The 1,153,433-nt window shown below is 40.1% G+C and overlaps 2 protein-coding genes across 7 annotated transcripts; one reads left to right on the plus strand and one right to left on the minus strand.

Moving 5' to 3' along the window:
* The first annotated feature begins 182,188 nt into the window (after positions 1–182,188).
* On the plus strand, positions 182,189–727,421 carry LOC136887089 (band 7 protein AAEL010189). Of its 6 annotated transcripts, XM_068231058.1 has the most exons (12): positions 182,189–182,230; positions 223,325–223,395; positions 346,867–346,960; positions 407,732–407,752; positions 634,344–634,450; positions 652,309–652,381; positions 685,588–685,670; positions 709,544–709,747; positions 714,936–714,991; positions 715,087–715,165; positions 716,234–716,335; positions 722,782–727,421. In XM_068231058.1, the coding sequence occupies exons 2-12, from the start codon at positions 223,390–223,392 to the stop codon at positions 722,887–722,889; spliced, it is 933 nt and encodes a 310-aa protein (XP_068087159.1). In that variant the 5' UTR covers positions 182,189–182,230; positions 223,325–223,389; the 3' UTR covers positions 722,890–727,421. The 6 variants fall into 6 exon arrangements, with proteins under 6 accessions (XP_068087159.1, XP_068087161.1, XP_068087162.1 ...); XM_068231060.1 differs by lacking the exons at positions 182,189–182,230; positions 223,325–223,395 and adding an exon at positions 330,179–330,268; XM_068231061.1 differs by lacking the exons at positions 182,189–182,230; positions 223,325–223,395; positions 407,732–407,752 and adding an exon at positions 330,179–330,268.
* A 27,895-nt stretch (positions 727,422–755,316) lies between these two features.
* Positions 755,317–857,944, minus strand: LOC136863903 (uncharacterized). Its single transcript, XM_068226069.1, has 11 exons — positions 857,582–857,944; positions 856,865–857,032; positions 794,328–794,465; positions 793,588–793,720; positions 787,131–787,283; positions 784,614–784,749; positions 784,398–784,525; positions 776,740–776,865; positions 767,704–767,868; positions 763,790–764,014; positions 755,317–755,435 (listed from the first exon to the last, which is right to left on the minus strand). The coding sequence occupies exons 1-11, from the start codon at positions 857,942–857,944 to the stop codon at positions 755,317–755,319; spliced, it is 1,854 nt and encodes a 617-aa protein (XP_068082170.1).
* Between the last annotated feature and the right edge of the window lie 295,489 nt (positions 857,945–1,153,433).

Genomic DNA, 1,153,433 nt, shown 5'->3' on the forward strand with positions numbered 1-1,153,433 from the left:
ATTTATCTAGAATTTTAATAGTTCATCTTTACACCAGAGGGCACAATATAAGCTTATAGTAGCGACATCTGTTGAGAAATGTTCAAACTTCTTGTACTAGTTGTTGCAAGGTTTATATTTCAGATGTCATTCTCCAGGCGCTTAATTTAAATGCGCGGGTTGGGTGTATCATCCGGTACAATAATAATATTAATAATAATAATAATAATAATAATAATAATAATAATAATAATAATAATAATAATAATAATAATAATAATAATAATAATAATAATAATAAACGTTCATCAGCCAGTTGCCAATCAGGTGATGTAACCACCGAGAGGTTGATGGTATAAGAACCTACTGGTTGAGGAGTGCTTTTACAAACCTCAGGGACTAATAAACATTTTTATAAGGCATCAACACTGCTTAAATCATTACCGGGATAGTAAGAGATTGGAGCTTGAATAGAACGGTAATAAATAAATAAATAAATAAATAAATAAATAAATAAAATACGCTTAGGAACGAGTGAAGTAGAGATCTCTCATTTAAAAGTTGTATAGGAAGAGAGAGAGTGAGTGATGTTTGGCACTGGCTAACTGAAGGAGTCTGACAAAGAAATGCTCCAATTATAGCACTCATCTAATGGCATGGCACTAATCAATTCTGTCGGTCAAATAAACACATCCTTCCCTCGGAGTTATGTACAAAGATGTCAAAAAAGAATTAAAAGCAATCAAATTTTACAAAAGTAGCCGAGAGCATGATTGAAGGGATACCTAACTACTGTAACTTCTCATACTGTTGACGCAGGGTCGAATACTGTCAGCACCACCAAGTTAAGACTAGCTAGAAGCCCTGGAATGGGGAGCACTCAGCTCTGTGACAGAACTATTAAGAGAAGTAGGTACGAATCCCACTACTATCCATTCTACAAATAATTTTTCATGGTTTCCCTTCATCCTCAGATGAAGACAGTGATTGCATCTAACAGAATAAAGGCCATAACTGCTTCTTCCAACTTGTTTTTGTTTGTTTGTTTGTTTGTTTGTTTGTTTGTTTGAGATTGAACGTTGCAGTAATTGCAATAAGTTCATATCCCCAATTTATTATGCGACCAGCACATACACCATGCCCAAATTATCAGAAAAAATCCATGAATTTTCTGGCCACAGTGACTCCGACCCTAAAAGAAGTCAATAATAAGAACAACATATTCAACAAACATTTACAACAGTAACAATAACATTTTACATTAGTAAACTCACCAACACATCGATAAGCAGGAGAACAACAAACAAACAATACACAAGAACTAAATATCAGCAAGCAACAAACCGAGTGAGTTTGCTATTTGATACGTTTCTGGTTGAATTCCGATTAATAATAATAATAATAATAATAATAATAATAATAATAATAATAATAATAATAATAATAATAATAATAATAATAATAATTGTACCGGAGGTACACCAACTCCGTGCATTTAAACTAAGCACCTTTCAAAAGGCCATCTGTGATACGAACGGTGAAACTCATTTCGGAAGAAGTTTGAACGTTTACCTCCAGATGTCTCTACTGCCGATTTATGTGCTCCCTCTGGTGAGAGCATGGACAATTAATTTTCAAGAGAAATTTTGTAGTCATAGTTGATAAAAGTGAATTGTTTGTAGATTGTTCTTGGTGTTCAAAGGTTATCAACACTTCTATATTTTCCCACCGGCGTAAAACGTTAATCAATAAGAAATTTTTAAAATTTATTTAATCAACCAATCAAATTTGTGGGTGTGTTCAGGGCTTCGGTCCAGGGAATTCTGGAAACTTCCTCTCCGCTATAAAAGCTGAGACCTTTCGGGCCATGTCTTTTCGATCCCTCCAGTCCAGCAGTAGAGTGTGTTCATAGAGGAGGCAGGGGACGCGCCTGACCCATCTCCGAAAGGCCCACCAGCTCAAGGTAATGGCAAACATATTTAATCATCTAATAGAATGCCTTTGCTGGCGATATGTATTGTTTACAGTGCACTATGTCTTCTGGTATGGGCTATATCAAATTGTTACTTTCATTGACCTGTCCCAGTCTCATCCTTGGCTTTGACAATATGAAAGTGGCTGAGGTAAGAGTGACGCTAGTAATGCCATTCCTTATGCAGCCAGTTCCTGTTATGAATGGTGTGAAAATGTCGCTCATAGGGTCGGTTGGTGCAGGCATTTCAGTGGGCTTGGCAAATTGATGTGCAGTAGCAACTTCTGGCTTGGTAAGGAAAGCAACGGGAAACTACCTCACTCCTCATTTCCCTAGTACGCCTCTTCAGTGACGCCTAGGCTATTTATGACAGCTGTTGGCGGAGCTGCAGAGGATCAAACCAGCCTTCGGACTGAATACGCAACATACAACATAATAGCTCAGAAATCTAACTCAAGGGGAAGGTTTCAAATTTCTTTCGTAATATAATCTGGTAATGTAAATTTTCAACCTGGTTTAAGAACTTAATCGAACTAAGGGAATAAAGAGGGAAACCCTCTTTTTTTCCCCTTCAACTTGGCATTGAGGTGACTATGATTTTGTAAACCTTAACATTTTCCTCTTGTCATTTAATATTTTTCTCCATCTAGTCGCCTCCGAAAGCTTAGCCTCTGTAACTTCAGGTCATAAGCCCACATAGGGTCTTAAGTACTTTCAGGTGTGTTTCAAGGAGTGCAAGTGTCCGCCCCCTAACATTTTGATTTCCGGCCAGTAACTTTAACCTTTTCTTTTTACTAAGGCCAGGTAGAATGGGTACTTATTGCCCCTGTTAACTATTCTTATTCTATTTCCTATTTAATGCAATGTAGACGGTCGAGCGAGTAGACAGTGGAAACGGGTGGTTCTAATGTGAAAGTTGAATTGCGCCATTGAAAGGCTGGTAGCTTGTACATTTTGGACAGTAGTTTCCTAGATAAATATGTGGGACTAAGACGCTCTTTCAGAGCCTCCGTGGCTCAGACGGCAGCGCGTCGGCCTCTCACCACTGGATACCGTGGTTCAAATCCCGGTGACTCCATGTGAGATTTGTGCTGGACAAAGCGGAAGCGGGACAGGTTTTTCTCCGGGTACTCCGGTTTTCACTGTCATCTTTCATTCCAGCAACACTCTCCATTATCATTTCATAGCATTTATCATACGTTAACAAATCACCTTGGGAGTGGCGACCCCATTGTAATAACAGCCTATATATATGTTTCATTCATTTCATCCCTGACCCGGTCAATGACTGGAAAACAGGTTGCAGGTTTTCATTTTCAAGACGCTCTTTGCTAATGTTGTAAATTTTTGAGCGCAGTCTCCCGACTGGTAATTGAGTGGAGCAATATTGCTCTTGGTAATTTTGTCATGTTTGACCTATCTAACTCATCTACGTATTGTACCTGATTTCAAATCATTAATGTTTCTAGAGCTGTAGAGCTCCCATTATGTATTTCCAACTGAAAATGAAAACCTACAACCTGTTTTTCAGTCATTGACCGGGTCAGGGATGTAATGAATGAAGCAGATATAGGCTGTTAGTACGATGGGGTCGCCACTCCCAAAGTGATTTATTAATGACTGATAGATGCTATGAAATGAGAATGGAGAGTGTTGCTGGAATGAAAGATGACAGGGAATACCGGAGTACCCGGAGAAAAACCTGTCCCGCCTCCGCTTTGTCCAGCACAAATCTCACATGGAGTGACCGGGATTTGAACCATGGTATCCAGCGGTGAGAGGCCGACGCGCTGTCGTCTGAGCCACGGAGGCTCCCCGTATTTCCAACTATTATGTGTTATTATTTAACAATTCCTTTTGCTATTTGTTTTACATCGCACCGACACAGATAGGTCTTATGGCGACGATGGGATAGTAAAGGCCTAGGAATGGGAAGGAAGCGGCCGTGGCCTTAATTAAGGTACAGCCCCAGCATTTGCCTGGTGCGAAAATGGGAAACCACGGAAAAACATCTTCAAGGCTGCCGACAGTGTGATTCGAACCTACCCTCCCCCGAATGCAAGCCAGCGAGGGAGATGTTCAATAAATTTCCAACATTTTTGAAATCATTCAAGAAAAGAGTAGGTAAAAGACTGATAGAGAATCAGCCACTTGGGTAGGGCAGCCCTAAATGCAGATCAGTGGTGACGATTAGTTAAGCGGGTTATTTTTTCAACCATCTGTCAATCACCGACAGGAAAAATATCAAGCTTACAACTTCGAACAGTACTCATTAAAAAAAAAAAAAAAAAAAAAAAAAAAGAAATACAGCAAAACTACAAAATAAGTGAATGAAACCACGGTTCATGGACAGATGGTTTCCCTTCCATTTACAAAGTGACACACCTGACAATACGAATCCTTCGTCTTTTTCCTCCTTCTTTATATGCTGTGTTTCGCCCCCCATAGTTTGGTGGTCACTACGGCGTACACTCTTCAGTCTTGTGCCACGTAAAAAACCTGCCGGGCACTGCGGATGTCATATTGTGTTTTAGCCAAGACTTCCTCCTGCGTCCAACTCCACGACGACCCCCGATATTCCCTGTAATACAAGCTATAAATATAATAACAACAACAACCTAAAATTATTACAGCCTCGAATAGAACTCATCAAAACCCGAAAAAACAAAGAACATACGACAAAAATACAAAATATGTATATGAACAAAAGAATGAATGAATGAATGAATGAATGAACAGAATACTCTTCATTTCCAGTCACGGATGACCACAAACTTGGGAGAGAGTATTCGTTTATTACAATCATAATATGTCCGCCTCTGTGGTGTAGTGGTTAGTGTGATTAGCTGCCACCCCCGGAGGCCAGGGTTCGATTCCCGGCTCTGCCACGAAATTTGAAAAGTGGTACGAGCGCTGGAACGGGGTCCACTCAGCCTCCTGAGGTCAACTGAGTAGAGGGGCTTTTGATTCCCTTATCAGCCATCCTCGAAGTGGTTTTCCGTGGTTTCCCACTTCTCCTCCATGCAAACGCCTGGATGGTACCTAACTTAAGTTCACGGCCGCTTCCTTTCCACTTCCTTTTCTATCCCTCCCCAGTTGTATACCCCAACCCAAAGTCTCAAGCTCCAGGACACTGCCCTTGAGGTGGCAGAGGTGGGATCCCTCGCTGAGCCCGAGGGAAAAACCGACCTTGGAGGGTAAAAGGATTAAGAAGAAGAAGAAGAAGATAATCATAATACAATACATGCAGTTAGTTCTTTTTGATAATATATAATGTTTAAAAAAATATTACAACCTTGTTACAATCTTGGCCTTCTGAGGCATTTGCTAGACCTTAAGCATGTTATAGAGTCGAGGATACCTCATCTTGTACATTCCTACTACACATGAATGAACATTTCCCCCTCTCCCTTAGTTATGGATGATCACTAACTGTGGGAGAGAGCACCCACCCATTGCAAACATTGCAATTACATGCCAGTAGTATTGTTAGTTAAAACATACCAAACAGAAATCTGTATATGAGATCAAGGGTTTTTGGATAGATATCTTATCTTTACAATCTGGTTGTAATGCATGATTTCCGTAAATTACGTACTCTTGTTTGTGATGAGTTCGGGCTGGACAACCCTCAAATCCGTTCGGTGACAGCGAGAGCCAGATGTCATGAACACAACTTTAAATGACGTGGAGTTGTTCGTTGTTCTATGTAATTAAATGAGAATGTATTTGGCTGTCATATCTGGCGCCATGTCAGTGTGACACTCGTATAAAATTAACTGCTAGGTCCCAAATTTATGAACATTGACCGTCCTGTTTACGGTCAGGTGTAATTTAAGGACGCCGTCAGTGCCAGACGAGACCAACACGAGCCTTGTGCCAGTAAATCAGAGCTCAACATTGTGACTGGCTTGAGCTGTTCTCATTTGTTGCCATCAGAGAATTGCAATTCAACTTCAATTACTTTCGTGGATAATGGTCTGTATGCTCCAGCCATTTACTCCGCCTGTTTTTGTCAGCGAGACCTAATTGTTGGCTCTCACATGGCCAGCGACTTTCTGCTGGTCGCTCGTTTGTCTGGGAATTCCAAGTTTATTACAGTAGCTGCTTAATCAGTGGGATCATGAGTTCAGTACGAAACAACATAGCTCTGTGAGGTGATTTGGAGTAGTGACAATTCCCATTCAAATCTAATAATAATAATAATAATAATAATGTTACTGGTTTTTACGTCACACTTTTAGGGTTTTCGGAGACGCCGAGGTGCCGGAATTTAGTCCCGAAAGAGTTCTTTTACGTGGCAGTAAATCTACCGACACGAGGCTGACGTATTTGAGGACTTTCAAATACCATCAGACTTAGCCAGGACCGAACCTGCGAAGTTGGGTTCAGAAGACCAGAGCTTCAAACGTCTGAGCCACTCGGCCCAGCCCACTCAAATGTAGTGTCCAGCTAGACGATTTTCCGTCTGCAGCCAGGCTGGGTGGTTCAGATGGTATAGTGGTGATCTTCTGGGCCAAATTTGATGGGTTCAATCCGGGTTTAGTTTAGTGGTATTTGAAGGCACTCAAGTACGTATATTTACTGTCACGTAGAAGACCTCCTGTTGGACAATTTATCGGAACTTCGCCGTTTCCTAAAACTGTTATAATAGTCACCAGAATAGTGTCCTTGGCGAGGAGAGAAACTTTCCTCACTTTCATCTTCAAAAAATAGAAACGCGACGGGAAATGGGAAGTGTACAGTAACCGGTAATTTCAAAATCTGACAAACGTTAAAACGGCTCGAATGTTGCTAGGTTACGTAAGATTTGAAAGTAATGAGATTGAACATGACGATAAGAATAAATACACTTAACGCTCAACTAAAATATGTATCTGGCTTGGCCAGCGCGGTTTTCCAAGAAGGGATTACGCATGACGCAGGAAGCATGACTCCGATGTCTTGAAGGTCACTCATACTGAACTGCTTAAACGTTTAGGCGGGAAAAATCTCGTTACTCGCTTATGGCACCCTATGGCAGGACGTAAATACGATAACATTATTATTATTATTATTATTATTATTATTATTATTATTATTATTATTATTATTATTATTAGCTTTCGTGACGTAACAGTTAGCGCTATTAGCTGCTGTCCTCAGAGTCCTGGGTTCAATTTTCAGTATTGCTGGAGATTGAAAATTATCGAAGCTACGCGCTGCTCATATGTACTGGGGGTGTACCTAGAAAGAACAGCGCCATTTTAATGAATGCGAGGGCACGAGTGTTCTTATTATTATCAGTTTCTGTAAGTCATCAATCTGACTGGATCCCAAGAACGCATCACTGGAATACGATCAAAAAATTCGAATGGGGCTACCAGGAGTATGCATAAGTTTTTGCCGGTTTTTGTGGTAAATAAAGTAATTTTCAAGGAAAATTCATGTGTTATTTGTTCAAAATATTGGACATCGGCTTCTACACACTTCGCCCACCTTTCAGGTAAGTTATAAATACAATGCCAGAAAAACTTCCTGGTTTTTGCGACAAACAATTCGTCGAGAAAATTTCCAACCTCCTCGAAATTGCTGGAGTGCTGTCCTGCTGTTGCGAAGAGGTGATAGGTGGTGCCAGGTCGGGGCAGTACGGCGGGTGCGGAAGGATGTCCCATCCAAGTGATTTTTAAGTGTCTTTCACTGGTTTTGCTGTGTGAGATGGCGCATTGTCGTGTAACAAAATCACTTTGCCATGTCTTCTGGCCTATTCCGGTGATTTAAATCAATCATTTGTTGGCGACAGCGTTGAGTTTGAGTTGAGACATTATCCATTAACGCCTGCAGTTGTTCGTCTTCGAACTTTTGTGATCTACCAGAGCGCACTCTGTCTTTCACATTGAAATAACCACGTTTTAAATAGTCGAAACCATGTCTCTTACTGAACCCTTGAACTTACCATTCCATCGTTGGTCGGCCACAGCTGCTGCAGCAGAGCAATATCGAACTCTTGAATCTTGGGTCGTAGCGAGAATACTTCGGTCACGATCTTAACCAAACGATGGGGTTCAGAAGAGAGCGTAACTACTTGAAATAAGGAGCAAATATGTGCTTACTAACTTTTATTGAAATAATTAAATGCAGAAATTTATTTTTATAGAATCATTCATCAAAGAAATTAATTATTTAATGTTTCAAACGCCTTCACATTGCATTGCGTGAGTTTTATTAGTTACATTTATCGAAGAACTATCTTCGGAGAAATGTAGAAATATCACAGATTAGCGGACAGCGAAAACTAGAAAAATGAAAAGAAAACCTGAAAATCGGGCACCTATTGATCCAAACGATAAGTGAGAAATAATCCACACGATCCGTGGAAAATCTGACCTTCAACAAATAGAGTTCCAGAATTACTTTTAATCAAGGTTATCCACCAGTCAAATACCGTGCCGGATATGGGAACACCCGCCGAATGGACCCTTAATCGAACCTAAATGACTATCAGTTGCTTTCGACAGGTTGCGAAATACTACTGGAAAGTTAACAGCAGCAGTCATAATGAAAAAAAAAAAATCCACCATGTATTGTCATCTCGTGATACCCTTAAGTTATAGAATAAAACCGATGCTGAAACGTGCATCACCCAAACAGCTGTTCAGAAGGAACCAACAACAACTCGATCCGAGAGGATCTTACGTTACGTCGTTCTGAAGGAACAAAACAGGGAAATGCAGGAAATACTTATTCATCATGCATTTAGAAGTAATGCCAAACACTGAAGTTAAAGAAAAAGTGGTAAATCACTTGAAAAATATTCTTATAAAACCAACTTTCAGGTTATAAACGGTTACGTTAAGTTTTAATAAAATTACAGGTCCACATGGTAAAATAAAATCAAAATTACCAAATCAATCTAGGAAATTCTTTCCTTTACAACAGCGACTACCATTACAGATCCATCTAATTGTTTGTCCCAACAAACTAACTACAAAGTTATTGATCGATCACAATCAAACCAAACCAAACCAAACCAAACCCCATGGCACTACAGCCCTTGAAGGGCCTTGGCCTACCAAGCGACCGCTGCTCAGCCCGAAGGCCTGCAGATTACGAGGTGTCGTGTGGTCAGCACGACGAATCCTCTCGGCCGATATTCTTGGCTTTCTAGACCGGGGCCGCCATCTCACCGTCAGATAGCTCCTCAATTCTAATCACGTAGGCTGAGTGGACCTCGAAACAGCCCTCAGGTCTAGGTAAAAATCCCTGACCTGGCCGGGAATCGAACCCGGGGCCTCCGGGTAAGAGGCAGGCACGCTACCCCTACACCACGGGGCCGGCCTAAACTCGTATCCTCATCCCGAGGTGGTGCAGCTCTTTTCAGGCACACCCCCATTGGAGGTGAGCTGCATGTACCATTTCAACCACATACCAGCCCTCCTGCCATTCATAAATTTCTGGCAGTACCGGGAATCGAACCCAGGCCCCCGAGGACGGCAGCTAATAACACTAACCGTTACGCTACGGAGGCGGACTCGATCACAATCAACTATTATAAAAATGAAAGGACGAAAAATTGAAAATAAAATCTATTCCCAACTGAAGAATCGAACCCGCATTCGTAACTCAAGTCTCACATAAATAAGCCAAGTGTCAACACGCACACTAACAAAGCAATCGGACGTCTGAACGACAAAGTAATTAAGTCCGTAAATAAATTAAAATACTAAAATTCAATGAACTGAAACGCGCGTGGCAAACAGCAGTAAATACTCAATCACCATTAGCTTAGTATCCAATGTTGGACAACCCTCACGTTCAGGCCACTAGTGGTTCTATAATCTTATGTAAACACCTTCCAGTTGGTAAGGGTTATGCCGGAACGTGGCATCAATATTACTTTGCTAACACTCTTCGCGTTGCATACACTACTGCAGACACTACCATCGTTCAAGTCACTTCGCATAAACACCTAATCTAAGACTTGAATATATACAGACGATACCCTAAACCTATCGTCGGGCCTACCTAATGTCCACACACCCCAACACTAACATCTATGTACACACAATTTCCTAAAGCTATCGTTGAGCGTAAGATGGGGATGTCTACTCTTCCATATACTCCTATGGTACGCGGAACGTCCTAAATCTATCGTCGAGCGGAAACTGGGTTGTCTATGCATCCACTAGAATGTCAGGCAAACTCGTAACTTCAAACACACTCTTTGATATTTAGCTGGAAATCTTGTCGAAACTATAGCACACAATGAAACGAATCTTGCCACAGAATGAACGCAAGTCTGGAAATGCAACTAAGTCCCTATCTTGTCAATTAAACGTGAAATTGAAAATAAATAACGCGTGGCAAGCAATCCACAACTCAAACACGATATCACATACGCAATGAAGTTTAGAAAAAATAATAATGAATTTCAGCACACGTCTAACATTACGTGAATATCGCCAAAACAGTAAACATCACCACCGCAAAAATCCACACTGGAATTCTAGGGTGAGGCCCAAAATCGCCTACCATCTCACTATTCCAAATATTCATATCCATAAACTGTACAGTGAAGCGAAATTCAATGAATCTACACAGCCAAACTATCGCTTTAATAACGTCCAATATCTCATCCCACAATGTTCGTCTCGTAATTCATGAAATTTACTGAGTGGAAATTTGTTATAACAGTCAAATAACACCAACCGTGTATTCAGAATGCTCTTCTAGCCTTGAGGTTGCATACTGTAATATTCACAATGCTGACTTTACATAAATCGTCATTTGGACTTAACTGCTAAGAGCTACAATCTACAGAAATTGTCTTTTTCACTGGGAGATCTTAACTTGAAATCATAATGTGCGTCTCAAAGCACTCACTTCGAACCAACCTTCACACGGTCAGCTGTTCCAGATTGCTAACGGTATCTCACTACAGCCTGCCTCAGAAATATCACATTTAATATACAGCCTGTCTCAAAAATTATTCGCCATCAACAAATATAACCTGTCTCAAAAGTTCACCTCAATCGCCTATCACGGCCGCATTACTCATGATATACAGGCTCTCTATGCCTTCAACATCTACACAACTATTCTCTCTCAACATACCATTCCGACACAATACATTTCTTCCTGTTTCAAAACTTTTCACCTCAATACTCCCGTGAAGAACAATTTTATAAAAATCCTTTTCATTCATTTCTACTACAACTTTCGGACCTCAAGAATACAATAACACACCGTGATTTCCTATATCACCGACATACATGATGTCACAAAAATTACCTTCCCACGAATAAATATAACTTTATCAGACTTCACGGGATTTCGAGACGAATGCAAATCTTACTCAACATATCTGTTAAACACACTTTTAACATTGAAAAATTGTATCCTGCTGTAAATATTATTATTATTATTATTATTATTATTTTTATTATTATTATTATTATTTCGACAAACAATTCTGAACTCATACGATATTCGAAATTAAGGCATTCACCACGAATACATGATCGTTATCACCTTCATAACTTTACTCAGTTTGAACAATATCTCAAAGAACTTTAACACATCATTTAATCTTCGCATTTCACAGTTTCTAGACGTGAATTTTTCTGCCCTGAAAAGTTTCACACGACGACCAGAAATATAGCACATTCACCTGATCATTTTTAAATATTAATTCGACACACGCACTGAAAAATTTTAATGGGAAAAGCAAATTCTATACTATAACATTAATACAAAATATAGACACAGACCTGTAATAGTAGTCATCCTGGAGATTCCGGCTACATTTAGCCAGCTGCCATCTTATTTAGCCATTCATGCCTACAATAGACATCATCTTCTTATATATATATATTGTACGAGGAAAGCCTAGGTCCTGGCCCATATCAATCGAAAGAAACGTTATTCCAGCATAAAGTATCCGTCCGACGTACGAACAACTGAGCAAAGGAATGTTCCAGCATGTACCAGACTCCACGAGTGCACTAGGCGAAGTCAAGTGACGTCACCTGTCGCTCGAAGCTCACCTCCCGTAGAGATATTTCTCGAAAAGAATTTTTCTTTTCGCAAGCTTTTCAACGCCTTAACCAATTTCAACGGGACAAACGCTGAATTGTAGCGGACGTCATAAAAGTTCATCCCTGTGAATTTCGAAGTAATCCATCCCATGGTTGTTGAGTTATAATAATTTAAATTCTAAGAAGATTATGCACTCACGGTCACATCACCAAGAGAACCACCCCTCCCAGAGCCGGTATATATGTCAAGGCTAACAAGCAGAGCAGAGCAGTACAAGAACGAGTAAACAGATGTGTGTGTGAGTGAGACAGAGGGGAGACCGACCCTCGTACAGTATGTCCGCGCAGTCACGGTGAAAGTACTTGCCGTCGCGTCTCCAGAATACGAAGTTATATCGCCGACAAAATTATAAAAGACGTCGCACTGTATTTAGTATATCGCGTTGCGACTACGGTCTAATTCTAAAGACATTTGAGAATATACAGTAATACGAGTGGACTTATTGAAGTGCAAATACCAAATATTTAACGTTCACAGAGTATATAATTACGTGTAGACTTAGTTTACTTCACATAATATTGAACTTCTACAATGAACAGAAACTAATGTGTAGAATTACCAGGACTCATTTCTTTTCGAGTATTGAACTGTGTTTCTTTATTCATGTAGTGTTCATGCCATATTAGTATACGACTTACAGTAGTAAACTTTTTCTGAGGTAATATGACGTTATAATAACCAGATACTCAGAAAATAATCCTTAGTGACTTAATGACCGTGTTCAAAGACTGTGATTATAGACTGTGATTTGCCTTTATCAAGTGTGAACTGTGTAATTATGGACATTCTCAGTAACGACTTTAAATAGTAATTCATACAGAAAGGACTGTGATTATTTAATTAACGTCTTAAAGTTCAATTACGCCATAAACTGTGTACGACAGTAAATGACAGTGTCAGTGATAACTACTCGGACTAAGTGATTTTTCCGTGTGCGAAAAATCACCTTAACGAGCTGCAATTCTACACGATTCAGTTCCAGCAATCATCACCTCATCGAGGGACGTCAACATGGTGTGTTAATGGAACATCGCCGATCCTGATTCTCCACAGAATATTCCAGACATCCGTCCTTCAACATTCGTAGCAACATTTCTTTCAGTAAGTGAGTAGTAACAAACTGACTAAAATTTTCTCATTAATTTTGAACAGTGGAAACTTCAGTGCCGCGTGTGAACAAATATTTCAGAGTTCTCATAATTTCTCAGAAGTTCATCTTTTGTGATTAATTTAAATTTCAAATTTAATTTTCATATCTCATAGAATAACTTTAGGCTTTTCAAGTGTGCTATACATCAAGGTTTACAAACTGAAAAACTGGAAAACTTTCAACAGAAATTTAAATTCCTACGTTAATTTGCAATTACAAGTGTGTGCTCATATTTAGAAAGACTTTAGGTGGAAATCGAATACCTCGTATTTTCACGTATGAAAGACTTTGGAATCAGTAATATTCATTTAATTTTCATGAACAGAATTCAAGAAGATTACGTTTAAACTTTTAATTTCAATGCCAGATTTGAGTCCAATAATCATATTGCAGGGTGAATAATCAATAAATTGTTTTTTTTAGAAAAATTAAAACCATCTATTATTCGCTCTACGAGTCTATCCTACTCTGTATCGGCTCCAAAACCAAGTTCCACTCCCTGAGGTCCTACTCATGCCCCTTACCCAAGAACTTTTCCTGGTACAATATATAACTTAAAATACACAGATTTTACACTCGCTATCAATTAATACCGCAGATGACGCACTTTCTTCGCGTATTAACATGCGACCAATCCCCTTCTCTACTAGCAACTGCGACTGTTTTCCCAGCACTCTGCTGTAGTCCACCCCAAACTGGCCAGGTGTTTCAATAGATAACAAAAAGCAGACCTCACTGGCTAGCCTCCAGACTCCCTTTGACAATATCAAACACACACAATTGTAATACGGAGAGAAAATCAGCTACGTATTTTAAAAGCCTTCAGAGTTTTCATCGGCGGAAGCTCAGGAAAATTTCTATCACCTTCCATTCAATACTCTACTTGAACCATTGACACGAATATATCACAAGTTATTTTGAGAACTAAACGCCGCACTTTATTGCAGACGAGCGAGGTGGGTTTCACCATCCAGACCTTCAGATAGAATGATAAAAGTAGGTGGAGGGGATTTCTTTTACACCTTCTGAGAGGACGCCAACCTCACTCTGAAGCTCGGTGGTCCAATCTGCTAATTCCACATCCACTGGACCAATTTTCTTGAAATTTATGCCATACATTCAGACAGACTTATAATTCATTATGGTGTTAATTTTATATTTTTCCCGTATTTGCGACGGGCGTAATGAATTTATTTCTGACATGTGATATGTGGGTTTGATTTAATTCAGGAAAATACATATGCATATGAGTGTGGCTGGTTGTATTCAAAATTAACCCATTTGGAATGCCGTAATGCCTTGTCAAGCACTGAAGAAAATATAGGTGATTTAAGAAATGTACATATTTTGTTGCAACAATGTAATGATATAAATTTGCTTTACCCTAATATAATGGCAAGTATTGCTTCTAGGGAAAGTTTGAAAGTATTTGAGGCTAAATTTATAGATTTTCTTTCTGTTAGTAGGCTTCAAGTTAAAAGGAAAATTGTCCAACTCTTAAATGTAAATTCATTGAATCATATGTGTACGCGACGTGCCGATATTGTTGTTGACAAGTGTTTTTATATGATGATACAATGCTTTTAAATAAGAAAAAGGAAAAATCTAGCCGTGAATGTTCAGGCAGGAATTCTAAAGCTAAAAAAGTAATGCATAAATGAAAGATCAAGCCCTTTCACAGCAGCCCATTTCATATCTTGATTATATGTCTAATTTCAGTCTTTAAATAATAACCTGTTAAATAATTCTTCATTCATTTATCCAGGATTGCTTTAGCAACTTTAAAGTTAATATCTTAGTAACACTTTCTTTCTAGACGTTATTTATCCATTTCCGTATATACATTTGAACTGATATTTGAATTTAGCGCGAATTTTCAGGTCAAGCCACTAGGAGCGCCACTTGAGACATGTCTCCCATTTTAACAAGGCTAAATTTGGAAGTGTCGCGTATTGTCTCTACTGTATTTGGGTAGAGTGAGAGAGATTGACAGAATGAGTGAGAACTACAGGCCGAGTTGAAGAACACATTCAGCTGACTATACGAAGGCGAACATAGCCGAAGTGGACTTTCTTTTATTTCACCAAAATGTTTGATTGTACGCTACTCTTTCCTATTTAAGATGAGGTATTGAGCACTGTCGCCACACGCATTTTATAGCAGTAATTTTCGTGTTATTGTACCGCTCACTGACTCGAGGACTGTCCCGAAACTATGGACGAATTCTTCGTCAAAATGTAAGGCAGCTGAATGATAAGGCATGTTAGGTATAACAAAGAGCATTGTAAAGTGTTTTGTCGTTACGGTGTCTCCGTGTTATTACAGTACTACTGTCCCTGCCTACCCCAGTGGCGGAGTCTGTCAGTCAAGCTCCTTCTGTTCCTAAAGGCAAGCTCGAACCCAGCTGAGGTCCGTGGCATTTGAGGATGTTTAAAATTTACAAATTTGTGTAGCTTGTACTGGTACGCCAATGAACTCCAGTGGGATAACATTCTGATACTGCAGTATTGAGGGGCGTTGAGCAAATGACATGATTTACTACTGTCACCATCAAAGAGAACACAGACCTTAATAGTGCCCTGAATTACATTACTTAGCAATGACCTACATCAGCAGTTATTATAAGGCGCTCCACCAAAACGAAAACGAATCTGGTTGGTTTCAGAGACCACAAAAATAACGCGGATAAGCTGAATAAAGTTGTTGAGAAATGCAAGCTGCTTCGTTCCAGAAAAGCACAGGTCTCTCCGTTAGACTTAAAGGTACGCGCGATTTTTCATGAGTTCTAACTTGCAATCAATTTTTCAAGTAGGAATGCGTCGAAAATATTGAACATTCACTGGATTCGAAACAAACGTGAAAGTCTTTCCAACCACTTCTAAAAACAAGGAAAAATAGAGCGTATTGCCTTGGATAAATAATTCTGAATAACTAATTGTCATCCATTTAAATTCTTCGGAACTCGTTTGCAGATACGGACTTTGGTGCTTAAGGGATAATTTTGGAGAATTTTTCAAACTGTGACGAACGTCATGAGAGAACTCTAAGGTCTCTGTTTGGTTTACGAGGCTGAATAATTCTCGTAGTCTAAACTACATATACCGTCTTTATCCTTCACAGCAATATTCATAAAACGAGGTTTTAACACCTGATAATGATCTCCCATTTAGGTGAGAAATATAATGAACGTCTCACGACCAAGATTTCTGAAACATTTTATCAGAAAAATACGTCCCATTGGAAGACGTTATTGGGTCATAATTGCCATATTGACTACAATCGTTATGAGTTAGGACTACACATTCCCTGATTTCTGTCGCCTTCCACAGCGATGCTGAGAAAACTGATATTAGCACCAGATATTGATTACGACAATACAACAATGAGTGCCATATTTGAAGTATTTGGAGAAAAATATTCTACGGTGAAGTGAATGAATCATCTTCACCATCTATAACCGTAACACTTCTTGGGGAGTGACATCTAACAAATTTTGATCGTGAATATTTCGCTGAAGATGTTTCCATAGAAAAGCTGCGAGTGGAGCGAGTTTCCCATAATTGGTTCACTCACAATGAAACGCTTCTCACTTAGCGATATGAGCTTGTCTCACCCCTCTTTTTTTTGCTCGTAGCAGCATTAAATTCATGTACTGTTAAAAGACTGAACTAAGTCCTAAGTCCTACAGCTTGGTTTAAAGTTCGGGCCTCACATTAACACACTCATTTCAGGGCTCCAATTCTTCTTAATCTGCTTACCCTCCAGGGTTGGTTTTTCCATCGGACTCGGCGAGGAATCCACGTCTAACGCTTCAAGGGCAGTGTTCTAGAGCGTGAGACATTGGGTCGGGGATACAACTGGGGAGGATGACCAGTATCTCGCCCAGGCAGCCTCATCTGCTATGGTGAACAGGGGCCTTGGTGGGGGATAGGAAGATTGGAAGGGACAGACGAGGAAGAGGGAAGGAAGCGGTCGTGGCCTTAAGTTACGTACCATCCCGGCATTTGCCTGGAGGAGATGTGGGAAACCACGAAAAACCACTTCCAGGATGGCTGAGATGGGACTGCGTTCGTAGTCAGCCAACGCATGTTTGGAGTGTTGACATTGCAGGTCTTTTGGAGCCTCACAGTCGAGTTATGCCGTGAATATCGTAATGCTTGTGATTATTGATTTCAGTGATATTACGTAATATCAAACGAGATTTGAGTTTACTTCTATTCAGCGAACTTCACCGCACGTGTTTAAACGTAATTATAATAGACTAAATTATTCAAACCCGTTATTTAATTTCGATTTCACGCTTTATCGAAGTAAGTAGACATGGTAATCTTTCCATATTCGAGTTCATTTCTGTAGCGAATTTTACTTCATAAGTTAGTATTTCAACGATAATCTGATTTAAATATCCGGACATTGTGTAAAAATTTTGATTTCGCCCGGCAGTATGAGTGATGTGTAGATACCGTAACGTTGGCTCAATGATAGATTTAGGGTGCCGCGTGTATTATAATTATCGGTAGAGGTGAGTAGACACTGTAACGTTGACTCAACGACAGGATTAGGACACCATTTGTACATAGACAATTCCCAGGTTAAACATTTTTTGCGAATCGACTTGAACGATGTTAGTGTCTGCAGTAGTGGATACAGATACGGAAGATATTAGCCGGTACTCTTTAGGCTATGTTTCGGCATAATCTTCACTAGTTGGAAGGTGCTCCCATAACAGCGTTGTATCAGTAGCGGCATGAATGTAAGGGTTGTCTAACGTAGAAACCTGGCTAATGGAGACTGATCCCTACTAGTCCTACTTAGCCGCGTGTGTTCAAGTTCGATGAACTTCCGTTTCTGTTTGTTTCTTTTCCTTTACTTTAAGATTCATTGTTCGGTTGTACGGTATGTTTTGATAGTACCGTGTGTTGACACTAATTTTTGTAGGATTTATACAACGAATGAGGTTTCAATTCGTCAGCTGTTATTAATATTTAATTTACGTTATTCACATCATTTAGGTGAGACGTTGATCTACCGATCACTTGTAGCTTAGTTTAAGGGGACAAATATAGGTAGACATATTTTTAGTTTATAGTCGTAGTTACGCAGAACTGGAAAATTTCACATTGTTTGTGTTACATGTGGACTTGTATTTTAACTAATTTAATGACGTAACTGTTTTATAAGCAGAAAGCTGGTTTAGTAAGAACATTTTTTTAGTGATTTATCACTGTTATTAAACTTCAGCGTTTGGCGTTTCTTGTATACGCATAATGAATTAATATTTCTCTCCACTTCGCAGATTTGTTCTTCCAGAACGATGTCACGTAAGATCCCCTCGGATCAAGTGTTATTGGTTAATTCTGAACATCTTTTTGGTGTGATGAATATTTCTGCATCGGGATTCCTCTGTGCCTTAAGAGCGTCGCGAAATGACAATGCATGTTGGAATTTTAATTTTGATTGTTTTAATTGCTTGTAACTTGCAATAAACCATGCTTTCAAGTAAAATTTCGCAACCTACCCAAAGCAACTGATAATCAATTTGGTTCGACTAAGGATCCATTCGGGTGATGTTCCAATATCCGATAGGATAGTCGACTGGTGGATAACCTTAATTAAATGTAAATCTGCAATTCTATTTGTTGGATTTTCCACGGATCGTGTGGGTTAACTCTCAGTTATCGTTAGGATCAATGTTGCCCGCTTTTCAGGTTTTCTGTTCTTCTTCTGGTTTTGCTGTCCACAAATCTTACATTTTCACTGAATGGGATTGGAAGGTAAATTTATATTAGTTTGAATATTATGTAATAAACAGAACTAACTGGCGGATTAAAACTGATAATTTTTTCCAAGTAGGCCTAATACTTTAACAGAAGACTGTGTCTGTATGAGTATTTCCTGTCTTGATTTCCCTCAGGTTCATCTTCTGTCCCAACTGCTTCCCACGCCATTTTTATAATCATACCTACAACTTTAAACTCACTACCATTGCATTCGTCAACATATTAATCTAATTTGTAACAAATATTCTCTTCACTCAACTGGTTATGTGCAGCGTTGTTTCTGCAGTGTGTTTACATTCAGTCAGCTATCTGTTCTATCTAAGAAAACGTATAAAAGCACTATTTTAGCATTCCGTGCTTGTCAGTTGTATATCGACAGCGTAGGGAATTCACTGGTTCCAAAAATTTATATGTTTAACAGACACATGGCAGAGTAATTCGGTTTGAAAGTCGCGTACGCTCTTCTACGTAACCCGCGGGAGACAATGTGCGACTCCAGTACGCTTTACTACGCAACCCGCGTCAAAGGTAACTGGCTAGCCCACCCCTTACAAGTTCTGTAATAGGCAACCCAACGAACTCGTGTGTATGCCACGGCTCCCCGCAGTTAAGGTGGCTAAATCACCCATCGCTGCTGTTTCGGAGCCAAGCTTTTAAAAAACAGGTTCAGTTCACAGACTGGAACACTTGTTCTCATTTAATGCCCTTTAAATGAGCGGGAGGTTTCACGTCCAAATCATTCTGGTCGCATTCTTCATTGTTAAACACCTTCCAGATTCTTCTGAAGAGCTTTGTTATCTACAAGCCTAAGCAATTCAACAGCGGTATTGTTTTGCTCGCTGCTGGCCCGCACAAATTCGTCTTTCACCGCATTGTAGACTTAATCCCTCGAATTTCATTGCCGCAATAGCAATTATAGCTATCGAAGGCAGGTTACGCACTACTTTATTATAAAATCCATGAATTTATTGTTGTACGACCTAGAAATTTTATACTCGGGAATCTTCTTTAAAATTGCGTTTGAACTTGAAGGTCGACTGAGTTAACACTTAAGAACCATAAAAAATCTTATAGTCTCCAGTAGTAAACGTACGATGAGCTGTTATCACAATTCAAAAACGCATCTTTCATGAGACACTCATTCAATAACAGGCTTACTTAGCGTGCAAGAACAGGACAGATGCCCACGAAACTTCCATGCATTTACCTCGCATCACCGATGGGAAGAACATCGCGTGGCTATTACTGTCCAATGCAAATCGTTATTTCTATATCTTCGACTCATATCTCATATATGTATTTTAGGTATTCAGCCCGAAGGGTGGTTTGATCCTCCACAGATCCGGCAACAGCTGTCATTCATAGCCTAGGCGTCACTGAGGAGGCGTACTAGGGAAATAACGAGTAGGGTTGTTTTCCATTGCTTTCCTCACGGAGCCGGAAGTTGCTATTACATGTCTGCTAAGCCCACTGAAATGTATGCACCAGCCGACCCTATGAGACATATTTTAATACAAATTATAACAGTGAGTGGCTGCATAAGGAATTGTATTACTAGCATACCTCTGTCACGTTCACGTTATCAAAGTCAAGGATGAGACTGAGAAAGATCAATGAAAGTAACAAATTTTTTCTAGTCCATACCAGAAGACATAGTGCACTGTAAACACTACATCTCGCCAGAGAAGGCATTGACCGTAGTTATCTGAGTAGAAATATTTATAAAACAAGAAATTCCCAAATGTACCCATATAATATCTACAACGATCAAATCGAATGTACAAATTCATGTAAAACCAAGTCCATGTGTACTGGCTGAGAATTGTAACCAATGAACAATATTGAAAAATATGATTCAGTACTCCTCGGATATAACTTAATTGCAAGCATTAATATAATTATTTATATTTGAAATTGATAATTTGGTTAAAATTTTTTTTTTTTTTTTTGCTAGTGGCTTTACGTCGCACCGACACAGATAGGTCTTATGGCGACGATGGTTAAAATTTGTATACCTTGATAAATAGTTTGAAATAAATAAAATTGCACTAGTTTCACTGATAATTAGGCGCTTCCTATTGTGTGGTGAATCAGACTACAGTGGAAATCTTCGGAGAGTTCATACAGGGTGTATCAAAACTACACCGACAAAAAATCAGGGATGCCCTTCGTATTATGTTAAGAACGATGGTGCAGTCGGACTGGAGTTCCTTTCCGCTCCTCCATTCCCCTACCCTTACCAACAGCATGGCAACCCACCCAAATCTTGACCACGCCCAATGTTGCTTAACTTCGGAGATCTCATGGGATTCGGTGTTTCAACACGGCTACGGCCGTGGGAGCTCTATTCGATGAGGATATATTTTTACTGTCGGGCATACGATTCAAATTGACGAACTCGCTATATTTGCTATGCGACAGCACAAGCCACTGCCGTGCTTCAGGAAAGAGAAGCGGAAGGAGGAGAAGTGGTGTGCATGATGGAGACAGAGATAATGCTCCGCGCGTATGCACGAGTTTCCTCGTTCGACACAGTACAAGAACACACTGTAATTAACACACACACTTGTCACCCAAGGAATACACCAGATCGTTTCTCCTCTCCTCTGCTGGTCGCAGTAACGTTCTTTATTATTTAACATGCTTGAAGGTGCTACGATTCCGCCCCACCTTCACTCACACTATTGTAAATGGAATGACATATTAAGGAAACAATACGCTCAATGGTTTGATTACAGTACATGTTCAATATGCTCCCTTCTACTTCAATGCAAAGTTCACAAGGGTGTAGTAGTGACCTTTGGAATCTTTTCAGAATGCGCGGTGTGTCGCACAGCCACAGGCAGTGGCCATAACAAATACGACAAGTTCGTCAATTTGAACCGCGCGCCTGGAAGTAACATAGTAACCTCATTTTCTCGAAAAGAAAAAAAAAATTCCCCGCCAATCCGATCTTAACCTTTTGCATTCCTATGTCGAGTGCGGTTCGACATTAAAATATTAGTCTTGCGCTCCGATGTCGAGCTCCACTCGACATGACAATTTCTCGTACTTTAAGCGCTCGTATGATGACTGTGCCGTGTTCTGGTATTGTAGAGCCATCTAACGGTCTCTGAGAGAACACGTTTTCCTATTTGCAATAGTTCGCGGGAATTGTGGTAACTCTTTTAAGCTCCGTTATTCTCGAATGTTTATTGTGCAAGCTCACAGATGTTGTTTGAATGTAAACGTGGCTTCTGCTTCGTCTTCACTTACGTAACTGGATATTTTAGAACAGTTAGTGGACCGTGATAGTGACGATGATGAACCAACAACTGACTTGGATGATTTATTAGTGAATAATATAAGTGAAAGTGAACAAAGTGATAATGATAACGAAACCGGAGGTGGTGATGCTCCTCCATAAACATGGCGCGAGTGGAAAGCTGGCGATCCTGATTTACCTGCATTAGCATTCAATGAAACAATTTGTGGATACAAAGCATCAGGTAGGAACAATCCCTCAACACCTTACGGATTTTTTCAACTTATTTTTAGTGGCGATTTATTCAAGTAAATTGCCGACGAGACCAACAGATATGCTAAAGTCAAAATTCAGAAAGTGAGGAAACCGGGTCTCCACCCAGAAAATTGTTTTGAAAACTACCACACAATGAAAACATACAAGGATTAATGTATTTTCTGTACCTAATTGTAAATATATTCATATAACATATAATTTGTGTTAGATTATTTTGCATTGTTCACATCCTACAGCTGTTCATAGTGCACAAATTAACTAGGAGTGGAGCAGAAATCATACGCTAAGGCCAATGGAGTTCAAAAGGTTAACATAACGCGAAGAGCATCCCCGATTGTTTTATCGGTATAGTTCTGATACATCCTGTATATAGAATCTGATAGTCTTTGGCAGATAAGATAATGGAAGGATACTTCAAAATTGCAGAAATATAAGCTAATGAGATTCCTAATTATTGGGATAAAGTCTCATTTTTAAAATAAAGACGTGTTTAAGATGATCTAATGTACACCTACACGATAGTCAACACTTCGGACGTTGTTTGAAAGAGTGTTACTTTAATCCAAGGGGGCTAAAGTATTATATTAAATATGCGACACTGAGGTGAACTCAATTAGTTTTTTCAACATATTTAAGATTACTTCTCTTAAACACTTCGTCATTTCCATGATCGATATTCGTGACATAATTTTCTTGTTATACAGTTTATAATGTATGAGTGCAGATATATTTTGTAGCAATCGAGAACGATGTGATGAACCAATATATACATCAACCTTTTAGTAATCCGTTGAAGTTACTCTCGTGAATAAAGGCACACGATATTTTTAGAATAGGTAATACACGTTGTTGTAAATTGTTAGCTTTGCTTTGATAACAGCCATGCTACACACCATTCTTGCAATGTTTACGTTCAGGGCATCTGAACAACGATAACAGCTGAAAACTGTGGTTACTAGGGCACGCCGTGGTTAACATTCTTGCCAAACTGTTTTTGTTTATGTTCAGGACATCTGAAGTACGATGACAGCTGAATGCTATTGCTCCTAGGGCACGTCATGTTATGTGACCTTCTTGCGAAACTGGTTTTGTGTTTGTTGATAAATTGTTAGTAGTTTGTTTCAGTTTTCGAGGCTTCAGACACCCTTGATCATCGGCCTCGTGAAATATGCTGCTATCCCCGTTTAGTATTGCATAAAGGGAGAAGGGAAAATGGTGTTGACGTGTATGTAAAATAAGTTCCTTACGCCAACGAAAAAATGCATGGGGTAGGATATCCAAATGAACAGTATCGGAAGTGAATTGTCGAACGGTTTCAAACGAATAATTAGCCTATTATAAAACTAAAAAAAAATAAACGTACCTATAAGTCGCGCTTCCAAACAAAAATACAGTAGCATGTGTTACCATAAAATAATCCATTATAACTTATTGCTGCTTTTGCAGTGATTATTATGTATTGTCCCCGACGTAGTCAGTCAGCGAACACGAGACACCCCAGGGGTGCTCAGTTCGATGGCTGTAGGCTTATAAAATAAATGATGTGGCAGGATTAACATAGGGTTCATCGAATAAGCATGTTCAAGGTATAGAACAGATATGACACTTTTATTTAATTAAATGAAATTTTAGCCATCCTGAAGTCTGTGGTTATGACTATGATCACTACTTTATGTAATTTAATATGGCTCTTGATGTAACAAACCTAAATGCAAACAAATGGGATGGTACACGGCAGTTGTTTTCCCTAATATTCTAACAGAGTATTTCACATTGTTAATTTTCTTTATCGTCTTTAAAATCATTAAATTATTTATTTTAAGTTGAATCAAAAATTGTTATTCAGAAAAATGAGGTCTGGGCCAAGCCTTCATCGACAATCTGGAAAAAATGCAGTAATTGTAAGAACGAGTATAATAAAGAAACATCCAAGATTCAATAAGTTACAGTTATAGCAAAAATAAAATTTACATTCGTTATATTAACAATTTTGTAGTTATAAAATGAAAAGTTGAATTTGCCTTGGTTTTCTCTAAGTTAATCCGAGACGTCGGATATACCTGTTCACGTCGTCTCACATCTCTTTTCGTGAGAATTAATACTGAACTTTAAGCATCTGATCAATAATTAAACAAAATAAAACGCCTTCTGAGCTTACGAACATAAGTAAATGGGGAGAATATCATCCATGTGGAAATCCCATCCACTATCCATCGATAATATCAAAGTGTCACACATTATCAGAACAAAACACTTAGAAAATTCTCTAACTACTAGCAAATTACTACATCTACAGCTAACTACGGAAATTATCAAGAAGACTGTGATTACCAAGAGGAAAATATCTACACTATTTACATGTCGACGAGTGTCGATCAACTATATTACTCTCCTGTTAACAGATTTATTACGTTCCAACAAGATCGAATTACCTCATGAGAGCGAAAAATTGCATCAACGAATGAACTTGCATAGTCACGAATCAAATATTATTGAGATATTTCATCGAAGATCTGTTCTTCAGACCTAAGGCCTTCGCGAACATTCACCTGTACCTCCAACTTGAAATCATTGAATTACTTGAGAAAAATTGGGATATTCCCACGAATTAAGAAGTACATCGATTAACATGGACTTTCATTTTCTTCATCTGAAGACACTAATAATTGACTACACTTCACTCGACTCGAATAATCCATATTCACCTTACAACCTAATCAACATCAGGCTTAATAATATTACGACATTAACATGTGAAAAACTCAGTTTCACGAAGATTCGTATCATGCGCAATTATTCCATATACTTTACACGTTCAGTATACCACAATGACGACTCTAACTTGTCGCATCCTAATCTCAGATATGTGTAGCCACGAAATATCAGGACCTACCATCGTCCGACAAATACATAATATCCACTTAAATGTGTCTCGATGATTAATTACTCCAATTAATTATCACATGCCCCAATGCACATAATCTCATAGAATTCAGACTTAATATCCCGATGACACGTTATCTCAGACACGAGGTACAAGTAGAAGTTCCATTACAAGGAAAATATTGAAAATACTGACAAAATATCCTATCATTAAATCCATCGGACATAAATCAACTCATATTCGTGACGAAATTCACTCAATAAGCAAAGATGGTGTCGATAACACATGGATAACTCTATCAGAACCCTCGCTGTCAAATTCATGGCCACATGGTCATTAAGCAATCGCATGTGTTAATTTTACGACATATCCGAGCACATATACAACCATAAAATGTGTCAAAATAGATTACGAAGAAGAAAGAAAGAATAGAACAAAACTACATAGAACAGATGTAAATGAGACGTAATCGACTTAACTTAAGGAGAAATCTTCACGTCTGGAAGTCTGGATTCTCAATCAGCCATGCTAGGATGAAAGAATCTGCATCCCGACGCCGCCGACGGTGGTCGATGGTTTAGAACTTCATGGTGAAGCGCTGGTAATCCATAATGCGAAGTTCCGTCCTCTTCTGGAAATGATCACGTTCTGGTCTTCCACGTTCACTCGTGAGAAAGCTGAAACTTACACAAAGTGCTTTAGAATAAACTCCAAACACACACGTAATTGTATTTTGGAAATGACACGTACTTAAGGGATTAATATCTGCACATTCGACGTCTGATCACAGCACTGTTCTAAGTTGTATACAATTATCAGAAGTGTAGAGCACAGGAGTGAAGCCACTGTTCCTGACGACAGTATTCACGATGTTCTACGTTGAAAATCTTGCTGTCAAGGGCTCTGAGCGACTGAAGGTGATAGTTCGGGAACACGTCAGTATGTGAGAGTGAGTACTCTTATCACATGACTTAAATATCGTGTCTGGTACACATGCACGGAAGTAAAGTCAATTTAGATACTAAATTCTTCTACCGTATGAATATATAAATTCATCACCATTTTAGCCAAAGGGTCGTGTAAATTAGTTCAAAAATTTTAGTTTTTAATTTATATCCTCTAAATGTGCTATTATTTATCCAGTTTATTTTAATTTAATCCTTGAGCATTCCGTAATTATGCATGTCACGCCACCAAAGATATTATAAATATTTCATTCATATCGTTCCTCGCAATTACAAGTGACACGCGCTAGCATCTTTTTTCTTTCGCCAACCTTCATTTTTATTTTTATTTTTATTTTGTTAGTCAACCGGCCGCCCTCTTCACGTAAAAAACTTGTTCTCGTCCTCTCCAAGGTCGCGCACACCCCATCTCGCCAACAAGCGAACACAAGCCACACACCAACACCTGTCCAGCGTAGCTGTGACCAACTCACGGTCACAGTATATCAAAATAAAAGTTGCCGAGCTGAGTGGCCCAGGCGGTTAAGGTACTGGTTTCCTAGCCCCAACGTGGCAGGCTCCATCCTGACTCAGTCCAGTGGTATTTGATGGTGCTCAAACACGTCAGCTTCCTATCGGTAGATTTGCTGAAATAATCCATTATAACTTATTGCTGCTTTTGCAGTGATTATTATGTATATCAAAATAAAAGTTGCCGAGCTGAGTGGCCCAGGCGGTTAAGGTACTGGTTTCCTAGCCCCAACGTGGCAGGCTCCATCCTGACTCAGTCCAGTGGTATTTGATGGTGCTCAAACACGTCAGCTTCCTATCGGTAGATTTGCTGAAATCTATATATATAAAATAAGAGTTTTGTCTGTACATTGCTCAGAATTTGAAAAAAAAAAAAGGATTTTTGTATCGGCCATGTCCACAGTAACAAGGAAATGCAATTTTTACTTTTCCGTAATTTCTGTCTGTCTGTCTGTCTGTCTGTCTGTCTGTCTGTCTGTCTGTCTGTCTGTCTGTCTGTCTGTCTGTCTGTCTGTCTGTCTGTCTGTCTATCTGTCTGTCTGTCTGTCTGTACACTCATCACTAGAAAACGGCTAAAGAGAATTTAATAAAAATTGGTATGCAAAGTCGGAGAATAAGTCGCTACAATCTAAGCCGTAAATAATATTATTCACGCTGATAGAAATGGTAGTTTAGGGGAAGTCCTAAAATTCAATTTTCAAATATTTATGTTATTAGTAGTCCTATAGTAATAAAAACTGGTATGCAAAGTCGGAGAACAAGTCACTACAATCTAGGATATAAATAAATTTATTCACGCTGAGTGAAATGGTAGCTTAGGGGAAAGCCTGAAATTTAATTCTTAAATATTTACGCCATTAGTGGCCCTATCTCATTGAAAACTGGTATACAAAGTCTGAGAATAAGCCTCTACAATATAGGCTATAAATCATTTTATTCACCCTGAATGAAATGGCACTTTAGGGGAAGGCCTAAAATTTAATTCTCAAATATTTATATTATTCGTGGTCGTATCGATAAATACTACATAACCGAAGTTATATAGAATTAAATTTCCGACCATTTATGTCTTATACATTTTTACCGTTCCGGCTATAATAACACAGATATTCATGAATTTGTAGTTTTGTTACTAAGTCCATGTCGACGCCGAGCCACGAGAAAATGGGTTTACAGAATTTAATGAAAATCGGCATATAGAGTTGGGGAATAAGAAACTACAGTCTAAGCTATAGATAATTTTATTCACCCTGGATGAAACTGTAGTTTAGGGGAAGGCGCCTAAATTTTTTTAAAATATCTATGATTTTGGTCCTTTCGAAAAGTACTACATAACAAAAGTTACAGAGAATACAATTTCCGATCATTTATGTTTTATTCAGTTTTACCGTACGACTATGATGAGTGGTATTTCAGAGTCGGAAGAAAACTAAATGTGAAGGTTTACAGTATCGAAAGCGCATAACATTGATCAACAATAACGTTACATTGACCATTGTTTGTTGTGATGCTATTTGTCTCTTATGCTGCCTCACAACTCCGATAGATGGGATTACTGCTGCGTACCGAGTATAATAGCCTGACTGAATATTGGCGGTAAATAGCCGGGGAGTTAGAAAACTTTCTTCTTTAGCATGCCATTGCTCTGGTTCATAAATTTTCTGATACAGCTGGTACATAGCACACTGATTCTTCATAGTATTCCAGTTATTCGATCCCTACTCTGACGCGCTGTTTTGAATGAGCAGTGTCTATACTTAAGACACAGGCTTAGTAGTAGTAGTAGTAGTAGTAGTAGTATGGCCTGGTCTAGAATAACAATTTATGCCTATTCTAAATTATAGCACCACAATTCACTAAATAACTCCAAATTCAACTCTGAAAATAGCTGTTTCTTAAGAAAGGCTTCTTCCTCTTCACTTTTATTAAATTCTACATTCATTTTATTCCAAATTATCAGTGAAGAGGGGGTTTCTCCTCTGGCTTGGAGGAGAAATTTGCCTCCAAGTCAGATAGATTTTTCCGCCACCAATGTAGAGAACTGATATTTTCCGACTCATCGGGTACTCATAGGAAGCAGATTAGTAAAAGGACATGGTTTTTGCCCTGGGAGTCTCCACTATTCGTCCCTCTCCTCGCCGAAAAAGGACGAAGAGTGTTCACGAAATACGGCTGTCTGCGGCTTGGTCATTCCAGCTCTGGAACTTTGGACTGTTAGATCGGCAGTGTAGTCCTGTTCGTGAAAAGTGAGAAAATGTGTGGTGTTTGATTTGATCGAGTATTTCATGTGAAAGCATTGCTTTAAATCGCGCCGATCCTACTAATATCATTGTAATGTATGTTCATGTCAGTTGGGAAAACCACTAAGGCGGTCTTTCTGAGGATGTAAAAAGGCAAGTGGAGAGTGAGTGTCTACCATTATAATGAAAACTCCCAACCTGATTGTGACCGATGGTATGCAAGCGGTTCTACCATTATAGTGAAAATTACCTAACTCAGTCTTCATATGAGAAAAGATGTTTGGTGACTTCCCCGTCGTGTTTCTAGGGTAACATTAAGGGCTATGCAATTTAATACAATCTTGCTCACAACGTGTACATTAGAATTCCGTATACAATGTAGAATTTCGTAGCGAAGCACGGGTACATCAGCTAGTGTTAAAGAAAATCAGAGGGACAAAACTCCGCCACATAAGCGTCTCTGTTAAAAGAAGTTAAGTGGTCGTATACGATTATTATTATTATTATTATTATTATTATTATTATTATTATTATTATTATTATTATTATTATTAAAATAAAACAACGTCACACTCAAACTTTCCAGGTGCTGGTCTCTCACAATACACGAAAAAGAAAATAGCGAACTGTCTACGAGTCCGAATTATTTATCTTAAAACTCTGGATATATATTCGAAATTACTGGAACATGTACTTTAACATCCAAAGTAGCTGTTCTATTTCTTCATAAGAATTGCTCTTGATGTCGTACGTTAGCTTGACGACCAACTTCCTTGCCGGGACACTACGAAGCCTTCATCCGCCTCCACGTCAGCTACCACAGTTGCGATGCCATCCTAGATACGTTGTCGCAGAGTCACTTCACCGACATTTTTCATCTGGTATGCCACCAGAAATAAACGTCTGGTGGATTTAAATCGGAGGACCTCTATGGACACCTCATGGGGCCATACCGACCAACTCACTGATCCGGCAAACGGCGATCTAGAAATCGAGATATCTAGAGCCAATTAGACACGTAGGCAGCTCCAATGGTCCAAGAAGCTGATTTCCCAAGATCCCTGCCCTTTGTAGTATTTGGAGACGCCGAGGTGCTAGAAATTTTTTCCACAGGAATTCTTTTACGTGTCAGTAAATCTATCGAACGAGGCTGACGTAGTTGGGCACATTCAAATACCATTCGACAGAGCCTGGATTGAACGTGCGAAGTCGCGTTCATAAGGCCAGCGCCTCAACCATCTAAGCCAGTCAGCCCGGCACGTAATGATTTGTAAGGATGATTTAAGGAAAATATGAAGATATTAATAGGGAATTAAGATCATCAAAATCTATATATATATATATATATATATATATATATATATATATAAAATAAGAGTTTTGTCTGTACATTGCTCATAATTTGAAAAAAATGGTATTTCTGTATCGGCCATGTACACAGTAACAAGAAAATGCACTTTTTACTTTTCCGTAACGTCTGTCTGTATGTATGTATTGTACCCGTAAAAATGTGTTCATATCTTTAAGGCGCTTGATATTAAAGTAACTAGCATGATTCTTAACCTAGGGAGTGGCTTTATCATTGGAGCTGGTACAGAGAGAGGTATAGTTATCAATTTTAGAGATTCTTTTGATAAATTGAGTTTATTGATCATCAAAAGCAAGTTCATATCACCTTCGTACAGCAGCGTGGAAGTGTCGTGGCTGGTTGGTACCTCCAAGTCCTGGGATGGTGCTGTACATTGACTGGGCAGGGACCACACCTGCTCGGATGAGGAGTTCTGGAATATCTCGAGGTTCTGGAAATGTCTCGACGTTCTGGAACTCTCGACGTTCTGGAATGTCTCGAAGATTGGCACACGTCCCTGGGTTCGATTCGAGACGTAATTCACACTTGAATTTCCTGCACGGCACTCCACACATTCATGGCTCTGTCTGAACAGATATGACGTTTTAATTATGGTTACTGCACTCTAACAACAACAGGTCTCAAAACGTTCTGGAATAATCACTCGAAGAACAAGTACTGGTAGAAATGCAAGTTCATAATGCAAGCTCACTGTAAGTCAGAATGTTTTAGAGGATTACTGTCACTGCAGTCCTAAACGCATAGTTCTGAAGATTTAAAACATATTGGCAATGAACTGAATAAGTAGCACTCGGAAACTGTCCTGTTCCATCAATAGGCGAAGTGAATAGCCATTAAAGAAAATAATATTTGAAAGAAAAAGTCTGACTTCATAAATTATGAATCACTCAAAATACTGGAAAGTTCTAGGCTTTCTGGGAACGCGATATGCGTATTCTGAATTGTCACAGTCTTTAAGAATCAAAACATAAGTCCCTGTGCAGCACTTGGAAAGTATTGCATATTTCACAATTAAACGTAATGTTGAACGTCTCTTAAGTTTCATAGTCTTTACAAGGCGTAAATTCAATGAGGCACTTGAGAAAACAAGTCATATCGTTCACACGAAAGTTTATGTTGGTAGGGCACAAGTTCATCCTACACGCTCGGAAAATTTCAATGTTCCAGAAATTGATTCAAAAAATACAAGTTCGAATAAGTTCGAAACGTAAGTTCAATGCGGTACACAACACTCGTGAAAATTCAAAGTCCTTTCAATCGTCGTCGAATAAGTAAGCCCCTATGTGGCACTTCAAAAAAATAACAAAGTTCCAATGTGTAGAAATAACAAAGTTCCGATATGTCAAAAATATTAAAGTCCCAACACGACACTCGAAGAAAATAAAGTTCCGTAGTGTCAAAATATTAAAGTCCTAATACGACACTCGAAGAAAATAAAGTTCCAACGTGTCGAAATATTAAAGTCCCAACACGACGCTCGAAGAAAATAAAGTTCCGATATGTCAAAATATTAAAGTCCCAACACAACACTCGAAGAAAATAAAGTTCCGATGACAATGTTCCAATATGTCACCTTAAGAAAATAATAAAGTCTTACCGCGACACTTGGCGAAAATAACAAAGTTCCAATGAAACGCTTCAAAATAACAAAGTTTCTATATGTCACTTCAGGAGAATGATAAAGTCCCGATACAACACTTGGAGAAAATACCGAAGTTCCAATACTTGGATTTCACAGACTGTCAACTAGAAGTTCGACACACACAATACTTCTCCTGTCACCCGTGTCACAGAGACGGCGGAGTGACAAACACTGAATTCGTAGGTCGGGTGGTCCTCCTTTTATACACGTTCGTATGGAAGTGTCTAGAACTCGGGTACTATCTACCCTTATAACTTCTATAATACTCAGTGGATTTTCTTGAAATCTTGACAGATGACGTCCATTGTAAAGGTTTTTTTAAGATGGCAATGTCAAAATAGCGATAAAGTAGCTCAAAATGTACTTTTGAGGGTGAGCTGGAACATTACCATATATGGCACGAATAGCTGGCTTACGACGGCCACATCACTCGCTGGGTACGTCACTGCGTTCGGCGGGCTGCCTACCTTCCTCCTCGCGCGAAGTTCAACAAACATACTTCGGACTTCTCTCGTAGCGGCGTTCCGGTACAGTATGTTTGTATGTATGTATGTATGTATGTATGTATGCATGTATGTATGTATGTATGTATGTATGTATGTATGTATGTATGTATGTATGTATGTATGTATGTATGTATGTATGTATGTATGTATGTATGTATGTATGTATGTTTGTATGCATGTATATATGTATGAGTGTACACGCATTACGACAAAACGGATGAAGAGAATTTCATGAAAATCGGTATGTAAAGTGTTGGGTTGAGCCATTACAATCTAGACTATAAATCATTTTATTCACGCTGAGTAAAATGGTAGTTTAGGGGAAGGCCTAAAATTAAATTCTCAAATATTTATATTATCATTGGTCCTATCGATAAATACTGCATAACTAAAGTTACATAGAATTACATTTCCGATCATTTGTCTTATGCAATTTTACCGTACCTGCTATGACAACACAGATATTCATGAATTTCCATTTTTGTTGCTAAGTCCATATCAACGCCGAGCCACGAGAATATGGGTGAACAAAATTTGATGAAAATCGGTATATAGAGTCGGGGAAGAAAAAAGTATAGTCTAAGCTATAGTTTAGGGAAAAGCACCTAAAATTTACTTTTTTAATACCTATGTTATTGGTCCTATAGCAAAGTACTACATAACAGAAGTTATAGAGAATAAAATTTCCGATCATTTATGTTCTGTAGTTTTACCGTACCGACTATGATAATACACTGACTGACAGAGCAAATGCAACACCAAGAAGGAGTGGTCAGAACTTTATGCCAATTGCAGGGTAGACTGACGTCACTGAGGTATGCTCATGATGTGAAATGCGCCGCTGTGCTGCGCACGTAGCGAACGATAAATGGGACACGGCGTTGGCGAATGGCCCACTTCGTACCGTGATTTCTCAGCCGAGAGTCAATGTAGAACGTGTTGTCGTGTGCCACAGGACACGTGTATAGATAAGAATGCCAGGCCGCCGTCAACGGAGGCATTTCCAGCAGACAGACGACTTTACGAGGGGTATGGTGATCGGGCTGAGAAGGGCAGGTTGGTCGCTTCGTCAAATCGCAGCCGATACCCATAGGGATGTGTCCACGCTGCAGCGCCTGTGGCGAAGATGGTTGGCGCAGGGACATGTGGCACGTGCGAGGGGTCCAGGCGCAGCCCGAGTGACGTCAGCACGCGAGGATCGGCGCATCCGCCGCCAAGCGGTGGCAGCCCCGCACGCCACGTCAACCGCCATTCTTCAGCATGTGCAAGACACCCTGGCTGTTCCAATATCGACCAGAACAATTTCCCGTCGATTGGTTGAAGGAGGCCTGCACTCCCGGCGTCCGCTCAGAAGACTACCATTGACTCCACAGCATAGACGTGCACGCCTGGCATGGTGCCGGGCTAGAGCGACTTGGATGAGGGAATGGCGGAACGTCGTGTTCTCCGATGAGCCACGCTTCTGTTCTGTCAGTGATAGTCACCGGAGACGAGTGTGGCGTCGGCGTGGAGAAAGGTCAAATCCGGCAGTAACTGTGGAGCGCCCTACCGCTAGACAACGCGGCATCATGGTTTGGGGCGCTATTGCGTATGATTCCACGTCACCTCTAGTGCGTATTCAAGGCACGTTAAATGCCCACCGCTACGTGCAGCATGTGCTGCGGCCGGTGGCACTCCCGTACCTTCAGGGGCTGCCCAATGCTCTGTTTCAGCAGGATAATGCCCGCCCACACACTGCTCGCATCTCCCAACAGGCTCTACGAGGTGTACAAATGCTTCCGTGGCCAGCGTACTCTCCGGATCTCTCACCAATCGAACACGTGTGGGATCTCATTGGACGCCGTTTGCAAACTCTGCCCCAGCCTCGTACGGACGACCAACTGCGGCAAATGGTTGACAGAGAATGGAGAACCATCCCTCAGGACACCATCCGCACTCTTATTGACTCTGTACCTCGACGTGTTTCAGCGTGCATCGCCGCTCGCGGTGGTCCTACATCCTACTGAGTCGATGCCGTGCGCATTGTGTAACCTGCATATCGGTTTGAAATAAACATCAATTATTCGTCCGTGCCGTCTCTGTTTTTTCCCCAACTTTCATCCCTTTCGAACCACTCCTTCTTGGTGTTGCATTTGCTCTGTCAGTCAGTGTATTAGTATTTCAGAGTCGGAAGAAAAATAAATGTGAAAGCCTACAATATCGAAAGCGCATAACCTTGATCAACAACAACATTACATTGACCATTGTTTGTTGTGATGTTCTTTGCCTCTTATGGTGCCCTCAACTCGATAGATGGGATTACTATTGCGTACCGAGTATAACAGCCTGACTGAATATTGGTGCATGCCATTCTTTCCGTTCATACATTGTCTGATACTGCTGGTACGTAACACGTTCATCGTAGTGTTCCAGCTATTCGAACCCTACTCTGACGCGCTGTTTTGAATGAGCAGTGTGCACATTTGGCAGAGGCATACTTAGTAATATTAGTATGACCTGGTCTAGAATTACAATTTAGGACTATTCCAAATTATAGCACCACAATTCACTAACTAATTAAAAATTCAACCCTGAAAAGAGTCATTTCATAAGAAAAGAGTCTTTCTCTTCACTTTTATTAAATTCTACATTCATTTTATTCCAAATTAGCGGTGAAGAGAGGTTTTCTCCTCTGCCTTGGAGGAAAAATTTGCCTCCAAGTCAGATAGATTTTTCCGCCGCCAGTGTAGTGAAATTAGATTTTCCGACTCATCGGGTAGAAAACAGATTAGTAAAAGTGCATAGATTTGCACTGGGTTGTCTGCGGCTTGGTCATTCCAGCTCTGGAACTTTGGACTGTTAGATCGGCAGCGTAGTACTGTTCATTAAAAGTAAGAAAATGTGTGGTTTTTCATTTGATCGAGTATTTCATATTACTTTTAATCACGCCAATCGTACTGACGTCGTTGTAATGACTTATGTTCATTTCACTTGGGAAAACCACTAAGACAGTCATTCTGAGGATGTAAAAGATCATGTGGAGAGTGAGTGTCTGCCATTATAATGAAAACTCCCCAATCTGATCGTAAGTGATGGTAGGCAAGCGGGCCTACCATTGCAATAAAAATTCGTTAACTCAGTCTTCATATGAGAAAAGACGTTTGGTGACTTCCCCGTTGCGTTTCTAGGGTAACGTTAAGGGCTATGCGATATAAGACAATCTTGCTCACAACGTGTACACTACCTGACCTAGAATTCTGTATACAATGTAGAATTCCGTAGCAAAGCGCGGGCACATCAGGTAATTAATTATATATTAAGCAGTTAATTCTGAGGTAGTATTTCGTTATATTTGAGTAATGTAGTTAGAAAATTGTCCATGATAGTATTTTCTTTTTCATCATATTGGTTGTATACGTATATCGGTAGCGAGTACCTTCATGACGGATTCTTTACTTGAGATTGATTTATTTTAGCAGTATTAACGGTTGTTATGCAATGTATTGACTTCATGTTTGATACTTTTCTTCTAAATATCGTCATGCCAATTGTGTTAACTTTAATCAATATTATTTGTTTTCAAGTTGAAGATAGAATTTATGGAATTTTAGAAGTAGGGATTCTTGAGCAGAGGAAATGATAGGCTAATATTTGAAGAGAAAGGGAATTACGAACTGAGGCACGGAAGTACGAACATGCAAAATAATGTAATACTGATGCCTGTTGTGTAAAGGGGCCTAACATCTAGGTCATCGGCGCAATATAATGAAATATAAAGTAATGTAATTAATAATTACGGTAGTTCAACTTTTGGTTTTCCGAGAGTTCAGTGAAAATAATCTATGTTCTTTACTGATTTGGAGAAAAGTCATAAGATATGTATTGCACAATATACCATTTTTAACATAATTTAATGTAATACAACCAATTAATTGAAAAATACCAGACTTTGACAAAAATTATTAATTTGATTCACCGCAATCTTGGATAAAGTAACATTAATTAATTTCACGTTATCTTTTCATTGTGTCTCCTGTATGTAAATGTTTTTTATTTAGTTGTTTCTTATATACGAAAATGAAATCATTTAAATATTTTTCTAGAAAGTAGTTATTTTCATTCAAGTAGTTTACTTCGATGCCATTCATGGTTACAATCGACGTTATACCTCATATATGATGAATACGAAAGAAATTAGGAAAACTTCGTATTGGCAAGATTCTCATGTAGACTCCGACGTTAGTTAATTAGGACATACAAATAGGTACAACAGTATATTGCATTCTTCGTTTATCTATTTGTGTATTTTACACACTGTTACGGAAAACAATACTTGCATGTTAGAATAAAATAATAGTAGTCTAATAATAGTAATAAATATATCAAATTACTTTGTTCTACTGCCGTTCAAAAGTCAACTACCACAGATGGGATCAAACCAAGGTAGTTTGGGTTATAACTCCGGCATTCTACCATGGAGGTAAGTCTTTTAAATTCTCTTTTTAAATGTTTTCTGTATTCCCCGCACCCAGTGTTGTGTTTATGGAATTCGCTGTGAAATAATGTGGCACGCTGGCACTTCATTACGTAAATGCATGTCCCACTGAAAGCTTGGAATGAGCTGAATAATGTATGCTGTTTACACTCACATGTCTTGTGCAGAACTGACTGTCATTCCATCACGTGACACTCTAACAATACTGGGGTACCTGAGGGGGGAAAGAGCTGCTTGATTTATTGCTGGTAAATAATTAGGATTACACTAATGAAATGTAACGAGAGGGAGAAAGTGCAAAGATCAAAAGGGTCGTCAGCTCTTTCAACAAACCGTGTTATTGATTGCACGTCCCTCTAACTATTTTTACGGTTTTCCAAAGACGCCACGGGGCCGGTAGTTTATTCCGTGAGATTTCTTTTACGTGCGAGGCTGCTTTACTACCAGTACCACCTGACTAAGCCGGGACCGATCGCGGCAGCTTGGGATCAGGAAGTCAGCACTCTGTAGACTGAGTCACTAAGCCCAGCCGTCACATACTACTACTACTACTACTATTACTACCACTACTACTACTACTGCTATTGTTTTCTATCTCCCAGAAGCTAATTTTGACGGTTTTTGGGGAGGTCAGTGTGCCAAAATTTTGTCCCTCAGGAGTTCCTTTACGTGCCAGTAAATCTATCGACACGGGGCTGACGAACTTGAGCACCTTCATATACCACTGGACTGAGCCAGGATCGAACTTGACAAGTTGGGGTCAGAAGGCCAGCGCCTCGATGGTCTGAGCCTCTCAGCACTACAACTACTATACTGAGTCAGCTCAAGACCTAAGCGGTCCCTCTGATGTTAGCCAGACTTCTGGTCAGTGAAGAGGCTTCCGCAGCGATAAATAATTCCTATGTTTGTGACTTGAGGCGTCCAGATGCAAAATGCAGTAAATTCACTTTTGCTCGAAAAAAAGTTGTTGCCACCATTTTATTCTCTATGCTGTCGTCTGTTGATTAGACCCTTAAAACTCAAGCAAAACTGCTTCCGTCTGCTTTAAATTGCACCCCGAAAACAGCCTACAGATGCAAATGTGTGTGTATCCACATCTGTTTGTAAAGCAAAACTGAGTGAATCCATTTTCACCATAAAGAAGCAAAACTTGGTGTATCCTTAGCAAGCAGCATTACTTTGCAGGTGCAAAATTAGCTTAATACACACTGTGTCCTGCGTTTGAATAATGCTATTTTACAAGCTTTTTTCTCCATGGATGTTAGTTCCATAGTGCCATATCTGAAGTACTTATTTGATTATTGTTTGGCCGAAGGAGCTATACCAGATGAATGGAGAGTTGCTATAGTAGCCCCTGTGTATAAAGGAAAGGGTGATAGACATAAAGCTGAAAATTATAGGCTAGTAAGTTTGACATGCATTGTATGTAAGCTTTGGGAAGGCATTCTTTCTGATTATATTAGACATGTTTGTGAAATTAATAACTGGTTCGATAGAAGGCAATTCGGTTTTAGGAAAGGTTATTTCACTGAAGCTCAACTTGTAGGATTCCAGCAAGATATAGCAGATATCTTGGATTCTGGAGGTCAAATGGACTGTATCGCGATTGACCTGTCTAAAACATTTGATAGGGTGGATCATGGGAGACTACTGGCAAAAATGAGTGAAATTGGACTAGACAAAAGAGTGACTGAATGGGTTGCTATATTTCTAGAAAATAGATCTCAGAGAGTTAGAGTAGGTGAAGCTTTGCCTAACCCTGTAATAGTTGAGAGGGGAGTTCCTCAGGGCAGTGTTATCGGACCTTTATGTTTTCTTATGTATATAAATGATATGAGTAAAGGAGCGGAATCGGAAGTAAGGCTTTTTGCGGATGATGTTATTCTCTATAGAGTGATAAATAAGTTACAAGATTGTGAGCAACTGCAACGTGACCTCGAAAATGTTGTGAGATGGACAGCAGGCAATGGTATGTTGATAAACGGGGCTAAAAGTCAGGTTGTGAGTTTCACAAATAGGAAAAGTCCTCTCAGTTTTAATTACTGCGTTGATGTGGTGAAAGTTCCTTTTGGGGATCATTGTAAGTATCTAGGTGTTAATATAAGGAAAGATCTTCATTGGGGTAATCACATAAATGGGATTGTAAATAAAGGGTACCGATCTCTGCACATGGTTATGAGGGTGTTTAGGGGTTGTAGTAAGGATGTAAAGGAGAGTGCATATAAGTCTCTGGTAAGACCCCAACTAGAGTATGGTTCCAGTGTATGGGACCCTCACCAGGATTACCTGATTCAAGAACTGGAAAAAATCCAAAGAAAAGCAGCTCGATTTGTTCTGGGTGATTTCCGACAAAAGAGTAGCGTTACAAAAATGTTGCAATGTTTGGGTTGGGAAGAATTGAGAGAAAGAAGAAGAGCTGCTCGACTAAGTGGTATGTTCCGAGCTGTCAGCGGAGAGATGACGTGGAATGACATTAGTAGACGAATAGGTTTGAATGGTGTTTATAAAAGTAGGAAAGATCACAATATGAAGATAAAGTTGGAATTCAAGAGGACAAACTGGGGCAAATATTCATTTATAGGAAGGGGAGTTAGGGATTGGAATAACTTACCAAGGGAGATGTTCAATGAACTTCCAATTTCTTTGAAATCATTTCGGAAAAGGCTAGGAAAGCAACAGATAGGTAATCTGCCACCTGGGCGAATGCCCTAAATGCAGATCAGTATTGATTGATTGAAGTTCCGAGCTTGTGTACAAAGCTAAGGCAAAAGCTTTTTATGATGAACTGAAAGTTGAGGACAATGGTGAAATAACCTTCACATTTGATTGCCAGAAAATCCTTACATTGCCTAAGTTGCATGATCAAAGTGCTTATTATACACGCCAAATGTATGTGTACAATTTTAGGATCTGCCAAGGCCCATCAGGTGTGTGGAAAAACCAGGGAAATGCATTTATTTACACTTGGAAAGAAAGAAACCGATTTTCCAAAGGGATCTAATGAAATTGTGTCCTGTGTGCATCACAGGTTAACATCAACAGATTTGAATGGCATCCACACCATCCACCTAATGTCGGACAGCTGTGTAGGGCAAAACAAGAACCAGACAATGCTGGCTATGCTGTTCTTTTGGCTAACACAAGAGGCTCCTGTCAGTTTGAAACGGGTGAATATGTTCTCTCCAATGGTTGGACATTCTTTTCTACAACCCGATAGAATTTTTGGTCGAATAGAAAAAGTTCCCAGGTCGAAAGTTACTGTCATATTACCGAGTGAGTACCATGAAGTATTCAAGGATCACGGAATAGTTTTACAGCTGGGAGCAGATGTCGTCAATCGGTGTTGGAAAGATGCAGTTGCTGATGTCGTCAAGCCCTGTGGTCAGTGTAACTTCAAATTTGCTCCTGTAAAAAGGGTTGTGATCACTAGGAGTAAACACGGAAACGCACTAGTAAGAGGTAAAGTGGCCTACAGAATGGACGCTGGCGAATGGAGAGGGATGCAGACGTGGCAAAGCTTACTCGTCTATGAAGCCTAATATTATCCAGATTGGAAGAGCTTTAAAGGAAGTGAAAGTTAGGGACATTGATTTTCTGCTTAGAAAGCATTTCGGGGAGACTTGTTGAAGAAAACGAAGATCTTGTTTTATATAAGAATCTGATGGATTCTCAAACAACTGTGAACAATGCAGATGAGGACTCAGAGTTTGAAATTCATCCAGAAGACAATTAGTTGCCTGTGCAATTTCGATGGAACAGGACAGAACTTGCAAGGTTGCGGCCTTTTTACTTCTTGCAGACTATCATTTAATGTCATATACTATGTAATCACACTTACTTGTAGTCAATAAATAATTTATTTTGTCATTTGAACCAGCATTAAGGCATCTTCTTTCCAATTACGTTGAGATAATATCTCTACAGAAGCAAACCTACCTAGATCCATGAAAACAGGAGCAAAACTCGGTGAACGTTATAACTAAAAAAATGAAACCCCAATATTTTAAAGATTGTCATAAAAATAGTCCTTAAGTGAATATAAATCTACAATGAAAAGGAATTTTGCATATATGCGAGCCAAAGGAAGTAAGACGTTTTTCGTGTTTCCTGAAAAAAATGTTCTGGTGCACTCACAGCGCTTTGCTTCTGGACGCCTCGCTTGTTTCTGCAGTCAAGAGCTTACCTCAGTTTGGTTAGATATTCTGGTGAACTGACTTGATCAATTAAAAACATTTGCCTTAAAAAATATGGAAAATATTTCACAAGTTGTATGTTATTGGGGGTCGTTACCGACTCTTAGATGGCTGTGAATAGTTATTGTTCTCGGTGGTGTATGTAGCAAAATAAATAGTTATTTAACATGAGCTTGATATGTTATTGCATTGTGTACTTTTACATAAGCATTGTTCGAGTTCATTCCATTGCTGTTTAGTTCGCATAATTTTTACAACGTTGAAGACGGATCCAAGAAAACTGTTGGCAATACTGGCTGCAATAGCATGCTCAGTATTCATAATGGCAACCACCTGTGAACGACATGTGGGTGATGCTGTGACGCTTGAGTCAACAGTGAAATACTTTAAGCTAATAAAAGTATGGGGGGGGGGGGGGAATTGAGTAAGAAGTCTAAACAAATTGTTCTGAACTTTTACAGTAGCCTACGAGATGATAATCCACTGTGGTTTGTGAGGGAAGTGAAGCTGACCGGCATTTCTACGTTCAGTGTTTAGACGGCTCACGCGGAATTTAAGATAATTCGTATGTTTGCTTGCTGTACCATATCGTATATGTCGTGAGGGTTTCTGACGACAACGTCTCCCTAAACTCTCTGAATATTCAGTTTTAGGGAAGAGTCTGAATTAGGTGAACAATGTAATATTCTCTCTACTACTATGCAAGTTTCAGCGTAATTCTACATTCCTACCTTTTTCTGCCGCTTCTCTTTTTGACCGCTGTGCCAGTGCCGTCGCTACTTACTGCCTTGCTTGCCCCATTTCCACCCATGGACAGGTGACTGTGATGTCATTGTTATGGAAAACGCTGGCTTTCTCTTACCTATGCTTCAAGATTCTTCCATTGTGCTATATAACTCGGGCTCCGCCCTTCACAAGTCAGCCTCGCATCGTTACGGAGTGGTGGAGCACCGAGGACCTCTGTGCCGTCTTATTATTTGGACATTACCATCTTGGCTGTTTTACATCGTGAAAGCAAGAAAATCATAATGTCATTCTGACTTTAGACCTTTACTTGGCCCGTCTGGCCTTATTTCCTTTTCCTAGACGTGTCTTCTAATGAACTTTTCCATTCAGCCAGCTAGTGTCAGTGTTTACATTCGAGATGTAAGATTTATCTTTTCCAACTTAACTTTACTGCTGGAACTGTACTCTGCACAGTTGAACATTCATTGGAATCACCTATTTACGTGCTTTTGATACCTACTGATTGTTCAACACCCGTAAATTCTCAAACAAATATAGCTACCCGGCGAAGAATCTCTTCCTCACAGAATCCATCTTTACGCACTCCCCCCTTTTCCTCGTATTTCTATCATATCACTTCGCTTCTTTCATTTTACCTGTTTTTGGAGTTCCTTCATCATGTATCTATCACATGTACTTCTACAATCTGTACGCCATTGTAAATGTGGCATATTCTAACATCGTAATTGTTCATCTCAGAGCTGTTCCTACTGTTTTCGTTGCTCACTTTATTATGTCGGTATCCTAATCTTAACAAAACTTATATCTCTTGTTGATGATTTTATATTGATTTGTTGTGTTAATATTCTGATTCTACCTATTCGAAGGCTGCTGTTTGTCACCCTCCACTTTTTCAGTGTTTATGTAGAACAGGCGATAAAGGAAATCAAAGAGGAATTTGGAAAGTGAATCACAATCCAAGGAGAGGAAATCAAGACGCTGAGATGTGCCGATGATATTTTATCTGAGACTGCAGGTGACCTGCAGAAACTGGTGAATGGTATGTATAGAATCTTGGTTAAATTGTATAAGATGAAAAGAAGTACAAAACAAAAGTAATGAAGTGCATTCTAACGAAGTCAGGGGCTGCAGGGAATATTGAATTAGGAAATGAAGCCTTAAAGGAAGTAGATGTATATTGTTACTTCGGTAGTAAAATAACTAACGATGGCGGAAGTAATGAGGACATAAAATGCAGACTAGCACAAACAAAGAAGGCTTGAGGAAAGAAATTTGCTCACTTCGAACATTGATATAGGAATTAGAAAGATATTTTTGAAGACTTTCTTCTGGAGCGTGGCATTGAATGGAAGTGAAACATGGACGATAACTACCTCAGAGAGAAAGAGGATAGAAGCTTATGAAATGTGGTGTTACAGAAGAATGCTGATGATGAGATGTATAGATCAAATCACGAGTAAAGAGGTACTGAAACGAGTTGGTGAGAGGAGTTCGATTTGAGTAAATTTGACCACAAGAAGAGATGGTATGTTAGGACACATAATCAGTTAGTAGGCACTCAAAACGTTAGAGGTAGAGTAAGGTATGAATATGACAAACAGATTAGAGAAGATTGAGGATGCAGCAGTTACGTAGAAATGAAAAGGATGGGGTGGCATGAAGATCTTCATCAATCCAGTCTGTGGACTGATGACTTAGACAACAACAATTATTGTAATGCCTGCCTGAGTGGTTCAGAGGGAGAAAGTTGACTTTCTGAGTTCAAGTTGGCGGTTTCTTTCCCAGCTCATATCGGTAGTATTTGAAAGTTCTGAAATACGCTAGCCTCGAGTCTTTAGATCTCCCGGTACGAAAAGGATCTCCTGCGGGAACAATTTGTAGCAACTCAGCGTCTCCAAAAACTAAGAAGTTTGTTAGTTATTATTAGTGAAAGAGACAGTAGAAAGGAGAAAGGTTCAGCATGCTTTGCGGGGTACACCAAACCAAACCCCATGGCACAACAGCCTCGAACGGCCATGGCCTACCAAGCGAACGCTGCTCAACTCGAAGGCCTACAGATTACGAGGTATCGTGTGATCAATACGGCGGATCCTCTTAGCCGTTATTTTTGGTTTTCTAGACTGGGGCCGCTATCTCACCGTCAGGTAGCTCCTCAAGTGTAATCACGTAAGCTGAGTGGACCTCAACTAGCCCGCACATGCAGGTAAAAATCCCTGACCTGGCCGGGAATAGAACCCGGGGCCTCCGGGTAAGAGGCAGGGATGCTACCCCTACACCGCGGGACCGGCCTTTGCCGGGTATAGCAGTTTATTGTTAACTTACGAATTTTATTACCTCGCGCTTGCACAAGTATTGCATGAGGTAGAGGTGTGGAGTATTCTATTCAGAAAGCAATTCATGGTCACGAATACGGGTGTAATCACAAGCCAACGTTTGCCCACCTCTGGTTTAGTGTGTCTGACTACCATGCAGACAGTCCTGCATTCAATCCGTAGAATAGCCGCAGTTTCTTTCTTCGAATGTGTATCAGGAAAAGAACAGGTTAATCATGACGAGTACAAATCAATATTTTCTTACGATGTACTTCATTCTAAGGAAGAATATTGACATTATTTTCCTGATTTAACTTTAAACAGACATTGACAGAGAAGTCATTATGTAGATGACTGAAGATGAGGATATTATACTAATCTCGAAGAATGATTATACGATATACCTCTGTGAAAATCTGTGCTTATTTCTTCTTCTTAATCTGTTTACCCTCCAGGGTTGGTTTTTCCCTCGGACGCAGCGAGGCATCCCACCTCTACTGCCTCAAGGGCAGTGTCCTGGAGCGTGAGACATTCGGTCGGGGGATACAACTGGGGAGAATGACCAGTACCTCGCCCAGGCGGCTTCACCTGCTATGCTGAACAGGGGCCTTGTTGGGGGGGGATGGGGAGATTAGAAGGGACATGCAAGATATAAGGAAGGAAGCGGCCGTAGCCTTAAGTTAGGTACCATTCCGGCATTTGCCTGTAGGAGAAGTGGGAAACCACGGAAAACCACTGCCAGGATGGCTGAGCTGGGAATCGAACCCACCTCTACTCAGTTGACCTCCTGAGGCTGAGTGGTTCGCGTTCCAGCCCTCGTGCCACTTTTCAAATTTTCGTGGCAGAGCCGGGAATCGAACCCGGACCTTCGGGGGTGGCAGCTAATAACACTAACCACTACACCACATAGGCGGACCTGTGTTTGTTTGATTGATAAAATTAAAGAATTAAGAAAACAAGAGTAGTTAACCGGCGAAGATTCGACGGGAAGAGTGGAGACACACGAGGATTGTAAGTAGAAGTTATTTGAGAATAAGGTGGAGCCATCGAGCCGTCATGCGCGTCGCACTGGCTGTGGACTCCTGAGGTGATCGAGTATATATTTACTTGTTAGCACTGGTATAGCGGTGGTTCGCCGCACGTGCTTACGCTTAAAACGTAGCTTACAAGTTAGTAAAAGGAACAGAAACAATCAACTACAAAACAAAGGACAAATTGAAGAATACATAATGCCGTCTAACAAAAATTGGTAAAATTATCTTAAAGCCATTAGTTTATGAGAAAAATCAACATGGTGACGTTCTTTAGTCACATATTTTGTTATTTGTTGGACGTCCCACTAACTAGCTTTTGCGGTTTAGAGAGACGAGTTGGAATTTTATATCGCAGAGATTCTCGTACCTACCGGCATATCTATTGACACGAGGCTGACGTATTTGAGCCTTTTCAAATACCGTTGGGCTAAGATGAGATCAAACCCTCCAATTTGGGCTCAGAAAATCAGCTTTATACCGTCTGAGCTATTCACCACTGGCTCTTCAATGAATATCCGTAGCAAAGACGATACCAGAAATTTTTAATAGACCCAAGACTGAGAGAATAATGAGCAAGCAATTCCAAATGGGAGCGCGCTAGCAAAATCTTGTTCCGAAGACTAATGACCTCTTCATCACACTCCGTGGATCTAATTATCATTGTGGTGAAAAACACTGATCTGTTGATGGATCGCATGTTGGGCGTTAAGAATGTGTTTGACGTCGAGCATCAATTAGCAACGTCAAGCGAAGGTTGGCCTTAGAGTTTGAAATTCGTTTAACTACGGTAAGTCTTTATTTATTTCCCGCAGACCGAGATATCGTATTCTATAGAAAGTAACTTCCATCCTGCTGTTGTGCAATAATCATAGTCGGAGCTTTCAAAAACTTCATAGTAAGGAGAGCACTGGGACAAATTATTAGAATTGGTGACAGGGACCTCTTGATAGTACTAGGGATAGAAGAACAATGAGTGGAGTTATTATGGGGACATTTTAACGATGAAGACATATGAGTAGTCTTGATAAAGGGGATCAGGAGATCAGCTGCTATCTTACGATGTTCTATCTATGTACATTAACTTAACTACGTAGGCGCACAAAATTTAAAATCCACGTGCTTTTGACAAGTTCTAACCACGTGGGCGTAGATTTTAAACCTCGCGTGCTGACGCAGCATACCACGTGATCGTGACGTCACGACCACGTGCTCTTGTTTGTAAACAAAGCCATGTGATTGGCAACGTGCTTTTTTGACAGCTGTCAAGGTGACAACTGTCATCTTGGCGGGCCCTAACCTCACTTTTAAGGACAATAGAGCATCGCAACCCTCACTGCTGCCATCTTCACGGCGCTAAACCTCATTGCTGCCACCTTATGCACGTCGTAGCGCTGAATTTATAATCCACATGCTTTTTTGACCCCTGTCAAGATAACAGCTGCAATCTTTAACGACGTGGGCGCGGAATTTTAAACAACAGAACGTCACTAACCTCACTGCTGCTTTCTGGATGGGGCTAAACCTCACTGTTGCCACCTTGGTTATAGTTTTTTGTGTTAGTTTACTGTTAATCGTTAAGCTGTTCGCATCATCGAAGTAGAGAGTAATAAGTGTGTAGTAGATTTAACTTGTTTTTTAAGGAAGAATCTGTTAGCAGAAGATAAAGTCCGTCATGGGAAAACCTATTTCTAGCTATATTTGCAAAGAGTGTGGAATAATATTTTCCCGAGGCTATCACAAGAGACGAAATGAGATATCGTGTAGGACAATTTTTCAATGCAAACATTGTAGAAGAGAGCCGCGTGTAATGTAGCTTCATCGAGAAGAAAATACATAGAGCTCAACCGTAGTCAAGCAAACACTGATCTTTTCTTAATACACCTCTGTGAGAGTTTTCTAATTCTCCCTTGTTGTCTAGGCCTGCTACAAGTTCTGTTACTAAGCACACATTTCGAGATAGAGAGAGGCAATATCATGATTATGTTAATAAGGATAACGATGCTGATAATAACAGTAATAAAGGAAAATGAGAAGGAGAAGGAAAAGAAGATCTCAGTATTTCATTGCCATTAAAGCATTATGATTTTACTTCATTTTCTAAACCTACTATACGTTCTCTCGCCGTCCAAACATCTCAAGAAGAGATGCAAGATGAAGTAGAAGAAAATTTCAACGCTTCATTTCTATCGAAACAAGTAAAGTTTGTACCTGGAAATTGTACTGCTGAAGCACGTATTACATCAAAACAAGTCCCAACACACCAACTGTCTGCATATAAGCTCAAAGTTCACAACAAGCCTCTGTTACTCTGTGTAGACGCCTACGTACTCGTAAAACGTTTGCAACTGCTAAGGGCCTATCAAGATGCTGGTTACTCAGAGTATAAAGCAGATATTTTTGAAATAGAGCAAGAATTACGTCGTGTGGGTATTATTGAGTAATAGCTCTTTCTCGACTGTACAACAGTCTAAACACCTTCCTACATTCTCAGCGCTTACCCTCACCTAAGTCATCCTTCTGTAGTATGTACAGTAGTCGATCGAGTAGCTATATTAGTATAGATAATTTTCCAACAATCTCCCTTCCTAGGGGTGTTAACTCCACCTGTAGATATACAGCCGGTCTCAAGCCCGAATAAAGAGAGGAGAGGCACCCTAGCCCATTAGCCCTTTGTCCCTAGGAAGAGCGCACGGTGAGGAGGAGGAGGAGGAAGAGTCCTTTCGTCCTTTTGCCCTTTTCTAGTCTTGTAAACATTACAGTAGACCATCAAATAACTCTAGTGTTTAAATCTATATTCATAACATTTTTCAATGAGTCAGTTAGTGTTCTAAACACACAAAAAAAGTTGTGTCAGCATTCCGTCCTACTATGTGGTAGTTTATAAGGCTGAGGGTTCGATTCGTAGAAGTAAATCTTTCGAGGTCACATCAATTTAAAACACCTGTCGACTTAAAAAGAGTGTCACGTAAGTAGTCGTCCCTAAAATCAAGGGAAGTTAACAATATAAATTTCCGATCCCTCTTACAGCTCATTTTATCTGCATAATAGTAGTGATTATTGATTTAATAGGAAGTACACTTTTATTCCTCTCCCCTGTAAACAAAGTTTCAATCCTATGATTTTTTATTGTGTTATTGTGTTAACTTCCCTTGATTTTAGGGACGACTACATACGTGACACTCTTTTTAAGTCGACAGGTGTTTTAAATTGATGTGACCTCGAAAGATTTACTTCTACGAATCGAACCCTCAGCCTTATAAACTACCACATTTTTCTCTTTAACACAATATGATGTAGGACAAAGGTATCCCCTGCTAAGTAGTAAAATCGTTTTATGTGTATAGTAGTATGATTTTTATTTTGTTACGGCAACTATACAGATTTTTCCTGTTGCATGTGTTCGAATCCCGCAGAATCCATCTCCTTAGGACAAAGGTATCCTCTAATAAGTAGTAACTAAAATCGTTTTATCTGCAGTGATTAAGACGAAGTATGTAGGATAAAGATAAAAAACATTTGCAATTCTATATGCGCGCGTTGATTGCATACGAGTGCGATTGTATCAACAGTGAGATTAATCTTATAATATTTTGCGTTCTAAGTTTTCTGTTCTAAACACTAACGGCCAACATGTTTTGTCTTGTTCTACAATCAATGCTAGTGTGTGCTAATTGTAACTTGTCGTGACGAATAGAAACATACATTAGCGATGCAAGTTTTCTGTTTAATAGTCAACATGTTTTGTCATGTCGGATAAAGACATACAGCATGTCAATTCCATATTTTTGCAATTGCATTCTGTAACTAGATTGAACCTGTTTTGTATTGTCGGATACAGCATTTGCTCATCCTTCAATATTTTTGCATGCTGAAAAAAGTATTACCTTCTCCTTACCGCCTCCTCCTCCTACCGCTCCCTCCTCAATCGAAAAACTTATGCGACGATGAAAAGATACATAACGTAAGTATATTTGTTTTTGTAATGTGACGTTCAATTCAGGAAGGCGTCTGTCCGTAGGAGGAGGGGTTGAGCTAACCTCAGTAACTGTAACGAGGAGTCCATTTGCCCTTTTACCGCGAGGAGCCCTTTTGCCAGGAGGAGGAGGAGCCGTTTTGTCAGGAAGAGGAGCCCTTTTGCCCTTTTGTCGGGAAGAAGAGCCTTTTTGCTATACAGATAAGGAGGAGTCCTTTTGGCCTTTTGTCCTTTTGCCCGGAAGGGAAACCCTTTAGCTAGGAGGAGGTGCCCTTTTGCCAAACGGATAAGGATGACCCCTTTTGCTATTTTGCCAGGAAGAAGAGCCCTTTTTCCCTTTTGCCGTAGAGGAGGTGTCCTTTTTGCTCAATTGCCCTTTTGCCAGGAAGAGGAGCCCTATTTCCCTTTTGCTATATGGATGAGGAGGAGGAGGAAGAGGGCGGTTGTGTCCCGTCAGAAGAGAAGGAGGCCATACGAGCCTATGTATAGCCACCATCTTGCGCACTAGGCCCCTGAGCCAGCTTTCTCCATAAGAGCCTTGTATAGCCACCATCTTGTGCAGTAGCCTCTAGGCTAGCTTTCTCCATAAGAGCCTGTGTATAGCCGCCATCTTGCGCAGTAGGCCCCTGGGCCAGGTTTCTCCATGAGAGCATGTGTATAGCCGCCATCTTGCGCAAGCGCCCTTAAGCCGTCTCATAAGAGCAGCAGCCATCTTGGATAGCCTCTAAGATTGCTTTCTCCATATAAGCCTGTGTATAGCCGCCATCTTGCGTAAGCCCCCCTAGGCCGTCTCATAAGAGCAGCCCCCATCTTTCGCAAGCACCCCTGGGTCGTCTCATAAGAGCAGCCGCCATCTTGCGCAAGCGCTCTTAGGCCGTCTCATAAGAGCCTATATATAGCCGCCATCTTGCGCCCATGGCCGTCATCTTTCTCCATAAGAGCCCATGTATAGCCGCATCTTGCGCAATCGCCCATAGCCGTCATATTTCTCTATAAGAGTCCATGTATAGCCGCCATCTTGTGCAATCGACCATGGCCAGCATCTTTCTCCATAAGAAGCCGCGTATAGGCGCCATCTTGCGTAATCGCCCCTAGTCAGTCTCATAAGAGCAGCCGCCATCTTGCTCAAGCACCCCTGGGTCGTCTCATAAGAGCAGCCGCCATCTTGCGCAAGCGCTCTTAGGCCGTCTCATAAGAGCCTATATATAGACGCCATCTTGCGCAAGCGCCCCTAGGCCCTCATAAGGAGCTATGTATAGTCGCCATCTTATGCAATTTGCGTCGGGAAAGGCATCTTGTCGTAATACTAAGGATAGCACCTTCAAGATGGCTGATGTGAGGTTAGGTTTGCTCTCTTGGGCGTCGAGAAGTGCAACTAGCCGTTAAAGTGAGGTTAGGCCCCTCAACATGGCGTCTGTGTGGTTAGGCTCGCTCTCTTATGCAAAATCCGCAAATCTTTATTGCCCTACTACTATACTAGGAGTCAATGACCTCGGGTCAATGATCTCGGAGTCGGAACCGGCTTAGGTACACTACTAGGGTTCAATGAACTTACGTAGAATTCAAATTTCGCGCGCTGCTGACTCAGCAGTCAAGTGACCTGCTCCGCGGCCTCTGATGAACTCGGGGTTTGGTACCGCTTTGCTCCCCTACTAATATGGGGAACTTAACAAATAAAACGTTTCAAACGTTTTGTGTCCTACCTGCTTGTTATACTCAACAAATAAATAGATTACTCCAGGCTATTTTCCTACATGCAAACACAGCACATTACTGAACTGATACTTGTGAGCTAATAGACAGCCCCCATGACCTCTTCACCAAATTTATTCATGATTTACTATACCACATTATATTTCGACCCTTTCATTATTTACAAGATTCATGGTAATTTAGATGAAGTTAATATATTACATACATGGGTGGGTTACTGTAGTCACGTCCTAGTTTATAGACCATGAACATCGCTGAGTGACGTAGTAAGTGGTCCCGAGAGTCAAGTTACCAATTGCTATGGAATAGGATTGGGCGTCTCAGACATATTCTGATTCATGACCCACTTTGCGCTCAGATGGCTATAGCTATTCAATCCACCAGTGGCCCCTAACCCGTTAGAGGGAGAGTTTCTCACTGGGACTATGTGTAAGTAAGGTAGCAGCCTGCTTCACAGAATTTTCATCGATCACGCTCAGAAAGTTTAAAGCAAGACTCGGATCTATCGCAGTAATTAAGACCCATTTCTATATGATATAGGAGGGACCTCTTGGAAATAACTGGGGAATGAAATGGAATTCGATGGGGAACTGTCAATATTAATAGGTATAAGGAAGGAAGAAAGGAAGGAAGGAAGGAAGGAAGGAAGGAAGGAAGGAAGGAAGGAAGGAAGGAAGAAGTAAATAAATAAAGTAGAACTGACTGAGTCATCAAACGGGATGAGTCTAGAGGTGGTAGTAAGATTACAAAAGAGTCCTTAACAGGTGTTCAAAAGGGAAGGGCAGAGTGTGGGGTAGGACTGCTCGTCAGGAATACTAATGCGTGAAAGTTTCTGTTAGGTACTTAAATGAGCTAATGATGCGGGTAGATTTATCAGTTGGAGGAACAAGGACGAGAATTGTCTTAGCCCATTCATCATGTGAAGGTACAAACGAGAATGGAGTTGACACATTTCATGAAACGCAGAGTGACATCGTAGTCAGGGTCAACAGCAAGGATAGAATAGTGATCATGGGCGATTTGAGTGTGAGAGTTGGAAATATAACTGAATGGTATGAGCAGGTGATGGGTAAATATGGGGAAGATATGGAAGCAAATAGGAATGGGAAGGGTTTGCTGGACTTCTGTGCTAGTATGTGATTAGCAGTAACGAGTATATTCTTCAGGCATAGGGCTATTCACGGCTACAAATGGGAAAGGCGGGGAAAAACCTACCTCTTGGTGGTATGATGAAGTGAGTGCAACTTGTAAAAATAAAAAGACGGCATATGAGGAATGGCTTCAAACAAGGACTGGTGGAAATGAAAGAAACAGAGAAAAACAAATAATAGTCGAATCCAAGAAGAAGTGCTGGGATAGTTTTGGTAATAACCTGGAAAGGTTAAATCAAGTGGCAGAGAAACCTTTCAGGCCAGAAATAAGGAAAGAATGGGGAGGAAAAGGGAAATGAATAGATTTGGGTAAATCAGTTGAACTCATAATAGATCCCAATGAATCACTGGTCAGGTGAAAGGAATATTTCGAAAATCTTCCCAACGTGAAAGAAAATCTTTACGTTGACGTCGCGTACAACCGAGCTCATGTGGAGGATGACAATGGCATCAGTGAAATTAAGCTTGAGGTATCGGAAATGATGGAAAATTAAGTTATTTGTCATTAAGCAGCAGGAATAGATGAAATTATACTAAAATATCAATGGAAGGCAGGGATGAAACAGCTTCAAAGAGTAATAAAAAGAGCACGGAATATTAGCAAAGTACCTTCGAATTTGACGAAATCCGTAATTGCACCTAACAATAAGCAAGGGAACAGCAAGGATTGCAACAGCTATCGAGGTATATCAGTGATCAGTACACCAGGCGAGGTTTTCACTGGCATTTTGGAAGGGATGGTGCTATTAGGGGTTGAGAGTAAGTTGGATGAAAATCAGTGTGGTTTCAGACAACAGTATTTCAGTATTTATTTATTTATTTATTTATTTATTTATTTATTTATTTATTTATTTATTTATTTATTTATTTAGCGTATGGCAACACATTGGAATATACAAAAATTTATAAATGAGCAACAATAATTCACTGACAGCCAAACTATCAACAGTTGTTGATTTCCTGGCCATAATGCACATTTCAAATTTTCAGGTAATAGAAGAATGCAATGAGAAGAATAAAGAGTTATGTTTCGAAGGTTTACAGAAGACATACGACAGAGTACCGTGGGAAAAGATGTTAGCCGTATTGGAGGATTACGGGATTAGGGGGTTTATGTCAAAAAGCAGTCAGATACATTCATTTTGGCAATTTGGCTCAGTGAGAATTGATGGTAGAATTAATTCTTGGTTCAAGTCACTAAAAGTGTTTGGATAAGTCTGAAATATTTAATATTTGTTGTTCATAGTTTACATGCATCATCTATTAAAATATATAGAGTGCCAGTGTAGGAATTATGTTAGGTTGGAATCTGAAACGGAGCTTGGCAAGTGCCGACGGCTTGGTGTTAATTGCAGACTGTGCTGATAGCCTGAAATCTAATATCATGGAACTTGAAAAGAGGTGCAATGTGTATGATACGAAAATTAGCCTTTCCAAAATGAAGTGATGTCCGTAGGGTAGGAAGGTGAAAGAAGTGAATGTCAAACTGGGAATATGAAACTGGAAAAGGTAGAAATTTTCAAGCATTTGGACATGAAAATAACGAGAAGGATCACTGGTACAAACAGGTAGGAGCAATGGCAGGAGGGTACTCAGAATGAAAGATAATGTCTAATATAAAACGAATTCGATGGATGACGAGTTACACATACATCTGCGTCAGTGGTAGGTCATGTGAGGCAAATGGACGAGGATAGAATACCTAGGACATGGAGGGAAGGATAAGAAGAGTAGGAAGAACACGGCGATGTTTAGAGTTAGATTTTGATGATATAAAGGGATGGAACTAAACGTGGCCAAAGTGCTAGTTACAAATAGAGGATTGTGGAAGCGTTTAGTAAATTCACAGTGGCTATAACGCCGAAATGCATTATGAATGAATGTTTGAAAATAATCGAGATGGTGGAAGTGATTATTGTTTGATGAGGATGTACCTACAACTAGTTAATCACCCCCCTCGTAACACTAATCAGAAGGGAAAGGGCATGAGGTACGACCCTTCGAAGAATTAACAAAGGAAAGAGAACCACCATGGAGGGCGTAAAAATGAAGAACTCCCCAGGCCTCGGGATCGACAAAGAACAAAACTTGACCAAGGGATGTCGGAGAGGAAACCCACTGTCTTTCCTTTCTTCCTTTACTTGTTCCTACGGCGATATTAAAAATGTTAAATCGCACCGTTAATCTTAGTTTATTTATAACCTCATTGGAACGAATACCTGGCTGCCAGATAAGGCGAAGGAACTCAGTATGTCAGTAGCTCATGTTTCATTCGTAGCAAGTCTTCTGACCATCTGGTTTGTGATTCAGTCGAACAGGATTTGGTGGACAGTGACGTCGTAATAGTTGAAGTCGAATATATGGTTAAGGAGATTTGTTCTTGGCGAACAGTAGTACCATCGTTTGAATGTTAGACTCCACAATATCCGTCAAAACACCAGCCGCTCACCTGCGTCTACCTCGGTCCTGTCTGGGATGGTGAGGCCATCCTGCAGCTTTACCTGTCACAAACCAATGCCTTCCCACACCGACCGTATAGCGATTTCTTCATCACCATACCGCAGCGTATTATAGTTCATGCCAAGGGTGATTTTTTGCTCATTCAGGAAGTCAATTCCGATCATTATCTCTTCCACTATGTTTGTCACAAGAACCCGGTGCTTCGCTGTCCTCCATCACATGTAGTATTGCGTGACTGTTTCGGTGTGGATAGGTGACGTCTTTCCAGTGGCAGTCGCCAGATTAATGTACAACTACAAGTGCTGAATTCTCCACTGCCGTGCAACCATTGGTTGACGATGGTCCTCATTGATCCGTTTTCGATCAATATACTCCGCACCAGACTGTCAGCGACTCCGTATACCATGAAGCTGCTACTGTCCGATGGAAGTTTCGTTACACAGGTCTAGGCAGCTGGCGCTTGACAAATTTCATGAGCCAGCTTTCACCGTGTAAAGCTGGCTAATTATCATTTTCCTGACCGGTGTATTGCTTGGCCATCCTGATGTCAGTTAGAGGCTCTCGTCTTTGAATTCTTCGCAGTTCCGGTGTATATGGGTCCTGTTTCCATAATTCTAGCTGTTAGCAGATCTTCGGGCCATCCACTGCTTTGACAGTCATTCCGCTACCTCGTACCCTCGGTTGCGCTTAGTTTCATAGAACCTTCTTACGACTTCAAGGAAGTCAGTCACGGAGTTACCTTCCCGTGGACGTGGGGTTTCATCCACCTTCGGGCGACGAACATCAGTCTGTAGTAATGATCCCAAAGCGTGGCAGAGAGTATATCCGAGGGTCTTGGTGCAGGCGAAGGTAGTAGGGTAGCATAGTCCATCAATGAAGGTCTGTCTATTTCAGCTGTTCGAGGAACTCTTCTGGTGCTGACGGGTAGGTCACGCGGACGAGACGGACGACCTTTGTCTCGACTTCTAGGAACGTCTCCGTACACCTCTCAGTCCTAGTCCGAACTTGTGTCTGGTAGGTCTGTTTATGGTGGAGAACTCAATATCGGGCGTCCATGTGGACTAGTAGCTTTTCCATTATTGTGTCATGGCGTCTGTTTGTTAGGTCAAGAGTCAAGTCGGAAGTAATTTGTCGAATGTTGATAGTTTTGTATCGCAAAATAATTATTTGGAATATTGTATAGAGTGTATGGTACTCCCAAGATGTGATCAAAAATTGTTCATAGAGCGCCTGGAACAAAATATTTTCCTTTATATAAGAGCAAGTCGGTCTGGAGCGATCTATATACGTATAAAGGTATAAAAATGAAAATAGACGTGAATTAATGAGGTGCATCCAGGCATCTATGAAACTTACAACTTGGTACCAGAGAAGCTCAGGATCCCTATAAAAATCGAAAATTCTCAAAATTCCTTGAGGGAGCACGGTGGGGATTCACATTTTAGACTCAGCATAAGAACGCAGTCGTATATATTTATCCTATAGGTTTCGTGGGCTTAAAAACTTTCAGGAAAATCCTCGCCCTCAGATCAAGATGGTGCCACAATCTGCCAGACGAGCTAGAAAATCGATTGAAAAATTCCAAGATGTTTAAATGTTTCACTTTTGACCACCGAAAAACATCGAAGTATGGAGGCAATTTTAATGACGGTGCAGACCTTCCTTTCGAGGTATTTGGTGGCTAAACGGTAAGTAGTATCATAAAACGGATGGCACAGTCTTTCTTCAACTTGGAGTGCTGTACAACTTTGCTTACTGTGCATCTCATAACATTATCGAGGTCATTTTTCAGTTGCGCACAATCTTGTAACTTATTTATTGCTCTGTACAGAATAACATCATCTTCAAAAAGCCTTATCTCTGATTCCACTTCCTTACTCATATCATTGATAGGCCTATATATAAGAAAACATAAAGGCCCATTAATACAATCTTGAGGAATTCCCCTCCGAATTATTACAGGGTCAGATACAGTTTCGAGTTCATTCAAAAATGTATAAACGCTAAAAAAATATGCTGTATTTAGACTTCAAAATGCAAACATATTACCAAACCTTCATATAACATTTTATTTAGTCGTGAATAGTTGTAGGTCTACCAGCAAAAGCATGAAACAAAGAAGTAACGATGTTTACTTTCATATTCTTGTTGTTTTAAGAGGAAGTACAACTCTGGCAGCTATCTTCTATATAACACTAACAAGAGAGGAAAAAGGGAAGGGATCCGACATGTCGAAATATGAAGGTTTCGGCCAGAAATACAAGGGCCACGAAGGTCGTGAAAATGAAAGACTCCATAGGCCTTGGGAACCTAATACCGGGGAGGTTGGAAGTGACCAAGAGTTGATCAAAGGAGGTCGAATAGGATAGATGAAAGCGAGGAGCCTGGCACAAGTATGTGGAAACAATGCGAGGACACAAATGATCCTCGTGGTCGCCAGCCCACGCTCCCAAATTAAGAGCCCCTGGAGCTTTCATGTTCTTACATAACAATGGTATTCAAAGGCTATAACAGAAAAGAATGGATTAATTTACGGCTACTGAATGATTATTGAAATTAAACATATTAACCCTGACAGTAACACCATACGTTTTTCTGACTGTTGTGCGAATGAATGTCATCTATTCCTCTTAAGGAGGGGAGAGTTATCCCCTCCACCACCTCTATTCTTTGTTCATTCCATCTGGTAACTTTAATGTAACTTTAAATAATAGGCTTTGAGTGACACGTCTTCGAAACGTGTGGTGTAACTAAAGCGATATTTATAGACGTGTTACTGTCAGGCGAGAATTCACGCCTGTACATATTATGTTAAAATTACGTTAAACTGGACATGTTATTTATGATTGCTTCTGATAAAAGATGAGAGAACATTTTATGTAGCTATTTAAGGGAGTATTCAGATTTTATGTGACATGCATGTGGGCTCTCTGGTAGATGAAAGCCTCGATACAGCTTGTATATCACGAAGGAAGTGATCTGAATAACTGTAAATAATATTACGGTTCAATTTCTGGAAACTTGATATGTCGGCCTTGTTTCTCAGGAAACGTACAAACCTATTATTGCCACTAAAACGTATTATTGTATGAAGAAATGTCAGCTTGTAATACATGCGATACACAGTAATCACTGTTCATTGGGCGTGATGCACCACGTACAGGATTGCGGCAGTAATACTACCACAGTATCTGATATCCTTAAAGGAATATGTGTCCAGAATAGAATGCGAGAGCAGGAGTTTCACAGCCCAATTTAACAATCCTCCGGTAGGAAACAATATAATATACGAGAAAAAATTACATCCCTTTTCTTAGTGTAACATAACTTTGAGATCTGGTATGAAATATTGGGATTAGAAGAAGCCTTCATTCTGCTTTATAGTCACGACACATTCGGTGCAGTGAACACCAAGACACGACAGAGGCGTACTATTGTTGAACAGGTCGTTTACTGTGCAGTCCGCATTCAGTTAATATAAGGAGGGTAAAAAAGATTTTCGCTATTTCCCGTTTACCCAGCACGCGTCCGTAAGGAATCCGGGGGCGATCAAGCGTGCTGACTCTCAGGATGGTTGCCACGGGTGATGGCGGGGAGGGGCCATCACTACGGGGAAGCCTCCTGCGATTGCAGCTGGTACTCCCTCACTGTACTTGTTAATATCGTCGGGGTGACAGCCGAACTCGACACGAGGTCACTGCTCCTCAGAACAGGGTTTTTCTCTGTTTGGGGATTCAGTCCCGAGTGTCGGAAACGACTGAAACTTCGGGGATGTCAGCAAATATGTGGGATGAGGTGCGCGTCCGAAAGGATTCCGGGGGCGACAAAGCGCATCGACTTACTGGATGGTCGCCACGGGTGATGGCGGGGAGGGGCCATCACCTCTTCGAAAGCTTCCTGCGTTAGGTCAAGGAAGCAAGACACCCTCACCGTATTTGGTGATGTTTCCGGGGTGACAGACGAAGTCCAGACGACGTTAAGGACTGTTGATCTGTTTTGAGGATCAGTCTGCAACCGAGTTGCGGGGACGAAGGAAGCCTCGGAGGCATCAGCAAATAAGTGTTGGGTACAGTGCGTGTCCGAAAGGAGACAAAGCGCAACTCCACTCTCTGAATGGTAACCACCACTGCAACTTGCTGCATTAGACCGTTAGGTCTAGACTGAACGAATTCTCGTTGGTTGATTTCTTGTGTAAACCATGTTAGCGGAATGGTTATGCTCTCATTACCTACTTCCTTTGACTGTGAGACCGCTGGTGTCTTCCAGCTTCTTCCTAACTTCCAAATTGGCGTCCGAAGAACGTAGACCACCATGACAATGAAGACAGATATCAGAGTATCAGAAAATCTGTTGAAGGATGTTGTGTAAAATGTTTCCTCAGTGCTTTTCTCTGCTCTAATTGTTGCTGCTGTTCTTCGTGGAAGTATCACATACTACAGATGTGACAAATGAACCTAGGAGAAGTTCTACCCAATATATGACAAGAGAGAGGAAACGTGCAATGAATCGACAAAATGATACATGTTCAGTTGCTGTGAAGAGCTCCAATTGTACATTATGGTATCACTGGATGATCATAAGATCTATGTATGGATAATTTGGTCTGTTCCTATGATACTCGCTAAATAAAATCCAGCTAAATATACGTACGATATCTGTACTACCTCATGGTTCATACAAAAGCTCGCAACCATAGGGTTAGCAGGAGATTTAAGGTAAGATAATACCCGTCTTCCATGATCACGGAAAACATAGATACAGGAGAGGGCATTGAATACTTTAATCTTAATTTCCGATACATGCAGTTTACAAAACTGAATATAGCATAACTGAGAAACATGCAGTAAAAACACAAAGAATAAGGTGTGCGGAAAATATCATGAATCAAAATTTAACATTTGTAAGTGATTTAGAAACTGAACAGAGGAAGAATGGCCTTTAAAGTGTGATAGAAACATTACTGTAGAAAATATAACTTCTCTGACATACTATCGAGGTTCATCAGATACCCCAGAAACATGACTCCGCAAAGAGGTTACCACAGTAGTCATCCTCAATCCCTCCATGTCATGTCGACTCGTGAAATGAGTATTAATATTGACAATAGAAAGAAAAACAAAAAAGCATGCAGAATAATAGAAATGCGATGATAAATTAATTATATGCTATAACTACCGTATAATATACGTGCCTAACTGCTCTAGACTTCAACGGAGTTATAATTTCTAGGTTGCCCTAGGCAAAATTTTGTTACTAGCAAGATGTATCACTTCTTTTCCTTCCACCAGTTTAATACTCCAAATTCCCGTAATAACGATTAATAATTTTGGATCCACTTTCTGTTCAATAATTTTACAATCGTGTACAGCTGATTTTTATCGATTCTTCCTCATTTATACATTTCTCTCTTATTTCCCTTGTCTCTAAACTATATTTTATAAGGTGTCCCATCCCATTTCTTCAGAACATAGTAAATATTTATTTTCATCTCTATTTTGTCTGTATGCTTTACGGTTGTGTTAAGTACTTTAATGAATATAAACTTACCAGATATTGTAATAGGAGTTGAATCATGGCTGAGAAATGATATAATGGATGCAACAATAAAGGAAACTGGAGTGTGTATCGTAGAGATAGGATAGGACTGGTGGGAGGGGGAGTATTCAATCTGGTGACGAAATAATTTGTAAGCTACAAAAAAGTTAAAGATGACAAACATGAAATTCTATCTGTAAGGCTCATTTCTGAATATAATAGGCAACTTGATGTCTTTGGAGTGTACAGACCAGGAAACGGTAGCGCTGACACTGATCCATAATTATTTGATAAGATTATAAACTATTTGGGAAACGACATGAAAAGGAATGTGATTGTAGCCGAAGATCTGAAATTACCAAATGTCAATTTGGAAGGTAATACGAACGACAGGAAGCATGACCAACAAATGGAAAATAAGTTAATATGGGAAAGACATGTGATTCAGAAAGTGATGTAACCAAGTAGAGGGAAGAACATTCTGGATGTGGTGCTAGTAAAACCTGATGAGCTGTATAGAGAAACCAAATTAATAAATGGTATTAGTGTTCATGAAGCAGTCTATGTAGTAGTTAAAATAAATTGTGATAGGAAGGAAGGTCTTATAAGTAGGACTATTAGGCAGTACCAAATGTCTGATAAAGCGGGAATGAGATAGATCTTAAAAAATAATTATGAACAGTGGAAAACGGTAAATAAAAATGTAAACGGATCTGGGGTCGGTTTAAATCAACTGTTGAGGAATGTAAAAACAGGTTTGTACCTTTAAAGGTGGAAAGGAATGGTAAAGACCCACTATATTATAACAGAAAAATAAAGAGACTGCCAGACACAATCGGGTAGAGGAGTTTTGAACTAAATGCATGCTCCATTACCCTCGGCTAGTCATACTGAGAAGTGAATTATTCATTAAAATGGTAGGCCCTCCTTACTAATGCCAGTTACACAATAGATGGAGAAGGACCCCATTCCTACTGCAGGTCAAAGTAGACGTGGGGAGAAATAGAGTTAGAAATGACTGTGGAAGTAAGGAGAAATTGAAGAAACTTACTAGGAAATTGAATCTAGCAAATAATTCAGCTAAGGATAACATAACAAACATAATTGGCAGTCATACAAATTTTAGTGAAAAATGGATGGGTATGTATAGGTAATTTAAGGTAGAAACAGGTTCCAAGAAGGACATTCCAGGAATCATTAATGAACAAGGGGAGTGTGTATGTATCTACAAAAGGCAGAAGTATTAAGTCAGCAGTATGTCAATATTGTTGGTTACAAGGATAATGTCCAGATAGAGGAGGTGACTAGTGCTAAAGAAGTATAAACATTTACATATGATAATAATGATATTTACAATAAGACACAAAATTTGAAAACTTGCAAAGCGGCTGGAATTGATAAGATTTCTGGGGATATACTAAAGACAATGGGTTGGGATATAATAAGATATCTGAAGTACTTATTTTATAATTTTTTGCATGAAGGAGCTATACCAAATGAAAGGAGAGTTTCTATAGTAGCCCCCGTGTATAAAGAAAAGGGTGATATACATAAAGTTGAACATTATAGGCCAATAAGTTTTACATGCGTTGCATGTAAGCTTTGGGAAAGCATTCTTTCTGACTACATTAGACGTGTTTTTGAAATTAATAACTGGTTCGATAGAAGACATTTCGGGTGTAGGAGTGGTTTTTCCACTGAAAAGCAGCTCGATTTGTTCTGGAAGGTTTCCGACGAAAGATTAGCGTTACAGAAATGTTGCAAAGTTTTGGCTGGGAAGACTTGGAAGAAAGACGTGTTGCTCTTCTAAGTTGTATGTTCCGATCTGCCAATGGAGAGATGGCGTGGACTTACATTAGTAGACGAATAAGTTTGTGCGGTGTCTTTAAAAATAGTAAAGATCACAATATGAAGATAAACTTGGAATTCAAGAGGACAAATTGGGGCAAATATTCGTTTATAGGAAGGGGAGTTAGGGATGGGAATAACTTACCAATGGAGAGGTTCAAAAATGTCCAATTTCTTTGAAATCATTTAAGAAAAGGCTAGAAAAACAAAAAATAGGGAATCTGCCACGTAGGCGATTGCCCTAAATGCAGATTAGTATTGATTGGTTGATTGATTGATTGATGGAAAATTGTATACGCATTTCTACGTAAATTACTCTACACGTAGTGATTGAGATTTTAATAAATTACATGTCTCTTAGCGTTATCGATGAAACGCCACTGGGAGGTCCCGATACAATCTTTCCCGTGTAAGGTACAAGTTGTGGAGTTGTGACGATAACGACAAGCTAATTTACTAACTGTCGTTCATAATCGAGTTGGAAAGTTTATTTATAGTGCCACACTTTCCTATTGCCGGTGACAATCGATTTCGGCACTTTTCATTACTTCCTACTTCCAGATACATTCCCGTTGAGGAGCTTTCATTGTAATGGAAGGCACCTTCCCTACCGCCAATCAATATTGAGTTACACTGTTATCATTATAATGACAGGCTCCTTTTGTTAATTCTAGTCGGCTTACTCCCAGCCACAATAGAGTTGATGATTTTCGATTATAATAGCAGGCCACTTTTCCTAACGCCAGTCATAAATGGGCATTTTTTTCATAATGGCCTGTAACCTTGCGTACTGCCAGACACAATAGGGTAGGGGAATTTTGAACAAAATTGCATGCTCCATTGCCTTCTGCTAGTCATACCTAGAAGGGAATTATTCATTAAAATGGCAGGCCCCCCTTACCAATGCCAATTACACAGGAGATCTAGAAGGACCCCAGTCCTACTGCCAGTCAAAGTAGATGTGGGGAGATTGGATTACAACAGGAGACGCCTCCCTGCTGAGTCACTATCAATTTGTATTTTTATAATAATAACAAGCACACCCTTTCTAGATCGCTACAAATCGACTTCAATGAATACAGATGCATACACGAAGGTAAATGCACGGTTATAATATAGCAGACATTCATTTACAGATTAACTTCTGCATAACGGTTCGCACCATAAGACGCCCCTGTTATTGTTTTATATGTATGGTCTTAAAACATTTTGTCGTATCTCCCATATTTATGGGTGAGACTGAAATTTAAATAGGTTGAAATATGGATACATTTCTAACACTTTACATTATTTTTTGACACTTATGTATAATCTAGGGTCATGAAATTTGGTTCACATATGGCCATCGGTCGTTTTAATGTGCGCACCAAATTTGATGATCCTGTCCTTCCTATAAGTGTGTCAAACAATGAAGTATGCGTGCAAAAATCACAAAATTTACGAAAAATCGAGAAATACAGCCAAATCTAACGGATAAGGGAGAGAGAAACGACAAAATGTCATACGACCAAAGTTGTAGAACACTCCAAATTGAATAAAGGTGGTGCCATCCGTTTTTTGATACGACTTACCGTTTATCCACCAAATACCTCGAAAGGTTGAACAGTCATAAAAATTGCCCCCATATTTCGATATTTTTCGAGGGTAAAAGGTGAAAAAATTAAACATATTGGAATTTTTCCGTCCATTGCTGGCTAAAATCTATAATTTCGCCGAATTTAAATGTTCTAGCTCGTCTAGCAGATTCTGCCACCATCATGATTTGGGGTTTAGGGTGGGGGGATGAGGAATTTCCTGAAACTTTATGAGCCTAGGAAAGTGTAGGTTGTCGTTTAGGATACATTATATAACTGCGTTCTAATGCTGAGATCCAAATTTGAAGCCCCACAGCGTGCCACTCATGGAATTATGAATTTTCTCTTCTTATAGGGATCCTGAGGTCATCAGCTTCCCTGGCACCAAGTTTCAATTTTCTGAGATTTCTGAAAGTGCCTCATTAATTCACGTTTATATCTTTATATATATATATATATATTATAACCTTCCAATGTATGTCAGGATGAGGTTGGTGAACACATTGGAAGTTTATGTTGAGAAATAATGTCAATTAAATCTTATGTCCGGTCATCACACCTCCAGAAGAATTTGAATTCACTTGACTTGTCTAATTATGTGAACAGCATCGCTGAATTGAAGATATCGGCGGATTGATAACAAGCTCTAAACCCCGTGGTGCCTCGGAAATATTGGTAGACAATAAAACATCGTGAAACATAGGGCAGGATTAAATGAATAATACACATTCCTCAAGTAAAGTTACTGAAATGCGTATGAATGGCAGAAAATGTCAATGACAGAATATTACTGAGGGCCATGAAATGTGTGAATAATTGGGAATAAGCAAAGTTTATATGAGAGGGCCATACCTTGTGCATCTAGTCTCGCACGATTAGACGATCGAGATGGAGAATGAAACTGTCGATTACTAACCTAAATACGAGGCAGCAATTATTAAAAAAGTTCCTTTGCCGGTACAGCTGATTTATACGAGATCATTACGCATTATGTGTCAAATGTTTTCAATTGTCAAGAACACATGGGAGCTGGAAGCTCAGAAGAATTCTGAAAAGCAAACCGTCTGCGATTATTATGTTGATGTAGAATTTGTTTTTTGTCTCTGAGGAAGTTAACTCTCAATCTGTGTGTCTTAGAAGGATCGGAATTGTAAAATTCGTGGGGAGAAATATTGTGTTGAAGAGATATATTAACGTGATATTGGCATATTATAAACACATATTATATTGTAAAACAAGATATCTTGTTATCGAAAACGTAAAGGCAAGTGTGTTGATTGAACTGTGAAATTGTATCAAGGTGTATGACCCTGTCCTAATAGACATTTCTGAGTTTCAGGTAACATGGAACCGACGTTTATTGAGTATAGACATGAGATGACAACACGTATTAACATGAACAACTAAAATAGAGGGACCTCGAAGGATCTGGCCAGGAATGTGATGAACAATGATGGATAATATTAATAATGGAGAGCTGAACATGGAAGGTGACACCGTCGTGGAGCAACAACCCAGATGAGTACTTAAATATCGTCTATATATTCCGCCATGTAGTTGCGTATTTTAGATGTAGAGTAGTATTCATTTTAAATGTCGATTTATGACATGTATAATTTTCAACTTGAAGGCGACCGTTATTTATTAATCATTGCGTTGTATTGATTATGATCGTTGCGTCTAGTGCGGTGATTCAATCTATGTTGCGATAATATGCGATGGGTCGTGTGAGTTTTCTTTTAATGTCTTCCAGCAAGGTTTTACGGAATGATTTTTGGCATCGATGGTACTAGTGCCGTAATAGTGTTTTTGTGATGAACGTTAACCTAACTCGTGGCTCAAAATACCTCGGAGGAGCTCAGTATTTGCGACGTGCGAGTCTATGGTCTTCAGATATTATGTGCTTGTGCAGAATACGGTGTTTGATAATGAAACTGCGATATTATTGTGGTGATATGGTGTTAATGCGGCAACATATTTAGTAGTCTTTGACGTGAAGTGCCTGAATAGGTTGTTTTCCTAGGTATTGTGAATTCGCCGTGCATGACGTTTTTGTGTGACGTGATAAGGTGTTTGATACGGTAGGATCTTTAAAAATATGTATACGGATAATGAAATATGGATGGTTATAGACGTGTCATTAGGATTGCGTATTTTGAGATGATGCAATGTGAAGGTCCTGATGAAGGTCTTGGCGTTAGGAATTGTGTTGGCCATGCGTGAATTTTAATGTCGTTATGATGAATGATTTATTTAGGCACGAGGCCGTATTTAGGATAATGTTATAGGATTTTCGTACTCGTGAATACTGATAGATGGTCGTCACATTTATCCTATTTAAATACAACATAGACCAGAGCGCACGGTATTAAGGGGATGTTTAGGATCTTCACAAAATGAACAATAACATAAAATATTGGGTCATGTCGTAAAGGGAATACGATCTCCTACGGTAAGTAAATCATTTCTTTGCTAGTTGGATATTTTTTGTAGATCGTTTGAGTTGATGCCTAGTGCTGATGTAGTTATTTCAGGCCAAACTTCGCAGTGGAATCCGGTGGCGCAGAATCAACGTAGTTAGAGAAGGTTATTGTAGATGCTGCAGTGTCTATTGATGTCCTTTATCTAGGTGCAGTCTTCGATGAATGTCCGAGAGGATCGAGTCTGTCTTTTAAGTGCATGATATTGATGGATGATATATTATGCTCCAATCCTGTGTCTTTCAAACATTTCTCTTGCATGTGCGATGATTTATGAACTTCGAATAACGGTGTTTTCAAGTTGCTAGGTAGACAGTTTACCGATAAATAATGCGATGATTTAAATGAGAATGACGGAATACTATGACATATTTGAGTAGGAACAGCGTTTGACGTGGATGATTCAACAATTCCCAGTTATTTATTTTCAAAAATGAGTGATGAATAATAGATCTTTCACTGTAAGCCTTCAGCAGTGAGACACTTTGTCTCTTTTTTTTTGATTTATCTTGATTGTCGATGTTGTAATTCCTTTTGTAACAAGAGCAAGAAGTTAGGCGTTTATTTCGAATTAACGTAACATTCATTTTCCTCCTATATCCGTTTGTGTTGCTATTAATTTGCTAATTGTGTAGCTGTTATTCGAAGTTCATTTTGTAGTCATTAAACGGAAAATCCTTCCATAAATGAAACATTTCACAGAGTTCTCATTTGATGTAGTGTAGGAATACTAGGATAGTTATTTAATTTAGGATGAAATGAAATAATGATCAATGAATCTTGATGAATATGCCAATATCCTAGATCTCTTGACATTCTGTTGCGGAATATTTACGTACTTTTGGGTAGGAAATGATGATTACTTTCTACGTTCAAACTATACTGATACCAGTCCACTATATAAGCCTGTGACCCGACTCGTCGGACTTGCACGTCCCTAGAGTGGAGGCTTCATGGATCACCGACTGTTTTGCTTTGCCGTGGCGTAATTCAACACCGAGATTCAGAATTGAGATGTGCAAAATGGTCACAGGGAGTGCTGTCAGGGCACAATATATAGATCGCTCCAGAAAGATTTGCTTTTATATATATACTAGCAGTTACCCACGGATTCTCTCGCGTGGATTTCGTAATTTGATAAAAGTAATCGTTCCTCGGCATTGCAGTAAGACATTATCTGAAAATCCTTAACGTATGAAAACTCACCGAAAAATTGAGCTTAATTTACCCCAGAAAGTCTTTGTAAACTACATTTGTGGTACTGCCCTTTGGGGCTAAGGTGACCTGCGACATAGAACTGTACACGTGAGAACGTCTTCTCTCAAGTAAAAAAGAAAGTTTCTTTATATTTAAAGGAGATTCCAAATATCTATTTCCACATCTGTAATATCTTCAGGTTTTGAGATATAAGTATCCCCATGAAAAAAATTCAACCCCTTTATCAGCCCTCCCTCCACCCCCACATAAGCGGATTTTCCGAAAACAAAGAAAAGACATGTTTCGTTATTTTTAAGGACTTTCCACGTTCAAGTTTCATGTCTGTAACATGTTAAGTTTTTGACATACATTGTAGATATTCCGGTACCCATTTTAAAAATTCACCTGCTTTTTCAATTTTTTTTAGCCCCTTGAGTGGTTTAGCGAAAAAAAGAAAATACGTGTTCCTTTATTTTTAAAGGAGATTTCCTATTTCACGTCTGTAACATCTTCAGTTTTTGAGATATAAGACTGCTCATAAAAAGTTTAAGTTCTTCGTCACTTCTATCCACTCCACTTCCTACTTAAGTAAATATTCCGAAAATAAAAATATACGGGTTTATTTATGAAGAAGCTTCCAAATACCAATTATCACTACTGTTACATCTTTGTATACTCGTGAAAATAATTCAGCACCTATTTCTCAACCCCCCAAGTAGATTCGCCCCCCCCCCCCAAATGCGTGTTTTTTATTTTAAAGGAAATTCCAAATACCAATTTTCACGTCTGTAACATCATTAGTTTTTTATATATGTATCCTCACACAAATAATTCATGTAATGTTACAATACTTTCATCCCCCCTAAGTGGATTTTTCCGAAAGAAAGGAATGGGTATTCCTTTCTTTTTAAAGGAGACTCACCAATTTCTACGTCTGTAACATCTCCAGTTTTTGAGATATCAGTGAAAAGAAAACCTGCAACCTGTTGTTCAGTCATTGACCGTGTCAGGGATGGAATGAATGAAGCAGATATACGCTATTAGTACGATGGGGTCGCCACTCCCAAAGTGATTTATTAATGACAGATAGATGCTATGAAATGAGAATAGAGAGTGTTGCTGGAATTAAAGATGACAGGGAAAACCGGAGTACCCGGAGAAAAACCTGTCCCGCCTCCACTTTGTCCAGCACAAATCTCACATGGAGTGACCGGGATTTGAACCACGGTATCGAGCGGTGAGAGGCCGACGCGCTGCCGTCTGAGCCACGGAGGCTCCTTGAGATATCAGTATCCTAATAAAAATGATTCAACCCCCTTTTCAGTCCCTTTTACCCCCACGTAGTGTGGTTTTTCTAAAACCAAGCAATACCTTATTTTATTAGTAAAATATTTAACATTTCAATTTTTTTTCTTCTTCTTTATCTGTTTACCCTCCAGAGTCGGTCTCTCCCTCGGACTCAGCGAGGGATCCCACCTCTACCGCCTCAAGGGCAGTGTCCTGGAGCTTCAGACTCCGGGTCGGGGATACAACTGGGGAGGATGACCAGTACCTCGCCCAGGCGGCCTCACCTGCTATGCTGAACAGGGGCCTTGCGGGGGGATAGGAAGACTGGAAGGGACAGACAAGGAAGAGGGAAGGAAGCGGCCGTGGCCCTAAGTGAGGCACCATCCCGGCATTTGCCTGGAGGAGAAGTGGGAAACTACGGAAAACCCCGTTCCAGCCCTCGTACCACTTTTTAAATTACGTGTTAGAGCCGGGAATCGAACCCGGGCCTTCGGGGGTGGCAGCTAATCAGACTAACTACTACACCACAGAGGCGGACAATTTCAATTTTCACATCTGTAAAATATTATGTTTTGTGATATACTGCTGATATGCTCATCTTACAAATTCACGCCAATCCATTTTTCAGTCCTTTTTACCCCCACCCCAAGTGTTTTCCCGGAAACGAAATAACACACGTTTCTTCATTTCTAAAAGAGATTATAAATACTACTTCACGTCTGTAACATGTTAAATTTTTGTGGCATACTGTAGATATGCTCAGGGATTAAGTGCACCAATTTTGGTTGGCAGCTATGCCCGAACATACCCGCATAATCTCGCTGCTGTAAATTCCTGAAACTGGCGTTGCCATGGTTATGGCAGTTAATTTATTAATCCTATTCCTAAATCAGGGTAGTGTGGTGCCAATATATCCATAACGGTTGGTTTTAGGGCCTTAAAACATGGCCACTATCTCCCGTATGCAAACTCACAGCTGCACGACCCTAACCGCACGTACACTTGCTCAGTGGCAATAGTTTGCCCTGCATTTTGTTGAGGGTATTGACATGAAGGATTGTATTCTACTCGACTTTCTGCAATACAAGTCTAGACCTAAGCCAGTAATTTAATTTCGTTTGGCGAAAAAACTGTCATCGGTGTCCCGAGCACGCTCGAGGTAAATCAGCGAACTGGACTGCGGGGAAGTTATTACGTCTAATGTTTGCGTAAAATCTTAAAGATATATCTGTGTGATAGCTCTCTCTTCAATATCCAATTTTCTGATTGACTTGAGGACTAGAGGTTTATTTATGTGAAGAGTTAAGATTGCTCTGGCTTCCACTGACGGACGCTGAGGAAACTTCTGTAGGAATATTTAATTTATTGTATCAACATCAGAAATTGCTTTGTTGTACAGTGCATGTACTCGAAAATATTGAAGCCAGATGTACTATAGATTATAAGTTTTGCATAACGGAGCATGCAATCTTGTGGTCTAACTTGAATGTAAATATAGCCTATAGGCCACGTTACTGTGCCATGATATATTTTTAATCAGCTTTGGGTATTTGTGTCACATTTGCGACACTGAATTAAATAGTAGCCTACGCGATAATAAAGTACAATGGATGTCTATGTTTTAAGAAGATATGTCTACATTTAAAATATATTTATGTATTATTATTATTATTATTATTATTATTATTATTATTATTATTATTATTATTATTATTATTATTATTGTCAAATAATACCTGTTCCCAATGTTCTACGTTCGTTTGCCTTTTTTTGGTACTCTTATTTGTCCTTCACAACGAGGTTATTAGCTTACCTTTTACGTTTGTATTTGGTACAACCCTATAAAGTAATTTCTGTGGCGTGCTTATTGTGACGGATATTTTATTCCTAGTTTTTGAAACTAGCATATCGGCAGTGGTACTCTAAGTAGCTCATATGTTAGAGCACTGGTCTTATGAGAGAGAATACAAAGTTACAATGTTCGAATCTCAACGCCTAAAGTAGCTGCGTGGAATTACAGTACAGTATATAGGCGGGATAGTGGACTTCTTACAACAGCGGGCGGTCATATCCTTGTTCATCATTTGCAATGTTCTGTTCATTTTGTACTCTAGTAGGCTTTATATATGAATATTTGACTTTCCTGATGCCTCAGATGTCCTTACAACAAAGTTGTAATAAATAAAGTAGAGATAATAAATACCGGCACATTAAAGCCGACTGCGAACAAACGCATTGTGTGTGCCATTGTCAGCCTCCTGTCAGGAGATTTACTGGCATGTAATTGTAATGACTATTGAGGCTCACATGGGATTGCAATAAATGAATAAAAATATATCGCCAGCACGGAGCTTGAACATCCAAACACAAAACACCGTGTTGGCCGTTAAGCATCGCTGCCTATCCTTATATCGTAACGTCTTATATGTACCCATTTTCTGATCAACACGGAGTGTTCCTTTGATACGCGTAGGAAGGTTCTGTAAATTTAATCGGCTTATTGCACCTCCTTATTGCTGATTTGTCAGCAGGGAATACTGGTATTTCAAGCCATGTTTCAACACAGGAACTTATCACCGGACGACAGCGGAGATGTTTTCTTTCACATTAAGCTATGAACTGCGGGTTGCATAATAGCGAGGAAATAGAGCAGGCTGATTCACCCGGTAGAAGAAAATCACAAGAGTGTTAAATTTTCAATACGTACTTTATTTCAAGCTGGGGTTTGTCGGAGTGAAGGTTTTCTATGTGTAGCCTGGTACGTTTTGTTTTATGGCCCATAGGTAGCAAGAATACTGTTTTCAGATTTATACTAATAACTCTCAAAACGAGGGAACCCTTTACCGAGCTGAGTGGCCAGGCTACGGATATGGAGCTCTGCATTCGGGAGACGCGTGGGTTCGAACCGCACCGTCTTCTGTCTTGAAAATGGATTTTCTGTGGTTTCCCGTTTTCACATCCAGGCACATGCCTCAGTGGAGTCCTTCCACCTCCTTACCCAATTTCGTTCACCATCATTTATTCCATCTCCATTAGCTCGTCAAATGAAACAGGCGTCTGGAAGGGCATCCGGGAATTAATTCATCTCACCGTATCCCACCTCCGTATCAAGAAACAGGAGTAAGGGGGAGACAAATAACATAACAACTAGAGAAACAGATATGTATATTGTCATTTTTCTCCACCCCATACAGAACTTGGAATACGAATTTCTTCACCCATAATTTATTTTGAATAAGAAAGCGGCTAGGACGAATGCTGTTACTGTGGAAACACATCAGCCCCGGTGACAAAAATATAACATTTTAGCAAAACTTGTTGTTATTTGCAAATGGTTCACTCCGCCATCGACGGGTCTTTCACTTACCGTATACGATAGTATAATTGGTTAGTGGATATGTTAGCCAGGCCTATATATACAATCTTTGAAAAATCTATTGAAATTGCTTCCCAATAACATTCCTTCCGAGAAACAAGCTTTGAAACTCGTTACGTGAATAAAACACTGGACGACTTTGAAGTGCAATGTACTATCAGAACGGTATCTAAGTTATGCAGTTCAAGTTCAATTTGCTTGTGATTTGCACACTCGGTATTAAGAGCCTCTAAAATATTTCTCTATAACTTTCATATAACGCCGAAATGTTGATATGTTTTGTCACGCGCACTTCCTAAAGCGTTGGGCTCAGAGCCAAGTACTGTATGTCATCGTTGCACCTCTATATACCGTTAAGGGAAGAAATACTGACCCGCAGAACATGCATAGCTTAGAACGGAAATTCGTTTTTAAAGTTCGTGCAATACTGAACCTTAGGTGACAGAACATTTCTGGTCAGAGTTCTAAGCTGAACTATTATCATATAGCGGTTTTTCTAGGCGCAACGACGATATTTTGTACGACTCGTGGGGACTGAAACGGCTCTGTCTACCCCTAAAACCCTTTAAAGCATCTTCAAAAGATCGAGAAGGTGACTGTAAATGCTTTCTGAGATTAAATTTTTTCAAAGGGTGGCGTATTATATTGATAGCTTAAAATTTCTTTGTAATGTCCCTAACATTTCAAAGTTAATCTTTGTAACCTACATATTCGTATATTTCGGTGAAAATGATATCTACTGCTACTAAAACCTGATATCAAAAACTCTGATTATGAAACACTGCTCTGATTCTTCTTTCAGTTCTTCGAGCAACTTGTCCTATCTCTGTCAGACCAGATAAGTAACCCATTTGTTTATTTCTAGAAGCAAACCTATTTTATCTAAAATGTTCTATTAACATTTTAGCTTAAAATGTCAGTCTTCTCCTGCTTCATGAGAATGTACCTTAAATTCCTTGCTACCTCCGTCATTCAACAGAAATTTTGTCTCCACTATTGATGATGTATTTGGAACGCAATTCTCTCCTTCTTCATACAAATACTCTAAACGACAGCAATACAGCTGTATGGAAGTCAATAGGAAATCAATAGCCTCCTATATATTTAGCTAGATATCAACTGAGCAAGGCGGAACACCGTATTTTCGCAACCTGCAGGTTCTGCAATACGGACATGTTGGTTTATCTGCTCATTTAGATTCCTTTTACTAAGAATACGTGCTCTCTCTCTCTTTCTTAGATTTGGTGGCGCCATTTTAGTGGGTAAACATTGTTTGGGAGGTCAGAGGAAGCGATTGAAGGTTGCAATTAAGTCTGACATGCAGATGTGGTACATTGATGTTGACACCCGGGAGACCTTAACCCCCAACCGTTCATCCTGGAGATGAATAGTTCATCGCGGCATGCTAGATTTTGAAGAACACCGTGGGCGAATAGCGAACGATAAGAGGCAATGTAGAAAAGAAGAAGAGCGAAATAGAGAACAGTGGCTGCTCTACATGGGACAATCTGCTATCTCTGCGGCAAATTGTATGCCTCCCGTATTGGGCTGTACAGTCGCCTACGGACTCACAGACGATCAACCTAGTGGTTGCTTTGTGTTGTATATTCAAAATATTTACGTGGGTCAGCAAAATTAGGAATACCAAACGAGAAATCCTAGTAGAATCATTAACCTTTAGAACAGGATAATTATAATTTCGTTGACAAGTTTTGAGTGCTGGCCCCTGGTGTCAGGGTACTGTATTTATCTCTTACCCGGAGACCCGGGTTCAATTTCCGCCCAGGTCAGGATTTTTTACCTGTATCTGAGGACTAGTTTGAGGTCCAATCAGCGCACGTGATTACAATTGTGTAGCTGCCTGACGGTGAGATGGCTGTCCCGGTCTAGGAAGCCAAGAATAACGGCTGAGAGGATTCTTCGTGCTGACGTCATAATCGGTAGGCCTTCGGGCTGAGCAGCGGTCGCTTTGCAGAGAATGATCCTTCGGGGCTGTTGAGCCATGGGGTTTTGGTTTTGACAAGTTTTGAGTTGTAGGAGGAAATTAAAATATCAAAGTTCAATTTGATACCTACCAGCGGCTGAGCCACCGAATGTCATTGATACGGAATATCGCCCCCTTTTTTGTCGGCATAAAGAATTTGAACGAGATGTGGTTTAACCTTTGATTTCTAATATGCCTAAAGATGACTGCTTTGCAACATCCTAAGTGTCACGGTACTTTTACTGATAATACTTGTGCCTCACAGGCTTTTTGGTGTACAAATCAGTGTATCGGATAGTCTCTCGATTCCCATTTAGTTCTTAGGGACACTAAATAATGTATTAATTACGTCAGTCAAGGTGCCTGCTGGTCTACAGTGCACAGTCCACAAATTCACTACAGGAACACTGTACCTGCGCACACCTTTGTCCATTGTTCTAGACAGAAGATTCAACTACTTTATGATTCCATTCAGGATTGTTTGCGATATCCACTCACGGGTGGATTCATTCATTCACACATTTCACTCCTCAGATTGGTTGGCAACAATTCTCCTTGCATCTCCATTCTGGGTTTTCTTCTTGATTTTCAAAGAGGTGTTGCACCCATAACATATAACTGTGTCGTGGTCATCCCCTGTACTTCTTTACCTTCAACATTTCTTCCACACCCATCGTGTCTTAAAATGTGCCTTATCAGTTCCGTCCTTCTTTTCACAAGGCTTCCCAGAGGTTTTCCTTTCTTTTAATACGCTGAAGGTTCGCCTCATTTTTATTCTTATTTACCCAAACTTCCTTTAGTATGTGTCTTTAGCACCGCCTCTCTAGCGCCTCTAATAACATTCTTTATGTTGCTCCTATTGTCCAGGACTCGTAGCTATACCGAACGATGCTCCATAAAAAAAATAAAGCTTTTTTCCTCTCTAATCTCAAAGCTAATGCTTTTGTGAGCAGAATAAGGCTTTCATTTTCTAGAAGGCTACTTTTTTCCTTTTTTCTCTTTCCTTCCATCAGATCTACTACGGCACCGAAAATTGAGAACTAGGAGCCGGGTCAAATAAGACCGTGTTTCGGCCGTAAGTAGGAGATCCTGTACACCGGAAGGAATCTAAGGTTGACCAAGGGACGTCAAATACGAAAGATGACAGCAAATAGCCGGGTAGAAATAAGCTAAATACCAGATTAAGCTAGGAGCCTAGTAGTGACCTCTCCACTCTCACAAGTTGGGAGCCCCTGTTGAAGAGGGAAGACAAATATTCGATCTCGGGAATCGACAACGTGTTCCGAGAGAAATGTGGAATAGATATCATGGTAACAGGATGGTAAATGAATCATGGTTGCATGTCGCTCTTAGTATTAACAACTGTGGATTAGGAATCTAGTGCAATAGCGTGCTCGGAATCTCTAATGCGACTCGTCGTTTGCGTCTCTTATCTGAACGGTGTGAGCTGAAAGTCTGTGACCTGCCACTCGTATTTATGTTACATGAATTGCTATAAACATAATATACTGTATGCCGCAGCTTCTTCTCTTCACTATTTTCGAAGTTACTAGAGAAACACAGTCTCCTCGGCTGTCAGTATTCTAGTGCTTTGTGTTGAAGTTATTACAAACACATCGAATATATCGGCAATCACATATATGATACAGGTCTAATCACTCAATCATAATAGTATCAACGTTTTCGGCTACTGGTTTAACGTCGCACTAACACACCGAAGGTTATAATCATAATTATAATTACCAATAATCACCACAAGGCAACGAGGAAAATATCAGACAACTGACCACATCGATAGCATCTCATGAAACTACAGTTGAATTTTCACCCCAAAACGAGCATTATAAAAAGTGACAATCAAGTTAATGAAGATTTTATAGGTTTCACAACACGTTGGACATAATAGACTGATCAATTTATGCCAGCCCAACGCCATTATAAGCAACGTATTTTAGTAAACACAAACATTGGATTGAACTAGTAAACAACTAGAAATTTTAAATTTTGACAATCATGTTTTTACAAGATGTACAGTATGTAAAATCACAACTTTTTAGACAGGGCAACTCAAGTTAGCATAACTATTTTAAGAATTTCTATTGTAAATAAAGCCTAGGATCTTAGTAATTTCTCTTTTTTTTTTTCTAGTTGCTTTACGTCGCACCGACACAGATATGTCTTATGGCGACGATGGGACAGAAAAGGGCTAGGAGTGGGAAGGAAGCGGCCGTGGCTTTAATTAAGGTACAGCCCCAGCATTTGCCTGGTGTGAAAATGGGAAACCACGGAAAAACATCTTCAGGGCTGTCGACAGTGGGGTTCGAACCCACTATCTCCCGAATACTGGATACTGACCGCACTTAAGCGACTGCAGCTATCGAGCTCGGTGGATCTTAGTAATGAATTTTTATCTTAGATATTGTGAAGGAGGCTGAAGATGCCTAAAAATTAGGCGAAACATGTCCCTCTTAAGACATAGCCATGATCTAACATTATTTATGTATACCAATAAAAGCATATAATGTATTGAAAAGGTGAACCTTCAAGAAAAATTATTTCAGAAAGGTATATGTTGCTCAATACGGACCCAAGAATGAGTTTTATAACTTGCAATAAAATATCACCAGGTATGGAATTTCGGCTTGCATACACAGCAAGAAGCCAGTTATGCAATAGGGGCACAAACATGAACACTAACGCATGATTTGAGAGTTTATTTTTCCCGTGTTCTTGGTGTGTTCTCTTAAATTTACGAATCCATCAACGTTTAATGAACTGGTATTAAACTGAACCTCTTCTCTTGGTTTTATTTAGTCAAATGTGAGAATTCCCGTGCAATTTTTTCACTCTTCTCATGGTAGAAACATTTATCTTCTTCTTATCATTAATCTGCTTACCCTCCAGGGTTCGTTTTTCCCTCGGACTCAGCGAGGGATCCCACCTCTCCCACCTCAAGGGCAGTGTCTTGGATACAACTGAGGAGGAAGACCAGTACCACGCCCAGGCGACCTCACCTGCAATGCTGAACAGGGGCCTTGTCGGGGGATGGGAAGATTGGAAGGGATAGACAAGGAAGAGGAAGAGGCTTTAAGTTAGGTACCATCCCGTCATTTGCCTGGAGGAGAAATGGGAAACCACGGAAAAACACTTTCAGGATGGCTGAGGTGGGAATCGAACCCACCTCTACTTAGTTGACCTCCAGAAGCTGAGTGGACACCGTTCCAGCCCTCATACCACTTTCTAAATTTTGTGACAAAGCCGGGAATCGAACCCGGGCCTCCGGGGGGTGGCAGCTAATCACACTAAGCACTACACTACAGAGGTGGACAGAAATAGTTCTTAAAAGCACTAATGTCACGTGTGTTCACCCCGTAAGGGCACTTAAGACATTTAACTAATTTTCACAGATGAGTCTCCGAAGGAAGAGGAAGCATTTCATGCCTTAAACAGTGTCTATAGCCCTTAGGTGTCTTAATTTTAAATAAGAGACTATACAAAATTAAATAATTATCATATCTCATGCTTTCCTTATTTCATAGCTGACATTTTTAGCATGGTGTCAATAATCACCTTTTGTTTTCTGCTTAATATCGGCTCATTTACTGCACAGTATATAATTTGACTGTAATTTGGAATCTTTTAGTTGTTTTTCTAGCAACAAAAGCTTAGCAATAGCTATTTTCAATTTATTACGGATAGTCATTATGTTGCGAACGACGAATCCACATATCGGCCGCCCATAACAAAGTTCAGTTCCATAGGCGCACAAATACAATTTTAAAGTCAGATGGAGGACCAGACTGCCCCAAACGAGCAGACACAAACACATCACTCAGAAGGTGATACAAACATTTATTACACATGAATAAACACTGCATATTTACACAGAATGTACACCAAGGTTAAGAGGCACACCAAATCTGTATACTGCTGCCGGTCGCCATGTTCAGTGTCTGTCTGTATAAAACAAATCTCAGCAGCACGGTGCCAATTGTAACAAATGAAATGCAGCAGGTGAGTACCAACACAAAAGCCTCAGCATACTCCCCCTTTGAGGGATCTCAACACCCAAAATCAAAGTCAAGTTTTTATGTTCATCATAGACAAATGAATAAAAAAGAGAAAACTCAGATACAACATACACAAATATACAGTAATACAACATCCTTGGGCAATGGACACAATTTAACTATGGCACGGCGCAAAAGACCAGTTTTATTCTTTACACTGACCACACGAGTAATATTGTCAAAACCAGGATGGAGCTCCTGGATTATACCAGTCTTCCAAACCAGAGGAGGAAGGTTATCCTCCCTTAGAAGCATCAAATCTCCCACAGTTGGAGTCCACTTCCCTACGGAAGACCATTTACGTCTTTGTTGAAGTGATTGTATGTATTCCTTTGACCACCTCTTCCAAAAATCGTGATACAGCTGTTGCACCAAATTCCATTTAGTTAGACAGGAGCGGGAGCTGTTGGATATGTCTGAAGAGGGGATAGAGGTCAATCGTTTCCCTACTATAAAATGTCCAGGTGTCAAATAGCATTGATAATTGGGGTCGTCAGTCTTTGAATAGAGAGGTTTTGAGTTCAACACAGACTCAATTTGATACAAAATAGTACTCAGCTCTTCAAAATTAAGAATGCATTTTCCTAGGGTCCGCTTTAAAAGTAATTTTGTGGACTTTACTCCAGCCTCCCAAAGCCCATCAAAATGAGGACTGGAGGGTGGAATAAACTTCCAGGTCACATTCAAATTAGATGAATATTCTTCTATTTCAGTAGAGCTATTAATAAAGCTTAATAACTCATTATTGGCTCCAACAAAATTTGTGCCATTATCACTCAAGATGAGATATGGAAATCCTCTACGCGCTGTGAATCTCCTAAATGCGGCAAGGAAGTCCTGAGTCGTTGGACTCTTCACCGTTTCAAGATGTATTGCCTTAGTGACAAGACAAACAAAGAGAGCAATGTACGCTTTAAACTTTATCTTACTCATCGGGTTATCACCTTTTATGATAACTGGACCACCATAATCAAGACCAACCTTAACAAAGGGTAACGATGGTTCAACTCTATACGAGGGTAACTGACCCATTATGTGAGTGGTGAGTGGAGCTTTGCTCCTGAAGCACTTGTAACATGAATGGATCACACCACGAACAACTGTCTTCCCACGTTGAATCCAAAATATGTTACGCAAGGAGAACAATACAGCCTGAGGGCCAGAATGCAATACCATCTCATGTTCATGTTTAACCATCAATTTAATAACAAAGTGTTTGGGAGGAAGAATGATGGGGTGTTTTTCATTGTATTCCAACTGAGAATTTATGAGTCGACCACCGACTCTCAATAACCCGTAATCATCCAGGAACGGATTCAAAGTTTTCAATGAGTTCGAAGAGGCAACTACATTATTAGACCTCAAGTCATGCAGTTCCTTCCCATACTCACTAGCTTGCATTAGACTTATTATTTTCATTTCACTAATCCTAAATTCTTCAGGGGTGAGTGGACCAATGACACGAGCATCCTTAGTGGAGCGAACATTGATAAGAAATCTCAGAACATAGCTATAAACTCGCTTAAGTTTGAAAAAGGACGAAAACTTCTCTAACTCAGGTGGGTGCACGTTAACTAGCAGGACTCTCAAGGAGAGTATCGATTCTCCATTCACAGCAGATGGTGTATTACTGGCAACAAAATCAGGGTACACTGGGGACAATTCGTGCAACCAGGAGGGACCATGCCATCATACATCAAGAGAAAACATTTGTGAGGGTAAAACACCTCGAGACAAGTGGTCAGATGGATTGCTGTGGGTAGGTACGTGTCTCCAATCTGAGACTGGAGTGAGGGATTGGATTTCAGCAACTCTATTAGCGACAAAGGTTTTCCAACAATTGGCGGGTTTCTGTAACCAATACAGAACTATTGTGCTGTCAGTCCAGCAGTATGTGAAGAAAGGAATGTGCAATTTTAGCGATTCAGTGACCTTACTCATTAGGCGAGAAAGCAATAGAGCAGCACAAAGCTCTAAGCGGGCAATAGATTGCTGTTTTAATGGAGCAACTCTCGATTTAGAAGTTAACAGGATCACTGATACCTCATCATTATCAGATACTGTCCTAATATACACACAAGCACCATAGGCAGCTTCTGAAGCATCAGAAAAGCCATGGATTTCAATAACCACATTCTTAGCAAAGGGCATTACATTTCTTTTCACTCTGAGTTCATTAAGCAAGGGGAGCTCACTGTAGATAGCATTCCAGATTTCAATAATTTCGGATGAAGTTTCTAACGCATCATCCCAATCAATTTTCAACTTCCAAAGAGACTGCAGGATACGATTGCACTTAACCATGGCACATCCTAACAATCCAAGGGGATCAAATATGGAAGCAATGACAGTGAGAATGCTCCTCTTAGTGACTTCCTTAGGTGCTTTCTTCAAATTTATTTGAAACTGAAACTCGTCACATTTAGGATGCCACACAATGCCTAATGTTTTAATAGCTTCATCCTAGTGAGGTTATAAGGTGACATTTCTCTATCCTCTACAGGGACATTGGCAAGAGCTTCTGGACAATTTGACGTCCACTTTCTAAGATGAAAATGTAAACTATCAAGCACAGAAGAGATTTCTGATTGAAGCTCCTTAGCTTCTTCAACTGAACTAGTGCATCTCAGCAGGTCGTCAACATAAAAGCAAGAGCGAATGATCTCTGATGCAGTGGGGTGAGATTCCTTGTGTTCATCAGCAAGTTGAACTAGACATCTCGTAGCAAGAAAAGGGGCGGAACTTGTACCGTATGTGACAGTAGTAAAACGGTGGTCCTTGATTTCTTTATCAGTAGATTCACGCCAAGCAATTTTCTGAACATTTCTGTGGTCAGGATGAATTAGCACACATCTGTACATCTTAGCAATGTCAGCCGTAAGAGCAAGAAAATAGGTTCTGAACCTTAAAACAATGGACAGCTAGTCAGGCTGAATAGTAGGATCAAACATTAACATAGAATTCAATGCTATTCCATTTGATGATTCACAACTCCCAGCTTGGTTGTAGTGCTAGAGTCCTTGAGCACACAATGATGGGGCACGTAAAAGCTTAAAGAGTTAGAGGTCTCTGGAGGTGCAATTTTCATGTGACCCATTTCACTGTATTCACGCATGAAATCTACATACTTCCTTTTCAAGTCTGGAAGCTAAGCAAATTTATTTTCCATCTGTTTGAGCCTTCTAACAGCATTATTCCTTGACTCAGCTACGGGTGGCACTTCAGCACGAATAGGAAGTTTGATAACAAATTCTACCAGAATCATCTCTTTGAACACTATTCACAAAGTGTTATTCACAAGCCCTTTCTTCAGGAGTAAGAACTGGTTGATGAAGTTCTTCGAGCTCCCAAAACCTTTGGAGTTTAGTGTAATAGAATCAAGTTTTACAAGATTGGCACGACGAGCCTTGGCATTTTTAATGCACGACTCAGGAAAAGTGCCAGATATCACCCAACCAAATTCGGTATCTAATAAGGTGGGATAACCCTTCGTATGCAAAATATTAGAAGACACAATTTCCTAGTAGACATCAGCACCTAGCAAAATATCAATAGTAGAGGGCTGATTAAATGTCCTATCACTCAAAATAATATCATGAGGAATAACCCAATTATAACAATCAATTTCCTGCGAAAGAAGTGGACTTGTGATGTGTTCACGACTGCACAGTTCAACTTCAATGTATAATCTGATACATTGGAGAATAAATCAAGGTTACATGTGGAACTTACAGGAGACACATTCGCATTGCCTATACCAACAATAGGTAGAGGACAAGCCCTTGTACGGATACCAAGCTTCTTGACAATATCAGAAGTCACAAAGGATAATTGACTCGCAGAGTCTAACAAAGCTTTAACTATTACAATCTCTTCTGAGCTATCTTTTACTCCTACACACGCTGTTATCAGCAAAACATTAGAACCTAGTCCTGAAACAACCTTCATAGCAGTGAGTCAAACAATTTCAGAACTTGTAGCATTCATATTTTTTTTGTTATTATTGGGACTTGTTTCTTCCTTGTGAACCAATAAGTTGTGGGGCCCATTACACTGGGGGCACTTGTTTTGCTTACACTGTTTAGAAACATGGGAAGCGGAAAAACAAATATAACAAATTTTATTTTTCCTCACAAACTTGCGACGATGATCAATGTTTGCTTGTTTGAACTTTCTACAATCAGAAATGCTGTGAATATCAAGTTTGCAAAACCTACAATTCAAGGAAGTGCTATTGTTTGTAATGTGAAGGGATTTTAGGTTGGATTTTAAGTCTCATTTTTGCTCAATAACAGGTTTCTTGCATTCTGTTAGCTCTAGTGTTTGACATTTTCTTTCCAAGAAATCAATTCAATTATTTAGTGTGGGAATATCAGTGGAGGCAAATTTGTTTTCCCATTCAATTCTATGGTTGGGCTTGATCTTATTTAGAATCAATTCCTGTAGCGAAATTTCATGTAGTGGAACTTGACACTCCAAATTGTCAACAGCACTAAGGTTAGATTTTACTTGGTTTATCAATTTGAGATATTCAACGGAAGATCCACTAGTACAATTATGAAGATTGAGCAAATGTTTTACGTGCTACGAACAATCAAGCGTTTATTATTGTACCTTTCATCAATTAAATTCCAAGCAACAGTGAAATTATCAGCAAATATGGATAGGTTATCTACATATCCTTAGATTCGTCTTGAATAGACGACAAGAGGTATGTAGTCTTTGCATATTGTCAATGTGGGTATTGTTAATAACTAAGCTTTGAAAGGTGTTCCTGAAACTCAAGTATTTTGTCAAATCTCCTTTAAAAACAGGCAGTTCAGTGGGAGGGAGCGTCAAGCTACAGTTGGACCTAGTAGAGTTATCAGAAATAATGGATGCATTGCTTGGTCTTGTGGGCCTCTCAAATGAGCAAAGGAATTCTTGAATCCTACCAACTATTGCATGATATCTGTTTTCAAATTCGTCATTCTCCCCAAAGTGAGTTTCGCTAGATTTTGAATCTAATTCACATTCTAGATGCTCCCTAACAATGCTGAATTCCTTCCAAATTTTTGGCAGTCTATTTTGCCTGGAAATTATTTCGTGATGGTTGATGTTATCTTGCTTCAAGTAATTTTCAAGATGAGTTAATGACCTTTTAAGTAGACCACGTTTCTGAACAGCCTTTGCTTCGGATTCAAACACCATGATGAATAGTTCGGGTAATCACTTACTGACAAGATAATAATAGAAATCTATCTTACAACTATGGTGACTATACAAACAATAAGCTCTATAATCAGTGCACTGTATTCATTTAGCATTGTTAGAATGAGTGACAGTCTTTGAATGGAACAAACAATGTAGGTAGATGTACAAAAGCATGAAATAACGTATAATAAACCACGTACGTTCTAAACTATGCAAAATACACAAAGCGGCCCAACAAATTATTAGCACGAGATCTTATAATGCCCATGAGAAATCAAGACAAATCTGTTAATTCTATACGTGGAAAGGGCTAGCAGTAAGGTTAGGATATTACGCAGGATGTCCACCCCAGACAAGATAGGAACAATAAAGACAAATGGAAGAGACTTACAGTACATAGCAGTGCTGTATCATTAATCATCGCTAGGTACCACTGGAACCACTCCTTGACTGGAACCACATGCCCAAAGTGACTGGAAAGTCCAAAGGATGATGTCTGCGATGTCATGTTCGCTGGAGTCCAAATTCCAGGTAGCATTTAACATCTCGAACATCAGGGTATCAGATACAAGCTGGCGTAAACAGCTCACAAGAACAAATGCGTTACCACGTGGTAAATTCCACAGATTGTTAACGTGCGATATCAAAATAGTTCCAAAACAATGCAGACTTCATTGAAATCTCAATATGACGAATTACAACATTCGTAGTAATTAGTCTTAAGAACGACATCCTGGTGCTTTTATGCAATAACTGTTCACGATGCTCTTCGCGCCAAGCTCATTGCTATGTTCAAATGGCGGTTGCAGGCAGCAATTCATGACTATAACAATTTTATGGTGACTAGCACAATTTTCAAAGTTCACAATGATTCTCATCGCGGCCCGGAAGGACCAAAATTTCATGTTGCGAACGACAAATCAACATATCGGCCGCACATAACAAAGTTCATTTCCATAGGCGCACAAGTACAATTTTAAAACAAATCAGATGGAGGACCAGACTGCCCCAAACACATCACTCAGAAGGTGACACAAACATTTATTACACACGAATAAACACTGCATATTTACTACACAGTATGTACACCAAGATTAAGAGGCACACCAAATCCGTGTACTGCTGCCGGTCGCCATGTTCAGTGTCTGTCTGTATAAAACAAAACGCGACAGCACGGTGCCAACTGTAACAAATGAAATGCGGCAGGCGAGTACCAACACAAAAGCCTCGACACATTATATTACATCCCTGTCTCTTTAGTTTGTTTGTAAATGAATTTACTCTCTGTTTAGCTGTGTCTGAACCTATTTCATTTCTTTAGTACTCTCAGGAAAAGCACTGGAATTCAATTCGCAATGAGGCCTGTATGATTTGTTTATGAACTTTCCTCTGTCATCGGAGGCTATCTTTTACAGGCCGAATTTCGGTTGTTGAATTATATCGTGAAATATTATGATAAATTGGGAATATACAAGGGACAGTGCCAGTTTTCAGTTTCTATCTGTCTCTAAGAACTTCTACCAGTTCATCTTGTATTACAAATGAATCTGATTTAACTATAAATTAATCAGAAAAATGTGAATTGCACGCATAGCACTTATCAGAAAACTTTTTATCTTTTCTGGGAATCGCCTTTTCCCATTTTGAAAATTCTGCTTCATTTTTAGGCGGTTTGAAGAAGTGTTTACCTTTCGTAGTTTTATAGCCAGACTTACAGCCTGGAACGAAGCAAATAGGCATTTCTTCCTCTTCGGCATGTTTGTAAGTTTTATAAGGTCAGCTCTATGTTTACAATAAATTAAATATCATCACCAAATCACATGCTCTCCACTTTCAATTAACAATAATGCAGGAAACTTAAGCTTTTGCCTTCACAGAACAACATTACCGAGCGCAGGGCTAAACATTTTACAACCACAGGTACCAACACTCAGATAGTAACGGTGCTGCCCCTAGTGGATGATTCATCAAAGTTCCTATACTAGCCAACAGGGAACAACTTCAGAGCTCACACTTTATCTTCAACTAGTTACAATAATACTTTGAAATCGTTTATGGATGTACTGTATGAAGATGATGCATAAACAATTGAGGTAGCAAAAAAATTATTAAGTGTTGTTTAAAAAATGAAGTGGCCAATATGTCTGCTAGTTTGTTTATCTCACCGGGAGAGTTAGCCGTAAGGTTAAGGGCGCGCAGCTGTGACCTTGCATCCGGGAAATAGTGGGTCCGAATCCCACTGTCGGCAGCCCTGAGGATAGTTGTACCTTAATTAAGGCCACGGCCACTTCCTGCCCACTCCTAGCCCTTTCCTATCCCATCGTCGCCATAAGATCTATCTGTGTCGGTGCGACTTAAAGCCGCTAGCAGAAAAAAAGTTTGTATATCTTGTGCAATTCTATTGAAAAATTAGAATAAACAACAAACCGCTTGACATAAGGACTAGTTAAAAGAAATGTATATTTAAGAAAGCACGTTATATTTGAAATCATGAGCAACGTTGCCCGCTTCTGGAAGGTGAACAAGTACTGTAACCTACCAAGAACCTAAGTGTTAGTGACGCTCGAACGGTCGCTGTCCTAATACCGCGCGTTTATTGTACACAGTAACTGAAAATAAGTTTCGACAGGAATCTGACGATCCAGAGTTCGTGAGTGCCGTACTACCGCACGTTTCGTTATTGCAACATTTCTGATTATGTGAAATGGTAATATATTATTTTTAGCTTTTAGCAAATATACCTCCATATTTTAAGGCATAACAATAAATAATTTTCTATTTCTTCAGCCTAATACCAGTATTGTATTTGAGGTGCAGTTTAATGGTCGTCACTGATCAACAAAAATAGACTTTCGGCGGACATTTTGGTATCCAAGACGCGGAGTTCTAAGACAACTGACGTATGTTGATTTAAAATATGCAAATCATTTGCCTCAATCATCTACCGTTCTTGGGATACGGCATTAACCATTTATATAATATGTTTAAAATTGCATCAAGTAAAACAATTCACAGACAGAAGTTTCACTAGAGTACTGATTAATACATGGAGTGTTATTGAACATGGCTTTGATTAGTGCGAATGCAACACATTGCACACAGGGCCTATGGGATTTATTTGTTACAAAGTCAAACACGTGAATTTATACAACCTCTGGACCCCATAACGTCCACTGCCACTCACAATACAGAAGAAGTAAATGAAAATGTTCGGCTTTGTATGGAGAATAACTAAAAACAATTAAACTAATTATCGACGAACGTTGTTCTATGAAAAATAAAACTTCGTTAACATCTTCAAAATCTAATGTGATAGAGCAAAACGTTTTCATATTTGAAATGAGCATGAAACACTGGACTAGAAACAGCACATATCCTTTTTTAAGTTGCTTTACGCCGCGCTGACACAGGTGTGTCTTATTGCGACGATGGGACGGGAAAGGGCTAGGAGTGGGCAGGAAGTGGCCGTGGCCGTTCAGCAAACATCATGTCACTTATCTACCCCTTCTAATTGATATACACTTTCTCTTGTCTTCCTTAGCCACGGACATCGGATTTTCGTACGATTTTCCTGAAGCTAAGTTCAGGGATTAAGAAAAGAGAGGAATACAGAAAAGGAGGGAATCCAAAACTACGCTGTTAGCTGCAGATCGCGGCGGTTTTAACCCCTCAAATTAGCAGCACTGTTGCATCACCTGATGACCGAGATCAGACATTTGTTGTTACATACTTCGGCCTTTTTTTCTGCAAAATGAGATACTGTACACCGTCACCGCACCTGTTGTACAGAACCATTTCGGGTTTTTTAACTTTTCATGTTTTTGTAACGTGCACCGGTCCAAATACGGATCCGAAACTATAGATGTATTCTGCGTCAACATACACATTAAAGAGTAAGAAAAGAAATATATTGTGAAATAGCACAGCATGCGACAAGTTATCCAAAGTTAGACACTGATTTGAATCCGGCCAGATTTAGTATCGGGAGAGAAAGTCAGTAAACCTTAGCCTAAATTAATGAAACACAAATTATCAGGTAGATTTCAATCCTTTTCAAAGTGCTAATGACCGTTTCTATTCGAGAAATAGGAATTAATGTGTGAAGTATAGGTTAGGAGAATAGCTTTTATTAGTCCTTAAATTAAAAATATTCGACATCCATGGAAACAGGACCCGGTTTCCTGACTCTCCAGTTGCTGTCTACGGGATGCACCGGATGATTTATTCACAATTAGCTTCCGTTACCTTACTATAGAGTGTCATCTTGGAGTAAATTTGTGGTAGAGTGGAACAGCATGTCGGTATCAGTACGTTGAAATTCGAGCAATAGGATGGTAAGAGAAGTATTCAGAATAGTATAAATCAACTCCATCCCACATCAGTGCATCCCGATGAAACAAAGCGCAGTAAAATCTCGCGGAACTAGGGACTAGAACTGGTTTCCGTTATTTTCAGGTTTACTTTAAAACATATATTCTGTTGCTATTTCAATCAGCTTATTACACATATATAACTTTTAGAACTATCCTTCATAAACGAACATAAATTGCGTCATGTTCAAGCTGCCTCAGTGGACGAGTAGTAGAGTATCCGCCTCATGATCCCTATTCTATGGGTTCGATCATAGCTGACGTAGTCAAATTTTCAAGCGCGGTCAAACATCTTGGCACTCTTGTCATTTCTGACGGTGTGTTAGTCTGTAACTGGTTAGCTGAGACTGAACGGAATTCACTCTTCTTCTTCTTCTTCTTCTTCTTATTCTTCTTCTTCTTCTTCTTATTATTATTATTATTATTTACAACTGGTCAAAGTAGACAAGAAACGAAGTGTTGATATAAAACTGGTATGTTTTAATAGTCTCATTTCTGTTTGGTAATAGCTACAAACATAATAAGTTTCAAAATAAACAGTGTCTGTCGGAACATCGTTTACCTTCACAGTAGAGAATGACCTTCTTCTACCCGTAAACCAATCCGTATCCGTTGTTGCATGTTTCAGGCAGTTCGTTGCTGTTTATCTCGATCAATATTGTTGATTTCATTGACAATATTCTTCCTCATGTCATCAATTGTTTTTGGCCGGTTGTGAAAAACTGGATCTTTAAGATTACATCACAACAATAATAATGGTGGGAGTGAGGTCGGGTGATTTGGGAGGCCATAATGTCTGTGAAATTATATGGTCATCAAAGACTCTTTCGATTATGGCGAGAGACTCATTTGACGTATAGTGTAGAAGTACGTGAACTAACCCCTTAAATTAAACAACAACAACAACAACAACATCACATACATAGATGTCTCTTGAGATAAACGACGTAATTATTTATGAGGAAACTGCTCTAGACGTCTACACAGGCATCTTCCACAGGGTGTTCCAAACGAGATGTTCGATGGTTGCCAGTATCGGGTATCAAAGAAACTGTTGTTTCTAACTAAGGACAGGATTGTGTCTCTCTTCGGGGGAATGTATGCACCATATTCTCTTCGGAATACCCTCTGTGTAGCAAATAGAAAGAAGTGTACTGTAACTTAAGGACTATGGCGACATCACTCGGACACTTCACAGAACTGAACTCCTATAGTTCCAACGTCGTTTAAAATAAAGATCTCCATAATCTGTGCAGTATGAACAGAGATATTTATTTTTAAAACTATCCTTCCTATACGTACCACTCTGTAGAAGGGAGACGAGCATATGAGCAGAGAGTATGTCGTTAGTCTGACATTCAAGAAACCACGTCTATGATGCAGGAAACACAAAGCAGGAAAATTTACTGCATGATAGTCTCCAACCTTCCGTGAGATGGCGAGATAAAATTATTATTATTATTATTATTATTATTATTATTATTATTATTATTATTATGATTATTATTATTATTATTATTATTATTATTATTATTATTATTATTATTATTATTATTATTATTATTATTATTATTATTATTCCCAACTAAGGAGCGCGCTTGAACCTATTAGCACTTTTTTATTTTTTATTCCCAATATATATTCATCCTCTCGTGCTCCTTTTCACGTTGTTCAGTCCATCCTGTATTTCTTCGGATGGACTTTATAGGAAATTTTTGTTTATGAATTAAGGTTCTGTATTTTTTCTACCCTCAATGGTTTTTTCCTTAAAGCCAATTTCATGTAAGTCTTCACTGATTTCTTTTAGCCAAACTACTGTGGTTTTTTTATTTTTTCAGTGATACGGCTAAGTTTAAGATTTCCTTTGTTGCCTGTTATTATCCATTAGTGACCATAAAATTGTAATCGCCGTTCTCTGATGGTATCGGTGATTTTTTCTTAACTTGATACATTTCACGTGATTTCTTTTTCATCCGAATTCCATTTTCGCAATTTGGTCCTAAGATTTTTTAAAAGATTTTCCTTTCATTTTTTCGATGATCTTTTTTCGAGATTTGCTTTCAATTATGATAGTTGTATGCCTTTGAAGTTTTGCAGTTCTTCCTTCTTCGTCTTCTTCTTCCTCTTCTTTCGTCGGCTTCTTCTTGTTATTATTATTACGATGTGAAGATATCTGTCGTACTGCATTTAATGAAAATGTCAAGGTGTTGCACTGCAGAAATACTACACGAATATCTCACAATAGCATTAGCAGTTGTCAGACAGCGTCTAGTACTAGACGGTGACCAAACCTGGTCTAACCTCTTAAATTAAACAACAAAAACACATACATATATGTAGTCACGGCTACATTTCCTTGGGTGATAATTCTATTTTTTAAATACTAATGCATTATTTCTGTTTTATTTAATAATATTTCATTCCGAGACTGGAAATGCAACCCTTTCTTTCAGTCGAGCAGGTTTCATTTTCGACTGTACAGTGACCAGAGCAGAAATCTGTTACAGTCAGGTTTCACATTTGGATATATTTTACGTTGTTTATAAATTACGTTACTTAAACACTGACAACATGCGCCCTGTTTGTAATGTTTGCGTGTTTGAAGTGTGTGTTGGTGAGGGTTGAGCTGAGAAGTTACGCACGTAGCATACACTGAACTTTCCTTTCATTAGAAAATTGCTTCCTTTGATGAGCAATTAAAAATGTATTTGATGCCAAGTTTTAGCAGGGAAGTTAACGATCAGCGTGATGTGTAGGCGTCGAGCCTCTGCAGCAAGGCTTCAATAATAGAGTGCGGAATTAATAGCTTTAGGTGGGGTTGTGAAAGCCTCGAGCACGAGATCGGGAGCTGCCTTGTCTAACGGCATGTTTCGTCACTCTGGAGCCCTTTCCAGAGTGTGATAGGGATATTGAGGTCACTACCTCCCAGCACATCCCTGCGCCTTCATGTTGTGGGGTCAAGACTTCCCCGTCAGGAGGTTACACACTGTGATTTCTAAGGATTGAATGTTAGGGAAAAGTCATATTAATTATTTCCTGAGCTCATTTTACTCGAAATATCAAAAATAACTCTGAATGATGGGTCCCTTCCCCGCTTAAAGCTATTTTATGTTGCATATAAATGTATATCCCAGCCATCGTAGTGATAGTGATAAAAAGTCATATTTTGTTATATATTCAGCATTTTTGTTTAAAACTTTTTTGCAATGGTTTTGCGTCGCACCGACACAAATAGGTCTTATGGCGACGACGGGATAGAAAGGGGCTAGGAGTGAGAAGGAAGTGACGATGGCCTTATCTAAGGTACCGCCCCAGCAATTACCTGCTGTGAAAATAGGAAACCACGGAAAACCATCTTCTGGGTTGCCGACAGTGGGGTTCGAACCCACTATCTCCCGGATGCAAGGTCACAGCTGCGAGATCCTAACCGCACAGCGAAATCGCTCGGTGCATTGTTTTAACAAGGAACATGTTGTTTTCGTCGAGTTTCAAACAAGGCATTTCAAAATCCTGTAGTAGATGTATTTTTCCTTCTTTTCCTGAAACAGATAGGGTTGGAAGACGTGATGCCGAGAACGTAATGCCGTACGAACGTACGCCGACAGATACCAAAAAAATGCTAATACTTCACTTTTTGGTCCCTCTTTAGGAGAACAGAGTGAAAACTGTGCTATGCTACTGAATGAACGTATAAAGTTTTTAAGTAGGCCTACCTACAGTAGCTCTGTCACTTTGTATGTAAATGTGTCTGCTGTATTACGGCTAATAACCTCTGTGGCACCTTCAATATTAATAATACTCTAAAACTTGCTACCTATCACTAAAATACTTAAGTCATAATTTAATTTTTTAGGTCATATTTAGCTAGTTTTTAGGCCATATTTGCTTGCATATTTTATACTTCCTTAAGTCATAAACTTCCGAAACCTAGTGTATACAGATCCTGGTATTACATACAATTGCTTGAGTCAGACTTCTTATAACTGACAGACCTTCCTTCGTCAATTCTTGCTCCTTTCAGATCCTGAAGGAACTGAGTTTGCTGGGTTGAGTGGCTCGGATGGCAGACAGCTGGCTGTCTGAGCTCAAGGTGGGCGTTTTGATTCCAGCTAATTATCATAGGTAATTGATGGTGCTTAGATATGCCATCCGTGTCTCGGTAGAATTTACAACATGTAAAACACCTCCTGGACAAAATTTCCCACATCTCGGCGTCCCACAAAACTGTAAAAGCCACTGGTGGGATGTAAGCTAATGACATTAGTTTAGGTATTAGGTTTGCGAGAGACATGCACAGCCTTTTCTTTTTCTCCTTCCTTTTTCTACCGCTTTTTACGGCCGAATGCCCTTCCTGACGCCATCCCTATATGAAGGGATGTAATCACTATTGCGACTTTCTGTGGTGGTTGTTAGTGTAGTGTGTTGTGTGAATATGAAAAGGAAAGTGTTGGGACAAACACAAACACCCGGTCCCCGAGCCAGAAGAATTAATCAGAGGCGATTAAAATCCCCGACCCGGCCGGGAATCGAACCAGGGACCCTATAAACCGAAGGCCTCAACACTGACCATTCAGCCAATGAGTCCGACAGACATACACAGTCTTTTATTTTTCCCATTTACAAGGACAGTAGTGATTATTGCCTTCGGGCAAAGTGTAAGAGAAAAATATAGATTGTCGACCCTTCGAAGAGTGACCATATTGCAAAAAGACACGAAAGTATAATTACGGATGCACCTCCTCCTCCGCAAAATCCCAACATTGGTTAATACTTTCACTGTAGATGTTTAATCCCTTAGATCTTCCTTCTTTAATTAATGTTAACAAGTTCCGGCAGACACCTCAAAATAATGATCACGATTAACGGTATCATAAACATATTATTATTATTATTATTATTATGATTATTATTATTATTATTATTATTATTATTATTATTATTATTATTATTATTATTATTATTATTATTATTATTATTATTGTTCAAGTTTGTGGGTTACTGTAGTTACGTCCTAGTTCGTGAACCATGGGCAACGGCTGAGTGGCCTAGTAAGTGGTCCTGAGAGTCGGGATACCAGTTGCTATGGAATGGGAGTGGGCATCTCGGACATATTCTGAGTCGTGGCCCTCCTTGTGCTTAGGCGGCTAGGACTATACAATTCACCGGTGGTCCATAACCCGTTAGAGGAGAGATCCTCACTTGGACTATGTGCAAGTAGGGTAGCATCCTGCTTCATGAATTTACCGAGCTCAGAACACTTTAAGCAAGCCTCGGACCTATGGGAGTAATGGAGTCCCACTCCCCTTTGACAGGCGAGGGACTCCTTGGAAACAACTTGGCGAACGAAATGGAATTCGATGGGGAGCTATCAATATTAATGGGGCTTATGGAAGAAAGAAGGTAGAACTGGCTGAGTCAGCAAAGAGGATGCATTTGGATGTGCTAGGAGTAAGTGATATTCGGGTAAGGGGAGATAATGCGGAAGAGATAGGAGATTATAAAGTGTACTTGACGGGTGTTAGAAAGGGAAGGGCAGAGTCTGGGGTAGGGCTCTTTATCAGGAATACAATTGCACATAGTTTCTGTTAGGCACGTAAATGAGCGAATGATGTGGGTAGATTTGTTAGTTGGAGGAATTAGGACAAGAATTGTGTCCGTGTATTCACCATGTGAGGGTGCAGATGAGGATGAAGTTGACAAGTTTTATGAAGCATTGAGTGACATCGTGGTCAGAGTCAACAGCAAGGATAGAATAGTGCTAAAGGGCGATTTCAATGCGAGAGTTGGGAATAGAACTGAAGGATACGAAAGGGTGATTGGTAAATGTGGGGAAGATATGGAAGCTAATGGGAATGGGAAGCGTTTGCTCGACTTCTGTGCTAGTATGGGTTTAGCTGTTACGAATACATTCTTCAAGCATAAGGCTATTCACCGCTACACATGGTAGGCTATGGGTACCAGATCCATAATAGACTATATCTTAACAGACTTTGAATTCAGGAAATCTGTTAGGAATGTACGAGTTTTTCGCGGATTTTTCGATGATACAGACCACTATCTGATCTGTAGTGAACTAAGTATCTCTAGGCCTAGAGTAGAGAAAGTGAAATCTGTCTGCAAACGAATAAGGGTAGAAAATCTCCAGGACGAGGAAATTAGACAGAAGTACATGGATATGATTAGTGAGAAGTTTCGAACAGTAGACAGTAAGCAGGTTCAGGATATAGAAAGTGAATGGGTGGCATACAGGGATGCTGTAGTAGAAACAGCAAGGGAATGCCTAGGAACAACTGTGTGTAAAGATGGGAAAAGGCGAACATCTTGGTGGAATGATGAAGTGAGAGCAGCCTGTAAACGTAAAAAGAAGGCTTATCAGAAATGGCTCCAAACAAGGGCCGAGGCAGACAGGGATTGGTACGTAGATGAAAGAAACAGAGCGAAACAAATAATTGTTGAATCCAAAAAGAAGTCATGGGAAGATTTTGGTAATAACCTGGAAAGGCTAGGTTAAGCAGCAGGGAAACCTTTCTGGAGAGTAATAAAGAATCTTAGGAAGGGAGGAAAAAAGGAAATGAACAGTGTTTTGAGTAATTCAGGTGAACTCATAATAGATCCCAGGGAATCACTAGATAGATGGAGGGAATATTTTGAACATCTTCTCAATGTAAAAGGAAATCATCCTGGTGGTGTTGCAAACAGCCAAGCTCATGGGGAGGAGGAAAATGATGTTGGTGAAATTATGCTTGAGGAAGTGGAAAGGATAGTAAATAAACTCCATTGTCATAAGGCAGCAGGAATAGATGAAATTAGACCTGAAATGGTAAAGTATAGTGGGAAGGCAGTGATGAAATGGCTTCATAGAGTAGTAAAATTAGCGTGGAGTGTTGGTAAGGTACCTTCAGATTGGACAAAAGCAGTAATTGCACCTATCTATAAGCAAGGGAACAGGAAGGACTGCAACAACTATCGAGGTATCTCATTGATTAGTATACCAGGCAAGGTATTCACTGGCATCTTGGAAGGGAGGATGCGATCAATCGTTGAGAGGAACTTGGATGAAAACCGTCGTCAGCATAGATGTGATGTTTACAATGTGTGAGCTGTTTAGCTAGGTCGTTGATATAGACAGAAAATAGCAAAGGAGCAAGGGTTGACCCTTGTGGGACACCTCTTTTTACATATTGCCACGAAGAAAACGCACCTTGATTGGTGACACGTTGTTGACGTTCGTGTAAATAAGCTCCCAACCATCTCAGAGTACTGTAGGAGAACCCTAGGTGATAAAGTTTGGATAGGAGCAACTCATGGTCTACAGAGTCAAATGCTTTGCTGAAGTCCAATAATACTAGGATAGTCAGTTTTTGCTCATCAATAGCCTGCCTTATATCGTCAGTCACGCTTAGTAAGGCAGTACATGTACTGTGATTGCGTCGGAAACCTGACTGGTGTGGGTCTAATATGTCGTGGTCGTTGAGATAGTTGGTGATTTGATTATGCACAATGTGTTCGAGTCCCTTGGCTACTATTGACAGTATATTTATAGGTCTGTAGTCACTGTTTAGTCTAGGAGATTTTATCTTTGGTAAAGGATGCACCAGGGCCATTTTCCAGACAGTTGGAAATACACTATTTTGAAGGGAGAAATTGTATATGAATGTCAATACTGGAATAATAGCGTCGATAATTTTCTTTAGCATTATAATACATATATTGTCCACCCCTGTGGATTTGGTTTTGATTCGCATGATAGCCGCTTTCACTTGAAGGGGTGAGACATAACTAAAATAAAATTTGTCTCTGCCTACGGGTGGTGTGTTGTAATTTGCACACAAGAGGTTTTCTTTTGCTTCTTCGTTTAATTGTACATGGGAGGATACGAAGTGATTATTCAATTCATCAAGAGAAACTTCCAAATCGTCTACCTTGTCCGGTTTGTTTAGTCCAAAATGGCGGATTGACTTCCATAAAGTAGCGGGTCTTACGTCAGGTTTTATGAGGTCATGGGCGTACCGTAGTCGAGCGTTTCTTACTGTCTGAGTCGTTTTATTACGTAGTCGTTTGTAATAGATAAAGTTTTCCTCTGTCGGGTAATGTTTATATTTCCTATGAGCTGCATCACGCTTAGCCATCATTGCTCTAATATCATCATTTAGCCACGGGGAGAGTCTTTTACAGACGCGTGCTGTTCGTATAGGGGCATGTTTGTCAAAAATATGTATTATCATGTTATTGAAAGTGGTGACCATGTCGTCAATATTAGTTTTATGAGTTATCTCCTGCCACGGCATCGAAAAAGCGCCTTCCAATAATTTTTCGTTGTTAATACGGCTATAGTCTCGGTAAGTCACGTACTTAGGTTTATGTTTAGGGCATTGCAGTGCGTAAGACATAAAGATGATGTCATGGGCTGACAGTCCGGGAGCAGATGTCTGGCCGTGATGTAATACTCTGTCAGGGTTGTTCGTTACTATTAGGTCCAGTAGTGTGTGTGAAGTTTTAGTGTGGTGAGTGGGAGAAAGTGGGAGGACCGCCAAGCTGCATGCCTGAAACGTATTCAATAGATGGGTGGCTTCGGAAGAATCTGGATTTAGAAGGTTTGTATTAAAATCTCCCATCATTATAAAATGTTCGTACATAGGTAACAGTCTGTTAATATCAGTCTCTAAGTCATTCATACGGCGAGCTTTAGGCGGTTTGTATACTACACCTACCAAGCATTTAACAGTAGCGACCTGTATCTCTATGAACATGTACTCAGGTTTACGCTCGTACTGTTGAAGCGACTGACAGATAATTTGAGGTTTCAAGCGCGAAGAGACAAAAGCACAGACCCCACCTCCCCCTTTGCCAAGTCTGTCATTCCTCAGAAGGCAGTAGCCAGGTAATTCAAGATTCTTAGCTTGATGTTTGACTTTCAACCAACTTTCACTGCATAAGATGATATCAAAGGACAGGGGAATGAAAATCGCTTTGAGTTCATCTATACGAGTTTGAGAAACTAAACTCTGGGCATTAAGGTGACATATGTGAAGTGCGCTTTTATGTCTATTTAGGGCTGACTGGAGAATGTGTGTTGTAGCTTCAAGGGGTGGGGTTCGGGTCAATGGACTAGCAGGTAGACAGGTTGAAGGGATGGGTGGGGAAGGGGAAGTGTGACAAGGAAAAGTATTGCTATGGTCAGAGGGATTACTGCTGTTAGTGGTATGCATTGCCAATTGCTAAAATGAAAACTAACTAGAAGTAGAACACAGCATGCGAATACATCCAATGAATAATCAGCAATTTACGTATTTTAGCTAAATTGTCTATAATAATAATAATGATAATAATAATAATAATAATAATAATAATAATAATAATAATAATAATAATAACGTGCAACAGCAGATTACGCGTACAGAATAACTCGAGTAGGAGCTTATTCTCCGTAGTGTAGATGTTAGATCTATGTAGACGTAAATACGGGGACCTGATTTAAATTAGAACCAGTTAGGAAAGTGATTAAAGAGTAAGTCAATCGACAGATGGTAGGATAAGAAGACAGATAAGCTAATCGATATTTAGATCAATTAATACGGTAAATGGATAGATAGATAGATAGACAGATAAATAGATAGATAGATTTTCTTAAACTAAATTGAAAGATAGCTTCTCGGCTGTGACTTACGGTAAAGGATGGGAAGTAGACTCACATTATCAAGTGATAAAGCAGCACTGCAACAGAACCTTATGCCATAGGAAGTTCCTTTAACTGGCAAACTCTTAATTTCATCCCGTCCGCCTTCTTGATTATGATGTCTCCTGAATCAGTCCAAGTGTTTGTAAGCCCAAAACGCTGGATTGCTGTCTTCAAGATGGACATTCTGACAGCCGTAAGGTCTTCACGGATTGTTGTAGATGATCCTTTCAGTTTCCTTTTCTTCGTGAAGACGTCCTGCCGTGAGCGATATGACACAAATTTCACTAGGATAGGTCGTGTTTTTCCTGGAGATCGAGGTCCTACTCTGTGAGGTTATCTAGCAGAATAATGGACTCTGTTATGGAGGATAAGAGAAGTAGAGGGAGACTGAGACGACGATTGTTAGACTCGCTTTCTAACGATTTAAAGATAAGAGGTATAAAACTAAATGAGGCCACAACACTAGTTGCAAATCGAGGATTGTGGCGACGTTTAGCAAATTTTCAGAGGCTTGCAGACTGAACGCTGAAAGGCATAACAGTTTATAATGGTAATGTATGTATTATTATTATTATTATTATTATTATTATTATTATTATTATTATTATTATGTTATAATATAAGGCTATCTATATTATTGTTAACACAGTATTGTCTATCATCTTGGTTAACGTAGAGGAGTTAATGGACACGAGTTTGTGAAAATGGCTAAGCTTGCGATAGCTGAGGCAATCTTAATCTTTTATATTTTATGCGTAGATAAATTCTATTTATTGCAGTAAGACAGACATTTATGTTGGATATAATTTTATTTTATTTCTTTTTTTGTTAATCTTAATGGATGAGGTGGAAATTGAACCCACCTCTACTCAGTTGACCTCCCGAGGCTGAGTGGACCCCGTTCCAGCCCTCGTACCACTTTTCAAATTTCGTGGCAGAGCCGGGAATCGAACCCGGGCCTCCGGGGGTGGCAGCTAATCACACTAACCAATCCATCACAGAGGCGGACATATAATTTTTTTCTGTACAATATGTAGTCTTTAGTAATTAAGGGTAGTCATTAGGACAGTTTAGTACAAATTTTATGTGGACATGAACAACAAAAACATGTTTAATGAAACATTGCATTTTGGTGGTTGGTTTTCATTCTGTGTCGCTCCAGGAGGTCAAGTTTTAGAAAAATATATACCTCAACCTCTCCGAAAATCCCTAGGTCTGGGTGGATTAAAATAACTGATGACTGATATTGATATTATTGGAGGCGTAAAACACCTTACCTCTCCTTCAACTTATGTCCCATAAAAACCAAAATCTTTATCATGATCACTGGCATCATAATCAAGATGATGACATTACTATATTATTATTATTATTATTATTATTATTATTATTATTATTATTATTATTATTATTATTATTATTATTATTATTATATAATTCCCTGGGACCATCAAGGACCACGTTAAGTCTTGTTGCATTTGACACTGAACTTGGCCTTCTTCAGAGCCCAAATTTCCCTCATTCTTTGTGAGTGGGCCTGCTTACGCTCCTCTGTCCAAGGGGCACCGTGTCTTCTCTTCGTCTGCCCGTCTCGGTTTAGCCCGTTCGTCAATATTTTCTTGCGGAAGAGATCTCTGTTAAGGGCGTCTTCAGCTGAGATATGTAGCATTTGTAGGTCTTCTTTGGTATTTCTAAACCAGGCAATTGTGGTTTTGGGGTTTGAATAAAAAAAGTGAAAGATTTCTTTAGATAACTTTCTTCCGACCATTCTTTTCAGATGACCGTAAAATCGTGCCCGTCTTTTTCTGATTGTTTCGGTAATTTTCTCTATTTTGCTGTAGACTTCCTTGTTGGATCTCTTTTGATGGATTCCATTTCTGTACTTCGATCCCAAGATTCCTCTCACAATTTTGCGTTCTCTTTTCTCCAGTTCTTCAAGGAGTAATTTGTTGGCATTTAGAGACACGGTTTCGGCTGCATATAGAACTACTGGCTTCAGAACTGTTTCATAGTGACGTATCTTGGTGTTTTGGGAAAGGCATTTTTTGTTGTAGATTGTGCGGGATGTTCGGTAGGCTATTGCCAGTTTGCGTACTCGCTCCTGAAGTGCTTCTTTGTCCAGTCCATTTTTCATGATGATCTCACCCAGGTATTTGAATTTGTCTACTCGGGTGATGTCCCCGTATTTTGTATGGAGTTTTCGTGGTGCCTCTTTGATGTTAGTCATTACTTCTGTTTTATCAAACGATATCTGCAAACCAGTTTGTTCGGCAATTTCCTTTAAAATTTCAACTTGAGCTCAAGAGGTTTCTATGTCGGTTGAGAGAACAGCAGTATCATCGGCAAATGCTAAGCAGTCTGAAGCGATCCCCTTGGATTTGGTTCCTATTCTCAATGGACTGTAGTTGGTTTCCTGTAATCTCACCCGCCAGGTTCTGATGATCTTTTCAAGAACACAGTTGAAGAGTATCGGGGACAGCCCATCACTTTGTCGGACTCCTGTTTTGATGTCAAAGGAATGCGAGAGACATCCGTGGAACTTCACCTTGGATTTTGTATCGCTTAGGGTGGCTCTAATTAATGCCAGCAGTTTCAAATCAACTCCAAATTCATTTAAGATGTTTAGCAGGACTTCCCGGTCAATGGAGTCGTACCCTTTCTTAAAGTCCACAAAGACAGACACATAATGCTTGGACCTTAGTGTACAATATCTGATGATCGTTTTGAGATTTTGGATCTGTTCAGCTGTTGAGCGACCTTTTCTGAACCCTCCTTGGTATTCACCTATTTGATGTTCGACTTGTGCTTCCAAACGCTCCAGGATGGCAAGTGATAGAATTTTGTAAGTCACGGGTGGCAGTTGTTGTAGATGTACTTCATGCTGCCTTTTTTGTGTAATGGATGGATCAAAGCTATTTTCTAATCTTCGGGTAGGGTCTCCTTGTTCCAAATTTCTTCTATTTGCTTTTGCAAGATATCAAGTGATTCTTCTGGGGCATATTTCCATAGTTCTGCTACTACTGAGTCTTCCCCCGGCGCTTTGTTATTTTTGAGACGGGTAATGTGGCGCTTGATTTCATCTCTGTCGGGTGGTCTGGAATCTGGGTACCTGAGTAAGGGTTCCTTGGTCTCAATGGCGCTTTGCGGTTTAGAGCAATTAAGTAAATTCTTGAATTAATCTGCCAGAATGCTGCAATTTTCTTCATTTGACGTCGCCAGTGTGCCGTCTGTTCGCTCAAAGCATAGAGATGGTGGTTTATAGCCAGTGAGTTTGCGTTTGAAGGCTCTGTAGTACTCTCTGCTTTCATTCTTCCTAAAGTTTTGTTCTATCTTTTCAATGAGAGATTTTTCGTATTTACGTTTCTCAGTTATGAACACCCTAGCTGCTTGGGCACGTTGGGTTTTGTAGGTTTCCCTATCATTTTCTGATTTCGTAGAGTTGTACTGTTTCCACGCATTGAGTCTTTCTTGGAGGACTGATTCGCAGGTACTATTCTACCAGGCATGCTTTTTGCTTCTCTTGATTTCTGCAACGTCTTTGGCGGCCTCAACAAGGAGACTTTTGGAGTTGTTAAAGTCACAGTCATTTGGTCTAGCCTTCTCCTGGAACTCCTCGACCCTTTGCAGAAGTTTATCATTGTCGAAGCGTGTGATCTGTTTGGTTGTCTTCCTTGTGTTTGCGGGAATTGGTTTGAATTTGATAAGAGACATATAATGATCTGAGGCCACATTGATGCCTTTCTTTACTTTGACATTCATAATCTCAGGGCTGTTTCTCCTGGAGATCGCAACATGATCAATTTGGAACTCTCCGAGAGCTTGGACGGGAGAACGCCAAGTCATTTGCTTTCTGGGTAGATGGCGAAAGTGGGTCGACATGATTTTCGCAAATGGTCACCAGTCTTTTGCCGTTGGGATTGGTTCTTTTGTGAGCAGGGTAATTTCCTATAACTTTCTTGTACTTCTGCTCACGACCTAGTTGGGCATTGAAGTCACCCAAAAGAAGCTTGACATGGTGTTTGGGGATTTTGTTCAATTTTTCATCCAGTAGGTCCCAGAAATTATCAACTTCGTCTGGATCAGACTTGTTCTTATCGTTTGTAGGAGCATGTGCGTTAACTAGGGCGTAGGTTTTGTTCGCGCATTTAATTGTGAGTATAGACAATCTGTCATTCACAGGTTCGAAATTTGCAACCGATTTAAGGATCTTGGTTCTAACAGCAAACGCGGTTCCAAGCATCACAGCTCCATTGAGGATTCCTCTTTGCGCTTTGCTCTTGAAAAATCGGTAGCCTTCAGATTCAAAAATCTCTTCATCTGGGTACCTTGTTTCCTGTAGGGCCACTATGGATATCTGATTTTCGTGAAGAGCTTCGGTGAGGGTTTTCAGCTTGCCAGTTCGTGTAAGTGAATTTATGTTGAAAGTTGCTAGAAAGGTTTTAGATTTTGGCCTGAGTTTTTGACTCTTCGGGGTACACCGAGACGCTCCGACTCGTCTCTTGCATGATGTCGAGTCTCCCCCAGAATCCGAACGAGACTCGTGCGCCGTGGCGTTCACGACGAGGGATTTATCCGAAGATTTACCCCCTGGGGTATGTTTCTTGAAATGTTGTGCCATCATGCTTTTTGACTTGACTTTGCTTTGGACGGGTACCCATCCTTTTACAACTAGGGTTGTTAGACCTAGAGGTTGCCTCAAGATGTTTTCTGGCTTCTGGTCATTTACCAGTCTTCGCCGTAACCCTGGCAAGGCACCAGTTTTTTTCACGATGGTATTTTATTTCCCTACTACCCTCTGACTCTGCTGGCGGCAGAGCCATCGAGCTTCCCCAATTCCAATGGGACGCGCCCGATGGAGGTAACCGGTAAATCCCCACACGGGTATTATTATTATTATTATTATTATTATTATTATTATTATTATTATTATTATTATTATTATTATTATTATTATTATTATTATTATTATTTGTACTGAAGAGAAGTTCGATTCGTTGTATATATTTTGGAATTGTAAATTAAGACACAATTCACATTTTTAGAGACAGGATTGACTTCCGGTAGCTAGACTCAATTAAATATTCACACTCTCATCCGGCTGGAGTAGTACTACATTTTAAACCCTCAGCCCCTGATTCGGTACTCGACTGGGTCTGGTATTTTAACTTTGACTGATTTAATTCCTCTTGCTCGTGAAGGGGGCGGTATGGTGTATAGCTGTTTATTTTATTCTTAATATGCATCTTCAACTTCAGATATGGATGATAATTTTACTGGAAAAATCTGCTACCGTGTCACGCGAATGGAAACTCATTCACAATGAGAGAGCTGAGGATGACTTTTGCAAAGAAATTTGCAGAATAAATTAAATATATATATTAAAACACTTTGAGCGTCCGTGGCTCAGACGGCAGCACGCCGGCCTCTCACTGCTGGGTTTCGTGGTTCAACTCCCGGTCACTCCATGTAAGAGGTTTTTCTCCGGGTATTCCGGTTTTCACTGTCACATTCCATTCCAGCAACACTCTCCAATATCATTTCATCTGTCATTCTTTAATCATCGCCCCAGAGGAGTGCGACAGGCTTCGACAGCCGGCACAATTCCTATCCTCGCCGCTAGATGGCGCATCATTCAACCCATCCCTGACCCGGTCCAATGACTGGAAACAGGCTGTGGATTATCGTTATCATTAAAACACTTTATCGATATGGACATTCCATAACACTTATACTATTGACATGCAAAATTTGACAACCATGTTATAATCCGCTTTCGAGAGAAAAGATTGTAACACTATTGATGCCACCAAAAGATTACAACAAATACCAAAGAGTTTCGCTAATACTCAACTCAAGACAACTCAATATTTCTGTCCGTCCCCATGACCTCGGCAAATATAAATCCTAATTGCACTTACTATACTCCTATGGTGTATAGGGCGTGTTCTTGTTTAAATTAATATTCTGTAAGCGCGTATTCAAGACGTAATAATAATAATAATAATAATAATAATAATAATAATCGTATGGCCTCAGCTACCGTGTGCAGACATTTCATTTTGACGCCATCTGGCTGTCTGCTCGTCAATTTCGACGTTCCGTTTTACTCTAGGCCCCCACTAGATGGCAGGCCGAGTAAACCGAAACTCTCTTGGGCGTCTATGGCTGAGATTTAATGAATTTTGTCGGGTAAACACCAAATGTGTCACCGGAGATCTTTTACATGCCGACATCGTACGACATGGAGTGTCGAATGGACTTTTTTCCGCCCTTCAAAAATCCGACTACCTCTGCCGGATTTGAACCCGCTATCTTGGGATCCGGAGGCCAACACTCTACCGCTGATCCACAGAGGCAGCTATTTAAGACGTAATGAACCCGGAATACTTCTCATTCTTTCAAGTGGTACGGGTTGTCCTGTGCTAAATATTTTGAAGTCCGTAGCTGATACTCCGCCGGTAGTCAGTGGCACATAATTCCGGTGGTAGAGAATGCCCCTGGTGTGATTTGTCAAAATTTCTTAAAATTATTGGAGTTTATCGGTTCTCTGACATTTCTGTTTCATCCTAGACTGATCATAACATTTTATGTGGATAAGAACTCGCACATGTCTTTCATCATACTATTACTATCCATAATGGTAGACATCTCATGGCATATTGTGTTTAATTATATTATAAACGAGATAAACTTCTTATATTCATAACTAATTGCTTGGAATATCCTTGTAAATATTGTACACATTCTTAATTCATTTTGCCCGATCCTTCAAGTAGTAGCACATACATTAATTTTGTATTTATGATCTACCCATCTTACAACATGCATTTCTTTCCCTTCTTATCCTTCACCCAGATATCATTTGCATTTCACTTCCATACGATCTCATTCCACATACAAAGATTTTTCTAAACTACTTTCTTGTCCACATATCTGTGGTTAATTTTGGGAGATTCATTTTCTTTCCACGTGATTCCATTGCATTGTATTTTGTTTTACAGTAGTCTGTCTTTCTCGCTTACAGGTATCATATTTCACCCAATTCATTAGAGATGCAGAATTATTGAAATGTGAACCTCCTTACATTATTTCTTATAATCACTAGTCGATTTAGAATAGTTGAATTCATTTCCTTTCATATCAACAATCGATTTAGATTTATTGACGTCCATTCTATTTTTACATCACAAACCCATTTAGAATTGATATATTCCATTATTTTTTACTTCCATTACTTTGACATAATCAATATACTTTGAATTATTAACTTAGTTTTTAATTTTAATTTTTTAAACTAATTATTAATTTTAGTAGCTGACTTCCATTATATTTTCATCTCAAGCCCATTTATAGTGGGTGATTTTCATTGTATTTGCATCAGTCAATTTAGAATTATTATTATTATTATTATTATTATTATTATTATTAATCCATTTATTTTTAAATTACCAGTCGATGTACAGTTGCCGTTCTTCATTATCTTTTACGTCACATATCAATTCATAATTGCTGAATTCCATAATTTTTTACATCACAAATCAGTTTAGAACTACTGAAATATTACCTTCGAATATATATCCTAGGCATAGTCTTATTCTAGAGCAGATCTCTTCATAGTCTGAACAAAGCTTGACAATTGTGAAATAAGTTCCATTAACTCTCCTTTCGTTTTACTTGGCGAAATTAAAATGAAATGCTTTAGCGAGTAATTAACTTGGAATGCTTCGCTCCTTCTGTTCCCAAGATTGCTTTGTGATTACATTTGCATATTTATTTTCATCCATCGCTGACATCTTATTCTTCATTCAATAACTAAACCCCGCTGTTGCTTTCACGAAGATTATTCCATGAGAAGACGAGGTGTGCATTTAAGAGGATTGCAAACAATCGCTTCGACATGGTAATGAATTGTGAACAATTCTAAATTCAGTTATTAGGAATTTTAAAGTTTGTGTTTGTTTAAAACTCTTCCCGAGATCATTTCTCTGACCTTTCAGGGCTTTTTAAAAATTACAGTTCACTTAGTGGTATATTTTGCAATATGTATACTGCATACATTTCTAAATTTCCACATATTTCATCATTAACCGTAGGTAGTGGGTGCTTTTGAAGGACATTATGATGTCTTTCCGGCACTTCTTGAAGTACAATTTCCGCATGTAAATCTTTTTTGATAACACATTCGTTATTTACTCGACAAATGAATTAGAAATCAGAAATAATAATAATAATAATAATAATAATAATAATAATAATAATAATAATAATAATAATAATAATAATAATAATATTAATCCTATGGCCTAAACTACCATGTGATACAATGCCATGTAGGATGCCTCTTTGTCAGTTTCGACTCTCCTGTACCAGATGGAAGAGAAATCAGTCGCTGTTGGGCTATCTACGACTGAGTTTTAAGAACGTTTTTTCAGGTAAATACCATTTCACCAGCAGTCTTTAACACGTCGACATTGCACGACGTTGGATGGACTTCGCCATTACTTCTGTTGGGTTTGAATCGAGGTTGAATTCCCAGTCATTACATCTGATCATTCAATCATTATGCTAGAACAGCCCTGGGGAGCACGTGATCATGTGCCGAGTCACTGTGTACGAGGATGTGCAATGTGCGTAACTCCTCTCTAGAGAAAAGGGATCCTGAAGAGCAAGTAAGGCAACAGTATGACGTCGAACACAAGTGGAAACGAGGTCCACTGCTAGCCGAAGAGGGGAGGGGTGTTGGAAGCAACAGACGGGCACAGCGAGACGAAATGTAATCGAAAGTCATATTTACGTCACGGGTGTGCAAGAGTATTATCTAGTGGACTACAACAGTTCTAAAAATCACAATCTTTCAGTATATGTCAAGTGCTTTGTTAAGGTTGATGCTAGCAAGTGCAGCTTCGGGTTTATCACCAATGGAGTATTGCAGGATGGAATCACGGATCGACTGGAGGTTAGATAATACATTTCTACCGGGAATTTGACTGGTTTTTCCAGTGCCAGTTGACGAGGAGAGAATATGCATAATTCTGTTGGCTAACACCTTGGCTAGTTTGTAATGGGTATTTAAATGAGTAAAGTTATATAAATACTCTTCGATTTTTTAGAGAATAGGATAATAATGCTGGGTGTAAACTGTCGCTAAATACACGATTAAGGATTTTTAGAAGTTCATCACCGACAATGTTACAAAAGTGCTTATACCAGTCATACGGGTTACCTTCAATCTCCAGGCTATTATTGAATGCAATTTGGTCCAGAGTTTGCTTTATCTCTTCCTGGGTGATAGTCCTCACTCTCTATGTCTGATTAACAATTCGTTCCTATACAAGAATTTCTTGAATGTTGGCCATTGGTGTTAAAAGGTGTATCCTGTTCATCGAGCCATTCATTTCCAAACTGACAATTCTATGAATGACTTACTTTTGGTATGTGAAACAAAACCATTCAGTTTCTAAATATCTTTTACGTGGTGGAGCAGACGTTGGAGACTTTGTTCCTTAGTTCCTATAATGGCCTTCTTGATGGAATTTAATTGGGAAGAGAACTTTTAACCTAGTATTTCATTACTATGCAGTTCAAGCATAACTCGATAATACCCAATTTAAGACCTAACTATGAATCTTTGCTACAGATCTAATGGTAGGTTTCGGTTTCTTTATGCATCAGTCTATAATGTTTCTGTTTCGAGTTTGTGACTTAGTGATTTGGTGATAAGCTGTCACGAAGCGTTGATCATCATCATTGTTGATGAAAGGAGTCATATTCATTTTCAAGTTACCCCTTCTAATATAACACCTGTCTATCGGTTGCGATTTAAGAGTAAATATTGCACTGTGATGATCACTAAAGGTTACGGGTGCTACTTTACAACTATTGAAATATATACCTGAGAATTTGAAATGTGCGCACAGTCAATACAAGATTTTGAATCGTCACGACTCTAAGTAATTTTCAGGAATGAACCATATAAACTCTGCCATACATTCCCCCAACTGCCTTGGATCTGTCTCAATACGCAGGGACATAATTTGAATTAAATAGTTTGATCCAGTGGATCCGTACTGGCCAAGATATTGTACATGATTTGGCGAGCATGTCACAAATATCATACCTGGAAGATGTGGAAATTGACAGTGATGGAAACAGGGAGGATCAGAAAAGAATAGCAGTGACTCTAAGGACACTACAGGTAATGACCCTAACATATCGCGTGAGACCTCGACACAAATATCCACTTCTTATACAACTGGCATTGCTAGTAAGGATCCAACCCGCCTCATACAACACCCGTGTTCCGAGTCTGTAAGAAGTACCGAAAGGGAATGCAACAATGACCTCAGATAAGTTATGAACAATATCGCGGAATAATTAGAGAAGAAATGTTCCCTGCGTTAGTAGTTATTTTAATTCTTCTGCTCCATAATATGATTGGTGTCCTCCGGACGTACTCCCTTCTTAATATTGGCGGAGTAAGGAATGTCACAACTCCAGCTCTACTGAGTAAATATCTGAAAGACTATAATGTTGATATTTTATTTCTCCAAGAAGTAAATTTTGGTTTCATGTACAATAATGATTATATAATGAACGTGGGAAAACAGTTATGTTCAGACTGAACGTTGGGCTCGATTGTTGGTTGTCATGATGAAGTCTCCACACATCTCGATGAACCTGGATGAAGATATAGTCGTTTCTTCACAGTATGCTTTCTCAATTTCGCCAGTACTAATGTGTAGTTTGCTCCTGTAATATATTGCTCCACTTGCATTACCTCTATTTTGTGGTATTGGAAATAGATGTACATTGGTATCTGGTATCACAATACCTTAGTTAGGCAAAAACTGAGTTGCAGTATGTGGAAGATTCCTTGTGCTGCAGTTTGTTTGAGAGGGGTGTGCTGTGGGGAGGGAAGCAGCGTTCACTTCGCTAGTTGCTACGAAAGTGTTCACGTCGGCTCCTCATAATTTTAACTGTATTGAGCGTTAAAATCTCACGTGAGCAGCACAGCAATAGTTAACCCCTCCGCTACCTTCCTTCCTCTCCTTACTCCTCCAACCTCATGAGCCATAGCTGCATACAGGTTTGTGTCAGAAGGTACAAGCAGGGTCGATCACTGAGCATTACTACCCACCGACGGGTACGATACTGGTGCAGCCTATGTACATCACGCATAAAACCCATCTCTTTTCAAGTACTCAAGGTTTAATCATGTAACTATCAAGGAAACTACAGGAAAAATAGTCTTGGTCTTTACATCAGCATGACTTCGTCCATGGATAACCAAGGTCTCTGTAGCTGGTAATCAATGGAGTCTATTGTTAAAGTCGTTTAAATCTTAATGGCTGTGTATTATCTGAGGCAATATTATACACTTTAGATTATTTTATGATTTCACAGATAAGGAATAAAATGATAAATATTATGGCTAGGTAATATCTCTACATAGAGTATATGTGGAAAAATGTTCCTTATTTGTTATTTAAATCCTCTTAATCCTACAGCTCAATATCTTGAGATAATTTGAATGTAGTCTATTAGAGAAATAATTCCATTATCTTCATTTTATCAATATTCTAAAGTATTCTAAAATCCAAAGCAGAAAACAGGCTCTAAGTATATCGTTGCTCTTCATTTTGCGTCATAGCTACGTGATTTCCAGTTTTAAGTGAGATCTGAACCACTGGAGTGCTATAACCTTTTCAAATATCCTGTATTATGCATTGGTTGAAAGTCATCATTCCGCTATGATGCCCGCTAAAGGTAAATCAATGAGTCGATATAGATTCACGGCAATGTATAAAGTTCAGAAACTATAAAGTTAACTTCCACGTAAAATATATGAGCTCCTTGTCCTCCAAAATCAATTATAACTCATCGATCTAAGACGTAGTTACTTCTGAATAAAAGCAGGAAGTGGAAAAAAGTTATGGTTCACTACTCTTTAGTACTATTCCACCATTCGGCACTGCTTTTCATACATAAATGCTGGAAAGACAGAATCGATAGATATGCTCCTCATTTTTTTTTTAAATTTTACTCTTTGTAAAGCATGTTGCAAAGGAAATACCTCGATGAAGATTTCGTTTAATTGACAACATTTTGGAGAAAATCTATTTATTTTCGTTTTCCTTGTTTATATCTGTTACTACACCACTCAGTACAGTCCGCTGTAACCTCCTGAGTGTGTGAATATATAAAGTGTGTATTTTTTACTGTTTTTTTACAGGAGGAATGTAATTCCAAAATCATAATTTGGGGATCATTGTAAATACCTAGGTATTAATATAAGGAAAGACCTTCTTTGGGGTAATCACATAAGTATGATTGTAAATAAAGGGTACAGATATCTGCACATGGTTATGAGAGTATTTAGGGGTTGTAGTAAGGATGTAAAGGAGAGGGCATATTTGTCTCTGGCGAGACCCCAACTAGAGTATGGTTCCAGTGTATGGGACCCTTACCAGCATTAGTTGATTCAGGAACTGGAGAAAAAAAAGCAGCTCGATTTGTTCTGGGCGATTTCCGACAAAAGAGTAGCGTTACAAAAATGTTGCAAAGTTTCGGCTGGGAAGACTTGGGAGAAAGGAGACGAGCTGCTCTACTAAGTGGTATGTTCCGAGCTGTCAGTGGAGAGATGGCGTGGGAGGACATCAATAGACGAATAAGTTTGGATGGTGTCTTTAAAAGTAGGAAAGATCACAATATGAAGATAAAGTTGGAATTCAAGAGGACAAATTGGGGCAAATATTCGTTTATAGGAAGGGGAGTTAGGGATTGGAATAACTTGCCAAGGGAGATGTTCAATAAATTTCCAATTTCTTTGCAATCATTTAAGAAAAGGCTAGGAAAACAACAGATAGGGAATCTGCCACCTGGGCGACTGCCCTAAATGCAGATCAGTATTGATTGATACTTTATTGGTGTGATATCGCTGAAGAATTGCTAAACCTTAATTGCTTCAGTTAACACGTACTATTCTTGGAATGTAACGAATATATGAGGGCAAAGGGTTACCTATCCGAACATGAAAACCTTATCTTGTAATCCTCCATCGTATTCCACTTTAAAGGTGGTAAAACTGTGGTACGTATGAACTTATCTTGATGAGATCTGAGGGAAAAAAATCAGATGATATTTAGGGCATTTCATAGGAGGGAGAAGAGAGTACAAAGACTTTTACGTATTACTAGTTATCATTGGTTAAATAAATTGTTAGTCCTAATCAAATATTTGGAGTAGCTCACTTTCAAAGACAGACAACGATATAGAGAGTGTACACTCTGCAGGGGTAAGTAGAGGACGGTGAATCAAGAGAAGGGTCTTAATAAACATAGGTCGGGAAACTGGATTTTGCTGACGTATGACATAATCACATTAGAACGTGGTTCATGCTTTAAGTTAGACATGAACAGCGTCTAATATTTGCTGCGGCTTTTGAAGCAGTTGTCGTGGTAGGTCAGACGTTGGCACTTACATTCATGTCGGCCATCTCTTCGTTAGAAAACGTGTGAGGTACCATGATAACTGCCTCGAAGGTCGCTATAAATGCAACACCCTGTTGACTTTCAGTATGTATCCTGTTTCATGAAACATAAAGTAAGGGAAGCGATGTGATGCAACTACTTTACACCTCGGAAACTGTTGATTTCCGGACGTACATCTTTCTTGCTTTCATTGCTTTTTTATCTATAATTTTGAGATGCCTTGTATTTTATTTTATCGCATTTATATCTCTTAAAATCAAAGCACACCGTTGCCAGTAGCAGGAAAGTTAAAATAACTTCAAGTGTAAATTTTTTACTCAGATGTCCATCTTTGATCATAAGCAACTCCACTCAAATTAAATTTTTGAATTCAGTTAATTATCCTTGGCAACCTCCGACAGGAGTTCGACATCCACGATACGTAGATCCTGATACGAAAAACACAAAACTGGAACATTTAACCTATGCGGGTCACCAAACTTCTGTGAGTAGAGGGTATCGCCAGAACAAGAACAAGATTTTAATATGAGACCTGGTATATTCTCGATTCTGCCCATTACTCGTGACGACATTTTCGTTAGTTGCCTTATATCTGGCGCAGATTCATACCAGCAAAGATTTGGCTTTAGAAAGTTCGAAGAATATACTTCAATGTTCTCATTGCTGGGGATTCTTCACTCATGCTATTATTATTTTGCAATTGGTCATTTTTAAATCGAAAAGAATTTTGAAAATTTTACTTCATACTGAATAAACATTCACTGTTCTCTAATCCAAGGATACAACTATTTCTACTAATTAAAATGTAAGGTATAATATATTACAAGATGATTTATAATGTCAGTCGATCAAGAGTGGAGGTTAATATACAATCCGGTAAGAGCATGATATCGATGGACATTACCGATATATTACGAGCTGTGGTAAATGCTGGGACCAAGACTTGGGCTAACACTACACTTAGGCAATCCTCTTCCCTTTTCGATAGTTGGTTCAGCGAACGTCAAGCCTTAAGCCTTTTTGAGTTGCACACAATAACAGTAACATTAATATTGTATGGTCTCCGGAAAGGCTTGGTGGTAACCTAATGAGGATGAAATGAATGGCGAGAACGTCATAAACACCCAGTCCCCAAGCCAGGGGAATTAAGAGTACGAGCAGATTGATTTTAAAGCATGAGCAGTTTATCTGCATACTTCAGTTGCCAGAATGGTTTATCCAGTTACCGTTAAATTGCACATGGTTCAACCATTTCACAAAAGTAATTCTACGCGGTCAGTCACGTTATACACTGTAACTTCAAATAAACTAAAATTGTTCTGAGAACAATAATACTACTGAAATACACAAATAATATTCTCAACTATAAACAGTCGGTAAGATGTCATGCACATGCAGCAACAACACGTGACACCGTAGTACATGAGTTAATCGTGTCAGTTCGGAGTTTTCCGGAGAACTTCGTGTCTGTGAGTTCTTTCTCCCTCATTAGCAGTGGCGAACTGACAGACCGAAGCCTATCCCCTCTGCCTTCACATCTGCCGGACATGAAGCAGCAAGCCGCGCGAGGTGAGTCGAGGGGAGATGGACGAAGCGCCTCATCTACAAGATGTCTTGCACTCAGAAATACGAGCGACCTTTTCCCTCTTTCCTTTCAAGTTTTGTAAATGAAACAATGTGTCAGGTGCTTACATTATAATGTGCTTTAGATTTCCTTCGTTCTCATTGGAGATTTGGGCTTCACCGATAGACTTGGTAGCCCTCAGTATACGCCACTGTACAAGACGTGCTTAATGATACAGACATCGGATAGTTTATATTAGATATCGTTTAGAGAAGTAAATTAAGTTACTTAAATAATAATAATAATAATAATAATAATAATAATAATAATAATAATAATAATAATAATAATAATAATAATAATAATAATTGTACCGGGCGGTACACCTCCACGCCGCTAATTTAAAAGGTGCGCCAGTTGAAAATCCTCTGCTGGAGGAAGTCTGAACTTTATTGACGGTATTAATTTTCTACCTTCTCAGAAGATGTCACTACCTGTAAATTTTGGAGTTTTAGAACTGTGTCATTTTTGATGTGTTTTTGTTTTGCTTGAAGTAAGAAGTGTGAACTTTCTCTTCTAGAGGACACTACTGAAGAACTACAATAGTGCACCCTAGTGCGAAGAAAAATAACTGTTCCTTGGAGAAAATTTTATTTCAAAAGTTTGTTCTTTGTTAAATTTCTTTCAGTCATTGGTTAAGTTGGCAATATTACCCCTTTCTTTCCCCTTGTTTTAAATCTAGCCAATCCCGAATTTCTGAAATTAATTTTCCACCAATAATGTGTTTCTTCTTCATCTTGTGTAGGGGTTTCTCTTTATTCTCCAATAAAGTGATTGTGGGCGGGTGTTCTCATTCCCCTAACGCCTAGAACCTTCCGCGAGAGTATATAAACTGCTGATTTTAGGGTCTCTGCGCCACTTCTGTTCCATCTTTCAGTGTGTAAAGTACATAGCAGGGGGCGGGAAGCGCCTCTTTCTTCGGCAGCGGTCAACAACAAGGTAATGGCCAATTAATAACTTCTTTCTTTGCTAGCTCAGCAGTTTAACTCTCGGGGCGGGTCCGAAGCTTTTTCCGTTATGTAACCTTTCTTAAAATGTAAAGAAACTTATATCTATTTCATCTTTTAAACTGCATATCGGGATAGAGAGTGCTTAACCCTCTCGAGCTCCCAATCATATTGTTTTGAGGTGAACTTATTTTTCTCAACCTATTCTGTAAATTGTTCTTTTCTGAAGTCACCTCTGTAGTATGGGATTAGCCCTTGCATTAACGGCCTAGTGCCAAGTAGGTTTTAAATAAAGTGTATTAGGAGTGCGGAGAGCCTCCTTTCAAGTTGGTATTTTAGAGGCCATATAATTAACCTTTTCTCACTTAATAGGCCTCAGTAGATTGGGTATTTTACCCCTGTGTTTATGTCCGTTGAGGACAGCTTGAAGGTGGAGTTTGGTGTGGCCTGGGAGAGGCTTAAAGTTGAGAGCGAGTGGCTCTTTTGAAAATTGAGTGTTGTATGCCTCGTGGAGGCTTTTCAGTGTAATTTGGAGCAGGGGCTCCTAGGCATGAATGGGGTTTTCTGCCCCTCTGTTGAAACTTGTGTTTGGGGTAAAACTGAGCTGATTGCCCAAGCATTGTGAAGTCAGGGCGCGAAGCCCAAATCCTGTAAATATTGTAACTACCCTTTGGACTTGCTACTTTGTACCTGCCATGCTTGTTATTACTTTGTTTTTGAAAAGGAAATATAACTTTGTTAAATTTTAAATTAATTTTACTTTCGTAGCTTGAGACCCGTTCACACCCGCACCTTCTTTCACCTCTACCTACCGCTAAAACACGGTAACAAGTGGTAGCAGAGCGTGGTTGAATGGGTCTCAATTTAGCCCTTTTTGACGGCTAAACATTGTTTTGTTCCGAACTCTAACAATTTTCTCAGTTGCTGGAATTTTTTTTGAGTTTTTCAAAATTGTTCTGTCATCATGCCCGGACCTCGCGATGTTCTTCATCTTAACTATTTGCGCAAAGAGGAGTTGATATATGAGTTAACTATTAGAAATGTGCAATCTGGAGGCACGGTTGCAGTAGACACAAACAAGCTTAGAGAGTCCCTTGAATTGCCCATTTCAATCCCCACCTTGGGAGAGAAAGAAGTTGACGACTCTCTTTCCACGATCGTCGAGAATATTACTGGGCTAGCATCTGTAGTTAGTTTTTTTGATGAAAATGATCCTTCTCCTAATCAAATTAAGCGTGTGCAAGCCAGGCTATATCACTTTTCAAATAGAGTTAACGATCTGTTGTCTCTGAAGTTGAATGACGTTCAGAGGAAGGAAGCTAGTACGCTGCTTGAAAATATTTCTGAATTATCTAGCAAGGTCACTCAATTGTTAACTGGGGAGGTTCCTCCCAAAACTGATCAACCCGTCACGGTGAATGTAGGTAGCGAGGAAGAGCCTCATAAGGGAGAAGTCAATAGGAAAACCATTGCTGCTCAAACAACCTCTGCCCCATTGGACGAGTCTGAACGCCGTAACTCATTAAATAATGTACGTTCTGAATTAACCACCTTGCCATTGAAACCTTTACCTACTATGTCACCCGGGTTTAGTAGCTTGCCTCATCCATTGGCAATGTTGCTCAGAGGTATCTCTAAGTTTTCCGTTAATACCACCAGTGACGTAATTTCATTTTTAAGATTTCTAGTTGAATTTCAGGATCATGCCCTTGTTTTTTCTCTTTCTCCATGTCAAATTTTGCAAATTATCTATCCGTATGCTATTGGTATTCTCTCTGATAAAATCGTAAGAGCCATTGCCGAGCAATCATCTATTGAGGATTTCCATGCCCACTTGCTAGCTAACTTCATCCCTGCTAGGGCCAGGTCCTCCCTTATTCAGAAGTACTATTATCGGGTACAGCGCTTGGATGAAAACTTGGCAGACTTCATCCAAGATATTAAGTTTTATACTAGGGTGTTTGCTCTTCATTTCCCTGAGGATCAGATTGTACAAGCTATTGTGGAAGGGATCTCACCACCCTACAGGTCATATTTGTGTTTCGCGGCGTGCCCGCAAACTTTCTCGGAACTTGAAGCATTGGCCGTCTCAGCGGAAGGAGTTAGATACGCCGATTCTTTGCGTGTAGCGAAAGAACCCCCGCCTTCCTTTAGTAATACTCGGCCTCCACCTCGCCGATCAGTCACCCCTCGTAAATGTTATGCTTGTGGGTCGCCTGACCACCTGCGCAATAAGTGTCCACTGATCAAGTCGAGTGGGACAAGTAATGGGGCTGGTTCATCACAAGGCTGTTTTAAATGTGGGGCTTTCTCACATATTGCCAAGAATTGCCCAAATTCGAATAGCACCCCCTCCTGCTCAACTTCTGGTGCAAATTCCACCTATGCCAATAATAAAAGGTGACTAGTGGCTTCGGCTGAGTCGACTAATCCATCTTCCCGAGACTCAGCCCCTAGTAAACAGGTTGTAAATTCAGGGAACGAGCAATTTTCAAATGCATCTTTTGAATGCCCCAAAGAGTGTCTTAGGATTGCGGCGGATTCCCCCGCACCTATTCCTTTTCTTAAGATTGAGTTAAATAATGAGCCTATAACCGCTCTATTAGATTCAGGCAGTGTCTGTTCGATTATTTCGGCTGAATGGTATTCTAAATTGAAATCTGTTTGTAAACTACCTGACTATGTCTCATCTCCTGTTCTATATGTTTCGGCTAATTCATCTCCATTAGAAATTCTAGGTTCCTTACTGGTCAAAATTCGTATTTTTAAATTTACATGGAAAACCAAACTGTTTGTGGCTAAGCACTTGTCTTGCCCCATCATACTGGGAGCGGACTTCATTTCTCACACTGGTCTTGTGCTCGATCTTCAGAGTAAGTCGTGCACATTCAAATTTGCGTCCAATTGTAACATTCCCTTGTTAAAGTGTAATTCTGTATCATGTTCATCTATTTCGCCTACCCAGGATGAGATGTTGTTAGACCTTAGACATCTACCTGAGGAGCAGGCTGATAGTATTCGCAAATTGTGTCAGTCCTTTCCAGAGGTGTTCTCTGATACTCTTGGTGTTACTGACCTTATTGAATACAAAATTGAGGTCACGGATTCGATTCCTGTCCGTTTTCCACCTTATAGGCTATCTCCACCTAAAATGAAGGCTCTGAAAGAAATTATCGATCAGATGTTGAAGGATGGTATTATTAGGCCCTCTAAGTCAGCGTATTCTTCGCCTATTTTTCTAGTCCCGAAACCCCAAGGGGGCTTCAGGCCTGTCATTGATTACAGGGCTCTCAATCGGAAGGTGGTGTTACAATCTGTGCCCCTTCCCGACCTTCATTCTTGTTTTTCATGGTTTCGTAAGGCCAAGTTCTTTACTATCTTGGACTTGAATCAGGCCTATAATCAAATTCCCCTTGCCGAAGAGTCTAAACACCTTACAGCGTTTGCCACGGACTGGAATTTATATGAATACAACCGCGTGCCTTTCGGGCTCCCCACGGGAGCAGCTGTACTCACTAGGCTGCTAGATAGGGTCTTCTCCGACATCAAATTTGAATACTTGTACCACTACTTGGATGATGTCGTCGTATTTTCGGAAACCTTCGAAGAACATCTAGATCATCTGCGAGAAGTTCTCAATCGCCTTCGTAAGGCTGGGTTAACTGTCAAGTTGTCCAAGGTTGCCTTTGCTAAGCCCTCTATGTCATTCCTAGGGCATATTGTGTCACCTGATGGTGTAGCAGTCGATCATTCTAGAACACAGGCCATCCGTGATTTTAAACCTCCCAAGGACATTAAAGGTATCGCCAGGTTCATTGGTATGGTGAATTTCTTCAGGAAGTTTATTCCTAACTTCGCTAATAGAGCGGCACCCTTGAACCTTCTTCGTAGGAAAGGCATCAAATTCGAGTGGGGTCCTTCTCAACAAGCCGCTTTTGAAGATCTGAAATTAGCTCTCTGTAATGCCCCTGTCCTTGCTATGCCTGATTTCTCAAAGAAATTCACCGTCCAAACTGACGCGTCGTCGTCAACAGTAGCGGCAGTCCTTCTTCAAGAGACTGAACTAGGGAGGCGACCCATCGCCTATGCATCTAGGACTCTATCGGCTCAAGAAGCCAAGTATTCCATCTATGAGCTCAAAGGTTTGGCAGTCTTATTCGCCTTAGAAAAGTTCCGTCTCTATCTGGAACACGTCAAATTCGACCTGGAGACAGATAATCAAGCTTTAAGCTGGGTCTTAGGTAGGCCGCGTCGTACTGGTCGTATAGCCCGTTGGGCCATCCGTATTTCTGCCTTCCAATTCGATGTCAGGCATATCAGAGGTACTGAAAATGTTGTTGCTGATGGACTCAGCCGTATGTTTTCCAACGACGTCGAGACCCACGAACCGGTCGACAGTTCATCACCTCCCGAGTCCATACTATCTGGTGTTAATGCCATCTTAACTGATGCTCCCATGCTTTTTAGGGATATCGAGAAATACCAACGTGAAGATCCGACGCTGGCTCCGATAATGGAAACCCTTTCTTCTGGGGAACATGTCGTCCCTTATGTTCTGAGGAATGGTGTTTTATGTTGCCCTTCGAGGCATGACAAGATGATGAAGGTTGTCGTTCCTGCTGTTCTTGTACCTATGATCTTCAAGTATTATCATGAGACCCCATTAGGAGGGCATCTTGGTATCTTTAAAACTCGTGAGAAGATTCGTGAAATGTTCATCTGGAAAGGTATGGACGGTGAAATCCGTGAACTAGTGAAGGCTTGCAAACCCTGTTTGCTTAGTAAACCAACCATGTCCACCAAGGTAGGCCTTTTGTCTTCTCATCAAGCGTCGCGCCCCATGGAACGTCTGTATATTGATTATGTAGGACCCTTCCCCCAGTCAAAGGGAAATGCCAACAAGTTCATCTTTGTATGCGTAGATGGTTTTACAAGATTTTCCTGGTTATTTCCGACTAAGCTGGCTACCGCTCAGTCCACCATTACTTGCCTAAATTCTATTTTTGCTTCTTTTGGTCCGTGCCAATATATTGTATCTGATAATGCTAAGGCTTTTACATCTAATTTATTTCGTAAATTCTGTTTTGACTTGTCCATCTCTCATGTAACTACTTCTGCTTTATACCCTCAACCATCTCTGGCTGAACGAGTTAACCGTAATCTCAGGTCCGCGCTTATTGCCTATCATCATGAAGATCATTCCAGGTGGGACACGTCCTTGCATTGGTTAGCTTTTGCTTTGAATTCGGCGGTTCATGAATCACATAAGTTTACTCCAGCCTCTTTGATGTTCAAGTTTGTTCCCAACACGCCGCTCTCTAACCTCTGGTCTCTGAGTGACATTCTACCCGAGACAATAGATCCGGACAACATTAAAGATCTTTGGAAGAAGGCTAAAGCCAATCTTAAAGTGTCTCATGAAAAGGTTAGGGAAAGGTATGATCGTGGACGGAGACCCACCCCTTTGAAGGTAGGTGACCAAGTTATGGTCAAGAACTTTGTTCCCGCGGGCAAGCTTGCCCCCAGATTCCAGGGGCCGTGTGTCATTCTTGATTTCCTTACGCCGGTTACGTTGTTATTAAGTAATCCAGCCACCGAGAGGATATTTAGGGTTCACCTGTCCCAGGTGAAACCGGTGTAAATTTTGTGTCAACTTGCTTCATATAATTTGATAGGAATATGAAGGTTATATTTTTTTTTTAGTTTCCACTCTTAAGGCATTCTGCTCCTCCTATAATATTTTGTTTTATATGTAAGCTTTTTGTAAAACCTTCCCCGATCCGTTAAACTGCCATTTTGTCCTTACCATGGCCATTACCACGCTCCCGTCTCCTGCTATACACACTGTGGCTTGCTTATATTAAATGCCATGGATTTCTGCACGCCGCTGGCCCCTCAACCTCTCCAACAAGCCTGCGCCCTCAAAAAATGATGATGGTCCAACAATTCTGCCGCCTAGTTTTAATGTTTCAGTGTCCCCGCAGCCGCGTGGCGCCGTGCCGCGACTGGGCTAGAGGAAGGGCCCCCTCGACCCCAGCGAGGACGACATGTGCACGGCGAGCCGGAGCTCTCCTCCCGGCCAAGGCTGATGTGCGGCGCACGACCTGCTACTTGCCCGCAGCCTGTATATGTTCACCGCGGGCGCGGCGTGCTTCAACACCACTGCTCCCCTCATAGTGCGGGCGAGCGGTATCTCAGGGTACTTGAGGGGTCTGAGCGCCCTCTCCTGGACGCAAGCGGCAACGGCCGATCTGGCCATTCAACTTAGTCTACATCAACTACATGGACATTCCAGTTCGACATTACTACCTTCTCTTGGATTTTTCTGCAATACCTGGTGGACTTAGAAATTTTTTTTTCTCAACTTTAAAAACTAAAGTTTATCTTCTGAATTCAACTTCTACAAGCATAAAGACTTTACTTCACCTGCAACAACAAAATTTTGAAACTGAATCAAACCATATTAAGAAAATCTTAAAAATACTTCTGCAATTAATCTCCATATCTACATCAAAACTTGGACCTAGTTTTCAAACAAATTTCATGTGTCACCCCTGGAGGAACTTTTGGGGGGGGGAGGTCTGTACCGGCGGTACACCTCCACGCCGCTAATTTAAAAGGTGCGCCAGTTGAAAATCCTCTGCTGGAGGAAGTCTGAACTTTATTGACGGTATTAATTTTCTACCTTCTCAGAAGATGTCACTACCTGTAAATTTTGGAGTTTTAGAACTGTGTCATTTTTGATGTGTTTTTGTTTTGCTTGAAGTAAGAAGTGTGAACTTTCTCTTCTAGAGGACACTACTGAAGAACTACAATAGTGCACCCTAGTGCGAAGAAAAATAACTGTTCCTTGGAGAAAATTTTATTTCAAAAGTTTGTTCTTTGTTAAATTTCTTTCAGTCATTGGTTAAGTTGGCAATATTACCCCTTTCTTTCCCCTTGTTTTAAATCTAGCCAATCCCGAATTTCTGAAATTAATTTTCCACCAATAATGTGTTTCTTCTTCATCTTGTGTAGGGGTTTCTCTTTATTCTCCAATAAAGTGATTGTGGGCGGGTGTTCTCATTCCCCTAACGCCTAGAACCTTCCGCGAGAGTATATAAACTGCTGATTTTAGGGTCTCTGCGCCACTTCTGTTCCATCTTTCAGTGTGTAAAGTACATAGCAGGGGGCGGGAAGCGCCTCTTTCTTCGGCAGCGGTCAACAACAAGGTAATGGCCAATTAATAACTTCTTTCTTTGCTAGCTCAGCAGTTTAACTCTCGGGGCGGGTCCGAAGCTTTTTCCGTTATGTAACCTTTCTTAAAATGTAAAGAAACTTATATCTATTTCATCTTTTAAACTGCATATCGGGATAGAGAGTGCTTAACCCTCTCGAGCTCCCAATCATATTGTTTTGAGGTGAACTTATTTTTCTCAACCTATTCTGTAAATTGTTCTTTTCTGAAGTCACCTCTGTAGTATGGGATTAGCCCTTGCATTAACGGCCTAGTGCCAAGTAGGTTTTAAATAAAGTGTATTAGGAGTGCGGAGAGCCTCCTTTCAAGTTGGTATTTTAGAGGCCATATAATTAACCTTTTCTCACTTAATAGGCCTCAGTAGATTGGGTATTTTACCCCTGTGTTTATGTCCGTTGAGGACAGCTTGAAGGTGGAGTTTGGTGTGGCCTGGGAGAGGCTTAAAGTTGAGAGCGAGTGGCTCTTTTGAAAATTGAGTGTTGTATGCCTTGTGGAGGCTTTTCAGTGTAATTTGGAGCAGGGGCTCCTAGGCATGAATGGGGTTTTCTGCCCCTCTGTTGAAACTTGTGTTTGGGGTAAAACTGAGCTGATTGCCCAAGCATTGTGAAGTCAGGGCGCGAAGCCCAAATCCTGTAAATATTGTAACTACCCTTTGGACTTGCTACTTTGTACCTGCCATGCTTGTTATTACTTTGTTTTTGAAAAGGAAATATAACTTTGTTAAATTTTAAATTAATTTTACTTTCGTAGCTTGAGACCCGTTCACACCCGCACCTTCTTTCACCTCTACCTACCGCTAAAACACGGTAACAATAATAATAATAATAATAATAATAATAATAATAATAATAATAATAATAATAATAATAATAATTTCGTGTGGCTATTTCTAGCCGGGTGAAGCCCTTGTAAGGCAAACCCTCCGATGAGGGTGGGTGGCATCTGCCATGTGTAGATAACTGATTGTTATTGTGGTGGAGGATAGTGTTATTTATGGTGTGTGAGTTGCAGGGATGTTGCGGACAGCACAAACACCCAGCCTCCGGGCCATTGGAATTAACCAATGAAGGTTAAAATCCCCGACCCGGCCGGGAATCGAACCCGGGGCCCTGTGAACCGAAGGCCAGTACGCTGACCATTCATCCAACGAGTCGGACAGTTACTTAAATTTTGAACATGTAAACAGGTTATGGGAAATTATAAATTATAACATCAATGCAAACAGTAAGTCGTCATAAGTGGTATAACTAATCGTAATTTATCTAATGTTGGAGCAAATGAACGCTGGGAACAAAATCCAACTGTCGCTTCTCAAATTTTCTAGCCGCTGCTATGAAGGATTTGGCTATGAAAAAGAGTATCTTAAGCATCCTGCGTTCAGACTGGCCTACAGAACGGATTTTATTTATCTGGTTTTGAATATGAATCCTGGAATAATATTAAGAATGCGTGATCACTTACCTGTATAGCGCTAGTCAAGGTCTAAAAGTAGGCCGAGAATATCACGCTGTTAATATCATTGTGTTAAATTCAGATCGACTGAGTACTAATCTCATTGAATTCCTCAAATAAATACCTCACAGCAGAGTACGCTGACAATCTTTAATGAAAAGTGACAGCCATGAGAAACTTTGCAGTTCCACTACTTAATCAATAAAAGTACATTAAACCTAGACGAAAAGGAAGAGATAGAATGAGTAAAACCACAGACTCCATAGGTATTTTGATTTTAAACTCTCATAAAACCATACATGACGCTGAAATATTTTAGCGTATTTACGCACACGGTAATGCATATCGTCGGTGAAGAAACAATACCTTGTAAGTCACAGTGCTCTTCGTACCCATTGTTTTCCTTAGGACTGGTCACGCCTCCCTGCCACATATGATATGAAGTCTATCAGAACAACGTTCGCTGTGTTCATTTTCCCATGCAAAGGTGTAAAAAAAATATGAACCTTACATACAATATACTGAAAGAGAGAATAAATACGTCACGCAAACATACTGTATATTCCTGCCCAGATGACAGGTTCCCTATAGCTTATATTCCTAATATTTTTCGAATACCACCCTTGGTAAATTATTCTAATACCTAATTCCCCTTCATCTAACCGAATATTTGCCCCAGTTTGTCCTCCCGTTGCGCTTTTAATATGGTGTACATGATTCCAACTGCCATTAAGTCCGTCACCATTGAGCCTTATGAACCCAAAATCTGTGGATTCAGCACTAATCTCGGTCAATTTATACTACAATATTTACTTTTCCCCCCATTTTAGCTCCCGTCCCAATGGAGGCTGAACGTGGATTTAAACGTTAACCAGAGGGTCATAATTCATCTCAGTGAGGCAAAAATAATGTATTCGACTTTAATATCGATTATTTTCTATTATTGTACTCGCTTTTGAAATGCCTCATTCTAAGTATGTACACATATAGAAGGCAGACACATTTGTATGTACACATATAGAAGGCAGACACATTTGTATGTACACATATAGAAGAGAGACACATTTGTATGTACACATATAGAAGGCAGACACATTTGTATGTACACATATAGAAGGCAGACACATTTGTATGTACACATATAGAAGACAGACACATTTGTATGTACACATATAGAAGAGAGACACATTTGTATGTAGACATATAGATGGCAGACACATTTGTATGTACACATATAGAAGGCAGACACATTTGTATGTACACATATAGAAGGCAGACACATTTGTATGTACACATATAGAAGGCAGACACATTTGTATGTACACATATAGAAGACAGACACATTTGTATGTACACATATAGAAGGCAGACACATTTGTATGTACACATATAGAAGACAGACACATTTGTATGTACACATATAGAAGACAGACACATTTGTATGTACACATATAGAAGGCAGACACATTTGTATGTACACATATAGAAGACAGACACATTTGTATGTACACATATAGAAGACAGACACATTTGTATGTACACATATAGAAGGCAGACACATTTGTATGTACACATATAGAAGACATACACATTTGTATGTACACATATAGAAGGCAGACACATTTGTATGTACACATATAGAAGACATACACATTTGTATGTACACATATAGAAGGCAGACACATTTGTATGTACACATATAGAAGACAGACACATTTGTATGTACACATATAGAAGACAGACACATTTGTATGTACACATATAGAAGACATACACATTTGTATGTACACATATAGAAGGCAGACACATTTGTATGTACACATATAGAAGACAGACACATTTGTATGTACACATATAGAAGACAGACACATTTGTATGTACACATATAGAAGACATACACATTTGTATGTACACATATAGAAGGCAGACACATTTGTATGTACACATATAGAAGACATACACATTTGTATGTACACATATAGAAGGCAGACACATTTGTATGTACACATATAGAAGACAGACACATTTGTATGTACACATATAGAAGACAGACACATTTGTATGTACACATATAGAAGACATACACATTTGTATGTACACATATAGAAGGCAGACACATTTGTATGTACACATATAGAAGGCAGACACATTTGTATGTACAAAATAAGTGAAAGACAATGATATTTTGTGCATTAAGTCTAATTTGAAAAAGTTTACTCGAGTGCTGTGGGATACACAGTATTTTTAGTCTTTCCATCTTCTTCAAAAGCAAAATAAATTTTCCGGCAGTCCCACTCGTGAGCATACACCATTCTAAGTGACTATATGAAAAGCATGGATTTTCGAAATTTAATCCACACACTTGAAGCGATTAACCTTGTGTCTTGTTGATGGTCATTCAGAATGCAAAGCGAACATGGAACTGCAGTCTTTTAAAATGAAATAGTATATCAGTGGGAATCATGGGAATACGTGGCTCGTAATGGCTTTTTCTTTACCACTCCGCTGGTAGATCTATTTGTACCAATTGATGCGCTTTATGGAACATGATTATTTTGACGGAGAAACAACATCAACTGCAAGTAAATTAGTATAGCAGAGTTTAAAATCTACATACAAATTAATTAACATTAATAGTGAACCCATGACCTTTGTGCCCTAAGAACATTATGCATAATGTAACAATTAAATTAAAAGTTGGATTCTTGATAGCATGGATTTGACACGTGACGAGGGGGTGATTACCTTCGAACCCACGCTCTGGGGTATGTGACGTCAACCACACGTGTCGACGGCGGAAGAATCTCAAGTCATTTTTATGAACTATTTCAAAGCGCGTGTACATGGCGTGACCACGCCAAGTCAAAAAAATATAGTGCCTATCAAAGGAGGTCAATCATCTCACAAATCGAACCCGTAAAAATTTTTAAATGTCCATGAACACTACCGCCAGAAATGTAGCAAGCATGTAGTCACTTTCAAAACTCTTGAAATTACAGTTTAGGTAAGTCAGAAAATTTATAAAAAAAATTTTGGCGGCAAAGGGAGAGATCGGGTAACTGCTATAAATATGAAGGGACGCCATGACGAAGCTTCCTTCTCCGGCATTTGTGATACAAAGCGGACGAAAAATTGTTGAGCTGCTCCGCGAAATCAAACCAACGAAAGTAGACTGAGTTCAACTGCAGATTTTAGCCATTGCGGCTAAGTCTTGACTCCATGAGGAGATAGTTTTCTTGAGTGAAATAACTGTACCAGATAGGACGGTCAAAGTACTGAAATATTCTAATGTGATTAAGTAATTCGTGTGCGGGAATAATTATAATCCATCGTGTGCGCTCCGCAAACAAGTGAAGGGTATTTCTTTTTTTTATGCTTTATTCCAGGAAACCTGAAGAAACATAATGAGATGTACAGCCATGAATGTAAAGATGGCTAAATAAAATGCCAGGGTCGCAGGTGAGCCCTAAGACGAATACTGGCATGAAGACATGAGGTAGGTGATTTTCCATCTTACTACCTCTTATATCCTGTCTCGTGATTTCTTAAAGTGTATTTGTAAATGGGGATATACGACGCAGTGGTCACCCTACTAAGTTTTGTAAATGTGAGAGTACGACTAAAAGAGTCATTTGTTTTATTTCCACTTGGATAAATTTTGAAGTTTTGCGAGGGCCGTATAATGTTGCAAAAAGTTATTGAATAGGATTCCGAAGTGATATCACGTCCAATGTAGATCGTCATCCGTGTGAGTGTACTGCCTATATTTTGGGATGTCAAATTAAGATGTTCATTCGACGTAAAATTCTTCTGTCTGCAATTTGACGTTAATAATAATAATCCATGGTCACTCATTTTCAATCGAGTGGAAGCGCGCTGTCGGGTGAGAGCCTAGGGTGATGAATTTGGTCACGGAGAGAAACGTTCTTTTTTTAATGCCCATTTTAAACTGTGTCTGACTGACAATAAAAAGGATCTAGTAGAATGTTTCAGTCATTTCTCGTAAAAATCAAGTTATTAAATACGATATCATTTATGCGAAGTTATTCGTGAGTAATGCATTGTGCGATATCAGACGTCGGGATTTCTAGTGAGGATTTTATTCCAGTTCTTTGTCGATGATAATTGTGGAGCTGGGAAACAGAGGTTAGTTTTGTGAATCAGGTTGGACCTGTCATTGAAGCCGGGACACGGAAGCCCGAGGAATGTTTTATATGAGTTGAGATGAGATGTGCGAATCAGGTTAGAGTCCTGTCATTGAAGCCGGGATATGATAGCCCGAGGAATATTTTATAATGTTGGGAATGGAAAGAAATTCATAGAAATCCATAGCGGTATCAATTGCCGACGCGTATAATTAGTGTGGGCATCTTGAAGCATATCTGTGCATTTTGTTGGTTAGAATATCGTATTTGTTTAATCATGTCGGCAGAGTTTAAAGGGAGCATTTTGAGAAGTCAGTCAGATAGAACGAACCGGGTGGTTTATGTAACTGCCAAGCGAGCATGGGGTGAGAGACCTCAGCTATGATAGCGGGAAAGGAGTGGACTTGAGATTGTACTGTAATTATCGGCCAGGGGATACGTTAAAATGCTGGATTTAGTTGAAAATTCATAGCCGATAATGATCTAAGTATTGTGAAATACTGTAAATGGGGACGTAGTGAACATTTGAAATCACGAACTTTGAGTATAAGGAACAGAGTAACCCAATTTCAGGGTTGTCCAAAATATAGAGCGATGGTCGTGACGATCGGTTTGTCAGTGAGGGGTGTGCAAAATTCATAATGGTAATGACGAGATATGACATCGTAATGATATGGCGAGTTGTTTTTTTTGTACGTAGATTATTAGGATATCCAAGTGTTAATAACGGTTAGGACTAGATTAGAATTTTAAAGTGTGATATCACGAGACGAGATATATAGCTGGACATGAATGATGTAACAAATTCTTTTCCAGCCAGATAAACATCGCAATATTGAATTCACATCACAGCTGCGTAGAAAGTTGTGAAGAAACCAGAGTCCGCGGAAATAAAATTTACTGTTCTTTAACATTTCGATAAATCATTTAAATTTATTAAATTATTAAATTCAGTGAAACCGCATTTGAAATAACTTCAATCAAGCGAATAACTTGGAGATGCATTCTGGAAAATTTAGTTTGTTTTCTGGGGAATGTTAACATGTAAAGTAACGATTAAAGGGACATATCCGAAAGAAAATGGATTTTTCTGCCACTAAGTTTGTGAGCATTGCTATTGTTGTAATTATTGAATTTTGATTGATTGAGCAGTGAATGTGCTGGGGATAGTAAAGTGGAACTTTGGTCATAAACCGATGTAACTTAATTGTGTTTAGCCTTCAGCCTAGAAACTTGGATGGTCAGGGGGTCATCAACCTCAGTGACTTAGCTTAGGGCCATATGCCATTGTAGCATCATTTCCTTGCGGTCATAATCCACAATGACTTTAAAGTAACTTAGAAGAGTAGATGTCGGTCCATGACATAGACGCAGGTCACATCGATTCAATTAAGGGTCCATGCCGTAGAACCACTGTGTGGCACACACCGATTGGACGGCCTTAATTATTCCCAGAGTCCAGAGTTCGTGTTACGAGGGCTGGACCATAACGAATCACTATGATGGTACATGTGGTCTCACATGGAAGCCGAATTTAAGGATTTCCAGACTTTCCTTTCTTAAATGATTAATAATTGAGATAATGGTTTCTAGTAAGAATGCCCATCAGGCAGTTACGTTAAAGTCTCACACCAGTGTTCTGACGTTTATGTAAAAATGATTGTGGTGTCCAGTGGACACAATTGACTATGACCCCGTTGACATAGTAAATTACTTCAGAATTTTCCTGAATAAATAGGAATCTTTTAAACAGACCTTTCATTCCAGTAGATAGATTAGAATTAATGAACCCTACCTTTACCTCAGCAAGTGACGAAGAACCCGAAACGACCCAAGAGACAGATCTCATGAACTTTGCTGATAGGTAAGGAAGGTAGGTACCCCTCAATATGGACCTAAAGGGTTCATTAAAATGGCTTCCAAGGTGGTGGCTTCAGTCACTTAAGAGAGGGCCTAAGTACATCGAGAGAAGAACTACAAGTTAGGTTGGTTGACATCAGTGAAACGATGACCAATTGTAGGAGTGGTATACGTTGGTCGATCAGTAAAATGTCGCACCAACGATGGGGCATAAGTCACGATAACGATGAGGGAACCTAAGTCACGATAACGATAAGGATATTTTGAAAAAATCGTGTACTAGGGGAAAAGAGAAATAATGTTGAGGCTATGCCACATTATGGATGATAAAATCGTGCGCCAGAGTTGAGAGTGAACTTAAAGAAATAGATAAACGCCCGATGAGTAAGGCTAGGAGATACCACTATGAGAATAATTTATCTACTGAATGAAAGGTATAATTTAAGTGTGTTAATGTAATTTCCCAAATTTTTGAATACTGGTTTGAGTGTTTTGGCTGATCACTTTGATCGAGTGAACATTGCATTTCACGTTTTATTAAATAAAAATTTTAGAGAATGTTGCATTAACAGTGTGATGTGTTGGTTAGGAGGATGTTGTGATGTTTATCGTTGTAGTCTTATTATACGCCGTTGAAGTCTCGGACTCACCGATGACCTATCGTTTTCTGTTAAATACAGTATGTTTATGCAGGAGGGAGAATTGGCCCAAGGGCAGGTGGTCCAAATGATGAAGGACTTTATGGAGAGAATGGAGGCCGATAGAAAGGACTTAAATGAGAATATTAAATCTATGAATGTAAGGTTGGAAACAGTGGACAATAAATTAGATAGTGCAGATGTAGAATTAAAAGGTATGAAGGAAGTCGTTCAAAATGTTGACATTAAAGTGCAGGACACTCAGGATAGTTGTAAGGAAGCTAGCGTTGATATTAGGAAGGACATTGGTGACTTTAAACATGAAATAAATCAGCAGTTTATAGAAACTCGCGAGCTACATCGTGTTCTTAGTGAAAATCAGGACATAATTAGAGGAGACCTCGATAGGCACGTCAACGAAAGTAGGGAACTACATCAGCAGTTGATGTCAGATCAAGCTGAGCTTAAGGCCGATCTGAAGACAGAGGTAGAGAAGTTCAACATCATGCGTGAAGACGATAAGTCAAAGGTCTTCACAGCAATGAATGAACATAAGGAAATGTTGTGTAAAGAGATAGCCGTCGTAAATGACAAAGTAGACCAGGTAGCCGAAGACGTCAAGGCAACTGTAGACCAGCGTATTGAGGCCATTGACTTTAAATTAATCCAGACGAATAAAGAGGATATAAGAAATTTAGGTATGACTCGGGAAGAAACGCCTAGGAGTATTGAGGAGGTACATGCAGACTTGAAGGAACCAAGTGAAAATATAAAGGCGGATGCGAAAGACTCGAACAAGAAGTTAGAAATAGTAAATGTTAAACCGGACACTACACTGGGACAGCTAGATGACATGCAGTCTCTCAAATCAGCGTCAGAAGTAACTACGCATGTGGAAAACCAAGTGAATGTTGTAAACCATATCCAAGAGAGTGGACCGGATAGGGATGTTTCGCTGGCAGACATACAAGAGAATAATGAGCAACGGTTTGAAACCATACTAAACCAGGATAGTAAGAACGTGGAACAGCCTAGCTACCTGTACGGAAAGTGGAATAGACGCCGTGATCCATGTAGGAGGAACCAGGGTCGATGTCGGGAAAATTCTTACCAAAGACGCAGACGCCGTTGTGGAAATGAAGCCGATAGAAGGTGGAATAATTACAAATCCAGACATTCTGATCTATGGCATGGGTCTGAAGAGGAAAAAGCAAAAGCTAAAAGATTTAGTGCCAATGAGAAGAGGCCTAAGGAAAGCAGCAGTGATGAGAGGGACGAAAATTCAGACGACGATGCCAGCGATGACGATTATAGTCCGTCAAGAAAGGATAAAGCAAATGCGAAGAAGTGTAAGCCAGCTGCTAAAATGAAGAAGATGAGGATGATGATGAAGAAGATGTGTAAATCAGCTGCTAAAATGAAGAACCTGGGGATGATGATGAAGAAGAAGAGTAAGCCAGCTGCTAAAATGAAGATGAGGATGATGATGAAGAAGAAGGGTCAGCCAGCTGCTAAAATGAAGAAGATGAGGAGAATGATGAAGAAGAAGAACGGTAAACCACCTGCAAAAATGAAGAAAGTCAGTGACAACGATAGTAATGAGGACAGGGATTTGAACCCAGAAACTTCGCATTTTGATGTGAATGCAAGTTCGTCGAGAAGTTGGAAGGACAAACCACCTAACTTCCAATAAGTCAACTACAATTCACTGGAGATCTATCCCGCAACCCCGAACTCTCCAAGCTACCAAGAACTACCAGGAAGCTGAAAGCATCAACCAACATCCGTACACCAGAAGATGACCAACTGCATAAGAGAGAAGAAAGGAATTTATGTTCAAAGGTCATGTTTCATCAGACGTCAAAATTAGAAATTTCGCCATCTGGAGTATTTAAAGGAAATTCCTTGTCACTGCGCGAAAGGAATTCGTGTCTTGGGGGAAATATGAACCCATGACCTTTGTGCCCTAAGAACATTATGCATAATGTAACAATTAAATTAAAAGTTGGATTCTTGATAGCATGGATTTGACACGTGACGAGGGGGTGATTACCTTCGGTCCCACGCTCTGGGGTATGTGACGTCAACCACACGTGTCGACGGCGGAAGAATCTCAAGTCATTTTTATGAACTATTTCAAAGCGCGTGTACATGGCGTGACCACGCCAAGTCAAAAAAATATAGTGCCTATCAAAGGAGGTCAATCATCTCACAAATCGAACCCGTAAAAATTTTTAAATGTCCATGAACACTACCGCCAGAAATGTAGCAAGCATGTAGTCACTTTCAAAACTCTTGAAATTACAGTTTAGGTAAGTCAGAAAATTTATAAAATTTTTCTTGGCGGCAAAGGGAGAGATCCGAAGAGAGGGGGTAACTGCTATAAATATGAAGGGACGCCATGACGAAGCTTCCTTCTCCGGCATTTGTGATACAAAGCGGACGAAAAATTGTTGAGCTGCTCTGCGAAATCAAACCAACGAAAGTAGACTGAGTTCAACTGCAGATTTTAGCCATTGCGGCTATGTCTTGACTCCATGAGGAGATAGTTTTCTTGAGTGAAATAACTGTACCAGATAGGACGGTCAAAGTACTGAAATATTCTAATGTGATTAAGTAATTCGTGTGCGGGAATAATTATAATCCATCGTGTGCGCTCCGCAAACAAGTGAAGGGTATTTCTTTTTTTTATGCTTTATTCCAGGAAACCTGAAGAAACATAATGAGATGTACAGCCATGAATGTAAAGATGGCTAAATAAAATGCCAGGGTCGCAGGTGAGCCCTAAGACGAATACTGGCATGAAGACATGAGGTAGGTGATTTTCCATCTTACTACCTCTTATATCCTGTCTCGTGATTTCTTAAAGTGTATTTGTAAATGGGGATATACGACGCAGTGGTCACCCTACTAAGTTTTGTAAATGTGAGAGTACGACTAAAAGAGTCATTTGTTTTATTTCCACTTGGATAAATTTTGAAGTTTTGCGAGGGCCGTATAATGTTGTAAAAAGTTATTGAATAGGATTCCGAAGTGATATCACGTCCAATGTAGATCGTCATCCGTGTGAGTGTACTGCCTATATTTTGGGATGTCAAATTAAGATGTTCATTCGACGTAAAATTCTTCTGTCTGCAATTTGACGTTAATAATAATAATCCATGGTCACTCATTTTCAATCGAGTGGAAGCGCGCTGTCGGGTGAGAGCCTAGGGTGATGAATTTGGTCACGGAGAGAAACGTTCTTTTTTAATGCCCATTTTAAACTGTGTCTGACTGACAATAAAAAGGATCTAGTAGAATGTTTCAGTCATTTCTCGTAAAAATCAAGTTATTAAATACGATATCATTTATGCGAAGTTATTCATGAGTAATGCATTGTGCGATATCAGACGTCGGGATTTCTAGTGAGGATTTTATTCCAGTTCTTTGTCGATGATAATTGTGGAGCTGGGAAACAGAGGTTAGTTTTGTGAATCAGGTTGGACCTGTCATTGAAGCCGGGACACGGAAGCCCGAGGAATGTTTTATATGAGTTGAGATGAGATGTGCGAATCAGGTTAGAGTCCTGTCATTGAAGCCGGGATATGATGGCCCGAGGAATATTTTATAATGTTGGGAATGGAAAGAAATTCATAGAAATCCATAGCGGTATCAATTGCCGACGCGTATAATTAGTGTGGGCATCTTGAAGCATATCTGTGCATTTTGTTGGTTAGAATATCGTATTTGTTTAATCATGTCGGCAGAGTTTAAAGGGAGCATTTTGAGAAGTCAGTCAGATAGAACGAACCGGGTGGTTTATGTAACTGCCAAGCGAGCATGGGGTGAGAGACCTCAGCTATGATAGCGGGAAAGGAGTGGACTTGAGATTGTACTGTAATTATCGGCCAGGGGATACGTTAAAATGCTGGATTTAGTTGAAAATTCATAGCCGATAATGATCTAAGTATTGTGAAATACTGTAAATGGGGACGTAGTGAACATTTGAAATCACGAACTTTGAGTATAAGGAACAGAGTAACCCAATTTCAGGGTTGTCCAAAATATAGAGCGATGGTCGTGACGATCGGTTTGTCAGTGAGGGGTGTGCAAAATTCATAATGGTAATGACGAGATATGACATCGTAATGATATGGCGAGTTGTTTTTTTTGTACGTAGATTATTAGGATATCCAAGTGTTAATAACGGTTAGGACTAGATTAGAATTTTAAAGTGTGATATCACGAGACGAGATATATAGCTGGACATGAATGATGTAACAAATTCTTTTCCAGCCAGATAAACATCGCAATATTGAATTCACATCACAGCTGCGTAGAAAGTTGTGAAGAAACCAGAGTCCGCGGAAATAAAATTTACTGTTCTTTAACATTTCGATAAATCATTTAAATTTATTAAATTATTAAATTCAGTGAAACCGCATTTGAAATAACTTCAATCAAGCGAATAACTTGGAGATGCATTCTGGAAAATTTAGTTTGTTTTCTGGGGAATGTTAACATGTAAAGTAACGATTAAAGGGACATATCCGAAAGAAAATGGATTTTTCTGCCACTAAGTTTGTGAGCATTGCTATTGTTGTAATTATTGAATTTTGATTGATTGAGCAGTGAATGTGCTGGGGATAGTAAAGTGGAACTTTGGTCATAAACCGATGTAACTTAATTGTGTTTAGCCTTCAGCCTAGAAACTTGGATGGTCAGGGGGTCATCAACCTCAGTGACTTAGCTTAGGGCCATATGCCATTGTAGCATCATTTCCTTGCGGTCATAATCCACAATGACTTTAAAGTAACTTAGAAGAGTAGATGTCGGTCCATGACATAGACGCAGGTCACATCGATTCAATTAAGGGTCCATGCCGTAGAACCACTGTGTGGCACACACCGATTGGACGGCCTTAATTATTCCCAGAGTCCAGAGTTCGTGTTACGAGGGCTGGACCATAACGAATCACTATGATGGTACATGTGGTCTCACATGGAAGCCGAATTTAAGGATTTCCAGACTTTCCTTTCTTAAATGATTAATAATTGAGATAATGGTTTCTAGTAAGAATGCCCATCAGGCAGTTACGTTAAAGTCTCACACCAGTGTTCTGACGTTTATGTAAAAATGATTGTGGTGTCCAGTGGACACAATTGACTATGACCCCGTTGACATAGTAAATTACTTCAGAATTTTCCTGAATAAATAGGAATCTTTTAAACAGACCTTTCATTCCAGTAGATAGATTAGAATTAATGAACCCTACCTTTACCTCAGCAAGTGACGAAGAACCCGAAACGACCCAAGAGACAGATCTCATGAACTTTGCTGATAGGTAAGGAAGGTAGGTACCCCTCAATATGGACCTAAAGGGTTCATTAAAATGGCTTCCAAGGTGGTGGCTTCAGTCACTTAAGAGAGGGCCTAAGTACATCGAGAGAAGAACTACAAGTTAGGTTGGTTGACATCAGTGAAACGATGACCAATTGTAGGAGTGGTATACGTTGGTCGATCAGTAAAATGTCGCACCAACGATGGGGCATAAGTCACGATAACGATGAGGGAACCTAAGTCACGATAACGATGAGGATATTTTGAAAAAATCGTGTACTAGGGGAAAAGAGAAATAATGTTGAGGCTATGCCACATTATGGATGATAAAATCGTGCGCCAGAGTTGAGAGTGAACTTAAAGAAATAGATAAACGCCCGATGAGTAAGGCTAGGAGATACCACTATGAGAATAATTTATCTACTGAATGAAAGGTATAATTTAAGTGTGTTAATGTAATTTCCCAAATTTTTGAATACTGGTTTGAGTGTTTTGGCTGATCACTTTGATCGAGTGAACATTGCATTTCACGTTTTATTAAATAAAAATTTTAGAGAATGTTGCATTAACAGTGTGATGTGTTGGTTAGGAGGATGTTGTGATGTTTATCGTTGTAGTCTTATTATACGCCGTTGAAGTCTCGGACTCACCGATGACCTATCGTTTTCTGTTAAATACAGTATGTTTATGCAGGAGGGAGAATTGGCCCAAGGGCAGGTGGTCCAAATGATGAAGGACTTTATGGAGAGAATGGAGGCCGATAGAAAGGACTTAAATGAGAATATTAAATCTATGAATGTAAGGTTGGAAACAGTGGACAATAAATTAGATAGTGCAGATGTAGAATTAAAAGGTATGAAGGAAGTCGTTCAAAATGTTGACATTAAAGTGCAGGACACTCAGGATAGTTGTAAGGAAGCTAGCGTTGATATTAGGAAGGACATTGGTGACTTTAAACATGAAATAAATCAGCAGTTTATAGAAACTCGCGAGCTACATCGTGTTCTTAGTGAAAATCAGGACATAATTAGAGGAGACCTCGATAGGCACGTCAACGAAAGTAGGGAACTACATCAGCAGTTGATGTCAGATCAAGCTGAGCTTAAGGCCGATCTGAAGACAGAGGTAGAGAAGTTCAACATCATGCGTGAAGACGATAAGTCAAAGGTCTTCACAGCAATGAATGAACATAAGGAAATGTTGTGTAAAGAGATAGCCGTCGTAAATGACAAAGTAGACCAGGTAGCCGAAGACGTCAAGGCAACTGTAGACCAGCGTATTGAGGCCATTGACTTTAAATTAATCCAGACGAATAAAGAGGATATAAGAAATTTAGGTATGACTCGGGAAGAAACGCCTAGGAGTATTGAGGAGGTACATGCAGACTTGAAGGAACCAAGTGAAAATATAAAGGCGGATGCGAAAGACTCGAACAAGAAGTTAGAAATAGTAAATGTTAAACCGGACACTACACTGGGACAGCTAGATGACATGCAGTCTCTCAAATCAGCGTCAGAAGTAACTACGCATGTGGAAAACCAAGTGAATGTTGTAAACCATATCCAAGAGAGTGGACCGGATAGGGATGTTTCGCTGGCAGACATACAAGAGAATAATGAGCAACGGTTTGAAACCATACTAAACCAGGATAGTAAGAACGTGGAACAGCCTAGCTACCTGTACGGAAAGTGGAATAGACGCCGTGATCCATGTAGGAGGAACCAGGGTCGATGTCGGGAAAATTCTTACCAAAGACGCAGACGCCGTTGTGGAAATGAAGCCGATAGAAGGTGGAATAATTACAAATCCAGACATTCTGATCTATGGCATGGGTCTGAAGAGGAAAAAGCAAAAGCTAAAAGATTTAGTGCCAATGAGAAGAGGCCTAAGGAAAGCAGCAGTGATGAGAGGGACGAAAATTCAGACGACGATGCCAGCGATGACGATTATAGTCCGTCAAGAAAGGATAAAGCAAATGCGAAGAAGTGTAAGCCAGCTGCTAAAATGAAGAAGATGAGGATGATGATGAAGAAGATGTGTAAATCAGCTGCTAAAATGAAGAACCTGGGGATGATGATGAAGAAGAAGAGTAAGCCAGCTGCTAAAATGAAGATGAGGATGATGATGAAGAAGAAGGGTCAGCCAGCTGCTAAAATGAAGAAGATGAGGAGAATGATGAAGAAGAAGAACGGTAAACCACCTGCAAAAATGAAGAAAGTCAGTGACAACGATAGTAATGAGGACAGGGATTTGAACCCAGAAACTTCGCATTTTGATGTGAATGCAAGTTCGTCGAGAAGTTGGAAGGACAAACCACCTAACTTCCAATAAGTCAACTACAATTCACTGGAGATCTATCCCGCAACCCCGAACTCTCCAAGCTACCAAGAACTACCAGGAAGCTGAAAGCATCAACCAACATCCGTACACCAGAAGATGACCAACTGCATAAGAGAGAAGAAAGGAATTTATGTTCAAAGGTCATGTTTCATCAGACGTCAAAATTAGAAATTTCGCCATCTGGAGTATTTAAAGGAAATTCCTTGTCACTGCGCGAAAGGAATTCGTGTCTTGGGGGAAATATGAACCCATGACCTTTGTGCCCTAAGAACATTATGCATAATGTAACAATTAAATTAAAAGTTGGATTCTTGATAGCATGGATTTGACACGTGACGAGGGGGTGATTACCTTCGGTCCCACGCTCTGGGGTATGTGACGTCAACCACACGTGTCGACGGCGGAAGAATCTCAAGTCATTTTTATGAACTATTTCAAAGCGCGTGTACATGGCGTGACCACGCCAAGTCAAAAAAATATAGTGCCTATCAAAGGAGGTCAATCATCTCACAAATCGAACCCGTAAAAATTTTTAAATGTCCATGAACACTACCGCCAGAAATGTAGCAAGCATGTAGTCACTTTCAAAACTCTTGAAATTACAGTTTAGGTAAGTCAGAAAATTTATAAAATTTTTCTTGGCGGCAAAGGGAGAGATCCGAAGAGAGGGGGTAACTGCTATAAATATGAAGGGACGCCATGACGAAGCTTCCTTCTCCGGCATTTGTGATACAAAGCGGACGAAAAATTGTTGAGCTGCTCTGCGAAATCAAACCAACGAAAGTAGACTGAGTTCAACTGCAGATTTTAGCCATTGCGGCTATGTCTTGACTCCATGAGGAGATAGTTTTCTTGAGTGAAATAACTGTACCAGATAGGACGGTCAAAGTACTGAAATATTCTAATGTGATTAAGTAATTCGTGTGCGGGAATAATTATAATCCATCGTGTGCGCTCCGCAAACAAGTGAAGGGTATTTCTTTTTTTTATGCTTTATTCCAGGAAACCTGAAGAAACATAATGAGATGTACAGCCATGAATGTAAAGATGGCTAAATAAAATGCCAGGGTCGCAGGTGAGCCCTAAGACGAATACTGGCATGAAGACATGAGGTAGGTGATTTTCCATCTTACTACCTCTTATATCCTGTCTCGTGATTTCTTAAAGTGTATTTGTAAATGGGGATATACGACGCAGTGGTCACCCTACTAAGTTTTGTAAATGTGAGAGTACGACTAAAAGAGTCATTTGTTTTATTTCCACTTGGATAAATTTTGAAGTTTTGCGAGGGCCGTATAATGTTGTAAAAAGTTATTGAATAGGATTCCGAAGTGATATCACGTCCAATGTAGATCGTCATCCGTGTGAGTGTACTGCCTATATTTTGGGATGTCAAATTAAGATGTTCATTCGACGTAAAATTCTTCTGTCTGCAATTTGACGTTAATAATAATAATCCATGGTCACTCATTTTCAATCGAGTGGAAGCGCGCTGTCGGGTGAGAGCCTAGGGTGATGAATTTGGTCACGGAGAGAAACGTTCTTTTTTAATGCCCATTTTAAACTGTGTCTGACTGACAATAAAAAGGATCTAGTAGAATGTTTCAGTCATTTCTCGTAAAAATCAAGTTATTAAATACGATATCATTTATGCGAAGTTATTCATGAGTAATGCATTGTGCGATATCAGACGTCGGGATTTCTAGTGAGGATTTTATTCCAGTTCTTTGTCGATGATAATTGTGGAGCTGGGAAACAGAGGTTAGTTTTGTGAATCAGGTTGGACCTGTCATTGAAGCCGGGACACGGAAGCCCGAGGAATGTTTTATATGAGTTGAGATGAGATGTGCGAATCAGGTTAGAGTCCTGTCATTGAAGCCGGGATATGATAGCCCGAGGAATATTTTATAATGTTGGGAATGGAAAGAAATTCATAGAAATCCATAGCGGTATCAATTGCCGACGCGTATAATTAGTGTGGGCATCTTGAAGCATATCTGTGCATTTTGTTGGTTAGAATATCGTATTTGTTTAATCATGTCGGCAGAGTTTAAAGGGAGCATTTTGAGAAGTCAGTCAGATAGAACGAACCGGGTGGTTTATGTAACTGCCAAGCGAGCATGGGGTGAGAGACCTCAGCTATGATAGCGGGAAAGGAGTGGACTTGAGATTGTACTGTAATTATCGGTCAGGGGATACGTTAAAATGCTGGATTTAGTTGAAAATTCATAGCCGATAATGATCTAAGTATTGTGAAATACTGTAAATGGGGACGTAGTGAACATTTGAAATCACGAACTTTGAGTATAAGGAACAGAGTAACCCAATTTCAGGGTTGTCCAAAATATAGAGCGATGGTCGTGACGATCGGTTTGTCAGTGAGGGGTGTGCAAAATTCATAATGGTAATGACGAGATATGACATCGTAATGATATGGCGAGTTGTTTTTTTTGTACGTAGATTATTAGGATATCCAAGTGTTAATAACGGTTAGGACTAGATTAGAATTTTAAAGTGTGATATCACGAGACGAGATATATAGCTGGACATGAATGATGTAACAAATTCTTTTCCAGCCAGATAAACATCGCAATATTGAATTCACATCACAGCTGCGTAGAAAGTTGTGAAGAAACCAGAGTCCGCGGAAATAAAATTTACTGTTCTTTAACATTTCGATAAATCATTTAAATTTATTAAATTATTAAATTCAGTGAAACCGCATTTGAAATAACTTCAATCAAGCGAATAACTTGGAGATGCATTCTGGAAAATTTAGTTTGTTTTCTGGGGAATGTTAACATGTAAAGTAACGATTAAAGGGACATATCCGAAAGAAAATGGATTTTTCTGCCACTAAGTTTGTGAGCATTGCTATTGTTGTAATTATTGAATTTTGATTGATTGAGCAGTGAATGTGCTGGGGATAGTAAAGTGGAACTTTGGTCATAAACCGATGTAACTTAATTGTGTTTAGCCTTCAGCCTAGAAACTTGGATGGTCAGGGGGTCATCAACCTCAGTGACTTAGCTTAGGGCCATATGCCATTGTAGCATCATTTCCTTGCGGTCATAATCCACAATGACTTTAAAGTAACTTAGAAGAGTAGATGTCGGTCCATGACATAGACGCAGGTCACATCGATTCAATTAAGGGTCCATGCCGTAGAACCACTGTGTGGCACACACCGATTGGACGGCCTTAATTATTCCCAGAGTCCAGAGTTCGTGTTACGAGGGCTGGACCATAACGAATCACTATGATGGTACATGTGGTCTCACATGGAAGCCGAATTTAAGGATTTCCAGACTTTCCTTTCTTAAATGATTAATAATTGAGATAATGGTTTCTAGTAAGAATGCCCATCAGGCAGTTACGTTAAAGTCTCACACCAGTGTTCTGACGTTTATGTAAAAATGATTGTGGTGTCCAGTGGACACAATTGACTATGACCCCGTTGACATAGTAAATTACTTCAGAATTTTCCTGAATAAATAGGAATCTTTTAAACAGACCTTTCATTCCAGTAGATAGATTAGAATTAATGAACCCTACCTTTACCTCAGCAAGTGACGAAGAACCCGAAACGACCCAAGAGACAGATCTCATGAACTTTGCTGATAGGTAAGGAAGGTAGGTACCCCTCAATATGGACCTAAAGGGTTCAATAGTTTTTAATTAGTTCTCCGCTGGTAGATATACCAATTGCACCCATTTTGTTTCTTTTACTACCAGTACCATGGAAACCACGACCATGATGTGCTCTATACTTTATATTCATGGCGATAAGTCACAGGAACTGCCTATACTATCAGCCATCAATATTTGCACGGTTATGAACCACCCAGCAAGAAACATACTTTATTAAATATGGTGGCGTGTTCCTAACCTCCTATATCGTAGTATCATAATACAGTCCAAATTGCTGTCATCTAGCGACAGTGTCCACAAGTCGACCCAATCTTGGTGCGGCATTGAAATTAAGTTAATTACATAAAATCACTCATAATGGAAATGATACCCATCGTATTTCATTCAAACTACTTCCCAAACCATCTCAGAAGTAATAAGAACAAATTGTGAAATTTTCTACGAAACCGGTCCGATAGTTTTTGACTCCAGTCGAGATGAACAAACAAATATTCATTTACGTATATTAGAAGATTATCGTGTTGCACATTCAGTGTGCAGTGACTTATTTTATAATGACTCCCATGCCTGAGAACGAAAGGGTTACGACTCAAAAATAGAGTATATTCATGCCAGGAAGCACTTGTAACGGTTTTCAATGTTCTCACTGTAGTCGCTTTGCTTAATTCCACAGGGCAATTTAGAGTTGTAATTCTTTTCCAGTTTGTAATAAATTATATAACTACTACGTAAACACCACTCATAGAAATTGTGTAACAAGGATATTTTTGTAAACTGCCAAAATCATTTAAAACTTCTCTTGAAAAATAATGTATTTTGAAATGGAACCGTTTCGTTCTCGGCTATCGATTTCTATTATTTCTTTCTTTCTTAATCTGTTTATCCTCCAGGGTTGGTTTTTCCCTCGGACTCAGCGAGGGATCCCACCTCTATCGCCTCAAGGGTAGTGCCCTGTAGCTTCAGACTCTGGGTCTGGCGATAAAACTGGGGAGGATGACCAGTACCTCGCCCAGGGGGCCTCACCTGCTATGCTGAACAGGGGCCTTGCGGACGGGATGGCAAGATCGGAAGGGATAGACAAGGAAGAGGGAAAGAAGTGGCCGTGGCCTTACGTTAGGTACCATCACGGCATTTGCCTGGAGAAGTGTAAAACCACGAAAAAACACTCCCAGGATGGCTGAGGTGGGATTCGAACCCACCTCCACTCAGTTAACCTACCGAGGCTGAGTGGACCCCGTTCCAGCCCTCGTAGCACTTTCCAAATTTCGTGGCAGAGCCGGGAATCGAACCCGGGCCTCCGGGGGTGGCAGCTAATCACAGAGGCGGACGATGTATATTACTACCGTTGTATTTTCTTCTATTTTCCAACAGTTTCTAGTAATTGTTTTATTCCTGTAATGCTATTGTATAATTTTAATATTGCACATTGTACATGTATTGCTTAAGTGTAAGAGAGGGTCCAAAGCTAGAACTCCACCACGAAGGACGTTATCTATCTATCTATCTATCTATCTATCTATCTATCTATCTATCTATCTATCTATCTATCTATCTATCTATCTATCTATCTGTTGTTGTTGTTGTTGTTGTTGTTTGAGTCAACAGTCCATAAACTGGTTTGACGCAGCTCTACATGCCACCCTATCCTGTGCTAAGCTTTCATTTCTACGTAACTACTGCATCCTACATCTGCTGTAATCTGCTTGTCATATTCATACCTTGGTCTACCCCTACCGTTCTTACCAGCTACACTTCCTTCAAAAACCAGCTGAACAAGTCCTGGGCGTCTTAAGATGTGTCCTATCATTCTATCTCTTCTTCTCGTCAAATTTAGCCAAATCGATCTCTTCTCACCAATTCGGTTCAGTATTTCTACATTTGTGATTCGATCTATCCATCTCACCTTCAGCATTCTTCTGTAACACCCTATTTCAAAAACTTCTATTCTCTGTCTTTCTGAGCTAGTTATCGTCCATGTTTCACTTCCATACAATGCCACGCTCCACACGAAAGTCTTCAGAAACATCTTTCTAATTCCTATATCAGTGTTTGAAGTGAGCAAATTTCTTTTCTTAAGAAATCACTTCCTTGCTTGTGCTGGTCTGCATTTTATATCCTCCTTACTTCTGCCATCGTTAGTTATTTTACTACCCAAGTAACAATATTAATCTACTTCCTTTAAGACTTCATCTCCCAATTTCGTATTTCCTGCATAACCTGCCTTCGTTTGACTGCATTCCATTACTTTTGTTTTGGACTTATTTATTTTCATCTTGTACTCCTTACCCAAGACTTCGCCCATACCACTCAGGAGCTTCTCGAGATATTCTGCAGTCTCAGATAAAATAACAATATCATCGGCAAATCTCAAGGTTTTGATTTCCTCTCCTTGGATTGTGATTCCCTTTCCAAATTTTTCTTTGATTTCCTTTACTGCCTGTTCTATGTAAACAATGAAAAGGAGGGGGAACAAACTGCAGCCTTGCCTCACTCCTCTCTGGATTGCTGCTTCTTTTTCAAAGCCCTCAATTCTTATCACTCCAGACTGATTTTTATACAGATTAGATAATTCTTCGTTCTCGGTATCTGATCCCAATCACATTCAGAATCTTAAATAGCTTGGGTCCAATCAACATTATTGAATGCCTTTTCTAGATCTATGAATGCCATGTACGTGGGCTTGTCCTTCTTGATTCGATCCTCTAAGATCAGACGTAAAGTCAGGATTGCTTCACGTGTTCCTAAATTTCTTCTGAACCCAAACTGATCTTCTCCCCACTCAGCTTCAACTAGTTTTTCCATTCTTCTGTAAATAATGCGTGTTAAAAATTTTCAGGCATGCGATACTAAACTAATGGTGCGATAGTTCCCACACCTGTCACCACCGGCTTTCTTGGGAATAGTTATAACAACATTCTTCCGAAAATCGGATGGGACTTCTCCTGTCTCATACATCTTACACACTAAATGGAATAGCCTTGCCATGCTGGTTTATCCTAAGGCAGTCAGTAATTCAGAGGGAATGTCATCAATTCCAGGTGCCTTGTTCTTATTTAGGTCTATCACAGCTCTGTCAAACTCTGACCTCAAAATTGGGTCTCCCATTTCATCAGCATCAATAGCCTCTTCTTGTTTCAGAACCAAATTATTTACATCTTCACCTTGATACAACTGTTGGATATGTTCCTGCCATCTTTCTGCTTTGCCTTCTTTCCCTAGAAGTGGCTTTCTATCTGAGCTCTTAATATTCATACACCTAGATTTCCTTTCTCCAAAGGTTGCCTTGATTTTCCTGTATGCAGCATCTACCTTTCCTAGGACCATACAACCTTCGACATCTTTGCACTTCTCCTTCAGCCAGTCTTCCTTAGCTACCTTGCACTTTCTATCCACTTCGTTCTTTAATCACCTGTATTCTTTTCTACCCTCTTCATTTCTAGCATTCTTGTATTTTCGTCGTTCATCAATCAGGCGTATTATCTTCTGAGTTACCTACTGATTCTTAGTTGATCTCTTCTTCCTTCCTAACATTTCTTCAGCAGCCCTACTGACTTCATTTTTCATGACTCTCCACTCTTCCTCTATAGTGTTTCCTTCAGCCTTTTCATTTAGTCCTTTTGCAACATGTTCCTTGAAACAATCCCTCACACTCTTTTCTTTCAACTTGTCTAGATCCCATCTTTTTGCATTCTTTCCTTCTTCAATTTCTTCAGCTTCAGGTGGCATTTCATGACTAGCAAGTTGTGGTCAGCTCCTGGGAAAATTTTGCAATCCAACACCTGGTTTCTGAATCTCTGCTTAATCATAAGGAAGTCTATTTGATACCTTCCAGTGTCTCCAGGTCCCGTCCACGTATAAAGTCGTCGTTTGTGGTGTTTGAACCAAGTATTGGCGAGGACAAAATTATTATCCGTGCAGAATTCGACCAACCGACTTCCTCTTCCATTCCTTTGTCCCAATCTGAATTCTCCTACTGTATTACCTTCTCTTCCTTGGCCTACCACTGCATTCCAGTCTCCCATCACAATTATATTCTCGTCACCTTTTACATATTGTATTAAATCTTATATCTCTTCATATGTTCTTTCGATTTCTTCATCATCTGCTGAGCTAGTAGGCATATAGACCTGCACTATTGTGGTGGGCGTTGGTTTGGTGTCTATCTTGACGACAATAATTCTTTCACTATGCTGGTCGTAGTAGCTTACTCGCTGCCCTATTTTCTTGGTAAGCCAACTCCTGCATTTCCTGTGTTTGATTTTGTGTTGATAATTCGGTAGTCGCCTGACCAAAAATCCTGTTCTTCCTGCCAACGTACTTCACTTATACCAACTACATCTAACTTTAGCCTATCCATCTCCCATTTCAGATTCTCTAACCTACCACAACGATTCAGACTTCTAACATTCCACGCTCCGACTCGCAGAATGTTAGTATCCATCTTCCTGATGATCGCCCCCTCTCGTGAAGTCCCCACCCGGAGATCCGAATGAGGGACTAGTTTACCTGCGGAATATTTTACCCTAGAGGAAGCCATCATCATGACATCATTCATACAGAGAGAGCTGCATGTCCTCGGGAGTTATTTACGGCTATATTTTCCCGTTGCTTTCAGCCTGTAGCAGTATCAACACAGCTAAGCCATGTTGAGTATTATTACAAGGCCATATCAGTCAATCATCTAGACTGCCGCCCTTGCAACTTCCGACAGGCTGCTACCCCCATTTCATGTATCTATTTATCTATCTGGAAAATCAGGGGCAATATAGACAGATTATATTTCGCTGTGCAGCCATTAGATGGTAATAATTAGTACAATGCCCTCCGCCAAAAATAAAATCAGGACGACGATAATGAAACCATCAGTAACAGCACCAGCAGCGGGAACAACAACAACAACAATTTTATTATTTTTTTTGCTAGGGGCTTTACATCGCACCGACACAGATAGGTCTTACGGCGACGATCGAACAACAACAATACAATCATTAAAAAAATGCCTTGCATTCCAGTGGTCTGCTCGTGCCTGGAATGGCTAAAGCCTAGTATCTAGGCTACTCGCATTGCATGGTAGTTAAGCGGGATTATCTACTTGTAAAGAGTAGTTTACAGTGCTTGTGCCGACAGAGGTGACGTTATATAAAATGCATGTTATAGGATTCTTCAAAGTAGAAGGTAGAAGACATTAGTGGAAGAAAATGATGCTATGGAGTGTAGCAGCTGGCAGTGCAAATACTCGAGGCAAGGTTACTACAATGTTGAAGTTATCATCTGCCTGTCTCTTAATGTTCATCTTTTTTCATTTTTCTTCTATTGAATACGTAGTGTAAACATCATAATCCATTTTGAATTAAAAGTCAAGATTTAGCAAAGGGAAATACATAAATTTAAAATAAAAGTGAAGGCAAATGTATCTCATTTCAACCTAACTTGTCTTCCATACAAGAAATAACATAATTCACTTTGGGAGAAAGAAATCACATATGCACAAGCTAAAACAAAAAACCAACAACAACGTAGATTTGAAGGAAATTGGTCTATGGTTAAGCAATTTCACTATCTAATATCAACACTTGCGAAGTCCCCATTCTCATAATAGGAATGCCTTATACAATTTTTCAAATTGTGTTAAATGGTTCAAACTTAATTTGGTATCCCCAAAGGCATTTTCAATTAATTCAAGAGAAATGGTTCAACCGCAATTTAGTTTCCCTTAATGTACTTTAAATGAATTCAAGAGAAGCAAACAATATCTTAGAATAATTTCAGATATTACACCAGTGTGTTATTGCAAATAAGATAAATTATAGGTATTTCAAGATGGATTTAATATCTGATAGATGGATAGACAGATAGGTAATTTATTTTACGTGGAAAAGTTAGACACACTTGTCTCTATTTTACACTTAATCAGTACTGTAAATACGCAAGTAACATGAAATCCGAACTTTATTCTTACTCTAATAAACTGAACTAATTGTATAATAATAAAATATCTAATATACTATATAATATTCAAAATAGAAGGACATAGAGCTACCTGAAAGTAATGATACAATATATGTAGAAGCTTACAGAAAATATAATATTAATAACAACGATAATGTATTATAATTAATCATTTAATGATACAAATTTTGGATAGGGATTATTTAACTGGGTAATCACAGCAGAGTACTAATGCTACAATTTACTTTAAATAATAATAATAATAATAATAATAATAATAATAATAATAATAATAATAATAATAATAATAATAATAATAATAATAATAACAATTGTACCGGGAGGTACACCCCAAAGCCGCGCATTCAAATTCAGCGCCTAAATGAACTCCTCTATTGGTAAAACAGTAAAACTGAAACTACAGTACAACAACTTAAAACTTTACTCAGAAGACGTCACCACAGAAATATGATGTAATTTTGTTATTGTGCAGTTGCCTAAACTGAGTGAATTTATCCTTGTTTTGTTTGCCATTCATCAAGAAGTTTGGATATTTTCCCACAGATGACACCACTAAAAACTATGATCATGCACCCTGTTGAAAAGGGAAAGAACTTATAATTTAAAGAAGTTATGTATTTCTAGGTTTTTGTAAGTGAATGTTCATTTATTTTTGGGTTGGCAATATTTCCTTTTTCTTTCCGCCAGTTTTGAATCTAGCCAATACCTAATTTCTGTATTTAATTTTCAACTTATCACAGGCTTCTTGTTCGATTCTGAGTGTTACTTTGAATTCCACCAATAAAATTGAGAGGGTGTGGCCAGTTTAATTTTGAATGATCTCGGACCTTCCCTGAGGGTTTATAAACTCCGGCTTTTCACGTCTCTTGGCCAATTGATCGTCATCTTACTGAGTGTGTGTGTGTGTCAAAGCAGGAGGCGGGCGGCCTCTTTCATCGGTCAACAGAACATCTACAAGGTAATGGCAACATAACTTCTTTCTTTCTTGCTACCTCCGCAGTTTAACCCGAGGGAAATGTCCGACTCTTTTGTTATGTAACAAACTTTTCTAAAATGTAAATCTTTTTCGGCTATGTAAAAATTTCATAAAGCTTTGACTTTAAACCGGGAATAGAGAGTGATGTACCCTCTCGAGCTCCCCTTCATCTTGGTTTCAGGTGACCACGTTTCATAACTGTTTTTCATTCTGTAATGTGGTAATGTAATTTCTATTCGAGTCACCTCAGTAGTTTGGGAATAGCCCCTGTTTCATCGGCCTAGAGCCCTTTAGGTTTGTAGGAGTTCATTATATTAGAGCGCAATGTGCCTCCGTTCACCTTGTGTTTGGGCCAGTTATCTAACCTGTTCTTTTCCATGAAGGCCCTGTAGGTTGGGTATTAAATACCCCTCTATAAATTATTTTCAAGTTGTAAGTTGTGCCTTTAGAGGCCAGTAATTATAAGTAGATGTTGCCTTGAGTAGGCTTGAGAAAACGAGAGCCTGTTAGCTCTTTTCCAAAATGTTGTAAGAATAGCGAATACCTCTAGAAGGCTAGAAATTTTATTTTGGGGAGCAAGTGCTCTTGAATTAGGGGATTTCAGCCCCTCAGTAAATAATCCCTCTTTTTTAAAACTAGGGGCATAATGCCCAAAGTGTTAAGGTTATGAATCTTAGATTTTCCCAATCTTGTTTAATAATTGCTACTTGTACCTGTAACATGGTCATGAAAAAAATATTGTTAAGTTTGTTTTCGGAAAAGAAATATAACATTTGTTAAAGTTTTAAATTCGATTCTTGACATTGTAGTTAGATCCATTCACCCCGGCACCTTCTTTAACCTCTTTATGCTCCACGGGTAACCCCGTAGCAGTAATAAAGAAGAAGAAGGAGCGGAGAACGAAGAAAAAGATTAAGGCAACCTGTTGTCGTTCTACGAGTTCAGCCCATGCAGGTATTTTGAGCACACTCGTTTAAAACTTCCTTAATTTGCATCACTCTGGAGTATAGCGGAAGGAAGTTCCATTCACGGCTGGCCATAACCGTGAAGGAGTAGCTGTAGGATGAAAATTTGTGTTTAGGAATAGCGATTAGAATTATGTTCAGCGCCCTGGTATATTTATAATGGTGTTCACAAAGGCTATGAAAACGTTTATATAGTTAGGTTGGGCATTATAAAGCAAGGATTTGGTTGCAATGTTACCAACTTGCATCTGTCTTCAAAGTGTAGCCATCCGAGGTTAATGTAAGATTGGGTAACGGGATCAGAAAATGACGAACTACACGTGAATCGCACGCAAGCATTCCGTGCCTGTTATAGTTCTTCTCGGAGTTCTACTTTTGATTCTTCGCCAACCACGTCACAGTATTCGAATATTGGAATAATGAGGGGTTTCAACTAGTTTTTTTCTTTCGATTGAACGGAAGAGTACATTTGAAATTATGTAATGTATGTAACGTGGATAAAATTCGTCTACATACATATATTGTCTGGTTCGATCAAGAGAGGTGCTAGCCAATGCTTATTTCCAGATTTTTACGTTCTGACAAAATGACAAAACTTGAATTTGAAGTGTACCCATGGAAGCCATTTGTCTTTATATATTGTCATGATGAAAAGGTACCTTGATTAAAACACGTTGTTTACGTGTCTGTAAATAGGACCTCGTTTATCTCAGAGAAATTTTGGGGAAATCTACGCAATAAAGTTTGTTTAGGTGCAACTCATGGTCTACAGAGTCCAATAATACTAGTACTGTAACTTGTCGCTCATCAATAGCTTGTATTATGTCCTCTGTATCGCTTAGTAAGGCAGTAGAAAACATGTACTGTGAAAGTAAGGTACATCAACTCTGTAATTACTGTTTAGTCTAAAAGATTTAGTCTTCCGTACGGGGAGTACCAGACCATTTTCCATACAGCAGGAAATACGAGTATATTAATTTTAAGGGGGAAGTTATGTATGAATATCAGTCCTGGAATGATAGCGTCAGTTGTATTTTCATTGAAATTAATTTACCTATTTAACCTATCCCTGTATCTTTAGTCACAATTCACAAGTTGGCCTTTCACTTGCATAGTTGAAGTAAAAATGTCTCTACCCACAGGTGGTGTACTGTCATTTGCACTGAAAATACTTTCTTTTTATTTCTTCGTTTAATGTTATATGCGAGGATACGAAGTGATCATTCACTCCGTATTACGTTTTATACGCACGAGGGAGCTGATGTTATCTGTACTACCATAGTATATTATATAATAATTATCATTCAGGCACTTAAATAGCCAGAGTATTGTAATACTTCGATAATAAACGATTAGTATGTTGCTTAATTTTCATATCTCAAAACCTTTCAGTATCAACTTACTACATTAATTGAGTTTTAAATCTTTTAGAGTTTATACAGCTCCTTAAGATCGGTGACATACCAAAATGGCAGATTCCAAGCACGTTAGGCTCCTCTCTTTATCGACTCCACTGGAATGGAATCTTAGGCATCTCCTCAGATGAATTCACGAGGTTGAGTGAAGTTTCTTGCAGATCTCAGTCCAGTTTTAAACCCTTAGCAATCCTGGGTAATCCAGATAAGGCATAATATCCCTGCATTACGAACCTCGATTCCATTCCATGTCATTCATTATGCCATATACAATTCTGTTAATGTGAATAAAAACGACAGAAATACTGAAAGCAGGAGATCAAGAATGCCTCATAGATTTTAGTAGTATCCCTCAGAAATATGCAATATCGCGGACCTCTTCGGATTAATTTGCACTTCGGTCAACGAACCAACTTATTCCCTATTAGTCTAGTCACTAAAAGAATTATTTCAAGATAGACTGGGGCTTAGATCAACATGTCTTAAATTTCTTCACAAGTTTACGCTTTATCACGACTATGGTACATGAATATTCATTCCTTCATTAATTATGTAAGTGTATTATTTTGCATCTGTAAGGGAATTTATCTACGATCGAGTTATCAGAATAGTGTATTGCAACATGAGTTAGTCAATTATTCAAAATATTAATTTCGGATTTTATTTCGGACATTATACCGTTAAACTCTGTGTAGGAACATTTTCTTTTAATCGCTGTTTCGGTAAAGCTTTTCTTGAATGAGCAGGTAGTGCAGAGGAAGTGCAGAGCCGCACTTTTTGCAGGCCCTAACTCGGCACAGATAGCGGTTATCCTGAATATAGTTCCCCTAGGATTCCCCTGACATTCCTTTCAGTTATAGTGTTTATTCTGTACCTAGCGGCATGTATTGCATTAATAATACAATAATTAAACTGAATATTTTTGCAGTAAGTTTAATGTGTGTTCTTCTCAGAGGCAGCAGGGTGCCGACATTTTTCCCTTCAAAAGTATTCCGTAAAGTGCCAAGTAAATATACTGGTTTCTTGTCCTTAAGGTCCATTAAAAACCAAACGACTGCGCTGGGATTGGATTATTCCGTTATTAAGTCCAATTAATTGAGTGTTTTAGTGGAAAAGAGACACGTACTATAGAACAAAATGTCCTCTTCATGATCTTCGGATATCTGTAATGGTAAATGAGATCTACATCGCTATCCTTATGAGTCAGCGTTTCTTATTGGCCAATCAAAACGAGCTGATTAAGCGTTTTACATGGTTTCTGAGGAGGATAGTGAGTCTCGTGAACAAATACAACACAAAACTGTAAGAAAAAGATACAACAGGAGGATAGTGAGTCTCGTGAATAAAATACAACACAGAACTGAAAGAAAAAGATACAACAGGAGGATAGTGAGTCTCGTAAATAAAATACAACACAGAACTGAAAGAAAAAGATACAACAGGAGGATAGTGAGTCTCGTGAATAAAATACAACACAGAACTGAAAGAAAAGGATTCTTAACGAAATTAAGTGGAAATATAATTCAGAAGAAAGTCTGTGAAACATTAGAAAACGTTATGTAAATTTCCAAGCATCTTGATGTTATGATGCATCCCTTAAGGATTGTGTACTGCCTGTGCATATGCCATTGGATGAGAAATAAGAACTGAAAACTTCAGGGATTTGTAAAATTTACTGGAGGTTGTATCTTCCTTTCTTGGAGTCACTGAAAGTAACAGTACATAAATATTTGCACTGAAAAGCATAGTCGAGGAATAGGACATACTGCAGACCATTCCCTGATCACACAGTAGTATTATTAATCTCAATTCGTCACTTAATCAATCCCTTGCTTAAAATGACACTGTATTCTCGAAATATTTCCATTTTAACGATTATTATGTGCCGATGGGCACATGTTGCAAATTCATTGCTCATCTTTTCAGTAAAATTGGTTGATTAGTATGTGTTTATGTGATAGCTAATATTTAAGAATCTGTATGTAAAGTGACCCATTTTGACAACAAGTTTCAATAATTTCAGTTCTAATCGTAATTTTTACACAGTAGAGACAAGCTTAGGAACCTTATTCCTTTGAACTTACGGTTTTGTGTCATGTGCCTGTTTACGAATAAGCCCCTCAGTCGAAATATCACTCTCCATTACAGAATCTCACTGTTAAATGAAGTTTATACGCATGTCGGAGAGTAGAAATGATAGAAAAATAAAGATCCTATAATGATACAATAAATCAAAGAGACAATCTACAGTCGTATTCGAAAAATCGAGGTATGTTAGACATGTATAACTTACTACTTCGGATAGCGTTGTTAACTTCCTGACTTCTGTAACCAATGCCACTACTTTTTCTACAATTAAAATTTTAATAGTAATAGGTATCATATTAGCCAACTCGGTAAGTTCGATCCTGGCTCAGTCCGGTGGTATTTGTAAATGCTCAAATATGTCAGCCTCGTGTCGGTAGATTTACTGCCACGTAAGAACTCCTGCGGGACAAACTTCCGGCACCTCGATGTCTCCGAAAAAACCGTCAGTTTCTTGAACTGTATTCTCTGTAACACTGCGATGAGGATTACGAAGTGGCTTAAAGTAAGTTGTTCTAGAATATGGCTGCCCAAGGTTGCGTAGTAGATTGCCGTTAAGATGCTATAGCATACACCTAATGAAATCATACACTCTCACCACAATGTAGGAAAAGAACAACTTAAGTCCAAGTTCTTTCCACAGGAAGTAGTTTTATGTAGGGATAATCGAGTACGCACATGAATAATGTTCTGCAAAACATCGAGTTTCAGAAAAATATTTTGCATCTGGGCTTGAAAAATTCCAGTACTTGAACTTCGAGTTATAGGAAATATGTAACATGTCAAGTATACAAGATTTCGTCAAGAGACGAAAATTCCTTTGAGATATTAAACATTATATTTATAGACGTTCGTGTTGTAGAAGTTTGATCATACCTGAAATCTAAGAACAATCTGTGTTCCCTAACGATAGAAGAATACAATAATTCTTAGAATTGGAAAGGGATCTAAGAGTTGTATCATTACAAACCATGAATTTATATATGATGTAAATTGTTTAGATGCTGGATATAAGTACTTTTCCCATGCAACTGTGCAGGAAGATACAAATGAAAACCTCCACTATATATATAAGAAGTTTTAGAAGTACTAAAGTAGATATCCATTCCTCTGCTGGCAACCGGTCAAGAACATCTCGTACCAATGGAATTTTTGTTTTATAAAGATTAGGGGAAAGAGAAGAAAATTTAGCGAATTAAATGTTATTTATGGGTTTAAAGGAATTACATTTCTGAATAATGGTAAAATAATGTCAATAATTGAGTCCAAAACAGTAAATGGAGGTACCGGTGTAAATAATTTTATGGAATTTTTGTTTTATAAAGATTAGGAGAAAGAGAAGAAAATTTAGCGAATTAAATGTTATTTATGAGTTTAAAAGAAATACATTTCTGAATAATGGTAAAATAATGTCAATCATTGAGTCCAAAACAGTAAATGGAGGTACCGGTGTAAATAATTTTATTTATTATTTATTTATTTATTTATTTATTTATTTATTTATTTATTTATTTATTTATTTATTTATTTATTTATTTATCTGCTTACCCTCCAGGTTTGGTTTTTCCCTCGGACTTAGCGAGGGATCCCACCTCTACAGCCTCCAGGGCAGTGTTCTGGAGCGTGAGACATTGGGTCGGGGGGTACAACTGGGGAGGATGACCAGTACGTCGCCCAGGCGGCCTCACCTGCTATGCTGAACAGGGGCCTTGGTGGGGGATGGGAAGATTGGAAGGGACAGACAAGGAAGAGAAAAGGAAGCGACCGTGGCCTTAAGTTAGGTACCATCCCGGCATTTGCCTGGAGGAGATGTGGGAAACCACGAAAAACCACTTCGAGGATGGTTGATGTGGGAATCGAACCCACCTCTACTCAGTTGACCTCCAGAGGCTGAGTGGACCCCGTTCCAGCCCTCGTACCACTTTTCAAATTTCGTGGCAGAGCCGGGAATCGAACCCGGGCCTCCTGGGGTGGTAGCTAATCACACTAACCACTACGCCACAGAGGCGGACCATTTAATTAATTAATTAATTAATTAATTAATTTATTTATTTATTTATTTATTTATTTATTTATTTATTTATTTATTTATTTATTTATTTATTTATTTATTTATTTATTTATTTATTTATTTATTTTACTTTAGCAGTTTCGAAGTTTGGGCTCGTGGCCCTCTCTTACACTTAGCATATTCTTACTTGGAATATATTCTTTATTCTTCACATCTGCTTAAAACGCTTAAATGAGTTTTAAATACTGCTATATTATACCTTATTTACCCTCCACGGCGATATTTGTGTATTATGTGGACAATTTAGTTATTTTGTGGGAACATTTGGTAACGTTTGTCGATAAACATATGAATCAGAGGGATGTTGTAAATTAAAGGTTGGTTGTGCTGCTGCAGACAGGAAGACAATTGAGTAACATATAGTTCATCGCCATCTCTGAAGTATATTTTTGCAGTACATGAGGCTAGGTAAATGAGTATGGATTATAACTGAAAAATCTACTTTAGTAGAGAAGACAACCTTGAAGTGTATTTTCCCAGTTCTTAAGAGCTTTAACAGCCTGTGTACATCACGAGGGCAGTTATAATATACGTTCTACCAAGCTAGTTCATCTCCGTCGAGATGTCAGCACCGGTCTTAGCGAAGCGCACGTTGTTAGTTTCAATTTACGCCACGAGATAACACCAGCCTTCAGTGCAGAAAATTTGATTGTTTAGACTTTCATGAAATCTAAGTAATAGTACAGATACTTTTGTTTATAGACCTTCTCATAAAATTATGTGTTCTATTGCGTCTAGTGTAAATCGTTATATGCATGTGTTATATATAATAAGTTTACAATTAGTGGCAGCAGGAGAACCACTCCGACATCTATGTGCAATACTTTGAGTTAGAGCGATTTAGGCGCTGAAGACGGGGAGTGGCGAAACTATTTACGTCAATACGGAGCGTAAAAGACTGTGTAGCGTTACCTGTAGCTTTGGCGGGTTGCATAGCCAGATCCAGCCGCGGCAGAGACCAGAAACAGCGAAAGATCAACTCGGCCCGGGTAAGTGACACGTGATGTTTTGATTGCATCAATTTTGGTCACCATTATTTCGTTCAGTTGCATGGTGGACTTAACGTGGATAACGACACAGGAACGATGTAATGCTCAATAGTAAATAGGAGTACACACCTTTATTATATCACTATGAGTGGAAAATCATCTTCTGGTACATATTACAAGTATAGATCCGTGAAATGCTGCGCACCATTTTCGAATAAAATGATCACATATTAGTACCTAGGGTTTTCAATATATATTTCAAAGAACGTATAATTACTGAAGTAAAAGTTTGCTCTTCCTTGCACACATATATAATATATAAATATTAATGAATATTTAAAATGTAAGGTGCATGAACATTGATTGAAGCTTGCGTAGAAAAAGGATAGTTTTCTCAGAAAATGATGAGACCTCTTAAGTATCGGTACTAATAGACTACATTCATTTTAAACTATATCTTAATAGAAAATCAATCAATTTGTATTACAGTATATAATTTAATAAATGTATGAGGCTCCGAAAACCGTTAAAGTAGTTAGTGGCACGTAAGAATAATAAATGTATCAAGATTTCTTGGCCATAACGTCAGTGATAAATACAAACAATTCTGAGCACTGTTCGTACCCGAAATTTGCGAATAGGAAGAAGCATCTACAATAATAATAATAATAATAATAATAATAATAATAATAATAATAATAATAATAATAATAATAATAAGAATAAGAATAAGAATAATAATAATAATAATAATAATATGTGACGTGGCAACTGAGGAGTATAGTCACTTGCTTCTCACCAAGAACTCCAGGATTCCTATCACGACCAATGTACGAGGGAGTTTGGAAATTAAAATCACGTCCTTGTGGTTCAGATTGCTCATCAAAGTGGACGTCCCATGGCTATGATCAAGATAATAATAGGCAACAAAAACTACAAGCTTGCTTGATTTTTGATGTTATTATGAGTTTAACCCCTCATTAATTGATGCCCGTAAGAAGCACTAACATTCTGGATTTGTATTCTAAAATAGGTTCCTTAACGCACAAGTCAATCTGTTGGCATGGTCACTGCTTTTACACACGATCTTTACTACAAGGCTGGTCACAATTGTGCCGTTTAATAGTGTGAATGTGTGTATTTCTCTTCTGTATTAACATTTCAGTTCTGGAATCGGTACGAAGGTGCTGTTAATGAACAGGTAGGGGCGGCAGTAGCGTTGTGATCATGCAGATCTATTACATCATTCTCGTTATCAGTGGAGTTCAAGTAGATCATAGTGCATATTATAATTATGCTTCAGTACCATCAAAACTCACCGGATATCATGTTGTTTGACATGGCACCAGTACCACCTAGTGAGTCCAAATTGTCTTTAACAGTAGTGAACATCAGAGGTTAAGTGCAGGACACAGGCAGCTGTATGACACACTCCGAAGAGTAGAGTATTTATCTTGCAATGAATTCTAACATAAATTACCCCAGATAATAGTTAATTAAAGTGAGAGTATTAGAAGTATCACTTTATTTCAATAATCAAGTTGTGGAGAATCTAGAGAGCAAATAAAATAATTTCTCTTCAAGTTCAAAACTCTCGCATGCAGTCCAGAATATCAATAACTTATAATTAATGTTTATTCCCGGACATTTTCCGAGTCGTCAATTCATGCATGTTTTTAAGACTGGATGCCCTTTTGGACGAGGAGATATATTCACTATTACGTGTTCTGTGTTTTCTCTCTCTCCGTCAAACACACACACACACACAGAGAGAGAGAGAGTGTGTGTGTGTGTGTGTGTGTGTTTGCAAAGAGGAGTGTATAAAGACGAATACAAGCTACCAGTCCCAGAGACGGAAGAATTAACCATCCGCAGTTGAAATACTCGACCCTGCAGGGAATGAACTTCGGGATGAATTAAAGATATAATTAATTGTACTACTAATATATGATTAGTTCTTTAATTTAAAATGCTACAACTGTTTTTACTCAGATTATTATTATTATTATTATTATTATTATTATTATTATTATTATTATTATTATTATTATTATTATTATTATTATTATTATTATTATTATTATTATTATTTAATTTCAGATTTTATTATTCGTGGCATTAATTCAATTATAGACCGAGCTCGATAGCTGCAGTCCCTTAAGTGCGGCCAGTATCCAGTATTCGGGAGATAGTGGGTTCGAAACCCACTGTCGGCAGCCCTGAAGATGGTTTTCTATGGTTTCCCATTTTCACACCAGGAAAATTATGGGGCTGTACCTTAATTAAGGTCACGGCCGCTTCCTTCCCACTCCTAGCCCTTCCCTGTCCCATCGTCACTATAAAACCTATATGTGTCGATGCGACGTAAAGCAACTAGCCAATTCAACTATATAGGTTCCGTGGTACTCAAATAATTAATTTTAAGCGAACTGAATAATAATAATAATAATAATAATAATAATAATAATAATAATAATAATAATAATAATAATAATAATAATAATAATAATAATAATAATCATCATCATCATCATCATCGTCATCATCATCAGGTGTCGAACCCTTGTCCTGTTTGTTGTCGGATATGAAGTGGGATGTATATTAGTAGCGGGCTTTTAAAACCAAATGCCCTTCGTGAGTTAATGAGATGACATGAATGACATGATATATGATCAAAGGAGGGGAGTGGGTGAAATCTGGTGCCAGCACATAGCCTACTCCTGTCGAATAGCACCAAGGGCTCTGCTCAGGGCTTTACGTCCCCATCCGACGGATGAATCACCATCAACTGTACCATGTGCCCTGACTCGATATGAGCACTGTGGAGAGGTCTGGTATTGATTCCAGCCTTTTGGCACGCAATCTAGTGCGTATAACATCCTGATGGTGAAATTTTTCGACCAACGGGACTCGAACCGGCTATCCACGGTGTCAAATCATATAGACTTCACGCGTTAACGATAACGGCCACCAGGCGGAGTAAATAACCATCATCATCTTCTTCCTCCACCATTTTCTCCCACACCTGTAGGGTCGCAGATGTAACTCTGTCACACATGTTGATTTGGCCCAGTTTTTACGACTGGATTCCCTTCCTGACGCCAAAATTATGTGGAGGGATAACTTATAATTACTATTGCGTATTTCTGTAGGGGGGGGGGTTCTGTGGTGTGTTATCTGAATATGCACAGTAGAGTGTTAGAACAAACCCAAACAGCCAGGCCCTGAGCCAGAAGAATTAATCAGGTGGGATTAAAATCCCTGACTCGGCCTGGAATCCAACTCGGCACCCTCCTAACTGAAGGCCTTTACGCTGGCCATTACTAATAATAATAATAATAATAATAATAATAATAATAATAATAATAATAATAATAATAATAATAATAATAATAATAATAATAATAATAATAATAATGATAATACAGAGTGTATTTTGTGCAGCGGGTTAACTGTTAGTTTCCCACTGGACGGCTGATATTCGAATCTTGGTGAATATGCACCTGAAAATTACGTAGGGAAGAAAAAACATTCGGCTAAAACGTATACGGTGCTGGATGATAGCAGCGACCTCGGAAATAACTGGAGTAAGCTAAAGAAAGTCATTACTTATTATTATTATTATTATTATTATTATTATTATTATTATTATTATTATTATTAAACTTGTTTAAATAATAATTTGAGAATGGACGCATTAGGTAGTACGTATGGATTGATGCGAGAGGAAAGATGCAATGCGGGTGGAGGAACGGGTCGAGTAAGGAGTCGCATGAAACAACCGCAGACTTATAGTCTGGACGTTGAAAAATTATCTACCAGCTCGCTTTGTTTTGTGAGTGGCACATAAACAAACTGATCAGACCAAGCCGCTGTCGCACACTAGCAGGGACGATGTCACATTTATGCTAGTATGTTCGTTCTTTCGAACATTTCCCGTGGTTCCTGGTACAGCTACAATGTTGTCTTCAAGAACATCGTTCATATTTATTTCATGCCTTGAGAGGCCAGTGATTGTAAGTTGATGTTGCCTTGAGTAGGCTTAGAGACCTGAGAGCCTGTTAGCTCTTTTTCAAGTTTTGTAATTGTAATAGCATTTATTTCTGGCTGACATATTAATGACTACACAAAAGCAATATTTCCTTGCAAATATTTTGTACAAGAATGTTTTCGATTATTGAATAGAGTATAAGCCCGCCTCTGTCGTTTAGTGGCTAGTGTGGTTGGAGGACCAGGTTCGATTCCCCGCTCTGCCATGAAATTCGAAACGTGGTACGGCGACTGGAACGGGTTTCACTCATCCTCGGGAAGTCCACTGAGTAAAGGGTATTTGATTCCCATCTCAGCCATCCTCGAAGTGGTTTTCCGTGGCTTCCTACATCTTCTCCAGGCAAATGCCCGGATGGTACTTAACTTATGACCACGGCCACTTCCTTACCTCTTCCTTTCCTATCCCTTCCAATCTTTTAATCCCCCACAAGGCGCCTATTCAACACAGCAACGTACTGGTTGTATCTCAGTTGTATTCCCTACCAAATATCTTACATTCAAGAACGCTGCCCTTAAGATGGTAGAGGTGTGATCCCTCACTGAGTCCTCGGGAAAATCCAAACTTAGACGTTAAAATATGATGAAATGAATGGAATACACATAGAGTTAAAAACAGTACAGTTCTGACAAATTGTAATTAAAATTTAACGAAGTATTGAAAGATTCATAATAATAATAATAATAATAATAATAATAATAATAATAATAATAATAATAATAATAATAATAATAATAATAATAATAATAATAATAATAATAATAATAATAATAATAATAATTCAACTTCTGACCAGTATTCCTGGTCCTTCAAGTAAATCTGCTCCAGAAGTGCTGACATAGTTGTTTCCAAAGTTAAACTTCGTCCATCACTAGTTATTACCTTGGAGATAAAGAATAGTTAGATAAAAGCAAGAAGCTGATGCTGCGATGTGTCGGTATGTATTTCTTAATTACCTTGGAGCCGAAGGGAAATACTTAATGTGAATTCTGACGGGTTAAGGAAACTTGAGATAACTTTAAAACTTTTCAGTCTGGCCAAAACAGTAATGATAATGCGTAATGAACTATAACACATTTGTAAGAAAATATGCACGTTTGCGGTTATTTTATTCGACTCCTTACTACTTTCAGTTCCTCTACCCGCATCGCATCTTTCCTCTCTACTGTAGTTAATCCATGCATACCACTACACTGAATGTACAGTACTCATTCCCAAATCATGATTTAACAAGTTTCAGGAATGTTATAGTGTTATAATTAGTTTTGAAAACCTCTAAAGTTACAGTACACTAACTAAGCCGACGCTGAAAAAAAAAATAGATTTCTCGCTAATAAATATTCGCTCCTGGACAAAAGTTCGTTAATATTGACAGGATGTTTTCTTTTCCGCAAATACAATTCATTCAGCTAAATATAATAACATGTTTTTAACGCACAGTCGCTCAAAGAAATAATGAGTGCTGGGTATTGAATAACTTCCTCACAGGTACACTATTGTTAGAAACAATTGAGCCTACAGATATAACGTTTGTTGTGGGCATCCGCATGGGAGGTCAATTCTATTTTGATAATAATTAAGCCCGATAAAATATGAAATGCAAGGAAGTTGTAATACCACACGCTAATTTTTAGAGCAACTACACATTCAGTTTCTAGAAAGTACAAGAGACACCAGAGTGCTGGAGTTTATATCTGAAAATGTTTTTTATAACTTGACAGTAAATCTATATTCACCGGTCTTTAGTATTTATGTATTCTTGAACTGAAACTAACTCTACCCAGATTTGTTCCCTCAACATTGCACATTAAATGTCAACGTCTAATCGACTACTCAGACTTGATAGTTAATCCTTGGAGGCGCTTGGCTCTGAGCTTGCATCCGGGAGATAGCAGGTTCGAATCCCACTATCGGCAGCCCTGAAGATGGTTTTCCGTGATTTCCCATTTTTCACACCAGGGGTACCTTAATTAAATAAGGCCACGGCCGCTTCCTTCCAACTCCTAGGCCTTTCCTATCCCATCGTCGCCATAAGACCTATCTGTGTCGGTGTGACGTAAAACCCCTAGCAAAAATAAAAGAAGTTAATCCAGGATTCAATTCGACATTCAGTCAAATCTAGGACGAATAGAAGTGAATTTGATCAATATCGTCAGTTTTTCCTCTAAAAGAATATTTTCAGAAATTTAAACATTTCAGTGTTCGGTCATCAGGTCTCCCGAGTGATTCTACGCTTGATTAACTCGTTAACTCTCCATAATCCAATTCAAAATATGTCTTATTAACTGGAGATTGTGAATGTTAGTGTTTCTTCTTATTTAATAACATCAGTAGCATATTATGACACATACTGCCATCTTCTTATATAGTAAAAGCAAACAATGAACACTGTCATTAACGTTTTATTAATAGCAAATAGATGTTGCTACAGAAATATTTTCCTGTTCATTTTACTGTACAAATTTTCTATTGTAGGAAATTCTACATCTTACAGTACTTACGAGCAGCGAAAAGCTTGTAAACTCAGTTTGCTTTATGATGTAGTGAGTACTTAAGGTGGCACTAAGTAGAGCATTAACAAGTCCTTCAGTGTAACAATCGATATTCAAGCAACTAATCAACATCAGCACAGGGCCGGCATAACGGATCGAACATCCGCTTTGACAAAAACACTTTTTTCAAGTCAAGTGACGAATAGAGAAAGAAACATTTTACGGATTGAGGTACGGCAGAGGATACTAAATCCTCCTAAATTACAGTATTATTGATGTTAAGGAATGCGTAAAGGGCTGCATTCGGCTAGAAATAGCCACACGAAATTATTATTATTATGATTCTCGCCTTCTTATTCTTCCAGAATATATTCATTAACTCACTGTGTTGCCTCTTTCGTTCTTCTGACCACTTTGCACCAGTCCTGCTGCTAATTTTAACCACAAATATGTGTTTATCTACTGAGGTCCTGAAGATTTCGCGTTTTTTCATGATATCTTCCCTGATGTTCAATTCATTCAGGTCCCCTTTTGTTTCCTGTAGCCAAGTTATTCTCCTGTTTTGGGGAATTTTTACATTGAATATCATTTTTGTGAATCTATTATTGTACGGTGTTGGGTATTCAGCCCTAAGGCCGGTTGGATCCTCAACAGCTGTCATAGATGGCCTAGGTATCACTTAAGAGGCATACTAGGGAAATGAGGAGCGAGGTACTTTCCCGTTGCTTTCCTCACTGAGCCAGAAGTTGCTATTACATATCAGTCTGCCAAGCCCAATGAAATGCATGCACCAACTGACCCTATGAGCAATATTTTCACAGCATTCATAGCAGGGACTGGCTGCATAGGGAATGGTATTATTAGCATCGCTCATACCTCAGTCACTTTCATATTGTCAAAGTCAAGGATAAGACAGAGACAGATCTATGAAAGTAACAAAATTGACCTAGCCTATACCAGAAGACATACTCACTGTAAAAACTAGGCCCCACCAGCAAAGGCACAATCTATTATTATCCATCCCAAAAATATGTCAAAAACATTTCAAACATCCCTTCCGTACAGTAGTTATGAAACTATCTGTGTAACTATAGAGGTCTGCAGTTCGCCTTTTGATCCAAATTCCATTTTCTTGTATGGGGCCGAACATTTTTCTAAGAATTTTACGTTCTTGTTTTTCATTATCTAAAATTTTAGAATGATCTCCTAAAGTTAATGTATCTCATGCATATAGAGCTTCCGGTAGAATAACTGTTTTGTAATGTTTGAATTTAGCATTACTTAACGTGATCCCATGTCATTCTAAATACCCTCTGAAGTTTTGAGACCCTTTCTGTGTTGTCCAAACTGTCTAATCCCGAAGGAAGAATTATTTCTCCAAGATATTTTAAAGAGATGCCTGTGAAATTGTTCCATATTCCGTTTCAGTTATTACTATTGTATTGTTTCTCTGCAGTGGAATTCGGAATTACTATGGCAGAGTCGATGTAATCATTCACGAATGTCCTATCACATTGTACATTTAGGTATTTTTAATTTGAACTCTTTTGTATGCTCTAAGCAGTGTATCTTATTTCAGTTCGAGACGGTTTTCGCCTGGATTAAATGTCCCAGTTTTCCCCTTCTCTTAGAAGGCGCCATCAAGAGTCGTTTCCTGTCGAATTGTCTCGGACGTGCCTGTTGGTCGAATTGGCGGATAAGTCATGTGAACTGGGACAAATAAACACGGATGTTCTTTGAACTGTAATGTTCACCCCAACGTCCATATGTAACTATGTTTAGATGACATATTCGAGGGCTTCTCACCAAGGCGGTTCGAAAATCGATTAAGCTTGTACGATGTTTAAAATAAAAAGTCAAATGTCTGTCGTTCGAAACTGGAGGTCCCGTAGCTATGATCATGATATCAACAGTCACAAGAAACTAAAAGCCTGTTTTTCAAGTAAATATGTGAATTAGATTTCCTAAAGTCCGACTTCATAGAGGTGTTCGACACCTCCAGAATGAGAAAATGATGACTATACTGAATTAGGTATGTATAGATGACAAGAATAGCCGCATAATTACAAACCTAGATTGGAAACAGAAGGCCTATGCTTGGATTGGACATCGACTCACTAATGAAGTCACAATCAAGCAAGGTGTGAGCCAAGGTTGTATTCTTACCCCGCTCGAATTCAACCTGTACTCAGAGCCCTACTGCAGAGTAGCTCCGCAAGATACAGATAGTGGGACAAAAGTGAATGGAGTGACAATAAACAATACATGATATTATGGAGGTATTGATCAGGATGTGTAAAGAAAAATACTTCCATAAGACTGCTACACTCAAGAAGTTCTTCTTCTACTTCTGCTTCGTCTTCTACTACTACTACTACTACTACTAGATCTTCTTCTGCCATCACCCTTGTTCCCGGAGCTCTTGGATCGGGCAGTGGATCATTGACCTCCATTCCTGATCCACTTTGAAGCTTTATATAGGCTATTATTATGAAGAGCTTGCCGTACCATAAAGGCTTTTTATAGCTTACTGTTAGGTTTCTATAAGGCCACCCACAACCTGGAGAACAGAGGTATTTTTTGAACACCGCTAACCTGGATAGCTGGATTTTAGTGACACTTCTTCCACCGGAGGACCTATATCCACCTAAAGGGCCTCCTTCGCCCGAAGCTGTTGGTTCGTTTAGAGACAAGTTCGCACGGCCGAGCAGTGGATCAACTCGCTTCAAAACCTGGACAGAATAGGAAAAAGTGGTGCGCGTTCCGACATTAGTCCCACAAAATTCTGTGTAGATGATACTGGTGCATGCTCTCCCAATGCTACAGTGGCATTCCAATCACAAGTCGATATGATACGTGCCGAACAATTTCCGGTAAACAGTGAATCGGAAAGAAACACATTTTTCAGATTATGTTTGTGTGCCCTTTTTAATGTATGGCAGCGATCCTGCCCGATTGTTGATGGGTAGCACTCCAGAAGGTGTGTTTATCGCATTTTTAACCGGTGTAATGAAGTATATGTACTTAAAAATAAAATACGTTTTAACCTGCTTTGCGTACTACCGATATTATCCGAAATCGTTGGCTTCAAAATTTACTCTGCGTGGCTCCACTTTTGTAAATGGCTCTCCTACTACTTTAATAGTATAGATAAAGAGTTCAGATATATTTGCATACGCATATTTGTGCGTCTTTAGTGGACGGTCATTTTTCTACCGTGCGGCAGTGCCACACGTCACTATAATAATAATAATAATAATAATAATAATAATAATAATAATAATAATAATAATAATAATTGTACCGGGCGGTACACCTCTACTCTGTTTATTTAAAAGTTGCGCCAGTTGAAACTCCTCTTCTGGAGGAAGGTTGAACTTTATCTATTCTATTAATTCTCTACTTTCTCAGAAGATGTCACCACGTGGAAAATTTTGAGTTTTTGAACTGTGTCACTTTTGATGTGTTTTTGTTTCGCTTGAAGTAAGAAGTGTGAACTTTCTCTTCTAGAGGACACTACTGAAGAATTACAATAGTGCAACCTAGTGCGAAATCAAAGAACTATTTTGTTGGAGAAATTTTTATTTCAAAAGTTTGTTTCTTGTTAAATTTCTTTCTGTTATTGTTTAAGTTGGCTGTATACCCCTCTTTTTCCCCTTAGTTTGGATCTAGCCAATCCCGAAGTTCTTTAATTAATTTTCCACCAATAATGTGTTTCTTTTTCCTCTATGTAGGGGTTTCTTTTCCCGAACCAATAAAGATTTTGTGGGAGGGTGTTTTATTTCCCCTAACGCCTAGAATCTTCCGCGAGAGGATATAAACTGCTGATTTTGGGGTCTCCGGGCCACTTCTGTTCCATCTTTCAGTGTATTAAGTACATTGCAGGAGGCGGGAAGCGCCTCTTTCCTCGGCAGCGATCTACTACCAGGTAATGGCCTATTAATATCTTCTTTTCTTGCTAGGTCGGCAGTTTAACTCTCGCGGCGGGTTCGAAGCGTTTTCCATCATGTAACCTTTTCCTAAAATGTAACTACTCTTTTCTTCTTTTCTTGTAAAGTTACATATTGGGATAGAGAGTGCTAACCCTCTCGAGCTCCCACTCACATTTGTTTTGAGGTGAACTTATTTTCTCAAACTTTTCTTCGTTTATGTAATGTAAAGTGTTCTTCTCTAAGTCACCTCTGTAGTATGGGATTAGCCCTTGCGTTAGTGGCCCAGAGCCAGATTAGGTTTTAAAAGCAAAGTGTATTAGGAGTGCAAGTTCGCCTTCTCTCAAGTTGTATTTTAGAGGTCATGTATTAATCTTTTCTCACCTAATAGACCTCAGTAGGTTGGGTATTTTACCCCTGTGTATATGTCCTTTGAGGACGACTTGAAAGTTGAGTTTGGTGTGGCCTGGGAGAGGCTTAACTTTAAGAGCGAGTGGCTCTTTTCTAAAACTGAGAGTTGTATGCCTCGAGGAGGCTTTGCTGTGTAATTTGGAGCAAGGGCTCCAGGGTTTGAGTGGGGTCTTCTGCCCCTTTGTTGAAATTGGTATATCGTAAAGTTGAGCTAGTTGCTCAAGAATTGTATTTTCAGGGCTCGAAGCCCAAATTCTTTAATCCCTGTAATTGTACATTTCAAGTTGTATTTCGGCTACTAAGTACCTGTTCTATTTGTTGTTACCTAATTTTGAAAAGAAAATATAACCTTGTTAAATTTTAAAATTTAATTTCTCTTTAGTAGCTTGAGACCTATTCACCACCCAGCACCTTCTTTCATGCTTAACTACCACAAAAACTCGGTAACAAGTGGTAGCAGAGCGTGGTTGAATGGGTCTCAATTTAGCCCCTTTTGACGGCTAAACAGTGCTTTGATTCGAACTCTAACAATTTTCTCAGTTGCTGGAATTTTTTGAGTTTTTCAAAATTGTTCTGTCATCATGCCCGGCCCTCGCGATGTTCTCCTCCTTAACTACTTGCGCAAAGAGGAGTTGATATATGAGTTAACTATCAGAAACGTTCAATCTGGAGGCACGGTTGCAATAGACACTAACAAGCTTAGAGAGTCCCTTGATTTGCCCATTTCCATCCCCAATTTGGGAGAGAAAGAAATTGACGACTCTCTTTCCACGATTGTCGAGAATATTACTGGGCTAGCATCGGTAGTCAGCTTTTTTGATGAAAACGATCCATCTCCTAATCAAATTAAGCGTGTGCAAGGCAGGCTGTATCACTTTGCAAATAGAGTTAATGATCTATTGTCTCTAAAGGTGAATGACGTTCAGAGGAAGCAAGCTAATACGCTCCTTGAAACTATTTCTGAATTGTCTAATAAGGTCACTCAATTGCTAACCGGCGAAGCTCCTCCCAAAACTGATCAACCCGCCACGGTGAATGTAGGTAACGAGGAAGAGCCTCCTCAGGGAGAAGTCAATAGGATAACCGTTGCTGCTCAAACTATCTCTGCCCCATCGAACAACGAATCTGAACGCCGTGCGTCATTGAGTAACATCCGCTCTGAATTAACTTCCTTGCCCTTGAAACCTTTAACGACTATGACACCTGGGTTCAGCAGCTTGCCTCATCCATTGGCAATGTTGCTTAGAGGTATCTCTAAGTTTTCCGTCAACACCACCAGTGACGTAATTTCATTTTTAAGATTTCTAGTGGAATTTCAGGATCATGCCCTTGTGTTTTCTCTTTCCCCATGTCAAATTTTGCAAATTATCTATCCTTATGCTATTGGTGTTCTATCTGACAAAATAGTTAGAGCCATTGCCGAGCAATCTTCTATTGAGGATTTCCACGCCCATTTGCTAGCTAACTTCATCCCGGCTAGGGCCAGGTCCTCCCTTATTCAGAAATACTATTATCGGGTACAGCGCTTGGATGAAAACCTGGCAGACTTCATCCAAGATGTTAAGTTTTATACTAGGGTGTTTGCTCTCCACTTCCCTGAGGATCAGATCGTGCAAGCTATTGTTGAAGGGATTTCACCACCCTACAGGTCATATTTGTGTTTCGCGGCGTGCCCGCAAACCTTCTCTGAACTGGAAGCATTAGCCGTCTCTGCGGAAGGAGTTAGGTATGCCGATTCCTTGCGTGTGGCGAAAGAACCCCCGCCTTCCTTTAGTAACACTCGGCCTCCACCTCGCCGACCAGTCAATCCCCGTAAATGTTATGCTTGTGGGTCGCCTGACCATCTGCGGAATAAGTGTCCTCTGATCAAGTCAAGTGGGACAAGGAATGGAGTAGGGTCATCACAAGGCTGTTTTAAGTGTGGGGCCTTCTCACATATCGCCAAGAATTGCCCAAACTCAAATAGCACCCCCTCCTGCTCAACTTCTGGTGCAAATTCCAGCTATTCCAATAATAAAAAGTGACTAGTGGCGTCGGCTGAGCCGACTAATCCATCTTCCCGAGATTTAGCCCCTAGTAAACAGGTTGTAAATGCAGAGAACGACCAGCCTTCAAATTCATCTTTTGAATGCCCTAAAGAGTGTCTTAGGATTGCGGCGGATACCCCCGCACCTGTTCCTTTTCTTAAGATTGAGTTAAATAACGAGCCTATAACAGCTCTCTTAGATTCAGGCAGTGTTTGTTCCATTATTTCGGCTGATTGGTATTCTAAATTGAAATCTGTTTGTAAACTCCCTGACTATGTCTCTTCTCCTGTTCAATATGTTTCGGCTAATTCATCTCCATTAGAAATTCTAGGTTCCATACATGTCAAAATTCGGGTTTTTAAGTTTACATGGAAGATCAAATTGTTTGTGGCCAAGCGTTTGTCTTGCCCCATCATATTGGGAGCGGACTTCATTTCTCACACTGGTCTTGTGCTCGATCTCCAGTGTAGGTCGTGCATATTCAAATTTGCGTCCAATTGTAGAATTCCCTTGTTAAAGTGTAATTCTGTATCATGTTCATCTATTTCGCCTACCCAGGATGAGATGTTGTTAGACCTTAGACATCTACCTGAGGAGCAGGCTGATAGTATTCGGAAACTGTGTCAGTCGTTTCCCGAGGTGTTCTCTGATACTCTTGGTGTTACTGACCTTATTGAATACAAAATTGAGGTCACGGATTCAATTCCTGTCCGTTTTCCACCGTATAGGCTATCTCCACCTAAAATGAAGGCTCTGAAAGAAATCATCGATCAGATGTTGAAGGATGGTATTATTAGGCCCTCTAAGTCAGCGTATTCTTCGCCTATTTTTCTAGTCCCGAAACCCCAAGGAGGCTTCAGGCCTGTCATTGATTACAGGGCTCTCAATCGGAAGGTGGTGTTGCAATCTGTGCCCCTTCCCGACCTTCATTCTTGCTTTTCATGGTTTCGTAAGGCCAAGTTCTTCACCATCTTGGACTTGAATCAGGCCTATAATCAAATTCCCCTTGCCGAAGAGTCTAAATATCTTACAGCGTTTGCCACGGACTGGAATTTATATGAATATAACCGCGTGCCTTTCGGGCTCCCCACGGGGGCAGCTGTGCTCACTAGGCTACTAGATAGGGTCTTTTCCGACATCAAATTTGAGTACTTATATCACTACTTGGATGATGTCGTCGTATTTTCCGAAACCTTTGAAGAACATCTAGATCATTTGCGAGAAGTTCTCAATCGCCTTCGTAAGGCTGGGTTAACTGTTAAGTTGTCCAAGGTTGCCTTTGCTAAGCCCTCTATGTCATTCCTAGGGCATATTGTGTCACCTGATGGTGTAGCAGTCGATCATTCTAGAACACAGGCCATCCGTGATTTTAAACCTCCTAAGGACATCAAAGGTATCGCTAGATTCATTGGTATGGTGAATTTCTTCAGGAAGTTTATTCCTAACTTCGCTAATAGAGCGGCGCCCTTAAACCTTCTTCGTAGGAAAGGCATCAAATTCGAGTGGGGACCTTCTCAACAAGCCGCTTTCGAAGATCTTAAATTAGCTCTCTGTAATGCCCCTGTACTTGCTATGCCTGATTTCTCGAAGAAATTCATCGTCCAAACGGACGCGTCGTCGTCAGCTGTAGCTGCAGTCCTTCTTCAAGAGACTGAACTAGGGAGGCGTCCCATCGCCTATGCATCTAGGACTCTATCGGTTCAAGAAGCCAAGTATTCCATCTATGAGCTCGAAGGGTTGGCAGTCTTATTCGCCTTAGAAAAGTTCCGTCTCTATCTGGAACATGTCAAATTCGACCTGGAGACAGATAATCAAGCCTTAAGCTGGGTCTTAGGTAGGCCGCGTCGTACTGGTCGTATAGCCCGTTGGGCCATCCGTATTTCTGCCTTCCAATTTGATGTACGACATATCAGAGGTACCGAAAATGTTGTTGCTGATGGACTCAGCCGTATGTTTCATAACGACGTCGAGACCCACGAACCGGTCGATAGTTCATCACCTTCCGAGTCCATACTATCTGGTGTTAATGCCATCTTAACAGGTGCTCCCATGCTTTTTAGGGATATTGAGAAATACCAACGTGAAGATCCGACGCTGGCTCCTATAATGGAAACCCTTTCTTCTGGGGAACATGTTGTCCCTTATGTTCTGAGGAATGGTGTTCTATGTTGCCCTTCGAGGCATGATAAGTTGATGAAAGTTGTTGTTCCAGCGGTTCTTGTACCTATGATCTTCAAATACTATCATGAGACCCCATTGGGGGGGCATCTTGGAATCTTTAAAACTCGTGAAAAGATTCGTGAAATGTTCATATGGAAAGGTATGGACGGTGAAATTCGAGAACTTGTAAAAGCTTGTAAATCTTGTTTGATCAGTAAACCCACCATGTCCACTAAAGTAGGCCTTTTGTCTTCTCATCAAGCGTCGCGCCCCATGGAACGCCTGTATATCGATTATGTGGGACCCTTCCCCCAGTCAAAGGGTAATGCCAACAAGTTCATCTTTGTGTGTGTAGATGGTTTTACAAGATTTTCCTGGTTATTTCCGACTAAGCTGGCTACCGCTCAGTCCACCATTACTTGCCTAAATTCTATTTTTGCTTCTTTTGGTCCGTGCCAATACATTGTATCTGATAATGCTAAAGCTTTTACATCAAATCTGTTTCGTAAATTCTGTTTTGACTTGTCCATCTCTCATGTAACTACATCTGCTTATTACCCTCAACCATCTCTGGCTGAACGGGTTAACCGCAATCTCAGGTCCGCACTTATTGCCTATCATCATGAAGATCATTCTAGGTGGGACACGTCCCTGCATTGGTTAGCTTTTGCTTTGAATTCGGCGGTTCATGAATCTCACAAATTTACTCCAGCTTCTTTGATGTTTAAGTTCGTTCCCAACACGCCGCTCTCTAACCTCTGGTCTCTGAATGACATTCTGCCCGAGACAATAGATCCGGACAACGTTAAAGATCTTTGGAAGAAGGCTAAAGCTAATCTTAAAGTGTCTCATGAAAAGGTTAGGGAAAGGTATGATCGTGGACGGAGACCCACCACTTTGAAGGTAGGTGACCAGGTTATGGTCAAAAATTTTGTTCCCGCGGGCAAGCTTGCCCCCAGATTTCATGGGCCTTGTATCATTCTCGATTTTCTTACGCCGGTTACCTTATTGCTAAGTAATCCAGCCACCGAGAGGATATTTAGAGTTCACCTGTCCCAGGTGAAACCGGTGTAATTTCTGTGTTAACTTGCTCCATATTATTTTGAAAGGATATGAAGGTTATATTTTTTTGAGTTTCACTTTTAAGGCATTCTGCCCCTTCTGTAATATTTTGGTTTTAGATGTAAGCCTTATGTAAAACCTGCCCCGACCCGTTAAACTGCCATCCTGTTCTTGCCACGGCCATTACCACGCTCCCGTCTCCTGCTCCACTCTACACAGTGGCTTAATGAATACCATGAATATCTGCACGCCGCTGGCCCCTCACTCTCTCTACAAGCCTGTACCCTCAAAGAAAATAATTGTCCAACACAATTCTGCCGCCTAGCTTTAATGTTTCAGCGCCCCCGCAGCCGCGCAGCGCCGCGCAGCGACTGGGGAGGGGGATGGGCCCCCTCCTCTCCAGCGAGGACGACATGTGCACGGCGAGCCGGAGCTCACCTCCCGGCCAAGGCTGATGTGCGGCGCACGACCTGCTACATGCCCGCAGCCTGTATCTGTTCACCGCGGGCGCGGCGTACTTCAACACCTCTGCTCCCCTCATAGTGCGGGCGAGCGGTATCTCAGGGTACTTGAGGGGTCCGAGCGGCCTCCGTTGGACGCAAGCTGCAACGGCCGGTCTGGCCATCCGACTCAATCTACATCAACTACATGGACAGTCACCATAAACAATAATTACATTTGGGAATTTAACAACAATATTTGGTGGACATTGCAAAAACTTTTCTTCACCTTTTAAGCATTAAAGGTTTATCTTCAGAAATTCAACTTCTACAAACATAAAAACTTTACTGCACCGGCAACAACAAAATTTTGAAATTGCAACCAACCAAATTACTAAAATCTTATAAATGCTTCCCCAATTAATCTTAATATCAACATCAAAACTTGGACCTTATTTTGGAAACAAAGCTTATGTTCTTCTGTGTTACCCCTTGGAGGAACTTTTGGGGGGGGGAGGTCTGTACCGGGCGGTACACCTCTACTCTGTTTATTTAAAAGTTGCGCCAGTTGAAACTCCTCTTCTGGAGGAAGGTTGAACTTTATCTATTCTATTAATTCTCTACTTTCTCAGAAGATGTCACCACGTGGAAAATTTTGAGTTTTTGAACTGTGTCACTTTTGATGTGTTTTTGTTTCGCTTGAAGTAAGAAGTGTGAACTTTCTCTTCTAGAGGACACTACTGAAGAATTACAATAGTGCAACCTAGTGCGAAATCAAAGAACTATTTTGTTGGAGAAATTTTTATTTCAAAAGTTTGTTTCTTGTTAAATTTCTTTCTGTTACTGTTTAAGTTGGCTGTATACCCCTCTTTTTCCCCTTAGTTTGGATCTAGCCAATCCCGAAGTTCTTTAATTAATTTTCCACCAATAATGTGTTTCTTTTTCCTCTATGTAGGGGTTTCTTTTCCCGAACCAATAAAGATTTTGTGGGAGGGTGTTTTATTTCCCCTAACGCCTAGAATCTTCCGCGAGAGGATATAAACTGCTGATTTTGGGGTCTCCGGGCCACTTCTGTTCCATCTTTCAGTGTATTAAGTACATTGCAGGAGGCGGGAAGCGCCTCTTTCCTCGGCAGCGATCTACTACCAGGTAATGGCCTATTAATATCTTCTTTTCTTGCTAGGTCGGCAGTTTAACTCTCGCGGCGGGTTCGAAGCGTTTTCCATCATGTAACCTTTTCCTAAAATGTAACTACTCTTTTCTTCTTTTCTTGTAAAGTTACATATTGGGATAGAGAGTGCTAACCCTCTCGAGCTCCCACTCACATTTGTTTTGAGGTGAACTTATTTTCTCAAACTTTTCTTCGTTTATGTAATGTAAAGTGTTCTTCTCTAAGTCACCTCTGTAGTATGGGATTAGCCCTTGCGTTAGTGGCCCAGAGCCAGATTAGGTTTTAAAAGCAAAGTGTATTAGGAGTGCAAGTTCGCCTTCTCTCAAGTTGTATTTTAGAGGTCATGTATTAATCTTTTCTCACCTAATAGACCTCAGTAGGTTGGGTATTTTACCCCTGTGTATATGTCCTTTGAGGACGACTTGAAAGTTGAGTTTGGTGTGGCCTGGGAGAGGCTTAACTTTAAGAGCGAGTGGCTCTTTTCTAAAACTGAGAGTTGTATGCCTCGAGGAGGCTTTGCTGTGTAATTTGGAGCAAGGGCTCCAGGGTTTGAGTGGGGTCTTCTGCCCCTTTGTTGAAATTGGTATATCGTAAAGTTGAGCTAGTTGCTCAAGAATTGTATTTTCAGGGCTCGAAGCCCAAATTCTTTAATCCCTGTAATTGTACATTTCAAGTTGTATTTCGGCTACTAAGTACCTGTTCTATTTGTTGTTACCTAATTTTGAAAAGAAAATATAACCTTGTTAAATTTTAAAATTTAATTTCTCTTTAGTAGCTTGAGACCTATTCACCACCCAGCACCTTCTTTCATGCTTAACTACCACAAAAACTCGGTAATAATAATAATAATAATAATAATAATAATAATAATAATAATAATAATAATAATAAATGAGTTAACAATCAATTAAACGATTCCTTAATTAATGGATTGAAAATTAATCGATAAACAACATACTGTGGATAATTTTGTGATGAATATTTTGAACGATTTCTTTTTCAGCATCTATTTTCTATTCAAAAGCCTACACAAGTATCCTACAGTAGATAAATATTTGACTTTGTGCGAGACGTACCGAGAAGATTATTTTTACGCGCGAATGTTGTCGGGAGATAACAATGCATGGCGTATTCCTTCGGCTTCTGGCATCTTCAGATCCAGTTATCTCGAGCTTCCAGCAAATGACAATTGAAGAAGATAAACACATGCCACTTGATGTAAAAGATCTGTTTTCGAACCATCTCCCAGTGGACAAGCCGACAGTGACCCTTCTGATGGCGATAATGATGCAAGCGATGAATGTGACTACGATTCAGATTGAAAAATATAAAATATCGAATAAACCATTTCCATACGACAATCCCGAATTCGTTATCAGCGACACCAGAAATTTTTGATCCGTCATATTGGATCCGCCATTGTGAATTTTGTAATTCTGACATTAGATTCTTAATCGGTGACTCCATAAATCTAAAAATCACAGTTTTTAGGATTTTATATCCATTTTTCTATTACGTACAATCTACTCCATCCCGTAGCCGGTAACTCTGAACAGGCATACGGGGGACCCAGCAGTCCGTTAACATATGAAGAGGCGCCGGGCTGAGTGGCTCAGACGGTTGAAGCGCTGGCCTTCTGACCCCAACATGGCAGGTTCGATCCTGGCTCAGTGCGGTAGTATTTGAAGGTGCTCAAATACGTCAGCCTCGTGTCAGTAGATTTACTGGCACGTAAAAGAACTCCTGCGGGACTAAATTCCGGCACCTCGGCGTCTCCGAAAACCGTAAAAGAGTAGTTAGTGGGACGTAAAGCAAATAGCATATGAAGAGGCAATACTTTACGGAATATTAAGAGGTAGAGAGCTAATAATTGACACACATGACTGATATGACATAGAGTTTTATTGCCATCAAAATAAAGTACAAAAGAAGTCGTAAGTCTACCGCGATCGTCGACCACATTGGGGATACTAAAACATCCGACGGCATTTCCTCAGCATACCTACGGATATGCTGTGCAGTGCTGTTCACACTGTCCCTCGACTAAAGGTATTGTTGATGTATAAAGGCTGACGTGTTTAGCATGTGTTTACTAAACCTCGATTGTCAAGCTAATTATCGCTTTTGTATCGTATGAAGCGCCATCTGTTGGTCATTTTGTGTACTTTAATTTGGTATCAACAAAATCACATGCCATGCCAATTATGTGTGTCGATTATTACCACTCTACCTTTATTATTCAGTGAAGTATTGCCACGTCAAGGGTTGACTAGCTTTTGGGTCACTAGCTCTCCTACTTTGTTCACACTATGAGACACATGGAAAGCTTCAGCCTCTTGAAAATCGTAATGCAAGGGAGTATCGAGGGGAAGAGAGGTCCTGTGAGACCCCACGCCTCTTAGCTGGAGAATCCGTGATGTGGTTCGGGCAAACAACAATTCCGCTATTCCGCGAAGCCACCATCCAAACTGATTAGGTGTATAGGACTGAAAGCAGCGTGGACTCGGGATATCTTACACATATAAAAGTAGTGCAAATTTTTGTGGTACAAACAATTGGGAACAACGGCTGGAATGTATACTGAAGGAAGAAATACAGGATTAGTAATGAGAATGGATGAAGCTGTACGTATAAACTGGCGTCGGAGTAATGAGGTCACATGAAGCGAATAGAGGAGAGTAATAGAGTCGGCTATGGAGAGAAGCAGAGGAAATTAGACTCAGTTTTTAATATTGTAAATATTACAGGAGTAGCACTAAAGGAAGCCACAGAACTTGTTGAAAACACAGGATTGTGGAGGCACGCATGGTAATTCAGAGAGCCTTACAAACTGAGCACTGAAAGATAATATAGTCTATAAAAAGATGCTGTATATGTACGTAATATATATAGTATTCTGTCACCAATGTGCGTCACGTGATTTTCAACACACTGTGCAATTCCATGCAAGCCGCCGTATAAGCTCCCCCTCTTCACTAAGGCAAGCGTCATCTCCTGTCGATTATCTCCAGTACAACCACGACAGCAGTGAGTTTACAGAGTTCAAGTGTGCACATCTGATACGGTTAGCCAATCTGGTACGTGTTTGCTTAGTTCGCCGATCGCCGAGAGGTTTACGCTATGTCGCAAAGGTAACCAAAGACGACATAACAGTAAGGATGACCAACAACGGTTTCCCTAATTTTCCGATCATACTTCCAAACCGCTGATGTACAATTCAAAGAGAATATATAGTGATGATTATTGTTTTAAGAGTAAATACAAATAAAATAAGATATAGTATTGTACTTCATACATTGTACTTCTCCACATTCCTTGCTGCATGTATTTCAGAAGTTCTGTTCTCAATTCTTCTAGAACTACCATGGAATAGTCCCATTTCCGAATATGACTGTATCCCCCATTCTCGAAGCAAAGCCAGCAGTTAACTTCATCTCACGGAAAAACCTTCTGCAGACTGGTCTCTACTGCTTTCCACTACACACCGATACGTGTCAAAGTTTCCTTAGTTCTTTTGATCCTCTCTTGTGAGTTGGATTCCCTCTACTCCAGACCCTTCAGCCAGTCTCGAGAGCCTGGAATAGACCCAAAGCTAGCCGAAGAACATAATTACAAACCTATACATTCAACAGTCCGTTACAAAATTCTCGTTACAGTTGGTTATCTATATAAATAACATCGTAACGACCGTGTGTCTGTACATTTTCTTCTATTTTGGTGAAATTTCCTAACAGTTCACCGTTTGAGGTGGAATAATGACCATCTGCATATTTTTTAGCTTTGGTGTCTGTTTGTCTGTTTGTCTGAGTTTTCATAATGGGAAAACTACTGGATATATTTCTACCAAACTTGATACTTAGAATACACCTGTCCTTGGGTAGGTTTTAGGGCCAATATTATTTCTGAGTACCTGAATTTACTGGGGATGTATCCGAAACCGAAACCATGATTTTGCACTCCCACAAAATATGCACATCCAGAATTAATGGAAATCTACCATCCATAATGGAAATCAATTTCTAAAACGTTTTCCTCATGTGCATAGGAGAATTAATGACGGAGATTCAGTAATGGACTGTTTTTCAGCACATGACCCAATGGACTTAGCTGAGATCAGATACGAGAAATTATCATAGGACCAGCCATTTACAATTTAAAAAACCGTAGCGAATCCGTTTGTCAATATGACATACCATTAGCAGCAGTTAATCTGTAAATGAAGGTTTGCAATATTGTAAAGATGCATATACCTTCGTATGTCGATCTATATATACTCACTAATGTCGATTTGTAGCCATCGGGAAAGGTTGTGCCTGCTATTGTAATCAGTAATCACCCCTCCCCCACATCGACTTTGACTGGAAATAGAAATGGGCTCCTTCTCCAACTCCTGTGTAATTGGCATTAGTAAGGTGTGCCTACCATTGTAACGAAGATTTCCCTTCCCGATTTGACTTGCAAAACGCAAGGGTGCCCGCCAATATAAACAAATGTACCCATCTAAAATATGACTGGCATTAGGCATAGTGGGCTGCTGTTTTAATGGAAACTCACCAATTCTGTGAGACTGACAGTAAGCTGGTTGGCAGTAGGAAAAATGGCCTGTCATTATAATGATAACAGCACAACTCAATTTTGACTGGCAGTAGGGAAATTGCCTGTCATTATATTAAAAGCTCCTCACCTGTAATCTGTCTAGAAGTGGGAAAGGGGGCCTGCCATTGTAACGAAAACTCCCCAAATCGATTGTGACCGCGCAGTAGGCAATGGGGCCTGCCATTATAATGTAAACTTCCCAACTCGATTGGGAATGGCAGTAGGCAAGTGAGCCTTCCGTTATTATCACAACTCCGCAACTCACACTTTACATTGGAAACAACGTATGGGTACCTGCTATGCAGTTTCTCGGATGAAGCTAAGAGACATGCAATTTAAAGAATCTTATTCACTGCATGTACAGCAATTTACTTCGATATCTTTATACAATGTAAAATACCGTAGCGAAGTGCGGTTACATTTGCTAGTCTATAGAATAAAATAGTTTACATCGAAATCGTCCATTAACTCGGCCATCTGTTGACATATCTCTCGATTAATTTGAATTATTAGTGTCTAGTTTAATTCATATATTTTGTTCTTTCCCATGTTAATGTGTTTCTAATGGCCATACGCTCTCTGTTTTATGAAGTGCTATATTTTTAACTGATTTTCTGTATCTTATTTTGTCTATTCTAGTTCACCTGTTTCCTTTTCCATTTTATTTGAAATGTAATGTGCAGTATATAAACTAGCTGCAAAGTGCACAGATTCTGTGTCTTGAAATTGCACCTACCTTTTTATGCGAATAAATAAATAAATAAATAAATATATAAATAAATAAATAAATAAATAAATAAATAAATAAATAAATAAATAAATATAATTTTCTTCAGAATATAAATATGGACGACGATGATGCTTTCCGAGGAACGGAGCAAAATCTTCGTAAAATGTCCTTAAAAGTTGCCTTTAACACGATTTAAAAACCCAAAATATGTCATACCTGAATAAAAGCAAATTAATTTCATAAATAATCTTCAACCAATACTTCATAGTAATATTATTGCTGGTTATTGTGATTATCTGTCACTTCAGTAGGCCTTGGTTCGATTCGCGGCTCTGCCACGAAATTTGAAAAGTGGTACGAGGACTCGAACGGGTTTCACTCAGCCTTGGGAGGTAAACTGAGTAGAGGGTGTTCAGTTCCCACTTCAGCTATCCTCTAAGTAGTCTTCCGTGGTTTCCCATTTCTTCTCCAGGCAAATGCCGAGATGTTGCCTAACTAAAGACTATGACTGCTTCCTTCCCTCTTCCTTGCCTGTCCCTTAAAATCTGCCCATGCCTCACAATGCCCCTGTTCAGTATAGCAAGCGAGGTCATCTGAGCGGGGTACTGGTCTACCTCCCCAGCTGTATCCCCGACCGTAGGTCTTCCACTCGAGGACACTGCACTTGAGGCGGTAGAGGTGGGATCCCTTGCTAAGTCCATGGGAGAAATCAATCCTGAACGGCGAACGGATTAAATAAATAAATAACATCACTGTTGTTGCTTGAAATGTAATATGCTGTATGATGATGATAATAGTAATAATAATTTATGTGTCTCACTAACTAATCGGAGAGGCTGAGTTGCCAGAAACGTTCTTCTGTAGGAATTCTATCACCTACGAATAAATTCCTAACAATAGGCTGTAATCAGTGAGTCTGTCCTACAAGTTAGTTCTCTCGTTGAGTCGTTTATTGGAGACAGGATTTTCAATATTTTGTGCACGAAAGTTAGAATATTAGTTACTTATTTTACTGTATATCTGTTTTTGTTTGTTTTGTTTTTTACATTCACTGGGTTTTAAAAATGAAAACCTACAACCTGTTTTCCAGTCATTGACCGGGTCAGGGATGGAATGAATGATATATAGGCTGTTAGTACGACGGGGTCGCCACTCCCAAACTGATTTATTAATGACTGATAGATGCTATGAAATGATAACGGAGAGTGTTGCTGGAATGAAAGATGACAGGGAAAACCGGAGAACCCGGAGAAAAACCTGTCTCGCCTCCGCTTTGTCCAGCACAAATCTCACACGGAGTGACCGGGATTTGAACCACGGTATCCAGCGGTGAGAGGCCGACGCGCTGCCGTCTGAGCCACGGAGGCTCTTACTGGGTTTTAATTCACTGAAAATTTGTTCATTATTCAAACTGACCAGCAGATACACCGGGTAAATCTATGTTCATGTTTTCGTAACTAGAATGCCTGTATACTAGGCAGAAATCAACTGTGTTAATATTAACTTACTTATTATGGAGTCACATTTGTTACCTCAAATCGATGACGTGAAACATGATAATTAGCACGGTTCTGCTTCTCCCCTCCGATAAACGTGTGGGCCTAATTATTTCTGATGTAGAAGGACGGACATTATCAACTCCTGATGTGCCAGAAAATATCCTTTGCTTAGGGTTGGTGTCATGAAGAGCATCTGACCGCAAAACTAAACCAAATCCACATATGTTGTTCAGATCGCATCCTCGACCCCTCTGGAGTATGGGAAAAGTAGCAGGAGAGGAGGAGGAAAAAGTAGTTGACGTGCAGAAGAATATGTCCTAGAAACGAAGTCACCGTTTATAATAAAGATTTCCACGATAAAGGCATTCCTTAAAAACTCTTATTTTAAGATATACTTGTGTTTCATTAATGATAGGATTTCCTACTCAGCTTTCCGTGAATGAAATAAAAGACACTGAGCTCTTTCTTTTGCTTATCTATTAGTAGTATATTTGAACATTAGATGCGATAAATGACTTTTTAAAAATTTTCATCTTTTTTCAATGTACTGGTAAGGCTACTTTCTTTATTTTTCCTCTAATATGATATTTATATGAATAGATTGCCTGCACCTAACATACAGCCGGGCTGCGTGGCTCAAACAGTTGAGGCTGGTCTTCTGACCCAACTTGGCAGGGTTTCGGAGACGCTGAGGTGCCGGAATTTAGTCCTGCTGGAGTTCTTTTACATGCCAGTAAATCTACCGACACGAGGCTGACGTATTTGAGCGCCTTCAAATACCACCGGACTGAGCCAGGATCGAACCTGTCAAGTTGGGGTCAGAAGTCCAGTACCTCAACTGTCTGAGTCACGCAGCCCGGCTATTGTACACCCAGACAGACCCGAAGATGATAAAAAATTGTATTCAAGTCCGCAAAAGAGAACACACGACTTACCTCACTTTGGGTTTGTTGATAGGGAGTGAATGACTTAGGCCCTAGAACAGGGGAAACGTTCAGTCTCACGCTAACATCACTGTGTTGTGATGAGCAAGGGCTGGTGTGTCATTAGTGAGCTCCTTGCAGGCCCATGTCCTTAGCACGTCGTTTTCCCCACTCCAACACGACAAACTTGTGGTGTCCATCCCTGACGACCAGCAATATAGTCTAGTCTAGTGCTCCATGTTATTGTGGTTGGTATGTTGGCTCAGTCAGTGTCACCCGTAAAATATAAATTAAATCCGCCGCGGGAACCGTCAGGTAAAATTACACTTTCTTTGATAGGGGCACAATCGGAATATCGAAATTGGTCGGCAGGCCACCTAGATCGCACCTCTTCAGAAGGTCTGCAATTCGACAGGTGAGGCTAAACGACAGTACTGTAATACACTTTGATTACACATTGATATTCATTTCACCGTTAAGTCAGCATGCATTTGCGAATTTACTAAACGCCTCTATAATCCTCTATCTGTAACTACCTCTGAGGTAACGTTTAGATCCATACATATTATCTTTTTATAATTAGAAAGTGAGTCTAATCATTGTAGTGTTGGTCTCCCACTACTGCTCTTACCCTTCATGACCAAGTCATTCGCTTCACATGACCCCACCACCGACCTTTACATCCTCATTCCATATGCCCCCTTGCCATAGTTCCCACCTATTTCTTGCTTTACGTCGCACCGACACGGATAGGTCTCATGGCGGCGATGAGATAGGAAAGACCCAGGAGTAGGAAGGAAGCGGCCGTGGCCTTAATTAAGGTACAGCAACCTATTTCTATCAGCGATCATTCTCGCTACTTTCATTCTATCAAGAAACACTCGCTGTAGAGTCCGGCTCTGTTCGGGCACCTTCTTAATGCTCATTTTAGTATTTGTATTACCTGTCTGAAGTGATTTTTTTGTAGATTTCTCTATTGTGACGTTGAGTGATAGTTTGCAGATTTCGAAATGTTGTTCTGTGTTTTAATTTGAGATTATTTAGTTTCGAGTTAAAGTATTTCCTTATGTCACACCTGATTGTGCGAGAAGTAGTTGATCCTTTCGAGCAACTAATAAAAGTAAGAAGTTATAACTGTATGTATTTAGGCTTCGGGCTATAGATATGATGTACATGATTCCATCTGCCACTGGCATTGTCACCAATCAGACTAGCTACCCCGAAAACTGTGGAATCAACACTCTTATCTCACTTTGTGCATTTTCTTTTTCACCCCTTCTGAAACCCTATGCCCATGGAGGTTGTACATGGACTTAAACGGAATCCAGAGTGTCAAAGTTCATCTCAGCGATCCTGAAAACTGTGGATTCGACACTAATATTGGTCGTTTTTTGATTATTTTTACATGCCATTCCGTTCCCTAAAGGTGCTAGGAATATCTTATTCCCGTATTAAGTTTTCCAGATAGTAAGCCATGCAGTCTGTGTACCTAGTTTTCTTGAGACCTATGCCGTATACATCCATTATATCGGTCATTTTGTACATTTTCAGTTTCACCCCTTCCCACACCCAATGCTGATGGGAGCTAAACTTGGACTGAAACGACATCCGGAATGTCACTATTCACCTCAGCGACCCCAACAGCTATGGATGTGGATCGTTTTCTATTTTTTTTATAATTCAACCCCTTCTCACCCCCATCCCTAGGGCTGCTAGTGGTGTCTTACCCTCACAGTATTTTTTCCATACAGTTAGTCATACACATACATCCATAATCCCGGTCATTATTCACATTATTCCTTTACGCCTTCTCAACCTCCATTCCGACTGCGGCTGAACTATGACTTAAACGGCATCCAAAGTGTCACCGTTCGTCTTGAAGACCCTGAAAAATATGGATTCGACACTAATATCGGTCGTTTCCAGTTATTTTTTACATTTCACGCTCTCCCCTAGGAGGTTTAGGAGTGTCTTGCCTCCACAGTTGATTTTTCACATAGTAAGTCCTATGTGTACCAAGTTTGGTTGAGAGCTATGCTGAAACATACACACATTCATTCGTAATCTCGGTCATTTTGGACAGTTTCATTTTCAGCCCCTCAGTTTCTAATTATTTAAAGATAAGATGTATGGATCTAAACGTTGCCTCAGAGGTAGTTACAGATAGAGGATTATGGAGGCGTTTTACTAAATTCGCAGAGGTAAGCAGACTTAACGGTGAAAGGAATATCAATTTATAATAAGTTGTATGTGTCTATTACAGTACTATCGTTTGGCCTCAGCTGTCGAATTGCAGACCTACTGAAGAGGTGCGAGAGACGGTAAGTCACACGAGATTTACCTCAGGGCTATGGTAAATCAATCGGGTTATGGATATACCTCCTAACTGAGCTCGGGTTTATAATTATTTAGAGTTTGGAATAAACTTCAGTAGGTATAAAAGGACAGAGCTCAGGGGCTAATGCGCAAGATGGCCGCTATAAATGGACTTTTATGGGACTAACTCCTGGGACCTGGGGAAAGTTGAGTAGGATAGGCGGTATACATAGGACTTAAGGAGATGGCCTAGGGACTAATCAGCAAAATGGAGGCCGCGTGCAACATCCTAGTGCTAGGGCCCCCGAGGCAAGGTGGCCGCTATACATTGGTTATATGAAACTAACTTTGAGGAGATGGGCCAGGAGCTAATGGTGATACATTGTTCTTATAGGCCGTACTCTATAGAGCTACCTCAGGAGCTCACAAATTGTAACTTATGACCTATTAGACTTATTAACCTGACATTGAGAACTGAGACAAGGGCTGCCATGCAAGATGACTGCTATACTCTATTCGTATAGACCTAACTAGAGGGCTGCTTCAGGGCTTACAACTTGTAACTTACGACCTATTAGTTTTACCAGCCTAACTTTTGGGAACTGAAGCAAGGGCTACTATGCAAGATGACTGCTATACTGTATTCTCATGGACTGAACTCTTGAGAGCTACCTCGGGGGCTTACAACATATAACTTATGGCCCATTAGTTTTATCAGCTTGACATTCGAGAACTGAGGCTGGGGCTACTAGGCAAGACAGCTGTTGTACATTGGTTATAATAGAGTAACTTTAAGGAGCTGGGATATCATCCATCCTTCTAACCAGCTGCCCTTCATAACTTCAGTATAGCACAGGAGCTAGTGGTAATACATGGGCTTTTATGGCACTAACTTGCGGAGACCTATGCTAGGGCTTGTCGCGTATAGGGCTAATGCGAGGGTTTGATCCTCCTAACAGGATACCCCTCCTAACTTCATTCTAGCCCAGGGAGCTCTTGCGTATGCATGCGCTCTTATGAGACTAACCCGGGGAGAGCTGCACTAGGGCTCTCGAGGAAAGATAGCCGCTCAAAGCTTGGAGGTATGCAGGTGTTAGGGTTACAAGGCAACTGTGATGTTAGAAGGTAGAAATCGCTATTAACACCACAGCGAGAGTTGTAATCTCGTCTTACTGAGAAGCAGCCAGTACTCTACTCCCTCTGCGAGGGTTCTAACATCAACTAGTCAAAGCTTGGAGGTATGCAAGTGTTAGGATTACAAACGAACCGGGGTGCTAGAAGGTAGAAACCATCATTAACACAGCAGCAGAGCTTGTAAGCCTGTCTTAGAGAAGTGTAGCCAGTACTCTACTCCCTCTGCGAGGGCAAGTTGAAATCACCTGCAAGTATAATATTCGTTCCCCGTGTGAGATGAAAATTGAGGTCTTCTAGAAACAACTCTTCTCGTTCTAGTATGTTTTGCGCTCCTGATGGACTGTACATATTAATAATACAAAGTGTTCATAGCGATCAGAGAGCACTTTACCGTTTGGATGTGCAACGAAGTCATGAATGTCAAGACCAGATCTATATACAATAGCTGTTCCTCGAGTATCCTCTCCTAAATTAACATAGTATTCGTATGGGCTTAACATATCTCAATTGTTACATACTTCTTGGAGAGATAAACTATCAATGTCATTGTCTCTAAGATAGTTCTTAATGAGTGACCACTTCGTTACGCTGAAAGTGCCATTCATGTTTGCCGTAGCAAAAGCACGAAAAACCTTTTGTGAAAAGTAGGCGTCACATGTGCTCTGTACGTGAGTAATATCAAGATGAAATGTCCGACTCGTTGGCTGCGCGGTCAGCGTACTGGCCTTCGGTTCAGAGGGTCCCGGGTTCGATTCCCGGCCAGGTCGGGGATTTTAACCTTAATTGGTTAATTTCAATGACACGGGGGCTAGGTACATGTGTTGTCTTCATCATCATTTCATCCTCATCACGACGCGCAGGTCGCCTACGGGTGTCAATTAGAAAGACCTGCACCTGACGAGCCGAATCCATCCTGGAATATCCCGGCACTAAAAAGCCATACGACATTTCATTTCATCAAGATGAAATGGTAATGCTGAAACACAAGGGCCGGGAGGCTGAAAAGCGTGACCAAATGGCAGATCCAAAACATAGTGCGACCTTGATGAATTGAAAGGAAATTATTCTTAAAATTGTCAAATATTAACTGTATCCAATTCTTCAAGTACCGGTCCTCTTTTTACGCTGCGATCCTTGCGTGTCCTTGGTCGTATGGCTTTTCGAGGAACTAGATTTATTTCGATTCGCTGAAGGTGTGTTTCCCTTATATAACCGCGGGTCTTTAGGACTAACTTGTTGCGATTGGAATTTACGAGTTTTGGTTGTTATAGAGCTATAGGAATCTTCCGATAGGTCAGCTGGTGTATCAACCGTGGGGATGTTAACTTCCTCCGCCAATTTAATTTTCTTGTGTGTGACGTGCTCTTTATTTAACTGGGCAGTATTTTCAATATTCAAAGGATCCTCTTGTATTGTGGAATGATCTGCGTTCATTTGTGCATCTGGATGCTCTGTAACTTCCATGTGTTGGTCTGTAGTTTGTTGTGTGTTTGTCTGATGTGGTGAGGGTATGCATTTCATCTGTTGACACACTATCAGGACTAGCTATTCCGCTCTCAGGTGCGAGTTATTCCCCAGCAAGTACGCTGTTTACTACAGGTTGCGGTTGTAAGTTCAGTGTGGCGAAATCATCTGTGTTAGACTTATTTACGAGTGGAGGAAACGTTCCATTCGTCAGATTAGAGAGTGGTTGCTGTTGTTGTGGGTACATAGGGGCGGAATACTGTGGCAAGAGATGTTGGCTGCCTCAAAACATTGCTGGCACGGCGGGGAAAATCAATGCACAAGTGATCCGGGGCGTTGCATATAGCACAGGTTTTTTCTTGTCCCTCATATGTAACTTGTCCCCTGTACCCCTCTATGGTTACGAAGGATTGAATCTGCTGCTTCAACTGAATTTTATTTGTCGAATACCATTGGGAACTGGTTGACGGTAGAACTGAACCATGATTCGTCATAAATATCTTTTACATGACCATCTTTCATGAAATAATTTCTGATTTTGTCATTGGGCAATTCGTGGGGAATATTAAACAGACGAACTCTAGTCACCCCAATTCCAGCTGCTTCAGTATTCCCCACTTAAAAGTTTGGGTGAGCAACCTGTTTCAAATTTATGTAATATTCTCTTCATAACGGTTCATGAAATTACCTTGATATATACTGCTTTAGCCGGGGCATCCAGTTGGAGAGCTGCTAGCTGGTAGATGTTTACTTGCAGTGTTTCTGAAACCCAGGTGTGTATTTCCGCTGCCGTCGGGCTTGTATAACTGTGCTGGAAACTACATTTCAATGTGTTTTTCCGAATGCTTTGCATGGTTACTTTTAAACTTAACAGTTAACTAAATCAAAATACTAATACGTCAAAGAATATTATCAAGACTCGGTGATAAGTATTCACTGTTCACTGCTGTGTTCTTGCTTAATGTAAACAACACTGAGACGTCTAACTCGCTCCGATCTCTGCGGACGAAATGGGTCATGCCTCCTAACACGAATGAATGTTTTCGAGCTACTATTCTGTTATAATCTTAAAGGTATGTCTAAATAAATAAATAAATAAATAAATGAATAAATATATGATAGTTAAAATTAAAGTTTTTATACTTAAGCCACTTTAGACAGGAAACTATCGTACGTGTCCCAAACTCGGAATGAATAATGTCCAGATTACGGACTACAAAATTTGCATGGTTCACTGTACCTGAAAGGGAAGGTTTATCAGGGGAATTGTTCACACATGTGCTGATCTGAAGAGAACCATTTCAAGAGATAGCAGCCATACGCATGGAGATGCTTCGCGCCGTGCAATATTTCAGGCTGAACTGGACGGTGATGGACACAATTTCGAGTGCACTTTGTAGTCTGACGGATGATACATCCATAACAACCAGTCATATTGCATGATATGGCATCCCATTAAAAAGTGCTTTTTGACGATTAATTATATTACATCTTCACGCAAGACATTCACTGCGAACTTGGTTTGTTTACGCTCGGAGAAGAAAGCCAGCTTGAGGCAGCAACAGCTGCGTGTGAAAGACGTAGCTACAGAAACAAGAGAGGCCACCCGCCTGACGCCACGTGTAGCCTGCCTGACCTGCTATGTTCCGATGTAAACGTCACCCCTTCGCCGAAATTCGATGTGATAGCATTTTTAAACTTCTGTAAGAATAATCGCAGCGACTCCATAGATATGTAATTTTGAAGAGGATCACATAAACGTCTCCAATTGTGAATCTCAAGTAAATCCGTCGAGGGATTCTCGAGATTATCAACTTCAAAAATACCACGCTATCTGATGACGTAGGAGCCCAACCTGAATATAAGGTGAGCTCAGTTGACCCAAATCAGACAGTCACAGCTGGGAGTCCAGTCTGACTCTCCACGCTGCAGCATTACTGTTCGTCGAAGTGCTGACCGAGTCTACCTTCGAATTGTTCAAAGTATTCGTATTGGACTTAAACTCTGACAGTCGAGTTGAACTTAGAATCTGTCCGCATGTAGAAACTTCTCGATGTGACCTACTTTCGTGAATGTGGAATTTAGTTTATTGCCACGTTGGCATTGCAGAACTTAGTCTCTGAACAAATATTATTAATTTCAATGTGACACTACTGCGATATACCATGAACTGTGATATTCCTTTAAAAATCTCAGTCAGCAGAACTTAGTCTCTGAACAAATATTTCTACTGCGATATACTGTGCACTGTGATATTATTTTAAAATCTCAGTCAGCATAATTTCATAATTAAATAAGAGTGTTTATGAAAGTGTTCAAACTTTCCCACTAATGTTAATGCATGTGATTACCTATTATAGAAGTGGTTCATTCTGAATTCAAACTGTGTTAATGTACAACAGTACTTGCCAACTTTCATATTTTCAATTATGAATTGAAGTGAATGTTATTCGATTCAAACAGAACTACCTTCTGAACTGTGTATTATTTCTTCTTCAAATTGTTAGTTATTTTATGCGTTACTGTCAGCAGTGTCTTTTGATAAACTCTTGAGTAGTCGCATATTTTACTTTACATCAAGTGTAACCACGAACGGTGCTTAATCATTTCCAACCTTATTTTTTCGTCAAAGTGTTTATTAATAGTTTATGACTGAAAGCAGTGTCTTTGATAAACTCTACAGCAGTCATACATTTCCTTAAATGTCAAGTGCAACCTTATTTAGGGGAAAGCCACCACGAACTGTGCCTAGTGCGTGAATAATTTAAATTTATTATTTATATTCATGAACTGTGCTTTATCTATTTCCAAACTCGATGCTATCCGCATCTTCATCTTTAATGGACTTATATATTTTGTCTACAAGGGATGAAGAGAATTCGACTGCACATCACTACAATATTAAAATAAACAGTGCTGTTAAACAAATGTGTCGGGAGACTGTGAAATTGTGGACACACGTGTGAGTTAATTGACGAGTGAATACCCCTAAACATCGTCGGAGATCGTCGGAGAACATCGGAGACCGTCCAGAGCATCAAAGATTCGAGCTCAATCCCATGTCGAGCCGACCTGGGTGTTCCAGCCTCATCTCATCGTAACGTCAGCAGCCTGCAGGACGAGTTCCAGTCCAGTTCAGCACGGTGATCTGGGAGCACGGGTCATCCGAAAGGTGATATTGAAGACAGCAAATATATACAGTAAGGTGATGTGCTCATAAACATGCATTTTTCTGAATAAACTCTATTCTTCAATATATTTTAAAGTTTCTTATAGATAGGACCCTTCCTCCTGTACCAAACTCTAGCTGTAAATTACCAGGTATTGCCCTGAGAGATACTTCATGCCAACTTAAAAAATTGATAAAGTCGGGCTATAGTTACTGGTACAGTACATAATAAAGCAAACTCTCCCATGCAGGCCTGTACCACACGGGTTGGACGAACGTGTAGCTGATTTGCATTACGCTTGTTGACTTTTCTGAACCAGTGAGTATTGTTTTAATTTCAGTTGCTACAAGCTCGTTCCAAAATTGTACTTTTACAGTACATCCATAACGAAGAGCTGAGACTCTGTTTTTACCTTCACTCATACTTTCTGTACGTTCTTTCACTGTGCTTCTTTGTTTGAGCAAACAAGGTCAAAGTTGAAATTTAAATATTACTAAGATTCTGCGAACTATCAGAGAAGCTAAAAAATATTTTGTTGAGATACATACGGAAGTTCCCCATGTTATGTGAGTTGAAGTCGGTAAATAATATGATAGGCTTACGCAGTTCGGCGCAATATAGCGACATGCATCAAAGTTTTAAACACGTACGCCCAAACGGTACATTTTTGCTCTACCTCCTGTAAGTATCCTCATGCATTTCTGAAGAAACATTTTTGAGGCGCAGTTGATAGAGGTATTGTGATTACCACGGAATGTGATGAATTTTGTTGCGACTTCAGTTGTGCACTATCTTAAAGAACACCGTGATTGCGATAAAATTTGATTTACCCAGTATACACATTATATTGCAATACCATTTTTCGAAACACAACCGAAGTTTAATTTTCCTTCTACTTCTTTTCTTTACCTCCCCTCATTTGTCACGCTTAGTGTCTTCGTATGTGGTTTGTTAGAAGGCTGGCTCACGAGAATCGATGTCGAACTGCTCCTTTATATTGTATTCCCTTCATCGTACCAGAAACAGCGTCCATTATATCTGAAGTGCCCTCATTTTTTTCATGAAACTTTAGATTTCTTCTCTTCTGTATTATAGAAGTATTTTCTCCACAGTCTCCTCCAGATTTGTGACAAAATATAATACCAAGCACTATAAATGAATGTTTAAAGTATTGTAAATATGAATATTGAAGCCATCATGATAATAAACACATAACTTGTACACATATACAGTACGTGACATAATGAATGTTTTTCACTTTTCCTCTAATTATCTGTATGTATGGGCGTATAGCCGGTTAAATTAGGTCCAAATCTCCAATCTCCAATGAAAAGGAAACGCATTTTGTGGCCTAAAATTTGTTTCTCTGGAGACAATTGCGTGAAACAAAAAAATTAAAGCCATCTCTCAGTAGATAATCACCAGATTGTAATTTACCCTTTAAGTCTATTATTGAGGGGTTCGTACATGACGTCATCGAAGGGAAGATCAAAGGAACTGCAGGAACGGTCTAGCTCAGTTTTGTACTGCCCTAAGGGTACCACGCCATGAGCACAAACCATGACACTATGTATGATTCAACGTTGTCGAAAAGTCGGCTACTAGTGATTTTAGCTCTCGTTTGTCCGCATTCTGTATTCATAGTTTCTCGTGTCCTCTTGCCACGCCATCTGTAAGATGGCAGTGTGAGGAGGTTGACACTGCGTCAATAAAGAGAATATGATTTGATTTCTATTATTGTTTCTGTTTTGTGCAGTCCGACTCGTCGGCTGAATGGTCAACGTACTGCCTTTCGGTTCAGAGTGTCCCGGGTTCGATTCCCGAAAGGGTCAGGGATTTTAATCGTTGCTGATTAATTCTTTTGGCTCGGGGACTGGGTGTTTGTGTCCGTCCGAACACCCTCCTCTTCATATTCGCACAAAATCCTACACAAACAACCACCACAGAAACACGCAATAGTGATTACATCCCTCCATATAGGGTCGGCGGCAGGAAGGGCATCCGGCCGTAAAACAGGGCCAAATCTAATTGTGCAACGCAGTTTGCACCCACGACCTCACACGTGTGGGAAAAGCGGTAGGAAAAGAAGATAAAGTTTCTATTTTGTGCACAGCAGAGGATGGGGTTTATAATGATAAGAATGTTATTGGTTTTACCTCCCATCAACAACATTTTTATGGTTTTTAGAGATGCCGAAGTTCCGAGATTGTTTTCCCGTAAGATAGCATTTGCCAAGTCGGACTCTGAATGCTAGCGCAGTTCCACCTGAACTATTCAGACCGGCATGTGGTTTATGTTTATTTTATTTATTTATTTATTTATTTATTTACTTATTTATTTATTTATTTATTTATTTATTTATTTATTTATTTATTTATTTATTTTCATTGAAGTCGTTTCTGCCAACTAAGGGGTACGTCATTTCACTGTCTCTTTCCCCGCACTGTAACATTTTGTTCAGTATTCTCGCATTCGTTGCAGGTGTTGTTTCTTTCTTTCTTTCTTTCTTTCTTTCTTCGTTCGGTCTACGCCTTCCCTGTTGTTCAGCTTCGGCTTTTCTTGGAAACTCTTGTGGTCTTGAAAGTGCGTTATGCTCCAGGATACCGGGCGAGTTGGCCGTGCGCGTAGAGGCGTGCGGCTGTGAGCTTGCATCCGGGAGATAGTAGGTTCGACTCCCACTATCGGCAGCCCTGAAAATGGTTTTCCGTGGTTTCCCATTTTCACACCAGGCACATGCTGGGGCTGTACCTTAATTAAGGCCACGGCCGCTTCCTTCCAACTCCTAGGCCTTTCCTATCCCATCGTCGCCATAAGACCTGTCTGTGTCGGTGCGACGTAAAGCCCCTAGCAAAAAAAATGCTCCAGGATATCATCATGTGTGATACCCACCTCTTGTAGATCTTTTTCTACCTCGATGAACCGGGCCCCTTTTGTCTTCTTATGTTGGAAATAGGAGAAGATCCGCTTGGTTGACCTTGCAGGGCTCATTCTTGTCAGTTGACGATAGAAATAAATCTTCTCTTCCTCATCATATCGCTTATCTTTCCTTCATGGAAATACAGCACGTGGATGTGCCATCTTATATATTCACTTTTGTCTTTGATGAGGCCCAAGATATTCCTCAAAATCTATATTTGTTCTGAAGTTTCTCAATAACGCCTCTTTTGTTCATTGTAAGGCACTCCACTTAATGGAGGGCCTCCGGACGAATGACTGTGCAGTAGTGTCTGAACTTGGTGTTCAAGGATATTGATGTTCTGTTGTATTCATCTTTAGTTAGATGCGTGACATGAATGAAGGCTTCTTTCACAGACATGTTGGGTTCTATCCTCTCACCTAAATATTTAAACTTTCCTACCCGCTTGATTCTTCCCTGTTCCACATTTAGCTATTATTATTATTATTATTATTATTATTATTATTATTATTATTATTATTATTATTATTATTATTATTATTATTATTATTATTATTATTAATGTTATTTGCTTTACGTCCCACTAACTACTTTTACGGTCTTCGGAGACGCCGAGGTAGCGGAATTTAGTCCCGCAGGAGTTCTTTTACGTGCCAGTAAATCTACCGACACGAGGCTGTCGTATTTGAGCACCTTCAGATACCACCGGACTGAGCCAGGATCGAACCTGCCAAGTTGGGGTTAGAAGGCCAACGCCTTAACCGTCTGAGCCCGGCATTATTATTATTATTATTATTATTATTATTATTAGTAGTAGTAGTAGTAGTAGTAGTAGTAGTAGTAGTAGTAGTAGTAGTACACAATATAAACGCCCTTCAGTCACGCAGACTAATGACTTTCACTTTGCGTACTCGTCAAAGATCCGTAAGTCTTTGGCTTGTCCTTTCTCGTTCTTCCGTCGAGATATTTCGGGGTTTGACGCTGATTCTTCCCAATAAGGGTTGGTTTCCTTTGCCAATTGCGTTACGAGAGTGTGAAATCCCTCTCTCTGATTTATCTGTGTCTTTGCTGAAGTACATATTTTACCAGATATGTATGGATAGAACAATTCTTAGCTTTACATATAAGTGATTTTCATGTTGTTTTGTTCGCATTACATAGGCTATATCTGGAAAAGACAGGCTGGAGCGTTTGCATACAGAGCGATGGCAGTAGCAGTTTTAGCATCTTGTAGGAGGAGGCCAAGTTATTTAAACTCCAGCACCTGTTTGTGTTTGCGCACGAGTTGTGGAATTAGTCAGTGGCTTTTTGCCACAATTAAGGGGTGGTAAATACTGGAGAAAAGTTTAACTTAGGCATCCGCACATGTAGTTTACACATAAAATAGAACAATGTGTATTGTACAAGTTGTGTGCAAAGTACGGGAAAGAATAATGTGGCCTGATGAAAGCTTCGGTATATAATGGCAGAGTAGGCAGACGGTTTTATTTTCTGATGGTTTGGTCATGTAAGTTTTATTTATGTACTAGTTTTATGTATATACAGATTTATATACGAGGAGTTAGCCTTAATTACAGAGCTTGTTTCTACAGAAACTTTTGAAACAAGAAACATCACATACCTTAATCTAATTAAAATAATACGAGTAATATTATTAGTATTACCAGCAGTAGTAATAGTATTGTCCTGATCCTTAGCTGCATGGTCAACATAATGGATTTCAGCCCAAAGTGTACCAAGTTCGCTTGTCGGCCGAATCTGGGACTTTCAGCCACCTCTTCTGATTGGAGAACTGGGTGTTCGTACAATTGTGCATACATCCCTCCACAGAGGGTTGGCGTCTGGAAGAGCAACTGGCCATAAAACGGGGCCAGTTTCACATGTGTGAGGCTCGTCACACACACGACCCCACCTGAGTGAGGGAAAAGTGGCGTAGTATATTATTATTATTATTATTATTATTATTATTATTATTATTATTATTATTATTATTATTATTATTATTATTATTATTATTATTATTATTATTATTATTATTATATGCCTTTGCTGGCAGCACCTAGTGTTTACAGTGCACTGTGTCTTCTCTGGTATAGGCTAGAGCAATCTTGTTACTTTCATTGATCTGTCTCAGCTTTATCCTTGGCTTTGACAAAATGAAAGTGACTGACGTATGAGTGATGCTAGTAATGCCATTCCTTCTGCAGCCAGTCCCTGCTATGAATGGTGTAAAAATATTGCTCATAGGGTCGGTTGGTGCATGCATTTCAGTGGCCTTGGCTGACTGATATGTAATAGCAACTTCTGGCTCGGTGAGGGAAGCAACGGGAAACTACCTCACTCCTCATTTCCCTAGTACGCCTCTTCAGTGATGCCTAGGCCATCTATGACAGCTGATGGCGGAGCTGTTGAGGATCCAACCAGCCTTCGGGCTCAGGACTAAACATACATTATTATTATTATTATTATTATTATTATTATTATTATTATTATTATTATTATTCCAAGTATTATAAATCCCAAACAATAAACGTTCAAGTTCAGTACCCGTGTGGCATATGACAGCGAAAGAGTCGTCTAGAATATCCTAGGCCCTTTAAGTCAGGAACGAGTAGAGTTTTTTTTTTTTTTTTTTTGCTAGGGGCTTTACGTCGCACCGACACAGATAGGTCTTATGGCGACGATGGGATAGGAAAGGCCTAGGAGTTGGAAGGAAGCGGCCGTGGCCTTAATTAAGGTACAGCCCCAGCATTTGCCTGGTGTGAAAATGGGAAACCACGGAAAACCATCTTCAGGGCTGCCGATAGTGGGATTCGAACCTACTATCTCCCGGATGCAAGCTCACAGCCGCGCGCCTCTACGCGCACGGCCAACTCGCCCGGTACGAGTATAGTTAATGTCTGACTTGCGAATCCCCTCATTTCATGGAAGATAATGCTGGGGAGGTTGGTGGATAACTGATGTCATCGATGGCATATACAAATTATTACTGAAGTTCACTTTGCCCCCGACTGTTCCTCCACTCGGATCGCACAGTCAACTCTAAGTTTCACATAAAATATAGGTTCAGCACTCACGGAAAAGCACAGTTCATTTATCACTCCTTCATAGTCAACATCGTCACACCCGTGTAATGTTTCAGCATTTTTAGATTATACATTTCTGTCAATTTTTCATTATTACGGACGTGAGAGTGGTTTGGGTAAATTTTATTTTTTATACCGCCGAAGGTTTGAAATGAATTCCAGAGAACCCTCGAGTATAAATGGGGAATATTCTTTGATGTATAAGGATTTAATTCATTTTGTAGGGAGTTATTATTTATACGCTCGCTTTTTTAATGCAATACAGTAGGCCTACACCGTTAACGAATACAACGGGGAGCTTAGATCGTGACAAAAATAATATTGTATTCACACTCTAAGAGTAACTCTCCTGGAAATGAATTTTGTATGTTCAGTAATTGTGTTCGTATAAGAGTAGTGGTTGTAAAAGGACAGGAGAGACTGTTATTGAAACTAATTTGAGAGATAACTTTGAACGATATGTAAATGTGTTTGCGAAATGTCCAGCTTCGTAGCTGAATGGTCAGTGTAGTGGCTTTCTGTTTAGAAGCTCCTGGGTTCAAATCCCAGCTGAGCCCTGGATTTAAGCTTGTGTGGTAAAATGATCTGGTTAAGGGGACAGTGTGCTTAAATACACTTCTCTTCATCTACGTCAGTCCTGAAGAAAATGTGATCGACCGACCTCGATAACTGCAGTTGCTTAAGTGCGGCCAGTATCCAGTATTCGGGAGATAGTGAGCTCGAACCCCACTGTCGGCAGCCCTGAAGATGGTTTTCCGTGGTTTTCCGATTTCACACCGGGCAAATTCACCTTAATTAAGGCCACGGCCGCTTCCTTCACACTCCTAGCCCTTTCCTATCCTATCGTCGCCATAAGACCTATTTGTGTCGATGCGACGTAAAGCAGCTTGCAAAAAAAATGTGATCGGGCGAATCATTGTGAACACAGATCATGCAACATGCGTAGCACTTCTCTAGGAGGGAGGAAACCTGAAGAGGAGGTGAAGCAACAGTCTGACAACTATCAGCATGTCAAACACAAATGGAGACGAGGTTGCTTGTCTCATAGGGACGAGTTGGGGTTTGAAGGGGTCGAAATGTAGTCGCGAGTCACATTCTCACTACAGCTGATGTATAGTACTTACAATACAACACACCACACCACACTACGACCCACTACAAAAACATGCAATGTTCAGTTTCGTCCCTGCACATGGGGTTGGCGTTAGGAAGAGCATCTGGCCGTAAAGCTGGACAAGTTCACATGCAGCGCTGACTCCAAAAAATTGATGGAACAGCCAGGAAGCAGAAGGAGAAGAAGAATAAGAACTACAGTATGTTGCCTAAATGCGCAATTACTTTTCTTATGTTTATTAACGTCACCGTCCGGCTCCGTGGCTAAATGGTTAGCGTGCTGGCCTTTGCTCACAGGGGTCCCGGGTTCGATTCCTGGCAAGATCGAGCATTTTAAGCATCATTGTTTAATTTTGCTGGCACGGGGGCATTCTCATCACGACGTGCAGGTCGCCTACGGGTGTCAAATCAAAAGACCTGCATCTGACGAGCCAAACTTGTCCTCGGACACTCCCGGCACTGAAAGCCATACGCCATTTCATTTACTAACTTCACCCGTTGCTGCCTCTGTGGATCAGTGATAGAGTGACTGACTCATGAATAATCCCAGGTTCACGGGCTCGATTATAAAGGGTGGTCGTTGTCGTCGATATATTATCTCCAGTGGCACACTCCGTGTTACCTGACAAATTAAATGATCTCAGACGTAGGAACCGTCCAATGGAACCTCGCTTTCGTTGCTAGGCAGCGGCACGATCGGAAAATCGAAACTGATAGTCAGGCCGGCCGTCTAGCTGGCACGACTTGAACAGGTTGTCAGCTCGGTAGATGTGACCATATTAGTATTATAACTGTTACCGTGTTTTTGTGGATCACAGAGGTGAAAAAGGGTGCGGGTATGAATGGGTGGATGCACGAAAATCGAAAGATTGATTTAATCCCCCCCCCCCAACCACACTTTTTTCAAATCTTTATACTTTGCCAAGCAATTAACAATTCATTACAAAAGTTACCTCGTAATCTTAAAAACCACTTTTAGAGAGGTCTAAAATAATCAAATAACTTTTTTACAGGGTGAGCTTGAAGTTTCCAATTACAATTATTACCTGAGCGCTACTGCTCCTTTAAATCAATAGCCAAGGGGACGGATCTCCCAATTTCTTTTACATCAACATCAAGAGCATCCTTGCTCTGCAATTTTACACTTAGGAATCTATTTTAAAAATTTCACATCTTCCAGGCCTATCAAAGGCGCAACCTATATTTAGCTAAATTAAACAGTGCTTATTGTCTTAAATGCTCAACAGCCTGGTATTCATAACATGAAAAGAAAGAAATAGAGTTGAACAGGGATAACCAGAACCCCTTTTGCAAGGCCTTTGGTAAAAACAAAATGTTAAATTTACTGGCCCAACCAAAAAAAAATGTTAAAATTTACATCAAATACATAAAACCCTATTTGGGCTTATGACCTGACGTTACAGAGGCTAGATGGAGAAAAATATTTAAGTTACAGAAATTACAAGATAGAAAAGGTTACAAATCCATAGTCACCTCAAAATCAAGTTGAGAGGGAATACGAAAGGCTACCTCACTCTATATTCCCTGATTTCGGTTAAGTTCTTTGAAATCAACATTTAAGGTTTGGAAATTTACATTCTGGAAAATAAAGTTTCATTACTAAAGTTTCGAAACCTTCCCCTTGAGCTAGCTTTGAAAGACTATCACATATTAAACTGGAACTGCCATTACCTTGAGCTGGTGGACCTCCCGAGGATGGATGAGGTGGCCCCCGCCTCCGTTACGAGCACAGTCTAGACTGGAGCGATCACTAAGACAACCTGGACCGAAAATGTGCCAGCTTTTATAGCCGAGGAGAAGGTTCCAGAAAACTCTGGGCTATGACGCTGACACACACCCAATTTTCGTTAGATAATCAAATACATACCAGAAAGTTTTGATTGGCAGAAAAATAAATGTACAAAATTTTTCATTGGCTAATATCTGAAGTTGGCGGAAAGAGACAGAAGTGTTGTAAACATTAACACACCGAAAACAAAGTATAAACAATTCAGTTTAGGAAACCTTAAAATACAAAATTAACCTAGAATTTTAATAGTTTATCTTTACACCAGAGGGCACAACATAAGTTTATAGTAGCGACATCTGTTGGGAAATGTTGAAACTTCTTGTACTTGTTGCAAGGTTTATATTTCAGATGGCATTCTTCAAGGCGCTTAATTTAAAAGTGCGGGGCGGTTGTACCTCCGGTGCAATTATTATTATTATTATTATTATTATTATTATTATTATTATTATTATTATTATTATTATTATTATTATTATTATTTGCTAATTGAAATACGCTCTGCGTCTACAATTATCACTAGTACCTGTCTTTTTATATACAGACAGGTGGTTCATTACAGAATCGTTCATAATATCGTTTTCTTCATCCGAGGATCGAAGTCCCTATGATTTATTATCAAATTTGGAAACAGCACATTGAAAGTCATCTCGAAAAATAGTCGGATTGTCATTCCCTACGTCAACCAAAATTTGCCTAAAGGATCTCCACAATCCATATTCTGTCCACCTTGGTATATGATGCATTCTTTTTTATAATACGAAGGAAATACATGTTAATTTTTAACACTATAATCGATCAATTTAAGGCCTACGTGTCTTCCATCACGAGTTCCATTTTCTCGAAGGCATCGCGTGCAGAACTCTCTTGCTATAACAGGAGCAAGATACGACTGACAGTTCCTTAAAATAAAAACGGTCGACTTAATTATCAATATAACTAGATAATGATGCAATTAGAGCTAATCTATCACGATATGACTCTTTAGATACTAAAAATAAATATCCATAACCTTGTTCCTCTTCTCATTGAACTCCACAGCGCCACCCCCCCCCCCCTCCTTCAAAACATTCAGAAATATCGTCCTTGATTTCCCAGATCCTCCATCAGTTTCATTTTTCTGTGCCATGAACACTTTTGTGGAAGTAGTGCGTACGATATACTTGTTAGTTATCGGGTGAGGTAAGTTTCAATCGTCTGTTTATCTCCTCCTTTCTGATTATAACGGAAAATACATTCTCATGGCAAATAAAATACTGTAGTCCGTAGGGCAACTGTGGTGACAGAATATGAACACCAGACTAAATAGTTGTTAATAATAATAATAATAATAATAATAATAATAATAATAATAATAATAATAATAATAATAATAATAATAATAATAACATTGCGACATTCCTCTACGTCCCACTGACTATTTCACGGTTTTCGAAGACGCTGAGTTGTCGGAATTATGGTCTGAAATATTTTAGTACCTTTAAATACTACCGGATTGAACAGGGACCAAACATGCCAACTTGAGTTCAGAAGGTCAGCACTCTATCTTCTCAGTTACTCACCGCGGCAAAACGGTTAATATCAAGAGCACATAATCATAGTATTTCTATCAGAATATCTTGAAGCTGAGCTGATCTCTTCGTAATCAATTGGATACTAGTGTGGAGTTTATTCAGTAAGCCCTCACACATAACGTTGCTAGTTTCGCTTCAGAAGTACAGTAAGTCCATGTATATTCTCCTGAGACCCGGAATACTTTTTCCTTGCACCAGATTGTATAAAAATATATTTTCCAAGCAGATCATCACTTCGCACGAAAAATTTAAGCCAGATTTGTGTCCGTCTAATTTGACTCATAATACTTTATTTTAAAGCACGATCTTATTCCCCACAATGCACTGATGTTTCCTGAACTGGTACACACACACGGATTTAGGCCAATTTAATTTTTAACCAAAACTTCGAGTCATGATTTCAATTATTCATTTACTAGTGGCTTGTGCAGCAAATGCTGCAAACATAATAAAGTTTTCATGGTACCTCGGAGAAACTGCAGTCGGTTTTTGTGACCTAGTTGTCGTTGAAAGTGTCTGGGCTCAGATGATTCTCTGTAGAATCTCCCGCATATACAGGGACGTTCCCCAGCAGCTATGACAGTAAACTGAATTATATTAAATTGAATACACCAAAAAAGAACTCCGTGAGTTTATATCAGCAAAGCTACAAAACTCCCGCTATCTGCTTCAGACCCTGCCTACACATGTATAAGTCAGAAACCTATTTCTTTCTGGATTCGTATTGATACTGTGTAGGTTTTTCTCTCGCTCTCTTTTACAGCTGATTAGTTCCCCAATAATCAGCCAGTAGCTGCAGCACAAGATTGTAAAATGTTTTTGTGTATCACCAAGGAATGCGAACGGTTTCAGAATGTTTCATGAGGTAAAGTTGAGAAACGCAATATATTTAATTGATTAATAATAATAATAATATTAATAATAATAATAACAATAATCGTATGGCCTCAGCTACCGTGTGCAGACATTTCGATTTGATGCCATCTAGCTGTCTGCTCGTCAATTTCGACGTTCCGTTTTACTCTAGGTCCGCTAGATGGCAGACAGAGTAAACCGGATCTCTCTTGGGCGTCTATGGCTGAGATTTAATTAATTTTGTCGGGTAAATACCAAATGTATCACCAAGAGATATTTTACATGCCGACATCGTACGACATGGAGTGTCGAATAGACTTTTTTCCGCCCTTCAAATATCCGACTACCTCTGCTTAGTCAGGCAGGCAGTGAAGTGGCTCTCCCTTTGCTAGCTGTCAGAGCGCTTCCTTTAATATTACGACTAAACAAAAAGATCTGTTCGGGTATTATCCTTAATGCAGGAGAATGGAAAACAAAGGAAAAACCTTTCTCAGGGCAGAGGATGATGGAGATTAGCCCCTCCGCCTCCTGAATGTAAAGCTGCAAGGCTTAGCAAAACTAGCCGCTGTTAGACCGAAGCCTATTCTACTCGATCACTTAAGATTCCGTATTTTTGTAAACAGGGACTTTTCCGTTCCTTCTTCCCACGTCTATGTGGGTTCATCGGATTACCCAGCATACGACTTGTCCTGGGGGTTTAAAGCCTGATGCTTTCCTGTTATCAATGGCTAGTCCTTTTGAAAATCGTAACCGAAGTCGGCGGAGTTCGAATCCGGGACGCTCAGATTGGTAGCACTGCGTTAAAGCGCTAGCGAAACTTTTTTTTTTTTTTTTTTTTACAAGTTGCTTTACGTCGCACCGATACAGGTAGGTGTTATGGCGACGATGTGACAGGAAAGGGCTACGAGCGGAAAGAAAGCGGCCGTGGCCTTAATTAAGGCACAGCATTTGCCTGGCGTGAAAATGGGAAACCACGGAAAGCCATCTTCAGGGCTGCCGAATACAGGATACTGGCCGCATTGAACCCGTCCTTAATAAAGAAGTTAATCCTGAGTGTTTGAAGCAACATCAAAGCCGTGTTGTGGGTGGAGTAGCATACATGCAACAGAACTGCTTTCTGATGTTGACTGAGATCAAACCGACTGACCTTGTGACATATCACGAACGTCTTCTATAGGCAACCTCAAGTACAAAACGGCACACTTGGTCAAGAAAAGCCGTCTATTTCGTTCTCAGTGTTATATTTAGAACTATAAGTATTCCAGGCACGAAACAGCAGAGAGCGGGGTCAATTTAGTCGGTCCCTGGCAAGACGGCACAAAGTACATCTCTTTCCATCATCCTGTATCGCTCGGACTATCACAATGCTGAACTTGTGAGCCCAGGTTGGTGGGTTCGATCCTGGTTCAATCCAGCGGTACTAGAATGTGCTCAAACACCGACACGTAAAGGAACTCCTACGGGACAATATTCTGGCACCTCGGTGATTCTGAAATCAAAAACATTAGACAGTGGGACGTAAAACCAATAGCATTATTTTTTACTATTAATTGTGTTAATGGTTTTATGTCCGACTAACAACTTTTTCGGATTTCAGAGGTGATAAGATGGTGGGAATTTCCCCGCAGGAGTTTTTTATGTGCTGTTAAATGGACTGGCATGTGACTGGCGTATCACAGCAGTTTCAAATATCACCGAACCGAGCCGGGATCGAACCCAACATGAGTTCAGAAGACCAGTGCTTCTGGCGTCTGGCCCTCTCAACTGGCTATTATTATTAGGCTATTATTATTATTATTATTATTATTATTATTATTATTATTATTTTCTTCGTGTACGTATAGTCTTTGTGATATCTATGTATTTATGGTGCCTGTGTTGATAAACAAGTTTTGAGCAAGGAATTACCGGGCGAGTTGGCCGTGCGGTTAGGAGCGCGCAGCGGTGAGCTTGCATCCGGGAGATAGTGGGTTCGAACCCCACTTTCGGCAGCCCTGTAGATGGTTTTCCATGGTTTCCCATTTTCACACCAGACAATTGCTGGAGCTGCACCTTAATTAAGGCCACGGCCGCTTTCTTCCCATTCCTAGGCCTTTCCTATCCCATCGTCGCCATAAGACCTATCTGTGTCGGTGCGACGTAAAACAAATAGCAAAAAAAAAAAATTAGCAAGGAATTAGCAAATCGTGATGTAGCCTGCGACAGTTCCCTGCATTACGTCACTAATGAGCCTCAGATGGTGGACGATGGTGAATTTCATATACCAGATTTTCTTTTCCAGCACTTAAACGCCGTCTTTTTATGAATTCTAAACAAACAAGCTTAGTTAATTCATTAAAAGATTCCTAAATTAGAGTTACGAAAAGGTGAGTAACAAAAGACTTTCATGAATGAGATCTACTGCTACTCATTAGGAAAGGATATATAACCAGTCAGAGGCCTGACACCAACTAGATAGCTTCTGTATTCTCTCACTAACATATCACCGCAGATGGAACCAACGTGTTGATTTTCTATTGGAAATGAGGTAATAGATGTCACTAAGTGTTTCTTACAGAAGGGAGACGTTCATTTCTGTCCGGATGTCTTTGACATGAAAGGTCTCTTATTGACATGAAGTTGTTGAATCGATGATTGCAAAACGAATCTGAGTCATATTTTTGTTGGCATTCTGAATCCTTGTGATTATTCATCTTTGCGCATAGTAAAAGATTCCAGTTCATGGAGATCTAACGTTGAAAACGTGGGATTTAATTACCGGTCTAGAGCACAAAGATCCGGAGTCTAGGAATGCGGTACTTTCTGTACTCAAAAGTCCGCCATCACTGTTTAAAAAGACTTCCATCTCAGTGGAAACATCTGCTAGTTCTGGTGCAGGTGACCGTAAGATTTCCTTCGGTTTTTGTTTAGGCATTACATCTAACCAGTTTTTCTATGAAAGTCAAAACATAGGGTTAGTTACTGTCTATGAGTATAGTGGAGGCTTGAACTCCAGCACATTTCACCTGTCTCTGAGTGAAAAATAAAATACTGTTTTCTCTGCGCGGCTTGTGTATGCAGAATATCCCATCACTGTGAATAAAATGCTTGATATTAACCCAATCGCCTCAGGTTTAATGGTCCCGCGCACTCGCTTAGAAATCAGATTTGAATCGTAAGCCACCCGGTCAGAACTACTGTGCACCGCTCTGTGCCTTAAATGGAACAGCAACCAGAATTTTCACGCACAGTTTTCAGCGAAGCATTCAAAATAATTTTACTCAACAACAATGATGTTAGAAGGAAGATTTTGTGTGGCTAATTTCGAAACATTTGGCTATATGTAGAGGCTCTTCACACTACTCATTGTCTCTCGAAAAATTGGGGTCTCAATAAATTTGTGTTTGCTCCAATATAATTGGTTGCAAGGCTTACGAATCTGGGAAATCAGAATGCAGAGGGTAAGGTAGGCTTTAACTTACTCCTCATTAGTATCAAACTACGTTTGACCGTCATTTTCCATGTGCGTCCGAAAATTGATCCATAGCGAAAATGTTTGTTTCCCGCGCAATGCGGAAACTACAGGTCCATAACCTCCAAGAATACAGACAACTCAGATAGAGAACTATCTAACTATTTGTCTCTCAGTTCTCCTGATACCCGTGGAGACCTGTAAAGTGATGAATAATTGGTTGGTTATCTCTATTACTATTATTTATAATTTCGTGTGGCTATTTCTAGCCGAGTGCAGCCCTTGTAAGGCAGACCCTCCGATGAGGGTGGGCGGCATCTGCCATGTGTAGGTAACTGCGTGTTATTGTGGTGGAGGATAGTGTTATGTGTTGTGTGTGAGTTGCAGGAATGTTGGGGACAGCACAAACACCCAGCCCCCGGGCCATTGGAATTAACCAATTAAGGTTAAAATCCCCGACCCGGCCGGGAATCGAACCCGGGACCCTCTAAACCGAAGGCCAGTAAGCTGACCATTCAGCCAACGAGTCGGACATCTCTATTACTAACCCACACCCAGTCACTGTTTTGGTTTCACACGAGGGGCTTTAGCTACGATTTCACTGTCACTCGTATCAGATGAAATATTACATTGACTTCAAATCTCTTCTTCAATGTTATCATAATCGCAATCATTGTCCTCCAAATATAAAACACTTTCAATTAAGTCAGCAATAGCATTGCTGTCACTTGCTTATACTACGCACGGAGCCGTGACTAAGAAGAATGACTGACACTTGGTGAAATGTCTGTGCTTTCAGAGGCTACAATTAGACAATAAATAACGGTGCAGCTGTAAACAAGTCACAATCCTGTTCTACCCATAGAAGTTCACAAAGGGCAAACTCTTGCAGGGGTGATCATAGTATAAGCTAGACCATACGACTCATCTGAGACTGAACACCACGTCAAATGAGTCGAGTGGGTTAAGAAATCGTCTAGCTGTGTGTTAGAAGGTTTATGAAATATCTTCTTATTTCCAGGTACGAAATGAAAATAAGAAGATATAAGAAGCTATTACCAAATAGTATATTACATAGAATTTTGTTTTGTTTCGGCCGTTTTTGTAGAAATGTGAAGAATGGTTACAGCAACTTGAAATTTGTGTAGCTTATTTTCAAAGTCTGTCAAGTCATCAGCCTTGAGGCTTGTTGAATCCTCCAAAAGTACCATTAAAAGTCGTGTAGTCATAAAGAAACCACAAAACCGATGAGGGTGCCATAATGAGGCATACTAGGCAAGATGAGGAGTGAGGTAGTTTGCCATTGCTTTCCTCACTGACCCGGACACGCCCGTGTCTGTACGTAGTATATCATTTCTTACAACATTATACATACGGTACTAGTTGTTCTCTGAATATCATCACTCAGCACTGCACATACCTTAGTAGCTTCTACTGTCACAAACCATAAATGAGAACTTGATTTCAGTGAAATCCGCACAATTTGCTATGGTCTTATTTTGTTTCTCCACCACTTTTACCACCGTGAGTGAGAACTGTGTCGCACATGCCCTTCCTGACGCCCATCTTATGTGAAGGGATGTATTCACTAATGCATGTTGCTGTGGTTTCCGGTAGTGTGGTGTGTGATATGTTGGTAGTAGTAGTAGTAGTAGTAGTAGTAGTAGTAGTAGTGTTATGTGTAGGTGGTGTTGTGTCTGGTATTGTGGTGCGTTAAAGAAGAGTGACTCAAGACGAACACAGTCACCCAGTCCCGACCCAGAGGAATTAACCAAATGCAATTCAAATCCCCAGATGGTAATCGAAGCCGAGAGTCTTTGAATTGAAGGCATCGACGCAAACCATTCATTCAAGTAGCCATACATTAATGTAATAATTATATTTTTTTTAACTTTGATATTTCATATTTAAATCAAATACAGTGCTTCCTTTCATGCAGGGGCTGCCTTGCGACGAAGTATACTTTTACATTAACTTTTAGAAGAGAATTTGATACACTTGAGAAATTTAGACGGTAACTTAATCGTAACAGTGATTTCTTAGGCTATGGTGACAATTTTCCCTAACGTTGTAACTGGCAGAGACATCTATTTCCAAAAATTGGTGGCAATAACGGGAATTGTTCCCCTCGCTCCAATCACCAGACCCACTATGTCGATTTGCTCTAGCTGGTAGCAAGGAATTGTTGGTAAGTAAATATTCCTTTTGTCGAGGTTGACATCTAAGGGCTGCGACTTCTGGCTTTCAAAGCCGACCGTAGGATAGATGATGTAACCTCTCTTCTTATTTTTGAGGGCAATGATGTCGATCCTTTTGTGGCTTCCGTTGTTCGCTAAGCCATGAACCTCTTCGAATACCTGAAAACCATGGTCTTTTAGAGTTGTTGCAATTAACAGGCGGATGTTATGATGGTGCGTATTCCTTAAAAGTTTACCATGAGGACAAGATCCCAGAACATGCTGCACGTTACTTGAATTTACCTTCCATACCTTAAAGAATATTCGCTATGATTTGAAGTGATTTATTAGGTCCTAATGTATTTAATCTTATATTCTAATAAATTGCAGAAAGGTCCTGGATCTATCAGTTATAAATTGTAATCACTGTTTTAATTGAAATAGCGAGTGTTAAAAAGGACAGCTTTTAATGTGTCTTTAGTGGTATTGCTTCCAGGAAAATGTAGAGATATTCATATAGTTTTCCTTTTTGTATCTTAAAAATGTGCGGAAAGGACTGAGGATCGTTATTCAAAAATCGATTCGATTGTGTTTATTGATGATGATTATTATTATTGTTTTAAGAGGCCTAATGTCCAGGCCATCGGCACGCGTGTTACTTGCAACATCCATGTTGCAGTTTTCGTTGTGTTCGTAGCCAGTGAAGGAGAAGAAAGTTTTAAAGCATATTATTTTGTTACAATACACCCATTATTGCGTCCTTTTTCAATTATTGTAGTATAATGAAGGAAGGGCATGTTATGAGATCTAATGTTTATCACCACAGGGAGGGGGTCAAAGGTCATTCCACAAGGGAATCGACGAACATCCCCAGGTGGCTGCTAATAACTTATCAGATTTAAGCAAAGTTTTATTATTAACATTAGATTGTAGATTTTCCCCCAAGCACTTGAGTTTATGCATTATGGAAATTATATTTTTGAAATTAGGCTTAGATAAAAAATACACTTTTTAAAGTGTATTTTAAATTAATACAAATTACCACAGTTTAGTCCGCCTCCGTAGCGTAACGGTTAGTGTTGTTAGCTGCCGTCCTCGGAGGCCCGGGTTCGATTCCCGGTACTGCCAGAAATTTAAGAATGGCAGGAGGGCTGGTATGTGGTTGAAATGGTACACGCAGCTCACCTCCAATGGGGGTGTGCCTGAAAAGAGCTGCACCACCTCGGGATGAGGACACGAGTTTACTTTTACTTACCACAGTTTAGATAAGTTTTCTATTAAAAATGTTTATAAAATACAGCAGAAATAATGTACGAGGGCTGTAAATCAAACAGAGACAATGCAGTCTAGACACTCGTAGGAGATCGGGCATGCGCAGATAGGATATGGGAGCGGTCAGATGGCGCTGTTGTCGATGTGTAGCGTGCATTGGACGGGCATCTAGTTGGGGGCGTTTATGTTGTGTGGCGTTGAAGTGAAGAGTGTCGATTTCACAACTCTAAAGCATTTCTTAAGATGATTAGCGTTCGTGGATTAAAATGGAGGTTGCCTGTGACAAAAATGCATCAGAATGTTATCAAAGATTACGCGAAGCCTGTGCCGAGGTTACACGATGAGTCAAAGCGTTTCGTGCGGGTCGAAATGAGACTGCGTATTTGCACCGCACAGGTCGGTCGTCCATTCCTCAAGATCATATCCACGTCATGAGTGGTCTCGTTTCTGTAGACCATCGATGTACAGCCCGGGAATTATCCATACAGTTTGGTCTCAGTCAGCAAACGGTGTGGCACATACTGACGAAATGTCCAATCGGATTCCACATCAACTCACTGATGTACAGAAATGGCACTGGTATGCACTGACTGGCATCCACCTGGACGGATACCGGAACGAAAGAGATGCATTTCCGCAGCGTATTGTCGCCATTGATGAGACATGGGTACGAGCCTACGAGACTGAATTAAAGCGTCAATCGAATGAATGGCGTCACCCAGGTTCGCTACGTCCACAGAAATTTTGACCCTGAAGGACAAACCGTCAGCAGTGACTACTATTGCTGATTTCTGGAGCGGCATCTGCTATGTGGCGCTAACCTCCACGTTTATCGCGAGGCTATCGCCCTGTCGTGTTGCTTAACAACATAAGTTGTAATGTCGCAAACAGTATCAAGCTCTTATTGCAACAGTGGCATTGGGAGGCACCTTCTGTACTCACCAGACATGAGCCCTTGTGACTTCCTGTTTCCGAAGTTGAAGGAACCCCTCCTAGACCACCGATTTCCTGACGTGGCATCTGTACTCCGCACAGCAGGACGCTCCGTCGCTGTTATTAACAGAGAACGCCTTGCCAACTCTCCCCCACGGCTTCCCGACATTTGGCAAAAGGTAATAAATAGACTTTGTGGGTGGCTACATTGAAGGAATGTAAAGCAGTTGTACTTGTTAGTTCATTAAATATTGCAATTTTTTAATATTTCCACTACTTTATTTATAACTCTCGTATATTTCTTTCAAAATGTGTTTTATATTTGTTTGTACCAAATAAATAGGAAGATAATCTCGAACTAAATGGACTAAATAAATAAATAAATACACTCAACTGGGATTCTATGTTTAAAGCCTGAACACAGTACCAACTCTGCAACCCACCGGACCGAAGTAAATAGGAATCTGGGTGAGGCTGGAATAATAGGTAGCAGTAGAAATATGCCCATCGAAAATTAAAATGTAATCTATAGGTAAGGTGGTCAGTCTGTGTTAATTTAATACGCACAGTTACTCAGTTGATTAAACATTTTGGTAATAATGGCATGTGGCCTCCGGAGAGGCCTGGTGACGGTCTTTTGATTTGACGCTCGTAGGCGACCTGCGCGTCGTGATGAGGATGAAATTATGATGGAGACGGCACCTACACCCAGTCCCCGTGCCAGGGGAATTAACCAATTATAGTTGAAATTCCCGATCCTGCCAGGAATCGACACCCAGACCCCTGTGACCAAAGGCCAGCACGCTAATCATTTAGCCATGGAGCCGGACAACATTTTGGTGATAAGACTGATAAGACTAATCCATCCAGCTCCTTTTCTACCTGAATACTATTGTAAGAGAGAACTCTTGCGTTAATTATGAGAAGTGCTCCATATAAATTTCTAAAGTCGTTTAAATGACTTTTTATAAAAACTTTGAAGCGTTCCTGTTTTTTGCCTCTTAATTTATTTTAAAAGTTGGAGGGGCTGCTTTGACCTTTGTTTTTAACAACGTTCTGCTAATGAATATGCATGTCCTTTCTGCTGCATTTACACACCTGGCGCACTTACAAAGCTAACCAATTAATTTCAGCATGTTGTGTTTTAGCTAATGTCATCAACCAGAGTGCCAGGACAATTACAACAGGAACATTCTCTTTAGTCAAGATGTTACTCATTCCAGAAACTATAACATGAATAGAAGTTGTATTATTACGTGTTAAATAAATGTTACATTTTTGAAACCTAATTTTAAATTAATACAAATGACCACAATTTAGAAATACTTTTCTCTTACAAAATGTTGTTAGTAAAATACAGCAAGATAATGGATTTATTTTTGAAAATGTGCTTCTTATTCACATTTATCCAACAACCTGGAAAGCCATTGAAAGGAAAGTTTAATATTTAATTTTTTTACTACGAGGACTTCCTTCTCAAAAGGCGCGGATTAAACTGGTGTGGATTCGACGCATTTCAACTCGTTTATAATTTCAAATCTTCTGTCTATAAAAAGCCCCAATTCTGTCTGTCTTGATATTGAGAAAACGAGGTGTCAACAGCTCAAATTGGTACCACTAAGGCCTATACACTGTTATGTCTTCTTTACAAGGAAAATAAAATGCTCTCACGACCACGATTTTTCTACTTTTAAAAAGAAAAATACGTTCCTATCAGCGAAGTCCTTGTAACATATTCTCCATAATGACGTGATACATAGCTATATCTATCGGCACGATGTCGAACTCCGTGCACCCTGGCTTCTGATGCCATTTACGGGTTACAGGAGGCACAGAAGGTACAAGCCTAATGAAGGCTCTCAACTTATTGCTTTATTATTTCTGTTCACTGCCTAATTCACTGGATTGTCAATAGGAGCGTCTTTACGAGCTACAAACTGCTACAAACTGTTTCGAAGATTGGCCTCGATTTACAAAGATAGGTTACAGCTACTAAATTACCTCTCTTCTTGCCGTGCGGGCAGTATGCGCCGCGGCGATAGAAAGAAGCCCCTCGAAGGGAGTGTGGCCCTGAAGGAGCTACTGTTCTCATGAGAGGTTATCTTTGATTTGCAAAGATAGGTTGGATCCACAAACAGAGCCTTTTCTTGTGTGTGTATTCTGCGCGGGTTGGTAACGGAAGCTATGAGTTATGAATGCTGGGAATGACGTCACGTTGGTCAATGGCAGTGCTAGTAGCTAGACGGCTAATGGACAACAGCGCATGAAATGTTTCATTAGGCTATAAAAGTAAATGAACACTTTTGGTCGGGCTAGACGGGACCCCGCCGTTTATAGTGGATACATCTCTCTTGTAAAAGGAATTTAAGCTAAGATTTCCTCGCGAACTTCTGTGTTATATGCTGGGGTGCCTACACTCGGTTTGTACCATTTTTTCCCATTCTGGGGTATATCTCTATCAATAAGTACGAGATAGAGCAGACCGCGTGGTAGCCATGGTCGTTAACGCGTCAAGTCTATACGGTCAGGCACCGTGGTTAGCCGGCTTGAGTCCCGTTCGTTGAAAATATGTTCACCATCAAAATATTGGTCGGCAGGGTAGGGCAGGTGGTGTTATAGAATTTCTAATCACTAGAATGCGTGCCAAATGCCTGGATTCAATTCCAAATCTCTCCGCAGTGCACATATCGAGAAAAGACATATGACGCGGTTGATGGTGATTCGTTTTGGACAGTTGTGTGTTCCTCTCTCAAGAGTACGCATATCCGTAGATGTCAAAGTACGACGCCAAGCTGCAACTGCACTCAATATTGTTTGTAAAGAAACAATATAATACCTGTTTTGATTCCATTCGAATGCCGCATAAAACCGAAAACTGTAACTTTTATTCATAAGGTACATTAATAGTCCATTTAGAATTTCCAATTACTTCATACATAGTAATTTCGATTGTCGAAGACATGCTTATGTATTAGTTGAAAGTGAAATATATGTGAAAAAAAAGTGTTTAAGTGATTGTTTTATGTGGATCACGAACCACATAGACTCGATTTTCTATTTAAAATATCCGACGTGCATTATTCGGTTTTCAAACCGTGGACGCCTTGGTGAGACACCAGTGAAAATTTCACTCGATGATTACACTCCAGGCTTCAATGCCTTTATCAACCATTCTATAACTAGACTGTCTTGGTTCTTCAGCTCCATGCGTTTAATAATAAGAATATTATTATTGTTTTACGTCCCCCAACTGCGTTTATGGTTAACTGATACGCCGAGTTGCCGAAATTTTCTCCTGCAAAAGATCTTTCACGTGCCAGAGAATCTGCCGGCAGGAGACTACGACAGTAATAAAGACACTTTCTACGACCTTATACTTGTTTGTGTCTCACATAGTACAATACAGTCGTTCGTAGCAGGTAGGCAGTGGAACACAGCCGCATTCTTCTCTGAGTAACATATTACCTGCGAATTCGAAATAAAGCACAGTGAAGAGGGTTGTACATATTCATCGTCAAGAGTTTATCAATATACATATATCGGAAGTTACCAGAACGGGATCGCGGAGACATTACTTAACGCCTTTGTACCAGGAATTCTGCCCATTTAACAGGGCCAATAAGAGAACTCGTTATATTCGTGGAACATTCACGACTTTTAAAAAAAAAATTTACGTCACACCGACTCAAATAGATCTTATGATAACGACGGAATAGGACATGACTAAGACTGATAAAAAAGCGACCGTGACCTTAATTAATGCACAGCCCCAACATTTGTCTGGTATGAAAATGGACTACCACGGAAAAAACATCTTCGCCGCTGCCGGCAGTGGAGTTCAACCCTTTCATCTCTCGAACGTAAGCTCACAGCTGCGTAGAGCGTGTCAAACTACATTTACGACTTATAGAACATATTGATACTTACAATGGCCACTGCGAGAGATCTGCTCCAAATGAACCAAGGCCTATTATACAACTATCCTTTATATCCCATAACGATTTCGTCCTTTCTCAGAGATCTTATGAAGGTCAGATTATGAGCCTTGTTTACTCCTGCTGTGTAAGGGAAAGGTAGAAAATTTCGAAGTCCTTGGTCATTTAGTGGACCACAAGGAAGATGATATTTTTGACATCCTAGCGCACTGCGATCAGCAGAAGCTAAAGGAGACATGTTGCAGTGTATAACAGAATGTGTTTTGACGGTCAAAAACCATGACGATTGTGTACTCATATGCCTATACGCTATTTCTCCACTGACAACTCGGAACATACCACTCAGTAGAGCACATCGTCTCTTTTCTCCAAAGTCTTCCCAGCCCAAACTTTGCAACATTTTTGGAACGCTACTCTTTTGTCAGAAATCATCCAGAACAAATCTAGCTGCTTTTCTTGGATTTTTCCAGTTCTCGAATCAAGAAACATTTGTGAGGGTCCTGTACACTGGTACCATACTCTTGTTGAGATCATACCAGCCCAGAGACTTAAAGCGCCCTCTCCTTTACATCGTTACTGAATGAAAACTTACAACCTGTATTCCAGTCATTGACCGGTTTGGGGATATAAATAATGAACCATATATATATATATATATATATATATAGGCTGTTAGTACGATGGGGTCACCACTCCCGAAGTGATTTATTAATGACTGATAGATGCTGTGAAATGTGAATGGAGAGTGTTTTTGGAATGAAAGATGATAGAGAAAACCAGAGTACTCGGAGAAAAACCTGTCCCGCCTCCGCTTTGTCCAGCACAAATCTCACATGGAGTGTCCGGGTTTGAACCACGGTATCTAGCGGTGAGAGGCCGACGCACTGCCGTCTGAGCCACGGAGGCTCAGCCCCTAAATACCTTCATAACCATGTGCAGAGATCTGTACTCTTTATTTACAATACCGTTTATGTGATTACTCCAACGAATATCTTTCCTTTACAGTGATCGCCATAAGGAACTTTCATCCCATCAACACAGGAATTAAACTTGAGAGGACTTTTCCTATTAGTGAAACTCACAACCTGATTAACTGACGTATTGCAGCAGTGAGCTAGTTCTGGCTGCACAGTTTTGATTATGATATTGTCCACGTGGCTACCACAAAGCTTACAATGATCATTCCCCATACTTATCGGCCACGCGAAATAACAAACTTGTTTAGTTCGATCGCTAAGAGTCTAGAATGGTTGCAGTGATAACTACGAGTGTAATGAAGTGTCTCTATTCATGTACACTCTACTCTTCATTCAGCGGTGTGATGTGGCAGATATTTAAACTGTGAGACATATGGTTACTGTAAAAATTAATTCAGCATCACGAAACCTGCGTCGAAATAAAACCTCCAAATGAGAGTTAATTAGTTATGTCCCTAACCAACGGCATGAATATGTACTTTTCACACGGGTGGAGTGGCATTTAAAATTCATTATCTGTGGAAGGACAGCACGGACCAGTGGAATAAATAATACGTGATTTGTGAATCTATACTAATAATACCACATAAAGAGGGAAAATGTGTATATTTGTTTGTAACGGATAGACTCAAAAAATAATGAACCGATTTTAAAAATTACTTCACCTATAGAAAGCTACATTGCCAGTGAGTAACATGGGCTGTATTTTATTTTCAAAACAATTCGATGGGGGGCCACGGGGGGAGATATAAAAATTTAAAAATAATAGGCCAATATCGGCGAAATCGAATTTGTCGTACAAGGACGAGACAAAGCTCATTTTACCCCTTGATGCAAAGAACAAAACTCGGTAAGCCCTACGGTCCCAAAACCATGTTTAAGGCCCTAAAACCAACAGTTATGGAGATATTGGCACCACACTACCCCTGCTCTAGGAATCGGATAAAAGAAATGAACTGCCGTAACCATGGCAACGGCAGCTCCAGGATTCTAGAGAGCGAGATTGTGCATGTACGTATGCGCATAGCTGCCAACCAAAATTGGCACAAAAATTACTTACTATCTGGGAAAAATATACTGTTGTGTAAGACACTCACAGGACTCATTTGGACGGGGATGGAAAGGGGGTGAAGTATGAAAATAATATGTACAGTATGTCTTTGTTTGTATGTATGTGTTACACTCCTCCTAAACCACTGGAGTGATTTCAACCAAATTTGGCACACGTATCGCTTAGTATCAGAAGACAAACCGTGTGGGGGTAAGACACCCCTAGCACTCTTACGGACAGGGGGAAAGGGGGGTAATGTATAAAAATAATCTAGAATAGTATCGAATCCATACTTTTCGTGGTCGCAGAAATGAATAGCGACACTCAAAAAATTTTTAAAGTTCATGTTCAGCCCCTTTTGGGGTGGGTGCCGGGGGGGGGGCGAGTGAGATATAGAAATAATCGAAAATAGTGTCGAATCTACAGTTTTGGGGTCACTGAGATGAATGGTGACAATCCAAATTTTTTTAACTCTTCAGGGTGGGGGGCGAGAGGGGGAACAGTCTCATTGACAGTTGAAATCCTGTACATCGTATCTATAGTGCGACGGCTAAATACATATTGTAATCAGTTATTCATTTTTGACAGGATCAAATACTTCGTAGTCGATTCAAACTTCCATAAGGACGAAGTTCTACTCGAAAATTAAATAATCTAAATATTGAAATCAAACACATCTAAATAATTCTAAAACTACATAATAGATCGAAACATATCAATCTGCAAGTCAAATAAGAATTCTATGAAAATTCACTTCACACGTAACTAACTGGTAATACAAATCTTAAAGGTAAACATTCAGAAACTATCCGGGCAACGCCAGGTGTTACAGCTAGTAAAGAATAAAATTGTAGTCGGACTATCATAAAAAAAATTCTGGTAATTTCAAAAGTGATGCATATTTTGAAAACTATTCAACACTTCCTCTGCTTCCCCATACGCTGGTGAGATTGAGGATACAAACTGTGTCGCGCGTATTTTACAGCCCTTCATGATGCCAACCCTATTTGGGGGGATGTATTCACTGTTGCGTATTTCTGCGTGTGTGTGTGTGTGTGTGTGTGTGTGTGTGTGTGTGTGTGTGTGTGTGTGTGTGTGTGGTGTGTACGTAAAGAGATATTTAATACCCAGTTTCCGAGACAGTGGAGTTAACTAGCTGCAGTTATAATTCCCGACCCGGTCTGGATTCGAAACCGGAACCCTCTAAACCGAAGGTCATGACGTCGACAGTTCAGCGAAGGAACCGGATTGAAAATAGTTCAACATAAAGGAAATTGAAGTGGTTCGTTGGGCTACTACTTCTCTTACGGCCTTTGATCAGCATATCTTTGTAATTGTAAAATATCCTTAAACAAGCCTTCATTTGTAAACTTGCAATCTATTAATATAATCCAATAAATTATTGAAACGTCGAAAGTATATATGTGACCAAGAAGCTAACTATGCTCACTTATCCTTTCTTAATTACTGCATTTTTGCCGCTATTTTATGAAGTTTTTCATTAAACTAGGTTACTTCTTGTCTGTTTCGTCCCCAAAAGACCTATCTGTGTTGTTACGACGAAAAGCCAATTGTTAAAGAAAATCTGTCAAAGCTAACCAGTCAAGGCGAATTTTGATTTAAAGAAACCTATCAGTATTTATCCCTTTAGTTTCTTTTATTCATTCACGAGTCACTTACACCGAAACTAAATTGAATAATGGTGGGAATAATCCATGTCCTTGTTCAGAGAGCTATATGACATGTAAGTAGCTCTCTTTCTGAACCTTTCTTCTATCTCTTCACTAATTGCGGACACGAGTCAGTTAGGCCTAGGTCACATTTATGGCTTACTCAAAGCTCTTTGTGTATTTGGAGGTACGGACATAACAAATTTCCCTACTTTAAGGACGGTATTTTTAAGAGAAAAGTAAGAATATTTATTGAAATGCAAAAGTATTGTTTTTAAATATTAAGTCAAATTTAATTTGGAAATTAATTGCGAAGGGCGCCATAAAAGGGCACCTCCGGAGCCGCGTTGAACAGGGCTGCCTTAGACCCTTCTTAAAAATCTGATGAGCACGCTCCCCTCCCAAACACACACACACACACACACACACACACACACACACACACACACACACACACACACACACACTCACTGCCCGCCACTATGGAAGCGTCCATGTGGTAAACTTCCACATGTATTTTTATTATTATTATTATTAATATTATTATTATTATTATTATTCCAATCCGAATGGAGATGACACTTAGTAATGTTTCCTCTTCCAATCATTGGAACGGTAATTTTCATTGGATGTTCGAGATTATGGTGGGTTTAGGTTACTTCTGATGCTACTGCAGATCTTACGTCCTATTGTCGCTTTTTCTTTTTGCTGGTGATTTAACGTCGCACTGACACTGATAGATCTTACGGCAATGCAGGGATGAGAAAGGGCTGAGACTGGGAAGGTAGCGGCCGTGGCCTTAATTAAGGTACATCCCCAGCATTTGCCTGGTGTGACAATGGGAAACCACGGAAAGCCATCTTTAGTGTTGCCAACAGCGGTTTTCGAACCCACCATCTCCCGAATGCAGGCTTACAGCTATGTGACCCTAACCGCACGGTGAACGCGCTCGGTATTGTCGTTTTTATTCCTGCTCTTATTTCACATGAGTAACTTCAAATATCATCAGTTCATGATCGTTTTTCAGTAGAATCTACCTTATATAATATATCTTGTTGGTTCGACGTTGGATTGCAATAAATTAATTTGAAGAGTATTTCTCTTTCATCTGTATCCTGGAATAAAAATGTATCACGATGCGATTGGATGGGGAATTAACTTCATTCCCTCATACTACTAGGCCTACTGCTGTAATGTCTGTACTAACTGATAACGGCCTTAACGGACACTCACATTTAAACACTCTCAAATACCATCTATACAGGAAGTACACTTGTCATTCCCAGAAGAGAATATCAACAACTTACCACTCTTTGCTTCAGATTAAATCTCCGATTTCCAAATAGTACTAATGCTGCTACTGATACACCGTATCCACGGGCCCCATAGTGAGTAGCCTATATGGTAACTCTTTAATATTGATCTTTGTCTGCCTTCGGCAGTGAAAGTGAACTTAAATAACTTGGAAAAACATGGGATCGTGAAATTCAGAAACGAGACTCCATCTTCTGGATAGACACCTGGGTTTGTAGGTACACTCAGCCTTAGGAGTAATAGAGCAGTAGGTGGAGTTGCTGTTTCGGAGAGTGGGATCCTTTGCCTTACAATCTTCCAAGAGCCTGCATGGCTTATAATGGAGATGGCATTGGTTTACTTCTTGTCTGACAGTAATCTGTCTTGTTACTGATGATGGAAGAATCCCAGGTTTATAGATAGTGCTCTTTGTGGTTTTCAACGGTTCACTGAGAACAGAGTTCAACATGTCTTCTACTGACGTATTTGATGTAGAATACATCCAGGATATCTCCTTCCAGCAGTAACAGGTGACTAAAAGGGGTAACCCCAGAAGCTATCAATCTGGATACTTGACATTTCGACCACGGGACTTCTCACTGAGCGGAGCATTGCTTCCACTTACTTGTACAATCTCTTTCCCAACTTTCTTCTTTATTTTCCAACCTCTCTTAGTGAACTCTTGTTCTCTTTCAGTTAGGGCAGTATTGTCACCAAGACCATTGTATCTATAGCCGGTCTGTGAGTTATATCGGAACACTTGCTTATATCCCTTAAATCCTCTGAAAGTAATACGCTGCGGTTACAGAACAACTAGCGGTAACCCACGCTACGTTTTATAAAACTGCTCTGTGTTCAAACTTTCGAAATTATCGCCAGCTGGCGCTAGCTATCTAGTAAGCGAGTTGAAGGGACCGCTGTCGGTTTCCTCGCGCCAGTTGAAGCTTGTCAGCAGATTGGTAATCACGGATTGCGAAAAATTAATAAACGAAGACCAATTTGATTTTATTCCACTCCGCCCAGATTTAACACTTTAAAAGAATTATGTATAACATGAAATAAAAAATAGAAAATAAAATAATATTGTATGATATTCCAAAATACTGTAAAGCCATCAATGCCCTTACCTGGGTGTTACTGCAAGTTTCTCTTCTGCTGAAATGAAAGTATTTCTGTGCTTTGTGGTAAGGTCCTTATTCAATATATAGTAAAATGCGACTGTTCTCATTCGATAATATTCGAAATTCTTTCGTCGTTTTCAAGGATTCTATACAATTGATGGCATTCACGGAGCTCACGAAGATTTTTATAAATTGGGTGAACTGAATACTTTCGCCTATGTAAATATCTAGATTTCAGAAAAATATATTTTCGTAATAAAATAATTCTTCACCTGCAGAGAACTCCATCGCTTGTAAAGAATTCGCTCAGACTGCAATCCAGTTAATTATCGCGAACAAGCGCGAAAGTATCTACTTAATAATAGCATTTTAAAGCACTAAAAGCAGCGAGATGTTCAGTAACTGCAGCCATAAACGGCGTGTGCCTGGGCTTAAGATAGCAGAGTGTTGCTAAGCTGGACCTTGACTGTTCACTTCCGCTCAAGATATAGATGCATTAAAAAATCGGGCTTCTACAATAAATTAATCATGCTTTAGTTGCTAGGACAGCCGGCCCCGTGGTGTAGGGGTAGCGTGCCTGCCTCTTACCCGGAGGCCCCGGGTTCGATTCACGGCCAGGTCAGGGATTTTTACCTGGACCTGAGGGCTGGTTCGAGGTCCACTCAGCCTACGTGATTAGAATTGAGGAGCTATCTGACGGTGAAATAGCGGCCCCGGTCTAGAAAGCCAAGAATAGCGGCCGAGAGGATTAGTCGTGCTGACCACACGACACCTCGTAATCTGCAGGCCTTCGGGCTGAGCAGCGGTCGCTTGGTAGGCAAAGGCCCTTCAAGGGCTGTAGTGCCATGGGTTTTTTTTTTTTTTAGTTACTAGGAAAGGTAATTGCGCTCTATGTGATGCCAGCTGGGGGTCCAATGACGTGGCAACCATATGAGATTTGCATGGTATAGGGAGTCTTTCATTTTCACGCCCTAGGGGGCCCTTTTCTTTCTTTCTTTCTTTTCCGATCCGCTCATTTTTCAAACAGTCCAAATTCCTCTATTTTTCTGTTGAGAGAAGTGATTGCCTAGTTTTGTTTCCTCTTAAGGGGAGAGACCTAGCTCAACACGGGGAAAACAGGCCAATATTCATTCGATTGTCATATATGCCACAAACGTTGTTGACAAATGCTGCACATACCCCCAGGATTGGCATGCTTAAGAGCAATCAGAATCAAATTCAAAATTCAAAATTTCCCGCCTTTTTAACAATATATGACGGTTTCCTTCATAACTCTCTTACGGATTCACGGATAATTATGATTTTTTCAGAGTTTCCTCCCATAATGTTGTACTACAATCTGTACCTCATTCAGATCAATAGGATTTAAATTCGATTTTATATAACATTTTTATTTAAAAAGCTATTAATATTTTCTGGTGCTCGGAATAAAACGCGACAAAAAAAATCCAAATCACAGTCTATGTAAATGATTGAGGTTCATTTTGTAGCTGGAGTTTTGATACACACTTTAAAAAAGGACAAGCAAGGGTTATTCTGCCCGAAGGCAGGTCCGAACCTCCGCAGAGGTGTTCCTGAGCCGGAGTTTACGTGCGGTAGGGTGGCCAGTTCCTTTCCGCTCCTCCATTCCCTTACCCCCACCAACAGCGAGTGGCAACCCATCCAACTCCTGACCATGCCCAATGTTGCTTAACTTCGGAGAGTGTTTCAACACGGCTACGGCCGTTGGCTTAAAAAAAAGGAAAATTACGAAAATTCTTATAAACTTGGAATTTATAAGGGAAACAGTGATATACTGTTAAAAGGCGGGAAATTTTGAATATTTTATTTTAAAATATTAAAATTATTAAAATTCTGACATTATTGAAGTTGCTTCTTGTTATCAGGAAGCATGCCAATACTGGGATATGTGCAGCAATTGTCAACAACAATTGTAGCATATTTAACAATCGAATGAATATTAACCTTTTTTTCCTTTGTTAAGCTGGGTCTCCCCCCTTAAAACAATACTCGTCATTACCCTTCTCAACTGTCCACGAAACGCTAAGCTATTGTCTCTCTTCTGATGCTGATTTGGACTCGATGCTCTTAGTTTTACTATTCATTGAACTTGATATGCGGAATGAGAAATGTGCTTATTTTCTGGTTTGATTGTTTAAGGAAATGTTGCACTCAGAGCAATCATTAAATATCGCTGAGTCCTGAACTCGAACCGCATGTAGGGTAAAGAGAGTTATGTTCGTGATGCAGGCAAGTTTGTGATAAATCTTTCAATAAGTGTCATTGTGTCCGCTAAAGCGATGAAAACCAATGCAAGAAGTTAGAGACCTCTGTTGCGAACTCAGGGAACTAGTAGTAATGTTGAAATGCGTGGTGTGCAGTAAGGAAGTTCATGGCACTTATTCAGAGATTTACCACGAACTTACCTGTGTCACGAATATATCTCCCTTTACACCATCAATTGATACGTGCTGGCATGCATAGTTTTGGAGGTAACAGATCCAGAGAATAATGGATAAATTTTATATGCTAAACTACAGTAGTTGTTACATATAATTCCATCTTCTACGAAACACGTTCTCCAGGATGTTTTACTACTTAATATTAAGCATATGAAGCAAGAGGTCACTAACTTACTATTGATGTACTAGTGAACTTTGGAAATTATAAGCTCCGCGGCAACTCTGAACTTAGTTCTTGAAGGATAAGCGGGAAGGCGGGACAAATGACAAGGCGCTGTGCTGTTAAATACTTAATGGAGGCTGCAGCCAGCTTGGCAATACAATATGCACATGTAGCCTGGAGCAGCTTGCGCCTTTGGAAGATACACTTTTAATACTTTCCATTTTTATTGGCCTTGACACACTTGTAGGTATTATCCTTCTTCTTCTTCTTATTATTATTATGACTGACGAGTTGGCCATGCAAGCTGTGAGCTTGCATTCTGGAGATAGTGTGTTCGATCCCCTCTGTCGTCAGCACTGAAGATCGGTTTCCGTGGTTTTCCATTTTCACACTAGCTGTACCTTAATTAAGCCACTTCCTTTCCACTCCTATCCCTTTTTTATCCCACCGTCGCCGACGGTGTGATTCAAATCCACAATCTCCCGAATGCAAGCTGACAGCTACGAGACCCTATCCGCACGGTGAACTCGCTCGGCGGAAACTTATTTCACCTTCTCTACTTAGTTGAGATGGACAACGAGTCAGCGCTAGTACCTGACGTCCTCGTCCAGTAGAGAAGCCCCTAGCAAGTAGGCAGCCCTGAATTAAACTTTTGTACATCTGATCCATATGCCAGTTCTGACGTCATGCACGGAACTCCATAACTAAGGCTCTACCCATAACTGCATAGACTTCGAATTCTACTTACTTCAAAGAGAGTTGATTTTCCTATCAACTGAAACGTACTCATTACCCAGGAAAACTCGTTTCAACCTGAAAGCAGTTGTATCGGTCCAGTTCAAGGAATATGATGAAAATCCAAACAAATCTCAATTGGCACAATAAAAGGCACTACATTTAAACAAGCTTCTTAGGAAGAAGTTATACAGTTCCTAGGCCTGTGATATGAGCCTCCTCCATCGAGCTCGATAGTTGCAGTCGCTTAAGTGCGCCACGTATCCAGTAATCGGGAGATAGTGGGTTCGAATCCCCTTGTCCGCAGCCCTGAAGATGGTTTTCCGTGGTTTCCCATTTTCACGCCTGGCAAATTAAGGCCACGGCCACTTTCTTCCCACTCCTAGCCATTTTATATCTCATCGTCGCCATAAGATCTGTATCGGTACGACGTAAAACCAGTTGTAAAAACAAACGAGCCTCCTCCAGTAGAACACCCGCAGCACTTCCTGTAGTACCTGCCTCGTCTCTGAGCTTACTGGATTATACGAGCATCATCATCATCATCATCGAGTATTCAGCCCACTGACTGGTTTGTTGTCACAAAATGATGCCAAGCTGTAGGGGCACCTCAAAGACTTGGTGTACCAAGAGGGCATTGCTGATGAAGCAACTGCTCAACAAAGTGTTTAGGATGTTGTCAAAATTGTGAGAGCGAACGTGGAGTGTGGAAATGAGTGAGGGTTTCGTAGTGTCACAGCATGGAAGCTAACGAACGACATTTCGAGCATTTCCAATGAAGTACTAGAATAGTAAGTCTGTACGTTCAAGTAAATGTTCCAGTAATTTTGGAGACATGTCCAAATACACGAGATTAATAATTCAGACTTTTGGACAGTTCACTACTTCCTTTTTCGTGCATTCTGACAGAATGCGTATGAGCTACAAAGTTTGAGAGTGTGGCGGTTATCCTTTATTTATATAGCACTAACAACAATAGTATGATGATTATAATAATAATATTATAATAATAATAAAATTCTTTGTTTACGACCCATCAACTTCGTTTACGGTCTTCAGAGACATGTATGTGCCGTATTTTGGTCCCGCAGGTGTTCTTTAAAGTACCTGTAAACCTACCGATAGGAAGCTGACGTATTGGAGGATATTCAAATACCACCGGACTGAGCCAAGTTCGAGCTTGCCAAGTGTCTTGTGTGATTCAGATCGGCAACTTTTATTTTGATACGTTTAATAAGCACTGCAAAAACAGCTGTAAGTTATAATGCTTTATTTTACCATTATACGTGTTCTTTTAATTTGAAAATAAACTGTAGGTATGTTTAATTTTAAAACACGTTCATTATTCGTTTATAACAAGGCGTTCGTTGTGCTTCGATCATTCACTTTCGATACTACTCATTTGGACACCTTATTGCATGCATTTTTTGTTGATGTAAGTAACTTTGTTTAAATACAGGCCAACACGAGTTTGCGTTTTTCCTTTTCCCTGTATGCAATGCAAAATAAAGATAGTAGCATGTTTCACGTCCCGGGGCGCCTATCCCTACCTTACGCTTGAACAGTTATAATACCACACGCTCGTACAGACTTCGCACCGACACAGATTGTCAGACTATTTCCACACTCACTAGAGCATGAGGCCGATGACCACCGATGTAGAAATTCCCTAAAGGTCGTAACAGAGAAACATCTAACATCTCCAATACCCGAAATCGATGACTAAGAGTATAAAAGCCTCTAAAACGGAAACTAAGTACTAACAATTTATCAACAAGCACAGAACCAGTCTGGCGAGCATGTTAGGCAACATGGCGTGCCCTAGTAAAGACAACCTTCATGTGTTATCGTAGAACAGATTCCCTGTACAACTCAAAACCAGTTTGGCAAGAATGTTAAATATGGCGAGCCCTAATAGCTGTTATCGTAGAACAGGTGCCCTAAACAAACATAAAACCAGTTTGGTAGGAATGATGCGTACCATGGCTGTTATCGGAGTAAAGCTATCCATTTACAACAACAAGGATAATTACCTATTTAAAATGACATCGTACCCTTTTGCTCACGAAAGTAACTTCCGAGGGTTACTGAAAGATTGATATACATTGGTTCGTTACGTTATCGATAGCTGCAAGATTTATCTGCCCTCATATCCATAACAAGCTGTATATATTTCTTTCTGTGGACTCTTTTGAGGACGCACCTCAAATAAACTACTCCATACTGCGTATGCACAGAGTTTATGTAATGAATAGATGTTTACCGGGTAACATACCATAAAAATATGTATCCCCAGCCTCTGATGTATCTTTATTGGGGTCCAAAACCTCGTCATATTTCTTGCTACATATTTTCCTTACCTTGAGGCTAAATACTCAATATCTGTTATCTAAAACTGCTTGTGAAGCTTTGAAAGTCATGCGTTTCATTTCCAAATATTTTCATACGCTGCTAGTGTAATCCTCGTTATTTTTCTTCCTGTTTTCTCCTATTGGATCTAAAAGTATTGGCTAACGATCCATCGTCCGTTGCTTAAGACTAACTATGAATGATCCATGGTGCATGGGTTTAATTTCTAATGATTCTTTTCACAAGCTTTTATTATAAACCTCGTCATCCTATTCTCCTTACCTTGAAGCTAAACAGTCGGTATTTAGCATCTAGAAGTATTTGTGAACAATTTAATATGTTTCATGCACTAGTGACGTCATAACTAAATGACGACCTTCTTCTTTATAGAATACCAAGGACGTCATCAAGGAGTCTGCATATCTGCCCTCATTACTAATCATACGCATTCCAAAATGCAGGTAGGATTTATAGTCCATTATGAAATCAATGTGTTTCATTGATTGTTCATTCGCATATGCCTGCTTTTCTCTCAGTTATTGGATTCTTGATCGTAGTTTACCTTCAATGTAGACTAGTTTAAAATAAACTCGCATGAACTGAATCATGGATGTTATGTAGATGATTTCAATTTGATAAAAAATGTACCTGAAAACATGTTTTTAAAAGAAGGAAACTGTTTCTTTTCTCAGTGTCAACTCCGTTAATATAACTTTTAGTTGTTACCATTCTATGAAATACGACCGTTGGAATACTATAACGTACCTGTAAAGAAACCTACTAGTAACAGAATGACATGTTTCGTTCTACAACAACATCCTCAGATTCCATCAAATCTCTTTTGACCATGCGTATGTATGTACAATATTATTTACGTTGCATAAACTTGTCAATGGTTGTTTATTTATGATAATATGAAAAAGTATGACAAAATTATTTGAATCTAGAAATCCTTTATTGGTACTTTAGTAAATACGAGGACATTTTCTGAACTTATCTTAAAACTTTACGGGAGCGAAAGCTGGGTGTACTCAGGATACCTTATTCATAAGTTAGAAGTAACAGACATGAAAGTAGCAAGAATGATTGCTGGGACAAACAGGTGGGAACAGTGGCAGGAGGGTATTCGTAATGAGGAGATAAAGGCTAATTTAGGAATGAACTCGATGGATGAAGCTGTACGCATAAACCGGCTTCGGTGGTGGGGTCATGTGAGGCGAATGGAGGAGGATAGGTTACCTAGGCGAATAATGGACTCTGCTATGGAGGGTAAAAGAAGTAGAGGTAGACCAAGACGACGATGGTTAGACTCGGTTTCTAACGATTTAAAGATGAGAGGTATAGAACTAAATGAGGCCACAACACTAGTTGCTAATCGAGGATTGTGGCGACGTTTAGTATATTCACAGAGGCTTGCATACTGAACGCTGAAAGGCATAACAGTCTATAATGATAATGTATGTATGTATGTATGTATGTATGTATGTATGTATGTATGTACGGATCTTAAAACTAGCTCTGACTTTGGCTTCGCGTCCGCTAACTCCAGCGCGTCAGCTGGACTGACTTCAGGTCACTGACCTCGACTGTGGTTAGCTGTCACAAACATATCCATAGGGGTGGGGGTTGTACAACTCTATTGAGTGGAGAGAAAGAAGAGCAATGTAAACAATAATGTACATGCATACGCCTGGTTACAAGTGATTTGATAGAATCTAAGGATGTCCTTGTAAAATAAAACATGTCATTCTGTCACTAATGGGTTATTTCACAGGTAGGTTGTGGTGTTCTAAGTGTTACATTTTGTGTTTCATGTAACTCAAAGCTTTTCAGTCTGTTGAACACACAAGTTCAATATAAATACTACATACACTACAACATACTGTACCGTACCCAAGGGTAAATACCCTCTAGGACGATGCCTCCATTCCTGTATGAACGTCCGACTAACTCAGGGTTGGGCAGAGTGTGGGTTGGTTGTCGGTTGGGTCAGGTTAAAAAGTCGATGTTCTACTCTAAAATATCAGTCAATGACACTAAATGGATGTATAACACGAATGAGAAACAATCATAGGGGGTAAGATGGATTTATTGATAAATATCCCCGATCATATTACGAGAAAACAATAAATCAATGAAAAAATAATATGTCAAAATGAACTCAAAATATAGAAAATAAATGGAAATTAAAACGTTACTTGAATGATAATACAAAATTTGAAATCAAAATCAAGTTCAACAAAGAACATTATATACATCAAGACTGAGCTTTTTCTTATAGTCCATTGTTTATATTGCATGGCAACAAGTGTACGCAAACACTGGCATGTGGTATTTCCGTATGGAGTTACACACTATCGCATCACAACGAAACGGTTTCCAAAGTTAAGTTAAATCGAGAGTCGCCGCAATGTTACCGTTAAATAAAAGTTACATTATAAAGAAAAGTTACGACGGACAAGAAAATAACTAAGACGCAATGGACGCTATGTAAGTTATGCAAAATACTAGGGGCATATCCTATACTATATTTACAACAATTCAGATAATCAAACAAAACACATCTATATACATCGGATATCGAGTAAAATCTTAAATGCTACACAGATTCTAATGTGAAACCCGGTTCACTGCAAAAGATCTAGACAGAACTAGATAAACCACCAATACTTCAGCACTCGGGCTGTTCCCTTTAAAACAACGAGACAAGGTATACAACCACAAATAACAATTTAAAACATCATCCTGTAAGGGAAAAACATATAAATAACCCTTGATATCATGAAGAAAGCAATGGGAAAAATTGCCTCCTTCTGCTGCATTTGAGCGCTCAACAGCGCGGTCATCCGTCATGTACTTTCGGGTAGATTACGAGCTGAAAAGAAATGTTGAACTCAACACTACGCTAAAGTTTGGATTCTGTCTCCCGAGGCTGTCACAAGGAAATATCGTCTCATTCTCGCCTACAGATAAACACAGGCCAGAAATCAGCTTGCCATGAGATAACGTCTTTCGCCGGCTACACGGAAACTCACGTATATTCATTCCTTCTTAGCATGCTTGTGCCATTTAACAACATCAGACTCAATAGTCTGGAATTAATACTGTCCATTCTGATCACAATATACACTCAGAAGACACTTGGCAGGCACACACATCTGCACAATATTCTTTATCTTGTCAGGCATACAATCAGCCTGCACCAATACATAATAATTCAGCATGCAATCTTTATCTCTTATTTCGCATAAATCCCATTGGCCTTCCACATTATGAGACTCAGATCGTGTCCTTTGCAGACCATCAGGCTAAACAGAGTCCAACTTAACTTCAAAGATCTTAGTCTAACAACGACGTTCTGTAGCTCCTGCAGTCAGCTTCTGTAAAATTATGCATCACGCAGAATAGTTATACCTGTCTCTCTGAATAACCAAAATAAAATGAACTAATAGGTATTTAACGTTGTATTAAGATGAACATGTCAATCTAGCCCTTCTAGCATATATATAAGGAAAACTCGGAATATCCTACACTAAGTAACATGCATAATTAAACAACAACTAATCCTATAAATCCCTCATTTTCCCAATCATCTAATCATAAAGCAAAATGAAAATAAAATAAACATGCATTATTCTCGTATCCGAATCTATCATAGTAACAAAATTAAACAAACACATGCCGTCAGGCTTACTTTACATAAAATTAAAAATCCTATCTACACTGCCCTAGTACCTTAACGTAATTTACATACCATGCCAAAAATAACACATGCGTCTTAACTGAATTCCATCCGACGACTCTCGAGATACCAGGATAGCAGCTTACATCCCCGCTGATTGAGGGATTTACACCATGTTAATCACAGCATTAACATGTGGGAATGCACTTCCTTCTTCTGCATGCATAGCCATCATCTTGCTGGAAAATAATTCACTGGAACACAGAAGACTTTGGTTGACAATATCTTCGCTGCTTAATGCTACGAGCCGAAATACCCTTTCTCTTTACAAGATCAGCTAAACACACTGATACATTTATAATACACACTTCACTTAAAGGGTGAGAATCCAGTTTAAAAAGCAGCACACGGTTCGCTACGGAAGTTCCTCGCGAAACGCGCCCGTCGCGAAGTAGTGAAACAATAGCACGTCTCCACTACACTTGCTACACAGCGGTCACTAAACACCGTCTTTATATATTGAAAGTAAACTCTGCCAAAATACACTGTTCCATTTACTCAAGAACAGTAAAATCTTCCAACTGCACAATTTAAAATAGCATTTAGAACCAGTTACAGTTACTGGAATAACACTACGTTAATCACGATCACCAATTACAGTTTGTGCTTCCGCACTATCCAAGCATTTAACACAGAGTGACGCTCTCCAGAGCTTGGGTTACTGAGCAGGCTTCGGTGACGCCATTTCAATACTGGGGTTCCCAGGTGTCTGAACCAACTACCAATCAGAAAATTCGTCGTATATGATGACACAATATTTATTGTGATATATTTACAAAACACAGCTCAAACACTAGCAAATCTCTTCCACCAATTTTTATATTACATTTCCAAATATATCTGACTTCTGAAACTGTGAAAAACCGATGACCGACAGAAACTGACTTTAGCAACTGAGCACGTTGGTCATTCTGGAATTAAGATTTGGCGCGGTGTAGCCTTCATGTTTGCCAAATCCTGAATTTCCCATTGGTTGGAATATCTTGCTTGGTCAGCATCTAATACACGTGTCGATCCTTGCCAACGCTTGGTTACGCCACCCTTTCTCACGGTCATACGGAAATATGAAGCAATATCCAGCGACTTACTGTCTTGCTCAACATCCAGTATCAACTATCTTGGGATACGATACTTTAACATATTAGGCTGTAACTTGTATGAATAAATTTTACATATTGGTCAAATAATACTCTAATTATTATTATGGGCCGGCAGGATACGGCTCAATACCTATTAATAGTGTTTTTATACAGATATGTTATAGTGTAATAATTATGTTGAATGTGTGTGTTCGACAGAGTCAACATCTTTTAAGTTACATTTAAATGAGTCGACAATGGAAGGTATGACTTCCTTCGTAACAAAAAGAATATCGTGTTTGACAAACTGGAAAAATAAAGTTGCATTAAAGCTTTTTAGTAATTAAAACTCAGAATTTCTTTAATTTATGTGAATTACTCTCCATAAAATATATACCGTAAATCAGGGCCTCTCAAATGCCCAAAATCTCACGAGTGCAAACTGCGGCGCAGGTTTTCTGTGCACAGTGCATCGGTCCCACTCGGCTCGGCTGGGACCAACGCTTCGTCTCGGGGCGACTCGGCTATGCTTGGCTTAACTCGGCTCGGATTCGGAGCGCTACGGAGCAAGTGAGGAAGTGGGAGACAGGCGGAGTGAGCGAGACAGACGTGGGGAAAGAGAGAGACAGCGCTATTGATTCAAATCGAAGAGTGGAGGTCTGCACTCTGGTCAACCATGTGAAGTCGTCTTTTGCACTGTGCACAACGCAATGTACTGGTGTGGTGCATGCACCCTGAGAGACCTTGCAATAAATCAAAGAGCTTTAGTAACTGTACAGCGATAAATAACAGATAAACCCTATATTATCACATTATCCTTGTAGCATGTGCTTCAAAGAACTTCTATTTCATAAAGTGCGGGTGGCGAATGTGGGCCTTTATACTGAGTCTATGATGATAGTTGCCATTTCAAGGCCAAAATTGAGTGACTTGATTCACTGTTCAACAAGAATTTTGGTTCTCAAAAGCAAATAGCTGGTCCAGATGTATTTTTATGCTGAATTCAGATAATATGTAGTCCGTATTTCGCTGTCAGGACATATCGGTTGCTATTGCCAAAAATTCGGTATTAAATATCAGGTGCTTTGTGAGTAGAGGCAGGTTCCTCACTCTGTTCATAAGTTGTCATGCTGTCCATGCTGAATATTGTGCATATTTCGGTGATTATAGTTTAGTACTCTACATTCAAACTGATTTCTACCCTGTGGTACCTGTATAATATATCCATTAATGAACAGATAACCTATAAACATGTCACGTAAGTATACAAATACCCCAAAAAATTTATATTGCAAATGTGGTGAGTTCACTGCAAAGCATCAAAGAGGTGCACTACCTCCTGTACAAAAACAGCTGATCACCTGTATTTTGGGTGCAGTGCTTGTGATGACAATAAGAAATGGGCACCTCTAATTTGATGTTTTATGTACAAACAGGTTGCGTAAATGGCTTAGAGATTCTTGTTCAAGTATACCTTTTGCTGTATCAATGATTTCAAGGTAGCAGCAGGATCATTTAAAAGACTGTTATTTCCGTGTCACGAAAGTAGTAGGTTCATCTCCAATGAGCAATAAATCAATCGTTTATCCCAAATTTTCCTTCTGCTATGCGGCCTCTGCACATGGTCTGGATCTTCCTGTTGCTGTTGCTGCTCCCACTGAGTCGTACGATTTAGAACATGATGACGTAAAAGAAGAAGAGATACATTGTGAATACGAAGATAATAATAATTTCCGTCCCTGTAACGCCAGTGGACCTCATATGTTCTCATAAAAAGAGGTAAACGACGTAGTTAGAGACCGAAAGACTAACTTAGATGCGAAGATTACGATTACAGGAATGGAAAGAACTAAACAGGAAGACAAGGGTTAGCATATTTCGACATGCTGGGCTTACTGGCTCAGATGGTTGAGGCGCTGGCATTCTGACCCCAACATGGCAGGTTCTATCCTGGCTAAGTACGATTTGAGGGTGCTCAAATACGTCAGCCTTGTGCCGGTAGATTTACTGGCGCGTAAAAGAACTCCTTCGGGACTAAATCCCGGTACCTCTCGGTCTCCGAAAACTGTAGAAGAGTAGCTAATGGGACGCAAAGCCAATAACATTAATTATTATATTTCAATATCGTGAAGATATGTACATTCAGTATTTTTCAAACAAAGAATTCCTTACATTTTGCGATGATGTAGACGGTTTAATGCAATCCATGGGAGTAATTCGTAATACGGATGAACGGTGACTCTTCAAAAAAATTCTCCAAAGTAAACCTGAAAACCGTTTTATTGTACACCACTGTATACTGAGGGCTACCAAGGCTATCATTGAAGCCCAAACCTCAAATGCGAACGATGGAAATCTAAAGCACATTATAATGTAAGCATCTGACACATTCTTCTACTTACAAACCTTGAAAGCGATGAGAAAAAACGCCGCACGTATTTCTGAGAACAAGGCTTCGGAGACTGATATCGCAGCCCAGACTGCCGTCCCTTTCCCTCAACTCACCGCACTCGGTTTGCTGCTGTATGTCTGATAGGCGCATGGATCGGGAAGGATAGGTGTTCTAGGCTTCGGTCCGTCAGATCGCCACTGCTTTGAACTATCAACTATGCGTTACTCATCGTATATACCTCCTCACCTCATCCTTCTGACTTAATTATATAGATAACACAGTGCCGGTATTTCACTCCCGTTTACTTCTACATCCTTGTAGGAAGACACTGCAGGGCTGCTGTTATAGGAGCAATATAGTTTTATTTATATAGGTAGATGTGCTAAAATTGAATGCAGTCTTTCAAGTTTAGTGTTTTCTCTTGTTGGTTGAATCGAACCCATAATCATGGTTCGGACACCACCACTGATCTCCTGAGGAAGCCAAATTAACCAGTGAACGATGGGTATGACCGTTGTAAAATTCAACATTTTTATTAAATAATAATAATAATAATAATAATAATAATGGTGCATGACATCTGTATAGGCTTGGTGGTAACCTAGTGAGGATAAAATGAATGGCGAATACGTCAGTCCTCAAGGCAGTAGAATTAAAATTATGAGGGATTGATTCTGAAAATTGAACCGGGGCCATCGGACCAAGGCAAGGATTCTATCCATTTAGCCACAAAGCCTCTAGCTAAACCTTAGGCTACCATGTCCACTGATCAGGTGTTCGGTATTGGCAGTGGCAGAGGCCAGGGCAATAGGTTGTGAAGCAGCTTTGGCAATACAGCGGGCAGCTCCGTTGGCTATTGGCAGCATCACAAAACGCTTAAAAGCCACCACACACATAAAGTTAGGTTAAGCTAAGCTAAGCTACGCGGTGTTATGAAAAATATAGCTCCCAATGCAGTTAAGTACGATGACGCACAGAGGCCGCTATGTTAAGCTATACTATGCCAAGCTAAACTAAGCTAAGCTAGGCAGATCGTTAGGCAGGCGAATTTCTTGGCTTTTCATTTCTGAGCAGTTGGTCTGGCGGGCTGTCGTGTGTGTTTAGGCGTGTCGTGTGAGTCTTTTCTGGTAGTACTTCGTTATTTTAATACAATGGATAACGGGCCAAAAGAAGAACTACTAATTGAGGAGGTGAAAATATATCCCTGGCTTTATGATACGTCATCAAATTACTACAAAGATTTGATAAGAAAAAGGAAAACTGTTCGCAGGAAATAAGTTCAGTACTTCAAATTGATTGTAAGTAGGCTACCATTTATAAATTAGCTATATAATCACAAATGTGACAGTTTGGAAATAATACATTTTTTCACATGGCTTTACGCACACGATTTACAATTTAGCAGATACAGTTGAAGCGCCTGTTCTGTAACTGTAGGCTATATTCTTAAATATATCAACAGTTACTAAGAACGTGAAAGGTAAAATAATAACATATATTGTTTTAGGTAAAGAACTTAGAAACTTATGGAAAAGACCGAGAGACTGTTTTAGGGAAGCACTAAAGAGACAAAAAGAGAGTAAAAGTGAACAGGAAGGAAAAAATGAAAGAGTGGAGATTGTACAATCAAATGGAATTCCTTCTGCCTTATATTTCTACAAGAAAGTGAGCTGTCATTTTAACACACTATGACTAATATTTAAAATATTTTTAAAATATTAAAAATTGATGAAGTTATAAGTGAGTATATTAGTGAAATGTTTATAATGTCTTAGCTGCAAAACAACAAATCGAGACGTTCTCATTTTCTTATAATCTCGAATGAATTACATGCGTTTTAAATTACAATATACTTACTAGTAAAAAGAAACAACATGACTAATTGTGCTTGAAGCACAAGGACTATGACAGTTCAATGTGCTCATTCTCCGTAAACAGATCTCCATGTGTCATTTCTTAATATACGTTTGGATGTGTATTAGTAGCTTAATTTTCCTTACAGCATACATTCAAACATTGACAGGCAGGAACTATACCGAGGTCAAAAGGAAACTGAACTAGCGCCCAGATGACTGAGACTCCACAATGTGATGACCTACATTCTTTATCATATATATCTGATTCATAATCCGTTCCGTCCGCCCCCACACCTACACAATCTCAGTCAGGCGAACCCCTTCGAGAAAAAATCATGCCACCGAGCAGTAGTGCAGAGAGTGCTTTAACGAAGTCATGAAACATTTCTTAGGGAACAGAAAATACGAACATTACAGGGATTACGTGGAACGAATATTGGTGGTCTACCGTGAGATAGAGTGCAACATCTCTTTGAAGCTTAACAGGGAGACAATAAAACTGCTGCCAAGCATAGTTTAGCTCAGCTTTTTATTCGTTTCATATCACACCACAGCTTGGCATTGCTTAGCGTAGCATAGCGTAGCGTAGCTTAGCTTAGCTTTCTGTGTGTGGTGGCCTTAAGACTTGACGTTGACTGAACCAACTAACGAAAAGGGGTAACCTAAGTCTAGTGGTAGCCCACGTCTTGGACTCAGGATACGCCACTGCTGTAACACCACGGTAACACACTCCCTTCGATTCAAGTTGCCCATTAAGGACATTTGAAGAAGTACTATGAAACCATGGAATGCCTGCTAAATAGGATCAGCTACAAGCATTTCAACTGGAAAGTATTCTGGGACCTAAAAGTGGTTGCCATTCTTTTGGGAATGCAACTGGTTATACGAAATACCGCTGCTTTGTTATGAATGGGACAGTAGAGCTAGATCTAAGCATTCCATTGTTCGTGATTGACCAGTAAGACAACTGTCACAAGAAAGATTTGCATAAAGTTCTTGTTGAATCTCACAGTATTTACCTTCCACATTTGTACATCAAGCGTTGTCAACTTTGTCAACAATATGGTGTACATTTGTCAGTCCGCTAATTCTGGATTTGTTAAGAGAGATTTAATGTAATTCATTTCTAGAGTGAAAAGTAAAAACATACCTGGGAATGCTTTAACGAAGTCGCAAAACATTTCTTAGGGAACAGAAAATACGAACATTACAGGGATTACGTGAAAAGAATGTTGGTGGTCTACCGTGAGATGGAGTGCAACATGTCTTTGAAGCTTAACTTTCTGCAATCCCACTTGGACTATTTTCCGGTCAGTTTAGGAGAAGTCAGTGATGAGTACGGAGAGCGTTCCTTTTGGACATTTTGACAATTGAAAAGCGTTACCATGGAAGATGGAACCCAGCCATGTGAGCAGTGAGGGAAACACCAGCAACATCGCGCAAACGGAAGAGAGCCAAGAAGTTGATGCAGTAAGGCAAGTATACTGAGATAATTACTTCACTTTTTACCAAATTTGATAAGTAATAAACTTGCTGATTTCTCAAGAATACACGTTATAGAAAAAATCTGAAAGCATGCGTGAATTCAGCATACATTTCATCCGTTAGAATCACTTTCATCCAGGAGACAGGAAAAAAGTTTAAAATTGTTCAGGTGTGTTATAAGCCACTATGGATAAATTACTTGATACGCAATGGTGGTAGGGGATTTGATTGAAATAAATGAGATATGAATGTTCCCATGTGTCTTACACAAGTGCTCTCTCGCTGAAAGCAGGCTACTCGTTCTAATTAGGAAAGATTCTTGTCTGGGTTAGTTTTCATTTCTTCCACCAATACCGGGTGAGTCATCCGCGCCTGACGTTTTATGCTGTCAGGCATCCCACCGACACGTCACTCGTATCGTTATGATATATTCTCCTTTGCCGTATACCAAGCAACAATCGCCTTTAATCACTCACTGCGCCAGTACCGTTGAAAAAACATGTACCGTATGCGACAGGCATTTACACAATGCATCAAACTGCCATACGATTATGTAAAAAGTACGTGCCAATTATGAGCTTTCAGTAGAGTACGGTATGAAATGAACGCTAAAGGTGATGGCATACTGATAGAAAATGTGTGGTTCGAACCCCACTGTCGCCAGCCCTGAAGATGGTTTCCGTGATTTCCCATTTTCACACCAGGCAAATGCTGGGGCTGTACCTTAATTAAGGCCACGGCCGCTTCCTTCCCACTCCTACCCCTTCCCTGTCCCTTCGTTGCCATAAGACCTATCTGTGTTGGTGCGACGTCAAGCAACTATCAAAAAAAAAAGGAAGAAAAAAGGAAACGTGCGTGGATTTGTGAAGCGGAAGTAGTAGTCCATCTAATAGGCTTTCTGGAAACCTACTCGCTGGAGTCGTCGTGGTGTCATAGGTTAAGTGCGGTACTGTTAATAGAGCTGCGTTTGGTAGGTGGGTTAGAATCCCACTTGAGCCTGTAAGTTTTATTCGCATTTTTTACTTCGAGAATCATCCACAGACCCAATGTATCCGAATGCCCTCACGTCGTGGGTTGTTTAATTTATTTATTTATTTATTTATTTATTTATTTATTTATTTATTTATTTATTTATTTATTTATTTTGGAACTGTTCTAGGCTATTAGGGCTGCTTATGTGGATGTTTTATAATCAGAGCTGGACGAGGATAGAATGGTTGGGGGTTTGAATCCGCTTGACTGAACAACAGTCTGTTGCGCTGTAAGTGTTCGAATAGGTGGACTTCTGCAGTGATGCACGTTTCAGCACGCCGTTGAACTGCCATTAGGGCTCTTTGTAGCATTGTAGGTGTTACGGATTCACAGAGTTCCTTAATAAGGTTTCGAAGGCTTTCAGGATTTTCCGGCTGCTGAGCGTACACTACATCCTTCAAATAGCCTCATAGGAAAAAGTACAGTGGCCTCAAATCGGACGATCTAGCAGGCCAGGTTACAGGTCCTCCCTCTCCTATCCATCGACCGGAATGTGTAACATACAGGTAGTTGCGAACATGTGAGGGGGGAGCTCCGTCGTGTTGATACCACATGGCTACATGCTCATTGCTCTAGCAGCAATGGTAGTTGGTCTTGAAGAAACTGTAGGTACCGGGCTCCTGTCAAATGATCCTCAAAGAAATATAGTCAGTCAGATCACCCAGTATACCACACCAGACATTTACTCCCCATCGTGCCTGAAATACTGCCTGCCTTACCCAGTGGGGATTTTCAACACTCCAGTAGTGCATATATAACTATTCAGAGCCATTATTATGAAATTGTGCCTCGTCCGAAAATAAAATGTGAGATACAAACGCTGGATCATTTGCCACTTGCTTCACTATCCACGTACGGAAATCAACACGAGTTTCGAAATCTTGTCCATGGAGTTCTTGATGTAGTTGCAGGTGATATGGACGAAAAATACTGAAATGCAATATCCTTACAACAGACGACTGGCTGCTGTTGGCCTGTTGTGCTACTGCCCGTGTATTCGTGTGATGATTCTCATGGAAAGTGTCCAAAACCATCTCAGCAGTTTCACCGGACGTAACTGGTGCCTCTCTAACAGGACCTGCTCGGGAAAGTAACGAAGTTTTATGCAAACGTCGCTCCACTCTCCTAAACGTATTTGCGTTTGGTTGTTGTCTGTGTGTGTGTCCGCCTCTGTGGTGTAGTGGTTAGCGTGATTAGCTGCCACCCCCGGAGGTCCGGGTTCGATTCCCGGCTCTGCCACGAAAATTTGAAAAGTGGTACGAGGGCTGGAACGGGGTCCACTCAGCCTCGGGAGGTCAACTGAGTAGAGGCGGGTTCGATTCCCACCTCAGCCATCCTGGAAGTGGTTTTCCGTGGTTTCCCACTTCTCCTCCAGGCGAATGCCGGGATGGTACCTAACTTAAGACCACGGCCGCTTCCTTCCCTCTTCCTTGTCTATCCCTTCCAATCTTCCCATCCCCCCACAAGGCCCCTGTTCAGCATAGCAGGTGAGGCCGCCTGGGCGAGGTACTGGTCATTCTCCCCAGTTGTATCCCCCGACCAAGAGTCTGAAGCTCCAGGACACTGCCCTTGAGGCGGTAGAGGTGGTATCCCTCGCTGAGTCCGAAGGAAAAGCCGAACCTGGAGGGTAAACAGATGATGATGATGATGATGTTGTCTGTGTGTAAATCTTTTCTGGTACAGGCGCTGTGCTACCTGTGTGTTTTGTCTTGCTTAACAGTAGATGAGGAGCATATCAACATACTCATCCGTTGAATACATAGCGAAGAAATGACCAGGACTGCTAGGCTACATCAAGTGTCAGGCCACTACACATTCAATATGCATGCTATTGGTCGAATGTGGCACGAATGGCCTCCTCTTTGATCCTCAAAGTTTAAAATGTGAATTGAAATAATTATCGCTCGTGGGATTCGAACCCATACACTAACGCAACATGCGTAAACACGTCTGTGGTTAGTCCACTACACCACGGGGACTGTTGCCTACAGTTTATCAGAAAGATTACGTGGTGTAAAACTACGTCCAGCTTCGCATACTCATGCACGTACGGCAAAGGAAAATCGACCATCACCCCACTGACGTTCGTTGGGATGCCTAAAAGCAGAAACGTCAGGCGAGGCTGATTCACCCGGTATATCATGTGCTAACCTGCTGTCAAATATTCTACGATATTTTCCGTACTAAATATTGTAATATTTTATTTATCTGTATCGGTCACCCGATATTCTATATTTGTTGGAACACTACTACAAATTATTTTCATTAATAATAGCTTTTCTTCCTATTACCCGAAAGTCTGGCTCGTTCAAGGATCTTTTTAATTGGCTGGCTGGTAGGACAGGGAGAGACTCGTACACAATTTTGAATTATTACTATGTATGATGTAGATTTTTACACATTCAAATAAATAAACCATATTAATGTCTTAAGTAATATCTCATTTTAAGCATTAGTCTAGGAAACTTTTTATATACTTGGGGGGAGAGGGCTCAGCCTATTTTAATATTTCATATTTATGTGGTCAATATTCGGGAAAATAAACAGTACTTATACTGTATTAGCAACCAAACTCAAAATTTGTTTCATAGATTCATTGTGTGTTATCGAATACGTAAGATCAAGACGTTCATAAGAGCTTAGGTACTTTTTTGCTCTTAACCTGGGTAATTAAAGACAGCCATGCGGTGAATACACATTCATGTTCATGGTCATGTGTAGTGGCCTGACACTTGAATACACATATTACACTCGTAAAATACTATAACTCGAATTGTTTATAGAGGAAATATTTACAAGGATGATTTTAAAAATGGTGTAGTTTATTTCTTCAATCAAAATAAATATGACAATCATTACATTTTAGAGTTTTGGTCGTTTTTGAACGTAGATTATTATAGCACTGTGCAACAATCATCTCTTTAAAATTACTTGGGTCCATTGCTATTTGAGTCACGTACTTAAATATTGAAAAACTTACCTCCACTTCATAGACGGCCACGGGACAATATTTTACAAATTGAATCAAATTACACTTAACTTTTGTTACTGAGTGACCACTTCCCAGCAGTTCAGTCAGACTAGCAATATTCTCCAGCATCAGGTCGATTTAATTTTTTTTTATTTCTGTCAGAAACAAAGCACCACTCAGAAATAATTGCTTTCAGGAGGAACTTGTATCTTTTTTCTTTCTCATATGGGATATTCTTTACGTCTCTTACACTATTTGGATAATTCTATTCGCGTTTAAACATAGAAAATAAATGAAAATAGGCAACAGTCTTAGTTTTAAAATGTCTGTTATACTGAAATTCAAGTCAAGAGCTTAGGAAAAGTATCCTTCCGCATATGAGCATGTCCTCTGTTCCCCCTTCCCGTCTCGTCTCGGCTCTCCATCTCCGCCACAACCAGCTTATCATTAACGTCGTGCGTCCATCTGACAAGTACAGTACTTCATTCTGAAATAGTGAAGCATCAAACGAAATCACTTCCTTTCACATAGCTGTACTTTGATTGCATACCATACATATTTATTCCTTTATTTACAATGTAAAACCTACAGATTACTGACAAATACCGAGGCAAGAGAAGCAAGGTTTATTTTTATTTCATAATGCAATTTGTTTGAGGCACATGGAGACTTACAAGATAAGTATATGATTCCGTTCTCGTGCAACGACTGTCAGTGGCAGTTTCTCACAGTTCAAAAAGCTGAAAAAACCACCTGTGAGTGGGATTGAAAAATAAAATGTTTCCAGGAATGTTGTAAATATTGTAGTCTCGTCATTCGGAAGGTTAAAACGAACTAATGATCCTCGCATGACAACATTTCTGCAGGTAGGGTGCGGTTTATGAATATAAAGTAAGTACACATTATTATTATTATTATTATTATTATTATTGTTGTTATTATTATCGAATACGCAAAGGATCCTATTCCCATACCGTGTTAAGGCCCTTCCTGTTTTATTTACGGCGAGTGCTGAGCTGACACATCTTTCTTTCCCTGGAGACTTGGATTTTCCATTCCAAGCGAGCGGCGTAAACACTGTACACAGAAACGCCAATCAGCTGCGCGGTCTTTTTCACGTCTTCCACAGTCCACAGTGGATTCTTATCTCGTAGGCTACTGTAAACGTTTAAAACATTTGGTTTAGATTTTCTACTTTATTTTTCTCCACTTTTGTTAGGTTTAAAGTACTTCACAGGAGACTCAAGCGTCACAGCATCACACGTCTTGCTCACAGCTGGCAGCCATTATGAATACTGAACACGTTGTTGCAGCCAGTATTGCCAACAGTTTTCTTGGATCCATCTTCAACGTCGCACATATTATGCGAACTTATCAGCAGTGGAGTGAACTCGAACAAACTTACTAAGTACACAGTGCAATAAGATATCAATATCATATTAAATAATTATTATTTTGCTACATACACCACTAAAAACAATAACTATTCATAGCCATCTACGTATGAAATATAAGAGGTGGTAACGAACCCGAATAACATACAACCTGTGATATATTTCCCATACTTATACAGGGCAAAAATTGTAATTCATCAAGTCAGTTCACCAGAATATCTAACCAAACTGAAGAAAGCTCCTGACTTTAGGAACAAGTAACAAACCTAGGGAACTATTTGGCGCTGCGGAAGCCTTTTCACCGACCAGAAGTCTGACCAACATCGAAGGGACCGCTAAGGTCTTGAGTTGACTCTCAGTATAGTAGCTCTCACCCGGCCTTTTGAACTATGGTGTTTCCTTTTTCCCTAATGTTTACAGATATGGTTAAAATTTAAGAATACTCTTATCTGTGACCATACTCGGCAAAAAAAAAGGAATTTCTCCATAATATGTAAGACTGAAATCCACTATGATATGAGTATTTTCTTACCTCTTTTTTTTTTTTGGCACTTTGCTCTCATTCCTTGATTGATGTGGTGAATTTGCAAGCATCACAAGGCGACATCCCGAACGACAGTCGTGCGTTCGTTAGGTAATCGAAGGGAGACGGTGGGGCTTAACGAAGTAGAAATTGTGGTACATCTTAATCTCGGCCTGTCAGGACGGCTCTTTTAGTACTTTTAGTAATTTCACAGGTACCTCTGGCCTTCTCTTCCTATGACATTATACAGGATTGGCCAAAATAGGCTTGCTTGATATCCGTTGGGAATAAAATACAAGTACGAATAAAACAGAAAATGCACAAATATCTGATTGTCCCAAATATGCATTTAAGTCTAAATATACTGAAATCAATCAATCAATCAATCAATCAATCAATCAATCAATCAATCAATCAATCAATCAACCAATCAGTCAGTCAATCAATCAATCAATCAATCAATCAATCAATATTCTAAAGGCTAATGCCTTGTCGATGCAACCACTCTTTTCTTTCATTGGCTGTTCCTTTCAATTCCATGTAATTGACACAACCTAATCTCTTCTTGATGTCGTCCAAATACTTCATCCTAGGTCTTCCTCTGCCTTTCTTTCCCAGCACTTTCCCTTCAAGTATGTTAGTGATTAAAGTATTGTGCCTGATGAGATGTCCAAAAAATTTTAATTTTCTGTTTTCCATTTCGTTTAAAAATCTTCTCTTTTCTTTAACTTCCCTTAAGACATCCAGGTTGGTATTTCTTTCCGTCCAGCTCGTTCTGGTCATTTTCCGCCATATCCACATTTCAGCAGCTTGAAGTCGATTCCTTTCTAATTTACCCAGAGTCCAACTCTCACTTCCATACTGAAGTGTATTCCATACAAATGACTTTGCAAAGGATTTTCTGACATCTATCTTCATGTGTGTGCTGGTTAAAATGTTTTTCTTGCTCATAAATGCCTGTTTTGCCAATTCTATTCTTCTCTTTACTTCCAGGAAGCATCTAGTATCCTCTGTTATCATACTACGAAGATAACAGAATTGTTTGACCTGATCAATTCTGACGAGTTCCCACGAGTTTCCACAAACCCTAATATTTGACTGTATTATACGTTTCTAATGTTGGGTGTCATCATAGCTTTCTTTGTTTCGTCTCTAAACGTCTAATTCAAGTCTAATATATTCTCAAGTTGGCCAACGAGGACCTTCTTCTTCTACGTTTAAGTTTACATTCTATTATGACTTGTAGAATCTGGCAATTTTGCTCGTTCTTTATAATGCGACGAAGATATTCAAGCTTCTATTTTAAAATGCATAATCAGTTAAGTTTGAAAGTTCGTTCTATGAAGACAAGATGCTCCTCACTTATGACACGTGGTCAGTCCACGAGATGCTCAAAATCAGCCTATATGCACACATACCAAAGGATTCTTCTCTATAGCAACAAAAAGGGTACGCTTCGACGCCATAGTTTACTTTATACTGAAGTTAGTCAGAACTCATCATTTGTGTTCTCGACTTGGTGATGGAATAAAATAAATGTTAGATGCATGGGAGACTAACTTCCAAACAACCGTTAATTCAAAATGAAATAACAATAGTCACAATTAATAAAGTTAATAGATCTCGGAATCAAGGGAAATGTCTAACGTAGAGTTTATACAAGTCATACTTCACGTCATTTACCTTACTAATCTGTTACTCGGATAAATGAAATTGCGAATGAGCTACTAAGGTGACCTGATATTTTTTACAAGATATTTGTATATATTTAGAGATGAACTGGAAATCTTCATATGAATTGTTGAAGGCTCTTCAGCTCAAAGCTCCAATATCCAATTCGGGATTATAATATTAGGAACTTCAACTGTTTTTCACCACAGTGTTGTCATTTTTGTGTTATCTGTTTCACACATACGTATACTTGGTTTTATATAAATTGATCGCTGTAGCGCACTGAAACATTTCCAATAACACATTTGACCACAGAGCGCGTAATCAACAGGTCATAACTCTGTTATTACGGTGAAGCCAACAGGCGACATATTGGGAGACTGTGGCCCAAAGAGTTTGAATACAAAAATAAAACAAAAGAGTAGAGTATATTTCCATGAAGAAAGTTTTGTTCTCTGTGTAGGTTATGACGAGAGCTCGGAAGTTGAAAACCTATAAATCACCCAAAAAATCTTAAAGGTATCCAAGTAAAGGTCCTAAGATGGCAAAAAGAACGTAAATATTCGATCCAAATTGATTCATTACTTTAGTTTTAATCACCTATTCAAAGAAAGAATATAATGTTTAAAAATGTAAAATTCTGGTGGTATGCAACATACACTGGGAAAATTTATGAGTGAAATAGTTCTTCTATCAGAGAGCACATAGTGGAAAAGAAAGGAATTCCGTGTTTGTTAAAAAATTACTTGCAGAATTTAGAATGAAATATTTTTCCACCTATAATGAATTCAGTGAACCCGAAATGGAATCCTGAACAAAATAAACTGAAATTATAATAACTGGAATCATATTTGGCTTAACCGCACTAGGGTTAGAGAAATTGGAATTCGGAAATCTTACCTCAGTTGTATTTGCAGTATAAACAATAGTCATCTCTTCAAAAACACTCACATTAAAATGGTCTCCTTTCAATATTTCACTTATCTTGGACATACTTTGATACCCTTGTTTTTCCAAGCACTCATTTTTTCATGTCATTATTTATTTTAATTTTATTTTATTTTTCAGATATGGTTCAAATATCTTTATTTACTAGAGAAAAGATGTTTAAGAGTAATGAATGGACTGATGACGATTTGAATTGAGAATGGGCAATACAAATGTATTCGAAATTAGGTGAAGTTGCGAAATAAAGCCGTTAGGACCTACAAAAGCTAAAAGAGGACCAATAAGCCAAAAACACAAAAAAGGCAATAAAGTACAAATAACACTCACCATTTCCTGGCCTACAGTGACCCAGAATGAACATATATTATGTTGGCCATCGTCTTCGGACACTCAAGAAAAAAAAGGGGTGTTCCTAAACTTCCGAGCCCTAGTTATATCGAACTATATATTTGATTCGTTTCATATATTTGTACTTCTATTGTCATTGCTTATTTTTGTAGTTCTTTGCTAAATAAATCAAAAAATAGAACTCGAGCTGCAGATTCTCGTTAGATAAATTCTGGCAGCCTCGTTATATTACAAAGGAAGAGTTCCAGAAGAACTGTCTCACAACTTGGTTGTCGTTCTTCCACTTGACGAGATATGGTCGCCTTGATGATGATGGGTGGTACCTTCAAAGCACCTACTTATTGCACACATACTTGAAAGTGGGAGAACTTGTGCCATTTAATATCACCAAAAAGGAGCAAGAGGCTTCATTAACAACTATGATAGTACGGGAGCTAGTGGGAAGGGTCAGTGGCTTTGGTACCGCGAATGACAGTACGCGTAGGGCCGTATCATTCTCTGTCCCCGTGAGGAAAGCAATGTAAAATTCCTCGCATTGTCAGGTCATTTTTTATCATAGAGCTCCATTTGGATTCAGCGATTTCGAGTTACCTTTGTAGGATCGGAGTAATAGCAACAACAACAAAATAAGAAGAATAAGAATAATATTAATGTTATACCCCTCTAACTACTTTTCTTACGGCTTACATAGACGCCAAGATGCCGGATTTTTATCCCACATGAGTTCTCTTATGTGCCTATCCGACTCCTTGGCTGAATGGTCAGAGTTTAGGCCTTTGATTCAGAGAGTTTTGCGAACGATTCTCGGTCGTGTCGGGGATTTTAATCGCGTATGATTAAATTTTCTGGCTCGGGGACTGGGTACTCATGTTTATCCCAAAATTTTTCTCTTCATATTCAGAAAACATACCACATTAACAAGCACCACAAAAGCACGCATTAGTGATTACATATCTCTGTGTAAGGTTGGCGTCGGGAAGGGCATCCGACCGTAAAACAGGGCTAAATATACATATGTGACACAGTTGGGACTAGCTATCCCGTACGTGTGGGAAAAGCGGTAGTGAAAGAAGAAGTTCTTGTATGTGGCACTTCTTGATATCCGTATTTCAGCGTCTTCAAACACCACCGGTGTGAGTTGGGATCGAACCAACCAGCTTGGGCTGAGCAGGCCAGCGCTTCTAGAATTTGTGCCGCACGGCGCGGAAAAATCGAAGTAACCTCCAGCTGCTGACATTTCAAACAATCCTATTTTATCATTTTATATTCTATCTTCTTCTTCCTCTGCTGCATTTCCACACCCCGGGGTGCGATTGGGGGTGTGCGTTTTTTCTCACACGTCGACTTGTCCCAGTTCTACGACCGGATGATCTTCCCTATGCCAGTTATGTGTGGATAGATATATTCATTTATTACGTGCTTGTCTAATGGTTGTCAGTTCATTGCTTTTGTGTAAATGAAGAGGTACGTTCCAGTCTAAGAGCCAGGGAAATGAAACAGGCATGGCAAAAATCACTTGCCTCGCCAGGAATTGAACTCATGAGTCTCGAATGCAAAGGCCACTACGCTGAACATTCAGCCAAGTGGCCGGATATAATTTTACTTAGTATCATCTGTATTTTTAAAACAAAAAACAATTTCTAAGGACAGTCCTCCTGAGTTTCTATAGAACCGATTTATGTATTTTTTTAAATTAAAGGTTTCTGCCTACAGATGTACCATTACAACTTCTTTGACTGATTACTGATTTTACAGTATGCGGTAAAACGAACAGTACTGAAATTACACACATGCTCTCAACATCAAGGTACGTCATTGTGATATGCAAAATGACGTCGAGACAGTACGTGCTTAAAATTTGCAACCTCGTGTGTTACGAATTGTTCATAACAGTGTTATAGATTGTTGATCATGCTGTTGAACACAGATTTTCGCAAGGGCACAAATATTGACGAACCTTCTTCCGTAATTCGGGACCACTCCTAGGTGTGTCATCTGACCGGATACAGATTCTTTCAGCTTGCCGCATATGTTCAGATCCGGGAAGTGGGAAGGGGGTGGGAAATTAAGCGATCTCCAAAGTGTTGTTGCTGAAGGGCGAGTGATCCCCTCGCGGTATTAGCATTAGCTCCACCTTGTTGCATCCATTGTCGTTACAGTGTCAGGTATTCAGTACTGTTTGATGTTCAGAATATGTTTCGATTTCAGTACCGTTTGTTTTGCCGCAACTGTGCTTATTACCGTTTTTAATATGAATGCATGTTGCTCATGTAGTCCGCAGATAGGTTGAAATGCCACCAGGTGACCGACAACGAGTTCTCAAATTTCTCGTTCATACCTACAAGCACTAAAAACGGGAGATATTGAGCCGTGTTTCCGTTATTGTACATTTCTACATTCTTTGCTTTTCCGAGAATTACTGTATAATCTCCTTCGTGATCGGAAGGTTCTGCTTTTGTATTGCACTTCTTCTGGAACTACCGTGAAATCGCAATGTTTAGGGTTACGTACTCTATGTTAACAATTTTCTCCACTGTGTGAATCAAAACAATCAGTGACAAGCGCTGGGTGTTGCAAATAATTTTTCAGGTTATTAGACTGCCTTTACCTACACATGGACTCTGTTTGTTGCCTTACACTTCCAGGAACTGGTACACAAAATTCAAGGTTGTAGGTTTTAATAAAGGTTTGCTTTGGGCTGTGCATTGAAACAGTCACTAAGAAGCTCCAAGACTGAGATTGTTTTAGACATAGAACGGCATGTTGTTACCATTTCTAGGTGTCGGCAGTTTTTTATTTCTTGGCATTTCCTCAATACCGAGAAGTATCATCGCGAAATTCGATTGCAAGTAGTCGAAATAAAAGAGACTTACAAAGTTACAAAAGTTATTTGGACCTTGTTGTGGGTGTTACCTCTTATAGACTTTCTATTAAGAACTCTACCGAATACGATAATTTACTACCTGTAAACGGTGAGAATGAAATACACTGCATTAGTCAGTTCGTTTATTTAGAATACTGTATACAGAAATGCTAATACAAGTTTTGACTGCGGTACTAAAAATATTATTTTGCAATTTACTTTCCTTTGACAGTGTAATTGTACGTAATTATAAATTCGTAGAATTTCGTGTCTTAACCATTTTTGCAAAATCCCGTTCCTTAATAATATACGTAGTACAAAAAAGCCAGAATCTGATATATACCAATGCCTGATACAAAAAGTGTTTTAATTTACAATTGGAAGTTATACCGGTGACATGGACATACGTTGCTGCTATCCCTTTACCAAATGGTCGTTCAGCACGTAGTAAATTATCGTTCCTTTTTAAACCGTATAAATTTGCTATGTCATCCTTGAAAATTAATAGCAAGGATGCGCTTGATACCAAATCTGTACGGCTGATGGTATTTGATGAGGCTCCCATGGCTACTGTATAGTACATCACTGTGCGTTGGTAGACAACTCAGAGTCCTTATAGAGGAAAAGCAATCGTATTTAAAATACTTTATAGACAGATCTTCCTACTACTTCCACATCCCCCAAAACAAACAATAATTCAAAACTGTATCTTCTCCACATCGATCTGATTTTAAATTCAGTTCTTTAATACATGCAGATTATTATGTCACTTATAATGTAACGTTTCACAACATTTGACACATTGAAGTCACATCCTCCATTTTCTCTCGTTTTTGACAATCTTCAGTAGTTCCTCGTAGGATGATCTTCTCTTTAATATGTAATAAAGGCAAAGCTGCCTATACTATTATAGGTACCTCAAAATTAAATATGTATCATTTATAGCTATTAATGAAGGTTACAAAAGTCGGGCGTGACAGCATGTGTTCATCTTCAATATGTAACTGGCAGTAAGTAGTTTAATGGTTACCGTTTTCCCAGTTTAACAAGCGGAAAAGTGTATGAACTAATATCGTAAAACCCTCAAGATCATAATACGCGTGTTATTAAAATGAACCACACAGTAAAAGAGGAAATGGAATAACGGTATAATATAATACGATGCAATGTTAACAGTATCTGTGATAAATACTATCCATTAAGAAGTGTTTAAGTAAATAACATCCTGCAATCTTCCGCTGCCTCAGCCTATACGGGTAACCTTCACACAACGTCCACGGTGCGCTGATGTCGAAATCGGTAATCATTGTTACATTGGAGTCAATAATTTCTTCCGAAATGTTAATTTCTTCGCCATTGAGAAACAGAGGTCTTAGTCCCTCTGAGTTTATTTTCCTGTGAATGGGGAACAATTCAAGTTTTATGAGAGCATTTACTGCCTGTTTGAAAACAGTTTTATAAAGTGCTTTGATTATTCGTTCCATTAAAACCTATGTGAATTTTCCTTGCTCAAGGATAACAGCATCATCAACATAGCTGGAGACGCCGACATTCAGCAGTCTGTCTACTGCAAAATTCCAGAGCAGAAGAGACAATATCCCTCCCTGCGGACAGCGCAGGTAAATTTAGCCATCAGACAGTTCCCTATAAGGGACACGTATACTACTCTGCTTCGTAACATTGCATCGATCCACCTTCATCTTGTTTTATCCAGACCACACTCCGTAACAGCAGTGAGTGGTCATATATTGAAAGGATGTCTCGCCGAAAACACCTGCTTTACCCAGAAATGCTCCTAACGTCACCCGTCGGTAGATGCAGAGTGAGTCTCTGCCCGTAAGTGGCCACGGCTGGTCCGTGGTCCAACAGCTCTGCACACTGACCGGCCCACCGAGCAGAGGAGAGGTGGCCACGGCTCTACTGTGGCTTTACGCCTCTGCATTCGAGAGACGGACCTCACGGCTGGGCCCAACCGTCGGCTGTCCTGAGAATGGTTTTTCGTGGTTTTCCATTCTCCTGCACTAAGGCGAATACCGGAACAGTTCCTAGTATAGGCCACGGTCTCCACACCCCTCACCTTCTCCAAGCATCTCCTTTACGCAACACATCTCCCGGCCTAAGAGACGGTGTCACCGTCTAAGAGACCCGCCTCCCCCTTCAGGGGAGGAATGAAAACATTTTAGTAGTAGTAGTAACGTCACTTCCTAAAATTCCAAATGTTTCCCCGGTCTCTGTACTACTTTCTTGCTCTGTAGGCGTGCTGGTTCCGATGTAATTGTCTGTTTGCCAGAACACCATTCCTAACAGGCCGATCATGAACCTTCTCAACAGTTTTGAGAATAAATGAGATGATTGTTTTTATTTTCAATTTTTACAATTTTCTTTACGTCACACCGACATAGATAGGTCTTACGGTGACGATGGGAAGCAAAGGGCTAGGAATGGAAAAGAAACGGCTGTGGCCTTAATTAAGGTACATACCCAGTATTTGCCTGGTATGAAAACGGGGAAACACGGAAAATCATCTTCAGAGCTGCCGACAGTGAGGTTCGAACCCACTATCTCCCGAATGCAAGCTCACAGCTGCGCGATCCTAACCACACAGACACTTTCTTTGTTGACACCATTGTGACAGGATTCATGGACTTAACCTGGGTCATAGATTTCCCTGTCATGTCTCCACTTCATTGGTTTTATGTCCTAGAGCTAGAATTGATCAACATCTCTTAATTTACGAAGTATATCCCTCCAAGCAGTCACGAATGTGAAGGATAATGGACATTATACCGTCATACCTAGGGAATTTGTAAAGTTCAAATAAGAATAGAACCGATTTCAACTTTCATTGTTTACAATCTTCTACGTAGTTAATCAACCTCAACTAAATCTTATCCATTTAAGAAACTCCAATTCAAGACTTCCCCAGTTTCTCATTCTAGTAATTTAGTAGGCATATGGCCTTCTTTATATAGAACTTTTTGGAGCTTGGCGCATTCTGGAGCCTTTTCTATCTCCTCGAAGTGTCTCTTTCAAGAATATGTCTTGTAGTAGGCATATGGCCTTCTTTATAGAGGGCTTTTTGGAGCTTGGTACATTCTGGAGCCTTTTCTATCTCCTCGAAGTCTCTCCTTCAAGAATATATCTTGTAATAGGCATATGGCCTTCTTTATAGAGGACTTTTTGGAGCTTGGCACATTCTGGAGCCGTTTCTATCTCCTCGAAGTGTCTCCTCCAAGAATATCTCTTGTATGATCATACAGTTTTGTTATATTCTGTTAACGTTTTCCTGTAGTCAGTCCATTTACTTGACCAAATGGCTGCATCGACCAGCCCTCCAACTTCTTTCCTTCCTTTGGCCAGGTTATTATTCCACCATGAAATATTCTTATGGTAGATTGCATAACGACAAGACAACTTTCATTGAAAGGTGAATTTATCGCGTCTTGCGTCTGTACTGCGGCAATTTCAGTTCTTTCGTTGTATGTTATCGTCAGTTTCATTCGGGAACATCTGACCTCCTGAGATACATGCAGTTGCTAATGATACTACCTATGTATATAAACAGTACTTAGTACTACGGCAATAACATCATTCATATTATTAGGTGCAAAGCAAGATGTATTGCCTACAATCATAATGCGTAAACCACTTCCGATAATGAAATCCAAAAGTGACCCACCTCTTGGGTTGATGTCAGTGCTCCCCCATGCCAAATGGAGGAGTTTGCATATCAACAAATGATGATATGATAGCTGTCCTTCTTGTAGCCGACCACCAGTCATTCCAATTCCTTTCTCTGGTGGTGGGCCTGAATCATTGCATGAAATACAAAGTCGATTTATTATTTAGTTCGTATTTACAAATCTGGCTCTGGTCAGGATTGACATAGTAACATACAATGTAATGCATAATGCTTCAAGGTAAGGAAGATTGCTTCTTCTCAGATTCACATACCGTAAATACCATACAGATGGTTACGTAGGATTGCTACAGAATGTTTCATAACACTCATGATGATTTTACCATGTCCTCTACAGTCAACGACAAATGTTGAGATTTTTCCTCGTGTACCAATAAAGGGATCAGTCGCGCGGATTCTCTGTAAATTGTACTTTTCCTGTACCTTTCTTTCTTATCCTTATCGACCTCGACTGGTTGTGGAGGTAATACTTCATAGCAAAATGTTGGGCCGGTAATTTATGCCACGGAGTTTGATGGGTTGATTGCAATAATGTCAATACGGCGATAACTTTTATTGTCTGCTTAGCAGTGAACTTTCTCGTAAACTTCCTATCCTCTGGCTCGAAGAGCGTTGGCTATCATCTCGCGGATATTGTTGTGTCACATTATTCTCAGAATCTTTCCTCTCGGACACTTTTCCTGTACACGTGGAAGGGTTTCGTACTCACTACAGCAGTGACTGCAGTAGCCTGCACTGGGTGAGTGCCCTGGAAAAGGAGGTACTGGTGGTACATGTCTCGCCATTCAAAACTGGAGAGGCCCTTCTTTCTCACCACCCACTAATTCGCGGCGGTTAACCCTACAACAGTCCCACTCCTTTATAATTTTGTGGGTAAACACGCCAATTTACATATTCTTGAGTGGTTGGTATCTAGAGGTATTTGACCTCTTTGAGAGGTCTTTGGAGTCCATCACATGAAGCTCCACCGCCTCCCAGACAGCTAGTTGTGCCCACAGTTCGATAAAGTCACTGTTTGCTATTCTCATTGTCAGAGGTATTCCGAAGAATTATTTGTGAGAATTTCGACTTGATAAATTTCAGTGACACTTCCTCAGGAGGATTAATATCCACTGTCTCAAGTATTTTAATTCTGATCAGGTCTGCTTGTTCCCGATTCAGTTTGTAGCTTTTACATCTATTACTGATATTTTAATTCCCACTGCAGCATGCTTATAGATAACAATATGCATATAATGGCTTCTGTTTTTCCTAGGATACTTGTAAGTGCTGGTATGCTGGCACATTCTGGAGCCTTTTATATCTCCTCGAAGTGTCTCCTCCAAGAATCTTTTGTGATTTTTCACCGTCCTCTACAGTCAACGAAAAATGTTGAGATTTTTCCTCGTGTACTAATAAAGGGATCAGTGACACGAATTCTCTGTAGATTGTACTTTCCCTGTACCTTTCTTTCTTCTCCTTATCGACCTCTTCTGCTTGAACATGCAATAGCCTCTGGAGATTAGGCCTTCTAGATGGCTCTTCTTCATTCCAGGTTTGCTCTTTTTCCTCTCTTGAATTAGTTTCTTCCTTTAGGCTCCTGAGAGTCTCTTGTGTCTTCAGTTACCCTCAGCCTTTTATCCCCCGTAACCTCTCTGGAAGCAACAACAGTGACCTTCATTTCAGAGCCTTTAGTTGACAAGTCTCTCGATGAAGACACTCCTTTTACAGTAGAGAATTTGCCTGAATTTTCTTGAGGTTCCTTTTGTGGTCCCACGAGTATCGGTGAAAAGTTTAGCCCACTCGAGCACAGTTCCAAGTGCTCGAGTATAACAGCACGCCCTGTTTCCCTGAGACTCAGTTCGAGACACATCTCTCATGAGCCATACATTCCATCGGCACGGATTTAGGCAAGCCGCACTTCACACCTGCCTGGCGTGGAAGTGTTCAGCTTACATCACGCCAGGGCGCCCTGCCGCGGAGGCATGAATGTTAATCATATTAATTTCATTTGTTCAGTCATTTTCCGGCTGAGGTTGGTAGGTACTGAAGGCGGAAAAAACATAGAATGGAAATTACTGCAGTTTGTATTGGCAGGTAAAAATATCTTCATGAGAAACAAGGCTGAATTACTTCTATATTTTAATCTGTCCAAATTTAGTCTTCATTTCTCTACTAGGAACACTGACAGCAGATAAACACAGTGGTATGATCTACTAGCAAGAAAGAAAAGTCGAAATTAACTGATTTCTCCAGATGGCATCATCTAGAAACACCTGCAACAATACGATATTATTATTATTATTATTATTATTATTATTATTATTATTATTATTATTATTATTATTATTATTATTTCAGAAAGTATAAGACTGAATATTTTGGAAGAGTTTGGATACGTCAAGAAATTTGATCAAACAAACCCTCACCAACACAGTGTCGAAAGTAAAATTTATGGGTGAGATCTCAGAACCGTTTACAATCAGAACGGGTGTCAGACAGAGAGATGGACCATCCCCACTTCTCTTCAACTGTGTTTTGGAAAAAATTAATTCGAGAGTGGAGGAAGTTGTTAGACCAAGAAGAAACAAAGGGAGATCAGTTCAGACTTGGTTCTGAGCACAAAGGGGTGTACGTTAACTGCCTGGCCTTTGCGGATGATCTGGCTGATCTGGATGATTTTTGCTATAGATTCAGCAGTAAACAAGATCAATAGGCTGTCAGAAGTAGGACTCCAGATTTCTCTTCCGAATACAAAATATGTGACAAACATCTGTGATGGACCTGAATCGATGATCACTAATCTTGGAAAAATCGGTCGAGTCAAGAACTTCAAATATCTTGGTGAAGTTATCCAGCAGAATGGATTAGAAGAGGAAGCAATCAATGTCAGGATGGGTTAGACCAGGCATACCAAATGAAAAAAGAATATCTATAATAAAGAGTCTATGAGTATAGGGGCCTAGTTCCGACACTATAACACAGTTGTAAAACCTGAGGGGTTATATGCGTCTGAAACTTTGACCATAAGTAGTAAAGGTCAAGCTGAGCGGCTGGAAAAAAGACAGCGCAATGGCAAATGAGACGAAATGAGGATTTGTACAGCAAGACAGAACCTCTCACAGCGTCAATTAAGAAGAGACGGCTATTATTTCACGGTCATCTCTTGAGGATGACTGATGATCGACTAACAAAAATAATATGGAATTTTATTCAATTTAAGGCAACAAGGCCGAGATGGTTCCAGGAATGCGAAAAAGATCTGGCGCAGATTGGTATTTCAGACCAAGAAATTCATGACAGGAACGCATTCAAAAGATTGGTGAACAACTATCAAGGTTTCAAAATGGCATCAACTTCCAGAAGACGGAAAGGACGTTTGCCTGAAGAACATAAACAGGCACTCGTCACTGGGCTCAGAAGATACTGGCAGGAAGTCAAAGCTGGAACAAGAACAAGACCTAGACACTAAAATGAAGTTGGTTGTTACCACGCAGTCCATAGAGGCTCAACTCGATGTATTTAAAAAACTAATATTATTATTATTATTATTATTATTATTATTATTATTATTATTATTATTATTATTATTATTATTATTATTATTATTATTATTATTATTAGGGGAGAGAGGGGCAATTGCACGCATCTAAGGCAAAACGCCTGTGTAAGGTACTACGTTGGATCCAAAATTTCTACAATACTCCAGTATGATAGGAAATATAGTTAGGAATACGGAGTGTGGAATACAAGTACACGAGTAGTAATGTTCCCGAGTATTCTACCAAAATGTGTAAATTGGTTTTGCAATGGCACGCATGTACTTCTTTCACCACAGAAGAGGCAAACATCGTTGGTGGTAGTCCTCTGTGGCAACCCAAACACCACTTGCTCCGTGTAATCATCATCATGTTGACAAAGTTCATCTGACGAACTGTTGTTGTTGTCTTGAAAAAGTACCTTCTTTGTCTTCTTCATTTTCTTGAATGTGGACCTCAACTGTTCTTGACCATTGTGTACTCGTTTCTCTCTCTTCTTTTCTAACTCCTCTAATATTGATTCTCTTGGTGTTGCTGTTAAAATTTCTGAGTGCTGCTTAGGCCTAGACCTTTGTGTTTTCGCACAAAATGTTAATGTTCTGATAGGGACAGGAGAGGAATTGATAAAAAAACAATTCCGTATTCCTTGCGGAAATTAAAGCGAAAGTGATGTGTGACTCGAAAAGATGAGCTGGATTGTTCACTGATGATTGCGTGTATGCTGCGAAATGCTTGAGCCACGTCAGGAACACATCCTCATTCATTTATCCTGACTTGGAGAACACGTAAATACTTCCTAGAGGGCCTCCACGTGTTATAGCAGTGGACATCCTCACACCAGGATATATGTATAAACATGGGTGGTATATAATTACCCGTAGGATTCATGGCGAAACGTACAATATTAAGCTGGTCGCTGTCCCTACTTGCTTTTGACTTTCGCGAGCAATTATTGGAGGTGGATTCTGGACGGTCGAAATGTTGGTTTTGTCAGAGTTATAAATACATGACGTAGACAACTTACGTTTTTCACTGACAGTCAAGGGATTGTGATAAAGTCTATCAACTTCTGCCTTATTAAATGATAAAATTCTGCTTACGCTAGTAGCTTCGTGTTTCCGCAGACTGAGTTCTGGGTTTCTTGTCAAGAAACCTTGCGGCCAGTCCTTGCCGGCCAGCTAATTTAGTAGTGTTGTTAAAATTGTTGGAAGATTATTCCTGTCCGCAAATTCATAGGCAACACGACGTAGTTCAGTCATCGCCATGCCGTAAAATAGCTTAGCCAACTGAAGAAGGCGAGAACAGAATTGTGCGCGCTGAAGGGGTAATGAGACGCAGAGTGCGTACGATTACCCCTCTAGACACCTTCACACCTTCTGTCCTGCCATTTAATAACCGATGAAGGAAACATGGAAATCACGTGTGTATTACAAGATATCGCATTTCACGTTAAGAAAACTGAAGACTTTCGAGGAAAAAAAAGGACAGTTTAGTACGTACCTTAATATACAGTAAATTCACCTCTTCTGATGTAAGATGATGTAACAAAACGAATATTTCTGCACAGCACAAGAAACACATGCAACTCAGGCTGACATTCTGCTCACATCAACGTTATGGTGACTCCTCATTATATTGAAGCAGATTACAGAATGCTTACTACCATGGGCGGGGATTTAGAGGGGTGCGTCCCATTACCCGACGCGTCCCATTGCCCCTCTCTCCCCTATTATTATTATTATTATTATTATTATTATTATTTCCTCGATCGTAAGTTATGCTTATTGTCTTCGAAAATTTCGTAATTCTAAAACCCGTATTGTGAATAGAAATTTACTGATTTGTAGTCTGCAAAGGAATACCACTCCTCTGTCGTCTTGAACTTCTAGAACTTTCCCGCTTCCTAAGGTCATGAGGAAATACATTTAGTAATAGATTGAAGTAACAGTAAATATTCATTTCTCCACAATGAAGTTAATGACACAGGTGGTACCATCCCACTCTAACAAACTTTCCTCGAAGTCTGTATATTTTAACCCAGACTTTAGCTCTTTCAAACAGACTTCGAAACTCTCTGTTAGTCGATGATGATCCTCCTCCTTATCGAGCGGAATGGCGCACTTCGTACGTACCGGATAGCCTTGCGTAACAAGTACGACAAGTGTTGAAACCATCTTCTGCTCGATATTGCTGTGACAACCCTTTGTCTGCTACAAGCTGACCAGTACATTTGTCTCTGACGGACTGAACTGTTGTTTCTTCATTTCATAATTCAAAAGCACTTTCCCTGTGATTTGGAATATTCCTACGATGTTCTCTTCCTACTCTAGGTAGTCACTGAAATGAGTAAGGTGCATGTAAGTCTTCCTCACATACTCCATGAAAATATAATGTAAAAAAAAGTTTTTTTCTTAAACTAACGTACCACTGCCTCTTACATACTTTACTAGGCAGTGCGGCTCAGACGGTTGAGGCGCCAGTGCTTTGACCCCAACTTCGAGCCAGGCTCAGTCCGTGGTGCTCGATTTACGCCAGCCTCGTGCCGGTAGATTTATCGGCATGTGAATTAATCCTGAGGGACCAAAAAACGGGCACCTTGATATATCCAGAAACGGTAAATGTGTTCGGTGGGATGCAAAACCATTAACATTGGTATATACCCTGCGAACAATCCCATTAGTAATGACAGGCATGTGAAATGAAAACCGACAGCCTGTTTCCAGTCATTCGACCGGGTCAGGAATGGAATGAATGAATCCCCCATCTAGCGGCGAGGATAGAAACTGTGCCGGCTGCCGAGCCTGTCGCACTCCTCTGGGGCAATGATTAATGAATGCCAGATGGAATGAAATGATATTGGAGAGTGTTGATGGAATGAATTATGACAGGGAAAACCGGAGTACCCGGAGAAAAACCTCTCCCGCCTCCGCTTTGTCCAGCACAAATCTCACATAGAGTGACCGGGATTTGAACCACAGAACCCAGTGGTGAGAGTCCGGCGCTCTGCCGCCTGAGCCACGGAGGCTCTTACTGACAGGCGTGTATTTGCGTTAATTTGTGCCCACAATTCTTTCATTCTTTTACTGTGGGCTTCATTTCTGTCTTCAGACCAGGTTGTTTCAGTATTCTCCTTTGTCCTTTCCACGTGGTCAACTTGCCATTTGTGAATTTTACCCTGCTTTGTACATCCATTGGTGTAATATCCGATTGTTTCAAATCAGTTTTGATTTCCCCAATCCATTTCATTGTGTCTGTTTTAGCTTTACTCATGTTTTCCTAGAATACAACTATTTTTTGTAAGTCTGTCTGGATACATTATTTTAATATGTCCATACACATAGGAGCTTCACCTGCGTTTTCTAATGTCAATGTGAATATTTGTAAATTGTTTGATTTCCTATCTGCCCCTGAGTCGGTATTGTCCGTGGGCGAGTTTTGAGCCTAGGATTTTTTTATGATTTAGCGTTCCTTTTTCTCAATATTTTCAATGTCTGCTATCCTGTTCAAAGTTAGCGTTTCTGACCCACGAAGGCTCTCCAGTTCAATGACTCTTAGTTTTGTGTGCTTGGAGATACAATTTTTGTTATAGATATTTTGGGTTGGTCGGTATGTAGTTTCTATCTTTTGGCATCTAATTTCATTGGCTTTTGTTTCAATTGCATTTTCCTGAATTGTTTCACCAAGATACGTAAATTGGGATTCTCGTTTAATTTTGCCATATTTTGTCGCCATGAATTTTGGTGCTTCTTTGTTGCAGGTCACTCACTCTGTCTTTTCAAGAAATATATGTAGGTCGAATTTTACTGCAATTTGTTTCAGAAGTTAAATCTGATTTTGGGCTGTTGAAATATCTCAAGTTAAGACTGCTAGGTCGTCTGCAAATGCTAGGCAATCTGTCGCTGCCTTTTCCTCTGCCCGAAGTGATTCATTGGTGAATTTTGCGCCATTCTTGTATGACTTTTTCAAGGACGCAGTTAAAGAGTAAAGGTGAGAGTCCATCTCCTTGTCTTACTCCCGTTTTCATTTCAAAGGGATCTGAGGATTCACCCATGAACTTAACCTTGGACTTCGTGTCTGTCACTGTCTTTTAAGATTGCAAGTGTCTTCATGTCTAAACCTTGTTCTTTCAGTATTTGGAATAGTGATTTGTGATCGACTGAATTAAAGGCTTTTTTCAAATCAGACTGAATTTTTGCTACAAGTTCTCTGATGTCTTAGGATTAGCTTTAGATTTAAGATTTGCTCTAGACACGATCGGCCTGGTCTGAATCCTTCTTGATATTCTCCGATATGTGGTTCTAGTTGTTGTTGTACTCTATCAAAAAGACATTGGAATAGAATTTTGTATGCAACCGATACTAGTGAGATTCGTCTGTAGTTGTTTTCATCTGTTCTGTTTCCCTTCTTGTGCAGTGGGTGAATTAATGCATTTTTCCATTCTTCTGGTATTTGTTCTGTTTGCCAAATATCTTGGAGGATTTTTGTGATTTATTTTATGGTGTTTGGACCGGCTGATTTGAGGACTTCCGCTATGATTCCATCTTCACCCGATGTTTTATTGTTTGTGAGTCTTTTGATCTCTCTTGTGATTTCTTCTTCATCTGGTGGTAAATGAAATGAAATGGCGTATGGCTTTTAGTGCCGGGAGTGTCCGAGGACAAGTTCAGCTCGCCAGTTGCAGGTCTTTAGATTCGACTCCCGTAGGCGACCTGCGCGTCGTGATGAGGATGAAATGATGATGAATACATGCCCCCGTACCAGTGAATTAACCAATTATGGTTAAAATTCCCGATCCAGCCAGGAATCGAACTCTGGACCCTTGTGGCCAGCACGCTAACCATTTAGCCATGGAGCCGGACATCTGGTGGTAATGAATTTAGATGAGTATTTTCAGGTTCTTGTGGTGAAAATCTTTGTGTTGGTTCTGGACAGTTCAGTAGTTGTTTAAAGTACCTGTAAATTTCCTCGCAGTTTTCTTGGTTGTTTAGTGCCAATTGCCCATTTTCTTTCTTGAAGCAAAGACTTTGCTGTTGATATCCTGCAAGCTTAATTTTGAAGTTCTTATAGAACTTTCGTGTGTCGTTTCTCTCAAAGTCTTTCTCGACTTTAACTAGCTGATCCTTTCCAACTTTCCTTTTGGTCTGTCTGATCCATTGAGCAGTCTCCTTCCTCACTGCCAGGAATGTTTTCTGTAGTTATTCTCTGTCCTGTTCCGTTCGAATTGTTGTATGCCTTCTGTCGAGACTGGATTGCTTGTTCATATTCTCCATTCCACCAAGGGTGCCTTTTCCTTTTCTGCAGAGAAATTAGCGAGAAGTTTGTGATGCTTTAATCAGTTTGCTTTTGAGTTGTTGCCAATTTTTTGCCTCCTTATCTCTGATTCTTTTGTGAGAGATGGTTGGATCTTAGTGGTGTCAAATTTTGGGGTTAGTGGCTTCTTTCTTGCGAATCTCTGAGGTTTTAAATGTAGTTTGATTCTTGTCACGTAATGATCTGAGTCTATGTTTGCGCCCCTTCTGACTTGGACGTTCATAATTTTTCTGTGGTTTGGATAAGAGATTGCTACATGATCAATTTGGAATTCGCCGATGAATGTGTTCAGTGATCTTCATGTCATTTGTTTTGGTTTCTTTCTGAGCTGTGTTGACATGATTTTAAGGTTGAATATCCTGCAGAGTTCGACTAATCTTTGTCCATTTTGGTTGGCCCATTTATGTGCTGGGAATTTTCCAATTGTTTTTCTGTGCTTTCGTGCTTTGGTTGATTGTGCATTGAAGTCACCTAAGAGTATTTTGACATGGACTGGAGGAATTTTGTATACTATTTCTTCTAGAGTTTCTACCTTTCCGCAGTCTGTTTTATTGTCCTCATTGAGTGACATGTGTGCTTGAATAATTAGTGTGTATATTTTATTTGCACACTTTAAGGTGATTGTCACTAGTCTACCGTTTACAGTCTGCACATATGTTATTGAGTTGAGTATGTTTTCCTGACTGCAAAAGCGACTCCTAAAAGTGGTGTGTTTTTGAGAATTCGTTTGTCTGTTTTACTTTGGAAGAGTCTGTAGTTCCTGAAATCCATTTTGTTTTCGTCAGTCAGATGTGTTTCTTGGAGTCCCAGTATCTGTATTTCTTGTTCGTTTAAGCTTTTGATCTCATACACTTTCCTGCTCATTTGGGTTTAGCGTTCCGGAAAAGGTTTTCCTATTTGGGCGAAGTTGGCCAGAGGTCTCCGACACCCTCTGTTTGCGTCTCAGTCCATACTCCCCAGAATCCGACAGTCCGGTTTTACTGTTCTTGACAGCAGTGGATTTGTTACCACCTGGGGTAAAGATTTGATTTCTGCCACGTCTCATGGTACTTGATTATCACAAGTTTGGATCAAGGTCCAATTTTTAGGACTGGAGTGGTTAGTTCCAGAACATGAATCTTCGGACTCACCTCTGGTGATCAGATGCTGACCTCATCTGCCTTCTAGGCCATTGACCATTTTTCTCTTGGACCGATTACCTAGCTGTTAGGCCTTTTCAAACAACAAAAACAACATTTTTCCCTTCACGTCAGTTGGTCCGTGGGAGCTAATTCGGCTAGGCCTTATTCACACCTGTTCTGCATATCCACAGGAACTTCCCCTATCAGCCATTTGGACGTACCGTGTCGGGGTTGAGGAACCCTACGACAGTGTCCACGCAGGGTTATGTTTAGCTCTTACTCAGTTCAGAGCTAACCCCACGCAAGCTGACCAGACAGAGCCACTAACATTATTATTATTATTATTATTATTATTATTATTATTATTATTATTATTATTATTATACAATACATTGTTACATATTTTAGGCATATAACGTCACTTTCTACGTAATCTTCTACCCTTTTAACTGCTATACACCACCTCAGAACGAGCACATGACATGACTGCACAGTAAAAGTCTACTCTGGCACGTCTTATTCAACCCCATCAGAATTCTTCACACACTTGCTTCCCCACTCACAGTTGGTGCGTCATTTCATCCAGAATTACAGGTTTGTTGTCCATAACCATGTTATTAACGCGCTGCACATTGTTAGTCTGCGTTTGCGATGAGAATCTTGAAATGCGTATTGCTGATCGACAATCTTTGTCCTCAGCGACCTATTGTACTGTGAAAGAAGGCATCGTCTTCATATACTTGTGTCATCTTCTTGTCAATATTCTCCACTTACTCACACTTAAAACACAGGCCCTCTATAATAACACGGTACAATTAAAATTGCCGTGGCGCAACCCTCCTGGCCAGAGAGTAGGCGTAACCTACTAGGTGGCCCGCACCTCCCCTTCAGGGAGGGGAATAAAAGCTTGTAATGTATGTATGTTGCAGCGAAATCGGTAAACGATCGCTCGGTACCTCTTCTTGTCAGTGTAGGTAAAATATAAATGATACCTTGTGTCTAAATACGTGAGTGTAGATACGATTAATTGACAGAACATCGTCTCGTTGACGCTTACTTGACATTCTGCATCTTTCGTAGTTGGCTAATTTTCGCACTAACATGGCATTCAGTGATGATAATGTTCTTCGATTTGAAGTGGCAGAGCAACCTGTGATGATGATGATGATGATGATGATGATTAACCTGGCGATCATAAATGATGTCTGTCGTTGTTCGCCACTTCACTCAGCCTGCATTAATTTCGCGTTCACCTATTCGATAAGCTGATTATCTCAAACAAGCGCATGTCCAAGTTATATGAAAACGTCATACCGAGCTCGATAGCTGCAGTCGCTAAAGTTCATATTTATATCCTACACTGTATTCATTTTTCTTCAGATGGTATCACGCAAACGAATATATGTACTTTTTAACTAATATTTCTAATCATTATTTCAATCATCTAATGATAATAAAATACTTTTGATTAGCAGAATATTAAACTTACTGAGCGCTTGATATTGAACGATGTGAACTCTGGCGGCTGTGGTTTGGTGGGAGACAGCAAGGTGACATTCCTATCCTAGGTGTCAAGGTAAATACATTTTCCAACACTTTCAAAATATGTACTCAATATTTTCTTTCTACAAGAGATTCGAATCTTCAAATAAAACGTTCTTTTTAATTGGATGCCAGGCCTCGGAAAGTGTCGCTTCTTTGATGCTCAATATGTGTGCTAATAATACAAGGAGTGTAGGTTTGAGTGTTTATGTTCTACAGTCTACAGAACCATTGAGATAATTAGAGTGGTACTTTAGTACGTGACAAGCTGAAGTGTCATATCAACACGCCATCTCATCAGGGAGATGAACGATGCCGAGCTACTAGGAGACGAACCACACCCATGTTGACCTCGCGTGATGGGCAGGCGTGCATGAGTATTTCGTCAAATCCCAAAACTTTTCAATGACAGTGTTGTGGACGAATATTCCAAGTGCTATTTAAAACAGTTTGAAGTTTGATAGATAAATTATCACGTATTTCGAAAATATTCACCACTTCTTAGGAAGGTTCATACTACATGTTAATATATTCACACAAATATATGACGGGAGAATCGAGTAATTCAACTGTGAGATATGTCAACGTTTCTTATATTAAATGAATCTAAAATAAGTTTTAGAACGACACAAACGATGCAGTATTCTTCCATAAACTTTTTCATTCCTAGAGAATAACATGAAGAGAAATGTTGAATGGTATTAAAATTACAGTTACCATAAAGGCTAAAAATATATCATAACCAGGGAACGGATTAATATGTACTAATAATTATTGAAATATGTACATATATATTTAGTTATTTTTATTGAAATATGGAATTATATATTGACTTAAAATTACTCATATAACATTAATTTCTATTTAATATCAAAGTTCGAAGAAGCTAAACAAAGTAGATCGACATGCAACATAATGTTGCATTTCTCATTTTAATATATTTGAAGAACACACAATCCCTTATTCTCAATTACCAAAACAATGGATTACAAAATGTTCTTTTAAGTGCTGGAAAGTGAATCTTCACCTATTATCTCTAAGGACAGATTTATATTGAGTGAAACTGCGTTCAACATTGGAAGAGGTAATGGGGGCATAATTCACTTTCACAATATCTGCTGGGGTTAAATCCAATGTTAATTTTACACTTAAATCTCCACACAGCATTGCAGAAACCTTTGTCATTTCTTCATATCCAGGTTTCTTTGAAAATACAGTGGCCATCTTCATGTTTGCTACATCTGCAACTTTACCTGTACCACGATTTAGTTGTTCCACAGTTTTATTCACAATTTCATAACTTTCAGAAAGTGAGAGATGCGAGTTTTGGAGCCTTTTCAGTGGTTTTTTTTTTATGTATGAAAAATTATGCTGAATGTAACATAAGTCATTTCTCACACTTGTATCGCAGACAACTGTTTTCGCGGCTTCAAGTGAGGCTGCATTTTCAGAGTCCATGGCATGCAGAACGTTCTTAATACAGTCTATATATTCAACATAATATTCAACCACTTGCAACCACGTACCCCACCTAGTTAGAATCGGCTTAGGCGGCAATGGAATCTCTGGGTACATTTCTTTCAAAAGATGAACTCTTCTGTGGGCTTTGAGAAAAACATTTTTCACTGAGTAAATCAATCAATCTACTTTGGGGTAACTGCCTCTTATCACTTCTGCCACACGATGAAAGGCATGTGCTAAACATGTTAAATGAGTCGTCTTAGGATATACAACACATAATGCTTCTCCGGCTTTTATCATATAAGGTGCGGCATCGCTAATAAAAAGTAACACTTTATTATACTTAACGCCCTGTGGCCAGGGGATACCCATAGCCTCATTGAACAGTTTTGCTATAGTTTTGTTATCGATCTTTTCTAGAACATCACAGTGTAAGAGAATCCGTTTACAATAATCTTCGCTTAACAAACCAATTATTACGTTGCGAATTAGCCTGTCTTCTTTGTCTGTTGTCTCATCAATGGAAACCCAAATTGGACCGTCTTTAATCTCTTGCCTTATCTTCCGAACAGTTTCATCGTATATGGCTAAACAGTACGTTTTTCTGAACGTTGACTCATCCGGGATGGATCGTTTAGTACATTTCTCGAGGAATTCCCTGAAGCATTGATTATTCAGTTTGAAGAGAGGTATGTCAGCAGAGATGAGAGCACGGCAGAGATCGGTGTTGAACTCGGACGTTATACTGGAAGTTGCTGGTTGTGTCGGAAACAACTGTTTCTGCTTGGAATCTCGTTGTTTGTTAGCCTGGTGTTTACTGGTTGAAACGTGCTGTTGCACAAGGAATCTTTGAGTAGATGTCACTGTACAATGACAAAAATTACAAAATAATATCTTACTGTCAGTTGATAAACCATCTTCTTTAAATTCTGATACGTAACTTTTCAATTTTAAACTGGTTGAATGAGCTACTTTAGGTATATTGTAACAACGTTAATGTCTTCTATTAATATCACTATACAACTGCACACACTTAACGTACAAGAACACTATGATCCGTCTCACTGCTAATTCAAACTGTGAATGACTGGTAGTGAACTAGATGGAGTTATGAAGCAATCAAAGGGAATGCCAGAATTACGAACTAATCCGGAAACCACTAGCACATCTTCGATAAATGAGATTTCCCTAGTTACAAAATTAGGTCACAGACACAGTCGATGTTATGTAATGCAGCTTATCAGTGCTGTAAGTGTGTTTCAGGTAGTCACGGTACTGACTGGCTGATCTCCGCCACTTCCGGGCTCAACCCCTCTCTTTATTCGCACCGCTTATCAGCTTATTTTATCAGCCCAGACGTAGACAGGCGTGATAATGACCTGCACACCAGTTAAAATATTAATTTTCCGAATATAGATTTTTTATTTATTTCTTCATTATTGAGAGGACTACATTTTAGTCGAAATATGGACTATATTGATTTTAATGACGAAGAATATGGAACATATGTGCTAAACTCCAAAATATGGAAAAATATGGAAAATGAATACTACATTTTTCAACTCCACACGTCATGATTCGTAAAGATAATGCAAAATATAATTAATTTTAGCTTCCTAAAGAGATATGTATTTACATATAAATCCGTTCCCTGATCATAACATTAATCGTGAAATACTTTTCTTCGTGAAGGGATAGCACACTTGCCACATACCCGGAGGCCTCAGGTGCGATTCACGGTCATTCCAAGCAATTTTAATTCTGGAGTGAGGATTAGTTCGTGGAACACTCTACACCACGAGATCCACTTAGGTGCTGTGTAGCACGAGAAACAGTTACAAGTAATACGCCTGAAGATGTCGTTGCGCTGACCACGTTCCACTCCGATCTCCGGTGACCATTTGATGAACAGCAGTCTACTTGGCATTTCAGGTTTCACCGTAGGGTAAAATAATAATAATAATAATAATAATAATAATAATAATAATAATAATAATAATAATAATAATAATAATAATTGTTACGGAGTATAGTGGATGTGCAGAGGTAAAAGAAGGTGCGGGGGTGAACAGGTCTCAAAATACGAAATTAAAGTTAAGATAAAATTTAACAAGGTTATATTTTCTTTTCAAGATTACGAAATAACAAATAGAACAGGTACTCAGTAGCCGAAACACGATTCGAAAATGCACAATTACAATGATTACAGGATTTGGGCTCCGAGAGCCAGACACACAATTCTTGAGCTATAAGCCCAACCTTACGATATACAGAATTCAACAAAGGGGCAGAAGACCCCAATCATGCCTAGGAGCACTTGCTCCTCTTTACACGGTAAAGCCTCCTCGAGGCATACAACAACTCAATTTTCAAAGAAGAGCAACTCGCTCTCAAAATTTAAGCCTATCAAAGGCCACACCAAACTCCACATTCAAGTTGTCCTCCAAGGACATGAAAACAGGGGTAAAAATACCCAACCTACTGAGGCCTATTAAGTAAAGAAACAGGTCAATTACAAGGCGTCTAAAATACCAACTTGAGAGGAGGCGTTCTTGCACTCCTAATACACTTTATATAAAACCTACTTGGCACTAGGCCGTTACTGCAAGGGCTAATCCCATACTAAAGAGGTGACTTTTAGAAGGAAACAATTTACATTACGTTAAGGAAGAAACGGTTGTGAAAATATGTTCACCTCAATGCAAAATGAGTGGGAGCTCGAGAGGGTTAAGCACTCTCTATCCCAATATGTAGTTTAAAAGATAGAATTGATACTAAGTGTCTTTACATTTTAGGGGAAAAGTTACATAGTGGAAAGGCTTCGGACCTGCCCCGAGAGTTAAACTGCTGAGCTGACAAGAAAAGAAGTTATTAAACGGTCATTACCTGGTGGCTGAACTGCTGCCCGAAGAAAGAGGCGCTTCCCGCCCCCTGCTACGTACTTTACGCACTGATAGATGTTACTGAAGTGGCTCGGAGACCCGAAAATCAGCAGTTTATATACCCTCGTGGAAAGTTCGAGGCGTTTCAGGAATGAGAACACCCTCCCACAAAAATTTTATTGGTTAACGACGCAAACCCCTACACTAGATGAGGAAGAAACACCTTATTGGTGGAAAATTAATTACAGAAAATTATGATTGGCCAGTTTCAAAACTGGCAGAAAGGAAGGGTTAATATTGCCAACTTAAAGAATAACTGAAAGAAATTTAACAAAGAACAAACTTATGAATTCAAAATTTCTCCAAAAACATAGTTCTTTCACTTCGCACTAGGGTGCACAATTGCAGTTCTTCAGTAGTGCCATCTGGAATAGAATGTCCACACTTCTTACTACAGGCAAAACAAAAATACATCGAAAACGACCCAGTTCAAAAACTTCAAAATTTCCAAGTATTGACATCTTCTGAGAAACTTGAAAATTAACACAGTAGATAAAGTTCAGACTTCCTCCAGTAGAGGAGTTTCAACTGGCGCACAGTTTGAATTAGCGGCGTGGGGGTGTACCGCCCGGTACAATAATAATAATAATAATAATAATAATAATAATAATAATAATAATAATAATAATAATAATAATAATAATAATAATAATAATAATAATAATAATAATAATTATAAAGTGAAAACCCTGACAACGGTGACGGACTCGGTCACTGAGAAAGTTCGAAAAATGTCAGATCCAAGGAAGTCACAAACGGATCAACTAACTTTCTAGTTGATATCGAACCAGGGACTTGATGAAAATATCAACAACGAGGAAAAGAAGGCTGACATTTTATAGACATATCAAAAGGATGAACAAAGAGGCTGGCCAAAAGGATACTCATGTAAGTAAAATTGAAAACCCAGCCTGGGTAACTTTCACAGGTGCAGGAAAACATAGAAGAACTGGATACTGATGAGGAAAATATACAGGGAACAGCAATGTCTAGGAAAAAATAATGGCTGAAATAAGGGATGCATCCCAGAAACAACTTGCCAAGCTATGGAACATCCCAGCGGGAGAGCGAGAAAGGGGGAGTTAAAGACTTAACGACCTTTAGAGAGGACAGACATTATGATCAGTTGTGTTGTAGAAGGGCAGGTAGGTTGTGTTCACGTGACCCACAGATAGTCGTAGCGATGAATAATAATAATAATAATAATAATAATAATAATAATAATAATAATAATAATAATCCTATAGTCTAGGTTACCGAGCTGTAGACCTTCTGAAATTATGTCATCTTGACGGTCAGCTTTCCAATTTCGACATTCCGCTTGTGCTGCTACCTAGTAACATGAGCGTGTACTACGGCTGAGTTAATTTTTCGTCGGGTGACACTGAGTGGTAACCAGAGATCTTTAGTATGCCAATAAAAATGGAATGTAGTACCGAGATTTTCGATCACCCTTCAAAAATCGACTGCTTCATGCGAGATCGAAGCCGGGAACTTGAGACCAGGACAGCAGCGTACCCATTACATGTGGTTACTTATGTGCCGTCTCATTTCATTTAGTGGTGTTAAATTGATTAGACTTGCCTAATGAAAGTTCCCTCACTAGAAATGTTACAATAATATTTTTCAGTTCAGCTGTTACGTTGTCTTCTCTTGTTTATCTGAACTCACATCACAAGCGGTACACTGATCAATAAGGAGGCTACACACAAATAGAACAAGGAGACGGCCTGCCAAGTCTATTGTCACTCTGTACGTTCCGTGTATAGTTTGGGAGGCTTCTGTTCCTGACGTTACACTACACATTGCAGTTCGACTTGTTCAATTAAAAGTTAAGTTTCTGTTCAAATACTTCACTTTACATCATCCAAACTAATTCAATTACAGAACATTCGTGAAGTGCCTGGTAGGTGTTTATCTCATATTTTGTAAATAGGCATAAATGATCTACTAAAGGCTGGTAAGGCAAGTTTTAGCTGCCCATTCAAAGTCGTTCGCTGCAGATAAGCAGTTCGAGGTAACCCGTCCATGCAGCAGCATACTGTGGCAATGAATTCGAACGCTACTCTGTCTGAATCCAAAGTAGTCTTTTACGATTGTGTAAAGTAGAAAAAACTTATTCTTAAATAATAATAATAATAATAATAATAATAATAATAATAATAATAATAATAAATTTTACCTTAATTAATATAAGGAAAGGATAGAAATAAAAGCTTGAAAGTAGATGTATTAATGTTACACTGATCTATTTAAAGTGTCCTTTTAGGAGATAAAGTATCTCTTTCAACGGGAAAAATTTATGTAACACGGAAGGAAATAATTTGTCTGGTTCTTTCGCTTAATGATTAGCGAAGCGGTCTTCATTTCATAGGTCCTCGGGTTCGATTCCCGGCTGGGTCTGAAAATTCAATTTGTCTGGTTAATTTTCCTGGATACTTGAGTTCGTTTTAATGCAAGTCTTCACTTACATACAACACATTACACTACAAACCGCCACAGAAATAGACAATAGTGAATGCATCTCTCAACAAAGGGTTGTCGTCAAGAAGTAATCCGGCCGTTAATCATGACAAATGCATGCAATGTGCGACTCTAAGTAATTGGTATAATGCAAAGAGGAATAATAATAAGAAGACGTTTGTTTCACTTAATATTTAGTACAGTCCTTGAAACCCGGGGTTCTATAGATCCTTCTTAGGTTGTAACTATTTAATATTTCAATATATCACAAAAAACGGATTTACACTTTAGTTTACATATTTGAGTGTACTGTGATCCGTAGATAACCTACCTTGCAGTTCATTAATTATAACGTACAAGAGTCATGGTATTGACCTATTTTTATGTCAAGTTTCCAACAGGTGAATTGCGACAACGCTGAAGGACCATGGTTTCACGGTATTTGAAGTTCGTAGCTTGGCGGACAACGGAAACCACAGCAGGATCGACATCGTTGCCTTCAAAAATAAAAAGAGAGGTTATATCAACGTATCTGGTTCACGACTGATGAGAGAAGTCATTCCAAGGTATACATGATTACATTGAAGGCAGGGTAATTAAAATTAACGAAAGAGAATTCTCTCTATTGTCTTGTGCTCCGTTTTATTCAGTAAGTGTAATTCTTCCTTTTCCATGTGTTTGGTAATGCTTCCAATAACTTGTCATTTTCCTTTAACTCTTTAATAAATATTTTTTCGTCGAGGTAACACAGGTAGGTTCTCGATGATAGAACATACAAAGAACAGGACTGGAAATGTTGTGAACTTATCTTAATATTAGGTTCCATTTCGGAGTATTCCTAGCTAGAAAATGGGAAATCATGGAGAACTGTCTCTGGTAAAATTCGAGCTCGTCATCTCCTGAATATAAGCTTACAGTTATACGACCCGTACCGCTTTGCCTACTCGCTCGGTCTCCTCCTTTCTTTCATTTATTCTATACAACTTTATGCGATCAACATATATTCCCTTTCAACGCTGACGTTGTTAGGTTATTTGAGGTTGATAGGGAATTATTTCTCCCTCGTCCCGTTCTGTATCCACTTCCGTCATTCTCCATGGGTATCCATTCCTCCTTTAGGTAAAGTTGTGTTGGGCTCTTAAACTCACTACCTTTTTCCTTAACACAATAATCACCACCACCCCATTCCACTTGCCTCTACCTTATAAGAGACATATCTGAGGGCAGCCCATGCCCTTTCTTTGTTTCTCACTCCGCACTATGTTTGGATGTATTGGGTTACTGTCTGCTCACTGTCTCCAAAACCATTCAGCAGGGCTTTCACTTCTTCTGTCATACACCTTTATATCTTGTTGCCTTTTGATGTACCATATTTCATTTCAGACCTTCAGGGATGTTGTCACACCATGCTATCTTCACTTCCGTTAGACTGACTTCATGTCCCATCCCAGCGCTTCCTTTGTGTCCCAGTAGACCTAGAAATAATATTTCACGTCCAAAATAAATCTAATCAGTTCTTCAGTTCCACCTCCAACATTGAACATTCATCTTATAGAAATCTCTTAGGTATGCATTCAATTAAAATGCGTAATAGTTGAATAGCATGATCACTGGCTTCTAACTAAGGGGTTGCGGTCCTAATCCTGACCAATAGATAAGCGCAAGTTGTGAAAATAAACATTCACGTCTTTGTCATTCTACGTGAAAATTCATGTTCGGTTGCTATCACCAATATATCAACAGTCACATCAAGCAATAAGCACCCTTACGAGTTCTTGTAGTTTGATAGGCCTGGGTATAGTAAGTCAACGAATCTACAGTTTTACGTAACGAAGTAAGATATCGCCATTTCAAAAATTCCACATGCATTCGAACTGCGAGAATCTAGGGTTAACCACACTCAGCTATCGCGTCCCAGATATAAATTCAGTTGCAGTAGTATTCGGATCTGGATCACAGTAGCCTCTCTCGCGACCAACCTGTAAGTGGTTCTTCGTGTTTATTTTTCATTTTAGTTTCACTCGAATGCTGAAATGGTTTATCTGTGTTTCTGTCCTGGGTGCTTGCTAAATGCGTCTAAAAGAGTGCAATAATCGCCTTAACTCTTCCTTTCATCGGGCTCAATGCTTGATACTAGTTACTATGCATTTTATTTACTTCAGTTGTGGAGACTTTAGGACTCATTGTCCTCTACTCACTTAACCACATTAAAACAATATGAACATTTTTAAGGAAATTTGAATAATATCACGTCAAAATATACAACTGGTGCAAAGAGGAAATATAATGCAAGAGGAAAAGTAATACAATAAGATGTAGCAACCCAACTGTTGAGCCCACTGCTGCACTGGGGCGAAACGCTGGTAATTTCACGTTTGAAAAGGCTTAAGAACTTACATTTTTTAACATTTGCAATCAATTAAATTAAATTATGGTTAACCTTCTGGGAACTTAATTTTTTATATAAATATAGGCACGTGCTTCTCCTAGTGCATCATCACTGCATTGTTCTATAAAGGAGGTTTGTAGCTGTGTCTCAACGGAGCACTATTTGCTATAGTCTTGGAAAAGTGTAGCTCTTTATTTATTTATTTATTTTTGTTTGCAAGTTGCTTTACACAGATAGGTCTTATGGCGACGCTGGGACAGGAAAGGGCTAGGAATGGGAAGGAATCAGCCGTGGCCTTAATTAAGGCACAGCCCCAGCATTTGCCTGGTGTGAAAATGGGAAACCACGGAAAACCATCTTCAGGATTGCCGACAGTGGGGTCCGAACCCACTATCTCCCGATTACTGGATACTGGCCGCAGTTAAGCGACTGCAGTTATCGAGCTCGGTGAAAAGTGAAGCAATTCAACTGATGAGCTCACTTCTACACTGGGGAGAAACGCTGGTAGTTTCACGATTGAAAAGGTAATTAACTCTTGTAATATAATCAAGCAAGTTTCTATTTTCAAAACTGAACAATTGAGAAATATCGATGTGGTGTTCAGATCTCTGAGAAATCTACCTATGAATTACCTGTACTCTGTAATCGATGACATTGAATGGTTTCCATGTGGGAACTTAATTTTTGAAATATAAGAACTGTTTTATATTAATATATGCAAAATCATGAAGTAAACTACTAATACACTAAAACGGATGAAAAACTAATTATTTAATCAACGTACACAGCATCGTTCACTCTTTGCAGTTCCCACCTCTTGCTTTGTGCATATTAGAAGTACTTTCCATATGAAGACATAAAGGAGACTAAATATTTTTTGTACCGGGCGAGTTGGCCGTGCGCGTAGAGGTGCGCGGCTGTGAGCTTGCATCCGGGAGGTAGTAGGTTCGAATCCCACTATCGGCAGCCCTGAATATGGTTTTCCGTGGTTTCCCATTTTCACACCAGGCAAATGCTGGGGCTGTACCTTAATTAAGGCCACGGCCGCTTCCTTCCAACACCTAGGCCTTTCCTATCCCATCGTCGCCATAAGACCTATCTGTGTCGGTGAGACGTAAAGCCCCTAGCAAAAAAAAATATATTTCTTTTGTTACTAATAGCATTTGGAATTGAGTTACGTAATCTATTTCCCGTCCCGATTAACGGCCAATTATATTCAACTGACGACCTGTTAAAGGGAATGGCAAGGAGAGTACAGGAAGAGGATTTTCTTTCTTTTTCTTTTTTTCTTTTTGCTAATGGCTTTACGTTGCACCGACACAGATAGGTCATATGGCGCCGACGATGGGATAGGAAAGGGCTAGGAGATGGAAGGAAGCGGCCGTGGCCTTAATTAAGACACAGCCCCAGCATTTGCCTGGTGTGAAAATGGGAAACCACGGAAAACCATCTTCAAGGCTGACGACAGTGGGATTCGAACCCACTACCTCCCGGATGCAAGCTCACAGCCGCGCGTCCTTAACCGCACGGGCAACTCACCCGGTACCTAGGTATCTATATAAATAAAATTGTTTCTGTTTGTCTGTTTGTCTGTCTGTTTGTCTGTTCCACCATCACGTCGAAACGGCTGGATAGATCTCAACCAAACTTCATATTTAGAGTATACTGACCCCGGGGAAGGTTTCGATATGCATATCATTTTAAAATCTTTGAAAAGACGGGGGTTTTATAGGAAAAACGGTTTTCCTCCATTTTCTCTTATACTATTATAGGCAAAATATCGAATTTGTCGTATAAGGACGAGACAAAGCTCAATTTAATCCTCTTGACGCAAAGAACAAAACTCGGTAAGCCCTGCGGGCCCGAAAACCATGTTTTAAGGCCCTAAAACCAACCGTTACGGAGATATTGGCACCACACTACCCCTGCTCTAGGAATCGGATAAAGAAATGAACTGCCGTAACCATGGCAACGTCAGCTCCAGGATTCTAGAGCAGTGAGATTATGCATGTACGTTTGGGCATAGCTGTCAACCAAAATAGGTACAAATAAGACTTAATATCTGGGAAAAAAATATACTGTTGTGTAAGGCACTCATAGGACTCCTTTGGGCGGGGATGGAAAGGGGGTGAAGAACGAGTGTAAAAATCTATATAAATAAAATTGTTTCTGTTTGTCTGTCTGTTTGTCTGTTCCACCATCACGTCGAAACGGCTTGATAGATCTCAACCAAACTTCATATTTAGGGTATACTCATCCCGGAGAAGGTTTTGATATGCATATCATTTTAAAATCCTTGAATAGACAGGGGGTTTATAGGAAAACCAGAATGGTTTTTCCACCATCACGTCGAAACGGCTGGATAGATCTCAACCAAACTTCATATTTAGAGGATACTCATCGCGGGGAAGTTTTCCATATGCATATCATTTTAAAATATTTGAATATATGGGGGGTTTATAGGAAAATCAGAATGGTTTTTCCACCATCACGTTGAAACGGCTGGATGGATCTCAACCAAACATTGTATTTAGAGTATACTAATCCCGGGGAAGGTTTAGATATGCATATCATTTTAAAATCCTTGAATAGACGGGGGGTTTATAGGAAAACCAGAGTGGTTTTCCCACCATCACGTCGAAACGGCTGGATAGATCTCAACCAAACTTCATATTTAGAGGATACTCATCGCGGGGAAGTTTTCCATATGCATATCATTTTAAAATATTTGAATATATGGGGGGTTTATAGGAAAATCAGAATGGTTTTTCCACCATCACGTCGAAACGGCTGGATGGATCTCAACCAAACATTGTATTTAGAGTATACTAATCCCGGGGAAGGTTTAGATATGCATATCATTTTAAAATCCTTGAATAGACGGGGGGTTTATAGGAAAACCAGAGTGGTTTTCCCACCATCACGTCGAAACGGATAGATCTCAGCCAAACTTCATATTTAGAGTATACTCATCCCAGGAAAGGTTCCGATATGCATATAATTTTAAAATCTTTGAATAGACGGGGTGTTTATAGGAAAACCACAGTGGTTTTCCTCTATTTTCTCTTATACTATTGATTTTCTGTAAACTTCGTTTACCGTACGTGAAACGTCTCTTCATTATAAACAACTTTCGTTATGTTCATAATTTACCTTACTCTTCACATGACGGAGAAATTTACAATTTTCTGCTGGTATCATGCTCTGCATTTAGTGACCGACAGACCGACAACGAACCTACAGGTTACCATGGCAACGTCTCTGACTGCATGCCAGTAGGGAAGTAACGTATTGCCATTTTCCTCATCATGCTTTTAAATTCGTGGTTGTTCCTTGGGTAGATGGCAAGAGAGGCATCAATCGGCTCATCTGCGGGATATTGGCGGAATATCGTTGGAGGTTATAACCGCCCTCGAATAGATTAAGTAATAACACCATTAGTCATCTTCATATTTGTTTACCTAAGAATCACTGAACCTAAATTTCTCCTCTGTTAGCGCTTTATTATATCCATAACTCACGGCATTTATTTATTTGTCGTTATCCGGCTGTCCTCAGTTATAATCCATTTTCTATTAGTTTCAACATTCTTAACTGTATTATTTTCTTCCTTAATTACGCCGTATGTACGTGAATGCTAGAAACTACTGGATGCATTTCCACCAAGATTCGTATTTAGAATACACCTGTCCTTGATAGGTTTCAGGGCAAATATTGTTTCTAAATCCCTGAACTAACTGGGGGTTTATACGAAACCGAAACAGTGATTTTGCACTTCCAAAAAATATACACAACAAAAGTTTATGGAAGTCTACCTACCTTGGTAGAAATTAATGTCTAAACCTTTTTTTCTCATGTGCATCATTTCGATACGAGGATCAATAAGGGAGATATCATTAAAGGACCGTTTTTCTGTACAAGTCCCATCGGACTTAACTCACGAGCGGGTGCGTGTAAAGCGTATTCCTTACAACTTGAAAACTACTGAAGACATTCGAAACAAAATTTATATTTAGCATCCACCTGTCCAAAGGTAGGTTTTAAACGTAAATAACATTTCATGTTCCGGAATGGACTGGCGGTTTATAAGGAACCGAAATGGTGATTTTACTCTTCCACAATATATACAGAACAAGACCAACCTGACTGGAAATCGACCAAACCTGATGGAATTCCACCTCTAAACCTTTTTTTTCATGTGCATTTTTTCGTCAGGAGGATTAATAAGGGAGATATCATGAATGGTCACTTTTGCAGGTTAAGTCCAGCGGACATAGCCCAAAAGGTGTTTTACATGGAGCAGATTCCTTATCTATATAAATCAAATCGTAACGACTGTGTACCTCTACACTGACTATTTTGGCGAAATTTTCGTACAGCTTTCCGTTTAAGGGGTAATAATAACAATCTCCATAATTTTTGATTTCCTGAAAGTCCTAATTTTTACCCGCCTCGCCCAAAATCCACATTGTGGCATAATCTGCCAGAAGAATAAGAAGATAATTGAAATTTGACAAAATTATACGTTTTAGCCTGTAACGAATGAAAAATCCTATATCATTAAATTTTTCATTTTTTATCCCCGAAGAATATCGAAATATGCAGGCAATTTTAATGATGGTGCAGACCTTCGGAAATTCCTATCACGTAACGGATTGCACAATCTCCGTTCAATTTGGAATGATCTACAACCTTGGTCTTATGACTTTATGCCGTATCTGTATCCCTTTTACGTTTGATTTTTCTCTATTAATCGATGTTAAGTCAATTTGGAATTTTCACATGCATTATTCATACTTTCAATTACTTATATGAAATACAGAATCATCAAACTCTTCACGAAAATTGGCCCACTCAGTAGCCATATGTGAGCCAAATGCTACGTATGTAGCTGTCACATTATTATCCGAAAAGTAATGTAATGTGAGATGATCTTACAAAACCTTTACCCTGTTCCACGTTTCTAAATCTGACCCAAGAATAGATGACATATCATTGGACCAGCCATTTAGGCCACTAAATCCGGCGTGTCTTATGGTATAATCCTTTGTCGATATGACGTACGTTTAGTAGCAGTTAATCTGTAAATGAAGGTCTTCAATATTGTAAACACGCATATACTTTCGTATGTCGATCTATATATATTCACTGATGTCGATTTAGCGATCGAGAAAGGGTCGGTCTGCTATTGTAATCAGTACTCCCCACACCGACTTTGACTGGCAGTAGGAAAGGGTTCCTTCTCCAACTCCTGTGTAACTGTCATTAGTAAGGAAGGCCTACAATTGTAATGAATAGTTCCCTTCTCGATTTGACTTGCAGAAGGTAAGTGAGCATGCAGTTTTGTTTAAAACTCCCCTACCCGATTGTGTTTGGCAGTAGGCAAGGGTGCCCGCCATTATAAAGAAATGTACTCATCTAAAATGTGACTGGCATTAGGCATAGTGGCCTGCTATTTTGATGGAAACTCACCAACTTGGTGTGACTGGCAGTACGCTGGCTGGCAGTAGGAAAAGGGGCCTGTCATTATAATGATAACTGCACAACTCAATTTCGAGTGATAGTAGGGTAATTGCCTGCCATTATAATAAAAACTGTAATCTGTCTGGAGGTAGGAAAGGGGGGCTGCCATTTTAACGAAAACTCCCCAAATCGATTCTGTCCGCATAGTAGGCAATGGGGCCTGCAATTATAATGTAAACTTCCCAACCTGATTGTGAATGCCAGTAGGCAAGTGAGCCTGCCGTTATATCACAAATCCGTAACAAACACTTTACATTGGAAACGTACGGGGACCTCCCCATGCTCTTTCTCGGATAACGCTAAGAGACATGCAATTTTAAAACTATCTTATTTACTGCATGTACACTATTTACTTCGATATTCGAATACAATGTAGAATACCGTAGCGAAGCACGGGTACATTCGCTAGTCTTCTATATAAATAAAATTGTTTCTGTTTGTCTGTTTGTCTGTCTGTTTGTCTGTTCCACCATCACGTCGAAACGGCTGGATAGATCTCAACCAAACTTCATATTTAGAGTATACTGACCCCGGGGAAGGTTTCGATATGCATATCATTTTAAAATCTTTGAAAAGACGGGGGTTTTATAGGAAAAACGGTTTTCCTCCATTTTCTCTTATACTATTATAGGCAAAATATCGAATTTGTCGTATAAGGACGAGACAAAGCTCAATTTAATCCTCTTGACGCAAAGAACAAAACTCGGTAAGCCCTACGGGCCCGAAAACCATGTTTTAAGGCCCTAAAACCAACCGTTACGGAGATATTGGCACCACACTACCCCTGCTCTAGGAATCGGATAAAGAAATGAACTGCCGTAACCATGGCAACGTCAGCTCCACGATTCTAGAGCAGTGAGATTATGCATGTACGTTTGGGCATAGCTGTCAACCAAAATAGGTACAAATAAGACTTAATATCTGGGAAAAAATATACTGTTGTGTAAGGCACTCGTAGGACTCCTTTGGGCGGGGATGGAAAGGGGGTGAAGAACGAGTGTAAAAATCTATATAAATAAAATTGTTTCTGTTTGTCTGTCTGTTTGTCTGTTCCACCATCACGTCGAAACGGCTGGATAGATCTCAACCAAACTTCATATTTAGGGTATACTCATCCCGGAGAAGGTTTTGATATGCATATCATTTTAAAATCCTTGAATAGACAGGGGGTTTATAGGAAAACCAGAATGGTTTTTCCACCATCACGTCGAAACGGCTGAATAGATCTCAACCAAACTTCATATTTAGAGGATACTCATCGCGGGGAAGTTTTCCATATGCATATCATTTTAAAATATTTGAATATATGGGGGGTTTATAGGAAAATCAGAATGGTTTTTCCACCATCACGTCGAAACGGCTGGATGGATCTCAACCAAACATTGTATTTAGAGTATACTAATCCCGGGGAAGGTTTAGATATGCATATCATTTTAAAATCCTTGAATAGACGGGGGGTTTATAGGAAAACCAGAGTGGTTTTCCCACCATCACGTCGAAACGGCTGGATAGATCTCAACCAAACTTCATATTTAGAGGATACTCATCGCGGGGAAGTTTTCCATATGCATATCATTTTAAAATATTTGAATATATGGGGGGTTTATAGGAAAATCAGAATGGTTTTTCCACCATCACGTCGAAACGGCTGGATGGATCTCAACCAAACATTGTATTTAGAGTATACTAATCCCGGGGAAGGTTTAGATATGCATATCATTTTAAAATCCTTGAATAGACGGGGGGTTTATAGGAAAACCAGAGTGGTTTTCCCACCATCACGTCGAAACGGCTGGATAGATCTCAGCCAAACTTCATATTTAGAGTATACTCATCCCAGGAAAGGTTCCGATATGCATATAATTTTAAAATCTTTGAATAGACGGGGTGTTTATAGGAAAACCACAGTGGTTTTCCTCTATTTTCTCTTATACTATTGATTTTCTGTAAACTTCGTTTACCGTACGTGAAACGTCTCTTCATTATAAACAACTTTCGTTATGTTCATAATTTACCTTACTCTTCACATGACGGAGAAATTTACAATTTTCTGCTGGTATCATGCTCTGCATTTAGTGACCGACAGACCGACAACGAACCTACAGGTTACCATGGCAACGTCTCTGACTGCATGCCAGTAGGGAAGTAACATATTGCCATTTTCCTCATCATGCTTTTAAATTCGTGGTTGTTCCTTGGGTAGATGGCAAGAGAGGCATCAATCGGCTCATCTGCGGGATATTGGCGGAATATCGTTGGAGGTTATAACCGCCCTCGAATAGATTAAGTAATAACACCATTAATCATCTTCATATTTGTTTACCTAAGAATCACTGAACCTAAATTTCTCCTCTGTTAGCGCTTTATTATATCCATAACTCACGGCATTTATTTATTTGTCGTTATCCGGCTGTCCTCAGTTATAATCCATTTTCTATTAGTTTCAACATTCTTAACTGTATTATTTTCTTCCTTAATTACGCCGTATGTACGTGAATGCTAGAAACTACTGGATGCATTTCCACCAAGATTCGTATTTAGAATACACCTGTCCTTGATAGGTTTCAGGGCAAATATTGTTTCTAAATCCCTGAACTAACTGGGGGTTTATACGAAACCGAAACAGTGATTTTGCACTTCCAAAAAATATACACAACAAAAGTTTATGGAAGTCTACCTACCTTGGTAGAAATTAATGTCTAAACCTTTTTTTCTCATGTGCATCATTTCGATACGAGGATCAATAAGGGAGATATCATTAAAGGACCGTTTTTCTGTACAAGTCCCATCGGACTTAACTCACGAGCGGGTGCGTGTAAAGCGTATTCCTTACAACTTGAAAACTACTGAAGACATTCGAAACAAAATTTATATTTAGCATCCACCTGTCCAAAGGTAGGTTTTAAACGTAAATAACATTTCATGTTCCGGAATGGACTGGCGGTTTATAAGGAACCGAAATGGTGATTTTACTCTTCCACAATATATACAGAACAAGACCAACCTGACTGGAAATCGACCAAACCTGATGGAATTCCACCTCTAAACCTTTTTTTTTCATGTGCATTTTTTCGTCAGGAGGATTAATAAGGGAGATATCATGAATGGTCACTTTTGCAGGTTAAGTCCAGCGGACATAGCCCAAAAGGTGTTTTACATGGTGCAGATTCCTTATCTATATAAATCAAATCGTAACGACTGTGTACCTCTACACTGACTATTTTGGCGAAATTTTCGTACAGCTTTCCGTTTAAGGGGTAGTAATGACCATCTCCATAATTTTTGGTTTAGCTTCCTGAAAGTCCTAATTTTTACCCGCCTCGCCCAAAATCCACATTGTGGCATAATCTGCCAGAAGAATAAGAAGATAATTGAAATTTGACAAAATTATATGTTTTAGCCCGTAACGAATGAAAAATCCTATATCATTAAATTTTTCATTTTTTATCCCCGAAGAATATCGAAATATGCAGGCAATTTTAATGATGGTGCATACCTTCGGAAATTCCTATCACGTAACGGATTGCACAATCTCCGTTCAATTTGGAATGATCTACAACCTTGGTCTTATGACTTTATGCCGTATCTGTATCCCTTTTACGTTTGATTTTTCTCTATTAATCGATGTTAAGTCAATTTGGAATTTTCACATGCATTATTCATACTTTCAATTACTTATATGAAATACAGAATCATCAAACTCTTCACGAAAATTGGCCCACTCAGTAGCCATATGTGAGCCAAATGCTACGTATGTAGCTGTCACATTATTATCCGAAAAGTAATGTAATGTGAGATGATCTTACAAAACCTTTACCCTGTTCCACGTTTCTAAATCTGACCCAAGAATAGATGACATATCATTGGACCAGCCATTTAGGCCACTAAATCCGGCGTGTCTTATGGTATAATCCTTTGTCGATATGACGTACGTTTAGTAGCAGTTAATCTGTAAATGAAGGTCTTCAATATTGTAAACACGCATATACTTTCGTATGTCGATCTATATATATTCACTGATGTCGATTTAGCGATCGAGAAAGGGTCGGTCTGCTATTGTAATCAGTACTCCCCACACCGACTTTGACTGGCAGTAGGAAAGGGTTCCTTCTCCAACTCCTGTGTAACTGTCATTAGTAAGGAAGGCCTACAATTGTAATGAATAGTTCCCTTCTCGATTTGACTTGCAGAAGGTAAGTGAGCATGCAGTTTTGTTTAAAACTCCCCTACCCGATTGTGTTTGGCAGTAGGCAAGGGTGCCCGCCATTATAAAGAAATGTACTCATCTAAAATGTGACTGGCATTAGGCATAGTGGCCTGCTATTTTGATGGAAACTCACCAACTTGGTGTGACTGGCAGTACGCTGGCTGGCAGTAGGAAAAGGGGCCTGTCATTATAATGATAACTGCACAACTCAATTTCGAGTGATAGTAGGGTAATTGCCTGCCATTATAATAAAAACTGTAATCTGTCTGGAGGTAGGAAATGGGGGCTGCCATTTTAACGAAAACTCCCCAAATCGATTCTGTCCGCATAGTAGGCAATGGGGCCTGCAATTATAATGTAAACTTCCCAACCTGATTGTGAATGCCAGTAGGCAAGTGAGCCTGCCGTTATATCACAAATCCGTAAGAAACACTTTACATTGGAAACGTACGGGGACCTCCCCATGCTCTTTCTCGGATAACGCTAAGAGACATGCAATTTTAAAACTATCTTATTTACTGCATGTACACTATTTACTTCGATATTCGAATACAATGTAGAATACCGTAGCGAAGCACGGGTACATTCGCTAGTATCTATATAAATAAAATTGTTTCTGTTTGTCTGTTTGTCTGTCTGTTTGTCTGTTCCACCATCACGTCGAAACGGCTGGATAGATCTCAACCAAACTTCATATTTAGAGTATACTGACCCCGGGGAAGGTTTCGATATGCATATCATTTTAAAATCTTTGAAAAGACGGGGGTTTTATAGGAAAAACGGTTTTCCTCCATTTTCTCTTATACTATTATAGGCAAAATATCGAATTTGTCGTATAAGGACGAGACAAAGCTCAATTTAATCCTCTTGACGCAAAGAACAAAACTCGGTAAGCCCTACGGGCCCGAAAACCATGTTTTAAGGCCCTAAAACCAACCGTTACGGAGATATTGGCACCACACTACCCCTGCTCTAGGAATCGGATAAAGAAATGAACTGCCGTAACCATGGCAACGTCAGCTCCACGATTCTAGAGCAGTGAGATTATGCATGTACGTTTGGGCATAGCTGTCAACCAAAATAGGTACAAATAAGACTTAATATCTGGGAAAAAAATATACTGTTGTGTAAGGCACTCGTAGGACTCCTTTGGGCGGGGATGGAAAGGGGGTGAAGAACGAGTGTAAAAATCTATATAAATAAAATTGTTTCTGTTTGTCTGTCTGTTTGTCTGTTCCACCATCACGTCGAAACGGCTGGATAGATCTCAACCAAACTTCATATTTAGGGTATACTCATCCCGGAGAAGGTTTTGATATGCATATCATTTTAAAATCCTTGAATAGACAGGGGGTTTATAGGAAAACCAGGATGGTTTTTACACCATCACGTCGAAACGGCTGGATAGATCTCAACCAAACTTCATATTTAGAGGATACTCATCGCGGGGAAGTTTTCCATATGCATATCATTTTAAAATATTTGAATATATGGGGAGAATGGTTTTTCCACCATCACGTCGAAACGGCTGGATGGATCTCAACCAAACATTGTATTTAGAGTATACTAATCCCGGGGAAGGTTTAGATATGCATATCATTTTAAAATCCTTGAATAGACGGGGGTTTATAGGAAAACCAGAGTGGTTTTCCCACCATCACGTCGAAACGGCTGGATAGATCTCAGCCAAACTTCATATTTAGAGTATACTCATCCCAGGAAAGGTTCCGATATGCATATAATTTTAAAATCTTTGAATAGACGGGGTGTTTATAGGAAAACCACAGTGGTTTTCCTCTATTTTCTCTTATACTATTGATTTTCTGTAAACTTCGTTTACCGTACGTGAAACGTCTCTTCATTATAAACAACTTTCGTTATGTTCATAATTTACCTTACTCTTCACATGACGGAGAAATTTACAATTTTCTGCTGGTATCATGCTCTGCATTTAGTGACCGACAGACCGACAACGAACCTACAGGTTACCATGGCAACGTCTCTGACTGCATGCCAGTAGGGAAGTAACGTATTGCCATTTTCCTCATCATGCTTTTAAATTCGTGGTTGTTCCTTGGGTAGATGGCAAGAGAGGCATCAATCGGCTCATCTGCGGGATATTGGCGGAATATCGTTGGAGGTTATAACCGCCCTCGAATAGATTAAGTAATAACACCATTAGTCATCTTCATATTTGTTTACCTAAGAATCACTGAACCTAAATTTCTCCTCTGTTAGCGCTTTATTATATCCATAACTCACGGCATTTATTTATTTGTCGTTATCCGGCTGTCCTCAGTTATAATCCATTTTCTATTAGTTTCAACATTCTTAACTGTATTATTTTCTTCCTTAATTACGCCGTATGTACGTGAATGCTAGAAACTACTGGATGCATTTCCACCAAGATTCGTATTTAGAATACACCTGTCCTTGATAGGTTTCAGGGCAAATATTGTTTCTAAATCCCTGAACTAACTGGGGGTTTATACGAAACCGAAACAGTGATTTTGCACTTCCAAAAAATATACACAACAAAAGTTTATGGAAGTCTACCTACCTTGGTAGAAATTAATGTCTAAACCTTTTTTTCTCATGTGCATCATTTCGATACGAGGATCAATAAGGGAGATATCATTAAAGGACCGTTTTTCTGTACAAGTCCCATCGGACTTAACTCACGAGCGGGTGCGTGTAAAGCGTATTCCTTACAACTTGAAAACTACTGAAGACATTCGAAACAAAATTTATATTTAGCATCCACCTGTCCAAAGGTAGGTTTTAAACGTAAATAACATTTCATGTTCCGGAATGGACTGGCGGTTTATAAGGAACCGAAATGGTGATTTTACTCTTCCACAATATATACAGAACAAGACCAACCTGACTGGAAATCGACCAAACCTGATGGAATTCCACCTCTAAACCTTTTTTTTCATGTGCATTTTTTCGTCAGGAGGATTAATAAGGGAGATATCATGAATGGTCACTTTTGCAGGTTAAGTCCAGCGGACATAGCCCAAAAGGTGTTTTACATGGAGCAGATTCCTTATCTATATAAATCAAATCGTAACGACTGTGTACCTCTACACTGACTATTTTGGCGAAATTTTCGTACAGCTTTCCGTTTAAGGGGTAATAATAACAATCTCCATAATTTTTGATTTCCTGAAAGTCCTAATTTTTACCCGCCTCGCCCAAAATCCACATTGTGGCATAATCTGCCAGAAGAATAAGAAGATAATTGAAATTTGACAAAATTATACGTTTTAGCCTGTAACGAATGAAAAATCCTATATCATTAAATTTTTCATTTTTTATCCCCGAAGAATATCGAAATATGCAGGCAATTTTAATGATGGTGCAGACCTTCGGAAATTCCTATCACGTAACGGATTGCACAATCTCCGTTCAATTTGGAATGATCTACAACCTTGGTCTTATGACTTTATGCCGTATCTGTATCCCTTTTACGTTTGATTTTTCTCTATTAATCGATGTTAAGTCAATTTGCAATTTTCACATGCATTATTCATACTTTCAATTGCTTATATGAAATACAGAATCATCAAACTCTTCACGAAAATTGGCCCACTCAGTAGCCATATGTGAGCCAAATGCTACGTATGTAGCTGTCACATTATTATCCGAAAAGTAATGTAATGTGAGATGATCTTACAAAACCTTTACCCTGTTCCACGTTTCTAAATCTGACCCAAGAATAGATGACATATCATTGGACCAGCCATTTAGGCCACTAAATCCGGCGTGTCTTATGGTATAATCCTTTGTCGATATGACGTACGTTTAGTAGCAGTTAATCTGTAAATGAAGGTCTTCAATATTGTAAACACGCATATACTTTCGTATGTCGATCTATATATATTCACTGATGTCGATTTAGCGATCGAGAAAGGGTCGGTCTGCTATTGTAATCAGTACTCCCCACACCGACTTTGACTGGCAGTAGGAAAGGGTTCCTTCTCCAACTCCTGTGTAACTGTCATTAGTAAGGAAGGCCTACAATTGTAATGAATAGTTCCCTTCTCGATTTGACTTGCAGAAGGTAAGTGAGCATGCAGTTTTGTTTAAAACTCCCCTACCCGATTGTGTTTGGCAGTAGGCAAGGGTGCCCGCCATTATAAAGAAATGTACTCATCTAAAATGTGACTGGCATTAGGCATAGTGGCCTGCTATTTTGATGGAAACTCACCAACTTGGTGTGACTGGCAGTACGCTGGCTGGCAGTAGGAAAAGGGGCCTGTCATTATAATGATAACTGCACAACTCAATTTCGAGTGATAGTAGGGTAATTGCCTGCCATTATAATAAAAACTGTAATCTGTCTGGAGGTAGGAAAGGGGGGCTGCCATTTTAACGAAAACTCCCCAAATCGATTCTGTCCGCATAGTAGGCAATGGGGCCTGCAATTATAATGTAAACTTCCCAACCTGATTGTGAACGCCAGTAGGCAAGTGAGCCTGCCGTTATATCACAAATCCGTAACAAACACTTTACATTGGAAACGTACGGGGACCTCCCCATGCTCTTTCTCGGATAACGCTAAGAGACATGCAATTTTAAAACTATCTTATTTACTGCATGTACACTATTTACTTCGATATTCGAATACAATGTAGAATACCGTAGCGAAGCACGGGTACATTCGCTAGTCTTCTATATAAATAAAATTGTTTCTGTTTGTCTGTTTGTCTGTCTGTTTGTCTGTTCCACCATCACGTCGAAACGGCTGGATAGATCTCAACCAAACTTCATATTTAGAGTATACTGACCCCGGGGAAGGTTTCGATATGCATATCATTTTAAAATCTTTGAAAAGACGGGGGTTTTATAGGAAAAACGGTTTTCCTCCATTTTCTCTTATACTATTATAGGCAAAATATCGAATTTGTCGTATAAGGACGAGACAAAGCTCAATTTAATCCTCTTGACGCAAAGAACAAAACTCGGTAAGCCCTACGGGCCCGAAAACCATGTTTTAAGGCCCTAAAACCAACCGTTACGGAGATATTGGCACCACACTACCCCTGCTCTAGGAATCGGATAAAGAAATGAACTGCCGTAACCATGGCAACGTCAGCTCCAGGATTCTAGAGCAGTGCGATTATGCATGTACGTTTGGGCATAGCTGTCAACCAAAATAGGTACAAATAAGACTTAATATCTGGGAAAAAAATATACTGTTGTGTAAGGCACTCATAGGACTCCTTTGGGCGGGGATGGAAAGGGGGTGAAGAACGAGTGTAAAAATCTATATAAATAAAATTGTTTCTGTTTGTCTGTCTGTTTGTCTGTTCCACCATCACGTCGAAACGGCTGGATAGATCTCAACCAAACTTCATATTTAGGGTATACTCATCCCGGAGAAGGTTTTGATATGCATATCATTTTAAAATCCTTGAATAGACAGGGGGTTTATAGGAAAACCAGAATGGTTTTTCCACCATCACGTCGAAACGGCTGGATAGATCTCAACCAAACTTCATATTTAGAGGATACTCATCGCGGGGAAGTTTTCCATATGCATATCATTTTAAAATATTTGAATATGTGGGGGGTTTATAGGAAAATCAGAATGGTTTTTCCACCATCACGTCGAAACGGCTGGATGGATCTCAACCAAACATTGTATTTAGAGTATACTAATCCCGGGGAAGGTTTAGATATGCATATCATTTTAAAATCCTTGAATAGACGGGGGGTTTATAGGAAAACCAGAGTGGTTTTCCCACCATCACGTCGAAACGGCTGGATAGATCTCAGCCAAACTTCATATTTAGAGTATACTCATCCCAGGAAAGGTTCCGATATGCATATAATTTTAAAATCTTTGAATAGACGGGGTGTTTATAGGAAAACCACAGTGGTTTTCCTCTATTTTCTCTTATACTATTGATTTTCTGTAAACTTCGTTTACCGTACGTGAAACGTCTCTTCATTATAAACAACTTTCGTTATGTTCATAATTTACCTTACTCTTCACATGACGGAGAAATTTACAATTTTCTGCTGGTATCATGCTCTGCATTTAGTGACCGACAGACCGACAACGAACCTACAGGTTACCATGGCAACGTCTCTGACTGCATGCCAGTAGGGAAGTAACGTATTGCCATTTTCCTCATCATGCTTTTAAATTCGTGGTTGTTCCTTGGGTAGATGGCAAGAGAGGCATCAATCGGCTCATCTGCGGGATATTGGCGGAATATCGTTGGAGGTTATAACCGCCCTCGAATAGATTAAGTAATAACACCATTAGTCATCTTCATATTTGTTTACCTAAGAATCACTGAACCTAAATTTCTCCTCTGTTAGCGCTTTATTATATCCATAACTCACGGCATTTATTTATTTGTCGTTATCCGGCTGTCCTCAGTTATAATCCATTTTCTATTAGTTTCAACATTCTTAACTGTATTATTTTCTTCCTTAATTACGCCGTATGTACGTGAATGCTAGAAACTACTGGATGCATTTCCACCAAGATTCGTATTTAGAATACACCTGTCCTTGATAGGTTTCAGGGCAAATATTGTTTCTAAATCCCTGAACTAACTGGGGGTTTATACGAAACCGAAACAGTGATTTTGCACTTCCAAAAAATATACACAACAAAAGTTTATGGAAGTCTACCTACCTTGGTAGAAATTAATGTCTAAACCTTTTTTTCTCATGTGCATCATTTCGATACGAGGATCAATAAGGGAGATATCATTAAAGGACCGTTTTTCTGTACAAGTCCCATCGGACTTAACTCACGAGCGGGTGCGTGTAAAGCGTATTCCTTACAACTTGAAAACTACTGAAGACATTCGAAACAAAATTTATATTTAGCATCCACCTGTCCAAAGGTAGGTTTTAAACGTAAATAACATTTCATGTTCCGGAATGGACTGGCGGTTTATAAGGAACCGAAATGGTGATTTTACTCTTCCACAATATATACAGAACAAGACCAACCTGACTGGAAATCGACCAAACCTGATGGAATTCCACCTCTAAACCTTTTTTTTCATGTGCATTTTTTCGTCAGGAAGATTAATAAGGGAGATATCATGAATGGTCACTTTTGCAGGTTAAGTCCAGCGGACATAGCCCAAAAGGTGTTTTACATGGAGCAGATTCCTTATCTATATAAATCAAATCGTAACGACTGTGTACCTCTACACTGACTATTTTGGCGAAATTTTCGTACAGCTTTCCGTTTAAGGGGTAATAATAACAATCTCCATAATTTTTGATTTCCTGAAAGTCCTAATTTTTACCCGCCTCGCCCAAAATCCACATTGTGGCATAATCTGCCAGAAGAATAAGAAGATAATTGAAATTTGACAAAATTATACGTTTTAGCCTGTAACGAATGAAAAATCCTATATCATTAAATTTTTCATTTTTTATCCCCGAAGAATATCGAAATATGCAGGCAATTTTAATGATGGTGCAGACCTTCGGAAATTCCTATCACGTAACGGATTGCACAATCTCCGTTCAATTTGGAATGATCTACAACCTTGGTCTTATGACTTTATGCCGTATCTGTATCCCTTTTACGTTTGATTTTTCTCTATTAATCGATGTTAAGTCAATTTGGAATTTTCACATGCATTATTCATACTTTCAATTACTTATATGAAATACAGAATCATCAAACTCTTCACGAAAATTGGCCCACTCAGTAGCCATATGTGAGCCAAATGCTACGTATGTAGCTGTCACATTATTATCCGAAAAGTAATGTAATGTGAGATGATCTTACAAAACCTTTACCCTGTTCCACGTTTCTAAATCTGACCCAAGAATAGATGACATATCATTGGACCAGCAATTTAGGCCACTAAATCCGGCGTGTCTTATGGTATAATCCTTTGTCGATATGACGTACGTTTAGTAGCAGTTAATCTGTAAATGAAGGTCTTCAATATTGTAAACACGCATATACTTTCGTATGTCGATCTATATATATTCACTGATGTCGATTTAGCGATCGAGAAAGGGTCGGTCTGCTATTGTAATCAGTACTCCCCACACCGACTTTGACTGGCAGTAGGAAAGGGTTCCTTCTCCAACTCCTGTGTAACTGTCATTAGTAAGGAAGGCCTACAATTGTAATGAATAGTTCCCTTCTCGATTTGACTTGCAGAAGGTAAGTGAGCATGCAGTTTTGTTTAAAACTCCCCTACCCGATTGTGTTTGGCAGTAGGCAAGGGTGCCCGCCATTATAAAGAAATGTACTCATCTAAAATGTGACTGGCATTAGGCATAGTGGCCTGCTATTTTGATGGAAACTCACCAACTTGGTGTGACTGGCAGTACACTGGCTGGCAGTAGGAAAAGGGGCCTGTCATTATAATGATAACTGCACAACTCAATTTCGAGTGATAGTAGGGTAATTGCCTGCCATTATAATAAAAACTGTAATCTGTCTGGAGGTAGGAAAGGGGGGCTGCCATTTTAACGAAAACTCCCCAAATCGATTCTGTCCGCATAGTAGGCAATGGGGCCTGCAATTATAATGTAAACTTCCCAACCTGATTGTGAATGCCAGTAGGCAAGTGAGCCTGCCGTTATATCACAAATCCGTAACAAACACTTTACATTGGAAACGTACGGGGACCTCCCCATGCTCTTTCTAGGATAACGCTAAGAGACATGCAATTTTAAAACTATCTTATTTACTGCATGTACACTATTTACTTCGATATTCGAATACAATGTAGAATACCGTACCATGGCAACGTCAGCTCCAGGATTCCACAGCAGCGAAATTATCTATATAAATAAAATTGTAGGGGGTCCGCTGTCTGTAATTTCTTTTGTTTTGCCAATTTTTCAGATATTTATCCGTTTTAGGTCAACTCAAGACCGAATCGGTGGTTTTTACGTTCCGTGTCTGTTTGTTTGTTTGTCTGTTTGTCTGTCTGTTTGTCTGTTCAACCAAACTTCATATTTACAGTATACTTATCCCGGGGAAGGTTTCGATATGCATATCATTTTAAAATCTTTCAATACACGGGGTGTTTATACGAAAGCCATCACGTCGAAACGGCTAAATAGATCTAAACCAAACTTCATATTTAGAGTATGCTCATCCCGGGGAAGGTTTCTATGTGCATATCATTTTAAAATATTACAATAGATGGGGGGTTTATAGGAAAACCAGAATGGTTTTCCTCCTTTTTCTCTTATACTATTGATTTTCTGTAAACTTCGTTTACCGTACGTGAAACGTCTCTTCATTATAAACAACTTTCGTTATGTTCATAATTTACCTTACTCTTCACATGACGGAGAAATTTACAATTTTCTGCTGGTACCATGCTCTGCATTGAGTGACCGACAGACCGACAACGTCCCCCTGTGGGTGGGGGCGGTAGAATAACAAGAGAGGTGTCAATCGGCCATTCTGCGGGATAATGGCGGAATATCGTTGGAGGTTAGGCCTATAACCGTTCTCGAACAGCTTCAGTAATAACACCATTAGTCATCTTATATGTTTACCTAAGAATCCCTGCGCCTAATTTGCTCCTCTGTTACGGCTTTCTTATATCCATAACTCACACCAGCATAATTTATTGAGGGGCATAAGTAAGAGCAATACATTCACTTGGTATTTACATATTTGTCGTCATCCGGCTCTCCTCAGTTATTATAATCTATTTTCCATTAATGTCAGATTTCTTAACTATTATTTTCTTCCTTAATTACTCTCCGTATGTATGTTGATTGATTGATTGATTGATTGATTGATTGATTGATTGATTGATTGATTGATTGATTTATTGATTGATTGATCGATTGATTGATTGATTGATTGATTGAATCCCAGCAGAAAGGCGTAATTGTTCAATACAATCCTCCACATTCGGTTGGCCTCAGGAACGGCATACGATCTTAAAATTGGGCCAACTCCCGAGATCTCTCAAACATAAGAACACAAGTCGGATGAGAGAAGAGAGTGGTGATGGTGCTGATTTTTGTTTCAAGAGGAACTACAACGGGGCAACCATCCTATATTAACAGTAATCAGTGACAAAAATGGAGGAATCCGACTCTTCCAAAATTAAGTTATCCGCGAAGGGCGTGGAAATGAGGCCTCGAATGTTCTTATGCCGTCGGAGTCTGCAAAGAACAAGAATAGACCACGGAAGTTCGGATAATATAGCTAAAGTGAGGAGCGTGGCATAAGTAAGTGCACCTAAAAGGGTCCGTGGTCGCGAGCCCACCCTGCCAAGTTAAGGACCCCTGGGGCGATTTCAGTCACCTGTTACGACAGGCAGGGAATAACCCGGATGTATTCCCCCCCCCCCCTCCCACCTTCACCACGCAACAGGCGGTTCACAGAAACGAACTACGATGCACACGCTACGCAAAATACAGTAGGTCACTATATACACCAACAGCAATATAAGGAAAGAAATTACGTACAGATGTTACATGGAAATCTTTCCTTTATAAGAGAGACAGCTATAAACAAAGAAATAAGATACACGTGCGGTTGTGTGCTACACAGTCACGGTGCTCCTGTGGGGAAAACCAACATCTACTGTCGTTCTCTATATGCGATTTTCTATTTTACGCAATAAAAATATCACACGAGAACACTTTTACGTATTCTAAAAGCAACTTTATTATCGCTACGAACTTATCCTGTCAGATAGAAGAAAACATTCAGTGCCTCTCTCGGAATACAAAAAAGAAAACAATCGCTCTCTAAAACAATCTACATAGAATTTATACATGTTTTACATCAGAGATCTAATGGTGCTGTTCCTTGACGCCATATTGGAAATCTGTGTGCCGTACGTCCGCACGTTATACGTCCATGGACACGAAACATAAATATAATAACATAATAATTTCGGCTCATCATAAACCTTCAAAATACCAGTATTGAAGGTTTTATCCTAATTAGGATACCTGTCCTACGACACTACTGCGCAACCAATCTGGGCCACCCGTGAGTCACAGGCAACAGCTACTTCGGTCAGCTTCAGCAGTCTATATCATCCATGTCGATAAGCGTAACCGAAATCAATATTGCTCTGAGCAAAAGGAACTTGACTGCTTAATGGTATTCACACTGGTGGCGCTTAGTTCTTCTCTGTATTACATTGTTACTTTCTAACTGAGATTGTTAACATATCTATGTGAGTGTTCATGTCAGTTATTGCGTTTAAAAATATCTGAAATATTGTTTCCTGTTTCAGAAGTGTTGCGACGGTACGTTAATTTATTTCCACTTTAGAAATTTTCGGATACTCTAATTTCATTGGGAACCACTGCATCTGAAATTCTTTTCTGGGCGGGGTTTGTGGTTGTTATTTGGAAGCATTTTGCGGCCTTTCCCTTTCTTTTGCCGATATCTTCATTCTTCGAAGTATCGGGTCTCTTTCAATTTCGTTCTGATTAGTGATAAGGCAGGATTGTTGAGGAGTTGTCCTTCCTTTTGAAACAATCACCAATACGGCCATTTCAATTCTGTTGCTGATTGCGATTTTTAACCCCTTTGTGGACTTTATCTTCCTTTTCCGATATCTTCATTCTTCGAAGTATCGCATCTCTTCATATTTCGTTCTGATTAGTGTTAACAGAAGATTGTTGCGCATTTGTACTACCTCTCGAAACAATAATCACAACTACCTCTATTTTGTTGACTATTACCCCTTAGTACTTCCTGCCTTCCCAGTTTCTGCTCTGGGAGGGGTTTCTGTTTTTGATATTTTCGAGCTCATTGCGGCCCTTCCCTTTATTTTGCCGATAACTTCATTCTTCGAAGTATCGGATCTCTTTCAGTTTTCTTCTGATTAGTGTTAATAGAGGATAGTTGCCCCGTTGTACGTCCTGTTAAAACAATAATCACCAACACCACCGTCACCAACAGAAAATAATCACCACCACATGCACTTTGCTGCCCATTACAGAGTTACTGATTGGGTTTCGACACTTTTGTGACTGTTCCTTTGACCATGCCTGCTAGGAAGCGAATTAACATTGGACGGTCCATATCAAAAGCTAAAAAAGTTAAGATATTGAGGGCTTCCGAGACTGCTTCAGACCGCGAGGCCAGACTCAATGCAGACAGACTGAGGAAGAGCACTCACCGTGATTCGGAGAGTGCTTCTGAGCGCGAGGCCAGGCTTAGCTCACAGAGAGCACGCCAATCCACATCTAGGGCGTCTGAGACTGCTTCAGACCGCGAGGCCAGACTCAGTGCAGACAGACTGAGGAAGAGCACTCACCGTGATTCGGAGAGTGCTTCTGAGCGCGAGGCCAGACTCAATGCAGACAGACTGAGGAAGATCACTCACCGTGATTCGGAGACTGCTTCTGAGCGCGAGGCCAGGCTTAGCTCACAGAGAACACGCCAGTCCAAATCTAGGGCGTCTGAGAGTGCTTCAGACCGCGAGGCCAGACTCAGTGCAGACAGACTGAGGAAGAGCACTCACCGTGATTCGGAGAGTGCTTCTGAGCGCGAGGCCAGGCTTAGCTCACAGAGAACACGCCAGTCCACATCTAGGGCGTCTGAGAGTGCTTCAGACCGCGAGGCCAGACTCAGTGCAGACAGACTGAGGAAGAGCACTCACCGTGATTCGGAGAGTGCTTCTGAGCGCGAGGCCAGGCTTAGCTCACAGAGAACACGCCAATCCACATCTAGGGCGTCTGAGACTGCTTCAGACCGCGAAGCCAGACTCAATGCAGACAGACTGAGGAAGAGCACTGACCGTGATTCGGAGACTGCTTCTGAGCGCGAGGCCAGGCTTCGCTCACAGAGAGCACGCCAGTCCACATCTAGGGCTTCTGAGACTGCTTCAGACCGCGAGGCAATACTCAGATCGCAAAGATTTAGACAGATGCGTTTAAGAGAAACAGAATCAGAGGATCAGCGGATGGCTCGAATGGAGCATGACAGAGAGCACCATTCCCTCACACGCGAAAACCTAGCTGCGGAGGAATATTCTCAGGCGTTAACACAACGACGAAGTACCTACGCATCGTTAAACGAAATGCAAAATGTCCAGCAGGAAGAGAAAAGACTACGTGCAGCAGAAAGACGTTCATCAGAGACCACTGATGAATATCTCAGACGGTTAGATGAAGATAGAGTGAGACATGCCAATGTTAGAGAATTACATTCAACGTCAATTGAATCTAGGTGTCCTAATATGATTCCATGGCATGAAAAGCAGCGAAGTGCATTTGCTTATAACCCTCTTATCGACTACCATCCAAGAGCCCATATAGGGTCTTTGAGTAAAGTGTGCCCTTTCTGTAGGGCTCTCAAATGGAAGCAAGAGCCAGAGGGAATGTGCTGCTCTTCCGGAAAAATTAAATTAAATCATCTAACTCCTCTACCGGAACTTCTTATTTCTCTGTTAAATGGGACGCATACTGACTCTCGCCATTTTCTTCAATTTGTGCGAGCCTACAACAGCGCATTCCAAATGACAAGCTTCGGAGCTACTAAAGTAGTGGAAGGAAATTTTATGCCAACATTCAAAATTCAAGGACAAGTATACCACTTAATAGGTTCACTTCTCCCTGCAAACAATGAAAATTCTAAATATCTTCAAATATATTTCATTGCAGACCACAAAGCACAGGTAGATCAAAGAACAGCAATAATACCAAATTTAAAAACCCATTTAGTTAATGATTTGCAGGGCATGTTACATGATGTGAACCCATATGTCAAGGAACTGAAGACAACTCTAGAGACAATGCCGGACGGTGACACCCACAAGATTGTGATCCACGCCGACCGAGTTCCTGCTGGTGAGCACAGAGGCTGTTATAATCAGCCGACAACAAACGAGATAGCTGTCATATTGGTTGGACACGAATGTGATAAGCGAGACATCGTGCTTCGGACAAGAAACCAGGGCCTGAGACGAATATCTGAAACCCACCGATCATACGACGCTCTTCAATATCCCCTGATGTTCCCTCGTGGAGATGATGGCTACCACTTCCTACTGTACCACGTAGACCCACGAACCGGAGAACTAAATACCCCTCTCAAGAAAACATCTTCTCTTCAGTTTTATTCTTATCGTATAATGATAAGACAAGGCGAGGTAAACTACTTACATTGTTACCGTCAACTGTCCAATCAGTTCTGGGTAGACATGTATGCTAAAATAGAGACTGAAAGGTTAGTCTATATCAGAACACACCAAAGGGAATTAAGGGCTGAGAGCTACATTCACCTTAAAGACGCCCTGAGGAAGGACGAGGGTAACATGGCAGATTTGGGACGGTTAGTCATTTTACCGTCCACTTTCACTGGAGGACCCCGATATATGCACGAGCGATCTCAAGATGCACTCTGTTATGTGCGAAAATACTCATGTCCAGATCTTTTTATTACAGCTACAACTAATCCAAAATGGGAAGAAATTGGTAATGCCGTATATAATGGTCAGTCAGCGAATGATCGTCACGACATTATTACACGTGTATTTCACATGAAATTAAAATCTCTCATGGACTTACTAACCAGAGAACAAATATTTGGGCCAACTCTTTGTTTTATGTACTCTGTTGAATGGCAAAAGCGTGGCTTGCCTCACGCCCACATATTATTATGGCTTGAGGACAAGATACGACCCGTCGATATTGATAAGGTTATTAGTGCTGAATTTCCAGATCCTGATAAAGATCCACAGCTTTTTAACATAGTTAAATGTCACATGGTCCATGGACCATGCGGATCTTTCAACGTAGGCTCACCATGTATGAAAGGTGGACGATGCTCAAAACGATACCCACGAGCATTCGTCAATGAAACTGTCACAGGGAACGATGGGTACCCATCCTACAAGCGCAGGATTCCTTCTATGGGTGGCTTCACTGCACGCCTTATGATAAATGGACAGGATATGGAAGTGGATAATAGATGGATAGTGCCATACTGTCCTGTTTTGTCTAGGGTATTCAAAACACACATCAATGTTGAATACTGTAGCAGTGTTAAGTCCATCAAATACATCTGTAAGTACATCAACAAAGGAAGCGATCAGGCAGTCTTAGGTTTGCAAGACAAAAATGATGAAGTGTGCCAGTATCAGAGCGGAAGGTACATATCCAGCTCAGAAGCAGTTTGGCGAATTTTTCATTTCCTATCCATGAAAGGTATCCTCCAGTAATGCATTTAGATGTTCATCTACAAAATTTTCAAAGAATTGTCTTTACTGCAGAAACGGCTCATGACATAGTAGAAAATCCACGTAACACCACCTTAATGGCATTCTTTAACTTATGTCAGACAGATGATTTTGCTAAGACACTGTTGTATGAAGACGTTCCCTCTTACTATACGTATAACAAACAGCAAGGTACATTTGTAAGAAGAAAGAAAGGAGTACCTGTGGTAGCATTTTCGGGCGTTAGAAAGCAGCACGTAATTAGCCGAGTGTATGCAGTCAATCCTAATAATTCCGAGTGCTTCTATTTACGCATGCTTCTGTTCACTGTCAGGGGACCAACATCCTTCACTGACCTTCGCACCGTCAATGGCATACTTCACCCTACATATCGGAGTGCATGCAAAGCCCATGGATTACTCCTGGATGACTCTCAATGGGAAGAGACACTGAAGGAGGCGATAGTTTCACAAAGCCCAGCAAAACTTCGCCGGCTTTTTGGCATATTGTTAGTCTTTTGCAGTCTCTCTGATCCGTTGGATCTGTGGAACAAATATAAGGAGAGCCTAGCAGAAGATTTCTTACGACAACTTTCCCCCTGTAACGACGGTACTGCTCATGAAATGATCGCCCATGTGGAAGACAGATGTCTTCAAGACCTCGAAGAATACGTTCTATCGATTGGCGGTCAGCCTTTGAACATTTACGGCCTTCCTTCCCCTCAGATCTTACAAACGTTAAATGCTGACTATCTCAGGGAAACAAATTACAATAAAGAAGCGTTAAGGTCTTTTGTTCTATTAAATGAACCAAAACTTACAGATGAACAGACTGTAGTATATCGGGAAATATTAAACTGTGTTAGAAATAAGGAAAGTAGAATGTTTTTCTTAGACGCTCCGGGCGGAATTGGAAAAACATTCCTGATTAACTTACTGTTGTCTAAGATCAGACAGGATAGTAAGATTGCTGTAGCAGTAGCCTCTTCGGGGATCGCAGCCACTCTTTTACCCGGTGGCAAAACTGCTCACTCGATGTTTAAAGTGCCTATAGATCTTGACTGCACAGAGTCACCAATATGTAACATCACAAAACAAAGTAACATATCCAAGGTTCTGCAAGACTGCAGTCTTATAATTTGGGATGAATGCACTATGGCTCACAGAAAGGCGATTGAAGCAGTTGACCGAACGCTGCGGGACATCCGAAACAGTGATAACTTCTTTGGAGGTGTCCCTATCCTCTTTTCTGGTGATTTTCATCAAACGTTACCGGTTGTTCCAAGAGGGAGCAGAGCAGATGAAGTGAACGCTTCATTAAGGAGATCATCACTTTGGCCAAATATCAAAAAACTGTCTCTGACACAGAATATGAGGGTACATCTAGGTGGTGATGAAAACATACATACATTCACTGAAATATTGTTGTCGATTGGGAACGGCTCACTGGGAGACAGTAACGGGATCATTACTCTTTCTGATGAATTTTGTTTGTCGCTTTCTAACCTTGAAGCTCTCATTTCATCGGTGTACCCGGACGTAGAAAATATTAGGAGCAAACCCATCTCATGGCTCTGCTGCAGAGCGATCTTAACTCCAACTAATGAACAAGCGGCGTACATTAATTCGACTATCCTCACAATGTTCCACGGCGAGGAGACAGTTTATACGTCTGTCAATGAAGTAATCAACTCTGACGACGCAGTTCACTATCCTCCTGAGTTCCTGAATTCTATAACGGCTCCGGGGCTTCCATCGCACAAAATTACCTTAAAGATCGGCGCACCAATCATACTCATGCGCAATCTCAGCCCACCTAATTTGTGCAATGGGACAAGACTTCAGGTAAACGCCCTCCACAAACATGTGATAGAGGCAACTATCATGACTGGATGCGGTGAAGGAGAGTCAGTTCTTATCCCGCGGATACCACTAATCCCAACCAACTACCCGTTTGAGTTCAAGCGTCTGCAGTTTCCAGTCAGCCTCTGCTTTGCGATGACTATTAATAAATCCCAAGGCCAGACGTTGAGTATTGCTGGACTTGACCTCAGATCACCCTGCTTTTCCCACGGGCAACTGTACGTCGCATGTTCCCGAGTCAGCAGCAGCAAGTCCCTGTTTATATGTGCACCAGAAAATAAAACACGAAACATTGTTTATCAAGAGGTTCTTCAATGACTCTGTTCTTCCTTCGCTTCAGTACGTGTACTGGTGACAAATTAAATGAAATTGATCCCATAAACGAATAGACTCCTAATTATGGGAAGATCATCAGTGTTACTTAATTTTTCCAAGCACACTGTTGATTATCTGGAAGTAGAAATGGGGGCATGCCAACATAATGAAAACTGGCCAAATCGACACTGACTGGGAATAGGGAAGAAGACCTACGTTAAAATGGGAATTCTCCGAATTGACTGCGATTGGCCCTAGGTAAGGGGGTCTGCCCTTAAAATGAAAACTCTCGAGCTTGATTGACACTGGTGGTAGGCAAGGGGGAGTGCTATTATAATTAAAACTCCTCAACTCGATTGTGAATTGCAGTAGGTAAGGGGCTTGCTATTATAAAAATCCTTCCCAATTCGACTATGACTGGAAATAGGAAAGGAGATCGGCCGTTATAATAGCAACTTCAAACTCGACTGTGACTAGCACTGGTAAACTCTACCAGCATTGATGATGAAAACTCCCCATTTTGAATGTGACTGGTAGTAGGCAAGGGGAACTGCTACTATAATTAAAACTCCTCAACTCGATTGTGACTCGCAGTAGGCAAGCGGGACTACCATTATAACCAAACCTCGCCAATTACACTATGACTGAATATAGGAAAGAGGGCTGTGGCTATCGATAGGCAAGTGGGCCGGCCATTATAATGAAACCTGCGCAAGTCCATTGTGACAGGCAATAAGAGAAAGTATGCCTGACATCATAACTAAAGGGTGTATTCTGCCCGAAGGCAGGTCCGAACCTCCGTAGAGGTGTGCCCGAGCCGGAGTTTACGTACGGTAGGGTGGCCAGTCCCTTTCCGCTCCTCCATTCCCTTAACCCCACCCAACAGCGCGTGGCAACCCATCCAAATCTTGACCACGTCCAGTGTTGCTTAACTTCGGAGATCTCACAGGATCCGGTGCTTCAACACGGCTACGGCCGTTGGCTGTCATCATAACCAAAGCTGCTCAAATCTACTGTCTGTAGCGGTAGGGAACCTTCCACCTCGACTGTGACTGGCAATAGGCAAGAGGATCTGCCACTGTAATGAAAATACCCCACGTCGGTTGTGACTGGCAGAAGGTAAGGGGGCCTGCCAATATAATTTTAACTCCTCAACTCAATGTTTTTCGCAGTAGACAAACTGGAATAATATTACAATGAAAACTGTCCAACTTCGTTGTGACTGCCAATACGCAAGGGGGCCTGGCAATATAATCAAAACACGATAACCGGAAATAGGACAGAAGATCTGCCGTTATCATGGGAACCCCCAAATTGACTGGGTTTGGCAGTAGCAAGGGGACCTACTTTTATAACCCACACGCCCGAACACATTTTTGATTGGTAATAGGCAAGAAGGCTTGACATTGTCATGAAAAGTCGCCAACTTGATACTAACTGGCCATAGGCAAGCGGAAATGCCATTTCAATGAAAACTTCGCAAATCAACAGTGACTGGGGATAGCAAAGACGACCTATAATGATAATGGGAACCTTGAAATTCGATTGTGACCGCCTGCCCACCAGTGGGCCTGCCATTATATTGAAGAACCCTAAATACATTTCGCTAACAGTAGACAAATGGGCCTTCTTTTCTAACCGAAACTTTCCAACTCATCTGACTGGGAATAGCAAAAATGATCTACCGTAATAACGGAAACCCTTCACCTCGACTGTGACCGGCACTAAGTAAGCAACCGAGCTCGATAGCTGCAGTCACTTAGGTGCGGCCAGTATCCAGTAATCGGGGGATAGTGGGTTCGAGCCTCACTGTCGGCAGCCCTGAAGATGGTTTTCCGTGGTTTCCCATTTTCACACCAGGCAAAAGCCGGGGCTGTACCTTAATTAAGGCCACGGCCGCTTCCTTTCACTTCCTAGGCCTTTCCTTTCCCTTCATCGCCATAAGACATATCTGTGTCGGTGCGACCTAAAGCAAATAGCAAAAAAATAAGTAAGCAGAACTGTCATTATAATTAAAACTCCCAACTCGACTCTGACTTCTACTCGAACTCCCCAATTGGACTAATACTGTCGGTAGACAAGTCCGCTTGCCATTATAGTTAAAACTCCCCAACTGATTATCATTGGAAAAAGGAAACAAGATATCCCATTGTAATGGGAACTCTCCAACTCGACAGCGACTGGAAGTACACACGGTGGCCTGGCATTAAAACGGAAAAACTCCATCACGTTTTTGATTGCTAACACCCAAGGCCACCTGCGATTTCATGATACTTCCCCAACTACACTATGACTGGAAATAGGGAAGGTATTTTCATTATAATGGCACGTTCCCTTTACTACTGTCAGTCGCAGTCGAATTCGAGTGCTATCATGATGCCGTGTCATAAGAGGCGACTACAACCAACCTCAGGGGCTGTTAAGTAGGGAGTATGGGTTGGCGATCGCGGGGCCTTAGCTGAGTCCTGACATTGCTTCTGTTTCCTTGTGCTAGGCTTCTCACTTTCATCTATCCTTTTCGACCTCCCTTGGTCAACTTTCGTTCTATTTCAACTCGCACGGTATTACGTGTGGAGGCCTTTCATTTTCACGCCCTTTGTGGCGAGGGGGGGAGTGATATATACAAATAATCGAAAATAGTGTCGAATCCATAGATTTCGGGGTCGCTGACATGAATACTGACACTTCGGATTTTTTAAAGTTCAACTTCAGCCCCCTTTGCGGTGGGGGCGTACAAATATAACCTACTATGTGGAAAAAGTACTGTGGGAGCAAGACGCCCCTAGAACCCCTCGGTAGGGGGGTGAAATATAATATATATATTAATAAATTGAAGTCGCTTTGGAGACTCACCTAAGGGTCCGTGGTCGCGAGCCCACCCTGCCAAGTTACGGGCCTACTCACTGCCTTTACAGTAATTTACGGAGGAATCCGTATACAATGTAGAGTACCGTAGCGAAGCACGGGTACATTTGCTAGTTGTTTTATAAGCTTGATTTTCATATTTATTTGTTTTGATGAGGATCGGGTGAAGATACGTGTGGTATCCTCATTCAAGTTTATATTCTCGATCATAATGACACCTACTTTTTGAAAGAGATTTTGGTGCCTGATGGAGTAAGTAAAGGGATATTAATATATTATTATGTTTATTAATTTCGGTAGTTCAGCTAATAAAAATTTCTACAATCAAATCGCAATTTGAAAATGATTTTCATGGTTCGCCTATTTATAGTGATGTACAGAATTTCTAGTAGGCCTCCTCATCAGCGGAAAAATAAAAATATGATTGATAATGAAAATATCACAGGTTCTCGTTTATTTTTGGCTGAAGCTGCTTTTGTTTCCTAGAAAATCGTCTATCTTCAACTGTTTTTTAAGTACTTCGGACATCATTCTAAATATTATCCTTCCTCGGTATGCTGCATAACTGACGCTACATCACCAAAGTTACCTTGGGATATCCCGGCACTAAAAGCCATACGACATTTCATTTACCAAAGTTACCCAGTCAGTTCTAACTATTCTATACCATTAAATTCTTCCACAGTAGCCATTTGTTGGGTCTTCCTGTGGGAGTCCTATATCTGACGTCTCCAGTTAAAGACGTAGAAATGCAAAGATCTTTTGTATGGATGTTCTCTTATGTACCAAACAGGGATGGATTTCATCAGCATTATTCTCGACGACCGTGCTCTCGTAAAAGGTTATACGTAAGCCGTTGAGAGTGGTAGTTTAATACTTCTACTTTTTATGGAACACTCGTAATAGGGCGGTAACAGAGGTGACCAGTAGGATACTGAGTGGGCTATAAGTGACGTTACCCCTACTTTATTTCAATATATTTTATAAGTGAGCCTACCACAAAAATCAACATTTCATTTATGTCATAGCGTACATTCAACGTGTCCAAAATATCAGTGTGAACGCCATCATTACTGTAACACAACTGAATGCAACTCTATATTTTATGAGAGAACATTTTCCAAATACTTCTCTCGCTGCAGCCCGCAGCTCCTCCATTGTTCAGTAGCACTGTTGTCTGACTTTTTCCTGAACCCTCAAACACACGCGTATGGGGTGGAATCCACCCCAGGTCATTTTATTTCCTAGTGAAATATACAATAACTTTTCTGTGCTCTCCCCTCTCTTGTACATTTCTGGCTGGATCCTCGCAGAAAAAGTTTCTTTTCTATTTGTTTTACGTCGCACCGACACAGATAAGTCTTATGGCGACGATGGTAGAGGAACCTAGGAATGGAAAGGAAGCGGCCGTGGCCTTAATTAAGGTACAGCCCCAGCATTTGCCTGGTGTGAAAATGTGTAACCACGGAAAACCATCTTCAGGGCTGCCGACAGTGGGGTTCGAACCCACTATCTCCCGGATGCGAGCTCACAGCTACGCGCTCCTAACCGCAAGGCCAACTCACCCGGTCGCAGAAAGAGTCACCCTTACGTAATCTATCTTAAAATCCCCAATTAATACAGTAATTCATATTTTACAATACAATGATATGTGGGGTGGAAATCACCCCTACGCGTGTGTCTGCGTCCTAAGACCTGACGCGTGTGCTCGAGGGTTTAATGAAAGCCCACAACGCGTTGCCTGGAGTGGACAAGTCAGGGATCGTTATTGGCCAAGTCAGTTGTGGACCGTGCAGCCTCCGATCCCCGCCCAACCCAACTGTCTGGAAGCAATTCATAAAAGGCATTTTCTAACACCGATAGCAAAATGCGCGGGGGCTCCGTGATGATGTAGTATTATGGCATCTGCTATTCCAGCTTCCGTGAGCTGCAGATACAGCCATGGTCTGAGCATCTCTTCGTATGACTGCCAGTTAAGAAGACCATTACAAAAATATGTAGTCCATGAATGAAATTTATCAAATCACAGAAAAAGTCTCAGATACAATCAGAAAACGGTGACAACTACACAGAATGATAAAAACAGACTGACAAAGAAACTTCTAAATCTATCACTCTCCCTGAAAATCCGCAACAATCGGTTGGTGGAAATAGACGAAGATCTACAAGAAGTTGGTATGTCGGAAGAAACCATTGAAGATGGAACTTAAATTAGAACCTTAGTAAACAAATATTAATTTGTAGAGAAACCTACAAGGAGGTATAGCGTACAGGTTGGCAGAACCACGTAGAGAAAAACTCAGTGAATGAATGAGTGAATGAATGAATGATGAATGAATGAATGAAGAGATAGTGGGAAGAAAAGAAGGAACATTGTATTAAATAAGATCAGACGCGCTCCTTAGTTGGGCATAAAGGATCAATAATAATCATCATGCTTTTTGAACTTATCTACCGTGTGCAGGTCAGTTCGACGCCATCAGGCTCCCTACTCGTCATTTTCGATGTTTTGTTTTACTCTAGGCCTACCGGATGGTAGAGTGAACCTAATCTCTCTTGGACTGACCAGGTCCGGGTCTACCACCTACTGGTAAAGTAGCGCGTAACTTGCCCTCCGCGTAAAAGGATGTTTCCTTTCGACCACTCCCAGGTAGCGCTATCGGCAGCATAAATCGTCGTTACCCGGCGCGTAATTTATCGGCCACTTCGAGGGCCCGATAGGACTTTACCTGACGGGCAAGTTTTGAGAGCTGAACATTTTAAACTGTATTTCTGGTGACATACAACTCAAATTAGCAAAGTATACTGAGAAAAGCATTATACTGTAAAAGTGATCGATATTGTATTGCAGGATTTTGAACATTAATTCTTCCTTTGAGTTGCAAAGGTCACACCAGCCTCTCGCATTGGTAGCGTAGGGAACACATTTTATACGTCAAGCTTTCGCAAAGAAACTCTAAAAGGATATAAAATCACCAAATAAAAGATCTTTCACACGCCCACATCGTACGACATGGGGTGTCGAAAGTCCTTTCACTCATCCTTAAAAAGTCTGTCTGCCTCTGCCGGGTTTGAACCCGTTATCTTGGGATACGGAGACCAACACTCTACCACTGATGCAACAAAGATTTGAAATGAATTACACTTAAATACGTTTGGGAAAACTCATTCACCTTCTGTAACTAATCGAGTTTTGAACTGTTTAACATTGTCATTTGAGCTCATGGTAGTTGGTATTGCAGTAGGTAAGAAACTCAAGAAGTGTGCAATGCCAAATATTTACTTCTTTGAAGAGCCATTCGGGATGGAAGTGGAGTAATTTCTGTTATAACCTCGAGATTTGTATAGCGTTACATATTTATATTTTAACTTTAGCTTTAAATATATTAAATTGTAAAAATTAGTACAGTAATAAATATCACGTATATAATGTTCAGTTATATGAAGACACATTACAGATGTTTTCTGGTCTTATTTAATTCATTTTTATGGGTCAGTCATTTTAACTTAATATCTGGTGACCGATGTTCGAAGTGTTATGGTAATATATCCAGACATTAATTATCATAGAGCACACGCTATACAACTGTGTCGGGCGTGCAATATATTGAAGGTTAAACGTGATTCGTAACAAGATAGTAAAACGTAACCGACCAGGTTGACTATGACTGATTAAAGGTCACAGTACTGAATCCTAACTGCTGATCAATAGTTTCACAGTTCCTTCCAGTTTACGTATAGGAATATTGTGCATCTCTAGAGGTGAATAACATTTTTTGGAATGTGACCGAGCAAGTGGCTGCGAGGATTGAGTCACGTAGCTATCAGCTTGCATTCGGGAGGTAGTGGGTTCGAACCCCACTGTCTTCAGCCCTGTAGATTTTCAGTAATTACACATTTACACACCTTCCCATTCCTTGCGCTCTTCTATCCCACCGTTCCCATAAGACCTATCTCTGTCGGTCTAACTGAAAGCAAATAATTAAAAAAAGAGAAAAAACATGCACAGATGTGAGGATGAGGCTCTACCTAGGATGAATTCTAATGATGAAGACGGCACAAACATCCACTCCTCGAGCCAGAAGTGTTAACTAATGAAAGTTAGAATTCCAAACCCGGGACACCTTGGATCAAATACTAGCATGCTAGCCATTCAGCTAGACATTATACGGATGAAACAAAACAATAGTAAATGTCATCAAAAGTGTATATATAACTCTATTAAGGAGGGAATTTTCTGTTTCAGTTGAGAAGTATGGGGCAAAAGAGAGTGGATCAGAGAGAAAACTACAAAGTTTAGAGATGAGTGTATTTCCTAGATGTAAAGTGTCAAACTTTAGTCATTTACAGAATAATTCTTTTAGTTACTGGTTTAACGTCGCACCAACTCGGAGGACAGATTTTTTGGAGACGTTGTTATGAAAATGGTAAATCATAGAAAAAATCACCTTAGGAGCTGCCGATAGTATGAATCGATCCCACCGTCCCCCAAATGCAAGTTTAGAGCTACAAAGCCAAACGCTTATCCAGATCGCTCTGTAATAACATTATAAGAGGGACACAGAGGTTAAAGAAAAACATTGTCACTAAAACCTTGGCGCAACAGCCCGTTAGGGCTAAGACGACTGCTAACAGGCAGATGATCTCCACGTGCCCAGTGTGATCGGGTCTGCTGTCTCTATTATCAAATCGCTCCTCAGTATATTTCGGGACCCTTACCAGGATTACTTGATTCAAGAACGGAAAATATCCAAAGAAAAGCAGCTCGATTTGTTCTGGGCGATTTCCGACAAAAGAGTATCATTAAAAAGTACTGCAAAGTTTTGGCTGGGAAGACTTGCGAGAAAGGAGACGAGCTGCTCTACTAAGTGGTATGTTCAGAGCTGTCAGTGGTGAGATGGTGTGGAATGACATGAATAGACGAATAAGTTTGAGTGATGTCTTTAAAAGTAAGATAAAGTAAGATAAAGTAGGAATTCAAGAGGAACAATTGAGACAAATATTCGTTTATAGGAAGGGGAGTTATGGATTGGAATAAGTTGCCAAGGGAGATGTTCAATAAATTTCCAATTTCTTTGAAATCATTAAGAAAAGGCTAGGAAAACAACAAATAGGTAATCTGCCACCTGGGCGAGTGCCCTAAATGCAGATCAGTAGTGATTGATACATAAATATGAGTACATTTATATTTTTGAATTTAAAATTAAAAGGAAGAAAATTCGACTCCCAGTTTAGGCTCGTAGGAAAACTCGGTGTCTGCTTAACAAATAAGCAAGTATTTTAACATTCCAGAGAGCAACGTGTAGCGAGAGAGCAGCGGAGGAGCAGAGAAGCAATCTGACGGCTGAGGCGGCGAGGGGTGGGGGGGCGGGGGAATACATCCAAGCGACTTACCATCAGGTACAACAGACACTGTGTGTAACGGTTAAGAGGGTACCCGTTTGTATACAAGGTGATCCACTGTTATATCCCTATTTTTATTTCACTATTATTCTGTCATTAACAATGCTACATGGTTGCTTTCAATTCTATTATGTACTATGGTCCTTACCATTTCATATTTCAACGTAGGCACCAGCATTAGCAGCACACCGTTGCAGTCGGGGCTCAATGTTCCTGACAGACCGTTGCAACATGTCGTTTGTTATCCGCGCACACCCTTCCCTAATGACTGCTTCCAAAGTGTCCAAGTCACGCGGTTTTCTGGCATGCACATTCTCTTTCAAATACCCACAGAGGAAAACTCCAATGGGGTCAAGTCTGGACTTCTCGGTGGCCACTGAACATTGCCGCGACGTCCAATAATGCGGCCCGGAAAACCATTGCCGAGCCATTCTCGCGAACTCAGTGCAAAATGGAGAGGTGTCCCATCGCGCACATTGTCCACTCCGTCCCAGGTTGAAACAATGAGAAACATGTTGCAACGGTCTGTCATGAACATCGGGCCCCGACAGCGACGGTGTGCTGTTATGCTGGTGCCTACATTGAAATATGAAATGGCAAGGACCATAGTATATAATAGATTTGAAAGCAACCATATAACATTGTTAATGACAGAATAATAGTGAAATAAAAATAGGGATATAATACTGGATCACCCTGTATATCCGTATTCATTCATTCAGTTAGTTGATATTATGCCTGTATTTGACTCTGTTTGATGTTAAAGTGAAGAAGCTTGATAGTCTTAGAACAAATGCATAGTATCTTAGATATTAATCTACAAAATGGGCCTTAAAACAGGTAGGCTTCAGGCACAGGTGTCTTTAAACATGGCTTAAATTAAAGCAAGCGGTATAATTCTTACTAAAATCATGCATTGCACCTCGGGTCAGTGAGATTATAAAAATACAGTACTGTAATATTTCAAAGTTTTATCTTCAGAGATCTAGGTGATATTGGGATTTGAATTCAGTAATTTTAACATTGGTGAGGTGGCTATTGGCTGTACGTCGCACCGACACAGATAGCTCTTATGGCGACGATGGGATAGGAAAGGCCTAGGGGTTGGAAAGAAGCGGCCGTGGCCTTAATTGAGGTACAGCCCCAGCATTTGCCTGGTGTGAAAATGGGAAACAATGGAAAACCATCTTCAGGGCTGCCGACAGTGGGATTCGAACCCACTATCTCCCATATGCAACCTCACAGCCGCGCGCCCCTAACCGCACAGCCAACTCACCCAGTTTGGTGAGGTAGGCACGCCATCTCCTCTTAAGGTTAGAACAACATAGTTATGTACTGCTCATTATGCACCTTGTTGAGCGGCCGCTGCTACCAGACTTTGGACACGCGCGCTCCGACCTGCGCTGGCGAGGTCTAGCGAGAGATCCCCGCACGCACTCATTGTTTAATCAGGCTGCGGTCCCGAACAACGACAGTACAAGCAAGAGAACGGTGTTTCTTACTACAGCTGCTTCTGAGTATGCATGTTTGTGTGCCGCAAGTACGTGTTTACAGATATAATATTCTAATATTTTTTTTGCGCCAAGAAAAATGCTCTCGGGTGAAAGATATTATTATTGAAAGTTGACACTTGTCACGTGCTCTGTAAGTCCTAGGCCCACTGGAACACAATTGCACATGCCGTTTGAATTATTGGAGATGATAAAATGTGGCAAGAAAGCTGCGTAAATATTATACTATGTGTTTCAAATCAACTTCAATGAAATCAAAATTATTATGAAATATTTTATTAATTTCTCGTCTCCAAACGTGGAGTTTGTGTCTTACTAACATGCGCCCTCAATTTTCAGAAAATCAGTTTCAGGATTAAGTGGTAAATATTATGTTTCGTCTTTTAGTATATATTATAATTATTACAGTTCGTCTTATATGTTCTGTGCTGTTACTGTTTTATTTTTTACGTTGAAAATTCTTCCATATGTACAAAGTCAGAAAATTTGCACTTATATTTACCAAACATTTGTATTGGCTGCAAACAACATGAACTGTGATTAATATCTTTGTTTAAATGCTACTGAATATATATATTTTTTTTAATATTACTGTCTAATTTTATAGTATAAACGGTTGAAGAAACCAATTTGCTAATTATTCCTGAAATATAAGTACTGCAAACGGAATGGTAAGAAATACATATAGACAATTGTTTGTTACAGTTTGCTTTACGTCGCACCGATACAGATAGGTTTTATGGCAACGAGGGGATGCGAAAGGTCTAGGAGTGGGAAGGAAGTGGCCGTGGCCTTAATTAAGGTACAGCCTTAGAATTTTCCGGGTGTGAAAATGGGAAACCACGGGAAACCATCTTCAGGGCTGCCGACAGTGGGAACCCACTATCTTCCGGACTCAATCTCACAGCTGCGCGCCCCAAATCATACGGCCAACACGCCCGGTTATAATTAATTCTAATGTTTGGGATATTTCGAGTAAAAGTAAGAAGAGACTTCGTCGGTAATTTAGTAACGCTGATGCTCGACTTAATTCCTTTCGAAAATAATGTAGGTTCCTGACTCGATCTGTTGCACTTTGTTGTCAAAGCTGATCCACTGGAGGGACCGAGAACATGGCAGTCAGTATGCACTTACGTGTGAATTCTGTCGGATTATCTGTGGTACAGAGGCATATATTCCTTTTTTGTTATTTGGTATTAATTTAACAAGATTTTCGGACTAACCAGCCGTCTTTATCCCAAAAATACCAGCCCAGTTTCACTCCAGAGCCGAAACCACACGAAATCACACATCCATGGCCGGCGGTTGGATATGCCATCCAAACCACTGGACACTATCCCCACTGGCACGCGTTGAAAGTGATGAGCCTTAACCGTTATGAAATAACACGATGAATTAGATGCTATTTTAAATAACCAAATGTAGTTTTAATATAGACATGATTTGGTCTTTTTTTTTTTGCTAGTGGCTTTACGTCGCACCAACGCAGGTAGGTCTTATGGCGACGATGGGACAGGAAGCGGCCATGGCCTTAATTAAGGTACAGCCCCAGCATTTGCCTGGTGTGAAAATGGGAAACTACGGAAAACCATCTTCAGAGCTACCGTCAGTGTGATTCGAACCCACTATTGCCCGGATGCAAGCTCACAGCCGCGCACCTCTAACCGCATGGTCAGCTCGCCCGGTGATTTGGTCTTTTTGTCATTATATGGCTACGAAGAATCTCTGCACAGATTTCTCGAATACTTCCTTGAATTCTTGCTAAATTTTCGAGGGAAGAGGAAATTACTATTGATAATATTTTGGAAGTAGATTAAAATTCAGACCAGTCTCTTAAGACCGTACCATATTTAACACTTAGATGATCGATAATAATGATAATAATAATAATAATAATAATAATAATAATAATAATAATAATAATAATAATAATAATAATAATAATAATAATAATAATGTTATGGTCACAGCTACAATATTTAGGCTTATTGATTTGATGCCATTCAGGCTGGACGTTCAGTTTTACTCTTTCACATGGCAGAGAAACTGGAACCCTACTGGGCGACTTACGGCTGAGTTTTAATTATTTTGCAGTTAAACATCAAATGTGTCACCAGAGATCTTTCACATAGCGACGTCATTATGTTATGGATTGCCTAATAGATTTTTGTCCACCCTTCAAAAACATGACTATCACTGCTAAGTTCGAACCCACGATCGTGGGATCTGGAGACCGACACTCCTCCGTTGGTCCTCAGAGGAATTTAAATTATTGTTGAAGACTATCAGCAACATAGATTACAATAGTTTTTCAGGACTCTTGGAGGAATTTCGTGAACATAACACAGACTCCCATGGTTTACAAGACGTTTATAGAGTACCGGTACCAGTATATTTGATAAACCAGCCCCGTAGTAGGGGTAACGTTTTTCTTACCTGACAATCCCGAGTTCGATTTTTGACACATCGGAAGATTTTACTTCTGAACTGACAATTACGGCAAGGTTCACTCAGCATCATGGGGATACCTAAAGAGCTACCTGGAATAAGAACCAGTAGACTTGGTCCGGAAATTCATATAATCCATATAATCCAACAACTACCAGGCACTCCAATATCTGGAAGCCATCAGGCTAAAGAACAATCGTCATGTTATTATCTTCATTAATGATAACGCTTATAATAGTATAGTCAAGTTATTTATTCAACGTTTGTTGTACACCTAATGATCTTAACACACGCTGAGTTATCATAATTTTTAACGTGTTCAAAGTAGTCGCATTTAAGCACCCTCAAATGTCACCAGTATCGATAAGAAAATAACTGGCTATATGGGAACAGTAGTATAACGACAAATCAATTATTCCACTCGCGTTTTAGAATTTATTTGCTTGATGGTTGGCTGCACTTTTGTTGGCGAGAAGGGAGAGGTAATATTTGCTGTGACCTGAAGTTCCACATTTATGGTTTAAAAAAAAAAAAAAAAGTTGAGACGAATGGAGGAGGATAGGTTACCTAGCAGAATAATGGACTCTGTTATGGAGGGTAAGAGAAGTAGAGGGAGACCAAGACGACGATGGTTAGACTCGGTTTCTAACGATTTAAAGATAAGAGCTATAGAACTAAATGAGGCCACAACACTAGTGGTAAATCGAGGATTGTGGCGACGTTTAGTAAATTCTCAGAGGCTTGCAGACTGAACGCTGAAAGGCATAACAGTCTATAATGATAATGTATGTATGTATGTATGTATAAAGTTTGCGAAGAAGATACAGTCGTATTCACTTAGCAATAATAATATTGTCCACCTCTGTGGTGTAGTGCTTAGTATGATTATCTGCCATCCCCGCAGGCCCGGATTCGATTCCCGGCTCTGCTACGAAATTTGAAAAGTGGTACGAGGGCTGGAACGCGGTCCACTCAGCCTCAGGAGGTCAAATCAAAAGAGGTGGGTTCGATTCCCACCTCAACCATCCTGGAAGTGGTTTTCCGTGGTTTCCCACTTCTCCTCCAGGCAAATGCCAGGATGGTACCTAACTTAAGGCCACGGCTGCTTCCTTTCCTTTTCCTTGTCTATTCCTTCCAATCATCGCATCCCCCATAACAGCATAACAGGTGAGGCCACCTGGGCGAGATACAGTACTAGTCATTCTCCCCAGTTGTATCCCCAACCCAAAGTCTCACGCTCCAGGACACTGCCCTTGAGGCAGTAGAGGTGGGATCCCTCGCTGAGTCCGAGGGAAAAACTAACCCTGGAGGGTAAACAGATTAAGAAAGAAAGAAAGAAAGAAATAATAATAATAATCGCATTACCTCGGCTATTGTGTGCCATATAGACTAACTACGAGCCAGTTTCGACATTCCATTTTGCACTACCACATGTAAGAGTAAACTGGATATCTGTAGGACTATCTATGGCCTTTTAATCAGTTTTTCGGGTACACATTAAATGTGTTTTATCTGTATCCCTTTTTTCTTGATCCGTTAACACTCCAGGGTTGGATTTCCCCAGGACTCGGGCCTCCAGGGATGTCAGCTAATCATCCTATTATCTCTCCTTTTCACCCCGCCTCAAGGGCAGTGTCCTGGAGCGTGAGACTTTGGGTTGGGATACAACTGGGGAGGAGGACCAATACTTCGCCCAGGCGGCCTCACCTGCTATGCTGAGCAGGGTCCTTGTGGGGGTGATGGAAAGATTGGAATAGACAGACAAGGAAGAGGGAAGGTAGCAGCCGTAGACTTAAGTTAGGTGCATTAGAAGAAGTGAGGAACCACGGATAACAACTTCGAGGATGGCTGAGGTGAGAATCGAACTCCCTCTATTCAGTTGACCTCCCGAGGCTGAGTGGACTTTTCAAATTTTGTGGCAGAGCTGGGAATCGAATCGGGCCTCCAGGGAAGGCAGTTAATCACACTAACCACTACACCACAAAGGTGGATCAGAAACCTTTTACATGCCAAAATGGTACAACTAACTCTGCACTAAGTATGGTACATATTATTAAGAATTTCATATGCGTGTCTATTTAATATGGAGCATATACACAATACACAAAATAATCTGTCCCTTTTGAACTACCAACATTGACTTTTTCATTATCTCTCCTTTTCCTCGAACCTTTCAGTAATGATAACGTTTAAATATTAAAATGATAGGGTTGAGATTTCACTGGCAAAGTCAACAAAATAATGGAAAGTGAACTGCTTTAGCCTGAATATTCCAGATGTCATTTTCTATATCAAATAAATTTAAAATAGAATAATAAATAAAATATTTAGTTATTTAATGAAATCTCAGCCAATGGAATCATACTGACTTAAAACTTCGTATACTTCTGATGAGTTCTAGTTTCAATCCATTAATTATTCCAAGTCGACCTAATATTTATGTTGCAATATTTAGCGTTATTCCCGCTACCCTTCTCTTTAAAATACCACGATGATAATAATTTCGTGTGGCTATTTCTAGCCGGGTGCAGCTCTTGTAAGGCTTACACTCCGATGGGGGTGGACGGCACCTGCCATGTGTAGGCAACTGCGTGTTATTGTGATGGAGGATACTGTTATGTGTGGTGTGTGAGTTTCAGGGATGTTGGGGTCAATGCAAACACCCAGTCCCCGAGCCAAGGGAATTAACCATTTAAGGTTAAAATCTCCGACCCTCTGGACCAAAGGCAGCACGCTAACCATTTAGCCATGGAGCCGGACATTAGGTATGATAAAACAACGATTCAATATGCTCAGTTATTACTAAGCAAATTTCACTTGTGCTATTTTAAAGTAAATGAAAATATCAAATTTAGAGGTTATGAACAACAATCTTTAGTGGAGCGAAGAGAAGAAAGAACATCTTGGTACAAGCTATGAAGGCACCTGAGTAGTGATAGTTACTAACCTCCATAATACACAACCTTGGCACTGAGATAGAGAGGTTAGCTCAATATCCGGCCCTCTTTGTTACCAGAGTTTAGTCTTTTACTCATTTTCGGCGTAGGATGAGCGAACCCCTAGGCCATGTTTTAGTCCAGAAATAAGCTAAGGGGGTTCATTTCTAAATATTTAGACTGCCTGACGAGGAATCGAATCCATATCTTCCCGAGTGAACCGAGTCTATGTGATCCTGGAGGAGCAAAAAATAAATATTTTCACTCTCCGCAACCTTGGCAACAGAGTGAAATAGAGAGGAATAGAGTGATCACGTCTAAGTCTCTAGTATATAACTTTGTTTTCATTTCTGGTGCAGTCTGAGAGATTTCCTGGCTCACGAGCCTGTTCTCAAGTGGAAGTTTTGTTTGTAAGTGTTCCGAGTTCCTGAGAGAAAATCGAATCCATATTGTCCCGCGTAGATAAAACACAAGTCCGCCTCTGTGGTGTAGTGGTTAGCGTGATTAACTGCCACCCCCAGAGGCCCGGGTTCGATTCCCGGCTCTGCCACGAAATTTGAAAAGTGGTATGAGGGCTGGAACGGGGTCCACTCAGCCTCGGGAGGTCAACTGAGTAGAGGTGGGTTCGATTCCCACCTCAGCCATCCTGGAAGTGGTTTTCCGTGGTTTCCCACTTCTCCTCCAGGCGAATGCCGGGATGGTACCTAACATTAGGCCACGGCCGCTTCCTTCCCTCTTCCTTGCCTATCCCTTCCAATCTTCCCATCCCTCCACAAGGCCCCTGTTCAGCATCGCAGGTGAGGCCGCCTGGGCGAGGTACTGGTCATTCTCCCCAGTTGTATCCCCGACCAAGAGTCTGAAGCTCCAGGACACTGCCCTTGAGGCGGTAGAGGTGGGATCCCTCGCTGTGTCCGAGGGAAAAGCCGACCCTGGAGGGTAAACAGATGATGATGATGATGATGATGATGATGATGAGATAAAACACAATCTTACAACCTGTATTAGACGACATCCATAAAGTTTAGCATCCAATATATAAATATGTACAAGTACATGGAGCATAATACCAGTACAATTTGAAATTGTCATATTTCTTCTCATATGATACGTCCGGATGAGAGTGTTGAGATGTATCTGTCGGTATGAATTTTTTACTTAGCATACTTAAAAATGTTGGAGAATATTTGCAATACTCTGAATTTAGTATATGTTGTTGTTTGTTCCGTGTTTTAAAATAATATGTTTAGCCCATGATATCGCTGACAGAATTGCTTCAGTGTCTAGTTATTATGGAGTGACAATTGCTGTTGATAAATTGTTCTGATTCTGAATGTGATTTTGGGTGCAAGACAAAAAGACGTCGTCTTATGTAATCTCTATATACCGTATCATTCAGCCGCCCCTTCTAGTGTAGTTTTATGCAACCCAACTAACGTGCAACATGGTTATAAGGTGGATATTCCCCTGCAGGCGTACTGTACGTGTAGTACTAATGTCCAGTGAGCACATTTTGTACACGATTATGAACCGTGCCGACAGGTTATATATCGTCCGCTCGCAAAACATGTAGCGACGTCCTTTGACCATGTAATTATGTTAATTTGTCGTGCCTTGTGACCGGGTGTAACGAAGAGGGAAATCTTCTTCTTCTTCTTCTTCTTCTTCTTCTTCTGTTTACCTTCCAAGGTCGGCTTTTCCCTCGGACTCAGCATGGGATCCCACCTCTACCGACTCAAGGTCAGTGTCCTGGAGCTTCAGAGTCTGGGACGCGGATACAACTGGGGACGATGACCAGTACCTCGCCTAGGCGGCCTCACCTGCTATGCTGAACAGGGACCTTGCGTGGGGATGGGAAGATTGGAAGGTATAGACAAGGAAGAGGGAAGGAAGCGGCCGTGGCCTTAAGTTAGGTACCATCCCGGCATTTGCCTGGAGGAGAAGTGGGAAACCACGGAAAACCACTTCCAGGATGGCTGAGGTGGGAATCGAACCCACCTCTACTCAGTTGGTCTCCCGAGGCTGAGTGGACCCCCTTCAAGCCCTCGTACCACTTTTCAAATTTCGTGGCAAAGCCGGGAATCGAACCCGGGCCTCTGGGGCTGGCAGCTGATCACACTAACCATTACACCACAGAGGTGGACACGAAGAGGGAAATCATAAAACTAGGTAATAGTGCAGTAATTAATGTCTTAACATCGAACCGGATGGCGAATGTACAGCATGCTCCGAGCAGTGTAGCGTGGCGGATGTGGGTACGCGTTAGCCTAGCACTCGACGAAGTGTCCCAGCGGCGGTTCGGATCTCGCATCGTTCGAATATTTTTGCAACGGTATGGTGTTCTAATTCGTAAACACAGGCCCGCGATTGCCACATTCAAACAGTATAACGACACTGTTATTCATCTTGTGCCCTGCGCATACTCCGCTGGTTAGGGCCTGAATATAATCTCTGCTATCATTCGGCATGTTTTCCACAGATGAATACGTTGACATGCTCCTCATTTATGGGGAAGCAAGACAAAACGCGTGCGAGGCACTACGTCTGTACCAGGAGCGGTATCCCGACAGGCGACACCCAGCTGCTACGACATTCCACCGTATTGAAAGACTCCTAAGGGTATCAGGCGTGAATTCCAAGCAGCCACCAGTCCGCGGTAGGCCCGCTACATTGGATGAAGCAGAATAGACCGTTCTGGAGGTAGCTCGTAATGATCCACACATCAGTACAAGGGCGACTGCACACCAGGTGAACACCAACCAGCCGTTCGTCTGGTACATACTGCAAGAACATAGAGTAAATTTCACCCATATCATCTTTTTTTTTTTTTTGCTAGGGGCTTTACGTCGCACCGACACAGATAGGTCTTATGGCGACGATGGGATAGGAAAGGCCTAGGAATTGGAAGGAAGCGGCCGTGGCCTTAATTAAGGTACAGCCCCAGCATTTGCCTGGTGTGAAAATGGGAAACCACGGAAAACCATCTTCAGGGCTGCCGATAGTGGGATTCGAACCTACTATCTCCCGGATGCAAGCTCACAGCCGCGCGCCTCTACGCGCACGGCCAACTCGCCCGGTCCATATCATCTTAAGCTACACCAAGAGCTTCTTGGGCGGGATTTCGAAGTTCGAATGGAGTTCTGCCGGCGATTATTAGGCAGGTTGGACAATGATGCAGCATTCGTATCACACATCTTGTTCTTGGACGAATCGTGCTTCCACATTAATGGGAACGTCAATCGTCTCAACATGCACTTTTGGTAGACATGCCCTACTCGCATTAATTTATTATCGGTTTCGCGAAAAGGAAAAAAAAAGTTTGCGTTATTTTGTAAAATAGGGTCCACCCCATCGCTTTAATTTCGCTTTAATAATTTCCTAAAATTATTCATAAAAAGTTGAATTCGTGAGATTTATGAACTTATTTATGAGAAGGATAGACAAATAAAGAGACACAATATTGTAATCATTCATTATTCCTTATGTAATTCTGATTATTAAGATTACATAACAAATTACCCTTTCATCCTACATGGCCATAGAATCAAGGGATTTCGTAGAATATTAATACTAATATATTCTTCTGTGGAATTGATAAATAATTATTATGTCATCTGTTTCCCTTCACAGGGCCAATGACCTGCGATGTTAGGCCCCTTAAAACAATAAGCATCATGTTTCCCTTCACACACGTGATAGGCCTATTGGAGTACAATTTCGTTATTTTCCGTGAATTTCGCTCCAGTTTCTCACTTATCGCAAAATAAGTAAACTTCGCTTTAAACTAGCCTTGTCGCTTCAATTCGCTGTAATTCGCGGAAAACGAAATCACTAATATCTTAACCAGAATCATATGATTCGTTAAGATATCTCAAAATCGCTTAAAATTTTTTGTCGCGCTTATTGTTAATGCGAAAAAAATTCATTCCTCTAACTACTGGAGTCCGGACAATCCTCACAGTACGATGGGGAGTCAATGCGTGGTGTGGAATCTTGTGGGATCGCATGACTGGACCTTATTTCCTTGGGGGCCATTGAACGAGCTCACGCCACCTGCACTTTCTGCGTCAGGAAATCCCATAGCTGCTGTAGGATGTGCCCTTGCATGATAGTTTGGCGATGTGGTTGCAACAGGTTGGAGCTCCGCCAGATTCGTCCTTACCCCTTCGTAACCAGCTGAACGAGGAACTGCCAAGGTTGCGTTCACAAAATACTACTCTCCAACTCCGAGTAAACTCAGAGTTCACTCTATCCGTTCACAAAAGCAAAGAGTTAACTCTACTAGATGCTCAGAAAATGTATTGGAGTTACCTCAGAGTATACTGTTTTTACTCCGCGTAAATAGGTATGTAGATTTTATTCGACATGCGCAGTAATGCATTCATTGGTAGTGGTGAAATATCATCATCATCATCATCATCTGTTTACCCTCCAGGTTCGGTTTTTCCCTCGGACTTAGCGAGGGATACCACCTCTACCGCCTCAAGGGCAGTGTCCTGGAGCTTCAGACTCTTGGTCGGGGGATACAACTGGGGAGTATGACCAGTACGTCGCCCAGGCGGCCTCACCTGCTATGCTGAACAGGGGCCTTGTGGAGGGATGGGAAGATTGGAACGGATAAGCAAGGAAGAGGGAAGGAAGCGGCCGTGGCCTTAAGTTAGGTACCATCCCGGCATTCGCCTGGAGGAGAAGTGGGAAGCCACGGAAAACCACTTCCAGCATGGCTGAGGTGGGAATCGAACCCACCTCTACTCAGTTGACCTCCCGAGGCTGAGTGGACCCCGTTCCAGCCCTCGTACCACTTTTCAAATTTCGTGGCAGAGCCGGGAATCGAACCCGGGCCTCCGGGGGTGGCAGCTAATTACGCTAACCACTACACCACAGATGCGGATAGTGGTGAAATATACAGTATTAAAATACAAGCATGAGTATATTGACATGGCAATGAATTCAAATTATTTTCTAGTTGTCGACAAAGGAGGGCGTTATGTATTGAATGAAGGAGATATTTGCGTCCAAAACAGGAAAATTTGGTACCAATTTGATAATCGGCGGAAAAAATATGATTAAATTTTTATAAGAATACCCATGTTATGAATGATCAGCTGATTTATTAACTTCATATTTCTAAGCTTTATTTGTTAAATGTATAATATATAACTTTGTTTATTTTAGATGACCTTCTGAATGAGACCATTTAATTATATTTTCAAAAAAACCACATAATTCGTTTATAACTCTCGCGAAACAGATCTGTATGAATCAGGCGTTGCTGCCGAGCTCGATAGATGCAGTCGGTTAAGTGCGGCCAGTATCCAGTATTCGGGAGATCGTGAGTTCGAGTCCCACTGTCGGCAGCCCTGTGATGATTTTCCGTGGTTTCCCATTTTCACACCAGGAAAATGCTGGGGATGTACCTTAAATAAGGCCACGGCCGCTTCTTTGCCACTTCTAGCCCTTTCCTTTCCCATCGTCGCCATAAGACCTAACTGTGTCGGCGCGACGTAAAGCAACTTGCAAAAAAAAAAAAAAAAAAAAAAGTCAGGCGTTGCTAAGAGCCAAGTTAGAGCCGGAAGTTGCTTTCGTGGCTCTTGCAATGGTCTTCCTCTTTCTCCGATTTTGGATTTAGAAAGTTTAGGGCCAACTGACTCTCAGCAGATGTTCAAATGCTGATCTCTGCAATCGGAAACGTTCCAATCTTCCCATCCCATCGCAAGGCTCCTGTTGAGCATAGCAGGTGAGGATAGACAAGGAAGAGGGAAGGAAGCGGCCGTGTTCTTAAGTTAGGTACCATCCCGGCATTTGCCTGGAGGAGAAGTGAGAAACCACGGAAAACCACTTCCAGGATGGCTGAGGAAGGAATTGACCACCGCCTCTACTCAAGTCTTCTACATTCTTTTTGTTGATTGGAACCTAAAATCAAAAATTGCGTTGTGCAGAACCCATTAAAAGTTTATAAAGTTATTATAGACTACAAAATGTTTTTACTTGCTCAATAATTTTATATCCCTTTATAATACTATTGTAATCAACTTACCTTTCCCAAAGGATAAGCCTTATCGGAAGGCAGCTCAGGTGGGCTGTCAGTTTTCAGTAGAGCGAAAGGAGATGAAAATCCTCCTATAAACGCCTTTGTCAGAACTTGTCCTGAAGTATCTTTATAGTACATAAACTCTTTGTAACTAGAAACATTGAATGGCTTCTTACGTTCCCTTTGTACTTCCCTGCCTGATGTTTCATTAGAGTTTGTTATTCTCCTGTACGATATAGGCCACCAATGTTTAAAACTTAAGACATCGTCCGAGGTAAGATGACAAGCGGTAAAACGTCCTGACACACTTGCCTTGCTCAGCATACTCATCTAGAGTATAAATTCTGACCACCTTCCTCAAGAGCCGTTTAATACTTCCAAAATCCCTGTCACAAGCCAAAAAAGAGTGGCCACGGACAGGGAAGTTATGCGTAATCGTCTCAAACTGACCTCTGTCACAGAGATTCAATAAGAAACGCACAACTGTGTGATTCTGTGTGAGTCACAAAACAGGTTATCCTAACAGGGCCACCAACCGTCATGAGTGGAGGAATGAATTTACCGCAGAAAGTACTTAAGCGACGGCGCTTAGGTTCTTTCTGAAATAAACACAGTATTTACACAGCTGCCTAACAGCATTGCTTGTATGGAATATGGGTTGTTTCTGCTAAAAACAATGTATTTATCTCCGAATAGAACAATCCCGTCAAAAACTCAATTTTGATAAGTGTCACTTAGGTGGTTTCTGAAACGATTCAATTAAGCATGAACCTGGCTGTATAGTGAGGTTATAGAGAAAGGTTCTGTAAATTGTTTTCTCATCTGTACAAGAGCCTCAATAGAGAAGATGATTAAGCAAAAACGAATTCTGAGTATAAACTTTAATGTATACAGTAGATGAGGTAAAAAAATATGAATGTGTAAGTTATTTTATGACTGTTTCTCGAAAATAAATTGTACATAGAGGTTCAATGAATGGAACAATGAATGTAGATTGATTTGGTGAATGTTAATACAATTTGTTCATAGGTAGTAAAAAGGAGTTTAATACTCTTGAGGGCTGGTTTTTGCCCTGCAGAGTATTTTTGCATTAAATTAGAGCTGACATCAGGAATGGAATCTTCCGTGGTTTTGAGAAAGTCAACATCCTGTACTTGCCTTGGGAAAATAATAAAAACCCATTTCAAGGATAGTCGATGACGGTATTACCACTTCATTGTGCCCCGAAATCGTGATTATTCGGTATACAGGCTGTCGCTTTAGTGAGCTGATCAGGTCATAAATTTTGCTATTAGCATGATCCGGAGGAAATGAATCAAAACTGGGTACAGGATCCAGTGTATTGTATCAGTGAAGGAAAGGTTTCACTCACCGTGTAAGGAGAAGAGAAACCGTTGTGTGTCGAGACTAACTGTCATATAATTGCAGTTTCACTTGTGTGTTTTGATAATAATAATAATAATAATAATAATAATAATAATAATAATAATAATAATAATAATAATAATAATAATTCCGTGTGGCTATTTCTAGCCGAGTGCAGCCCTTGTAAGGCAGACCCACCGATGAGGCTGGGCGGCATCTGCCATGTTATTGTGGTGGAGGATAGTGTTATGTGTGGTGTGCGAGTTGCAGGGATGTTGGGGACAGCACAAACACCCAGCCCCCGGGCCGTTGGATTTAACCAGTGAAGATTAAAATCTCCGACCCGGCCGGGAACCAAACCCGTGACCCGCTGAACCGAAGGCCAGAACGCTGACCATTCAGCGAACGAGTCTGACGTGTATTTTGATGTGTTGATGGTGATAAGCTCGATGATGTCAAACATTGGGCTGGAGTGGTCAATTTATTTTCTTATTTTCTTGTACTACCATTGCGATTTCTTCTCCTTCTTCGACTTCTTCTGTTCACCCTCCTCACAATAGACAGGAATATACTCACTATTGTGTGTTTCCGCTGAGGTCGGTAGCGTATCTGTTATATTGAATGAAGATGTGTATCATGGTAAACACCTACGAAAAGCCCCCAAGCCAAAGGAATTAACCACACACAGCTAAATACCCTGCCCTGCTGGGAATCGAACCCGGGGCCTTCTGAACGCGAAGATTCAAACAACACGTTGCATTTTAATGTTTAAAAACGATTGAAATTTGTTTCTTATGTTTCCACATTGGGCCTACATTTTGCAAAATATTCAAGAATGTTTATCTAGTTTTACTTCTTCGTAAAACAATAATCAACACCACCCAGGCCGTTCAAATTTGGGCCTTGCGTTTTATAACGGTACGCATGTATCACCCACCTCCGTGAGCTGTGTCAAATTCACGCTATTAGGACGAGAATTATCAATCTCTCTATTGTTTTACAACAGAACCCGCTGTGTGATAACCATCATTAGCTCACTTGACTCCTATGCCACGACCGTCAATGTATCTGAGATAATGTGAGTCGAGTTCACTTCGGTGACGAAGAAACTGAAGTGCGGTGATCAAATTACGGAAGAATATCCGTAGTTCTGGTGTGGACACGAGAGCGTGACCTTTGTAGGGGATTGAATGGAAGAGAGGGATTGTGTGTGCTATTGATTTTACTCTATTCTTGTCACTGGCTATAATATTACTTTGTTCAGATGCTAACGCAAAGAGATACATCTGTAGCAGCGGAGAAAATCTGAACTGGACCTCGTGGCAAGAAGGTATTTCAACAACGCTGTGTATCTAGTTTAAGATTGTGAAATGAATTTAGTAAGTTGAGATCGAAAATGTTCCTCATCATCAGCCAGAGTCAGAAAGTAACCATATATATTTCTCTTTATTAATAAAACATGTAGCACATTCGGACGACAGTCTTGTGAACTTTTGTGTCCGTTAAGCAAGGGAGTGATTTAATAAAGGCCTAGGTATATTATATTATTCTCATTTACAAGTTACAACAAACAAAGTCAGCTTAGAAAACTATAGCAACGAAATTAATTAAGCCTACATAATAGAAGAATATTACAACAATTCATTCCAGTACATATTACAAGAAATTATAACAAAACAAGAACCTGTATGATAGAACATAAAAATAAACACATGCAAATTAAAATTTCATACGAGAAGTGCAACATAATAAGTGTTTTAGTCTATAAGTTACCATATTTAATGTTTTTCACTGAAGATTACATATTAAAATTATCATCATCAAAATCATCACCTTATTTATTTAATCCAAAATGTGGTTAAGTGTAAGAGAGCTTCTAGAGACTTAACTTTGCCACCTGTAAAGGCATAAATGAATAAATAAATACATAAATAAATATAGTCGCATGAGAATTCACATGAAATGTATGTGTATTCCTTTGCAGGTAACGTCACCAATTAGTTCACACAAAATTTGTAACATATATCTTAGTGATAACTTAGAGGTAGTCAAATATAGTATGATGATTGCAACACAATCGTACACAAATATGAAATACCATCTACAAATAATGTAGCATAATTTCTCCCTTCTCTCCTTCCTTCCTTCTTTGAGTAATGATACTCAGTGCACAGCTAGTGCGTCCGGATGCAGGGAAAGATGCAAATCACTGGATCAGTCATGCAGCAATATTATTCTTTTACCAGTGAGGAAAGCAATGGCTTACTACATCTCTCCTGAGAAAGTTCATCTCAGTATGATGCCGCTATCGGCTTTTGGGGTTTCCTGAAACTCCAGAACCTTGGGTGGTGCCATTTGAGGATTGAACTTGCACCTGTAGTAGTTATTAGTCTTCTTCTCATTCTTCTGACGCTTTTCCAACACCTGTGGGGTCACGGGTGCGAACTGCGTCGCACATGTGGATTTGGCCCTGTTTTATGGCCGGATGCAATATATATCTTAATGTGTTGTGTGAATATGAAGAGGGAAGTGTTGGAACAAACACCCAGTCCCCGAGCCAGAAGAATTAATCCGAGTCTATTAAAATTCCCGACCCGGCCGGGAATCAAACCCGGGACCCTCTGAACCGAAGGCCCCAACGCTGACCAATCAGCCAAGGAGTCGGACCTGTAGTGGTTACTAGTGTGGTTGATTAATTCCATGTGGGTTCCAGAGAGGTTAAATGCTCACTATCAGAATGTTGTTCGGCAGGGTAGGAGAGGTAATTGTGTACAATTTCTAATCACTAGATTGCGTGTCAGAAGGCTGGGTTCTGTTCCAAACCTCTCCACAGTGTTAATATGGAGTGAGGGAATGTTACGCTGTTTATAATGATTCGTCCATCGGGTGGGGGCGTTATGTTTTGATCAGACCCCTTCGTGTCATTCGCCAGGAGTAGGCAATGTGCCGGAACCGGGTTTCAATCACTCTGTATCTCATTACCATCACACAGTCAGACGCGCAAGTCACCCATGGGTGCAGAATAGAACACCCCGTACGAGGCCACTGTGCTGTGTTGTGTGTATCTGAAGATAAATATGTTGTATTGGGACAAATCCCTCGGGTCAGAAGAACTAACCACATGCGGCTAAAATCTCCGAGCTGGCCGGGAATCGAACCCACCTTCGCCACCTGTAAATAAATAAATAAATAAATAAATAAATAAATATAATCACAAGAGAATTAACATCAAATGTATGTGAAATAACTTAAAATTTGTAACATATATCTTAATGATAATCCATTGCGAGTTGTCATGAAATGAATAACTGTATACTTATAATTAACTGACGCTAAATATTAGAACCCAGTCGGTCTCCCGTTTGTCGCTGATTTATTATTAGTTGTGAAGTGTTACATGGTGATTCATGGAATGCATTATACTGGGCACCAGATGGATTAACAATAACCAGGCATCATTGAAGCCTAGGATGACGTTAGTGCTGCGTTGTACGCACTGAACATGTTCTTTATCCAGCTGAGATTAGCAAGTGCTTAAAAGGGGAGATTGTATACCTTAAAAAGATCATAAGAACATGGTACATCTAGGCCATTAAAGCCCTTAGCCTATCAACAACACTGTTGCACAGCCATATGGCCTGCAGATATTGGGGTGCACGTGATCAGCGTAAGTACATCCTCAGCCGTATTCCCTGGCTTCCACTGCCTCTTGTATTAGACAGCTCCTACCACGAAGTTCAGTGAAACCAATTCCAGCCCTACGTCTAAAATTGAAATTCTCGGAATGGTTGGAATCGAACCCGTGGTATCCGAGTAATGATCAAGCAAACTACCTCGACTTTACTGAGCATAATCCGGCATTCTACCGTCTTGTTGGGGCTATAAGAATTAAGAGAACATTAAATAACAAAGAAATACCCGTGGCGCAACAGACCGTTGAGGGCCTTGTCCTGCCAAGACGTCTGTTGCCGAGCTAGATGGCTTGTAGATATTTTAATGTCACGTGGTCAATGTAATGTACCGTCCCCTGTCCTCAAATTTTGCCTAGCCCAACGGAGAATCTGCGTGGAGTGTTCGGGTGAAATAAGTGGGTCGCAAACTCTATCTAAAATATACTCAAAACAATAGGACAGGTTCTAGAACACATATTTCGTAAGTGAGAACTCGCAGAAATAATGAGTGAAACCAATTTATTAACAAAATAGCATGTTAAGAACGATAAATTCCCAAAATTAAATATCAATATCAAATTTGCAAACGTTTACGGTAAAATTCTTCGACATAAATTGTTAAATAGAAACACGGGTCTCGAACTCAAACATCGCGTGTGAAAATACGGTGGTATTATTGTGTTTTACGAAGGAATCGAATAAAACTGCGGGTGGCACGAAGCCTTGATCTTAATCGTCTCTTTACATGAAATATAATTATAGAATCGCACACCTCGGCCTGGTTAAACAAATCCGATCTAGTCGCTAAAAATATTATAAAACACTGACTTATCTCTGATACGTATACCCCAAAAGAACACTGAATTTACTATCACTCGATTCACCCGGAAAAACTGAATAGGAATGGAACCTCACAACCAGAATTTCAGCTTGCGCTGTAACCCATTTATAAAACGTTGCACACAATAAAAACGGACAATGAATACACAGGACAAACACACAAGGTAAAATAACACACATCCTAAAAAAAGAGAGAAAATAACATATACATTTGATGTCGTCTTCTGTGATCCTTGGTCTCAAACCCAAAACCTCTGTGGCTCTGGATGTCACCACCTGTATTCCTCACGGAGTACAGGTAAGATATTTGCCGGCTAAAATTAGCAACACCAGCTGAGCTGTGGAGAGAAAGTAGCTAGCGGAGATATCTTTAAATGCGAACAGACCACACTTCCCCGGTCAGAAATAACGGGATTGTGTGTATACACCAATTCATTCACAGCGGCTCATGCAGCTGATATAGAAGGTCTCTCTCTACCTGCTGCCCTTAATAGACCTTACTCCATTTTGGCTTACGAACCGAAATTCAACTACCATCCCACTGACAAAAAAGCGGCACACTAAGCCCATTTTGCATTCCGTTCTGACACACAAACAAAATGGTGCTACATAATATGCCGCATTCAGGGCTCACGTTAACTTGTACTTGACGCATACATCGCATATATCTTGAAGATAGCCTACACTCATTGGGGCTCCTCGCGCCTCGCATCTAGAATACACAGGTTCGAATCTAGGCTCTCTCTTGGCCTATCATTTAAGCCTCCTTGCGACTAATTCCACTAATATCTCATGTCAGTAATACACACACATATCTGAGCTCTTTCTGGCTTCGCATCTACCCTCTCTGGGTTCTAATCTCACACTCGGCTACAGGTCAGCCTGTCTCATTATGATATAAAAGACCCTTGCTAATTTACAACGGTGAAAATATCCCTATGGTCTCACTGCAAGATTAAAAAACATGCTTCATGCAAATCATTCACATACTAATAGTGTTTCCTATCTGGTATTCGTTACCGGGTTCCCCGTTCGAAACTCTAGACGTGAGCTCATCTCCAAGTCTATCAGAAGACGATGATGTCAATACAAAATGGCACTTAAGGAATCTATATACAAAGCACGTAAAAACTATTAAACAATTATTACCCTCATACCATCTTAAGCAAAGCTAATAAAATACCTGGATGGCGCGTGCCGTCAGCCCCAAAATAAATTAATCAATCTACACTTTAAATAAACATGCTTTAGGCATTAAAACTTGTATAATTAACTATCTACATTGTTGAGATGCCTGTAGTCGAATCTATAACTACAATAATCATGCTAAAATTGCAGTTTAACTCATCTGATACCCTCCACCATTGCCTTAGCATACCATCTGGTGCTACGTTGTAGTGTTAGTACGTCCTAGAGCTGCGGACGTCGGATCTTGAAGCCTGGCACTCGACTCCTGGGAACGACATTACAGTTGCCGTCTTCTTTGTTGATCCCCTGCAAGGCCTGGAAACTGGATGCTGCAATCAAATATTCCTCCTCGCTGCCTTGATTATATACGCGCACAATGCCGCGACCTAGGCGATATTGTTGAACTAAATCTCCTACTTACGATATAAGTTCCCTCAAGAGTAGAGCCTATTATGGGTATGAAACCCGGTCACAACAAGTTTATTTGGTAGGTAACTTTCTGCGAACCGCATTAAATTGACGAACTTGATCTAGTTCAGATTTCTTCTACTGACATTACACGCTCGGGCGAGCTAGTCTATTTCCTATCTAAAACTTTATAAGTGTTTGTTAGTGGCACTTGGAATAGGCCCATTGTCTCGAGATTCGATACGAGCGACATGCACTCCGCACTGGTCTTTCAGTCTCTAGCCTCAAGCTTCCCTATCTTTGTGTACCGCCCGCCTCTTCCCAACGGATGTTGGAATTTGAGTGAGAAAACCATTAACTTGCTTGCTTGTCACCCCGATGGTGTAAATAGTTCTCCATAAATCAATATATTTTAGTGTTCAGCAAATTATGGGACTGGCATTCGTATGGAAATAACTTTCTGCCAGGCCTGAAGTGCTCATATTTGGCTACGTGTAGTTGGCACTACTCGCTTCACGTGACAAATTCAAACTTCTCTGTCACTCTCTCGTGATCTCCTTTCTCTTACTCTCCCTGGCGTGGTAACGCTATCTGCGGGGTCTTCACGAGTAGGTTTCAAATACAGCTTTCTTCCCGTTGGGGTCCCCACAAGTAACCATAAGGACTGCAGCTTGCGCTACGGGGTCGCCTCCTCCTGAAGCACGGAGTCATGGCTCTGCATGGTGCCATATTTGATGTTATTTGGACCGTGATCTAGTGACATACCGTACAGTAACTACATCCTCAGCCGTATTATGAACCCCATCCAGGAAGTAAGTCGCGATGGGTAGTAAAAAAAAACATAATTTCTGTGAATTCGGTAATGTGTTGTTGTTTGAGTCATCAGTCCATAGACTGGTTTGATGAAGCCCTCCATGCCACCCTATCCTGTGCTAACCTTTTCATTTCTACGTAACTATTGCATCCTACATCTGCTCTAATCTGCTTGTCAAATTCATACCTTGGTCTACCCCTACCGTTCTTACCACCTATACTTCCTTCAAAAACCAACTGAACTAGTCCTGGGCGTCTTAAGATGTGTCCTATCATTCTATCTCTTCTTCTCGTCAAATTTAGCCAAATCGATCTCCTCTCACCAATTCGATTCAGTATCTATTCATTCGTGATTCGATCTATCCATCTCACCTTCAGCATTCTTCTGTAACACCACATTTCAAAAGCTTCTATTCTCTTTCTTTCTGAGCTAGTTATCGTCCATGTTTCACTTCCATACAATGCCACGCTCCACAATAAAGTCTTCAAAAACATCTTTTTAATTCCGATATCAATGTTTGAAGTGAGCAAATTTCTTTTCTTAAGAAAGCTCTTCCTTGCTTGTGCTAGTGTGCATTTTATTTCCTCTTTACTTCTGCCATCGTTAGTTATTTTACTACCCAAGGAACAATATTCATCTACTTCCTTTAAGACTTCATTTCCTAATCTAATATTTCCTACATCACCTGCCTTCGTTCGCCTGCAGTCCATTACTTTTGTTTTCGACTTATTTATTTTCATCTTGTACTCCTTGTATTCAGTAATACACTGCATACTTTTCTACACACATTCACCACTCCTCTTTAAAAACATTCGTCGTAGCGTGGCACCAGTATTTGAATGATTGTCATTTGTGTTTATCGCTAAGTCCTGAACCACGATGTAACCGCCATATGAAGCTCAGAATGGCTGTCAAAACGTTTTCCTGCCAAAATTCACTTCAGTTGGAGGAAGCGTTTTAAAGTCGCCGGGTGCGAGAAATCTCACATGAACTTTTGCGTTGTCGTGCAAGGTCTTCAAGTCTCCGCTCAGCTTCCCACGTCTCTTCTTTCCTTTGCAGATTCTGTAGTGTATCGCAATAACCTCGTGTATTTCAAAACCGGAGATAGACTATTATGAGAGTGGCCATGTTTAGCTTCGTACGGCTCTAAGGCAACTTCACCGTAGAACTCCCAACGCCCCAGGCTGTTGCCACATGTTCTTTCTGCGCAAGCGTGTCCCACGCAGACCACCAACGCTGCCTTGCAGCTCTTTGGGAACTTACTTCCTTGGTAAGCTATGTACTTGGCTTTCGCAGCCGAGTCCCCTGCTCTGATTTCAGACAGCTCCTCACTTGGCCTCACGAAGCTGAGGAAATTCCGTTCGAGTCCAGAATTAACTTTCTTGTACTGGCTGGGAATAGAACTCGTAACCTGCGAGTAAGAGACAAGCACGCTTCCCCAATACCACGGGGCTGACAGAACATTAAACACATAACGGTTGATCAATCATTTTTGGCCTTGAATGTCATCAACTTCAAACCAATGATATCGTTACTGAGGAGCGAGTTTCTATGGGCGAAGACAGAAAGCGACCGAAAGTTTTTCACAACGTATTGGAACATGTGGAGTGAGCGACTTCGAGTTACTTATGTAACACGGTAGGTGTTCCGTAGTGTGGATATACTGAACCGCAGGAACTGTCGTAACTTTGTTGTATTTTAACTATGTCCATTTGCTTCTCATAGACTATTGTTATCAGGATTTGTTGTTTGAAAATGTAAGATATTTGACACCCGGTTGAGGATTCGTTCCTTTCAAGAATGTCATGTTCTAGTTTTCAACTTTTGTATCATATTGTAAATGTCATTGTTATCATATGTAAATTTTATTACTTCTTTGGCCTTAGTCTCCTCCTCTATCTCGACATTATCCTTGTAACCAACAATCTTTACATACTGCTGACTGAATACTTCTGCCTTTTGAAGATCCTTACATACACACTCCCCTTGTTCATTAATTATTCCTGGCATGTCCTTCTTGGAACCTGTTTCTGCTTTAAAATACCATTCCATTTTTCACTAAAATTCGTATGACTGCCAATTATGCTCGTCATCATGTTATCCTTAGCTGCCTTCCTTGCTAGATTCACTTTTCTAGTAATTTCCTTCAATTTCTCCTTACTTCCACAGCAATTTCTAACTCTATTTCTTTCCAGTCTGCACCTCCTTCTTAGTCTCTTTATTTCTCTATTAAATAAGGTGGGTCTTTACCATTCCTTACCACCCTTAATGGTACAAACCTGTTTTCGCATTCCTCAACAATTTCTTTAAACCCATCCCAGAGTCTGTTTACATTTTTATTTACCGTTTTCCACCGATCATGGTTACTTTTTAGAAACTGCCTCATGCCTGCTTTATCAGCCATATGGTACTGCCTAACAGTCCTACTTTTAAGACCTTCCTTTCTATCACATTTATTTTGAACTATGACAAAAACAGCTTCATGATCACTAATACCATCTATTACTTCAGTTTTCCTATAGAGCTCATCTGGTTTTATCAGCACCACATCCAGGATATTTTTCCCTCTGGTTGGTTCCATCACTTTCTGAATCAGCTGTCCTTCCCATATTAACTTATTTGCCATTTGTTGGTCATGCTTCCTGTCGTTCGCATTTCCTTCCCAATTGACATCTGGCAATTCAGATCTCCCGCTACAATCACATTTCTTTCCATGTCGTTTCCCACATAGCTGACTATCCTATCAAATAATTCCGAATCCGCATCAGTGCTACCCTTTCCCGATCTGTACACTCCAAATATATCAAGTTGCCTATTATCTTTAGAAATGAGCCTTACACCTAGAATTTCATGTGTCTCATCTTTAACTTTTTCGTAGCTTACAAATTCTTCTTTCACCAGAATGAACATTCCCCCTCCCACCCTTCCTATCCTATCTCTACGATACACACTCCAGTGCCGTGAGAAAATTTCTGCATCCATTATATAATTTCAGCCATGATTCAACTCCTATTACAATATCTGGTAAATATATATCTATTAAATTACTTAATTCTATTCCTTTCCTTACAATACTTCTACAGTTCAACACTAACAATTTTATGTCATCCCTACTTGATTTCCAATTCCCTGCTCCCTTATCACCGCTCCCTAGGCCATCCCCTTTCCCTGGATGTACCTCCCTATTATCCTTCCAAACAAATTTCCTAACTTATACGTACCACTGCGGTTTAAATGAAGGCCATCTGAGCTCAGATCCCTATCTCCTACGAAAAGAACATCCCTTGTTCCTCCTCATCCTCAAAGTGTTCTGAAAGAATATACAAAAATGTATGTGGTCTGGCAAATTAGTATCTTTCAATGCATGTAGCCATGTGATTTCGTATGTGTAGAATTTTAAAACGTTATTTGCGGCCATCCGGATATGAATCGTATGGCAACCCTACTGAGCTGACGTACTAACGCCCGTCGCCTTTCTGCTATAACGTAACTTGTCCTGTCCATATTATTATCTGTAATTTTATAGCGCATATTCTCTTTCTTTCGGTTAACTGAGACAGTCGCGTGAAATAGGTCATTATATACACCCAAACGATAAAATTTCTGTGGATAATACTAACTGTTAAATAAATAAATAAATAAATAAATAAATAAATAAATAAATAAATAAATAAATAAATAAATAAATAAATGAATAAATAAATAAATAAATAAAAGAAACGCTAAAGATGGAAGGAATGGATAAATATATATATCGTTAAATCATATCATCATTAATATATCACTGAACAAGGAAAATAAAGAGAAATTACGAAGAAATAATTTAGTATTGCATAAGCAAATAAATCGAACAACGTTGATTTTCTTAACTATATTTTCTGTGGGAACTTGATGAAACCGAGCAACATTGTACTGACAATCTCTTTGTATCCTGACAGGAAATGGCATTCAGTATTGCAAATACGATGATCTGTGATGAGGTCCATCTCGCTAAGAACGAACAGAACGACCTTACGGCCATGCAGACTGACATGAGGTAATATTGTTTTACGAAGTTAACATTACTGTATTGTTGTTTTCGTCAGTACATAGACTGATATGGTCCAGTTCTCCAACCTATGCTATCCTATGCTAACATTTCCATTTCAGCATAAATGCTATATCTTATATCTACTCTCATCCCTTTGCCATATTCATGCCTTGGTCTTGCCATCTACACTTCCCTCAGAAACAAATGAAGAAGTCTTGTGTATCTTAAGATGGGTCCTGTCATTATATCTTTTCTTCTGGTCAAATTTCGCCGAATCATTCTAATCTCACCAATTCGAGTCAACCTCTCTTCATTTCGTGATTCGATCTACTCATCACACCCTAAGCATTCTTCATTCAAAAGCTTCTATTGTCTTTCCTTCTGAGCTAGTTATTATTCGTGTTTAACTACCATACAATGCCACGCTCCAAATGACACCAAAATACATTAATTTTAAATGTTGTTAGTCGTCACGTCCCACTAACTACTTTTACGGTTTTTGGAGACACCGAGGTGCCGCAATTTTGTCCCACAGGAGTTCTTTTACGTGCCAATAAATCTACCAACATGAGGCTGACGTATTTGAGCACCTTCGCATACCACCGGACTGAGCCGAGATCGAACCTGCTAAGCTGGACTCAGAAGGCCAGCGCTCTAACGTCAGCCTGATATATTAGCTTTAAACTATCCGCTCGGTCGCATAGTACTCTCCAAGAAGTTCGTTCTTTCTCCCACGGGGGGCCCTAAAGTAGTCATGACGCCATTCACTTCAATAAGGCCATATGTAACGTGAGTATGTTCACCCACCATTTTGGTTCTTACGTGGTCTTAAGTGATCAAACTCAAGTTTTTGCTACAAGCGCTCACTTCTCCACATTGATTGTATTATTATTATGTTGTGACTGTGAACGTATATAGGAATTATAGGCGATGTATGAAAAAAAGGTGCAAACTCCCTAATGAAGGAAATTTTAAATGATGAAAGTACATATTCTCCTGTGTGCTGTGATTCAAAAGACACTTCTTAAAAGTTTGATCGTATGTTATAGTGAATTTTAACAGAGATATGCAGAAACGAGGTTAAATATATGGGATTCCATCAGCAAAGAAGATAAAAACATGAATGAGAAGTAAAATGTGGCTTTTTTTTGTGTGCAAATATTGCAGTAAAAGAAAGCTGTAAATTAATTCAACGTTTTTTAAATTGTATATTTCCTTTAAGTCCGCCTCTGTGGTGTAGTGGTTAGCATGATTAGCTGCCACCCCCGGAGGTCCGGGTTCGATTCCCGGCTCTGCCACGAAATTTGAAAAGTGGTACGAGGGCTGGAACGGGGTCCACTCAGCCTCGGGAGGCCAACTGAGTAGAGGTGGGTTCGATTCTCACCTCAGCCATCCTGAAAGTGGTTTTCCGTGGTTTCCCACTTCTCCTCCAGGCGAATGCCGGGATGGTACCTAACTTAAGGCCACGGCCGTTTCCTTCCCTCTTCCTTGCCTATCCCTTCCAATCTTCCAATCCCTCCACAAGGCCCCTGTTCAGCATCGCAGGTGAGGCCGCCTGGGCGAGGTACTGGTCATTCTCCCCAGTTGTATCCCCCGACCAAGAGTCTGAAGCTCCGGGACACTGCCCTTGAGGCGGTAGAGGTGGGATCCCTCGCTGTGGCCGAGGGAAAAGCCGAACCTGGAGGGTAAACAGATGATGATGATGATGATGATGATATTTCCTTTAAAAAATAGACCTGCTGCCTGAGCAACTTTACCAAAGTTGCAGCCTTTTAAATTCAATAGGGTTAGTTTTGTTGATAAATCCTACTACTCCTAAAACTGGAGGAAATCTATTTTTTGAACTGTCGATAACATTGACGAACTGAAAGGTTTTCAATATTCTCCTCAACGCGTGAGTCACTTCACCATCTATTTCATAATCAATCGTAACTCTTCTCCGCACAAAGAAACTCAGCTTCAGTAGTTCTCTAAACCCATTTTCCCCTGAATGTAATTTATGACTATGTAAACATAACAATGGTTTCACAAATGTTCATTGAGATAGGATAAAATGCATTATACATCACGAAAAATTTCATGAGTTGATACAATTTATGACCACACACTAAACGTCTAATTTAGTTTAAGATACACTATAGAATGTCCCTTTAATAAATAAATAAATAAATAAATAAATATATATATATATATATATATATATGGACTAAATTTTGTAAAAATATTTTCATTTAAATGATTAAAAGTAGATGGTTGTGTCGGTATTCGCACAGCACATAGTCTGTCTGAGATGTCTGAGATATTATGTTAAAAGTAAAATATATGTTTCGCATTAATTTGACTACAATAAAAATACTGTCAGGTATCGTGCAGTATCAAAACGGAAACGTTCTAACTTATCACTGGTTATCTTAAGTTTTTTGATGAAACTCCGACCGAGTAGCACTTCAAAACTCACAACTAAGAAATTTTAGAATTCCACGGTGTCTCTCATTTCATTCAGCGGTACTGCGGTGCATGTTTTGGGAGCAGTTATTATTATTATTATTATTATTATTATTATTATTATTATTATTATTATTATTATTATTATTATTATTATTATTATTATTATTATTTATTTATTTATTTATTTATTTATTTATTTTCCACTAATTCATTTTGTAAAATTTAGGTCATTTTTCAATTTATTCATTTATACGTTTAGTGACTGATGAATCTTGACAACCGCCTTAACCAACGGGAGTTAAGAACCATTATGGCAAGTGAGCATACCGAGCCATAAGAGAACCCTTCATTTAAAGCTGACGTCATCCAAGGCCGAAAACGATTGATTACGCTGTATTATTACTATTATTATTATTAGTAGTAGTAGTAGCAGTAGTAGCAGCAGTAGTATAGAAGGTGGAATTGCTGCATTATTACAGATACCAATCCCACCGCCATCAGAGATGCGCACACCGTTACGGATATCAAATTAGCCTATAATTAGAGTCATTACTGTATGTACTGTCTCACGCAATGAACACGCAGTCTATATATCTCATATTGTAAGTTACAGCGAGTATATATTGCTTAATTGGTTAGTGATTATTTTATCAAGCTTTCTTTGTTATACTATTTTCAAGACCCAAAATTCTCATTTCTGTTCAATTAAGGATTTTTATCTCTGGAGCCATACTGATTTCGTCCTCTCTCAAATCTAAATCAAGTCCATTCCTCCTTCCGATATGTTGACGTGATGTAGGGCCTATACATTACACACTGATACCGGCTTTGTACCTCTAAAGGATGAAAATGACAATACTTCGATCTTTCAAAAGTATCCAAGATCACATTAATCGTCTACTTTACCTAGATCACTTCCTTACCTGTTACATTAACGACAATATGACATAAACAGACAATATGACAATACTACGGTTATTTAAAAATCCTCACGATCACAGTAATCGTTCACTTCGCTCAGATCACTTCTTTCCACACTTGTCTGTTAGATTTACGACAAAACCGGCAGTAACGCTTACTGGGGGGTTGTGTTAAAGCTTCTTAACAAATCGATTGATGCTTGTGCGTGACATGTCTCGAGTTCACGGCTATGGGAAGAACAGGCTTGGAATTTATCGACCTCCGTAAGCGTTTCTGTAAGCTCATCTACAGGAGAGGATTGTCAAGCCAGGATCAACTGATTCTGATGAAGTATCCAGAAACTTTCTCAGTCCTATACACAGAATGGGGAGTAGATTCTATCTCACCATAGACTGGTTTAATCAAGATCAATCTTACGTAACTATTGGATCCTACATCTAATCTCATCTTCACGTCTTGGATTCCTCCAAATGTCCTTAATCCCCACATTTTCTATATATGTCTCATGCTTTATTTTATCAAGCGTTCGCTTTTTCTGGTCATTTTTTTCCAAATCGTATTACTCTCACGAACATGATTCAGTATCTCTTCTTTAGTGATCGAGTATACTAACCCTTAACTTCAACATTCTTCTGTAACACTACATTCCGTTCTCCAGTGTTACTTGTTGCCCATATTTCACTTGTATACAGTGCCATGGTCCACACAACTGCCATCTGACACGTCGACCTAATAAGCATGTCTACACTTTTGAATTTACGTTATTTAACGCTTTCCTCTCTTACATTACATTACATTAGAATAGATCTTTCTTGCAATTACCATCACTGTATATTACTATCCACAGAACAATGTTCTTTTACTTTCTTAAAATTCCATTTCCCAGTCAATAATTGAGTTCCTTTCAAATTCATGTTATTTATTTATTTATTTATTTATTGATTTATTTATTTATTTATTTATTTATTTATTTATTTATTTATTTATTTATTTAATAACTTCTACAGACTCAGATAAAATACCAGTAACACTAGCATATTTTAGAATTTAAACAACTTCTTCTTGTATTGAAATCCCTTTGTTTTATACTAATGACATAAATGACTTCTTTCCATGGTCACAAGAGTACGGAAAACGACGCTTTATTGCACTGTACTTAATTTCAGCACTGTTTTCTTAGAAATCGTCTATGATTGGTTGAACTCCGCTTCACAGTAATGTAAACATGGATAGCCAGAGCTATTATGAACTGTTTCACCACCTGACTTCAGCATCGTACCCATCCACACCAAAAATGGCGTTTCTGTATTCCCAGTTCAAGTAATCTGCCGCCATCCCCATGTTGGCTAGTGTATAGGGTAATCCATTTCAGGCAGACAAATATCGCTTATATCATAGCATGTTGTAAAATTCGTATTCTTCTTCTTCTTTACCTGTTTACCCTCCAGGGTCGTTTTTTTTCCTCGGACTGGGCGAGGGATCCCACCTCTACCGCCTCAAGAGCAGTGTCCTGGTGCTTCAGACAGTGGGTCGGGGGATGAATTGGGGAGGATGACCAGTACCTCGTCCAAGCAGCCTCACCTGCTATGCTGAACAGGAGCCTTGCGGCGGGGATGGGAAGATTAGAACGGATAGACAAGGAAGAGGGAAGGAAGCGGCCGTGGCCTTAAGTTAGGTACCATCCTTGCATTTGCCTGGAGGAGAAGTGGGAAACCACGGAAAACCACTTCCAGGATGGCTGAGGTGGGAATCGAACCCACCTCTACTCAGTTGACCTCCCGAGGCTGAGTGGACCCCGTTCCAACCCTCGTACCACTTTTTAAAATTTCGTGGCAGAGCCGCGAATCGAATCCAAGCCTCCGGGGATGGCAGCTAATCACACTAACCACTACACCACAGAGGCGGACTAAAGTTCGTATTACCTTCAGTAATCCAGGACCGGAGGATATGTTTACTACTCTGGTAGCTTATTGGACAGTTCACTGCTTCAAACAATAATGTTGATGTTTCATGATCACATAACTCCATGTACGCTCATCTTATACCTTTCGTTGTAACACACACACACACACACACACACACACACACACACACACACACACATATCCGGCTCCATGGATAAATAGTTAGCGTGCTGGCCTTTGGTCACAGGGGGCCCGGGTTCGATTTCCGGCAGGGTCGGGAATTTTAACCACCATTGATTAATTTATCTAGCAGGGGGCTGGGTGTATATGTCGTCCTCATCATCATTTCACCCTCATCGTGACGTACAGGTCGCCTAAGGGGGTCAAATCGAAAGACCTGCACCTGGCGAGCCGAACATGTCCTCGGACACTCCCGGCACTAAAAGTCATACGCCATTTCATTACCACAAATATGGATGATTTGCATGGCGGCGTATAAAAATTATTTATAATTACGTATTTAATGTAAAAGAAGTTAATCCACCGTAATACGAAATAAAATATCGTATGCAGCAGCCGCTAAAGTAATAAGTTTACATTACGAGTGAGAAGTGGTTTTTCTTTGTTCACACCTTCATTAAGGCCACGGACGCTTCCATTCCAGTCTTTGTGCTATCCAATCGTCTCCAAAGGCCAGTCTCAGTCAGTGTGACATAGAACCGATGTACATTTTGTCTCACTTATCTCTCCTCTTTCACATCCATCTGTTCTTATCATGGCGCAGTCGGTTGACATGTGAGAATACTTAAATGCCGAAGCTCCGAAGTTTTCATTCTTCTCCCTGAGGAGGAGGGGTAGGACACCTAGAAGGTAACGCCATCTCACCTACTTCTCCCTGCATTTCAACTATTTCCATAGGGGGAAAGGAAAACACAACAATCTAAAGACGAAAATTACATTTGTACTTGAAAGAGGAAGCCCTACACATAATTTGAGAAAGGAACTGGTGACCTAGCAGTTACATACTGAGAGGGACGTAGAAATCAACCAAAAACTACTAATCTGCATTTAAAGCGGAGGCCCAGGTGGCAGATTCCATATATGTTGTTTTCCTAGCCTTTTCTTAAATGATTGTAAAATCATTGGAAATTTATTGAACATCTCCCTTGGTAAGTTATTTCAATCCCTCATTCCCCTTCCGATAAACGAATATTTGCTCCGATTTGTCCTCTTAAATTCCAGCTTGATCTTCATATTGTGATCTTTCCTACTTTTAAAGACACCAGTCAACTTATACGTCTACTGACGTCATTCCACGCCATATCTCCACTGACAGCTCGAAACATACCACTCAGCCGAGCAGCTCGTCTCCCTTCCCCCAAGTTTTCCCAGCCCAAACTTTCCAACATTTTTGTAACGCTACTCTTTTGTCGGAAATCACCCAGAAAAAAGGAGCTTTCCTTTGGATTTTTTCCAGTTCTTGAATCAAGTAAACCTGGCGAGGGTCCCGTACACTGGAACCATACTCTAGTTGCGGTCTTGCCAGAGACTTATATGCCCTCTCCTTTACATTCTTACTACAAACCCAAAATACCCTCATAACCATGTGCAGAGATCTGTACCTTTATTTACAATCATATTTATGTAATTACCCTAATGAAGGTCTTTCCTTACATTAACACCTAGGTACTTACAATGTTCCCCAAAAGGGTCTTTCACGCCATCAACGCAGTGATTAAAACTGAGAGGACTTTTCCTATTTGTGAAACTCACAACCTGACTTTTAACCCCGTTTATAGCCATACCATTGCCTTCTGTCCATCTCACGGCATTATCGAGATCATTTTGCAGTTGCTCACAATTTTGTAATTTATTACTTTGTATAGAATAACATCAACCGCAAAAAGCCTTATCTCTGATTCCACTTCTTTACTCATATCATTGATATATATATAAGAAAACATAAAGGTCCAATAATACTGTCTTCAGGAATTCCCCTCTTAATTATTACAGGGTCAGATAAAGATTCGCCTACTCTAATTCTGTGTTCTATTTTCTGGAAATATAGCCACCCATTAAGTCACTCTTTTGTCTAGTCCAATTGCACTCATTTTTGCCAGGAGTCTCCCATGATCTACCCTATCAAATGCCATATATAGGTCACAGCGCGATACAGTCCATTTGACCTCCTGAATCCAGGATGTCTGCTATATCTTACTGGAATCCTACAAGTTGAGCTTCAGTGGAATAACCTTCCTAAAACCCGAACTGCTTTCTATCGTACCAGTTATTATTTTCACAAACATGTCTAATATAATCAGAATAAATGCTTTCCCAAAGCTTACATGCAACGCATGTCAAACTTACTGGCTGTAATTTTCAGCTTTATGTCTATCACCCTTTCTTTTATACACAGGGGCTACTATAGCAACTCTCCATTCATTTGGTATAGCTCCTTCATGCAAACAATCATCAAATTAGTACTTCAGATTTGGTACTATACCCCAACCCATTATCTTTAGTCTATCCCCAGAAATCTTATCAATTCCACCTGCTTTTCTAGTTTTCAAATTTTGTATCTTGCTGTAAATGTCATTGTTATCATAGGTAAATTTTAATATTTCTTTAGTATTAGTCACCTCCTCTATCTGGACATTATCCTTGTAACCATCAATCTTTAGATACTACTGATTGAATACTTCTGCCTTTTGAGGATCATCGCATACACACTTCCCTTGTTCATTAATGATTCCTAGCATTACACATAGTAGTTCACTAATTATGATGCCATGATGCCAAAAACCCCGCATATTTTTCTCCCGAAGGAGATTTCCTCTCAACTTAGTTTTTTTGTAGACAAAGTAAAACTGTCGCAAGATCAAGCAGACTCTTCTCAAAGTTTGCTTCTTATATAGAGGTGAAAACTCTTCTGATGAGATTAAATGAAATTCATATCACAAATTCTGATAGGTGTATTAGCTTGACATCACGCCTCTAGAGGGGTGTATTAAATAAATTGCAGTTTGGGTAACTTCAGATAATTAAAATAAACAATGGAAGATCAAGAGTATGAATAACATCTAAATACAAATATTATCCCTGACAGGTACAACTCTAGATAAGGTAACATTTTATGTCAGAGACATCTAGTCCTTAAATGGGAAAGCTACTATGATTTCATCAAGTTCACAGATTTTCCCAGAGATGGATGCACAGTCGTAGAATACATCGTTTAATATTTACCGGGAGGCCTTACTCATGGCATTATTTTTTTTTTCGATCCGTTATGCCCAATGAAGGAGTGCGTGTGAACTTATTTAGCACAACGTTTCTTCTTGTCCTCCCAAAATCTGTTCATCCTTTCACTGTGCTTCTTGCGTTCTCCGTCGATCCTGTAGCTTGTCTTTTAAGTTGATCTGCAATTTTTTTTTTAATGAGATTTCTGAATTTTTTCTGACTTGGATGATTTCTTCATGCCAATTTCCTGAAGATCTTTGTTTATTTCTGTAAGCCAGTTGTTGTGATATTTTAGAGATACCGAGAGATTTAGTATTTTCTTTGTTAGCCTATTGTTATCCATCATGAATAGGTGACCATAGAATTGTAATCTTCTTTCTGTAATGGTGTCAGTGATTTTTTCTGTTACTTGGTAGATTTCCTGTGATTTCCTTCTCACCCATATGCCATTCTCGCATTTCGGTCCTAGAATTTTCCTGAGAATTTTCCTCTCTTGTTTTTCGATGTTTTTATTTGTGATCTGCCACTAATCATCAGAGTTTCTCTTGCATAAAGAACCTCTGGTTTGACAGCTGTGTTGTAGTGTAGACATTTTGCGTTTTGGGATATAGATTTTTTGTTGTATCTACTCCAGACAATTTTGTATGCTTTTTGTAATTTTGTACCAATTCTTTCATTGTTTGCTTGCTGATTTATCCCGTTTGGTTGTATTATTTCGCCTAGGTATTCGAATTTATCTACTTGGGAGATTTTCCCATCTCTAGTGATTGGAGGATGGTTGTTAATTCCTGATTTTGTAACTTCCATATACTTTTCCTTTTTATATGAAATTTGCAGACCTGTTCTTGCCGCTATTTCATGCAGTTTTTCTACGGACTGGAGTGCTTCTTGTTTGTTGTTGGAGAGGATCTCCAAGTCATCTACGAAGGCGAGGCATCTTGATGAATTTTGTTTTTCAGAAGTCTACCAATACTGATCCGTTTAGTTTCATTTTTCCATTCTCGAACTACTTTTTCCAGGACTAGATTGAAAAGTAGTGGTGATAATCCATCGCCTTGTCTGACCCCTGTTTGTAATTTCGAATGGTTCTGAAATTTCTCCCAAAAATATAACTTTCGCTATTGTGCCTGTTAGAGTTTGCTTGATTAATTTCCTTGTTTTTCTGTCGCCTTGAAACTCCTCGAGTATGTTGAATAGTCTGTGCGGTCTATGGAATCATAAGCATTATTATTATTATTATTATTATTATTATTATTATTATTATTATTATTATTATTATTATTATTATACCGGGAGGTACACTCCAACGCCGCGCATTTAAATCTAGCGCCCAAAAGAACTCCTCTACTGGTGAAACAGTGAAATTTAAACTAGGCCAACTTATAAATTTACTCAAAAGATGTCACCACTAAAATATGATGTAATTTTGTTATTGTGAAGTTTCCTGAACTGACTGTATTTCTACTTGTTTTGTTTGCCATTCATCAAGAAGTTTGGACATTCTTCCATAGATGTCATTACTAAAAACTATGCTCATGCACCCTGTTGTAAAGTGAAAGAACTTTTGATTTAAAGAAGTTTGGTATTCATAAGTTTTTTTCTAATTGATGTTCATTTATTTTTGGGTTGGCAATATTTATCTTTTCCTTCCGCCAGTTTTGAATCCAGCCAATCCCTAATTTCTGTAATTAATTTTCTACCAATCACAGTATTCTTCTTTTTCTTCTTCTTCTTCGATTTTGAGTGTAACTTTGAAAGTACCCAATAAACATGAGAGGGGGTGGCTAGTTTAATCTTGAATGGTCTCGAACTTTCCCCGAGGGTTTTTATACCGCGGATTTTCACGTCTCTTGGCCAATTGATCGTCATTTCACTGAGTGTGTGTGTCAAGCAGAAGGCGGGAGGCCTCTTCGTCAGCTGCTAGAACTTCTACAACGTAATGGCCATATAACATCTTTCTTTCTTTCTAGCTAGCTCCGCAGTTTAACCCGAGAGAAAGGTCCGAATCATCTATTATGTAACCTTCTTTTCTAAAAAATGTAGCTTTCTGCCGGCTAATGTAATAACTCCATTAAATCTTCAACTGTAAATCGGGGATAGAGAGTGATGTACCCTCTCGAGCTCCCCTCCATCTTGGTTTGAGGTGCAACGCTTTTGTTTCTGCAATGTATTAAAGTTATTTCCATGCGAGCAACCTCAGTAGTTTGGGAATAGTCCCTGTTTCGTCGGCCAAGCGCCTTATAGGTTTTGAAATTTGTGGAGTTCAGTCTTCGACTCCATTCAAATTGTACTCGGGCCGTTTATTTAAGGTTCTTTCCAACACAGTCCCTGTACCAGTACATGGTCTCCTTGCGCATGCGCAGTACGAAAAATCCTTTCCAACACAGTCAAAATTGCGTTCATGTATCCGTCCATGTACTGCAGTCAGGCTTTGCAACTAAATTTTCGCATCGATCCCTGGCGGTCGGAACTAGTCCGCAGTCTAAAGCATGTACTGGGCCGTACATTTCTGTGACATGCGCAGAAACACTGTATCGTTGCCTCCTGCTGTACGCTGATTTCTTTGGAGTTCCTTAATCAGCTATTTTTATGCACATTGCGTGCTCTTCTCCAATTAATAAATTAATCAGCTGTTTTATGCACATTGCGCGCTCTTCTCCAATTAATAAATTAATCAGCTGTTGGTTACTGAGGTTAGGGTGGATAGTGACGACGATTTTTTACACTCTTCATCCAGTGAAGAAGAGGAGGTACTATTTTTCGCAGAAATAAAAAGAAATGAAAATGATTTAGGTGACGGTAATTAAACATCTTTCTTTAGTTATTTATGTATTGTGTTACGTTAGGCCTACAGTTTATGAAGGCACAAAAGCTACCAGGTGAAACAAAATATAATTGAAATACGAAGTATTTTTCAGAAGAAACTGTTCCTCAGTATAATGAAAATGGGTTTTTCGAGCATTTCCGCATTAGCCGAGGAGTTGCTCAATATATTACAAATCGATATGAAAGAAGTGAGCATCATAAAAGACATTACGGACAATATGGGAAAATATCGGCATTACACCAAGTTAGTACAGTAATTGCGTTACTCCTACTCCTTGGAGTTCATGAACGAGAATTCATTCCAACACAACCCAATCGTGTATCAATCCCGGAACCGATACGAAGTCAGCGCATGCGTATAGAGCTGTATATGGATGCGTCCATGTACTGACAGCAAACTGCGTGTTGGAAATAACCTTTAATCTGTTCTTTTTCACTAAGTCCCTGTAGGTTGGGTACTAGATACCTCTGTGTAATTAGATTTCTATTTGTAAATAGTGCCTTGTGAGGCCAGTGATTATTAGATTCTCATGCTATGTTGCCTTGAGTATGCTTGGAAAACTGAGAGCACATTAGCTCTTTTTCAAGTGTTGTAAAAGTGCCTCTGGGAGGCTTGATATTGTAAATTACGGAGCAAGTGCTCCATTTATTAGGGGATTTCGGCCCTTGTAAAATTGTGCTCTTTTGTAAATTTGAGCTAGGAGCTCAGGAAGAGTAAAGTGAGGGCTTCAAGCCCACCACCAATTTTGTCGTACAGAGACTTGTTTAATGTTGGCTACTTGTACCTGTAAATTGTGAAATTTTGAATTTTGAAAATATAACCTTCAGTTTAAGTTTCAATTAATTTTGACATTGTAGTTAGACCCATTCACCCCGGCACCTTCTTTTACCTCTGCGATCCACAAATACCCCGAAACATTTATTATTATTATTATTATTATTATTATTATTATTATTATTATTATTATTATTATTATTATTATTATTATTATTATTATTATTATCACATGGAAAAACGTCCTCCCCTGAATGTAGATGACCGCCCTTTCCTTTTCCTTTCACGTCATTTATCGGTGAACCTTTGAATTAAGTAGTGACGTGGTTTACTCTTGTCCTGCTGTCCCGGCTGCCTATAAGCTACCCACCTCGCTTCTTTTGGTGTTCGATCTAGTAGTTAATGGCCCAACCTCATGCTGAAAAATCTCGATTTAGGGGTTGTTTCCTCTTCTTGTATTCCTAAGTTGAAACTAACTATACCTTATCCGCAGTCAGCTCGGTGTCCTTAAAAGGACCGCTCTGTTTTCATGTCGTCGACCACCTGGGTTTTATCCTGGAGTGATTAAGATCTCTAAAGTGTTCGGGCGACTGGTTGTTGAGCAAGGTAGGCACAAGTACCTCAACATGTAAAACCTTCCTATCTTCGCTACTGCTCTGCTGGGGGATGTAGAAATTTTAACTTTTCATGTGTAAAGGTCAGAGTAAGATATTCGCCTACTAAATTCAAACCGTATAGGCAAATATTTTGAGGATATTTAACAAAGTATAGGGTTAGTTCCTTTTACTATTGCCGGCCTAATATAGATGCTGGCTTTTGTTATAAAATTCACAAGGATGTGCAAGTGATTTTCCCTTGGCATCCTCATCAAATTTCTCTACTGAGACTAGTCTTATTCAAATTTAAACTTATTTGAACGTTTTCTAATCGTAGTTTATCCCTCCCCTTGTCGCCGTTCAGGTTGCGCTTATTCCATGCTTCATTGGGAATTTTGTCCCATCAGTATATGTTCTCATGTTATTCTTTGGGGATTGCTGCGATGTTTCGGTATCCCCTTTCTCATTTGTTGGTTTTGGCCGATTAATTTTTTTAGGTCAGTTATATAGCGTGAGAGCTCATGTAGTGGGAGAAATACAGTATTACCGATTTTATGTTTTTCTGGAATCTTGAGTTGCTGCTATGAACAAGGGTTTTAAGGCTATATGCCTGTACCAGGGTTAAATTGGACTGTAAACCCCAATTTCATGCACAAGCATTTTCTTAGTCGTTAGTGCTATTTTTGTGTTTTTTTTACAAGTTGTTTACATCGCACCGACACAGATCTTATGGCGACGATGGGACAGGAAAAGGCTAGGCGTGGGAAGGAAGCAGCTGTCTCCTTAATTAAGGTACAGCCCCAGCATTTGCCTGGTGTGAAAATGGGAAACCACGGAAGAACATCTTCAGGGCTGCCTACAGTGAGGTTCGAACTCACTATCTCCAGAATACTGGATCCTGGCCACACTTAAGCGACTGCAGCTATCGAGCTCGGTAACAGTGTTTTTTTTTTTTGCTAGTGGCTTTACGTCGCACAGACACAGATAGGTCTTACGGCGACGATGGGATAGGAAAGGCCTAGGAGGTGGAAAGAAGCGGCCGTGGCCTTAATTAAGGTACAGCCACAGCATTTGCCTGGAGTGAAAGTGGGAAACCATGGAAAACCATCTTCAGGGCTGTCGACAGTAGGATTCGAACCCACTATCTCCCGGATGCCAGCTCACAGCCGCGCACCTCTAATCACACGGCCATCTCGCCCGTTAACAGTGGGGTTCAAACCCACTATATGTCGGATGCAAGCTCACAGCTGCGCGTCCCTAAACGCACGGCCAACTCGCCTGGGTTCTCTAGTGCTCTGAAAGCACAAATCTTGTTCATTCATTAGATATTTTTTTGTTATCCAAAATGCTTCATGAGCTCTATTTGCTCATAAATCTATTTTTTTTAATGTTAAAGATTACTTATTGTTTCTTAATTTATCATCAGTGATATTCATTTGTCAATAGAATCGACAAAATATCTAAGTTAAAGTTTTGACATACCCATTGAATTACATGTCTGACTCCTTAGCTGAATGATCAGCGTTAAGACCTTCAGGTCAGACGGTCCCGGGGTCGATTCCCTGCCATGCTCATATGCCACGGGGTGATCGGAATTGATATTTTGACGTCAAATCGCCGATTTGGTTCGTGCCCTGCAATGAAAATGTTCATTTTGCTTATACACTTACTATGTGTGTTTCTTTGTTATTGTATTAGTTAGGTTGTTTGGTTACGCACCTACAAACACCAGAATTGTTCCGATCAGCTGAGCCGTTCGCTTGTTGCAGTGGTTCGAGGCGCACTGACTTACTAGAAATTAGTAATTCACTGTGCAACTCCAACCAATCAGTCTTTGGAAGCTATCAATCATGCAACCTTACCACATCCCAGGCAACCAACTGTAAATAAAAAGTACTTGTGTGGTATTCAAACCTTCGAGCACTGTCCACTCTCACAAATCCCACCGCGCTCTTGCCATGTGACCTCCTGCGAGGCTTGACATGTAGCGATCAGTTCCCAGCCTATATAATACCTGCTCCTGGTCTGTGTGTGCAGCTCCTGTTGTAAGGTACGTGTTCTTCGTATCTGTGTTCGTTTTACGGGTTCATTCCGAGTGTGCATAATGAATGGAAGCACTCACGAGTCCTGTTCATTTCTAGCCCGTAAACATACATCCCGTTATAATACCCCAGTTTAGGGAGAGGGACCGATGTATTTCAGAATTATAGTATAAACGACGGGATGCATCAAACTAAATAGCAGGGAGCTGGTGAACTACCAGGCATATCAACGGATGAAGGAAGAAGCACAGAGCGGAGAGACTTGGAGGACGTCCAGTTGATACCTGTCGTAAGAGAGATCTACACAGAAAAAGAAAAAGGAGGTGGTGAGCAAATGAAGACCATAGATCTTGTCTTCAATAGAGAATTGTGGAGGCGCTTAGCTAAACCAAAGAGGCTTGCAGACTACAGATTGAAAGGCATAATAGTCTATAGCAGAGATGGCGAACCTTTTCCAATTAGTGTGCCATTTTAGATCTGGTTTATTATTCTCAACTGTTGACTGTGCCACTTGTTTTCCATTAAGAAATGTCTACAAACACCCACCCCAAGACTACCTTTCTGAATTCCCCATTATGTTTCATAATATATTATTTATTATTCATTTATTTATTACACAGATATCTTGCAAATACATTTGATTGCATGTTCCGTGGGGCTGTACCTCAATTAAGGCCATGGCGATTTCCTTCCCACTCGTATGCCTCTCCTATCCCATCGTCGCCGTAATACCTATCTGTGTTGGTGTGACGTAAAGCAAATTGTGAGAAAAAATTATTAGGTATAAAAATCAAAAGTAGTAATATTGCGAATGGACTTCACTTCCTCCATTAGCTTCATTATCTTTCCATGTTGTCTTAGTTTGTATGCTCAACAATTAAACGAATTTCATCTTCATCACAGCTATCCTTGCTTGTAAAATCACATTCATTCTTTCATCAAAACATACATGTGGGAGTTATCCAAATTAGCTTTCAATTGCTCGGAACTTCTTCACTCATTTTGTTATTATTCTACCCTCGACAGCAGTTCAGCTGTCTGACATTCTTTTAATTCTGTTAATTATTAGTTGCTTGTTAGGGAAGTTTTCAAATAAATTGTCGGACGTCAATAAGAAAGTTTCTTTCAACAACTCACCTTGAGAAATCGGTTCCCCATGCATGCTGTACTATGCCGTGAGACAGATAGAAACAGCCGCACTGATATTATTCCTTGGCCGGAAAGATGATACAAAAGAACTAGTTAGTTTTGTGTAATGCTCGATATTTGTGAAAAGAACTCCCTTCTTTCTTCATTTGAAATAGAACAAACATTTGAATGATTAGTCTCGAAATTGAGCTTTACATTAAATGTGGCGGATACAATTGTTTTCGAACGCAGGCAACACATCTTTCTATCAGTCCGAATTCACTTGTCCAGAGTTCTTGAAAAGTACGGTCACCACCTTTGATAAGTTTCTGTTCTTTTCGGCACCGAAAACATATTTGCGATGTCCGTATACAAAACCACCAAAAAACGACACTATCTCACTTGACTTTCGGACCTATCAGTGCAGCAGTGTTGCCATATTGCACATCCGAATGGAACTAGTATTTAGATTTTCGATATTTATTTCTTACACGTGAAAAACTATAAGATATGTAATGTCTGTAGTACAAGACTTATATAAAAACATTATTATGTTCATATGGCGTGCCACCGAAATCGTGTCATAGGTTCACCATCCCTGGTCTATAGTGAGTGTGTATGTATGTATGTATGTATGTATGTATGTATTATCGAGTATTATTTTACCCTTTGACCACCATTCACTAGACTAAATAGCAAATTTTCACTCTTTTCATTTCTGTTCCAGGTTGCGGAAAATTCAGTGAAACAGCGAAGTGACATTTTCATCCTTCCCAGTATGATGAACCAACGAGATGATTATCGCAAGACCATCATCGGAGGTAGGTAGTAAGTCTGAATGTTGGAAATATATTTGTACCATGCCTTGAATAAGCAGCCTTTCCCCACACGCCCTCTTATTCGAAATATTGCTTTTTAAAAGCTGTTATTCCCTTGATAATTGAACTACATCTCCTTCGTGCTTGTTATTGTCAATGCATTTACAGTGATAGTTTCTGAATATCATTGTATTGCGTAGTTGAGTAAGTACTGTAAGTTAAAGTTCTAAGAAGCTTATACACCCCTTAGTTGAAATCTATGGCATTTTCGTCTTGGAAAATATAGTTTAACTGTGTGAACAGTTCATTAAGCTCTTGATCCAAGAAGATCAGTACTTGATAACGTCAGTCGCCACCTGCTTCCAGTCAGGTGTATATAAATGCCTCACTTCTCACCCCAAGAGGATATTTACATTTTTGCATGTTGGTGTCGACAGACAGGTGACCTGAAGTTCCAATATTGATCTACTATGTTTTTCTTCCTTGCCTGTCATAGTTCTGACTAAAATATCACTTCTGGAATATATATACATACACACTGTACCAGTAAATGATAGACCGTACTAACTTGTTATTTGAAAAGAGCATGAATTAAAGTTCTCAAGGCGCTTCTTAGGTAAAAATACCTAGGGCTTTGTACAAGGGGATAGTTTCTATTTACAATAAGTGAAGATGTACTTTGAACTCTTGGTTTATTCAAAATTTTGGCAAGTTTGAAATTTATATCACCTTGGTACAGTGAACCGCCATCTCCCGAATCGTCTTCCAGAATGGTTCTCCAGGCAACTCGTACTCCAGGGTCCTCTCGTCACCATGGAATTGGACTCGTCTCCAAAATCCACTCGCTACCATGGAATCGAGCCAGTACCTCGTACTTCGGTCCGCGGTGTTGGACGCAAACACGAGAGACTGGAGGATCAGGCACAATCATGAGTTAGAGGAACTGTACCAAGATGCTAGCATAGGAGGAACAACCAGAAGAAAACCACTGTAGTAGGCTGGACATGTTGCTAAGATGATATACCAGGTTGGCCGCTGAACCTCCTGGATTTCATCCCCACAGGAAAGAGACCTTTGGTAGGCCAAGGAAGAGGTGGAGTGATGGTCTCCATGATAACCTGCAACAGTCAGCGATAGGTATAGACGGAGGGCGATTGACAGCGATGGATAGAATACGATGGAAGAGGAAGCTTGTAGCGGTCCGTTGAGCCTGATAAAATGAACAAATAAGTTAATTAATTAAATTAATAGACACTGCATAAGTCCAAAAGCATATATCATGTCTACAAGTATGGGCCGTGAAAGCATCAATGTTAAAAGTCATTAATATGATTACCGAGAAATCCATTTCCGTCAACATTTCTTGGTTTATAATGATAATGCGGAAACAATTAGACAACAAGATTGTCCTTCTTGCTATCAGCCTTTCACCACTCTTATAGATGAAACAACTTCAAATGAAATGCTACATCCTACCATTTGAGTTTGATGTTCTGCCTATAGATACAGGTGTGTTCTATCAAACGACCTATGGGTTGTATTTCCGGTACGAACATCAACATTCAGGATAGTAACACATTGACACAACTTGCAGAGAATATAATGAAACTTCTTTTTATACTTTGCCAGCCTCCCAGCCTCATAGTAAGGTATCTATACTGAGAGATGTTTGACTGACTACAACGATCATGAAGACCTCGCATTGACCATTCGAGAAAAAATAGTGTGTTTACGCGATGAAGAGCTTTGTTTTAGCATACGGTACTTACGAATCATAAAACTACTATCACCGGCATATGTCACTCCTTTAACACTTTATATGAAAGACAACTGGCACGCTGTTTAAATTTCGCTTGATTGTTAACCATAATGGGTAAATAAAAGTATTCAAATTATTTTACATCGTGGAGTGCTTACATGATAAGCCACGAAATTGCTTGAACAGAAGTTCTTGTATAATCACCTGTAAAATAATCTACCAAATGTTAGAAATATTATGAGAGTATTATTAAGCTCTGACCGATCAAAAGTATCCGGACACACCTATGTAATGTGCAAGTGAACCCTAGATGTCACAAGGAGATGGACCCGCGAGTTTAAAAGGAGGCGGGGAGTATTGTGTTATCAGTAGGGAAGCAGTGACAGCAGATCGGGTCGGTCAGGAGAGCTCAGTGACTCGAGCGTAGACTAGTCATTGGATGTCAGCTGAGTAACAAATCCATCAGAGACATTTTAACCCTTCAAAAGCTGCTCAAGTCGACTGTTGTTAATGTTTTATGAAGGGGAAACGCGAATCAATCACTACTGATCTGCATTTAGGGCAGCCGCCCAGGTGCAGATTCCATATCTGTTGTTTTCCTAGCCTTTTCTTAAATTGGAAATTTATTGAACATCTCTCTTGGTAAGTTATTATAATCCCTAACGCCACTTCCTATAAAATATTATTTGCCACAATTTGTTCTCTTGAATTCCAACTTTATCTTCATATTGTGATCTTTCCTACCTTTAATGAAACCACTCAAACGTATTCGCCTACTCATGTCATTCCACGCCATCTCTCCATTGGCAGCTCGGAACATACCACTTAGTTGAGCAGCTCGCCTCCTTTCTCCCAAGTCTTCTTTGAAACATTTTTTAATGCTTCACTATTGTCGGAAATCACCCAGAACAAATCGAGTTGTTTTTCTTTGGATTTGTTTTCCATTTTTTTGAATCAAGTAATCCTGATGACGGTCCCATACACTAGAACCATACTCTAGTTGGGATCTTACCGGAGATTTATGTGCCCTCTCCTTTACATCCTTAATAAAATCCCTAAATACCCTCATGTCCATGTGCAGAGATCTGTACCCTTTATTTACAATACCATTCACGTGATTACTCCAATGAAGACCTTTCCTTGTATTAACACCTAGGTACTTACAATGATCCCCTAAAGAAACGTTCAGCCCATCAACGCAGTGAGCAGTGATTAAAATTGAGAGGAATTTTCCTATTTGTGAAACTCACATCCTGACTCTTAACCCCGTTTATCATCATACCATTGCCTACTGTCCATCTCACAACATTATCGAGGTCATTTTGCAGTTGCTCACAACCATGTGACTTATTTATTACTGTATACAGAATAATATCATCCGCAAAAAACCTTGTCTCTGATTCCATTTATTTACTCATTATATGTATATATATAACAAAGCATAAAGGTCCAATAATACTGCCTTGAGGAATTCCCCTCTTAATTATTACAGGGTCAGATAAACCTTTGCCTACTCGAATTTTCTGGCAAGGGAACATCGGCAATGGTTAAGTCCCCGATCGTGATGAAACTTGGAAAACACATTGAGGAACACGTAAAAAAGTTGTCAGCATCAATTTTGGATGCGAACATTCACTGGGGCGTTAACTAAGGGTCCTAAAAGTTGCGATATTTCAACTTCCGCGCGAACAGAGATGAATACCTCTTTGCACCTCTGCACCTCCTCCCCTCGCCCCTCCTGCTGGTTTCTACCATGCGTTTCCCTTCTCCCCGCGCCTGACCGTTTGCTTAGCTGTTGAAGGGGCCCGGTGTTACACTTTTTGTACTCTATCAGCCATTCCTCGTAGCTCTCCTTTGTATTTCCCACATTATATTTGTCAGTGTCCTTTTTCTGAAATGTTTATGAAAACTTTTGCGACGATTTCTTAGGCGTAATATCATTGAGCGACTCAAAAATTATTTTTCATCTTCAAGCAAAAAACGGAAGTCACGATGAAGAAAGTCCGCTGAACTTTCGGGAGCTGCGGCTTTATGACGCGATTGAGTTCGAGTGTTAAGCAGTCAACTATTTTCAGGTAGGTTTTGACGCTTACAAGGTGATGTTACACTGCGTGACATAGGCCGTAATAATGTAGACTGAAGCGTGGTCTTTTGCGCTGCATTTGGAATTTTAGGTTTTAATTTTCAGCGCTGGATAATTTTTCACACGCTCAACGACATTACGCTTAAGGTATCGTAGCAAACGTTTTCATAAACATTTCAGAAAAATAAACTGACAAATACAATGTGGGAATTACAAAGGAGAGTAATGAGGAAGACTGATAGAGTACGCAAAGTGTAGCACCGTCCCGTTCAGGAGCTAAACAAACGGGGTGGCACGGGGTTAGAAGGGAAACGTGCCGGCGGGGGGGAGGGGAACCAGACGAACAGGAGTAGGGAGGACGTGCAGAGGTGTGGCACGAGGCAGGCTTAGCGTTGGTCAGCATGTATTCATCTCTGTTCGCGCGGAACTTGAAATGCAGCCACTTTTAGGCCCCTTAGTTAACTCCCTAATGGATGTCGGCACCGAAACTTGATGCTGACATCTTTTTTACATGTACCTCAATGTGTTTTCCAAGTTTCATCGCGATCGGAGACTTAACCATTGCCGATGTTCGCTCGTGAGATCGGTTTTCTAGAAATATAACAACCAATTCAGTCACTCTTTTGTGTAGTTGAATTGAACTCATTTTTTCCAATAGTCTGCCATGATTTACCCTATCAAATGCATTAGATAGGTCAATCGCGATACAGTCCATTTGACCCCCTTAATTCAAGATATCTGTTATAAGTTGCTGGAATCCTACAAGTTGAGCTTCAATGGGATAACCGAAAGAACAATCGCAGCTTTGCGGAGGACGGTTATAAAAATTGCAAGAAATCAGGAATCACGCGTGAGTTCCAAAGTGCTACCAGCAGTCCGGCAAGCACAATGACTGTGCGTCGGGAGTATAAAAGAATGGGATAAAATGGTGGAGGTACTGCTTACAAGCCAAACATTCCTGTAATAAATGCCAAGCGACGCTTTAGGTGGTGTAAAGAGTGCCACTACTGGACAGTGGATGACTGGGAACGAGTGAATCACGCTATACTCCGTGGCAATCCGATGGAAGGGTTTGGCTTTGGTGAATGACTGGCGAACGTTACCTGCAATCATGAGTAGCGCCGACAGTGAAGTGCGGGAGAGGTGGTGTTATGGTATGGTCCCCTTATTGCCCTTAAGGAAACGCTAAATTCGCAAGGATCTGGGCAAATTTGAAACCATTGCATACTGCGCACAGTAGAGGACTAGTTCGGAGACGATGATTCTTTGTATCAACATGAAAATGCACCTTGTCATAAAGCTGCATCTGTGAGACAATGGTTTGTGGACAATACGGTAGCATTCCTGAAATGGCCTGTCCTGCGCAGTGTCCCAACCTGAACCCAATGGAACACCTTTGGGATGAGTTAGAAATTCGACTAAGCTTCAGACCCCAGCTTCCAACATCACTTCCTTCTCTGGTTTCGGCTCGAGAGGAAAAATGGACTGCCATTCCTCCACAGACATTCACACACCTCATTGAAAGTGTCCCCAGCAGTGTTAAAGTCGCTATAAAGGCGAAGGGTGAACTCACCCCATATTAATGTCAAGTGACAGAGGAAGTGACACGGGTAAAGTCTGAGTGCAATTTCATATAGGTGTCCGGATATTTTTGATCAGGTAGGTCCATGCATACGTCAATTAATATGTTTTTGTAGTTATTTCTATATAAAGTAAGCATTAATAATTTCGTGTGGCTATTTCTAGTCGGGTGAAGCCCTTGTAAGGCAGACTCTCCAATGAGGGTGGGTGGCATCTTCCATGTGTAGATAATTGTGTGTTATTGTGGTGGAGGATAGTGTTATGTGTTGTGTGTGAGTTGCAGAATGTTGGGGACAGCAGAAACACCCAACCTCCGAGCCACTGGAATTAACCAATGAAGGTTAAAATCTCCGACCCGGCCGGGAATCGAACCCGGGACGCTCTGAACCGAAGGCCAGTACACTGACCACTCAGCCAACGATTCGGACATAAATCAAGCATAATACCATACATTCGTGGAATTGTAGAATATTATGGAGATACACATTTTCAAATCTACCGAATCATCCTTCGTATTGTTATCAATTTACCGAATAATATTTATAAACAAAAAAACAGTAAATAAAGTTGTGAAAATAATAACATACAAGTTTGGGAACGTTTCCTACCACTGACCTATAAAGGGCTGAAGGAGAGAACACTTGATGTAATACCACACTATTTAGGTGCCCTCTGTTGACTGTTCCAGGCTGCATTATGAAGACTGATCGATCATTTTCTAATATGAAAGGTGTGTTATTAAGTTTTCACAAGATCATTACCGTGAGACATTTATCTTAAGCCAACGAATGATTTGTTGTATAACACACAGCCCTAGAACGTTTGCGCTGTACTTCGCGTGGGCAGAAACACTGGTTGTATAGAACACGCTAATATCCGGATCAATGTGATCTCTGTGTGATCTAAAACCAGCTACAAATCCAAAGTGTTTCCCCATGCAATATCCGCACTATAATCGCTTCCAATAGGAGACACTTGTACAGGTCTTGTATTGCATGATAGAAATGGGCCGGTAATTTATGACATGGTCCGCCTCTGTGGTATAGTGGTTAGCGTAATTAGCTACCACCCCCGGAGGCCCGGGTTCAATTCCCGGCTCTGCCATGAAATTTGAAAAAGTGGTATGAGGGCTGGATCGTGGTCCACTGTATATATATATCGATGTTAGACTACTTGTATGCCAGGGCACAGTTTTAACATCGTCAGTGGTGTCACTAATGACTCGGGAGGTCAACTGAGTAGAGGTTGGTTCGATTCACACCTCAGCCATCCTCGAAGTGGTTTTCCGTGGTTTCCCACCTCTCCACCAGGCAAATGCCGCGATTGTACCTAACTTAAGGCCACGGACGCCTCCTTCCCTCTTCCTTGTTTGTCCCTTCCAATCTTCCCATCCCTCAACAAGGCCCCTGTTCAGCATAGCAGGTGAGGCCGCCTGGGCGAGATACTGGTCCTCCTCCTCAGTTGTTTCCCCCTACCCAATGTCTCGAGCTCCAAGACAATGCTCTTGAGGCGGTAGAGGTGGGATCTCCCGCTGAGTCCGAGGGAAAAGCCGGCCCTGTAGAGAAAACAGATTAAAAAAGAAATAAAGAAAGTATTGATGACATGAATTAGGGTACAGTCTACGATTTTATTCATTAAGGTTAGAACTGGTAACGCACTAAATTCTATGTGAAATAGAGAAAATCAAAAAGATCCAAAATAAGATAAACGTTACTAGGCTAAATGATTGCCTTCAACTTCTCCTTGAGACGCCATAGCCTTGTTGTGATAACAATAAAGTACCTCTCCTAAAAGAGATCAGTGTGACTGAGGCAAAATTTCAACTTTCTGTTTTTCATTTCAGATATAATAGATTGCCTAGTAAACATATACTGTATATACATATAAATCGATTTTAGACTACTTGTATGCCAGGGCAGAGTCAGTGGTGTCACTAATGACGCAACAGCCCCGAAGGGCCAAGGCCTACCAAGTAACCGCGACTCAGCCCGAAGGCCTGCAGATTACGAGGTGTCGTGTGGTCGGCATGACGACTCCTCTTGGCCGTTATTCTTGACTTTCTAGATCGGGGCCGCTATCTCAACGTCACATACTGTAGCTCCTCAACTGTAAAAACATAGGCTAAGTGGATCTCGAACCAGCCCTCAAATCCAGGTAAAAATCTCTAACTTGACCGGGAATCAAACCCGAGGCCTTCGGGTAGGAGGCAGGCGCACTACCACTACACCGCGGGACTGGCACCACTGATTGCCATTAAATATTCAGTGTAACAGTCCAGGACTTCTTCCGACTGTACGTGAGGCAGTTCGGAAAAATATTGCATTCATTACCTTACTTATTTTCAAATCTTTGTTTCTCATTTTCTTGTTTTTGATAGTTGATTTACGTCGCACCGACACAGACAGGTCTAGTGGCGACGATGGGATAGGAAAGGGCTAGAAGTGGGAAGGAAGCGGCCGTGGCCTTAATTATGGTAGAGCCTCAGTATTTTCCTGGTGTGAAAATGGTAAAACACGGAAAGCCATCTTCAGGGCTGCCGACATTGGGATTCGAACCCACTATCTCCCGTATGCAAGCTCACAGCTGCGCGGCTCAGACCGCACGGCCATCTCGCCCGGTGTGAAAATTAATAACCAGGATCCGAGAAAGTAAGTGTACAGTTTAAGTATCACTTCTTCGCAATAGTATTTCTAGTCTTGTATGACTTTGATATCAAATAATTGCCCTAGTTCACTACTAGGACATTTTAAGAAGAATTATATTTCAAATTTTAGTTCCTATTCTGTAAGGAAACGCTAAGGCATCGTTCATGGAGTGGGAAAAAGTTTAATTCAAGATATCTCAGTATAGAATCAGACAGAGAGAGAATTATGCCATACACTCACTAGCAACTGAATTCGATGCAGCTGCCGTAGTGCGAAAATGGCGCTGTGCTCGGCCCGGCCGTGCCATATAACAGCGAGGACAGTCTGAATGAATAACAGTTGACTATAGTATGGGTAAGACACGACACCTCAGCACATTTGATCGCAGCCAGATTGTCGATGCCATATGTTGTTTAGGCCACTCCATCTCTGCAGTTGTGCAGGCACTGAGCTTTCCAAGAGCCACCGTATAAAGAGTGATTAAGTGGATTTGGTCAAAACCACCTCTGTCAGTGTCAACTGTCGTGGTGAAAGACGGGTTAATGACAGGGTTCATCGTCGGTTAGCTCGGATCGTAAGAGCGAATAGACGGGCCACAGAGCAGCACATCCCGCGTCAATTCATTGCTGGACAACAACGTGTGAGTAGCCATACCATCCAAAACACCTCCTCGCCATGGGATAAAGAAGCAAGCGTTCTTCGAGTGTACCTCTGCTCAGCACCCGTCGAAAGGCACATGGGCAAAGGAACACCGCCATTGAATACTCGAAGCATGTAAAAATAACGAGAGGGTCGTCAACCACATGAGAAATTGATCCCTCTTGCCAGCAGGTTACAGCTGAGGCCGATGGTGATGGTATTCTCGAATGGGGACCGTTCAGGTTGAACAGGTGGGACCAACTGGTCCATCTGACAACGTCCCTTACCGGCGAACGTTATAGGAACCTTCTGGCAGATCATGTTCCCTCATTCCCCCATCCCCACGTTGTCTGCCACAAGCGCCCTGCAAGCGACCTGTACCCACAGTAAGACATTGCTCCAGCACATCGCTGCCGACTGGTTAGATGAGCAGATGTGAAGATGTTTGCCTGGCTTTCAAGAGCTCCGATCTCATTCCCGTTTGGCACATCTGGGATGCTGTCGAGAGAGACCCTGCTCCGACCAATCTTCGTTAATTATGGGAGGCTGTGTAGCGATCATCTATCAGTATAACTCCCCAACGCTTCCGGTGTCTCGTGGAGTCCATGCCACGCCGCATTGTCACCGTCATTAAGGCGAAAGAGGGTGGAACCGGCTACTAGCCAGTAGCCAGTAACTCAATTGCTTATGAGTATATGTCCGGGTTTATATCCCATAATCTCATTTTTACGTCTCACTCTGCAGACCTGCACGCACGGAGAATTGACGTTACAAAAAGCAAACTGCAGATCACAGGCTGTTTGTGGCAAATGCACTCAGTAGGCCTAAATTTCAGGGCGCCGCAACGGTTTTGTTCACAAATAGACAGACTAACAAAAATAAGTGACTTTATAGGGAATACAAGTACAGTTTATGAATAAGCAACTGTTCATTTGGCAGATTTGCAATACATTATTCTTTCGCAGTTTATATCAGTAAACCATTCAACATTCGCCTATCAAATGATACACCATGAAGGGAACTCCGCAAGTGAAACACAATGGTGCAGTAATCACAAATATACCTCCATCTGGTAAAAGATTATACGACGATAAATTTCGTTGTGGCGCTCCTGTTCGTCAATCTTACGACGTCGTAGCATCATTGCATATCCTCTGTGAGTGGGAGACGCAGACGAAGAATACACCCACGGTATCCCCTGCCTGTGACCAATGGATGATCGAATTAGAACCATGAGACTACTTATAGTTAGTACCATCACGCAGGGAACGCCATGGGTCGCTTTTACTTGCGCGTAGTACCAGCATGTTAGGTACATAATAGGTTTGTGATTAGTAGCGACAGTGTGTGAATTCGAGTGGGTTTTACAGTACCTGTGATTAGTACCACTATATGAGCGTCACCATGGGTCTGCCTTGTCTATGATTAGTACCCACTATGTGAGGAACACCACTGGATAGTACGAGTCCCTCTGACTTGTATACCTATGTGAGGAACACCATAGGATGGCGCCGCAAACTGAGAAACACAATAGGTCTGTGTTATATGTAAGCATTACATTACCTGTGAGTAGTACCATAATGTGTGGAATACCGCGAGTCTACACTACTTTTGATTAGTACCGAAACATGACAAATACCATGGTTGTACTTTCCCAGCGATAAGTACCATCGTGATGGGCAGGTGACCTGGGTTTTGGACCCTTTAGACTACAAGTATCATTGATTCAATATTGTACTTTACAAGATGTCCCTTGGCGATTAATACTATTTAACGCTAGTTTCTAGGAATATGGAACATTGCGGGTTGGATTCACTGATTGTTTTCAATTCATATCCATCCATCCATCCATCCATCCATCCATCCATCCATCCATCCATCCATCCATCCATCCATCCATCCATCCATCCATCCATCCATTTATTCTCCGTCATCGCGTTTTGAATTCTGGTCGGTGGATGGTTTTGAAATTTTAATTGTGACTACTTTTCGTCTTATTGCGTAGCATTAGGGTCCGATGACCTAGATGTTAGGCCCCTTTAAATAACAATCATCATCAGCAGCAGCATTAAACGCCGCGAGACAGGGCCACTGAGGCACAATAACAGTATTTAACGCTCTAGGAGGATGTAGAAGATGTGAAAGGTGATTGTAGGTACACTTACATGCAAAATATCTGGCCCACGCCAGTAGATAACAATAGAGATGTTTCTTCCGTAAGCTTTCTGCATTTAGCTAACACTTGACTCAACTGAGCCATTACTGTTAACTGGCCCGGAGTAAATTCTGAAAAAATGAACCAATGAACGATGTTACGGTGTAAGATAAGGAGTGGATCAGAAATAGCCTTCTTTAATGAAGTTGTGTTTGCTGTGACTGGAGCTAGACCAATGTAATATATTCGGAGACTTGACCTTGTAGAAGGAGAGATGAGTGTTACTAAGCACTTGTCAACTATGTTGTTGGAAGTGCCAGGATCACGATGGTGGGGAGAACGTTGGCACTTAATAGGACAGGGCTCTGAGAAACATGAACCACTGTTTCTATATGGGCGAGATATTTTGCTCGCAAGTTTATATTATCTGTCATGTTCTTTTGGTTACACAAAAACATGCTGTTAAAATTGTAAATAGTTTTGTGAAATATAATTTATTTCATGCTGCGACGTAATTGTCCTCTTCCCGTACTCAAAAGAGTACTGCAATTACTTTCCGCACTGTTCTGTTATCAATCGTCTCTGATTGGTTGAATTCCACCACACAGTAACGTAAACACGGATAGTCAGAGAGAGATCATAAATCAAGGAACACTAAACCTTATTGAATTCTTTCTCTGCCTGACTGCAGCACCATGGTTGCGCACCCATCTACATAAAAAATGGCGTTTTTGCTTTCCCAGTTCAAGTATCTGCTGCCATCACCATGTTGACTAATGTATAGGTTAATCCATTTCCAACAGATATATATAGCATATATCGCAGTATATTAAAAAGTCATCGCGTTTTGAATTCTGGTCGGTGGATAGTTTTGGTCTTTTAAATTGGCATTACATTTCATCTCATTCCGTACCATTGGGGGACGATGACCTAGATGTTAGACCCCTTTTAACAACAAGCATCATTTACAATGAGCAGTACCTTTAGATGTAACAATCCTTTTATGTGTATTTTTTTATTATTTTCTCCGAATAGGTCCATTACGTTTCATAACTGTACAGATCTAGAGAAAATAGAGATTATTCATTCATTCACATCAGTAACCTTTCGAAGCGAGAACTCTCCTCGTGAATACAGAGTTATAAATATTGAACGAAATTGCACACTTGAACTAGCTGCGTGTAATCCTGTGAAGAAAGGATATGACCGCGTAAGCATCTCTTTATTGTATGCATACTGTACCACTTTAACTGTAATAAGTATTGACAGTAAGCAATCTGGGTGCCTTTGCTGGCGAGATGTAGTGTTTACAGTGCACTATGTCTTCTGGTATGGGCTATATCAAATTTGTTACTTTCATTCACCTGTCTCAGTCTCATCCTTGGCTTTGACAATATGAAAGTGACTGAGGTATGAGTGATGCTAGTAATACCATTGCTTATGCAACCAGTCCCTGTTATGAATGGTGTGAAAATATCGCTCATAGGGTCAGTTGGTGCATGTATTTCAGTGGGCTTGGCAGACTGATACGTAATAGCAACTTCTTGCGCGGTGAGGAAAGCAACAGAAAACTACCTCACTCCTCATTTCCCTAGTACGCCTCTTCAGTGACTCCTAGGCTATATATGACAGCTGTTGGCGGAGCTGCAGAGGATCAAACCAGCCTTCGGGCTGAATACCCAACGTACATACAAGCAATCTGGAATCCATAATAACGGGGGGTTTCAGGCTACCAGAATGTGGAACTAGCAATAACTTATTGGTGCAGTATTGATGTATGTTTACGTCTTAGTGTATTGCTCGCCTTCAAATAATATTATTTTTTATGTCTTATTACAGCATAACTCAATGTACACACCTTTGATATCTTTCGTAGCAAGACCCGAACAATAAAACAAGAAAATGTCAAGACATAGATCAAATATGGACGATCTGCGTCGCGACGAATCAAAATAATTTATAATTAAATTCATTTAATGTATAATAAGTAAATTCACCATAATATGAAATAAAATATTGTACACAACAGCAACTAAAGTGATAAGTTTACGTCACTTGTTTCGAAATTCCGTAAACATCTCACTCGTAAAGTAAAAGTTCACTTTCCGTGGCTGTTATATAGATAATTTTAAGTTCACTGTAAGTTACAAAATATACATTGCATTTTAAATTGAGTTTAAGACTTTGGAGAAAGGAGGAGAGCTGTTAGATTAAGTGGTATGTTCCGAGCTCTCAGTGGCGAGATGATATGGAATGACATTAGTCATTTTTAAAAGTAGGAAATATCACAATATGAAGATAAAGTTGGAATTCAAGAGGACAGATAGGGGCAAATATTCATTTATAAGAAGAGGAGTTAAGGATTGGAATATTTACCAAGAGAGATGTTCAATAAATCTCCTAATTGATATTATTTAAGAAAAGACTAGGTAAGAAACAGGTAATCTGCCACCTGGGCGACTGCCCTAAATGAAGATCAGTGCTGACTGATAATGGTCTTTATCAGGCCAAACATACCTGCGGTGTGTAGAGACACAGCTTGTCTGAATTTTTAGAAATGTCTTAGTATTGAACTAGGGCAGAGATTGCGTCGTTTACTGAAGACTGGTGACTATTACAATGCCCTCCATCTTCGCTGTAACGGGCCTGCGGATGTGATTATATTTCACTTTAGAACAAGCTCCGGTCTTGTTATTGGAAATCAATGAGAGTTTAAAATATTACTTCTTCTCGTAAACTGTGCTTGTGATTTGATCCTGTGAAGAAAGGATATTACAGTGTAAGTATCTCTTTATTGTATGCATACTTTACCACTTTGTGTGATGTAACTGTAAGAAATATTGACAGTAAGCAGTATGGAATCCATAATAACGGAGAGCTCCAGGCTACCACAATGTGGAAGTAGCAATAACTTCACAAATTGATTATTGGAGCAGTATTGATCACGTTAATGTGGGACTGTTCCGGTAATGTTGCCAGTATGAACATTTTGAACAGGAGATGTTCCTATCGTAGGAACCTTTGCCAAATCGCCGCACAGGAAGGGCAAAGTGACATGAAGAAGGGAAAATGTCCCTACGTAGCCGTCCCTTCTCTGACTTGACCTCCAGCACACAAGTATGACGTAATCCGATTCGTTCTTACATATGATCACATAGACCCAAATTGGGATATGGTTAAAAGCGCTAGTATTGTGGTCTCCTTAGAGTCTAAACCCAGGAAAAGCCAAGCGTCGATATTGTCAAGAGTCCCAACTGCTCTCTAGTATCATTGTTATAAAATTGACATTTAGTATTTTGCGTTCCCCTTGGAGGCGGATGATCTTCACAACATAAATTGCTGCCATATATTTGAGAGATCTTTTCAATCAATACAATTTATTTCCAATAATATAGTACATAATGTCCTTAACTCGCTGCATTAAAAGTCGTAATTTAATAAAAAATTACAAATTATTACTACACGCAATAATTAAACAGGATTTTTTGTCTGGCACCACAGGGTGTTACATTGCACTTACGGGGTTGAAGACATGATATCCCAACCACGTTACCTCAGAAAAATATAAAAAAATATATCATAATGCTGTAGTTCAACTAAATGCTTGAGAATATACATTTTTAAGTGAAACATCATTATCTTGGTCACACAGGCCCCTTAAAATTGATATATATGTAACCTGAGTTACATCACATCTGTTAGGATTACGAACTCTACTGTTCGTAAAGTTTTTACTAGGCGGTAGCTTAATGTCAGGCAACCATTGACTACAGGATGTAGCTTGACAGACTCTTGTGTATCATGTCACCTTAGACAGAGTTATTTCTATTTCACGTAGCTGGGGGATAAGAGTTTGTAATCGCTTGAGAAACTGAATGTAGAATTTGACGAAGCAGCAATGCTAGTTGTAGGATTTCGGGGCGTTAAATATATTCATAGAGAACTGCGGACTGAACGTTGAAATGGATACCAGTCTATATATTTTTTCTTTTTTATTGTTATTTGCTTTACGTCGTACCGACACAGACAGATCTTATGGCGACGATGGGACAGGAAAATGGGAAAACACGGAAAACCATCTTCAGGTCTGCCGACAGTGAGGTTCGAACCCACTATCTCCCGGATGCGAGCTCACAGTTGCCCCCTAACCGCACATTCAACTCGCCCGGTAATAATAATAATAATAATAATAATAATAATGCTTTTACATCCCATTAACTACTTTTACGGTTTTAGGAGATTCAGAGGTGCCGAATTTTCGTCTCACAGGAATTCTTTGTGCGTGGCAGTCATTCTACCGATACGAGACTGACGTATGGACGGACATGGATTCATTCATTTACACAATATAGACATCACAACTATATATGTTACAGGCACTCCTCATACACGGTAAGTAATAGTTGTTGACCATAATGTCCTAAGTCCTTTACACCCAGCAGTAACAGAAACAATAATACTGATGACGAAGACAGGAGTGTACCACAGATGTTGAAAGGAAGTGCCGTATTGTATGTGATAACAAGCAAAGCAATGTTGCAATCACTAGCATAACTCGTGTGGAAGTAAAGCATTGTTATAAAAGCATCGACGACCCGTCAACCGTGAAATGACCCAATTAGTTCTGATTCTAGGCAGGTGTGTGCCACATATTATTCCATCTGATCATCTCGAATGTAACAGTTCCTATTCGGGGAATCACAGTAATCAGTCACCCTGGTTTATGAATAATTGTTGGAATGATATTGGCTAGAGTGGAGTGTTCTGGCTATCAGACATGAGCGTGATTAACCTCCAGCGAGCGGCACGCCCTCACAGACTAATATTGAGCGATGTACAAGGACAGTCTTCCATTTCGCGTCAAACCTTGTCGGATTCACTAAAACAAACCTAAACTTTGTTATGTTCCATAAATTTCACTCCATGTGTACATAGAAGTCAAGGTTAAAACATCGCGACACAAGGATAAACTACTTTGGAGGCATATTGCGATGTCATTATACAGTCAACTTTGCATTTGATTAACGTTTTCACTCTATAGTTTTATTCAGCCATATGTATGTCCCATCTCAGGTTTATTGAATGTTTTTATAATAATAATAATGTTATTTGTTTTACGTCTCACTAACTACTCTTACGGTTTTCGGAGACGCCGAGGTGCCGGAATTTGGTCCCGCAGGAGTTCTTTTACGTGCCAGTAAATCTACTGACACGAGGCTGTCGTGTATGAGCACCTTCAAATACCACCGGACGGAGGCAGGATCGAACCTGCCAAGTTGGGGTCAGAAGGCCAGCGCCTCAACCGTCTGAGCCACTCAACCCGGCTTGAATGTTTTGAAAATGGCTGCAGTAGCCTAACAAATTGTGTATTGAAGAAACTTGCTGGTTTAAAGTTTAAGGAGTCAAGTTAATTTCGAAGTGCGTTTTCATTACCAAAGGAGTTTTCCAAGGGGAAAATAAGAAGGATGTTGAAGAACCTCGAACCAAACTGTTGGATAACTGCTTTTGTCGAGTAGGCTAAGTGGAACATAAGCGTGAATTATTTTATTAACGATAGTAGCCTCTTGATTCGTTTCCCGAACTTCATTCGCTGCAAACTTTATCTTCATAAAAGTCATACTCATCATCCTCCCCTAAGTATCTAAAAGTATCATACCGGGGAGTTGGCCATGCGGTTAGGGGCGCGCGACTATGAGCTTGCATCCGGGAGATAGTGGGTTCGAATCCCACTGTTGGCAACCCTGAAGATGGTTTTCCGTTGTTTACCATTTACACACCAGGCGAATGCTGAAGTTGTACCTTAATTAAGGCCACGGCCACTTCCTTCTCATTCCCAGGCCTTTCCTACCCCATCGTCGCCATAAGATCTATCTGTGTCGGTGCGACGTAAAGCCACTAGCAAAATAGAAGTATCATCTTCCACCATTCTTTCCATTCACCTGCGTGTAGCCCTGTTGAATATATGGAGTATATTTTCACCTTCGCAGGGCACTACCAAGTGTTGTCGCCTTCTATTGAACATCAGAACTGCAGAGTCAGACTTAATTCGGGACTGAGACGAAGAGCGATATTTGAGGTACGAGTTAACTCGTGATTGGGACAGCGGAAGAGTGCGTTGACTTTCGACTGAACTCGGACGAGGGATGTTAATGAACCTATTATTAAATATGCATCTCTAAAATGAACTGATTTATCTCGTGTTCATACTTAAGGAGCTATATTAGGAATAATTGGAACTGAAACAAGAAAATTTTGCGAGAGAGGAAAATATCGAGTTTGACGTTGTACTTTTTTTTTTTGCTAGGGGCTTTACGTCGCACCGACACAGATAGGTCTTATGGCGACGATGGGATAGGAAAGGACAAGGAGTTGGAAGGAAGCGGCCGTGGCCTTAATTAAGGTACAGCCCCAGCATTTGCCTGGTGTGAAAATGGGAAACCACGGAAAACCATTTTCAGGGCTGCCGATAGTGGGATTCGAACCTACTATCTCCCGAATGCAAGCTCACAGCCGCGCGCCTCTACGCGCACGACCAACTCGCCCGGTGACGTTGTACTAGAGTACCGCAATTTCGTAAGGAAGTGTTTGAACTAAGGGCAGTTTATAAAAAATATTATTATGCCTTGGGATGGTGGTCTATTATGTCAGCTAGTAAATATTTGGTTTCAGCAACTTTTAATTGCTCAAGAGAAACTTACAAATGGCGCTGATCAGCTACAGACGTATAGTATATTAATCATCTGCGTGATCTGTCCCAAGATGGTGTTTCTGGTTATTTTAAGTGGCAAAGCAATAATATTATCAGACATTTGAGCAAATTAAATCGCCAGTAAACTACAGAATTTAGCAGACATGACATTTTTCTTTTTTGTTTCACATCGCACCGACACAGACAGTCTTGTGGCGACGATGGGATGGGAAAGAGCTAGGACTGAACGGGAAGTGGCGGTGTCCTAGCGTAAAAATGGGAAGCCTCGCAAAATCACCTGTAGGCTGCCGATAGCGAGGGTCAAACCCACTATCTTCTGAAAGTAAGCAAAAAGGTATGTGATGCAAACCACGTAACCATTCGCTGAGTGAAGTAGACATTTCAATCTGTACAATTATATACATTATATTGCCTATTGCTGACATGATAATTTGTTACCTGGATTGGTATCTCATAGTAAACGTCCGAGTTAAAGTGTAGCCAACTTTGTAAGTGTCAACCGTAATCTAAGTTCTTCTATTGGCCACTTCGTCATTATTGACGTAACATGAGTTCAGTGTAAGACAAAGTTTCAAATATCTTATTATCGATACCTAGGATCTCGACAAGTATCGAATTAGAAGGATAGATCCCGCGTGATTTGAAGCTGTTCATATCCGTCAGCCTCATGATGGTAGACCTGTAGGCTCGGAATGGACCTCCTACGGGAGAAAATGCCGGCACATTTATGTTTCTGAAAGTAGTTACCGGGTCATAAAAGTCGTTAGTAGTAGTAGTAGTAGTAGTAACCTATCAAGGTTGAAAGGTTGGGAGGTAAGATGATGTTTACAACTTCCGGATATCCTGTAGCAATGCTGATAATTATTTTGCTTGTGATCATCCAATGACGTACCTTTCACGGCATAAATTACTGAACTCCATGTTTCCATTAAAGAAAAAGAATGCGAATTAATCGAAGTAGGTAAAATGAGGACGCGAACTGTTAAAAATAAAGAAAACTACAGTAACTTGATATACCAGGTTATCGTTATAACATTTCCCCTGTAGTCATGTATTGACAAGTTCTGAGTAAAGAGCCCTGAATCGTTTAAAATTTACATGACACTGTAGTTAACTGTCATCGACCGCTCCTGACAAGCGACCATATTCCTTTCACCTTTTCATGAAGGGTCAACCACATCAACTGCATTCCTGAATAGCATCGAGTCAGAGCTTAGTCCTTATACCTAAGAGACAACCAACCTCTGAACAAAACCTCAGTCACACTAAGCGAGATGGCTGCGTGGTGGGGATCACATTACTGCGAGCTTGTATTCGGTAGATGATGGGATCGAACCCCGCCATAGGCATAGTATTCAATGGTTCCCCACTTCCACATCAGGCAAATGCTGCTGTTTCCCTCTCAGTTCTATCCCATTATCTCCGTAAAATTATCTTAGTACAACTTTAAACCACTGAAAGTACAGTAGTTCCATTATGAATTTAAGAATTTGCCTCTAGCGCCTGTGGATAGTATACTCAGCCTCGGTAGCACAACTGACAAGGTTCATGGGATATAAACCCTCTCAGCCATGCTAGAAGTTGTTTTCCACTTCTACAAGCGATGAGAGACCCCTGTCCCAGTCTAACACACGCACCAGTACGAAATACAGGAGCGACACAAAGACTTCGTAAGCATTATTTACGCAAGGCTGATGACTAAAACTCAGACCCTTATAGGATGCAGTAAGAACAACAAAAACATTTCACGAGCAATATTGTTTAGTCTCCAAGAAAACTAAAATGTTGTTTTAATAATAATAATAATAATAATAATAATAATAATAATAATAATAATAATAATAATAATAATAATAATAATACGTCCCACTAACTACTTTTACGGTTTTCGAGGACGCCGAGTTGCCGGAATTTAGTCCCACAGGAGTTCTTTTACGTGCTGGTAAATCTACCGACACAAGGCTGGCGTATTTGAGCATCTTCCAATACCACCGGACTGAACCAGGATCGAACCGGCCAAGTTGGGGTCAGAAGGGCAGCGCCTCAGCCGTCTGAGCCACTCATCCCGGCAGAAGTTGTCTTATCATTAGGTATTTTTAGATATGAAACTTTATTTAACAGAAGAGTCTGGTCAGACCCCAAATAGAGTATGGTTCCAGTGTATGGGACCCTCACCAGGATTACTTGATTCAAAAACTGGAAAAAAATCAAAAGAAAAGCAGCTCGATTTTGTTTTGGGTGATTTCCGACAAAAGAGTAGCGTTACAAAGATGTTGCAAAGTTTGGGCTGGGAAGACTTGGGTTAAAGAAGACGAGCTGATCGACTAAGTGGTATGTTCCGAGCTGTCAGCGGAAAGATGGCGTGGAATGACATTAGTAGACGACTAAGTATGAGTGGCGTCTTTAAAAGTAGGAAAGATCACAATATGAAGAAAAAATTGGAATCAAGAGGACAAATTGGGGAAAATATTCGTTTATAGGAAGGGGAGTTAGGGATAGGAATAACTTCCCAAGGGAGATGTTCAATAAATTTCCTATTTAGTTGAAATCATTTAAGAAAAGGCTCGGAAAACAACAGATAGGGTGTCTGCCACCTGGGCGACTGCTCTAAATGCAGATGGGTAGTAAATGATTGATGACCGATTGATCAAAATTCACCTGAGAATTAAATATTAGGACTTACCCTAAACTATCATTTCACCAATTTACTGTAGGCTATAGCCTAGACTGGAGTGACTTAATCCCGGCTTTACATACCTATTTCCATTAAATTCTGTCGAGCCATTTTCTCGAGCATTGATACGGACTAAGCATCAATGTAAATCATGAATATGTTGTTGCCATTGATGCTTTCTGGATACGGCATAAGCCCAAAAACCTATATCATGTCCATGAATATATTGGTTATTATAGCCGGTACGGCAAAACTGTAGTCTATAAGACATAAATGATCGGAAATTGAATACTATATACATTTAGTTATGTAATATTTATCCATAGGACCACTAATAACATAAATATTTGAGAATTACTTTTTAGGCCTTCCCCTAAACAACCAATTCACTCTGCGTGAATAACATTATTTTTGTCTTAGATTGCAGCGACTTTTTTCCCGACTTCACATACCAGTTTTCATTAAATTCTCTTCAGCTTTTTTGTGATGCACGTACAGACAGACAGACAGACAGACAGACAGACAGACAGACAGACGGAAATGATGGAAAAATAAAAAGTGCATTTCTTTGTTACTGTGGACACGATTGATACAGAAATACCATTCTTTTTAAATTATGAGCAATGTGCAGACAAAACTCGAATTTTATATTTATTGATTATAGTATAGATATTCCTGGTTTGATCTCAGAGAAACGCAAGCTGCTATGGGTAAGTGCAGGAGGAAATTGCTTTCAAAAAGTAAGGGCCCAGCTTCTCAAAAAGTTGTGTCATCGGTCCCCATTATAACTATTAATAAAACTGATTGTCATAAACGTGAATTATATAAAAGAAGATGAAAATGTAAACGATGTAAATACATTAGTTTATTTTACGAAGGATACCAAAAAACAACTACCCAGGAACTGTGCATTGCATTTTTCACGTATAAGCATTTAGAACATTTATAACCACAGAGGAGAGGCACCGTGTTCGAATCTAGTCCAGTCCAAGGATTATAATTCTGGACTGTGGCCTGTAACGAGGTTCGCACAGCCCCTTCAGACAAACTGAGGTGCAATCTCATACGAAAGAGGTAACGGATGCAGTTACGAAAGCCAGGTAACACTACTGAACATGAAGTCAAGCTGACCACGTGATACTCCAATATCTCAAGACCTTATGGCTGCACAGCAGTCGCCTTGGCAAGCTAAGGCCCTTAGAGGGCTGAACATGCCACGTGTTTGTTTTCGTGACCGTTATTGCAGCTTTAAAGGAATAAAATTTCATGAAGTTTAAGTTCTAAATTTGTGTTGCTTTTTCGGTGTAATAATTTTATTGTTTTATGCCCCATTAACTACTTCTAAATGCCAACGTATAGGGATGTGTTCCCGCAGGAGTATTTTTATGTGTCAGTCGTAGGCATTATGTTGCCACAGTTGGAGTATTTGAATTAAGAACCAACCACATGTTCTTTTTTTCTATCTGAGCATTTGTCTTGGATAATTTGGTCCTGAAATTATCCCTAGTTCAGGTGTTCTATATATGAAAGGACTTCAAAGACATTCTTTACAGTCGAATAAAAATATTTCCGTTGTGTGGGTTACTGTTGTCACGTTTTAGTTCGAGAACCATGGGCAACGGCTGAGTGGCCAAGTAAGTGGTACTGAGAATACGGATATCTGTTGCTATGCCATAGGAGTGGGTATATCAGACATTTTCTGAGTCGTGTCCCCCCTTGTGCCCATTTATTTTATTTTATTTTTTTAGTGTTTTCATTCCCCACCCTGAAGGGGTGGGGCGGGCCACCTATAGGGTAACGCCCTCTCTCTGGCCAAGAGATGCGGGCGGGTTGGGGAGATCTGATGGAAGAAGGAGGTGGGTAATGGATGTGAATATATAGGAGATGAGAGAGGAATTGTGCCTATGCCTAAGTACTGAAGGTCGTTGAGTGAGTTTATTAGCATAGGTGGTTACAAAGTAGTACAAAAGATATTATACAAATTTAGAAGTATGTAGGAGGATGATATAACGGCTGTGGGACGAAGGTGGGGTTAGTGCTGGAGGTAAAGATATGAAAGATACAGGAGAAGTTATGCAGGAAAGTGAGTAAGATGTGGAGGGGGTGGGGGTTGTATTGGAGGAGAAAAAACGGGTGGAGGAGGGTAAAAACGGATTTGTGGACTCGGTGGAAGAGAAGCAGGAGCCGGCCGGGGAAGGCGATGGGGTGTATGAGATCGGTTAGCAGGTTGGGGAGGAGAGCGAGATGGTTCAATGTGATGATGGCGGCCTTGGAGATGGATTCCGTTGTTGATGAAATGTTGGGCGATGTCCGGAGTAGGTAGATGAAGGCGAACGAGGTGGGTAGGTCCTGTAGCGTTGAAAATCCGAGTTGTTCTGCGAACTGGTGTTCCTGTCTGGCTGAGGTCTTGAAGTATGGCGTCGTTGCATAAGAGCGGATCCACTCCCCGGATGATGCAGGTGCAATCGGTCGATGGTGGCGGCATTATGTCGGTGGTAGTGTCAGTTGCAAGCGCTGGTTGTTGACTTGATGGGGTAGGGGTGGGAAGCGTGGTAATAGTAGTGGTCAAGATAGGGATAGGATGGGTTGTTACCGTAGTTGTGAGCGAAGTTGTGAGGGAGGTGTGAACTGGCGAGGTTGTGAGGATGGTAGTAGTAGTAGTGGTGGTGGTAGTAGTGGTGGTGGTAATAGTGGTGTATCTGTTGCTATGCCATAGGAGTGGGTATATCAGACATTTTCTGAGTCGTGTCCCCCCTTGTGCCCATTTATTTTATTTTACATTTTTAGTATTTTCATTCCCCACCCTGAAGGGGTGGGGCGGGCCACCTATAGGGTAACGCCCTCTCTCTGGCCAAGAGATGCGGGCGGGGGTGTTTAAGGAGGTGGATCAGGGGAATAGTCTGGGAGTTGCTCTAAAATATTGCTGGGAGTGTCTTCCATGCGATGGAGGCGTTGGCAGATTTGTGCACCAGTGGCGAGAAGATGGTCACGTTCGGTGGATGTGTTGAAGAAGGACGTCGTTTGATGGTACGGAACCTTCATAAAGCCTTGTGGTGCAGTATACTCCAGACTTGCGGAGTTCAGATAGGATTGTTGGACGTCCAGGACTACACAGGTGTACATGTTGGGAGGCCGACATCCGACTTGGTGTCTGACCTATATGCTTTGTTGGGTCGGCTGGGTGCGATGGTAGAGTTGCGGCGTCACCCGGTCGAATCAAAATAATGAGATAAGGGTGTACACAATCCACTGTTGAGGCAGACTGCGAAAAGTGTGTGTTGGTTGATGATGCTTGTGCCCAATCTATCAATTAAAAGTTTTCATTTCCCACCCTGTAGGGATGGGGCGGGCCACCTAGAGGGTTACGCCCTCTCTCTGCCCAAGAGATGCGGGCGGGTTGGGGAGATGTGATGGAAGAAGAAGGTGGGTAAAGGATGTGAAGAAGGAGGAGATGAGAGAGGAATTTTGCCTATGCCTCAGGATGTTACTACTGTATTTATTTATTTATTTCTCTTCTTTTGAACGTACATACAAGCTACAAGTATACGCATAATAAAGTGGAAGGGTTGCGGACAGCTCGCTTTTTTTGTTGGTAGTAACATAATTTACAGCTTTAACAAAACTTGAGGGATTGTCCATTATATCCAACGCCTGGGATACCAAGTATGAAAACAGACAGCGAGCGGTGGAAATATTTAACCATGGGACATTGTTCTTGTAAAACACTTAGAGACCTGGAAGATATACGGGAGAGTACGGGAGGTTAAACCATTGTTTCCAGAGGAGTGAAACTGAAATGAGAATTTAAGCCGGAATGTGTGGTGGAGAAGTGGAGGTTTAAGGTTTGGTTGGCTGCGGCCTGTAGGTGATGGAGGACTAAGGAGCGATTGTAGGGGTGAATGTTGAGTAGGGAGAGAGTGACGAAACGAATGAGATCTTCTACGGTGGGTGGTGAGAACAGAGAGCGATGTGGGCGGGTCTATGGTTCTAATAGGGGCCACCAGGTCTGGGCGATTATGGGGAGGGGAAGGGCGGCTTCTACAACGGCGGGAGTATACGGGGTGAGTGCCTCCACAGGTATGACACTAGGGTGGTTGGTGGATGTTGGGACATCGGAACGTAGCGTGTTGTTGGTTGCAGTGTCCACATGATGGGCGTTGAGCAGAGCAGTGCGTGGTGAGATGATGATTGTAGGTGAGGCACCTCTCACACCTGATGGATTGGGGAGGCGGTGCACGTGAAAGTTCAACTTTATGGTGGTGACGGTGAATCGAGACTCCGCTGGCCAGTACCCGGTCGATGTCTGCTGGTGTGGGGAAAAGAATCCGGACCATGTAAGTTGGACCCGTGGCGTTCCTGATCCGGAATGCCTTTTTCGCCGGGATGCCTTCTGCGTTGAGCTCGGAGATGATGGTGTCTTCAGAAATGGAGGGGTCGACGCCGTGAATAACGCAACTAAGAAGGCTGTAGCGTGGTGGGGGAGGTGGAGTTTTGAGAGGTGACTGTGGGAGGGGTTGAAAGGGGTTGCTGGATCCAAGACGTAGAGCGCCGATGGCCGTGGTGAGAAGATTGGCAGCAGCGTCCCGTTGATCTGGATGATGACTCCATTTGTAGTTTTGCGGATATCCGCTACGTCTTCTCGGCGCATGTTGTAGCGTAATAGGGTGGAGAAAATGGCGTGGGGTGAATGGAATTCAGAGGAAGGACTAGTAAGTAAGAAGGAATGAGTTCCTGCTGGGGCGGGTTGGAGGAAACGGGAGCGAGTGATAGGTCGTCGAGTACCGGAAACAGCGGAGAAAGTAAGCTGGGGAGAAGTGGAGGTGGGGGTGGCAGTAGTGGTTGGAGGAGGAATAGCCTGAACGAAGGGATCCATGTTTAGCGGTGGGTCAGTTGGTGTCACTGCTGATGCGTACTGTCGGACTCGTTCCTCTGCTGCTGGAGAACGTGGCGGCAAACTCGAACAATTAAACTGGAAGTTACGGAGCTGGCGTCGTTGGGATGAATCTGGCCTTGTAATCTGGCGCTGCATAACTCGACATGAGCGCCGAGTGGTAGGCGACTGAGGCTGATGGGCTGAGATCCGTGATGGTGGTAGTGGTGGTGGTTCTAGTAGTAGCCGTTGTAGTAGCCAAACGGTGAGAAGAATATGGAAACATGGTGTTCACGTATGTTCCAGTAGACTGGCAGGACAATGTGGTCACCCTGGGTGGTGTGGTAGTCCCTGGCGATGTGCTCGTCCTGAGGTGAAACCTTCCCGATTTTCGTTGTCCACCTGTTCAGTTCACTTTTTCAATAGGGAATGCCCCACGTGCCTGACTTGTGGTGATTTAAAAACCGTTGGATGGCGAAGGATGCTTGTGCCCAGCCGGCTACGAATATATAATCCACCGGTGGTCGCTAACCCGTTAGAGGAGCGAGTTTCCTTGGGACGCTCTGTAGTTAGGGTAGCATCCCCCTTCACAGAAGTTAGAAGTTACCGAGCTCTGAATATTTTAATCAAGCATTCGGACCTATGGGAGTAACGGAGTCGCACTTCCATTTGACAGGCAAGGGATTCCCTTGGTGAACGAAATGGAATTCAATGGGGAGCTATGAATAGCAATGGTTATTATGGAAGAAGTAGAACTGGCTGAGCCAGTAAAGAAGCTTCGTCTGGGTGTGTTAGCAGTTAATGATATTCGAGTAAGGGGAGATAACGAGTAAGAGAGAGGAAATGATGAAGTGTTCATTAGAGATGTTAAAAAGGGAAGAGTAGAGTGCGCGGTAGGCCTGTTCATTAGCAATACTACTGCACGCAACATAGTTTCTGTTAGGCAAGTAAATGAGTGAATTATGTGTGTATATTTAGCAGTTAGAGGAATTAAGACGAGAAATTTCTCAGTGTATTCACCATGTGAGGGTGAAGAAGAGTATGAACTTGATGAGTTTTATGAAGCTCTGAGTGATATCAAAATCAGGGTCAACAGCAAAATTAGGATAGTGCTTACGGGTGATTTGAATGTTAGAAATGGAAATATAACTGAAAGCTATGAGAAGGTGATGGATGAATGTGGGGAAGATCCTCAGCCTATTTTCCTGTCATTCGACCGGGTCAGGAATGGAGCGGCGAGGATAGGAATTGTGCCAGCTGCCGAAGCCTGTCACACTCCTCTCGGGCATTTATTAATGACTGACAAATGAAAGGAAATGATATTGGAGAGTGTCGCTAGAATGAAAGATGGCTGGAAAAACTGGAGTGCCCGGAGAAAATTCTGCCCCGCCTCCGCTTTGTCCAGCACAAATCTCATATGGAATGACCGGGATTTGAACCATGGAACCCAGCGATGAGAGGCCGCCGTGCTGCCGCCTGAGCCACGGAGTCTCTTGTGGGGAAAATACGGAACAGATAGGAATGGGAAGCGTTAAATGAACTTCTGTGCTGGTATGGGATTAGCAGTTAAGAATACATTCTTCAAACATTAGGCTGTTCACTGCTATACACGTGGGGATCCATAATAGAGTATATCATAACAGACATGATTTCAGTGAAATCTGTTAGGAATGCGTGGGATTTCCGGGGATTTTTCGATGATACACACCACTATGTGATCTGTAGAGAACTATCTCTAAGCTTTAGATAGAATAAGTGACATCTGTCTGCAGAAGAATAAGTGTAAAGAATCTCCAAGACGAGGAAATTAGAGAGAAGTATATAGAAGTCATTAGTAAAAAGTTCCAAAGAATAGTGAGTCAGCAGGTTCAGGGTGCAGAAAGAAATGGGTGGCACACAGAGGTGCTGTAGTGGAAACAGCAAGGGAATGTCTTAGAACAACTGTGTGAAATGGGATGAGAAAAATTGAAGTCAGGGCAGGTTATAAAATTAAAAAGAGAGCATATCAGAAATTGCTCTAAACAAGGACTAATGCAGACATAGAGCAAAACAAATCATTTCAGAATCCATGAAGAAGTAATGGGAAGATTTCGATAATAACCCGGAAAGACTTGGTCAAGCGGCAGAGTAGACTTTCTGGACAATAACTAAAAATCTTAGAAAGGCAGGGAAAAAGGAAACGAACAGTGTTTTGGATAAATCAGGTGGACTCATAGGAGATCCCAGGGAATCATTGGACAGATGGAAGGAATATTTTGAAAATATTCTCATCGTAAAAGGAATTCTTTTAGTTGAAGTCGTGAACAACTGAATTTATGGGGAGAGGAAAATAGTGGCTATGAAATTACGCTCGAGGAAGTGGGAAGAATTACAAATAAACTCTATTGCCATAAAGAAGGAATAATAGATGGAATTAGAACTGAAATGGTGAAATATAGTAGAAAGGTATGGATGAAAAGGTTTTATAAAGTAACAGGATTATGTAGGAATGTTAGAAAGGTATCTTCTGACTGGACGAAAACAATAATTTCACCCATATTTAGAGAATGGAATAAAAAGGATTGCAACAACTATCAAGGTATTTCATTAATCAGAACACCAGGCAAGGTGTTCACTGGCATTTTGGAAGGGAGGGTGAAATCAATGATTGAGAGTACTACAGTACGTTGGATGAAAACCATTCTGTTTGAGACCACAGAGGGACTGTCAGGATCAGAGATTCAGTATGCACTTGGTAATCGGATAAGTGCTGCAAGAGAAATATACAGTTATGTTTATGTTTCGTATATCTAGAGAGGGCACCAAAGACCAATTGAAAATTGAACTACTGTGAGAATTGATGATAGAATTAGACAATGCTCTTAGTTTACATGGATCATCTACTGCAAGGTAATGTACCCATACTGGGTCATTTAAGGGCAATTATTACATAATTTGGTTTCACAAACATATGTATAGATGGAATTGTTGGATGAGAACCTTCAAAAGTCACTTACCAGGTTTGAAGTCTCGTCCTCCCCACTTTCATTGCGTCTCCGACTGAAATCATGAAGCATACGGGCGATGGAATGTTTGAAAAGAAAATAGGCACTACATATAATAAAATGAAAGTAGGATTATCTATAATGTGAGAGGAATACACTACTATTATTAAATGAGAAGAATCTTCGTTCAAATATATTTTTCTAAACATGTTATTATACTGATAAAAACCACACGAGATGATGCCATATTTCAACATATGAGCAAAGAAACAATCAAGACTGATGCAAAAATTATGTACATGGTATGCCTTCATGTCCTTGTAGTTTATTCACAGTCGTAGTTGGTCCTTGGCATACCTCAAGTCATTTGATTAATACACACTGATACGTGATTTTATTTATAACAATGATATTAAATGGCATCTAATATTTTCATAAGCTAATCAAAAATGGATATTAAGTAGCATCCATTTAAATGATTAATTATCATACATCGACATTAATTAATCATATCTTTAATTAATTATTAATCATCATGATTTGGAATGAAATCACCAGTACACATACTTTACACACGAGATTGCATCGCCGCATATCATACATATGGTCCATTTGATCATGACAATTATATATTTACACTGAACACATACGTGTATCCTGGGTTTACCTAACAAATTATATTCGATTAAAAATCAGTCATCGCTGGAAATCGAACCCATCACTGTTGTAAACAAGGTTGGGTTTACAAAAAGCACAACTTCTTTATTTGCTTCACATGTAAAATTACAATATTTACACTAACAAAACTGAAAGTTATCTCGAAGCAAATTGAACTATGAATTTGGAGAAAGAGTCTGTCTCTGTACACTATATACACGTTGGAGTATTCACGTTCACTACTATTCCGGAAAGATAGTCCTTGTGACATGAAAAGTTCTTGATAGTCGAAAACTATCAGAAGCACTGACGTAAATATCTCAGAGTGTCCTTCCTTGTTGAAGTGTCTGAGTTCATTAACGTAAGTTCAATGACTGAAGAGTTCCTACTTAGCGAAACTAAGTCGATAATTGGAGCTGCATTAGCTAGGGAATGATAGTGGCATATAATGGTAAGACTGGGCATGGACAGCGGAATAGGCAAGAGGAGCGGTGACCCGAGGTGAGACCTCTTACTGCCAGAAATTCAGTCCACCTGGCCGAAGCACATTTTCAAGAGAAGTAGCCTCCGTGCTCGACGTAGGGTGTATTCTGGAGCTGTACACCGGGGTCAGTGGGCGTCTGGACAGGCTAGGAGTTCCTTTATATAGCACACACGACGTTCAGGCACGCGCACTGAGGGCTACGCGTCGAGGCTCGAAGAATAACACACTGGCACGCGTGTAGCTGGCTGGCGGATCGAGAAGGGAGCGACGGACATACAACAATCACCATAGAACACATTGGGGAATAATAAAACACATAAACACATTACATAAAAAATATCAAACATATTTCACACAGTACATCTTGAAGATATGGCTTAATCAAGCCATAGTATCACCATAAAATCTTCGTTCCAACATGATTTGAACTCAGGTACTCCTGCTTCCAGGGTAAAAAAATTTTAAACTCCAATTACGAGTTAATTCAATGCATAACATGGGGAGGTATTTATCCTTCGCAAAATCAGAAAATTATCCGCATTACTTAAAACGTATCATTAGAATGGAATTGAGATTGGTCTTGCGAATGAAAAGGGTCTCGCTGGTAAACATTAAGCTTTGCTGGAAAATACACAGTCTCTCTCAGACCCTACCAGTCCTCGTAATAAACCTGTCAATCATGACAACAGCTGTGTGACCAGCTCTGTGGCTATTATACAAACGCATTGGACTCGTCGTCTCTTTCTTTCTTTCTTTCTGTCTTTCTTTCTTTCGCGGCTTATTCTCAAGTACGCATACATTTGAGAGCCGTCACTTATTATTCATTATCTGGCTATATACTCAGCCTAATTCAACATATCACAACAGCTATAATAATTATAATCTTTCGTCGTTCCAACATTTCAAACATGTCACAAACTACACCCTCTCATATTAGACCATAGCATCTCAAATCCGTTCATGTAATTTACAGAAAAGACTCCATTCTTACAGGTTATTTAATTCTTCTCGCATATCTATATAATTTACATAATACCTCGGTTTATGACATCTTCAATGATCATCTGTTATCATACAGGATTTATAAATATCTGAATCACCTTGAAGCGAACATATAGTTTATATACAAACTACTATGAATATCTTTACCAGATAATAACATTACAAAGAAATATAAGTTTAGCTAAATCGCTATTCTTCCCAAATATGTGCTTCATCTACACTAAGAACTTAAGGGGATCTATATAATAATTCATGCAAATATACCTGCTAAATATTAATGATTATTTTTAAATCATTTGAAAATCCTAACTAAAATAATAAATCTTTCCCAATCACACACGTATGGTGTTCCCTACATTAAAAATGATGAATTATAATATTTACAAAATAAAAACTGCTACTGGCATGCAAATCTCGTGGTTTAACATATTCAAATATGTGTACTTATCAAATGATGGGTATGGTTTGCTGTCATCTTGGGGTGCATCTTAGATTTTTACTCAGTCATGATGAGTTGTCTTCTGTTGGATAGTCCTTGGTTCTTCTCTATCCTCACCCGTTCCATGTCTCGAACTGTGGTCTTCTTAATTGAGTCTCTGGACGTTCCCTGTAGAAAATGATCGCAGGCACTCAGGCGCGATTCTTGTAGTCTCCAGATCGATCACTCACAAACATACAGGCAGAATGGGAAATCAGTTAATAAACACTGTTTATGTACTTTTCAAAGGAAACTACTTGTGACAAGATCCACTCTTAATTTTAAATAGATTAATACAAATAGTGGCAAGTTTGTAGAAATCACTGTTCATTTCCCATTAATCACACAGTCTATCACCACGAGTGTCCATGGAGTACGCAAACGCTAATTTTGTCAGGAACAGTTATTTAATTTTATTGAATGTCACTCACTCGTAAAATGCTTTGGATTAGTCATTAGTATTTACCGGATGTAATTAGCTGCCTCACTACCTCTAAGCAACCTGACGCGTTTGCCCTTTCGCTGATGATTGCACCATGAACCGCAACTGACTGTCGTTAATGTTCGAAATATTGAATATTGAAATAAGGCTTCTATCCATAAATACTGTACTTTTTCTTGCACCACACGGCTTATTTCGCGATATTGATCGCACTGATGTGTTTTTCTTCTACGACACAACTCTTCATAAACTGATATCCAATTAGTACCGCAGCTACACAAATGAGAATGAGATACTGTATCTAGGTCCTGACTCTACTTATAGCCTCCGGACAAAATGGTCAGGGGGGAGGTAAATTATGCCCCTGCTGAATTTGAAGGTTCGGTAATCGGAATCTTCCAGCGACGTGATAACAATCAAATTATAGCTTGTGACCTCTACTCTCTACTGAATACATATAAAACTAAAGCGATCAGTGGGTCATTCACAATCTCAAAAGCGTCCTTTTAGTTAGAAAACCACACGTCATGGTTCATCACGCAAGATCTCCCACTTTCTTTCCACACGTTGTCAGATGTCAGTAGTCAACTTTACTCTGCGTACTGCTATATGACAAGCGTCATTACCGATCCACTATTCAAGTATTGCATTTATATGCATCAACAATTAGCATTAAATACATCGGTTCGAATGAGACCTGACCATATTTTTCCAAAAATTATTTCAGGTGAAGGTGTTCTTATTCTTCCTCTTTTTAGTAAATTATAGTGAAGTGGCACCAGTGAATGCGGTGTTGAATTAGTAGAGGGCATTTATTCCTCAGGGGTTAACACACCTTAACTCAGCCCACTCTCCGACAACCTACATTTCCATGCGTAGCGTCATCTCTTCTTCTCGCTTCCTCGGAAAGAGAGCGCGATTTCAAGGTTCAGCGGTACTGCGCTATCCTTTTCTCGTTACAGCGCAGAAAACTGCTCCCTTCGGGCTGGGGTATCGCAAATTACACCCCGGTTCGGCATGTAGACTGCTAATTACTACATTATATGTCACAGAATGTTGCGAAAAACGGCATATATAATTGACTAGACCTTGTAACATGCCTATGGCATGGTGATGAACGGTTGCAGTACAAAGTCGCAGTGAGAAATTCAGGTAGGTGGAAATGTAGTAAGCATTTTGACCTTTACCGACGACTTCATTTGCAACCTAATATCTTGGAACATGAAAATACAGTAGATGCCGTGAGTGTGATAAAGAAATTAGCATTTCCAAGTCTAAAGTGATGTCAGTAGGGAACAAATTTAAGATAATTGAATGTTAGGTCGGGAATATAAAACTGGGGATGGTAGATCATTTCAAGTATATAGGATGTGTATTTTCCCAGGATGGTAGTAAAGTAAGTGGAATTGAATCAAGGTGCAATGAGGCTAATGCAGTGAGCGCGCATTTGTATTCAACAGAATTCTGAGGGCAATAAGTCACCTCCCTAAAGAAACTATCCCTATAGAGGTCTACTTTCAGACCGTCTTGCCTGCGCAGTTGTAAGATGACAGGTACGTAGTAGAATTTTCGTCCCTCGAAGTAAATCCATCGGCTGCTTATTTTTCTGTGCGTGCATAGGTAAGCTGGCGAGCAAGTTGGAGCATGTGAGGTCTTAGCGTCACTTTTAATGAATTACTCTTACTGTGGACTTCGCTCGTAGGACATAATGTCGGATTTGAGAATCATACCTCGAGCGTTTTTAATCGAATTCATCCAGGTATACCATTATAATACGTGCTTGAGAAAATAAGAATTAAAGAGTACAGAAATAAAAATAAAATAAAAATATTGCTTATGAATAGTTACTGCATGCGACAAGTTATCGAAAGTTGATTCCGAGACTACAAAAGAAGCAGAGGTAAAACAAATCATATATTGTACTGTGAGCTTACGTTATATACAGGTTGGAAGGTAACTGATGCACCAGATTAACACAAGTAATAGATATTAAGGAGAGGATCGCAATGTCGTAAGTTTCAGGTCTGTAACTTGCACCGTTCTTGAGGAAAGTGCGGGTCAGCTGATACGGTCCAAACGCGCAATCCATCGCTGCGGATAGGTAGCATTCAGATGCTTTTTTTTTTTTTTTTTTTTTTTTTTGCAAGTTGCTTTACGTCGCACCTACACAGATAGGTCTTATGGCGACGATGGGACAGGAAAGGGCTAGGAGTGGGAAGGAAGCGGCCGTGGCCTTAAGGTACAGCCCCAGCATTTGCCTGGTGTGAAAGTGGGAAACCACGGAAAACCATCTTCAGGGCTGCCGACAGTGGGGTACGAACCAGCGTTCAGATGGCAGCGCACTACGTCGGTAACATGCGGGAGTGCTCCATCATTTTCGTGGAACCACACGTGTCATCGGGTATAGAGTACAACATTTTCTAGTAATGGTAGAGTGCCTCCCAGAGACTGTGGATAAAATACGCCAGTCAGTGTATGAAATAATACCACAGATCCTATCCCATTATAACATTAATGGAAAACCAAACCTGGTGGTGGGAACGTCTCATTGCTAACACATATGCCTGTTGTGAAAATTTACATTGAAGTTGCCACTATTCGTAACCGAGGCCCAGTCCGAAAACAACATTTCATTCAAGAAGTATTCGGTTTGACGACGGACTCATTCACAGAAGGCCACGGGCGATGCTACTGACCTCGTTGCTTCATGAGCCTTGGCGCAAATGTTGGTAATGATCAGTGGAGGCGTGTAGATTTGTAAAACAATCAAACGTACTTTTGATTTTGTAGATATATATATATATATATATTGCAAGCAGCTTTACGTCGCACCGACACAGATAGGTCTTATGGCGACGATGGGGCAGAAAATAGATAGGAGTGGAAAGGAAGCGTCCGTGGCCTTAATTAAGGTACAGCCCCAGCGTTTGGTTGGTATGAAAATGGGAAAAAACGGAAAACCATTTTCAGGGCTGCCGACAGTGGGGTTCGAACCCACTAACTCCCAAATACTGGATACTGGCCGCACATAAGCGACTGCAGCTATCGAGCTCGGTAGATATAGAGTAAAAGGGTGAACTGTAACGTACAACTGAACAAAAGTGAATTATGTACTGCTAAAAGTTGGATGTTTAAATGGCTTATAAGTTGATGGTGAGTGGTTTATGAATGCCATGTTCGTTATTGAAGAGGGAGCACATTTATTGCCTGAAGTACGGTCAAGACATAGTTGTTTACACAATTCAGTTCAAAATTTACTAAGTGAGACTTCGAAAACAATTTTGGAGGTAACATAAAAATACTGTCCTCTCTGGGCACACATTGTTAATCTCCAGTTTTGTAATGAAACCTGTTCATTTCCAAAACCAACTGGCATTCCTGACTTAATTCATATCACGCTCATAGAACTGTTGATCACGGTGACAAACGCAAGTGAATGAACCAGCAACAGCATAATTTGATACCTGGATACCAAGTTCCACACTAATTACTGAAAATTATTCCTGTAAAGGAAAAGTTTCCATTTTCTAATGTAACATCCAATAACGTCTGATCAGTGAACATCAGACGGTGCAGGTAAACTTTACTTGCTTTCCCACTGCCTTAATGTCTGGAAGTTCTACAACTCGATAACTGCCAAGTGAAGTAGGGTAAATATCGTATCCCATTTCAATGGGTATTCATTTTCATCTAGAACTTTTAACAAGTCTAGTTTTATTTCCAGTTCGGAGAGCCTTTCTCCTAGAGAACACTTCAAGTGTGGCTGCACTCCGACTGTTCAGCGAGGCCAGATAACATGAAGTTATGAAGTTGAGCCGTAATAGTGTTAGAAGAAAGAAGGACTCCTAGTTTTGAGAGCTGAGATACTATGCCATTAATTAAGGATGTTTAGGGCTTACTCTTTAATCTTTAACAATGCACAAATATTATATTTTTACTATATTTTTTTCAGATAGGTAGTGTGGGAATGACAGGATAGGAACAGGAAGGAAGCGACCGTGACCTTAATTAAGGTACTGACCCAAAATTTGCCTGGAATGAAAATAAAACCCACCTCAGCCATCTTGGAAGTGGTTTTCCGTGGTTTCCCACTTCTCCTCCAGGCGAATGCCGGGATGGTACCTATCTTAAGGCCACGGCCGCTTCCTTCCTTCTTCCTTGCCTATCCCCTCCAATCTTCCCATCCCTCCACAAGGCCCCTGTTCAGCATAGCAGGTGAGGCCGCCTGGGCGAAGTACTGGTCATACTCCCCAGTTGTATCCCCCGACCAAGAGTCTGAAGCTCCAGGACACTGCCTATGAGGCGGTAGAGGTGGGATCCCTCGCCAAGTCCGAGGGAAAAACCGAACCTGGAGGGTAAACAGATGATGATGATGATGATGATGAAAATAAAAGACCACGGAAAACCATCTTCAGGGCTACCAACAGTGGAGTTCGAACAGCACTATCTCTCGAATCCAAGCTACCAGCTGCAAGCCCCGAAACGCGTATCAATTCTCTCGGTTGCACATTGATTATTATTTGTAAAATTAAGTTGGACACCATTTCACTGCTTAGTGCTATTGTTATCTTTAGGATAAGATGCTATATTAAAAAAGGAGTCAGAGAATTTTTATTCTAAACTCCTCTCTATAAACTATCAGAAATTACACTATCACTTTTCATTTGACAATTAATAGAAATTTTTCTCCGACTCATTAGCGGAATGGTAAGCGTACTGGCATTAATTTCAGATGGTCCCGAGTTTGAATCTCGGCTGGTTCAGGGGCTTTAAATCCGTTCGGTTAATTCCTCTGGTCTGAAGACGGATTCTGTTTGTCCAAATAAACATATTCGTCTACACACAACGCATCGCACTACCCATGACCATAGGAACACGTAATAATTCATACATCCCTCCATATAGGGTTGACGTCTGAAATAACGTACGGTCATAAAATTTGGGACGATCTAAATGAAGTGCCGACCGCAAGAAATTAGGCATAAGGTCAGGAGGAAGAAGAATTAATATAGATATTATCCTTGTACATTCTAATCACTGCAAAATGACGTGTTGAAATTGCAAGATTTGTAAGGAATTGCTTTTTTTTTTTTTTTGTCATTCTAACATGAATGTTAAAATTGTTCATCTGTTGTTATATATGTGTCGATAGAATAACATTATTGTAAGTTTTCAGTCAACATATTAAGATTGTTAGATGTAACTACTACAGGATCGGTCCCTCCTCTGTCTCCTGCTACAAACCAAGGACGTGCAGCCTCTCGGACCGATATATACCGCAACTGTTTTATAATCAGGGCAGTATTTCTGTTATCACGTACTAGGATATAATAATAATGATAATAATATATCTACATATTAAGTTTAAAATATAGTTATACAGTTGCAGATATTCGGTCAGTTTTATTATTTTATACTTAGGGTACTCCTAAGTAGTATTGCAGTGTAGTTATTTTTATTAGAATCTTGCTTGCTTTATTTTCCTGTAGTACGTCCTTCGATTCTCTTTACTTCATAGAATGTTATTTTATTTTTGTTTATTTTTCATAATATTGCATATTTCTGTGAAGAAGTTTGAAGAATGAAGGTGTTACGGCTGTGAGTTTGAGCGGGCATTAAAGAGTATGAGGGAAGTGTTCGATAGTTTGAAGACGATAGGCTTCTAAAGGGGGACAGGAATGAAGGTAGGTCTCCTTCAAACAATGTATAGGATAAGGTAGGTATACAAGAGGGACGGAAAGCAAGAAGAGAAGTTGTGGAAAACAGGTTGGCTGATGTTTTTTTTGTTCCGGGGATTCTGTGGAACGCAGAGCTGAAAGAAGGTACGAACATGAATGGGTGGAAATACAAAAATCGAAAGATTGAATTTAAAATTGGCAGTTTTATTTCTTTCCCCTTTTTCTTTTCTTTTCAAATTTTCTACTTTGCCAATGAAATTACAAAATCAGGTACAGCTAGAAATCAGCTAGAAATACAATCTCAAATAATCACATAACAATTTTACAAGCTGAGCTTGAAACTGCCAATCACAGTTTTTACCTGAGCGCTACTGCTCCTTTAAATCAATAGTCAAGGAGACGGATCTCCCAATTTCTTTTGCTCTATCAATTTACACTTAGGAATCTATTTTCGAAAATTCATACTTCCAGACCTATCAAGGCACAACCTACGTTTAACAAAATGAAACACTATTCACTGTCTTAACTGCTCAACAGTCTGATAACTTTAACATCAAATAAATGAAATGGAGTTAAACAGTGGTAACAAGTACCCATTCTACATGGCATTTGGTAAAAGCAAAAGGTTAAATTACTGGCCCAAAAACCAAAATGGTAAGGTGGCGAACTCTTGCACTCCTAGAAATTTACATTAAGTACATAAAACCCTATTTGGGCTTAAGGCCCGACGTTACAGAGGCTAAGCCTATACTACTGAGGTGACAAGATGGAGAAACAGAAATTAAAAGATAGAAAAGGTTACTAAATCATAGTCAGCCCAAAATCAAGTTGAGAGGGAATACGAGATGGTACCTCACTCTCTATTCCTTGATTCCGGTTAAGTTCTTTTGGCTTGTTTGAAATTTACATTTTAGAAAATGAATTTACATTTCTAAAGATTTGAAACATTCCCCTCAAGATAGCTTTGAAGGACTACCACATCTTAAACTGGATCTGCCATTACCTTGAGCTGGTGGACCTCCCGAAGATAAACGAGGCGCCCCCACGTCTGTTATGAACACACACTAGACTGTAAACTGGAGCGATCACAAAAGACAACCTGGTCCGAAACGAGCCAGCTTTTATAGCAGAGGGGAAGGTTCCAGAAAACTATGGGCCAAGGGCCCGACACACCCCCAATTCTCACTGGATAATCATATAAATACCAGAAAGTTCTGATTGGCCGAAAAATAAATGTACAAAATTTTTCATAGGCCAAATTTTTTTTTCTTTTTCCTTTTTTTTTTTTTTTTTTTTTTTTTTGCAAGTTGCTTTACGTCGCACCGACACAGATAGGTCTTATGGCGACGATGGGAGGGGAAAGGGCTAGGAGTTGGAAGGAAGCGGCCGTGGCCTTAATTAGGGTACAGCCCCAGCATTTGCCTGGTGTGAAAATAGGAAACTACGGAAAACCATTTTCAGCGCTGCCGACAGTGGGGTTCGAACCTACTATCTCCCTAATACTGGATACTGGCCGCGCTTAAGCGACTGCACCTATCGAGCTCGGTGCCAACATCTTAAGTTGGCGGGAAGAGACAGAAGTGTTGTAAACGTTAGCACACCGGAAACAAAGCATAAACTATTCAGTTTAGGGAACCTTAACATACAAAATTACTCTTGTATTTTAATAGTTCATCTTCACACCAGAGGGCACAACATAAGTTTACAGTAACGATATCTGTTGAGAAATGTTCAAACTTCTTGTACTAGTTGTTGCAAGCTCTATATTTTAGACGGCGCTTAATTTAAACGCGCGGGGCGGGTGTACCTCCGGTACAGTTTTAATTTAATGTTATTGTTTTTACGTCCCACTAACTACGACGAGATGCCGGAATTTTGTCCCGCAGGAGTTCGTTTGCATGCCTGTAAATCTACTGACACGAGGCTGACGTATTTGAGTACCTTCAAATACCACCGGACTGAGCCAGGATCGAACCCGCCAAGCTGGAGTCAACCGTCTGAGCCACTCAGCCCGGCTGGTTAATGTTTTAAGGAAGAAAAAAAATTGAGGGTCAAGGAGTCTAGTCAAGGGAGGAGTTCAGGAGAGGTATCCGTGAGGAATTGGTGTAAGTCACCGCACATAAACAGCAGAGAGAAGATGAGGGACAGGGAAGTATTTTAAAAAAAAGAGGATGGTGGGAGGTAAAATATGGAAAGGCAGGAAAGGGAAACGTAGACTAGAGAATAGAAAGAAGAAGGTAAAACAGGGTCAAGAGAGGGAGGAGAGAGAGGCGAGGGAAGAGAAAACAAGTTCTGCAGTTGTCAGGGAATGTGACATTCACTTGAACCGCAAGCTTACGTATAAGTTACATAAGGGAAACGGGATTGAATAGGCCGCGGTGATGTGAAAACAGGAAGCTGGAAGTCAAGTAAGGATGGCATAAAGTCGTTAGTGTTAAACTGTTGTATTGTACACAAAGGAAGAATTGTAAGGAATTTAATAGATAGGCCTATGTATGTATGTATGTATGTATGTATGTATGTATGTATGTATGTATGTATGTTGGGTATTCAGCCCGAAGGCTTGTTTGATCCTCCACAGCTCCACCAGCAGCTGTCATAGATAGCCTAGGCGTCACTGAAGAGGCATACTAGCGAAATGTGGAGTGACGTAGTTTCCCGTTGCTTTCCTCACCGAGCCAGACGTCTGCCAAGCCCACTGAAATACATGCACCAACCGACCTATGAGCGATATTTTCACACCATTCATAACAAGGACTGGCTGCATAAGGAATGGTATTTCTAGCATCGCTCATACCTCGGTCACTTTCATATTGTCAAAGCGAAGGATGAGACTGAGACAGGTCAATGAAAGTAACAAATTTATTCTAGCCTACACCAGAAGACATAGTAGACTGAGAACACTACATCTCACCAGAAAAGGCAAAGATAGACAAATATATTTCCCAAATATTGTAATAGTTGAATCATAACTGAGAACTGATATTATGTATGCCAATATTTTCTCTTGGAACTGGAGTGGTAAACGTAGAGAAACCTTAGATTGTAGAGGACGGGGAGTATTCATACTGGGGAAAGAAAAATGTGTAAGCTATAAAGAACTTAAGGACGAGAAACATGAAATTCTCGGTGTAAGGCTCAAGATAATTGACAACTTGATGTTCTTGAGGTGCACAGACCTGGAAGGTGAACCCCGAAGGTTCATAAGGTAATAAGCTATGTGGGGAACGACACAGAACGTCTCGTGATATTAATCAGTAACTCAATTCACCGAACATAAACGATAATGATTACTGGTAATTCGAATGACATAATGCACAACCAACAAAAGGTAAATAAATGATTATGGGAACTACAGCTGAATCAGATACTGATCGAGCCAATTAGAGAGAAGAATATTCTATATGTGGTGCTTACAAAACTAGAGTGTTTTAGTCGTAGTTAAATGTGATATAAAGGTTGTAAAAGTAGAAATATTAAGTAGTACCATTTGGTTAGTAAGACAGTTAAAAAGAAGTAATAATGATTGGTGGAAAATTATGAATAAAATTGTTCACAGCCTAAGAGTTTAAAGGCCGGCCCCGTGGTGTAGGGGTAGCATGCCTGCCTCTTACCCGGAGGCCCCGGGTTCGTTTCCCGTAGGTCCACTCAGCCTACGTGATTAGAATTGAAGAGCTATCTGAGGGTGAGATAGCGGCTCCGGTCTTGAAAGCCAAGAATAACGGCCGAGAGTATTCGTTGTGCTGACCACACGACACCTCGTAATCTGCAGGCCTTCGGGCTGAGCAGCGGTCGATTGGTAAGCCAAGGCCCTTTAAGGGCTGTAATGCCATGGGGTTTGGTTTGGTTTGGTTTGGTTTGGTTTGGTTTGGTTTGGTTTGGTTTGGTTTGGTTTGGTTTGGTTTGGTTTGGTTTGGTTTGGTTTGGTTTGGTTTGGTTTGGTTTGGTTTGGTTTGGTTTGGTTTGGTTTGGTTTTAATAGTTTACAGCCATTTTTGGGGACTGTGAAAGTAGGTGTGTACCTTTAAAGACGGTAAGGAATGGCAAATACCTACTATATTTTAACAGAGAGAGAAAGAGATCAAGAAGGAGTTTACGTTGGAAAGAAATAAGAGAAGTGCTTGTGGAGGTAAAGAGAAATTAAAAGAACTTACCAGGAAATAGAATATAGCGAAAAATTCGGCCTAAGATAAGAAAATTGCAAGCATAATTGGCAGTCATGTGAATGTTAGTGAAAAATTAAAAAGGTTTGTACCAGGCGGTCCGCCTACGCCGTACTTTCTACTTACAAGTTTCCCGCATGAATGGGATGTGTAATAACTGATATTTCACAGGAGTGTTACTGCAGGTTACACCAGAATACGTGTTTTTGCTACTTGCTTTACGTCGCACCAACACAGATAGGTCTTATGGCGACAATGGGACATGAAAGGCCTAGGAATGGGAAGGATGCGGCCGTAGTCTTAATTAAGATACAGCCCCAGCATTTGTCTGGTGTGAAAATGGGAAAGCACGGAAAACCATCTTCACGGCTGCCGATAGTGGGGTTCGAACCCATTATCTCCCGGATGCGAGCTCACAGCTGCGCGCCCCTAACCGCACGGGCAACGTATTGGTGGGACAACAAGCAAGTAAGGAAGCTTGAAATATGACCGTAATTAGACTATCGTGATCATAGATCTACTTTCCAGCTTCATGTGGAATCTGAACGACAGGGAAACCCTTTTCATTTTAAGTATCCAAAATATCGGAATTCAGACTCGTTGGCTGAACGGTCAGCGTACTGGCCTTCGGTTCAGAGGGTCCCGGGTTCGATTCCCGGCCGGGTCGGGGATTTTAACCTTCATTGGTTAATTCCTACGCCACGGCGGCTGAGTTTATGTGTTGTCTTCATCATCATTTCATCCTCATCACGACGGGCAGGTCGCAACGGGAGTCAAATAGAAAGACCTGCACCTGGCGAGCCGAACCCGTCCTTGGGATATCCCGGCACTAAAAGCCATACATTTCATTTCAATATCGAAATTGAAGAAAGGAAAGAGTGAAAGAATATGGGACCTAGATACGTTGAAAGAAAAGTGTGTGAGGAATTGTTTCAAAGAACACGTTTCACGAGGACTAAGTGAAAAGGCTGGAGGAATCACAATAGATGAAGAGTGGGCAGTCGTGAAGAATGAGATCAGTAAGGCAGCTGAAGAAAAGTCGGAATCAGTGGATAATTCAGAAGATACGAGTATCATTTAAGACAGACAAGTGGCCTTAAGTAAGGCGTAGCCCCAGTTTTTGCATGGTATGAAAAATGGGAAACCATGGAAAACAATCTTCAGGACTGCTCATGAAGGAACTCGAGCCCACGATCTCTTGAATGCAAGCTTACTGCTACACGATCCGCGCCACGCAGCCGACTCGGACGATAGATAATAATTGAATCTTGAGAGTAAAAGTGAACTGTTAATATTGCTATGTGTGGGCAGAGAGCACATTCCTTCTTGGACGAGGCCGCCCGAGCGTATTTCCTGCTTAAAGGGTGCTGCCCTCTGTCCGGAAGCAATAACAACTCGGCCATATCGGTTCGACCACGAACGACTTTCACGGCCATTGTAGGAACTACGTTCACTTCAAACGCTCAATAATTAACGTCTTTTTTGTTGTTGTGGTAAAGCCTTATTGATCGACGCATTCTACCATGCACTCCCTCTCTTCTTTGTGACAGAACGGGTAGCTGTCATACCATACAAGATATTCACTAAACCCGAAACTCGAGCGCACAGCCCGGCTGAATGGCTCCATTTCGGTGGTATTTGAAGGTGTTCAGCCTCGTGGCAGTAAATTTACTAGTACGCAAAAGGTCAGGCAATATTCTGGCACCTCGGCGTCTCTGAAGCCCGTAAAAGTAGTCAGCGGGACGTTAAAGTAATAACTTTGTTTTCACATATCGTTTCAGCTACTTGGGATCACGGTTAATAATTGTCAGATTTTCTCCATTACTCGTTCATCGTATTGAATGCAGTTCTTCGCTCTTCGGACCACTTTTCACCGTTCTTCTCAATCACCTGTCAATCTTTCGTACTTTTAAAAGCTCCAGCCGAAGCTTATTCGTCTACTAACGTCATTGCACGCCATCTGTCCACTGGCATCTCGGAACCACGTCGAGCACCTTTCCTCCCAAGTCTTCCCAGTCTAAGCTTTGCAACATTTTTGCAACACAACTCTTTTGCCGGATATCACCCAGAACAAATCGAGTTGCATCTTTGAATTTTTCCAGTTCTTGAATCAAGTTATACGGCTAAGGGTCGCATACAATGGAACCATACTCTAGTAATTGTGGTCCTGCGGAAGACTTACATGCCCTCCTCTTTACATCCTTACTACAACCCCTAAATACCCTCAAAACTATGTGAAGAGATCTGTAACCATTATTTACAATCCCGCTTATGCGATTACCCCAAAGATGATCTTTCCTTATATCAACACCTAGGTACTTAGAGTGATACATTCACTCATTCGGAAGATCTTTTGTCCCGTGTATCCATGCCCTGAACTTCCATCTTTCTCAGACCAGCGTTTCAGAGGAACCGGTAAGATTCTCCTTCACTGCAATTGCACATGGAGCAGTATGAGCAGATCAGGAACTGGTCGAGAACGATGTCCGTAGAACATGAGATGGCACCTTCTCGTAGAAAATGAGAGCTTTCAAATTTCGAATAGCGTTCTCTGTTTGTCCTCTGGCGATATTTTCTCTCAGAATTTTGAAGTAGGCCAAAGTAAAAGTAGGACTATTAGGCAATACCATATGGCTGATAAGAGTGGAAGCAATTAAAGAGCAGTTATGATCAATGAAGAATGGTAAATAAAAATGTAAACAGTCTTTGAGATGTGTGCCTTTAAAAGGGGTAAGGAATAGTAAGGACCCATTATATTATAACAGGGAAATGAGATCAAGAAGGTAGTGCAGATTGGAAAGATAGAGTTAGGAATAGTTGCGGGAGTAAAGAGAGATTGAAGAAGCTCACTAGAAAATTGATTTCAGCGAAAAAATCAGCTAAGGATTACATGATGGCAAACATAATTGGGAGCCACATGAATTTTCATGAGCAAAGGAAGGACATAATATATAGATTAAGGCAGAAGCGGGTTCCAGGAAGGACATTCCTGGGATCATTAATGAACAAGGGGAGTGTATATGCCAGAGTCAGATATAAGTAAAGGTAGTTGGATATAAAGAGAATGTCCTGATAGAGGAAGCGACTAATAATGGTGAAATACTGAAATTTACCTATGCTAACAAAGACTTTATAAAAAGATACAAAATTTGAAAGCTAGAAAAGCAGCTGGGGTTGATATGATTTTTTGCAGATACATTAAAGGCTATGGGTTGGGATATATTGCCATATCTGAAGTACTTTCATTTCGTTTGCACGAAGGAGCTATACCAAATGAATGGAGAGTTGCAATAGTATATTATTATTATATTATATTTGCCTTTATTTGTAGTGGCGAAGTTAGGACTCATGGTCCTCTCTTACACTTAACCACACTTCATTAACATTGTACATATGAGAGCAATATTCATAATCTTGTCTTAAAACTACCATTACAAACTATGAAACAAAATAACACAAACTCTATAAATATTCTTAGTCATGTCTTAAAACTATCGTTACAAATTAAAAGTTGAATGACACAAAATACCATACGCACAGTAAACGTACATTCATACACACATTCACTCTACCAGATTCATTCAGCCTGGCGGCACACATCGAGGAGATACTCACGGCAAGACAACTTGAAGGAATTTAAGGATTTTATGGCTCTAATGTTGTGGGGGAGAGAACTCCATATTCTAGCTCCATTTGCAACAAAGGAACGGCTAAATGCTGCTGACCTGCTGAGAAGGATAGCAAGTGTACTGCCGGAGCCTGTGTTATGCTGGTGGAAAGAGGATAGGAAATTGAGTTGTGAAGATAAGTAGTATGGGATATTCTCTTTTAATACTCGAAAGATTAATACTGCCACGTGGAGGTTTCTATATTGTTCAAATTTTAGAAGAGAAAGTTGTCGATAATAAGGGGTAACATGAACATCATAGCGTAAGGAAAATATAAATCTAATATATGAGTTCATGGCACGTTGTAATCGGTTTAGTTGTTCTCTCGTGGCATCAATTTGTACTACGTCACAGTAGGAAAATATAGGGAGGATAAGAGTATTTATAAGCCTAATTCTCATGTTTAGTGGCAGCATATTTTGATGATATTTTAGTGGGTGAAGGGACGCATACACTTTTCTACAGATATTTGTAATGTGCTCTCCCCAGTTAAGATTCTCGTTTGTAATTACACCAAGATTTCTTATCGAGTTTTCGTGCGGAATAATTTTACCAGATAAAGTTAGTGGAGGAATGTTTTTGTTTTTTGCCGCACTGATTTGTTTCGTCTGCCCAACAATAATAGCTTTAGATTTTGATGGATTAATTAAAATACAGTTTTCATGAGCGTATGCACAGATAATATTTAAGTCAGAGTTCATACAACCTATTGCTTGATTGATGTCTGAAATTTTGGAATGATAATAGATCTGTAGATCGTCAGCATACAAGTGGTATTTACAGTGTCTTAGCCGTGTCGATATATCGTTAATATAGATAACAAAGAGAAGTGGTCCAAGTACAGAGCCTTGTGGTACTCCTGAATATTTCATTAGCCATTCGGATGACCTATTCTGAAGAATTACGCGTTGTTTTCGTTCCGTAAGATATGAGAGAAAGAATTCTAGAGCTGTCTGTCCAAGGTGAAGCGATTTCAATTTAGCAACCAGTACGTCTATATTTACTGTGTCAAAAGCGCTGCTAAAATCAAGAAGTGTAAGTAACGTCACCTGCCTTTCGTCCATAGCACGTCTCATGTCGTCTGTAACTTTCAGCAGGGCAGTGGCCGTACTGTGTCCATTTTTGAAACCCGATTGTAAAGGGTGAAGTATTTATTTAAATAGTCGGTTAATTGCACGTGTACTATGCGTTCAAGAGTCTTGGAGAGAGATGAAAGTATGCAAACAGGTCGATAATCTGTTATAAGTACAGATGAGGAAGGATTTATAATGGCATTTTTCCACATTTTTGGAAAGAGGCCACTTGTGAGGCACGTGTTGTATATATGAGCAATGGCGGGAACAATAATGTCAATGATGTGTTGTATTATGAGTATGGGTATTTCATCAGGTCCTACAGCAGATGATGTGATTGCTAATACCTCGCGTTTCACGTCAATCTCTGTGACTTCGCGAAATTCAAAGAATGGCCTATTTGGTGGTGGCTGGTTCAGAAGAGATTTTATAGTCTGTGATATTGTGTGTATTTCCGGTTTAATTTTTATTTCAGAAAAAATGAGCATTCAATCTCTCCAGAGAGATGTCTGGATTACATGGCTGGGGCAAAGCTTTTCCAATTCCAATGGAATGAAGTTGATTCCAAGTGTTTGACACATTTAAATTTCCAGCCAGGTGATTATAAAAAGAAAATTTCTTATTTCGAATTATTACTTTAATTCTATTCCAAAGTGTCCGATACTGTTCAAGCGCACTGGAAGAGTGTGTACGTCTGTAGAGCCGGTGTAACGCGTCACGGTGAGACATCATTTGTTTAATGTCATCGGTCAGCCATGGAGAAGGAGGTCGGGAGACGTTGGCAGTACGCTTAGGTGCATGTTTATCAAGGAGACCAAGTATAAGTGAACTTAAAGTTTCAACTTTCTTATCGATATCGTTTATATTTTTACGTCATCCCAAGGACTATTCAAGGCGTCAACTCCCAGATGATCTAAGTTTATATGTTTAATGTCCCTGAATGTGATGTATCTGGACTTATACTTCGGTACTTTGAGCGAGTAAGACAAGTATATTAAGTCATGTGTCGATATGCTAGGGGTAGGAATTTGTCCATGTGATACTATTTTCTGTGGGTTGTTAGTGACCAATAAGTCAATTAGTATATGTGAAGATGAGGTATGATTTGTCGGTTTTAGTGGAAGTATTGTCATGTCACACGTCTGGAAAATACTTAAAAGTTGCCTTGTATCTCCAGCCTGTTCCAGTAAATTAGTATTGAAGTCTCCAAATATTAAAATATGTTCATAAGCAGGTGATAGTCTCTGCAGGATGTCTTCAATGTCTGAGAGGTGACCTGCCCGTGGTGGCCGATAAACAACCCCGGTGTACAAGGGAAAGGGTGAGAAACACAGAGCGGAAAATTACAGGTCAGTCAGCCTGACATGTGTAGTTTGTAAGCGCTGGGAAAGCATTTTCTGATTATATTCGATACGTTCGCGAGATTACTAACTGGTTTGATAGAGGGCAGTTCGGGTTTAGGTAAAGTTAGTCCAGTGAAGCTCAACTTGTAGGATTCCAGCAAGATATAGCAGATATTTTAGATTCAGAATGTCAAATGGACTGTATCGCTATTGACCTATCCAAGGCTTTTGATTCATGGGAGATTACTGACAAAAATGAGGACGAGTGGACTAGACAAAAGAGTGGTTGAATGGGTGGCTACATTTCTAGAAAATAGAACTCAGAGAATTAGAGTAGGTGAAGCGTTATATGATCCTGTAATGATTAAGAGGGGTGTCCCGCAGGACAGTATTATTGGACCTTTATGTTTTTTTACATATATAAATGTCCGGCTCCATGGCTAAATGGTTAGTGTGCTGGCCTTTGGTCACATAGGTTCCGGGATCGATTCCCAGCAGGGTCGGAAATTTCAACCATCACTGGTTAATTCTGCTGGCCCGGGGCCTTGGTGTATATGTCGTCTCCATCATCATTTCATCCTCATCACGACGTGCAGGTCGCCTACGGGAGTCAAATCAAAGGACCTGCACCTGACGAGCGGAAGTCCTAGGACACATCCCGGCTCTAAAAGTCATACGCCATTTCATATACCAGGTGGCTCACGGACGCCGTACTTTCTACTTATAAATGTCCCGCATGCACAAGTGATGTGTAGTAACTGATTTTAACAGCGGAACTACTGGCAGCGGGCAGGTTACGTCAGAATATGAAGAGATAAGAAACAGAGTCACACTCGCAGCATGTCACTCAGCGTTATCGGTCGAATGCATCCCTTGCATTCGTAAACATCGTTTTCGACCGCATAGTTCTAGGCTGGTGTATGGTACAGCCGCACTATATTTGCTGTCTGCATATCGGCAATGGCTAGTGTGATCAGCAGCGGTGAATATTTAGACATTATTTTAAGCTGCACAAACTGGTCGGAATGCAACAGAAGCTCCAAACAGACGTACGGCTTCTACACACGTATTTCGCCGAACAGTATTAGTTTTTGTTCCATGCAATCATCACTTTTATCGAGTTGAATGTCTACACGTGTCTAAATTAATAAGTTATTAGATTTCATTTACTGCATCTTTGGCCTGTCTACAAACAGTAGCGGCGATTAGGGGGTGCGGCGAGGAGGGACAGTCGCTCCCTCCCCCCCACCACTTGTGGAGTACACATTACATTTTCATTCCACTTTAGCCAGCTGGAACTAGGAATTATTTTAAAAAGCTGTTTGTACAAGCCTTGTTATCTTATCTGCTAATTCCTTCGTTTATTTTCTTTAATTATTAACATAATTATTGACGGAAATACGCACAAAATGCTGTTCGTCGCCGCTAACCAATTTGTATAGTACTACGGCAACTAATGGAGACTTTGCCTGTGCTGTGAGGAAGGGGTGTATATTGTTTGCCGAGGTCGTGGCCACTGAGTCATAATTCACCCACTTGTCGCGTGCATTCATCAGTCTGGCAGTCCCTTTAGTGTCTGTTAGTTTCTTAATGAGTATTCAAATACAAAATTATTTTAATTGCATAATCATGCCGTACTTCTATGTAATTATACCGGGCAGGGTGGCGGTGGGGTTACGGGCATGCAGCTCTGAGTTTGCACTCGGGAGATAGTAGTTTCGAATCCCACTGTCAGCAGCCCTGAAGATGGTTGTCCGTGGTTTCCCATTTTCACGCTAGGCAAGTGCTGGGGCTGTACCTTATTTAAGGTCACGGTCGCTTCCTTTCCATGCGTAGCCCTTTTCTGTCTCATCGTCACCATAAATCCTATCTATGTCGGTGCAACGTAAAGCCAATTGTAAAAACAAATCAGTTGTAATCGTATTTCAACGGGAGCTAATACCAACGTTCCTAAGTTATTTCTTTGTGTTATGTTATTTATTAAGTAATGTCCCGTAGTATGTTTGTGAGACCTGGTGAAAATTTTATTATACAGCATTGAATCAAAATCTCAAAAAAACTATTATTACGAATAGGCCTAATCCACGGGGCTGATTAATTACATTTACTTATAAAAAAGCATAATACAAACGAAATAATTTAGTGCGGTGAATGTAAAGTTGGTATTCTCTCGCGTTGAAATTACAATTACAATTAAATATATCTGTTTTTACAATTGATATTATGTCGCACCGACACAGATAGAACTTATGGGAACTTATGGAATTTGGGCTGGGAATACTTGGGAGTAAGGAGACGAGATGTTGGACTATGTGGTTCGTTTCGAGCTATCAGTGGTGAGTTGGCGTGGAATGACATGAGCTTGAGTAGAGCTTTTAAAAGTAGGAAAGATCATAATATGAAGATAACGTTAGAATTTAGGAGGACACATTGGGGCAAATATTCATTTATAGGACGAGGAGTAATGGATTGGAATAAATTATTAAGGGAAATGTTCGATAAATTTATGTTCATTGAAAATATTTAAGAAAATAAGAAAATAAAGTGAAATTCTTAACGTTTCGCAGAGAACTGTGCTCTGCGTCATCAGAAGAAAATCTCGACTGTCCATGATAAAGACTTCTTACACAATGACTTTTGAAATTTAGACGTTATAATAGAAGTGGAAATGGTACGTCATTCGTCACCAGATGGCTCCCCGACGTGTCAAAGCGCTAGCGCTCGAAGCGGAAGCTGACCGAACCATCAGAATCAGTCTAAGAGGATCACATAACATGTGTACGTAACGTATGGCATTGACAGGTGTATGACATTGACACAAGCCTGGAATGAAACATCTGGCGGTGTGGAACGTACGAATTTGGAAAACACCGAGACGAAATAACAATAGTGAAGGGAACTACCTACGTAAATCCTTAATGGCGGACAACCAGGTATTACTTAATTGATAGCGATTGTCCCTCTTGAAATTGTTAGGATTTCTACGTATTTCCACAGCTTCCCGTATAATCCTGGACCTGCAGTGTCTAGTGTGAGTAAGAGCTCGAGCATCCTGCAACATGACATCATGCTCCGACGATAGAGCGTGCTCAGCTATTGCCGATTTGTCTGGCTGGTTAAGACGAATATTACGTTCATGTTCCCCACAAAAAGAATGGATTCGACACTATTTTCGATTATTTCTACATCTCACCCCCACCCCTCCACCCCCACCGAAGGGTGCTAGGGTTGTCATACCTCCACGCAGTTTGTCTCCTGATAGTAAGTTATAAGTGTGCCAAGTTCGATTGAAATCACTCCCGTAGTCCTGAAAAGTATGGATTCAACACTAATATCGTTAGGTTTTATTTATAATTATATTTCGCCCCTTCCCTAGGGCTTCTAGGGTTGTCTTGCCCCCGTAGTATTTTTTCCAGATGGCAGGTAATATTTGTACCAAGTTCAGCTGACAGCTATACTGGAACGTACACACAAACATTCATAATGTCGGTCATTTGGGCATTTTCTTTTCTTCACTCCTTCTCATCCGCCTGCCAATTGGGGTCAACTTGGACTTAAACTATGCGACTGTCGTGTCTAAGGTTTGGGATGTAGGCTTTTATGCTGCTAAGAATTTCCTTGAATTTTCAAGTTGACAAGGAAAGTCCACTTCTGAGATGGCTGAGAGTGGAATTCGTGTCGATTTCCCCCTCTGCTGTGTTCTCGCGGCTAAACTTGCATTGACAGCCAATCTATCTCCAATGCATGAAATTTGCCCGTAAATGAGCGTGTTTTGTACCCGATACTGCTTTTCTCTGATGTGAGCCAGTTCATAAAGTGGTAAAGTTGTGCAGCTTTGCTCAAAGTAGTTTTAAAGTCGTGTATAGCAGAGGAGAAGCTGCAATGCTACTCACTGAGCAAAGGCTGCTGTTTATTTTCTTCTTCCTTTGTCAATAGGCATTTGTCTTGATGTTTACCACTCAGTTATGTTGATATTGAGTAGGTGGATGTGGCATGTTCGTCTTGCTACATAAAGGGAACCGAGCGAGTTGGCCGTGCGGTTAAGGGCGCGCAGCCGTGAGCTTGCATTCGGGACTCGGTGGTTCCGAAACCCACTGTCGACAGCTCTGAAGATGGTTTTCTGAGCTTACCCATTTTCACACCAGGCAAATGCTTGGGCTGTACCTTAACTAAGGCGACGGTCGCTTCCTTACAACTCCTAGCCATTTCCTACCCCATCGTCGCCACAAGACATATCTGTTTGTTTATTTAGCGTGTGCCTTTACAGATACAATACATACGTATGATTTTTCAGTGCAAACTATACCTTTATGTTGTTTATCTAACTAACTGTCTCTGGAAACAAGACCTATCTGTGTCGGTGCGAAAGAAAGTCAGCTGTGGAAAAAAAGGAGGAATGAATTGTGGATCTGGAAAATGAGTTAAAGCTAGGAATATTGGCTCCAACAGAGAACATAAGAGGCTAGCCTAATAAGTCTGCATTAATAATAAATTCGCTGTAAATCCAAATAAAGTTAATTACAAGGTGAAAACTTGAAATAAATACATTACTCACAGTAGAGTTCGGATCTCATGAGGTTAACAGGTTGTTTCTTCGTGTGACAGTACGATACAAATATACCAGAGAATACTAAGGATTTATTTAGTCAGGTTAGAAAGTTTTGGTCAGTTTTTGGGATTTTAATGTGTCGCTTACTTTTTCTTAACACCTCATCGTTGAACTGGAAGCAGGCGACCGCATCGTGGATGAACATGACAACAGGCCTTACCAACAACATTACATGATATGTAGCTAACATATTATTAACATATAATATTATATTCAATCTCTAAAATTGGAGAGCGTGATTAGCTGTTGGCTTACTACCTGGATGATCGAAGTTCGAATCCCGGTCGATCCTGGGTTAGAATTTTACCTGAAAAGTCACGTGGTGTCAGGAAGGGCTTTTAGCCTTAAACCCCCACCAAAACCAAAATGAACCTGGGTGGCTGCAATGACCCCAGAAATACCTAGGATACGCTGAAGAAAGTGTGTTCAATTTATAAAAGTATGATATAGATGCACTGCAATATTCTTTTGGATACCATACGCTTATTTCAGGACGACAACAACAAACAACATCATCATCATCACGCAGCCTAAACAAACGAGTTACAGACCTTGTGACCGAGCTCGATGGCTGCAGTCGCTTAATTGCGGCCAGTATCCAGTATTCTGGAGACAGTGGTTCGAACCCCACTGTCGGCAGCCCCGAAGATGGTTTTCCATGGTTTCCCATTTTCACACCAGGCACGTGCTGGGGCTGTACCTAAATAAGGCCACGGCCGCTTCCTTCCCACTCCTAGCTCCTTCCTCTCCCATCGTCGCCATAAGACCTGTCTGTGTCGGTGCGACGTAAAGCAACTTGTAGACCTTGTGAAGTGTTTCCTTCGAGGTGATCTCTCTATCGAATTTCATCATCTATTATGCCATTGTCCAGCAAGGGAAATGGAATTACACTGTACGTTCCTATGGTTGAGTTAATTCAGATTTGTTGGGTAGAACTGATAGCGCTACCTGAGATATTAAAATACCATGAACAACGACAAGAAGTGCCAAGATTTTCACTGCCCTTCAAACATTGAATAGCTCATCCGGGACCGAAGCCGTAAACTTGTGATATTGAAGCTTCTGCCAGTGATCTACCAAAATGGCTTTCAAGATTTTGACTATTAAATTTACACATAAGTGATACTGATGACGAATTTGTCCAATATGGAGATGATAGAAATAAAAAATTGGTTTGTTCCATCTAAACTGTAAGTAAAGGTTCCTCGTAGAACTCACCGATAAAAAAGTTCTTCATTCAAAGGATTCACAATAAGTATTGTACTTGTAACACTAAACAATATGAAGTTTTATTGTATGAAGAACTCAGAGATGTTTCCGTATATTTACAATGAATAGTACCGTATTAGGTGGCCTTAGTATCTACAATAGCCACTACATATCAATCTTCTGTTGTCCAGCTCCAAGTCTGACCGATCAGTTTCTTGGCCTTCGGGCCTTCGGACCACAGAGTCCCAGATTCTATTCTATGTCAAGTCATGAGATTTAATTGTAAACAATTAATTCCCTTGGATCGAAGACTGGGTGCTTGTGTTGTCTCCATCAGAGCTGCAACTTGGATACAACACTACCTTCAACAATTCTATCGTGCAGTTTTACATATATAACAGACGCCACCCGCCTTCACTGAATGGTCAACCTCATTAGGGCTGCTCTAGGCTATACCAGGCATGAAATTATTTGGTACTGTGGATTTAAACTCATCGTTTCATCATATTATGCTACATTCTGTGTTCATGTTCGAGAACGAGACTTATATTTTTCGTTGGCTCCCATTCGGATTGATGAACTCTAGCTCTGCACTTATCCGAACACTGGAACGAAACCTCAGTCGGGAAGTAAAAGACTTCACACTCCGATATATAGATGACACAATTTTCTGCTCAAACACAATAGAAGAACGTTTCAGGAATATTGATTTACTGTTGGAGGATCTGAATATATGTAATTTTAAATTCAATTAGGAAAAGTCCCACTTCTGCCTAAGAAGCACGTTATTTCTTGGACTTGTTATCCATGGGAAAGGAATTAGGCCTAACCCAGTCAAAATTGCAGCCATACACAATTTTTCTAAACCAACCCGAGTGAAGCACGTCAGGCAGCTCTTAGGTTTATGCCAATTCTTTTGCGGATCACTGTATTGCCAACACAGAGACAGTGGCACCTACAGGATTTATTGAAAGTTAATAGCAGATGGAAATGGACCGATGTACATAAAGAAGCCTCTTCTAGTTACTAGTTTTCTACGACATATCATATCTCCTGGCATCACTTATGTGCTTTATGTAGTAATACTGTATAACAAAAGCTCCAGAGTATACTTAAGGAAATCTGGATCTCGAGTTGTACAATATTTATTTTTAATATTTAGCAAATGACTGTAAAATTTAATTATTGTTAATAAAAGTGCATAAAAATAAAACAAATTAAATACATAGATATTCACAACCTATATAGAGAACACCACTTTCAGTACGGAAATATACTGTGTTGTTTTTGCATTTACACACGATGGGCTCAGGTGTTCCAAAATGTCGGCTTTCGATTTCGTTAGAATAACACAGTTACATCGTGTTGATTGTATGGCCTGTGTTCAGATATACTAATGAAGATGTTTCAATGCACTATTCTGATGAATTCATACCAAAAACTCGGAATTTTCTTATTTGTTTTATGTCGCACCGGCACAAACAGGTCTTTAGCGCCGAAGAGGTAGGATAGGTGTGAGACAGGGAAGGAAGCGACTGTGGCCTTCATTAGGTACAACCTCAGCATTTTCCTGATGTCAAAATGGGAAACCACGGAAAACGAAATTTGAAGTTCCTTATATTCTTATATCGGATTGATCACTGGAGTTAAATAGTCTGTACAGTTTACAAACCCATACCAGATTATACCGTTTTATGTAACTTAAACTTACTGGACTCACATTCTTCATTGCCTCTGTCCGAACAAACAAAATGTCCCAAAAATCCCCCCCCCCAGAATACGTCACGTAAACCCTGGTCATATTATAGAGATGAGAAGACTAGCAGAAAAATTTGACTGTAAGAACAATAATTTAGTAATATTTTATGGGAGTGTTTGTCTAATAAGAGGACTATGGCAGGGAGATGGCCCATAGTTTCTGGTTCTTCAGAAAATTATTAGAGCAATGCATGAGTGTAATTTCAGAAGTGTACAGTTTGGTGTTAAGAATATAATTCCTATCAAGCACCAAAAACAAAAAAGAAAGTTGAAACGTCCAAGTGAAACACTGGAAAAACAAAAATGAAGGTGAGTTTGATTATAAAAGAGTGCAAGGCAGAATACTACTCAAGCAATTTGTAATACCTGTAGAACATTAGACATTCAACAAGTATGACTGTTGTAACATGTACTGTAGGTTCAATGATGACAAGAAAAGGTTCAGTAATAATCTCTCTTCCTGTTAAGAAGCCTCGAAATGAAAAATGAAATGGCATATGGCTTTTAGTACTGGGATTCTCTGAGGACAATTCGGCTCACCAGGTGCAGATCTTTCGATTTGACTCCCATAGGCGACCTGCGCGTCGTGATAGCGATGAAATAATGATGAAGACGACACATACACCCAGCCCCAGTGTCAGTGGAATTAACCAGTTTAAAATTCCCGACCCTTCCGGGAATCAAAGCAGGACCCTTGTGACCAAAGGCCAGCATGCTAACCATTTAGCGGTATACAACTCTGATTCTTCCAGTACTTTTATATTATTGTTAGAGCTACAGTGTTTGAAAACAAGACCTCTAAGCTGTTTGTGTTATGACTTTTCTTCAGCTGTTGTAATTGTAGGATAAGGATGTTTGCGCAGTTTTACTTAACATTAAAACCACAATCACCACGTTTTGGGTGGTCATCTCAGATTTGTATGTCCACGATCAAACCACTCCAGTTTAAATTTCCACGTACCGGTAGTCATCTTACGTGAGTTTTACTGATCAACGCATCTGAGGTGGTGTATGAACAGCTCATTGCTGGGCGCGGTTAATACAAGAAAACTCTTAAATTAAATGCATGGAATTGTCACTGCACATAGCCTCGTAGGTAGAGCACCAAGTGTGTACCTAATTTAAGGCAGAGCATTTGATGAGAGAGAAAAGAAAAATAAAAAACAAGAGGAAGGTCACGTTTTGTATTGTACGTAATTAGCGGCTCTTCAGTTTGGTTCTTGTTCCAGCTCGGTTTAATAAGTGACGTCCTTAGCCTTACAATTGTAATACCATGCTCGTATATTATCATAATTTAATTAAGTTCCATAGGACTTCTTGTTTATTAAATGTAAATTAAATTCCATAGCTTTTGGCCGTGGCATTTCCATGCATCCTCTTGTGTTAATTACCTTCCCGAGTGTGAAGGGTCGTTCAAAAATTAATATATAGCCCTTTTCACGGAATATCTTAAGTTGTATTGCACAAATCACAGAATGCTGAATGTTAACATATCTTGGAAAGTCTAGTAGTTCTATAAGATAATGTCTCGGTTATTCATAACTCTGTATCGTTGAAGTATTTAAGTATAAATTAAAAGTACACCATAATAAGCTGACAAGATGTTAGTTCAGGTACGATACTTCGAGTATACGCCATACTGATGTTTAGACGGAGCTAAAATTTTAGGCCTGAGTTCGAAGTACTCTGACCACTCGACTGTAATTTATAACTGATGAGGACAGCAGTAGATTTATATATTTATGACTGACTTACTGGAGGCTTTATTCAATGGTATAATAATAATAATAATAATAATAATAATAATAATAATAATAATAATAATAATAATAATAATATTCATACATCACCATTATAGTCCGTTATGCCTTTCACCGCTCAGTCTGCAAGCCTCTGTGGATTTACTAAACGTTGCCACAATCCTCTATTTGCAACTAGTGCTGTGGCCTCATTTATTTCCATATATCTTATCATTAAATCGTTAGAAACTGAGTCCAACCATCGTCGTCTTGGTTTCCCTCTACTTCTCTCACTCTCCATAACAGAGTCCATTATTCTCCTAGGTAACCTACCATCCTCCATTCGCCTCACATGACCCCACCACCGAAGCCGGTTTATGCGTTCAGCTTCATCCATAGAGTTCAATAATAATATTAATAATAATAATAATAATAATAATAATAATAATAATAATAATAAAATAATAATAATAATAATAATAATGTTATTGGTATTATATTCCACTAATTATTTTTAGGGTTTCCGCAGATGCCAGTGTCTCTGAATTTCGTCTCGCAGGAATTCTTTATGTGCCAGTAGATTTACCAAAATGAGGCTGTCGTTATTTGAGACAATAGAATTGAACTGAATAAACATAATCAATATAATGAACTCGGAGGGAGGGAGAAAATCCTGGAGGGTTACTTGCCCTTACACTAGGGCCAACTTGAGGTACACCCAATAATTAATTTTTAAAGTTACGGTAGTTCTACATTAAATTTTGTTTTATTATTTATGAATCTTGACTAATGACTCACTAAACAAATGATTTACCGTAGGCCTACTGTTATTTTCAAAATGCAAACTTACGAAATTTTAATCACAATGAAAATTATCATGCTTTATAATAATGGATATTTCTTTCGTGTGCACAAATGAATTGTTACACGCTATCAGGCATGTTCTGTATCAGACCACGAAGTTGTTGCTGTGGTAAAAGATAGTACAGTATTCCTCTAAAGCTACATCAGTGGGTTTCCGAAGGATGGTGTAAAGTTTAAAATTGTTCCATGCATGCTCGATTGTGTTTATATATAGAAACTATGCAGGGTAGTCCACTAGTGTCCTTGAAGATATTGACGCTGTAGTATGATTAGATCTTATTTTGTCGTCTACTAAAAGGAAGTGATCCCCACAAGTCTGTAAAATTAAAATAAAAAATTAGCGTTCAGAAACGCGTGATCGTATCGACGTCCCTCAGGTGTCAAAATGAGAATAAGAGAATTCGACTATCGAACCCATGATCAAGCCCATTCAGTTCTTCCAGCAAAATGATGGAAGCCTTTATGGGGCCGTGTTCATGCTTATGCATCTGAAGAACTTCTGTACGTCTGGTGACCGGTCTTATACCACTCATTGTCTCATCGCTGAACATCACATCCATTCATGTATAGATAATTCAGTGTTGATGGACAAGTGAGTTCCGGTTCTTTAGATGAGCCTGAATCTTTTGGTGTAAAATGCAGTGTCTTTCTCTTTTATAATTTGCCTTACGTCGCACCGACACTGATAGGTCATATGGCAACGATGGGATAGGAAAGGGCTAGAAGTGGGAAAGAAGCGACCGTGGCCTTAATGAAGTTACAGCCACGGCATTTGCCTGGTGTGAAAATGGGAAACCACGGGAAACCATATTCGGGGCTGCCGACAGTGGAGTTTGAACCCACTATCTCCCGAATGCAACCCGATAGCCACGTGACCCAAATCACGCAGATACAAAGTATCTAATAGACCCTCTAAAAGAAACCATCCACATTCAGTCTTCGAAGTACAGTCTGATGTGAGATAGGAACACATGTAGACAGCAAGAAGCCAGGCCTAAGGGACATGGCATTAGATATTAACTGCATACTAGACACAATTTCGAGATATCGCGACGGTCGCTAGAGACTTTATCATTCACTTTGCCCATGTCTCTGTAGCTCTTCCAGACCGTACACACACTGCTTGTGGTGATATAAAGACGTTCGACAACATCGTACTGCGGGTAGTAAAGAAACTATCTGCATTCTGTTGAACTCTTACATTCGTTTACGTAGCACAGTAATTTGCTATGTCTATGGATTAATTAACGTTTATCCGTGTGGCATAGCAGGAGATATGAACATCTGAATAATGTAAACATTTTTTGCACTGCGAGATCCAGTAATGCTGTGAACTGAGTGTACTGTTGAACGTAGCGTGTCACATCTTTTCTCCATGTCACTGCTTGTCTAAACATTCCTTAATGTGTCTATTATATTACAAACAAATATGAAGTGGTGGTTGATGGCATTCAGAATTTTAGGTGGTACATGTCACATAAAGGAAGAAAGCGTTTCTTGGAAATGATCCAGTGAAACATGGGTGTTCTATGAAAGAAACATATACTTCGTTGATTGTTGTAATTATATAATTGACATATAAATACATATTAAAAACGCAATATGTGACAAAACACAGTTGTGGAAATATTTTGTGAAATCGATTCCAAGGAATTTGTGTTGGAGGATAGAGTACCGATATTTCAGACTAAGCTCAATAACTTGATTCCTTCACTTGTACACAAGAAAACTGTAGATTAAATAATATGTATAAACCAAAGGAAAACAAGTCCAATAAATTAATTTCTTCTAATTGGGGTAAAAAGCACAGATCTTTCGTGTGTTGTTCTATTTTTTATTACCAAATGAATAATTGAGTTTCATAACATATGTACTTGGACATCAACAAATCAGTATTAGACAGATCAACGATGAACAGCACATTATGGTTAATGTAATTCATCTCGAAATTCAGTTTGAGGGAACTTCAACAAGAATTAACATTTCGAATTGTACCAAAATTGATTGTTTGGCACACAAGAAAATATCGTTATCTAAATGATCACTTGAATGTAATAATAATACACATATATCCGCCTCTGACGCATGAAATAAGAAAGAAATATTACATCAGGATATAGCTGCTGTTGTTTTGTTGTTCCAGTGGCGGTGGGGGAGCATTAGTCAAAATTTCCCACCAGGTGTTTAATATACTTCACCAGCTAAACCTCAAGAAGAGCATCTACATTAACCGTCAGAAGATAATGATGTTAGAAAGCTGCAGTATTTTGAGGAATTTGTTGAATATCGGTTTAAAATTCCTTAAATGAGGAAAATCTAAAAACTAGTAGAGTTTATCTAGTCTTGGATAGTAGTAAACCCGCGTAATGTAACTCACAAGCGGAGAAATCCTAGATGATAATGATGATGATGATGATGATGATGATGATGACGATAATAATAATAATAATAATAATAATAATAATAATAATAATAATAATAATAATAATAATAATAATAATAATAGAGATTTGTGGCCTCCGGAGAAGCCTGGTGCAGATCTTTCGAGTTGTCACCTTTTGGTCGACCTGCGCTCTGTAAAGATGGAGACCTTTCTGTGATGAATTCTAATAATGAAGATGGCGAACACCCATAACCCCCGAGCCGTCAGAATTAACTAATGACATAGCAGGGTATCGAACCCGGAACCCCTTGAACCAAGGGCCAGCAGCCTAATCATTCATCCATAACCATAATCCGCCTCCTTGGCTGATTGGACAGCGTAGCATCCTTCAATTCAGAATATCCCGGTTTCGATTCCCAGACGAACCGACGATTTAGCCATTCTTGTTAATTACTCTAGCTCGGGGACTGGTGTTTTGTGTTTTCATTAACACTCGCCCCTTCCAATATCCAATAATAATAATAATAATAATAATAATAATAATAATAATAATAATAATAATAATAATAATAATCCTCATCATCATTTCAGAAGCACGTAACAGTGAATAAGCCTACATTCCTCCATATGAGGTGGAGTCAGGAAAGGTATCCAGTTGTAAGTTTGGGCTAAATCCACATGTGAGACATAGGTCACATCTGGAACTCCACCAGTGTGTGGGAAAAGAGACAAAGAAAGAAGGAAAGAAAGGAATAATAATAACAATAATATCAATAATAATAACAATAATATACAACAAAATGACACCGGTAAGGTGTAAAGTAAAGCGCATGCATCTAGTGAGCTGAACGCCTTTAGGCCTACTTTACAGCTGGTAAAACGACTCAACTGTATTAGCATTTTGTCGTAAAGCGATCTCTTTGCAATAGAACTCTCTAGTCTCGTATTCACTTAGACCATTTTCGTCGCTATCCTCGGGGAGAGCTGAGTCCCATTTGTTGAAGAACCCTAGTGAATTCTATGTGCTTTGTGTTTGAAGTGATGTCCCTTGGCGTGCCTCTATCTCACTATTTCTTTGTCTATACACTTGGGAGTTGTGTAATTCACTTTCCACTTCATCTTACAGGATCTCCCAGGAACTCCATATGTGAGTATTATCTTTCAGTCTTTCTCTGTCCTCACTTTTCTTTCTGTTTTGAGCATCAGTGCATGTTAAGTTAAGAAACGACACTATGATGCCACATACGACTGGCATTCAAAGTCATGAAACTTCCGTTTTGCCGGAAACGCACATGTATTTTAGAGTCACTTATTTGACACCTGTTTCAAGTAATTTGACATTATCAACTGAATTTTTGTGTCAGTACCGAGGCCAGTGGTGACGTCCAAGCCTCTTAAACCGGTACCTCAGATTCGATTCTTGACTCGGCCAAAGATTTTAAAGCATGAATCTAAATTTTATTTAAAACATATTACTACACAAGTAAGTTAATATAAACAATTTTGTTAATTAGTTAATTAGTATGGGCCCTCTTCAAATATGTCACTAGACCTCAAGAGGATTTATGTTTAGTGTAAGTAATCGTTTGAGTGCCAGCCATCTTGGATTCTCTTACGTGTACACTAGTGAAAATGGAAATTGTTACACCATGAAGTACCATTCGGATATTTATCAAACTTTGTGGCAATGTTAATCACATAACAGGTGTTAAATGATTAAACTTTCAGTCCATTGAGAACTGTCCATCATCATCATAATCATCAGTATGAGGCATGACCTTCACACTCTTGTATTCGGTGTGTCATGGAAGCAAACAGCCTCCGAATGTCATCTTGAAGGATTTCCTGCCGTGCCTGTAACACATGCTGTGCCAGTTCATGAAGATTGGAGGCTGCTATGTCCGTATATGTCTTCCAATTCCAAACATGCTCTATGGGTGACAACCCAGGGGACCGGCCGGGCCAGTCAAGGATCCGTATATTCCATATATTCCTCATGGCGTTTCTGGTGTGAACTGCAGTGTGGGCTCTTGCATTATCCTGCACCGGGCGAGTTGGCCGTGCGCGTAGAGGCGCGCGGCTGTGAGCTTGCATCCGGGAGATAGTAGGTTCGAATCCCACTATCGGCAGCCCTGAAGATGGTTTTCCGTGGTTTCCCATTTTCACACCAGGCAAATGCTGGGGCTGTACCTTAATTAAGGCCACGGCCGCTTCCTTCCAACTCCTAGCCCTTTCCTGTCCCATCGTCGCCATAAGACCTATCTGTGTCGGTGCGACGTAAAGCCCCTAGCAAAAAAAAAAAAAAGCATTATCCTGCTGGAATATGCCATTTGATACCTTCGCCATGAAGGGCATGACAATAGGGTTGTTTACGACACACAGGCGAGCATTTAGTCTCCCTTCAGCAAATCCGTCCTGTTTTCATATCCAATCGCTCCCCACACCATGATCCATGATTTGGAGAGGTATGTGCCTCGATAATCGTTGCTTCCTGTGACCTTTCACTAGGTCGTCTACGGACATGTTCACGTCGATTAGACCGCCACAAGCCACGAACCTGCTACGCTGGCGTAGCAGGGGGAGAGGTGATACTCCCACGTGGCGCGTCCAAGGTGGCGGATAGAGGGGGGGGGGGGATCCTAACCGGCTTGCCGGCGGACTTGAGGGAAATAAAATACCTCTCGCGGACCAAACACACAATCCCTGTGGGTGGGGGACGCCGACGAAGAATACACCCACGGTATCCCCTGCCTGTCGTAAGAGGCGACTAAAAGGGGCGACCAAGGGATGATTGTCTTGGAACCATGAAACTACTTGTGATTAGTACCACAACGCGGAGAGCATCATGGGTAGCTTTTACTTGCGCGTAGTTCCACTATATTAGGTACCAAATAGGTTTGTGATTAGTAGCACACAGGAGCACCGTGCGGTCGGCTTTTTCAGTACCTGTGATTAGTACCACCATATGAGCAGGACCATGGGATGATAGCTACCATGGTTCTGCCTTGTCTGTGATTAGTACCCACTATATGAGGGGAGGCTCCCTGTGGTTAGTACTCTTATGTGATGGACACCATAGGTTTGCGTTGCTTGTAAATGGCGCCGCAAAGTGAGAAAAACATAGGTCTGTATTATATGTCGAATTTCATAACCTCTGAGTAGTACAATAATGTGTGGAATGCCGCAAGCCTCTGCTACTTTTGATTAGTACCGCAACAGGACAAATACCATGGTTCTACCGTTATGAGGGGCCGATAACTTGGATTTTGGACCCCCTTTAGACTGCAAGCATCATCGTTTCAGTGTTATGCTATAGCAGCAATCCCTTGGTCAGTAATCCTATTCTTTTACGTCAGTTTGTGTGAATGTGAAGCATTGCGGATCGCATCCACATATTGTTTTAAATTCTTGTCCATCCATTCATTCTTCGTTCTCACGCTTTGAATTCTGGTCAGTGGAGAATTTTAGACTTTTAATTTGTCATTTCATTTCGTCTCATTTCGTACCATTAGGGGCCGATGACCTCGATGTTAGACCCCTTTAAACTACAAGCAGCAAGACCGCCACAAGCAGAATCGCTAATCACTCAATGTCCCAGTTGACTCTGGTTCGACACCATGCAGATCTGCGTTGTCTGTAGTTCGGTTACGGCGGTAAATAATGCATGACGACTCGAGATCTCAGCCCAGCTTCCAGTAATCTGTTCCCGACAATTCATGGTGACACTCTGCCTGTAACCTCAGCCCGTATTTCAGATGTTGTCATCCGTCTGTTCGTCAGAGCCAGCCGACAAATCCTACCATCTTCTCGTGGTGTAGTTCTTCTGGAAGGACCCGTGCCTGCTCTTCGTGCCACATTGTTATCCTGAGTCCATCTCGTCACTACTCGTTCTTTATTCATTGCACTACAGCTAACTGTATGCGCAATCTGTCGGTATGATGCTCCCATATCCCTCATGTCAATGATTCGACCTTTCACAAAGTCCGAAAGATGGCGATAAGCTGCACGCGCACGTCCTCTAGGCCTGCTGTGTTGCGATCTTTACCAGAAAGAGGGCAGTAACGTTAGACACACCAAACAGCCATCACGCACACACACCAGCCGACATCTTCAAGAATGACAATTAGGTCGCATGAGGATTGAATTTTAATCAATATATCACACAGGCATGGAAATACTGGGCTTTCAGTTTGGTGGCATTCAGTCAATTTGTTCGTGGTGTAACACTTTCCATTTCCGCTAGTGTATTTTAACTAAAAATGCATAGTCTGTATGTTCTTTATTATCTTTAGAATTATTTGAGATATCTACCTATTCGGTTTCTACTTTAAAGCTGAAGAACTATTTTACATATAAAGTAGGCTTTAGACCAGGGCCTCTCAGGGTGCATGCGCCGTGCAGTGCACGAGCGCAAGGTGCAGGAGACGACTTCACTAGGTTGACTAGAGTGCAAACCCCCACTCCACTTCCCCTACACCTGTCTCACCCGTTCGGCCTGTCTTCGCCTTCTCCACCTTCCCCGCTGATCCTCCCCTCACTGCGAAATGTTTATGTGTAGTGAGCGGTGACACTGTTGTATGGGACAATTTAACCGGTGTTAAAACACTATTCTTTCAATTTGGTTTGAGCAGACAATTTTCTTCTCTAGCTCTTCTTTTCTTTTATCTTTGCAATGATACCAGTGATGCCTGGAACAAGGGACCGGCTGACAGCAATTTGAGAGCCTTCTTTAAACTACAATCACAAATAGGCCTACTCGCACGCAATCTAGTTTTCGTACACGTCAAAACAGGAAAAAGTACCTTTCACATATACATGTGGAACCAAACATAGAAATAATCTTAGCTGCTTCTTGATGCAGCTTCGGAAAATCTTCCTTCGACAAATTCTCGTAGAATTTGAGCATAGCCTTTGTATTGAAAAATATATCTTTTTGATTCAATTTTATGGGTTACTGCAGTCACGTCCTAGTTCGTGAACCAGGGGCAACGGTTGAGTGGCCTAGTAAGTGGTCCTGAGAGTCAGGATACCAGTTGCTATGGAATAGGAGTGGGCATCTCGGACATATTCTGAGTCGTGGCCCTCCTTGTGCTCAGGCGGCTAGGACTATGCAATTCACCGGTGGTCCATAAACCGTTAGAGGAGAGATCCTCACTTGGACTATGTGCAAGTAGGGCAGCATCCTGCTTCATGAATTTACCGAGCTCAGAACACTTTAAGCAAGCCTCGGACCTATGGGAGTAATGGAGTCCCACTCCCATTTGACAGGCGAGGGACTCCTTGGAAACAACTTGGCGAACGAAATGGAATTCGATGGGGAGCTATCAATATTAATGGGGCTTATGGAAGAAAGAAGGTAGAACTGGCTGAGTCAGCAAAGAGGATGCATCTGGATGTGCTAGGAGTAAGTGATATTCGGGTAAGGGGAGATAAGGAGGAAGAGAGAGGAGATTATAAAGTGTACTTGACGGGTGTTAGAAAGGGAAGGGCAGAGTCTGGGGTAGGGCTCTTTATCAGCAATACCATTGCACGCAACATAGTTTCGGTTAGGCACGTAAATGAGCGAATAATGTGGGTAGATTTGTCAGTGGGAGGAATTAGGACAAGGATTGTGTCTGTGTATTCACTATGTGAGGGTGCAGATGAGGATGAAGTTGACAAGTTTTATAGGCATTGAGTGACATTGTGGTCAGGGTCAACAGCAAGGATAGAATAGTGCTAATGGGCGATTTCAATGCGAGAGTTGGGAATAGAACTGAAGGATACGAAAGGGTGATTGGTAAATGTGGGGAAGATATGGAAGCTAATGGGAATGGGAAACGTTTGCTGGACTTCTGTGCTAGTATGGGTTTAGCTGTTACGAATACATTCTTCAAGCATAAGGCTATTCACCGCTACACATGGGAGGCTAGGGGTACCAGATCCATAATAGACTATATCTTAACAGACTTTGAATTCAGGAAATCTTTTAGGAATGTACGAGTTTTTCGGGGATTTTTCGATGATACAGATCACTATCTGATCTGTAGTGAACTAAGTATCTCTAGGCCTAGGGTAGAGAAAGTGAAATCTGTCTGCAAACGAATAAGGGTAGAAAATCTCCAGGACGAGGAAATTAGACAGAAATACATGGATATGATTAGTGAGAAGTTTCGAACAGTAGACAGTAAGCAGGTTCAGGATATAGAAAGTGAATGGGTGGCATACAGGGATGCTGTAGTAGAAACAGCAAGGGAATGCCTAGGAACAACTGTGTGTAAAGATGGGAAAAGGCGAACATCTTGGTGGAATGATGAAGTGAGAGCAGCCTGTAAACGTAAAAAGAAGGTTTATCAGAAATGGCTCCAAACAAGGGGCGAGGCAGATAGGGATTTGTACGTAGATGAATGAAACAGAGCGAAACAAATAGTTGTTGAATCCAAAAAGAAGTCATGGGAAGATTTTGGTAATAACCTGGAAAGGCTAGGTCAAGCAGCAGGGAAACCTTTCTGGACAGTAATAAAGAATCTTAGGAAGGGAGGGAAAAAGGAAATGAACAGTGTTTTGAGTAATTCAGGTGAACTCATAATAGATCCCAGGGAATCACTGGACAGGTGGAGGGAATATTTTGAACATCTTCTCAATGTAAAAGGAAATCATCATGGTGGTGTTGCAAACAAGCCGGCCCCGTGGTGTAGGGGTAGCGTGCCTGCCTCTTACCCGGAGGCCCCGGGTTCGATTCCCGGCCAGGTCAGGGATTTTTACCTGGACCTGAGGGCTGGTTCGAGGTCCACGCAGCCTACGTGATTAGAATTGAGGAGCTAACTGACGGTGAGATAGCGGCCCCGGTGTAGAAAGCCAAGAATAACGGCCGAGAGGATTCGTCGTGCTAACCACACGACACCTCTTAACCTGCAGGCCTTCGGGCTGAGCAGCGGTCGCTTGGTAGGCCAAGGCCCTTCAAGGGCTGTAGTGCCATGGGGTTTGGTTTTTTGGTTTGGTGTTGCAAACAGCCAAGCGCATGGGGAGGAGGAAAATGATGTTGGTGAAATTATGCTTGAGGAAGTGGAAAGGATAGTAAATAAACTCCATTGTCATAAGGCAGCAGGAATAGATGAAATTAGACCTGAAATGGTGAAGTATAGTGGAAAGGCAGGGATGAAATGGCTTCATAGAGTAGTAAAATTAGCGTGGAGTGTTGGTAAGGTACCTTCAGATTGGACAAAAGCAGTAATTGCACCTATCTATAAGCAAGGGAACAGGAAGGATTGCAATAACTATCGAGGTATCTCATTGCTCAGTATACCAGGCAAAGTATTCACTGGCATCTTGGAAGGGAGGGTGCGATCAGTCGTTGAGAGGAAATTGGATGAAAACCAGTGTGGTTTCAGACCACAGAGAGGCTGTCAGAATCAGATTTTCAGTATGCGCCAGGTAATTGAAAAATGCTACGAGAGGAATAGGCAGTTGTGTTTATGTTTCGTAGATCTACAGAAAGCATATGACCGGGTACCGAGGGAAAAGATGTTCGCTATACTGGGGGACTATGGAATTAAAGGTAGATTATTAAAATCAATCAAAGGCATTTATGTTGACATTTAGGCTTCAGTGAGAATTGATGGTAGAATGAGTTCTTGGTTCAGGGTACTTACAGGAGTTAGACAAGGCTGTAATCTTTCACCTTTGCTGTTTGTAGTTTACATGGATCATATGCTGAAAGGTATAAAATGGCAGGGAGGGTTTCAGTTAGGTGGAAATGTAGTAAATAGTTTGGCGTATGTTGACGACTTGGTCTTAATGGCAGACTGTGCCGAAAGCGTGCAGTCTAATGTCTTGGAACTTGAAAATATGTGCAATGAGTATGGTATGAAAATTAGCCTCTCGAAGACTAAATTGATGTCAGTAGGTAAGAAATTCAACAGAATTGAATGTCAGATTGGTGATACAAAGCTAGAACAGGTCGATAATTTGAGGTATTTAGGTTGTGTGTTCTCCCAGGATGGTAATATAATAAGTGAGATTGTATCAAGGTATAGTAAAGCTAATGCAGTGAGCTCGCAGTTGCGATCAGCAGTATTCTGTAAGAAGGAAGTCAGCTCCCAGACGAAACTATTTTTACATCGGTCTGTTTTCAGACCAAATTTGCTTTACGGGAGCGAAAGCTGGGTGGACTCAGGATATCTTATTCATAAGTTAGAAGTAACAGACATGAAAGTAGCAAGAATGATTGCTGGTACAAACAGGTGAGAACAATGGCAGGAGGGTACTCGGAATGAGGAGATAAAGGCTAATTTAGGAATGAACTCGATGGATGAAGCTGTACGCATAAACCGGCTTCGGTGGTGGGGTCATGTGAGGCGAATGGAGGAGGATAGGGACCTAGGAGAATAATGGACTCTGTTATGGAGGGTAAGAGAAGTAGAGGGAGACCAAGACGACGATGGTTAGACTCTGTTTCTAACGATTTAAAGATAAGAGGTATAGAACTAAATGAGGCCACAACACTAGTTGCAAATCGAGGATTGTGGCGACGTTTAGTTAATTCTCAGCGGCTTGCAGACTGAACGCTGAAAGGCATAACAGTCTATAATGATAATGTATGTATGTATGTTGATTCACTTATCACATAATTATTGTCCCACGGATTAAGCATTTGGCTTTATCGTTACGACTGACAAAGAAATACGAAAGTTCCCAGTTCGATTGAAATGGACTTTCGGAAGTCTTTGCTTTCCTTGAAACAGGTTGCTCCATTATTATGTTGTTGTCTTGCGCTTATCTATTTCACTGATAAACAAGCCGTCTATCACCGAACGCTTCGTCGCTCTCACCGCACTACACCATCCGAGTAAAGCCGAGTTGAGTCGAGTCGGAACGATGCACAGTGCACGGAGTCTCTGCGCCTCGATATGCACGCGTGAGATTTTGAGCGTTTCAGAGGCCCTGCTTTAGACAATCTGAAAGTGGAAAATCGTTTTAAAAGAACGAAAATATGCAACGTTTCTAAGTTATAGCTTTCAGCACAGCTAAATTCCAGCTCCTTAATGTAACGGTTACAGCTATTAGCTGCCATTCTCGGAGGTCCGACTTGGATTCCAGGTACTGCCAGAAATTTAAGACTGGCAGGAGCGTTGGTATGTAGGTAGGAAGGTACATGCGTGCACACAAATGGTGTCCCGATATAAACAAAGCATGATAGGGAGACAGTCCACTACAAGACTGTTGTGATTGAAATGAGCACAGTGGTGGATGCATAGAAACACACACACTGTGCCTTCAGCACTACCTCTTCACTCCCTTCCCCTCCTTTTCAGTATTGGAGTGGGGCAGTGTTGATTGTTTATATCGGGACACCAGTTCTGTGTACGCGTGTACATGCAATTCACCTCCATTGTACCTCAAAGGAACTGTACCATCTCAGTACGACAGTAAAATAATGCAGGCTATAAATGTAAATTCGTTACATTCATTATATTCAGTAACATCTCCCCACACTACTTACCAGTGGACGTCATTGCTTGTTTACCTTCATCATAGACAGTGCATCAGAGAATACCAATTTGTCTAATTCCATTGTATACAAAAGCACAGGCACGGTCTAGAAAAGTTAGCTGAAGCATCTAGTTAGTTATGACACAGTTATAACATTTCCCAACTTGTAAAAAGAGAACTTTGTTAAATAAATCAATTATACGAATAGATTTGTTTCTGGCACTTTAAGAATAAAATAAAAATCTGTATGAATTTCTGTAACAGAATGTCTGTTTCGAGAATACAATTACTCATGATGGTCCAAATCATTTTGTGTATGAAACAATGTATATGATTTCTTGAATAAGAAGACTACACAGTATAAGAATTCACTCTATAGTCCGCCATCAACTTTCTACTCCCATTTTTAAAAACATGTTGTTATACCCATGGTATTCCGCGAAATTGACTGATACACGAGAAATTATCCTAAATGTTAAACAAGTATGTTTCCCACAAGATTTATTGAAGAATCCATGCAATTCTGAAAATTCCGCATTTATCTTTTGTACGAGATGCCACGCCCCGTCATGTTTCTCTTGTTCTGACAACAATTTTCACCCTGGATCATGCACAGGCGCTTAAAAAGTACTTGTAAATGAAAGTTACTGTTTTGTTTTAACAGTGAACAATTTATGTTGTTCAAAACTGATTTTGATACTAGAAATAACTAGCGTTATTTTACATATTTTGCAAACTTGACAATTGCCTTTTCGGTCCAAAACATAAAGGAAATCTTTAAAAATAACACTTGTTTTTTTTTGCTAGTTGTTTTACATCGCACCGACACAGATAGGTCTTACGGCGACGACGGGACAGGAAAGGGCTAGGAGTGGGAAGGAAGCGGCCGTGGCCTTAATTAAGGTACAGCCCCAGCATTTGCCTGGTGTGAAAATGGGAAACCATGGAAAAACATTTTCAGGGCTGCCGACAGTGGGTTTCGAACCTACTATCTCCCGAATACTGGATACTGGCCGCACTTAAGCGACTGCAGCTATCGAGCTCGGTAAATAACACTTGTATTGTGACTTCAATTGTTACGCGCCCCCTCGCCTCAAAAAATTATCTGACAGTAGTTTGTTAAATAATTCATTCAATTGCGACTTGCAATAATCAAAATAATATGGCGAAGCATCACGAAACTCATAAAGGGCGAAGAATATAAGGGGGTAAAAAGCTTGTAGCAGCGTGACTCGCACTCGTCATCTTCATAACTGAAGTGGAGAACCTTAACCAATCGACCACCTTGCCACAGTCATTCGTTTGTTGGTACCTGGCATGCTAAACATAATTCAACATGCGAGATCTCCATACCGATCGAACTTACGATGAGCACGTCAGGTTAAATCTCACACAACCGTTACACGACACAACGCGGTCAAGTTAACATGTTTAGCCCCCAGGGTTGGTTTTTCCTTCGGACTCAGGGAGGGATCCCACCTCTACCACGTCAAGGGCAGGGTCCTGGAGCGTGAGACATTGGGTCGGGGGATACAACTGGGGAGAATGACCAGTACCCCGCCCAGGCGGCCTCACCTGCTATGCTGAACAGGGGCCTTGCTGGGGGATGGGAAGATTGGAAGGGATAGACGAGGAAGAGGGAAGGAAGCGGCCGTGGCCTTAAGGTAGGTACCATCCCGGCATGTGCCTGGAGGAGAAATGGGAAACACGGAAAACCACTTCGAGGATGGCTGAGGTGGGAATCGAACCCACCTCTACTCAGTTCACCTCCCAAGGCTGAGTGGACCCCGTTCCAGCCCTCGTACCACTTTTCAAATTTCGTGGCAGAGCCGGGGGTGGCAGCTAATCACACTAACCACTACACCACAGAGGCGGACACAATGACTAACTGCTGCTCTCATTCTCAACACGAGTAAAAAGGGGATCAGGAAATGTCAGGGGAAAAAAGTTGATACGAGCATGACTCGAACTTATAACTGAAGCGGAGAACCTTTAAACACTCAACCACCACGCCACAGTCTCGCACTTGATGGTACCTGGCATATTAAACCTCTCGAATCTTTTTCGACATTTTCAAAATAGCTTTTTTCGAAACATTTTGGGAGTTGCGCGCTACTGCTTTGCCAGTGTATTTTGTGATGTAGTACTACCAACCTACAAAGTCCGAACAAAATCGGTGATACGAACATCGTGACCTTCCCTTGTCAGTCACAATCAAGTTGGGGAGTTTTCATTATGATGGTAGGCCCACTTGCCGACTGCCAGTCTGAATCGAGTAGGGCAGTTTTCATTATAATGATAGACACTCACTCTCCACTTGCCTGTTTTACATCCTCAGAAAGACTGTTTTTGCTCTTTTCCTAACTGAGGTCAACATAGGTCATTTACAATGACGTCAGTAGGAACGTCGCGATTAAAAGCATATAAAATACCGGTACTCGATCAAATGAAAAAAATAGTCCATTTTCTCACTTTCAACGAACACTACCACAGCCGGCTAAGTGGCTCAAATTGTTGAGGAACTAGCCTTCTGACCCCAAGTTGGCAGGTTCGATCCACGCTCATACCGGTAGTACTTGAAGGTGCTCAAATACGTCAGCCTCGTGTCGGTAGATTTACTGGCACGTAAAAGAAATCCTGCGGGACTAGATTCCAGCACCTCGGCGTCTTCAAAAAACGGTTAAAAAGTAGTTAGTGAGACGTAAACCAAATAACATTATTATTAAAGTACTACGGTGGCATTCTAACAGTCCAAAGTTCCAGAGCTGGAATGACCAGTCGTTAATACTCCTCTGCCATTATTCCGTTAAATATGCACACTGCTCATTCCAGTCAGTGTCTCACAGTGTCTCTTCCAATTTTCAGGCAGACTGATGTACTCGGAACGCAGCAGTAATCCCATCTACCGGAGATGAGTGGCAGCAGAAGACACAAAGCACATCACAACAAACAATGGTCAATGAAATGTTATTGTTGATCAATTTTAGGAGCTTTCTATATTGTAGGCCTTCACATTTATTTTTCTTCCTACTCTGTGATATTAGGGAATATAATGTAAAGTGAGTTCTTTCTTTCGTGACTCTCTCTTGTCTTATTCTTCAGGCGATCGTTCCTTTACGATTTTTTATCATTTTTATAATGTTCACTACTTTTTTTTTTTGCTTTACGTCGCACCGACACAGATAGGTCTTATGGCGACGGTGGGACAGGGAAGGGCTGGGAGTGGGAGTGGGAAGGAAGCGGCCGTGGCCTTAATTAAGGTACAGCCCCAGCATTTGCCTGGTGTGAAAGTGGGAAACCACGGAAAACCATATTCAGGGCTGCCGACAGTGGGGTTCGAACCTACTATCTCCCGAATACTGGATACTGGCCGCACTTAAGCGACTGCAGCTATCGAGCTCGGTACTACTTTCCTTATCGATGTGGACCGATGAAATGGTAGTTTAGGGGAAGGCGCCTAAATTTTAATTTTTTAATCACCTGTATTATTAGTCCTGTCCAAAAGTACTACATAACAAAATTTATAGAGGGTACAACTTCCGATCATTTGTGTCTTATTGTGTTTTACCGTACCGACTTTGATAAGAGTGGTGGTGGTGGTGGTGATTATTGTTTAAGAGAAATCATGACAAAAACCATCGTTAGTTAACACCATTGAACAATATTTCCATACCAGTAATGCCCGGCGTTGATATGGACTAAGCGTAAACAGTCTAATTTTTTCTCAATTCATGACTTTTCTTATTATAGTCGTCCCCCTATGGGTGGGAGCCGTAGAATAACACCCAAAGTCTCCCCTGCCTATTGTAAGAGGTGATTGAATGTGTCCCCAAGGGCTCTGAACTTGGGAGAGTGGTTTGGAGACCACGGGGCCCTGAGATTAGTCCTAACATTGCTTCTAATTACTTGTGCAAGGCTCCTCACTTTCATCTAATCTATCCAAGAGTATTGCGTATGGAGGACTAGGGAGTCTTTCATTTTCACTCCTTTCGTGCCCTTCCTTGGCCGAAACCTTCATTTTCCGAAGTGTCGGACCCCTTCCATTTTTTTCTCTCTGAGTTTACATACTAACTTTCATTAAATTCTGTTTATCCATTTTCTCGTGGTTCGGCGTTGCTATGGAATTAGCAACAAAAATTCAAATTCATGAATATCTCTGTTATCATAGTCCGTAGAGTAAAAATCTATAAGACATACATGATCGGAAATTTAATTATAGATAACTTTAATTATGCAGCATTTATCGACTAGGACCACTAATAACATTAATATTTGAGAATTAAATTTTAGGCCTTCCCCCAAACTACCATTTTCACTCTACGTGAATAAAATTATTCATGGCCTAGATTATAGTGACGTATTATCTGACTTTACATACCGATTTTCATTAAATTCTCTTCATCCGCTTTCTGGTTATGCGCGTACTCACATACATACATACATACAGACAGACAGACAGACAGACAGACAGACAGACAGACAGACAGACAGACAGACAGACAGACAGACAGACAGACAGAAATTACGGAAAATTAAGTAGTGCATTTCCTTGTTACTGCGGACACAACTGATACAAAAATACCATTCTTTATAAATTCTGAGCAGTGTACAGACAAAACTTTTATTGTATATATATATATATATATATATATATGTTTGCCTGCTGCCATTTCTTGATGGATACAGTACTTTTGCATCCATCTCTTGGCACAGGCCAGAGCAAAGTGTAGCTTCCACTGAAGTCCCAGTCTCATCCATGGCTGTGACAATATGGAAGTTGCCCGGGTATGGGTGGTGCTGAGCAATGGCATTCAAAGCACAACCAGTGTGTCTGAGTGTCATGAAAGGTGTTGCTCATAGGGTCAGTTGTGCTACAGTAGCACTGTCTGGCCCAGTGAGGAAAGCAATGACAAACTACCTCACTCCTCGTCTTGCCCAGTACGCCTCATTTTGGTGCTGCCATTGGTTTTTGTGGTTTTCCTTCAACTGCATAGCCTTTGGTGGTGCTATTTGATGATCCAACCGGCCTCTGGACCTAACAGACAGACAGACATATATATATGTATGAGCACAATTTCAAATACGTCAGACATTTCTCTTTAATTTTATTTAGATAATAATATTTGATAAATTTATCTGACTATATCAGGCATGCTTGTAATATTCAAAATAGCACTTACTTCCACAGATACACCCACACGGAAGGACATAAAAATCCGTACAAAAATATTCAGTGTGGTGAAACAAACGAAATGACACGTTATACAATATTACACTGCGTCTGAACTACTTGGCTGATAACGACCAACTGCTCCTGTGTATTTTTTGTTCCAGAGTAACAATGTCCCCTTATTCCCACCGGGCTACAACGTCCACCGAAACGGAACAGTTGCCCAACTCACATTTAAAACCTAGGCGGTATTTGAGCCTCCTCTAAATAACCTTCTTAGCGTGTTCCTCTAAGAAGAAGAATGGCCTCCTAAGAGGGCTGGTGCAAGTCATTCGACTTGACACCCATAGGCAACCTGTGACGAAGGAGCTCTACCTAGGAAGAAATATTGTTGCTTGGGTCATCAGTAGCTGTCCATGCTACCTTATCCTGTACTAATCTTTTCATTTCTTCGTAACTACATCATCCTACATCTGCTCTAATCTGCTTGTTATATTCATACCTTGGCCTACCACTACCGTTCTTACTGCCTACACTTCCTTCAAAATCAATCTGAACAAGTTCTGAGTGTTTTAAGGTGTGCCGTATCATTCTATCTCTTCTTCTGGCCTAATTTAGGCTTCTCTCACCAATTCGATTCAGTATCTCTTCATTCGTGATTCGATTCACTCATCTCACCTTCACTATTCTTCTGTAACACCACACTTCGAAAGTTTCTGTTTTCTCTGAGCTCATGTTTTACTTCCATACAATACTACGCTCCAGACGAAATTCTTCAAAAACATCTTTCTAATACCTATATCAATGGTTCGAAGTGGACAAATTTCTCTTCTTAAAAAAAGGCCAACCTTGCTTGTGCTAGTCTGCATTTTATGTCCTCCTTACTTCTGCTTTCGTTAGTTATTTCAGTGCCCAAGTAACAGAATTCATCAACTTCCTCTAAGACTTCATTTCCCAATCTAATATTTTCTGCATCATCCGACCTCGTTCGACTGTACTCCATTACTTTCGTTTTGTACTTATTGGCATCCTACACACCCTGTCCGCGAGCTCGGGGAATTAACCAAAGATGATTAAGATTTTCGACCCGGGACCCCTGGGAATAAACGTCATGTTAACCAGTTGGCCGCAGAGCCGAACGTGGTGGGGAATAAAGCATCACATGCACTCTGCTACCGTACGTTTTATGTAATAACAGCTGGGCTTGCCATTCCTCACTCGCTTCACACGTCTAGCTATTCTTTGTATCCGATATGGCATGACCTATGTGATCAAATCTGACATCAAGGATGACTCTGATGTGGCTAGATGTGAATAATAATGGTCTCTCTCTGGTGGTTTTCGACTGATGCGTAATCTGAGCTATGTTACTGCTACTGCCGGACTGAAAGGGGCGGGCATCTAGTGTATCTGTTCCATTTATGAGTCTATATAGCAATCATCCATTAATAATAATAATAATAATAATAATAATAATAATAATAATAATAATAATAATAATAATAATAATAATAATGAAATGAAATGTCGTATGGCTTTTAGTGCCGGGATATCCCAGGACTGGTTCGGCTCGCCAGGTGCAGGTCTTTCTATTTGACTCCCGTACACGACCTGCGCGTCGTAATGAGGATGAAATGTTGATGAAGACAACAGATATACCCAGCCCCCGTGCCATTGGTATTAACCAATTAAGGTTAAAATCCCCGACCCGGCCGGGAATCGAATCCGGGACCCTCTGAACCGAAGGCCAGTACGCTGACCGTTCAGCCAACGAGTCGGATAGTAATAATAAAAAATAAAGGGTCTCTAAACTACAAAGAGCATACAGACTCACTTGGAGCAGATATAATAAATAAATCTACATCCAGAAATGCAAAATTAAGACGTTATAACATTGTAATAAAGCTTGAAGCACTATACGCATCTGCAGCACTGATCATTGGGGGCAAAAGCAAAGTAAAGTCACCTCCGTACAGGCCATGAAGGCCCTTGGAGGAGTGGAAGGTAAAGGCTTCCACCATTGTTAACCTCGGCAGGTGATGTGGTAGAGTGGTTAGCTCTACGCCCGGCCGCCTTTGCCCCCGGGAATTAACTTGGTACTCAATATTTGGTGTAGGCTGAGTGAACCTCAGGGCCATATGCACCTCCGGAAGTGGAAATCAAGTTTCTTAAATTTTACGACTTACTGACGGGGATTCGAACCCACGTCCTTCCAGACGAACCGAGCACGCCTTTACCGCTTCGGCCAGGCAGCCCCTGATCACTGGAGGCATATCATTGATTAAAGGTGTAGAAGCACAAGAAAGAAAAATCCTAAGAACAATTTTTTGGATCAGTCTGTACAGGGGGAATTTGGATGATAAAGAAATCTCACCAACATGCAGAGAAAATCTCAGACACATTTAGAAAAAGACGTTTGAAATTTTATGGGCATATTCTGAGAATGAGTATTCAGAGCTGAACCGAAAGAATTCTGAACCTTACCCTAGTCAGAAGATCGCAAGAAAAGTCACAGCGAGAAGATGAAGAGATTTAGGTAGAAGGAGAAGGCAGCGACATCAGCTAAATAAGTTCAGTCGCGTTCCTTAGTTGGGCATAACGAAGAAATAATAATAATAATAATAATAATAATAATAATAATAATAATAATGGTTCTACGTCCCACTTAGTAAGTTGTTCCAGAAGGCGTGCGGTGCAAGAATTCGTTTTCCCGCAGGCGTTCCTTTACGTGCCGGTAAATCTACCAAAACGAGGCTGGCGTATGTGAGCCTCTTCAAATACCAGAACACCGCTCGTGATGGCAAAGCGCTAAGAATAAGGGAGAAAGGTTTGTGTTGTATACCGTGAATAACAATATAGTCCGGCCAATTTTACGGGACACCTTCTTCACTCGTAGAAGAAAAAAATATTATTTGGACATGGGTCCAGAAACGCTTTACTTCCATGTTAAAACTCATTTTTTGCAACTATACATTCTATATTATCCACAGGAAACACACAGAAACAAAACATACCAGCATGCCATATGAAACCTCTTTCTCAACGAAATTACGAAATTACTCCCACTGTCGGCAGCCCTAAAAATAGTTTTCCGTGGTTTCCCATTTTCACACTAGGCAAATGCTAGGGCTGTACCTTAATTAAAGCCACGGCCGCTTCCTTCCCACTCCTAACCCTTCCCTGTCCCATCGTCGCCATAAGACCTACCTGTGTCGGTGCGACGTAAAGCAACTAGCAAAAAAGAAAAAAAGAAAAGAAAGAAATTACTCCAGAAATGCTGAAAACACAAAGAGAACATTATAGATCATTGGTCACAACTACATGCAAGTGCGCATGTCAGCTAGGGATTGTGGGAGGCATCAGTTTACGTTGTTGATTTGCGTCATTTGTATAGTAATATACAATATAAATACACTCAAAGTAGAATTATCATAGAGAGACCACCATAATAATTATCGACATCACATCATCATCATCATCATCATCATCCTCACCCCTTTCCCGACATCCTAGGTTCGGCACTGCGTGTACATTTGGCCCCCAATTTGCGTGTGCATGAAGAGATTTATAATGAGACAAACACAAACACCTTGTCCCCGAGATAGAGGAATTAACCAATTGCTGCTAAAATCCTTTACCCGGATGGGAATCAAACGCGAGGACCTCTGAACCGAAGGCCATGTGTCGGGTCAAAGTGGTCTCTCCAATAAAAATCTTCAAAATGTTGGTGGTAATTACTGCAGTACCAGTTGCTTTATAGCTCGGAAACGGCCAGAGCTGAAAAGCATTAAGTCAAAATTCATTTTTTTTTAAATATTCAGTGTTTTGAAGTATTGAACCAAGGGCCTTCGAACGGCATAAGAAATAATTAATTCAGCATTCTCGTTATACCAGAAACCACTGCTACGTGTAGTGTGATCGAACGAGGAAAGCATTAAGTCCATAACTTGCTCTTTCAGTGCCATATGCTTTACTTAATAATCGCCGCACTGCGAAATTCCTGCTTGTCTCATTATTTCGTGACCTTTCAAGGTTCTTCATTGTTTACGTTACAGAACCGGATTATAGACAAGACAATCTTCACAAGAAAAACAGCAATAATAATTTTACTGGTTTTAAGTCCCACAAGCCACTTTTATGGTTTTCGGAGACGCCGAGGTACCGGAATTTTGTCCCGCATCAGGAGGCTGACCACTGTACTGAGCTGGGATCGAACCCGCCAACAAGTTCAGAAGACCAGCTCTCTACCATCTGACCTACACATCCCGGCCAAGAAAAACATCATAAAATACACTATCAAAAAAGAGTTACCTTATACAAGTTAAAGTGGGAGAAACATGAACGAGAAGAAAACAGGCGAAGATTGCAAATCAGAAAAGATAATACATAACTGACCATAAGAAGCCAAATAAGGCAAATCAAAGGAAGTCCTTGTAACGTTCCATGTCATAAGTTGTGTTTAAATAATTATAATTGTACAGGATTTAGGTGGCTGGTTTAGAAAATCAAGAATAACGGACGAGAGGATTCGTCGTCCCGACCACATGGCATCTCGTAATCTGCAGGCCTTCTTTTTTTTTTGCTAGGGGCTTTACGTCGCACCGACACAGATAGGTCTTATGGCGACGATGGGATAGGAAAGGCCTAGGAGTTGGAAGGAAGCGGCCGTGGCCTTAATTAAGGTACAGCCCCAGCATTTGCCTGCTGTGAAAATGGGAAACCACGGAAAACCATCTTCAGGGCTGCCGATAGTGGGATTCGAACCTACTATCTCCCGGATGCAAGCTCACAGCCGCGCGCCTCTACGCGCACGGCCAACTCGCCCGATATGCAGGCCTTCAGCCTGGGCAGCGGACGCCTGGTAGATCATGGCCTTTGAGGGCTGTTGCGTAATGGGGTGGGGTTGCGTGTTGGGGTGAGGTAGGATTTAGGTTTTTTTATGTTACAAATACATTTTTATACAAAATAACATGTGAAATTCATTATGGATGGCGTTACGTCATGTTAAACTGGCCACGGAGCTGAAAGGCATTCAGTCACGTATTTAAAATTGATTTTGAAAATTGTTTATTAAATTAAACATGACCTTCCGCAAACAAAAATATAATATGAATAGCTGCTTCACAATATAGAATATTAATATAGTGTTTATATTATATCGTCGCTGCCGGGACAAAACCTCCTATGTGAAATATTTTAGCTTAGAACTTTGGCCGGTAAGGTTCTGTCATCTAAGGTGCAATATTGTGTGAATAATGTCAAGGCATTCTCGCTCTTCATAAGGTCAGTATATCTCCAAAAATATTATCACATAGGAGGTTTTGTACCGGCAACGACGATATACTGGTTGGGTAATGACGTTTTTCTTCTTATTATTATTATTCTTCTTCTTCTTCTTCTTCTTAATCTGTTTACCCTCCAGGGTCGGTTTTTCCCTCGGACTAAGCGAGGGATTCCACCTCTACCGCCTCAAGGGCAGTGTCCTGGAGTTTCAGACTTTGGGTCGGAGGATACAACTGGGGAGAATGACCAGTACCTCGCCCAGGCGGCCTCACCTGCTATGCTGAACAGGGGCCTTGTGGAGGGATGGGGCGATTGGATGGGACAGGCAAGGAAGAGGGAAGGAAGCGGCCGTGGCCTTAAGTTAGGTACCATCCCGGCATTTGCCTGGAGGAGAAGTGGGAAACCACGGAAAACCACTTCCAGGATGGCTGAGGTGGGAATCGAACCCACCTCTACTCAGTTGACCTCCCGAGGCTGAGTGGACCCCGTTCCAGCCCTCGTACCACTTTTCAAATTTCGTGGCAGAGCCGGGAATCGAATCCGGACCTCCGGGGGTGGCAGCTAATCACGCTAACCACTACACCACAGAGGCGGACGACGTTTTTCTTTCTCCTGAAAAGTAGTGAAAACTGAATGCTTTTCAGTTACGGCCTATTCAGTTAAAGAATTGCAGAATGCTCCAGCTCTTATAGTTCCTCAGGCATGTAAACCTATCTATTAGCAATGTCGAAAGTGTAATGTTAGTTGACAGTTGAAGGGGAGGCAGTAGTGTCACCGCATTTGAATAGCCGTCCAAAATGCACTTTAGTTGCAAGGACATAGACGTATAGTATACTTTCGGATTCAGGGAAACACGGTGTTCAAATAAATGAACAACACGAATGTGCATTATTGATGCCTTAAAAAGCATCGGTGATCCGTGTACTACTATACCGAACAACAATTAATGCCCGGTTTCCGGAACGTGAGATATCGAACCTATAGCGGTATCGAATGGTTAACTTGTGTTTTGGCGTTGCACGAACGTAAGATACATCTATCGGTTCGATAAATCGCTTGCTAACTTAGAGGGCCCTGAGCAGGAGATATCTATTTGTTAACTTGCTGGGCGCGTGCGCAGTACTTCAGTATTAGCAGCTAACATTGTGTTTGTTAAAATTTCTATGGCTTCCTCATCTTCTTCCGACGAACATTGTAGAATGACCACGATTATATCATTGTCGGCCTAATGATCTAATGAAGTATACAGTAGTGAAAATGAATTCAAAGACAGATTGAGGCTAAACAAATTACTGTCATAGGTTTGGTAGCGGTTACAGGCGACAATTTGCGTCCTGTGACAAATAATTTTCCATTGTCCCCTGTTGATCAATTATTAATTATGATACCCTTTAAGATTCAGTACTACTAAGTCTTATCGTATTTGTATCTGTGACTGCACTCGTGTCCATGAAAGCACTGGTACCAGTAACTGAGTATAACCGATAATTGCACGTTTATCGTAGTAGGCCTACTGCAGGCCTACTTGCATTGGCAGTAAGCATGGTAATTTTATCATGTGATTGTTTATAATTAACGATATTACATACAAGGTACTAACAGGTTATATTACCCGATATATATCCTTATGCTGTGATCAAACACTGTCCATATTTTGTAATAACAGGAAAGATATACGGTATACTTATAAGGCTCAGTGCAAACTGGATTGCGCGTGACATGTGTCATTCGTGTGCATATTGCATTAGGAATCCTCAAACAATGTTAAATTCTTCTGACAGTCCTTAAATACCACGAAACTGACACCCACGTCTGCAAGAACTAGTTGAATACCGTACCCATTTCTCGCTGCATGGCAAAGATGGGATAATAGGAGCTGCACAGAAAGCTCAAATGCGATGCATTACTTGTGCGCATGCGCCTGACAATATGGGGAACACACCTAACGCACAAAAACAAAGCAGTACGAGGGGTGGCATCTAGTGGTATTTATGAAACTTGATCAACGAGCCAATAGTTGACAGTTCGATAAGTTAGCTGTCGTTCCGCTGTGCAACGCAGCGAAGATTTATCGAGTCGACAGCTCTAACAAAGCAATAGCTATCGGAAAGATATCTCACCATTCCAGAAACCGGGCATTAGTGTCACAAATACACGAACAAATTACACGAAGTCCACTTATTGACGAATGTCAGCCTGGGTTACGAGAATGTCAGACACCGAGTCAATAACAACAGTACTTTACATGCAAACCCCAACTAGACTAATAGAGGCTATCTCAGCAATAACAAAACCAAACCAAAACACATGGCCCTTGATGATGATGTGATGCTTGTTGTTTAAAGAGGCCTAACATCGAGGTCATCGGCCCAAACACGCCACTTAACGCCCTTGAAAGGGCTTTGGTCTGCCCTGCGACCGCTGCTCAGCCCGAAGGCCTGCAGATTACGAGGAGTCGTGTGGTCAGCACGACGCATCCTCTCGGCCGTTATTCTGGGCTTTCGAGACCGAGGCCGCCATCTCACCGTCAGATAGCTCCTCAATTCTAATCACGTAAGCTGAGTGGACCTCGAAGCAGCCCACAAATCGAGAGAAAAATCCCTGACCCGGCCGGGAATCGAACCCGGGGCCTCCGGGCGAGAGGCAGGCACGCTACCCCTACACCACGGGGCCGGATTATCTCAGCAATACTTCAGTAAAACCAACCAAAGGTCTCTCATAGTACTGAATGAGAGAATGACAAACTAGTAGAGCAAATAATTCCAATGAGTGAATTAACTGAGTGATTAGAATTGGTTAGTAGACTGGCTGACTGAGAGAAGAAAATATGTGTGCATACATTACACATTACACTTATCTATTCATTTACTTACTTAGTATCATCATCATCATCATCATCATCATCTGTTTACCCTCCAGGGTCGGTTTTTCCCACGGACTAAGCGTGGGATCCCACCTCTACCACCTCAAGGGCAGTGTCCTGGAGCTTCAGACTCTTCGGTCGGGGGATACAACTGGGGAGAATGACCAGTACCTCGCCCAGGCGGCCTCACCTGCTATGCTGAACAGGGGCCTTGCGGTGGGATGGGAAGATTGGATGGGACAGGCAAGGAAGAGGGAAGGAAGCGGCCGTGGCCTTAAGTTAGGTACCATCCCGGCATTTGCCTGGAGGAGAAGTGGGAAACCACGGAAAACCACTTCTAGGATGGCTGAGGTGGGAATCGAACCCACCTCTACTCAGGTGACCTCCCGAGGCTGAGTGGACCCCGTTGCAGCCCTCGTACCACTTTTCAAATTTCGTGGCAGAGCCGGGAATCGAACCCGGACCTCCAGGGGTGGCAGCTAATCACGCTAACCACTACACCACGGAGGCGGATACTTACTTAGTATACCATGTAAATATTGTAAATTCTGTAATATATGTATAATTGTAATCCTTGGTTTGGAAACATGTTATACTGTATCTACCATAGGATTCACCAAATTTCTGTTTTCAGAATAGAATTAAATAAATTGTACAATTATCAGTAGCCATTCAGTGTCACCCTGGTCCAAGATCTAAATATTCAATCTGGGTGCCTTGTGGAGTTGGTCGATTATGATATTTAACAATTCATCACAATAGTATGGCCTTTGATATACTGTGTTGAAATACCAGAGAAAGTGTTGTATTTTGAGATATTTATGCTACATCACGACATGGCTCCTCAAGTTTCTACTCAGATCAGTTCCACTTTCCTTTGGTCGCCTCAGTGAAATTCCATATTTTCACTTTGATAATGATGCCGACGAGGAGTCTCCGTGGCTCAGACGGCAGCGCGTCGGTCTCTCACCGCTGGATAACGTGGTTCAAATCCCGGTCACTCCATGAGAGGTTTGTGCTGGACAAAGTGGAGGCAGGACAGGTTTTTTCTCCGGGTACTCCGGTTTTCCCTGCCATCTTTCATTCCAGCAACACTCTCCATTATCATTTTATAGCATTTATCAGTCATTAATAATCACGTTGGGAGTGGCGAACCCATTGTAATAATAGCCTACTGTATATATGGTTCATTCATTACATCCCTGACACTGTCATTGACTGGCAAACAGGTTGTAGGTTTTCAATGATTACGACGAACGAATGGTTACATAAAATAACGATAACTCTCGTGGAAAACTTACCGACAACTATCCTACATTTTTCATTCAAAACAAAACCAAGCAAAACACGAACGCCTTGGTAAGAAGATAGCAATAAATTCATTCGGCTATTATTTCCCTTTCGTATATTGGTGAAACAACCTTTCTTACAGCACAACTGCCTGCGCCATAATTAAAACCATGCTCGTTCATTTAAGGAATACATTACAACTCTACTTTAATGTCGGTTAACTGCACAATTGAGCATTTCTAGACCCATATCGGCAATCCCTAGTTATTTCCCTCATAGTAATCCATTATTGATTGTTTCTCCTATTTAGTTTCCATTCTGTTTCGAAAACAGGCAAAACAGTAACATTTATGACTGTCGAAAAAATGTTGGTTAAACAAGTCAGGGTTATATTATGTTTGGCAATGGAGCAGAAAAACAATAATACACCTCTGTATTCTTGCATAGAAATAGTTGCTCAACATAATTGAAAACAAACAAGAAAATATTTAAAAAATATAAGAACATCCTAGCTGGCCTAGTATGAAGCATGAATGAAGCATCTATCCAAATGAAGTAACGTCCTAGGGATAGCATCAACATTCAGAACTGGTGCTTAGAAATCGGAGAAACTAACAATATGTCGAGTGGTTAGAAGTGTAAAAGCCAACTCTGTATGCAATCAGACTAACGGCCTGGCGCCAATGTATCGACTATAGTTCCCGAGCACCGTAGTTCATACAAACGGTTTTACCAAAATACTTCCGCTTCCGCAAATCGATTTTCTAAGCGAATTGGAACGCGAAATCAGAATTCATTCCCTCACTTTTAGCAACATGGCATTGGATTTCTGAAATTAATATTGAATGATTACCAATACTGTCGCTATTGATACACGCACCTTTCACAAAATACTGTAATTCACAAATAAAACTGATGAAATGTGATTAAGTGTAAGAGAGTGTCAAGCGTCCTACCTTTGCCACTTGAAAGAAGCCAAATAAATGAATAAAATAAATAAATGAAATTATGTAAACATTTTAGAAAAATATTAAAGCGGTAAATCAAGATCTAATTCGAGAAATAAAACAAATAGTTTTCCCTTTCGCAAACCTGTACATTAATTAACAGAAAAAGTCACAACTTTAGTTATCAGCAACATATAATGTGTGTGAGAGAGAGCGCGAACACACAGTTATTAGCCTTCCACAAAAGTGAAGAAAGAGCAAGACCAATTGACGAATGTGAGCATCGTGTGAAGGGAGGGAGCCAAGAAAGACGGAAAAATTAAAGATTCCCTGTAACTCGTAAACATTCTTTAGAATTACATTTAACCGACGGAGAGAGAACAAGAAATATTAAGTGAAATAGTGTCATTTTCTAAGAGGAGTCTCATAGAGACCATACAATTTTCGGAAGTTATCATCACCATCATCATTATCTAGAAATAGACGTTCACTTGCCGATGAGTACAGTGATCTCTTCCGAGAGCATCAAGATCACCGATTGTGAGTTCTTACGTGGCTGAAGTGACCCATTCCGAAATCAGACTCTGTGCCACAATACCGGCAAAACGAAAATGTTCATCATGAATTTGGTCCCTCATTTTCAGATCTTCATTCTTGCTTGGCTGGCATTTAACTCCAAGAAGTTAATTTCGATGGTTGCGACCTCTGGTCTTTCTGGTATTATAGCAAAGTCTTCCGTGAAAGACAGACAGTTGACTTTATTCCCCTCTGGTTTCCTTCCAAGGCAGTTTGCGGTTATCCCTTGAAGTTCACGTTCTGAGTCCCAAATCACAACCTTTTCCAGTACGCAGTTTAATAGGAATGGGGAGAGTTCATCCCCTTCCATCACGCCTGTCTTGATTTCAAACGGTTGCGACAGATGCCCTATGAATTTCACTTTGAATGTTGTGACCGTTAGTGTCTTTTTGATTATAGTTGCCAATTTGGTTTCGAATCCAAATTCTCTAATGAACTTGTCCAATGTCTCTCTGTCCATCAAATCGAAGGGTTTCTGTAGAGCATGATAAAACCACCATTTCCTTGCCGCTCAGAATTCTTTGGCGGAATACTGACTTCAAGTTGCAGATTTGTTCGATACGGGATCTGCCATTCCTAAACCTTCAATGGTATTTCCCCAGTTGTTTGTCCAGAGTCACCTCTATTCAATTCGAAGCAACTATGAGAGGTTTTTATTCGCGATCGCCTCTACGGTTCTTGATGTATTGTTTGTCCTTTGTCTTATGTTGCGGATTGATCAGTGCTGTTTTCCATTCCTTTGGGATTTTCTCCATTTCCAGGATTTCCCTGATGATTTGGTGAAGAAAATTAATATTTCCGTTTTTGCCCATTTCAGAATTTCTGCCGTTAAAGAATTTTCTTTACTTGCCTTGTTGTTTTTAAGGTTCATATGGGCTTCTTTGATTTCTTTCTTTGTTGGCGGTTCGTCATTTTCTTGGGTCTCTGGCCTGCACGGAATTTCTAGCTTGGGGGAGGACAGTTCAGTAATTTTCACTCTCCAATGTCCGTAAAATCAGGCTACACACATTCGAACATCAGCGTAATGATATCATGCGTTCTCATTCTCGATTATAGCTCCGGAACAGAAGATCCGATCCGAATGGCCGAGGTTCCGTAAGAATAGAAATGTAGGACGTGAGAGAAAATGTGACTCTCGATGGCCAGGGTGGGGGAAAGGTTTTTAAAATGACGGTTTTGAAGTACATACTGCCCCATATGCCACCAAAATCTGACGTTGCACCGACTGGCTCGCAATCCCAGGGGTGTCCGTTCCGCACACTACCAGGAGAAGGTCTAACTATAACGCTCACAAGATTTCGAGGAACACACACTTCAACAGACAGGCAATGATATCGGGTCAAGCTATCTACTAAATAACGGACAACACTTGGTTAAATTTAAAATCCTAGTTTATTACATAATGAAAGAAACAAGACTAAACGGAAATTCAAATCACTGAATTCAAATAATACACATGTGTCAACTGACGTCCAATTGCTCTTTATCGCTGATTATTTCTGTATTCGACTCTTCTTGCATTTTATTTCTTTCTGAAACACGAGTAACGTCATTTCCATACGCACTGCAGTGAGATCCTGACAGCCATTTGTGTAAATATTTAGGGGAAAATTAATATCTAAATTTAAATTAACACTAAGCGAATCACAAGTGACTAAATTAACACACAAGCAAAATATGAACTCAAATCATCACCTAAATCCCCCACGTGGATTTCAATTACCACATCCAGCAAATATTTACACTTCAAAAATCAAATAAAAACATACAAATAAATCATGCACACACAACCTGCAAACATAACGTCACTTCTCACAAATGAACCGAAAAATACAATGATACCGTGTACTGTCCTTCATCGTTCATCACCTTTAACCCATACTGACGGTAACTCGACTAGCTTCGACCCTGGACCGAGTCCTAATCTAATTTCCGTCACTAATTAATCAGGCTCACTTCAAAGTTTCTATGTCTGGCAACTTACTTCCTTAATCATATGCAGAGGTTCAAATAAACGCTTACTTTCAGATGGCAAACAATAGGTGTGAATATTAAATACAACATAGGCCCCTAAACATAACACGAATGAAATCAAGTGGCTGTTGAATACGTTTTTTAGGGTTGTAGTTATCTATAACATTTGATTTGCACTTAAAAAGTATTGATCTTCAATCTACCTTAAATAAGAAGCGATATATTGCAATCAGGTAGAGGCCGTGGCCTTAATTATGGTACAGTCCCAGAATTTGCCTAGTGTGAAAATGAGAAACCAGGGTTGCAACAGTGGGATTCGAACCCACCATCTCCCAAATGCAAGTTCACAGCTTCGCGACCCTAACCGAATAGCTAACTTGCTCGGTAAGTATAATATTAACTATGTGCATGCATAGACTAGAATGTTTGTTGTTGCTTGCTGCTGTTTAAAGGGGCCTAACATCTAGGTCGCTGGCCCTGTTTGTTGTTACACAGTGAAAGGGACTTTAAGAATGCCTAGAATGGTTTTCACGGCCGCATAACATAACAGTGTTCCGCGCACAGCGTACCGTTTGGGCTCGTCAGTTGAACTGGTCTATCTTTCTAAGACTTTGCTTAGCAGTGACAGAATGTCTAACAGACTCGCCGATATTGCAATTAAGGATTACTAATTTGGTAAAGGAGAAGCAATTCTCCATTATCAAACAATGTCCTGCATACGCACACAATCTTATAACCCAAAACTGCAATGATTTTTTTGACGTCAAAAATATTTGGATACCCCTTCGACCAGGAAAGTGTAATAATTACTGTGTGCATGCATCCGCTAGTATTTGAACTCCACACTGCATACCTAGTCGCTGGGTGCACTCTGCACACTACTAATGCAGTGGTGTGCGATTTATCTGAAAAATGCTACTTTACCTACTTCAGTGAAGCAATTGTGCACTCTTAGAAATACCTTCATGTATATGTGGTTGCTGTTGTGATACTTTGATAAGGCTGAAAATAAAGGATCCTGTCGCGCTTTCCCAGGCTGTAGATTCCACTGTGCTTCCCATCATAAAACATCTCATACGCTGAATCAGTTTGAGCATCGACAAATGTCAGATCCAGCTCCTTGACTAAATACCTCTGGCATGAGGACTGGGTTCTTGTGCTTGACTAATACACTTCTCTTCATCTGCATACAATATACCATATTACCACTACCACAGAAACACGCAATGTTGAATACATCCCTCCCAATAGCGTTTACGTCAGGAAGGGCATCCGGCGTAAAACCAGGCAGAACCACAAGTAGTGGGCAAAAGGTTAAGACCGCTAATGTCGCAGCCGTTCAAGTCGTGCCAGACAGGTCCCAGGACAATAACCTTTGTCCGCATTGCCACAGCGAGACAGAAACATGTCCTGGAATACTGTCCCTACGCCGAAACCGTGCAACTTAGTAGACACCATGCGATACGAAGCTGTCGGAGAACGGCAGTACCCGTAGGTTTGATGTGATAGCCTTCAAAAATAACAACGGATACATTATTGATCCTACAGTTCCGTTTGAATCATACGCTAACCAACCCAGTGAAGTACACGAGGAAAAGAAAAGCATTTAGGAACCAAGTATCCCCTTCTACCGACGTGAATACGGACTGGATAACATCGAGATTATAGGCCTCATGATCGGTGTAAGGGAAACAATTTCTGGGTTCTTCGAAGAATTCCTCTCAATATTCAAACTACCAGAGTCGTTGAGGAAAAATGTGTTCATAAAGCCTTGAAATGTTCATTATACATGCTTAGAAATCCTTCATATAGTCATAAATGAACTTAGTACACTTTGTCCCCATGGGCAACCTCCCTATGGCGGAAGTGTTTATACTCTGAATAAATGTATTTATAAGATCATGAAATGTCAGTTTCGGTAATTATTTACAGTGTTTGAATTGCCGATTAAGCCAGGCCCAGTGTATTAATTATACGAAATACTGTAACACTGTTTCTCCTTACAAAATGAATACTATCCATTGGAAGCATTCAACTGGCAGTGTTAAAGTTTGCTATCGTGTACAATTAGACAGTGACCTCTTATCTTGAGACAGGGGAAAAGACGAATACCACACGAGAACAGCAGGTCACGCGAACCTCTTCATCAATGAACAACACCTGTTGTGCGGAGCAGGGGTTAAATGGCAATGGCACGAACAAAGTTCAGACTTCTTTCTTTGGTTCTATCAAATTCGTTTACACTGCATCGTTTTGTACTATATCAAATATGGAATTCCATTTCTGGCTTTCATCTCCCTCTACCAAGTCATCGTTTAGCGCAGTAGACAGTGTATCTCTGGACTCTGGCGTGCTAGCACATCGTGTAAGGTGATGCTTTATTTGCATCGGGATGTTCTACAAGTACAGTTACTCCCATAAATATTCGGTCAGTCTGATTTTTCACACACTTTTATTGGGTAGTTATTCTTACACCATAGCGATAAAGTTTAATACAACGAAACATGTATAGCAACATAGTAACACGTTCTACGAACATTGTGATGTAATTCAAAATCTTCTGACAGTCATCAGTACGCCCTCTGTCGTACATTAAATAAAAGCAACAATTCCAGTGCCACCTCAAAAATATTCGGCCACTATACAAAAAGCAACATAAACTCGCATAATTCACAACAATGTTACACATTCAGTACTTTGTATGTCCACCTTGATGTTTTAGGACCTATTCCAGTCGATTCGGTGTACTGGCGATAACTTTCTTGATATAATCAGGGCTTAATGCCGCCCATTATTGTAGCAGTCTCCTCTTCAATTATCTGAAGGAAATTGGCCGCCGCAATTGCAGAGCTACCTTCATTCGACTCCAAACCTTCTCGATGGGGGTCAGGTCGGGTGATTGTGGTGGAGTTTCAAGACCTTCGGGCAGTTGTACAACAGCCACTCCCTGACAAGTTACGACTTGTGCTTGAGGTCGATGTCTTGGTAGAACTTGAAAGTATACTGTATACCAAGTTCTTCCGCAAATTGTCGCAAATTGTTTTTGAGGATAGCCAAATACCCCCTTTTTTTGTCAAAGTATCTTCAATGAAACTCAGTGCACCAACCCCGTTCGATGCTACACATCCCTACACGATTGCTCTTTCTCCACAATGTTTTACCGTTGTTTGTAAATTGCTTGTTCTCAGTTCCTCGTGACGTTTCCGCCACACAAATTGCTTTCCATCGGACCCAAAGACTTTGAACTTTGACTCATCAACAAATAACACATCCTCCCACCAAGCACTGGGTTTGCGTACGAAGGTTTTTGCGAACTCTAGCCGCTTGTTTTTATTTACTGCACTAATGTATGGTTTCCTCCTAGCTCTTCTCCGAAAGAATTCATTCCTTCGCAGTGCTCTTCTCACGGTATCAGTACCCACTTTCTTTCCACACTCCTCTAAAACAGCTGCTGCCAGTTTTGGAGCACTAATTTTCGGATTTCATTTTCCATTCTGAAGCACAACCGCTCCTCTCGTTGTGTCAGCCTTCTTGCTCTGCCTGTCTGGGGAATTGAATCAATTCTGTCTTATTTTTTTCATCGTCTTATTATATCTCCAATTGTTGTTCTGGTTATGTTAAGCATCTGCGATATCTTTCTATGCGATTTACCTCGAGCACGATGGAATATCACGAGCTGGCGTTCTTCAAAAGTGGTATTGTGTTGTCTTTTGCACCCCATTTGATACCATTCCGCAACACTGCAGCAAATGATTTCTGCACGACGTGTCTCGCGGCACCGCACTCCTGAACTGAAGGTTTTGCAACGCTATCTGCCCCGTCTCTGTCAATAAACACAACGGCAATTCCGGCCTTTCCGGGTGACCGAATATATTTGAGGCGTGTTATTTCACCCATGTCCACTATGTCCTTTCTTTTACAGCATACTGTACATCAATGTTCCGTGATCCCTCTTCGGCCTAAGCAACCAAATGTAGTTTCATAACTTGGACACATTTGGTTTCATATTCGGCTCATGGGTGCGTTAGTGTCATCACTTTTTCGCGGATTTTATCAGTGGCCGAATATTTATGGGAGTGACTGTATATGGCAAACACAAATCAAATAGAGAAAATTGTGGCGTGATGAATTGCAAAACATTTCTTTCTTTCACAAAATATCGCTATGTATGGACAATAAATGGCTTAAAAATAAGCACTAATGAATTTGAGAGGACAGGGCAGTCTATTATATTTCCAGAAGGTACAAAATCAACAGTGGCGAGTGTCAGAAGGCTTATTGGAAGAGTCTGAAAGTTAAGGTGGCCGAGGACTGAATGTCGCCACCATTGAAAAGGCAATGGATGCAGCGAGATAAAGTATGTGGCTCTGTTTTTCGTACAGGCTTCAATTTCTAATCAACTCTCGTATATTCACATTAACGATTGAAAAACTGAAATAAAACGCACATTACGGGTAAAAACATGATTTGCCAATGATACCGTTCGTCAAAACTATACTTATCTACATACAGGCAGGAAGATTTTATATGAATGTGCCGGCATCGACAAACGGGTGTACCAGTTGTATTCGTACACGTGGACAGGATGACGCGCAGCACGGAAAAGTCTCAGTGACGGCATACGACTAGTCAAGTGTGTTAGTCTCCTTCCTAGTGTATCTGTGGTGGACATGGGTAGGAGTGCAGAGTTAAGTATGGAACTTAAGAACACTATACATCAGCTGTCACTTCAAGGATTTTCATTGCGAAAATTTGGACAGCTGGTCAATATAATACATTTTACGGTGCAATATGTGGTTCATAAATTTAAATAGAAAGGCACTATTAAAAACACTCCAAAGAAACCCGGGAGAAAGTGTTTAACTGAAAGCAAAGAATTTTTTTTTCGCTAAGGAGCATATAAATAAGCAGAACAAATTCTGGAATGACGTTAACTGGTATTATAAGACAAAAATAAACCTTTTCGGGTCAGATCTCTCTCTCTTAGTCCAACCCTTCGTAAGGGTGTAGTGGCATCACGCGACAATCCTTTTGGTGATCTTCCTCCGGGAGTCTCTGCTTTGAGCATGGTGACTTGCTTGCTGTAAGCTCATCCTGGTTAAGTTCTTGATCTGGTCCATCCATCGTAACGGCGCACGTCCTCTAGGTCTTCGGCCTTCGACTTTTCCCTCTATGATAAGTATTTCCATTGCCTCCTGTCTTCCGGCAATATGACCAAAATATCCGAGTTGTTTTTGGTTGATAAGGGTCGACACTCTTGTTCTGATGCCGAGCTGTTGCAGGATCGATTTATTAGTACGGTGTGCTGTCCATGGTATTCGCGGTAATCTCCTATAGCACCACATTTCTAGAGCATCAATCCTGCGTCGATCCGCCGTCTTCATTGTCCAAGTTTCTGCTGCATAGGTTGCGATAGGGAAGATCAGAGTTCGCATGAGGGTGAGCTTTGTCTTGGAAGTGATGGAGGTGTCTTCCCAGATGCGAGTAAGTTTTGCTGTTGAATTTCTCGCAATTGCAATGTGCTTGCGGATCTCAGGTTCACAGTCTCCAGTATTTGTAACAATAGATCCTAGATACTCGAAGTGACTGACAACCTCATAATCCGCAATTCTTGTTATGGCAGGTCTGTTGTTATTAAAACGGTCTACAATCATCACTTTGGTCTTTTTATTGTTGATTTCAAGACCATATTCTCTGCTTCGCTTGTCTAGCCTCCGCATGATGGTTTCTAATTCATGATCATCTGTTGCAGTAATCACGGTGTCATCTGCATATCTGAGGTTGTTAATTTTCCTGCCACCAACTGTGATGCCGTCACTCCAGTCCTCGAGAATCTCCCTCATAATATACTCACTGTGTACATTAAATAAGAGGGGGGAAAGAATGCAACCTTGTCGCACACCAGCACAAGTAGAAAAGACGTCTGAGAGGTCGCCATTAACTCTTACTGTCGCAGTGTTCGAAGAGTACATTTGTTGGATCAGGTACACTAAATGTCTTGGCGTCCCCATCTCAGTGAGTATAGCCAGATGGCATACGCAAAATATGGAGAAAAATTGGTGCGGACAATGATTTGGCAAAAACACTTTCAACTGTAAAATACGGTGCTGAGTCTGTATTGCACCCTTCTGTCGGTGGCACGAGCGCTCTACACTCAGGGTCTTGGACAGGTTCTTCTTACTAAGGGATGGCTTCCGGAAAATTGAACGCCTCAGCTAGCTATGGTGCCCGAATGATGGTTAAATATGTTAATTTATACTCCCCAAATTGATTGGCGATGAAATGTGACGATAATAACAGGAGGCGTTAGGAATTCTATTGGACGATCGTAATGTCAAATTGAAAATATGGTGTATCAAACTAATTAAATCGAATGTGTGCATTATCCGATTTCAAGTTCATCGATGTACCATTAATATTCGACACAATCGCAGACTATCTGATATTTGCTTTAAGGTTTTTTATATTAATGATGTTGCCATTGTTTTATAAATCAGAACGAACGCAATGTTAAAATGGATTATCAAAGATGATTGATAATATCCATGTTATATTAATAATGACTGAGATATTCTGGATAGGAATAAGTTTATTCAAAGAAAAATCCCTAAATAAACCAAGGTTCGATGCAAATTCCAAGTACGATAATTAAAACGTTGAAATTGCAATCAGTCATCAATTTGAACTTAACACAATGTAATGCAGTGATAATGTTGTAGCATCCATGAAATTCCAATTATTCAAGTTATTTATACGAACACTAGTTCAAATAATTATTAATATTATTATTCCTTCAGTTGTTACGGAAATTATATATGACCCCATCAAATAGAAATGGACCTAAACACGATAACCTAGGTCCTAATGATTTTTACTCAGCTTCAATATCATTCCGTTGCATATGTTGAAATTATAGTTTTATATGTGACAAATTATTTGATGGATTATATTCGCTTCCTGTGCCTGGGCCTACCAATAATGCTCTTTCACGATTAAAAATTCAAAATGAAATGAAATATGAATTAATCTATCCTAAAATAAACTGTCCTGAAGGTGCTCGCACATACATAATACTAAACGCATAATAGCCTCCACACATACCTCCGAGGATCTATTCTAAAAGTAAAATAATGGATGATATGAAGAATAAGGTGACATGAAGCAATAACAACCAACAGATCATATGATATCAAATCTACAAATTAAATTACTGTTCAGTCCATGAACTGCTACTACTAACTTATATTAGATATCATGATTTCTATCCTCGTAGCTATGTGTGTAGTAAATAATAAAGATACCGCACGTATCCCGTCATAAAATCAGTCATCGTATGTAAAAGAAAGTGATACGGATCATCAATATGAAAATTGTAACCTTGCCGGATTATATCTTTATAATATAATCAAAAGTAATTTATGAATAGTAATCACAACCATTACTAAGTCTATGTTCATATATACGTACATAAAATATATAATGAACACACATGTCGTCCTAGGCATGCACAGTACAAACGGAAAGTCTGCGTTTTATGGTGGATTACAGTGTGAAATCTCGCCAAATCCCATACGAATTCGAATGATTTCATACGCACGGCACATCTCATAATTAATATGAATCAGGTACATTTGAACACAGCACACTTCTTTTTTTTTTTTTTTTTTTGCTAGGGGATTTACGTCGTGCCGACACAGATAGGTCTTATGGCGACGATGGGATAGGAAAGGCCTAGGAGTTGGAAGGAAGCGGTCGTGGCCTTAATTAAGGTACAGCCCCAGCATTTTCTTGGTGTGAAAATGGGAAACCACAGAAAACCATTTTCAGGGCTGCCGATAGTGAGATTCGAACCTACTATCTCCCGGATCCAAGCTCACAGCCGCGCGCCTCTACGCGCACGGCCAACTCGCCCGGTGCACACTTCTTCAATGCATATCATAATATAATTCAATACCAACCTACCATTTACCATCACTTGTACTAACATCACAGCCGGTTAATATTCACTTGTCACTCACATATCACTTCGCCTTAAACCCATGAATATAAATTCACGTAACCATTATCATCCATAAATCAACACCAAATACACGACTTACCTGCGTAATATCAATATTTGAGACCATAATATGCAATACCTAACGTAAATATTCTATTATAAGCCATGCCACGAACAACACTTAACCATTAATTCAGTAACCACTTCATAACGTTCACATATGACAACACACATCATAAAACACATCATTATTTTCTTAAATAACTTCGATATAAATGATCTACAAATCATTACACGTCACACGTATTCACAATGCACTGTTCATTCAGGAATAATAATAATATTACCCGATATTGAGACCATCGAGGTCGGTACATCTCAACAAATGATCCCGCACACGCCTGTTAACGTATAAATTTCGACATTCCATACTCGGATATATACTATACACGGATCGCAAAATGTTGAATTACTATAATATTCACCATTACCTAATATGTGTATACTCCATATCAAATCGAAATACTTCAGGACATCTAACACTACGGGGAAATTAGATACTACTACTATAAAAGGAAAGAAAAACCACATGAAAGAACATTGTTTAACTTAAACATATAAAGATTAACTGACTTGTTGACCAGGGCTAAGGTTGCACATGGTCCAGTGTTCCTCCTCGTATCCGCCTTATTACTGCGGTTAGGGCTCACTTTTATATATTAGCCCTCCATCTCGTTATTCTTTCGTGTTTTCCAAACAAACATGTGTTCTTCTCGAGCAGAATATGCCTGTAACAGTCTTGAATAAGATTAACAATCTCATATAATAGTACCGTATATTCTAATGTACAATTCCAATACTTCTGCTTTTCGAGTCTTTTCGTGATATCAACTCGGAAACCTCTTTAATATGTCTCAATACTTATCAGTACGAATCTACTTTATAGTTTTTCATTACGACAGAGACGTGCAACGGAACATTCTAACTTACTACATCTTCTTTTTCTTCTTCATGAAATGTTGTGTTGGGCTCCTTGTGATTTTCGCCCAGTCAATATTCTTAAGGGATTTATATAACACTATATAGATATCTGTATAAATATAAATAAATAAACAAATAGGAGCACTGTATTATACATACGACAGAAAACACAGGGGTCAATTATCATTTCAAGGAATACACTTATTCTAATTACTACCTAGATGTCACCACCACTGTACTTATATAATATCGATATCTTACCATGTGTAACATCTATATATCTGCATTTCCGTTGGTTTCGTTTTGTTAAATAACAAATTACAAAACCTTATAGCACTTAAAATTACCATTGCAGAACTAAAATTGTACAACATTGAGTTTAAAATGTTAACAGAGTCCAGTTCTTCACAATTGTCATTTTTCAATCGCGACATATATGGATAGACACATGTCTCCTCATCACTCCAATCAAAACCCGATCAATTCCTCACATCCTCAGTATACTCCAAAAGGCAGGTATCCCAGCTCCAATCCAAATCAACCTCAAATCCGATAATAATGACCTTCCCCCTCCTACTACTGAAACTACCGACTAGGGATGGCAGTTTAAAAAAAGTACAGATATTTCGTTATATTGAAAACTTATTTTCGATAATCGATATTTATTGCACATAATATATCGGTATATTCAAGCGATATCGATATATCGTAACCCCAGAGTACAAGAGTAACTACAATATCATCACTATCAGACCTCAATGCATATATATATCAATATTGATTTATTCTGCCTGTGCACGCGACTGGTTGGTTGAGTTTATCTTGCTACTGGAATTCGCGGTTTAATTATCCATGGAAATTATCCATCAACGGCTGCTAATTTCAGATGACCACTAGCCTGCACGGTTGCTAGGGTTATGCTATGGCTGGTCCCTGGTCCGACAGCTCTGCACTCCGACCGACCGAGCAGAGGAGTGGCCACAGCTCTGCCATGGCTCTACGCTTAGAGATGGCAAAAAAAAAAAATACCGATATATTGATATTGGATATATTGAAAACTTATTTTCGGTAATCGATGTTTATAACACATAATATATCGGTATATTCAAACGATATCGATATATCGTTAATGATAACCTAAGAGTCCAAGACCAACAACAATATCATCAGACCTCAATGCATATATATCAATATTGGTATTCTGCCTGTGCGTGCGACTGGTTGGTTGAGTTTTTCTTGCTACTGGAATTCGCGGTTTAATTATCCATGGAATATATCCATCAACGGCTGCTAATTTCAGATGAGCACCAGCCTGCACAGTGCTAGGGTTATACTTCCGAAACGCAAATTTTCATTGACCCTCGGCCACAAGATATACTTATGTCAATAGGCGCCAGCAGTCGAGGCATAGACCCTGAATAATTAGCTTTCTGAAAGAACTAAGTACACCTGTGAAAGAGAGTGAAAAAATAGTGTCAGTAATGCTTGATGAAGTCCGTATAAACCTCGTAAATTAGTAGGAATGGCCCAAAATAGTTAAGAATATTATGCAGAATCTACCGTGCAAGTATTTATGGCTTTATCATTGCATTCTGGGAATATAGATATCATTGGTCTTTTTTTCTGGTGAATAACAATAACTCAGACATTTAAAGTATTAGAATTCATGGTTGAATTAGGTTTTGATGTTTTGTACTTTACTGCTGATACCATTTTACACAAAATATTTTGGTCATTATATTTGATTCCCTTAATTATCTTGTTTTTCTTGGAACTGTCGTGGTCCCCGTTTTAAAGAACTTCAATATAATTTCAAATCCTTGTATTATGAAAAAAAATGGATATCGAGATATATCGATATTTTGTTTTGATAGTAGGATAATATCGGCATGTCGATATCGAAGGAAATATGATATTTTAGTACGGTATATCGGAACGTCCCTAGATGTTATCGTTACCTACGAGATAAGTAAAGGCCTCTGCATGCACGGTCTCTTCAAGTACTAAATTGACAGAGTAGCAGCAGTTCAAATAGCGCCGCTGGATGTCAGGTTTTCCCTCTATTCCTCAGCACGATTCCAATTGGCATTACGAAAATAACTTGCAGATAAAAGCACATTACAAACATAAAACATTGCGTTTTGAGTAGGAAAGTGATATTTCTATGACGTTTAATGAAGAAAAATAAATGTACCACCCAGTAATTCAAGATGAGGTAGCATGATTGCAACCGGAAAGTTCACGTCCTAATAAGAATGAAAATACTCCATGGCATATTTTAAAACACTGCAGTATTCACATAGCGTACGTCGATGAATGCAGAGTGGGTCTCGGTCCGCAAGTGGCCACGGCTGGCCCGTGGTCCCACAGTTCTGCACTCCGACCGGCCAACCGAACAGAGGAGGGATGGCCACGGCTCTACCGTGGCTCTTCACCTCTGTATTCGGAAGACGGGACAGGGCTGGACCTCACGGCTGGTCCCCACTGTCGACTGCCCTGAGAATGGTTTTCCGTGGTTTTCCATTCTCCTGCACTAAGGCGAATGCCAGAACAATTCCTAGTATAGGCCACGGCCACTAACCCCCTCACCTTCACCGAGCATCTCCTTCAACGTGACAAATCTCTCGGACTGAGAGACGGCGTCACCGTCTAAGAGGCCCGCCTCCTCCTTCAGGTGAGAAATGAGAACATTTTAATAGTAGTACATAGCCTAGTCTTGCCATGCAAATATGATAGATACCCTGAAGAAAGTGTTGCCATTGATTGCGGCTAGTTTTAGTAGAAATGCTAAAGCATGTGCTTTCAAAATGTTTACTACATAGGCCCTACTACAGACTTCGGGGAAGGTTGCCACATGCTATTCTTCTCGTCACCCCGACATGATATAATTTTGACCCATTTTTCTCGTAGTTCTACATTTGCTCGTGGAAAGAAATGCCACTACCTTTCTGAAGTTTACTGTGGCAGAATGGTACACAGTAATAAACCATTATTTATCACGCGCATTAAACATCCTGTGAATATAATGCTTACAAAAAAACTCTCTCGGCTCTTGCATATTTATCAATATGCACAAAATATTTTCTTAATGTAAATCCTCACCTTGTTTAGTCATTTGACCGGGTCAGGAATGGAACGAATAAGGCTTCATCTAGCGGCGAGGATGGGAACTCTGTCGGCTGCTGAAGCCTGTCGCACTTCTCGGGGCAATGATTAAAGGCTGACAGATGAAATGAAATGATAGTGGAGGGTGTTGCTGGAATGAAAGATGACAGGGAAAACCTGGAATACCTGGAGAATAACCTGTCCTGCCTCCGCTTTGTCCAGCACAAATCTCACATGGAGTGACCGGGATTTGAACCACGAAACCCAGCGGTGAGAGGCCGGCGCGCTGCCACCTGAGTCACGGAGGCTTCTGTTTTCTTAATGTTACGTTTTAATATAAACCATATACTCACTCCAAGCTGAATACACAAATCAACGCCTCTTATAATTAATTTTAAGGCTTATCTCACATAAAAACTCACTGACTTACCTTTTTGCTTCACAGTTTCCTTATACGTCTGTGTTGTTAAACAATGGAGGGCTAACACGAAGTCTAGCGGCGAGTCTGGAACTAGAACGTATTTCACGCTGCGTAAACTGCCATGCGGAGGTCTTACTACTAATCACGTAGGCAACGGTGTTACATATTCCACTGTTTGTATTCGAATTATAATCCAGCCTATCAGAGGCTCAGAGCAATTTATTGATTAAATTGGATATTTCCAGGTTGCAATTCCACTTTCACTAGCACCATCTCTTGAAGAATTATCGGCGTTCTCTAGTGCGGATGTATTTATGAAAATAATAATTCAAAGAAAAACGATACATTTACGGAAAAGCCGATATATTATTCGGTAAATTGAATCAAAATTTCGGTATCGATATACCGATAAATCGGAAGGAAAATATCGGTATTTCGTAAAAACCGATATATCGTTGCCATCCCTACTACCGACTCATGCACCCAAACATTCCCCCCTCTCCCCCCTCCGCCGCAATCCACCAAGATCACACAGACAGACAGGACCGAGGCTGAACTAACCCCAGAAACAGCCTCTAACCCACCCACATGCACTGACACTAACCACAACCCCCCTCACCCCTTAACCTATCTCCGACCCCGGGAATGGGATCCTATCAGTCCCAACACCGAGCACGGATACACTCAGACTAAGAGCAGGAGTAGAAAACCTACTCACAAGTCCAGCAGAACACCAACACACAACACCGCTACAGGAACTCGAAATCGCATCCCCCCCTGACCCACACTCGTAACACAGTGTTTCAACTGTCTAAAACTACATCACTCATGTTATGTTATGTTATGTTATGTTATGTTATGTTATGTTATGTTATGTTATGTTATGTTATGTTATGTTATGTTATGTTATGTTATGTTATGTTATGTTATGTTATGTTATGTTATGTTATGTTATGTTATGTTATGTTATGTTATGTTATGTTATGTTATGTTATGTTATGTTATGTTATGTTATGTTATGTTATGTTATGTTATGTTATGTTATGTTATGTTATGTTATGTTATGTTATGTTATGTTATGTTATGTTATGTTATGTTATGTTATGTTATGTTATGTTATGTTATGTTATGTTATGTTATGTTATGTTATGTTATGTTATGTTATGTTATGTTATGTTATGTTATGTTATGTTATGTTATGTTATGTTATGTTATGTTATGTTATGTTATGTTATGTTATGTTATGTCGGCGATGCCTATCCGAGATTCACCTGAAATGACGTGAGTTCCATTCACCACCGGAATTCTTACTGTCATCCCGCGGTCATGAAACATGGTACTAGCATATAAAGAAGTTCTTTTTTATAGATTTTATGTAATTTTTGAAAATTATTTCATAATTATACTTTTGCATGTTATTAGAAAGGAAAATAAAACGTGGTATACCTATGTTAAATTAACCATGATCACTGAAAGACGTCAAGCTTTAAACTTTACCAGTAGTGGTATCTGGCTCTCGTTGCTCTTATTTTCGCTGCCTACAGTCACACACTAGAGTAAATTTCTCTTTCACTGATGACTCCATACTTGTCATTTTTTGTCATTTCTATACATTAACGATGACAGCTGACATCGCATTACCTCACGCTCCACTATTGGATTAGGAGTCAGGGATCCCACTATCAAATCCCATTGGTGGCACAATCTCTCCTGAATATCATTTATACTGAGAATATCCATATTTATTCCTAGAAAATACTCAGACTACCTTAATTTCAGGTCCTAGCAAACTTTATCTAACCGTGCTCCGTAATGATTACAGTGAAACGCACACACTCGATAGTAGCACGAGCACATTAGAGGTTGATTACCAGAGCCGCGATAGTGAAACGACAACAGAATTCAATTTCTGTATATAAGTACTGTAAGATTTAATGATCAGGTGCATATTCGCTGATGCGAGTTTTTGGGTCAAGTGTTAATAATCTCTGGAGATACGTCAAAGAAAATTAGAAATTTGGCAGAGTTTAACATCATGAAAATAGCTCTCACTCACTTACTCAATCCAAGGCTCTAGAGAGCTTAAAGGGGTTGATGACTTCCGCATATTCCGCTCTGTCCCAGTCTCCGCCAATCTCGGACTTCCAACTGATGTAAATAAGTAGTATGAGTAAAGAAGTGAAATCACTGCGAATTACGTTATACTGTGTAGAGTAGCAAATGAGTTGCAGAACTGTGAACGACCTAGACAATATTGTGAGATGGGCAGCAGACAATGGTACAATGGGAAAATTGCTGAAAAGTCAGGTTGTAAGTTTCACAAAGAGGAAACGTGCTCTCAGTTTTGATGGCGTGATAGTAAACCGTAAGTACATACGTATTAACATAAAATCACATTAACGAAGCCGTAAAGAAAGGTTACAGATTTATTCACTTGGTTATCAGGGTATTTAGGGATAGTAATAAGGATCTCTGTTGTAAGACCACAATTAGAGTATGGTTCCAGTGTATGAGACTCACACCAGGACTTCTCCATACGAGAAACGGAAAAGATCCAAAAGAAAGCGGCACGATTTGTTCTGGTTGATTTCCGACGACAGAGTAGCGTTACTTTGGGCTGGGAAGACTTCGGAGTAAGGAGATGGGTTGCTCGACTAAGTGGTATATTCCGAACTATCAGTGCAGAGATGATGAGGAGTGACATTAGTAGACAAATTATTTTGAGTGGAGCTTTTAAAAGTAGGGAAGATCATAATATGAAGATAAAGCTGGAATTCAGGAGCACAAATAGGGGAAAATATTCATTTACAAGACGAGGAGTAAGGGACTGAAATAATTTATGAAGGTAAATCTATATACCGGTATCTAAAATAACATGTCCTTACTGACTGACTGACTGACTCATCATCGCCGAACCAAAACTACTGGACATAAAGATATGAAATGTTGTGGATACATTTATATTAGAATGTAGGTGCTCACTAAGGGATATTCTGGATATTCTGTCGCTAAGGGGTTGAAAATAGGGGTGAATTGTTTAAATGAGTATATCTATACCTCAAACCTTAAAACTTTACAGATGTAAAAATTGGTATTGGGAATCTCCTTCAAAAATGAACAAACCGTATTTCTGCTTTTGGAAAATCCCCTTATCGGGCATGAAAACAGATGAAAAGGGGTTGAATACCTTTGAAGAGGGTACTTATATCTCAAAAACTGAAGATGTTGCAAACATGGAAATTGGTATTTGGAATCTACTTTAAAAACACGTGTAGATTTCAAATACCAATTTTCACGTCTGTAACATCTTCAGGTTTTGAGATATAAGTATCCTCATATAAAGAATTCCACTCCTTTTTCAGCGACTTCCCCCATTAAGTAGATTTCCCCACCCCGCCAAAAATCCACGAAGGGTGGGAGTGTGAAAGAATTGAAGAATTAGTTGAATTATTTGCATGAGGATACTTCAATAAAAAATAACTAAAGATGTTACAGACGTAAAAATTGGTATTTGGAATCTCCTTTGAAAATAAAGAAACACGCATTTTTGGGAGAAAATCAACTGGGGGGATTAAAAAGGAGTTTAATTCTTTTTATGAAGATACATATACAGCATCTCAAAAACTAAAGATGTTATAGTCGTGACAATTGGTATTGGAAGCTCCTTCATAAATAAAGGAACGCATACTTGTTTATCTTTTTTTGTTTTTGGAAAATTCATTTAAAGAGGGAGGGTGAGAGGAAGTGAAAGAAATGAATTCTTTTTACCTGGATACTTATATTTAAAAATATAAGGATACAGACATGAAAACTGATATTTGGAATATCCTTTAAAAATCAAGAAACACGCATTTTTGGGGGAAATCAACTTCGTGGGGGGTGAAAAAAGAGTTGAATTATTTCTATGAGGATACAAATATCTCAAAAACTGAAGATGTTACAGTCGTGATAATTGGTATTTGGGAGCTCCTTTATAAATAAAGAAACACATTTTTGGCGGGGTGGGGAAATCTACTTAATGGGGGAAGTCGCTGAAAAAGGAGTGGAATTCTTTATATGAGGATACTTATATCTCAAAACCTGAAGATGTTACAGACGTGAAAATTGGTATTTGAAATCTCCTTTTAAAAATAAAGAAACACGCGCTTGTTTGGGGGAGGGAATCAACATAACAGGGGAAGGGTGCGGGAGTGGCTGAAAAACGAGTTGAATTTTTATGAGGATATTTATATATCAAAAACTGAAGATGTTACAGATTTGTAATCCCCTTTAAAAATAAAGAAACATATTTTTTGTTTTTGTAAAATTGAAAAAGCGGGCGAATTTTTAAATGAGTGCTGGTATATCTACAGTAATGTCAAAAACATAACATGTTACAGACGTGAAACTTGGTGTAGGAACATGTATTTTCTTTTTCTTTTCGGGAAAGGCATGTAACGGGGATAATGAAATGGCGTATGGCCTTTAATGCCGGGAGTGTCCGAGGAGATGTTAGGCTCGCTAGATGCAGTTCTTTGTTTTTGACTCCCGTAGGTGACCTGCGCGTCATGATGAGGATGAAATGATGATGAAGACGACACATACACACAGCCCCCGTGCCAGAGAAATTAACCAATGACGGTTAAAATTCCCGACCCTGCCGGGAATCGAACCCGGAACCCCTGAGACCAAAGTCCAGCACCCTAACCATTCAGCCATGGAGCTGGACATAACGCGGTTGAATAGAAGTGAAAAAAGAGTTGAATTATTTCTTACGATGATACCTATATCCCAAAAACGTGAAAATTGGTATTTGTAATCTCCTTTAAAAATAAAGAAACATGTATTTTTTAAATCCTCTTAGGTGGGGGTGGAGGTGGGGGAAGGACTGATAAAGGGGAATTTTATGGGGATACTTATATCTCAGAAACAGAAGATACTACAGATGTGGAAATAGGTATTTGGAATCTCCTTCAAAAATAAAGAAACAAAGACTTTTTGGGGTAAATGAAACTCAGTCTTTCGGTGAGTTTTTATACATTAGGGATTTTCAGATATCTTAGTACAGTACTGAGGAACGATTACATTTAATTACGAAATCCACGAGATCGAAGCTGTGGGTAACTACTAGTGTTCGATAAATGCCCAAGTTTTTAAAAATATATAAAAAAAGCCTGGGTAAACTATTGACGGGGAATTACGTGGGTGATAGCCCTAAATGCAGATGATTTATTTATTTATTTATTTATTTATTTATTTATTTATTTATTTATTTATTTATTTATTTATTTATTTATTTATTTATTTATTTATTTATTTATTTATTTATTTATTTATTTATGTATTTCATGTTTACTAAGCTTGGTAATAAAGAAGAACAAAACGGACAGTTTTACGGAAAATTGCCGGAGATATTCGATGACTTCACTGTTATCGGCGTATCGGAGAGCAACACCTAATACCTTAGCAAAGACAGTTTGCTATCTACAAGTCGAGGGAGTATGACCACGTGAATGACACAACAACAACAAAAAAGGCTACTGTACATCAGGATGTAAAAATAGTCAATCTACACTAAAACTATTTGTTAAATCGGGTTGATACGTAATGTCATGTCATGAATTTTACTTCCAAAATCATGACTCTCTGGTAGAGAATCGAGCCCACAAATCCTTGACGGTGATCCACGTGCTAGGCAGCCGCCTGTAAATAAGCAATGGTTTGCTCTAAACAATACACTGGCGTACTGGGCAGTAAAAACACTTCAACTTCAATATTGAGCGAAAGGTTTGATCCTGCGTCATGTAGCCCGTGTGAACATTATGGACACAGCTGACGGGTGGAGGGAGAGGGCACATCGAGGATTTGTTTTGGAAGTGTGATAGTGATCCCACGCGGGTATCGAACGCGTCATGCGCAGGAGGTCCGATGTCCCCCCGTCCTGAGACACGAACTACTCCCGCTACTGTCAGGTTAAGTGTGGATGGTGGTATCTGTCGTTTTCTTGCTGTATGCCTCGTATTGGTAATGAGGTGGTCAAGATGGACGGAATGTACACCTTACAGCCGATTCATTCCCCACCCACTGACTCCAACTCCATGTACAGCCACGGTAAGTCGTCGCTCTCAATCTTATTAGTTTGTGCACCATGAGCTACACTTTTTTTGTTGTTTTTCTTCTTCTTCCCTCTCCTTCTTACTGCTACATACTTGGATATGGTTTCAGGTAAAAAAGGGTCAATCCTTCTTGATTTGGAAAAGTACTTTCTGTTATCAGATAATCTTGTTCTTCCATTGTCGGATTACCTCATGCTAACTTTCCTCACATATGCCCATTTGAGACCACCATACCACGACGTGATCCCATATCTTCTAATGGTTTAAGAAAATAATCTGTTTTTGTCTCGTAATAAAGACCCTTAAACAGCCATCGCCACAAATGCCATTTTTATTACAAAACATATTATTGATTTAATTAAACTTTACGTTAAGTCATAAATGTGCACGAAATTACAATTTTTAGGCCCTTAACCTGTTTTCAAATTTACTTTCTGCTTCTTCATTTAACATGCAAAGGACATTGTGGTCATCGTTCCCATTATCTTGTTAACTGTGTCAGTTGTATGTCGCATGTTTATTATGACTTGTATATATATTGGCAATTCAGGTAGGAAAGTGTGCAGAGAAGATCAATTTGGAATTGGGATACGATGAACAATAGTTTAAGTATACCTGGCATCGCGATTTAGACACAGACATCTTCTATACAGAAACATACCTTGCACCATGGTCAACGCTTAAGGATACCTTAGTTTCCCCAGTTAGTCACAGTTGCTCTTTTTCAAATATATATATATATATATATATATATATATATATATATGAAATTTTTCTAGTATTCATCCATTTATCCAGATATTTTAACGTAGCCTATTATATGCTATATTTTCACGGCCTTCAGCAAGTCATCGAAGCCCATCTCTCGGCGACAACGCTGACATCTGGTGGAGTACAAGCATATAAAAGGAATTAACTGGTCAGTTGTCACTGAAAACTTATTATATTGAATTTCATATTAGCTGTCTGAACACAGGAAACTTAACAAAAGGTAAGGTTGTATTCTGCCCGAAGGCAGGTTCGACCCTCCGCAGAGGTGTGCCTGAGTGGAGTTCACGAGCGGTAGGGTGACCAGTTCCTTTCCGCTCCTCCATTCTCTTACCCCCCACCAACAGCGCGTGGCAACCCATCCAAATTTTGACCACGCCCAATGTTGCTTAACTTCGGTGATCTCACGGGATCCGGTGTTTCAATACGGCGGCGGCCGTTGGCACTTAATAATGGACAACTAAAAATACATAGGATGTAATTGTCAGACACGGTTGGAGTTTCTTCTGGATGGTTTCCGACAAAAGAATAGGGTTACAAAAATGCTGCAAAGTTTTGGCTGGGAAGAGAATAAGAGAATTTTAAGGCTTCACTCTTAATGGCTATCAAGTTAAATAACACAGGATTAACTAAACTTTAAGAACCATTATTTAAGTGGGAAATATTGTGTTAGATGAAAAATAAGTTTCTTACCACTTCACAAGAAATACAAAATTCAATTCATTCACTACTGATCTACATTTAGGGCAGTCGCCCAGGTGGCAGATACCCTATCTGTTATTTTCCTAGCCTTTTCTTAAATGATTCCAAAGAAATTGGAAGTTTATTGAACACCTCCCTCGGTAAGTAATTCCATTCCCTAACTCCCCTTCCTATAAACGAATATTCACCACAATTTGTCCTTTTGAATTCCAACTTTATCTTCATATTGTGATCTCTCCTACTTTTAAAGACACCACTCAAAATTGTTAGCCTATTAATGTCATTCCATGCCATCTCTCCATTGACAACTCGGAACATACCACTTAGTTGAGCAGCTCGTCTTCTTTCTCCCAAGTCTTCCCAGTCAAAACTTTGCAACATTTTTACAACGCTACTCTTTTGTCGGAAACCATCCAGAACAAATCGAGCTGCTTCTCTTTGGATTTTTCCAGTTCTTGAATCAAGTAATCCTGGTGAGGGTCCCTTACACTGGAACTATTCGCTAGTTGGGATCTTACCAGAGACTTATATGCCTTCTCCTTTAATAATAATAATAATAATAATAATAATAATAATAATAATAATAATAATAATAATAATAATAATAATAATGTTATTTGCTTTACGTCCCACTAACTACTTTTATGGTCTTCGGAGACGCCAAGGTGCCGGAATTTTGTCCCGCAGGAGTTCTTTTACGTGCCAGTAAATCTACCGACACGGAGCTGTCGTATTTGAGCACCTTCAAATACCACCGGACTGAGCCAGGATCGAACCTGCCAAGTTGGGGTTAGAAGGCCAACGCCTTAACCGTCTGAGCCACTCAGCCCGGCACCCTCTCCTTTACATCCTTACTACAACCCCTAAATGCCCTCATAACCATGTGCAGAAATCTGTACCCTTTATTTACAGTCCCATTTATGTGATTACCCCAATGAATATATTTCCTTATATTAACACCTAGGTACTTACAGTGATCCCCACAAGGAACTTTCAGCCCACCAACGCAGTAAGAGTGAGATGAAATTTCCTGTTTTTGAAACTCACAACCTGACTTTTAACCCCCTTCATCATCGTACCATTGACTACTGTCCATCTCACAACGTTACCGAAGTCATTTTGCAGTTGCTCACAATCTTCTAACTTATTCATTACTCTATACAGAATAACATCATCCGCAAAAAACCTTGTCTCTGATTCCACTAATTTACTCAATCACTTATATTAATAAGAAAATATAAAGATCCAATAATACTGCCTTGAGGAATTCCCCTCTTAATTATTACAGGTTCAGATAAAGCTTCGCCTACTCTGATTTTCTAGAAATATAGCAACCCATTCAGTCACTCTTTTGTATAATCCAAATGCACACACTTTTGCTAGTAGTCTCCCATGATCCACCCTGTCAAATGCCTTAGATAGGTCAATCGCTATTCAGTCCATTGTCATCATAGGTAAATTTTAACACTTCTTTAGCATTAGTCACCTCCTCTATCTGAACATTATCCTTGTAACCAACAATCTTTACAAACTGCTGACTGAATACTTCCGATTTTTTAAGATCCTTACATACACACTCCCCTTGTTCATTAATGATTCCTGGAATGTCCTTCTTGGATGCCTTAAAGTACCTATACATACCATTCCATTTTTCACTAAAATTTATATGCCTGCCAGTTATGCTTGCCATCATGTTATCTTTAGCTGACTTCTTTGCTAGATTCAATGTCTTAGTAAGTTCCTTCTATTTCTCCTTAGTTCCATAGTCATTTCTAACTCTATTTCTTTCCAGTCTGCACCTCCTTCTTCCCTACCCCCTTTGATGATGATTATGCTTGTTTAAAGGGGCCTAACATCTAAGGTCATCAGCCCTAACCTTATCACCTTTAAAGATACAAACCAGTTTTCACATTCCTCAACAATTGCTTTTAAATTCTCCCTTAATCCTGCTTTATCAGCCATATGGTACTGCCTAATAAGTCCTACTTTTAAGACTACCATAAAAACATCTTCGTAATCACTAATACAATAACACGCAGTTACCTACACATGGCAGATGCCGCCCACACTCATCGGAGGGTCTGCCTTACAAGGGCTGCACTCGGCTAGAAATAGCCACACGAAATTATATATAATCACTAATACCATCTATTACTTCGGTTCCTCTATAGAGATCATCTGGTTTTACCAGCACCGCGTCGAGAATATTCTTCCCTCTAGCTGCTTCCATCACTTTCGTAATCAACTGTCCTTCCCGTATTAACTAATTTGCCACTTGCTGGTCATGCTTCCTGTCGTTCACATTACCTTCCCAAATGATATTTGGTAAATTGAGATCTCTCGCTACAATCACAATCCTTTCCATGTCATTTCCCACATAGTTGATTTTCTTATCAAATAATTCTGAATCACTGTCAGTGCTACCCTTTCCCGGAACGTCTTCATCTTGAAGGGAAGGTACTGGGGAAGAAAGAAAGAGCCAGAGTTAAGAAACACTACCCGCAAACCATCAGACAACATATGACAAGGTACCTCACGATGAAAAGACAGATAGGAGTGATCACATCGACAGGACATATACTTTACAGTATGAAGAAAGAATAAGAGCGATTAGTCTGTCAACTAGAGATATATTTGGTCCGATAAGACACGTCTGCTGCCTTTATCCTCCTTATAGCTCAACGAAGCCATATACATCATGATCATCTTTTCATTACTTTGGATATTTTGAGGTTTCTACCGATGTATTTTACGAAGTTACTTGGTAGCATTGTAGCAGCTCAACAAGTAATACTGAACCTAGAAGCTTCTTGAGAACGAGGTTCTTTCCTATCAGATGAAGAACATCGTACCTAGCACGGTCTTCCTCTGTTCTTTTTATTTCTTACTAGAAAATGTACCCGTTCTTCGCTACGGTATTCTACATTGTATACGGATAGCTCCGTAAATTACTGTAAAGACAGTAAAGTAAAGTCGTTTCCTCGCCCCGAGGTGGTGCAGCTCTTTTCAGGCACACCCCCAGTGGAGGTGAGCTGCACGTGCCATTTGAACCACATACCAGCCCTCCTGCCATTCTTAAATTTCTGGCAGTACGGGGAATCGAACCCGGGTCCCCGAGGACGGCAGCTAATGACACTACTAATGTTATGAATTAACTAAATTCTTCATCAGAAGTAGGTGTTAATTACTATAAAATGTGATGCTATGTTAATATTAGTAGCATTGTTATTTGATCCATTGTTTAATAATAGATTTAAAAAGTTTTATTCTTGCTTAATTGTTTACTATTTTATGTTTTACATATCTTATAATCGTTATTAACGGATACAATATTCATAAATCAATGTTTTAATTAACCGTTACGCTACGGAGGCGGACAAGTTAAGACAGTGAGTAACATTATATTAAATTGCATGTCTCTTAGCGCTATCCGAAAAACAAAACAGGGAGGACACCATATATTGTTTCCGTTGTAAGGAAGGCGGCATTGGGGAAGTTTAGACAATAATGGCAGGCCACATTCCCTACTGCCATCACCATCGAGTTCGGAATTTTTTCATTCACAGTAGAGATGGAGTTTTCATTCTAAAGACAGACCCTTTTCCTAATGCCAGTCACAATCGAGTTGGAGATATTTGATTATAATCTAGAAATGCAGTGCTATCTAACGTATAAACAATGGAAACACGCAATAAATCATAGAACCATAGCTGTAGATCTCTGCAAATTGAACTGCAATTGTGCTATCAGTTTTGTAATACGATTTACCGTTTAGAAAACAATTACCCCGAAACGAAGGTCTGCACAGTCATTAAAATGCATCCATATTTCGATATTTTCCGGGGCCATAAGTTATACACTTGAACAGCTTGGAATTTTTCCTCAAACACCAGAGTGTCCAGGTTTGGGGTTTAGCAATTGCATGCATACGGATAAATTACGGAAGAAAGTAATACACTTAAGAAAGTTGAAGTTAATAGGAAGTGGGATTATAACTGAGGACAGTCGGATAGGACAGATACGCAAATACCAAGTGGATGTATTGGAAAAGAAAATACGCCTCAATAAATTGTGATAGTATGAGTTACGGATATAAGAAGGCGGCAACAGAGGAGAAATTCAGGCGCATGGAGTCTTAGACAAACAGATAAGAGGATGACTTAAGCCTAAATAGGCAAGGAAGAGGCAAGAAATTAAAGCGGAAAACAGAAGTAGAGTAGAAATACAGTAAAAATGATAGCAAATACCAGCAAACACCTTAGGGTGTGAAATAATGGGCTACACTCCACAGTACTGTTCAAATATTAACAACGCCCCTTAGTGCTATCCGAGGTTGTAACCTCCAACCATGACGAAACGGTATTTCGCCAATATCCCACAAAATGGTCGATTAACGTCTCTCTTGCTTTCTACCCAAGGAACAACCATGAGTTTACAGAAATGATGACGAAAATGGAAATATGTTACTTCCCTGCTGGCAAGCAGTCAGATACGTTGCCATGGTAACCTGTAGGTTCGTTGTCGGTCTATCGGGCACACAATGCAGAGCATTAGACCCGCAGAAAATAGTATGTTTCTGTGTCATTTGAAGAGTAAGCGAAATTATGTACATAAGAAAAGTTAATTATAATGAGAGGAAGTTTCACATATAGTTCACGGATTTTACAGAAAATCTATAGTGTAAGAGAAAATGGAAGAAAACTGTTCTGGTTTTCCTATAAATTCCCCGTCTATTCAGACATTTTAAGTCATATGCATATCAAAACCTTCCCCGGGATGAGTATACATTAAATATGAAGTTTGGTTGAGATATATCCAGCCGTTTCGCCGTGATGGTTGAACAAACAGACAGACAGGCACAAAAATTAAAAACCACTGATACAGAGTTTTGTTGTCCTAAAACGGATAAATATCTGAAAAATTGACAAAACAAACGAAATTACAGACAGCGGACCCCCTAACAACTTTATATAGATGTTTTGCACTGCCATTTGTGTTTTATGAGGGTAATAATTCAATTAGTAATGCAATGAAAGATCTAAACATAAGCAACTTATATCTATACTGTACGTATTATGCACAATATGCACTCAGTACTGATTTTTTTCACTAATTATTTTTAGATATAGCCCACAGAACTTGTGCAAGCGTGGTTCAGTACCTCTCGGTACTCACCTGTGTAATTAACTGGTTGAGGTCTGACATTGTCGTGCAACAATATAATTTTTAGTTTCGATCAGCCTCGTCATTATGGGACAGTCTGAATGGTATGAGTTGGGATCTTACTATATAGAGGGGAAATAATGTTGTTCCGCTCTGGCTTGACGGGAAAGTGAAACAAAATATAGAACAAAACACAAGTGAGACTTGTTATTACCTTACTTGTTGATCCACTATGAAGTATCTTCTTACTCCCTGCGGATATTCATCTCAAATAAAGAAAAAATATTAGTGTACTGAAAATGCTTTATTTATTCGTAGATTTATATATTACAGCAGATATAGTTAAAATGAGCGTTAAATACCTTTTTTAATTCACACAATTGAAGATCATTGAATTCATAATGTTTCAGTGATAAGTAATATCTGCTCTATCTTTCAACGATCGTTCAGACTGCGTTGGTTGTTCTGTAGAAAGGGCATCCGCTTCGCTTAGATTACTATTTTATATTTAAAGCAGTTTCTGTTGTGTAAATTGATTGGAAGGAATCAATTGTTGAAACAGTCTTTTAAAGACAACAATTACTTATAACATAGATATTTGATTGTTGTTTCTTATTATTTATTGTCGAAGTATGGCCGATAAATTATTGTTCTATTTATATATTTTGCTATAATAGACTATTTTAAACCCTAAGAATAAAATTATAAAAACTGCTGCATTACGTGCATTTGATTTCAATTTTAAATGACAAAATAAATACGTACAATAATCCATCTTTTCAACAAACAAGATGTTCAAGATTTAAAAGAAGTGCCAATAATGACAATTTCTACGGTATATTAAATATGCGTAGTTGAATAACAGCTCAGAGTGGTAAAGGTGTTCCTGAGAGGTGTGTGCGCTGGCAAATTTAGAGAATGAGCAATGAGAGCGTCCAACCTTTAATATTATTTCTATTACAAAGAAAACCTATTGATGACTTGCATCTTATTATACGGGCCCTAGCCGTTAGGCCCTTTTAAACAGCACACACCGGGCGAGTTGGTCGTGCGGTTAGAGGCGCGTGGGTGTGAGCTTGCATCCGGGAGATAGTGGGTTCGAATCGCACTGTCGGCAGCCCTGAAGATGGTTTTCTGTGGTTTCCCATTTTCACACCAGGCAAATGCTGGGGCTGTACCTTAATTAAGGCCATGGCCACTTCCTTCCCACTCCTAGCCCTTTCCTATCCCATCGTCGCCATAAGACCTATCTGTGTCGGTGTGACGTACAGCCACTAGCAAGAAGAAAACAACACACATATTATTCCTTAAATACAGGTCTTATTTTTATTATTGTCAAGTAGGCTCAATTTGTGTAGGATATGGAAAATACTGCCATATATTCCTGTACATTTCCTCAAAACTGTTGACAAAAATTCTTTCTAAGCTTTCTAAGGCTCCAAATTTTGAGACAAAACAATGCTCTATAGAGTATTCAGTTATTATAATACGCGTTACTTTCAAAATGAATGTCCTGATTAGTGAGTAATGTGATATTATAACGTTCTTAGTTATAATTCATTTTTATATAAAGCATTTGAGATTATCACAACACATTTTAAGCTTCAGTTTACTAACGAATGAAAGAAAACATGTCTGAAATGATCATTCTTATTGCTGCTCTTCTGTTAACCGTCAAATTAAAGAAAAATGTCCTTGCGTAGAAGGTCGCAATCGAGTGAGATGGCAACGCGGTTTGGATCACGTAGCTATGAGCTTGCATTCCACAGAGAGTGGGTTTGAATTCCAATGTCGGCAAACCCTGAAGGTGGTTTTCAGTGATTTCCCATTTACACATCTGATAAATGCTGAGGCTGGACTTAATTAAGGCCAGGTCGTTTCCTTGACAATCTTAGCTTTGTTCTATCCCATCGTCGCCATGCGATCTGTTTGTGTCGGTGCAACGTAAAACGAATAACCTACATAGCCTAGAAGGTCGCAGGCCCCTGGAACTAAAAGTGCATTCTCCGTTCAGGTAGAACCGTGTCCTTATGTACAGGTCGCCTACGTTCCAAATGACTTTTTCTCCTTCCACCGAGGTGATTGAAATACTCGTACTTGATCCGAGGTAATAAGTTTTATCTGGCAGTCGACTAGTCGATTCTTGGTTAAGAATGATTTCCCAAGCAGTCTACTAGTCGACTGTTTTGGTCGAAATATGAAAATGAAAATCCACAGGTTTCCAGTCATTCGACCGGGTAAGGAATGGAATTAATGAAGCCTCCATCTAGCGGCGAGAATAGGAAATGTGCCGGCTGATAACTGATATGTTAATGGAGAGTGTTGCTGGAATGAAATATGACAGGGAAAACCAGAGTACCCGGAGAAAAACTTACCCCGCCTCCGCTTTGCCCAGCACAAATCTCACATGGAGTGACCGGGATTTGAACCACGGTATCCAGCGGTGACAGACCGGCGCGCTGCAGCCTGAGCCACGGAGGCTTGTATGTACTTACACAATTGTTTTCCACAGAATTTCAGTAACTCGTTGTGAATCATCCTTTTTTTTTTTTTTTTTTTTGCTATTTTGCTTAACGTCGCACCGACACAGATATGTCTTATGGCGACGATGGGATAGGAAAGGTCTAGAAAGTGGAAGGAAGCGGCCGTGGCCTTAATTAAGGTACAGTCCCGGCATTCGCCTGGTGTAAAAATGGGAAACCGCGGAAAGCCATCTTCAGGGTTGCCGACAGTGGGGCTCGAACCCACTATCTCCCGATTACTGGATACTGGCCGCATTTAAGCGAATGCAGCTATCGAGCTCGGTCATTCATTTATTCTAAGGAAGCGTATCATGAAGTTAACGAGAAGAGTACAAAGTTTAGGTTGGCTGTTTAGAGCCCTCACACGGTGAAAAAAGCCTCCATTTATTTTACTTCAAAGAACCGTCTTCTATTACATCAACGCTGCTGAAATAACTGGTTACAGACTTTTTTCATTTTGCTTCCCCTGCTTCTCTTCCTATATCTCACCGACATCTGTATCGGAATAAATTACCTTGTTAGATGCTAATGCGAGCATGCAGTATCAGGCTGTATAAAGAATATGGGGAAAACTCCCTGCTGCTCTTATCAATCTTCCTTCAGTCCGACAAGCCGTAAGAAACTGAGCGTTATCAGGGTAAAAGAGAGCCACCTGAACCATCAATTTACGTTCCTCAAACAGCATTCAAAATTATGTATATAGATATTTGATATCACGTGTACGAGATATCACAGAATCACCGTCGAACGGACAACTTAAGCACGGCGAAAGGGCTGGATGAAACAGCAGTTAATAGAACAAGAGTAAACACCTGCTAATGAGCACGTGCTACGGATAACCCACACATTATATTCTTCCAAATTGGTTTCTTTAATTTTAAAGACACTCATTGGGAAGCTATAACATTTCGGTTTGTTTCATCCCATCATTCTTACTCTTTCGAACGGTATTATTACTCATATTATCTATATAAATAAAAGCATAAGGGTCGCGTGTTTGTACATTTAATATTTCAACAACATTTTCATGATTATTCGTTTCATTAGAAATAATGTTCATCTGAAGTTTCTTTAGCTTAGGTGTCTGTCTATTCGTTTGTGTTCATAAAAATGGAAAACGACATAATATTTTAATCAAACTCCATAATTGGAACCTACCAATTCAGGACTATGTTACTTTAAGGTCATTATATGGAGTAGTGCTTCATAAGATAGATCAAAAGTGTTAACCTTAAATATATCTGCTAATCTTACATGCATCACAAAACAGCATATGACACACGAAGAGTGGTACTGGGTTGGTTTTTAAGTGATTAGTTTCATTTGTTTTTGGTTTCCTGCTTGTGATAAAACCAGAGAAGAAAATTTTGTGGGAGCATTGGTATTTCCAAGAATAATTATATGTGCGTGGCCGATGTTTTCGAGAGGTTTTTAAATGTCTAAGAAAATTAGCCAGAGTTTAAAAAGGCCAGTCGTCCAGGTCGCGGATTCCCTATCTGTTGTTTAGCTAGCCTCTTCTTAAATGATTCCAAAGAAATTGGAAATTGATTGAACATCTCCCTTGATAAATTATTCCAATTCCTAACTCTCCTTCTTATAAACGAATATTTGCCCCTATTTGTTCTCTTGAATTCCAAATTATCTTCATATTGTGATCTTTCCTACTTTTAAAGACACCACTCGAACTTATTCATCTACTAATTCCACGCTCTCTCTACCCTCACAGCTCAGAACATACCATTGTCGACCAGCTTGTCTCCTTTTTCCCAAGTCTTTCCAGCCAAAAATTTGCAACATTTTTAACGCTACTCTTTTGCTGGAAATCACACAGAACAAATCGAGCTGCATTTCATTGGACTTTTTCCAGTTCTTGAATCAAGTAATCCTGGTGAGGATCCCATACATCGGAACCATACTCTAGTTGGGGTCTTACCAGAGAGGTACATGCCCTCTCCTTTACATCTTTACTACAGAGATATGTACCCTTTATTTACAGTTCCGTTTATTTGATTACCTCAGTGAAGATCTTTCCTTATATTAACACCTAGGTACTTACGAATACAATTCCTCCATAAGGAACTTTCACCCCACCAACGCAGTAATTAAAACTGAGAGGACTTTACCTATTTGTGAAACTTACAACCTGACTTTTAACGCCGTTTACCATCACACCATTGTCTACTGTCCATCTCGCAACATTATCGGGGTCATTTTGCAGTTGCTCATAAACTTGTAACTGATTTATTACTCTATACAGAATAACATCATCTGCAAAAGCCTTATCTCTGATTCCACTAATTTACTCATATAATTTACATAAGAAACTATAAAGGTCCGATAATACTGCCTTGGAGAATTCCCCTCTTAATTACTACAGGGTCAGATAAAGCTCCACCTACTCTAATATTCTCAGTTCTATTTTCTAAAAATATAACCACCAAATCAGTCACTCATTTGTATAGTCCAATTGCACTCATCTTTGCCCGTAGTCTCCTATGATCTACTGTATCAAATGCCTTAGATAGGTCAATCGCGATACAGTCCATTTGACCTCCTAAATCCAAGATATCTGCTATATCTTGCTGGAATCCTACAAGTTGAGCTTCAGTGGAATAACCTTTTCTAAAGCTGAACTTCCTTCTATCGAACCAGTTATTAATTTCGCAAACATGTCTAATATAATCAGAAAGAATGATTTCCCAAGCTTACATGCAATGCATGTCAAACCGACTGGCCTGCAATTTTCAGCTTTATGTCTATCACCCTTTCCTGTATTCACAGGGGCTACTATAGCAACTCTCCATGCATTTGGTATAGATCCTTCATGCATACAATAATTAAATAACTACCTTCAGATATGGTACTATACCTCTTTAATATATCCCCAGAAATATTATTAATTCCACTGCTTTTCTAGTTTTCAACTTTTGTATCTTTTTGTAAATGTCGTTGATATCATAGGTAAATTTTAATACTTCTTTAGTATTAGTCACCTCCTCTATCTGGACCTTATCCTTGTAACCAACAACCCCTTTTCATACTGCTGACGGAATACTTCTGTCTTTTGAAGATCTTCGCACACATACTACCCTTGTTCATTTACTTAGCGCGGGGACTGTGTGTTTGTAATGTTATCAACATCCCTGCAACATACGCACCACAAATAACACTATCCTCCGTCACAATAACACGCAGTTCCCGTACACGGCAAATGCCGTCAACCTTCGTCGGTGGGTCTGTCATACGAGGGCTTCACCAAGCTAGAAATAAAACATTAATGATGAAGTGTTTCTATGACCCGAAAATAATTGCAAGGCAGGAATTATTTTTACTACAAATTATTTATTACACCTTTCTCCATCTGCTGGCGCGGCTCACATGTGTGAATATAGAGTTCAACATATCGATGGGTGATTCTTTTGCACTCATATTAAATTTATTTCTACATTATACCTCGTACACCATGACAAATTGTCAAATGAGCCTCACGAAGTGCATGAAATTTAGGCAGAATCTCTGTCCTGAAATTATAAAATACGGGTCCCCTTCTTGAATTGGATAAATTATGTTCTTGCCATTCTCAGCAAACACGTACTGATCAGATCAGCTAATATTACACGAGCGATCAATGTTCAGCTTTAGTCTGGGTAATTATGATACTGACGGTCTTCTCCATAAGCGACCAAAGTCTCTTTTAAATTAAATCCACCCTCCGGGGTGCAGGTCACAACCTGACCAGTGCGATTCCGTTCTTAAAAGTACCACTTCCATAACATCTATGCAGTCTAGTTAGAAACCTTATCGAAAGTTGCACTCAAGGCCCAAAAGGCCGAAGGGCTAAAATTGCTCACGGGATTGGGTCTCGACCCTCTTATCCCACGAGATGTGTGGTCTACTAGCAAACACATCATATCTCTCTAGCAGCCAATAGTCACCAGTTTCCTTCTTCGTGAACGTATTATGCTTTAACACACCTTTCATCAGCTCCTCATAACTTTCATCTCTACGAAGAAAACAGTTTTTTTTTTTTTTTCAGCGTTACTTATAGGCTAATCTGAGACAGAAACTTTATAATTTTGTTGACTTGATCCGATTTTGCAGAGATTCTGACTCAGGTGTAAAAATCACTTGTGGCATGTTCAGCAACACCACGGAAGGTACTGTAATAGTCTCCTTTGTTACGTGACGAACAAGAATGGTTCATAAAAAATGGCAGAGTTTGAATTTAAACGTGGAAGATCGTAAAGCGTAGTGATTTTTTCAACGGGCCGCTTTGATTTCTTCCAAAAGTGTTTAGAAAATCTGAGAAATAATATGCCACCCAGTAATAACAGTAGGATTGAAATGAGGATTGGAATCAACCCTCCAACTTGCAATTTTCATCCACATTCAAATAGTTCAGGTGGAAAACTGGAAAAAGGATTTGCATGAGGAAGGGCTGCGACTCAATATCCAAAAGTCATCAAAATATCCATAGACCTAATGTAGGGCCGAAATCAATGGCACCATTAACATCTTATAAAAAGTCACCCCTTTTAAATATGTTGGATCTTTGATCGCATCAGGCATTGATGTTACCTCCGACACACGGATGAGCGTCAACGCAGCATAGTCGAAGTTGAGGCAGGTAACTAGTATCCTCTGCAAAACAGATGCCCAAATAACTTACCTGAAGACTAAATTTTACATTACGCTGATCAGACCAGTTCATCTCTATGATGTAGAGTGTGACCCTTTGACAAGGAAACATGGACAGACCCTCCATGCTATGGAGAGGAGACTGCTGCGATGGTCGTTGAGACTGACTCTCTTGGACCATGTGAGAAATGAAGACAGTGTGGTCTCAATCGAAGAGAAAGCACGAGAGACTCGACTCCGATGGCATGGCCATGTCATGGGAAGTTACGATAATCGAGTAATAAAAACGGCCCTTCTGCCTGTACCAGGTGGGCGCCGACGACGAGGGAGATGGACAACATAATGGTAGATACGCTGGCGGTTGACCTGAGCCCTCAAAACGTCCTAGACTTGGCCAAATGGCGAAATAAAGAGAGCGGGGATGGGGGGATAGAATAATGTAATGTCGTTTTAGTCGATGTCTATGGTCCAAATACCTCGAAAGGAGTCTCCATGACGTCTTACAGGGCGCCCATACCCGGGGGCAAGGTGGGGCCGCGGCCCCCCTCTAGCTCTCAGGGAAAGGCAACAATCTAGTGTAGTCAGGTGTTTCCCTTTCAAGAAAATGATTCAAAAGTCATTATTACGTAGAAGCGGTAGTACCGTCCCCCACCAACAGGCAGGGGATACCGTGGGTTATTCTACTGCAGAATACAAGTCGCCATTTTTCTTCCAAAATATTAAAAATACTACGTATCCCCAGGTCTGACCCCCCCCCCAACTACAAACTGTAATATATGGGCGCCCATGATGTCTTAAATCACAATTATGTGTTGAAACGTATGTTTTTCGTGTGGTCATTTAATATCAAGGTCCTTCAAAACCCGGATGTCGAATTCTTGTACGAATATACTACTCCTTCACTCACACCGTTTTTAGAAAATAAAAAAAAATGAGCTGAAACCAATCAGAACGACCGGAAACTCGTAACTACTACTACTACCTTACTTTCCTCAGGTTCATTCTGGATAAAATTTGCTCCTTAGAAGGTTGATACCTGTTCTCATTTTAATAATTGGCCTGAACCCCGTTATCAACTCCACTGATTATCGGACGACACATTTCTACACTATGCACACTATAATATTCTCTGTCACTATGTTAACACTGGTTTACTAAGCGAGCTGGCTGCGTAGTACGGGCCGCGTAGCTGTTAGCTTACATTCGGTTGATGGGGGTTTCCCATTTCCACAACAGGCAAATACTGGGGTTGTATCTGAATTAAGACCACCGTTATTTTTTTCTCAGTCCTTGCCCCTTTTCCAATCCAAAGTCGCCTAAAACGTACTGTATGTGCATTAGAGCGACGTTAAAACACTAGCACCGAGCTCGATAGCTGCAGTCGCTTAAGTGCGGCCAGTGTCCAGTATTCGGGAGATAGTAGGTTCGAACCGCACTGTCGGCAGTCCTGAAAATGGTTTTCCGTGGTTTCCCATTTTCACACCAGGCAAATGTTGGGGTTGTACCTTAATTAAGGCCACGGCCGTTTCCTTCCCACCTTTCCTGTCCCATCGTCGCCATAAGACCTATCTGTGTCGGTGTGACGTAAAGCAAGTAGCAAAAAAGAAAAAAAACACTAACAAAACAAACATATTGACTACAGTAAGAGAGCCGTGGCTCCGGGCTAACTGGCTCGGACAGTTGAGGCGCCGGCCTTGTGACCCCAACATGGCAGGTTCGATCCTGGCTCAGTCCGGTGGTATTTGAAGGTGCTCAAATACGTCAGCCTCGTGTCGGTAGATTTACTGGCACATAAAGGAACTCCTGCGGGGCTAAATTCCGGCATCTCGTTGTCTCCGAAAACCGTAAAAGTATTTCATGGGACGTAAAACCAGGAACATTATTATAATAGAACGGTTGTGATAGAGGCCTACTTCCCCTGTGTCCCCATAGCGATGGCTTGTATACACGTGGCATTAAACTACGTATTGACCTAGCTTGATTATACTCCAGTTAATATTTATATCTCACAGAACAGCGGTTATATAACTCATTGCTGGAATCGATATCAGGAGGTATATCTAATATCGCAACAAGAGTTGACACGTACTGCCCTTAATAGCATAGAATGGGATGGTCGTACCTACAGTACCAGGAGAGAATTTTTAATTAGATATCGCCGTTACGCCTACAAAAACCGCTGTGTGAAATATTTTTGCTTTACAACTTTGGCCGGAAGGTTTCTGTCATAAAAGATTCAATATTGTGCGAATATTGTCAATGAATCCTCGCTCTTCATAATATACCGTTGCTGCTTTGCCGAAACCCGAATGTAACAATGCTCTTCGTATCCATTATTTCCCTTAAGAGTGGTCAAGCCTCCCTATAGTCCATCATGTGACCGATGACCTAGATGTTAGGCCCCTTTAAACAACAAGCACCATCATCACAGTCCATCAGAAAACTATGTTCGTTGAGTTCATGTCCCTATGCGCGAGTGTAAAGGAAAATGAACCTTACCGTACCATGCTGTAGGAATGTACGTTCGCATAACATATTTAACCCACTCCCACCGGGCGAGTTGGCCGTGCGGTTATGGGTGCGCAGCTGTGAGCTTGCATCCGGGAGATAGTGCGTTTGAACCCCACTGTCGGCAGCTCTGAAGATGGTTTTCACACCAGGCAAATGCTTGGGCTGTACCTTAATTAAGGCCACGGCCGCTTCCTTCCCATTCCTAAGCCTTTCCTATACCATCGTCGCAATATGACCTATCTGTGTCGGTGCGACGTAAAGCAAATAGCAAAAAAAAAAAAAAAAAAAAAAACATTCCTAGAATATGGTGTATTTAAGGCTCATTGTCAGATACGTGGTATTAGGACTAGACAATCGATATGATAGTTTGACGTATTGCGAATTCATTGTTATGTTCATGTCTGTAATGATTGTTCTGACAACAGAGGAGATGGGCCGAACTTGTTTCACGTTAAAGAACATTTCGAGGAGCGATTTAATAAAGAGGCACCAAGTAACAGAACATTGTTAGCTGTCGTTGAGAAATTCCTTCGTATGGAATCAGTCTTATGTCAACGAAAGGGGGCAAGAGGGCCCCAAGAACCGTCACCACTGACGAGAAACATGGATGACTTCTCCAACAGCCGTTAACAGTCCACGAAGCATAGGCTGCGACGAACATCGTCATCACTTGGTTTGGGCGATAGATCTCTTCGGCGGATACTTAAACTGCTGGGTGGATCTGTATACCGCATTCAAGTTGCTCGACGACTGTTGTTCATGACAATGAATGCAGCAAAATGGAGCTACATCTCTTATTGCAGGGTATTTACTTGCCCTTCTGCAACGACTCTTTGGAGATCGCCTAATTCCTCGTGGAACTCCACTTCGTTACCCTTCCTGCTCCCCGGATCTCAAGGCCTCAGATGTTTACATATGGGACATGTTGCAATAATCAATTTTCAACACCCACCTGCAAATATTCCCGAATTACACGGGAAGATAACGCCACTTTTTGTGTCCTTACAGCAACCATTGTTCATCAACATGTTCAGTGATCCTCAGAAACGTTATGAACTATGTGTGGCACGTGATGATGCACATTTTAAACACATTCTGATCAACGCAATTAAATAACATTTGAGTGTCTTTTTTCCTTCCTTCTTGTCAGATGTGGTAGAACCACAAAACACCGGTGGCGGCGCAACAATGAGGCGAACAAAGCAAGATGAGGAGTGAGGTAGTTTGCCATTGCTTTCCTCTCTGGGTCAGAAAGTGCTTTTGCAACACAACTGGTCCTATGAGCAGCACCGAAATTACATCCAGATGGACTAGTCATACTCCAAACCTATCCTACTGCCATGGGCGCCTGCAGGATCTTTTGCAGGAGGGGGGGCTTAACAATTTTCTTGAATATAAAAACCAATATAACGTCAGCAACATTAAATTGTTTACAGAAATTTCCGGTTATAACAAATGCTAGATGGCTCAGTAAGTTCAGTTTATGAAATAATCTGGTATCATGTAAAACCAATTGAAGATCAACCTTTTTAGAATTCCAGGGAGGGGGGGGGGAGGAAGCGCCCCTCCTCCCCCCTGCATCTATTAAGAAATAATAACAGGCTAGTATTTAAAAAGGGACGTATGTGATTCCAATATCCATTGTGATCCAAACACTTCAACGGACTGCAGTTTCCGAGTTTTATCTGTAACGCATATATAAATCATACGCATAATGCACAGTTATGCTGATAACTTTCGCTTAATCTGAGAACATGTTTATTATTAGAGCCTTCAAAGACAACCCTTGAATACCATGTAATGGGAAGACAGATATAACCAGATTTATTTTAGAGTGACGTAACTTGACCGCTTACGTGCAGATCTTTAACACCTTCCGGAAAAAAGTCGTGTCAACCCTGCATCTCATAGAATCACTTACTATTACGGTGCCCATTTCCGAATATACAAAACTGAGGACTCCAAACTGAATTCATTAACAGCACCATAAAGAGCCACGTCGATGTTATGTTATTCATATCTTCAAATCAGTATTTTTAAAATGAGATTTGAAAACTACGTTTACTACATTGAAAAACAAATTTAAATTATACCTTAATATTTACCCCTAACTTGTGTATGTTCATCCCTTTCTTGCTGCCTCCAGCAATATGTTGGCCTGGAAATCTTAGTACATATAGACCAGCTTACACTCGAAAGTCGAACATCTCATGGTCGCTTTGTTTCCGCATCAACATGTCAGCATCGTACTTTTTGGAAATTATTTTCAAACATGATACAATACATATTCGGAAGTCTGTTGAGGACATTTATGTACTTACGTTACTCAAAGGAGGGTAACATCGGGCGTAAAACCGGACATCTGGCCACAATTGAGAGAGACCATCTCATGTTAGTATTTTGTAACCGGCTTCTCACAAAGGTGGTCTTCGTTCGAGACCTGACCAATGCATGAGGAAATAATAAATCACCTCTCTGTGGATTCCATGTTATCCCCGCTTGTCGCAAGAGGCGACTAAAAGCGGCCCCAGGCCCTCTTAACTTGGGAGCGTGGGTTGGTGACCACGGGCCCTCAGATGAATCCTGGCATTGCTTCCACTTACTTGTGTCACGCTCCTCACTTGCATCTACCCTATCCGACCTCCCGACGGTATTAGAGCATTCGAGGCCTAGACAGTCTTTCATTTTCACTCCCTTCGTGGCTTTTGTCTTTCTTTCGCCGATGCCTTCATTTTTCGAAGTGTCGCATCCCATCCATATTTCCTCTCTGATTATAGTGTTAATAGAGGATGGTCGCTTAGTTGTACTTCCTCTTACAACAATAACCACCACCACGTCACATATCAACAATGATGTAACACTATAAGCCCCATAGCTAAAACCTTAAATGAAGCTGTGGAAATTCACTTTTCAGGTAAAACGAGCTGCTACTTAAACAATATTAATCTAGTCATAAAGTGGCTAATAATCCCGCAGTTAAAATATAGAATACCCCCATCCTCATAAACCAGATAACCTGTGGCTCCCACACATCTGCACAAATTATTATTATTTTCATTATTATTGTTATTATTGTCATTAAAAAGAAATCCATAGTGCAGGAGCCCGTTAAGTGCCTTGCCGTGCCAAAATGCCCAGAGAAATAATCTATTGAAGTGTCATGTGGTCAACCTCTGCCACATTGTTTGGCTTTCGTAACCAGGTCCCCTGCCTCCCATGTCAAACAGTTCTTCAGTTGATTTCACTAAGGCAAGTGGACAAATCTCCAGCTCTAAGCTCAGAATTAAAATTCTTAAACTTTTCCAAAAATATCCAACCGGGGGCTTCTAGAAGAGGCAAGCATGGTACCCCTACACCGAGGGGCCGGCATTTTTAATAATTATTATTATTAATATAAATAATAATATAAATAATAATTATTAAATAAATTATTAATAATAATTATTATTCATTAATAATAATAATTTCTGAGCTAAAACTGGCGGGTTCGATTTCGATACAGTTCGGTTCTATTTGCAGGTGATCACATACCTCAGCCTCATGTCGGGAGATGAATGATGTGTAAAATAAATCCTGCGAGACAAAATTTCTACTGCTGGACTTCTTCGTAAAAGAAGGTAGTGGGACGTACGGCCATTTACAGGATTACCATTATTGCTATTATAATTTTTATCGTCCGGCTTTTTGGTTGAATGGTCAGCGTACTGCTCTTTGGTTCAAAGGGCCCCGGGTTCGATTCCTGGCCGGGTCGGAAAATTCAACCTTAAATGGTTAATTCCCTTGGCTCGGACCTTGGTTGTTTGTGCTGTCCCCAACATCCCTGAAACTTTTACGCCACACACAAAATTATCTTCTGCCTTACAAGGGCTGCATCCTGCTAGAAATAGTCACACGAAATTATTATTATTATTATTATTATTATTATTATTATTATTATTATTATTATTATTATTATTATTATTATTATTATATGCGAATAAACCCATTACGACTACGCAAAGTACTTACGCATTTGGCTTCCTCTGTGTCCATATTTCTTTCATTCTTTTACTGTGGGCTTCCTTTCTGTCTTCAGACCAGGTTGTTCTAGTCTTCTTCTTTGATCTTTCCTCTTGGTCAACTTGCCATTTGTTAATTTTGGATCTTGTAGATTACCCTGTTTTGGAAATCTGATGGTGTAATTCTTACCCGTTTCATATCGGTTTTGATTTCGCCAATCCATTTCATTGTGTCTGTTTTAGCTTTATTCCTATTTTCATATCATTCGACTATTTGTTTGGTAAGTCTGTCTGGATGCATTCTTTTAATATGTTCAAAGCATTTTAGCCTGCGTTTTTTAATGTCACTGTGAATAATATTGTGTATTGTTTGATTTCCTGTCTATCTCTAAGTTGGTATTGTCCGTTGGTGAGTTTTAAGCCCAGAATTATTCTTATGATTTTGCGTTCCTTTTTCTCAATGTTTTCAATGTCTGCATTTCTGTTCAAAATTAGCGTCTATGATCCATCAAGACATTCTGGTTTGATGACTATTGTATTTGTCTTAGTTTTGTATGCTTGGAGACACATTCCTTGTTATAGATTTGGGTTAGTCGATATGCAGTTTCCATCTTTTGGCATCTAATTTCATTGGCTTTTGTTTCGAGTCCATATCGCTGAATTGTTTCGCCAAGCTATTTAAGTTGTGATACTCATTTAATTATGCCATATTTTCTCTCCATGAATTCCGGTGAATATTATTATTATTATTATTATTATTATTATTATTATTATTATTATTATTATTATTATTATTATTATTAGTCTTGTGGGATTTGCAAAAGGAGTTAATCGCCCTGAAATGGCATTTTATGGCCTCCGTACTACAGATCAATAGGTCTAACACAAGTTCAATTATGTAAAAAAAAATAGAAGAATAGTGTGTTATATCGACCATGTTAGACAAGAGCTATTGCATTACATGGTAGAATAAGGTCATAAAAGCTATTTTCTAGTCGTATTATAAGCAACGGGGTTTGCCGCACAAGGGAGGGACAATAACACAAGCTGGAAAACATGATGTCAATTGATGGAATCAACCTACAGTTAATTCAGGACAAGATTATATGGTGTAAAATGTTTTGGAATAGAACTGTATATGCGCAGAGCTTGATGCACGTGGGCGATTGTGTAAGGAAAGTCATCATACTGGGCAATTTTGAACAAATTGCTGCAGTTCAAGAGATCAATAATACGGTTTAGTTGCAGAGTAATAGGCTACTCTTTTCACGTTTGTGATAATATCTGATACAGTTCTTTTAGTAATGAAGAATATTTTTTTTTACGTCGCACCGACAAAGATAGGTTTATGGCAACGATGGGGTAGGAAAGGAGTAAGAGAGGCAAGTAATTGACCGTGGCCTTAATTAAGTTACAGCTTCGGCATTTACCTGGTGCAAAAATGAGAAAACACGGAAAATCATATTGAGGGCTGCCGACGGTGGGATTCGAACCCACTATCCCCTAATGCAAGTTCACAGCTACGTGACGCCAACCAAACGGCCAACTCGCTCGGTACGTGTTTATTTAAACCTCCTCTCACTTTGGATATGAACCTGCAGCTTGATATTGACACTTTGATTAATATGATTATTTTTATATATTTCAGTTTACATCTCGTTTCAGCCACTTTTTGTTTAAATAATTTATTGTTCTATTGTGAATTTTAAAATTCTCTGATTTATTCCACATCATTCTAAAGTTCAACTACTGGCCATGATGGTTAAGGTGTCATTACGTTATGACCAGACACCGTGGGTAGCTGATTCGAGTACTGTTAGTGGACAAAAATATCATCACCAGAATGCTGGTTGCCAGGGCGGTGGTGGTATACAATTTCGAATCACTAGAGTGCGTACCAAGAGCACGGGTTCAATTCGAAACCTTTCCACATTGTCCATATGAAGTGAGGGCATATGATGCTCTTGATGGGGATTCATCCGTCGGATGGAGATATTAAGCCTTGAGCAGAACACTTGGTATTATTCGACGGGAGTAGGCTATGTGCCGACACCGAGTTTCGCCTTCTCCCTGCCTCATTATCATCACACACACACCTGCCGGGCTGAGTGTCTCAGACGGTTGAGCGCTGGCTTTCTTACTCCAACTTGGCTCAGTCCGGTGGTATTTGAAGGTGCTCAGATACGTCAGCCTCGTGTAGGTAGATTTACTGGCACGTAAAAGAACTCGAGTGGGACTAAATTATGGCACCTCGGCGTTTCCGAAAACCGTGAAAGTAATTATTGGGACATAAAAACCAAAAACGTCCTACTTTATGGCGTAGTGGTTAGTGTGATTAGCTGCCACCCCAGGAGGCCCGGGTTCGAAATTTGAAAAGTGGAACGAGGGCTGGAACGGGGTGTACTCAGCCTCGGGAGCTCAACTGAGTAGAGGTGGGTTCGATTCCCACCTCAGCCATCCTGGAAGTGGTTTTCCGTGGTTTCCCACTTCTCCTCCAGGCAACTTACGGCCATCGTGCTTCCTTCCCTCTTCCTTGTCTATCCCTTCCCATCTTCCCATCCCCCCACAAGGCCCCTGTTCAGCATAGCAGGTGAGGCCGCCTGGGCGAGGTACTGGTCATCCTCCCCAGTTGTATCCCCCTACCCAATGTCTCACGTTCGAGGACACTGCCCTTGAGGCGGTAGAGGTGGGATCCCTCTCTGAGTCCGAGGGAAAAGCCAACCCTGGAGAGTAAGCAGATTAAGAAAGAAAGAAAAACCAAAAACATTATTACACATACACACTCCCATAGTCGCAAATCACCCATCGGCATCAGCTAGAAAGACTTTCACTTGGCCTCTCCGGAGGCCATACGACATTACATTATATTCTAAAATATTTATAATAACAAATATTTGTAATAATGATATAGATGTGAGGATTACTCATAAAGATGGAAGTGTAGGTGCTATTTGGAAAGTTCAGAAACCACTGAATTAGCTGTCCCTCTTAAATCAATAATCACCACCGATCTCTGTTGCGATTTAGTAATATATTAAATTGTGATCCATTACAGTATGTTTTGGGTATAGTTCACAACATTCATGAAACTCATTGATCAGTAACAAGTTCTACGTAATTTTGTAGTTGATGGAAATCTATACCGTTATAATAAACCTCCCAATTCTAACACAATTAGGACACTTTATGTACATATCGATTAACCTTTTTGTGTGAGTGTGATGCAGAAAACAACTCAGTCTCAAAGGTGACCTTTTCAAAGTGCTAGGCCATTATAGTCCATGAGTTGAAAATAAATTAGCAGGGATAGTTACTTATAACATGTTTGTAAGCTTTCCTCCGTTGTGCGTTACTGTGGACTGGTAAACATCCTTCACCGCTGTATATATGAGTTTTTTGTTTGTGAATACTTATTTCGTGTCTCAAGCGCGATCAATATTTTCATTCTAAGAGCCATAATATGTAACCGAGTGAAGAATTAAGTTTACAATAATTTGTTTCCAGAACACTGCAAACAAGTAGGCTTTCCTAGTACATGTCTTATCGATCGTACACAACCTGCATTTAAAATTCCATCTTTAAAACTTTTCTTTATTTCTTTAATTGCTCTATCCAGTACACATTTGCTGCGCTACTTTGTCATATTCGTAACTGTCTCCAAAGCGATATTGAGATTCTTGCCATAAGAGTACTGATTTGATCCTAGTCCACGGTCTTTTTTGGCTAATAACCTGAGAGTGATCCATCACCCTCATCTTGTACGCACAATAATTTCATGCACATGCGGGTATTGAACTTTATTATAAGCTCACAACACATATTCAAAGCCTAGATCCAAATAAGTATGGTTATACACAGAACTAAAGATATAATTTGCCGGGAAAGAGAATAAAATGTTGCTTTCCAAACCTTTCCTAGAGGGGTAATCATCGGTCTCGTGCTATCGAATTCTGACGTACTAACACATCCAAGGTTTTCAACAATGCAAGGGTAAGAAGGATATCTGTGGGAAGGTAGCGGTCATGTCCTTAAGGCACAGCCCCAGAATTTGCCTTGTGTGAAAATGAAAAACTATGGAAAACTATCTTCAGCGCTGTCGACGGTGGGATTCGAACCCACCATCCCCCGAATGCAAGCTCACAGCTAAGCGCCCTTTAACCACGCAACCAACTCGCTCGGTATTCGACTTAATTTTCATAATAACTGAGAGTCCGGCTCCATGGCTGAATGGTTAGCCTGCTGGTGGGTTGGATTCCCCGCCGGATCGGAGATTTTAACCTTAAATGGTTAATTCCCTTGGCTCGGAGACTGGGTGTTCGTGCTGTCCCCAATATCCCTGCAACCCACACACCACACTTAACACTATCCTCCACCACAATAACACGCATTTACCTACACATGGCAGATGCCCCCCACCTTACAAGGGCTGCACCCGGCTAGAAATAGCCACACGAAATTATAATAACTGAGAGGAGAATGAGTTATTAATTAGCTTTAGCTCCCAAAACTTTAATTACGTCAAGTAATGACATCTAGGCAGCTGCCATCCAGTACAAGAATGAACGGGAACAACGATAAAATTAGTATACATTGGTAAATCTCTTGGACTTGCATTTTGCTGTAAAATAAAGGGCATGTGTTACTTCAATGAAAGAGTTGATCACATCCTGTAAGTCGTCAAGTTTTAGCACACCGAGGTTTCACTCAATCGAGTCATCAGTCCGAAGGCTAATTGGATCCTCAATAGATCCACTATCAACTGTCATATTTAGCCTGGGTGTCACTCAAGGGACGTACCATGGAAGTGAGTAGTGCAGTAGTTTTCCGTTACCTTCCGTAACAAATCAGAAGGTACTGTTTACGTATAAGCCTGCCAAGCCTTTCGATAAATAATAGGCCTATGATTTTCAAAATACGACAAAATTCCATTTGTAATACTTTCTGGGGAAAAGTCATATCTTGGTAACGAATTAAAATGGCATGAAGATGCTTCTTAATATTTTATTAAGAATGCTTCAACTCAAACTAAATTGGAATTGATATCTTGATCCAGTCTCGAGAACAATGGACATGAATAAAGGAAAATTTTCACGGGCGGGACAGAGTGGATTTCTTCTTCTGCTGCTTCTTCTCCTTTATCTGTTTACCCTCCAGGGTCGGTTTTTTCCTGGGATCCCACCTCTACCGCCTCAAGGGCAGTGTCCTGGAGCTTCAGACTCTGAATCGGGGATACAACTGGGGAGAATGACCAGTACCTTGATCAGGCGGCCTCACCTGCTATGCTGAACAGGGGCCTTGCGGGGGGATGGGAAGATCGGAACGGATAGACAAGGAAGAGGAAAGGAAGCGGCCGTGGCCGTAAGTTAGGTACCAGTACCGTCCCGGCATTTGCCTGGAGGAGAAGTGAAAAAACAACTTCCAGGATGGATGAGGTTGGAATCGAACCCATCTCTACTCAGTTGACCTCCCGAGGCTGAGTGGACCCCGTTCCAGCCCTCGTACCATTTTTCAAATTTCGTGGCAAAGCGGGGAATCGAACCCGGACCTCCGGGGGTGGCAGCTTATCACACTAACTACTACACCACAGAGGCGGGTCAGAGTGGATTTACTTCCCTTAAATACAGAAGTACTTATTCGTGTTGTGTACTACTCTGAAAAAATATTAGCTTGGTTCTGTTTGGATTAGGTCATCAAAAGTCACTTTATTACAACAGAATGAAATAGCATTGTGTAAACATTGTCACCTGTGTTCGACTCATTGGCTGAATAGTCAGCATTGAGGCCTTCGGTTCAGAGGGTGCCGGGTTCGATTCCCGGCCGGGTCGGGGATTTTAATCGTATCTGATTAATTCTTCTGGCCCGGGGACTGGTGGTTGTGTTTGTCCCGACACTTTCCTCTTCATATTCAGACAACACACTACACTATCCACCACCACAGAAACACGGGTAGTGATTGGCATCAGGAAGGGCATCCGACCGTAAAACAGGGCCAAAACCATATGTGCGCCACAGGTCGCACCCGTGACCGCACGGGTGTGGGAAAAGCGGTAGAACAAAAAGAAGAAAAAGATTGTCTCCTGTCCCATTTTTAGTTGCGCTAGAGCTGAATCTCTATCATTTCTCAACTGGTCGTTCGAACATCTGGCGTATCGATTTTTAACGTCAAAAGGAACCAAGTCTGGATAGTTAAGGAATCTGATGTAAAAAAACAACGTCCTAGAAACAGGATAGATGGGTAGAAGTTTTCATTTCGATCCGGGATAGGTTATAAACGGTAAGGCTGCCTTCACACGCACCACTTTGCAACTACACCACAACAGCACAACGACTGCTGGTGTGGACGGTCTCAGGTTTTATGGAAATGCGATATTACTTTCACACGTACCACAGTCTACAGTCAAGTTCAACGACTGTCACAATGTGTGGACGATATCACCCCGAAAAATGCCGCTGGCAGTAGTGGAACGCAATTCACACGGGCAACACGCCAACCACGCACCAGTTTCCAGCCGGTGATACGTAAATCCGCTCCAGTACCCCGGCAAAATGGCAAGCGAACAAGACCCAAGAGCCACAGATAGCTCTATTGATGACTCTTCGCAAGATCAACACGCTCATTCAAACGAAGGCGGGCACTCAAATGACGAAAACAGAGGTATAAAGCAAACAACTGGTTGTCAGAGGAATTCACAGAAAATTGCTAGTGGCTTTAACGTCGCGTCGCACCGACACAGATAGGTCTTATGGCGGCAATGGGATAGGAAAGGTCTAGGAGTTGGAAGGAAGCGGCCGTGGCCGTAATTAACCTACAGCCCCAGCATTAGCCTGGTGTGGAAATGGGAAACTACGGGAAACTATCTTCAGGGCTGCCGACAGTGGGATTCGAACCCACTATCTCCCGGATGCAAGCTCACAGCCGCGGGCTCCTGACCGCACGGCCGACTCACCCGGTGGAAAACAAATTGATCAAGTAATAAGTCACTTTTCTGATCGAATATGTACAAAATAGCAAATTGAAATATAGCCAACCTCGACCCTAAACTTATCATTACGTATCATTTGACTTCCATGGTTATAGAAATAGCACGTCATCATATGAACAAACGTAGCAGCCGATGCTCTGGTACATACGGAGTTCAGCCATGCACGGTACAATCCTGAGTGCAATCTGGACCTCTACAGACTCTTTCACCACCAAGAGTCAGTCTAGCAGAATTCACACTAACGTCAACGCTCAATCAACATTTTCACCGAACAGCATTTGAAGTCAAAATACAGAGGATTCCTTTTGGACAGATATATTTAATTAAGGTTAAACATCATATCTTTCATCAGATATATTTATAAATAAGTAAGTTATTGAAGAAATTGATGTATTTATTGTGATTGCTAGGCGATCTTCTGGCGATATACTTTTCCTTATAGGATCTTGATGGAACCTCGGAGGACGAGGACGTTTAGTTGTTACTCTACGAGATTGTTTCCAAAGAATAGTAAACTGTTTCATTTAAGAGTAGGTGCTATGTGCATGATGGAATTATAATACCTATGCTGGGTCAATTATGTGTATGTGTCCTCTCAGAGATGGTACTGTTGCTGTTAAAGTTTAAATATTCATTTTCAATTTGATAATGGAACATGTATTGTGGGTCTACAATTTCTAAAATATGCAGTATATAAAGTATAAAATATACAAAAATTTTCACCATTTTACTCACGCATTCAAAAGAGATTAAAGAACAGTTTAAAGAGCAAGATACTGGTACAGTGTTTAAAAGTATTAAATACATAATAAATATTAAAGTGTCAAACTCTTCATCTTAAACAACAGTTGTAGAATGTTATGTTCATAGTTGCAGTAGTCGTGAAATTTTTACTTTTTCAATAAAATTCAGCATAAAGAAAAAACATTATTGAAGTGCTATTAATTACTGATTCTATTTCTTTACTACGGATAATTATCAACAAATATTACAGCATCTTGCTTATCTCTTAAAATCTATAGCACTTGAAGGGGAATAAAAATGTCATCATCATCATCATCATCACCTGCGGAAGGCAATGCCTTGTCGCTGTAGCCACATCTGACTGTCTTCTGCTAGCCTCTTCATGTTGCTATATGAACCACGTGTCAGTTCACCGACGCAGTTCCTTATGTGAGCTCGATAGCTACAGTCGCTTAAGTGCGGCCAGTATCCAGTATTCGGGAGATCGTGGGTTCGAGCCCCACTGTCGGCAGCCCTGAAGATGGTTTTCCGTGGTTTCCCATTTTCACACCAGGCAAATGCTGGGGATGTACCTTAATTAAGGCCACGGCCGCTTCCTTCCCACTCCCAGCCCTTCCCTGTCCCATCGTCGCCATAAGACCTAACTGTGTCGGCGCGACGTAAAGCAAGTAGAAAAAAAACATGGTTTGGAGAGGAGAGTCATGTCTCAGTATGTGCCCAAGGAATTTTGTTTTCCTCTTCTTTATCGTATTTAATAAACATCAACCCTCCTTATTGGTTTTTAAAACAAGGTCTTTTATCCATCCAACTTGTTTTTGTAATTCTTCTCCAAAACGACATTTCGGCAGCCTGAAGTTTTGTTTCTTCTCGTTTCCCTGATATCCAGGTTTCGCATCCATACAGTAGCACACTCCAAACAAAGGTTCTGAGAAATGATTTTCTGGTCTCCAAACTGAAATGGTTGTTTCTTATTTTGGAAGGCTTGTTTTGCTACCACTATTCTCGTCTTGATTTCTAAAAGGATCGAGCTCGATAGCTGCAGTCGCTTAAGTGCGGCCAGTATCCAGTAATCGGGAGATAGTGGGTTCGAGCCCCACTGTCGGCAGCCCTGAAGATGGTTTTCCGTGGTTTCCCATTTTCACACCAGGCAAATGCCGGGGCTGTACCTTAATTAAGGCCACGGCCGCTTCCTTCCACTTCCTAGGCCTGTGCTATCCCATCGTCGCCGTAAGACATATCTGTGTCGATGCGAAGTAAAGAAAAAAAAAACAGAGGTAATTACACTACCCAAATAAGCGAATTCTGTGACTTGTTCTATCGGTGTATTATTTAATTTAAAATTCTTTTTCTAGATGTAGGGTTCTTTTTGTCTACTATCATGAATTTTGTTTTCTTTATATTTATTTTTAGTTTATATTTTCCTAAGGATTTGTTGAATATTCTTAGCATCTTACTCATATATTTTTCAGAATTAGCTAAGATAGTAATATCATCTGCGAAGCAGATGCTGTGTACCTGAATACCATTAAAATTAGACCTCTTTAGTATGCTCTTTCATTTCTCTAACTGCATCATAAAAAGTAGCATCACCTAATATCAAAATTTTGTCATGTTTCAATATTTGTTCCAGACTGTTCACAACGGCATAGATCTGGACTCTATATTTATAGATATGTGTATTTTAAAACAGCTAGTAAGTTACAAGTTATCTTCTCCAAACGTTGTAATGTTATCGACATTCCAATGGGAAGTTGCTTTCTTTTCGATCTTAATCGTCTGGATAATAACGGAATTTCTAATAACTTATCAGGAAGGTCGGTGGCACATAGAGCCCATTCCCTATCTTGCCTTGCTAAGAGTAATGCTGCCCATTGCCACATGGTCAGCGCGGATATTTTCAGCCGTATTGCTTGACTTTAGTGACTGGACCGACTGTCCCTCTTATCGGACAGATGGTCAATTGGTCTCACAAGGCTGGGCGAACCTCGTTCCAGCCTTCAGTCGAGAATTATACTGAACTGCCCGGAAATTAAATCAGGAGCTGTCGGGTAAAGGGCAGGCACGCTACCACTACATCACGGGACTGACGAGCAAGGGAAAATATTCTATTCTACCAGTAATCTACAAGAGGGTTAAACATTACTGTAGGACAAAATCTAACACTATTATCCTTCAGAGAGAACTTTAAACAATTAACCAAATTGAACTCTATTAACGCTTGTTTGATTCATGTTGCATAACCTGCTTCCTTGCTGAGAGTCCTAAAACATGAACACAGTGCTGCAAGAAAGGCCTTCATAACAGACGAGTATTGATCACAACTATTGTTGTTATCCTCATACGTATCTTATCGACCATTGTCGTATTACACTTGAATGGGGTAAAAAGAATATCATTTATCATTGATTCTATTGTGAAAAATATCTGTTCGTCGACGCAGAGAAACTTCAATACGTGAATGTGGAACATCATCTGTATGGCAGTCGCTGTCAGTCCCAGTCAACAAGTAAAGAGCTTTATTGGTTCATGTGTGCAGTGAAATGCATATCCATGGTCATGAAACGCGAATGACTGCTAAATATTAGGCTTCATCAGTAGTGTTCCTATAGCTGTCCTTATAATAAAATCACCTTTTTTTTTACAATGAGCTGTCCGCCTCCATAGTGTAACGGTTAGTGTTATTAGCTACCGTACTCGTGGGCCCGGGTTCGATTCCCGGTACTGCCAGAAACTTAAGACTGGCAGTAGGGCTGGTATGTGGTTAAACTGGTACATGCAGCTCACCTCCATTGGAGGGGGTGTCTAAAGAGAGCTGCACCACCTCGGGATGAAAAGTAAGGGTGTATTCTGCCCGAAGGCAGGTCCGAATCTCTGCAGAGGTGTGCCTGAGCCGGAGTTTACGTACGGTAGAGTGGCTAGTTCCTTTCCGCACCTCCATTCCCTTATCCTCCACCAACAGCACGTGGCAACCGACCCAAATCCAGACCACGCCCAATGTTGCTTAACTTCCGAGATCTCACGGGATGCGGTGTTTCAACACGGCTACGGCCATTGGCCCTCGAGGAGACGAGTTTACTTTACTTTTAACAATGAACTACACGAAGCCGGTTCGGTTGTTGAAATTGACCCTTTAATCCTGGTTAAAAGATGTATTTCTAATTCGCACCCTCCGTGAAGAACAATCTTCTGCCTATATTGGCCATGGAGGCAAGGATTCCCATCGCCCCTTTTGTAAACCTGACCTGCCCAAAGTACCTGAAAAGAAAATTCTCGGTGGGCGAGGGCACATAATATACAGTATGTGGCTCTGTTATTCGTACGGGTTTCAATTTCTTATCAAGTCTCGTATATTCACATTAGCGATTGAAAAACAGAAATAAAACGTGCATTACGGGTAAAAACACGGTTTGTCAATGATAATTCATTAGTCAAAACCATACTTACATACAGGCAGGAAGATTTGATATGGATGTGCCGGCATCGACAAACGGGTGTACCACTTGTATTCGTACACATGGACAGGATGATGCGCACCGTTTGTTTGCGATGCACGGAAAAGTCTCGGTGACGGCATACGACTGGTCAAGTGCGTTAGTCTTCTTCCTAGTGTATCAGTAGTGGACATGGGTAGGAGTGAAAAGTTAAATACGGAGCATAAGAACACTATATTTAAACTGCCACTTAAAAGGATTTTCATTACGAAAGATTGGACAGCTGGTCAATAGGACACATTCTATGGTGCAATATGTGGTTGATACATTTAAATACAAAGGCACTGTTGCGAACACGCCAAGAAAACACAGGAGAAAGTGTTAGATTTTATTAGCCGAACAACAAGCCGTTCTTCCCTTTCAGTTCCATTCCAAATTAAGTGCATCAGTATTGAGTCAACTCACGGAGGAACGAACTGGAAAGAAGATCAGCAACTCGACCATCCGTCGGATCCTGTATCGGCATGGGTAGTATGGAAGAATCCCTCGGAAAAGGCCATACGTAAGTAGAAGAAACAGATGGCTTAGACTGACATTCGCTAAGGAGCACATAAATAAGGAGAACGAATTCGGGAATGATGTTTTCTGGTCTGTTGAGACAAAAATAAACATATACGGGTCAGATGGCATCCACAGAATATGGAGAAAAATTGGTACGGACAATGATATGGCATATACACTCACAACTATAAAATACGGTGGTGGGTCTATAATGCTTATGGGCTTTATGTCAGCCAGAGGTGTGGGTAAGATACATTTCACTGACGGAATAATCAACAAGGTAGACTATAATGCAATCCTGAGGACAAACGTGAAGCAGAGTGCCGAAAAACTTGGTATGCCTCCTGTTTATATCTTCCAGCATGATAATGATCCAAAACACACGGCTGACATTAGTAAGACATGGTTGATCTGGAACATTCCTAATCAGCTTAGAACATCTCCCCAGCCTCCGGATTTAAATCCCATCGAACATCGTTGGGCTACGTCGAAGAGGAATATCCGTAGCCAATGTGTGCGTACGAAAGAGGAACTTAAAAGTGTGATTCTTCAGGAATGAGAGAAAATCAGCCTGGACATGTTCAAGAAATTATTGTATTCTATGCGGTGACGATGTCGGGCAGTTATAAAGGCTAGGGGACATTGGACTAGATACTAACATGTTCCATGAACCCTTCACTTTTTGTTTGTTTCAAGTGTTCAGTTTGCTTGTACGAATAGAAAAGATACAAGATTATTGGTACACTTTTCTTTATTAGAAGCTGTATGTTTTGTAAACATGATTGTAAACAGATATAGTAGATATATTTTTTCTGAAGGCTTTGTTTAATATAGTTTCGGTGAATAAAGTCCATTTCAGTTTATTATTTTCTACCAGTGCGTTGAGGTACTAAGTCAATCAGCCCGTACGAATAGAATAGTACATACTGTATCTATAGTATCCCGTGCATGTCGTACGAAGTGACTTTTCGCCTGAACTTCTCAAATTTAGTATTAAAATACATTCGGGTTATCTGTTTTCCGTTAATGCAGACAAATCATTTACGAAGTATAATTTGATTGTCAATGAACGGAAACGACGAATGAAATTAAAGTTCATTTTAGCATGTGATGTGTTATCTTCTACAAAGTAAAGATTGGGCACTATGACGTAATCGTAATTATTGTGCAACGCATTATGTAATCGTAATTCGAATGTTAATAAAGTAATATTGTATGATTATAAGACTATAAGTATTTTAACTAATCTAGTCATTAATTTTCACACAGATATTTTACAAATTATGCTAATGGAGCTTTTATAGAAAAAAATATTGAATCGATCCAGCAAGATCTATTTTGACAAGAAAGATGATAAGTGGTTTTCTTATCGCGAAGCCGTACGTAACGAAATAATCTCCTCTCAGTTAATAAGAAGACTATTTTCTAGTAATCCTGAAAGCATTGTGAACTTACTCTTTCTCTTTTTATGCCGAGAAATCGTGGAAATGAGGAAAATAGAGTGAAATGAAATGGCGTATGGCTTTTAGTGCCGGGAGTGTCCGAGGACTTTGGTTCGCCAGGTGCAGGTCTTTCGATTTGACACCCGCAGGCGACCTGCGCGTCGTGATGAGGATGAAATTATGATGAAGACAACACATACACCCTGCCCCCGTGCCAGCGAAATTAACTAATGATGGTTAAAATTCCCGACCCTGCCGGGAATCGAACTCGGGACCCCTGTGACCAAAGGCCAGCACGCTAACCATTTTGCCATGGAGCCGGACAGGAAAATATAGTGATCTGGAAACACCCAGTAAACTGAATGTCACTGTGTGTTCTTGAGTTCTAGTTAGATGTTATTAACAATTCTAACGGCAAATATTCAAGATATTTCTTTTCGCCAACACACATTTACGAACACTTTTATGTATGCATTGTGATCCGTCCGACTCCTTGGCTGAATGGTCAGCGTATTGCCCTTCGGTTCAGAGGGCCTGGGTTCGATTCCCGGCTGGGTCGGGTATTTTAATCGCTTCTGATGAATTCCTCTGTCCCAACACTCTCCTCTTCATATTCAAAAAACACACCACTCTACCAACCACCACAGAAACACGTAGTAGTGATTACATCCCTGCATTTAAGGCTGGCGTCAGGAAGAGCATCCGGCCGTATAAAATAGGGCCAAATCCACATGTGCACTCACGGCCCCGCAGGTGTGGGAAATGCTGTGGAAGAAGAAACAAAGGAAAAGAAAAAGAAGAAATTGTGATCGCATGTCGTTATTAGAATTCCTGTTGTAGAATACAGAACATCGTACATCAGGAATTTGTGGCACATGATAATTCGCCAGTTACATTTGCATTGATTATACTGAGAGAAAAACTTCTTTCAAATTTTTGTGGGCACATATTGAAAATAAAAGTAATCATTGAGTTTTTATTTTCTGGCCATTAAATTATCTAAACTGTTTGTAATTACCCAAATCATACTTTATGCAACATGATAGCTGAGTTACATCGTCACTGTCCGGCCCCACGGTGTCATCTTAGCTGTTTCACTTCAGGCTGGGAGAAACTAGTTTCCGTTACAAATTCGTAAGAATACTGCCTGATCAATAGTATATGGCAATTGCTCTAGTATATGAAAAACACTGTTCGTTAGCTACATTAGTTGTCCACATATTTAAGGGGATATAATTGTAAATATTATGTATTAGCTGCGCTCTTTTTAGCGATAGATTTGTGTACGGGTTTGAGAAGCAAGGAGGGAGCACTTCCGGTTCCGTTAGTACTGCCAACTGAATGGAAATGAAATCTGAGTTGAATCGATAATATGATCGATCGATATGAATATTCTAAACCTTTGTTATCTTAAGCCAACAACTGTATCACACACACATTATATAACATTTCTCGATGTGAATCTTATTCCTAGAGTGAATTCTATAGTTTGGCTTTGCTGTGTAAATAACAATAGTACTAGTACGTAAAGTGTACGCCAGATGTCGCACACGATGCATAAGCGATTCATAGTTTGTGTTTCAAAGGTTGCCAGTACGAATCTCGAAGATTGCCGAGGTCGACCGATTCAGCACTAGGGTGTAAATCTATCGCTAAAAAGTGCGCAGATAATATAACAGCCGTTTAATTGATGTAGTAGACGCGTGTTGCCCTCGTTAACTCACACAGTTGTGTGTCAATTGATCGCATTGATCAGAACATACAATCTACAGTTGTAGTCACTCTGAGTAGTCAGATATTACAATAGAGTGAAACAGCGAAAAGCAATAAAAATATCCAATGAGACTTTACAGTTAAGGAAGTTTACTCACATTTACAGTCGCTCGCATAAGTAATCGTCCATGTGTACTTTTCATATACTGAACACCAAAACTGCATTACAAGGCTCCGGGTACGTTCAGAAACAAATACGTAGTGAATATGCAATTATATATGTATTATAATACCGGAAGAATATACTTCTTGCACGTCAGTACTCTTTAATAACAAATAATGAATGTGGTTGGGCTAGGAAATGGCAACGCAAAAGTATTCGTCCGCTTTGTGCACTATCTTGTGTAACGAACGTAGCATTGAGGAAGGGGCACACACCACTAAGCTCAGTCCATAAGTGATACGGACAGTGTCGGTGAGACAACATCTAGTGCATGCCCCGAGTACAATGGGCAAGATAAAGAAACGAACTCTTGTTGAACGCCAACGAATTATCCCACTCCACTTACTTGGTAATTCGCAAAGAGTAATTGCTGAAAAAAGCAGGAATACCGCGAACTACGGTCGCAAGTATCATTCAACGATACAAGACCAGTGCAACTTAAATCAACAGAGCAAGAACTGGGCGGTCGAGGAAGCTGACAACACGTGAAGAGCGAAGCATAACACGCACCATCCAGAAAAATCCCCATGTGTCTGGACCTGTGCTTCGAACAGAAGTACAAACCTCCACTGGGAAGAACATCAGCACCTGACACCGTACGACGTGTGTTATAAAGAGCTGGTTTGCAGGGGCGTACAGGCCGGAAGAAGCCCTGGATAAGAGAGGTGAACCATAAGAAGAGGCTGGCGTTCGCCGAAGAGTACGTTATGAAGCCACCAGCATTATGGAAACGCTTGATGTTTACGGAAGGGAGCAAATTCTGTTTATTCAATTGCTCTGGAAAGCGACGTGTATGGAGAAAGAAGAACGCCGAGCTCCAAAGTCAAAATCTGCAACCAACTGCAAAATATAGAGGAGGTTCTATAGTGGTATTCGGGTGTATATCGGTGGCTGGGGTAGCCAACTGCCATATAATACCTGAACGGATAGATAAGATGGTATATTTGAGTATATTAAAGCAACACTTAACAGCCATCGTGGCAAAATAAGGTCTTAGTTGTGGGTTACTTCTTCCAGCAAGATAATGACCCTAAACACACTGCTCGTGTTGTTAGGGAATGGCTACTCTACAATCCACCTCATGCGCTGCAGACACCACCCCACTCCCCAGACTTAAACCCCATACATTATTTTTGGGCGGAATTAAAATGTACAATGACCAAGCAGCGTATTCCAAATAAAAAAAGCTCTGAAGCAATACTTCATGGAAAAATGGCACGAAATAGGCCCGGAAGTGACAGAAAAACTGGGGACACCCATGCTGAAATGCCTTCAAGCCGTGATTGGTTCCAGAGGACGTTCGACACACTACTGATACTTAGGAAACGACTGAACATTCCTGGACTTCTTATTGTGAACGAATACTTTTGCAACGTGACTTTTCTGCAAGCAGTGTGATTGTTTATTATTTGTTCCAAATGCCAGTGCTTAGGGTGCTATAAATTATGTCCTCAGATGTTCAGATGGCAAATAAAACATACGAATACTTTTTTGCAATTAAATTCTTTATTATATTGGTGCTACTGGCTATTGTCCCCACATGACGAGCGCGGACGAATAATTTTTCGAGCGGCTGTATTTACACAGGACTGTAAAAAGCAATACATTTCTTTGACCCCTAGTTCCAGTCTCGGTGACTTCAAGTGAACATAATGTTGGACGAAGTGGAGTCGTGATATTTATTTATTTATTTATTTATTTATTTATTTATTTATTTGATTGATTGATTGATTGATTGATTGATTGATTGATTGATTGATTGATTGATTGATTGATTGATTGATTGATTGATTGATTGATTGATTGATTGATTGATTGATTGATTGATTGATTGATTGATTGATTGATTGATTGATTGATTGATTGATTGATTGATTGATTGATTGATTGATTGATTGATTGATTGATTGATTGATTGATTGATTGATTGATTGATTGATTGATTGATTGATTGATTGATTGATTGATTGATTGATTGATTGATTGATTGATTGATTGATTGATTTAGGGTATGGCTAGTACCACATCAATACAATTAAACAGGAAAAAGACACTATTCATCACAGGGAAAATGTCCGACTCGTTGGCTGAATGGTCAGCGTTCTGACCTTCGGTTCAGAGGGTCCCGGGTTCGATTCCCGGCCGGGTCGGGGATTTTAACCTTAATTGGTTAATTCCAATGGCCCGGGGGCTGGGTATTTGTGCTGTCCCCAACATCCCTGCAACTCACACACCACACATAACACTATCCTACACCACAATAACACGCAGTTACCTACAAATGGCAGATGCCGCCCACCCTCATCGGAGGGTCTGCCTTGCAAGGGCTGCACTCGGCTAGAAACAGCCACACGAAATTATTATTATTATTACAGGGAAAATAAAAGTAAAGAAATTAGTTCTTTAACTAACATTATAGATAAACATTAAAAAATAGACCTTTTGCAGTTCCTAACTAATATTATAGATATTAATTGAAGGGGAAAAATATTTTCTTATCTAATACCAGAGATATTTGTAATGACGTTACATTTTGTACAGAAGGTGGTCACAGGCTAATGTCTAATGTAGTCAGTTGCTGTCGTAGTTACCAACAGCAGTTCAGCTCGGTATCCAGGAAAGTGTCTGAGGGGGCATTCTTCAACTATATCCCGGACTGTTTGTTTTCTCTGCTGTACAATCGCAGCTTGGCGAGGATCTTCTGTTCCATTTATGCAGTGAGTCAGCACAATTGCCACAGTTGGTCCTTATCCTATTGAGAGAAGACCAGGTTCTACGATTTAAATCAAATCATTGTGGTTTGGTCACGATGCAGGTCATTTTTATCTGTTCATGTGTCGCCACACTTGCCTTCGTATTTCCTTCCATCGATCGTTTGTATTGACTCAATGTTCAAGGAGCCCACTTGCCGTTCTGAGTGGAGAGTGACGGGAGCGAAGTCTGTTTCTATTACAAGATATTGAATCATTCCGTATTGACGGTTTTCACTTTACAAAGGTAAAAAATTGAGTGTATCCTCCTAATTCAATCATCATATATTCCATCATTAGATGAAGTAATCAAATTCAAACATGTTTCGGCTCGTTTGAGAATGCTGCTGTTCTAAAGCTTTAAATTTCATCGGTGTTTTTCCTTGTCATAGGCATTTCGCCTGCACGTTATCTCAGGCTTGGTTTCTCAAACTTTTTCGCTCCCGCTCCCCTCCTAGCCATTCGATGCGGTGGGTTTCTACAAAGACAGATTTTCGGCCTGAATTTTCGACACAGTGATTTCAACCTGTTTTGTATTGTTACAAACCAATATTTTGTAAACTAAGAGGTCCGCAACCTCACTATGTGCACCTATTGTTCATTTCCATCTGTATCATTTCTTTTCTTCTTAGGTTAACACAGTTTTTAGTTTCAATTATGTTTTGTATTAACCCCTGTTTCAAAGAATTTTATCGCAGCGAGTTCTTTTTTTTTTGCTCCACATGGTGATGTAAATATTGTATATTGTGCTAGTTTCGTTTCCGTCTAGGCTCTCTTTTGTTTCTTCATTTTCTCCTTGATTATGTTTCTTGACATTTTTGTATCCTGTATTATGTAAATTATTACAATAACTCCCCTTTTTTTCACTGAAGATTGCTCCAACGAGCCGAAACATGTTTGAATTTGATTACTCCATCTAATGGTGGAATATATGATGGATTGAATTAGGAGGATACACTCAAATTTTTACCTTTGTAAAGCCTGTTTCTGTTGACAGAAAGAATGTCATTGTGGATGTGCACATTTGTACATACATGCTTATGCTCCCGAATAAGCATGCTTTGTCGCTGTAGGGATGGGGAAGCTATGTAACTGAGAATAGATAGCTAGAAAGCTGGAGTACGTCTTGTTATAATGCGCATAGTTTGATTCAGGTGAGTGTCAAAAAGTCTTACATGCGCACTGTTCAACCAGACTACAACACAGTACTCACATCCACAGGATGAAGCAAACCACGAGTGGAAGTCCTGAATGTTAAAGATGAGGAAACAAATGTTGCACCGCAGAGTTTCTGCAAAATGTTGTTTCTGGTTCGAATTGTCGAATTTTATCGATTGTGGTCATAACAGATTTTCTCCGACACTGCACGCTTCATTTCAGTCGCATTAAGTTTCCAGTGCTCCTGAAAAATGTGACAGGGTTCAATAACCTCTAAGTTTTTTGCACATCGGTGTTACTGAACTTTTCCGAATTAAGAAATTATTCCAAATATGGAAAAATTATACAGGTTTCCTTTTCTTCACCTGAGCAGTTTAGGAATGTAAGTACGTGGCAGTTATCGATTGCTACCTCGCAGTCCGTGACAAAGTGCTGTACGGGTGTGTTTGGTGCTTTCTGTTCACTGGTAATGACTGGAGTAAAATGAAGCTAATCTGGAACGGCAATAAATCATCCTCACATTGACATTGCATTCATTAGGAAAGTTGTCACTTTCCTCAGATTGTATTACCATTACTCTCACTTGCACATGATGTCCAATCCTTGTGGATCTCGTTTATAATATTGGCTCTTGACGTCAGAGATTCTTAATCTCCCTTAAAGAAGATCCAGCGTCAACTAGGTGATCAACTTTCGCAAACCAAGGGTCTATTTTGAAGTCGCACAGTGACAAAGTAATAACAGTCTATTAATATGTGCACAAATTATTTATTAAGAGTAGAGTAACACCAATACATCATAATCAACTGTGTAGTCGTAATCTTAATATTGGAAAGGCGTTCGTAGTTACATATTCAAGGCCAAAATAATAATAACTTAAAATTCACTCCTTTAAAGAAAACAAAATGTCAAAAATAACATTAACATCAGTTAAGTGCTATCCTTGACTTTACCGGAAATTCTTCAAACCCTGGTCGTGTATATTGTCCCCGTACTAGGTCTGCCGCCGAACAAGAGACACCCTAGGGATGCTCAGTACACAGGACCGCTGACTTAAAAAAAATGCAAGTGGCAGGATTGACATAAGGTTCGGAAAATAATAATGTTTTGAGTATAGAGAACATATCACATTTTAACTCAAAGAAAATAAAATATTTGCCATCCTGACATCTATGATAATGAAAATGATCGCTACATTACGTTAATTGCTATTACTCTTGATATGACAAAAAGATACTAACAAATGGGATGGTACACGTAACTTAGTTTCCCTATCATTCTAACAGAGTGTTGAATATAACATTACTTTTTCATCGTTTGAAAACATTCATTTAGTAATTTAAAGTTTGATTGATTAGAAAAATGAGATCTTGCGTAGAATTCCTCGAATAATCTGGAAAAATGCATTAATTTTAATAAAGTGTATAATAGAAAATATCCAAGATTAGTTAATTTACTACCTTCACAAAATATGAGTGAAATTCTGTTCATCAAAAATTTTGTTAACATTTAAATGAAAATTTGCATTTGCCTTTGTTTTCTAAAAGTTAATTCGAGACGTCGAGTATATCTGTTCACATCTTCCCACGTATCTCCTCGTGAGAACTAATAACAAAACTTATCATCGCTTGGTCATTATATGAACAAAATTAATAAATATAAAAAAATCCTGTGGAACGTGGAAATCCTGTCCACATAATGAATTAACACCATCAAAGTATCACACATCACCACAACACAAATGCACAGAAAATAAATGTCTTAACACTAGAAAATCTCTAAATCTACTACTAGCTACTGGAAAATGCCAAAGAAAGAAATATCTACAATATTTACACATCATCATCGGGTGATAATCAATCTCACCACTCTCCCATTAACTCGTACCAACATGTTAACAGATAAAGTCTCCACGTGAGTACGAAATACTACATCGAAAAGTGAGCATGCCTGGTTCCGAACTGTAACATTATTCGAATGTTCAATTAAGGATCTATTATCCAGACCTAAGGTCCTCCAGTAAGATTTACACGTACCTTAAATTTAGAATTACTGACTTTCATGAACACTATTAGAATATTATCCTGAATTATGGAGTACATCGACCAACATGAACTTTTCCTTATCATCAGAAGACATTCCTGTATTATACACCTCGTAAAATCTCGAAGATTCCGTATTTCTATTATATCATGATCAACATCATGTATAAAAATATTACTACATTAACCCGTGAAAATTCTATTTCACAAAGATTCATATCGTACGTACAACATCATAACGACGACCATAACTCATCGAAACCACTTATCACGCATGTGTAGTCATGAAAATCATAAGTACCTGTCATCGTCCCAAAACAAGTTATATCCTCATTAAATTTGTCTCGATGATTAACTAATCCATTATCATATACCACAATGCATGTACTCTAAATAAATTCATACACTCGATTCGGAATTAATATCCTGATGACATGCTATCGTAAATATGAGGTACGAGTAAAAGTCCAATTACCATGAAAATGTTAAAAATATCGCGAAAATATCACCTCGATAAATTCATCTGACACAGATTAACTCACTATCATAATGAAATTCGTACAATAAGAAAAGGATGGTTCCGATAACACATGGATAACTTCACTGATCCATCATCTTCAAACTCGACAGCAAGTGGTCATGAATCAAGCAAGTATGCAAATTAAGCTACAAGTCCTATCTCACATCTAAGAAATAACCCGTAAAATATCGTGAAAATAAATCAATGAGATATTCTAGAACAAATCTAAGGAAAGATTAAGAGTAGAAATAAAGAGCTACATAGAACAGATATAAATAAGACATTGTCGACTTAACTTATTTAGTTGTCTTCACATCTCGAAGTCCGAGGTCCTCAATCACCCATTCTAAGGCGAAAGTCCCTGCATTTCGCCGCTGCCGACGCTGGTCAATGGGCTTAGAACTTCATGATGAAATGTGTGGAGTCTCTGGCACGAACTTCCATCTTCTGGCGATGATAACGTAGAGGTCCTCTTCCACGTTTACACTCTCGAAAGATTGCTGAAACTTGCACCAAATGTATTAAGAGAAATCCTGAGCACACGTACTTTAAAAATGTATCTGCTATTTCGACGTCTGTTTATTGCACTAATTCAGGTCGTAGATTTGCACAATTCGTAGAAAGCGTCGAACACAGGAATGAGTCCACTATCCCTGATGATAGTATTCCACTGACGTTCTGCGTTGAAGTCCAGCTAGCGAAGTATACGAAATGACTCTAGAGAGTAAACCAGGAACATGTGAGAGCATGTACTCTTACAACTTGCCTTAAATATCGTTGCGTGGCACTCGTTGGAGGAAGTGAAGTCAACTCAAGTACTGAATTCTTCTGCGGTTTGATTAAATAATTTCACCATCATTTCTAGCCGAAATACCAGTGAAATCAAGTAAAAATTCAGTTGTTAATTTTTATAATTCACACGTGACATTATTAACACGGTTCAGTCAAATATGATTTATGTGTACCTTCTAAATTATGCATATCACGCCACCAAAGATATTATAAATATTTTATTTATTACAGATCGATGTGATTGCAGATGAACATATTCTGGCTATTTTTATCTCTCGCCCGCTTTTATTTGTATAATTTTTTCAGTCAGCTACCCCCTTCAAGTCAGAAACAGGTTCTCTATCACCTGGCCAAGGCCACATGCGCCGTTGCCGACAAAGCGAACCGCAGTAACACACTGACCCATATTCAGTCAACCGAGACCTGGATACGGTCACAATATAAAATGCAGCTTCTCAAGTAACGTTCTGTATCGAAGTTTTCACCACACTTAGTGTAGAGAAGCCACATTCACTAAGGTAGTCGAAAACACTTGTATAACTTCGTTTCTAAAATTACTGCAGGGGTTTTTCTTCAGTTTTAAACATTTCTTTTCTCTTGGCTTTACGTTGCACCGACACAGCTAGGTCTTATGGCGACTATGGGATAGGAAAGGCCTAGGAGTTGGAAGGAAGCGGCCATGGCCTTAATTAAGATACAACCTTGTGTGAAAATAAGAAACTACGGAAAACCATCCTCAAGGCTGCTGACAGTGGGATTCGAACCCACTATATCCCGGGTGCGAGTTCACAGCCGCGCGCCGCTAACCACACGGCAAACTCGCCAAGTTTAAACAAAATTAATGTAGTAACTCCGGTTTTTTTTAAATTTTGACTCCGATGTTCTCTCTTTGTACTTCAACGTGCTCTTTCATTTTCTTACTAGTATTTTAAACGTCGCAGTAACACATCGAAGGCTTTCGCGACGTAAGAAAGGAAAAGGTCAAGGATTGGGGAGGTAGCGGCCGTGGCCTTAATTAAGGTACAATCCCAACATTTGCCTGGTATGAAAATGGGAAACGACGGAAAACTGTCTTCAGGGATGCCGACGGTGAGATCCGAAACCATCATCTCCCGAATGCAAGCTCACAGCTGTATGGAACCGCACGGCCAACTCTCTCGGTCGATGTGAAATGCTGAGATAAGCATTCATCATTACTACATATATCCAATTATTATATTTTAACCTCCATCAGAGCAATGTTTTCGTATTCCTGAAGGATGTTTAAAATCGGGAAAGATGACATCTAATTTTCATCAATTTTCTTTTTCCAAGGTTTCAACATTGCTTTGAATGGTGTCAATTTCTCTGTTAATATATTAATATTCTCTTCGAGAAGCTACGCTGACCGGTCTCCAAAGCCTCGGTGACACAAATCTAGTAGATCGTGTCCTATAAGTTGAGAACTCGTGCTACAGCTGAAGTTGAAGTTTGGTTCGTCCACCAATCTGTCAACCACTCCAGTCGTCTCTGCTTTTAGTTTTCTTCCTTCCTCGCCCAATATTTCGTAGGTCTTAACGTCAGTGGCCTATATCGGGGTTTACAAGCATAACACAGGTTTTTATACTTTCACACGGCCCTACAGTGTTGTTATAGATACTCTAAAGAACTCGGTGCATATCAAGATTTTAAAATTATTGTTCATTGTAATTCATTGTAATTTAATGAAAAAATGAAAACCTTCACATTTCCTTTCTCTCAGAAGTAAGATTTTTGAATGTACGTTTTCGTTGTAAACACACCATATAGAGGTAATATGCGTTGTGTAATAATGCTATAGCCTTTGGTCTATCCTTTTTTCCGTAGAGGTTGCAAACTATGTGATAGAACACTTGTATATCCTCCAGTCTATTTGCGTATTTTATCTTGCGTTCTCCTTTAAAGACTAAGGACTAACAAAAATTCTTTCAACACAGAGAGTAATCACACATTTACCACCGTACCTAATACCTAGGAATTAGCGTAATCATTAACAAGTGAATCTCACACCTGGCGTGTGTTATGTCACGCTTAAGTTCGTATTGTCTACATTGTAATTATAGGGTCAACGAGCGGTCTATATTGTAATTAGGGGTAGTAATTTAATGCAAAATCGGTTATAATGCAAACGAGTATCGAATATTTTCTTGTCATCACTAGTGTTTTGTTATGAGATTTTCATAGATATTCGGACTACGACCTGTTCTAACCCCCACTATTTAGGCAACTCTCTTTACTCGACCGTAAAGCAGACATGATGATAGCTGGCATTCTGTCCATTTCCTTATTCCTACACTTGACACCCATTTTACTGCGGTCGGCATTGGATATGGATTTGGCCCTATTTTTCTGACGTGAACCTTGCGTATTTCTGTGGTGGTTATTAGTGTCGTGTGTTGATTATAATGAAAAGAAATGTAATAGGACGAATACAAATGCCCAGTCCCCGAGTTAGAGGAATTAACCATACGTAGTTAAAATCCTCGACCAGGTCGGGATGGAACCTGGGGTCCTCTGAACTGAATGTCATTAGCCGGACGCATTCTAACCTGTTATTAAATGACATTTTTGGCCCTAGTTATAACCCTCACACTCACCAAGAACATAGCAACAGGAAAAGACCTGGATGTAAACTATGATCCTGCAGCGGGAGGCAGAGTAGAATTACCGCATAATGCAAGGGACTGTCGGGGGAACAGATTGCCAGCAACCCATTGCTAGACCCATCGATTATGCTGTAGCAACGCGGACGGATGTTCAGTTCCATTATGGTAGGCCTAAATTATTAATTAAGAGTTATCTCCACCTCTGAGATTTCACGCATCAGCCATCTAATTGCATTCTCCAGGACTTCAAGAGTAAATGGACTATTCATGTACACTTTCTTTTTTAAAGTTCCTCACAAATAAAAATAACAGACAGTTAAATTTGGGCAACGAAGGAGTTGAAGTCCATGACTAATTGCTCACTCATCAAACATCTGTTTTAATGCATGCATTGGGTGATTATCTGCATGGGCAGTGGAGTTATCTCGCTAGAAGTAGGCACTCAACACGTACACATCCTACTACAAGTGTAGGAATGCAACACTAATATTATTAAGGAAAGAGCGGACAAACGTGCATAAAATTAGCATACGATGAGCAAATAGATACAAAATACATTATTACTTGCTATATTCATTCTTTGCACAAATTGTAAAGCGATATCATTCTCACACTTCGTTGCATAGTTTGCATAAGCAATCTTCATTTGGGTTATGGAAGTATGTTTTCATGCACAATTTATAGTAGTCTTGTGATGGCACTTCGCGAAACCTGGTTTGGTCCACTTCATCTTCGGTCTAGCATGGCCTCTGTTGTGAAAAATTCCGGCTATATTTCTTATTTTTGTCTTCTTTTCGTAAGGACTTCTTCTGTTTGTGGCGTAGATGGTAGCTGTAGGATGTACCTCAAATCTTCTATGAAAAAGCGTTCTTTTACAAGCACATATGCTAGTCTTAACGGCGCTGTTTTGGCTATCCCCAGTATTCTTTTCAGGAATCTGGCTTTTGCTCTTTGTAGGGTTTCTAAGTCGGTCATTGTAAAGTGGTCCCAAATGAGCTGAATGCCATAGGTGAGAATAGGGAGAATTTTGCTGCGGAAGAGAACCATTGCTGTTTTTATCGAGATCACTGTGAGGTTTGCTATGTCGCAGATCCCTCGTATAGCTACTTCCATTCTTTATATGACGTGTATTCTGTAAGAGGTTCCATTAGATTGTAGAGTGATGCTGAGGTATCGTAAATTACCAACTCTTTTCAAGGTCTGTCCTGAAAACGTGATTGCGTCTTGTGCCGCAACTCTTCCTCCTTTTCGAAATGCCATGTAAACAGTTTTGTTTTTATTTAACTATGGGTCATTTCCGTCAGCCCAAATCTGTAACTTGTCCATTGCTTCCCGGAGGACCTCTCTGTTTCTGGAGCCTAGTATCATGTCGTCAGCCTAGGCGTATAACACGACTGGAGAGTTCTCTATTATCTTTGTTGCATCTGCTGTGGCGATATTGAATAAGATTGGGCTTATTGGATCACCCTGGAGGACTCCATTTGTCTGTGTGATGGGGGGACGAGATTGTTACACCGTCTTCGATTTCAACGAAGTTGAATGCTAGCAAATTATTTATTGCAATGACCAGAGGGTTATTTTGTCCAGTTATATGTTCTAACTTCTTTATTAACTTGACTCTGTTTAGGAAGTCGAAAGATTTCGCATAATCAAAGAAGACAACGTGGAAATTTCCTCTTCTGAGCCTTAATGCCTTGTGTATATCGTTTAGTACATTTGCGACTGCGTTCAGAGCCCCTTTATGTTTCTTGAATCCAAATTGCTCCTCAGGAAAGTGGGTTTCCCTTTCAAGTCGTCGGGTGAGGATTCTTGTTTAAATCTTGAATGAGTTGCTCTCTAACGCTATTCGTCTGTATGAATTTTCATCATCGGTTTCTCCCTTTCCTTTATAAAGAATTTTCATGCGTGATTGCCTCCAACTATCTGCGATAAAGCCGGTTGTAAGGTATCTATTGAAGAGCTTTGTCCATATGGTGCCTAGTATTTTTAGGGAGTCCTGTAAATGTTCAGTATATATCCCGTCGGGTCCTGTAGCCTTCCGCTTTTTCATGGTAAATACCTTCTCTTTTACTTATGTAAGGTTTATTGCAGATATTGTTGTATTGTTCTATTCTCTGATGTCGATATCCCGGGTTTTGTTTTCTTTGTTTAGAATTGTTGTGAAGTGGTTTTCCCAAGATTCGATGGATACATGATTTGATTGGTTTTGTACTTTTTTCTTTAAGGCTATGTAGGGGTCTTTCAGAGCTTACTTAGCTTGCGTCTTTGCGTGGTCTTCAATATATGCTGATTTCTTGAGAGCTAACAGATGCTTGCGGAGTTTTCTTTGATGACCGTACATTTGAAGATTTGCTCGTTTGTTGTCCGGCTTAGCGAAGTAGTAGAAGTATTTTCCTTCGTTTTTTGTAACACTCATGATCAAACCAAATTTTGGACGTCCGTTCTGTTTTGGGTATAATGGCGTTCCTAATGTAGTGGTTGATAATTTCTAGAGCAGAATCTGTTTGGCCTGCTTCAATGAGCTGTGAGGCTATTTCTACCTTCGTTTGGTTTTCCTGTAATTCATCAACGTCTAGTTTTCTTGATCCTGTTTTTAATTATTTTTATTTGTGTTGGCGGTTCTTTCTTATTATGAAAGTCGCATAGATTGGTAAATGTTTCTTCAGTACTGAGAGGTTTTGTCGTTTTACTACTTGGTGATACTTAAAGGTGATACCTTTGCCTCGGTAGAATATGAGATCGATAGTGCTTGTCCCATTCGGTGCAGTGTATGTAGCTTCCTCTTTTTTATTGATCAGATAGTATCCTTCCGCTGCTATGATTTCCAAGAAGAGCTCCGTTCTGCTATTCGGTTGTTCGATTCTGCAATTCAGGTCACGGGTCATTATAACGTTCTCCTCCTTTTCTACATACGTTATTGCCTTAATGACTTGTTCCGCCGCGTCATACACTGTTTTTGCAGGGCTGATAAATGACTACAAATGATATGTTTGCTGTTTTCACGACAGATTCATTTTCTTCAATGTTGACTTATTTGACTACACCTATTCTATCATAAAAGAACCAGGATGTGCCTCCTTCTGGTCTTTCCCGGCCCTTTGTGGTTGCTAGTGCATGTTTACTGTAGTAGTGAGATAGGCTTATGTGTAGATTTTCTGTGAGCATTTATTTCAAGTAGACTCGTGTTCGTAGCCTTTGCTGGTTCGTCTTCTGCATTGATCGACATGTAAAAGCTCGACCCCAACTCGCTATTCTCGGCGAAAATTTAACCTTCTGACTATTATTCATTTTGGACAGAAACCTGGTGATTTTACTTTGTCAAGTTCTCCCAAGTAGGGAAAAGTTTAAACGACGTATTTATCCCTTTTGTATCCAGCATTTCACATTGAATGTCGCTAGTTATCTCATTTTTCTTCAGAAAGTTTACGGGGGTTTCTTCTTCCGCACTGTGGTAAATGTTTCTTACACTAGTGTCCAAAAGTTAAGCATAATCACTAAACGTGGCCAAACCGCCTGATAGGAGTGTCAGACGGATTGCTGAACAAACGGAAGCTGAATCACACACCATATGTCACACAACTTGTCCAAGAAAACAGTGTCAGAAGAGATCTGATAGCTAAGATACACCTTTGACACCAACTAACAAAACTTGGCAATGTATTCCACAACAAAATATGCTGTTAATAGGGAGTATGGTTACCTCTAACGGCCACACATGCTTCGCAGCGACGTGGCATGATCTCTATGAGATGGTCCAAGAGTTCTTTTGGCAGCATTCCTCCGAAAGAGCAATGCGAAGGTTTTGAAGGGTCCTTGGTGGAGTCTGATGGGATGCAATTCGCCTCCCCAATGAATCCTAGCATGTTCTATAGGATTCAGATCCGCAGACCTCGCTGGCCAGTCCATGCGATGAGTGTCTTCCCCAGCCAGAAATGCATCCACCAGGGCAGCGCGGTGTGATCGGGCATTATCGTCCATTAAGAGGAAGTCTGGACAAACCGCACCTCTGAAGAGTCTAACATGTGGCCTCAGTACCTCATCACTCTATCTCCGAGCGTTTACAGTGTTCCTAGGACCATTCATAAAGATGTGCAGGTCCGTATGGCCATTTAACATGATGCCGGCCCACACCATGACGCCACCACCACCATACTGGTCCCGTTCCACGATGTTCCTGTGGTTGTATCGGCTACCCGGTTCTCTCCAGATTAATGTGCGACGGGAATCGTTCTGAAAACTGAAGCGGGATTCATCTGTGAAGAGCACATGCCTCCATTTATTCAAGGTCCAGTTTCGATATTGACGGCTTCACAGTAAAGGGGCCCGTCTCTGTGCTGGAGTGAACGCGACGCACACCGTTGGACGTCCGTCAAACAGCCCTGTCGTTCTGAGCCTCCGGTACACAGTTTGCCGAGAAACGGCAAACCCTGAGATGGCTGCAAGCTCCGCCGACAATTGTCTAGCAGGTTCACTCCGATTTCATCGGGCTGTTAAGGCCAGATATCGGTCCTGCTATGGGGTGGTTACCCTTGGTCGACTTGGTACTGGCCTGCGACTAGCATCTCCTGTGTCTCGAAATCGTCCCCAAAGCCTGGAAATGACACTTTGTGGCACATTCAGGGATACAGCGACTTCGGTCTGTGTCTGGCCTGCTTCCAGGCGGCCGACTATTCAACCTTGGAAAACGGGGTCCAATTGGCGTCGTTGTGCCATTATTTTGCCACGTTCACCACGAGGCTACACTCCACACACTATAACAGGGCAAACACTACTGAGGTAATATTAGGCGCAGGCGCTGGCTGTGTTTACCTTGCCGTTACGCCGCTAGTCAAAGCAGGGAACACTCCTTTCCTATACAGAGCGAACACGTAAGGTTGGTAGCTGCATACGTCGTGCGATTTGCGGTCTATTTCCTGTTGCCCTGCTTACTCGTAACTTATGCTTAACTTTTGGACACTAGTGTACGTACAGCCATGCTTGTTCTGATTTTAAATTGAAGCCTTCGTCGGTTCTGGTCCCTCTGGTGACTGGTCCATATCTTCGTTGTTCAGTTTCTTCTCTTTGGTGTTTGTCTTTAGATGTTTCAATTCTTTCAGATTCCTTAACTTTTATTGGATTCTGGATGACTGTTGGATGTGTGCTCTTTGTGTCTTCGCTTGTTGTTGAAATTTGAGAGACTGCTCTGGCGTAGTTTAGTTGTTTCCTGTTGCTTTCGAAATAGTCCGCTTGTTGGAGCTGTGCTTCTAGGACGAGTGCCATCTTTGTCATAAGCATATCCCCCATCTCGTCGATCTTTTCCTTCAGCTCCTCACATGACCTTATTTTCCGAGATAGCTTCTTTTATTTCTTCGTTAGTTTCCCTTTCCTGCGGCGAGGTGAGTAATAGTTTACATTTCTCACATAGTCAAAGGAGTTCCTGCAGTTTTTCCGTTTTAAAATTTCACATTCTTCCGTTATCAATCCGGCATAATCCTTGTGGTGCCATCTGTTGCACACACCGTCACATTGAATCGATATTTGATCGTCTCTGACTTCTCGGTCTCAGGCACCGCAGAATAAAGCTTTATTATTCCTCGGTGGTCAGTCATGTTTCGCTTGGCGTCCTTCTTTTGTTTTTTTCAAGATGTCTTCCTCTTATATCTGGAGACGCTACTGGTTTTCTTCAATATAAACCACTCGACGATAAGTTTCCTTGCAGATAATACTTCTACATGGTCTTCGTATGATGTAAGCATCTGTAATAAGTTTCTAAATATTTTACCTGTGTGTTATATCTTCCGTCTGGTCAAAACTTCACAGCTCTCTGAACTTCACTTCTGTGATACAATATTGAAAGCAACACTAATAAAATTCAACAAGAACTCCACTCGCAAACTAAACTTTAATTCCGTACTCTTACCGCTAACCATGCTCGCTGCGCTGCCTGACCGCGCACTCTATCCCCTTCACTCGGAAATAAAACAAGCATTTCTTGATTCATCTGCGCAGCAGTATAGACTGAAGTGCCGGTAACTAATCGCTGCCCCTCCCTATAGCTGGAAACTAGACAATTATTTATCTACTGTGGTATCTTACATTCTTCCTTACAATTCTATTACCGCTAACCATGGTCGCGGCGCTGCCTGACCGCGCATTCTATCCCCGTCGCTCGGGAGTAAAACAAGCAATTCTTAATTTATCTGAGCAGCAGTACAGACTGAAGTGTCTGTAACTTATTGCTGCCCCTCCCTATAGCTGGAAACCAGACAAGTATTTACCTACTTTGGTATATTACTTTCTTTCCTGCAATTCCATTGTGCACCAAACTGGCGTATAGTTACAGCGGACCAAGAGATGAAAGTTTTACTATTAACTCGCCACATCCTTTATATTCCTGAACCTTTTCCTGATATATAAAAATCAAGTTGTAGGAGGCCCGCTCATTTATTTTGCAATTTTTGAGATATTTATCCGTTTTGGGTGTGCTCAAGACCGCATCAGTAGTTTTTAGCTTTCTTATCAGTTTGTCTGCTTTTGCTTGTGTGATTGTCTGTTTGTTCCACCATCACGGGGAAACAGCTCGATAGATCTCGATCAAATTTCACATTCAGAGTCTATTCATCCAGACGCAGATTTGAATATGCATACGATATAAAAGTCACTGGATAGACTAGGGATTTACACGAATACCAAAAATGTTATATAATGTTTTATCGTACACTTTTGTTGACTTTAATAAATCATATGACAGTATCCATCGTGAGTCATTACTTAACATCCTCAGAGAATTACCATAGAGAACACTAAATCAAAAATTCAGAGGGGAGTTGTCTGAATCATTTGAAATCCGGACTAGACTTCGACAGGGTGACGGTCTCTCATCATTACTATTTAACTGCACACTGGAGAAAAACATGCGAGTGAGGACTAAGAAATTCCAACCAAACATCAAGATTGGCAAAAATATCAAACTCAATTGCCTGGTACATGCAGATGACCTTGCACTGCTTGCAGATAGTGTGGAAGAGGCTAAACACCAAATTGAAGAACTCGAAAAAATTGCAGCAAAAGTCGGACTACAAGTCTCCTTCAAGGTTGAAACACCAACTATCACACTAAATAATAACAAACAAATTAAGATTGTAAATCAATTCAAGTATCTTGGGGAGATTATTACTTGGAACTTAACCGAGAAAGTATCAGTAGAAAATAGAACAACTAAACTGAAAGAAGCACAATGTATCACTTGGCCAAACTACAAGAAGAAATCTCTCTCGAAAAATGCAAAATTCAAATACTACAACTCCGTTATTAAACCTGAAGCAACCTATGCTAGTGAAACACTATTCATTTTGAACACCAGATCAACAACAGATAAATTACAGAAGACAGAAAGAAGAATCCTTAGAACAATCATAAACAAAAAGCAAAAGTAGAAGGACAATGGCGATTATTACATAATGAAGTTGTATACCAGGAAACTGAGTCTCTAATAGACACAATGCGGAAAAGAAGGGTTGCATTTTTCTGCCACATATCAAGATTACCAGAAACCAGGGTACTGAAACATCTTTTCAACTACTTTTGGAAAAGTATAACCAAGAATAATGGTTCAAAGAAGTCCAAACTGATTTAGATGAGTTAGGCTTGACAATGCAGCAAATTGAAGACCTATAAGAGAAGAAGATCCTGAGAAACAGAGACTTGAGACATAAAATAAAAACTTTTACGCCATAACTGACGAAGAAAGGGCAGCCAGATCGGAAATAATGAAAACGTTCTGGGAGTGGAAGAAGCATAGGCCAAATTTGTAGCTAATACTCTTGACTTAAATGTATATGGATTGATTAAAGCGCTCCAATGTGGCCGTAAAATAATTTTTTAAAACATTAATGATTTTCTGTAAAATCTCTAGACTATGCTTGAATCGTCCCTTTATAATAATTTTTTGTTCTCTACATAATTTCGCTTACCGGTACTCCTCAAATGACTTAGAAAATTACTTTCATCTACGGGTCTTATCTTCTGCCGCAAGTGACTGACACCCTAGCAGACCGGCAATGTCTACCGCTTTCCATGTCACCTTCTCGGTCTTCTTGCAGCAGGTAAATAACGTAATGCCTTTTTCGTCGTCATTCACGTACAATCATGCTTATTCAGTGAATAGAAGGTAAGAGAGGCATCAAGCTGCCATTCTACGGGATATTTCCAGATTACCGTTGGAGATTACAGTCGTCTTTAGATAGTGCTAAACATGGTTGTTAATGTTTGAACAGTACCGTTGAATGTACTGTAGGGTGTTTTCTGGCATTGTTACTGTATTGCTCCACTACTTCCGTTTTCTGCTTTAATTTCTTGCCTCTGCCTTGCATTTTTAGACTTAGGTGATAACACCATCGGTCACCTTGTTATCTGAATACTTAACAAGCCCTGCACCTATGTTTCTCTTCTGTAACCGCTTTCAAAAGTCCGTAACTCATATGATCAGTATTTAGTGAAGGGCGTTTAATTTTTCCAATACATTCACGTGGTATTTGCATATCTGTCCTATCCGACTGTTCTAAGATACCTTCAATTATTTTCAACATTCCAATTACCCGTTTTATTCTCCTTATGTATGGGAGTGCTAATCCCGAAACCTGGACTCTCCTTTCGTGTATTTACCGAGCAAGTGGCTGCGCGGTTTTCATCAGGTAGTTATCAGTTTGCATTCGGGAGATGATGGGTTCGAACCCCATTTTTGACAGCCCTGAATATGGTTTTCCGTGGTTTCCCATTTTCCCACCAGACGAATGCTGGGACTACACCTTAATACAGGCCATGATCGCTTCCATGCCACTTCTAGCCTTTTCCTATCCATCATCGCCGTAAGACGTAGGCCTATTTGTATCGGTGCGACGTAAAACAAAACAAACAGTCGTGTATGTTTTTCTTCCTTCGCAGTCTATGATTTCGCTGATTAAGTGGCATAACGTAACGTTAACGGGAACTCATTTGGAGTCAGTGGGTAGGTTGTGATACTTTTGAGAGTAGGTGAATGCAGGCCATCCTGTGTCTTCCCCCCTTACATTTATATGTTAAGGAGATGGTGGGAGTGAGTGCCTACTGCCTCTGGTCACTCGGAGGATGGTCCTTCAAGTATCCGAATAGAGGTCATGCATCTATTCTTACAAGGCTTCATCAGATAAGGCCCACTACAATGATGATCGGAGACCTGATTTCATAGTTTTAATCTGAACTACAATTTCACAGTGGTGATACCCACGCGGGGGAAGTGGGTCACGGATGCTGGGCCCGTCTTAAGTCTGTGGGCTGTACATGGTACACAGATGACTCGAGGACGGAGAATGGCACCGGCGCCGGGATCTGGGGGCCTAAGACAAGGCTCTCCCTTCCCATGGGTAAATATGCTAGTCTTCCAGGCTGAAGTATATGCAGTACTGGCCTGTGCTGTAAATGTATGGAGCATGCCGGGGCGCACAAGATACATCGCCATTTGCAGCGACAGCCAGGCAGCGTTAAAAGCACTATGTGCAGTTAGAACTACATCCAAAATGGTATGGGAGAGCCAAAGGATGCTAGATAAGCTGTGTGAACTTAGCTCAGTTACTCTGTTATGGGTTCCCGGGCATACAGGAATCAGTGGAAATGAAGAAGCTGACAAACTAGCGAAACAAGGCTCAAAAGGTTCCTACATAGGACCAAAGCCCTTCCTGGGAGTATCACTCCAAAGTGTGAAAATGGTAATATCCCAGTGGACAAACCAGTCTCACTTAGACTCTTGGAGGAGGTTAACTACGGCAAGGCAGGCACGCGAACTTATCGAAGGGCCTAGCCAAAGATACAAAAAGGTCCTAATAAACTTGAATAGGACCAGAATACGAATGGTAGTTGGACTGTTGACAGGCCACAAGACCTTACAGAGACACCTGCACATCATGAAAATCAGCCAAGATCCGATGTGTAGAAGATGCAGCAGAGGGGAAGAAACCTCCGCGCATGTGCTATATCAGTGCGGGGCTCTTGCACGCACTAGATATCGTTATCTTGGTTCACATTTCGTGAACCTGGAAGACATCAGGAATGCCAACATCCGGACACTGGTATCCTTTATATGAGCACTAGGGCTGGACTAGGCAAACCTGTTTAAGGGACACAAAGGGTCTTCATAGACCTATGTGTGGAGCCCCGCGAAGGCAAGACTCACCCATTCTTTATACGTATATCTATCTATCTATCTATCTATCTATCTATCTATCTATCTATCTATCTATCTATCTATCTATCTATCTATCTATCTGTCTATCTATCTATCTACCTATCTATCTATCTATCTATCTATCTATCTATCTATCTATCTATATATGTATCTATCTATCTGTCTATCTATCTATCTATCTGAGAGTTGGTGGTTTTTACTATGCCCACTAAGAAACGAGCTACCTTTAGAAAACCATCGTTCAAAGTTTTAAAATACCAGTCCACATGCAGGGCGTTTGAGAATGCTTCTGAACGTGCGGCCGGTTTAAATGCGGTCAGATTTATGAAGACTGTGGAGAGCGACGTTGATTGCAGACCAAATCCAGCTCTTAGAGAAAACGTCATTTTAAGACTACGGCGTCTGAGACTGCTTTTAATAATGTTATTTTACGTCCCACTAACTACTATATGCTTTCCGAAGCCGCCGAAGACCCGAACATTTTGTGTTGCAAGAGTCTATTTATGTGCATGTAGATCTACTGACAGGAGGTTGGCCTACGAAATCCCGCCGTATATGAAAGCGAACTAATGTTCCAAACAAACTAAATACTCATTGGGGCCATGTGTTGTCTTCTGCCCGACGTTAGGAGTCCATCCTTAGGCGGTCTTCATTGAGCCTGATGTTTCTCCCACTTGAGCATCTACAGGACATGCTCTAAATGAATATCGATTTCAGCTATATTGTGTGGGAATCAGTGCCTCACCATCAATGATGAGTAGCTTAGCTGGTAACTGTTGAAATAGAGGGAAAATGATGTGTGATTAAGATTTTTTGCCCCAATCTTAAGTTGTCCAACACTTTTAAAACTTGCCTTGATGATGATTCACAGCGATTCCTTCCAATTGGTGATTATTTTGAAAATATGAACATAGGTAGAAAAGGAATAAGGGGAAGCCAACAAACAACTCCTCCTTGATAACCACTAGAATGACAGAACGAATATGATGCAGTACATCAGTGACTTTCGAGAAATAATAACCTTTCCGAGGAGTAGTATAATCGCCTACAAACGGCTGTGGATGCCGTCATTGAAGTCTTGCAGAACTACAGAAAGAACACGCAAACAATGAAACAACAAACCTACTATAAGTTGGAGAAACAGTGATTAAATTGCGATGCACCGTCAAGAAATTACAGAGTCGTATATTTTAATCATTGTTCCCCAAATTTCCACAATACGGCAATGTGTACTTAAAATCTATTTGAAATATTATAACATGTATTGAATTTGGAACTAGCGTGTATGAAAATGTTTTACTAGGGAATCCACATTTGTTGGAGACAACAATTTATGGAAATGAATTTGTAGGGAAAATTTTATTAGGTATTGTGTCTGTTGATCACAGATATCCTGCCATTAAAATAGTCGAGCGAGAACTAGAACAACTTCCCCGCCAGCTCGTTATGCATTCCATCATGTAAACCTCAAATACAACATCAACATTGAACTGCAGAAGATACGGTAGTGGTTTTGGAAAACGATAAACTGTGACGAAGGTGCTGAATAGTGTTTTCAATCACAAGATGCATAGTATTTCACTCAGCTTGGATATTAAACCTAGGGCCTGCCTGACCAAGGCGGTAAAGGCGTGCTCGGTTCGCCCGGAAGGACGTGGGTTCGAATCTCCGTCAGGAAGTCCTAAAATTTAAGAAACGAGATTTCCACTGCCGGAGGTGCATATGGCCCTGAGGTTTACTCAACCTACACCAAAAATGAGTACTAGGTTAATTCCTGGGGGCAAAGGCGGCTGGACGTAGAGCTAACCACTCTATCCCATCACGTGCCGAGGTTAACAATGGTGGAATACCTTCCACTCCTTCAAGGGCCTTCATGGCCTGTACGGAGGTGGCTTTGCTTTGGTATTAATCCTGCATAAAGTAACGGAACGCCGAGGAAACCTGACAATACCTGGATGGTGATGTTGCCGATGATGATATTAATAATAATAATATACATAAAATCGCAAGGCTCGCGTGGCTGTACTTCATTATATGACAAGATTTCCTTACACTGCAATTATTTGTTTCATACGTGATACAGATCATCTGAAGGATTATTCCTTCCTGTCTGTTTATTTATGTGTTAACGGGCGAGTTGGTCTTGTTGTTAGGGCCGCGTAGCTGTGAATTTGCATCCGGGAGATAGTGGATTCGAATCCCAGTCTGGGCAGTTCTGAAGATGGTTTTCCGTGGTTTCCCATTTTTTCACCAGGCACCTCATTTAAGGCCACGGCCACTTCCTTCCCACTCCTAGATCTTTCCTATCCCATCGTCACCATTACATCTATCTATGTCGGCGCGATCTAAAGGAAATTGTACCTAAGTGTTTGTTTTCCTAAAATTGCTGGATATACTTCAACCAAATAACAGAGTGGTCTTTATCCCCACCTCGGGCAATAGTGGATATTAATAACCCATCCACAAAACTGGCAGGCTTCGATCTGCCACGCTGCACCTGGAGTAGACTAAACCGCATGAGATGTGGAGTAGGTAGAACAGCATCTACTTTACACATCTGGGGCTGGTCAGTTTCTCCATACTGTGATTGTGGGGAGGTTCGACAAACAATGAAACATGTAGTGCAGGAATGTCCACTCCGTGCTTTTACTGGCACCATGGAAGATCTCAACTCAGCAACACCTGAAGCAGTGAAGTGGGTGGTGGGTTTGGACATTCACATTTAGTGAGATGTACATCACTCGCACTCAATGTGTATATACGAACTGTCAGAGTTGATAGGTGGATAGTGATGTAAATATATTGTGTTTTCTTCTTAACTTTGTAAATTGTTTTCTTTGACTGTATAGATATGATAATTTGTATTTACTTTGCAATCATCTTCCACTGTTTGTGTAAATAGTTTATAAGTTGTCATTATACATCATACGCCAAATAAAATAAATAAACCAAATAACGTGTTTGGAATATACCCATTCAGAATTGTGTTATCAGGTGGATGTGACATCAAAGTCATAACATGGAGATGGGGTTTATAGGAAGATTATTCTTCAATATTGCATTTAACAAACCTTTAGGAATATGTAATTTCTGTTCGTGTGTGCCATATACGTATTTATCTGCGATGCATAATAACGGAGACGCTTACGAAATTAGTCCAAGCCCCGTGAGTCACTTGTTGCATGTCACATCAAGGGAGGGTTTACAGGGATAACAATAGAGTCATATTACTCTTTTCGACAGAGCAGATAATAAGGGAGGTATCATCAACGATGGCTTTCACAAATCTCTATTCACACCGCCAGCAGTGAGAGAAACAACAATATTTAACTGAGAAGCAGGAAGAATTTCGCACAACTTCGGACCAGGAACTGTACCTTACTACGAGTATAAATTCGGAAATCGTCCTCATTCCGTCTCGACTTTGTTCACCTTGGCCGTACTTCATGTTACTGCCAGGTGCTTTCGAAGAAACATATCAGTTTAACGTACCGTATTAAACGTGTGAATGGAGCCATGTAACTTGACATAAATTCATGAAGGAAACAATCCATTGCAAGTTCTCGTTCGAAGAACGGGTACAAATGCTAGTTTGAAATATAGCATAAAGCACCAGGCTTAAAAAGAGCGAACTGCTAATTATTCCTACTGGCCACTGTAGCCACAATCAGGTGGATATTTGCATACCATAGGCCAACACGTCCTCACTTATTCTACAAGGTAAACTATCTGCGTACCTAAAGGCGATCTGTAATTGTAACCTTCCAACAGCAATTCTGAGTAGCGGAAATAAATTACTGCAAAAGAAGCAAGGGTAATCCTAGCTAATAACAAATAGTAAGTGGAATACCAGTGTTAAACAGTTTTAAATCATTAGGGTATTATAGGCTGTAGCTCCCCTGTCAAATAGTGTCTGATAACATGTGTTATTGTGCTTTCTTTAACGTATAGTACTGTGACTGAAATTACTAGGGCTAAGATTTGGGTAACTCGGAATTTGGAATTAGCTACTATCCCAGAATTTTCTGGAGAGTTTGTAATACCCTGCGAGAAAATCTCGATTCTTCTTCTTTTATTTTCTTCCGGTTTTCCGGCGCCCTGATGATCTGTGTCGAGCATGTGCAGTTGGCACAGTCACAGTCGGATGGCCTGCCTAACTCGAGTACTATTTGGATATTTATAATCACCTATTAAATGAATTGTTTCTGTAGAATCTGGGAGTGAGGCGTATGATAATGACGACAAACACCCAGCCCCCGACACGGCCCGGTTACAAATCTAAAAGAACGGCTCTACGCTGACTACTGAGGTAAACCGCTTCAATATAACCATGTCATTAAGAATATTTATTTATATTTGTTAATATAAAAATATCGGAAAAGGCCCTTTGCAGTTATGTCGTGAGTGGTTCATGGTTCCAGAAAATGATTTGGATAAAAGTAACTCAGCATATTCTTTCCTACAAATTTTGTTATTTTAAATTTCCAAAAACATTTTCAAGGCGAGAGACCTCCGAAGAGGCCTGGTGCAGGTCTTTCGAGTTAACGCCGTATAGGCGACCTGCGTATGTATGAGGATGGGCCCTACTTACGATGAATTCTAATGATGCAGGCGGCACACACACCCAGCCCCCGAACCATCGGAATTAACCAATAAAGGTAAACATCCTCGGCCCGGCCGGGAATCGAACCCGGGCCCTCTGAACCAAACGCCAGGGCGCTAACCATTTAACCACGGAGCCGGACTCTAAAGGACTTAGGAATATTCAGTACCATACATATAGATACATACTGTATATTTCCAAGTTCTAGAGCGGCCGGGTGTGTTAGCGCGTTACAGCTATGGAGTCAAGCTCTGCATTCGGAAGACGCGTGGGTTCGAACTCCGCCGTCGGCTGTCATGAGAATGTGTTTTTGTGGTTTCCCATTTTCCCTTCCGAACAATTACCCTGTCAGTTCCAATTCATAGTCCACAGCTAATTCCTTCCACCTCTTTACCCAATTTCATTCACAATCACTTATTTCAGATTAGCTTTCTCAATTGAGTTTGACATCAGGGAGGGTATCTGGCCGTAAAAACATGCCATAGAAAATTCATCTCACCTCATGCCCGACCCGTATCAAGAAACGAGACTAAGGGGTGGACAAACAACAAAATATACTTTCAAGCACTACTATACAGTAAGATATCAATCTAAAAAACCTAAAACAAGTAACTCAAGCCGCTTCAGGTTACTAATTCTCCCCTATATTTTATGTGGCATGTGACCCTCTAGTCCAAACTGAACGTGACATAGTTTCCGCATGGTCAATTCTTATCAATTTCTGACCCTGAAGGTATCGGAGTCCTTCATCTTCCTTTTTTTTTTTTTTTTTTTTTACGACCCTCCCCCTTCTTCAGTCGATACACATATTCTTCTCGGACGGATATAGTCCTCTTTCACTGCTATAATTAACATTAACATAGGCTGACAATCCCATTATTCTTTAAAAATGGCAGTTACCACCGTCATCATCAATCACGCCAGGGTTATTGTTTGCTTAGTAACAATAAAGAGGCAAGCAAGCTGAAAATAATTACAGAGCCCGTCTTGATATTGTAAAGTAACATTTTTAGTAAATACGAAAGTGGATTTTGCTAAGTGGCATAGTCACTGGTTTCTCGTCAAGGTGACCGGGGTTCGAACCCTGACCTATGCATGTAGGATTTGTAAAATTAAAGTCGGATCGCAGTGGTTTGGAAACCACGCAAAACTGGAGGTCTCGTTTCCATGATCACGATCTCAACAGTTACATAAACTAAAATTATTCCCTTCGAATTTTACGTTCAAGAATACCCTGTGCATGACCAAATTGTTATAAGTGTTACTAATAATAATAATAATAATAATAATAATAATAATAATAATAATAATAATCGTATTGCCTCAGCTACCGTGTGTAGACATTCTAATTTGACGCTGTCTGGCTGTCTACTGGTCAATTTCGACATTCCGTTTTACTCCAGGCCTACGGTACTAGATGGCAGACAGAGTAAGCCGAATGTCTCTTGGGCATCTGTGGCTAAGATCTTTTACATGCCGACATCGTACGACACTGAGTGTCGAATGGACTTTTTCCCGCCCTTCAAAATTCCGACTATATATGCCGGGTTTTAACCCGCTATCTTGGGATCCGGAGGCAGACACTCTACCACTGATCCACTGAGGCACCTACTTATGATTATGATAATACTCTATTATTATTATTATTATTATTATTATTATTATTATTATTATTATTATTATTATTATTATTATTATTATTATTATTATTATTATTATTATTATTATTACTAAATTATCAATGCATTGGTCGATGTTAATTAATTGGAAGTAGGCTTAACAGACATGAAGTCAGCGAGAATGATTACAGATGCGAAAATGGCAGGAGGATACACGAAATGAGAAGATATAGGCTACGCTGACTTAGGAATTAACTCAATGAAATATCTGTGCGTATAAACCGTCATCAGTGCTTCAGTGGTTGAGACAGAAGAAGGATGATAGGTTACCTATGAGAATACTAGACTTCGTGATGGAGGGTGAGAGAAGCAAAGGGAGACCAAGGCAACTATCGTTAGACTCAGTTTTTAATGATTTAAAGCAAAGGTATGGATCTAAATGAGGTAACAGAGCTAGGCAAATCGAAGATATATTATTTGACAGAGGCTTGCATAATGAACACTGAAAGATGTGACAGTCTGTAATGTAATGTATATACTACGAGTATATTATTATTATTATTATTATTATTATTATTATTATTATTATTATTATTATTATTATTATTATTATTATTATTATTATTATTATTATTATTACACTTACATACATCATTATAGGACGTTTTGCCTTTCAGCGTTCAATCTGCAAACCTCTGTGAACTTACTAAATGTCGCCACAATCCTCTATTTGCAACTAGTGCTGTGGCCTCATTTAGTTCTGTACCTCTTATCTTTAAATCGTTATAAACTAAGTCTAACTATCGTCGTCTTTGTCTCCCTCTACTTCTCTTACCCTCCATAACAGAGTCCATTATTCTCCTAGGTAACCTATCCTCCTCCGTTCGCCTCACAAGACCCCACCACCAAAGCCGGTTTATGCGTACAGCTTCATCCATCGAGTTCATTCCTAACTTAGCCTTTATCTCCTCATTCCGAGTACCCTCCTGCCATGTTCCCACCTGTTTGTACCAGCAATCATTCTCGCTACTTTCATGTCTGTTACTTCTAACTTATCCTCAGTCCACACAGCTTTCGCTCCCGTAAAGCAAAGCTGGTCTGAAAACAGACCGATGTAAAGATAATATATTCCGAGAGCTGACTTCCTTCTTACAGAATACTGTTGATCGCAACTGCGAGCTCACTGCATTAGCTTTACTACACCTTGATTCAATCTGACTATATTATCATCCTGGGAGAACACATATCCTAAATACTTGAAATTATCTACCTGTTCCAGCTTTGTATCACCAATCTGACATTCAGTTCTGTTGAATTTCGTACCTACTGACATCAGTTTAGTCTTCGAAAGGTTAATTTTCATACCATACTCATTCCACCTATTTTCAAGTTCCAAGCTTTCGGCTGCAGGCTTTTGGCACAATCTCCCATTAAGACCAAGTCGTCAGCATAGGCCAGACTGCTTACTATATTTCCACCTAACTGAATCCCTCCCTGCCATTTTATACCTTTCAGCAGATGATCCATGTAAACTACGAGCAACAAAGATGAAATATTACAGCCTTGTCTAACCCCTGTAAAGTACCCTGAACCAAGAACTCATTCTACTATCAATTCTCACTGCAGCCCAATCGTCAACATAAACGCCTTTGATTTATTTTAATAATCTACCCTTGATCCCTCAGTCCCCCACGAAACATAAACACAACTGCCTATTCCTCTCATAGCATTTTTCAGTTACCTGGCACATACTGAAAATATGATCCTGACAACCCCACTGTGGTCTGTGTGGTCAAATTCGGAATGTGTTGAAAGAGCTCAACATCCGTGATGTGTTGTCTTAATATGAAGAGGAAAGTGCTGGGACAAACACAAACACCCAGTCCACAACACGGCCGAGAATCGAACCCGGGACCCTCTGAACCGAAGGCCTCAACGCTGACAATTCAGCCAGTGAATCGGACAAAATCAGTTATTCTATTAGGCCCATTTATCTCTATTTCTGCATTCTAACATTCCAGATAGCTCTCCTAACTACTTTGCTTTCTACTCATCCAGAAATTTTATATTTTGGCTCCCTGTTCCAAATGAAATCCCCCCATCCCCATCATCGGATATTTCTAAAAGCCTAAAATTCAGCACCCCAGTATCCTTCGGATCGAAGTAAAACTTAATAAATAGCATTGCTTTACTTCTAAAAGAGTTTTCTATAGTCCTTAATTACACAAGGGTTCCGAGTTCGATAGCCGTAGTCGCTTAAGTGCGACCAGTATCCAGTAATCGGGAGATAGTAGGTTCGAACCCCACTTTCGGCAGCCCTGAAGATGGTTTTCCGTGGTTTCCCATTTTCACACCAGGCAAATACTGGGGCTGTACCTTAATGAAGGCCACGGCTGCTTCCTTCGCATTCCTAGGCCTTTCCTATCCCATCGTCGCCAAAGACCTATCTGTGTCGGTGCGACGTAAAGCAAATAGCAATAAAAAAAACTACACAAGGCCCGCTTACTTCCAAAGATTCTTTTCAGGAAAGCCATGCTGAATGGCTTAAACGGTAGAAGCACTGGCTTTCTGAGCCCAAGTTGCTGGATTCGATTCCAGCTCAGTCGATGATGTCTGAAGGTGGTCAAGTAGGCCTACACAAACCTCGTGTCGGCAGATTTACCAGTACGTAAAGGAACTCCAACGGTACAAAATTCTGGCACCTCAGCGACGTTGATAACCACAAAAGTAGTTAGACCTAGTCGGACAAGAAGACAATAACATTATCGTGCGAAGTGACCGTATGGTTAGGATCGCACACCTGTGAGCTTGCGTTCGGGAAATAGTTGGTTCAAATCCTACCGTCGGCAACCCTGAAGATTGTTTTCTGTAGCGGTCTATCTTCGGAGACACGGGAGAGAAGGCTGGGAGGGCTCAGGGATTCATATTCATAAATTAAAAGCAATGGACATGAAAGTAGTAAGAAAAAATACAGAGACAGTTAGGTGGAAACAATGGCAGGAGTGTACTCGGAATGAGGATATAGGCCTAAAGGCTAAGTTAGGAATAAACACGATGGATAGAGCTGTACGCTTAAACCGTTTTCGGTGGTGGGGTCGTGTGAGGTGAACGGAGGAGGATAGGTTACCGAAGATAATGATGGACTCGGCCATGGAGGGTAAGAGAAGTAGAGGGAGACCTAGACGGTAACGTTAAACTTCGTTCTTAATAATTTGATGGTAATAGGTGTGGGATTAAACGAGGACCCTGAGCTACTTTCAAATAGAGATTTCTGGAGGCACTTAGTTAATTCATGAAGGTTTGCTGACTGAACGATCAAAGGCATAACAGTTTATAGTGAAGATGTAGTCTTATTAGTAATCATTTCAGGAAAAACTCAGAAATACATGCTTGAAGAATGTTATGATATCACCGGAATATCGCTGAAGGCATTAACGTGGATTACAGTTTCTTTTTCATTTCCCAAATTTCTCTTCATAGAAGTAGAGAAGAAGCTTCGCTCCTTAGAGTTCAATAATTTCAGGCTACCAGAAAATCGCTTATTCCTAAACATTTGTCTATACGACCATTTTCTTATTTGTGCATACGGCTAGAGTAATCGTGCCGGGGCATGATCCCTCAACCTTGTTCATTTGAAGTCAATGCGTGACCATCTACACTATGCAGACGGTCAACATACACATAGAATAAATTGATAATCTGGGTTCAAATACTACACCAACAAAAGCGGATAATTAATCTACATATGTTAAACAAAAAACAAACAGTATTGAATCCAATTAGGATAGTCTGTGGTTAGTTTGAGAATAATATGCTCGTTCCTGTCACTGTTTACATAGGCAAATATTCCAATTACAGTCGGAAGGTTACCACACGTGCCTCGAAATTCTATTTTATTTGTTGCTAGATGCGATGCCCGTTCACCATATACATATTATGATCTGCAGAAGCGAACTCCTGTGGCATGACAAAGTGGCTTCGTTTACAGTAGGTATTACGTATCAACGTAAAAACGAATGTAATTGGTTTAACGTGAAACTAATTCTAGTGATACTAATACATTCTGAATTCGTGTTGAAATATGGACTATACATGTATTGAACTGAGCGAAGGTTTACGAGGAAATAACAAAATTACAATAGGGTTCACCTCCGGAAGAGTTTCCTGAACGATACTGTTATGAGTAAAACGCTGTTTTATCGATCTAATTTAATGTACGATGGCCAAATTAGTACACACACACAATTATACTTGAGAATCAATTACATTAGTTACCTAATTAGTCTCTTGACCTCCTCACAGCAGGTGTCCATTTCTGGTACATATGTGGAACGTAAATCCTGCGCAGTCACTTCGTTTTAACACCCACGTAACGTATTCTACACCCAAGAGAAATATTTCTTCTCTGAATCCTGCTACTGAATTGTATCAATAGTTATCAATTGAACAATTCATTCTTTTTCTTAAGGAATCTGTTCATTTCGAACATTGATATAGGAATCAGAACGATGTTTTTGAAGACCTTGGTCGGGAGCGTGGTATTGTATGGAATTCAAACGTGGACGATAACTAGCTCAGAAAGAAAGAGAATAGAAGCTTTTGAAATGTGGTGTTACAGAAGAATGCTGAAAGTGAGATGGGTAGATCGAATCACGAATGAAGAGATACTGAATCGAATTGTTTAGAGCGGATCGATTTGGCTAAATTTGACCAGAAGAAGTGATAGAATGACAGGACACATCTTAAGACTCCCAGGACTTGTTCAGTTGGTGTTTCACGGAAGTGTAAAAAGTAAGAACGATAGGGCTAGACCGAGTATGAATATGACAAGCAGATTATAGCTGATGTAGTACAATAGTTATGCAGAAACGAAAAGAGATAGCGCAGCATGAAGAGATGCACCAAACCAGTCTATGGACTGATGACTCAAAACACAACAACAACAAAAACAAATTTTACACCCCATTTCCTGAAATATTCAGCAGTTTTCTTGATAGTGTTTTGCATACCGACTGATGTCAATGACAGCAGAAATATGTCGTCTACGAATACCAGGTCATGAATTTCAGATAAGGGCTTGTCAATTTGACTGAGACGTTTCCGTGCAAGGGTTCCCTATCTCAAACTGATGCATGCTGTACACCCTTCTTCAGAACCCCTCAAAGTAGGTATCTTCATCACGGAAACACTCTGTATATTACAAGTTTCGTTTTTCTATGAACGCTTTTAAATTACGTTAGGGAAAGTGATAACTGTCTATTAGAATAAATCTAGGTAAGACCCGCCAAAGCCTAACGGGTGGTGGGTAAAGTATTGTTAAAGGACACTCCGTACATGAATACTTATGGGTACTATTGTAACTTTAAAAGCACTGAAACGTTGTACTTTCGATAGGCTATTGCAACACGTAAGTAGCTGTGGATTATCACAAGGGTACTGGTAAATACAAGATGACACATTTGTTGTCTCACCTTTAACTTTACTGATTATAATACAGAACATCAAAGGGATTGAAAAACGGTTTCTCTTGAGGGTGAAAATATCTTATCAATTGAGACGTTGAGTTTACAATGGGGATTGGAACTCTCTCTCCACCTTTATTTCAAGTTCCTACAGTTTTCCAATGCAAAGATCTGGTGTGTATATCGTTTTTCTTTGTTGAATTGCATGAATACGTTTCCTCCGGAATGTGTGCCTACTGAGACCTAAGTTGCTAGATCTTAGTGCGCAAGCACCGTGTTGATTACCACACTGTTCCTCATCTTTGAGAGGTGGGTGGTTCAGGCTATAGACTGAAATCGGGTTTCTTACTAATCTTCTATTTTCTACGGACGCTTTTAAATGTACACAAAACACTGAATGCGTAAAACGCCTGTGATTCCTCGCCTTGAAGGGCCTCTATATAGTATATACCCACAATTTTGAGTTCTGTTACAAATTAAGTAGAATTTCCACTTTCAAGTTTTGCATTATCCGCAGTACAGCTTGGGGGCAAATAAATACCAGCGCGATCTAAAGTTTGGCATTGTGCCTTCTTTATAGTCTTAAAAAATTCAGATGATTGGGGAACTATAGTCATGTAAAAGGAAAAGGAAGAGTGCTATCTGATGGTATCGATTCTCGGTATCAAATTTGTTTCCCTATTCTGGCATGTGTAAGGATTTCTAGATCCAAACAGTTGTTATTAAAATTCCGAAAAATTAATTTTGTACTGTTTAAGAAACCTTGGGAAATATTTATCTTTCTTTATAATATGAAAATAGCGCCTACTTTTGAAGTGGAAACATGAGGTGGCAAACCATTTAATTCGAAACAATCTAAGAATTACTTTGGAAATTGAAGTATTCCATTTTATCCTTTTCTAATTAAAATATTAATGCTAATATAAAACCTTTGTGTTCCAGAAAGAAAGTCTAAGACTTCAGAATTAATTTAATTGCAATATTCATATTTTGAAACAAGAATAGCAAACTTCGAGAAGTTTAAAACATGATCTGATGACGCGAACCTACCTCATTCAGAGATCGGTTTCATTTCTGTGGATTCTCTAATATCCTCATTTCTTTCTGTAGTAATGCACGATTTGTGATTTTCTTCAGGACATTCATATCTGGAGCTTCCAGCCAGAACGAGGAGGAAAACTAGTTTTATCACTATTTGAGTTTAAGCGCACCACTACTACACGGCGCTAATGCAGGATAGAGCGATTTAATCATACCACACCCTACTTCAGTAGTTATTGTACTTGAATACAGGTTGGAGTAAATTAATACCAAAGCGATATAAAGTCTGTCATTGTGTCTTGTATATAGTCTGAATTTCTTGATCAAGAAGGCATAATCAGCTTTTCCCATTACCCCTGATTTTCATTGAAAACCTTAAAAAATGAATACACTAGAAATTGGAAATTACGAACAATGATAGTTTCAGAACTTTTCTGAACATATTGGAATATATATCCTACTTCAAAATACTGTATATTACGACAATATGTTCTGTTTTAACAGTATTGGTAGCCAGGGTAACAAAACATTGGGAATGGCACTGCTTAGTCATTATAATTTGGTCTTGGAACAGTTTCATGTACTGAACAAATTTTATAGATGTCCTCAGAACGCCTCGAAGATTTTGAGTTAGCAACGTGAAGAGCGGGTCACTTTGTTATCTCTACACGATGGTGTGATATTTATCTGCTTACCTATGCATACTCCTTGGCCGTAAGCAAGTGGTTGTGCCTCTTTACCCAGTACGTCACAACAAACCCCCCTCCCTTTCCTATCCCATCACTATGCATCGCCTCGGAAAAATGTCCAACAAGCTGTCAATGAACTTCAGATGGACTCCTAGTTAGATTTGTTCTCTATATTACTACGATATAGGTCGTCATTAAACTGGAGAACACGTTTAAAAAAGCTTCTTCACTTTAAATTCAAAATACGTGGAGAACTGAATTAAAATAAAGTACTCACCATCAGCAGGTCTCCATAAAGTTTACGAGGATACTTAGCAGATTTTCAAGCTTGGAAACTCTCCAGATGTCGTCTTCCCGGAAGAAAAATGCAAATTTAGGGATGCTATCCATAGTATTTTCAATGCAACAGCCAGCACCTGTTGGATTAACTGAAATTCTGTCAATCGAATCTAGACGGTCGTATCTCCCTACATTGAAGTTGATGAACCGAGATTTTCTGAAATTGCCATTCCAGTTTGAAAAATAATGAAAAACAATTTTGGAGAGACGGTTAGGAAACTGATCTTACTACTTGATTTTTAATCCTTGTTTACTGTAATTATTGAGTCACGATTGTTACACTCCTGCGATAAGGAACGAGTACCTAACGAAGACCTAATAAATGTATAGGAATGCTTAACAACATACCCAGCCACTTGGAAAACCAAATAACTCTCAGTCGAAGCAGAACGGCGTAATTATTTAACAAACACTTACAGAACACTCACTGCTTGTTACCACGCACAAGGAACGTTTCTTACACTATATTACTCTTTCGATACTGATAGGTTGAATGTACTTTTACGCACTACATCTTGTGTGCTGACTTATCTGTCGGAGAATGCAAACATATGTTTGACAATCGCTAGTATCGCTCGCAGCAGTAACTGGCAGCTGACACACTAACCACCACGGATAACGGAACAAGTGATGACACTAATTTTTTAACTCGTTCTGTTTCATCTGTTGTTGAGTGAGCTTTGTGTCAGTTTTTGTTTCTCTTGCGTTTGTCAAAATGGGCTTTATCACTGATTTGTACATTCTTACTTTTGAATATTTCTTCAGGTGTTTACTGTAACACGCTGAGTAGTTGACGCAATCAGCCATTCCCGCAGCAACCTATTGCACTTATTTTATTTTATTTATTTATTATTTTTTCTTTTATTTATCATCATCGTCATCATCATAAAGACAAGATATTGTAATTTCAGCCATAGATTTACATCTCGATCAACAGTAGTTTATTTTTAACAGATATGAGCTTTGCACTTCATCCTCTTCAATATGTTGTTAAAGTGAGACTAACTTGGTCGTCCTCTTCAAAGGTATTACAAAGTAAATCAATGTGCCTCACAATTTCAATAGGTATTCACAACACCCGCTCCAAGTAAAAATAAGTTGCAGAGAAGGCACCAGTACCGGACGGATCACAAGGTAGTAGACGACCGGCTAATTACGAGGAAAAACTATTTCGGATCTCAAAAACCCCTCACATTGCTGCTTGTAATGTCAGATCAGGAGGAAATACAGATAATATTGTATAAATGTAGCACCTATACCAAACTTGCGTTAGGAAGTGAAATCTGGGTGAAAACGAAAAGGGATGGGAGAAGAACTGAATTAAAAGAAATGAAGTTTGTGAAAGTTGTTAAAAGTTGTTCTCTCCTAGACAGGATCTGTCGTGAAAACGTTAGACAATATCAGGCACCCAGGAAATCCGATCCATTAATAAATAGAAAGGAACACCACACATGGAGAGAATGAAAACTAGTTGCTCAAAATGAAAATATGTTTTTTAGAATTAACTCGGAGGAAAGACAGCTTGTGGCGTTCCCCGTAAACGGTGGTTAGATAAGACGTCGGAGCATATTGTATTACCTAATTTTGTGGAGAATAGTATAATGATGAATGAATCAATGAATCAATGAATAAATTAATAGGATAGAATACTCTTCGGTCCCAATCATGGACAACTGGGGAGAGACTATTATTTTATTGTAATCATAATGAATACAGGGAGTTAGTTTTTACAACCTACAATATTGAAGATAATCCGACAAATAAAATGTTACTAAAATTACATAATTCACTATATGTCCCATAAATACTTCTTGCTTGTGTGTTTAATGAATGGTTAAAAAAAGTTGGCCTTTGAGGGACTTCCTAGACTTTATCTACGAGTAAGTCATAGATTCTAGTATACCACCACATGCATATCCTTACTGCTAGCTACATGGGTGATGATGATGATGATGATGATGATGATGATGATGATATCGACAACACTGATATTTGATCATTCTAGGATTAACTTCCTTGGCAGATCGTAGAATGAGCATCGACGATATGCTCAAAATATTACTAGTTTAGTGAGTTAAGAAGCAAGCTTGTAGTTTTGCATGGCTCTTGATATCGTGATCATAACCTTGGAACCTCCAGTTTTACATTGAATCCAAACCACAGAGCTATAACTTTCCATTTTCAAAACTTTCACATGCCTTGCAGGGGTTCGAAAATCAGCTCCTTGTTGAGAAACTGGTGAGTATGTCACCCCATGTGAGTATGAGTATATTTTGTTTGTCGATATGTAGACCTCCAAAACCGGCATGGAAGTGCGTTTGAAGGTGAAATGGAACGAATTATTATGTCTTAATAGTGCATACATTTCAAATTTCGAATTTATTGTGCATGTTTTCGAGTTTTATTACGCAACAATACCTCCGTGGGGAGAGCACTGATGCCAGAAAATTCATGCTTCTACATGTCATGCATATTTTCACTTAAATAGTCCTGCTGGTTCTTTCAGTGACAATTCGTCAGCAATAGTTGATAACACTCTAGGACTTCTCAGCTTAGCCGCTCAATGCTGGAACAGAACTTGGCGAGCTTCCATTTTGATTCATTAACACTTTCCGTGTTCAATAGAATAAGACAGCCACGCCGTCACAATCTTGACAACAATAACGCAATAACAGAGTGGACTGTCATCTGCAGTTGAAAGCTCTTGCTAAAGCGATGACGCTAACCACACTCTTAGAGATACTGCGAAAGGTGATTAGTAGTCATCGGATATTATGCAAATGCATATTTTGTTTGTCGATATGTAGACCTCCAAAACCGGCAAGGAAGTGCGTTTGAAGGTGAAATAGAAAGAATTATTAAGTCTAATAGTGCATACATTTCAAATTTCGAATTTATTGTGCGTGTTTTCAAGTTTTATTACGCAACAATCAGCCCGAATCGTTGGCTGAATGGTCAGCGTACTGGCCTTCGGTTCAGAGGGTCCCGGGTTCGATTCCCGACCGGGTCGGGGATTCTAATCGCTTCTGATTAATTCTTCTGGCTCGGGGACTGGGTTTATGTGTCCGTCCCAACACTCTTCTCATCATATTCACACAACATAGCACATTACGAACCACCACAGAAACACGCAATAGTGATGACATCCCTCCATATAGGGTTGGCGTCAGGAAGGACATCCGGCCGGAAAACAGGGTCAAATCCACATGTGCTACACAGTTCGCACCCGCGACCCCACAGATATGGGAAAAAGCGATAGCAAAAGAAGAAGAAGATTATGCTACAATCAGTTTCAAGAAAATGTAAAGTAATTAATGCTGAATTAACATTACAGCTGTCGTAAGATTTCAAGGAAAAATCAAGACAAGAACACATCGTGCGCTTCCGAATTCAAGCACTGCCCTGTCACATCCGTGGATGTAGAGAGACCATTCTCCGCATTGAAGCTAATTTTAACAGACAGACGCCGCAAATTTAAAGAAGAAAACAGAGAATATTGCTGTAATGTAACGCAAAGCAAATTGTGAACAGGAAAAGTAGGGTGAGCAGTGTAAAAGGAAAAAAAAATTAAAATTAAATGAAAATTAATTAAAATTTAAAAAAATTATGAAAACTAAAGTCAGTCAGTCCAGCCTTTCTAACCGGTCGATTTCCTTCATTTTTTTAATTGAAAGGTATCCATGCACATGTTTGTCATCAGGTACCATAAATCACTTAACTTCCGCCTTCCTCAAATTATTTGATTTTTTACATTTTTCTCTCATTGAAGCAATCATATATTTTGTTCTAATTAAGGTACGCAGTTTATTTTGGTCTAAAAACACTCAGTGGATCAAGCGCTTTCTTTTGAGGTAATAACTACTTAAACTGGTAGACTCTTAGAAAAGTTATGAGTACATTTGTCTCCATGACGAAGATCTTTGAAGGTCTTGTTAACAGTTCGGCGCGTAGTGTTGTTCCAAGGAACGTTTAATTCAATTTCTTTGTGTGATGTATTTTCAAGTGTTATGTTGACATAATATTACATTGTATTACCACAGCAGATCATGTGCTTTATTTCATTAAATCGAAACTTTGCAAATACATCCTTGAGGATGGTAACGAACAACACCATACTTTGTACATTGCGGGCGGAGCCAGCGGGAAACTGCTAGTGTATATTTAAGTGTGTTCCTTCACGTATGTGTTTTCTTACAGCCTTACTAATTATGATTCATGCCATGCATATTTTCATGTAAAATAGTTTACCACACTATCTCTTATCTAGGAGACGTGTGCATATGTTTTAACAGTGAACACTGGTACGTCTCACAAACTATGCACGGATTACTTGTGGTAGTGGGACAGCCGCAGCTGTAACTAGTGTATGATTTTTGTTTCAGTTGTTTATTCACTATTATGATTTTATACATTGGTGCGGGTGAATCGCGTGAGTCTAGTAAACTGGTGTTAGGTTTGCACTTCATAAAAGTGTTTTAAGCATGAAAATAAGTACATATTTAAGTGCATATTTCACCACATTTTGTAGCATAGTTACATGCTTATATTGGTGATTTATACAGCAAATAAAGATCACTAATTACACTTCTTTGAATCTTTAAATATAGGACTTTGATGATCATCGGAGAAAATAAGACTCATCAAATTTACGGCATTGGTAGTGACAATACTGCCGTTGGGTTGAACATACAATTTCATTTCTTCAGTTCTCATCATTAGTCTTACCTAGAGTATATTGAAGGTCATTCTACCTACTTTCCTTATATCTAGAAGGAAAGGCCGGGCTGAGTGGCTCAGACGGTTGAGGCTCTGGCCTTCTGACCCCAACATGGCAGATTCGATCCTGGCTCAGTCCGGTGGTATTTCAAGGTGCTCAAATACGTCAGCCTCGTGTCGGTAGATTTACTGGCATGTAAAAGAACTCCCGCGGGACTAAATTCCGGCACCTCGGCGTCTCCGAAAACCGAAATAGTAGTTAGTGGGACGTAAAGCAAATAACATTATTATATTATTCTAGAAGAAAGGGGCCGATGACCTCGATGTTAGGCCCCTTTAAACAACAAGCATCATCATCATAGAAGAAAAGGAGTATTAGTAGAGGGAGACAGGGAAGCTGGAAAGAGGTCATCACTAGTGGAGGTCATGGAGTGATATCCCTCCCTCAGGGCACCACAGTCCTGACGGGCCTTGGCCTTCCAAGGTACCGATGATCAGCCCGAAAGCCTGTAAATTACGAGGTTAGTTCGTTTTTATAATTAGCTTTACGTAGCACAACACAGACAGGTCTTATGGTGAAGATGGGATAGAAGAGGCCTAGGAGTGGGAAGGAATCGGCCGTGGCCTTAATTAACGTACAGCTCTAGCATTCCCCTGGTGTGAAAATGGGAAAGCACGGAAAAAATATCTTCAGGGCTGCCGACAGTGGGGTTCGAACCCACTATCCACTATCTCCCGGTTTCAAGCTTACAGCTGCGCGCCCGTAACCGCACAGCCAACTCTCCCGGTCATGTGGTTAGCGTGATGCTCTCAGCCGTTATTCTTGGCTTTCTAGTCCGGGGCCACTACCTCACCATCAGATAGCACCTCAGTTGTTCTCGCGTACACTGAGTGGATCTCGAACCAGCCCTCATATCCATGTAAAAAATCCCTGACCTGGTCGGGAATCGAACCCGGAAATTCCGCAGGCTCGCTAACTCTAGACCGCGGGAGCGGCACTGGTGTGGTACGAAAACCGACACTAAAACACGTCAGGTAGTAGGCACATGATGCTTCATTAAATACAATACCAGAACTTAGTAGCATGAATAGTATCATGTGAAAAACACTTGGTCAAGGAGGAGAATCAGTTTAAATAGGCAAATGCACTATGCTACTCCTAAATTATTGGTGCGTCGTGGTCAGACGACACTCAAGAGTACGGTTGTGACTCATTTTTCTCAACCTTCAGCCACAAACTACCGCACGGGGTGTCTCCACGCGTATCTGCAACATTCTCAACGTTAAGAAACGTTGTGCATTATTATCCTGGACACTTTCATTTTTGGACTATACTCTAGCTCAGCTATTAGCATCCAAAATTTGAGTAAAATCAGAGTGTAACACCTCGAATACTTGCCTTGTTTGTGTTTCATGGTGGAGTGGCCTGCGGGTACAGCGATCTCTCTCGAGGTGCACCGAGGGTAAGCCTTGTCGCTGCAACCAAAGAGTTCTCTATTTTGAGCAATTCTTTTGAGTTCCGTCTAAGATGTGCAGATCACTTTAAAATATGAGTGTCATGATCATCCCGTTCCCTTTTCTCCAATAAATATCTCTTCCATCTTATTTATGAGATTTCCTTTTTAGCTATTTTCTGTATAACCCCATTCTACTTATATGCTCCGAATCCCTTTCTTCTAGTTTTCAATTTCACATTGATGCATGCGTACAGTCCAGACAAAGCCCTTTACGAATGCGAAAAAGGAAGTAATCATCATGTAGTTTTACGCGAATGTTAATATCGTGATCGTAGCCGTGGAATCTCTATTTTTACATTCAATCTCAACCATACAGATTTGATTTCCATTTCAAGAATCCCACATTCGTTGTCCAGGTTTGGAACCACTGCCACCTTGGTGAGAAGCTAATGACTTTTCCATTCGACTATAACGCCCTTTCCATAAAATCCTTCCTTATTTCGAAGCCCATGTACTCATTTCACATGTTCAAGTTTGGAGATGTTCCCATACCTCAACTACTGCTATTACTACTAGTAGGCCTAATAATATAATAATTTTCTGTAAAGCCCACCCGACTAAATACAAGATGGACTGAACCACGTAAAAAGGAACACAGTGAGAGGATGAGGAGATATTGGGAGGAGAAGAAGAAAAACCAATAAAAGTGCTAATAAGTTCAAGCGCGCTCCTTACTTGGGCATAACGAATCGCAAATAATAATAATAAGAAGAAGAAGAATACCGAGCTCGATAGCTGCAGTCGCTTAAGTGCGGCCAGTATCCAGTAATCGGGAGTTAGTGGGTTCGAACCCCACTGTCGGCAGCCCTGAAGATGGTTTTCCGTGGTTTCCCATTTTCACACCAGGCAAATGCTGGGGCTGTACCTTAATCAAGGCCACGGCCGCTTCCTTCCCACTCCTAGCCTCTTCTGTCCCATCGTCGCCATAAGACATATCTGTGTCGGTGCGACGTAAAGCAAATAGCAAAAAAAAAAAAAAAAAAAGGAGAATACATGAATTTGGTGCAGATTCACTCGAGGATAGACTACGCTTCTCATGGAATTTCTCTCTGAAATGTTAATAACACCGACGGAAGAACAAGCTACATTCTTTTCAGGTCTCCCACTCATGGGTAATAAATATAACTTACAAGTTCTGATTGCTTATTTACTGGAGAACTTCATTAATATAAAATAATCCAAATGTTTTGCGATAACATTATCTGATCTGCGCATCGACTATAGCTGTGGTTTAATATCAGTTAAATATTTTGGTGACCCACTGTGATGTTGTGGAAAGAGAAAAACAGCAATCTTCTGAGCTCATTGAATACGTGGAACTTGGATAAGCCGAATCACTCTTACTCGAAGTTTCGGTAACTCACAGTAACTTGCTGTTCATTACATGTATTTCTGTCTGGGAGTAGAATTTTCATCATTCGTATTTTTCGATATCTCGAAGCATAAAATATGACCTCTATTTTAAAATTAATTATATAAATCGAATGCAGTGTTTAATTCTATACAGATCAATATTATTCACGGCTAAATCATGTCAGGAAAGTTAGTAGCTGTGTAGCCTGTGTTAGTTCGCCATTACCAGGCTCACTGACGCAACTTCATTGTTTATGCAGACAAACATTGCAGCACACTTTGTTCGACAGAGCGCCAGCTTCTTTCGTTCCCAACTGTTGTCCATAATGACGGTCAGTAATGTGAGGTAAAGTGAAAATAATTAGTGAAGTAGAGGAAAGAATTAAAATTCCCTTCAGAGGGCCCCATGTTCGATTCCCAGCCGGGCTGGGGGTTTTAACTGCATATGGTTAATTCCTATGGTTCAGGAACTGGTCATTTGTGTTCATATTATTACACTTAAAACACACAACACAGCACACTACCAACCATCACGAAAGTGAATACATCCGTCCACATAGAGTTAGAGTCAAGAAGGGTATCCAGTCGTAAAATTGGGCCAAATCCACTTCCAATTATAACCCCAATATATGAAAATGATAGGAAAATGAAGAAGGGATGAGGGAAGTATGCCATAAAAGTGTAAATAATTCCTACGTTCTTCAAAGACAAGGACAAACTTTTCAAGATAGTCCATGATACCGTGAGATCGCAGAAACGAAAGAGACTAAAGTCACCTTGTTTTCCACTCTTCGAGCATGGCATGGTGCAGTGGTTGCGGAACGTCCAGAACAGAACTATGCATGTGTCATGAGAAGTAATTCGGAAACACGACGAAGAATTCGCCAGACGGAACATACAGCAGGCCTACATTATGTAAGCATACATATCTGGCTGATGCCCGGGGCATATGAGGGTGTTCATATGCAAACAACCCCTACGGATACCTTCTGACACCTAGGCACCTCTAAATATCTACAGCATGTTTTATAAATAACAAGAATTTAAAAGACTAAGCTAGTATCGCCAGTGTGATATAATTACTTATCGCCGGGCTGTGTGGCTCAGACGGTTGAGGCGCTGGCCTTCTGATCCCAACTTGGTAGGTTTGATCCTGGCTCAGTTCGGTGTATTTGGAGTTGCTCAAATACGTCAGCCTCGCGTCGGTAGATTTACTGACACGTAAATGATCTCTTGCGGGACTAAATTCCGGCACCTCGGCGTCTCCGAAAACCGTAAAATTAGTTAGTGAGACGTAAAGTCAATATTATTATTATTATTATTATTATTATTATTATTATTATTATTATTAATTACATATCAAACGTAGAATCCCAACAGTACTTTTAAGAACGAGCCTGTTCGCTGCGTCGCACGACCGTGTTATTGTGTGTAATCTTGCATTCGGATAATGCTGGGTTCGATCCCAACAATCAACAACCCTAAAGATGTTTTTCCATAGTTTCCCATTTTCACACCAGGCCGTTTTCCTTCCTAGCCCTAGCCGAAGACCTATCTGAGTTAGTGCGATGTTATGTCACAATCAAAATAAATATCTTAAGATAGCTGCACCTTAATTTAGTAGTCTTCATGAAAAATCTGTTAGTTTAAATGAGTCGTTTTTTGTAAAAAAAAAAAATACCTATGATGAGTATTGATATAAAGCTGCTTGGGAAACACAGGAGAGTGTCGGCACGGTATACATCGCCACCCTACTGTTTGGGATGAGTCAGTGGGTTAATGTTGATTGTAGTTCAAATATATACATGTACAGTATAAGAATATATCTGATATACTATTTTGCCACTAGACCTTTCGGTGTTCACGGTCACGTGATATCGTATGAACTCCCCAGGTCTTTCTAGTTGATATCCACCGGGCGAGTTGGCCGTGCGTGTAGAGGCGCGCGGCTGTGAGCTTGCATCCGGGAGATAGTAGGTTCGAATCCCACTATCGGCAGCCCTGAAAATGGTTTTCCGTGGTTTCCCATTTTCACACCAGGCAAATGCTCGGGCTGTACCTTAATTAAGGCCACGGCCGCTTCCTTCCCACTCCTAGGCCTTTCCTATCCCATCGTCGCCATAAGACCTATCTGTGTCGGTGCGACGTAAAGCCCCTTGCAAAAAAAAAAAAAAAAGTTGATATCCATGGGCGACCTGTGCGTCTGGGTGTTTTGTTATGGTGATAATAATAATAATAATAATAATAATAATAATAATATGATAATGAGGTAGGGGGAGGGTGGAAACCTGTGTCTGCACACATCCTAATCCTGTTGAACAACACCAAGGGGTCTGCTCCTGAGTTAACGTTTCCATCCCACGGACGAATCACTATCAACAGCATCATGTGTCGTAACTCCATACTATGAACCTGCGAAGAAGTTTTGGAATTGAACCGAGGCTTTTGGCACTTAATTATTTAGAAATCAGACATTGTATACCACGTCCGACTCCTTGGCCGAATGGTCAGCGTTGAGGCCTTCGGTTGAGAGGGTACCGGGCTCGATTCGCGACCGGGTCGGGGATTTTAATCGCATCTCATTAATTATTCTGGCTCAGGATTGGGTGGTCGTGTTTTTCGCTACACTTTCCTCGTCGTGTTCAGACAACAACACACCACACTACCAACCACCACAGAAACAAGCAATAGTGATTAGATCCCCCCATATAGGGTTGGCGTCAGGAAGGGCATCCGGCCTCAAAACAGGGCCAAATCCACACGTGCCACAAGGTTCATACCTGCAACCCCACGTGTGTGGGAAAAGCGGAAGAAGTAGAAGAAGAAGAAGAAGAAGAAGAAGAAGTTGTCTACTATCACCTCTCCTACCATGCCGGCCAATATTCCGATGATGAAATGTATTTCAAGCCACGGGACTCACTATGGCCAGCCACGTTGTCGAGCATAAAAAGCTTACAGCCACAAAGCGGGCTGCGTGTTCACGCTGAAATATATGAATGAACATTACGTCTGTACGTCCTAATTTTAAGTCTAAGTGGCGATTTCAGTGTTCTGACTGACTGCATCATATTTTAATACGCTATGACTGTTTGGCGCATTACAGCCGTCAGCTGCTTGTTATCGGCTTCGTCACAGAAGCTGTCACTTCAAACTCCGCGCATTCCTCTGGAGCGATAGTCGTAAGTGGTTGCGGCGCGCCATTGCCATTGCATTCACTCTGCTCGTGACGTATGGAGCTCCCCACCAAGATCGATAGCCTGGAACCAAGAATCTCCCTCCACGATATTATTATTATTGCAAATTAAACAACCTTAGACCAAATATTTACGTATAGCAACCTGTACCTTGTTAGAAATTTAGTTAATTTGCTGAAACATTCATGTCGTTAATTATTATTCTTTCCGCCGCTGTAAATTGAGAACTGTTTGACAAGTCTCCAGAAGATATGGTTGTTATGGAACGCAGAAAATGTTATACCAGTTTGTATTTGACATTTTTCAATGTGCTATTTCCGATGCCCCCGGTGTAGAACGCCAAGAATAACGCCCGAGAGGATTCGTCGTGCTGACCACACGACACCTCGTAATCTGCAGGCCTTCGGGCTGAGCAGCAGTCGCATGGTAGGCCAAGGCCCTTCAGGACTGTAGAGCCATGGGGTTAGTTTTTTAAATTTCCCATCTCACCATACCCAGCTCAACGTGGATATTAAAATACCATGAAGAATGGGGCCGCGGGGGGGGGGGGGGGGCGGCGTGGAGCGACTGAAAGGCTCCAATAGAGCACCAAGAAGGGGATAGGAGGGTGATAACACTTTTCGGCTCCTCGTGTTCACATTTTGACAAACGGAATGTGGCCACTGCAAGCTACAGTCGATAAGGCTGTGGATCAGTTCCTGCTAAATTGTGACCGTTTCTTGCTGCGCCACGAAGGCCAGTCGCTCTACAAATTGGATGTTTGTAGACAGTTATTCAGTTGTCTACCGATCTCGAGACATGCAAGTTATAAATCTCATTCCGTATTGACGGTTATCACTTTACAAATAAAAATATTTATAATATCCTCCTTATCAATACAAATCATCTGTTAGATGGAGCAAAGTCTATACATGTTTCAGCCTATTCTCAAGGCCATAACTTGCAATGGTAACGCCATCCAGGCTAGTAAGAAAACAAACCTATGTTGTAATTTGAAGATAAAGGTTCTGCTACTGAAAATGGCCTTGAAAATAGGCTGAAACATGTATAGACTTTGTTCCATCTAACAGATGGTTTGATTTGTATTGATAAGGAGGATTTTATAAAAAAAAATATTTTTATTTGTAAAGCATCTCGAGACTTGTTCAATTGGGCATCAGTCTGGGAATCTGCCGGTCCATTGTAAAGTAGATGGTTGCGATGTTAGCTTCGATATTGTCCTGTTGAAGCTCCCCCGTTTGCAACGTTTGGCATCAGAGGGAAAACCGCTGAGCTGGATAACCAGTCTGCATTTCGAGCAGTCATATCACTCTCACGATTCACCCACTGCGATTTGAAAGTAAATAAAATAGCTTCCCAGACCATAAGGTGGGATGATGATACCGTGAACCTCTCGACGACAAGCTCGGGAAGGTTCCTGTCCTTGGCAAGTCGTCAGTCACGACTATCGCCACCATTGCAAACAAGACAAAACTGTGCCAGTTTGATCTTTCCCGTTACTAGACCAGCCTTCCATGTTAATTTGTGAGGGATCAGTGGAACACTTGCTGTAGGAACACGTGTCCATAAGGCGCCCCACAGTACCAGTGACGTTGTTCAACGCCTCTCCAGGGTCCACTACGGATATTATCTTGGTCCCGGCGAAACTTGCGGCATTATATTGTTTTTACTTTTGTGTAGTGTGGAATCTCATCGACGCGGAAACGAAAAGGAATAATGTAATATTAAAAAAAAAAATCATTGGGAAATGTAACGTACTTATGTAGTCCTTCTGCACAATATTTGTGTATTGCTGCTGCTGGTGTGAACAGTGTCATTCTATGGACATAGTGAAGCACGTGTTTGGACATCCCTGCCATCGGAGCACCTGCCTTTCTATTTGTTCACTGGGACACTTCACAAATTTCAGTGAAGGAAAGGCCAGTAATCCGTCTTCTAAGACAAACAGGTACAGTGAGAGAGATGATGAAAACGCTTGAAAACGTATCGGTGATATGCGATCTGTGTCAAGAAAGAAACGTTCCCTGCGAATCAAGGAACTGTATTAGAAGTGATGAACAACTTACGATACATCACAATTTCGAATTAGCTACAGCCCTTCTAGCAGTGAGAAAGGCCGAGGAAGAGGAGCAGATGAAAGAAGGAGACGAGCAAGGAGATTAAGATCAAATCAACATTCGAATCTACGAACAGGCCCTGCAGTGCATTTGTGACATAAAGCAATTTGCCATTAAATCTAACTCTTCCACGCATCTTGAACTAATGCAGTCAGTTCTGGACAGCATTCAAAAAGATTTGATTAGAAAGAAGAGGAAACAAGCTTCTTTGTTTGATCTGTGGAAGAAAGCTTAGTGTTGTGAAGTACAGCATAGAGTGTTGTGGTGGAAACAAGTTTAAGGATCGTATATCCAGTGTTGTCAAATAGTGTAATATACTGTTTTGATAGTGTCGAAATTATACACTGTGCATCGTACCTTATGTACTGCAACAATAAAGCAATAATAAAGCGCAGTAATAATAATTAACATATCCTTGTACTACTGTACAGTGCTCCGTACATCAATCTGGATAGCCGAACGTCATATGTAGGTAGATACAACAAAGCTCTAAATAATAAGTAAAATTCATGTATACTGCATCATGTTTTCTGTAGCGGTGGTGATTGGTGTTTTAAGGCAAAAGACGACGTTTTGTGTGATGTGGAAACTTGTCTAATTCGGTAAAGCATTGTGCTTCCTTGAGATTCCTTTTCAAGTAAGTTTCACTGTAGCACAGAGATTTCTTGACTATTTAATACAGCGTGCAGGTCTGGGCTTTTAAGACGGGGTCAAGTGATAATATTCGTTACATATTGTCCTAAACGCAGTCTGTAACTTTTCTAACATAATAGAGCAATGAATGTTTATTGACGAAGTGACGTTTGTTAAATATAAGGCTAGAAACTTTTATTACTGAGTGGCTCAGCCGCTGCCCTTCTGACCCCAACTTGGCAGGTTCAACCCTGGCTCAGTCCGGTGGTATTTGAAAGTGCTGAAATACGTCAGCCTCGTGTCGGTAGATTTACTGGCACATAATAGAACTCCTGTAGGACTAAATTCCGGCACCTCGGCGTTTACGAAAACCGTAAAAATGTAGTTAGTGGGACGTAAAACATATAACATTATGAAGTTTCTCTTCCTTACAATGACAACAGAAAAGGCTATTGTGCTTTTAAGTGGTTAAAGTTGGAGGTCTTATTCATCTCTTGAGTGATGTAAATTTAACAAAAATAAAATGTATTAAATTTCCCGGAAGGTTTCCATTTTCTTTAATTGCTATAAAACAGACCCCATACGTTTCAGGTGGCCCCACGGTCTAAGGATAACATACCTGACTCTTACCCGGAGGCCCCGGGTTCGATTCTTTCCAGACCTTGGAATTTTTACCTGGACCGGAGGCGTGGTTCGAGGTCCACTCAGCCTACATGATTACAACTGACGGTGAGATAGTGACCCCAGACTAGAAACCAAGAATAAAGAGCGAGAGGATTCGTCACACTGACCATGCAACAACACCTTTCGGCATGAGCAGTGGCCGCTTGGTAAGCCAAGGACCATCAGAGCTGTAGCGTGATAGTGCGAGGAAGTAAGTGAAAAGTATTTATTCATTGAAGTACTCCTACTCCTTATTTATTTCCATGGTTTTGGTTCTTATTTCCGACATTTGCATCACTCTCTCTGCATAAAACGTCTTTAAAACAAAGAAAATTTATATTTGCATATGTCAATAACTTAATCAAGTGGAATTCGGGTGATGTACTTGTATGCTCCATTGTTCCCGAGCATGCTAATCAATCTTTAATGATGCTCTGTAGATGATCAAGAGCGTTTTAAGGCCTAGCATTGTCTTAGCAGAAAACAACACTCTCTCTATTCTCTATTCTTTACCTTTTATGGAATTTATTCATGTAATTCCTTCAATGGCTTCAGTCCAGCAATTTTGATAACGTGATTAACTGAGAGTAGCTCATGGTAAAGAATTCCTTGTAAATCACACCATATGGAGGATGTATCTCTACACATCTAAATATTTCACGAACAACCCCTGAAACGTTGACTGACCAGCAGCACATCCCCCACTCAGTTTTAAACGCGTTTATACTTGTGCACAGTGGTATACTTCTTTCAATAGAAGCGTTACATCATAAATAGGAAACACAGCATTTGTTCAGTCGTGAGGTACCTGGAACAAAGATCAGAATATAAGGATAATAAATAACTTAGATTGCCTTATATCGAATTATGTAAAAAATTTGCGCTACAGCGATAAATTACTAGCTTACCAATTTAAGAGTAAACCTATGGTGACATCAATTATTTTATTTAGACGCCGTCTTGTTTCTAGTTATCATTTACAAACACAAACGAGAATTGTGTCATCTCGTGGACATAAAAGCAACTAAGCCACTTAATCCAGTTACGGAACAATGGACGATGGTCTGTCACGGGCTTACATGAGTTTACCGTCGGCACAATACGCTGTGGAAAATGCAACACTAAACTTTCCATGTTATCGTTTCCTTTTGTCTGCTGCTGTATTACATCCTCGGAACATCATTTGATGTTCATATAGAATAAATGGAATAGTAAAGTCCCATTGAGCATAGTTGTTACGGAGACCATTTCTAAGTTTAAACGAACGTCTAGAACTATAGAGCTCACTTCACTTCACTTTAATTCAATAAAAATGGTTATTCTACAAGTGCCTACCTTCCTCTACAAGAAATGCTTATTAGAAGCAGCCGTAGGTATTTCTGCTCACAACGGACTACGCTGAGAGTTGATCGCAGTTACATTTGTAATCATTCATCATTATTATTTATACACGTGAACTTCAGTGAAAGGAATAAAACAGGTTGAAATGTGATAAGCAGCATGCAGCATGCTAAAATTAGACTGGGTAACACGTACAGTACAACACTTTACAAATTGAATATTATTTTCACTGCTTTTTTCCCCTGAAGTTTTTAAGTTGTGCTTACACGTATTGGTTTTCGGCGACGCTGTGACGGGAGATGACTAATACTGGAAAGATAGAGGCCTTCACCTTAATTAAAACACATATTTGGGCATAGACTTAGTACAGTGAATTAGAGGTGGATTCACTGTAGACAACGTTATTCTCAGACGATTTTTTTTTACTTTTCACTTTGTCTTACCATTTATTGTAGCCATAATGATAATAATAATAATAATAATAATAATAATAATAATAATAATAATAATAATAATTCACCTCCTTGAAATTTGTCTGGCGTGAAAATGGAGAAACACTGAATACCATCTTCAGAGTTGTTGACAGCGGGGTTTCACCTTCTCCTGAATGCAAGCTAATATCTATATTATCTGTAGTAACAAATGCTATCGATTTTATGCCCATTAATCAACAATAACCATCATCATAGCATTACTCGTGCCGTGTAGCCAGTTCTATTGCGAGGTTATGGTAAAATAAAAGTCATTGTTTAAAAGACCGAAGAAATGTTGGAGAAAATTGGAGCACGGAAATCATAATTATTAGGTGCCTGGATTTTATTTTCTCCCAGAGTAATCTAAAGGAATTGAAACTCTGGTAATTCATTGAATTCTTCCTACTATATAATCCTATGAGAAATAAGTTAATTCCAAAGTAGAGTTTCTTTAGTCTTTATTAGCGTACATAAGAGCTGCAGATCGAGCTCGATATCTGCAGTCGCTTAAATGCGGCCAGTATCCAGTATCCACGAGATAGTGGGTTCGAACCTCAATGTCGGCAGCCCTGATGATAGTTTTCTGTGATTTCCCTTTTTCACACCAGGCAAATTCTGAGGCTGTACCTGAATTACGGCCACAGCCGCTTCCTTCCCACTCGTAGCCCTTTCCTTTCCCATCGTTGCCATAAGACCTATCTGAGTCGGTGTGACGTGAAGCAACTTGTTAAAAAAAAGCTTCAGAAATGAGAGAATAGTGTCAGCCTGACGACAACCAATGATCCTTATTTACCTTACCTCCACATCTGTGACACAGAGTGCTCCTGCTTTCACCCACAAAGTCTCAAATCTCAGCCTGCTGCGATTACTGATTCACAAGAAGAAGGTTTTAATAACCACTATGAATACTAGTTAAACATATACCTAACTAAAGTTTGGTTCAGATTCCTGAAAATCGTAATTAAAGACCAAGTTACTTGTGAGATCCAGCGTCTTGTGCTGTATATGGTGTCCTCGTATTCAGGCGTAAACTTTTCATCTCAGTGCTCTCGAGAGGAGTCTTGACTGAAGCACAGCCGTGTCAATTTTGTGCCACTTCTCCTGACAGTCTATCCATAACGCACTCCAACTTACAAGTGCTCTTTTCAATAGGCTAAAAGCACAGAAATCCATGCATGAAGCATCTGGTGACTTCTCTCACCGAACGTGTTTCCACTTTCTGGCAGAATTTTGCTTAAATCGCTCCCTAGAACGGTAGAACGCACTACAGAGATCGTTACTGACATGCAAACAGATGCGAGCTTTATAACCTATAAGTGTGACCATATGTTTACAAAACCACTATATATTGCACCCGCCCCCTACCTAACTGGCACCGGCATGAGATCTACAGGGTCGCTGACAGGTCAAGAAGAAAGAAATAAATAGGCGCTGAACTAAAGTAAGCTTAGAGGCGTACAAGGGAGGAGAAGCGGGGCATATAACTAAAAATGAGAACACATTCGAATTAAAATATTTTACTCACAAACCGGTTTATTGAACCTTAATGATAATGGGAAATGATGCATTAAATAACACTAATGAATTACATTAAAATTTACAAATGCTGGTTGTAGGTTGTTTGTGGACCTCTGTCCGTTATACGTGATAGAAACGAGTACGTTATCGCGAAGCGATGTATCGTGACATATAGCGAACGGAAATTTTATCATAACACTGAGGCTATATTATCGCTAACACGTAAAACTAACATGCGTCCGACAACACGTCTGAGCAATCCCTATTCTAATAAAGACCTAGATTTCCCAATGAAATGACAAAAAAAAATGAAAATACACACATATGATACAACACCTGGGATCGAACCGACCCTCGCTATTCTAGGCATCGTCGAGCTGATGGACAGAACCACCACTGACCTTATGTACAACCACACATGACATAAAACACATACATGGTACATGATATGCCAGAAAAATACGTAAAAGGCACTTGATCTTCCTTCTGACACTGTAGGCCTCCAATGCCTACATTGAGCATCGAACTGACAACCTCTTGCGATGAAGGCAGGGTCCTGTAATCCCTATCTAATTATACTCGTACAATTAACAACGATTCATTGGCAAACATTACCATTATCGGCCGGGTCGCTTGCTAATTATTACACAGCTCTGCCGTGTTAGGTAAATCACATTATTTCGCCGTTGAAAGAAACCAAGTTCATTTCCACAGCCAAGTCCCTCCTTCCTCGCTTACGGGACATTCAAACAAAAAAAAGAAACACACTGGGCCAAGGCCAGACGGCGGTTGACCACCCTCACGGGGTCACCACCCACACAACCTTCCCTTTCTAAAGGGAACCGTAACATTTCACTCGGAAGTACATCTCCAATATCCTGCGGCCTTACCAGACTCGCGCAAATCACTTCGAATTAAACACATATCTACCCAACAGTATCATATCATTTTTTTACAACACGACTCCCGTATCATAATGGTAATCTTTGCCTGATTGTTATTATTATTATTATTATTATTATTATTATTATTATTATTATTATTATTATTATTATTATTGCCGTACTACATAGCTTACCCGCTACCTTACTTATGCATGGTCATCGTGCGGAATCTATTCAGCAACTACAACACACTTAAGCACTCGCGCAGCAATTAACATCTGATTACTGACTGCTAATTAATCGATTTTCGGCACATGGCTACATTATCATCACACGGCAATACATGCATTAATTAGTTAATTTTCACACGAATCGATGTTTAACACACTTATTATGATCACTTCCTGGTATATTCAATCGCAGAATCAATTTAAACTTATCACTCCCTATCTAAATATTTCAAAGGGTGGAGTTGTTGTTGTGGCTGTCAGTCCGGCCATTGAATCTCGCAGCTGCGTGCCTTACGTACTATATCACTTACCGTTTCACATACCATACACTTATCAAATTAATGAATACTCTAATAACTACTCTCACTGCACTCCCATAAACTAATTATTACTGGTCTTCTGACGCAAATAAACAGAATCTCCCAAGAAAAAAAGAAAGAAAGAAATGAATGAATCTATATTAATGCAAAGCTAAAGTATTATATTCCCTTAATTATTTACACTCGATTACTCAGACCTGTAGTCGGTTTCCTAAGCTAAGACATAATTACTACGCGCCCATTCCGGCGCTCTATTTCAACAGGACTACATCTTTAAATCTCTTATAGCGTCAGTTTACAATAAATATTCCCATCCCTTCTATGCATGCCAGATATTAGAACTTTGTACTCATCTCTATCACATGATGATGCCTTCGTCAACTCGGGAAGTCCATTCTGAGTTTACTCCTCCTCCATGGGCACCACGGTGATGACTTCCATTACCATTCCATCTTGAAGTTGATGAGCCATTGTTTGATGATGTTGGAGCCGCTACCACTTAATCCTGTACAGACACAACGTCACTGTTTAAGTCACACTCCGGTTAACAGCGTTCAATGTGAACGTCCGGTCACGATCTCCTATGCGACTACGTAAGATTATTATATTATAGTAACCATAATAATATGACTATTCACGTCACGGTTTTCCAAAAAGTTAACACTGGCGTCACAGAGATCAAACTAAACACTGTTTATGCAAATTGTATTATTTCACTTAAAATAGGAATTAATTTCACTTGAACAAAGACCTAACGAGGGCTTAACGGAGCATAGCTTCGCCGTCGATAAGCCGCAAACCCCGACTGAACGCTTGTCCCTTCCGGCAGTAGTTTTTACTAGGGAGCGATACCCCTTCCACTAATTTGCGTAGCGCCTATTCCCGGCGTACTCGAGGTAGGATAGTACGGGTGATCGGTGACCAATATCTAGTTGGTGCGATTGAGACATAACCACTCAATTATCCTTCGGTGAATCTCTTTAAATTAATTAAAATATGTTCTGCTTCCCCTACCACACGGGGTGAAGTCCCGATCTCGAGGAGCTGTCGTGAGACTAAACAGATGGCCCCAGTACCTTTCCACGCAGAAACAACACAGTATTCTTTCTTCGGCTGAAAGTTATCACGGAAGAGGACATTAAACACTCTACATAAATGTCCCAATGACATTTATCCCTTTTAAATCGGGAGATGAGCCCCTAATTCGAGTTTTATTAATTTTCTACCTCGTAGGTAATTAAGTTGGCCAGTCCGATTCCAAGATGGCTCCTATATTCCGTTTCGGAAAAGTTAGTTTCCCCTCATTTTGTGAGTCTTGAGGAGGGATGTCTTCTCTCGAGTGATGTCACAGGGAATCCCCATTCATAACCCCTCCCGGGTCTAAGTTAGCTTGGCTTCCTCTGCGGGGTCCCCGCTACACAAAGGATAATACTGCGCAATAAGTCGCAGACAAAGAAATCTTGTAGAATAATTTTAAAATACACAATTTATCTATCTCAATGGTATGAATATTAATTAGTTTCGGTATGACCTCTATTAATGATATGAGTATTAATCATTTTCAGCATTCTTTTCCCTTTAATAGCATTCCGTGCGTAATTACGGAGATCGATATCAACCAAAGGCCCTTGGATCATGCCCCTGTCGGGTTCAATATATATATATATATATCCAGTTTGCACAGGATTAATGGTGTTCGCTCAGGTAGACATGTTCACCCTGGTAACTGCGTGCTGGAACTTCCACCTTACAAGTTTGGTGAAAGATCATATGGGCTTCATCACCCGACCTAATTCCTAATATTCCAGAGTGTCCTTTGTAGACCCATGAAGTAACTGGAATATGTTGAAAATGAAGATTTTGTAGCTCAATGAATTACTTTTCTTATTTTTCCGTTGTCCGTAGCTGAACCCTTGTAATAGGCCTAAGGGACATAGTCGTCTGTCCTAATGACAGACAGTCCCCAAGTTGATAACTGCACGAGGGCACTCCTTCACAATTTTCTGTTAAGAAATCAAGCATAATTTATGTATTTGTGCTATTGTAATTCAGTCCGCGGTTAGCTGTTAAGAGATCAGTATAAAGGCTATACGCTAGATTGTCCAATGTGTTTCCTTCTTCTTGTGCTTCTCCTGGCGACCCTTATGAATTAATTTTCTACAGAGGAACCTCGATCTCGAATCAGCTCTGGAGATAAATTTAATTTCGAGTTATCGACATTGCGAGATACAGAGAATACCGTTTTTAAGCATGTATAGAACATATTGAATTGTATGTATCTACGGGCTTATACTGAATAAGTTACATTATGTTTAACAGTATTTAAAAGTATACAAACAAACTCTATTTTATGGCATCATTTTAATCATAACCCTCATACGGTAACTTTTTAGAAGACAGGATATGGCACATACAGAAGTGAAACAAGAAACATATCTCGGTTAACACCTTAGAAAAAAAAATCCGTTAGTCTGTTTGTTACTGTTAACCTTTCCTCTCCTCACGTTGAAACTTCTCGTCAATACCACGCAGCCGAGATTCGTAAATGGCGCTCGTCAACCGCGACTTCAGGGGTTGCTTTCGTACGTGACCGGTAATTAATTCACACCCAAGAAACAGCGAGGTTTCGGCGATTTTCCGATCATTAGAAGTTTTAGTTTTTCCGTTCCCGTCATATTAGCTCCCAGCATCACTGTAACTGTTTCATTACTCGTTAACTGTTCCTCACAAACCACGGATGCCATAATGCACAGTCAATATTGCACAAAATTCGAGTTACAGTGTATTTTTTGCTTCAAGAGAGGAAGTATTTGCTTCGAGAAATCGAAAAATTCTTGTAATCGAATTTCGAGTAATAGAGAAATAAATACACGTGAAGAATAGAACAAACGGCCGGAAAATTTAAGTTACTTCGAGATACTGAAAATTCGAGTATTGGAGGTTCGAGATATCGCGGTTCGACTGCTTGCGCTTCCCTCGTCATTGTTGTCGTACAGTAGGTATCGAACCACTGTCGTATGTTCCATATTTTTTTCTCCGCCCACGTCCTAGTTTCCTTTCTATCTTGCCTTCTGCCTCTGTTATGAGTTGTATCAGGTCGTATTTGTCCTTTCGGAAGATGTGATCCAAACTGGCCCTTTTTCTGAGTTTTTGAGTGGTTAGAACTTGTCATGATTTCCCGGCACTGCGGAGTATCTCCTTGTTACTGACGTAGTCTACCCATGAGATCTTCAACGTTTTACAAATACCTCCACATTGCGAGATACAGAGAATACAGAGAAAGCCGACACTCGGTTCCTTGACGAAGTCTTTGTTGTCCAGCCTTCGACACCATAAAGCATTACCAATAACCCGTAATACTTCACGATATGAATTTCGAATTGGTAGTTATGGTTGTGCGCAGAATGTGTTAATTCAGGTACACTTCGCTTTAAATGGCTGAAAGGAGTGTTAGAAATACAATAGTAAGAAATGGAACTTCTCGGACATGCTATCGAGGTTCATCAGATACCACGGAAACATGACCCCCCCATCATCACCAAAGGGGTGACTTCAGTAGCCATCCTCAGTCCCTCCGTATCATGTCCTGAATATTATCATTGACTATCGAAAGAAAAGCAAAACACATACAGACTAATAGAACTACGACGATAAATTAATTATATGCTATAACTACTGTATAATCTAAGTACGTAACTGGTCTAGACTTCAACGGAGTTATATTGTCTAGGTTGCCTTAGGCACAACTCTGTTGCTAGCTAGCATGCATCCTTTTTTTTCTCTCCATCATTGCTTCAAATGCTGACTCTGGTTTTTATTTCCACATCCATACACCACTTTTGCGTTAACCAGCATCCTAGATAAAAGAAGGGGCTTCCTGGCCTAAGCGGTCAAGGCGTGCTCCGTTCACCCGGAAGGACATGGTTTCAATTCCCCATCAGGAAGTACAACAATTTAAAAAATGGCATTTTCACTTCCGGAGGTGCACATGGCTCTGAGGTTCACTCAGCTTACATCATAAATGAGTACCAGGTTAATTCATGGTGTAAAATGTGGCCGGACGTAGAGCTAACCACTCTACCCCACCAAGTGCCGAGGACCTTCGTGGTATGTATGGAGATGACTAGATACAAGAAATTACTTTAATTATGTCTCCGACCACGGTGATAATAATAAAACATTAAAACAGTTCATTCTTCACTTATGACAGATATATCCAGGGTCAATGGAGCTGCTCTGGCTCATTATGGGTTTGGTCAGGTAGGCTATTTAAGATCGGATGCCCTTCCTGACATCAAAGTATAGCTCAGGTAAAAATCATATATATATATAACTGCAAACAACTAACAATATAATATTGAAGATTACAAGAAAGGAATAGTTTCTTCTCAGTCGCTGGTTATTGGTGATTTAGAGAAAAAAGTGTGGCTTTCATTCACACACAAAGAAAGAAAACTGAGAATTACGCACAAGAGTGTGACACTAAATATGTATTGTAATAAAATCTGAAACAAATTACGAAGTTCATGTTGCTATAAATGCATTCCACTTATCTTCAATATCAACCGTCAGTGATTAGTAAGTATAGCTCGTAAGAAAATAGAGTATCAAACATTATACGACCAGCTTCATGTCTTCCTGAAGATTCTTCTGTTAATTTTAACTTCAACCATGTTTACCCAGTAAAGTGTGACGTGTACTGATGAATGTTGTTTGCTAATGCTTTGGCGACGCAAGGATGGGAAAGGGTTACTTGTTGGAAGGAAGCGACCGTGGTCTTAATTAAGGTACAACCCCAGCATTTGCCTGCTGTGAAAATCGGAACCACGGAAAACCATCTTCAGGGCTGCAGAGAGTGGAGGTTCAAACCCAATATCTCCCGAATGCACTGCATAGCCACTTGCTCGCTGAGAGAATATGATATCCGTATATATGGAATTTAAGAAAGTAAAACTAGTTTTCATCATCTTTCCTGGAACTAGACTGGTCGCGACTCTATATTCACCTTAGCCATCATACTTTGTCTCTCCTCCACTGAGTTCTTAATACATCTTCTCCATCATACCTTTCTTCGCATTTCCATTACTTCTCAGGTTTTCATAACAGACATAAAAGAGCTCAAACATCAAAGCTTGCTCGTCATTCCTCACCGTCGACCTGCCGCATATGACAACTCATTTTCTGTGTCAGCCACAGGAGAATGACCGGATGACATCAGAGGAATACCAACCTCAGCGTCATTTAAAAGAGCGATAAGAGGTACAGCAGAATAAATACAAGTGAACTGTGCATTTCCGGTCTCTCACTGATCGTGCTGTTACACTATAATTACTAGATTTTATTAAAGATCGGTAGATCGAATCACAAATGAAGAGATACTAACTCGAATTGGTGAGAGGAGATCGATTTGGCTAAATTTGACCAGAAGTAAAGACAGAATGGCAGGGCACACGTTAAGACATACAGGTCTTGTTCAGTTAGCAAGCGGTAAAAACGTTAAGGTTAGACCTAGGTATCAATATGGCAGATAGGTTAGAGTACATATAGGATGTACTAGCTACGTGAAAATGAAAATGTTAGTACAGGATAGGGTGGCATCGAGAGCTGCGTCAAACCAATCTATTATTATAATCTACTACTATTATTATTATTATTATTATTATTATTGTTATTATTATTATTATTATTATTATTATTATTATTATTATTATTATTATTTTACAAGCGAATGGATCACTAAGGACCACGCTACAAATTCATTTCTTTCTCTTCGTACGGAGATTTCTCTGTGTCAAATACTCCTTCATGCGTTCGCTGGCCTGCTTCCGTTGTTCATCTGTCCAGGCTCTTCCGGTCTTCTTAGTTCTTCCTGCGGCTTGAGCACCTTCCAAATTCTTCAGTGTGTTCCTAAACGTATTCCTTTCTAACAGCTGGTCTTCCAAGATGTTTAACCTTTCCATATCCTTCTTCGTTTCCTTACTCTATGCTGTAGTGGTCTTTTTTATCCAGAAGTAATCAAATATCTGTTAGCATTCATTCTGTACAGATGTCCAAGAAAAGCCAGCCTCCTTTTCTTCATGGTCGCTGAGATTCTTTCCACCTTCTGGTAAACTTCCTTTTTGCCCCGAAGTTTCCATCCGCTTTCAGTTTGGACAGCTCCCATAATTTTTCTGAGGATTCTTCTTTCCAGGACCTCTAGCTTCTCCAGCTTGTAGTTCATGGACAGGCATTCACTGGCATACAGGTATTCTGTTTCGACCACGGTGTTGTAATGTTTTAATTTGGAATTCCAGGATAAGCACTTATTTTTGTAGATGTTTATTATTATTATTATTATTATTATTATTATTATTATTATTATTATTATTATTATTATTATTATTATTATTACTGGGGTGGAATATTATTCCAATTTTAAACATTTTTTTGTGTTGAAGTAACTGTACTTTATTCAGTGTTAATTAGAGTAGTATTAATTATTACTTTAATGTACATAAAAGAACTCCTGCGGGACGAAATTCCGGCACCTCGTCGTCTCCAAAAACCGTAAAAGAGTAGTTAGTAGGGGATAAAGCCAATAGCATTAATTATTAATTATTTTAATGTACGATTATCGGTTTACAGTTAGAAAGAGGCCCAATAGCCTTAATTATGCCAAAAACACATGTATCTATCTATCTATCTATCTATCTACCTACCTATCTATCTATATACATCTATCTATCTATATATCTGTCTATCTCCTGACTACTAACATTAACGACTTCGACACTGGCTCAGTCCGGTGGTATTTTAAGGTATTAAAATACGCCAATCTCGTGATCGATAGATTACTAGCACACAAAAAAAAATAACTGCTTGCCGGACAAAATTCCAGTAGCTCGCCGTCTCTGAAAACCGGAAAAGAGGTCGTTAGTGGAACATAAAACTCACATAATGCGCATGGGAGGAGAGAGCGGAATGACCTGCAGTGAAACAACAACAATATGTATACAAACAAACGAACATGCCTGCCAACCTGCATGACACACTACGATGCGTCGCACATTGAAAAAGTGCGTATCGCCTCGTGCAGTGTGCATGGTCTCCGCAACCTTGTACGTGTGTGGATGGTCCTGGCGTTCCCTGGAGGCTGCAACCCGCAACACAACGGCTCACACAGCCGTTGGCAGTGGTGTGGATAAGGCAGGAGCGCTGCGCTGGGATCGTTACTGAGATAGTCAACGGGGCGAGGCCAGTTCAGTGTAGCAGCGTCGTCATGGGCGAAGGAGGTAAGCACCCGTAGCGCCGACAATCACAAGATGAGCCTCGCCCAGGAAGGTAAACATTTCCTTCATTTTGGGGGAACTAAGGACATCACTGTCAATGCTATCTGATGTTTGTGTTACTTTGCTGATTGAGCCTTTGTAATTATTTAGAGCTCAGACTTGTCAAGAGTGAAATGCGTAGATATCCCATGCCCAAGCCGCTTACTTTCTTCAGTTTCATTGTGTGTTTGTGCGTGTTGTTATGGTTTTTGTACTGGCGCGTGCTTGTGGGATCGATATTGTTGGCAAGATTTTTGTTCTTGATTGTTTTGCATGCTTCATGTTTTGGGTTAGAGATATATGTAATCAGATTTGGGATTCCCGCGAGTTTAAATAGTGTTTTGCCCGGCTGAGTGACTCAGACGGTAGAAACGCTGACCTTCTGAGCCCAAGTTGACGGCTTCGAACCTGGCTTAGTCCAGCGGTATTTGAAGTTGCTCAGATATAACAGACGTGTGTCGGTAGATGTATCAGCACGTAAACTAATTCCTGTGAGACAAAATTCCAGCAACACGGTGCCTATAAAGACCATAATAGTAGTGAGTTGTACGTAAAATTATTATTATTATTATTATTATTATTATTATTATTATTATTATTATTATTATTATTATTATTATTATTATTATTATTATTATTATATGTTGTTTGATTAATTCTAGTGGAGGGCTGTCAAGCTGAGAAGGTAACGAAGTTTTCATTTAGAAGGAAAAAAGGTTCGATTCCTTGTTAGGAAGTCGAAAACTTCAGAAATGACATTTCCACTTGTGGAGAGCACAAGGTTACAAATAGCGGGAGTGCTAATCTTTTACGCCTTCAAGAAGCTTCATGATCTGTTCGAAGATGGCTTTTCCTTATTTGATATCAATGGAATGAGCGTCCTAATTTGCGTATCTAGAGAACCAGTATTACAAACATTGCATTAAATACACTGGGTTAAATAAATCTGGAAGCCTTATCAAGACTGCCGTCTTCCATTGTCTAGTTTCGAATCTAAGCCATGCGAACTAAGTTAGGTGACCGCTTTGTCTAATCTGCCCCATTTTAAATTATATTTTAAAATCCAGTGTGCTTTCAAGTTAATCGACATGTGATAATAGAAATGTGTTTGAAAATGTACGCGGAGTAGTGGGCAAAACACTAACATCCATATCCATGGCTGGAGCAGGCGCGATAGCGAAAGTGGCGTGCTGTAGCTCAGTGCCACTATACAAATGGTTATAAACCCCTGTTTTAAAATACATATAAGTACAGATACATTTTAAATCCTGATTTCCTTACATATTTTAATGTATTTGTAAAGTGCTGCAACATCATGCACTGTAACAAACTGTAATAACAGCGAGAAAATATGGAAATCAGCCTGTTATCCAATTCAAAATCTAAAAAATATAAATGGTCGGATATTAATGGAAATAACGTTCGGCACTGCTTTTAACACAAAAAATATCACACATATGCGCACAGTTTCTGTACATATGTGGTGGGAAAGAGAATAATTATCGCCGTTACACCTACAGAAAGTCGCAATGTCGCAATTTCAGTCTAGAACTTGGGCCGATAAGGCTGTCATTTTGTTCGAGTTGTATTAAAGAACTCTCGTCCTTTATTATAAATGTCCTGTGGGTCAGTATTCCTCCGACAATATCGTCACATAGCAGAACTTCCAGTCGCAATGACGATAAGTATCGCATAAAATTTGGTCACCCCTCTAAGAATTACGAATACACTGTACTAGCATTACCATAAGTGTGTGGGAAATGATGGTCACTGGCTTCTCACTAAGGCGGCCGAACTTCGAATGCTGGCTAATGCATTAGGAATTTTTGAAATTAAATGTCATGTCCCAGTGGTTCGGATGATATTAAAAACAGTTTCGTTAAACTACAAGCTTGCTCTTAGCAAGGTGATTCGTCTCTCTACGAGACAAACAACTGGATTATCTGCAACATACAGATGGTGGTCTTCCATATTGTTTAATATCGCTGAGTTTGTATGAGATGTTTTTAAAGAGAAAGAAATAAGAGTGTTATACCTGGACGGAATTGATGAACAATGATACATACTCAAAAGTTAAAGAACTGCAAAGCTTAAGTAGCCATTTATCGAAAGATATCTAGATATAAAATAAGAATAGGAAATTATAATTCGTATGATGGGAGCCTCCTTGGCTCAGGTGGCGGCGCGCTGGCCTCTCACCGCCAGGTTCCATGGTTCTAATCCCGGTCACTCCATGTGAGATTTGTGTTGGACAAAGCGGAGGAGGGGCGGGTTTATATCCGGGTACTCCGATTTTCCCTGTCCTCCTTCATTCCAATATCATTTCATTTCATGTGTCAGGCATTAATTACTGTCCCAAAGGAATGAGACAGGATTCGGCAGCCGGCACAATTCCTGTCCTTGCCGCTAGATGGGTGCTTCATTCATTACATTCCTGACCCAGTTGATTGACTGGAAACAGGCTGTGCATTTTCATTTTTAACTCTGATGATGATGATGATGATGATTGTTGTTTAAAGGGGCCTAACATCTAGGTCATCGGCCCCTAACTCGTATGATACTGGTTTGAACTGAGTACTCTTTATTGTCAGAAATTACCCGCAATTTATCAGTTTGGTATATACAGCTGATGCCAAGCAAAAGATCTAATTTCACATACAGCATCATGAACGTTTATAATAGTGGACAAGTTTGTTTTCCATTGAAATCTCCTAAGTGAAGCATCTCTCAGGCTTGATCTTGTTGCAGAACTCTCTGATACATAGCAGCTAACTATCTGCAACCGCTCTTTTCAATCTCTGCTTATATAGGTCATAGAATCACCTCCCTTTGAACATTAGGGACAGGATTTTCCTTAAGATATTTAAGGTGGATTGCCGAAGGTACTCGCTTGATTCATTAAAGTGACTTGTGAGATGAGTGAAGTATCAATGCGAGAGTGAATCGTTGTGAAATATTATTGTACTTAGATTATAATTATTAGAATTCCCTTCAGAATGTTTTATCTTCAGGAGATAACAGTATTTTTGCTGATATGTTAGTTAAAGTCGGAAATGGACAACTGTCGAAGATTGAAGAAAAAATTGCCTTCAGTCATGATTCATTCAAGAAGTGATTGTTTGCGTTTATCATGAAATCCACGATCTATCTAAAAATTCGCATTCATGGTTTAAAGAGCAGTGTTTATCTCCGACAAACAAACAAGTTCGGAAAGTTAACGATTTGGTGAATATTGAATTTAGTACTGAGGGTCAGATTTATTACTCAGTAGGCACAGTAGTTAATAGTGAAGAAACTGTTCATTATTCTTCATAATTTCTGAATCATTTACATCTTCCCTTCATGTCATTACATAAGCTGACTTTGAGAGTGGGAGGTGCCTATTATATTGTTAATATACACTGCCAAAGTTATGCAATGGGACAGTTTAATTGAAGCTACTATTTTAACTGGTTGTGGCACAGGAGAAATAGTTTTAATACCGACAAATCCCAGTGATTCCATTAGAGTTGTCTTCTAATTTCAAACGAGTTCAATTTCTGGTAATAGTCTGCTTTGGCATGACAATAAACAAAGCACGGGGTCAGACACTTAGCGTGACTGGAGTTGTTTCAGTGGGAAATGATTATCTCATGGACAGTTTTACGTGGCCCTTCCGTGTGTTATATCGAAACAAAATCTCGGCATATTTACTACAGAAGGAAAATCGCCTTAAATTCATAACTGCGCCCGTGTGAACCCGGGGCGGGTAGCCAGTGTATATATTCTTCTTCTTTTCCTACCGCTTTCCCCATGCATGTGGGGTTGCGGATGCGAACTGCGTCACACATGGGGATTTGGTCCTGTTTTCCGGCCGGATTCCCTTCCTGACGTCAACCCTATGTGGAGGATGTAATCACTATTGCGTGTTTCTGTGGTGGTTGGTAGTGTAGTGTGTTGAGTGAATATGAAGAGGAGAGTGTTGGAACGGACACAAACACCCAGTTGCCGAGCCAGAAGAATCAATCAGAAAATCCCTGACCGGGCCGGGAATCGAACCCGAAGGCCAGTACGCTGACCATTCGTCTAGTGTGTATATATATTTGATATTGTTAGACGGGATAATCTTTTGGGATTTTTCCATGTCAAAGAACAAAGAGTGAATATGAAGAGAAGAGTGTTGGGACGGACATAAACACCCAGTTCCCGAGCAGAAGAATTAATCAGAAGTGATTAAAATCCCTGACCGGGCCGGGAATCTTTACGTTTCACAAAGATTTTGCTCCACGTTTTCAGAAGACAAACATGTCTTTCTAAGACTTCTCTAACAATGACGGTTGGAACTTGAAAATCGCTTGACCGTTGGTATACTGTATTGTTAATGATGGCCAGGCTGAGTGGCTCATACGGTTGAGGCGCTGACCTTCTGACCCCTACTTGGCAGGTTCGATCCTGGCTCAGTCCGGTGGTATTTGAAGGTGCTCAAGTACCTTAGATTTCAATTCAATGCAAGTTGCTTTACGTCGCACCGACACAAATAGGTCTTACGGCGACGATGGACAAGAGAGTGCTAGGAGTTGGAAGGAAGCGACCGTGGCCTTAATTAAGGTACAGCCCCAGCATTTGCCTGGTGTGAAAATGGGAAACCACGGAAAACCATCTTCAGTGCTGCCGACAGTGGGATTCGAACCTACTATCTCCCGAATACTGGATACTGGCCGCAATTAAGCGACTGCAGCTATCGAGTTCGGTTCGTTAGATTTACTGGCACGTTAGAGAACTCCCGCGGGAGTAAATTACGGTACCTCGGCGTCTCCGAAAACCGTGAAAGTAGTTAGTAGGACGTAAAGCCGATATCATTATATTATTATTGTAAATGATACGCTCGTTCATCACCAGATGGCTCACCGTGCGCTAGCCACCCACGTGGGAAGCACAGGCGTACAGTAAATAGGCTTGTGCTGAAGCCGGAAGGTTGAGGCCACTGCCATCTTACGTCACTACACTGTTTAAATACATTAATATAAAATCATAGCCGAAATACAAATATTGGACGAGAAATAATGCAAAACACATCGAAATTATAGTAATAATGCTGATTATTTAGGACTATAGTGGCTGTTTCATCTTAATGTTTAAAAAGTGAATGTTACATCAATGCACACATTATTAAAAATAGCAAACCTGTTGACCGATCTATGCTGAAATCTGTTTCATCTCTCTTATAGCATGATTCACACGAATGTTCAAATTTACTGATGAAATTACATTAATAAGATGATAAACAAGCATGTCTATTGTTTTTATCTGAAGCATTAGTGCTTAAACTTAAGAACATACCGGCATCTATTTCATACAAGTGAGCTGTGACTACAGTAGATATGTTCTGTTTCATGCCTGCTCTTAACCACGTATTCTCTCTGAACTACATCTCACAAGGGAGTCTTCAGGTAATGGACACTCACACATTTTCCATACCGTGCGTATAGTAGTGGGCTTACGTGAAGGTGACTTTTCGAATAGAAATGTCCAACAGACATTGGGGCCAAATATGCAGGCATCCTTTAGAAAATCCGCTTTGAGAAATTTCAAGTGCCTTATATCAACTAAACATTAGCGAAGTGACAAGAGATCACGTGGCTCAGGGGTTAGTGCCCGAGTCTTGTAAAAAGGGTATCACTGGTTCAAGCACCGCTGTGTGCATTGTTTTATTTTCCTTTTTACCCTCGTTCGTTTGTTTCATTTTATATATATTCTGTGTAAGGATATTTATAATTGTTCAAAAGTTGGGTACAAAAATGTCAGGTATGAAGTCAAACATATTTATATCGTTCATGTCAAAGTAAAATGAAACGGTTCAACTCCTACCCAAATATTTTCATTTTTATACCCAACTTTTGAACCGTTACAGATAGTCTTACATAGAAACCGGCAATCCCTCTGTTCGTAGACGCGGGCGCTACACACTGAGCTACACGCTCGCTCGCTACTTCGTTAACGTTTGGTTGATATAAAATTTATCGAAGCCAATTGTCTCTAGAATGCCTGGATATCCAGCTCAATGCCTTTGGGACAATCATATTCGAGGGAAACATTCACGTACTACAGTGTAAGTATGGAAAATAATCCGTGACCCGTCTACCCTTCTCAGTAAATTTGCATATTGTCCGCGAAACTCTTAGTGATACTTCGGTTTACGGGGGTGAGGAGTAAAGAGGGAGCTCTCCCGGTTCCGGTAATACTGCCAACTAAATGGAAATGAAGTCTGAATTGAATCGATAATATGATCAACCAATATGAATTTTCGAAACCTTTATTATCTTAAGCCAACATATGTGTCACACACACATTATATAACATTTCTCAATGCAAAACTTGTACCTAGCATGAATTCTCAGAAATATCACTTTCATAATCGTCACTGCTATCTGCAGTACTATTACAATCTCGCCCATGGCTATTTCCATGACACCGTCGTGCCTCTAGTATTCCTCTTCCAGTTCTTTCACCTTTATTCAATATCCCTCCCAATCTGCGGCAAATACTGAATGGAATGCCTCGGTGGTCAGTCGTCGTAAGATAGCTGCTGACACGTCTCCCGTAATATTTTCCTCACTTATGTTCAATCCTAGTCTATATTTTGACTCTGCTGTGTAAACAACAACAGTACGTGAAGTGTTGCAATTATACCGCCCGATGTCTCACGGCGATGCATAATCGATTCATAGTGTTTATGTCAAAGGTTGCAAATAACGAATCCCGAAGATAGCCGAGATCTACCGATTCAGCGCTAGGGAGCCGAAGTATCACTAAAAGTTTCGCGGATAATACATGAAAAGGCAAGTCGGAAGTAAATGGTCTCTACCTCCTACATAAATATACAACATTAATAGTACCAGTACCAGTAAATATAATGATATCAACTAGCATGTGTCAACGTGCGTATTTAAGCTACTTATCGGTGTGTTGAACCTCTTTTTTGTAAATAAGAAAAGCTACATTCAAACACTATGCAGGTATTCACCATTCTGCCACTCTGTAATCTGCTGAAAAAGTATTTCGAAATGCGCATAAAACAACAGAAACCAAAGCTTCACTCGTTTGTTTACAGTGAATCTGTAGTGACGTACGGTGGCGGCGGGCGCAAGCTTCCGGCTTCACTAGCACCACTGCTACGAGATAGAGCTTTGCCTGTGCATTTCCGACTAACATTTGTACCCGTTCTTCGCAAGGGAATTTGCAATGCATTACGTGTTTCTTTCATGAATTTATGCGAAGTTGCATGGCTCTATTCACACGTATAATACGGCATATTAAACATATTTCTCCCCCAAAACACCTGGCAGTAACGTTAAGTACGATAAAGCTGATCAAAGTCCAGAGAAAATGAGGACGATTTCTGAATTTATTGTAAGGTACAGTTCCTGGTCCGAAGTTGTGCGAAATTCTCCCTACTTGTCAGTTGCATAATTTTTGTTTAACCACTGCCGTGGCGCAGTGACTAAAAGTGGGCGAAGCCCATCGTTGATGATACCTCCCTTATTATCTGCTCTATCAAAAAAAGTAAAATGGTTCTTTATTTCTTCCCGTCAGTCCACCACGAAATGACATGCACCAAGTGACCCACAGGACTTGAACTAGAAATCTTATATTTTGTAAGCATCTCCGTTATTATCCGTCGTACGATAAATACGTATATGGCGTAAACCAGAGGAAATATGCTTAAACGTTTGTGTATACAGTATTTTATAGACGTAATATTAATGAAGATATTTGAGAACACACTTCCTATAAACCCTAACTCCATGTGATGATCATGACATCAAATGCACCTGATAACACCATCCTCGCTGAGCAGATTCCAAATACGTAATTTTGTTGTAATATGTCCAGCAGTTTTCCAGTTTAGGAACACAAACAGATAGATAACCAGGCAGACTGACACTAAAGACAGTATTATGATGATCAGTATTATTATGTAACATATAACGAAATTTTGCTCATACAATAAATGTGCAAACACCTGTCCGTCTCCTTGGCTGAATAGTCAGCGTTGAGGCCTTCGGTTCAAAGCGTCGCAGGCTCTACTCCCGATTTTAATCGCGTCTGACTAATTCTTCTGGCTCGGGGTTGGATGTTTGTGTTGCACCCCCCTCCCCCTCATATTTAGACAACACACCACACTACCAATCACCAGAGAAATTCACAATAGTGATTACATTCCTCCACATAGGGTTGGTGTCAGGATGGGCATTCGGCCGTAAAAGAGAGCCATATCCATATGCGTGATGCAATCACACTTGCGACCGTGCAGGTGTGGGAAGGGCGGTAGAATAAGAAGAATGAATGTACAGAAACGTGAGCCTTACGATTGTATCTACATAGATTATTATTATTATTATTATTATTATTATTATTATTATTATTATTATTAACATCCAGGTTTTCTCATATTTCCTCGGTGTTCAGTTACACTAAGCGGGATTTATATCAAAGCCGGGTGAAATATTATGATCATCTGACTTTTCTCCGTTATGGATCACTACTCAGAACTCTCCACAAAATACTGCAAGTTTCAAGAACCATTATCTCCTGCACTTCTACCTGAGTTTTAGATGATGAAATACATAATGCGGCTAGTGGGGAAGTTGTCATAGTTCTCGCATGGCTATTTAAAAAACGACAGGTTATCTGTGATGAGCAGACGGTTTTCCCAATCCATCGTCCCTAGTTAATTTAGTTTCTAAATCTGTTATTTCCAAAAATTTGGATTCCCCAGTAAAAATGTTTCAAATACGCCAGTTGCAAATACAATAAAATGTTATAACATATCCAATAGTTTTCACTATATTTAATATTGTGGACATTTGGGAAACCATGTAATTTCTTGACGGTGGCATCATAATATTCTCACTGCTGGACCAAGTTGTAGGGCCTATTTAGTTTAGGAATGTTTCAGTGTCTGCGTGTTCCTTTTGTTGGTATAATAAGTAATAAGGACTTAGATGATGGCTTTGTAGGCGATTATTCTCTTCGGAAAGGTTATTAGTCCTTGGAAATTTCTGGAGTACTGAATTGTATTGGTTCTATCGTTCTACTGGATATCGAGGAGGAATTTCTTGTTAGCGTACCCTTGTTCTTCTTATCTGTCTTAGCAAAAATGTCTGCGCAGAGACATTGACGAAATTCATCTCACCTGGCCTTAACATAATTTGATAAGAATAGAATGGAAAGGGGCAGATATTTTATTTAGAGGATTATTTCATTCTCTGGAAAGCTTCGCTTGTCACATTGCTTCCACGCCAGCCAGCCAATCGTAGTCGACCGATTACAGCAGCCTCGATGACAATCTTGTGGATCCAGCATGACTTCTAGTCTTCTTCAGCTCCTTCACATGCGAGCAGTGAGTGATTTGGAATGTACAATTGTAGAGTCTCACAGACTGAAGGAAATTTTCAAAGTTGGCATGTTTCTCTTTTGGTAGAGAAATTTGAGATTCTGATGAATAAACCATAGGATCCAATTCACTTTTCCTTAGGAATAGGAAATTTCTTCTGATTCGTTCTTCCATTTGAGATTTAATTTGATGTTCTGATGTTATCGATGAGAGGGTTATCGTTGCCTTTCACTTCATGTTAGTGAGGTGGCCGTCTTTCCTATTTCTGCGGAGCAAACTGCATTTCGATTGACGACGTATAGCTACAATTCGTCGTTCTCCTTATGCCTGCAAATATTCCTCAGTGGTTGGGTTTTCTAGTCTCATTGAGGACGTTTCCACCGGTTTTACTGGTTCCATCCAACGATGCAAAGCTCGTGTCAGTAGATCTATCTGTACATAAATGAACTCTTTCGGAGCAAAATATCCGGCGTCTCAGCGTCTTGGGAAACCTATGGACGTAAAACAAAATTAAGCAGCCTCAGACGCCCTAGATTTAAAATGACGTTCTCTCTGTGAGCTGAACCTGACCTGCTATCAGTATCGCTTTCCAAAACCTTCATAAATCTATCCTCATTCAAGCCGACCTCCGGTTCAGAAGCATTCTCAGACACCCTAGACGTGGACTGGTGTTTTCTAAGCTCTGAAATGATTTTTCAAGGGCAGCCATAATAACAGGGACCAACTGTCAAAAGTGCCACAGTATACTCGCTGACTGTAAATAGGTTCAGTTAACTATACGTTATACGACTTAATCAGCGATCATGGACTGCGAAGGAAAAATTAACGAAAGAAATAGTGCATATATCACTCAAGAAAGAGAGTCGAGGTTCTGGGATTGCCGGGCTGAGTGGCTCAGACAGTTGAGGCGCTGCCCTTCTGACCCCAACTTGGCAGGTTCGATCCTGGCTCAGTCCGGTGGTATTTGAAGGTGCTCAAATACGTCAGCCTCGTGTCGGTAGATTTACTGGCACGTAAAAGAACTCCTGCGGGACAAAATTCCGGCACCTCGGCGTCTCCGAAAACCGTAAAAGAGTAGTTAGTGGGACGTAAAGCAAATAGCATTATTTGGTTCTGGGATTACCACGGGGAATTTAAGGCAGAAATTAAGACAGTTAAGAAAGTCGAAAATAACTGAAGATAGGATAACACCTGAGGGCAGCCGGATAGGGCAAATATGTAATTACCATGTGGATGTATTGTAAAAATGATATGCTCCCATTAAATTCTGATCGCATGGATTACGGGTTTTCGAAAGCGGTAAGAGAGGAGATATTTAGGTGCAGGGCATGTTAAGCATTCAGATTTGGTGACTTAATCACATTATAAATGACACGGCGGAGACAAGAAATTAAAGTAGAAAACGGAAGTAGAGGAGAAATACAGCAATATTTATAAAAAAGCTTTAAAACGCCTTACAGTGTTAAATAACAGGTACTATTCAAGTATTAACAGCCTCGCTTAGCACTATTCGAAGAGGATTGTAACCTCCAAACGGTATTTCGTAAATGTCTCACAGAATGGCAGCTTGACGCCTGTTTCACCTTCTACCCAACGAAAACCGCGATTTTACAGAAATGTTGACGAAAATGGCACTACGTTACTTCCCTCCTGGCAAGTAGACCGAGATGTTTCCATAGCTTCAAGTAGATTCACTCCGTCTCCGACAGTGGCCATCACTCGCTGCAAAGCATGAAACCCGTAGAAAATAGCAATGTCCTCCGTTATTTGAAGAGCAAACGAAATTAGGTATATCAGAAAAATGATGGGACGTTTCACGTAAATAGTCTACAGAAAATCAATAGTGTATGAGAAAATATCAAGCAATTCGTTTGGTCTTCCCGTAACCCCACCCCCTCTGTTCAGTGGTTTATAAATCATATGCATATCAAAACTTGTTTCTGGATGGGTAGAGTCTTAATATTAATTTTGGTCCAGATCTATCTAGCAGTTTCACCGTGATGATTTGTCCGACTCGTTGGCTGAATGGTCAGCGTACTGGCCTTCGGTTCAGAGGGTCCCGGGTTCGATTCCCGGCGCGGTCGGGGATTTTAACCTTAATTAGTTCATTCCAATGGCTCGGGGGGCTGGGTGTGTGTGGCGTATTCAACATTAGAAATCATCCTAGGTAGGGCCCTCATCTTCAGAGATATGCAGATCACCTAATAGGCCGTCTATTAGAAAAAGACCTGCACCAGGCCTCTCCGAAGACCATACGCCACTATTATTATTATTATTATTATTATTATTATTATTATTATTATTATTATTATTATTATTACCGTAATGATTGAACAAACAAACAAACAAACAAACACGAAAGCTTAAAACCAGTGATACCGTCTTGAGTTGACCTAAAACAGATAAGTATCTCAAAAGTGAAAACTGAACGAAATTACAGACAGCGGACCCCCTACAAATTTATTTATATGGATATGTCTGTGGTAGGAAGTGACGACGCCATCTTAGCTCTAAGTAAGGTGGTTCATGCTCATACGTCTGTGGGTTGCCGAATAGGCAGCCAACAAACAAACAAACAAACAAACAAACAAACAAACAAACATTGTATATACATATGGTCTGTTTACTTCAGAAAACTCAGTGGCTCAGACGGTAGAGTGCTGGATACCTGATCCCAAGTTGACAAGTTCAATCCTAGCTCAATTCGGTGGAATTTGAAGGTTCTCAGATACGACAGCCTCGTGTCGGGAGATTTACCAACGCGTAAAGGAACTTCTGCGAGACAAAATTCCGGCACCTCGATGTTGAGTGCGCAACCCTTTTCCGTCTCTAGAACTGATCTTGAATTTGTGGCAGAACTGAGAATCGAAATCGACCCACGGAGGAGGAAATGTTATCACGAAGATCATGTGTATCATACAATAAATAAATAGGTATATAACTAAGTAAATAAATTACCAAGTCTTGAAATAAATACCAGTATCTTCTTATTTTGAATTCTGAATAGTATATTGTAAGTGAAGTTTTAGAGTGTATCGCCAACTTTTCTTGTAAATTATTCTGTATTCGTGCCGAGGAGCAACATTTACCTCGTATGACTTGACTGTAATTTAAATTGGAAGGCCAGTCGTATTGGTAGTTGTAGACTCTTTGATCTCGTATGATAAATGTATACGTTCCTGATGGTGGTCATTAGACGGTATTTCCTCGAACCGGTCTTCCTCGAGTCCCTTCGACACTATTGAACGTATCTGAATGAGGAATTTATAACTTTCCAAAAGTAAGAAGTTACTCTAATGAATAAACACTACTATACAGATTAATTCATTTTTCATACAGCTACTTCAGTGAATCTGTGGTAGTGTCAGACTCATGATGTTAAGTTTGCAAGTTCGATCCCAGCTGAGGCAGTCGATTTTTGAAACACGGTCAAAATTCTTAACTTTCCATGCCATTGTTACTGGCATTCACCACCTGGTTTAGTTCACCCCTGCCCTCCTCCATTCCCCCAGGTGGTGGCGAAATTTAGCAAGATTATGATGGACCTACCGAACTGTACAGCCAATGCCGGTGCCAGATTAGTCTGTAAAGAATCGATAGAGGTTGAAATAGCTAAGAGGGTGTTTAAGTATTGGATTAGATTGGAGGAAGGGAAGGGCGGGGCATTAGTACAAGAAACGTTTAAGTTTCAGAAAGGTATGACGAATGAAGGTTACTGGGTGAATAAGTGCAAAAAATGGTTACAACAGGTTGGTTTGGGGGAATATGGAGAGGCCTGGGGGGGTGGTAGGAATAAATGGGTATGGGAAAGGATAAAGGGAAGACTACTAGATATTGAAAGACAGAGCTTAATAGGGGAATGTAGAGAGAGAGTCTCTTTATCAGTATTAAATAAATTGGTGGAAGTAATAAACCCGAAAACGGAGTTTGAGGGTAGAAGGGATAAGAGAGGTCTGTATTGGTGGGTTTTGGGGGTGCCGAGGAACAGGGGATGGGTAGGCAGTGAGAATAGTGATAGATGTGTGTTATGTGGAGGGATGTGGGAGGATCTGCATATTTTTAATCAATGCCGAGCTTTGGAGGAGATAAAGATTAAACTACTGAGTAAGAAGGAGGTGGATTTGATAGGGGAAAGTTATAAGATGACATCTTGGTTATGTAGAGAGTGGGAGAAAGGAACGAATATAGCGAAATTCTTAAATGTGGCCAGAGCTATATTTATAAAGAAATTGAGGGAGTAACAGGGGATGTGCAGATAATGTGGTTCTTGCCGAGGGAGGAAGGGGGAGGGCATTCTGCTCAGAGGAATGGATATCCGCCCTGAGCAGACGCGGGAAGGGGATGATATCAGAAAAGGGGGCTGTAGTGTTAGGGGAAAGGGGGTGAGCACCTTGCCCTGTGGAAAAGGTGATCCGCCTGGGGCAGGGTGTTGGGAAGTAGATAGGGAAGTAGTAGGAGGGGAGGAGGTGATAGATTAATGACTTCTGGAATATGAGAGCAGAGGTGTATAAGAGAAGAGTTGGTAACAAGGGAAAGACTGAGAAAATTAGGTAAGAGTTGAGAATAGGGGAGGTTGAGTTGGCTTGAGGGTAGTGTAAATTTAAGAAGCTGTTCTATAGTTTAAGTTTACTGTGGATGGTAGTAATGAAGCTTAGGTAAAAAAAAAATGAAAAAAAAAGTAGTGAGATGGCTGAGCGAACTAATGAACTTGGAATGGAGTACTATTTGTTTGTGTGTATATGAGGTGTAAAAAAAGTATTTGTGTGAGGAGGGAAGATAAAGATGGTGTGTGTAATAGTAATTTAGATAGATTAAGGGGGACTGTAGTTAAGGAGAAAATTTTGGAAGTATAAAAATTAAGTTTAACAGTTTGAGGCAAGTGTGGTGTTGTAGATTGTGAAGACTGAGTGAACTGATGGACTTGGAATGGAAACTGTCTGTTTGTGTGTAAGTGAAAAAAAAAAAAATTGTTGATGTTTAAGTCTTAAGTGCAAGAAGGTGAGATGTAGTGGGCAGGAATAGTGCGAGAGAGGAGAAGGTGGCGTATCAAGGGAAGAGGGAGGGGTTGGGGGCTTGACCCAACCCAAAGAAGCTAGGCTTAGCATGTCTGCACGGCAAGAAAAGAAAAAGAAGAGGGAAGGTAGTGAGCTGACAATGAATAGAGAAGGTGTGACGTATATAGCGGAAGTGTGTGACAAGCCATGTGATGGGTCGGGTTTCCGCCAAGCTGGCTTGGCACACATGGTAGGTAAGGAATACATTGTCAGCAGGTGTAGGTGAGAAATAAGATCAGTTCTCACGTGGCGAGGCTGGTCCCTGCGATCAACGGGTTGGTGGGCATGTATTCCATACCAGGGCTGACGCAGAGACCGGTCTACTATATATATTTTTTTCTAGGTGGTTGGTAGGAATAGGGGAATAGGGAAATAGGGTAATTTGTAGTGCGGTGCTTTCTGCACGTTTGCCGGCTATCCGCGTGCGTGTGGGAGGACACTGAGTAGATTTAGAGGTAAATAATTTAGCTAAGTAGTTTTAGGAGAGATGTAGTGCCTAGTGTTTGTTTGTTTGTTATTTTGTTTTTGGGTTTCGCTCTGTCTGTCTTTATTACCTGTAAAGCCGATGGTGTATTCTAGGGTGGGTAATAAAGATATGTATGTATGTATGTATGTACTGGCATTCAATATCACCCGACAATATAAAAGTAGCCCAGCCACAGTATTCGTACTGTAGAATTTCACCTTCATTGCCCGACAACAGCAACTGGAAAGTCAAAATTGAAAAGCAGGCTGCCTAGATGGCACCAATTTAGGAGATTTGCAACTTGGGAGCAGAGACCAATATTTCATATAATTCTGTATGTATCCTTATTACCACGTATAATTTCACATCTTACAAAGGTTTGGATACGATATATTACTGAATGTCGTCAGTGCGGGGTATCAGCCTTACCAAAGTAATTACCAAAATTTATTTTGAGTTTAATAATGTTATTTCCTTTACGCCCCACTAATTACTTTTCCGGTTTTCGGAGTATTTTAAGTTTTATGGATTTGCAGGTTATATAACAATAATTCAGCTTTCAGTTTTGTGGTACTAAAATCTTGTGATCCAATGGTATGGGACCTATTTTACCTATAGAGTTCTCCCTCTTATTAGGGGTACTCTTCCAGTCGTGATGATAAAAGGAGCGTCAAACTGCGCAGTTTCAGTCGATCTAGAGCATAAGTAGCCAAAGCTTTTCGACCTTTCACTGAATAATCAGTGTCAGGCTCTGGTCGATACTTCCGTTATTTATAGCCTCTCCTGAGCTGGGAACAAAATATCGTCGATATGTACATTACCCTCAATAGGGTCACTATTATTTATAAAATATGAATGTGAAGTATTCTGCGTAAAACATGTGCCTTAATTTAGGATAGAGAAATCGCTTTGTAATCACCTATGGGATTGTACAGTAATTTAAATCTGTCTTTATTCGAATCTCCTAGTTCATATTTCAAACACCCGAGTGCGCATCATTATATATACAGTATATCCCCCACAACTTCATTGTAGACTGTTACGTTTTTTTTTTTCCTATTTGCTTTGCGTCGCACCGACATAGATATGTCTTATGGCGACGATGGGATAGGAAAGGGCTAGGAGTTGGAAGGAAGCGGCCGTGGCCTTAATTAAGGTACAGCCCCGGCATTTGCCTGGTGTGAAAATGGAGAACCACGGAAAACCATCTTCAAGGCTGCCGACAGTGGGGCTCGAACCCACTATCTCCCGATTACTGGATACTGGCCGCACTTGAGCGACTGCAGCTGTCGAGCGAGATATGTTACGCCTTTTAGCGTTCAGTCTGCAAGCCTTTGTGAATTACGCCGGGCTGAAACCCTGGCCTTCTGACCCCAACTTGGCAGGTTCGATCCTGGCTCCGTCCGGTGGTATTTGAAGGTGCTCAAATACGTCAACCTCATGTATGTCTGGCATCACTGAAAACAGTAAAAGTAGTTAATGGGGCGTAAAAACAATTATTATTATTATTATTATTATTATTATTATTATTATTATTATTATTATTATTATTATTATTATTATTATTATTATTATTATTATTATGTCCGACACATTGGCTGAATGGTCAGCCTACTGGCCTTCGGTTCAGAGGGTCCCGGGTCGGGGATTTTAACCTTCATTGGTTAATTCCAATGGCCCGGGGGCTGGGTGTTTGTGCTGTCCCCAACATCCCTGCAACTCACACACCACACATAACACTATCCTCCACCACAATAACACGCAGTTACCTACGCATGGCAGATGCCGCCCACCCTCACTGGAGAGTCTGCCTTACAAGGGCTGCACTCGGCTAGAAATAGCCACACGAAATTGTTATTATTGTTATTATTATTATTATTATTATTATTATTATTATTATTATTATTATTATTATTATTATTATTATTATTATTATTATCTGAGAATTAACTACGTGCCTCCACAATCCTCCATTTGCAACCATCCCCGTGGCGTCGTTTAATGCAACACTGAACTTTTAATCGAAACAAATTATAATACTGACAGAGCTGGCCTTGCCGTTAGGGCCACGCAACTGTGAACTTGCATTCGGGAGATTGTGGGTTCAGACCCAACTTTCGGCAGCCGTGAAGATGTTTTTCCGTGGTTTCCTATTTTCTCACACCAGGCATTAAGGCCACGGCCGCTTCCTAGCCCTTTCCTATCCCATTGTCGCCATACGACCTATATATGTCGTTGCGACGTAAAGCAAGTAATAATAATAATAATAATAATAATAATAATAATAATAATAATAATAATAATTTTGGTTAGGTTGATACTCCCGTTGGTGAGTCTAAGTAGTCATTGTCACAGTGCTCTCCATTTGCTTTCTTTACACCGCATGGCAGAGTCCATTATTATCCTAGATAATGTAGTCTCCTACATTCGTCTCACATGACCCCCACTACCGAAGACTATTTATACGCACGGTTCATCCATCGAGTTTATTCCTAATTTAGCCCTTATCTACCCATTCCAAAGTGCGCTCTTGTCACTTTTCCCAACCGTTTCTACCAGCAATCATTCTCGCTAATTTCATGCCTGTTACAGGTCCTACCAAAAGTTTAAGGACACCTGCATATTTAATTAACATGGTTCCTTCCTTAAACTTTTGGTCTCACCGGGCGAGTTAGCCATGTGGTTAGGGCCTCGCAGCTGTGAGCTTGCATCCGAAAACCGTCAAACGTAATAATAATAATAATGTTATTTGCTGTATGTCCCACTAACTACTTTTACGGTTTTCGGGGACGCCGAGGTGCCGGAATTTTGTCCCGCAGTAGTTCTTTTACGTGACAGTAAATCTACCGACACGAGGCTGACGTATTTGAGCACCTTCAAATACCACCGGACTGAGCCAGGATCGAACCTGCCAAGTTGAGGTCAGAAGGTCAGCGCCTCAACCGTCTAAGCCACTCAGACCGGCACCGTCAAACGTAGTTGGTGGGACGTAAAAGAAACAATATCATTACGATTATAAACTTTTGGTAGGACCTGTATATCCGCCTTATTGAATAAGATATCACGAATCACTCAGATGTCACTCCCGTAAGCCAAAATTCGAAAAGCCGACCACTGTAAATACTATTTCCTTGATGAGCTCACCTCTTTCTTACAGAACACTGTTGATCAACTTTGCCTCTGGGAACTCACTTCCACTTTGGGAGAATTCACTACCTAAGTTCTCGAATTGATCTACCTGATCCAGTATTGTACTCCTTACCTGATATTCAATCATCTTACGTTTAATTCGAACAAGCATCAGTTTAGTCTTAAAAACTGCACGTGTAGATTTAATTATAAGCTCATTTACAGTCCATAAGAATGGAAAGCAGATATCAAATATTTGTAGATAGGAACTTTAAATGTTGATGGACCAATTGTTTCGCTGCAGGAGTAGGCCGAAGAGCCAGCACCGGAATTTGTTTTCTCCCTTACTCTTCTCGTTACCCAGAGGGTTAATTAAATCAATACACCGTAATGGAAGAAAATGGAATATTGTGTGCACATTATCATACTAAATGAAAGCCACGTTAAACTGTAGGTCTTCTGGCTTTGATCGCGATATCAACAGTCGTGTAGAACTCCAAGCTACCTTTTTCATTCTGAATGAAATATATTTTAACATCAGCGTCTCCCAAGGTGACCAATAACTTTATGGGAAAATATGATAATTTCAGATACCTTGTTCCTGCATTCCGCTTTCAAAGTCCGATCTCGAAACTGGGTGATCTCAGTTACTGTCATCGATAGCTATATCCGGACTCAGAACAAGAACTAACTATTGGGCAGAAATGAAAACATACCGGTCAAGTTGGCCGTGTGGTTAGCGGCGCACGGCTCTGAAGTTGCATCCGGGAGATAGCGGGTTCGAGACCCACTGTCGGCAGCCCTAAAGATGGTTTTCCGTGGTTTCCCACTTTCACACCAGGCAAATGCTGGGGCTGTATCTTAATTAAGGCCATTGATGCTTCCTTTCCACTCCTACCCCTTTCCTGTCTCATCGTCCCCATAAGACCTATCTGTGGCGGTGCGACGTAAAAGAAACTCTAAAAATAAATGAAAACAGAAGACAGTTGAATTACGGAAAGCGGGCTACCACAAAAATTACTGCAACAATTTTCAAGTCTCTCTTATTTGATCACAGTGCCGTATGTTCCATTCTTAAAGCCATACTACAGTAAATAAACGCTCAAAAAAAAAAGTGTACCGAGCTCGATAGCTGCAGTCGCTTATGTGCGGCCAGTATCCAGTATTCGGGAGATAGTAGGTTCGAACCCCACTGTCGGCAGCCCTGAAAATGGTTTTCCGTGGTTCTCCATTTTCACACCAGGCAAATGCCGGGGCTGTACCTTAATTAAGGCCACGGCAGCTTCCTGCACACTCCTAACCCTTCCCTGTCCCATCGTCGCCATAAGACCTAACTGTGTCGGTGCGACGTAAAGCAACTAGCAAAAAAAAAAAAAAAATGGTGTGTTGATAGAAACAGTTTCGAACGGAGGAAACGTGTACCGCGTCACAAGTGTTGTAGAAGTAACTCCTTTTAATGCTCAGCATTGTTGATTTTGGACTTTTCATCATCTGAAAAGCCACTCTATCCTCTAGAATGCGTTTTCTATCATTCTGAAGACATTTATTAGCCATATGTCGAGTAATTTTACGAAACAGATTTTTTCGAAATACTTCGCACCACGAATTTCATTGTTTTTCCCCGTATACTAATATAAATTGCTGAAATGAATCAAACGACACGTCACACGACGCTATCGCGCCTTAATCCATAGTTACACTAATTATTAGCCGCGCAGCACGGAGATTTCATTGACGGTGACGTCATTCCGATGTGAGACTCATGTTACTAGTTGCACTGATCTTCTTCACAATAATATATTAAACACCGTCGTCACTCTTTGTTCTCTAGAAGGTACAATTCCGAAACTATAGACGCCTTGTGCGTGATTTCTTACATCGATAGCTGCAGTCACTTAAGTGCGGCCAGTATCCAGCATTCGGGAGATAGTGGGTTCCAACCCCACTGTCGGCAGATTTGAAGATAGTTTTCCGTGGTTTCCCATTTTCACACCAGGCAAATGATGGGGCTGTATTATCTGCGCACCTTTTCTGGATAGATTTACACCCTAGTGCTGAATTGGTCGACCTCGGCAATCTTCGAGATTCGTACTGGTAACCTTTGAAACACAAACTATGAATCGCTTATGCATCGCTGTGCGACATCTGGCGTACACTTTACGTACTAGTACTGTTGTTATTTACACAGCAAAGCCAAACTATAGAATTCACTCTATGAATAAGATTCGCATCGAGAAATGTTATATAATGTTATATAATGTGTGTGTGACACAGTTGTTGGCTTAAGATAACAAACGTTTAGCAAAATACATATCGATTGATCATATTATCGATTCAATTCAGATTTCATTTCCATTCAGTTGGCAGTACTTACGGAACCGGAATTGCTCCCTCCTTACCCCTCAAACCCGTACACAATTAATTAATTAAGGCCACGGCTGCTTCCTTCCCACTCCTAGCTCTTTCCTGCCCCATCGTCGCTATAAGACCTATCTGTGTCGGTGCGACGTAAACCAAATAGTAAAAAAAAAAATCCTTTCGTATTTAGTTCGTTCTGCTAACAGGGAACAGGAAAAGGGGACGGAAGTTTACACCCTTTATTTGCCTATCGTACAAAAGAAACATTGTATTATAATTGTTTGTCTATTGAACATGTTTTATAGTAACTGTTTACACATTTCTAATTTTTACTGGAGTGTTATTGAAAAATTTATAACATATCGATAAATTTAATGGGAGCATTAAAGCAAGAGTGATCAAGAAATAAGACTGTGGCAGATTAGCGTTTCGATTACAAGCAGAATATTCAGATTCCAAACATCCTTGTCTTCGTCAGATCACCGTTCTACGTTAGAGGCCTGACGAACACGAAGGTACTGCCCATAAAGGGCCCAATGAATTTGCTCTTTTTTGGTTAATTACATCAAATCAGAAATTCCAGAATGTGTTACAAAATTGAACTTTTTTTGGGTGAATGTCCTGCTCAGAATACGAATTCACAATTATAAGGGTAATGAGAAGTATCGCGAATATCAACAGGCTCAGAGCTGTTTTCCAATACTATCCTATTTGACAAAAAGTGGGATCGTATTGTTTATGCACCCATCAATTCAACTGTTTCGGGAATTAAAAATAATTGCATCAAATTCTTACAAATCTTCACACAAATCTTCTATTATTTTCACTTCGAAAGTTTAGAGCTCTATAGAAATGGAGAGCCACCTTCACAGTTCATAAATCGTCAGTAATATGCGTTGGAACATTAACTGTCTCTAGATTTTTGTAATTTTGTCTGTAGAAAATCTTGGTTAATCGGTGTTAGGAGACTGTGACAATGTAATTGTACAGATTTGGAATTTAAATTTATTTAGATGACAAGGAACTGAGGATAGGGTAATAAATTACGGATGTTTATCTGCAATACATTGGAAGTAAGGGCATACATAGCAGAAATACACTGACTGAGCAAATGTCATGGGATAGCGGAGCACTGATGCGCAGGTGTGTTGTCTGCGCACCACACGCCCCCTGTGCCAGCGGCAGTTCTATAGGAGACCTTGTGAGCAGTGGCTGTGCATGTGACAGGTGTAACATGGAACGTCGTTGTGAGCTGACACCCTTCGGTTGTCGGTGCCCGACGGATGAGAAGTGCGATTTCGGAAGTGGTGCGGGAATTCGGCTTCACACGATCAACCGTGTCCAGTGTGTATCGTGAATGGTTGAATGCGGGTGTCACCGTCCACAACAGACCAACGCCCAGCCGTCCAGCTACCCTCGATGACCGTGACCGGCGACATCTGAGACGGATTGTCAGTAGTGACAGACGGGCTACCGTGCAACATATCACGGTTCAATTATACACAGGTCGTGCTAGACACGTCTCCCAGTGGATAATCCATAGGAACATGGGTTCTGTGGGGTATGGGAGCCGGCGCCGCACATGGGTACCACTGTTAACCCAACGTCATCGGGTACAACGACGCGCATTTGTCGCCAGTCACCAGGCATGCACATTGGAACAATGGCGTAACGTGATATGGTCGGACGAATCACGATTTCAACTGCACCATGCCGATGGGAGGCACCGTGTATGGCGCAGACCACATGAAGCGATGGATCCCACCTGCCTCGAAGGTGTGGTCCAGGGCGCTGGTGTCTCTGTTATGGTTTGGGGTGCATTTTCCTGGTATGGAATGGGCCCCCTAGTTGTTCTGGAAGAGACTTTGAATGGTACGCGGTATGTTGAGCTGCTCGGAGACCATCTCCACCCATTTTTGGCCTTCCAGTGCCCAGACGGTTCTGCGGTGTTTCAAGATGATAACGCGCCACCACATCGCTCCCACGTCGCCCGGGAATGGTTCCAGGAACATGCAGCGGAGGTCCAACAACTGCCATGGCCGCTCAGGAGCCCCGATATGAACCCTATCGAGCGTATCTGGGATGTCCTGGAACGCAGGCTCCGTGCCATGGATCCTGCACCCACGAACAGACCAGCATTGGCGGCCGCTCTGCAAACGATTTGGTGTCAGCTGCGTTCAAAGGACTACCAGGGACTTGTCGACTCACTTCTACGGCGTCTCACTGCAGTTCGCAGGGCCAAAAGAGGCCCCACACGCTATTAGGTGACTATCCCATGGCATTTGCTAAGTCAGTGTAGCTCCTAATATACTACACAGTAGAGCTTCCGCGGCTCAGGCAGCAGCGCACCGGCCTCTCACCGTTGGGTTCCGTAGTTCAAATTCCAGTCACTCCATGTGAGATTTGTGCTGGACAAAGCGGAGGCGGGACAGGTTTTTCTCCGGGTACCCCGGTTTTCCCTGTAATATTTCATTCCAGCAACACTCTCCCGTATCATTTCATTGCATGCGTCAATTATTAATCATTGTCCCAGAGGAGTGCGACAGGCTTCAGCAGCCGGCACAATTTCCTATCCTCGCCGCTAGATGGGGGGATGGCTTCATTCAATTCTATTCCTGACCCGGTCGAATGACTGGAAACATGCTCTGGATTTTCATCGTACACAGTCGAATCGTATTATTATGACCACCTGCCAATCCAGATTAACCACCCTTGGCAGCACGAACAGCAGCTAGACTTGCTTGCTGTGCCTCAGTCAGTTGCTGATAGGTCTTCGCTGGTATCTGGAATCATGTTGTCTGCAGTGTCCGGCAGGTGTTGAAGGGTGCGTGGCTAAGGAGACAGGCGGAGACCACGGCGATCGAGATGGTCGCATAGATGTCCAATTGGACTGAGATCGTGGCTGTTTGGGGGTCAGGGAACAACTTTGAATTCTTGAATATGCTCTTCCAGCCACGTGTGGACACTTTGAGCCATGTGTAGTACTGGAAGATCCCATCCTCCCAAGGAAATACAATCATTGTGTACGGGTAGACGTGATCGACGAGGATGATCTCATACCCAAGTCTATCAAGAGTGCCTTCCACACGAATGATGGGGCCTAGAGAATACCACGAGAACATTCACCCCCACCTTCTTGTCTTCGTCCAGCAACGGTTGCAGGGTGTTTGTTCCGACGTTTCTCGCCGGGCACGCTGGCGTCCATCCATTCCATGCTGCTGAAACCGTAACTCATCGGAGGTTAGCTGAACTACTGGGGTAGGAACGTGTCTGGATGCTCGCTGGTTCATTTGGACAGTGACCTATTCCGCTGCTGCCTGTCGGTTGGCCTTCACTCACATTCGTATTCGGCGTTTACCTCGGACACCAATCGCATGTGGAACACCGCGTTTCCACGACGGTAGTCCACTTAGGTACATTTTTACCACAGAGGGGTGTGAACAGTTCACAACCGCCGCTGTTTCAAAAATGGTGCCCTCTTGGCCCGAAAGCCAATGATCATCCCTTTTTCGTAACTTGGTTAAATCGCTTTTCTTGCCCATCACAGCAGGGATTTTAATGTGTACAGCACCCCGTCGGTCGCATTATATACCCGCTTCACCATCCCACGTCACAGGGCATACATCATGAGCTAGGCGCTGCAGTTGGCACTTCCAGCAGGCGATCATAATAATGTGCTTCCACTGTGTATTTTGCAGCGGATAGTCAGTCATTCCGTATTTAGTTTTAAAGCATTCATATTTTAAAAATATATAAATTTGAAATAACGTCTGGGGTAATATCATTAGGGAAGAAACCTTAGAGGATTTATTGTCAGGTAGGAAATACGAAGCTGAAACAGATGGATCATATTAATTACATCTGATGTGTTTCCTACCGAGATGGTAGAAAAGCAGGTGAAACCGAATCAAGGTATAGCAAAGCTCGCAGTTGCGATCCACAGCATTCCGTAAGAAGTCAGCTTTCAGAGGAAATTTTCTTTACTTCACTTTGCCTTCAGAACAACTCTGCAGTACTAGACTGAAAGCCGAGTGAACTCAGGATATCCTGTTCATGAGTTGGAAGTGTATGTTGCGTACTCATCTTTCAACAAATCCAACATCATAGAGGTCCCTGAAGAGCGGTATTTGGGAAATGAGTGAGACAGTTTATCGTTACTTTTCTTCTGAGCCAATAAATTGTTGTTACATGTCAGACTGTTAAAATTCATACATCAACAGATCAACGCCTTCACACCGTTCATGAAAGTGTCTGTCTGCATTAGGAGTGTTGTTACTGGCAACACTCAAACCAGTCACTTTCATATTCACTGTATATCATCAGCCATGGATCTTACTGATAGGGTGACAGTAACAGACGTGAAGATTGCGAGAATAATTTGCTGGTACACACAGGTGGGAATAGTGACAGAAGAACACTCGCAATTAAGGGAGAAAGGCTAACTTACCAGTGAAATGTAAGGCTGCTGATGTCATTATGAACCAGTATCGGAGGTGAGGGTAGTGTGAAGTGAATAGAGGAGGATAGATTATCTCTGATAGTAATGGAGTCTGCTGTGAAGGTTAGTGGAAGCAAAGGGAGGCCAGGAATACGATTGTTTGACTCAGAGATTCAAAAAGTACGGAACAAAGCAGCAACACAGACTTCAGTAACTATGGGAGTTTGAAAGAGACCACACCATCACCCTAATAGAGAGAGGATATTATTTCGGTGAAGTGACAGCCACCTGAGCCGTTTCTATTACACTCTGTGGTAGTGTCGAGAGTAGTACGAACACAATAATACACGCACGCGTCTCTGCTAGACATCGGCGGATTGTCCGGCTCCATGGCTAAATGGTTAGCGTGCTGGCCTTTGGCCGCAGGAGTCCCGGGTTCGATTCCCGGCGGGGTCGGGAATTTTAACCATAACTGGTTAATTTTGCTGACACGGGGGCTGGGTGTATGTTTTTTTTTTCATCGGCGGATTGCCGTAAGAGATCGTTTGATGTTTGACAAACAGTATCAGCCGTATGAAATGACGAACAATTGTCTTACGCCACTATAGATTACTGAGATTACTGGAACTGAGTTACATGTTGCACAGGTAGAGCAATACATTAAATATCTTCACCTGCCCTTTTTGATGTCTCTCTATTGGACACAAGTGTGTGGTAATCTTTACTCACTTTCCTATTTAGCCTCGTTCAGTACTTACGTCTCTTTATAAAACTAAACAGTTCTCTTTGTATCAAACGTGACCTTCTTTAGTAATACCGTACGTTTGTGAGAGTAATGATTTCAGAATAGAGGATAAGCCCTATATAAAACATGCTCTGTCCATTCGAAAGAACATGATTTCGACACCCTAATAAACAATCGAAACATTCAGAAACACAATTTTCCATTCTCGAATGGCATATGACCAGGAATTTCTTTGAGTATACAACAGAAATACATGCGATGTTCATTCCTGAAAAGGAAGATGATCATGGAACTGACTATTCTCTCCTGTTTAGTTCCTGAAGTTATATTATAGTAGAAGCATCTTCCTCACAATCATCCACTAGTCCTAATGACCTGTATGAACAAGGCGTTATTGAATTTACAACCGTTTTGTCATTAATGTAATGTTACTTCATTATGTCGTACAAATTTGTATCTCAGTGGAGACAATATTACAAAACATAAAATTTTAGTGATTAAGCAGGAAAACTGGAGACGCAGTCACAATTATTCACTTACCGTAAAAAAGGATTCGAAAATTGCAAGCTGGTTGGCAAAAATACTGGAAAGGTAAGCTTTGTATTTTCTAATCCAATTACTTGTAAAGATAAAGCATTAAGTCACGAAAAAATCAAATGAACTTTCATTACAAACAAATTATCCTGATATCACTCTTTTAGAAATGTTCTCAGAAGGAAAATAATGTTTTGTCAACTGATTACGTTTCAGTAATTCGCACAATAGTTAGATTAGTAAAAATAACGTACTAATACAAGGAAAACCTGTAAAATATAACTAAATTGTGAACCGCTAAAGCAATCAACCATTCGACGTTTGATGATACCAAATTACCTTCATTGCCATTTGCTGCGCGGGGGACATGAGGAAAGGTTCAAAGACTATCGATTGATCCGGTTACCATGGCAGCCAAGTGGCTGAGGAAGGACCTTAAACTGGAGCTGCACACCTCTCTTCTTTGTTCTTCACCTTCTCTTGATACAATAACATGTCTACTTGCTTTGTCTGCTACAACGCTCTTTCCTTTTTGACACTCAGGCGAAATATCACATTTCAAATAATTAAAATGTCTTACATATTTGACCAGTAAAAGCGAATGAATTAATCTTTTCACGAATGTATTCCTTTTGCATTTCATAATTTCTAATAAATTGGTTATCAAGCTAACCGTCTTCTTTTAACAGAGTATTTTGATGCGAATGGGAGTATTCATAGCTTCAGATGTTGTTTTATATCTAAGCCTACAGGAAAATATTTATCACAGGAGAAGCAGTAGCACCCCCCTTCCCGCCATGGCGCAACAGCCCCGAAGGGCCTTGGCCTTTCAAGCGAGCGCCGATCATCCCAAAGGCCTGCACATTACGAGGTGTCATGTGGTCAGCAGGACGAATCCTCTCGGCCGTTATTCTTGGCTTTCTAGACCTGGGACACCATCTCACCGTCAGATAGCTCCTCAATTGTAATCACATAGGCTGAGTGGACCTCGAACCAGCCCTCAGATCCAGGTAAAAATCCTTGACCTGGCCGGGAATCGAAGCCGGGGCCTCCGGGTAAGAGGCCAACCCCTTTGCTAAAACGCTAATCACAAGCAATGTAATTTAAATACATCTCCACAAATATTCTTAAGGAGTTTTGTAGATTTGTATTCCGCTACGTTTGTCAAATACTACAACATTTTTAGATACCTATAGTTAGGCATTTTACAATTAAAACATGACCTCGGTAAATAAGTTTCTTAAAAAACATCTCAGTAGGTTTTGATTTTGCGATATTTTCATCGTTGTAAGAACTTTCCGAATGTATACTGTTATGTACTGTACCAGTAAAATAGCCTGACTTTATGGATTAATTTTAAAGTTAGCACGAAGTAGGTCTCAGGGCAATTCTGGGTTGTTTCTAGCTAGGGCTCGGTGCAGGAGGCAGGGTGCTATCTACAAGAATATTTTTAAATAGATTGAATAATAGTTTTATTCAAGAAATACATTTCAAAGTGCACATCACCTTACTGTTGATAGTCGCTGTCTTCAACATCGCCTTTTGAGGACCCGTGCACCCAGTTCACCAGGCTGAGCGGGGCTGGAACACGTTCTGCAAGTCGCCAATATTACGTTGAGTTAAGGCCGGAACACACAGGTTGGTTGGATATGGGTTTGAGTCTCGAACCTTCGACGTTCTGGACGATCTCCGACGATGTTGCGGGGTAATCACTCGTCACATAACTTATACGAGTGTCCAGAATTACACAGTCCCCCGACACTTTGGTTTAACAGCACTGTTTCATTTATTATGGTTGGGATATGCCGTCGAATTCACTATTAATCTTGTAGATTAAATTTACAAGTTCACTACAGATGTAGATGCGAGTAGCATCGAGATTGGAAGAAAATAAAGCACAGTTCATGAATAGAAATAATGAAACTGAAAATTGTTCACGCACTTGGCACAGTTCGTGGTGATTTTTCCACTAAATAAAGTAGCACTTGACGTTGAAAGAAATGTATGACTGCTCTAGAGTTTATCAAAGACACTGCTGTCAGTCATGAAACAACACTAAACACTTGGACGAAGAAATAAGGTTGTAATGAAAAGCACAGTTCGTTGTTAGGCGCACTTGACATTAAATAGAATAGGCGACTGTTCGAGAATTTTTTAAGACACTGCTTGCCAGTCACACACAGATAATTTACACACTGTTCAGAAGAAATAATACACTGTTCTGTTTGAATTGGATTAAAAAAAACACCGTTTGAATTCACAGTGAAACACTTGTGTCGCAGTACACGATTATACTTTTATCATGGTAATCATTTGCAGTAACATTCATGGGAAAGTTCGAACACTTTCATAAATACTCGTGTCTATTAAGGAAATTATGCCGACTGAGATTTGAAGAAAAAATGTCACAGTTAATAGTATAACGTAGTAGTGTCACATTGAAATTAATTATGTTTGTTCAAATGCTAAGTTTCACACAGGCAACGTGGTAATAAACTCAGTTCTACAAGAACAAAAGTAAATTGCATCGAGAAGTTTCTACATGCGCACAGAATATAAGGCCGACTTAACTGTTGTCACCTAAGTCCAATACACGACTTGTCATAATCAGAGTTCCAATACGCGCACAGATTAGTTCAACTTGATTGATAGAGTCAATGTCCATTATAAAGACTTTGTTATACATTAGAGTTCAGACGCGCACAATTGATAAGTTCAACACGACTGTCAGAGTTTAAGTCCCACATGAAGACGTTAAATATTCGAAGAGAGACTCTGTCAGCACTTCAACGAACACTGCAGCGTGGAGAGTCAGGCTGAACACCCAGGTATGACTGTCCGATTTGGGTAAAGTGAGCTCTCCTTATATTCGGTTTGGGGCTCCTACGTCACCATATAACATAATCTCTTTGAGGCTGATTATCTTGCGAATCCCTCGACGGATTATCTTGAGATTCACAATTTGGGACGTTTATGTTATCCTCTTCAGAATGACGTATCGCCCAAGTCGCTGCAATTAATATTAGGGAAGTTTTGAATTTTCTCAGTGGAATGTTCGCGAAGGTGTGACGTTCATATCCAGAATATACCAGGCCATTCAGGCTACACGTGGCGTCAGGCGGGTAGTCTAACTTGTCCCTGCAGCTACGTCACACACACAGCTGTCGGCGGCTCGCCTGTTCGCTCCTCCAAACGCAAACAAACCAAGCTCGCTCTGAACGTCTTGCGTGATTATGAAGTACAATTAATAGCCAAAAAATACGGCATGTACAGGTCGTAACCGGTACGGTACGTGCAGAGTAAAGCATGAAATCTCGGCACTCACTTATTTGTGAAGGCTTACATTCAATATTTCGGGAAGTGTAGTTAGTACATTTCGATATAAGGATTAAAAAATGGGTTCCTAACTACTGCTGTACAAATTGTCATCAAATTTAAATAGGATGGTTAAATGGTACACATTCACGTATGTCATTACAGACAACCAATGTACCAGGTTTCACTTTAAAATAAAATCATGCAATTGTGTACGACAATTCGCGATCAATGGACTTCGGAGTTAGGAACTACGTCTCGTGGCTCTAGTTCCTCTTCTGATCATGGACCATCCCTTTCTGATCCTAGATTCATTGTATCTCGGAAACCTCAGTTGATATAATATAACGCTGTGAGACGTTTAAAGTGAAGCTGAGATTCTACTATTTTGACTTCAGAGATGCAATCTTTTACAGCCTGACGCAAAAATAGGATGTTGCAGGAATAAGGAATACAATATTTCGTAATTCTTTACAGAAAATTAATTAGTTTCATGTTATGATGTTAATGAGCAAACGGTTGCGTTAGTAAGAAAATGACGTCTCTATCGAAACTGAGCTTAAAGCCATGCTTCTGTATATTGGAAATGTATTGTCGCTCAAAGTTGGAATGAGGGCGCGGTATTGTATATTCCTCGCGGTTAATATTTTGTCAGACTTAATATTAATCATTATAAAAATATAACTCACCTCCCATTAAGATACAAACCTTGTGGGTACCCATAATAAACATTACATCTAAAGGTTCAATCGTTTATGAGAAAGTATACCTGCGAGAAAATTATACAATACGATGCGATCATTGCCTTCTTGGGCGACCGTACATCCATATGATCCATTTGCCTATTCTTTTAACAAGAAAGGCACCTATGATGGTATGAGAACTATTCTTAAGGTTTTGAACTATCCAGAATATGGTTCGCAAATTTGTGCAGATCTAAAATTCATAGGTATAAGAAGGGAAATACAACCAGGGTTAACAACATTTTGCTGTTTCCCCTGTGAGTGAGATAGTCGTGGTAAGTGAAATTATTATGAAGTTAGGGAATGATCATCAAGTGAAAATGTAGTAGTAGGACAAAATATCTACCACTTGCTGATCCACCTAAAATCATTTTATCGTCGTTGAATATAAAACTTTGTGAAAACAATAACCAAATCAGGAAGGGAATTCTAATACTTAAGGGGAAAATTTCAAATTCTGAGTGAGACAAAACTAAACGAAGAAATCCTTATAGGCCTACAAATAGGAAATGTGCTGGGCGATGCTGTATTCGAAGGTATTTTCCCTTCTGTTGAGAGAACAACTAGACTTGGCTTAAAATTGGTGTGAATTTTCTCGAAAACTACAAAAAAGGCAACTACAGAAATTTGTGTAAGTTTTGAGAGCTCACAAAACGGGATGCAATATATCCCTTAAGTTTCATTTTCTACGTTCACACTTAGATTTCTTTCCGTCGAGCTTGGGTGACGTCGGCATTGAACATGGATCAAGGTTCCATCAGGTCATATTAGAAAATACAAAGGTAATGCAAGGCAAATCAGCACCCAACATGCTTGTTGCTTATTGATAACGGGATCACAGACCTTTCGGAACCATCTTGTCGGTATATATAATTCTGAAGACCTTTTGAAAAGTGAGACATTTTGCTACTCTTTCTATATTTTGCTATGGTTTAAGCTTATATTGTTTGTTGATTGTTTTGTATTATGTATAATTTAGTTTAGATGGATGGAGTGATCCTAGCAATGTTATTGTAAAATCAGGCCATAGAACTACGATGTACAACGAAACACGAAATCTTGAGAAAATTTCAACATGTCCTTACGAAAAATTGTCAGCTACAGAGATAAACGAATTTCAGGTTCGAAATCAGTGCATGGCAGTTAACTATAACCATCTACTATTTGAATGTGCTGCATTTGAAAGAAGAAGGCATGACTTGAACTCTCATTTGAATTATTGCAACATTGCATTATCAAAACCCCTGTATCATTTGTTTAAGAAGACGCGCTGTTACAAATATTTTATTAACTTCATCCACTTCATTTTCCGTCGATTAGATACATGAATTCATTTTCATTGTAAAAGTGAATATGTATTTTAACTACAACCCTAGTATACTATGTAAAATAGGGTTCCAAACTGCTTTGGATATTCAATAATAATAATAATAATAATAATAATAATAATAATAATAATAATAATAATAATAATAATAACTATAACCACCTATTTTCATTTGTATGAGCGACAAAAATTTGAAATTGTTGCTTTGTGTAATGGCCCAGTGCTAGGTACTTAAAATTTATGATAATGATGCACCGACTAACTTCTCACATTGTGCTCCAATTATAAAGGAACAGAGATATTGTCAGGATTGTGGTCTCTCTTCCACTGTGGAACGAGAGAGACCGTTGTGGGTGTTGTATAGTTCTACAAGGTATTTGCCTCAGCGCATTCCGCAAGGTCTCATCCATTTCCATTTTCAGTATTCTCAGATGGATTTCTGGTAATTAAAATCGCCCTACATAAAGTTGAAGTCCTGGTAATTGTATTTCACTGAATCGACAAATTCCAAAGTCTATATAGACTGGCTTGTACCTTGAGGTGACACACAAATTCGGCGCCCGCGTTGTTAGTACTGCGATGTTGCCCGTCGCTGTCAGTGGGGCTGAGACGACGTTGACACCACGTCTGATGAAGATCGATCCGAGTAAGTTATGACATCGCTCAGAGATAATGCCTAGATTCTGCGTTCAGATACAATACTATGAACTTAGAGAGTTTGAAAACGGTCTCATCGATGGTCTGTATGAAGATTAGAAGTTTCGAAGATGGTTTTCCGTGGTTTCCCATTTTGACACCAGGAAAATGCTGGGGATGTACCTTAATTGAAGCCATGGCCGCTTCCTTTCTACTCCTATCCCATCGTCACCATAAGACCTATCTGTGTCAGTGCGACGTAAAGTAAATAGTAAAAAATAAAAAAGAAGAAGTTTCAAGTCAGTGGCTTATATGATGACTATTAAGTGGCCTTTCTGCAGCACCCTGTGTCATCCCACACCTTTATTAGGCGCTTGGCAGAAACAGACTTCAATGATGTTGCCTTCCTGCGTTGATTCTCATGATCGCTATGTCACTGGCAGCTACGCTTGCAACTGTGCGTAGCCAAGAATATTGAGTATGAACTCAATGGCAATGCAATATATTCAGCAATGAAAGCCGCTACTAACTGAACACAGGTGACTGCCACGTGTGGTTATTTAGGAAGTGTTGATCTTGGCCTCATTCTGTGACTAATCATGAAATGTTATGGCGTTCTGCTGCTGATGGCTCTTTGGGAGTCCACTTCATCCTTGTTGTTGTGTTGTTGTTTTGGTCATCCTGGTTTAATGCAGCCATCTATGTCACCCTATCCTGTGCTAACCTTTTCATTTCTACGTAACTGCTATATCCTACATCTTCTCTAATCTGTTTGTCATATTCATACCTTAGTCTACTCCTAACAAACTGAACAAGTCATGAGTGACTTAAGATTTGTCCTATCTTTCTATCACTTTTCCTCGTCAATTGTCTCCAAATCGTTCTCCTGCCATCCATTCGATTCATTATCTCTTCATTCGTGATTCGATCCATCTCACCTTCAGAATTCTTCTGTAACACCACATTTCCAAAGCTTCTATTCCCTTTCTGTGCTAGTTATTGTCCATGATTCACTTCCATACAATGTCACAGTTAAGACGAAAGTCTTCAAACACATGTTTCTAATTCCTATATCAATGTTCGAATTGAACAAATTTCTTTTCTTAAGAAGGGCCTTCATTGTTTGTGCTAGTCTGCATTTTGTGACCTTACTTCTCCATCAATAATAATTACTCTACTACACAAGTAAATATATTGATATACTTCCTTCAAGATTCCCTTATCCTATTCGAACATCTGAAGATGGTCTTTCCATTTTCACAACCGTGGTTCTACAAGATAATACCCATTCACACAAAATACAATACCGATTTCCACATTAGGCAAATGCTGGGGCTGTATCTTAATTAAGGCCACGGCCACTTCCATCAAACCCCTAGCCCTCTCCTATCCCATCGTTGCCATAAGACCTATCTGTGTCAGTGCGACGTAAAACCAATTGTAAAAATAAAATACAATAATACGTATGAAGTGGTCATATAATGATGAAATAATGCTCTCTAGCCGTGCTTCCTCAATAAAAATAGAGAAAATTATCTACAACCAAACACGAAATATCTCAAAAAACAATTCTTCATGAAATTGATCTTTTCTATTGATAGAAATAAAGCACACTTCATGGACAGTCTTGTCGCTGTGTTTGTCCGCCTGGATTGGAGCAGTACGTATAATCTTTCGCGTTGATACCTAATATCCTTCCCAGGAAAGGAGGCTGCTGTTCAAATAAATATTATTGTTCAGTTGACAAATCTTCTTTTCTTTATAACTGTTAGGCTTTTCAGTCTGCCGAAACTCACTTCGAGTAAATACATTTATAAACTACCTGAAAGAGAAAATAAACTCAGTCGAAAGTGAAAAGAGGCTTCAAATATTACCCAAAAAAGAACATCATTCTTTCTTTACTATAGTGAATACCAACAAGCCTATACCGGATATGTGTACCTCCAAGGCTGAATGGTAGCCTGCTGACCTTTGGTCAAAGGGGTCTTGCGATCCATTCCCGGCCTGGTCGGGGATTTTAACCTTAATTGGTTTATTCCGGCGGGTCGGTGCTGGGTGTGTGTGTGCGGTTTTCATCGTTGAAATTCCCCACAGCTAGAGCCCCCTCCTCACAGACGTGCAGGTCTCCTGTACGCGTCAATTCGAAAGACCTGCACCAGGCCTCTCCAAAAGCCACACGCCAATATTACATTGTTACTTGAAGTATACATATGTTATGTGTATTAATGGTTGAAGAGTACCTATAGCATTTCCATTTTTTAAATCATTTGTTATGCCACTATTGCGTTTTGAAATAACAAACAATATTCTTCTCGTTTAATAATAACAGTAAATAAATTACTTCCATAGCTTTCTATTCGTAAAAGTTGTAATTAATATACTTTGATCATGGTTCTTAAGCAATAGTGATTTAGGAAAATACGCCTAAAGTCTACAAGTGAATCATGATACTTGTAAAACGTTCGAATTAGTTATTTGACCCTTGCCTGTGAAATAAAGGGGTACTAAGCAAGCTGTGCGTGGTTAACAATTTACAATCAAGTTCAAGGCTTAACATACCACAATGAAGCTTTGAATATTCGTATAGCACAGAATGCCACCTGCGGACAGGGCATAGCATTTCAAACAGAATCGTATAGCACGGTACAAAGGAGTGACTACAAATTTTAACAGAATCTTCTTCGCCTTTCAGACCTCTGCAGACTAGATCAATATTTACGTAACACAGTAACATGGGCTCCAGAGGGCGTCCTGATAACTGTAACCGAAATTTCACAATACAGCGAGCCCTAATAAATCTAGCGACTTGGTGTAAACTCTAAGATTTTTTTAAATTCACGGCGGTGTAAATAAGTAGTTTAACAATTTTTTTAAAATTAACTTATCATTATAACACAATAATGATATTCATTTTTTGTTTTTTTTTGCTTTACGTCGCACCGACACGGATAGGTCTTATGGCGACGATGGGATGGGAAAGGCCTAGGAAGTGGAAGGAAGCGGCCGTGGCCTTAATTAAGGTACAGCCCCGGCATTTGCCTGGTGTGAAAATGGGAAACCACGGAAAACCATCTTCAGGGCTGCCGACAGTGGGGCTCGAACCAATGATATTCAGAATGTCCATTAAATAGTAAAGCAAACCAAGCTCAGTAGAATGTTGGGTATGAAAGGATGCAAGCGGAGGAGTCACTGCTTGATCGAATACGAACCAAGCCACGTCCGTGTCACACGTCCACCTCAAGTGTTGCCAGCTCCTCACTTTCACCTAGTCAACGGACTATATCTAGGAAACTACACCTCATAGGATTTTGAAAGAAAGTGTGTTACTTTTCTTTGTCAGAGAAGTTCCATGCACCTTCGACTTGCTCTGCCTTTAACCAGACATCCTGTATATTTAACTCCCCTTCATTTACCATCGACTTCAAGGGATGCAAGAGTACCGTAGTTTTTCCCTTGAGGGGGTCCATACTGAGTTTTGTAAGTCTTGGAATTTTCATCCGCTATTCACAATATTTTGTGAGTTCATTTATGTTGCCAAAGCTAAGATTATTATAAAAATTTGAAAGATTTTGATAACATAGTTTCAGATTTATAACACATTTTATAAACATATTTTGAAAATTTTTAAACATCCCATGTGTACTACTTTTTGGGTTTTTACCTTGAAACATTTTTGTGATAGTTATTAGAGTTATGTGAATAATGATTAGTATTAGTATTACAAATATTGCATTATTGATGTTATTAGACCATTTTCTCTCATCCAAATGCATTCTTTTTAAAAATACACAAATTTTCATATTTGACTCAGGATATTTCTGTCAGATATCGTTACTTTTCAAAATGGATACCATCTTTTATGCACCTCACATGGCACTATAGGCCCTATTCTTCCCCTCAGCAACAGTTTTTAACATTCTGCTCTACTTTCTAAATCCTTATATATATAAAGAACTCACACCTAGCTGCAATTACCGATCCTTAAATGTTGAAAGTTTAGAATAGTTTTCACTAAAAACTGTTTGTATATCCCGTTATGGCAAGCCACTGACAAACGTAACCTATTAATTCCAGTTAATAATTATTGGTAAATGTAACACGATGAACTCAAGCTGAACTTTGAAGATTGAAATATTCCTCAGCAAACGTGAACGAGTCCGCCTCTGTGGTGTAGTGGTTAGCGTGATCAGCTACCACCCCCGGAGGCCCGGCTTCGATTCCCGGCTCTGACACGAAATTTGAAAAGTGTTACGAGGGCTGGAACGGGGTCCACTCAGCCTCGGGAGGTCAACTGAGTAGAGGTGGGTTCGATTCCCACCTCAGCCATCCTGGAAGTGGTTTTCTGTGGTTTCCCACTTCTCCTCCAGACGAATGCCGGGATGGTCCCTAACTTAAGGCCACGGCCGCATCCTTCCCTCTTCCTTGCCTATCCCTTCCCATCTTCCTATCCCTCCACAAGGCCCCTGTTCAGCATAGCAGGTGAGGCCGCCTGGGCGAGGTACTGGTCATACTCCCCAGTTGTATCCCCCGACCAAGAGTCTGAAGCTCCAGGACACTGCCCTTGAGGCGGTAGAGGTGGGATCCCTCGCTAAGTCCGAGGGAAAACCGAACCTGGAGGGTAAACAGATGATGACGATGATGATGATGATGATGATGATGATGATGATGATGATGATGGTGATGAAACGTGAACGAAAATACAAGGCATGTGCGGTGGACATTTTCTGCTCGAAATGATTTGTCGTCCATAACGGGGAGCGGGTTAATTTGACTATTACTAATAATCCTCTCTGTACATAACTACGTAAATTGTCCACCGATGACAACACATTTCAGTACGCCAGGAATCGCCGAAAATTCAAAAGCAGAAATATGAAATACAGTGAAATTCCAAAGGTATTCACCAAGAAAGTAGAGCCTCCGTGGCTCAAGCGGCAGCGCGTTGACCTCTCACCGCTGGGTTCCGTGGTTCAAATCCCGGTCACTCCATGTGAGATTTGTGCTGGAGAAAGCGGAGGCGGGACAGGTTATTCTCCGGATACTCCGGTTTTCCCTGTCATCTTTCATTCCAGCAACACTCTCCAAAATCATTTAATTTCATCTGTCAATATTCATTGCCCCAGAGAAGTACGACAGGCTTCGGCAGCCGGCACAATTCCTATCCACGCTCTTAGATGGGGGCTTCATTCATTTCACTCCTGATCCGATCGAATAACTGGAAACAGGCTGTGGATTTTCACTCATCAAGAAAGTGGGCGTGGCTTTTCAAACGGATTCTTTATACCTCAGAAGGACATTTAAAAATGGCCGTACACAAAAAATGTATATCACCATGTGCCCCAAGGAATGGGGTAACGTTTAGGGTGAACAACACAATTTTGGTTTTTGGACCATTTTGGCTTGCCGGGCTGAGTGGCTCAGACGGTTGAGGCGCTGGCCTTCTGATCCCAACTTGGCAGGTTTATCCTGGCTCAGTCCGGTGGTATTTGAAGGTGCTCAGATACGTCAACCTCGTGTCGGTGGATTTACTGACAGGTAAAAGAACTCCAGCGGGACAATATTCCGGCAGCTCGGCGTCTCTGAAAACAGTCAAAGTAGTTAGTGGGACTTAAGTCAATAACATTATTATTATTCATTTTGACTTAAAAACTCAGTACGGGTCCCTTGTATTTTAGAGTCGAAAATGCCAACAAACTGCCCTGGGATTCAACATCACCCTCAAGCTAAGACGGCGAGCGCTTAAAACAATGGCGCTGTCATTCTAAAATTATGCTGGATATGATCAATACCTGCACTAATTCCTGCTCCAGTTGTACATAGAAAACGTCCTTTTCCATCTCCTCACTCTCCTCTGTTGGGTTTTTCAACCCGCATAGCGCTACAGCCCCTACAGACCATGGCCTACCAAGCGACTGCTGCTCAACCTGAAGGCACAAAATAGGAAGCATTCAGAATGGAAAACTGAGGGTGACTCCTTTTATCAATAGTCAGCCAAAAACAGCGCTGGCCACCATGTTGAAACCGAGTAAACGTGTGGTAGACGTTAGTTGAGGCACTTACAGACAAACTGCGGTATGTGACAAAACAAACGACACTGAAATTATTGCTTACCCATCTGTATTCTACGGTTCCCTAGCAAATATCTATGTATTGAACTCCAACATTCATTTTTAAATAGGATTTGTGTTGATAGGTCCATATTTTCAATATACATTCGACTAAACATTAAAAGATTGCTGAATGTATTCATAAAGGAAATTATAGAACATGTTTCAATCCTTATTGGGTCATCTTCAGCTAATAATAACATTCAAAGAAATTTTAAAAGATACACATATATATAAAATGTCTGTACTGGGACGTAAAGATTGCCACACGCATGTCAATAAGATGAGCCTTTGGAAGCAATGTTCCTGCTTGATCAAGTAAATGTCCTGTTCACACAATGGCCATTTTAGTCATTCCGAATTAGTACGGTAAGTAGACCTACAATATAGCCACACCCAACAGGTCGCGTGAGAGGTCATTCCCAAGAGGATCAAATATGTACCATTGTTGTACAGATCCCTAATGATATCACACCCCTCTATTTGTGACGCTCCCTGAAGGATGCCGTCTACGTGATCAGTCAAAGAGATGGAACAATGGGTCAGAAGGCAGTATCGAAATTTGACTCTCCATTCACCAGTAAAATTATTGTACTATGAATGTCATCATCGTCCTCACCATCCTGTCCTCTATTATGTCTAGTGGCCTGATACGGTCCCTTGCCATCTCCTCCGAGATCTCCCAAACGATCTACTGCCTTGTGCTACATAGTGAAGAATCTGCCATTGTATTCCGGAGCTACTGTATTATCATTGGTAATCCGGTCATTTCTTTTGTAATCTAATAAGCTGTTGTCTGCGGCTTTTCTAAGAAATGTAATCTCCGCAGTGCAAAGTCTTCGTTCAACCTGTTTCTTAACTGTCCAAGCCTCACTGCCATAGATACGAGCCTTGTAAACTGTCTCATGCTTTATCTTGCTTTTTCCTACGATTTCCCCACTTTATTGGGGTCGGCACGTCACGTGGGTTTGACCTGATGCCGACATTGTTGTTCGTTACTATCCTCACGGATATATTTGTAAAGTTTCCAGTTAATGAAATAAACCACATGATCTTCTGTGGTAATAGACTATAATATTATGTCAACAAAACACTTGAAAATACATCACAAAGAAATTGAATTAAACGTTCCTTTGAACAACACTACGCGCCGAACTGTTAAAAAGTCCTTCAAGGGTCTTCGTCCTGGAGACAAATGTACTCATAACTTTCCTCAGAATTTACCAATTTAAGTAGATATTACCTCAAAATAAAGCGCTTGATCCAATGAGTGTTTTTAGACCAAAACGAACTGCGTACCTCAAATATAACGAAAGATATGATTGCTTCAATGAGAAAAAATGTTGAAATGAGACGTCAAATTGAATGTGCACTCATAACTTTCCTAAGAATCAACCAATTTGAATAGTTAAGAGCTGAAATGAAAGAGCTTGATCTATTGAGTATTCTTAGGCCAAAACGAACTACGTACCTCAATTACAACCAAAGATATGATTGCTTCAAAGAGACAAACAATTGAAAAAATGAAATAATTTGAGGAAGGCGGAAATTAAGTGATTTATAGTACCTGATGACAAATCTGTGCATGAATACCTTTCAGTTTTAAAAAATGAAGGAGATCGACTGGTTAGAATGGCCGGACTGACTGACTTTAGTTTTCATAAAAAAAATTAATATATAGACCGGCCCGAAAAATGTTCATAAGACTGACGCGGAATTGGCCCTTGTTAATGAACAGGAGAACTGTCCATCACAGGAAATGCTGGAAACCGTAATTTCGATGCACCAATTGGTTGCTGTCACATGTCTGCGCGTATGGATCTTCCGTATCTCCAGAGTACGTCGCTGTGTCATTACGTCTGAGTGAGTTAGAGGCGCAGACGTGTTTAGTGACAAGTTTAATGCAACACAATTTGGTGCTCACGATAAAACAGCGCGTATTATGCGAAGCATGATTCGTGGAAAACCTGTGCGGAACTGTCTGCGCAAGAGTTTAAGAGTGGAAGTGTTTTGGTAAAACCTCCAGCAAAGTCTGCAATGCGAAAGTTGGTGAAAATATGGCGTGAAACGGGCTCTGTAGCGAATAAAAGCCGTAATTATCCGAAAAGTTTTCGAACAGCAGAAAACATTGCTCGAGTGAAGGCAAGCCAAGAACGAGGTCCGACAAAATGTCAACGCCATTTATCTGTGCAAGTGGGGATGGATAGTTAGATCGTCATGTCGAAACATTATCAAAGAGCACATGCACCTGCACCCTTATTAATTTACTGTTGTGCGTGCGTTAAAGCGTCCAGACGAACCTTCGCGTGTTGAGTTCTGCCGGCGTTTTCTCAGTGAAGAGAAGTCAGGACTTTTAGATCCTCAGTTTTTATTTCTTAAGATGAGACCATTTCCAGCACCTTCATGTCCATTAAGAAGGGCCAATCCTGCATCGGTCCTACTGTAAAAAATGTCCACTTTTATATTGCCCACCCGGGATATTTGCTTCAAGTGAGAATCGAGAAAGTCATGAAATTCATGTTGTTTTGAACATCGCAATCATGATGATGATGATGATGATGATGATGATGATGATGAGAAAGTAGCGAATACGAACAGGTAGAAATAATCGCACGAGTACATCAGTAATGGAGATAGAGCAGATCACACGGCTATACTAACATATCTTTCTTTCGCTAGCTTATGGCATATTAACATGGTTAGCTTTTCAATGACACTGCGATAAGGAAAGGAATGAAAGGGCATGATAGCCGAGTGGCATTAGTCCCCGGTTTCTCAACAAAACAGTTGCCCCTGCTACTGCTGTTCGTTTCTGTACCAGTTAACTGCACGTAGAGCCGGGCTCAGACGGTTGAACCGCTGGCCTTCTGACCCCAACTTGTCAGGTTCGATCCTGGCTCAGTCCGGTGGTATTTGAAGGTGCTCATATACGTCACCCTCGTGTCGGTAGATTTACTGGCTGGTAAAAGAACTCCTGCGGACCACATTCCGGCACCTTGGCATCTCCGAAAACCATACAAGCAGTTATTGAGACGTAAAGCAAAATAAGATTATCAACTGCACGTAGACAAGAACGAAATAGGGTCTTTAATTGGTTGAGGTAAGATATACAATGTGCTCTGTAAGCTGAAGTACGTTTCTCAGATCGTAAACAGGTTGAGCGTAAGTCCGTTAACAACGATCGTAGTGTGAATTGGTTTATGCACATAAATCAGTCGTTCGTGGCTCAACCAATAGAGCATAATATACAGTATATCTTGCTACAAGCAATTAAAGAGCCCACTTTCTTTTTTTCCACGTGGAGTTCGCTGGCGTAGAAAACGAAGAGAAGCAGTAGGGAGAACTGTTCGTCACAGCTACTTTTAAAACAGATTTATATCAGGTCAGTCTAACTTTAAAATGGACTGAGTATGAATTAATGTATGCATGTGTGTGTGTAAAATAAATATGTAGCCTACAGCATACATTAAATTTCGTGTTGCTCTTATTGCTTCATTGTATGTCCTGAGGACATTGTTGTTGTTGTTGTTTTTTTGCCATTTGTTTTACGTCGCACCGACACAGATAGGTCTTATGGCGACGATGGGATAGGAAAGGCCTAGGAATTGGAAGGAAGCGGCCGTGGCCTTAATTATGGTACAGCCCCAGCATTTTCCTGGTGTGAAAATGGGAAACCACGTAAAGACCATCTTCAAGGCTGCCGACAGTGGGGCTCGAACCCACTATCTCCCGATTACTGGATACTGTCCGCACTTAAGCGAATGCAGCTATCGAGCTCGATGAGGAAATTGTAGTCAAGTACCCCTGCACTTAAGAGTATCATTGATAACCTTGGGTAGCTGTAATGTGGGTATTTATTTGCATATCTATACTAATATTAGAAAGAGGAAAAATGTGTATGTTTGTCTGTAACGAATAGACTCAAAAACTACTGAACCGATTTTTAAAATTTCTTCACCTATAGAAAGCTACATTGCCAGTGAGTAACATGGGCTGTATTTTATTTTCAAAAGAATTCGAGGTGTGGGGCACGAGGTGGAGATATATAAATAATAGGCTAATATAGGCAAAATATCGAATTTGTCGTATAAGGACGAGACAAAGCTCAATTTAGTCCTCTTGACGCAAAGAACAAAACTCGGTAAGCCATACGGGCCCTAAAGCCATGTTTTAAGGCCATAAAACCAACCGTTACGGATATATTGGCACCACACTACCCCAGCTCTAGGAATCGGATAAAAGAAATGAACTGCCGTAACCATGGCAACGTCAGCTCCAGGATTCTATAGCAGCGACATTATACATGTACAGTTTGGGCATAGCTGCCAACCAAAATTGGTACACATAAGTTTTACTATCTGGAGACTTAGTTGTGTAAGGCACTCATAGGACTCCTTTGGGCGGGGATGGAAAGGGGGTGAAGTATATAAAAATATTATCTTACTATATATAAAAATGGATGTGTGTGTGTGTGTGTGTGTGTGTGTGTGTGTGTGTGTGTGTGTGTGTGTGTGTGTGTGTGTGTGTGTGTAAATGACACATCTCCTAAACTACTGGAGCAATTTCAACCAAACTTGGTACACGTATTACTATCGGGAGATGAGCACTGTGGGGGTAAGCCTTCCCTAGCACCCTTAAGGGAGGGGGTCAGGGGGGTTAGTTATAAAAATAATCGAGAATAGTGTCGAATTCATAGTTTTCAGGTTCGCTGGGTTGAAAAGTAATACTCCAAAAATGTTTAAAGTCCAAGTTCATCCCCCTTCTAGATGGGGGCGAATGGGGAGTGAGATATAGAAATAATTTAAAACAGTTTCAAATCCATAGATTTCAGGGTCTCTGAGATGAATAGTAATACTCCGAATTTTTTACAGGTCCAAGTTGGGGGGGGGGCGAAGGGGGTGAGATATAAAAATAATCGAAGAACTATATACAGGGTGGCCCACTTAAACGTTTCACCGCAGATATATCTGGAACAACAAGAGATATTGAAGAATGACTTTCACGGGCATGAAGGCAGGGAAGGGGCTAATTACGATAAATACTATGAGCCAGTCTAAAACGTAGGAAAATAGTATTTTCAACACCAACTTACGTTTTTTTAAATGGAAACCCTGTATTATTTCGTAAGCAATCGTTAATATGAAAAATCACATAAGTAATGGCGTTTGTTTCATCGCAATAGGTCAATTACACCCCGAGGTATTGCAGCGTGAAGTTGACGCTTGAGATAAACGAAACGCGCAGCAGTTGCACATCCCGAGATTCCAGCACGAATCTCACGGTCCTCTTACTCGCGATATGATTGCCGTACTACAATGCGACAGGCGCTGTACTTAATGTTATTTGCACTACTATCAAGAGAGATGAAAATTAGAGAATTTCGTTACAGTAACTTTGCTGTACGAATTATGTACATTCTGAAGTAGTACAGTACAGAGTCCTGCAATATACTGTGTAGGTAAATAAAACACGCAAGAGAGAAACCGTTATTTACATATCCTTTTGCTGTGGCAGGAAACCCTTCTCTTATTTAATTTAATATTTAATTAGCCCCTTCCCTGCCTTCATGTCTGTAAAAGTAATTTTCAATATATCTTGTAGTTCCAGATATATCTACGGGAAAAGGTTTAAGTGGGCCACCCTGTATAAGATATTTTCTTCTTCTTACTATATATATAAAAATGGATGTGTGTGCGTGGGTGTGTGGGTGTGTAAATGACACATCTCCTCCTAAACCACTGGAGCAATTTCACCAAACTTGGTACACTTATCAATTAGTATCAGGAGACAAACCGCGTGGGTGTAAGACACCCCTAGCACCCTTATGGGCAGGGGGCGAGGGGGTCGTATAATAATAACCTAGAATAGTATCGAATCCATAGTTTTCGTGGTCGCTGAAATGAATAGTGACACTCCGAATTTTTTAAAGTTCATGTTCAGCCCTCTTTGGGGTGAGGGTGAGTGGGGAGTGAGATATAAAAATAATCGAAAACAGTGTCGAATCTACAGTTTTCGGGGTCACTGAGATGAATGATGACAATCCAGATTTTTTATCTCTTAGGGGTGGGGGGCGAGAGGGGGACAGTCTCATTGACAGTTGAAATCTTGTACATCGTATCTATAGTGCGACGGCTAAATACATATAGTTATCACTTATTAATTTTTGACAGGATAAAATACTTCCCAGTCGAATTGAGCTTCCATAAGGACGAAGTTTTACTCGAAAATGAAATAATCTAAAACTTGAAATCAAACACATATAAATAATTTTAAAAGTACATAATAGATCATAACATATCAATCTGCAAGTCAAAAAGGAATTCTATAAAAATTCACTTCACACATAACTAACTGGTAATGCAAATCTTAAAGGGAAATATTCAGAAACTATCCGGGCAACGCCGGGTACTACAGCTAGTTTGTAATAATATGGGACTGGTGTTCGAATGTAATCTTTAGAGAACGTCATGTGTAGAAACACCTCTGCGTTCACCTGAAATAGAAAGGGTGAAGGAAGAAATAATTTAAATATGTTGACTTTGATACAGATGTTGATTCCCAATGGGAACATGAAATATTTGTCCTGAATTAGTAAATTTAAAATACCAATATAATGGTCCGTTATTGGACATTATAAATTTTCCAGCTAACTCATTCTTGGTTGCCTGCGCTTCGCCCTCATGTGCTGATGAGCCCAACTTAGCACATGAGGGTGAAACGCAGGCAGCCAAGAATGAGTTAGCGGGAAGATGTATAATGTCAAATAACGGGCCATTATATTGGTATTATGTTGACTTTGTTGACGGCGGTGATCATTATTGATTGAAGAGGAAGTTTCACTGGGCAACCATACCAATTCAACACTAAAAAGACCAACCCTATAGCGCAACAGCGATAGATGCTAAGCCCGAAGGCCTGCAGTTTGAAAATCCACAGCCTGTTTCCAGTCATTCCACCGGGTCAGGAATGGAATAAATGAAGTCCCTGTGTAGTGGCGAGGATAGGAATTGTACCGGCTGCTGAAGCTGTCGCACTCCTATGGGGCAATGATTAATGAATGACAGTTGAAAGGAAATTATATTGGAGAGTGTTGCTGGAATGAAATATGACAGCGAAAACCGGAGTAGCAGGGCAAAAACGTGTCCCGCCTCCGCTTTGTCCAGCACAAACCTCACTGAAGTGACCGAGATTTGAACCACGGAACCCAGCGGTGAGAAGCCGGCGCTCTGCCGCCTGAGCCACGGAGGCTCTGCCTGCAGATTGCAAGGTGCCATATAGAAGGCACGACAAATCCTCTCGGCCGTTCTTATTGGCTTTCTGGACTGGGACCGCTGTCTTACCGACAGATAGTTCCTCACTTTTAATCACGTAGACTAGGTAGACCTCGAACCAGCCCTCAGATTCAGGTAAAAATCCTTGACCTGGCCAGGAATCGAACCAGGGGCCTCCAGATAAGAGGGACGCACGCTACCCCTACTCCGTGCGGTCGACAAGAGAGAGAAACCACGAAGGATCGTAAAATGCCCCTAGATCGTTTAAACCTAAAACTGTCGGGGTCGTAAGGAAACTAGACTTGGCCAAGGAAGGTCGGATAGAAAGTAGGAAAATGGGGAGCCTAGGATAAATAAGTGGAAGCAATTAGGGGACCCGTAGTTGCCTACTGTAACTCGAAATCCCATGTGAGTTCCCATTTTAGTCTCCTCTTACGACAGGTGCCGGCTCCACGGTCTAGGGGTAGCGTGCCTGCCTCTCATCCGGAGGTCCGGGGTTCTATTTCCGGCCTGATCAGAGATATTTCCCTGGGTCTGAGGACTGGTTCGAGGTCCACTCAGCCTACGTGAGAACAATTGAGGAGCTATCTCATGATGAGAGCGGCTCCGGTCTAGAAACCCAAAAATAACGGCGAACACTAAGCGCCACCTCGTAATTTGCAGGCTTTCGAGCTGAGCTTGATATGTCAAGGCCCGTCAGGCTGTATCACAAAGGATTGATTTGGTTCGGCTTACGACAGGTATGGGACTGCGCGGATGTATTCTACTACTCCCACCCATAGAGGGATGTTTCCACTTTTTTAAATTTCTATCTGACTAGTGAGCAGTGGCTTAAAAAACTTGTCTGACATTGTTCTCATAACCATGGGACCTCCAGTTTTTCGTGGTTTTCGAACCACTGGGACGTGATTTTTCATTTCAAACATCTGTGTGCCTGGCCCAGGCGTGTTCGTTTCATCCGGAAGGATGTGGGTTCGATTCTCCGTCAAGAAGTCGAAAATTTTAAGATCCGAGATTTCCACTTTCGGAGGTGCGCATGGCCTTAAGATTCGGTCAGCCTACAGCGAAAATGAATTCGGGTTAATTCCTGCGGGTGAAGGCGGCCGGGGGTAGAGCTAACCACTCTATCTTCACCAAGTGGTGAGGTTACAGATAGTGGAAGACTTTAACTTCCACCTTTCCCAGGGCCTTCATGACCTGTGTGAAGAGACTTTGCTTTGCTTTGCTTTGCGTGTCTTGGCCAGGATTCAAACCATAGCCACCATGCTGAAAAGCCAGTGACTATGCCACTCGGCTATCAGGCCCTTCATAACCAATCGTAAGTTCGTATCATTTCAATATAATTCAATACGCTTGACTTTCATATCGTCGAACATTTCATAAAACTTAGTTGCCCAACGTAAGCAGCAACCTGCTTGAATTACGAGACCATATATTACTTTGATAAGTTCAATTACGAGGTTTGTCCGACTCCTTGGCTGAATGGTCAGCGTTGAGGCCTTCAGTTCATAGTGTCCCGGGTTCGATTCCCGGCGGGTCGGAGATTTTAATCGTGTGTGATTCATTCTTCTGGTTTGGGGACTGGTTGTTTGTGTTTGTCCAAACACTCTCCTCTTCATATTCACACAACACTCAACACTACCAACCGCCACAGAAATACGCAATAGTGATTACATCCCTCCACATGGCGTCAGGAAGGGCATCCGGCCGTAAAACAGAACCAAACCACATTTGCGACACAGTTCGCACCCTAGATTCCATAGCGTGTGGGAAAAGCGGTAAAAGAAGAGGCGAGTTCTAAATAGCCTCTTTCTTTTACTTTAGAAGTGTCATAGAACAAGTTTATAGTTTTGTTCCAGTGTTCGTAATCTGATCGTAGCTACTAGACTTCCTGTGTTACGATGAATCCAAGCCACACGGACGACTATTAATTTTAAATATTCTGCATTAATTGGTAGAGACTATTACCGGCTTGATGAGAAGCCAACTAGAACAAGTACTCTCAGCAGTTTAATATTTAACTAGTTACGTAATTCATCATCATCTGTTTACCCTCCAGGTTCGGTTTTTCCCTCGGACTCAGCGAGGGATCCCACCTCTACCGCCTCAAGGGCAGTGTCCTGGAGCTTCAGACTCTTGGTCGGGGTATACAACTGGGGAGAATGACCAGTACCTCGCCCAGGCGGCCTCACCTGCTATGCTGAACAGGGGCCTTGTGGAGGGAGGGGAAGATTGGATAGGACAGACAAGGAAGAGGGAAGGAAGCGGCCGTGGCCTTAAGTTAGGTACATCCCGGCATTCGCCTGGAGGAGAAGTGGGAAACCACGGAAAACCATTTCCAGGATGGCTGAGGTGGGAAACGAACCCACCTCTACTCAGTTGACCTCCAGAGGCTGAGTGGACCCCGTTCCAGCCCTCGTACCACTTTTCAAATTTCGTGTCAGAGCCGGGAATCGAACCCGGGCCTCTGGAGGTGGCAGCTAATCACGCTAACCACTACACCACAGAGGCGGACTAGTTACGTAATTACGTATTATATTTATTGGACTAGAACGGGCTGAGATAGAAGTGAATAAATGATAGAAAATAACAGAATAGAAAATAATAATGTTCATAAGAGTCTGTTTAAACCATACCAGTACGCTTGCTTGTTTAGTCCTGGATTATTACAGAAAATATGCTGTACAATTATATTGTCACCTACTCTTTAGCCCAATGTCTCAAGTAGCAAGAAACTGTTGCACATACGAGAGTCTTGGTTTGCCAAGACGACCACTGCTCAGTCTGACGTAATACTGAGTACTACATGATCAGGTTGACGAAATCCTTAGCTTGGCTTTCTTGACAAGGTTCACTGAATGAAAGTCCACAGCCTGTTTCCAGTCATTTGATCGGTTCAGGAATGGAATGAATGAAGCCACCATATAGCGGCGAGGATAGGAATACTGCCGGCTGCCGAAGCCTGTCGCACTCTTCTGGGGCAATGATTAATAGCTGACAGATGAAATGAAATAATTTTGGAGAGTTTTGCTGGAAAGGGAGACGACAGAAAAAACCGGAGTGCCCGGAGATAAACCCGTCCCTCCTCTGCTTTGTCCAGCACAAATCTCACATGGTCGGGATTTGAACCACGGAACCCAGCAGTGAGAGGCCGGCGAGCTGCGGCCTGAGCCACGACGAGGTTCACTGCCTCTCATAAATCAGACTGCTCCTCAGTTGGTCCCACGAGTCTGAGCGAACCAATATCCAATCGTCAGTCTAAAATTAAAACCATTGGACTGGCCGGGAATCGAACACAGTGCCTCCGGGTGGGAGGCGGACATATTACCTCCACATCACTGGGATCAAAGTGTCTCTACTGCTCGTACTACTAGGCCTATACAACAATGTTGCGATATAGCTCAGCAGTGTTATAGGAATACGAAAGTGTAAATTATAGGATCCTCGACTTGTACAATTCGTTAGGTCTTTGTTTCCAAGAAATATACGCTATAAATCGAGTGATATACTGTATGATATGAGCTACCTGTAATGGATACACTTTACATCATAATTTTTACTATTAACACCGGGCAGATTGGCTCAGACGATTAAGGCCCTGGCTTTCTGAGCCCAAGTTGGAAGGTTCGATCCTGGGTCAGTTGGCAGGAATATGAAGGTGCTCAATTACGTCAGCTCCGTGTTGGTAGATTTACTGGCACGTAAAAGAACTCCTACGGGACAAAATTCCGGCACCTCGGTGTCTCCGAAAACCGTAGATGTAGTTATGGGACGTAAAAACAATAACATTATTATTATTTTAATATGAATCAATTAAGACACAAATACACACCAGGAAAATGCTGGGGCTGTACCTTAATTAAGGCCACGGCCGCTTCCTTCCCACTCCTAGGTCTTCCCTATCCCATCGTCGCCATAAGACCTATCTGTGTCGGTGCGACGTAAAACACATAGAAAAAATACAACTAATTAACGTAATTTCATTGAATATCCTCATTAATATTTCTACTTTTTATGTTTCTAGTGGTTTAACATCGCACTAACACACCGGCAAGGTGCACATTTTTGTAATTTTGTGTGACGTCAAATTTCGGAAAATTTAAAGATTTTCAAAGTTTAATTGAATTGAATATGGTTGATTAAAATTAGTAACAGTTTTCGGCGACGCAGGGATAGAAAAGGGCAAGAACTGCGAAAGTACCAGACGTAGCATTTGCCTGGTATGAAAATGAGAAACCACGGTAAACCACTTCAGAGCTTCCGACGGTGGGATTCGAACCCACCATCTCTCGAAGGCAAGCTCACAGATACGCGACTCTAACTGCATGGCCAACTCGCTCGGTATTATTATTATTATTATTATTATTATTATTATTATTATTATTATTATTATTATTATTATTATTATTATTATACATTCAGAGCCACGATGGTGATGGAAGGTCCAACTGTTCGCAAATATTTGAATAATCGAACATGTATTGATCTTAAATTGTTGGACGACTGTCCATATCCGGTTTGTTATAAAACATCTACTACAATAGAAATTCTTTGCATTTAGATCTCCAAGTGAAAAAATCAAAACATAAGCAGAACAGGTTAATGACCTCGAGTTAACTCAATATTTGCGCGCATGTGCCTGTACTGTTTGTAGGTCACTGTTTCCACGCAGGCTGACATCCTATCTCGTGAGTGACGTCTGATCGCAGAAGCCATTTCGCGAGGCTGATTTACTCGTTCCGCTAATGGAGTGGGTTTGCGACAGTGAAATGACAAATCAGGCAAGATGTGCTCAGCAAACAATCGGATACAAACACTTGATCTTCAGCGAAGAAACTTGTCAATTGATCTACCTCAATGGTCTAATAGAGTGATTCTTTATATAATGACACAAATATTAACTTATATCAAGATTTGTCAGTGTCTTTTAGTCTCACTTATTAAACAGAATGTTTTTATATTGTCCGCCTCTGTGGTGTAGTGGTTAGCGTGATTAGCTGCCACCCCCGGAGGCCCGGGTTCGATTCCCGGCTCTGCCACGAAATTTGAAAAGTGGTACGAGGGCTGGAACGGGGTCCACTCAGCCTCGGGAGGTCAACTGAGTAGAGGTGGGTTCGATTCCCACCTCAGCCATCCTGGACGTGGTTTTCCGTGGTTTCCCACTTCTCCTCCAGGCGAATGCCGGGATGGTACCTAACTTAAGGCCACGGCCGCTTCCTTCCCTCCTCCTTGCCTATCCCTTCCAATCTTCCCATCCCTTCACAAGGCCCCTGTTCAGCATAGCAGGTGAGGCCGCCTGGGCGAGGTACTGGTCATACTCCCCAGTTGTATCCCCCGACCAAGAGTCTGAAGCTCCAGGACACTGCCCTTGAGGCGGTAGAGGTGGGATCCCTCGCTAAGTCCGAGGGAAAAACCAAACCTGGAGGGTAAATAGATGATGATGATGATGATGATGTTTTTATATTACGTAGTCACAGTGCGCACTTCACAATACCTCTTCTTCTTTATCTGTTTACCCTCCAGAAACGGTTTTTCATTCGGACTCAACGAGGGATCCCACCTCTACCGTCTCGAGGGCAGTGTCCTGGAGTTTCAGACTCTGCGTCGGGGATGAAACTGGGGAGGATGACCAGTACCTCACCCAGGCGGCCTCACCTGCTATGCTGAACGGGGGCCTTGCAGGGGGATAGGACGATTGGAAGGGATAGACAAGGAGAGGGAAGGAAGCGGCCGTGGACTTGAGGAGAAGTGGGAAACCAGGAAAAACCACTTCCAGTTGACCTCCCGAGGCTGCGTGAACCCCGTTCCAGCCCTCGTACCACCTTTCAGATTTCGTGGCAGAGCCGGGAATTGAACCCGGGCCTCCGCGAGTGGCAGCTAATCACACTTACCACTACACCACAGAGGCGGACCACAATAGTTCAAATAACTGAATGTCTGCACAGATTCAATCTGGATGGGTTCTGTATTTATTACAGATGTAACAAAGTTAAGTGCTCAAAATTATAGGCATTATAGCAGAGGCCAAAAGAAGTATGTCATCAGGCGAGCTGGCCATACGGTTCGGGGCGCGGAGCTGTGAGCTTGCATGCGGGAGATATTGGGTTCGAACCCCACTGTCGGCAACCCTGAAGATGGTTTTCCGTGTTTTCCTATTTTCACACCAGGCAAATGGGACTGTACCTTAATTAAGGTGACGGCCGCTTCCTTTTCACTTCTAGGACTTTTCTATCCCATCGTCGCCATAAGACCTATCTGTGTCGGTGCGACGTAAAGCAAAGTGTAAAAAAAAAAAAAAAAAAATTATGAAATTACAATAGGTCGGAAATTGATAATTAAGGTACTTTGTGACGACATTCAGAATGGAACTACTACATTTCGATTGAATCGTAATCCTTTACAAAATGTATTCTAAGGTATATTCCTGTTGCAGTTCAAGGTCATCAGCGACGTGACTCTTTCTTGGGGAGTCATTTGAAGAGCCTCGGAGGAAGAGCTCGCCTGTGGGGTGCCTGCGCGTGCACATGTGGGTTCTGCCATATTTGTTCTGTACTTAGCAACTGAGTCCGCCTCTGTGGTGTAGTGGTTAGTGTGATTAGCTGCCACCCCCAGAGGCCACGAAATTTGAAAAGTGGTACGAGGGCCGGAACGGGGTCCACTCAGCCTCGGGAGGTCAACTGAATAGAAGTAGGTTCGATTCCCACCTCAGCCATCCTGGAAGTGGTTTTCCGTTGTTTCCCACTTCACCTCCAGGCAAATGCCGCTTCCTTCCCTCTTCCTTGTCTATCCCTTCCAATCTTCCCATCCCCCCGCAAGGCTCTTGTTCAGCATAGCAGGTGAGGCCACCTGGGCGAGGTACTGGTCCTCCTCCCCAGATGTATCCCCAGACTCAGAGTCTGAAGCTCCAGGACACTGCCCTTGAGGCGGTAGAGGTGAGATCCCTCGCTGAGTCCTTGCGAAAAGCGGACCCTGGAGAGTAAACAGATAAAGAAAAGAAGACTTAGCAACTGATGAAGTGGCCGCGCGGTTTGGGTCGTGTAGCTATCAACTTGCATTCAGCAGATAGTGGGTTCAAAGCCCACTGTCGGCAGCCCTGAAGAGGGTTTTCCGCGGTTTCCCATTTTCTCACCAGGCAAATGATGGGGCTGTGCCTCAATTAAGGCCACAGTAGCTTCCTTCCCATTCCTATCCCATCGTCAAAATATGACCTATCCGTGTCGGAGCGACGTAAAGCAAATTTACATCGCTTCGGCATGTAGGCTACTATATGTATTCGATACTATCTATTAAGGGAAAGTATTTTTAAATGAAATATTAATGTTCTTATTGTTCTCATACCGGCTTCTCGGCTGAATGTTCAGCGCCCTAGCCTTCAGTTCAGAGGGCCGTGGGTTCGATTCTCCGCTTAGAATCTTAACTGCATCTAGTTATTTCCTCTGCCTCCATGATTTTCCTGGATAACTTATCCCCTTCCATTCATCACACATAGCCCCATTCCCAGAGCATTCCATACGTACAGTTTCATCCATCCAGTTCATTTCTAATGTATCCGTTATCTCTTTATTAGGCCTATAAGCCTTATCCTGCCACTGATTACACGGGCTGGTACTTACAATCATTCTCTCTTCTTTCACGTCAGCTAACCTCACCTTATGAACAACATGAGTAACCTTTCACTCTCGCACAGCGAAGTCGGGCCAGAAATAGAGCGATGTAAGGATAACTAGACAGTGTAATGCACCAACTGGCTAAGCGCCAATTTTCAAAAAAACGGAATACTGGTACCATCTACCGCCTAAAGATTCGTTTTAACTGCTCGAATACTCACGGAGCTCTGTTTGAATGTAAACAGCTGTAATAGAAGAAAAACGTAAGCGCCACTATCATAATGCGGCGTTACAAGTTATGCATCAACCGTCTACCTTCTTCAAAGAATTGACTCGCGAAGTGGTATATGGCGTTCTGTAACATCCGGCTAAGCGACATTGCACACAGTTTTACTGTTCCTGATTATCAGCTGGGAAGCTGATAGAAGCCTGTGTGACGACCACTACTACTACTAAAACGTTTTCATTCCTCCCCTGAAGGGGGAGGCGGGCCTCTTAGATGGTGACGCCACCTCTCAGGCCGGGAGATTTGTTGCGGTGAAGGAGATGCTCGGAGAAGGTGAGGGGATTGGCGGCCGTGGACTATTCTAGGAACTGCCCCGGCATTCACCTTAGTGCAGGAGAATGGAAAACCACAGGAAACCATTCTCAGGACAGCCAACGGTTGGGGCCAGCCGTGAGGTCCAGCCCTGTCCCGTCTACCGAATGCAGAGGCCTAGAGCCACGGTAAAGGCGTGGCCACCCCTCATCTGCTCGGTTGGCCGGTCAGAGTTCAGAGCTGTTGGGCCACGAACCAGCTGGGGCCACTTATGACCCGAGGACCACTCTGCATCTATCGACCTTGATGACGAGAAAGAAAAAAAAAATACTTGCGTTATTGTCCGTGGAATAGGTGAAGGAGACAGAATGTAGAACTGAAAAGGATATGCCCCATATATCACAGGTATGTAGTACGAGTTATTTCTATAGGATCTACAGTGCATTATCATTAGTGTACCCTTGTTTTTTACTGTATCACACTACAAGTGTACAGTTGCCTGTTTGGATATAAGTAACTTAATTTCACCAAGCAGTTTAGTAATAAATACAGCTAGGTCATAAGCTTTCATTATTAATTAATTATAAGTCATCCACTAAGGCGTTGAAGTAGGTGTTGTAGAACAGGTGGTAAAGGTGTACCTGAAACGACATTGGTTCGATTCCTCCTCAGGTAGTCAGAATTTAGGAATGATACTACCTCTTTCTTATTTTTCTGCTATTTGTTTTACGAGTTCGACACTTATTTGCCTGTATGTTTCTGTGAAATTCTTATGTAACAAAATAGTATTAGATACTGAAAACATAATATTTGTTGCTGGTTCTTTGTTATTATTAATAACAAAATCTTACAGAGTGGTGCTTAACTTCTTGTATAACTACATGTTCCATAGCCCTGAGCATCAATAAATTAACCGCCAGAGTTTCAGAGTTTGGTGCCAAGTCGCTTTGTGCGTGCCTTCGGTCCGCAATCTGCAAATACGGCTGCTAAGTTAAATTTCAGCAAAACAAGGAAAATATTGCACTGAATGAGTTTTCTTCTGCATAATCGCTTTACGCGCACCACATTACGTAACTGTACCAGATATTTATTTATTTTCGCTAAAACATCTCTTCTAAGATGGTTTTTAGATATGAAAACTTTTGAACGCATGTTGTTCAAAACTAAGATTTGACGCATAGGCGCATAATTCATAACACCGTCCAATTTCGTCTGTGAACTCACTTCCTTCTTGCCGTTGATCGCAACTGCAAAGCCATTGCATGTAAGAAGAAAGACCTGAACAAATGTCCACGCTCGGAACACAAACCCAGTTCCCCGGCTCTGTAAACGGGTGGGTTGTCATTTTTACTAAGGCGGCTTCGGACGAGAGCTATCCATTTTAGTTATTTGATGATAATTTTGATGTTTGCAAAGACATCCAAATGAATTCCTTTGAAGCCACTTGTCGATGTCCATAGTGTTCTATCAGTCATATTATTTACATTTCTAAGGTGGTTTTAAATATGAAAACGTTTGAACGCGTTTTGCTCAAAACTCCGTGAGGTGGCCAGTACTTGCTCTTAATAATCACCACCATCACCCTTCGTGAAGATGTACTCATTTGTGCATTTTTATTTTATAATTTATTTCTTGCAAACAGTAGTACCATCCCGTGAGGTAGTAAGTGATCAGTTCAGTTACGCCGATCTGTTTCCGAGTTAATGTGGACCAAGACTATCTCCGGTAAGTAAAAACTCGGACAAAACGGATAGTTGCTGAAAAATGGCGTTTTGATTAGAAATTAGACACTCTTTACTCATTGGACTAAATGGTACGAACAAATCAGGTTAATATGAACCCTCAAGTTGTCTTTTTTTCCATTCATTTGACCGGCAGCCGACATAGTGATTACGGTACTGACAATTCAAGCCATGAAACAACAATGGAAATGCGATCGTTATTTCATTTTTGGGGGGCTCGGATAACACGGAACCTCGGTTATTCTAGGCTCGAATAATTAGGAATTGTGTGTGTTTCTTCTTCGTGATAGTAGAGTAACTCCGGGATGTAGCGAATATTTTTTCAAAAGTCAATAGCATTATGTATGCGTGGATAGACTGTGTATGTTGCATCCCGTGTTCCCTGAGATACAGAGCAGGAAGACACCTTCGTTACAATCCACGATTGCATTACAACCGTAATCCAGCTCGTGAAATGAAGTATGTATTGTACAGTGAGACACGTAAAACTCGCTGTCACGTTATCGCTAGACACTTGGTGACTCGGTTGTCATATGAACATACGTTGTTTATATATAGCACCACTTATCGACCTATGACAAGGAAACAGAGTTCTGGCTATTCCTCTCCCAGGACGTTTACGTTCAATCTCCAGTATGGTTAAAACATGCAACTGTTATATTATCATAGTGACATTTTGTGTGGTCTTCAACAAGGATCAGTTGAACTTTAAACAAAGACGGGCAATGATTCTATAAAGTAAGTTGTTGCTTGTAATATTCTGTTAATGAAAACGTATCATTTGAAGAGTTGTCTAGCTCCATGGCTAAATGGTTAGCATGCTGGCCTTTGGTCCGAGGGATCCCGGGTTCGATTCCGGCCGAGTCGGGGATAACATTAATTGGTTCATTCGTATTTTCGTTTTATTGATAATCCTATCTACCATAGTTTTGAGTATAAAATACTTGTTATAACTCATCGGAATTTCTTTGGACGGTTTTACTACCTCAGTTCCGTCTTCTACTTTATGGATATCACTAGGAACAAATGCCGTTATGATTGCCTTCCCTTTCTATATAAGAGCGAATTCAGACTCGCAAGGAGGGAAATTATGCCCGATAACAATAAACCGCTCCTCTGTACTTTCCAAAAGGTCTATTTGCCATCAAAGAAAGAAACTCCAATCAAAACAAATTAATTAAATTAATGGCATATTGCAGCTCTCGTATATGAGAGCCTACGGACTTAGCACCACTGTCGTTTTTTTGTGGTCTGGCCCTTCCCAGATAAGCATGTAATGCTCCTTAACAATTTCCACCTTTCTAGCAAAAATTCTGAGTTCTTTTCTAATTTGACACTTTACAAGTATCCAGTTCGAGTGCTACTGTATGGTAGATGTTCTAAAGCGACAAGGAAATGAAATCATATGATGTGTAACCGGCATGCGATGAAAACTATATAATGTACGTATTTACTTATTTCTCTATTATAAAAGGGCGTGATAGCCGATGAATTGTCACTGACTTCTCACCAAGACGTCCGGAGTTTGACTCTCAGTAAAGGTAACTAATGATAAGAAAAACAATGATAGTGATGGTCGGTTAGGAGCAACAGCTCAGAAGAATAACAAAATTAAAGTTAGTATGGTCGGGCTCCGTAGCTGAGTGGTCAGCGTCATATCCCTCGATTCCCGTCCACAGTGGTGATTTTAGCCCCGCCCTCTTACTCGAGGATTGGGTGTTTGTGTTTGCCTCAATACACACCGCTCCATCAGTACACAACACACCACACTACCAATCACCACAGAAACATGCAATAGTGAATACATTCCTTTACGAAGGGATGCGTCAGAAAGGGCATCTGGCCTTAAAACTAGACCAAATCCTCATTCTCTACATAGTCCGCACCCGCGATGTGGCCAGTAAGTGACGAGAAGAAGAATTATAAATTATAAAAGTGGGTGGATTTAGTGCTGTGTAGATAATGAGCGCACCATGCTATTACTTCGTGTTATCATATTGCTAGGAGAGTTGATATGTTCATAGTACTGAAATTAATGAGTCGGTAGCACCAAACAAAACAAAATTAGTAAATATATTGAAATAACCCAGGAAATGAATCATATATGCCGGGCTGAGTGGCTCAGACGGTTGAGGCGCTGGCCTTCTGACCCCGACCTGGCAGGATCGATCCTGGCTCAGTCCGGTGGTATTTGAAAGTGCTCAGATACGTCAGCCTCGTGTCGGTAGATTTACTCACACGTAAAAGAACTCCTGCGGGACAAAATTCAGGCAACTTGGCGTCTCCGAAAACCGTCAAAAGTAACTAGTGGGACGTAGAACAATAACATTATTATTGAAAATGAAAACCTACAACCTGTTTTCCAGTCATTGACCGGGTCAGGGATGTAATGAATGAAGCAGATATAGGCTGTTAGTACGATGGGGTCGCCACTCCCAAAGTGATTTATTAATGACTGATAGATGCTATGAAATGAGAAGGGAGAGTGTTGCTGGAATGAAAGATGACAGAGAAAACCGGAGTACCCGGAGAAAAATTTGTCCTGCCTCCGCTTTGTCCAGCACAAATCTCACATGGAGTGACCGGGATTTGAACCACGGTATCCAGCGGTGAGAGGCCGACGCACTGCCATCTGAGCCACGGAGGCTCGCCAACATTATTATTATTATTATTATTATTATTATTATTATTATTATTATTATTATTATTATTATTATTATTCATACTAACATGACGGAAGTTGTTTAGATTATATACGTACCTTTTATTCTACGTGGTATAATAATAAGACTATTTTACGTTCCACTAACTACTTTCGAAGACACCTCTGTGTGATGCACTCTACTATACAGTGTGTATCTAAACATTTAGAACAAACGTCGGGGGGGGGGGGATGTATCTGTGAACATTTGCGCTGCAATGCGTTGGTATTGCGGTACGGACGTTGCTCATGGCCACTACCATACTGACGTTTCTCTAGTCCAACGTCCGTTTTGATCACCAATGAGGCCACATTTGGAAGATATGGCATCATAAACACACAAACACACACATTCACACGCTTTGGAAGTTCAAAATCCCCATAGTATGGCTGTCGCTATTCATGAACAACGCATTGGACGCAATGTGTGGTGTGGTGTGGTGTTATCCATTGCCTGACCCATACATGCTACCCCGACGACTGAATGGACCATCGTATCTGACATTCTTGAGGGACACACTACCTGCACTACTGGAAAATGTGCCCTAGCAGTTCGCCACACCATGTGGTCTATGCATATTAAGTCTCCAGAGCACTTCAGTTAGCATGCACGTTGGTTTTTGGACAACACCTGCCTGCGACGGTGGATCGGCCGTCGAAGTCTACTGTATTGGCATTCCCGGTCTTCTGACCCATCCACTGGACTTTAATCTGTGGAGACACATGGGAAGTGTCCTGTACACTACTCCGGTTAATTACATCAACGACCTGGAACAGCGTATCAATAACGCCCGTACAGCTGCCGAACAGGATCCAGACAAATAGCTTAATATGATAATAGTGGAAACTCTCCTCGCTTACCACGCAGAGTAGCGGCGACAGCGCGCAGTGCTGCCATCTAGTGGCTTGAGGAGAACACTAACACAGCGAGCTATTAAAACACTACCTATTTCAACTTCGAAACGCAACGAAATACGGATTTTAAGACGTTTGCGTCGTTCTTGTAATATAATACAGGGAAGGAAGAAGGTGGATGTTGATCTGAAAGACCCAGCGATAATAAAGCAAATGTAGTATTAAACTAAAATATTTGATCGCCTTTTTATGACTACAGTCCGATAACAATTTCCAAGTGCAAATCACACATGCAATATTTATTTTTTTAAGTTTGATACGTGTAGGTAGAGTCATAAATCATGGCAACTATTTTTTTCTCGCGAACATGAGACAACAGGGAAAATCTAAGCTATGCATTTGGAAACGTACAGTATGTGCCTTGCGTATGATGCCACTAGAAGGTGTATGTAAACAACAGTGTGGGTGTAAGCATGCCCCCAAGTTCACTGCGTGAGTGAGAGCGTCACAAAATGGAAGTCAACAAGCAGGAGCAACGACTGTATATTAAAAAATAGAAGTTCTCCGCGGCAGAAATGCACGCCAATGCCATGCAGAGCTGCGGGAAGCATTAGGTGTGCATGCCATGCCCTATAGAACAGTGGTGAGGTTGGTGGAGACGTAACAGCATTTCGGAGAGAGGTGCCACACGTTAGCGATACACATGCAGTGAATGGTATTCAGCGCCTGCCCCACCACTGGCAACGCACAGTAGAAAACTTGGGTGATTATTTCGAAGGTCTGTAACCAGTGGAAACCTGTACGTTATACGTAGTCTTGTGTATTTGCTGTCTATACCATAATTGTTTTATTATGTTTACCAATGGCCTGTATTCTGTCACTTTCCTACGAGATTCTCCTGAAGTCAGAATTTGTCTTCAGGCACTATGCATAAGTACATGCCCTATATTTCCAAATGCATATCTTAGATTTTCCGTGTTGTCTCCTGTTCGCAAGAAAAAAAATAGTTGCCATGACTTATGACTCGACCCTCGTATATTTACTGGCAAGATTTTTCCCTGTTAAATCATTGATTCTATTCACATGCGCCTTAATAATGACTTTGACATACTTATCGGTCAGTAATTTTATACATTTGTTACGCATATCCTCACTACATTCAGTCATTGACAAAAAAACCTGTCAGTTAGTTTGCTTCTAATTCCGTGTGTGCTTTCCAACAAAAACTATGTTCAAACATTCCTGATATTTTGGCAGAAAACTTCCGTTACACGTACCTGTATTTGGAAACATCATTTTAGAATGATTATACTTCTTCATTCCTATGTGCAAATTTCCAATGCTACTATAATCACTATCATAGGATGACAATACATCCCCACACTCAGCATGAGGAAACTTGCTACATGCCCAGCTACATGACCTAATGATCTATATTTTCCTGTATTACATCATAATCATTTTTTCGACCATTTAACTCACACTCTTTAGTGACATTAACTTCAAAATTCCACTTCAAAACGTCATTATGAGTCAACAGACACTTTCCAACAGTAGATTCACAATTGATTTACTGTTACACCTCTTATAGCGCTGAGAAATGTTGCATCTGGGGTTACACTGTTACCTCCTTTCGCTCTAACGATCGAAACAAATGTTTTAAATGCAGTCCCGTGTGTTCCTCCTAGTTAACAAATAGCTGAAAGCATAATCATTGCGAATTCTGACAATAGTTTCACTGCAGAAAGACCACAAGAAACTATATATATACAGCATACCCATGGATTAAGAGATCTTTATTTGTTTAGTTTCTGAAATCCTTTTCTCTGAAGTGGTCCTCAGAATTTCATCTAATTACCGATCGAGTTTGCCGTGCGGTTAGGGGCGCGCAGCTGTGAGCTTGCTTTCGGGAGATAGTGGGTTTGAACCCCACTGTCAGGAGCCCTGAACATGGTTTTCCGTGGTTTCCCATTTTCATACCAGGCACATGGTGGGGCTGTACCTTGATTAACGCCACGGCCGCTTCCCTCTCACTCCTAGCTCTTTCCTGTCCCATCCTCGCCATAAGACCTATCTGTGTTCTGTGTCGGTGCGACGTAAAGCCATTTGTAAAAAAATCTAATTCTGCCCTTATACTCACAGCCCACTGAGTACACCTGAAGATCAATTTAATCATAAAAATGTGCTAAAGAAAGTACGTTCACATAAATAGATTTTTTTTGCTATTTGTTTTACGTCGCACCCTCACAGATATGTCTTATGGCGACGATGGGATAGGAAAGGCATAGGAAGTGGAAGGAAGCAGCCGTGGCCTTAATTAAGGTACAGCCCCGGCATTTTGTCTGGTGTGAAAATGGGAAACCACGGAAAACCATCTTCAGGGCTGCCGACAGTGGGACTCGAACCCTCTATCTCCCGATTATTGGATACTGGCCGCATTTAAGCGACTGCAGCTATCGATCTCGGTAGAAAAAAAATACAGGCACGTAAACATTAACGGGTATATTCATAGTACCTTGTTTTTTATTATCTGTGAAATGACTTAAATCGCCTTATCTTTTATAAGTAAAACACCCGTACATAGCACAAATAACTCCTCTTTCTGCCATTTCCAAAATAGTGATACATAACAAGCACAAAACTATCTGAATTTCAAATGCGACACTTCTAACATACACAGCTGACTGCAATAACCACCACCGTCTCGGCCCTCCTATACTGCCTGCTCTATGGGTTTTTTTTTTGCGAATAGGCTCCGACAAACATTCTCCGCTAGATGGCAGGCATAGACGCACAAATTTCTCAATGCATCGTTATGACGACAGCCTACAAAACACTATGCAGTATAGTCATATGTTCACTGAAGTTCGTAAATTACATCAGTAATATTAAATATCGGCAAAATTACCTGCATGAAGTCGCAGTTGGCATGTTTATGTCACAATTTAAAGAGTTTCCTGGAGGAAGTCTTGGAGTGATACACCGGGCGGTTAACATTTTGTATTCTTGCCAACATAATATCAGTTAATAGAGATCTTAAGAACTTAGTTTGCTGATATTCTTTGACCTCACACTCTAACAGAAAACATTCCAAAAGGTACGCTCGTAAGTTTGAAGGAATTCCGACAATAGAGCACCGCAGCTAGTAACCTACAAACTCCTGCAGATGCTTCATCAGAGCAACAAAACAAGGTTTTGGGTATCGAAGTCCTCCTCTGTTCTGATGCATAATCAGTTCCATTTATTGGTGTCGAAGCTCTAGGTAGGGAGATGTTGCTGACGGAAATGTCATACTCCATCCTCTCATCAGCAATACGACCCAAGTACCCGCGAATTTGAGTTTGATTTTCTGTTTCTAGATTGATTGGGACATTATCATCATCATGTCTAAACGTGAAGGCCTTTTTTCTTTTGTTTTGTTATTGTCCGTCACAATTCTTATCACAGGGTATCCACTATCCTTCACGGCTTTAATCACTTTCTGAAATAAGGTGTAAGGTGTAAAGGCTACAGAGGCGATAGTAATCCGAGTATATCAAATTACTTCCTTTATTAGGACCTTATCTAGATATAGTTGACAGCCCCTTTCCCCTTAATTCTCCTCTACACGGTATTTTACTGAATCATATCCCTTCAGGCTGCGAACCACCTTGACGAGATTTGCGAAATGGTACACAACAGTTGAATATTTTGAGGGAAAAAACGACTTGCACAAACAAAAGAAAACAAGTACACTTTAAAAGAACCTTGAAAATATCTATAAGCATAATACGATTAATTCATTTCACAGTTCTACAGAAAGTAACACTTGTAAAAACGGAAGTGGACAGGCACTTTACTCATTGTACGAAATAACTCACATTTTTGTACACATACCTACATACCTCAGATGGAAAACCACTTCTAGGGAAAAAAGACAAAGCAGAAAGATGGCAGGAGCATATCCAACAGTTGTATCAAGGTAAAGATGTAGATAATTTGGTTCTGAAACATGAAGAGGCTGTTGATGCTGATGAAATGGGAGACCCAATTTTGAGGTCAGAGTTTGACAGAGCTGTGAGTGACCTCAATAAGAACAAGGCACCTGGAATTGATGACATTCCCTCTGAATTACTGACTGCCTTAGGAGAAACCAGCATGGCAAGGTTATTTCATTTAGTGTGCAAGATGTATGAGACAGGAGAAGTCCCATCCGATTTTCGGAAGAATGTTGTTATACCTATTCCCAAGAAAGCCGGTGCTGACAGGTGTGAAAACTACCGCACCATTAGTTTAGTATCTCATGCCTGCAAAATTTTAACACGTATTATTTACAGAAGAATGGAAAAACAAGTTGAAGCTGAGTTGGGAGAAGATCAATTTGGCTTCAGAAGAAATGTAGGAACACGTGAAGCAATCCTGACTTTACGTCTGATCTTAGAGGATCGAATCAAGAAGGATAAGCCCACGTACATGGCATTCGTAGATCTAGAAAAGGCATTCGATATTGTTGATTGGACCAAACTATTTATGATTCTCAAGATGATAGGGATCAGATACCGAGAACGAAGAATTATCTACAATCTGTATAAAAATCAGTCTGCAGTGATAAGAATCGAGGGCTTTGAAAAAGAAGCAGCAATCCAGAAAGGAGTGAGGCAAGGCTGCAGTTTGTCCCCTCTCCTTTTCAATGTTTACATAGAACAGGCAGTAAAGGAAATCAAAGAGAAATTTGGAAAGGGAATCACAGTCCAAGGAGAGGAAATCAAAACATTGAGATTTGCCGATGATATTGTTATTTTATCTGAGACTGCAGAAGATCTCGAGAAGTTGCTGAATGGTATGGATGAAGTCTTGGGTAAGAAGTACAAGATGAAAATAAATAAGTCCAAAACAAAAGTAATGGAGTGCAGTCGAACGAAGGCAGGTGATGCAGGAAATATTAGATTAGGAAATGAAGTCTTAAAGGAAGTAGATGAATATTGTTACTTGGGTAGTAAAATAACTAACGATGGCAGAAGTAAGGAGGACATAAAATGCAGACTAGCACAAGCAAGGAAGAGCTTTCTTAAGAAAAGAAATTTACTCACTTCAAACATTGATATCGGAATTAGAAAGATGTTTTTGAAGACTTTCGTGTGGAGCGTGGCATTGTATGGAAGTGAAACATGGACGATAACTGGCTCAGAAAGAAAGAGAATAGAAGCTTTTGAAAGTTACAGGAGAATGCTGAAGGTGAGATGGATAGATCGAATCACGAATGAAGAGATACTGAATCGAATTGGTGAGAGGAGATCGATTTGGCTAAATTTGACGAGAAGAAGAGATAGAATTATAGGACACATCTTAAGACACCCAGGACTTGTTCAGTTGGTTTTTGAAGGAAGTGTAGGGGGTAAGAACGGTAGGGGTAGACCAAGGTATGAATATGACAAGCAGATTAGAGCAGATGTAGGATGCGATATTTACGCAGAAATGAAAAGTTTAGCACAGGTTAGGGTGGCATGGAGAGCTGCATCAAACCAGTCTATGGACTGATGACTCAAACAACAACAACCTACATCAATAACACAATGCAACACCCACACTGCCCGCGGACATTGTGCGTCTACTACTGCACTCTTACGGCGACTTGAAGAAATATTGGCATTCGGGCCTTCCAGTGTTAAAATAGTTGCATAGAGCAATCAGTATAAGCTCCGTGTGTTAATGGAAGAAATGCACTGCTGCGCTGAGAGAGACGAACGTTGAGTTAACGTGTGTCACCACGGCCGACTGGATCCCTCGCTGCGCTCCTTATACCGGCCTTGACAATCGCTTGTGAAGCCCAGAATAAAGCTGTAATTGGAAAGTTTCACCGTAATGCCGCTGGAGCGCTGGTCTACTACCTACTGACAGGAAGCTATATACCGCAACAAATTGCCGCATTTCCAGTTTTATTTATCTGGTTTTGCTGTCGTAAATGTTGGCAATGTGTTCGCAATGAGGTGCTTGTTATCTTGATATTGAGATCTGATAGTTATGCGCTAGTGAGTTTATTTTTTATTGTTTAGTGTGGTGATTATATTTTTTAAATTGTGTTTACAAATCTTGGAATTTGTGACATTCTTGTGCACCTTTTCGTACTTCGAGCAAAAATCTTATGGAAACAAGAACAAAGTGATTTCTCGCTGTAACTTCGTCCTAAACAAGGATTTATACGCTAAATCGTTTTTAATGGTGTGGTGATTTGCTTTTCTTTAACTGTGTTAGGAAATATTCGAATATATATTGCTGTGTGCCTTTCTTGCATTCCGAACAGGAAAAAAGAGCAAAGGGACACTATCATTTCACGAATTCTCTGTAGACCAGGACAAAACTACGGAGTGGCTAAAAGCAGGTAGCACTCTCATCTTGGTTTTCCGTTGCTGTTTCGGGTATTTATCTTCGTTCTTTCTTTCTTTCTTTCTTTCTTTCTTTCTTTCTTTCTTTCTTACTCTGTTTACCCCTCCAGGGTTGGCTTTTCTCTCGGACTCGGTGAGGGATCCCACCTCTACCACCTCAAGGGTAGTGTTCTGGAGCGTGAGACTGCGGGTCGGGGTATACAACTGGGAAGGATGACCAGTACCTCGCCCAAGCGTCCGCAGCTTCTATGGTGAACAGGGGCCTTGTGTTGGGGATGGAAAGATTAGAAGGCATAGACAAGGAAGAGGGAAGGAAACAGCCGTGGCCTTAAGTTAGTTAAGTTAGTTACAATCCCAGCATTTGCTTGGAAGAGAAATGAGGCAACTATGGAAAACCACTTCGAGGATGTCTGAGGTGGGAATTGATACCACCCTCTACACAGTTGACCTCCCAAGGCTGAGTGGACCCCGTTCCAGCCTTCGTACCAATTTTGAAATTTCGTGACAGGGCCAGGAATCGAACCCGGGCCTCTGGGAGTGGCAGCTAATCACGCTAATCAGGTATTTTTACCCATGAATTTTCTTTAATAGAATAATACTTTAGGCGGTGTCGTATTTGCAACACAACACATTTTTATCCAAGATAATCTGAACTTGGCAAGTAAGAATCACTACTGCTATCACGGTAAGGCCAACGTATGAAGTGTTGTTACCTGAGCAATGGGGCCGATGACCTAGATGTTAGGCCCCTTTAGACAACAAGCATAATCATCAACGAGCAGAGAACAGTTTACAGTTTATTTACTCAAAATACTTTTCTCTCACTGAATTTTTATTTAAAATTTTTCTGCTTCTTCTTCTTTTTTCGCTATTTGTTTTACGTCGCACAGACACAGATAGGTCTTATGACGCCGGTGGAATAGGAAAGGGCTAGCAGTGGGAAGGAACCGGCCGTGGTCTTAATTAAGGTACAACCTGATGTGAAAATGGGAAACCACGAAAAACCATCTCCAGGGCTGCCGACAGTGGGGTTAGAACCCACTATCTCCCGGATGCAAGCTCACAACTCACAGCTGCACGCCGCTCGGCCAACTTGTTCCACCCTACTGCATTTCAAGTAAAAATTATTGTCTGAATTTAGCACGGCGAACTTGCCCGGTATTTAATATTCTAGTGAAAGGTATGAATGAAATGTAATCTGAAACTATATATATTGAAATTTAGATTTAAACATGTTTGAGTCAAAATATTTATGTTATGCATAGGCCTACAACGGATATGGAAAAAGTAAGGCTTTTATGTTTTGTCCAGCCCCGTTCCTGAGAGCAGCGCTTGAACAATTTTAAAACTCTAACTGAACAATGACTCTTAATCTCAATATTAACATCAGAAGACAAAAGTATTGTGGTAAGTTCTGCTATGTATCTAAATGCCATGATAATGAAAACGATTACTGTTATTCCTCACAGTTAAGGAACGTCAGTTGGACTACTCCATCCTCCGCAGTTTCATTTCACGACGTTATTTTTGCACATATCAATGAATGTAGCCTGAAGGATTAATCATTTTAACAATATTAGTCAATGTAACATACTATTTTATTCCCTAAATTAAGATACATCGGCAATCAGAGTCAATATCCGAACGTCAGCTGGACTATCTCCCCGCAGTTTCATTTCACGACATCATTTTGGCAAATATCAACGAAAGTAACCTTTAGGATTAATCATTTTAAGAGTATTAACCAATGTAACATTCTCCACAAATCTAAATTACGATAAATCGGCAATCAAAGTCAATATATTTTCAATAAAGAAGTATGCAGTTCTATCGCAAATAGGTCGGCCGCCAGCGCCCCGTGTCGAGCTGTGTAACTACTCCGATTGCAGTGCGAGGACCCGATTGTCAAGGCCGGAAAGGAGCTAGCTAGAGCGACGCATCAAGTCGGCCGTGGTGTCACCCACCGTGTCACCGCGCGAATATCTGCTGTAATCTCACCGCGTGTTGCAATGGCCGACTAAACAATAACAGTGGGACTACAGAGTGACAGTTGCCGGCCTAATGCTTCCAGTCCTGCAGAAAGTAGATAGATAGATAAATGTCTTTATTGGCGTAGTTAAGGCCAATGGGCCTTCTCTTACACTATTTACAAAAAAAAAAAAGTTCGCGGGAAGTAACAAGAGTAATAATTGCTAATGTGATTAGAGAAACATCGGTTCACTAGATACCCTGCCAATTCACGATAGAGGCGAGATAGTGATTTGTGCATCTTTAGTGATGATAATGACATTAATGTTCATGTACACATTCAACAATGCTGTCTTCAGAAAAAAAGTTTTGTCCTATTTCTAATACGATCTAATGTTAGCGTAGGTTGATGTTGCTAGGGAGGCGATTCATTGTCCGCGTGAATGCGCTCCGCCAAAGAAATGTCAGCATATTTCAGCTGTTACTTATGTAGTAACGAGGGGAACATTCCGATTAATAGGCAGAGGCTTGATGTTGAACCAACTGAGATTCCTGATATTGAAACCGCATGTACATTATATAAAACTTTACATAAGGAGAAAAAGCAGAATCACTTAAAGTTGCCAGTGAATGATTGTTTACATTATATTTCTGTATTTATAGTACCATTGGTCAAGTCCACCTCCGTATTGCAATGGTAGGCACTATTAGCTGCCGTCGTCGGCTCCCTGGTTTGATTCCCCACCCTGGTAGAAATGTAAGATTGGCATTAGGGCTGGTATGTGGTTAACACGGTACATGCTGCTCAAGTTTTCACTAGGGTGTGCCTGAATAGAATTGCACAACATTGGGACGTATGATTACATATTTGTAAAATACGGTATGTTGTTGAGCTATTGATATTGTTTAATGTAAGCTTATCTCTGTAGTGATATTTGGGTACTACATTTTAAAATTAGTTTCGTGAAGTCGTGACTGAATACTATACAATTTCGAACGTTATAGAATAGTTATAGAATACAATAGTGTGTCTACTATTATGATATGTGTGCTTTAAACAAGGCTTACTGCAGCTTACTTTGAAGATATAAGACTGCTATAATAATTTATTTGTAGTCTACTTGTTAACCTATTTGTAAAAACAATTAAAATAAATTTCGTAAACAGTTATTTTGTATTAGTTAAAATATTTAAACTGAGTTACTTCCTGGGATTGACTACTAAGATCCACCATCTTTTCAAATCAATTTCACTAGATCGTGAAAGAAAACTCTGTATTACAGTATCTGCTAATGCAGCTAACAGTAAGCACATAGTTCTGCTGGAACCTTATGGCATTAAAAAATAAATAATCTAAAGATAGCACTGTAAAACGATTGTTTGTTTTGTTTCTTTGCTAGTGGTTTTATGTCGCACCGACACAGATAGGTCTTATGGCGACGATGGGATAGGAAAGGCCTAAGAGTTGGAAGTGGCCGTGGCCTTAATTAAGGTACAGCCCCAGCATTTGCCTGAGTAAAACAATTGAACAAATGCATGTAAATATCACATATACTCCGGCTGCTTACGGTCAATTGAAGAACATGCCTGTAAGTAGTTCTCGCATCACCCACCCGAAGCAGCACATTGTCATACGCACGGAGCCTATAGGAGGATCGAGATGGCGGTGGCAATAACCACGGCCCACTGGATCCCTCGCTGCGCTCCTTATAGCAAGAGCGACGTATCAAGTCGGCCGTGCAATAACAAGTGCAGTTATCTCCTCGAACCGCTAGATGGCACGCAGAAGCAGTGTCACCAGTTTCTCGCAGAAGTTTCCACTACTATCATATTAAGCTATTTGGACGTAAAGCCAATCGCAGATATATACACTATGAAGTAATTTCATTTCTACTAGGAAGTGAAGTTTCCAGTCCCAACGATCTCACTCGTATGATCTCTTCTTGAATTACTGTGTGATACACTTCTTCTTCTTCATCATCATCATCATCATATTATTATTATTATTATTATTATTATTATTATTATTATTATTATTCGTTTTCTACCGCTTTTCCCACATCTGTGGGGTCGCGGGTGCTAACTGTGTCCCACATGTGTATTTGGCCCGGTTTTACTACCGGATGCCCTTCCTGACGACAACCCAATATGGAAGGATGTAATCACTATTGCGTGTTTCTGTTGTGGTTGATGGTGTACTATGTTGTCTGAATATGAAGAGGAAAGTGTTGGGACAAACACAAACACTCAGTCCCCGGGTCAGAAGAATTAATCAGACGTGATTAAAATCCCCGACCCAGCCGAGAATCGGACCCGGGACTCTCTGAACCGAAGGCCTCAACGCTGACCATTCAGCCAATGAGTCGGACTGTGTGATACATTTATTCTTCTTTATTAGACGACAAGGATATGCCATTTTTCTACTCAAAACGCATTTTTAAATCTGTTTTTGCTTCTGTGCAAGTTTTTATTCCTCCCCTGAAGGGGGAAGCGGGCCACCCAGAAGGTAACACTTCTCTATGGCCAGGGGATTCAGGTGGGTTAAAGCCGAAGTGAGGGATTTAATGTGCCTTTATGGGGAATCCGAGACCTTTGAGCGAATCGAGACTTTGTCTCTACAGCAATGCAGGCATTCCGAGTCGCCTGCATCTTCGAAGAATCCAGTGAAATGCTGGTAATAATGATGATGATGTAAAGATGTTGAAAAAGAATTTGCTTTTTGGTGCAAGTTATTTTCGCAATGCCAATTAGAATCGTGCTGGCTCAGCAATGGAGGGATAGCCTTACATCTAGCGGCACTTCCTGTGTCAACGTAGTACTTAAAACCGCTCATGCAGAGGCCTTTGGCCTTAATTATCTGGTAGACAACGTCCCAGTTCACAAGATCTACTGCACCAGGACGTTCTCGATATGATGTAGCACAGCCTGTAACTAAAGCTCCCATACCGGAAGTTTTCCGAAGCGCTACGATTATTTTCTTACAGCACTATGCGGCAAAACTCGAAACTATTGCTCCATCATGAACTAGACTCTTGTTGCCATCTAGCTGTTCGAGGAGATAACTACATTTGATAGCAGTCAGCTTTGCCAATCAATCAATCAATCAATCAATCAATCAATCAATCAATCAATCAATCAATCAATCAATCAATCAATCAATCAATCAATCAATCAATCAATCAATCAATCAATCAATCAATCAATCAATCAATCAATACTGATCTGCATTTAGGGCAGTCGCCCAGGTGGCAGATTCCCTATCTGTTGTTTCCTAGCCTTTTCTTAAAAGATTTCAAAGAAATTGGAAATTTATTGAACACCCCCTCCCCCCTTTGGTAATTTATTCCAATCCCTAACTCCCCTTCCTATAAATGAATATTTGCCCCGATTTGTCCTCTTGAATTCCAACTTTATCTACTTTTAAAGACACCACCCAAACTTATTCGTCTACTAATGTAATTCCACGCCATCTCTTCGCTGACAGTTCGGAACATACCACTTAGTCGAGCAACTCGTCTCCTTTCTCCCAAGTCTTCCCAGCCCAAACTTTTTTGAAACGCTACTCCTTTGTCGGAAATCACCCAGAACAAATCGAGCTGCTTTTCTTTGGATTTTGTCCAGTTCATGAATCAAGTAATCCTAGTGAGGGTCCCATACACTGGGGTCTTACCAGAGACTTATATGCCCTCTCCTTTACATTCTTACTACAACCCATAAATACCCTCATAACCATGTGCAGAGATCTGTACCCTTTATTTACAAACCCATTTATGTGATTACCCCAATGAAGATCTTTCCTTATATTAACACCTAGATACTTACAATGATCCCCAAAAGGAACTTTCACCCCATCAACGCAGTAATTAAAACAGAGAGGACTTGTCCTATTTGTGAAACTCGCAACCTGAATTTAAACCCCGTTTATCATACAGTTGCCTGCAGTATATTTCACAACATTATCGAGGTCATTTTGCAGTAAGTTAGAAGCGTTACATTTGTAATTCAATTCGTTTCTGGGCTTTTTATGTATCACTATTTTGAAAATCGCAGGAAGAGGATTTATTTTTGCTATGTATGGGTGTTACAGGTGTTTTATTTACAAAAGATAAAGTGATCACAAGTCATTTGGCAGATTATAAAAACAAAAGTGCTGGAGTATACCTGTTAATGTTTACGTGCCTATGCATTTAATCGATGTTCAGGTGTACTCAGTGGGTTTTCAAGAGCATCAGGGCAGATTCAAATGAAATTCTGAGGACCAAACCACCAGAACATTTAAATAAAAGCTATGCAGTGTGCTCAGACCACTTCACAGAAAAGGATTTCAGAAACAAAAATCTCTCAAGCCAAGGGTGTTTATACATATCTAGGCTAGTTCCTTGTGGTATTTCTGCGCTGAAACTATTGTGGCCAGAATTACACAATGATTATACTTACCATTTGTTAAAGAGGAGAATCACGCAGGACTGCATTGAAAACATTGTTTCGATCATTAGGAAGGTAACAATGTAACCTCAGGTACAACAACATTTCGCAATGTCATATGAAGTGTAATGGTAAATCGATATTATTGCTCTGTGTTTCTGATGACCGTAATTGTGAATCGGATGTTGCAATCTTCCTATCGACTCATAATGATGTAAGGAAGTACAGTTTTGAAGCTAATGTCACTAAACAGTATGAGTTAGGTGATCGGGTAAATGACTATGACTATGACGTTTTACAGGAAAATGCAAACAATTTTGCCATGGGCAGGACATGTAGCAAGTTTCCCCATGCTGAGTGTTCTGTAGGGACGTGTTGTAATCTTATGATAATGATAATAAGGTAAGGTAAGGTAAGGGTTATTCTGCCCGAAGGCAGGTCCGAACCTCCGCAGAGGTGTTCCTGAGCCGGAGTTTACGTGCGGTAGGGTGGCCAGTTCCTTTCCGCTCCTCCATTCCCTTACCCCCCACCAACAGCCCGTGGCAACCCATCCAACTCCTGACCACGCCCAATTTTGCTTAACTTCTGAGATCTCACGGGATCCGGTGTTTCAACACGGCTACGGCCGTTGCCATAATGATAGTAGTATGGGAAATTTGCACATAGAAATTAAGAAGTAAGGCAATTCTAAAATGATGATTCAAATATCTGTGTGGGAGAAGTTGTCTGCCAAAATATAAGGAATATTTGAAAATGTTTTTTATTGGAAAGCACACATGGGGTTAGACTCAAACTCACTAACAGATTTTATCAGTTAATGAATGTAGTGAAGGTATATGTAACAACTGTATAAAATTACTGACTGACAAATATTTCAAAGTCTTATTAAGGCATGTGAATAGAACCGATGATTCAACAGAGAAATAAATCTCGCCAGTAAACATATCAAACTGAAAAAGATATTGCATGCGCGATTTTCTCTAGGAGATCTTATCAGACTGTAATCATAACATGACAATCCATTTTTTTTTTTACAAGTTGCTTTACGTCACACCGACACAGATAGGTCTTATGGCGACGATGGGACACGAAATGGCTAGGAGTGGGAAGGAAGCAGCCATGGCCTTAATTAAGGTACAGCCCCAGCATTTGCCTGTTATGAAAATGGGAAACCACGGAAAACCATCTTCATTGCTGCCAACAGTGGGGTTCGAACCCACTATCTCCCGAATGCAGGATACTGGCCGCACTTAAGCGACTGCAGTTATCGAACTCGGTATCGATCGAATGTTTTAATTCAATAAGTAATACATTTGTTTTATTCTTATCACTGGTTCTTTCATATCAACACCCACCTTCCTCCTTCTCTATATTATGTTACAAGAACGACGCAAACGCCTTAAAATCTACACTTCATTGGATTTTCGAAGTCGAAATATGTAGTGTTTTAATAGCTAGTCACGGCCGACTGGATACCTCGCTGCGCTCCTTATTGATCGGTGGAACATTTTTCTTGTCTATTACATTAGAATAATGTAATCTGGGGTAGGATCACTTCTGCGTTTGGCACATATTTGCTTATGAGTGGGATAACCACTATATATGAGTAGTATAATGGGAGAGTTCTGGCGCCTCCTCCGCCGCACGCCTCCGCCCGCCTCCTCCTCCGCCGCCGCCTCCGCCGCCGCCGCCTCCGCCGCCGCCGCCTCCTCCGCCGCCGCCCGCGGGAAATTTGAATTTTGGCGGGAAATTTGAATTTTGGCGCGAGATTTGAATTTGTAAACAAAGCCACGTGCTTTTTGACAGCTGTCATCGACAACAACGCAACGCTAACCTCACTGCTGCCATCTTGACGGGCCTAAACCTCACTAGTGCCAACTTAACCTAACTAGCATGAGGTAAACAAAGCCACGTGTTTTTTGACAGCCACGTGCTTTTTGACAGACAACAACGCATCGCTAACCTCAGTACTGCCATCTTGACGGGCCTAAACCTCAGTAGTGCCAACTTAACCTCACTAGCGCGAGGTAAACAAAGCCACGTGCTTTTTGACAGCCACGTGCTTTTTGACAGATTTGTAAACAAAGCCAGGTGCTTTTTGACAGCTGTCATCGACAACAACGCATCGCAAACCTCAGTACTACCATCTTGACGGGCCTAAACCTCAGTAGTGCCAACTTAACCTCACTAGCATGAGGTAAACAAAGCCACGTGTTTTTTGACAGCCACGTGCCTTTTGACAGATTTGTAAACAAAGCCACGTGCTTTTTGACAGACAACAACGCATCGCTAACCTCAGTACTGCCATCTTGACGGGCCTAAACCTCAGTAGCACCAACTTAACCTAACTAGCGCGAGATAAACAAAGCCACGTGCTTTTTGACAGCCACGTGCTTTTTTGACAGCTGTCATCCGCCATCTTTAAACTACAGAGCACCGTGCTGCCCTCTTTCGTCACCTGTCATCGGCAGTGCTGCCATCTTGACGGACCTGAACCTTAGTGCTACCAACTTAACCTCACTAGCTCGAGATAAACAAATCCACGTGCTTTTTGACAGCCACGTGCTTTTTTGATAGCTGTCATCCGCCATCTTTAATCTATAGAGCACAGTGCTGCCCTCTTTAGCTACTTACCTTTGAAATGTGGTGGCGGATAATTTGAAAAATGCTTTTCGACAAGCAGCCATCTTTAATCCAGAGAGAACAGTGCTACCCTCTATGTGGTGGCGGCAAATTGAAAAATTCTACGTGCTCTTGTTTGAAAACAAACTCACGTGCTTTTTTGACAGCTGTCATCTGCCATCTTTAATCTATAGAGCACAGTGCTGCCCTCTTTAGTTTGAAATGTGGTGGTGGCAAATTCCACATGCTCTTGTTTGGAAACAAAGCCATGTGCTTTTTTGACAGCTGTCATCCGCCATCTTTAATCAACAGAGCACCGTGCTGCTATCATGCGGGCAATTTCATCACCTATCACCCGCCATCTTTAATCTACAGAACACCGTGCTGCCCTCTTTATGGCTACTACCTTAAGCATGTAGTAGCGGGCAATTTGAAAAGTTCTGTTAGCTATCATCCACCATCTTTAATCAAGAGAGCACCGTGCTGCCATCTTTAGCTAGATACCTTTGAAATGTGGTGGCGGCAAATTGAAAAATTCCACGTGCTCTTGTTTGGAAACAAACTCACGTGCTTTTTTGTCAGCTACCATCCGCCATCTTTAATCAACAAAGCATAGTGCTGCCCTCTATGTGGTGGCGGCAAATTCCACATGCTCTTGTTTGGTAAACATAGCCACGTGCTTTTTTGACAGCTGTCATCCGCCATCTTTAATCCAGAGAGCACCGTGCTGCCCTCTTTATCGTAGTAGATGTAAATTCGTCACCTGTCATACGCAGTGCTGCTATCTTTAGCTAGATACCTTTGAAATGTGGTGGTGGATAATTTAAAAAGAAAAATTCTTCAGCAGTCCTCTCTCGACGCTAATTGCATAAGATGGCGGCTATACATGACTCCTTAAGTGTGCTTACGCAAGATGGCTGCTATACACAGGTTCTTATGAGACGCCCTTGGGATGCTTGCGCAAGATGGCGGTTATACAAGGCTCCTTATGAGACGCCCTAGTGATGCTTGCGCAAGATGGCGGTTGCTCTTATGAGGCGGCTTAAGGATCCTTGCACAAGATGGCTAGAGACGCCCTAAGGATGCTTGCGCACGATGGCGGACACAAGATGACGGCTATACACGTCTCCTTATGAGACGCCTTAAGGGTGCTTGCGCAAGATGGCTGCTGCTCTTAGCTTAGAGGCTAACACGTCGTGCTAGTTCGATTCATTAAATTTGGGGCTTAAATGCAAAATGTTAAATATCTCGAAAGCGATGCATCGTAGAGCAAAACGGACAAAAAAATTTCTGCCCAGTACCTCGGTTCGCAGTACGAGGAACAAGAAAAACATAGTCTAATGATGAGATCAACGGTTCGGTTCCTACTTAGGCCCTTTGGCATTCGCTCTGTTTTAGCTTGTATTGAAGTGAGTCTTCGTAACATGATCAGGTCTAGCTATGGTAGAGAGTATAACGTGCCGTGCAGGTTCGATTCATTAAATTTGGGGCTTAAATGCAAAATGTTAAATATCTCGAAAACGGATAAATTTTTTCTACCTGATACCTAGGTTTGCAGTATCAGGAACATGAAAAAAAAACATAGTCTAATGATGAGATCGACGGTTCGATCCTTACTTAGGCCCTTTGGCATTGGCAGCTATCTAATTCTACAAGATGGTGACTATACATAGCTTCTTATGAGACAGCTTAAGAGCGCTTGCACAAGATGGCTGCTGCTCTTATGAGACGCCCTAGGGGTGCTTGCGGGAGGTAGCAGCGACAAGACGGTGACTATACACAGCTGCTTATGATACGGCCTAGAGGTGCTCACACAAGATGGTGGCTGCTCTGATGAAGAAAGTTAGCTTTGCATCGTGCAGGTATCTTTACAGCACTAAACCTCATACCTTTGAAATGTGGTGGCAGGTAATTTGAAAAATTCGACGTGCTTTTTCTTCACAGCAGCTATCTTTAAACAATAGCGGCTATACATAAGCTGTTAAGGCCTCCTCTTATGTCAAGGCATAGCTCTATCGAACAAGTTTAAACCTGCATCGGGATAGCTAGAGTAAGCATGTGCTGCAGTGATGACGTCATTATGCATGTTTAGACTTGCAAATCACTAAAGAAACATAACAAGACTAGAATCGAACACCGCACTCTATGCCGTTAACTTTATCATGTGATCGGAACATTGATTGAAGTGTTTAGAACACTAAATAAGTGATCAAGACTATAATAGAACACTGTACTCGATACAACATGTGTTTAGAACATGTCAGGGGATACCTTTGTTCTAAGAAGATTAGATTACCGCACATTCCTTGGCTAAAGGGCTAATGGGCTAAAGGGCTAATGGGCTAAAGGGCTAAAGGGCTAAAGGGCTAATGGGCTAATAGGCTAAAGGGCTAGGGCGCCTCTCCTCTCTTTATCCGGGCTTGAGACCGGCTCTACAACTAGAGGCGGAGTTAACACCCTAAGGAAGGGAGAATGTTGGGAAATAATCTATACGAATATAGCTACTCGATCGACTATATACTACAGATGGATGACTTAGGTGAGGGTAAGCGCTTACTTAATAATACCTACACGACGTAATTCATACTCTATTTCAAAAATATCTTCTTTGTACTGTGTGTAACCAGCATCATGATAGGCTCTTAGCAGTTGTAAACGTTTTACGAGTACGTTGGGGTCTTTACAGTAGCTTATATCTACATAGGGTAACAGAGGCTTGTTGTGAACTTTGAGTCTATATGCAGACAGTTGATGTGCAGGGACTTGTTTTGATGTAATACGTGCTTCAGCAGTAGCGTTTCTAGGTACAAACATAACTTGTTTCGATAGCGATGAAGCGTTGAAATTTCCTTCTTCTTTACCTTGCATCTCTTCTTGAGATGTTTGCACTTCGACAGAACGTGTAGTAGGCTTAGGAAATGAAGTAAAATCATCAAGCTGTAATGGCAATGAATTTTCTTCTTCTACTTTCCCTTTACTACTGTTTTGATCAACATCATTATCCTTATTATCATAATCATGATCTTGCCTCTCTTTATCTTGAAGTTTGTGCTCAGTAACAGAACTTGCAGCAGGCCTAGACAGCAAGGGAGAATTAAAAATCTCTCGCAGAGGTGTACTTTTTAAACATAAATCAGTGTTCGCTGGAATATGGTTGAGCTCTTTGTATTTTGTTCCCGATGAAGCTACATTACACGCGGCTTCATGACGTTGAGCGTTGTATGCGTTCTTGAACTCTCTTCTACAATGTTTGCATTGAAAAATCGTCCTACATGATATCTCATGACGTCTCCTGTGATAGCTTCGGGAAAATGCTTTTCCACACTCTTCGCAAATATACCTAGAAATAGGTTTTTCCATGACGGACTTTTATCTTCTGCTAACAGATTCTTCTTTAAATCTACTCGACATTTGTTACTCTCTACTTCGATGATGCGAACAGCTTAGCGATTAATAGTAAACTAACACAAAAGCGTATAACCAAGATAGCAACAGTAAGGTTTAAGCCCATCAAGATGGCAAGAGTGAGGTTAGCGACGTTCTGCTGTTGGATTTTAAATTCCGCGCTGTAACATGCATAAGGTGGCAGCCTTGAGGTTTACTGCCGTAAAGATGGCAGCAGTGAGGTTAGCGACGCTCTATTGTACTTCAAAGTGAGGTTAGGGTTCGTCAAGAAGACAGCTGTCAAAAAAGCACGTGGCTATGTTTACCAAACAAGAGCACGTCGTCGTAACGTCACGGTCACGTAGTATGCTGCTTCAGCATGCAATGTTCAATGTCTACACCTACGTAGTAAACACTCTGCTATGTTCACAAAATTTTTACTCACAACTATTTTTTATGCTTTAAGTTCGTGCACATAGGTTATGTTAAGATAGCAGCACACGTACAAGCGATGGTCACGTGCTCTAGTAGAAGATGCATGCATTATCAAAAGGTGATACGTACACGCTTTTGAACCTTGCTATTCTTACTGCTACTATGTTCGCAAGATTTTCAAAGATCGCTATTCTTTGTGCTTTAAGTTCGTTCGCATAGGTCATGCTAAAGTAGCAGAGCAAACACATGCGAACGTTGTACATTCTAGCGGAATGTGTTTAGTACGATAGTTGATGCATGCAAAATCGATAGGTGTTGTGTACACGCTTTGAAACTTAACTATTCTTCGTGCTTTAAATCCGTGCACATAGGTTATGCTAAGATAGCAGCACACTCTAGCGGGAGAAGTTTAGTACTCTAGTTGATGCATGTATAATCGATAGGCAATGCGTACACGCTTTTAAAACATTGCTATTCTTACTGCTGCTATGTTCACAAGATTTTTATACATCGCTATTCTTTATGCTTTAAGTTCATGCGTATAAGTTATACTAAGTTAGCAGCATACTTATAAGGTTGTTGCACGCTCTAGTGGAAAAGTTTAGTAAGAAAGACGATGCATGCAAAATCGATAGGTGATGTGTACACGCTTTGAACTTGGGTATTTTTTGTGCTTTAACTTCGTGCACATAGGTTATGTTAAGATTGCAGCACACACAAGCGATGATCGCACGCTGTTGTGACAGAAGTTTAGTACAAGAGTTAATGCGTGCAAAATTGACTGGTGTTGTGTACACGCTATTCTTTGTGCTTTAAGTTCACGCACATAGGTAGCAGCACACAATTGCGAACGTTGTACACTCTAGCGGTAGAAGTTTAGTACGATAGTCGATGCATGCAAAATTGATAGGTGATGTGTACACGCTTTGGAGCATAGCTATTCTTTGTGCTTTAACTTCATACACATACGTTAGCAATACACATATGCGATCGTTGTACACTCTGGCGGTAAAAAATAGTCGATGCATGCAAAATCAATAGGTGATGTGTACACGCTGTTAAACATCGTTATTTTTGTGCTTTAAGTTCGTGCGTATAGGCTATGCTAAGATAGGAGTACAATCTAGCGGAAGAAGTTCAGGGTGATCTGTACACGCTTTGAAACATAATTATTCTTTGTACTTTAAGTTCATACACATAGGTTATGCTAAGATAGCAGCACAATCTAGAGGAAGAAGTTTAGTACGAGAGTCGATGCTTGCAAAATCGATAAGTAATATGTACACGCTTTGAAACATGGCTATTCTTTGTACTTTAAGTTCATGGGTATAGGTTATGCTAAGATAGCAGCGCAATCTAGCGCAAGAAGTTTAGTACGAGACTCGATGAATGCGAAATCGATAGGTGTTGTGTACACGCTTTGAAACATGACTATTCTTTGTACTTTAAGTTCATGCTAAGATACCAGCACAATCTACCTGAAGAAGTTCAGTACGAGATTCGATACATGCCAAATCGATAGTTGATGCGTACACGCTTTGAAATATGACTATTCATTGTACTTTAAGGTCATGCGTATAGGTTATGCTAAGATAGCAGCACGATCTAGCGGAAGAAGTTTAGTACGAGAGTCGATGCATGTAAAATCGATAGGTGATGTCTACACGCTTTAAAACATGGCTATTCATACTGCTGCTCTGTTCCTAAGATTTTTAAACATAGCTAATCCTAATGCTGCTCTTAACGACGTAGAGCTAAGGATTGATGAAGTGACCGTGACGTCACGATCACGTGCTCTTGTTTGGTAAACATAGCCACGTGCTTTTTTGACAGCTGTCTTCTTGACGAACCCTAACCTCACTTTGAAGTACAATAGAGCGTCGCTAACCTCACTGCTGCCATCTTTACGGCAGTAAACCTCAAGGCTGCCACCTTATGCATGTTACAGCGCGGAATTTAAAATCCAACAGCAGAACGTCGCTAACCTCACTCTTGCCATCTTGATGGGCTTAAACCTTACTGTTGCTACCTTGGTTATACGCTTTTGTGTTAGTTTACTATTAATCGCTAAGCTGTTCGCATCATCGAAGTAGAGAGTAACAAATGTCGAGTAGATTTAAAGAAGAATCTGTTAGCAGAAGATAAAAGTCCGTCATGGAAAAACCTATTTCTAGGTATATTTGCGAAGAGTGTGGAAAAGCATTTTCCCGAAGCTATCACAGGAGACGTCATGAGATATCATGTAGGACGATTTTTCAATGCAAACATTGTAGAAGAGAGTTCAAGAACGCATACAACGCTCAACGTCATGAAGCCGCGTGTAATGTAGCTTCATCGGGAACAAAATACAAAGAGCTCAACCATATTCCAGCGAACACTGATTTATGTTTAAAAAGTACACCTCTGCGAGAGATTTTTAATTCTCCCTTGCTGTCTAGGCCTGCTGCAAGTTCTGTTACTGAGCACAAACTTCAAGATAAAGAGAGGCAAGATCATGATTATGATAATAAGGATAATGATGTTGATCAAAACAGTAGTAAAGGGAAAGTAGAAGAAGAAAATTCATTGCCATTACAGCTTGATGATTTTACTTCATTTCCTAAGCCTACTACACGTTCTGTCGAAGTGCAAACATCTCAAGAAGAGATGCAAGGTAAAGAAGAAGGAAATTTCAACGCTTCATCGCTATCGAAACAAGTTATGTTTGTACCTAGAAACGCTACTGCTGAAGCACGTATTACATCAAAACAAGTCCCTGCACATCAACTGTCTGCATATAGACTCAAAGTTCACAACAAGCCTCTGTTACCCTATGTAGATATAAGCTACTGTAAAGACCCCAACGTACTCGTAAAACGTTTACAACTGCTAAGAGCCTATCATGATGCTGGTTACACACAGTACAAAGAAGATATTTTTGAAATAGAGTATGAATTACGTCGTGTAGGTATTATTAAGTAAGCGCTTACCCTCACCTAAGTCATCCATCTGTAGTATATAGTCGATCGAGTAGCTATATTCGTATAGATTATTTCCCAACATTCTCCCTTCCTTAGGGTGTTAACTCCGCCTCTAGTTGTAGAGCCGGTCTCAAGCCCGGATAAAGAGAGGAGAGGCGCCCTAGCCCTTTAGCCCATTAGCCTATTAGCCCTTTAGCCCTTTAGCCCTTTAGCACTTTAACCCTTTAGCCCATTAGCCCTTTAGCCAAGGAATGTGCGGTAATCTAATCTTCTTAGAACAAAGGTATCCCTGACATGTTCTAAACACATGTTGTATCGAGTACAGTGTTCTATTATAGTCTTGATCACTTATTTAGTGTTCTAAACACTTCAATCAATGTTCCGATCACATGATAAAGTTAACGGCATAGAGTGCGGTGTTCGATTCTAGTCTTGTTATGTTTCTTTAGTGATTTGCAAGTCTAAACATGCATAATGACGTCATCACTGCAGCACATGCTTACTCTAGCTATCCCGATGCAGGTTTAAACTTGTTCGATAGAGCTATGCCTTGACATAAGAGGAGGCCTTAACAGCTTATGTATAGCCGCTATTGTTTAAAGATAGCTGCTGTGAAGAAAAAGCACGTCGAATTTTTCAAATTACCTGCCACCACATTTCAAAGGTATGAGGTTTAGTGCTGTAAAGATACCTGCACGATGCAAAGCTAACTTTCTTCATCAGAGCAGCCACCATCTTGTGTGAGCACCTCTAGGCCGTATCATAAGCAGCTGTGTATAGTCACCGTCTTGTCGCTGCTACCTCCCGCAAGCACCCCTAGGGCGTCTCATAAGAGCAGCAGCCATCTTGTGCAAGCGCTCTTAAGCTGTCTCATAAGAAGCTATGTATAGTCACCATCTTGTAGAATTAGATAGCTGCCAATGCCAAAGGGCCTAAGTAAGGATCGAACCGTCGATCTCATCATTAGACTATGTTTTTTTTCATGTTCCTGATACTGCAAACCTAGGTATCAGGTAGAAAAATTTTATCCGTTTTCGAGATATTGAACATTTTGCATTTAAGCCTCCAAATTTAATGAATCGAACCTGCACGGTACGTTATACTCTCTACCATAGCTAGACCTGATCATGTTACGAAGACTCGCTTCAATACAAGCTAAAACAGAGCAAATGCCAAAGGGCCTAAGTAGGAACCGAACCGTTGATCCCATCATTAGACTATGATTTTCTTGTTCCTCATACTGCGAACCTACGTATTAGGCAGAAAAATTTTGTCCGTTTTGCTCTACGGTGCACCGTTTTCGATATATTTAACATTATGCATTTAAGCCCCAAATTTAATGAATCGAACTAGCACGACACGTTAGCCTCTAAGCTAAGAACAGCAGCCATCTTGCGCAAGCACCCTTAAGGCGTCTCATAAGGAGACGTGTATAGCCGCCATCTTGTGTCCGCCATCTTGCGCAAGCATCCTTAGGGCGTCTCAAGCCATCTTGTGCAAGGACCCTTAAGCCGCCTCATAAGAGCAACCGCCATCTTGCGCAAGCATCACTAGGGCGTCTCATAAGGAGCCTTGTATAACCGCCATCTTGCGCAAGCATCCCAAGGGCGTCTCATAAGAACCTGTGTATAGCAGCCATCTTGCGTAAGCACACTTAAGGAGTCATGTATAGCCGCCATCTTATGCAATTAGCGTCGAGAGAGGACTGCTGAAGAATTTTTCTTTTTAAATTATCCACCACCACATTTCAAAGGTATCTAGCTAAAGATAGCAGCACTGCGTATGACAGGTGACGAATTTACATCTACTACGATAAAGAGGGCAGCACGGTGCTCTCTGGATTAAAGATGGCGGATGACAGCTGTCAAAAAAGCACGTGGCTATGTTTACCAAACAAGAGCATGTGGAATTTGCCGCCACCACATAGAGGGCAGCACTATGCTCTGTTGATTAAAGATGGCGGATGGTAGCTGACAAAAAAGCACGTGAGTTTGTTTCCAAACAAGTGCACGTGGAATTTTTCAATTTGCCGCCACCACATTTCAAAGGTATCTAGCTAAAGATGGCAGCACGGTGCTCTCTTGATTAAAGATGGTGGATGATAGCTAACAGAACTTTTCAAATTGCCCGCTACTACATGCTTAAGGTAGTAGCCATAAAGAGGGCAGCACGGTGTTCTGTAGATTAAAGATGGCGGGTGATAGGTGATGAAATTGCCCGCATGATAGCAGCACGGTGCTCTGTTGATTAAAGATGGCGGATGACAGCTGTCAAAAAAGCACATGGCTTTGTTTCCAAACAAGAGCATGTGGAATTTGCCACCACCACATTTCAAACTAAAGAGGGCAGCACTGTGCTCTATAGATTAAAGATGGCAGATGACAGCTGTCAAAAAAGCACGTGAGTTTGTTTTCAAACAAGAGCACGTAGAATTTTTCAATTTGCCGCCACCACATAGAGGGTAGCACTGTTCTCTCTGGATTAAAGATGGCTGCTTGTCGAAAAGCATTTTTCAAATTATCCGCCACCACATTTCAAAGGTAAGTAGCTAAAGAGGGCAGCACTGTGCTCTATAGATTAAAGATGGCGGATGACAGCTATCAAAAAAGCACGTGGCTGTCAAAAAGCACGTGGATTTGTTTATCTCGAGCTAGTGAGGTTAAGTTGGTAGCACTAAGGTTTAGGCCCGTCAAGATGGCAGCACTGCCGATGACAGGTGACGCAAGAGGGCAGCACAGTGCTCTGTGGTTTAAAGATGGCGGATGACAGCTGTCAAAATAGCACGTGGCTTTGTTTACCTCATGCTAGTTAGGTTAAGTTGGTGCTACTGAGGTTTAGGCCCGTCAAGATGGCAGTACTGAGGTTAGCGATGCGTTGTTGTCTGTCAAAAAGCACGTGGCTTTGTTTACAAATCTGTCAAAAAGCACGTGGCTGTCAAAAAACACGTGGCTTTGTTTACCTCATGCTAGTGAGGTTAAGTTGGCACTACTGAGGTTTAGGCCCGTCAAGATGGTAGTACTGAGGTTTGCGATGCGTTGTTGTCGATGACAGCTGTCAAAAAGCACCTGGCTTTGTTTACAAATCTGTCAAAAAGCACGTGGCTGTCAAAAAGCACGTGGCTTTGTTTACCTCGCGCTAGTGAGGTTAAGTTGGCACTACTGAGGTTTAGGCCCGTCAAGATGGCAGTACTGAGGTTAGCGATGCGTTGTTGTCTGTCAAAAAGCACGTGGCTGTCAAAAAACACGTGGCTTTGTTTACCTCATGCTAGTTAGGTTAAGTTGGCACTAGTGAGGTTTAGGCCCGTCAAGATGGCAGCAGTGAGGTTAGCGTTGCGTTGTTGTCGATGACAGCTGTCAAAAAGCACGTGGCTTTGTTTACAAATTCAAATCTCGCGCCAAAATTCAAATTTCCCGCCAAAATTCAAATTTCCCGCGGGCGGCGGCGGAGGAGGCGGCGGCGGCGGAGGCGGCGGCGGAGGAGGAGGCGGGCGGAGGCGTGCGGCGGAGGAGGCGCCAGAACTCTCCCATTATACTACTTATATGGATGATATTTTATTTGAAAGAAACCTCTTCTTTGTGAGGCTAACACTAAAATCAGGTTCAAGGAAACGCTTTCTATACACTTTCGATGGTCTTGCTGATAATCACAAAAAGCCCAGTTTTTTTTGCCTTGCCTCGAAACGGCAATTTTCCACTTCTCTGGTCAGGTTGTATCAGTAAGAAACAGATCGAACGTCACATTTTCAATACTTTACTCACATTCCCATATTGTGCACGAAATGTACATTACATGACTTGGCCCTACGATAATTATCACAGTATCGATAGTAACACCACATTATTCGTCGCTGCAAAAAAAAAAAAGTAGTCCTGGTGTTTTGATACAGAACTAGACGAATAAACAACCTATAAACTTTTATTGCTATTAAACGTTTTCATTTTGTGCCCTGATGGAATAAGGCGGACCTCCTAGAGGGCTACGCACTTTCTCAAGCCAACGAGATTTGAAGCCGTGATTAAAGGTGCGGAGACGGTGATGGGGTGGCCTATAAAAGGATATGTCCCAAATTTGCCTTAGTGCAGGAGAATAGAAAACCACGGAAAGCCATTCTCAGGTTAGCCTACGGTGGAAGCCAGACACTCCGCCTCCCGACTGCAGAGCTGCAAGGCTAGCTTAACTAGCCGCTGTTGAAGTGAAGGCTATTCTGTTCATTCAATATAAATTATAGTATTAAAGTACGAATAAATAGGGGCCGATGACCTAGTTGTTAGGCCCCTTTGAACAACAAGCATCACCATCATCAAAATAACTTATAGACGGAAAATATGTAACATTATTAAAGTTGTAATTAATGATGGAAAAACAATAACAGGATGCATCTATAAAGGTTCTATAATTCGTACAGCTATAGCACGCCAAAAGATACCACGAAAACCATTAATAAACTACAAACCTGTCACACATGTAATGCGAATCGACTACCAAATTAAGGCTCTAATTCACTGACAACAGCCCGTAACCCTGACATCTACCGGTAAGACTACAAACCTAATGTGTCTCGCTGTTCAGGTGGAAAATCGCCCGTTCTTTCAAGCCTTGTATATTACGTAGGCAACGGATTGGTACCCAGAGGCAGTGTCGCCAATTTCTCGCAGGAGTTTCCGCTATCATCACATTTAGCTTTTTGCTGAAACTGACATAATAATATCGAACGAATCTCCTAAGGAAAACGAATAACAAACCAAAAGAACTCAATGAATCTTAGTGTATACTTAGAATTAAAAATTAGTGATAGCTTTGTTAAGTAAAATTAGGTTCAAATTATTAGAGTGAGAAACTTGTGGACGTTGAAATAAAACTATTTTATTTCTATGTTTTAAGCTAGCATTTTATTAATGTATGTGTACAGTGAATTATTCTGCATGTTTTAGTAGTATAATAAAAGTGTTACTTCTTCCTACAGCGGACGATGCCGAGAACGACCCCGGGTTATGCGGCACCATCTTAACCGCTCTCTCCTGGGTTCTGGTAGTCTTCACCCTGCCCTTCTCACTGTGCGTCTGCTTCAAGGTATGGCTCAAATAATGCTGTTTTTCATTATCAAGACAGTCATATAGTCATATGAATATTTACTGAAAAGCTTTAATACACAAACAGTATGTATATATATATATATATATATATATATATATATATATATATATATATATAGCTAAGCCTATATGCTTTCAGATACCTACATTAAATCTGGAAACGCAAGGAATGTACATTGAACAAATTACATCTATATGCATATTCACATCTTATAAATAAAGTTGTAGGTGGTCCGCTGTCTGTAATGTAATTTATTTTGCCGTATTTTCATATATTTATCCGTTTTAGGTCAACTCAAGATCGTTCAATGGTTTTTAGCTTTCGTATCTGTTTCTTTGTTTGTCTGTCTGTCAGTTTGTTTGTTTGTTTGTTTGTTTGTTTGTTTGTTTGTTTGTTTGTTTGTTTGTTTGTTTGTTTGTTTGTTTGTTCCACCACCACGAGTAAACGGCTGAATAGATCTCGGCCAAACTTCATATTTAAAGTCTACTGATTCAGGAGCAGGTTTCGGTATGCATACCATTTAAAAGTCACTGAACTGACTGGGGGTTTATAGGAAGACAAGAAGAGATCTGTATTCAATTTTCACCTATACTTTTGATTGTATAGGTTGGGTGTAATTATCCAAGAGCAGGTTTCGATATGAATTTCATTTACAAATCACTGAATATACTGGGGGTTAATAGGAAAATCAAAAGAATCATTTTTTCAATTTTCTCTTACACTATTGATTATATCTCGACCAAACTTCATATTTAGAGTCTACTAATCCAGGAGTAGGTTTCGATATGCATATCATTTAAAAATCACTGAATAGACTGGGTTTATAGGTAGACAAGAAGAGTTTTTTGTTTCAATTTTCTCTTACATTGTTGGTTATATCTCGACCAAATTTCACATTTAGAGTGTAATTTTCCAAGAGCAGGTTGCGATATGAATTTCATTTAAAAAACACTGAAAAGACTGGGGTTTATAGGAAGACCAAAAGAGGTTTTTTCTTCAATTTTCTCTTACACTATTGATTATATCTCGACCAAACTTCATATTTAGAGTCTACTAATTCAGGAACAGGTTTTGATATGCTTATCATTTGAAAGTCACTGAATAGACTGGGGGTTTATAGGAAGACCAGAAGAGTTCTTTCTTTTAATTTTCTCTTACACTCTTCATTATATCTCAACCAAACTTCATATTTAGAGTCTACTCATCCGGGAACAGGTTTCCATATGCATTTCATTTAAAAATCAATGAATAGTCCGGGGTTTATGAGGATGTTTCAATATGCATATCATTCATAAATCAGTGAATAGACTGGGGGTTTATAGGAAGACCAAAAGAGGGTTTTTTCAATTTTATCTTACACTATTGATTATATATACAATCTGTAGACTATATGTGAAACGCCCCTTCATTTTAAATAATTGTTGTTATGCACATAATTTCGTTTACCCTTCAAATGACGGAGAAAGTTACTATTTTCTACAGGATTCATGCTCTTTAGCCACTACTGGACACCCACGAGAACTACAGTTATTTGAAGGATCCATAAGAGGAGAAAATCAGAGGAGGCATAATGTCTGTCTGTCTGTCTGTCTGTCTGTCTGTCTGTCTGTCTGTCTGTCTGTCTGTCTGTCTGTCTGTCTGTCTGTCTGTCTGTCTGTCTGTCTGTCTGTCTGTCTGTCTGTCTGTCTGTCTGTCTGTCTGTCTATTCCTAAAAGTGGAAAACTACTGGACTTATTTCAACTAAACTACGTATTTAGAATCTACTCACTAAGGATTGTGTTATCAGATGCATATGATGATGTCATGGTAATCACGTGGAGTTGGTAAATATTTTCGATAACATCAGGTCTATCAAAAAACTGTATATAACAAACGTTTAAGAAAATGTTATTTCCGTTCCTTTATATCATGTACGTATTTATCGTACGACGGTTAATAACGCAGACGATTCCGAAAAATTGGTTATTTTTTGTCCAAGTCCCGCGGGACATGTCGAACATGTCACTTCAAGGTGGGTAACGGGAAAATCTAAAGAGCTATTTTACTCATTTCGATAGAACAGATATTAAGGGAGGTATTATCAACGTCAGAGCACCACGCCAGTGGTCAGAGATACAATATACAACCTGGGAACCATGGAGAATTTCACGCAACTTCGGACCAGGAACTCTCGCCTTTGTTTAGTTTCATCCTATTTCACATTACTGCCACGCGCTTTCGTGGGAAAATATCAATTCAGCATATCGCATTAAACGTGTGAATAGAGCCATGTTACTTCGCGTAAATTCCGGAAGGAAACACGTAATCCACTGCAAATTCCCATCCGCATCCCAGTTTGGTGCAGCTCTGTTTAGGCACACCCCAAGTCGAGGTGAGATCTGCGTGTACCATTTACCTGTATATTAGACTGCCTGCCATTCGTAAATCGAACCCGATCCTACAAGGACAGCAAATAATAGCACTAACCGTTACGCTATGGTGGCAGGCATAGTCGCATAAAAGCCTAAATAGACATGTTATCTTCTTCTTCTTAATCTGTTTACCCTCCAGGGTTGGTTTTTCCCTCAGACTCAGCGAGGGATCCCTCCTCTACCGCCTCAAGGGCAGTGTCCTGAAGCGTGAGACATTGGGTCGGGGGAAACAACTGGGGAGAATGACCAGGGATAGACAAGGAAGAGGGAAGGAGGCGGCCGTGGCCTTAAGTTAGGTACCATCCCGGCATTTGCCTGGAGGGGAAGTGAAAAACCACGGAAAACCACTTCCATGATGGCTGAGATGGGAATCGAACCCACCTCTACTAATTTGGCCTCCCGAGGCTGAATGGACCCCATTCCAACCTTCTTGTCCGGCTCCATGGCTAAATAGTTAGCGTGCTGGCCTTTGGTCACAGGGGTCCCGGGTTCGATTCCAGGCAGGGTCGGGAATTTTAACCACAATTGGTTAATTCCATTGGCACGGGGACTGGGCGTATGGGTCGTCTTCATCATCATTTCATCCTCATCACGACGCGCAGGTCGCCTAGGGCATCATATCAAAAGACCTGCATCTGGCGAGCCGAACTTGTCCTCGGACACTCCCGGCACTAAAAGTCATACGCCATTTCATTTCATTTTCAGCCCTCGTGCCACTAGACATGTTATCACATTTCACCACCTGCGTGTCTAAAGATGGTGAGGTAAGGGTCTATTCTGCCCGAAGGCAGGTCCGAACGTCCGCAGAGGTGTGCCTGAGCCGGAGTTTACGTAGGCTACGGTAGCGTGGCCAGTTCCTTTTGCGCTCCTCCATTCTCTTACCCCCCACCAACACCGCATGGCAACCCATCGAAATCCTGACCACGCCCAATGTTGCTTAACTTCGGAGATCTCACGGGATCCGGTGTTTCAACACGGCTACGGCCGTTGGCAAATATATCACTTGAATAGGGTTACAAATGTACGGGTTTACCCGAAACCATGCGGATTTTTCTTATTTTGTTCCGTGTACGGTGCATCATTTACGCTGTATGTTCTTTCTTTCTTTTTCGGAAAATAAATTATCTTAAAATCTCCTCGCGTTTAGACAGTGGTACTGTTGTTAAAAACTGCGGAGTATTGATCAATGAGAACAATGTATTCTGTAATTTTCGCTTCTTACTACATATCACGTAAAATTATTATTATTATTATTATTATTATTATTATTATTATTATTAACAAATTCATCGCAAATTGGGAAATATCCCGGCGCTTACAGTAGTGTGATAATAAAGTAAAGTTGAAACATAATTACCCAACGAAACAACAAAAACAACAATTACGACAAGAGTATATACAACAGGGGTTTCCAAATGGCGGCCCGCGGGCCGCATGTGGCCCGCAAAGCCATTTTTGCGGCCCGCGAGAGCACTGTAAAAAATAATGTGAAGAAAAGTCACAAACATGTATATTAGCTCGTTCAAAAACATATTAAGTTTTATAGACCTTATAGACCCAAGTCAGAAATAATTACTCTTTAATACTAGTTCGTCTTTTCAAGTATTCACTTGTTCTCAACAGATTATATTCGATTTTAAAACATTTAAAATCCAAATTCCAAGTAATAATCTTGTTATTTTTGCGTCCCACTGACTACTTTTGATGGTTTTCGGAGACGCCGAGGTGTCGAAATTTTGTTCCACGGATGTTCTTTTACGTGCCAGTAAATCTACAGACACGAGGCTGACGTATTTGAGCACCTTCAAACACCACCGGACTGAGCCAGAATCGAACCTGCCAAGCTGAGGTCAGAAGGCCAGCGCCTCAAACGTCTCAGCCACTTAGTCCGGCTCCAAATTTCACTCTTTTATGCAATTTTAAAATAATGTTTTAAGCAATTAAAATGATCAAACCCTCATTTCAATTGAACTATGCATATTATTTCATTATGGTGTTTCTGTACTATTTGCAGAATTTTACGAAAATTGGTCTATTGAAGTGCGGCCCGCGAACGTGAATAACGTTTCCAAAATGGCCCTCGAGCCCTTACAAATTGGAAACACCTGATATACAACGAGCAATTCCATGGAAAGAAAATATTAAAAGAAATACTAATCATAATCAATCAATCAATCAATACTGATCTGCATTTAGGGCATCGACCAGGTGGCAGATTCCCTATCTGTTGTTTTCCTAGCCTTTTCTTAAATGTTTTCAAAGAAATTGGAAATTTATTGACCGTCTCCCTTGGTAAGTTATTCCAATCCCTAACTCCCCTTCCTATAAATGAATATTTGCCCCAGATTGTCCTCTTGAATACCAACTTTATCTTCATATTGTGATCTTTCCTACTTTTAAAGACGCCATTAAAACTTATTCGTCTACTAATGTCATTCCACACCATATCTCCGCTGACAGCTCGGAACATACCACATAGTCGAGCAGCTTGTCTTCTTTCTCCCATTTCTTCCTAGCCCAAACTTTGCAACGTTTTTGTAACGCTACTCTTTTGTCGGAAATCACCCAGAACAAATTGAGCTGCTTTTCTTTGGATTTTTTCCAGCTCTTGAATCAGGTAATCCTGATGAGGGTCCCATACACTGGAACCATACTCTAGTTGGGGTCTTACCAGAGACTTATATGCCCTCTCCTTTACATCCTTACTACATCCCCTAAACACCCTCATAAACCTGTTACATAGATCTATACCCTTTATTTACAATCCCATTTATGTGATTACCCCAATGAAGATATTTCCTTATGTTAACACCTAGATACTTACAATGATCCCCAAAAGGAACTTTTACCCCAACAACGCAGTAATTAAAACAGAGAGGAATTTTCCTATTTGTGAAACTCACGACCTGACTTTTAACCCCGTTTATCAACATACCTTTGCCTGCTGCCCATCTCACAACATTATCGAGGTCACGTTGCAGTTGCTCACAATCTTGTAACTTATTTATTACTCTATACAGAATAACATCATCTGCAAAAAGCCTTACCTCTGATTCCACTTCTTTACTCATATCATTTATATATATAAGAAAACATAAAGGTCCAATAATACTGCCCTGAAGAATTCCCCTCTTAATTATTACAGGGTCAGATAAAGCTTCGCCTACTCTAATTCTCTGAGATCTACTTTCTAGAAATATAGCAACCCGTTCAGTCATTCTTTTGTCTAGTCCAATTGTACTCATTTTTGCCAGGAGTCTCCCATGACCCACCCCATCAAATGCTTTAGACAGGTCAATCGCAATACAGTCCATTTGACCTCCTGAATCCAAGATATCTGCTATATCTTGCTGGAATCCTACAAGTTGAGCTTCAGTGGAATAACCTTTCCTAAAACCGAACTGCCTTCTATCGAACCAGTTATTAATTTCACAAACATGTCTAATATAATCAGAAAGAATGCCTTCCCAAAGCTTACAGGCAACGCATGTCAAACTTACTGGCCTGTAATTTTCAGCTTTATGTCTATCACCCTTTCCTTTATACACAGGACTTACTATAGCAACTCTCCATTCATCTGGTATAGCTCCTCCGACCAAACAATAATCAAATAAGTACTTCAGATATGGTACTATATCCCAACCCATTGTCTTTAGTATATTCCCAGAAATCTTATCAATTCCAGCCGCTTTTCTAGTTTTCAACTTTTGTATCTTATTGTAAAAGTCATTGTTATCATATGTAAATGTTAATACTTCTTTAGCATTAGTCTCCTCCTCTATCTGGATATTACCCTTGTAACCAACAATCTTCGCATACTGCTGACTGAATACTTCTGCCTTTTGAAGATCCTCACATACACACTCCCCTTGTTCATTAATTATTCCTGGAATATCCTTCATGGAACCTGTTTCTGCCTTAAAATACCTATACATACCTTTCCATTTATCACTAAAATTTGTATGATTGCCAATTATGCTTTCCACCATGTTATTCTTAGCTGCCTTCTTTGCTAGATTCAGTTTCCTAGTAAGTTCCTTCAATTTCTCCTTACTTCCACAGCCAGTTCCGACTCTATTTCTTTCCAATCTGCACCTCCTTCTCAGTCTCATTATTTCTCTATTATAATAAGGTGGGTCTTTACCATTTCTTAGCACATTTAAAGGTACAAACCTGTTTTCACATTCCTCAACAATTGCTTTAAACCCATCCCAGATACTGTTTATATTTTTATTTACCGTTTTCCACCGATCATAGTTATTTTTTAAAAACTGCCTCATGCCTGCTTTATCAGCCATATGGTACTGCCTAATAGTCCTCATTTTAAGACCTTCCTTTCTAACACATTCATTTTTAACTACGACAAAACCAGCTTCATGTTCACTAATGCCATCTATTGCTTCGGTTTCTCTATAGAGCTCATCTGGTTTTACCAGCATCCACGTCCAGGATATTTTTCCCTCTAGTTGGTTCCATCACTTTCTGAATCAGCTGTCCTTCCCATATTAGCTTATTTGCCATTTTTTGGTCATGCTTCCCGTCGTTCGCATTTCCTTCCAACTGACATTTGGTAAATTGAGATCTCCCGGTACAATCACATTCCTTTCCATGTCGTTTCCCACATATTTGATTATCTTATCAAATAATTCTGAATCCGTGTCAGCGCTACCCTTTCCCGGTCTGTACACTCCAAAGACATCAAGTTGCCTATTATCTTTAGAGATGAGCCTTACACCCAGAATTTCGTGTTTTTCATCCTTAACTTTTTCGTAGCTTACAAATTCTTCTTTCACCAGAATGAATACTCCCCCTCCCACCATTCCTATCCTATCTCTACGATACACTCTCCAGTTCTGTGAGAAAATTTCTGCATCCATTATATCATTTCTCAGCCATGATTCAACTCCTACTACTAGTACTACTAGTTTAACATTCTAAGTCCAGCATCATCATATACACATTCAAATAGGCTACTGCCCGTTGAAATTACAAAACGTACGAGTTTTAGTTTATAATATTAGCTCCAGAATGTAGACACCTGCCCAATATTCGTGGGTAGATGGTCGACCGATCCCTCCCTCCCGCCGGCCGCCCTGAAGATAGATCTTCGTCCTTTCCTATGTTCACAGCTGCCAAATGCTAACGCTGCACCTTAATTGACGTCACGGCCATTACCCTCATAGCCGCCGCTCTTTTATCATTCTACCATCACTGAAAACATCTGTTAGTACGACATTTAATCACCAGTAAAAAAATATTTAGGTGCGGACATGGAAGAATTGTCCACCTCTGTGGTGTAGTGGTTAGTGTGATTAGCTGCCACCCTCGGAGGCCCGGGTTCGATTTCCGGCTCTGCCACGAAATTTGAAAAGTGTTACGAGGGCTGGAACGGGGTCCACTCAGCCTTTGGAGGTCAAATGAGTAGAGGTGGTTTCGATTCCCAGCTCTGCCATCCCGGAAGTGGTTTTCCGTGGTTTCCCCACTTCTCCTCCAGGAAAATGCTGGGATGGTACCTAACCTAAGGCCACGGCCGCTTCCTTCCCTCTTCCTTGTCTATCCCTTCCAATCTTCCCACCCCTCCACAAGACCCCTGTTCAGCATAGCAGGTGAGGTCGTCTGGGCAAGGTACTGGTCATTCTCCCCAGTTGTATCCCCCAACCCAATGTCTCACGCTCCAGGACACTGCCCTTGAGGCGGTTGAGTTGGGATCACTCGCTGAGTCCGAGGGAACAACCAACCCTGGAGGGTAAACAGGTTAAGAAGATGACATGGAAGAATTACAGCCTGTCATTGTACTCAGTCTCTGCTCAGAACATTCTCATTGCAAGTGACAAATTCTTTGCACTCAAAGGAGCGTAAGCATCGAGTGGCCTAGTCACTGGTATCTCAACAAAGCGGCCATGGTTCGAATTCCTGCCATTGCATGGGGATTTTTTGAAATAATAGTAACGCGCCTGTGATTCGAGTTCTGCGAAAACTGGAGGTCCCGTGGTTTTGATCACGATATCAACAGTTGAACTACAAGCGTGGTTGGTTCTTTGCACTCCGTCACTTTCTCCTACACCTGAGTCCAACTTTATTCCAGCCTCATACTGTATTGTACGATATAACGCAGTATGATACTATGAAGTCATTTCAGGCAGCACTAAAAGAAATTCTCTTTTCAGTATTGAAGTGAAGAAACGAAACATAAGGGTTATTTGTTGTTTAAGATAATAAATAATGCTATTGGCTTTAAGTCCCACTAACTACTCTTTTACGGTTTCCGGAGACGCCGAGTTCTTTTACCTACGTGCCAATAAATCTACCGACACTAGGCTGACGTATTTGAGCACCTTCAAATACCACCGAACTGAGCCAGGATCGATCCTGCCAAGTTGGGGTTAGATGACCAGCGCCTCTACTGTCTGGCCTGCTTAGCCCGGCTGTTAATTAAGGCAAATAACATTCTGGAACAAAGCTTGCCACTTTAGAAGAAAGAAAGTAAACGATAGTTACTGTTTCCAAACCTGTCCAAACTCGCTACCTTTCTTTACGCCCGTGAAATAGATGTTATACAAAATAGTCATTTCCGCTCGAGATATTCATGAATCACACAGAAGTAACAAACTTGCCTCGCAAAATGAGTTTATTCATTTCAGTATAACTAACTTCTCTCCTACCGTAACAGCTTTTACATGAAAATGAGATCTTCACACGAACTTTATAAATAGGTATAGAATTGAAACCAATTACTAGCTGGAAACCAAGAGTTCTTGAGAGCGCTCAACTGTGGGCTGGCATCCTCGACGTCGCGTTCCCTACCTGCTACAATAATCAACATGCAGTGGAGTTGTACTTCAGGTGTATGTTCTTTGTCAAGGGAACACAACACATCGTACAAGTCGAGATCGATCTCACTGTATTGGACGTCTCCGAACTCCAGACTCTCCTCGTATTTTTTGATCGGCCGGGTGGCACGTCAGCTTTACTACCAGCTCCCAGCCGATCCCAATAAAGCAAGCGGCCGACACCAGCACTTGAAAGTCATCCTCCCCGATATACCCCCCACTCCTATCATGATCACCTTCGCCACCACTACTATCATCATGATCTCCACGCTCACCCGACCCCACCATTCTTTCACTACGGTCGTATATTCCCATCCTTCACCAGTAATGTCCTCATCACTCCCTACGCAACCCACTTCTGAACGCCGCAGTCTTCTACATATTCCACCCCGCTACTTCAATCGCCAGCAAATCGAGGTCGCACTCGCTCCAAGTACAGAAGCCGCCGCACCGCCACCATCGTCTCAACCGCCATCAACGTCTCAACCCTCAATGTTTAGTTGTGTCATTCGCGGCGTTGACACCACCATCACTGAACGCGAAGTCCTACATGAACTTCACACAGGAGGCGTCCCAGCACGGCGGGCGTTCCGCATTATGAACTCTTCTGGTGCCACCTCATTAGTACGCCTCCATCCACCGACGGAAGACGCAGTACTTCGCCTCATCTCCAGTGGAGCGCACATCTACAGACGCCATCACAAAGTGGAACATTCTCGCTCCCCTCCTCAACCTTTCCCTAGACATCATCCCGCCACTACACGTCGTCGCCCCCGACCAGCTCATCCTCCCTATCAACCTCGTTACCACGCTCGTCCACCCCATAACCCAATTCGTCCCTTCTTCCACACACCTCCGCATACAGATCTCTACAGACTCCTTATAACTTCACTATGTATAATCGTGGCCGCCCTACAACTCCTCAAATCTCAGCTTCACCCTGGCACTCTGGTCTAAACTACACACCCGCCCTCACATCTCCCTTAATTTATTTACTTCCTTTTTCCCAACTTTTTCCACCATCACACCTCACTCTTTTCTTCACCTCTCCCGGCCCGAGAGAGCGCGTTACGCTCTAGGGGGCCCGCCCCGCCCTTAGGGCGGGAAATGAAAACATATGTCGCTTGCTTTGTCAAGTGTTACCTACAGTTCAGTGTGACAAATACATTCTGAGAATGGTTGTGGTGGCAAATGCAACGCTTATGTGTTTAAGTTTACTGCTTGTCTGTTGCAAGAACAATCAACCGCTAATTCAGCATCTTTGTCAAGACCTCGTGGATCAGCTGTTGGTTAAATTAAAACGTGTCAGATGAACAAACGTTAATCAAGTAACTGTTTTAGCAAAGAAAATGTATCGTTTGCATTGCTAAAGTATGACTGATTGACACCAAAAAAACAAGACGAATGTACTGTATTCCAAGAGAAATATAAAATTAACCATCATTGTGTAATTTTCAACATTCGCTGAATGCTTGCAATTGCAAACCTGTTAGTATTTTCAACATCACCTTCCCACAAGGATGAGGTCCACACAGCACTCTTGCTCAATTTAGGCCTTGGCTGGCGGTTTAGGACCGGATGTCCTTTTCGGCGCCTCGCGCTAGCCCCAGTGAAGTTAGAATAAATTAGAAGTTAGTGGAGTAGCTAGACCAGCGTTGTCATTAAACAGTCACCAAGCAACTTGGCCGTGCGATTAGGGTCGTGCAGTTTTGAGCTTACATTCAGAAGATAGTGGGTTCGAAACGCACTGTCGGCAGCCCTGAAGATGGTTTTCTGTAGTTTCCCGTTTTCATACCGCGTAAATGCTGGGGCTATACCTGAGTTAAGGCCACGGCCGCTTACTTCCCATTCCCAGGCCTTTCCCCTTCCATCGTCGCCATAAGACCTATCTGTGTCGGTGTGATGTAAAGCAAATTCAAAAAAAAAAGATATGAAACAACTTGTGTCCGCCTCTGTGGCGCAGTGGTTAGTGTGATTAGCTGCCACCCCCGGAGGCCCGGGTTCGATTCCCGGCTCTGCTACGAAATTTGAAAATTGATACGAGGGTTGGAACAGGGTCCACTCAGCCTCGGGAGGTCAACTGGGTAGAGGTGGGTTCGATTCCCACCTCAGCCATCCTGGAAGTGGTTTTCCGTGGTTTCCCACTTCTCCTCCAGGCAAATGCCGAGATGGTACCTAACTTAAGGCCACGGCCGCTTCCTTCCCTCTTCCTTGTCTATCCCTTCCAATCTTCCCATCCCCCAGCAAGGCCCCTGTTCAACATAGCAGGTAAGGCCGCCTGGGCGAGATACTGGTTATCCTCCCCAGTTGTATCCCCGACCAAGAGTCTGAAGCTCCAGGACACTGCCCTTAAGGCGGTAGAGGTTGGATCGCTTGCTGAGTCCGAGGGAAAAACCGACTCTGGAGGGTAAACAGATAAAGAAGAAGAAAAGAAGACACAAATTGTAAAAAAAAATCCTAAACAGCCACTGGTAGCTTTCGCTCTTGTTTAATCACAATCCTATGGCCATAGTTCTACGTGCTGAGAGCTCCCACGCCACTTGTAAGACGACAGTGAGGTGAGGACTTTTATTTTTGTATTTTAATTTCACGCACAACAGGAGTATGTAGCTTAGAAGTAGTAGTAATAGTAAATTCATTTCTGTACAGGCCATAAAGGAGTGGAAAATAAATGCTCCACCATCCGTACAATCGTAACCTTGGAGTTTGTTGGAGTACAGGCTGACTTCCGACTTCCTGCCGGCGAATCAAATATTGTTAAATTTGTTCATCATGCAGAGTATTTGAAAATAGTTGTCAAAAATAAGGGGGTTATACATGTACTGTAGTCTTAGTTTGTGATTTACCGAGTGCCATGCTAGTCAAAACGCTGGTTTAGAATTAGTGATCAATGAGAATGGCCTTATTTGAACTTCCATGTGGAATTAATCTTGTTCCAATGTAAATGTTGACACATACAGAGAATATGTGCTTGTGCATATGCAAATAACAACAGCTTACGGACTCAATGCTGTATTTGCATCCAGACAAAATATCTGTAAGATCTTTTTATTAATGCTTTCACGGCCCGTACTTATAGACATGATATTGTATAGGCTTTTGGGCTTTTGCCGTGTCAAGAAAATAAGGTGAAATTCTTAACGTTTCGCAGGAAACTGTGCTCTGCGTCCTCAGAAGAATTCTCGACTGTCCACGAGAAAGGCTTCTTAAACAATGACACTTTTGAATTTGGAACATTATAATAGAAGTAGAAGTGGAAATGGTACGTTCATTCACCACCAGATGGACCCCAGGACGTGGCACAACGCTAGCGTTCGAAGCGGAAGCTGACCGAACCATCACAATCAGACTATAGGTGGGCCGGCGTAAGGTTGCACATGACAGCTGCGCACAATATTGGTCACACTGCAATGGCGCACGAAGCGATGTTGCTGCCGTAACAACAGCTGATTGCACGACACATGGGTTTTTAAAAACATGGGAGAAATGTTTTTAATGTCATCGCGATGATACACAATACAAATGAAATCTGCCGACAAAAATTGAACTTTCAACTCACCGATTATTCATCGCGCAAAATTATACGAGATAAATATACTACGAAGTTCTTATTATCGCGATGTTAGAAAACGCGGAAGAAATCGGCCGACAAGGATCTCACTTCATATACACCTTCACCAATAAATGTTAGAATAATATACACCGGTGCTAACACAAAATGTTTCAAGTAAATTCTATAAAATTTACGAAAATTCAGAAACCTTATTTTCATACCTGATTCACAAAGGCAGAGGCTCGATACCCTCCAGTTCACTGCCATCACTACCGTCGCCTTCATTGTCACTGTCATCATCGTCTAGGCAGATCATCAACTCCTGAGAGTCACTGATGATCCCATGTATTGCCATTGCCGAATTAATGAATGCTGCGACATGGCTAAATTTCTTCCTGTACAAAGCCGCATCCATTCGAGCAATACTCTCCCGGAACAGTCCTTCCACTTCAGTAACTGTGAAGGACGTGTTCTAAGTGCGTACGTAATGTTTTACTTCACCCCATACCGTACCAACTCAATGAGGTTGAAGTGACAGTGGTACGGCGGCAACCTAATAACCTCGTGCCCTTGTTCCTTCGCTACCTCGTCGACTATTTCTTTTTCCTGCTATTTGCTTTACATCGCACCGACACAGATAGATTTTATAGTGACGATGGGATAGGAAAGGCCTAGGAATGGGAAGGAAGCGACCGTTGTCTTAATTAAGGTACACCTCCAGCATTTGCCTGGAGTGAAAATGGGAAACCACGGAAAACCATCTTCAGGGCTGCCGACAGTGGAATTCGAACCCACTATCTCCCGGATGCGAGCTCATAGCTGCGCGCCCCTAACCGCACGGCCAACTCGCCCGGTGTCGACTAATTTAGTCGTACACATATGCGCTGGGATATTTCTTTACTGCAGCCATTCCACTTACAGTTCTTTACGGGCGCTCGAAGAAGGGGTCTTGTCCATTATTACGGAGTGGTAACGTGCATTGTCCATAACAATGACAGAAGGGACTTTGAGCTGTAAAAATCGTACTCGTGTCTTCGTATTGCATCAGCCTGAAAAGAATTAATTCCTATTACAGGAGATAGCTTTCGTTTCTTTCCCGGAGTGCTGTGAAACAAGTCCCTACTATCAGCCCCGTTTTCGCTATTGCTATGTACCCCAGTCACTTTTTCCTTCTGTTCTTGGAGGCGAACACCTGTTTGAATGACATTACGCTTTGAAAGCCCTAATGTTTGAGATATGCGATCCACAACATGATCTACAGGAACGGAGAGACGGCTATACAAGCGTACGAATTCCGTCTCCCTCTCGTAAAACTCGCGAGTTCTCCGCACTAATTCTAATGCCTGACTATTAAGGGACACTCCGCGGCTCAAAGGATTATCACTTCGCGCTTCATGACTATGTTGTCATTTCCGAGACATCGCACTGCATTCGTTAAAATAAAATTTCACAATTATCTCAAAATGAAAACAAAACTTTCATAAACGCGCGAATCACACCTGACCACGTGCTAGCGGCGACAGACAAAACGGCAACACTTCAATACAGTAGTCAAGCTACTTATAGATGGCACCACTATACTACCCATGTTGCCAACAACAATCAACTGAAAATAGTTCGTATTTATTTTGTAGCTCGCTTAAACCTTACAATATCTTTTAAATGCTCATATTTGTGTAGGCAAATGAAAGATTATGAACACTATACGGAATTAAATACGAATTAACATGAATAAAATGCGTAACTGTATCTGACATAAAAAGTAGTGGATTGGTGAGTCTGATTGACGGGTGACGTTCTTCATTTCATTTTTGTAGTGGTGCCAACATGACTTACAACTGTCAAGTGCCACCTTGTGCCGGCCCACCTATAAACGGTTCACATCACGTGTTTGCGTAACATATGACAGGTGTACAACATAGACATAAGCCTGGAATGAAACAACTGGCGACGAGGAACATACGAATTTGGAAAACACCGAGACGAAATAACAATAGTGAAGGGGCAGGGAAGGGAACTACCTACGTAAATTCTTTATGGCTGGCAACCAGGTATTACTTAATTGATAGCCGGTGTCCCTGTTGAAATTATTAGGATTTCTACGCATTTCCACAGCTTCCCGTATAATCCTGGACCTGTAGTGTCTAGTGTGAGTAAGAGCTCGAGCATCTTGGAACATGACATCATGACCCGACGATAGAGCGTGCTCAGCTATTGCCGATTTGTCAGGTTAGTTGAGAAGAATATTACGTTCATGTTCTTTGATACGGGTACCAATGGACCGGCATGTTTGGCCGATGTATATTTTACCGCACGTACAGGGAATTTCGTGTACCCCAGGATGTAAAAGAGGGGACAATTTGTCCTTGGTTTTACTCAGACTGTGAGCAGTTTTAGTGGCGGTGCCAAACACGGTTTTTATATTGTGTTTGCGGAGGACCTTGGCAATTCGATCTGTGGTGTTGTGAATGTAAGGCAAGTAGGCATTTCCCTTCACTTCTTCCTTCTGTGAGATTTGCTTGGCAGTTTCTCTGGGATGTAGGGCTCTATGAATCTGTAAATCGCTGTAACCATACCCTTAAACGCGACTTTGAGCGTGTCCATCTCCATCTGGATATGTGATGGCTCACAAACTCGTCTCGCCCTCTTGGCGAGTGTCGTGAGGATGCCTTGTTTTTGTGCTGGATGGTGGTGAGAATCTGCATGAAGATAGCGATTTGTGTGGGTAGGCTTACGATAGACGGTATGTCCTAAGGAGCCGTCCGGTTTCTTTCTTACTAGAACATCCAAGAAAGGAAGGCATCCGTCCGACTCCATCTCCATAGTGAATTTTATTGACGGATGTTGCTGATTTAGATGGTCTAGAAATAGATGAAGTTTCTCAGGACCTTCTGTCCAGATCACAAATACATCATCAACATACCTCCACCATATCATAGGCTTGACGGGCGTCGAAGCAATAGCCTCCTCTTTAAAATGCTCCATAAAGAAATTAGCCACTACGGGCGAAAGTGGACTTCCCATAGCCACTCCGTCCGTCTGTTCGTCGAAGGGCCATGTTCTACCAAGCGACCGCTGCTCAGCCCGAAAGCCTGCAGATTATGAGGTACAGTCAGCATTATAGTGAGTTGGCCGTACGGTTAGGGTCGCGCAGCTGTGAGCTTGCACCCGGGAGATAGTGGGTTCGAACCCCACTGTCGGCAGCCTTAAAGATGGTTTTCCGTGGTTTATCATTTTCACACCAGGCAAATACTGGGACTGTACCTTAATTAAGGCCACGGCCACTTCCTTCCACTTCCAACGCCTAGGCCGCCTAGGCCTTTTCTATCCCATCGTCGCCATAAGACCTATCTGTGTCGGTGCGACGTAAAGACACTAGCAAAAAAAACATATTTCAACGACTTCTACGGTTATTCTGTTATTCTGTATAAGTAAGACAAAATCTGGTGTAGTTTTCCTTAAATAATTAAGTCATTACATATTTGACTTTCTATATGCCTTTATTTTCCTTCATGGAAACGAATTTGTAAATTTAAGGCCGTTCACATGGATTGATGGACTGCTCTCGGCTCGAGGGTCCCCATATTTTATGATGGGAGGTTGGCACTAAAAGGCTTTCCGCTGCTATTTTGCCATCATCATCGAGCAGAGTAGGATTTTTAAGAAAGATGTGCCTCTATTTATTACGGTCCTGGTATGCTTCTTTTCTCTCTAGGGCATCCCATGTTTCTCCTCTCTTCTCTAGGTCTTCTCTTATCTGATCTAACCACCTTTTTCTAGGGCGTCGGATTGGTCTTCGTGCCGGAACGATCTTGTTAAAATACCTCCTTGGTATTCGAGTCACCTCCATCCGCTTAACGTGTCCTAGTCACTTCAGCTTTGCAACACTCAGCCTTTCTTCCACGGTCAGGTTGACCTACAGATCTCTTCGTATCTGATCATTCCTAATTCTGTCCTTTGTTTTCTGTACAACTTCATTTCATCAGCTTGCAGTTGACTTACTTCTCATTTATGTATGGCGTAATTCTCCAGACTATACGTCAATGATGGGCAGAAGATAAGTCTTAAACAGAGCTGTTTAGCCCTCTGAGGAACTCCCTTGTCCCATACTATGTTTCGTACTTGATGGTAGAAGTTGGATCCTATTTGCACCCTGTTCAACACTTCGTTCCTAGGCACTTTCGTCATTTGATTTTCTACTCCCCAGATATTTAAAGTTATTCACACATTCAATCTGCTCTCTCTCGAGGGTGAGATTATAAGGGGTGTTTGTCCTGCTAACTTAATATCAATGCTATTTTGTTACAGTTCAAAATTTCAAATCTCTGTCCTGCACCGAAAGAGAGTTTCTCTGGCAAACCTCTCCTGGGTGTGGCGTGCACAGTGGGAGAAAGTTAAGTCTGCACCCACTGTGGGCTACGCGCTCGACGCTCAGCGGATCCCTTATGACTGACTTTTGCTTATTAAATTCGAGGTCTTGGCTTCAGTACCAAAAGTGTAAAGATAGTTTTAATTTCTGACTCAAAATCTCCTAATTTTGAGCTCTTGATGTCATCAAGATTTTCTTTCATATCAATCCCACGGTTCTTGTTCGCTATCACCTTGTATAGAGTACCTGAAAATACTTGGCTCTTGAGCAGTTGAGGTAATTTATAACGAATGGATATCAAGCGACCTCGACCATATTGCTGATTACATTTCAAATATACTCTCTCTCTCTGTCAGAATCGAGTCGATATCAGGTTTCAATACCTAAATCAATATATCATTCCTTAGGAGACGCTAAGTCGCCGGAATTTCTCCCTGAAGATGGTTCTTAACGTGCCAATAACTTCATGAATACGGTTTTCTTTTTTTGCCCAACGACAACGACAGGCTACAAACCTGTAACCTTGAGAACAAGTGGTAACCGGCTACTCTATAAGAGAACCTGTTTGTAATTTCAGTGGCTAATTTCAGAATTCTTCCCCTCTTTTTTGTATTCAGCTGATAAAAATTTCACAAAAAATTATGTGAATTCTTGATATCTGTGTGTTGCAGGTGGTGCAAGAGTACGAGCGAGCCGTGATATTCCGGCTCGGTAGACTACTGTCTGGGGGAGCGAAAGGACCCGGTGAGTGGTTCTTACAATAATAGTTAACCTTTTAACTTAAACATTGTGCTTCAGAAAAGTTCTTTAATTGCTACTTAGATTTTCGCGGCCGGAGATGATGTTATGTTGTCCGTGGTGTTTTGGGCTGTTGTGCTGTGTCGTGGGTTGGTAAGTGGCCGACGTGTCGCCTTCATTCCCGTAGCGGAGAATTACAGTACTACTAACAATGTTTTCATTCCTCCCGTGAAGGGGGTGGCGGGCCTCTTAGACGGTGACGCCGTCTCTCAGGCCGGGAGATTTGTTGAGGTAAAGGAGATGTTCGGAGAAAGTGAGAGGGTTGGCGGCCGTGGCCTGTCCCGTCATTCGCCTTAGTGCAGGAGAATGGAAAACCATGGAAAACCATTCTCAGGACAGCCGACGGTTGAGGCCAGCCATGAGGTCCAGCCCTGTCCCGTCTCCCGAATGCAGAGGCGTAGAGCCACGGTAGATCCGTGGCCACCCCTCCTCTGCTCGGTTGGCCGGTCAGAGAACAGAGCTGCTGGACCACGGACCAGCCGTGGTCACTTATTGGCCGAGACCCACTCTGCATCTACCGACCCATAGCGGAGAAGAAAGAGAGCAGTATTTGTACTCAATCGTCGAACTGCGCAGTAGAAGTGCTGCCGTCTAACTCTCCTGCCTTACTTCTCCGCTATCAATCAACCTTGACAAAGGCTACTGGAATGACGGCGAAACTCAATCAATCAATCAATCAATCAATCAATCAATCAATCAATCAATCAATCAATCAATCAATCACTGCTGATCTGCATTTAGGGCAGTCGCCCAGGTTTTCCTAGCCTTTTCTTAAATGATCGCAAAGAAATTGGAAAATTATTGAACATTTCCCTTGGTAAGTTATTCCAATCCCTAACTCCCCTTCCTATAAACGAGTCCGCTTGAATTCCAACTTTATCTTCATATTGTGATCTTTCCTACTTTTAAAGACACCACTCAAACTTATTCGTCTATTGATGTCCTCCCACGCCATCTCTCCACTGACAGCTCGGAACATATCACTTATGATACAAATTCTTATAATTTTGTTAATTACTACCTATTCAAAGTAGATCTTCAATACGGACAAAAAACATGAAATTTATAACCTGCAACATACCACTTAATCGAGCAGCTCGTCTCCTTTCTCCCAAGTCTTCCCAGCCCAAACTTTGCAACATTTTTGTAACACTATTGTCGGAAATCACCCAGAACAAATCGAGCTGCTTTTCTTTGGATTTTTTCCAGTTCTTCAATCAAGTAATCCTGGTGAGGATCCCATACACTGGAACCATACTCTAGTTGGGGTCTTACCAGAGACTTATATGCCCTCTGCTTTACATCCTTACTACAACCCCTAAATACCCTCATAACCAAGTGCAGAACCCAGTACGCTGCACAATTGGCCCGAAGCACCACGGGCAACTGCATATTCCTTACTTTTCATACCGGTAACAAAGTAGCAGGAAGGAAATTGTATTAATTGTTGATAGAAATCCAATTTTTCTCAAGAGTGTTCAAGGCCAGATCCTTTAGAATTTCCTTTAACTGAATCGGTCAGTGGAGAAAGGAACGGTCACTTTTTGCACTTTATTTTACTTTCACGAATTATTATTAATTCGACCAAGAAGCATCTTCCTGTGTTCAAAAGGAACTACGGTATGTGCGTCGTATTCTAAGGGGAGAAAATTCATATCAATTTTCTCCACAGTAACGTGGCAACCGAGACTGACCATGGCACTTATTATTACACCGAGCAAGTGGCTGTGTGGTTAGGGTCGCGCAGCTGTGAGCTTGCATTCGGGAGATAGTGGGTTCGAACCCCACTGTCGGCATCCCTGAAGATGGTTTTCCGTGGTTTCTCATTTTCACACCAGGAACATGCTGGGTCTGAACATGAATTAAGGTCATGGCCGCTTCCTTTCCCCTCCAAGCCCCTTCCTATCCCAACGTCGCCGTAAGACCTATCTGTGTCGATGCGAGATAAAGCAAATTGCAAAAACAAAAACAAAACAAAAAAACTTATTTCAAGAAATATGTACTGTCTAGAGAAATAGAACACAGGGATGTACCCCACAACTAGAAACAAAGCTTCCTTGAACCTGGTAAAAACTAAGGCACCTGAATTTCCTAAGATCTTAAACAGTGGTAACAAAGAAGGTAAAAACAAAGATCAAATAAGTAGTAATGATTCAGTCGTGTTATAAAATGATCTGAACATTTGTCCCCAAGGCATTGCTTTTGAAGAGCTCTTAGCATCGTAACAATATTCAGATTCTTGTTCCTATAGTGTAATTTCTTTTCAGTTCCGGTTATTTATATGTAATAAAATAATTGATTCAGTTTACTTCATGTAAATTTTCATTTATTTGATCAATAAGTAATAACTTGTTGGTTTTTCACGAGTAAATTACCTTAATATGTTAAATTCTGACAGTGATAGAAGAAAGAAACTATCTCTGTTTTTAAATTAATGGTTTCTCTAATCCCTCATTAAATATATCGGTTCCCTTAAATGAGTAATAATCGCGATAGGCCATATATAAAATGCACAAATAATTTGTTCAATGTAGTATTTGATTAACAATTCACTTTTTTGTTCTCCTGACAACATAGCAAAAAAATGACCCAGTTCCTTTCTCCACCGACCGATTTACCCATTTCATTCAAAATGTTAAGTGAAATATCTAGAACTGGCAGAAAATTTCTTTAGCAGATTTATAAACATAGATGGGATTTATAATCTGGAAAATTGGCTTTACGTCTGCTTTACAATGTTATTAAGCTAAGATGTCTACCTCAAATAACACGTGAGCCGATAAAGATATCGACATTCTGTTTTCACTTTCACTAATGGTACCATAATTGAACTTGTGTTCCATTTAAAAGACAACGTTAGTACCATTATCTCATGACACTGACACCCTGAAATGGAACTGAAAGTTCGATTATATGCTCCTTGGTATTTATTTTATTTTATTTTCATTTTATTTTATTCCCACACTCAACGTCTTCCACATTAGACAAAGGTGATGTTTTCAAACGAAAATGAAACATCGCAATTAAAAAGTACATCCACAAATCTTCTTTTAACAAACATAGCTAAAGCTGCAGAAAGTGTCACGTTTAAATCCAGCAATGGAGGGTGCAGGTCACTTCAATTTGGTATCGCCTCTCGTGGCTTGCAATGTAAAAAGTCTTTGTTGATGTAGATGGTGCCTGAGTATTGCAATATTTAAGAGCTGTAAAGTCATAATACTGTTGGGAATATGCTGCCTCTGAAAGGTGCTTTTAAAATAAGAGGTTATGGTTCCCATTGTGCCAACCATCAGTCCGATATCTTCAATTCTCCTGAATTTGTATTGTTCGAGGTAATAAGGGACAGTCAATTTGTACAGTCTCTTTTCTCTTCGACGACTTCCACGGTTGGATGATGTGAGATCCGATTCTGTTTGTTAGATCGATGACGAATGCAGACATCGTCAACGTCTTTGTAAGCAATGGTATCTGTATTACTGAAAGTGATTCTCGATATCCTTAATTGCCCACGAATTATTTGAGGTGAACATTTCACCTAACAACTATGTATAGCCTAATAGTTAATCATACTGGGTTAGATCGATTATTTTAATGATATAAATTGAAGTAATGTACATTATATTCTATAGTTGTATGAATACTCTAAAATAACACAAAATGCAATTGAATAACTTACTATATACCCGCAAATGACCAGTCACAGCGTGGGAATTTCACACAGTTAACTTTGATCTTCAAATTACTGAGCATTTTCTTCTTTACAGTCGGGGAAAGATCTTAATACTTACAAAGGTGTGAATAACTTGACCAGGCAACCGACTGTGCAGCTTAAAGACGAGCAACTCGCAGTAAAAAAATACAAAAAATAAAGGTATTATAATAATAATTTCGTGTAAAGCAGCCCTTGTAAAGCAGACCCTCCGACCATGGTGGGTAACATCTGCCGTGTATAGGAAACTTCATGTTATTATAGTGGAAAATAGTGTGTGTGGTGACGTGTGAGTTGCAAGGATGTTGGGGACATTACAAACATCCATCCCCCAGCCAGGGGAATTAACCATTAAAGGTTAAAGTCTCCGACCCGGCCGGGAATCGAACCCGGGATCCTCTGAACCGACTACGCTGACCATTCAGCCAAGGAGCCAACAGAAAGATAATGAAGTATAATAGCTCCCCTAAAGCTTCACGGTGCAAAGTAAAGTTCCTGTCTTCACCGGAAAACAGAACGGAGTTTTGAAACGCAGGTACCGGTACTAGCTTAGCAACTACTACAAAACAAGTTCATAATCATAAAATATGGATCACACATAGGGAAAACTCGGGTAAAACCGCATTCTTCTTCTTCTTCTTCTTCTTCTTCTTCTTCTTCTTCTTGGATATACGCAACCCATCAAACTCGTATATCATAGCCAACCTACAAACATTGGTTCCTGATCTTAAATTGCAACAAGCGTTGCGACTCGAATACGTTCTGCCTTGTTCCTCCATAAATTAGTAACATATCAATGTAATCGTCTCTGGAACGCATCGTCAGTGAACGAGTAAGTCCTGTGATGAGGTCTAGTAGATGTGTCCGACACTCAGCCACGAAAACAACATACATTATTGTCACTAGAAGTGTAGTACTAATCTACGTTCCTTCCACTTAGAAAGTTAATATCTCTGCCAGAGATTTCAGTCACGGTTTATGGCGTTCATTTAGCTTTGTACCATTATAGATCACCTGGTATAACATATTAGGCCTAAATTTATGGTATTACAAGTATATGTGTTAGTTTGTGAAGCAATAAATTACATGTTTGTACAATGATCCGTAGGATTTGGTGGGGAAATTATGCATAGTTGTTTCTCCTTTCCTAGTTCCATGGTTCATTTACTTTGCTAACACAATGACAGGATGTAGAGCAATATCGACTTTACGGGGAAATTTAATGTTGATTGGGTTTCTTAAAACTAAATAATAAGGGACAAGTAAACATGTTTTACGTATCAGTGATTTCTTGTGTTTTTTTATGTTATAATGTACGTTTTTCATAATAATGGTCCACTTGAATGGGATTGGCAGAAATATAGTTCAGTGTCTAGAGTGTCTCTAGTGAAGGCAAAACAGCATGTGCTGACTTGAGACACGTGCACTAACAGACTGTTTCAGATTTTGTTTCATCGAGTTCATATTATTGAAATCGCTCCTGCGCTGTAGCTCTCTTACATAGAAACTAAATATTATCTCACAGAAATTCTTTAATGCCCTGGGAGCCAATGACACGAACGTTTCACAAATGCCGCTGATCTTAGCTGGAATCGAGACCGCTCTCCTCGAAACAGAAGGGCGATTACTAACCGACGGCCTCAGGAATTTAACCAAGCCCATACCACCGGTGATTGTCTCGCTTGTCTGCCATGATAGTGGAAAGAACAGATGAGAAGGAACGTGACACACTGCAGTACAGTTGCTTTACACTTCGTATTGATTGCTGACATACGAAATATTAGTAGCTTATGTATTGCCAATGAAATCATAGTTTTGATAAACAGTGAATGTAAAGGTTGAAATGCTACTTACCCTCTAGAAAAACGAGGAGGTGACCCTTTCTTCGATTCCGAAAAACAAAACCTCCCAGACATTTACTATAGCAAATGAGAACAGGTTAGCAGTCAAGCATTCGTACGTACAAATACAAGTAAACAGGAATGATGATGTCTAAAACTGTTTTGAGCCCCCATAATGGTTCTTTTTTCTTTTTTTTTTTTGCTAGGGGCTTTACGTCGCACCGACACAGATAGGTCTTATGGCGACGATGGGATAGGAAAGGCCTAGGAGTGGGAAGGAAGCGGCCGTGGCCTTAATTAAGGTACAGCCCCAGCATTTGCCTGGTGTGAAAATGGGAAACCACGGAAAACCATCTTCAGGGCTGCCGATAGTGGGATTCGAACCTACTATCTCCCGAATGCAAGCTCACAGCCGCACGCCTCTACGCGCACGGCCAACTCGCCCGGTCCATAATGGTTCAACGAGTACAAAAGTATATCTACTTTCTCTCACTTGAAAATTAGAAAATACAAAGTACGTTTTCAAGTGAAATGAAATATCAAATGATGTAGTAATTGTCTTATATTTACGCAGCCTGCCGGGAAAAAAGAAGCTTGAAATGGATCGAACAAAGGAAGTGGTTATTCGTTAGTTTAATGTTAAGCCTTCCAAATTCAAACCAGGGACATACACCGAATCCCTTAAAAGCAAACTAAAAATAGGAACAAATGAGTTTTTGAACGTGTTTCGTCGTTTAGCTGGTTCCAATGACCTCGATGTCCATATCATAGCAGTCTTAATCTAACGTAAAGGATAATCTAACAGAAATATACATTTAATTTAGGTTTAGATTTATAAGAATATCTTGACTTCGATCAATAGCATTTATTTCTAATTTCTTACTGACTCACTTGGAACATTAGAAAGATGTTTCTAAAGATTTTCGTTTGGAGCATTACATTGTCTGGAAGTGAAACGTGAACAATAACTAGATCAGAAAAAATAAAAAATAGAAGCTTTAGAAACGTGATTTTACACAAGAATACTAAAGGTTAGATGGGTAGTTAGGATCACGAATGAAGAGATGCTGAATCTGATGGGTGGGAGGAGAACGATTTAGTAAAAATTGACCAGGAGAAAAGATAGAATGGTAGGACGTATCTTAAAACACCCAGGTCTTATTCAGTTGGTATTTGAGGGAACTGTAGGTGGTCAGAACGGTAGGGGTTGACCAAAAGCATGAATATGACAAACAAATCAGAGTGGATGTACGATGTAGGAGTTACGTAGAAATGAAGAGCTTAGCACAGGATAGGGTAGCATGGAGAGCTGCATCAAACCAGTCTATGATTGATGACACAAACAACAACAATAACAACCTAATTGTGAACTGAAGCGCCATTTCTTTGATAAATCTATTAGTACAATATTATACCCTGCGCACGATTTAACTATCTTAAATTCAGTTTACTTCTCTCTTGTTGTCACTAGAAGCTTGTCACTACCATGGCACTCAGCTGTGCTTTCGGTTTGGGATCACTAAAATAGCGCTCATATTCAGTCTAGGAAATAACCAACCTAATACTCATTTCTGATGTAGGCTCAATTAACTCTGGACTTTGTGCCTCTCCAGAAGTGAGAGTTACGTTTCTGAATTCCTCGAATGTCTGGAGAGCTATCGAATTTATGCCCTTTTGAATGAACCGGGTACGCCTTTCCAGTAACAGATAGGCAGTTCCTTCATACATAATATTACAAAGGAGTCAAATATAAATAAAATATTATAGCCATTGTGTAAGATGGTCTACTTACATCTACCTGTTTGATTAGGAAAATGTGAAAATAAGATTCCTTGCCCACATCGTGTGATTAAATGAAACCTAGGTTCCTTGTTTGATTTCGTGTTTCTGTTAATTTGAACCTTAGATGGTAGTCCATGTTATGACTATTTATTTTCATGACGTAGTCCTACTCATGATGACATGGTTCAAACTTAAAAGTACTGAAAAAAGTATGAAAATGCTAGTATCAACCATGCTATCAAAGAAAAACTTTCTGCGCACAAAAATTGAAGTACAAATAATCCACGAAGTCAGAGCACTCATTCTGAGTGGTGACGCTTTGACACTGCTATGAAGACTGCCTTTCTGTTTCATGAGAAGAGAGAGGTTGACGCAGCATTGAAGTTTTGTCAATGGCCCTATGAATACTTGATGACAGCGGGAGCCCGGGTTAGCATGAAGTCTTCGTCCCATTATTCGTCACCAAGCTCGATGCCATTACCAACAGCAAAGTCAGCTACATCCTGCGGCGTGGAACGTCCTGCATAAGCATCCGTCTTCCGCTAGGATTTTTTTTTTTTTGACAGACCTCACCATCTGATAATATAACTATTGGAGTATAATCCTCTGACTTCTCTGTACGGATACCTCAGAATATCGCCATATCGCTAAGCTATTGAACTTATGAAATTGTTCGTTAACGTAAATATAGGAAGAGGAATTACGGATTGGAATAATTTACCAAGGAAGATGTTCCAACTTCTTTGAAATTAATATTTTTAAAGTCTATGCAAACAATTGATAGAGAATTTGCCACATGGGTGACAGCTCTAAATGCAGATCAGCGATAACTGAATAGCGCTAAGCTTTCTGCTGAATATTGAGCTGGTTCTGCTTGTTGTTTAAAGGTCGCTCGTGCTATAATTTTCATTCACTTGAAGATATGTTAATCTGTGTTGCATATATGCTACACCATGCAATAAAGGGTTATACCTGCTGTCCTTTTAACCTGCCATTAAAAACTAAAAGCCTGTGTTAGTTGTAATATCATTGGATGTTAGACAAAGGCTGAAGTATGTTCTTGTTAATAAAATACAAAGATTATTACTTCGAGGGCGCCTGACTGTTCGTTTCACCCACAAGAACATGGGAATTTAGAAATGATACGCATGGCCCTGGGTGCACTTCCGCATCGCATCGCATATAAATGTCAGGTTAATTTCTGGGAACTAACGGTGACCAAGTATGGAACTAATCACTTTATCCTACTTCGTGCCGGGGTTGTGGACAGTGGAAGCCTTTGTCTCCCATTCCTCCAGGGTACTCCGTAGCCTGCTTGCTATAGCATATCTGTGATTAAAATATAGTGTTCAGTACAAAAAATGGCATCCACGTCTGAACACTATGGTTATTCATCAAATAATTACGACTACGCGCTTAGAAAGCGTTCAGGACTGAAATGCATGAGGTTTGATTGAGTGTTTTGGAATATGGAAAATCGTGTCTTTATATGTACAGTTTGCAACATTGATGTCTGCGGGATACTTTTTTGAAAATGAAACTAAAATATAGTTTTCATACCAGAAGGAAGAGATCAAATTAAGAGCAGAAATAATGCAAAAAAGATGAAACTGCGAAGGATCCCAGAGAGCCTGGAAGTGAGTGGCCGACGTCACCGTAAACCGCTGACAACCGCATGTCCTCCTTCGTGCCCTATAATCACAGGAGCAATATGAGCAGATGGACAAAATGTTATTATGCGCATCTTTCTCCAGTTGCCTCACTTGACTCTGCCACAAACGCTATACTATAGGCCTATATACAGCTTCATCCATCGAGTTTTTTCTTAGCCTTTATCTCCTCATTCCTAGCATCCTCCTGTCATTGTTCCCCCCTGTTTGTACCAAGAATTTATATTACAGGCTTCAGCACAGTATGCCGTTATCACGAAGTCATCGGCATAGGTCAATCTGCTTATTACATTTCCTCCTAGCTGAATCCTTCCCTGCCACTTTAAACCTTTCAGCAAATGACCCATGTATACTATGAACAACAAAGGTGAAAGATTGCAGACTTGTTTAACCCCTGCAACTACTTTGAACCAAGAACTCATTATCACTGTGACTCGACTGTCAAAAAAAGAATGTTTTAATGGTTTTGATTGCCTGTAATAACCTACTCCTAATCGGATAATCCCCCACTTCCTTCTCCTTGTTACTTTGTCATGTGGCTTCTGAGATCTACAGAACATAACTACCTATTCTTCTCATAGCATTTTTAAATACACCTGAGAGGTTCTTCTGTGGTCTGAACCCACACTGTTTGTTTTTCGAATTACCTTCCACCATCAAACGCACTCTCCTTTCCAAAAGACCTGTGAACACCTTGACTGGCATTCTGATGTTCGAAATACCTCGATAATTGTTGCAATTCTTTCTGTGTCTTTGTTTGTAGATAGGTGCAGTTAATGATTTCATTCAATCAGAAGGTACCTTACTAACATTCCATGCTAATTCTATTACTCTATGAAGACATTTCAGCCTTACATTTCCACTATATTTCACAATTTCTAGTCTGACTTCATCTCTGTAATTCCTTTAAATATTAGAATAGTAGTGATCGTATATTTTTCAAATTTTATGATTCTCTTCACGGACCAAAACCTTCTTCTTCTATTTACTCAGAAACAATGTGTGTGTGGTTCTTTTTATTATTTAAGCTTTACGGTCGTTATATGTCACATTTGATATTGCAGTCACCCTGAATCATCCCATCATTTCTCCCTCCAGTATGTTGCAATCCGTGCTACCGTATTAGCAGGTGCCATGCCATGATAGTTTCACTAACCTGGTTAACGACCTCACGGGAACTCGCTTCTGGGTGTTCATCTCTATCGAACTGAAAAAAAAAGAGCAAGGGGGATTCTTTGTACTTTTATGCTCGATCTCGTACGCGACGAAAGCCTGAAAGCCCAAAGAATAGTATTCTGTGCTGTACAATCTTAACTTTACATACCTCTAATAGTTTTTGAAGATAAGGATGAATGCTTTTTTCCAAAGTATTTAACAAAGGAAATTGATAGATCGTAGGATGTGTTGTTACCAATGTTAATATAATTGTCTTGTCTAGGCATATTCTTCATTCTGCCGTGCATTGAGACGTATACGAAGGTAGACCTTCGGCACAGTGTGTTTGACATACCACCACAGGAGGCAAGTGTTCTATATTTTACTCTTTTCCTGTCTGTTAACCCCACTCAGTAGAATAGCGTTGTCTCGATGTGTCCCCTTTAGCTAGACCCCATGCTTGCTGTAGCTTCAGCCAAGATCCTAATTACAGGATCCGCCAGCTAAACGTTGTGTAATGTTGTAGAACAAGCAACCTGATATTAGAGTCTTGATTGCTACAAATGAACTATAATTGTGCCGAATGTCTTTCCTCTCATCAAGCCGAGTTGGAGTTAACAAGGACAGTCCTATGCTGATCTCCAGCAGATTGCTACACACACACACACAGAGAGAGAGAGAGAGAGAGAGAGAGAGAGAGAGAGATACATTTTTATTTTCGTCTACTAGGAATTCATGATTACCACAACGATCCAGAATCCCAGAATAGGGTTAATACAATGGGAAATCATTGCTATTTAAAGTAATATCATATTGAGTCCAAAACGTACCGTAGTTGACAAACTGATGGGTTGAGTGAGAGTTAGAAACATAGGTAGTGATGAATATTAGGGAGTCTTTTGTAACATCTAAGATCATGCTACGAGGACTTTGAGAGGGACATTTGGTATCTGGATTATCTTGTAAACGAACTAAGTTATACAACATCTGGCTCCGAAGAGTAAGCCGTGAACTTCCCATTTGTTCAATGGTGTGTTGTGGTGTTTACTAAGGTAAGGCAGACAAGGCTCTTGTATCTCCCTTTTCTCCTGATCAACAGTCTTTGCGTGGTTTGTGCTCGTTTCAAACTGGACCGTCGGGTCTGTTTCTCAATTCTCAATCCATCCTTCTGAAATATAGGCCCAGAAATGGCCCCAAAACCGAAAATGAGATTTTGTTCTAGTAGTTACTCGAATCCTTCTATCACGAAGTGATGTCTCTTTTTTCAAGTCCGACTATTTCTCAAGCTTTTGGGAAGACATTTAAATCATATCCGTGGTTTTCAAACTTTCCATAGTTATAATATGAATATATCGCGGTTAAGAAACAATACCATGTATCTGACAGTGTTCTTCCTAGCCATTATTTTCCTTAAGATTGGTCATGCCTTCCAGTCACATGTGGATGTGCAGTCATCAGAACAATTTTCGTTTTGTTCATCTTCCTATGCTAACATGTAAAGGAAAATGAACCCTGCCGCACTGTGCTGTAGGAATGTGTGTTTGCACGACGTATTGTGACGTACCCACTCGGCCCACAGATGTTTGACAAAATATAACGTGGCGGGTCACTTTAATATTAAAATAAATAAATGATATCTCATTGTTTCTCCATAAACAATATTCCATGGGCGCCAGCCTTCAAGCTTATGGCTTGAAAACGAAAGTTGATAATTAATAATAATAATAATAATAATAATAATAATAATAATAATAATACGTAATGAGACTCAAAACTCCCAGGGGTGAGGTGACGAAACACAAATCATTAAGTACACTAACTTGGAATTTGAGGATCATTAATAATAATTTCAGAAAATACAAATTAAAACAGCTATTTATTAGGATGAAAAACGTGACGTAACGGCGTATTAACGAAATCTGAACTTACGGAAGCAAAAGAAAAATTGAATGAAAATGAACTGTTGCGCGAAAACTTGCAGTAACTTATGCCATAAGCTCACCATATAAGTCCCAATTTTAAATGCAAAACCACCATGGGTTATGTTCATGGAGAGAATACACTTGTATTCTTCCGTATTACGGAACAGTAGTGTAGCTAAATTCATAATAAAAGCTCTCCTCCCCTATACTAGTCAAAACCGGTCTCCCATTGAGTACCTCTCGTCACTGAGATAACAAGTCCCAATGAGAGTTACTTTTGAGTAGTATATACTATAACCTTCCAATGTATGTCAGGATGAGATTGGTGGACACATTGGAAGTTTATATCGAGAAATGATGTCAATGAAATCTTATATCCGGTTATCACACCTCCAGATGAATTAGAGGGCAGTTGATTTGTCTAATTACGTGAACGGCATCGCCGAATTGAAGATATCAGCAGATTGATAACCAGCTCTAAACCCCGTGGTATCTTGGAAATGTTGGTAGATAGTTAACATCGTGAAACATAGGGCAGGATTATATGAATAATACGCATTCTTCAAGTAAAGTTTCCGGAATGCATGAACGGCAGTATATCTGCGACAGAATGTTACTGAGGGCCATGAAATATGTAAACAATAAATTTATATGAGAGGGCCATACCTTGTACATCTAGTCTCGCACGATCCGACGATCGAGATGAAGAAAGGAAACTGTCGATTACTAACCTAAATACGAGGCGGCAATTATTAAATAAGTTCCTTTACTAGTACAGCTGATTTGTACGAGATCGTCTTACATTATGTGTCAAATGTTTCCAATTGTCAGAAACATATGGGAGCTAGAAGCTGAGAAGAATTCTGAAAAGCAAACCGTCTGCAATTATTATGTTGTAGTAGAATCTGTTTTGTCTCTGAAGAAGTTGACACTCTCAATCTGCATCTCAAAAAGATCAGAAGCAAGAATTCATAGGGAAAAGATTGTATTGAAAGGAGTTATTAAAGAGATATTGGCATATTATAAACATACAATATTGTAAAACAAGATATCTTGTTATTGAATGAAAAGGCAAGTGTATCTCTTGAACTGTTAAGATTGTATTAAGGTGTAACTTTGTTCTAATTGATATCTCTAAGTTTCAGGAAAAATGGAACAGTCAGCAGACGATTATTCAGATACAATGTGTGCACGTATCAACATGAACAACTAAAATAGAGGGACCTCAAAGGATCTGATCTGAAATGTGATGGACAATACTTGATAATGTTATTGAGTGAGAGCTGAACTCGGAAGGTGACACCGTCGTGGAGCAACAACTCAGGATGAGTACTTGAATATCTTATACATATTCCGCCACGTAATTGCTTATTGTAGTTGTAGAGTAGTATTTATTTTGTTGTCAATTTTGACATGAACAATTTTAACTTGAAAGCGACCGTTATTTGTTGGACATTGCGTTGTAATATTTATGATCGTTACGTCTAGTGTGGTGAGCCAGACTACGTTGTGATAATATGCGATAGTTGTGTAAGATTTCTTTAATGTTTGCTAGCAAGGTTTTGCGAAAGTTTCTTCGACATGGATGTTATTGGTACCGTAATGATGTTGTGGTAATGAACGTTAATTTTAACCTGTAGCTCAGAATACCTCGGAGGAGCTCGGTATTTTGCGACGCGCGTTTCTGTGGTCTTCAAAATGTTATGTGCTTGTGTGGAAATACAGTGTTTGATAATAGAAGTGTGATACTATTGTGGTGATATGGAATTAATGCGGCAACGTATTTAGTAATTTTACGTAATTGCCTGAATAGATTGTTCTTTAGTATTGTGAATTCGCTGTGCATGACGTGTTGTGCGATGTAATAAGGTGTTAGTTACGGTAGGATCTTTGAAAATATTTACGTGGATAGAGAGATGTGATGATTATAGACGTGTCATTAGGATTGCGAATTTTATGATGATGTTATGTGAAGGTCCTGATGATGGTATTGACGGTTGGAATTAAGTTGGTCATGCGTGAATTTTGATGTTGTCGTGATGAATAATTTATTTAGGTACGAGGCCGTATTTTTAGAATAATATTATAGGATGTTGCACTCACGAACACTAGTAGTTGGTCGTCACATTTATCCCATTTAAATACAAGATTGACCAGAGCGCACGATTTTTAAAGGGATGTTTAGGATCTTCGCAAGATAATCGGTAACGAAAAGATATTATGGTCATGTCGTAAAGGAAATATGATCTTCTATGGTAAGTAAACCATTTCTTTGCTAGTTGGATTTTGTAGATCATTTGAGTTGACGCCTAGTGCTAATGTAGTATTCCAGGTCAAACGTCGCAGCGGTATCCAGAGGCGCAGAATCAACGTAGTCAGTCAAGGTTATTGTAGACGTTGCAATGTCTCTTGATGTTTTTTTTTTTATCTAGGTGCGGTCACCGATGAATGTACGTGAGGATCGAGTCTGTCTTTTAAATACATGATTTTGATGGATATTACATTATATTATGATCCTGTGTCTTTCAAGCATTTCTATTACATTTATGGTGATTTTATGAAGTTAAAATAACGGTAATTTTCAAGTTGCTAGATAGACAGATACCGACATATATGCGGTGATTTTTAAAGGAAATGACGGAATATTATGAGATATTTGGGTAGTAAATAGCATTCTGAAGTGGATGATTCGATAATTCCCAGTGATTTATTTTGAAAAATGCGAGATTGATAACTGATCTTTCCATGTAAGCCTTCAGCAGAGGGACACTTTGTCTCTTTTGTTTTTCGATTTACGATGTTGTATTTATTTGTAACAAGAGCCTGAAGTTAGGTGTTTATTTTCAATTTAACATAACATTTTCCTTTTATATCCGTTGTGTTGCCAATAATTTGTTTTAATGTAGTTGATGCATTTAAAGTTATTTTAAGTCATTAAACGGGAGATCCTTCCATAAAATAAAACATTTTACGGAGTTATCATTTAAAGTAGCGTAGGAACATTAGTTATTTAATTTAGGATAAGATTAAATGTTGGTCAATGTGTCTCGTCGAATATGCCAATATCTTCGATCTCTTAATACCCTATTGCGGAATATTCACGTAATTTAGGCAGGAAATGATGATTACATTCCACGTTAAAAGCCACGATGATAACAGTCCACTTAATTAACCTGTGTCCCAACTCGTCGGACTTGCACGTCCCTTGAGTGGAGCCTTCATGGATCTCCGACTGCATTGCTTCGCCGCGGCTGAACCCAACACTGAGATATAGAATTAAAATTTACAGCATGGTCACAGGGACTGCTGTCAGGGCACATATAGTTAATATAATTTTACTTGACACCCAACTGTGGGGCCAGAGTTGATTTATTTCATTACCGAACGACTAGACTCGAATTACTTATCGCGTGGCAGTGGACTTAAAGAAAGGAAAACTCGAAAAGACATTGGTAATCAGGGAACATTGAATCTACAACGTTGTTGGTGAAGAATGTTTGAAATATTTATTTAATCATATATTTTATGAGTAATATTGGAAGGATTTGACCGTTAATTAGTGCTACGATTTTATTTAGTTTTATTTTATGACATTATGGAAGGATTTTCCGTAAAGTTTCAGCTCTTGTTAGTCGGGATAATGAGTCATTTAACTCGGATAGAGCAATAGGTTGTTCCGTGTCACTTATTGTAGGATGTCCGTCATATTTCGGGTCAGATCCGGAGAGACCCATACGTTCATTTATTGAATCTAATTCGTGAGGTGCTAGGCAGGTATAGGTGTTGTGGAAACACTAGATAAAGACTGTAGAGTGAGATTGAGGGTGATATATTCTTGTTAAGAAACGATATAGGAAATTACGATGGCGTCTCTTGCTCAAGTAAAACTATTACTGGAGGAGCTCGCTGGAAAAATGAATAAAATGCAGGAATCGCAAGAGAGTACAGAAAAGAGAATTCAAGAGGTACGAGAATCGCAAGAAAGTACAGAAAAGAGAATTCAGGAAGCACAAGAAAATACAGAAAAGAAAATTCAGGAGGCACAAGAAAGTACCGAGAAGAGGATTCAGGAAGTACGAGAATCACAAGAAAATACTGAGAAGAGGATCCAGGAATCACAGAAGACTACTAGAGCAGAAATTCACGAATCTCACGAGAAAATGCAAGGAACTTTTGACAGAATCACCGATATGGTGCAAGAAAATATGAAGGTGATGCAAGAAGAGATTGTATCATTAGGATCGAAAGTCGCTGAAGTACAAGGAGAAGTATTAAATTTAAAAGAAGAAGTGAATGCAGCGATGAATGAGAATAAGAGGAATTTTCAAGAAAAATTCGAAGAATTGAAGGATGATTTTAAGTCGAGCATCCAAGAGTTGCGAGTTCAAGTCGACCATGACCTTAAAGAGCTCAAAGAAGAGGTAGATGGGATGCAGGAGAAGATAAAAGAGACTGATAATGGTTGGGATGAAAAACTCAAGAAGGTATCGGATGAACTCATTATCACCAATGAGAATATACGGAAAGAGATAACCCAAGCAAGGGAACAAATAAATGACAGATTCAATTTGATAACGGAAGAATCCGAAGAGAATAAAGCTTTGATGAATCAGCAAATAAAAGGATTAAAAGACGACTTAAATGCTATTCAAAAGGACGTACAGAACCTAAGAATTGAAAACGAAACAAATAGGAATTTGGTATCATCGTTGAACGACCGACAGACGATAATTGAGGATGGAAGGAAGACTGAAGTAAACAGTCAATTTGAGATACCTCAGCTTTGCGTTGATATTAATGACAACGGGACAATTCATACAGGAAGTGGAACCCAGATTGTTAACATTATACGCACTTATGAAGATAGGCCTAAGAAATTTAACGGAAATATAGGATCCAGTATGACTCCTCGTGGTTTTCTAAGAGAGATGGAAGAATACTTTAGGGAAACAAAGGTATCTACAGAGCGCCAGTTAAAGACAGTGGAGAAACACCTAGAGGGTGCACCACTCATTTGGTTTAAAGCTTTTCGCTACGTTTTTGAGGATTATGCAGGCTTTAAACAAGCTTTCTTGGATAAATTCTGGGGGATCGACGTACAGCAAGGAATCAGACTCGATCTATACTCAAAGAAATATTCTTTAACAGGACCGAGTAGGTTTGCCGAATACTTCACGATGCAATTTCATCGACTGAAGGAGCTTGATTCTCCACCTACAGAGACGGAAATGGTACGAGCAATAATCAAACAGTTCCCTGCGGATATACAGAGATTATTGACGGCGGCAAACATTCAATCAGCCGTGCAAGCAGAGTCGATACTTCGGCAAATTGACAGCACGTCAACACATACTAGTAGCCGCATAGTAAGACACGTCGATCCGACGGTAAATGTGGTAACACCAGCAGGAGATGAAGGTGTAGAAAGAAACCAGGGATACAATAGTCATGGTCAAGGAGACAGACCTAGGACGAACGAAGGCTACAGAAGAGTGGAACATAGGGACGAGAAGAATGACAAGACGCGCCATAAGTGGGCACCGTCTCGAAACGAAGAGCGGAGATATCCTAGGTATTATAGAAATACAAGGTGGAGTCGGAACAGAGATAAGTGGCCGTACCGTAGGAACAGGTATCGGGAAAATTCAAGACAATCAGATATTCGACAGGACGAGGAGATAAACAAGGAAAGAGAAAGGTACCTTGGCGAATTAAGAAAGCAGCAGGAATGCAAGCAATGGGAACGAGCGATATTGAATCAAGATATGAACGCTGATTGCGTGGGCGCGACTAGTCTGTTGTATCAGCAAGAACAAAGGAAAGAAAGCGCTGATAAAACGTTAAATCCCGCAGCCACACCATTTGACAAGAATAATCAAGGCAATGACGGGGTGAAAAAAAAAACTTCGTTTTGGAATCAATAACAAATAATAGAATTAGTAAGTTAAATCCAAATTATAGGCAGCACGAATGGGTCATAGCAGGAATCGAATCGTGGGAATTTGAACCCGAGGAATTGCTGCACGAAGACGGTCTACCTAAAGGAATAAAATTAAAGAGAGGACTACCCGTTATTTACGTCACAATATTGGGTATTCGAGTATTGTCATTATTGGATACTGGAGCAAGTATAAGTATCATCTCCAAACTACTATTCTCAGAGCTACAAGACAAAGCACACTTGCCTGTAATTCCGATTGCTAACATGAAAATCAAGGGCATAATTCCAGACAAGGTCACGAGATGCAAGATACAAACTTATTTGCCAATAGAAATCGGAGGAAATTTAATGGAACATCCATTTGTAGTCATGGATAAAATCCAATATAACTTAATTATTGGATCCGATTTTATCAGAGAAAACAACATAGTAGTTGATTTAAAGAAAGAAGAAATAAGGATCAGATGTGACGGTGAAAGAGGACAGGACATTACAGCTAGAATAGAAAACAAGGAAACGAGCGAGCTACAGAAAACCATGAACATTTCAATAAATGAAGCTGCCCATGTTGCCGAGAAGATAATAGAAAGATACGACACAGAAGACGCTGTATGTGGACAAACAATCGACAGTGGAATAGGAGGAAATCCTGAACAGCAAGGGATAATTGAGAATCTGCTGAAAAGGTATAGCAATGCTTTTAAGAGCCAGCCTGGAGCAATAAAGAACTTTGAGTACAAGTTATTAGTGAAAGATTGGAGGCCGTTTAAGATTAAACCGTACCCTATACCAGATAAATTCATGCCCGAGGCTAGGAAGGTAATACAGGAGATGATGGATAATGGTATAATATCTAAAGCACATACACCATTCGTTAGCCCTCTGGTAGTGGTAAGAAAAAGCAATGGATCGATTCGCGTGTGCATTGATGCGAGACAGGTCAACTCCAAATTAATTCCTGAGTATGATAAAGCCCCAGTAATAAAGGAGATAATAAGAGGATTTCGGAATAAGAGATTTTTCACGATATTAGATTTGACTTCCTCATACTTCCACATAGTTTTGGAGAGTAAATCCAAGCTATTTACTGGTTTCATGTTTGATAATCAAACGTATATCTTTGAAAGACTCCCATTCGGCATTTCTAACTCTGCGGCTGCATTGGTACGAGCTTTAGACAGGAACTTGAAACCGGAAGTAAAAGAATTTATAACCATTTATGTTGATGACATCGTACTGGCGACAGCAACTTTCGAGGAGCATGTAGTCAAGTTGGAACAGCTGCTAAGAAATTTAGATGAGGCTGGATTCAAAATCAATCGATCCAAGTCAAAGTTCTGCCAATCTGAAATCTTGTTTGTTGGACATGTAATTGATGGAACTGGAATAAGACCAAACCCAGTTAAGATACAGGCCATATGTAACTTTCCGAAGCCCAGAAGGATTAAGCATATCCGACAATTCTTGGAAATGACGAGATTTTTCGCTAGCCACTGTCCAAGGTATACAGAGATATTAGCTCCCCTGCAAGATTTATTGAAGACCAATAATCGTTGGCGGTGGAATGAGAGTCATGATCGAGCTTTTGTTAACGCGAAGGAATTACTAGCTAACAGTATAAAACTTGGATATCCAGACTTCGATCGTGAGTTTATCATTCAATCTGATGCCTCAGCAGTTGGAGTTGGAGCTGTATTGTATCAGGAGAGTAATGGGGAGAATAATATAAACTATTTGGCCTTCATTAGTAGGAAATTAAGAAACCATGAACTTAAGTATACGACCACTGAACTTGAGATGCTGGCCATTGTTTACGCATTACAACAGTGGAGAAAAATAGTGTATGGGTATCCGGTAGTTGTTAGGACGGACCATAAAGCACTAACGTTTGTGTTAAAAACCACATTATCCAGCGAGAGAGTATCACGATGGGCACTTTATGTGCAACAATTTAATTTAAGAATTGAGTTCTGCCCAGGTAAAAGTAATGTGTTGGCAGACAGTCTAAGCCGAAATCCAACAGAAGAGCCTCTGGAGGTCAATGTTATTGAAATAACTCAAGAGGATGAAGAATGTTTGGAAAGCCTAAAACGATTGCCAGAGCTGCAACTTGAAGATTCATCTCTGAAAGAGATTATTGAGTGTTGCCTAAGAAGGTCAGCTAATGATGGACCCGAAGATCAAATAGATGATTATGTGCTGACGAATAACATCTTGTATAAATACATAGACAAAGATCGGAAGAAATTAAGAGTGGTGGTGCCACGCAAATTAAGATGTAAGCTCATATGGTACATCCATAGAATGATTGGTCATGGTGGCCTAGATAAATTAGCAGCTACAATAGGAGAGACTTTCACATGGACTGGATTCCGGAGAACCATCGGGAGAATAGTAAAAACCTGTGATATATGCCAGAGGGTGAAATACAACTCCGTATTATTGTATCAACCACCGATAGCTGTAATACCAGACCGACCTAGGGAAGTATATGCCATGGATTTGTATGGGAGTTTACCCGTAGGTAAACGTGGAAACCGTTTCGTATTGGTAGTCCTCGATGTGATGTCAAAATTTGTATCACTTCAGCCCATTAGGAAGGCCAACTCTAAATCCATAATTAGGAGTTTAGAAAGAGTAACGATACCAAAGATGGGTAAACCAAAATGCATAATAACGGACCATGGAACACAGTTTACGTCAAACGAATTTGCGGAAGCTTTAAGGAAAATGAACATTCAACACCGGTTCAGTTCCATAAGGCACCCTGAATCCAATGCAGCTGAAAGGGTCATGAAGGAAATTGCAAAATATTGTAGGATTTTCTGCCATGAACGTCATTGGACATGGACTTCTTGTTTACCGACAATAGCCGATTGTATAAATTTTACATGGCACGAGTCTATCGGCAATATTCCAAGCGTTCTTCACATGAACGAGCAGCCAAGACGTCCCTGGAACGAGATCATTGCTAGGCCAGCCGAAGAAAGTCCTAGCGTCGAAGAGAACATAAAGCAAGCTCAGGCGTGTATGAAAAGGCAGGCCGAAAAACGTCTAAAGAAGTTAAGGCATAAGAAATTTCGAGAACCTTTGGAGGTTGGAACCTATGTTCTTGTAAGAAAACCAGCCGTATCTTGTCCTACGGAAAAATTCTATTCCAAGTTTGCACATTTGTACATTGGGCCGTTCAAGGTTATTGAAGCACTGGGCAATAACGCATATAAAATACAGAGTTTGGAGTCCAACAACATTGCTATTTTCAATGCTTCAAGTCTTAAACAGTACAGTTTCCCGATCGTTGAAGAGGAGGAAGTCAATATCATCGTGGAATACGAAAGGAACGGAGATGCTTGGGATGTTTATTCGCTGACCGACGGATCAGATGACGAATGATGAAGTCCAGACAGGATTCGAAGACAGGATATGGTATAACAGTATCTCAAGACCAGAGTTATTCTTCGTTCATTTCAGACGTGATAAAAGAAGATTTCATTGAAGAAGAGAATTATGGTAAGATCTGGCATGAATATGAAATTTCTCCTTTCATACGAAATTTCATTTTTGAGTAGAGGAGGAATATAACCTTCCAATGTATGTCAGGATGAGATTGGTGGACACATTGGAAGTTTATATCGAGAAATGATGTCAATGAAATCTTATATCCGGTTATCACACCTCCAGATGAATTAGAGGGCAGTTGATTTGTCTAATTACGTGAACGGCATCGCCGAATTGAAGATATCAGCAGATTGATAACCAGCTCTAAACCCCGTGGTATCTTGGAAATGTTGGTAGATAGTTAACATCGTGAAACATAGGGCAGGATTATATGAATAATACGCATTCTTCAAGTAAAGTTTCCGGAATGCATGAACGGCAGTATATCTGCGACAGAATGTTACTGAGGGCCATGAAATATGTAAACAATAAATTTATATGAGAGGGCCATACCTTGTACATCTAGTCTCGCACGATCCGACGATCGAGATGAAGAAAGGAAACTGTCGATTACTAACCTAAATACGAGGCGGCAATTATTAAATAAGTTCCTTTACTAGTACAGCTGATTTGTACGAGATCGTCTTACATTATGTGTCAAATGTTTCCAATTGTCAGAAACATATGGGAGCTAGAAGCTGAGAAGAATTCTGAAAAGCAAACCGTCTGCAATTATTATGTTGTAGTAGAATCTGTTTTGTCTCTGAAGAAGTTGACACTCTCAATCTGCATCTCAAAAAGATCAGAAGCAAGAATTCATAGGGAAAAGATTGTATTGAAAGGAGTTATTAAAGAGATATTGGCATATTATAAACATACAATATTGTAAAACAAGATATCTTGTTATTGAATGAAAAGGCAAGTGTATCTCTTGAACTGTTAAGATTGTATTAAGGTGTAACTTTGTTCTAATTGATATCTCTAAGTTTCAGGTAAAATGGAACAGTCAGCAGACGATTATTCAGATACAATGTGTGCACGTATCAACATGAACAACTAAAATAGAGGGACCTCAAAGGATCTGATCTGAAATGTGATGGACAATACTTGATAATGTTATTGAGTGAGAGCTGAACTCGGAAGGTGACACCGTCGTGGAGCAACAACTCAGGATGAGTACTTGAATATCTTATACATATTCCGCCACGTAATTGCTTATTGTAGTTGTAGAGTAGTATTTATTTTGTTGTCAATTTTGACATGAACAATTTTAACTTGAAAGCGACCGTTATTTGTTGGACATTGCGTTGTAATATTTATGATCGTTACGTCTAGTGTGGTGAGCCAGACTACGTTGTGATAATATGCGATAGTTGTGTAAGATTTCTTTAATGTTTGCTAGCAAGGTTTTGCGAAAGTTTCTTCGACATGGATGTTATTGGTACCGTAATGATGTTGTGGTAATGAACGTTAATTTTAACCTGTAGCTCAGAATACCTCGGAGGAGCTCGGTATTTTGCGACGCGCGTTTCTGTGGTCTTCAAAATGTTATGTGCTTGTGTGGAAATACAGTGTTTGATAATAGAAGTGTGATACTATTGTGGTGATATGGAATTAATGCGGCAACGTATTTAGTAATTTTACGTAATTGCCTGAATAGATTGTTCTTTAGTATTGTGAATTCGCTGTGCATGACGTGTTGTGCGATGTAATAAGGTGTTAGTTACGGTAGGATCTTTGAAAATATTTACGTGGATAGAGAGATGTGATGATTATAGACGTGTCATTAGGATTGCGAATTTTATGATGATGTTATGTGAAGGTCCTGATGATGGTATTGACGGTTGGAATTAAGTTGGTCATGCGTGAATTTTGATGTTGTCGTGATGAATAATTTATTTAGGTACGAGGCCGTATTTTTAGAATAATATTATAGGATGTTGCACTCACGAACACTAGTAGTTGGTCGTCACATTTATCCCATTTAAATACAAGATTGACCAGAGCGCACGATTTTTAAAGGGATGTTTAGGATCTTCGCAAGATAATCGGTAACGAAAAGATATTATGGTCATGTCGTAAAGGAAATATGATCTTCTATGGTAAGTAAACCATTTCTTTGCTAGTTGGATTTTGTAGATCATTTGAGTTGACGCCTAGTGCTAATGTAGTATTCCAGGTCAAACGTCGCAGCGGTATCCAGAGGCGCAGAATCAACGTAGTCAGTCAAGGTTATTGTAGACGTTGCAATGTCTCTTGATGTTTTTTTTTTATCTAGGTGCGGTCACCGATGAATGTACGTGAGGATCGAGTCTGTCTTTTAAATACATGATTTTGATGGATATTACATTATATTATGATCCTGTGTCTTTCAAGCATTTCTATTACATTTATGGTGATTTTATGAAGTTAAAATAACGGTAATTTTCAAGTTGCTAGATAGACAGATACCGACATATATGCGGTGATTTTTAAAGGAAATGACGGAATATTATGAGATATTTGGGTAGTAAATAGCATTCTGAAGTGGATGATTCGATAATTCCCAGTGATTTATTTTGAAAAATGCGAGATTGATAACTGATCTTTCCATGTAAGCCTTCAGCAGAGGGACACTTTGTCTCTTTTGTTTTTCGATTTACGATGTTGTATTTATTTGTAACAAGAGCCTGAAGTTAGGTGTTTATTTTCAATTTAACATAACATTTTCCTTTTATATCCGTTGTGTTGCCAATAATTTGTTTTAATGTAGTTGATGCATTTAAAGTTATTTTAAGTCATTAAACGGGAGATCCTTCCATAAAATAAAACATTTTACGGAGTTATCATTTAAAGTAGCGTAGGAACATTAGTTATTTAATTTAGGATAAGATTAAATGTTGGTCAATGTGTCTCGTCGAATATGCCAATATCTTCGATCTCTTAATACCCTATTGCGGAATATTCACGTAATTTAGGCAGGAAATGATGATTACATTCCACGTTAAAAGCCACGATGATAACAGTCCACTTAATTAACCTGTGTCCCAACTCGTCGGACTTGCACGTCCCTTGAGTGGAGCCTTCATGGATCTCCGACTGCATTGCTTCGCCGCGGCTGAACCCAACACTGAGATATAGAATTAAAATTTACAGCATGGTCACAGGGACTGCTGTCAGGGCACAATACTCAGATGCGAAGTGAACTAAGTTAAAATCTTCTCCGATGTGTAGACGTAGAATCGTAGTAAGAGTGTCTTCAAAGAGTGTCTCAGTGTCTAAGAGTGAGAATAAGAATGTCCTCTCGAGCTCTTGTCTTCGAAGTATATCGGTTCAAAAGTCTCCTTCCATCAGCCATATCACATGGTCCAGTAAGATTCGAAGTCTCATCCCTTCTCCTATGTATTGCTGTGAATCCATCACGTTGCTTCATTACGTTCATTCACATAGGCTGAACTTTCCCGCTGAAATAAAGCGTTAGGTAGCGAAGTTCGAAAAGTGGGCGTTCATAATGTTTCAACTGTCTCTTCAAGAGGTGGAGAGGGTAAGATCTCTCGTAACCTCGATGACGTTCTTTTCCTGGAAATGGGCTGAAATTAGCCTGCTGACTCTGGTCACCTCACAACGGCTGTTGGAAAATTTACTGCAAGCTATTAATATGAATGATGTTGAAATACTTTTCCCAATTATTTGTTCGTTCAGAATACGTTATAGCCGCGATACAAAGAAATGAAATGATGATTGAAATGGATGATAAAAACCCTATATATATATATATATGCCTACATATTAATTTAAAAATGACCTATCAGTGATTAAATATACACATCTTATCAATTAATTATATAGTTCAATAATTGAAAACATGCAGTGATGTCCCAAACATCACAGTATTTACACACTCCAACAGTATAATGTATTTAAGGAAAAGGAACCCAATGAGAATTGTTCTGATGGACTGCGTACCCATCTGCGACTGGGAGACGTGACCAGTCTTAAGGAAAATAATATTTAGGAAGAGCATCATGGTATTATTTCTTAAATCGCGATATGTCAGGTGCATTCCAGTCGTGATTGCTGGAGAATTTCTAACGGCAAAAGTAATAGAAGTGAACATGCTGGCTTAGTTACTGAGAAACGATGAGATGAGGCACCAAATTTCAATAATCTCAATTCTGAATGAGATTTCAATGCGAACGCAGTACTGTCAGTTTTCTACAGTAAATTTTGTCTTTACATTAAAAATGCCACCTAAGCTTTAGTTTTAATCCCATTGCCTTTAAATTGAGCATACATGTGCCCTCATATAGCAATCATAACTTGTAGCATTCATTCTAATTATAGTTGGTAACGTTCATAAATATTTTCTGTAAAAGTATGAAAGTAACAAACTTTCATGATGCAATATCGCGCATTAATAAAATGTTCTTTAAAATACAGTATAAGGACTGCATGGAAACTCAATAATACTAAACTTTATTCCTTAAAACCTCTCCAACCTATAACACTTTCACAATAATTATAAACAAAAAAATTTCACCTGCAATGTTTTTAAATAGATCAATTCTCCTTTAAAAGAATGCCGTAATTTAGGAAATATGTTCATGTTTGGCAAAATGTTCATGGTTAAATTCACAGTAATCAACAACTAAAATGTCGTGTAGATAGGACTAAAATTACAAACTATATATCAATTTCAATAGTATATACCACCTTAAAACTCCCTATTTTGTAACATCTGATTTGCAAAGTAAACCTGAGCTCTATTAGGTGTTACTTATGAGTTGAATCTGGACAAAACTACACTGCAATAGGCATAATAAGTAACACTATAATTTCATGGGAGCGAGTGTATTCGACTCGTAGTTGTTTGGATCATCAGTCCATTGACTGATTTTATGCTGGTCATCATACCTTCTTTTCATTTCTACCAAACTATTACATCCCACATCTACCCCAATCTAATTGTTCTATCCATTCTTTGGTCTACCCCTACATTCTTACCACCTTCACTTCCCTTCAAAGCTAACTGAACAAGTCCTGGGTGTCTTAAAATGTGCCATATTCCCTTTCTTTTTATGGTAAAATTTAGTCAAATCGCCTGAAAGGCTTTTGAGATAATTTGGTAAGTTATTAGGAGGAGAGAGATGCCGCGGTAGTTGTTAACGTCCGTCTTGTCAACATGTTTGTGATGGTGGCGGAGGGGGGGGGGGGTGAATCAAGAAAGAAGTCCAGCCATTAGGAAGCTTCTCGGTTTCTCAAATCTTGCAGATAATTTCCGTTAGTTTATCAAGAGTTTCCTCCGTTGAATACTTCCAAAGTTCTCACCCGGCACTTGCTTTTTTTTTTTTTTTTTTTTTTTTTTTTGCTTTACGTCGCACCGACACAGGTAGTTCTTATGGCGACGATGGGACAGGGAGGGGCTAGGGAGTGGGATGTAAGCGGCCGTGGCCTTAATTAAGGTACATTTGCCTGCCTGGTGTGAAAATGGGAAACCACGGAAAACCATCTTCAGGGCTGCCGACAGTGGGGTTCGAACCCACTATCTCCCGAATACTGAATACTGGCCGCACTTAAGCGACTGCAGCTATCGAGCTCGGTCCTTGTTTTCCTTGAGTGACTGAACGATATATTTGATTTCTTCTTTCGTGGGAGAAGATGCATTTGAGCGAACGTGTACATTATCCCTAAAAGTGAATATGGACTTTGGAGCCTCGTAGTTGAGATGGGACTCGAAATATTTCACCAGGTTGTGGCAGTTGTCCTTATCATTGTGATCTACTTTACCATCGGAGGTTTTGAACTTTAAACTTGAAGGGTTGTATTTGCTGAGTTTGTGTTTAAAGTTTCTGTAGAAGTTTCGCGTGTTGGTCCTCTGGAAGTCTAGTTCAAGGTATGAAGGTATATATCGCTATTTGCGGAGTTAATGTTTGTTATCTTGAACAAGAGTTTAAAATTATTTACAAAATTGTAGATCATGTTTTGCGTTACTGTAACAATAGTAAATTTTCTTGAAGTTTCTGAGACAATGTCTGTCGCTCCTTTTGGTAGGTATGCATGTTCAACCTTCTTTCACTTTTCCTTTTCGATAAGACCAAGTGATCTGTCACATAGTAAAAAGCTGTGCTCAGTCCGTGAATACTGGAGTATGACTTTTTTTTCAAAATTCGAATTCGTGTGGACAAGAACAGAAAAGAACTGCTGAACAGCATGATTCTTGTTTTGAGTGGCACAGTCATCAGAAAACAAATATAATGCTTTTACATCTGATGTTTAATGAATGGATTTAATTTAGTAAAGTTAATAGAAGAACTGAACTTCTGTCTTATGTTTTCAAAACATATGCTTTCATAAGCTTAATAACTAATTTACTAGGTTATCTCAAATATAACAGATTAAAGGGTTTAAGATGTAGTAGAGGAAATATAGGACGGTAAGGATTTGACCGGTTAGAATATAAGGATCTTCTACAGGTCGAGCACCAATTCATGTTAAAAGGATGACAATAGAAACTATAGATCAAAATAGAATTTGGTTGATTGGATAAAATTGGATTCCACGGAATTTATTATTTGCAGTAAAGGGGAGAATGAGGAGAATTGCAATAAATGTATTGTTTGCATAATGATTGATGAAACTCATAACCACATTGCAACATTTTTGACCGGTAAATTTATCATGTATGTTAAATGAAGACTTTCCTCAGCTAACTGAACAGATACAAAAGTCGTGTTCACATTGAGTAAAATCATGTCCAGCAGGTGCATGTGGTAAAGACATGTCCTGTTGGCACCTCAACAGATTTGTCATCATCATCATCATCATCATCTGTTTACCCTCCAGGTTCGGTTTTTCCCTTGGACTTAGCGAGGGATCCCACCTCTACCGCCTCAAGGGCAGTGTCCTGGAGTTTCAGACTCTTGGTCTGGGGATACAACTGGGGAGTATGACCAGTACCTCGCCCAGGCGGCCTCACCTGCTATGCTGAACAGGGGCCTTGTGGAGGGATGGGAAGATTGGAAGGGATAGGCAAGAAAGAGGGAAGGAAGCGGCCGTGGCCTTAAGTGAGGTACCATCCCGGCATTCGCCTGGAGGAGAAGTGGGAAACCACGGAAAACCACTTCCAGGATGGCTGAGGTGGGAATCGAACCCACCTCTACTCATTTGACCTCCCGAGGCTGAGTGGACCCCGTTCCAGCCCTCGTACCACTTTTCAAATTTCGTGGCAGAGCCGGGAATCGAACGCGGGCCTCCGGGGGTGGCAGCTAATCACGCTAACCACTACACAACAGAGGCGGACAACAGATTTGTCACCGTTTGAAAGTGTAGACTTTTATTTTGGTATTGTATAATTTAATACATGCAACACACACACAAGGAGTTGTATTTGCACATCAGGGGACGGAGAGTTATACAATCTGGACCCCTTAATTGTAGGCCTTACCGTTATCGTTCTTATTCTAATTGGCAAGACCTTATGTTATAAAGATACTTCACTCTCGTTAATTGTGTAGATAAATCGCTCTGTACAATTATTACTTGTAAACTTTAATATATAGATATAGGTATCTCATAAAAACATCAGACTTTGAGCTTTAGTAAATCCATAATGCGGATGAGAGACTCAGAGTCAATGCCTTGCAGGACATTATCATTCGCTGTGAAGGACGCCAAACTATAGTCTACTATCAGTTGTTGAATTTCTGAGGATAGCTTTTATTCTAAACCACTGAATGATCTCTCTCCACCAGCATTTGATGGGAGAAAGGAGAGAATACTCATTAAAATGTGGCGCTGGACTTCTGACCCCAAATTGGCAGGTTCGATCCTGGCTCAGTCCAATGGTATTTGAATCTGTCAAATACGTCAGTCTCGTGTCGCTAGATTTACTGGCACGTAAATGAACTCCTGCGGGACAAAATTCCGGCACCTCGGCGTCTCCGAAAACCGTAAACAGTTAGTTAGTGGGACGTAATTAAAATCTCAAAGCAGTGCCAAAATTTGAGAGGGATGGGTGGAATTAATATTTATCATGAATTAGTTTTAAATTCACATCATCATCATCATCATCATCATCATCATCATCATCATCATCGTCATCGTCGTCGTCGTCGTCGTCGTCATCATCATGTAATTCAATCTAGAGTACGTCCTTCAGAATTGATTGAATGTGGAAAAATTCTTCTACTAGTTCAGATGCTGCATCATCTGTATATTTTTCCGCAAAAGTTTCAGCATATTTTCCAACATCTTTCGAAAGTAGAGTTTTCAAGCAATCGAGGAAATCAAATAGGTCAGGTTGAAAGTATGTAGCTGTTCTTCTTCTCAAATAATAACTGTATTGGTTTTACGTCCCACTTCCTACATTTACGGTTTTCAGAAGCACCGAGCATCCAGAATTCAGTCCCGCAGGAGTTCTTTTACGTGCCCGTAAATCTACCGACACGAGGCTGACGTATTTGAGGACCTTCAAATACCACTGGACTGAGCCAGGATCGAACCTGCCTAGTTGGGGTCAGAAGGCCAGCGCCTTAACCGTCTGAGCCACTCAGCTCATCTCTTCTTCTCAGTTCTATTTGTCAACTAGGAATATATTGATTTTCATGTCTGATTTTCCATCAAACCTACATCACCATGAATCTCCTCTACACTCATTCTTACTTTTCTTTGCCTTTGTTTATCTAGTTAATAACACATTGTCTGAGATAGTTTCATCCCCCCGCACCCCCCCCCCCCCCTTTTTTCTTTTTCATAAAATTCAAGTCGTCCATAAGTCCTTCGATATAATTGTAGAGTGAATTATATAATTATACAATGTTGGTCAAAGTAGCAGTAGCACTTTGCAACACCTTATTCGCATTTTGAACGCACTCAAAAACATTAGTCCAAAATATAGCTAAACGGCTATTTTCAGTACCTGAAAATACTTACATAACTCATTAGCTTTGACTCTGATCTCTGGTTTCAGGGTGGAATCTTGAGAAATATCTTCTAATCTCTGGTTTCAGGGTAGAATCTTGAGAAATATCCCTAAACTTGTATGCTTTTAAAACTACAGACACTAGTGAAGCCACCGGCTCATTGACTATTTTGTTAACCATGTGTCCTTCGAACTTAACAGTGGTTTGGAAATTGTGCGTTCTTGGTCATCTGTTGTTCAGATGAATACTCCTGTTACAATATAGGCTGGTATATTTAACACTGTATTTTGATATAAGATATTATTTAAATGTAAAACAGTCTATTCTTTAGTGCCTCATTTTTTGTGTGGCCTCTAGGCTGTAGCCTCACAACCCTCCTCTTCTGTTGATACCGTACTGTCCATCACAACTGACACATAGGTAATCTTAAGCGAGAGAATTTCGGAGCAAGATTCAGTCAAGAATGGACTTGGCAGTATTCTTTTGATGCAAATTTGTGAACTGGTCAAATTGTTCTCTGCAGTAGAGAGGTTACTTGAAAGTGGACCTGTCTGATTCTGTCACCAGGTGTGCAGGATCTATTTTTCTACCCGGTGCATGTAAAATGGCTTTTTTCACGGGAAAAATGGACTTGATCAGTTTTTCCACTGAGTCTTTCAATTATTCTTCCTTAAATGTACTTTTCTCCAAATCACTCCTTAGTACTTCTATTTTGTTCATTTCACTGTTCCGAAGATCTTGCATATTTTGCACACGAAAGAAGTTATTGTGATTGAACTGCTACTGTTCATTTCTGCATAGGGGCTGATGACCTTGATGTTAGGCCCCTTTAAACAACCAGCATCATCATCATCAGCATTTCTGCATACGTGTAGAGGCTGGAAATAGTACCGGGTTAAGTAGTATCACCTAGATCTAAGTTGGGGACGACTCTTTCGATATCGACAAGAGAGGAGTGAAAATGATCGCCTACAAATAAAAATCAAATTGCTCTGTTACTGCTAAGATGCAGTACTTGGTAAGCCCGCATAATATGCAATAAATATCTTAAACATTAATAAATTTGTCCTGAACATACATTTAATTTTGTAGGTATTGATCATGATCATGATCTTTAATCACTGGTAATCGCTACACTAATTTAGGTACTTTGAAGTAAATTACAATATTACAATACTTTATTTATTTATTTATTTTTTTGTTTTGTCAAATTTTAGTTGTCATTTTTGAATTTCACTCTAATATTATACTGATAGGGTTGAATATTTTAATACAGTTGATTCTTAATTCTTGCTGTTCTGGGTGGTCTGTGGTGGAAGACTACAAACAAAGGTTCTTCTCATTTAATAACATCGAACATCCATGACTTAGTTTTTCTTTGAATTATCAAAGATTTTATATCTACAAGTAATCATCATATTGAATGATAAACATAGATAATAGTGTAACATTCCAGAGGAGTATCCAAGGTTAACAATACTAAATAACATCATGGTTAAACCAAATTTATTCTGACACATTTGCCACCATACAACTCATTTGCGATGCACATCCATCTATAGATTCAAGAATGAATGATACATAATCATGGGACATTCTTTGTTCATTTCCCAGTTCTTGAAGATCTTATGTTATTTACAAACTGTACCCTCATGAAGGAAGTTGTTCTGAACCAACTGCTGCTGTTCTTTATTCCAGAAATGTAGAGGCTGGTACTTCTTAAGGCTGGTACAATTTATATCATTAGTCTAACATTGATGGAATTATCACAGCATTCCTATTGCTTACTGAAATAAAGTCGTCACATTTCGTACGTCGAAAAGTTAATTTGAGTTATTAAACAAAATCCTACAGATTATTGTATACCTGTATGCTGGTATGCTGAATATACTGAAGCCACATAACTTCTAACTTTATTCCTGTTCCAAAATAGAAATATCATATTCATTTATGAACAATTTGAGAATTTAACTCAAATCATGAGTAGCATTGCTAAAGACTGATAATGAGGATATCCCATGTCCCATATTAACTCTAATGTCATTTTGGTATTTGAATTTTTCGAAGGGAAAAAGCACCTACCATTCTGAGTTGACTTTGCTCAAGGATTCTGCAGTTCATATTTATTGTTTATCCTGGACACTATAATATCAACATCAATACCCTTCTTATAAGTATTACTGAATAGTTGAGTGGCTCAAGAGTTACCTCACTATCAGTTAACTTACATATTACATGTGGAATTACAAGAAGAGTGATAATACCGAGTAGACGTAGAACCACTTAGGAAGTGCTCTTCAGGTATATTGTGTACACTATATGTCAAGTTACTCCTGTTAACACTGGCAGGTTTTCATTAGCCAACTTTTCATACGGAAAAGTAGATTAATGTGGAAAGTAATTAAGTCATCTTCATCTGTTGTTTAAGCTGAATGTGTTCCCTCCTCACAAATAAAACAACTAACACTATTAACTGAACTACTAAACTTCTAGGTACTTTCTTCTAGAAATGTGTTTTCTTTCTTACATAAATTAATATTTACAATAGAAGATCTGCTTATAGCAATAAATACAAATATCTTAAACATTAATTGATAAGTTAAAATCATATTCTAAATTAAATTATTTGATGTATAAGTATTATCATAGTAAATATATAACACTTATAAGCTGAACAATGTATTAATAAATGTAAGTAATTTATCTTCGAAGAAAGTGTGCTTTACCTTCCAATCCATTGCAGGAGTTCTCTATTGTAACTATATCTTTTAACTGTAGCCCTGTTCTTCAACAGGCATATTCTTTATCTTGCCCTGCATCGACTGCTATGCTAGGGTTGACCTTCGGACTCGAACCTATGATGTCCCTCCCCAGGAGGTAAGACTGGTGTTGGCTTGGAATGCACAGCACGTGTGTCTTAGTTTGGAGTTTGTGTTGCACGCTACTCATCTTCCACAGATATCGCCTGTCTTTGTACTATAGCTTCCATTATCACATTTCTCCTGTCAGATAATAGTGTGGTATGAATTATCAAAAGAAATCACTTCTACCATATGTATAAATCAACTGAGAAGGATTACTGCAGTTTAGTACTAATGAACTAATGATAATTTAATTTTGTAATTCATTAACATAAAATTAATATTTAAAAATATGTCTCATAATTCTCTAAGTAACATTCTGTCTGCTTTTCTTACCTCAGATTATAATGCTTTAGTATATTTAGTTTATAGTCTATGATACAGTATTATATTTCATTTTATATGAGTGAAATTGCCCCAGATTTAGAACATTGATATTTTCAAGGCTTGATTTGAGGAATTGTACATCATATCACTCCATTGTCACTCACCACTGAGAACAAGTACTTAACACTGAAACATGGCTCATACTTTTGAATACGGTCGTTGTTATAAACTATTACCCTTTAATAGCTGAGCACCTGATTTATTCATTTAAAAACACAGTAATTTACTTCCGCTGAATTGTGAACAAGGTGTCTTGCGTCACTGTCTCATTGCTTGAATTTAAAAATTTTAATAATTAGTGTGTTGTTCCCCTTGGATCTCCCATAGCATGTAATTGATTATGCCAGAAATAAACTTAGACCCTTCAGACTTCCTGTTTCACAAGTGTAATTCACAAATACTAATAAATAAAGCACCTCTATTATTCAGTTAATCTTTCATTACTGATCTGCATTTAGGACTGTCACCAAGATGGCAGATTCCCTATCAATTGTTTATCTAGTCTTGTCTTAAATTAGTTCAAAGAAGTTGAAAACATATTGAGCTTCATATCTTCACAGACTTATGAATTGCCCATTCCTATTGTGCTACTAAGACAGCTCCAATCAGGAGACCCAGTAACTGTTGTAAGTTCTCAAGTGAAGCCACCATGTATTGTATCTGATTTATTTGTCCACACTTCCCTGCTGACTTTCTATTTCATTGAGTTAGGAGGAAACTGGGGCCCAATGCAATACCTATAACTGTTCATTATACTTCATTTTCCTACTGGAACAATCTCCACATTACAGACCAACACCAAGTGAATCAAACTTGTCCTCGGACCCTTCAGCACTAAAAACCATACGCTCAATAAATAAATGGGACGTGGCCTTAATTAAGGTACAGCCCCAACATTTGACTGTTATGAAAGTGGGAAATCATGGAAAGCCATCTATTTTTTTTTTTTTTTTTTTTTTTTGCTAGGGGCTTTACGTCACACCGACACAGATAGGTCTTATGGCCTGGTGTGAAAATGAGAAATCACGGAAAACCATTTTCAGGGCTGCCGATAGTGGGATTCGAACCTACTATCTCCCGGATGCAAGCTCACAGCCGCGCGCCTCTACGTGCACGGCCAACTCGCCCCGTAAAAGCCATCTTCAAGGCTGCCGACAGTTGAGTTCGAAACCACTATTAATCAAATACAAGCTCATGGCTGCACGACCATAACTGCATGACCAACTTGCTTGGTTAAACATTTGCCCCCTTCCACTTATTGTTTCCCCTCCAGCTGAACAAAGAAATCCATATGTATTGAGCCCACTGTATATTACTGTAATAAAAAAGTTTAGTTGAAATCCAATATTTTTTCTTTCTATATTACATTGATACACAGTCTAGTTTCAAACAACCCCCTCCCATTACCCCCACCCTTAGTCAGGAAGTGATAAATTGGAGAATATATTTATGTGGTTATGCAACTAGTAGTAAGTGTTCATTGAACTGTATGTCTTGAATTTATTATCAGTACAATAATAATGTGAGTTGTGTCACCTTAGAAGTACCAGACCATCTTTATTTCATGCTCTCTTATTAATTGAAATAACTAAAATTGACCTACAGCATTGACAAATTGACATTATTCTCTTCGAAAGAGTATGGTTGTAATATGTTGGATCACAAATCTTCCTTCTGGCTATGTATTAGTGTAGGCCTATTGTACACAACTTATTGGACCAAATTCAGTGTTGATCCCAAAGAAAAGTGTTTTACTTTACAAAACAAATAGGATTTTACAATATAAGTATAAGCTGCACATTGCTAAGTAAATAAAATTGACTTGACCACTTCACAATCATAGCCACCATATGGGCGGCAGAAAGCTATGGTAATATCCTGTAAATAACGAAGTTTGGGTGCATGTAATCTCTAAGTTTGCTGCCTACATAGGCTATATATTTTTGTAAAACAAAGTATTTTCTCCTAATAACAGACTAATTGTGAAATATATTTTTATTGAAAAAGGCAGCATTAAATATGAGAGTTACAAAAAGCAATCGAAATAGTATAGAAACTGTTGAAAAAACAACAAATTCAAATGAAAGCATAAAAGAAAACAATACTCTCATTTAATATCAAGCAATTTTCTTTGTGCATGTTTTGGACCTAGACACATCAAATTGGATAGGAAACTTACATGAGACTACAGTGGTGAACTTATAGATTGTTGCAGCATTTAACAATATAAGTAGAAGTTGGACAATGTTAAATTAAATGAATAAAATTCTAATAACACTGCTAGAAAGTACATGAAATTACTTTAAAAGAATATATTAGTGTTTAAATGCAGTAATAATCATGCTATATGAAATGGATACTTTCAGAGTAGGCTAACTGCTATGCCACCAATTGCACTTAACAAAATATGGTAAATATCTCAAGCAAGGAGGTACAGTACAGTACTGCTCATGCACCTTCTTCGATATACACAGTTTCCAAGCACCCTGCACCAGCTGATGCTGTCATATTTTGGCTGTAAAATGTATAAGCTGTAAAATGATGAGTGACAAAGGGTTACCTACCTTATTTGAATTTCAACACTATTACCAAAACAAAAATTTGAACTATCTGAACACACGACAGGATGTCATTAAACTTATGAATACCTTCTACCAGAAACAATATATAGGTATATTTGATTTCAAGAAGAGATAGGCACTAGCGGAAAATCAGTCTTCTTCATCGAGTTCCACGAATTGAGAGGTGACTCATTATAAATCGTTGATGGTTCCGAACATAAACAGTATTTCCCAAACTATGTCTTGTAAGCAGAGTTGGGAAGTAACTGAGCAAATGTAATCTAATTACTTGTAACAAATACTTCCTTAATAATTTTTACTTGTAATTGTTACTTTTTACAGAATGAAATTTTTACTCATAATTTAGTTCTTCTTCGTCTTCTTTATCTGTTTACCCTCGAGGGTCGGTTTTTCCCTCGGACTCAGCGAGGGATTCAGGATGGATAAACATTTCTTTTATTTAGTTTGCTAGTTATTGTGCTTCTGGCAGGTATAAACCCAATAATTAGAAACATATGCATATGGCACACATACATTAAATTAAAATGCTAGTGATAATTAGCTTCATAATTACTTTTGCCATACTAACTACATTTAATTTACAGTACCTACATTCGTAGTGGTGACGTTAACCAGTGGCAGCTGGTGGTATCTGAAGTTGGGTGTAGCACCAAATTTTCCAGTATCAAATGTTTATATGAGAAGCTCACACAAATAACAAGAAACTCTTATTAAGTATGAACTACATGTCTATTAAAACAGAAATATGACTGGCAAAAACACAGGAAATAAGAGGCTAATTATACAGTACAACTACAGTTATTCTTAGCTCTCTTGAACTGAAAATTTTCCCGCCAGTTTTTCATCAGTGTAAAAGGTTGGTAATATTGTGGGTGAACCAGTATGGTACACCCTGGTAGCATGGAAAATAAATTACTATTGCAAGAGGAGAGAAAGCAGACCCAGACGTGAAGTCATCTCCGTAGGGTAGTACAATCTAACGGGGACATTTGTACTTGTTACTCGATGGGGGGTTTGCTGGTTCTGTGCAGCACCCAAGGACCGATACTGGCGAGAGTGCTGCCTGATGCTATGTACAGGCTTAGGCTTACTGCTTGGGATTTGCCATAGGAAAGCAAACCCCGTGAGTTTGATTCAAAGCCTGAAGCATTTATTGGTCCATTATGAAGCGTTATTACCTCGAATGACCAAAGATTATAATACCAATATAAATGGTCCATTATTGGACTATAAATGACCAAAGATTGTTCATTTTAACATATTTTAGAATATATACTGGGTTTATTAAACTAACAAATTAGAAGAAAAGACAACGAATGAAGTATAAAATTATGCAACACCCTGCAACAATACCACGGACCGCCCCTGACATTAATGATGTTCTAAGTATAACTTAACTGCAACACTAACCTATTATGCATGTCAGTATTATAAATAAATACTGGAAAAAGTGATAATGCATAAAACTTAAGCCCTACAACAGCTGAGTACATACTCTTATGGAACCCATATCTATAACCTACAAGCTTGCAATTATAATAGCCAATATTTCAAAGAGTTTAAGCTCTACTTCTTATCCTCCATTATTTTAGTTATTACATTGACTCATTCAGTTAAAAGGTGAATTTGTAAGCATTACTCATGACAACAATTAAATTATTCCCAGAACATGGTATTTACCTGTAATTTACCGTACCGGTACTGCATTCATCCATCTTGCTCTCACATGTTGTACTTCTTGCAACATGATAGCCTGCTTCTGGAGTGTTGCAGTATTATTTATTTGCCTCAGTATTCAGTAGTCGCAGTTAATGGCCAGTCTCCCTTGATCACTGACGTGCCAGGCAGGAAACTCCTCTTATTATATACATCAAAAAACAGTCTACATTAGCATCTTTTCAACAGCACATTGATGTTCTTTTCTCGCCAGTTTGATTCTTCAAGAATATTCTCCAATGGTTTATGGAGAGGAGTTACCCCGGTTCTACTTACAGAAATGTGCAGTATATCATTACCTAGGAGCATTCTGCTTCAGCTTTGAAAATGTTTTGTCATACAACCATAAGCTAGTAACAACCATCCTCCAACATCAAGACTATGTTTTTTATATGAGATAACCTTTCATGAAAAAATATCCACATAGGCCTATATTGTAATTTATTGTTCAGTTAAGAACATTCTACCATATTTTAAACACACATACTTATATTTTCAAGGACACAAGTGTTTTGACAATTAATTGTGCTTCTTTTGTAAACGGTGTTAATACTATTGCCCTGCGGGGGCTCATTTGACTGCTCAGCAACATCAAGACCTGGTCTTCAAGACTTTTAACATGAGATTGCCTATTATACTGTGAAATGTTTTAGATAGACAGAGCTTCATGCTGTGACACATTATTTTAACTTAGTGTATATTTTTGTGCTTTTCAAATGGTGCTTATTTATTAAGTTGCTGAGGATGTCCCAGAGGAAGAGACAAAACATGTCCTACTAGAGTTTAATTGTATTTTAACAAGTAAATACATTGTTTATAGTACTAAAAAGGTGGAATTTCTCTCAAAATATTTAAAATATACTTAATCACTATCAGTACAGACCATTAACATGCAATTTATTTCATGCAACATGCCACTTATTGTTAGTCGAGCATCTTATCTCCTTACTCCCAAGTATTCTCAGCCCAAAGTTTGCAACATTTTCATAACATTTCTCCTTTGTCAGACATCACCCAGAACTAATTGTGCTGCTTTCCTTTAGATCTTTTCCAGTTCTTGTATCAAGTAGCCCTGGTGTGGAGTCCCATTAATTTGAACCATACTCTAATTGGGGTCTCACCAGAGACTTATATGCCCTCTCCGTTACATCCTTGATACACCCCTTATACCCTTGATACCCTTATAACCATGTGATGAGATTTGAAACCTTTCTTAAAAACCTCTTTAATATGATTACCCCCAATGAAGATCATTCCTTATATTAACACCTCAGTACTTACAGTGATCCCCATTACACAGTGGCGGCTCATGCTGAAATATATTGGTGATTCTGCACTGAGATGCCCAGTTCATTGCAGTAAGTGTAGTGGACAAATCTAAATTTGTATTGCATAAAGGAAGTGCCAGCTGAGTTTATGTGCATCCTCCTCCAACCCCTCAGAAACACCTTACTCCATGTTCTATCAGCTTTCAAGTTCCCAAAAAATGTACAGGAAAAATACAGGTAAACATACATCTTCATTTGTAAGACCCCAATTTCAAAGGATGGTGATGGTGGTGATTATTGTTTTAAGAGGAAGTACAGCTAGGCAACCATCCTCTAACAACACTAATAAGGACAAAATTGAAGGGGTCTAACACGATGAAAAATGAAGATATCAGTCAAAGAAAGACAAGGGCCATGAAGGGCATGAAAATGAAAGACTCCCTAGGACTCGTGACCGAATACCATAGGGGCCGGAAAATACAAGAGTTAACCAAGTGAGGTCGGATAGGATAGACAAAAGCGAGGAACCTGGCATAAGTAAGTGGAAGCAATTACAGACTCAGCTAAAGGAACTGTGGATGCCAACCCATGCTCCCACATTGAGAGCCCCTGGCTGCCCTTTTTTGTCACCTCTTACAACAGGCAGGGGATACCGTGAGTGTTATTCTACTGCCTCCACTCATAGAGGGGATTTCAAACTTCAATGATATAAATAACTGACTTGTACAAAAAGCAAAAATTAAAAAGTTACAAAAAAACTTTTCTTCCGCTTATCGAGAAAATGTGATCTGGTATCGACACACTCATATTTACAGAGGTTCCGAGAACTGCATACAGCTTTGGGAGCCAGCTATCTTAATGGAGGGGTACGTTACCTGATAATACTAACATTCCTGTTTTCATTTTCATGACTACCTAACTTCGAAGAATTCACTATCACTATGGAGAAACATTTTTATGATTACTTGTAGAATGTTCATTCAGGTATTGATGTAGTTAATTTAATGGTTTGTCTCGTCTTGCCACCTATATTATGAAGAGTGAAAGACTACTTATTAAAACCATTGTCAAAAGGAGGTCATACTTGTTACGGTGAAATGGGTCCACCTATTCAATACGAAGGCAAATAATAAATATGGCTATATTTTCATAATGAAAATGAAGATCTACAGCCTGCTTCCAGTTGTTTGACCGGGGCAGAAATGGAATGAATGAAGCCCCCATTTAGTGGTGAGGATAGGAATTGTGTCAGCTGCCGAAGCCTGTCGCACTCCTCTGGTGCAGTGATTAATGACTTGACAGAAGAAATGAAATGATATTGGAGAGTGTTGTTGGAATGAAAGATGACAGAAAAATCAGAGTACTCAGAGAAACACCTGTCCAACCTCCAGTTTTTTCAGCATAAATCTCACATGGAGTGACAGGGATTTGAACCACGGAACCCAGAGGTTAAAGACTGGCACACAGCTGCCTGAACCACAGAGGCTTTTATTTTCATAATAATCAGTTATATCATCATTACAATATTAACATAATAGTACTAGTTTCAACCAACCTGTGCCTTCATCAGCTGCATATATTGGAAAATTGTCTCAATAAAACATTTAAATACACAAAAACAACCAAAAAGGAAGAAAACACATTAAATAAATCTGTAGTAAAAACTTGAAGATGACACCAATGTTCATCCATCACATAGTATTGTGTGGCAGTGCCAGAAATAAGTTGGATAATAAGATACTATGTTGTGAAGTACAGTACAGTCTTAATCTTGTTTAGCCTTGTGGTGAAAGATACATTTAACAAACTCTTAAAACTTATTTGAGGGGGACATCTATGGATTGTTACTATAAGAAGTAGTGGCCCAGAAGATGTTGCTTCAGTTTAAGCCTTTAAAATAATTCTGTGCCACAGTTATCTAATAGCAAAGTGCCAACCCAGAGCAGTGACATTTCAATACAAATCGTTAGGCCAGGTCTAAAGGCCTTTCTTTCCTTTCACGTCCAGCAAGACAAGGTCATCCCAAAAAGAGTGACCAAAGGAGGAGAGCATGTGATTTACAGATGCAGTTAGGGAGAAAGTGTCAATAATTCCGAGAATTGGGACATCTCAGCGACACAGCTCCTCCAATACACATGATTAGGTCAGCCACGCAGATCACACAGGACCTTATGGGGGACTCTTAGCCACCTATCAGAAAAAGCTGTAGCTAAGTGTGCTCCCATGCTTTCAACCTAACGTTGTGTCATTCACAGATCCAAGCAAGGTTGCCAGTTCACCAGTATCTGAATGGGTATCGATCTTTGTCTCGATAACAACTTTCAATTGAAGGATGGGATCGCTCATTGCTGTATATTATGTCTTTCATTCTGGTGGTTCTGCAACTCTGGAGATCTTACCATGATGCCATGCCTGTCATGAGGTACTGCCACCCCATCAACACAGTAATTAAAACTGAGAGGACTTTTCCTCTTGGTGAAACTTACAACCTGACCTTTCATCCCATTTACCATCATACCATGGTCTGCTGTCCATATCACAACAACTCAACAATGTCTAGGTCCTCCTGGAGTCGCTCACAGTTGTACAACTCTTTTACTACTCTATACAGTATAACATCATTTACAAACAGCCTTATCTGTGATTCAAGTTCTTTACTCATATCATTTATATATGTACTAGCTGATGTACCCATGCTTTGCTATGGAATTCTACACTGTATACAGAATTATTGGTTAGGTAGTGTACACGTTCTGAGCAAGATTGTACTAAATTGCATAGCACTTAATGTTACCCTAGCAACGCGACAGGGAAGTTACCAAACGCCTTTTCTCATATGAAGACTGGGTTAGGGAATTTTCATTGTAATGGTAGGCCCCCTTTCCTACCACCAGTCACAATTAGGTTGAGGAGTATTCATTATAATGGCAGACACTCACTCTCCACCTGCCTTTTCACATCCTCAGAAAGACTGTCTTAGTAGTGTTCCCAACTGAAATGAACATAGGTCATTACAATGACATCAGTAGGAATGGCGCGATTAAAAGCAATGCATTCATGTGAAATACTCGATCAAATGAAAAACCACACATTTTCTTACTTTTAACGAACAATACCACGCTGCCGATCGAACAGTCCAAAGTTCCAGAGCTGGAATGACCAAGCCGCAGACAGCCATGATCCATGAATACACTTCGTCTTATTGCAGCCGGGTGGGGGTGCCAAATAGTGGAGACTCCCAGGGCAAAAACTATGCCCTTTTACTAATCTGTTTCCTAGCAGTACCCAATGACTCGGAAAATCTCAGTTCACTACACAGGCGGCGGAAAAATCTATCTGACTTGGAGGAAAATTGTTCCTCCAAGCCAGAGGAGAAATCCCCTCTTCAGTGCTAATTTGGAATAAAATAAATGTAGAATTTAATAAAAGTGAAGAGGAAGAAGCTTTTCTTAAATAACGGCTCTTTTCAGGGTTGAATTTTGAGTTAGTGAATTGTGGTGCTATAATTTGGAATAGGCCTAAATTGTAATTCTAGACCAGGTCATACTACTACTACTACTACTACTACTACTACTACTGCACACTGCTCATTCACCAGCGTGCCAGAGTAGAATATTATGATGAACCAGTCTGTTATGTCCCGGCAGTATCAGACAATGTATGAACCAAAAGAATGGCATGCTCAAGAAGAATGTTTTGCAACTCCCCAGCTATTTCCCGCCAACATTCAGTCGGACTGTTATACTCAGTACGCAGCAGTAATCCCATCTGAGTTGAGCGGCAGCATAAGAGACTAAGAACATCACAACAAACAATGGTCAATGTAATATTATTGTTGATGAATGTTATGCGCTTTCAGTATTGCAGGCCTTCGCATTTAGTTTTCTTCCGACTCTGAAATACCACTCTCATCATTGTCAGTATGGTAAAACTGAATGAAACATAAATGGTCAGAAATTGTATTCTCTATAACTTTTGTTGTGTAATGCTTTTCGATAGGACCATTGTAAAGGACCAATAACATAGGTATTTAAAAATTAAATTTTAGATGCCTTCCCCTAAACTACAATTTCATCCAGGGTGAATAAAATTGTTTATAACTTAGACTGTAGTTTCTTATTCCCCAACTTTCATTAAATTCTGTTTATCCATTTTCTCATGGCTCGGTGTTGATGTGGACTTGGCAACAAAAATAGAAATTCATGAATATCTGTGTTATCAAAGCCAGTATGGTAACAATGTATGACATAAATGATCAGAAATTTAATTCTATATAACTTTCATTATGTAGTATTTATCGATAGGACCACTAATGATATAAATATTTGAGAATTAAATTTTAAGCCTTCCCCTAAACTACCATTTCACTCACCGTGACTAAAGTGATTATAGCCTAGATTGTAGTGGCTCATCCCCCGACTTCACATACCGATTTTCATTAAATTCTCTTCAGCTGTTTTCTCATGATGCGTGTACATACAGACAGATAGACAGATAGACAGACAGACATAAATTATGGAAAAGTAAAAATTGCATTTCCTTGCTATTATGGACATGACTGATACAAAAATACAATTCTTTTCAAATTCTGAACAATGTACAGGCAAAACTGTTATTTTATATAGATAGATAGATAGATAGATAGATAGATAGATAGATAGATAGATAGATAGATAGATATAGATATATAGATATATAATAGAAAACATAACGACCTTAATCATTACAGTATCAGATAATGCTTACCTACTCTAATTCTCTGAGTTCTATATTCTAGAAATTTAACCCCCCTCCCCCCATCAATTGGCACAGGCTAGAACTAAATGTTGCTCTATGAGATACAGTATCTCCAGCTCTGATATTGCTGAGGTGTAACTGCTGCTGAATAATAATTGTATTAAGGGCACGTTCAGCAGATGTAGATGCTATGAAAAGTGTTACTGACATGAACAGAGGTGCTGCTGTAGTAGTACTTTCTGACTCATTGAGTAAAGAAGTGACAATTTACTCACTGTTAATTTTGGCCAGCCTGCAACATGTATAGCTCTGTGTTGGATTTTGGAGGTTTTTCTACAACCACACTGCCTACAGTAGTGCTATTTCTCCATCCAACTAAACTCAACTGATTTTTTTACGAACTAAAGAAAAATGTTGAATATATTCCATACACTCGTTACATGAGATGATAGGATGAGCAATTATTTGCTTGTGTTATTGTATATACAGCAGTGTAGCTCATTTCAATTTCATGTGACTCTTGCTAACCTGGTTTTGCCCTAATAATGTCCTTTGTTGAGGATGGGCGGCATCTGATATGTGTGGGGAAAACTACATGTTAGTGTGGTGAAATATAATGTTATGTGTGGTATGTGAGTTAAAGGAATGCTGGGGACAGCACGAACATCCAATCCCCAAACCTAGGAAATTAAGTGTTTAAAATCCCCTTGACCAGCTTGTATTCAAACCTGCGTTCCGAAGGATCAAAGGCAAAGACGCTGTCCTCTAGGGCCAGGGAACAGGAAACTGTATACTGTACAGTAAACAGTTGTCATAGAATTTTTATACATTCAGAATAAGATAATTGAATCATAATTGAATCATACTAAGTGTTAAGATTCAATACACTTTAAATAATTATTAATAGCTCTTGTTAGCTAAAGTGTTTTAAACATTTTAAACATAGTATTATTACACTGAAGTTGGACCCAAAATATTTCTTAAGAAAATGTGAGCTGAGAATATTATGAGATGTACAATTTTCATTAGTTTCATTTATTTTCTCTTCCAAAGATTGAAACCTTTTAACAGAAAACCACAATGCTAGGCTGCAGAAGAATTTTTGGTGATTTGAGTAACTCATTGGTGTTTATCTACTAATCTCTGTCACTTGCAACCCTTATAACCCCCTTGCTTTCTTCAGTAGACACTGTACTTTGTACAACTCTAATTTTATACCAAAGGAAGCAATAATTTAGCTTGAATGCCATTTTTAAGTGAAAGTTTTGAATACCGGTATCTCAGTGAAGTAGGGTTGAAACATTATTATAATGAAAACTGGACAACCTCTTGCATGCTCTTCTTGTTTATTTAAAAACTAAAGGAACCTTATAACAAAGTCTTGCCTTAAAAGGGATGCTTTTACAGAAGGATTTAACCTAATGTATATGCCTGATTAGTCTGCACTTGCTTCATGTGATGTACCACCGTAAATATCAGTGTTGTTGTGTAATATGTAGTTGTGTAGTCCACCACAGTGTGAGAAGTCCTGTAGCATTGTAGACTAGGACTATAAATATACCACAGCATGTATCTTTATAGTGGTTTCTATTCCTTGACATTTTAAACTGTATATAATGTATATACACTGGTAGCTGTGTATATAAAAGATTTGGTCACAATGTAAAAGATTAAAATTATACAAACATCCATGAAAGACAGCCATATAATGACTATGTTCCACTGGATTTAGACTGTTAAGACTCTTTTATAGATCTAATACAATTCATTGTCATATACTGCATTTAAATTAGTACTTATAACTGCTGTCCTGATCTATTTCTAGTAAGATACAGTGTACAGACTGTACTGTTTCTTCTGGTATGGGCCAGATCAGGTTTGTTACTTTCATTTTCCTGCATCAGTCTTATCCTAGGCTTAGACAATATGAAAGCGACTGAGGTATGAGTATTACTGGTAACACATTCCTTTTGCAGCCACTTCCTTTGGAGAATGGTGAAATAGTGTTGCTCGTAGGGTCAGTTTGTGTTTGGCAGGATATGTAACAGCACCTTCTAGTTTAGTGAGAAAAGCAACAGAAAACTACATCACCCCTAATTACATCTCTTCGGTGATGCCTAGGCTACATATGACAGCTGATGGTCAATTTGTTGAGGATACAAACAGTGAGTAGGCTGAGGACTTCATACTTGTTTTATAATAGATGACAAACTAAAGCTGTACACACTTTGCCTTCTCATGAAGTGTATACTTCACCTAAATTTAAGACAGACCCCGGGTTTCATGAATACTGTTCCTATGAATTACAATAAAATGTGGCACTGACATAGTGGAGACGTTCAAATACCTGGGGAGTGAATTAATGGAGAATGCTCAACTGGATGCTGAAATTAGCAAGAGGATACAAGCTAGAAGCTGTATAGTGTAAGAAACATGTTATGGGACAAAGATGTGCCAATGGAAGCAAAGGAAACTGTTTACAACTTACGGAGTGGAAACTTTGACAATGACAAAGAAGGATGAGAGTTGAATACAGGCAGCCGAAATGTTCGTGAAAAGTATGATACAGAAGAGTAGAAGAGACAAAATAAGGAATGAGAAAATCCTGGAAGAAATTGGAGTGGAAATAATGAATTATAGAATAGAGAAGAGCCAACTAAGATGGTTTGGACACATAAAGCGAATGAGTGATGAAAGAATGCCAGAAAAGGTGATGGAAATGCAAATGCAAGGAAGGAGAGGCCGTGGACGACCACGACTGAGATGGAAGGACACAATCCAACGCAGTATTATAGAAAAAAACCTGGACTGGGACATAGTGTTGGAGGAGGAGTGGTGGAAATACCAAAGAAAGTGAGAGGAACCATATTTTCCCCTACCCGGCTACAGCTGGATAAAGAGAAATGATGATGATGATGATGATGTGGCACTGACATGTAGTATTTCACTCATAAATTAAATCATGTAATTTTTAGAATGGATTTCACAGTAAATAAAAGGTAAACAACACTTTTGATTTAATAATAATAACAATAGACTAATAATAAATATTATTTAACATTGTTTTAATCGTTGTAGTTATTAACCCAGCATCACTCGCTAGGCCTTTACATGCGCCATTACTCGCTAGTGAGCGCAGCACTCAACTTTACGTTTAAAGGCCATAATATGCCCATATAAAGATGGAGTCTTTTTAATACATCAATTTGAGATAGTTATTTATTTAGGAACACGAGCGAGCAGAGTTAATGTACTACGGCTATGGAGCCAAACTCTGCATTTGGGAGACATGTGGATTTGAACTCCACCATCAGATGTCCTGAGAATAGTTTTCTATGGTTTGCCATTTTCACTTCCAGGCAAATGCCAGGACAGTTCCTATTCATAAGCCATAGCTGATTCCTTCCAGCTCCTTACCCAGTTTCATTCACTATCATTCATTCATCTTCATTAGCTCCTTATCTGAGCTTGGCATCAGGAAGGGAATCTGGCCATAAAACATGGGATATAAATTAATCTCACCTCATCCGTGACCCCGTATCAGTAAAGGGGAGTAAGCAGTAGACAAACAGTTTATTTAGGAACACAAATACTTAAATTTAAACAAATAGTTATCTATTTAGGAACACAATTAGGACTACTTAGATTGTTAAAAAATTTGAGTTAGGTGGAATATACTTAGTATTACTAAATAATGCACACATATAATCCAACATTTTACACAGTCAGTCATCACTTCTGTTGCTTTCAGCATCTTTCCTGGAATACTGTTTACAAATTTTGTTTACGAGTTTGAACATTTGTAGTGGGAACATGGAGACCCCTTTCCTAAAACTAATGGAATACAGCCTTCAATCAGAGAAAGTGCCTCTTCTACCTGAGAACTTGCAGACACTCTGTTTCAGAGTTATGATCACTTTTTTAAATCTCATCTGTTTCATTACCATCACTTTCGGTGTTCAAGTCCACTTCCTCCATCGTTTCACCCAACCACGAAAGTATCTGATCAGTGGGTGCCATTATAACTTGTATAAATTCACTAACAGTCTCATTACAAACATTTCACATTAAGGATAAGACAAAGCGTGACTTATTACAATGCACGAAATTTGAGTAGCACTGTTACTCGCTACTGAGCACACCACTCACCAAACTTGTACTGTCGTGCCTAATAATAGATTGAGGGTCTTGATTTTCAAAGATAATGGAAATAACTGGCACCTTCCCTTCCTAAAAATCTGTTTGAAAGGTATATAGAGTTTCAAAAATAGAGGTGTTGTAACATTCCAACAACAAGCAATATAATACAGAGGTGAGCGCCACACTCACCACTAAGTAACCAATGTTTTAGGTAAGCCAAAATGTCAGAAATTTTCCCTGTAGGAGTTCTTTAATGTTCTAGAAGGCAATGATACAGATGTGTTGTATTTATACACCCTCAAATACTGTCGACCTCAGGCAGGATAGAACTTGCTATCTTGGAAAAAGAACGACACTGTCAATAAAGTCAATGTGTCCTGCTTAAATTTCATACATTGATATTTAACCCTTAATTACACACGTCGGATCATAGAGACCCAAGTGAATTTTCTTTGATATATATAGTAATATAAATTATTATTATAATCAATTTTATTGTGCACAATGTGCAAAATTTGCATATTGGATCAAGTAAATTACAATACATTTCACTCAGGGAGAACTTTGTTCAGAGCAAAATTGAGTCAGGGAGACTGTTCTCTTCTTGCACTTCATTACGAACGTGATATGTATCACACTGTTCATTGCACGATACACATACACACTCCTGGCTGGTCCAGTGGTAGGATTTCTTGGCCCAGATACAGTGATGAAAGTCGTGTATTGCAAAGCGTGTCACCAAATGTCTCAACTCATATTCCTCTTTCATCCAATCATTTATCAGTGCATCTGTACTGTAAAATCTTTCCTCGATTGAGTCCCTTTTCTCTCATAGTTTCAAGGCACTACTGAAGCTGAAAAAGTGGAAATTTAGGGCAAAGGAATATAAATTATTGCTAGCTTTATGTAATTTCATCTGCTGTTGACTTATTTGTCATAGTGCAGTAGGGGTCATTGCTGACAATAATTTCTTGCACATCTGCTGTGGTTATGAGATGTGACCCAATGCAAGTGTGTGTGTGTTCTGCAAGAAGATATACGTAGGAATGACTAGAAAATTAGTGAGCAGCTAAACAAATTTCTTACTTTATGTGTAAATGTTATGTTATGGCTTAACTGGTTAGCATGGCGATCTCGAGTCCAAGGGTTTCTGTGTTCAATTCTCAGCTGGGAGAGAGATTTTGACCTTCATTGGTTATTTCCTTCAGCTCAGGACTGGGTGCTTTTGACCCCTTCAACATTAGATTTCATCGCATGTATTGCCCCACTCTCACAAGTGGCAGGTCGCCCATGGGTGTCAACTCGAAATACCTGTGCAGGTTCCTCCGAAGACCATACGACATGATAATATTTAACATTCTGTAATAGTTGGTAGAATAGTGTGTCTATTAAAGAAACTATTTCAAATACCGGTAGTTTATGTTGGGTCCACCTTGTCAATACACTTGTAATGATTGAAAATTATTTATTCTATCGTACATGTTTCAGCAACGATATGCAGATTTATACAAGTCAACACAGGATGAAATAAAATACTATTATGGTTATGTTTATAAAGAGTGGTGTGTATTAAGACGGACACAAACATCCAGTCCCCGATCGAGAGGAATCAACCATACAAAGTTAACATCCTCGGGCCGGCCAAGAATTGAACTCTGTTCCCTTTGAACCGAAGGCCATTACATTGATCATTCATCCAAGAATCAGGACTTCATATTATGCATAAGCATGATTAATTTCCCTCATATTACACCTATACTTTTCTGTTTGCTACTGTGGGTCAAAAAGACCCGACACAAGTGTTTATGTTCCTCTCTGTCACATGAATACTTAAGAGTTAAGCCTAGAAAGTAGTGATGAATGGGTGACATTTAACTGAAAGACCCCATCAAATTAAGGTAGCATTCAAGCCTACTACAGCCTGAAAATCTGAGATCTTGAAGACTGCACTCAATCTTAATCAAGCTCATTTTTTTCATGAAAACTAAACCTAGGACAAGATTTTGCAGTGATATTGGTCATCTCAGTAACATGAAAAACAGTAAATTTTGACAGAGTCACAGAGTCAGACCTATATACATCAGGTACTACAAGTATCTCAGAAGTCCAGTTGACCCATACTGCTTACAGTGACTGGTCAATACATGTTGTGAACAAAATAATCACTGATCAGTTCTCCTAGGAACTTAATTTGGAACATTATTTTAATTCCCAGGGTACTTTTCTGAATGTAAGTCTCAAACAAATGCTGCCATGTACATAGTACTGACATTGTGATGTGTGAAAATTATCAGTTAATACTGGAATATTAAAGGTACACATGGTTGGGACCAACTGTCCCTAGACCACAATAGTAGCCACAACAACAAGTCTGGAAATTTAGGAAAATATGTTGACTTTACTGAGAGATTATAGGATAAAAAATAGGTTATTACAAGTAATAAAGGCATTTACATCAACAATCAGGCTGCAGTTGGAATTGTTAGTAGAATGAGTTTTCAGTACTCTGGTTACAGGAGTTAGACTTTACACTTGAACTTTTGAACTAATATACTTCATTAATGTGTGTATCGCATTACCATTGAATGATTTTTAAAATATATAAATTATTGTGTGCTTAACTTGTTACTTCCTGCCCCCCGCCCCCTACCCTCAAGAAAATTTTTCTTTGCACCACTGGAACATCATGTTTTGTACAAACAATCATTATAACTTTGGCTATCATATTGAAAATACTTTGTGAAAAGTTATGCTAAATTAAAGGGTATTTCTAAGAAACAAGGGAGCAAGTCCAATTATGTTACAACCAAACCAAACCCCAAGGCTCAACAGCCTATCAAGTGACCGCTTCCCAGCCTGAAGGCCTACAGATTATGAGGTGTCATGTGGTCAGCCCGACGAATCCTCTCGGCTAATATTTCTTGGCTTTCTAGACCGAGGCTGCCATCTCGTTGTCAGATGGCTCCTCATTTGTAATCAGGTAGGCTGAGTTGACCTCAAACCCGTCCTCAGATCCAGGTAAAAATCTCTGACGTGGCCAGGTATTGAACCCGGGGCCTCCGGGTAAGAGACAGGCACACTACCCCTACACCGTGGGGTCGGCATGTTGGTGTTGCAATAATATACACTTATAGAACTGTGTCCCAGGGAGTTCTAATTAATATCAAACATTATTTTTGAATGTTTGCACAGTTATTAAAGCTCACTTCCTTAAGATATAGCCAAGTGGAATCTCTTTACATAGCTGCCTTATCACTCATCAGCAGGATAACTAGCAGTTGGACTAGCTGCAGTACACATGTGTCTCTCTCAATATTCCCTTTACAGTTTGGCAAGAATGAAGTAGTTCCACATGCAGTTGTGATTCTGCTCTCTAATGCACATTGTGTGGTTCTTAGCTGCATAGTTCAAGAGTCTTCCTCAATATCCCCTTCAGCATGTGAGAACTAGGTTCCATAGACACATTATCTCTCTTTGCAGCTGTATATAGGTGTATTCCTGAAGGTCCTCTCCAGTTATCAGTACATGTGAATTACTTACTATGCATGTGTTTTCAGCTGTCACCAGTTCCATGGATGAGCAGTGAAGACAGTGCAGATCTTTCTCATACTACCTTATACACTCTTCAAAGATTTTATATTTCAAATCCTCAGGGATTGTTTATCTTGAACTTAAAAAATTGGTCCAATTTTAATTTGATTTTCTGTGTGGTTAAATTTTATGGAATTAGGCTTTTTAAAATCTGGACAGGCAATATTGTTCCTGTTATTTATCTTGTTAATACCTATACAAAATTTATACTGTTCATAGATTTTCAGTGGGCTGGTATGAAACTCCAGTACTGTACCTAAAGTGCATTTTGGACACTAGTAGAAAATGATCTAATCACAGGGTTTCATTTTTCTAACCCTTATACTACGACCATTTGTTACCAGTATTATATTTTCAATGCCTGCCATTGCAAAGCACCAGTAACAAAATCCTCTGACAATATTTCATCAATTGAACAAACTTAAAATGCTTTGAAATGGTATTCTTATTCAGGATATCTTCTTTACTTTTCATTTCCTTTGATAAAATAATACTTTCCTCAATATTTTAGAGGAAAATCATATCAGAATCATAGTTACAACCTACTGTATATTATGAATTGATAAAAGGAGAACTTCTAAATACATCTTGGTCTTTTACATCACACCACCAGGCAAGTTGCTGGTCTTTATAGATGTACTCTTCTTAAATGTGCCGATCCTAAAAAAGTTACTTATGAAATATGGCCTATACAGTAGTATTAAACTGAAGGCCATGGTTACATTGATCAATTCTTGTCATCTATTCTTTTTTTCTAAAGTCTTCCTAATGATGGAGTTTCTTCATAAGATGTACTATCATTTACCTACTTCACACTGACTTGTGAAATGGTATGGTTACATGTGAAGGATGGATCCTGATTGCATACCAGAAAAATGTATGATCTGCAGTTAAAATATTCAAGACCAAGAAGGCGGCCAAGACATGGTGAAAAATGACATTCAGCAACAAGGAGGGGACTGGGACAAAATTGAAGAAGGAGAAAAGTACAAAGACAGAAGTTGGTGGAGGGGCTTCATTCGCCCACCTATGGACCAATGGAACAACGTGGGATATGTATGTATGTACACTGACTTGTGTTCACAAGATTCAGTTATTTATAGAGCTGAAATTTCTCTCTCTAGAAATACAAAGTATTGAAATTTTAGTAAGAATGTGTTTATTTCCTATTGTGATGTTAAATATATCCTTTCTGAGTTCTTAAATTCTCTTTCATATACTTACAGGGGGAGTAAACTCATAATTTAGCATTGTTCTTCTTAAATTCTGGATAAAATTAAAAACAATTTTAGTCTGTGGTGATGAACACTTTCTAATCAAAAAGTGCTCATTTCCCTAATTAATCATATTTTATTAGAAGATTTTTCTCTCCTATTAACCATAAAATCCACTATTTAAATGCCTAGCAGCTCATTTCAATATTTGCATGTTGCAGACACTTCATTCTCATAGGATTTGCAAGAACAGTACCGTTACCTCCATTTCTTGTTCTTTCTTTTCTTCAACAACTGATTCTTAATGTTCATAATCACTACCATTGTCCTGAATAAAAATAATATTTCTGGGACTCTCTCCCCACCTAAATCAAGCTGTTCCCAAAATTTCACCTTTAGATTTTATAGGTAATCCATGCATAGATTACTTATAGGACTTCTCTTTTCAGTCTACCAGACTTCTGCACATGTCTTTATCTTCATTTCACATAAGAAAAAATCTTCTTAGGATTACAAATGCAATTCATTGAAAATTCAGGAGATTGCATGCATTGAATGACACAGTTTCAGTAGTTGGTATGAAAAAAATTTGACAACATTTCTATAAATGATCAAGGGATGCTGGAACTTAGGTGAATTTGTAGATCTAAATGATAAATGGGTACCTACCAGTAACAGTTTACGACAAAATGAAAGTCGATTCTATGCCCCATGCTTCGTGTACATAGTATATCCAACCTGCTCGAAGTAATACATTTTTTGTCAAATGGTGTCTAAATTACTTTGCCATTCATTTCATCACTTTCTTTTATCATAACATAACATAGGCTATAAAAATGTGGAATATTTCTATCATTATCTTTCCTTTCTTCTCATTTACTAAAAATGTAATGAACATGAGTGTAATTATGGACACTCAGTATTTATTCAGTTGATGATATAATTTAATCCTGCCTGATTAAAACCAGACCTGGAAAGTAATTGAGTAAAAGTAATCAAATTACTTGTAGCAATTACTTTTTTAGTGATTTTTACTTTGAATCATTACTTTTTACAAAGTGTAATTTTCACTCATATTTTACTTGAAATAGAATTGTAATCATTACATTCTAGTGCTGCCTACTGTTATTTCTTGGTGGATACAGTACTTTTGCATCCATCTCTTGGCACAGGCCAGAGCAAAGTGTAGCTTCCACTGAAGTCCCAGTTTCATCCATGGCTGTGACAATATGGAAGCTGCTGGGGTATGGGTGGTGCTGATTAATGACATTCAGAGCACAACCATTGTGTCTGAGTGTCATGAAAGGTGTTGCTCATAGGGTTGATTGTGCTACAATTGCACTGTCTGGCCCAGTGAGGAAAGCAATGGCAAACTATCTCACTCCTCATCTTGCCTAGTATGCCTCATTTTGGTACTGCCATTGGTTTTTGTGGTTTCCCTATAACTCCATAGCCTTTGGTGATGCTATTTGAGGATCCAACCAGCCTCTGGGTTGATGACCAGACAGACAGACAGACAGACAGACAGACAGACAGACAGACAGACAGACAGACAGACAGACAGACAGACAGACAGACAGACAGACAGACAGACATTCTAGTGATTGATATACATTGCATGATAGCAGGAATGGGATGATGAAAATAACTTTTTCAATTAATGAACGTAAGTTTTCGTGGCTCATTGTATTAACATAAAGAAATAAATGAACTGGATTAAAGCCACTATATATATATATATTTATTAATAATGAAGCCAAGCTTTCAGCCAAATTGCATTGGCCTTCATCAGGGCATGTGAAGTTTTGCCTCCGACAGTGAGCAAAGAAATTATCTGAAGGAACATGGAAGTCATGCCCATACTATCCATGGCCTACCCCACTAACTGGACTCAAGGATCGTGGCGCTGTGCTGTGGTGGTTGGGAGGGAAGTTACTGATGCACCGCCCTCTGTCGACAGTTTGAGTGCGTCCTGCTGTGCCATGGTGGTGTTATGCATGTATTTCTGCAGTACAGGTCTCTATGTATACATCTGGAGACATAACACGAGCTGTGAAGATCAAGGAGCCTAACTTGAATAACACCAACCAGGACTACAGCAAAAAGAAAAAAGTATTCCTTCCTTACGTGGCAGGTATAACTGACAGAATAGGGCGCATTCTTAAGAAGTACAATATAATTCCTGTTTTCACCGCAGACCGGAAACTCAAATCCCTGTTTCGACCAGTCAAAGAGAAGCCACGTCTTGAAACACCGGGCGTATATGAAATTCCATGTGGTTGTGGTTGTTCATATGTTGGCATGACGAAAAGGCTTGTTAGCACCAGAGTGAAAGAGCACATCAGATCGGTAAAGAATGTCGCTCTTTCATCCTCCACGGAGAACGCTATAAGCCAGTCTGCCATAGCAGAACATTTCTACAGTACAGACCATGAAATCCTCTTTGACCAGGTGAAGGTCATCGCGCCTGTAAAAGACTTCTATGCTCGTCTTATGAGGGAAGCCATAGAGATAGAGCTGTGCCCAAATAACATCAACAGGGAAGACGGCTTCAAGTTATCAAATACATGGAGACCTGTACTGCAGAAATACATGCATAACACCACCATGGCACAGCGGGACTCACTCAAACTGTCGACAGAGGGCGGTGCATCAGTAACTTCCCTCCCAACCACCACAGCACAGCGCCATGATCCTTGAGTCCAGTTAGTGGGGTAGGCCGTGGATAGTACGGGCATGACTTCCATGTTCCTTCAGATAATTTCTTTGCTCACTGTCGGAGGCAAAACTTCACATGCCCTGATGAAGGCCAATGCAATTTGGCTGAAAGCTTGGCTTTATTATTAATAAATATATATATATATAGTGGCTTTAATCCAGTTCATTTATTTCTTTATGTTAACTTTTTCAATTCTTCTTCAGTCGAACCAGTAACTTCACCAGTGCTGGATGCAATACTCTACAGTGCTTCTGCAGATATCAAACTTATCCTACAGTATACAAAACTGTTGAGAATGTTCTTAAAACTAAACACAAATATTCCTTCAAATGTCCCTGTAGAGCGACTTTTCAGCAAATGCAAAGGTGTATTTTGTTTTAGTGATTATTTGAAATGCTAGAAGTGACTAACTAAAATAAAAATTATGGGAAATAATAATTTTGAGAGTTATTTTTTTTTTTGCTAGGGGCTTTATGTCGCACCGACACAGATAGGTCTTATGGCGACGATGGGACAGGAAAGGCCTAGGAGTTGGAAGGAAGTGGCCGTGGCCTTAATTAAGGTACAGCCCCAGCATTTGCCTGGTGTGAAAATGGGAAACCACGGAAAACCATTTTCAGGGCTGCCGATAGTGGGATTCGAACCTACTATCTCCCGGATGCAAGCTCACAGCCGCGTGCCTCTACGCGCACGGCCAACTCGCCCGGTAATTTTGAGAGTTAGTCTCACTTCATCATGATATTCACTTGATGCACTTAATGAATTTTTTTTTTTCCCCCTGAAAACTTTGGTAATATTCTAGCCCCAAATGAAAAAATGGCCAGCCCCACAGTATACGGATAGCATGCCTGCCTCTTATCTGGAGACCTCGGGTTTGATTCCTGGCCAGGTCAGGAATTTTTACCTGGTTCTGAGGGGTGGTTCGAGGTCCACTCAGCCTACGTGATTGCAATATTGAGGAGCTATCTGATGGTGAAATAGTGGCCCCTATCTAAAAAGCCAAGAATAACGGAGGAGAGGACTCGTCATGCTGACCACATGACACCTCAACAATCTGCAGGCCATGGCCCTTGAGGGCTATTGCACCATGTGGTTTGAGTTTCTTCCTCATATGAAAAAAATGTAAGTGATTTCTTTAAGACTGACGTTCTGTGAAGTAATTTTAAATGTGATTTTACCAATTACTTGTTGAAAATATAATTTGTAATTGAGTAAAATATTTCTCTAGTAACTATAATTCAGAATTACTTTTTTCCTGTACTATTCCATCACCAATTAAAGCAAATGTTAAAATCTCATTAATAACAATGTTTTAGAAAAGCAATAACATAAGGGACAGCCACATGTTCATATATTTATAACCAATAAAATTAATTAAATATGTCCTGCTTTTGTCAAAAAAAACGTGCCAATACATAGTTTCTCTGCAAAACATCTGTAATTTCATTGCATTTTTGACCTTTTTACAAGAATTATGAGCAATAAATAAGAACTTCTAGAACGTATCTTCTAAAGTTTATTATTCATATTTACAGGTACTGACCAAAGATAGCGTGACAGTGTCTGTTGATGCTGTTGTGTATTATCGTGTCTCCAATGCTACCATCTCTATTGCCAATGTGGAGAATGCCCATCATTCAACACGGCTCCTAGCGCAGACCACGCTGAGGAACACCCTGGGCACTAGGCCTCTACATGAGATTCTAAGTGACCGAGATGCTATCTCCAGCACCATGCAGGTATATTCTACTTAATACTCCATTTTATTCATATGATACTTTAGGTATTTCTGTATGAAGAAGTGAATATTCTTTCTGGTTGAAAATAAATTGACTATATGCATTTCTAAATGTGTTACACTGGACATACATTGCTTGAATGGAGAGGAATATTTGTACTAAATAACTTTAAAATCATTATCCTGAAGAACGGTATCATTATTGCATGAATTGCGTGAATTTGACAACTACCACCTGAACATTCTAGGCATAAGCATAATGAGATGGATTAGCTGGGATCAACTGATTAGTGATAAGAAAGTCATTATACACTCTGGACATGAGAGTCAGCATATTTGTGGTGTTGGATTTATTCTGTAAAAGGAAGAGGCAAATCACACCACACAAAATTCACCATTGTTCAGGTCTACACACCAACAGAGGAGGCCAAAGAAGATTCTTTCTATGATAAACTTCAATAGACCTTCAATGAAATTCTCATGCATGATATTAAGTAACTTATCGGGGACCTGAACGCCCAGATCGATAGACATAGACGTGGCTTCAAACATGCCATTGGGCCGTACAGTTCCGCATTGCAAACGAACAATAATGGCGAATGCCTGATCTTATTCTGGGCATGAACAGTTTATGTGTTGGGAACACCTACTTTGCACATAAGCGCGTTCACAAGGCAACATGGTGCTCGCCCGACGGTTCGACAAATAATGAAATTGATTATATGTGCGAGTAAGTATTGGCATTCTGCATTGCTAGACATATTGTATATGCCTACCAAGGAGCAGAGTGCATTCAGACCCCTATCTTTAGCTATTTGCTTTTCATCGCACCGGCACAGATATGTCTTATGGCGACGATGGGATAGGAAAGGCCTAGGAAGTGGAAGGTAGCGGCTGTGGCCTTAATTAAGGTACAGCCCCGGCATTTGCCTGGCGTGAAAATGGGAAACCACGGAAAACCATCTTCAGGGCTGCCGACAGTGGGGCTCGAACCCACTATCTCCCGATTACTGGATACTGACCGCACTTAAGCGACTGCAGCTATCGAGCTCGGTCAGACCCCTATCTAGTCATTACTATGTTTTGCCTTAGGCTAAGAAAGATGCAACAACGCCAATCAGTGCTCCCCTTTACTGTCAGGAAAATTAAGGATCCTGCCATAGTTGTGCAGCTCCGACTTGCAATAACCAACCATTTTCAACCTCTTTTGCAGGACACTGTGAACATCAAAGATCACTGGATGCACTTCAAATGAGACATTGTTGACAGCGCAGAGGAAGAGTTCGGTCAAAGGTGAGGCTTAAATGGGAGGGATGGATTAAAGACGGCACTTGGAAACTCATTGGTGATCACACAACTGCAAATTTTTGGAGGGACCAGGCAAAGACATTACTCAAAAGAACAGCAGCAGTGCAAGAATACCGCAACTTGGACCACCACATCAAGAGGAGCTGCCGCACCGACAAGAGAACATGGCTGGAGCACAAGGGGGCCAAGGCACAAGAGGCAGCAGATCAAAATGACACCTAGATGCTGTATCGTATTGTTAATGAATTAACTATCCAAAGAATCAGCTCACATATCCCCGTTAACAACAAGGACATCTAAATCCTTCTTGACAAATGAGAACAGCAGGCGAGACAGGCGCACCATTTCAAGGAGACTTTGAACCAACCAACCAGCCCAAGGTGTGACCCATGACTTCATCACTGCCGATACGACTGCTCAATTGAACATTCAGTTGGGAATTATTGGTAACAATGAAGTCAGGCACATGATCAGTGGTCTGAACAACTATAAAGCTGCCGGCATAGACCAGATCCCAGCAAAATTATTGAAGGCTGGGGGAGATTATCTCATAATACAGCTAACTGAATTGTTAAATGAATGCTGGCACATACAGAGTGTACCTAAAGATTGGCAGGAAGGTGTTAGTGTAAAAATCCTCAAGAAAGGCAATCTCAGTGTCTGCAATAACTGGCGAGGAATCACCCTTCTTTCCGTACCTGGTAAAGTGTTCTCAATCGTTCTTCTCTGGTGTTCGGAAAAAGCAGTTGATAAACTGTTACAAGAGGAACAGGCTGTTTCATCCTGGCCACTCATGTCCCAAACAAGTCTTCATGCTGCATAACATGTTGAGCAGTGTATTGAGTTTCAAATACCAGTTAATCTCAATTTTATCGATTTTAAGTGAGCTATTGGTAGCATACAATGGGACTCGTTGTGGAAAAACGTATGAAGCTATGGTATCCCAGATAGATTTATCAATGTCCTTAAAAGCCTGTATCATAACAGCAGCTGTTATGTAAGGGCTGATGGTAGGACAATGAACTTCTTCATCATCGAAACAGGTGTCGGACAGGGTTTCTCTTCACCTTCAATTTTGTTATTCGAAAAGCACTGAATGGACCAATCACTGGAATCTCATGGAATAACCACATGCAGCTCACTGACCTCAGTTTTGACAACAATGTTGCATTGCTGGTGGAAACCAGTACCTCTCTACAAGACATGACTAACAGCTTAGACACTGAAGCTGGAAAAGTTGGACTACATATTATTGTTGATAAAATAAAAACCATGTTCATTGGTAATCATGCTACTATCACACCAAATCATCATTGGACAGCAGCCAGTCGAACGAGTGAAAGATGTCACTTATCTCGGTAGCGTCGTATTGCAAGATGGCACTGCACATGTAGATGTCTGCTACAGAATTGGTAAAGCCTCAGCAGTCTTTCAGCATTTGCAACCTCTACTTCAATGGTTGATAAAGAGACAAAAATCAAACTTTATGAAATACTAGTCATGCCAACAGCAATCTATGTCAGCATAACATAGAAAATTACAGTGCAGACAGCATGGAAACTCAACGTATTCTACCAGCGTTGTCTATACATTAGCCATCACTTTGCATGATTAAGTCACCAATGAGGAAATTTTATGATGGAGAGGTTGCGGGAAATAGCGAGATATTGCTGTGTGAGAAACTAAGATTTTGTATGCTTTTTCCACATTCCAGGTGTTTGAATCATGATTTGATACTTAAATTTTGTGTAACCGGTTCAGTTGACGATGTATCAAGAAACGACAAGAGAAAAACTTGATCAAATTACAGATGTAATGTTGCAGAGTCCTTCAAAACCAACACACAAGTTTGCACAAGAGACCACAATCTATCATTGGATGGCAAATAAAGTTATAAGGGAAGAACTTCAGTAATCCAAAAGCAATCGATGAACATAAATTTCTTCCTTGCCTTTCCCCAACTACTTGAGGTTGGCACTATGTATGGATTAAGCCCATTTTACAACTGGATGCCTTCTTGATGCCAACCCTGTGTGGAGGAACATATTCACTATTATGTGCCTCTATGGTGGTTTGTAGTATGATGTGATATATGTAAATGAAGATGTGTATTAAGACAAACAAAAACACCCAGCCCTTGAGCTAGAGGAATTATCCAGACATGGTTAAAATTCCTGGCCCAGCTGGGAATCCAATCAGGGACCCTCTGAACCAAAGAACACTACATTGACCATTTAGCCAAGGAACCAAACAGTTCATGAACTTAAACTGAATATCCTTAAATATGTGCATCCGACTATGCGAGAAACAATAATGAGAGTTTTTAACACTGTGTATGTGGATTGAACTGTGCCTTCGCAATGAGGATAACACTTCCAGCATTTGGTATGATTGTGGTGGGTACATAACTTGCCTATTACTGTGTGACATATATATCCATAGTGTAGTGTCTTGAAGTGTTTCACATCATAAGTATTAAAAGCTTTATTCATCTCCCTGGGCGAGTTGGCCATGCGGTTAGGGGTGCGCGGCAGTGAGTTTGCATCCGGGAGATAGTGGTTCGAATCTCGCTGTCGGCAGCCCTGAAGAAAGTTATAAGGAAAGAACTTCAGTAATCCAAAAGCAATCGATGAACATAAATTTCTTCTTCTTCTCCTTCCTTGCCTTTCCCCAACTACTTGAGGTTGGCACTATGTATGGTTTCCCATTTTCACACCAGGAAAATTCTGGGGCTGTACCTTAATTAAGGCCACGGCTGCTTCCTTCCAAATCGTAGGCTTTCCTATCCCATCGTCACCATAAGACCTATCTGTGTCGGTGCGACATAAAGTCATTAGCAAAAAAATGTATTCATCTCAACAAAACTGGTATCACACCAAGAAAGTCTTGTAATAATCTCTCTCTCTCTTTGATCCTAATCACAGAACACAAATATCTCTATAATCCCACTGGAATACAAGTTCCGTAATTTGATAGCTGTAGCGCGCAGCACCACGGTACCATTCTCCAAAGAAGATACATATCAGTTACCAATACTAGTTTTTAGTTTCAGCATAATTGCTGTTACTAGTGCTCCCTCCAGTGTGGAGCTGCTGTGAAGAAATTTCCCTGGTATGCTGTAATATGAGCCATGACAGCGCTCAACAGGGCCAATGTCTGCAGACTTACAACTATGTTCTGTGTAACAATAGTGGAGGTCAGTTTATCAGCATAATGATTTCTACTACCATGAGTGCAAAGTGAATCCTGACACTGTCAGTTAACATTTAAGAGATCTGAAATGTGAGAGAGATATCACATGTATACTTGCACATTAATGATTTTCTTATGAAGGTGAAGTTCTGGCACTTTGACATCTCTTAAATGTATGACAATTGATGCAGCACATAAACTGACTTCATTCATCTCCATTCAGGTTTTTATGGTATTCTGAATCCAAGTAACTATCTTATATTAGCTGTTTTTTATCACAATACTATTGAAGGAATGCAACCATTATTATTTGGTTTGACTCATTTGAATACCGTATTTGGTCACAGTTTACTCATGTTTCTTTCCAGATCAAAGAATCCTATTTATATACATCTTGAAACATATGGTGAAGTGTTTTGAAATATTCCACTCTTGAGATAAGATTTACTTTGACTGTCAGTGACTTCCCTTTCTTACCTTTCATCTATCTTATAAACTTATAAATCAGTACTACATCTCATCTCATATCTCATATATCTCACATTCATTCTGGTATTCATCATGGAAACATGAAGTATTCCTATACTTTGAGAAGAGAGGCAGACTCTTGAGGATTTTTTTATACCATACCTTCATCAGCTTGACATCCACTGGTCTGTCCTATATCTATTTCCTTATTTATTTTTAAGGTCACTCTGGATGAGGCTACAGATGCTTGGGGAATCAAAGTGGAGAGAGTAGAAATGTAAGTGACCTTTCAGTTGTTGTTGTTATTATAATTTATAATTCAGTTGCCATCAATTGAATTTTATAACTTTTGAATAATGTTTCATCTAATAGCAAGGATGTACGTCTACCTGTACAACTGCAGCGAGCCATGGCAGCTGAAGCTGAAGCTGCTAGAGAGGCAAGAGCAAAGGTAATTGCTGAACATCACACATTTGTCATTTTCATTCATATAGTAGCTCATATAGTCCTCATTTGACTCAATTTTATAATAGTTAAATTGTGTTGTATGTCAGGGCTGAATCCTAATCCTGATAATAGCTGTCTAGAGCTGTGTTCTGTAACCACCCCTTCACTGATCACCAAAATTATCCATAATTCAACATGGTTCATCAAAATGTTGATGTTTGGCCTTTCAGCCAATTTCTTCCCAAAAATACCTACTGTATATCATAGACTCAACCACTGGACTTGAAACCCATGAGAGCCAGCTTAAGGCTTAAGTAAATTCATGCAGGAAAGGAGTACCCCTAGAGCTAATGTTGAATTGCTGCAGAGAAAAGTATTTTCCTTAAGCCAATGACTGTGACTGACTGACTTAATGTTGCAAACTAGAAGCCTTTTTTTAAAAGGTTTGAATTCATCATTACAGCCTTGATCACAACAGCTGCCTTATATGCAATCAAAGATTCATTTTCTATCTTTAAGGAACCTAGCTTATGAACTGCATGAATTCCTCCTCATGTTTGGTCATAAACTTCCATATAAACATTTATTTCCTCAATATATTATTTCGTCATCATGGCAATCTATAACTGTGATGCTCTTGAGGAAACCATACCCCAAGTCATGTGGCAAGATTTTACAGGATGAGGAAAAGATCTGATGTGGTGAGAAGTACTTATTTTTTAGTTTACTGTAATCTCTTGAAGTTTCTATTACATTATCCATTTATGCCACCCATACCTTTTATATCCTGGACTTGCTTACTGTCTATTCATTGGATATATGTACTTCTGTCTAATTTCCTTGTCCTGGAGATTTTCCACCCTTAACCACAGTATACACTTTCTTTAGTTCACTGTATCATCAAAATATCCTTGCAAATCCATACATTCTTAAATATTTTCTGAATTCACAATTAGTTATGATATATAGAGTATTATGTATTCAGTGCTCCCACCTCTCATGTGTAATGATGAATGAATAATATGCTACAGCAAAATCTAGCTACGGTACCTCAGATTTCTTGTTAACTTAGGTGATTGCTGCTGAAGGAGAACAGAAAGCATCCCGAGCTTTGCGTGAGGCCTCAGAAGTTATCGGTGATTCTCCTGCTGCTCTTCAGTTGCGCTATCTGCAGGTTAGTATGTTGTTAATGACCAAGTGGTTTAAAATAAAATTGCATGTGCATTTTAGTATCATCAAGATCACAAGTCATACTAAATGTATGACCTAATATTTAACCTCAATTGCTCTTGAAATATTGTACCATAAATCAATTGTATGTGATGCTGTATGAGATATAGGAGCAGTTATTTATTAAAGGCAGTAGGAATCATAGGTACTATCTATCTAAGTTTTATAAACATTCCAATTAATGCTGTTGGAGGTTATCCTCTTCTATCACAGAAATGAAAGATTTGTTGTAGAATTATTGCTGTTGTTATAATACTGCTGCTACAGAGTACAGATCAAGATATATGCTATTCACAGGAATATTTATCAGTATCAATATCATATTGAAATTATATTAATAACTAGCAAGATACCCGTGCTTCGCTACGGTATTATACTGAAATTTATAATTGAATGCTAATTGTTTTAGATATATAATCCGCCGAAATTCGCGATCTGACTTGTTTTCTGCGAGAATCCGCCAAAATTCGCGATCTGACTCCTTTTCTAATAGATTACGGTATGTTTCCTCACATTTTTCAATCTTTCTTTCCAGCAATCGATTTCGTACTTCCCGGGCTAGGTCCAGATATTCCACCCCGTCAGTTGGGTCCCTAAATCTTTGCCATCTTTTCCTATAAGCGTTTTTAATATGGATCAAATCCTTCAGGAGATCCGGCGTGGTGTCGTCTTAGGTGCCTTGGTGGTACTAAACCCGCGGCCGGACTGCATTCTTAGTCATTACCCGTCCAGGACCATTTTCCAGGGGGGTCCGCACATTTGACAACGGTCCAGAACATTATTATTATTATTATTATTATTATTATTATTATTATTATTATTATTATTATTATTATTATTATTATTATTATTATTATTAAAAGATGTTCTGAACCCCACAGCAAGCTGCAAGATCGCTACTTGGCGGTAAATTACATCTGCTGCCATTGTCATTGTTGAGAATGTGACCAGCACCATTGTCGCGCGTAGGCAAGTGTGCGGGATTTCTGGCCATACGAATGAAATACTTCCGTGCATTATTGACCTTATTATAGAGGTGAAAAATTGGACAGTCAGTCTCATTCCTATCGTTTATTTCAAATGTGTTTAATTTTTTATTTATATGCCAGGCAAATCTACTGTAATCTAAGAACGTTCTCCGAAGGAAAAGATGGCTCTTGAAAACGAACCCAGGAAAGATTAAAAATGATCGGTTTATGATCAGAATAACTACATCTAAAATCTACAGCCTGTTTCCAGTCATTCGACAGTGTCAGGAATGGAATGAATAAGGACCCCATCTAGCGGCTACAATAGGAATTGTGCCGGCAGACGAAACCTGTTTCCAGTCATTCGACAGGGTCAGGAATGGAATGAATACAGCCCCATCTACTGGCGACAATAGGAATTGTGCCGGCTGCCGAAGCACTCTTCTGGGGCAATGATCGATGAATGACAAATGAAATTAATTACACCCCACCGCCGTTAAGTTTATTTACCACCACCACCACCCCCCCCCCCCCCACAAAAATTAAAAGAAGGCATGTTTCTTTATGTATAAAGGAGATTCCAAACATCAATGTTCACGTCTATTACCTTCGGTTTTGAGATATAGGTATTCCCATAAAAATAATTCACTTTTTCACTTCCTTTCACACTCCTCCCCCCCCCCCCCCCACCTAAGTGAATTTTCCGGCAAAAAACTTGTTTCTTTAATAGTAAAGGATCTTCTAAATACCAATTATCACAACTCTAACTTCTTCAGTTTTTGAGTTATGTGTCCTCATGAATGGAATTCAACCCCTTTTCACTCCCGCCCCCCCCCCCCCCCAACGCGTTTTTCTTTGTTTAAGGAGATTCAAATACCAATTTTCACGTCCGTAACAACTTTAGTTTCTATTAGATGTATGTATTCTCATACAATTAATTCAATTAATTTTTCAATTCTTTCACCCCCCCCCAGCCCCCCTTCATTGGATTTTCCGAGAATACGTGTTTCTTTACTTTTAAAGCAGATTCCAAAGCAGATTTCACGTCTGTAATATCTTCATTTTTGAGATATCAGTAGCCTAATTAAAAGAATTCAACACCATTTTCAGTCACTTTTACCCCCCCGCCCCCTTCCACCCAAGTGGTATTTCCGAAAGCTGAAAATACACGTTTCTTTATTTTTAATAGAGATAAAAATACCATTTTTCACTTCTGTAACATGTTAAGTTTTTGAGATATACTGTAGAAATTCGCTTTTTAAAATGTCACCCCTTTTTATTTCCCCTTACGTGGAGTTTCCGAAAACAAATCACCTATCTTTCTTTACATTTACAGGAGATTCCAAATACCCACTTTTTACGTCTATAACATTTTACGTTTCTCAGATATTCTGTAGATATAGTCTTTCAAAAAATTCACCCCAGTTTGTCACTCCTGTTTAACACCCATTAATTGGATTTTCCAAAAACAAAAAATACGTGTTTCCTTATTTTTAAAGGAGCTCCCATATACAAATTTTCAGTTCCGTAATATTTTCAGTTTCTGAGATATATGTATCCTCATTAAAGGCATTCATCCCATTATTCACCCATTTACACCCCTCCTATTGGGATTTAAAGAAAGCAAAAAATACGTGTTCTTGTATTTTTAAAGAAGATTCTAAATACCATTTTTTTACATCTGTAAACTTTTAAAGTTTAAAGATGTAGACACACTCATTTTAAAAATTAACCCCCCCCCCCCCCTTTTCACCCTCCATTATTTGGATTTTCCAAAATAAAAAAAATACCTGTTTCTTTATTTTTAAAGTAAATCCCAAATACCAATTTTCAGGTCTGTAATATCTTCAGGTTCTGAAATATAAGTAGCCTCATTAAAGGCATTCAACCGCTTTTTCACCCTTTTCCACCCTTCCAATTGGGATTTTCCGAAAACAAAAAAATACGTGTTTCTTTATTTTTAAAGGAGATTCTAAATGCCAATTTTTACATCTTTAAACTTTAAAAGTTTTGAGATATAGATAGACTCATTTTAAAAATTCACCCCCTTTTCACACCCCCCATTAATTGGATTTTCCAAAAACAAAAAATATGCATTTCTTTATTTTTAAAGGAGATCCTAAACACCAATTTTCAGGTCTGTAATATCTTCAGTTTCTGAGATATAAGTATCCTCATGAAAGTCATTCAACCACGTTTTCACCCCTTTTCACCCCTCCTATTGGGATTTTCCGAAAACAAAAAAATACGTGTTTCTTTGTTTTTAATGAAGATTCTAAGTACCAATTTTTACATCTGTAAACTTTAAGAGTTTTGAGATATAGATGCACCCATTTTAAAAATTCACCCCCTTTTCACCCTCCCATTAATTGGATTTCCCCCAAACAAAAAAATACGTGTTTCTTTATTTTTAAAGGAGATCAAAAGTACCAATTTTCATGTCTGTAATATCTTCAGTTTCTGAGATATAAGTACCGGTATCCCGATTAAAGGCATTCAACCCCTTTTTCACCCTTTTGTGCCCCTCCTATTGGGATTTTCTCAAAACAAAAAAATACGTGTTTCCTTATTTTTAAAGAAGATTCTAAATACCAATTTTCACATCTGTAAACTTTTAAAGTTTTGAGATATAGACACATTCATTTTAAAATTTCACCCCCCTTTTCACCCCCTTAGCGACGGAATATCCAAAAATCCTCTCTTAGCGAGCACCTACATCTTAATATGAATATATCTCCAAAATTTCATTTCTTTATGTCCAGTAGTTTTGGCTCGGCGATGATGAATCAGTCAGTCAGTCAGGATTTTATAAGTTTCTTCTGTTTCTAAATTTTTATGGAAATAGTTTACAGAAACATGTGATACAGACAGCCTGTGTGTTACTATGCCTGATGACTATCAGTTTTACAATAGACTTTGATTGATAAATTCATGCATTTGTGATAAATTTGATACCAGTGGTACGGTACCATACAAGATGTTTATTATTTATTTATTGTATCAGAATCATTAATATATACATATAAATACAAACTGTACAACCAAAGAAAAAAGAAAAAAGGAGTACCGATGCGATAGATCTGGACTATATAGGTGACTTCCTGTCAAGCACGGTGCTTGGAAAAGTAGATGCTGCATTGGTTCCTTAATGTGAAGACTGTCTTTAGAAATGACGAACCACAATGGAAGGATCTAAGAAGACCAGAGAACGTGGCAGAAGAACAAACTTACATGGTTGCTGACCAATAGTTAGCCTCACTTTCAGTGGCTCAGGTGTTGCTTGCATGAGATCTTCCATAGTCGGACACAGTTTGCATTGGAGAAGATGAGGTGTTGTCTGTGGAGAACCACAATTACATAACGGTGAAGCTACATGAACCTCCCTCACCATTTAAAAATTTGGGCTTAGTGTGCAGTCCCTACGAGAGCCTCCGTTGTTCTGAGGAAATTTTTCCTTGAAGTCAAATGTGGACAAGCTGGCTGGTGATCATACAGAGGGTGAGATTTAGAAGTATCAGCTTCTTTCTTCTTGCTCTTTGCCACTCTCTCCTGATGGATGTTAGATGGTGCAATCCCAGCAAGGCAGTACAATTTTCTCAAAGGCCTAGTAGGCCATAGGCAACCAGTGATGATTAGATAAGTCTCATTAAGAGCGACATCCACCTGTTTGGAATGACAGGATCTATACCTCACTGAGCATCCATATTCGGCAGCAGAATAATACAATGCGAGTGAAGATGTTTCGCAAGTGAAGACTCAAAATTACTTGCCCAATTAAGAATTCTCTACTTCTTGGCTATGGTGCTAGAACTGTTTAGAAGCTCAGTACAGAAGTCTTCAAAACAATGTTCATGTGAGACTGCACAGATAGTGTACAACTTATTCGAGACTGTGTACAAATCACTAACGAGCACATGTGCCTGCATTGTTAACACTTGTAATAAAGTGCTTGCCCTACAACACTGCATATAACATTAGACAGGACTCCCTTTCACCTGACAAATTGACTTCATCTGGAGTTCTATTGCATGCACATTTCACAGAGAATCCATTCACCCAGTATTATGTAATATCTTCAGATGCAACCAGGTGGTACTGGTATTTTATCTCTTCTATGTCTGGCTCCATGGCTAAATGGTTAGCATGCTGGCCTTTGGTCCAGAGGGTCCCGGGTTCAATTCCATGCCTGGTCGGGGTATATTGACCTTCATTGGTTAATTCCATTGGCTCGGGGGCTGGATGTGTGTGTCGTCTTCAGCATTAGAATTCATCACCAGTAGGGCCCCATTCTCATAGACGTGCAGGTAGCCTATACGGCGTCAACTCAAAAGACCTGCACCAGTCCTCTTCGGAGGCCACATGCCATTAAAAAAAAAAGAGAATTCTCTTCTATAATTAATTTTGCCTCAGTTGGAAACAGATTCATTGTTATTCTTCTCCAATTGTCTTGTAATACTGCATTGATGTATTTGAACTAATATTGCTATTTTATACCATAGTAAGAATAAATCTGGGAGCTATCTTAACATTATTAACATGTTGTTGTCATTGTTTTCATTGCCGTCTATGGTGGTGGTGGTGGTGGTGGTGGTGGTGGTGGTGGTGGTGGTGGTGGTGGTGGTGGTGGTGGTGGTTTTCCTTACAGGAGCAATATATTTTTGGACAAATCAGGAGATGTACTGGCAGTTTAACTATTTGACTGAGTAGTCAACATCATGACCTTCAGTTCAGTAGGTCCCAGGTGTGATTCCAAGCCAGTTAAGGGATTTAGCTCCATCTTGCTAAAACATCTCAATACACACCTCTATATTTATATACATGACACACCACACATCCCCCTCCACGTAGTGTCAGGAAGGACATCGAGCTGTAAATCAGGACCAAATCCATTTTCTCTCTCTCTTTGTCTGTCTCTTACACACACACACACACGCACGCACGCACGCACGCGCGCACACACACACACACACATTCATGTGTATCACAGTATGCTTTTATTGTAAAATATAGAGGACACAAGTTCATATACCGTATTTCATCATTGGAATTCCTATATTTTTTCCTATTTCTTGATGAGTATGATTTCAAAGATTGATATACAAGATTATCACCCAAAAGGATTTTGGAAAAATATTAAATTAGGATTTTAGGAGGGGCCTACCTGCTGGCTTCCCACCCAGAAGGCTCATGTTCGAATCCCAGTATATCCTGCTTTGGGATTTTCATCTCAAAAATCACATGGCGTCAGGAAGGTCATCCAGCCTTAAACCCCCAGCCAAAGTCACAATAAGTCTGGGTGGTTCCAGTGACTCCAGAAATAGCTTGGGACAAGCTGACTAAAGTATTTAAATTATGATTTTTTTTTTCAGAATAAATCAACAGATGAATCCATTTAGCTATATTCTTTTTCCTATGTTTACAGACACTGAACACCATCTCCGCTGAGAAGAATTCAACAATTGTGTTCCCATTGCCCATTGATCTTCTCACCTACTTCATGAGAGCATCTGAAGCAGCAGCCAAAAAATAGTAACAACCTTTCCTGTCAGAGCAACAGTTGAAAGAAGCTACATAATATCATCTAATAATTTTCAGGCACAATCATGTTGTACAGGTATTTCTACTGCATCGGTAATTAAAGTGTGTCATATTTTGAGAATTTTGTCAATTTTGAAGATTCATACATAAATTAACATATAAGAATGACTGTTGTGAGTAATCATTATTTTTACAGACACTAAGGTCTCATTTTTTTACATTTTTGGAACATATTTGTTTAAAGACCAAATAAAAATAATTGTAGAATGTCATCAAAAAGTTGACAGCCAAACAATTGAATCAAATTGTAAATATCTCATTGGATTAAAGTAGATATTCTGAATCAATACAATACCTGTAGAAATTAGTTAAGAAGTGTAAAGGAAATATTTCCCACCTAACTGTGTACCATTTTAATATTACAGTACTTTCAGGTTTTCATACTAATGAATTATGGTACCAGTATGTAATATTTTTGTTGTGATGTTAATAACTACTGGTACCAGTATACACAATGTTAGACTAATAATATCAACAATTGTACTTTAGTTCAGACCCTTAAAAGCGAAGGTACCGGTACCATAAAATATTGGTAAGGTTGAACATTGACTGAATGAATGTGGCTGATAGCCCAAGGAGGTCATGGCATCTCCCTCAACATCCAGGAAATACTGCATAGGCAAATATAACTAAGCAGTCTTACTCAACTAAGTTTGATAGGAGCATTAGAATATAAATTTGCCATTACTGGTACAGCATTTAAAAATTCTTTGAAAGGTCCATTATAATATTATCATATTATCTGAGCCAAGATTATAATTTCTACAATAGTATCAATTGGGAACTTTTAAAATGAATCAAAAGCATGAATTCTGAAAACTATGAAGTTAGGTAACCTACAAAAAAAAAAAAGATATAACTTACTGTACTTTCTTAATTGAAAATATTAAAGTTGTGAATTCCTTGAGGAGTTCAATCTGAACCACTGCTCTCATTATTGGTGCAAGCACAAAGAAGCATACCTACTTGAAATCTTTTGTTTTTTGTTTTTTAATGTCATAGAACTGTTTGATAAGTAGGTACTGGTACTCCTCTGAAGAGAAACCAATAATAGTATGATTTCTTTTGAAAGTGTCAAGACACCCTACTTATCTACATCAGAACCTGACTCAGTATTTGAATCTCAGAACAGGCCTTGTGTTAAGTATGTTAAAACGATTTTAAAAGTATGTTGAAGGTATATTTTCGTAGTTCATTTCTATTGATTTTGAAAACAGTAGTACCCTTCCTGTGGACTCCAAGTGATGTGAAGGATCTTTTTTACTCCACCTCCTAAAATGTTCAATCTCCCTGTGCTACTGGATGGAGGTATATTCTTTTTTAATAGTTCATTCCAGCACTTGTCATAGTACTGGTATTCATACAGAAAAGTGGTGGAGCTCTTCTGAAATAGTCGAGAAATTAGAGGTCAATTTAGAAATTCTTTCAGAAATTATATACAGTGCAAAATTCTCTCTGTGATTTTGTTCTTACATTAGTTGTAAATCTTTTACTTTCTTTAAAATCATCTTCCCACCTTCAAATGGTTTTGGTACAGCACTCAGCCTCAGTTTCGAATTTAGCCAGGGTTTTAAGGCCTCATACAGCCATATGTTAGTCCTAAAGAAAATTTATTCTCAAGTGATCGGGATTCAAACCTGCAACACTCAAGTTGGGAGTCAAGAGACTAGACTACAATGCCAGGCCACAGGATTTTAAAAGTATGTTGAAGGTATATTCTCGTAGTTAATTTCTATTGATTTTTGAAAACAGGAGAGTACTGGCTTGAGGGTCACAGATTTGATTATCTGTCGGAAAGTTGAGAAATTTAATGAAGAGACTTCTTCTACTGGAGAGGCACATGGGTCTGGGGTTCACTCAATAACAGACATGAGTAACCATGTTTGTTCCTGACAGCAAAGGCAGGAAGTTTAGTCAGAGTACAGATCAAGCTTCTTCTTGCCAATTTCTCCACTATAAACATGCTTTGGGTACTAGAATTTCAGAATTAATTATTTTCGTGGTTACATAAGAAAGACCATGTTAAACTCACTATGGGTAGTTTTATTAGGCAGAAAATTAATTTATCTCTTTAAGATACATATTTCTGAAATTAATTTAGAGAAATAATTTGTTTGATGATATGAAGTTCCCTGTCTTTGAGATATGATAGAGTTACCTATAGTCCTATTTTATTAAGACAGTTGCAAAAGGTTTTGCTAGTAAACCTGTCTAGAAGGTCTGTTCATTGATGTAAACATCACAGATGAAAGTGTTTGAATATACATGGTGTTCCTTAGCTTGGCTGGAGTATTGTTCATTATACTGAACCATCTTTCACACTCTGCTGACCCTTGTAATAACCAGTAGTAAATGTAATGTAGATTAGGGCAAGAAAAGGAGAAAATATTTTTTTCTGGCGGGGAAATAATTTGATTAGCTATGTAATTGGAATTGGAGAATTCTCCCTGCTTTTAATTTGTACTCTGGCTTTAGGGTTAACCATTCCATACCACTTTGTGTTGAGGTTATGCGTAATGGAAGCCTTTACATTTCTCTCCTTCATGGGCCTTCATTTCCTGTATGGTAACGGCTTTCATGTTCGCCTCCATAGCGTAATAGTTAACACTATTAGCTGCCATCCTTGGTGGCCTGGATTTGATTTCCGATACTGTAAGAAATTTAAGAATGGCGGGAGGGCTGGTATGTGGTTGAAATGGTACATGCATCTCACCTCCATTGGGGGTGTGCCTGAAAAGAGCTGCACCACCTCGGGATGAGGACACGAGTTTACTAATGGATTTCCTTTGTTCTTTTGTGTTACTTTCTGTTAAAAGACAGTGAAATTTACAGCATATAGCTTTTTACACAATTAATTTTCTTTCTTTAAATGGTTAATACTTACATTGACTGACAAGTGATATATGTATCAACTCATCTGTTTGTCCTCTTACATACAGATATGAATGGCATAAATTTGCAAATCATATCTGGGGATTTTGGTGTGAAGTCATTTATTATTTGAAACAAATTGTATTAGGCATCTGACATTAAAAAGTGTCTCAAGCCTACTTTTACTGTTTAAAATGTATAAATGATTGAATAATGGATCAGCATGATAGAAACAAAAGTGGCAGTGACCCTCTGTGAATTCTAAACATTAATAACTGATAATCATGACTGTGAAATGACTTCTATTTTATAGAAAAATCACTAAGTACAATAGGCTAGTTAGGTAGTAAAACATTAATATTTCTTTGTGCATTGTCTGCACAGAAACTATTCTGAGATTATGAATTGTTCTAAATTAGTGATGTACAGTAGAATTAAAATTATTATAAATAAGAAAATATAATAATTACATTAATGGATTATCAATTTTCTCCTCTGTATTGAGAAAATTTTCAGTACCAGTACCATTGAAATGCATTTTGTCTTTATGGTACTGAATGGTAAGTTTGATAGCAATGCATCTAATTTTTATACCCTGACTGTTATTGAAAATATCACTTACTTGCATTGTACTATGAAAAAAGAATAGCAAATGCTAAATTTAAGTCATGTATTAAGAAATAGTTTCAGTTAAGACTTACATAAAAATATCAATACAATTCTTTTAAAATACCGGTACTAAGCAAATCATTAATATTTCTTTGTGCAACATCTGCACAAGTACTAATGCAAGATTATGAATTGTTCTAAATTAGTGATGTAAAATTAAAATGATTATAAATAATAATAATAATAAAATATAATAATTGAATTAATAGATGATGAATTTTCTCCTCTGTATTGAGAAAATTTTCAGTACCATAACAATACATTTTTATCTTTATGGTACTGCATTGTAAGTGTGATAGCAATGCATCTAATTTTTATACCCTGTCTGTTATTGCAACTGTCACTTAGGCTATTTGCATTGTACTATTAAAGAATAGTAAATGCTAAAATTAAATCCTGTAATGAGAACAATTTCAGTTAACTTTTACATGAAAACACCAATGACATTCTTCTAAAATGCTAAGCATAATATTATGTAAGCAAGAAAGATAACAATTTTTACCATAAACTCAATGAAAGTTATCTTTATAAACAGTATTCTGCATTCATATTAATTTTAAATATATGGTATATAATTCACTATTGAGTATGCTTTGTCATGTTTATTGAATGAAACAGTACAGTATCTTAAGTGTTAGCTTTAATGATATATATTCTGAAGTGAAAAATACTTCAATACTTATAGCACAATATTAGAAGAAAAAATGTAAGTTTATAATGTCAGTATTCACCTTAATATGTTTGCATCAGTTTTTAGTTTAGTTGTTTGATTTTTATTTGTGCTAAAATGGAGTTCATTCCTGAATGTTTCACAAACACTAGAATTTTTTGTGTAAGTTCAACATTGTGATAATATCAGTATTTGTCTTAATAAACAAGAATATTTACATAAACTAGAAAGTAAAATAAATAATGTTTGAATGTCAAGAACAAAGATTCATTTCAAATGTCAACCTATTTCCATGAATCAATTTAGTATAGTCATAGGAAAATTTTACTTTATATTTAGGGGCTGACAGAGGCGGACACAACTCAGAGAAGAAACCATGCTGAGAATGGATTATAAAAGAAGAGCAAATTATCTATGCAACAACTGTAGTAAACACATGCATAATTCTGCACAATTATTCACAATGGGCAGGTTTCCATTTTTTCCATTTTCTGTTTTGTTTTAAAAGAAACAGATTTGTATGCAAAATTTCAAATTTTATCAGATCTCTAATGCCTGTAGTCCAGCTCCCAATATTTTTTGAAAATCACAGTTCTACATGGGGGTACATCCATTATATGATTAGAGCACTAACAGCACAATTGGATTTTACCAATAGTTTCTCTATTTCTTACAACTTCTTATGGACTCCCACCTGTTTGCAGTATAGTTTTGTGGTCGCCTACTCTGTTGATTGTTCAAAATATTCTTTTGATGACTAATTAAAGACTAATATTGGTAAAGTAGGTACTGAAATTTACCTGTGATAATAAAGAAACTTACAAAAAGATACAAAAGTTGAAGAGAGCCTCCGTGACTCAGACAGCAGCACGTCGGCCTCTCACCGCTGGTTACCATGGTTCAAATCCTGGTCACTCCATGTGAGGTTTGTGCTGGACAAAGCAGAGACGGGACAGATTTTTCTCCAGGTACTCCGATTTTCCCTGTCATCTTTCATTCCAGCAACACTCTCCATTCTCATTTCATAGCACCATTAATAAATCACTTTGGGAGTGGCGACCCCATCATACTAATAGCCTATATATTATTCATTCATGTCCAACTCGTTGGATGAACGTTCAGCGTACTGGCCTTCGGTTCAGAGGGTCCCGGGTTCGATTCCCTGCCGGGTCGGGGATTTTAACCTTAATTGGTTAATTCCAATGGCACGGGGGCTGGGTGTGTGTGTGTGTTGTCTTCATCATCATGTCATCCTCATCACGATGCACAGGTCTCCTATGGGCGTCGAATAGAAAGACCTGCATCTGGCGAGCCAAACACGTCCTGGGATATCCCGGCACTAAAAGCCATACAACATTTTTTTTTTTCATTCATTCATTACATCCCTGACCCAATCAATGAATGGAAAACAGGTTGTGGGTTTTCATTTTCACAAAAGTGGAAAGCTAGAAATGGAGCTTGGATTGGTAAGATTTCTGGGGATAAACTAAAGTCAATGGGTTGGGATATAGTCCCGTATCTGAAATGCTTGTCTGATTACTGTTTGCTTGAAGGAGCTATACCAAATGAATGGAGAGTTGCTGTAGTAGCCCCAGTTATCAAGGGAAGGATGCTAAATGTAAAGCAGACGATTACTAGCCAGTCAGCTTGACATACAGGGTTATTCACCTAACATGTTACACAGAAATAACTTCTAAACCATTAAAGATATCAGCATTCTGTTTCCATATTCGTAAATGGTATGCAGGGTCTTGTAAAATAACGTGCTACTTAGTCTCATGGGGTGATTAACAACCGAGATATTGATAGTAACTCCATATTTTAAAATGGAACACCATAAATTCATACAGCTGATTTAAAAGTTTATCTGCATACAAGTTCAAATATGTAAGTATTTTCAAAATCGGACAATTACTTTTTGAGATATAAGTAAGAACAGCATGTGCTGTTTTGCATGTCACATTAGACGGCGTGAAGTCGGGCAAGAACATATTGAGGCACAAGCAGTTTCCTGGGAGTGAGTTCAGCCACAGAATGGATACTAGGCATGTAAGCACCTCATACACATGTGATGGGTTTGCAAAGTGTGTATGACAGACGAACACATGACAGGACAGAAGGGTTGATGTGTTTAAATGGAATAAAATAAGTACTTTGCCTTTAAAGGAACATAACGAAAGCTATAATTGTCACTGGTTTTAGTGCACAGTTCATACTACTCTATGAGTTGAGAAATAAACATAACACAAAACACCGGAAGACCTCCTTCTAGAAAAGCAAATGTTCAGAGCTGATCATGGTGAGATGGCAGCAACACTATTATTTATGTTTTATTTTACATGCATTAATCTCCGCAGAGCTCCAGCGCGACTGTAGTAGCGTGCATTTGGGAGAGAGTAGTTTCGAGTCCTGCCTCGCCCAACCTGAAAGTGATTTTCATGGTGTCCCATGTTTAACACCAGGAAAATACCGGATAGGTACCTTTGTGATAGGCCACGCCCGACTTCCTTTCCAAATCCTTCCCATTTCCATACGTGAGAAAAAAATGCTAAACTGTGTGCAACTTATTACATGTCAAAACAAAACAATACAACTTTAATCTCCCTTCCCCGTTGTGTGTTCGCCAGTCATACAATAACATTGCACACCCGGCGTATGTTACGCTACATCACATTATGTTTACAGTACATGCCTGGTATCCGTTCTGTGGCTGGAATCAAGGCCAGGAAACTGCTTACGCGTCAACATGTCCTTGCCCAACTTCACGCCGTCTGATGCGGCATGCAAAACCGCGCATGCTGTTCTTATTTATATCTCAAAAAGTAATTGTTTGATTTTGAAAATACTTACATATTTGAACTTGTATGTAGTTGATCTCTTAGGCCAGCTGTATGAATTTGTGCCATTCTATTTAAAAATATGGAGTTAGTATCAATATCTCAGTTATTAATCACCCCATGTGACTAAGTAGCACGTTATTTTACAAGGCCCAGGGTACCATTTACAAATATGAAAACAGAATGCCGATATCTTTAATGGTTTAGAAGTTATTTCTGTGTAACATGTTAGGTGAATAACCCTGTATATGTTGCTTGTAAGCTCTGGGAAATAATCCTTTCTGATTATATTACACACATTTGCAAAATTACTAATTGGTTCGATAGAAGGCAGTTTGGGTTTAGGGAAGATCATTCCAGTAGGATTCCAGCAAGATATAGCAGATATTTTAAATTCAGGAGGTCAAGTGGACTGATCCAAGGCTTTTAATAGGGTAGATTATAGGACACTATGGGCAAAAATGATACTTCACCGTGAAGATGGTTTTCCGTGGTTTCCCATTTTCACATCAGTCATATGCAGGGGCTGTACCTTAATTAAGGCCATGGCTGTTTCCTTCCAACTCCTAGGCATTTCCTATCCCATCATCACCATAAGACCTATCTGTGTCGGTGTGACATAAAGCCACTAATTAGCATCCTACATAAAGCCACTAGCAAAAAAAAAAAAAAATCTAGTAAATAGAAATCAGAGAATTAGAGTAGGTGAGACATTATCTAATCCTATAATGATTAAGAGGGAAGTCCCACATGCTTTCTTATGTACAAAACTGATACGATTAAGGAACTCGAATTATGGACAAGGCATTTTGTTGATGATGTTATACTGCATAGAATAGTAAATACGTTAGGGAATTGTGAGGGACTGTAAAAAAAAAAAAAAAAAAAAAACTTAACAATGTTGTGAGGAGGACAGCAGACAATGCTATGATGGTAAACAAAATGAAAAGTCAGGTTGTTTCACCAAGAGGAAAAGTCCTCTGAATTTTAATTACTATATTGATTGGGTGATAGCACCTCATGGAGAATAAGTACCTAGGTGTTAATACCGTATAAGGAAATATCTTCAAATGGTTATGAGGGTATTTAGGGATAGTAGTAAAGTTTGCAAACTTTGGGCTGGGAAGACTTGGGAGCAGCTTAACTAAGTAGAATGTTCCAGGCTGTCAGCGGAGAGATGGCATGTAGTGACATTAGAAGAATAAGCTTGAGTGGAGCTTTTAAAGGCAGTTAAGATCATAATATAAAGATAGAGTTGGAGTTCAAGATGACAATTGTGGGCAAATATTCAGTTATAGGAAGAGGAATTAGAGATGGGATAATTTATCAAGGGAACTTTCAATCAATTTTCAAGTTCTTTGACATCATTTAACCCTCAAGTACCAAGGTCTGGTCACTGAGACTTCTACTGCATTGTTAACTTGAAACTCTGGAGTTGCAATAACTTGTGCTGCTAGCTAGATATGAAGGTAATCCCAAAAATAAGGTCTCCTATCTATATATATAAAATAACTTGTCCTGACTGACTGACTGACTGACTGACTGACTGACTGACTGATTCATCATCGCCGAGCCAAAACTACTGGATATAAAGAAATTAAATTTTGGGGATACATTCATATGAAGATGTAGGTGCCGGGCTGAGTGGCTCAGACGGTTAAGGCGCTGGCCTTCTAACCCCAACTTGGCAGGTTCAATCCTGGCTCAGTCCGGTGGTATTTGAAGGTGCTCAAATACGACAGCCTCGTGTCGGTAGATTTACTGGCACGTAAAAGAACTCCTGCACGACTAAATTCCGGCACCTCGGCGTCTCTGAAGACCGTAAAAGTAGCTAGTGGGACGTAAACCAAATAACATTATTATTATTAAGATGTAGGTGCTCACTAAGAGAGGATTTTTGGATAATCCGTTGCAAAGGGGGTGAAAAGGCGGGTAAAATTTTAAAATGAGTGTATCTATATCTCAAAACTTTAAAAGTTTACAGATGTAAAAATTGGTATTTAGAATCTTATTAAAAATAAGGAAACACATATTTTTTTGTTTTCAGAAAATCCCAATAGGAGGGGTGAAAAAGGGTGAAAAAGGGGTTGAATGCCTTTAATCAGGATACCGGTACTTATATCTCAGAAACTGAAGATATTACAGACCAGAAAATTGGTACTTTTGATCTCTTTTAAAAATTAAGAAACCCGTATTTTTTGTTTTTGGAAAATCCAATTAATGAGAGGGTGAAAAGGGGGGTGAATTTTTAAAATGAGCGTATCTATATCTCAAACATTTGAAAATTTACAGATGTAAAAATTGGTATTTAGAATCTTCATTAAAAATAAAGAAACACGCATTTCTTTTGTTTTTGGAAAATGCAATTAATGGGGGGGGGGGGTGAAAAGGGGTGAAAAGGGGTGAAAAGGGGTGAAGAAATGGTTGAATGCCTTAAATTAGGATTCTTATATCTCAGAAACTGAAGATATTACAGAGCTGAAAATTGGTGTTTGGGATCTCCTTTAAAAACAAAGAAACACATATTTTTTGTTTTTGGAAAATGCAATTAATGGGGGGGGGGGTGAAGAGGGGGTGAATTTTTAAAATGAGTGTATCTATATCTCAAAACTGTTAAAGTTTATAGATGTAAAAATTGGTATTTAGAATCTCCTTTAAAAATAAAGAAACATGTATTTTTTTGTTTTTGGAAAATCCTAATAGGAAGGGTGGAAAAGGGTGAAAATGTGTTGAATGTCTTTAATGAGGCTACTTATATTTCAGAACCTGAAGATATTACAGACCTGAAAATTGGTATTTGGGATCTACTTTAAAAATAATCAGGTATTTTTTCATTTTTGGAAAATTCAAATAATGGGGGGTGAAAAGGGGGATGAATTTTTAAAATGAGTGTATCTACATCTTAAAACTTTAAAAGTTTACAGATGTAAAAATTGGTATTTAGAATCTCCTTTTAAAAATAAAGAAACATGTATTTTTTCGGAAAATCCCTATAGGGCGGGTAAAACAGGGGTTGAATGCCTATAAGTAGGATACTTAAATCTCAGAAACTGAAGGTGTTACAGTCATGAAAATTTAAATTTGGAAACTCCTATAAAAATAAAGGAACACATAATTTTTTGTTTTTGGAAAATACAAATAGTGGAGGGTTGAAAGGGGGGTGAATTATTAAAATGAGTGTAACTATATCTCAAAACTTTCAAACTTTACAGATGTAAAAACTGGTACTTAGAATCTACTTTCAAGATGAAGAAACACATATTTTTTTGTTTTCGGAAAATCCCAATAGAAGGGGTGAAAAGGGGTGAAAAATGGTTGAATGCCTTTAATAAGGATACTTAAGGTGTTACAGACCTGAAGATCAGTATTTGGGATCTCCTTTATAAATAAAGAAACATGTATTTTTTGCTTTTAGAAAATACAAATAGTGGGGGGTGAAAGGGGAGGGTGTATTTTAAAAATTAGTGTATCTATATCTCAAAACTTCGAAAGTTTGTAGATGTAAAAAAACTGATATTTAGAATCTCCTTTCAAAATAAAAGAACACGTATTTTTTTGTTTTCTGTAAATCCCAATAGGGGCAGGGGGGGGGTGAAAAGTGTGAATAAGGGGTTGAATGTCTTTAATGAGGATACGTTTATCTCAGAAACTGAAGATATTACAGACCAAATAGTTAGTACATGGAATCTCCTTTAAAAATACAGAAACATTTATTTGTTGTTTTTGGAAAATCTAATTAATGGGGGTTAAACAGGAGTGATAAATTGGGGTGAATTTTTTGAGAAAGACTATATCTACAGTATATCTCAGAAACGTAAAATGTTACAGACATAAAAACTGGTATTTGGAATCTCCTGTTAAAGCAAAGAAACAGGTATTCTCGGAAAATCCAATGAAGGGTCAGGGGGGGGGGGTGAAAAATTAAAAAATTAATTGAATTAATTGTATGAGGATACTTACATCTAATAAAAACTAAAGTTTTTACAGACGTGAAAATTGGTATTTAGATCTTCTTTAAAAATAAAACGACGCATTTTTGTGGGGGGGGTGTAATCATCTTTGGGGGCGGGTGTGAAAAGGAGTTGAATTCGTTTCATGAGGACACATATATCAAAAACTGAAGATAATCAGTATTTAGAAGATTTTTTACTATTAAAGAAACAAATATTTTTTGCCGGAAAATTCACTTAGGGAAGGGGGGAGTGTGAAAGTAAGTAAAAAAAGTGAATTTTTTTATGGGAATACTTATATCTCAAAACTGAAGGTAACACACATGAACATTGGTATTTGGAATCTCCTTTAAACATAAAGAAACACTCCTTCTTTTTTCTTGGAGGGAGGGGGTAAATCAACTTAACCGCAGTGGGGAAAAAACGGAGGTGAGACCAATTGATTTTACTGTTCCTAATGTACTTAACTTATAAGGAGCCTCTGTCTCTCAGGCGGCAGCGCGCTGGCCTCTCACCGCTGGGTTTCATGGTTCAAATCCCGGTCACTCCATGTGAGATTTGTGCTGGACAAAGCGGAGGCAGGACAGGTATTTCTCCGGGTACTCCGGTTTTCCCCGTCATCATTCATTCCAGCAACACACTCCAATATCATTTCATTTCATTTGTCATTCATTAATCATTGCCCCAGAGGAGTGCGACAGGCTTCAGCAGCTGGCACAATTCCTATCCTCACCACTAGCTGGGGGCTTATTAATTCCATTCCTGACCCAGTTGAATGACTGAAAACAGGCTGTGGATTTTCAATGTACTTATTCTGATCATAAACTGATCATTTTTAATCTTTCCTGGGTTCGTTTTCAAGAGCCACATTTTCCTTTGGAGAACCTTCTTAGATTACAGCAGATTCTTCTGGCATATAAATAAAAATTTAAACACATTTGAAATAAACGATAGGTATAAGATTGACCGTGCAATTGTTCACTTCTATAATAAGGTCAATAATACACGGACGTATGTCATTCGTATCGCCAGAAGTCCTGCGCACTTGCCTACAGACGACAATGGTGCGGGTCATTCTGTCATCTATGACAATGGCAGCAGATGTAATTTACCAACAAGTAGAGGTGTTGCATCTTGCTGTGGGGTCCAGAACATCAATAATAAAAATAAAAAATAAATAATAATAATAATAATAATAATAATAATAATAATAATAATAATAATAATAATAATAATAATAATACCTAAATTCAACTAATTTCACCCACCCTAATAATAATAATAATAATAATAATAATAATAATAATAATAATAATGTTCTGGACCATCGTCAAAATGTGCGGACCGTGCTGGAAACAGGTCCTGGACGGGTAATGACTATGATTGCAGTCCGGCCGCCGGTTCAGTACCACCAAGGCACCCAAGAGGATACCACGCCGGATCTCCTCAAGGATTTGATCCACATTAAAAATGCTTATAGGAAAACATGGCTAAGTTTTAGGGACCCAATTGACCGGGTGGAATACCTGGACCTAGCCCGGGAAGTACGAAATCGATTGCTGGAAAAAAGATTGAAAAATGGGTGGAACGTTGCTGCAATCTCTCAGAAAATGAGTCAGATCGCGAATATCGGCGGGTTATATATAAAATGATAAGCATTCAATTATAAGTTTCAGTATAATACCATAGCGAAGCACGGGTATCTTGCTAGTTTTTTATAAATACATATACCTGTTTATTTCTACAATGGTTTACATCATTTTACAGCTTGGACATTTAGCTATTTTTCTACATAATCACCATTTCAATCGATGCATTTTTTTAGACGCTGCGAGAGTTTTTGTATGCCCATGTCATACCAGCTTGCCGCCATGCTGTTCAGGAAATTGTGAACCTCATCTTTCACCTCGTCGTTGGTGCTGGCACCCATCTTGCGTACACCTTCCGGTATTTCAGTTTTTCCATTAAAATTCTGTGAGAGGCGCTTCGGGAAATCTCAGGAACTAAAGTGCAGAGATCATCCAGGGTGATCCGCCAATCTTCACACATGATTTGCTCAACCTTCACGACTGTCTCGATGGAAATTGATGGTCTCCCGCTCCTTTGTTCATCGTGAATTTCAGTCCGACTGACTGCAAACTCTGTACATCACTTATGGACATTTTTGACATCCATGCACTTGGTGGTAACATCCAACGGGAGCTCCATTCTCATTGGTTTCCAAGCCAAGACTGAGTGCCTCAGGGCAGCGTGCACATGTTTATATGTGAGCACAGGAAACACTCTTCACAATATTGTGAGACCAACAGCTACACGAACAGAGTTCTGTAATGATAAAAAATTAGGAGAACTTATTTTTGGGATTTTTGGGATTACCCTCGTACCTTATTTTTGAGATCTCACAATAACTTCCCACCTAGTACGACTGTAACAAGGTCAAAGTTACTCGCAGTCTTGATTGTCTTATGGAAGTAGCCCACGAGACCAGATTTTGATGTAGTTTACTTTATCAGTGGGTGCGAAGTGAACATTCTCAGGGATAACTGTTCACAAAGGAGAAGGCTTATGAGTACAATCCTGCAGGAACTAGTGTCACAAATAAGACTACTATGGATACTTCCAGAACATGGGTTACAAATGAAAGCTTTACTTACGTTATGCAGGAGTGGCTGTTGAGGATTGTAGTAACGGAACAGTTGCGAAGACAATATCTCTGTTCATAGTGATCATAGTTCAGACTCCAAAAATAGTGAAAATCTTGAGGAAGTGGTAGTTAGTGCATTGAATGATGAGGTGGAAGCAAATAGAGTGAGTGAATCTTCATATGAAAATAATGTTGACTGTAGTTCAAACTCTTTATTATTATGGGCAAAATGTAGTATACAAATGGTCATCAGAACCTTGGATCCCCATGCAGTCTCAGCTACTGAAACGTAGTATTTTTAGACTCCCTGTTTTTCAACGTGCAGCCCAAATTGGTAATGAAGCAAATCCCTTATCTGTATGGAATCTTCTCATAACAGCTGATATTCTCAGTATCATTCTTCGATGGACAAATATAAACCTCACCAGAGAGAGAAGCAAGTACTTGAGAAATATAGATATGATGGAGGTGATAACTTTCGTATGTTTGTTACTTTACTCTGCAGCTTTCAAATCCAATCATGAAAGCACAAAGTCAATCTTTGCAATTTCAAGAATTGAACCAGGGCCATCAAACCAAAGGCAAGAATTGTATCCATTTGGCTACAAAGCTGGGCTTTAATTTGCCAAGGACTTTAATTTGCTAAACCCTAGAAAATTATATTACTCCTATAACAGCAGCCCTGCAGTGTTTTCCTACAAGGAGGCAGAAGTAGAGGGGAGTGAAATACCAGCACTCTGTTATCTTTATACAAGTAATTAAGTCAGAAGTATGAGGTCGGGAAGTATATACGACAAGGAACGCATGTTAATAAACTTAACCATGATAGGTTAATATTGTGTTTGGTCCGTATTGATTGGTCTGAATGTACAATATAACTATTTATAATAGTTTATTTAAATCCGCCTTGATCAATACACTCATTAAATGAAAGAAACATTATTTATTAAACCATACATGTTTCGGGAAATCTCAACCATTCCCTTCATCAGTGGTTAGATCAAAGAATAACATAATATGACACAATCTTTTGTTTTACAATTTGAAGGAGTATTGTGTCCCAATACATCATGTCAAAGAGTAAAGAGAACTTATGAAATATTATAAATACATACAATTTTGGTTGAACTGAATGAGAAACACTATACAAATTTATGGTTGAAATGAATCATAAATTTACAGACATTTCCAATGACATGAAATTATTACATTCGACCAAAAAGGGAAAACTAATGAATGTTTTGGAAAATTTAGAAATTTACCTTACACAAAAATGTAATTCTGAATCAAGTTTAAATGAGAAAAGTACAGAAGATAACCCACTGTTTAGGCTAGCATATAATCATTTAAGGAACAAAAAGAAGAAGAAAAGAAGAAAAACTTGAAGATCATAAATTTGTATAGTGTTTCTCATTCAGTTCAACCAAAATTGTATGTATTGATCATTTTTATAATATTTCATAAGTTCTCTTTACTCTTTGACATGATGTATTGGGACACAATACTCCTTCAAATTGTAAAACAAAAGATTGTGTCATATTATGTTATTCTTTGATCTAACCACTGATGAAGGGAATGGTTGAGATTTCCCGAAACATGTATGGTTTAATAAATAATGTTTCTTTCATTTAATGAGTGTATTGATCAAGGCGGATTTAAATAAACTATTATAAATAGTTATATTGTACAAGGAACGCATGGTCATGCAATGACAAACATGTGACACTGTAGTACATGGGTCAATTGTGTCAGTTTGGATTCTTCCAGAGAACTTTGAGTCTTTGAGCTCTCTCTCTCTCTCTCTCTCTCTCCATCGTTAGCAGTGGGGAATTGATGGAGCGAAGCTTTGCACACCTAAACCCTTGGTCCCCGCATCTATGGACATTCAGCAGCAAGCCGCACAAGGAGAATCTAGGGGAGGGACGCAGCACCTGGACTGCAATATCAGTCTCCAATGCCTTGCATTCAGTTTTTTCTCATTACTTTCAAGTTTTGTAAATCGAACAATGTGTCAGGTGCTTACATTATAATGTGCTTTAGATTTCCATCATTCTCATTTAAGATTTGGGCTTCACCGATAACCTTGGTAGCCCTCAGTATATGCCACTTCTACAGGGTCTTGGATTAGTGCTGTCAATGCCTTCATCATGTACAATGCTTCAACAACAGTCCTGTGAGAACAAAGTTAGATTTCATGTTGGATCTCACCTCCTCTCTTGTGAAACTGCAGACAGAAAGAAGAGTGAACGATTTTCATCTTATGTTTGTGATAGTACATATATCACACCCCCGAATTATATGTAGAAGTTATAGATATTATTGTCAGTATTCGATTTATTATTATTATTATTATTATTATTATTATTATTATTATTATTATTATTATTATTATTATTATTATTATTATTATTATTATTATTATTATTATTATTATTATTATTATTATTATTATTATTATTATTATTATTATCATCAGTATTTCATTTGTATATTTTGCCATTTATATTGGTAAGCTGGAAGATATCCACATATGTAGGTATGAGTAATTTGTTTTGCACGAGTGGGAAAACATTGCTTTAATAACTCGGGTAATTTGAATGAGTCATCTGGCTACCCCAGAGTTTGTTATTGTCTTGGGAGGAAGAAGTAGTTCAGGGCTTGGTCTTGACTAGAGATCACTCATGATTGGTGGGCAAGCACCAATCCAGACGTATCATCTGAGAGGAGGGGGATGTTGATGTCTATAAAGGTTGATCATACGGCGGCAACCTGGAACATTGTAAGGAACATTGTAAGGGTGATTGTAAAGGAACGACAAGGAAGATAACTACAACCAGTGACATTGTATAAGAGAACTACAACTGACGGACTGTACGGGAAGGAAGTGGTGCTGATACACGGTACTGGAGTGACACGGCTGCAATGGACTGGACTTCAAACGTTCGTGGAGCGTAGTCTTGTTATGTTCGTGGAAAGTGGATGATTGTGGAGAGTGCTTGCGCATTAAGTATTGTAGCACTTGTGGCGGCCTAGCATTATATGTTGGTAAAAGCTATCTCAGACTTTCCATAAATTTATGTTGAGGATCGACAGACGTGTGTATAGTACGCGCACCTTTTCTTGAGCCCGGATCTCCATAGTAACGAATGGGAACTAGGGCTCAAGAAAAGGTGCGCGTACTATATATATCTTTACAACAAGTGTTAAAATATGTGAACACAGTAGTACAAGGTACAGTATCTGTGTGATGTGATAATTGCCGATTATGAGAATCGGTAAGTCGAATTGATATAGAGACAGTGAAGGGTATTTATCTTCATACATGTACATTGTTCATCGGACTATCTACAAATGGTAGCTTAGTTCTCGCTTTCGTTTTCCCACTGTTTTCATTATTATTATTGTTGTTGTAAATATGGAGTCTTCCAGCAATATTTTATGTGTGTATTATATGTATAATGTTGTATGTTGATGAGGTGCTCATGCACGGAATTTGTTCAGAATATAGTTAGCTATTTTAGAATCAGTCTTATTGATGAACCTAGGTGCAGTTCCTACCTAATTAGTCGTTTTCAGGAGGTTAGGTAAGGCCTGCAGCAGATGTATCAGTACGCAGCATTATGTACACGCCCTGGGATATAAAGTTTATCATGCTCTTATCTAAATTCGAGGGATCCATTCTGGTGAACTCCGGCGCCCATACTACGGACATTTCGGTTAATTATGCTTATTAATTTTATTAAGTTTTTGAGTAATTTTATTTATATATTTTATTCATGATTTTATTTATTATATTCATCCAAGAAGTTACAATTGGCGCCCAGCGTGGGGCTGAATGATTGGTACATCTGTTAGGCTTATAAGCGTAGTTGTACTTGTCAGGTGTGGATGGAATTCTACAAACTATGTCAGTGAAGTGTTTTATATGTACGTGATATGTATGTTGGAGTATGAAGAAATGTTGTAGCGAGTCGAGTATTATAAAATTGAGAAGTAGAGAGGTTGTTAAAGTTGCTGGTACCATGAATCAGGATAAGAGAAGTCAAAAGAATTCCACCACATTGAGTCTATCTAATTTAAGTGAGAATAGCGAAATGGCTGATAGTAGGAAAGATCAATCGGTAACGATAAGTGAGGAACCGAGTAACCCGTCTCAAACTCAGAATGTAGGGGATCAAGGGGCGACCTTAACTCTTAGTATGCTTCAATCACTATTTAATCAGTTCAGTAAAGAATTGAAGGGTGAATTTAACAGTAAGAGTGATGTATTGTCCAGTAAAATCGATAATAATAATGCGGAATTGTCCAGTAAAATTGATAATAATAATGTTGAATTGTCCAGTAAAATCGATAATAATAATGTTGAATTGTCGAGTAAAATCGATAATCAGAGTGTTGAATTAAATTCAGTGAGTGTTGAACTGTCCAGTAAGATTGATAGTCAGAGTAAAGAGTTGAAGAGTGAATTGAGTTTTTTAAGTAATGAAATATACAGTATTAGTAGTGAATTAAATTCAGTTAGTACGGAACTGTCCAGTAAGGTTGAGAATCAGAGTAAGGAATTAAATTCAGTGAGTGTTGAATTATCTAGTAAAATTGATAGTTTAAGTAGTGCTGTGAATGGTAGAATAGATGAATTAAACCAGAAGTTTGACCATCAAAGCAGGGAAATTCAGGAAGTAAATAATAAGGTAGAATCTCAACGCTTGGAATTGACTGAGAAAATCGAATGTCGATTTAATGTAGTTAGGAAGGAATTTGTTGAAAACAGCAAGGAATGTAATAAAAGAATAAAAATGGTGGAAGATAAAGTCGAAGAAATAGATAGAATTAAAACCAGCCAGAATGTTTTAGCGAAGCGAATAGATGAAAAGACTGAGAAATTGGAGAAAGACCTCAAGTCAGTAGAAGGAAATGCCAGAATGGTAGTTGAAGAAGGAATTAAAGCATGTCATGTAAAGTTAAGGCAGGAGATCAGTCAAATCCAAGTAGGTTGCAGCATATGTAATAGGTACATATCTTGTACGAAGGACTCTGAATTACCCAAGTTTAATGGTCGGCAGTTTAATCCGATGGAATTCTTGAAAACGGTGGAGAAACGGTTTTCTAAGAATCTTGATGATGGTTTGATTGAGTGGAATATGGTTGATGAGCTGTTGGATGTTGCATTTGTTGGAGAAGCGAGATCTTGGTTTCAAGTTTATAGACAGGGTATTTCGAGTTTGGAGGAATTTAGGGAGAAATTTAGTTCTAAATTTTGGAGTGATGCTATTCAGGGAAGGGAAAGAGATCGCGTGCTATTTGGCAAATATAGACCTCAGGAAGGTGCGTCTATGACGGAATATTTCTTGGCGCATGTTCTGATCAGCCAGAATATTGAAGGTCTAGCATCGGAGAGAGATACAGTCCGCCAGATGTTGAGGCATTTTCCTGAGAAGGTCGGATTAGCTGCATGTATGCAGAATATTGTTACGATTAAGGAATTAGAGCAGCTGTTAGAGAGGTTTGATGCTTTGGAAGGGCAGGGGAGGACTAGGCAAAGTGAAGGTAGAAATTACGGGGATAATGGGAGACAAGGTAATCAGCTAGGGGGAGATAGGAATAATCAGAATTTCAGTCATTTTAGGCAAGGGAATCAGGGTGGTAATTCCGGAAGGGGAAACAGACAGTCTAATCAAGGAGTTAATCACCAGGAATATTTTGGAAGAAGACCTAATCAAGGGGAATCAGAAAGTAGGGGGCGTACGGATCAAAGACCTCCAGATCAAGTGCCGAGAAATGATAACAGTGAACAGTCAACGTCAAGTAATTTAAACCGGAATCGGACTTCTTAGTTGGGTCAGATAGGCAGTCCGATACCGAAATTCCTATTCACGCGATGAAACAGGTAAGTTACGACGTAGACGTGAAAAAGGAATTATTGTATGACCATGTGTTTTGTGTTCAGGGAGATTTTGAGTATAGGGGGCGTGATGAAAGTAAGAACGATGTGTCGGAGGTCTTACTTTGTGCTAGTGGTGATGGTAATAGCGGTGTTGTGATCGATAATCTTGTGGAAGTTTCTGAAATTGAAAGTGAAGTTTTTTGTGAAGTTGATGAAGGTTGTTTTGTGAGTGAAGAGTGTTTACGGAGTATACACCATGAGGATGTTTTTGTTGATTTAAGTGTACGTGAGGAAAGTAAAGTTAGGTCCATTATGTGTGAAAATGGTGACTTTGAAATTAATGAAACTTCTGATAAGAGAGTCAAAAGTAGCAGTGTTGTTGGCATGAAAGTGGTGCAAGTAGTAGCTGATATGAAAGGTGGTGAAGATGGATTAATTGTTGGGTCATTAAGTGGTAATGACAGTAATTTCGAAGTGAATTATAGTAAGAATTACAATAATAGAGTGAGCGTGTGTGAGAATGGAAGTGTGCGTGAGATGAAAGAAAGTCTATCCAAGCGAATGTGTAATGTTTCATTTAATTCTGAGAGTTGTATGAATGATTTGAATGACATGCTGAGTGATATCGATGTGGAATGTATGAAAAAGTATGTGATCTGTTTGCTTGCATTAATTATGGTTTTGTGGAAAAGTAAACATTGTGAGATTCCCGCGCATTTCAGAAAGAGGGATTTCTTTTTTATGCATGTTCCGAATGTAAGTTTGTATGATTCTTGTGTGACTGGATGGGATGAATGCTTGTGTGTGAGATAGAGTGGATTCTAGACATAGTTAGTTTTTATTACGGTACGCATTCCTCGCTTATCGATGCCAATGTTAAATTTATGTTTAGTTTTTCATTTATATCAGGGTCCGTATACGGTGGACAGTAGAATAGGCAAGTGTGCTTATAGGCTCCTAACCGCTGAAAATAAGGTTCTTGGAACATTTAATATCTATAGCCTTCGCAGATATAAGAGATAGGATCTGCACCTTAGATGTATATATTATCAATTTTGAGTTAAGTGTACTGTAGTAAGAAGGGATTGTGTTCAATGCTATATGAAACAATCAGAGTTGTGTGTATATAGCCATATTATTATTATTATTATTATTTGGACAAATTGTATTTCGTGTGTGCGAATACAATGCAGTAGACGCAATGTATATATCATTATTACAGTAAATTAAGTGTTCAATTATGTCATTATAAGGTTATGTATGAAGTTCTGTTTTATGGTGAATCATAATATGTGATATCATCGATTCACCAAGGGGGCGTTATGTGATAGTACATATATCACACCCCCGAATTATATGTAGAAGTTATAGATATTATTGTCAGTATTCGATTTATTATTATTATTATTATTATTATTATTATTATTATTATTATTATTATTATTATTATTATTATTATCATCAGTATTTCATTTGTATATTTTGCCATTTATATTGGTAAGCTGGAAGATATCCACATATGTAGGTATGAGTAATTTGTTTTGCATGAGTGGGAAAACATTGCTTTAATAACTCGGGTAATTAGAATGAGTCATCTGGCTACCCCAGAGTTTGTTATTGTCTTGGGAGGAAGAAGTAGTTCAGGGCTTGGTCTTGACTAGAGATCACTCATGATTGGTGGGCAAGCACCAATCCAGACATATCATCTGAGAGGAGGGGGATGTTGATGTCTATAAAGGTTGATCATACGGCGGCAACCTGGTACATTGTAAGGAACATTGTAAGGGTGATTGTAAAGGAACGAGAAGGAAGATAACTACAACCAGTGACATTGTATAAGAGAACTACAACTGACGGACTGTACGGGAAGGAAGTGGTGCTGATACACGGTACTGGAGTGACACGGCTGCAATGGACTGGACTTCAAACGTTCGTGGAGCGTAGTCGTGTTATATTCGTGGAAAGTGGCTGATTGTGGAGAGTGCTTGCGCATTAAGTATTGTAGCACTTGTGGCGGCCTAGCATTATATGTTGGTAAAAGCTATCTCAGACTTTCCATAAATTTATGTTGAGGATCGACAGACGTGTGTATATATCTTTACAACAAGTGTTAAAATATGTGAACACGGTAGTACAAGGTACAGTATCTGTGTGATGTGATAACTGCCGATTATGAGAATTGGTAAGTCGAATTGATATAGAGACAGTGAAGGGTATTTATCTTCATACATGTACATTGTTCATCGGACTATCTACAAATGGTAGCTTAGTTCTCGCTTTCGTTTTCCCACTGTTTTCATTATTATTATTGTTGTTGTAAATATGGAGTCTTCCAGCAATATTTTATGTGTGTATTATATGTATAATGTTGTATGTTGATGAGGTGCTCATGCACGGAATTTGTTCAGAATATAGTTAGCTATTTTAGAATCAGTCTTATTGATGAACCTAGGTGCAGTTCCTACCTAATTAGTCATTTTCAGGAGGTTAGGTAAGGCCTGCAGCAGATGTATCAGTACGCAGCATTATGTACACGCCCTGGGGTATAAAGTTTATCATGCTCTTATCTAAATTCGAGGGATCCATTCTGGTGAACTCTGGCGCCCATACTACGGACATTTCGGTTAATTATGCTTATTAATTTTATTAAGTTTTTGAGTAATTTTATTTATATATTTTATTCATGATTTTATTTATTATATTCATCCAAGAAGTTACATGTTCAAGCTGCGAGCTTGCAAACGCAGATTAATGAGAATGGGTACTGAAAGAAGGACCACAACTCTCAAATTGAAAGCTACAAGAAAGGAAAACCTGTTATCTTTCTGAACCAAAGAAGAAGAGGAATACCTTATACTTGTGCTATGGGTACAAGAAATCAGCCTAATTGGAGAGTAAAGTGTCTGCTTCCTGCACTCAACACAAGTAAAACTGGAGATTACTTTGCAGATATTTCTACCATTTCAGGTTAGTCACAGGAGTGATCTAAGAGATTGCAGTAGATTAACCATAATTGGTTCATTTCTCTTGCATGGGGCTGAGTGTATGCATCATCTTCCTCATTATTTCATCCTAATCATGACACGCAGGTCATCTACGGGCATCAAATCGAAAGACCTGCACCTGGCAAGCCGAACATGTCTTCGGACACTCCCGGGACTAAAAGCCATACGCCTGTTGATATATCTTCATTTCTGCTCATTACACCGGTTTAGGTTATCAAATTATACCATTGAAACACCAGCTTCATGACACATCCATTTATTACGAGCTGTTGACTACAGCTGGCATTGGTTCACACACACGAAGCAATTCAAACGTCCAAAGAACAAAGTAAACTAAGATAAACCACTCCACTCAATTATCTGAGTTACCAACACATAACCCCAATGTTGTATTCCTTAAAACTATATACACACATGACATTTTATTTTTATGAGAAAACCACAACATTCCAATAACGCCATTTCATTTTCATTAAAATTCCCGACCCTTCCGGGAATCCAATCCGGGACCCCTGTGACCAAAGACCAGCATGCTAACCATTTAACCATGGAGCCAGACACAGTAGATTAATCATGTTACTTTGGGATATATCACGTTGTTCTTAGTTTCTTAATCATTGTAATTTATTTTTGTGTTGCTACCTTTAGTCATACCAGTAATCTCATAATTAAAATGATTGTCATCAAATGGTGGATTCTTTAATTACTATTTGTGTACTTCCCCATCAGGAAAGGTCATTATTGAGTACTAGACAGTGCTAGAATGTATATACAAATTAAAATGTAAAATACTTACCGGTATGGCAATCTCACTGACCAGACCTCATGGTTAGTGTTACATATCAAGACCTCGGTACTTGTGGGTTAAGAAAAGTCTGGGTAAACAACTGATAGGAAATCTGCCACTTGGGTGAAAGCAGTAAATGCAGATCAGCGATTATTAATTGATGCAGAAATGTTTTTTTAGTAATATGAAACAGGAGTACGAGAAGCAGAATGATGGTGAACCTAGCTATGCAGTAAAGTGGTAAGTAAAATTTGTCTTTTCATTACTATTATTTTCTCAATGAATGAGATATAGATTAAAATATTATATTATATTCATTTTTAAAAATCCATTGCAACATCCCCAAAAAATATTATGAATGTTAGAAAATGGTGACAGTAAAATTATTTTTCCACTCTTTTAGCTGCCGGTGGATCAGTGGTAAAATAACCAACTCAGGATCCTAAGTTCATGGGTTCAGTCCTGGCTGAGGTAGTTGAATTTTGAAGGACAGTCAAAAATCTTGACTCTCCATTTCATTGTTGTTGGCATGTTAATGAACTCTCGTGGCAAGCTAAGTGTCATCCAACAAAATTAAATTAACCCAGTCATAGCATCCATTCCAGTAGCATCCTGCTTTTGTTGCTAGAAATGGTATGATCAGAATGCTGAAATTAGTTAGGCAGGCTGCCTAGATGGCACCACTTCAGAAGGCTTGCATCACGGTAGCTGAGGCCATATGACTATTATTAATATATTTTATCTCTTTTCTAACCTTTTAGAACAAACTGTGCAGCAGATGAAAATCTATCATCACCATTTTCTTCAGAAATAACTGCTGGGAATGAAATTCTGAATTAAACCAGAATCTTAAGAAGCAAAAATGTTCTTATAGACATGATACTGTTTAGGCTTTGGACTTATGCCGTGTCAAGAAAATAAGGTGAAATTCTTTACATTTCGCAGAGAATTGTGCTCTGCATCATCAGAAGAAAATCTCGACTGTCCACGAGGAAGGCTTCTTAAACAATGAATTTTTTTAAATTTAGATGTTATAATAGAAGTGGAAATGGTACGTTCATTCATCCCCAGATAGCTCCTTGGACGTGGCACAGCACTAGCGCTTGAAGCAGAAGCTGACCGAACCATCAGAATCAGTCTAAGAGGGTCGCATAACATGTGTGCGTAACATATGACATTGACAGGTGTATGACATTGACACAAGCCTGGAATGAAACATCTGGCGATGAGGAACGTATGAATTTGGAAAACACCGAGACAAAATAAAAATAGTGAAGGGACAGGGAAGGGAACTACCTACGTAAATCCTTAATGGCTGGCAACCAGGTATTACTTAATTGATAGCCAGTGTCCCTGTTGAAATTGTTAGGATTTCTACGTATTTCCACAGTTTCCCGTATAATCCTGGACCTGTAGTGTCTAGTGTGGGTAAGAGTTCAAAAATTAAAAAATTTGAAAGTATTAATTGTTGTTTCACTACTGATCTGCATTTAGGGCAGTCGCCCAGGTGGCAGATTCCCCATCTGTTGTTTTCCTAGCCTTTTCTTAAATGATCGCATTGAAATTGGAAAATTATTGAACATTTCCCTTGGTAAGTTATTTCAATCCCTAACTCCCCTTCCTATAAATGAATATTTGTCCCAATTTATCCTCTTGAATTCCAACTTTATCTTCATATTGTGATCTTTCCTACTTTTAAAGACACCACTCAAACTTATTCGTCTACCGATGTCCTCCCACGCCATCTCACCTCTGACAGCTCAGAACATACCATTTAATCGAGCAGCTTGTCTCCTTTCTCCCAAATCTTCCCAGCGCAAACTTTGCAACATTTTTGTAACACTACTCTTTTGTCGGAAATCACCCAGAACAAATTGAACTGCTTTTCTTTGGATTTTTTCCAGTTCTTGAATCAAGTAACCTGGTGGGGGTCCCATACACTGGAACCATACTCTAGTTGGGGTCTTACCAGAGACTTATATGCCCTCTCCTTTACATCCTTACTACAACCCCTAAATACCCTCATAACCATGTGCAAAGATCTGTACCCTTTATTAACAATCACATTTATGTGATTACTCCAATGAAGGTCTTTTCTTATATTAACACCTAGGTACTTACAATGATCCTCAAAAGGAACTTTCACCTCCATCAATGCAGTAATTAAAACTGAGAGGACTTTTCCTATTTGTGAAACTCACAACCTGACTTTTAACCCCGTTTATCATCATACCATTGTCCACCGTCCATCTCACAACACTATCGAGTTCACCCTGTAGCCACTCACAATCTTGTAACTTATTTATTACTGTGTACAGAATAACATAATCTGCAAACAGCCTTATCTCTGATTCCACTTCTTTACACATATCATTGATATATATAAGAAAACATAAAGGTCCAATAATACTGCCTTGAGGAATTCCCCTCTTAATTATTACAGGGTCAGATAAAGCTTCGCTTACTCTAATTCTCTGAGTTCTATTATCTAGAAATATAGCCACCCATTCAGTCACTCTTTGTCTAGTCCAATCGCACTCATTTTTACCAGTAGTCTTCCATGATCTACCCTATCAAGTGCCTTTTTAATGGGAATTATGTTATCAACAGCTTCTAAAATACAAAAAGTTTAGTGTGATTGCTTTTGTATTGTTGTATTGTGAAATATTTAACAAATAGGTAATTACTGTCCTCTGCATTCTTCTCCAAACCAGCTTGAGATGCCTGAAATACTCTATCTCACCAAAGGTATCTGGACACCCCTCCATGAACGTGAACTAGAGCCTAGATGTCATTTCATTACAACCGCTGCAGCTGCTATTAAAGGCAGCCAAGGCTCGATGTTGTTCAGTGCATTGAGATACCTGAAGAATGAGTGAAACAGGCAAGCTTAGTGACTCACTCTGAACGTGGAATGGTTATTTGTTGCCACATCAGTATCCAATCAGTCTGGGCTATTTACGACCTTCTCAAGTTACTTAAGTTGACCATTAGGGACATGATGGTGAAGAGGAGATAGGAAGATGCAACCACAACAAAACCACAACTGGGTAGGCCACGTTTATTGACTGAAAAGGACTGTTGAGCACTGCAGGAGTGATTTGGGAAAATCCTATGTCATCGTGTGATGTCATCTCCTGTAAACTTGTCAGTGCCACTAATTGTGCAGCTACTAACATGACTGCACCATGGGATACAAGGACAGATGTTCAAGGCTCGGGCATCTCTTATAAATCACACGGTTTTGTTTTTTGCTACTTGCTTTACGTAGCAGTTCTGAAGATGGTTTTTTGTGGTTTCCCACTTTCACGCCAGCTAAACGCTTGGGCTGTACCTTATGAAGGCTACGGCTGCTTCCTTCGCACTCCTAACCTTTTCCTATCTTATCGTCGACATAAGACCTTGTCTGTCTGAGCTCTTGTGGCTCGTGATCACTTCAGGAGTGCCTACATTTCCTTACTCCACTCATCTTTTTTAAAACATTCAACAGAGGCAATTTTCAAGGCTTCATAATTATATCAACAGTGATAGAGCTGAATGATACCTTAAAAAAAAGTTGTGAAAGTGTTAAATTAAGAAATTGCATTAAAGAGTTTTGAGGAGGAATGCCTGTCTACCGAAGGAAAAAATCTTCTTCTGCAAAGGCTATGAAGTTAAAGTAAGTGCTATAAAGCTTTCTAATGTTCAGCAATGACACTGCAAGATACAAAAATGCTGAGATCAATGGGGAATAAGAGGTATGCATTTTTCTTTATTGTATTTTAGTTAAATATTGTGCCCCTATGGCTCCTATTGGAGCATTCTTAATTTTGATAACTCATACAATTTTCATTGGCTTTATGGAGTAGGGATCTCTCTCAACATTGTGTAAAACTGCAGTATTAATTAAAACTATCTTTTGCACTCACCACAGTTTGATGACTGATAAGGAATTTATGATAGAGACTAATGGAATTAAGTAGTAAGAAAATTAATTGAAGTAGTGCTATATAACTGTATAACAAACTGTATCCTTAACATAAAAGATCTAGTGGCAAATTTTTTTTCTTGGAAGTACATATTTTCATATTTGCCATCCTTCTTCTTCTTCTTCTTCTTCTTCTTCTTCTTAGACTGATGGGAAATATTAAAGGTCTGAAATTCAGTAAACAATGCCTTTTCATGTCAACGGTTCAGTCAGTGCTCCTATATGGCTCTGAAATCTGGGCTGAATCGTTGAGATTTGCTTGATATCAGAGATGGATAGCTGCTGTACAATGGAGAGCAGCTTTACATATTGCATGTGCATACAGTACAGTTTCCGAATCTGCATTCCTCACGGTGGCAGTAATAGCCCCAGTAGATCTACTTGCATTGGAGAGACAAGAAATCTGGCATACCCAATTAGAGCTGGGAAAGAAATGCGCAAAGAAGCGTATTTATTGCTATGTAAAAATGACTATTGCTACGTATATATGTATTTTACATGATACATTTCTTCTTTTTTTTTTTTTGCTAGTTGCTTTACGTCGCACCGACACAGGATACATTTCTTTGATAGAGTCTTGTCAACATACACAAACATTCCAACCACATTCATCATCCGTTGTTGCATTCCAAACAGCACCTTGCTTGATGTTCCCCACATACAGCTCTGGAACAATAACAACAGTACACTTTTGTCATCCTCTGTTTCTTGCTTGGGCAAAAGGCACATATCTTGTGTTTTCTTCATTCAGAACCTTCTACTTCATCTGTAGATATATTCACGTGAAGTATATCTGCCATGGGAGTGCAGCATGCACGGCAAGTATCGCATTCAAAGGCAGTGTGTCACCCATAGCTTGATAAGTTCATACTGCAGCTCTTTTGCAAATTGCCTCCTTGTCAAAGGCTTTTCTTTATTGTTGAACATATTGTAAAACTCATGTCCTCATTTTCTGAGGTGGTGTACCTCTTTTTAGGCATACCCCCAATGGAGGTGAGCTCCATGTACCATTTCAACCACATACGAGCCTTGCTGCTATTCTTACATTTCTGGCAGTACCGGGAATCGAACCACGGCCCCCGAGGACAGCAGCTAATAACACTAACTGTTACGCTACGGAGGTAGACAAAAACTCGTGTCCTCATCCCGAGGTGGTGCAGCTCTTTTTAGGCATACCCCTAATGGAGGTGAGTTGCATGTACCATTCCAATCACATACCAGCCCTCCTGCCATTCTTAAATTTCTGGCAGTACCGGGAATCGAACCCAGGCCCCCGAGGATTGCAGCTAATAACACTAACTATTACAAACTCATTGTAAACATAGTTCACATAAGAGTTCATTAGAATATTATTCAAAATACCAAAGAAGTCACAAAGTGGCTATCTGCTTGTCTTTCTACTACAATTCATTTGATTGTTCATCTGGTCTATCATGTCCACACCACCTTTCTTGTCGTTATTATCCTCAATCATAATCGGCTTCTTCGATGTTGGATTGATCTCTCTTCTTTCATGAGTGGTTGAAAGAACTAAGACCACATTGTTTGGCTTAGTTTTGTATGACAGAAGTGTTTTTTCTTGGTCAAAACAAAACATAGATGTACTTACTTTTCTTGGCGTATGATTCAGTAATGCAGGTGGAATTCTTATTTATTCTTACGAATAAAGCCTAGTATTGTCAAGTTATATGGTGGTTTCAGTAGGTCGGTTGCCAAGGGAACAGATGTGAACCAATTGTCTATTGTTATGTTGAGATTGCTTCCATGGACACTCTTCATTACATTTTTCACAAAGAAATCCGCTAATGGCTGATTAGCAGGTGCAGTGTTTTTACCAAGATATGGCATTGCATCAATCATGTGTTTAGCTTTATTGTCATATAGCATAAAAATTTTGATGACATACTTTAATGGCTTGTTAGAAATGTACATTTTGAAAGGGCACCACCCTCTGAAAGCAAGAAGTTGCTCATCAATCGTAAGGAATGATCCAGGCTTATAAGATTCCCTACAGGCAGATATAAACTGTTCCCAACTCTTATTGGAGCAAACTTGTCTGTTTCTCTCCTCTCAATCCTTTTTGTCTGGTCACAAAAAGAAAGTCAAATCTGTCACAACTCATTGTGACTTTGTACCTCATCCCTGAATATTCTTCATCACACATCTCCTTTGCAAGTATGTGGCTATTCTTCTGAACAGCAGATAATATCAAAACACTTAAAAATGCATCAAATTCTCCTTCACACAAGTCAGACACTGTTGCACTTCGGACGCTATAATTTGCACGTTTTTCTGCATTTTTTCATTAGTGTGCACTGTTTGGGTAAAATGTAAGGAAAACGCTTCCTTTGGTGAGTTCGCATTTTTTGCTCTATCTTTCGGTCCCTGCCAAAATGAATACTATTGCTTGCTTCTGAACGAGTATTTGGTGGTCTTGGAGGAACTGCAGAGCAACGGTGTTCATTTCTTCCCACTAGACTACTCTTACTGCTCATTATTATATACAGATCTGTTGTACAAGCCGGATGATATAGTACTATAGAGCATTCCACTTCCTCAGAGTTTCAGTCTGAGGAATGATACTGTCTCTACGTTATGAGGGTCGAAAATGACATCATCGAAATTGCTGTCTGATAACACAGTATCATCTTCTTGTACTTTGTCTTCAGTTTCACTGCCACTATCCTCACTATCACTCTCATCTTCCATTTTCTATAGCCATTTCATGATCTTTTCTGAGAAAGAAGTTTCAGTAGATGCCATACTTAACAGGAATTTCAGATGATAACTTCCAAAAGGTGTGTGATTCAAAATCTAGACAGAGAGTAGAAAGAATTCTTCTTAACTAGGTTCAAATAAAATAGCAAACACAATCCCGCAACTTCAGTTGAATAGCGAATTATACTTACAGCAAAGCTAAAGCTTCGTCAGAAAGATTACGTGCAGCATGTAACTCACTAACGAGGCAGGTTTCCGACGCGACCAATGTAACATCATCCACAGCTCAAAACAAATGAAGGTACTAAAGGGGCCAAGCAGCTGAGTTTGTGAGAAGGGGTGGGGGAGAGAAATGTTATCATGTCTGCCATCATTTTGACGAAGCTTAGCTCTCTAGGGTTAAAATATTTGCATGGTGTCCAACATTGTATAGTCATCCACTCCTTTCCTCACTCCTTTTAAGTTTGTTCATCATAGTCCATTGAGACTGTCCAAAAGCACATCAACCGCCTTACCTCAGACAGCATGCTGGTAGCCAAAATCCACTCAAGGTCAACTGGAATACAATCGACTGTGTGAGGTTTGAATGAGTGTGAGCGAATGGACTGGGTCATTTGCAGACCTCTAATTTCCATACATATTAACAAAATGTTCAGGATGTAAGTGAATTATTGCTTGTGTGGTCACGAAAATTTGAGTTACCAGCATGGCTTTCTTGTGAGTAGTATGTAACTTTTCCATACTGCACAAACTATTTGTTAATACTTACTGTATATAAGTTGAAGTCACTGTAGAAGGTCAAATTTGAATAAAACAAATCCAATACACTTAGTAAATAAAATCATTTATTCCTTTTTCTGTTTTCAGTTTATTTTGTGGTAATAATAACTTTGTGCAGCTATTACAGCTGGATACAGCCTTTGTAAGGGTGGACGACATCTACCGTGTACAAGAAGCTGCATGTTATTGTGGTGTGGAATAGTATTGTGTGTGGTGGGTAGGTTGCAGGAATGTTGGGGCAGCATAAACACCTAGCCCCCTAACCAAGGGAATAAACTATTAACAGTGAAAATTCCACAAACCAACAAACTGGGGCCCCAGAGGCCCAAAGTCAAGACACTGACCACTCAGCCATGGAGCATAAACAATATTATGGAACAATATGATTTTCTCAAGGAGAAATACTCTTCTCTGTGAATGGCAGACCGAAAGAAAATCACTCTCATACTTCAATAACTTTAAGGGCAATTAAAATCATTACTTTGAAAATTTGCTGAAACTCTTTCAGGAAGAAAGTAATAGCTTGCACAAACATAGAATCGCACCTTGCATAACTAAGTAAGATCTTAATCTAGGAGTTTAGCTTATGAGCAACAATCAGTGACTGAATTCTATGTTGTCAGAAATGCCATCATAGTTAGAACACCACAGAAGCTGTGAATAATGTGACTACTTTCTTTAGGGACAAGAAAATTCAACTAATGAAATGGTATGATGGATGATCATAGATCTGAAGTGAAAAAGAAGAGGATCTGAAAGGTGGAGGGAGGTTATAATTTGTTTTCAGTCATAGTCTAGTAAGAGGTGACTCAGGACTCGGTCACATAACTGCATTTCTTCATGAAAACAACATTTTTAAAATTACCACGTAGTAGCTAATTTCCTCAGTCATAAATTGATTTCTACTGCACAGTGGAAACTCTATGCTAAATTTCAAGATTAAAAAAATAAAATGCAACATAGTGTCCTGATCAGATATAAAGGTTGGTATTTTAGAAGTCAAGATCTCACTTCTCTAAATGGTTACCTTTTTAATATTTTCTGCAGGTCTGCTCTAAACATAATCACAAAACCAAGATTCTACTGAGAGATCTTGAAAAGGCAGTACGGTAGCAACTATATTCTCAGAAGATGGGCATAGTCCATCAACTGCCTAGACAGTGTGGGAAAGTTAAAGATACCATTATTTTGCATTTGTAATTTAAGGATTTTTTTCACTCAGTACGGTATAATGAAGAATAAACTTTTTAGTCTGTTTAAATACACAAGGGAAAGCTTTCTCATGAAAACAGAATTGCAGTTGATTCTACACAAATGTAAATAACACTCAAGATGTTACTATTATTAAACAAGACAAATTATACAGTTTTGTTATCTCTTTAGCTGCAACATATTGAAGGATTCCAGAAATAATCCTACTTTGTTTTAAATTCTCAGGTAATTGAGACAGGTTTGTGTGCTACACCTTATCACTTTCGCACAGTACTGCATATCACTTCTTTCATCTAGTGTCTTTTCACTTGATAGCAAACCATTAAACTATTTTCAAAGTAAAAAGAGGGTACCATGACACATATTTAGAGGTTGTTTGTACAAGGCTGCTGAACATAATTGAGAGCAAATCCACGGTTGCCCACATCAGTTGGAGCTTCTGTTGCATCCGTATGGAAATAGAGACGGAATGGCTTCACAGTGCCTGTGTAAAAAAGAGAGGAGAAGAGAATGTCAGTTTGCTTTTACATTTTCTATGAGAGAAACAAGTATTTTTACCAAGTGTCAATGACAGTATGAAGGGGAAAGAGGCAATAAATTTCATCATTTGCTTGAACTTGCTTGTTTTTCAACAAGAAATGAAGGATATTGGTTCACCTACATTGATCAGAGTATTACTGGTAGCAGAAGGAAAAAATATATTCTGGAAGAGTTGCATGCACCAAGCTTAACATCCATTAAAGATAATCTTTGTCATCCCTCCTAAGTTTATGCAATTATTCATCCTAACTTCTAATTTTTAAAAATGCATTTGCTTTATTACAGGCAAAAACTGTTGTTTATATCCCAACCCATTGCCTTTAGTATATCCCCAGAAATTTTATAAATTCCAGATCCTTTTTAAGCTTTCAACTTTTGTATCTTATTATAAACTAGCTGATGTACCCGTGCTTTGCTACGGGATTCTCAGAGAGACTGTCGTTGTGGTTTTCCTACCTGAAGTCGTCAGAAGGAATGTAGTGATTAAAAGCAATGTTTATAAAATACTCGATCAAATTAAATTTCTCACTTCTAACGAACAGTACTATGGTGCCGATCTAACAGTCCAAAGTCCCAGTGCTGCAATGACCAGACCGCAGAGAGCCGTGAACACTTCTCTGCCATTATTCCGTTAAATATGCACACTGCTCATTCCAGTCAGTGCCTCAGAGTAGGAATTGAATAGCTCGAATGCTATGATGAACCAGTTTGTTACGTATCAGTAGTATCAGAAATTTATCTAACTCCCCAGCTACTTCCCGCCAATTTTCAGGCAGGCTGTTATACTCGGTGTGACAGGGTGAGTTAGCTGTGTGGTTAGAGGTGCATAGCTGTGAGCCTGGATCCGGAAGGTAGTGGGTTCGAACTCCACTGTCGACTCCCCTGAAGATGGTTTTCCATGGTCTCCAATTTTCATACCAGGAAAGTGCTGGGGCTGTAACGTAATTAACGTAGGGGCTGCTTCCTTCCCATTCCTAGCCCTTTCGTACCCCATCGTCGCCATGAGTCCTATGTGTATCGGCGCGACGTGGAGAAAATTTTGAAAAAAACTCGGTAAACAGCAGTAATCCCATCTATCAGATATGAATGGCAACAGAGACACAAAGCAAATCACAACAAACAATGGTCAATGTAATATTATTGTTGATCAATGTTATGAGTTTTCTGTATTGTAGGCCTTCACATTCAATTTTCTTTCAACTCTGTAATATAAGGCCATCTTATACAATTAATTATAGCGTAGACTGTAGTTCCTTATTCCCCGACTTTACATACCGATTTTCATTAAAATTCTGTTTACCCATTTTCTCGTGACGGCGCTGATATGATCTTGGCAACAAAAATCCATATTCATGAATATCTCCGTTATCATAGCCAGTACGGTCAAAATGTATAAGACATAAATGATCGGAAATTTAATACTATGTAACTTTATATATATAGTAATTGTCATTAAAACCACTAATAACACAAATATTTGAGAATTAAGTTTTGGGCCTTCCCCTAAACTACCATTTCTCTCAGCGTGAAAAAAATTATTTATGACCTAGATTGTAGTGACTTATTCCCGGACTTTACATACCGATTTTCATTAAATTCTCTTCAGCGGTTTTCTCGTGATGCGTGTACATACATACATACACACACACAGACAGACAGAAATTACGGAAAAGTAAAAAATGCATTTTCTTGTTACTGTGGACATGACCGATACAAAATACCATTCTTTTTAAATTCTGAGCAATGTACAGACAAAACTCTTATTTTATATATAGATTACAGTACATTTCAGGCCTTCCCCTAAACTACCATTTCACTCAGTGTGAATAGCATTATTGATAGCCTAGATTATAGCGACCTATTCCCCGACATTGCATACCAATTTTCGTGAAGATACAACCACTAATAAAATAAATATTTGACAATTAAATTTTAGGCCTTCCCCTAAACTACCATTTTCCTCAGCGTGTATAGCCTATATTGTAGCGACTTATTTCCCATCTTTGTCTAGCGATTTTCATTAAGACACGACCAATAATAACATAAATATTTGAGAATTAAATTTCAGGCCTTCCCCTAAACTACCATTTTACTTGGCGTGATTAAAATAATTTATAGCCTAGATTGTAGCGGTTTATCACCCGACTTTACATTCTGATTTTCATTAAATTCTCTTCAGCCGTTTTCTCGTGATGCGTGTACATACATACATACATACATACAGACAGACAGACAGACAGGCAGGCAGACAGACAGACAGACAGACAGACAGACAGACAGACAGACAGACAGACAGACAGAAATTACAGCAAAGTAAAAAATGCATTTTCTTGTTACTGTGGACATGACCGATTCAAAAATACCATTCTTTTCAAATTCTGAGCAATGTACAGAAAAAACTCTTATTTTATATATATAGATGTATGAACCAGAGGAATGGCATGCTAAAGAAGAAAGTTATCTTACTCCCCAGCTACTTCCCGCCAATATACATGCAGGCTGTTACAGTCGGTACGACCAGGCGAGTTGCCCGTGTGGTTAGGGACGCGCAGCTGTGAGCTTGCATCCGGGAGATAGTGGATTCGAGCCCCACTGCTGGCAACCCTGAAGATGGTATTCCGTGGTTTCCCATTTTCACACCAGTCACACCAGGCTGTACCTTAAAGCCAAGGCCACTTCCTTCACACCACTATTGATTTCCTATCCCATCGTCGCCATAAGACCTACCTGTGTCGGTGCGACGTCAAGCAAATTTAAAAAACCTCGGTACGCTGCAGTAATCCTATCTATCGGGGATGAGAGGAAACAGAAGACAAAAAGCACATCACAACAAACAATGGTCAATGTAATTTTATTGTTGATAAAGATTATGAGCTTTCTATATTGCAGGCCTTCACATTAGTTTTCTTTTGACTCTCTGATATTAGGGTGTCTTACAAAATTATTTATATCGTAGACTGTAGTTTCTTATTCTCAGACTTTACATCGGTACCGATTTTCACTAAATTCTGTTTACCCATTTTCTCGTGACCCGGCGCTGATATGGACTTAGTAACAAAAATCCAAATTCATGAATATCTCTGATTATATGCGGTGCGGTAACAATGTATAAGACATAAGTGATTGGAAATTTAATAAGTTCTTACATAACTACTACCAACTTACAACATAACTAAAATTCTGTTAGTTATGTAATATTTATTGATATGACCACTAATAACATAAATTACTTATTTGAGAATTACATTTCAGGCCTTCCCCTAAACTACCATTTCACTCAACGTGAATAAAATAATTTGTAGCCTAGATTGCAGTGGTTCATCACCCGACATTACATACCGATTTTCATTAAATTCTCTTCAGCCGTTTTTTATTGATGCGTGTTCATACAGACAGACAGACAGACAGACAGACAGACAGAAATTATGGAAAAGTAAAAAATGCATTTTCTTGTTACTGTGGTCATGACCGATACAGAAATATCATTCTTTTCAAATTCTGAGCAATGTACAGACAAAACTCTTATTTTATATATAGATTACATTTCAGGCCTTCCCCTAAACTACCATTTTACTCAGTGTGAATAGCATTATTGATAGCCTAGATTATAGCGACCTATTCCCCGACATTGCATACCAATTTTCGTGAAGATACGACCACTAATAAAATAAATATTTGACAATTAAATTTTAGGCCTTCCCCTAAACTACCATTTTTCTCAGCGTGTATAGCCTATATTGTAGCGATTTATTTCCCATCTTTGTCTAGCGATTTTCATTAAGACACAACCACTAATAACATAAATATTTGTGAATCAAATTTCAGGCCTTCCCCTAAACTACCATTTCACTTGGCGTGATTAAAATAATTTATAGCCTAGATTGTAGCGGTTTATCACCCGACTTTACATTCCGATTTTCATTAAATTCTCTTCAGCCGTTTTCTCGTGATGCGTGTACATACATACATACAGACAGACAGACAGACGGAAATTACGGAAAAGTAAAAAATGCATTTCTTGTTACTGTGGACATGATCGATACAGAAATACCATTCTTTTCAAATTCTGAGCAATGTACAGGCAAAACGCTTATTTTATATATCAATTACATTTCTTTTTTTTTTTTTTGCTAGTCGCTTTACGTCGCACCGACACAGATAGGTCTTATGGCGACGATGGGACAGGGAAGAGCTAGGAGTGGGAAGGAAGCGGCCGTGGCCTTAATTAAGGTACAGCCCCGGCATTTGCCTGGTGTGAAAATGGGAAACCACGGAAAACCATTTTCAGGGCTGCCGACAGTGGGGTTCGAACCTACTATCTCCCGAATACTGGATACTGACCGCACTTAAGCGACTGCAGCTATCGAGCTCGGTCAATTACTTTTCAGGCCAACCCCTGAACTACCATTTCACTCAGTGTGAATAATATTATTGATAGCCTAGATTATAGCGACCTATTCCCTGACTTTGCATACCAATTTTCGTGAAGATACGACCACCAATAAAATAATTATTTGACAATTAAATTTTAGGCTTTCCCCTAAACTACCATTTTTCTCAGCGTGTATAGCCTATATTGTAGCGACTTATTTCCCATCTTTGTCTAGCGATTTTCATTAAGACACGACCACTAATAACATAAATATTTGAGAATTAAATTTCAGGCCTTCCCCTAAACTACCATTTCACTCAGCGTGATTAAAATAATTTACAGCCTAGATTGTAGCGGTTCATCACCCGAATTTACATTCTGATTTTCATTAAATTCTTTTCAGCCGTTTTCTCGTGATACGTGTACAGACAGACAGACAGACAGACAGACAGACAGACAGACAGACAGACAGACAGACAGACAGACAGACAGACAGACAGAAATTATGGAAAAGTAAAAAATGCATTTTCTTGTTACTGTGGTCATGACCGATACAGAAATATCATTCTTTTCAAATTCTGAGCAATGTACAGACAAAACTCTTATTTTATATATAGATTACATTTCAGGCCTTCCCCTAAACTACCATTTTACTCAGTGTGAATAGCATTATTGATAGCCTAGATTATAGCGACCTATTCCCCGACATTGCATACCAATTTTCGTGAAGATACGACCACTAATAAAATAAATATTTGACAATTAAATTTTAGGCCTTCCCCTAAACTACCATTTTTCTCAGCGTGTATAGCCTATATTGTAGCGATTTATTTCCCATCTTTGTCTAGCGATTTTCATTAAGACACAACCACTAATAACATAAATATTTGTGAATCAAATTTCAGGCCTTCCCCTAAACTACCATTTCACTTGGCGTGATTAAAATAATTTATAGCCTAGATTGTAGCGGTTTATCACCCGACTTTACATTCCGATTTTCATTAAATTCTCTTCAGCCGTTTTCTCGTGATGCGTGTACATACATACATACAGACAGACAGACAGACGGAAATTACGGAAAAGTAAAAAATGCATTTCTTGTTACTGTGGACATGACCGATACAGAAATACCATTCTTTTCAAATTCTGACCAATGTACAGACAAAACTCTTATTTTATATATATAGATGTCTTCATTATCATATGTAAGTTTCAATACTTCATTAATATTAGTCACCTCCCCTACCTCAACAGTCTTTACATACTGCTGACTGAATGCTTACTCATTCTATAAATCTTCACATATATACTCTTGTTGTTCATTAATAATTCCTGAAATGCCCTTCTTGGAATCTGTTTCTGCCTTAAAGTACCTATTTATACCCTTCCACTTTTCACTAAAACAGCCAATTATGGCTGCCATCATATTTTACCTTAGCTGACTTCTTGGCTAGATTAAATTCCTAGTTAAGTTCCTTCAATTTCTCCTTACTTCCACAACCATTTCTAACTCTATTTCTTTCCAATCTGCACCTCCTTCTTAGTCTCTTTACTTCTCTGTTATAATATACCCTTGCCAGAATCAGACTTTGAGAGAGATCATACAGTACTGGTAGCAAAATTTAAATTAGGAATAATGGAAAAAATGAAAGAAATAAGAGAGAAAATAAAAGCGTAGAAATTAAGAGGTAATGAGGTAAAAGATAAATTTCAATATAAATTGAAACAATACTTACCCAGAGCTGAAGTGGAGAGTGTGGAAGTGGAATTGGACATGTTCAAGAAGGCTTTCGGCATTTGTAAGCTGTGCACAGAGTGCTCGAAGCAGAAGTGATGAAAGAGTGAAAGATAAAGAGACCTCTTGGTAGAATGAGACGGTAAAGGAAGGAATGAAAATTAAGAAAACATGGCAAATATGGAATTGGGATAAAACAGAAGAAAGTATCAGGAAATGAAGGTGCAAGAAAGCAGTAATTGAAGAAAAGAAGAAAAGCATGGAGGGATTTACTCGAACATTGAAAGAGGATTTGCATTGTGTTAGAAGGCTACTCTTTGAACTTGTAAGAAGGAAGAGTCTACATAAAGAAGGTGAAAGGGGGAAAAGGAGAGACAATAACACAATCAAAGGAGGTAAGGAAAAGATATATTACTTTGATGAACTGCTTAATGTGAGAAAGGGTGTAGAGGAGATGATAGAGATAGAGTGTAAGGAGACACAATTTGAGAGTGAAATCACAATGGAAGAAGTGGAAACTGTTGTCAAATGAATGAAACTGGAAAAAGCAGTGGGAATGGATGAAGTATGCGTAGATATGATAAAAGCAGCAGGGCCCGTGGGTCTACAGTGGCTGTATACACTATTAGATGTACAGTATTTGAAAAGAAAGATTGGTTCCAAATGATTGGAGCAAAGAATACACTCATATCTCAGATAGCAAATATATTTGAAAGGGTACTAGGAAAGAGAATGAGGAGAAAGGTGGAAGGACAATTACAAGAGCAATAAGTCTTTTGAAATGGAAGATTAACACTAGACTCCATCTTCAGTATGAGGTAGTAAATGGAAAATCATTGGGAATATGGAAGAGATGCCATTCCTTCAATTAGAAAAGGCTTATGATAGTGTCCCCAGAGTAAAAGTATGGTAAGTAATGCAACGGAAGAGATTTGGAAAACAAATGATGTAATATGTGCAAACAATGTACAAAAATTGTTGTAGCAGTGTCTGGACCCATGTGGAGAGGACAGTGGTTTAGGAATGAAACTGGACTATGACAAGAAAGTGTGCTGTCACCACTGTTATTCATAATAATTATGGTCGAAAATGTGAAGGAGGCAAACAGAAAGTATGAGGATATCATGCATATGATATCATGGTCAGGGTAGCAAACAGAAAGTAAGTAGTACAAGGGCACCTTGCAGTACATGGGAAAGAGCCCATACTGCTGACAGAAGAGGAAACAATAGCATCATGGCTCAGGGTGTTTCCAGTCAGTGTAAACTCATGTGATCTGTTATTAACTGAAATTGTCATACAGAGATAAATGTGAAAATAAGTGTAAATACAGTGAAACTCTTTTAAGTCAACCAGATGAAGAAAATCCACAAAACTGGTCTTTTAGAGGAGCGGTCATCTTCCTAAAGGTGAATATCATTGGTGGGCATATGATTATTGAAAGTCATGGAATTAAAATCATTGTAGAAAAGAGTAAAACAATAGTCTTGACTACAGGAGAAAGGGAAGGGAAATTTAAAAATTAGGGGATAAAACCTTGAAATTGTGGAGAGCTTCAAGTACAGAATGTAATAGTGCCCAATACTGTCCTACGCAGCCGAGACCTGGACACTGACAAGAAGACAGGAGAATAAATTCCGGGATAGTGAAATAAAATTTTTAAGATGATAGGAAAGACAAGAAGGGACAGAGTAAGAAATGGGAATGTCAGGAGGGAAATCAGAATGGAAAAGATTTTTGACAGAATAGAGAAAAATAAACTTACATGGTTTGAAAATGTTAAGTGGATGGAAGAAGGAAGGATACCACTTCAGACGATGGAGACTCAGTTAGAAGGAAGGAGGACAAAAGGGAGACTCAAATCAAGGTGGCTGAAATTGATCAAAAATAGTATAATTTCAAGAAACCTGGATTGGAACACATTTAAGGTTGGATAGAGGAAGATGGAAAGGTGTCACAAATATTCCAACCCAGTGGGATGATGATGATGATGATGATGTCCTTCAGTGAGTTTTTCCATGTTATTTTCCTCACCTCTTCAGGCAGTCACCACTGAATTAAGTTTTCAGCATGTAATCTTTGCAAAATGCAACAGATTTTTTTACATGTGAGTATAATAACCTCACACTGCCAGATAGGTACACGCAAAGAAAGAGTTTAGTAAACAAGAAGTAAAACGGTGATAACTTACTGTATACAGCTGAAGGGGTTGTAGATATTTCTGCATTGAAAGTTCCTCCACAAATTCGGTCCACACATCCACTAGCATTTCTTCGCCCAACATTAGAGGCACATGGAATACCAAGCCAATCAGTTACACATGGGAAAGAGCCCATACTGCTGACGGAAGAGGAAACAATAGCATCACGGCTCAGGGTGTTTCCAGTCAGCGTAAACGCATGTGATCTGTTATTAACTGAAATTGTCATGCAGAGATAAATGTGAAATCAACATTAACAACAGTGACATTTAAGCGTAAATACAGTGAAACCCTTTTAAGTCAACCAGATAAAAAAAATCCACAGAACTGGTCTTTTAGAGGGGCGGTCATCTTCCTAAAGGTGAATATCATTGGTTTTTACGTCTCACTAACTTCTTTTACAGTTTTCAGAGAAGAGAATATCAGACTACTACTACTACTACTACTGTACAGTACAGTATCTAAACATTATTTACTGATAATATCAGATGTAATCTCCAGTACATGAACATGAACATGAACATGAACTGTGCCTCAAAAATTCTCCTTCCTCACATATTCCATTACTAAAATTCCTTGGCAAGAGTGTGGTTATACCACTTGAACACAACATAATTTAAAACTTTACATATTTTCTTTGTGTCTTTATACGCGTTTTCCTCCCACTCCTTCAAGAATGGTCAGGATTTGCAACTGTATTTTGAATTTGGCTTTTCCCACAATTAAATTGATTCACTAAATCAACTTGTCATCACCATTTTTCACTTTCTTTAATCATGGAAATTCTTTCTTCTAGAAAAAGAACATGCATTTTTCTCTTTCACATGATGACTTGCTCTCACTTTGAAGAAAGAACAATCAGTAGTGCATTTCTTAAGATTTTAACACAAAGTACAGTATGATAGCTAATTAGTTACTCCCACATCCTTACAATAAGAGAGCAAGTCACTCATGCTCAATAACCAATGATCTACAGCTAAGTGTTTAACACAAAGTAGCTGCAGGTCGAGCCCTTACAATAGAGATGTTTTCTAGTGGCCTTGAGTCTGTATACAGCAGATGAAGAGGTGAAAGTACAGGAACATTAGGTTGAATGAACAGAATTACAGAGTGGTGCATGAGGTACCAATGCCAGCACAGTGTACAAGACACAGTTTCCCATACTCCTGAGAAAACAGAATTGATGTTATACGAGTGGTTTGCAACTTGAGGTTGTAAGCCAAATGTGGTTGTCTTCAAGGGGCTATATAAGACATTTTAAGTTTAAAACTAGTGGAACAGTCATTTTACTTTTGATCTTGATGATGAAAAAGTTGAAAACAGCACTAAATTTGGAATATAATTTCCCTGATATTCATTTTTTAATTATAAAACAATGTTTACAAGCCAAAAATCTGATCATGTTGTAAAATTTGATTGCATAACAGAATTCTGAAGATGTATTTCTTACTTACACTATATAATCTGTAAGTGATGTCAGTTAGGCATAAAATAGAATTCTTGATAATAGTATTAGTTTCTTGAACATTTAACTCCCAAGAGGTGATGTTCCCTGATAAACCTAAGAAAGTATTTACTGATTATCTCAAAAGTTATCCCAAAGAGCTTTCACTTCTTCACTAGAATTAATTGTTGAATTAACTGATACCATACTCTTTATGGTGAATTATGTTGGAATCATCATCATCATCATCATCATCATCATCATCATCATCATCATCATCATCATCATCATCATCATCATCATCATCATCAGTGTCCCACTCCAGTCGCCCGGGTGTGGTTAACAAGCCTCCTCCACTCCTTTCTGTCCTTCCACTTTTCCTGCTTTATTACTTCCATCACATCCAATCCAGATTCTCTAATGTCCTTCCAAATCTGATCCATCCACCTTCTTCTCGGTCTTCCAACTGGTCTCTTTTCCTTAACTTCTCTTTCCAATTCCTTTCTTGCTACCCATTCCTTTCCCATATTTTTTACATGTCTGAAACATCTCAGTCTTGCTTTCTGTATCTTCTGTAGGAATGGTTTTATATTTAGCTCTTCTCTGATTTTAATATTTTGAATTCTATCTCTTCTTGTCTTTTTAACCGATGTTCTTAAAAATTTCATTTCTACTGCTTGGATCTTATTATCTTGTCTCTTATTAGTTACCAGTGTTTCTAGTCTGTATGTTACAGTTGGTATGAAATACTGTTTATATAATGTTAATTTCATTCTTTTGGGTACTTTGTCATCCCATAAAAGCTCTCTGACTTGATGATAAAAAGTTGTACCTTTACTTAGCCTGTTATTAATTTCAGGGTTGATTTTATTACTTCCATTAATAATGCTACCCAGATATGTAAACTGTTCTACATTCTCTAACCGTCCTCCATCTATGTTTCACTTGGCTTCTATTTTTCTCTTTTCCACAGTGCATGACTACAGTTTTCTTTTTACTAATAATCATTCCAAACTCCTTCAGATTTTCATTCCAAGTATCCAGTCTCATTTGTACTTCCTTTTCACCACATCATCTGCAAATACCAAAGCATTCACTTCATCACTACTGATACTCTGTTTTACGTGTTTTATGATTTCATCCATCAATATAATAAACAATAATGGCGACAGTGCACTTCCTTGCTTGAGACTCTTTTTTGTATAAAATGTTTCAGAATCACCACTCCCTACTTGTACACTGCTTTTACTCTCTTGGTACAACAATTTTATCTTGTTAATTAATGATTTTAGTACATTCCTTTTCAGTACGCATTCCCATACATGTTTTCTCCTGTATCATAAGCTTTTTCCAAACCCAAAAATATGAAGATGATTTCCTTGTTTCTTTCCAGATGTTTTTCCATTATTGTTCGCACTGTAAATATCATGTCTAGTGTTGATCTATTCGGTCTAAAGCCATATTGTTTTTCCTCTAACTGTGTTTCTATTATAACCCTCAGTCTTTTGTCTATGACTTTCTCCATTATTTTTAGCCCATGTGATGATGGGTTATACCTGTATAATTTTATAGATGGATCCATAGTACATAACAATATAATATTAACTATAGGTTCCTTTAAAGATAAAATTTCCTTTATGTCTACCACAGTCCCATTTCCTTTATACTCATTATATTTTATCATAGTATATTGGTGTATGTCCGACTCGTTGGCTGAACGGTCAGCGTACTGGCCTTCGGTTCAGAGGGTCCCAGGTTCGATTCCCGGCCGGGTCGGGGATTTTAATCGTCTCTGATTAATTCTTCTAGCCCGGGGACTGGGTGTTTGTGTTTGTCCCAACACTTTCCTCTTCATATTCACACAACACACTACACTACCAACCACCACAGAAACACGCAATAGTGATTACATCCCTTCATATAGGGTTGGCGTCAGGAAGGGCATCCGGCCGTAAAACAGGGCCAAATCCACATGTGTGACACAGTTCGCATCCGCGACCCCACAGGTGTGGGATAAGCGGTAGAAAAAGAAGAAAAGAAGAAGAAGAATATTGGTGTATGCAGAGTGGGTCTTGGCCCTTAAGTAGCCACGGCTGGTCCGTGGTCCAACAGCTCTGCACTCTGACCGGCCAACTGAGCAGAGGAGGGGTGGCCACGGCTCTACCGTGGCTCCACGCTTCTGTATTCAGGAGACGGAAAAGGGCTGGACCTCCCGGCTGGTCCCCACCATTAGCTGTCCTGAGAATAGTTTTCCGTGGTTTTCCATTCTCCTGCACTAAGGTGAATGCCAGGACAGTTCCTCGTATAGGCCATGGCCATCAATCCCCTGACCTTCTCAGAGCATCTCCTTCACCGTAACAAATCTCCTGGCCTGAGAGACAGTGCTACCATCTAAGAGGCCCGCCTCCCCCTTTCAGGGGAGGAATGAAAACATTTTAATAGTAGTATCATAGTACAGTACCTGTGTCTGGTGCAGTAGAATACTGGATGCCACAGAAGTTCCTCTCCATTCTAATACAAATGCTATAGTCTTGGTTTGACAACTGTAGACCAGAACCAGGATCATAGTTGAAAGATTTGATCTGTCCAGAAACTCCAGTGAAATATTGCAAACATCCTTCTTCCGCTGTAATGACAGGTAATATTTCAAGTGTAATGCTTTTAAGTTTGTTATACAGAGTAGTTATTCAATATTTAATTAGGGTTACAAGTATGGAGACACAGAACATGAACTAAACTTAACAAAACAGTTTTACAATCAGATGGTGATGTGAAGTTCACTCCTTTATTATTCACTTAGCCACATGTTCATGTGACAGGGCATTTTTAGACCTCTAGTATACTGTGTTAAAGAATTGATATTGTAGAGCAAAGGGGGCACAATTCATCTCAATGAGAAGCGCTCCAGCTCAGGCAGAGAAAGGAGCAGAGTAAATGCTCTGATAGAAGCTACAGCCTAGCAACTACTTATATAGCTTGCAGTTACAACTGGGAATGGGACACATATCAAAACAAATTTGAACTTTTAACACTTTTATTTTGCCTGATGTCTTGTTCTATTCAGTGCATGAATGACATGTGCTAAGTAGGTAAGGTAAGGGGTTGTTCTGCCCGAAGGCAGGTCCGAACCTCCGCAGAGGTATTCCTGAGCCGGAGTTTACTTGCGGTAGGGTGGCCAGTTCCTTTCTGCTCCTCCATTCCCTTACCCCCCCACCAAACAGCGCGTGGCAACCCATCCAACTCCTGACCACGCCCAATGTTGCTTAACTTTGGAGATCTCCGGGATCCGGTGTTTCAGCACGGCTACGGCCATTGGCTGTGCTAAGTAAATATGTTTAATTGTATTCATTTCATTAGATTATGCATAGGAAACAATTTAGTTTGACACGTGATAACTAAATATGCCTTAGGCTATTACCTGTAGTCATGGAAATACATAAAAGCTTGTTTCAGAATACAGCATAAACAATGAATGACAAACAAACTCTAGGTTAAATACAGAAATAAATAAATGAATAGAAATCAATCACCCAAAACAAAACATATATGTTCTCTTATATCTGAAATTTCGTTCAGCAGATGATGAAGAGCACATCTCTTTCCTCTGAAGAAGACAATTTATGATAAGTGTGATTGACCTCGCCCTTGCTATTCAAAAGTACTGCAGTGAGATGTACATCAGTTAGAGTGGCTATTCATTACAGAGAACAGTTTCTCACACAGATATATTGTGCCAAACATTGATAACAGTTTGACAGCCATTTTGTGAATATTTGGGAAATCTGCAAAAGATGTTCATAAAAATGTGATAGGCTTGTTGGTTTATTAATTAATTAATTTATTTATTTAGCTTATGGCAAATTACACAATACATATAAAAGAAAATGATAGTTTGGGTTGTAACAATCTAAAAAGGAAAACAATCAACTGGGCACCTGAAATATTAAAAGTTTTATATTTAAATTGTCCAGCCACTCTATAGCCATTTTAGAGAGTTGATCAAAGTCTTTCAGTGAACCCAAGTACGCCCTGTTACGACATTCGGTAAGAATATGCCAGATACTCTGTTTTTCTCCACCACAGTCACAGGTAGGTGAAGTTCTCATGCCCCACTTATACAGCAGCCAGCCACATCCCCCATGGCTGGTCTGTAGCCTGTTAAAGGCAACCCACGTTTTACGTGGCAGATCAAAACCTGCTGGTGGATGTTGGATATTAAACAGAGACTGCCACTCCTTTGGAGCTACATTGTTCCATTCCTGTCTCCATTCTACTGAAGCATTAAACCCTCTGTTGATCAGTTCTTTAGCTTTGAGATAGGCAGAGAATGTATTTTCAAATCGTCAAATCTATGAAGCATATCTTTATGCATGGGAAGAATGATGTTCGCTGATATTTTTATGAACTCACGGATCACATTATTAAATCTCCTTATTCTTGGAGGTTTGATATGGTTCAACACGGGTAACCAGAAAAGAGAACTACACATTACTATACCACTAATGATGCACATTGTCTTATTCAAAACTGTGTCAATCTGAGTAACGTGTGGACTGTTCAACCATACAGAACAACAGTACTCTGCTGTCAAATTGACTAAACCCATTGCTGATGATCAAAGAGTGGACGCAGTAGCTCCACATGTTGAACCCTAAAATTTCTGGATGATGTTATTCCTTGCCCTCAGTTTAGCAGCACTCTTAGTCAAGTGTATCCTGGAGGACAATGTTCGGTCCAAAGTAACTCCAAGATACTTTGGGTTGGGGTTGTGTGAGAGAGGCATGACAATGAGTGAGATGTTCAAGGTAACATTAGCTTTTCTATTGTTGAGGTGGAAGAAGCAAGTTTCTGTTTTGCTGATGCTTGGTATCAGACGCTACTTTTAGAAGTATCCTCACAAATTATTAAGGTCTGCATTTGGGATTTCTTCTATGAAATTCACAGTGGATGTTGAGTAATAATAGCCCGTTCATCAGTTTAAGCAAATTGATGGGAGTAGTAGAAGGGATATCTGCAATATACAGGTTGAATAACAAAGGGGAAAGCACAGATCCTTGAGGCAGCCCATTATTGAGCACTTTAAGTTTACTATGCTTATTATTCATCACAACCTGGATCACCCTATTCGATAGCATGTTGTTTATGAGCTCCAAGATTGCTTTAAAGCCTGTAAGTTTGATGAACTTGTACATTAAACCTTCTCTCCATACCATATCATATGCAGCTGTGAGGTTTATAAACACAGCTTCACTCTTCAATTTCCTTTCAAAACCTGCCTCAATATAGGTAGTTAAAGCAAAAACCTGGTCTTCACAACTATGCCTGGTTCTAAAACCTGCCTGTTCGACTGGAAAGATGCTTAAAATCTAAGGGCTAATTCTGTTGTATATAAGCCTCACCAAGAGTTTATAGCAAACATTCATCAGAACAATTGGACGATAGTTTTCAGGACAACCTGCCGCTTTCCCTGTTTTTAGGATGGCTATGATCTTAGTCCGTTTGAACTCCGATGGAAGCTTTCCAGTGTACAAGATATTTGTGAAAAACTGTGAAACCATTTCCTTACATTCTTACCACATTGTGTGAAGAATTCAGGATGGATACCATCAAAACCAGGAGCTTTTCTGTTCTTCATTTCTTTCAGGGCTGCCACTAGCTCCTCCTTAGTAAAAGGGTCAGAGATATCTGATGAAGCATCACACTGTTTTTTCTCATGGGTTAGTTGTTCTTTTAATAACCTTTTATGATCTTTGTCAGGTTTGATTTTTTACAAACTAGCAATGCAGCTGGCAACTTCATTTAGTATCACAACTGATTTAGGTTGAGGTGTATGAGGCACTCCTCCTAACATCTTTAACAGGCTCCAAGCCTTTCTGCTGGAATGCTTGAAGTTTACAGTCATTATGGCTTCTGTCCACTTACAATGTCTGGTCTCATTTAAGTTATGAAGAGGGTCATCAGCAATGTCAGTTCTTCCAGTCTCCTGAAAGTCATTGTTGGTGATTCATATTTAGTCTTCAACTCACTATCACATCAAACTGTGAGCAACTCACACTGTAGATAAGATGGAACATCATCAATTACAGGTATTGGGGTAGCTGAAAAGGTCATAGTAAAGTCTTTGACATACATTGATGAATCATCCAGATCTCTAAATCAGATGGAAAATTCTTGCATATGACTTACAAGAGTACCTGCAAATGTCTGTTTTGAGTCAAACTAGATTTCCGCATTGACAATTTAGGAAAAATGGGCTAACACAACATTCAACATCTGATGCTGCCAAAGCTCCAACATTTGCTTGAAAGTATTAATACTGTTTATAAAATGAGTATCATAATAAGTATGTTACTTCTCTCTGCAACTTAAAATTAAGTTTATTCATGTGGAATGTGATGTCAGTGAGAAATGCTAACTCATTAATCCATTCAAGGTCAGTGAATTCATGGAAGAGATGCTCCTTCATTTCCATGAATGAAACTTTGTCCAACAAATCTAAAAAGTGATTTAACATATTACCTTTACTGAGCCATCGAATTTCACAAAAGTGCTTAATATCACAAAATTCACACTCCATATCCTTCAGTTCAGCTTTGAATTGTCTTTAGCTCAGTACATATCTTTTAAGAAATTAACTGTTCTCACTGCTAAGTTCATGACATTTGCCATAATGATTTTTTTGTGCACAGGCTTTTTTGATGAATCAAAAACAGGTATGCACAGGTATGAAGCTCACTTTGTGTTGCACTAGTTTGTTTCTCAGACAACCTATAAGCCTTTCTCTGCATCTGACCATGCAGGGTGCTCCATTAGTGAAATGAGCTTTTCCCATGGTAGACCAAACCTGATAAATACATCTTCCACGCGTTGCAGTATGTCTTCACTTATCATGGTGTCTTTTAGAGGATATAAATCAAGGAGTTTTTCCCTTACTACTACATTTCTGTCAAAATCTCTAATAAATATTGCCAGCTGGGCTGTAACTGATAAGTTGGTACTCTCGTCTACTGTAATAGAAAGCGCTATGAACTTCAAAATAACGTCCACGAATCTTTCCACAATAGCGTCTGACAAACATTCCATACGATGAGAGATAGTGCAATGCAAAAGACTTAGACTTGCCAAAGATCATGATAATTGTGGACACAGTTTGTCTGCTACAACTTCCAAACTCTGCTTCACAAATTCACCATCACAAAATGGTCAGGAAGAATGGGCACTCAACAAAGCTATTCTGTAACAAGCACGAACAGCTGCATTGGAAGACGTGGCATCACATTCCTGAATAAGTAATGAATGGATTTGTAATTTCAAAGGACAATTTTGTTTATTGGGCACAGTAATTCAATTATATGTTCTATAGGTACAACATTGTAATATGTACCTCTACTTTAGTACTTCCTCGCATAGATTTTTGAGAATAAGGTGTATTTCACCCTCTACACTTCCATTTTGTTTGAAGTGATGAACTGTACTTTTTTATGTCCAATATTTTGCCACATGCCAAACATTGCACTCCACTTTAGATTTTGGTGAGCACACTCCCAACCCGAGGTGAACTGTACAATCGAATGATGCTTTACCGCATTGCTTTGACTAGCCATCTTAACTACACCATACTGTACGATTGTATTGAATAAGCATAATACACTGACAGAAATTAAATTTCACCGTCAAGAAGACATTAGTTTAGAGGAATGGAATTTAGGCTGAACAACTGTCTAGGTAACATATTTATCTGATTTCGGTTTCCAGGTCATAGGTTGAAGTATGCACAAGAAGACGTGTGACATGGTGGTACTTCAATAACAGCTGTAGTTGCCAAAATTGTCAATGCAAGTGTGCAAATGTGCATGCATTGTGTCAAACTGGTGCTGTATGTCATTTTGTGGGTTGGAGGTCCATGTCTGTTACACTTGGTCAGTTAAATCAGCAACAGTTATTGCTGGTATTGGGTAACACCGCATTTGTTGTTCCATACTTGCTCAATGGGCAAAAGGTTTGGTGGTCAAGGCAACTGGTCGACACACTGTAGAGCATGTTGGGTCACAGCAGTGGTATGAGGAGCATTATCCTGTTGGAAAGTACTCCCTTAAATACTGCGAATGAATGGCAGCACAACCAGTTCAATCACCATTGTGACATATAAATATGCTGTTAAGTTCCTTGGAATAAAGACAAGACTGCTTCTGTTGTCCAAGGAAATCGCTCCCCAGACGATAACTTCTGGTGTAGGTCCAGTTTGTCAATGCCGTGGCAGCTTGGTTCCAAGGGCTCACTTGACCTCCTTCTTACCAATCTAAGGTCATTACTGGCAACAATTGGCCGTGCGGTTAGGAACGCACAGCTGTGAGCTTGCATCCGGGAGATGGTGGGTTCGAACTCCACTGTCGGCAGCGCTGGAGATGGTTTTCTGTGGTTTCCCATTTTCACACCAGGTAAATGCTGGAACTGTACCTTAATTAAGGCCATGGCCGCTTCCTTCCAACTTCTAGGCCTTTCCTATCCCATTGTCACCATAAGACTTATCTGTGTCGGTGCGACGTAAAGCCACTAGCAAAAAAAGAAAAACACCTTGCACCGAGACAGAAATGGCTCTCATCTGAGAACACAATAGATCTCCACTCTGCCCTCCAATAATCTCTGGTTTGATATCATGCAGATGGCCATGTTTCAGACTTAGTGGCGAGAACGCTGTGCTTGGAGCTATCCCTCAAGAAATCGATTTATTACAGTTTTCTGTGTCGCTCTGGTGCCAACTGAAGCTCTATTGGCTGCTGCAGATGCAGTATGATCCACTACAGCCGTGCGGCAAATATAACAGTCTTCTCTCTTGGTAGTGGCCTGTGTGCGGCCATAGCCCGGTCTTCTTGAGACAGTGTCTTCCTGTGATCATTGTTGCAAACACTGATGCACTGTGGATACCTAATCTTTCAGCAATATCGTAGAAAGGACATCCACCTTCTGGTAGCCCTATTACAAGGCCTCTTTCACACTCAGTAAGCTGCTGATACTGACCTCTTTGTCTCTTTAAAGGCATATTTGACTCACACCTACCTCACAATGTCACACCAGATGATGACTAACACTCATGATGTGTACATTGCATATTTAAAGCAAACTTGATTTGCAGTATCATAGTGGTGCTAGCAGCACCACTCTTCATCGACTAGTGTGCAAATTTGAATAGGCGTCATCACTCAGATGTGCAAACACGCCTCATGAATTTAATTTATCTAGCACAACTCCTTCTTGGTGTTGGGATTTAATTTTCCACCAGTGTAAACATTGCTGTGGCTTTGCTTACATCTTGACTTCATATGTCACCATCTAACCTTTAGAGCACAAACTATTAGAAGTCAGCTGCTCTTGGTTCTTTCTGTGCTCATGCTGTAAAGATCAAGGAGTGAGCTCTCTCTCACTGTCCACCTTTGGTGTAGAGGCTTCTCAATCTAAAAATGTTTAAAAAGGGTAAAACAATGTTTTGTCTCAGTGGGTGTACTTGCTAACATCCTGGAAAGGTGTGCCTTTTTAACTGACAAACCTGACTGCAACTGGAGCAAAACTGATTTTGTCAAAGAGATCTTCATTTCCTTATGAAAAATTATTTATTTCAAATTCTTTGGCAAGCATATTCAATGGGTGAATGAAGATACTACCTCCTCCAATTCATTGCCACTGCAGTGTACTTGTAAAGAAGCTCTTCAGCAGCTCTATGCTGACACATTTTTTGAACAGTGTTATAAGTAGCATCTTGAACTAAACTCAACCAAAGCACAGTCCATCTTGTTTCAACCTCATCATTGATGAAACTCTTGAATGAAAGGATCCCTTCAAGACCATTGACTTCACCCTTAGCCTATTATTATTAATTTTATTGAGCATGTTGGACCACTTGAGTCATTCCATGTTCACTTTCTCATTGAAGGTTGTACTTTTTGGTTCTTGTGATCTGCCCAGTACTTTTTCATTCGTTCCAATCATAATTTTCTCAATTCATCTGAAATCACTATAGGCCTTCTGTGTGTAATTTCTGCTGAAAATTTATAAATCTTAGAAAGGTAGTTAATTTTATTTTTGTTCCTTGAATCTGCTATCTCAAGTCAAACTGCTTTGAGATCTTGCTGAATTTCATGGATCTATTGCCCTCCCATCTTCTATCCAAGATTTCTTGTCACTAGTTGTCATAAAAGCTGATTTCTTGGCAGTCGCAAGATGTGAAAGAAATACGAGATTCTTTTATTTTTCATTGTGCTGGTGATTGGGTCAATCTCTTGATAGACAGTTTCTTTAGGAAGGATTCTCCAGAATCCTTCAACCTGGTATTTTTTTTATTTATGCAAGTTCTGATGATTCTTCTTTCAGTTTTGAGGAGACAATCAGTTCTTCATTTTTAATTTGGAGGAGGATTTCACAAGCATAAGTGGCTTCTGGGAGAGTTATGGATTTATAGTGTTGAATCTTAGTGTCTATTGATAGGCATTTCTTATTATACGCTGACCAGGTTAAAAATTGGTCTCTTTACATTTTGTTAGTTCTATTTATCCATGTTCCTTTCTTGTTTAAGCTGCATGTTTAGCCTATTGCCTTCCTGTCTTCTATCCAAGATTTCTTCGCTACTTGTCATAAAAATAGAAGTGGTGGTGTTTAAGATTCTTGAATAATACTTGGTGCTCATTTCATCTTTTGTCCTCAATTTCACTATATACTCATTTGAGCTCAAAAGACACCAAACTTCCTTCATCCTAATGGAAACCTGCTCAGGGCTCAATACTTTTCTCCTTCTCCTCACTTACAAAACTCAAATCCATCAGCTCATTACCTATAGCTACACAGGTTGGGCCACCACTACCTTAAGTTTATTTGACTTTACTCTTGTTTTCCTCAGCCTGGAATGATGCCCCATCCAAATAGCATTCTATCCTCCTGCTACCCATCTTGAGCACTACACAATATCCTCCCCGTACTCTCTCCAAAAATCATCTATAGTACAGTTCTCTCCAAATGATGTATAAAATGCACCAATAAAATCCAACAACACTTGTTTCTTAACTCCCTTTGTTACATCTGTCATTGACACTTCCCACCTCACTATCAGTACTTAAAAATCTGGAAGAGCAACCCAACTAACAAATAAGTCAAATAAATGACTTGCTAATGCTGTTTATTTACTGAATGCTCCAAGAGATAAACTCAAGTAGCAACAAAATATACTAAGAGAGCTGTTTATAATAGTACCGACTACAGAGTGACTATCAGGTCAATTTACTCTACAATATTCCACCCATAGATTTGTTAATATATAACAGTTAGTGAGTTTTCAAAATAGCCTCAATATCATACTCGGAAACTATGGCAGCCTTATCTGTGGGAGTTGGTGCAAACAGAATAGGTCTAAAGGCTCACTATACTTGCAACATACTCGTGAGTAAATTTCTAAATAATTTTTGGACTACAGCTATAAATTGTAAATAGTAATTCAATGTTTTGAGCTTACCTCTATATATTGAGCTACATGGTATCTGAGAAACTTTCACCTTAAAGTTTCGAGCAAATGATGGCCCACTTGTTACAAATGTCAGCGTCACTGGATTGGTGGAGCCCAAACCAGTATCAATGTACACTAAAACATAAAATACAAGACAATTACTTATATATAATGGAGACTAAATGTTTTTTTTTCTTTTTACAATTTACTTTATATCACACCAACACAGATAGTTCTTATGGCAACAATGGTATAGGAAAGTGCTGGGAGTGGAAAGAAAGCAACTGTGGCCTTAATTAGGATACAGCCCCAGTATTTGCCTAGTATGAAAATGGGAAGCAATGGAAAACCATCTTCAGGGCTGCCGACTGTGGGGTTCGAAGCCACTATCTCCCAAATGTAACCTGATAGCTACGACACAAACTGTGCAGCCACTTGCTTGGTGAATAAAGATAAAATTATATGAGTTCCCTGATATTGTAACAAGTAACTGTTAAATATTGATGTATAAACTGCATTCTCTTTAGTAAATTATTATGCATTATTCTTCCTCACAGAAGGTTGGCAACCATCATGGATTAAGCTTTCCTATTTTGTTTTTCCCACATCAGAGTTGCCAGCCCTGTGGTGTACGGGTAGCGCGCCTGCCTCTTGCCCAGAGGCCCCAGGTTTGATTTCCCGCCAGGTCAGGGATTTTTACCTGGACCTGAGGGCTGGTTCGAGGTCCACTCAGCCTACGTGATTAGAATCGAAGAACTATCTGACGGTGAAATAGCGGCCCCGGTCTAGAAAGCTAAGAATAATGGCTGAGGGGATTTGTTGTGCTGACCATGTGATATCTCTTAATCTGCAGGCCTTCAGGCTGAGCAGCAGTCACTTGGTAGGCCAAGGCCCTTCAAGAGCTGTAGTTCCATGGGGTTTGGTTTGGTTTGGTTTCATATCAGATTTGTCATATCACAGTTGTCAAACCATTGTTGGAGGTTCCACATCCAGGAAAATCTTCTCTGCCCTTGTCCTTGTTTCCCTTGCAGTTACCGGGCGAGTTGGCCATGCTGTTCGGGGTGCACAGCTGTGAGCTTGCATCCGGGAGATAGTGGGTTCAAACCCCACTGTCGGCAACCCTGAAGATGATTTTCCATGGTTTCCCATTTTCACACCAGACAAATGCTGGGGCTGTACCTTAATTAAGGCCACGGCTGATTCCTTCCCATTAGTAGGCCTTTCCTGTCCCGTCATCGCCATAAGACCTATCTGTGTTGGTGTGACGTAAAGCAAATAGCAAAAAAAAAAAAGTTTGCCTTCTATGATCAGTTGTATCAGGCTGTATTTGTTATTTATGAAGATGTGACTGAATCACAAGATAAAGCATGTCAGCATGATGTACTTTCTCATTCATTATTCTTGGCTTTCTAGACTGGACCCCACCATCACACTGACAGACCATTCCTCATTTGTTCTCCAATAGACTGAGTGAACCTTGCACCAGCCCTCAAATTCAGGCAAAAATCCCTGAACTGGCCTGGAATTGAAACCAAGGCCTCCAAGTAAGAAGAGGCTGGGTACTCCTAGACTGTCCACCTCCATAGTGCAAAGGACAGCGTTATTAGTGGCCATCCTTGGAGGTCTGGGTTCAGTTCCCGGTACTGCCAGAGCAGGAGGGTTGGAATGTAGGTAGTTAAAATGGTACATGCAGCTCACGTCCATTGCAAGGAGGGGGGGGGGAGGGGGAGGACTGAAAAGAGCTGCAACACCTTGGGATGAAGACATAAATGTACTTACTTACTGTACATACTTACTTACTAACCCCTAGACAGTGGGTCGAGCATAAACCTAAACTACATAATAAATTAATTCCTGTTAACAATGCCAATAGGGATGATGATCTTGGTATTAGTACCCATTAAACTGAATCATCATCAGTAATTCAACTTAAGTCTAGAGCTGGGAGATAAGATGTTACCTGCCACACAACACAATGACATGTGACTTAACACTGTACAATCCTTTGGTGGAGCTATAACAGTGCAGATGAACATTACCCTCTGTACACAGTGGACAGTGTTCCACATCAAGAGAAAAGATAGTGATGTTGGAAGCATCTGCTCCAAGCATGTTAGAAAAGCGATGTTGGTAACAACATTTCTATGTAAATGGAGAGAGTATTAAATGTAAGATGTGTCATATAGTAATGAAGGGTGCTAGGTGTGCATGGTTACAACAATTTTTGTACTAAAAAATCATAAATCAGGTGCTGCATCAAGAAAAGACCAGAAGTACAAGCAATCTCAAGTCCAGCATCACCTATTCAGACAAGAGTTCTTTCAAGATTTGTGTGAAATGATGTTAAGCTGCAATATACCAATGTACAAGGTAGATAATCCACATTTTAAATAATTTATACAAAAAAGACACAAAATGGGATATTCCTTGTCAAACTACCAGTAAATTAAGAAAATACTGTCTACCAAAATGCTATGAGAATATTGTATCTAAACTAAGACAAACTGAAGGTGAAAATAAGATTAGGGTTCCAATGGATGAAACTGAGGATGCTGCAGGTAGGTACATTGCAAATGTCATTGTATGAATACTTTCACCAGATAATCCTAGAGAAAGTATTTTGTTAATTTCCAACCTTTCAAAGACAAATCATATAAGCATCACAGAATTTTTCAAAACAGTATGTCGCTATTATGACCAGATGGTATAAATAAAAATCATGTACTTCTTTTCATTACTGAAGCTGCAAGTTATATGCTGAAAGCCTTTCCTAACAGGCTCCATTTTTTCACCTGTCTAGTCCATGGGCTCTATCGTATTGCTCAGAAAATCTGCAACTGTTACAGTGATGTGGACAGCTTTAAAGTGAACATTAACAACATACTGTTGAAATCTCCAGACAGGAAACTTACGTTCAAAGAAATGGCATCTAATATTCCTTTGCCCAGCATTCTTGACAGCAAAGATAGCTCTGCAGCAAAAGCTGCTCAGTACCTTATTTCAAGCAAATTGTATAAAAATGTGTTGTTCATTAAATAACCATGTAGATATACACAACCATATTTTGAGTTTAGAAGGGATGGATATTTGAATGCCTGATGCCATAACACTGATAGAAAAATTGGCTGAGAATATTGATAGAACATTTGTTGAAACAGTTATTGAAAAAGTGCAAAAGAAAGTGAAAGCCATTCTTGAAAAAATCCCTAGATATCCTAAAATGGCAAAAATCAAAATCATTTTGCAAGGAAGTTATAAAATATCATCTATATCTCAACATGATCTAAACTGTACTTGTTTTGCTCATGTGTCCTCATGTGATTCTCAGATTATAAGTATTGTTTGGATGATAAGAGGACAAGTTTCACTTTCAAAACATTATAAAATATATTTTGTTATTCAGGAGTCTTTCAGTCCAGCAACACTTTCCATTATCATTTCATTTCATCTATCAGTCATTAATCATTGCCGCAGAGGAGTGCGATAGGCCTCGGCAGCCGGCACAATTCCTATCCTCGCCGCAAGATGGGGGCTTCAGTCATTCCATCCCTGACCTGGTCAATGACTGGAAAACAGGTTGTAGGTTTTCATTTCATTTTGCTATTCAATGAAGAGTGCAAACTCTACTATTAAATTATTTATGCATTACTTTCCATCCAGAGACAGTATTGTTTCTAAATTAGATTTACATTGTATCTCTAGATGTACAGAACCACTGATAACACAACCCAGCACGGTTTTTGTGGCAAAGTATCTCATAAGAGATTTTAACTAAATAAGGTCTCCTGATATCAGAAACGTCATTGCTTCTGTTGTATCACATCTAGTTTTCGTGTTAATTGCCATTTAATGTCTAAAAGTGTGTCATTGTATCTCAGTGCCACATTGTGATAACAGCAAATCAGCTGTTGTTAGTGTGGCAGCGATTTACTTTGTTATTGTTGCATGTGTTTGTCAGTCCAAACCTCCTCCACCAACTTTGTCCCCTCCATTGAATTTATCTGATAACAGAGTAAATTTTTAGCTCATTGTAGCAGCAATGCAGTGATGTCCTGTGTGTCATGTGTGTGGCGAAAGTCTGACTTTAAAAAAAAATATATTGTGTTGTGAAAATGGCAAGTGTGTCAGGAATTAGAAGAAGATGGTGTGAATAAACCAGACTCATTCTGTTACATGTGTGAATGTTATATTATGAAGGGACAGAGTAGGCCAATAACTGCATTGGTGAATTGTTTATATTATGGATATTTTAAGGTAAAATTAAGAGACTTGGATGAGTCATGAGCTTTCCACGTAATTTGTAAAATATTCCTTGAAAACCTACCACGTGGTACATTAAGGCCCTTACATTTGGGATAGGCATGGATTGGTATGAGCCCCCGGACCATAGCAGTGTCTGTTACTTTTGCCTATGTAACATAGCAATATTCAATAAGAGAAGTATTGTGTACCCAAATTTAAATTCAGTGATGAGACCTGTTCCTCATGGATCAGAAATTCCAATACTTTCACCTCCTACCAGTTAACCTGACTCTGATTCTGAGGGTTCCTCAAATTCCGATGACAAGCAAGTTGATACAGATTTTTCACTAGCCATAGATGCAGTAATTCCACAATTGTTCAAACATTCGGAGATGAGTGATCTGATACAAGACCTTGGCCTCACAAAGGAAAAAAGTGAACTGCTAGGGTCACGATTGAAAGAAAAAAATCTTCTTGCACCTGAAGCTAACTTTTCTTGGTATAGAAAAAGAGATATCATCTACATCTCAACATGATCTGAAACTGTAGCCTACTTGTTTTGCTCCCGTGTTTTCATGTGATTCTCAGATTATAACATGACTCATTCTGTTACATGTGTGGATGTTATGTTATGAAGGGAATCATTCGTATTATGCATTATCTTATGGTAAAATGTAAAAACTTGGACAAGTCATGGGCTTCCCACGTAATTTTTTATTGTTGCATGTGTTTGTCAGTCCAAACATCCTCCACCAACTTTGTCTCCTCCATAGAATTCCTCTGATAACAGCATCTATTTTTAGCTTGTGGTAGTGGCAATGCAGTGAAGTCCTGTGGGTTGTGTGTGTGGTGAAAGTCTGACTTTTTAAAATAATGTGTTGTGTTGTGAAAATGGCAAGTGTGTCATTTTGTATCACATCTAGTTTTCATGTTAATTGTCATTTACTGTCTAAAAATGAGTCATTGGGGCTCAGTACCGCTTTGTGATAACAGCTTAAAGGCTATACTACTTCATAACGGTAATATTCTAGCTCCGATTCCTGTGACATTCCATTGCACTAAAATAAAATTATATCACAATGCAAACTGCTTTACACAAGATCATATATCATGAGTATAGGTGGGATGTGTGTAGTGACTGGAAAGTGTGTGGTATTCTATTAGGACAACAGGCAGGTTTCACTAAATTCCATTGTTATTTATGTGAACGGGACAGCAGAGCTAGGGACAAACCCTGGTCTACACCTTCCGGGCCCAAGAGAGAAGTTTTGACACTTGGTGTAAAAAATGTTACAAATGCTGTCTTAGTTGAACTGCAAAAAGTTATTTTGCCACTGCTACACATCAAACTGGGACTCACGAAGCAGTTTGTTAGGGCCTTGGACAAAAGTAACCCCTGTTTCAAGTACATTGCAAGTAATGTTCCACATTTATCAGATGTAAAGGTTAAGGAAGGTATTTTTAATGGACCACAAATTAGAAAGCTTCTGGATGGCAGAAACTTGGAATAGTCAATGAATAGCATGGAACTTGCTGGATGAATTTCAATTAAGGACATCATGATGAAGTTCATAGGAAATGTAAAGGATGAACAATACAAAACAATAGTGAAAACGATGTTGGATCACATGAAACACTTGGGGTGTAGAATGAGTCTATTCTCATCTCGATCGGTTTCCGTAAAATCTTGGGGCTGTTAGCGAAGAGATGGAAGAGTGGTTCCACCAAGACATCAAGGAGGCATAAAGAAGATACTAGGAGATGTGGGATATACCATTGATAGCCGGCTACTGTTGGTGTTCAAAAAGAGAAGACAAACATGATGCAGTTAGATGCTGGGCAGCCAAGCATTCATTACAAGGGGACATCTAGGTCTGATAATTTATTTGTTCACATTTATGAATTCATAAAGATACTGATTTACTGGCAGGACCTGGTGCTTACAGTGCACTAAGTCTTCTGGTATAGGCTAGAGCAATTTTGTTATTTTCATTGATCTGTCTCTGTCTTATCCTTGGCTTTGACAATATGAAAGTGGCTGAGGTATGAGCGATGCTAGTAATTCCATTCCTTATGCAGCCAGTCCCTGTTATGATTGGTGTGAAAATTTTGTTCGTAGGGTCAGTTGTTGCGTGCATTTCTGTGGGCTTGGCAGACTGATATGTAATAGCAGCTTCTGGCTCGGTGAGGAAAGCAACGGGAAACTACCTCACTTCTCATTTCCCTCGTAAGCCTCTTTAGTGATGCCTAGGCCATCTATGACAGCTGATGGCATAGCTGTTGAGGATCCAACCAGCTTTTGGGCTGAGGACTGATCATGCATACAAAGATACTGAATAAAAGTTATCTTTTTCACTTGTAAATCACATTGAACTGTCAAAATAAACTGCTGAAGTGTCATTCCTCAGAGTTGTTTGTTTATGTGTTTTTGTATAAATCAGTATTGTATTACAATAATTGCTAAATATTTCATTGTAATTTTATACTCAATAATTATTCACTGTATATAATAATTTGAGAAAATATTCAACTATTAAAAATATCAATAATATACAAAAATTATAAATATTTCCAAAATGATCAATTTTTGTCAGTACTTTTTATATGTAATATATCTCTTATTTTGATTTACCTATTGCAAGAAAACGTAATGTGATACACAGAAACAGACAATAGGTTGGTGTTCAGCAACCCAAAATTAGTTAAGATCACCTATCGTGCCTCTTGCCGCAAAGAAAATAATTTAAAATGCTGGGTTGTATAATTAAAATTTATCCTAAATGTGCTAACATCTTATAGTTGTTTCAAATCACCATTGGTGCCATGCTGTACTTAGCGGTTTATGTTTACACAATACACGCACTGCTGCTGCTGCTACCGCTCCACTGGAACTCTATATCTGCAGCATGCACACATTGCAAACACTGTCCTAAATGTCTCAGCCTTGTAGCAGAAAATCTTGTCTATTAAGAATCAGGAGTCAGGTTAAAGTGTAATTGATGTCATTCTACTTAAAATAATTACTATGCCAACAATTAACTTACTATTTTAATAGTTTACTCCTTTATGTTCAGGGCTAGAAATACATCTTTTTAAAGCTATGGGTAAGTGTATACTAAATGAGAAGTAATGAATCTAAAAGAACTAAGACTGATAAAGAGAGAGTCAGTCCACATTTATGAAGACATGGAGTTGGTCATTGTCTTTGCCTCTCCTTCATGAAGCTCCCTTTTCCCCACACTGGCCAATCCCTATATTTATTCCATTGTGTGTTTCTGTTCTTTCCTTAACTGTCTATATTTGATTTTTAGGCACATATAAATGAGAACGCAATCAAGTTAGTTACAGTATGCTCATATGCATTTAAGATTTTATCATTCACAATGTGTGAAATTTAAAAAATGGCTAGTAATTAGTTTACTTACTGTGATTCCCAGTATTGATACCACAAATAGCTGGTACTGGGTTTCCTCCAGAAACAATGAATTGATCATTTGTACATACATTATTTACAGGTTCTGGCCCTGCAATGTTAAACTGGTCAAAGTCCAATCTGGAACCAATAGAAGCAATGTTTGTTATACACATGAATTCAAAATGTTTTCTATGTATATCATAGCAAGCAGGAGACATATACATACCTGATCTGACAAACATCAGGATGAATTTTATTCACGGTCAGTTGACAGGAGCCCGTTCCATCATAAGGTCCTGGGTACCCATTGTTGACAAAATAAGTAATGTTTTCTCTGACATTCTGGCCACACATAGCAATAACTGGACAAATAAGCAAATAATAGTTCATAACTGGAATAACTGAAAGTCTATTTTGTTATAAATCTCTAATAAAATATTTTAAAATAATACACTGAAGTTTCATGGGAATGCATTGGTCAGTATATTTGTGGTTACTTCTGATATAGACCTACTATAAAGCAAACTTTTAGAAACAAATCATGCATGCAAGCCAATGTAAGAATGATTTATCATCTTACACCAAACCAAACAGCCAAGATAAAGGTCTAAATAGCTTTAGCAGTGACTATGGGTGGTACATTGCATTTCTTTATTGAATTATGGCACCTGAATTATTTATTCATTTTATTATTTATTTATTTACTTATTTGAGTTGTCTTGCCTCACAGTAGTTTCCAGGCTATATGCAGGGCTGTAGTCGAGGGTATACATGGTTGCATGCCATATGCCCTTTGGTTAACTCCACGCATTAGAGTATGCCTTCTGATTTCTTGCATATACCTTCTACTTTGGATTCTTTACCTTTCAATTTTGCCATTCTGTCAGTGGGTTTTAAATCTCCAGCTATGCTTCGTAATCGTGAACATTAAAGGTTCAGCTTAATGAATCATCAGCCATTACTTATTTAAGATCATCACTGTTTGTTGCTTACGCCTCCAGTCTTATATTCATACATTCAAATGCCTCACCTTTTGAACCAGAGAAATAAATGAAAACGAGGCTGCAAAATTACCGTACTGCAACATACACCAATTTTAGACTTTGCTCCAGTGAAAAGTGTGATTGCGAATCGAAAGAGGCATCTTGGATTGTTTTTTAATAAATAGCTGGAAGTAGATTCAGTAGAAAACTTCTGTTTAAGCAAATTAATATTCTGTAACTAGTGAATTCAAATATGGATTTCTTTTTTTGTCATAATAAAATGTCTTCTATATGCCTGATTTATCCCAAATTGGGGGACATTTGTTGTAATTAGCCATAACCCACTCATTTTAAATGCCAGGGTGGTCTGGCATCTGGGACAGAGTATACCCTATATGTGAGGATGGTGTTATAATAGGATTTATTTAAATAAATTATAATCTTTGAGAAGAACTATCGACAGCAAATGGAAAATTTTCAACTCAGTCTTGGACCTGCTAACATTAATACTGTCCAGTCAGATGGCCTGCAGATATTGGAGTGCCACATGGTCAGAGTCCTCAGCTATACAGTTTGGCTTTATTGACTTCACTAACATACATACATACATACATACATACATACATACATACATACATACATACATACATACATACATACATACATACATACATACATACATACATACTATACGCGAACTTTTCTTGAGCGTGATTTTTACGGGGTGAGGGGTAAGGAGGGAGCACTGACGGTTCCGGTTATACTGCCAACTGGATGGAAATGAAATCTGAATTGAATCTATAATATGATCGTTCGATATGAATTTTCTAAACATTTATAATCTTACGTCAACAACTGTGTCACATGTACATTATTTAACATTACATAACATTTCTCGATGCGAATCTTGTTCCTAGCATGAATTATATAGTTTGGCTTTGCTGTGTAAACAACATCAGTACTAGTTCTTAAAGTGTACGCCAGATGTCGCACAGCGAAACATAAGTGATTCATAGTTTGTGTTTCAAAGGTTGCCAATATGGATGTCGAAGAAAACCGAGGTCTACCGATTCAGCACTAGGGAGCTCAGGGCTCAAGAAAAGGTTCGCGTATAGTACACAATCATTAAAGACTGTTATGCCTTTCAGCATTCAGTCTGCAAGCCTCTGTGAATTTACTAACTGTCGCCACAATCCTCTATTTGCAACTGGTGCTGTGGCCTCATTTAGTTTCATACCTCTTATCTATCATTAGAAACTGAGTCTAACCATCGTCATCTTGGTCTTCCTCTAATTCTCTTACCCTCCATAACAGAGTCCATTACGTAACCTATCCTCCTCCATTCGCCTCACATGACCCCACCACTGAAGCCAGTTTATGTGTACAGTTTCATTCATCGAGTTCATTCCTAACTTAACCTTTATCTCCTCATTCTGAGTACCCTCCTGTCATTGTTCCCACCTGTTTGTGCTAGCAATCATTCTTGATACTTTCATGTCTGTTACTTCTAACTTATGAATAAGATATCCCGAGTCCACCCAGCTTTCGCTCCCGTAAAGCAAAGTTGGTCTGAAAACAGACCGATGTAAAGATAGTTTCGTCTGGGAGCCGACTTCTTTCTTACAGAATACTGTTAATCGCAACTGAGAGCTCACTGCATTAGCTTTACTACACCTTGATTCAACATTACTAAACTGAAATATATAAGTATAGGAAAGGAACAAACAAGTGTAAAATCTTTTAATTTACATTAGACTTACACACGCAGCAAACACCATAGCCATTAGCACAGGGCCCACTGGCAATACCACCACGTTCTGTGCACTCAGCTGCAGTAAGACATGTTCCATTGTCTCCTGAAGAGGCTGCACAACCCTGGTTAGGAAACTGAATGACGGTGAATAAGTTAAGGACTGAAACAGGAAATACTTAACATTAGATTGTATTACAAATTAACAACATTTGAATAAAATTGCTTACGTACAACTTTTTGTGTGGAAAAATGAAAATGATGAACGTAAATTAATGACATCTCTCTGTCCTAGTAGTCATTGGGCAATGTGAAGGTCAAAATTTCATATATTCATGACCTCTAGTAAAAGCTAGGGGCTTTACGTCGCACCGACACAGATAGGTCTTATGGCGACGATGGGATAGGAAAGGCCTAGGAATTGGAAGGAAGCGGCCGTGGCCTTAATTAAGGTACAGCCCCAGCATTTGCCTGGTGTGAAAATGGGAAACCACGGAAAACCATCTTCAGGGCTGCCGATAGTGGGATTCGAACCTACTATCTCCCGGATGCAAGCTCACAGCCACGCGCCTCTACGCGCACGGCCAACTCGCCCGGTTCTAGTAAAAGCATTGTGGGCAAGTCATCTTTCACCTCTCAGTGAATTCACCAAGGGAGAAAGTTCTTTCAGTTCTCTCTTTTGTACAACTGTTAAGGTGACTAGGTTCCAGCTAGAAAGTGAAGAACAGTTCTAAAATTATTGCAGCTGTTGGCAATCACACTGTCACACTGTGAATATAACGTCGTATGTTTGAGCAATTTTCATTCTTGTCTATTTCAAATCATATACCAGTAAGCCTAAAACAGTCTACTCAAAATAAACTTCCAACATATTACATGCACGTATAGTACATATCAAAGAGATGTCAATTACCAAAGAAAAATGGCCAACCAGACACCAGTAGGATATGAAGCCACGATCTTCTGATGTACCAAACACAACCTAGTACACTGAAAGTTTGAGTTCAATGTGGTCAAGAAAATTAAATATTCATTGCATTGGCCCACTTGTACACACTCTACACACACTGTGCTGGCAGTAGTGCCATGACGGCCCTTTAGGAAGAAGAAGATAAGTGTTTCAGCTATCTGTTATCTTGGCACTAAGTGGTATAGAGTGGTTAGTTATATGCCTGGCCTCCTTTGCCCCCAGGGATTAACTTGACTCTCATTCCTGATGTAGGCTAAGTGGACCACAGGTCCATGTGTCACTCCAAAAGTGGAAATCTTAACTGTAGAGGTCAGATTCCCCCCCCACATTTTTCTAGGTGAACTGAACACACCTTTACTGCCTTAGCTAGGCAACTCCTAGCTAGTTAGATAGTAAAGGTAAAATCACACTTCTTAAAGTTCATTGTAAATCCTAACTTATTTTTACCTAGTACAATTTACGAACTTCATCATATAGATCCGTATTGATACACTTAAAACTAAGAAACAATGTTAGCTTTTGGTCCGCCCAATCAATACACATCACTTTACAAGTGAAAAACTTAGTATGTTTTAAATTCAATATTTAATACATTTCTTACTTGAATAGTTTTAAATATGTGTTTAATATGTTTTTGAATTAAATAGTTTTTCACTTGTAAAGTGATGTGTATTGATTGGGTGGACCAAAACCTAACATTGTTTCTTAGTTTTATTTTTACCTTTTGAATCTAGATGGGATTGTTGAAAATATGTCTAGTTGACAATGATAACCAGCGATATCTTCATTCTCATTCATATAAATTTGCAACTTTCCTTGTGAAATGGATTACATGATGCTGTTCCATCATTGGTGATACGCATTTAGTGGTGTTACCAAGGTGGCAGATTCTGTATCAGTTCTTTACCTAATTCTTTCTTACAGGTTTTCAAAAAGTATGAAATTTATTGAACATTTCCCTTAATTAATTAACCCAATCCCTTATTCCTTGTTCTATAAATGAATATTTGTCCTAATTTGTCCCTTTGAATTCCGCCTTTATCTTCATATTATGATCTTTCCTTGTTTTAAAAGCTCCACTCAAGCTTATTCATCTACTAAATTTCATTTCACATCATCTCTCCACTGACAGCTTGTAACATACCTTTTAGTCGAGCAGCTTGCCTCCTTACTCCTAGGTCTTCCCACCCGAAAGTTAGCAACATTTTTGTAACACACATCTTTTGTCAGTAATCATTAAGAACAAATCGTGCTGCTTTCCCGGATCTTTTCCAGTTTTTGTAACAAGTAATCCTGATGTAGGTCCCATATACTGGAACCATACTAAATGGGGTCTTATATGCCCTCTCATTTACATCCTTACTACAATCTTTAAATACCCTCCTAATTATTTCTTTAAAACTCATTGATGTGGTTACTCCAACGAAGATCATTCTTTATATTAATACTTAGGTACTTCCCCTGTTATGCCCGGCTATGCCTCTGTGTGGCAATCACATTGGCATGATGCTGACTTGCAACATAAATAACATGTCTTGACTGACTGATTCATCATCGCCGAGCCAAAACTACTGGACATAATGAAATGAAATTTTGAGGATACATTTATATTATAATGTAGGTGTTCGCTAAGGGAGGATTTTCGGATATTCCATCGTTAAGGGGGTGTAAATGGGGGTGAAATTTTAAAATGAGTGTATCTATATCTCAAAACTTTACAGATGTAAAAATTGGTGTTTAGAATCTCCTTTAAAAATAAGGAAACATATATTTTTTGTTTTTGGAAAATCCCAATAGGAGGGGTGAAAAGGGGTGAAAAAGAGGTTGTATGCCCTTAATGAGCATACTTATATCTCAGAAACTGAAGATATTACAGACCTGAAAATTGGTATTTGGGATCTTCTTTAAAAATAAAGAAACACATACAGTATGTTTTTGGTTTTGGAAAATCTAATTAATAGGGGGGGGTGTGAATTTTTAAAATGAGTTTATCTATATCTCAAAACTTTTAAAGTTTACAGATGTTAAAATTGGTATTCAGAATCTCCTTTAAAAATAAAGAAACACGCAATTTTTTGTTTTAGAAAAATCCCAATAGGAATGGTGAAAAAGGGTGTAAATTGGTTGAATGCCTTAAATGAGGATACTTATATCTCAGAAACAGAAGATATTATAGACCTGAAAATTGGTATTTGGGATCTCGTTTAAAAAATAAAGAAACACATACTTTTTTGTTTTTGAAAAATCCAATCAATGGGTGGGTGAAAAGGGGAGATGAATTTTTGAAATGACTGTATCTATAATTCAAAACTTTTAAAGTTTACAGATGTAAAAATTGGTGTTTAGAATCCCCTTTAAAAATAAAGAAACACACATTTTTTTGTTTTCAGAAAATTCCAATAGAAGGGGTGAAAAAGGGTGAAAAAGGGGTTGAAAACTTTAAACAAGGATACTTATATCTCAGAAACTGAAGATATTACAGACCTGAAAATTGGTATTTGGGATCTCCTTTGAAAATAAAGAAACACATATTTTTTGTTTTTGGAAAATCCAATTAATGGGGGTTAAACAGGAGTGACAAATTGGGGTGAATTTTTAGAAAGACTATATTTACAGTATATCTGAGAAACATAAAATGTTACAGATGTAAAAACTGGTATTTGGAATCTCCTATAAAATTAAAGAAATTTTAAAATTTCACCATCTTTTTAGTTCCCCTAAAGTGGAGTTTCCAAAAACAAATCGCCAATGTTTATACAGTATATCTCAAAAACTTAACATGTTACCGAAGTGAAAAATAGTATTTTTATCTGTATTAAAAATAAAGAAACATGTATGTTTTGTTTTCCAACAAATCACTTGGGTGGAGGGGTAAAAGTGACTGAAAATGGGGTTGAATTCTTTTAATTAGCATACCGATATCTCAAAGGCTGAAGATGTTACAGACGTGAAATTCGGTATTTGGAATCTCCTTTAAAAATAAGGAAATACATATTTTTGGTTTTGGGAAATCCACCTAAAGGGGGAGGGGAAAATTGGAAAATTAGTTGAATTATTTGTATGAGGATACTATTATCTCCAAAACAAAAGATTTTGCATACGTGAAAATTGGTATTTGGAATCTGCTTTAAAATTAAAGAAACATGTATTCTCGGAAAATTCAATGAAGCGGGAGGTGAAAGTTATGACAAATTAATTGAATTAATTGTATGAGGATAGGTACATCTAATAAAATCTAAAGTTGTTACAGACATGAAAATTGGTATTTGGATCTCCTTTAAAAACAAAGGAAAAAGCGTTTTGGGTGGGGGGAGTGGGGTATCATCTTGGGGGGTGGGAGTGAAAAGGAGTTGAATTCCTTTTATGAGCACGCATATCTCAAAAACTGAAGATGTTACAGTCGTGATAATTGGTATTTAGAAGATCCTTTACTATTAAAGAAACAAGTATTTTTTGCTGGAAATTTCACTTGGGGGGGGGGGGGGGGAGAGTGTGAAAGGAAGTGAGAAAAGTGAATTCATTTTATGGGGATACTTAAAGGTAACAGATGTGAACATTGGTATTTGGAATCTCCATTAAACATAAAGAAACATGCCTTCTTTTTTTTGGGAAGGGGGTAAATCAACTTGATGGTGGTGGGGTGAGGAAGGAGTTGAGACCAATTGATCTTACTGTTCATAATGTACTTATTCTGATCATAAACTGATCATTTTTAATCTTTCCTGGGTTCGTTTTCAACATAAAGAACATAAAGTTAGATTACAGTAGATTCTCCTGGCATAAAAATAAAAATTTTAACACATTTGAAATAAACGATAGGAATGATATTGACCGTGCAATTGTTCACCTCTATAATAAGGTCAATAATGCATGGAAGTATATCATTTGTGTCGCCAGAAATCTCGCGCACTTGCCTACGCGCGACGATGGTGCTGGTCACATTGTCAGCAATGACAATGGCAGCAGATGTAATTTACCACCAAGTAGCGGTCTTGCACCTTGCTGCGGGCTCCAGGCCATCAATAATCATAATAATAATAATAATAACAATAATAATGTTCTGGGCCGTCGTCAAAATGTGGAGACCGGGCTGGAAATGGGTCCTGATCGGGTTATGACTATGAATGCAGTCCGGCTGCAGGTTCAGTACCGCCAAGGCACCCAAGACGACACCACGCTGGATCTCCTCAAAGATTTGATCCATATTAAAAATGCTTATAGGAAAAGATGGCAAAGATTTAGGGGCCCAGCTGACCAGGTGGAATACCTGGACCTAGTCCAGGAAGTACAAAATCGATTGCTGGAAAGAAAGATTGAAAAATGGGAGGAAATTTGCCGTATTCTCTCAGAAAACGAGTCAAATCGCGAATTTTGGCAGATTCTTTCAGAAAATGAGTCAGATTGCGAATTTTGGAGGATTATATTTAAAATGTTAAGCATTCAATTAAAAATATCAGTATAATACCGTAGCAAAGCACGGGTATCTTGCTAGTACTGTATATCACATATACCACTCAAAACAAGAATTTTTGAGGTAAGATGTACAACTTCAACCTTTATTTTGGCTTTAAATGATCAAAAAAGTGGTATGGATAGAAGTTATAGTAGCAGTAACTTACATTTACAGTACTATCTACTGTATAAGATATCCTCATTCGAATAAAACTACCTACTATCACTTTTAAATGTCCACCTCCATAGTTTAAGACTTAGCGCTCTTAGCTGTCATCCCAGCAGGCCGAACCCAGTACTGCTAGAGTATTAAGAATGTCAGGAGAGCTGGTATGTCGTTAAAATTGTGCATGCAGCTCACCTCCCTCCATTGGGGGTGTGCGTGGAAAGAATTCTGAGAGTATTTAACTTATGGTTGTGTTTAATGTCTCAACTGACAGATAAAGAAGGAGGCTACCTGTTTCAAAAAGAAAATTGAAAATCTGGAATGTAGTTCTCATGAAATAACACTTCAAAATAAAACAGAATTTGTGCTAAATATATGATGTCACACGCATATTCTGTTATAAGACGGCGCTGTGTTGACTTGCACTCTCAGTTGGAGGTTAGCTGCCGTTGTGAATACATCATGGTCAGATTTCTCATAACACAGACCCATACTACACCAAGTTATAACCCACATTCCAAGTGTACCATGTTCTATTGAATAAAATTTATTCTTCACATAACATTTGTCTTTTATTTCTAATAAGAAAGTCTACAAAACCGTCAGAACACTGCAGCCATTACAATAGACACAGTCTACTGCCAATTTTTAAAAAGTTTTTGTTTGTGAGCCTGTCTCTTGAAGTTATCCAACATAATGAAGAGAAAATATTTTACTGCTCTAACTCTTGTAGTAATAATTGATAGTACTGTGCATAACTTTCACGTGTGCTGACCCATCTAGAGTTGTAAAAGTAGCTATTATTTCAATATTCCTGAACAAAAATAGTGTTTTAATTTTTTTCCCCCCAATATATATTTAAGAGGAATAACTACTTACACTTGGCATCTCGTTCCAATGATGTAGAGCTTGGTGTTACAGGATGTATAGTAGAGAAAATGTTAGGAAATTCTGCATGGACAGGACGACGTTTGCGATGCGGCTTCACAAAGGATACTGCTCCATCTTTAATCTGTGTGATGAAGACATTACTTCAATTATATACAGTATTTTTATTCATTCATTCATTCATTCATGCATACATTTATTCAAATGTCTAAGTGTTCAATATCGATGGTACCAATTTGTTCTGACTGTACTAGTTGAAATATCTAACAAGAATCAACACAAGTAATCAAACACAAACAGGTCTGTGTGTGACGATTCTAAGGTTGGGAAAGATAGAATGTATCTTATGTTACTGCAAACTATGTTGATGCAAACCACCCATTGCAGTATACAGAAACTTTATAAGCTACATATCAGAATAAGGATTTTTTTTTGAGACAATTGCAAGGAAGTAAATAAATTTGAAGAGTGCATTCAGAAAATTCATCAATGAGCAAACACATTTTTTTAAATGTGGATATTTGCTAAATGTTGAAGAACCCATGAGCAGATCACATTATTAATGAGAATATACTCCATTGCATTGGGAAATCATGCAAAGTCCTAACACTTGCATAAAACAGGTAAACAACCTATTCTGGTCTCATCCTCCAAAATGAAAAATCAAATTGTCTCCTTCTTTCTTCATATTAAATCCACTTTTTGAAGAAAAGGGAAATGCCAAATATTACCTGTTGTCTTCTCTTTACTGGAGACCTCCCTTGTCCTCGTCCTCTCTCCGTCTCTTGTTCTAAGCTGACTAGAGGCAGCAGTACCAGCATCAGGAAGACACTTGCTGCAATAAAAGTGTTGTACATAATGGCGACCATCTGCAACAATAATAAAATATATTAGCCATGAGACATGATCTACAAGACTTTTATCACGTTAAAATAGTTATATTGTTGTAAAATATGATGAAAGGAGAGTTGTCCTAAATAAAAAGGGAGAACTTGGCTGAAATAGAAATGCTTCTAGGATGCTTAGTAAGGCAGACAAAGAAGATACAAAATGAAGCATGCATTAGGAGATTTTATATGGAGGAAACAACCAAGAAGAAGCAAAGGAGAAGACCATTGGACTGTGACTGAGTGAACAGAGGAAGCATCTAAAAGAAAACAAAGGAAAGAGTGTTTGTGTGTGTTCTAATGTCCAAGTATTGTACACGCACTTTTTAATGATAGATTTTTGTCCTGGGTTAAGGAGTAAGGAGGGTAATACTGCCAACTGAATGGAAATGAAATCTGAATTGAATCGATAATATGATCGATCGATATGAATTTTATAAACCTTTATTATCTTACACCAACAACTGTGTCACACACACAATATATAATACTATATAACATTTCTCGATGCGAAACTTGTTCCTAGCATGAATTCTATAGTTCGGTTTTGCTGTGTAAACAACAACAGTACGAGTACGTAAAGTGTACGCCAGATGTCGCACAGCGATCATAAGCGATTCTTAGTTTGTGTTTCAAAGGCTGCCAATACAAATCTCGAAGATAACCGAAGTTGACCGATTCAGCACTAGGGTGTAAATCTATCGCTAAAAAGTGCGCAGATAATTCTTGGATACGATCCATTGGCCATAATGATGGGTGGTTTGAGATCTTCCTTTATTTGGTAAAGGAAATACATTAGGTTGGTGTGTAAGTCTGTAGCATTTTTGTTTTCATGTTGGTCCTCTGGTTGCTGTGGTTTATTTATCGATTATCATTTTTGTTTTGAAGTACAAGTGTTGTGCTTCAGGTTATGTATTCATTATTCTTTTATTTAATTTTTGCAGACAGTGAGTGTTGCTGAGGACATTAAAAAATTGGAGTGTCAAGGGGAGAAAGTGGAGCATTTCTGACTTTAATAGAGTTTAATAGAAGGGTGTAGGCAAAGAAAGAATTTGTGCCTTGTGTAGGAACAATGCCATCAGAGAGAGCATGGGAAGGAGGATCGTTTTGACATGAGTGATGCTCCACATTCAGCAAGACCTTCAGGGTTTGCTAGGGGCTTTACGTCGCACCGACACAGATAGGTCTTATGGCGACGATGGGATATGAAAGGCCTAGGAGTTGGAAGGAAGCGGCCGTGGCCTTAATTAAGGTACAGCCCCAGCATTTGCCTGGTGTGAAAATGGGAAACCACGGAAAACCATCTTCAGGGCTGCCGATAGTGGGATTCAAACCTACTATCTCCCGGATGCAAGCTCACAGCCGCGCGCCTCTACGCGCACGGCCAACTCGCCCGGTCCATCAGGGTTTGATGAAAACCATTTAAATACCTTAATCTACAGTGATCCACATCAGTATACCCAAGAATTGGGAAATGTGATGATCTTTGACCATCAACCATCATGTGACATTTGCATTCAGTGGGCAAGGTTCAGAAATTGGGTGTATGAGTACCACATGCTCTAAGTCAAAACCACAAAAATCAGCAGGTGGCCATATGTGCATCTTTGCTTGCTTGTCATCTGTCGGCTCAAGAACAACATCGACTATTCCTATCCAGTATTGTTAATGGTTACAAGAAAAAGAAAGTGGTGGGTGAGCCCTAACAAAGAAGCAACTCCCTGTATAAGGCCAATGCACATTCATAAAAGATAACGTTATGCATATGGTGGGGCAAAAATGTTGTACTGTACTATGAATTGCTACCCTGAGGTGTAACCATCACATTTATTGCCAGTAACTAAAATGTCTTGCACATGCAGTCCTACAAAAATGACCAACAAGACTGCATCAACTGATGCTTTTGTATGATGACACTCGTCCACATTCTGCTGACCTGACAAAAAGCACTACCCAGGAATTGGATTGGGAAGTCATTTCACACCCATGTCATTTACCTGATCTTCTGCTCTCATATTTTCACCTTCTATGCTTTCTATCAAACAACTTTCTTGGAACTTCCTTTCTGGATGACAATATACTCCGAACATGGCTTGATAAATTTTTAAACTCAAAACTATAAGATTTCTACATGTGCAGAATTGTAGAACTATTCCAGCATGGGCAGACTGTTGTAGATAGTGAAAGAGAATTATATTGTTGATGATCAACTTCTCTGTTATGGGTATCTTATGTGTTTAATAAACTTACAGAAAAAATGCTATGGACTTATGCACCAAACCAATAGTTACTCCTTGCCTCATTACATGAGAGTACCGTAAGTGTTTTTTTCCTCATATTAGCACGGTGCTAGCATACAATTGTAGCATGACACTCATAGTACGTGGACACAGCATGAGGTGGCAGTGTGTTGAACAGGTACCGCATACAGGGTGACGGAACTGCAGTAGTGAGTCAGTCCTGGCTCTGTGCTATTTCATCGTCATCATAAGATCTGTCTTGAGTCGGAATAGCAAAAACAAAAAATCTCAACCTCAAAGAATGTGGTTGGGCAATATTTAAATTAGACAATTTCCACTAGAGACAGCTCCAATGCCCATGAATGTGGTGGTTATCATAAGTCATCCCATCCCATCCCATCCCATCCCATCCCATCCCATCCCATCCCATCCCATCCCATCCCATCCCATCCCATCCCATCCCATCCCATCCCATCCCATCCCATCCCATCCCATCCCATCCCATCCCATCCCATCCCGAGAAATTTTGCAATCGTGACCAAAGACGTGTGATTCCTCAAATTGGTTTTGTCTCTTTTGTGCAATAGTTTAGTGCAGTTGCCACCTCTGGGTGCAGTCCACCTTCAAAAGTTTCATGTGTTTGTCTTTTAACTGAAGAGTGTGCAAACCATATCCAAACTGTTGATTTACCAACACAGTTTGACTATATATTCTTCATTAGTGCTTGTACATTATCTACTCAGTAAAATGAAATGGTGTATGGTTTTTAGTGCCGGGAGTATCCGAGGACATGTTCGGCTTGCCAGGTGCAGGTCTTTTGATGTGACTTCCGTAGGCGACCTGCGCATCGTGATTAGGATGAAATTATGATGAAGACGACACATATACCCAGCCCCCGTTCCAGTGAAATTAACCAATGATGGTTAAAATTCCCAACCCTGCTAACCATTTAGCCATAGACTCGGACTCTACTCAGTATTTTCTCCCTTATTAGGCTATGGAATTACATTTTCTGAAGCTGAGAATAGAACATATACCATTATTGAGAGCTTTGAAACCTCCAACCACCCCTCAGTTGTACAACATTATGTATATTTACTTTTTCATTTTAAAATATTGCAAACAGAAAAATCATAGACTTTAGGATAATGCACTGGTAATTTCTGGGTGGTTATGATAGATTGATTTCAGGTATTGTCCAGTGTTTCTCTTTCCTCTGCGGGATACAAGAAACTTGGTGTTACAAATGATGAAACTAACATCAGAATTGGTCCACGTTTTCTTTATGACCATGTACTTACGATAGAGTGTAAGCATTGTTTGATTTATACGTAATTACCAGGAGTTAAATTTTATAAAATTAACTATAAATTCTAACTTCTAAGATGCTCATCTTGCAAGGCAGCAGTAAACACACACTTGCATTTTGGCATCTTTAATCTTCTATCATATAACCGCTGAGAGAATGAGAAGCAAGGACAACAAAAGGCCTGAATATGATTTTTCTGTGTTTTCCCATTTCTACACTAGGTAGATGCTGGTGATGTACCTCAATTGAAGCCTCATTCATTTCCTTCCCAGTCCTAGCTCTGTCCTGTTCCATCATCACTGTAAAATCTGCCTGAGTCAGAATAGCTATTAAAAAAAAAAAAAAAAAAAAAAAAAAATTGCCATCTCAAAGAATGTGATTGGGCAATACTTAACCAAGACAATTTCCACTGGAGACAGCTCCATTGCTGTGACTGAAGAAATTCCATTTACGACAACATTTATTTGTTTTACATCTTCCCAGACAGGATTCCTTTGGAGAATCTTCCTGAATTTGGTCTTGGAGGCTTTGGCCATATCTCCAGGAATTTCATCCAGACTATTTTCTGTATTACATATCATACCCAATCCTTTCAATAGCAGGAGCTCTCTGGCCTTCAGCAATAATGTGATTGATGGCAGTATACAAACTTCTCCATTCATCACAGGAAGTTGATATAAGGTCAGTCATTTGAACATAGGTCTACATACTGACTGAACGTAGTAGAACGCAAAGAGCATCACATCGTCTGCTGTCTATTCCCACTATTATAAGCAGCCTGTTACTGTCTGTTGGCCAGTGAGATACAGTATATCAAAGCAAAGAATGAAATATAATCACATAAAATGGCAGGAATAGAACCAGCTTTTGGGTTTTGAGCTATTGGCTTTACGTCGCACCGACACAGATATGTCTTCTGGCGACGATGGGACAGGAAAGGGCTAGGACTGGGAAGGAAGTGGCCTTGGCCTTAATTAAGGTACAGCCCCAGCATTTGCCTGGTGTGAAAATGGGAAACCACGGAAAACCATCTTCAGGGCTGCCGACAGTGGGGTTCGAACCCACTATTTCCTGAATACTGGATACTGGCCGCACTTAAGCAACTGCAGCTATCGAGCTTGGTTTTGGGTTTTGAAACATAAAATGGCACTGAAGTAGGTAGGCATTTATCACAAAATAGATGCCAGAGGTCAAAATGGCAATTATAAGCACTAACAAATGCATACAGTATCTATCATTCATCACAATTTGTTCCAAAACGGAATTTTAGCTTTACTCTGCATGTTTCCCCCTTCGTCATCATCATCATCATCATCATCATCATCACTTCCCTTTATCCAGCTGTAGCCGGGTAGGGGCAAATATGGCTCCTCTCCACTTTCTTCGGTCTTTCCACCACTCCTCTTCCAACACTGTGTCCCAGTCCAGGTTTGTTTCTATAATGCTGCGTTGGATGGTATCCTTCTATCTCAATCGCGGTTGTCCATGGCTTCTCCTTCCTTTGATTTGCATTTCCATCACCTTTTTTTGGCATTCTTTCGTCGCTCATTCACTTTATGTGCCCAAACCATCTTAGTCGGCTCTTCTCTATTCTATCATTCATTTCTTCCTGGATTTTCTCATTCCTTATTTTGTCTCTTCTACTCTTCTGTATCATACCCCTCAAGAACTTCATTTCGACTGCCTGTATTCGACTCTCATCCTTCTTTGTCATTGTCCAAGTTTCTGCTCTGTAAGTTGTTATGGGTACGTAATACATCTTGTACATAGTATCCTTTGCTTCCATTGGCACATCTTTGTCCCATAACATGTTTCTTACACTATGATAGAAACAACTTCCAGCTTGAATCCTTTTACTAATCTCAGCATCCAGTCAAGCATTCTCCATTAATTCACTCGCCAGGTATTTAAACATTTCCACTACTTCCAGGGGCTTGTCTGCAAGTCTAATCTGACCTTTCCCTTCTTTCTCCCCTCTAGTCATAACAAGAGTTTTACTCTTTTCTACACTTATTTTCAATCCACATTCTTCAATCTTTCCATTCACCACATTCAACTGTTCTTGAACCTTCCTGTCGTCTTCTCCCCAAATCACAATATCGTCTGCAAATAAGATCATGTTCATTTCTCTTCCTCCATATGCTGCTTTTGCTGTTCTCATGATGTCATCCATTACTATTGTAAACAGGATTGGTGATAGAACACTTCCCTGTCTCAGCCCACTAGTTATTTTGAACCAACTTGTCCTGCCAACTTGTGTTTGCACGCAACTACAACATTCCTTATACAATGCCATGATCATTTTTATTAATCCCTCTCCAATTCCTTTTTGCACCAGACTGTCCCAAACTTTCGTCCTAGGGACACTGTCATATGCCTTTTCAGTATCAATGAATGTCATCACCATATCATTCCCGTACTCCCAATGCTTTTCCATTAGTTGTCTCATAATGAAAATGGGCCCTATTGTTGACCTTCCACTTCTGAAACCAAACTGATTTTCCTGTATCTGCTTCTCAACCCTCAACCTTATTCTACTTTCCAGTATCCTTTCCATTATCTTAGCAACATGGGATATTAGAGTAATTCCCCTGTAATTCTTCACAACTTTCTTATCACCTTTCTTGAAAATTGGGATGATTATTCCTTTTTGCCAATCCTCAGGGACCTCCTTATTCTCCCAGACATTCCTGAGAACCCGATATGTCCACTGCAGGCCTACAGCTCCAGCTGCCTTTATCATCTCCACTGAAATTTCATCTATTCCAGCAGTTTTTCCATTCTTCATCTTTCTTACTGCCATTTCAATTTCATTCATTGTAATTTCTTTATCCATTTCTTCGTCAACTAATTGCCTTTCCTGGTTGTCCATTGAATGATTGTCATCTGTTCTTATATTCAGCAGCTTCTGAAAATACTCTCTCCATCTTATTTCTTCTGGCTTTGTTAAAATTATGCCACCTTCATCCTTCACAAATCTGGTGTTTACTTGATCTCTCTTTTTGTTTCTTAAGATACCATACAGTAATTTCTTGCTGCCCTGCGTATCATCTCTCAATGTCTGTGTGAATAAGGCCCAGCTTTTCCTCTTTTCTTCCTCCACTACTTTCTTGGCCAAATTCTTTGCCTCCACATATTTTCTTCTACTTTCTTTAGTCTTAGATGTTTTCCATGCTTTCCATGCCATTTTCTTTTCCTTCACATTAATCTTTGCCCTATCATTCCACCAGTGTGTTTCTTTGTCTTTCACATTTCCTGATGTTCTACAACACACCTTTTCTGCACATCCAACCAGTGCTTCCTTAAATCTTTTCCATTCCTCTTCAACATTCCCCACCTCTGTCCTGGGTACCAAAGGCATTATTTCCCTTTGAAATTCTTCTTGTATGCTTTTCTCCTTCAACCTCCATACTTTAATTCTTTTCTCTCTTCTTAATTAGGGTTTTTCAATCCTTCCAACTTTCAGTTTTCCTATCACAACTCTATGATCTCCACCAAAGGCTTCTTCAGGCATGGCTGTTACATCTACAAGGTTCTTCTGGTGTTCTTTCTCTATGATTATATAATCAATCATGGTCTTTGTTCGTCTGTCTCCCCAGCCATACCTTGTAATCTTCTGACTGTTCTTCTTCCTAAACCAGGTGTTTCCAACAATCATTTGATTCCGCATGCAAAAATCCACCAACAACTCAACTTCTGGATTTACATTTCCATATCCAAAGGGCCCTACAACATCTTCCTTTCCTTGTCTTTCCATTCCAACTTGTGCATTTAGATCTCCTAGTACTTCCTTATCTTCTATCTGTCTCTCCACTTCCTCTAAGAAGTCCTCTAGATGTTCATCTATGCAACCAGTTTGTGGGGCATACAACTGAAATAGATCTTTCATGCCATTTTCAAACTGGAGTTTCATCATCATCATCATCCTATCGCTGATGTACTTTGTATATTCCAGATATTCTTGGATTTCTCTTCTAAGTATGATGGCCACTCCATTTTTTGCTTTAGGTCCTCCGTTGTAATACAGCCTGTATCCTTCTCTCAGAGGGATCTCCCCTGTACCCCTCTTCTTGGTCTCGCACAGTCCAAGTATGGCTATATCTTTTTCTATCATGAAGTCAACCAGTTCTTCTGTCTTTCCCGTCAGTGTCAGTACATTAACTGTTGCAATTTTGATGTAGTTTGGTGCTGGTTGCCCATTTTTCACAGTTCCCCCAGCACCGTAGGAAGTTTAGGAAATAAGCTCATAAAGCACAATGCCTAGCAATTCAAGAGAACAAATTGGGGCAAATATTTGTTAATAGGAAGAGGAGTTAGTGATAAGAATAATTTACCAAGGGAAATCTATACACAGTATATAAAATAACATGTCCTGACTGACTGACTGACTGACTGACTCATCATCGCTCAGCCAGAACTACTGGACATAAAGAAATGAAATTTTGGGGATAGATTTATATTAGAGTGTAGGTGCTCACTAAGGGAGGATTTTTGGATGTTCCATTGCTAATGGGGTGAAAAGGGAGATGAATTGTTTAAATGAGTATATAACTCAAAAACTTAAAAGTTTACAGACAGAAAAATTGGTATTTGGAATCTCCTTTAAAATTTTCAGAAAATCCCCCTAAGGAAGCAGATAAAAGATGAAAAAGGGATTGAATACCATATAAGAGGATACTTACTCGTATATCTCAAAAACTGAAGATGTTACAGACATGAAAATAGGTATCTGGAATCTCCTTTAAAAATAAAGAAACATCTCAAAAACTAAAGACGTTGCAGACGTGAAAATTGAAACTTGGAATCTTCTTTAAAAGTAAAGAAACATATTCCTTTGATTTAGTATTCGAATTGGTATTTGGAATCTCCTTTAAAAATAACGAAACACGTCTTCTTTTGTTTCCGAAAATCCACTTAAGGTGGCGAGAGAACTGAAAAATTAGTTGAATTATTTATACTTATATCTATAAAAGCTGAAGACGTTACAGACGTGAAAATTAGTATTTGGAATCTTGTTTAAAAATAAACAAACACTTTTTTTTTTTGTTTTCTGAAAATCGACATAAGGTGGAAGGGGGAAGGGGATTGAAAGTAAGTAAAGAAGGAGTTGAATTCTGTTTTCGGGGATACTTATATCTAAAAACTGAAAGTGTTTGGATCTCCTTTAAAAATAAAGAGACACGTATATTTTTCCGAAAATCCACTTAATGGGCTGAAAAGAATAGAAAACTGGGTGAATTTTTAAAATGAGTACCGGTATATCTACAGTAGGCTATATGTAAAAATCTTAACATGTTACAGACATGAAACTTGGTATTTAGAAAGTCTTTTAAAAATGCAGGAACACGTATTTTTTGTTTTTGGAAAAGGGACTTAACGGGAATGAAAAGAAGTGAAAAAGAGTTTAATAATTCTTTATGAGGTTACTTACAACTCAAAAACTGAAGATGTTACAGACGTGAAAACTGGTACTATATGGAATCCTTTTAAAGTAAAGAAACATGTATCTTCTGTCTCAAAACTGAGGAAGTGACAGGCGTGGATATAGGTATTTGGAATCTCCTTTAAAAATGTCATGTCGGCATTGACTGCATAAGCAGAAATGAAGACAGCAACTTCGCGTACAAACTTCTACAATACTCGGGTCCTTAAAGCGGTGTCAAGAGTAACATCCCACCTAGTAACAAACCTTGTGATCTTGCGTAATGTTATTTTATAGCGGCGTTTGTATTGGTGTAGGAAATTCTTGCTGGCTTAAATATAGGAATATTCAGCAAGATAGCTGCTTCTTTCGCCCACTTCTTTACATACCAGTAGTCAACTGACTGTCCTATGCCACGTGCATTCCGAAATTTGACATAAGTTATGTATGTTTGCGAATTTGAACATTTCTGTGTTCTAACGTCCCACCTCATTACAAAATCTCAAGTGGAATCTCCAAACGCATGGTTACTTGTATGGCATCGCGGAGCGAGCTTTTAACATCTACTCTGAAGGAATTTTCGGCAATGAAAAAGCTGACGTACTAGCCAAACGTGGTGCATCGGAAGGGCTATTTACAGCGCTGCAACTCCCATGGATGGATTTTATTCGTCAAAAAATGGTTTACAGAATGGGAAACATCTCAACTGCATAAAGGTAGAGCTTATGCTCTCGTACAACCCAACATCACTCCTAAGCCATGGTATTATATGTTTCATCGGTCACGAGGTCTAACGGTTTCCGTAATCTGTAATCCGAATTCGGCTCAATCATGGATTATTCCCTTCACATCACCATCGCATAGGAGTTTTGGCTTCACCGCGCTGTCGATGTCAGTATGCGGAGGATGGAGATCTCAACCACATTTTGTTTAAGTGTGGTCTTTATTAAGCTTCTCGAAGCCGCTTTTTATCTTAACTCTCTGATCTACAAGTGCCGTTCCCAACCAGCGCTGCATTGATGTTGCACGGTGAAAACAATTCAGTTCTTAATGCTGTGATGGACTTTTTGAGAACCGCGGGAATAAGAATTTTACTTTGTGCTCTTCGCATTGTTGCCAGTGTTTGTGTTTTGTAGTCTTTTGTGTTTTGTTTTGTGTTTTGTTTGTTCTCCCCCTCTTCTCCCAGAAGAGAGATTCAGTGTAGTGTTCTCTACTTGAAGACTGTGGCAATTTGGTTTCCATTCTTACATGTACTGAAAATTTACATTTTTGTATGTGTGCTGTGAGTGTTCCTTGTACATGGAGAATGACCAAATGTTGTACCAACAATGGTCAATTAAAGAAAAATTTAAAAAAAAAAGTCCCACCTCCTTCAAATGCCTATAAGCTACTTGCCTCAGGTTTTCGGTGATGTCTTGAATTTTGGGGCAGTTGCTCGTGTTCAATAAATTTCCAAATTCATTTAAGAAAAGACTAGGTAAACAACAGATAGGGAATCTGCTACCTGGGTGACTGCACTAAATGCAGATCAGTGGTGACCGATTTTAATAACATCTCCCCTTAGCAGTGATGGACATAAACGTTTATCTTAACATCGACATATTTCAGTGCATAGGTTGTATTAATTTTTAATATTATATTAATGAACAGAGAATAAACTACCCTTTTTAACAAAAAACAGGACAAATAGGCATCGCAAGGAAATAATAGGACAACAGGTTGAAAAATAGGACTGTCCCATTCACAATCCATAAATATTTGAATCTTAACAAGAACATCATTTGCTGATCTCAACTGCATCACACTGATATTATAACTTATGCAAGGTTACATTAAATATTTATTGACTGGTCTGTATAATTTTAGAATCTTGGACCGAGCTCGATAGCTGCAGTCGCTTAAGTGCGGCCAGTATCCAGTATTCGGGAGATAGTAGGTTCGAACCCCACTGTCGGCAGCCCTGAGGATGGTTTTCCGTGGTTTCCCATTTTCACACCAGGCAAATGCTGGGGCTGTACCTTAAGTAAGGCCACGGCCGCTTCCTTCCCACTCCTAGCCCTTTCCTGTCCCATCGTCGCCATAAGACCTATCTGTGTCGGTGCGACGTAAAGCAACTAGCAAAATTAGAATCTTGGTGGTACAGATGGTATTATGCCAACTTGAATGCATAATTTGCCATGTTCCTATACCCACTCTGAAGCTTCTGCTTTGGGGAAACAATTTTTTACATTGTTTAGTGACGAAGTAGTAATGTAGAATTTGTACGAGGGTACTATGATGATGATAATGATAATGATTATGTTGATGATGATAATACTAATAATAATATATGTCCTACTTTGCCTCGTTTCTCTATGGAAGAATGAAGTGAAATGAATCTTCGTAGCAAGTTTCTATGATCTTCTTGACATCAATCCATAGGAAGAAGGAAGATAGTGAAACCCAGTGCCGGCACATAGCCTACTCCTGTCAAATAGCACCGAAGGGTCTGCTCAAGGCTTAAAGTCTCCATCCGATGGACAAATCACCATCAACAGCGTCATAATAGTATGTCCTCACTCCATATGAACACTGCATAGAGGTTCGAAATTAAATCCGGGCTCTTGGCACACAATCTAGTGATTAGGAAATTGTACACCGGTACCACCACCTCTCATCCCTCCTGGCTTTTTAGTAAGCCATCAGTGATGGATACGCAACAGGTAGTTATGAATATAAATGACACTTAAATCTGAAATCTAAAAGAAGTTACGCAATGAACGATGCGATATTTGAGAGTAGAAAGGGAATGAAACCCAGTGCCAGCACGTAGCCTACTCCTGTCAAATAGCACATAGTCAAATTTTCACAGGATACATATGATATACTGGACAACACTGAAAAAAATACGGTACGGTATTGGCATTGCAGTGTAGTTTGTCCATTTGTCCATATCGAGTGGATGCCAAATTGACACCACAATGTCACAGATCCGTCACAGCTGTTGTTCTACTATATGGGCTTCACGGTTCAGTGAGGTCAGTTGATGGTCAACAGACGGTGAGAATGCTACCTGCTTGTGCGACACAGCCGTATACGCACATCAGCGGCTTCGATATCGGTCACAATATGGTCACGAGAGGTCTACAACATCCTACAGAGGCATTGTCTGATGTGTAGGGTGTAGCGTGCCCGTCGTAGCAAGAAGAGAATAGTATGAAGAGAAGGATCAGGGCTTCAGAAGCAGGTCACGCCGTTATATCAGGACGATAGATTCAGCCGATCGAGCAACACCATTAACAGCATTAAATACAGCAATAGCGTATTGTTTCATATTCCCCGAGGCTAGCTGTTTCATAATATCCATTACAGTTTGGACTACGAACACCTCCACTCCCCCACATGGCTTCTGGGTTGCAGTGGTGCAACGAATGTTGTGAGTGGCATGACGACTGGTACATTATTGTCTTCTCGGACAAAACGCCAAAACGTAGCGTTCTTGGTGCACGACAGCGAGTCACTACCACCATAATGAATGTCACATTAACAACATTCTGGGGCCTACCGTCATTCAACATCTTTAAGATATCCTCGGACAACGTCAGACCGCATACTGCAGCTCCAATACGTGCTTTCTTCCATGAAAAAACAAAACCGAACCACTGCTGCCCTAGCCCAATTTGTCTCTGTTGAAAATATCCGGGATGCAGTGATGCGAGTGTCTACCAACAAATAATATTAATTTATTCAAGCACTGATTCGTCCGGCTGATGACTGAATGGTCAGTGTAGTGGCCCTCGGTTCAGAAGGTCCTGAATTCCACTGCCGACTGGGTTGGGGATTTAAACCATGTCTGATTAATTCTCTAGCTCGGGGATTGTGTGTTTATGTTCGTCTTAAAATGCATCTTTATTTTCACAATAACAACTATCAGAGAAACTCGTAGGCCCAATAGTGAATACATCCTTCCACTTGGGGCTGGCGAGAGGAAAGGCATCTGGCCGTGAAACTGGGCTTAATACACACGCAGTGCCGACCCCAAGTAATTGTAAGTGATATGAACAGAAAAAGGAGAAAGAAGATTCACGTAATTCAAGATTCAATAATCGCAATCAGTGAAACTAAATTCTGGCTCGCTCCTGAGAAATTGGTAAATATTGATGAACTTCGGATTCTGGTGCATACATAGATCGTGGTTGGGTACAGTATATCACTTCATTCGAACATTAGTTGATTAAATACCTCGGCATGCACAGGAGGTGATAGATCCGAAATGTGGTCGCACCACTTACTTTCATGGAGGACGAAGGACGTACGACACTAATGTGAACAGTAGTGTACCCAACACTTTTCCAGTTAAAGAAGACAATTAATTAGGCATTTAGAAAGATGAGGCAGCTCTAAATCACTACTGTGCTAAAAGTGGCACACGAACACCAAACATACGAATTATAGACCTACATTCAATAATAAAGGAACAACCTTCTGTATAATTGTTACTACAAAACACACATGAACTGATCTCACTCATTCCGTTTCATCAATCGGTCATTACTGATCTACATTTAGAGCAGTCGCCCAGGTGGCAGATTCCCCATCTGTTGTTTTCCTATCCTTTTCTTAAAATATTGCAAAGACATTGGAAATTTATTGAACGTCTCCCGTGGTAAGTTATTCCAATCCTAGCTCCCCTTCCTATAAACGAATATTTTCCCCAATCTGTCCTCTTGAATTCCACCACTATCTTAATATTGTGATCTTTCCTACTTTTAAAGACACCATTCAAACTTATTCGTCTACTACATTCCACGCCATCTCTTCGCTGATAGCTCGGAACATACCACTTAGTCGAGCAGCTCGCCTCCTTTCTCCCAAGTCTTCCCAGCCCAAACTTTGCAACATTTTTGTAACGCTACTCTGTTATCGGAAGTCACCCAGAACAAATAGAGTTGCTTTTCTTTCGATTTTTTCCAGTTCTTGAATCAAGTAATCCTGGTGAGGGTCCCATATACTGGAACTATACTCTAGTTGGGGTCCTACCAGAGACTTATATACCCTCTCCTTTACATTCTTACTAAAACCCCTAAATACCCTCATGACCATGTGCAGAAATCTGTACCCTTTATTTACAATAATATTTATGTGATTACCCCAATGAAGATCTTTCCTTATATTAAGACCTAGGTACTTACAATGATCCGCCATTGCTGGCAGGACCTAGTGTTTACAGTGCACTATGTCTTCTGGTATAGGCTAGAGCAATTTTGTTACTTTCATAGATCTGTCTCTGTCTTATCCTTGGCTTTGACAATATAAAAGTGACTGAGGTATGAGCGATGCTAGTAATGCCAATCCTTATGCAGCCAGTCCCTGCTATGAATGGTGTGAAAATGTCGCCCATAGGGTCGGTTTGTGTATGCATTTCAGTGGGCTTGGCAGACTGATATGTAATAGCAACTCTGGCTCGGTGAGGAAAGCAACGGGAAACTACCTCACTCCTCATTTCCCTAGTACGCCTCTTCAGTGATGCCTAGGCCATATATGACAGCTGATGGCAGAGCTGTTGAGGATCCCACCAGCGGCATCGCTGACGGACTGAACATACATACATACTTACAATGATCCCCAAAAGGAACTTCCAAGCCATCAACGCAGTAATTAAAACTGAGAGGACTTGTGCTATTTGTGAAACTCACAACCTGACATTTAACGCCGTCATACCATTGCCTTCTGTCAATCTCATAACATTATCGACGTCATTTTGCACTTGCTCACAATCTTGTAACCTATTTTTTACTCTGTTCAGAATAACATCATCTGCAAAAAGCCTTACCTTTACTCATATCATTGATATATATATATATAAGAAAACATAAAGGTCTAATAATACTGCCTTGAGGAATTCCCCTCTTAATTATTACAGGGCCAGATAAAGCTTCGCCTACTCTAGGTAATTCTAGAAATATAGCCACCCATTCAGTCACTCTTTTATCTAGTCCAGTTGCACCCATTTTTTACCAGTAGTCTCCCATGATTTACTCTATCAAATGCCTTAGACAGGTCAATCGCGTTACAGTCCATTTGACTTCCTGAATCCAGATGTCTGCTATATCTTGCTGGAATCCTACAAGTTAAGCTTCAGTAGAATAACCTTTCCTAAACCCGAAATGTCTTCTATCGAACCAGTTATTAATTTCGCAAACATGTCTAATATAATCAGTGGACTAGCGTCAGCGGACTGACAGGTTTCAAAAAAAGTCATTTTCTTTACATCAAGAGGTGGGCCTATATTTTACATTCCGATAAAATATATCCTAGATCGGTTTAATTCTCTAGCGCATGAGTAATTCATGCACGAAGGCAATTGAACTAATAAGAGCAAAATTCGTGGATATTTAATGAAATAGGGCATAATCTCATGACGTTACGTGAAGGTACACAAGACAGGATTTGGCGGCGTTCAGCAGATAGTAGGACAACCACGAAACAAACATCAATGCGTAAAACGTGATTCCCTGCTAGAAAATTGCCCTTTGGAGGAGCGTATTGTGATAAGATTTTTGTTGCCAGAGAACATGAAGCCGAGAGAGATTCACATACAAATGTTCCAGTAATATGATACGCAGAAAGAGTGAGACTTACATGAATGAACCAATAGGTACAAGATTTCAATGATAGCGGAACGTTCGTCGTTGATGAGCAGTACTTGGTTTGTCGGTTGATAGCCGTCGCTGATGAAAACATTGCTCACGTGGATAGAGCTGTTAGGTTGATACCTTTGGCCAACATGGTCACACTGTTGTCACATTCAAGAGAACGTGAATAAACGCTACCGGTACAGTATGTGTGCACTAAGTTGTTACCAAGACAATTAACTGAAGACACGATTTGAAGTGTGTACAATATTGACGAACTTAATTGTCACGTTTTCTTGCAGAGAGTGAGAAGTTTCTTACAGGATTATGGGGGATAAAATATTTCATTAACTTGAAAATGACTTCTAAAACACACATTCAGGTATCACACATCTACATCAACGAAAGAAAAACGAAAATGAAAAACTTCTTGGCAATAGCGTCACTAATCTAGAGCACATAAAAAATTCAAGTTTATGAGTTGTTCACACGATATGTTCTCTTCTACGTTATGGAAATGTGACATTTCTTTTTATTCAGAATGTCTTTTGTTTCTACCTTTTTCCCACAGCTGTGGGGTCACGGGTGTGAACTGTGTCATACATGTGCATTTGGCCTTATTTTGCGGCCGGATACCCTTCCTGACGCCAACCCTATCTGCAGCGATGTATCCACTATCACGTGTTTCTGTGGTGGTTGGTAGTGTGGTGTATTGTCTGAATATGAGGAGAAGAGTGTTGGGACAAACACAAACCCTCAGTCTCTGAGTCAGAAGAATTAATCGGACGAAATTAAAATCCCCGACACAGCCGGTAATTGAGGCCGGGACCCTCTGAACCGAAGACTTCAACGCTGACCGTTCAGCCAAGGAGTCAGACATTCAGAATTTCTCCACAATAAATAGGAAATTCAATGAAACTAGAAATTAAATGCGCTTTTCTAAGAGAATGACGAACGGTACCGATTTCATCACAATTTTACGCACTTCTTTCAAAGAGGCGCTAAAGAAACGTCTTAGCAAAGCAAAGTCATCTCTGTACAGGCCATGAAGGCCCTTGGAGGGGTGGAAGGCAAAGGCTTCCACTATCCGTAACCTCACTTGATGGGGTAGAGTGGTTAGCTCTACGTCCGGCCGCCTTTGCCCCCAGGAATTAACCTGGTACTCATTTTTGGTGTAGGCTGAGTGAACCTCAGGGCCATGTGCACTTCCGGAAGTGGGGGATTCGAACCCACGTCCTTCCGGGCGAACCGAGCACGCCTTTACCGCCTCGGAGAGAAACGTCTTAGGTAAGAGAAAATAATTTGTATGCTTCTAAACGAAAACAATGGTAAAATAAAAATATTATTTTGAAATGCATTACTTGAATTGCCTATTACAATAGAGGTAAAAGGAGTACTTTACAATTTCACTAATGAGTTCAAAATACAGGATTTTCTATCATTTATGGAGTAGAGTTCTAGTAACTTGGAGGAAAGGGAAATTATTTAAGGCAATGTAACTGATCACACTGTTAGCACAACTAGTAAGCCTACACAATGATCGAAGAATATTCACAACACTTCACGTACTTTGAACTGCCGCTATCACTGCCTCTCGCACATCACTGTCCACAGAACTGAACGCGGTCTGTGTGACACATCGTTTAAGTAGTATGTAGTGTCACGCCTGTACGGTGGCTGCACGCAGCCTACTCGCGTGAACTCATTCTGGAGTATTGTTCAGATAACAATCGTCACACCACATACTGCTATAGTGAAAGTGAACCGCTCCGGCGGTAGGAGGAAGAAGAATACAAAGAAAAGCAGATTTCCCTAACTTAAGGTTCCAGATAACACTTTTAAGAAGCGCAATTGTAAGAAATGTAAATGCTAACAATACACCAGAATAATATGTCATTTGTTCTACTCTAGTATTTTTTGGAAACCGTTGCAAAAAAAGTTTAGTAGTAAGCAGTTTGGCTCATGCCAGCCACTTGGTCTTACTGGCAGTTTTTTTTTTTTCCTTGCTAGTTGCTTTACGTCGCACCGACACAGGTAGGTCTTATGGCGACGATGGGACAGGGAAGGGCTAGGAGTGGGAAGGAAGTGGCCGTGGCCTTAATTAAGGTACAACCGCAGCATTTGCCTGTTGTGAAAATGGGAAACCACGGAAAACCATTTTCAGGGCTGCCGACAGTGGGGTTCGAACCTACTATCTCCCGAATACTGGATACTGGCCGCACTTAAGCGACTGCAGCTATCGAGCTCGGTAATGGCAGATGTGCTGAAAGCCTTGGAGTTTAATTTATTCGAGCGAACAGGGAACCGGGTTTTGAAAATTAGTGGGGTGGTCTAACAGTCCAACCGAGCAAGTGACTGCGTGGTTAGGTTCACGTAGCTATCAGCTTATATTCGGGAGATAGTGGGTTCGAACACCAATGTCGACAGCCCTCCGTAGTTTCCCATATTCACACCAGGCAAATGCTTGGGGCTGTACCTTTAATAAGGCAACGGTTGCTTCCTTCCGACTTCTAGCCCGTTCCTATCCTATAAACATCATAAGACCCATCTGGGTCGGTGCGACGTAAAGCTAATTGTAAAAACACACCCCAAGAAAGAGGGAAGGCCAGGGAAAATATCGTAATTTAACCCTCATGAAAATGCAGTTTTAGGTACTTTTGAATGAGGAATTCTTGATGAAAATATCGTAATTTAAACCTCATGAAAATTAAGTTTTAGTTATTTTTGAATAAGAAATACTTGATGAAAGTATCGTAATTGAACCCTCATGAAAATTAAATTTTAGGTATTTTTTGAATGAGGAATACTTGATGAAAGTATCGTAATTAAACCCTCATGAAAATTAAGTTTTAGGTATTTTTTGAATGAGGAATTCTTGATGAAAATATCGTAATTTAACCCTCTTGAAAATTAAGTTTTAGGTATTTTTTGAATGAGGAATTCTTGATGAAAATATCGTAATTTAACCGTCATGAAAATTAAGTTTTAGGTATTTTTTGAATGAGGAATTCTTGATGAAAATATCGTAATTTAACCCTCATGAAAATTAAGTTTTAGATATTTTTTTAATGAGAAATACTTGATGAATATCGTAATTTAAAACTCATTAAAATTAAGTTTTAGGTATTTTTTGAATGAGTAATACTTGATGAATATCGTAATTTAACCCTCATGAAAATTAAGTTTTAGGTATTTTTTGAATGAGGAATACTTGATGAATATCGTAATTTAACCCTCATGAAAATTAAGTTCTACGTATCTTTTGAATGAGGAATTCTTGGTGAAAATATCGTAATTTAACCCTCATGAAAATTAAATTTTAGGTGTTTTTGAATGAGGACTTCTTGATGAAAATATCGTAATTTAACCATCATGAAAATGCAGTTAGGTATTTTTGAATGAGGAATACTTGATGTAAAAACATATTGTTTTATTAGGGGCTTTTTTCTAGAATACTGAAGATTACAAACGAAAGTCCACATAAATCCACATGCACTCGACATAAAATGCATGTAAATGCGTTTATATCACGAAGAAGTAAGATATTTTACATTTGAAATATATGTGAATTAAAAGGGTGGAAGATAAATAAAGACAAATTGTATCTCTAAAATCTTAAGGTAAAAACGTAATAGTCTAGTTCTTTCGTATAATGATACCAAACCGAGTTGTTTAAAAAGCAAATTGCCTCTAATTTGGCGTTTTTATTAGTATAATAATAAAATGGAAACTGAAAGTCTTAGTACAAAATGTAAAATCTTTGCGGAATTTAGAATTCTCACTAATAAAGTGAGTATTCCTACGAGTATTTGATTGGTTGATGAAAATGTTCACCACAGTTTCGAGGCCCATTTTTTGTTTGTTTTTTGATTATGGATATGCGTGATTGTATTATTATTATCATTTATTCTCCTTGTATCATGGTTGCACACATAAGTTTTAAATCTTCTCAAGGTGGAAAAAGGACGTTCTGATGTATATATATGAAAAAACAAATATAGCTAGAGTGATCTTTAGCAAACTTAACTGCTGGATTCAATTACCCTTTATGAAATTTTGTATGAATCAGATCTAATTAACAAAATATCCGTATAACTCGCTTGTGATTGAGAATATAGTAAACAACATTTCTTAATGGGCTCCTCAGCCCCGCACCCCGCCTCGTTGCTGATATAGGGACAACAATCCCTTGGTATTGCTAGGGTTAAGAAATACGAGGAAGAAATCCCCCCTCCACTTTCTGATTTATTTTCTTGTATTATTATCTACTTTTAACCTTTCTTGTGGGGTGCTCAAGCACCGTAGCACTCCCGCAGTAGGCGCTCCTGGCAGCGAATATGATATGAAAATTAGCATTTCCAAGACTAAAGTGATGTCAGTGGGGAACAAACCTGAGAAGATTGAATTCCAGATGGATCATTTCAAGTATTTAGGTTGTATAGTCTCCCAGATGGTAGTATCTACTGTATATATAAAATAAGAGTTTTGTCTGTACATTGCTCAGAATTCAAAAAGAATGGCATTTCTATATCGGTCATGTCCACAGAAACAAGGAAATTCACTTTTTAATTTTCCGTAATTTCTGTCTGTCTGTCTGTCTGTCTGTCTGTCTGTCTGTCTGTCTGTCTGTCTGTCTGTCTGTCTGTCTGTCTGTCTGTCTGTCTGTCTGTCTGTCTGTCTGTCTGTCTGTCTGTACACGCATCACGAGAAAACGCCTGACGAGAATTGAGTGAAAATCGGGATGAAAAGTCGGGAAATAAGTGACTAAAATCTAGGCCACAAATAATTATATTCTTGCTGAGTGAAATGGTAGTTTAGGGGAAAGCCTATTCAGGAGATAGTGGGTTCGAACCCCACTGTCGGCAGCCCTGAAAATGGTTTTCCGTGGTTTCCCATTTTCACACCAGACAAATGCTGTGGCTGTGCCTTAATTAAGGCCACGGCCGCTTCCTTCCCACTCCTAGCACTTTCCTGTCCCATCGTCGCCATAAGACCTATCTGTGTCGGTGCGACGTAAAGCGACTAGCAAAAAAAAACTTAATTCTCAAATATTTAAGTTATTAGTGATCCTATCGATAAATACTACATAACTAAAGTTATATAAAATTTAATTTCCAAACATTTATGAATTTCAATTCTTGTTGATAAGTCAACATCAACACCGAGCTACGAGAAAATGGGTAAACAGAATTTAATGAAAATCGGTACGTAAAGTCGGGGAATAAGGAACTACAGTCTATGCTATAAATAATTTTATTACCGAGCTCGCTAGCTGCAGTCGCTTAAGTCGGCCAGTGTCCAGTAATCAGGAGATAGTGGGTTCGAATCCCACTGTCGGCAGCCCTGAAGATGGTTTTCCGTGGTTTCCCATTTTCACACCAGGCAAATGCTGGGGCTGTACCTTAATTAAAGCCACGGCCGCTTCCTTCCCATTCCTAGGCCTTTCCGGTCCTATCGTCGCCATAAGACCTGTCTGTGTCGGTGCGACGTAAAGCAAAATAGCAAAAAAAATTATTTTATTCACCCTGGTTGGAATGGTAGTTATGGGGAAGGCGCCTAACATTTCATTTGTAATTACGTATTTAATTACCAAATCAACGCTATCAGCATTGCTGACATGGAAATATTGTTCAATCGTGTTAAGTGGCGATTTATTTTGTCATGATTGTCTAAAGGTGTAATAACCCATGGTCATCTGTCCATATCGACAAGGAAAAATTGTGAAGATGATAATAAAAATGCATCGTAGAGGGACGATAACGAATAACAAGACAAGAGGGATTCACGAAAGGAAGGAGGGCTCACTTTGTAATAGATGCCCTAATATCACCGAGTCGGAAGAAAACTAAATGTGAATGCCTACAACATAGAGAGCCTATAAAATTGATCAACAATAACATTACATTGACCACTGTTTGTTGCGATATGCTTTGTCCCAGCTGCCCAATTATTCAGGCACCACTACTATGCCACACTTGCGGCCAGGCTCACGCTAGGTACTCAAGAAAATGCAAAGCTCGTCCTACAGCACCGATGGATCGACCGGATTTAGTCACTCCACTGAGGATAATCGACGCCCTCACGCCCGCAACAGACTCTATTTATCCACCACCCACCATCTATATATATAAAATAACATGTCCTGACAGACTGACTGATTCATCATTGCCGAGCCAAAACTACTGGATATAAAGAAATGAAATTTGGGGATACATTTATATTAGGGTGTAGGTGCTCACTAAGGGAGGATTTTTGGATCTTCCGTGACTAAGGGGGTGAAGTTGGGGGTGAATTTTTAAAATGAGGATATCTATATCTCAAAAACTTAAAAGTTTACAGACGTAAAAATCGGTATTTGGAATCTCCTTTAAAAATAAAGAAACAAGCTTTTTTGGGTGGTGGGAAACCAACTTAACGGGCGGGGGTGGAGTGAAAGAGGAGTTGAATTATTTTCATGATGATATATATAAAAAAAACTGAAGATGTTACAGATATGAAAATTTGTATCTGGAATTTTCTTTCAAAGTAAAGAAACACGTAATCTTTTGTCGTTGGAAAATCCACGTAAGGGGGGTGAATTAATTGAAGAATTAGTTGAATTCTTTGTATGAGGATACTTACATCTCAAAAACTAAAGATGTTACAGTCGTGATAATTGGCATTTGCAAGCTCCTTTATAAATAAGGAAAGAAGTATTTTTGGTTTTCAGAAAATTCATTAAAGGGGTAGGGTGAAAGGAAGTACAAAAGTTTAATTCTTTTTATGGAGAAACTTCGATCTCAAAAACTTAGGGTTACACACGTGAAAATTTGTATTTGGAATCTCCCTTAAAAATAAACACGCATTTTTTGGAGGGGGCGGACGAATTAAGTTAAGGGGCTGAGGTGTAAAAGGAGCTGAATTCCTTTCATGAGGAAACGTATATCTAAAAAACTGAAGATGTTAGAGGCATGAACATTTGTATTTGAAATCTTCTTTCAAAGGAAAGAAAAACATGTTCTTTTGTCTCGGAAAATCCACTTAAGGGGAGTGAATGAATTGAAAAATTTGTTGAATTCTTTGTATGAGGATACTTATACCTCAAAAGCTAAAGATGTTAAAGACGTGAAAATTGGTATTTGGAATCTCCTTTAAAAATAAACGAACACCCATTTGATTTTTTCGAAACATTGACGTAAGTGGTGTGGGGTTGAAAATAAGTAAATAAGGAGTTGAAATATGCTTATGAGGATACTTTATCTTAAAAACTGAACCTGTTATAGACGTGAAAGTTGGTATTTTGAATTTTCTTTCGAAATAAAGAACGTGCATTTTTTGTTTCCGGAAAGTCCATTTAAGGGAGGAGAGGGGTGGAAAGAAGTGAAGAAGGAAAAGAAGTTAAATTAATCTTATGGTATACAGTTATGTCAAAACTGAAGATGTTACAGATGTGGGAATAGCTATTTGGAATCACTTTTAAAAATAAAAAAACATGTATTATTTCGACTTGAGATCAGACTGTTTCTAACATGTACAGTTCCATGTCACATGGTCGTCTTAGCCCCAAAAGGTAATACCACAAACATGGTTTGCAAAGGGTTTCTGGGGTAAACGAAATTCAATTTTTGGGTGAGTTTTTATACTTTAGGAATTTTCAGATAATCTTAGTACAACGCTGAGGAACGATTACTTTGATCAAATTACGAAATCCACGCGAGCGAAGCCGCGGGTAATTGCTAGTTGAAGATATGATCAGGTTCACCACCCTTTCGCTCATGAACATTTTCCCCTATCGTCGTCCATTTGTTTTAAGCCACCTCCAAGCTGCAGCCAACCAGGCACTAAATTTACACTTTCTGTTCCATCGTTTAGAAATCCTGGTTTAATCCTTTGTATGTAAGTTGTTTTTGAAAATGACGGAGGGATCATCCCCATAGTAGTACAACGCATTAAATAACAGCTCATCGAGAAGAATTATCCCTCCATTCATATCCTCCTCTAATCATTCATTCAATCATACATTCACCTATCACCCCTTTCTTGCAGTTATGCATTAATTTTCTTATATCTCCACATGAACTCACCCTTTCATCTATGAATTCATACATACATCCATACTATAACTCATCAGCTAAATTAAAAATAAATAAATAAAAATAGCAAGCTTCCAGTTATTGACCCAATCAAAGCCCAACAAGTTTCCTACCACCTTATTATTTACACCGCTCCCAACCACCTCCTTCAACCCTTCACTTTTCCATCTAACAGCCCGAATCACTTGATCAGAGAGAGGGCGTTACCCTCTGAGTGGTTCGCCTCCCCCTTCAGGGAAGGAATTAAAACTATTTATGATGATGAAGATGGTATGTTTGTGTCTTCTGCTGCCACTCATCTCCAGTAATTGGGATTACTGTTGCCTACCGAGTATAACGACCTGCCTGAATATTGACGGGAAGTGGCTGGAGAGTTGGCTCTCTTCTTTAGCATCCCATTCCTCTGGTTCATGAATTTTCTGACATAACTGGTACGTAACACACTGGTTCATCATAGTATTCCTGATATTCAATCTCTACTCTGAGGCACTGATTGGAAAGAGCAGTGTGCACACTTAACGGAATAACTGAAGAGGAGTGTTCGCGGCCGTCTGCGGCCTGGTCATTCCAGCTCTGGAGCTGTGGACTGTTAGATTGGCAGAGTAGTGCTGTTCGTTAAAAGTGGGAAAATGTGTGTTTCTTTATTCATATTATAGCATTGCTTTTAATCGCGACATTCCTACTGACGTCATTGTCATGACCGATGTTGACTTCATTTGGGAAAACCATGAAGACAGTCTTTCTGAGGATGTAAAAAGGCAGGTGGAGAGTAAGCGTCTCCCTTTATAATGAAAACTGCTCAACTTGATTCTGACTGGCAGTAGGCGAGTGGGACTACATAATGAAAACTCCTCAACTTGATTGTGACTAATAGTCGGCAAGAGAGCCTGCAATTACACCGAAAGTTCCCTAACCCAGTCTTCACATGAGAAAAGACGTATGGTGGCTTCCCCGTCGCGTTTCTGGGGTAACGTTAAGAGCTATACAATTAAATACAATTTTACGCACAACGTGTACTCTACTTAACCGAGAATTCTGTATACAATGTAGAATTCCTTAGCGAAGCACGGGTACATCAACTAGTACTAAATGAGACTGAATCAAGGTGTAGTAAAGGTAATGCAGTGAGCTCGCAGTTGTGATCAACGGGATTCCCTAAGAAGTGAGTTATCTGATGGTGTGTGGCCTCCGGAGAGGCCTGGTGCTGGTCTTTTGATTTGACTCCCGTAGGCGATCTGCACGTGGTGATGGGGATGAAATTATGATGAAGACGGCACATACACCCAGTCCCCGTACCAAGGGAATAAACCAATTATGATTAAAATTCCCGACCCTGCCGGGAATCGAAGCCGCGATCCCTGTGACCAAAGTCCACCACGCTAACCATTTAGCCATGGAGCCGGACAGTTATCTGATGAAACTACATCGATCAGTTTTAAGACCGTGTTTGCAGTACGAGAGATAGACTGGGTTGACGCAGGATATTTTATTCATAAGTTGGAAGTAACAGTCATGAAAGTAGCTAGAATGATAGTACAAATAGGTAGGAACAATGGCTCGAGGGTACTCGAAATAAGGTCAGTCAGGAGCAAACTTGATGGATGTAGCTGTACGTATAAACCGACTTCAGTGGCGGGGTCATGAGAAGTGAATGGAGGAGAACAGAATTCCTAAGAGAATAATTTACACGGCCATAGAGTATAAGAGAAGCAGAGGAAGACTACGACGACGATGATTAGACTCAGTTTTTTTTTTACAAATTGTAATTTATTCTTCCACCTAATCAATACACAGTTTATATCATCGAATAGTGCTAGTTTCGGTTGTTCATTGCATCCATCCTCAGATATTCAGCATAAATTATTAGACGAACACAGTATAATTAAAATCAAATGGGTCTGAATCCCATAAGTTAAAATTACAAAATACAAAAAGAAATACGCATACGAAGGGGATCAAATATGAACGGTATTTTATTTTTTTATTTAAATTCATTTATTGAAAAACACAAGGCAATTACAATTTATTTTTCCACATAGTTTCCTGCTTTGGAAATGCATTTGTCCCAGCGTATGGGCAACTTTTTGATGCCCTCGTCGTAAAAAGAAGAGGGTCGTGTCACCAGCCAGTTGCACACGAAGTCTTCCACACTCTCGTCATCTGCAAATCGTTGCCCTTTTGTTGGTCATAAAATTCATGTACAGTACCGGTCAAAAGTTTAGGACCACATTAAAAAATCATGAAGTTCCATCTAGGACCTACAATTTTGCTACTAGACCTCTGTATTTTTTTTCCTGAGCTCTTGCATCTAATGTGATATACATCGCCTGATTTCATTGATTTACGCCATGTTTTGTATAAGTTATACAATTTTAACTGTTGGAAGATCACATCAGAAAGTCAATATTTTTGGAAATATTATGTACTGTATCCTCTAATTGGTTTCAAGTATCACCACTAAGATTCTTGTAGAGACTTACCAATAGTTAGGGGTCATTTTAGTATAAATATAAAAATGCCGAAAAAAATGCGGCACCCATTTTTGTGCGTTTACTTTTTTTTAAACCAGCGCTAAAATGGTCAATTTTTCCTTGTTCTTTTCTCAGTGTGAGCTATCGGCATCAGAAATGTGTTCTAGGATGTCATCCGCAGAGTGCAAATGAAACTATCAGGGCAGATAAGTTTGACGCCGATAGCTCGCCCTGAGACCTCGGGCCTTACATGACAAAGGCAAAGAAAAATCAACAATTTTGGCCCTGGTTCAAAAAAAATAAAACACGCAAAAAACCGGTGCCGCATATTTTCGCATTTTTTATATTTATACTAAAATGGCCCCCACCAGCGCTAAAATGGTCAATTTTTCCTTGTTCTTTTCTCAGTGTGAGCTATCGGCATCAGAAATGTGTTCTAGGATGTCATCCGCAGAGTGCAATTTCTTAGTGAACACACGCATGCCTAATATACAATAATATAACCAAATTTTTTTGATTTTTTTGGTGTGATGTTTCATGAGTTAAAAATTCATAACTTCTACAGTATTTGCACTAACTCAGTGAAATCAGGCGACATGTATCCTATTAGATATGAGCGCTCAGAAAGAAAATTACAGAGGTCTAGTGGCACAATTTTAGGTTCTACATGATATTTCGTGAATTCTTTATGTGGTCCTAAACTGTTGACCGGTACTGTATCTTGATATTTAAAGATAAATCAGTATAACTGCGTTCAATGTCGACACTTAATCAAATGAGAGTGACATAAAATGCCGTTATCATATTTGTATAATGATTCTTCTTGCTGGATTATTATTATTATTATTATTATTATTATTATTATTATTATTATTATGGAAAGTGCCGTTTTAATCTTAATCTTACTAGTCTTACAGTAAATTAAACAATACTACCAAAATAGGTTAGGAATAATATAAGTCGATCATATTTTAACAGCAAATCATATAGAACCTTAATATGGGGTACGTTATTTCTCCATTTCTTAGTGAACACACGCATGCCTAATATACAATAATATAACTTAACTTCCAATCTCAGCAGGTGTATATAAGGAAGATCCAACAGAGCATGTTTAGCTACCAGCAGGCTCATATTTACTTATAGGAAGACCGAGGAAGAATTTGGCTTAATATTTGTCTGTGTCCATTGCCGAGCGGGGTGGCACCCGTGTTAACACACTACGGCTATGGAGCCAAGCTCTGCATTCAGGAGACGCGTGGATTCGAACCCCATGAGTGTGCCTGAACCCATCAAGTGGTGGAAGCTACCAGAGCACAAGATCGAGTTGGCAGACGTTCTATGCACATTGACTAACGATCCAAACCGAACGGTACAGACCCTCTAGAATAGTATCGTAGACCACATTCATGCTGTCGGAAAGTGAAGCCTGGTAGACGATTAACTGGCAAGTATATTTGGTGGTGGACTGACACCGTGCAGGCAGCGATCAAGGAGAAGAAGCTGGCCTGCAAGTCCTGACAAGCCACACGCCTCAGTGCCGACAACAGGCAGAACAAAAAACTGTAGTTTGCAGCGAAACGAGCTGTTGGAATAGCTAAAGCTCAGCTCTACGCGGAGTTGTACGAACAGCTGGGCACACTATAGGGGACGAATAAAATCTTTCGCCTTGCCAATTACCGTCAATAGTCAACCTAAGACTTCGACCACGTCATAAATATCAATGATGAAAACCACGAAGTCCTCCGAGATTCGGCTGGCATCCGGAGCAAATGGCGTAGCTACTTCTCCAAGATCAGCGATAAAGAGTTCCCCCATCCACCGATTTAAAGAGCTAGTAGCATCTATGGACCAGTCCCGCCGATCTGAAGCACAGACGTTCAACAAGCGATTAGTAAGATGAAGAATGGTAAGGCAAATGGTCCCGACGACATTCCCGCTGAGACCTGGAAGATGCTTAGCCATCATGGAGACGAAATTCTGGCATCCCTATTTAACAAGACTGTAGAGGAAGCGCAGTCCCACAAGTCTGGACCACAGTGCCCATTTGGAAGGGCAAAGGTGACATGAAAGAGTGCGCCAACTATCGACCCATTCGACTGCTCTGTCATACAATGAAGATCTTCAAGCGCATCCCCGATAGCCGCCTCCGCAGCACTATCAAGATCACGTCTAACCAGTGTAGATTCGTGAAGAGCAATGCAACGACAGATGCCATTCATGCTGTCAGGTCACTCATTGAGAGACGCCGGGAGAATAACAAGCCAGTCCATGCAGCATTTTTAATTCTAGAGAAGCCATTCGACCGAATTCCTCATAGCTGATGGCAGGCACTCCGGTAGAATGGTGTTCACGAAAAGTATGTCCGTTGGACGCAGCTCTTGTACCGTTGCACCAAAGGTATTGTGCGATCTCCTGCAGGAGTATCATCGTCCTTCCACGTCCGAACTGGCGCTCATCAGTGATAGGCTGTGTTACCGCTGCTATTTATCTTTTGCGTGACATGGTGACGGCGGACATACATGGATGCTCCTATATGCCGACGACGTTTTCTTGGCTAGCGAAGAGCGTCGGGATATTCAAGAGCAAACGCAAGCGTGGGAATCCAGACTTGCCAAACAAGGACTGCGGCTAAATATCAAGAAAACAGTACATGGTCTGCGGACTGCAGAGAGACGGAACCACCCAACTTGGTGGGCAAAATCTAAACAAAGCAGGCCAGTTCAAATACCTCGACTCCCTCACCTGTGCGGACGGTAACACATTTTCCGATACCCGTGATCGTGTCAGTGCGGCCTGACTAAAGTGGAAGCAGGTCATTGGAGTCATCTGCGACCGCAGAATACCCACCCATCTGAAGACCAAGGTCGACGTGCGCCCAGTTGCTCTTTATGGATCCGAATGTTGGCTGGTCACAATCAAACATGATCAAGCTCTGCATGTCATGGAAATACGCATGTTCTGATTAACCCTGGGCCTCAGGAGACTACACCATATCACGAACGAAGGTGTCTGAGCTGTTCTTGGAGTGCCGTCCATGCAAGAGAAAATGCGAGAGGCTCGTATGCGTTTGTATGGCCATGTCATACGTAGTCATGAATAGTCTGTGGCCAGAAGGGCCTTCTACCTCAGCCTAGGACGTCGAGCCCGTGGCCGACCCAAGAAACGCTGGCTTGATGGGATAAGGGAGTACATGAAATTCCTCAGAAGAAGAAGAAGTGTTGAGGTTTAGAGAAGTTCAGGAATAATTTAAGAATACTAATTTCTTTATTATTTACAGGATTTACTCCCAACTGCAGAAGCAATAATTAACTTAAATCCTAAGTTTATCAACTTCCTTAAGCAAAAGCGAAGGCGTTGGCAATCTACACTTACAAACTAGAAATGAAAAATACTCGTATGTACACTGACTGACAGAGCAAATGCAACACCAAGAAGGAGTGGTTCGAAAGGGATGAAAGTTGGGGAAAAAACAGAGACGGCACGAACGAATAATTGATGTTTATTTCAAACCGATATACAGGTTACACAATGCGCACGGCATCGACTCAGTAGGATGTAGGACCACCGCGAGCGGCGATGCACGCAGAAACACGTCGGGGTACAGAGTCAATAAGAGTGCGGATGGTGTCCTGAGGGATCGTTCTCCATTCTCTGTCAACCATTTGCCACAGTTGGTCGTCCGTACGAGGCTGGGGCAGAGTTTGAAAACGGCGTCCAATGAGATCCCACACTTGTTCGATTGGTGAGAGATCCGGAGAGTACGCTGGCCACGGAAGCATCTGTACACCTCGTAGAGCCTGTTGGGAGATACGAGCAGTATGTGGGCGGGCATTATCCTGCTGAAACAGAGCATTGGGCAGCCCCTGAAGGTACGGGAGTGCCACCGGCCGCAGCACATGCTACACGTAGCGGTGGGCATTTAACGTGTCTTGAATACGCACTAGAGGTGACGTGGAATCATACGCAATAGCGCCCCAAACCATGATGCCGCGTTGTCTAGCAGTAGGGCGCTCCACAGTTACTGCCGGATTTGACCTTTCTCCACGCCGACGCCACACTCGTCTGCGGTGACTATCACTGACAGAACAGAAGCGTGACTCATCGGAGAACACGACGTTCCGCCATTCCCTCATCCAAGTCGCTCTAGCCCGGCACCATGCCAGGCGTGCACGTCTATTCTGTGGAGTCAATGGTAGTCTTCTGAGCGGACGCCGGGAGTGCAGGCCTCCTTCAACCAATCGACGGGAAATTGTTCTGGTCGATATTGGAACAGCCAGGGTGTATTGCACATGCTGAAGAATGGCGGTTGACGTGGCGTGCGGGGCTGCCACCGCTTGGCGGCGGATGCGCCGATCCTCGCGTGCTGACGTCACTCGGGCTGCGCCTGGACCCCTCGCACGTGCCACATGTCCCTGCGCCAACCATCTTCGCCACAGGCGCTGCACCGTGGACACATCCCTATGGGTATCGGCTGCGATTTGACGAAGCGACCAACCTGCCCTTCTCAGCCCGATCACCATACCCCTCGTAAAGTCGTCTGTCTGCTGGAAATGCCTCCGTTGACGGCGGCCTGGCATTCTTAGCTATACACGTGTCCTGTGGCACACGACAACACGTTCTACAATTACTGTCAGCTGAGAAATCACGGTACGAAGTGGGCCATTCGCCAACGCCGTGTCCCATTTATCATTCGCTACGTGCGCAGCACAGCGGCGCATTTCACATCATGAGCATACCTCAGTGACGTCAGTCTACCCTGCAATTGGCATAAGGTTCTGACCACTCCTTCTTGGTGTTGCATTTGCTCTGTCAGTCAGTGTACATTTAAACATACATAGTTACAGCTTCAATGTCCTCGTGGAATCTGTACTCCCATTGAGTACGTGATAATATAACAAGTAGTGTGAGCATATACGTCCATGCTGTGAGCTCATGAGACGTACTGAGCTTTTATTTTTGTTTACTGGGGATCTACCCTTTTTCGAAAATCAGGAACCTAACCACATTTCAAGGATAGGGTTTCACATATGCAAGTTCCAAAGAATTTAATTACAGTGTGCGGAACAAAGACTAATAATAATGTTATTGTTTTTACGTCCCACTAACTACATTTCTGACCGTTTTCGGAGAGGCCGAGATGTCAGAATTTTCTACCGCAGGAGTTCTTTTACGTGCCAGTAAATCTACCGACATGAGGCTGACGTATTTGAGCACTTTCAAATACCACCAGACTGAGCCAGGATCGAACCTGCCAAGTCGAGGATCAGAAGGCAAGCGCTTCAAACGTTTGAACCACTCAACCCGGTGAAACAAAGACTAACTGAAGATTCAAGTTTTGTAAACTTCCCAATAAAGCATATATTTCTCTCGTAAAAAAGAGTAACATAATATTTACAAGTCCTTCAATGCCAACGACGATCGAGTTTTCGTTGATGAAAAATCATCAGATCTCCGCGGGGCCTGGTTTTAGTTCATTGGCACCCTAGACGAAGTACCTTCTCATAATCGTGCCCCTTAAACGGTTCACCATCAGGTGTGATAGATGACTTAGGCTGTAATGAAAGTATGACACTCAGGATGATAAACACGGCATGACGTCACACTCCATGAATATTTCGTACATGTTGCTCCATTCCACTTTAGTCTACTACTAGTGCCCGACGTTGCCGAATGGTTTCTGAATGTTTACCTTTGAGATTTCTATTGTATCGTATCACCATATTACGGTCCAAATATCTTAGTTTTACGTTATTAAACTATTCGAATATAGCACCATGCAGAGCCCGAACTCCGTGCTTTAGGGTGAGACAAACCCCGTATCCCAATCTGCAGTCCTTGCGTTTACTCATGGAAACCCCAACGGGAAGCAAGATTTATTTTCAACTTACTCGTGAAGACCCCGTAGATAGCGTTCCCAAGTGAGTTAGTGTACGAGAAAGAAGATCGCGAGACAGAGAGAGAGAGATAGAGAGAGATAGAGAGATGTTTGAATTTGTCACGTGAAGCCAGTAGTGCCAACAACACGTAGCCAAATATGAGCACTCCAGGCACAATTGCGTGCCAGTTTGAGATGTTATTTCCATACGAGTGCAAGTTTTAGCGAATGTAAAACGCTAGACAATATTGATTGGAATTATGGAGCACTATTTGCACCGTAGCGGTGACAAGTAGGCATGTTAAAGGTTTCCTAACTTAAATTCAAACAACCGTTGGAAAGGGACGGCCGGTACACAAAGACAATCTCTAGTGAGAGCGGGGAAGTAGCCAGCCCAACGAAAACTGGAAGATAATATAAAAGATAGACAGCCGTGTTAGCTGGAGGCTAGTTGCTCAAAGACCGGTATCCAACCTCGAGACAAAGTGCCCCTAACAAAGTGATTAGAAAGTTATAGATAGGGAGTAGTCTAGCTCACCAGAACACTTACTGTGAGTAAATAAATATCGTAACTAGATCAAGTTCTTCAATTTAGTTGCGTACGCGTAAGTTGACTGCCATACGGACTTGTTACGACCGGGTATCGTACCCATAATAGGCTCTACTCATGGTCGGACTAATATCATAAGTAGCAGATTAAGTACTAACATCTTGCCTAGGTCGCGGCATTGTACGCGAATACATACAAAGCAGTGAAGAGGAGTGCCATACTTCATCATCCATTTTCCAAGATTTGATGAGGATCGACAAAGAAGAAGGCGGCATCTGTAATGGCGTTCCCAGGACGCGAGTGCCAGGCTTCAGGATTCAGTCCACATAGCGCTAGAATGTGCTATTTCCACATTGCAGCCCTGGACGTCGCGCTGAGGCAATGACGGAGGATTTCAGATGAGTTGAACTGCATTTAAGCATGACTTGGACTTGTAGTTATAGATTCGACTCAGAGCCTTTTCAGTAAAGTAGATATTTAAAATTCAACTTTTACGTGTATTGAAAATGAAAACCTACAACCTGTTTTCCAGTCATTGACTGGATCAGGAATGAAATGAATGAATCATATATAGGCTATTAATACGATGGGGTCGCCACTTCCAAAGTAATTTTATTAATGACTGATAGATGCTATGAAATGAGAATGGAGAGTGTTGTTGGAATGAAAGATGACAGGGAAAACTGGAGTACCCGGCGAAGAACCTGTCCTGCCTCCGCTTTGTCCAGCACAAATCTCACATGGAGTGACCGGGATTTGAACCACGGTATCCAGCGGTGAGAGACCGACGCTCTACCGTCTGAGCCACGGAGGCTCTTTTACATTTCTTATGCATGTTTATTTCAAGTGTAGGCTAAGTAGTAGCTTGGGACTGACGGCAGGCACCAGCCATGTGTTGTATTAGCTTTGCTTTAGTTGGCATGAGGCTAATGGTAGTTAAGTGGTTATTACGTGATTTTGCATGTAGATTTCTTATATGCCGTGTATGGACTCGAAGTTTATATTGATGTCAAAGTCGGAAAAATGAGCTGGAGGTCAACTTACCTCTAGAGATTCGAACGGGGAAGAGAAGACATAGTTAACAGCTTTAGGATGTGCATGATTTGGCATGGGGCATGTTTTTCAGCTTACAGCAAGACAAGAGAGATATTTACACCGTTGTGATTTAGAGAGGGTCCTTTATATGATACCGCAACATACTAATCCGTATTCGTCTGTGGGACGAGAACCTAGAGAGGGTAGACGAGTGGCCAGATAGATCCGAGACATGTATTGTGCCCTTTTAAAGGCACCCAATGCGGTGGTCTTCTTCCTTGATATGTGCGCCGGCTGCTCCTGAAAATAATGACATTTAAAAATACCTACCGCCTCATGCAGACTCTTCTTCCTCAGGGGTGGTGTGTCCTTGGATCCCTCGGGTTGATGGGCCACACGTCGATCGGGGGGTGAGGAAATGAAAGATGGGGTAAACTAAACTATTAAATGACGGTACCAAAAGACTGAATTAAAATTTAAATAAATAAAGTGGTTTATTGAACAAAAATTTGCAAAGTGAAAAAATGAAAGTAAAATGGTGTAAAATAAAATAATGTGAAATGAAATTAAAATTAGAAACAATTAAGAGATCTGCATTACAATAAATTAATTATCTGCCTTAATAAATTTCGACTGAAGGTCGATTAGATTTAAATATTCTGGGTTACATCGAACCACAGTCTCCATGACGATGACGTGACCACATTCAAACACTGGTCAGAAATACAGCCTCATTTGAATAAATGATTTACAATACCTTGGAAAATGTCCTCTCAAATAAATTTGAGTAATTAATTAGGTAATTTATTAATTCATCCAATTGACATTGACTTTGAGGTGTCTGTAAAATATTTAAACCATATTCAAATTTAGTTGGGAAACACCCAACTCTAAAATAATAGTAGAATACACTAACCATGTGTAACAATAAAAAAAGAGAGAAAAACAAAACAAAACAACCATGAACATGGTACTTTATCCGTTATATAACCTTTGCCACATATTTAAACTGCTCGTGGCTGAAAACAAGAAAATTTATTGAACCAAAGACCTGAGTGCTACCACCACTCATTTAGTTTGTTAAACCTTATTTACTTAACTGTGGTAGTCTGGACGCTTAAAATACTTAAATTAATTAGGCCAAGTGCCTCAAGTTTACATCTCAAATGAAAGCGATCCCTTTACATCGTTAACTTTACCTAGTTTGCCGCTACCTGCATTTTTATTGCGAATGCATATTTGTGTGGTACCAACTCTAGATGGAGGCAGATCCCATCGTATTTATGTGACTCATTTGCGGCATTTGTGATACAACTGCTTATTAAAGATCGCTTCATTTGCCTAATTGAAATGTAGCGGATTTCTAAGGCTTGGTGATTACTGACTGTCTTTTGGTATGAGCATACCACTACTATGGTTTTGACTATGAACTAATCGATGATCTCTTACCCTAACACATGAAATCTTATTTACATAAATGAATATGTCAATGGAGAAACACTGCTCCCAAGAAATACTGAAAATAACCTGACTACACCTATTTTATTTACATAAATCAAATACAAACACTATTCACGCATCAGATTCTAAAATAATACGGTGACAAAATATATACAAAGAAATGATATCATAATAAAAATCTAGATCCCAAAATCGCTGCTTAATAAAATTTGAAATAAAAATGCGCAATATCGCAGTATAAAATATTACCCCCATTCAAGTAGCAAAATTATGTGAATTTGATGGCAATCTTCTAACCTCAGACGAAAATGTCTGGACATGACATTATTCAATCTCTACGGACAATAATTATTGGTATTACATGTCATCAATGATTATACTTGACTGTCGAAACACGCATTGATCGGTCGCTCTGTCCACAATTCACCTAGGACTCTAACTCGTATGTTTTCCGAGCATTTATTTTCCCTGGAAACTATTTGAAACAATACAGGCTTTCCGCCTACAACCATTACACATGTCGTCGTATATTTAACACTCTCGGTTAAATTATTCATCTCTCAATTCTATTTATTCATCAATATTCTCGACGTAGTAACTCATAGTACGGCCTCGCTCATATCAGGCGGGCGAAATAACTGTGTCGTTCACACATCCATTTTTACGACATTATTCATGACATGGTCCAAATATCACATTTTCCATTTTTCAACGCAGATCGTCAGGGATATTACTATTACTTTGCTCGTTATTTTGATCATCTACCGTTTCACATATTATGAAATATCAGAGCTAACTTATCAATGGCTTCCTGTCACTAATTATTTAACTGAAATAACGAGATTGCCTCTCAAAAACACGGCTATCGAAATGTGTAACCACGTTTACATAAAGAAATTAAATCTTGCGTATCAACTATATCGTCGCGAAATACAAAGTGTGAGAGCTACCGGAAACGGTCATCTGAAGAATGATTACATAACATGAAATAATAAACTGAATGCGCTAATAGCAAAAATAAACATTTAAACTAACATGGCGGCATCTACACAATCAAAACGTCAACAAAAATATAACGCTCCTTACCATGATTATTATTATTATCATTTTAAAAATCTGCACTACACCGTATGTAAATTTCTTAGTAAAATAGGATTCTCATATGTCAAAATGACTTACTTCAAAATGATCCAGAAATAATATGAAAAACATTAACTTAAGGAAACTGCGCAAATAACACTCGCTAACACTTATTTATTATTATTATTATTATTATTATTATTATTATTATTACGATCCTAATTTCTATAATTACAATTATTGTGACACTATGGCATTTATATTCCGAATCGCCAAATATAATTGTCGTAGTCTCACGTTTAACTCAACAATGAAAGTGATATCAAACTACAATTAATACCATCCAACACGTGAATTATTTACAATCCTATCTAAAATTCTAAACTACATTTTTGATCATCGATTGTCCATAGTCCTACCTATTTACATATTTACATTCTGCTCATTTACCTTATTTGTGCTGGAGGCAGGTCATATCATCCTCCGGACTCCGTCATGATGAATTCAGTACTTCAAGCTGATGTTATCCAAGAGGTCACACACGCAAACTTGATGCATTTTTACAATAGCGTTGCACACGTCCATATTTATATTAGCACTCGCATTTTTAACACTCCTACGAAGAATATTCAATGACACTGCATTGAGCACCTGACGTGAAGTTGAAAGTCTGGACTCAGCTACCTGCCTAGCCTCCTGCTGTCGGCTCTTTCACCCCTCTCAGTTTGTTTGTGTAAAGGATTATTGGTTATTCACCTTCTCTGACCATAACACTGGACTCAAGGTCTTAGTGCGGCAGCATTCCACTTGTGAAAACAAAGTTTTCTCCCTGTAACTGGCTTAACTAATTCTGCTCTCAAATATCTCACTTGCAATAATAGTTCTATGAGAGTATGGAAAAATTAAATGTAATGTTCCCAATGATATGTGGAGAATTTTTATAATAATCGTCCTCCAAAATATGACTTTTCCACGAAATATACAAGCTACACATGAACTAGTGAAAATATTATGCAGCTACGTGTTACAACGAGATTTATTGTTCATCCCGGTCCTAGCATGTTATAAGTTCATTCAAGGCAAGTGTTGAAAATATAACTACCATTGTCATTTGTTAATTTAATTGCCTGATCATCTCTGCATAAACTAAAGTTGAATAAAAGTTTGTCAAAGTGTTCATTTCGGCTGAGATATTACTCACACAAATAAATACATTACTCACTCGGATGCCAACAATTCTCCAAGACTGAGATTTCGTACAAGACTGAAGATTCACCCCAAGACTGAGGTTTCCTACGAGACTGAAGATCACCACACTGGTGTCGTCGTTTTTGTAAACAGTCCTCCCCCACTTCGAAAATAGTTCTGTGGAAGGGATGTGGCGTTATAATCCTGCACTTGGGACCGATTTATCATACGTCCGTAGGTTAGAATTTTAGGAAATGTGTTCAAAACATTCCTAATTTTGGTCCAATTTACGTGTTACATTGCGTTATGAGAAACGATCACAGGTTAATTTATACGACGGCGCGCGTCACTGGCTCTATTTTCTATAAGAGTATGGCGCCTTCCCGCCATGACTGTTCATTTCCTGGGCGATGCCACTCTTCCATGTAAACTTGAAAATTTCTTATTTAACCACTGATTAACCACACTTTTGCACTGATAAATCCTCAAATATTGTTTGGAAGTCAGGACACAATATTTCACAGCTACTTCAGGCACCAAATCGCGAAATACTAGTTGTAGATTCCCGCTATGACAAGACATTAAAATTTGCAATTTTGTGATTGGCTGAGACGTTCGCGCTCTTAGTAGTTTGGATTCTTCCATTTTCTGCCAAGGGATGACGGGTATTATTCGTTTCTCACTCGCTCTTCTGGGCAGGGCAAATTCCGATGTGCGGATTCCCGTGGGAACTGGATAGAAAGTCTCCACTTCTCGTCGGCATCATAAAACATAATTGGACGTACCACTCAGGCTAGCTACTTCCTCTTCGTGCCTTAAGACGTATTCTGTGGATATATTTTCAGTCTGAACGACGCCTGACTGTTGCTTTGTGAGACTGCAAGCTTTTCCCAGCCTACTGCAGTATTCCCATATGCGAATTATTAAACATTTAATTTGTACATTCATTATGCACATTCGCTTATGGGTGCAGTATGTGTGACACCGCACAGTGAGGCATGTATGAAAGTATCCTGAGAAGGCTTAGACGAGATAATAGGTCAAGAGAGAGCCCAGATTCGAGCCTGTGTGTTCAAGGTGCGAGGCGTGAGAAGCCGTAAAGAGAACAGTCTATCCTCATGAGAGATGCCAATTATGTATTTGAGTACAGGCTGATGCGAGGCCTAATTGCGGCATAATATTCGGACACAGTTTGATGTGTCATATTGAGATGCAAGTTTAACTCAGAGACCCGCCTCTCTGACAACGTGTTGAGAGACGAGAGGAGAAAGGTCTGTTGTCCTCAATGCAGGTAAAGATTGTCGATGTTGGCCGACTGAGCCGCAACGAATGAATGGGGTGTACACACAAATCCGTTATCCAGACCGAGGCAGGTTAGTTCTGTTTGCGTGTAAAATATTTCGCCGTTCATTTTCTCTCTTCACAGCTGACTAGGCGTTGCTAAGTTAGACGCCCGCCGTGCGTAATATATGGCAGTTGACATCCAGAGGCCTAGAAGTCTTGCGTTCGAGGCCAAGGACCCCGGACGATGACGTCCAATGTACAGTATATATCTGTTTTCTTTTTCAGGGTTTGTTTATTTTGACCTTGTGTGTGTTTGTCCTATGTGTTTTGTCCATTGTTATTGTACGCATCGTTGATCAAAGGATTTACAGCACGTGCTGATTTTGAAGTTGTGAGGTTCGGTTCCATCTCCAATTTGTTCCGGGTGGATCCCGTGATTGTAAATTCAGTGTCCTTTTGGGGGTATATGTCAGTCCCAAGCATGTGTTTTTTATGTTTATTTACCGACTAGTTCGGATTTGTTTAATCAGGCCGAGATGTGCGAATCTATAAATTTCAAGTAAAGAGACGATTCAGATCGAGGCTACGTGCCATGCGCAGTTTAATTTATTTGAATCCTACGTCAAAAACAAAATAATACTACCTATTCGATAATGATAATTATAATTTGGGTTCGAGACCCGTGTTTCAATTTGAAATTGTGAAGACGAATTTTATTGTAATATTTTTGTAAGTTAATTTTTGATTTTAGGAGATTATCATTTTTTCTCATGCTTATTGTTATTAAACCTTTTCACCCTTTTATTTCTAGTTCTCATTTTAGAATAATGTATTCTAGAACCTGTCCTATAATTTTAAATTTTAGATACACTTTTCGACCCATACCTTTATATCCGGACGTTCCACGCAGCTTCTCCGGTGAGGTAGGCAAAATGGCGGACAAGGGAAAGTACAGTATTACCAGTTAGTAATTTTTAAATAGAATTCCTTCTTGAGATGTTGACTGATAATTTACGATATATTATGTGTTTGATTTCGAGTCCTAGATAATTTAATTTTCGAGTATAATTTTGTCCTTGTGGAAGCTCGAATTGACTGGGAAGTATTTGATTCTTTCAGATTCTTTCAGATTTAGATATGATGTACATGATTTCAACTGTCATTGAGACTGTCACCAATCAGCCTTGTGACCACAAAAGCAATGGATTCAACACTCAATCCCAGTAATTTTAGACTATTTTTAAGCTCATCTCAGCCCCAGATATTAAGTCATATGTGTACCAAGTTTGGTTGAGTGGTACGCTAGAGTATACAGACATTCGTCCATAAACTCAGTCATTTCGAACATTCTCTTTTCTTCACCCGTTATAACACCCCTGCCGACTGGGACTAAACTTCTATTTAAACGGCACCCAGAGCGTCACTACTCATCTCAGCTAGCCCGAAAACTATGGATTCGCCTCAAATATCGGTTGTTTTCGATTTTTTTTTACATTTCACCCTCATCCTAGGGGGGGGGGGGCAAGGAGTCTCATACCCCCACAAATATTTTCGAGATAGTAAGTCACCAAATTTGTTACTAGAGATCTTTTATATGCCGATATCGTACGACATGGGGCCGATGACCTAGCTGTTAGGTCCCTTTAAACAACAAGCATAAAGTCATCGTACAGCATGGAGTGTCGAATGGACTTCCTTTCCGCCCTGCAAAAATCCGACTACCTCTATCCCAGAGATGCTCAGCTGGGCGCCCGTTGAGGCTAGCCCAGTGCGGCCGGGCTGGCGTGACGTACATCCGGGCAGCTTACGTAACACGCATACGTCACAGTGAAGCAAAGAGCGAACAAACGTTTGCAGGGAAGGGAGGGAGCATTGACGCTCACTTGTGATTAAGAACCTCTCCTTCAAATACTCAGCGAAATGCTGATTGGGGTGCAGTATTTAAAACAAAGAGCTATAATTGCAAAAGGAAACCTGACCTTTTCAAGATATTCCGGATTAATATATACTGCGCTTGATATGCACAGTCAGTTTTATTTTCTTACATTTATTCATTCAAAGAAAACTGACACGTTGTGATGTTTTTGTTACAATCTACAAAGGTATGGAATTTAAGCGTACAAACTACGATTTACAATTCCTTGGATGGACATGGCAGTATTTCCATTGCAAAAAAAAAAAAGTAAAATTTCCTGCTATTCATTAACTATAAAGTAATATAATTACAGTAATTCAACAGGTTTACTGCTTGATTTTGCACGGTGTTGTAGTGTTGTGTGACTTTCTCTGTTCAGCCACTGTGTTTACAATTTAACAGGCGTCCAATGATAATAGCTAGCCTCTAAATGCCGAGAGAGAGTTTAATCACGAGCGAGGACAGATATTTACTATCCAAGATTAAAGTACAAAAACAATGTAAATATACCTACCAGATAGTTATACAGTATGCCTTCAAATGAATATCCTAACTGATGTTATTCCCGGTAAGCATGATTGGATTGATGAGTTTATCAGATAATTTAACCCAAACAACCACAAGCCACAGCTTATCCACCTTAACTCTGTATTATATTAGAAATGTTTTAAAGCACCTCTTAAAACTGAATAGTGAAAATTGTAATTCATTATGTACATTATAAAAAATTGAGGTTGTAAGCCTAACTCTTTATTGTACCTGGTCAGAATACATAAACTGCAATGAACGTAAATAACTTATTTCTTACAACGTACATTGAAAATGACGTGGAATTCTGCCTTCTTTCATTATTTTCTACCTCCATTTCAAACTCTGTTAACGCCGCAGTGATCAAAAGTGACTGGGAGAACTTCGCCCAACCTTCACAGCCTGCGACGTAGCCACAACGTCACCGTGGCTGAAAGGCATACGCTGCGCTCATCGCCTGTCAGTCCGCCCACTTACAGTGCGGGCGTCCGCGGGACGGAGTGCCCAGCGTGAGCACCTCTGCTCTACCCGGTTTGAACCTGCTATGTTAGCATCGGGAGGCCGACACGGAGGGAGCTATGGTACGGATGAAATGTATTGATATGCAATTATTGCATGGTAGATGACCGGCCGATGTTAGTCTGTCATGCAAGTGTCCTTGTACTAATACGAGGAGTATTTCGGAAAGCGTCCAAAACAATCTCATCATTTAGACCCAACGTTATAGGAGCATCTCTAAAACAGGAGGCACCCTTCCAGTGTCCACTTGACCGCAATCGTCGTTCAAGGTTTCGGAACGTGTTGGTAGTCGGTAATCTTCTGTCAGGAAACCACTCATGATACAGGCGTTGCGACTCGAATGCGTTCTGCATTGTTTCTCCATAAATTAACAACTCGTCACTGGAATACATCGAGAGTGAATGAATAAGTACTGTTGTGTGACCTGGTAGGTTTCGATAAACACTGTGCCTCTCATACAATGGGGCACGATCTGCCGTTCAAGAAAACAAGTGCGTCCGAGGTTACATTCGAGCCATTACACTACCGAGAATCAAATACCACAGGCGACTGCCATATTACCGGCTCAGCCACAAAGTCAGCATACATGGTACATGCTAAAAGTGTACTACTAATCTAGGACCATTCCACCTCGAAAGTTAATATCCATCATGGTTTACTGCATTCATTCAACTTTTTACCTATTAATTCCATCTATTACGGACCGAGCTCGATAGCTGCAGTCGCTTAAGTGTGGCCAGTATCCAGTATTCGGGAGATAGTAGGTTCGAACCCCACTATCGGCAGCCCTGAAGATGGTTTTCCGTGGTTTCCCATTTTCACACCAGGCGAATGCTGGGGCTGTACCTTAATTAAGGCCACGGCTGCTTCCTTCCTACTCCTAGCCATTTCCTGTCCCAGCGTCGCCATAAGACCTGTCTGTGTCGGTGTGACGTAAAGCAACTAGCATCTATTACGGGTGCATGCGTCGTTTGATGGAGCAAAACTTGCAAGTTTGCACAATGGTCCCTAGGGCTGGGTGGAGGAACTGTGCATAGTCGTCTTTTGTTTGCTAATTCCATTACTCATTTACACTGCTGAGGCGAATCACAATGGAATGTCCAAACGGCGAGTTTTCTTTACCATTTTAATCAATACACTTTCTGAATTTGGAGTGTAATTCCTTTGTATGTTCAGCAGTGCCAAACCATATAACCTTGTATTTCCAGTACAATTACACAGTTTATTTTTGGACAGAGTAATGTTGAAAAAGGACGTTCGTATGTACAGTCGTTAAAAAAAAAAGGAATCAGCGCATGGTATTGATGGTATTGTATAAGTGCCCCGTAGGTAGACCTACACTTTTCTTAGCAATAATTGAACCTGGTTTATATTTATATGGGAGGAGAATTTTTCTGGTAATAGGCTATTTAAGGATGATAAAATATAAAATATTAAATGCGAGGAACATACAATTCTATGCACTCATTCTTTATTTGAATGAGTGTACATACCTGACACAGCCAGCGCGGCTAAGATTTCTAGCAATGTAAATATATCTGGGAAAATATTGTGGTTATATTTAGCCGACGTATTTACTGCAGTTTATGTTTATTATGTCCGCCTCTGTGGTGTAGTGGTTGGTGTGATTAGATACCACCCCCGCAGGCCTGGGTTCGATTCCCGACTCTGCCAAGACATTGAAAAAGTTATACGAGGATTGGAACGGTGTCCACTCAGCCTCGGGAGGTCACCTGAGTAGAGGGGGTTCGATTCCCACCTCAGCCATCCTCGAAGTGTTTTTCCGTGGTTTCCTCACTTCTTCTCCGCGCAAATGCCGGGATGGTACCTAACTTAAGGCCACGGCAGCTTCCTTCGCTCTTCCTTGTCTATGCTTTCCAATTTTCCCCACCCCCACAAGGCCCCTGCTCAGCATAGCAAACGAAGACGTTTGAGGGAAGTACTTGTCCTCCTCCCCAATTTTATCCACAACCAAATGTCTCAAGCTCCAGGATACTGCGCTTGAGGCGGTAGAGGTGAGATCCTTCGTTGAGTCATGGGGAAATCCAACCCTAGAGAGTAAATAGATTAAGTAACAATTATTATTATTACTAATATCGTAATATGACATTGCTTTGTGTTCCAATTATTACAAGAGAAATTCAAATGTTCGTAGAGAAGGGGGTCAAACCCGGTAATAAATAAGGCCACGGCTGCTTTCTTCCCAGTCCCATCCCATCGTTACCATAAGACCCGTCTCATTCAGTGTAACTAAAACCAATGGCAAAGAAAAATTTGTAACACCCCGTGCTGTATGTATGTACAAGCACGTGTACAGCTAATTTTAAGTTTTGCGCGACTACAAATATTACGGGGACAAGATAGCCTAGTGGTACCGTCAATGGCTTCTCACTAAGACGGCTATGGTTCAAATCTCAGTCAATGCATGTGGGTTTTATGAAATGAAAACTCACGTCTGTGGTTCGGAGGCCGAATTCCACGTAAAACTGGAGGTCCTATATCTACAGTATAATCACGGTATCAACAGACAAGGAACGTTACTAGAATGACTTGTTTGATAACCCATGGAACACGTAAGTTTTTCGACGAGTCTGAACCATCTTCGTGAGAAGCTAGTGGCTGTGATACTGAACCATCTCGCCCCAGAAGAAGACAGAAAAGTGAAGAAGAAGAAGATTCCGTACGAAAACTCGGTAATAAATCTTGGTGTAATTATAAACGAGAAAACTGGGGAGAGCACATTACAAATATCTGTAGAAAAGTGTACGCGTCCCTTCACCCACTAAAATATCATCAAAATATGCTGCCACTAAACATGATAATTAGGCTTATAAATACTCTTATCCTCCCTATATTTTCCTACTGTGACGTAGTACTAATTGATGCCACGAGAGAACAACTAAACCGATTACAACGTGCTATGAACTCATGTGTTAGATTTATCTTTTCCTTACGCTATGATGTTCATGTTACCCCTTATTATCGACAACTTTCCCTTCTAAAATTTGAACAATATAGAAACCTCTACGTGGCAGTATTAATCTTTCGAGTATTAAAAGAGAATATCCTACTTATCTTCACAACTGAATTTCCTATCCTCTTTCCACCAGCATAACACACGCTCCGGCAGTACACTGGCTATCCTTCTCAGCAGGTCAGCAGCATTTAGCCGTTCCTTTGTTGCAAATGGAGCTAGAATATGGAATTCTCTCCTCCACAACATTAGAGCCATAAATTCCTTAAATTCCTTCAAGTTGTCTTGCCGTGAGCATCTCCTCGATGTGTGCCGCCAGGCTGAATGAATCTGGTAGAGTGAATGTGTGTATGAATGTACGTTTACTGTGCGTATGGTATTTTGTGTCATTCAACTTTTAATTTGTAACGATAGTTTTAAGACATGACTAAGAATATTTATAGAGTTTATGTTATTTTGTTTCATACTTTGTTTCTAGTTTGTAATGGTAGTTTTAAGAAGATTATGAATATTGCTCTCAGATGTACATTGTTAATGAAGTGTGGTTAAGTGTAAGAGAGGACCATGAGTCCTAACTTCGCCACTACAAATAAAGGCAAATATAATAATAATATAAAAAAGAAGAATTGCCTTCAAACGACACTTGTTTAGAAACCTGCCCCGATATATTTTCAGCATCAATTTAATGTCCATGCATTGTTAATTTTTCGGTTCTAGAAGGTGGAATAGCTAAGAGGTTTAATGATTTTTTGTAGTGCTACGAAGCTCACTATCCGCATACTGTCATTCTTCCCCATTCAATATGCATCAGCAACGTTCCATGACGAACCATTTAGGTCGCTTCGTGGGTGAGAATGTCACATGCTCATGAGGCGAGGAACATTACGGTAAAATGAAGTCTCCATAAATTAATGGTAAGTAATGTCACTTTCTCGCTACAGGCGGCTCTGGCGGAAAGACAATTGTAATAGACGTTTCAGGAAGAGAGTTGTGAATAAGTATATCCAGCCACATCTGAAATTAAGGGTATTATTCGTTTGTCGGATGATCCAGAATTTTTCACATTTGAAAGGCCAAGATTTTATTCTCTTTTGACGTCAGTTCTTAAAAGATTGAAACAACCGAATCTTTGGTATGTGTCAATAAATGAAGAAAAATGTATGTAGTAACATTTCTTTGTGGTAATTTGAACGAATGTTTCATAATGGTAATTATGATCATAATGATGATTTAATTTAGAGAGCATTTACATTGAAACCATCAGCAGAAAGAAAATGTACGATCAGGAAGAGAGTAAAGGATAAAGAAAGAAATGTATTATGTACTTATTTAAGCCGCATGCTGCCCATGAACCTTAAGGCGTGAAGTCTATACGGTCTAACATCGTGGTTAACCGGTTCGAGTCCCGTTGGTTGAAAACAAATTCACCATCAGAATGTTGGCCGGCAGAGTAGGACAGGTGGTGGTATATAATTTCTAATCACTAGATTGCGTGCCAAAAGCCTGAATTCAGTTCCAAACCTCTCAACAGTGCTCATATGGAGTGAGAGAAAACGAAGCTGTTGATGGTGATTCGTCCGTCAGATGGAAACGTAAATCCTTGAAGAGACCTCTTAGTGCTCTTCAATATGAGTAGGCTATGTGCCGGCACAAGGTTTTACCCTCTCCCTTCCTACTATCATATATTACGTCCGACTCGTTGGCTGAATGGTCAGCGTACTGGCCTTCGGTTCAGAGGGTGCCGGGTTCGATTCCCGGCCGGGTCGGGGATTTTAACCTTAATTGGTTAATTCCAATAGCTCGCGGGCTGGGTGTGTGTGGCCCTAGGTAGGGCCCTCATCTTCACAGACCTGCGGGTCGCCTAATAAGCTGTCTACTAGGAAAAGACCTGCACCAGGCATCTCTGGAGGCTATACGCCAAAAAAATGTATTAATTTCATCTCATAATCTCCCCTGATGAGGTTGTGTCAGAAAGGGCACCCGGTCGTAAATCTCGCTACGAAGGTTCATCTTGCTTCATACCCGCTCTCGTACAGCAACGGGATAAAGCTTGTGTTATGTTAACGTACAAATAACTGAAAAATCAATTTTGTCGTATAAAATCCACGCTTGTACCTACATTAACATGTGACATCTATATATAATTTTATGAGCCTTGTTTCATTTCTTTTATAAGGGAAAGGTGAGAACAACTGAGTAGATTTTGCATCTCGTTTTAAAACTTACAATATTAAGATCCTCCAAAAAACAGTAGTTTATGTAGGATTGTCGATTTTAATACGTAGATTAAAACAATGCAGAATCGTTTACAGTTTTATTTTTCACCATTGGGAAGCTCCCAAACTGATGATGATGATGATGATGATGATGATGATGATGATGCTTGTTGTTTAAAGGGGCCTAACATCTAGGTCATCGGCCCAACTCCCAAACTATACAAATAAAATATTTGTGGCGTTGGTTAGTAAATTCACAGAGGCTTGCAGACTGAGCGCTGAAAGGCATAACAGTTTGTAATGATGATGTATGTTTGTATGTATTTATATACTTTGGTTTAAAAACTATTATTTATGGGTCGTTCATGTCAAGAAAGATATGAGGCGTCTAGTATCAAAACCGGCCAAGTCACAAAATCTATGAAAATGAGTTAAGGTTATTAACGTGAAGTAGAAGTATAGTACTATCAGGTGAAATAAGAATATGTTTTGAAAACGTCCATGTCTTCACATTACAAGAGCACTGAATTCTTGGTCGTGCAACAGAATTGTCCAACTCATGCAGGCAGTGAATTCAAAACCGGCCATGTCAAGTTACACCATTATTCTCTGGAATCTTGTGTTGTTATATTACGCAACATTGTGATAATATCAGTAGGCAAAATCGTTCCTTATATTGTACAGTGTATTCTGTGAAGTCATAATATTTCGTATTTTGTTCGTTTACAACACTGATTTACGTATTCGCAGGCTTCTAACGCCATTTGTGCAAAAGCAATCCTATTTCCTGTGTGTCGTATTTTGTCATTATTGTGTGGTATAACGTGTATATTTTTCCGAGTGGTGAACTGAAACATTTATTTTCATACCTTGTCCTACATAATGGAAATATCAATAGATGAAACTCCCCAGATCAAGTGCAAGAAAGAGAACAAGAGATACATCACATTGGAAATCACAACAACGAAAGCGAGAGTGGCAAGAATACTAAAGTTTCTCGCACAAAATTCTGTTCGTGTAAAAGGTGAGGTATTTTACAATAATGATCTCGGGAAGTACCGAAGTCTGTGTAATAGAGGAAAATCGCTGGCTCAAATGACACCTCACACAGTGATCAAAGGCATTACTCTTCCTGTCTCTAAAACAAAAGACATAAAAAAATCCCTTGCAGAACCACTTTGGATCAACATGGCAAGAACACTGCAGTTTTATAAAACTATAATATTAGCAAGTGAAACAGATTTCACTGGTCATGAGAGTTCCAACACCGTCTCTGAAGTCTGCATCAGTAGTTCGCGTGAAGTGCCTTATATTGTATTGTAAATAAGAGCAAATTGAAGGCTTAAAACAAGAATATTACTTAGTATGTGTGACCAGTACCTATCTTAATAATGATTCTATTAATATAAGTGACTATCATTGCTGATCAGTTTCTTTTACTGTGTTCAAGATCGAAGTGAACTACAAACTTTTAGTGAGAGAGATCCTATTTTGTATTCTGCTCAGCTTTCTGATGTTTCTCCTATATATATTATTATCCCATGTGAGCTGAAATGCTTTTTTAAAATTGCAATAAAGAAAAGTAATTACAATGTCAATTTATTTTCATTAAATTGCCTTTCTTCACAAGGGTTTGGAGTTTAAATTGAATACAGTTTCAGAGAAAAGCCTAAAATTATACAAAATTGCAACAAAAATGGCCAATGGCTATCGTTGCTTTGTCTCTACAGGTTTTTTTTATCTATACTGAAAAATATGCCTTGAGTGACTTGGCCGGTTTTGATACTAGACCTCATATACATGACTGTATGTATGAATTTGTGTACAGTATGTATGTATTGTAATATACCACTATCCATTTTTTTTTTTACAATTTGCTTAACGTCGCACCGACACAGTTAGGTCTTATAGCGACGATGGGATAGGAAAGGGCAAGGAGTGGGAAGGAAGCGGTCGTGTACCTTAATTTAGGTACAGCCCCAGTTTTTGCCTAGTTTGAAAATGGAAAACTACGGAAAACCGTTTTCAGGACTGCCGACAGAGGGATTCGAGTCCACTATCTCTCGGATGCAAGCTCACAGCTGCGTGCCCCCTAACCGCACGGCCAACTCCCCCGGTCCACTAACCATTGCACCACTGTTGGGTGACAGTTGTGATCTACTTGAATACTTGTCTCGTGCTTAGGCGTTAATTGTAACCTAACATAAAATCTGCTCGCTCCATCATTAAGCATCAATTTTAAAATTAAAAATGTATATTGTTCCGCCTCTGTAGTGTAGTGGTTAGCGTGATAAGTTGCCACCCCCGGAGGCCCGGGTTCGATTCCCGGCTCTGCCACGATCATTTGAAAAGTGGTACGAGGGCTGGAATGAGATCTACTCAGCCTCGGGAGGTCAACAGAGTGGAAGTGAGTAGGATTCCCACCTCAGTCATCCTCAGAGTGGTTTTCCGTGCTTTTCCACTTCTCCACGCAAATGCCGGAATGGCACCTAACTTAAGGCCACGGCCGGTTCCTTCCCTCTTCCTTGCTTGTCCCTCCCAATCTTCCCATCCCTCCACAAGACCCCTGTTCAGCGTAGCAGATGAGGTCGTCTGGGCGAGTTACTGGTCCTCCTTCCCAGCAGCAGCGGTGATTGGGTGTTAGAAGTCGGGGGGGGGGCGGCACAAAATGTATGACAGCAAAAAGTACCCGGGTTTAAGGGCTAGAACGTGTAGGACTTAAAAACTGAAAAAAATATAGCTACAAAATGGTAATGCTCTTTGAGCGAATTTCGATAGAGATGTAAAGGTTGATTCTACCAAATTTAGTGCGGTAAAAATAGTACTATACATGAAACTTTCACCAATAGGACAATAACTACACATTTATTACAATTAAATAGAAGTTCGGCGTGATTATACAATTAAAATGCCATTTAGTATTTGACTACGCATTAGCAAAGTTACAGACACTAGATAGAACTACACAAACACATTTACTGAGCGAGACTGCCAGAATGACGAATGCGAGAGGCAAGAGCGTGAATTATACCTGTACCCACGACCTTAGAAAAAAATATATGCCCCCGCTATACTTCGTCCAAGGTGGTCCAAGCACATACTACGCCCTGAAAACGTTACAAAATGTTAGGGCCATGCTTACGAGGCTACCACAATTAAATAAATCTAATTAACTGTTTGACTCTAATATATCTATTATTACAAAATAAATGATAAGCATATAAAATTTTACTAATTACCGTAATATTTACAATTTTCTGTAAAATTCAGAACAACCCTAATCCAACTATATTGCCAGAAAAAACCATGCAACATTCTCAAGGATAAGGTGCAGAAGTAATATGATTACAAATCCAGACCAAATGAAACACGCATGTCATAGTTCGGAGTGCCCAAACAGTCGCATCAACACCCCTCTGGCGGCTATGGAGGGATTGTCCCAAGCATCTTGCACATTTTGATGCAATTCGGCAATGGTTCTTGCAGACTCTGGAGAACGCTGGAGTTCCCGATTCATCATGTCCCATACGTATTCAATTGGCGAGAGATTCGGTGATCTTGCTGGCCAGGGCAGTTGTTGTACACGACGTAGAGCATGTTGCGCCGCAGCAACTGTATGTGGACGTGCATTGTCCTGCTGTAAAAGCACATCACCTTCCAGTCGAAGACGTGGCAGTAGCAAGAGACCACAGCCTGTGCGAAGTAGCGGGCACTGGTTACGTTACCCTGCAGAAACACTAACTGGACCGAGAATTCTAACTGATGGTCCCCCACACCAAGAAGCCTGGGCTGGGACCTGGGTGTCGTGGGAATAGGCCGCTCACGAGGTCTACGCCATACACATGTACGTCCATCACTTGCGTACAGACAAAACCTACTCTCATCACTGCAGACAACATAACGCCATTCCCCTCTCCAGTCGACTCTTTCACGACACCAGAATAGCCGTGCTTGGCGGTGTCGTGTCAGTGGTACGCTGGCCAGAAGCAGTAATCCTGCTGCAAGCAGACGGTTTCCAATGGTCTTTGGTGACACAGTAGGTGCAACATGAGATCGGATTTCTTTCCTAGATGATGACCGGTCGGCCACTGCTGCTCGCACAATGCGCCGACCTTGACATGCATCTGTACTACACGGACGTCAGTAACCTGGTTTATGGGTGTGGGAATGTTCCACAGACCTCTGCTGAAAGCAGTGACACACCACCGATACATTGTGCCCAACATGTGCAGCAATCCGTCGATACGTCCATGCATCCCACAGGTCCACAATGCGACCCCGTTCAAATGGCTGCAGTTGTTCAACATGTGCACGTACTCGTCTGTACCCTACATTGAATATTGCGAACACTGTTCACCTCTAACCTCAGCACAGTTACTGTCTGCAGAGTCAAAACAGAGTGCGCAGTTTGAGGAAGAAACATTTTCACAGACTCGAGTGTATGAGTAGGCTAAAAATTCGTGGCAGGAAGACAAGCTGTGGAAAATGAACCTCATGAAAACAGACCGCGGACAAGCATCACTGCAGACAACATTGTCGCCATTCGAGACATTACTGTTGAAGATCGTCGAATAAAAATGTCACAAATTATTTTAGCCGTAGGAAGTGTTCAAACTATCATCCGAGATGAACTCCATTGCAGGAAATTGTCTGCCTGGTGGGTTCCTCGTCCCCTCAACTGGGAACAAAAAACTTGGCGGCAGGAAGTTTGTCAGAGTCTCCTGCGTCACTACGTGGAGGAAGGAGAGGATTTCTTGCGTCGTTTTGTGCCTAGTGGTGAAACTTGGGTGCAACATTATACCCCAGAGTCAAAGCAAACAGGCATGGAGTGGCGTCGAAGAGACGAAGCAGGTCCGGTCAGTGCCAAAACACGCCCATCTCCTGGAAAGTGCTTGCAACCGTTATCTGGGACTCTGCGGGCATTTTGCTGGTGGATTTTCTTCATTAATACAGGACAATTAATGCACCCTATTACTGTCGCCTTTTGGATGAAGCAAAAGCTGCGTATTGCAACAAGCGACGCCGGCAACCGATCCGAAACGTCATTCTTCTCCACAACAATGCAAGGCCACATACTGCCACTTTAACACGGCAAAAACTGGAGAGAATTCACTGGACACCTCTGAAGCACCCTCTGTGCAGTCCAGATTTATTGCCTTGCATTTACCATTTGTTTGGACCACTGAAACAAGATCTAGGAGGACAGCGGTTCCTTGATGATTCAAGTGTAGAGGAGTTCATGCGCAACTGGCTCCGCACACGTCCCTTTTCTTTCTATCAGGACGGCATCAGAAACTTACCAATCCGATGGAGAAAATGTGTATCGAAGGCAGGACACTATGTAGAAAGGTGATCTCTATATGTGTACCTTTTGGTTAACGCAATAAATTTTTTAAAATAATTCCCCGGAATGGCACCCGATACACTGACAACAGTCATGGGACACAATCAATGAGTACGGATTGAGAGTCACCACAGATCACAGAATACGTATCCACCGAACAGAATAACTAACGTCATGCGTCTTCTGAATCATAATCAACAATCATTCTCAGACTAATACTCCCTACGTATTTATATCCTCGCTATTCGCTTTTTCTACTTTACTCAAAATGAAACCTGTTCCATTCCAATACTACGCCTTTTCATAATCAGGTGCTTGGACAAACCCAGCCTGCCAAATTTTCCATTCTGTATTCTTCACATGCACGTGACTGTTATTATCTAGATATCCACCTCGGTGGTTTTACCCAAGATTGCACAATAAGGCTAATTGAAATGTCCTACGAAAGCGTGTCTGATTCTTACCACTAATATTATCTATCATTTTAACAAACAACTACTCGAAATGCCTAACTTAATTATTGTTGTTGTCTGAGTCATCAGTCCATAGACTGGTTTGATGCACCTCTCCATCCCACCCTATCCTGTGCTAACCTTATCATTTCTACATAACTGCTGCATCCTACATATGCTTTAATCTGCTTGTCATATTCATACTTTGGTCTACCCCAAGGTCTAGACAGACCTTGGTCTACCCCTACCATTCTTACCCCCTACACTTCCCTCAAAAACCAACTGCACAAGTCCTGGGTGTCTTAAGATGTGTTCTATCATTCTATCTCTTCTTTTTCTCAAATTTAGACACAACGATCTCCTCTCACCAATTCGATGCAGTATCTCTTCATTCGTGATTCGATCTAGCCATCTCACCTTCAGCATTCTTCTGTAACACCACATTCCAAAAGCTTCTTTCTCTTTCTTTCTGAGCGAGTTATCGTCCATGTTTCAGTTCCATACAATGCCACGCTCCAAACGAAAGTCTTAAAAAACGTGTTTCTAATTCCTATATTAATGTTCGAAGTGAGCAAATTTCTTTTCTTAAGAAAGGCCTTCCTTGCTTGTGCTAGTCTGCATTTTATATCCTCCTTACTTCTGCCATCGTTATTATAATCCAGATATCTACAATACAATATTAGAAATTACTTTAGGCATAAAAATAACATGATTGCTCCATATTACTAACATAATAAACTGTTACGCATTCATAATATAAAACAACCTAGACAACCGTGCATGTAATATGGTACATGTTAATTATATATTTACTGAACCCTTTGGTCCACTATGAAGGATACCTACCTGCCTTACGTATCAGCGAATTTTCATGAGATCTGTCTCTTGGGTCGTTTCGGGTTCTTCGTCACTTGCTGAGGTAAAAGTAGGGTTCAGTAATCCTAATCTATATACTCAAACTAGCAAGCTACCCGTGCTTCACTACGGTATTATACTGACATTTATAATTGAATACTTATTATTTTAGATATATAATCCGCCGAAATTCGCGATCCGACTCGTTTACTGCGAGAATCCGCCAAAATTCGCGATCTGACTCGTTTTCTAATAGATTATGGCAAGTTTCCTCCCATTTTTCAATCTTTCTTTCCAGCAATCGATTTCGTACTTCTCGGGATAGGTCCAGGTATTCCACCCGGTCAGTTGGGTCCCTAAATCTTTGCCATCTTTTCCTATAAGCATTTTTAATATGGATCAAATCCTTCAGCAGATCCGGCGTGGTATTGTCTTGGGTGCCTTCGCGGTACTGAACCCGCCACCGGACTGTATTCTTAGTCATTACCCGTCCAGGACCCATTTCCAGCGCGGTCCGCACATTTGACGACGGTCCAGAACATATTATTATTATTATTATTATTATTATTATTATTATTATTATTATTATTATTATTATTATTATTATTATTATTATTATTAAGATGTTCTGGACCCCACAGCAAGATGCAAGATCGCTACTTGGCGTTAAATTACATCTGCTGCCATTGTCATTGTTGACAATGTGACCAGCACCATTGTCGCGCGTAGGCCAGTGTGCGGGATTTCTGGCGATACTAATGACATACTTCCGTGCATTATTGACCTTATTATAGAGGTGAACAATTTGACGGTCAATCTCATTCCTATCGTTTATTTCAAATGTGTTTAAATTTTTATTTATATGCCAGGAGAATCTACTGTAATCTAAGAACGTTCACCGAAGGAAAAGATGGCTGTTGAAAACGAACCCAGGAAAGATTAAAAAAGATCGGTTTATGATCAGAATAAGTACATCGAAAATCTACAGCCTGTTTCCAGTCATTCGACAGTGTCAGGAATGGAATGAATAAAGCCCCATCTAGCGGCGACAATAGGAATTGTGCCGGCTGCCGAAGCATACCTCTGGGGCAATGATCGATGAATGACAAATAAAATGAAATATTGGACAGTGTTGCTGGAATGAATGATGACAGGGAAAACCAGAGTATCCGGAGAAAAACCTGTCCCGGCTCCGTTTTGGCCAGCACGAATTTAACATGGAGTGACGGGGATTTGAACCACGGAACCCAGCTGTGAGAGGCCGTCGCGCTGCCGCCTGAGCAAGGGAGGCTCCTTATAAGTACATTATGAACAGTAAAGTCAATTGGTCTCACCTCCTTTTACACCTCACTGCCGTTAAGTTTATTTACCCCCCCCCCCAAAAAAATCAAAAGAAGGCGTGTTTCGTTATGTTTAAAGGAGATTCCAAACACCAATGTTCACATCTATTACCTTCAGTTTTGAGATATAAGTATCCCCATTTGAGATATCAGTAGCCTAATTAAAAGAATTCAACACCATTTTCAGTCACTTTTACCCCCCTCCACCCAAGTGGTATTTCCGAAAACTAAAAATACACGTTTCTTTATTTAAATAGAGATAAAAATATCATTTTTCACTTCTGTAACATGTTAAGTTTTTTGAGATATACTGTAGAAATTCTCATTTTAAAATTTCACCCCTTTTTAGTTCCCCTTAAGTGGAGTTTCCAAAAACACATCACCTGTGTTTCTTTACATTTACAGGAGATTCCAAATACCCACTTTTACGTCTGTAACATTTTACGTTTCTCAGATATTCAGTAGATATAGTCTTTCAAAAAATTCACTCCAATTTGTTACTCCTGTTTAACGGCCATTAATTGGATTTTCCAAAAAAAATGCGTGTACTTTATTTTTAAAGGAGATCCCATATACTAATTTTCAGTTCTGTAATATCTTCAGTTTCTGAGATATATGTATTTTCATTAAAGGCATTCAACCCATTATTCGCCCTTTTACGCCCCTCCTATTGGGATTTACAGAAAACAGAAAATTACATGCTCCTTTATTTTTAAAGGAGATTCTAAATACCAATTTTTACATCAGTAAACTTGTAAAGTTTTAAGATGTAGACACGCTCATTTTAAAAATTCACCCCTCTTTTCATCCCCTATTATTTGGATTTTCCAAAAACGAAAAAATACCTGTTTCTTTATTTTTAAAGTAGATCCCAAATACCAATTTTCAGGTCTGTAATATCTGCAGGTTCTGAAATATAAGTAGCCTCATTAAAGGCATTCAACTCCTTTTTCAACCTTTCCCACCCTTCCTATTGGGATTTTCCGAAAACAAAAAAAAATATGTTTCTTTATTTTTAAAGGAGATTCTAAATACCAATTTTTACATCTGTAAACTTTTAAAGTTTTGAGATATAGATACACTCATTTCAAAATTACACCCCCCTTTTCACCCCCTTAGCGACGGAATATCCAAAAAGCCTCTCTTAGCGAGCACCTACATCTTAATATGAATATATTCCCAAAATTAGATTCCTTTATGTCCAGTAGTTTGGGCTCGGCGTTGATGAGTCAGTCAGTCAGTCAGGCAGTCAGTCAGTCAGTCAGTCAGGACAAGTTATTTTATATATATAGATGAAAGGTCTATTTAAAATATTCCTATTTATTCATGTAATTTCTGAAGAAATAATAATGTATAATCAATATAATTTGGACTATCTTGTCCACTTGGCACCACAATCACTTTTTTACTCAGATGAGCTTAATGCTGGTTTGAGCCTTTGACTTAACTGCCTGGTGGGCATCCTTACTCGAAACCATTGTATCAATTATTAAAAACAGAAAAAGTTTGGAAACCCTTATATTCGGCTTCCATGTCAGACTACATATACCATCATAATGATTCTTGATGTTCCAGCCCTCGTAACACGAACTCTGGACTCTGGGTATAATTAAGGCAGTCCAATCGGTGTGTGCCACACAGTGGTTGTACAGCATGGACCCTTAATTGAATCGATGTGACCTGTGACTATGTCATGGACCGACCTCGAAACTTCTCAGTTACTTTAAAATCGTTGTGGATGATGACCGCAAGTAAAATGATGCTACAGTGGCATATGGCCCTAATCTAAGTTACTGAGGCTGATGACCCCATGACCATCCAAGTTTCTAAGCTGAAGGCTAAACACAATTAATTTATATCGGTTGATGACCAACTTTTCCACTTTACTAACCCCAGCACGTTTAATGCTCAGTCAATCAAAGTCAAATACAACAACAACAACAACAACGCTCACAATACTTTGTGGCAGTAAAATCCATTATCTTCAGATGTGTCCCCTTAATCGTTACGTTAACATTTAAATATTCCCAGAAAAATAAACTAAGATTTCCAGAATGCATCTTCAAGTTATTCGCTTTGTTTAGAGTTATTTCACAAGTACGGTTTCCACTGAATTTAATAATTAAATAAATTTAAGTGATTTAATGGAATCTTAATGAAAAACAACTGCTCGATAGCTGCAGTCGCTTAAGTGCGGCCAGTATCCAGTATTCGGAAGATAGTAGGTTCGATCCCCACTGTCGGCAGCCCTGAAAATGGTTTCCCGTAGTTTCCCATTTTCACACCAGGCAAATGCTGGGGCTGTACCTTAATTAAGGCCACGGCCGCTTCTTTCCCACTCCTAGCCCTTCCCTGTCCCATCGTCGCCATAAGACCTATCTGCGTCGGTGCGACGTAAAGCAACTAGCAAAAAAAAATGAACAACAAATTCTATCTCCACAGACGAATGGTTTCTTTCACACGTTCCTACTCAAGTTCTGACGTAGTTATTTACAGTTCATGTTTAATGTTCATCATCTATTGTTATCGTGTAGCTGGAAAAATGTACATCATTTATTTCCAGTATTATATCTTGTTTCATGACATCACACTTTAAATCTAATCCATACTAACCATTATTAAAACTTGGATAACCCTAATAATTAAGTACAAAACAAAAGTAACTCGCCGTATAATATAAGCCGATTACGATGTCATATCTTGTCATTACATTCCATAAAGCTTTGTTCACCCCTCACAAACAAATCAATCAATCATCTTTACCATCACTCTATATTTTGGACAACCCTGAAATTGGCTAACCTAGCTCATTGTACTCTAACTTTAGGGTTTCAGATATACATTACGATCTCAATTATACAAATTCACAGTGTCTAATAACCTACACGTTATTCCCGGATGAAAATTTCAACTAGTTCCCGCAGTTAATGATCTCTGTTCCAAAGAAAGCAATCCCAATTTTAACACGTAGCAAGCGCACAACCCCGTTACCTTCGAGCGGCGAATTTCGATCAGCTGGCGGCATTGAAAGCAAACGAACCTCACCCTATCTGTCAGTTTTAATTAATGAAAGACGTGTCCTTCGCCACGCTTGACGGACCTCTAAGAATGAACCCTTTTGATTTCGCAAAATAGAATAAAATACGATATTCTGACCAAACAAATATGCACATAGATTTTACTTTTAAATGTCCTACAATAATTGTACACGTCGCAAATTAATACCTGCGTGGATTCTTTCATTCTAATTTCCATTATAACATTATACAAATCTTCCTTGGGGTCCCACAAAAGTTCCGGGTTCACTACAGGCTTCCAATCACTTGATTCACAAATCCTATCTCAACTCATACGGCAAATCTAACCTCTTGCCTTCAACTCAACGACTCTCACTGACAAAGAACTGGAACAAAAATCCTTACAATCCACGACGCACAATAACGCACAAATACTTTAATAATGAACAACTTCGCATAAAATGATCTCGTATTTTAAAACTTGGATTTTCACAAAAATGACTGACAAATTTTACTCTTATTTATTGTCACATAGACCCAGTTTAAACGGACATAGAATAACGTTACACTTCGTGACCAAAATTCACCAATCTGCATTACTCAACACTACATACAGCGCTTCCACCCGATTGAAAATGGGTAACCACGGATTCTTTTGCCCCAATTGCATCAAAATTACAACAGAAAAAATTTACGTCAAAAAACATCTTAATTTGACATCACAAAATATAGGCAATAAATTCATGGAAATGACGATCTACTTTGGACGTGATATCACTTCGAAACCCTCATTAATAACTTTTTACAGCATTACACGGCACTCGCAATACTTTAAAAAATTATCCAAGCAGAAAATAAAACAAATGACCTTTCGTCATATTTCTAACATTCACAAAACATATTGGTGACCAACTGCGTCATAAATACCCGTTTCAAATACATATAAGTTTGACATCATAAAACAAGATATAGTAGACGATAAGATGGTAAGTCACCTACCTTACGTTACGTCAGCGTCCATCTTTGGGCTCACCTCTGACCTCTGTCATTTATTTAGCCATTTTTACATTTCTGGCTGTACATAGAATTTTCATGTTTCTTGGAAATAAAACATAAAAAAGAAATGTCTTTCCACTCAGCATCTTCGTTGATCGCACTCGACTGATCGTATTTATTGCCCGCACACGAATTACTTTCTGTACAACACAAAACAACTTTATAAATACGTCTTCGGTATCTTGACCGTCCTTTTTATAAAATTACTTCTGCTCAAACAAAACTATCTCCACATGGATTCAAGACCCCAGCCACATCGGCTAAAATCTGTTTGCTGGACTTAGTCTGCTTCTTGTCGATCGATTTACAGAACAGGTCAACCCTCTGTCTCCAGCCTGAACGATACAAATGCAGGGGTTTCAACATGGCGTCCCTTTTTATTTATAGACAATACCCCCTCTCTCCAGGCATTTTTCCCTTTGCCGCTAAGAAAATTTGCGTAACTTTTTTGACTTAAATGAACTGTGTTTAAAAGAGTTTTTGATGTAACCACACACTTGCTAACTCGTTATCGGTAGTGTTCATGAACATTTAAAATGTATTATCATTAAATTCACCAGTTAAATGACCTCATTTGATAGGCGCTAATTTCTGTCGACTTAGCGTGGGTAAGATAGGCACGCGCGTCCGTCATTGAATATCCACAGAAAGGGCTTAGCAGTCTCAAATCCGTCTTACTAAAGACCAATTGTCTTATAGATAAATACAGGACCCTCATTATACTGCGTTCACTACTAATTCTTTCATTTAAATATATTTATTCAACATAAACTTTCTTCTGTATCCTTCCACTGTCGACACGTGCGGATGACGTCACGTATCCTAGCGTGGGAAGGATGGTAGCCACCTCCTTGCCACGTGTCACCTCGGCGATATCAAGAAATGTTCAAGCTCCTCATCACAATTGACATGGGGCCTCCTGTAGTAACTTGTATACTTAAAATTCTTAGGGCACAAAGGTGATGGGTTCAGTATGTATGTATGTATGTATGTATGTATGTATGTATGTATGTATGTATGTATGTATGTATGTATGTATGTATGTATGTATGTATGTATGTATGTATGTATGTATGTATGTATGTATGTATGTACGGGCATCACGGGAATGGCTGAATATAATTGAATGAGAATCGGTACTTAATGTCAGGACAGAAGGCAGTACATTCTAGGCTATAGCCTATCAATCAATTAATACTGATCTGCATCCAGAGTTAAGAAAAGACTACAGGCCTTATGGGCCTGCTGCCTTCCACTGTTGCCATACTCGCTCACTCACCGCGGCTCGGACACTGCTTGTGAAATACAGTGATAAAATAAAATTATACATCGCTTGGTACAGTTGTTGCAAGACTAATAATAATATAAATGCCATATTATCTCCAGTCATTAATGAAATTACAGTCATGAAATTTCGTTTTGCCATAACGTTTCTAAGGATAATAGCCCACTGACTGTAACATTCGAAATAGAGTAAGAGTTTGAACATGCAGGGATGCGGACAACATGCATGTCCAGAAACAGAAATGATTGTCTTGTTTCTTATATCTGAAAGTTTCATGATCGTTGTTGCTTTACGGGAGCGCAGTGCTGAGTCTATTAGCCCCCAGAAACATTTCATTATTAAGGCAAATACTGTGTGGTTACAACACAGGAAGCTGACGGCGAGATATCTCTATCTCGGTGATGTAGCCTTCAGGTCATTTCAGATAAATTTACTCGTAAGTGACAACAGATGCAAGGGCTTCATATTTATCACAAAATACTATAACTTTAATATTCTTCCGCAACGTAAAATACAGAATGCTGAATGACCTATTCGTATGATTTCTTAAAATCAGGTAGTTCGGGGTTGCTGTTTACGGAACAGTTTTCCGGCTGGCGGATCAGGTTTCTAAAACACACTCAGTTGCATCATTGAATGAGACGCATGCTAACTACTCAAATCACTGGTACCCGCGCGCTACTGCGCTCCTTTGCCAGTCTTATTGTGGGCTGATGTGTTCTAAATAGGAGATTTGTGATTTAGGACAAGTTGGATTTGTAGTGAGATAAAATTAGTTAGTGTTATATTAGATGATGTTGTTACGAGTAAAACTCCATTTGTTTCATTACTCTAATTTATTTCAGATTGGCCTAATAAATGCACACACACATATCTAAACACAAACAATTCTAACGAGTTATGAATGGCCACACTAATTACCAGTCTATTTACTCATCTCTCTACCTTATGGCGCAACAAGGGTCCAGCCCGTTCCTTTACCTGGGATACTAATCCTTACTCTCACTTTCCCAAAGTCCAGTTACCCCCTACGGCCACTGTGCGTAGACAGCTGGCTATACAACACAACGACGACTGTTCGTTGGTTCGACTCCACTTATACTTCACACAGTCACATGCAGTGAGCAACCAAACAGCTCAACAGGATTCAACAGCAGGACAATACTCATAACGGTGAACATTAACACAGGTCCATTTATCCTCGCACTCGCTGGCTCATGGCAATTCTCAGTCCACAGAATTACACGAACACACAGTGCAGCCTACCGTTCTGTCCCCTCCCGTTACACACTCACTTGTCTCTCCCACACCACAACAATAGCTCCTGGTTCAGACCTCGGTGCGACACTAGCGACAGCCAACACATCTGTCGACCTCAGCCCAGCCACCGAACCCCAACACACCGAGTCTCACACGGAGTCCAACACTGAATGACTCTCCGCGGCTAGCCTCCCTTCTTATAGCTCGCGTGATTTGATCCAGATATTTCACGACATCACTACAGGCAGAACATTCCCGTTGAATCTCCAAGGAACTTACAGTTAAGCTGGCCGCCGAGAATAATACACGGAAAAGCCGGCCCCATCCCACAGGCCGGCTGGGAGATTCCAGGTCGTCTGAGTTACCAGCCCCTTCCTGGAGCTACCACGGGGCTGGTACGTAACAGTATTGTCTTGTTTAAGACGTTTGTTGAAGTAATTGATTAAATTGCGAAATTTGCCAACAGACTGGTAAAATGGAGTTTGTTAATTTCAGGTGTTTTCCAAGTTAGCTGTCTGCAGAAACAGCGCACTTGATGATGGAATGAGTGACATAAGATTATGTTGACATGATACTATACAGGGTTTTGGGCTTATACCGGTTAAGAAAAGGTGAAATTCTTTACGTTTCGCAGAGAACTGTGCTCTGCGCCATCAGAAGAAAATCTCGAGTGCCCACGAGAAAGGCTTCTTAAACAATGACTTTTTGAAGTTTAGACGTTATAATAGAAGTGGAAATGGTACGTTCATTCATCATCAGATGGTTCCTCGGACGTGGCACAGCGCTAGCGTTCGAAGCGGAAGCTGACCGAACCATCAGAATCAGTCTAAGAAGGTCACATAACACGTGTACGTGACATATGACACTGACAGGTATATGACATTGACACAAGCATGGAATGAAACATATGGCGGTGAGGAACGTACGAATTTGGGAAACACCGAGACGAAATAACAATAGTGAAGGGAAATCTACGCAAATCCTTAATGGCTGGCAACCAAGTACCAATTACTTACTTGATAGCCAGTTTCCCTGTTGAAATCGTTAGGATTTCTACGTATTTCCACAGCTTCCCGTATAATCCTGGACCTGTAGTGTCTAATATGGGTAAGAGCTCGAGCATCTTGGAACATGACATCATGACCCGACGACAGAACATGCTCAGCTCTTGCCGATTTATCAGGCTGGTTGAGACGAATATTACGTTCATGTTCCCTGATACGGGTACCAATGTACCGGCATGTTTGTCCGATGTATACCTTACCGCAAGTACAGGGAATTTCGTATAGCCCAGGATGTAAAAGTGGGGACAATTTGTCCTTGATTTTACTCAGACTGTGAGCAATTTTAATGGCGGTGCCTAACATGGTTTTTATATTGTGTTTGCGGAGGACCTTGGCAATTCGATCTGTGGTATTGTGAATGTAAGGCAAGTAGGCAGCTCCCTTCACTTCTTCCTTCTGTGAGCTTTGCTTGGTCGTTTCTCTGGGATGCAGGGCTCTATGAATCTGCAAATCACTGTAAACATTACCCTTCAACGTGATTTTAAGCGTGTCCATCTCCACCTGGATATTTGATGGCTCACAAATTCGTCTCGCCCTCCTGGCGAGTGTCGTGAGAATGCCTTGTTTTTGTGCTGGATGATGGTGAGAATCTGCATGAAGATAGCGATTTGTGTGGGTAGGCTTGCGATAGACGGTATGTCCCAAGGAGCCGTCCGGTTTCTTTCTTACTAGAACATCCAAGAAAGGAAGGCATACGTCCGACTTCATCTCCATAGTGAATTTAATTGAAGGATATTGCTGATTTAGGTGGTTTAGAAATAGATGAAGTTTCTCAGGACCGTCTATCCAGACCACAAATGCATCATCAACATACCTCCACCACATCATAGGTTTGAGGGGCGCCGAAGCAATAGCCTCCTCCTCAAAATGCTCCATGAAGAAAGTAGCCACTACGGGCGAAAGTGGACTTCCCATAGCCACTCCGTCCGTCTGTTCGTAAAAATTCCCACCCCACATGAAATAACTGGAAGTCATGCAGTGGCAAAATAGCTTAGTAATGTCTGCAGGGAACAGGTGTTCAATGAGAGACATGACCGAGTCAATCTGCACTTTAGTGAATAAGGACTCCACAATGAAACTCACCAAAAGTGCATTAGGTTGAAGGGTTATGGTTGAAATACCGAGTGTCCCTGACGTATGATTCAGTACATCCTATGTGTGGCTGAAGCAATTTGCTTAGGTATTTAGCCAGAGCATACGTAGGAGAACCTATCATACTAACAATAGGTTTAAGGGGAACATCTTTTTCATGGATCTTAGGCAGTCCATATAATCTAGATGACACTGTATCCCCCGGGGACAGACGTTTAGCCTCCTCTTTTGGAACTGAAGATTACCTTAAGAGCTTCAAGGTGGCGTTGGACACACGAGTGGTGAGGTCACGTGAGCTCAGTCTGTAAACAGGCTCTGACAATATAGCCGAGATCTTACTCTTATACTCGTCAGTGTCCATAACCACTGTCGCATTAACCTTATCAGCTGAGAGAATGGTCAGTTCAGAATCATCTATAAGTTCCTTCAGAGTTCTCCTTTCGCGTCTTGTTAAATTGGGCGCGGGTACAACAGCGGATCTTATGAGTCTCACACATTTTTGTCTTAACTCCTCAGCCTCATCCGTAGGTAGTTTGTGGATGGCGGCCTCAACGGAAGTAATTAACTCCTCAGTGGGAATTTTAGGGGGAGCGACAGCGAAATTAAGACCCCTAGCTAGAACTGCCGTTTGGTTCTCGTCCAAGGATTTCTTGGAAAAATTGACGACAGTTTTACTAGCATGCGGGTTCGTGCGAGAGGCCACCTGTTTCTGAGCTAGTCGGAGGAACTTCGATTTCTGTCTGAATGACACCTGGTTGAATTTTCGCTCAGCCTGTACTGTATAGCAGTAATGCGATCGAAAGTCAACCACAATTCCAGCGAGAGAGTGTTGCTTAACAGCAGGTGTAAACGAAACAACTCTCGGGAGACTGGATCCAGTTCCCTACGAGTGTTATGCCTATACGGTATCATGTCTATCAGAACGGGCCGTGAAAATATCAATGGCAACAAGGTTATGTTGTTTAAGAATAGCGATAATGAATTTAAAAGCGACACACTTGGTTGTATTGGTCCAGCTGGCTTTGTACCAAACTAACTAATTTCTTGATGGATACAGTATTTTTGCATCCACCTCTTGGCACAGGCCAGAGTAAAGTGTAGCTTCCACCGAAGTCCCAGTCAACATCCATGGCTGTGACAATATGGAAGTTGCTGGGGTATGGGTAGTGTTGAGTAATGGCATTCAGAGCCTGACTAGTGCATCTGAGTGTTATGAAAGGTGCTGCTCATAGGGTCAGTCGTGCTGCAATATTACTTTCTGACCTAGTAAGGAAAGCAATGGCAAACTACCTCACTGCTCATCTTGCCTAGTACGCCTCATTTTGGTGCTGCCATTGGTTTTTGGGGTTTCATTATAACCGCATAACCTTTGGTGGTGCTATTTGAGGATCCAACCAGCCTCTGGGCTGATGACCTAACAGACAGACAACTACCACTGAAGACACTCCGTGACATCTATCGGTTGCTTTAAGAGTTACTAACAGTCCGCTGCTAAATTGTAGTCTTTCGTCCAAGTTGAGAGTTAAAGATACTGTACGTAAGTTATACAACAGTGAAGCCATAATTTCTAAATTTAAAATAATGATCTTTCTACAATAAAATTTCGCTCTCTAAGCACTCACAATGTACATTGTTCTTGGGGACCCCTTGGATTATCGTCGCACGCCCCCAGGGGTCTGCGGACCACAGTTTGTGAATGGCTTGTTTGTGGGCTGTAGTACCATAACCTCAAGTACGTGTTATTTTTCTGTTTGCATTATGGAGTTATACGAAATGAATGGAGAGTTGCTATAGTAACTCCTGTGTACAAAAGGAAGGGTGATAAACATTCTTACTTTCTTAACCTGTTTAGCGTCTAGGGTTGGTTTTTCCCTCGGACACAGCGAGGGATCCCACCTCTACCGCCTCTAGGGCAGTGTCCTGGAGAGTGAGACTTTGGGTCGGGGATACAACTGGGAGGAGGACCAGTACCTCGCCCAGGCGGCCTCAACAGCCATTCTGAACATGGGCCTTGTGGGATGGGAAGATTGGATGGGATAGACAAAGCAGAGAGAAGGAAGCAGCCGTGGCCTTAAGTTAGGTACCATCCCAGCATTTGCCTGGAGGAGAAGTGGGGAAACCACGGAAAATCACTTCCAGAATGTCTGAGGTGGGAATCGAGCCCACCTCTACTCAGTTGACCTCCCGAGCCCTCGTACCACTTTTCAAATTTCGTGGCAAAGCCGAGAATCGAACCCGGGCCTGCGGGGGTGGCAGCTAATCGCGTTCAGACTCGTTTGAAAAGTTACTGACTGGATTTATAGAAGGCTGTTCGCGTTTAGGAAAGGTTATTCCAGTAAGGCTCAACTCAGCTTGTAGAATTCTAGCAATATTTGGCAGCTATTTTCCATTTAGGAGGTTAAATGGGCTGTATCGCTATTGTTCTTATTCTTCTTCTTTATCTGTTTACCCTCCAGGGTCGGTTTTTCTCTCGGACTTAGTGAGGGATCCCACCTCTACCACCTCAAGGACAGTGTCCTGGAGCGTGAGTCTTTGGGTCGGGGTATACAACTGGGAGGAGGAACAGTACCCCTCCCAGGCCGCCTCACCTGCTATGCTGAACAGGAGCCTTGTGGGATGGGAAGATTGGAAGGGATAGACAAAGCAGAGAGAAGGAAGCAGCCGCGGCCTTAAGTTAGGTACCATCCCGGCATTTGCCTGGAGGAGAAGTGGGAAACTACGGAAAATCACTTCCAGGATGTCTGAGGTGGGAATCGAGCCCACCTCTACTCAGTTGACCTCCCGAGCCCTCGTACCACTTTTCAAATTTCGTGGCAAAGCCGGGAATCGAGCCCGGCCCTGCGGGGGTGGCAGCTAATCACGCTCAGACTGGTTTGAAAAGTTATTGAGTGGTTTTATAGAAGGCTGTTCGTGTTTAGGAAAGGTTATTCCAGTAAGGCTCAACTCAGCTTGTAGGATTCTAGCAATATTTGGCAGCTATTTTACATTTAGGATGTTAAATGGGCTGTATCGCTCTTCTTCTTCTTCTTCTTCTTTATCTGTCGGATTTTCCCTCGGACCCAGCGAGGGATCCCACCTCTACCACCTCAAGGGCAGTGTCCTGGAGCTTCAGACTCTGCGTCGGAGGATACAACTGAGGAGGATGACCAGTACTTTGCCCAGGCGGTCTCACCTGCTATGCTGAACAGGAGCCTTGCGGAGATTGGGAAGATTGGAAGGGATAGACAAGGAGGAGGGAAGGATTCGGCCGTAGCCTTAAGTTAGGTACCATCACGGCATGTGCCAGGAGGAGAAGTGGAAAACCACGGAAAACCACTTCCAGGATGGGAATCGAACCCACCTCTACTCAGTTGACCTCCCAAGGCTGAGTGGACCCCACTCCAGCCCTCGTACCACTTTTCAAATTTCGTGGCAGAGTCGGAAATCGAACCCAGGATTCCGGGGGTGGCAGCTAATCACACTGACCACTACACCACAGGGGTGGACATGAGCTTCCCCACTTTTAAAATTTCCACTCAAGCTTATTCGTCTACTAATATCATTCCAAGCCATCTCTCCACAGACAGCTCAAAACATTCCGCTTAGTCGAGCAGCTCGTTTCCTTACTTCCAAGTCTTTCCAGCCCAAAGTTTGCAACATTTTCGTAATACTAATCTTTTGTCGGAAATCATCCAGAGAAAATATTTCCTTATATTAACACCTTGGTGCTTACAGCGATCCCTATGAGTTACTGTAATCCCATCAACACAGTAATTAAAACTCAGAGGATTCTCCCTCTTTGTAAAACTTATAACCCGACTTTTCACCCCGTTAACTATCATAACATTATTGTCTGCTGTCCATACCATTAATGAAAGTGAAAGCAGAATATCATTAACTTTATCACCCCTCAGATGTTAATCTCGAGAAGAGCCATTTTTACTTACCAGCAATTCCTTACTACTACAGGGAGAAATACCAGCTAGAGGAAATCGACATAGTGGGTCTGATGATTGGAGCGAGGGGAGCAATTTCCGCTTTTGCCGCCATATTCTGGAAACAGATGTGTCTGTCATTTACAACGTTACGGGAGATCACCATCATAGACATAAGGGGTTCACTGGTAATTCTAAGAAATCATTGTTACAATTAGATGACCATCAAAATTTCTCAAGTATATCTATTTCTCTTGAGCCTGCGTGGCTCAGGCGGCAGCGCGCCAGCCTCTCACCATTGGGTTCCGTGGTTCAAATCCCAGTCACTCCATGTGAGATTTGTGCTGGACAAAGCGGAGGCGGGACAGGTTTTTCTCCGGGTACTCCAGTTTTCCCTGTTATATTTCATTCCAGCAACACTCTCCAATATAATTTCGTTTCATCTGTCATTCATTAATCATTGCCCCAGAGGAGAACGACGGGCTTCGACAGCCGGCACAATTCCCATCCTCGCCGCTAGATGGGGGCTTCATTCATTCCATTCCTACCGAGCTCGATAGCTACAGTCGCTTAAGTGCGGCCAGTATCCAGTATTCGGGAGATAGTAGGTTCGAACCCCCACTGTCGACAGCCCTGAAAATGGTTTTCCGTGGTTTCCCATTTTCACACCAGGCAAATGCTGGGGCTGTACCTTAATTAAGGCCACGGCCGCTTCCTTCCCACTCCTAGCCCTTTCCTGTCCCAGCGTCGCCGTAAGACCTATCTGTGTCGGTGCGAAGTAAAACAACTAGTATTCCATTCCTGACACGGTCGAATGACTGGAAATAGGCTGTGGATTTTCACCTATTTCTTTTCTAAAATAAATGTAAAAGTATACTTTGTCGCAAGGCAGCCTCTGCATGAGAGGAAGTATTTCATAAAATAAAATATGCATTCAAATTCAAAATTATTTCAACTTTAATAATAATAATAATAATGGCGTGCGGTCTCCGAAGAGGCCTGGTGACGTCTTACAGACGACCTGAGCGTCTGTGAGGAGGAGGCCCTTCTTATGATGAATTATAATACATTCCAACTTAATACAGGCTAACTGGCACACACATTATATGTATATATGTGCTAGTTGCTTTACGTCGCATCGACACAGACAGGTCTTATGACGACGATGGGACAGGGAAGGGCTAGGAGTGGGAAGGAAACGGCCGTGACCTTAATTAAGGTACAGTCCAGCATTTGCCTGGTGTGAAAATGGGAAATCACGGAAAACCATCTTCAGGGCTGCCGATAGTGGGGTTCGAACCTACTATTTGCCGAATACTGGATACTGGCCGCACTTAAGCGACTGCAGCTATCGAGCTCGGTGCACATAATTTTACGACTTTTGCTGATGCTTGTCAAATGAAAATGAAGAATTGTATTATAATTATCATAGGTGTCGTAGGAGAACGTGGAGGGCGGAAGGGAATTCTTTGTGGTCTACATGGCACGGAGAAGTTCTGCTATTGTTTTCGAAGAGACCTTCTCGTAGAAGAAGAAAGTTGCTACAAGACGACGCTTTGACATGACTTTCACCTGCACAATGGAATACCAGGCAATTCCGTACCGTGGTTCCAACTTCGTACGTTGAATTTTGTGTGTTTATTTCCTGTCATTGTGTTGGGATTAGTATTTGTTTCTAGTAAAATCTACAGAACACAAAGGTACGGGTATACTATAGCTGGGAGCTATGAGACGAGTCTCTTCCTTCCTGGAATACGAGTCTTGCGATACACTGTAGTTGTATTTCGGTGGCAGTAAGATATTCTTGCCTCCAATTACTTCACCACCAAAGGGCTTTCATTTAGGGAGTTTTCATTACCGGTCAAGAAAATGGGTGGCCGTCGGGATTACACGCAGTTCTCAAAGCGACGCTACTTCAAATGAATGGTAAACCGTACCGTATAGATGCTGATGGAAGTGGCAGTCTGGTTCTTCTAACAACCCATGAACACATTCCGAAAGATATACATATGTTTTAAAGTTGCTTTACGTCGCATCGACACAAATAGGCGACGATGGTATAGGAAACGGCTAGGAGTGAAAAGAAAGTCGCCGTGGCCTTAATTAAGGTACAGCCCCAGCATTTGCCTGGTGTGAAAATGGGAAGCCAGGGAAAACCATCGTCAGGGCTGCCGACAGTGGGCTTCGAACCCATTATCTCCCGAATGCAAGCTCACAGCTGCGCGCCCCTAACCGCACGGCCAGCTCGAAGATATATTTACCGCTAATCTGTAGTAGTGTCACCTTGATGGTGTGGTGGTTATTTGTAGTACCAAAGCGAAGTACTGCTAGATAACCATCATCCCCTGCGTCAGTTTGAGAACAGGCTTTATCTCAATAGAGGCTTGCTATCTTCGTCTACGAAAACCGTAAAAGTTTGTGGGACGTAAAGCACATACTGTAGCATTATTATTATTATTATTATTATTATTATTATTATTATTATTATTATTATTATTATTATTATAGCTATCTTCACCGGAAGGGAGAGCTCATTAGAGAGATTCCTGCCCTTGGCGGACTTGCAAAATGAAAACCTTGAATTTATTACTGTGTTGGATACTATTCAATTGCAATATTGCACTCTGAGGATTAAACAAAATGGGTCATTCCGAAACATTAGAAAATATTCGAACATATACACTGACTGACAGACAGAGAAAATGCAACACCAAGAAGGAGTGGTCAGAACTTTATGCCAAGTGCAGGGTAGACTGACGTCACTGAGGTATGCTCATGATGTGAAATGCGCCGCTGTGCTGCGCACGTAGCGAACGATAAATGGGACACGGCGTTGGCGAATGGCCCACTTCGTACCGTGATTTCTCAGCCGACAGTCATTGTAGAACGTGTTGTCGTGTGCCACAGGACACGTGTATAGCTAAGAATGCCAGGCCGCCGTCAACGGAGGCATTTCCAGCAGACAGACGACTTTACGAGGGGTATGGTGATCGGGCTGAGAAGAGCAGGTTGGTCGCTTTGTCAAATCGCAGCCGATACCCATAGGGATGTGTCCACGGTGCAGCGCCTGTGGCGAAGATGGTTGGCGCAGGAACATGTGGCACGTGCGAGGGGTCCAGGCGCAGCGAGGATCGGCGCATCCGCCGCCAAGCGGTGGCAGCCCCGCACGCCACGTCAACCGCCATTCTTCAGCATGTGCAAGACACCCTGGCTGTTCCAATATCGACCAGAACAATTTCCCGTCGATTGGTTGAAGGAGGCCTGCACTCCCGGCGTCCGCTCAGAAGACTACCATTGACTCCACAGCATAGACATGCACGCCTGGCATGGTGCCGGGCTAGAGCGACTTGGATGAGGGAATGGCGGAACGTCGTGTTCTCCGATGAGTCACGCTTCTGTTCTGTCAGTGATAGTCACCGCAGACGAGTGTGGCGTCGGCGTGGAGAAAGGTCAAATCCGGCAGTAACTGTGGAGCGCCCTACTGCTAGACAACGCGGCATCATGGTTTGGGGCGCTATTGCGTATGATTCCACGTCACCTCTAGTGCGTATTCAAGGCACGTTAAATGCCCACCGCTACGTGCAGCATGTGCTGCGGCCGGTGGCACTCCCGTACCTTCAGGGGCTGCCCAATGCTCTGTTTCAGCAGGATAATGCCCGCCCACACACTGCTCGCATCTCCCAACAGGCTCTACGAGGTGTACAGATGCTTCCGTGGCCAGCGTACTCTCCGGATCTCTCACCAATCGAACACGTGTGGGATCTCAATGGACGCCGTTTGCAAACTCTGCCCCAGCCTCGTACGGACGACCAACTGTGGCAAATGGTTGACAGAGAATGGAGAACCATCCCTCAGGACACCATCCGCACTCTTATTGACTCTGTACCTCGACGTGTTTCTGCGTGCATCGCCGCTCGCGGTAGTCCTACATCCTACTGAGTCGATGCCGTGCGCATTGTGTAACCTGCATATCGGTTTGAAATAAACATCAATTATTCGTCCGTGCCGTCTCTGTTTTTTCCCCAACTTTCATCCCTTTCGAACCACTCCTTCTTGGTGTTTCATTTGCTCTGTCAGTCAGTGTATATTTCTAAATACTGGACTTGTATGGAAAGCGGCATGCTTAACTGTGGAGAAGCCTGGTTTCGAATGGGATATCAAAATTACAAAATGTTATACAAGTGGACTCTGAATTCCTTTTGTTCGAACGATAGTCCTCGATGACCTATATTTTTCTTTGCCATAACAGTTTCTCGACCTGCCCCTAGGTTGGGGTCGTAGAATTCATCCATGGTATCCCCTGCAGAGGTTCGTCCGGAAGGACGTTGGTTCGATTCCCAGTCAGGAAGTCGAAAAATTTAAGATACGAGATTTCCACTTCCGGAGATGCACTTGGTTCCGAGGTTCACTCAGCCTACACGAAAAAGGCGGTAATAATTAATTTGTCGTAAGTCTATACAGAGTTCTCCTCCACATTCAACAGACATTATGCATGAATTGAATAAATGAATGGCTGCATGAATGATTGCATGCATGAATGAATAAACACTTCTCTCCCAGTCACGGATAACCACCAACTGGGGAGAGAGCATTCATAATTGAATGAGTGAATGAATGAATGAATGAATGAATGAATGAATGAATGAATGATTGAATGAATGAATGTTCTCATCCTGCAGCTACGGAACACCAGCAGCTCAGCAGGAAACATTTCATCCAGTGGCGGTGGGCTCTTAGGAGCACAGGAGCACGTGAACACGCAGTTTTAATACAACTTTACGCATTCATGGATAATTTAAAACTTTCCTTTCTTTCGACCTGATTTCAACAATCGATCGAAAGCATTCGACTTATATCGAAGCTCCGTTACACCGACAGTTGTTCGTTTTGACTGACAGTGCAGCGAGCACACTGGGTAATGCGCTATTGTGCTGAAGACTATACGCATGCGCAAAGCAGATGACGTCATGGTTTATGCACTGATATTCCCATTAGCGAGGAGCACGGTAAGGTACGTGCTTTGCCGTCTTGAGCAATCCTCAAACCAGTGGCAGTATTACAGTTGACCATAAGGGTCCGCCTCCTCCCCTATTACTGTTAGCCACAGCCCCGCAGGAGATACTATTGCATTACATTACCGGCAGATTTCGCTAGTAATTCTGAATAGGCATTTTCTAGCTCGTGAACAGGTGTTCGCAATTGCGGGAAGAAGTTTGCTTTACCTTGTGACTGGAAAATCTTTTCAATTGAAATTTATTTGAGTGTTGTGTTTTGCTTCTCTGTTTGTGTGGTTTGTAACCATGGTATTCTTTGTGTAAGAGGAAATGAATTAAGTTCAGTTAATTTTAACCAGCGAAATATTAACCGTCCGCCTCTGTGGTGTAGGCCCTAGAGGTTAGTGGGATTAGCTGTTACCGCCGGAGCCCCGGTTCGATTCCCAGCTCTGCCACGAAATTTGAAGAGTGGTACGAGGGCTGGAACTGGGTCCACTCAGCTTCTGGAGGTCAACTGAGTAGAGGTGGGTTCGATTCCCACCTCAGCCATCCTCAAAGTGGTTTTCCACTTCTTCTCCAGGCAAATGCCGGGATGGTACCTAACTTAAGGCCATGGCCGCTTCCTTCCATCTTCCTTGTCTATCCCTTCCAATTTTCCCATCGCCGACCAAGGCCCCTGTTCAGCATAGTAGGTGAGGCCGCCTGGGCGAGGTACTGGTCATCCTCCCCAGTTGTATCCCCGACCTAATGTCTCACGCTCCAGAACACTGCCCTTGAAGGCGGTAGAGGTGGGACCGCTCGCTGAATCCGAGGGAAAAACCAACCCTGGAGGGTAAGCAGATTAAGAAAGAAATATTAACCTATCACGGTAAGTTAGAAATTATAAGGTTGGACCGGACAGACCAGATTTGATTATTGAGAACCTTACAAAAACTGACAAACGCGACTATAGGCGTAAGTTTAAGAGAGAAATGTACGAAACACGCAAATGGCTCTGTGGATGGTGGTCTAGGAGTGCGCCTTTTTGTTTGCCCTGTTTATTGTTCAACAAAGAAAGAAGTGTGTGGAATTTAGCTGGGTGCACAGACCTTGCTCATTTGAGTGCAAAAATAAATTAACATGAAAAGTTTCATGCACACAAAAACGCGAGTATTGAATTCCCTATGCTAGTGCTGTCTGTAATTTCCAAGACGAGAAAAAATTAACATGTGATAGAGCAGAACCCTGATTAACCGAGATAATGTGGAGACTATTGGGGTCAAATCGGAATCAATTATTTTAAAAAATTCGACCGGTAGATGCGGCACACATTATTTCCATGCTTCTCGTCGTGCCTAGGTGAACTTCGTGCTATTTAAAAACCAAGAATAGTGCTCGCATCCTTCAATATCCGCAGTGTACTAAAGTTATTATGAATTTTACTTTTGTTCTACACTAACAGATTAGTCTAGTATAAAATTTATCCTCGGTTACAGGGGTTCTACCATATTATTTGTGAAAAAGGAACCGTACAAGGAACTTTTGGTGAAGTGATTTATGTACCTATGTTACTTTTATGCAGATTTGAGACATGAACAAAAATGTTGTTGTGAACCCCCTAAAAATTTTGTCACGAGCCGCCACTGATTTCATCTACTGGGCCCTGACCCATTACATGCAATTTAATAATTACATTAAAGAGTAATAACAACAGCGACAATGTCTGGTGGCCATGATCGTTAAGACGTTGACGCAGTGGCGGCTCGTGATGATAAAAATGGGTGGGGCACATTCAACATGTTAGGAACACTAGGAATCAATTAAATTAATCTTACCTTTTTATTTCTTGTATATCAGCTCGATTCTCCTGTCTTTGGCAGTAGCAAATTCTTCAGTTACTCGATTATTGAAGTCCGGTATGGAAAGTACCATCTTCTTCTAGATCGATAACATCGCCAGTGCATTCAACCTCTTATTCCCCATGGAACTTCGTAAAAATGCCTTCATTCTTTTCAGAGTGGAGAATGACCGGTCAGATTCAACAGTCGTCATTGGTATGGTGACAATTATTTTTAAAACACTCATACACTCGGAAAATGTTCGTGTCATTCTATTTTCATAGAAAAATTGCAAAAGAGGCAAAGCACCGAATGCACAGCGAAGATCTTCACGACTGTACAACACTTCTAATTCGGTTCTCAATTTTGGACCATTTATCGCAGGATACAGCTTCAGGGTCGTCTGGAAGTCCTGCTCAGGGAATGAATTGCAGTACTGAGGAAAGTTATCTATGAAAAAATGCTTAGATGCACACAGATGATCAGTGAACTGAAATCTATCATTGATGCTACTTATAATAACATCACAAACTTCCACGGCTGCCAGCCTATTGGTTGAACTGTTTGCATGATCAACGCATTGTCGTTTTCTCAGTGGCTCTGTTGAAAGGCTTTCTTCCATTTCGTAGAGTTGGCGAACATTGGCTATCGCATTAACAAAATTTGTGACAAACTCCTTCTTCTTCACAGCATCAATGTCTCTTTTCTGAATGAAATCAAAGAATATTGCAACATGTGGCATAATCTTGTGATAGAAATTAAGCCAGTAGGTGAACTGAGGATCATTCAGAGTTCGAACAAATCCCGTAGCTTCAGTGGAAGATTTCCTGTCACTTGTTTTATGGTCTCTGATATCTTCAAAACATTTTAGCAAATTATCACGATGTTCATAAACAGTGTTCACAGTGCGATGTTGAAAATACCATCGTGTAGGTGGAACACTGCCTAACTTCTTATGAACTGACTCGATCAGGTAATCCATTCTTTTCGGAGATCTTGAAAAAAAAAAGTCCCCATACCTTGTAAGTCCTGAAAAAATATTCTGCTGTGCGAGGATGAAGATGTCGCTTTCTGAAAAATAAGATTGCCTTGATGAGCGTAGCAGTGAATATAATTTGCGTTGGGATATTTTTCTTTGACAAAACACTGAACCCCGCCCTTCTGACCGCTCATAACTAATGCTCCATCATATGTTTGACAGACTAATTCTTCAGGGATATTTTCTACTCCAATTTCACGCAACTGTTCAAGAATTGTCGCTGCTACACCACCGGAACTTCTATCACTGATCCCAAAATAACCCCAGAACCTTTCAAACAATTTTCCTTCGATCTGGTACCTCAAAATTATTGATAAAAGTGTTCTGCGTGAATTGTCTGTAGTTTCATCAGCCTGGATGGATAAAAAGTCTACATCTCATATTTCTGATACCATATGTTTCCTACAAACAGACAACATTGCTTCCAAAAGTTAATTTTGAACGGCCTTGGATGTTCCCTTAAACACACTTGAATTTCCTAAGTGGTCCTTCAAAACACTGTCAAGAGCAGCGGTGTAATTAATCAGTCCTTTAAAAACACCAGGGTTATCGGAATCCTTTTTCTAGTCATGACCACGCAAGGCAACTCAAATTCCCCACAAAATTTAATAGCATCAATGATACGCGACAAAATATATCTACTGTATTTTTGTCTACAAGCTCGTTGTGGTTTCGGATAGACACCCTATATCCATCATCAAGTTGCACCTTGATGTCAGTCTACCTCAATACGGCAAAATTCATTTCGTTATCTAAATGAGTTTTCGACAAACAATGTTTCTTGCTCTTTTCTGGTAGATGTTTTAAGTCTTTCACTCCCGTTTTTGTCCATGTTTCTTCTCCGCCAAATAATACACACGGGAAGCAAAACAGCGAATCACTTATTGGACAACCACACAGCCATTCCCACTTTTCCTACACGTTCTTATTAAAACTGCGATTGTAGGTTCTATTTTTATCTTTGAACACTTGATTTATGCTAAGCTCTGGTCTTGGTCCGCCCATTTCTTTAGCTTATAATCTGTTTTCGTAATTAAGAGATGTTGTTTGTAAGTAGCTCACTTGATTCATTTTAAAAACACTTATGCTCGCACAGGAATACACTCACATACATCACATTAATCTTCACACACTTTTCAGACTTACAATGAACATCGACACCGATGGACACGATTAATCTGACAGACGTACAAGGTAAGCACAGGTTTGCTACAAACACTACTTTTGCGCGCGTTAATAACACATATGCCGACAAGAAAGTGTAGCTGGGTGCTATCTAGTAGGCTGTAGGAGAAGTAAGTTCAAAATACGAACTAGCGCTGAAGTGTCACGTCGTAGAAATACTGTGACCGGGTCAATGGAATTTGCCATAACCCCCTTCACCCCTCACAGAATGAGGGGATGATGTTCAGGTATAAGAACGAGTCGGTCCCATCCAGGATTAGACCTTTACTATGTTGCCTAATTTAGTCCAGGGCTGCTAGAACAAGAACAACCATGGTAAATCATAGCCTCTTGAACTCACTGAAGGTGGTCGTGACAGTAATTGTGCATAATGTTGTTCTGATTTTTATAATAGTTTTAATCGGTGGAGGGGCACGTGACCATGTGACCTAAAGGCAGAACGGCGCCTGCGTTGACGTCTATATGGTCTGACACCGTGGTTAGCCGGTTCGAGACCCTTTAGTCGCAAAAAAGTGTAACCATCAGTAGGCTATGTAGGCCGGCTGAGTAGGAGAGGTGGCGGAATACAATTTCTAAACACTAGATTGCGTGCCAAAATCCTGGGCTAAATTTCAAACCTCTCCGCAGTGCTCTTATAGAGTAGCGGCATATGACGCTGTTGATGGTGATTCGTCCGTCGGATGGAGACGTAAGGCTTTGAGCAGACCTCTTGGTGTTATTCGACAGGAGTAGGCTACATGCCGACATCGGGTTTCACCCTCTCCCTACGTCATCATCATCATCATCACCCCACATCCAGGCGCGCAGGTCACCTTTATGTGTCAAATAGAAAGACCTGCACCAGGCGAGCAGAATATGTCCTCGGACACTCCCGGCACTGAAAGCCATACGATAAATAACAACGATAATACTACCGGGCATCTGTGGCTCAGGCGGCAGCGCGCCGGCCACTCACCGCTGGGTGCCGTGGTTCAAATCCCGATCACTCCATGTGAGATTTGTGCTGGACAAAGCGGAGGCGGGGACAGGTTTTTCTCCGGGTACTCCTGTTTTCCCTGTCATATTTCATTCCAGCAACACTCTCCAATATCATTTCATTTCATCTGCCATTCATTAATCATTGCCCCAGAGGAGTGCGTCAGGCTTTGGCAGCCGGCACAATCTGTGGCACAGGCTGTGGATCTTCAATACTAATGCTCACTATACTAATTACCACCATTGACAGATTCTTGCACCAACAGATTCGTGGTTCAAAATTATCTGTCTATCTATCCGTAGTGTGCTCTACATATATTATAGGATCTTGCAACTTTCTTCTGTATACATTTCTAATTACAATTAATAACTTACTGAGAATATACTAGGCTTATACCATTCTTTGCTTATCATCGTAATAATTATCTAGCCATTCTCATTCTCCCTCACTTAACACATGTCGTTCATTACTATTCAGAAATTTCCGTCTGCCTGCTAGGTTTCTTTACAGGATTTCAGCAAGTGAAATTCTTCTCTATGTTCACTACAGAGAAGGCACCTCACTGTATCCTTTCCCCTAATCCATCCCTTGTTTTTATAAATTCACATCATCCACCAGATCAAACCTCGTATTTCTTTTCTGTTTACCCTGAATAATCCATTTGAATTCTGAGAGGATCGCCCTGCTCCAACACTGTCTCTGAATATCCCTAAGTCGTATAATAATTTGTGTAGTCGCCGATACCTCAATCTTCTCAAGGCTTTTCTCCCAATACTTTCCGAATCTCAACCTGTCTAGTATACTTTTAACTTTAGTTAGCCGGCACTCTCTCTCTCTGAATATTGTCTCTCTGAAGTTGATATTTATGCAATCGTACATCATAAATGAGTACCAGGTTAATTCCTGGGAGCAAAAGTGGCCGGACGTAGAGTTAACCACTCTACTCCACCAAGTACCGAGATCACGGATAGTGGAAGCCTTTACCTTCCACTCCTCCAAGAGCCTTCATGACCTGTACGGTGATGATTTTGCTTTACTTTGCTTTAACCCCTGTAGGAGGTAACTAAAAGGGACCCGCTAACTTGAGAGAATGGGTTAGCGACCGCTGGGCCTCTCATTGAGTCTGATATTACTTCCATTTGTGCCGGGCTTCTCACTTTGAGTTTTCCAGTCCGATCTCCCTTGGTCAACTCTTGTTCGCTTCCGACCCGGACATATTAGATTTGTGTGGCCTTGGGATTTATTAATTTTCATGCCTTTCGTGACTCTCCCCTTTCTTTTTCTGATATCCTCACTCTTAGAAGGGATGGATCTCTGATTAGTGCTAACAGGGGATGGTTGCCTAGTGGCACTGCCCCTTCGAACAATCACTACCTCCAAAGCTTCCAGAAAAAAAAAAACACATTCAGCCACAATATGTAGAATTGTTTTGAGTTGTAAATATGGCGGAACTATGAAGTGTGTCTCTTAGGTTCCAAGATTCTTCACGAAATTATTTCGAATGTCATCCTGATGTTCTTATGATATAATCAGGCAGAGGGGTTTTAGTAAGTAGTCTATACCATCAAGTTAGAAACGCACCGAGGGAAGCAGAAGCGCCTGTGGAGACGTGCTCAGTTCACCCTGAAGGACGTGCGTTCGAGGTTAGATTCCCCGTCAGGAAGTCGAAACTAAAAAAACGAGATTTCCGCTTCTGGAAGTGCATATGGTCCTGAGGTTCACTCAACCTACACCAGAAATGAGTACCAGGTTAATTCCTGGGGGCAAAGGTGGCCTGGCCTAGTGCTAACTACCAAGTGCCGAGTTTATGGATAATGGAATCCATTAACGTCCACCCCTCCAAGGGCCATCATGGCCTGTACGGAGATGACTATGCTTTGCTGGAACAAATATGATGTACAGTTGAAGGCAGTACACCCTGCTGCGAAAGCAGCTAGATCAGGATTAAGGATTATTAAAAGGAAGAAAACAATATACGTATGTTTTGCTGTTTTTAGTGCGCAATAGAGCTACCTCATTATTTATTTCAGGTATTAATGTACAGCGATCTGAGTTGCATTGGACTTTCTTTCAAATCGTGAGTACAGGTAGTCTATTATAATGTGGAATCATGTTTTTCTAAAGGCATGGAACGTAAATTGTATGTGATTGGCACGTAGACGTGTTTGATATTTTGAAACACTACGTACGTTGCACATCCCCGGTCTAGAAAGCCAAGAATAACGGCCGAGAGTATTCGTCGTGCCGACCACACGACACCTCGTCATCTGCAGGCCTGCGGTCTGAGCAGCGGTCGCTTGATAAGCCATGGCCCCTCTGGGCTCTTGCGACATGGGCTTTGGTTTGGTTTACGTTCCACATCACAGGAAGTATTAGGAGCAAATTAAAAATGAAACATCAGAGTTGCTTGAGATTCCCTGACTGAATAACACGTCCCCCATTCATACATTTTTGCATACCCACTTTCAAGCTTATTTATCACTCTTTCTGTATCAATTCCGACTCAGTGTTTCTGAAACCTGTTCTAATGCCTAAAGAGATTCTGACTTTTTAATGTAGATTATTGTAAATATGTTATTGCAGTTGCAATAATACTAAAATGATTCTGGAATACATGAAAGTTATTCAAACAAAGCTGGTGAAATTATTGCCCTCAATGCGCGGATAACGAAATTTTTCTCCTATTCAAAGACATTACTGTATATTAATAATTTTGTCGTAATAATGAGCATAGTATACTTCAGCCTGCAGCCATGTCCCCTATCGAGTTACAATTGATTTTGGAGCCAAGGGAATTCCAGGTGCCATATTCATATTTTGATTCTTGAGGTTGCCTTGCGCAACATCTTTTTCATGTTGGCTATAAAAGTATCGACGTCCAATAATCGAACAAATAATCGAATTGAAAACATCGTCGAATAACCGAAAAAAATCAAATGGAAAAAATAATCGAATAATCGAATCAGCGATTAATTTGTATTCGATTATCCCATCAAATGAGTGTCTAAATGTTGAAACTAAATGAGTGAATTAACAGTCTTTAATATCTGTAAAATAAACTGCCTTACTTTAAGTAAATGCCGTCTTCTGATCGTATAAGGAACTAAGGTCCAGTATTGCCAATGGACAACTTCTTTTAACTAGCAGCAGGCAATAGAACTACTTTAATTTTATGCCGTCCGGCTCCGTTGATACATAGCATGCTGGCCTTTGGTCCAAGGGGTCCAGGGGGTCACGGGTTCGATTCTCTGCCGGTATTTTAACTTTCATTTATTAATTACTATGACTCGGGGACTGGGTATTTGTGCCATCTTCAACATTAGAATTCATGAATTGAAAAAAAAAGGCGCATTTCTATTTATCGTAAGAGTTCATCTATTCGCTTATTTCAATCGATTGTCAATCCGACACACTTAAACCGAAAACAATTATTCATGATGCATCCGATTATTCTACGCGATATAACTGAATGATATTTGAAACTCGTTCGATTAAATCATTTGATTATTTGTTCGATTATTTAAATAACCGATTATTAAAAGTATTCGATTATACCCTCACTACTTAACTGGCCCTGCTCGAGAGTTTTGAAACTTCTTCTTGGAATTCGTGAATATTGATACTTGTGAGTTTTGAGACTCGTGAGTTCTGAGACGACACGGCACTAGCACCCCAACAGTGATTTCCTCTTGCGACATCTACCGACATATTGAGCAGTTCTCTTTCGGAACATTTGTTCTGTTCTTTCCTTCCTTCCTTCCTTCCTTCCTTCCTTCCTTCCCTCCTTCCTTCCATTAATAGCAGGCAGGAGCCACTTAAGCTTAGGTCTGATTTACGGCTTTATGTATTGAAAGATCTGTAGGTATTACCATTCTGCCATACCACTGTCAAGGCCCAACGGACCACAAGCAAAAACAACTGTATGAAATGTAAGAAAGACTGACTTGCCAAGATTTCTAGATTATACCTAAGTGAAAATCAATAAACACCATTATTTAGAAATTATCAGCAAAATCATCCGCACTGCTATAGGCTACATTTTACATCCGCCTAGACACTAACTTTGCGGATATCAGCATCCGTGCAGGGCTCGTCATTTGTGCTGAAGTGTTCCCTGCTAAATTCCGCTACTAACGATGCTAATTGTGATAATGCTTTTGATGTACGACTATTTTTTACTTTGAGAATATTACCACAGTTCTCCACTTGTCTCTGTACAACCAAAGCCTACTAGATACTAGAAGACCTGGACAGAGAGCCAATTTCTTGCATTAAAAGCGGGGTAATAGTTTTTCTCCTTTCCACCGCTAGGTTCGCGTTTATGTTCTATTGTTTGGCATGAATTCTATGATTACGTGTGTTATTGCAACATGTTTTATGAGAAGAAATTACATATTAAACATCGTTTTCTAAGGAAAGGCCTATCTAACATGAAATATGAAGAGTTTTGTCCCTTTTTAATTTATTTGGTCTCACGATTTGCAATATATGGATGGTTGCTGAGATGCACTTAACATTTGTTTAGTTATGTGCTTCCAAATTACCGTCAAGGTGGTGGTGATTATTGTTTTAAGAGGAGGTACAACTAGGCAACCATCCTCTATATAACACTAATCAGAGAGAGAAACTGGAAGGGACCAGACACTTGCGCAAATGAAAGTATCGGCCAGAGGAAGACAAGGGCCACAAAAGGCGTGAAAATGAAAGACTGCCTACCCCTCGGAAACCTAATAGCGTCGGGGTCGGCAAACAACCAGAGTTGACCAAGGAAGGTCGGATAGGATAGATGAAAGTGAGGAGCCTGGCACAAGTAAGTGGAAGAAATGCCAGGACTCAGCTAAGGTTCCCGTGGTCGCCAACCCACGATGCAAATTTCAGAGCCCTTGGGTCCAATTGCCGTCAAGTTTCTCTTTCAATTCTGTAGGTTAAGGTGGTTTATTGTTGCGTGCATAACTGCATATCTGACACAGCGAAGAAATATACACAAATGTAAATTTTCATCTTTTTCCTATAGATCCGAGTTTAGGGGACAAATGGAGGCTTGCTATTTCTCGACAGGGCAGCAGAAAAGGATATCTTTGGGCACCTAATGATAACTCCAGAATATGTAGCTTGCACTTTGTTGAATCAGATTACAGTGTAAGTACTGTGAGGGGAATTCTGCTCCCCGACAAAGTGCCGACGCAAATTCGTCTTCTTCTTAAAAATGTATTAATATTTACAACGCGGGCGTTAGGATATCTCGGAAAATGTAACCTTGTCCGAAAGCTGATATTCCTTACAGCTCCAAAGTTTAAAGAGACGTTTCAGTGCCGCGACTGTGATCAAGCACACATCACATACGTTATACTTACAACATTTTTCATGCCTGTTCTTGATACTAATGCAAAGAAAGTGACTAAAGACTGTGATTTATTAAACAAATTCAAGAGCAAGCCTCTGAGCAGAAATGTGTTGAAATTATAGAAATAGGGAGAAATCGTGTGAGTACTTCTATTTAGGCCTATTTCCCTATTCTTTATTCTTGTGTGATAATCAAGTGCTAAATGAAAGAATTATATGAAGTATAGTGTGTCTAAGTTGCTTATATCTGATTCAGACCTGTCATAATGATAATAAAATGTATTATTTCGCGTTATTGTATGAATCTGCAATATAAGGATATAGACAGAACATGAGAACAACAGAACATAAACGCGATCAAAACGGCCATTGCCTGAACTACTTTGTTCGCCCAGAAATGTGTCGGCTTGTCCAGGCCTTCTATTATAGCGTAGGCAACGGTACAACAGACAACTAATACATTCGCAACGAAACCGATTGTTGTGGAGGGGAGTGTACGTCAGAGTACAGAGAGACGTCCGTGTGGTAATAAGACTGCTCAGTTTACTTACTAAAACCTCCCTGTCTGGATATACTGTAACTTTGTAGCAGGAAAACTAATATCACCACTTCTCCTGTTTTATTTTTCTCGGTTATCCGTTTCCGCAGATAAGTTTAATATCTACGTTGAAATATTTGAAAACAGAATTTACAGAGCATCGACTTTTATAAAACACATCGCTGTGCACGTCGATCATTCTTATTCTATGTCAGAAATGTAAGAAGAAATAATGAGACGCAACTAACGTAGCTATAAGCCGACATAAAGGAATCAAAAGGAAGAGAACCGTAACCTACTTGAAGTTTGCGAAATACCTTAAGAAGAAGAACAAGGCATAATTTGAATTCGTCAGCTTCTTTGATATTATAGTACAATATGTGTTTGTGAATTTTAACAAATGAACATTGTAAAATCTGAATGTAGGATTCGTCCAACAAACAACAAACATTCTTCTGACCAAATTAACACCGGAATAGAAAACTGTACTTAGAACTGTATGTGGGACAATCATTTATTTGAAATAAATACAAAGTTTCAATGTTCCACCTTCTCAATACTAAAAATCATTTGATGTTTACAAAAACATTACAATGATATTAATAGGTACTAGTTTCGGTCCACTGTGGACCATCATCAGCCTAGCCAAAGTATAAAAGCAAAAGACATAGTCATAAAATATGGCATTCCATACAGCAAGTTTGTTCTACATAGCGCAATGTTCGTTGGGTTCCAATTGAATTGAGACTACTTCTGTTTAACACAGCAAGTTTTTCATTCCACCACTGAACATGTCCAACTCTTGTGCTGGTCTCAACGGACAATTTTCCCTCTACGTTAATGTGGAACTCACATCTAGAACTTTCCAGAAACATGTTGTTGTTGTTGTTGAGTCATCAGTCCATAGACTGGTTTGATGCAGTTCACCAAGCCACCCTATCCTGTGCTAACCTTTTCATTTCTACGTAACTATTGCATCCTACATCTGCTCTAATCTGTTTGTCATATTCATACCTTGGTCTACCCCTACCGTTCTTCCCACCTACACTTCCTTCAAAAACCAACTGAACAAGTCCTGGGTGTCTTAAGATGTGTCCTATCATTCTATCTCTTCTTCTAGTCAAATGTAGCCAAATCGATCTCCTCTCACCAATTCGACTCAGTATCTCTTCATTCGTGATTCGATCTATCCATCTCACCTTCAGCATTCTTCTGTAACACCACATTTCAAAAGCTTCTATTCTCTTTCTTTCTGAGCTAGTTATCGTCCATGTTTCACTTCCATACAATGCCACGCTCCACACAAAAGTCTTCAAAAACATCTTTCTAATTCCGATATCAATGTTTGAAGTGAGCAAATTTCTTTTCTTAAGAAAGCTCTTCCTTGCTTGTGCTAGTCTGCATTTTATGTCCTCCTTACTTCTGCCATCGTTGGTTATTTTACTACCCAAGTAACAATATTCATCTACTTCCTTTAAGACTTCGTTTCCTAATCTGATATTTCCTACATCACCTGCCTTCGTTCGACTGCACTCCATTACTTTTGTTTTGGACTTATTTATTTTCATCTTGTACTCCTTACCTAAGACTTCATCCATACCATTCAGCAACTTCTCGAGATCTTCTGCAGTCTCAGATAAAATAACAATATCATCGGCAAATCTCAAGGTTTTGATTTCCTCTCCTTGGACTGTGATTCCCTTTCCAAATTTCTCTTTGATTTCCTTTACTGCCTGTTCTATGTAAACATTGAAAAGGAGAGGGGACAAACTGCAGCCTTGCCTCACTCCTTTCTGGATTGCTGCTTCTTTTTCAAAGCCCTCGATTCTTATCACTGCAGACTGATTTTTATACAGGTTGTAGATAATTCTTCGTTCTCGGTATCTGATCCCTATCATCTTCAGAATCATAAATAGCCTGGTCCAATCAACATTATCGAATGCCTTTTCTAGATCTACGAATGCCATGTACGTGGGCTTGTCCTTCTTGATTCGATCCTCTAAGATCAGACGTAAAGTCAGGATTGCTTCACGTGTTCCTACATTTCTTCTGAAGCCAAATTGATCTTCCCCCAACTCAGCTTCAACTTGTTTTTCCATTCTTCTGTAAATAATACGTGTTAAAATTTTGCAGGCATGAGATACTAAACTAATAGTGCGGTAGTTTTCACACCTGTCAGCACCGGCTTTCTTGGGAATAGGTATAACAACATTCTGCCGAAAATCGGATGGGACTTCTCCTGTCTCATACATCTTGCACACTAAATGAAATAACCTTGCCATGCTGGTTTCTCCTAAGGCAGTCAGTAATTCAGAGGGAATATCATCAATTCCATGTGCCTTGTTCCTATTTAGGTCACTCACAGCTCTGTCAAACTCTGACCTCAAAATTGGGTCTCCCATTTCATCAGCATCAACAGCCTCTTCATGTTCCAGAAAGAAATTATCTACATCGTTACCTTCATACAACTGTTGGATATGCTCCTGCCATCTTTCTGCTTTGTCTTCTTTCCCTAGAAGTGGCTTTCCATCTGAGCTCTTAATATTCATGCACCTAGATTTACTTTCTCCAAAGATTTCTTTGATTTTCCTGTATGCAGCATCTACCTTTCCCAGGACCATACAGCCTTCGACATCCTTGCACTTCTCCTTCAGCCATTCTTCCTTAGCTACCTTGCACTTTCTATCCACTTCATTCTTTAATCGCCTGTATTCTTTTCTGCCCTCTTCATTTCTAGCATTCTTGTATTTTCGTCGTTCATCAATCAGGTCTAGTATCTCCTGAGTTATCCACTGATTCTTAGTTGATCTTTTCTTCCTTCCTAACATTTCTTCAGCAGCCCTACTGACTTCATTTTTCATGACTCTCCACTCTTCCTCTACTGTGTTTCCTTCGGCCTTTTCATTTAGTCCTTGTGCAACATGTTCCTTGAAACAATCCATCACACTCTTTTCTTTCAACTTGTCTAGATCCCATCTTTTTGCATTCTTTCCTTTCTTCAATTTCTTCAACTTCAGATGACATTTCATGACCAACAAGTTGTGGTCAGAGTCCACGTCTGCTCCTGGGAAAGTTTTGCAATCCAACACCTGGTTTCTGGATCTCTGCCTAATCATAATGAAGTCTATTTGATACCTTCCAGTGTCTCCAGGTCTCGTCCACGTATACAGCCGTCGTTTGTGGTGTTTGAACCAAGTATTGGCGAGGACTAAATTATGGCCAGTGCAGAATTCAACCAGCCGACTTCCTCTTTCGTTCCTTTGTCCCAATCCAAATTCTCCTACTGTGCTACCTTCTCTTCCTTGGCCTACCACTGCGTTCCAGTCTCCCATCACAATTAGATTCTCGTCACCTTTGACATATTTTATTAAATCTTCTATCTCCTCATATATTCTTTCAATTTCTTCATTGTCGGTGCGACGTAAAACCCCTAGCAAAAAAAAAAAAATTCTTCATCATCCGCTGAAGTAGTAGGCATATAGACCTGCACTATTGTGGTGGGCATTGGTTTGGTGTCTATCTTGGCGACAATAATTCTTTCACTATGCTGGTCGTAGTAGTTTATCCGCTGCCCTATTTTCTTATTCATTATTAAACCAACTCCTGCACAACCCCTGTTTGATTTCGTGTTGATAATTCGGTAGTCACCTGACCAAAAATCCTGTTCTTCCTGCCAACGTACTTCACTTATACCAACTACATCTAAATTTAGCCTATCCATCTCCCTTTTCAGATTCTCTAACCTACCACAACGATTCAAACTTCTAACATTCCACGCTCCGACTCGCAGAATGTCAGTATCCATCTTCCTGATGATCGCCCCCTCTCGTGTAGTCCCCACCCGGAGATCCGAATGGGGGACTAGTTTACCTCCGGAATATTTTACCCGGGAGGAAGCCATCATCAGTACATCATTCATACAGAGAGAGCTGCATGTCCTCGGGAGGTGGTTACGGCTGTAGTTTCCCGTTGCTTTCAGCCGTGTAGCAGTATCAACACAGCTAAGCCATGTTGAGTATTATTACAAGGCCGTATCAGTCAATCATCTAGACTGCCGCCCTTGCAACTACCGAAAGGCTGCTACCCCCCTTTCGATGAACCATTCGTTAGTCTGGTCTCTCAACAGATACCCATCCGATATGGTTGCACCTGCGGCTCGGCTATCTGCATCATTGGGACACGCAAGCCTCCCCACCGCGGCAAGGTCACATGGTTCGCAGAGGAGGCCAGAAACATAGGACTTCGTGCAACACAGGAGTAACCGTCAACCAAAGACTTTCTCATCAGGAGATTTTATGTGACCTCACAAGGATTTTATTTGTCAATGTTAACGCATCTTTGTTACTTTAATCATAATTCGTGTATACGGTTCTCACTTTTGTATGTCATTCCACCACCATCCCATCCTTCTAGATCCTCTCTCATTTCTCCACATTACTTTATTTTATGACTATGTCTTTTGCTTTTATACTTTGGCTAGGCTGATGATGGTCCACAGTGGACCGAAACTAGTACCTATTAATATAATTGTAATGTTTTTGTAAACATTAAATGATTTTTAGTATTGAGAAGGTGGAACATTAAAACTTTGTATTTATTTTAAGTATAGTCTTAACTCAATACGGAACCTAACCATGAAGTTTATTACTTTGAATCACTTATTTGTTTATTACCTTTGCAGTCATTACATAGTTCAGTAATACTTGCGTGTAAACTCGTCGTTGAGGAGTTTGATACCGCACGAATACGACAAAAGAAACAGGACGGCCTGTGGCGATACTATGGCCGCAATTCTTTAACGAATTCCAAAATTCTCGTACGAAAGTGGCGTTATCGGCAGCGAACTTAGAATGATATCCCAAGAAAAGGAAGAAATACAGACGAGATGTTGATTAAACGATATCATGGAGTATACTATTTAATATCCAATGCTGACAGTGTGACATGAAAACATGACCGAACCAGCGAGTAACGAATGCAGATGAATTCAACTGCCTTGACAAAGAAAAAAGTTGTTATAATCACAGCAATAGAACCAGCTTTTGGGTGGTTAGGCCGTGTGCATAATGCAGAGTTTCGTCCAGACGTGCCATTTGGACTCATCAGCTGGAATGGCACGCCCCTCCAGGACTCTGCATAGCAGAGGCAGACCAAACTATGTGGCCCCGCCGAGTTAGCAAATCAAGTTTGCTAACCTGCTAAAGGAGAAAAGATTTCTCCGTTCAAAAAAATGCTCCCCCATTGGAGATACAACATCAAATGTTGTATGATGTTGTATCTCCAATGGGGGAGCATTTTTTTTTTTTTTTTTGAACGGAGAAATCTTTTCTCCTTTAGCAGGTTAGCAAACTTGATTTGCTAACTCGGCGGGGCCACACAGTTTGGTCTGCCTCTGCTATGCAGAGTCCTGGAGGGGCGTGCCATTCCAGCTGATGAGTCCAAATGGCACGTCTGGACGAAACTCTGCATTATGCACACGGCCTAACCACCCAAAAGCTGGTTCTATTGCTGTGATTATAAGATCTGCGGCCGTGAAAGCCTTTTTTGATGTTTTTTGAAACAAGTTGTTGTTCCGTCTGACGTCCTACCCGTAATCTTTAGCAGAAAATGCTATGGGATTATTGTTCATCAACACACAGTGAAAGCGTTACAAAAAATATGCTTACCCCGATGAATAACTTGTTTTTATGTTTATTGCTTGTAATGCGTTATATATTCAAGTAAACACCTATGTGTGCTAACAAAAACCGAGAAAGCGTGCAATAATTGTATGGGTCTTCTCGACTTCCTCGCTGAATGGTCAGTGTCGTTTCAGAGGGCATCGGGTTCGATTTTCAGTCAGATTGGGGGATTATAACTGCATATGTCATTCGTACATCTAGGAAAGGCATTCGATAATGTTGATTGGACCAAGCTACTTGAGAAGGTGATCGGGATCAGATACCAGAAAGATGAATTATCTACAATCTGCTATGAAAAAGGGGCGGCAACGCAGAAAGGAGTGAGACAAGGCTGAATCAATCAATCAATACTGATCTGCATTTAGGGCAGTCACCAGGTGGAAGATTCCCTATCTGTTGTTTTCCTAGCCTTTTGTTAAATGATTTCAAAGAAAATGGAAAATTATTGAACATCTCCCTTGGCAAGTTATTCCAATCCCTAACTCCCCTTCCTATGAATGAATATTTGCCCCAATTTGTCCTCTTGAATTCCAACTTTATCTTCATATTGTGATCTTTCCTACGTTTAAAGACGCCATTCAAACTTATTCGTCGAATAATGTCATTCCACGCCATCTCTCGGCTGACAGCTCGGAACATACCACTTAGTTGAGCAGCTCGTCTTCTTTCTCCCAATTCTTCCCAGTCCAAACTTTGCAAGATTTTTTTAACGCTACTCTTTTGTCGGAAATCACCCAGAACAAATCGAGCTGCTTTTCTTTGGATTGTTTCCAGTTCTTGAATCAGGTAATCCTGGTGAGAGTTCCATATTCTGGAACAATACTCTAGCTGAGGTCTTATATGCCCTCTCCTTTACATCCTTACTACATCCCCTAAACACCCTAGTAACCATGTGCAGAGATCTGTACACTTCATTTACAATCCCATTAATGTGAGTACCCCAATGAAGATCTTTCCTTGTATTAACACCTAGATAATTACAATGATCCCCAAAAGGAACTTTCACCCCATCAACGCAGTATTTAAAACTGAGAGGACTTTTCCTATTTGTGAAACTCACAACCTGACTTTTAACCCCGTTTATCAACATACCATTGCCTGCTAGCCATCTCACAACATTATCGAGGTCACGTTGCAGTTCCTCACAATCTTGTAACTTATTTATTACTCTATACAGAATAACATCATCCGCAAAAAGCCTTACCTCTGATTTCACTTCTTTACTCATATCATTTATATATATAAGAAAATATAAAGGTCCAATCATACTGCCTTGAGGAATTCCCCTCTTAATTATTACAGGGTCAGATAAAGCTTCGCCTACTCTAATTCTCTGAGATCTATTTTCTAGAAATATAGCCACCCATTCAGTCACTCTTTTGTCAAGTCCAATTGCACTCATTTTCGCCAGTAGTCTCCCATGTTTCACCCTATCAAATGCTCTAGACAGATCAATCGCGATACAGTCCATTTGACCTCCTGAATCCAAGATATCTGCTATATCTTGCTGGAATCCTACAAGTTGAGCTTCAGTGGAATAACCTTTCCTAAAACTTAACTGCCTTCTATCGACCTCGTTATTAATTTCGCAAACATGTCTAATATAATCAGAAAGAATGCCTTCCCATAGCTTACATGCAAAGCGTTGTCAAACTTACTGGCCTGTAATTTTCAGCTTTACGTCTATCACCCCTTCCTTTATGCACAGGGGCTAGTATAGCAACTCTCCATCCATTTGGTATAGCTCCTTCAACCAAACAATAATCAAATAAGTACTTCAGATAAGGTACTATATCCCAACCCATTGTCTTCAGTATATCCCAAGAAAACTTATCAATTCCAGCTGCTTTTCTAGTTTTCAACTTTACCAAGCTCGATAGCTGCAATCACTTAATTGCGGCCAGTATCCAGTATTCGGGAGATAGTGGCTTCGAGCCCCACTGTCGGCAGCCCTGAAGATGGTTTTCCGTGGTTTCCCATTTTCACACCAGGCAAATGCTGGGGCTGTACCTAATTAAGGCCACGGCTGCTTCCTTCCCACTCCTAGCTCCTTCCTGTCCCATCGTCGCCATAAGACTTGCCTATGTCGGTGCGACGGAAAGCCACTAGCAAAAAAAATAAAAAAAATAAAAAAATAAAAAAATAAAAAATAAAAAATAAAAAAAAAAGCAAGCAAGTTTTCAACTTTTGTATCTTATTGTAAATGTCATTGTTATCATATGTGAATTTTAAAACTTCTTTAGCATTAGTCTCCTCCTCTATCTGGACATTATCCTTGTAACCAACAATCCTTACATACTGCTGACTGAATACTTCTGCCTTTTGAAGATCCTCACATACACACTCCCCTTGTTCATTAATTATTCCTGGAATGTCCTTCTTGGAACCTGTTTCTGCCTTAAAATACCTATACATACCCTTCCATTTTTCACTAAAATTTGTATGACTGACAATGATGCTTGCCATCATGTTATCCTTAGCTGCCTTCTTTGCTAGATTCAATTTTCTAGTAAGTTCCTTCAATTTCTCCTTACTTCCGCAGCCATTTCTAACTCTATTTCTTTCCAGTCTGCACCTCCTTCTAAATATCTTTACTTCTCTATTATAATAAGATGGGTTTGTCCCCTCTACTTTTCAATGCTTATGTAGAACCGGCGGTAAAGGTAATCACAATCCAAGGAGAGGAAATCAAAGCTCTGAGATTTGCCGATGATATTGTTATTTTAGTCTGTAGGAGATGTGGAGAAATTGCTGAATGATATAGACATAGTTGCGGACAAAAGGTACAAGATGAAAATAAGTAAATCCAAAACAAAAATAATGGAGTGCAGCTCAAATAAAGTCATGTGAAGCAGGAAATATTACGAGTAGGAAATTAAGTCTTGAAGAAATATATGAATATTGTTAGTTGGGTACCCTAACATAACATGCTATTTGTCTTTACGTCCAACTAACCACTTTTACGGTTTTCGGAGACGCCGAGGTGCCACAGGAGTTCATTCACGTGCCAGTAAATCTACTGACACGAGGCTGTTGTATTTGAGCACCTTCAAATATAACCAGTATGAGCCAGGTTCGAACTTACCAAGTTGGAGTCAGAAGGCCAGCACCTCAACCGTCTGAGCCACTCAATCCGACACTAGCATAACTAACGATGGCAGAAGTAAGGGGGACATAAAATGCAGACTAGCACAAGCAACGAAGGCCTTTCTTACGAAACGAAATTTGCTCACTTCAGACACTTATATAGGATATATTACCGAGCTCGATAGCTTCAGTCGCTTACGTGCGGCCAGTATCTAGTATTCGGGAGATAGTGGGTTCAACCCCCACTGTCGGCAGCCCTGAAGATGATTTTTCGTGGTTTCCCATTTTCATACCAGGAAAATGCTGGGCTGTACCTTAATTAAGGCCAAAAAAGATTCCTTCCCACTCCTAGCCCCTTCCTGTCCCATCGTCGCCATAAGACCTATCTGTGTCGGTGCGACGTAAAGCAACTTGTAAAGATATAGGATATTTCTGAAGACTTCCGTCTGGCGCGTGGCATTGTACGAAAGTGAAACATGGAGGATAACTACTGTATCTCAGAAAGAAAAGAGAAGCTTTTAAAATGCGGTGTTTACAGAAGAATGTTAAAGATGAGATGGGTAGATCAAATCACGAATGAAGAGATACTGAATTGAAATAACGAATGGAGAACTATTTGGCGAAATTTGACCAGAAGAAATAAAATGATAGGACTCATCTTAAGATATGCAGGACTTATTTAGTTAATTTCTGAAGGAAGTATAGGCGGTAAGAATTGTAAAGGTAGACAAGGTATAAATATGACAAACAGATTAGAGTAGATGTAGGATGTACTGTAGTAGTTACCGGTACGTGAAAATTAAAAGGTTAGTACAGGAGAAGGTAGCATGGGGAGTTGCATCAAACCATTCAATGGATTGATGACCCAAACACACAACAACAACAACAAAACGCCAATTGTTAATTTCGCTGGTTCTGGCACTGTTGTTTTTATTCGTCTTATTACACTTCCCGTACAACATACAACACATCACACCACCAACCACCACAGAAACACGCATTAGTAAATACAATCCTTCTAATACGCTTGGCGTCACGAAAGACATCCGCCCGTAAAACTGGGCCAAATACACATCGAGTGCCAACCGCAATACATTGGTAAAATTCCAGAAAGAAGAAGCCGAACGCCCTGGTTTGAGAAAATAAGCCTTAGGAGTTCTATTGATTCCAAATACGAATTTGGTTGAAGTATGCTCATCTGTTTAAAATTTACATTGCCTGTAATTCACGGTTCATTTACCAGGTACTTCTAAGTTCGTAATTAATTAATCTGTGCATAATAAGGGTTGTGTCACACCTCATCTTACAAGATTAGTTAGTTGCTCATTTTATCAATTATTATTCTAGCTATTATTTTGCGTTCCTAATTTAATATTGCTTGTACCTAAATCCACATTCTAGGTTAGCATATTCAGAGTATAATACATTTGTATTTGTGTATTTATCGTAGAGTTTTATACTACAACGGTAAAATGGCGTCTGGATTGAGAAGACGATATTTCATTGGACATGCTTTCTAAGGAAGGTTCTGCAATGAAGTTAACTTCTCGGAAATGGAACCAGCTGTAAATGAGCCACAAAATGAAGTGGATGAAGACCTACAGTATATTTTCGTGTTCCCGCCAGCAACATTGATGAAGTAGGACCTCGACAGCAAGTAAATGTGTAACAATGACATATTGAATCGCATAGTAGTAACACTTAATACCACGCATGTCGAATATCAATCTACTCGAGATTCAATTTTTTAAAAAAGAGTAATTTCTTTTGAAATATCTGTTACGTGCATATTTAAACAGTTATGTTAATTTGTATTTCAATAATTTTTGTTGTAAATCCTATTGTATGATGCTATAAACTACCTGACGTATACACAACAATATAACTAATATAACTAAATAACAAAAACAATGTTAGATAATAGAATAATAGAATAGTGTTGTTATCTAATAGGATGTGAGACCTTACCATTTTTAGGGACGAAAATTCTTTCGTCATTCTAGGGTTGAGAGAATGCCAATGTGCGTTTTCATTACTGTAAAATTGTAAACACTTCGACTGAGCCCTCGCTGCCCCATTTGGACCGGCCACCGCTGTTTATGAAATTATTGCGAGTCTTGGAACGTAATTAATGATAATACATTTTTCATTAAGACAGAAATAGGTACCTATTTGATTGATGTATAAAATATTCCTTGCAATGAGAGAAAGCTTCTGTATCTCTCGTGAACGTGGCTCACTAATTGCTGCTCATTGTACGCGGATTTAAAGTGCTTCAGGTATTATGTTAAGGAGCACAATAACTACTTGGTCATTAGGGTGATAAAAGCCATCCGACCTTTTTAATCTAGTATTTATTCTTTTTACCCCACTTTCTGTTGAAGCTTACAAGAAAGCATGACACTAATGTGTAACTCATTTGAAACTATTTAGACAAATGGAGATGTTTTCACGGCGCTTTCTCTGTACGGTCGTTTAACTAGTCGTGTAATTTCACACGCCGTTGAACTCGAGACGCCTCCCAATGAAAAGAAGAGACGCTAAATATGCTACTTAGAGTTACCCCTAGGCTTAAATCGTCATCAAATTCATGTTTCTGATAATGAAATTACATACGCTGCTTGGAAAGTTTCTGAATGATTATTTTTATGAAATACAAAAATCCTTACAGTCTTTCAAGGGACTCGGCTTGCGAAGACGATTAGTGCCCAGCCAGAAGGGAGGTAGTGGAGAGTCACGTGATTAGCGTGATGATTTCCTCAAGCGTTTTAATTTATTTTTTGACCGAGTCTACTGCTTCTTGCACCAGATTTCTATTCAATTGACGTTACACGGCTAAATTACGCCCTAAATTCCTCAATCCAGGATTAAAATCCTTTGATCGAACCAGGAATCGAATCCGAGACGTTCAGATAAGTGACTTACACGCTACTACTACTACACCCTGGGATGGCAGGATAAAAGAATATAATTCATGACTCTAACCCACAAGGATAAAGCCCCAGCGAGCAATGATATAAAGGAACGTAGTGGCATTTCTCTTTCACCTTAGGACGAGTGATATGTCCATTTTTAAGTTCAAGTAAGAGCACAAATTTATAATTCACACTAATTTATTACAGTTTGTTAACAAGTCGCGTGATGAAGTCTGATACAAATCTTGTGACAAGAAAGACGTGAGCGAAAATCAAGCAATGATCATGTTACCGAAGAGACTTGCTGCGCGGTTTGGGTCACGTAGCTGTGAACTTGCATTCGGGAGAAGTGGGTTCGAACCCCTCTGTCGGAAAACCTGTAGATGGTTTTCCGTGGTTTCCCATTTTCACTCCAAGTAAATTCTGGGAATATACCTTAGTTAAGGCCACGGTTGCTTTCTTCCTAACCCTAGTCCTATATTATCCAATGGTCGCCGTAAGATCTGACTGTCAGCGTGACGTAAAACCCACGGCAATGATCACGCTTCTGTTGAGAAAGTGAACAGTAATAGTATAGCGTGTGCTGAAGTCAGATATCAGAATATATGATAAAGTAGTGACAAGTAGTGATTGTATTGCAAGCATAAATGTCATTATTAGCAATGATGGTGAACCGCAAATTTCATTAAAAATTATATTTAATGATTGCGATTAACTAATATAGGGCACACTTGTGAATTGATGATACGAATTATATAGCCTGGACAAGTCCGTTGATTTCACTAAAAAGAGTTAATGGTGGAGTTGGGAGCTGGACGTAGCAGGAGATTGCAATTTAATATTCGTGGTCAGTCAGTTTATGTTGGGTTACTTATAGTAAAAAGTATGAAGATGCTTAATGTCGGGTGCGTGTTATGTTAGGTCCAAAGGAAGGGGGGTCGTATTAGGGTCCCATTATAATTTCTAGAAACTAAACCTCAAATGAAATTTAAAAACACTTCAAATACTCAGAAAACATTCCGGTAACACCTATCACAAAACAGTCCTCCGTAAAAGTCGACGATCTTATGAGAGTGTATGAAGGAAAAATAAACAGCTGTTGAAGTTCAATTGAACAAGGAAACAGAAATGACATATGGCTTTTAGTGCCGGGAGTGTCCGAGGACAAGTTCGGCTCGCCAGATGCAGGTCTTTTGATTTGACTCCCGTAGGCGACCTGCGCGTCGTGATGAGATTGAAATGATGATGAAGACGACTCATACACCCAGCCCCCCGTGTCAGCGAAATTAACCAACTGTTGTTAAAATTCCCGACCCTACTGGGAATCGAACCCGGGACCCCTGTGAACAAAGGCCAGCACGCTAACCATTTAGCCATGGAGCCGTGGAGCCGGACTTGAACATGGAAATTACAAACAAGACAATAAATGAAAATCGTATGAAACTGGTTCCGATTATGAAGTGGACTTCTGAGTTTTCGTATACACATGAGTTAGGAACTGGAATCACAGATAAGGCTTTCTTTGCGGATGATGTAATACTGTATGGAGTAATACATACGTTACAGGATTGTGAGCGATTGCAAAAAGACCTCGAGAAAGTTGTAAGATGGACAGTAGATACGGGTATGATTGTTAATGTGGTTAAAAGTCAGATTGTAAGTTTAACAAAGAGGAGAAGCCCTCTGAGGTTTTATTACTGCATGTTGATGGGATGGCAATAACTCGTGCAAGTATTAGGTGTTAACCCACTGGGATCACAGAGCTGCGTAAGGTAATAATGAACTTCACCATGTGCCCGTGCTACCCAATTCGCCAAACGTGGTATCAGTCACTTAGTTCATGTCTCTCGTGAATTTTCCTCCCATCTTTGCTGTCATTTCCAGGGGCGTATTCTCCTTGAATGCGAGGCATTCATTGCATGCGTTATGATAACACAAAGAACTGTCTGATGTACGATTTTAGGTTATTTCAAGTCAAATATTAACGATTTCATCTCTCAGAAGTTCAAAAGGTCCGCGCAACTGTACTAGTTCCGTTGCTTGCCTACGTGTGGTGCTGGTGTAGTCTCGCCGTCTACTCCACTCTAGGAAGAAAGAGACAGCAAATGGAGGAGTTAAGGATGTAAGGCATTCAATCTTAAAATTGCATTCGGTGGCAGACGTAGTTCTGAAACCCTCCGAACGATGTCGCTGCAATTGAAACTTGGTCAGAATTTGTCACCCCATACCCGTGCTACCCTCTGCCATCTGTTAGCAACTTGGAGAAAGTCGGCATCTTTACAGCGAACGGGACCCACAGATTACCCCCCAGCGAGAACCCAACGTGACGAAACTGACCAATCCCACTGGGGTGACTTACCTCCAGTGCTTGAGTTGTTGTGGCTAACTAGTGAGTTAATTCTTGTGTTTTCGGTGTTTTATTATATTTTGCGCACATGTGGTATTAACGATGGATGAGTCCAAAACGGATATAATTGTAAATCAGTTTGAAAAGCCATTTACTGGCCGTTCGTTTGATAAAAAGATTCAAAATAATTAAAGCCGGGAAACCTCTACCTCCCGTCGTAAATTTCTTAAATTTCTTCTTCTTCTTAATCTGCTTACTCTCCAGGGTTGGCTTTTCCCTCGGACTCAGAGAGGGATCCCTCCTCTATCGCCTCAAGGGCAGTGTACTGGAGCTTCAGACTCTGGGTTGGGGGATACAACTGGGGGGATGACCAGTACCTCACCCAGACTGCCTCACCTGCTATGCTGAACAGGGGCCTTGAGGGGGATGGGAAGATTGGAAGGGATAGACAAGGAAGAGGGAAGGAAGCGGCTGTGGCCTGAAGTTAGGTACCATCCCGGCATTTGCCTGGAGGAGTAGTGGGAAACCATGGAAACAACTTCGAGGATGGTTGAGGTGGGAATCGAACCCACCTCTACTCAGTTGACCTCCCGAAGCTGAGTGGACCCCGTTCCAGCCCTCGTAACACTTTTCAAATTTCGTGGCAGAGCCAGGAATCGAACCCGGGCCTCCGGGGGTGGCAGCTAATCACACTAACCACTACACCACAGAGGCGGACGCTCGTAAATTTAAAAACAGAAAACAAGAATTGTGTACGCACGTTCAATCCAGAAACTTACAGTAAAACTGTTTGGCTCGAGTTCACCTACATGTAATTAGGGTGAGTAGAATTGAAATTTACTTAATACATTGTGTTAACTGCATGGTTACTAGTTGCATGCCTCAGTGAAGATTCCAGGATACGCCACTGGTCATTTCCATTCGTTGGCCGTAAGCCAACTTTTTGGCACATTTCTTTTCTAACTCTCCTTGAGTACTCCAGGCTTCCTGTCCCTCTAAGACAAGTAAGTCAATCGGTGGTACTGCTGCTACCGTAAGGATCGCAGGTTCGGATACTGTACGATGCTGTTGTTATTTGTTTCATCAGTCCATAGACTGGTTTGATGCAGCTCTCCAATCCACCCTATCCTGTGCTAACCTGTTCATTTCTACGTAACTATTGCATACTACACCTGTTCTAATCTGCTTGTCATATTCATACCTTGATTTACCCCTACCGTTCTTACCTCCTACACTTCCTTCAAAAACCAACTGATTAAGTCCTGGGTGTCTCAAGATGTGTCCTATCATTCTATCTCTTCTCGTCAAATTTAGCCAAATCGATCTCCTCTCACCAGTTCGATTCAGTATCTCTTCATTCGTGATTTGATCTATCCATCTCACCTTCAGCAGTCTTCTGTAACACCACATTTCAAAAGCTTCTATTCTCTTTCTTTCTGAGCTAGTTATCGTCCATGTTTCACTTCCATACAATGCCACGCTCCACACGAAAGTCTTCAAAAACATCTTTCTAATTCCGATATCAATGTTTGAAGTGAGCAAATTTCTTTTCTTAAGAAAGCTCTTCCTTGCTTGTGCTAGTCTGCATTTTATGTCCTCCTTACTTCTGCCATCGTTAGTTATTTTACTACCCAAGTAACAATATTCATATACTTCCTTTAAGACTTCATTTCCTAATCTAATATTTCTTACATCACCTGCCTTCGTTCGACTGCACTCCATTACTTTTGTTTTGGACTTATTTATTTTCATCTTGTACTCTTTACCCAAGACTTCATCCATACCATTCAGCAACTTCTCGAGATCTTCTGCAGTCTCAGATAAATTAACAATATCATCGGCAAATCTCAAGGTTTTGATTTCCTCTCCTTGGACTGTGATTCCCTTTCCAAATTTCTCTTTCATTTCATTTACTGCCTGTTCTATGTAAACACTGAAAAGGAGAGGGGACAAATTGCAGCCTTGCCACACTCCTTTATGGATTGCTGCTTCTTTTTCAAAGCCCTCGATTCTTATCACTGCAGACTGATTTTTATACAGATTATAGATGATTCTCCGTTCTTGGTATCTGATCCCTATCATCTTCTGAATCATAAATAGCTTGGTTCAATCAACATTATCGAATGCCTTTTCTAGATCTACGAATGCCATGTACGTGGGCTTATCCTTCTTGATTCGATCCTCTAAGATCAGACGTAAAGTCAGGATTGCTTCACATGTTCCTACATTTCTTCTGAACCCAAACTGATCTTCTCCCAACTCAGCTTCAACTTGTTTTTCCATTCTTCTGTAAATAATACGTGTTAAAATTTTGCAGGCATGAGATACTAAACTAATAGTGCGGTAGTTTTCACACCTGTCAGCACCGGCTTTCTTGGGAATAGGTATAACAACATTTTGCCGAAAATCAGCTGGGATTTCTCCTGTCTCATACATCTTGCACACTAAATGAAATAACCTTGCCATGCTGGTTTCTCCTAAGGCAGTCAGTAATTCAGAGGGAATATCATCAATTCCAGGTGCCTTGTTCCTATTTAGGTCACTCATAGCTCTGTCAAACTCTGACCTCAAAATTGGGTCTCTCATTTCATCAGCATCAACAGCCTCTTCATGTTCCAGAACCAAATTATCTACATCTTTACCTTGATACAACTGTTGGATATGTTCCTGCCATCTTTCTGCTTTGTCTTCTTTCCCTAGAAGTGGCTTTCCATCTGAGCTCTTAATATTCATACACCTAGATTTCCTTTCTCCAAAGGTTTCCTTGATTTTCCTGTATGCAGCATCTACCTTCCCCAGGACCATACAGCCTTCGACATCCTTGTACTTCTCCTTCAGCCATTCTTCCTTAGCTACCTTGCACTTTCTATCCACTTGATTCTTTAATCGCCTGTATTCTTTTCTGCCTTCTTCATTTCTAGCATTCTTGTATTTTCGTCGTTCAATCAGGTCTAATATTTCCTGATATTCCTAATATTCTTAGTTGATCTTTTCTTTCTTCCTAACATTTCTTCAGCAGCCCTACTGACTTCATTTTTCATGACTCTCCACTCTTCCTTTATAGTGTTTCCTTCAGCCTTTTCATTTAGTCCTTGTGCAACATGTTTCTTGAAACAATCCCTCACACTCTTTTCTTTCAACTTGTCTAGATCCCATCTTTTTGCATTCTTTCCTTTCTGCAATTTCTTCAATTTCAGATGGCATTTCATGACCAACAAGTTGTGGTCAGAGTCCACGTCTGCTGCTGGGAAAGTTTTGCAATCCAACACCTGGTTTCTGAATCTCTGCCTGATCATAATGAAGTCTGTTTGATACCTTCCACTATCTCCAGGTCTTGTCCACGTATACAGCCGTCGTTTGTGGTGTTTGAACCAAGTATTGGCAAGGACTAAATTATGATCAGTGTAGAATTCAACCAGCCGACTTCCTCTTTCGTTCCTTTGTCCCAATCCAAATTCTCCTACTGTACGACCTTCTCTTCCTTGGCCTACCACTGCATTTCAATCTCCCATCACAATTAGATTCTCGTCACCTTTTACATCTTGTATTAAATCTTCTATCTCCTCATATATTCTTTCGATTTCCTCATCATCTGCTGAACTAGTAGGCATATAGACCTGCACTATTGTGGTGGGCATTGGTTTGGTGTCTATCTTGACTACAATAATTCTTTCACTATGCTGGTCGTAGTAGCTTACCCGCTGCCCTATTTTCTTATTCATTATTAAACCAACTCCTGCATTTCCCCTGTTTGATTTTGTGTTGATAATTCGGTAGTCGCCTGACCAAAAATCCTGTTCTTCCTGCCAACGTACTTCACTTACACCAACTACATCTAACTTTAGCCTATCCAGCTCCCTTTTCAGATTCTCTAACCTACCACAACGATTCAAACTTCTAACATTCCACGCTCCAACTCGCAGAACATCAGTATCCATCTTCCTGATGATCGCCCCCTCTCGTGTAGTCCCCATCCGGAGATTCGAATGGGGGACTAGTTTACCTCCGGAATATTTTACCCAAGAGGAAGCCATCATCAGTACATCATTCATACAGAGAGAGCTGCATGTCCTTGGGAGGTAGTTGCGGCTGTAGTTTCCCGTTGCTTTCAGCCGTGTAGCAGTATCAACACAGCTAAGCCATGTTGAGTATTATTACAAGGCCGTATCAGTCAATCATCTAGACTGCCGCTCTTGCAACTACCGAAAGGCTGCTACCCCTCTTTCGATGAACCATTCGTTAGTCTGGTCTCTCAACAGATACCCATCCGATATGGTTGCACCTGCGGCTCGGCTATCTGCATCATTGGGACACGCAAGCCTCCCCACTGCGGCAAGGTCACATGGTTCGCAGAGGAGGGCTGTACGATATGCACTTGTAATTCTCAAAGCTGATCTCCGCCGTACTGCGGCTATCCTTCATCGGTATTTTTCAAACTTTAAAGACTCAGCCCAAATTTCTGAACCATAAAGCAGTATTGACTGAACTATCGACATCAAAAGTCGTCTCTTGCTGGATTTCGGACCTTTTACACTGCCCATTAATCTGCTTAGCGCAACAGTTGATTTCTCCGCCTTGCCTGTCGCCCGTTTAATATGATCCCAGAATGTTTGGTATCAAGTGCCATGCGAAGATACTTTATGCTTCTAAATGTTTTGGTCGCTATTTGTCCAATGTGCATTGGAATGAGAGTCGTAATCCTTTTTTCTTGTCAAAAGAACAATCTCTGTTTTATGATCTGCCAGATGTAATCTGTGATTTGTCATCCTTTCTTTTATGATTCAGCTTAAACTGAGCCAACTCCAAATTTTGAGTTACTATCAAAGCAGCTGCAACATAAGCATCTCTTCCGGCATCTCTAATCGCAACAAGATTTTTTTTGCTAGTGGCTTTACGTCGCACCGACACAGATAGGTCTTATGGCGACGATGGGATAGGAGAGGCCTAGGAGTTGGAAGGAAGCAGCCGTGGCCTTAATTAAGGTACCTGGTGTGAAAATGGGAAACCACAGAAAACCATCTTCAGGGCTGCTGACAGTGGGATTCGAACCCACTATCTCCCGGATGCAAGCTCACAGCTGCGCGCCTCTAACCGCATGTAGAGGCATGATTTTTTCGCATTAACGATAAGCGCGACAAGAAATATTTTGAAGCGATTTGGAGAAATCTTTACGAATCGTATGATTCTGGTTAAGAAATTAGCGATTTTGTTTTCGTGAATTAGAGCGAATTAAAGCGACAAGACCAGTTTGAAGCGAAATTTACTTATTTTGCGATAAAAGCGAAAATGAAGCAAAATTCATGTAAAATAACGATCTTGAAATTGTATTCCAATATTACGTGTGTGAAGGGAAACGGAGGACAGAATGAGGATTTCTCATTTCGATAGAAGTATCTCTTGATGTTAATATTCTATAAAATCCATTAATAATATGGCCATATAGGGTGAAAGCTACGTCCATGTAGGTTATGGTAATGGCATATGGCCTCTGGAGAGGCCTGGTGCGGGTCTTTTTCTCGTAGAAGGCCTATTAGGTGACCTGCATGTCTGTGAAGATGAGACCCCCCGAGCCATTGGAATTAACCGATTAAGTTTAAAATCCCCGACCCTGCCAGGAAACGAACCCGGGACCCTCTGAACCGAAGGCCAGTACGCTGACCATTCAGTCAACGAGTTGGACTCCATGTAGGTTGAAAGGGTAATTTATTATGTAATCTTGATTAGGGCTATAGGATAGCTCTAAACAAGATTCCATGAGGAATAATGAATAATCATCTTCGGTTCAGAGAGCCCCGGGTTCCATTTCAGGCCGGGTTGGGGATTTTAACTTTGAATGGTGAAATCCCCTGGCTCGGGAACAGGGTGTTTATGTCATAAACATAAATAATGAATGATTATTGTTTATCTTTATTTATCTATCTTCCACATAAATAATTCACAAATCTCACAAATTAAAATGTTTATGAATAGTTTTAGGAAATTATTAACGCGAAATTAAGGCGATGGGGTCAGCCGTATTTTGCGAAATAACGCGAAAATGTGTTTCCTTTTCGCAAAATCGAACATAAATTAATGCGAAAAATCATGCCTCTACGCATGGCCAACTCGCCCGGTTTTCAAAGATTTGGGCCAATGATAGAGCCTTATGCAGCACCAGCTGTGAGAGATTTCATCCTCTGACCATCTTCTGTTTAATATAATAGAGTACAATCTTTCAAATAACTTCTCATTATGCACAGAAAGTACTCTGGTACGGTAGTTTGAAAGTTTCTTGAAGCGCTTCTAACATGTCATTCCAACTTGCTGAATTGAAAGCGTTCTTAACATCCAAGATTACAAGAATCGTCACTTTTCAACATTGATGATTGCCCATTCATGCACTTTCCGCTGTTTTCACTATTTTTCGCACTGCATCGATTGTTGAATGTCCTCCTCGAAATCCGTTTTGACGATCAGATAGATTTCCTGGTGATTGGACTGCTGAGAGTATTGTTGGCTGCAGAAGTTTCTCTAAGCCTTTCCTAGCAGTATCCAACATACACAAAGGTCGATAGCCCCCATATTTCTCTTTGCTTATTAAGATTAGTCAAGCTATTTTCCAGTGAGCACCAAAAGCCTCCAATATCAGGGAGTTGTTTGCTGTTGTAATACCGATTCTTATGTAGCTGTAGGTCAATGTTGGAAAATTCTTGAGGTCATGTTGAGTCTGCATATTAAATAAAGGAGGGTTTGTTCATGCGAAGTGATTCGAGTTTGATATGAAGTTGGCTGGGATGAGAGGATGTATGTTGGCATTCCCATAGCCAACTCCATGCATGTCTTTGACACATCTACAGTGGAGACCAGGGATGATGTGTGATGAGTCCTTTCAGGTTGAGCTTCAATATTGGCTTAAACTGTATTCTGCTACTCTGCAGGTCTCTAGTGATGACTGGTGGTAGCGAGGAATGACTGCTCAACATGGGCGTTTAAGACTCTGCAGATTTCAGGGGATGACATTTAGATGAGTTCCAGCATTCCAGGGTCTGTCATGACTTGTGGTTGGAAAAACATGCCTCGAAAGTTGTGAACAGTCAGAAACATTTGTCATGGTTGATTGTCCAGAGTGAAGATCAATGCATAACAAGCGAAGTCCAAGAAATGTAATTGTATGTGCAGGGAAACTGCATGGTTAGTGTTGAAGATGGAAATGACTAATTAGCAAATGGATGAGAACAATTGGTGAATACAACCTCATCAAGATAATATACGAAATTTAAAAAGTAGAGTACTTGATAATATTATCAATAAATTTAATACAAACATAATAAATAGGTATAAAATTATAAATATAACATCACAGTGTTTGTAAATACAAAAATTAAATCAGAAAGTATTTTGACATGCATCCAGATACAGTGACTACAAAAGTTTTCCAGCCACCAAATTTTTCTCAGGCTCATTTTATATCAGGTAGATTCCCAGTTTTGTAAATCATTATAAAAATATCTTCCCTGTGCTAAGCCGAAGGATTTCTTCACATTTCTTAAGAGAGAGTAAGTCACTTGACTCAAAGTAGGTCTTCTTAATTGTTTGTTGTAGTGGAACAACTGAAATAGAATGGAAAAATATTAAATTGCTGCATTAACAATTAATATTTCATAATGATATCATCATGTACTTATGAATATCATTGTACCTGTATGATTCTATGGCTTAAAAATTTAGTACAGTATGGAAAAAATTTTAAGTACTCCTACAAGAAATCTGTTATTATGCTGGTATATGAACAGAAATATGCTTGTTATACATTTAGGTCAGTGTGAGTTGCACCATAATCTTTGCAGAGACTGATATGATGCCATAATCTCTCATTCATTTTAATGAGTTTTTCTGGCATCATTTCATGGAAGCAGCTTCTAAAGTATTATTGAAAACATATTGATGCTGACACACACTCTCTTTAAAATGAAACCCCACAATGTATTAACTGACATGGTGCAGTAAGGGATGCATGCTACCCAAGGCAATGGTGCAGGTGCTGTGGAGTTCCTCATCCAATCCAATGATGTGGAAAAGTGTTGTCAAGCCAGTCATGGATGTCAACTGCAAAATGTACCGCTGCATCATCTGCTTCGAACCAGACAGAGTTCATGATGACTGCTGCTTGCAGCTACAGGTGTAACCAGATATTTAACATGCAAAGAAATTACACTTGATTTAGTGATTCCTCAAGGAATTGTCTGCATTCATACTTGCCCATATCATCACATGCAGAGGATTCTGTTGAATGTTTTGGTAGAAATGAGGATTCTCTTTAGCCCACAAATGTTCTGATTTCTTGAACTGTGGTAACAGGCATATTTATCTGTATAAAGAACCTGCTTCTGTTTTGCACATGTTGGAAATGTTTAGAGGAAGAAAATGTATTTAGTGTAGCACCTTTCAGGCCTGCCAATTCAGAAATTCAGAATTCAGGGCAGAAATGTTTCATTTTTCAAGTTCTTTTTCATGTGGTTGTGCATTACTAATCATGGCATTTGTAACTCTCTAGCATACTTTCTAGCTGATTTGATAAATGATTGAGCCACAGACTCAGTGACGGTAGCACAATTTTCTGCCCCAGTGAAAGGTCTTCCACTTAAATTCATATCTTTAAAGGTTTCATTTCTCGCACTTCAACAAGTTACCTTTGCTAGGTGGCACCTTACAAAAATGAGCTCTAAAACCCCATATGATCATACTCATGATATTTCTGGCATAGCCACTTGTGCACCCACATATCGCACCCCCGATGCAAGACTGTCACAAGTCTAAGAACATGAATTTTGAGTTATTTGGTACTTATAAATGTCCTGTAAAACTGAACTCAGATCCTATAAATAGCAATTCTACGGCACATAATTCAGTTTTCTTCTCACAGAATTTTAATGACTGAAATTATAGAAAAGTGCCACATCTCAGTTGTGGCAGTTTTATTCTCATACGCATCAGCCGTAAAACCACCACATCTTGAGATACGGCAGTGTTCTTAGCCAGAAGTGCCAGACATTTTTTTCTGCTCAGTGAGCCGACTGTTTACATGGCCATGCTGTGGTCGTTGTATGAGGTGTATAAAGGCAATTTGATTTAAAATGTCTTCAAGAGGAGTTGTGATGGTGTTGCATTGGCACTTGAAGGAATAACTGTTGCAAGAAGAAGCAATGATAGCATGGAAAGTGCTGGAATACTGAAAGAACCTGTAGTTGAAGTAAGCAAATACGAAATATTGGTTATGTTTGGTGTACATTCGGAATATCTTTTACATTTTGTGCTCTAAAATAGTGTTAGTCAGTACTTTATATTATGGCAGTTTCATGTACAAAATAGTGCTACGTTATGTCACATTAAAAAAATTTTAAAACTTATTTTCAGGTTATCGATTGTGAATCTCAGGGTCCAACTAGGCCAAATACTTACCGATGTATTACAAGGAAAAGAAGAAGGCTATGTTGATGACTCTGAGGTAGATAGAACCTGGCATCTTGTATGTGAATCTAGCTCTCATACTGATGATGCTGAATCACAGGATGAAGGTCAGATATTATGTAGAGGAATATTCTCTGCCATGGGCGCCCATATGACAGTTTCTAGAGGAGGGCCCAGACCTGGGGGTACATAGTATTTTAATATTTTGGAAGATAAATGGCGATTTGTATTCTGCGGTAGAATAACCCACGGTATCCCCTGCCTCTTGGTGGTGGACGGTACTATCGCTTTGACGTAATACTAACTATTAAATCATTTTCTCAAAAGGAAAACACGTGACTACACTAGATTTTTGCCTTTCCCTGAGAGCTAGAGGGGGGCCGCGGCCCCACCTTGCCCCGGGTATGGGCGCCCTTGTTCTCTGCTGATTTATATATAGTAATCTATTTTTTATTAATAAAATTGTTATTGATCAATATTGTAAGCATTTTCAAGCAGTACAAATACGTGTTTATCATTTACAGGAAAGAAAACAAGGAAATGTAAACATCAAATCAAGAAATGGAAAAGCGATACTCCGAATAAGAGAAATTCAGGGGAGGAATTTGTCAATGGTGCAGGTAAACCCATACAGACCAGGACACTTAAACTACCCTGCGGTGATAATTACCGTCTTTGATGTAAATCTAGAGTAAGTAAGGAAGACAGAAAGTGTATTACAAAGAACTTCTGGCAGTTAGGCGACATCACCAGTCAGAGACAGTTTGTAGCAAGCAGCACTGAGAAAATTAGTCCTGCATACATGTATATCATATAGAATAGTACTAGGGGACTTAATATGGCCCTACCTTTGAAATAACAATGAATGAGTAAGAGTTTGCAAGAAGATGTTCATGTCAACCCTTGACATCGGAGATCGTTCAGTCAGGTCAGCTATTAGCAAGACTGTTAGTGGTATAACAGAGAGTGACAAGAGAGGTAGGCATGGGAAGCTTAAAAAATTTAATGATCAAATTTGAAGCGATATAAGACGACACAATGAATCATTCCCTCGTATAGAATCACACTATTTATGGGCACAAACACACCGGGAGTACATTGATGGAGGACTAAGTATAGCTGCTATGCATAGGCTCTATCTTGCAGACTGTAAGGATAAAAACCTGCAGGTAGGCAATATTCATGTGTACAGTCAAATAGGAAGAAGAGGTTCCAATGAAATAGGGTCCTGTGTTCGTGAATTCCTTAAAGTACGTTGTACAGGAAAGCCTGTGATATTTTATTCTTATAACTGCTGTGGCCAGTATAAGAGTAAATATATAGCTTCACTGTTTTTGCAGATGGTGTTCGATGAAACACTGAATATTCCCTATATGACCTATAAGTTATTCACAGTCGGTCATGGACAGAATGAAGGCAATGTGTGATTGAAAAGCAGAAGAAAAAGGCTCTGAGATCTGCACCCATTTATGTTCCTGCACAATGGGCAACAATCTTACAAACTGCTAAGACTGCAAATCCATATAAAGTCAAGCAGATGGAAAAAGATGATTTTATTTTTTGACTTGAAGCTTTTAGCTAGTCAAATAGACAACAACTTCAACAAAAATGAACAAGGAGACCAAATTGTGTGGACTAACATCAAGGTGATACAAGCAGGGAAGGATGCACCATTCATTCTTGAATGTAAGACATCCTATGGTGAAGAGTTCCAGCGGATCAACTCAAGGCAGAGGGGACGTCCTCTGACAGAATGCTTAAACCTGCAGAAGGCTTATAAGCAGTCTCCTGGCATATCTGAAGCAAGGAAGAAGGATTTGGTAACTTTATGTGATTTGAATCATATTCCGCCTATGGATCACCAGTATTTCAGAAACATGATTACAGAGAACAGTGCCATTAAGTAGGTTTTATCTACATCAGAATCTGATAGATGAAACGAGGAGATTGTGAACCATTGCACAATAGAGCTAGCTTACAAAAATGTTAGTTTCCACTGTGAAAGTAAGTTGTATTGATTTTCCGCTCTAAGTTGTGTGACATTATTTATTGAGAAGAATAAACTAGCAAATAATCACCAAAATAATGAAAAATTGTTTTAAACATACCTGCCATAACTATTAATGATTAAACAAAATACTGAATAGAAAACTGTCATCGCTCAAAATTATTATTATTTTTGATTAAAACACACTATTATAGTCCATGAAAGAACTATGTATGTTATTGTATAATACTAGACAATGTTAGAATTTAGTAATACGTTACTTTCACTTTAATTATGGAAATATTTATATTTAATCTTTAAATGCTTCTCCTGCAAAAGTGTACGTTCTGACTTGTGGCAGTCTTGCACCGGGGGTGCAATATCTCTCCTCCAAATGCAAAAGGCTTGCATCGAACATTATGCACTATTCAGATTTGTTGACTTTATTATTATTATTATTTTTATTATTATTATTATTATTATTATTATTATTATTATTATTATTATTATTATTATTATTATTATTATTATTATTATTATTGTTTTGTTGTTGTTGTCTTTTATCCTACCAACATTGTGTCTGTGTTGTATTTGAAACCAACATTGAAGTTGTTATATGAATATCATCTGAGTATAAATATAGCATAATAACATGCTCATTGTACATGTGCTGAGCCTTTCTGGCCATACTACGTATACATAGCACTTCTTCTAAAGACAATGTGTTGTCAGAATTTTCATTAGTTTGAACATTACATATTCAAGTTCCATCAAAACACAGTCATCAGGAGTGATGATGGAACTCATCAGCTTTGGCTTACGTGTTAAGTTCTTAATCAATTTGGCCATTCAATCTAACATACCAAGATATGCCAGCTTTTATTACCTACATCCTAAAATTCAACAGATAGGGCATGCAAGTCATTGGTAAGACCCCAATTACAGTATAGTTCCATTGTATGAGACCCTCACCCAGATTATTTGATCCAAAGGAAAGCAGCAGAATTTGTTTTGGTAGATTTACAACAAAAATTTAGTGAATGAAAATGTTTCATACTTTGAGCTGGGAAGAATTGGGAGTAGATAAACAGCTTGACTAAATGGTATGTCCTGAGCTGTCAGCAAAGATATGGCATGGAATGATATTAGTATGAGTTATAATGATAAAGCATTGTCCAACAGTGCTGAAGGTTTGATAAAACTGTAATCAGTGTCGTGCGGTGAACACATTTGTTATCCCAGCTGCAAAATACTTTTTTTTGAAAGCAATTGAAGCCCCACCTCTCTCTCTGTCTAAAGCCAACATTACTATTTTATAAACTCACTCGATAACTAAGTGGAAATATAAGAAGCAAACAGATCATATAATAAATAAATAAATAAATAAATAAATAAATAAATAAATAAATAAATAAATAAATAAATAAATAAATAACTTATTTATTACAACTCACTCGAATAAGAACATTTTCAACCAGATGCTCACACATATTTCCATTATTGGTATTTACAGCAGTGACGATACCATCATTATTTAAGGTACAGCAGATTTTTTTTTAAAAAGTGCACACCGACACTTCATAATAGTACACTCATGGTTTTCACAGAAATGTACGGGGGTTAACTTCTTGTTTTTTAACTTAGAAAGTCTAACCTAAACTCTATCACCAAAATTTAGCCAGTATTTTACCGTTGCCGAAGTTTTACAGTTTCCCTTGCTTACTGAGCGTAGGTACAGCAACGACAAATGAGGGAAAATTTTCTTCAGATAACCACTGTTGTATTCGTGAAGAATACTACAAAACATGCAAAAATTTCACCTATAATCCAAGAGGAACACTGAAAAAATTTGTAATATACCACCATTACAGGCAAACTCACTCGAACAGTACAACCAAATACAAAACAACTTTACTTCACGCTTGGCTCTGTGTTCATGCTGAGCAACCTAAATATTTTTTTGCGTGCATCGAAGAACATACTCTACATGTGCCATCAATGAATTGCTACCAAAAACTTCATGCATGCCAAATAAAGTAAAATAACTACATTTATTACAATTGATTTCATAAAATGACTATTTTTATTAGCAAGACTGTGTGCAAGTGGCTATAGTATTTTTTCTTGTAGCCTTGGGTGAGTGTTATCTATTATATACCCAAGCTAGCTGCTCCTACGCAGTAAGATGCTGTGTATCTCTAGTAAGGCGAAGAGCTATTACCCCGCCTCTCCACGACGAGGAGGCTTGAAGCTCTTGCGTCAACCAAGCATCTTGAATTTTTCTGGGATAGCTCTCTTTCACGCTGGTAAAGAAATCCAGCTTGCTGGAGAGACCTGGACTGCGGTAAAGCGAACAGGTTATCGAGACAGCTGTACTTGACTTGACTTAGTGTTTACTGCTTTTTTTTTTTTTTTTTTTTTTTTTTTTACTTTATAAAGAAATGTTCTAAGGAATAATAAGAACATGTAAATACAAAATTTCTTACCCCAGCAGGGCTGGGGTAGCTGGGGTTCAGTGCACACCACTGACTATAATGTTTTTAAAAACAATGGTCTATTTCAGCACACAACATTTAATATTCAAAGCAGACTATCAGATTTAAAATTCTGTGATTGAATAGTACATTTAAAATATCCAAGCCATTTTAAAAACCCACATAAGTGTGTCATTAAAAGTAAAAATTCCCAGGTCGATGTTGTGTGCTGATATTTATTAAATGAAAAGCGCACAATGTGCAAAAACAGTTTTTGTACAGATGGTCAACTATGCTAATGCCATTCTTATTATTGAGGTTGTCCTCATTTTGCAGTTTTGTGCGTGGTATCTTTCACAATGATCGTTGCACAGGTTACATATACAGTCTTCGTTCGGCTGGTGGAAGTTTTTGGTTTGGCAGAATCTGTGGTGAAACCCATGAGTGGCGTAACGTGTAATTACGTGCCGTAGCTTGTAATTTGCTTGCTTCCACTCTTCCGTCATTATAGCGTCCGTAGAATAGAAGTCGGACCAAATAGCATTCCTTTTCTCGTTTAAAGTTTGGCGTGCATTCTCGTAGGGCTTGGTGTTTGGTAGACAAATTTTGATATCGTCAATGAAGTAGTCCTCCTTAGTTAGAACATATGTTAACCTTGAAGGGGCTGACTTCCCAATGCCTAGTATTCTCTTGAGATATCGGGCCTTGACTTTTTCTATTGTCATCAGGTCGCTGAGTGTGAGCTTTTCCCAGGTGATGGTAATCCCATAGGTTGCTATTGGAGATATGGCTGTCCTGAACAGTAGCATTGCTGTACTCAGTGATATTTGTTGAGGTTGTTGAATGTTGTAGATAGCTTTTATTGCTGCGGCTGCTCTTTCTTTGACGTGGATATTGTAGGATGTTAGAGTAGTTTGGAGGGTGACTCCAAGGTACTTGAATTTTGGCACTACTTCCAGAGGTTTGTTGTGCATGGTTATTGTATTTTTAGGTGCATGTTTTCCTCCTTTCCTAAAGGTCATTTGTTTAGTTTTGTTGTGGTTTATTTGCAAACCGTTTCTTTCTGCCCATGATGTGAGCCTATTGAGGACCTCTTGGAGCTCTTCTATGTTTTCTGAGCCTATTGCCATATCATCTGCGTAAAGTATAAGCAATGCTGAAGTATCTGTGATTATTTCTGTGATGTCAGCTGTCATGATGTTGAATAAAATTGGGCTGGGTCACCTTGTAGGACTCCGTTTGTTTGGGTTACCATTTTGGATAGGGTTATGTTGTCTGATATTTGGACATAGTTATATTTGAGGATATTCGAGATTATGATTGCTATCGGATGTGTAGCCCCTATTAGGTAATTGAGTTTCCGGATGAGTGTTGCTCTATCAACAAGGTCAAAAGCCTTACGATAGTCTACGAAGACTACAAAATATTTCTTTCCTGGATGCCTCAATGTATCTTGGACTTGTTCCATTAGGTATTTTACGGCATGTAGTGTGCTTCTTCCCTTTTGAAAGCTGAATTGATTTTCTGGTATCTGGGAGTCTATTTCTTCTGCAAGCCTGATTGTTAAGATTTTCATGAAGATTTTGAATGATGTATTTTCGAGGGCTATACCTCGATATGAATCAGGATTGTCAGTTTCTCCTTTCTTAAACATCATTTTGATTGTTGACAATCTCCATTGCTCTGGGATTTCCCCAGTGTGCATGCATGTGTTGAATAGTTCTACCCAGTAGTCTAGCATGACAGGTAGAGAGTCTTTCAGGTGTTCTGTGCAAATGCTGTCTGGGCCGGGGGCCTTTCCATTTTTTGCTGCTGTTATTGTATTATATATTTCCTGCCTCGTTATGGGGATGTGATTTCCCGTCATTGTTACTGGAGTTAATTCAAAAGCTGTTGATCGGTCTTGAAGGTTGAGAATGCTTTTGAAATGGTTTTCCCATGACTCCATTGAGATATTATTTGATGCTGAAGTTTTTGGTTTCCTAAGCACTAGGAATGGGTCATTTTGGGCGTTTGCAGCACGTCTCCTGGCGTCTTCCTCAATGTACTCCGTTCTTGTTTTCTTGATTAGTGATTTATATTTCCTTCTTTGTTCAGCGTATTGGGCCAGATGACTCGGGTTCGATGTATTCTTCGCTCGATGTAGTGCCAGGAGGGTCTTTTTCCGTTCATTGTAACAGTCTTTATTGAACCATGGCTGTGATCTCCTTACTTTCGTGTGAGTTTGGCATGATTGAAGGGTTCTTGTACACATTTCCATTGCTTCAGTTAGTTCATGTCGTTGAACTAATAGCCTTGCTTTATCTATCTCATCACCGATATGTGTTAGTTTCTCTGGATCTAATTTCCTGGATATTTTCTTCCTTGGTTGTATTGGCAGTTGATCTTTATGAGTAATTTCAAAGACTTTCGAGATTGGTATATGTTTCCTAATCGGGGCTATGGCTGAAGTCCATAATGCTTTTTGACTGAATATTTTAATGTCTGTACCTCTGTAAAAGACTAAATCTATGGCGCTGCTTCCATTCGAGGCTATGTACGTTTTCATGTAGGGACTGTTAACAAGGACATAGCCGGCTTCTTCCAGAGCCTCTTTAATCAATTCTGTTCTGACGGTTGGTTTGTCTATTCTTGCATTTAGGTCGCCTGCGAAGATTATCATCTGTTTGCGTTTGTGACAAGGCCTCTGTTATTCTTTCGATTGTGTCCTCTGTTGACATATGTGGTTGAACATACATGCCAATGATTGATAGTAGGCTGGTCTTTACGGTAATTGTGTTTTCTTCTTTTATTATTTGTTTTATTTTCCCTAAGTTCGGTTTGAGAAAGATGGAGACCCCTCCTGATGGTCTTCCTGTGGTCTGACGGGTGAATGAATAAATTCCGTAATATCCTTGAATGTTAAAATCCTGTGTTAAGAATGTTTCTGTCAGTATAATGGCGTTGTAGTAGCTTAATGTCTCTACTGGAAAGAGAGGCAGAGCGTTTTTTATGCCTTCAATGTTCCATAGGAGCATATGTGTATGTTTATTGTAGTTCTCCTCCTTCAGCACAGTTTGCTCTCTGAAAACGAAATCTTCTTACGATTGTTCTATTTGGCCAGAATTCCGGTCGTACAGCATCTTCAAGGAATTTGAATGGGAAACCTATTTTGAAGGCCTTGTTTCCACTTCGTGTGTGAAGTTCTTCGCAATGGATATTATCTTTAATTCCATTTTTCTCTAGGTACTTCTTAACCTTCTCTTCTGTTGCGTTTCCTTTCAGATTGCCTAGGTAAAGCCATGCCATTTTGTCAGCAGCTTGTAGATCATCTTCTTGAACCCTTGTCCCTCTGATGGTTTGTGTGTTTCTTTTATTTATTATAGTTGTCCATTCTGTTTCTCCTCTATAGTTATGATCGTTATCCCTTCCGTCTGTTTTGTTATTGAGTACTTCATTATCCTTGTGAGTAAGCACTGCATTCCTATTCAGGGTCTGCGTAACTTTTTCTTCAATAATTATATTTATTTTATTCGTTATGAAGTCTATCATATATCTTACGGTTTCTTTTAAATCCGCTAGATCCGTAGTTTCATTATTCACGGCTTTCTTTTGCTGAATGAGCTGGGTTGTCCGTTCAAGTAAATGCGAGCTTTGCATTCCGCCGTCAGATGGTAGAAGTTGGTTGTTGTTGCTGTTTGTAGGTTCTTGGTTGTGGCCGGGAGATGAAGCTATTTGTTCCGAGGTCGAGCTACCTTCTCCTGCTTGGGTGTGGCCGCTAGATGGAAGTTGCTGCCAGTTGGAGTTACTTGCAGGTTCTTGGTTGTGGCCATCAGATGGCGCTAGTTGTCTCGGAATCAAACTGTCTTCTCCCTCTGGTACGTTTTCTCTTTGGTATTCCATAACCTCGCTTTCAGAAACAATAATTTCGTTGCTCTTGTCCTTCACTACATTAGTTAATATATCAAAGCAGTTTCTCAGATTGCTTACCGCTTTTAGTATCTCTTCTTTCTTCTCATTCTTAAGGTAACCACCTGTTTCTGTAATATTAACTATCGTTTTGAGAGCGTTCTCTATCCGTGTTTTCATCTGGTCCACCATACTAGTTGCATTTAATGTGTGCTGATATAGACCGTTGTTTCTAGAAACATTACAGTTACATGATCTTAGTAGGTGAATAAACTTGCGTGGAGTTTTGAGTAGGAAAGATCATAATATGAAGATAAAGTTGTAATTCGAGAGAACAAATAGTGGCAAATATTTGTTTATTGGAAGGGGAATTAGGGATTGGAATAATTTATGAAGGGTGATGCTCCATAAATTTCTTGTTTGAAACCATTAAATACTAGGTAAACAACTGATGGGGACATGATATAGGCTTCTTGAGCTTATTCCGTGTCAAAAAATAAGATGAAATTCTTTAAACTTCACAGAAAATTTTCTCCGCTTCTTCAGAAGAAAATCTTGATTGTTTACGAGGAATACTTCTCCAATAATGAAGGTTTGAATTTAGCCATTAGTAGTAGGAAGTGATACATTCATTTGTCAGCAGATGGCTCACTGAATCCTAGCACAGCGCTAACATTCCAAGTGGCAACTGACAGTACCATCAGAGTTGGTCTGGGAGGGGGGCGTAACAGGTGTACATACATATGAAATTATGATACTTAACACAAGCCTGGAATGAAACATCTGGTGATGAGAAACATACAAATTTGGAAAACTCCAAAATTAAATAACAACAGGGAAAGGACAGGGAAGAGAACTACCTGCATTAATCCTTAATGGCTGGCAACCATGTATTACTTAACTGATAGCGAGTGTCCCTGTTGAAATTGTTAGAATTTCAAAGTATTTCCACAGCCTCCCATATAATCCTGTGGAACCACCACAGAAACATTCAATAGTGGTTATATCTCTTCACTTAGGGTTGGTGTAAGGAATGGCATCTGGATGTAAAACAGGGCCAAATCCACATGTGTAACACAGTTCGCACCCATGATCCCGCAGGTGTGGGAAGAGTGGTAGAAGAAAGAAGTGGAAGGATATGTGCAGATACTTTAAGGCAGAAACAGGTTCTAGGAAGAACATTCCAGGTGTTTATTGAACTTCATAGGGAGGGAATCTGAGGACTTACAGAAGACAGAAGTATTCAGTCAGCAGTATGTAAAGAATGAGGAGAATGTCCAAGTAGAGGAGGTGACTATTACGGGTGAATTACTGAAATTTACATATTATAATGACATATACAAAAGCATACAAAAGTTGAAAGCCGGAAATGCAGCTAGGATTGATAAGATTTCTGGAGAGATACTAAAGGCAATGAGTTACAGTGCCATATCGGAAATACTTATTTGATTACTGTTTGCATGGAGGGTGGTGCCAAATGAATGGAGAGTTGCAATAGTAGCCTCAGTGTACAAGGCAAAGGGTGGTAAACATAAAACGGATAAATTACAGGCCAGTCAACTTGATATGTGTTGTTTGTAAGTTGTGGGAAAGCATTCTTTCCGATTATAATACCAAACCCAATGGCACTACAGCCCTTGAAGGGCCTTGGCCTACCAAGCGACCACTGCTCAGCCCGAAGGCCTGCAGATTACGAGGTGTCGTGTGGTCAGCACGACAAATCCTCTCAGCCGTTATTCTTGGCTTTCTAGACCGGGGTCACTATCTCACCGTCAGATAGCTCCTCAATTCTAATCACGTAGGCTGAGTGGACCTCGAACCAGCCCTCAGGTCCAGGTAAAAATTCCTGACCTGGCCGGGAATTGAACCCGGGGCCTCCGCGTAAGAGGCAGGCACGTTACCCCTACACCACGGGGCCGGCTCCGATTATAATAAACTTTGAAAAATTACTAACTGGTATGATAGAAGGCTGTTTGTGGGATTCCAGGAAGATACAACAGATATTTTAGATTCAGAAGGTCAAAGGGACTTATCCAAGGATTTTGAAAGAGTAGATCATGAGAGACTACTGATACAAATGAGGGCTGTTGGACTGGATAAAAAAGTGTTTGATTGCGTGGCTACATTTCTAGAAAATAGAACTCAGAGAATTAGATTTGTTGAAGCACTATCTGATCCTGTAATGATTAACCCTAGATTACTAATCTCTTCTATGAAGTAAGTTATCACTAAGCATTCTTCTATGAAGATTACAAAAAAAAAAAAAAAAACTTTGATACCTCTTGCAATTAATTTGAACCCAAAATGTAATACATTCTATGTACAGACACACTTGTCCATTTTTAACATCTCATGACATCTCAGCACAAGTAATAGTCACTGCACATAACTCGATTGCAAACAGTGCAATAAAACCATGTCATTCTTTGCAGCATTGAAGGACAAAATGCTCATATTTCCTTCTTGTCAAGTTATGCTTGATCTAGGCTGTGTAGGACAGGAATTTTAATCAGAATCTCACAGATCATACCTCATAATGACCTCTTGAAATTTGGTTGATTTGGAGACGAGGTCCAATCAGGTCACCGCTTAACTGTTGTGCAAAGGTGCTTCCTGAGACAGAAGGATGTTGTGGCAGAACAGAATATATCCATTCACTAGGAACATGTTGGTCATGCTGAAGACCACATACAGAAACTAGCACTAGGTCTTTCTGCTGCAACACATTTGGATGAAAGAGTCTGTTTCATCTTTTTGTTATAAAGTTCAACTGTTGCAGGTTTGCCACTATTATCCCTTATTTCTTTGTCCATGTGAGTAGTGAATAACAAAACAATGGCATTTCCTGGATTGGTTTGTATGATACAAGAGTTTTTAGTCCATCACTTCACTTCAAGGAGCTCTGGGGGTATCTCACATTTATTCTTTCTTATTGTTCCTACAACTGTTAGAGACTAAGGTCGGTTCAAGAGGTCTTCAGTCAGTGGGACGGATGTAAATCAATTATCCATGGTTAATTTCTACTTGAACCATGGATGGTCACAGTTAGTTCTTTTACAAAATAATTGGCAAGAGGTTGACCAGACATACTTTCTTTTTTTTTTTAAACCCAAATACACCTTAGCATCAGTCATAAATCTGGTCCCACCATCGTTCAATATAACAATTGTATTTCCACATTTTGTGGGTTTGTTGGGGTTGTACATCTGGGAAGGACAACTTCTGCAAAATCCAACCACTTGTTCATCAATGGTTGTGTAACTAACTACCTTGCTCGTATGATTCTCAACAGTTCTTGATCAATTAATTCCACACCAAATGGCTGCAAACCTTGTCATTCACTCATCTCTCTACTCTACTAGATTTATCATAAAACCTAAGGCACATCAATAGAAAATCATAGTGCTTGCTTGACACTGTTACCTTATTTCTGTAACCACAGAAAGTTGGATCAAATAGGTCTCTTGTAGGAAGATTATTGATTTTCATGGTCGCTGATAATACAAGTATACCAAATGGAGCATTGATTTCTTCCCTGCTTGTTTGAGAAATTGTTGTACTAGTGGTAGCAGAGTTGCTGCTCTGAACTTGTACTTCGTCATTCATGTGTTGTGCCAGTTTATCTAGTGTGAAATCATTAAAGAATAAAATAAAACAGTTCCATAGGTGTTGAAACATTTCTGGCCTCTAACGGGTTTTGCTGGTGGTTGTCTGGGTATTTCAGTTTCTGGATGGAAGCACTGACCATTTGTGTTTATTTTTTCCTCTTGGTTTGTTCTTAGGTATTACAACAATTGGATTTAAATTGTTGGTCAAATCAGTGTCCTCATCAGAGTACAGTATGTTGGTTCAGGTTCATTTCTTCCTGGCTCGTTTGAATAATAGGAGTCATCTAACTGTGGGTTATAGTCGAGGTTGGATTCACTGTCAGTTACTTCGATGTCATCTTCCTCTGGTTCACTGCACGTCTCTCCAGTTATTGCTGTGTTATTATCAGTGTCATCTACTTCTGTTGTAGTATTGTCTGTGGGTCATCTCTGATATTCTCTGCCATCTGAAATACATTTCAATTTTCTGCAGTGGCTTCCCAATTTCAACACACAATTGCAGCTAATGAGAACAAGACAAGACAATTATATATATTCCGGTGCTAATAATGACTAATGGAAGTACTCATTTTCATAGCGTGTAATAAGCTATTGTTTATTTAGAGTACATGCAGAGTAAATAAATAAATAAATAAATAAATAAATAAATAAACGTGTTCAACTGCATATAAAATACAAAAGTAACATCACTAAGCATTTATTCCTGAGACCATGGGGTTCCCATGGAGATGGAATGGAGCAACATACAGTGACACAACTGTTCCCCACCAGGTCAGGACTTACACAAAAAAAGTGAGCGAGGAAGTAAAGCAAACCTTGCCTTAGACGGAATTGGAGTTACTTATACACGTGAGTGTTGTACGGCACATGAAAACTTAGTAATCCAGGGTTAAGTGGGGGAGTCTCACAGGGCAGTATTATTGGACTTTTCTGTTTTCTTATATGTATATAAAAGATATGAGTAAGGAACTGGAATCGAAGATAAGGCTTTTTGCAGAAGATGTTATAGAATAAATAAGTTAAAGGATTGGGAGCGACTGCAAGAAGACCTACACAATGTTGTGAGATGGATGGCAGACAATGTTTTGACATAAACGGGATGAAAAGTCAGGTTGTCCTCTCAGTTATAATTAACTGTGTTCAGTGTTCTCCCTAGGACCTATCTAATGGGTGCACTGCTCTGCCATTTTTACAGACTGCCTGGCTAACATAACTTAGAGCAATATGTTGTGTAAAACTAATGCAGTTACCACAAAATGTTGGGTAAACTTTATAACAACATTCAGAAATAATCTTGGTTTTCTATTATAATTTACTGTTAATCTGTACAGGTCTAATAAAATGTAATATCAAGTCTAATTTTTAAGTTGTAAAAAGAAAATATATCACAACAATACCAGTTTAATGGAAAGTGTCAACTTAATAAATTGACTATTGTTTTACAGGTATACAGCCCTTCAACATGTAGAGAAGACAACCATAATGATGAGCCACATATGTTTAATGACGAACAGCCCACTTTAATTTTTGTTGATGATAATGATGGTGATGATGATGGCAATGATGAAAATATAGACAAAGATGAAAATAACCTAATTCTCTCTACTAGTAATACCTGAAATGATGAGACCGATAATGATGTTCAGAAATTTCCCGAAGGTTAGCAACACAGGGGACTAGAAAATAGTTTTAAGAGCTGTTTCATAGTTTACAACACAATTTATAATTTTGAAAGAGGTGTTAAAATTTTACAAAAATTAATGTTATGAAACAATTTTGTTTCAGAAGGCCTGAAACATGGGGGGAAATGTTAGGAAGGACAAGAGAAATATAGGACAGGAGTACACTGCAATTTCTGGGAAAGTTCAGACAGAACGGAAAAGGAAGCCGCCATACAAGGACAAATGTTGCCTCCAGTGCAGCACAAACATACTGTACCTCAAAGAGAATGAGAAGATTTCTTTATCAATTTTTGGAAGATGGGGTAGAGTATGCACCAGCACAACTGTATAGTATCTTTGACCTCAAAAATTGAACCGAAGCATCAGTATAAGCATACAACTTCTCGCTCCAATAATTTTGCTTACTATGTGATTATAGTTAATGAGAAAGTACATGTATGCAAGCAGATGTTTCTCCACACAATTGGAGCAAGTGAAAGATATGTATACACTAGCTGAGATCAAAGAAATGAGCTGGAAAATGTGTCTCCTGACAAAAGAGGCACACACACCAACCACAAATGCTTGGAGATCAATATGCGTGATGGAATTCAGTCTCATATCCTGTCATTTCCTACTATTGAAAGTCACTACTTGTGCTCTTGGACCACCAGGCAATATCTAGATGGACCGCTGAACATTGCCGAAATGTACGGGTTGTACAAAATTAAGTGCTTGTCAGAAAATCAGCCATATGCAAAGTTGTCTGCGTATTACCAAGTATTTCATAATGACTTTAATTTAGGATTCTTCACTCCAAAGAAAGACAGATGTACAGAGTGCAAAGCAAATAAAAATATGAGTACAGAAGAGAACGAAAAGTCATCAGAAATGTATGAAACCTATTTGAGACATAAAAATGTATCTATAGAAGAGGGAAAAAACTAGATGTAGAAAAAGCCATGCAAGATACTATCTGCGTCTCACGAGAAGTTGCGGCAGCTTGTAGGCACAGCACAAGTAACAGATATTACACTAAGCTACAAACATTAGTTGTGATAGACAGTGCGAGCTCTCTGAAAATGATGCATGTTCATTATTAAACTGTTCACTAGGCAGTACTTACATTAAATGTGTAACTAAAGTGCAATTGCACTACCAGTTTGAAACTTCACAGCAGCACCTTAGTTCACAAGAATCACTGCGGGCGGAACTGATGTTTATTGTCAGACCTTGACACTTGAGACAGGTTTGCGGTTATGACTTACAGGCAGTGCTAAATGTCCCAGCTGGTGAAATATCCATGTTTTATTATAAGAGAAAAATTAAATGTCTATAACTTCACAATTTTTGAAGGCTTCCCCATGGATGGTTTCTGTTATGAGTAGGATGAAGCCACAGCAAGAAGAGGCACAAATGAAATAGCAAGTTGTGTTCATAATTAACTAGTTTCATATTGTGCTGGAGCGAATTATGTTATTTTCTACAATGACAACTGTGCCGGACAAAATAAGAACCGATATATAGCCTGCATGTACAGTACTTGCATACAGATCCCAATTATGACATTAATTCAGTAACACATACTGTAAGTTTCTCATCACAGGGTATACACAAAATGCTGGTGACAGAATGCATTCTACGATAGAAAAACAGTAGAAGCATACTTTAAAATCTAGGCCAATTTATGTTCTTAGCCAGTGGATTCTTATCATGAAAATGAGTAAGAAAAAGGTAATCCTTACAGAGTGAAACAGATGGCAACATCTGACTTTATGAATTTCAGGAAACTGTAAGAAGAAATGGGTCAAAATTTTTCATTGAATGAATATGGGGAGAAAGTAAAATTGGGTGACATGAGAGTACTGAGGGTACGAAAGAACCTAGAGTACACTATACTTTATAAAATAGATTGCAGGAGGAAGAATATAAGAGAATCAGTATTATAAAGAGGCAAAGAAGCTGATCATCTCATAAAATTCTTCTAATCCAGCTTACAACGAAAAGTCAAAGATTTCTGAAGCTAATTCCACAAGTGCATCATGAATATTTCCAGTCACTTTCTGCTACTAACAATAATGATGAGCAAACCTATGATTCAGATTAAAACTGTAAGTTATAGTAAAAGTGTAAACCAATAATTTAATTGCCATTAAATAATATTATAAACGCCTATGTTATAGTTTGTAAGTAAACAATGTGAGAAAAACAATGATGTTATTGGTAACAAAGTCATATTTTGGCTGTGAGGAATGTTACATTGTAAACTGTTGCAGGTCATAAAAAATTATTTTAATGTTTTCAGAAAAAAAAAACATATTAAATTTTAATTTTGAGTAGTCAAGAAAGGCAAAATGCATTCATTTTTTAAAAATCCCATGTCCCTAGCTCAAAAATTGAATTTTATACAGACATAGAAACATCAAAACTTTGTTCCTGAAAATTCAACCATTTGGAGTTATGACACTTTAGAATTCGGGGTGTGACATGTGCTGGTTACATTATGCTAATAAACATTTGAGTCAGTGAGTGCTCCAAATTAAAATGTAAGTATTGTAAAACTATGTATTTAAATGATAAATCTTAATTATTGTCAGCATAATTGCACTTGTTACCTAGGAGTTCAAATATTTAGCTTGACTAACATGTAGTGCATGTGCAAACAGTGTCTCAATTAGCGTGGAATTGCATATGAGCATTCTATTCTGCATGACATCACAAACCCGTATTGTTACGTAATTATGATCGAGCAGTAGAATTCTGAAAATTAAAACCTACATCCTGTTTTCCAGTCATTGACCAGGTCAGGGATGGGATGAATGAAGCTCCTAACTTGCGGCGAGGATAGGAATTGTGCCAGCTGCCGAAGCCTGTCGCACTCCGCTGGGGCAATGATTAATGACTGACAGATGAAATGAAATCATCCCCACAACGGCAAACTAGCGAAAGTGACAAACTAGGGAAAGTGTAGTTGTGAAGTTTTGGTCTAGATTTTATTATTTATATAATGTCTAACCCTCTAAAAATGTATCACATTTGCAGCTCGTTCTGTATGTCTAACACATGAAAGCAATCATTAAATATCAAAATTGATTTGACATGAGTAATCACAATTTCTTTCAACTCTCCTAATGTTTTGCCAATTTGCAGATTCGTTAGTTTGCCAGAGCAGGGACGAAATTATACTGGAGAGTGTTGCTGGAATGAAAGATGACAGGGAAAACTGAAGTACCCGGAGAAAAACGTGTCCCGCCTCCGCTTTGTCCAGCACAAATCTCACATGGAGTGACTGGGATTTGAACCACGCAACCCAGCAGTGAGAGGCAGGCGCACTGCCTGGAGCCATAGAGGATTACAAGCAGTAGAATACTAGGAGTTCAAAATACTTTGTTATGTCTTATTCGTAATAATAATACTAAAATAGTTCAATTTAGCAGTTAGTGTTTACCTGTCTGATATTACTCCTAATGCCCTGAGGGGAATAAATTTAAATTTTACAATATTCATTTTTAACATATAGTAGTACTGTATTCCCAGCCCGGTTACTCGTTCCTGCCACCCGGCTTATGAAAATGTTTGGGGAGAACACTGGCGTTGATGGGTTAAAGTAACCCGTAGGAATAAGCACCTAGGATCTTCATTGAGGTACTCACATTAATGAGATTGTAAAGAAAGTTTACAGATCTCTTCATATGGTTATGAGGGTATTTAGGTGTTGTAATAGGGATGTAAAGGAGAGGGCATATAAGTCTCTGGTAAAACCTCAATTAGAGTGTCGTTCCAATGTATGGGACCCACACCAGGAAAACTTGATATGAGAACTGGAAAAGATCTAAAGGAAAGCAGCACAATTTGTTCTTTATGATTTCTGACAAAAGAATAGTGTTACGAAAATGCTGGAAACTTTAGGTTGGGAAGACATGGGAGTAAGGAGACAAGCTGTTTGACTAAGTGGTATATACTCCAAGCTGTCTGTGGAGAGATGACATGTAATGACATTGATAAGTGGAGAAGCTTGATTGCAGCTTTTAAAGGTAGGAAATATCATAATATGAAGTTAAAGTTGGAATTCAAGAAGACAAATTGGAGCAAGCATTCATTTATAGGATAAACTAGCTGATGTACCCGTGCTTTGCTACGGGATTCTAAGAAAGACTGTTTTTGTGATTTTCCTAACTGGAATCAACTTAGGCCATTACAAAAACGTCAGTAGGAATGTAGTGATTAAAAGCAATGCTATCATATAAAATACTCGATCAAATGAAAAACTGCACATTTTCTCACTTTTAACGAACAGTACTATGGTGCCGATCAAACAGTTCAAAGTTCCAGTGCTGGAATGACCAGGCTGCAGACAGCCATGAACTCTCCTCTGCCATTATTCCGTTAAACATGCACACTGCTCATTCCAGTCAGTGCTTCAGAATAGGGATTGAGTAGCTCTAATACTATGATGAACAAGTTTGTTACGTACCAGTAGTATCAGAAAATTTATGAACCAGAGGAATGTAATTCTTTTCATTTTTTTGGCTAGTGGCTTTACGTCGCACCAACACAGATAGGTCTTATGGCGATGATGGGATAGGAAAGGCCTAGGAGTTGGAAGGAAGTGGTCATGGCTTTAATTAATGTACAGCCCCAGCATTTGCCTTGTGTGAATATAAGAAACAATGGAAAACCATCTTCAGAGCTGCCAACACTGTGATTCAAACCCACTATCTCCCGGATGCAAGCTCACAGCCATGCGCCCCTAACTGCATGGCCAACTCGCCCAGTAAATGGCATGCTAAAGAAGGAAGTTTTCTAATTCACCAGGTACTTCCCGCCAATATTCAGGCAGGCTGTTATACATGGTACGACTGGATGAGAAATGTTTGGTAAGTTTCCATGTTCTTTGAAAACATTTAAGAAAAGGCTAGGTAAACAATTAATAAGGTAGATCCCACTTGGACGATAGCCCTAAATGCAGATCATTGGTCAGTTGGTCGGTCAAATAAACAAGAAATAACTGGGCCAAAGGGATGAAAAAGCTGCATTTGTGATTTGTGCAACAGTCACCGAGTGCATGTGGAAATGAGATTAGTTCTCAATACATGGGTTCATGTGAGACAAATGGAGGAAGATAAATTACTTAACAGACTGTAATGGATGGAGGATAAGTGGAGCAGAGGGAGACCAAGGAATAACGGCTAGACACAGTTTTTAACTATTTAAGGATAAGAGGTTATGGATCTAAATGAAGATACAGCGCTGGAGGCTTGCAGACTGAACACTGAAAGGTATAACAATGCATATGTATATGTATGTATGTATGTATGTATTTTTTATAACTGTTTATTCACAGCATGCCCTATTACATGACAGTAATACAACATGCTTGAGTAATCATTTTACAAATGCCACTTAATTATCTAATTACATGTAAGATACATTCTTAATATGATGGCTTTTGTAATGTACATAAGTAAACAAAATGATAATGTAAACAATTTAATTAAAATACTTCTTTCTCTCTCAAGTAATTCACAATGGAATAATAAATGGTCAACAGTTTGATCACTGGCATTACATGGACATATGGGACTATCTAACATTATGAAGCAATGAAAATAAGCTCTTAATTTTCCATGACCCGTTACCATTGCTGTGTTGGCATTAAATACATTTGTTGGGGAAAATGATTTTGTTATTGAACCCTTCGTCGTTTGATCCCTTCACTCTGCCATTTTCTTATACTCTCATCTCCCAATTCCTTAATCAAAACACTTTTAGGAATTTTGCTGTAACATTCACTAATCTCCCTGTTGTGTGCTGCTTCCTTGGCCAGATGATCCGAAAGTTTGTTACTGTAGTTCCCAACGTGAGCCTTAATCCACGTGAACTTGATTTTCTACTTGTTACATGCAAGAATCTTTGCTTTCACCTTGATTTGGTGAATAAGGTCATTGCAGTTATTATATGTTAATGAGTCTATTGTTATTTTACTGTCAGTGAATATCTTGTCACATATATGAGCAGCATCTGTGGATGGATAGAACAAACTGGAGGAGGCTCGTACACAAGCGCACCCGGCTTGCTGGAGCGAAGAAATGATGATGATGATGAAGATGATGACAACCAATGTTTCAATACATTCGAGTCCTTTCAGAATTGCCAAATGTTCTGCTTGATTATTCAAACATCTTTCATCCAGTTGAAATTTTAACTGTCGTGTAAGTTTATTTTTGAGAAATATATCTGCACCTGAACCAACTCCGATGTCACTCTTGCTTCCATCTGTGAATATTTGAAGGGCATCATTTTCAGATTCTTTGATCTCACTAATTACGATGTTTTCTGCTGGATGTAATCTGTGTTCAATTCCCACTGCAAAATCTATTAAATTATTTTGTCTCATTTCTTTCAAAACAGTGTATAATTTAGCACTCTCTTCTGCTTTAATAACAATAGGTGTCAATCCTGTAATGATACACAGTGCTTCATTAGATATAGTCCAGAAACCTTTTGCGATTTTGATGTTGCACTCTTTCATAAATTTTCTTGGTGTATTCCTTTTCCATAGCTCCAATCCATACAGGTGCCCCATACAGCAGCAGAGGTTGTATTGCTCCTTCATATATTACCTTAATAGCCTCATGTTGAAGCCCCCAACATATTTTTGCTGATTTTGACAATGTGTGAATTAATTTCATACACTTCACAGCTGCATGATATGTGTGGTGCTTAAAGTTAAGCTTGTAGTCAAATATTATCCCCAGATATTTCATCCTGCCAACTTCCTTCAAGGTACTATTACCGAGGTAGATTTTTACATCTTTTTCTTCTCGTTGTTTTCTTCTTGTTATGAACACAATCTTTGATTTCTCTTAATTGAAATTAATTTTATTATTTTTAGCCATGTTGCTAATTTGTTCATTTCCATGTTCGTATTGCATTCAATTGCTTTAACGGTTTCCCCTTTGACAGCTAATATTAAATCATCTGCGAATGCTACTGCTAATGTATGTTTTGTAAATTCAAGGTTGAGTGAAGAGTTGTACTGTATATTCCAAAATCCCGGTCCACAGCATGAACTTTGTGGGCAGCCCTTAGTAATATTTGTCTCAAAAAATTCGCTATTAATGGTCATAAAAGCTGTCCTTTGGCTTAAATAACTCCTTGTCAGATTGTATAAATTTCTTGGACATCTGAAGTCTCTCAAAGCTTTTAGAATATTCGGCCACCAAGCCGCATCAAAAGCTCCTTGGATATCAAGGCTAACAAGCACCATTATCTGACCTTCTTATAAAGCTTCTTCAATAAATTCCTTAACCAACATCACAGCGTCAGTAGTACATTTTTTGTGGAGTAAATAACTGGAGTTAAAAATGTGTAATTATATTTTATGGTAGTTTTTGTGGTTTGGAAAAAAGATAATTGCAAGGAATCAAATAATGAGTAACCATTTTATTAAAAACATAAAAATTGTAAGTGTTAAAAATGTAAGTTACTGTTGTAACCAAGGTTGAAGTTTACAGAACACAACTTTTATTGCTTCACTTTATGATATTTACACAAATAACTGAAATTTATTTTGAAGCAAAAAGGAATATTGAATCTTGAGAAAAGTCTGTCTTTATACAATATGTACAGGTTTACAGTCTTTATATACACTTCTATCTTGAAAAGATAGTCTTTGTGAATTGACACGTTGATAGTCGAGAACTATCTGGCACACTAAATAAATGTCTTTGAGAGTCCTTGTTTGTTGAAGTGCCTGAATTCCTAAAAAGCAAGTTCAATTGATTGAAGAAATTCCACCTAGCGAAACTAAGGGAGCTTGCATAAATTAGGGAATGAAAATGGCTTGTAAAAGAATTACGGAACATAGGCAGTGGAAACAGGTAAGGGAGCGGTGACCAGAGGTGAAACCTCGTACTGCCAGAAATTCAGTCCACCTGGTCGAAGCACATTTTCAAGAGGAGTAGCCTCCGTGCTCGACGTAGGGTGTATTCTGGAGCTGGACACCGGGGCAAGTGGGCAATTGAGCAGGCAGGGAGCTCCTATTTATAGTACACTCGATGGTCAGGCACGTGCACTGAGGGCTGCGCGTCGAAGCTAGCAGAATGATACACAGGCGCGCGTGCAGCTGGCTGGTGGAGCGAGAAAGGGAGCGCCGGACATACAACAGTTACATCAATAGAATGAGTACCGGTACTAGTTGTAAACATTGTTACATACATTGTACTTTTCAGTGTACTGTAGAAAGGAAAAAAAAAGTACATATGAACAGTTCTACACGAAACTAGAGCCCATTGCATTTCGGGTATTTCCCAGAACAGATGGCAGTTCAAGACCCACAAACTGCTTTATTGCACACGGTACATTTTCCTACTGCCCTATTCTTCTTGCAACTTTCCTTGACTTGACAGTACATACTTTGTTAATGACCCATCATCATACTTATTTTCTCCAATGTTATTTCCTTGTATAGGATTCAGGCATTTATTGCAGCCAGATCTAATGTGTTCTGAAAAGAGTGAACTAGCCACCCTCTTGTCCCTGTTCTGATAAATTATTTGCAGGCCATGTGGTCCACTACATTGACACCGTACTTTGACTTGTTGTAACATGTCCCTGTCGAGGGTGTTGTCGGCTCATTGTCAGAGATATCTATGTCTGGGTGGAGTGTGCTCAGAAGCACCACATTCATACATACTAAGGGCCACATCATCATTCTTGTAGACTTTTGTTGAGTAGAGTTTTTCTTTCATGGTTTTAAAACACAACAGTGTAACATCATCCAAAACAATAATGAACTAAGCCATTATAGTGTTGCGTTCTACAACCAGATTGCCTACTAATGTAAATCAAAGCAACATGAGATAGAGTATGATTTGTATACCTGTCTTTCTAGGAGTTTAAATGACTCCATTGGGTATCTAAGGTAAATTCGAAGAATACAAGTATAATTTTTAATGAAGGGAAATATACAAGGTGTTATTGTTCTCCCCTTAAATGATGAACAGTCACTGAATAGATTTTTTAAATTCAGAAAATTACAGCAAATTAAGGCGTTCTAGTGCTTACAGTTAGGGGAAGGTGGGGGAATTCCACTACCATGGGCAATTCAACCACCAGTTAAATTTGAATAACCGTGCATCGAACATTTGTGCGAATAAGCATGATCTCAAGCGGACGATTACCTAAACACCGCAAAGTATGTCAGTTTCCTGTAAGTGAACGTGTTTCTACTCGGAGATTCAAAATCTAAAATCATCCTTTATCATCTTATTTTGTGACAAATAAACTAAGGTACGGGTAGTTTAAATTAGTGATCTTCAAATTACAGTTATATTTTATAAAAGTATGAAAATATTAAGTATTTTATAATAAACTTTTGTGTTGTTCAATTTGTTGGTTATGTAGCATTTTGATCCAAAGATAGCCATGTGCTAACGAGGTAATGCCACCACAGGTGATGGTATTCCCCCGTGCAACTTTTCAGTGGGTACAATTATATTATTTTATTTGCCGATGCCTCGAAATAGACTGAGAAGAACTGAAAAGGCTAAATGGACTGCCGAAGATTTGCAGAAAGGCATTAAAGCAGTGAATGATGGCTAGTCTGTTAAAAGTGTGTCTAAGATTTTCAACATACCAAGAACAACGTTAGGAGATAGGCTCAAAGGCAGTAAATTAGAAAAACCTGCATTGTGGCGAAAACTTTTTTTTTTTCTGAAGAACAAGAGAAAGAAATTTGTGATCACCTGTTGCTCTTATCAAATATGTTTATGGTTCTTCCATTGTAGAACTTCATCATCGGGCATTTGATCTGGCAGAAGTGAATTGAATTGCTCACAATTTCAACCGGACAACAAAGCTAGCTGGTCCAGATTTTTAAAGAAAAATCGAGAAGTTAGTCTTCGAAAATCTGAAGCGACTAGTCTGAACAGGATTTCAGCCTTTAATGAAATTGAGGTACAGTTGGTTTTCACAAATCCAGAGAGTGTGATGGTAAAATTTGCATTTCCTGTATCACAAATTTATAATATAGATGAAACAGGGATTTCCACTGTCCGTAAACCAGGGAAAATTTTTGGTCCTCAGGGCCAGAAACAAGTAGGTGCTGCAACCAGCTGGGAAAGAGGAAAAAATGTTACTGAGGTCTGTGCAATGAGTACAGCAGGAAATTTTATCCCACCGATGTTCATATATCCAAGAAAAAAGGATGACGCCTTTGCTGCAGAAGGGAGGCCCGAGAGATGAAATCTATTGCTGTTCAAAAAATGGCTGAAGTAATGAGAAACTTCTCTTGGAATGGCTAAAACACTTCAGCAAACATACAAAACCTGCAAGTGAGGATCCTATTTTGTTAATTCTGGACAACCGCTCAAGCCATGAGAATTATGAGGTGTATAATTTCTGCAGAGAAAATAACATTCATATTGTATCTCTGCCACCGCACACTTCCCACCGACTTGAGCCCTTAGATGTTAACTTCTATGGACTGCTGAAGACTGCATTTAACAGAGAATGTGGGCTCTTTCTGAAAGCCCACAGCAACACACAGACTAAAATAACACAATATGATTTAGCAGAAATATTCAATCGAGCCTACATTAGGACGGCAACTCTCGAGTTCAGTCAGCAGGGATTTACCCACTCATCCAAACAAATTCAACAAGGATGAATTCTTAGGACCTCAAGAAATGGAAATGCCTAGGTAACCGATGAAGGCATAGGTAATGGGCAACACCACTCACCCGATATTCAGCCTTCGATTACTTCAGATGGAAAGAACAGAGAGATGCCAAGTCAATCTTCAGTTGCCCCATCACCTTTGGCTCCAGAAACTAAGCAGGATACCATTGAGAGTATTTCCAGCTCAAGCACTCCAACAGGGAACATACTTAAAGTAACTGTGCAGGACATATCTCCTGTGCCATCACATTTGAAGTCCACTCATCAGGGTAAAAGGTACTCAAAGAAGCAACACTCAGAAATTCTATGAAAGCCATACTTGAAGAAGCAAAAATGAAGAAAGAAAACAAAAGGCCTCCAGTCCACGGAAAGCGACCAGCCAGAACAACAAGAAAATCAAAGAAGATGTGCAGAAGGAATATAATGTTATGTGATGAATATGGAGAAAACAATGAATTTTGGTACAGATGCACATATTGCTCTAAGTGGGCCCCTGCAGAATGCAGTGGTCAAAATTCTCCTGAAAACTATGTTTGTGCTTTTTGTTTGTGTAATTAGATATGTAGTGTGTATTGTAATAGTGCGTCTGGCATCCAAGACTATCGGTATGTAAGCCTATTCCTTAAATTTGTGGATGGCACTCTTACCCCATTAGTATGGTGGTATTGCCCTCGTGGCATGGGCAATACTGCCACATTCACTGTTTCACAAAAACACTCTAATTACCTCTACATTATACTTAGTACTGTGCAAACTGTTATAATAAGGAACTATATTCTGTATTTTTTTACTTACTACAATACACTATATTATCAGAAAGTGACATTATCCTTAAGGAGGCACCATCCCCCCATCTTTCCCTACTCAACTCGCCTGAGCTAGCCATGTTTTTATTCCATAGTCGCACTTAGCAATACAAATATCCTTACCTCCTTTTATACAGGTAAGATGCTTAATTTATTGTTGTCTACTAGTGTACAGGGTTGTCTGGATACCTTTGATCAGACAGTGTATTTAGAATGTGTATTCTCCCAAGATGGTAGTATAGCAAGGAAAATTGACTCAAGTTGCAGAAAATTTAATGCAGTGAGCTCACAATTGTGATCAGCAATATTTTATAAGAAATAAGTTAGCTCCCAGACAAAACTATCTTTACACTGGTCTGTTTTCAGACCAACTTTACTGTATAGGAATGAAAGCTGGGTAGATGGAGGATCTCTTATTCATAAGTTGGAAGTAACAGACACAAAAGTAGGGAGAATGATTGCAGGCACAAACTGGTGGGAACAATGCCAGAGTGAAGAGAGTGAAGTGAAGTGGAGAGTGGAGTGAAGGTAAAAAGGCCAAGTTAGGAATGAACTCAATGTAAACTGGCTTGGGTGGTAAGATGATGTAGGCAAATAAAAGAATATACTTTACAAAGGAGAATAATGGACTAGGCAATGGAGTTTAGGAGAAGTAAAGGAAGAGAAAGTGATGATGGTTGGATTCAAGGGGCTTACAAACTGTTTGCTAAAGGCATAATAGTTTATAATGAAGATGTGGGTATGTATGGTAAAATACTCATATTTACCAACAGTTATTTCAAAGGTGTGTTCTAAGGTACAAGATGTACACTCGAACACACAAAAATTGGCCAGCAGGGACATATTTTATTTTATACATTCTTAAAATGCAAGGATATTTGGAAACTGCAGATAGCTGGTGAGAAGAGCTGATACTTAGAATCCTACCAGCTGCAAAATATGCTCATCCTATTTCAACAAGATTACTTTGAAAGAAAGTCATCTTTTGCAACAGCCAAATTTTGGGCAGTTAAATGTACACGGTGTTGTACAGCAGAACACTTTATATGATCTTTTTACCCTTAGTAGAACTGTGAAACATAAACAGGAAACTTTAAAGGGAAGCTCAATACTTATTTTCAGCATTTGTAGGATTAAAATTATCGACCTTTTAGTTTGACTGCAATAGTTTGCAAGCAAATAGAACATAGTTAATTGGACTTACCCAAGACATAGCTGATGTCTTAAATGACAGAGGTCAAGTAGACGGGATGTTCATCAATATGGCAAAGGCATTTGACAAAATCCAACATGGGCTATTACTAAAGAAGTTGGAGAATCTTAGTCTTGATAACAGGGTAGTAACGAAACGACCTGGGGGAGTCTCTACGAACATCTTGAGACTCTGGCTAGAAACAGGGGTGTGATGCGAATATATGAACTCACCAAGAGAGTTCACTTAGCCTCTCACACCTCAATTCTCCAAATCCTACCTACGCGTGGTGCCCCTGTTAAGCTGAGCAACCCAGTGGAAGGTTGGGTTTACAACCCCAGCGGGAAACTGGGTCAGTGAGTCAACAGGAGTGGAGGACAGTGGAAGGCAACGGGAAACCACCACTGTAATTTTCCCAAGAAAACCCCATGGCTTTGCTCAATTCAAAATATTCCGTAGTTTCAAGTTCCCCAGTCGGATCTCCGGGGGGAACTACGTTGAGAGAAGCCTCAAGAAATGTGCAATGCTGCAAGGAACAGTACTGTTGAGGAACTTGGAATGTAAGATCCATGTATCAAGGAAAGCTGGATATAGTCAAACGAGAAATGAAGAGACTGGGCATCGATATACTGGGAATAAGCGAAGTGAGATGGATTGGTATTGGTGAATTTGCTACAGATGAGTAGATGGTATACTACTCTGGACATGAAAACCAAAGGAAAAATGGAGTTGCCCTCATAGTTAGCAACAGGGTGCGTAACACTATAATGGGGTGCAATTTTAAAACTGATAGAATGATGTCTGTACGTTTTCAAGGCCAACCTTTTAACATCACAGTCATACAAATTTACGCACCAACCACTGAAGCTGAAGAGGAAGATATTGACCAGTTTTATGAAGACTTACGAGAATTGCTACAGTTAACACCAAAGAAGGATGTCGTCTTCATTATTGGCGACTGGAATGCCAAAGTAGGAAATCAAACTGTAGATGGAGTAACGGGAAAAATTTGGCCTTGGCACAACAAATGAAGCTGGACAGAGACTCCTAGAATTCTGTCAAGACAACTCACTGGTCATTACCAACACACTGTTTCAATTGCCGAAACGATGCCTATACACCTGGACCTCGCCAGATGGTAAATGTCGGAATCAGATCGACTACATACTCTGTAGTCAAAGGTGGAGGAGTGCTGTACAGTCATCCAAAACAAGGCCTGGGGCTGATTGTGGATCAGATCACGAGCTCTTAATTTCCAAATTCTGGCTCAAATTAAAGAGGATTGACAGAGCTAAACCATCAAGCAGATATGACCTAAATAGCATACCTCTTGAATATACTGTAGAGGTTAGAAACAGATTTAATGGATTAGATTTAAGAGATAGAGTTCCAGAAGAGCTATGGTCAGAAGTACGTTGTGTTGTTAAGGAGACAGCGGAAAAGCATATTCCCAAGAAAAAGAACAAGAAGAAGGCCAAATGGTTATTGGGTGAAGCACTACAAATAGCAGAAGAAAGAAGGAATGCAAAAATTAAAGGGGAAAGATCGAAAATGTCTAAATTAAATGCAGAGTTTCAGAAACTAGCTAGAAGAGATAAGAATGCCTTTTTGAATGAACAGTGCAAGGAAGTTGAGGAAAATAACAGACTGGGTAAGACAAAAGATCTTTACATTAGAATTGGAGACATCAGAGGGAAATTCCAGGCTAAGATTGGAATGATAAAAGATAAAAATGGAAAAGATCTTACTGAAGCAGAGGAGATTAAAGAAAGGTGGAGGGAATATGTAGGCAATTTGTATAGGAAAGATGGGAATACTCCTGATGATGAAGTTACTCTGTTGTCAGAGCCAGAACCAGATATCTTAGAAAGTGAGGTCAAGTGGGCCCTAGAGAGTATTGCAAACAATAAGGCAAGTGGTTACGATGGAATCCCAGCAGAACTGTTCAAAATCCTAGGAGAGGATGCTGTGAAAGTGCTACATTCAATATGTCAGCAAATATGGAAAACCCAGCAGTGGCCAAAAGATTGGAAAAACTCAGTGTTCATCCCAATTCCAAAGAAGGGCAGCGCTAAAGAATGTTCAAACTACCAAACAATCGCACTTATATCGCATGCTAGTAAGGTTATGCTCAAGATCTTGCAAAATAGGCTTCGGCAGTATGTAGATCGAGAACTACCTGAAGAACAAGCCGGTTTCCGCAAAGGCAGAGGAACCAGAGATTGCTAATATTCGCTGGATTATGGAGAAAGCAAGAGGATTCCAGAAAGACCTATACTTATGCTTTATTGACTATGCTCAAGCCTTTGACTGTGTCGACCACAATAAATTGTGGCAGGTACTCAAGACTATGGGAGTACCAGATCATCTTATTTGCCTTATGAGAAATCTCTACTCTGATCAGGAAGCTACGGTTAGAACCCTATATGGAACAACTGAATGGGTCAAGATTGAGAAAGGTGTACGTCAAGGCTGCATATTGTCACCTTACTTATTCAACTTATATGCAGAGTATGTGATGAGGAATGCCAAATTAGATGAAACAGAAACTGGAGCTAAAATTGGTGGGATACATATAAATAACCTTAGATATGCTGATGACACCACCCTGTTGGCAGAAAGTGAAGAACAACTTAAGTATCTACTAATGAAGGTGAAAGAAGAAAGTGCCAAAGCTGGACTAAGGTTGAATGTCAAGAAAACAAAGATCATGGCAACTAAACCCATCACCTCCTGGCATATAAATGGTGAAACAATGGAGGTTGTTCCTAGTTTCATCTACTTGGGCTTCAAGATAACTGCTGATGGCGACTGCAGCCATGAAATTAAGAGACGCTTGCTCCTTGGGAGGAAGGCAATGGCCAACCTTGATAACGTTTTCAAGAGTAGAGACGTAACTTTAAGAACGAAGATTCGTATAGTGAAGGCTATGGTCTTTCCAGTAGCAATGTACGGAAGCGAAACCTGGACAGTAAGAAAGGCTGAGCGCCGAAGAATAGATGCATTTGAACTATGGTGTTGGAGAAAACTCCTTAGAGTTCTGTGGACTGCGAAGAGATCTAATAAGTCCATATTACAGGAAATCAACCCAGGCTGTTCACTGGAAGGTCAAATACTCAGGCAAAAGCTAAAGTACTTCGGTCATATCATGAGAAAACATGATTCACTGGAAAAGACCTTAATGCTGGGGAAGACTGATGGTAACAGGAGAAGAGGGCGACAACGGATGAGGTGGATTGATGTCATCAAGGAAGCCACGGCTCTCAATTTAGAAAGACTTCGGAAAATAGTATACGACAGGAAGAAATGGCGCACTTTGGTCTATGGGGTCACGGAGAGTCGAAAGCGACTAAACGACTAACAACAACAACAACAATATGGATCAGGGAATTTCTTTGCAGGAGAATGAAAATTATCAAAGTAGGGGACCAATTTTCCAGTGAAATAAATGTGAGTTCCACAAGGAAGCATTCTAAGGCCCTTGTTGTTCCTTTTATTTATAAATGATTTACTGAAAAAGATAGAGTCAGAGGTCAGACTATTCACGGATGACTGCATCATCTATAGAAAAATTATGTCACTATCAGATACTAAAAACCTACAGTGATTTGGAGTGTTTAGAAGGCTGGGCACAGAAAAACCAAATATAAGTACAACTAAAAGTAAATATATTACATTTACAAACATAAGGAAAAATATAAATTTTGGATATACTGGTACATAAATGAACGAATCTATACAATGTATAGAATCATGCTGCTATTAGGAGATACAAGTAAACCAAAACCTAAACTGGGGTAAGCACGTGGAGGACATGGTACTTTGTAATGAGGAACCTGAAGGGCAATAGCATGCAAGCCAAAGATCTTGCATACAAAGGACTTGTTAGGACTGTGCTTGAATATGCTACAAAAGTATGGAACCCATCTAAACTAAAACTCAAATTTTAAATGGTTCAGAGAAAGGTGGCAAGATTTGTACTTGTTTTTGTGCAACAAGAGTATCTCAGAGATGATTAAGACATTGGGATGGGAATCCTTGTAGCATAGACGGAACATACGGTGTCTTCAAGGAGTGTATGGGGCATATATAGATGAACCAGCCTGGGCAGAAATCAAAGCAAGAATGCTCAATCCTAAGTACCCAGAAAAGAATGTCCATTTACATAAAATTAGATGGAGGGCTCCAAAGACAAACTATACAAAATTCTCTTTTACAAAATGGGGTATTGATGCATGGGAAAAACTGCCTGAAGAATTCTTAGTACCCTTCCTAAAGATGTAGGAGTTTTCACAAGACAACTGAAGAGTGTAAATTGTGTTATATAAATACCATGAATTTATACTGTATATGTTATAAATGTTGCCACCAGGCAACGCCCAACTACAAAATTAGGACATAAAATTTGAAATTCAAATTTGAAAAATTTACTACTCAAAATGTTAAAAGATTAAAAAGTGTGTTGTGGTACAACTGTCTCCCCTACCATCATACCATGCACACATAATGATAGATAGATAGATAGATAGATACAGAAGGTAGACAGATAATAGATGGATATATGTCTTTATTGGTGTAGTCAATAAAGGTGTTGGAAAGGATTCTGAATAAATAACTCAGAGGAAAAAAATAGAGGAGTTGTCCATTGGAGAATAATAGTTTAGATTCCACAAAGACAGGTGAACTCTTGATCAAATATTCACCATGCAACAATTGATAGAGAAAAGCTGGAATTGTGAAAAAGGCCTAATAATGAACTTCTTAGACACAGAGAAGGTATTCAGCAGTGTACAATGTGATTTAGAGTGGAAGGTTTAGGGAGAGTATCAGATCTGTAAAGATCTAATTGTGATGGACATAGGAATTTAATGGCTGTGTTAAGACCAAGTTAGGGAGAACATCTTGGTTTAACATTAAAATGTAAACTTTCATGACCACTAAATGATAGTATAGTAATTTGGGGATTTTTAGGTCAGGTAACAAAATAATTCAACACGTAGAATCTGAAAGAGTTTGGAATGGTAATTAGTAAACAGAAAACTGTAGTCATGCACTGTGGAAAAGAGAAAAAGAGAAGCCAAGTGAACATAGATGGAGAAAGGTTAGAGAATGTAGAACCATTTACTTATCTGGGTAGCATTATTAATGGAAGTAATGAAATCAAACCTGAAATTAATAACAGACTAAGTAAAGGTACAACATTTTATCATCAAGTCAGAGAGCTTTTATGGGATGACACAGTACCCAAGACAACAAAATTAACGTTATATAAACAGTATTTCATACCAATTGTAACATACAGACTAGAAATGCTGGTAAGTAATAAGAGACAAGATAGTACAATCCAAGCAGTAGAAATGAATTTTTTAAGAACATCGGTGAAAAAGACAAGAAGAGATAGAATTTAAAATATTAAAATCAGAGAAGAACTGAATATAGAACTGTTAGTACAGAAGATACAGAGCAAGACTGTGATGGTTCGGACATGTAAAAATAATGGGAATGGAATGGTTATCAAGAAGGGAATTGGAAAGAGAAGTTAAGGGAAAGAGTCCAGTTGGAAGACTGAGAGAAGGTAGATGGATCAGATTTGGAAGGACATTAGAGAAGCTGGATTGGATGTGGCGGAAGTAATGGAGCAGGAAAAGTGTAAGGACAGAAAGGAGTGGAGGAGGCTTGTAAACCACACCTGGACGACTGGAGTAGGACATTGTGAATCTCTTATCTTATGCTACCTGCATGATATTTCATGTTTCCAGCTAATCTACAAGACTGTCTCAAGCTATTTGTAAATTTGCGCTTGTATTGCTCATCCTCACACATCTTCATTCACTTACAAACACAACTACACATCATACCTCTGACTACTTCCTTGCAATCTTGTCCGGTATTTTCAGAATTATTTTTCTTTTTTGCCCCTGTGTTACCCATCTTGATTATGGTGGATGATCGATGAAAAGCTCTAGAGGAACAAAATAACAACTTACAGAAACAACTCTCACAACTTATAGCTTTGACAAAGCTTTTGCAAGAGTAGAACGAACCATTAGCCTACTAGCACGGCTCCAGGAGCATTAGTCTGCTGGTACCATTGCTACATCTAACAGTGTTAGGCAAGATGCCAAAATCTCTGCCAAGTTACCACCGTTTTGGTATGACAGATGAACTGTTTGGTTTGCCCAAGTTGAGATTCAATGCAGGCTCACAGGCATTAGGCTGACCAGACGAAATTTGATAATGTAATTTCATAACTTGACACCCAGGTCATAGCTGAGGTAGAAGATATTGTCATTAACCTCTCTGCTACAGGACATTATGAAAATCTAGAATCTGAACTGGTTCATCACCTTTCAGTATCAAAAGAGCAGGTAATTCACCAACTTCTTGGTGATGAAGAACTCGGTAATAGGAAACCATCGCAGTTTTTACGTCACTTAAAGTCATTAGCTGGTAGCTCACTTCATGACAAAATATATTTAAATAGCTTTTCATGTGTCGTCTACCACAGCACTTGCAGGCTATATTAGCAGCCCAGTTAATGCCTGTAGCTGATATAGCAGAGCTTACAGACAAGATCTTGGAACTTTCACCTAAATCACACTTTCATATCACCACTTGGCCGTACATGCTACACAGCTGCGCTGAACACTTTCGCTGCCTAGATGGAGGAATTGACACGTAAAGTCGATGCCCTGGCCCGTTAATCAGCCCTGAGGCAGGAGTCACAGTAGGAGGAGATGTAAAAGCCACGGCCATTCCCTTACGCCACAGGGCCGGCTTTGTTCATACCACAAAAAGTTCCAAGATAAAGCTGTAAAATGTACTAGTCCTTGTTCCTGGCAGGAACAAACAGCCAATGAAGATGGCAACTGTCTGTTCTACATCTGGCTGCCAATTGCTTAATTTTGATCAGAATACTAAAGCAAAATTTCTGATTGACACTGGATCTGACCTTTGCTGTTTCCCTTGGAAGCTTCTGGGAAGCACTTGCAAACCTTCTAGGTATGAACTAAGCGCTGCAAACAGTAGTACAATCAGGACGTATGGTAGCCTTCCCATGAACCTAAACCTTGGTTTACATCGTCATTTTCACTGGCAATTTGTCATTGCTCATGTTAGCACAGCCATCATTGGATCCGATTTTCTGGCTTACTATAACTTACTCCTTGACTGCAGTAACAGATGCCTCCTCGACGGCACCAGTGGCCTACGTGTTAAGGCATCTGTAGCCTCGACCGATCAGGCCAGTGTAAAGACTGCAGCAGTGTCCACCGCTTCACCTTTTAGCATGTTGCTCGCTGACTTTCACTCCATTACTCGCCCACCTAGGATCTAACGTGATATTAAACACAATACTGTACATCACATTAGGACAACAGAAGGCCCACCGGTCTCTTGTCAACCTCGTCGTCTGGAACCTCAAAAATCTCAGATAGCAAAGAAAGAATTCGAGGATATGGTAAGGTGCGGTACAACGAGACCTTCTAATAGTCCCTGGTCCTCACCCTTGCACCTAAGCGGGACAACTCTCGGCGTCCATGTGGCGATTACCGGGCGATGAATGCAAGGATAATACCCGACCGCTACCCGGTAGGACACATAGGAGATTTTTGCCATAACATCGCTGGGTCAACCATGCTCAGTATGTTTGACCTTATCAAGGCATACCAACAGATCCTGATTCATCCTAGTGACATTTGCAAAACAGCCATAACGACACATTTCGGGCTGTTTGAATTTTCCTATATGTCATTTGGGTTACGAAATGCTGGACAAACTTTCCAGCGTTTTGTGGATGAGGTCACTAGGGATTTCAACTTCTGTTTCCTGTATATTGATGATATCCTGGTGTCTTCACGGTATGCTGAAGAGCATATGTACCATCTCCGCATACTTTTCCCGAGATTAGCTGATTACACTGTAGTAATAAATCCATCCAAGTGCGTGCTAGGTGTAAGTAAGGTAACATTCTTGGGCTATCGGCTCTCATGGATGGTACAAAACCTCCACCAGAGAGAATCCAATCTCTCCTGGAATATCCTCTACCGAAGACTGTCCAGTGCCTCCGTTGGTTTTTGAGCATGGTCAACTTCTATAGATGTTTCTTACCACATGCGGCTGAACTGAAGGTGCCGTTGGTGAACGTCCTAGCCAATTCTAAGCTTAAAAGCTCTAAACCTGTCCCGTGGACTCCAGAATTTCAGGGTGCTTTCCACGAATGCAAAGAATGCCTAGCGCATACCACTCAACTTGCTCATCCATTGCCAGATGCGCCTCCAGGTCTCTTTACCGATGCATCAAATATTCAAGTTGGAGCATGTTTGCAGCAGAAAGTTGGACACCATTGATTGGCAGCCACTAGCGGTTTTCAGCAAGAAGCTATCAGCACATTCGATTCCATAACTGGCCCATTACAGGGAACTGTTAGCTGTGTACAAGGCTGTCCAGCATTTCTGCTATATACTGGAAGCACAACATTGCATGGACCACAAGCCCCTGCTTTATGCATTTTCTCAGTGCAGAGAAAAATTACCCCCAGCCCAACTTAATCAGCTGTCCTTCATATCCCAGTTCACAACTGATATTCAGCATATAAAGGGAGCAGATAACTTTGTCGCCAATATGATATTTTGTGTTGAAGCCATCTCACTGAAGAAAACTATGCTGCGCTGGCTCTATCCAAGCGGATGATGGACGAACTCAAAGCCTTATTGCATCACAGCATCACTGCCGAAGAAACAGCCTATACCCTAATAAGTGGTTGGATCTCCCAATTTGGTCTTTCTACCTGTATGACTACTGACCAAGGAAGACTATGTGAATCTACCCTGTTTCGCAGACTTATGACACAATTTGGTACAACGAAAATCCGTACAACCAGTTATCACCCCTCTGCTAACAGTATGGTGGAGTGTCTTCATAGACAGTTAAAAGCTTCACTTATGTGTCACAGTGCAACGTGGATTAAAGCCTTACTCCTAATGTAACTTGGCATGTGTGCAGTTCTAAAGGAAGATCTGAGAGCTTCCCCTGCCGAACTAGTTTTTAGGGAACCACTATGCCTCCCTGAAGAAATGGTTACCTTTTCGCCCATTTCTTCTACTTCTGTTGACCCTTCTGATTTTGCAAATCATCTAAGGAAGGTAATGGCTGAACTCAGACTTGTTCCTGTCTCCTGCCATAGTCAAAAGAAAGTATTCATCTTCAAAGACTTGGCAACTGCTTCCCATGCTTTTCTGAGAGCTGACCATGTGAAGCCTCTTTTACAGCCCCCATACTCTGGTCCTTACCCTGTAGTTAGCCATAATGAGAAGATTTTGACACTAATGATTGGAAACAAGGAAGTAGTAGTGAGTACAGACCGTGTGAAACCTGCATGAAACAAACCTTGCTGTTCCTACCTGCACCAATACACCTGACATATCTGCTACCCCCACTTCATCGAGTCAGCCTAGCACTTCTTTTGCATCTGACTTACTCGATGCGTCATCACCACACAGAAAGTACACAACATGATCAGGACAAAGAGTTCGCTTTGACCGTCCATTCGATTTGTGAACTTTCATCCTCCGTGGGAGGGGGGTTGAAGTGGCGGAATCAGGAAGAATGAATTTGCCCCAAATACAGAACGCACCCTCGTGCATGATGCATCATTGTATCAGGTTGTATAGCTTCTTGAACGAATGTCATTGGACACTGCTGTAAATAACCACTTCAGCGGCGTCGAGTGTGTTTTGCAGATTGGAAAGAAACAGAGTCAGAAAATGGCAGTCATACAAACTTTAGTGAAAAATAAAAGGGTATGTATAGGTACTTTAAGCCAGAAACAGGTTCCAAGAAGGACATTCCAGGAATCATTAATGAACAAGGCGAGTGTATATGTGAGGATCTGCAAAAGGCAGAAGTATTCAGTCAGCAGTATGTAAAGATTGTTGGTTACAAGGATAATGTCCAGATAGAAGAGGTAACTAATGCAAAAGAAGTATTAAAATTTACTTATGATAACAATGATATTTACAATAAGATACAAAGGTTGAAAACTAGGAATTCGGGTGGAATTTATAAGATTTCTGGGGATATGCTCAAGACAATGGGTTGGGATATAGTACCATATCTGAAGTACTTATTTGGTTATTGTTTGCATGAAGGAGCTATACCAAATGAATGGAGAGTTGCTATAGTAGCCCCTGTGAATAAAAGAAAGGGTGATAGACATAAAGCTGAAAATTATAGGCCAGTAATTTTTTTTTTTTGCTATTTGCTTTACGTCGCACTGACACAGATATGTCTTATGGCGACGATGCGATAGGAAAGGCCTAGGAATTGGAAGGAAGCGGCTGTGGCCTTTATTAAGGTACAGCCCCGGCATTTGCCTGGTGTGAAAATGGGAAACCACGGAAAACCATCTTCAGGGCTGCCGACAGTGGGGCTCAAACCCACTATCTCCTGATTACTGGATACTGGCCGCACTTAAGTGACTGCGCCAGTAAATTTAACATGCGTTGTATGTAAGCTTTGGGAAGGCGTTCTTTCTGATTATATTAGACATGTTTGCAAAATTAATAACTGGTTCGATAGAAGGCAGTTTGGGTTTAGGAACTGAAGCTCAAATTACAGGATTCCTGCAAGATATAACAGATATATTGGATTCAGGAGGTCAAATGGACTATATCGCATTTAACCTGTCTAAAGCATTTGATAGGGTGGATCATGGGAGACTACTGGCAAAAATTAGTACAATTGGACTAGAAAAAAGAGTGACTGAATGGGTTGCTATATTTCTAGAAAATAGGTCTCAAGAATTAGAGTAAGCAAGGCTTTATCTGATCCCATAATATTTAAGAGGGGAATTCCTCAAGTCGGTATTATTGGACCTTTATGCTTTCTTATATATATAAATGATATGATTAAAGAAGTGGAATCAGAGATAAGGCTTTTTGCAGATGATGTTATTCTGTATAGAGTAATTGCGGATGATGTTATTCTGTATTGAGTAATGAATAAGTTACAAGATTGTGAGCAACTGCAAAATGATCTCGATAATGTTGTGAGATGGACAGCAGGCAATGGTATGATGATAATTGGGGTTAAAAGTCAAGTTGTGAGTTTCACAAATAGGGAAATCTCTCTCTGTTTTAATTACTGTGTTAATGGGGTGAAAGTTCCTTTTGGGGATCATTGTAAGTATCTAGGTGTTAATATAAGGAAGGATCTTCATTGGGGTAATCACATAAATGGGATTGTAAATAAAGGGTACAGATCTCTGCGCATGGTTATGAGGGTGTTTAGGGATTGTAGTAAGGATGTAAAGGAGAGGGCATATAAGTCTCTGGTAAGAACCAAATAGAGTATAGTTCCAGTGTATGGGACCCTCACCAGGATTACTTGATTCATGAACTGGAAAAATTCAAAGAAAAGCAGCTCGATTTGTTCTGGGTGATTTCCGACAAAAGAGTAGCGCTACAAAATGTTACAAAGTTTGGGCTCGGAAGACTTGGGAGAAAGAAGACGAGCTGCTCGACTAAGTAGACGAATAAGTTTGAGTGGTGTCTTTAAAAGTAGGAAAGATCACAATATGAAGATAAAGTAGGAATTCAAGAGGACAACTTGGGGCAAAAATTCGTTTATAGAAAGGGAAGTTAGAGGTAGGAGTAACTTACCTAGGGGGATGATCAATAAATTTCCGATTTCTTTCAAATCAATTAAGAAAAGGCTAGGAAACAACAGATAGGTAATGTACCACTTGGGCGACTGCCCTAAATGCAGATCAGTACTGATTGATTGATTCATTTGGAGAGTTGATGACAAATTTATTCAATAGTTTAGGTTGAATATCTGAACATATCAGCAATTATTTCACTTGGTGGAACAGTATTTGACCAAAGAATTCACTGGATTGCGTGCCCCTGTATCTGCAATATTGAGACTAGCCGTTTGTCTGAAGAAAACATATTTCATACTTTACAGAATTTAAAAGTGTGCAGTAACATTTTACTGCCTGCTAGCATCAGGATTAACCAAGAAAAAGCGTGGAATGTCATCATCATATTATGTTTGCCCGACTACTCGCAAGAGCAAGTGATTCCTACAGTAATGGGGTATATGAAAGAAAGTTCCATTCATGCCGAGGAAAAAAGTATTCTAGCTCAGAAATTCTGTCCGTTTCCCTTCTATTAGCGTCGTTTGGATGCACCTAATTTCTTTGCATCAATTTAAACATATCCCGTGAAACACACTGTAAGAGAAATTCTCTTCCCGTCTTTGAAACAATGAAAGAAAACCTATGGTACTCTGTGTAACAGAGGATTCCAATTTACTTCATGGGTAGCATTTATTCTCATATTCCATATCAACTCCACATGTTCTTATGAATATAATAAGAACTATTTTGTTCTAAATTCCAGATGAGTGATTCACATTCTGATTTTTACTGCAAACTTCGTCAGGACACCTTTTGTTGAAGTACACTACCATCCTTTTGTTTTGTAATGCTCTTGACTACAAATTTGTAATAATGATATACCTGGTACTGCCAAAGTGGCTTACTTATCATCAGTTGGCAATCTCACGAACTATACAGTACCGGTACTTTCATATTTCCTATCCGACTTTTTTTTCTTTTCTTACCTTAACATGATTATATTTGCCAGGTCTGGGCAGTCTTTCATTACCTAGGTGTATGTATCTTCATCATCATTTGATCCTCATTACGACGCGCAGGTCGTCTACAGTCGTCAAATCAAAAGACCTGTATCTGGCGAGCGGAACATGTTTTCCGCCACTCACGGCACTAAATGTCATACGCCATGTCATTTCATTTTTACCACCGCCACTTTTAGGCATTCAACGCTGTTAACATCAATTCTTCTGTAAGAGCAAATGATCTAGCTCAGGAGAATATTCAAGTCAGTTCAACAAATCAATTATAAATCCTAGTCAGTTCTAGTCAGCCAAATAAAATGACATGATGAGTGCTACATTAATGCATTTGTTCATTGGTACAAGCTACAGAAAAATGAAACTTTCATTGATGTCTCGTACTCACTGTGATAGTATGAGGCTGCTGAGGCACACCGTGGCTGGGATTGATTAATGATATTCAGGACCTAGCCAGTGCATGAGAACGCGTGAAAGATTTACTAACCCAGCCAGTGGACTAAGATGATACTTTTTGGCATAGAGAATGAATCAGAAACATAGGATTGTGACATTTCGTTTCTATACTCCCGGGATTTGAACAGCGACTATCTTGATGAGAAGTTTAAACAATGCCACTTGGATATCATTCCACCTCCTGTTTTCTGAGAGGAGAGAAGTGATAAGCTACTTTACTCATCAACTTATTTGATAAGTTATTCCTCGTTATAGGATTGTGTAATATTTTTTAGGGTTCTCTTTTGAGCTCATAATCGATGGTGGGACTTTCTAAGACCCATAAAGAAGTAATATGCTAATAAGAACTCAACATGAGATAGTTCACGTCCATGCAAGATTTGATTTACAATAGTACTGTATCAAACGAGCCCTTTTTGGCTAGATAGAAACACCGTAATACAGTTTAAATTTGTTAAATTTACCTATTTCAGCTAGGTTGGACTCCGCAAGCTTATCCGACAGTCGTTCGCATAGGGTCTGATCATCTATAGTTTTACCTCTTCAAACAACAGTCACAAACATTACCACAATCACCACCACCCCGCTGATCAAGGACGTGGAAAATAGTTCCTTAAATTCAAAATAAATAAATAAATAAATAAATAAATAAATAAATAAATAAATAAATAAATAAATAAATAAATAAATAAATAAATAAATAAATAAATAAATCGGGCAATGAGTTAGTTAATCCGAATATTCACCAAAGAATTTTATTAGAAAGAAAAATTCCAGTCTACTACCAGACTGACGAGAACATCAATATTTCAAGATTCACCATTTCCTCTGCACCGGAAAAATTAAATTTTCTACATTTTCGTCTGTGCTGTCCAAAAAGAACACATCAAAATGTAATTTAATTCTTAATTCAGTTTGAGGGACATTGATATTGAGGCCATTGAGGAGAATTACACTCCTAGAAGATTGAAGGCGCCGTTCAAATAAAGTGAAGAATCATTATAGCCCGGAAAACACAAAAACAAAAAATAGGTTCCTTAAGTCGAACACTGTTTGTTGGCACAGGGCTAGAGAAAAATGTAACTTCCACCGAAGTCTCACATTTATGGCATTTGGAGTACAGTTAGTAGGCCTACATTTGTATTTTATGAAAGGTGTTTGTCGTAAGATCAGTCTTACTGCTATAATTCTTTCTGGCTCATTGCGGAAAGCAGTGGCAAAATAGCTTACTCATCGTTCCTTGTATGTCTCATTATGGCACCGCCATGGGTTTTTGTGGTTTCTCTATAATCACATAACCTTCAGTGGTGCTATTTAAGAATTCAACCAGTCTTTGGACTGAAGATTTAACAGACGAAAGTCCAGTATCACTGGGTAAGGAGAATAGTAAGAATTGATCAAGAGAGATCGGATATCGAAATGAAAGAGAGAAATCTGACAGAAGTAAATTGAACATAGCCGATCCTCCGTGATGTTCACATACGTCTCACCACTTATGAGCCACTGAAGAGAAGATATCTCCTATGATAATGACTTATAAATAAACAGTGTGAGTTATATAGTCTACGTTTATCATGATACTCACCAGACTATTCAGAATCATCATTTTGTAAAACTGGTTAGTATTGTATCTTGCTTGATTAACCTCTCAGAACTAGTTGTTTTGTGTAAATCTGTAAATAAATGTAAATTATTCAAATGTGATAACATGTTATCATCGAGAAAATGTACCGATTAATGTACACGTTTATATTATACAACATTTCATACGTGTGTGGTAATATTTACCTTGCATCTGTCAATCCAGACATGAAGACAAGCTGGAATACGTTGCATATTCAGAGAACTAAACGTCCTCGTAGGAAATTGATGTCCATTGACTCAATACCGGTACGTACGTGTTTCCCCCGTGCCGGGGCATGATCCAGTTCTGTAACTGGTAGTAGGCTTCGTTTGATTCTTCATGCCTTGCTTTCATACATAAAAGATACGTATTTTTGAAGTGGAAATTAAGTCATTGCAATCAAGAAACTTCGTTTCCAGTACTATATTGCCACTTAAAATGTGAATAGGCATCATTTGAATTTCTGGAGAGGCTATAATCGTAGATCTCCACGTGTTAATTGAGCATGGATTAACATAACCGTATTCAAAAAATAGTTCTTCCAAGCATTTTTCTTTATAAAATGCTCTTTGCTCTAACCTGAAGTTATCAATTGCTTCTGTAGTAGCAAAGTTTATTTCGCGAATAACTGCTCGAGAATCAAAGATTCTCTTTGGAATTTTTACCTGATGTTCTACATCCGGCATTGACAAGTCTCGAAAACCATACCAAATCACCTTCCCTGTGTCTGCATCCCGCAAACTTATGGACTCCACTCGGAAGCCTTTCAGTATGACTTCGCCAGTGTTTCCCATTTCTACGTCCAATTCCATTTGTCCCTTGTGGTGAATTTGTTGCTTTTTAGGAAGACCAACTTTGATGTCACGGAAAACGATTGCTGCAAAACACGAATATTCTTCATTGTTACAGAACGATGTGGTGAGCAAAAGCATAGACTTGAGCGATGTCTGATTTACTGTCAAAGATCGTAACTGACAATATTGACATGCACGGTATCCATCAAAGATTTTATACACGCGATGGAACCGGAAATGCAATTTTACTAACGTCTTTCGGCATATTTGAAACACTGTTGCCGTCATGATGAGTATTTTCGGTGGATAAGAAGAGCCCTCTTGACCTCTGTCGTAGCACGTGTTGTCTAGACATTATTTCGGTTTTAAAACTTTCATATTTTTGTAACGCTCACCGGCCCAGGTGATGTTCCAAAACTATAGGCATGTTCTATGTAAAAATGAAAAATCGAACGGGGCTGTGTTGTAGCCACGGGATAAAGAACACGTACCACGTGGTAGGCATTGTCGAAATACAATCAGTATGGACTGTTGGCGTTTTATTTTTAATTCTAAACAAATGTATATGTCTTTACACTCATGACTTTCAAATCATTTTCCATCACAGGGACAACAGACTCCAGTAGTGTGGAACTCACCTCACGACACTCGGCTACCTTCACTTTGGGACGCTCTCGGTAAGTCTTTCCACTCTCGACATTGGTGATTCTAGACTTCTTGGAATTGTGACAAGGCGCTCAATTTTTTAAAATGCGTTTTCGGTACTTCTGAAGATATTTATTGTCCATACGTCCTGACATTTTATGAAAGACATTTTCCGCACTTCTTCGCACAGCAATTTTTATTTATTTTAATATTGACTATTTGATTTTGTTTTGCCGTATACGTGTAGAACGCACTGAGACGAATCAAATGACACCTCACACGACGGGCTACGACGCCGAATTCCAGTCTCGAGGCACGGCGATTATAGTGCCTCAGGATAGCAGCACTACTGCATAACCCTAGCGCTCGCTAAGTGTATGCCCGCTCGCCATTTTGGTTCTACCCACCGCCGTCTCAATCCTCCTATAAATCCTCCTCTAGGGAGGCCTTTTGCGAGTAGGCTGCGACAAAAAATCTCCGCTAGATGGCAGGCATAGACGCACAAAGTTCTCAATGCATTATTATGACGACAGCTTACAAATCACTATGCAGTATAATCATATGTTCACTGAAGTTCATAAATTACATCAGTAATATTAAGTATCGGTAAAATTACCTGTATGAAGTCGTAGTTGGCCTCTTTATGTGACAATTTAAAGATCTTCCTGGACGAAGGCTCGGAGTAACACACGGGTGGTTAACATTTTGTGTTCTTGCCAACACAATATCAGTTAATAGAGGTCTTAATAACTTAGTTTGCTGATATTCTTTCACCTCACATTGTAAAAAAAAAAAAAAAAAAAATCTGAAAGGGAAGAAGTAGCAAGTCCTCGTATTACGCTCGTAAGTTTGAAGGACTTCCGACAATAGGGCACTGCAGATGCTTCATCAGAGAAACAAAGCAAGGTTTTGGGTATCGAAGTCCTCTTCTGCCCTGATGCATAATCAGTTTCATTTATTAGTGTCGAAGCTCTAGGTAGGGAGATGTTGCTGACGGAAATGTCATACTCCATCCTCTCTTCAGCAACATGAACCAACTACTCGCGAATTAGAGTTTGATTTTCTGTTTCTAGATTGATTGGGACATTATCATTTGGATATCTGAGGTTATCCAAAATGTCTAAACTTGAAGGCCTTTTTTTTATTGTTCGTCACGATTCTTATACAGAGTATCCACTATCATCCACGGCTTTAATCACTTTCTGGAATGAGGTGTTAAGGTTACAGAGGAGAGAGTAATCCGAGGATATCAAACTACTTCATTTATTAGGTCCTTGCGTAGATATAGCCGGCAGCAACTTTTCTCTTAATTCTCCTCTAGGCGGTATTTTATGGAATTGTATCCCTTCCGGCTGCGAACCACCTTGACGAGATTTGCAAAATGGTACACAACAGTTGAATATTTCGAAGAAAAAATATGCTTTCAGTTTTTAAAAAAGCAACTTGCACAAACGAAAGAAAACAAGTACACTTTAAGAGAACTTTGAAAATATCTACCCAGGTATAGGCATAATATTATTCATTCCTTTCACAGTTCTATACAAAATATCACTTGTACAAACGGAAGTGGAGAGGCACTTTTACTCATTGTACGAAATAACTCAGCTTTTCACACACATACATGCATCAATAACACAATGCAACACCCACACTGACCGCAAATATTGTGCGTCTACTACTGCACTCTTACGGCGACTTGAAGAAAGATTGGTATTCGCGCCTTCCTGTGTTGCCTACGCTATAATAGAAGGCCTGGACAAGCCGACACATTTCTGGGCGAACAAAGTAGTTCAAGCAATTGCCGCTTGGATCGCGTTTATGTTCTGTTGTTCTCATGTTCTGTCTATATCCTTATATTGAAGATTCATACAATAACGCGAAATAATACATTTTATTATCATTATGCCCGGTGTGAATCAGATATAAATATATAAAACAACTTAGAACACACTACACTTCATATATTTCTTTCATTTAGCACTTGATTATCACACAAGAATAAATAATAGAGAAATAGGCCTAAATAGAAGTACTCACAAGAGTTTTCCCTATTTCTATAATTTCAACACTTTTCCGCTCGGATGCTTGCTCTTGAATTTGTTTAACAAATCACAGTCTTTAGTCTCTTTGCATTAGTATCAAGAACAGGCCTGAAAATTTTTGTAAGTATAACGTATGCGATGTGTGCTTGATCACAGTCGCGGCACTGAAACGTCTCTTTAAACTTTGGAGCGGTGAGGAATTTCACCTTTCGGACAAGGTTACATTTTCCGAGATATCCTAACGCTCGCGTTGTAAATATTAATACATCTTTCAGAAGAAGACGAATTTGTGCCGGCACTTTGTCGGGGAGCAGAATTCCCCTCACTGTACTTACACTGTAATCCTATTCGATAAAGTGCAAGCTACATATTCTGGAGTTTAGGAGCCCAAAGAGATCCTTTTCTGCTGCCCTGTCGAGAAATACAAACCTCCAATTGTCCCCTAAACTCGGATTTTTAGGAAAAAGATGAAAATATATATGTGTGTATATTTCTTCGCAACAATAAACCACCTTAACACACAGAATGGAAAGAGAAACTTGACGGCAATTGGACCCAGGGACTCTGAAATTTGGATCGTGCGTTGGCGACCACGGGGCCCTTAGCTGAGTCCTGGCATTTCTTCCACTTACTTGTGCCAGGCTCCTCCCTTTCATCTACCCGGTATCCTATCCGACCTTCCTTGGTCAATTCTGGTTCTTTGCCGACCCCGACGCTATTAGGTTTCCGAGGGCTACAGAGTCTTTCATTTTCACGCCCTTTGTGGCCCTTGTCTTCCTCTGGCCGATACTTTCATTTTTCGAAGTGGCTGGTCCCTTCCAGTTTCTCTCTCTGATTAGTGTTATATAGAGGATGGTTGCCTAGTTGTACTTACTTACTAGTTACTCCTTGACGCTACGGTCCTTGCAGAACCTTGGTCTCCGCAACAATCTTCTTCCAAAGCTCTCTGTCGATTGCCTTGGTCCTCCATCTCCGGACTCCTATGGTACGTAGATCAGCCTCCACCTCTTCTATCCATCGCTTTCTTGGTCTACCTCTACATCGTCTTCCACCTGGATGCCCCTCCAGCACTTTCTTAGGTTCTCTTGTAGTCTCCATTCGATGGACATGTCCTAGCCAACGCACTCTAGCAGTCTTCATGAAAGATACTATATCCTGCTCTTGGTACAGGTCTCTAAGCTCCTGATGAGATCTAATACACCATCCCAGTTCAGTTTTAACTGGCCCAAAAATCTTCCTCAATACCTTTCTTTCCCATGTCATTAATCTATATTCTTCTGTTTTACTTAATACCCAGGTCTCAGCTCCATATGTAACCACTGGTCTAATGACAGTCTTATAAATGGTCAACTTAGCTTTCCTGAATATTTATTTCTTAATGTTGGAATTAAGGCAGCATAGCATCGATTTCCTGCAGCCAGTCTAGAGTTTATTTCCTTTTTTGTTTCATTTTGTGAAGTAATCAGAGAGCCTAGATATCTAAATTCCTGTACCCCTTCAAAACACTTTTCACCACACCTAAGTGCATTTGGAGTTTGACTAGATCTGGAACTCACTAGGAACTTAGTTTTGTTGTTATTCACTACCAGTCCAATTTGCTGTGCTCCCCTCTCCAATTCTTCATAGGTTTAGAGAAGTGCATTCTTTGTACGAGAAATAATGGCCACATAATCTGCATATGCCAATATTTGAATTAGTCTATGATATATGTTCCTTTCGCGATTTGCAGTGATGGTACGCACAGCTGTTTCTAAAGCAGTATTGAAGAGGACAGCAGACATTGGATCTCCTTGTCTCAAACCCACTTTTACATCGAAGGTTCGCGATACTTTCCCTTGTACGCATACCTTAGATTTACTTCCACTCAAAGCTGTTTTTATCAACCTAATCAGCTTCCCAGGATAACCAAGGGCTTTCATTTCGATGAGTAGTTTTCCTCTTTGCACTGAATCGTACGCTTGTTTAAAATCAACGTACAGTTGATACAGTGGTATGTTATATTCATAGCACCTCTCCAGGATGATCCTCATTGTAAAGATATGATCTGTTGTTGAACGGTTTGCACGAAATCCACACTGATATTCTTCAAGATCCTGCTCTGCTTTGTGTGTTAGACGCTTAGCTACTATTATGGTAAAGATCTTGTAGCCTATGCAAAGCAGAGATATCCCCTGTAATTTTCACATTTCAATTTATTTCCCTTCTTAAGAATTGGGTACACCAAAGCTGTTTCCCATTCTTCTGGTAATTTCTCTGTTCGCCAGATTTCCAGTATCAACTTATACAATGATTGTATCAATACCGTTCCACCATATTTTAACAACTCAGCTGTTATTCCATCTTCTCCTGGTGACTTATTATTCTTCATCGATAAGAGGACACCTTTTACTTCTTCCAAAGTGGGTGGTTCACTATTGCATTCCTCAGATTCATCTTCATTAGATTCACTATTTGGCAATTCTAATTCTTATTCTTCATTTTGTATTTTAACTGGATTCAAAACCTCCTCAAAATATTCCGCCCATCTATCTAATTTTTCCTGGGTATTTCCAAGTAGTTGCCCATCCTTATTTTGTATGCAGCTTACTCTTGGTTGAAATCCACTTTTTCTCTGCTTTACGTTTCTATATAACTTTCTACTTCTCTTATGCTCATAATCTTGTTGCATCTCTTTTATCAGATCTTTTTCCATTTCTCTTTTCTTTTTTCTACAAAGATTCTTGGCTTCCCTTCTGCATTTCACATATGTTTGGTGAGTATCTCTTGTTGCCCGTTGCATATATATCATCCTTGCTTTATTTCTTTTCTCCAAGGCTAGCTTTAATTCCTCATCATACCAATCTTTCTTTGGCTGTTTCTTTCTTTCTCCTAGTACCTCCTGGGCTGCATTCGTGATGGCTTCTTTAATCACCCGCCATGATTCATCCACAGTTACTGCAGTTTTATGGCTTTTCAAACCTTCTTCAACCTGTCTTTCATACTCCTTCCTCCTTGCATCATCATTAAGTTGCTCTTAGTTAAATCCTTTCCTCCTTTCTGCTTTACCTCTGACTCTTACCGCAAGCTTTTGTTTCAATTTAGCTTTCACTAAATAGTGGTCTGAATCTATATCCGCACCTCTATAAGTACGCACATCCTGTACATCTGTCGCATGTCTTTTATCAATCAGTATGTGGTCGATTTGATTCTTGGTGTTCCCATCTGGTGCCTGCCAAGTTTCTTTATGAATTCTCTTGTGCTCAAATGTAGTGCTACTGATTACCATATCCTTTGCTGTAGCGAAGTCAATAAGCCATAACCCATTGTTGTTACTTTCCAAATATAAACTCTGTGCTCCTATTGTGGGTCTAAATTCTTCCTCTTGTCCCACTTTTGCATTGAAGTCCCAATTACTATTTTAATGTCATGTCTAGGTGCCTCATTGTACTGTTTCTCTAGTTCTTCATAAAACTTATCCTTTAGTTCATCCTCCTTTTCTTCCGTAGGTGCATGTACGCTTATAAGTATATAATTGAAGAAGCGGCCCCTGATTCTCATGATACAGATTCTTTCATTTACTGCCTTGTAAGACATTAAGGTATGCTTCAGTTGTTTAGATATCATAAAGCCTGTTCCACAGATGTTATCGCTATTCCCACTGTTGATTAAAGTATAATCCTGTAAATCGAACATCTCAATTTCCCGCCTTCTAATTTTTTGTAGAGCAGCGATTTCAATATTATACTTTCTTAGTTCCTCTTCTAGTTTTCTGTTTTTCCCTGGCTGGAGTAGGCTTCTAACATTCCAAGTCGCTAATACCAATCCATAACCATTTCCTCGCCTAGGTCGTTTATCAATTTTATCCGTCCGGTTTGTTCTTACTCTTTGCGGCTTCTCAACAGTTTTTTTTTTAACGGGATAGAGTTGTCAACCTTATGCCCAACCCTCAACCTGGAGGACCAGGGTATCCCTTTTAGTCTGGATCATCACCTTCGACCTGTCCGGCAAGGGAGGCCCTACCAGTAGCTAAGCTACAGCCGGCATAGCTCTCAGGATCTTTTGACCACACAAGCCCCACCACCACGACAAGGTAAAGATACCATCGATGGGGGTTGCCTAGTTGTATTCCTCTTAAAACAATAATCACCACCAGCACCTTCACGGTAATTTGGAAGCACATAACTAAACAAATGTTAAGTGCATCTCAGCAACCATCCATATATTGCAAATCATGAGACCAAATAAATTAAAAAACGACAAAACTCTTTATATTTCATTGTAGATAAGTCCTTTCCGTATAAAACGAAGTTTAATATGTTATTTCTTCTCATAAAACATGTTGCATTAACACACGTAATCATAGAATTCGCGCCAAACAACAGAACATAAACGCGAACCTAGCGGTGGAAAAGAGAAAAACTATCACCCCGCTTTTAATGCAAGAAATTGGCTCTCTGTCCAGGCCTTCTAGTATCTAGCAGGCTTTGGTTAAACCGTTGCCTACGAGATATACACGGCCGGGAAGTGGACCGATAGAAATGCGGGTCGCAAGTAGTTTTACGAATGTCCGCTAGAGGTCTCGACATCGTGCTATGCTGCTCGCGGGAAATACATTCAATTAATAGTACACGTTGGTTTAAAAAGACGTATAAATCTACAAATAATGAAGTTAGGACCATCTAAATGTGATTTCGAGTGATTGGATGTAAATTAAAGCACATTTAAGTTATATTTGGAATCATTTTGGCGAAGTCAAGTGCGATCATTAATAAAAGTAATACATTAAAAATGACTTACCATGATCACTACTCGTATCACTCACATTGTTAAGATCTTCCAACTTAAGGGCTTTGTCCAACACCTCCTAGTTGTCCTGAAGTTCTTTTCCAAGTCATGGCCATCTGTAATTGTATGAGCTTCATTATCGAGTATTGGTTTTAAAAAGTTTTGTAACGAGAGTTGCCGTCAGTACTCTCTGATAACACTCGTCACATTTGAATGCCTCAATGAACTTTGGAACAACAAAAACGTTAAGTTTTTAAACTAAATTCGTATTTCCCAGATAACGTAATGAGTGACGCGTAAAATTCAACATAGTTTGCAGGAAGTAAACGAATTTTTTGAGGGGTAGCGTAATGTTCAAGGATCTTTCATCCTAATAAGGTACATCAATGGACTGTCAGTATTGGCCGAGGATATCTGTCACAAGCATGATTCACAGTTGGAATTTTCCTCCGCAACTCGAACAAGATAACCACATATCATGGCCAATGAAGACAACTCCAGAGTGACAGGTTTTTCTGAAAAGGCATGGCGTCATTCTTAATATCAATAGCATCTAAGATAATATAAAACTACCGGGCGAGTTGGCCGTGCGGTTAGGAGCTCGCATCCGGGAGATAGTGGGGTCGAATCCCACTGTCGGCAGCCCTGAAGATGGTTTTTCCGTGGTTTCCCATTTTCACACCAGGAAAATGCTGGGGCTGTACATTAATTAAGGCTACGGCCGATTCCTTCCCACTCCTAGCCCTTTCCTATCCCATCGTCGCCATTGGACCTATCTGTGTCGGTGCGACGTAAAACCAATAGCAAAAAACTTTCAGGTATTTTAGGCCTATTAAAAATTGAACATCAGAAAGAAAATACAATAATCGCGAATTGATTAGTTAGCTTACCTTCGAGCGTCTCATCAAGTAGGCCTATTTCCAGAACTGTTGCTGATCAGGATTACGATTAAAGTGTACTCTGGGCTTGATATCCCCCTGTGGGTGGGGGCGGTAGAATAACACCCACGGTATCAACTGCCTGTCGTAAGAGGCGACTAAAAGGGGCCCCAGGGGCTCTGAACTTTGGAGCGTGGATTGGCGACCACGGGGCCCTCAGCTGAGTCCTGGCTTTGCTTCCACGTACTTGTGCCAGGCTCCTCACCTTCATCTATCCTATAGGACCTTCCTTGGTCAACTCTTGTTCTTTTCCGACCCCGACGCTATTAGGTTTGCGAGGGCTAGGGAGTCTTTCATTTTCACGCCCTTCGTGGTCCCTGTCTTCCTTTGGCCGATATCTTCATTTTTCGAAGTGTCGGATCCCTTCCATTCTTTCTCTCTGATTAGTGTTATATAGAGGATGGTTGCCTAGTTGTACTTCCTCTTAAAACAATAATCACCACCACCACCACATCTGGGCTTGATTGCCATTTCATCTATGATAAGGGATCCTACCGTTTCTTTCACGCATGTCAAATTCATGGCTTCGTAATGGAAGTTTTCTTTAATGAGGTGAGGTGTTGATGGTGATTATTGTTTTAAGGGGAAGTACAACTAGGCAACCGTCCTCTATATAACGTTAATCTGAGGGGAAAAAATGAACAGATCCGACACTTCGAAAAGTGAAGATATCGGTCAAAGAAGACAAGGGCCACGTGAAAATGAAAGATCCCTAGGCCTGGGGAACCTAATACCGTCGGGGTCGGAAAAAAACAAGAGTTGACTAAGAGAAGTTGGATAGGATAGATGAAAGTGAGGAGCCTAGCACAAGCAAGTGGAAGCAATGCCAGGACTCAACTAAGGGCCCCGTGGTCGCTAACCCACGCTCCAAAGCTCAGAGCCCCTGGGCCCCTTTTAGTCGCCTCTTATGACAGGCTGGGGATACCGCGGATGTTATTCTACCGCCGCCACCCATAGGGGGATCTTTAATGAGGGATGTTATTCTAGTTTTGTTTTCCATTCGAAAAGCCAACATGGCTTAATTCGTGTATTTTGATGCGGTAATCGGAGGCAGTGAAGTGATCTAATGAATCTGTAACCCATAAACTGATGTCTCAATATTTAAAATGTAAACTACAGACTCTGGATGACGTCCCAGGCGACCAAAGCGAACCTAATCCCCCCCCACTGTGAGCGGATGTAGCAATTATTCACTTCTCCTTTAAAACTGGATCGACTGGAAATGATTGAAAACTCCAATTGTTCTCTCTCTCTCTCTCTCTTTTTTTTTTGCGAATTGGACTTACAGTGCGATATACCATATTTTATAGTATATATGAAATTTACTTGGAGTTCATTTGAACACTAACAGTAAGTGAAATCTATAAGTAAACGTATTGAAAACCCTTCTTTTCCATATGTTAATACCGTCTCAATCTCTATATACTGCCTGCTCTGTGCTGTGCGGTTAACATGCTTCTCAGCGTGAGCTCATAGTGCCACGAACCTCCGCTAGGGGCACCAGCTAACGCACCCAACCAACGAGCACCCAACTTATCTCCGTACCCACGTTGCTGTGTTCTAGTGCGTTTGCATCGAGCATTTATGTGTGTGTCTCTGGTTGTAAAATGATTAATTGTTGTGTTCCTCTCTGTATATCAAAGCAGGAAATCCAAATTCTTCAGGTGTGAGGATTCCTGTTATCCCCCCAAGTAAAGAACTTTGGGAAAATTGGCTTAACGCTATGTAAAGGCAAAGATCAACCAAGGGTAAGCAATGGATTCCATCCGATTATTCTCGTGTTTGTAGCCTGAATTTTAGAGATATAGCTAAAAGATAAAACTAAAAGAAAAATATATTGAAGATATTATCCCCATTACCCTCAAACCAGAAAAATAGCTCCACGAAAGACCAGACAGCGACAAGATATTTCTTCGGAAGAAATCTGTGATAAAACAAGCTCTTCATCCGCAGGAAATACATTGGATGACGAGTACGAAATTAATTTGAACAACGATGTATCAATCCAACTCAATATTCCAACGAGTAAGAACGACAGCAGTGATCAGAAAATCAGACATTAGAGGTTCCGATCTAGAATATGAGAGTTAGGTAACAGGTGATGACTAACCACAATGAAGTTAAAAGACTACAGAGACAATTCGAAGACAACCCAGAAATTGATCGTCTGAATAAAGTAAAGAAAGCGGTAAATATAAGGAAAAACGACCGGTTTTTTAAATTAAATTCATAATTTTCGCAAGACAAAACTCGGGCAGTCAGAACTAATCTGGCGGTACTATGTGGCGTGGGGAATAGTATCCCAAACGGTTACGAATATGGCAGAACTCCTGGTCTAGTGTCAGCTCCGTCACGAAGTACTCTGGACAGGTAGCCTAAATGGAAAATGTTGATAGTGTTTGTCAGGATTTCCCAATTAGTGAAGGAAAGAGAGCTGAATGTAAAACTCTCAGACCAACAGAGGGGAGTGTAACGGTGATCGCTGATTAAATGGCTGATTAGGTACGGCTCCTCTACGACCGAACCAGTGACAAGTTCGTTTTCGTGGTCAATGTTGAAGGTGTATCCGGTACATATATTGTAAAATCTCGTGCTCTCGCGAATAAACTGTTGTGTTTTCTTGTAATCCGACTTGTAATCTGAGTTCTCTAGTCCTGCTGTCTATCAATCAATCAATACTGATCTGCATTTAGGGCAGTCGCCCAGGTGGCAGATTCCCTATCTGTTGCTTTCCTAGCCTTTTCCTAAATGATTTCAAAGAAATTGGAAATTTATTGAACGTCTCCCTTGGTAAGTTATTCCAATCCCTAACTCCCCTTCCTATAAATGAATATTTGCCCCAGTTTGTCCTCTTGAATTCCAACTTTATCTTCATATTGTGATCTTTCCTACTTTTATAAACGCCATTCAAACTTATTCGTCAAATAATGTCATTCCACGCCAACTCTCCGCTGACAGCTCGGAACATACCACTTAGTCGAGCAGCTCTTCTTCTTTCTCTCAATTCTTCCCAACCCAAACATTGCAACATTTTTGTAACGCTACTCTTTTGTCGGAAATCACCCAGAACAAATCGAGCTGCTTTTCTTTGGATTTTTTCCAGTTCTTGAATCAGGTAATCCTGGTGAGGGTCCCATACACTGGAACCATACTCTAGTTGGGGTCTTACCAGAGACTTATATGCCCTCTCCTTTACATCCTTACTACAACCCCTAAACACCCTCATAACCATGTGCAGAGATCTGTACCCTTTATTTACAATCCCATTTATGTGATTACCCCAATGAAGATCTTTCCTTATATTAACACCTAGATACTTCCTCGTTAAAGGCTTAGAAGTCTCCGATCTATCCCTTTTAGTTCAGGAATGATTATTGTAATGCTTTTCGGCAAAACAATCCAGATTGTGTGCATTTCTATTCACCAGCAGATAAAATACTTACAATGGTTGATGATGATTTCATCGAGTACGTTAAAATAATTCGGTTGGAATCAAAACGTGAAAAACTGAAGTGCCTGACTAATGAGACGGCAGATGCTGTCTCGCTAACTGTGAAATTTATGGTGGAATGTGTGTCTTATCTGTAACAAAAACGGTTATTTTATGTTCTGACTAGATGATTTTCTGGAGACGCAATAGAAGCTCTATTTAGTTCAACAAAATTGGGTGGTGTATTTAATGACATGACGAACGCACCCATTATGTGTCGTAAAACGCATCCTGAAATCTGGTTATGAACAAAGGGTCAGCGAAATAGTGATAGAAATTTTTTTGCGTCCAATGCTGGTAAATAACGGTAAGAAAAGGATTGAAAAGGTGCTCCGTTACTCGTGTCGAGGAAATTCTGAAATGTTTATGTACTATGCAGCAGTGGGCAGCAGTGGTATGATCTTAATATATTTACTGTAACTGTTAAGATTTTATATATTTTACGTTTCTATATCTTAAGCCAAGCTCAAATGTGAAATGTAAGTTTCTGTATGTGCATTATTTTTTTCATTTTAGTAACATGTTAAGGATTATTTTTCATTTTATATTGGCTTTACCGACGAACTCTCATTTAACCAACATGTGCTCTGGGTGCGGTAAGTGCTGCCATCTGCAATGTCGTTGTAAACGCAATTCTCGCGGCACAGAGCAGGCAGTATATAGAGAGTGAGATGGCGGTGGTTAATACACTACGACACATGCAAACTATAGCACGATGTCGAGACATCTGGCGGCGGTACTGCGAACCTGGTTGGGGACGGTTTTTATGCTCAGAACTAGCGCACACTTCCCGGCCTTGTATATCTCGTAGGCATCGGTTAAACTAATGGCATAGAGCAGGAGTATAGGAGGATCAAGATGGCGGTAGAACTGATTTCCGTTGTCAAATATTTTTGTCAACCCCAACCACTGATCTATACAGTAACTAAATCGCGCATGAAACTCCTACCAGAGCGCAGCGCCAGTAGGCGCCATCTTACCGCTCCATTCTCTTCGCCGAGAACGGCTGACGTTACTCGTACATTCAATTATAATTTGGTTCCTGTGTTACTGTAAGGTGATTATAAACCTCCGGGTGATCTAGCAAGCTCTCAATTAGAATCTATCGGAGAATAACTGCTTATCGTAAATGAAATGGCATTACTAGCAGTACTGGAAAAGATGACATGGAAATTACAGCTCTTAATGGTGATTCGTCCGTCGGATGGCGACGTAAAGCTTTGATCAGACCCCTTGGTGTTATTCAACAGGGGTAGGCTACCTAGCGACACCGGGTTTTACCCTCTACCTACCTCATCACCATACCACATCCAGATGCGCAGGTCACCTCTAAGTGTCAAGTAGACCATGTCCTTGGACACTCCCGGCACTAAAACAATACCATAAATAAATAAAGAAAGAAAGAAAGAAAGAAAGAAAGAAAGAAAGAAATCCATACGTCACAACGGAAAGAATCTGATGCATTAATTGGAAATTATTATCCTATGCAAGTTTAGAGCTGCTGGTTCTTGAACAAAACGAGCTTTTCTAGTACTGCCTCCTTTGATTCTTTCACCTTAGCTAAGTTAAAAGTTTTCATTTCCCTCCCTGAAGGGGAAGGACGGGCCACCGAGAAGGTAATACTTTCTTTCTGGCCATTCTTTCAGTATTCTTCGTACATAAATGGTACATCTTAATGTTGATGTTCTGATATTGTTTTAATTGAACGGAACACATTATTTTCTACTTCAGGACGTGAACAGAAATATGCTCAATGAGATGAGAGAAAATACCCTTGCTTCCACAGTTTTCGTGTTTCTGTTGTGGTTGGTACTGCGGTCTTCTTATTCTTCTTCCTTGCCTTTTTCCAGCTACATGCGGTCGACACTAATGTGGATTAAGCTCAGTTTTACGGCAGGTTACCTTTCCAAATGCCAATCCTACAGTATGTGGAGGGACGTAGGCCTATTCACTGTTGCGCTGTTCTTTTTTTTTCTTTTTCTTTTCGTGCTTTGTACTATCCGCGAATTTTTTTTCTGACAATTCGCTTTATGGGGCTGAGGGGCGAGGTATACTGCCAATTAAATTGTCGGGATGTATTTTCCAAACCTTCATTATCTGAAGTACCTATACAACTGCGTCATACTCACACTCACAAATATATCATGTCTCGTGACTTTTTAGCAGTCTGCTGCTTATGCTATTATTTCTCTGCCCTCAGCGTGATTTTCGTTTCCGACTAGGGGTTCTAAGGTGTTTCTGTGATGTTCTAAGTTTTTCCTCGGACATTGCAATAGTTTTCAACAGTTTAGTGTTCTTTCTTTCTTTCTTCTTCATCCATTTATTCTCCAGAGTTGGTTTTCCCCTCGGACGCAGCGAGGGATACTACCTCTACCGCCTCAAGGGCATTGTCCTGGAACGTGAGACTTTGGGTCGGGGGATACAACTGGATAGGAGGACCAGTACCTCACTCAGGTGGCCTCAGCTGCTATGCTGAACTGGGGCCTTGTGGGGGATGGAAAGGATAGGCAAGGAAGAGGGAAGGAAGCGGCCGTGACCTTAATTAAGTACCATCCCGGCATTTGCCCAGAGAAGAAGTAGGAAATCACGGAAAACCATTTCGAGGATGGCTGAGGTGGGTTGAGGTCAGTTGACCTCCCCAGGCAGAGTGAACCCCGTTCCAGCCCTCGTACCACTTTTCAAATTTCGTGGCAGAGCCGGGAATCGAACCCGGGCTTCTGGGGGTGGCAGCTAATCATACTAACCACTACACCAAAGAGGCGGACCAGTTTAGTTTTCATCTTTATTTAATTATTTTACTGTATAAACCGCAACAGTATTTGAAGTTTTGCGATTACACCGCCAGATGTGGTGGTGTTGTTTTAAGAGGAAGTACAACTGGGCAAACATCCTCTATATAACACTAATCACAGAGAAAAAAATGGAAGGGAAAAATGAAGGTATCGGCCAAAGGAAGACAAGGGCCACGAAGGGCGTGAAAATGAAAAACTCCCTAGGCCTCGAGTGCTCTAATACCGCCGGGGTCGGAAAATAACAAAAGTTGACCGAGGGAGGTCGGATATGATAGATGGAAATGAGGAGCCTGGCACAAGTAAGTGGAAACAATATCAGGACTCAGCTAAAGGCCCCGTGGTCGCCAACCCACGCTCCTAAGTTGAGAGCCCCTGGGGCTACACCGCCAGATATCTCATGGTGATGTATATAATCGATTCATGTTTGGCGTCATAGCAAGACCAGCAGGACAGACTACACAAGGCCGACAACAATATTTCAGACTTTAATGCTACTGTCAGCTACCTCTGTGGATTAGTGGTAGAGTGTCGGCCCCCGACCGGCAGATATCGGATTTTTGAAGGGCGGAAAAATGTCCATTCGACACTCAATGTCGTACAATGTCGCTGGTGTCACATTTAGTGTTTGAAAATGAAAACCTACAACCTGTTTTCGAATCTTTGACCGGGTCAGGGATGAAATGAATGAAACATACATAGGCTGTTATTACAATGGGGTCGCCACTCCCAAGGTGATTTATTAATGAGTGATAAATGCTATGAAATGATAATGGAGAGTGTTGCTGGAATGAAAGATGACAGGGAAAACCGGAGTACCCGGAGAAAAACCTGTCCTGCCTCCGCTTTGTCCAGCACAAATCTCACATGGAGTGACGGGGATTTGAACCACAGTATCCAGCGGTGAGAGGCCGACGCACTGCCGTCTGAGCCACGGAGGCTCCCTACATTTAGTGCTTATCTGAAAAAAAAAATTAAAACTTAGCCATAGACGCCCAAGAGAGATTCGGTTTACTCTGCCATCTAATAGGCATAGAGTATAGAAGAGAAAGTGTGATCTGATCACTCACGGCCGACTTGATGCGTCGCTCTAGTAAGCTCCTTGGGCGCAGCGAGGGATCCAGTCGGCCGTGGATCACTTCACCTGTTTTAGTGGTTCTGCCGCAGAGCGCTAGCTGTGCTACAAGATCACAGTATTATACTCTCAGCAACGTAAGTTACTACGAAAAGTATACTCTGCACGGCTTTGCTTCTAAATTGACGTATCGCAAAACAAATGAGAATCGCCTTACCTCTGTTGCCAGCGCGTACTGGCGCGAGAACAGCTGGTGCAAAACGACCGCGGTAAACAGCCCCCCTAAAATGTAATACCGTACTCAGAAAGGCTAATGAATCGGGATTGAAAACAAATGTATAAAAACTACACTTACTAACAACATCCGACACTAAAACGAGAATACATATTAAGAAAATGACGAAATTACACATCACTCACCGCTAATGGCTGGCACAGGAAGGTTATGGCCTACACAGGGAATATTCCATTAATCTCAGTCACTTTCTGCCACTTGTTTTTTCCGAACTACACTGAGACATGCTAAATACGCACGAATGAAGTATACTAACGAATACACGGACGTCAATAAAACTACAGCTATATTTTTATACACTGAACTATTAAACCTGTATTGTACTAACTTATGCTATACTAAACTACTGCAAACTACACTGTACTGTACTATACTGGAGAGACAAAGACTAATATGAAAAACACTAATTATTGAAGAAAAATGCAAAAGATCGCGAACCGTACCGAATACCATACACGCTGAGCTAGATAGATTAACCACGTGGTGAATGTAAATAGAGTTGGCAACTAGGCTTCGAGCTCGCACTCTGCCGATATAAGTCGATAAGAATGGCAGCTTGTGATTGGCTGGATGTCTGTGTTTCAGCGCATAAACACCAGACAGAGCCAAGTACGGCCAAAACGTCAATTTAGAAGTAAAGCAGTGCGGAGTATATGTCTGCGAACAACTTTTCTACAAACACGCGGTCTTTCTTATGCAGCACCCTGGGTAATTTCCTTCTTCTTCTACAGCACTTTCACATCTGCAAGGTCACGAGTGCGAACTGTGTCGTACATGTAGTGGCCCCGTTTTACGGCCGTATGCCTTTCCTGGTGTTATATGGAGGGATGTAATTACTTTTGCGTGTTTCTTTAATGGTTGGTAATGCAGTGCGTTGCCTGAGTATGAAGAGAAAAGTGTAGGGTCAAACACAAACCCCGAGTCCCCGAGCCAGAAGAATTAATCAGACGCGATTAAAATTCGTCCCGGCCGGGAATCGAACCCGGGATCCTCTGAACCGAAGACCTCAGCGCTGACCATTCAACCAATGAGTCTGACAACCTAAGTACTTTCCTTTCCATTGTATATCTTTCTTAATGTATTTACACTCCAGGGCTGGTTTCTCCCTCGGACTCAGCGAGGGATCCCACCTCTACCTCCTCTAAGGCAGTGTCCTGGAGCGTGAGACTTTGGGCGCCCCAGGGACTCTGAACTTTGGAGCGTGGGTTGGCGACCACGGGGTCCTTAGCTGAGTCCTGGCATTGCTCCCACTTACTTGTGCCAGGCTCCTCACTTTCATCTATCCTATCCGACCTCCCTTGGTCAACTCTTGTTCTTTTCCGACCCCGACGCTATTAGGTTTGCGAGGGCTTTGGGAGTCTTTCATTTTCACGCCCTTCGTGGTCCTTGTCTTTGACCGATATCTTCATTTTCGAAGTGTCGGATCCCTTCTATTTTTCCCTCTGATTAGTGTTATATAGAGGATGGTTGCCTAGATGTACTTCCTCTTAAAACAATAATCACCACCACCACCACCACCACTGAGACTTTGGGACGATCCAGGCGGTCTCACCTGCTATGTTGAACAGGGGCCTTTTAGGAGATGGGAAAGATTGGAAGGAAGAGGGAAGGAAGTGTCCGTGGCCTTAGGTTAGGTACCATCCCGGCTTTTGCCTGGAGGAGAAGTGAGAAACCACGGAAAACCACTTCGAGGATGGCTGAGGTGGGAATCGACCCCCTTCCCCTCTACTCTTTTGACCACTCGAGGCTGAGTGGACTCCGTTCCAGTCCTCGTACCAAATTTCGTGGAGCCGGGAATCGAACCCGGGCCTCCGGGGATGGCAGTTAATCATGCTAACCCCTATACCACAGAGGCGACCATTGTAATATCTCTCTATATATAATGCCTAATTCTGTCTGTCATTCACAGCGATATTGAGAAAATGTTATGTCTACTTTACAAGAAAAATACAAAGAACATCTTACGACCATGAATTGTGTACGTTTTAAAAATAAACACACGTTTCTATCAGCGAAGTTATTGTCTCATCGCCATGATGACGAAGGTATACAGCTATATCTATCGGCATGATGTCGAACTGCGTCAGGCTTCTCACGGCCGACTGGATCCTTTGCTGCGCTCGGAGCTAGCTAGAGCGACGCATCAAATCGGCCGTGGGCTTCTGTTGCCTTCCACAGACAGCCTATATTGAACGTTTGACAAACTGGTACAAGATATGGGTTACAAGAACAATGCATTGATGACCGTCATATTTGAAGTGTTTAGTGAAAAATACTATCTTTCAGTGAAATTAATGATTTTTTTTTCCAATCTGGGGTATCAAAACACACGATTTCCATGAAAAGTTCAGTGTGTCTCGTGGCCATGGTCGTTAAGTCGTCAATCTAAATAGTCAACGCTGTGGTTAGCTGGTTCGAGTCCCTTTAGTGGGAAAAAAAGTTACCATTAGCATGTTGGCCGGCAGGGTAGCAGAGATGGTGGTATACAATTTCTAATCACTAGAATGCGTACCAAGCCTGGATTATATTACAGACCTCTCCGCAGTGCTCATATGGAGTGAGGGGATATGACGCTGTTGATGGTGATTCGTCCGTCCGTCGAATGGGGACGTAAAGCCTCGAGCAGACCCCTTGGTGCTATTCGACAGGAGTAGGCACCGGGTCTCACCATTTTCATTCCCACTATCAAATCAACTTATTCATTTCCACTCGTTAACTCCTCTGATGCGGTTGACGTCAGGAAGGGCATCTGGGCGTAAACACTCACAAGGAATACGTTTCCACCCACTGACTTCATGGTAAGGCTTTTGTGAAGACAAGACGTTAAAAAGATAACATAATGTAGGCTTGTCATCTTATTTACCAGCTAGGCTTAATTTCAATATATTCACCCAGCTTCTTGTATCAGCATTGGAGATTTAATTTCCTCAGTATCTGATTAGGATGGAAAATGTTGTCGTGTACCGACCTCCCAGGGACTCGAACCGGCGGACTGCCAGGTGGAAGGCAGCCGGGGTTCGCAGCCGAGTCTCGAGCTCAAAGTGTCAGAGGAGACTAATTAGTGTTAGAATGATGATCAATGACAGGAGACACCTTGTAGTATTAAGGTAATTGAAAAATAATTATAGTCAGATTTAGTTACTGTAAGAAAAGGGAAATATTTCAAGAAGTTACATGTAGTGGAGAGAGCTTGCAAAGTGCGCTTACAAAATTTGTTGACCAAGAGCGGAGACTTGTTGATCACAACAGGATATTTACTATGTATCAACAAACAAAGTTAGTATGCGGGCCAGGCGGCCTGTCTGGTGCCCGACAAAGGAACAAAGCAGATTACAAGGCCAGTCAGGGCCAGTACAGATGCACTTTAGGAAAACAAGGAAAGATGAGGACAAAGTAAGACAGAAGACAGTAGTGCCTAGGTAGCAGCACTTACTGTGACAACTATTGAGAATAGCTACTTGAAGGCGCCACGGACTGGATGAACAGTTTGGTAATGCCCGTAAGACCCAACCCCTTGGTAGGAGGTAGGGATAGAACTTTGAGTTCAGGAGCGGAGATATAACCCCTGGCCAAGATGGCGCGGGGCCTTCTCCCAGCTAGTAATCGTACTTGTCAGAACGAGATTCTGTTCGGGCATAGCCCAAGTGCCGTAGGGCAAGATTCAGATAGACGCGTAGTAGAACAGTAGGCGCGTGGAACAAGCTCGCTCTCTCTTTAGATCATCACATTCAGACTTGTAAATATACTGTACATAGTAGTTTTAGTTGTCCTCAGTAATAAAGGACAGGGAAATAACTTCTTCTTTTATTTCGGGAGTTACGGGACGAGTCATACCTACAAATTACCTCCCTACATTCCGCTCGGCAGGACAGATAATACTTCAACATCCAACGGCCTGGTGACCAACCTACGCGATCGTCTCACTGGACAGGTAGGTCACGACAATGTCAATAATTGTTTACTAGAATTATGCCAACCCTAGTTCTGCTATAAAAATTCACGAAATTATTGCTTATTTCGAACTGAACAGAACTTGTATTTGGAGATAGGAAGTCCGGTTCCTTGGCTGAATGGCAAGCGCTGAAGCCTTCGATTCCCAGTCATGTCGGGGATTTTAATCACTTCTGGTTAATTTCTTTGACTCGGTGACTAAGTGTTTGTGTTTATCGTAACACATGCCTCTTCATAATAACACAACGCACCACACTACCAGCCACCAAAGAAACACGCAATAATGAATACATTCCTCCACATGGGATTGGCGTGAAGAAGGGCATCCGGCCGTAAAACAAGGCCATGCCTATAAGTTGTGGCACGTTCACACCCGTGATCTCACCAGGATGTGCGAAAAGTGGTATAATAATAATAAGAATAAGAATAAGAAGAAGAAGAAGAAGAAGAAGAAGAAGAAGAAATCACTGAACATCATCATCAAGAGTAAAAGCCACGTTAATCACTACCATACCTAGCGTAACGTATCGTTAGTTGACTAATATGGGGAATGTAAATGTTATTATAGTGATTTATGACTGTTAAAATCACTGTTGCTCGCACATAACTCAACCTGATGTATTACTTCTGTTAGATACGATTTCTTCTCACGAGTCACTGTTTTGTGGATCCCCCTTGCGGAGATTGTAGTAACCACGTCCACGGTGTTAACTCATAGTTCTGCTCGCCGCCGTTTCGTGAGCGACTGTCGGCAAGCTTTCCAGGTCCCATCCTTCAAAACCCTTGTAAAAGCCGTACGTTGATGAAATTTCTTATGTCGTGATGTATTTCAGCAGACGTATTATAATTTCTTGAAGTAAGAAATAGCCAAAATTCTCCGGTGGCTGTTCTCGGTCACCCTCCCTCCTCCCCCTGTGGGTGGGGGCGGTAAAACCCCACCTGTCGTAAGAGGCTATAAAGGAAGCGCCAGGGGCTACGAACTTAGGAGCGTGGGTTGGCGACCACGGTCCGCCTAGCTGAGTCTGGCATTGGCTCCAAGTACTTGTGTCAGGCTCCCCGCTTTCATCTTTCCTATCCGAACTTCCTCGGTCCACTCTTGTTCTTTTCCGATCCTGACGGTATTAGGTTTGCGAGCCTTAGGGAGTCTTTCAATTTCACGCTTTCCGTGGCCCCTGTCCTTCTTTTGCCGATACCTTCATTTTTCGAAGTGTTGGACATCTTCCAATTTTATCTCTGATTAGTGTTAATAGATGATGGTTGTCCACTTGTATTTCTTCTTGAAACAATAACCACTGTCACCACTTGTTCTTGAGCCTGAAATTATTGCCAGATATCACAGGATGACTCCTATAAAATACAGTTTACTAAGTGAGAGAGAGTGAATCAGAAATTTCTAAAGACTAATTGGCTCGTTCTTAGATTAAGGCCAACCAGTTATCCTTTCCGAGTCATTTGTAATATTACATTTCTAGTCACTCAGAGACATAACATAGCAACACTTGACTCAAAATTGTTCAGGTCTGATCGTATTTAAAGGCACACAACATGTAAGGTATGTACTTTAGGTATAAGAAGATTCTGTATGATCACTTCCCGAAGATAGGTATCCTTATCGTAGTTAGATTTTAAAAAAGGCCCTATCCTACGGGTCTAAACATTATTGTGGAAAATGTTTTGTCAGGTAATTTCTCCACTTGTAAGACAATTGGACGACACACATTCTCTTCCACGTGACTTATATACTATGGGAGATGGGAGCCTAAACGATTTCGCTTCCATATAAAAATGTTGTTTCCACAGTCCATAAGACGTCTTGGGACTATCAAGACACTGCTGCCCAACCAGATGACCAGCAGATACTGGAGTATGATGAGGCCAATTGATCTCACGAGGCTCAGTGAACATTCAAACCACAATAAAATCCTTGGACGAGCCGAAAATCGAAACAGCAGCTTCTTTGTAAGAGGCAGACACAGTTCCTCTAGCACAAAAGAATATTCGAAGGAAAACTATCAGAAGAGACGTGAATGAGAAAATTAGTATGTATATTCCCTTAGCGGTTGAAAGAAAACCCCTACAAGTACTGAGAATAATCCCTACTATCTCTCTTTATAGCAGAACGTGCTAGGACATATTACATGATGAAAGCATGGGATAGCCAGAGTTCAAATGATTCAATCTCTGATCGTAGTGCCTATCGTCGATATTTTATCATCAAACTTATGCATTTTAAGAAAGTACCTTACTAAGCAAGTGGCCATGCGGCCAGCGTCGCGCAACTGTGAGCTTGCATTCGGGAGACAATGGGTTCAAACCCCACTGCCAGCAGCCCTGAAGATGGTTTTCCGTGGTTTCCTATTTTCACACCAAACAAATGCTGGAGCTGCATCCTCTTTCTCGCTCCTAGCCTTTTCCTATCCCATCATCGCCATAAGACCTATCTTTGTCGGTGCGACGTAAAGCAGATTGTAAACAAAACAAGTACCTTATTCCAATTCCTGGACACCTATCTAAAACTAGGCCATAATAATGGTAATTAAGCACACTAATACAGAGTAGTGCAACATCATCACAAAAATGTCCACCTCCGTAGTGTAACGGTTAGCGCAATTAGTTGTCGTCCTCGGAGGCCCGGGTTCGATTCCCGGAACTGCCTCAAATTTATGATTGTCGGGAGGGCTGGTACGTGATTAAAAAGGTACACTCAGCCTCAGCTAACCTCCTATGGGGAGTGTGCGTGAAAAGAGCTGCACCACTTCGGGAAGGGGCCACGAATTTACTATCACAATAATACCAAAAATCAAACAATGACAAAATTGTTATAAATTCCTTGTGATGGTAGTGGTGATTATTGTTTTAAGAGGATGCACACGCTTGTAAACGTCCTCTTTACACTAATCAGAGGAGCCTGGCATAAGTAAGTGGAAGCAATACTAGACTCGGCTAGTGAGCCCGTGGTCACCAACCCACGCTTTCAAATTGAGAGGCGCTAGGGGTTAGTCACCTGTTACGACAGGAGAGGTATTCTACCACCGCCATTCACAGGGTGATGAAACGTTTCTCTATTAGTCTTCAGTAAGTGGTACGGGGATCCTACTTACTGCCTCTCACCTCCCTGCAATAATCTAGATTCTAGAGACTGGTTATCGGTGAAAGAATATTGCAAAGACTGATCTTAGAGAAGAAGTATTTTATGACTGAAATTCCCTTCGTTACAATATTGTTTTCAGGCATCAGAATATTTCAGACTACATCAAAAATGTTATTTTCAATTTGCTTCGATCACAGTAGTTAACGGAAAGTTTGCTGTGTAGCTCTATATCAGAATTCTTTCTTATTTCAACGTGTATGACATGGTGAGTTATGGATTGATCCATTTAAAGCAACACAAACTTTAACCGAGATGGAAATGATGACCAAATCAATATCACTTGTCTAATATGAAGCATGAACCAGCAGCAGCATCTATATTCCATTATCTAGGTGCGCTTTGTCCCTCTTCCTCAATATCCCTACGGACAATTATGAGCAACTATTGTCCTGGCCACGATCGATTGTTAACAGTAGTAGGTACCTTACCTACCTTGCAAAATCATTCTGAAAACGCTATTCAGTTCCATGATGATATTTGGAAGTACAGTAATATAACTGTTTCTAGAACTATTGTAGTTACCACAGCTTTCAGTTTCATCTTGGAGTTTCTATTACTCTACACTTTGTTATGTAAGATTTACCTTACAAGAATACTGCAATGCTTTAGCGATTTTATAGATATGTCAAGCAAGGTCTCGGCTATCTGAGATAGTGTGTTCCAATGCAACTTGATAACACGGATAGCTCTGGCATTTCAGATGATCAATTCACAAATAATTTTACCACTTATAGTACAATTTTACTATTCAACATCTTTCTGTTTGTTGTTATTGTGAGGATCGAATAATTGCATTTATGTACCATTTTGCCCATTTCTTAGCCACTCGAGGAAAGTGTTAATGCATCGCTCCAATCATAGTCATCAATTATCACATATGTGCAAACTGCTTGAGTGAATTTCACAAACTAGTCACACTCAGAATTCACTGTTAATTATGAAGTGTTTTCTGGTTCCTGCCATGTTATTTATTGACCACAGAATCAATCAATCAATCAATCAATCAATCAATCAATCAATCAATCATTGATCTACATTTGGGAAGAGCATTGGGAGAAATGACCTTTTGCCCGAACAGCGACGAATTATTTCTTGGATGACCGAGGCTGGGGATCGAATCCACTATTGTTCTCAGATGTCAATCCAACGGCTGATTAATGCCCTTCCAACTCTCATGTCAGCATTAATATCCTCTATGACAAAGCCAGAAATCGAACTCTGGTTAGCGGGTGGAAATCCAGCTCGCTAAACTTATACTGTGCAACAAATTTGTAGTATGAAACCTAATAGTGTACTGAAGATTTCGATATTTTAGACAGTGAAATTTGTACTTCACTTTAAGATTAAAATATAACATAAAAAAGGAAAAAAATAATAGGATAAACAATGCCAGATCAGTGTGAGAGGTGGAAGCAACAAGAAAAGGAAGTAAGGACAAACATGAGAACCAAATGGACAAGGGCAATCTCCACGTCTTGACATAGATAGGCTCTCTCCTCATCAATAGCAGCCGTTTCCTTTTAGCCCCCGACGAGCTCGTGTCTACTTCCGGGACACTCACTGGCAGATCTTTTGCCTTCATACGGACAGTGTAGGATAATAAGAATGCCAGGAAAACACAGAGAAGGTGAAGTAGAGACGAAACAAAAATTAATACAGGAACTCGGAGTAAACACGGGAGGAAGTGAGACATTTTACAATTCGTATTTGCGTCCCACCCCGACGCAGACAGGTCTCATGGTGACGATGGGACAGGAAAGCGCTAGGTGTGGGAAAGAAGCGACTGTGGCCTTGATTAAATTCTGAAAAGAAAACTATCTTCAGAGCTGCAGACAGTGGGGTTTGAACCCACTATCTCCTGAATTTAAAAGTGACAGCAACGTGACCCAAACCGCACTCGCCCGGTAGCGGTAAGAAATCCAGCGGATCAATATGTTATTGAAATGAACAAGCAATTGACAAATCAAGATATTTATTTATCTATAATTGGCCTGTTCCTGTCTTTCTATGAGTGACTTACCATGGCAGCGAACAAAACGACCTCGATAAAGTCGTGAGATGGACAGCATATGACGGTAAACGGGATGAAATTGAAGGTTGTAAGTTTCACCAACAGGAAAAGTCCTCTCAGTTTTAATTACACTGTTGAAAGTACAACACGGGGATCACTGTAAGTAGTTAGGTGTTAACATTAAGAAAGATCTTCATTTGTGTAATCACATTAACGAGGTTGTTGAGAAAGGTTACAGATCTCTTCAGATGGTTATGAGAGTATTTAGGGATTGTAGTAAGGTGGTGGTGGTGATTATTGTTTTAAGAGGAAGTACAACTAGGCAACCATCCTCTATATAACACTAATCAGAGGGAAAAGTGGAAGGGATCCGACACTTCGAAAAATGAAGATATCGGCCAAAGGAAGACAAGGGCCACGAAGGGCGTGAAAATGAAAGACTCCCTAGGCCTCCATACGTACCGTAGTACCGTCGGGGTCGGAAAAGAACAAGTGTTGACCAAGGGAGGTCGGATAGGATAGATGAAAGTGGGGAGCCTGGCACAAGTAAATGGAAGCAATGCCAGGACTCACCTGAGGGCCCCGTGGTCGCCAACCCACGCTCCAAATTTCAGAGCCCTTGAAGCCCCTTTTAGTCGCCTCTTACGACAGGCAGGAGATACCGTAGGTGTTATTCTACCGCCCCCACCCACAGGGGGAGTTGTAGTAAGGATGTGAGGACATATAAATCTCTGGTAAGACCACAATTAGAGTATGGTTCCAGCGTATGGGACCAACACCAGGATTACTTAATTCGAGAACAGGAAAAGGTCAAAAGGAAAGAAGCACGATTTGTTCTGGGTTATTTCCGATTGGGCTGAGAAGATCATAGGGGAATACATGCGAGTAAGGTGACGAGCTGCTCGACTAAGCGGTATGTTCCGAGCTGTCAGCGGAGAAATGGCACGCAATTGCATTAATAGAGGAATAAGCTTGAGTAGAGCTTTAAAGGTAGGAAATATATGAAGATGAAGTTGGGATTCAAGAGAACAAACTGGGAGAAATATTCATTCATAGCAAGAGAAATAAGTAGGGATTGGGATATCCAACAACTTCCAAGTTCATTGAGACAATTTAAGGAATGATTAGGTAAACAACTGATAGGGAATCTTCACTGTGTGACAGCCCTGAATGCAGGTCAATGGTGATTGCTTGCTTGCTTGCTTGCTTGCTTGCTTGATTGATTGATTGATTGATTGATTGATTGATTGATTGATTGATTGATTGATTGATTGATTGATTGATTGATTGATTGATTGATTGATTGACAGCCTGTATTCCATACGATGTTTTGTTTTCTTTCAGAACAAATATGGCGGTTCCGAACCTGGGATCATGAAGTCGACAAACATTGAACAATAGCGGTTCATCTACATTACGACTCCGACGTTTAGTTTGGAATAAATATAGACTATATGCTATAGTGTATGCTTTACATCGTTGCCCAATGTTTTAAGATCACTTTCCTCGTGCCAGTATATGGAGGGCAGTGGATGTTGGAGAGGGGGACAAGTAAGATACTTTTTTTCAATAGATCTGCTGGTACATTAAAGAACAACTTTTCAGGGCGACTTTCCGGCACTGAAGAGTGTGTTAAGATTGGTAGTCTGACGGGAGATTGAATACATACAATTATTAATAACATTATTGGTTTTTACGTCACACAAATGTTGTGGTTTTAGAAGACGCCGAGGTGCTGGAATTGTGTCTCACAGGAGTTCCTTTACTTGTCTGATGCGTAGTGACGTTTGGTTCAAAGGCTGCGGGTTCAAATCCAGACCAGACTGACGATTATTCCTCTGGTTGGCGGGCTGGGTGTTTTTGATCGTTTTAATACGTGTCTTCATTTGCATACAGCACATCACACCACCGACCACCGGAGAAACACGTAATAGTGAATAAATCCCTCCACATAGGGCTTAATCCACGTCTAGTGCTGATCCGACTAAGCTGGACATGAAGAAGAAGACGAAGAAGAATTTATTTACAACTATTAACACAAGGTGGGTAACTGAGCACCTTCCGGACTCAGCCGGAATCCAACTCACTAACTAGGGCTCAGAAGGGTAACTCGGCCCGACATTATTGAAGCTTGTAGTTTTACGTGACTGTTGATATCCTGATCATAGCCTCGGGATTTTGAATTCGAACCACAGGAACGTTACATTTCATTTCAAAGATCCCACATGCCTTCTTCTTCTTCTTTCCTACCACTTTTTCTCACACCTGTGGGTGCGAACTGCGTCGCACATGCGAATATGGCCCTGTTTTACGGACGGATGCCCTTCCTGACGCTAACCCCGTATGGAGGGATGTAATCACTATTGCGTGTTTCTGTGGTGGTTGGTAGTGTGGTATGTTGTCTGAATATGAGAGAAGAGTGTTGGGACGGCCAAATACGCCCAGTCCCCGAACCAGAAGAATTAATCAGAAGCGATTAAAATCACCGACCCGGCCGCGAATCGAAGCCGGGACCCTCTGAACCGAAGGCCAGTACGCTGACCATTCAGCCAACGAGTCGGACAAAGATACCACATGCCTTGGCCGTGATTAATAATTTACTGCTGTTGGTTTTTCGTCACAGTGCTTTAACGGTTTTCAGATATATTATTATTATTATTATTATTACTATTATTATTATTATTATTACTATTATTATTATTATTACTATTATTATTATTATTATTATTATTATTATTATCTATATATTAAAAGAGCTTAGCTTACTAAAAACAGCTTTGACAAATCCATCCGTCCGTTCTACTGGACCTACTTGCTTCATCTCTTTTCTTATTCCCTCCGTAATTACTTGCCGGTGAATCATGGGACATTGATAGGTATCTAAGTTCAGCCAACTTTGAGTAATCATAAAGTCAAATCATTAAATGATCACTCCAATAATTGCAGGCGAAGGCTCACTCTAACTCGCAATACATTCTGTAGTTAGCAGGTTGTTAAGCGACCAACACTTTCATTAATATTCTATGATTTTCATCCTTAGTAATATCATTGCATGCAGCCATGTCTGATTACTACCTGTCAAGCCAGAGAGTATACACTTCCTCTTATCACGTAAGAATACTATTCCTGCTAGATACTTTTTGATTTTCTAACCTCTCCCAGCTTCCAGACATATTCAACAGATAGCAGAGCCTTCCTAATAACTTACATACTGCTAAGAGAGAAAAAAAAAAAAATTACGCACAAACAGATCCCATCATGACATACACCTTAGACATTATCTGGAAACACCTATCGAAAATTAAATGCCTTATGGCTTTTAGTGCCGGGAGTGTCCGAGGGCATGTTCAGCTCGCCAGTTGCAGGTCTTTTGATTTGACACCCGTAGACGACCTGCGCGTCGTGATGAGGATGAAATGATGAAAACGACACATATACCCAGCCCCCGTGCCAGCGAAATTAACCAATGATGGTTAAAATTCCCGACCCTGCCGGGAATCGAACCCGTGAGCCCTGTGACCAAAGACCAGCACGCTAATCATTTAGCTATGGAGACCTATCGAAGGATAACGTAGCTACACTAGAAAGAGTGAGGGCCATGTATCTTAAAAAGTTCTCCGTCTGGTAAAAAAACGCTACTTCGAGACTAACCTATGAGCTCACAAGACAACCGTTCTATGAAATGGCGTATGGCTTTTAGTGCCGGGAGTGTCCGAGGACATGTTCGGCTCGCCAGATGCAGGTCTTTTGATTTGACACCCGTAGGTGACCTGCGCGTCGTGATGAGGATGAAATGATGATGAAGACGACACATACACCCAGCCCCCGTGCCAACGAAATTAACCAATTAAGGTTAAAATTCCAGACCCTGCCGGGAATCGAACCCGGGACCCCTGTGACCAAAGGCCAGCACGCTAACCATTTAGCCATGGAGCCGGACAACCGTTCTATAGAGAGCTGCGATAAAACTACGACACAACACCAAGCTTTATATCAAGAACTGCAGGATAAACAAGCAATTATAAAAGGATAGATTTTTACCAAACAGACGGCATGATGACGGCAGAATGGATGAATACTGACTACGAACTGCGGCATACCATAAGGCGCTTCGTATTAAATGGTCATAAAACCATTGAAAATGGCAGGCAAAACAATGTGAGTACGAGTGGCATATCAAGACGAATTATCTAACCTATTTATAACGAATCTTGCAGAGCAGCAAGGGTCCTACAGTTATTATTATTATTATTATTATTATTATTATTATTATTATTATTATTATTATTATCCACCTCTGTGGTGTAGTGGTTAGTGTGATTAGCTGCCACCCCCGGAGGCCTGGGTTCGATTCTCGGCTCTGCCACGAAATTTGAAACGTGGTACGAGGACTGGAAAGGGGTCCACTCAGCCTCGGGAGGTCAACGGAGTGGAGGGATTTCGATTTCCACCTCAGCCAAGCCATCCCCGCAGTGGTTCTTCGTGGTTTCCCACTTCTCTTCCAGGCAAAGCCGGTATGGTACCTAAGTTCAGAGCAGGTGAGGCCGCCTGAGCTAGGTTCTGGTCCTCCTCCCCAGTTGTATCCCCGACCCAAAGTCTACACTCCAGGACACTACCCTTGAGGCGGTAGCGGTGGGATCCCTCGCTGAGTCCGAGGAAAAACTAACCCTGGACGGTAAACGGATTAAGAAAGAAAGAAAGAAAGAAAGAAAGAAAGAATTATTTTTATTATTTTTTTTTGCTAGGGGCTTTACGTCGCACCGACATAGATAGGTCTTATGGCGACGATGGGATAGGAAAGGGCTAGGAGTTGGAAGGAAGCGGCCGTGGCCTTAATTAAGGTACAGCCCCAGCATTTGCCTGGTGTGAAAATGGGAAACCACGGAAAACCATTTTCAGGGCTGCCGATAGTGGGATTCGAACCTACTATCTCCCGGATGCAAGCTCACAGCCGCGCGCCTCTACTCGCACGGCCAACTCGCCCGGTATTTTTATTATTATTATTATTATTATTATTATTATTATTATTATTATTAATTAATAAAATCAGTTGATGTAATGTGTGTTAAAAAGAGGAATGTGTTACAGAATCGTATGCATGTCTTGGCAGTTCACCCTCGACACACCTACAAGGACAATGTCATTAAAATCAGAGGCGGTTCCTTGTTACAACCCACGACCTTCAGCCGAGAAAAATCGAATGGTTGCCGAACAAGTCAGGTTGATGATACCAGTCCTATCAATATCAGTGAGGGAAATAAAGTAGGTCTACACATCGGACAGACCAACCCTTAGGACACTGACTACAGCCCTAATCCATTTACTGTCGATGTGGAGTTTCATCCCACTCACAGAGAATAAGTACGGTCTGTTGTTACATTAGCATAGCCACGGCTTCTACTGTATATGTATTCTGTAGGCGTGCATTTGATGCGAGCATCCTCAATGTACCTGTCTGCCACTGGATCCTAAATAAACATGTTCCAGAGACACCAACAAGGTATTCACGTTAACGTTTCCACTGCTGTTTGACATCTGACAGCACACCGTCTTAATTCGTGACTTTTCACACTCGTAATAATCAAGAATGAATGGCTGTAATAAGTCTTCTGATCTTGCTGGCGCCGTGCTTTAGGAGTTAGCATACTGGCCAAATACAATTCCATGAACTTTCTGCTTGAGAATCTACCTGATGACCTATGCAGTTGTCATGCCTGGACCGATGTGAATGAGTTTGTGCAATAACTGGAGATAGTCTTCTGGTACAGGCTAGAACAAACGTGAATTTTGATTGACCTGTCTTAGTCCCACACTTAGCTTTGAAAATATGAATGTGACTGAGATACTAGGTGCATCAAATATACACCGGAATTATTTTTTATAATTTTATTGAATCCACCAACAAATACACAACAAGTACCTCATTTTTCTACATAGTCTCGCGAATTTGAGACACACTTTTGACACAGAATTGGCATACTAACATAAACGTAAATCTGTCATTTCTTATACATCTAGCCTTTGTTAAGAACGTCGAGAAAGTGTTACTTGCTGGATGGTTGGTTCATACATTTCTGAGGGCTTTGCAGATCGATAAGTAACAGTACCTTTTGACTTATGGAGGAAAATAACGTGTATTTCCACAGTACGCCTCTTCAGTGAAACCCATGCTGTATGTTAAATGCATGTTGGAGCTATTGAGAATCCAACCAGTCTCCGGGCTGAGAATTCAACGTACATAGAAACAGTCGCAATCTAAGCATTAGATCTTCAACCTGGCGTTCGTCTGAAGTTGTGTCCATTTTGCTGTGCTAGTGTGTAAAGGAAAATGGTCCTTATCATACCATATTGTAGAGATAGTGTTTGCATGGCAAAAGTACGCACTCCTACAGTAGAAATGTATTTAATGTTCATTTTCCTTTGCATATTAGCTTAGAAAAATCAACACAACGAAAATTATTGTGATGGACTGCATATAAATATGTGGCTGGGAGACGAGACCGGTCTTAAAGAATACAATGCGTAGGAAGAGCATCGGGACATACGCGGTTTTAAAAGAAAGCCATCGATATACACACGTCAGGACACGAATGTTAATTATGCAGCCGCCATTTTGGGACTCAATATGGGCGTTCTCTACAGCATTTCTATGTTGCATATAGGTGAGTTTCGGATTTTAAAAATGGATTTAAGAACACAAAAGCTGTTGAAATTACTTTTATTTGCTTCGGATTACACATAATTAATGGTTTTCCTGTAACCTCCGAATCGTGATATAGTGATAAGATATCTACTTTGTCATCTGTATGAACTCGGATTTCATATATTGTGAACAGTTGCAATGGAATTAATTATATTGCAAAATTATCATAATAACTTTTTTCAGCCAGTAGGCCTAATTTAGGGTGCCTTAGCATGAACAAAGTATTACAATGACCAAAGAAGTGTGGACGGTGAAAATTGAGTAATTACACATAGGTTAAGGCCTAAAACAATATTATTAAAGTATACTACAGCCAGCAATTTAGGCTATATTCCTATTAATAGGAAAACATGCAAATATCACAAAACTGCGATACAGAGTGTCCGCCTCAGTAGCCTAACGGTTACTTTTATTAGCTGCTGTCCTCGGGGTCCAGGTTAAATTCCCTGTACCGTCAAAAATTTAACAAAATGCAGGAGGGCTGGTATGTAGTTAAAATGGTATGCAGGTCACCTTCGTTGAGGGTGTGCATTGAAAAAGAGCTGCACCACCTCGGGATGAGGACACGAATTTATTATAATAGAGTGTTATACATAATAATAATAATAATAATAATAATAATAATAATAATAATAATAATAATAATAATAATAAATGAACAAGTTATGCAAATTTTATATTACCGTTATCAAGAAAACTATATATAAAAGTTACCGAATCCGAGAGGTCATAGATTTACATGAATTTACAACATTATTACAATCATTACAATAAATTGGCAAATATTGCATTTAAGGCAGTCCTCTTTCCTTCGGAGCCTCCCTGACACACAAGAAAGATTTCGAGGGATTAGGAGCGTAGAAGATTGTAGGGATGGCATTCCATTGTAGCAGATGCTTCCCATCTGCTCCTTCACTTCGAATTGACATTGCTCAAAATGAAGCTGCAGTAAAAGATTATAATCAAGATATGGTCAGAAAAATAGTTTGATAGACAAGCTTTTTTAGAAAGCAAATATAATCAACTTGGTGATTATTACTTAATTTTTCTCTGGCAAAATTTATACTAACCTCACACAGCTGTGAATGTTCTGTTGGCTCCCACTTATCACGTCAACAATTCTGCACCAATTTTGCCCTCCTGTTCTTATGTAAATTCAGTCCATTTAGATGAGTGACTTTTACAGTTTGTAGAGACGCAATAATCCATTGTAACTTTAATCTCATTGCATTGAATAACACGTAGACGACAGCAAGTAGAGAGCTTTAGTCTCAAAATGGCAGTGACTCTATATCGATCGCTTTCTTTTAAAACATCGTTTCCCAATGCTCTTCCTACCCATTATATTCCTTAAGAATGATCACGCCTCCCAGACACATATTTATATGCAGTCTATCAGAAAAATTCGTCGCTGTTCGGGCTAAAGGCCATATCTCACAATGTTCTTCCTATCCATTATTTTCCTTAAGACTGGTCACGCCTCCCGACCACATATGGATATGCAGTCCATCAGAACAATTTTCGCTGTGTTCATTTTCCTATGCATACGTGTAAAGGAAAATTAACCTTACCGTACAGCACTCTAGGAATGTATGTTTGGATGACTTATTTACGCACTCTTACCTATAATGTACTTAAGGTTCATTTCCTTTACACGTTAGCATATGAAAATGAACACAACGAAAATTGTTCTGATGGACTGCATATTGATATGTGGTTGGGAGGCGTGACCAGTCTTAAGGAAAATATTGGATAGGAAGAACATTGTGAGATATGACCTTTTGCCCGAACAGTGACGAATTTTCGTCGTGTTCATTTTCCTATGCTAATGTGTAAAGGAAAATGGGCCAGACCGTACCGTATTTTAGGGATGTTGTTTGCATGGCGATTTATCCACTCGTACAGAATAATGTACTTAAGGTGTATTATCCTTTACACATTACAATAGGAAATAAAATACGTCATGTACGATGTGTGTTAATAAATATAATGCTTTATTTTGCTTTTAAATGAATGGTTTAGAAACAGTTGAATTAAAAACCCAGGTGCAGTCACGGGCACGTGCTAGTACACCATAAAACAAGGGTGCAAATAAGCATAGCATATTTAGAAGCCCACCAAAACATCTAGAGGCCCACCCCCCTTTTTTTACCTGATTTACTGCTTATAGTGCGACCGGCGTGATTTCTTGAGAAACGTTTTGAATGGTTGCTTTTGAGTCATAGGTGGTAAGAGATGGTCCATTCATAATAATAGTCATTAACTAATTAATTGTTTCAAATATTAGTGTGCTTTTGTAGGTAGATTTTATTCGATTAATATAATTAAAATTTCCTTCATCCTTCGTTAGACCTACCTGCGTTACTGGCGGAGTACTTTCGACTGGAGTCACCTGTAGGCCTCTGTTCATGAACGATGCGTTTGTTCAGTTTATCGGAAACATTAACACGAGGAACGTCACATGGCTCACGTGCTTTCCATTTCGTCGGAAATCTTGTACCTCTTTCCAAAGAAGGACAGAATATGTATTTGTTGTGACATATCTCTGAAATGAAGTCATTATAGGTAATTTCTTAAACAAAACTCGCAAATGAGAGATTGCAGACAAACTGTATACAAACGACGCAATGTCGCCTGCTCACTTGCTTAAATACGCGCTCACTGGTGAACGAAGATTCCTGACGGATAAAAGGATGTAATGCACCTGGTCTCACAAGTGTATCAGAACGATGAGGTCTAACTTATAAAATTATAACGAAGTCAAATAATGTTTAAAAATTCTAAATATCCATTGTAGAATGTAAAGTTTTTGGCAATTCTCTTTTGACTTCACTCACCCATATCACTGAAACTTAGGAGTCCGCAGAAGTAATTTAGATGCCTGGGGTGTGTGGGCTTCCACTTATTTGCACCCTGCTATAAAGGAATGTTGTGCCAGTTAAAACAACTGGAACTGCCTGCAGGTAATAACTGATATTAATAACTATTGTAGTGCCTCTCAAACGCCCAAAATCTCACACGTGCAAACCGAGACGCAGAGGTTCTGTGTACCATGCATCGGCCCGACTCGGCTCAGCTCGGTCCAGCGTTTTGTCTCGGAGTGACTCGGTTAAGCTCGGCTCAACTCTGCTCGGATAGTGGAGCGCTGCAGAGTAGTGGTGGGACATTCGATTCATTCGATTCCGTTCACGTCACTGAATTGCTACAGTGATCCGATTCATGACACATTAGGATCACCACTCCTACTGCATCTGTGTAGTGTGTACTGATGAAACAGAAATTGACAGGAGTATGATGTAAATCACATCACGGACAGGAGCAACAGCATTCAGCGCTCGCTGCTGCCACCTGGTCTTCATTCTATGAACTCCTTTCCTGTGCGTCATCTAGATTTGGGATTCAGGTTTCTCCTGCAGCCACGTCTTCGTATCAAGTTTTGATGTTACAAGGCCTTTCCCTCACACTGACAACTCCATTAAATAAGTATACCGAATTAAGTTAGATGAAAAAATATCTGTACACACAATAATCAATGATCAATAATCAATGATCTGCATTTAGAGATGTCGCTCAGGTGAGAGATTCCCTACCAATTGCTTGCCTAGTCTTTTCTTACATTATTTCAAGGAACTTGGAAATTTCATTGTAATCACGGTAAGTACTTTATACAAAATTTTTAAAAAATGAAATGCATAAAAAATTACCACTCCGGTACATCAGTACTTTCTTATTAAGTTACAGTACACACATTAGGTACTGAATAATAATAATAATAATAATAATAATAATAATAATAATAATAATAATAATAATAATAATAATAATAATAATTGTCATGTCAAATGTTATCAACTATCTTATGGTTTTCTACAGTTCTCTGAAAGTCACAACTCTATTATATATACAAAATTAGATGTAAGAATACCTGTGTTCATAATAGGTAAGGGTAGGTAAGTGTTATTCTGCCCGAAGGCAGGTCCGAACCTCCGCAGAGGTGTTCCTGAGCCGGAGTTTACGTGCGGTAGGGTGGCCAGTTCCTTTCCGCTCCCCCATTCCCTTACCCCCCCCCCCCCCCCCCCCCGCCAACAGCGCGTGGCAACCCATCCAACTCCTGACCACGCCCAATGTTTTCAACACGGCTACAGCCGTTGGCTGTGTTCATAATAAGTAGCCTACATATTAGATATAAACAAAAACAAATAAAATGCCTAAAAAAAGGTTATGTACAGTAGCCCACTGTTTTCTGATTCAACATAGGCCTACTTTTTGTTAAGTTACTGAGTCAGTCGGCTCAGTTACTGTCCATGTACACCGGTGATCTCATGATTTGATAATTGAAGTCTTGTGCAATGATGCGACATACGAACTGAGAGAATACTGAGTCGTTTTCCCCAACATAAAACAGGTAATTCTGAGTGGTCATGAGCATGACTCATAGTCATAGAGTAGGCTAGAGTCGAGTTGAATTAATTGTCAAGTGTCAACTAAGTTGTAATACTAAGATTCAGTAAACTAGTAAATAGGATAACCTAATAGCCTACCGACTTACTAGCTAATTTAGAATTACGTTTTGACTACCTTTTTAACACTGCAAATAAATCAATCTATTATATAAACCTTCCTGTAAGAAGAGGAGAGTAAATGCAAGTGGGTATTACAGTATTTTCAGGTGGGCAGAGAGCATGAGTCCGTTATGGCGTACGATTTTTTCACTGTGCTATGGCTCTGTACGTCTCGCTGTAGCGGAAGTTCAGGTCCCCGCCAATGTCCAGTGTGCCGATAACGAACCGTGTGTGTCTTGTGTCCCACTGGTCCGTGAGTGTACTACTCAGCACTGTCTGCCTCGAGTCAGCTAAATCGTGTGCCGTGAGCTCACCGTTCCATCGAATCGATTAACTGGTACACTTGAATTAATCGATTCACTGCTTCGAATCATACACTCGGTAGCCAGCACTACTGCAGAGCAAGTGAGGAAGGGGGAGACAAGCGGAGCGAGCGAGACAGGCGTAGGGAAAGAGAAAGACAGCGCTCATGCTTAAAATCAAGGAGTCGGATCTGCACTCTGGTCAACGTAGCGAGGTCGTCTTTTGCGCCTTGCGCCGCGCAATGCACACGTGCATGCACTCTGAGAGGTCCTGAACTATTGGAATTCATTGCAGAAAATTCATCTGTTGGGCTATTAGCATTGTTATCATCATGCAGTATTTCTTCCAAACTTTTCAGTGAAGACATGCAAGGAGAGCTTCAGCGAAAGGGTAACGTATTTCTCTCTTTTTATACATTATAGAAACATTCTAGCTTATCGTTAACTGCATCCTAGGACGGTAAATAACCAGTATTTTATTCAGAACACAACCATTCATTTTCAGTATGGGAGAGTTTTTGTTTGTTTCAAAATAATTTCTGACTGAAACCCTTTCTTCCTGGCGTGATCCGTATTAACTTAGATTCATGCGCTTGCCTTCTACTGTCATGTTTTAAAATGTTTGAAGTGCATACAATTTATTTTCAGCCAAAATATACTTACGAAGTATTATCCAGTAATAGTCTGGCTAGTAGGTCATCACCCCGAAGACTGGTTGGATCCTCAAACAGTACTACCAACGGCTATGCGGTTATAAGGAAAGTGTAAAAACTGATGAGGGTGCCATAATGAGGAGTACTAGCAGGTCGAGGAGCTTGCCACTGCTATCCTCACTCGGCCACAAAGCGCTGTTACAGGATAACCCGCTCTATGAGTAAGCACTCTTCATAACACCCAGACGCGCTAGTCGTGCATTGAATACCCATATTTCAACAGCTTCCATACTGTCGCAGCTATGGATGAGACTGGGACTTCGGTGAAGGCTACATTAAGCTCCGGCCTGTGTCGCGAGACAGATGAAAAAATACTGCTTCCGTCAAGAAACAGGAACCGGTGCGTGTAGGAAGCAAAATTATCTATTGTTAAAGTAGTTGCATGAATGTTTTGTTCAGTCATAATAATTTCTCTTTAATATAAAGTACAAACATTGACATTTTCCTTTGTACAGTCTGTGTGAAAGAAAGTATTGTGAAGGAATTTGAAGCTGCTACTAAAATTTTGAAATTCATTCCAAATAAAATATCGTCACTCAAGAGCAAGACGTATCCTATACAACTTGAATTTTCTCATTTTTTCGAAATATTTGAAAAAACTAACATAAACTTAATAATATAATTTTATAGGCGGCCGTATAAAATAATAATAATAATAATAATAATAATAATAATGTTATTATTTGCTTTACGTCCCACTAACTGCTTTAATGGTTTTCGGAGACACCAAGGTGCCGGAATTAAATCCCGTGGGAGATCTTTTACGTGCCAGTAAATCTACCGACACGTGGCTGACGTATTTGAGCACCTTCAAATACATCGGACTGAGCCAGGATCGAACCTGCCACGTTGGGGTCAGAAGGCCAGCGCCTCAACCGTCTGAGCCACTCAGCCCGGCCGGTATAAAAGTATGATTTCTTGTTTGAAATAGGCTATGTTAAAAATCATATGCAATATAATAAAGGCAATTTTATAAGAAGATTCTTTAAATCTGCATAGCAAACCAGTTTTCTAGGAGTAAATTGCTTGAAAATTAACTGCCTCTGTGGATCAACGTTAGAGAGCCGATTTCCGGATCCCAAGATCGCGGGTTCAAAATAGCCAGAGGTAGTCGGATTTTTGAAGGGGTAATAGGTCCGTTGAGTTCTCCATGTCGTGCGGTGTCGGCATGTTAAGAAACTTTGGTGACCCATTCGGTGTTCATCCAACAACATTTTTTTAAATATTCCGCCGTTGCCCTGTCCCAAGTCTGGGATGAGAAAGGAGGAGGGTTGTCAAGAATCGCTGCCTTGAAATTGGCGAACCGAGTGACTGCCGGTATAAGCAACCCTCCTCTAAGCTGCCATCATCTTCTTTTGAGGGAGGAAAAACGGCTAGAGGATAAGGCACTCTCTTGTCCTGAGGGTAAGAAATTGCCCCCAGACGCGGATGAACCAGCATGTTTTGGTCAACGGCATGGAATATGGAAGGCAAGGTGAAACCACCTTATTATTTTTACCAAGAAAACCTGTGATGAGTCTTTATATGAATGATGTAACTGACAATTCCGTGATCATAGCTCCTGAGCAACAAGATGACGGACCCAGCAGAGCTTCTTAGGCCGTTAACAAGCGAAATCTTTGCTTGAAAATAGGAACTTGGAATGTTAAAGCTGCTCAGAGTGGGTAAACTAGAAAATGTTAAAAGGGAAATGAAGCGATATGGACTTGATATAAATGGAAAAGCTGAAACACGATGGAGAGAAGAAAGTGAATTTGAAAGTGGGGATTACAAAGTTATATGTTCGAGTAGTGAAAAAGGACAGGTTGGTGTTCATTTTGTTATGAAGAAAGTTGCTTCAGATGCTCTCCTACATGTTGAAGTTGTAGGCAATAGGCAAATTATGGCTCATTTTTCAGCAGCTTCTGTGGATATAGTTATCATCCAAGTTTATATAACCACTTCAACCAGTGATGAGGAATACGAATAGATCGAAGTAGTTTATGAGCCACTTCAATAGTTATTGTTGAAGACAAAGTCCAATGACAATGTTATAATAACGGGAGACTGGAACGCAGTAGTTGGAGAGGGGAAAAATGTAAATATATAATGGGTAATTTTGGTCTTAGCATAAGAAATGCACGGGGTCAACGCCTTCTGGATTTCTGTAAACAAGAACATTACATTATAACCAATACTTGGTTTACACCACCAGCAAGGCGTGAATATACATGGAAGATGCCAGGGGACATCCATTGCTACCAAATAGAGTACATTCTAGTTAAACAACGATATATAAATCTAGTTAAAAATCTTTGGCATTTCCTGGAGCAGATGTAGCATCAGATCACTCTCTGGTAGTAATGTCTGCCCAGTTGAAATTTAAAAGACCTTTTAGGGAAAATATGAGGATGAAATGGAATTTAGACAGATTTTGTGAAGAAGAGACAAAAAATGGCCTCTATAAGGAAATATTAAGTGCAAACTCTCACGCAAGGGATGTCAACTAATTGTGGACAAGGATCAAGGTTGCAATAGAAAAGGCTGCAGGCGAATTCGTGGGATCAGTTAAAAGGGTTAGTCGTAAGCCATGGGTAACCAATTAGGTATTTTAGAAAATGGATGAAAGCAGGAAGTATAAGAATGATTCTTCAGAGGAGGGCAGAACGAAATATCGTTCGCTGAAAAATGATATTGACAGATCGTGTAGAACACTGAAAGTAGAGTGGTGGAACTTGAAGTGCCAGGAAATTGAACATCTGGAACAAGAAGACAAATCAAATTTGGTTTACGAACAAATTATGTAAACGCCAAGGAAACAAAAACGATTTTGCACAAGGTCGATGAAGGATAAAAATGGTGTGATGTTACTGGACATTAATGAAAATAAAGAATTATGGGGAATGTTTGTGAATGATTTGTACAGTGCAAATGTTCCACTTGCTTGAACACCAGTAGCACTTGATGACAGAACGCTGGAAGAGGATGGTATACTTATGCAAGAATTTGAAGTTGCCCTTAAATATCTACGCAACGGAAAATGTCCAGGGGTTGATATATTCCTGCGGAGCTTATTAAGAACAGTGGTTAAATAACAATGGAATGGCTTTTTGAATTAACTGCAAAAATTTACGAACAAGGCGAATGGCCAGAGGACGTTTACTCGTCAATCATCATACCTATTAGAAAAACTCCTACTGGTTGTAATGACTATAGGACGATGAGTTTAATCACTCAAACATCTAAGATACTCCTCCATATCATAAAATGCAGAATGGAGAATTACATCGAGCAGAATCCTGGCAACACTCGGTTTGGTTTCCACAGATATTTGTCTACACGTGATGCCAAGTTATACTGCGCTGTATGGGTGAATGATTGTTGGACTGCGGAAGGAATTTGTATATATCGATGGCTTTCTTTAAAAACCTCGTAAGTCCGAATACTCTTCCTATCCATTATATTCCTTAAGACTGGCCACGCCTCCCAGTCCCATACTTATACGCAGTCCAAAAGAATAATTTTCGTTATGGTCATTTTCCTCTGCCAAATTGTAAAGGAAAATGAACCTTAAATACATTATACTGTAGGAGTGTGTAAATTTGCCATGCAATCAACATCCCTACAATACGGTACGTTAAGGTCCATTTTCCTTTAGACACCAGCAAAGAAAAATGAACACAGCGAAAATTATTCTGATGGACTGCATACAAATATATGACCGGGAGGCGTGGCCAGTCTTAAGGGATATAATAGGTAGTAAGAACATTTGGTCATACGAGGTTTTAAAAGAAAGCCATCGATATGGTTCATTGATTACGAGAAAGCGTTTGATAAAGTGCCATGGAACAAAATGTTTCCACTTCTCGTTGAGATAGGTTGCCCACATCGTATGATAAAGCTGTTATGCAATTTATGTAAACATCAAAATGCAGTTACCAGGTTTGGATACGCATTAACAGTCCCTGTACAGGTACTTACAGGAGTGAAACAAGGCTGTCTGCTCCTAACATTCCTGTTTAATGTCTTTACTGAGAAAATCATCAATGAATCTATAACAAAAATCAAGCTTGGGGTGAGAATAGGATGGAGACTAATGCAGACCATCAAATTTGCCGATGATCAAGCTATAGTTGCGGGTAGCCCAACAACTTTATCCAAGATGTTGCTAAAGCTGAATGAAAAATCTAAGGAATTTGGTATGAAAATAAATATTAATAAAACAAAAGTCATGTTGTTTAGTAGGAACCTACGTCCATTGAACGTGATGGTCAGTGGTGAGACTGTAAAACAGGTAGCACAGTACAAATACCTTAGCCAGATCATAGCAGAAAGCTTTCAGTGCCACACTGAAATAAAAACACGAATAGCAATAGCAAAGCAAACTTTCAGAGATAAAGAGTCCCTTTTATGTCAGAAAACAATGTCCCTCACCTTACGTAAAATAATAATGAAATCTTATGTTTGGGCTGTTGTGGCCGACCCCGTGGTGTAGGGGTAGAGTGCCTGCCTCTCGCCCGGAGGCCCCGGGTTCGATTCCCGGCCAGGTCAGGGATTTTTCTCTCGACCTGAGGGCTAGTTCGAGGTCCACTCAGGCTGCGTGATTAGAATTGAGGAGCTGTCTGACGGTGAGATGGCGGGCCCGGTCTCGAAAGCCCAGAATAACGACCGAGAGGATGCGTCGTGCTGACCACACGGCCCCTCGTAATCTGCAGGCCTTCGGGCTGAGCAGTGGTCGCTGGGCAGGCCAAAGCCCTTTCAAGGGCGTTAAGTGCCGTGAGGTTTGGTTTGGTTTTGGTATGTTTCTGTTACAATGTATTGCGCTGAGACCTGGACCAAGAGTGATATAGAGAGGCTAGAAGCCTTTGAGATGCGGTGTTGGTGTCAGCTGTAATGTATAAGTTGGGTGGAAAAGATCAGCACTGAGAAAACAGACAGCTGTTGAGACAGATTAGGAAGAGACAACTTTCTTGGATGGGACATAGACTTTGACATAGGAATGTGTTGATAGAAATTTTGGAAGGTAAAATACCAGAGAAACGCTCTCGTGGAAGACCAAGAAAGACATTCATGCTGACATTTCTTGTGAATTCAGGATACAGGAGCTATGCATACGCAAGAGGTACTGCACAGGATCGACCCAGTTGGAGAAGACTCATCGCAGGGTCAAACCACTCATTAGACTGAATTACTGAAAGAAGAAGAAGAAGAAGAAGAAGAAGAAGAAGAGGAAGAAGAAGAAGAAGTGAAGGATCACCCAAAAGAGATCCGTTTCCCTGTCATCAGGTACAGTAAAACGGAACGTCGAAACTGATAAGCAGATCGGCGTTAAATCAAAATTCCTGCACACTTTAGTTAAGGCCATATGATGATGATGATGATGATGATGATGATGATGATGATTATTATTATTATTATTATTATTATTATTATTATTATTATTATTATTATTATTATTATTATTATTATTATTATTATTGTACCGGGCGGTACACCTCCACTCCGCTAATTTAAAATGTGCGCCTGTTGAAAACTCCTCTGTTGGAGGAAGTCTGAACTTTATCTACGCTATTAATTCTCTACCTTCTCTGAAGATGTCACCACATGGAAAACTTTGAGTTTTTGAACTGTGTCATTTGTGATGTGTTTTTGTTTCGCTTGAAGTAAGAAGTGCGAACTTTCTCTTCTAGAGGACACTACTGAAGATCAACAATAGTGCAACCTAGTGCGAAGTCAAAGAACTATTTTTTGGAGAAATTTTTATTTCAAATGTTTGTTCCTTGCTAAATTTCTTTCTGTTATTGTTTAAGTTGGCTGTATACCCCTCTTTTTCCCCTTGTTTTAGATTTATCCAATCCCGAATTTCTTCGAGTTATTTCCGACCAATCCGATGTATCTTCCCCCTACTTGGATATGTTTCTGTACCCTAGCCAATAAAGTATGTGCGGGAGGGTGTTTTCATTCCCCTAACGCCTAGAACCTTCCGCGAGAGGATATAAACTGCTGATTTTTGGGTCTCTGCGCCACTTCTGTTCCATCTTTCAGTGTATTAAGTACATAGCAGGAGGCGGGAAGCGCCTCTTTCCTCGGCAGCGGTCAACAACAAGGTAATGGCCGATTAATTACTTCTTTCTTTGCTAGCTCAGCAGTTTAACTCTCGGGGCGGGTTCTAAGCGTTCCTCCATGTAACCTTTTCCTATATGTAACTACTCTTTCATATATTCTCTTTTAAAGCTACATACTGGGATAGAGAGTGCTAACCCTCTCGAGCTCCCACTCATATTGTTTTGAGGTGAACTTATTTTTCTCAACCTATTCTTCGATAACGTAAAACAAATTGTTCTCTTCTTAAGTCACCTCTTTAGTATGGGATTAGCCCTTGTATTAACGGCCTAGTGCCAAGTAGGTCTTAATCAAAGTGTATTAGGAGTGCAAGTTCGCCTCCTCTCAAATTGTTATTCTAGAGGTCATTTAATTAACCTGCTTTTCATTTAATAGACCTCAGTAGATTGGGTATTTTACCCCTGTGTTTATGTCCGTTGAGGACAACTTGAAGGTGGAGTTTGGTGTGGCCTGGGAGAGGCTTAAATTTGAGAGCGAGTGGCTCTTTTGAAAATTGAGTGTTGTACGCCTCGTGGAGGCTTTTCAGTGTAATTTGGAGCAAGGGCTCCTAGGCATGAATGGGGTTTTCTGCCCCTCTGTTGAAACTTGTGTTTGGGGTAAAACTGAGCTGATTGCCCAAGCAGTGTAAAGTCAGGGCGCGAAGCCCAAATTCTGTAAATATTGTAACTACCCTTTTGATTTGCTACTTTGTACCTGCCATGCTTGTTATTTCTTTGTTTTTAAAAAGAAAATATAACCTTGTTAAATTTTACATTAACTTTGATTCCGTAGTTTGAGACCCGTTCACGCCCGCACCTTCTTTCACGCATAACTACCACGGATATCTCCGTAACAATTATTATTAGTCTATTATTATTATTATTATTATTATTATTATTATTATTATTATTATTATTATTATTATGTATTAAAAATATTTAAGCTCTTCAGGCTTTTTCAATTGTGAAATCACCAGTGTTTCGCCCCAGTGTAGCATTGGGCTCATTAGTCAGATATTCATTGTAGAATGTAACATTTTCGACAATTCTCTTTAAAATTGAAGGCTTGTAGTAGTGTCTGAACGGCGCCCAAACTGCCAGCGTCTTGCGAAGGTGTAGCAATCCATCTGATGAGCCCACTGCTACACTGGGGCGAAACGCTGGTAATTTCACGATTGAAAAAGCCCGCAAAGCTTAAATACTTTTGACATTTGAAACAGATGAAACTAAATTATGGTTTCCTTCTGGGTACTTAATTTGTATTATTATTATTATTATTATTATTATTATTATTATTAAATTACACGAAACTTACGAAAACGTCGTAACAAGTACATTATTTTGCCAACTCTGGTTTCTGTGCTGTGGGATTGTGGTTTGCTCGTGAATAGAGTCTCCGAATGAAGTTACAGAGTTTAATGCATTCACTGTGAAAAGGGCACGCTAGTTCCTGATTTCTGCTATGGTGGGAAGCGAGGGTTAAACATTCAAAACCACTGCGTTGATATATTACTTCCCACGTTACGATAAGGTTTATACTTTGACTTTGTCCGTCTATAAATATGTGAGCTAAAGGTGCATCCAGTCGATATCAAGATGAAATAACAACAATTGATGGTGTGGCTGCAAGTGAGCACTCCTAATAGACAGTGATGTAATAAGGTGACTTACATCAGAGTTTGAGATCTGGGGTAGACAGGGCGTAGCTACTTCTGTGTGGCCTGTAGTAATCGTATGCGGGTAGCTGGCCGATTATTGGTGGATAGGACGACTCTCTCGACACCAATAAACATCATGATTAGTCATCAGCTTCCTGACAAATTCTCGTCATTTGGACGTTATTACCTGCAGGACACACTCGTGTGCAGTGTACAAATAGTAAACTTGTCGTTATAGTATACACAATGAAGAGAATAAATAAATAAATAAATAAATAAATAAATAAATAAATAAATAAATAAATAAATAAATAAATAAATAAATAAATCAAACCGAATGAACTGCTTGCGCGATTCTGAGAGCTTCGAACCCCTACTAATAACAACGGTGGAATATGGTTTTCTATGGTTTCCCATTTTCCCACCTTAAATAAGGCCACGGTTGATTCCTTCCTGATTTGCACCTTTCATACTGACGTCACCGAAAACCTTTCATGTGTTAGTGTGACATTAAACCACTAGCAAATTAATAATAATAATAATAATAATAATAATAATAATAATAATAATAATAATAATAATAATAGAAAGAGCGAAAGATCCTCAGAAGGATTATGGGTCCCATTAAAGAAGGAGATGGCTACAAAATCAGGCACAACAAGGACCTGTACAGTAAAATAGAGAGCATTACAACAGCTATGAGGAAGAGAAGACTAATGTTCTATGGTCACGTAGTTAGGATGGACAGCCAGAGACTCACTTCAAGGATCTTCAACACTGTATCTAGAGGGAAAGCAACCAATGCCAAATGGACGAATTTAGTGCGGAAAGACCTACAATACCTTAACATTGATCACATTGACATTTACAACCGAGATAAGTTCAGAAAGTTAGTCAAGACATCTGACTCTCTCCAGTCACTATCAACTAAATCACTGCGTCCAGGAACAGGAGTGAAATGGACTCAAGAAAGAAAAGACATCCATAGCGCTAGAATGAAGGAATAATGGGCTAAGAGGAAGAAAAGAGCTCACCAGAGTTAAGAACCACGTGGTCCATCGTAGGCCTAAACGAATAATAATAATAATAATAATAATAATAATAATAATAATAATAATAATAATAATAATAATAATAATAATAATAACCTGTGATTCAGCTAAGGAGTTGCAAATCTCGTGAAGTGGGGGCCACATATATGGCCAGCCTACCAATTTAAACATTCCGACCGTGCTGCTGTCTAGCAACGAAAGTGGAATTCTACTGGCTCCAAGCACTGGAAACCGGGGGTTGGAGGGCTCATTCCCGACCCCCGCACTTTTCTTCCCACGTTACATCGCCTCAAGCTGACGTCACGTGCAGGGCTCTTGTCAGCAGCTGTTGCGGTGAACGATAAGGAGCTCCCAGTATGGGTCTAAACGCAGAGTCTTATAACATTTTCCTTATTTTGTCGATTATTGTGTTAGACATGAATAAGGATTCTAAACATTGATTATGAGAATGGCTGCACATTTAATTTCCAGACAAACAGATCCGGCAGTGCGGTATACTTTAAATCAGAGGTTGAAAGCAACGTCATCGAGCTTGCCAATGATACCTTCGACATGTTGAAATATGAAAATCCTGTTAGGAGTTGATATGGCTTCAACTTAAGGAGTCGGGAAAATACTCTGAAGCGCTTTCTGTAGGTGATTTCACAAGACGCGAGAGCAGGTAAACGGGAAACTTTACTTCGTTGTAGGTGTTCTTAATTGCTATAAACTCTCTCTTGGAACTTTTTGAAGACATGGGCAATGCAAGTATGTCCTATATTTTAACTGCCTGATTAAACCAAGTATGCTTGGAGATTTTTTTCGCGTGTCCGAGGACTAGGTGCTTTTTATAGTAATCCGTCCTTTTCTGAAGGTCGTAACAGAATTAGACTTCTACTATTTACAGACAGTAATGAAATCTCTCTCTCCAGTAGAGTGTCAGTGGAAGCTGAAAATAATCCATCGCCGAGTGATAGGGTAGTTTTCATCCTCATGCTGAAAATGACGATAATTTCTTGAACTTCGTAAGCAATGAATTATGCGTACATGTAGTTGAGGGATTCCGAAATTGAATACATAAACCAGGATGCAATTAAATATCTTGCAGGCTACCTGGCATTCAAAATGTCGCTCTGTAGATTACACCTTGGGTAATTAATGGCGTGAGGTCTTAGCATGACTGGAAAACTTACCCATTCCCTTGCAGCCCTTCAGTGGGCAAGGGGTGCTAAGAATCTCCGGGCCAGTCACGAGAAGGATAGCAACGTGGAATGCTCGTAGCTTGTTTCAAAGTGGAAAGACTCATAACGCCATCAGAGAGATGGAGAGACTCAAGATCGATGTTCTTGGCATTAGCGAAATGCGCTGGCCTCATTCAGGAAAGAATGTAGTCAGTCGTTACCAGGTGTACTATTCCGGTAATGACGATCCTCTCCATCTTAATGGCGTGGGTTTCATTGTACATAGAGACATCAGTAAGTCTGTGAAAACATTTGTACCAGTATCAGATAGAGTATGTTTATTACAGCTTAATGCACGACCAATTTAGGTGAATATCATTCAAGTATATGCTCCAACATGTGATACATCAACGTTGAATTCGAAGATCGTTACAAGAAAATCGAAGCAGCCCTGTCATACACTAAACCATCTGAGATAAACATTGTGATGGGTGATTTCAATGCTAAAGTCGGCCATGGCCGACGGGCTGATGTAGTCGGTGACTACGAATTAGGAGCAAGCAATCCCCGTGGTGATCGACTGGTCCAGATGTACCAGGAGGAGGGCATTATTATAGCAGACACATATTTCCAGCTACCTCCACCTCGCCTCTATACGTGGACTTCAAACGCTGACAGTAGTATTAGGAACCAGACTGATTACATTGCAATTAACAAGGGGTTCAGAAATTCTATCAAATGTGTAGAAACATATCCTGGTGTCGATGTCCACTCATACATAACCTACTGTTTGCTTCTATGAATCTCAAGCTGAAGAAATGTCATTTAAAGGGGAGTTTTAGTCGGATTGAAGTTCAGAAACTTCAAGATCAAGCACTGAAAGATGAAGTTCAGTCAGGCTTACGTATAAAACTTGCGAAAGTTCAAAACAGCGTGAATGTAAATGATCTTGAAGGGACTTGAAATCACATCAAATGTGCAATTAACGACATAAGTCAAGTAAAATTAAGGGGTGCTGGAAGAAGGAAAAACAAGCCGTGGATTACAGAAGAAATTCTGAAGCTGATGGACTGGAGAAGGTCTTTTAAGAACAAAGATCCTGTCAAGTACAAAAGTTGGCAGAATTAAACAACAAATAATAAGGAATGCAAAAGAATAACTCTCTGAGGAATGCAACGAAATAGAATTACTGAAATCAAAACATGATTTTTTCAACATTTACAAGAAAGTGAAACAAGTAACCGGTGCACACAACAAGAAGGGTAGTGGAGTGCCTTTAATAAGAATGGTGACATCTTAGCGAGCACAGGAAGAGAAACTGAAGGAATGCATGGAATATGTAGAAAATCTCTTCTTGGACCGCAGAAATGAGGATCGTGGTGCTTGGGCAGACGATGGTATGGAGATCACACGTGCAGAAGTAGAGTATGCCATAAGAACAGCGAAGAATGGGAAGGCTCCAGGCCCTGCTGAGATGCATGCTGAGATACTGAAACTGCTTGAGAAAGAAAAATCCCTTTCATTATTCACCTATTCAACAGTGTTCATCGCAGTGGAACCATTCCTCGCGACTGGCTCAAATCAACTTTCGTAATATTGCCTAAGAGAGCCAATGCAAAATTCTGCAATGAATATAGTACAGTTAGTTTGATGAGCCACGGTCTAAAAGTATTCCTAAAGGTCTTGCATTCGAGAATTTAAATGTGAGGAGAATATCGGAACCTCACAGTTTGGCTTCAGACATGGGTTTGGTACTAGGGAGGCACTATTCAGTCTGCAGGTATTAGTCCAGTGGTGCCGAGAGGTCAATGTAGATGTTTTTGTTTGTTTCATCGACTACGAAAAAGCCTTCGATACAGTCCACCATGACGAACTTATGAACATTCTTCGAGAATTAGGTCTTGGATGGGCGGGACATCCATATTATTGGTAATCTCTGCTGGAACCAGAGAGCTGGCACAACAGTTGATGGTCGTGTCTTGGAAGAAGTCTAATTTATGAAAGAAATTAGCCAAGGCAGTATTTCTTCACCCACGCTTTTCAACATCTATTCAGAAAATGTTTTTCGAGATGCTCTTTACGGAAAGACTCAAGGAACTGTGGTTAATGGTTTCATCATAAATGACGACAGGTATGCCGTTGACACTGTGCTACTTACAACCAGTCTCCAGGATCTACAGGAACTATTTAATGCTGTCACTGAAGCCAGCAGTGCCATGGGCTTGAGGCTTAATATGAAGACCAAGTGGATAGTTTGAAGCAGGAATGAAGATGGCATTTGAGGTAATCTCCCAGCAGCAGAGGACCAGATCGCAAGAGTGGCAACGTTTAAATACCTGGGATATCACATCAGTGTTGACTGGGACCTTGCTCATGAGATCCGATGCAGAATTGAGCAGGCCAGAACGTCTTTTCATAGACTTAGAAAACGTTTGACAAGCTGCGACTTGTCCATTACACTACGGACACGACCACTCCGGTGCTACGTTTTCAGCAATCTGTTATACGGCGTTGAGGCATGGACATTAACTGAGACCATGTGCAAGAATTTGCAAACATTTGAAATGTGTACATACCGAAAGACGTTGAAGATACCTTGCGCAGCTAAAATTACCAATATAGAAGTTTTGCACCGAGTGAATAAAGAACCAGAAATTCTCACTACTATCAAGAGAAGGAAGCTAGAATACTTTGGTCATATGATGCGAAACAGCAAATACCACCTTCTGCAAGTAATACTCGAAGGGAAAATTAATGGAAAACATGGTCCGGGGAGAAGTAGGACATCGTGGATCGGCAACTTGAGCCAGTGATTTGGGGTGACAATGCTTACTCTGTTCAGAACAGCTATGAACAAACAACAGATCGTGCTACTGATCACCAACGTTCTGCGAGGACATGGCACGTGAAGAAGACGAAGGTATTTAGAGTTGACACATATAGGCGACCTGCGCGTAGGTGAGTATGTGGTCTTACGTAAGATGGATTATAATGTTGAAGAAGGCACAAACACAGACCCCGAACCATAGGAATTAACTTATGAAAGTTAAAATCTTCGATCCAGCTGGGAATCGAACACGGGATCTCTTGGACCGAAGGCCAGCTCACTGACCATTTTGCCATGGAGCCGGACACAACTTGGGTGATAAAGGTGAAATGCTTGCGTTGCCATAGGAAGTGCCTCACGACTGGTTATCAATTATTTAAAAGGCAGGCCTTATTCGTCCAACCGAAGAATGGTGACAAAATGCTATGCAGTTTGTGGTACTGTTTGGCAATTTCATGGGCTTTATATTTATAAATGTGAAATAGTGATACAGATTTTAACTTCTGTGCTTAAATAAAAATTTCGCGAACTTGACGAGAATATTCTCTCTCTGTACGTCAGAACTAGAACTTTCATTACAATACGTCACCACAAAAATCAAATAGATGCTATGAATGAAGTATTCAGAGGAGAAGAGTCGACTGTGGGCAGCTTCGGCTTCATGAAAACGTGAGTTCTAAATATAATTAAACCAACAACTACTCCAGTGTTTCTATGTATGTATTTAACTTACAATCGGCTTTTAAGATGTAATTACTCAGAATTTCTTCTTTATTTATCCACAGTATCGTATGACTGATTGCAGGAGGGGTGTAAAGTACCATTCTATTTTAACAAGGCTAACCTTTCAATTATTTATTAAAAATTGAACTTATTTTTCTTAATCAGTGACGTTTATGCTGCATGCAGGAGCGCTCTCCTAGCCCTCCAGTCTACGTCACGCGCGGTCGACCAATGAGGACGCTGTGAGCGGGAAAGGCCTACCTAATATACTCTACCTACCTTGACTGGAAACAATGAACACAGTTTCCGACAGACAGTTAGCCAGTTGGCCCCACGAGTTCACAGACGGTTCAGAAATTGGTGGACGTACAAATGTAAATATTGTGATCTATTTACCTTCTACATCCCCGCGGGGCTACAGTCAATGGTCTGCGATGGTGTAATTAAAGCCATTCGCAATGCATTTAAACAGTTAAAGGATATAAGAAAGCAGCCATTCTATCTAATTGTATAATAATGTCATTGGGTTTACGTCCCACTAACTACTTTTATGGTTTTCGGAGACGCCGAGGTGCCGGAATTTAGTCGCGCAGTAGTTAATTTACGTGGTAGCAAATCTACCGACGTGAGGCTGACGTACTTGAGCACCTTCAAATACCGCCAGACTGAGAATCTATTCGTATAACTGCAATCCAGTTTATAGGTTTAAGTCGTAACAAGGGAGTTGAGAAGGGTAATGGAGTGGCCCCTCACCACTGCTAGCCTGTGGATAAAGTGGGCCCACTTCACAGGATGGGGATACCCTTGAGGCCACGCCCATTCGGCACATTCGTGCACTACCGAATGAGAGAGAATGCGGTTAAAACTAACTGTGTTTTCTTCCTATTCTAGCACAAGGCACCTAATTATAATATACTACACTGTACACAAAATTGTAACATATAAATCTGTACCTTTGATCAAACTAAAGACGTTCACAGACCACAAATTGACAAGAATCAGCATTCCAGTCACAAACTTTTTTGATTTCAAGTCTTTTTTGTCATCCTAACATTCCTTCTTCGTAAATATTTATTGATCATTCTCGTACGTCTCAATGAAGCCCTCTTTTTTCTAATTATCAATTTCAATTTCAATTCTTTCTTTTGACACTGTGCATGTTCAAAGTTTTCTCCATTTTCCTTGTCTGGGGTTGAACACCCTGAATCAACAAACGAGAATATTATTAGTTAAAATGGGGACTAACGAACTATAAAAGGAGTATACTGTGTTCAAAGATCTTCCATAATTAAATAGGAAATTTTCTCATATTTTTCACCTGAACAGTATTGTACCGTATCACCAGATCGCGGTCCAAATAGCACCATATTACATAATCAGAATATTCGAATATAGCACCATGCAGAGCCCGAACTGCGTGCTTTAGGAGGAGGCGACCCCGTAGCGCAAGCTCCAGTCCTTGCGATTACTTGTGTGACCCCGAACGAGAAGCAGGCTTAATTTCAACACCTCGTAGATAGCGTTACCGCGCCAGGGAGAGTAAGATAAAGGAGATCGCGAGAGGGTAACAGAGAAGTTTGTATTTGTCACGTGAAGCGAGTAGTGCCAACTACACGTAGCCAAATATGAGTACTTCAGGCCTGGCAGCAAGCTATTAGATCAAGTTATTTCCATACGAGGGCCAGTTACATAATTTGTTGAACACTTAAACATATTGATTTAATTTATAGAGAACTATTTCCACCATTGCAGTGATAAGCAAGCAACTTAAAGGTTTCCTCACTCAAATTCAAACGACCGTTGACAACACGCGGCCGGTACACAAAAGCAGTCTGTAGACAGACCGGGGATGCACCCATCCTAAAGGACACTATAAAGGGAAGCCAGCCGAGGAAACTTGAGGCTAGAGACTGAAAGACCGGTGCGGAGTGCGTGTGGCTCGTATCGAATCTAGAGACAATGGGCCTATAATATAGTGCCTTAAACAAAGCTACTAGTTAACTAGGAAATAAACTAGCTCGCTCGAGAGTGTACTGTGAGTAGATGATGGAACTAGATCAAGTTCGTCAATTTAGTGCGGTTCACGGGAAGTTAGCTGCCTAATGAACTTGTCGTGACCGGGTTTTCATACCATAATAGGCTCTACTCGTGATCGAATTTAAGTAGGAGATTTATCTTAACAATCTCGCCTAGGTCGCGACATGGTGCACGTATACATACGAGGCAGTGAAGAGGAATGTTTGATTGCAGCATCCATTTTCCAGGACTTTCAGTGGAGCAAGAACGAACAGGACGGCACCAGTGATGGCGTTCCCAGGAGTCGAGTGCGAGGCTTCCAGATCCAACGTCCGCAGCTCTAGGATGTGCTAACTCTACAACGTAGCCCCGGATGGTATGCTAAGGCAATGGCGGAGGATATCAGATGAGTAAAACTGCAATTTAAGCATGTAGACTCGGCTCAGAGCCTATTTCAATATGAAAGTGTGAACCCTTGAACTTACCATTCCATCGTTGGTCGGCCACAGCTGCTACAGCAGAGCAATATTGAACTCTTAAATCTTGGGTCGTTGCGGGAAGAAATTCGGTCACGATCTTAACCAAACGATGGGGTTCAGAAGAGAGCCTAACTACTTGAAATGAGGAGCAAATATGTGCTTACTAACTTTTATTAAATTCGAAATGGCACGACAACATTATTATTATTATTATTATTATTATTATTATTATTATTATTATTATTATTATTATTATTATTATAACATTATTGTTTTATATAAATTGAAATAAAAAATTATAAATTATTGAATGTTTCAAACGCAGTCACATTGCATAGCGTTGATTTATTTCTCATAATATCGAAGAGTTGCTTCGGGGAACAGCGAAACTGAAAAACTGAAAAAAGGAAAAACCTGAAAACCGGGTACCTATTACTCCAAACGAGAACTGAGAATTAATCCACACGATCCGTGGAAAATCTGACTTTCAACAAGTAGAACGCCTGATTTCCTCTCAATTAAGGTTATCCACCAGTCGAATACCCTTGCGGATACGGAACACCCGCCGAATGGACCCTTAATCGAACCAAATTGACTATCAGTTGCTTTGGATAGGTTGCGAAATATTATGGGAAAGCATGGTGTTCACTACGAGTTAACAGCAGCATTCACAATTGAAATAAAATTCCACCATGTATTTGTCATTCATGACACCCTTAAGTGATAAAATAATCCCGATGCTAAACGTGCATCACCCAAACAGCTGTTCAGAAGGAACCAACAACACCATGATCCGCGAGGATCTTACGTTACGTCGTTCTGAAGGAACAAAACTGCGAAATGCAGGAAACACTTATTCATCACGCATTTGAAAGAAATCCAAACACTGAAGTTAATTAAAAAGTGGTAAATCTCTTGAAAAGTATTATTATCAAACCGATTTTCAGGTTAGAAATGGTTACGTTACGCTTAATAAAATTACCAGTCCACATTGAAAAATACAACAAACTTAAGGAATTCTTTCCTTCTTAAACACTGACTACCATTACAGATCCATCTACTTATTGTTTGTCCCAACACACTACCTACAAAGTTATCACTTGATCAAATTCAAAATACGTATAAAATGCCAGAACGACAACATTGAAAATAAAAATAATATTACTGGCTGACGAATCGAAACCGCATTCGCAACTCAAGTCTCACACTAATACATTGAGTGTCAATATGCACACTATCAAAGCAAAAATGAACACCAGAACGCCAAATACTTAGTTCCGTAAAATAAAATAAAATATCGAAGTTATTTGAGCTCAACACGCATGGAGAACTGTAGTAAAATGTTCAATCCCCATTAGCTCGATATCCAATGTTGGATAACCCTTATTATGCACGCCGTCAGGGTTCCCTTAATCTTAGGTCAACACCTTCCAGCTGTTGAGGGCTGCGAGCAAGTTTGGCCTCATTATTATCAAGCTAACTCTCTTCATTTCGTATATCACTACAGGCACTACATTCGGTCATGGCACTACACAAAAAAAATCTAACCTGAGACTTGAGTATGTACAGCTGACATCCCAGACCTATCGTCGGGCTTACTTAAAGTCTGTACACCCTAACACTAATATCTATGTACACAATACCTTCCTAATTCTATAGCCGAGCGTGAACTAGGACGTCTCATCATCAGTATACTCCTAGGATAACATGTGACGTCCTAATTCTATTGTCGGGCGGACATTGGGTCGTATACGCTTCCCCTGGCACATCAGCCAAACTAGCAATTTCAAACAAACCCTGACATTTCAGTTGTAAACCTGGTCAGACTAATAACACACAACGGAACAACGTCTCTTACTATTAAACGAACGCAAGTCGGAAAATGCAGTAAGTCTATCTCGTTACAAAAACAACGTGAACTTGAAAAATAAATATCACGTGACGAACAATCCCCCAACTCAAACACGATCTCAGCATGCGCAATGAAGTTTTAGAGAAGAATAATAGTTCCCGACACACGTCTACCATTTAGTGGATGTTGTCCAAAAATAATAATCATCACCACCGCATTGGAAACCCTCAAATCGCCTACCGTCATTTCCAAATATTTATATCCATGACTATCCAGTGAAACGAAATTCAATAAATTTACACGGTCAAACAACACCAACCGTGTATTCTAAATGCTCTTTTATCCTTGAGGTCACATTATCCTAATATTCATAATGCCTTCACGTAACTAGTCGCTTGACTTTTACTACCAAGATTTTTAATCTTTACTAGAATCGTTTTTCACTTGGGATCTTACTTGAACTCTACTGTGCATCACACAGTAGTCGTCTCAATTTTCGGATTGTTAGCGGAATACACTACGGCCTGCCACAATACAGCCTGTTTCAAAATTTCTTCGCTCTTGACAACTATAGCCTGTCTCAAAATTCCATTCTCATCGCCTTCTCATGGCGGTACTACACGAAATATATATATATAGGCTTTCTCTGCCTTCAACATACAACTCTTATCTCCACATATATAAATTCTTTGCTCTCAATCCACTTTTCTTATATTTCAAGACCTTTTTCAAATCTCAATCCTCTTGTGAAAAACAACAACGGTTATAAAAATATACCTCTTTCTTTTACTATTACTACAACTTTCGGACCTCGAGAATACAAGAACACACCGTGATTTTCCGCATCATCGACATACACGGTGTCACAAAATTTTTACTTCCCATGAATAAAACATAACTCTATCGAATTTCACTGGAATTTTTCTAAATGCCCGCAAACCTTGTAAAAATACTTGTAAAATCCACTTTTTACATAGGAAAATTTTATCCCGCGGTAGATATTATTATTATTATTATTATTATTATCATTATTATTATTATTATTATTATTATTGACAAAAATTTTCTGAATTCAAACGATATTCGAAATTAAGACATTCGCCACGACTACTTTACCATTATCACTTTCCTAATTTTCCTCACTTTGGACAATATCTCATAGAACATTAACACCAGATTTAAACGTCGCATTTTATAGTTTCTTCATGTGAAATTTTACAAAACTAAAGATTTTCACACGCTGACCAAAATTATAACACTTTTCGCCTGATAATTACAAATATCAACCCGACACACGCCTTGAAAAATTGGTTGGGACAAACAACAGTCTAACTACAACATAATACAAAATATAGACAGACCTGCATTGATGTCAACTTCACATATTCTGGCTACATTTAGCCAGCTACCCTCGTGCTTAGCCGCACATGGCTACAATGAACATCATCATCTTAAATATATCTATCTTACAAATACTGCCTTTTCACACGTTATTAAATGACAACACAAATCACGCACTTCCCTCGTTATGATTTTGTACAGCAAATCTCCTTCATTCTGCAGTCGACCGCAACTGTCTCCCTTCTCCCCAGACTCGGCTTTCATTCACCCTAATACAACAGGTGTTCCAAAGATAACGAAATCAGAAATACTCTGACTAGCTTCCCGACTCCCTTAACAATTTCCAACACACACGAGGTGATACAATAAAATCAGCTATGTATTTAAACAGACGCCTATGCTTTCCCAGTTTTGTCGGCGAAAGTTCAGAAAAATTTCTATCACCTTCCATTTTTAACAGTAGATGTGAACCATAGCCACGAACACGTACTAAGTTATTTGGAGATCAGCCTTATGCACTTTTCTACCGACGATGGGCGTGAGCTTCAGCTGCTTCAGAAACCAGACAGACACTGAGAAATATACAGAGGGAGGTTTCTTTTATAGTCTTATGGGGTAACGCCACTCACACCACCAAGCTTGATTATGCAATCTGCTAATTTCGCGTCCAATAGATCGATTTTCATGAAACTTGTTCCAGAATTCCGGACAGACTTGCGATTTATTTAGATGTTAATCTCATAATTTTACCACACTCGCGACAGGTGAACTAAATTATTTCTGCCCGGGCGTTTCGCGGGTTTTCTTCATCCATTAGCCTTGGCACGTGGAGCTAGTCCACTGATCGGGCGCAGATTTGTACCTCGGTTTAACTGCATTTATATTTACCCTGGGGGTTCTGTCTTCACGTAGGGTTTACGAATAATTTAGAGTATTTATTTCTGTATTTACTGTGGTGCCAAAATCTCTCGTTACGAAGAATTCCATGAATTTGGAGATTTGTTGAGTACCTCGAAGTCCACCAAGGTGTCACGGTATTTCACGAGCTTGCGGCTCAGTTTGCCACGGGTGAGTTCGTTCCCACGAGACCGCGAGGCTCTTGAAATGCAACATGGCTGCTCTCAAAAATAAAAGTAGCTTGTTATTTGAAATAAATATTGAGAAAAATACAAAATAATTTTCTCATCGTAGAATTATGGGTTCAAGTGATATAGGCTTTTGGGCTTACGCTGTGTCAAGAAATTAAGGCGAAATTCTTTACGTTTCTCAGAGAACTATGCTCTGCGTCATCAGAAGAAAATCTCGACTGTCCGCGAGAAAGGCTTTTAAAACAATGAGCTTTGAATTTAGACGTTACACAATAGAAGTGAAAATGTTACGTTCATTCGTCACCAGATGGCTCCTCGGACGCGGTACAGCGCTATGTTTATGTGTAAAGCAGAATGAACCTTAAATACCTTGTACTGTAGGAGTGAGTAAATACGTCATGCAAACATACATCTCAACCAACGAGCTAGAATAACATAGAGAGGCGGAAGCGCTGCCTGGGTGAACCTAATAGAACGAACGTCCGCCATGTTTCCTGTTGTCACACAACCAAGGGGCCATGGCCTTTAAATGACGAAAAGTGTAGAAAATGCGCATTTTAGAATCGCTGGGGGAGAATTAAAACCGTTGCCGAAAGCTTGAAGCATGAAAGCGAATACCGCCACTTCATCATATTTCAGGACGAGGCCAACATCACGATCAATCGATTGTAGGGTAGTTCGAAATCATCGCACAGTGACATACGAATAGGCCTCGAAATCGGAACAAGAGCATTACCCTGCTTGGCTGTTGTGGTTAAGCGTAAATTAGAATAAAAACGATGGACATAAATATTTATGACAGGAAACCTTAAAATCATAGGGACCTATAATATGTTACAACCTCATTCTGTTAATATTTTTAAAATTATTGCATCCTCATGAGTACTGTGTTCCTTTCTTAATCTGTTTACCCTCCCGGGTTGGTTTTTCCCACGGACTCAGCGACGGATCCCACCTCTACCACCTCAAGGACAGTGTTCTGGAGCGTGAGACATTGGGTCGGGGGATACAACTGTGAGGGAGGGCTGCACTTGCTATGCTGAACAGGGGCCTTGTGGGGGGGGAGAAGGAAGCGGCCGTAGCCTTAAGTTAGGTACCATCCCGGCATTTGCCTGGAGGAGAAGTGGGAAACCACGGAAAATCACTTCGAGGATGGCTGAGGTGGGAGTCGAACCCACTTCTACTCAGTTGACCTCCCCAGGCTGATAGAATCCCGTTACAGCCATCGTGCCCCTTTTCAAATTTCGTGGCGGAGCTGGGAATCGAACCCGGGCTTCCAGGGGTGGCAGCTGCTCACGCTAACCAGTGCACCACAGAGGCGGCCCATGAATACTTTACCACAATAATCGTTTAGTGTAATTATTTATTATAATATAGGGGGGATATCATGTTTCTCCCATTACCATATCATACTGGGATTACTAGCTTGAAAGTTGTCCATTATGAAGTGTGGCGTAGTTTTAAAAACCAAGGCAACAGACATCTACAATAAAGGCTGTATACATTTCAAAAATAACAGTAAAATGCTGTATTTATCATACTTGGTGTACGTTTGAACGAAATAAGTGATTGTTTGTGGTTACGTTTTCTTGGTGGTGGGCGTTCCATTTCCTTTATTTGTAAATGTGAATGAACATTAAATAGGGCTGGAAATATACAGAGCATAAGCAACTGAATTGAGTGGGATACCATTTATCTCTTTTCGCCCTCACAACGCATTGTTCCGTTAATTCCTTGTTCTTTAAACGAAATCTGAAACAAAATTCGACAAATAATTACCGTGGCTATCCATACTTTCGCTAAGTAAACAATAAAATGGATTTAATTACAAACAGAAATTACAAAAAGGAATCTCGGCTATCATTCAGTAATACTTACTTAAAGTACGATATATCCTTGGTTTTATTACTCCGATTAGTACAACCATACGCTGAGCTTACGGCTGGCATTCTTGAAAGCGAGAATCTATCTTTTCACTTCTTAAAACTTAGGGAATTAAATTGGCAAGCACGATCTCCCTGTCACCTCAACATATGCTCTCGCGCCAATTCGCTTTGTTTTGACAACCGTTAACATGGCTGCCCCTTATCAACTTGCTTCAAGCAGGGAGCGCTGATGTCAGGTATACAGCCCCTCTATGTTATTCTAGCTCGTTGATCTCAACAGTACAGTATTGGAAGGTTCATGTTCTAAGACTAAGGGCTAGGGTAGCTCAGCTAAGCGCCAGCAAAAGTCTCCATTTGCAGTTTTTACTGTGGCCTCATCTAGCTCTACATCGTTTAGCTAGAAACACTTTAAAATTTAATCTAACCATCGTTTCATTTGCCCTCTCTGTTGCTGTTACCTTCTAATTTATTTAGTGAAAGGCTTTTTGTGCCTGGAGTTTCCGATGGCATATTCGACTCACCATGTGCAGGTCTTTGTTTTCGACCCCCATGGGTAATCTGCGCATTTGGGTGTGAACAGATATTGATGATGATGATGACAATGAGGTAGGGAGATGGTGAAACCTGATGGCGGCACATAGCCTATTCCTATCGAATTCAAATAACACCAATAGGTCTGCTCAAGGCTTATCATTTCCATCCAAAGGACGAATCAACAACGTCATATGCCCTCACTCCATATGAATACTCCGGAGAGGTCTGGAATTGAATACACGATTTTTACACGCAATCTAGGAATTGCCGGCCAACATTCTGATTGTGATTGTTTCTTCCACCAGCGGGACTTGAAGCCAGCTAACCAAGGCAGCAGGCCATAAATATATATGATGTCTTAACTAGCACGGCTAGCGGGCGGGCTGTACTGTATAAGCGCCTACTATGACCGAGTCCTATCCTCTTCTAATCGCCTGACATGACCCCACCACCGAGGCGGATTCGTACACACGGATTCGTCCACCGTATGTATACCTGACTTAGTTTTTATCTCTTAATTGTCGATACTCTCTTGCTCAAGCGACCAACCAGCGCCTACAGCCAGCCAGCCAGCCAGCAGCCAAGACAAGTCGCTGAGGGGCCTAAACTAAGTTTCTACGTTGCTAACACACCCCGTCAAGCCAAGTACCAGCAGGTGGAGACCTCAAATCCAGACCTTTTTTTAACTTAAAATAATATTTATACTTTTAAATGCACAAACAACAAATTAGTAATTGAACAATAACTAACCAGAAAAATAAAACAAATTTGTTTTTAATATTCCATGCTCATTTTAATCGAATTAAGCACATTTAATAGATTCACTGTTCCTTGCGTCCATTCTTTTTTCACGTTCACAGTGTATGCCGGAGCGCTCATTTTGTGGAATCGCACTGCACTTGGATAACATAGGCCAGCTAGTTTACTGGCATATTTACCGGCTCAACGTCAACTTAGCTGGCACGCTACCAACACCGCAATTTCCAGCACCAAATAAGCTGGAATGGCAATTTGTCACGGCGGCCCGGTTTCCTATGTTCGGGACTTGTCTGTGGCGTTAATCACTAAAAACACTAGCCCTGTAACGACTCAGGCAACGGGTTGGCACTTGGTCCGTCCGCCAAGTGCGTTTGACCCTGGTTATACCGTACTCATGATCTACCACCCCCCACCCAACTCACGGCTCTCGTGGATCCACCACGGTCGTGAAATCATGATTCCCTGCGGTTGCGGGGTAGGTTCGTACTCGGGCGCCAAGTACCCCGCTCATTGTTTCGACCGATGCGTCGCGATCCGAAACGTGTGGCGGGATCGGCGTGTCTGTTGTGGTCGCCATGCCCTCCCACTCCAGACCCCTCATAGGCCTACCCTTCCCTTCAACAAAAAAATCACCCTGATCAGACAAGCCTGCCCCCCTCCTCACTACAGGGCCACTGGCCCTCGGTGGATCGAGTAGTCGAGACCCTCTAGCCAAGTAATTTCTCACCAAGACTCCAAGTTATCCCCAACACCCCCTTACTTCTAAAACTACAAAACGCCGCCTTCTAAACCTAACGCCAGATCCAACCTCAAACCTCAGGAACCGGAAACCGGGGCGGGTGCACGAACACATAAACGCTGCCCATTAACGATACCGTTTTTTTTTCAAAATTTTAACTTCCACAAACCCTCCCTACTAATATGTGACAGTCACTGCGCAACACCTACGGTACAGTCCCGTTGCAACCCCAAGAGCAACACAAGGGCGTGGTCAGTACCTGCATGGGCAACCACCCGGGATTACCCATACCGAACACAGGTAATTACTGTGCAAGCCAGCGCTCAAATGGACTGATTTTCCGGTCACATAAACATTGCTGTACACAAACACCAACACACACATACAGAAAATAAAACAAAATTCAAATATACTGATAACACCTACCCATTTTGATAAACATACACACATTATACACACAGTACATACCGACAAAGGAGCGCGATAAGCGCACCGGTATCGGCACTGAGCCCATAATTCTACATTGCCGAAATGTCAACTACATGATGGAGTGCATCCCTATGTTTATCGCAAGCTCACTTCCTGTTCCGTGGCGTGACAACTCACAGCGGGAGGTGAGCCACCAAAACATCGAACGACTTCGGAACATTTCGGAAGACCTCGGGTAATTAATAATGGAATTCTGGCGAATAACCCTCATTGTGAGAGATTTCGGCACCGTCATTAACAAATAAATCAGTAATTAAGAATTTTGGAAAATAATCAAATAATAAGTCCACAGGGTGGGAATGTATTTTGTTACCGTGTTTTTGTGGTAGTTATGCGTGAAAGAAGGTGCGGGTGTGAACGGGTCTCAAACTACGAAAGTAAAATTAATTTAAAATTTAACAAGGTTATATTTTCTTTTCAAAAACAAAGAAATAACAAGCATGGCAGGTACAAAGTAGCAAGTCAAAGGGTAGTTACAATATTTACAGGATTTGGGCTTCGAGCCCTGAAAACACAAAGCTTGGGCAATCAGCTCAGTTTTACCCCAAACACAAGTTCCAACAGAGGGGCAGAAAACCCCATTCATGCCTAGGAGCCCTAGCTCCAAATTACACTGAAAAGCCTCCACGAGGCATACAACACTCAATTTGCAAAAAGAGCCACTCGCTCTCAACTTTAAGCCTCTCAAAGGCCACACCGAACTCCACCTTCAAGTTGTCCTCACTGGACATAGACACAGGGGTAAAATACCCAACCTGCTGAGGTCTATTAAATGAAAAGGGGTAATTACATGACCTCTAAAATAACAATTTGAGAGGAGGCGATCTGCACTCCTAATACACTTGTTTTTAAAACCTAATCCGGCTCTAGGCCACTAATGCAAGGGCTAATCCCATACTACAGAGGTGACTTTAGAAAAGAACAATTTGTTTTACGTTAACGAAGAATAGGTTGAGAAAATAAGTTCACCTCAAAACAATATGATTGGGAGCTCGAGAGGGTTAAGCACTCTCTATCCCGATATGCAGTTTAAAAGATAGGATAGATACCAGTTTCTTTACATTTTACGGAAGGTTACATAATGGAAAAACTTCGGACCCGCCCCGAGAGTTAAACTGCTGAGCTAGCAAAGAAAGAAGTTATTAATTGGCCATTACCTTGTTGTTGACCGCTGCCGAAGAAAGAGGCGCTTCCCGCCCCCTGCTATGTACTTTACACACAGAAAGATGGAACAGAAGTGGCCCGGAGACCCTAAAATCAGCAGTTTATATACTCTCGCGGAAGGTTCTAGGTGTTAGGGGAATGAAAACACCCTCCCACAAACTTTTTATTGGGTAGGATACAGCAACATATTCAAGTTGGGGGAAGATACCTATGATTGGTCAGAAATTAATAACGGAAATTCGGGATTGGTAAAATGCAAAACAAGGGGAAAGAGAGGGGTATACAGCCAACTTAAACAATAACAGAAAGAAATTTAACAAAGAACAAACTTTTGAAATAAAATTTTCTCCAAAGAACAGTTATTTTTCTTCGCACTAGGGTGCACTATTGTTGATCTTCAGTAGTGTCCTCTAGAAGAGAAAGTTCACACTTCTTACTTCAAGCAAAACAAAAACACATCAAAAATGACACAGTTCTAAAACTCCGAAATTTACAGGTAGTGACATCTTCTGTGAAAGTAGAAAGTTAATACCGTCAATAAAGTTCAGACTTCCTCCAGCAGAGGAGTTTCAACTGGCGCACATTTTAAATTAGCGGCGTGGAGGTGTACCGCCCGGTACATATTTAATTATGCTCGGAGAGAAGGTAGCATCTGTCTTGGCTGAATGGGACACAAGTGTCAAGGGCATAGGTCAAAATGCGTGGGAACGATCTTGCATGAAATGAATTAATTACGCCCGTTAAAGGGACAGGAAAAGTCAGCGAACAACACCGTCTCGACTGGAAAAATAGGTGGAATCTCTGGGGTGAGTGTCAAAGAAATCGGTTCAGTTGTCATCAAATGGAATGATGACAACAGTAGATAACACCACGCAGAGCGTCTCTAGAGAATGCTTCCCTTCCTCAAGCAGGAGAGTCAGTCATCATTCAATTGTCCGAGAGGGTGAACCTACGTCGCGTGACATTAAGAAGAGGACTTAAAGTGTGCGAAATAGATGTGGAGAATGCGAAGGGATGAATATTTTACCAAGTGGTAATGGTGAGCGAAGGCAATTTAGATATTGAAACATTGTATTTATGACATTCATCCCGGTCGGGGAAAAATCATAAGTTAAATAATAGTAGGATTCCTGAAGTTATGCGTAGGGAGACAGTAGATACTGTAGCTCTTTGAATGATTGCGGAGAAGGTTATTTTGACAATCGGTAAAGGAGGACTATTGTAGTCTTACAGAGATAAGCTTTTAGTATCACGGTCATTCACATCTGTAGGTCACCTGGAGGAAAAGCAGTTGAAAATTTCCGCAAACAGCATCAGTTGAATTATCGACACGAGGCTGGGAGGTTTAATTGTTGTAGGTATGCACAGAATAAAATTTAGTGTTAAATTTCATAAAGGAAATCACTGTGTGTTGCTTCAAGACGAGTGCAGAATCGGTGTATTTATAAGGTAGTATTTAAGCGAAGAATGTGTCCTGCAATTATGAGGGGCTAAGCTCAGAGGTGGTTGGCGCAAGATGAAGCCGAGATAATGCCACACCAAGCGGCACAATTACAGGTATGTCTAATTTAAGTATTATGTTTTTGTAGCCCGCGATGTAAATGCTTGTCCCTTTAAATTGATTAATTAATTAATGAGTCATAACATCTCGTTGTATATGTGGCGTGTGTAAAGTATGGTGTGATAATGACGATGTGTCTTGTCGGGAGGCGAATTGTTTGTTATTTAGGTCAGCGCGCGAGACTTTAAACAGTGTTTACATTTCTAAAAAAAAATAAAAGTGAAGTTATTATTTCGATGAAAATCAATCATATAATGTTCGAGCCGGTTGAATTTATGATAATGATAACGATAAAATAACCGTTATGAGTGTGATAAACACAAATAATAACGTATCCAATAATAATAATAATAATAATAATAATAATAATAATAATAATAATAATAATAATAATAATAATAATAATAATCGTACCGGGAGGTACACCCCAACGCCGCGCATTTAAATGTTGCGCCTAATCAAACTCCTCTACAGGAGGTACAGTGAACTTGAAATTAGACCTACTTAAACTTTTACTCAGAATATGTCACTACTGTAATTTTGTTATTGTGAAGTTTCCAGTACTGTGTGAATTTCAACTTGTTTTTTTTTTTCGTTCATCAAGAAGTTTGGACATTCTCTCATAGATGTCACTGCTAGAAAAAACTATGATCATACACCCTGGTGCGAAGTGAAAGAACTTTTTTGAAGAAGTTTTGTATTCATAAGTTTTTCTACTAAATGATGTTCATTTATTTTTGGTTGGCAATATTTATCTTTTCTTTCCGCCAGTTTTGATTTAGACAATCCCTTATTTCTGTAATTAATTTTCCGCCTATCACAGCCTTCTTCTTCGATTTTGTGTGTAACTTTTAAATACACCAATAAAGTGAGAGGTTGTGGCTGGTTTATTCATGAAAGGTCTTGAACTTTCCCCGAAGGTTTATAAACTGCGGATTTTTACGTCTCTTGGCCATTTGATTGTCATCTAACTAAGTGTGTGTGTCAAGCAGGAGGCGGGAGGCGCCTCTTTCATCAGGCAGCAGTTCTTCAGCAAGGTAATGGCCATTTTTTGCTAGCTCCGCAGTTTAACCCGAGGGAAAGGTTCGAAACTTTAACTATGTAACCAACTTCTCTGAAATGTAAATCTCCTTTCGGCTCATGTAAATATTTCATAAATCTTTAACTGTAAATCGGGGACAGAGGCTGATCTACCCTCTCGAGCTCCCCTTCATCTTGGTTTGAGGTGACTACGTTTATTGCTGTTTTTCATTCTGTAGTGTGGTAAATTCCGTTCTTATACGAGTCACCTCCATAGTTTGGGAATAGCCCCTGTTTCAAAGGCCCAGTGCCCCGTAGGTTTAAAGAATGCATATTTAGGAGTGCAAGTACTCGCCTCCATTCAATTTGTGTTTCGGGCCATTTACTTAACCTGTTCTTTTCCGCAACGGCCGAATAGGTTGGATACCAGATACCTCTGTTTCGAATTTGTAAGTTGTGCCTTGGTGGCGAATGATGGTAATTTTCTGATATTGCCTTGAGTAGGCTTGGAATACTGAGTGCACCTTAGCTCTTTTTTAAATGTTGTAAAAGTGCCTCTGGGAGGCCTGGTATTGTTGCTTTAGGAGCAAGTGCTCCATGTATTAGGGGATTTCTGCCCTTTGAACAAATTTGTGCTCTTTGTGAATTTGAGCTGGGAACTCAAAAATTGTAAAACTAGGGGCTTTGTACCCCAAGAGAGTTAAAGTACTGAAATCTTGGATTTTTCTAAGTCTTGTTTCTAAATTGCTATGTCATTGTTATCTCACTAAAGTTGTTAATTTTGTTGTTTTTCATAAATATAACCTTCAGTTAAGTTTTTAAATTCTTTTCTTGACATTGTAGTTAGACCCATTCACCCCGCCACCTTCTTTCACCTCTGCGTTCCACGACAAAACCCGGAACAATAATAATAATAATAATAATAATAATAATAATAATAATAATAATAATAATAATAATAATAATAATAATAATAATAATAATAATAGGTAAGCGAGATTTGCGCTTTATATCGAAATTCAGTGAAGTATGATAAAGTTTGGCATTTTTGGGAAATTTATATTTTGTGAGACCGTGTGTTTGTGATATAGAAAATCACGGCATGTTATTTCGCTCCTGAGATCCGGAAAAAATTCTAGAAGTTAATGGTAATATCATTATGAAGTTGTTTGGTCATGGGATCGCTTGTATCTAAAAAGTTTCAAGCAAAAAGAGCACGGATTTTAATGGAAATATTATGAGAATAATTAGGAATATGTTAAAGGCAGAATGAGCCTGTATTTTACGAGTGATGTAGAATAAGCAGGATGCCATAAAAAGAGGCCTTGTAGTTCGATGGAGAGGAATTTTTGTGACAAGGTGTAAATGTAATATTTCTGAGACAGGTTGTATAAGAGGAGCGATGTCCTGTAGCAATCCAGAGCGATAAAGAGTGTAAGGTTGTCAAATCCAAGTGGGTGCGTTGTAACGCCTATTTTAAGTACAAGTTGATGTTCTCCCATGATTATTATTTTATGTAAGACCGTAGGTAACGGCAGTTAAATCTAGGTGACGGTTCTATGATACAAGCGAAGTGCATTTTGTGATAGCCGACCTCACGAACAAAATACATTCTGACACACGGTCAAGATAATAATTATTGTAAAATGAATTCTATTGTGTATCTTTACGAAACGAAATATCGCTGACTGGAAATGTTGCGGGTGCGGAAATGAATTTTATTAGAATGAGAGTTTAGCTGGCTTAGGTTGATGAGAAGTTACTTCACTGGACAGTTCACGATGGTTCATGTTTGGAGTGCTGACATGGCAGGTCAGTTGGAGCCTCATACTCGAGTTATGCCGTGAATATCGTGATGGTGGTGATTATTGTTTTTCAGTTATATTACGTAATATCAAACGAGATTTGAGTTTATTTTTATTTAGCGAACTTCACCGCATGTGTTTGAATTGTAATGAGGAATATATTAAACTATTCGAATATTTTGTTTAATTTCGATTTCACGTTTGACCGCAGGAAATAGACAGTAATATTTCCAGATTCGAGTTAATTTTTGTAGCGAATTTCACTTCATGTGTTAGCGTTTCAACGAGGATCGGATTTACATGTCCGGACATTGTGTTAAAGTTTCGATTTCGCCAGGCAGTATGAGTGATATGTAGATACCATAACGTTAGCTCAACGATAGACTTAGGATGCCGCGTATATTATATAACTTAAGGATGAGTAGACACAGTAACGTTGACTCAACGACAGGATTAGGACGCCGTCTGTGCAGTACATAGCCAAGTCATAGGTTAGGCATTTTTGCGAATCAACTTGAACGATGTTAGTGTTTGCAGTAGTGGATACAAGTGTGGGAGATACTAGCAGGTATTATTTAGGCCATGTTTCGGTATAATCCTTGTTAGCCGGAAGGTGCTTCCATAACAGCGTTGCATCACTAGCGGCATGAATGTAAGGGTTGTCCAACGTGGGAACCTGGCTAATGGAGACTGATCAGTACTACTTAGCCGCGTGTGTTCAAGTTCGACGAACTTTCGTTTTCTATTTATTTATTTATTTATTTATTTATTTATTTATTTATTTATTTATTTATTTATTTATTTATTTATTTATTTTTCTTCTTACTTTAAGATTTATTGTTCGGGTGTCCGGTATATTCTGATAGTGCCGTACGTTGGCACTTAGTTGATTTCTGTAGGATTTACACTACGAATGCGGTTTCGATTCGTCAGCTGTTAGTATATATTATTTTCATTTTTCGTTATTCACATTATTTATGTGAGATGTTGATCTACCGATCACTTGTGCTTGGTTTAATGGGACAAGTGTAGGTAGACAGATTTGTAATTGTAGTCGTAGTTATAGAGAATTGGAAAGACTTACTGTTGTTTGTTTTATATTGAGGACTTGTATTTTACGAATTTAACGACGTAACTGTTTCATAACATGAAAGTTGGTTTAGTAAGAACATTTTCAAGTGATTTGTCACTTTTCTTTAACTTCAATCTTTGGCATTTCTTCTAAATGCATAATGGATTCATATTTTCCTGCATTTCGCAGATTAGTTCCTTCAGAACGATGTAACGTAAGATCCCATCGAATCAAGTGTTGTTGGTTCCTTCTGAATATCTGTTTGGGGTGATGCATGTTTCAGCATCGGGAATCCTCTGAAACTTAAGGACGTCACGAGATGACAATACAGGGTGGAATTTTAATTTTGATTGTGACAATTGCTGTTAACTTGTAATGAACACAATGCTTTCAAGTAATATTTCACAACTTATAGGTACAAGGCAATGATAGTCGATTTGGTTCGATTAAGGATCCATTCGGAGGATGTTCCAATATCCGATAGGATAGTCGACTGGTGGATAACCTTAATTAAATGTAAATCTGAAATTCTGCTTGTTGAAGGTCAGATTTTCCACGAATCGTGTGGGTTAACTCTCAGTTATCGTTTGGTACAATGTTGCCCGATTTTCAGATTTTCTATTATTTTTCTGGTTTTTGCTGTCCACGAATTTTACATTGCGTTTTCATTCTTTGGAAAACAATAAAAAACAATTTCGCATTATATTTATCACTCACGTTATGAATTGTGACTGCGTTATAACATAACATTTACCTGACTTTTATTGCCTATTTAATAAAAAATTGACGTGAATTTACATTGAATAAATATTTTAGTAAGCACATTTTAGCTTCTCATTTGAAGTAGTTATGTTCTCCTCTGAACCTTATCGTTTGGTCAATGAAGTGACAGAAAAGTACTCGAAACGACCCCAAGATCCAGGAGTACGATATTGCTCTACCGAAGCAGCCGAGGCAGACGACCAACGATGGAACGGTAAGTACAAGGGTTCAGTAACTCACACACCGTCGATCTCCCCGGAGATAGGTGGTCACATGTAGGTAACCACGGACCCTCTTGCTATTATTCCTATTGGATTATACCAATAATCATTCTCGCTACTTTCAAGTCCGTGACCACCGGCTTATGAATAAGGTATCTAGACTCCACCCAGTTTAACTCTCGTAGAACAAAGTCAGACTGAAAACAAAGCAATATGAAGATAATTTCCTCAGCGAACTCAGTTCCTTCTTATTAAAAATATCTGTAGCGTTGATAGCAGCTGCGAACTCACTGCATTAACTTTGCTAAATCTTTATTCGATTCAGATAACTACTCTTCTAAGTGAAAACACATGCAAACACTATCAGTTTCAGTATTGTATACTTTACCTCGTACTTTTATATTCGTTCTGAACCGACATCTCTTTAGTCTTGGAAACATTGACATTCATATCGTAATCGCCATATTACTTTTCAATGTGTACGAAATTGTACATTTTTAACACAATCTCCCAGCGTAGCCGAATGGCTTACTATATTTTCGCTGATATAAATCTCACCCTACAATTTTATTCTTTTCGCTAAATGAAATGAAATGGCGTACGGCTTTTAGTGCCGGGATGTGTCCGAGAACTTCGGCTCGCCAGGTGCCGGTCTTTTGATTTGACTGCCGTAGGCGACCTGCGCGTCATGATGAGGATGCAATGATGATGAAGATGGCACATACACCCAGTCCCCGTGCCAGCGGAATTAACCATGATTGTTAAAATTCCCGAACCTTCTGGGAATCGAACCTGGGACCAATGTGACCAAAGGCCAGGACGCTAACCATTTAGCCATGGAGCTGGACGCTAAATGATTCTACATGATTCTTGTAAACGATGAACAATGGGGGAAGATCATAGCCTTGTGAATTACTTTGAGCCAAGGATTTTTCTACCATGTGTTTTTTGTAGCCTCATTGTAAACACAAATACTACAGCGTGTCTCCGAATCTTCGTCTACATCTTGAAGGTATATCTCTTGCATAGTGCGTCGGTAAAATTGACTGCATATTATAGGAGTTTCAGGGGTGGTAAAAATTATATATAGTAACGAATCATGGTCCTTAAGTGTAGTGGCGTATGTTAGTCAAAATAAGTTGTGATGATTCTGAATACGTTACATTTCATAGAATTCAGTGAATGTGGTGTATACCATAGGGAGTACAAGTGGTTTTTTTTAGTAACGGGGCATTACATGGCATTACAAATGTTACATCCCAAACATTTATGTCTTATTTTCTAATTATTGATATCCAAAGCATAAACTCCAGGTAGGCCTACTAGAATAATCTCCCTAATGGCATAATAGATTTTCCTTGAACCTAGATCTAGTATCAGGGATGTTGAAACATTACTCCCCTCCTCAGCCTACAACAGGGTGGACAGGAGGAGGAGAGTGGTTTGCGGACACGGTGCACTAATGTACTCCTCTTTTGATGTTTGAGTGTGAGAATGTGTGATTTCCTACAGCCGACCATTTCAGAGTCTGCTCTGTAGGATCTGGCTTGATATAGTATTTTGGGTTTAGGAGATTTTTTTTTTTTTTTTTTTTTTTTGCTAGTTGCTTTACGTCGCACCGACACAGATAGGTCTTATGGCGACGATGGGACAGGGAAGGACTAGGAGTGGGAGGGAAGCGGCCATGGCGTTAATTAAGGTACAGCCCCAGCATTTGCCTGTTGTGAAAATGGGAAACCGGAAAACCATTTTCAGGGCTGCCGACAGTGGGGTTCGAACCTACTATCTCCCGAATACTGTATACCGGCCGCACTTAAGCGACTGCAGCTATCGAGCTCGGTGTTTAGGAGAGAAGTCAATTTGTGTTCCAGAGAGTGCTGAACCAGCGCACATTGTAGTTGCAGCTTTTTATCGTTATTAATCGTTAATATATTTGAAGTCAGAATTTTTCAGTAAAATGAAATGGCGTACGGCTTTTAGTGCCGGGATCTGTCCGAGGACTTCGGCTCGCCAGGTGCCGGTCTTTTGATTTGACGACGTGGGCGACCTGCGCGTCGTGATGAGGATGCAATGATGATGAAGACGGCACAAATACCCAGTCCCCGTTCCAGCGGAATTGATTGTTAAAATTCCCGACCCTTCTGGGAATCGAACCCGGGACCCCTGTGACCGAAGGCCAGGTCTTTTGATTTGACTCCCGCAGGTGACCTGCGCGTCGTGATGAGGATGAAATTATGACGACACATACGACCAGCCCCCTTGCCAGCGGAATTACCAATGATGGTAAAAATGGTATGCCAAAAGGGCAGTACGCTAACCATTTAGTTATGGAGACGGATATAATTTTTTAGTACCAGACTTATTATGTTTTGATGGTTGTAAGGGAAATGCTTCCAACGTGCTCCGTTGTGTGTGTGTGTGTGTGTGTGTGTGTGTGTGTGTGAGAGAGAGAGAGAGAGAGAGAGAGAGAGAGTGACCACGCCCAATATTGCTTAACTCTGTGAGTGTGTGTATGTGTGTAGTTCGTACCCTTGCACTGCACTAGCTTTCGTTGTCCCCTAGTTGATGTGGGTGGGAGTTCTCCCATAACTCCCGGGTAGTAAAGCGGTTACCCGTCCACCAAAATGGCTGCCAATGTTGCTAAACTGTTATAAGTCCGATGCTTTGCGAATTATTTTGAAAAGTTGATCCATCTCGGCTTTCCGGTTATTTCGAGCGCGCCGCAGATAGGACTGGTTACCAGTAAGGGTCAGTGTCATCAGGTCTGGTGTGGAGGTATCTGTGGAGATGTAATTTGGAGTTCTATAAACTGGGTATTTATCGTATATGTTATCTTTGACTTCGTAGTTTAATCTAATTTTGTCCCGATTATCGCCTTAATTAAATGCAAAATGTTAGGGATGTGACAATATCATGTAATGCCCATTTACACGATGATTAAAGGTGTGTTTTACAGTAAACTGAATTTGCATTAATGTTTTGAAAAACATTGATTCCATTATTTTATATTAATACTGTATTATTGCTTATGTATGATGCCAGTAAATAAATATGCATTTTTCGTTGGCCTTTCCGTCTCTCGCTCTCCTTTTACTTCACATTCAGGTTTGAAAAGTATACTATAACACGTACCTCAATGCGTTTTCCCTCGAATTCAGTTGACCTTCTCTCACAGTATTAACAATGGTAAAGACGCTGGTCTGTGTCCTAATGTAGCCTCCCTAGGACGTTAGGTGTAACATTGTGTGGCAAGTAGCTAGGATTCGTCTACAGAGAACCTATTTTGTGACCTGTTGCGATACATTTGTGCTTTGAGGTATCCCCACAGAAAGGAAACTACTGGTATGAGGGCCGACGAACGGGGGACCTAAATATAGGCCAGCTGCTGTAAATCTACCAAAGCGGGATAGGTGAGAGGCCTTCACATATATTTCATGAAAATCTTATTATTCAAGTCATTTTTCTCTCTGCCTAACCACTATGTTTGACCACCTGAAGTCCACAAGTGTTAAGTTGCTTATGCAGGTTGAAGAAGAACTCAGCTGACGAGACAGATATCCCAGTAGGATGTTCGACGAAGAAGCATTGTTGAGCTAACACGCTTCCGCAATTGAGAAGCGTGACATGACACAATTTGTATCAATATTCATGGCGTTGGTTTCTATGACAAACAAATAAAATGAGATGGGGAGGAATGATCGGAACATGTGTTGTCATTGTTCCATTGAAATTAGAACAGTCTCCGTTCAATGACTTAAAATTATGAAGACATCAGAATTTAAATTGAATAGGCGTCCAAGCTGCGCTGGGGGATGATTTACCTCACTGGAAATAATTCATTTTAGTTTTTCGTATTGAGGACTTATTAACTGTCATCGAGAGATATAATCCCAAATCTAAATAGCCTGTTTAAAATATCTTTCTTACAGTAATCTTTGCTTAGAGTCCCATGCTTCGTCCTTGTCTGTAATTGGGCATGCGAAAGTACATGATAGATGCAGTTATGTTTTTGTATGTTTTTGTTGGTTTGTTACGGAATACAACACTGTGTGATAACGACTGAATTGTCACACACATTATAATTATTTGATTATTTCAGGATGGTTTCAAAAAGGTCCAAAAATGAATTCTCAGATCTGTTGATATTAGGCCAATTAAAAAATGCATGCCACCCTCATATTTCTTGTGCAGAAATCTTGGATTCAATTAGCAACTGGTATAATGGTTTTTCATCCTAAACTGAGTGTTTGAGCATCACTTTCACGAGGTTAATTGGGGGCCTGTGTGATATTAGAGGCAGTGAAATCAGTCCAGTACATCTAGCTGGTATAATAATAATAATAATAATAATAATAATAATAATAATAATAATAATAATAATAATAATAATAGTACGGGGGTTGGGTTGTACGTCATGACAACTATATTTCTTTTATATTATATTTCTTTATTCCTTATATTTCTTTTCGTACGAACGCGGGATGGAAATGTACGGATAAGAATAGGGGTTGGGAGCATAAAGTGCTGTGGAATGAATGAATAATTACGAGTAGGATATAAGGCAAGGAAACTGTCAGCCATGAAATCCTGTGCTAGATAATGTTTATTAATCTATATACACTGACTGACAGAGCAAATGCAACACCAAGAAGGAGTGGTCAGAACGTTATGCCAATTGCAGGGTAGACTGACGTCACTGAGGTATGCTCATGATGTGAAATGCGCCGCTGTGCTGCGCACGTAGCGAACGATAAATGGGACACGGCGTTGGCGAATGGCCCAATTCGTACCGTGATTTCTCAGCCGACAGTCATTGTAGAACGTGTTGTCGTGTGCCACAGGACACGTGTATAGCTAAGAATGCCAGACCGCCGTCAACGGAGGCATTTCCAGCAGACAGACGACTTTACGAGGGGTATGGTGATCGGGCTGAGAAGGGCAGGTTGGTCGCTTCGTCAAATCGCAGCCGATACCCATAGGGATGTGTCCACGGTGCAGCGCCTGTGGCGAAGATGGTTGGCGCAGGGACATGTGGCACGTGCGAGGGGTCCAGGCGCAGCCCGAGTGACGTCAGCACGCGAGGATCGGCGCATCCGCCGCCAAGCGGTGGCAGCCCCGCACGCCACGTCAACCGCCATTCTTCAGCATGTGCAAGACACCCTGGCTGTTCCAATATCGACCAGAACAATTTCCCGTCGATTGGTTGAAGGAGGCCTGCACTCCCGGCGTCCGCTCAGAAGACTACCATTGACTCCACAGCATAGACGTGCACGCCTGGCATGGTGCCGGGCTAGAGCAACTTGGATGAGGGAATGGCGGAACGTCGTGTTCTCCGATGAGTCACGCTTCTGTTCTGTCAGTGATAGTCACCGCAGACGAGTGTGGCGTCGGCGTGGAGAAAGGTCAAATCCGGCAGTAACTGTGGAGCGCCCTACCGCTAGACAACGCGGCATCATGGTTTGGGGCGCTATTGCGTATGATTCCACGTCACCTCTAGTGCGTATTCAAGGCACGTTAAATGCCCACCGCTACGTGCAGCATGTGCTGCGGCCGGTGGCACTCCCGTACCTTCAGGGGCTGCCCAATGCTCTGTTTTAGCAGGATAATGCCCGCCCACACACTGCTCGCATCTCCCAACAGGCTCTACGAGGTGTACAGATGCTTCCGTGGCCAGCGTACTCTCCGGATCTCTCACCAATCGAACACGTGTGGGATCTCATTGGACGCCGTTTGCAAACTCTGCCCCAGCCTCGTACGGACGACCAACTGTGGCAAATGGTTGACAGAGAATGGAGAACCATCCCTCAGGACACCATCCGCACTCTTATTGACTCTGTACCTCGACGTGTTTCTGCGTGCATCGCCGCTCGCGGTGGTCCTACATCCTACTGAGTCGATGCCGTGCGCATTGTGTAACCTGCATATCGGTTTGAAATAAACATCAATTATTCGTCCGTGGCGTCTCTGTTTTTTCCCCAACTTTCATCCCTTTCGAACCACTCCTTCTTGGTGTTGCATTTGCTCTGTCAGTCAGTGTAGATTACATTTCAGTCCTTCCCCTAAACTACCATTTCACTCAGTGCGAATAACATTATTGATAGCCTAGATTATAGGGACCTATTCCCCGACTTTGCATACCAATTTTCATTAAGACACGACCACTAATAACATAAATATTTGAGAATAACATTTCAGGCCTTCCCCTAAACTACCATTTCACTCCGCGTGATTAAAATAATTTATAGCCCAGATTGTACCGGTCCATCACCCGACTTTACATTCCGTTTTTCATTAAATTCTCTTCAGCCGTTTTCTCGTGATGCGTGTACAGACAGACGGACAGACAGACAGACAGACAGACAGACAGACAGACAGACAGACAGACAGACAGACAGACAGACAGACAGACAGACAGGCAGGCAGACAGAAATTACGGAAAAATAAAAAATGCATTTTCTTGTTACTGTGGACATGACCGATACAGAAATACCATTCTTTTCAAATTCTGAGCATATAATCAGAGACAAGAGTTGTCTGTACATTGCTCAGAATTTGAAAAGAATGGTATTTCTGTATCGGTCATGTCCACAGTAACAAGAAAATGCATTTTTTACTTTTCCGTAATTTCTGTCTGTCTGTCTGTATGTATGTACACGCATCACGAGAAAACGGTTGAAGATAATTTAATGAAAATCGGTATGTGAAGTCGGAGGATGAGCCTCTACAATCTAGGCTATAAATCATTTTGCTCACGCTGAGTGAAATGGTAGTTTAGGGGAAGGCCTAAAATTTAATTCTCAAATATTGTTGTTATTAGTAGTCCTATCTTGATGAAAATCGGTATGCAAAGTCAGGAAATAAGTCGCTATAGTCTAGGATGTAAATTATTTTATTCACGCTGAGTGAAATGGTAGTTTAGGGGAAGGTCTAAAATGTAATTCTCAAATATTTCTTATTAGAGGTGTAATCGATGAATGCTACATAACTAAGGTTATATAGTATTAAATTTCCTATTATTCATGTCTTATACATTGTTACCGTACTGGCTATGATCACAAAGATATTAATGAATTTGGATTTTTGTTACTAAGTCCATATCAGCGCCGAGTAACGAGAAAATGGGTAAACAGTATTTAATGAAAATCGGTCTGTAAAATCGGAGAATAAGAAACTACAGTTTATGGTATAAAATATTTTACAAATCACAGAGTCGAAAGAAAACTAAATGTGAAGGCCTACAATATAGAAAGCTCATAACATTGATCAACAATAACATTACATTGACCATTGTTTGTCGTGATGTGCTTTGTGTCTTCTGTTGCCCCTCATCTCCGGTAGATAGGATTACTGCTGTGTACAGAGTATTTTTTAATTGATTTACGTTGCACCGACATAGAGAGGTTTTATGGCGACGATGGGACAGAAAGGGCTAGGAGTGCCTTAGGTCTTAATTAAGGTACAGGCCCAGCATTTGACTGGTGTGAAAGTAGGAAACCACGGAATACTATCTTCAGCGCTGCCTACAATGGGGTTCGACTCCACTATCTCTCGGATGCAAGCTCACAGCTGCGCACCGCTAACCACACGGTCAACTCGCCCAGTCGGACAGAGTGTAACAGCCTGTCTGTATATTGATGGGAAGTAGCTGGGGAGTTAGATAACTTTCTTCTTTAGCATGCCATTCCCCTGGTTTATAAATTTTCTGATACTACTGGTATGTAACACACTGGATCATCATAGCATTCGGGCTATTCAATCCCTACTCTGAGGCACTGATTGGAATGAACAGTGTGCATATTTTGCGGAATAATGGCAGATGAGTATTCATGGCAATCTGCGGCCTGGTCATCCCAGCTCTGGAACTTTGGACTATTAGATTGGCACCGCAATCTAACCACAGCACTGTTCGTTAAAAGTGATAAGACGTGCGGCTTTCCATTTGATCGAGTATTTTATATGATAGCATTGCTTTTAATCGCTACATTCATACTTACGTTTTTGTAATGACCTATGTTGATTTCAGGTAAGGAAAACCACAAAGTCTGTCTTTCTGAGAATCCCGTAGGGAAGCACGGGTACATCAGCTATAGTCATTAATATATCCCGCGTACCCTAACGTTAGTGCCACGGGTCGCCACTTGTATCGCTAACATCGACGCACGCAATGACTGTCGTTTGTTTATTTCTCGCAGCCTTTCTGCGGGAGATGTGATCGGGCGCTCCATAAGGCTGCCAACCTATCTAGTTAGGAACTTAGAAAAGCACTAATCCGCTAGGGTGAAAAGGTTCGAAGCCACTGTTCTCATGACAGCGATTGGCTTAGGGCCATAGCAGAGCATTCTGTGTGGCTAGTGGTGGAAAGTCCGACTCGTTGGCTGAATAGTCAGCGTACTAGCTTTCGATTCAGAGGATCCCGGTTTCGATTCTCGGCCTGGTCGGGGTTTTCAACCTTAATTGGTTAATTCTAATGGCTTGGAGGCTGGGTGTGCGTGGCGTATCTAACATTAGAAATCATCCTAGGTAGGGCCCTCATCTTCACAGACATGTAGGTCACCTAATAGGCCGTCTACTAGAAAAAGACCTGCACCAGGCCTCTATGGAGGCTATACGCCATTATTATTGTTATTATTTGTGGAAAGGTGAATTACCAAGGTGAAATATTAAGGTAAGTTTAAGATAAAATATTGTTGTTCTGTATTCCACATTATTTCCTTTACATGCTCTTTTTTTGTGCTTTTGTTCTGCGGGGTTGGTAACGGAATCTAACTCTCATTGTTACCGGGTATGACGTCACATCCCATTTCACGCTGATCAATAGCAACAGGAAAGGAGAATGCCGTATGCTGTTCTTTACAAGGTTATAAAAATAAGTGTACAGGGTGACCCAAAAATCCGTAAAGTTTGACGAGGCAATACTTCATGGAATATCGGAGGTAGAGAGGTAATAATTGACACACATGATTGGCAGGACATGGGGTTTTATTGACACCAAAATAAAGTACAGAAAATGACCAATAGATGGCGCTGGACAGCAACACGTCAATGATGGCGCATACGACCCGTGTATGCCATAAAAGGAGCTATCGTGAAAGAGTGCGACAGATGGGCCTGCAATCGCGGCATGTTGACGTTACCAGAAAAGACACTGTTAGTGAAGCTTTGTTTACTTTATTTTGATGTTAATAGAACCCCATGTCATGCCAATCATGTGCGTCAATTATTGCCTCTCTACCTCGAATATTCCGTGAAGTATTGCCTCGTCAAATGTTAACGGATTTTGGATCGCCCTGTACATCTGGGGATGGGCTGATGGGTTCCTGTAGTTAATACATTCTTCCTCATCCGGACCGGCATCTGACTGTAAACCAGGGCCAAATCTATATCGAGTACCAATACATGTGGGAAAAAGGCCGGTAAAAATAAGATCACCCTTACTTGCTTATTTGGGTTTTTGCTTCTTTTGCTTTTTATCAGGGATTGATGCATCTTAGGTGAGTTGTACGGTAATTTTGACAGAGGTGCAACCCACAGGCTAACGATTAAAGCCTAAAGTAGTTAAACTGAGAACTATTAATGCCGTGATGATGAATATTGCCGAGTGAACACCGTAGTTCCTCTAGATGCCAACATGAACGACTTGACTTCCTCCATCTTTAAGAAAACCCCGCCCATAGTCAGGTTGAAAATCATCATCTTGGATATATCACTATGTCACTGGCACAGGTTAATTTATTTATTTTAACAATGCAGAATTTTCCGACTCCTTAGCTGAATGGTCAGCGTTGAAACCTTCGGTTGAGAGGGCCCCAGGTTCGATTCCTGGCCGGGTCGGCGATTTTAATCGCGTGATTAATTCTTCTGGCTCAAGGACTGGATGTTTATGTTTGTCCCAACACTCTCATCTCCACATTCAGACAACGCACCACGCCACCAACAATAACAGAAAAAAGTAATGGTGATAGCATACCTCCACATAGGATTAGCGTCAGGAAGGGCATCCGGCCGTAAAACAGGGCTAAATCCACGTGTGCGACATAGTTCACACCCGCGACCTCACAAGTGTGGAAAACGTGGTAAAAGAAGAAGATTGATGATTTGTTATTTACTATCACACGTATACCGTTACTTTAGTTATCTTTGACTCCAGAACACATGTCAGACAGAATAATTAGTGAAATATCGTAAAAATTCCATGATATTGTACGTTACTTGTGGGAGAATGGTAGATTTTCATTATGTCTTTCTGTTATGAAGGCGACGGCAGGCCCGTACAATAATCAACACAGCTATTCAGCATCTTTAGCCGAGCGATTACCGCTGTCCACATCCTTCCAGCTTTAGACACAGTTTCCGAGAACTCACAACAGGAGCTTTGACTTTACCAAGAAGAAGCGTCTCTTTTTCGACAGGTGCGCTTTTTGTCGGCGCCTCTCTCTTCTTCGCCGCAGTGCCCTCCGTAGGAATTCAAACAAGGTGGCAAATAATTGAAGAACATGTCTCTACAAGGTACAGTCTCAGTATTATCCACAAGCATTCTGCAGCTGGAGCACGGGGAACTAAATTAACTTGCCTGCCACTGAGCCCATCGTAGCGAAGCCTAGAATAGGCAAGAGATAATGTGAAATGAGATGAAATCGTCGCTGTTCGGGCAAAATATAATATCTAACAAAGCTCTTCGTATCCATTATTTTCCTTAAGACTGGTCACGCCTCCGAGTCACATATTGATATGCAGTCCATCAGAACGATATTCGTTGTGTTCATTTTCCTACGCTTACGTGTAAAGGAAAATGAACCTTACCGTACCGTACTCTAGAAATGTATGCGCGACTTATTTACGCACTTCTACAGTATAATGTTCTTCTTCTTCTTCTTAATCTGTTTACCCTCCAGGGTTGGCTTTTCCCTCGGACTCAGCGAGGGATCCCACCTCTACCGCCTCAAGGGCAGTGTTCTGGAGCGTGAGACATTGGGTCGGAGGATACTACTGGGGAGGATGACCAGTACCTCGCCCAGGTGGCCTCAGCTGCTATGCTGAACAGGGGCCTCGGTGGTGGATGGGAAGATTGAAAGGGATAGACAAGGAAGAGGGAAGGAAGCGGCCGTGGCCTTAAGTTAGGTACCATCCCGGCATTTGCCTGGAGGAGAAGTGAGAAACCACGGAAAACCACCTCCAGGATGGCTGAGGTGTGAATCGAACCCACCTCTACTCAGTTGACCTCCCGAGACTGAGTGGACCCCGTTCCTGCCCTCGTACTACTTTTCAAATTTCGTGGCAGAGCCGGGAACCGAACCCGGGCCTCCGGGGGTGGCAGCTAATCACACTAACCACTACACCGCAGAGGCGGACATAATGTACTTAAGGTTAATTTTCCTTTGCACGTTAGCGTACGAAAATGAACAAAACGAAAATTGTTCTGATGGACAGCATATCCATATGTGGCTGAGAGGCGTAACCAGTCTTAAGGCAAATAATGGATAGGAAGAGTATTGTGAGATATGATCTTTTGCCCGAACAGCGACGAAATGTTCTCGGTCTAGTGTCTTATCCGAGCCAGGAAGCTGGTGATCTAGTCATCGATCCGAGGTGATTACGGACACCACCGATCAGGATCCTGAGCTGGAATTCACTTGCGGTAGGGTAGCTACTTCCATTCTGTTCCTCGTTATGTACAAGAGGGGTGAGAAAAGGGGGAAGTCGTAGAAGACAGGTGGACTAATGTTTTAACGGGAAGGAAATTGAGGGAGAAGGGCTCTTTTCAGAATTCAGGACAGGTATCGGTGAGTCACTGCAGGTAGAACAGAAGAAGAAAGATGAGGAACAAGGAACTGTTGCAGAGGGGAGGGGAGGTAGGAGCAAAGGAAAAGGTATGAAAGGGAAATGTAGAGTTGAGGATAGGAAAAGAGAGCTGTAACAAAGTTGTGGTATGGAGAAAACAGAAGAGCAAGTAAGTTCTGCAGCCGCCAGGAAAAATAGTGGAGGCCAGGAGAGGAGGGGATCAAATTAGGTGGGTGGAATGAGGCTCTGGTCATGGCGTGGAATGGCATTATTAACCGGATAAGGTTGAGTGGTGGTTTAACAGTAGGAAAGATCATAATATGAAGATAAATCTGCCATTCAAGAGGACAAATTGGAGCAAATATTCGTTTGTAGGAAGGGTTAGGGATTGGAATAATTTACCAAGAAGTTCGATAAATTTCCAACTTCTTTGAAATTATTCAAGAAAAATCTACGTAAAGAACCGATAGGGAATTTGCCACGTGAGTGACTGCCCTAAACGCAGATCAGTGGTGATTGTACTTGTCGGCTATCCATCCAAGTGTCGACCAAGCCCAATGTTGCTAAACTTTTGATATCCGACGGGATCTTGAAGTTCAGCTACACCGTTGGCTAATGTCCACAACAATAAGAATACTTCAACTCTGGGTGAGAATATTTCGAATCCCTTTATGTTGAATGACATATTAGTAACTTGAGCACTTAAGAACCTTCTCAATTTCTTGTTTCGTAAACAGCAATAACGTTTTTTGAGGAAAATGTTAGATCTGAAAATGTAAACGTGTAATGATCATAGCAATTACATTTTTTGAATAAAATTCCACGTCCGCCTCTGTGGTGTAGTGGTTAGTGTGATTAGCTGCCACCCCCGGAGGCCCTGGTTTGATTCCCGGCTCTGCCACGAAATTTGAAAAGTGGTACGAGAGCTGGAACTGGGTCCACTCAGCCTCGGGAGGTCAACTGAGTATAGGTGGGTTCGATTCCCACCTCAGCCATCCTCCAGACAAATGCCGGGATGGTACCTAACGGCCGCTTCCTTCCCTCCTCCTTGCCTATCCCTGCCAATCTTCCCATCCGCCTGCAAGGCCCCTGTTCAGGATAGCAGATGAGGCCGCCTGGTCATCCTCCCCAGTTGTATCACCAGACCCAGTGTCTGAAGCTCCAGGACACTGCCCTTGAGGCGTTAGAGGTGGGATCCCTCGCTGAATCCGAGGGAAAAACCAACCCTAGAGGGTAAACAGATACAGAAGAAGAAGAAGAAGAAGAAGAAGAAGAAGAAGAAGAAGAAGAAGAAGAAGATTACACTGCAATTTATAACATGTTAACCACTCAAGAATTATTTTACTTTGAACATGTGTTGGGATAATTTGTAAATTCTATCAGATTTCTCACCTGCATATCTTCTAAATTACTCATTATGTATGTTTAGTCCTCAGCCGAAGCCTGGTTGGATCCTCAACAGCTCCGCCATCAGCTGTCATAGATGGCCTAGGCATCACTGAAGAGGCGTACTAGGGAAATAAAGAGTGAGGTAGTTTCCCGTTGCTTTCCTCATCGAGCCAGGAGTTGCTATTACATATCGGTCTGCCAAGCCCACTGAAATGCATGCATCAACCGACCCTATGAGCAATATTTTCACACCATTCATAGCAGGGACTGGCTGCAGAAGGAATGGCATTACTAGCATCACTCATACCTCAGTCACTTTCATTTTGTCAAAGCCAAGGATAAAGCTGAGACAGATCAATGAAAGTAACAAGATTGCTCTAGCCCATACCAGAAGACATAGTGCACTGTAAACACTAGGTCCCGCCAGCAAAGGCACAAATTACTCATAATTGAATAGAATATACACATTATGAACACGTATTTAATTTAGTCACGATTTGAAAATGGGTCACGGTAAATTATATACAGAACTCGGTATAGCCTATTCACAGGTTCGGAAGTAACTTAAGTGTGTATCAACAAAAACTATACCAATATGCTGTGTGCCCTTCTTCGACAACTCTTGTAGGTGGAGTTGGTAGAATAGTATCTACGATATTCCCTGCCTGCCGTAAGAGGGGGGCCAGGGGCTCTCAATTTGGGAGCGTGGATTGGAGACTATGGTTTGCCTAGCTGCTTCCACTTTTTGTGTCGGACTCCTCACCTTCATCTTTCCAATCCGATCTCCCTTCCTTGGTTAACTATTGTTCTCTTCACAATCTGAGGGTATTACGTTTGTGAGGCCTAAAGTGTCTTTCATCTTCGCGCTTTCCGTGTTCCTTGCCTTTCTCTTGCCAATATTTTCACTTTTCGAAGTGTCAAACCTCCTCCACTTTCCCGTCTAATTGATGCTAATACAGAATGGTTGCCCAATTGTACTTCCTCTTAAAACAGTAATCACCACCACCAACAGCTTCTTCGACATGGACACACGGGACATAATCCTGATGTTGAAAGATTGCAAATTTAAATATGGCAGAAGCAGTAAAGTTTTTAAAGGGTGGAAGAAAATAAATTTGGCTCTCTGTGTCAGGTCAGGTGATGTCGGCAGGTGAAAAGATGTGGTGTAAAATACGGTGTTTATTCGGGAAATTAATCAAATAGTAGCAGTAGGTCACCCATAAAAAGTGAGATTCTCTGCCATTTGGTAGAATAAGAAGGAACGTCAAAATTGACAAGTAAGTAGGCTTCATGGCATTAAATCCAAATTTCCACACACAAGAGCTAAAGTATTATTATTATTATTATTATTATTATTATTATTATTATTATTATTATTATTATTATTTGATTAAACCTCATATTTATTATTTTATAACGGGAGCATCTCAGTTTGATCAAACTGAGTTTCCTGTATTTTTATGTGGTACATTTTGACGTGACTTCGTCTCAACTCAGCAGCTCATATTCAGAAAGTGAGCATCATGAAATTTGGATGTCGGTTCCGAATAACCTTCAAGAATATGCGGTTTGTTTATGTAAATGTACCACTGCACAGATCAGTCCTTGAGTTAAGTGTTTCACAGAGAATCTTATCACACTCACGTCATGAGGTAGCGGGGTGAGTTCCATCGCGGACCTCTAATTTCAAATGGTTTCAGTAGGGTACGCTTCGAAGTGCTGCAGCAAGAGAACGGCTCAACTGATCGGAGCAATGCTAATGTTAATATGTGCTTATATAAACAGAGTAACTAATACATTAAGCAATAAACATACGTGTTTGTCTGTCAGGTCAACAGCCCAGAGGCTGGTTGGATCCTCAAATAGCACCACCAAAGGTTATGCGGTTATAAGGAAACCCCAAAAACCAATGGCAGCACCAAATTGAGGCGTACTAGGCAAGATGAGGAGTGAGGTAGTTTGCCATTGCTTTCATCACTGGGTCAGAAAGTACTATTGCAGCACGACTGACCCTGTGAGCAGCACCTTTCATAACACTCAGATGCACTAGTTGTGCTCTGAATGTAATTACTCAGCACTACCCATACCCCAGCAGCTTCCATATTGTCACAGCCATGGATGTTGACTGGGACTTCGGTGGAAGCTACACTTTACTCTGGCCTGTGCCAAGAGATGGATGCAAAAGTACTGTATCCATCAAGAAATGACAGCAGGCAGCAAACATACGCACCGAACTTAAATAGGGGCTGCCTAGCCTAGGCGGTAAAGGCGTGCTCGGTTCGCCCGGAAGGACGTGGGTTCGAATCCCCGTCAGGAAGTCGTACAATTTAAGAAACGAGATTTCCACTTCCGGAGGTGCACATGGCCCTGAGGTTCACTCAGCCTACACCAAAAATGAGTACCAGGTTAATTCCTGGGGGCAAAGGCGCCCAGGCGTAGAGCTAACCACTCGACCCCATCTAATGCCGAGGTTACGGATAGTGGAAGCCTTTACCTTCCACCCCTCCAAGGGCCTTCATGGCCTGTACGGAGATGACTTTGCTTTGCTTTTAGCAAACATAAATAGTGATTTTATAACCATAAATATTTTCTTCGCAGGTTACGAGCCAATCGGCGATATGACCATCGAAATATTGATACCAAACCCTCTCCCCCAACGTGGGGTACAGTTAGAAAGTTGTCTCTGAGCCCAACATGATGGTACCACAACGGTTGCTCTACGACCCTCAGGGACAAAGTTACACGGGATAGAAAATGTGAGAATTTTAATTTTCTTCTTCTCGCCACTTCTGAATGTATAAACACAGTGTCCGGGTTGAATCTATACTAATATTATAAAGAGGAAACATTTGTATGTTTGTTTGTAACGGATAGACTCAAAAACTACTGAACTGATTTTAAAAATTTCTTCACCTATAGAAAGCTACATTGCCAGTGAGTAACAAGGGCTGTATTTTATTTTCAAAATAATTTGAGGTGTGGGGCACGAGGGGGAGATATAAAAATAATAGGCTAATATAGGCAAAATATCGAATTTGTCGTATAAGGACGAGACAAAGCTCAATTTAATCCTCTTGACGCAAAGAACAAAATTCGGTAAGCCCTACGGGCCCGAAAACCATGTTTTAAGGCCCTAAAACCAACCGTTATGGAGATATTGGCACCACACTACCCCTGCGCTAGGAATCGGATAAAAGAAATGAACGCCGTAACCATGGCAACGTCAGCTCCAGGATTCTTTTTTTTTTTTTTTTTGCTAGGGGCTTTACGTCGCACCGACACAGATAGGTCTTACGGCGACGATGGGATAGGAAAGGCCTAGGAGTTGGAAGGAAGCGGCCGTGGCCTTGATTAAGGTACAGCCCCAGCATTTTCCTGGTGTGAAAATGGGAAACCACGGAAAACCATTTTCAGGGCTGCCGATAGTGGGATTCGAACCTACTATCTCCCGGATGCAAGCTCACAGCCGCGCGCCTCTACGCGCACAGCCAACTCGCCCGGTCCAGGATTCTAGAGCAGCGAGATTAAGCATGTACGTTTGGGCATAGCTGCCAACCAAAATTGGTACACATAAGACTTACTATCTGAAAAAAATATACTGTTATGTAAGGCACTCATAGGACTCCTTTGGGCGGCGATGGAAAGGGGGTGAAGTATAAAAATCTTACTATATATAAAAATGGATGTATGTGTGTGTGTGTGTAAATGACACATCTCCCCCTAAACCACTGGAGCAATTTGAACCAAACATGGTACATGTATTACTTACGATCGGGAGACGAGCCCTGCCGAAGTAAGCCATCCCTAGCGCCTTTAAGGGAGGGGGGTCAGGGATGGGGGTAATTATAAAAATGATCGAGAATAGTGTCGAATTCATAGTTTTCGGGGGCGCTGAGTTGAAAAGTAATCCTCCAGAATTTTTTAAAGTCCAACCTCAGCCCCCTTTTAGGTGGGGAGCGAATGCGGGGGGGGGGATATAGAAATAATTAAAAACAGTTTCGAATCCATAGATTTCAGGGTCTCTGAGATGAATAGTAATACTCTGGATGTTTTACAAGTCCAAGTGGGGGGCGAAGGGGGTGAGATATAAAAATAATCGAAAACTATATAAAATTCTTATCTTATTCTTCTTACTATATATATAAATGGATGTATGTGTGCGCGTGGGTGTGTGTGTGGGTGTGTAAATGACACATCTCCTCCTAAACCAGTGGAGCAATTTCACCAAACTTGGTACACTTATCAGTTAGTATCAGGAGACAAACCGCGTGGGGGTAAGACACCCCTAGCACCCTTATGGGCAGTGGGCGAAGGGAGTAGTATAAAAAATAATCAAGAATAGTATCGAATCCATAGTTTTCGTGGTCGCTGAAATGAACAGTGACACTCCGAATATTTTAAAGTTCATGTTCAGCCCCCTTTGAGGTGTGGGTGAAGGGGGAGTGAGATATAAAAATAATTGAAAACAGTGTCGAATCTACAGTTTTCGGGGTCACTGAGATGAATGGTGGCAATCCAGATTTTTTTAATCTCTTAGGGGGGGGGGGGGGGCGAGAGGCGGACAGTCTCATTGACAGTTGAAATCCTGTACATCGTATCTATAGTGCGACGGCTAAATACATACAGTTATCACCTATTAATTTTTGACAGGATCAGATACTTCTCAGTCGTTTCGAGCTTCCATAAGGACGAAGATTTACTCGAAAATTAAATAATCTAAAACTTGAAATCCAATACATCTAAATAACTTTAAAACTACATAATAGATCATAACATATCAATCTGCAAATCAAAAAGGAATTCTATAAAAATTCACTTCACACATAACTAAGTGGTAATGCAAATTTTAAAGGTAAATAATCAGAAACTATCCGGGCAAAGCCGGGTACTACAGCTAGTGTATAATAAAATAAAAATTAATATCTTAAGAAGTAATAGAGATAACCATTGGTGGCTTGGTTCTACAAGTAGAGATACACAAAATGCTTCTTTTTTTTTTTTTTTTTACATAGTTTGGGTTACTGTAGTCACGTCCTAGTTCGTAAACCATGGGCAATGGCTGAGTGGCCTAGTAAGTTGTCTTGAGAGTCGGGATACCAGTTGCTACGAAATGGGAGTGGGCATCTCGGACATATTCTGAGCCATGACCCTCCTTGTGCTCAGGCGGCTAGGACTATACAAACCATCGGTGGTCCCTAACCCGTTACAGGAGAGATCCTCACTTGGACTATTTGTTAGTAGGGTAGCATCCTGTTCCACGAATTTATCGAGCTCAGAACATTTCAAGCAAGCCTCGGATCTATGGGAGTAATAGAGTCCCACTCCCATTTGACAGGCGAGGGACTCCTTGGAAACAACTTAGCGAACGAAATAGAATTTGATGGGAGCTATCAATATTAATGGGACTTATGGAAGAAGGTAAAACTGGCTGAGTCAGCAAAGAGGGTGCATCTGGATGTACTAGGAGTAAGTGATATTCGGGTAAGGGGAGAAAACGAGGAAGAGATAGGGGATTATAAAGTGTACTTGACGGGTGTTAAAAAGGGAAGGGAAGAATGTGGGTTAGGGCTGTTCATCAGGAATACTATTGCATGCAACATAGTTTCTGTTAGACACATAAATGAGCGAATGATGTGGGTAGATTTGGCAGTTAGAGGAATTAGGACGAGAACTGTCGCAGTGTATTCACCATATGAGGGTGCAGAGAGGATGAAGTTGACAAGTTTCATGAAGCATTGAGTGACATCGTAGTCAGGGTCAACAGCAAGGATAGGATAGTGCTAATGGGCGATTTCAATGCGACAGTTGGATATAGAACTGAAGGATACGAAAGGGTGATTGGTAAATGTGGGGAAGATAAGGAATCTAATAGGAAGGGGAAGCGTTTGCTGGACTTCTGTGCTAGTATGGGATTAGCAGTTACGAATACATTCCTCAAGCATAAGGTTATTCACCGCTACACATGGGAGAGTAGGGGTACCAGATCCATAATGGACTATATCATAACCGACTTCGAATTCAGGAAACCTGTTAGGAATGTACGAGTTTTCCGGAGATTTTTCGATGATACAGACCACTATCTGATCTGTAGTGAACTAAGTATATCTAGGCCTAGGATAGAGAAAGTGAAATCTTTCTGCAAACGAATAAGGGTAGAACATCTCCAAGACGAGGAAATTAGACAGAAGTACATGGACATGATAAGTGAGAAGTTCCGAACAGTGGACAGTAAGCAGGTTCAGGATATAGAAAGAGAGTGAGTGGCATACAGGGATGCTGCAGAAACAGCAAGGGAATGCCTAGAAACAAATGTGTGTAAAGATGAGAAGTTCCGAGGGCCTCACTTACTGCCTCTTGTAACGTTTTTACATTGTGCGGGGAAGTCTATATCGAGCTGCTAACTACACATAAAATTGCTGTAATATGTTGCGTAAGAGGCATTTAATTCTTAGCTGGTTGCACAATTTCGGGAAAAAATAGGAGTAGCTGTACCACCCGGTAAATTCCAACCTGACACGCTGTATATTGCTAGTGGTTTACCGTAGCACTAATACATCGAAGGTTTTTGGGGGACGTAAGGAAGAGAAAGGGCTATGATTGGAAAGGTATGAGCCGTTGCCTTAATTAAAACCCGAAAGCTAGTCGCATCCTCTAATGTTCCACCATCACCAGTCGTAAATAACCAGCAGTATCCGTCAATGAAGAGGTATACTTGTGAAATCATGAGTGGACAATTCATTCCAGTAGTTTTCTCAACGATCCAGAAAACGAATTTAGATATCAGACAGCCAAACCCATTGAAGTGAACAAACCAATGAACCCTATGAACGACATCATCACGTCTCAAGACTTTGCCGCATAAAAGACTCATTAAACAAACCAAACGACCCTATGAAAATCACCAAACTATTCATCACGAGAACTGGCTGCATAAAAAATTGTTTTATTGTCATAGGATTAAGGACTCATACCTCAGAAATTTTTTTTCCAGATCAAGGATGTGACAGATACAATCAACGGAAGCAATACATTTCTTATAGCCCATACATAGTGTACTGTAAACATTATGGTTCACCAGATATAAATCTGGTAATTTGCTTAGCGAGTACTAAATGTTTCTTGTTGTTTCGAGGACTCTAAAAATATGCTGCTATTACTACTGCTGATCATCATCATTAACATCATCATAACATATAAACGCCACTGTTGGCAGCCCTGAAGATGGTTTTCCGTGGTTTTCCATTTTCACACTAGGCAAATGTTGGGGCTGTACCTTAATTAAGGCCACGACCACTTCCTTCCCATTCCTTGAACTTTCCTATCTCATCGTCGCCACAGACTTTCTGTGTCGGTGTGTCGTAAAGCCAATTGTAAAAATACAACAACATATTCAGAAAAGAAATGACGGATTCTATATTTTAATATTCACTGATTAATTTACAATATCATTATTCGTTATTAATAACATCATAACATTATTATTATTATTATTATTATTATTATTATTATTATTATTATTATTATTATTATTGATTTTGTACACTTTCGTAATATTGATATTCAAGCAATTGTAAAGACTTTAGGAAATCAAAGCTCTACAAACCTTAATTTACATTACTATTTTTTCGCAGAATTTGAATCCATTAATTTACGAAAAATTCCAGTAGTGGTAATAACCACCGTCTTCTGCATGGTCTTATAGATGTTGGTTTTGACATCCAACTTCTTCAGTTCTTCCACCAGAGTTTATTATTATTATTATTATTATTATTATTATTATTATTATTATTATTATTATTATTATTATTATTATTATTATTATTATTATTATTATTATTATTATTATTATTATTATTATTATACATCCAAAAGCCAACGGCCGTAGCCGTGTTGAAACACCGGATCCCGTGAGATCTCCGAAGTTAAGCAACATTGGGCGTGGTCAGGAGTTGGATGGATTGCCACCGCTGTTGGTGGGGGTAAGGGAATGGAGGAGCGGAAAGGAACTGGCCACCCCACCGCACGTAAACTCCGGCTCAGGAACACCTCTGCGGAGGTTCGGACCTGCCTTCGGGAAGAATAACCCTTACCTATACATCCAAAGGCATCAACATCGAGACAGGTTAACAGAGAAGCTGACCGCGGGGTCTTGAAGGACCTGGGCAGTGCTTGTTGATAGGACGGCACGATTCACTATGCTCTGCTGGTATACTGTAATTACATTTCAAAGACGTCCCATACACCACCAAGTTAAAAAGTCGTAGGTTCATTCGATTTTAGTGTGTGTGGTCAGCGTCGCACTAATGGTTGTAGCAGAGGCCGGAAATTGGAATTTTGTCCTGCAGATGCTCTTTAACGTACCGAAAACTGAAAACACGACGTATTTCAATAAACCATATGCTTCATCTGGAATCAGACCCACGTATTACGGTACTAGTTCTTATTAGTGAATATATGATACGTACTTAAAGGTAGGACGGGGAAGTTAGATTTATCCAGTCATATTGAGTACTACGAGTATCTAATTTTTTTCCTTCAATCTCAGCTGTCTGTCCCAGCTCCTGGCGCCAGTGCTTGAAAGTCTCATAGTAAGTTATTGTCATCCGACAACGTACCTTGTTAAAGCTAGATCTACTTTAATACACATCTGTGTATACCCCACGTACGGAACATTGGCTGCTGCTCCATGAGACGGAAATAAGAGCTGTAACCAGTGTTCTCTTCCAACGTCCTTCTCTGCTCATATTATTTGCCTTCGCGCCTAATATGTAATTTTAAAATGAGTGTCATTACAATTTGGTCTTGGCTAGCCCTACTTATATCAAATTGTAGTGTTTGCTTGTCGGAGATGTCTATGTTTACGAGGCCAGGATTATGGCGGGCACATTAATTCTCCCTGCTCTCTCTGTCATTTGGAGGATAAAGACGGGCGAAGAATTGCCATTGGCATTCAATAAAGGAAGGAAGGGCTGATCGCAATCAGATGACCGCGCGTATTACAATGTATTCACTGCCTCTACCCCGTTACCTCCCAAGGACGGCCTCCATATAAACAGCTCCGAGTTTCCAAGAATCATTTCCGAATATCGTGTAACAACCTTAGATGAAGAAATGACAAGCTTCATCAAGTGCCGTAAGCAGAACGAAAGAACTTCTACACAATGTAGAATAGAATAAATACTATATTTTTTGCCAGCTATGGCTGGCTGGTGACTGGTGAGAGAGTATTCATTTCTTGAAAATTATTACTGTTCCATGCAATTCTGTATATGTAAACATTATACAAAAATATTGTAATAATGATTCTGCAACTTCTTTTCAGAAAATATCCTGCACCGATAAACAATTCTCAGACTCCTCAACAATTTACTATATTCCTTCATTCATCTTTCATTTTCTCTTTCACATTTGTCGAACATTTCTAAACAGTTTTGCAATTCTCTTTGTTTTACTTCATTCTGTATTTAGTAACGTAATACTACTGTAGTGTTATATTCAAGTTCATATTTGAATCTGCAAACATCCTTTGTATACCTACATTTTGTCTGGTTGATTTGTCTTCTTATAGTATTTTACCTGACCTCCTTATTGTGTAAACGAATAGGTCTTTCTGACAGTTTATTTGGAGTATTATTCTGTAAAATGAATAGGCCTTCCTGACGGTTTATTTGGAGTATTATTATGTAAAGTAAATAGGTCTTCGTAATAGTTTTACTGGAGTCTTATTCTTGTGTACATCTGATGCACTACCAACAAATACAGATTGTTCAACTGAAAATATTGACTTATTGTCTAATATTACCTTTAATGGGGGGTGAAGGTCCCTCGGTGGCGGAAATATCACTGGCTCTCGTCTTGTTGGAGGGCAGCAGCCTTATCAGGGCTTGGTGCTGAAGAGAACTTCGCGAGCCGAAAGGGCTCAGGACCAGGACGTCCTACAGAATTGGAGCAGTGGAAAGGATGCAGAAGGCCATGTAAAATCCCTATATTATGAAGTTATGGGGATAATTATGACGGTAAAACTAAAAAAGGGGCCGAGGACCTTAGACGTTAGGCCCATTTAATCAACAAGCATCATCATCGTCGAAACTAAGAAAACGTCCTCAATCACGGGTGCTCCTTAAACGACCGGGCGAGTTGGCCGTGCGCGTAGAGGCGCGCGGCTGTGAGCTTGCATCCGGGAGATAGTAGGTTCGAATCCCACTATCGGCAGCCCTGAAAATAGTTTTCCGTGGTTTCCCATTTTCACACCAGGCAAATGCTGGGGCTGTACCTTAATTAAGGCCACGGCCGCTTCCTTCCAACTCCTAGGCCTTTCCTATCCCATCGTCGCCATAAGACCTATCTGTGTCGGTGTGACGTAAAGCCCCTAGCAAAAAAAAAATAGCTCCTTAAATGAGGCAGGGATGCGAAGAATCTCTCGTACCACATAATATAATCTTGCCAAAATGGTAACGTGGAATGCCTGTAGTTTTTCTGAAGACGACAAACTGTACAACACTATCCAGGAGATGAAGAGACTGGACTCTGAAATATTCGGCACCAGCGAAATGAGTTGGCCTGACTCGGGTAAATGCCCACTGGGCTAGCACACGGTTGACTGCCGTGTGGAGGAAAGCAGGCAGCACCGCAACGGAGTTCCGCTCATCTTGTCCAAAGAAATGAACCAGTCTGTCAAAACAGTAGTGCCTTACATCGACTGCATCATTATGGTCCAGTTCAGCGCCGCGCCGAAGGATGTCTATGTCATGCAGGTCTACGCACCCACGGCTGACAGCGATGTGATCTTGACTGAACCCTTCTAAGGTGACCTAGAAAAACTCATTCATTCAGCCAAGAACAACAGCATAATCATAATAATGAACGACTTTAGCGCAAACGTCCGAGAAAGAAAAGATGGCGAACTGGTTGGCGGTTTCCGTTGAGGAACAGAAACGAACAGAGAGATATGCTTGCCTAATTTTGTGTAGAGCACGGTCTAGCAATCATGAAAACCTTCTTTAAATTGCAGAAGAGACGCCTTTACACCCGGAAATCTCCAACGGGCACACCTCGAAGGTAGATTAGGAATAAAATACATCCTTTAATGATTGGGAAAAGGTACTGAAATGCAGTGAATACCGTTAGGACCACACCAGAAGCAGATACCCCATCCTATCATCCGAAAACAAACTCCTTTGTGCTACTGTACACCTCCGAGGATGGGAGTAACTGGCAGGCCGGACGTAGAAGCATTCCGAGAAGACAAGAAGAATAGATAAATCGTTAAAAATCTAGGACTGTAGCTTAAAACTCATGGATATACGGTGATTGTGGAGGTCATGTGGACTAAGTTTAGTTTAGTGCAACGTCAGACCACTCAAAAAGAAACCTTGGATGGCGAATGCCATTCTGTATCTCATGGAGACACGTCAACATAAAAACCGAGATCCGAGTAGACTTAGAGAGCTCAATATAAGGATCAGGCGAGACATCAGGGAGGCCAAAGTCACATAGCTCGAGGACCAACATGCTGAAATCGACGGCCTGGAAAAGTACCATGATATGTTCGATCTGCTCAAGGAAATTCATGAGGTGATAGGGCGTTAGCGGACTGGTCGAATGAGCTCATAGACAGATAGAAATGCCAACCTGGTCCGCAACGGAGACTTCAAGGTGCAGGGATGGATGGAATATGAACAAGAACTACTTACTGAACGATTTCAGAGAGACTTAGAATAAGGAGAATATGCGACGGCCCCATCAATTACGACGGCTGAGACAGAACAGGCCCTAAAGAGGATGAAAACTGCGAAAGCTCCTAGGTCACATGAACTTCCACCAGAATTGTTCAAACTTCTTTATGAGCAAGGGAGAACTGTATGCTGACAAGATTTACGAGACTGGAGAACTCCCCCCATGATTTGTTGCAATCGACGTTCGTGAGATTGTCGAAGAGGCCAAACCCAAAAGATTCCAAAGACCACCACATAATCAGCCCGAGGAGTGCCGTACTGGAAATTTTCCTAAGGTTGATGCACTGACGTATCTACAGAAAAATTGAAGAGCTTGCAATACATCCCGTACGTAGAGTGTTGCGTGCAGTTCAGGAGTAATATATTTACATACAGATATCGGCAAAGCTAAACGATTAAAAATTATGGCGACTATAGGAAAACCTGCAATTTCGACCAAACTTGGTACACATATCACTTAATACTTACTGGAGATAAATACTGTAGGAGTAAGACACACTTAGCATCCCTTGGGGTGGAGTGGAGGAGTAACACGTAAATAATCGAAAACTACTTACGGTATATTAGTGTTGAATCCATATGTCTCGGAGTCACTGAGATGAATAGTTTAAGTCTCCATCGGCATGGGCGTGAAAAGGAGTGAAAAAGGTGATGTCCAAAAATGGCCGAGATTATGGATGCACTTAAGTATGTATGTTCCAGTATAGCTCATAACCAAACTTCGTACACATAGACTTATTATTTGGAGAAAATATTGTGGGAGTAAGAAACCCCTAGCACCCCTACGGTTGGGGGTTGAGAGGGAGTGATATGTAAAAATCATCAAACACGACCAATATTTGTGTCGAGTCCTCCAACGGCATGGGGAGGGGTTTGAAAAGGAGCGAAAAACAAAATGTCCAAAATGATCAAGATTAGTGTTAAATCCGCAGTTTTCGGGTTCGCTAGGCTGATCGGTGACACTCTCAATGACAGTTGGAATCGTGTTTATCATTACTATAGGGTGACGCGTAAATACTTTACATACAGATTAACTTATTTTTATTTATTTGAAGGGATCAGCTACTTCCCAGATAATATGGAATGCAACAACGACAAAGTTCCACGCGAAACAAAATAGTATAAAATTAGAACTTTTAATTATACACAGAACAATAACTCTAAAACTACAAAACAGTTAGTAAAATGTGAAACAACAACACAAAAAAGAAACCTACAAAACATCACTTGAGGTAATACAGATCCTAAAGGTAGACTTTCGAAAAGTACCGGGGCAGCTCATGGAGCAATTTCATATCAAGACACGTTCTCTGATTTATTTATAGCGAATACTGCGGAGTAGCGCGGGTCTTCTAGTATGCTTTAATATGATTCTGGCTGCTGTGATAGTAAATTGAAACCTAGATAACCAAATAAACGTCACTACTTACCTCATCAAGAAACAAGCTTCCTTACTGTCATAAAAATTGCACACACTCGTGAAAATAGAACTGAGAGAATTAGAGTAGGTGAAGCGTTATCTGATCCTGTAATTCAAGAAGACAAATTGGGGCAAATATTCATTCATAGGACGAGGAGTAAGGGATCGGAATAAATTATCAAGGGAAATGTTCGATAAATTTCCAACTTCTTTGAAAATCTTTCAGGAAAATATAAGGCAAAGAAGTGATAGGGAATCTGTCACCTAGGAGATGGCCCTAAGCGCACATTATTGATGATTGATTTATTGATAACTTCACTGCACTGATTCTGAACGAAAATTCGCGCGCTCTTGTAAACGTAGGCCTACGAGGTAAATGGCTTCTGGAATTTTGTTGGTGTGTCATGAAATGTGATAGGTTTATTCTAGAAATCTCCTTGCTGCCAAACGCTAACTATACTTGTACAGGTTATATTTTTCTTGACTTCTCAAAGATGGCGTGTAACATTACAGTTAGGGCCGGTTTCACCAACGTTCATTTAAAAATACTCTAACGGTCCGTTAGTTAACTCATCATCATCATCATCATCTGTTTACCCTCCAGGTTCGGCTTTTCCCTCGGACTCGGCGAGGGATCCCACCTCTACCGCCTCAACGGCAGTGTCCTGGAGCTTCAGACCCTTGGTCGGGGGATACAACTGGGGAGAATGACCAGTACCTCGCCCAGGCGGCCTCACCTGCTAAGCTGAACAGGGGCCTTGTGGAGGGATGGGAAGATTGGAAGGGATAGGCAAGGAGGAGGGAAGGAAGCGGCCGTGGCCGTAAGTTAGGTACCATCCCGGCATTCGCCTGGAGGAGAAGTGGGAAACCACGGAAAACCACTTCCAGGATGGCTGAGGTCGGAATCGAACCCACCTCTACTCAGTTGACCTCACGAGGCTGAGTGGACCCCGTTCCAGCCCTCGTACCACTTTTCAAATTTCGTGGCAGAGCAGGGAATCGAACCCGGACCTCCGAGGGTGGCAGATAATCACGCTAACCACTACACCACAGAGGTGGACCCGTTAGTTAACTACTTGTTAAAATATTAACGCTGCGTTATCGAATTCCTATTGCACGAAACTGTTTAACATGCTCGTTAACTAACGGATTGTTAGAAACCGTTTCCGTTTAAAGACTGAGTAAGCAGTGTGTATTATTAACATTATTTCGATCTTCTGATTGGTGAGAGGCAGAACGTTATTAATTTGCCACCTCTCACATACTCGTGTTTAGGAGGAATAAGAGCACCCTTTTGAACTTAATTCTTACTTGTGGATTGGACGCCACTGAACACGAGCAACATCGTGTACTAGTATAGTGAAGTGATATTCATAGTTTGTTCTGTATATGAGAAATTATATTACCATACTTCTTTGTTGTGAACTGTTTGAAAAAATAGATAAGAAAGAAACAGGAGTAAAAATCATTCTGAAAGCGAAAAGGTGCTTCTCAGGGACATTATTGGAGAATACAAGGTCGTTTAGAAAATTAAAAAATGATGGTACAGCAAATATTTCGCGTGTTTCTGTTCACTTTCCTATTGCCAGAACGGGAAATCCCCTCTTCCAAAATCCCAATAACCTCCCTATTATGTTCCTTTTAGTTATATGTGATTTCTGATACATTTCTTCATCTTATGTCGTAGGATGATCAGGTGGGGTTAACAGATACGACCTACAAGGGTAGCCACTATTTTCTAATAGAAATCAGTTAGGATATTCATTACGTTCGTACTTGGCGCGCAAAAGGCAAGCATCAAATATCGTACTGTCAGGAACTGAGGTGGGCCAGCGTGCAACAAGAGCAATAATCTTCAGATTCGTGGTACATACAGCCTGGTTATTAATAGAGAAATGTCTGACTCGTTGGCTGAACGGTCAGCGTACTGGCCTTCGGTTGAGAGGGTCCCGGGTTCGATTCCCGGCCGGGTCGGGGATTTTAACCTTAATTGGTTAATTCCAATGGCACGGGAGCTGGGTTTATGTGTTGTCTTCATCATCATTTCATCCTCATCACGACGCGCAGGTCACCTACGGGTGTCAAATAGAGAGACCTGCACCTGGCGAGCCGAACCCGTCCTGGGATATCCCGGCACTAAAAGCCATACGACATTTCAATAGAGAAATAGCCCTTTCTCTTTCGGTACATCACACTTAAGTGTTCACCAGGGCTTTGAATTTCCATATGGGTACATTTTTTTTTTTTACAACTTGCTTTACGTCGCATCGACACAGATAGGTCTTATGGCAGCGATGGGATAGGAAAAGGCTAGGAGTGGAAAGGAAGCGGCTGTGGCCTTAATTAAGGTACAGCCCCAGCATTTGCCTGGTGTGAAAATGGGAAACCACGGATCATCTTCAGGGCTGCCGTCAGTGGGGTTCGAACTCACAATCTCCCGGATGCAAGCTTACAGCTGCGCGCCCCTAACCGCACGGCCAACTTGCTAGATCACATGGATACAGTCTAGAGCACCAATAATATTAGAGGAATTTCGAATTGAAAAAAATCCTGTTTTACTGTTTGTACGGAATTGCCTGAGGCATAGTTACGCAATATTCTCTCAACATTACGATGGTACATTCTTATTATTCTACAAACCGTAGACTTGAGAAGATGAATATTATCCCCTATCACATTCTGAATTGCCCTCTTGTACAATAGCGTAATGCAATTAGTAGCTGGTTACTTGTTGACACTGCCATACTGTGAGACGTTTGCTTTTCTATATGAGGCGCAACTACATGTTTGGCAGCCATGAATGTGTCCTTCGACAATTTCCAAATTTCCAATTTCTTTGAAATCATTTAGGAAAAGGCTAGGAAAACAAAAGATAGGGAATCTGCCACCTGGGCGACTGCCCTAAATGCAGATCAGTATTGATTGATTGATTGATTGATTGATTGATTGATTGATTGATTGAATCTAAATCTTATCTTAAAATTCACACTGTCATATTCTTAGAAAGGATTTGCTCTGTCTCTGAATATTCTTGATCTTGGAAGATACCGTACAATGATCAATATAACCTCAACGTCTGGTGATGATTCTATAATGAATAATAAAATAGTTTTGTACTACGCCATCATACACGATAAAGACGAATTTATTGTTATAAGTGATTAATTTTCGCTCACAAGTATCCGATGATGACATATCCAGGAAAATATTTCGATACAAGAGTACAAATAATGAATAACTTCAACCTTTTATCGTCTCGCTAACAGTTTATAGGTCTGATTTTCAAGAGCGGTTTAGCGATCTTGCAACGCTCCATGAGCACTAATATGACCAATAGTGTTCAACGAACCTTTAAATGCGTTCTTGCAACGCACATTTAAGAGTTGTAATATGAAAAATCTTCACTTTGGAATTCCTACGTTCTTGGGACTTCTCACAAATGACACCAGTGTCTCTACTTCGTAATTAGTTTCTTATAAGGTGCTGAAATACCAACAAACAGCTGTTAAAACATTTTTCAGAAATTTTTTATTTATACCGGTGTCCACAATTAAATTGACAGAATTCAGTGCGTCACAGCACGGGCTGTAAAAATTGTGGGAGGCTGAAATTTTGTAGATATACCAAATAAGCTTTGCACTTGCGAATTATGTGACAAGAAATATTAGCTCCAAGTCTTGCCACTAGGCAAAAATATGGCACTGTAAGCAGTCAGAGAGTGCAATATTCCGTAACTCTCGTGCTATAATGTTCTTGGTGACGCATGTTGATTGCTTTTGTAAAGTGGATGCTCATTGAAACTTAAGTTGAACTCTTCGTGCGAAACGTAATAGCTATTAGAAGAGAGACCGTGAACTGCTAGTGAAGTTGTTTTACCAGAATAGCGGCAATAGCATTGCGGGAATATCGCCGACAGAAACAGCCGAGAAGAGGTTCCATGACAATTAATGGGCTAAAGAACATTATTAAGATATTCGAAAAAACAGGTGAATTAGGTGTCGCTTCAGGGAGAGGACGCCGGCCCGTCCCCATTGATGCTGTTGACGAAGTTGCTGTAGCTGACCGAGCACGTACAGCACATGCCTCCAATTCTGTAACCAGTGCTGAGTACGTGAATTGTCGCTGCCCCGGTCAAGATATTGTGGTTGCATTTTACACTGGTATCCATGAAAACTTCATATTGTTCACAAGTCCGGCTCCATGGCTAAACGGTTAGCGTGCTGGCCTTTGGTTGAGAGGGTCCCGGGTTCGATTCCCGGCCGGGTCGGAGATTTTAATCTTGAATGGTTAATTCCCTTGGTTCGGGGACTGTGTATTTGTGTTTGTGCTATCCCCAACACCCCTGCAACTCACACACCACGCATAATACTATCCTTAACGCAATTACCTACACATGGCAGATGCCGCCCACCCTCATCGGAGAATCTGCTTTACAAGGGCTGCACTAGGCTAGAAATAGCCACACGAAAAAAAAACTGTTCACAGATTGAAACCTGAAGATATTCCACAACGCCATGACTTTGCCCTTCGGATTTTGGCACGTGTGGAAGTGTACAGCATGTGGCCAGGGAATATTCTGTGGACTAACGAGGCGCATTTTACTCTGGAGGGTGCAGTGAAAGCACAGATCTCTCACATATTGGGTTCAACTTCTGCACACGTTGTGCAGGAAGAACCATTGCATTCAGCTTACGTGACTGTATAGTGTGGGTTTTTCGGGCCGATGACCTTATATGTTAGGCCCCTTTAAACAACAAGCATCAACAGTGTGGTTTTACAAGCTCCTTCATTCTCTGTTCGTTTTCCTTTGAGGAGATGACCCCTCGTGGGCCTGTTGGGTGTACAGCGACATCCACACGTTATAGGGACTTCCTTGTCCAACATGTGGTTCCAGCTTTGCAAGATCACATCCGTGACCACACCGTTATTTTCATGCAAGATGTGCAACACCACGTGTCGCACGCCAGGTGAAAGATTTGTTGTGAGAAACCTTCAGTAACGACCGCATCGTCACTAGGCATTTTCCAGACGCGTGGCCTTCAAGATCCCCCGACCTAAATCCATGTGATTTCTGGTTGTGGGGATATTTGAAAGATCATGTCTACCGGGACATATCCGGCCTCTGCCTGATCTAAAGATTAGCATACGACCACTGCTTATATCGCCATATTTTGGCCTGGAAGCAAGTCTTGGAACTGATGATGATGTTTGTTGTTTAAAGGGGCCTAACAGCTAGGTCATCGGCCTCTAAGGGTACGAGGTGTAACGAAATGAAAATTAAAACTTCGAAATGTATCCACTGACTAGAATCTAAAACGAATGGTGATAAGAAAATGATCGTGGATCAAAAACAATCAGTGGATCCAATCCACAATGTCTTAATTACTGAGATGATGCTTATTATCTAAAGGGGTCCAAAATCCAGGTCACCAGCCTCTCACAATCACTAGTAAAACAGAACCATGGTGTTTCTCCTACTGTGGTACTAATCACAGGTAACGTAAACCCATGGCGTTTCGCACATAAGGGCACCACTCACTAGCAACGCAGACCCATGGTGCTCCTCACCTAGGTGTACTAATCACGGCTGCCAGTATTCCCGTGGCGTTCCTCATTTGGTGGAACTAACCACAGGCCATGCATACTCATGGGGTCGCCCACATAGTGGTACTAATCATAACTAACGCAGACCCACGGTGCATCACACATTAATGTAACGCCCATAGGCAACATAATCCCATGGTGTTCCTCACATAATAATAATACTCTCTGGCAACGCGGACCAATGTTTTTCCTCAATTAGTGGTACTAATCATGGGCGCCGCTTTTTCTGTGGTGTTTCTCACATAGTAGGACTAACCGCAGGCAACCTAGATCCATGGTATTGCATATAGAGTGGTACTACTCATAGGTAACGCAGACCGTACTGAACAGTGGAATACACACGATGATCTCTTTCACAAGCAACACTCAGACCCATAATGTTCCGCACAGAATGGTACTGCTCCTATATAACGTAGACCCTCGCAAGGTGGTACTACTCGCAAGTAACGTCGACCCATGGTGTTTCGCACGTAATGGTACTAATCACAAATGATCTCATGGTTCTAATGTCATCATCCTTTGGTCGCCTCTTTTAGTCGTCTCTTACGACAGGCTGGGGATACCGTGGGTGTAGTCTACGTCTGCGTCTCCGACCCACAGAGGGTAGAGAGAGAGATGGAAAAAGAAGGGATCCGACACTTCGAAAAATGAAGTACCAGACAAAAAAGGGCGTGAAAATGAAAGATCCCTAGGCCTCAAATGCTCTAATACCGTCGGGGTCAGAAAAGAACAAGAGTTGATCAAGGGAGATTGGAGAGGATAGATGAAGGTGAGGAGACTGGCGCGAGTAAGTGGAAGCAATGCCAGGACTCAGCTAAGGGCCCCGGTGGTCGCCAACCCACGCTCTCCCAAGTTGAGAGCCCCTCGGGCCCCTTTTAGTCGCCTCTTATGACAGGCAGGGGAAACCGTGGGTGTATTCTTCATCTGCGTCCCTCGCCCACAGGGGATAGACTTGGAACTAATAATTTTTCTGCCGTAATTCGCGAGCGCATTGTTTAATTAGCATATCTATGAAATTTCGGTCTCTTACGGTCATTACAGCCTGCGCTGTGCCACGCTGGACACCGTCGATTTAATTGTGGACACCTGCATATTTCAATGGCCCATTCATATCTTTTTATTTAGTAAGTTTTCCGTTTCTCTTTCTCTCCCGGTCTCAGCGAGGGATCCCAACTCTCCCGCCTCAAGGGCATTGTCCTGGAGCGTGAGACACTTGGTCGGAGATACACTTGGGAAGGAGAGCCAGTACCTCGCCCAGGCGGCATCAGCTGCTGTGTTGAACAGGGGCCTTGTGGGAGGTGATAAGATTGGAAGAGGTAGGCAAAAAAAAGAGAAGGAAGCGGCGTGGCCTTAAGTTAGGTTCTATCCAGGCATTTGCCTGGTAAAAAAATTGGGAAACCACGGAAAAACCACTTCGAGGATGGCTGAGATGGGAACTGAACCCCCTCTATTCACTTGACCTCACGCGTCTGAGTGTACCCGGTTCCAATCCTCATACTACTTTTCAAATTTCGTGGCAGAGCCTAGAATCGAACTCGGTCCTCCCGGGATGGCAGCTAATCACATTAACCACTTCACCACAGAGGCGTACGGTCCATTAATAGCTTACGTTAAATAGTAAGCGAAGAGATAAAACATTTTAAATGTTTTCATTATTACTTGCGTGTAATTAGACACATTATTTTATTGATTAATTCACAAAACGTATTCATTGTATTAAGCATAAAGTAAATTGTCTCGTCTTTGATTCCTATGATTGAAGGCAATAGACAGATAACGAGGATGTATCTCGATTTATATGTAGGCTGGCCAGTGAATGAATAGTTCAGCCAGTTCTACTGTTTCTGTGGCAGAGGACCATCACTGATGTGCGTATGGGAGATTGTTCCTGTTGAAAGTGATTTACTCCCTCAGGATACAGTTGCCGCTCTGATGCGACCATAATATCAATCATAATTTGTATGCATTGGGCTGCATCTAGACGACATTGTATCCTGTGAAGTATTCCAAACCCACTGGAGACATCAGTCCCATATTGTAAAGACAAGTGACTACGGGAAGACTCCTTGGCGTACTGGGGCTGGTATCGAGCACCCGACGTTCTACATTATATACTCGTGCCAGACCATCGTTCGTCAATGAAAACGAAGATTCGTCCGAGAAAATGTTACATTTATAAACGTAAATTAAATTTTAAACTTTTCCAAGAACAAGGCCAATCTAGATAGTAGACATTCTTATTTTAGTTGCTGGACTTAGAGATCTGACTCCTTATTTGAATGGTCAGAACAGCGATCTTCAGTCCATAGGGTACCAGATTCGATTCTCGGTAGGGTCGGAGTTTTAGCCGCGTCAAATTAATCCCTTCGGCTCGAAGACTCGGTATTTGAGTCCGACTTAACCAACCTTCACAGAGACACACAATAGAAAATACATCCCTCCACATTGGTTTGACGTCAGGAAGGACATCTGACTGTAAAACTAAGCCAAATTCACATGTAGTACAGACCTGAAATAAGTGGGAAAGAAGAAGGAGAAGAGTTACTGGACTTAGACGTAATTAAAATAAGGCTCACAACAAAATAAATAAATATTTGCCCTATTCAAATATAGGCTACAACTCGTATTTAACAAAGTGTAAGTCCTTAAAAAATTAACACTAACTGAACAAACACTAAATGCTAACAAAATCACAACCATCTGTCTCTAGTTTTTTCAGATAAAATAAACCCTATTTTGATTACGGCTGAGTGGAGTAACTCTTCTTATTCTGCCTGGTCTATTCCCAGTTATTTGAGGTCTGCACTACATCTATATATTATTATGAAAACACATAATATATTTGGAAGATATACTATTTGCAACAGCATAGCGACGGCGTTAAATGAAAACAAGTATTACATAACAACGACAGCAAAATAATTGCAGTACATGAAAACGAAATTATACAAGAAGTATTATGATAACGAAAGAAGAAGACTAAGACAAATATGAGAAAAAAAAGATACAAAACCCAATAAAAATGTAATATTACTTACGTATAGGGTAACGTATAGGGTATAGGGTAATAATTACAATCAATTGCATAGGAATTAACACAAAAATATAGCTTAAAATATTCCATTCAAATAATAATTGCGAAGTGGTCATACAGGAATTCACACTAGATTAGCAAAATATGACTAAGAATACTCTATTATAGAGTAGAAAAATAATTCCAGCGCAATCGCATAGAAATTATTCGCCCATAACTTAAATCATTCGAATTGGAGGAGACTAGGATGAATCTGCAGTACGGCTAATTCCTCACTAACAGAAACGAAACTGGCTTTACCCTGGTGTCAGGAGAAGGTCTGTTGGGGTTATTATGTCCTCTAAACATCTCGTACTTCGATGTTAAAGTTTAGAAAGTGTGCCGCGAATCTGTTTTGGCGATGGCATCAAGAAACTCAGTACCTACTCAGTTTGCAATTTGTTAGGAGATATGCCTGTTTAACGGGAGTACTTCTACAATATTTGTTACAACTTTCAAGAACAGTAGTAGTATTTGCTGTGTCACTGACATTGCATTCACGGACTACTGCTGAATTAACGATTCTGTGGAATTACACGGACTGCCACTGATTTAGCCGAAATATTACACTTACAACAAAGCGTCTGGACGTGCTACGTCTATGGAGCCGAGTTCCACGTGGGTTAGAACCTCACCGTTGACAGTCCTGAGAATGGTTTTATGAGGTTTTTCCATTTTGACTTGCAGGCAAGTGCCGGGGCAGTTCCTATTTATATGCCACAACCAATTCCTTCGACTTCCTTACCCAATTTCATTCACCACTCTTCAGTTCATCTTTATTAGCTCCTCAACTGATGGTGGCGTCAGGAAGGGCGTCCGGACATAAAACATGACATATATAAAATTCACCTCGCTTCAGCCCGACCGCATATCAAGCTACGGGACGAAGGGGTAGATAGAGATTACAATTACAATAAAATAATTATCAGGCGTTTTGCCCGAACAGTCAGCGTACTCGGTTCAGAGGGTTGCGGGTTCGATTCCCGGCCGTGCCGGGGATGTTAATGACGTTTGGTTAATTAAATCCAACCCGGATGCTGAAAATTTGTGTTCATCTTAAAATACACACAAACACACACACATACATCTTCAATACATGCAACGCACGACAAAACCACCACAGAGACATGCGATAGTGTTGGCATGAGGTTGGTGTCAGGAAAGGCATCTAGTCGTAAAACTAATCTAAATCTATTCAAAATGCCGACAGCAGGTAGTTGGGAAAAGGACAGGAAGATGATGAAGAAGAAGAAGACAATACGTGAATTAATTAAAAATGTAAATGACAGTATTGTTTGGAAGTACTGTATAAATATAGCATAAGTAACAGTTGTATAAATCTCATTTTGATAAACATTCACAAAATGCATCATAGTTTTACTTTTGACTTAGTATTGCAGATTTAGCTGAGTCTCCCTAGCTTAACACTACAATTTAAGAGTATCTATCTATGAATTAGATTAGATTTCCTTTTTTCCTCGGCAAGATTAAGGTCATTTGGCCGTCCCTTCCATCTAACCAAATTATGAGATACTGTGCATGTACAACAATAATCAGAAATAAAAATTACTTACAGCTATAAATTTAATGGAATGCCAATACAAATCACTTCCGGAGGTGCATATGGCCCGGAGGTGCATATGGCCCTGAGGTTCACTCGGCCTACACCAAAAATGAGTACCAGGTTAATTCCTGGGGGCAAAGGCGGCCGGGCGTAGAGCTAACCACTCAACCCCATCAAGTTCCGAGGTTACGAATAGTGGAAGCCTTTAACTTCCACCCCTCCAAGGGCCTTCATGGCCTGTACGGAGATGACATTGCTTTGCTTTGCCAATACAAATAATGATCGTAATGAAGTGATGACGATTAATATGAAAATGATCTATTAATCTATCTAGCCTATCTATCTGTCTCCTCCTGTGGGTGGACTCGGTGGTCCCCCTGTGGGTGGGGTCGGTAGAATAACATCCACGGTATCCCCTACCTGTCGTAAGAGGCGACTAAACGGGGCCTCAGGGGCTCTGAACTTTGGAGCGTGGGCTAGCGACCACGAGGCCCTCAGCTGAGTCCTTGCATTGCTTCCACTTACTTGTGCCAGGCTCCTCACTTTCATCTATCCTGTAGGACCTCACTTGGTCAACTCTTGTTCTTTTCCGACCCCGACGGTATTACGTATGGAGGCCTAGGGAGTCTTTCATTTTCACGCCCTTCGTGGCCCTTTCCTTCCTTTGGCCGATACCTTCATTTTTCGAAGTGTCGGACCCCTTCCATTTTTTCTCTCTGATTAGTGTTATATAGAGGATGGTTGCCTAGTTGTACTTCCTCTTAAAACATCAATCACCACCACTGCCACCGGACTCGGTGGAATAACACCCACGGCATCCCCTACCTGTCGTAAGAAAGGGCTGCCAGAGGCTCTGAACTTGAGAGCGTAGCTTGGCGACCAGGGGATCCGACCCCGACGGTATTACGTATGAAGGCCTAGGGAGTTTTCCATTTTCACGCCCTTCGTGGCCCTTGTCTTTCTTTGTCCGATACATTCATTTTTCGAAGTGGATGGTTGCCTAGTTGTACTTCCTCTTAAAACAATAATCACCACCACAACTATCTATCTATCTATCTATCTATCTATCTATCTATCTATCTATCTATCTATCTATCTATCTATCTATCTATATATATCACTCATTAATCACCGTAATTTACTAGAAACTTGTGAGTTTAGTTTCTCGACTTATTCTGAATTGATTAGCTCTCCTTTTGCTGATGGGCATCGGCCATTTTCAACTGGCACGGCGGTCAGGACAAAAGACTTTCATGTGCCAGAGTTTGCCCTTGATGATCTATGGCTATTTCCTTTTAACCACATTTCTTTTTGAAAGCAATTTTAACAGGACATATGTGTTACATTTTAAAAGAAACCTCAAAGGAGAGAAAAGGAAAACGACTTTCAGTTGTTCAGTCCGCTTCCTTGATAGATGTCTTCATTTGCGTCATTAGTCCATCATGGGGTTCTCTTCACAAACAGTTTGCTCAGCTATTTTCAGCATGTTAATTAATTTCCCTAAATCATGTTGTTTCTTATGAGTACGTGGGTGTAGTAACAAGTAGCACAAGGCGACTTTCAGATCGGGGAAAGTTTATTTGTTCGCGGTGTGTCTTCAAAGGCCTCTCTCGTTTAGCTCCGGGCTGACAGCTGAGGCGCTCCACCGGTCGCTACGCAACGTTCGCCCCTTCACAGCGAAGATTTCACCTTCCAGGGTTTTACATTTCCGGTTCCTTTGTCTTTGCACTAGTAACGGCATTGTATCAGTACGGATACATTTACGAAGCAGTGACTTTAATTGGACATTTCCTGTTACAACCACACATATCGACTTAAGTAATACAGCGAATTACGGTGTTGATGAGCACAAATTAACCTCCTTTCTTCCACTCTGCCTAATATCATACCAAGTATGTAGGTATTGTTTTAAATACGAGGTCTCTACATCGCGGTGAACAACTTGCTTGCACGTTTATCAATATTTGAAAACAGACTGGGTTAATCTTGAAATTATTTATACTTTGATGCAAGATTCCTTGATAGAGAATCATCCATTAAAATAATACACACATATACCACCGTTATGGACTGTCATGCCTTTAAAGTTCAGTCTGCAAGCCTCTGCTAATTAACTGTGGGCTTCAACAAGTCTCTATTTGCTCACAAAAAGTCCCTGTCCTGTAAAAAGGAAGTAGAACTCCATCACTTCCATAGGATGGAGCCTTGCCTAAGATTCTGGACGTGCTTGATACCTTTTTGTGAAGTCGTGGGCTAGTCTTACTTACACGTAGTCGCAGTGAGTACTGTCACAGTTTCGTGACGACGGGTGGATTGGATAATCCTAGCCGCCTGAGCACAAGGAGGAAGAATACGTCAGAGATGCCCTCTGCTATTACATAGCAACTGGTATCTCCACTCACTAGGCCACTCAGCCGTTGTCCATGCAGTGACGCGTGACTACAGGTACCCACACAAAGTTATATTTTAATGGATGTAAGACGCGGTTATTTCTGGGGTTACAGGAACCCCACTAGCTCATTTTGGGTTTCGGCAACAGTTGAGCCACTGCGATAATCACGCTCGCGATGGTATAATAATAATAATAATAATAATAATAATAATAATAATAATAATAATAATAATAATAATAATAATAATAATTGTACCCGGAAGTACATCTCTACGCCGCGCATTCAAAATGAGCGCCTAAAAGAACTCCTCTATCAATCAAATGTGAAACCAATAATACAACAAGTTAGTACTTTAATCAGAAGATGTCACCACCGAAATATTATGTAATTTTGTTATTGTGCAGTTGCTTAACCTGAGTGAATTTCTCCTTGTTTTGTTTGACATTCATCAAGAAGTTTGAACATTTTTTCACAGAGGACACCACTAAAAACTATGTTCATGCACCCTGGTGCGAAAGGAAAGAACTTATGATTTAAAGAAGTTTTGTATTTCGAGGATTATTTTAACTAATTGATGTTCATTTATTTTTGGGTTGGCAATATTTACCTTTTCTTTCCGCCAGTTTTGAACCCAACCAATCACTAATGTCTGTAATAAATTTTCCACTTATCACAGGCTTCTTCTCCGATTCTGTGTGTTACTTTTGAAACCTAGCAATAAAATTCAGAGGGTGTATCTTCATTAATCGTGAATGATCTCGAACCTTCCTTGAGGGTTTATAAACTGCGGCCTTTCTCGTTTCTTGGCCACTTGATCGTCATCTTATTGAGTGTGTGTGTCAAAGCAGGAGGCGGACGGCCTCTCTCATCAGTCAGCAGTACATCGACAAGGTAATGGCCTCATAACATCTTTCTTTCTTGCAACATCCGCAGTTTAACCCGAGGGAAAGGTCCGAATCTTAAACTATGTTACCAACTTTTCTAAAATGTAAATCTTCTTTCGGCTAATGTAAAACTTCGTAAGCTCTTTAACTGTAAATCGGGGATAGAGAGTGATGTACCCTCTCGAGCTCCCCTTCATCTTGGTTTGAGGTGACTGCGTTTCATTACTGTTTTTCATTCTGTAATTGGTTAAATTGCTATACGAGTCACCTCAGTAGTTTGGGAATAGCCCCTGTTTCATCGGCCTAGTGCCCTTTAGGTTTTAAGTGTTCATATCTAGGAGTGTAAGTATATGCCTCCATTCAGTTTGTGTTTCGGGCCATTTACTCAACTTGTTCTTTTCCATGAAGGCCCAGTAGGTTGGGTATTAAATATCCCTGTATAATCATTTTCCAATTGTAAGTTGTGCCTTGAGAGGCCAGTTGATGTTGCCTTGAGTAGGCTTGGAAAACTGAGAGCCTGTTAGCTCTACTTCAAAGTTTTTGTAAAATTAATGAATGCCTCTTGAAGGCTAGATGTTGTAATTTTGGGAGCAAGTGCTCTTTGAATTAGGGGATTTCTGCCCTTGTTAAATTTGTGCTCTTTTGTAAATTTGAGCTAGTAGCTCAGGAAATGTAAAGCTAGAGCCTTAATGCCCGAAGTGTTAAGATTCTGAATCTTGGATTTTTCTCCATCTTGTTTAATGATTGCTACTTGTACTTAAAAAAAATTGTTAAGTTTGAAGTTTTTTGAAAATACAACCTTCAGTTCAAGTTTTAAATTCAATTCTTGGCATTGTAGTTAGAACCATTCACCCCGGCACCTTCTTTCACCTCTGCGTGGGCCGATGACCTTCGATGTTAGGCCCCTTAAAACAACAAGCAAGCATCACCTCTGCGTTCCACGGGAAACCCCCCTGAACAATAATGATAATAATAATAATATTGATAATAATAATAATAATAATAATAATATATGTCTACCCTTAGTCTTGTTTCTTGGTAGGAGGTCAGGGATGAGGTGAGATGAATTTATGAAATGTTTTAAGGCCAGATGCCCTTCCTGACACCTATCTCAATAGAGGAGGCAAAGGAGATGAAATAAGTGATTATGAATGAAATTGGGTAATGAGGTGGAAGGAATCGTCTGTGGATTTTGAACAGGAACTGTCCCGGCATTTGCCTGGAAGTGAAAATCGGAAACCACTGAAAACTACTCTCATAACACTCGACGGTAGGGTTCGAACTCACTCGTCTTCCGAAGGCGGAACTCGGCTGCGTAGGCGTGGCGCGTTAACACGCGCGTCCACTCCGCTCGTGTAATAATAATAATAATAATAATAATAATAATAATAATAATAATAATAATAATAATAATAATAATAATACCTACTAATCGAGCTCGATATTTTCACTATTTATCGATGGGTTTAGAGAATTGTTTCCAAGTTACATTAGTCCATTACACTTACATTAATTCAACCATATTGCTGGCTGAATCCTTCTGCCTTCTGTAAGTCTTCACATACAGGTGTAACAGTAAAGCACGGCCAAGCGTTTAGGATACGTTCCTCACACGGAGACGAAGAAAATACGTTATATAGACAGAAATGCCGAATCGCTCTTAGAACTCATTCTACATAGCACATTGATGACGGCAAACACACAGGAACAGAATGTACCAGCATACTACATACAATTCTTTCTTACATGAAATGTCTAAAATGCCTGCCGTGGCACTGAACCCCGTATGCGCTGATGTATTCCCGGAGTATTGCGTATGGTTTCGCAGCCTTCCACAAGACTCTGCATCTTGTACCAGGGTTTGAGACACAATAGCTTTCGAAGCCCCCAAGAATAAATGTCTATTTGGTTTATGTACGAAGAACGTGGAGGTCAGGAAATTGGCGCACCTCTACTTATCCATCTGTCACGGAGTCTGTTATTTAGAAGCTGATGGACATTAGATAGGTAGATAGATAGATTTATTTATCATCAACAGGTTATTTTCCCAATTAAAGATGATTCAGTAAAACATAATATACAACAAATAAACCTTAAATGAATAACACCAATTTTCTAAAATAATAACCAAGTTCAAACTAAATCTAGAGACCTGTATATATGCATATTTACAACACTATAAATAAATAAATAAATAAATAAATAAATAAATAAATAAATAAATAAATAAATAAATAAATAAATAAATAAATAAATAAATAAATAAATAAATAAATAAATAAATAAATCTCCTTAAAATAATTGACATTATTAAACTACATCTAGTAACATTTACATATTTACATATTTTATAGATAGGGCCTTACATTCATGAGGTCATTAGGGCACGTCTGATTTTTTACGGGGGTGAGTGAAAAAGGTCCACTGATTCACCCACCTCATTCAGTGATGTCAGTGCCCTCACAAGCCATGAGTTAGCCCGAGCCATAGTTCTCACTTTAGGCAGATGAAAAATATACCTTTGCCTGGTATTGCGACGAGGAACATGTAATGGAATCAGCTCCAATAATGTTGAGCAATCCACTCTATTCGTCAGACACTTATAAAGAAAGAGGGCATTGGCACATCTGCATTAACAGTGAAACGAGGAGGGGCTCCAATCGTGCACGAAGTAGCCTACGTGTTTAGTCGCACTTGTAAAGGCACATCTTCTAGCAGAACAGGTAGAGTATTCTCTAAGAAAGCATAGTAAATTTGTCAGTTGGTTCTGGCTGGAAGAACATGAGGCCCTAACAGAGTCAGCAACAATGCCGGCTCAAACATTGACAGAAAGTATTTGTTGATGACGTACTTCAAGAGTTGCGGGAGGATTCACATGAACGCATAGATGCTGACTGTGAAAACTTTACAATCTACAATGCAACCTCGGAATGCGAGTAACTTGGTCTACGAGTGTTTTGCAAACGAGCACACATTTTAAATAAATTGTAACTTGATAAGCGAGTGAGGTTCCGCAATACGAGCGTCACGTGTGCCTATGTTTTCCCCTCCCCTGTTCGTTTGTTGAATGGATGAACGAGATCTTAGGTCCTGTAGTGAAGAAATACCTTTCAGAAAATAATCTGCTGCTCAAAGTCTTGCTGGCTATGGAAAATGCTCCTGCTCATCCTCCAGACCTTGAGGCCTTGAGGACGACTTACTGGAGGAATTCAAGTACGTTAAGGTTAAGTTCCTTCCTCCCAAAACTACTTCACTACTCCAGCCTATGGATCAGCAAGTCATTTCGAACTTCAAGAAGCTATACACCAGAGCACTATTTCAGCGATGCTTCGAAGTGACCGAAGGAACAAACTTTACTCTCCGAGTGTTTGGGAGTAATCATTTCCCCATCGTGAACTGCCTGAAGATCATTGATAAAGCCTGGGATGGAGTCACCAAGAGAACTCTCACTTCCGCTTGGGGAAAGCTGTGGCCTGACTGTGTTCTTGGACGTGACTTTGAGGGAATTTTTGGTGACAATGAGCCGCCGATTGTCGATGAAATTGTGCCCTTAGGGAAGACTATGGGACTGGAGGTGAATGACGTGGACTTTCAAGAGCTGGTGGAAGAACATAGCCAGGAACTGGCCACCAACGAACAGATGGACCTGCATTGCGAACAATAGGTCGAGGTTATGGAGATCTCGTCCGGAGAAGAGAAGGAGGAAAAGTCAATGGAATCTCTCACTTCAACTGAGATTCGGGAGAAGTGCAAAATGTGGGAAACGGTGCAAAATTTTGTAGAAAAACACCACCCGAATAAGGCTGTAGCAGTGCTTGCGATGAATCAGTTCAATGACAATGCAATGTCACATTTTTGTGAAATTCCCAAAAAGAGGCAAATGCAACAGTCATTGGACAGGTTCCTCGTTAAAGTTGCACGAAAAGAAAACAATCCCAGTAAGCCAACAGATATCAGTGATTCCATTAGTGAAATTCGTGGTACACAGTAACTCTTCCCATGTCATGTCTAGTCTCCCTCTCACCAACAATGATTCTATTGTAAGCAAAAGTGCACTTTAATTTGTTTTACGTTATATTTTATTTTAGAAATGGTATGCTAATAAGTATTTTTGTGTTGTGGACGAATCATCCGCGTTTCAATTGTTTCTTATGAGAAAACTTGTTTTGATATACTAGCGTTTTGGAAAACAAGCATGTAGCCGGAACAAATTATGTTCGCAATCCAAGGTTCCACTGTATTCAGGTTGAAACGATGCCTAATCCGTGAGCAGTACAGTTACACTAAAATAAGCGTTGATGCATTGTTGAATAAACCATTCGCAGGAGGTACCCGTGCAGGAAAATCGGCTGCTGAAAGTGCCTGTACACACTGCGTATGGTATGGATACACTGGATCCATACGCGTATGGTATGGATACACTGGATCCTGATGCAACACTCGCCAGTCATGAGGTCAACATTACTTGCTGTAGCTAATTGTCTTATGCTGACACTAGGGTCGACGTCAACTGCATAAAGAATTACCTTCTCCATTTGCGGGATCCTCGTCCTGCTAAGCTGCCTCCTGTAGCTGGTGGCAGGCTTAAACGTCGCATGCTCCCCAAGCATCAACGATCAATTGCGGCAAACTTCTTTCTGTCGGGCCATCTTCGTTCTGCAAACGGAAAAAAGAAGAGCATGCACATTTCTGTCATGTTTTTAAAATTTGCCTTCACCGACACAGATAGGTCTTATGGCGACGACGGGATAAGAGAGGGCTAAGGGTGGGAAGAAGTTGCCATGGCCTTAATTATGGCACAGCCGCAGCATTTACCTGGTGTGAAAGTGGGAAACCATGGAAAACCGTGTTCAGGTCTGCCGACAGTGGGGTTCGAACCTGCGATCTCCCGAATGCAAGCTCATAGCTGCGCGACCCTAACCGCACGGCCAACTCGCTTTGTCTGTCATTAGTTGACTTAGCAACAGAACATTGTATTTTGTCATCATTTTACTGCAATCATCAGAAGCGAAACCTACTACATTTTTATTAGGGATGTGACACGATTTTAAAGCACTACATTGAATACCACACAGGTGGTTGACCGTGGCCACTTCATGTACGGCCTCTGCATTGTTCTCTTCGAAAGATGCATCAGCTGCCAGAATTTTGTCTTTACTTTCGAACTGCGTTCATCTACTGTATGATTCGCACACAGACACACATTTTTCGTGTTTCAAGTATAGGTGGATTCGTCGATAGTCAAAGTGAATTCCATTTCTGTATTCAGTAATTAACAGCAGATTTTATCCTGTTAGGGGTTGTAGGATAAAAAAAATAGAGCACGACTAAGTAGTATTGTAGTGTAGTCGTATATTAATTACCTTATTGTTGTGTACTATCCCAGACAATATATCCCTCCGTTCATTTATTTTTTGCAAATAAGTTATTTTATTTTTTTAATTTAAAATTTTCCCCCCGTAAAGAATGGCTAAGGAGCGCGAGTGTACTTATTGTGGGTGTGGTGAGGCATTGAGGGGTATGAGGGAGGAGTTGGAAAGTTTGAGGGAGATAATTAGGATTCTCACAGAAGACAGGAAGGAAGATAGGACTCCCTCAAACAATGTACAGGTTACAGTAGGTGTACAAGAGGGAGGGGAAGGAAAGGGAGGAGTTGTAGAAGACAGGTGGTCTAATGTTCTAAGGGGAAGGAGATTGCAGGCCAAGGGCTCTATTCAGGATCAGAATTCAGGACAGGTGTCTGTGCGAAATCGGTACGAGTCACTCCAGGTAGAACAACAGAGGGAAGATGAGGGACAGGGAACTGTTGCTGAGATGCGTGGAAGTAGGAGGAAGGGAAAAGGTAGGAAAGGGAAACGTAGAGTAGAGGATAGGAAAAGACAGGTGGAACAGGGTCATGGGAAGGAGAAAAGGGAGGAGGAAGTAGCTTCTGCAGCTATCAGGAAAGATAGGGCTGACCAGGAGGGGAGGGGATCAAATGAGGTGGGTAGGGTTGAGGCTCTGGTCATGGGGGATTCCATCGTTAGACACGTGGGGAAAGTGTGTGGAGGAAAGGGAACCAGGGTAGAATGTTATCCAGGAATTAGATTGAGGCAGATGTTGAGGAAAGTAGAAGAGAGGGAGGAGGGGAAGGAGAAGGTGGTAGTGTTTCACGTTGGTACCAACAACGTAAGGCAAGCTGATATAAGTACCAACATAGTTGGAGATGTGTGGGATCTGGTAAATGCAGCACGGGTGAAGTTTAAGAAAGCGGAGATTGTTATTAGTGGAATACTGTGTAGGAGGGATACTGACTGCAGGGTGATTGGGGATTTAAATGAGACTATGGAGTGGGTATGTGGGAAACTGGGAGTGAAATTTCTAGATCCTAATGGGTGGGTAGGAGATAGGGATCTGAGCTCGGATGGCCTTCATTTAAACCGCAGTGGTACGTATAAGTTAGGAAATTTGTTGGGAAGGGTAATAGGGAGGTACATTCAGGGAAACGGGATGGCCTAGGGAGCGGTGATAAGGGAACAGGGAACTGGAAATCAAGTAGGGATGACATAAAATTGTTAGTGTTGAACTGTAGAAGTATTGTAAAGAAAGGAATAGAATTAAGTAATTTAATAGATATATATTTACCAGATATTGTAATAGGAGTTGAATCATGGCTGAGAAATGATATAATGGATGCAGAAATTTTCTCACGGCACTGGAGTGTGTATCGTAGAGATAGGATAGGAAAGGTGGGAGGGGGAGTTTTCATTCTGGTGAAAGAAGAATTTGTAAGCTACGAAAAAGTTAAAGATGAGACACATGACATTCTAGGTGTAAGGCTCATTTCTAAAGATAATAGGCAACTTGATATATTTGGAGTGTACAGATCGGGAAAGGGTAGCACTGATGCGGATTCGGAATTATTTGATAGGATAGTCAGCTATGTGGGAAATGACATGGAAAGAAATGTGATTGTAGCGGGAGATCTGAATTTGCCAGATGTAAATTGGGAAGGAAATGCGAACGACAGGAAGCATGACCAACAAATGGCAAATAAGTTAATATGGGAAGGACAGCTGATTCAGAAAGTGATGGAACCAACCAGAGGGAAAAATATTTTGGATGTGGTGCTGATAAAACCAGATGAGCTCTATAGGGAAACTGAAGTAATAGATGGTATTAGTGATCATGAAGCTGTTTTTGTGGTAGTTAAAAATAAATGTGATAGAAAGGAAGGTCTTAAAAGTAGGACTGTTAGGCAGTACCATATGGCTGATAAAGCAGGTATGAGGCAGTTTCTAAAAAGTAACTATGATCGGTGGAAAATGGTAAATAAAAATGTAAACAGACTCTGGGATGGGTTTAAAGAAATTGTTGAGGAATGCGAAAACAGGTTTGTACCTTTAAGGGTGGTAAGGAATGGTAAAGACCCACCTTATTATAATAGAAAAATAAAGAGACTAAGAAGGAGGTGCAGACTGGAAAGAAATAGAGTTAGAAATGGCTGTGGAAGTAAGGAGAAATTGAAGGAACTTACTAGAAAATTGAATCTAGCAAAGAAGGCAGCTAAGGATAACATGATGGCAAGCATAATTGGCAGTCATACAAATTTTAGTGAAAAATGGAAGGGTATGTATAGGTATTTTAAGGCAGAAACAGGTTCCAAGAAGGACATTCCAGGAATAATTAATGAACAAGGGGAGTGTGTATGTGAGGATCTTCAAAAGGCAGAAGTATTCAGTCAGCAGTATGTAAAGATTGTTGGTTACAAGGATAATGTCGAGATAGAGGAAGAGACTAGGCCAAAGAAGTAATCAAATTTACATATGATAACAATGACATTTACAATAAGATACAAAAGTTGAAAACTAGAAAAGCGGCTGGAATTGATCAGATTTCTGGGGATATACTAAAGACAATGGGTTGGGATATAGTACCATATCTGAAGTACTTATTTGATTATTGTTTGACCGAAGGAGCTATACCGGCACCAGATGAATGGAGAGTTGCTATAGTAGCTCCTGTGTATAAAGGAAAGGGTGATAGACATAAAGCTGAAAATTACAGGCCAGTAAGTTTGACATGCATTGTATGTAAGCTTTGGGAAGGCATTCTTTCTGATTATATTAGACATGTTTGTGAAATTAATAACTGGTTCGATAGAAGGCAATTCGGTTTTAGGAAAGGTTATTCCACTGAAGCTCAACTTGTAGGATTCCAGCAAGATATAGCAGATATCTTGGATTCTGGAGGTCAAATGGACTGTATCGCGATTGACATGTCTAAAGCATTTGATAGGGTGGATCATGGGAGACTACTGGCAAAAATGAGTGCAATTGGACTAGACAAAAGAGTGACTGAATGGGTTGCTATATTTCTAGAAAATAGATCTCAGAGAGTTAGAGTAGGTGAAGCTTTGTCTGACCCTGTAATAGTTGAGAGGGGAGTTCCTCAGGGCAGTGTTATCGGACCTTTATGTTTTCTTATATATATAAATGATATGAGTAAAGGAGTGGAATCGGAGGTAAGGCTTTTTGCGGATGATGTTATTCTCTATAGAGTGATAAATAAGTTACAAGATTGTCAGCAACTGCAACGTGACCTCGAAAATATTGTGAGATGGACAGCAGGCAATGGTATGTTGATAAACGGGGCTAAAAGTCAGGTTGTGAGTTTCACAAATAGGAAAAGTCCTCTCAGTTTTAATTACTGCGTTGATGGAGTGAAAGTTCCTTTTGGGGATCATTGTAAGTATCTAGGTGTTAATATAAGGAAAGATCTTCACTGGGGTAATCACATAAATGGGATTGTAAATAAAGGGTACCAATCTCTGCACATGGTTATGAGGGTGTTTAGGGGTTGTAGTAAGGATGTAAAGGAGAGTGCATATAAGTCTCTGGTAAGACCCCAACTAGAGTATGGTTCCAGTGTATGGGACCCTCACCAGGATTACCTGATTCAAGAACTGGAAAAAATCCAAAGAAAAGCAGCTCGATTTGTTCTGGGTGATTTCCGACAAAAGAGTAGCGTTACAAAAATGTTGCAATGTTTGGGTTGGGAAGAATTGAGAGAAAAAAGAAGAGCTGCTAGACTAAGTGGTATGTTCCGAGCTGTCAGCGGAGAGATGGCGTGGAATGACATTAGTAGACGAATAGGTTTGAATGGCGTCTATAAAAGTAGGAAAGATCACAATATGAAGATAAAGCTGGAATTCAAGAGGACAAACTGGGGCAAATATTCATTTATAGGAAGGGGAGTTAGGGATTGGAATAACTTACCAAGGGAGATGTTCAATAAATTACCAATTTCTTTGAAATCATTTCGGATAAGGCTAGGAAAGCAACAGATAGGGAATCTGCCACCTGGGCGACTGCCCTAAATGCAGATCAGTATTGACTGATTGAACATCATTCAGTACTTCCAAGTTGCATTTACAATACTTTCTTTCTTAATCCGTATGCCGTGCTGCGTGGCTCAGACGGTTGAGGCGCTGGTCTCCTGGTCCCAACTTGGCAGGTTCGATCCTGGCTCAGTCCGGTGGTATTTGAAGGTGCTCAAATACGTCAGCCTCGTGTCGGTAGATTTATGGGCACGTAAAAGAACTCCTGCGGGACAACATACCGGCACCTCGGCGTCTCCAAAAATCGTAAAAAAGTAGTTAGTGGGACATAAAACAAATAACGTCATTATTATTATCTTAATCCGTTTACCCTCGAGGGTTTTTCCCTCGGGCTCAGCGAGGGATCTCACCTCTACCGCCTCAAGGGCAGTGTCCTGGACTTTGGGTCGGGGGATACCATTTAGCAAGAGGACCAGTACCTCATTCAGTCGGCCTCACCTGCTATGATGAACAGGGACCTTGTGGGGGGATGGGAAGATCGGAAAGGATAGACAAGGAAGAAGGAAGAAAGTGGCCGTGGTCTTAAGTTAGGTACCATCCCGGAATGTGACTGGAGGAGAAGTGGGAAACCGCAGAAAACCACTTCGAGGATGGCTGAGGCTCGAGTCGATCCCCCCTCTACTCAGTTAACCTTCCGAGGCTGAATGGACCCCGTTCCAACCCTTATACCACTTTTCAACTTTCGGGGCAGAGCCGGGAATCGACCCCGGCCCTCCTACGGGGGGCAGCTAATCACACTAACCACTACACCACAGAGGCGGACATTTACAGTACTTATAACATAAATTTTAATTGCCCACCTCTGTAGCGTATCGATTAGCGCTCGTAGCTGCCGTTCTATATGGCCCGGGTTCTATTCACGGTACTCCCAGATATTTAAAATTGGCATGAGGGCTGGTGTAATATGACCTCAAGGATAGAAGAGCATTCTGAATACACGGTTGGTGTTATTTGACTGTAATGACGAGTTTTCAATCAGTAAATTTCATAAATTACGAAACGGTAATTTATCATTAAATCGGAAATATTGTGGGATGAGATATTGGACGTTATTAAAGCGATATGTTTGGCTGTGTAGATTCATTGGGTTTCGTTTCACTGGATAGTCATGGATGTGAATATTTGGAAAAATGACGGTAGGCGATTTGAGGGCTTCACCCTAAAATTACAGTGTGGATTTTTGTGGTGGTGGTGATGATTATTGTTTGGCGATAGTAAATTAGTGTTAGACGTGTGTTGGAAGTCATTATTATTTTTCCAAACTTCATTGTGCATGCTGAGATCGTGTTTGAGTTGTGGATTGCTTACCACGGGTTATTTATTTTCAATTTCACGTTTTAGTAACAAAATAGGGACTTAGTTTCATTTCCCGACTTGCGTTCATTTTTTGGCAGGATTCGTTTCATTGTGTGCTGTTATTTTCGACAAGGTTTACAGCCCAAATATCCAAGAGTGTGTTTGAAGTTACGATTTCGCCTGATATTCTAGAGGAAGCGTATACGACCCAATTTCCGCTCGACAATAGATTTAGGACGTCACATGTTATCCTAGGAGTATACTGATGATGAGACGTCCTAGTTCACGCTCAACGATAGGGTTAGGAAGGTGTATGTGTACATAGAGGTTAGTGTTAGGGTGTGCAGACATTAGGTAGGCCCGACGATAGGTCTGGGGTGTCAACTGTACATACTCAAGTCTTAGATTAGATGTTTTTGCGAAGTGACTTGAGCGATGGTAGTGTCTGCAGTAGTGTATGCAATGCGAAGAGTGTTAGCTCAGTAAGATTGATGCCAGGTTTGCGCACAGCCCTTTAAGAGCTGGAAGGTGTTTACCTAAGATTATGGAACCACTAACGGCATATGAGGGCTGTCCAACTTTGGGTACTCAGTTAATGGTGATTGAATAGTTACTGCAGTTCGCCATGCGTGTTTGAGTTCAATGAATTTCAGTATTTTATTTTATTTACGGACTTAATTGTTTGTCGTTCTGACGTCCGTTTTTCTTTGATAGTGTGAGTGTTGACACTCAACGCATTAGTGTGAGATTTGAGTTACGAATGCGGGTTCGATTCGTCGGCCGGTAATATTTTATTTTCCATTTTTGTCGTTCTTTCATTTTTATACGTAGTTGAATATGGTCAATTGATAACTTTGTAGGTAGTGTGTTGGGACAAACAATAAGTAGATGCATCTGTGATGGTAGTCATTGTTAAAAAGGAAAGAATTCTGTATATTCTTTTATTTTACCATGTGGACTTGCAATTTTATTAAGCGTAACGTAAACATTTATAACCTGAAAGTCGGTTTTATAATAATATTTTTCAAGTGATTTACCACTTTTTAATTAACTTCAGTGTTTGGTATTTCTTCTAAATGTGTGATGAGTAAGTGTTCCTGCATTTCGCAGTTTTGTTCCTTCAGAACGACGTAACGTAAGATCCTCGCGGATCGTGTTGTTGTTGGTTCCTTCTGAACAGCTGTTTGGGTGATGCACGTTTTAGTATCTGGATTATTGTATAACTTAAGGGTGTCATGAAATGACAATACATGGTGGAATATGTTTCAATTGTGAATGCTGCCGTTAACTTGTAGTGAACACCATGCTTTCCAATAATATTTCGCAACCTATCCAAAGCAACTGATAGTCAATTTGGTTCGATTAAGGGTCCATTCGGCGGGTGTTTCCGTATCCGAAAGGGTATTCGACTGGTGGATAACCTTAATTAAAAGGAAATCCGGCGTTCTACTTTTTGAAGATCAGATTTTCCACGGATCGTGTGGATTTATTCTCAGTTATCGTTGGGATTAATTGGTGCCCGATTTTTCAGGCTTTCTTTTTCACTTTTTCAGTTTCGCTGTCCACTAATTTATGAGATTCCTACTTTCTCCGAAAAAAATTCTTCGGTATTGTAATCAATCAAAATAACGCTATGCAATGTGACTGCGTCTGAAACATGTAATAATTTTTGGTCAAGTATTTATATATATATATTTTTTTTTTTTTGGTGCAATTAATGGAATCAATAAAAGTTAGTAAGCACATATTTGCTCCTCATTTCAAGTAGTTAGGCTCTCTTCTGAACCCCATAGTTTGTTTAAGATCGTGACCGAATTATTCCCGCAACGACCCCAAGACTTAAGAGTTCAATATTGCTCTACTGCAGCGGCTGTGGCCGACCAACGATGGAATGGTAAGTAAAGGGTTCAATATAAATAATTCCACTGCTACCAAATACACTCGCTGTTACTGCCCATCGGGCATACAAGACTTGTAGCTGGGAATGAAGGACTACTAGAAGTGACGTAACATATCCCTTGAGCTGAAATCAGGGAAAGTAGAGCAACCACGCAGCAAGCACGTTAAGGCAAGTTACTCTTAAGTAGAACCCTCCAAGTAAGGGATACATTTTCGTAGCCTGTGAAAGTGAACTCTAAGTTTTGAGCTGCATATTCCGCAAAGGAATCTCGAAAAATTTCAGTACAAAATTACCGCGTATTAATCCATTATGCTATAAGCATTGTAGCAATGAGGCAAAATTATCTTATGACGCGATAAATTATCATAACTCGGGTATTATTGTATATCGGAACAACGAAAGATAGACACTTCACTAAGGAGTTCTTTGTCGAGCTATCATAACATTAAAGTCTCAAATGACTGGCTAATTGTTTGGGATTCAGATGCTATTTCAGTTTGAATTCGAACGAATTCTATAATAAACGGCAAACCCTTAACAGAATTACACACTAGTCAAAAAACAATGTGTTTCTTGATAATACATCTATATATGGTAAATACAGTTGTAGGGGGTCCGCTGTCCGTAATTTCGTTTGTTTTGCCGTTTTTCAGATATTTATCCCTTTTCAGGTCAACTCAAGACCGAATCGGTGGTTTTCATTTTTCGTGTCTGTTTATCTGTTTGTTCCACCATCACGGCGAAACGGCTGAATAGATCTCGACCAAATGTCATATTCACAGTATACTCATCCCGGGAAAGGTTTTGATATGCATACGATTTAAAAATATTTGAATAAATGGAGGTTTATAGGAAAACCAGAACAGCTTTCTCCATGTTCTGTATGTGAAAGGTCTCTACATTACAAACAACTTTTGTTATGTTCATAATTTCTCTTACTCTTCAAATGACGGAGACAATTACTGTTTTCTGCGGGTACCATGATCCGCATTGAGTGACTGACAGACCGACAATGAACCTACAGGTTACCACGGCAACGTCTCTGACTGCTTGCCTGAAGGGAAGTAACGTATTGCAATTTCCGTTATCGTTCCGGTAAACTCGTGGTTGTTCCTTAGATAGAAAGGAAGGCGAAAATCATTAGAGGTTATAACCGTCCTGGAATGGCTTAAGTAATAACACCATAACTCATCTTTTTATCAGTTTACCTAAGAATCCCTGTGCCTAAATGTCTCCTCTGTTACAGATTTATTTTATCCGTAAGTCATACCATCATAATTTAATGAGGGACATTTGATTTTCCAATATATCCAATTGGCATTCAAATATTAGTCCTATCCGGCTGTCCTCAGTTATAATCCTATTTTCTATTAATTTCAACTTTCTTAACTTCTTTCTTCCTTAATTTCTCCGCATGTCGATACCCGGGCACTCTTTCCTTTGAGGAAAAATTCCAAGCTGTTCGATTGTACAACCTTTGGCCCCGGAAAATATCGAAATATTGATATATATTAATGACGGTGCAGACCTTCGTTTCGGAATGATTGGTGGCTAAACGGTAAGTCGTATTACAAAACAGATAGCAGAATCATCGTTCTATTGCTGATACGATTGTTGATACGTTAGATAGCGCTGCATTTCTTGATTATAATAAAATCTTTCGAACTCGACTGTGACTTGCATTACGAAAAATGGCCTGGCTTTATAATGAAAACTCCCCATCTCTATTGCGAATGATAGTTGCCAAGTGAGCCTGCCGTTTTAGTAGAAACTCCCGAACTCGATTGTGATTGGCAGTAGTAAAAGTGGCCTGCCATTATCCTCAAAACTTCCCCAATGCCTACCTTACATCGGAAACAACGTATTCTGTCCTACCTGCTTTGTTTCTAGGATAGCGCTAGGAGGAATGAAATTTAATATAATCTTACTCACTGCCTTTACAGTAATTTACGGAGAAATCCATATACATTGTAGAATACCGTAGCGAAGCGCGGGTACATTTGCTAATTAAAAATAAATCCCGTGGCGTTACCTGCCTCGAGAGGCTTTGGGCTTATCAACATCCCTGTAACTCATACACCTCACAATATTCCACCACAATAGCACCCCGTTTCTCACACACGGCGAATATCACCCATCCTGTCGGAGGGTCTGACTTACAAGGGATACCCCAGGCTAACGATAGCAACATACATGCATGACGAATATAAATTGCATGATGTTCCGGACTGAACTGTATCACAATTAAATTGAAATAACAAATAACGTAGTTCAACCTATTCAATACAAGTAAATAAGAAATGTGGTGTTACATTCCTATTTAATTATAAGCGTTATTTGTTATTTCAATTTAATTGTGACGAATATAAGACCAAGTCTGAGGACTCAGTCATTATAGCACGGCCGACTTGATGCGTCGCTCTAGCTATAGTCCTCTCCGTGTAAGGACGTACCCTAAGGGTGCAACCTTACCCTTTCTCCCCTGTAATATTAAGGTATCGATTTATAGTTACTTTTCTTGCTGTTGGGTATTTTGCAGGTCTTTTTCAGTGTCGGTAACCATACAGTTTAGGGACCCTACTTGCCGATACGACGTCTTACATTAACCGTTAATCTGGCACGTTGGCAACGTTCAGTCACTGTTCTAGCGTGAATTGTGTGTTGCCACCGCATTGCCGTTAAAGTCACTAGTGATACATTTGCGAGAATATTTAAAGCATATTTTCTTTTTCTGTGGGATTGTAAATCTATTTGGCTAATACCAAGTAAGTAGAATTGTGGCATGTTCGGATAATGCATTTATTAACATTGTTTGCGTGAAATGATTCAAGTGCTCAAGTACGTCAGTCTCATGTCTAGATCTACCGGTACACGAAATAACTCTTGCGGGACGAAATTTTGGCAGTAGAACTTATAACATTATTATTTTCAAATCCGCAGTGAACTTGAAACCTGACCTAATTTCCGTTCACGGAGCTTGGCACATTAGTATTCCTATATGTTACCTGATAAGCTTGAAGATATAACCAGCCTGCAGGCTGAAAATATGCCCAATAATTTCTCTCCTTACTGGTTACCGGTGTTGAAGAGAGAAGGAAATGTTCGCGCAAAAGAAAGGGAAGTCATTGGATGTCTGGAACTTTCTAAAATCACACTGCAAAGACTTATTAAATAAATTGCATCGTTTAACACGCCCCTCTTGTCAAGAATATGGTTATAGTACGCCTAGTGTATATCAAAATAAAGACGGATAATTTGAGTGAGAAAGTGTGTTTATTTCCTTAATTCCTCATTGAGCGTGGAAATCGACGAGATATTCATAATTATCTTGATTTATTTGATCTTATCTTTTATCATTTACTAGGGTAGGGAAACATTGATTATCGGTGTTTCCTACATTGAGGTTAGTTTGTTATGGTTATGTCTGGTGATTTTAATATGTAACCAGGCAGGTTGGCAGCAGTGATCAGCCATTACAAAAAAGAGAAAAGAAGAGCATCGGGTGGCGATATTTACTTTCTGGGGTATTTCCTTACGTGGAAATTACTATAGCTAAGGAGCACAGCGAGGATCCAGTCGACCGTTATTATAGCATGGTAGTTTGTGGTCTCGCCACTGCAAGCACTGCAAGATATATCCAGCACGTGCTCCAGTAGTTCCGGCAAGCCGGGTATTAAAAAATGGGGGAGGCGTTACTATGCGAGATATTTCAGTAAATAAGTTGAATTTTCTCTGATTTCAGTTCATGAACTCAGTTTCTTGTGTGTTGTGTTCTTCAAGCATGTATCTTATGTAGCTTGATTATTTTAATAGTTCAGCATGCCTTACTGTTTTGAGCCTGGCTGTAAGTCAGGCTATGGTAGAGTAGTTGATGATATGCTATTTTTTTCACCACCGAAGGATAGAAATCAATTTGAAAAATGGGCCAGAGATATTCCACGGAAGGATACTGAGTTTATGCGTAATAGCAGAATTTGTCATATTCATTTCTCTGATGTTTTGATAGAAAAATTAGATATGTTTATTGTGAGTGGTTTAAAAGTGGATATATCTCGTGTGAGATGGAAATTACGTCCAGGAGCAGCGTCTTTTCCATAATTTGCCCAAATACCATTTAAGTGAGATTGAGACCCGTGAAACTCCCAACAGGAAATAAAAGACTATGGTTCCAGCAACAATGAAGTGTTTTTAACAAGTTCTTCGCAAAGTGTATGTGATATTGTTTACCAGGCCGAGAAAGTAGTTAATGGAAAACTGAACTCAAGATCGATGTGGGTTGAAATATTTTTTGATTGTGTCCATACATACATACATCATACACACATTATCATTATAGACTGTTATGCCTTTCAGCGTTCAGTCTGCAAGCCTCTGTGAATTTACTAAACGTCGCCACGATCCTCGATTTGCAACTAGTGCTGTGGCCTCATTTAGTTCTATACCTCTTATCTTTAAATCCTTAGAAACTGAGTCTAACCATCGTCGTCTTGATCTACCTCTACTTCTCTCACCCTCTATAACAGAGTCCATTATTCTCCTACGTAAACTATCCTCCTCCATTCGCCTCACATGGCCCCACCACCGAAGTCGGTTTATGCGTACAGCGTCATCCATCGAGTTCATTCCTAAATTAGCCTTTATTTTCTCATTCCGAGTACCCTCCTGCCATTGTTCCCACCTGTTTTACCAACAATCATTCTTGTTACTTTCATGTATGTTACTTCTAACTTATGAATAAGATATCCTGAGTCCACCCAGCTTTCGCTCCCGTAAAGCAAAGTTGGTCTGAAAACAGACCGATGTAAAGATAGTTTCGAATGGAAGCTGACTTCCTTCTTACAGAATACTGTTGATCGCAACTGCATTAGCTTTACGGCACCTTGATTCAATCTCACTTACTATATTACCATCCAGGGAGAACACACAACCTACATACTTGAAATTATCGACCTGTTTTAGCTTTGTATCACCAATCTGACATTCATTTCTGTTGAATTTCTTACCTACTGATATCAATTTAGTCTTCGAGAGGCTAATTTTCATACCATACTCATTGCACCTATTTTCAAGTTCCAAGATATTAGACTGCAGGCTTTCGGCACAATCTGCCATTAAGACCAAGTCATCAGCATAGGCCAAACTGCTTACTACATTTCCACCTAACTGAATCCCTCCCTGCCATTTTATACCTTTCAGCAGATGATCCATGTAAACTACGAACAGCAAAGGTGAACTCCTGTAAGTACCCTGAACCAAGAACTCATTCTACCATCAATTCTTACTGAAGCCCAATTGACAACATAAATGCCTTTGATTGGTTTTAATAATCTATATATATAAAGTAACTTGTCCTGACTGACTGACTGACTGACTGACTGATTCATCATCGCCGGGCCAAAACTACTGGACATAAAGAAATGAAATTTTGGGCATATATTCATATTAAGATGTAGGTGTTCGCTAAGAGAGGATTTTTGGATATTCCTTCGCTAAGGGGGTGAAAAGGGGGGTGAAATTTTAAAATAAGTGTATCTATATCTCAAAACTTTAAAAGTTTACAGATGTAAAAATTGGTATTTAGAATCTTCTTTATAAATAAGGAAACACGTATTTTTTTGTTTTCAGAAAATCCCAATAGGAGGGGTGAAAAAGGGTGAAAATGGGGAAAAAAGGTTGAATGCCTTTAATCAGGATACCGGTACTTATATCTCAGAAACTGAAGATATTACAGACCTGAAAATTGGTACTTCTGATCTCTTTTAAAAATAAAGAAACACGTATTTTTTTGTTTTTGGAAAATCCAATTAATGAGAGGGTGAAAAGGGGGTGAAATTTTAAAATGAGTGAATATATATCTCCGAACTTTTAAAGTCTGCGGATGTAAAAATTGGTATTTAGAATCGTCATTAAAAATAAAGAAACATGTATTTTTTGTTTTCGGAAAATCGCAATAGGAGGAGTGAAAAGGGGTGAAAAAGGGTTGAATACCTTTAATGAGACTACTTATATCTCAGAAACTGAAGATATTACAGACCTGAAAATTGGTGTTTGGGATCTCATTTAAAAATTAAGAAATACGTATTTTTTTTTGTTTCTGGAAAATCCAATTAAGGGGGGTGAAAAGGGGGTAATATTTTAAAATGAGTGTATCTATATCTCAAAACTTTTAAAGTTTATGTAAAAATTGGTATTTAGAATCCCCTTTAAAAATAAAGAAACACGTATCTTTTGTTTTCGGAAAATCCTAATAGGAAGGGTGGAAAAGGTTGAAAAAGGGGTCCAATGCCTTTCATGAGTCTACTTATATTTCAGAACCTGAAGATATCACAGACCAAAAAATTGGTGTTTGGGATCTCCTTTAAAAATAAAGAAACAAGTATTTTTGTGTTTTTGGAAAATCCAATTAATGTGGGGGGTGAAAAGGGGGTGATTTTTTAAAATGAGTGTATCTATATCTCAAAACTTTTAAAGTTTATGTAAAAATTGGTATTTAGAATCTCCTTTAAAAATAAAGAAACAAGTATTCTTTTGTTTTCGGAAAATCCCAATAGGAAGGGAGTAAAAGGGTGAATAATGGGTTAAATGCCTTTAGTGAGGCTACTTATATTTCAGAACCTGAAGATATTACAGACCTGAAAATTGGTATTTGGGATCTATTTAAAAGTAAAGAAACACGTATTTTTTTCGTTTTTGGAAAATCCAAATATTGGGGGATGAAAAGGGGAGTGTGTCTACATCTTAAAACTTTAAAATTTACAGATGTAAAAATTGGTAGTTAGAATCTCCTCTTAAAATAAAGGAATACGTATTTTTTCCCCTGTAAATCCCAATAGGAGGAGTGTAAAAGGGTGAAAAATGGGTTGAATACCTTTAATGAGGATACGTATATCTCAGAAACGAAAGATATTATAGAACTGAAAATTTGTATATGGGATCGCCTTTAAAAATAAAGAAACACGTTTTTTTTAGTTTTTGGAAAATCCAATTAATGGCGGTTAAACAGGAGTGACAAATTGGGGTGAATTTTTTGAAAGACTATATCTACAGAATATCTTGGAAACGTAAAATGTTACAGACGTAAAAAGTGGATGTTTGGAATCTCCTGTAAATGTAAAGAAACATAGGTGATTTGTTTTTGGAAACTCCACTTAAGGGGAACTCAAAAGGGGTGAAATTTTAAAATGAGAATTTTTACAGTATATCTAAAAAACTTAACATGTTACAGAAGTGAAAAATGGTATTTTTTTATCTCTATTAAACATAAAGAAACGTGTAGTTTTAGTTTTCGGAAATACCACTTGGGTGGAGGGGGAGGTAAAAATGACAGAAAATGGTGTTGAATTCTTTTAATTAGGCTACTGATATCTCAAAAATGAAGATGTTACAGACGTGAAATTTGATATTTGTAATCTGCTTTAAAAGTAAAGAAACACGTATTCTCGGTAAAACCAATGAAGTAGCGGGGGGGGGGGGGGTGAAAGAATTGAAAAATTAATTGACTTAATTGTATGAGAATATATACATCTAATAAAAACTAAAGTTGTTACAGACGTAAAAATTCGTATTTGGATCTCCTTTAACAACAAAGAAAAACGCGTTTTGGGTGGGAAATCATCTTGGAGGGCGGGACTGTAAAGGAGTTGAATTCCTTTCATGAGGACACATAAATAAAAACTGAAGATGTTAGAGTCGTGATAATTGGTATTTAGAAGATCCTTTACTATTAAAGCAACAAGTATTTTTTTGCGGGAAAATTCACTTAGAGGGGGGGGGGGGAGTAGTGTGAAGTGAAGTGAAGAAATTAAATTATTTTTATGGGGATACTTATATCTCAAAACTGAAGGTAATAGACGTGAACATTGGTGTTTGGAATCTCCTTTAAACATAAGGAAACACGTCTTCTTTTTTGGTGGGGGGGGGGGGGTGGCGGTAAATAAACTTAACGGCGGTGGGGTGTAGAAGGAAGTGAGACCAATTGATTTTACTGTTCTTAATGTACTTATAAGGATCCTCCATTGATCAGGCGGCAGCGCGCCGGCCTCTCACAGCTGGGTTCCGTGGTTCAAATCCCGGTCACTCCATGTGACATTCGTGCTCGACAAAACGGAGGCGGGACAGGTTTCTCTCCGGATACTCCGGTTTTCCCTGTCATCAGCCATTCCAGCAACCTATAATAATAATAATAATAATAATAATAATAATAATAATAATAATAGTAATAATAATAATAATAATAATAATAATAATAATAATAATAATAATAATAATAATAATAATAATAATAATAATAATAATAATAATAATAATGTTCCGGACCGTCGTCAAATGTGCGGACCGCGCTGGAAACGGCTCCTGGACGGGTAATGACTAAGAATGCAGTCCGGCCGCGGGTTCAGTGCCGCCAAGGCACCCAATATGACACCACGCCGGATCTCCTGAAGGATTTTATCCATATTAAAAATTATTATAGGAAAAGATTGCAAAGAATTACGGACCCAACTGACCGGGAGGAATACCTGAGCCTAGCCCGGGAAGTACGAAATCGATTGCTGGAAAGGAAGATTGAAAAATGGGAGGAAACGTGCCCTGATCTAATAGAAAACGAGTCAGATCGCGAATTTCGGCGGATTATATATCTAAAACAATAAGCATTCAATTATAAATTTTAGTATAATACCGTAGCGAAGCACGGGTATCTTGCTAGTCTATATATATAAAGTAGCTTGTCCTGACTGACTGACTGACTGACTGACTGACTGATTCATCATCGCCGAGCCAAAACTACTGGACATAAAGAAATGAAATTTTGGAGATATATTCACATTAAGATGTAGGTGCTCGCTAAGAGAGGATTTTTGGATATTCCGTCGCTAAGGGGGTGAAAAGGGGGGTGAAATTTTAAAATTATTGTGCCTATATCTCAAAACATTAAACATTTACAGATGTGAAAATTTGTATTTAGAATCTCCTTTAAAAATAAGGAAACACGTATATTTTTGTTTTGAGACAATCCCAATAGGAGGGGTTAAAAAGGGTGAAAAAGGGTTGAATGCCTTTAATCAGGATACCGGTACTTATATCTCAGAAACTGAAGATATTACAGACCTCAAAAATTGGTACTTTTGATCGCTTTCAAAAATAAAGAAACACGTATTCTTTTGTTTTTGGAAAATCCAATTAATGCGAGGGTGAAAAGGGGGGTGAATTTTTAAAATGAGTGCATCTATATCTCAAAAGTTTTTAAGTTTAGAGATGTAAACATAGGTATTTAGAATCTTCATTAAAAATAAAGGAACACGTATTTTTTGTTTTCGGAAAATCCCAACAGGAGGGGTGAAAAGGGGTGAAAAAGGGGTTGAATGCCTTTAAAGAGAATACTTATATCTTAGAAACTGAAGACATTACAGACCTAAAAATTGGTGTTTGGGATCTCCTTTAAAAATAAAGAAACGCGTATTTTTTTGTTTTTAGAAAATCCAATTAATGGTGGGGGGTAAAAGGGGGGTGATTTTTTAATATGAGTGTATCTATACATCAAAACTTTTAAAGTTTATAGATGTAATAATTGGTATTTAGAATGTCCTTTAAAAATAAAGAAACACGTATTTTTTGTTTTCGGAAAATACTAATACGAAGTGTGGAAAAGGGTGAAAAACAGGTTGAATGCCTCTAATGTGGCTCCTTATATTTCAGAACCTGAAGATATCACAGACCTGAAAACTGGTATTTGGGATCTACTTTAAAAATAAAGAAACGGGTATTTTTCCGTTTTGGGAAAATCCAAATAATGGGGGGGTGAAAAGGGGGACGAAGTTTTTAAAATGAGTGTATCTATATCTCAAAACTTCTAAAGTTTATAGATGTAATAATTTGTATTTAGAATCTCCTTTAAAAATAAACAAACATGTACTTTTGTTTTCGGAAATACCACTTGGGTGTAGGGGGTAGTTAATAATGACTGAAAATGGTGTTGAATTCTTTTAATTAGGCTACTGATATCTCAAAAATGAAGATGTTACAGACGTGAAATGTGATATTTGGAATCTGCTTTAAAAGTAAAGAAACACGTATTCCCGGAAAATCCAATGAAGGGGGGGAGGGGGGTTAAAGAATAGAAAAATTAATTGACTTATTTGTATGAGAATACATCAGCTAATAAAAACTAAAGTTGTTACAGACGTGAAAATTGGTATTTGGATCTCCTTTAAAAACAAAGGAAAACGCGTTTTTGGGGGGAAACCATCTTGGGGTGTGGGGGGGGGGGATGAAAAGGAGTTGAATTCCTTTCGTGAGGACACATAAATCTAAAACTGAAGAAGTTAGAGTCGTGATATTTGGTATTTAGAAGACCCTTTACTTTTAAAGAAACAAGTATTTTTTGCTGGAAAATTCACTTAGAGGGGAGGGGGGAGTTTGAAAGGAAGTGAAAAAAGTGAATTATTTTTATGGGTATACTTATATCTCAAAACTGAAGGTAATAGATGTGACCACATTGGTGTTTGGAATCTCCTTTAAACATAAAGAAGCACGCCATCTTTTCATTCTTTTTGGGGGGGTAAATAAACTTAACGGCGGTGGGTTGTAAAAGGAGGGGAGACCAATTGATTTTACTGTTCGCAATGTACTTACAAGGAGCCTCCGTTGCTCAGGCGGCAGCGCGCCTGGCTCTCCCAGCTGGGTTCCGTGGTTTAAATCCCGGTCTCTCCATGTGACATTCGTGCTGGACAAAAAGGAGGCGGGACAGGTTTTTCTCCGGATACTCCGGTTTTCCCTGTCATCATTCATTCCAGCAACACTGTTCAATATCAATTCATTTCATTTGTCATTTATTAATCATTGCCCCAGAGAACTGAGACAGGCTTCGGCAGCCGGAACAATTCCTATTGTCGCCGCTAGACGGGGGCTTTATTCATTCCATTCCTGACCCTGTCGAATGACTGGAAACAGGCTGTAGATTTTCGATGTACTTATTCTGATCATAAACAGATCATTTCTAATCTTTCCTGGGTTCGTTTTCATGAACCATCTTTTCCTTCGGAGAACGTTCTTAGATTACAGTAGATTCTCCTGGCATATAAATAAAAATTTAAACTAATTTGAAGTAAACGATAGGAAAGAGATTGACCGTCCGTTCACCTCTATAATAAGGTCAATAACGCACGGAAGTATGTCATTCGTATCGCCAGAAATCCCGCACATTTGCCTACGCGCAACAATGGTGCTGGTCACATTGTCAACAATGACAATGGCAGCAGATGTAAGTTACCGCCAAGTAGCGGCCTTGCATCTTGCTGTGGAGTCCAGAACATCTATAATAATAATAATAATAATAATAATAATAATAATAATAATAATAATAATAATAATAATAATTTTTCTGGACCGTCGTCAAATGTGCGGATCCCGCTGGAAACGGGTCCTGGACGGGTAATGACTAAGAATACAGTCCGGCCGCGGGTTCAGTACCGCCAAGGCACTCAAGAAGACACCACGCCGGTTCTCCTGAAGGATTTGATCCATATTAAAAATGCTTATAGGAAAAGATGGCAAAGATTTAGGGACCCAACTGACCGGGTGGAATACTTGGACCTAGCCCGGGAAGTACGAAATCGATTGCTGGAAAGAAAGATTGAAAAATGGGAGGAAACTTGCCGTAATGTATTAGAAAACGAGTCTGATCGCGAATTTTGGCGGATTCTCGCAGTAAACGAGTCAGATCGCGAATTTCGGCGGATTATGTATCTACAACAATAAGCATTCAATTCTAAATTTCAGTATAATACCGTAGCGAAGCACGGGTATCTTGCTAGTCTACCTATAATTCCATAGTCCCCCAATATAGCGAACATCTTTTCCCTCGGTACCCTGTCATATGCTTTCTTTAGATCTACGAAACATAAACACAACTGCCTATTCCTCTCGTAGCATTTTCCAATTACCTTGCGCATACTGAAAATCTGATCCTGACAGCCTCACTGTGGTCTAAAACCATACTGGTTTTCATCCAACTTCCTCTCAACGACTGATCGCACCCTCCCTTCCAAGATGCCAGTGAATACTTTGCCTGGTATACTAATCAACGAGATACTTCGATACCTGTTGCAATCCTTCCTGTTCCCTTGCTTATAGATAGGTGCAATTACTCCTTTTGTCCAATCTGAAGGTACCCTACCAACACTCCATGCTAATCTTACAACTCTATGAAACCATTTCATCCCCGCCTTCCCACTTCACCATTTCAGGTCTAATTTCACCTATTCCTGCTCCTTTATGACAATGGAGTTTATTTACCATCCTTTCCACTTCCGCAAGCGTAATTTCACCAACATCTTTTTACTCCTCCCCATGAGCTTGGCTGTTCGCAACACCACCAGGATGTTTCCTTTTACGTTGAGAAGAAATTCAAAATATTCCCTCCACGTCTCCAGTGATTCCCCGGAATCTATTACGAGTTCACCTGAATTACTCAAAACACTGTTCATTTCCTTTTTCCTTCCCTTCCTAAGATTCTTTATTACAGCCCAGAAAGGTTTCCCTGCTGCTTGACCTAGCCTTTCCAGGTTATTACCAAACTCTTCCCATGACTTCTTTTTGGATTCAACAACTATTTGTTTCGCTCTGTTTCTTTCATCTGCGTACAAATCCCTGTCTTGTTTGGAGCCATTTCTGATAAACCTACTTTTTATGTTTACAAGCTGCTCTCACTTCATCATTCCACCAAGATGTTCGCCTTTTCCCATCTTTACACACAGTTGTTCCTAGGCATTCCCTTGCTTTTTCTACTACAGCATCCCTGTATGCCACCCATTCACTTTCTATATCCTGAACCTGCTTACTGTCTACGGTTCGAAACTTCTCACTAATTATATCCATGTACTTCTGTCTAATTTCCTCGTCCTGGAGATTTTCTACCCTTATTCGTTGGCAGACGGATTTCACTTTCTCAACCCTAGGCCTAGAGATACTTAGTTCACTACAGATCAGATAGTGGTCTATATCATCGAAGAAACCCCGAAAAACTCGTACATTCGTAACAGATTTCCTGAATTCGAAGTCGGTTAAGATATAGTCTGTTAAGGATCTGGTACCCCTAGCCTCCCATGTGTAGCGGTGAATAACCTCAAGCTTGAAGAATGTATTCGTAACTGCTAAACCCATACTAGCACAGAAGTCCAGCAAACGCTTCCCATTCCCATTAGCTTCCATATCTTCCCTACATTTACCAATCACCCTTTCGTGTCCTTCAGTTCTATTCCCAAATCTCGCATTGAAATCGCCCATTAGCACTATTCTATCCGGCTGTTGACCCTGACTACGATGTCACTCAATGCTTCATAAAACTTGCCAAATTCATACTCATCTGCACCCTCACAAGGTGAATACACGGACACAATTCTAGTCCTGATTCCTCCAACTGACAAATCTACCCACATCATTCGCTCATTTACGTTCTTAACAGAAACTAAGTTGCTTGCAATGGTATCCCTGATAAAGAGCCCTACTCCAGACTCTGCCCTTCCCTTTCTAACACCCGTCAAGTACACTTTATAATCTCCTATCTCTTCCTCGTTATCTTCCCTTACCCGAATATCACTTACTCCTAGCACATCCAGATGCATCCTCTTTGCTGACTCAGCCAGTTCTACTTTCTTTCTTCCATAAGCCCCATTAATATTGATAGCTCCCCATCGAATTCCATTGTGTTCGCCAAGTTGTTTCCAAGGAGTCCCTCACCTGTCAAATGGGAGTGGAACTCCGTTACTCCCATAGGTCCGAGGCTTGCTTAAAGTGTTCTGAGCTCGGTAAATTCATGAAGCAGGATGCTGCCCTACTTGCACATAGTCCAAGTGAGGATCTCTCCTCTAACGGGTTATGGACCACCGGTGAATTGTATAGTCCAAGCCGCCTGAGCACAAGGAGGGCCATGACTCAGAATGTGTCCGAGATGCCCACTCCCATTCCATAGCAACTGGTATCCCGACTCTCAGGACCACTTACTAGGCCACTCAGCCGTTGCCCATGGTTCACGAACTAGGACGTGACTACAGTAACCCACACCATGATCCATAGAAAAAACTCAGCTTATCCTTCAGGAACTGACTGTTGTCTTCAACATGTTATGGATATAATCCCAGGACTTTTTTTTAATCATTATCTAAAGTGACGATTATTCTTCAGAACGAAGGAAATCCGGCGAACCGGGCGAGTTGGCCGTGCGGTTAGGGGCGCGCGGCTGTGATCTTGCATCCGGGAGATAGTGGGTTCGAATCCCACTGTCGGCAGCCCTGAAGATTGTTTTCCGTGGTTTCCCATTTTCACACCAGGCAAATTCTGGGGCTGTACCTTAATGAAGGCCACGGCCGCTTCCTTCCCACTCCTAGGCCTTTCCTATCCCATCGTCGCCATAAGACCTATCTGCGCCGGGGCGACGTAAAGCAAATAGGAAAAAAAGAAAATAATCCGGTGAGATTTTTACAATCCGCCAAATCTTCACACAGGCTTTCGAAAGTCCAGTAACCGACAAATTGACTTGGTAAGTAATGAGTTATGCTGGGAGTTGTGTCATGTGTTATCTGTACACGTACACTCCAATAATCTGCGCGCCCCGCAACGTGTGATGAAGGCCGCAGCTTTTATTTCCATGTACGATTTTTTCCATTGTACCCTGCCGTTGTATTTTAATTGTAATCACACATTGTTTTTGAAAAGGCGGTGTATATGTTCATCAGTTACGGAGTAATACACTTCCTCTGGCATCATTCCTAACACCAGCTGATGGGTACTGTGGAGCTTTCCCACTCTAGCGCTGCCTGGCGGGGCGCGCTTGAACTTGAGGAGTCCTCACACTTGTTCTTATATTCGTCATGATACATGTACGGTATTAATTAGTTAATTACGGTGTTGATGCGACGTAAGTAGGAAGATATCTAATATAATGGCGTGTGACCTCCGGAGAGGCCTGATGCAGGTCTTTTGTTTTGATTCCCATAGGCGACCTGCGCGTCATAATGAGGTTGAAAGGACGGCTCATACACCCGGACCCCGTGCAAGGGGAATTAACCAATTATGGTTAAAATTCCCGACCCTGCTGGGAGTCGAACACGAGACCCCTGTGGCCAAAGGCGAGCACGTTAACCATTCAGACATGGAGCAGGACAGAAGACCTCTACCGGTACTGTATTGGCTCCAGTATACTAACAGGTTGCAGACTGTGAACAACTACAGCTTTCCAAGTCTTGCAGCTACTACAACTAGATCCGATGTTTTGAGGGAGATAAAAGAGTCGTGACAAATGTTATGTTTATTCTCCTGGGGTTTATGTCCTAAGACTTAATGCTATGGCTGTTAATTCATTGCTGTTCCCGAAAGTCGCGACGACTTCGTAAATCTTCTCAACAACTTTATCAAACTTGCTGCCGCAGTCTGTGTCGCTTTCCACGGCTGTCCGGATTTGTTTACCCAACGTTGCGCTGCCTTTGTGAGAGGCTTGAGGTTTATTTCAAATTCTATTTTAAAATCACGTCTGGATAGCCGAAAAATTGATAGAGACAGAAGCTGTGGTAATGCTGCAAATTCTCTTTAGAAATAATAATAATAATAATAATAATAATAATAATAATAATAATAATAATAATAATAATAATAATAATAATAATAATAATAATAATAATAATAATAATAGTAATGAAACAGTTCGACACCTTAGCTGAATGTTCAGCGTTGAGGCCTTCCGTTCAGAGGGTCCCGGGTTCGATTCCTGGCCTGGTCGGGGATGTTAATCGCGTCTGATTAATTCTTCTAGCTCGGGGACTGGGTGTTTGTGTTTGTCCCTACACTTTTCTCTTCATATTCAGACAACACACCACACTACTAAACACGCAATAGTGATTACGTCCCTCCACATAGGCTTGGCGTCAGGACGGGCATCTTGCTGTAAAATAGGGCCAAATTCACATACGCAACACTGGTCGCACCGCGACCCCAAAAGTATGCGAAAGCGGTATAATAATAGTAATAATAATAATAGTAATATTAATAATTAGAGGTGTATGTTTGGAACATACTGTAGTTGCATAGAATCAAGCAAGATGATCTGCAAATATCTACAGTATCTCCATCTCGAAGTTCGACTGCACAGTCGGGCTTAGAGAAGACAACAATCTCTCTTTTAAGACAGTTCTGCCTAACACACGATTCTTAACCCCGGTTACGGTTACCAAATCACCCAATACAGCCGGTTACCACCCGATTTTTAAAGCTGCTTTGAGATCCCCCACTTAAGCGTTAAAAAATGAAGAACAGAAAAATATCCCGGTTTCCCTATTTGTATTTCATCTGATGGGGAGCATTTTAAGCTTGGCAGTCACTTTCCATTGACAGCGGTGATCGATTTTAGTGTTTGTTTTTAGACCATCAGAAATAAAAGGGTGCAACTGTAAAACGGCTGAATGGGAAACTGTAGAAAATTGTAACTTATGTTGTACTTGAGCAAGAGAGATACTATCACATATGGCAATGCATTGTTTAGTTAATAACCTACCTGAAAGTATTTTATATGTGGACAGGTAGGAACGGAAAACAGCACGTTTTCAGAAAAAGAATAAGAAAACATTTCAGATGGGTAGTGTAATTTCATGATCAGACATTCTGTTTAACCTAACAGAAGTTTAAGACCAATAGCCTAGTTAATATTATTATTTCCTGATCTTAAACCTTTTTTCTAACCTTGCCGTGAAGTGAATAGTGTAGTCTATGAGGTGCCTATGGAGATTAAGTACATTCGGATATGATTTCCGTTTACTAGTTATACGAATATAGGTGAATTATAGTTTCCAAAAAAATATGACGTTTCTAATAACACTGCCGAACCATGTTTAGATATTATTATAAGAGGTGAAGGTTCATAATGAGGGTGGAAAAATAATAACCAGTATTTCCGTGCAGTTTTATAATTTTTCTTAATTTTTTACCAAACGAAGAAAACAGAATTATTTGTGTTACATAATATAAACTCCCATATATGAGTAAAGGAGTGGAATCAGAGGTAAGGCTTTTTGCGGATGATTTTATTCTCTATAGAGTGATAAATAAGTTACAAGATTGTGAGCAACTGCAATGTGACCTCGAAAATGTTGTGAGATGGACAGCAGGCAATGGTATGTTGATAAACGGGGTTAAAAGTCAGGTTGTGAGTTTCACAAATAGGAAAAGTCCTCTCAGTTTTAATTACTGCGTTGATGGGGTGAAAGTTCCTTTTGGGGATCATTGTAAGTATCTAGGTGTTAATATAAGGTAAGATCTTCATTGGGGTAATCACATAAATGGGATTGTAAATAAAGGGTACAGATCTCTGCACATGGTTATGGGGGTGTTTAGGGGTTGTAGTAAGGATGTAAAGGAGAGTGCATATAAGTCTCTGGTAAGACCCCAACTAGAGTATGGTTCCAGTGTATAGGACCCTCACCAGGATTACCTGATTCAAGAACTGGAAAAAATCCAAAGAAAGCTCGATTTGTTCTGGGTGATTTCCGACAAAAGAGTAGCGTTACAAAAATGTTGCAAAGTTTGGGTTGGGAAGAACTGAGAGAAAGAAGAAGAGCTGCTCGACTAAGTGGTATGTTCCGGGCTGTCAGCGGAGAGATGGCGTGGAATGACATTAGTAGACGAATAAGTTTGAATGGCGTTTATAAAAGTAGGAAAGATCACAATATGAAGATAAAGTTGAAATTCAAGAGGACAAACTGGGGCAAATATTCATTTATAGGAAGGGGAGTTAGGGATTGGAATAACTTACCAAGGGAGACGTTCAATAAATTTCCAGTTTCTTTGAAATCATTTAGGAAAAGGCTAGGAAAGCAACAGATAGGGAATCTGCCACCTGGGCGACTGCCCTAAATGCAGATCAGTATTCATTGACTGATTGATTTGAGCTACCAAAATCAAGCGTGCAACGATAGTTCACGGTTTCCTCGACAGATGGCACATGCGAAACCCTCCAGCTAAGATTGCATCTGTGACTGGGAAACCATCTTCTTCAAACAGTTTACAAAAGCAGGAGATGTTAGTCCTATACACAGTGTGAACTAAGTCAGAGGTATGAGAGTACACAGAATGTCGCATGGGGCAATTGCACCGGTGTTGGGGTAAGTAAGACGTGTGTAACAAACACTACAAATACCGTACATTTGAAGCGGGAGGTGCAGAGGCGGATAAATCACCCAGTTGCTAGCATACAGTAACAACTGTGCGTGGGGTATGCGCAAAAGTGTCAAAAATGAATGAAGGCCTTTCTCTCAAAACTAAAGGGGTAATTTAAAGACACTACGAATAACACAGTATCAACAATGACTATTTCACGCAATCTCAGGGAATATGGATGGAAGTACTATAGTCCTCTGAAGAAACCATTGCTGAACAACATGTTCAAGCGGAATTGAAGAAATTAGTGCAGGGAGAAGGACTGGTTCCTAGAACATTGGGGCAAGGTTTTGTTCAGCAACGAATCGCAGTTCCAGCTCTAAACTCAAAGTTTGGAGGATAGCAATAGAGAAGTTTCTCTCAGATTATCTTCCATCAGCTGTACAGGGACGAGACGGCACCGTATTGATTTGGAGTGTGCATATGCAATGCAGAAATTCGTATTTTAAGGTACATCGATAATTCAATGGGTAAAGACCAGTAATAATAATAATAATAATCGTATGGCCTCAGCTATCGTTTGCAGACATTTCGAATTGACGCCATCTGGCTGCCTGCTCGTCAATTTCGACGTTCCGGTTTACTCTGTCTGCCATCTAGCGGACCTAGAGTAAACCGGATCTCTCTTGGGCGTCTATGGCTGAGATTTAATTAATTTTGTCGGGTAAATACCAAATGTATCACCAGAGATCTTTTACATGCCGACATCGTACGACAAGGAGTGTCGAATGGACTTTTTTCCGCCCTTCAAAAATCCGACTACCTCTGCCGGGTTTGAACCCGCTATCTTGGGATCCGGAGGCCGACACTCTACCACGGATCCACAGAGGCAGCTGTAAAGACCAGTACATTAAAACCATGCAAGAAAACATGCTGTCACCGAGCTCGATAGTTGCAGTCGCTTAAGTGCGGCCAGTATCCAGTATTCGGGAGATCATAGGTTCGAATCCCACTGTCAAGCCCTGAAGATGGTTTTCCGTGGTTTCCCATTTTCACACCAGGAAAATGCTGGGGCTATACCTTAATTAAGGCCACGGCCGCTTCGTTCCCACTCCTAGCCCTTCCCTGTCCCATCGTCGCCATAAGATATATCTGTGTCGGTGCGACGCAAAGTCAATAGCAAGAAATAAAAACATGCTGTCATCCACCTACAAGCTTCACAAAGGGTATTTTGTGTACCATCAGGATAATAATCCTTGCTACATATCTACCGCAACAATGGAGTGGCCTGACAGGAACGATATCACATTGTTGGATTGGACTGCCAGAATTACGGACTCCAAAACCAGTGAAATATCATAGACTGTCACGCAGCTGCTCGCAAACCAAAGAGGATGCATGGAATTCCCATGAGGATTTCGGAAGTTTGGAATGAGATTTCGCACCAGATTTGCCACAAATTAATCATCGTAGAAACCTGTAAAAATGTGTTTAAAATATAAAGAAGGTCCTCTTGACTACGGAGGCACAATCAATATGTGATAAGCGTGAGATTTTAATCTGCAATTTTGGTTAACATGATTTCAAAACCTTTGTAAACGTTTCCACCAAACTTAAGGACATCGATAGAATAGTGAGAATTATTAAATTGTGTTACATAAATGCAATAAAAGTACGTTTAAAGTGTAAATGATTGAAAATTAAATTTATATACAACATTATTTCAACACGTTTTAGCTCTTTCATATGATATCGGGAAAAAAAATGAATGTGCCCTTAAACTTAAAAACGTGATAAAATGCAGTATTATTAGATGGGTTAGGCATAATGTAAACAAAGGTATTTTTATTAGCTATATACCGATTTTTTGTTATTAATAAAGCTAAGTAGGCTATATCATAATTAGGATAGTCTTAAACTTTTGTTACGTACTGTAGATGTTTCGAATTTTTAAGAATTGTACAGGTTTGTTTTTTCTGTGTCAACTCAGCCCAAAACGCATCAGTAGGTAGGATATTTTTCTTATTATACATTCACTGGATAGATGTAAGTTATGAAAAAGTTAAAGATGAAAAACATGAAATCCTAGGTGTAAGGTTCATCTCTAAAGATAATAGGCAACTTGATATATTGAGGTGTACAGACCGGGAAAGGGAGACACCGACGCAGAATTATTTGATAAGCTATGTGAGAAATGACACTGAAAGCAAAGCGATTGTAGCCGGTGGTCTCAATTTACTGAATGATAACTGGGACGGTAATGCAAATGCATAAAGCATGACCAATCTATCGTACATAATGATACTACTACTCTATCTGTGATATACTTAGCGTTACTGGCAAGAACAGCTGAAACAGAAGGTGACGGAACCAACTAGAGGGAAGAATATTCTAGGCGTGGCGCTGATAAAACCAAATTAGTTCCATAGAGATACTGAAGTGATAGATGTTATAAGTGATCACGAAACTGTTTTTGTCGTAGTTAAAAATAAGTGTAATAGAAAGGGAGGTTGACAAAATAGGAGTGTGAGGCAGTAACATATGGTTGATAATGAAGACATAAAAGAAATTGCTTGATGCTTGTTGTTTAAAGGGGCCTAACATCGAAGGTCATCGGCCCATAAAAGAAATTACGATCGGTGGAAAATGGTAAATAAAAATGTAAACAGCCTACGGGATGGGTTTATGGCAATTGTCGTGGAGTGTGTAAACAGGAATTTACTTTTAAAGGTGGTAGGGAACAGCAAAGCTTCACTCTATTATAATAGAAAAATACTCGTAAATATCATCCCTTAAGAAATAATACCGCGTATCTGACAATGCTCTTCCTATCCGTTATGTTCCTTAAGACTGTTCACGCCTCCCAGCCACTTTTGGATATGCAGTCCATTAGAGCAATTTTCGTTGTGTTCATTTTCCTACACGTCAGTATAAAGGAAATTGAACCTTGAATACATTGTACTGTAGGAGTGCGCAAATACGTCATGCAAACATACGATACGGTAAGGTTCATTTTCCTTTACACGATGGTATAGGAAAATGAACACAACGTAAATTGTTCTGATGGACTGCATGTCCGTAAGTGGCTGGTAGGCGTTACCAGTCTTAAGGAAAATATTAGAAAGGAAAAGCATTGTCAGATACGCGGTATTGTTTCTTAAGGGACGATATGTTAATGAAGAAGTTTTAGGCTGGAAAGGAACAGAGTTAGGAAAGGTTGTGGAAGTAAAGAGAAACTGAAAGAACTTGGTAGGAAATTAAATTTAGCGAAGAAGTCGGCTACGAGTAACATGAAAGCAAGCATAATTGGAACTCATATGAATTTTAGTGAAAAACTGAAGGGGGTGTATAGGTAATTTAAGACAGGAACGGTCCTACTCGTTGGCTGATCGGTCAGCGTACCGGCCTTCGGTTCAGAGGGTCCCGGGTTCGATTCCCGGTCGGGTCGTGGATTTTAACCTTGATTGGTTAATTCCAGTGGCACGGGGGCTGGGTGTATGTGTTGTCTTCATCATCATTTCATCCTCATCACGACGCGCAGGTCGCCTACGGGAGTCAAATAGAAAGACCTGCACCTGGCGAGCCGAACCAGTTCTGGGATATCCCGGCACTAAAAAAGCCATACGACATTTCATTTCAAGGCAGAAATGAGTTCCAGGAAGGACATTCTGGGAATTATACTCGTAAATAACCAAGGGGAGTGTATATGTGATGATTTAGAGGAAGGCAGAATTGTTCGGTCAGCAGTATGTAAAGATAATTGCTTATACGGTGAATGATGTTCGAATAGAGAAGGTGACTATTATTAACGAATTTTGTAAAATGATACAAAAGCTGAAAACTACAAAAGAAGCTGGAATTGATAAGATTTCTGGGAATATATTGAGATATACTGCCATATCTAAAGTACATATTTGATTACTGTTTTCATGAAGGAGCTGTGCCAAATGAATGGGGAGTTGCTATAGCAGTCCCAGTGTGCAAAGGAAGGGTGCTAAACATGAAGCATAATTAAAGGCCAATCATTTTGACATGTCTTGCATGTAATCTCTGAAATCTTTCCGATTAAATTAGTTATGTATGTGACTGAAGGCAATTTGGATTTAGGTAAGGCTATTCCTGTGAGGCTCAACTTGTGGGGTTCGAGCAAGATAGGCAGACATTATAGATTTCGCTACTGACCTATCCAAGGCCTTTGACATGGTAGATAATGGACAATTATTGACGAAAATGAGGGCCATTGGACTTGACAAAAGAGTGACCCGCAAGACAGTATTATTGGACCTCTGTATTTTCTTATATACGTATACTGTATATACATGATGTACCTAAAGAACTTGAATCACAAATAACCGTCTGAGAGATCTAGATACAGTTAGGATTCAAATCCACGAGGATATAACTATTCTCTGAATAGTCTGTGTGTTAACTTCGTCGGCTTTCATTGCCTTAAAGCAGCTTTACCGAGCTCGATAGGTGCAGTCGCTTAAGTGCGGCCAGTATCCAGTATTCGGGAGATAGTGGGTTCGAGCCCCACTGTCGGCAGCCCTGAAGATGGTTTTCCGTGGTTTCCCATTTTCACACCAGGCAAATGCTGGGGCTGTACCTTAATTAAGGCCACGGCCGCTTCCTTCCCATTCGTAGGCCTTTCCTATCCCATCGTCGCCATAAGACCTATCTGTCGGTGCCACGTAAAGCAAATAGCAAAAAAAAAAAAAAAAAAAAAAAAATACACCTCTACGCTCAAAACTGAGCTCTAAGGTCTATAAATCCATCAATCTACTATGGTTACTTACTTTTGAATGGCATTTAGTCTGTGAAAGCCTATTGTTTATAAACGAGCAATTTTCTTTTACTGGCAAGAGGAGAACTAGTAGTGAGATCTGTGTGGATTATATTTGTTAATGGTATGGTGGACTACAAGATATATTACCGGGCGAGTTGGCCACACGGTTAGGGGCACGCAAATGCTAGGGCTGTACCTAAATAAAGGACACGGCCGCTTCCTTCCCACTCCCAGATCTTTCCTACCCCATTGTCGCCATAACGTCTATCTGTGACGGTGCGACGTAAAACAAATATCAATAATAATAAAAATATATATTATTCAATGGCTCTTAGATGAGAATCCAGTTACAATCTTTTGCGTATGGACTATTTATGAAGAGTCGTTATAGCCATGTCGAATCTTCGCTGGCTTCTCACCAAGACGGCATAGGCTAATGCATGTGAGATTCTTCTAATGAAAAGTCATGTCACAGTCATTCAGATTTCACTTATAACTGGAGGTCCCTTGGCAATGACCACGATATAACACTATAAGAACCTTCAGAGGGTCCTGGGTTCAATGATCAGCCGCGCTTGGGATTTTAACTGTGTACGGTTTACCACCCTGGTTCAGCGACTGGGTATTTTTGTTCATCTTAATCCACTTCTCCACCTTTGCACACAACACACTCACAACCAACCATCATAAAAACATGCAACAGTGAACATTCAGACGGCTGGCGTCAAGAAGGGCATCCAGTCGTGAAACTGGTGTCCAAATCCACATCAAGTACTCAGTCGAATAAATGGGGAAAAAGAACAGTAATAATAATAATAATAATAATAATAATAATAATAATAATAATAATAATAATAATAATAATAATAAGTATTAGTGATTCATAATTTTGGTTTCCATCACAGAAATAGTACAGAAACCAATTTTAATATACTTGTAGATTGTTAGTCGAAATTGGAAGCAGGTTTAGTACTGTGATACATTTTTGTGAATAATTTTCCTTTCTTTATCTGTATCCCAAGTTAGTTTACAGCCTACTTTTAAATTCTATAATTTATGGGTATTGTGTATTCTCAAATTCGTTCGTTAAAGCGTTGCTCTGAAAATGATTGGTCATTTAAATAGTGTGTTATAATTAACTTGCAATCCTTTTCTTCGGGATGCAAAGTCAATCCTTGCCTTACGAATCTCTGTTCTAGATGATTTTCAGTCCTAAGAGTGTTTTATGTTGTGGGCGACTTTCTCTTTTTTAAAGAAATGAAACAGTTGGGTGCAGAATGGAAGACAGTGATATCAACAAACCCCAGCGGAGACAATAACATCGTGCGACGGGGAAAGATACGAACTGTCTTGTTGTTATCTAGCTTGTAACAGTTTGGATAAAAGGGCAAGAGATAAAAGGAGAGTGATGGGAGAGAGCTGTCAAGGAATACAAGTTGGTGCTGAAGGCAATAAACACTTGAACGAGGTCATTCGAAAACATCGACCATTTTGTCCTTGCCACGATGCTTTGTTCTCTGTCGCCGACGTTCAATTTCTGAGCTTATTCGTAATTTACCCTGTAAATACAGAGGTCCCGAAACTTTGGACTTACCGTCTGCACGGAGTGAATTAACAAAGGTGTTCAAGGAAAAAATATAGAACAGAAAACAAAACTGAGTAATGTTGCTTTGTGGATTTTGTAAGATCGCCTAACTCTAAAAATGTGCCCGCTACCTGTTTAATATTTCATTAAATATGTAGTGTTTTGTATAAATAGTTGGGAAAATCGAAGAAAAATAATGGTATGGAAACTTTCTTAAGGTATTTATGAGTGACTTAGATAACCTATATTCCTTCTCCGCCTTGAAGGAACGTAGCAACATTGTAACAGGCACTGCGTCGATAAAGGTGCTAACACCTTTTGAAGAATATCAAGTGTCAGTCGAAGTGCCATTCTAATAGCTGGTGCAAACAAAATGGACATTGATGTTGCTTTAATTTGGACTGTGTTTCGTGTGTTTGTGGATAATAGTTAGTGAACTTAAAATATTTTAAGTAGCAGTTACCTTCCCTGAAAGTGGCCTCACATTACGCTGTGTCCGTAAAAAGAGAGACGGCAATGGCGCATTGTGATGTTTTGACAGTACCAGAGAGCGTTGTGGTCATTCCTTTTACCACGACATCTGCATGGCGGAATTTCTTAGGACATCACAGCGCGTTGTGCCTGTTGCAAAGCATCTAGGACGCGGGAATGCGTGTTGCGTCTGCTGTTATGAGCAACAATATTCGTTCCAGTCGTTTTCTTCCCTTATTGAGCGTTTTCGATTTTTGAGCACGGATGATTGAGAACGATTTACTTTTAACTTCTGTAAAGAGATTCATTTCACATAACTATCCCAATTTTCCTAGAGATATTAAGTGCCTAGAGTGTAGCACCTCGTAGCGGCAACATAAAGGATGTTGGAGTTAGGAGTTCTGTGCTGGTGCCTCCATGTGCATGTTGGAACTCCAATTAATATTTGTAAATGAAAAAAATAATTTTCAATGGACTTCAGTATGGGTTGTTCTGATTTATTTTTCGACCTCTGTAGATTTGTTCTTATGTGGGATGTTTCTGAACTGTAGAATCTATAACAATGATTTTAATTGTACTTCTCTGGGCCGATGATTGCTATCGTTTGTTTGAAGTGTATGAAGAAGTGCATGTGGTTAGCGTTGGGAATTGAACCATGGAAATACCTACCTCATTGATTCCCAGTCGTTTTAATGGTGCACAAGTTAACACGCTCAACTACGAGTTGACTAATGGTGGCAGCGTGTGAGGTCTCTGATTACACGCACACTTTTTATTTTGAAAATGTTAGATATAAGTCCACATGTATCTGTGGTGAAATGTGGCTTTTATGGTCATCCTGGTATGTTCTGAATAAGCTCATTTAAACATTAATTTGCCTTGGCCTCGTCTTTAGCTTGGGGAATATGAATGTGGTGAAGTGGATTATTTCTGCTAGTGGTTTAACGTCGTCCTAGCATTTATCTGGTGTGAAAATGAAAAAGCACAGAAAACCATCTTCAGGGCTGTTGGCGGTGGGATTCGAACCCACCATCTCCCGAATGCAACCTTACAGCTACACGATCGTAACTGCACGGCCAACTCACTCGTTGTATGGCAAAGTTAAGAGCGATACTACTGGTACTATTCCTTACGCGGCCAGTCCCTTGCTGAATGGTGCGGAGATATCTCTTGTAGGATCGGTTGGTGCGCACATTTCAGTGAACTGGGCAGGCTGATTTTTGATGACATCCTCTAGTCCAGTGAGCAAAGAAACGAATAAATACCGTACACCTCATGTACATACACCTAGTATTCCTTGTTAGTTGACGTCGAATTGTTTGGTCTCCAACTAACCCTCCACAGGTATATGTTATACTATAAATAGAGGATATTCGCAATGGACGGCTAAATACGAGTAGAAGAGTGGAGGAGGGAAAGTTATCTAGAAAAATAGGGAATGATTATTTTTCCTTAACACAATAACTAACCAGCTCCGTGGTGTAGGGGTAGCGTGCCTGTCTCTTACCCCGGAGGCTCCTGGGTTCAATTCCCAGCCAGTCCAAGCATTTGGAGTCTGGAATGAGGATTGGAACGGAGTTAGACTAACTGAAGAGCTATAGGTATGAGAGGGTGAGTACTCTGTCGTGGAAGCCATGCAATAAGACTTAGGATGCCATCACGCTGACCAGGTGATTATCCAGTGTTTTCAAGCCATATGTCTGTTCAGCAATCGCTTTGGCAAGACAAGGGCCTTAAAAACCTGTATGTGCCATGTGTTTGTTTTAAAATATTAAAAAGCTGCACAATCTAAAGTAATAATGACCTCACCAGAGAGGATGAGGGATTCAGAGAAAGATCTATCAGACGATGTGTAAACTCAATTTTCAATTATTCCATGCTATGAGGCTTAGAAGCGGATGAGACAACAAATGAGGAATTATGAAGGTACTAAGTTTATTCATGGAGGTGTGCAGAATGACTGCTGAAAGATATAAATATCGGTTGGTACCGGGTTAAATTACTCGCTCTTTACGATTGTGCCTTGCATTTTGACAAGAAACTTGTTTACACGTAACAACTACAAAATATCGATTTCGTACTTTAAAGTGGGTTAACATTCATATAACGCACAGGACATAAGAATGACATCTCAGTTAGTTTTCGTAAGTGTCTACGTCCATGAGATAGTAATGTTCAGCCGTTTGTGAGGGAGAGGAGGTGGGTCAGTAATGAGATCTGCCGGCGGGGACGTGGGACCAGCCTTAGCGCCACTCTGCATGATGCCGCACTTTCCCGTCACGAACAATGACCAGGGAGTGGCTATTAAGTACGGGGCGGCAGGGATATTGGGAAGGAAACTGTAATTATAGAGATTTTCGCGCAGAAATGTGCTGAGGTGGCCTGACTAGGAATGAGAAATATTACATCCTCTACACGCTCGGGATTCAATCTTTTTTTTTTTTTCATCTGCGTGGTAGCATTTGCTACTACTTAATTCTATTGTCAGCCATGGAAGGAACGTATAATGAACTGTATGTCTCCAATGTATGCTGGGAGATTTTTAATTTGATATCTACGGTGCGAGAACGCAAGAAGTGACATTAAGTATGCACTGAGTGCAATGGTTTACTCTCTGGAGTATGTTACTAAACAGCTTCGGAAATCAGCAGGAATGGTTTCTGGAAGGAGACTGGTGAGGACAAAGATTCCTGGAAGTATTACACATTATTTTATTAGAATTGGCAAACGATTTTGAGTGGTGCTTCTTTCTTTGCTCAATGACATGAGGGACAACCTATCTGAACCGATATTTAAAAATAAATCTTGGCAGCGGTACTTGGACGGATCAAGCTGAGTGTAAATGCATGAATTCTGTTTTCCTGTTTTGTTATTTGTTTACTAAATTTGTTTTTATTGATGCATTAGGTGTAAAGGAAAATGAACCTTACCGTACTGCAGTCTAGAAATGTATGTTTGCATGACTTATTCACGCACTCCTACAGGTATAATGTACTTAAGGTTCATTTTCCTTTAATGGTAGCATACGAAAATGAACATAAGGAAAATTGTTCTGATGGACTGCATATCCAAATGTGGATGAGAGGCGCGAACAGTCTTACAGAAAATAATGGATAGGAAGAGCATCGTGAGATATGACCTTTTGCCATAACAACGACGATATATGTTAAACTGTAGGTACATTATATAACAATTTATTGCAGCCAATGGCCATACACACAATAATGCACAAATATTAGATTACATAGGTAAATAAATTCCACTGAGTAACAATGCACACAGTCAGATAGTCATTGTCAGGTACTCACTAGCAGTTATAGTGGGGATCGACTTCCGTTCCGTTTGTGAACCTCCTTTGGAGCTCCTTTGGTTAAAACCTGTATTGTGTCGCGTAGCGTTACACATAGCGGGGGTAGGCGATTTGGTTGTTCTATTTGTGGCAGTGCATTTAAGCGGTCGTTTTTCTTAGGAGACAGATTGATAGTCATAATGATGGTAGGCTATTCCATTGCCTCACGTGTGGGGTGGCTTTTAAGGGGCGATAGAGAGAGAGAGAGATGGCCTAAGTGCGTTTGCTGAACATAATGGGAGAAGACTACTCTAGCGTTCAGCTTGTAAGCAGGTCCGTTCGTCTCTTCTTGTGTTCCATCTGTGAGAGGACATCCAGGACTGAGCTCTGCCTCAGTCACATATTGTAACGTACAGTGATGAGAGGCCATTTGCTTGTCTAATTTGCGATACTCCATTGAGATCGCATATTGCAGGGCACAGTGATGAAAAGTCTGTTTGTCTCATGAGATGGTTTGGCAGAACAGCAGACTTTATAACCTGAGTCACGCCATGGTAAATAATAATAATAATAATAATAATAATAATAATAATAATAATAATAATAATAATAATAATACAGTATCGTATTTTATGAGAATAAAGTACAATCATTCATTTGTGCCTGTCATGATGTAATCGAAGCAATTCTTTTCTGTACCAATAGATGTGTATGAGGTAGAGTGACAAAGGATCTACACTGACTGACAGAGCAAATGCAGCACCAAGAAGGAGTGGTTCGAAAGGGATGAAAGTTGGGGAAAAAACAGACGGCACGGACGAATAATTGATGTTTATTTCAAACCGATATGCAGGTTACACAATGCGCACGGCATCGACTCAGTAGGATGTAGGACCACCGCGAGCGGCGATGCACGCAGAAACACGTCGAGGTACAGAGTCAATAAGAGTGCGGGTGGTGTCCTGAGGGATGGTTCTCCATTCTCTGTCAACCATTTGCCACAGTTGGTCGTCCGTACGAGGCTGGGGCAGAGTTTGCAAACGGCGTCCAATGAGATCCCACACGTGTTCGATTGGTGAGAGATCCGGAGAGTACGCTGGCCACGGAAGCATCTGTACACCTCGTAGAGCCTGTTGGGAGATGCGAGCAGTGTGTGGGCGGGCATTATCCTGCTGAAACAGAGCATTGGGCAGCCCCTGAAGGTACTGGAGTGCCACAGGCCGCAGCACATGCTGCACGTAGCGGTGGGCATTTAACGTACCTTGAATACGCACTAGAGGTGACGTGGAATCATACGCAATAGCGCCCCAAACCATGATGCCGCGTTGTCTAGCGGTAGGGCGCTCCACAGTTACTGCCGGATTTGACCTTTCTCCACGCCGACGCCACACTCGTCTGCGGTGACTATCACTGACAGAACAGAAGCGTGACTCATCGGAGAACACGACGTTCCGCCATTCCCTCATCCAAGTCGCTCTAGCCCGGCACCATGCCAGGCGTGCACGTCTATGCTGTGGAGTCAATGGTAGTCTTCTGAGCGGACGCCGGGAGTGCAGGCCTCCTTCAACCAATCGACGGGAAATTGTTCTGGTCGATATTGGAACAGCCAGGGTGTCTTGCACATGCTGAAGAATGGCGGTTGACGTGGCGTGCGGGGCTGCCACCGCTTGGCGGCGGATGCGCCGATCCTCGCGTGCTGACGTCACTCGGGCTGCGCCTGGACCCCTCGCACGTGCCACATGTCCCTGCGCCAACCATCTTCGCCACAGGCGCTGCACCGTGGACACATCCCTATGGGTATCGGCTGCGATTTGACGAAGCGACCAACCTGCCCTTCTCAGCCCGAACACCATACCCCTCGTAAAGTCGTCTGTCTGCTGGAAATGCCTCCGTTGACGGCGGCCTGGCATTCTTAGCTATACACGTGTCCTGTGGCACACGACAACACGTTCTACAATGACTGTCGGCTGAGAAATCACGGTACGAAGTGGGCCATTCGCCAACGCCGTGTCCCATTTATCGTTCGCTACGTGCGCAGCACAGCGGCGCATTTCACATCATGAGCATACCTCAGTGACGTCAGTCTACCCTGCAATTGGCATAAAGTTCTGACCACTCCTTCTTGGTGTTGCATTTGCTCTGTCAGTCAGTGTATTTAAATGGTTGGTGACAGTGCGTAATAGATAGCACTATAATATCGATAAGGAATAGGAAAAACCCGTTCCGCAAGCTTTTCTCGGTTGTCATGACAGATTAACAGATGATAAAGAAGGAAACTCATGAGCGCTCTGTAAGTGATACAAGTGATCAAAGAAGGCTAACTCGAGAGAATCCTACCCGTATTATGTTACTACCGCTAACATGTGCGGGTATTATTGACATAAATGTTCATCTCTTCAGTGTATCAGTTAGTACTATTTTCCGTTTTCCTCTAAAGACCAGGCCGATTCATGGTACTGGCAGGGAAATTTAGAAGTCAAGAAGGATGGGAAGTGGTTAAAATGAAAATTGCAGCTTACTACCTTCGGGGATGCGCCTGATAAGAGCTGCACTTCCTCGGGACGAGGGTACGAATTTACATTGACGTGTGTGTAATGTTTCTCGATGGTGGTGGTGATTTTTTGTTTTAAGAGGTAGTACAACAAGCGTTTATTAACCATACTTATCAGAGCAGCAGCAGCGACACTAGCACATTTACGCAGTTTAGAAGCCATTTTCGAGTACTGCATGTCCGTGTGAACATGAAGAGGCAAGAGGCATGGTTCTTGCGGCTCTTGCATTTTGCGGCTTGCAGTACAGCATGCGGCGTTGCACGAAAAAAGGCACTGTCTAAGCACCTAAACTGGTCATGTCTCTCAGCTACATATGGATATGCAGTCCATCAGAACAAACTTTGTTGAGTTAATTTTCCTATGCAGGTGTATAAAGGAACATGAACCTTACTGCACCGTACTGAAGGTATGTATGTTTGCATGACTTACAGTGGCGGTCACAATAATAGAGCCACCTCTACTGACGGGATTAAGAACTAGGATATCTATTAGTTGGCAAAATATCAACGAGTGCCGTGTTGTCAGTCCCTTTTAGACAACATCAGGGAAGACGTCGCTGCTATCTGTAGTCGTGCGAAAGGAAGCGTTTGAGCTAGACGTGCGAAAAGAGGCATAAAGGTAAGAATCTTATGGGTCCAAATAATAGAGCCGTTTTACAGAAGTCCCGTTCAAACTGATGTTTTGCAGTTGTTTTGGGGGCTAGCGATATTATTTGTCAACAAACCTCCACTCAATATTATTTTGTATGTAAATTGACGTTTGGTTTTATTTACATTCTTCTAGATGGGCAGAGTAAAGCATACAAGTGATGATGAGCGTATAGTAATGTTCCGGATGTTCAAAAGTGGGATGTCCATGAATCAAATAGCCAAAGATTTACACGTTTCGCGAAAACAGACAGACTCATCACTAGGGAAGTAAAGAAAGACCCATTTTTGCCAACACCATGACTGAAAGCCATTTTGTTTAGCGACAAAAATGATGTTCAACCATCTACCTCAACGATTCAAAGACGACTGAGATCCGAAAAATTGAATGGGCGCATTACGAGACAGAAGCCACATGTTTCAAAAGCTAATGTTCGGAAAAGGTTGGCCTTCGCTAGGAGAAATGAACAATATTTGGTGGAGGAACATCCTTTGGTCCGATGAATCCAAGTATACTAGGTTTGCCTCAGACGGAAAAATCTATGTGCGCCACCCACCAAATCAGGAATTTAATCCCAAGTACACTTTAAAAACTGTGAAAAACGGTGGCGGAAGTGTTACGGTATGGGGATGTTTTTCATGGTACGGCACTGGTCCAATACACCGTATCAACGGCATAATGAACGCAGAAATGTACAAAGACATCTTGGTAAATGTGATGCTGCCTTATGCTGAAGAGGAAATGCTGCTGAAATGGAAATTTTAGCACTATAACGATCCAAAGCATACTGCAAGGATCATAAGGCAGTTTTCTCAAGATCACCATATTGAAGTATTAGAGTGGCCACCTCAGTCCCCTGAAACATCACCCATTGAGAACTTATGGGAGATCGTAGGAAAGAGAATTGACTGCTCAAAAGCTACATCTTTAGATAAACTTTGGGAAGAAATCCAGAGAGCCTGGTATGCGATCAGCAGCGGCGAATGCAGGTGTTTAGTCAACTCTATGGGTAAGAGGTCCAGGGCAATCTTCAAAAATAAGGGTTACCCCACGAAGTACTAATGCACTCCTATGCAAAAACGACTGTTCTTGTAAATTTCAAAATATTTGTGTCAATTGGGTCTACTTTTTTGACCCTGTGGTCTGGTATTCTTTTGAATATTATTGATTACTTTGAGTTGTGTTATCTATATAACTGACTGTAGTACAATGTGACTCTGCTGTATTGGTTCCTGTACAACTTAACATTTTGTTTCCATCATAGTACAAACATATCTAGTAATAAATTTGCATTTTATTCCCAACCTTTGCCAGGTGGCTCTGTTATTTTGACCATCACTGTATTTACCCGCTCCTAGAATATGATGTATTTAAGGTACATTTTCCTTTACACATTAGCATAGGAAAATGAACTCAACAAACTTGTTCTGAGGACTTTACATCAATATGTGGCTGGGAGGCTTTACCAGTCTTAAGGGAAATAATGGATAGGAAGAGCATTGTCACATTAGCGGTTTTGGCATAGGAGCGACGATGTATAGTGTCATTGTTGTTCTTCTTCGTCCTGTCGACTCGTTAACTTTCTTTCTAATATGGTTACCCTCTTTTCGAATTTCCTTATCAAGAGCCCTCCAATCCTCTTCGAATTTCTTCAGCTTGGTGACCATGGTTCTCCATGGTTATACTTTCTCTTAAAAATAATCACTACCATCATAATTCCCTCAGTTGTCCCTTCACAGTGTACAACGTCACCTGTGTGTATCTTACTCCACAGAGCTTATTACTTCAACGTCTCTATCAGCAGATCCATTGGTACATTGAAAAGAAACGGTCGTACAGCAGATCGCTGGAGCAACCTGGCTGTAGTAGTCAAAAATCATTGTCTCTCTACTTTACTCCAGTTGCTCCCCCTCACATTTTTATGCATGTCCTGCATCAATCGAACACGTTTTTGGAGGAACTGCGAAAGACTCTTCCATACGACTTGCACAGGAACTCTATCAGGGAACATTTCAAGATCTGTCCACCTCTGGTGAAGTTCTCTTCGTTTCCCTCGAAACACTTCCGCTATTTCATGATGTATATTTTGTGTTCATGCTGTGCAATATACTATATAAACACTCTCAACGCGTTTCAAAAGGAACCCTGCCTTTCTTCACCAGGAGAAAACAGAAAAATGAAACATGCCGCATCAAAGGTTGCTCAGATAAACCAACAAAGAACTTAAAATGGTGCCCTAAGATGTAATAGGAACGCCATTTTAGACCCGTGATAGGGACAACGAATGGCAACAGTAAAGCATTGTTTTCTGATGGTTCTGATAATACAGTAGGTAGCCATGATTCACTGAGGTTGTAGCCTGTATCGCGGTTGAAATTGTCTGGGTGTCTACGTATTGTACCCTTTTCGTGGTATCTGTACATCAGTAGATTAGAATAGTCCTGTAACATGACGTTGGAATGGAACACCTTGGATGAGACCTCCGACAAAACCCGGCGTCGTAACACCATCTCCCCTACTAGAATAATACGGCGCTAGCTAAGTTGATAGAACATACGGGTCGTAGTCTGTTCTTACTGGACAATCATCTAATAAATCTATAGTAGGGGAATCTTAATAATGAGAAGAATACTATCAAACTAAGCAATGAGAAGAATGAATTTTTTTTCAAATGACAATTTAATTACTAATAAAGCACATGTTTAAACCTTTTGCACTGATATGCCACAACATCAACACATAAATAACAAACACTAATATTTCCTTGAGGTCAGGATGTCTGCATAGTCTTATTTCTATAATCGCATTATGCTCAGAAAGTATGCAAGAACTTGAGAAGGCGTCCCTTCTCGGACTAACTAATCATTTAAACACCTGTCACTTCACACGCATCCCTATATACACACATAATTAGACGGTGGCATATCATGTGTATTTTGCGTAGTTCAAGCTATTAATATTTACATGATCAAATGACAAATCATATCGTTACGCTGTCAAGTTAAGTGAGGTTTTTGTCAAGTTAATTATGAGTACATTCTAATGTATACGAAAGTCGCTTCGTCACATTCATTTTTAAAACCCTATCCTAGTACTGTACGATTGACATCCAAACGACGTTGTTCCCTGTAACGATACATTTTAATGAATGAAGGACCCTTATACTACATCATAAATGTCACTCCTGAAAAACAAACGACAAGCAATTCAAACACTTCGCATTCATGTGTCAGTTGATGGACAGTATAATCTGTCCACAGTAGGTAGCAGCGGGTATGACTTTCACTGGTACTGCCTGGCAGTGATCCAGGTCCCTTTGACAGTGTGGGTGTTTAATATCTCATCCGGAAATCCTGAACGGTAAGATTTATGCAAAAGAGTGATGGGAATTCTCTCATCTATGATAATTGGAGGTCTACTCAACGATGTTATTCTACAAGTTATTGCAAGTAAAAGGTGTCTCGGAGAAAGAATGCGATCCTTGAAACGATTTCTCTAAATACATCGGCAGTATTATTTTCTCTTTCTCCCGGCTTTTTCGTAAACGGCCTCGGAGGCCAACGACCTGCCTGATACAATACACTTTCACTTTTGTATTTGACGGAACATCCCGGACATCGCTGCCCCATTCATTCTCATTTATTTTCCAATGTGCCACTAATATCATTAACGCGAACCGGCTATAATCTAGCCTTATTTATATTCACCACGCGGAATTATCCATGGTGTGTACTATTCAAATCACTGGGGAATATTCACACTTTCTTAAACCACAGACTTATTACAGTCATCCACTCAAACCTTCGCCTCTTTCTTCCTCGACTCAGCCATACATGCAAGCTACAGAAGTTGTTCTATCGATTGGGGATAAAATACACTCCGACATTCGCGATCTAAGCATAACACATTTATAATCACACCCACCGTCGTCTCGTCTTCTTGATGTTCATCATTAGCCTTAATTTACATAGGCGGGGTATCTAATACTGATGTGAAGCGAGAAATAGAAACTTCAGAATGTTTCTGAAGACTCATACTGCATATAACTGATGGTAAACTTGGGTGAGTTTACATGAATCTTAAATCCCTTTTTCATAATTACCCTGCTTCACATTTAATTTAACTCAGGGGCCTTAAGCATAACATGCAGTCTATCCCGTGAAAATGAAATAAAATAGGCCATACAACTGTGAAGAAAGTCAATATACTCTTAATAGGCAACTATTTATCCCTTTGAAATTGCATAATCCTAATCTACAGTCTACATCATTTGCATGCAATTAATATATTTACGTTTTAATGGAAACTGCGACTCTCTAATACTTCAAACAGTACTCATCGCTTGTCTGGTTCACTCCAACATCTCTCCCCCGGTTGGCACTCTATGGGGTCCTTAGCTGAACATTACGGCAGCGTCAACAGCATAGAGTCCGAAGTTCGATCGCAGATGGGCTGCTTCCATGATGACTTGGATCACGTTCGTGTTGAGAAGGTCTTGAATTTCCGTGATGCTCCGAATATGTGCACACCTCGTGCACGCCGATCTGCTCCCAAGGATGACGACGTTGCTGGTACACAACACAAATGAGGGGATTTTACTTAGTATGACTGTGTTAATTTTTGACAACTCATCAAGCAATGGTATTGTTCATGTCGCCCATCACTCTCCCTCATTCGTCACTTGAATCCACTATCAGCAATTAGGCCCTAAGTCACAGATGATCTGAATTTCACTTCACTTGCTACTTGATTATGTCATGACAATTATGATTTCAACTCGGCCTATCTTCATACTAGTTTCTATGGGATACAGAGGTAATTACTATACTAGGGTTTTCTTTAGTTGATGCCGCCGTTTCCAAATTCACTATCAGTGAGCCGCTTGTTCATCTTCCAATTTATCATTTAATATTATACAGCTAACAAAGCTCCTCCACGATTTTATTGACATTGTTAAATTCGTATATACTGAATTCTACTGACGCTTCTCCTACTAGCGTTTCAGTCACATATAAATCGCTCCCGTGTAGTTTTATTCTATGGCTTCACACGTTACATGAATATTCATCGTCGCGTCCTCAGAGAGTACGAAAACCTCTACACATTTACGTACAATTATATCAATGTTATTATTATTATTATTATTATTATTATTATTTACTATTATTATGAAACTTGTAGACACCAACCAATCGTTACTGAATTATCATATACTTTTTAACAAAGACTTGTTGAAGAGTCACTCACAACGTACACAACATCACACTGTGACTGGAAATATCGAAGTACCCTGACTGTTCTGAATCGGTCTTCTTAAATAGGGAAACCATGCTAGACCTAGTGGAGAGGGCTAATTAAACCCCCTTATGAAAATTCACTCCGCTAATCGGCAATTCCCAACATTTGTTGAGATATCAAATTGAAGCTCGTTCACTCCAGTTTCCACTGATCGATTTTCATTACCGTTGCGTCATGCGTTTTGACGTAATCTCCATAGCGTCCTTTTGTGGCTTCGTGTGAGAGGGGCTTGAACTTGGGGAATTTCTGAATTCGCTCCCGCTATCCACTTTCACCATCTGGCAAACACCTGTTAGGGTGCTTGTTTGCTGCGTACTTGGTTACATTTCCATTATATACAACACTTCTTGGTGTGATAAATCTGCATAAATTTTGTTCATTATTATAATGAGCCTTTATTCTTGGAAATCCATCAAGTATTACCTGATTTCTGCAGTTAATCCTTTTGAAGCACTTGAAGTCTTGTGGATTGGTAGTGGTGTTTAAGCGGGAAAAGGAGCGAAGAAGTAATATTTTCCAGGGTTGAATGCAATATTTGTGACCTACTTAGCAGCGTGGGTACCCTCTTCTCTGTCGCGCCTGACTGAGAGTGCTCTTGCCCGCAGGCGAAAGTATGACTCGTTACGACAAGTACGCGCTACTAGAGTTTAGCCCATGAGACGAACAGCGCGCGACTCGTATCCCGGGAAGGGTAAACGTGCGCTAACTTGGGCGCTAATTAACGTAGAATAGCGCGGAAAACGGCATATTTGAGCTGTAGAATGCCATAATATGCTCCTGATGATGTGGTGAACGGTCACAGTATTTCAACCGCCTCCCCGATGATTCTGGTGTGATATTTTTTTATACGGGAGAGAACATCCTTGGAACATGACATCATGGCCAGGTGTTAAGGCATGATCAGCAACAGCACATTTATCAGTTTGGTTGAGTCTGATACACCTGTTATGTTCTTTTATGCGATTACATATTGTTCTCGAAGTCTGCACTATATAAATATTGCCACAAGTACAGGGAACTCTGTAGATACCAGGTGTTTGCAGTTTAGACAAATTGTCCTTAGTTGGTCACAGAAGTTGCCTAATCTTGATTGAAGTTCCAAATACAATTCGTATATTGTTCCTATGGTAGATTTTAGCAATACGAACCGTCGTGTTATGTATGTAAGTTAGTTAAGCAGTTCCTACTACATCCTTTTTCTTAACAGACATCCGATTGTGCGTCGGTTTCAAGACCGTAGATATCAAAGTTTTGCTGTTCTCAAAGGTGGTACTCAAGGTGTTAATTTCCTCTTGTAGAGCAGACACTTCACAAATCCTCCTAGCCCTGGTAATTACAGTTGTAAGGATGCCGTGTTTCTGGGCAGGGTGGTGGTGAAAATCTGCGTGGAGATATGTATTGATGTGTGTAGACTTACCATAAACGTTGTCCTAAAGAGCCATCCTCTTTCTTGGTGTCGAGAACATCTAAACATGGTATTTTGCTGTCAGATTCAATTTCCATAGTGAAACAAATAGAAGGGTGCTGGCGATTAAGGTGACCAGGGAAAAGACCAAGATTGTCTTCACTTTCCGTCTAATCAACGAACGTATCATCCACATATCGCCACCAGATCTTCGGTTTACAAGATGCTTCGTAGTTCTCCATGAAGAAATTAGCCACAGCAGGAGAGAGAGGACTTCCCTGGTCACACCATCTGTCTTCATAATATTATCCATGTCATGCTGTGATAGAAAAGTCTTGAGATATCTTCAGTAAAAATATCATTAATGAGAGACATAACACCATCAATAGGTACTCTCGTAAACAGTGACACCACGTCGTGACTCACTAAAATATCACCTGGATACACTGGCGTAGCCCCTCCCCAAAATGTTTCCTGAAACTAGAGCAAGGATTAGCCTTTGTTTTAGGTACGGTATGAATAACTTAAAAACTTACGCCGAAATGTTAAATTAACGTAGCGACAAAGCATCTATTAGCAAGGCTCAGTAGGACCATACATAATTCTCCATATTTGTACTGCTTGAATGAAAGGAAAACACTTAGGATTTTGATGCGCCGGAATATTTCCCTGTAGAAGCCTCAGTATTGGGAATATAACCGTGTGTTGACAAAAGTCAAGAGATGAGGAAAAGGGCAATTAGCAAGGGATTACACAGTAGGGGGCCGAAATGTGATCACCGAGACAACGAGGGCCACGGCCAGAAACAATTGTAAGCTTACAACATCGTGTCAGCTTTTGCACATCGGTTCCAGGAAACAACGATGTCCTAGGGATCCTAGGTTTGTACCGAGGTTGAGAGATGTGTTGTGTTTAAGTTGAAGAGTTGGGAATACTGTGACAGCATTGTGATCTGCACGTTAGTTCCTCATTTTGTGCCATATAAGTAACTTTTTTGAAGATGGATCGTTTTGTCATAAAGAACCCAAAACTATGTTCATTCTCGGTAAGTTATGAAAAAGTTTTTTTTTTAAATTCTAACAGTAGTAATTTAGATCGCGAATGCGTGCCTAAGTTCTATAGGTAGGCCTGTGTATTTTATCAAATGCCCGAGGGCTGATTGGAACCTCAAAGGGCACCATCAGAAGTGTGGGTAACTATTTTGTAATTAGCGGGCGTGATAACCCAGTTCCAATGGTTCTATCTTCTCACCAAGACGTCCGAGGCTTAAATAGTAGTTGATGCATGAAACATTTTTAAAATAGGAAGTCACGTTCTAGTGATTCGGATTCTACTTGAAACACTAGATCCCGTCCCTTGCCTTTCTTTAGTACTTTTGAGCCATAACTGCATTATTTATGGTGGTGTATTTTGAGTATCCAACCATTTTCCGGGCTTACCTTGTACTTTAAACTATGAGTGGATGCAGTGGCGTGCCCACAAAATAATATCAGCGGGTGGGGTATAAGTCCAGGCCAGTAGCGTGGATACAACTTTTCCTTGGATGGGGGTTGTGAAAAAAAAATTATTTTGAATTTACTTTACGTCGCACCGTAGGTCTTATGGAGACGATGGAAAAGGAAACGGCTCGGAGTGGGAAGGAAGTGGCCGTGGCCTTAATTAAGGCCTGGTGTGAAAATGGGAAACTGCGGAAAACTATCTTTAGGGCTGCCGACAGTAGGGTTCGAACCCACTATCTCCCGGATGCAAGCTCACAGCTGTGCGCCCCCTAACGGAACGGCCAACTCGCCTGGTAGATATGAAAAGAAAGCCGGTTCTACCGAGTGCGTTGAAGGATCTTCGGTAGATATTGATGGTTTTGATTATTATCATGTAATTATATTCAACAATCGAAGTCATAGCTTCTGTACTCTTGAGATAAACCGGCTGTGTTATTGAAACTGTTCGTAAAATTGGTAATATTGTTCTTCGTTTGTGAGGAAGTAGAATCTTCAATTAATTTGTCTTAAAAAAATAAGGAACCACTTTTGTACTACGTCCCGTGAAGGTGACTACATTCCAGGTCGTAAATATTTCGATTACGGGAGACTCAAGGCCAACTCTATTGCACCCACAAGCAAGGCTGTATCTTCCCCATCCCGTGCCTTTTTCTGTAAGTGCCGGGAATCGAATGCAGGATGCCTTATCTAAGACATATGCAAACAATTTTAACTCACCCTCGGAAGCGTTAGTTGTCCGAAACCTTCCGGGACGATTTCGCTGATTTGGACGATAGCAGCTCTTTCCTTATTTCCTTCGTACAGAAGAAGAATCGGAACTTAATGTAACGAAACACTAATTTTCCCACAAGGTCATATCTGTGATCACTGCTGCATCCAAAGTCTGTGGGTCGGACAACTATAGAGTCTACTAGCTGATGTACCCGTGCTTCGCTACGGGATCCTCAGAAAGACTGACTTTGTGGTTTTCCTAACTGAAATTCCATAGGTCATTACAAAAACGTAAGTATGAATGTAGCGATTTAAAGCAATGCTATCATATAAAATACTCGATCAAATGGAAAGCCGCACGTTTTATCACTTTTAACGAACAGTGCTGTGGTTAGATTGCGGTGCCAATCTAATAGTCCAAACTTCCAGAGCTGGGATGACCAGGCCGCAGATTGCCATGAACACTCATCTGCCATTATTCCGCTAAATATGCACACTGTTCATTTCAATCAGTGCCTCAGAGTAGGGATTGAATAGCCCGAATGCTATGATGATCCAGTGTGTTACGTACCAGTAGTATCAGAAAATTTATAAACCAGGGGAATGGCATGCTAAAGAAGAAAGTTATCTAACTCCCCAGCTACTTCCCATCAATATTCAGGCAGGCTGTTACACTCTTTACGACTGGGCGAGTTGACCGTGTGGTTAGCGGTGCGCAGCTGTGAGCTTGCATCCGAGAGATAGTGGATTCGAACCCCATTGTCGGCAGCGCTGAAGATGGTATTCCGTGGTTTCCCACTTTCACACCAGTCAAATGCTGGGCCTGTACCTTAATTAAAGCCTAAGGCACTCCTAACCCTTTCCTATCCCATCGTCGCCACAAAACCTATCTATGTCGGTGCGACGTAAATAAAAAAATACTCTGTACGCAGCAGTAATCCTATCTACCGGAGATGAGGGGCAACAGAAGACACAAAGCACATCACGACAAACAATGGTCAATGTAATGTTATTGTTGATCAATGTTATGAGCTTTCAATATTGTAGGCCTTCACATTTAGTTTTCTTTCGACTCTGTGATTTGTAAAATATTTTATGCCGTAAACTGTAGTTTCTTATTCTCCGACTTTACATACCGATTTTCATTAAATACTGTTCACCCATTTTCTCGTAACTCGGCGCTGATATGGACTTGGTAACAAAAATCCAAATTCATGAATATCTTTGTGATCATAGCCAGTACGGTAACAATGTATAAGACATGAATAATAGGAAATTTAATACTATATAACCTTAGTTATGTAGCATTCATCGATTACACCTCTAATAAGAAATATTTGAGAATTACATTTTAGGCCTTCCCCTAAACTACCATTTCACTCAGCGTGAATAAAATAATTTACAGCCTAGACTATAGCGACTTATTTTCTGACTTTGCATACCGATTTTCATCAAGATAGGACTACTAATAACAACAATATTTGAGAATTAAATTTTAGGCCTTCCCCTAAACTACCATTTTTCTCAGCGTGAATACTATTATTGATAGCCTAGATTGTAGCAACTTATTCCCCAACTTTTCATACCCATTTTCTTTAAAATATGACCACTAATAACATAAATAGTTGAGAATTCAATTTTAGGCCTTCCCCTAAACTACCATTTCACTCAGCGTGAGTAAAATGATTTATAGCCTAGCTTGTAGAGGCTCATCCCCCGACTTCACATACCGATTTTCATTAAATTCTCTTCAACCGTTTTCTCGTGATGCGTGTACATACATACACACACACAGACAGACAGACAGACAGACAGACAGACAGACAGACAGACAGACAGACAGACAGACAGACAGACAGACAGACAGACAGACAGACAGACAGATATTACGGAAAAGTAAAAAGTGCATTTTCTTGTTACTATGGACGTGACCGATACAGAAATACCATTATTTTCAGATTCTGAGCAATGTACAGACAAAACTCTTATTTTATATATATAGATGCTGTCCAAACATGCAAAAAATATATCACCTCATAAATTTTCTTCTGGTCGCAATTTTTCTGAGATGAGCTCTTCTACTTGCAATAGCAACCTAAACACACACGGTGAAGGATATGTCAAGTATCGCAAGCCTTTCTTCGTGCCATGATCATTAATGAGGTTAAAGCTGGGTTCACACGGTGCGAGTGGACTCGGAGCGAGTGGACTAGCATGATGCGTGCGCATCTTCTGGCCAGCTACTCGCATGTAATGGGTGTTCACACGACGTTGTACTCGCGTCTGAATTAAGATGGCGGACGTAATGGAAAGGATATCAGCTGTTGCTGATATGTTAACTGTAGAGTTAGTAAATAGTGTTGGGGAAAATAAATAGAAAGGAAAATGTAATGTGAGCGCGAGAGTGGATTGCATGACGTAGTGCATTCGGTCCGTCGACACATTTTTTACGTGAAGTTCTAGAGGGGGATGAAAACACATTTAAAAATCACTTAAGACTCACAGCTATCCAGTTCGATCAACTTCTACAGATGATTAAAGTACAAATACAGAAATGCAACACAAATATGAGAGCGGCTTCAACTGGCCGTCTGAAACTCCAGGTTACACTACGGTACTTGGCGACTTGTGACTGTCTTTGGAATCTTTATATCGAGTTCCAAAGACTACAATATCCACGTTTGTGTCGGCTGTGTTGGATGCGATCTATGATGCACTGAAAGAATGCATCATAGTGTGTTCGCATGTATCAATTATTGAGTGTCAAATAATATAATACATTGTTAAACATTCACTCAGCCCGGTAATATTGAATGGTTTACAATGTAGGTATTATATTCTTTGACCCTTTAATAAATGATAGATGACAACGGAGTAATAAATAAATACCGGTAAATAAATAAATAAATAAATAAATAAATAAATAAATAAATAAATAAATAAATACATATCACACTCTTACCAAATTGGTGAAATTGCTTCTCGTATTCATTAATTACTCCATTCAGGAATCTATCAGCGATGTAAAAACTTTACATTGTAGGTGAATAAATTTCTTCGGGTGATGTGCCTGACTTCTTGGATTTCTTCATTTTTAATAGTAGTTCTCTGTACGTACTACGAATGTTTTTAGTTTTTGTTGATTTCTTCGACGCCTACCCCAGGAATATTCATTTTTTCAGCAATCCGTAGCAACGCTGAATCCCTGGCATCGTTTATTTTATAACTGGGAAACCTAGCATTCCACAACACTTCTTCAGATTCGTATATATGTACAAGTATTATTGTCTGCGTATCGCTCCACTTCCTTCCTTGCACCGTCTTCAAGCTTAAAGCTGGGTTCACACGATGCGAGTAGACTCGGAGCGAGTGAACTCGCATGATGCGTGCGCATGTTTGGCCCGCCACTCGCATCTTGTGAACAGCTCATGCGAGTCCAGTTGCCTGAGTTTGAGAGAAACGAATCAACTCGGACCGTGCCCAACATTCTACAAGCGAGTAACAAATTCAAGATGGCGGAAAGCTTGAAGACGGTGCAAGGAAAGAAGTGGAGCGATACGCAGACAATAATACTTGTACAATTATACGAATCTGAAGAAGTGTTGTGGAATGCTAGGTTTCCCAGTTATAAAATAAAAGATGCCAGGGATTCAGCGTTGCTACGGATTGCTGAAAAAATGAATATTCCTGGGGTAGGCATCGAAGAAATCAACAAAAACTAAAAACATTCGTAGCACGTACAGAGAACTACTATTAAAAATTAAGAAATCCAAGAAGTCAAGCACATCACCCGAAGAAATTTATTCACCGACAATGTAATGGTTTAACATCGCTGATAGATTCCTGAATGGAGTAATGAATACGAGAAGCAATTTCACCAACTTGGTAAGAGTGTGATATTTATTTATTTATTTATTTATTTATTTATTTATTTATTTATTTACCGGTATTTATTTATTACTCCGTTGTCCTCTATCATTTATTAAATATTCAAAGAATATAATACCTGCATTGTAAACCATTCAATATTACCGGGCTGAGTGAATGTTTAACAATGTTTCTATAAAATAATTTTCCGCCTTGTCAATGCTTTATACACTTTATTCTATTTAATTACCGTACATGTTTCGAGAGCCTCTGCTCTCTTCCTCAGCGGTGCCAAATACTAATTATCTTAGGACTATGGTTCATTGGTATCATATTTCAATTATATATTAAAATATATGAATTTTAAATTAGTTACAATATTACTCTAAGTTTTTCTTTTGCCCATTTACATTGTCATTTGTCACATATTTTACCAGAATTTTACCAATCATAAATGATAAAATCTAATTAAATTAATCTCTCTATGTTAATTTATGTCCTTATTAATATCTGAAAATAGTAACTCTTTCTTCATCTTCTATAAAATCTATCTCTATCATGAATTATAAAATAACAAATAATAAATAGCCACTTTGTAAATTAAATTAATAAACTACATTTATGAAGTTCGTCGTTTTAAAAAATATTTCTTCTATCTTCTTAACGTCTGCTTTAATTTTCTAGACTTCTTATGAATCAGAAATTTTCTCCTTTTACTCTCTTCCAATTCCTTAAATAAACAAAACCAAACAATCTAAAATTTAGAGACTTTTTACGAAAAAGAAAACGACTCAGATATTTGGAGAATTTTCATTTAGGTCTAAATACTTCATTCCTTTAATTTATCCGTAAATTGAAATGATGTGATGTTTGCCTGAACCCAAACAATATGTCCTCCTTCCCTCCTTGTTGCTACTTTGCTATTGGTTGCGCGATGATCTGCTCGTTGTTTCTAACCGTCAAATTCCTTAAATAAACAACTAACAACCAACCAACCTTTAGCGACGTGTTTTTTTATATAAAAATGACGATATCTAGATGTTCAGAGAATTGTACAGTATTTTACTTACTTCAGTTCGTCTTGATGTCAAATTTTTACCTTGCTCTCAATATATATTTGTGCTAATTTGAAAACAAACGTGTTCTACTCTCTGCTGTCAATGACCTTGTGCTCGCTGCTACTACAGGTAGTCGCTGTGCTGCCGGTTACGTAATGTAAGGGGCGGAGTGGAAGCGTACTTGTGGCTCGGAACTATTTCTTTCTCTCTCTCTTTCTTTCCTTCCTTATAAGATTGTATGCCAATTTGTACATCGCATTTTCTTCATTTAATGGTTCATTTAAGTCGTTTTCATTATTGTTTTTCTGATCAATATATATATTTATCTTCTCCAGAACGTCCATTAGTTTTCCTTTTGTTGTCGTGTGCAGTACCTCCATATCTTTGTCTATTTCCGTAAAATTATGACTCTGTTCATCCATGTGTTCGCCCATTGCTGAGAACCTCCTATGTTTTACCGCATTCACGTGCTCCTTGTATCTCGTCTCTAAACTCCTCCCTGATTGCCCAATGTATTTTTTCCCACAATTTTGGAACTTGATACAGTATACTCCTGATTTACTAAATCTGTCGGATTTGTTGACCTTATGCGAGTTAAACAAAATTTTCTTGTTACTGTTGTTTGTTTTAAACGCGACCTCAATGCCCTTTTTGTTGAATATCTTTTTTAATCCGTATGAGTGAGTGTTATGGAAAGTTATTACCGCTACTTTCCTCCTTTCTTTGTTTTCTTTTTCCAAAGTACAAAAGAGTAAAAAGATAAAGAAGCGAACGTAATGAATAAGAAAATTAAAGGATTGAAAGGGAAAATCGAAAACAATAACATCAATAACAAGAACTTCACGTAAAAAATGTGTCGACGCACCGAATGCACTACGTCATGCAATCCACTCTCGCGCCCGCATTACATTTTCCTTTCTATTTATTTTTCCAACACTATTTACTAACTCGGCAATTAACATATCAGCAACAGCTGATATCCTTTCCCTTACGAGGTCCGCCATCTTAATTCAGACGCGAGTACAACCGTGATGTGAATATAATGGTGTGTCAGTAACAGAGACGAAAACGCGTTGCTGCTGCGCAGGTGATGTCACGCGGGGAGCATTGCGAGAAACCGGCTCCACGACCACATGGCTTGCCGCTATTGTACTGTATGTTTTGTGTGATAAACCTGCGTTATCTATTGAAATACGTGTCACATATAATTTGAAGCTCTGTTAGTATTCTCGTTAATGTACACGGATCACACTTTTGAGAATGCCGGGCTGTGCAGTAGCAGGTTGTTTAAGCTACTCCAGAAAAACCAAAGGATCAGGCATAAAGTATTTTTCATTCCCGAAAAATGAAGACCTTGCCAGAGTGTGGGAAAACGCATGTCGTCGCAATGACAAATTTAGTTTGAAACATGGTACGTACTTATAAAATATGATAAATTATTATTGTCGTTATTATATTTATGCTGTATTAAATTAATACAAAAGTATCTTATTGCTTTAGGTCGAGTTTGCTCGCTTCATTTTGCTACGACGTGCTTTGAAATCCCTCTAAGACAACAACTACTAAATTATCGGAATAAAAACAGCCGTAATTTAAAACCGGATGCAGTTCCCACTGAGAATTTATCACTAGCACGAAACATATTAACTCCCAATAATGACAGGAGGGTTGAGAGGGCAAAACAGAGAAATCGACATAAGGATGTAGCTGAGCTTCTAAGATCGCCGACTGCTGATTTGAACAGGTGAGTGAGGAAATACGGTACAATAAATATATGTTTAAATGTAACATTCCCACTTTTTTTTTTACTGAAAGAATAAATAACGTGTATATATTGATTTTAGGGAAGATGGAACTGAAGCAAAGGAGGACTACAACGGAGACAATGGAATTAACGAACTGGAAGGTTTGAGAAGGAAGATCCTACTGTTGGAAAGAGAAAATAGTGACTTACGGAAAAAATGTGAACAGCTATTGAAGAATGAAGGAGAATTACTACAACAACTAAAAAAGGCAAATGACATTTCTGAGAGAATAGCTTCAATATTCGGACATATCTTTTCTCTAGGGCAAATAAAAGTGTTAATGAACCGTGAAAATAAAAGTGAAAGTAAAAGAGTTCGTTGGACTTCTGACGATATAGCAGCAGCGTTATCATTGCGAAGTGTTAGTCCAAAGGCATACCGTTACTTAAGAGCACATCACTGCCCATTTCCGGCTCCTTCAACATTGCGCACATGGGCGGCATGTTTCAATGTAGAACAGGGTATACTACGCGATGTGTTTGTTTTAATGAAAACAAGGCCCAGGAATTAAGTAGTCAGGAGCGTTTAACTGTTCTGGTATTTGATGAAATGTATATATCGAATGAAATTTGCATCGATAAGAAACTGCAGCATAGGGTAGGACCACACAAGACTTGTCAAACTGTCATAGCAAGAGGCTTAGTTAAAGTATGGAAACAACTCATCTATTACAAATTTGATCAGGTGATGACACAAGAAATTCTGCGCGAAATACTGGTAGAATTGTACAATATCGGTTTCACTGTTCTTGCCATAACTTGTGACATGGGTGGTGGGAATAAGAAACTTTATTCAGGACTGAACATTGGATACAATAAGCAGGGTTTTATACAGCATCCTAGTGAAGAGTCACTGAAAATATTTTTTTATGCAGATGCGCCGCATTTACTTAAGCTTGTGCGAAATCATCTACTTGATCAAGGTTTCAATGTGAATGGTGCAGTAATAGACAGATCACCTTTTGAAAAATTGCTGTGCGCATCAAGTAGTGAAATAACACTTGCTCACAAGGTTACTAGGTACAATTTAGATGTGTCTGGAGCTCAGAGACAAAAGGTACGACCTGCTGCTCAGTTATTGCCTAGGACAGTCTCAAAAGCGATCGAATATTGTGGCAGCCACGGCTTGATGCCAGATATTAACTGGAAACAAGTAGCTCTCCTGGTACAGCTGTTCAATGACTGGTTCGATCTTTTCAATTCGTGGGCAAAATTTGGAGCCCATTCGGGTGTTAATGCTTTTGGCACAGATTCGACATACCAGACTGCTCTTTTAAGCAAGGTGACGGAACAAGTGTTAGCAATGACTGTTGGAAAGCATAAGTCTTTGTTGCCCTTCCAGAAAGAAATCCTACTTAACAATGCGTCCCTGATAGAAATGTATCGGTACCTGGTCTCTAAATACAGCCTGGAATATGTCTTAACATATCGCTTGAATCAGGACGTCGTTGAAAATTTCTTTTCATATATAAGAGGAATGGGAGGTCCTCATGATCATCCAAGTCCCTTGGACTTCAAACATAGATTAAGGTGGTACATTCTGGGTAAACATTCTGCTGCTGTGTTTACTCAGAATAAGAACACCGCGGACAACAACGAATCGTGTTTAATTAAACCACTACGTGATTGTGACAATTTACGTAATGGCGATGGAAAAGATGACGATTATTGCTTTACACAAACCATGCTGGCTCAGCTAAGCAAAAGCTTGGATGATGAAAACGGACAGAGTTACGAAGAAGAGGAAATTAATGCTAATATTTTCGTTCATTCTGAATATCAGAGTGTAAACGAGGTGGACATGGCATATTTTAATATGACTCCAGAACACGCAAATGTGCTTGAGGCTTTTGAAGATATGTTATCAAAAGAAACAATTACCCATTGCTGGCTATATCGCTCACAAGTTTCGCAACAAGTATTCCTACTTAGGCACAATTGTTCAGCAGCCAGAAGCAACAAACAAACAACCAGACTGGCTCCAATGTATGTCAAGAGGAAATTTATTGAGTCCCAGTGACGATTTACTGGAAGTTACAAATATACTGGAGAAAGAATTTAATGACCTTCACGGTAATTATCTTTGTGGGGAACCCTGCATGTTTGACAAACTGACAGAGAGAACCATGAAGCAATTACCGCCAGCAGTGAAAATTCCTCGAGAAGTGATTTTAACCTTAGCGCGCACAAGATCTTATATTCGCTTAAAACAATTAAACAGGAAGAACATTCTCGTATATTCACGTAGAAAAACGTCCAAGAAAATGTCAAAAATTGCAAACTGCTAGAGCTATAATGCTTATGTATAAGTCATTCATTACATAAATTGACAGTAGTAACAGATTTGAGGTCTCTCGATTGTAAATAAATACATTTTGAACGATGCGCTCTCTCCACAGCGCGAGAAATGTTACCGCCATCCCTGCTTTGCTCCCAGCGTGACGTCACTACGGTAGACTGGATGCGCAATGACACACCATTAGTCGTGTGAACACCCATTACATGCGAGTAGCTGTCCAGAAGATGTGCACGCATCATGCTAGTCCACTCGCACCGTGTGAACCCAGCTTGAATGTTGCCAGTGGAAGCTCAGGTGGCTGTTCACTGCGAAGAGTGCGAGCACATTCTAAGCAGTCAACATATTTAGCACATTTTCTTACTATGTAGCCTGCCAAGTGAAACACTATATTCTGTTTTGTGAGGTTTTCCTCGTAAGGAAGAGTTATTTCATTTTCTCGGCCCGTGAGTACTATTTTTTTCTTTAATTTTGACCTCTGCTTAATCTTCGAAGACCAGCGAACTCAGAACTCAGAAGTGTCAATTTCTTATAACTGTCTATAAAAGTTGTAATTCACCTCTTTGCCTGTATACGGTAAAAGAACGTTATCATGGAAATAATTACGTATGCATTGAAAATATGCACGGGATCAGAAAATGCCCACACTCACCTTTTATGATCTGCCGGGTTTCCAATGGAGCATTTTTATATTCTTCTTCTTATTATTATTATTCCCTGAAATTCCCAAATTCATCCACGCCCTTTTATTACACTGACTTTCATCGCACGTAAAACCAATTACTTTCATCCCAGCTTCTTCCAATTGAATTATGACCTGAATTATTATTTTTGACTATAGTTCTCCAGGAGTTGGATTCTTGCTAGCATACAAGCTGCATCCAGCTGTGTAACAAAGGGACAAACATAAAAACAAGCGCGTAATTGGCAAGGACGTTCTTTTTTTCGTAGGGAGTTTCATCTCCTAAATCAACAAATCCATCAACTGTCAGTGTAGTTGTATTAAATCTAATATCTTCTCTCAATTTCACTTAATCAAAAATCACTATTCCCAGTCGCCTGTTTTCGTCTTGCTCGTTTAAATAAAAATTTAATTGCATTCACGGCATTTGCATTAATGCCATAATTACCATGGGCGCCCGCAAGGGGGGCACTTGCCCCCCCCCTGGAATTCTAAAGATGTTGATGTTCAATTGTTTAATATCATACCAGATTATTTAATAAACTGAAATTACTGACAGTCATCTAGCATATGTTATAACTGGAAGTTTATGTAAACAATTTAATGTTGCTGACGTTATATTGGTTTTTATATTCAAGAAAATTGTTAATGTGCCCCCCCCCCCTGGAAAAGATCCTGCGGGCGCCCATGATAATTACGTTTGAACCCTTTGCGTACTCGTCTGTAATGAGCTTCAGTAGGGAGAGGAAGTAACTCATTCTTCAAGCAATGTCTGTAAACCTTAGGGGATTTGATTTTCAAAAGCAAACTATTTAATAATTTCGTGTGGCTATTTCTAGCCGAGTGCAGCCCTTGTAAGGTAGACCCTCCGATGAGGGTAGGCGGCATCTGCCATGTGTAGGTAACTGCGTGTAATTGTAGTGGAGGATAGTGTTATATGTGGCGTGTGAGTTGCAGGGATGTTGGGGACAGCACAAACACCCAGCCCCCGGGCCAATGGAATTAACCAATTAAGGTTAAATCCCCGACCCGGCCGGGAATCGAACCCGGGACCCTCTGAACCGAAGTCCAGTAGGCTGACCATTCAGCCAACGAGTCGGACAGCAAACTATCTAATATAAATTCATTAGAATAGCGCAGAGCTTTCGGGCTGGTGCTAAATTTTTTGAGCATTGTGTCCATAATTATTTTTTTGTTTCTTGCTAAGGAACTTAAGACTGTCTTTAGTTTCACTTGACACATTGACTTTATTTTTATCTGCTTTAATTTAGCTCTGCATGCAAGTAATTTCTTTTTGGTTCCTATTAAATTCCTACCAAGGTTTTTAACTTGTCTCCTCAAATTTAGAATAGTTCTAGAAGCATCAACGCCACTATCAGCTACTTTACAGGGCAAACTGAGACTAGGTTCTTTTATTTTTAAATTATCGTCACTATTGAGTATTTTAGATGTCGAGGGCAAATTTAGTTCATTACATTCTAAGCTACTACTGTTAATATTGTCATAGCCAACATGTTCTTTGAGTAACTCTCGTTTAAATGGGGTTTTTCGAATTTTCGGGGACTTGCTTAAATAGGACGGTAAGTTAGAAAAAATCTGAGGGTCAGCTCCTGGCTTTAAGCTCCACCTTATTCTCGGAATGTCAACCTTTCCCCATTAATAATAAACGAGTCTACCTTTATAATAAGATCTTTCGAAAAATTACACTCACATATCCTAGACTTCCGCGTAAGCTGCATGTCTTTCGTTAGGATCGCTCTAGCCCACTAAGAGAAATGCTCCTCATTTTCAGGCGGAGAGAAGAAATATTTACCTTTACGTGACCTGTAAGCAGATCGACACCCCAGCACAAAGCACGACGGCATTTTCACACTCACTTTATTCCAAAATATAGTTATTACACTAAAACAATTACTCCCGCTACAAGTAAAAATGTATAAACAATGCCCATCTGTTCACCCAAAACGGTCGTTGCGCTGCAGTGGCAAATCTCCGCACTGTAGCCACTAGTTCTTCCATTGCTGTAATAGGAAGCGAGTCGAAGTGCTCTCACTTCCTCTTTCTATTCACTATGCTCAAACTATATATTCCTGCATTCATTCCACTTGTAAGGGGAATATATAAAATGCTGCAGTTATGTTGGGATGGGAATAACAGAGGTTGGCGGGGGTGGAGGGGTCGGGGTCGTCGTCTAAGTATTTCAGACACCCCAGGAGTTTTAACGAGTTTACTTTTATTAAGCATTTTATATATAATGTATATTATTATTAGCTTCCAGAATCTACACGAATCCAACACTCTTACTTGGATCCAATGACACTCATTTCCTTTTTAGGTATTCTATACCACCTAAACTCTGAAAGTTTGGACACCTATCAAAATAAAATTCTAGATGAAGAACTACCTTAATCCCCCTCCCAACTGAAACCCTGGCTACGCTCCTGCCTGGCTGAAGTGATATCGCTTTTAACTTCTCAATGAAGTGTGTGAAATCCTTAATAAAGGAAGGGGTGTTACCCAAGAGTGGTTGAAGTAGACTACTTAAATATTTGGCCTAAGTGGAACAAATTCTTTATGTATTTTAGGAAGCCCATACAGTCTCGGAGGAATAGCATTCCTTGGAAGGAGAGACTTCGCTGTATCTTCTGTAATAGAAGATTGCTTGATCAATTTGACGGTCGCATTTGAGTAGCGAGTTGTAGGATCACGACTATTAATCCTGTTTATAGGATCCGCTAGCAAAGACAATGTATTGTCATCATAATTTATCCTTATCCATCACCACTGTCGCGTTACCGTTGTCAGCGGGAAGAACAATTAGCCTATATCAGAAGAGGCTGAAAAAATTAGATCAAGAAAGTTGTAGAGTTCTCAAGACCGCTAAGCCAAGTCAAAAGCCGGGTGCTAACAGATCTAAGGGACAACACCTGGTCATGATGTCGTGTTCCAAGGAGTGGATGTTCTTGCCCGTGTAAAACAATATCACCCCAGAATCGTCAAGGAGGCGGTTGAAATATGTAAACGGCCAGATAATTTCAACCGCGATACTGGCTACAACCTCAGTGAATCATGGCTACCTACTGTATTATCACAACCATCAGAAAACGATGCTTTACTGTTGCCATTTGTTGTCCCTATCATGGGGGCTAAAAGGGCGTCCCTATTATATCTTAGGGCACCGTATTAAGTTCTTTGTTGCTTTCTCTGAGCAACTTTTGATGCGTCATGTTTCATTTTTCTGTTTTCTCTTGGTGAAGAAAGACAAGGTTCCTCTTGAAACGCGTTGAGGGTGTTTATATAGTTCATTACACGGCATAAGCCCAAAATATACATCATGAATATTTACACGGGCCATGGAAGTCTAAATGATAATAATTCCACTATTTGTCACGCGCCAAATACTGGAACTATTGTACTTCTTTCCGGCATAAAGCCAACCTTTTCCAAGTCTTCCATCTATGATCCTTTCAAATGCTGTCATAGTGTTTGACGTCAGTTTAGTTTCTCCATAGTTTTCACAATCTTGGCCATTCCACCTTGCCTTGAAAAATTCAGTGTTGTTACTCCGTTCATTAGGGATTTAGTTTCGTTCGTATAAAGAATGAAAGAAAATCTTGTAGTTTTGGTGTCCGTTGATATCGTGATTAATGTCACGGGATTTCTAGTTCTACTTGGAATCTAAACCACAGGGATGGAACCTTTCATTTCATAAATCGCCCTTGCATTGGCCGCCTTAGTGGGAAGTTTTCACAGTTCAGAAGAAAGGACATAATTTTCTTCATTGTTCTGTAATTAGTGAGATATTACGAAGATTGTCCCTGTATGGGTGTTGGTTATTCGTTATCTGACATTTCTGTAGGTTAGTATAGATATTAAAAAGTAGTTATCAAACCAACATCACTGTGATGAATTATAACATTAAATCCACATAGGTTAATAATAGGATCTTAATTATTAATTGTGTAGGGTAAGCATCTGCTAACCGTTTAGTAAAATATAGAAAGAATATAAGTATAGCCAGTAGTTTCTTTAAAGGTAAAGGGAAATTCTCAATGGAAGGGTCAGTCCGTGAATAACCTCATCGTTTATCATTACAGACAATCAGATCATATCCAAGAGGAAGCTTGTTAGTGGATTGATATCCATCTCCAGTGCGCAGTTTCTGTGCGGCTGCTACCCCTATCATTCCCTCATTGTACGCTAGTGCACATTCAGGGAGATCTTATCACGCCCCGTCTACTCTTTACAGTAGTCTTAAAATCACTGCTGGGGGTAGAAAAAGGGAGGAAATTCGAGTTTCATACATTACGTTATTTTCTTTGTGTACTCTGTTGCTCTTAGGGTATAGTGGCAAGGTTCCATAGTCTCAAGAGAACTATAGGGGTTATGGGGCGTGACGCTGGTTACCTCCAACGAAACTAGAGTCGTGCAATGATAGAAGGTTGTGGTGAACATATCACAGTTTACTGTAGACTCGGTTAACGTGAGATTCCTATAACCTGATTGCGTCTGGTCTGAACATCTGTCAGTTCATGAATAAATCCAATTAAATGAATACACAAAACACTGATTAAACTATAGGTAACAATAATTTATAATAATAATAATAATAATAATAATAATAATGTCCGCCTCTGTGGTGTAGTGGTTAGCGTGATTAGCTGCCACCCCCGGAGGTCCGGGTTCGATTCCCGGCTCTGCCACGAAATTTGAAAAGTGGTACGAGGGCTGGAACGGGGTCCACTCAGCCTCGGGAGGTCAACTGAGTAGAGGTGGGTTCGATTCCCACCTCAGCCATCCTGGAAGTGGTTTTCCGTGGTTTCCCACTTCTCCTCCAGGCAAATGCCGGGATTGTACCTAACTTAAGGCCACGGCCGCTTCCTTCCCTCTTCATTGTCTATCCCTTCCAATCCTCCCCATCCCCCGCAAGGCCCCTGTTCAGCATAGCAGGTGAGGCCGCCTGGGCGAGTTACTGGTCATTCTCCCCAGTTGTATCCCCCGACCAAGAGTCTGAAGCTCCAGAACACTGCCCTTGAGGCGGTAGAGGTGGGATCCCTCGCTGAGTCCGAGGGAAAAACCGAACCTGGAGGGAAAACAGATGAATAATAATAATAATAATAATAATAATAATAATAATAATTTCGTGTGGCTATTTCTAGCCGAGTGCAGCCCTTGTAAGGCAGACCCTCCGATGAGGGTGGGCGGCTTCTGCCATGTGTAGGTAACTGCGTGTTATTGTTGTGGAGGATAGTGGATAGTTGCAGGGATGTTGGGATCAGCACAAACACCCAAAACACAAACACACAAAATCCCCGACTCGGCCGGGAATCAAACCCGGAACCCTCTGAACCGAAGGCCAGTACGCTGAACATTCAGCCAACGAGTCGGACAATAATTTTATTATTACACCATACAACTTAAAACTAAAACAATATGGTTCGAACATGCGCACAGACTGCCGAACCTGAGTAGTCCACGCCACTGTTAGTTCAGTCGCTCAACATGGTCCCTTTCTACTTTCACAAAAAAAAAAAAATCATCATCGTATTCTTCTCAGTTATTCGAACTAATTAAAGGGGAGAACTTGCACGAAAAGTCTAAAACATGGATAATCTAATTCAGTCAAAAAGGAAGAAATTATTTTGAAAAATACTGTGTAATGTTTCCATATTTGTGAGTAGTATTTCATTTTATCTTCACGACATACGTAATTTTCTTGTCACCAAAATGTTATTGCTGACTCATATACTCATGTAACGCGTCACAACACTGTAATGCTTGGTCATTGCTCACAGCTACTGCCTGTCATCCACTCCTTTCCTCAATTTTTCTGTCACTGTATTTCGATACTTTGTTTTATTTTTAGGACAAATTTTCTTAGGATATCCTGCCGTGGAAACTGACTACCAACAGAAAACTGAGACTGAATTCAATTTTCTCAGAGACGCTAGAGGGACAACAACAGATACGGTACTTCATTGTCAAATAACGAGAGGTCGGAAGAGCTACATTTCTTAACAACCGACTCAACATACAGAAATAGTTCAAAAGTAGAGGAAAAGAATGTACAATACGGTACATTTATTTTACCTTCATTTCTTCGGTTCCACAAATGACCCGCACACGAATAATCGGGAAGTCATGGTACATCCTTAGATCTGTTACAGAAGATCATAACGACTTCAACTTGAAAGTTACAAAATTAAACAGTTTGTTGTATTTCACCAGTCACTAATGCTAAAATGTTGCATATGCTCATGATTTAGGTTAAGAAGTCTGATATCAAAACAGCTACTGAAATCTGTATTTTACGCTACTAAACGTAATATTTTACATTTATCATGAATCCAAAGGGCGAGGAGTTATTTTTACTTTTTTACAATTTGCTTTACGTCATACCGGCACAGATAGGTCTTACGGCGACTATGGGATTGGAAGGACGAAGCATTGGGTTAAGAAGGAAACGGATAAGATTCTCTAGCCTCGAAAACTTTTAAGGTCACAAGAAAACAAATGTGTCGACTAAGGTGTATACTGCTGTAAAGATGAAAAAGATAACTCTCGTACAAGTGGGGATGTTGTGATCAATACATACGTTCCTAACTGGTGAACTCCTGAGAGAAATGTTTTTAAATGTCAGAGCATTAGAGACTGAGAATTACAACTTACTTTAAATACATGTAACGAAGAAATATTTTATTTCCTTATGGGTTTGAACCAGTGCCGGATTAAGGTGTTTGGGGGCCCTGGGCTATTTAAAAAAGTGGGACCCCTTCTTCGTAACATCACGTAAGGCTAGCATACTGAAGTCGTTATAGAACTACTTCCACTAAAATTGATGAATAGGGAACTGTTGAAATAGACTACATTTTTTCTCTATTTTTCATGGTAATATTTCATAATGCCAAAACATATTTTACATTTGTCTCATTATCACTATCAAACCAACATAAAAAACAAAACTTACGGTTTTTGGCACCACTAGGATATTTTCTATCCATTTTACAAGAACATTACAGTTGTAACTTACGAATGGTTCAATAATTAGAGGTGAAGTGGAAGTTCTCTTCCTGATGCAAAGATATTGTATAGCATGCGCATTCCACCATGCTTCCCCTGTCCCCTCCCGTTCACTTCCTAGACCTCTTCCCCCTTCCCCCTCTGCCCGTACTCGCAAGCTGCCAGATTTAAATTTTCGTCAACAATAACCTTTACAATAATTACAGTGCGTAAGTAGCCAGGATTCGTGTCCCGGACGGTAACTGATTCTAGCAGTGATGAAATACTAACGCGGACAGCTGATAAGGAAGGAAGGAAGGAAGGAAGGAAGGAAGGAAGAGTGCGTGTTTGATATTTTGCGAGCGTAAATATTCATATACATCCACTGAGGTGGAGCAGCAGGCCTTTCTATACAATTTTAGGTTCGGCCAAGGGCCGGGGCCCCTTAGCACGCGGGGCCCGGGGCTGCAGCCCCTTTAGCCCCCCCGTTAATCCGGCCCTGGTTTGAACGACTGATATTGGAAGATGACTGTTGTATTAAAGATACAAACTGGCATTATGTTATTAAGCTTGTACAACGAGATAACTCTACAACTTTCACAAATAACCTCCGGTGGTTGGGGGTAGTAGAATATACCCACGATTTTCCCTGCTTGTGGGTAAAAGGAGACTAAAAGGGGAACCAGGGAAATTCTTTCATGATGTCGATGGGTCACTTGGCTGAGTCTCGTACTGCTTCCACTTGCTTGTGTCACTCTTGATTTCACCTTCCCTATCCGACCTCTCTTGTTCAACTCTTGTTCTTTTCCGACCCCGACAGTTTTAGACTATCTGTCATTTTTCGGGGCCTTTTCGTTTCCTTTGCTGATACGTTCATTCTTCGAAGCATCGGACATCATTAATTTTCCTTCTGATTAGTGATAGGATGGTTGCCTGGTTGGGCTACCTCTTAAAACAAGAATCACCACCACCACCTCATTTCTTTTTTTGGCCATTTGGAATTTTTTAATTCGCAATTTAGCTCCCACTGTAGATCAGTGGTAGAGTGTCGGTTTCCGGATCCCAAGATCACGGGTTCGAACCCGGCATTTAATGTCGGATTTTTGAAGGGCAGGAACAGACCAATTCGGCACTCCATGTCCCACGATCTCGGCATGTGAAAGATCTCTAATGAAATGTATGTTATTCCCTACATTTTTTTTCACTTGATCAACAACTGCTCCTTGTTTTGGGTTGGGTCTATCTGGAATTAGCATCGTTAATTTCCCGACAGTCCGCCTCGGAAGTGTAGTGGTTAGTGTGATTAGCTGTCACCCCCGGAGGCCCGGGTTCGTTTCCCGGCTCTGCCACGAAATTTGAAAAAGTGGTACGAGGGCTGGAACGAGGTACACTCAGCCTCGGGAGGTCAACTGAGTAGACGGGGTTCAATCCCTTCCTCGGCCATCCTCGAAGTGGTTTTCCGTGGTTCCCACTTCTCATCCAGGCAAATGCGGAATGGACCTAACTTAAGGCCACGGCTGCTTCGTTCCCTATTCCTTGTCTATCCCTTCCAATCTTCCCCATCCCCCCGACAAGTCCCCTGTTCAGCATAGCAGGTGAGGCCGCCTGGGCGAGGTACTGGTCATCCTCCCCAGTTGTATCCCAGACCCGAAGTCTCACGCTCCGGAACACTGTCCTTGAAGCAGTAGAGGTGGGATCCCTCGCTGAGTCCGAGGGAAAAAACAATCCTGGAGGGTAAACAGATTAAGAAGAAAAAGAAGAATTTCCCGACACCATTGTAACAATGGCAATTATTGTTCGTCATATATGTATACTAGGTCAGTACCGTCATCTATACGTTGCCCGGACCGAGCTCGATAGCTGCAGTCGCTGAAGTGCGGTCAGTATCCAGTATTCAAGAGATCGGCAGACTGAAGATGGTTTTCCGTGGTTTCCATTTTCAGACAAGGCAAATGCTGGGGCTGTACCTTAATTAAGGCCACGGCCGCTTCCTTTCCACTCGCAGGCCTTTCCTGTCCCTCGTCGCTATACGACCTGTTTCGGTGCGACGTAAAGCAAATTTGGAAGAAAAAATGGTATACGTTGCTGTAAGAACGTAAATTCTTAGTTACATCATAGCGTAACTCGCTCTCTAGTCTTCTAAGCCTAAAAACATATCCAAGATTCTATGCTTTGTCGTGTCACACCCCTATTAAACATTTTTCTACGAGGGTCGAGTCATAAGTGATAGCAACTATTTTTTTTCTCGCGAACAGGAGACAACACGGAAAATCTAAGACATGCACTTGGAAATATAGGGCATGTACTTAGGCAAAGTGCCTGAAGACAAATTCTGACTTCAGGACATTCTCGTAGGAAAGTGACTGAACACAGGCCATCGGTAAACATTGCTTTATTATGGTATAGACAACAAATACACAATACGTACAAAGGACAGGTCTCCACTGGTTACAGACCTTCGAAATAATCACCCAAGGTTTTCACTGTGCGTTGCCAGCGGTGGGGCAAGCGCTGATTACCATTCGCTGCATGTGTATCGCTAACGTGTGACACTTCTTTCCGAAATGCTCTTGCGATGTCCTCTTTGTAAGCAAACCGTTGCCCACGTAATGGCTTCTTAACTTTGGAGATTAGATCATAGTCACATGGGCTCAGATCAGGCGAATAAGGCGGCTCCTGCTTGTTGACTTCCATTGTGTGACGCTCTCACTCACACACTGAACTTGGGGGCATGCTTAGACCCACACTGTTGTTTACATACACCATCTGTTGGCATCATACGCAAATACATACCGTACGTTTCCAAATGCATATCTTAGATTTTCCGTGATGTCTCCTGTTGGCGAGAAAAAAAATAGTTTCCATGACTTATGACTCGACCTACATATTTGTTGAAGAAGGATGCAGAATTTGCTTATTTTTGGTTGTGTGCCTTTGCAATATAAAACAAATGTTAGGTTCATACAATTTCACTCTCTCTTGTATACCAGGGAACAATGTCATTAATTAGCATCGTGTGTCTTCTTTAACTATTTTTGCATATCTTAGATACGCTCAACTTTCGGACACCAGTGAAGAAACCTTAAGCCTATTGTGAGATTAACCACTTTCTTCTTATCAAAATAAATTATTTATTCAACTCGATAGCCTCATTAAGATAAAAATCTTCGGCTTCTTGGCTGAATGCTCAGCGTTAAGCCTTTCGGTTCCGAGGTTTTCGGGTTCGATTCCTGGCCGGTTCAGGAGATTTAATCGTCTCTGATTAATTCCTTTGACTCGGGGACTGAATGTTTTTGTTTGTCCTAATACATTCTCTTACATATACAAACAACACAATCACCACAGAAACACGCAATAGTGAATAAATCCCTTCACATATGTTTGGAGTCAGGAAGGGCATCCAGCCGTAAAACAAGGTCACATAAACAGGAGTAATACAGTTCACACCCGCAACTTCACCAGGGTGTGCAAAAAGCGGTAGAAGAATAAACATCGTAAGATATTATTACTCTTTGCATTATGTACCATGTATGGTTTAGGAGTTATCGTGGTTTAAGTAAAATGCAGAAATAGTTATCGTATGGGGAGAAAGGAGCGAGCTAGCAGGCAGGTGACCTGAAGGACTGAGCTAATTACATACGTCAGTCTTGTATAAAGAAATCTTGCAAGGCCCATCACCCTAAGTGCAAAATATTATTCACGGGCCAAGGCAGGTCGCTGGTTATGAATGAAATAAATGCTATTTCTTCGGTCAAAATATACTTGTTTGAAATATTCTCCGTAGGTGAAGGTTTTATACTGCTGTCGCTATGACAATGTCGATAACGAGGCATTTGAGTAGAAGGATTAATTAGGCCTTTTACTATCATGAACCGATACCATGTCGTACGACTTCATGCCTTTTAATGATTTAACAAAAACAGACAGTCAGCAAGAGATCGTGTCCTCTCTCAGCTCAGTGACTGAACAAGATTTACGTATTGTCGAGTTAATTAAGAGCTGAACACAGAGCGTTGTTAACTTCTGGCCAGTGTTGTGTTTTACGAGCGCTAGTAAACTATGGAATTATAAAAGTAATATCGAGCTATATGGTTGGGCGGACATCTGTCTTGTACAGTTCGTTAATAGCCACGTGAACTGCTCCCAGCTCCTATTGCTGGGTCGGTTTTCTCCACATAACTCAGATGCAGAAATATTGTGATATTTAGGAACGAGCTGTAAAATTGAGATGTGAGCACTTCATTGAAGAGAAACATTTCGTGGAGGTGTGTAGCTGACTTTGAATCGCGAGTTGGTAAACGGATTATTACGTACCTCTTAAAACCTCGTATCTCCAGAAATCTAAACGACCGGGCGAGTTGGCCGTACGGTCAGGGGCACGCGGCTCTGAGCTTGCATCCGGGAGATAGTGGGTTCAACTCCTACTATCGGCAGCCCTGAAAATGTTTTTCCGTGGTTTCCCATTTTCACACCAGGAAAATGCTAGGGATGTACCTTAATTAAGGCCACGGCCGCTTCCTTCCAACTCCTAGGCCTTTCCTATCCCATTGTCGCCATAAGACCTATCTGTGTCGGTGCGACGTAAAGCAACTAGCAAGAAAATAAATAAATAGAAATCTAAACGTTTTAGGAAGGACAACATTATTGGGAGCAGCACTTCTCGATAAATATCGTTTTAATTCACATAGAAAAGTCTATTTTAATGCAAATAATTAACTGAAATTTATATTATAAAATGTATACGAGGTATCGACATTAATTTATTCTAAGGTCGTTTGGAAATTGCTACGCAATTTACTGACGGCCATAAGTTTTGCTTTTCATATCTTTAGAAGCATTCACTACCCGACCTACTATTCCGTGCAGTGCTTATGCGCCAATAGTACCGTTTCACCAGCGAATCTAACATTGTTAATGACTACGACATTTATTAAAATATCGGCATCTACATCATCACCTAGGCCTTTGTGAACAACTCTTTGGAGTAAATGTAAACAATATCGGATACACGTCGGTATATGACTTTCTTCTTCGGATCCTGAAGCCAGAATAGATACGTCTCCTCAAGAGTTTAATAATTTTCAGTCGTTAGGATAAATTATTAGCTATTAAATACAATTATTATTTGATAGTTACATGACTTCATCAAGTTAAAAATAAAGGGAAGGTAGATAGTCGAAGAGTGAGTCGAACATGGGTGCAGCACATCATTAACGGCATGCATTGGACTTGAAATTCGTTCTTGCTTGCTTTCTTTTTTTTTTTTTTTTTTGACAAAGGGAGAGCAATCGAATTTTACATCATAACACACTCATTATCCACTCAGTAATTTGTATAGAGAATAGGAAGTGAAAGGAAAAACTGCATGGTACAACCTGCGTATCAATATAAAAAATAAAAGATTCATACGTTAACGCTTATTTCTAGACGTCTACCGGGCCAATCTTAATAATTTTATGTCATTTAAATGCTCTGGTTCCTCAAAAAATCTACCAGAAAATTTAATTTTTTCAAACCCCTTAACCGTTAAAGAAATCGTGTTGGGGCTTTGTTCATTTGGTTACCCGATCTAGAAATCTAGGGAGATTTAGTGTCAAAACGTGTTTTTTGTGAGCTTCATCGCATACATTTTTAGCCTTTTAATTACTAAGCACGTCCCGATACGTTCACTATGACCCTACCGCAAGTTTCCTATGGCCTATGAATGTACTGAAACACTTCGAATATTTTGGCGTCATTTACTTTGCACGCACGTGTACATCCCTTCTACAAAAGGATAGGTATCTGGTGACATCTGTCTTTCTGCTTTTGAATTATGCCCCAAGTTGGTGTCGATACAGGTTGGACAATATTAATACGAACATGTTTTTGGCCTGGGTCTATCCAAGACCGACTCCAATACAAAGACCGTAATATAGAAAAAGCATGGCGGTCGAAGTAGGCGGACTGCTGGTATTGGCTACCACACACATATTATACCAACGGCGTAATTTAATATGATACATGTAACATCATGCACGATTGAAAACGCTCCATCCTCAACTACCCTTCACATATAATAAGCTAGAATCACATATATTCTACTAGATCGACGGACAGCCCGACAATAAAAGAGAATAACAAGCTGATTATTTAGAAATTTCACTTAGTCAAATGGTCATGGTCGTTAAGGAGTTAAGTCTATACGGTCTGACATCGCAGTTAGCCAGTTCGAGTCCCGTTGGCCGAAAAATGTTCACCTTCAGAGTGCTGGCCGGCAGTGTAGGCGAAGTGGCGATACACAATTTCTAATCACTAGACTGCGTGCCAACGCCTGGAATCAATTCCGGACCTCCCCGCAGTGTTCAAATAGAGTGTTGGTGGCGATTCGTTCATCGGTTGGAGAAGAAAAGCCTTGAGCAGACTCCTTGGTGCTATTCGATAGGATTAGACTATGTGCCGGCACCAGGTTTCACCTTGATAGTAGGAAGTATATCGCATCAATCATTTCATCTCATTAACTCCTCTGTAGAGGTTGACATCGGGAAAGCCATCCGGTCTTTACGAAGATTCGTCTCACTTCACACGCAACCCCATAGAGAAACGGGATAAGGGTTGGACATAAACTTTTTAAATTAAGAACAAAGAGCTTCTTACGGCACTGAAAGAGGTTCTATAGCCTTGTTAAGACTATAAATAAATAAAATTTAAGATTAATGATAATCATATTTCCGTAAATACGTAGTAACAACATAACTTACACAAATCAAAACAAACACAAGCTAGCACTCCAACTGCCGCCATTATGGGCTATTAACGTCGACAGTTTTGAATACTGACACCGTAACCAGCCAACCAGTGTACGTCACATGGATGGAAGAATGACGCCATTTTGGTGGACGGAAAGGCAATCATGTTTTTGGAAGATGTTGATGTTAGACGTATTGGACTACAAAGAGAGGCTGTAAACAAAACAGTCGGGGATTTTAACGGTAAAACATTAATAAAACTCTGATCACTGAGGAAAGAAGAGAAAATTATTTATTTCGATTTGTGGGAACTTCTTATCTCCCTGGTGGGTTGAGTAAGGATGCATTAATTATCTGTGATGATGATGATGATGATAGCAAACACTTCCAGACAGGATGCTTCTTCATTTATGCGTTCAGAGGTGACTATACAGTCCAATGCGAGAGTTACACAATTTGCCCCAGTGATGACAGTGGAGCAGTCATGTTGTTTCTATGTCTCCTCAGCACTTCTCTTTCTCTCGTACGTTGCCTCTTGTCATTCGCTGTACGTCGGCGGTATTTTTCAAAAGATAGTGTGCCACGATGGACTAGTGATCTCCAGGATGAACGGTCATAAAAGCACCGTTTTGGAGATAATACTTCTCAAAATGAAACCAATTCTAGTAAAGTGAAACTAATGAGGCTTGTCTGGAATATTGCAGCTTCATGTTTGCCTGAAGTTTTATGCCAAAGAAAGCTTTCAGGTAAATTTCATATTATATAAAAATTACAGTGAAATGCAATAATGTCAAATTGTAATACTAGGTGATAAACCTGTCATTAACGGGTTACTTTTACGCAGTTACAGTATAAAAATGCCATCTAGTGGAGATGATGGCAGCAGAAGAGACAGAGCACACCTCAACTAACACCAGCCAGTGCAATGTTATTGTTGATCAGTTTTATGGGTTAAGCCATTGTAGGCCGTCCAGCTCGGTTATATTAGGTCATCCGAGGTCAAGGGAGCCTTTAATTTCTCCTTTCTTTCATTACTCCGTTTAATTTTATCCTTATTCTTCACGTTTGACTCCTCATTTCGATGGTCATATTTATTATCTCTCTGGTCAGCATGGGCTTATTACCACGTGGTTTTACACCTTATAAAAACAACGTCTAGTGTCACCATTTAGCTCGTTCCTATGATCAATCGAATGCATGTGGCCTCCGGAAGGTGTGGTATAGGTAATTCTATGTGACACCCATGAGTAACCCACGCATCTTGGTGTGGTGGTGGTGATGATGATGACAATGATGATGTCGTTGTTGTTGTAGAGAGTGTGAAACCCGGTGTTGACACATAGTGGAATAATACCAAGGAGTCTGCTCAAGGCTTAACTTTCCCATCCGACGAGCGAATTACCGTTAACACAGTCATATGCCCTCATTCCATACAAAGAGATTTAGAATTTAATCCAGGCTTTTGGTACGCACTCTAATGATTATAAATTGCATACCACCAGCTCTCCTACCCTGCTGGCCATCATTGTGATGGTGGAATCGTTTCCATCATTGGGACTCAATCCAGCTAACTACGGTGTCAGACCTCAAGGATTAGACGCCTTAGCAATCATGGCCACCAGGCGGGCGTCACCATTTTGATTGACGAATATTTCCATTTCAACGACGTTTGGCGTTGGCGTTGATAGATATGGCACAGAAAGTGTAAATTCCCAAATATCTCCATTACCCTAGCCCGTGCGGTCAAAGTTCGTAGCATAAATGTTGGGAAATTGTTCTTTTGTTCTTTAGAGTGCTCAGATAGAACACGTATTTCCGGAGATATTGGGAAGTATCGGTATGTGAGAAATACGATAAGTTGCGAGTATTCCGTTATTATTCTTGTAATGTAAAAGCGCACTAAACATAAAAGACTAGAAATAACATTTTTGTGTAACATTTATTATATATGGTGGTTGTATGCAGCTAATATTAACAAAGAAAAATTACGTTTCCAGTGTAGGTCCCCTTAATATTTTACGCTACTGTATACTAATCAAATTATATTATAGCCTCTTTACATACCTTGATATAGCATAGTGTACACCTCGGTTACCCTGGAACTTAAACACGGCGTTTCAAGAAATTCTGTTCAGTCAGTTTTCCGTAATGTTCACACAGATCTAGACATACAGACAGACATAAAAAATAATAGTACTACTTCAAATACTATGAACTATAAATACATTATACTGTAGGAGTGCGTAATCAATCACTCACTACTGATCTGCATTTAGGGCAGTCGCACAGGTGGCAGATTCCCTATCTGTTGTTTCCCTAGCCTTTTATAAATGATTTCAAATAAATTGGAAATTAATTGAATACCTCCCTCGGTAAGTTGTTCCAATCGCTAACACTCCCTCCTATAAACGAATATTTGTCCTCTTCATATTGTGATCTTTCCTACTTTTAAAGACACCACTTAAACTTATTCGTCTACAAATACCATTCCACGCCATCTCTCCACTGACAGCTCGGAACATAGCACATAGTCGAGCCCCTCGTCTTCTTTCTCCCAATTCTTCCCAGCCCACACTTTGCAACATTTTTTTAATGCTACTCTTTTGTCGAAAAACACCCAGAACAAATCGAGCTGCTTTTCTTTGGATTTTTTCCAGTTCTTGAATCAAGTAATCCTGGTGAGGGTCCCATACACTGGAACCATACTCTGTTTAAGGTATTACCAGAGACTTGTATGCCCTCTCCTTTACATCCTTACTACAACCCCTGAACACCCTCATAACCATGTGCAGAGATCTGTACCCTTTATTTACAAACCCATTTATGTGATTACCCTAATTAAGATCTTTTCTTATATTAACACCTAGGTAGTTACAGTGATTCCCATAAGGTACTCTCACCCCGTCAACGCAGTAATTAAAACTGATAGGAGTATTCGTATTTGTGAAACTCACAACCCCGATTATCATCATACCATTGCCTGCTGTCCTTTTCACAACATTATCGAAGTCATTTTGCAGTTGCTCACAATCTTGTAACTTATTTATTACTCTATACAGAATAACATAATCCGCAAAAATCCCTATCTCTGATTGCACTCCTTTACTCATATCATTTATATACTGTATATATAAGTAAACATAAAGGTCCAATAATATTGCCTTCATGAATTCCCCTCTTAATTAGTACAGGGTCAGATAAATATTTGCCTACTCTAATTCTCTGAGATCTATTTTCTAGAAATATAGCAACCCATTCAGTCACTCTTTTGTCTGGTTTAATTGCTCTAATTTTTTTGCCAGTATTCTCCCATGATCCACCCTATCAAATGCCTTAGACGGGTCAATCACGATACAATCCATTTGATCTCCTGAATCCAAGATATCTGCTATATCTTGCTGGAATCCTACAAGTTGAGCTTCAGTGGAGAAGCCTTTCCTAAACCCGAGCTGCCTTCTATCGAACCAGTTATTAATTTCGCAAACATGTGTAATATAATTAGAATGAATGCTTTCCCAATGCTTACATACAATGTATGTCAAACTGACTGGCCTGCAATTTTCAGTTTCATGTCTATCAGTCTTTCCTTTATACACAGGGGCTACTATAGCAACTTTCCATTCATTTGACATAGCTCTTTCACGCAAACAATAATCATATAAGTATTTCAGATATGGTACGGTATCCCAACCCATTGTCTTTGGAATACCCCAAAAAATCTTATCACCGAGCTCGATAGCTGCAGTCGCTTAAGTGCGGCCAGTATCCAGTATTCGGGAGATAGTAGGTTCGAACCCCACTGTCGGCAGCCCTGAAGATGGTTTTCCGTGGTTTTCCATTTTCACACCAGGCAAATGCTGGGGCTGTACCTTAATTAAGGCCACGGCCGCTTCCTCCCCACTCCTAGCCCTTTCCTGTCCCATCGTCGCCATAAGACATATCTATGTCGGTGCGACGTAAAGCAACTAGCAAAATCTTATCAATTCCAACTGCTTTCCTAGTTTTCAAATTTAATACCTTATTGTAAATGTCATTGTTATCATAGGTAAATTTTAATACTTCTCTAGCATTAGTCTCCTCCTCTATTTGGACATTATCCTTGTAACCAACAATCTTTACATACTGCTGACTGAATACTTCGGTGTTTTGAAGATCCTCACATACACACGCCATGCAAACATACAATCTTTCTGTGCGGTACTCCCGCTTAGGAAAATGAACACAACGAAAATTGTTCTGATGGACTGCATATCCGTGTGTGGCTGGCAGGCTTGACCAGTCTTATATAAATAAGAAGGGGTCTTCAGGCAATACACCCCTAAGGAGTTTTGACTGGGGGATGAAGAATGATGGCAAAAATATTCACTTCTATGAAACCGTTTGAATTAAGAAGAAATTTCAAATCATATCCTAGGTGTTTAATAACAGACAGTTTGAAACCCATTTAATCCCTCAGAGAGTTAAATGGGGGTTAAGATCCGGAAACATATATATTCATTCCTTCCTCCTAAACCGTTTAATGTCCGAAGACGTAATTCAAAATAACGGTATATGTTTTAACCTCCTGAGGCCCAGAACATTTCTCTTTTGGTCAAATGTCATAAAAGTGTATACTTCTTTAACGGTGTCTTGGTTGGGGACAGTGAAGTGAGAAGCATATCACACCAAGGTAAATGAATTCCCCAAAAATGGAGCACCAACAAAAGGTCTATTTTTATTTATTTTATTTTAAAAATATTTCTTTTACGTGATATTCCATTTTTAAACAGTGTCTTTTTAAAAGGACGCCAGGCCTCAGGAGGTTAAATCCTAGGTGTGAATTGGGAAATATTTTTGAGCATCCCACCCTTAAGGTGTTAAATGGGGGTTATCTGCGCAAACGAAATTATTCATCCCTCCAAAACCGTTTTACGTAAAAATTTGTAATTTTACAAGAGGGTTCTTCATTTATGTCGTAGTTGTAAAATATCATAAATTTAAATTATTTCTCTCCTAAGGGGTTTAAATGGTGGTTGACTCTCAAAAAACACAACAGGCACGATCTTAAAATTTTACGTGAATGGTGGTCTTCCATGCCCTAGATGTTAAGAAATATTTTTAAAACATTCAACGCCTAAAATACATTGATTCCTCCATTACTGTTCGACGTATAACATCTCAATTTCACAGGTTGGCCGCTTTTACACCCTATATGTTAAATAAGAGTTTAAAAGCATTCCACCGAGCTTGATAGCTGCAGTCTCTTAAGTGCGGCCAGTATCCAGTATACGGGAGATATTAGGTTCGAACCCCACTATCGGCAGCCCTGAAGATGGTTTTCCGTGGTTTCCCATTTTCACACCAGGCAAATGCTGGGGCTGTACCTTAATTAAGGCCACGGCCACTTCCTTCCCACTCCTAGCCGTTTCCTGTCCTATCGTCGCCATAAGACCTATCTGTGTCGGGGCGACGTAAAGCAACTAGCTAGTAAAATCATTCCAATTATTCTGTACAGGGGTCCAAAGCATGTTAGATAAGAACATTAATAATCCCCAAAAACTGTTTGACATACAAGCTGCGGGTGTATTTGACAGGCTCAATCGACAGAAAACTCCCCAAAATTTAAAATTTTGAAAAAATCTTTCAATTTAAAACCGTAGCGAAGTACGGGTATCTTGATAGTTATCAAATAAATCCGCTTCGGTTCAGCACCACAGTTTCCAGGTCTGTACACTTCTAAAACAACAAGTTATCTATGATATGAGCCCTATACCTAGAATTTCATGTTTCTCATCCTTAACCTTTTCTTAGCTTACAAATTACTTCTTCTCCAGTATGAATATTGCCCATCCTACTGTTCCTACCCTGTCTCTACGATAAACACTCTAGTTCCGTGAGAAAATGTCCGCATTTATAATTTCTCATCTATAATTCAACTCCTCTTACAATGTCTAGTAAATATGTATTTATTTAATTCTATTCCTTTCCTTACAATACTTCTACTGTATAGTTTAACACTAACAATTTCATGTCATGCTTATTTAACTTCCGGCTCCCTGTATTCTTATCACCGCTCCCTAGTCCACCCCGTTTCCCTAAATGTACCTCCCTTGTAGGCAAACCTCCTAACCTTTACGTACCAATGCAGTTCAAGTGAAAGGCAAATGAGCGCAGATTCTTATATCCTACCCATTCATTAGGATGAACAAATCTCTCTCCCATTTTCCCACATACTCACTCCATAGCCTCATTTAAATCTCCGATCACCTGCCAGTCAGTATCCCTCCTACACAGTATCCCACTGATAAGTATCTGCACTCCCTTAAACTTCTCCCGTGCTGCATTAACCACATATCACACATCCCCAGCTATTTTGGCACCTATTCCTGCTTTCCCTGCATTGTTGGTATCAACGTAAAAATCTACCACCTCCTTCTCTTCTACATTCCCCAACATCTGCCCCAAAAAAATTCCTGAATAATACTCTACTCTTGTTTCCTTTCCTCCATACACTTTTCCCACATGCCTAACAATCTATAGCCCATGACCAGAGACTCAACTCCTCCCAGCTCATTTGATCCCCTACGTAAGCAATTTATCCAGAGTGTTCTGAAGAAGGTTTCTAAACTATTGATGTTTTTCTATTGGTGTTGTGTCTGTAAAGCTATTAATGGTTGATATAAAACGTGCAGCGTTTTCCTAGTGCACTTGCGCTTTAAAATTTTCAGTTTGTATGATACGGGATCTGTCAGCGCGGGTCAATCCAAAAAATTGCAGTAATCCTGTACCGGTAGATGTAATCTTTCCGAGAAGAAAACTTTTTGTGCAGCCAATGTGTTTATTTTGTGGAATTGGCAGAAGTATTTATTCCTAGAACAAAGCGAAATCATTTATCCTCGGCAGTCTCTTTCTTTCAAAGTGTCTGACACGTTTAAAGAAGATTTAGCTGGTCCTTTGTTAGCAGACATGTAAGAATTCACTTCCCTACACCTTAACGAGCCATTCTGTTACTTAGCATACAGTTCACGTTTGACATACAAACACATGCAAGTAAATTATTTTTCAGACCAGTTTTTACGTAAATATTTACGCAAATAAAATACGAAATGTGAAAATCACTTCTACTGTTGCTGTAGTAAGTACTTTTCATGCAGAAATCTGCATGTAATCGTGTGGTGCAACCGCTAGTTCCGACACTGAAATGTAGAGGAAGGTACAAGTAACAGAGACGCTTTAAGCCACTCCGTTCGGCAATCTACCATCTTATTTCAGACTTAAATATGTTGTATATTTTATAAATGATATATTGCCTTTGCTTGCAGGATGTAGTGTTTACAGTGCACTATGTCTTCTGGTATGGGCTAGAATAAATTTGTTACTTTCATTGACCTGTCTTAGTCTCATCCTTGGCTTTGACAATATGAAAGTGACCGAGGTATGAGCGATGCCAGTAATGCCATTCGTTATGCAGCCAGTCCCTGTTATGAATGGTGTGAAAATATCGCTCATAGGGTCGGTTGGTGCATGCATTTCAGTGGGCTTGGCAGACTGATATGCAGTAGCAACTTCTGGCTCAGTGAGGAAAGCAACGGGAAACTATCTCACTCCTCACTTCCCTAGTATGCCTCTTCAGTGACACCTAGGCTATCTGTGACAGCTGTTGGTGGAACTGTAGAGGATCAAACCAGCCTTCGGGCTGAATACTCAACATACATACGGTAACACTTATACAGTACAAGAGGCAAAGATAATTTATATAGAATAAATAAACAAGTTCAAAAATATTTATGCACTTCAACCTCTGACAAGCGAACACAAAATCAAGGTATCAGATTTACCGTACTGGTATTGTGGTGATGTGTGCATGGCGATTTTACGGACTCCTGCAGTACATGTAATGGCTTTACCTTTAGGCACCTTCGTAACACACGCCATACTGTGGTTTGAGGAACTTGCAGTTCCCTGCTACATCTCGTAGTTGATTTCTTAGGACTACGGAGATAAACGCCCCTAATCCGATTTACATCCGCTTCTGACACAGCGGGACGACCACTGCTTTTCCCTTTGCACAAACAACCTGTATCCACAAACTGTGCGTACCATCTGCGAATAGAGTTTCCGGAAGGAGGCTCCTTCCCGTATTTTGTCCGAAAATGGCGCTGGACTCTGGTAACGGATCGGTGTTGACGAAATTCAAGAGAACAAAAGAAGCTTTCTCCTTATCGCTAATCGCCATTTTGTTAAACACTGCTATTACTGCCATCTGGTGGTAACTTACATACTACAGTTGATACAAAACAAAACTTGTTTGTCTAACCGTTACTGCAACAATAAAAATGGTACGTTTTCCACGTTAAAAAAAAAAAATTACGAAACCCCGACAATCATTTAGAATAACCCTGTATTTAAGGTCCATTTTCTATACGCATGAGCAAAGGAAAATTAATACATGTAAAGTTATTCAGATGGGCTACATATCCATATATGGCTGGGAGGAGGCGTGACCTGTCTTAAGGAAGATAATGGATAGGAGGAACATTCAGATATACGAGGTTTTAGAAGTAAGCCATCGATATCAATATGTGGCTGGGAGGCGTGACCAGTCTTAAGGAATAATTGATTTTGCTGGTGACTTTACGTCGCACCGACACAGGCAGGTCTTATGGCAACGATAGGATGGGAAAGGGCTAGGAGTGGGAAGGAAGCGCCTGTAGCCTTAGTTAAGGTAGGTACAGCCCCAGCATTTGCCTGGTATGAAAATGGGAAACCACGGAAAACCATCTTCAGAGCTGCCGACAGTGGGATTCGAACCCACTATCTCCCGGATGCAAACTCACAGTTGTGCGCCCCTAACCGCACGGCCAACTCGCCCGGTCTTAAGGAAGATAATAGATAGGAAGAACATTGTCACTTTCGCGGTTTTGATACAGCAGCGACGTTACTATAACTAAGCAAACATTTGGCAGTGCTGCGCCTTCTTACAAATACAGTCGCTCCTCTTACCAGCATCATAACTAACGACGAGTATGAACTAGGTAGATAATATCCTTCCATAAAAAATAATTTTATATCATACTGGTAGGGCCTACAACGGGGCAATTGTGTATGGATGGGAATTCGGTTTCTGAAATCATATCGCTGGTAGGCCTACATCGTAGCTAATAGATCACTTTGGAAATATGACGGCAAAAGTCGAATATAAACTAGATCTGCGTAAATGATGCTCACTTATTGTAATCAATTTGATATCTGACTCGTGCCATGGACAATGCTTAGGAAATTAAGTTCCCTAAATCACAATGAAATGAAATGGCGTATGGATTTTAGTGCCGGGAGTGTCCGAGGACATGTTCGTAGGCGTGCGCTTCGTGATGAGGATGAAATGATGATGAAGACAACATATACACCCAGCCCCCGTGCCAGCGAAATTAACCAATGTCGGTTAAAATTCCCGAACGGGGGTCGCCTGTGACCAAAGGCCAGCACGCTAACCATTTAGCCACGGTGCCGGACCCCTAAATCACAATGATGCACCTTTTTGGCCCATGCAATTGCTCCTTTACCTATCGCATTCCAAATAGGCCTATCGAGTATAAACTAAAACTAAAACATTTTTTTTTTTTGGCTGGTGTCAAAGAGAATAGTGTAAAATGGTAAAGAAATTATTTAAATCGCATTGATGAAAGCGTAGAGTATTAACTTTTTTTTTTTTTGCAAGTTGGTTTGCGTCGCACCGACACAGATAGGACTTATAGCGACGATGAGACAAGAAAGGGCTAGGGATGGGAAGGAAGCGGCCGCGGCCTTAATTAAGGTACAGCCCCAGCATTTTCCTGGTGTGAAAATGGGAAACCACGGTAAACCATCTTCAGGGCTGCCGACAGTGGGGTTCGAACCCACTATCCCGAATACTGGATACTGGCCGCACTTAAGCGACTGCAGATATCCAGTTCTGTAAAGTATAAACTAGTACTATATAATGATATCCACATTCACAAATTTGACTTTCAGTTGTTCATACAATACTTTCTTCTTATGGTCCAATTGTATTAAAATGAAATTCGGCTGTCTAGGAGAGTTTGGTTCATTACCGCGAGAAGTCATTTCCTATGCCATTGTCGTCATAAGCCGTAAAGTCAGTTGTAAAAAATATGTGGCACAGACAGACCATTAAGTGGCCTGGCAAAACAACTGCTGCTCAGCTTGCAGATTTTGAAGTGTCACGTGGTCGACGTATTGAAATCATCGGACGTAATGCTTGGCTTTCATAACTAACAATACCGAGCTCGATAGCTGCAGTCGAGGCCAGTATCCAGTAATCGGGAGATAGTGGATTCGAGCCCCACTGCCGGCAGCCCTGAAGATGGTTTTCCGTGGTTTCCCATTTGACACCAGGCAAATGGGGCTGTACCTTAATTAAGGCCACGGCCGCTTCCTTCCACTTCCTAGGCCTCTCATATCCCATCGTCGTCATAAGACCTATCTGTGTCGGTGCGACGTAAAGCAAATAGCATAACTAACAATAATGGGATTTACGTCCCACTAACTACTTTTACGGTTTTCGGACGCTAAAATGCCGGAATCTTTACTCTTTTTTTTTTTTGCCAGGGGCTTTACGTCGCACCGACACATATAGGTCTTATGGCGACGATGGGATAGGAAAGGCCTAGGAGTTGGAAGGAAGCGGCCGTGGCCTTAATTAAGGTACAGCCCCAGCATTTGCCTGGTATGAAAATGGGAAACCACGGAAAACCATCTTCAGGGCTGCCGATAGTGGGATTCGAACCTACTATCTCCCGGATGCAAGCTCACAGCCGCGCGCCTCTATGCGCACGGCCAACTCGCCCGGTGAAGCTTTACTTGATGTTAAATCTATCGACACTAAGCTATATTTGAGAAAGTGCGAATACCACCGGACTGAGCCGGGATCGAACCTCCCAACCTGAGCTCAGAAGGCGAGCGCTGCTCTCGTGACTGATTCCGCTATCTATCATATCAGTTGGTCATACGAGGCTGAGTGAACCGTCGTTGGAGGCTCAAAACTAAGTTTGTACAGTGGATTTGCGTGACTGTCGATATCGAGACCATAGCTATAGGACTTCCTTTTTTACGTGAAATCCGAACCAAGGTAATGTGGCATATAATTTCACAAAAAACCACATGCATTGGCTGGGATTCGAACTCCAGCTTCCTTCATGAAAAGTCAATGACAATGTCACTCGGCTGTCACGCCCCCTAAAATCTTTGGATGAGCCGTGGCACACTGCGAGGCTGGCTGAGAAGACATAATTATTATTGTACACTATAATCGAGGCTGTGGTATCAAGTGAATGGTGTTAGGGGAGGAGCGACAATGGGCAGTGTCAATCTCAGCTCCGTTAAGTCATGTGTCACGGCGAGCGTGCCGGGTCTAATGAGGCCCCCTGCCGGTGGAGTGCTGCTGAACAAACAAACCCACTCCTGACACAAACATCAAAGTTCCGACTATTATTCTTTCACACGCATATTTCACGTCTCCATGCATTTTATTGTGAAGAAAGACATAAAAATCTTTAATAGGCACATGTAAAGTGCAGTAATATTTTATGCGGGCAAGCGTCCGTGAAACGACATTGGCAGAACTATAGAGTAGAGCCCACCTCATGTTTGAGCGAGATGTAAGCAGGCATTAATCATTAAGTGTGTGTTTTTGTGCGCTAAGACATACAGGGTGTTGGTGAAATGTGACACTCGTAAAAACGTTCGCATAATTACCGTTATCAGCGCCAACATTTCATTTTCTTGAGACAAGGTACACCTGAGTGCAGAACAAATCTAGGATCCAAACACTACCCAGTGAACTGACTGTGAGATGGTGGAAGCTCCGTAGTAATGTGTTGACTTCTAGATCCACAGATCGTGGATTCAATCCTGGCAGATGTAGTTGGATTTTTGAAGGGTGGAGAAGTTCTTGACACTCCATGTCGTACGATGTTGGTATGTAAACTATCTCCAGTAATCCACTTGGTGTTCAGCCGTCAAAATCAATTAAAAGCTTAGCTTTAGATCGCTCAGGGGAAACACTGTTTCTCTGATGTTGCTTGAATAAACAGCCAGGTTAAAAGGTGCGAAATCAAAATATCTGCCAAACGGTAGTTGATAAATTATTATTATTATTATTATTATTATTATTATTATTATTATTATTATTATTATTATTATTATTATTATTATTATTATTATTATTATTATTATTATCAGGCAAATGGCGAGGCTGTGTGTTAATTAACGTCACGGTCACTATCTTCTCGGGCTTAGCCTTTACGAGCATCACCAAACCTGCGACGTTAAACAATTAGAAAACTTGAAAATAGTCCTAAAGCTCGCCCCTTGTCTCATGAACTTGAAAGGGTAATACCTCATTGTTTTTCACTTTTCTCCTTTCTCCTCGTCTGTAATCACCTCGAGTCTCTTCCTTTATGAATGTCCAGATAGTATGATAAGGGTCCGGCTCCTTGGTTGAATTTTCAGCATTGAGGTCTTTAGTTCGGAGGGATCCGTATGCAATTCCCGGGCGAGTCGAGGGCTTTATTTCACTTCTGATTGACTCCTCTCGTTCGGGGAGTGGGTGTTGGTGTTTTTCGCACTTAACACACCAGCACTGTAACACGCGTTAGGGAATACATTCCTCCACACAGGGTTGGATTCAGGAAGGGCATCCTACTGTAACACTGGGCCTAGCTCCATATGGTAACGTAGATCACACATCAACCCCATCATGTAGAGGGTAAACAGTAAATGAAAAGTGTTAGAGGAATTGCGATACGGAGTACAGGGGATAAATACAAATGAACCTATCTCGGGTAGCCGATTTTCAAATCACAGTACTGCCAAAGCCTCTCACTGATGACTTTCCTTAATACTGGGATAGTATTCCTTTTCAAGTTCCATGTGACTTTTCCAAATCTTTTTAGTAAACAATTCGAACTACACATTCCCGTATCGATATGGAATACCATAAATTAGTGTCCGGCTCCATGGCTACATGGTCAGCGTCACAGGGGTCCCGGGTTTGATTCCCGGCAGAATCGAGAATTTTAACCATAATTGGTTATTTCGCTGGAACGGGGGATGGGTGTATGTGTCATCTTCATAATCATTTCATCCTCATCATGACGCGCAGGACGTCTATGGGTGTCAAATCAAAAGACCTGCACCTGGCGAGCCGAACATGTCCTCGGACACTCTCGGCACTAAAAGCCATACGCCATTTCATTTCACCATAAATTAGTGCCGGAAGCTGATAGTTGAACATTTATTCCAAACTCTCCCCTACAAGAAGAAGAAATTATATAATTCGAAAATATCGGATATTGCAGTTAACTCCCCGTACTGCTGACTGAGAAGCGATTGTTAAGATGTAGTATAAGGCAAGACTTCAACCATTTTGGATCTCTTCCTTTGTTATTGTTCTATTCTTGCCGTCATTAACGTATGATTGCTATTAATAGACTGTCATTGTTTCTGCGTCCCACTAACTACTGTTACGGTTTTTGGAGACGCTGAGGTGCGGATTTTTTTCCACTGTAGTTCTTTTACGTGCCGGTAAATCTAGCGACACAAAGCAGAACTATAGCGACAAAAGTCTAGGATGTTCTTCGTGTAATGTTAAGCACGATGGTGCAATTGGATTGGAGGAGAAAATGTTTCTTTTCGAGAAAATAATGTTACTGTGTTACTTCCGGGCGTGCGATTCAAATTGACATACTCACCGTATTTGCTATGCCAGAGAGCCAGCCACTACCTGTTGCTGTGCGTCAGAAGAGGGAAGGGAGGGGAAGTGGGAGACAGTGGTAATGTGCGACACACTACACATCTTGAACAGAGTCCAAAAAGTCACTACTACACCGTTGTGAACTGTGCTTCGAAGTAAGAGGAGGCATACTGTAATGAACTTCTACTGCTGGGCCTCTCAGGGTGCATGCGCCAGTGCATTGCGCGGTGCACGGTGCAAAAGACGACTTCACTTGGTTGACCAGACTGTAGACTTCCACCCCTCGATATGGAGCGATAGCGCTGTCTCTCTCTTTCCCCACTCCTGTCTCGCTCGCCCCGCCTGTCTCCCCCTTCAACACTTGCTCCGTAGCGCTCCAAATCCGAGCCGAGTTGAGCCAAGCTTAGCCGAGTCGCCCCGAGACGACGCGCTGGTCCGAGCCGGGGCCGAGTGGGACCGATGCGCAGTGCACATGACCTCTGCGCCTCAGTTTGCACACGTGAGATTTTGCGCGTTTGAGAGGCCCTGATCTACTGTAATCAAACCATTCGGCGTATTGTTTATTTCGTTCAGTATTTCATTCCATTTACCATGTTGTAAGTGAAGGAATACACAATTGTGCGGCGGCAGCGTTGCATCTTCGAGCATGTTAAATAATAAATAACGTTACTGCGACCAGCAGACGAGAGGAGAAACGATCTGGTGTATTTCTTGACTGAGAAGTGTGTCTTAATTACGGTGTGTTCTTGTACTGTGTGTACAGTTACGGCTGTTTAATAAACGAACTGTGGATATTGCCTGTAACAGGCAAGGACAATCCTGTGCGAGTCGAACGAGGAAACTTGTGCATATGTGCGGAGCATTATCTCTGTCTCCATCATACACCACACTTCCCCTCCCTCCCTGAAGCACGGCAGCGGCTTGTGCTCTGGCATAGCAAATGCGGCGAGTTCGTCAATTTGAATCGGACGCCCGGAAGTAAGCAACTTAGCTCATTTTCTCCAAAGGAAAAATTTTCTCCGCCAATGCGATTCTACCATCGTTCTTAACCAAACACGAAGAGCATCCCTGATATTTTTCTCGGTATAGTTATGATACAACCTGTATATGAGCATCTCCAAATATCACCGGACTGAGCCAGGGATCGAATTCGCCAACTTGGACTCAGCCTTTACCGCCGGAACCGCTCATCCTGGCATTATTATTATTATTATTATTATTATTATTATTATTATTATTATTATTATTATTATTATTATTATTATTTCACAGCTTTATACCCATCTGTGGAGCGCCATAGAATTTAGCTGATGATTTTTTTTCTTCTCCGAAAATCTCTTCATCTGGGCACTGAACATTTTCCTCCGTTCTTCAGTCCATGATTTATTAATCCTGGTATTCATTTTCTCAGCAAAATTACGGTTGTTGACTGCTTTTTCTGAATTGGAGTCGATCTTGAATAATTTCCTGTGGGATGCCAATTTCCTGAAAGTCTTTTTCTATTTCACTAAGCCAGTTGTTCTTGACTTTCATTGAGAAAGCAAGGTTGAGAATCCTTTTAGTCAGCCTGCCATTGTTCATTCTGAAAATGTAGCCATATAACTTTAATCGTCTTTTCCTGATGGTGTCGGTGATTTTCTCAGAATGCTGATAAAGCTCCTGAGACTTTCGTTTCATCCAAATTCCCTGAGTAAACTGGGCCAAATATTTTCCTCAATATTTTCCTCTCCTGTTTCTCTATGTCTTTAATGTCAGGCTCGATGGCTAAATGGTTAGCGTGCTGGCCTTTGGTCCAGATGGTCCCGGGTTCGATTCCCGGCCGGGTCGGAGATTTTAACCTTAAATGGTTAATTTCCTTGGCTCAGGGACTGGGTGTTTGTGCTGTCCCCAACATCCCTGCAACTCACACCCACACATAACACTATCCTCCACCACAAAAACACACAGTTACCTACACATGGCAGATGCCCCCCACCCTCATCGGAGGGTTTGACTTACAAGGGATGCACCCGGCTAGAAATAGCCACACGAAATTATTATTATTATTATTATTATTATTATTATTATTATTATTATTATTATTATTATAAATTTTTAATAAGTGATCCGCCTCCAGTGTCAAGGTTTCCGAGGCGTATAGTGCTTCAGGCTTGATAACTGAGAGTAATGCCTTAATTTTGAGTTCCTGGATATTGATTTTTTGTTATATTTGTTCCAGGTAAGTCTATAGGCCTTTTGTAATTTTAAGATACTGCCCTTATTTGTTTCACGATTCAAGCCAGACGGCTGAATTACTTCTCCCAGGTACTTGACCTTTTTCACTTAATTAATTTTGCCGAATTTAGTCTTTAGAGGTTTCCCATGTAGATAACCAGCGGATCCTTCCATGTACTGAGTTTTTTCATACGATATTTGGAGTCCAGTTTTAGCTGTAATTTCATGAAGTTTCTTTCAAGAGCCTGAACTGCTTCTTGTCTGTTGTTAGAAATGATAGCTAGATCATCTGCGAATGCCAAATACTGCAGAATTTTATCTTTGCTATTTGTTTTACGTCGCACCGACACAGATAGGTCTTATGGCGACGATGGGACGGGAGAGGGCTGGAAGTGGGAAGGAAGCGGCCGTGGCCTTAATTAAGGTACAGCCTCAGCATTTGCCTGGTGTGAAAATGGGAAACTACGGAAAACCATCTTCAGGGCTGCCGACAGTGGGGTTCGAACCCACTATCTCCCGAATACTGTACTGTCCGCACTTAAGCGACTGCAGCTTTCGAGCTCGGTAATTTTATCTTTGAGTAGTCGACCAATAGTTATTCCCTTTGTGTCATTTTCCCGTGCCCTGATAACTTTTCAAACACAAGAATTTTATTATTATTATTATTATTATTATTATTATTATTATTATTATTATTATTATTATTATTATAATTATTATTATTATTATTATTATTATTATTATTATTATTATTATTATTATTGGTGTTGTTGTTGTTCATTGGGATACAGGAGGAAGGGCGAAACCGTGAATAAGAAATGGTAAGATATGTAACCGTCCAGGCTTCTCCAGCCTTACTAATTTAATAATATCATTTTACGCGATATCATTTGATATCAAGTTTATCCGCCATCGGAAATTATTTGTAATAACATATTTATTCAACGTCAATCATTTGTAATCAAGGCTTTTTGGAATCATATTGTATATATGATAACATAGTTTTATTATTTAAATTATTATATTATGTAGGATAAGAATTCATTATGTTGTAAATACGGTCAATATGTTGATACATAGTTGTTTTCATTTCATCTCATGTTTGTGTATACGGAGGGTTATTCTTGAAGCTTGGGATTTTGCGTTAGTCATGGGTTTATTTTATGACCAAGGCTAGTAAACAGCGACCCGTGCGCGAGGCTTGCAAAGCTGGTCAGCTATATCATCGCACGCCTTCTGGACTTGTCGAGGAAGAGAAGGGGAGTTGATGCTTCGATCTATCGAATCAGATACTTCGTTGTATATGAGTTTTGAGATTGAACTGTTACCTAGAGTGGGGGTGAGCCCGGATATATACTGATTCTCAACACGAGAACGGGACCTGAAGACCTGACGACCTTACAAGCTTACAACCTAACTACGTGAACTCCATCACTACTACTTCTACTGTGAACATCTACTTTGAACGACGTGATTTGATTTTTGATACAGTGTGTGGTCGCTCCGCGACATAGTTATTTTTGTACGATGTATTATCGCTTCGATACAGTACTTAGTTTCGGTTATGTTATCGGATCTACGAGAAACGAAACAAGCTTATGGCTTGTGTGAAATTCAGTAAATATTGTGGACGAAGAACTATGTTTAGTTCAAGTCTACGGAAATTTGGTACAAGTCTGTACCGTATAAATAGTATAGCTCAGTTGGATTGAGATTTCTACTAATATGGAAAAATTCATATCTTTGAATTTTCTCCTCATACGATCAACGCTGATCAGTTATCACAAGTATAGGGCCAATGTCTAATTTAAAGACTAGGCAAGTAGGGAGTGTTAGTCCAGCTAGCCCGTAACATATCAGAGAAGGAAGGAAGGATGTCCATGGAGCAAAGTCTACATCGAGAAGAAGAGAACGAGTAACCACGGAAACCAGATGACGTCAACGAAAGCTGCAATTGGTGAGCTTCAATTAGATAAAGCAAGCAATAAATAAATTCAGTAAATTAAATTATAAATTCCTCCACGCTTTAAGGAATCTTTTCCGATTCATCTCATTTTTTGTATAATAAATTCATTTGTATTTTATATTGCGTTAATTTTCTTTCTTAAGCGATACTTAATGGTTAATTATTTAAAATCCTACCCCTGTGATTTAAGTATAAGTCTCTATGCTAGTAAATATAAATTTTGGTTTACAGTTTTATAAAACTGTAACCATGGCGCCCAAACATTACATAGAGAAACCATGGAATGTTAATTGTTTCTATTTGCGTGGCAATTTGCGGGCAAGCCACAAATAGTTTATTTAATATTCATGTGTCCCAAGATAATAACTTTCATCTCTCCAAGTGTTTTGACGAGGTGGAACAGTTACATTTTTTAAAATTTTATTTTATTATTATTATATGTTTTTAATAAGTGATCCGCCTCCAGTGATCAAGGTTTCCGAGGCGTATAGTGCTTCAGGCTTGATAACTGAGAGTAATGCCTTAATTTTGAGTTCCTGGATATTGATTTTTTGTTATATTTGTTCCAGGTAAGTCTATAGGCCTTTTGTAATTTTAAGATCCTGCCCTTATTTGTTTCACGATTCAAGCCAGACGGCTGAATTACTTCTCCCAGGTACTTGACCTTTTTCACTTAATTAATTTTGCCGAATTTAGTCTTTAGAGGTTTCCCATGTAGATAACCAGCGGATCCTTCCATGTACTAAGTTTTTTCATACGATATTTGGAGTCCAGTTTTAGCTGTAATTTCATGAAGTTTCTTTCAAGAGCCTGAACTGCTTCTTGTCTGTTGTTAGAAATGATAGCTAGATCATCTGCGAATGCCAAATACTGCAGAATTTTATCTTTGCTATTTGTTTTACGTCGCACCGGCACAGATAGGTCTTATGGCGACGATGGGACGGGAGAGGGCTGGAAGTGGGAAGGAAGCGGCCGTGGCCTTAATTAATGTACAGCCCCAGCATTTGCCTGGTGTGAAAATGGGGAAACCACGGAAAACCATCTTCAGGGCTGCCGACAGTGGGGTTCGAACCCACTATCTCCCGAATACTGGATACTGTCCCCACTTAGGCGACTGCAGCTATCGAGCTCGGTAATTTTATCTTTGAGTAGTCGACCAATAGTTATTCCCTTTGTGTCATTTTCCCGTGCCCTGATAACTTTTCAAACACAAGAATTATTATTATTATTATTATTATTATTATTATTATTATTATTATTATTATTATTATTATTATTATTATTATTATTGGTGTTGTTGATGTTCATTGGGATACAGGAGGAAGGGCGAAACCGTGAATAAGAAATGGTAAGATATAACGAGTGATGATACTTTCCTTCCAATCCGGAAGATGCAATTTACGTGTTAAGTTGTTTATGTTGCACGGTTAGAATTATAAATTGCATATTAGAAAGAAGATTTTTGTCCTTAATTGTATAGTCAAGTTCACAGACCATGCCAAAGTACAGCTATTTAACATGAGATGATTTATTAATTATTTGACGCACAAAGTATCGCACCAGTGCAATAAAAGAGACTATAATCTTGAATATTTCCATGAAATAGGTAAATTGAATAATTTTTCATCAAAGTATGAGGTGGATATTAAAGATGCATGAGTATCAAGTAATACATTTTCTTTTAGCCTGGAGCGAGTTCTCCCTAGGAGGTGCAGAAAACAGGATATGCACACGAACTGCTACACCTAGGAATAAGGAATTACTCATGCTAGTCCCCATCAAGGCATGACGTATTATTAGCAGGCACTAATGGCTATGTAAGGGAGATTCGGATAAATCCGCAATATTGAGGCAAAATAATTGGAAGTATAACGCATTGTAAGAACAATTTATCAGAATAATATATATGCACAGGAACAACTACGGCATTACATATACTGTATTTATGTAGTACTTCAAGACAATATTACAATTTATTTTCCAACTAATTCATCTAATTGCTGGAGCCTCCGTGGCTCGGACGGCAGCATGTCGACCTCTCATCGCTGGATACATGGTTCAAATCCCGGTCACTCCATATGAGATTTGTGCTGGATAAACGGAGGTGGGGCAGGTTTTTCTCTGGGTACTCCAGTTTTCCCTGTCATCTTTCATTCCAGCAACACTCTCCATTCTCATTTCATAGCTTCTATCAGTCATTAATAAATCACGTGGGAGTGACGACCCCATCGTACTAATAGCCATTCATTACATCCCTGACCCGATCAATGACTGGAAAACAGGTCGTAAGTTTTCATTCATTCATCTAATTTCTATGGTAATACTTCACCTAAAACTATCCGCAGCCGTCCGGGTAACTGCGCAGCTTGGTATGGCTAATTCCGCAGTGGTCCGTGAATGCATTGTCAATAACTCTGCAAATAACTAGACTACAGTAGTTGGGAGTAGTAATATACACTATATGATAGGACAAATTGTAGCACCCAGAAGGGGGGAAGGAAACGAAATGAAACTTCACGTGTTGAGAGGACATGTGTTGTTATTTCAGTGATTACAAAATCGAGTCAAATTTATCAAGTACTTGACAGTACGAGCCCAGTACACCCCCTCTGTCCTGGGTGCACGCACTGATTCGGTTACGAAGGGTGTCATAAAGCTGCTGTGTTCTCTCTGAGGCAAGCTGGCCCACAGCTATTTTAACTGGTCCTTGATATCCTAGATAGTGGCATTGGGACGGATTTGACGTCCGAGCTGGTCCTGCACATGTTCTGTCGGGAACAGATCTGGGGATCTTGCTGGCCACGGGAGTATCTCAACATCACATGCTGTGTGTAGACGAGCAGTGTCCTGTTGAAAAATGGCACCACGATATCGTCCCATGAGAGATAACACATGAGGATGCAGGATCCCCTTGACGAACCGTTTTGCCGTCAGCGTTCCCTCAATCAATACCAGCCGTGACCTAAAGTCATACCCGATGGCTCCCCACACCATGACGCCAGGAGTAACACCGCTGTGCCTCTCGAAAACACTGGAAGAATGGGACCTCGTGCAGGTCCCCGCCATGCTCGCAGACGATGGTTATCCGGAGTAGTGCAGAGCCGCGATACATTGCTGAACGCAATGTGACACCATTCATCATCAGTCCATGAATCCCGATCACGGCACCACTCCAGACGCAGCCGTTTGTGTTGTGGTGTTGACGGCAGCCTACGCATGGGACAGTAATTTCCTAGTCCGGCTGCTGCTAGTCTCCGGCCAATGGTGGGGGATGACACAGAATGTTACAGGAAGTCCATTACTTGTTCTCGGATGGCAGGCGCAGATGTAAAAGAGTTACGACGTTTTCGGTGCACCATACGGTGATCCTCACTTGTGGTGGTTAGACGCGGTAGACCGGAACCTTGATGACGAGTATGCCTGTCCTCACGTTCCCATGCAGTCCAACATCGGGTCTCTGTCACATCCGAATGCCCCACATATCTGGATATTGCACGATTCCACCAGCCGGCCAAATGGAGACGCACAATCAGGTCCCCTTCAAACTCTGTCAGGTGCTGATAACGCTGTCTCACACGAGTGCGCGGCATCTCCGTATCCTTCACAGTGATCACTCAACATCTACCAGGCCTGGTAGGAACACTAAACATGAATAACACTAATGCACTCTGGTGGCCGTTCCACCTTTCAGAGATAATTGCAACTCTAATCATTTACATAACCGTAAATGTTGATTATTTGTACAGGAAACCAATCCTTCTATCCTTCAATCGCGCAAATTTCTCAATCACTTTACGACTGAAGTCACTGATGTTGTTGACAAATCTCTTCTCAATAGCAAGCATAGCCAGCGCTGACAGTCGTTCTTCAGTCATGGTGTTCTTCAGAAACGTTTTAATTCGTTTCAAAGTAGAAGAACACCTCTCAGGCTCCGCTGTCGTCATTGGGATTGTGACAACGAGTCCGAGTAATTCACATACTTGTGGAAATGTGTCCCTGCCTAGTTCCTTGTCAAGCAGAAACTGCAACATGGAAACGGCCCTATCAGCTTTCTGAAAGCGTGTCTCGTATACAATACTTCTACTTCAGTCTTGAGCTGTGTCTTATTAGACAGGGATACATAGGCCTATGCGCCACTGTAATTAGTTCTCTTTCTGGAAAAGAGTCTGAATAGATACCGAACGCACGCACACCAACCAGACTAGAAGCCAGTAAGTGAGAACGGAATGAAAATTGTTCTTCCAAGTGAACAGTTATTACATCACATACTTCTTTAGCAGCTATTGAACAATCTGAGGTTTTTCGCCTCTTTTGAGCGAGTTGACCATTGGAGGATATATCAGCGTCCAAGTCCGTGGTGCAGTCCCTGACTTTCTTAACATGCCTTCGGAATTCTGAAATATGTTTCTTTCACGTTAAATGCATCGACATTTATGTGCTGCAGTGATTTGAAAAGAATATCTGCATGTAGCATCAAACGGTGAAATAATTGGTATCTATCAAGCTGTACAAAAACCCGGAGCTCAACCGCCTCGTGACGTCGTCAATATGAGATGAATATCTAATTTCTTCGAGACATTCTATTAAATTGTCTGTGTTCTCATATACGGTTTGGACCAAACTAGCTGAGAAATTCCATCTGGTGGTTATAGTCTTCGGAAGACTCTTCTCTACCAGCGAATCCAAAACTTTCGTTCTCTGTGCTGATCGAGAAAAAATTCCGAAAAGGCTGTTAAGTTGAAAAAAAAAGATCCTACACGAACTATTTATAGATGCCGCTTTTCGTAAAATTAAATTGTACTGATGGGCGTAACAATGAATGTAATACGCTTGAGGGTAAATCTCCCTTATTCTGGCCTGCACTCCGTTTCTACCCCCCACTTAGGCCAATACTGCCGCTCCGTCGTAGAATTGTCCAATAACCTTCTGTCTGTGGCTCCCCACTTGCCGTTCTAATTCTGCATGAACAAGACTCCTCGTCTTGAGCTTTCGGGTTAACAAAAAAACCAGAACCTTTCTATGGGAACCTCTCCAACTTCATATCTATAAACAATTACCATTTGTTGCAATGTAGAAACATCTGTCGTTTCATCAGCCATATCTGCCAAATAATGAGCGACATGAATTTCATTAGATATTTCATCTCTGCACTCGCTCAACATGCAATCAAGTTCATTTTGAATAATGTGGGAAGTACCTTTAAAAACGGTAGCACTTTCCAAATGATTTTTCACTGCACTGTCAACAGAACTTACAAAGTTTACCATTCCCCTGACAATCCCAGAATTATCAGAAGTATCGCTTTCATCGTCGACATGCGGTGACAGTTCGAAAGCTCCGCAAAACTAAACACAGTTCATTAATCTGGACACTATGTACCTATTTGCATCGACTTGCTCATTATGTTTCTTAATCGATTCACGGTAAGCGTAATCCACGGCCTAGCATAGAGAATTCAATACTCGCGTTTTTGTGTGCATGAGAATTTTCATGTTTATTTATTTTTGTACTCAAATGAGCAAGATCTGTGCACCCAGCTGAATTCCATACACCCTTTTCTTTGTTGAACAATAAACAGGGCAAACAAAAAAGCGCAATCCTAGATCTGTATCCACACAGGTACTTGCGTGTTTCGTACACTAATTCTCTCTTAAACTTACGCCTATACTCACGTTTGTCAGTTTTTGTAACTTTTTCGATAATCAAATCTGGTCTGTCGGGTCCAAGCCTTTTAATTTCTAACTCATCCTGATAGGTTAATATTTCGCTGGTTAAAATTACCTAAACTAAATTAATTTCCTCTTACACAAAGAATAGCACGGTCACAAACCATACAAACAGAGAGGCAAAACATAACACTCAAATTAATTTCACTTGAAAAGATTTTCCATTCACAACGTAAAGCAAACTCCTTCCCGCGATTAAAAACACCTATTCACAACGAGCTAGAAAATTCCTATTCAGAATTACTAGCGAAATCTGCCGGTAACGTAATGTAATAATAGCTCCTGGGAGGCTGCGACTAACCGTAATAGGGTAGGTGGTCAACCGTAGTACTGCCACTGGTTTGAGGGTGGCTCTAGACGGCAAGGCACGTACCTTAGCGTGCTCCTCGCTAATGGGAATATGAGTGCTTTGCGCATGCGTATATCCTTCACCACAATAGCACAATATCCAGTGTGCGCGTTGCACTCAGTCAAAACGAACAGCTGTCGGTGTAACGGAGCTTCGATATAAGTCAAATGCTTTCGATCGATTGTGGAAATCAGGTCGAAAGAAAGGAAAGTTTTAAATTATCCATGAATGCGTAAATATATATTAAAACTGGGTGTTCACGTGCTCATGTACTTCTGAGAGCCCACCGTCACTGCCTAAAAGAAGCCTATCTTCCAAATATAGTAAACAGAATAAGTATTGAAATTTCTTGATGCTACCACCAAAGAGATCCACTGCT

This window comes from Anabrus simplex, chromosome 1 (genome assembly GCF_040414725.1).
Source record: "Anabrus simplex isolate iqAnaSimp1 chromosome 1, ASM4041472v1, whole genome shotgun sequence".
Taxonomy (NCBI): domain Eukaryota; kingdom Metazoa; phylum Arthropoda; class Insecta; order Orthoptera; family Tettigoniidae; genus Anabrus; species Anabrus simplex.

Excerpts from the sequence above, each read along its gene's own strand:
- LOC136863903 (XM_068226069.1), bottom strand. The coding sequence starts at position 857,944 with ATGTCTCTCATTGAACACCTGTTCCCTGCAGACATTACTAAGCTATTT. Across the intron at positions 793,721-794,327 it reads CAGTAAAGAGAAGACAACAG|ATTAAAGATGGAGCAGTATC; the intron begins GTAATATTTGGC and ends TTCATCACACAG. Across the intron at positions 776,866-784,397 it reads TATCAATACTGGGAATCACA|TGTACATTGATACTGGTTTG; the intron begins GTAAGTAAACTA and ends TTTATGTTTTAG.
- LOC136887089 (XM_068231058.1), top strand. Across the intron at positions 634,451-652,308 it reads CACTGTGCGTCTGCTTCAAG|GTGGTGCAAGAGTACGAGCG; the intron begins GTATGGCTCAAA and ends TGTGTGTTGCAG. Across the intron at positions 652,382-685,587 it reads TGGGGGAGCGAAAGGACCCG|GCATATTCTTTATCTTGCCC; the intron begins GTGAGTGGTTCT and ends GTTCTTCAACAG.